General features: G+C 44.9%; 1 protein-coding gene across 1 annotated transcript; it reads right to left on the minus strand.

The window, feature by feature from the left end:
* Nucleotides 1-444,679: 444,679 nt before the first annotated feature.
* Nucleotides 444,680-445,168, minus strand: LOC138267135 (skin secretory protein xP2-like). Its single transcript, XM_069215988.1, has one exon. It carries the CDS (start codon nt 445,166-445,168, stop codon nt 444,680-444,682), a length of 489 nt encoding a protein of 162 aa, XP_069072089.1.
* Between the last annotated feature and the right edge of the window lie 708,265 nt (nt 445,169-1,153,433).

Here is a 1,153,433-nt window from a genome sequence, read left to right on the forward strand (position 1 = left end):
TACTGCTACTGATGCTTCCCCACATAGCTTCACTGGGCTCTGTGAGTGTAATTTTGGTCAGGAGGTGAACGAGTACTGAGTAGACCTGCTCTGGTTATTTCAGTTTTTTTGGAATACTCTTGGATTTGAGATTTTGCTATGGCCTGCATTATATTGACGCTCACTTGGATGATTGTTGGGGGTCAGACTGTTTGCCCCAGAAAGCTGTGTTGCCAGGAGGATGGAGCACAATCAAAGTACTGAAAGGCTGCATTTAACCAGCAGGATTCAGATGGGCTAAGACCGGACCTAGAGTGGATCAGACAGGGCCTGTGATTATTGATGAGGCTGGGTCACTCTGAGTGGCTCCTCATTTTTGAAGGTACTCTTGTGTCTTTGTTACATCTATTTGACAGCCTACTGGGGTGGTCTTGTTGCCTAATTTGCACAGCCGAGGAGGGGGGCCAAGGAGGGTTTCACCTTGTTTGCTGTTTATTTTAATTCACATCTGGTTTCTCTGTTTTACTCTCACTTGATTGTGGAGCTGCCTTAGATTTTGCAGGCATTGCTTCAACATAGTTAAATGCAAGGCCATTGGTGCACCCTCAGCAGCAGCTGCTGCACTGGCTAAAAGAATGAACGTTGACCAAATGCTGGAGAGGGTAGTGGCCGTCATCAGCAAAGAAATTGCCCTGACTGAAAGGAGATTATCTTTGGACCTATGCTCTGACCAACTTGGTCATCAGCCCCTATGCCTCGGCTCCTCTTCCTAGGAATTCCATTGGTGTACCTGATGCTTGTTTCCTGCTGTTACCGGCTGATATTACAATCAGCCCTGGGTCTCCGGTGGCCAAACTGAAAAAGTTGTGGGGTGGAGACCTCTTGTTCTGAGGAATTAAGAGGCTGTACATAGTATTTGCATGAGGGCATCTAATAATGAGGTTCCACGTCCCATGATGCAGTCGTTCACTGCTAGTAAATGCCATGGTGATGCAGTTCAGCTAATGGGACCTGAAGAGCACTGTGCTTGAGCAGGGGTCCTGCACCCTTTCCCAAGACATTTACCACCATTAACCTTCCCCCAGCTGCTTGTCCCTACGTCACAGTGCTTATAGGTGTCTGAAAGTTATGCATGATCAATCTGAGTCAGTTGGATAACATACCAACAAAGAATTGCTTTAGATAGTTAGGAATAACCTGCTGCTGCACAATCATTAGGTCATGTAGGGTGGGTTGGATTGGAACGCCCGCAAAGAACTGAAAAGGGAATAGTATCATTATTAAATTTAGGCACCTATAGTTGGCCCACAGCTTATTCTTGCATCTTTTCCGACGGGTAAATAACATAAGAAAGATCTTGATGGTCCTGTTGAGTTATTTCTACAAATCTCGGTTTGTTTCTCCCCATATTAATTCTGTGCATGTTCTAGCATCTACGGGACCTAATACATTGTAACCCTAATCTGAATTCTGCTTTTTTTGCTGTAATTTGTGTTGATGCAGATACAATGCAATTATCTGTGGATGTTCCTTTAACCAATCACTATGAAGTGCTCCCAAGTTGCTCCCAAATTGACTGATGCTCATCACTCGCTTTGAGGTCTTAGCAAAGCCTGTCAATCTTACTCTATACAAAGGGGCTCATTATGATCTTGGTGGGTTACCCTGCCGACATCCGCACTTATGGTCGATGGAAGACCGCCGGCGCGGCGAAGCCCCACCGGCCCTATAATGATTTTCCTGCTGGGCTGTTGGGCGAAAACTGTGTTTCCACCCGACAGCCCAGCGGGAAACAGGGCCTTTACATTGACGCCGGCTCCCAATGGAGCCGGTGCCAATGTGGCAGTGTGGTGGGTGCAGCAGCACCTGTCCCTCATTTCACTGCCCATAATTTGGGCAGTGAAATGCGCTACGGGGCTGTGCATGGGGGCCCCAAGTCACCCATTCCACCATCCTTTTCCTGCCGGTGTAAACCACCAGGAAAAGGCTGGCGGAATGGGACTCATAATCTGCAGGGCAGCACTGTGTGAAACGCTGCCATGTCGGATCTGAAACTCCACCACTGCCGGGCTGCCTGGCGGTGGCAGCCTAGCGGTGGCAGCATTTCCACCGCGGCGTTTCCGCCACTGTCATAATGGGGTGGGCGGACCGCCACTACAGCAGCAGTCCACCCGCCACCGTGAGCCTGGCGGTCCATGGAACGCCAAATTCATAATGAGGGCCTTAATGTTAAGTTGTTCTGGTCTTGAGAGGTGCCCCAGCGCTTTTCTGCCCTCTTCCTCACTGATCAGCTGGAACATTGCAGGAACTAGTTCTATGATCAACAATCCAGATTGGATGATGGTATTTTGACTTTATCATTTTCCAAGAGTCCTGGGATACTTGCCCTTTATTGTGTGACAGTTTTGTATGTTTTTTTTAATTGCTGCCTCTCTTTCTTCTCATAGTTGGGTGAAGGGTAGGTTTTCAATCTAGATTATAGGAGAGAAGCATAGCCAAACTGTAATAAATAAGGTGATTTTAATGCTAAGCTAAGCATTAATACTAAGAGAATGGGGTGTGTGCCCAAAATCAACTATGTTGAGGATTCAGATCATAGAGGGTCCAAGCTAGTATCCTATAAAGCAGCGTGTGACTTTGTCAATATTATCCAGCTTTTTTATAATGCTGCTCCTACCATTCCCACATATAAAGGGCGAGGCTGCCCTTCTACTGCTGATTGTATGTTTTCTACATGCAGCTTGTCAGCTATCTTCTTTGAGGGCTATAGGCATGAAACCAGTTGGGGTGACCACAATACCCTGATGTTCCCTATAAAAAAGTGGTTCCCCCTGCAAAACAGCTGACATTGCCATCTCTCTCAAATGATGGTTGAAGGCTATGTTGGTTCCTACAAGCACTTGAACCTCTTCTTGCTTTCCTTATTGCACAACATTTAGAGATTTTTTTGGCTGCCTGTCAGAAGATATTGCGGGGATGATATGATTTAAAATGTCATCAGTAATTTCAAATATGATGTAGAACATGTCATAAGGGGCACAAGTTATAGTTTGCTCTGCTCACTATGACTGGTGAATTTCTCTGGTATCTTGAGTTCAAAACGTTAATGTTATAAATTACTTGCCTGCCCAACTATAGTGTTACTTTTTTACATTGTTTTTCAGTGACATTCTAAGTTGTTTTTTTTAAACAAAACAGATCTTTTTAGCACTCCTAACTATAACATTTACTTTAAACGTTGTTTCTTTCAGTGAATTTCTGGGGATTCCTTAATGTAAAGTAATATTTTTCTACCATACGTGAAGTCAATTCCTTGTTGCACACATGGCTTGACCTCCAGACAGAAACTGTAGCAAACCCCCTCAGGAGGCCAACCCATGCTGCGCGTGGCCTTTGGCCATGCACAGCAGATGGTTGGGTACAGAACCTGGCTTGGGCCGTAGGGCCAGGCCCTGTGGCCAAACCATCAGTAGGCAGCCAACCCCCCGCAGACAGCCACACTGCAGATGGCCTTTCATTGCACAGGGAGTGGGGTTGGCTGTGGGCCATAATTTTCAGCCAGGCTCTGCAACCAACTCCCTGCAGGCAGCCATACCAGTGCTGCACACAGCCCTTGGTCCTGCACAGCAGGGGATAGGTAATGGTTTGGCCTACCACTAGGCTCTGTGGCTAAACAACCAACAGGCTACCAACCCCACTCCGTGCACAGCCTTTGGTATGCATAGTGTAGGATTGGCCTTTGGGCCCTAGCAACCCCATCCTCTGGGTCCAAACCATATATATTAAGGTGAGAGGAGGGGGCGTGTAGACCCCGTGCACGACCCTTAATTGACCCCAGGGACCCCATGCCCTAGGGCCAGTTCCAATAAACAGGTGAGTGGGGCCATGTGGCACACCTCGCCGAGCCTCTTTAAGCCCCAGAGCCAAATATAATTAAAAAGGAAGGGGATAAACATCCCCACTCCCTGAGCTGTTTTCAAAGGTACCACAAAAGCTACTATACTTTCTGTACTACTAATGAGTGATTCTATTTCTAAAATGTTTTATGTGAGTGGTTGTGTGACAATGTATCCATGTGTGAGTGCCTGTATGGGTGGATATGTATGTATATGAGTAACTGTGTAGGTGAGTGAGTGGCTGTGTGAGTGACTATATTGTGAGTGAGTGGGTGTGTCATTGTCTGAATGGGAAAGTGAGTGGCTGTGTGAGTTTCTGTATGGATGGGTGAGTGGGTGTGTGATTGTATGGGTGACTGAGTGGGTATTTGAATGGCTGTATGAGTGAATGACTGGTTGTGTAAGTGGTTGTATGGGTGAGTGAGTGACTGTACGAGTGGCTTTTTGGTTGAGGGAGTTGCTATGTATCTGGCTGTGCAGTAAGTGTCTGTGTGAATGGATGTATGGGTAAGCAAATGGATGTGTGAGTGCTTGTATTGATGTGTGAACGGGTATGGAAGGGGTTGTGTAGGTGTGTGAGTGAGTGTGTGAGTGTTTGTATGGGTGACTGAAAGACTGTGTTGAGAGGCTGCACAGGTGAGCAAATGGGTGTGTGTGCGGCTGTAAAGGTGAAAGTGAGCAAGTGGCTATATAAGTAGCTGTATGGGTGTGTGGCGGTGTGAGTAGCTGTATGAGTAAGTGACTGGTTATATGAGTAGCTTTATGGGTGAGTGAGTGGTTGTGTAAGTGCCTGTATGAGTGGCTCTATTGATGAGTGAGTGGTAGTATGAGTACTTGTATGGGTCTTTGAATGGGTATGCGTTTGGTTTTGTGGGTGGGTAAGTGGGTGTATGAGAGGTTGTATGATGTCATCGTTGATGTCATTTGAAATGTCATTAGTGATGTCATCCGTGATGTCACTGACCATGTCATGAGTGATGTAATATGGGACGTCATAAGCAGTGCATTGCGGGGGCATATGATACAGTTAGCTCAAGTAACTATTACTGCTGCATTTCACTGGTTTTGTATAAGTGAAATGTGAGCCTAACTATAATGTCCCTGTAATCTTAATTTTGTCAGTAAATTTCTAAGGTTTTTTAAATTCTATTTCCTAACTATAATGTTCTTGTGCCGTTCTTTTTTTCAGGTAATTTCCAAGGTTTTTTAATGATGTTTTTTAGGTGAATTTCTAAGGTGTTTTGAATTTTATTTCCTACCTGTACCCACTAACCTTTGACAGTGAGTGTGTGAGTGAGTGCGTAAGTGTCAAAGTAGGTCTTTGAGTAAGTATGAGAGTGTGTGAGTGGGTCTGTCAATGGGTGTGCGAGTGTCTACGTGGGTCTGTGAGTAGGTATGTGAGTCTCTGAGTGCATCTGTGAGTGAGTGCATGCGTTTCTGAGTGGGTCTGAGAGTTAGTGCACGAGTCTCTAGTGTGAGTAGGTGCATTAATGTCTTAAAACGGTCTGTTCACCCCCACATCATGTGTTATGTTGTGCTGGACTACGAAGACACCAGCATTAGAACCTGATTGACCATAAGGAAGCCTGGAACGGAATACATGTGAGTGTGACAGCACTCATGTGGCTAGTTGCCACAGAGCTGTGGCTCACCAGAAAGTGAAATGTACTTAGTCATTATTGTCTCCCTACTAAAGTGTGGGTCTATCTTTGAATCAGTTGATCACATGGGTGCAGGCCAAATAGAACTGTACTGGTTATCAACAGGCTTATCAACTGTTCTTCTTTTACTCATGGGTCCCTACTCACATTTGTAGAAGAAGGAGAGGGAACCAGAGGCAGACCTGCCATGCCAGAATTAAATTAATTGTGTTGCATCTGAAACTGCATTAATACCACCTTACCACAATTACTGTCTGTCAAAGAACTCTGTTATCAGTTCAGTTTTAACCTTCACAATTATATTAATTTTCTGGTTTTGTGCATATACATTTAGCACTGTCAATGTGATTAGGAGCTCCAATGAACATCACAGAGTAGAGTAGCGCATCTATATTATAAAGGTTTTCATTATGGAATCACTCCATCCCTAAAGACACTTTGGATGATTGCATGATATTGCAAATACATCATACCTAGAAACTGGCACATAACTCCAATCAATTACATATCTGCTATATGGAGTTCCTGCCATTGATGTTTCAGAACATGATCGTGACTTGTGGGGTTTCTTTTGGGAAGGTTCTGTTATCCATCCAAATCTTTATAATCTGTGTTTATTTTTAATCCCAGTATACCCAGATTGAACCACCATATTTCAAACATTCCACGCCGTACTTGCCCTTACCCATACTCATTAAAGAAACGCATCTATCACCTCAACAAATGCGTCAATCCTTCACAATAAATATTCTCTAGGCATAAAAAAATACATCATGAAAAGAAAATGGCAACTAGTCTAAAAATAAATAAATAGGACCAAAACACCCAAAGTATTTTTAGGTTTAACAAACTACCTCTATGACGTGGAATATACTTTTGTTGCCAAAGCAGGTATTATGAGAGCTCTGAAGTGTGTAATACAAATGAAGTGGTCAATCACAAATGTGCCACACTCCAACTAATGCTGTTAAGACCATATATCATTTGTGGAAGTGGATAAAAAATTAATCAGCTGTGTGTATTTTTCATGGACCCCTGAGTTACGAGAGAGAGAGAGAGAGAGAGAGAGAGAGAGAGAGAGAGAGAGAGAGAGAGAGAGAGAGAGAGAGAGAGAGAGAGAGAGAGAGAGAGAGAGAGAGAGGATAAATGGAAGGATTTAGCAAGGAGGTAATTCCGGACAACAATATTTTCCATCTCACAGATGAATGTATTCGAATTTTAGATGGAGTGGAAATTCATTATTACCATAGATAGACCTGGAAAGCAGAAGACCTTTCGTCATAACTTTCCTTTCTCTTGTACAGAGAGATTTGTCACAGAAAGATAACATGAGGGCTTCCTATCACTAAATGAATATTGCATGTGGGATTGGATAGTCCAATTTTCGGGTGCTGCCACTTTCACATTTGAATGAATAAACTGAATGAAAATAAATCTATTGACTCCATATTGTATTACCTATGAACAGCAAACACCGGAACCCATCCAAGTGGAAGCATTTGCTTTCTTGTCTAGCCCTGTGTCCATTTGATCTTCTTGTTTTGGAGCTTGACATTCAGCTTTAATTTGCTCATTACTCCTTTAATCTATTTCCTCTCATCCATCTATGTTATGTAGCTTTGCCTTCCTAATCTGACCTCATTTTTCTGCCTCTTCCACTCTAAGTCTATGCCCCTGTCTGCTTTTATGGTTAATCCTATGATTTGTTTATGGTCTTTGGCAATATACTTAGCAATTTCTTTGTTCACAATGATCAACAATTGCACCTCACATGGCCAATTTCAGCTTTGCAGTCCCCATTTTGATTTCTCATTCTCTGGCAAGTTCTTTGTGCTGTCTTGCCTATCTGTGCCTCTTTAGATTCATTTTTTCTCTCTTTACTTTTTCTTCGTTTAACTTCAACCTATATCTAAACATCTTGTAAATAAAAGAAAACAGCTGTTTTATCATGCAACCCCATGAAAATGGAGCAAGGTAGTTTTACATATATATATATAAATTATGTTTTTTGTTGTATTACCTATTTAATGACTGCATGTTCTGTCTCCCGTTTTACTTTGTAAAATGAATGTTAAATTTGGAAGCTCTGATAATTACTGCCTATGTCACAAATTGTCTTCTTGATTGCAAAATGGTCCCCTGAATTTGATATTTATGCTGTTCAATCAATCAATCAAATAATTTCTTAAGTGCACTACTCACCCGGTAGGGCCTCAAGGTGCTGGGGGGGTCCGGTTACTGCTTGAAAAGCCATGTTTTTATGTGCTTTCTGAAGGTTAGGAGGTCCTGGGTCTTGCGTAGGTTGGTGGGGAGGGAGTTCCAGGTCTTGGCGGCGAGTTGGGAGAAGGATCTGTCACCAGAGGTGGTGCGTTTGATGTGAGGGACTGTAGAGAGGGTGAGGTCTGCGGAGCGGAGCTGTCGAGTTGGTATGTGGAAGTTGACTCGGTCATTGAGGTAGGCCGGTCCAGTGTCGTGGAGGGCTTTGTGAGCGTGGACAAGTATTTTAAAAATGATCCTTTTGTTTAAAGGCACCCAGTGTAGGAATCTGAGGTGGGTGGATATGTGTTCGTGACGAGGGAGGTTGAGGATGAGACGTGCGGCTGCGTTCTGGATTCGCTGGAGTTTTCTTTGAAGCTTGGCTGTGGTCCCAGCATAGAGGGCGTTGCCGTAGCCCAGTCTGCTGCTTATGAGGGTGTTGGTGACTGTTCTTCTTGTTTCTAAAGGGATCCAATTGAAAGTCTTGCGTAGCATGCGAAGGGTGTTGAAGCGGGAGGATGATATGGCGGTGATTTGCTCGGTCATGGAGAGAGACGAGTCCAGTATGAGGTCAAGGTTGCGTGCGTGGGTGGTTGGTGTTGGGGGTGGTCCGAAGGTGGTGGGCCACCAAGAGTTGTTCCATGCTGCCTTGTTGGGGCCGAAGATTGTCTGAGTTTAATTTGAGGTGGCTTGCTGACATCCAGTTGGCGATGTTGAGGAGTCCGTCATGCAGGTTAATCTTGGCGGTGGCTGGGTTCCTAGTAGGGAGATGATGAGCGTAAGAAATTATGGTGATGCCGTGTGGGCGGAGGATGTTGGCAAGAGGAGCCATGTAGATGTTGAAGAGGGTGGGGCTGAGGGAGGATCCTTGGGGGACCCCAAAGATGATCTTGGTGGCTGTAGACCGGAAAGGAGGGAGGCAAACTCTCTGGGTTCTTTCAGGGAGGAAGGAGGTGAGCCAATCCAGGGCTCTGTGGCGAATTCCGGCATTGAAAAGGCATGCGTGGAGGGTTTGGTGTCATACAGTGTCAAAAGCTGCAGAGAGGTCTCGGAGGATGAGGGCGACGATCTTGCCCTTGTCCAATCTGGTCCTGATGTTGTCTGTGCATCAGTGGGAATCTTGGTTATAATTATCTCTCTTGAATGCTCTGCAGATATCCTGAATTTGTCAATAAATACTTGTGAGAAGGTGGTTCCACCCATCTAATCCATACAGGTGTTCTGCTTTTTGATCACCTGTTTTTTTAACTTTCAATGTGGGGGAGCCTGATAACCTGTGACTCACCCACAGTAAAATGTACTGCGCTTGTTTCCCACCAGTGCCCACCTTTTAAGATAAGGCCCCTGTGACGCATCAAGCATAAGATGCACTTGGCTGGTTACATGTGTACACATGTGCACACCTGTGTGCACATATGTGAGGGATGTGCGTGGGAAACTCCTGTCATGCACAGCTCTGGAACTACTCATAGATAGCCTAGCACAGAGGGGACTATGCAGGGTTGGGTAGTGACAATGAATAGGCCTTATAATGTGGGTGTACACATGTAGGGAAAGTCAGTGTGCTTCACTGACTTGATTGTACCAACACTCCATTATACTCCTATCGGAAAGACTGCCTTAGGGTGCAGCTCCAGTTCCTCGGGGTTCCAAAGACCCCAGAGTTGCACTAATGTACACTGTAACCTGTACGAAAAGAACTAATTTGTAAAGTCCAAAAGCATATTTGTACAGCTTATGGGTCAGTTCAGGATCAGAGCCCAGGCCTTTTGCGACACTGCTGGGCAGGAATAATTATTTTTCACTCCAGCTGCAGGAACAAAGGCCTCACCCATCAAAGGAAGCAAATAACAGTGCTTAACTCAGCACTCCTACAAGAAGAAAAGGCATTGCAGTATTACGCTGAGATCCGGCTATCAGATTTTCTGTTTTTTTTTGGCTTCAGAGTCCCCATTCATCAGAGTGCCATCTGAAAGTTGAGCCTCTTGTCTTCAGAGGTTTCTCTGTTTGTTACTTCTATGGGGCCAAAGACCCTATTCAGAGTTATGCTTGAACTAGTGTAGCTTCCTAGTGGCTTTCATGAATGGTCAGTATAACAGGTGCAGATTGGAATTCTGTCGTCCTGGAACATTGTTATGATTTTCATGGTTGGATTGGGAGGCAGAAGATATAAAAATCTTGTATCATAGGCCATCGCTTCTAACTCAGCTAGTTTCTCATTCTCCTTCCCCAAATTAAGTCCACACCTTCTTCTTGCACTTTTTGTCAATACAAACTAGATACGGTCAACATGCAGAGTGATTGTTTTTTCTGAAAATATGCCTTCTTCATCAGCCTGTGGTGTGTGTGGTTGCCCTGGAAATGAATCTCTACAATGGTTATTATTGCATGAGGCATATATGAGCATCATTTATAGAAATGTTAACACAAAATGACTTAATTAAAAATTAATAATGAGTGTCTATGTGTTCTAATAATGAGTTTGTTAGAAAATGGTTAACGTAAAATAATTAATGTGCACGTTTTAAATTGTGACCTCAGAGATTGTCCACCAGGATTCACGAATGTACTAATAAATGACTAGAATACATGAAATATAGAATAACGTAAAAAATTTATGTAGTAATGTGTCATATTGAGAGATATAACCTATGTTTTGCAATGATGGTAGGCCTTAACTTAGCTAACGTCTCAGCCTAGTTTTGCCAGGCCTCATGCAGAAGCCGTATTTCTTTGTGTTTAATGGAAAATGCTGCCAAGCTGAACTATCCATGACCTGCTCATTGTTTAATAAAAATTTGCTTAGCTGAAACCTCTATGTGAGCCGACGGACAGGAGATGATGGAACTAGAATTGTAACGATTAGTGTGTAAAGCACACTGAGTGTACTTTCCCAGGACTTGAACAATGAAGGCAATGACTGGAGAAGAAGATGCAACATTTTCGATACCTGACAAGCCGGATGATGAGGACACTGCAAAGTGAACCAATCGACGACATGAGAACTGTGAAATACTAGAATTCATAGATTTGGAATGGAACAACTATTGGGTAGAATCATAACTTGTGATTAATTGACCATTTGGAAATTGGGGGATAGTCTGGGTAACTTCAATATAACAATGTGACAGGGGGGAGAAGACAGCAGATTAAACGGATATAGAGCGACGTCAAATGCTAGACACAGATGTTAGATGTTACTGAGGCGATTCGAGATTCTGTCATTGGGATCCTACTCTTGTGAGCCTGATGTGATGCTGACTGACTGATGACCTGAGGACGTAGACTGACTCTGTTGCTGATCCATAGTGAGGATAGGTAGATAGGATAATGTGACTGAATATAATTTGGAGCCTTTTCTTTCTAGGTACCAACTGCGCTGTCTAATAGTTTTCTTAGTTAGATGATTTTTCCAAAATTCTTGTTCTAAATTTTCTTTGCATGAAGTCCCACATGCTGATGCTAATCTGGACTAGATGAGTTTCCTTATATGACGACTGACAGTTTTAGAGACAAATGATTGACGGACTGTTTTGCTGAACTCTGTGAATAGGGAAAACTTATTACCTTTGATATTTCTGTTGATTTTTACTAATGCATTAGTGTTGGACTTTTTTGCTTATGCAGGGTCATCCCCAATCTTTTTGCCTCCTGCCTCCTATTTTCTCTGATCTGTTGCTGTTGGCTTTTGAACTCTGAGCACTTTACCACTGCTAACTAGTGCTAAAGTGCATATGGTCTCTGTGTAAATTGTATGGGTAATTGGTTTATCCATGATTGGCATATTTGATTTACTAGTAAGTCCCCAGTAAAGTGCACTAGAGTCGCCCAGGGCCTGTAAACTAAATGCTACTAGTGGGCCTTCAGCACTGGTTGTGCCACCCACATTAGTAGCCCTGTAATCATGTCTCAGACCTGGTAAGTGTACCCACTTGCCAGGCCTAAACCTTCACTTTTCTTATATGTAAGGCACCCCTAAGGTAGGCCCTAGGTAGCCCCAAGGGCAGGGTGCAGTGTATGGTTAAGGTAGGACATATAGTAATGTGTATTATATGTCCTAACAGTGAAATACTGCTACATTTGTTTTTCACTGTTGCAAGGCCTGTCCTTCTAATAGGTTAACATGGGGGCTACCTTTAAATCTGATTAAAGTGTAGATTCCCTTTGGGAGTGGATAGACATATTTTAGTAAAGTTGATTTTAAGATTGTGTGTTTGAAAAGGCCACTTTTAGAAAGTGAGCATTTTCTTGCTTAAACAATTTCTGTGACTCTGCCTGTTTGTGGATTCTCTGTCTGGGTCAGTTTGACCGGTGGGCTGGTTGCATCTCTCACAAGACAGTGACACAAAGGTAGCTGGGGTGTAGTCTGCATTTCCTGATGAGCCATCTGTGCTAGTGGAGGGGAGGAGTGGTCACTCACACCTGAAAGGGCTGAGCCTGCCCTCGACAATGCAGTCTCCAACCCCCTGGTGTGTGTCTGGGGCCCTGGCCTGGACAAGGCAGGATTTCACAATCAAGAGAGACTTTCCTTTGTAGTAAGCCTACTTCAAAGGGTAAAATAGGTAGAGGAAGGGCACCCACAACCACAGACTTTAGAACATTTCTGGAAACCAAGAGGAACCTTTGCATGCAGAAGAGCTGAAGAGCTGAGGAAGAAGAGCTGCCCTGCCTGTGACTGTGCTTTTTGGAGCTATCCTGCAGTTGCTGCTTCTGTCTGTGCTAGAGGACAAAGACTGGACTTTGTGTTGCCTTCCTTCTTGTGAAGATCTCCACGGGCTTGATTTAGAGCTTGCCTCCTGTTGTTTGAAGTCTCAGGAACAACAAAGACTTCTCTCTGCCAGCACCTGGAGCCTCTGGAGAGACTCCTACTCTGCCAAGTCATTCCTATCCAGTTCCTGGGGCCCTGAGGAGCGAAGCTGGCAGCCCAAGAGTAAGAAATCCATGCAAAGACTGCTGTGCGGGGAAAAGATCAACGCGACTCCAATCTGCGGCTGAAAAAAAGACACGCCGCTGGCTTCGCGGCTGAAAATCGACACTCACCTGCAACGCAACCGGAGGATCGATGCCCACGGCTGGAGAAACGATGCGCAGCATCGCTGACGGAGACCGGTGAGATCGCAACCCACGCTGCGTGGTTTTTAGACCATCGTGCGGCTGAATTTCTGATGCAAACACCGCTGGGTGTGCAAAAACAACGCAAGGCCTGCCCGGACCCGAGAGGGCTCACCGGACCGACGCATCACTCTCCTGGGGAAAGGAGAAACGATGCACACTGACCCGACTGAAGAAGAAATGACGCAAGCACTCGCTCCTGAATTGAATCAACGCATTGCAAGTCCTTTTTGGCGCACACTCGCCCGTGCAGGGTTATTTTTGACGCACCCAAGGTACATTTTCAGGCTAGCAGCGTCAGCGTTGTGTTTAAAACTTCATGAAGACTCTTTTTGGTTTTTAAGTGATAACTTTACTTGTGTATTGTGGATTTTTGTCGGTCTGGTCTTGTTTTGTTTAGATAAATATTTTCTATTTTTCCAAATCTATGTTGTGTCATTTTGTAGTGTTTTCATTAGGTTACTGTGTGTGTTGGTACAAATACTTTACACCTTGCACTCTGCAGTTAAGCCTACTGCTCGTGCCAAGCTACCAAGGGGTGAGCGGGGGTTAGCTGAGGGTGATTCTCTTTTACCCTGACTAGAGTGAGGCTCCTTGCTTGCACAGGGGGTAACCTGACAGCCAACCAAAGACCCCATTTCTAACAATTAGAATATGTTTTGATGCAAGTTTTAGTTAGATTATGTTTTTGGCACCTTACAATAAACTAATACGGAATTTTTGATTTGATTTGAATTGCGTTGAATTAATCTTATGACTTAGTATTGTAACAAATAGGGAAATAAAATCACTAAAACATATAACATGTTGTGTTTATCCATGATTGGAAGGTCATGGGGTGTTGTGTTTCTTTGATCCATTGCTGATGATGACTAATGTTTATTAAGTTGTGTATTGATCATTATATTACCAACCATACCTTAGCTAGGATACTTCATGCAAATCAAAAGGTTCATAGACCTATGCGCGTCCCCTTGTAAGTTTACTTATTAAGGACAAGGCGCGCGAACAGAAGCATTGGGCCTTCGAGACGCTGTCCTTTTCAGAAACAATTATAAGATAAGTTTGGTGGGTTCTTGTGATGTAATCTTTGAATCCAGAAGAGCCTATGTGCTCAGGGAGAGGGGATATAAGTTTATCAAGATTGAGTTGCTTTGTTTTATAAGTCTACTGGTTTATCTTAGCACCCATGTTTGTATCAATGCTTCCCACCTTTGGCTTGGAAATCACTGCTCCACAAATTCAACAATCTTCTGGGAGACAATGTGGAGAGTTAAATGCAGAAAAGTCTCTTATACCCCTAGAGCTTCCATTTCATCTTTCACATGTCAGCTTTTCTAGCAAGGCCTACAATCTCAGAAAAACAAGTCCTGGCAGCTCTGAGGAAAATGGGGAAATTGGCATAGGCACAGCATGGTACTTGATTCTTCAAAAACTAAATTTAAGTATTTTTTGCTAAACACCAGATACTAAGGTGCTGTCTTATCTCAGGATTTCTGGCCCTCAAAGTGGCACCAGACATGTGTATAGAAGTCTCAGAAATAAGCACCTGATTCAAAGAATAACACAACCATACAGTCACTTCCTTCAGCACATCCTCCTCCCAGCAAAAATAGTAGCAATCACCTCAAGTAAACAACTCTCGTGTGAAGAAAATAACAAGACCATGGCCTAGACTGTGAGACACTTTAAGGATTGCCATGACAGTAGAACAATCGCTTATATTCTATTGCAACCCTCTCTAACCTCGTTGATTCACCCACAAATAAAAACATGCATTTGCAGTGCAATGGGTGTTGCATATTTCAAACAAGTTAATTGTCAACCTTTGACAACAGCACCCACGAGCAAAAGAAAAAAAAAACATGAGTGGAAATTGAGAAAAGACGACTTAAGAAATAAAATCAAGTTAGCTTAAAAAAACAAAACTTTGCAATTTTGTTTGTCCTGCTGGGTACGTTTTTGCCAGTCACAAGCCTTCAGTTTGTGGGGTACTGGAAGTCAGAACCAAACAGTACCTTGATCACGTCGAGATCAGAGGACTGGCATTAATTAAGTTGAAATCAATTATTGATTGATCCCTGCTCCACACAGAGGAACGGAAATGATAACATATATATACCTTTACCAATTACAATGCTGTAAAGAAGAGTGCTACGCAAATTAACAAATGGTAAGTGACAGGCGGGCTCCAAGCCCTTTACTGAACAGGACAATGTCTGCCTGCAACAGCCATGTGCTAGTGCATGCACTCGCAGGCTCGACCCTAAAGAAGCCCACACACACTAGAACCCAACCTCTTGGCCATAACAATATGGTAGTAACAAAAAGCTATTTTTTTCTCTCAGATGTAGGTTTCATTCAAGCAAACACAGACATTATTCTTTAGAGGGAGTTATTGAAGTAAACCATGAAACTACGAAAATCAAGCATGCATTTTACAAATGTTTCAGGTTTTTCTTGTGAAAAAACTGCAACACAAAACTCGACATTAATTTGCTGGTGTTCGTTTTATTCTGTTAAAAGTGCTTTGCGTTTTAAAAAAAATATCTTTATTATAGTCCTGATTGTTCACTTTCCCTGGGAAATGACTCAACATTTGTCTAACAGAACATTTATTTTATCATGACTTATTTTACCTTTTAAACCTATGAGTTTCTATCTGTACAATGTGAAAAGATGGACTATGGAGTATCTATTTTGTGCAATTAACATATTACAAACAAGTTGTAATTCTCTTAGGCGGGCCTTTTGGGCGATTAACCCAACTGAATTTCTTCAGATTTTTAACCAATTCTCAGGGCATTTGTTTCAAAAGGTCAGGCTCAGACTATATTATTTTGATTTTGCAAAACAAGTGTCATATCTTTATTTACGATTTTTGTTTCCAAGGGGTTTGACAGCTACATCTTCAAAACTTCTCAGCCTGTATGAATTCTTCATCAAATATTTCCTGAACATCCAGTGCAAATGCAAATGGCATATGAATGTTAATTTGCCCAACTTTGTTTTTAGACAAATGAAAGTCATTAGACGCATTGCTAGCACAGAGATGAGGCTGTCCTTTAAAAGACTGCTCATACAAATATGTCATCAAGAGTTTCAAAGCCATGTAATCGTATCTAAAGATTGATCTATCAGCAGTACAGTTTCATCTCATGCAGCTGTGTGTCAAAATGCTCAGGCGGATCAGCTGACTGACGAAGAAGGGGGCTGGGCTTAATCATCCATTGATTACGTGAGAAGCGGCTGAATGACATGAACGGGGGCTTTCCATCCTACCACAAGATTTAAATTATCAAAAAATGGAAGTCTTTATATGTTTCAATATTACCCAAACTTCTAAAATTATGCTTCTTTGCTGTTTTAATCTCAGGTTTCAGATTTCTTCACTTTCGTCACTCATTACTGGGGCCATATCGTGGTAGCACAGTCCAAGTCTCCATATGCACAGATGCGCGTGGCGCCGGCTGCGTCTGTGTGCCCATTCCACAACTGAATTGTGCATTGCGCAGTGCACTTGCTAGTCTGCTAAGTGTTGCAAGTTAGAGCATACGCTAGAAACTGAGAGCACAGAAACAGGGACTAGTGGGTCCTTTTCATATTTCAGTGCCAATGTGCAGAACATGTACTCAGAGCCGACCTTTGCTCCGATAGCACCCCTGGCAGAAACAAATTTGTCAGCCAAGCTGCTGCTAGTGATTAAAGTGAGAGGCAACAGGATGTCCGGTTTCTATTCTCAGGCCAGTAGCTACCTCACTGAAGTGACTGCCTCTGAACACACAAATGTCAGCTCCTCCACCCATCCACGGGAATTACCCATGCCACTTCCTTCACACTGATGAAAAGTAGTTTTTGTTGGGGTAATAGTGTGTGAAAAGGTGGGATGGCTGAGGCTGAGCGAGAGATAAGAAGGAATTTGTGGGAGTTAATAGGTATTAAACATGGAACCAGCAGCATGATAAAAGAAAAAAAGATGAAAAACAGATTGGGCAGAATTGCAGAGGCTTTCCCAACTAGGGAGAGCCTCAGGCATGACGGGAGAGCCAGGGCCCAAACCAGGGCGTGAGCCATCACAGGGCTTGGTGGCCTGCCAACCCCTGTAAGCACTAAAGTGCTTACGGGGGTCGCTCCCAGCTTGGCATATTGTCCCCACCTCTTTATAAGGTGCTGTGCGGTGGCAAGCGGGGGTCTTGGTTCCTACTCTTCATCGTCAGTACAGTGTCCAGGGCCTCCTTTCTCCCTCCCACATGGCAACACGGGTGTACGCTCCCCGCTGCAGTTAGTCTGAAGCACAGCCCCTGCATCATCCCAAGGGCATCCCAGGGAGCCGTACAGGCTTGAGCACTTGTTTCTCTCCTCTCTCTCACTCGACCTGAGGGTTTTTTGTAGCCACAGAGCTCTCGGGGGCAGATTGAGTGGGTGCATGAGGCTGCAGCAGGCTGTAGAGTTAAGGGGGTGAGGGGGTGCAGGGGGAGTAGTTCGGCTCGATTTGGGTATTTGTTTGCTCTTTTTTGTTTTTTTCCGGAAATGGACATGGATGAGGCAGTGACCCCTTGCATTAATCAAGGCTAAAACATACATTTAGTCAACCCATTGGTCAGATTGCCTGCCTGCTTAGTCTTCTTTATACTGCAGTGCAGGGATCTTTGAGAATTCTTGTAAGCTTTATTACTGGTGTGTGTTGCTGGGAGCTGAGTGGGACCCTGGTGCTTTGTTGGTTTTATTGCTTAGTATCCTTTTTATTGTGGTGTGGGGATTCTTGAGAGTTTGTGTAAACTTTATTACTGGTGGGTGGTGCTGGGGAGCTGAGTGGGGCCCTGGTGCTTTGTTGATCATTGTCCCACTTGAGAATTTCCCAACGAAAGACCCAGGAGAGTACCGCTTGATAGATAACCTATTGCCCCTAGGGGTCAATGAGGCTATCCTTTCCTTTCCTTTCATGTCTGTCTGAGCATTTCTGCAGCCTGATCGTGAAGCGATCGGGCTGCAAAAATGTCCACTAGACACCAGGGATTTGTGTTTTTGTTTGTTGTTCAGCAAGGGGAGCGGCCCTTTGGCAAAGGCCACTCCCCAAGGGGGGCATTTTTTTATTAAGCCTTTACTGCCCCCCGTGGGCAGATCGGTCTATTTTAATTAGGCCAATCTGCCCCCAGGGTGTACAGAAGCCACTAGACACCAGGGCTAATTATTGTTTTTATTTTTACACGTGGGGAACAACCCCTTAGGCAAGGGTCGCTCCCCTGCGGGGAACAAATAGTTTTTAGTCCATTTCTGCTCCCGTGGGGGGCATATTGGCCTATTATTATTAGGCCAATCTGCCCCCAAGGGGGGTGGGATCCACTACACACCAGGGATTTTTTATTTTTATGTCAATTTCACTAACGGGGAGCGCCCCTTAATCAAGTGTCACTCCCCTGGGGGGCAAATTTATTTTTTATGCCATTTAGATCATCCTATTTTAATTAGGCCAATCTGCCCAGAGAGGGGCAGACAACAGTAGGCACCAGGGATTTTTTATTTTTTGTATTTTCTTTACTAATGGGGAACAACCCCTTAGGAAATGGTCGCTCCCCTGGGGGGAAATTGTATTTTAGGCCATTTCTGACCCTCTTGGGGGCAGATCGGCCTATTTTTCTTTGGCCAATCTTCCTCCAAGGGGGCCAGAAACCACTAGACACCAGGGATTTTTTTAGTGCCAATTTCACTCAAGGGGAGTGACCCCTTCAGCAAGGGTCACTCCCCATTGGCGCACATTAATGTTGGCCATTTCTCCCCCCGAATTGGCAGATCGGCCTATTTTTGTAAGGCCCATGGGGCAAAAATCCCACCAGACACCAGAGAAGAATTTAATTTAAAAATAAAGAGGGTGGGGGTATGGCCATACCCCCACCTCAAATAAATGGGGAAATTGTTGTTCTGCCCACTGGTGAGCAGATGGGGCAATTGCCCCTGGTCCACTCCCCGGTGGGGGGCGGCAGAAAGCCTACTAGATGCCAGGGAATTAAAAAAAAAGAAGTAGTGGGGTGGTGTCTACCAACCAGTATTTGCATGGTTATGCTCCCACCCCAACTGAAGGAGGTAACAGTCTTTCACCTCTCCCACCACACACTAAAAGATCTTATCCCAACGGCAAGCAAGAGGACATTTGATTATTTTGGGTTTTGGTTTTACATTTGGGCCATGAGAGCTTGTATAACTCTCAAAACCATCCTACTTGGAATGGTAAGGGCTGCACTTTTTGGACTTTGGGACCCTGCCATGTAGAAAAAACTATTAGACCTAGACACATCTGAAAAATAAACATCTAAGTGAGTACATGGTGGTGTGCTTCACATGCACCCTGCACCATTTTCTTACCCAGAATACCCTGCAAACCTCCAACTTTGCTTGAAATCACACATTTTGTGATGGAACCTTCCGGAATCTGGAGGAATCCACAAAATTTCTACCACCCAGCATTGTTGCAACTGTACCAATAACAATTCTACCCCACTTGTCAGCCTGAAACTTTTTTTCAAACTGCCCTTTTGGACCCGCTTTGGTTCCCCCTAAATTTCAACATGTTTTTGGCTCTTTCCTGTCACAGGCACTTGGCCCACCTACACAAGTGAGGTATAATTTTTAACGGGAGACTGAGGGAAACGTTGGGTGGTAGGAAATGTGTGCCGGTGTGGTGATCCCACACAGAAATGTGGGAAAAATGTGATTATTGCTGAGGATTCTGGGTAAGAAAAAACTGGGAGATCCACACAGGTCACACCTCCCTGGACTCCCTCGGGTATCTAGTTTTCCGAAATGTCTGGGTTTGGTAGGTTCCCTTAGGTGGCTGCTGAGCCCAGGACCAGAAATGCAGGTGCCCCCCGAAAAGAACAGGTAGTTTTATATTTGATAATTTTGATGTTTCCACATAGTGTTTTGGGGCATTTCCTGTCTGGGGCACAATGCCTACCCACACAAGTGAGGTACCATTCTTATCAGGAGACCTGGGGGAACTCTGGGTGAAAGGAAGTTTGTGGCTCCCCTCAGATTTCAGAACTTTGCAGCACCGAAATGTGAGGAAAAAGTGTTTTTTTGTCAAATGTTGAGGTTTGCTAAGGATTATGGGTAACAGAACCTGGTGAGAGTGCCACAAATTACCACATCCTGAATTCTCCTAGGTGTCCAGTGTTCAGAAATGTCCAGGTTTTCTAGGTTTTCCTAGGTGCCGGATGAGCAAAAGGCCAAAATCCGCAGCTAGGCACTTCGTAAAAAACAAGTCCATGTTTTCTGGGAGAAAGTGATGTGTCCATGTTGTGTTTTGGGGCATTTCCTGACGTGAGTACTAGGCCTAACCACACAGTGAGGTACCATTTTTATTAGGAGGCTTAGGGAAATGCTGGGTGGAAGGAAATTTGTGGCTCCTCTCAGATTCCAGAACTTTCTATCACCGAAATGTGAGGAAAAATTGTTTTGTTTGTCAAATTATGAGGTTTGCAAAGGAGTCTGGGTAACAGAACCTGCTGAGAGCCCCACAAGTCACCCCATTTCAAATTCACCTTGGTGTCTAGTTTTTAAAAATATATAGGTTTGCTAGGTTTCCCTACGTGCCAGCTGAGCTAGAGGCCAAAATCCACAGCAAGGCACTTTGCAAAAAACAGGTCAGTTTTCTTTGGGAAAATGTGATGTGTCCACGTTGCATTTTGGGGCATTTCCTGTCACGGGCACTAGGCCTTCCCACACAAGTGAGGTATCATTATTATCAGGAGACTTGGGGGAATGGTTTGTGGAAGGAAGTTTGTGGCTCCTCTTAGATTCTAGAACTTTCCTGCACTGAAATCTGAGGGAAAAGTATTTTTTTGCCGAATGTTGAGGTTTGCAAAGAAGTGTGGGTAACAAAACCTGGTGAGAGCCTCACAAGTCTCCCCATCCTGGATTTCTCTAGGTGTCTAGTTTAAAAAATGCACAGGTCTGCTTGGTTTCCCTAGGTGCCTGCTGAGCTAGAGGCCAAAATCCACAGCTAGGCACTTTCCAAAATACAGGTCAGCTTTCATTAAAAAAAAAGTGATGTGTCCATGTTGCAATTTGGGACATTTCCCATTGCTGGCACTAGGCGTACCCACACAAGTGAGGTACAATTTTTATCGGGAGACTTGGGGGAACACAGAATAGCAAAACAAGTGTTATTGTTCCTTTTCTTTCTCTAAATTTTTTCCTCCCAAATGTAAGACAGTGTGTAAAAAAGACATCTATTTGAGAAATGCCCTGTAATTCACAAGCTAGTGTGGGGACCCCGGAATTCAGAGATATGCAAATAACCACTGCTTCTCAACACCTTATCTTGCACCTATTTCGGAAATATAAAGGTTTCCTTGATACCTATTTTTCACTCTTCATATTTCAGCAAATGAATTGCTGCATACCCAATATACAATGAAAACCCATTGCAAGGTGCAGCTCCTTTATTGGCTCTGGGTACCTAGGGTTCTTGATGAACCTACAATCCTTACATACCCCCACAACCAGAAGAGTCCAGCAGACATAACAGTATATTGCTTTAGAAAATCTGCCATAGCTGGTAAAAGGAATAGAAAAAAACAGAGAGACATGACTCATTTTTCACCTCAATTTCAATATTCTTTTATTTTAGCTGTTACTTTCTGTAGGAAAACCTTGAAGGATCTACACAGATGACCCCTTGCTGAATTCAGAATTTTATCTTCTTTTCAGAAATGTGTAGCTGTCTGGGATCCAGTATTGGTTTCACACCACACCTATTTCTGTCACTAACTGAAAAGAGGCTGAAAGCACAGAAAATAGTAGAAATGGGGTATATCCCAGTAAAATGCCAAAATTGTGTTGAAAAATGTGGTTTTCTGATTTAAGTCTGCTAGTTCCTGAAAGCTAGAAAAATTGTGATTTGAGCACCACAAACCCTTTGTTGATGCCATTTTCAGGGGAAAAAAACACAAACTTTGTTCTGCAGCCCTTTATTTCCATGTTTTGAAAAAAAAGAAACGTTAGTTGTATTTTGGCTAATTTCTTGGTCTCCTCAAGGGGAACCCACAAACTCTGGGTACCTCTAGAATCCCTAGGATGTTGGAAAAAAAGGACGCAAATTTGGTGTGGATAGCTTCTGTGGACAAAAAGTTATGAGGGCTTGAGCACGAACCACCCCAAATAGCCAAAAAAAGGCCTGGCACCTGAGGGGGGAAAAGGCCTGGCAGCGAAGGGGTTAAAAGCAGCCAGCAAGGCAGACCTGCCTTCAAAATTACACTCAGCACCTCAGCAGTGCACCTATGGGTACATTACCTATGCTGTGGTCCTTGATCCTGCCATATAATCGGGACTTATAGGAAAGTTGACACTTCTAATTATAATTAGCCTTATTTGTATAGTAATTTTAATCAGAGAACAGGCCCTGGGACTGATTAGCCTGGCACTATCAGAGTCAGGAAAACACCAGCAAAAAATAAAAAAATCGGGGCAAAGAGATAGGTGGCTTCTGCAATCAGCCACGTTTTTCCACAACAAGCAGCTTAGTGCACATCACCTGTGCAAATTTACAGTATTCTGGCAAATTCAGTTTGGCATACTTTATTGTGTATGATCCAAATCCACACAAAAAATCTATTTCTAAAATGCTTTCTTTTCATGTCTCAGTCGTGGCTTTTAAGACAGGGCAGAATTCTGCACTACGATGAGAGACATGGAATATGTCAGATTCAACCACTGTTGTACACATTAAATGGTTAAGTGGTAATTAAGATCAACATCAGTATATCGAGAATGTGCTTATTCGCAAAAGCATTTGAAGTATGTTGGACTTTTGCTTATGCAGGGTCATCCCCAGTCTTTTTGCCTCCTGCCTCCTATTTTTTTCTGACCTGTTGCCGTTGGCTTTTCAACTCTGAGCACTTTACTTTCATTTATATGTCCTGACAGTGAAATACTGCCAACTTCGTTTTTCACTGTTGCAAGGCCTGTCTCTCTCATAGGATAACATGGGGGCTACCTTTAAATATGATTAAAGTGTAGATTCCCCTAGAGAGTAGATGGACATGTGGAATTTGGGGTCCTTGAACTCACAATTTAAAAATACATCTTTTAGTAAAGTTGATTTTGAGATTGTGCGTTTGAAAATGCCACTTTTAGAAAGTGGGCATTTTCTTGCTTAAACCATTCTATGACTCTGCTGTGTTTGTGGATTCCCTGTCTGGGTCAGTTTGAAAGTTGGGTTGTTTTTCACCTCACACTAGACAGTGACACAAAGGGGGTGTAACCTGCATTTCCTGATTAGCCATCTCTGCTAGGAGGGAGGGGTGGAGTGGTCATTCTCATCTGAAAGGACTGTGCCTGCCTCTGACAATGCCGGCTCCAACCCCCTGGTGTGTGTCTGAGGCCCTGCCTGGGCAAGGCAGGATTTCACAAGTAGGTGTGAGTCCCCTTTGAAGAAAGGTGACTTCAAAGACTAAAATGGGTATAAGAAGGGCACCCAAATCTATAGACTTTAGAAACACTTCTGGAACCAAGAGGAACCTCTACCTGGAGAAGAGCTGATAGCTGAGGAAGAAGTGCTGCCCTGCCTGTGACTGTGCTTTGTGGAGCTTTCCTGCAGTGCTGCTTCTGCCAGAGTAAGAGGGCAAAGACTGGACTTTGTGTGCCTTCCATCTTGGGAAGAAATCTCCAAGGGCTTGATCTAGAGCTTGCCTCCTGTTGTTTGAAGTCTCAGGCACAGCAAAGACTTCTCTCTGCCAGCACCTGGAGTCTCTGGAGATACTCCTGCCCCGACAAGTGGTGCCCTATCCAGTCCCTGGGCCCTTGAAAGGAAAGCTGGTGGAATCCAAGGAAATCAACTTCGGACGACTTCGGACCGATGCCGCTGCTGAATCTGGTAACGCCGACTGCACCTGACGTGTGACCTTCGCTGGAACGCGACGCTCTTCGCAGGCCCGACGCCGCAGCAGCCCCACTGAAATCCGCGACTCCGTGGAAGTCGCTGCACCATGTCGTGACGGACGCCGCTCGAAGTGCACGGATTCAACGTTTCGCACAGACGCCGCGATTCCCGACTTCGCGCATCGGCTTGTTTTCACTCTTCACCAAAGGTACTGTACTTGGGGGTCTACACGACTCCGTGTCCAGCGTCGCTGGTGTCAGCTTGTTGGGAACAACTCTGTCACGACGCCGTGTTAACATCTCATCAAAGCATTTTTGTTTCTAAGCGCTATTTTTGAGTTTAATCTTTAAAAATTCATAACTTGACTTGTGTATGTCGGATCTTTGTCATTTTGGTCTTGTTTTGTTTAGATAGATATTTCCTATTGTTCTAAATCGGTGTTGTGTCATTTTGTAGTGTTTTCATGAAGTCACTGTGTGTGTTGGTACAAATACTTTACACCTAGCACTCTGAAGTTAAGCCTACTGCTCTGCAAAGCTACCAAGGGGGTAAGCAGGGGTTAGCTGAGGGTGATTCTTTTTTACCCTGACTAGAGTAAGGGTCCTTGCTTGAACAGGGGGTAACCTGACTGTCAACCAAAGACCCCATTTCTAACAAAGTACATAAACAGTTCTTTTATAGTATTAGTTTACATAGATTCACATCTTAGTGAATTGGCCTAAAACAGCTAAAATGGGAGTGAAATTCGAGTATTCAGGAAATATGTACATACAATTAGTATAAATAGAAAAGGCTATCTTTCCTTTAGACTTTTACTGACATGGAATTGAATATTTGAGGGTCGATTGACCAAAACATGCAAGAGTACATAAAAGACAATAATTTATTTGAGTTAGTTGATGCAGTCGAACCAACCCGCTATTGCTTCAAGGGACACTTTAGAGGGGCCCTGTTGTCTGTTCCTGTCTATAAAAAATATTTTGGGCCAGAATGGCTACATGTTTCACTAGTTTTGTAGTTTATGCACATAAGACAATGAGTTATTTGCTCCGTGCTGCCGGGTGACTCTCCACTTATCATGATATCACTTCATCATAAGAGTGGCAACCAGTCATGCAGTCTGGCTGGTGTTGACGTACTCAAACTTGATTCTTCTCAAGACAGGGTGGCCCTCACGTCACTCACCTCAGCAATACATCCATTTGTTAGCTAATGTTTGGGGACCCTTATTGGGCATGGTCCAATGTCAGTGAAAAGCACTGCGCATCAAATGCAAAACAAAAATGCACAAGCAAACAGCACAGGTGTTTGGCAACTCTAGCCATGGCTATTCCCTTGCTTTGATTGTAAAACTATATATAAAAAATATGCAAAATTTTGGGACCAAGTCCCCAATAAGTTTAGTGAGCATTTTAAGGAACAGGAACGAATTCTCATAGACCACTGACAGTATTCTGGAAAACATAGAATAAGTGGGTTGATTTACTATTCAGACAGCCACAGCTGCAGCATCAAAACTGGAAACTGTCCAGTCAGAGCAGAAAATAAGAGAACACCAACAAAGAGGAAGATATTCTGTTTACAGATTTGAGTGGTTTACTTGACTTGAAGATAATTAAGTCAACCATTCGTAATAAATGGCTGATGTGTGTGGTTCAAATGGCTGCCCATTAACATATTTATATTCAACCTGTTCTGCTCTGGGTTAGCTACAGTCTGCAATGATAATCTTCATATTCTGAGGAAAATCTCATTTCATTTTTTAAAAGAAATGCATTTGTTACAATCTAACACATGGAAACAATGATTTCAGTCAGCACCCTGTCTTTTAATTATTGTTATTGCATATTGTCAGATGACTGACTGTTTCCTAAACAAAGGGAATTATATTACAAAGTACATTTTCTCTTCTCTTTCATCATTAGCCTACACTTACTGACACATAATAAGTAAATCCTAGATTATCTAAAAATGAAACTTCACATCAATAAAGGCACAAGGTGCACAGCCCATGCCACAGCTCTATAAAGTAGTCCAAACATGCTATGTAGAATTTGGTGGATGCAGGATGTTCGCCAAAAATTCCACAATATACTGTTGGGCCCCCTTTGAATTGTATACATTGGAGTAAATTCCAAATATAGGTCTCGGAACATCTGCCAAAAGCTTGTGGGTGATGTCCATTATCTGCCTTCATTTGGTTTTCATGCTAACGTGGTATTGGAAGGGGAACAACGCTGCGCCATATTTACAAAGTGGTGCAGTGCATGCATTGTGCCACTTTGTAACCCCTTGTGCCACATTATGGCATGATGTATGCAAGGGTGGGCGTTCCGGCACTATGAAATTCCTTTGTGCAATTTTTATCTGCATTTTTTTTAACGCCTGCTAAGTGCAGGCATTACAATAAGGGACCCCATTGATTACAATGGGCCTCTGGGTGTTTTGCAGGATTAGCGTCATCATTTTTTATGCTAATCCTGCAAAGTGTCGGACTAGCGTAAAACATTATGATGCTAGTCACTCTAACTACCGCCATGGTATGCTGTATTTTAAGGGGCAGCACTTATCATAAATCTGCTCCCCCCTTTTATGCTGAGAAACATAACTTAAATTCTTCCTAAAATGAAGTTGTGCTTCATTAAAACATTTTTACCTTTTCAAATTACCAATATGTGTTTTGTCCTGAATCATATAGATTATTTTTAGGTTGTAGTTGCATATATACAATTTTACTAACCATATGCCATATTTTAATAAATAATGAAGAAGGTATTATAAGCACATACCTGTCCAAAGTTGGTTACACTATTGTGACCATATACCCAAGACAAATAAAACAAGTACTGCATAAGGATTTATCTCACTGTTTGTTGTGCAATACACCATATAAACACATATGTAAGGGAAACTAGTCCCTGTTATGTGGACGTGTTTGAGACAAGAGACGAGAGTGCATAGAATAGAATCAAAAGCTAATAAAACACTTCACAATAAAAACTAAGGGGCATATTTACAAGAAAGTGGTGCATCAGCTCTGACACATCACTTTCTTTGTTTCGCACTGCGCCCCTCTAACTTCACCATGGTAGCGCTGTATTTTCTATACGGTGCACCATGGTGCACATTAGCACAATAGCGTCATAATTTATGTCACTATTGTGCTGCTTTGCTGGATTAGTGCCATAAATGATGGTGCTAGGCCAGAAAAGCACAGGCAGGCCCATAGGTCATTATGGGAGCATCAGTGTAATGCCTTCCGTGAGCAGGCATTAAAAAGTGCAGTAAAATGTCACATCGAAATCTTGTAAATCTCACTGTGCCATTTTGTTGGGCCTGGGAACGGCCCCTTGCATACATTATACTTTGCACAGGTATAATGTGGCGCAAGGAGTGACAGTGTGCCGCAATGCATGCATTACAACACTTTGTAAATATGGTGCACGGTGGGGGCCTCCTTAACACCTCCTTAGCATAAAAAACAAAAATTATGCTAGGGCTGTACAAGGAGGTGCAAGGGGCTTGTAAATTTGCCCCTAAACGTATTAAAAACTATTAGGAACAGAGAATGCATTTGGGTCGGAGTAGTGATAGTCATAAAGTAATGAGAAAGGAGACTAGAAAAGTATTGACATACATGCATGAGGTGTAACATAAGTAACAAACCTCCTCGTGTGTTGATGATGTGTGGCAAAAGAGGAGCAAATAAAACAGAGGTTCAATACTGATGCAGACGCTGAAAAAGTCCTGTGAGCAAAAAGTACAAAATGGCAATGTTTTCAGGTGTGCCTACATCTAAATAGGTTACGGAGTTATCGTGGTTACCATCACAACTTATGTAACAACCCAAAAGGTAGTTGGGAAGGATTAATGGTGTAAATCAAAATTACTAAACAGGTATTTGACCCTCAAAAATGAATGTACATGTACAGTGAAAATGAGTAAGAAAGTCTGTATCTCATAATGTGATTATACTTCAGCTTTGAGAAATACACTATCTAAGCCTGAAGTATACCTGAAACGTCTAGATACTCATCTCAAGCCACCCTTTTTTCAATTATAAAGTATTTATTGATTTTTTTAACGTACACCTACAAATAATGTCCATGCTTATGGGGCTTAATGTTACCTTTCATTCAACCCAACAAAAACTTGCAGCATTAAATACAAAATAAAAACTTTATCAATTAAAAAATATATATTTTAAAGCTGTAAAAATCCAATAACTAGCTGTAACATTTGGGGGCGAGTAAATAAAATCCCAAAACGCATTTATTGGTTTAAAGTTTAGTCTTCTCATATAGGCTTCCCTTCCAATTAACAATTAACATTTGATCAGCATCTTGTGTACACAGTGTGGACATTCAGACCCTAATTTTGAATCTGACGAAGACCCGTGTTGGGATGACCGCATATGCGGCCATCTCGCCGCGGGACCTATTAAGAGTTTCCTTTTGGGCCAGTGGGTGGAAACAGTGTTTCCACCCGCTGGCCCAGTGGGAAACACACCACAACATTGATGCCAGCTCGTAATTGAGCCAGCGGCAATGTTGCGGTGCGTTGCGTGCGACAGCACCCATCGCGCTTTTCACTGCCCGTAAATCGGGCAATGACAAGCTCCACGGGGCTATCCATGGGGGCCCTTGCACTACCCATGCAAAGTGCATGGGCAGTGTCTGCCAGCCTTTGCATGGTGATGGGACCGCCATGCACAGGCTGGCGGAAAGGGGACTCATAATCTGGAGCGCTGCCCAGGCGGATTTAGACCGCTGACCCCGCCAAGCTGTCGTCTCATGACCGCCAGGGTCGTAATGAGGGCCTCAGTCATTATATGGAATACTTTATCTGTTACCTCCACCTACGTCCAAGGGAAGCCTTCCTGCTGAAGCAATTGTGAAATATGAAACAATTTATTGAGGATCACTAAGTCATGTATTGCAGTTAATCTTCCAGGCCCACTCTCAGGTTGAAAACAGAATTTTAAAACAATTATTTTATTGCTTTTTCAAGTAGATTTTTCAATATATATGTATATATATATATATATACATATATATATATATATATTTCCTCAAAAGATACAATCATATGTAACTAAACCTAAAACTACTAAAATACATCATCTATATTTAAATAATTGGAAAACACTGACCACCCTCCCTGGATCAGCAGGCAACATTTGAAATCATGCTCAAATTATAGTTAAATAGGCCCTCATTATGACATAGGCGGTCAGCTGACAGTCACGCCGGTGATGGCGGAAGTCCGTTGCCAGGCTGGTGGTGAAGACTGCCAAATTATGACCATGGTGATGATCCCTCCCATAGACAGCCAAAGTACCACCTAAACCGCTAGTACGGACTGGCCACCAGCCACAGCGGTTGACATCTTCAGCCCAGCGGAACACCATTCCCCACCCACCATATAATGACTTAGCAGACCACCAGGATTTCCGGGGCGGGACCACCGCCACTAAAAGCCTGGCAGAACTGAATCATATAAAAAGAGACACTCTCCTCCATGACACAGAGGAGTCTGCATCCGCCATGGAACCCGAACTTGAAGCCCTGCTGTTACTGTACCACACGATGACAGTCCAGGAGCAACAACGCCACCGCCGACGGTGAGTACAGCCACCTAGCACACAAGGGAGGGAGCGGAGAGTGACACACCCACACTCACAACACACACCAAACACACATACCACACACCGAGAACAATCCACTGATAAAACCAATAACGGCATAAGCCATAAGAAAAGAAAGCCAGGGCGCATACCTTTGGTCCAACCACTGTAGTCCGTTGGACTTGCGCCCACAACAAATAAGGCAACCATATACAAAGGGCCATTGGCCAGTCCAATGTTACAAACAACCCACAGGGCAATGTACAAGGCACAACTTGACTCCTGACAGCCCATGTCACTCCACTGGGCAGGGACATCATGATGGAAGGCAAGCACCTCAGGGAGGAGGGGGGGTGGGGGTGGAGGTGGTGTTTCTTGGGAGGGGGGTCCTTGGGTTTGGGTTTGGGAGGGGGCAGGTCTTCGCACTTCTGTCTCGTGCCTCTTAGTGGGAGGTATTGCTGCAGGAGGAGGGACATTAGAGGACTGTGAGCTGGAGGTACTGGGCTGTGGAAGTGGGTCCTTCCTTTTATGGAAAGGACGGGTGGGGGAGGAGGAGGGAAGAGGTCAAGGTGGGCAAGGAACATTTTCTTGGGTACAATGGGGGGGCTGGGGGAGCAGGTTTGGGACTGGAGGTAGAGGGAGTGGTTGTAGGAGGAGTAGGTGTGCTGGACTGGGTTGCAGGTGCATGTACAGTGTGTGTGTGAGAGGTGGATGGCTATTGAGTGTCTGAGTGGGAGTGTTTCTGTGTTTTGGGAGGGTGTTGGGCAGACAGGGTGGGACAGGACAAACAGGTCATGTGCATGTATGTTATGGTGGTGTCTGCAAGTGAGGTGGGTGTGCTGCATGTTGTTGTGATGGTGGTGGTGGTGACTGCGCATGTGGTGAATAGGGTGCTAGTCTGTATGTCTGCTGTTGTGGTGACTGTGGGCAAGGCTGTACAGGTGGCAGGATCTGGGACTGTAGATGCAGTGCTTGCAGGTGTGAGTGCTGATGTGACTGTGAGGGAGGAGGAGGAGGGGGAGACAGTGAAGGCAGTGGCTGTTGTTGTGTGTGCTTCTGTGTGTTGGCTGTGTGTATGCTTTTGGTGTGATCTGTGGTGCCTGTGAATGTCTGTGCGAGTCCTGTCTGTTGTCTTGTGTGTATGCTGGTCCGAGTGTGTGCTTGGAATGGGTGGGGGAAGAGGGCTTTGGGACTGGGAGCAGTTAGTTGGAGGGGAAACGGAAGAACCAGGGATCCCGGCTGCCATCAAAGAGGAGGCCAGAGCCTGAAACGATCTCTGTAGGGCAGGCAAGCCACCATGAATGCCTTCCAGGTAGGCATAGCATTGCTGCATCTGGGATGCCAGACCCTGGATGGCATTCACTATGGTTGACTGCCCTACAGAGATGGAACTCAGGAGGTTAATAGCATCCTCAGTGAGGGCACCGGGGCTGACTGGGGTAGTGCCTGAGGTAACGGTGGCGAAGGAGACACCCACCCTCCTGGGTGAGTGGGCACAGGCAACTGGGTGGGGGGCTGCTGGGAGGGTGGTGCTGGTACGGGGGTGGTGGAAGATGATGCAGCTGGGGTGCTCCTAGTGGGGTCCGCCACCACCAGGGAGCTTCCATCGGAGGAGGAATCAGAGTTCATAGTATTAGCTCCTGTCTCCCCTGTGGTGTTCCCCTCACCCTCCAACCCACTGGTCCCCTCAGCGTCAGTGGACTCTGCCTCCTGGGTCCCGTAAGCTGCAGCTCCCTCACTCACCGGTGCCCCTGCTCCTTTGCCGGATGATGCTGATGCACACAAGGACAGGATGAGAAAAGGAGAGAGGGTGGGGGAGAAAGGCAGGGAGCACAGGGTCAATATCAGCAACAACAGCACATATGGCATACACATCACAATTACTCACTGGGACTAACATTGTGCAGTATGAACCAAAATACAAAACCATTGCCTGTGAACAACATCAGAAATGTGCTCAAACACTACCATCTGCGCACCCTACTGGGACTCACTGAGCCATGTCTGCCATGGTATGCCAGCTACTTGACAATACCAAATGTACATACCACTCATTGCTAAGCCGGACTCCACAAGATTAGCTAAACAGGCATATTGGACCATCCACTGACTTGAACTTTGCACCCACACAACATGGCTGGCATCAAGAAAGAATTCCACACAGTGTGTACTCACCCCCTTGTGGCTGCTGTGCTGCCCTCAAGCGCCCATCCAACTCCAGATTGGCCTCTGCCAGTATGCGGGCCATTAGGGGGGGTCAGGGTCTGACGGCACCCCTCCCTCGTTGGGAGGACGCCCCCAGCTGGGCCTCCACGGTCCTCTTGGCCCAGTGTCACAGGTCCTCCCACCTTTTTCTGCAGTGGGTATTCCGCTAGATATGGACCCCCAGGGTCCGCACGTGTTTGGGGATGACATTCCATAATCCTTTCTTCTGATGGGCGCTGACCTGCATGGGAGACACAGACAGAAGGACACCATGAACTCAACACTACATTATGTTACAGCAATGGCTTAAATACTGCATAAATACCACATTGACCTCACACATTACTCGTACCTCTGCGTACACATTGCATGCAGCAAAAGTACACTTCCCAAATGACACACTGCCAGCGCACACATATGTCTACATACAGCCATGCCACATCCAAAGTACCCAAAAGGGGCTCACCTTTTGATCTGGAAGCCCATTCAACTGTTCCTCCAATGTCAAGGCATGTAGCATGGGCCATCATGGGTTCCAGACACAGGACACAGCAGCACACACAGTAGAGGTGTTGGAAGAGTTGAGAGGCAGGAATCAAGTGAAGTGGGATAGAGAAAATGGTGGTCAGGTCCATGCCGTGAACACTGTCACCACCGGCGGTGATCATCATTAGTGCCTGTGCTCCATAGACAACCATGTTAAGCAATGAGGAGTTGCACAGCGGTGCAGACCGCCTTCCACCATGACAGCAAACGCCGGTAGAGTGAGGTCACTTCCACCTGTCCCTGCACACAGGACAGGGTTTTGGCATTTTTTAATGCTGGTGCTCATGGCGGTCAATTTAATGTACATCATAGGTACTGATGGTAGACACCAAGGCAATTCCAGTCCGCTAGATACTTTGGTTTGCTTGTAGACTCTGGCATTCAAATTAGGTCTCATACCAGTGCACTGCTTGAAGATGAGTTGATGACACCCGCAGGCATCCTCCTGCGCCTCATCCCTGGTGTCTAGTGGGCTCTAGTAAGCTTCACTTGACCCGTGTGCCGCTTTCCGCCATCCTGTAAGTGTTTTTCTACATTTTCAGCGCCTTGCCTCCTTGCGCTTCTGCCCCCGTCGTGCCCCTTCTGATTGTGCCACTTTTCGCCGCCCTGTAAGTGCTTTTCTATTGTTTTTCAAGCGCCTTGCCTCCTGCGCATCTGCCCCCGTTGTGCCCCTCTGATTGCTGTACCCCGATTGTAATTTGTGCCATTTTGTATTTGTGCCTGTTTTTGCTGTTTTGTGCCTTGCTTTTTTCCCTGGTTTTCGCCCCTTGGGCGCTCCCCCTTGCCGATCTCACCTTGCCGCTGCCTCCCTGCGGCCCGCCCCCCTCGCGACCCCATTCGCTGCTCCCTCCCGCCTCCCGCCTCCCAGCTGCTCCTCCCTCCCCCTCCTTTCTTAATGGCTGGCGCTGCGCGTCCGCGCCGCTGGCGTGCCAGAGGCAAGCCCGTCTGCGCCCGTCCACGCCTGGACCGCGCCCAGCGACACCCCCCCTGGTCCTCACGCCCCCCGCACCCCCTGCCTCCGATACTCGGCCAGCGAACTCCTCGCCCTCAACCCTGGCCCCTCCACAGAGTGCATCCAGGCCACCCCGAAGCACACCCAAGGAACTTTTTCCTGCCGCACCTGCAACTTCTCCTGCAACAGAACAACAAAGCCAGCAACAACCAACACAAACCACCTGCACTGCATCCTCCTCAACACACGCTCCGCACGAAAACACGCCATCGAGCTCTAGGACCTGCTCGACATCACCGCCCCAGACGTGGCCTTCCTGACCGAAACCTGGTGGAACGAATCCTCGGCCCCTGACATCGCCATCGCCATCCCTGACAGATACAAGATCACCAGAAGAGATCGCACCAACGGAATCGGCGGAGGAATAGCCATCGCCCACAAATCTACCCTCATAATCCACACCCACACGGACGACACCCTCAAGACAGCCGAACACCTCCACTTCCAGATTCACACGGACCCCAACACTACCCTCAGAGGAACCCTCATATACCGCCCTCCAGGACCAAGAGCCCCCTTCAGCGACACCGTCTCCGACCTCGCAAGCACCCACGCCCTCGCCTCTCCAGACTACATCCTCCTGGGAGATCTAAACTTCCACCTGGAGAACAACAATGACGCCAACACCGCATCACTGACCACCAACCTCTCCAACCTCGGACTCCGTCAACTGGTCAACACTCCCACCCACATCGCCGGACACACCCTTGACCCACTCTTCACTTCAAGCAACCACATCTCATTCAGCCACACCTCCGAACTCCACTGGACCAACCATCACTGCGTACATTTCACCTTCAAGAAAAACACTGAACACCACCGCACCCCTCTACCCCCTCACCGCCGCTGGGGAAAAGTCACCGAAGATCAACTAGCCAGCACCCTCGCCAAAAACCCACCACCCGACCCCACCGACCCGGACTCTGCCGCCATCAACCTCCATCAATGGATCCTCAACTGCGCCAACATCCTAGCTCCACTCAAGAGACCCACCGCCAACCAAGAAAAGAAAAAAACAGCCTGGTTCACAGACGAACTGACCACCTCCAAACGCACCTGCCAGAAACTCAAGAAAAAATGGATCCTCGAGCGCACACCCGACAACCTTGCTACCCTCAAGGAAGCCAACCGTGAACACCACCAACTGATCCGACTCGCCAAGCGTTCCCACTTCACAGAACGCCTCAACAACAATGCTCACAACTGCAAAGAACTCTTCTGCATCATGAAGGAACTTTCCAACCCCAACGCCAACGTCAACGACGTCCCTCCTTCCCAGGAACTCTGCGACGATCTCTCCACCTTCTTCTACCAGAAAATCGCAGCCATCCACGACAGCTTCAACACCTCACCTCCGCCAGACCCCACCCCCAACAACTCCTCCCACGCCTACCGCATCACCACCTGGACTCAAGTAGACGACGCCGAAACCCGAAAGACCATGAACTCCATTCACTCAGGATCTCCCGCTGACTCCTGCCCACATCACGTATTCAACAAAGCCGACGCCACCATCGCCCCCAAACTCCACAAGATCATCAACCTCTCCTTCAACACCGCTACCTTCCCGGACAGCTGGAAGCACGTAGAAATCCAACCCCTTCTCAAGAAACCTAAAGCTGACCTCAACGATCTCAAAAACTTCCGACCGATCTCCCTCCTCCCTTTCCCAGCGAAAGTCATCGAGAAGATCGTCAACGAACAGCTCGCCCACTTCCTAGAAGACAACTCCATCCTAGACCCCTCTCAATCTGGTTTCAGACGAAACCACAGCACTGAGACCGCACTCCTCGCCGCCACAGATGACATCAGACAACAAATGGACAACGGCGAAACCTCAGCCCTGATCCTCTTAGACCTATCAGCCGCTTTCGATACAGTCTGCCACCGCATCCTACTAAACCGTCTCCACGAAGCCGGCATCCAAGACAAAGCCCTCAACTGGATCTCATCCTTTCTCTCCGGCAGAACCCAGAGAGTCCGACTCTCACCCTTCCGCTCCAAAGCCACCAACCTCATCTGCGGCGTCCCCCAAGGCTCCTCACTTAGCCCAACGTTGTTCAACGTCTACATGGCCCCCCTCGCACAACTGGCCCGCCAACACAACCTCAGCATCATCTCCTACGCCGACGACACCCAGCTCGTCCTCTCCTTGACCAAAGATCCTCTCACCGCCAAAACCAACCTCCACGAGGGACTGAAATCCATCGCCGAGTGGATGAGCAACAGCTGCCTGAAACTTAACTCCGACAAGACGGAAGTCCTCATCCTCGGGCGCACCCCCTCGGCCTGGAACGACTCTTGGTGGCCCACCCCCCTCGGCCCCCCACCCACCCCAGCCAGCCACGCACGAAACCTTGGCTTCATCCTCGACTCCGCTCTCACCATGTCCAAACGGGTCAACGCTGTCTCCTCTTCCTGTTTTAACACCCTCCGCATGCTCCACAGGATCTTCAAGTGGATTCCAACAGGAACCAGAAAGACAGTGACCCAAGCCCTCGTCAGTAGCAGACTCGACTACGGCAACGCACTCTACACAGGCATCCCAACAAAAGACATCAAACGACTCCAACGCATCCAGAACGCATCCGCCCGCCTGATCCTCGACATACCCCGCCGGTGTCACATCTCCCCCCACCTGAAGGACCTCCACTGGCTCCCCGTAGACAAGAGGATCACCTTTAAACTCCTCACCCACGCACACAAGGCACTACACAACACCGGACCCACCTACCTGAACACCAGACTCAACTTCTACGTTCCCTCACGTCAACTACGCTCTGACAACCTTGCCATCGCCATCGTCCCCCGAATCCAGCTCAAGACCTCTGGCGGCAGATCCTTCTCCTACCTCGCCGCCAAGACCTGGAACTCTCTCCCCACCTCACTACGCCAGACCCAGGACCTCCTCACCTTCAGGAGACTCCTCAAGACATGGCTCTTCGAACGATAGCAGCACCCCCCCCCCCAGCGCCTCGAAACCCTAACGGGTACATAGTGCGCTTTATAAATCTATTGATTGATTGATTGATGCTACTAATCACGACACACAACTCCGACTTCATGTGTGACACAATGACTAATAAACAGTATTGGTATTTTTGAGGAAGACTGTTTCCATGTAGAGGACACCAGTGCATATTACAATCATTTTTGGACTATATTGGATGTGACTGCTCTGTGTACTGTGATGTTGTGTGTCTAACCTTCCTGTAGTCACACACTTCTGATGTTTGATTTACCTAGATACCAACCACTGTGGAGGAGGAGGAGGCAAGCACCCATGTACAGACCCCTAGTCGACTTGGCTACACTGGAGGAATGCCACATTATAATGACCTATCATCTGGACATGGCCACAATCACTGAACTCTGTCAACAATTGGAGCCAGATCTGATTCCTGCTATTTGTAGCATTACAGCAATACCCCCAGCAGTACAGGTACTGTCAGTGCTCCACTTCCCAGCCAGTGGTTCTTTCCAGGTGACTGTGGGCTTGGCTGTAGGAATATCACAACCAATGCTTTTCAGATTTGCTTAAAAGAGTTTGGCTGTCTTGATGAAACACATGAGCAGCTATATCGCATTCCCCCAGAGTGAAGATTAACCCACTGTAAAGGCTGCATTCTACACCATGGGACACATACCAAATGTGATTGGGGTCATTGACGGGACCCATATTGCCTTGCCTTGGTCCCTCCCAGGACAAATGAACAGTTCTACAGGAACAGGAAGAGTTACCTCTCAATAAATGTCCAGACGGTGTGCCTTGCAGATTAATATATATCTCACACTACTGCTAAGTTTCCTGGATCTATGCATGATGCATATGTATTGAGGAATAACAGCGCCCCACAGGTGATGGCAGGACTACAGAGGGAGAGTGTGTAGCTCATAGGTGAGCTTCAGTTTTCACCCAATTTATGCCACTGTATGCCACCTGATGTTCTCCTCTGTGCCATTGTAAATGAGTAAGGTATGTCTCTCACTAATTCCAGGTGACTCCGGCTACCCAGACCTATCCTGGCTGTTGACACCAGTGAGGAATCAGAGGACAGGTGCAGAAATCCGGTACAATGAAGCACATGGTCATACCAGAAGGATAGTTGAACTGACATTTGGCCTACTGAAAGCCAGGTTCCAGTGCCTCCATGTAACTGTTGGATTCCTCCTCTACGCCCCTGGGGGTGGTCTTCCATATAGTGATGGCTTGCTGCATGCTGCACAGTTTGGCCCTCAGACGTCATGTGCCATTCCTGCCTGCAGGAGGAGGGTGAAGACAATGCACCTATGGCAGCAGAGGACAGCGAAGACAGTGAGGGTGAGGAGGATCTGAACAACAGGACTCATCTGATACAGCAGTACTTCCAATGACACTCAGGTGAGACTGAACTACTGTTCATACCTCCATTACAGTTAAGTGCTGTGTGGCTGCAGTGTTGTGCCAAGCAAAAATGTGTGCATTATGTGAGCTGACACTGTTTCATTGGTGGTCAGTCGTGCCAGTGTTATGGTGATGTCGTTCAAGCTTATTCTGCCCAATCAATGTGTCAGTAGTTTAGCTTTCTCATATACATGGCCACTGAAAACCGTGTCTTCATCCCATGCAGTACTTAGCACATGTTGCTGGCAATGTCATGTGACTTACAACATGCTTACACAATCAATCTGTGACTTCTATTTCCCTGACGGTGTTGCCCAGACTACGTGGTCCAGAGAAGGGATTGGCATGCTGACAACATGGCATAGCTTATACTGTGGCCACTTCTTTGAGGGCCTGAAATAGGTTGTTTCTCCTCAATGATGGTGTCTGGAGTCAATTGGTGTGAAAGTTACTGAGTAGGAGTGAACAGCTGAATGTAGGCTGTTATGTTACAGGGACTCATGTTGCTCTAATACCTTTACTTCTCAATTGACTGTCACTAATGCTTTCCCTTTTTTGCAGATGTTGGTGTGGTCACAACTGAGAACTAATGTGAGGACTACAGACTGCTTTCGCATACGTTGGTGAATGGATTCACACTTTACATGACATTTGCACAGGATAATGCAGGTCAAGACATTGCATATTGTTGTAAATAAAGCACAGAAACTTATGTTATGTTCAAGGGTGTTTATTGAAGTGAAAAAAAGGAAAGGATAGTGCTATAGAGTGGGGTGATGGTGGACAAAATCTTCAGTGTAGTGGCCCAGTTGGTTTGTAGTAAATGTCCAGTATCCATGGGGCCATGGGACAAGGAGCAATGGGAGTCCAAAGTGAACAAGGAGTCTCAGTGGCACACAAGGCAGACATTCATGAGGGGCTCATTTCCTGGCAGTGGTTTGGGTCTTCGCTACAGTCTCTGGTGTGTCTGGGTCTTAGGGAACATTTGTGGGGTGGTTCTTTGCTGCAGAGGGAGGGGTGCTTGTGACCTGTGAGTCTTGTGGCAGGTCCTCCTGTCCACTAGTTGCAGCAGATGTGGAATGCTGTTGAGTGCACTGGCAAGTGGAAGGGGCCTGCTAGTGTGTTGTGTATTCACGCATGTTGTTCGCCATGTCACCCAGTACCCCTGCAATGGAGGCCATGTTTACATTTAAGCCCTGCAATTGCTGCATGATCTCCTGGTAGTGTTCCCCCTGCAGCCGTTGGTTCTCGTGCAAGATGGTAAGTACCTAGCCCATCCTCTCCTGGGATTTCTGGTAGACTCCCAGGACATGTGTGAGTGCCTCCTGGGCAGTCAGTTCCCTAGGTTGGGCCTCCCCTTGTTGCACAGCTAACCTCCTACTGGCCCTGGCCCCCTGTGCCTGTAAACTGTGTGCCCACTCCCACTAACACGAGGACCTTCATCGTTTTGCCGGTGTGTTGCCGACTCGGGTCGCTACATAGGTGGGCACACTGTTGATTGGCGTGTCCTGGGGACAGAGGTTTGGGGATGTGGGTGGCTTACCAGTGTCCATCCCTCCAGTGATTCCAGTGAGGCCCTCTGGATGCAGGATAGCCAAGACTTTCTCCTCCCATACTGTCAACTGTGGGGGATAAGGTGGGGGTCCATCGCCAGTCTTCATGATTGCAATGTGGCACCTGAAGGCCACTGCATGCACCTTCCCCGTAGGTCATTCCACCTCTTGCGAATGTCCTCCCTTTTGCACGGATAGGTTCCCACAGAGTTCACCTTGTCCATAATCCTCAGCCATAGCTCCATCTTCCTGGGAATGGATATCTGCTGGACCTGTGCACCGAACAGCTGTGGCTCTACCCTGACGATTTCTTCCACCATGACCCGCAACTTCTCATCAGTGAAACAGGGGTTCTTTTTTGGGGACATGCCTATTGTGTAGTGTGTGTGTTGTGTAGAGTTTGTTAGGTGTTGAGGTATGGTGTGTGGTGTGTGATGTGTGACGAGTGTATAGGTGGCTGTCGTTTGTGTGTGCAGTTTTAGAGATATGTGGGCTAGCAGCGTGTCGCAGTCTTTCTGAGTTTGCAAAGAATTGTGGTATGTGTAGGAGTGTGTTTTATAGTGCTGTTGGTGGGTGTGTATGGTGTGTGTATATGTGTCAGGTATGGGTTTTTCAATCTGACCAATGTTGGCTTCTGTTGGTGTGGAGTGGCCAATTTGACCGCGGTCATTCGCACCGCCAATAGCTAACCACTGTTGTGTGTCCGCCTTGGTGTTTCGTGGTTCATAATTTGGAGGGCAGTGTGTTGCAGGTGTAGAAAGGGAGGGTGGTGGCTCCAACAGTTTTTTGCCTCCCTTGGATCTGGAGGAATTGTTGTTGTGGTGGCTTTCTGTCGGTTTTGTGCTTGTGTGTCATAATGTGGCAGGTAAATTGCCACCTCTGCAGCGGTCTGTTGGCAGCCGTCACAACGGCAGTCTTCGGAAAAGACCGCCAATGTCATAATGAGAGCCATAGTCTTTTTACCTGAGCCCAATCAATACTAATTTTACCCTAATCAATTAGAATGAAAAACTTGATCTTAAATTAAACACTTTAAAACCCATTCTTCAGCTTCAAGTTCTCAACATCCTCATGAGGAAGGTTATCTACACTGTACAATAACGTTGGGAGACCTTTAACCTCATAAATGGGTCTCCAGACCCCAATATTAAAAAAGCTCATTATTGACTTTTGTCTGATGATGCCATAGTTAACTATTAATTAACATGAGATTTACTATTCAGATTTTGTGTTATTATTGTACCTAGATGCACATGCATATTTCTTTACCCTATCTAGTACTGCATCTCATATCTTCCAATTAAAGCCTCGCTGCTTACTGACCCTCCTCAAAAACATTATTTTACTCCTTAATATATGTATCTCAAAATGGCATTTCTTTGAGTAGAAGTGCTCATGTTGAACACCACAAGAGCCCTCCTGGTGTTAAAATGAAAAAGATCACAGCATCTGCATAAAGACATATATACAATTTTCTCATATATCATTTAATCCCTCATTTTGACTATGGCGGTCCATTCCTCTGACAGCCAAAGCCAAACCCGCCACCAGACCACCAGTGTTGGTGGTCTGCAGACTGCCATACTACGAGTGCTGGCAGCCGTCCGCCACCTTTGTGGTGGAAAGTCGCCAGCATTCGTGATGCCATAATACGGCTTGACGGAGTCCAGCTGGTGTGGTGGTGCTGGTGATGCTAGACCGCCAGGACCCATTCCCTCCTGGACATCCTCCTCGACAGAGAAGGTAAGTGGGTGTCCGATGGGAGGGGAGGGAGGATGCCCATGTGTGTGGGTGCATGTATGTGTGTCTGCAGAGGGTGTAGGGGGTGCTAAATGCATGCATGTATGCAAGTGAATGTGAGTGTGTGTGTATGTGCACGTGTATTGGGGTGTGAGTGAGGATATCTGTGTTGATGAATGTGAGTGAGTGGAGGTGTTTGTGTGCATGTATGCATATGCTGAATGGGGTGTATGTGAATGCATGCGTGCATGAAGGGGTTGGGGGTTGTTTGTGAGTGTGTGGATGGGTGGGGGGATGAGTGCATGTGTGGGGACATGTGTGCATGTGTGTGCCAGCGTCAGGAATGGAGATTCCTGTCACCGGGTGCATGACTTCCAGGGTTTTCATGGCGGGGTGACCGCCTCGGAAAGCCTGGCGATTTGCAGCCTCGTAATCCGTATGCCAGGCTGAGGCCTACTACTGGGTTGGAGGTGCTCCCCAACAGCCGCGGCGGTGCGACCGCACCGACGGACCAGGTGGGGTTGTGGAGGTTTGGCATCTGCCAAGCCCCACAACTTGTTAAGTGGCGATACTTACCACTGGCTCCGCAGCGTTAAGACTGCCAAAGTGAGGCTGGTGTCTCATGACCGGTAGCCTCGTAATGAGGCACATCATGTGGTAAGCAATAAGAAATGTACTGGAAAAGCATCCTAAGTCTTCACCTTTATTTGAGGGCCCTTGTAGTTGGAGACATTTTTTGATGGTCCTCTCTCTGCCCCATAAGTATCCATCTCCACATATCATCATGGAAAGCCACCAGTAGGGAGAAGAGCACATTTGGAATCCTGCAATGAACAGATCTTCACCAAAGAAGTGATCTCTCTTCTGCGTCAAACACCGGTATATACTCAATAAATGACACATGAACAGGCTGGCATTGTATTTTCATTTTTTAATTAAAATATTTTGTTTAACTCTGATGCTTTTACCTTGTCTACTCAATAGAGAGTGTTTTGAATAAACCTAGCCAAACTTAAAAACATAGCAATACATCTTTGGAAAAAATTTGCTTAAGGTATTCCACTTTTCTTGCACCCCTTAGCGCCCCCTTATGCCACCATGTGTGCACCATATTTAAAATATGGCGCACCATGGCGGTAGTTAGGGGACTAGCGTCAGAAGTTTTGACACTAGTCCCGTGCTTTGCAGGATTAGTGGCAAAAATGTTGATGCTAATTCTGCAAAGCACCCAGAGGCCTATTGTAACAGATGGAAGCCTCCTTTTAATGCCTGCAATGAGCAGGCATTAAAAGTGCAGAAAAAAGGACACAAACAAATCTCTTAGATTTCATTGCACTGTTTTTTTGCCCCCCTAACAGGGGAACGCCCCCTCTACATTATGTCTGGCGCAGGCATAATGTTGCACAAAGGCTTACAAAGTGGCGCAATGCATGCATTGTGCCACTTTGTAAATATGGCACGGAGGGTTTAGCCTTCTATCGCCACATAAGTGTCAAATAAATTACGCTAATGTGGAATTGTTGTGGCGCTAGGGGTTCTTAAATGTGCCCCTAAGAGTTTTACTTTCTTATGCCAATGAAGACAGCATTTTACTTACAGCTTGTGACTTCTCTGTATTGACACTATGCTCTATGGTTATCTGATTATCCGCAGTATAGAACTCAAATATGGAAACATCCCATTCTGATTCTAGAATGGGAATGAAGGATTTGTTTATTAGCAGAAGTAACGTTGTCCGCAATATTCCACTATTGTTTTGAGCCTTACCCCTTTGGCGCTACAGAAAGGAGTGTACAACTGATCCTCTTTTGTTTATGCAAGTACACTTTGTCCTGCTGTGAGTTCTTATTATCTTTCTAAATTATCATGTTCCTGCTTAGCCGTGGTGCAAGGATTGTTGGTGTAACTGTCTCCCTAGAAAGGGTCAGTTTCAACTAGCAGTGACACTCCACTATTACTACATTTTTTCATGGTTCTTTTTTATAGGTGAATTTAATCATGCCTCATTTGTTACTTTCTTTATGCATTGTTCCGAAAGTGAGATTAGACCCTCATATATCACTAGATTGTGGGAATACACCATTTGGTCTAATGCAGTGGTCCGATGTCCCCCAGGGGTCCGCAAAGCCTTAACAGAAGGTTCGTGAATGCATGACAAATTTAATATTATTAACAGATTAATAGAGTGTACATAAATAAAGTAATAAATGTACAACTGAAAATGTTAAAAAGTACTGTAAACGTCAAGGAATTTGAAATTGGAGGCTAAAAATCACATTAGTATCCTCAGATTGATTCGTGGGAGATGTGCAAGTGCAGCAAACAAAATATAGGCCCTCATTCTGACCTTGGCGGGCGGCGGAGGCCGCCCGCCAAAGTCCCGCCGTCAGGTTACCGTTCCGCGGTCGAAAGACCGCGGCGGTAATTCTGACTTTCCCGCTGGGCTGGCGGGCGGTCGCCTTCAGACCGCCAGCCAGCCCAGCGGGAAAGAGGCTTCCACGATGAAGCCGGCTCGGAATCGAGCCGGCGGAGTGGAAGCTGTGCGACGGGTGCAGTTGCACCCGTCGCGTATTTCACTGTCTGCGCAGCAGACAGTGAAATACATGTAGGGGCCCTCTTACGGGGGCCCCTGCAATGCCCATGCCAGTGGCATGGGCACTGCAGGGGCCCCCAGGGGCCCCGCGACCCCCCCCTACCGCCATCCGGATCTCGGCGGTCCGACCGCCGGGATCTGGATGGCGGTAGGGGGGGTCGGAATCCCCGCGGCGGTGCAGCAAGCTGCGCCGCCGCGGAGGATTCAATGGGGCGGCGGTACACTGGCGGGACCCCGCCAGTGGTGCCGGTCCGACCGCGGCTTTACCGCCGCGGTCGGAATCCCCATTGGAGCACCGCCGGCCTGTCGGCGGTGCTCCCGCGGTCCTCCGCCCTGGCGGTCAAAGACCGCCAGGGTCAGAATGACCACCATAGTCTTGAAAATATATGGCTTCAATTGAATTTAGAAACCTTCAATTAATTCTTTTTTTATTATTTATATTTGTTTGCAAATTAAATAAAATGTTCTATCCTTTATGTATGTGTTTGATTAAATGCTTTTTTCTGTATTTCTTGTGTATTGTTTTATGGTTCAAATCGTCAACAATGTTTAAGCCTGGGTACATGGCCTCCGATAATAACTCAGTGGTTGTTCTCCGTATAACAATAATGACTCAGTGGGGGTCCCCGTGTTCCAGGAATGATGAAGTTGGGGTCCAGAGAAGTCAAAAGTTTGGGAACCACTGTTCTAATGTGCTCACAGCACTTGAGAATGCCATCATGTTATATGGCAGTAATGCAAATCTGAATGGGGAACCCAACTCATCTCTTTTAGCAGTATTGCCATGTTAAAGGGAAGCTGGCTGATCACACTCAACATTATGAGGTTCACATACTTTACGAGGCACAAGGACTGTGTACACTATAGTCAGTCCGCTTTATTTTGGTAAAAAATATACCATAAGAGCACAATACAAAGGCCCTCATTATGACATTGGCGGTAAAAGCCGCTTACCGCCATGCAGAAGACCGCCACCACATCGCCGCGGCGCGGAATTCCGCCACAGCTATTATGACCCACAGTTCGGAATCCGCCAAAATTCAGACACCCACACAAGTCCGCCACATCAAAGGTCAGTGGTAAACTGGCAATAACAAAACCTCCACCGTCACGCCAACAGAAATACGCCCACACTATCACGACCGCTCAAAATACACACACATTTACAAAACACAGCCACATTAGACAATTCGAAATACACACACCTGATACACATACACACACCACTCCCACACACCCATTACAATATAAAACTCACACCCACATCACCCACAAACCCTTATGACCACAAATCACGAACGAAAGCCAGAAAGAGACACCGCCATCAACAACACTAGCATCCACAGGCACACACACCATCACCCACATAACTTCCACGCACCTCACACAACACTCCACTACATATCAGCACACTTATCACCCCACACACCACCCCACACATCACCTACACCACCCCATGGCACGGGAAAGACACCCCAGGTTCTCGGAGGAGGAGCTCAAGGTCATGGTGGAGGAAATCGTCTGGGTAGGGCCACAGCTATTCAGATCACAGGTGCAGCACACCTCCATTGCAAGGAAGATGGAGCTATGGTGAAGAATAGTGGACAGGGTCAACGCAGTGGGACAACACCCAAGAAATCGGAAGGACATCAGGAAGAGGTGGAACAACCTACGGGGGAAGGTGCGTTCCGTGGTCTCCTGACACCACCTGGTGGTTCAGCGGACTGGCGGCGGACCCCCACCTCCTCCCCCACCACTAACAACATGGGAGGAGCAGGTCTTGGCGATTCTGCATCCTGAGGGCCTCGCAGGAGTAGGTGGAGAAATGGACTCTGGTAAGTCAAAGCTTTACTATTACATCCCCCACCCTACCTGCATGCCAGCACATACCCCCACCCTCACACTCACCCCCATCACTCCTACTCCTCACAAATGTCCCACTATCACAAACCACCCATGCCAGCACCAAGCCCTGCATGCAACAACAAAGCATGGACACCCATCACTAAAGCATGCCTACTGCCCATACCCATACACCCCCCTAAACCATCATCACACAAGGTCCCACACAGGAATGCTAGCACTGGGGTACACGGTCACCCACCCATTGCACACCTTGACACACATACATGCAATAATCATGCATTTATACCCCTGCAGGACCCCTACCCAACGTCACCGGACAGGAGGGTCCACACATGTCCACACCACCAACAGAAGAGGCCCACAGTGATGACAGCACCTCTGTCCAACTGGATCTAGATGACCAGCCCGGCCCATCAGGGACCTCAGGAGAGTCGGTTCCCCACACCCAGTCACAGGCCACTACAGAGCTTCCCCCCTCTGGAAACACCAGCACAGCACCCACCCAGGGGGGCCCATACCTCCGTCCCCAGGACACATCAATCAGCAGTGTATCCACCACTACAGGTAACCCAGGCTAACCCACCACCCCAACAACAACAGGGACCTGGGGGCAGTGGTAGTGGGCACGTGGTCCAGGGGACGGATGTCCAGGAACACAGGGGAAACGGGAGGGCTGCTGTGCGACAGGGTGCAGACAGGCCCAGGGAACCCACTCTCCACGAGGCCCTCTCCTCCATCATGGGAGCCTACCACCATTCCCAGGAGATGATGGAAACAGTACTGGCCAAGTTTCAGGAGACCCAGCGCCTGCAGGAGGAACAGTATATGGGCTTCAGGGAGGAACTCAGAACCATAAATTCCACCCTGGGCACCATCGTAGGGGTGCTGAAGGAAGTACTCAACACCAGGAGGGACACTGTGGCACTACAAGGGGCCCCTGACACTAGTCTGGACGATGAACTGCCCACCACCTCCACCGGCGCTAGAGGACAGGAGGCACCGCCACAGGACCACCACACCAGCACCCCACCCCCTGCAGAGGGAGAACCACCTCGCAAACGGTCCCTGAGATCCAGGACAAAGATAGAGAACGATGCCAGGACCCCTGCCAAGAAATGAGACCACCCTGATAATCATCCTACAGTCCCACTTTGTCACCCTGTCCATCATCAAACTGCCCTAGCTCCACTTCCTATGCCCATTTGGGCAATGCACCTGTGAGACTAATTGACTGGACTCTGCCATGGACATTCCTCCGCCATCACCCCTCACCATTTTACAACCCCCTCCAATACTGAGCACTTAAATTAACACCCTTAAAGCACAAATTATTCTGGAGTCTGTCTGTGATTTCGGAATACTGTATTAGCAATAACTGTGGCAAAAAGCTTTTTCATTGGTAATGGCAACATACCTATGTCACACAGCTCTAGTCCATGAGGAATCAAAGCAGATGTCACACAGTGGGACCCACATCTGTGAAATCGTAAGGGAAATTGACAACTCAGTGACCATACACTGGGTGAAAACGACAGACAGTAGAGAGGTAGTAGTGTTTAAGTACATGTAGTAGGCAGGTTTGTATTCTTACCTGTGTGTCACTGGAAATATTGCTGGATCACTGAGTCCCTGTTGTCCATGTCTTCTTCCTCTGCTTCCTCGTCTTCACTGTCCACAGGCTCCACAGCTGCAACAACACCGCCATCTGGACCATCCTCCTGCAGAAAGGGCACCTGTTGTCGCAAAGCCAAGTTGTGAAGCATACAGCAGGCCACGATGATCTGGCACACCTTCTTTGGTGATAAGAATAGGGATCCATCTGTCATATGGAGGCACCTGAACCTGGCCTTCAGGAGGCCGAAGGTCCGCTCGATCAACCTCCTAGTTCGCCCATGGGCCTCATTGTAGCGTTCCTCTGCCCTTGTCCTGGGATTCCTCACTGGAGTCAGTAGCCATGACAGGTTGGGGTAACCAGAGTCACCTGCAAATGGCGAGGGACAACTGTTAGACACACACTAACCTGGAGGGATATCCCCGGACCCAGACAACCATTCCCACAGACTAGCTTTCAGGTGCTCACCTAATAGCCACACACGGTGCCTCTGGAGTTGACCCATCACATAAGGGATGCTTCTATTCCGCAGGATGTAAGCAGGATGTAAGTGTCATGCACTGAGCCAGGGAACATGGCATTCACATGGGAGATGTACTGGTCTGCCAAACATACCATCTGTACATTCATAGAATGATAACTCTTCCGGTTTCTGTATACCTGTTCACTCCTGTGGGGGGGGGGACCAAAGCCACATGGGTCCAATCAATGGCACCTATGATGTTGCGGATATGTCCCAGGGCATAGAAATCACCTTTCACTGTAAGCAAATCCTCCACCTGAGGGAAAACGATGTAGCTCCACATGTGTTTCAGCAGGGCAGACAACACTCTGGACAACACATTGGAAAACATAGGCTGGGACATCCCTGATGCTATGGCCACTGTTGTTTGAAATGACCCACTTGCAAGGAAATGGAGCACTGACAGCACCTGCACTTGAGGGGGGATTCCTGTGGGATGGTGGATAGCTGACATCAGGTCTGGCTCCAACTGGGTACACAGTTCCTGGATTGTGGCACGGTCAAGCCTGTATGTCTTTCCTCCATTGTCACAGGTCCACCAATGGTAGGTACACCGGAGGATGCCGCCATCTCCTCACATGTCCCAGCGGACGGTGCCTATGAAGGACAACAGCGAGCACAGAGTCAAACAACTCAGAGGTACGTACCCACAGCTTACACAGAACACCATTCATACTCAAAAAATTGGCCTGTCTGTGTGTTGAGTCTAGGCCTAGGTATGTATGATTCAGTTAAAAATGAAGCCATGTAGGCCCCTGAAATGGCGGCTTCCTGACCTCTAAAGTGGGACAATGGGATGTGAGGTAACTGCACTGGCGTTGTGCACCGTCGAGGTAGGCGGTTGAAGACCGCGGCGCAATGCTGCATTGGTTAACATTGGACCCTATGGGTCCCAGGAGCCAATAACGATGTACGCCAGCGGTGATCTTCGTAGGAGAGGACCTACACTGCAAGTCATGCTGTGACCTCGGTCTGGAAGAGTCACTGGCTCGAGTGTCTGGGGAAAGGGCTCCTGCCTTCACATCGGAGAAGTTGGAGAAACTCGTGGACGGGGTACTTCCCCAGTACACGCTACTCTACGATCCTCCAGACAAACAGGTAAGTACACTGGGAGCATGATGTATGGGCTATGCCTGTGTGGAGAGGGATGGATGTAAGAAGGAAGGGGGGAGAGTGTGGCATGCATGAAACAACGGTGAGTGCATGTGCCACATGGCAAGGGTAGAGATGGGGGCCAATCACTTTGACGGTGCAGTTGTTAATAACTTTCTCTTCCCCCTGTACAAATCATGTAGGTCAGCGCACACCAGAAAACACATATTTGGCGTGCCATCGCCAAGGACATCCGGACCCTGGGGGTCTACCACAGACGGAGCACCCACTGCCGGAAATGATGGGAGGACATTCGCCGCTGGAGCAAGAAGACGGTGGAGGCTCAGCTGGGGATGGCCTCCCAACGTGGGAGGGGTGCCCGTCGCACCATGACCCCCCTAATGTTCAGGATCCTGGCAGTGACGTACCCGGAGTTGGATGGGCACTTGAGGGCATCACAGCAGCCACAAGGGGGTGAGTACACTCGCATTCTGCTGACTTTGCACGCAGTGGAGGGGTCTGGGTGGGGGAGGTGGGCTGTGGGTTTCACTAGGCCAGGGTGAGTTCTGTAGGCAAGGTCCCACCATAAGGCAGGCCATGTGGCACCCCACCCCACCTCTGTAGAGTGACAACTACACCTAGTCATGCCGCTGTGTCATCTATGTGTGCAGATGTAGTCCATAGCCTTTTAGTCCATTTCCCAGGAATTGAACAGTGGAGCCCAAGAGCGCGGTGTAGTGCAGGGGGCATATGTGTCTGTCGTGTCCGCCAACGGTAGCGGTAATGCATGCACTCAATATGTCTTTCTTCTGTCGTCCCCTCCCTTTTTGTGGTCTCCCTGTTCTTGTGTGCATTAGCATCATCAGGCGGAGGAGCAGTGGCACTGGAGCACCAGGGGGCTGCATCCCACATGGCCATGGAGGGCCACACTACGGAATCCGACTTCACCAGTGGGACGGAGGGCGAGGGGAGCTCCACGGCGGGGACAGGAGCTGAGACCAGTGACACAGACTCGTCCTCACATGGGAGCTCCCTTGTAGTGGCGGCAACATCTGTGCCACCCCCATCTACAGGTACAGCCGCCACCCCCCCATCCAGCACCGCCCTCCCAGCAGCCCCTCAGCCTTCGCCCCGTGCCCGCTCACCCAGGAGGGTGGGCATCACCTTCGCCCCATGTACCTCAGGCCCTGCCCCAGTTACCCCTGCTGCCCTCAGTGAGGAGGCCATTGACCTCCTCAGGTCCCTCACTGTTGGGCAGTCTACCATTTTGAATGCCATCCAGGGTGTAGAAAGGCAGTTGCAACAAACAAATGCATTCCTGGAGGGCATTCATTCTGGTCAGGAGGCCCTTCAGCAAGCTTTTCAGACTCTGGCCTCAGCACTGATGGCAGCCATTGTCCCTGTGTCTAGCCTCCCCCCTCCAACTTCCTCCACCGGACCCAATCCCCTGTACATCAGCCTATCCCAAGCACACCTACAGACCAGCATGCACACACGTCAACACACAAGGGAAGCTCAGGCAAACGTAAGCACTACACATCCCATAGGCACTCACGCAAGCATCAGACACATGCAGACACACCAACATCCACTGCCTCCACTGTGTCCCCCTCCTCCTCGTCTCCCTCCTCCCTCCCTGTCTCGTCTACACTCACACCTGCATGCACTACCTCTACAGCCACTACATCCCTCTCCAGCACACCCACCACCACACCCCGCTCACGTGCAGACACCACCCCCACTACCATTCACACATCCCCTGTGTCCTCTCCCAGTGTGTCTGTGATGCCCCCTCCAAAGATACACAAACACAGGCACACACCCACCCAACAGCCATCCACCTCACAACAGCCTCCAGCGCATGCACCTTCACCCAAAGTCAGCAAACGAACACCTCCTACAACCACAACCTCTTCCTCCACTCCCAAACCCCCTCCAGCTACCCGTCCCAGTGTGTCAAAAAAACTTTTCCTGTCCAACCTTGACCTCTTTCCAACACCTCCCCCACCCCGTCCGTCTCATAGGTCCTGAACTAGCACCTCAGCCACAACATCTCCGGGACCAGTGGTGCCTGTAGTCACCGGAATCTGGAGTGCACCGGCCACCAGGGCAACCAGTGTGGCACGGAGCCACAGCACAGACAGTCCCCCACCTGTGAAGCATCAGAAGTTGGCCAATGCCCGGCGGGAGAGGGGGAAGACTCCAGCCACCAAAGCCGCTCCAAGGGGTCCCGGTGGGAGTGTGAAGTCAGCTGTGACATCTTCCAAGGTGGGGAAGGGCCACAAGAAACCCGACAAGTCTGGGATGAGAAGCACGGCGGAGAAGACCGCCATCATCCCCGCTGCCCAGGAGGCCACCGGCAGCACAAGCCCAGCTGCCCAGGAGGCCACCGCCAGCACCAGCCCCGATGCCCAGGAGGCCACCGCCAGCACAAGCCCAGCTGCCCAGGAGGCCACCGCCAGCACCAGCCCAGCTGCCCAGGAGGCCACCGCCAGCACCAGCCCAGCTGCCCAGGCGGCCACCGCCAAACAAACAAGCCCAGCTGCCCACCGCCAGCACCAGCCCAGCTGCCAAGGAGGCCACCGCCAGCACCAGCCCCGCTGGGCCTTGAAGGACCGCCAGCAAAAGCCCCGCTGGGCCATGAAGGACCGTCAGCACAAGCCCCGCTGGGCCATGAAGGACCGCCAGCACAAGCCCCGCTGTACCATGAAGGACCGCCAGCAACTGCGAGCAAAAGCCCCGCTGGGCCATGAAGGACTGCCAGCACAAGCCCCGCTGGGTCATGAAGGACTGCCAGCACAAGCCCCGCTGGGCCATGAAGGACCGCCAGCACAAGCCCCGCTGGGCCATTAAGGACCGCCAGCAAAAGCCACGCTGGGCCATGAAGGTCTGCCAGCAGTTGAGTCCCTGCCATGGAGACTGCCGCCTCAAGCACTGCTGACCAGGGCACCGCGGCCTCAAGCACCGCTGAACAGGGCACCGCCGTCTCAAGCACAACGCTGAACAGGGCACCGCCGCTTCAAGCACCACTGGCCCATGAGCGCCAAGGGCACTGACGCTACTGAGTCCGTCATAGGCAGAATGAAGCACTCTGGACACCATGCCCCCTCCAGAACCAGTGGAGAGATCCATCAACTACCTCTGTCCTTAGCAGGATGAAGCACTCTGGGCACCATGCCCCCTCCAGAACCAGTGGAGACTGTTATCCACTTGAGAGAATGTGGCTTTTCACTCCCCAGGATGGAACAGTGGGCAAGCCACCCACTGTAGAGACTTGAGAGACTGTGGCTTTGCACTCCCCAGGATTGAACAGTGGGCAAGCCACCCACTGTAGAGACTTGAGAGACTGTGGCTTTGCACTCCTCAGGATGGAACAGTGGGCAACCCACCCACTGTAGGGACTTGAGAGACTGTGGCTTTGCACCCCCCAGGATTGAACAGTGGGCATGTGGCCCCCTCGTGGATTTGGTGTTGTGCACTCATTCGGCTGAGGTGCCCCCCCTTTCCCTCCCCCTGAGGTGCCTGTTTAGTTGCTCTCTGATGCCCCTACAGTGTTCTCTCCGTCATGGTCAGGGATCTTGTGTGGGCCTTGCCCATACCGTGTGGGCCCAGTTTTCCACAGACTTAATTGGAGCACTACCTAGACTACTATGCTTGGTATATATTTTGTAAATGGTGTATATATATATATATATTTTTGCCTACTTGATTTTAATATATTACAATGGTTACACTCATTTTCTATTGTCTTTGCATTCTTCCGTGGGAGGGGGTTGGGGGTGTAACTGTGATGTATTAATATGCATTAGTGTGTGTGTTGTAGTGGGTGAGGGTGGGGGTGTTGCGTGTTGTGTGTGTGTGTCCCTGTTTTTTCCCTCTCCCCTCCCATGTGTTGTAGGTGCAGTACTCACCGTGGTCTTCGCCACTGGCGTTCGTGCTCCTGGTAGAGGAGCAGGAAGACTATCGCAGGTAGAATTTGGAGTTCCGGGTCCATGGTGTCCTCGTTCCTCATGGGGTGTGCAGAGGTGAGCGTTTTCCCTTCGGAATTCCTGTTTCTGCCGTGTTTTTATCTGCGGTGAATCCACCCCGGAAAAAGTGGTGGATTGGTGGGTTGTAATAGTGTGGGTGGTACATTGTCTCCCGCCTGTCTGTTGGCGGTGACCGCCGTGCTGTTTGTTTGTACCGACAAACATACAGAAGCTTGCAGTGGCTACTATACAGTGGTGAGTAGACTAGAATATATTGTTGGTCGTACAATATGACGCACCCACTATGGGATTACATTGCCCGCTACCGATGTGCGTAGGGGAAATGTACCTTTTAAGATTCCAAGTCGAAGATGGCAAATGGATTTGAAAACTTTTGCCAGGGAGCATGCAAATAGCACAGATGGATCTGATTTGAGTATCCTTAAAGCTGGTAAGCATTTCCTGCAAATGGAGAGAGTATTATGTCCATGTAATGCTCGAACTCGTAATGGCATTTGGTTTGTAGAAAGTTGCCACTCATGGTAGAAAGAGGAGCTACTGCCAAATACGATGTTTGGACATTTATCCAGTAAGCGCTCTTCAAGATCTGGGTGGCATTTTTCGGAATGGAAAAAATGGTCTGTCTAGTAGTTCTCAAGCCCAAGGATGGAAAAGAACCACTCCACATAAGTGCACCACATAATTTTAGTAGTGAAGCGGGTGCTCACCAAATTACTCAGCCCAATTCTATAAGGGGTGAGGGAGTCTGATGACCAAATCTGGATCCAATACAAAAGTGGTCTTAGGGCGGCGATATGGCTAATGGAAAAAAGGTTTACATCCATTCAAATTAGCAAAGTTGGAGTGCTAGTGGGGACCCTTAACAACATCTTTAAGAAGGAGTTTTCCACTTTTTCTAAGTCCTCAAGATTACAATAGCCCCATAATTCAGCTCCGTACAGGGCCCCCGCTTGCTTGAGATTTGTATATTTCTATGGCGGGGGTAATGGCAAATCTGGTGGACCTGGCTGCAAATCTTACAATGCCGCCCGCCCTTTGTTTCAAGCACATCGATGATTTCTACAAGTGGGCGTGCCATTTATGGGAATCTTCTAGTTTTAACCCTAGATAGTCAAAGGTGCCCACTCTTTCCAATGTAACACCCTCCAAGCACATACGTCTCCTCATTTTGTGCCTTGTGTCCCCGTATACCATGTACTTAGTGTTGGTAGAGTTAATTTCTAAGGCATGGTCTTTGCAAAAAGCCACAAACATCGAGAGCAAGTTGGAGAGGCCGGTCACCGTTTGTGATATTAACAAAGTGTTGTCTGCAAATAACAGGCATGGGATCTTTTGCCCTCCCAGTCTAAGGGCATCATTGGAACATTTCAAAAGATAAGGGATGCATGCATTTATAAATAGAAGAAAGAGTGTGGTAGCCAGCACACATCCCTGCCTCATGCCGTGATGTGTGGAAATCTCAGATGTTAGTTCACCTTTTGGGCCCCAACTGATTCTGGCACAATTGCCAGTATAGAGGTCTCTAATTATGTTTATCATAGAACCTGGAACCCCCGCTCTGCTCATGACTTCCCATAGCTTTTGGCAAGGGACAAAATCAAAAGCAGATTTCTAATCTACGAATGCCACAAAAAGATGACCTGCATCCACATCAACAGTTTTCCATTTAATTGAGAGAAAGCGAAATGCCTGATCAATTGTGCTTACTTTGTCTCTAAACCCCGCCTGGAGATGGCTAAGCGCTTGGTTATCTTCTATCCATTTTTTTAGCCTACTTTTGTCTAAGATTGTCTAAATTGTCTAAGAGCCTGATGGGTCTATAATTCCCTGGAATTCCCCTCTCCCCCTTTTTATGTATAGGCACGATGGTTACTTCCTTCCATGACCGGGGATAAAATCTGCTTGCCAATACAGCGTTTGAGACCCTGTTCACATACGGGCCCCATTTAGTCAGGTCTGATTTATACATATCCGAGGGAATACCAGCTGGCCCTGGTGCTTTCCCTAATTTTTGGGCTGTAATGGCAAGCTCTGATTCTTTCAATTAGAAGGGTGTCAGAGTAGTTGGGAACAAATCTAAGTGTGATAATTCCCCATGGCTTGCAGATTCGCAGTCAACTGAGGAGCCATACAATTCCCTGAAATGGGTAAGCCAGACTTCAGGGGGGATGTAGCACTCTGGCTTTGATGCTTGATTTCGGTCCTTTCGGGCTACCAGGGACCAGAAGAGTTTAGAGTCTGAAAGCCTGGCGGCCTGGGCCAAGTCTCTCCATAATGCCTCTTCCCAGTCGTTTTTACAAGACTTACACACAAAAGCATTGTTACGTCTGGCTTTGGCTATTTCATCTCTATCCTTTGTTCTTAATGCTTCTATCAGGAAGCTCTTAGCCTTTCTACATCTCTTGTCAAACCAATTGTTATTAGAGTTGGATGATTGATGAGCTGTTTCCCTAACAGATTTAAAGAATAGGGCCCATATTTACACTTTTTTAGTGCCGCATTTGTGCTGTTTTTTGACGCAAAAGCAGCGCAAACTTACAAAACACAATTGTATTTTGTAAGTTTGCACCAATTTTGCGTCAAAAAATGACGCAAATGCGGTGCTAAAAAAGTATAAATATGGACCTAGGTTTTTAAGATTTGAAAAAAGATCCAAATGTGAGGTCATAACCTCAAGTGAGGTGAGTGAAGAATGATCAACAAAGAGCTGATGACTAGAAACTCAAGCACATAGTTTGCAGCATAATTTATTAGAGTTCTGAAAAGATTCCCATCTCACCACACGCTTTTTATTAGACACCTTCAGGACATTGGTGAGTTCAAGATCAGGAAAAGGCACAGCACCTAGAAGAAACTGTCTGTCATATACTACTAGAAGAGGAGCGTGGTCACTGGTGTACTGATTTCCCACTCTCACATCTTTTATGCAATGCCAAACCCTCAGATCGAAAAAGACAAAGTCCAGGATGCTGCTATAAGACCCTCTAAAGAAAGTTGGACTAGCAGGGGTATCTGCAGGAAAACGCCCATTACCAGGGCGAAGGCTATTGAGTATCATAAGGTCTATTATCTGTAGAGCCCTATTGCTAACTTTAGCAGGGTTTATCTGGGCGGAATGGGGAGGGATATTCCATATGGAGTCTTCAGTCTGCGTGGCCTCAGCAAAAGCAGGATTGGGCTCAATTGGGACATTAAATTCCCCAGCTATGACAATGTGGTACGTTGAATAGAGATCCGATACAATGGAATTCAGAAGCTCTATAGTAGGGGACAGCTGATGAGAAGGGTCCGATCTATTATAAATATCTATGCACAAGACAGGGGGGCCCAGGTTTGGCTGTATAAATATAGCCAAGGTGTCGGGGGAGTCTACATGTAGTTCTTTGACTCTACCCACTTCCGTCATTCTTACCCAAGTGGTGAGGCCCCCTGCTGCTCTGCCAGCGGGCGACGGTTTCGCTTTTTTCTAAAAGGAGCTAAACCCCTGCCTATGCGTGCTGTGAGTGGCCCAAGTTTCCTGAAACATGCAAATATTGAAGTCATCAACAAAGGCCCCCCAATCGGTATCAGCTAATTTGCTGCAAATGCCAGCCACATTCCAGGACAAAAACTTTGCTAGTGAGGAATCAGTAGAGCAAGTAGATTCATAAGAAATAACATCAGGATGGGGTATGTTAGAATGCTCGACAGAATTTATGGTTGTTAAAATGCCATTGGGAAAGGGTGGCGACCTCCATGAAGGGACATCTTCTAAGATTGGAGAGTTATTAGAAGATGGTAAGGCAGTTCCTCAAAGATTATTATTGGTATTGTGGAGGACGAATGAATGTAGTCAGTCAATGTCAGAGGTGTTCCCCGCAGAGTCAAATTCACATAAATCTTTTGTTTTAAGAACATGTCCCCGGTCCTTCATCAAAGCTGAACCAGATATTTCCACGTTGGAGACAGAGTGCCAGAGAACCCTATTCGGCTTTGTGGAGACCAAGGTAGACATAAGTTTCGGTCTCACAGTTGCAGTGGCAGGCCAAGTATCGCTAAGAAAGATGGCAGTTCCCTTCTTGTGTGATTGCGTGCTTCCATATGCAGCAAACCTTTAACTAAGTGATGGTTGGTAAGATTACGTTTTATGACATCCCGATCTCCAGATTTGCTGCTTAGACGGTCGGCTGATAGTATATCCGAATGGATAATTGAGCCACAACGTCTGACATGGCGTAGCCAATACAAGGCCTTATTGATAAGCGAGGATTTATCCTCCCGAGATCTCAGGGGTAAAGGAGGGACATTACACATGTAAATGTAGTGGCCGCTGTTGGAATGTGGGTGGTGGCTGTGCGCTGATGTTGTGTCCCATTCTAGATTGATGCGAGAATAGGGTTCCCCTGTGGAACGTGTGGTACTTTCAGGATTGGTAACAGGGGTTCCCCGATGATGCGTGAGCTTTTTGTTGCCCAGAAGGTCGTTAGAACTTGGCAAAAGTCCAAAAGATGAACAATGGTCGGTATTCAGTGGGGCTACCTCAGTTTCATGAGAGCAGGAGTAATCTCTCGTCAAAGCAATAGATCTAACGGAGTTGAGGATTTCGAGGATTTGAGTTTTCAGCTCTCCCATGTCATCTTGCAAAGAAATGCTCGCAGATTTATATGGAATTTGTCTGACATGAAACAGTGACAGGGTAGGACTTGTTTGGACATAATCCAAGTCTTGTGTCCCCAATGGCGAAAAGCGGTTAGAGCAAGGAATTTTATGGATGATCACATCTATTTGTGGAGCGTCAGATATAGTTTGAATTGCAGGAGGTATGGAGGGACTAACATTCGTGGGGGCGCCTTGGACAGTCGATGCCTGATGGCAAGCATTAATAGATTGTGTGCAGCTATTATTGTGTAGTCCGGCAGTAAGAAACGGGATAAGGGTACCCGTCCTCAGCCCTTTCCGCATATTTCTCTCTTTCTTGCTTAAGATCAATTCCACCTCTTCAATTAAAGTATCAATCTCATTAGTTACACAGTTTGAGAGGGGTTGCGTGGTTTTGGGGAGTTTAGGAATCTTCGGTTGGGCAGAACCCGTAACGGGACTGCCCCTCACCTTACGCTTCCCCATTGTAAATGAGAGTGAGCAGCACAGGCCGTAAAATGGTGCTTCGGAGTCACAAACAAAAGTAGACCAAGAGCCCTACCTTAGATCTCAGAGGGGATGCTCAGCCCAGCCTCCAACAGGCTCTGACGGGCGCGGTCGTGGCCCGCGTGCATCCCGTGCAGCGGGGGTACGTGGTGCGCTTTGTACCGCCCGCGTTGTCGGTCCGGCCCCCCGGTGGCAAGCAGCAAGCAAGGATCCTGGGACTTGAAGTCCCACCAGGAAATAAGGAAAAAATTGGCTGAGGTTCAGGTGCGCTTTGTAGCGTCCCCGTTGTTGGTCCGGCCCCCCGGCGGCAAGCAGCAAGCAAGGATCCTGGGACTCAAAGTCCCACCAGGAAATAAGGCTGTGTACACTAATTCATAGTAGATGGCAAGTCCCTCTAAGTTCCTAGTACAACTCCCCCTGAGCCGAACTCTATCCACCTATTCTGAATTCCTCCCACTCTTACTTGAAAACAATCAACAACATACAGGCAGGTGCAGCTAACAGCTATGAAGATTCCCTTTCCTCCCTCTTCTCTATCAGGAAACGCTTAATCTCCCTAGTATTGTGATCACGTAGATTTGATCAGTCAGTTGTAATAGGAAAATAAGAAACTTTCCAACAAGTCAATTGAAAGCATGAATTTCATTATGGTTGACTTACGCAAATATGTCAAGTCATTAAATATGAGGACACCAGCTATGTCCAAACAGGCTTAATATTTGAGTTTTCATTCAGATGATTTGTGTACAAGGAAGCAAGTATGATGTTTATACCTTATTTCAATCAAGGATTACAATTAAAAAAATACATTACATCGCACAGAGACAGGCATTGCATATTACACTGATTAAGATTTCGTACCTCTAATGCTGAAATGCTTAGAGTCCTTAAACATTACTGCTGTGTGATATTCATTTATTTTCTGTGCAGCACTATATTTATTATACAAGCCACGTAAAGTTGCAGGGTCACAAAGAAATAGGCATAGCACACACTTTACATGACACAAAAGAGTAATGCATCACATAAATGTTTGAAAAATGATTTAAATTGATGCAAAGCATCCCTAATACTCTGCAACAATGGCAAGCCAGGAGAGAGACAGAGGAGGGCTCAAGCTAGGAGGGTACAAGGCAGGAGTTGCAAGCCTATAAGAGGAGTACTTAAGAGAATGCCAGGAAGAGAAAGCTGAGTTTCACACAGAAGGAGATGGAAATCTTGGTAAAAAATGTAACAATATATGAGAAGGCTCACTTTATCACATCTATGCTTCCACAGGTGACAAAGTGCCTTCGGGAAAGGCATCCTTAATAACATCAACGTTGTGGCACTAACATGTAGAACTGTGGAGGACTATAGGAAAAAGTGGCATGACTACATGCACAGCATAAAGATGAAATCATAGAGTGTGAAGGCTGCATTTGAAATAGGCAATACAAACATCCAGGAGATGCTAACATAGGGGTAGATAGCCGAAATAATTGGCCATAAGATGGTTAACAGAATTGATGGCATAGACACAGCTGATCTAGAGGACACCAACATACTCCAGTGTAAGTGATGATGAAAAATAACCATGTTAGAAACTCACTCATGGCTCTAGGAATATAGCTTTTAATAATGACAGGTACAAGACACACACAGTATGTATGTTTTTACTGACAAAAATTGCATTTATATAGTTTGGATTCATCCACTTTGAGTTGCTTGGGCATAATATCTGTCATATAACAGGATACACTACTGACAATTGTCTTTTTTGATTAACTCCAATGACCATGTGACTCTGAATCACAAGTTAGCGGCACTTCCTGAGTCATATGATTCAATTTTGTATTTAAATTTGACAACAAGACATCAATGTTCTTTAAGAAATTGAGAAATACTTAGGCCCATATTTATACTTTTTTAGCGCCGCATTTGCACCGCTTTTTGATGCAAAAACGGCGCAAACTTACAAAGTACAATTGTATTTTGCAAGTTTGCGCCATTTCTGCATCAAAAAATGATGCAAATGCGGCTATAAAAAAGTATAAATATGGGCCTTACTTCTGTTTCCTTGCTAGGGCATGCCACTAATGATAAACATCCTGTGGCTCCACATGAGTCTGTTGTCTCACTGGAGCCATCCTTGCCGTCTGTGGATGAAGAAACACCCTTCCATCTCATGAAGGATTTGAAAATCACATCAGCCACTCTAGCAAGTGAAGACTGTGAAATGGTCTCCATACCTCCACCTTTTCCTAGGGTCAAAAAAGACCTTGTACACAAGCGGATGCAAATAAACAGGTTGAAAACTCTGAAAGAAACATTTATAATACAGCAGGATGTAGCGGAAGGACTAAAAAAGAGGCATTGAGTCCCACCATAAGGGTGTTGGTGGAGTCCAGAGATGTCTTAAATGAACCAGTCACACCAATAAGCCAATCAAATATATACTCTATGACTTCATTTAATCGACTACTCACAGAAAATATTGTGGACCACTTAGATGTTTTGGTCTAGAGTGAGGAGATCACAAATTTTCTCAGCGAAATTAAGATCACCTTTATTGATATCAAAAATTCATTTAATCATGCAAAGAGGGGCAAGCGAAAAAGACGAACTTGGTGGATGCAGGTACGAGTTGCCAGTATGACATGAGGAAAGTCATACAATTACATCATTGCCTGCCAAAGTTCTTCTCACAGCCTTCAATCACTTTCACAAATGTCTTGGAGGGCACATACAACACCTCCTCAACATTAGCTCTGTCAGCAAGCCAATCACCCAAACCTGTGACCATCACTGCAAATACCATGGTGTAGCAGCTGGAAATATCTGAGGAAGAGCCACAACACTCATCAGTGTGGATTCTTTGTACTAACTTCTGATACGTTCTTAGGTTGTATGAATTTCACCAATTCTTTCAACTTATTGCATGTTTGTTGAGCACTATTGATATTGTCAAGAGTTAATGTCAAGAAGGCAGCCTTCTTAACTGCTGGGAGATTACATTTGTCCTTATTATTTATTCTAAATGAGCTCCACCTCCTACTTTGTGAAATGCAGCTACAAAGACCCTTTATATATGGACAGAAAATCCTGTACAGTGACTATGATTTTATAACTTTTGTTCATGATTTCAGTACCTCTATGTCTATGTCTAAACTGTAGAAGACAAATGGGATTCCCTGACCTAAATAAAGTAGCTCAACCAGGGAAGTAAGAACTGAAAAGTAAACCAATGTTGAGGGCTACTCTTAAATACTACTAAAAGGATATTCATCAACAACAACACTAAAGTAGATATCAATACAACTGATTATGTATGTCTTCAAAAATATATATATATCGAAACAGAAAAGTTCAATCGCTATATGTTCAGTCTTAGGCTACATCAAGTATCCTAATATAAATCTCTAAGAATATTACATAATAGAATCTTGGAATTGTGTCAACAGTATATTATTTTATTTAGTTAAATTACAGATTACAAAATACCTGATATAATACAAAGAAACTACAGGACTAACTCAATCACTCCACATTCATGCTCTAATTAAATATACATAAATATAGATACAAAAAACCTAATATTACTACACCAAAAAAGTTCCTAAGAGACACAGAAACATAGTTATTACATGTCCATATACATACAAAAATGTGTAAAATCCAATGTCTAATATTACACAAATCTTGAACAATGATACAGTAGGAACCCAAAGCCTACGCGCGTTTCGGTAATCCTCTTATATCGAGGCCACCTTCATCAGGGCAGTTCCCAACCATCTAGTCCAATATCGATGTAGACCCAAAGACAGGACAATCTGATGACATTGTATACCAAATTCTGGATATATGCCACATTAATAGATGATATCTAATACAAACAAACATATAAATAACCACCTTGAGATAGGGGAGTTCAAAAATTCAAGGCCGGAAACTTATTAAATTGTATGAAAATACTAAAACTGCACAAGTCGAGTGTACACACAAACCCAGGTGGAGTTAATATAGTGAAGTGTACTAGTATATATGTATGGATGAAACACCAATAGGTGACTCAAGCTACCAGAGAATAAGCAAGGGTGGCGGACAAAAATTTAAGTAAAAATAAATTTAGAAGTAATAGATAAGCAGATGACAATAACAATAACCTGACATATGTGCCTCTCAGCAAACCCATGAACTAGAGCCTTATTAGTAGCCTATGGTGTCTTACCATTGATATTTAATCGTGCACCATAAAGTGATAGACCAATTTCATTTGCAGGTAAATTTGTGACATAGAACAATGTGTTAAGTTAGTTCAGTTATGGTAAAATACCATTCCAAATACCTGCAGAGTGGCGATGATGTATAATCCCTCAGATGGAAACCATCACTCATAGGAAGACAGGGAGTATACCTTTCCCTACCATTTAAGGTTTTACGTCAATGGATATATCATAGTATTGTCTATGGAAAAAGACCAAGATGTAAATTAGAAAAGACTAATAAGGGAAGATTTGAGAACATTTATTTGGGACTAGAGCAACCTTTTCATTTGCTTTACCTTTAGAATATTGAAAAACTCCTCTACCCAGGTCTCTTTTCAGATAGGTAATGTTAACCATGCGCCTTGTATGCTATATGGATCTTGTAAAAAAGAAGAATACATAGAACGGGATTTCTCCGTTAGCTTAAAGTATAAACACGTTCAATGTGACGATTTCATAGCATCAGAAGGACCAAAAGAAATTAAATTACAGGCCCAACTCAAACTTCTTACCTGAATAATAGATGTATGATTGCATAGTTCTCAGTGAAAAAGCCGGTTTTAAAGTCATTTAACACTAGCGAGAAGAAACGTAAGGGCTAAGGACTGCGAGAGTGGCCGCCATCTTGGAAGGGAGTTATTATAATTGTCAAAAATTGACATATAAAGCTCTTAACATACACAATCATGAAGCATATCTTCCAAGATAGGTTAAATGATAAGGCAAAACCAAAACAAAGCAAAACAAGAGGGAAAAAATACAATGCCAACAAAGGCAAAGAAGAGTTCAAACTACAAGGGAAAACAAATAGTATTGTCGACCACAGATATTCTCGACCACACAAGAACTTCTAGAGGCCCGCTTAGCGATAAGGACCGAGAATAAAGGTGTCACAATCTAATTCACTAATAAACACTGTTACTGAAAGAAAAAATATTTTTAAAACAAAACTAAGCCAGCTGTAAGTAGTTCTTTCAAGACCATAATAATCTTCCCCGACAGTTAATAAAGAGAGCCATATCAAACTTTTAATTAAATATACTAAACTAAAGTATACTCTAAGTTAAGAGAGAAGTAGTATTTAAGAGTAGCTCTCAACATTGGTTTACTTTTTATGTCTAAAATTTACCTAATATGACATACCATTTATACACAATGGTTGATGTTTTTAATGACATTCAGCCCACATTTTCAATTGAAAGTAAAAGAAGCACTTGGGCTCCCTCTTCTTTTACTGTGTTTGATTCTTAAGAGCATAGTTCAGCACCTTAAGCACTGATCACAGTGGCAGTGTTAGAGTGAGAAAAGCGAGAATTTCACAGCTCACGTGATATCCCTCTCTAATGGAACTGTGATCCGATATAGCAACAAGACAGTGATACCCACTGGACACCAGTGATGTTTGTATTGGGTGAGTGACCCCCCCAGCCATGCTATATTAGTACCCTAAAACCCAAAAGTTACACAAGTCATCCTGCTCCCCTGGTGGGCTGATAGCAAGTGTTTACCATCAATCTCCCACTAAAAGGGTAGAAACCTGACTAGAAACATGGGCTAGACCATTGTATGGGGGGTAGGCTGTCCTGGAATTGGTTGCCCCGAATTCCCAGAGCCACAGACAGTCTTCCTGACCCCACATAGGGGACGGATCTGGATAATAATCACAAATTGTGAGGAAGGACAGACGTCCCTCCAAATCAACTGAGAAAATTATATAAGGAATCGGGTGAGGCAGTAGCTTGCCTGGCCATCAATCACTAACCTTAGCCATTGGCAGGTTTTGTTCCTTCAGGGAGAGGAAGAATGAGGAGATATTGGAACTCTGCTAGTCTATATGTCAAATCTATGCCCCCCCAAAAAATCAATTTTGCTATAAATTTTCATCATAGCCTGAAATCTAGCCAAGGGAATCAAGGGTGATATTGTCTGTATTACCCATATTTCATTGAAAATGTCAAAGTATGGGTGTAACAAGCACTATTTTCATAATATTTATGCAACAGAAACCTCAGACCCTTCACGACAATGGCAGAAGTCTTACCATTCTGCATGAGCCCATATTCCTCACAAGAAAAATGACTTTACATTGTCTATGTTCTGACCAATTCCTTCCCAGTGAACTAGGTCCTTTCACAAATTTAGGGCACTGCTTTATTTGGCCAAATTGCAGTTTGGCAGAAAAGTAAAACCTTCACTGTTCACAGTAGGTTGCAGAATTTATCGTTGCATGAAAAAAGAGAAAATTGTGTTTTCAGTCATACTTTACATTGAAAGGGCATTCTGACTAAGCAAATGTGGTTAGACTTGGGCCTTGAGTGCCATTCAACACCATCTAAAATATAATAGTTCCTCCCATCCAAAGACTCAATATATTTTCAATAAAGAACATCTTGACTTTTCTAATGTGTTTCTTGGTTAATTCCCATGTGATAAGACCTGGTACATATGGGGGGTACTGCTTGACTTGAAAGAAATGTGGAAATACAATAAAATGTAACATTTGTCATTATCTGTTGAAATTCCCTACATTGCAGTGAGCACAAAACACAAGTAGCAAAATACTCTTCTATCATCTGGTTATTAACGGTAACCCAACATTCAGGCCCTCATTACAACCCAGGTGGTCGGTGTTAAAGTGGCGTTAATACCGCAAACAGGCCGACAGTAAAAAAAAATGGGATTTTGTCCCTGGCGGTAACCGCCATCAAAGACTGCCACTTTAACACACCGACCGCCAGGGTGATAACGGCCGCTGGGCTGGAGACTTTGGTCTCCAGCCCGGCGGCCGTCACAATCCCACCCTCGGGATTACGACCCGGCCTACCGCCATGGTTTTCGTGCCAAACTTACCACCATGGCGGTAGGCATTAGCAGTGCCAGGGAATCCTTTCCCTGGCACTGATAGGGGTCTCGGCCACCCTCATTCCCTCCCAAGAGTCCTCCCCCTCCCCAGAGTCCTCTCCCACCCTCCTCCTCCCTCTCCTGCCCCCGCACATATACACACCCACACGCGCACCCATATACACATGCACACACGCATACCCACCACCACCCACACATTTTGCTACCCTGTTTTGCTGGTGTGGCAGTGCTGCTGTCAGCAGCGCTGCTTTACTGCCGTCTGCCGCCATGACCATCGGCTGTGTTGCGCCAGCATTCTGGTGGTATACCGTCGGTGGTCATGATACACGTAGACGGCTGGTAGTCACGGGGCGGTATGTTGGCGGCCATCGCCGTGGAGGTAGGTGATAGTTACTGCCAATGTTGTAATGAGGGCCTCAGTGTATTTCAAAGAACCCCTATTTCTAGTCTCAGATTTTTTGAAACATATGCAAAATACATAGCTTTTCTTCCTACCCAGATTTCATTCATTAGATTTTACCATATGAATTTATTTTTGGTGTGCCATCAAACAATAGAAATCTCTTTGACAGAAATAGTCTGAGTGATGTAACACTGTGGTACTTTTGTAAAGTGGCATTCAATGCAAAAACCTACATATGAAACAATTGTCATCCTTTTCCATTTTTTACTTTAACTATTTTTGGATTTCAACAATTAGTTTCTTGGAAACCCCATAACATTTTCTATACAAATGAGTCCCTACTGAATTCAGAATGTTGTCAAATTGAAAATGTATAGCATTCTTTGTTCACCTATGGGTATCACAACTCCTTCCTCAACAAACTGTTAGTGGAGAGAAACCAAAAAATAGGAAACATTGACTGAGTATGTACAAATGGTGGTAAATATTTGTTTTTAGAACTCTTACTTTGTCAGAAAACTGATTAGAGGCAATTTTACCACAGCTAAACGTCTACTGGTCATTTTATTTTAAAAACGCTGACAACATACTTTTTTACATTTACTTAAACATTACATTAAGCCAATAGCCAAGGTTTGGCAATTTTCTGGGGTGGATCAAGGAGTACAAGTCTAGCTGCAATTACCACATGTGCATTAAGGGATGCAGACTTTCCCTGATTATTTTTTGTGGAATAGAGTCAAGATTCAAAGAAACTTTATTTGGTTTATAAAATAATAAACCATAAAAGCAACACATTATACAAAATTACATTATTAAAATACATTATACTCAAATGAAATCCGAAGGTACTAAAAAGCAAATTCATGTTATTAAAAATACAACTGTCATAGATGGCTATCTATAAATATAAAGCAAAAGCTAAAACTGAAATAATTATATTCAAATAATATTTATAATAACACTATAAAAGGTTCCACTGATCTATTTGGCCCCACAATAATCACTTTCCTTTGTATTGTGCACGAATTTTACATTACATCAACTAAACGAATTCAGATCCCACATGGGTCAATGATTTTTCTGTATGTAGCACTTTTATAAAATAAATTACTACGTGATAACGCACTTTTACATCCTTTAGCCCTAATAAATACTGAAAAGCCTCATAATAATTGTATAAACGTTCTTTTCAAAAGAGTGGTTTTAAATATTGCCTACTATGTGCAAGATAAAATCTACAAAAAAGTGCCAAGTGGATTGTTCAGATAGGGGATTAGAGTGTCTGTCTGGGTGGCATCTGCAGGTAAGGTGAATGTTCTGCATGTGGGGGTGTTGACAGTCGTGATGAGTGTGCATGCAGTGTATGGGGTGAATGTATGGGGGTCTGTTATTGTGGTGATGGTGGCCATGAGGGGACTGGTGGCTGGATCTGGGAGTGTTGATATGGTGATAGCAGGTTTGAGTGGTGTAGTGTCTGTGATGGAGGAGGTGGTGGGGGAGTCTGTGTAGGGAGTGGATGTTGTTGTGTCTGCATGTGTCTGTTGTCTGTGTGCATGCTGGTGGTGTGACTTGTGGTGCCTGTGTTTGTCTTTGCAAACTGTGTCTGTTGAGGTGGATGAATGGTGGTCTGACTGTGTGCTTTGGATTGGTGTGGGGAGAGGGGTATGTGATTGGACACAGTTAGCTGGAGGGGGACGGAAGACAAAGGGACATGGCTGCTGTCATTGAGGAGGCAAGAGCCTGAAAGGATCTCTGCAGGCCAGTCAGGGTACTGTGAATGCCTTCCAGGTAGGCATTCATCTGTTGCATCTGTGATGCCAGTCCCTGGATGGCATTCACGATGGTTGACTGTTCCACAGAGATGACCTCAGGAGGTCAATAGCCTCCTCATTGAGGGCCGCAGGGCTGACTGGGGCAGGGGAAGAGGTGCCCGTGGCGAAGGAGATGCCCACCCTCCTGGGTGAGCAGGCATGGGAAACTGGGTGGGGAGCTACAGGGAGGGTGGTGCTGGTAATCAGGGTGGCGGATAAGGATGGTGCTGGACTGGTCCCATAAGAGGCTGCCACCACCAAAGAGCATCCATCGGAGGAGGAATCTGAAGAGGATTTTGTTGATCCAGTCTCCTGCATGGCACTCCCCACGCTCTCCGTCCCACTGGTCCCCTCAAGTCTGTTGGTCTCAGCCTCCTGGGTCCCGTGGGATGCAGCTTCCCCACTCATCGGTTACCCTTTTTCTTCGTTTGATGATGCTGATGCACACAAAAACAGAGGAGGAGAGGGAGGGAGGGATTGAAAGAAGGAAAGAGTGCAATGGTTCAGTATCTACCCATCATTCACACAGAGACACAACCTCAAAATCTTCTGGTATGCCAAGGCATTGCATGCCTTTACATTGACATGCACATCTTGGTGAAATCATAGGGGAAACTGAAGCTATGCATAGAAAACGTACTGATGTGGAACATTGACACTTTTTGACTTGATGAAGGGTCATAAAATGCACAGTAGCATAGCACTTGCCACACCACCATGGTCCTTTACATAGACATGCCCTGTACTCCTTACTCAAACTATTCCTACATGGCAAGGTAGCATGCCAACAAGTCCATTTACAATGTGGCTAGTAACATCTTATCCCCCTGCAGCCATCTACACATACGGTATGAGGCAGCTGATAGAGAACTCACCAATTTCCTCTGTTATAGTAGCAGACTATTACTGATGGCAATGCCCTGACTCCTCAGGTATACTGATGCTGATGAAAGGAGCTGGTCACTGAAAAGATGTTTAATGTGTCCAGACAAACTCAAACAAGGGAGTAAGTCCCTCATAAGTCTCTATCGGCATGGTATTGGCAGACATCATTGAGACAAATCCTGCCAGGGTGGCTTGTACCCAAAGCCAATGTGCAAGTACCATTGATATACACTACATCTTACCACTAGTAGGCTACCCAAACCCATACATGCCTACCATTAACCGAGCTGTGAGTGTGTACTTCCCCCCTTGTGACTGCTGTGCTACCCTCAAGCACCCATCCACCTCAGGGTAGGTCATCGCCAAAATGTGGGCCATTGGGGGGGTCAGGGTCTGACAGGCACCCCTCCGTCTTTGGGAGGACGTCCCCAGATGGGCCTCAGCGGTCTTACGGGCCCAGCACCTCAGGTCCTCCCACCAATTTCTGCAGTGGGTGCTCCACTGGCATGGACCCCCAAGGTCCGCACTTGCTTGGGGATGGCACGCCGAATCCCCTTCTTCTGATGGGAACTGACCTGCATGGGAGACACAGACAGAAGGAGAAAGTCATGTAGAGTGGCATCACAGCAACAACAGTGGACTCCACACATCAGACACATCTCATGACCACACAAACGTGCACATACGTCACTAACGCACCAACTCCTTTGTCATCTGTATGCATCCACTCCATGTGCATCATCCCAATGCATTTCAGATCCACATACATCACTATCAGACAGGACAGGAACATTTCATTCACCTGCTGCTCTAGTGCCCCATACAACTGTCCATACAGGGGTAGGACCCCATCGACTAGCTTCTCCAGCTCCTCCTGGGTGGAGGCAGGGTCCCTATCTCCTGCAGGACCTGGCATAATGGCTTCTAGAGACAGAACACAGCAGCTCACGCAGTGGAGGGCTTGCTTGCACAAGTGTCAGGAGTCAATTGAGCTATGTAACAAAAAAGTGTCAATCACGTCCATCGAGTACATGACAGTTACCGACCGGGGTGATCATCATTGGCCCCAGTCTCCCATAGGCAACAATGTTTGACATTGAGGAGTTGCACGGCGGTTGTGACCCCTTACCGCCATGACGACTACCACTGGTGGAATTAAGTCACTTCCATCTGTCCTGGCTTTGCAAGACAGGCGGCTGCTTTTTTATATGTATGTAGTGTATTGTAGGTGAACGAAAAGTGCGTCATGGAAGATTTTAGTGACATGTGCATAGATTACCTATGTTCACACATCAAAACATGGTTCACACCTGTGATATTCATGGAAAGTGTTGCTGGATGTCCAGTTAATATGACATGACATGTGCAGTCAATAGCTAGCTCATAGATGGGGTAACCATATCTATATGTTCAAATTTCACATACACCTTATTACCTGTGGGAATATGGTTTTGTGACATGGAAGTGTCAAATGTGTGTGCCCAGCTGTCAATCTGGGGCGGGAACTGTCATCAACAATGGCGTACAGGGTCAGTCTACATGCCTAAATGGATTCAGTGTACTTCAGCTTTATGTCCACACTACTCTTGTGTGCTACATGTATAGTGTTCAGTGGCATGTGAACTGTCAACATCAGCTTGTGGCTATTCCTCTCTCCTCTTCCTAGATTCAGTGCAATGGTGAGAATGAGACACACACCTGTGTACCAGACCCTAGTTAATCTTGCTACCCTGGAAGAAAGACACATCATACACTTATCGTCTGAACTGTGAGACCATCATGGAACTGTGTACCCACTTGGAGCCAGATCTCTTGGCTGCCATACGTAATCCCTAAGCCATACCTCCAACAGTACAGGTGTTGTCTGTGCTACACTTCCTTGCCTCAGCAGATCACAGTGCATTGACAGCAGGGATGTAACAGCCCATGTTAAGTCATATGTTGAAGGATGTACTGTGTACTTTACTCAAACATCTGGACAGCTACATCAGGCTCCCCCAACATGCGGATTTGCCCACTGTTAAAGCTGACTTCTATGATACAGCACATATCTCTCATGTGATAGGGGCCATAGATGACACCCACATTGCTTTGGTTTGCCCAAGGGAGAATGAACAAATGTACAGGAACAGGAAAAACTTTTACTCCATAAATGTCCAGATGTTGTGTCTCGCGGGCCAGTATATCACCCAAGTGACGGCCAAGTTTCCTGGTTCTGTGCATGACTCCTACATTCTGAGGAACAGCAGTGTCCCACACATGAGGGCACAACTACAGCGAGAGAGGGCCTGGCTCATTAGTATGTATCCAATTGTATGTGTGCATCAATTATCTCTCCTCTCCCCACATTCTGCCCTCTGTCTCTACTGGTATTGTGATGTGTCCAATCTTTGTGCACACAGGTGATTCTGGATATCCTGACCTGCCGTGGCTGCTGACACCAGTGAGATACCCGACAACAGAACGGGAACACCGTTTCAATGAGGTCCACGGCAGGATGAGGCGTGTCATCAAGAGGACCTTTGGGCTACTGAACCCCAGATTCCGGTGTCTATACGTTCCAGGAGGTGCCCTTATCACAGACCACTAAAAGTCTACCAGTTTGTTATTGCATGCTGCATGATACACAATCTAGCCCTGACACAGTACATCCCATTACTGGATGCTGAGGATGTGCAGCTGGATCAGTGGCTGATGATGGTGACATAGATAGCGATGAAGAGGCAGATGATAAGGATGCAGCTGACACTAGAACAGAGTTGATCCAACAACACTTCCAGTGACATACAAGTATGTGTTCATTACGTTGTATGTGACCTGTACTGCTGTCTGCCTTGTGACATTGCTCCTCCTGATGTGTGCCATCAGTTTAGGTCTCAAGTGCAGCTATCCCACTGTGTGCATTTGGCAGAAAACATGTTGGCCATCAGGAAAGGTGCTACTGTTCTGATGCCAGAGCTATTCTTACTATGATATCTAGAATCACATCTGCAATGACTTGGGCATGTTATATGTTCCTTATACTTCTATGTCAACTTCAAAAGGACTGCCATTCATATTGTTGTTATCAGTATTGTTACCTATCCTCACTGTACACATTGGACGATTATGGAACATAACTTTTACTGACAGTGGGACTTGCCTTTAGTGGAGTAACCTCAGCTGTGAGGGTTGGACCATTGGGAATACATGTCTGGAAAATGTGGGTGTGCCATGGCAATATGTGTTACCATTCCACTTGCCTATTTGCACTTGGGAGCTCGAAAATGTACTGCATGTGTGTTGAGTGTGCAACTTTGACTCTTATCATGATGGTTGTCTCTGTCTTGGTCTATTTGCAGGTCTGTTGGGTGGTGCTACTCTGGTTCCTGCCTTGACTGGTGGCTCCCTTGACACAAGATTTCAGAATATGTCTGTTCTACTGTAATACTCCCTGCATATTGATCCCCCTTCTGTTCATCTTCCAGACTTTTAATGGTCAATGTGTTAACTGTAATGACATATTTTACAACAGTAAATCTTATTTATTACAATAAAGACAGGTAAGCAGTAGCTGTGCTCAATGGTGTCATTTGTGATTCACAAGTGCAATGGGTGATGAGTGGGGTCATGGTGGATGGCATCATCAGAGCAGTGAGACCAGCTGTAATTAGCCCAGGTCCAGTATCCAAGGGGCCATGGGAAAATGGAGACATGACAGTGGACAGTTAACAGGGTATCTCATTGGCACACAGGGGAGAATGTTCAGAATAGGGTCACTTCCTGGCAGTGGCTTTGGTCTTGCCATGAGGTCCTGCAGGATATCTGGATAGATTACCTCATTTGTGTGGGAGTTCTTCAACTACAGAGGGAGGGGTGATGGTGTTCTGCGGGTCCCCTGACAGGGCATCCATTCCACTAGCTCTGGCAGAAGTGGATGGCTCAGTTGGTATGTGGCTAGTGGAAGGGGCCTGCTGGTGAGTGGAAGACACATGCAGAATGGTAGTAAGTTCTTTCAGCACTCCTGCAATGGAGGCCATGGTGGCTTGTGAGCCTGCCACTGCTGCATGGCCTCCTGGTGGTATTCCCTCTCTAGTCTCTGGTTCTCCTGGAAGGTTGAGAGGATCTGGCCCATCTTGTCCTGGTATTACTGGTATGCTCCCAGGACTTTGGAAATTACCTCCTGGCCAGTCGTTTCCCTTGGGGGCCCCATCCCTTGGCCCACAGGTGCCTTCCAGCTAAGCCTGGCCCCTTGTGCCTGTGCCCATGGCACAGTGTGCCCACTCCCAGTTACACAAGGACCTTCATTGTCTTGGGTGTGAGGGGTTGTCTCTGGTCCCTATACTGTGGGGCATACTGCTTACTGTACAGTCCTTTAGAAGACAGGTTTGGGGATGAGGGGTTGGCAGTGCTCTTGTTGCCACTTGGGTGGGGGACTCAAATGTGGGCAGGGTGGGGCTGGTGGTGCTGGACTGACCAGTTGTCCCAGATGAGCCAGGTAACCCTTCATCCTGGGGAGGGCTGTCTGTCTCTGGCATCCTCTGCAGGGTGGCAGTGGCAGGGGTACCTTTGGATGGAGAGGGAGAGAGTTATTTTGTGGAGGTGTACGTGTTAGTTTCATAGTCTGATGCATACAGTGGCTTGACGTGCTTCCCAGTGATGGCAATGACAGGTTTAGCACTGCAGACATTGTTTGTGGGACATGGATTGTGACATTGGTTCCATGTTCCATTGAGGGTTATGGATAGTGGATAGCATTGCTGGTATTGCCATGTACTAGTACGCAGTCCAAACATCCAGTTGGTGTAGCTGGTTCAATGGTTTTACGTGCAGGTGTTCCACTGTGAAGTGGGAATAGCAGCTTTTCATGTGTAGGGAGTAGTGCATTGTAGGAGTTGTAGTGATTACCATTGTGAGTGCAATCCATGCACTAGGGAGGGACTGTGTGGGGATAGAGGCAGTGGGATGGTGTGGCATGCACGGGAGGGTCATTAGGTGATTGGGTGGGGGGAGTGTAAGATGGGGGAATTGGAGAGTGATAGGATTGTGGGGACGCATGCTATACAGAAGTCGTTTACCAGAGTCCAATCTTCCGGTTATTCCAGTCAGGCCCTCTGGATGCATGATATCCAAGACCTTTTGCTCCCACAATGTGAACTCTGGGGGAGGAGGTGGGTGTCCACTGCCAGTCTTGTTGATGTCAATCTGGTGTCATGAAGCCATGGAACACACCTTCCCCCCGAGGTCTTTCCACCTCTTCTTGATGTTCTCCCTCTTGCATGAATGGGTGCTCACTGAGTTGTCCCTGTCAAATATCCTCTCCCATAACTCCATTTTCCTGGCTATGGATGTTTGCTGGATGTGTGCTCCCAACAGTTGTGGCTCTACCCTGACGATTTCGTCAACCATGACCCTCAACTCTTCATCTTTGAATCATGGGTGCTATTAAGGAGACGTGGTGGTAATGATTTGGTTTTGGAGGGTGTCATGTGCATGGGAGGAGTGTGGGGCTTGATGAGGTTTTAGGGTGCTTAGTTTGGTATGCTAGTGTGTTGTGGTGTTTGTGTGCAGTTGTGTGCAGTGTCTGAAGTGTATATGTGCCTATGGTGTATCGGTGGTAGGTGATGGGTTTGTGCTGTGCTGATTTCTGAGTTGTAATATGGAGGATGGGATGTTGTTGGCGTGGCGGGGCTCATGGTGGGACCTCCTCTCCCACCATTGGTCAGCCTGGCGGTGTCAAATTTGTGCCTTTTTTCGAACGGTCTTCAGTATGTGACTCATAATACAGAGGTCGGGATACCGTCATTACTGTCAGTATTTTGGTGGCCACCACCATGACGGTCTTCTGAAAAGACTGCCAAACTCGTAATGAGAGCCTGAATGTCATAAAAGGAGTAGTTTAGATTCCAGTATGTATGAAAGGAAACAAACTCTGAATTCTCTATGCACACCGGTTTCAGGCATTGAATGAGTTAATGCTAAAAGTCCTTTTAAAAACGTATTCTCTGTTTTTTTAACTACGTTGTTATCCCTAACTCCCCAAATTCCTGCACCATATGTGGCTTCTGTAACTGATTTGACATTATATAAAGTCAGCATCTCTTTGATTGGCTTAGTACCTAACTTGGAGGCAAATCTAAAGGTACCCTTATTAATTCTTGGCATATTTGAGGTACTAATCTCTCTATGGTGTTTCCAGTCCCTCTCGGCAGAGAGCTGTATCCCTAAATAAGTGAGTTTTTTTGTACTTGAAATGTTATTCTTCTTTATAACAAAGGTTCAAGGCTTCCCCCTGTTTTTGCCACAACTTATAGCAAATGTCTTACGTAAATTAATTTTTAAGTCTCTTTTATCCTTATAGAATGTAAATGTGTTATTCAAATTCTACAGACTTCTTGGGCCATATCATCAGCGTACAGGAGAATTGGTATGGGCGGTTGCCAACTCTGGGGGCATCAGCGTCAAGCGAAAGAGTGCCAGAATGCATCCCTGATGAACCTCCCTTTTCATTTAAACAGATGTGTTAATTCCTTCTGTGGCATGAACTGTACTTTTGATGTTAGATTACTATATAGATTTGCCAGGTGTAAAATTAAATCCTAAGGGTCTCCTAGTAAATCCATACACTTTCAAAATGTATTGTGGTCAACCCCATCAAATGCACCGCTGACATCTCAAAGCACATATGAAGACTATCTTCTTTGGCTAGAGTATATTTCCCTATCAGGAGGTTCATGTTGAGGCACTGTTTGACCATCCCCAAACCCTTTCTCAAACCCTATTAGGTTTTTGTTAAAATATTGTTTTCATCAACTCATGCTGCTGATATTTCCAGGATGATCAATCCCAATAGCTCCGCTGAGGATTTAAGCAAAGAGATGGGTCGGTAACATTTATGGGTCATTCCTGGAACCTTTTTTAAAAATGTGCAAAAGTAAGGAATTTAACGAAGAGGGTGGTATAAAATCCAGCTCCTACTGCATTTAAAATCTTGGTTAATAGACAAGCCCATAGAGTAGGAAGAGACTTATAAGTATCCATCGGGAACTTTCCCCAGTGGAGTTCTACCCAGTCCCCTCAATACCTCTTCCAAGGTAAAGATCACTAGAGTTGACGGGAATACCAAGGGGGTTACAATCCCTATATCCAGTTTTATTGCTGAGAATAAGATTGAAGCAAAGTGATCCTCCCAGCTTGCCAATGTTATTAAAGATGCAAGGCTAGGCCCAGTACCCTTAGAGAATAATGGGGTATTTATTGTTTTCCAAAAAATTAAACTGTCCTTAGTCTCTTCTGCATGTACTAGTTTAGTCTAAGCCTCCTCTTGAAGCTATCTTTTCCTATCACTTAGTGCCTTCTTGTATCTAGCCTTACCAACCTGAGTAACAGAAGGATCCCTAGAATTTGAGTATTATAATTTAATGAGATTGTTAAGGGCCTTTGTACAAGGCTTATTAAACCATCCTTTGTACTCCATCCCTTTATTCTTAGACTTCCTAGTCAAATATTTGCTTATGGAATTAGAGATGGGTATATAGGCTACCACTGTCACCTCATGATTATCCCTTGAAGCCAGAACACTCAAGATCAGGTAATTTAAAATGTGGAGGGATCCACACCTGCCTATTTCAATTTAGTACTACTCTGCCCTATAATAATTGATATTTTACCTATCTTAGATTCTGTTTGCAACTTGATTCATAGTATTAGAATCACTGGGTTTGTCGAGACGGGGACACTCACCTTAAAAGCAGGATGTCTGCAGGGGCGATGGTATGCACCCGACCTCCTGGAACACCTCTCAGCACTTTTGGGACACCTGCCGGGGTTCTGGTGGACACAGAAACCCCGGCAGGTGTCCTAAAAGGAAAGTGGAAGTGGAAGAGAAAGAGACAAAACACTGCCACATTTTGCCGGTCCAGCCAGGCACTCTGGGGGTTATTCTAACTTTGGAGGAGTGTTAATCCGTCCCAAAAGTGACGGTAATGTGACGGATATACCACCAGCCGTATTACGAGTTCCATAGGATATAATGGACTCGTAATACGGCTGGTGGTAAATCCGTCACTTTTCCGTCACTTTTGGGACGGATTAACACCTCCTCCAAAGTTAGAATAACCCCCTCTGTATCTTCGGGGGGCAGGTCATTGTTGACAGGGTGATAGTAGAGTTAGTGCACTCAACTTCCTTGAAACTGAATCTCTCTTTCTGATATGGTCACGAGAGCAGTAGAAGAACACTGGGATGCTCCAGCACTTTTCTTGGATAATAATAACTGTTGGCACAATTACTAACACTGCATTATTAAAAACCCAAACTGAGTACCATAACAATAAGTACTGCAACACTAGGGCTAGCTTCACAGAGATTCATGGTTGCACACTACAATTAGAACTGTGGTTGCACTTATCATGCACAAGAAAGAAAAACAAGGGCATTAATTATATCACATATAACTGTCCTGCATGCATAGGGTTAAACTAAAAGGAACAAAAACAATACAAGAAATAAAAATGTCTACTCTGGGTTCAAACAGTTAGGGTGGCACAGTTTGGTTTGGTTTCACTGTGTGTGAAAAACCCTTCAAAAAGCAAATTCCTCAAACCTGAGTCACAGGCATGAATGACACAATTTAAATCCAAGAGTTACGCTATTAGAGAAAGAAAAGTCACTTAAGTGCTCATTTATAATTGCACTGTCACTTTTTGTAGTACTTGAGCTCAAGCAGATTTCCTGAAGCACATTTAGGCAAGTAACTACAATAATAATGTAGAATGTTCCCGAAATGCATTTGTCTCTTCCAGATAAGCACTCTACCAAAATACGAGGTCTGAAATGCACCAGATGTTCTAGGAAAGCACAGCGCTCAAAATACAAGCTCCCTGGAAAATACTAGTCACTTAGCTGCAGACTTTTCCGGAGTGCTGGAGGAATGCCTGGTGTTAGCTGGTACAGGAACGAAGAAAGGAATTGCCTCAAAAGTCCTGAATACGAGGATGACAGCAGGGGCTGGACTGCCAAGTCAGATGCTGAGATCAGGAAGCAAAACAAAGCCAAGCAGGGAGGCATGCTTCACTCTGCTCTTTATGGCCAATCAGGAAAGCAGTTGAGTTTCCACATGTGGATGAGTCACCACACCCAATTAGAAGCACATGTCTATACCACACCCAATTAGAAGCACATGTCTACACCTGCTCACATTAGCAAACAAACATTGGTAAAACAAGCATTGATAAAACTAATTGTGTAACACAGCACATTATGTTTACTTAGGAACATGAAAGTTTAACAGATATATGATTTAACCCTAATCCCAGGGGATGCTGACAGATAACTCAGGAGGCACCTTGGGGATTCCTGACAGGGTTGTGGTCACTAAAGCAATTTTCTCCCACCTGAAAATGGTCTAAAATAAGAACATGGACAATGTTGCTGCTGCATCTTTTTCCAATATAGATTGAGGTTTCAATTTCACTGTTGGAATTATAACTGCCTGCCATGTTTAGTTTGTATTAAAACATTAAATGATTTAAAGTGGACCCTCATGAGCAGTATTTAAAGTGATCAATATAATTTTCCTTGGTATCAGTAAAACCACACCTGTTTGGAAGACAAAAAGCACTTACTGACATTAAAATCACCAACCCAAATTATATAGACATCCTTAGAATAACCACCTCCACCCTTGAGGGATCAAAAACGTTATTGTAAAAATGTATTACTATAATATAAGGGTTGCCATCCAATGTTAGAACCACAAATTGATAATAGGGTGACAGTAGAAACAACTTGGTTTCTCGTAGTGAAATTCTGTTGGATACTAATACGAGAAGACCTCCTTTGGCCCAACCTATATTGGCTTGGTTGGCTGTAGAGCAATAAGATGTGAATGCATCAACTTCATATGATTTGGTGACACAAATTTCTTGAATACACTTTATCTGGGCTTCATTCATACACTTTACTCATTGTTCTAGATTTGTGTTTTTTGGCCACTCGAGCAATATCCCATCAAACTATGCATATTTTGGATAGGCCAGAACCATCAATGGTAAGAATGTCTTCACCCAAAGATCCTTGAACACCATTTATAGATTGTACATTAAGGACTGGTAGTCCCCCCTTCAAGAGTACAGAATCAAATGTGTCTGGAGATGTGAGTCAATCAAGTTTGTCCATGCCTTCTAAGGGTGCAAAGCAATTACTAGTTGAAGCAAAAGGATTCTGGACTGACATTTTCAGAACACCTCTATTTATGTTTGCTTTTTTGTAAAGAAACAAAAGGATTGGGTCTCTAAAAATATCCCAATGGAACTGCCTTTATGTTGCTCCTCAGACAGACAGAATTATACATTCCCGTTCTGATGTTTCTGGAGAGCTCCCTATCCATCCAGCTCACCATCAAGATTTCCTGGAATCATGTTTGCCTTGGGTATCCTTTGCACTATCCAATGAATAGCTTTGTTTTTGCGATCTCCCTAGGATTCGTTTGCAGAGGGCCTCAGACCAGGGCCCCTGTTAAGATCAGTACATAGGGTATTGCCTCTGGCAGAAGATCTCACACATCCTTCGAATGTTGAAAGGTGTGATATTCCCTTCTACCCTGGCCGACTCATCGTAAGAAGACCTCCTTCTGCTACTGACAGGGGCATTCGATCTTCTTGTGTAATCAGTGATAGAGCAAGGTTATATGCCGGAACCACGAGTGCTTCAAGCACCCATGGCTCAAAAACAACCTTGTTCTTATCACTAATGCCTTTACCACGAATGCGTTTACAATGATTTTTCATTGTAAACGCATTCCTGGCAAAGGCATTAGTGATCAGCATGCAAGGTTCCAGCATGCTCCTCCCCTAGCCCCCCACCCTAAAAATTACCGCAACCCCCCATCCCCACAACTACCCCAACCCCCACCCCCAAAATTACCACAACCCCAAACCCCTCCCCTAAAACGGAAACCCCCCAACCCCTAGCCCACCCCTTAAACCTAAACCCTGACCCCACTTCCCCCTAAACCCTAATCACCCCCAGCCCAATAAAAAAAAAATACCCCGAGTCCCCACCCCACCCCTAAAACCTAAACACCCCAACCCCCAACTCACCCCTTAAACCGAAACCCTGACCCGCTCCCCTCTAAACCCTAATCACCCCAGCCCCTCACCCCTCCCCAAAAACTAAAAATACCCCGACACCCCACCCCGCCCCAAAAACCTAAACACCCCAACCCACCCCTTAAACCTAAACCCTGACCCCCCTCCCCCGAATCCCCCACCCCACCGCCTCCAAAAAAACAGCCCCAGTGCCAGCCCAACTTACCTCCTCCTTCACCGCGTCAACTCCGACTCCCTTGTTCTGTACCTTAACCACGTATGTACATGGTTCAGACATGCGTGGTTAAGGTACCAAAACCAGGAAGTCGTGGAAAACTAAAGCGTTGTTTCGCTTTCGTTTTTCACGTCTTCGTGGTTTCGGAGTCGATGTTCCGGGTGTTTCCCATAGAGCACTTTTTGGGATGTACAACCTATGTCTCTCACTGGGCTAATCTCCTATGAATATCCTGATTTGGTTCATCCTCTTGTCTGTTTAGATCACCCATTACCACTCCCTTATTTTGTCTGAGGCTTAGTCATCTGGGGTGGGGGACTTATCTGCTTTTCTATCAGCTTCAAGACATTTACTAAGCTTGTTTTAAGTTGTGTCAATTAGTGGGACACCCCTTCCAAGGACTGTTTAACCACACACTTCATGTTTATTTGCTGACTTATGGACTGACCATGATATCCTAGATCTCTTCCCATTAAAATGTTCTCTCATTGCCTGGATGCTCTGAGCTTGCCCCTTTCCTTTTTGGCAAATGGGAGCTTGTAATCAATGATGAGAGTTTAGTAATGGAGGACAAGATGGCATTTGAGACACAGATATTCAATTTGGGGTGCAACTCAACTGATACCGGCAAAGTATCTACCAAATAGTTCTAGGCATTTCCACTGACACAAAGGCTTAAATTATTACCCGCTGTGTAGCCCCAATTCTTTCTTCCACATAACAAAGTATTTGTTTAGCATGGACATTGCCCTGTAAACACACTTGCTATAGAACTTGTGGTAGAGGTATTGCCTGTCCTTTATGCTGGCTTTCTGATGCGAGACATCACCTGAACTCCGGGTGGTTCCAATGGGGCAATGATAATCCCCAAATCCCAATGAGAACTGACAGGGCAGCAATGAAGGACACATTGCAACATTAGGAGTTTCCAAGGGGAAGGCAGGGTTGGGTCGAGAGAGAAAGAGAGAGACACCAGGACTTCTGCGTATTAAGATATCTGTACTGCAGCACTGCTGGACTCAAGGATATTTGGATTCTGGTTCTGGATTCAGGATACTGGCAATCAGGATTGTTCCGATACAAGGGTCTGGACTCAGATTTCCCAGTGTGATTCAAGAATTATCCAGGAATTATCATGAATTGGAATTATCATTACAAGGATTTCACTGAAAGAAAATAACTGGGTAAATCACAACAAACCATTTCAAATTCTTCAGTAGTTCAAGTGTCTCAATAGTTCAACGTCCATATGCAGATATGCAATGGCAATCAGTTTAAAGTTCTCAATTGTCCCAAAAGTCTTTAGAACACCAACATCAGATTCTGATTGAGAAAACACAGATTGAAAACCAGCTATGAGCACAGGATCCAGGAAGGTGCAGCTATTACAAGAAATGTGACTTTTATCTAATGTCTTTTCAGTCATGAGATTGATCTGAATATTATTTCTGGTTTTAGAAAAGTTTGATTGATCAGCACTGTTTAATATCTCAAAGTGTGTTGGTGTGAGAAGCCTTTTGCTGTGAAGTTATGGATGCTGTTGCAAATAGAGACTGCCACTGTGAAGGGAAGGCTGCCAAAGACTGGAGACAGATAAGCGTCGCTCCCAAGTTAAACGCAGCTAAGCAGGATTTAGTCTGAAATGATGGCTTCTCTAGCTGGCCAGAATCAGGTGCAAGGAAAACCATGGGGAGAACATAGGAACTTGTTAGTCATTATTGTAAATGCACATGTTTCTCAACTCTCTTTTTTCCATTAAGAGGAGCATTTAAAGAACCAGCAGTTGTTGATAGTTGACAGGTGGATTACCTGGGTGAGGCTCAGGTGCTTGTAGACAGTTGACATGTGCTTCTTGGATTACCTGGGTGCGGCCCAGGTATTCAGTTGTTATCTTGACAATAAGCATTGGTCTAGATCTGCTTTAAACATTGCCATTATGTTAATAACTGAGTTGGTTTCAAAGGCATAACATGATTCAAAATGGTACTGTGATGAAATGAAAATATCAACATCTCTGATATCACTCATAAGGGGGGAATAAGGCATGACTAGCCTTGTTCACAGCTGGGACCATGAGACTTTCCTTGTTGTTTTCCTCTTGCATAGTACCATCCCAGCCACTTGGCAAAAATTAAATGCAGTCAGTGCAGCCTCTTATTTGGCTCAGTGGAAGCTCGGGACGTGGTCCCACCCCAGTTATGGGCTGAAAATAAAGTGCAATCAGGGAACTCTGACAGCAATTGTTGCCAACACTGTGGAAGTGTCCAGGTGCTTAAAAGGTGCAATGCAGCCCCTGTCATTGGCCCAAAGGAAGCTAGGGGGAAGTATTCCCACCCCAGCCATGTGGCAAAAATCAAGTGCAGTCAGTGCATACAGGGCAATCTGACAGCAAATGTGTTCCCTTTGTGTGGAATATGTTTTGTGGAACAAAGTTATGAAACCTTAATCACAAAGTTCTAGAAAATTATCAAAACTGGCTCATCACAGGTGGGCAGAGGAGCAGTGGTGAAAAGTCTCAGTGCTCAAGTAGTCAACTTAATTGTTGATAAATGTAACAAGTAACAAATATTGACACAATGGGTCACTTAGTGATGAAATATGACACAATAAATGCAACATCATGCATGATGGAATCTCATTGAAAAAATCTTTCAAGGACTTTTTTTGAATGGTACCTTGGGAGGTTGATAGAGAGTATGTTATTGGTCACTTCTACTAGTTTAAGGAGTTTGGAGTGGTTTGGAGGAGTTTGGAGTCTGTTTGCCATTTATATTGTGAATTTGTCAGATAGGATGCATGGTTGGGAAGATTCTTATTGCCAGGGGTCTCCCTGAAGGTCAAGTTTGGCAGGGGTTTTCCATGTATAGGTGAAGCTAGCAGAGGCAACAGAATCACCTTTCAGATGCCAGTGGTGTGGTGAGGATTCTGCAGCAGGTGCAGCACCAGTGGGCAAATGTGGTACAAAAGGGTGACATGCTCCTCCATCTTGACACTGAGGTTGCTGGTGAGTACATTCAGCTTGAAAAATGCACATATAAATATCTAATGTAAGTGTGGCCAGACCACTGAACATTGCGAATGCGAGTTAATGAAGCTCCTGAACCCCTTTCCCTATTTGCCTGAATCCTTGCAGTACGAGGCCCCACATCGCCTACTTTCATCCATTGTAATGGTTGGGAACCCAAGCAGTACATTACGCTGAGGCACCATCTGTGGAGACACAGTTGTGTGCTTGGGAGCTGTGGCAGTGTGATAGGCCCCTAGCTCTGATCTTTCATGCCTCACAACATGGCCACTGCAGCGGATTACCTGGGATTGAGCCTGGTGCTTGGAGGGTGGGGCTCGGAACACTTGTTCATGGTTGGGCCATAGGGGAACTGGTGAAGCCCTAGAGTGGGGGCTTGGTGGCCCAGCCTGCACATCAGACCTGTTTTGGGGCTGGAGAGTCTGCAGGATCACACCTTTTCCTGAGGTTGGGATCAGAGGTCTCTGGGGGTTCTTGAATTGAGTCAGACGGCTCAACCACCCAGCAGTGAGGGGCATCCCCTACCTTGGATGATACAGGTGACACTGAGTGACTGGCTCCTCTGCTGGAGTTGAATGTGGGGTCCCCGGGTGAGAGATAGTGCGTACCACATTGTTGCTATGAGTAAGGCTCCTTGTGCCCCCATGCATACATGCTCAGTATTTATATGGACGAGGTGGGTCCATGAACTCTAGACTACTTGGATACTTCTCAACGCCTACTTTTCTAACCTTGCATGGGTAAATGAGTAGGGGGTGAAATCAAAAGAGGACCTCACTGACTGACTCCCAGTCTCAGGTATTCTGCCCTTTCTTGTCCCTTGGTTCACAGTGTAGAGCAAACATGAAGGCTACTGCAGACTCCCTTGGGGAGAATGTCCCTGCCTCACAGAGGCTCCCACTGCTAATAAGCTGGGTAAAATATTGGCTGCCATTGCAAACTCCAGGGAAGCCTTCAAGGCCAACATTGACTCTTTCACCAACAACCTAGTGATCCTTAGGTAAAACCAGCAAAAAATCTCAGAAAGAATACATGCAAATCTCCAAGCCATATCTGAATTGCAATCTTCCACCCAACATAGAGCAGAAAAAATGTAATTGATTCTAGAATGGCTACGCATCTCAACGAGTAAACTGGATGGTGCAGAGGGCTGCTCCCTCCACATTAATGTATGGATCAAAGGCATGTTTGAGGGAGCTAAAGAGAGAAACCCAGTTGCATTCCATTAACACAGGATTAAACAAGGCATTGTGCCTTTCACTCTTTTCCAGCATTTCGTGCTGGAGCATGCACATAGGGTCCTGGCTTGGTGACACCCACTTCCGAGTGCACTGTCCCAACAAATTCTTGAATGACTATTGGATTATTGTGATGCAGTCCTAACAGCTGCCTGCCTGTCTTGGCAACCCAAAAGTGATATTCTTTCCGGATTATATACTTACACAGGTAAAGAAGAAACTGTTAGAGCTCGGACATAAATAGGCATTAATGTTCCCTTCCAAATTACGCATCTCAGATGGTCAGCAGGACCATTTCTTCTCACAAACAGATGTGGCTTGGGACTGATTGGAGGCTTTTAATAAGCAGGCGCTTGGTCTCCTCTGTCTCCCTCCCCCACCGCTTCCAAACTAGATCAAAAAACTGCAATCTGAAAACAGCATGGCCTCCAACTCCTGCACAGAGCTGAAGTGAGTAGCAGAGTGCAGTTGCAGCAGTAGCTTCCTTGCAGAGACTTTTGTCCTTGCCACATTTACTTTCGTAGGAGTCCACTAACCCAGAAAAGGATCCCTCATTGTAGGAACTTGGCTCAGAAATTCCTTCATTGCTAGCATTCAATGTGCAGTCTACAGCTGATCTGGGTTGACCCTCATCAACTGTGACCAATCTACATCTTGTACTGTGCGAATTCCCCAAAGGCACCCCTTTTGGCTTCAGATATATTGGTATTTGTGACCCCTTCCCTGCCTGGGGTGGGGCTCACAAGTGAACGGGCCATTCTGCTGTGCTTTGGTCCCTATGACATGATTGGGTCTACTAGCACCATTATTGGTTCTATAGCACTGGCAAGGTTGTACATCCAGCTCTGCAATAGCCACGACACCCTATTCATTCCCTGGGACCATATGTCTAGGGAATGGTCTTTTTTTTTTTTGTCCTCCCCTCTTTTTTCCTGTGCCTTGCTGGCATGTTTGTGTTATGTGCTATGTTTGAACGGTCAGTGTTTGCTCTGTCTGGGGGAGGCTTTTAGCCAGTGCTTAATTTGTGCTTGTTGTTTCTGGTGCTGAGCACTGGCACTTATTTTTGAGGGCCGACGCTTAGTTTTCTGTCTCAAGCATTTACTGGGAAAGACGGAGGAAGAGAAAAAAGAAAAAGCGTCAGAAAGAGGAAATGCAGGAAGCTGACGGAGTGAGCTGAAGGGACAGGGAGTGGCTTTATATGGATTGAAGAGGCCCGAGGTGGCTTCAGGATTACGCTGCCTCAGTATTATGTGCTCTCACTTTTAATTACAGCAGCGGCGTGTTTAAGAGGAGAGCTTTGAGCACCGGTACCTTTTTATTTACAAATTAAGCGCTGCTTTTAGCATTCAGTTAGTCTTTTGTTTCTGTCTGAGCAATAGTAGTGATGCACACCATTTCGGGCACTCCCAGTTATATCTAGTACACATATGTTCCCTTCTAAATCCACTGGTTTGGTCCCAACACCAACCACATCTCCTCTACTTTTTAACTTGCTTGCCCACAGAACCTAATTACATGGAATGGCACGGAGATTACCTTCCCCCAAAAAAATTGTAGGATGCATGAATCACTGCTCCTTTGGCATACACACATGTTGCTCTTTTACAGGAAACCCACTTGACTACTGCAGAAGTATCCCAGCTGCAGGCTAGATGGGGTGGCCAGGCCATGGGCACGGTCTTCCCTGCCTGCACTAGAGAAGTTGTAATATGGAGTAGTGCAGGGGTCCCATTCAGACTGGACAAGGTGCATATCAACTCTGATGGCCGATTTGTATTCATTAATGGTTCCCTCAGTGGCCACCTATGGAATATAGGTGTTGTTTATGCTTCCCATACTGACCAATTAGCCTTTTGAACTCAGCTAACAGTCTTACTTGTGGACTGGTTGACTGCCCCATGGGTCATCAGTTGGCTTTTCAACTCAGTCCTGGGCATTCACCTTGATCGCTTGGGGGCATATTTATACTCCGTTTGCGCCGAATTTGCGTCGTTTTTTTCAACGCAAATTCGACGCAAAACTAACTCCATATTTATACTTTGGCGTTAGACGCGTCTAGCGCCAAAGTTCATGGAGTTAGCGCCATTTTTTTGCGTGAACACCTTCCTTGCGTTAATGATATGCAAGGTAGGCGTTCCCGTCTTAAAAAATGACTCCGATGCATATGCGTCGTATTTATACTCCAGGGCAAAAATGACGCCCAGGAGTGGGCGGGTCTAAAAAACCCGCATTAGCGCTGGATTTTAGCGCCTGGGTCAGGGCAGGCGTTAAGGGACCTGTGGGCTCAGAATGAGCCCAGAGGTGCCCTCCCCTGCCCCCAGGGACACCCCCTGCCACCCTTGCCCACCCCAGGAGGACACCCAAGGATGGAGGGACCCACCCCAGGGACATTAAGGTAAGTCCAGGTAAGTATTTTTTTTTATTTTTTTTTGTGGCATAGGGGGGCCTGATTTGTGCCCCCCTACATGCCACTATGCCCAATGACCATGCCCAGGGGACAGAAGTCCCCTGGGCATGGCCATTGGGCAATGGGGCATGACTCCTGTCTTTGCTAAGACAGGAGTCATTTCAATGGGGGATGGGCGTCGTAAAAAAATGGCGCAAATCGGGTTGTGGCGATTTTTTTGCCTAAGCCTGACTTGCACCATTTGTGGACGCCCATACGCCATTTTCCCCCTACGCCGGCGCTGCCTGGTGTACATCGTTTTTTTTAACGCACACCAGACAGCGCCGGCGGCTAACGCCGGTTAACGTCATTGAATAAATACGGCGCCCGCATGGCGCTTCAGAATGGCGTTAGCCGGCGCTAATTTTTTTGGCGCAAAACTGCGTTAGCGCAGTTTGGCGTCAAAAAGTATAAATATGGCCCTTGATGCCTCCCCTACTGCAATCCCCAGTGTCTGACAATGCTGACATGCTCTGGTAGGGATTGACTCACTGGGCCGTGGAGGATACAAAGCTCCTTAGATATCCAGCGAGTTTTCCTTTTAGTTTCCGGTCCATAAATTACATTGCCAACTGAACCGTTTTGTTTGTTTCAGGTCCCTCATAAAACAGTGACCTCCATCCACTATCACCCCAACTGTTATTGGATCATAACCCTTTTGTTATCACAGGAGCCTGGGATGCTCCTTCCTCACCGATTTACACTTGGAGACTGTCCGTTACAATGTTAGACTACCCAGTGTTCCATCAGACAATATCTGAAAGGACCTCTGACAGAATATTGGAAACAGAAATATTGTGTAGACATAATATCGTGTGAACAATATCAAGGATCAAAATATTGAGAAGGTATGTGCTGACAGTTAAGTATAGATTTACTATTCTTAACTCCATATCCATGTAACTTGAATATATATATATATATATATATATATATATATATATCAGCAAGGTACATATATACGGAGTCATATATAGTAAAACTTTGCTTACCTATAGAACCTTACTTTCATGATATTTGTGTAATCGATATTCTTGATATTTAGGTCTACAATATTTCTGTTTCTCATATTCTGTCTATGTATCAAACACATTGACACCTTTGTGCAATGGAATGCAGAAACCTCTTCTTCCCCTTAGGTGGAGTGAGATACTTTTAAGATCATCACAAGGTGACGATGCATTAAAACCACAGAAATTGTCCATAGGGTGTCCCCCTGACAGAGTATATGAGATGCAGGAAGTGCATGCTGAGTACTGTGACACCATTGAACTACTTTGGTGCCATGATTGTGCAGACTACCTAGCTAGAACTCACAATGAGGGATACAAGTCTAGTCACTTTCTGGAATGCTTGTTTTCAACTCGTTTGCCTGATTCTACCCCAGTGACCATTTCTCTCCCCTCCGGGGCTGCAGCTCAGACCGAAACATCAATTAACACCCCTTTTTACTGTTACTACATGGATTTATATGCTGCTCCACCGATACTGCCTGGTAATCCATTTGACTGTTTTTGCCCAACTTCTACTTTCTCATTTAACCCCAGAGGCCTAAATGCCCCTATAAATGCCCATTACGGCACTAGAGATTCTCTGAACCATGAAAGCCCTGCCTTGACTGAAGGTCCCAGGTATGCATGGCCTACCAGCTGAATTTTATACACAGTCCACTCAGCATTTGGCAAACAATTACTGATAACATTTGAGGGCATCTTTTCTAAGGACTCCCTTCCCCCAATTCTTAATACCACACTCATCTGTACAACAGCTGGGTACTGCCACCGACATCCTCCTGCCTAATTCTCCAGATGGGGTGTTACTAGGGCTCTTCCACGTCCCAAAGTGGAGAGGCCTGCACTTAAAATTCTGGACCATGTGTTGTTAGCAAAACATACTATTGATATACATTGGAAACTACTTACGTCTCCCTCTTTGCTGATCTGTGCTAGATGTTTGACCTGTTGGGGTTGAGAGGAATGTACATTGCTTCACACAAAAGAGTGAGAAGGCCTCAGGAAATATTTTATCGCCCAGACCTGGGATTTGATCCTGGAGAAATCCAAAGCTATCGATATAGCTGCACTTTGTTATCCATAAATCAGAAACTATGTGGAAGGTTTGGTATGTAATGCACGATCTTGTTTAGGGATTGATGAGGGAATGTGCGACTCGGTTGTTTTGCAAGGTTGTGCAGTGCGCAATACAGCGCAATTTACATTTATATCTCAAACTACGTTGCAGGGGAGAGAGCAGTGGGTGGGTTACGATCTTGTTATCTTGATATAGATTCATTAGGAGGTTAAATTTCAAGAACAAAATGTAAATTTGCATAGCAATAATGATGAATCAGTGCTTGTGTAAACACGTGTTTGGTCATGCTCTAGACCTGTCTCTCTATCCGTGCTATTGCTTTGTACATCAATAAAAACAATTTTTTTTTTTAAAGTATCCAATGTAAGTGTGACAAACGTTTTTGTATTTGTGTTACTTACATTTGCTATGTTGAATGTTTAGAATGATTTGAATTTCAATGCACAAAATTATGACATACAGGGGGTTATTCCAACTTTGGAGGAGGTGGTAATCCGTCCCAAATGTGACGGATTTACCACCAGCCGTATTACGAGTTCCATAGGATATAATGGACTCGTAATACGGCTGGTGGTATATCCGTCACTTTACCGTCACTTTTGGGACGGATTACCACTTCCTCCAAAGTTGAAATAAACCCCACAATGTCGTAAAAGTCAAGATTTAACAGCAACTAACATTTTGTTTAGTGGTATTGGGAGTAAATGCGCTAGGTTTTGAGTTTGTACTTGCGTGATGCTGCATAATGTGGTTTGAAAAATTCAGTTTGTATTATGATTTGTTTTGATGAATCTTTAAACTGTATTAAGCGACCGAGCAATGCCTCATGCATAGTGATCTTTGTGGTGTTTACTGTATCTCCCACCAGTCATGCAATCAAAGCAGGACTGGCCGGACTGGGCATGGGACGTTTCCCAGGGATGCTGAAATGGTGGAGCACTTTTCTTACTGGGGGTTTTAAAAGCACTGCAGAGTTCCTTGCATATCCAACAGTTTTAATTCTGGTGATTAATGTACCTGATGGAGAGTGCTCGGAGTTTTGTCTAGTGGCAGTTTTGGCTCATCTAAGGACAAAGGGTTAATATTTCTGCTGCAAAGAATGTGTACTACGCAGATCACAGAACAGTATTTTATGTGCAATGCTCAGTGGGATACTGCTTTTGTCACAGAGATCCTTTTGTTACTGTGCAGTTCATAAGTTAGTGCCCGCAACAGGAAATACCCCAAAACACAAGGTGGACACATCACTTTTTCCCAAAGAAAACCAACCTGTTTTTTGCAAAGTGCCTAGCTGTGAATTTTGGCCTCTAGCTCAGCCGGCACCTAGGGAAACCTAGCAAACCTATAAATTGTTGAAAACTAGACACATAGGGGAATTCAGAATGGGGTGACTAGTGGGGCTCTTACCAGGTTCTGTTACCCAGAATCCTTTGCAGACCTCCTAATTTGGCAAAAAAACACTTTTTCCTCAACTTTCGGTGAGAGAAAGTTCTGGACTCTGAGAGCAACCACAAATGTCCTTCCACCCAGCATTTCCCCAAGTCTCCTGATAAAAATGGTGCCTCACTTGTGTGGGTAGGCCTAGTGCCCACAACAGGAAACACCCCAAAACGCAACATGGACACATCACATTTTTACATTGACAACTGACGTGTTTTTTTAAAAGTGCCTAGCTATGGGTTTTGGTCTTTACCTTAGCCGGCACCTATGAAAACCTACAAAACCTGTGCATTTTGTAAAACTAGACACCTAGGGGAACCTAGGATGGGGTAACATGTGGCACTTTCACCAGGATCTGTTACCCAGAATCCTTTGCAAACATAAACATTTGGCAAAACAAAATATTTTTCCTCACATTTACGTGATAGAAAGTTCTGGAATCTAAGAAGAGCCACAAATTTCCTTCCACCCAGCTTTCCCCCAAGTCCCCCAATAAAAATGGTACCTCATTTGTGTGGGTAGGTCTAGTGCTCGCGACAGGAAATGCCCCAAAACACAACATGGACACATCACATTTTTCCAAAGAAAACGGACCTGTTTTTTGCAAAGTGCCTAGCTGTGAAATTTGGCCTCTAGCTCATCTGGCACCTTGGAAAACCTAGCAATCCTTGTCATTTCTGAAAACTAGACACCTAGGGGAACCCAGGATGGGGTAACTTGTGGCAATCTCACCAGGTTCTGTTACTCAGAATTCTTAGCAAACCTGAAAATTAGGCAAAAAAAAACATTTTTCCTCACATTTTGGTGCTGCAAAGTTCTGAAATCGGAGGGGGGCACAAACTTCCTTCTACCCTGCATTCCCTCACATCTCCTGATAAAAATGGTACTTCACTTGTGTGGGTAGGCCTAGTGCCTGCGGCAGGAAATGCCCTAAAACACTACATGGACACATCAAAATTATCAAATACAAAACTACCTGAATTTGGGGGGGGGACCTGTGTTTTTGGTCCTGGGCTCAGCAGCCATCTAGGGAAACCTACCAAACCCAGACATTTCTGAAAACTAGACAACCAAGGGAGTCCAGGGAGGTGTGACTTACGTGGATCCCCCAGTTTCTTACCCAGAATCTTCAGCAAACCTCAACTGTAGCTAATAAATCACATTTTTTACCCATTTCTGTGTGGGATCACTGAACCGGCACAAATTTCCTACCACCCAATGTTCCCTTCAACCTCCCGATAGAAATGATACCTCACATGTGTAGGTGGGCCAAGTGCCTGGGATAGGAAAGAGCGAAAAACATGTTGAAATTGAGGGAGAACCAAAGAGTGTCCAAAAGGGCGGTTAGGAAAAAAATGTTTTTATGCTGACAAGTTGAGCAGAATTTTTATCGGTATAGATGCAACAATGCTGTGTGGTAGGAATTTTTGTGGATTCCTGCAGAGTCCTGAAGGTTCCATCACAAAAATGTGGGGAAAATGTGTGATTTTAAGCAAAGTTGGAGGTTTGCAGGGCATTGTGGGCAAGAAAATGGTGCAGAGTGCATGTAAAGCACATCACCCTACACTCAACCTGAAGTTTAGTTTTCAGATGTGTCTAGGTCTCTTAGATTTTTCTGCATGGCAGCATCCTAAAGTTCAAAAAGTGCAGCCCTCACCATTCCAAGTGGGACGATTTTGAGAGCTAGACAAGCTCTCATGGCGCAAATGTAAAACCAAAACTCAAAATAATCAAATGTCCTCTAGCTTGCCATTGGGATAAGATCTTTTACAGTGCAGTGGAGATCTGAAAGATTGTTACCCCATTCATTTGGGATGGGGGCATAACTATGCCCATACTGGTTGGTAGCCATCTGCCCACTATTTTTTTTCAATTCCCTGGCATCTAGTAGTCTTTCTGCCCCCCCCCCACCCCAGGGAATGGATCAGGGGTAATTTTTCTCATTTGCCCACCGATGGGCAGAACAACTTTGTCCCCATTTATTTGGGGTGGGTGTATGGCCATACCTCCACCCTCTTTTGGTCTCTGGTGGGCTTTCTGCCCCCCTTGGGGGCAGATAGGCCTTACAAAAATATCCCGAACTGCCCCCAAGGGAGGCAGAAATGGGCAACAGAAATGTGCCTCCATGGGGAGTGAAACTTGCCCAAGCGGCTGCCCCCCAAACAAAACACACACACACACCAATCCCTAGTGCCTAAGTGGTGTCTGTCCCCCCGTGGCAGATCAGCCTAATTGAAATAGGCAAATGACCTAAAATAAATTTGACCCCCAGGGGAGCGACCCTTGTTTAAGGGGTCACTCCCCATCTGTAAAAAATAAAAATAAAAATCTCTGGTGCCTAGTGGTTTCTGCCCCCCTTGGGGGCAGATCATCCTAATTAAAATAGGCCAATCTGCCTAAAATAAAATTGCACCCCAGGTGAGTGACACTTGGTTAAGGGGTTGCTCCCCATGAGGAAATGCCCCTGCAACGAGGACACCGGCTCAGAATTGAGCCGGCGTAGTTGCAGGGGTGCGACGGGTGCAGTTGCACCCGTCGCGTATTTCAGTGTCTGCAAGGCAGACACTGAAATACTTTGCAGGGCCCTCTTACGGGGGCCCCTGCCGTGCCCATGCCATTGGCATGGGCACGGCAGGGGCCCCCAGGGGCCCCACGGCACCCCCTACCGCCATCCTGTTCATGGCGGGTTTCCCGCCATGAACAGGATGGCGGTAGGGGCTGTCAGAATCCTCATGGCGGCGGAGCGTGCTCCGCCGCCATGAAGGATTCCCCCGAGCAGCGGTAAGTCGGCGGGAGCCCGCCGACTTGCCGCTTCTGACCGCGGCTGAACCGCCGCGGTCAGAATGCTCGTGGGAGCACCGCCAGCCTGTTGGCGGTGCTCCCGTGGTCGGTGGCCCTGGCGGCCACCGGCCGCCAGGGTCAGAATGACCCCCTGTGTTTTGAAAGTCCCAGTCAAATCAAATCAAATATATCTTTTTTCGGATATTAAGCCATAAAAGATATACAGTCCCTTTAGAAAGATAATATACAATAAAATGCTTCAAAAAATTGATAATAAATATTTAAAATCCTTTGTTACAGCTAATTGGGCCATTATTCATTCTCATGACAGAGGGTTTTTAGATGCATCAATTTTTTCCTCTGTTCTATAGCATATAAGATACATTTTATCACTGCATCACATTTCTCTTTGTTATCCAGTTTACATAAATAATTAAAAGCTTCTCTTTAATATAATAGTTTATTAGTGACAAATAAAGGTTTTAAGAGATATTTCCCTAATGTCATGATAAAATCTACAAGATATAATAAAGTACATCGTAGATTGTGGAAACCGTCCCACACAGGGACACTTCGGTAAACTTTTACTCCACATCCTCATCTTTGGGAAAGATACTAGAAAGTGCAATGTCCTAAAACGCATCCGGGTTAAGTAAAATCTGTCTTGGATATTTACAACTGTCAATAAATTGTTTTGAATTGTATCATTAGCTTCAGTCATATGAAGTGCTACTGTCGATTTCCTACATTCTCTATTTACTCTATCACTCTCCCTCCATTTCATTAATTGGTTTTTCAATTCTTTTTTGCTAAATTGAAGAATAATACCCAGATTGTCTAGGTGTGAATCTAGGTTTATGCTTTTCAACAGATCTTTAAAATGCACAAACCAATAGATTTTACCTCAATGTTCTTGTGTAAGGCAGTCTTTTATTATCCTTTTAGTAAATTGACTCCCTTCTTTAGACTGAATGCCATGCCAAGCCAGTAGGACATTGGTATATATTAATTCTTCCACATAGGGGCAATCCAATTCCCTATGTACCATATAACTAGACGTGGTGTTTGGTACTGCTAGTAGTCTAGAGAGAAATTTGTTTTCTAATGCCTGTAAAGACTGTATCTCGGGCATTAGGCCCCAAAGGGCAGAACCATACGTAATGCTATTGATTGTCTTACTTTTATAAATTTGTAGCATTTCCCTAAGGGGTTTATTACCGATTTATTTTGAGAATCTAAAAACTGCCTCTTTTGCCCTGATATAATTCATCTTAGTTATTTCTAGGTGTTGTTTCCAATGGCCCATATTAGAATACTGTATACCCAGATATGTAAATCTATTTACCTCTACACATTTATGGCCCTTAATAAAATACGTTATTTCTGGCCTTTCCATGGCCACAAGTCATTACGACTGTTTTATTCAAATTCAGGCACATATCTCTACCCTCCATAAATTCTACAAAACCATTATTCAGCCGCTGCAACCCATTTGCGGTTCGTGACACCAATACCGCATCGTCTGCATATAAGAGGACCGGAACAGGACATTCCCCTATTTTGGGTGTATTGATTGCCATGTTTTTTAAGTGGGCATCTACCCCATTGATATAGAGGGAAAATAGAAGGGGAGCTAAAACACAGCCTTGACGTATACCTCTGCCAATCCTGAAGCCTGGGGTACATTTACCATTTCTTGCATATCTCACTCGCACTGTTAAATGGTTGTACAATTGTGCTAAAAAACTAATTATATCTAGGGGCATACCCAGATCTATTAAAACTTTCCACAGCTTTGCAGGGTTCACTAAATCAAAAGCACTGCTAAGATCTGCAAAGCAGAGAAACACATGACCCTTTTTTGCTATTGTGTATTTACTTATTATTAAGTTAAGATTTATACACTGTTCCAAGGTACCAATCTCAGGTCTAAATCCCAATTGGGCCTCTGTAAGTACATGATTATCGGTTGCCCAAGACTCTTATTGTTCTAGGACTACTCTCCCTAGTAGATTAACTGACGAGTCTAAAAGAGAAATAGGTCAGTAGCATTTGGGGTCACCTCTATTTCCCTTTTTGAAAATTGGAACAATTATATTTTCAGCCCATGATGTTAACATTTATCCCCTTGCCACATTCAGGAAACCTTGGATCAAAATAGGGCACCATAGATCCAGATATGTCAAGTAAGCATCTACTGGCACCCCATCAGGGCCTGGTGCCTTCCCTTTAGAACATCTTCCCATGGCAGATCTCTGTACTGATCGTTTTCAAAAAGGGTGACTTGATCTCAATTATCCCAGTATTCAAAGAATGCATAATCAAGTGATCTGGATTGAATAGTATGCCAAAATGGGAGAGCACATCTGCTGATGAAACATGTACAGTAATCTCAAGTGCATCTCTATTTTTTAGGAATGGTTGATTAATGGTTTTCCAAAATAAAGTGCTATCTCTCAATGCCACTGCTTGCTCAAGGTTATCCCATGCCCTAACTCTCATTAGTGCCTTCCTGGTCTCCAATGCATGATTATAGCAGGAGCATTTATTAATTACTTCCTCTCTGTTTCTTGGTCGGGCCTGCAAGACTCGCTTAAGTTCCTGACTTTCTAAGGAGCAATTATGATCAAACCATCCCGAGTTTACTTTCTTTTCATTCCCAGATTTTGCTTTTAGGCTCTCTGATATGGCATTACTGAGTTGATTAAAGACGCTAAACTCTCAAGTGAGCTTTGATTAAATTCTGTACATATTAAGATTTCTTGTCCATATCGGGTCACAATTTTTGTTATCAAGTCTGTTTCATTTATCCCAGTCCATTTTATGGCAATTCCATTTTCCTTTTTTAATCCTATATTTTGTGCTAATCGTTCTCCTATGTTATATGGTTTAGCTAATCTCATAGTAAGAAACAAAGGATGGTGGTTGCTATATTTAGTTGGCTTAATCTTTAAAGATTCAATCATAGCTACATTGTTCCTAGAGATTAATATGTGATCAATAGTTGAAAAATGTTCTCTTCCTATAAACTTTGGATTCTTCACTCCCTTGGCCCCCTCTTGTTCCACCAGTTGTAGGTCATGTCTAGATATCATTTCATTCAATACAATTCCATAATTATTATGTAAAAAATTAGATTGGACATTTCCCCCTTCATCAATAAATCCACATCTTTTTTCTATAGTAGTCTGGCACGTCCCGATGTTAAAATCTCCAGCCCATACTAATATATATGTTGATGTTATATCATTTAAAAATAGCTGTAAATCATCCTTGAGGGTCAATGCCACTACTTTTTTGGTATCTTCAAATTTATTATTGTAATAATTGATTAATATAATTCCTATTAATCCATTTACACGGAAGTATAGAAACTGATAATAAGGGGATTCAAGGAAGGATTTCACCCATACAAACGGTACTAATGTTTAAATCAATATTGCTAACCCTCCCTTTGCCTTCCCACTAGATGAGGCGGTAGCTTGTGTAGTAAATGCGGAATATCCTTCAAGATAGAAGGATCTGATATGCCATATCTCCTGTAGGCAGATAATATATGACAAACTTATTACAGTCTGCCATTCCTTATCAGCCAGTTTAGATCTCACCCCGGCTACATTCCACGACATGAGAATAATTGAGTTCCTTATTAAGGACCTCCCATCAGACTCAGCATTACCATTACAGCTCAGAGTGTTGGGTTTTGGCTATATAGTGGTGGATGGTATTTCGTCAGGGGCGGGTATCCCCATTCTATTAATATCCTCCTGTTGTCAATCCAGATCCTCTATATTACTCAAGGTGGTAAATCGATTGAAACACTCTAAATTATCATGCCTATGCGGTTTATTAGGTACTTTCCTTGTATACCCTGAGCATCTTGCACCTAGAATATTCAGAGTTCTATAAAAGTATCCTAGAGGGACAGCCATAATCTCCCTTCTCATACTTTTGCAAGTTTGATGTTTTTTTTCTAAATCTAATAGTAATTTACCCACAAAACGAGGATCACGAAAATTAACCACTATACAATCTCCCTCTTCTTCATCGAAGTATCCCACCCACTGGTCTTGCCTTGCTTGTAAAATTTCACAAAATAATATGTTTGGGGTATGTATATTCATCAACATCCAATGTACTACATTATTACGTAATTCTGGCCAGGTTTCAACGATATTTGATCCCAATTTGGGAACATTTTTTAGAATGATAGTATATGGAGTTTCATCTGGGGGTAGTTGTAAAACCTCTTTCACAGGGCTATCTCTCTTCACACTCTGCTATTTATGGTTTACATTTAATTGCCTCGCTTGGTTAATAATAGGTGCCTTAAGTTGAGATGGTTCCCTCTGTGCGGGATAACAGCAATCCGTGCCTCTTCTGTTAGAGTCCACGTTCCCTGTCATTGTGTTATTTCTTGTAACTATATCCAATTGATTTTCATTTGGGGTAATATCGCAGCAAAGGGCCAAGTTTTTAGCATCAGTCACTGAGTTAACGCATACTTCTCTCTTGGTTATATGTTCTTTTATCTCCTTAATTTCTGACAATACTTTGGACTCTATATTGTCAAATTTACTGTGTAATTTCTTAAACAAAGTTTCCATACTTTTTAATAGAGGGCCATTGTGACCTATTGATGCAACTAATGGGTGACCTCCATGCATTTACCTGGTTATTTTACCACCCTTGGGAGGCTGTGGTGGTAGTATCAAATTAGATTTGGTTATCTGTCTACTTCTCTTCTTCTTTGGTGGCGGAGAGGTTGGATAATCTATATTATTCAATGGTTCAATTTCTACTATTGTGTCTATGAGTGCTGATGGGCCTAAAGAAAACCTATGGACTGCCCCAAAAAGACTTTCTTTTGGGGATTCTAGTTCAATAATCAAGTCAGCAGCCTCAGTACTCATGTCTATGACAGCCTCATGTACAACATTTTTGGTTGCCCCTAAACGTGCTTCACCATTAATGATCTCTTCATTGAGTTTCCCTATTGCATCTGAAAGATAGTTAGTGATCATATTAGTGGCACAAGAGGTTTTTGTACTTATACCGTTCCCCACTTGGTTTTGCTGCCTTTTCCCCATTGTAAATATACAATGTACTTGCTATGTTAAGTAATCTTTACTAAACTACACAGGAATTATACAATTCCTCAAGCCAAAAGAAAAAAAACAACAAAGTATGCTCAGCCCAGCCTCCTCTGGGCTCTGATGGGAGCAGACGGGCCCGCTCTTGGCCCGGTTTTTGCATGGGCACGCGCCCGGGCACGTTTCATGGAGCGGGTTTGCAGGGTTATTTTCAATGCGCCTCCGGGCGCAAAATGGCATCCGGCGTCTCTAGTGCCACTAAGGAGTCTGGGGCTTGTGGTTCAGGCTCCTCCCAAGCAAGGAGAAAGTTTGTCCCGTGGAGCAGGTTTGCAGCATCCTTTTCACCACACCTCCAGGCGCAAAATGGCAGCCGGCCGCTCTAGTGCCACTAAAGAGTCTGGGGCTTGTGGTTCAGACTCTCCCCAAGCAAGGAGAAAGTTCATCCCATGGAGCAGGTTTGCAGCGTCCTTTTCACCGCGCCTCCGGGTGCAAAATGGCAGCCGGCAGCTCTAGTGCCACTAAGGAGTCTGGGGCTTTGTTCAGGCTCCCCCCAAGCAATGAGAAAGTTTGTCCCATGGAGAGGGTTTTCAGCGTCCTTTTCACCGCACCTCTGGGTGCAAAATGGCAGCCGGCAGCTCTGGTGCCGCTAAGGAGTCTGGGGCTTGTGGTTCAGGCTACCCCCAAGGAAAGAGAAAGTTTGTCCCGGGGAGCGGGTTTGCAGCGTCCTTTTCACTGCACCTCCGGGCACAAAATGAAAGCCAGCGGCTCTAGTGCCGGTAAGGAGTCTGCAGCTTGTGGTTCAGGCTCCCCCCAAGCAAATAAAAAATTCGTCCTGCGGAGTGGGTTTGCAGCATCCTTTACACCGCACCTCCGGGTGCAAAATGGAAGCAGGTGGCTCTAGTGCCGCTAAGGAGTCTGGGGCTTGTGGTTCTGGTTCACCCTAAGCAAGGAGAAAGTTTGTCATATGATGGACATCCCTGGCATTTGATCATGTTAGTGATGAAGAACACAAAAAGGAAACATGCCCCTGTGAAATGGTAGTTCATGTGAGTTATTGGTAAAAATGACAAATTAATGGTGGGGCACCAAACATGTATTTGCTAAAAATGATAATCTGGCATTTGGAGCCACCCCTCGTTTTCATAATGATAATGATACGCTCCTGTATATGGTAATTCATATTTTTTATCCAAAATGAAAATATATTTCACAACCAAGTGTCTGGATGTCCACTGTACACGTACACTGGCAAGCGAATGGTTTGGACAAGATCATATCACTTCAGAGATAATTCTAAAGCTGATATTTTAGGGATGATTCATTCTGAGTTTTAGATTTTATGATTGGTATCTTTAGCACCAGAATGAACTTTCTAAGGTGATTTCCTGATATTTATCCATGCATTTCATGTTCTATATCACTAAAGCTCTCTATGCTATTATCACTACTGCCCACTGCAGCTTAGACCTAAAATTTAAGTGTTATCTGTCTACTGTCTGATTGCATAAGCTTTATGCAACTGAGCAGTAGCATTGCTGCATGAGCATTTATGATACTTCAAGATTTATTATGTACAACCTTTGATCTTAGGATTAGTTGAATGTTTGATTTTGTGTCTCTTATAGTTCTAAAAGTACTCAGCTGTAAGCTATGAGCTATGCTGTAAGCTATGATGGAGAATTGACCTCAAAGAGGTAGGATGCAAAACATAAGTGGCAAAATTGATAGATATAATTTTTATGGCATTTTCCAAATATTTTTTAAGTGCAGGGTCTACCATTAGAATGGTCTTGCAATGCTATCAGAGCACAGGTCCCTTATCACCCTGGACTTGGGGATTACATAGCAGAATACTCTATGAAGAATGAAAGGCCAAGAGAGAGTGCAGAGTCAGATGTACCATTATTATAAGTAATCCATTTTAGTCAACTGTACTGCAAAATACACAGCTTTAACACCATTAGGTCCAAGTTTTCTTGAGGTGAGACTCAAATCTGGCACACCAAATTTTATTTTTAGTTGAGAGCTTGCTGCAAAACATACAATACATCATTTGCTGAAATTAATTATTATGCAAATCAAAATATAAAAAAAATACAACATACTACATATTCAAGATAATTTTTTATTAAGTAATCCATGTATTATCCTTTCTCTCTCAGTTAGTGTTATAAATCTTTAGTAAAATTATTACATTGTTAGAAAAAGCACTGCTCATACCTCTCCATGCTGTCTACACTTTCTCTCCCATATACAATTTTCTAAGAGTCATAATGCATTAGTCTAACTTGAGTATATGCTTTGACTCCCAATTTGCCGTACTTACTGATCTGAGTTCTAACATACCCACAAAAATAATTTTTCTGATAGGCATAGATCTACTTTTTAAATAACTTTCATCCTCAAAGTGCTAGTAAAGGAGTAGAAGAAGAAATTGTAGGTTGTTTAAAATAAACAAACATTTTTTAATTTGACCATAGTGCCATGTTATAGTGTACCATGTTCATTCAACCTGTGTAGAACATCTGAAACAGTTTGTACTAATATTTTGATTTATCCTATTAAATAGGGTGGGTGTTTTATAAAGTGGCCACTTAGCAAACATTTGCATTCAACTAAAATCATCTTCTCTAAAAGCCTTGAGGTTTACAAAATTGCTTATTCTCTATGCATCAGCTGGGTGAACTATTTTAAACAACATTTTCTACCTTTGAGTGGCTTTTACCAAAAAGACGTTTCATGCTTTGAATCAGCAAATTGTACCATCTCCCTAAAGCCATCTTTGCAACCTGACTGCTAATTCTTTTATCAGTTGGAAAAATCAAAAATCACCATTGTATTATATTTGGCCAGCTTCCCTATCCTCTTTTCTTTCAGTGGCAAAATGAGATCATCTAATGATATCAAAATCTTCACATCTCCCCACCCTCTCTATCTGAGATTAGTCGATTTCTTTTTAGAGATACAATACCTGCACATTTTGTATGTGCATTGGTCAAAGGTATTGTATAAATCTTGAAATACTGCTTTTTGCTGGTATTTTATCATTTGTTATATATTCCCTCCATGTATATGCTCTATCATAAGAAAGAGATAGTTAATTCTGCTGCATGCTTAAACTCTTTCATTGTCTTTCCTCTGCTAGTTTATGATGCAAATGCTGCTCTAAAATATGTTTTCAAATCCTGAAATGGTAGACCTCATTCTTATATGAGACAGCATAAGATTCAAAGGTGCAGTCTCTGTGATTTTTTCCCCCATGTTTGGTAAAAACTGTCCAATTATAAATATGGTGTTGCTATGAGCAGAAAGTTAAATAATGATAATATTGCCATTTTGATTCATGCGACATGACCTATTGATGAGATTGGCAGGCTAACCCGTTGTGTGAGTAGTGCTTTGGTATTTTTCAATACAGGAGCGTAATTCAATATATAGATGTCATTAATATTTCCTAAATAGTATATTCCTAGAAATTGTTTAGGGTAATCATTGTGCAATTCTCATAATGAAGTTGATGAACACTATTTTTTACATTTTGAAGTAATATATCAGTTTAGATATAATTAATTGTAAAGTTTTTTATTCTAAAAAATCTGTAGAACATTATTTATATTGCAATCTTTGTTTACTAGAAACATGTTCAGGTCATCTGAAAACAGGTCTAACTTGGAATATTGGCTACTTATATTGTTTATTAGTAGCCAGTTGTTTGTATAAAAAAATAAAAATTGCCAGGGATAAGGAGAATTCCTGCATAGTCCTTTTCTTTACTTTAAATTCTTTGTTTAAGGAGGAGTTAACCAGGATCCTAGACCTGGATTCTGCACATAAATTATATTCTGATCTGGTGAGCTGGAATGAAAAATTTAATTTTCTTAAAATATGAAATAGAGTGGCTGAGTTCACCGGGTTAAGTGTTTTTTTCTGCATCAAGCACCATTATCTGAGCAGTAATGTTGTTCTCTATGAAGTACTCTACTACCTCCTGCTAGAATAACATGTTGGTGCTTAATTGCTTATCTGCTATAAAACCATTTTAATATACATGCATTAACTAGTTCGTTATTTTATTGAGTCTACTGGTTGACAATTTTGCTATAAGTTTGTTATCTGAATTCAATCATGAAATAAAACAGCAAGAATTTGTGTCTTATGAGTTCTTTCTAGGTTTTAAACAGCTCACCACTGTTGCCATATTAAAGGAATATGGGTTTCACCTTCCAGCTAAGGTGCTGTTCACTACATTCATCAAATGTTGTTGGGGAAGACTTATACATTTTTTGTAAATTTTGTATAGTAAACTTTCAATTTGATAAGTTTCCTATTGTATCTCTAGTTTCTTTGTTTGTTAATGATTGTTTTTCTGTATCTAATTGTGGCATATTTGTCGGAAAAGTTAAATTTTACCTAACTCTCTATTTTGTTTTGCAGCATATAGTTCTTTCAGTGATTTATTTAATTTAATTTCCATCTGTATCCTTACTTTTAGTGTCTGGGTGTTGCAGTGTGGTGATTTTGTTTGTTTGTCATCTTTGCATAGCTATCCATGCCAGATGTACACCAGCATATTCCTTCTCCGTGTAAATGTTCTGCATATATTTATTATTACCTGGCTGCACTTCCTTGTAGAAATGTTATTTTATAACATATTTGGTTTTATGCCCGTTTTTTGCTGCTTCTATGTTTTTATTTTTGATTACTTTTGCTTCTGATAATGGCAACTATGCCTCTAGGTTATCAGCTAGAATTTTCTTGTTCCTTCTCTTTTGTATTTGATATGTAATAATTTGTCCTGAATAGGTGCTTTGAAAGCATCCCAGACCATATCTACTTCTGCCATTCCGACATTGTAATCAAATAAATCTTTGAAATTAATACGATGCTTCACCCAGGTCTCATCCTCCAGTAACGGTTTGTTAAAAGTTAATTGTTTTGGTCCAATCAAACTGGGTAAAATTGTTGTTGCTAAGACAATAGTTGTGTTGTCAGAGAAGGCTAATGGAACAAGTTCTATTTTATTAACTTGTAAAGTTCTGGAAAACAATAAAGAATCTAAACAAGGCACTGTCATATTATGAAGAGAAACAAGTGTATTCCTTTTACCCAAGATTATCTTTTCTCCACACATCGTATAGGTCAAGGTCTCGAAGGAACTCTTGAAATATTGAGGCTGTGAGTGGTTTAATTGGTTTACAATTGATGTTAGAAGTGTAAGAGTATGTATTTTAAGTAAAATTGTAATCCTCCAAATCATAACTGGATGATACTGTACTAATAATGAAGCTATTATGGCCTCTAAATGTGTGCATCGTCTTCTATTATTAGCTGTATAGAATCTACTGTATAATCTACTTTATAATCAGTCCAAACCAATCAGATCTCAGAATCCTTTCCAATAATATCCATTTTTATATCAATTTTTTTGTAAAGCACACCACAACCCACCATGTGCTTTCGAGACAGAGCTAAAAAGGCTATATTGTGCCCAATGTTTTAATATTACACACCCCTTAGAATGCACGATTTGGAGGTGAGTTTCTTGAAGAAGAAGAATATTGGGATTCTGGAATAACATCCAGGATTCAATTGCCTCTTTTTTGAGTTATTCAGTTCATTCACATTAAATCACATTCATTTTATATTTAATCTCCTTGGTTTTGTATGTCTTTTTACACCATCTATTGCTACCCATTCCTACTAATCAAGGAACTTCCATTCCATTTCTACACTTTGCAGTTGCAGGTGGCTAACTGGGTAGATTTGTGTCACAGAATTTCTCTTGAATGAGCTAACTGTTGAATCTCCCTTTTTATTAGTTTTTAGGCATGTTCTCCTTTTATCATTTTGTTTACCTCCACGTTTCTTTCAGTGACTCCATATTTACCTCTGCCCTAGTGTTCCCCCCTCCCTTCTCCTACAGCCCTGCCTCCTCCTTATTATACCCACCTTCCAGTCTGCCCAGCCTCTGCTAGCTGAACAATCCCAGTTCTTCTTCCTGCTCCTTTATTCTTCTTTTATTCAGCCCAAAGCCCTTCTGCACAATTTGTTCTCTTATCCTGTAGTCCTAAAAATATACCACTGTTGTCTGAAGCGTCCCTCTTTCCTGAGAAGATAAAAATGTTGCTCTGTGTGCTCTTGCAAAATCTGTCAGTGATTCTCTTAAATTTAAGTTTGAGATTAATTTGGTCACTTTGTCTAATATACCACTTTTATTTAGGTGGTTTGAGGGACTCCTACTAATCTCAGATTAGATCCACATAGTCTGTTTACCAGATCTTCAAATTTAGCCTTATTAATTGTTTCTGGGTTTGTAACAAAGTCGTATTATGGATCACTTCCACATCTTCTATAGCAGATAACCACACCACTAGCTTCTTATAACAATATCTAAACTGTTCCATTTGTTTTTCCATTTTATCCAGTTTTACCTCACTTTTGCTGACAAGTTCAGTCTTTTCAGACTGTGCTTTGCTTTTTTAATGTCTTTGACTTGCTAGGAGCTCTAGTATAATGTGGAGAGATTGAATATTAGGAGTGGCAGCTTTCTGAGACTGGTCTTTTGCTTGTCCAGTATTTGAAACTGGTGGGCTCTCCAGATTTCCTCCTGCTACTGCCATTTAATGGTCATGTTCCCTGGAATCTCTGAGAGTCAACCACTGATCCTAATTTGGTTCTGCTGGGATCTTATATAAGGTCCTCTCTGCTGCATATGCATAAAGGGTTTGCTGCTTCTGCCAAAATAAAGACTACTGTAATGAGTATATGTCTTCAGGGATATGCTTAGCAAGAGTTATGCTGCCACAATCCCCCCTCCACTGTTAAACCTGCTCTCTTCTAGTTGTTGTGAGGAAGCTTCTGTTATCTTTGTTTAAGGAGATACAAGTGAGACTTCCGGATATGTGCTACTGTTTGGGGGCTCATATGAAAGGCATGCTAGAGTTTTTAAATCACCTTTTCAGCATCTCCCTTCTTTTCCATTATGATTACTCCACTTACTCTTGGCTGAGAGCGTATTTGTTGCATGGCCACATTTTCTAAAGATTTCTGATGTGTACCCTGCAGTTCTGCTGGTTTCATATTTGGTGCATATTTCTCATGTGGCATTTTCACCCCTACAATGTTCTATCATGCTGCTTTGAGTGTGTTGCCAGGATCGTTATATGTTCTCTCACTGAGTTATCTTCCCAACATGTGAAATACGAGTTATGACAATTTGTAACCTGCCTTTTCAGCACACATCATTTCAGATAGACAACAAAATGGTGAAGTCATGTTTATTAATGCAGCAACCTTAACCCTTCAAAAGAATATTGCTACCTTTACAACAGTGTTCACAACCCTCCTTGCCACTTACCTCTACTTGTTTGTCCTTCCAGCTACCTGAGAAGGCAGGCTCGTAGGCAACAAGCCTCTAGTCTTCTACGAGGACCTCTCAATCAGGTGGTGACTTGGGAAGTCCACTGGTGGCTCTGCAATCCGTGGTGCCAGCAAGTGCTCAGACCCACACTGCAGGACAAGTAAGGGAGCTGGCTACAGGTAAAGTTGTGTAAAAGACATAGCAGTGGTCCATGTTGGGGATAGAAAAGCTTCAGATTTTGCAGCTTTCTCAATATAATCAATGTCTAATGTCTGCGGTTCCAACTACACTTGATTATTTTTGTTTCCATCTGAGAATGGTTGTAGCAAAAGCTAATCTGCTAATAATCCATATGGCTCTCCCTGACTCAGGAACACTGAGAATGCTAAATGCTGATCGCTGAGGTCTGGTTGGCCATGACTAAAGTCAGACATGCTGTCTGTTGGGAGCTTCATTCATCATCCATCTCCCAGTAGTTCTGTTGGCTCACCACAACAATTTTGAAATACTTCTTTAACAAGTAAGGCTCATTAAACTATTGCTATGAAAGCGTTTATATTGCTTGTGTACATATGTAAGAATACACTGTAATTGCACTTTCGACATGCCAGTACTACAAAAACTACTTGAGGGGCAATGCCCTTCACAGCTGTATATACATTTTATTTCAATATTGGATATTACTGGTACAGTGTGCTGTAAAATTCTTCATTTCTACAACCTTCACAACAATCCTTTGGGAATAAATGTCAATCTCGGAACGTCTCCTACCTAAATCAGTAAGATTGTCTCCAAATTTGATCCAGTTTTCATCTATGTTGTTTAACATGTTTATACCCCGGCTTGACCTTACATTGCGAATAACTCCTCAAACTTGTCTATAATTATTTTTGGTCACTGTTATTGGCCCAATAGGCTTTAAAACCATACATTGCTCTCACGTCAGGCCAAAACATCCTTGGGAAAAACAACATCATGCTTAAAATATTGTCCACCCCCCAAAACATATGCTTCTTACTAAAAGCCTGCTTTTGGTTATTGCGTCAAATTCCATGTTGCATAAAATGTGTGTGACCTAAGTAGCAGCGGTATATCATCAATTTTTTTTTTTTTACTTTTTAAGCAGAATTTCCAATTGTTTATTTGCAAAACAAACAAGTCACACTTCTGGACACAAATCACTATCTCCAACCTGAAGTGTCATGGATTTATAATAGAACAACTCATACTATTAAACTACAATTTTTAAGTGTGAAATGTGTAAGCGTAGGCGCAACAATTTAAACATCAAAATATGATTTTATGTTTACCATCTGCACAGACTTTGGCTCAAAATAAATCTTCTCAAAAGTTTTTGAGAAGCAGGATATGCTTGTGCCACCTAGCAAAGGCAAATTGTTTGTCCCGTTTAAAAACGCACAAAAAGTACACCAATACAAACTTGTGTTTCAATTAGTGATGTGCACAAGTATTTGGCAAAGCATGTAATATGGCTTGAGTTGTTGAAATGATTAATAATAAAATAATTTAAAGCACATAGCCTTACTCCACAATCTGTCATTTACCCACTAGTAAACTTGCCACCCAATTACCATTCTGAATGCCATGTCCACATTTTTGTCAATTTGTCAGCAATAAAAAGGGTATATTGTGGTAAGATTTCTTGTGCAGCATGTAATTTACTAAAATACCAATGGCATCAATGAAAAATACATTAAATGGTACAAAATAGCGGTAACAACTTTTGCAATTGGCATATAATGCCCCCTCAAATCTGTTTATATTATGCTATGTTATGCATCGTTTATATAGCATACTATCGCCCAGGAGGGTATCCTGAAGCTGAGAAGGTGAGAGTCTAGGGACATCTAGCACTTAGCATGAAAACGATGTCTTCAGCTTCTTGCGAAATTCAAGAACTGACGTAATCTGACCAGTACTGCTGACAAATACTATAAACCCAAAACTACTGGTTTTATTTGGTATTGTTCTTGTTACCTAACGGAATTCTCAACGAGAAAATTAACACTTAAAGCAAAGTTTATTAAAGACAAAAGGAGCGGGTGATATTGGGGGCAAATGGCCCATTGGCAATAGCTTCTCCTACAGAAACTTCCATCATCTGACCAAGAATGTTTATTAGAAGCAAAGTATCCCATGTAGTTGAAAATCAAGAGATTAAGGGGCAGATTTAAGAGCCCCTATCGCCTCTTTGCACCACACTAGCATCATTTTTTATGCTAATGTGGCCCAACAAGGCCAAAATCTCAGCGCCAAATTTACAAAGTGAAGTAATGCATGCATTGTGCCACTTTGTAACCCTTTTTGCTACATTATGCCTGCACAAGGCATAATATATTCAAAGAGGGCGTTGGGACAAAAAATGGCGCAAAGAAATATAAGAGATTTCTTTGCATCATTTTATTCAGCAATTTTAACGCCTGCTCAGAGCAGGTGTTAAAAGGAGGCACACCATTGTTTACAATGGGCCTCAATTGGCTTTACAGGATTAGCATAAAAAAATGTTACGCTAATCCTGCAAAGCTCCGAACTAGCATCAAGAGTTTTGACTCTAGTTCTCTAACTACCGCTGTGGTGCACCACGCATGGTGGCCTTTGGGGGGTACTAAGGCGCACAAGAAAAGTTGCGCTGCACTGGGTGTAGCGCCACTTTCCTAAAAGTGTCCCTACATGTCTTCAGATCACGACAGTAGCTACAGTTACCCCCCCCCCCATCTTTTAAAATGTTTGTACAATTATGGTAAAATTATCTTCTACCTGCCAAAGGAAATATGTTATGAAGATACTAAATTCCGCAGAAATGTGTTTTTTTTAATCAAACTGCAGTTGTACAATAGTCTCAAGAAAATGTATGTTATTACGAAAAACAAAGTCAACGAAGAATCGAATGCAAGGAGAAGTTGTTTTAAATTAAAGAGAAGGCGAAACAAGAATGATTTGTGGTTGTTAACAGCGTGACACAAGCACGCATTACCAAAAAGCACACAACTGAACAAATGGTGCAGCTAACAATCGAATAAACTGATTGTTTTAATTTGAAGACAGAAGTCGTGTCCGAGTGCCACTTTCCTCCACATAAAAGAGTGGAGGAAAGAAAGAGATGCCTAAGTCTGCTTCGTACCTGGTTTAAGAGGTACCTTGGTGTGGGTGGTGGAGACGCTACTTTTGAGTACTTGACTAGTAGAGTTGGTCCACAAACAACTCCCGTGCCATATACGATTGTTTTGTCCAGTGGCGGCTCTTAAGCGATCACCACTTCCCATGGTAACAGGTGTCTGCCGAGGACTACAAGATCAAAGGCAAAACTGAAAACACCATAAAGTGTTGTTGACAAAAAAAAATCAGTATTATCTATATGTTTCGCCCGTATCAGGGGAACACATGACAGCCATGCATTTCTTATGTTTAAAATTTTTAATCAAAACAAAAGGATGACTTGCAGGCTTGGCAATGTGCTTACTGTTTTAGCTAAATCCCGTGTGAACATTCTGGGAAAGGATTTTCACTGCTATTAAGGCGAGTGAATCATCACCGATTGTCTCCTTGTTTAGTGCACTGTGTTTAATGATCATTCAAACGGCTTGTCGGTCATGCACTACACGCGGTCATTCCTGGTCATGGACGTTTTGTCTCTTTTTGGTGTTGTGATGTCACGCTGTTCAACAATAAAAGTGATTTGACTACACAATACATGAAAACATCAGGGGATGTTCAGGGAGATCTCTCCTCACGGGGCTTTTGTATATGGCCAGCAGCTCTGGTTTTCCAAACTTTCCCCATTTTGTATTTATACGATTAGACAGTGGACTAGAACACTAACCTTGGGAAAACCAGATATTTGGTTGCTTTTTACATAACTAATTACGTTGTCCGGTTACTACAATTAAACTGTAACTAGTAGAGCAATTAAAGAAGAGACTTTGGTTCTCCTCCAAGGATTCGCTTTCGAGGTATGGTGACTTGTCTTTTCTCTAAGTAAGACATTCAAAGCCACCGATGCGTGCATGTCTTTTTTTCCCACTGATCAATCAAAATGGTGGGAAGCACTAATTACATTATGTTAAACAAAATAATTTCAAACTTCTTCGTGTACCCTTTTAATGTGCTACTTTATGTCCAGATGCTGAGAACTACTTTATTAAAAAAAACAACAACAAAAACAAACAGCTAACGTGTGCTCTGTGGCAATATGAAACGAGGTCAAAGTAAACTACGTCGACCTGCCAAAATATCACGTGCTACGTCGCTTATCCCTCCATCGTCAAGGTAGCTACCTCTATCTACTATGCCTTCTTACCTAGACTTAATCTGCGATGTAGTGGTTAGGTCAAAGAGGTGGATTCAATATTTTTCAATATTTTTGTCACGTGATACATCAGTGGAATGGGCCAATGGAATTATGAGTGGGGTGGGGGGGAGGGACGGGGGAGCGTGTGCTCAGTGTTTTAATTGGGCCGGTACTCACAGGTACTGAGTACCGTCACTTTTTCACTGCCAGAGAGAGTACCGGTACTCACAGCTGGAAGGCTCAGTGGTACTACTGTTGCTAAGGAAGAGCCTGTCTGAACGCCACTCTGATAGCCAAAGGGCTAATGTAGCCCTATGCTGAGCCACTGCTGGATTATTCAGCAGCGGCTCGTTTGTATTGTGTTACGGTGTAACGTGCTGGAAGTCTCAGTATAACGCAATGATCGCCAGTACTGGGTCCAGTCAGGCCGTGCACTGTAAATCACAGGTAGGAAGTTGTGAACGCAGTGGAATCGAAGTAGTCTGGTCAAAGTCGGAAAGAATAAAGCTGTGGGAGCTATGTATTATAAAAACAAGGTTTTCAATTCTTCAGTGAGCCTTTTGTGTGAGTAAATGTTTGCTTTTGTGTGAGAGTGGGGAAGTGATCAAGAGAAAATTATTAAAGAACATGTGAGAAGTGCTTTGTGTGTGCATGTCTGCTTGTTCTATGCAACTGGATGCTTACACGTTTGAGAGGGTCATAGTTGGAGAGAGGCTATTATTTGCCTTTATATGCTTTGTGCCATAAGTGCAGAGGGAATTTGCATATACAGGAAATTTGAGACTATTAACAAGGGTAATGCAAGGGAAAATGAATACCTGAAGATGGCAGAAGTGTCTATAGAATCACACCCCGCCCCTTGCCCCCCCCCATCAATTTTATGAGTACCTGCACTTATTTGTTCCCATTTAAAGCACTGGTTTTGCTACAGGGTTTACCAAATTATGCAGCCAGAAAAGACAAGTTATGGTGGATAATGCAGCATATTTTGTGACAGTATTACTTAATTATGTTGTAATTTTGACACATTTAACATTGCCTGGGCAGCGTTTCAACTCATTAGTGCCAGTTTATCAATAAGCAATGTCAAGGTGACCAGTGAGGTTTTGAGAAGGTACTTCCACTGTGCAGCAACACGTATCAATCCATTTTCAGTAAGGTAAAAACAAAAATATTTTTTGTTCAAATCTGCAAATTATGCAGCACATGATGGATTAAGTGGAAAATGGGGCAAAACGATAATTATGTGGAAAAACGCCACAGCTGCGGTGTCGCATAATTGCAGTGGCCCTGAAAACAGCGAGGGAGTACTTTTTTCACAATTTACAATGCCTTTTCAGGGCTTGTAATTAATACTCTTTCGCATGTGGGATTTGGACTAATCAAATCTGAGTGATATTTAGTAGAATTGGGCATGTGTATTGAAGTTGGTAACTTCCACTTTTCTCTTGTGTCTTTAGTGATTTGAAATGCATACAATTGCCTAGCCACGCGCATTTCTTATATTGTAGTGAAGTGGACCCACCACTCCCGTTAAATCTTTTATGGCTGTGCAGTTTGAATTTTGATCCAGGGAGGGCGGTAAAGCAACATAGGCATCTACTTCCTGTCTCTTCTTGTCCAGTGTCCTTGCCATCAACATATCATATATTGCAGTAACAGACTACATGACATATGCATATACATTTGTGCAGCGTCCCCAATCATAGGGCATGTTCTGTCTGGTAACATTTAAATGGCTTCTTTCAGCTGCTGTGGCTTTATAGTTTCAAAGCAAAGATAATTGACGTCATTCTTTTAGGCTCATTCTGAGCACTATGATATTATGGTTGCACATTGTGGGCCTGATTTAGTGTTTGGCGGCGGGAATGCTTGTGGTATAGGCCCGTCAGCCATATAACAAGTGCACTGTATGCTATGGAACTTGTAAAGCAGCGGATGGGATTTCTGTCACATTTGTCACGGGGTATCCCATTGGCCGAACTCTAAATCAGACCCCATCTTTGCAGCAGATTTTAAGCCGTGGCTTCTGTGCAATGTGTGCTTGCTGCTGGTTTTCTGCTGCACAATTTCCTCTACGTAATTAATGCCAGGGGCAGTATCATGATGGGCTTTTCTGGTACAGTCAGAGCCTAGTACCTGTTTTATGTGCCTGCAGGGTGCAAACCAAATGCATTTAGCCCGATATTTCTCTCAGTCAGTACTTTATTTTCAGGCAGCACAGTGAGAAGCAACCCTGGTTACTGTTTCTGAAATGTACTGTCTGAAAACAAAGCACTAACTTATTCAAATACAGAGTGTTAGAAATGGGGTTTTTGGTTGGCAGTCAGGTTGCCCTCTGTCCAAGTAAGAACCCTCACTCTAGTCAGGGTAAGTCACACACAATCCAAAATCAGCCTGTGCTCACCCTCCGGTAGCTTGGCACGAGCAGTCAGGCTTAACTTAGAAGGCAATGTGTAAAGCATTTGTGCAATAAATCATACAACACCATAGTATAACACCACAAAAATACACCACACAGTGTTTAGAAAAATATAGAATATTTATCTGGGTAATTGTAGGTCAAAACGATCAAAGTTGCAATACGAATTTGTAAAGATATCACTGAAAAGTGATATTAAGTGTCTTTAAGTCTTTAAAAAGCAATAAAGTGTCTTTCAAGCACAGAGTACCTGGTTTCTGGTGGGAAATCTCCTCAGAGGGCCACAGGAGAAGAGATGCGTGGAAAAAGGGGTGTGTGCGTCGATTTCCTCTCAGCACACACAGACTTGCGTCGTTCTTTTCCACGCGGGGAAGTCGGGCGTCGTTTTCCGGCGCGCAGACAGTCTCTTTTTGTGGATCGCGGGGATTACCAGATGTCCCGGGTCTGTGCGTGGATTCTCCTGCTTATTTTCCGGCTGCGCGTCGTTCTGCGGGGCTGCGCATCGAAGTTTCGATCTCACGGTAGGCGTCGCGTCGATTTCTCCTTGGAAGTCGGGCGGCGTTGTCCTTGCGAGGCCATGCGTCGAAATTTTGGTCTCACGGCAGGCGTCGCGTCGATTTCTCCTTGGAAGTCGGGCGGCGTTGTCCTTGCGAGGCCGTGCGTCAAAGTTTCACACTCACGGTAGGCGTCGCGTCGATTTCTCCGGGAAAGTCGGGCGGCTTTGTCCTTGCGAGGTTGTGCGTCGAAGTCTCGATCGTCCCGAGGGCGTCGCGTCGATCAGCGTCGGTGTGCGGCGTTTTTCTCGCCGCGAAACAAGCTGTGCGTCGAAATTTTTGGCGCACGGAGCGTCCAAGTGAAAGGAAGAAGTCTTTTTGGTCCTGAGACTTCAAGGAACAGGAGGCAAGCTCTAACAAGCCCTTGGAGAGCACTTTCACAGCCAGACAAGAGTTCAGCAAGGCAGCAGGGCAACAGCAAGACAGCAGTCCTTTGTAGAAAGCAGACAGGTGAGTCCTTTGAGCAGCCAGGCAGTTCTTCTTGGCAGGGTGTAGTTTCTGGTTCAGGTTTCTTCTCCAGCAAGTGTCTCATGAGGTAGGGCAGAGGCCCTGTTTTATACTAAGTTGTGCCTTTGAAGTGGGGGTGACTTCAAAGAGTCTCTAAGAAATGCACCAAGTTCCCTTTCAGCTCAATCCTGTCTGCCAGAGTCCCAGTAGGGGGTGTGGCAGTCCTTTGTGTGAGGGCAGGCCCTCCACCCTCCCAGCCCAGGAAGACCCATTCAAAATGCAGATGTATGCAAGTGAGGCTGAGTACCCTGTGTTTGGGGTGTGTCTGAGTCAATGCACAAGGAGCTGTCAACTAAACCTAGCCAGACGTGGATTGAAGGGCACAACTAGATTTTAGTGCAAAGAAATGCTCACTTTTCAAAAGTGGCATTTCTAGAATAGTAATATTAAATCCGACTTCACCAGTCAGCAGGATTTTGTATTACCATTCTGGCCATACTAAATATGACTTTCCTGCTCCTTTCAGATCAGCAGCTGCCACTTCAACAGTGTATGAGGGCAGCCCCAATGTTAGCCTATGAAAGGAGCAGGCCTCACAGTAGTGTAAAAACGAATTTAGGAGTTTCACACTACCAGGACATATAACTACACAGGTACATGTCCTGCCTTTTACCTACACCGCACCCTGCTCTAGGGGTTACCTAGGGCACACATTAGGGATGACTTATATGTAGTAGAAGGGGAGTTCTAGGCTTGGCAAGTACTTTTAAATGCCAAGTCGAAGTGGCAGTGAAACTGCACACACAGGCCTTGCAATGGCAGGCCTGAGACAGGGTTAAGGGGCTACTGAGGTGGGTGGCACCACCAGTGCTGCAGGCCCACTAGTAGCATTTAATCTACCTGCCCTAGGCACATGTAGTGCACTCTACCAGGGACTTACAAGTAAATTAAATAGTCAATCATGGATAAACCAATCAGTAGTACAATTTACCCAGAGAGCATATGCACTTTAGCACTGGTTAGCAGTGGTAAAGTGCCCAGAGGTCAAAAGCCAACAACAACAGGTCAGAAAAAATAGGAGGAAGGAGGCAAAAAGTTTGGGGATGTCCCTGTCAAAAAGCCAGGTCCAACATGACCCCCTACCAGCCTAAAGCCAGGGGAGAACAATCACTATCCTGATGTACTTCCCTGTTTGAGGCGACAGAACAAGGACCCATGCCCACAACAGCAGGGGCATGCTCCAGTTCTTCGCCTTCCTGACTCCAATTGGATCACTCTGTCCATACTCTCAGGGCCCACTAAGCCAACCCATGGGGAACCTTTCTCCTTACCTGCGGATCCCATCTGTGCAGCACCTAATCTTACTTTGCTCACAGATGTATCCCAGGAGCAGGATAGTACCACCATGACCAACACAGTGGTGTTGCCCACTCTACCCCTGGGGTGTGACACTTGTTCCCCCCCCAGGGATAACTCTGTCCACCCGGACAGCAAGCCACAGTGATTACTGACAGCTGCCAGGGATGAGAGCCAGGCCCCAGGCCTCTCAAAGCTCTCCAACCACTGTGGCTGTGGAGAGTGGGGGGCGGTAGCCCCAGGTGCTGGGCACCCTTTAACCACTCTCCCTTCCACCAGGTCAGGGATGACAGCCTGAACCTGGTCCTCCCCTCTGGGGCTTTGTACCCTCCCTCCTGGAGCGGTACCCCCAGACTCCAACATGGTCAGGGTGCTTACAGAAGTCACCCTGTACCATTCCTCCACCAGTGCAGGGCTGTTAACCTGCAACTGGCCCTCCAACCTGGGGCCTGTACCTTCAGGTTGGACTAGGGCCCGGGGTGAGGCTTCCCTCCCCCTGCCCTCCCTTCTGGGGTCCAGCACCCTCCAACTAGGAGTGGCCTCCTCAGAAGACAACATGGTAGGGGCACTGTTATCAGTAGCCCCTCCCTCCAGGTCCGGGGGGACACCCTGAACCTGGTCTTCCAGCCCAGGGTCTGTACCCTCAGACTGGATCACTGCCTGGCAAACCAGGACTTCCTGGGAGGCACACCTACCCCCCACCAGGTCAGAGTTTAACCTCTGCACCTGCCCATTCAACTCAGAGTCACCACCCTGAAGTTGAACAATTGCCTGGCACGCCAGGACTTCCTGGAGGGCACACTGACCCTCCACCAGGTCAGAGTTTAACCTCTGCACCTGACCATTCAACTCAGAGTCACCACCCTGAAGTTGAACAATTGCCTGGCACGCCAGGACTTCCTGGAGGGCACACTGACCCTCCACCAGGTCAGAGTTTAACCTCTGAACTTGGCCATTCAACTCAGAGTCATCACCCTGAAGTTGAACAATTGCCTGGCACACCAGGACTTCCTGGAGGGCACACTGACCCTCCACCAGGTCAGAGTTTAACCTCTGAACTGGGCCATTCAACTCAGAGTCACCACCCTGAAGTTGAACAATTGCCTGGCGCACCAGGACTTTCTGGGAGGCACACCTACCTCCCACCAGGTCAGAGTTTAACCTCTGAGCCTGGTTCCCCAACACAGGGTCACCACCCTGAGGTTGGGCAATTGCCTGGCATGCCAGGACTTTCTGGGGGGCACACCTACCCCCCACCAGGTCAGAGTTTAACCTCTGAACCTGGTCATCCAACCTAGAGTCAACACCCTGAGGTTGGACAATTGCCTGGCACAGCAGGGCTTCTTGGGAGGCACACCTACCTCCCACCAGGTCAGAGTTTAACCTCTGAACCTGGGTATCCAACCCAGAGTCACCACCCTGAGGTTGAACAATTGCCTGGCACGCCAGGACTTTCTGGGGGGCACACCTACCCCCCACCAGGTCAGAGTTTAACCTCTGAACCCGGTTATCCAACCCAGAGTCAGCACTCTGAGGTTGAACAATTGCCTGGCACGCCAGGACTTTCTGGGGGGCACACCTACCCCCCACCAGGTCAGAGTTTAACCTCTGAACCCGGTTATCCAACCCAGAGTCAGCACTCTGAGGTTGGACCACTGCCTGGTACACCAGGACTTTCTGGGGGGCACGCCTACCCCCCAACAGGTCAGAGCTTATCCCCTGAACCTGGTTAGCCAACCCAGAGTCACCACCCTGAGGTTGAACCATTGCCTGGCAGGCCAGGACTTCCAGGGAGGCACACCTACCTCCCACCAGGTCAGAGTTTAACCTCTGAGCCTGGTTCCCGAACCCAGGGTCACCACCCTGAGGTTGGGCAATTGCCTGGCACACCAGGACTTTCTGGGGGGCACACCTACCCCCCACCAGGTCAGAGTTTAGCCTCTGAACCTGGTCATCCAATCCAGAGTCAACACCCTGAGGTTGGACAATTGCCTGGCACAGCAGGACTTCTTGGGAGGCACATCTACCTCCCACCAGGTCAGAGTTTAACCTCTGAACCTGGGTATCCAACCCAGAGTCACCACCCTGAGGTTGAATCTTTGCCTGGCATGCCAGGACTTCCTGGGGGGCACTCTCACCCCCCACAAGGGACACACCGTCCCCAAGGGCCACACAAGAGTCTGGTTGGCGCAGGTCTCCCGACCTCTGCCCATCCGGCAGAGTCTGGGTTTCCCCCAAACCAGAAACGGTTTCACCTGGGTCATTCCTGGGGCGCTCTGCTCTCAGAGCTGTCCCCTGACTCTCAAGGTCCTCCACTGGGGTCTGCAACCCCCTCTCAACCCTATGTCTGGACTTCTGCACCCCCTCACTAGGAGGGGTACTGCCAGACACCAGAACTGTTGGGATGCTGGCTACAGTCACCCCCCCAAGTTCTTCTGACACTGCGGGGCTTCCCTCAAAAGGTGGCCCTACGGTACAGGCTAGGCTTCCCTCCTGGTGTTCCCTCATGGAACCCTCTAGGACCTGGGACCTACCTGGGACACTACAATCCTCTCCCACCACACTCGGTTGGGAACCACCTAGACCACTCCCTTCAGGAGCACCCCCAAATGCCTCTTCAGACTCTCTGGTACTCACCCAGAAGTCCGCCTCCATTGTAAGTTTCCTGGGGTCAGAGAACTCACACTCCACAATGGTGTTGGCGTAGCTCTGGAAAATAAGGACCAGACATATGCTCTCCAGCAATTACATCACTCTGCCCTTCACATGTATTAACCACAGTACCCTTCACCCAACCACCCAGTAACTCAACCTTGGAAAAGCACTCTATGTCACCCTCTTGAGACTGGTGAGACAGTATCTGCCTGTCCCTGACACTCAACCCATACTCTTCTGGGATGTCTCTACACTCTATATCCAGGACGTCCACCAGGGGGGAACCCTTTTCTCTGTCACTCTCTGCTAGAGTCAGTAAAGTGTCCCTCCCCCCAGTAGGAATATGACTCCCTGTGCCAGTTCCCCAATCCTTCTCAGGGACCCTGTGCATAACGGGAACTACCTCATACCCTTGAACTGCCTGGGGTGTGTCAACTCCCTTCTTCAAGTTGGGCACCACATCTCTGGGCTTGTGCCCTTCTTCAGCAGTACTAGATGCAAGATTTTTGCTGCCACCATCTGAACTGGACTCAGCCCTTCCGGCCTCCAGTTTCAGCTCTTTACAGCTCAGCTCTTGAGCTGCAATCTTTTCTTCTTCCAGGGCTAAGAGTCTTTTTGCCTCAACCTCTCCAAGATACTCCTCTAATTGTTGCTCCTGTCGCCTTTGACTTCGGAGCCATTCATCTATTTCTGGGTCACTGTCCAACTCTGAGTAGTCTTCCTCCTCATCTGAGTAGTCTTCCTCCTCATCTGAGGGGTACTTTGTCATTTGGTTTCTTGCTGCCTCTCTCTCTGCCCATCTTTCCTCCCCCAGACTATGTAGTGATGGAGCATCTCCGCTTTAGTAGATCTCCTTGCTACAGGAAGGCCCCATTGTCTGCAAAGCTTCCTTAGGTCAGCCTTAGTGAGGTGGTCAGTACGAACAAAGAATGAGTAGGTACACAATCCCATTTTGATAAGATCTTATCAGCAAAAACCAAAATCCAAAGTCCAAAATATCAATAGTATATCCAGGAGGACATCAGAGAACCAAGAGCCAAAAAAGATGAAAAATCAAGTTGACCTTCAACTGTGGGTAGGTAGTGAAATACTTAGCTACTGTATGTCACTGCACAAACACAAGTCCTATCCTCACCGCTGATCACCAATGTTAGAAATGGGGTTTTTGGTTGGCAGTCAGGTTGCCCTCTGTCCAAGTAAGAACCCTCACTCTAGTCAGGGTAAGTCACACACAATCCAAAATCAGCCTGTGCTCACCCTCCGGTAGCTTGGCACGAGCAGTCATGCTTAACTTAGAAGGCAATGTGTAAAGCATTTGTGCAATAAATCATACAACACCATAGTATAACACCACAAAAATACACCACACAGTGTTTAGAAAAATATAGAATATTTATCTGGGTAATTGTAGGTCAAAACGATCAAAGTTGCAATACGAATTTGTAAAGATATCACTGAAAAGTGATATTAAGTGTCTTTAAGTCTTTAAAAAGCAATAAAGTGTCTTTCAAGCACAGAGTACCTGGTTTCTGGTGGGAAATCTCCTCAGAGGGCCACAGGAGAAGAGATGCGTGGAAAAAGGGGTGTGTGCGTCGATTTCCTCTCAGCACACACAGACTTGCGTCGTTCTTTTCCACGCGGGGAAGTCGGGCGTCGTTTTCCGGCGCGCAGACAGTCTCTTTTTGTGGATCGCGGGGATTACCAGATGTCCCGGGTCTGTGCGTGGATTCTCCTGCTTATTTTCCGGCTGCGCGTCGTTCTGCGGGGCTGCGCGTCGAAGTTTCGATCTCACAGTAGGCGTCGCGTCGATTTCTCCTTGGAAGTCGGGCGGCGTTGTCCTTGCGAGGCCGTGCGTCGAAATTTTGGTCTCACGGTAGGCGTCGCGTCGATTTCTCCGGGAAAGTCGGGCGGCTTTGTCCTTGCGAGGTTGTGCGTCGAAGTCTCGATCGTCCCGAGGGCGTCGCGTCGATCAGCGTCGGTGTGCGGCGTTTTTCTCGCCGCAAAACAAGCTGTGCGTCGAAATTTTCGGCGCACGGAGCGTCCAAGTGAAAGGAAGAAGTCTTTTTGGTCCTGAGACTTCAAGGAACAGGAGGCAAGCTCTATCCAAGCCCTTGGAGAGCACTTTCACAGCCAGACAAGAGTTCAGCAAGGCAGCACGGCAACAGCAAGACAGCAGTCCTTTGTAGAAAGCAGACAGGTGAGTCCTTTGAGCAGCCAGGCAGTTCTTCTTGGCAGGGTGTAGTTTCTGGTTCAGGTTTCTTCTCCAGCAAGTGTCTCATGAGGTAGGGCAGAGGCCCTGTTTTATACTAAGTTGTGCCTTTGAAGTGGGGGTGACTTCAAAGAGTCTCTAAGAAATGCACCAAGTTCCCTTTCAGCTCAATCCTGTCTGCCAGAGTCCCAGTAGGGGGTGTGGCAGTCCTTTGTGTGAGGGCAGGCCCTCCACCCTCCCAGCCCAGGAAGACCCATTCAAAATGCAGATGTATGCAAGTGAGGCTGAGTACCCTGTGTTTGGGGTGTGTCTGAGTGAATGCACAAGGAGCTGTCAACTAAACCTAGCCAGACGTGGATTGAAGGGCACAACAAGATTTTAGTGCAAAGAAATGCTCACTTTTCAAAAGTGGCATTTCTAGAATAGTAATATTAAATCCGACTTCACCAGTCAGCAGGATTTTGTATTACCATTCTGGCCATACTAAATATGACCTTCCTGCTCCTTTCAGATCAGCAGCTGCCACTTCAACAGTGTATGAGGGCAGCCCCAATGTTAGCCTATGAAAGGAGCAGGCCTCACAGTAGTGTAAAAACGAATTTAGGAGTTTCACACTACCAGGACATATAACTACACAGGTACATGTCCTGCCTTTTACCTACACCGCACCCTGCTCTAGGGGTTACCTAGGGCACACATTAGGGATGACTTATATGTAGTAAAAGGGGAGTTCTAGGCTTGGCAAGTACTTTTAAATGCCAAGTCGAAGTAGCAGTGAAACTGCACACACAGGCCTTGCAATGGCAGGCCTGAGACAGGGTTAAGGGGCTACTGAGGTGGGTGGCACCACCAGTGCTGCAGGCCCACTAGTAGCATTTAATCTACCTGCCCTAGGCACATGTAGTGCACTCTACCAGGGACTTACAAGTAAATTAAATAGTCAATCATGGATAAACCAATCAGTAGTACAATTTACCCAGAGAGCATATGCACTTTAGGTACTGAGTACTGAGTACCGTCACTTTTTCACTGCCAGAGAGAGTACCGGTACTCACAGCTGGAAGGCTCAGTGGTACTACTGTTGCTAAGGAAGAGCCTGTCTGAACGCCACTCTGATAGCCAAAGGGCTAATGTAGCCCTATGCTGAGCCACTGCTGGATTATTCAGCAGCGGCTCGTTTGTATTGTGTTACGGTGTAACGTGCTGGAAGTCTCAGTATAACGCAATGATCGCCAGTACTGGGTCCAGTCAGGCCGTGCACTGTAAATCACAGGTAGGAAGTTGTGAACGCAGTGGAATCGAAGTAGTCTGGTCAAAGTCGGAAAGAATAAAGCTGTGGGAGCTATGTATTATAAAAACAAGGTTTTCAATTCTTCAGTGAGCCTTTTGTGTGAGTAAATGTTTGCTTTTGTGTGAGAGTGGGGAAGTGATCAAGAGAGAATTATTAAAGAACATGTGAGAAGTGCTTTGTGTGTGCATGTCTGCTTGTTCTATGCAACTGGATGCTTACACGTTTGAGAGGGTCATAGTTGGAGAGAGGCTATTATTTGCCTTTATATGCTTTGTGCCATAAGTGCAGAGGGAATTTGCATATACAGGAAATTTGAGACTATTAACAAGGGTAATGCAAGGGAAAATGAATACCTGAAGATGGCAGAAGTGTCTATAGAATCACACCCCGCCCCTTGCCCCCCCCCATCAATTTTATGAGTACCTGCACTTATTTGTTCCCATTTAAAGCACTGGTTTTGCTACAGGGTTTACCAAATTATGCAGCCAGAAAAGACAAGTTATGGTGGATAATGCAGCATATTTTGTGACAGTATTACTTAATTATGTTGTAATTTTGACACATTTAACATTGCCTGGGCAGCGTTTCAACTCATTAGTGCCAGTTTATCAATAAGCAATGTCAAGGTGACCAGTGAGGTTTTGAGAAGGTACTTCCACTGTGCAGCAACACGTATCAATCCATTTTCAGTAAGGTAAAAACAAAAATATTTTTTGTTCAAATCTGCAAATTATGCAGCACATGATGGATTAAGTGGAAAATGGGGCAAAACGATAATTATGTGGAAAAACGCCACAGCTGCGGTGTCGCATAATTGCAGTGGCCCTGAAAACAGCGAGGGAGTACTTTTTTCACAATTTACAATGCCTTTTCAGGGCTTGTAATTAATACTCTTTCGCATGTGGGATTTGGACTAATCAAATCTGAGTGATATTTAGTAGAATTGGGCATGTGTATTGAAGTTGGTAACTTCCACTTTTCTCTTGTGTCTTTAGTGATTTGAAATGCATACAATTGCCTAGCCACGCGCATTTCTTATATTGTAGTGAAGTGGACCCACCACTCCCGTTAAATCTTTTATGGCAGTGCAGTTTGAATTTTGATCCAGGGAGGGCGGTAAAGCAACATAGGCATCTACTTCCTGTCTCTTCTTGTCCAGTGTCCTTGCCATCAACATATCATATATTGCAGTAACAGACTACATGACATATGCATATACATTTGTGCAGCGTCCCCAATCATAGGGCATGTTCTGTCTGGTAACATTTAAATGGCTTCTTTCAGCTGCTGTGGCTTTATAGTTTCAAAGCAAAGATAATTGACGTCATTCTTTTAGGCTCATTCTGAGCACTATGATATTATGGTTGCACATTGTGGGCCTGATTTAGTGTTTGGCGGCGGGAATGCTTGTGGTATAGGCCCGTCAGCCATATAACAAGTGCACTGTATGCTATGGAACTTGTAAAGCAGCGGATGGGATTTCTGTCACATTTGTCACGGGGTATCCCATTGGCCGAACTCTAAATCAGACCCCATCTTTGCAGCAGATTTTAAGCCGTGGCTTCTGTGCAATGTGTGCTTGCTGCTGGTTTTCTGCTGCACAATTTCCTCTACGTAATTAATGCCAGGGGCAGTATCATGATGGGCTTTTCTGGTACAGTCAGAGCCTAGTACCTGTTTTATGTGCCTGCAGGGTGCAAACCAAATGCATTTAGCCCGATATTTCTCTCAGTCAGTACTTTATTTTCAGGCAGCACAGTGAGAAGCAACCCTGGTTACTGTTTCTGAAATGTACTGTCTGAAAACAAAGCACTAACTTATTCAAATACAGAGTAAAATGAATTCACTATACGCCCTGCAGACGCAAACAAAATATGCTCGGCTGTGCGCCAGTAAAGCCCACCATGACACGTCCATTGGTGGGATTTGCACACCCACAACAGTGTGGCAAGGGAAATGCCCTGAAGTGATACTGGTCACACAGACTTTTATCACATGTTATTCCGTATTGCCAGTGGGGATACCCGGAAGCAGGCGAAAAAGACGTCATGACGTCACGCTGGATTAGTATTGTCCCTGGGAGGATGTTGCACCTAAATTTTGCAAACACTTGTCAAGATGCCATCGGCTCTGAACATGTGTCTTTCTGTCTTCCCTTCCATGCCGAAACTCGGAGGGAAAATCACTTTGGTTTTAGATGGGACTTACGTTGCATTTTATCTGAAATTCCTTTCCTTGTGGACAGGAAAACTGTTGAATAGGCACACTTGTTCGTGGAGATGCATAACAACATAGTTCAACCTTCCCATCACTAGCAATATCTTAATTATGTAGACCACAAGAATGTAGCAAGCAAGCACCAAATAAAGTGGAAGGGACATTTATTTGACAGCTTTATGAACAAGCAAACTGGGAACAAACATTTGACAGTGGGGTCCTGGAATGCTGTAAACGTTTAATTAGATGTATGCATTAGTAATCTTCGAGTTAAGGGTTTGTGTTGGACACACGACGTTCATGGCCCAGAGGGAAGCACGCGGGCACCACTCCTGTAAAAGCCAAGCCCATCATTACCGGGAAATGTGGTCTCGGAGGTATCCATCAAAGAGCACCGTGTACTTAAATAATGTAAGATTAAATTCAAATGTCTTCATCAAAGACATATTTCAGACGTAAATACTGCACTATTTCTTCCTCTGAAAGCCTGCACCTATGTGGCAATTCCTAGAACAATTCGAATTGTGCTTTCTTCTTTGGGCCTTGATAATAGAGTGGACTCTCATCTTGAGCGTAGACAAATGTGTGTATGCTTATTCGGGCAGAGCCCCATATCAGGAGTCATTTCAGTGGGTATTTTGGAAAACTATGTATTCCTAACCAATTGCAAACATCTTAATTGTTGTTCAAAAATAATATAACAGTGCTTGTCTTTCTGTTGAATTTAGAATATTACTTATTGTTTTGGAGAGGGAGATATTCTATTAATATTCCAGCGCTTCTGCCTCAGGCAATGACAGTTGTTAAAGGCTCACTGATTCTGCATGGCAGCTGTCTGTGGCTTGGGCCTGTGACTTAGGTAAGGAGTCTTTAATGGTCAGTACAGTCCTTGGTATCAGAAATAATGACATGCTGGAACAGTAGGTCTATCTCAAGTAGTAGTGCAGGCATTATCTAACCTTACAGGTCTGCTAAGATAGCATCTCATGGCTGTCCCTTGCCTCTGGTGGGTTCTCTGTAGACGAACTAAGGATTCCTCTCTCGAAGTCCCACTCCCCAAGATCCTGACTTTTGTGGCATTGAGCAACACAGGGATCTCAGAAGGTGCTAGAGATTAGGAGAAGTGCTGGTCAGTCTAAGGCATTCTTCTGCCTTTCTTCAAATTAAACGCGAGGCACCTCTGCTCCTGTTCTTTCCACATATCTTCTTGACAAATCATGTAAGCCCTAACCTTACATCACTGAGTGAGAATGAGTCCAATTGTCACAGAGCCAGCAGAAAAAACATAAACATATTGGTTTGCTTTTTTATTGTTTATCTTTATTCTGACTATTTAGCAAGTCCTCTCAGCAATGCAAGCAGAGGAGTCAGATGCTGTGACAAGAACTTATGTGTGGAGATGGAGAGAGGCGAGGTGCAAGGGTTCCATGTGGCTAAAGAGGCCGAAAACCATGACAGGACTGAGAGGGCACTTACTTACACTTTATGTACTTCAGTGGAACAGCCAACATTTCAGTGATCGCATTATTAGTAGATTTCCTACTATTAAAATTAAACAATTAACACTGATCCAAAGTCTAGCACTATTACTGATTTCTTGGGCCTGATGAATCTTTTTATAGGTTCTGAGGGGTGAAGAAAAAAACATTTAACCATTCAACATAAAATTAAAGTGTAACTCATTTGGTCACATTTTAAATCTCAGAGACAAACTGAAAAGTTCAAAGCCAGACTTGTATAAATGAGGCTCAAACACATAATACACAAGGACCGAATTAGGAAAGCTGAATTATAATATTGAACAAAATTGAAATGCACCAACATCCAACAAACCAAGACTTCAGTGATAACAGTACAGAAAATAATGAACACTTGTTACTCCGAGTTCAAGCTTTGGTTCTCTTGCCTAATCACTGAACCTACGTCTGCCCAACTACTCTCATAAGCTACAAGGAACCCTAAAATGATCTTAATTGTAATAATGAGAATAAAGCAAAGTGTCAGCATCGCAGAAACATCAGTAGAAGTTTCAGCAAGAGAGGTGTGTGTACAATAAAGCCCTATCTGCCAAGCTATAAGAAAACAGAGGTCTGTACCTCTCTGAGTTTCTAAAGGTCCACTCTAGTCAAAAGGCAAGAAGGGTCTGAATCTCTAACTAACTAAAACTCTCTTATTTTCTCTATAAATTCAGATAGTTGACGTCCCCACCAGTAACTTTTCATGGTCCATGCACAGTTGTGAATGGTATCCTTTAATTATGCTTTTATCTCTGGGTTCAGCCATCAGGACGACCTTGGATTTGTTCTTGTCTTTAGGAATCTGGATGGGAGTTCTCCTTCACAGCTTGTCATTAACACTCCCATCCTTGGCACCTGTCTCCTCACACCCCCTTATCTATAACTAGCAAGTACATTTTCACGTCGAAGATTAAACACAAAGAGAACATTCCCAGGCCTAATCTCCACCCTAAGTTAGCATAACCCTTATTGCGCATTCAAATACATGATTATACGTGCATTTCACTTAAACAGTATAAATGAGAAATAACTATGAAAATATCAATTCATTAGAAAACCAGAATGTTCATTTATGTATAATATTGCATACATGTGATTTGCATATGATCATTCTATGTCTCTACTTATAAATGCAATTCAGTTAATTACTTTCAGTTTCTCAGTTTACATAAATATTTTTAACCACACATTATATATGTTGTTGGATGCATTTTATTTTCTCCTTCTGGAACGCATAATGGCACAGCCAAGTTATGATCTGTCAACACTAATTATAGGTTTTGCTGTTTTTTGTGAAACTACAGCAGATTACCCAAATTGCATGGGCATTCATTACATGTCTATTACACACAGGAGTGTATGTGGAAAAGCAATCCAACGTACTTTATATATCTAACTGTGCCTTTTAGATTTAAAAAGGGCATTTCATAGAACAAAGGACATGATTTCTAATATCTAATGTGTTTGGAGTCTATGATGCTTGTCAAGTGACTCACAAGACCCCCATTTTCAGATAAAGAACCTTGTATTCCACCTACTGTTACATACTATATGAAAAGAAAATTGCAACAAATGTACTCATATTCAGTAAATAACACCTGGCATACACCCACCACGTATGACAGGCTGAATATTTTTCAATTAACAAAACCACATTTAGAATTGTTTGCACATGTATTATGCACATACATGCAGTCTTATGTATTCTAGATATTTCTATGACAGTGCAAATGCTGTGTTTTTTCAAAGGTAGGGCACTATTATAGTAGGGTTTTAAGAAGAATAAGAAAAATATGTGTGGCAATAAGAAAATGAAGGAATAGCAAATGGAGGGTAATGCAAATACCTTATCAGCCTCACAATGATGCAGATCAGCGAGGAGAAAACCTTATTCTCAAAAGGGGATACCTGCAACTATCCTAGCAATACTGCAAGCAATGCAGGCTGAACGTTAAGTCTATCCAGGATTAAATTAAGTCATGTATCACATATACAGGGAATGCAGAATTATTAGGCAAATTAGTATTTTGACCACATCATCCTCTTTATGCATGTTGTCTTACTCCAAGCTGTATAGGCTCGAAAGCCTACTACCAATTAAGCATATTAGGTGATGTGCATCTCTGTAATGAGAAGGGGTGTGGTCTAATGACATCAACACCCTATATCAGGTGTGCATAATTATTAGGCAACTTCCTTTCCTTTGGCAAAATGGGTCAAAAGAAGGACTTGACAGGCTCAGAAAAGTCAAAAATAGTGAGATATCTTGCAGAGGGATGCAGCACTCTTAAAATTGCAAAGCTTCTGAAGCGTGATCATCGAACAATCAAGCGTTTCATTCAAAATAGTCAACAGGGTCGCAAGAAGCGTGTGGAAAAACCAAGGCGCAAAATAACTGCCCATGAACTGAGAAAAGTCAAGCGTGCAGCTGCCACAATGCCACTTCCCACCAGTTTGGCCATATTTCAGAGCTGCAACATCACTGGAGTGCCCAAAAGCACAAGGTGTGCAATACTCAGAGACATGGCCAAGGTAAGAAAGGCTGAAAGACGACCACCACTGAACAAGACACACAAGCTGAAACGTCAAGACTGGGCCAAGAAATATCTCAAGACTGATTTTTCTAAGGTTTTATGGACTGATGAAATGAGAGTGAGTCTTAATGGGCCAGATGGATGGGTCCGTGGCTGGATTGGTAAAGGGCAGAGAGCTCCAGTCCGACTCAGACGCCAGCAAGGTGGAGGTGGAGTACTGGTTTGGGCTGGTATCATCAAAGATGAGCTTGTGGGGCCTTTTCGGGTTGAGGATGGAGTCAAGCTCAACTCCCAGTCCTACTGCCAGTTCCTGGAAGACACCTTCTTCAAGCAGTGGTACAGGAAGAAGTCTGCATCCTTCAAGAAAAACATGATTTTCATGCAAGACAATGCTCCATCACACGCGTCCAAGTACTCCACAGCGTGGCTGGCAAGAAAGGGTATAAAAGAAGGAAATCTAATGACATGGCCTCCTTGTTCACCTGATCTGAACCCCATTGAGAACCTGTGGTCCATCCTCAAATGTGAGATTTACAAGGAGGGAAAACAGTACACCTCTCTGAACAGTGTCTGGGAGGCTGTGGTTGCTGCTGCACGCAATGTTGATGGTGAACAGATCAAAACACTGACAGAATCCATGGATGGCAGGCTTTTGAGTGTCCTTGCAAAGAAAGGTGGCTATATTGGTCACTGATTTGTTTTTGTTTTGTTTTTGAATGTCAGAAATGTATATTTGTGAATGTTGAGATGTTATATTGGTTTCACTGGTAATAATAAATAATTGAAATGGGTATATATTTTTTTTTGTTAAGTTGCCTAATAATTATGCACAGTGATAGTCACCTGCACACACAGATATCCCCCTAACATAGCTAAAACTAAAAACAAACTAAAAACTACTTCCAAAAATATTCAGCTTTGATATTAATGAGTGTTTTGGGTTCATTGAGAACATGGTTGTTGTTCAATAATAAAATTAATCCTCAAAAATACAACTTGCCTAATAATTCTGCACTCCCTGTAGGCCACCACTGAAATGATGAAGGAATCACACGAATATTAATTAATTCAGGGAAGTTCACACAAAGGGTCTATGCCCATGACTATAGGTTGTTTAAACAAATATGCCAAGGACCAATCAGGCCAATGAGTGATCGGTGTTGCTCGGCAAAAAGACACACCACGTCTTCCTTTAAAATCCCCAGACATCGATTGCCTTCCCACCCCAAATGTGTGGTTCCTGCTCAGTTATTTACCTGTCTGAGCCAGCCACCCACCTGCAGTGCTCCCCAGGCCTCTCAGCATCACGCCTGATTAGATGAATACCAACATTCACACCACCCCACACAGAAGTCCACCTTTTACCACCTGCACCGCTCAGGCTGCCCTCTACAGGACATACCTTATGAAGGTGCAAACATTTTGATTCCATTTAGTTCTCTAGGATGACCTGCCCTTGGATTTACTGCACAATCAAAGAAAAATCAGACAATGCATGCCACATCATCATAGACTTATTTTTTGATCCGATGCTGTGTAGCACAAAATGGATCACCCTTTAGTCAAAACTCATCACAAAGAAAAGCTGGAAGAGTAACAGTTAAGAAAATGCATGTTCAGGGTCACTATCAAATTCACAAGCGATTAAATTCACACACAGCTAAACGTTCAGTGCCACATCCATATGTAAGAACTCAGTAAACCACATGAAGCAAAACTGTGGAAAGTAGGATGATAACTACGAAGTATACCACTACCACAGTGACTGCATTGATTAAACCTGGGGATCAATCACACACTGTGCTCACAGTAAAAAAAACACTCATGAAGCAAAACACCATTCATTATGTCCTCAAAATGCTTTTTAGCACTGCCATATTTCATTATGAACAATGTGCTGAGGCTAAAGCAGATATTCATGTGAAGGAAATACTTTTTTGGATAGCTGGCAAAGATTTGTGGGGGGGGTTCTTCCCTTTGCATGTGCTTCTGAACATGGTTGAGGAATAAAGACTGGAGATAAATACATTGAAAGACCAATCCTTTGGCATTAATGTACTCACTGCACTGCATTTCCTGGCTATTGAGTCCTTTCAGAGAATTAGTGCCATCATATCTTGCATCTCACACACAACTGCTAATTCTTGATGCCTCTTTTCTCCAGTAATACCGTCTACAGCACAGCATCTTCAAAGAGACAAAGTGGAAGTGAACGCAAGGGTCCATCCAACATTTCACATAACAGTTGACACCTGTGTATTTCAACTAATCTGGCTTTCTGAATGTTAAAGAGTTTCATTGGGTTAGACAAGCAAGAGGATTAGGGTGTATCATTGGATGTGTGGGGCTGCTCTGTTCTAATGACCACAGGTCAACACAGCATTGTGAAGTCTGTATTGTTGCCTCTTAGAGACTACTGACAAGAGGCAGCAGGTATTGCTTCCCCTATGTCATACTTATATATTAGGCTTGTGAATAGCCACACATTTATGACCCTCATTTGTGTAATAAATAATTATGTGAATTTGTATTTCATTGTGATGGTTTTTAGTATGGGATGGTCAACTTTTGCATGTCCCATGATGGAATATGTGGAATATGTTTTAGTAAGAGTAGAGTGAATCCTGGCAATCCAGAGACATGAACTCTACCACCTCCAGTTCTATGCTCTGCCTCTCTGTTTCTCTACACCCCTTTTCCCCATTTGTGTATTGCCATCTGCCATATTCCCAACATGAGTGTGGGTTAGTCATAGAGAGGAGGTGGGAATTCATACAGCTCTCATAGGAAGAAGAGTATTGCACATATTAAGGCTACTAACTGATCCTTGTGTCCTTTAATTGGAATGGACTGACACACTTTCGAAAAAGTTTATGACAGATTACCAGAAGTATTCAATGGAATGTTATTATTAAAAAGAGGGTATCCTCTGTGGGTTTTCCTCAAGTTTCCTTTTGTTTACTGAAAGGTAAGATGGCCTCACATGGAAATCCATGCAGCAGTGCATCATAATTTTTCAGTTGTAGTAGAACAGACAATGCATTCCATGGCAGTTTTATGATATTTACAATGTTATAACAATGTTAAGAATATTTATGGTGAAGGGGGCGTGGCCACGGAGCCGAGCATGGCGCACGCTTAACTGTTTGGCTCCGGAAGGGGCCGACTTTAAATTGGTGCCTGGACGCGCTGAGGCGGGCGGTCTTGCACTCAGAGAAGAGTGAGATGACCGCTGCGGACGGGGGGGACTGCGGAGGTGCGGTCTCGCCCCTGGAGCGGGCTCCCGAGTGACTGGGGCTACCCGGGACTACAAAGAGGCCGCGGCCCTGTCGACGGGCGGGGCCGGGACGCGCTGGACTGAGAGGCTCCCCGTTTCGGAGCAGCAGTGAAGGTGAGAGGCTGGTACGGGCGGGGCCGCTTGAGTGCGGCCGTGGCCCCGGGGGCGGCCTCCAGCGGACTCGTGCGCCCCGGCGCGGACCGGAACCCGCAAAATCGCCGCCAGATTGCGGGCGCGATCCTGGATTGGGCAGCGCGCTGCGCCCAGCGCCAGATTCGGATGCGGGCCCACCCTGAAGGGGGGGGTGCAAACCGGAGCGTCTGGTGGGGGCGCCTGCCGGTGACGAATCGGCCTCCTGCTCGGGGGGCGGGGCCTGGTGCCTCCTGGCTGCGGGACTGCATGCACTGAGGAGACGCGGGGACGAGGGGCCCCCCGGCGCTGCCCGGTGGGGAGTCCGCTTTGGGTACACCCCTTGGGGAACGCACAATCGGAGCGCCGGTGGCTGCTGCCCGGGAACCCCTGGATGCCGACGACAAGACTTACTACGCCCAGGGCAACCCAGGATGAACATTGATTGTCCTTTGTGGGGTGGGGCAATGCGGAATCGCCCTGCGACAGTCGCCGTCGTCTGCCGGGGTTGGAGGCCGGGTACCCTTGTTGCCAGGTGCGGGGCCCCCTTTGGTTGACCGGACCAACGCCGAGCTGAAGGCCTACTGCACCCACCCCTTCTACGCACAACGACGCAATTCTACGAAAACACACCAGCCCCGGGTTAGTCCAAAACTGTTTTCTCATCTATGGAGTAGATGGGACGCGACCGGGGGGCTGAGCACAGCACACGCATGATCGTTTGGTTCGCGAGGGGCCACCGGCGGACCCAGGCCTGAGCGCACTGGATCAGGTGACCCTCTATCGAGGGACGGACACAGTAATCCGTGTGAACGAGCGGGGCCGCTGGGACCTGACTGCAGCGCTGGCACGGACCCTCGGTGGAGCCGGACTACGCAACGTTGGCGGAGACCCTCGACCCGACCGATTGCCGCCGCTTACCGCGCTGGGAGTGGCTGGCGGAGCGCCTGAGGCTCTCCCTGGAGCAACCGGACCCTGAGACTGCGACAACAGTGCCCTGGACTAGTGGACAAATCAACAGCAAACAGCATAAGCACGTGAACTGTGCGCCAGACTCACTGAGACGCCCCTCCCTGCCTTGCCAATGCCCCCCAAGGGCAGACATAAGAACAAAGCCATGGACCCCCTGACACCGACACCAATGGGGGACAATGAGCCGACCATGCAGAGCCAGTCACAAATCAAAGTACAAGACACCCTAGACAAGATACTGGGTGCCATTGAGGACACCACATCCACATTACTGCGCGACATCAATCAGGTGGCGACAGAGGTGGGCCTCCTGAGAGCCGATCATCACAAATTGGCCGACAGAGTAAAAGAAGCGGAAGCAACGCTAGCGGAAGTCGTCCCAAAACAAGAAGACGTATCAGTGGAGGTGTCCTCCTTGGCTGGCAGAGTGGCGAAGCTCGAGCAACGAGCTGAAGACGCAGAAGGTAGAAATAGGAGGAACAATATTCGCGTGGTGGGCCTCCTTGAGGGGGCAGAGGGGACGAATATAGTGGAGTTTCTGGAGAAATGGCTAAGCACAGTTGTCGCACCAGGATGTCTGACCCCCTTTTACTCACTGGAGTGAGCACATCGTGTGCCAGCTAGACCACTCGCTCCTGGCAGGCCACCACGGGCTGTAATTGCTAAACTCCTGCACTACAGAGACAGAGACATCCTCTTACAGAAAGCCAGGGAAACGGGCCCGTTTAAAGTAGCCAATGGCGAAGCGACACTATTCCCTGACTTCACCTTAGAGGTCCAAAACAAGCGCGCCTCCTTCTTAGCCGTTAAAAGAACCTTGCGAGAAGAGGGGATACAGTACTCACTGCTCTACCCAGCAAGACTACGAGTGATCGCGGAGGGGAAAACCACGTTCTTCCAAACTCCAGAGGAGGCATGGGAATGGCTCGAAAGATTTGGGACACGACCGGCGCGACCTGCACCGGAGAATCGCGGGGCGGGCGGGACCCGGCGGGCCCCGAAGGGGAAAAGGCCCAGAGACCGCCAGCGACTGGCGCCAACGCGGACACAGAAGGAGACTGGCAAGAGAGAGGCCCTGGAGGCGGCGGCCAGGGTGGACGGAGAGTCATCGCCCCGGGAAGTCTCTGAAGAAGAATCGGACGATACGGTGGTGTCCTCGCCTGATGGCTCTGGGGATTCGACTTACGCATCAAGAGTGACCCCGCAGACCGCTGACGAACTTGCATAGATCGTACCCGCACCGGCGATGAAAGGCGAGACAAGATAAGTAGTGAAATGGCCCCCCCGGACCTGGCCGCTCCCCCGGACCTGTCTCTCGCCTGTCAGTCCAGACTGGCGAGTATTGCAATGATGTGTTTGAATAATTTGCAGTGTTGCAGAACTTATTGGGAAGCCTACAGTTCCGGAGGTGCCCTGGGGATGGGGAGTTGGGGTTTGCTGTTACTAGTTATATCGGCTACATGTGTGAAATGGACTGAACATAATGAAGGTACAAGCTTATGGGGGGATCGGTCGGGGCCATGGGCGTGCCGACCCTACATACAACAGGCTTTGAGAATAGGATGGCGGACTACAATATCATAACTTGGAATGTTAGGGGGATGGGTACTCCTGCTAAGAGACATAGAATTCTTTCCTTTTTAAAAAGGAGAGGGGTGCAGATAGCTATGTTACAAGAGACCCATCTCGCACCCAGAGAGGGAGAGAAACTAAGGCGGAGATGGAGGGGACAGGTGTTTGCCACAGAATATTCAGCTTACGCAAGAGGAGTTCTGATTTGGATTAGGGCGGGGGTCCCCTTCGCGATTGATTCCTCCAACATAGACAGAGAGGGAAGGTTTGTCATATTGGAAGGGAAATTACAGGGGCTCCAGTTGATCCTGAGTTGTATATACGCCCCCAACCAGGACCAAACATCATCCATGACGGGCCTGTCTAGGCACCTCACTCGTCAACACATGGGGGAAGTACTAATAAGAGGAGACTTTAACGCAGTGCTCGACATTGACTTGGATAGATCTAACCCCCCACTACAGGGAGCAACATCAACCAAAACAGCAAAAAAACTAGTTAAGTGGCTAGACGCCTGGGGGCTGGTAGATGCTTGGCGGTTTCAACACCCAGCGACCAGGGATTATTAGTTTTACTCGGGCCTCCACCAGGTACACACTAGAATCGATAGGATAGTTTGCACTGCAGGACTGGCCTGAAGTATGACCCATGCGGAGTACCTTGCCCGCACAATATCAGATCACAACCCTCTATTACTGACATTGAGGGTATCACAGGACAGACCACCCATACCGGCATGGAGAATGCTCCCGACGGCGCTAGAAGACCAGGCATAATGGGAGGAATTACGATGCTACCTAATAGAACATATAGAAGCTAACCAGGGATCCACTTCCGCCAGAGGCATAGAGTGGGAGACACTCAAAGTGGGGACGCGGGGTCACTGTCTTGGACAGTCGGTGGGGATAAAACGTACGCTTGAGAGAGAATTAAACGCACTGGAGAGGGTCATTCACGAGGGAGAGCTGAGACAGGGCCCTGCAAGGCAAGTGGATAAAGAGTACAAACGTGCACGTAGAGAGCACTCCCAAGCTGAAGAGCGACTTAGATGCCACAGTATGCAAAGATACTTGGCATCCATACAATCAGAAGAGGGGAGATCCGGTAGACTCTTGGCATGGCTGGTGCGCCCGAACGGAGATAGTGACCCTATTGCAAGTGTACTAGACAGGGGGGGACACACGCAGACTCAGTCCAGAATCCATTAACGACGCATTTAGAGATTACTATACACACTTATACAGGAAGCCCACAGACTTGGGGACGGGGATTCTTGACAATTTCCTAACTCGGATACCCCTACCGGTATTGAGCCCAGAGGACAGGGTCGGCCTGGGGGGCCCAGTGACCACGGATGAGACAACTGAAGCAATTGCACAGCTGGCCCCTGGGAAGACCCCTGGTACAGATGGTCTTCCTATGGATTTTTATAAAAAGTATAAATCCTTACTAGTCCCCAGACTGATAGAAATGTATATGGAATCGGCAAAGAACGGAGAACTCCCACGCACACTGCGTGAGGCATTGGTAGTGCCACTCCCTAAAACAAATAGTAGGGAGGCATCAGTAACAGACTTTCGCCCACTATCAATGCTAAATAGCGACTTTAAGATCCTCAGTAAGATCCTGGCCAACCAGCTATTACCTCTTATGCCCACCCTGATACATCCTGACCAGAACGGTTTCATACCTGGTCGCAGCACCTCTCTGAATCTTAGGTGTATTTTCTCTATCATACATATGCCCAGTGAATCGAAGCCGCCAGCCGGGACCATGCTAGCAGTGGACTTTGAAAAGGCCTTCGACTCAATCAGATGGGACTACCTGAGGGCGACAATGTAAAAAATTGGCCTGGGTGAGGGCTGGGTGGAATGGGTGGACCTATTATACTCATCCCCACTGGCAAGGGTCAAGACGGGTAGGACAATCTCTAGTGCTTACCCAGTGCACTGAGGAGCTAGACAGGGATGCCCCCTATCTCCATTGTTGTTCGCCCTGGCGATGGAGCCCCTGGCGGCGTGGGTACGCGGGGACGGAGCGGGCAGAGGGATTCGGTGGGGACCAACGGATCACATTATCTCGCTATATGCAGATGACATCTTGATCTATCTTAGAGATGGGGCGAGTGGTCTCCTCTGGGCCCTGAACGCCCTGGAGGAGTTCGGAGAGGTGTCAGGATTAAGACTTAACCGTAATAAAACATTTGTGTTCCCCCTGACGTCTGGATATAGATGTCCCGCAACGTGCCCAACAGACCTGAAATGGGCCCCACGGACATTTAGATACCTGGGGATCCAGATCCTCCATGACATGGGAGACTTAAGAGAGGGCAACCTTGGTAGAGCGCTCCGATCCCTGAGATCATCGGTAGAATTTTGGCGCTCTCTGAAACTGTCAGTGATGGCCAGAGTGGCACTCTCCAAGATGATCATGCTCCCCCGACTTCTCTATTACTTCACCAACTTGCCACTATTAATACCCCGAGCATGGTTCCACTATTTGAACACATTACTCAGAGAACTAATATGGGACAATGGGCGCAGGCGAACTACACTTACAACTATCTGTAGACCACCCCACGCGGGAGGCCTGGGAGCCCCTGACTTTGAGGCATACTACCTGGCATCCCAATTACAGTGGATACCCGGTTGGCTTGCGGGCCGGGGCCAACTAGATTTATATACAGCCCAAGGAGTAATTGACACGGCGTGGATTGCGGCATGCATGGCAAACAGAAAGATAACCCCCCCCGGAACAATATAATGATAAAAGTGGCAATGGCATGCTGGAAAAGATGCACGAAAAGAGTGGGAGTGGGCCCTCCATATTCCCCAGCTTTGCCACTGGCGGTGCTCGCCATAGAACCTAGGGGGAGGGGGCCGGGAAACACGGGACTTGGCCCCTGGTTGTCAGCTGGAATAGAAGCAGTGGGAGGACTCTTCAAGGAGGGAGTGATGAGGGTATTTGTTGAATTAACGGAAGAGGGTGTTCCCAGGGGGCAGTTCCTGCTTTACGGGAGGCTAGTGCACACTCTTAAGGCTCACTGGGACACGGTGAATGCGGAACCTGACACACATGAGGTCCTGCACTCACTGTTGACATTAGGGGAGGAATCACATCTGATCATCAAAATATATTGGGCCCAAGTTGAGGCAGCCTTAGACCCCTTACGGTTGCTAAGAGGACGATGGGAGGGCACAGTTGGGCAGGACCTAACTGACTCAGAGTGGAAGAGAATACTGGCATACCCCCGGAAGATATCACGCAATACACGGTTAAGGTACATTCAATATAATTATTTGCACAGAACGTACCTCACGCCTCACAGGCTATTCCGTATATATGGAGGGGCCCTGGGGACTTGCCCGAGATGCGGAGGAGGAGGGGCGGATTTTGACCACATGGTTTGGACTTGCCCGGCGATCCAGACTGGCTGGAGGGAAATATTGCCCACCCTAACTGAATTGTTTGAGTTTGAGTTGAGACCCACCCCTGAGCTGTGCCTGCTGGGCCTTAGACCAGCTGCACTTTGCGGAAAAGTGAAGGGCCGCTTTCTGGACCTTTCCCTGGCCCTTTATAAGAGACTAATCTCGAGGGGCTGGAAGGCCGCAGATCACCCTCTGCTGACCGACTGGAAAAGGGATATATCAACATGGTCTAGAGCTGAACTACAGGTCCTAAAAGCAGAAGAAGCCAGTAATATCCGCCAGGTTCCTATAGCTCCGGGGTGGGAGAATTTAATGACGAGCTGGGAGAGTGTAAATAAGAGGCTGGCAAGCCCAGTAGAAGAAACCAGTGAAATCCAATCCACACCGAGGATGGAACCAAATGGTGGAAGCACATAGGCAGGCACCCAAACCACACATAGATCACATCGAGAGTAAGGGTGCGAAGACAGTTGGACCTCTGACCCCCACTCCACTGACAGAAATAGCAAGCAGTGTGAGTGACCCGCCGCCCCCATGGTGCGCCGTTGCACCCTGGGTTGACATCTTCCCCTGCTCAAAAATGGATATATTATAGTACCTTCAAGCAACAAGTAAACAATTACAAAAGCCATTCGCACAAAGCCGTAAAGTTGACCCCCTGTGGTCTGTTTTTTCTTTTTTCTCCCCTTCCTCCTTTCCCTACCTCCAATTAGTCCAATATGACTGTCACCAGAAATTGTATACCACATACCTCGTGTTCTCCCTCTCCCCCACCTTCTTCTTCCCCTCTCACCACCCTTGTCTTCCTGCACCTAACCCCTTACACCATCCTCCCAAGTTACAAGGAAGAAGGGGTTCAAGTTTGTTGTTTGATTGTTGATTATACAGAACAGTGAAATGAAGAAAGGAAATGCGCTTTAATAAGTAAATGAGCACAGTTTGTTGAATAAAGAACAATAAGACTAACGATAATAAAAAGAGCAAACAATGAACAAAAAGTAGAATATAGCATTATAAACAAAAAAAGCATGTGAAATGAACAAGTATGTAAATGTGTAACAGCAAAATGTTAATGAAAATATATAAAAAAAAAAAAGAAAGAATATTTATGGTGAATGGCAAACATACCCACACATATCCTATCTTTACCAGGACTTCCACATTGAAAAATATGTTTGACCATTTGTTCCATTATAGGTCACATAGATGTATCTTTAGCTGTCTGTCTCTCCTGCACACATGTAATCCTTCATATAGTCTATCTGCATCTCGTCTCCCTTCCAGCATTCTACCTGTGTGCCACAGTAGGGGTAGAATGCAGGCCATGCATAAGATATGTTGTGCTACATTGCACTTGAAATTTGATGTGCAAGACTATCTTGGCTTGTTGTGGACTGCACTCCGCCACCTTCTGTCACGCCATGACATTGAGCTTAGCCTTTCACTCTGTCCAAATCCTCCTCTACAAATTGTGGCAGTGCACAAGGCTCTTAGTCTGCATACTCACAGCCAACTAATGAAATCGCATTTAAACTCAGTCACCATTCTGGGAGGTGGTTTCCCTAACTAGTTTGCCCTCTGACCTCCTGTCTTGCTGACCTCGTTTTTGCTGACGTTTGGACCTTGGGCACTTTGCCACTGCTGACCAGTGCTAAAGGCATGTGTTCTTTTGCTAAAACATGATATGGCTTATCCACAATAGGCATCTTTCATTTACTTTTAAGACCCTAGTAAAGGACACTACCTGTACCCAGGTCCTGTAAATTAAATACACCTCATGGGTTTGTAGCAATGATTGTGCCATTCACTGTAGAAGCCCTTCAACCATAGCTCAGGCCTGCCATTGCAGAGCCTGTGTGTGTAGTTATAAACTGCTATGTCATCCTAGCAAGCTAACCCACTTTCCAGGCCCAAGCATTGCTTTTTAATACATGGAAGTCACTCCTAAGGTAGACCCTGGTCTTCCACACAGGTTTGGTGCAGTGTATTGAAAACTCTGGACATGTACTTTGAAGTTTTACACTTCCAGGTAATGTTTAAATTTGTTTTTCATGACTACAAGGCCTATCCCGCCCTTAGGATAACATTGGTATTGCCTTATTACATTTTATATGTGTAATTTCCAATTGGGAAGAGATGGGACACCAAATGTTGGTGTCTCTGGAATTACAATTCAAAATCACAACTTATGGTGAAGTCAGATTTGAAATTGTAATTCTGAAAATGCCACTTTTAGAAAGTTGGCATTTTCTTACCTTCAATCATCTAGTGCCTTCTACCTGTCTCTAAATACACATCTGGGTGGGTGACAGTTGGGCTCTTGTACATTCCCCCCAGACAGCCACATGCAAAGGGAACTTAGATTTGACTGAGGGACCATCTACATGTTGATAGCCCATCCTGGGCAGGATGGGAGTAAAGAGCTGACACCTACACCTGAATGGACTGTGTTATGAGCCCTCAGAAAGAGCTGCATAACCCCCTGTTGTGTGTCTGGAGCCAGAGCAGAAAGATCAGGGATTTATGCACTCCAAAGGTCTCTCTTTGAAGTCTCCCTCACTTCAAAGGCACAACTGGGGATAAGAACTGGATTTCTGATCCCACCAAGTCAGTACACTTCTGGACCTGAGGACATTCTGCCAGGAACAAGGACTGCTGTGCTGTTGAAAGGAATGTCACTCTTCTGGACTCTGTTGAACTTTGCTGGACTCCTGGTCTGTTGTTCCTGCCCTGCTGCCTGCTGCCCTCCTTGCCTGGGAGTGAGAAGGACTGGACCTGCATCTCTACATCCCCAGAACCAAATTGAATCCAAAGGCTTACCTCCTGTTTTGAAGTTTTGAGGACATCAAAGACTTCTCTCCATCCTGCAACAGTACCTGAACTTTCCTTACGGTAAGTTGTGCCCTGCCAGGTGATGCCAATACAGTCCTGGGCCCTTGGAATCAGACATAAATTACTGCAACTGTAAAATCCATGGATCGCTCTTGTTGCGCCGGTCGCAACCGATGCATCTCACCTCAGACCTGCAGGCATCGCAGCTGCTGCTGAGAACAAAAATATTGCATTGCAAGCTGTGGGGATTGATGCTGACATGTCGCCTTCATTGAAAAGTGGTTCACCAACGCAACGCTGTTCAAAGACATCTCATTGAAGGCTGCGCGGCTCAACATTGATGCATCCCTGAATGAACGAATCGGAACTAACATATCACCGCCATCTGAAGAAATCAAGGCCAACGTATTCCGACCTCTGATACTCGCATCCCATCTTCAACATTGACACCATCCTCCATCCAGGGTACATTTTCAGTGGGAGAAGGTTGATTCCTCTATCCGACCCACGCTCCATCACGGTCAGTCTGACTTTTCAGATTATGCTTTCAAGCACTACATATGCAGATTTTCTTTAAAAATGCATATCTCGACTTCTATTTATTGATTCTTTGCCATTCTTGTCTTGTTTAGTTCATAATATTAAGCTCTATTTTTCTAACCAGGTGTAGTATATTTGTGCACAGTGGTTTTATTGTTTTACTGTTTTAAAGTGTTGCACAAATACTTTACACATTGCCTCCTAAGTTAAGCCTGCCTGCTCTGTGTCAGGTTACGAGAGGTTAAGGACAGGTACATTTATGGTGTGTATCTGACTTACACTGACTAGTATTGCACTTCCTTCTTGGACAGGGTGTATACCTCTGCCAGCCAGAAACTCAATTTCCAACATTGAGTCAATGAGGACATGTGAACAAACAAAACATCAGTTCCCACTTCCCTTCCTTAGATGTCATTCTCTGGATTGCGTGGCAGTTCTGGGTCTGGTGAAATGAATAGGATCATACACCAATACACATGGGCCCATGTGGAAGCAATAGTTAACAGTTAGTAAGCTCTGTCATGAGTATAACTCATGCCTGGAGTATAATGACTTTTAATATGTGTAAGGTTTATGTTGACTACCCTGATAATCGGCTGTCCATGTCACCCTTAATCCTGCCACGTTACGTCTACATGTGACATTCTCACTTTCCACATCAAAGGAACCTTAACATCCTTGTATATGTATATTTAGTTGTGGCCCTTTGTTATCTTATCGTTGAATGTGCAATATTTGATATTTTAGCAATTTATAACATTACGCCTGCAAGGTATTTCATAACAGATAAGAGACACATGGTGTAGTATTCTGAACAGAACTGCTATAGTTTTTTTTTATTTTTTATTTTTGCATGTTTTCTCATGTATCATTTAAAACGACTTCGTATACCTTTTGCGGTTTCAATTTTAGACTCAATTTTAAGCTATCTGATTTCACATAGAGTGATCTTACACTTACATAGCACACTAATATGACAATAGGGTGTAACTAAGAAAAGGCAGGAGTCATGCCCACCACCCCAATGGCCAGCACAGAGGACAAGGGTCCCCTGGGCATGCCATTGCACCCTGTGCCATGTATGGGGGCCCATTTCAGGGCCCCCTATGGCACTTTCAAAAATAAAATGCAATCTTACCTGTACTTACCTGGGATGGGGTCCCCCATCCACCGTAGTCCCTCTAGTGTGGGTGGGGATGCCCCTGGGGCCTGGGAAGGGCACCTGTCGGCTTATTCCATGGTGTTCCACCATGGAAATAGGCCCACAGGTACTCTAATGCCTGCCTTAACCCAGGCTTTAAAAAATGGGGCAAATCAAGCTTTGCACCATTTTTTGACCCCTCCTCCCTCCCTTGCACCATTTTTGCATGGGAGTATAAATATGGCGTTAAGGCCATAGAGTCATTTTTTGCACGGGAACGCCTACCTTGCATCTCATTAAGATGACTTCCAAAAAATGACTTTAACTCCATAAATTTGGCGCTAGATGGGTCTAGCACCAAAGTATAAATATGGAGTTAGTTTTGCACCGAATTAGAGTAAAAAAAATGACGCTAATTCAGTGCAAACAGAGTATAAACATGCCCCTTAGCGTAAAAAAATGACACTAATCTGGTTAGAGTAATTTATTTTGACTCTAACCTGCCTAACGTCATTTTTTTTTTTACGCTAGCCTACCCTTTGCACCAGCTTTCACCATTTCATAAATATGGTGCCCAGATGGTGCTAAAAAATGGTGCAAGCCGGTGCAAAACGTTTTGGTGCAAAATTGCGTTAGTGCAGTTTTGCACCAAAAAGTATAAATAAGGCCCCCAATTTTATTATAGGTTTACTCTTTTGCTTCAAAAAATGACGCAAATATGGTACAAAAAAGTATAAATCAGGGCCCCAGTTTTAGAAGTGGTCAGATGACCAGTTGAACGTGCATTTCATTGGGGATTATCCCTGGAAGGGCCCGGGCACTGTAGAAACTGAAAGTGATTGACATTCTGGGAAATAAGCAAAGAGGAAGTAATGACCCCAGGTCACCTCACTGCAACCGAGGGTTCTCGCAGCGTCCTGCCCTAAATTATATGCCCTTCCGCAGGCACTTGAGCAGCTGCAAGTCGGTATTGACAGTGTTGTTGAGTTGTAAGTAGTCGTGGGCATTTTTTATAAATCATTGGTAAGAAATTTCACCCATGATTGCGGGTTTCGCATCCACCTGCCCCATATTTAAAAAAAGACAGCATGCATGTGTTCCTTATTCCTCACAGTGATAAATGAAAAAAGTTCTGTGCTTATCACATTGTGAAGTATAAGGAATACGTATACAGTCTGGCGCCGTCAGACGTTGCGCAATTTGATTATCGTAATGGTATTTACGTTCGGGTAACTACACTGCTTGGTCCCCTGCGTAACAGCAATTTCAGTCGTCAGGGGAACCTGTGTGTGGCACCTGTCTGCAAAATTCGCAGGAGGACCTATCAGACAAATGCGTCACATATTAAGTCGTGCTGAAGAAGTTGCTTGAAAGAGTACTGTCACTGACCTGGGCACGTGATTTATGTTAACAGTGCTACAACCCTGACACTGCTCTTCAGAAAAACTGTTTTGGGTTTTTTAATCTGCTGAGTAATTTTTCACTTAGCTCTGCACCCGAAAGAAGTAAAACGGGAAGATTTTGCTGTTTCACTTACTGAGCACAATTTTCGCCCATGCCTATTTATAACAATCACTTATCTTCTACTCACACACTGGGTATTACAAATATTATAGCGAAAATACTACTGTGCATCCTGTCATGAGTGACCAAATTATTGAAAATGGCATGAAATCCAGTCATGGCATGTCGTTTCCTGTTATGTGCATAGTGGCTCTACCTCCAAAATCACAGAGATGACATCAGCTGTAACGTGCATAGATACCGATACGGGTTTACTGTAATTATTGTAAAGCGGAAATACTTACTATACCCCTGGACGTCATTTAGGGGTCGCGAGGGGTCGAAGTTGTGACCCCTGGCATTGTTTGTGCGACCCCTGGCCTCTTTAGTGACCCAACATCACTAGAAAAAGGGAAATCAATTTCTTGCATGCACTCCCCCTTTTAAAATGGGGCTGAGATTGTAAAGAGTTGCTCAGAAACAGTTACAAATCATCGGGTAACAGAGCAACCCACCTGTCAAACCCAAGGTCCACAGAAACCTCTCTTCAGTGTAAACTTTTGGCACAACACTGGACACATTGGGCCATATTTATACTTTTTGACGCAAAACTGCGCTAACGCAGTTTTGCGTCAAAAAAATTAGCGCCGGCTAACGCCATTCTGAAGCGCCATGCGGGCGCCGTATTTATTCAATGACGTTAGCCGGCGTTAGCCGGCGTTAGCCGCCGGCGCTGCCTGGTGTGCGTGAAAAAAAACGACGTACACCAGGCAGCGCCGGCGTAGGGGGATATGGAGCTTGGGCGCCAAAAAATGGGGCAAGTCAGGCTGAGGCAAATTTTTCGCCTCAACCCGATTTGCGCCATTTTTTTAGACTCCCAACCCCCATAGAAATGACTCCTGTCTTAGCAAAGACAGGAGTCATGCCCCCTTGCCCAATGGCCATGCCCAGGGGACTTCTGTCCCCTGGGCATGGTCATTGGGCATAGTGGCATGTAGGGGGGCACAAATCAGGCCCCCCTATGCCACAAAAAAACAAAAAAAACACTTACCTGAACTTACCTTAATGTCCCTGGGATGGGTCCCTCCATCCTTAGGCGTCCTCCTGGGGTGGGCAATGGTGACAGGGGGGGTCCCTGAGGGCATGGGAGGGCGCCTCTGGGCTCCTTCCGAGCCCACAGGTCCCTTAACGCCTGCCCTGACCAGGCGCTAAAAAACGGCGCAAAAGCGGGCGTACGTAATTTTTTTTGACCCGCCCACTCCCGGGCGTGAATTTTGCCCGGGAGTGTAAATACGGCGCACATGCCTCGGAGTCAATTTTTTAGACGGGAACGCCTACCTTGCATATCATTAACGCAAAGTAGGTGTCCACGCAAAAAAATTACGCAAACTCCATGGACTTTGGCGCTAGACGCGTCTAACGCCAAAGTATAAATATGGAGTTAGTTTTGCGTCGGAATTGCGTAAAAAAAAACAACGCAATTCCGGCGCAAACAGAGTATAAATATGCCCCATTGTATCAACTTCACTTAAATCAACCAGGAACGAAGTAGCTTCATGGATCTCGCAATGCTGAAAGTAGGGTCTCTGTGGGGAAACACTTTTGAAGCACATTATAAAATGTTACTGTAACCTTTGCTGGCATGTGCTTTTAGTTACAGTTAAGTGTATTGTGAGTAACTGTGTGTGTGTATGTGAGAGGGAGGTGTACGTGCTTCTGTGCGAGAAAGAAGAAGTGCATACGTGTGAAAGAAAATAACAATTTTGCACTTGTATGTAATTCTTGGCAAACTTCTGGCGCTGGCATATTGTATGTCAGTGGTTCCCAACCTTTTGACTTCTGTGGACCCCCATTTTATCAATACTGGAGCCCGGGGACCCCCACTGAATCATTATTGGAACAAGGGGACCCCCAAGGAGTCATTACTGATAGCTGTGACCTAATATTATTAAATTTGTTAAGCAGCCGCGGACCCCATGAGGAGGCTTCGCGGACCCCCAGGGGTCCCCGGCCCACAGGTTGGGAACCACTGCTGTATGTAATTCTTTGTTTAGGGAGTACATCCATTACATATTTGCTGTACGCATCGACATAACGGGTCAGCCGCTGCACATTTAGAAATATTGGGGTCAGTTCCTGGAAAACGCCAATCTACATTTTTCTTTGCAAGCCAATGTTTTTTGCACCAAGTTGTTTAAAATTTGACCCCATATTTTTCAACTTTTTCTCAGGGGAGAATCGAACCAAGCCCTCCAAGATGAAGTCTAAGAGTATAACCAAAACTTGCAATATTAAAGGCAGTGCTGTTCCTAATCTGTGTAACTTGCAGCCACAGTTGTGCATTTCCATGTGGTGCTACAGCTGCCGTTGTGGGTAGTACTTGGACATTGGGGGCTGTAATTGCGCAGCATAATATGGCTTTCTGGCAAATGATGGCTGCCACCTGATATGTAGCCCTGTCATTTTCACAAACCTGGTTTTAATGTTGCTATTGTTAAAACTTTTGTGATGTTGCTACCTATGATATTTTCAGGATCAAAGGTCATGTGACAACTTCCTTTGATGCTACAAGAGGTGATGTTATGTGATGTCACGTTCTATATTGCCATTACTGGTCAAAGGGCATGTGATGTCACTCCTGCTACCCCTGGCAATTTGGTGAATCGATGCCCTTGACTAAACCCAGACTTTCGTGTCATCTAAAGGCCTCATTACGAGTGCCCCTTATAAATAAACTGTGGTAAATCTTGTGTGTGGTCAAATTTGCATCTCTCAGATAAATGTCAGCAGGCCAAACCTGCCGAAGTTCACTGTAGTAAATTTGTCTGACCATATACTGAAAATGGATTTTGGTACAGTAAGCAACAACATCTTCATTTCTTGTTCCTGCTAAGTGTCTGACTTTATCAGTGCAATATTTAATGCACAGAACCTTGGGGTACTTGCAATGAGGCACACTACTGAAAATGTTCACATGTGCAACACTATTGTACATGTTTAACGTTTTGGTGATGTTCAACTTTGGGGTGCAATTTATGCCATAAAAAGAATTAATGATGTTCAGTTCTGTGGTGTGTTCATTATTCTTGGACAGAGACATGCTTAACTGTGATGTCACAAGTCAAAGAGTGAAAAAAATGTTTGCTTATCTTTAATAATGTCAATGTTAACGACATGAAGTTATAGTATGAATTCTGTTTGGCCATGCACAGCTGGGAAACTCAATACAAACCCATCCCATTTCTATAGATTCTCTCCGATAATGCCATGCACTTCCATGCATGTCTATATGATGATGGCATTGTGAAGCTACTGATCAAAGTTTTGAAGGTAGGTAATTTTTGTATGCTGTGTCAAGATCCTGTCTTGTAACCCTCAAATATGAATTGTATGTCAAAGGCCACATCAGAAGTTGGTTGACTCATTGATGCTTCTAGTTTGCACCCTCAGCCTGTGTTGGCATCATAGACATGCAGTCTTGTTTTAACATCCTTCTCATAGATGGTTAAAAACCTGTGGACCATTGCATATGTTTACTGATATCTGACAGTGCATCTTCCACTTTTGGGATTAGCTGTGAAGTTTAGAGACTCAGGGGGTCATTCTGACCCTGGCGGTAATTACCGCCATGGCGGAGGTTGGCGGTAGCACCGCCAACAGGCTGGCGGTGCTCCGCCGGGCATTCTGACCGCGGCGGTACAGCCGCGGCCAGAAGCGGAAAGCCAGCGGTGTACCGCCGACTTTCCGCTGCCCATGGGAATCCGCCATGGCGGCGCAGCTTGCTGCGCCGCCATGGGGATTCTGACAGCCCATACCGCCATCCTGTTCCTGGTGGTTCACCCGCCATGAACAGGATGGCGGTATGGGGTGTCGTGGGGCCCCTGGGGGCCCCTGCAGTGCCCATGCCAATGGCATGGGCACTGCAGGGGCCCCCGTAACAGGGCCCCACAAAGAATTTCAGTGTCTGCTTTGCAGACACTGAAATTCGCGACGGGTGCAACTGCACCCGTCGCACCTTCCCACTCCGCCGGCTCCATTCTGAGACGGCCTCCTCGTGGGAAGGGTGTTTCCCGCTGGGCTGGCGGGCGGACTTTCGGTGGTCGCCCGCCAGCCCAGTGGGAAAGCCAGAATGACCGCCGCGGTCTTTCGGCGGGAACGGCTTGGCGGGCGGCGACCGCCGTCCGCCGCGGTCAGAATCACCCCCTCAATATTGCAACACTGCATATTCTTCTGTGCCTCATGTAGTATCACATGTCATTTCACATGTTGTTTGAGAGAACATATATATAGTTATACAGGGGTCTGAAGTCACTGTGGGGAACACACCACCAATTCATCTGGAAAGTTAGGGAGGGGTGAGATCCACACAGAATCATAACGCGAGGAGGAGGCAGAAGGGAAACCATGGGTCAACTGTGCCCACTAAAAAGGAAATCATAAGCTAAATCTAGTGCCTCATGGAGTTGGTCATGGAGGAGTAGATGGTGATGATCAAAATAACTAATTACCAGGAAGAAAGTTCTGGGTACAGCATCTTCTGAGCCAGAGGGTGATATGATATTGATTGGTGAGGTATTAACATGGCCTCTCCTTCCATTCACCACTCCTGTCTCTTTTAATACACCCCAACTGGGTTACTGCCCTAACCAACAAAACGTTTCTTTATGCACGTTTTACGATACATACAAAGTAGTCTCACAAATATCACCTTAGACCATTACACATCATGTGATTTAATCATCTTTGCTGAGATAGACATTTTTACATTATATGATGTGGCAGTTAGGCAGTGACGTGGATATATATAATATAATTTCAGTTGTAAATATGAGAAGAGATGTATCACTATGTGATAAATTAGAACAAAAGTGACAAAGAAACTGTAAATATGTGGTCAATGGGGTTCCATCCATGTCTTCAGAGTCATAGCCCCTCCACTTTCATTGAAAGACTAGACTTTGGTTCATGTCATGACTTGTAAATAATGCTGTGGCTTAGCATGTGGCAGGAGCTTCAGGAGGATGACCCATTGGTTCAAATTCTTCAGACCATACACATTACTGACTCATATAGGTGGATCTGTGTACCAGTTGGCCACCACAATGTGGAATACCTGCTCAATCTCATTATGCCATCTGATGTTCTTGCTTCTCATCATTGCCAAATCACCCTTTGCAATGCTGGTGTAGCCTGAGTCATTCAGTTTTGACCCAACTTGCTGGTGTCTATGTGAGATAAATGTATCAGTGAGGTGAGGTCCTGCCTTTTGCTGCAAATTTAACATCTTGCTGATTCCTGTGCAGCCTAAAATCCTCCTTGAGGGGATAGTCCTGTCCTGAGCCTATCCATCACAAAGTCAGGATGATGCTCCTTGGATGCCAGAGGAAGAAAGGTTGAGGTGAGCTACACTTCCAATGTTTTAGACACTTGTTGAGTGTGCCCTGACCCTTAAATGTGTATATTTGATTGGCCTACACCCAATTTGCATAGACCAACTTACTTCTAAGTCCCTAGTATATGGTACCAGAATGTCCAGTGCCTGTAAGATAGTGTCCCCTCAGGGATTCTAGCACCTGTAGTTCCATCCAGCAGGAGACAAGGCAAAACATGGCACCCATTCTGCCATTGCAGACTGGAAGGGCAATTTAAAACTGCTAACTCAACCTTGCAATGGCAGACTTCAGTGGAGAGCAGCAATCAAGATGGCCACACATATCTTACTCCAACATCTGCCAACATCCTGATGACACCATGCAGTGCCCACTTCCCCAATTGCTGAGAGGGACTTGGGCACTGAAATCGGTGGTGGCAGCAGCAGGGGACCAGGAACTGAGCCCAGAGAAATGACACAAAGCCACAGCCTGAGGGCTCACTGAGACGGGCTTTCTGTCCTCGCCTGGTCACAATCAGCCCACTTCCCAGGCAACCGCGTTGCTCCCCGATTATCTGGGCAGGGGACCCAGGGAGTGTGGAGGGTTTAGGTTAGCATGAGAGCGAGACACAGGAGAGAGGGGACAGATGGCCTCTGGTGAGCAATCAAGGACCGGCCCTCGCCTCATACTGAGACCCAGATCAGCCTGATAATGGTGAGCATGGAATGGGGGCCTTCTATCAACAGTGTATCATGCCTCCTACTGCCTAGTGACTTGGTGGTACTACTCCCCCTACTGCCTTATCCCAGGAGCCCCCTTTCCTTCTCCCACTCAAGAAGAGGAGCAGTGGTGGGGGGAGGAGACCTTCTGACTTACTGTCGGATGAGAAGGCTAGCAGTCATTGGCTGGGGAGTTTAAGACATGCCCTGCACTCACGGTGGGGCAGTCCTCCACCCTGACTCTTAGGTGCGACTTGGTCTGATGGCAGCAGACGCATGGTCAGAGCCCTGAGGACTTGGCGTATCATGTCTCCTAGCATTACTATGGCTCAAGGGTGACCACGGACTCTGCTGCAAGCAGACCACAGGACAGTCAGCGAGCAAACCACATATACTGAGAAGACCCTAGACCAGCTTAAGGGGGAGGCATTGGAGCTCAAGGCCAAGGGAAGGACAGTGAGACGATGCAAGTGAGACTGGAAGACAGTGAAGACCCTTTAATACTATTTGAATCATTGAAGTCCCTGGGAGGACTGAGGGGCCCAGTGTCAAACTATTTGTGGGGAAACTTTAGAATTTCTTTTCAGTAGAGCGGGCCCACAGGGTGCCTACTCTGCCACCAAGACCCGGGGCACCAACCATCATTGCTCGCATCTTCAGTCATAGATAAATTGACACCATTTTACAGACAACACATACAAGGAAAAAACTCTACTTTGAGAACATGGCAATACAAATTTACACAAACTTTACTCTCAGGGTCTAGCAAGTGAGAAGAAGTTTCTGTGAGGTGAAACGTACACTGTCAGACCAGGAAGGGAAAAACAAGATGCTGCTACCGGCCTGGCTTCATGTGGCCCTTGAGGGTAAAGCCTGGATCTTCGATACACCAGAGCAAACACAGGACTGGCTGGATGGCTGGAGGCTGGTAGAGATTCTTCATATGGACCAGGGACATGGCATAAAGACCTTCAGCACACTGGCATGTGACCTGCGCCTCAGAGGCAGTTTATATGGAATGAGACCCACAGACAGACAGTGGTCAGTTTGTGGCACGTGCTGACCGTGACCGAGGTGGGGAGCCAATCAGCCCAGAGAATGATCCCCTTCTGAGAGAGTAGGTAACACCTATGCGTGGGACAGCCCTCCACCACTCAGAAGATCACTGAATGCTACTGGACATGTGGGTGAGAATGCAACTCACATTATTCTGCTTCATGAAACCCACTTGAGGGGAACTGAAATAAAGATGCTTAACAGGCAGCGGTACAAGATGAGTGCACATGTTAGCTTTACCTCAGACTCTAGGGGAGTGGGGATTCTAGTTGCCTCTCCCTGTCCACCATACTTTGGTAGATACCAAAGGGAGATATGCGGCACAAAGTGGTACCTGGCATGGGTGGACTCTTAATCTGTGTGCTATATACATCCCACACAGATTGAAGCCTTGACAGTGACAGACTTGGATGAACTACTTCTGCAACAGTGAAGAACTTCTCTCTGCCCTAAAAAGCCCAGTGAGCAACAGACAAAGACGGTGGCAGGACCACAGACTTTCTGTGTATTCTTGTAATTTTTAATGCAATCGAGTGCTAATGTAAAGCACTCTAATGCCCTTGGGCCACATTTGTGCTCTATACAAGAAAGAAAAAAAAAAGTTTTTCCTACAGGCGAATAACAATGCTATTCTACCGTAGGTGATTAAGGACTGAATTGAATGTTAATCAGTCACAATGTTCAACATAATTGAAAGTAATCAAGATATTTACAAGAGCAGTTGTTCATTTGTTCTGTTGAGTAATTGCTCTGAGACGAGAGTGAATTTTGGTCAAATAGATTGTTTGTCTGTCTATTTTGTCTGTTTGTAATATTTGGCTACATATATTTCTTTGTTCAATAAATCTTCCATCTGATAACCGGTTTTGCATGTGTACTTCCAATTATTGTACAGCTATACCCCACCCCAGGCATAAGTTTTCTATGCAGATGTGGGAGGGGCAATGCAAGTCCCTTAATGTATAATAGCCCAGAAGCAGGTTTTGTGAATTAGGTAAAGTAGGCCCAGCATCGTTTACTTGCTTGTACCTGTCAGACATATATATCAGGAGGCTATGTGTACCACACACATTCTGCTATCATTTTGAAATTGATGTTTTCTTCAGGCTGATGTAAAATTTGCTAGAAAGAGTTGCACAATCTGTTTATCAAGGCCCCCTGTGCCTGATGCTGTCTGCTACACCCCGATTTTTATTTTCGTTTGTCGTGCTTTTATTGAATGTAACAAAAATAATAAAGTTTGCATGCTTCCTTATTAAAGCCTCTAATTGAATACCAATTAGATATTTATTTACTTACTTCAGGCCTCGACTGCAAAATATAAAAACACTCAGGGGGGGAGGGGAAAAGGAACAGACTGAAGTGAGAATATAGTGTTGATGGTCTCGAGTCTATTCCATGGACGTGTTATTCTAACCGCGCCTTCTCATCAGTTGATCTAGGTCTTTTGCCTCTGAAGATTTGGTAGGCACGGAATGGTTTTCCCAAAGCCGCCTCGAAAGTCCTTAAGAGTAACCTTAACATGGTCCCAAATAGGGTGCTCAGATATTATCATGGAAGTGCAGCTGACCATTCAGAGTCTCTCCATTCATGCATCGCTAGGGGAAGGGCACAATTCCAAAGTGGCAATAGTTTTGATGGTCCCAAAACCGATCCCAGCCAACTCTTTAAGTTGTTAGTGATGCAACAACATCCACAGTATCATGTAGAAATGTAATCTCTAATGATGGAGTCAAATTCAGCCTGCATGTTGCGCACAGTCGGGAATCCATCCCAGTACCCTTTCAATTTTGCCCATGTCCATAAAATGTGAATTACATGTTCTGTTGATTGCACTCATCTTCAGCACTAAGAATCTGACAATATCTTGGCCCTGTAGAGCTTATACAGGTACTTCTACCAGTCTTGAATGATTTTGATGCAGCTGAATTTTAAACGGGTCTCCTCAAGACCTGAATCATGATTACGGAGCAAATTCAACTATTTTGTATACTGTTTTTGTATCATTTGATGTCATATAAGCCAGATCAACTTCTTGGTAAGTTTAGAAAATAGCTCTTCTATGAGAGTCTCGTATAGCCCTGATATCAGTTTTTTATATCCTCCCCACCTCATTGGGAAGGTTTATGCCAGGTGGAATTTGGTAGGACAGCAATGTTGCAATTTGCCAAGCAGACAACGTTTGAGTTGATTCTATTTCCAATGTTGTGATGTATCCAGGACAAAGTATTTCTTTAGTTCCGCAAACGTTTTGAAGCAGCCCTCCGAAACTAAGTGCCAAAATTATCATTGTTTTCCATCGCCCTTATCCCATGCAAGAGGATGCAGGACATCACAAAACTTAGATTCAGATTTAAGAAGTGATGCATAGCCACCCTGCATGTCAACTGGTGTAAAGCAAAGCAGAGGAAGTCACTGCCTTGTGTTAAAATACATGGTAGGGGCATTACATGGTTTGTGTGTGGGTGCTCCCATGAACCCATCTATGTATTCTGATTCATTCCCGGATTTACCAACACTTGTAGTCCTGGGAATGCATCAGAGTTGTGCGCCTCCCCACCAAAGGCGCAACGGGCAGAAATAACTTTATTTCTCCTTGTTGGTTCCTCTTTCTAAGTGTGCTAAATTAGGAGTAAAATGCCTCTATAGATTCTTTATGCACAGGAAGGGGCCCCTTCCTGCACTGAAGCAATCCTGCTTACAACTCAAGCATCCTTGCACTATGGAGTTCCTGTGTTGGCGCTAGGCAGGACTTTTTGAGCAAGCGCAAGGAGAGGACAGAAATGCGCCATATAATGTTAAATATGGTGCATTCCTGCCCTCATCATTTCACGCATCACAGCACAGCAAGGTATCTTGGAGCATTGCATTGCATGAATCCTTGCTAAATCACCCCTGGTGTTTAAGAGAATTGATGCCTTGTCACTGCCATGTGGACGATTAAATGGTTGGCCCTGGATATGGATTGTGTCATTTTGCGAAGTGGAGGCTTGCATGAATAGAAAACCATTCTTTTTAATGAGCTTATGACAATCTGACCACATCCTGATTGTTTTAATTAGAATGTATTTTTTTCCATTTCTCAGTCATCTCAAGCCAAATATTTGTAAATCACTTGAGGGCCAGCCACATCGTCCTGCAGGGCTCTTTCTAGCACCACCCAGTCCTGGGTCTCCAGATCAATGCAGAAGTGTCAGGCCATCTGGGTTGTGCAGAATGATCTAGCTTTGGCAGACATAAGCCTCTCAGTAATATTGCTGCATACATTTTTGACATGGGCAGGCTCAGTATGCTTTCTTAAAATATGTCTTCTTAATTTGGGTGTCAATGTTACAGAGCACTCAATGAGAATATCCAAGAGCTATTATACCAGACACATATTTAAGCCATTGCATCACCACCATTTAATCATTTGGATTCTGTCTCAAATGTCCACAATCATGTCTTGAATATTGCTGCTTATCTAGATGTCCAGATACTACATTTTGGTCGTGACTCATTTAAATCACTATCCCATGAAGGACTGTGCATTCGTGTCTCTAGTCATGGACATTGCTTCGCTCTTGAGCCAGTTGAATTTGTACCCTGAGAATAGTGAGAACTCAATGATTATCTCCATCAATTTCAACAGAGATGGGGTGGTTGAAGAGAATGTCAGCAGGTCATAATTTAGGTAAAGCATCAGCTTGAGTTTGTCTGTAATCTTGAAATATTGTCAGATAGCAATTGCTCTAAGGCCAATAAAAAAGGGGAGAGAGGTACTCCTGTCTAGTGCCTTTTCGTTCTGCCATTACACTTTACCACAGTGGAGGGCTGATGATACCACCACTTTGTCATTGTTATCAATTGCAGTAAGGCCTATTCAATGCATAATGTTGAACAGGTATCCCCTCTGTAGCCTATCAAAAGCTTTCTCATCATCGAGGGAGAGGGCCACCTTCTTATCTGTCTGGAACAACTCCCACTTGGTTTGGTGTACCAGTAGCAAGACAACTAGCTTATTGATTGACTACAACGTTGGTAAACATCATCATGTTGCTTTTGATGAGTTAAATGGATTGATAGTTGTTGCAGTGCAGTTGGCCCTTGCCTGGCTTGGCAATAAAGGGAAATATACACCTTATTGTAAAAGGTTGCAAGCATTTGGACATCTGGGCCTCCCCAAAGGCCTTGCCCAAAATAGGTACAGTGAGCGGTACAATATGTTTGTAAAATTATATAGGGAAGCCATTTTCTTCTGGCATCTTCCATGTTCACATCATTTTAATGACCTCAGTGATCTTGTATATCCAGATCTTTTCTCAGTGCCTCTGCCAATTAACATCTCTATAGTCCTTCTGATGGAAAAGTTAGTAAATTGTGTCACTATGATCATAGGACTGGTGAGCAAAGTGTATTGCCGGTGGGCTAACATTGCTTCCCGCTGCTTCAATTGCAGGGCAAGATGTCTCCCCACCTTCTCCTTTGCTTGTAATGTCTGGCCTTTATATAGAATAAGGCCTTTTCAGTTTGCCCTGAATATATGTTGTTCAGCTCATATTTGGCCATAGTTAAGTCAGTCAGAGTCACTTCACTCAGCAAATTGTGATACAGTTTTTTTAGGCTAAGGCCTTTTGTTTATCAGTAGTGTGCCTGCAAGCGAGTGTTTCACATCAATTTTCCTCTGAGGTAGGATTTGCCTGCTGACCATAGTATCTGCTGTAAGGTTTTTGAGCAATTCTTTAACACTGAGGGCCTGATTTATACTTTTTTAGCACCGCATTTGTGTCATTTTTTGATGCAAAAGTGGCACAAATTTACAAAATTAAATTATATTTTGTAAGTTTGCGCCACTTTTGCATCAAAAAATGATGCAAATGCGGCGCTAAAAATGTATTAATCAGGCCCTAAGAATTCCATAAGGTAACTTGTCAGTCTCAGTTTCTCCTATGACATTTGGAGTCTTAAATGATCTATTCGCCATGCCTTATCTTTGGGAGTTATGAGCTTCTAGTCCAGATGAAGAGTTACTGAAGCCTGATCTGAGATGTATCAAGCTCTGATTTTCAATGAGACAAGTTTTGAGAGTATGCTGGAATTCACTATAAATAATCAATTCTCATCTCAGTTTTAGGCGATAATGACAAAAATGTGTGTTCCCTGTCAGTGGGATGCAAGAGACTCCAAGGTTCCATAACAGTATGATCCTCATGTAGATCGTTAAGGTATCCTCTGTCATTATTGTTCTTAATGTATGGATGATGAGACCTGTCTAAGATGGGATGCATTGTTGGTTCCAGTGACCGCCAGTATTGACATGCATACAGCCAAACTCAGTAAAAAGACTTACTCAGACTGGAAAGGACTTATAGTGCCGGATCTGCAAGAAAGTGGTACAGCGGTCCCGATGCACCACTTTTCTTGCGCCGCCCCCGCCCCACTTAACGACATTACGGTTGCACCGTCTTTACAATATGGGGCACCATGGCGCTCGTTTCCACAATAGCTCCATCATTTCTGATGCTATTGTTGTGCTTTGTTGGATTAGCGCCATCAATTATGGTGCTAGTGCAGCAAAGCACTAGGGAGGCCCATAGGCTACTATGGGCCCGTCACTTTAACACCTGCCCTGAGCAGGTGTCAAAAATGACAGGAAAAATGTAGAAGTGAAATCTTGTAAATTTCACTGTGCCATTTTTTGCTGCATCCCTGGGTGGAAACGCCCCCTTGCGTTCATGATACCTGCTGCAGGTATAATGTGGCGCAAGAGGTTACAATGTGGCACACTGCTAGCATTGCACCACTTTGTAAATATGGCAAAGGAGAATAGCCCCCTTAACGCCACACTAACTAAAAAAAAAAAATCTAAGTTGCTGAGAGGGGCTAGGGCCTTGTAAATTTGGCCCTTAGTTTTATGTCACTGAGAGAATATATGGATCCCAGAATGAAGAAGTGTCCTTGCAGCATATCTTTTATGGAGACATAGCATTCTTCTGGGCCAGTCCAGGATTTATTATGTTTGGTAGTTTCTTGTGAATCAAAATACCCACCCTAATTATTTACAGTGAACCTTTAGAGCCAGATACAGCCACTGTCAGGTCAAATTCACAGGCCTCTATCACTTTCCCTAACCATCTTCATTGCAGATTGAAGGCTTACCGCTGAGATACATGGGTCTTCTGCAGCAGGGCAACATCTGTTTACTTCAATGCCAGATAATTAAGTATCTTTTTTCTCTTAACATAATGTACAATGTCATTAACCTTCAAGAAACGGAGCAATAGATCTCTATTTGTGTGCGTGAGCTCAAGAAGACAGTTCAGGTCAAGCTGCTGTGAGACTGGGAATAGTGCCAAGGATCATCGTGTTCTATTGACAAAGATAGCTAAGTATAGTTTGAGAGTTCAAACGTTCAAACAATAAGTAAAGGAAGAGAATATGGCTGTCAAGTTCAGCAAACTTAGCACACCAAAAAACTTAAAGTGAGTGTAATAGAACAGTGTGAGATAACAGTAAACACAGAGAGAACCTGAACACTTTAGAAGGGAGGGCCTGTCTTTGGAAGTCCAGCAGCTGCTCCTGAGGGCCTTATCATGCATTACGATAAAAAAATGTTCATCAGAGTAGATATTGCCAGATATGTAAACGGCACAAAAATGGGAGCACAGGCAAGTTCATGAGGTGGGGGACCAGTCCCTGGATGATGATAATTAAGAGGACTACAGTCTTTAGGTCCCAAGAGAAGAACTTGGTTTATCTAATGTTGATGGACTGTCATTAGATTAATTCCTGACTGATTGTCTGTTCCTTGGGCCAAGAAGCAGCAATGGACAAGTGACGGGTGGACTGCCGGTTGCATAACTCTTGACTGTCTACTAACCTGTCTAAGATAGTTATTTCCATCTGTAGTGGTACAAAAGTCTCTATGTAAGTTTCTAATTGTTGCAGGCTAAATAGTTCTCGTATCCTGTCTTCAATAGTTACAATCATGGTAGGAGGGTTGAGTAAGCCATATTTTTTACTTCTTCCAGTAAGCAGTGGATGCAGGTCTAGGAACCATCTCCATATCAAGCAGCTCTCATAGGAAAACAGCTGCAAGCAATATCTCACTTTCTTTCTATTCCTTCTACATATATTGGCCATATTTTTTCACAGTTTTAAGAATGTGTTGGACCTAGTAGTGTCTGAAGAGACACGTTCATCATGTCTAGGTGTTTCTCTCCTGGCTTCCATTTTAGTGTGGTGTCTATCTGCTCTTTGGAATTCAAATAGCTGCTGAAAATCTAAGTCAAGAAGCTTTGGTAGCAAAGTAGAGAGGGATTGCTCTAGGTTTTGAACTTCCGATTGTAGTGACTTGTAAGTTAGTGATGACAGGACCCTTTTGGTTCCTGATGGACTCCATAGAATTGTGACAATTGTGGTAAGGTATAGTAAATAGCTTTCATGTTTAGAATAGTGAGTTCATGCTTGCATGCAGAGGAATAAAGACGTGTAAGGCCAAGCTCCATGTGTGGCTTGTTCAATTACGACTACCCAGACTGGGGAGGACACTATAACTGGTGACGAGACAGAGGATATTTAACCAGATGACCCAAAACTGCTTTCCAGAGAGTTTTCTTTGGTGCAACCAACTGCCTGAGCATGCTACATGTGCCTCACGTGAAGTGAAGATCGAAATTTTGTGTATGTGGATGCAAAGCACTTTTGAAGAAGACAAAGGCCCCAGAAAAATGTGTGTATCATTGGGCAGGAACCTAGTGATGAGGCCATGAAAAAGGTACCACACCGCAACGCATCATAGAGCTATAAGCTATACGGACTGATACCGCTAAAGACAGCGATCACTAGGTACAGAGAGGTACTAGAAGCAGCAATAGTTGAGTTCAAAGGAACACTAAAGGCAGCAACAATCAGATACGGAAAACACAATGAACAGTGACAGACAGGTGCAAGGGAACAGTATGAGTGGAAGCAGGTAAATGCAGAAAAACATTAGAGGTGGTGATTATCAGATATATAGAGAACATTATCATCCTTATCAGAACTGAAGTAAAGACAGCCATCTGACCTCAGCACCAGGTGCCGCAACCCAAGTGAAAGCCCACTGGTTGTCCTTACAGAGTGGTTAATTCTTCTAGCGGCACACCGCCAAAGTTGCTTGGTGGGGGTTAGTACAACTCAGAAGGTCTTTGAGAAGTTGAAGGGGTCTAATGGCGGCAAAGAACGACTCCACAAGACTTTAGCTGCGATGACCCTGATGCCAGAATGTCACCGGGTCTGAGCGATGGTGTGAATGACACAGGTCCCAGCGGAGAGCAAATGTTGTTGGTGACAACCCCGCTTTGAATGCCAGTAAGTTCCACAAATGGTTATAGTGACGCCTCCTTCTTAAAACCTCCACTTCCATTTAATACTGCCAAAAAGCAAAATATTGGTTACAGATGATCAGCCTGAATAGAAACTTTTGATAATTTTATCGATGCACTGGAAAAAACAGATAGCAAAAAGATTGTCAAATACCTCAAGAATCTTGTTGGTAAGGAGTAAAGAAGTAATAAAGAAAATACCACATGCTGATGAATTATCATAAGTCAAATCAAAGAAGGGCTAAATCTCAAGTTCAATCCAGTGCTGAATGTTGATTATGAAAGATATATTTTAAGTCAAGAAAGACAAAAAACTGGTGAAAGAATCAACAAATTTGTTGAGAAACTTGATATCCTCATCAAACATTGTTAGTTCAATGAATTCAATAATGAAGAAGCCATAAATCTCAGAGTTATTTCTCAGATTCATTCAGACGACAAATTCTGAGGGAACCACATAGGGGGTCATTACAACCTCGGCGGTCTTTTTACAAGACCGCTGAGGGACCGCTGTGCGGAAGATCGCCAGTAGTGGCGGTTTGCCACTCCGGCATATTATGACTGGTGGCTGCTCTCCGTCCTTTTTCCGATGGAGAGCCGCCAACAGCCATACTGGTGGGCGGTGGGGAAGTGGAGGTTGCTCCACCTTCACCGCCACGCCAACAGAACACCGCCTACCGAATCACATCCTGTGATTCGGCGTGGCGGTGTTCTGTTGGCGGTGTGGTGTCGGTGGAGCAGCCCCCATGGCTCCCGTCCCCTCCCAGAGGATCGACGGAACAGGTAAGTCGATTGTCCGTAGGGGCGGGGGGTGGGAGGGTGTTGTGTAGTGTGTGGGTGCATGGGGGTGTGCGTCTGTATGTAGAGGGGGTGTGTGAGTGCATGTATGCTTGCGGGGGTGTTGCGTGTTTTGGGAATGAGTGCGTGTATGTCTGTGGGTATGTTAGTATGGATGTGTGCGTGTATGTTTGTATGTGGGTGTGCGTGTCTGACTGTGTGTGTGGATGTAGGCATGTATGTCAGTGTGTGTGCGTGTGTGTGTTGGTGGTGCCTGCGTGCGTGTCGTGTGTGTGTGAGTTCTATGATGTTGGGGGTAGGGTGGGGAGGGGGGCCCTGCCACCTTTATGGGGTGGCAGGGGTGGTGGGGGGTGTAGGGGAGGGAGTCGGGTGGGGGTGGGGGAGACCCCTATCAGTGCCAGGGAAGGAATTCCCTGGCACTGATAGTGCTTACCGCCATGGATTTCATGGCGGTTCCAACCGCAGGAAATCCACGGTGGTAAGCCGGGTCCAAATACCGCCGGCGGTGTAGTGACAGCCGCCGGGCTGGAGACCCAGGTCTCCAGCCCGGCGGGCGGAACAGTGAACCAGCGGATGACCATGGCGGTAACCGCCATGGTCATAATACAAAAAAAAAGACCACCAGCCTGTTGGCGGTCTTACCGCCGGTTCTCCGCCTTCCGCCAGGGTTGTAATGACCCCCATAGTCTGGAGTGAGTACTTATGGTTGTTAGAGCTGAGGAACATGTAGATAGAAAAGCTGTTAGCAAGGAGGCTGGAGGTGCCCACAGTGAGTCAGTAATGAACAAAAAAAGTAAGCAAAAACACAGTTCTGAAAGACACACAGTAATGTCTCCAAAGAAAAAGAAACTGTGCTTCAGATGCCAATTTTTATTTCCACATGAAAATAAATGTCCTGCCATTGGACAAATATGAAAAGGCTGCAGGAAAAAGAACCATTTTGTAGCAGTTTGCAAGGAGAAGAAAAAACTAAGGCCCGTATTTATTCTTTTTGACGCTAAACTGCGCTAACGCAGTTTAGCGTCAAAAAGTTTAGCGCCGGCTAACGCCATTCTGAAGCGCCATGCGGGCGCCGTATTTATTGAATGGCGTTAGCCGGCGCTAGCAGACCGGCGCTGCCTGGTGTGCGTGGAAAAAAAACACGTACACCAGGCAGCGCCGGCTTTGGGAAAAATGGCGTTAGGGCGTCTTAAAATGGGGCAAATCAGGTTGAGGCAAAAAAATCACCTCCACCCGATTTGCGCCATTTTTAACGACGCCCAGACGCCATTTACATGACTCCTATCTTAGTAAAGACAGGAGTCATGCCCCCTTGCCCAATGGCCATTCCCAGGGGACTTATGTCCCCTGGGCATGGTCATTGGGCATTGTGGCATGTAGGGGGGCACAAATCAGGCCCCCCTATGCCCAAAAAAAAAAAAACAAAAAAAAAATTATACTTACCTGAACTTACCTGAATGTCCCTGGGATGGGTCCCTCCATCCTTGGGTGTCCTCCTGGGGTGGGCAAGGGTGGCAGGGGGGGTCCCTGGGGGCATGGGAGGGCAGCTGTGGGCTCATTTTGAGCCCACAGGTCCCTTAACGCCTGCCCTGACCCAGGCGTTAAAAAGAGGCGCAAATGCGGGGTTTTTTGCCCCGCCCACTCCCGGGCGTGATTTTTGCCCGGGAGTATAAATACGACGCATTTGCGTTGCAGTCATTTTTTTAGACGGGAACGCCTACCTTGCATCTCATTAACGCAAGGAAGGCGTTCACGCAAAAAAATGACGCTCATTCCTCATACTTTGGCGCTAGACGCGTCTAACGCCAAAGTATAAATATGGCGTTAGTTTTGCGCCGAATTTGCGTCGAAAAAAACGACGCTAATTCGGCACAAACGGAGTATAAATATGCCCCTAAGGCCCGTATTTATACTTTTTGACGCTAAACTGCGCTAACGCAGTTTAGCGTCAAAAAGTTTAGCGCCGGCTAACGCCATTCTGAAGCGCCATGCGGGCGCCGTATTTATTGAATGGCGTTAGCCGGTGCTAGCAGACCGGCGCTGCCTGGTGTGCGTGGGAAAAAAACACGTACACCAGGCAGCGCCGGCGTTGGGAAAAATGGCGTTAGGGCGTCTTAAAATGGGGCAAGTCAGGTTGAGGCAAAAAAATCGCCTCCACCCGATTTGCGCCATTTTTAACGACGCCCAGACGCCATTTACATGACTCCTGTCTTAGTAAAGACAGGAGTCATGCCCCCTTGCCCAATGGCCATGCCCAGGGGACTTATGTCCCCTGGGCATGGTCATTGGGCATTGTGGCATGTAGGGGGGCACAAATCAGGCCCCCCTATGCCCAAAAAAAAAATAATAAAAAAAAAAATTATACTTACCTGAACTTACCTGAATGTCCCTGGGATGGGTCCCTCCATCCTTGGGTGTCCTCCTGGGGTGGGCAAGGGTGGCAGGGGGGGGGTCCCTGGGGGCATGGGAGGGCAGCTGTTGGCTCATTTTGAGCCCACAGGTCCCTTAACGCCTGCCCTGACCCAGGCGTTAAAAAGAGGCGCAAATGCGGGGTTTTTTGCCCCGCCCACTCCCGAGCGTGATTTTTGCCCGGGATTATAAATACGACGCATTTGCGTCGCAGTCATTTTTTTAGACGGGAACGCCTACCTTGCATCTCATTAACGCAAGGAAGGTGTTCACGCAAAAAAATGACGCTAACTCCATGAACTTTGGCGCTAGACGCGTCTAACGCCAAAGTATAAATATGGAGTTAGTTTTGCGTCAAATTTGCGTCGAAAAAAAACGACGCAAATTCAGCGCAAACGGAGTATAAATATGCCCCTAAGTGCGTCAGGCCTAGAAAACAAAAAGGACGCCTGAATGTTCCAGAAGCGGTGTTCCACGCATCCCAATGTGGCCAAGTGGCAACATCAGCTAAGTAAAATCAACACTAAATGAAGTTATTTGTCATCAAAATTTTCATCTAAAAGTTCTTTAATTTCACTGTCAAATAAAGGTGAGGGAGATTATGTGCAATGTTGATGTTTTTTTTTTTAAAAACGTATGCATGCTGGACAGGCTGCATGTGAAGAAAAATAAGAGTAGAAGAAAAGTTGATGAGAAAAATCTAAAAATTCACTCACACATTGTCCAAAGATTACACTAACGATAAACAGCTGCTCCATACCTTTTCATTATTAACAGTGGTGTGTCGATACAAATTATGCCTGAGGAGAAATACAACAAGCTTTCTTCATTATGCCATCTCACAATATCAAAGACAAAAGCATATTCATGGGCTGCATCAATGCCATTAAAAAGCAAAAGTTCATTCATTGCCACCATTAAACACAAAAAGACAAAGGTACAAGTATCCATTCATGCACTACAAGGTACTGTGTCAAGCACCTCTTTGCTCAGTTTCAGTGCTGCTGCTGAAATGGGACTGATATCTGTGAACTACAGCATGAATGGTCATCACAAAATAGTAAGTCAATTCTCTTCATTGTTTTATGGATTGGGAAAGCTTGAGACCATGAAAGTGAAACTACATATCAATGAGGATGTTTGTCCTGTTAATCAAAGACACAAACATATTGCATTTTATTTACATGAAACTGTTGAGAAAGAGCTTGAAACATTACTAAAGTATAATACCCTTGAGCAATCTACTTGTCCAACTCTGTGGGTTTCACCCATAGTAGTACTATCCAAAAAAGAGAGTGACAAAGCTGTGATGCATCTGTGTTGATGTGCATCAAGCTAACAAGGCAAGTGAAAGAAAACAACATCCTGCTCCGCACATTGCCGACATGTTTACACGTTTAAATAGTGCCAAAGTCTTTTCTCAATTTGATCTGAACAAAGGGTATCATCAATAGGAACTTGAAGAACATTGCTGGTACATTACTGCCTTTTCTACTCACATTGGTTCATTCAGATATAAAACATTAAGTTTTGGTGTGTCATCAGCTGAAGAATGTTTTCAAGGTGTTAATCAAGGGTTAATACAGCGTGTCACAAATGCTTTCAACTACAGTGTAGACATATTAGTCCTTGGGGCCACAATAAAAGAACATGATAAAGCCCATACACATTTTTGCTGACTACTTGCTGATGCAGGTCTGACCAGTGAACGCAGTGAAGTATGATATCCAGAAAACAAAACTCTAATTGTTTGGCCATAACGTTTCCCCTGTCAGGCATGGCACTGGATTCAGCTAAAGTACAAGCCTTGTCAGCCACCAATCACTACAAGCTGTTGCAATGTTGTGTTCATTCCTTGGCATGACCATTTACTGTTCTAGATACATACAAGACCTGCCACAGTAAGTGCTGCCTTAAGTGTCTAAACAAAAAAGAATATTCTATTTTATTGGTCACAAGAATGTGAACAAAGTTTTTAGAAAATCAAACATGGAATTGATAATGTCTCTGAACTGACCTACTTTGATCAAAAGCTACATACAGAGATTGTTGTTCACACAAGCCCAGTCAGGTTGGGTGTGATCCTTGCCCACCACAATGGGCACCCAGATGCTTGAAGGCATATAGTGGCATGTGCAAGCAGATGCCTGCCACAAACTCAATGTGTCTATCCACAACCTGAAAGAGAAAGTTTAGCAGTTGTATGAACTTGTGAACATTTTCACATATTATTATATGGAAATCCTTTCACCCTTACAACTGATTATCAAGCATTGCTTTCCATCTTTGGCAATCCAAAAGCCGAAGTGCCTCCCAAGATTGAAGCTTTTGGTTTGTGACTACAGGAATGTGACTACACTATTGTACACTGTCAAGGGAAAGATCAAAACCCTGCTGACTACTTTTCATGAGTGCCAGTACAGTGTCTTGGTACCCCTTACAAAACAGCTGAAGCCTACATAAATGTCATTATAAAGTTAGACACCACTGCTGCTGTTTCTTTGGAATAAATTATTATTGCAACAAGCAAAGAGAGTAACATGTTGATAAAGAACAACAATATTGCACATCAGTCCTGTAAACAACACACTAGACATCTCACATCTGACAGCGAATATTAGAAGTATACGGATGTAAAAGATGAACTGTCCATTACTTAAAGAGGTATTGTTGAGGTTCAAGGATTGTCATACCAGAGAGTGTGAAACAACAAGTAATTGCAGTAGCCCATGAGGCACATTGTTGAATTGTTGCCACTAAACAAGCGCCCTGAGACAGAATTAGCTAATTACCCAAAAATTATGGCACTCATGACATCTTTAATAACATTGATAATATGCATGTATGCATCTATGCATGTATCTTTGTAAATATATTTAGGATATTTTCTCTATAATATTTCAGCCCTGAAGAAGTCCTTTTTTTAAGGATGAAATCCGTTGGCTGATGTGTTTTTATGTGCAAGGAAAACTAAATAAAAAGAAGATGATCATATGACGATATGGACTAACTGGACTTTATTGTTCTACTTTAAGTGGTGCACTATCAAAATATCTCTTATCATACCTCTCTTGAGATAGCACCTTGGTGGCAGGTGCTGTGATTTGTGCACACATGGATTCACAAATACTTGTTTCTTGTTTCCTTACAAGCCTTAAATCTAAGTAGGTTGATAAGGATAGGTGCATTTTCATTTTGAACCCGCTGCCAATCCTATCAATAGTTTCCTAACATTGATAATATGAATGTAATATTTGCAGTAAAATGATTGATGAAAAAACTGTGCATGGCAGGGGTGCGAGTTATAGTTACCCTAGGGCACGAGTTATAGTTACTTGAGATAGCTCTGACTGGTGAATTTCTAAGGTTTTCTATGTTTAAAATGTGAGCCTAAGTATAATGTCCCTGTAACCTTTGGTTTTCAATGAAAAAAAAAAAAATATATATATATATATATATATATATATATATATATATATATATATATATACATATATATAGCCACCCAACTCTCCCTGTGCCACTCATGGCCTTCAGCCATGCGTGGCAGGGGTTTCCTGCAGGGCCTAACCTGAGGCCAAGACCCTATAACCACCAACCCTGTGCCATGCACAGCCTTTGTCTGTGCATGGTGGTGATTGGCCACAGGGCACACATACATACATGCACACATCCACTCTCACTCATTCACAGACACATGCACACATGGCCACAACCATCTCCCCAACCCCCACATGCATGCACACATACTCCTCCTACCTCCTACCTCCCACATACACGCATTCACACACACACACTTGCACACGCATGCACAGAAACACACACAACACCCCGCCAGCCCCCTCCATTCACACACCCATTCACGCACACAACACTCAGCACACCCCCTCCCCTGTTTGACAATCACTTTACCTGGTGGTTGCGGTGGTCGTCCTGGAGGGAAGGGATCCATGCCCTTGCTCTGCCACCAGTGCCCTGCCAACACAATACTGCCACACCATTTACAATGTTGTAATATGGCAGGTGGTGTTGTGGTTACCTGGCGGTGGCGGCGGAGCAAGCTCCACTAGAGTGCCGACCGCCAGTATGGCTGCTGGTGGCTTTCCCACCAAATAGTGACAGAGAGCAGCCAGCAGCCATAATATGGCGGTCTTCAGACCACCAACACTGGCGGTCAAAAGAGACTACCGAAGTCATAATGAGGGCCTTAGTGTCTGCGGCTAATCATATTAAGCATGTCAAATTACCTGTTAGACGGTTATTTTCTTTTGGAAATATCACATATACTTACTTTCCTGCACATATAACCGGAGGACCGTGTGCTTTATGCGGGTAAGACTTATGTTGTTTCAATTTCCCTCCGTATTACATACTTGAAACACAAGGGAAACAGTTCATCTAAGCGAAGACTGTGGCTCTGAAGTCCAGTTATTACCTAAATCAGAATATGTAAGCCTAGGTCTTTTCATAGTAGGAGTTCCAGGATTAGCTGTCTATAATACTTGAGGTATAAACAAACTAGCATGTTTGATGGTTAAAAATATAAACCGCACATCTATTGCTTTATCAGAGCTATTACTAGATATACCAGGCACTAGAAAAGCTGCTTTGCAAAACAGTGCAGCTATTAACTACTTACTGTTGAAGCATGACTATGGTTGCTCATAATTTGAAGCAATGTTTTGCTTCAACCTGTCTGAGCGTGCTAAATCTATCCAGTCTCACATTGAAGCCTTGCACAAATTGGTGAAGGGAGTAAAGCAAGATGTAGATAAAGGGTAGTGGGACTGGTTATTTAGCTGGCTGCCTGATTTTGGTCAACTTTGTTCTATTTTAGGTGGAATACTTAGAGTAATTTGCATTATAATAATGCTATATTGCTGTATACAATGGATAGTTAACCTAGTTACTATGTTTAGACTAAAAAGCGTTCCTTTTAGACCAGTATGTTATGAGAGACAATGGTCAAAGGGTGGAGTGTAATGCTATGTGTATTTGACCACTGACTCCATCTTGACCATTGATTCCATTTTGTGCTTAGCTTAATGTGCTGTCAGAGTGGCAGTGCAGGGTTTTTCCACACAGAGCTTGTTTTCCTCACTGATCGTGTTTTCGCTCTTCTCACAAGAGCATGGTCATACCGTGCTAGAACATATTATGGGTGATGCAGATGCAATAAAACTATACCAGCCTGAGAATGATTTCATCAGGGAAAGGTAAAGCTCTGTCTCAGGAATGCACATTGGGGCCTGCCAGCTTTTTTGTGTGTTGTTGACACAGACCAAGTACAGCCAGTGTGTGAATTCCATAACCAAAGAGAGAGGGTTACTAGAATCTTCTTCTTGAGTTAGTATAAGGTATAAAAGATGAGGAGACTTGGTGCTGAGGTAGGAACCTACCTTCAGAGTAGACGCATTGCCCAGGAAAATCCCACTGGGGGAAGGTCGCCTGTCTCAGCGGGTGTGGGTTCCCCGGCTTGGTGCTGGCAAGGATGATGGATTTAACCCCCATGGTAATAGATTTTAATTCTTAACTATATATATAGATCTTAAATGCTGATGTATATATATATATATATAAATTCGCTGCTGATGCATTGCACATTTTTGCCTGTAATTGTTTAACAGCTGTGAGTATTTTGTCGTACGCATGTGTTTCACTGCATTTGCGTTAAATGCTTATTTTTATTTATTCATGTGCTTTTATTTGATATCTGGGAAGTGCCTTAATAAATTCATTACTCAGACTAAGAGTGATGCATTATTTGGCATTGTTTCCTCTTAGTTTAAAGCAGAGCAACACAACCAGTTGGCAGGGTAGGACAGATAACAGGTGCTAGGTTCAAGGTTGCTGGAGCGTTCTATCTCTGAGGCGATAGTCAGGAGGCCAACCAACTAGCCCTTGGCGTCACTTTGGGGTCCTGGGTTCAACAGTTTCAGGTCCAGTCCTTCTCACCCAGACAAGAAGGAAGCAAGAGGGCAGCAGGTCAGCACAGCAGGTCAGCAGTACTTTAGAGCAGCAGTCCACCGGAGTGGCAGTCCTATTGAGCAGTAGAGCAGTCTTTCTTCCTGGCAGAATCTCCACAGGCCCAGAAGCGTACTGAAGAGCTGGTATCTGGGATCCAATATTTACACCCGAGCCTTCCTTTGAACTGGGAAAAGCTTCTAGAGGTTTCCCTTTGAAGTGCTCAGGTTTCCTGCCTCTCACGCCCCAACGTCCAGTCTGACTACAGTAGGTGTGCAACACTTTGTGTGGAGTCAGGACAAAGCCCATTCAAGTGTAAGTAGAGGTGTGCCCAGATCTGTCCTCGCCTTCTGCTAGTGATGGCCCACCCAGGCACATCTAAGCTCTCTATTGTGTGTAGCTGCCTAGGAGGACTACACAAAGGCCAACTGTCAGCTCTACCCAGTTGTGTGACCCAAAGACACACTGCAGGCACTAAATGGCTAAGGGAGGAATAAGTCAACTTTCTAACAGTGGGATTTTCAACTTTGTAATTTAAATTCCAACGTCACCATGAGAGAGGGTTTTTCATTACAATTCTAAAGCCAACAAACATGAACTAGTTACCTTCTCCTATTTAAAAACTATCACTTATTCAATATAATAAGATAACTTGAATGTTATTGCAGTGATAAAAAACAAACACTACCAGGACAGGTAAAACTAAAGCATACAAGTCCTACCTTTAAATATAATCTACGCTGCCATCTGGCTTTCCAGGGCCTACCCTAGAGGTGACTTACAAGTATTAAAAATGAAGGTTTGGGCCTGGCAAAATGTTTAATTTTCCAGGTTGACATGGAAGTTTAACATCTGCACACACGGGTTGCAGTGGCAGACCTGAGACACTTTTAACGTGCTTCTTAAGTGGGTGCCACAATCTGTACTTCAAGCCCATTAGTAGCATTTAATTTGCAACCCCTATGCACAGGTACTGCCACTTTACTAAGGACTTACAACTAAATTAAATATGCCAGGTTGGTATAAACCATTTCTATTATGTTTTAAGGAGAGAGCACAATCATTTTAGCACTGGCTAGCAGTGGTAAAGTGTGCAGAGCCAGAAAGACAGAAAAAAACTAAAGTCTGCAAAACAGAAAGGTTGAAGGCAAAAAGTTAGGGGTAAAACCACACCAAGGATGCCATGTCTAAAAACTGTGGAAACATGAGGCATCAAATAAGTAGATGCTGTTCTTGTTTAGTGCAAGCACATGGCATCAGTCTGCAGGGATTCAAACTTTGTAGCATATACAAAAAATGCAAACTGGCAACTTCCTGGAAAGAACGTGTGACATCATCCTGTACTTTGGGCTCCAAGCCAAGATTGCTGCTTTCTGGTAAGGGTGAGGCTCCCCTGTTATGTTTCAGATACTGTATTTTCATCAATATTCTATGTTAAGTCTCTGGTCCCCTGACCCATCTTGTGTCCATGGTAGTCCTATTTTTGCATTTCTGAACCACTGTACTAAAGAGATCAGTGGTGCAGGGGGTGACTTACTGCTGGAACTCCAAGGCAAAGCACCAATACCCCCAGCACCTCCACATAAGGGTCCAAACAGTGTCCACACCAGATCGGCATTCCAATATCATTTCAGGTGCAATGCGGAGGGGTCTGCTCCTCTACTCCCTGCAGGCAGGCAAACCAGGGTTCAGTGTAGTGTGGTTATTCAGTCCCCTACCAAACCTACACGAATGCAGGCAAAAGCAGTCACCACCCTGGCTGACCACTCCTGGAAGAGCACAGGGATGTAAACCGCATTCTCTTGGTAAAATCATCAACATTTTTCCCCTTTTGTTGTATGACCCTTTATATGTTGACATGAAGCATTTAAGGGGAGTTGGCACCAATAATTCATTTAAGACTTTGAAGCCAATGTGACTCCACAATAAGGAGCAGGAATCATTGAATGAAGTTTATAAGGCTTTATTTGAAGTTATTTTTCAATCCAGTATATATATATGCATGTCAAGAGTATATCCAGGAGGTGCAGCAATATAGCTGGCAAGCTGAAATATCTCAATAAATTTAACTGTAGCAGAATACGGTACAGAATAGTTACAGCCACTTCAATACAGAAACTGAGAATAAGAAATAAACATTCCATGAAGAAACATTTGTTTTCTCACTTAAGGTAATTATAAGATCATCTAATCATGGCTCTAATTAGGGAATTAGAATGGTTCTAAATAGGGTCTCAGGAAATTCTGGAAGGTGCCAGCATAACAAAGACTTCAGTAGATGATTTCAGGGAAAAGGAATACGTGTTTGGCTTAAAGCTTTACACTTGCATGATTAAAGGAAAGCAGAGGTCTGTACCCTTCCAAGTCTAAGGTTGGCTGATCTAAATACTAACTGTGTGAATGCTAGTTAAAGCAACAGTAACTTCAGCAAAATTCATATCTCTTCCCACACTACCAGGAACCAATCAATTCATGACTTGTGATGTGTATTTTCAACATCAAATAGGTTTCCCATCCTACCATATCTTAGACAGTTACTGCAAACTTGAACATCTCTCACCCCTCGTACACAATGAATAGAAGACTGCATCTGCACGTTAGGTCTCACACACCTTGCCAAGAACTGTTTTTTCAAACTTCGCTATCAGTCGACTAATATACACAACAATACTTCTTTGAATGAACCCAAGAGAAAACTCCTGCAGAGAAAGAACATACTGACCAAGCAAAGTACATTTCAAAATAAGGCCTGTAATTAAGCTAACTAACTAGGCATTTAATGTGCATTTTGAATACATAATTATGCATGTGCATGTATATCATTCAAAATAAATGCAAAACATGAATTAAAGAATACTTGTTTAAATATGCAAATATAGCTTGAAGAGTGAATGTAAAACGTGAATAAGGAATACATGTAAGCATATTTTAATTGGACAGTAGTGCACACATGTAGAAATCGTTTAATCTTTGCAGTGATTACATTTCATTAATGCGTTTAAATATTTCACATACATTAATATGATTAAGGCATATGTTGAATATAATGTTGAACACAAATGTGTAATTGTGCAATGGTGATGTGCAAAGTATGGAGTCTAAATTGTGCTGCTCTACTCCCATTGTGGTGAATATCGCTAGGTCTTTGGACATCTCCTACCAAACATACAAGCTGCATAGGGGCAATTGTAATTTGAAGACTTTGGAATTGATCATTCCTCCCTAAGATGGGCGTAATCTCTGCTCTTTGACATTCATTGCTGTGGAGCAAACCTAAAAGTTGAGAATGGTAGGAAAGTAGGATCAAAAAGTAGAATAAATTAACCTTTAACCCCTTCGCTGCCAGGACTTTTCCCCCTCTGGTGCCAGACCTTTTTTTGTCAATTTGGGCAGTTCACACTTAGACCCTCATAACTTGTTGCCCACATAAGCTACCAACACCAAATTTGTGTCCTTTTTGTCCAACATCCTAGGGATTCTAGAGTTACCCAGAATTTGTGGGTTCCCCTGAAGGAGACCAAGAAATTCGCCAAAATACAGCAAAAACTTGTTTTTTGGTAAAAAAAAAAAAAAGGAAAAAAGGGCTGCAGAAGAAGGCTTGTGGTTTATTCCCTGAAAATGGCATCAACAAAGGGATTGTGGTACTAAAATAACCAACTTCCCAGCTTTCAGGAACAGGCAGACTTGAATCAGAAAACCCAATTTTTCAAAACAATTTTGGCATTTTACTGGGACATACCCCATTTTTATGATTTTTTGTGCTTTCAGCCTCCTTCCAGTTAGTGACAGGAATGGGTGTGAAAACAATCCTGGATCCCAGAAAGCTAAACATTTCTGAAAAGTAGACAACATTCTGAATTCAGCAATGGGAAATGTGTGTATATCCTACAAGGGTTTCCTACAAACAATAACAGCTGAAATAAAAAAATATTGAAATTGGGGTGAAAAAAACAGCCATTTTCTCTACGTTTTACGTTTTCTGTAACTTTTTCCTGCTATGTCTGATTTTTTAAAGCAATATACTGTTACATCTGCTGGACTCTTCTGGTGGTGGGGATATATAGGGCTTGTAGGTTCATCAAGAACCCTAGGTTCCCAGAGCCAATAAATGAGCTGCACCTTGCAGTGGGTTTTCATTCTATAGTGGGTATACAGCAATTCATTTGCTGAAATATAAAGAGTGAAAAATAGGTATCAAGAAAACCTTTGTATTTCCAAAATGGGCACGAGATAAGGTGTGGAGGAGCAGTGGTTATTTGCAAATCTCTGAATTCCGGGGTGCCCATACTAGCATGTGAATTACAGGGCATTTCTCAAATTTCTCAAATAGATGTCTTTTTTACACACTGTCTTACATTTGGGAGGAAAAAATGTAGAGAAAGACAAGGGGCAATAACACTAATTTTGCTACTCTATGTCTCCCAATAAAAATGGTACCTTATTTGTGTGGGTAGGCCTAGCGCCTGGGACAGGAAATGCCCCAAAACACAACGTGGACGCATCACATTTTCCCAAAGAAAACAGAGGTGTTTTTTGCAAAGTGCCTACCTGTGGATTTTGGCCTTTAGCTCAGCCTGCACCTGGAGAAACCTACCAAACATGTGCATTTTTGGAAAACTAGAAGCATATGGGAATCAATGATGGTGTGACTTGTGGGGCTCTCACCAGGTTCTGTTACCCAGAATCCTTTGCAAACCTAAACAATTTGGCTAAAAAAAACACTTTTTTTATCACATTTCGGTGACAGAAAGTTCTGGAATGTGAGAGGAGCCATAAATTTCCTTCCACCAAGAATTCGCCCAAGAGTCCTGATAAAAATTATACCTCACTTGTGTGGGTAGGCCTAGTGCCCGCGACAAGAAATCCCCCAAAACTCAACGTGGACACATCACATTTTCCCAAAGAAAACAGAGGTGTTTTTTTGCAAAGTGCCTACCTGTGGATTTTGGTCACTAGCTCAGCCGGCACCTAGGGAAACCTACCAAACCTGTGTATTTTGGAAAATTAGACACCTAGGGGAATCCAAGATGGTGTGACTTGTGGGGCTCTCACCAGGTTCTGTGTCCCAGAATCCTTTGCAAACCTCAAAAGTTGGCTACAAAAACACTTTGTCATCACATTTTGGTGACAGAAAGTTCTGGAATGAGAGAGGAGCCACAAATTTCCTTCCACCAAGCATTCCCCCAAGTCTCCTGATAAAAATTATACCTGACTTGAGTACATAGGCCTAGTGCCCGCGACAGGAAATGCCCCAAAGCACAACGTGGACACATCACATTTTCCCAAAGAAAACAGAGGTGTATTTTGCAAAGTGCCTACCTGTGGATTTTGGCCTCTAGCTCAGCCTGCACCTAGGGAAACCTACCAAACCTGTGCATTTTGGAAAACTAGAGACCAGGGGAATCCAAGATGGTGTGACTTGTTGGGCTCTCACCAGGTTCTGTGTCCCAGAATCCTTTGCAAACCTCAAAATGTGGCAAAAAAAACACTTTTTCCTCACATTTCGGTGACAGAAAGTTCTGGAATGTGAGAGGAGCCACAAATTTCCTTCCACCCAGCATTCCCCCAAGTCTCCCGATAGAAATCATACCTCACTTGTGTGGGTAGGGCTAGTGCCCACGACAGGAAATCCCCAAAAACACAACGTGGACACATCACATTTTCCCAAAGAAAACAGAGGTGTTTTTTGCATAGCACCTACTTGTGGATTTTGGCCTTTAGCTCAGCCTGCACCTAGAGAAACCTACCAAACCTGTGCATTTTTGGAAAACTAGACACCAGGGGAATCCAAGATGGTGTGACTTGTGGGGCTCTCACCAGGTTCTGTTACCCAGATTCCTTTGAAAACCTAAAAAAGTTGGTTAAAAAAAAACCTTTTCCTCACATTTCAGTGACAGAAAGTTCTAAGGCTAAGGGAGGAATAAGTCAACTTTCTAACAGTGGGATTTTCAACTTTGTAATTTAAATTCCAACGTCACCATGAGAGAGGGTTTTTCATTACAATTCTAAAGCCACCAAACATGAACTAGTTACCTTCTCCTATTTAAAAATATCACTTATTCAATATAATAAGACAACTTGAATGTTATTGCAGTGATAAAAAACAAACACTGCCAGGACAGGTAAAACTTAAGCATACAAGTCCTACCTTTAAATATAATCTACGCTGCCATCTGGCTTTCCAGGGCCTACCCTAGAGGTGACTTACAAGTATTAAAAATGAAGGTTTGGGCCTGGCAAAATGTTTAATTTTCCAGGTTGACATGGAAGTTTACCATCTGCACACATGGGCTGCAGTGGCAGACCTGAGACACTTTTAACGTGCTTCTTAAGTGGGTGCCACAATCTGTACTTCAAGCCCATTAGTAGCATTTAATTTGCAACCCCTATACACAGGTACTGCCACTTTACTAAGGACTTACAACTAAATTAAATATGCCAGGTGGGTATAAACCATTTCTATTATGTTTTAAGGAGAGAGCACAATCATTTTAGCACTGGCTAGCAGTGGTAAAGTGTGCAGAGCCAGAAAGACAGAAAAAAACTAAAGTCTGCAAAACAGAAGGGTTGAAGGCAAAAAGTTTGGGGTAAAACCACACCAAGGATGCCATGTCTAAAAACCGTGGAAACATGAGGCATCAAATAAGTAGATGCTGTTCTTGTTTGGTGCAAGCACATGGCATCAGTCTGCAGGGATTCAAACTTTGTAGCATATACAAAAATACAAACTGACAACTTCCTGGAAAGAACGTGTGACATCATCCTGTACTTTGGGCTCCAAGCCAAGATTGCTGCTTTCTTGTAAGGGTGAGGCTCCCCTGTTATGTTTCAGACACTGTATTTTCATCAATATTCTATGTTAAGTCTCTGGTCCCCTGACCCATCTTGTGTCCATGGTAGTCCTATTTTTGCATTTCTGGACCATTGTACGAAAGAGATCAGTGGTGCAGGGGGTGACGTACTGCTGGAACTCCAAGGCAAAGCACCAACACCCCCAGCACTTCCACGTAAGGGTCCAAACAGTGTCCACACCATATCAGCATTCCAATATCACTTCAGGTGCAGTGCGGAGGGGTCTGCTCCTCTACTCCCTGCAGGCAGGCAAACCAGGGTTCAGTGTAGTGTGGTTATTCAGTCCCCTACCAAACCTACACGAATGCAGGCAAAAGCAGTCACCACCCTGGCTGACCACTCCTGGAAGTGCACAGGGATGTAAACCGCATTCTCTTGGTAAAATCATCAACATTTTTCCCCTTTTGTTGTATGCCCCTTTATATGTTGACATGAAGCATTTAAGGGGAGTTGGCATCAATAATTCATTTCAGACTTTGAAGCCAATGTGACTCCACAATAAGGAGCAGGAATCATTGAATGAAGTTTATAAGGCTTTATTTGAAGTTATTGTTCAATCCAGTATATATATATGCATGTCAAGAGTATATCCAGGAGGTGCAGCAATACAGCTGGCAAGCTGAAATATCTCAATAAATTTAACTGTAGCAGAATACGGTACAGAATAGTTACAGCCACTTCAATACTGAAACTGAGAATAAGAAATAAACATTCCATGAAGAAACATTTGTTTTCTCACTTAAGGTAATTATAAGATCATCTAATCATGGCTCTAATTAGGGTATTAGAATGGTTCTAAATAGGGTCTCAGGAAATTCTGGAAGGTGTCAGCATAACAAAGACTTCAGTAGATGATTTCAGGGAAAAGGAATACGTGTTTGGCTTAAAGCTTTACACTTGCATGATTAAAGGAAAGCAGAGGTCTGTACCCTTCCAAGTCTAAGGTTGTCTGAATTAAATACTAAGGGCCATATTTATACTTTTCGACGCACAACTGCGCCAACGCAGTTGTGCGTCAAAAAATCTAACGCCGGCTAACGCCATTCTGAAGCGCCATGCGGGCGCCGTATTTATTCAATGACGTTAGCCGGCGTTAGCCGGCGGAGCTGCCTGGTGTGCGTCAAAAAAAATGACGTACACCAGGCAGCGCCGGCGTAGGGGAATATGGAGCTTGGGCGCCAAAAAATGGGGCAAGTCAGGCTGAGGCAAAATTTTCGCCTCAACCCGATTTGCGCCATTTTGTTTGACTCCCAACCCCCATTGAAATGACTCCTGTCTTAGCAAAGACAGGAGTCATGCCCCCTTGCCCAATGGCCATGTCCAGGGGACTTTTGTCCCCTGGGCATGGTCATTGGGCATAGTGGCATGTAGGGGGGCACAAATCAAGCCCCCCTATGCCACAAAAAAAAAAAATTACTTACCTGAACTTACCTTATGTTCCCTGGGATGGGTCCCTCCATCCTTAGGTGTCCTCCTGGGGTGGGCAAGGGTGACAGGGGGGGTCACTGGGGGCATGGGAGGGCACCTCTGGGCTCCTTCCGAGCCCACAGGTCTCTTAACGCCTGCCCTGACCAGGCGCTAAAAAACTAAGCAAAAGCGGCTGGACGTCATTTTTTTTGACCCGCCCACTCCCGGGCGTCATTTTTGCCCGGGAGTGTAAATACGGCGCACATGCCTCGGAGTCAATTTTTTAGACGGGAACGCCTACCCTGCATATCATTAACGCAAAGTAGGTGTCCACGCTAAAAAATGACGCAAACTCCATGGACTTTGGCGCTAGACGCGTCTAACGCCAGAGTATAAATATGGAGTTCGTTTTGCGTCGAATTTGCGTAAAAAAAAATGACGCAAATCCGGCGCAAACGGAGTATAAATATGGCCCTAACTGGGTGAATGCTAGTTAAAGCAACAGTAACTTCAGCAAAATTAATTTCTCTTCCCACACTACCAGAAACCAATCAATTCATGACTTGTGATGTGTATTTTCAACATCAAATAGGTTTCCCATCCTACCATATCTTAGACAGTTACTGCAAACTTGAACATCTCTCACCCCTCGTACACAATGAATAGAAGACTGCATCTGCACGTTAGGTCTCACGCCCCTTGCCAAGAACTGTTTTTTCCAACCTCGCTATCAGTCGACTAATATACACAACAATACTTCTTTCTCTAGCTAATGAAACCAAGAGAACACTCCTGCAGAGAAAGAACATACTGACCAAGCAAAGTACATTTCAAAATAAGGCCTGTAGTTAAGCTAACTAACTAGACATTTAATGTGCATTTTGAATACATAATTATGCATGTGCATGTATATCATTCAAAATAAATGCAAAACATGAATTAAAGAATACTTTTTTAAATATGCAAATATAGCTTGAAGAGTGAATATAAAACATGAATAAGGAATACATGTAAGCATATTTTAATTGGACAGTAGTGCACACATGTAGAAACCGTTTAATCTTTGCAGTGATTACATTTCATTAATGCGTTTAAATATTTCACACACATTAATATGATTAAGGCATATGTTGAATATAATGTTGAACACAAATGTGTAATTGTGCAATGGTGATGTGCAAAGTATGGAGTCTAAATTGTGCTGCTCTACTCCCATTGTGGTGAATATCGCTAGGTCTTTGGACATCTCCCACCAAACATACAAGCTGCATAGGGGCAATTGTAATTTGAAGACTTTGGAATTGATCATTCCTCCCTAAGATGGGTGTAATCTCTGCTCTTTGACATTCATTGCTGTGGAGCAAACCTAAAAGTTGAGAATGGTAGGAAAGTAGGATCAAAAAATAGAATAAATTAACCTTTAACCCCTTCGCTGCCAGGACTTATCCCCCTCTGGTGCCAGGCCTTTTTTTGTCTATTTGGGCAGTTCACACTTAGACCCTCATAACTTTTTGCCCACATAAGCTACCAACACCAAATTTGTGTCCTTTTTGTCCAACATCCTAGGGATTCTAGAGGTACCCAGAATTTGTGGGTTCCCCTGAAGGAGACCAAGAACTTCGCCAAAATACAGCAAAAACTTGTTTTTTGGTAAAAAACTAAAAAGGAAAAAAGGGCTGCAGAAGAAGGCTTGTGGTTTATTCCCTGAAAATGGCATCAACAGAGGGATTGTGATACTAAAATAACCAGCTTCCCAGCTTTCAGGAACAGGCAGACTTGAATCAGAAAACCCAATTTTTCAAAACAATTTTGGCATTTTACTGGGACATACCCCATTTTTATGATTTTTTGTGCTTTCAGCCTCCTTCCAGTTAGTGACAGGAATGGGTGTGAAAACAATCCTGGATCCCAGAAAGCTAAACATTTCTGAAAAGTAGACAACATTCTGAATTCAGCAATTGGAAATGTGTGTAGATCCTACAAGGGTTTCCTACAAACAATAACAGCTGAAATAAATTGGGGTGAAAAAAACAGCCATTTTCTCTACGTTTTACGTTTTCTGTAACTTTTTCCTGCTATGTCTGATTTTTTTAAAGCAATATACTGTTACATGTGCTGGACTCTTCTGGTGGTGGGGATATATAGGGCTTGTAGGTTCATCAAGAACCCTAGGTTCCCAGAGCCAATAAACGAGCTGCACCTTGCAGTGGGTTTTCATTCTATACTGGGTATACAGCAATTCATTTGCTGAAATATAAAGAGTGAAAAATAGGTATCAAGAAAACCTTTGTATTTCCAAAATGGGCACGAGATAAGGTGTTGAGGAGCAGTGGTTATTTGCACATCTCTGAATTCCGGGGTGCCCATACTAGCATGTGAATTACAGGCCATTTCTCAAATTTCTCAAATAGATGTCTTTTTTACACACTGTCTTAAATTTGGGAGGAAAAAATGTAGAGAAAGACAAGGGGCAATAACACTTATTTTGCTACTCTATGTCTCCCAATAAAAATGGTACCTTATTTGTGTGGGTAGGCCTAGCGCCTGGGACAGGAAATGCCCCAAAACACAATGTGGACGCATCACATTTTCCCAAAGAAAACAGAGGTGTTTTTTGCAAAGTGCCTACCTGTGGATTTTGGCCTATAGCTCAGCCTGCACCTAGAGAAACCTACCAAACATGTGCATTTTTGGAAAACTAGAAGCATAGGGGAATCAATGATGGTGTGACTTGTGGGGCTCTCACCAGGTTCTGTTACCCAGAATCCTTTGCAAACCTAAACAATTTGGCTAAAAAAAACACTTTTTTATCACATTTCGGTGACATAAAGTTCTGGAATGTGAGAGGAGCCATAAATTTCCTTCCACCAAGTATTCCCCCAAGACTCCTGATAAAAATTATACCTCACTTGTGTGGGTAGGCCTAGTGCGCGCGACAGGAAATGCCCCAAAGCACAACGTGGACACATCACATTTTCCCAAAGAAAACAGAGGTGTTTTTTTGCAAAGTGCCTACCTGTGGAATTTGGCCACTAGCTCAGCCTGCACCTAGGGAAACCTACCAAACCTGTGCATTTTGGAAAACTAGACACCTAGGGGAATCCAAGATGGTGTGACTTGTGGGGGTCCCACCAGGTTCTGTGTCCCAGAATCCTTTGCAAACCTCAAAAGTTGGCTAAAAAACACTTTTTCCTCACATTTTGGTGACAGAAAGATCTGGAATGTGAGAGGAGCCACAAATTTCCTTCCACCAAGCATTCCCCCAAGTCTCCTGATAAAAATAATACCTCACTTGTGTACATAGGCCTAGCGCCCGCGACAGGAAATGCCCCAAAGCACAACGTGGACACATCACATTTTCCCAAAGAAAACAGAGGTGTATTTTGCAAAGTGCCTACCTGTGGATTTTGGCCTCTAGCTCAGCCTGCACCTAGGGAAACCTACCAAACCTGTGCATTTTGGAAAACTAGACACCAGGGGAATCCAAGATGGTGTGACTTGTGGGGCTCTCACCAGGTTCTGTGTCCCAGAATCCTTTGCAAACCTCAAAATGTGGCAAAAAAACACTTTTTCCTCTCAATTCAGTGACAGAAAGTTCTGGAATGTGAGAGGAGCCACACATTTCCTTCCACCCAGCATTCCCCCAAGTGTCCCGATAAAAATGATACCTCACATGTGTGGGTAGGGCTAGTGCCCACGACAGGAAAGTCCCCAAAACACAATGTGGACACATCACATTTTCCCAAAGAAAACAGAGTTTTTTTTGCAAAGTGTCTACCTGTGCTACCTGTGGATTTTGGCCTTTAGCTCAGCCTGCACCTAGAGAAACCTACCACACCTGTGCATTTTTGGAAAACTAGACACCTAGGGGAATCCAAGATGGTGTGACATGTGGGGCTCTCACCAGGTTCTGTTGCCCAGAATCCTTTGCAAGCCTAAAAAATGTGGCTAAAAAAACACTTTTTCTTCACATTCAAGTGACAGAAAGTTCTGGAATGTGAGAGGAGCCACAAATTTCCTTCCACCCAGCATTCCCCCAAGTCTCCTGATAAAAATTATACCTCACTTGTGTAGGTAGGCCTAGTGCCCACAACAGGAAATGCCACTAAACACAATGTGGACACATCACATTGTCCCAAAGAAAACAGAGGTGTTTTTTGCAAAGTGCCTACCTGTGTATTTTGGCCTCTAGCTCAGCCGGCACCTATAGAAACATAGCAAACCTGTGCATTTTGGAAAACTAGACACTTAAGGAAATCCAAGATGATGTGACTTTGTGGGGCTCTCACTAGGTTCTGTGTCCCAGAATCCTTTGCAAACCTCAACATTTGGCTAAAAAAACACTTTTTCCTCACATTTCAGTGACAGAAAGTTCTGGAATGTGAGAGGACTCACAAATTTCCTTCCACCCAGCATTCCCCCAAGTCTCCTGATAAAAATGATACCTCACTTGTGTGGGTAGGCCCAGTGCCCGCAACAGGAAATCCCCTAAAACACAAAGTGGACGCATCACATTTTCCCAAAGAAAACAGAGGTGTTTTTTGCAAAGGGCCTACCTGTGGATTTTGGCCTCTAGCTCAGCCGGCACCTAGAGAAACATACCAAACCTCTGCATTTTGGAAAACTAGACAACTACGGGAATCCAAGATGGTGTGACTTGTGGGGGTCTCACCAGGTTCTGTGTCCCAGAATCCTTTGCAAACCTCAAAAGGTGGTGACAAAAACCCTTTTTCCTCACATTTTGGTGACAGAAAGTTCTGGAATGTGAGAGGAGCCACAAATTTCCTTCCACCCAGCATTCCCCCAAGTCGCTCGATAAAAATTATACCTCACTTGTGTGGGTAGGCCTAGTGTTCGCGACAGGAAATGCCCCAAAGCACAACGTGGACACATCACATTTTCCCAAAGAAAACAGAGGTGTATTTTGCAAAGTGCCTACCTGTGGATTTTGGCCTCTAGCTCAGCCTGCACCTAAGGAAACCTACCAAACCTGTGCATTTTGGAAAACTAGTCACCAGGGGAATCCAAGATGGTGTGACTTGTGGGGCTCTCACCAGGTTCTGTGTCCCAGAATCCTTTGCAAACCTCAAAAGTTGGCCAAAAAAACACTTTTTCCTCACATTTTGGTGACAGAAAGTTCTGGCATGTGAAAGGAGCCACAAATATCCTTCCACCCAGCATTACCCCAAGTCTCTCGATAAAAATGATACCTCACTTGTGTGGGTAGGCCTAGTACCCGTGACAGGAAATCCCCTAAAACACAACGTGGACGCATCACATTTTCCCAAAGAAAACAGAGGTGTTTTTTGCAAATTGCCTACCTGTGGATTTTGGCCTCTAGCTCAGCCGGCACCTAGGGAAACTTACAAAACCTGCGCATTTTGGAAAACTAGACACCTAGGGGAATCCAATATGGAGAGACTTGTGGGGCTCTCACCAGGTTCTGTTACCCAGAATCCTTTGCAAGCCTCAAAAGTTGGCTAAAAAAACACTTTTTCCTCACATTTTGGTGACAGAAAGTTCTGGAATGTGAGAAGAGCCACAAATTTCCTTCCACCAAGCATTCCCCCCTGTTAAAAATTTTACCTCATTTGTGTGCATAGGCCTAGTGCCCGCGACAGGAAATGCCCCAAAGCACAACGTGGACACATCACATTTTCCCAAAGAAAACAGAGGTGTTTTTTGCAAAGTGCCTACCTGTGGATTTTGGCCTTTAGCTCAGCGTGCGCCCAGAGAAACCTACCAAACCTGTGCATTTTTGGAAAACTAGACACCTAGGGGAATCCAAGATGGTGTGACATATGGGGCTATCACCAGGTTCTGTTTCCCAGAATCCTTTGCAAGCCTAAAAAATGTGGCTTAAAAAACACTTTTTCTTCACATTCAAGTGACAGAAAGTTCTGGAATGTGAGAGGAGCCACAAATTTCCTTCCACCCAGCATTCCCCCAAGTCTCCTGATAAAAATTATACCTCACTTGTGTAGGTAGGCCTAGGGCCCGCGACAGGAAATGCCCCTAAACACAAAGTGGACACATCACATTTTCCCTAAGAAAACTGAGGTGTTTTTTGCAAAGTGCCTACCTGTGTATTTTGGCCTCTAGCTCAGCCGGCACCTAGAGAAACATACCAAAAATGTGCATTTTGGAAAACTAGACACTTAGGGGAATCCAAGATGGTGTGACTTTGTGGGGCTCTCACCAGGTTCTGTGTCCCAGAATCCTTTGCAAACCTCAAAATGTGGCTAAAAAAACACTTTTTCCTCACATTTCAGTGACAGAAAGTTCTGGAATGTGAGAGGAGCCACACATTTCCTTCCACCCAGCATTCCCCAAAGTCTCCCGATAAAAATCATTCCTCACTTGTGTGGGTAGGGCTAGTGCCCACGACAGGAAAGCCCCCAAAACAGAACGTGGACACATCACATTTTCCCAAAGAAAACAGAGGTGTTTTTTGCAAAGTGCCTACCTGTGGATTTTGGCCTTTAGCTCAGCCTGCACCTAGAGAAACCTACCAAACATGTGCATTTTTGGAAAACTAGAAGCATAGGGGAATCAATGATGGTGTGACTTGTGGGGCTCTCACCAGGTTCTGTTACCCAGAATCCTTTGCAAACCTAAACAATTTGGCTAAAAAAAACACTTTTTTATCACATTTCGGTGACATAAAGTTCTGGAATGTGAGAGGAGCCATAAATTTCCTTCCACCAAGTATTCCCCCAAGACTCCTGATAAAAATTATACCTCACTTGTGTGGGTAGGCCTAGTGCCCGCGACAGGAAATGCCCCAAAGCACAACGTGGACACATCACATTTTCCCAAAGAAAACAGAGGTGTTTTTTTGCAAAGTGCCTACCTGTGGAATTTGGCCACTAGCTCAGCCTGCACCTAGGGAAACCTACCAAACCTGTGCATTTTGGAAAACTAGACACCTAGGGGAATCCAAGATGGTGTGACTTGTGGGGGTCCCACCAGGTTCTGTGTCCCAGAATCCTTTGCAAACCTCAAAAGTTGGCTAAAAAACACTTTTTCCTCACATTTTGGTGACAGAAAGATCTGGAATGTGAGAGGAGCCACAAATTTCCTTCCACCAAGCATTCCCCCAAGTCTCCTGATAAAAATAATACCTCACTTGTGTACATAGGCCTAGCGCCCGCGACAGGAAATGCCCCAAAGCACAACGTGGACACATCACATTTTCCCAAAGAAAACAGAGGTGTATTTTGCAAAGTGCCTACCTGTGGATTTTGGCCTCTAGCTCAGCCTGCACCTAGGGAAACCTACCAAACCTGTGCATTTTGGAAAACTAGACACCAGGGGAATCCAAGATGGTGTGACTTGTGGGGCTCTCACCAGGTTCTGTGTCCCAGAATCCTTTGCAAACCTCAAAATGTGGCAAAAAAACACTTTTTCCTCTCAATTCAGTGACAGAAAGTTCTGGAATGTGAGAGGAGCCACACATTTCCTTCCACCCAGCATTCCCCCAAGTGTCCCGATAAAAATGATACCTCACATGTGTGGGTAGGGCTAGTGCCCACGACAGGAAAGTCCCCAAAACACAATGTGGACACATCACATTTTCCCAAAGAAAACAGAGTTTTTTTTGCAAAGTGTCTACCTGTGCTACCTGTGGATTTTGGCCTTTAGCTCAGCCTGCACCTAGAGAAACCTACCACACCTGTGCATTTTTGGAAAACTAGACACCTAGGGGAATCCAAGATGGTGTGACATGTGGGGCTCTCACCAGGTTCTGTTGCCCAGAATCCTTTGCAAGCCTAAAAAATGTGGCTAAAAAAACACTTTTTCTTCACATTCAAGTGACAGAAAGTTCTGGAATGTGAGAGGAGCCACAAATTTCCTTCCACCCAGCATTCCCCCAAGTCTCCTGATAAAAATTATACCTCACTTGTGTAGGTAGGCCTAGTGCCCACAACAGGAAATGCCACTAAACACAATGTGGACACATCACATTGTCCCAAAGAAAACAGAGGTGTTTTTTGCAAAGTGCCTACCTGTGTATTTTGGCCTCTAGCTCAGCCGGCACCTATAGAAACATAGCAAACCTGTGCATTTTGGAAAACTAGACACTTAAGGAAATCCAAGATGATGTGACTTTGTGGGGCTCTCACTAGGTTCTGTGTCCCAGAATCCTTTGCAAACCTCAACATTTGGCTAAAAAAACACTTTTTCCTCACATTTCAGTGACAGAAAGTTCTGGAATGTGAGAGGACTCACAAATTTCCTTCCACCCAGCATTCCCCCAAGTCTCCTGATAAAAATGATACCTCACTTGTGTGGGTAGGCCCAGTGCCCGCGACAGGAAATCCCCTAAAACACAAAGTGGACGCATCACATTTTCCCAAAGAAAACAGAGGTGTTTTTTGCAAAGGGCCTACCTGTGGATTTTGGCCTCTAGCTCAGCCGGCACCTAGAGAAACATACCAAACCTCTGCATTTTGGAAAACTAGACAACTACGGGAATCCAAGATGGTGTGACTTGTGGGGGTCTCACCAGGTTCTGTGTCCCAGAATCCTTTGCAAACCTCAAAAGGTGGTGACAAAAACCCTTTTTCCTCACATTTTGGTGACAGAAAGTTCTGGAATGTGAGAGGAGCCACAAATTTCCTTCCACCCAGCATTCCCCCAAGTCGCTCGATAAAAATTATACCTCACTTGTGTGGGTAGGCCTAGTGTTCGCGACAGGAAATGCCCCAAAGCACAACGTGGACACATCACATTTTCCCAAAGAAAACAGAGGTGTAATTTGCAAAGTGCCTACCTGTGGATTTTGGCCTCTAGCTCAGCCTGCACCTAAGGAAACCTACCAAACCTGTGCATTTTGGAAAACTAGTCACCAGGGGAATCCAAGATGGTGTGACTTGTGGGGCTCTCACCAGGTTCTGTGTCCCAGAATCCTTTGCAAACCTCAAAAGTTGGCCAAAAAAACACTTTTTCCTCACATTTTGGTGACAGAAAGTTCTGGCATGTGAAAGGAGCCACAAATATCCTTCCACCCAGCATTACCCCAAGTCTCTCGATAAAAATGATACCTCACTTGTGTGGGTAGGCCTAGTACCCGTGACAGGAAATCCCCTAAAACACAACGTGGACGCATCACATTTTCCCAAAGAAAACAGAGGTGTTTTTTGCAAATTGCCTACCTGTGGATTTTGGCCTCTAGCTCAGCCGGCACCTAGGGAAACTTACAAAACCTGCGCATTTTGGAAAACTAGACACCTAGGGGAATCCAATATGGAGAGACTTGTGGGGCTCTCACCAGGTTCTGTTACCCAGAATCCTTTGCAAGCCTCAAAAGTTGGCTAAAAAAACACTTTTTCCTCACATTTTGGTGACAGAAAGTTCTGGAATGTGAGAAGAGCCACAAATTTCCTTCCACCAAGCATTCCCCCCTGTTAAAAATTATACCTCATTTGTGTGCATAGGCCTAGTGCCCGCGACAGGAAATGCCCCAAAGCACAACGTGGACACATCACATTTTCCCAAAGAAAACAGAGGTGTTTTTTGCAAAGTGCCTACCTGTGGATTTTGGCCTTTAGCTCAGCGTGCGCCCAGAGAAACCTACCAAACCTGTGCATTTTTGGAAAACTAGACACCTAGGGGAATCCAAGATGGTGTGACATGTGGGGCTATCACCAGGTTCTGTTGCCCAGAATCCTTTGCAAGCCTAAAAAATGTGGCTTAAAAAACACTTTTTCTTCACATTCAAGTGACAGAAAGTTCTGGAATGTGAGAGGAGCCACAAATTTCCTTCCACCCAGCATTCCCCCAAGTCTCCTGATAAAAATTATACCTCACTTGTGTAGGTAGGCCTAGGGCCCGCGACAGGAAATGCCCCTAAACACAAAGTGGACACATCACATTTTCCCTAAGAAAACTGAGATGTTTTTTGCAGAGTGCCTACCTGTGTATTTTGGCCTCTAGCTCAGCCGGCACCTAGAGAAACATACCAAAAATGTGCATTTTGGAAAACTAGACACTTAGGGGAATCCAAGATGGTGTGACTTTGTGGGGCTCTCACCAGGTTCTGTGTCCCAGAATCCTTTGCAAACCTCAAAATGTGGCTAAAAAAACACTTTTTCCTCACATTTCAGTGACAGAAAGTTCTGGAATGTGAGAGGAGCCACACATTTCCTTCCACCCAGCATTCCCCAAAGTCTCCCGATAAAAATCATTCCTCACTTGTGTGGGTAGGGCTAGTGCCCACGACAGGAAAGCCCCCAAAACAGAACGTGGACACATCACATTTTCCCAAAGAAAACAGAGGTGTTTTTTGCAAAGTGCCTACCTGTGGATTTTGGCCTTTAGCTCAGCCTGCACCTAGAGAAACCTACCAAACCTGTGCATTTTTGAAAAACTAGACACCTAGGGGAATCCAAGATGGTGTGACATGTGGAGCTCTCACCAGGTTCTGTTGCCCAGAATCCTTTGCAAGCCTAAAAAATGTGGCTAAAAAAACACTTTTCCTCACATTTCAGTGACAGAAAGTTCTGGAATGTGAGAGGAGCCACAAATTTCCTTCCACCGAGCATTCCCCCAAGTCTCCTGATAAAAATTATATCTCACTTGTGTAGGTAGGCGTAGTGCCCACGACAGGAAATGCCCAAAACACAACGTGGACACATCACATTTTCCCAAAGAAAACAGATGTGTTTTTTTGCAAAATGCCTACCTGTGTATTTTGGCCTCTAGCTCAGCCGGCACCTAGAGAAACGTACCAAACCTGTGCATTTTGGAAAACTAGACACATAGAGGAATCCAAGATGGTGTGACTTTGTGAGGCTCTCACCAGGTTCTGTGTCCCAGAATCCTTTGCAAACCTCAAAATTTGGCTAAAAAACACTTTTTCCTCACATTTCGGTGACAGTTCTGGAATGTGAGAGGACCCACAAATTTCCTTCCACCCAGCATTCCCCCAAATCTTCCGATAAAAATTATACCTCACTTGTGTGGGTAGGCCCAGTGCCCGCGACAGGAAATCCCCCAAAACACAACGTGGACGCATCACATTTTCCCAAAGAAAACAGAGGTGTAATTTGCAAAGTGCCTACCTGTGGATTTTGGCCTCTAGCTCAGCCTGCACCTAAGGAAACCTACCAAACCTGTGCATTTTGGAAAACTAGTCACCAGGGGAATCCAAGATGGTGTGACTTGTGGGGCTCTCACCAGGTTCTGTGTCCCAGAATCCTTTGCAAACCTCAAAAGTTGGCCAAAAAAACACTTTTTCCTCACATTTTGGTGACAGAAAGTTCTGTCATGTGAGAGGAGCCACAAATATCCTTCCACCCAGCATTACCCCAAGTCTCTCGATAAAAATGACACCTCACTTGTGTGGGTAGGCCTAGTACCCGTGACAGGAAATCCCCTAAAACCCAACGTGGACGCATCACATTTTCCCAAAGAAAACAGAGGTGTTTTTTGCAAATTGCCTACCTGTGGATTTTGGCCTCTAGCTCAGCCGGCACCTAGGGAAACTTACAAAACCTGCGCATTTTGGAAAACTAGACACCTAGGGGAATCCAATATGGGGAGACTTGTGGGGCTCTCACCAGGTTCTGTTACCCAGAATCCTTTGCAAGCCTCAAAAGTTGGCTAAAAAAACACTTTGGCCCATATTTATACTTTTTGACGCTAAACTGCGCTAACGCAGTTTAGCGTCAAAACATTTTGCGCCGTCTAACGCCATTCTGAAGCGCCATGCGGGCGCCGTATTTATGGAATGGCGTTAGACGGCGCAATCAGACCGGCGCTGCCTGGTGTGCGTGGAAAAAAACCACGTAGACCAGGCAGCGCCGGCGTGGGGAAAAAATGACGTTAGGGCGTCTTAAAATGGCGCAAGTCAGGTTGACGCTAAAAAATCGTCTTAACCCGATTTGCGCCATTTTTTCGACGCCCAGACGCCATTTCATGACTCCTGTCTTAGTAAAGACAGGAGTCATGCCCCCTTGCCCAATGGCCATGCCCAGGGGACTTGTGTCCCCTGGGCATGGTCATTGGGCATAGTGGCATGTAGGGGGGCACAAATAAGGCCCCCCTATGCCACAAAAAAAATACAAAAACAAAAAAAAATTATACTTACCTGAACTTACCTGTACTTCACTGGGATGGGTCCCTCCATCCTTGGGTGTCCTCCTGGGGTGGGCGGGGGTGGCAGGGGGGGTCCCTGGGGGCAGGGGAGGGCACCTGTGGGCTCATTCTGAGCCCACAGGTCCCTTAACGCCTACCCTGACCCAGGCGTTAAATTCAGGCGCAAATGCGGGTTTTTTTGACCCGCCACCTCCCGGGCGTGATTTTTGCCCGGGAGTATAAATACGACGCATTTGCGTCGCCGTCATTTTTTTAGACGGGAACGCCTTCCTTGCATCTCATTAACGCAAGGAAGGCGTTCACGCTAAAAAATGACGCTCTTTCTTCATACTTTGGCGCTAGACGCGTCTAACGCCAAAGTATAAATATGGCGTTAGTTTTGCACCGAATTTGCGTCGAAAAAAACGACGCAAATTCGGCGCAAACGGAGTATAAATACGGGCCTTTTTCCTCACATTTTGGTGACAGAAAGTTCTGGAATGTGAGAAGAGCCACAAATTTCCTTCCACCAAGCATTCCCCCCTGTCTCCTGTTAAAAATTATACCTCACTTGTGTGCATAGGCCTAGTGCCCGCGACAGGAAATGCCCCAAAGCACAACGTGGACACATCACATTTTCCCAAAGAAAACAGAGGTGTTTTTTGCAAAGTGCCTACCTGTGGATTTTGGCCTTTAGCTCAGCGTGCGCCCAGAGAAACCTACCAAACCTGTGCATTTTTGGAAAACTAGACACCTAGGGGAATCCAAGATGGTGTGACATGTGGGGCTATCACCAGGTTCTGTTGCCCAGAATCCTTTGCAAACCTCAACATTTGGCTAAAAAAACACTTTTTCCTCACATTTCAGTGACAGAAAGTTCTGGAATGTGAGAGGACTCACAAATTTCCTTCCACCCAGCATTCCCCCAAGTCTCCTGATAAAAATGATACCTCACTTGTGTGGGTAGGCCCAGTGCCCGCGACAGGAAATCCCCTAAAACACAAAGTGGACGCATCACATTTTCCCAAAGAAAACAGAGGTGTTTTTTGCAAAGGGCCTACCTGTGGATTTTGGCCTCTAGCTCAGCCGGCACCTAGAGAAACATACCAAACCTCTGCATTTTGGAAAACTAGACAACTACGGGAATCCAAGATGGTGTGACTTGTGGGGGTCTCACCAGGTTCTGTGTCCCAGAATCCTTTGCAAACCTCAAAAGGTGGTGACAAAAACCCTTTTTCCTCACATTTTGGTGACAGAAAGTTCTGGAATGTGAGAGGAGCCACAAATTTCCTTCCACCCAGCATTCCCCCAAGTCGCTCGATAAAAATGATACCTCACTTGTGTGGGTAGGCCTAGTGTTCGCGACAGGAAATGCCCCAAAGCACAACGTGGACACATCACATTTTCCCAAAGAAAACAGAGGTGTAATTTGCAAAGTGCCTACCTGTGGATTTTGGCCTCTAGCTCAGCCTGCACCTAAGGAAACCTACCAAACCTGTGCATTTTGGAAAACTAGTCACCAGGGGAATCCAAGATAGTGTGACTTGTGGGGCTCTCACCAGGTTCTGTGTCCCAGAATCCTTTGCAAGCCTCAAAAGTTGGCCAAAAAAACACTTTTTCCTCACATTTTGGTGACAGAAAGTTCTGGCATGTGAAAGGAGCCACAAATATCCTTCCACCCAGCATTACCCCAAGTCTCTCGATAAAAATGATACCTCACTTGTGTGGGTAGGCCTAGTACCCGTGACAGGAAATCCCCTAAAACACAACGTGGACGCATCACATTTTCCCAAAGAAAACAGAGGTGTTTTTTGCAAATTGCCTACCTGTGGATTTTGGCCTCTAGCTCAGCCGGCACCTAGGGAAACTTACAAAACCTGCGCATTTTGGAAAACTAGACACCTAGGGGAATCCAATATGGAGAGACTTGTGGGGCTCTCTCCAGGTTCTGTTACCCAGAATCCTTTGCAAGCCTCAAAAGTTGGCTAAAAAAACACTTTTTCCTCACATTTTGGTGACAGAAAGTTCTGGAATGTGAGAAGAGCCACAAATTTCCTTCCACCAAGCATTCCCCCCTGTCTCCTGTTAAAAATTATACCTCATTTGTGTGCATAGGCCTAGTGCCCGCGACAGGAAATGCCCCAAAGCACAACGTGGACACATCACATTTTCCCAAAGAAAACAGAGGTGTTTTTTGCAAAGTGCCTACCTGTGGATTTTGGCCTTTAGCTCAGCATGCGCCCAGAGAAACCTACCAAACCTGTGCATTTTTGGAAAACTAGACACCTAGGGGAATCCAAGATGGTGTGACATGTGGGGCTATCACCAGGTTCTGTTGCCCAGAATCCTTTGCAAGCCTAAAAAATGTGGCTTAAAAAACACTTTTTCTTCACATTCAAGTGACAGAAAGTTCTGGAATGTGAGAGGAGCCACAAATTTCCTTCCACCCAGCATTCCCCCAAGTCTCCTGATAAAAATTATACATCACTTGTGTAGGTAGGCCTAGGGCCCGCGACAGGAAATGCCCCTAAACACAAAGTGGACACATCACATTTTCCCTAAGAAAACTGAGGTGTTTTTTGCAAAGTGCCTACCTGTGTATTTTGGCCTCTAGCTCAGCCGGCACCTAGAGAAACATACCAAAAATGTGCATTTTGGAAAACTAGACACTTAGGGGAATCCAAGATGGTGTGACTTTGTGGGGCTCTCACCAGGTTCTGTGTCCCAGAATCCTTTGCAAACCTCAAAATGTGGCTAAAAAAACACTTTTTCCTCACATTTCAGTGACAGAAAGTTCTGGAATGTGAGAGGAGCCACACATTTCCTTCCACCCAGCATTCCCCAAAGTCTCCCGATAAAAATCATTCCTCACTTGTGTGGGTAGGGCTAGTGCCCACGACAGGAAAGCCCCCAAAACAGAACGTGGACACATCACATTTTCCCAAAGAAAACAGAGGTGTTTTTTGCAAAGTGCCTACCTGTGGATTTTGGCCTTTAGCTCAGCCTGCACCTAGAGAAACCTACCAAACCTGTGCATTTTTGAAAAACTAGACACCTAGGGGAATCCAAGATGGTGTGACATGTGGAGCTCTCACCAGGTTCTGTTGCCCAGAATCCTTTGCAAGCCTAAAAAATGTGGCTAAAAAAACACTTTTCCTCACATTTCAGTGACAGAAAGTTCTGGAATGTGAGAGGAGCCACAAATTTCCTTCCACCGAGCATTCCCCCAAGTCTCCTGATAAAAATTATATCTCACTTGTGTAGGTAGGCGTAGTGCCCACAACAGGAAATGCCCAAAACACAACGTGGACACATCACATTTTCCCAAAGAAAACAGATGTGTTTTTTTGCAAAATGCCTACCTGTGTATTTTGGCCTCTAGCTCAGCAGGCACCTAGAGAAACGTACCAAACCTGTGCATTTTGGAAAACTAGACACATAGAGGAATCCAAGATGGTGTGACTTTGTGAGGCTCTCACCAGGTTCTGTGTCCCAGAATCCTTTGCAAACCTCAAAATTTGGCTAAAAAACACTTTTTCCTCACATTTCGGTGACAGATAGTTCTGGAATGTGAGAGGACCCACAAATTTCCTTCCACCCAGCATTCCCCCAAGTCTTCCGATAAAAATTATACCTCACTTGTGTGGGTAGGCCCAGTGCCCGCGACAGGAAATCCCCCAAAACACAACGTGGACGCATCACATTTTCCCAAAGAAAACAGAGGTGTAATTTGCAAAGTGCCTACCTGTGGATTTTGGCCTCTAGCTCAGCCTGCACCTAAGGAAACCTACCAAACCTGTGCATTTTGGAAAACTAGTCACCAGGGGAATCCAAGATGGTGTGACTTGTGGGGCTCTCACCAGGTTCTGTGTCCCAGAATCCTTTGCAAACCTCAAAAGTTGGCCAAAAAAACACTTTTTCCTCACATTTTGGTGACAGAAAGTTCTGTCATGTGAGAGGAGCCACAAATATCCTTCCACCCAGCATTACCCCAAGTCTCTCGATAAAAATGACACCTCACTTGTGTGGGTAGGCCTAGTACCCGTGACAGGAAATCCCCTAAAACCCAACGTGGACGCATCACATTTTCCCAAAGAAAACAGAGGTGTTTTTTGCAAATTGCCTACCTGTGGATTTTGGCCTCTAGCTCAGCCGGCACCTAGGGAAACTTACAAAACCTGCGCATTTTGGAAAACTAGACACCTAGGGGAATCCAATATGGGGAGACTTGTGGGGCTCTCACCAGGTTCTGTTACCCAGAATCCTTTGCAAGCCTCAAAAGTTGGCTAAAAAAACACTTTGGCCCATATTTATACTTTTTGACGCTAAACTGCGCTAACGCAGTTTAGCGTCAAAAATTTTTGCGCCGTCTAACGCGATTCTGAAGCGCCATGCGGGCGCCGTATTTATGGAATGGCGTTAGACGGCGCAATCAGACCGGCGCTGCCTGGTGTGCGTGGAAAAAAACCACGTAGACCAGGCAGCGCCGGCGTGGGGAAAAAATTACGTTAGGGCGTCTTAAAATGGCGCAAGTCAGGTTGACGCTAAAAAATCGTCTTAACCCGATTTGCGCCATTTTTTCGACGCCCAGACGCCATTTCATGACTCCTGTCTTAGTAAAGACAGGAGTCATGCCCCCTTGCCCAATGGCCATGCCCAGGGGACTTGTGTCCCCTGGGCATGGTCATTGGGCATAGTGGCATGTAGGGGGGCACAAATAAGGCCCCCCTATGCCACAAAAAAAATACAAAAACAAAAAAAAATTATACTTACCTGAACTTACCTGTACTTCACTGGGATGGGTCCCTCCATCCTTGGGTGTCCTCCTGGGGTGGGCGGGGGTGGCAGGGGGGGTCCCTGGGGGCAGGGGAGGGCACCTGTGGGCTCATTCTGAGCCCACAGGTCCCTTAACGCCTACCCTGACCCAGGCGTTAAATTCAGGCGCAAATGCGGGTTTTTTTGACCCGCCACCTCCCGGGCGTGATTTTTGCCCGGGAGTATAAATACGACGCATTTGCGTCGCCGTCATTTTTTTAGACGGGAACGCCTTCCTTGCATCTCATTAACGCAAGGAAGGCGTTCACGCTAAAAAATGACGCTCTTTCTTCATACTTTGGCGCTAGACGCGTCTAACGCCAAAGTATAAATATGGCGTTAGTTTTGCGCCGAATTTGCGTCGAAAAAACGACGCAAATTCGGCGCAAACGGAGTATAAATACGGGCCTTTTTCCTCACATTTTGGTGACAGAAAGTTCTGGAATGTGAGAAGAGCCACAAATTTCCTTCCACCAAGCATTCCCCCCTGTCTCCTGTTAAAAATTATACCTCACTTGTGTGCATAGGCCTAGTGCCCGCGACAGGAAATGCCCCAAAGCACAACGTGGACACATCACATTTTCCCAAAGAAAACAGAGGTGTTTTTTGCAAAGTGCCTACCTGTGGATTTTGGCCTTTAGCTCAGCGTGCGCCCAGAGAAACCTACCAAACCTGTGCATTTTTGGAAAACTAGACACCTAGGGGAATCCAAGATGGTGTGACATGTGGGGCTATCACCAGGTTCTGTTGCCCAGAATCCTTTGCAAGCCTAAAAAATGTGGCGTAAAAAACACTTTTTCTTCACATTCAAGTGACAGAAAGTTCTGGAATGTGAGAGGAGCCACAAATTTCCTTCCACCCAGCATTCCCCCAAGTCTCCTGATAAAAATTATACCTCACTTGTGTAGGTAGGCCTAGTGCCCGCGACAGGAAATGCCCCTAAACACAACGTGGACACATCACATTTTCCCAAAGAAAACAGAGGTGTTTTTTTGCAAAATGCCTACCTGTGTATTTTGGCCTCTAGCTCAGCCGGCACCTAGAGAAACGTACCAAACCTGTGCATTTTGGAAAACTAGACACTTAGGGGAATCCAAGATGGTGTGACTTTGTGAGGCTCTCACCAGGTTCTGTGTCCCAGAATCCTTTGCAAACCTCAGAATTTGGCTAAAAAACACTTTTTCCTCACATTTCGGTGACAGATAGTTCTGGAATGTGAGAGGACCCACAAATTTCCTTCCACCCAGCATTCCCCCAAGTCTTCCGATAAAAATTATACCTCACTTGTGTGGGTAGGCCCAGTGCCCGCGACAGGAAATCCCCCAAAACACAACGTGGACGCATCACATTTTCCCAAAGAAGACAGAGGTGTTTTTTGCAAAGGGCCTACCTGTGGATTTTGGCCTCTACCTCAGCCGGCACCTAGAGAAACATACCAAACCTGTGCATTTTGGAAAACTAGACACCTAGGGGAATCCAAGATGGTGTGACTTGTGGGGCTCTCACCAGGTTCTGTGTCCCAGAATCCTTTGCAAACCTCAAAAGTTGGCTAAAAAACACTTTTTCCTCACATTTTGGTGGCAGAAAGTTCTGGAATGTGAGAGGAGCCACACATTTCCTTCCACCCAGCATTCCCCCATGTCTCTCGATAAAAAAGATACCTCACTTGTGTGGGTAGGCCTAGTACCTGTGACAGGAAATCCCTCAAAACACAACGAGGACGCATCACATTTTCCCAAAGAAAACAGAGGTGTTTTTTGCAAATTGCTACCTGTGGATTTTGGCCTCTGGCTCAGCCGGCACCTAGGGAAACTTACCAAACCTGTGCATTTTGGAAAACTAGACACCTAGGGGAATCCAATATGGGGTGACTAGTGGGGCTCTCACCAGGTTCTGTTACCCAGAATGCTTTACAAACCTCAAAAGTTGGCTAAAAAAACACTTTTTCCTCACATTTCAGTGACAGAAAGTTCTGGAATGTGAGAGGACGCACAAATTTCCTTCCACCCAGCATTCCCCAAAGTCTGCCGATAAAAATGATACCTCACTTGTGTGGGTAGTCCCAGTGCTCGCGACAGGAAATCCCCCAAAACACAGCGTGGACGCATCACATTTTCCCAAAGAAAAAAAAACAGAGGTGGTTTTTGCAAATTGCCTTCTTGTGGATTTTGGCCTCTAGCTCAGCCGTCACCTAGGGAAACTTTCCAAACCTGTGCATTTTGGAAAACGCGACACCAGGGGAATCCGAGATGGTTTGACTTGTGGGGCTCTCACCAGGTTCTGTGTCCCAGAATCCTTTGCAAACCTCAAAAGTTGGCAAAAAAAACACTTTTTCCTCACATTTTGGTGACAGAAAGTTCTGGAATGTGAGAGGAGCCACAAATTTCCTTCCACCCAGCATTCCCCCAAGTCTCCCGATAAAAATTGTACCTCACTTGTGTGGGTAGGGCTAGTGCCCACAACAGGAAATCCCCCAAAGCACAACGTGGACACATCACATTTTCTCAAAGAAAACAGAGGTGTTTTTTGAAAAGTGCCTACCTGTGGATTTTGGCCTTTAGCTCAGCGTGCACCTAAAGAAACCTAACAAACCTGTGCATTTTTGGAAAACTAGACACGTAGGGGAATCCAAGATGGTTTGACTTTGTGGGGCTCTCGCCAGGTTCTGTGTCCCAGAATCCTTTGCAAACCTCAAAATTTGGCTAAAAAAACACTTTTTCCTCACATTTCGGTGACAGAAAGTTCTGGAATGTGAGAGGACGCACAAATTTCCTTCCACCCAGCATTCCCCAAAGTCTGCCGATAAAAATGATACCTCACTTGTGTGGGTAGGGCTAGTGACCACGACAGGAAATCCCCCAAAACACAACGTGGACGCATCACATTTTCCCAAAGAAAACAGAGGTGTTTTTTGCAAAGTGCCTACCTGTGGATTTTGGCCTCTAGCTCAGCCTGCACCTAGAGAAACATACCAAACCTGCTTTTTAGAAAACTGGACACCTGGGGGAATCCAAGATGGTGTGACATGTGGGGCTCTCCCCAGGTTCTGTGTCCCAGAATCCTTTGCAACCCCCAAAACACAACGTGGACGCATCACATTTTCCCAAAGAAAACAAAGGTGTTTTTTGCAAATTGCCTACCTGTGGATTTTGGCCTCTAGCTCAGCCGGCACCTAGAGAAACATACCAAACCTGTGCATTTTGGAAAACTAGACGCCTAGGGGAATCCAAGATGGTGTGACTTGCGGGGCTCTCACCAGGTTCTGTGTCCCAGAATCCTTTGCAAACCTCAAAAGTTGGCTAAAAAAACATTTTTTCCTCACATTTTGGTGACAGAGAGTTCTGGAATGTGAGAGGAGCCACACATTTCCTTCCACCCAGCATTCCCCCATGTCTCTCGATAAAAATGATACCTCACTTGTGTGGGTAGGCCTAGTACCCGTGACAGGAAATCCCCCAAAACACAACGAGGACGCCTCACATTTTCCCAAAGAAAACAGAGGTGTTTTTTGCAAATTGCTACCTGTGGATTTTGGCCTCTGGCTCAGCCGGCACCTAGGGAAACTTACCAAACCTGTGCATTTTGGAAAACTAGACACCTAGGGGAATCCAATATGGGGTGACTTGTGGGGGTCTCACCAGGTTCTGTTACCCAGAATGCTTTACAAACCTCAAAAGTTGGCTAAAAAAACACTTTTTCCTCACATTTCAGTGACAGAAAGTTCTGGAATGTGAGAGGACGCACAAATTTCCTTCCACCCAGCATTCCCCAAAGTCTGCCGATAAAAATGATACCTCACTTGTGTGGGTAGTCCCAGTGCCCGCGACAGGAAATCCCCCAAAACACAGCGTGGACGCATCACATTTTCCCAAAGAAAACAGAGGTGATTTTTGCAAATTGCCTTCTTGTGGATTTTAGCCTCTAGCTCAGCCGGCACCTAGGGAAACTTTCCAAACCTGTGCATTTTGGAAAACTAGATACCAGAGGAATCCAAGATGGTGTGACTTGTGGGGCTCTCACCAGGTTCTGTGACCTAGAATCCTTTGCAAACCTCAAAAGTTGGCAAAAAAAACACTTTTTCCTCACATTTTGGTGACAGAAAGTTCTGGAATGTGAGAGGAGCCACAAATTTCCTTCCACCCAGCATTCCCCCAAGTCTCCCGATAAAAATCATACCTCACTTGTGTGGGTAGGGCTAGTGCCCACAACAGGAAATCCCCCAAAGCACAACGTGGACACATCACATTTTCTCAAAGAAAACAGAGGTGTTTTTTGAAAAGTGCCTACCTGTGGATTTTGGCCTTTAGCTCAGCGTGCACCTAAAGAAACCTAACAAACCTGTGCATTTTTGGAAAACTAGACACGTAGGGGAATCCAAGATGGTTTGATTTTGTGGGGCTCTCACCAGGTTCTGTGTCCCAGAATCCTTTGCAAACCTCAAAATTTGGCTAAAAAAACACTTTTTCCTCACATTTCGGTGACAGAAAGTTCTGGAATGTGAGAGGACGCATAAATTTCCTTCCACCCAGCATTCCCCAAAGTCTGCCGATAAAAATGATACCTCACTTGTGTGGGTAGTCCCAGTGCCCGCGACAGGAAATCCCCCAAAACACAACGTGGACGCATCACATTTTCCCAAAGAAAACAGAGGTGTTTTTTGCAAAGTGCCTACCTGTGGATTTTGGCCTCTAGCTCAGCCTGCACCTAGAGAAACATACCAAACCTGTTTTTTTGAAAACTAGACACCTGGGGGAATCCAAGATGGTGTGACATGTGGGGCTCTCCCCAGGTTCTGTGTCCCAGAATCCTTTGCAACCCCCAAAACACAACGTGGACGCATCACATTTTCCCAAAGAAAACAAAGGTGTTTTTTGCAAATTGCCTACCTGTGGATTTTGGCCTCTAGCTCAGCCGGCACCTAGGGAAACCTACGAAACATGTGCATTTTGGAAAACTAGACACCTAGGGGAATCCAATATGGGGTGACTTGTGGGGCTCTCACCAGGTTCTGTTACCCAGAATCCTTTGCAAACCTCAAAAGTTGGCTAAAAAAACCCTTTATCCTCACAATTTGGTGACAGAAAGTTCTGGAATGTGAGAGGAGCCACAAATTTCCTTCCACTCAGCATTCCCCCAAGTCTCTCGACAAAAATGATACCTCACTTGTGTGGGTAGGCCTAGTACCCATGACAGGAAATCCCCCAAAGCACAACGTGGACACATCACATTTTCCCAAAGAAAACAGAGGTGTTTTTTGCAAAGTTCCTACCTGTGGATTTTGGCCTTTAGCTCAGCCTGCACCTAGAGAAACCTACCAAACCTGTGCATTTTTGGAAAACTAGACACCTAGGGAATACAAGATGGTGTGACTTGTGGGGCTCTCACCAGGTTCTGTTACCCAGAATCCTTTGCAAACCTCAAACGTTGACTACAAAAAACACTTTTTCCTCACATTTCGGTGTCAGAAAGTTTTGGAATGTGAGAGGAGTCAGAAATGTCCTTCCACCCAGCATTCCCCCAAGTCTCCTGATAAAAATTATACCTCACTTGTGGGGATAGGCCCAGTGCCAGCGACAGGAAATTACCCAAAACACAATGTGGACGCATCACATTTTCCCAAAGAAAACAGAGGTGTTTTTAGGAAAGTGCCTACCTGTGGATTTTGGCCTCTAGCTCAGCCTGCACCTAGAGAAACCTACCAAACCTGTGTATTATTTTAAACTAGACACCTAGGGGAATCCAAGATGGTTTGACTTGTGGGGCTCTCACCAGGTTCTGTGTCCCAGAATCCTTTGCAAACCTCAAAATATGGCTAACAAAACACTTTTTCCTCACATTTTGGTGACAGAAAGTTCTGGAATGTGAGAGGAGACACAAATTCCCTTCCACCCAGCATTCCCCCAAGTCTCCCGATAAAAATTATACCTCACTTGTATGGGTAGGCCTAGTGCCCGCGCCAGGAAATCCCCCAAAACACAATGTGGACACGTCATATTTTCCCAAAGAAAACAGGTGTTTTTTGCTAAGTGCCTATGTGTGGATTTTGGCCTCTTGCTCAGCAGGCACCTAGGGAAACCTACCAAACCTGTGCAATTATGAAAACTAGACATCTAGGGGAATCCAAGATGGGATGACTTGTGGGGCTCTCACCAGGTTCTGTTGCCCAGAATCCTTTGCAAACCTCAAAATCTGGATAAAAAAACACTTTTTCCTCACATTTCGGTGACAGAAAGTTCTGGAACCTGAGAGGAGCCACAAATGTCCTTCCACCCAGCGTTCCCCCAAGTCTCCTGATAAAAATGATAAATCACATGTGTGGGTAGGCCTAGTGCCTGCGATAGGAAATGCCCTAAAACACAATGTGGACACATCACATTTTCCCAAAGAAAACAGAGGTGTGTTTTGGAAAGTGCCTACCTGTGGAGTCTCTTGCTCAGCCGGCACCTAGGGAAACCTACCAAACCTGTGTATTTATGAAAACTAGACACCTAGGGGAATCCAAGATGGTGTTACTTGTGGGGCTCTCACCAGGTTCTGTGTCCCAGAATCCTTTGCAAGCCTCAAAATTTGGCTAAAAAACACTTTTTCCTCACATTTCAGTGACAGAAAGTTCTGGAATGTGAGAGGACCCACAAATTTCCTTCCACCCAGCATTCCCCCAAGTCTGCCGATTAAAATGATACCTCACTTGTGTGGGTAGGCCCAGTGCCCGCAACAGGAAATCCCCCAAAACACAACGTGGACGCATGACATTTTCCCAAAGAAAACAGAGGTATTTTTTGCAAAGTGCCTACCTATGGAATTTGGCCTCCAGCTCAGCCTGCACCTAGGGAAACCTACCAAACCTTTGCATTTTGGAAAACTAGACACCAGGGGAATCCAAGATGGTGTGACTTGTGGGGCTCTCACCAGGTTCTGTGTCCCAGAATCCTTTGCAAACCTCAAAATGTGGCGAAAAAAACACTTTTTCCTCACATTTCGGTGACAGAAAGTTCTGGAACGTGAGAGGAGCCACACATTTCCTTCCACCCAGCATTCCCCCAAGTCTCCCGATAAAAATCATACCTCACTTGTGTGGGTAGGGCTAGTGACCACGACAGGAAATCCCCAAAAACACAACGTGGACACAACACATTTTTCCAAAGAAAACAGAGGTGTTTTTTGCAAAGTGCCTACCTGTGGATTTTGGCCTTTAGCTCAGCCTGCACCTAGAGAAACCTACCAAACCTGTGCATTTTTGGAAAACTAGACACCTAGGGGAATCCAAGATGGTGTGACTTGTGGGGCTCTCACCAGGTTCTGTTACCCAGAGTCCTTTGCAAGCCTAAATAATTTGGCTAAAAAAACACTTTTTTCTCACATTTCAGTGACAGAAAGTTCTGGAATGTGAGAGGAGCCACAAATTTCCTTTCACCCAGCATTCCCCCAAGTCTCCTGATAAAAATTATACCTCACTTGTGTAGGTAGGCCTAGTCCCCGCTACAGGAAATGCCCCAAAACACAACGTGAACACATCACATTTTCCCAAAGAAAACAAAGGTGTTTTTTGCAAAGTGCCTACCTGTGGATTTTGGCCTCCAGCTCAGCCGGCACCTAGAGAAACGTACCAAACCTGTGCATTTTGGAAAACTAGACACATAGGGAAATCCAAGATGGTGTGACTTTGTGGGGCTCTCACCAGGTTCTGTGTCCCAGAATCCTTTGCAAACCTCAAAAGTTTTGCTAAAAAAAGACTTTTCCCTCACATTTCGGTGACAGAAAGTTCTGGAATGTGAGACGACACACAAATTTCCTTCCACCCAGCATTCCCCCAAGTCTGCCGATAAAAATGATATCTCACTTGTGTGGGTAGGCCCAGTGCCCGCGACAGGAAATCCCCCAAAACACAACGTGGATACATGACATTTTCCCAAAGAAAACAGAGATGATTTTCGCAAAGTGCCTACCTGTGGATTTTGGCCTCTAGCCCAGCCTGCACCTAGGGAAACCTACCAAACCTGTGCATTTTGGAAAACTAGACACCAGGGGAATCCAAGATGGTGTGACTTGTGGGGCTCTCACCAGGTTCTGTGTCCCAGAATCCTTTGCAAACCTCAAAAGTTGGCTAAAAAAAACCTTTTTCCTCACATTTTGGTGACAGAAAGTTCTGGAATGTGAGAGGAGCCACAAATGTCCTTCCACCCAGCATTCCCCCAAGTCTCCCGATAAAAATCATACCTCACTTGTGTGGGTAGGGCTAGTGCCCACGACAGGAAATCCCCAAAAACACAACGTGGACACATCACATTTTCCCAAAGAAAACAGAGGTGTTTTTTGCAAAGTGCCTACCTGTGGATTTTGGCCTTTAGCTCAGCCTGCACCTAGAGAAACCTTCCAAACCTGTGCATTTTTGGAAAACTAGACACCTAGGGGAATCCAAGATGGTGTGACTTGTGGGGCTCTCACCAGGTTCTGTTACCCAGAGTCCTTTGCAAGCCTAAATAATTTGGCTAAAAAAACACTTTTTTCTCACATTTCAGTGACAGAAAGTTCTGGAATGTGAGAGGAGCCACAAATTTCCTTTCACCCAGCATTCCCCCAAGTCTCCTGATAAAAATTATACCTCACTTGTGTAGGTAGGCCTAGTCCCCGCTACAGGAAATGCCCCAAAACACAACGTGAACACATCACATTTTCCCAAAGAAAACAAAGGTGTTTTTTGCAAAGTGCCTACCTGTGGATTTTGGCCTCCAGCTCAGCCGGCACCTAGAGAAACGTACCAAACCTGTGCATTTTGGAAAACTAGACACATAGGGAAATCCAAGATGGTGTGACTTTGTGGGGCTCTCACCAGGTTCTGTGTCCCAGAATCCTTTGCAAACCTCAAAAGTTTTGCTAAAAAAAGACTTTTCCCTCACATTTCGGTGACAGAAAGTTCTGGAATGTGAGAGGACACACAAATTTCCTTCCACCCAGCATTCCCCCAAGTCTGCCGATAAAAATGATATCTCACTTGTGTGGGTAGGCCCAGTGCCCGCGACAGGAAATCCCCCAAAACACAACGTGGATACATGACATTTTCCCAAAGAAAACAGAGATGATTTTCGCAAAGTGCCTACCTGTGGATTTTGGCCTCTAGCCCAGCCTGCACCTAGGGAAACCTACCAAACCTGTGCATTTTGGAAAACTAGACACCAGGGGAATCCAAGATGGTGTGACTTGTGGGGCTCTCACCAGGTTCTGTGTCCCAGAATCCTTTGCAAACCTCAAAAGTTGGCTAAAAAAAACCTTTTTCCTCACATTTTGGTGACAGAAAGTTCTGGAATGTGAGAGGAGCCACAAATGTCCTTCCACCCAGCATTCCCCCAAGTCTCCCGATAAAAATCATACCTCACTTGTGTGGGTAGGGCTAGTGCCCACGACAGGAAATCCCCAAAAACACAACGTGGACACATCACATTTTCCCAAAGAAAACAGAGGTGTTTTTTGCAAAGTGCCTACCTGTGGATTTTGGCCTTTAGCTCAGCCTGCACCTAGAGAAACCTTCCAAACCTGTGCATTTTTGGAAAACTAGACACCTAGGGGAATCCAAGATGGTGTGACTTGTGGGGCTCTCACCAGGTTCTGTTACCCAGAGTCCTTTGCAAGCCTAAATAATTTGGATAAAAAAACACTTTTTTCTCACATTTCAGTGACAGAAAGTTCTGGAATGTGAGAGGAGCCACAAATGTCCTTCCACCCAGCATTCCCCCAAGTCTCCTGATAAAAAGTATGCCTCACTTGTGTAGGTAGGCCTAGTCCCCGCTACAGGAAATGCCCAAAACACAACGTGGACCCATCACATTTTCCCAAAGAAAACAGAGGTGTTTTTTACAAAGTGCCTACCTGTGTATTTTGGCCTCTAGCTCAGCCGGCAACTAGAGAAACGTACCAAACCTTTGATTTTGGAAAACTAGACACGTAGGGGAATCCAAGATGGTGTGACTTTGTGAGGCTCTCACCAGGTTCTGTGTCCCAGAATCCTTTGCGAACCTCAAAATTTGGCTAAAAAAACACTTTTTCCTCACATTTCGGTGACAGAAAGTTCTGGAATGTGTGAGGACCCACACATTTCCTTCCACACAGCATTCCCCAAAGTCTACCGATAAAAATGATACCTCACTTGTGTGGGTAGAGCTAGTGCTCACGACAGGAAAGTCCCCAAAAAACAACGAGGACGCATCACATTTTCCCAAAGAAAACAGAGATGTTTTTTTGCAAATTGCCTACCTGTGGATTTTGGCCTCTGGCTCAGCCGGCACCTAGGGAAACTTACCAAACCTGTGCATTTTGGAAAACTAGACACCTAGGGGAATCCAATATGGGGTGACTTGTGGGGCTCTCACCAGGTACTGTTACCCAGAATCCTTTACAAACCTCAAAAGTTGGCTAAAAAAACACTCTTTCCTCACATTTTAGTGACAGAAAGTTCTGGAATGTGAGAGGAGCCACACATTTCCTTCCAACCAGCATTCCCACAAGTCTCCTGATAAAAATTGTACCTCACTTGTGTAGGTAGACCTAGTGCCCACAACAGGAAATGTCCCAAAAAACAACGTGGACACATCACATTTTCCCAAAGAAAACAGAGGTGTTTTTTGCAAAGTGCCTGCCTATGTATTTTGGCCTCTAGCTCAGCCGTCACCTAGAGAAACGTACCAAACCTGTGGATTTTGGAAAACTAGACACGTAGGGAAATCCAAGATGGTGTGACTTGTGGGGCTCTCACCAGGTTCTGTGTCCCAGAATCCTTTGCAAACCTCAAAATGTGGCGAAAAAAAACACTTTTTCCTCACATTTCGGTGACAGAAAGTGCTGGAACGTGAGAGGAGCCACAAATTTCCTTCCACCCAGCATTCCCCCAAGTCTCCCGATAAAAATTATACCTCACTTGTGTGGGTAGGGCTAGTGAGCACGACAGGAAATCCCCCAAAACACAACGTGGACACATCACAATTTCCCAAAGAAAACAGAGGTTTTTTTTGCAAAGTGCCTACCTGTGGATTTTGGCCTTTAGCTCAGCCTGCACCTAGAGAAACCTACCAAACCTGTGCATTTTTGGAAAACTAGACACCTAGGGGAATCCAAGATGGTGTGACATGTGGGGCTCTCACCAGGTTCTGTTGCCCAGAATCCTTTGCAAGCCTAAAAAATGTGGCTAAAAAAACACTTTTTCCTCACATTTCAGTGACAGAAATTTCTGGAATGTGAGAGGAGCCCAAAATTTCCTTCCACCGAGCATTCCCCCAAGTCTCCTGATAAAAATTACACCTCACTTGTGTAGGTAGGCCTGGTGCCCACGACAGGAAATGCCCAAAACACAACGTGGACACATCACATTTTCCCAAAGAAAACAGAGGTGTTTTTTGCAAAGTGCCTACCTGTGGATTTTGGCCTCTAGCTCAGCCGGCACCTAGAGAAACGTACCAAACCTGTGCATTTTGGAAAACGCGACACCAGGGGAATCCGAGATGGTGTGACTTGTGGGGCTCTCACCAGGTTCTGTGTCCCAGAATCCTTTGCAAACCTCAAAAGTTGGCTAAAAAAAACACTTTTTCCTCACATTTTGGTGACAGAAAGTTCTGGAATGTGAGAGGATCCACAAATGTCCTTCCACCCAGCATTCCTCCAAGTCTCCCGATAAAAATTATACCTCACTTGTGTGGGTAGGGCTAGTGAGCACGACAGGAAATCCCCCAAAACACAACGTGGACACATCACAATTTCCCAAAGAAAACAGAGGTTTTTTTTGCAAAGTGCCTACCTGTGGATTTTGGCCTTTAGCTCAGCCTGCACCTAGAGAAACCTACCAAACCTGTGCATTTTTGGAAAACTAGACACCTAGGGGAATCCAAGATGGTGTGACATGTGGGGCTCTCACCAGGTTCTGTTGCCCAGAATCCTTTGCAAGCCTAAAAAATGTGGCTAAAAAAACACTTTTTCCTCACATTTCGGTGACAGAAAGTTCTGGAATGTGAGAGGAGCCACAAATTTCCTTCCACCCAGCATTCCCCCAAGTCTACTGATAAAAATTATACCTCACTTGTGTAGGTAAGCCTAGTGCCCACGACAGGAAATGCCCAAAACACAACGTGGACACATCACATTTTCCCAAAGAAAACAGAGGTGTTTTTTGCAAAGTGCCTACCTCTGTATTTTGGCCTCTAGCTCAGCCGGCACCTAGAGAAACGTACCAAACCTTTGCATTTTGGAAAACTAGACACGTAGGGGAATCCAAGATGGTGTGACTTTGTGGGGCTCTCACCAGATTCTGTTACCCAGAATCCTTTACAAACCTCAAAAGTTGACTACAAAAAACACTTTTTCCTCACATTTCGGTGTCAGAAAGTTTTGGAATGTGAGAGGAGTCAGAAATGTCCTTCTACCCAGCATTCCCCCAAGTCTGCCGATAAAAATGATACCTCACTTGTGTGGGTAGGGCTAGTGCCCACGTCAGGAAAGTCACCAAAACACAACGAGGACGCATCACATTTTCCCAAAGAAAACAGAGGTATTTTTTGCAAAGTGCCTACCTGTGGATTTTGGCCTCTAGCTCAGCCTGCACCTAGGGAAACCTCCCAAACATGTGCATTTTGGAAAACTAGACACCAGGGGAATCCAAGATGGTGTGACTTGTGGGGCTCTCACCAGGTTCTGTGTCCCAGAATCCTTTGCAAACCTCAAAATGTGGCGAAAAAAACACTCTTTCCTCACATTTTAGTGACAGAAAGTTCTGGAATGTGAGAGGAGCCACACATTTCCTTCCAACCAGCATTCCCACAAGTCTCCTGATAAAAATTGTACCTCACTTGTGTAGGTAGACCTAGTGCCCACAACAGGAAATGTCCCAAAAAACAACGTGGACACATCACATTTTCCCAAAGAAAACAGAGGTGTTTTTTGCAAAGTGCCTGCCTATGTATTTTGGCCTCTAGCTCAGCCGTCACCTAGAGAAACGTACCAAACCTGTGGATTTTGGAAAACTAGACACGTAGGGAAATCCAAGATGGTGTGACTTGTGGGGCTCTCACCAGGTTCTGTGTCCCAGAATCCTTTGCAAACCTCAAAATGTGGCGAAAAAAAACACTTTTTCCTCACATTTCGGTGACAGAAAGTTCTGGAACGTGAGAGGAGCCACAAATTTCCTTCCACCCAGCATTCCCCCAAGTCTCCCGATAAAAATCATACTTCACTTGTGTGGGTAGGACTAGTGCCCACGACAGGAAATCCCCCAAAACACAACGTGGACACATCACATTTTCCCAAAGAAAATTGAGGTGTTTTTTGCAAAGTGCCTACCTGTGGATTTTGGCCTTTAGCTCAGGTGCACCCAGAGAAACCTACCAAACCTGTGCATTTTTGGAAAACTAGACACCTAGGGGAATCCAAGATGTTGTGACATGTGGGGCTCTCACCAGGTTCTGTTGCCCAGAATCCTTTGCAAGCCTAAAAAATGTGGCTAAAAAAACACTTTTTCCTCACATTTCGGTGACAGAAATTTCTGGAATGTGAGAGGAGCCCAAAATTTCCTTCCACCGAGCATTCCCCCAAGTCTCCTGATAAAAATTACACCTCACTTGTGTAGGTAGGCCTGGTGCCCACGACAGGAAATGCCCAAAACACAACGTGGACACATCACATTTTCCCAAAGAAAACAGAGGTGTTTTTTGCAAAGTGCCTACCTCTGTATTTTGGCCTCTAGCTCAGCCGGCACCTAGAGAAACGTACCAAACCTTTGCATTTTGGAAAACTAGACACGTAGGGGAATCCAAGATGGTGTGACTTTGTGGGGCTCTCACCAGATTCTGTTACCCAGAATCCTTTACAAACCTCAAAAGTTGACTACAAAAAACACTTTTTCCTCACATTTCGGTGTCAGAAAGTTTTGGAATGTGAGAGGAGTCAGAAATTTCCTTCTACCCAGCATTCCCCCAAGTCTGCCGATAAAAATGATACCTCACTTGTGTGGGTAGGGCTAGTGCCCACGTCAGGAAAGTCACCAAAACACAACGAGGACGCATCACATTTTCCCAAAGAAAACAGAGGTGTTTTTTGAAAATTAACTACCTGCTTCTGTTACCCAGAATCCTTTGCAAACCTCAAAAGTTGACTACAAAAAACACTTTTTCCTCACATTTCGGTGTCAGAAAGTTTTGGAATGTGAGAGGAGTCAGAAATTTCCTTCCACCCAGCATTCCCCCAAGTCTGCCGATAAAAATGATACCTCACTTGTGTGGGTAGGGCTAGTGCCCACGACAGGAAAGTCCCCAAAACACAACGTGGATACATGACATTTTCCCAAAGAAAACAGAGGTATTTTTTGCAAAGTGCCTACCTGTGGATTTTGGCCTCTAGCTCAGCCTGCACCTAGGGAAACCTCCCAAACATGTGCATTTTGGAAAACTAGACACCAGGGGAATCCAAGATGGTGTGACTTGTGGGGCTCTCACCAGGTTCTGTGTCCCAGAATCCTTTGCAAACCTCAAAATGTGGCGAAAAAAACACTTTTTCCTCACATTTCGGTGACAGAAAGTTCTGGAATGTGAGAGGAGCCACAAATTTCCTTCCACCCAGCATTCCCACAAGTCTCCTGATAAAAAATATACCTCACTTGTGTAGGTAGGCCTCGTGCCCGCGACAGGAAATGCCCCAAAACACAACGTGGACGCATGACATTTTTCCAAAGTAAACAGAGGTGTTTTTTGCAAAGTGCCTACATGTGGATTTTGGCCTTTAGCTCAGCCTGCACCCAGAGAAACCTACCAAACCTGTGCATTTTTGGAAAACTAGACACCTAGGGGAATCCAAGATGTTGTGACATGTGGGGCTCTCACCAGGTTCAGTTGCCCAGAATCCTTTGCAAGCCTAAAAAATGTGGCTAAAAAAACAGTTTTTCCTCACATTTCAGTGACAGAAAGTTCTGGAATGTGAGAGGAGCCACACATTTCCTTCCACCGAGCATTCCCCCAAGTCTCCTGATAAAAATGACACCTCACTTGTGTAGGTAGGCCTAGTGCCCATGACAGGAAATGCCCAAAACACAACGTGAACACATCACATTTTCCTAAAGAAAACAGAGGTGTTTTTTGCAAAGGGCCTACCTGTGTATTTTGGCCTGTAGCTCAGACTGCACCTAGGGAAACCTACCAAACCTGTGCATTTTGGAAAACGCGACACCAGGGGAATCCGAGATGGTGTGACTTGTGGGGCTCTCACCAGGTTCTGTGTCCCAGAATCCTTTGCAAACCTCAAAATTTGGCAAAAAAACACTTTTTCCTCACATTTCGGTGACAGAAAGTTCTGGAATGTGTGCGGAGCCACACATTTCCTTCCACCCAGCATTCCCCCAAGTCTCGCGATTAAAATTATACCTCACTTGTGTGGGTAGGCCTAGTACCCGTGACAGGAAATCCCCCAAAACAGAACGTGGACGCATCACATTTTCCAAAAGAAAACAGAGGTGTTTTTTGCAAAGTGCCTACCTGTGGATTTTGGCCTCTAGCTCAGACTGCACCTAGGGAAACCTACCAAACCTGTGCATTTTGGAAAACGCGACACCAGGGGAATCCGAGATGGTTTGACTTGTGGGGCTCTCACCAGGTTCTGTGTCCCAGAATCCTTTGCGAACCTCAAAATTTGGCTAAACAAACACCTTTTCCTCATTTCGGTGACAGAAAGTTCTGGAATGTGAGAGGACCCACACATTTCCTTCCACCCAGCATTCCCCCAAGTCTGCCGATAAAAATGATACCTCACTTGCGTGGGTAGGGCTAGTGCTCACGACAGGAAAGTCCCCAAAACACAACGAGGACGCATCACATTTTCCCAAAGAAAACAGAGATGTTTTTTGTAAATTGCCTACCTGTGGATTTTGGCCTCTGGCTCAGCCGGCACCTAGGGAAACTTACCAAACCTATGCATTTTGGAAAACTAGACACCTAGGGGAATCCAATATGGGGTGACTTGTGGGGCTCTCACCAGGTACTGTTACCCAGAATCCTTAACAAACCTCAAAAGTTGGCTAAAAAAACACTTTTTCCTCACATTTTGGTGACAGAAAGTTCTGGAATGTGAGAGGAGCCACAAATGTCCTTCCACCCAGCATTCCCCCAAGTCTCCCGATAAAAATCATACCTCACTTTTAGGGTAGGGCTAGTGCCCACGACAGGAAATCCCCCAAAACACAACATGGACACATCACATTTTCCCAAAGAAAACAGAGGTGTTTTTTGCAAAGTGCCTACCTGTGGATTTTGGCCTTTATCTCAGCCTGCACCTAGAGAAACCAACCAAACCTGTGCATTTTTGGAAAACTAGACACCTAGGGGAATCCAAGATGGTGTGACATGTGGGGCTCTCACCACGTTCTGTTGCCCAGAATCCTTTGGAAGCCTAAAAAATGTGGCTAAAAAAACACTTTTTCCTCACATTTCAGTGACAGAAAGTTCTGGAATGTGAGAGGAGCCACAAATTTCCTTCCACCCAGCATTCCCCCAAGTCTACTGATAAAAATTATACCTCACTTGTGTAGGTAGGCCTAGTGCCCAGGACAGGAAATGCCCAAAACACAACGTGGACACGTCACATTTTCCCAAAGAAAACAGAGGTGTTTTTTGCAAAGTGCCTACCTGTGTATTTTGGCCTCTAGCTCAGCTGGCACCTAGAGAAACGAACCAAACCTTTGCATTTTGGAAAACTAGACACGTAGGGGAATCCAAGATGGTGTGACTTTGTGAGGCTCTCACCAGGTTCTGTGTCCCAGAATCCTTTGCAAACCTCAAAATTTGGCTAAAAAACACTTTTTCCTCACATTTCGGTGACAGAGAGTTCTGGAATGTGAGAGGACCCACACATTTCCTTCCACCCAGCATTCCCCCAAGTCTGCCGATAAAAATGATACCTCACTTGTGTAGGTAGGCCCAGTGCCAGCGACAGGAAATCCCCCAAAACACAACGTGGACACATGACATTTTCCCAAAGAAAACAGAGGTATTTTTTGCAAAGTGCCTACCTGTGGATTTTGGCCTCTAGCTCAGCCTGCACCTAGGGAAACCTACCAAACCTGTGCATTTTGGAAAACTAGACACCAGGGGAATCCAAGATGGTGTGACTTGTGGGGCTCTCACCAGGTTCTGTGTCCCAGAATCCTTTGCAAACCTCAAAATGTGGCGAAAAAAACACTTTTTCCTCACATTTCGGTGACAGAAAGTTCTAGAACGTGAGAGGAGCCACAAATTTCCTTCCATCCAGCATTCCTCCAAGTCTCCCGATAAAAATCATACCTCACTTGTGTGGGTAGGGCTAGTGACCACGACAGGAAATCCCCCAAAACACAGCGTGGACACATCACATTTTCCCAAAGAAAACAGAGGTGTTTTTTGCAAAGTGCCTACCTGTGGATTTTGGCCTTTAGCTCAGCCTGCACCTAGAGAAACCTACCAAACCTGTACATTTTTGGAAAACTAGACACCCAGGGGAATCCAAGATGGTGTGACTTTGTGAGGCTCTCACCAGGTTCTGTGTCCCAGAATCCTTTGCAAACCTCAAAATTTGGCTAAAAAACACTTTTTCCTCACATTTCGGTGACAGAGAGTTCTGGAATGTGAGAGGAGTCAGAAATTTCCTTCTACCCAGCATTCCCCCAAGTCTGCCGATAAAAATGATACCTCACTTGTGTGGGTAGGGCTAGTGCCCACGTCAGGAAAGTCACCAAAACACAACGAGGACGCATCACATTTTCCCAAAGAAAACAGAGGTGTTTTTTGCAAATTAACTACCTGGTTCTGTTACCCAGAATCCTTTGCAAACCTCAAAAGTTGACTACAAAAAACACTTTTTCCTCACATTTCGGTGTCAGAAAGTTTTGGAATGTGAGAGGAGTCAGAAATTTCCTTCCACCCAGCATTCCCCCAAGTCTGCCGATAAAAATGATACCTCACTTGTGTGGGTAGGGCTAGTGCCCACGACAGGAAAGTCCCCAAAACACAACGTGGATGCATGACATTTTCCCAAAGAAAACAGAGGTATTTTTTGCAAAGTGCCTACCTGTGGATTTTGGCCTCTAGCTCAGCCTGCACCTAGGGAAACCTCCCAAACCTGTGCATTTTGGAAAACTAGACACCAGGGGAATCCAAGATGGTGTGACTTGTGGGGCTCTCACTAGGTTCTGTGTCCCAGAATCCTTTGCAAACCTCAAAATGTGGCGAAAAAAACACTTTTTCCTCACATTTCGGTGACAGAAAGTTCTGGAATGTGAGAGGAGCCACAAATTTCCTTCCACCCAGCATTCCCACAAGTCTCCTGATAAAAAATATACCTCACTTGTGTAGGTAGGCCTAGTGCCCGCGACAGGAAATGCCCCAAAACACAACGTGGACGCATGACATTTTTCCAAAGTAAACAGAGGTGTTTTTTGCAAAGTGCCTACATGTGGATTTTGACCTTTAGCTCAGCCTGCACCCAGAGAAACCTACCAAACCTGTGCATTTTTGGAAAACTAGACACCTAGGGGAATCCAAGATGTTGTGACATGTGGGGCTCTCACCAGGTTCTGTTGCCCAGAATCCTTTGCAAGCCTAAAAAATGTGGCTAAAAAAACAGTTTTTCCTCACATTTCAGTGACAGAAAGTTCTGGAATGTGAGAGGAGCCACAAATTTCCTTCCACCGAGCATTCCCCCAAGTCTCCTGATAAAAATGACACCTCACTTGTGTAGGTAGGCCTAGTGCCCATGACAGGAAATGCCCAAAACACAACGTGGACACATCACATTTTCCTAAAGAAAACAGAGGTGTTTTTTGCAAAGTGCCTACCTGTGTATTTTGGCCTCTAGCTCAGACTGCACCTAGGGAAACCTACCAAACCTGTGCATTTTGGAAAACGCGACACCAGGGGAATCCGAGATGGTGTGACTTGTGGGGCTCTCACCAGGTTCTGTGTCCCAGAATCCTTTGCAAACCTCAAAATTTGGCAAAAAAACACTTTTTCCTCACATTTCGGTGACAGAAAGTTCTGGAATGTGAGCGGAGCCACACATTTCCTTCCACCCAGCATTCCCCCAAGTCTCGCGATTAAAATTATACCTCACTTGTGTGGGTAGGCCTAGTACCCGTGACAGGAAATCCCCCAAAACAGAACGTGGACGCATCACATTTTCCCAAAGAAAACAGAGGTGTTTTTTGCAAAGTGCCTACCTGTGGATTTTGGCCTCTAGCTCAGACTGCACCTAGGGTAACCTACCAAACCTGTGCATTTTGGAAAACGCGACACCAGGGGAATCCGAGATGGTGTGACTTGTGGGGCTCTCACCAGGTTCTGTGTCCCAGAATCCTTTGCAAACCTCAAAATTTGGCTAAACAAACACCTTTTCCTCACATTTCGGTGACAGAAAGTACTGGAATGTGAGAGGACCCACACATTTCCTTCCACCCAGCATTCCCCCAAGTCTGCTGATAAAAATGATACCTCACTTGCGTGGGTAGGGCTAGTGCTCACGACAGGAAAGTCCCCAAAACACAACGAGGACGCATCACATTTTCCCAAAGAAAACAGAGATGTTTTTTGCAAATTGCCTACCTGTGGATTTTAGCCTCTGGCTCAGCCGGCACCTAGGGAAACTTACCAAACCTATGCATTTTGGAAAACTAGACACCTAGGGGAATCCAATATGGGGTGACTTGTGGGGCTCTCACCAGGTACTGTTACCCAGAATCCTTTACAAACCTCAAAAGTTGGCTAAAAAAACACTTTTTCCTCACATTTTGGTGACAGAAAGTTCTGGAATGTGAGAGGAGCCACAAATGTCCTTCCACCCAGCATTCCCCCAAGTCTCCCGATAAAAATCATACCTCACTTTTAGGGTAGGGCTAGTGCCCACGACAGGAAATCCCCCAAAACACAACATGGACACATCACATTTTCCCAAAGAAAACAGAGGTGTTTTTTGCAAAGTGCCTACCTGTGGATTTTGGCCTTTATCTCAGCCTGCACCTAGAGAAACCAACCAAACCTGTGCATTTTTGGAAAACTAGACACCTAGGGGAATCCAAGATGGTGTGACATGTGGGGCTCTCACCACGTTCTGTTGCCCAGAATCCTTTGGAAGCCTAAAAAATGTGGCTAAAAAAACACTTTTTCCTCACATTTCAGTGACAGAAAGTTCTGGAATGTGAGAGGAGCCACAAATTTCCTTCCACCCAGCATTCCCCCAAGTCTACTGATAAAAATTAAACCTCACTTGTGTAGGTAGGCCTAGTGCCCACGACAGGAAATGCCCAAAACACAACGTGGACACATCACATTTTCCCAAAGAAAACAGAGGTGTTTTTTGCAAAGTGCCTACCTGTGTATTTTGGCCTCTAGCTCAGCCGGCACCTAGAGAAACGAACCAAACCTTTGCATTTTGGAAAACTAGACACGTAGGGGAATCCAAGATGGTGTGACTTTGTGAGGCTCTCACCAGGTTCTGTGTCCCAGAATCCTTTGCAAACCTCAAAATTTGGCTAAAAAACACTTTTTCCTCACATTTCGGTGACAGAGAGTTCTGGAATGTGAGAGGACCACACATTTCCTTCCACCCAGCATTCCCCCAAGTCTGCCGATAAAAATGATACCTCACTTGTGTGGGTAGGCCCAGTGCCCGCGACAGGAAATCCCCCAAAACACAACGTGGACACATGACATTTTCCCAAAGAAAACAGAGGTATTTTTTGGAAAGTGCCTACCTGTGTATTTTGGCCTCTAGCTCAGCCGGCACCTAGAGAAACGTACCAAACCTGTGCATTTTGGAAAACTAGACACGTAGGGGAATCCAAGATGGTGTGACTTTGTGGGGCTCTCACCAGGTTCTGTGTCCCAGAATCCTTTGCAAACCTCAAAATTTGGCAAAAAAAACACTTTTTCCTCCCATTTCGGTGACAGAAAGTTCTGGAATGTGAGAAGACTCACAAATTTCCTTCCACCCAGCATTCCCCCAAGTCTCCTGATAAAAATGACACCTCACTTGTGTAGGTAGGCCTAGTGCCCATGACAGGAAATGCCCAAAACACAACGTGGACACATCACATTTTCCCAAAGAAAACAGAGGTGTTTTTTGCAAAGTGCCTACCTGTGTATTTTGGCCTCTAGCTCAGCCGGCACCTAGAGAAACGAACCAAACCTTTGCATTTTGGAAAACTAGACACGTAGGGGAATCCAAGATGGTGTGACTTTGTGAGGCTCTCACCAGGTTCTGTGTCCCAGAATCCTTTGCAAACCTCAAAATTTGGCTAAAAAACACTTTTTCCTCACATTTCGGTGACAGAGAGTTCTGGAATGTGAGAGGACCACACATTTCCTTCCACCCAGCATTCCCCCAAGTCTGCCGATAAAAATGATACCTCACTTGTGTGGGTAGGCCCAGTGCCCGCGACAGGAAATCCCCCAAAACACAACGTGGACACATGACATTTTCCCAAAGAAAACAGAGGTATTTTTTGGAAAGTGCCTACCTGTGTATTTTGGCCTCTAGCTCAGCCGGCACCTAGAGAAACGTACCAAACCTGTGCATCTTGGAAAACTAGACACGTAGGGGAATCCAAGATGGTGTGACTTTGTGGGGCTCTCACCAGGTTCTGTGTCCCAGAATCCTTTGCAAACCTCAAAATTTGGCAAAAAAAACTCTTTTTCCTCCCATTTCGGTGACAGAAAGTTCTGGAATGTGAGAAGACCCACAAATTTCCTTCCACCCAGCATTCCCCCAAGTCTCCTGATAAAAATGACACCTCACTTGTGTAGGTAGGCCTAGTGCCCATGACAGGAAATGCCCAAAACACAACGTGGACACATCACATTTTCCTAAAGAAAACAGAGGTGTTTTTTGCAAAGTGCCTACCTGTGTATTTTGGCCTCTAGCTCAGACTACACCTAGGGAAACCTACCAAACCTGTGCATTTTGGAAAACGCGACACCAGGGGAATCCGAGATGGTGTGACTTGTGGGGCTCTCACCAGGTTCTGTGTCCCAGAATCCTTTGCAAACCTCACAATTTGGCAAAAAAACACTTTTTCCTCACATTTCGGTGACAGAAAGTTCTGGAATGTGAGTGGAGCCACACATTTCCTTCCACCCAGCATTCCCCCAAGTCTCCCGATAAAAATTATACCTCACTTTTGTGGGTAGGGCTAGTGACCACGACAGGAAATCCCCCAAAACACAACGTGGACACATCACAATTTCCCAAAGAAAACAGAGGTTTTTTTTGCAAAGTGCCTACCTGTGGATTTTGGCCTTTAGCTCAGCCTGCACCTAGAGAAACCTACCAAACCTGTGCATTTTTGGAAAACTAGACACCTAGGGGAATCCAAGATGGTGTGACATGTGGGGCTCTCACCAGGTTCTGTTGCCCAGAATCCTTTGCAAGCCTAAAAAATGTGGCTAAAAAAACACTTTTTCCTCACATTTCGGTGACAGAAAGTTCTGGAATGTGAGAGGAGCCACAAATTTCCTTCCACCCAGCATTCCCCCAAGTCTACTGATAAAAATGATACCTCACTTGTGTAGGTAGGCCTAGTGCCCACGACAGGAAATGCCCAAAACACAACGTGGACACATCACATTTTCCCAAAGAAAACAGAGGTGTTTTTTGCAAAGTGCCTACCTGTGTATTTTGGCCTCTAGCTCAGCCGGCACCTAGAGAAACGTACCAAACCTTTGCATTTTGGGAAACTAGACACGTAGGGGAATCCAAGATGGTTTGACTTGTGGGGCTCTCACCAGGTTCTGTTACCCAGAATCCTTTACAAACCTCAAAAGTTGACTACAAAAAACACTTTTTCCTCACATTTCGGTGTCAGAAAGTTTTGGAATGTGAGAGGAGTCAGAAATTTCCTTCCACCCAGCATTCCCCCAAGTCTGCCGATAAAAATGATACCTCACTTGTGTGGGTAGGGCTAGTGCCCACGTCAGGAAAGTCACCAAAACACAACGAGGACGCATCACATTTTCCCAAAGAAAACAGAGGTGTTTTTTGCAAATTACCTACCTGGTTCTGTTACCCAGAATCCTTTGCAAACCTCAAAAGTTGACTACAAAAAACACTTTTTCCTCACATTTCGGTGTCAGAAAGTTTTAGAATGTGAGAGGAGTCAGAAATTTCCTTCCACCCAGCATTCCCCCAAGTCTGCCGATAAAAATGATACCTCACTTGTGTGGGTAGGGCTAGTGCCCACGACAGGAAAGTCCCCAAAACACAACGTGGATACATGGCATTTTCCCAAAGAAAACAGAGGTATTTTTTGCAAAGTGCCTACCTGTGGATTTTGGCCTCTAGCTCAGCCTGCACCTAGGGAAACCTCCCAAACCTGTGCATTTTGGAAAACTAGACACCAGGGGAATCCAAGATGGTGTGACTTGTGGGGCTCTCACTAGGTTCTGTTTCCCAGAATCCTTTGCAAACCTCAAAATGTGGCGAAAAAAACACTTTTTCCTCACATTTCGGTGACAGAAAGTTCTGGAATGTGAGAGGAGCCACAAATGTCCTTCCACCCAGCATTCCCACAAGTCTCCTGATAAAAAATATACCTCACTTTTGTAGGTAGGCCTAGTGCCCGCGACAGGAAATGCCCCAAAACACAACGTGGACGCATGACATTTTTCCAAAGTAAACAGAGGTGTTTTTTGCAAAGTGCCTACATGTGGATTTTGGCCTTTAGCTCAGCCTGCACCCAGAGAAACCTACCAAACCTGTGCATTTTTGGAAAACTAGACACCTAGGGGAATCCAAGATGTTGTGACATGTGAGGCTCTCACCAGGTTCTGTTGCCCAGAATCCTTTGCAAGCCTAAAAAATGTGGCTAAAAAAACAGTTTTTCCTCACATTTCAGTGACAGAAAGTTCTGGAATGTGAGAGGAGCCACAAATTTCCTTCCAACGAGCATTCCCCCAAGACTCCTGATAAAAATGACACCTCACTTGTGTAGGTAGGCCTAGTGCCCATGACAGGAAATGCCCAAAACACAACGTGGACACATCACATTTTCCTAAAGAAAACAGAGGTGTTTTTTGCAAAGTGCCTACCTGTGTATTTTGGCCTCTAGCTCAGACTGCACCTAGGGAAACCTACCAAACCTGTGCATTTTGGAAAACGCGACACCAGGGGAATCCGAGATGGTGTGACTTGTGGGGCTCTCACCAGGTTCTGTGTCCCAGAATCCTTTCCAAACCTCAAAATTTGGCAAAAAAACACTTTTTCCTCACATTTCGGTGACAGAAAGTTCTGGAATGTGAGCGGAGCCACACATTTACTTCCACCCAGCATTACCCCAAGTCTCGCGATTAAAATTATACCTCACTTGTGTGGGTAGGCCTAGTACCCGTGACAGGAAATCCCCCAAAACAGAACGTGGACGCATCACATTTTCCCAAAGAAAACAGAGGTGTTTTTTGCAAAGTGCCTACCTGTGGATTTTGGCCTCTAGCTCAGACTGCACCTAGGGAAACCTACCAAACCTGTGCATTTTGGAAAACGCGACACCAGGGGAATCCGAGATGATGTGACTTGTGGGGCTCTCACCAGGTTCTGTGTCCCAGAATCCTTTGCAAACCTCAAAATTTGGCTAAACAAACACCTTTTCCTCACATTTCGGTGACAGAAAGTTCTGGAATGTGAGAGGACCCACACATTTCCTTCCACCCAGCATTCCCCCAAGTCTGCCGATAAAAATGATACCTCACTTGCGTGGGTAGGGCTAGTGCTCACGACAGGAAAGTCCCCAAAACACAACGAGGACGCATCACATTTTCCCAAAGAAAACAGAGATGTTTTTTGCAAATTGCCTACCTGTGGATTTTGGCCTCTGGCTCAGCCGGCACCTAGGGAAACTTACCAAACCTATGCATTTTGGAAAACTAGACACCTAGGGGAATCCAATATGGGGTGACTTGTGGGGCTCTCACCAGGTACTGTTACCCAGAATCCTTTACAAACCTCAAAAGTTGGCTAAAAAAACACTTTTTCCTCACATTTTGGTGACAGAAAGTTCTGGAATGTGAGAGGAGCCACAAATGTCCTTCCACCCAGCATTCCCCCAAGTCTCCCGATAAAAATCATACCTCACTTTTAGGGTAGGGCTAGTGCCTACGACAGGAAATCCCCCAAAACACAACATGGACACATCACATTTTCCCAAAGAAAACAGAGGTGTTTTTTGCAAAGTGCCTACTAGTGGATTTTGGCCTTTATCTCAGCCTGCACCTAGAGAAACCAACCAAACCTGTGCATTTTTGGAAAACTAGACACCTAGGGGAATCCAAGATGGTGTGACATGTGGGGCTCTCACCACGTTCTGTTGCCCAGAATCCTTTGGAAGCCTAAAAAATGTGGCTAAAAAAACACTTTTTCCTCACATTTCAGTGACAGAAAGTTCTGGAATGTGAGAGGAGCCACAAATTTCCTTCCACCCAGCATTCCCCCAAGTCTACTGATAAAAATTATACCTCACTTGTGTAGGTAGGCCTAGTGCCCACGACAGGAAATGCCCAAAACACAACGTGGACACATCACATTTTCCCAAAGAAAACAGAGGTGTTTTTTGCAAAGTGCCTACCTGTGTATTTTGGCCTCTAGCTCAGCCGGCACCTAGGGAAACCTCCCAAACCTTTGCATTTTGGGAAACTAGACACGTAGGGGATTCCAAGATGGTGTGACTTTGTGGGGCTCTCACCAGGTTCTGTTACCCAGAATCATTTACAAACCTCAAAAGTTGACTACAAAAAACACTTTTTCCTCACATTTCGGTGTCAGAAAGTTTTGGAATGTGAGAGGAGTCAGAAATTTCCTTCCACCCAGCATTCCCCCAAGTCTGCCGATAAAAATGATACCTCACTTGTGTGGGTAGGGCTAGTGCCCACGTCAGGAAAGTCACCAAAACACAACGAGGACGCATCACATTTTCCCAAAGAAAACAGAGGTGTTTTTTGCAAATTACCTACCTGGTTCTGTTACCCAGAATCCTTTGCAAACCTCAAAAGTTGACTACAAAAAACACTTTTTCCTCACATTTCGGTGTCAGAAAGTTTTGGAATGTGAGAGGAGTCAGAAATTTCCTTCCACCCAGCATTCCCCCAAGTCTGCCGATAAAAATGATACCTCACTTGTGTGGGTAGGGCTAGTGCCCACGACAGGAAAGTCCCCAAAACACAACGTGGATACATGGCATTTTCCCAAAGAAAACAGAGGTATTTTTTGCAAAGTGCCTACCTGTGGATTTTGGCCTCTAGCTCAGCCTGCACCTAGGGAAACCTCCCAAACCTGTGCATTTTGGAAAACTAGACACCAGGGGAATCCAAGATGGTGTGACTTGTGGGGCTCTCACTAGGTTCTGTGTCCCAGAATCCTTTGCAAACCTCAAAATGTGGCGAAAAAAACACTTTTTCCTCACATTTCGGTGACAGAAAGTTCTGGAATGTGAGAGAAGCCACAAATTTCCTTCCACCCAGCATTCCCACAAGTCTCCTGATAAAAAATATACCTCACTTTTGTAGGTAGGCCTAGTGCCCGCGACAGGAAATGCCCCAAAACACAACGTGGACGCATGACATTTTTCCAAAGTAAACAGAGGTGTTTTTTGCAAAGTGCCTACATGTGGATTTTGGCCTTTAGCTCAGCCTGCACCCAGAGAAACCTACCAAACCTGTGCATTTTTGGAAAACTAGACACCTAGGGGAATCCAAGATGTTGTGACATGTGAGGCTCTCACCAGGTTCTGTTGCCCAGAATCCTTTGCAAGCCTAAAAAATGTGGCTAAAAAAACAGTTTTTCCTCACATTTCAGTGACAGAAAGTTCTGGAATGTGAGAGGAGCCACAAATTTCCTTCCAACGAGCATTCCCCCAAGTCTCCTGATAAAAATGACACCTCACTTGTGTAGGTAGGCCTAGTGCCCATGACAGGAAATGCCCAAAACACAACGTGGACACATCACATTTTCCTAAAGAAAACAGAGGTGTTTTTTGCAAAGTGCCTACCTGTGTATTTTGGCCTCTAGCTCAGACTGCACCTAGGGAAACCTACCAAACCTGTGCATTTTGGAAAACGCGACACCAGGGGAATCCGAGATGGTGTGACTTGTGGGGCTCTCACCAGGTTCTGTGTCCCAGAATCCTTTCCAAACCTCAAAATTTGGCAAAAAAACACTTTTTCCTCACATTTCGGTGACAGAAAGTTCTGGAATGTGAGCGGAGCCACACATTTCCTTCCACCCAGCATTACCCCAAGTCTCGCGATTAAAATTATACCTCACTTGTGTGGGTAGGCCTAGTACCCGTGACAGGAAATCCCCCAAAACAGAACGTGGACGCATCACATTTTCCCAAAGAAAACAGAGGTGTTTTTTGCAAAGTGCCTACCTGTGGATTTTGGCCTCTAGCTCAGACTGCACCTAGGGAAACCTACCAAACCTGTGCATTTTGGAAAACGCGACACCAGGGGAATCCGAGATGATGTGACTTGTGGGGCTCTCACCAGGTTCTGTGTCCCAGAATCCTTTGCAAACCTCAAAATTTGGCTAAACAAACACCTTTTCCTCACATTTCGGTGACAGAAAGTTCTGGAATGTGAGAGGAGCCACACATTTCCTTCCAACCAGCATTCCCACAAGTCTCCTGATAAAAATTGTACCTCACTTGTGTAGGTAGACCTAGTGCCCACAACAGGAAATGTCCCAAAAAACAACGTGGACACATCACATTTTCCCAAAGAAAACAGAGGTGTTTTTTGCAAAGTGCCTGCCTATGTATTTTGGCCTCTAGCTCAGCCGTCACCTAGAGAAACGTACCAAACCTGTGGATTTTGGAAAACTAGACACGTAGGGAAATCCAAGATGGTGTGACTTGTGGGGCTCTCACCAGGTTCTGTGTCCCAGAATCCTTTGCAAACCTCAAAATGTGGCGAAAAAAAACACTTTTTCCTCACATTTCGGTGACAGAAAGTTCTGGAACGTGAGAGGAGCCACAAATTTCCTTCCACCCAGCATTCCCCCAAGTCTCCCGATAAAAATCATACTTCACTTGTGTGGGTAGGACTAGTGCCCACGACAGGAAATCCCCCAAAACACAACGTGGACACATCACATTTTCCCAAAGAAAATTGAGGTGTTTTTTGCAAAGTGCCTACCTGTGGATTTTGGCCTTTAGCTCAGGTGCACCCAGAGAAACCTACCAAACCTGTGCATTTTTGGAAAACTAGACACCTAGGGGAATCCAAGATGTTGTGACATGTGGGGCTCTCACCAGGTTCTATTGCCCAGAATCCTTTGCAAGCCTAAAAAATGTGGCTAAAAAAACACTTTTTCCTCACATTTCAGTGACAGAAATTTCTGGAATGTGAGAGGAGCCCAAAATTTCCTTCCACCGAGCATTCCCCCAAGTCTCCTGATAAAAATTACACCTCACTTGTGTAGGTAGGCCTGGTGCCCACGACAGGAAATGCCCAAAACACAACGTGGACACATCACATTTTCCTAAAGAAAACAGAGGTGTTTTTTGCAAAGTGTCTACCTGTGTATTTTGGCCTCTAGCTCAGCCGGCACCTAGAGAAACGTACCAAACCTTTGCATTTTGGAAAACTAGATACGTAGGGGAATCCAAGATGGTGTGACTTTGTGGGGCTCTCACCAGGTCCTGTGTCCCAGAATCCTTTGCAAGCCTCAAAATTTGACAAAAAAACACTTTTTCCTCACATTTCGGTGACAGAAAGTTCTGGAATGTGAGAGGAGCCACACATTTCCTTCCACCCAGCATTCCCCCAAGTCTCTTGATTAAAATGGTACCTCACTTGTGTGGGTAGGCCTAGTACCCATGACAGGAAATCCCCCAAAACACAACGTGGACGCATCACATTTTCCCAAAGAAAACAGAGGTGTTTTTTGCAAAGTGCCTACCTGTGGATTTTGGCCTCTAGCTCAGCCTGCACCTAGGGAAACCTACCAAACCTGTGCATTTTGGAAAACGCGACACCAGGGGAATCCGAGATGGTGTGACTTGTGGGGCTCTCACCAGGTTCTGTGTCCCAGAATCCTTTGCAAACCTCAAAAGTTGGCTAAAAAAAACACTTTTTCCTCACATTTTGGTGACAGAAAGTTCTGGAATGTGAGAGGATCCACAAATGTCCTTCCACCCAGCATTCCCCCAAGTCTCCCGATAAAAATTATACCTCACTTGTGTGGGTAGGGCTAGTGAGCACGACAGGAAATCCCCCAAAACACAACGTGGACACATCACAATTTCCCAAAGAAAACAGAGGTTTTTTTTGCAAAGTGCCTACCTGTGGATTTTGGCCTTTAGCTCAGCCTGCACCTAGAGAAACCTACCAAACCTGTGCATTTTTGGAAAACTAGACACCTAGGGGAATCCAAGATGGTGTGACATGTGGGGCTCTCACCAGGTTCTGTTGCCCAGAATCCTTTGCAAGCCTAAAAAATGTGGCTAAAAAAACACTTTTTCCTCACATTTCGGTGACAGAAAGTTCTGGAATGTGAGAGGAGCCACAAATTTCCTTCCACCCAGCATTCCCCCAAGTCTACTGATAAAAATTATACCTCACTTGTGTAGGTAAGCCTAGTGCCCACGACAGGAAATGCCCAAAACACAACGTGGACACATCACATTTTCCCAAAGAAAACAGAGGTGTTTTTTGCAAAGTGCCTACCTCTGTATTTTGGCCTCTAGCTCAGCCGGCACCTAGAGAAACGTACCAAACCTTTGCATTTTGGAAAACTAGACACGTAGGGGAATCCAAGATGGTGTGACTTTGTGGGGCTCTCACCAGATTCTGTTACCCAGAATCCTTTACAAACCTCAAAAGTTGACTACAAAAAACACTTTTTCCTCACATTTCGGTGTCAGAAAGTTTTGGAATGTGAGAGGAGTCAGAAATTTCCTTCTACCCAGCATTCCCCCAAGTCTGCCGATAAAAATGATACCTCACTTGTGTGGGTAGGGCTAGTGCCCACGTCAGGAAAGTCACCAAAACACAACGAGGACGCATCACATTTTCCCAAAGAAAACAGAGGTGTTTTTTGCAAATTAACTACCTGCTTCTGTTACCCAGAATCCTTTGCAAACCTCAAAAGTTGACTACAAAAAACACTTTTTCCTCACATTTCGGTGTCAGAAAGTTTTGGAATGTGAGAGGAGTCAGAAATTTCCTTCCACCCAGCATTCCCCCAAGTCTGCCGATAAAAATGATACCTCACTTGTGTGGGTAGGGCTAGTGCCCACGACAGGAAAGTCCCCAAAACACAACGTGGATACATGACATTTTCCCAAAGAAAACAGAGGTATTTTTTGCAAAGTGCCTACCTGTGGATTTTGGCCTCTAGCTCAGCCTGCACCTAGGGAAACCTCCCAAACATGTGCATTTTGGAAAACTAGACACCAGGGGAATCCAAGATGGTGTGACTTGTGGGGCTCTCACCAGGTTCTGTGTCCCAGAATCCTTTGCAAACCTCAAAATGTGGCGAAAAAAACACTTTTTCCTCACATTTCGGTGACAGAAAGTTCTGGAATGTGAGAGGAGCCACAAATTTCCTTCCACCCAGCATTCCCACAAGTCTCCTGATAAAAAATATACCTCACTTGTGTAGGTAGGCCTCGTGCCCGCGACAGGAAATGCCCCAAAACACAACGTGGACGCATGACATTTTTCCAAAGTAAACAGAGGTGTTTTTTGCAAAGTGCCTACATGTGGATTTTGGCCTTTAGCTCAGCCTGCACCCAGAGAAACCTACCAAACCTGTGCATTTTTGGAAAACTAGACACCTAGGGGAATCCAAGATGTTGTGACATGTGGGGCTCTCACCAGGTTCAGTTGCCCAGAATCCTTTGCAAGCCTAAAAAATGTGGCTAAAAAAACAGTTTTTCCTCACATTTCAGTGACAGAAAGTTCTGGAATGTGAGAGGAGCCACACATTTCCTTCCACCGAGCATTCCCCCAAGTCTCCTGATAAAAATGACACCTCACTTGTGTAGGTAGGCCTAGTGCCCATGACAGGAAATGCCCAAAACACAACGTGAACACATCACATTTTCCTAAAGAAAACAGAGGTGTTTTTTGCAAAGGGCCTACCTGTGTATTTTGGCCTGTAGCTCAGACTGCACCTAGGGAAACCTACCAAACCTGTGCATTTTGGAAAACGCGACACCAGGGGAATCCGAGATGGTGTGACTTGTGGGGCTCTCACCAGGTTCTGTGTCCCAGAATCCTTTGCAAACCTCAAAATTTGGCAAAAAAACACTTTTTCCTCACATTTCGGTGACAGAAAGTTCTGGAATGTGTGCGGAGCCACACATTTCCTTCCACCCAGCATTCCCCCAAGTCTCGCGATTAAAATTATACCTCACTTGTGTGGGTAGGCCTAGTACCCGTGACAGGAAATCCCCCAAAACAGAACGTGGACGCATCACATTTTCCAAAAGAAAACAGAGGTGTTTTTTGCAAAGTGCCTACCTGTGGATTTTGGCCTCTAGCTCAGACTGCACCTAGGGAAACCTACCAAACCTGTGCATTTTGGAAAACGCGACACCAGGGGAATCCGAGATGGTTTGACTTGTGGGGCTCTCACCAGGTTCTGTGTCCCAGAATCCTTTGCGAACCTCAAAATTTGGCTAAACAAACACCTTTTCCTCATTTCGGTGACAGAAAGTTCTGGAATGTGAGAGGACCCACACATTTCCTTCCACCCAGCATTCCCCCAAGTCTGCCGATAAAAATGATACCTCACTTGCGTGGGAAGGGCTAGTGCTCACGACAGGAAAGTCCCCAAAACACAACGAGGACGCATCACATTTTCCCAAAGAAAACAGAGATGTTTTTTGTAAATTGCCTACCTGTGGATTTTGGCCTCTGGCTCAGCCGGCACCTAGGGAAACTTACCAAACCTATGCATTTTGGAAAACTAGACACCTAGGGGAATCCAATATGGGGTGACTTGTGGGGCTCTCACCAGGTACTGTTACCCAGAATCCTTAACAAACCTCAAAAGTTGGCTAAAAAAACACTTTTTCCTCACATTTTGGTGACAGAAAGTTCTGGAATGTGAGAGGAGCCACAAATGTCCTTCCACCCAGCATTCCCCCAAGTCTCCCGATAAAAATCATACCTCACTTTTAGGGTAGGGCTAGTGCCCACGACAGGAAATCCCCCAAAACACAACATGGACACATCACATTTTCCCAAAGAAAACAGAGGTGTTTTTTGCAAAGTGCCTACCTGTGGATTTTGGCCTTTATCTCAGCCTGCACCTAGAGAAACCAACCAAACCTGTGCATTTTTGGAAAACTAGACACCTAGGGGAATCCAAGATGGTGTGACATGTGGGGCTCTCACCACGTTCTGTTGCCCAGAATCCTTTGGAAGCCTAAAAAATGTGGCTAAAAAAACACTTTTTCCTCACATTTCAGTGACAGAAAGTTCTGGAATGTGAGAGGAGCCACAAATTTCCTTCCACCCAGCATTCCCCCAAGTCTACTGATAAAAATTATACCTCACTTGTGTAGGTAGGCCTAGTGCCCAGGACAGGAAATGCCCAAAACACAACGTGGACACGTCACATTTTCCCAAAGAAAACAGAGGTGTTTTTTGCAAAGTGCCTACCTGTGTATTTTGGCCTCTAGCTCAGCTGGCACCTAGAGAAACGAACCAAACCTTTGCATTTTGGAAAACTAGACACGTAGGGGAATCCAAGATGGTGTGACTTTGTGAGGCTCTCACCAGGTTCTGTGTCCCAGAATCCTTTGCAAACCTCAAAATTTGGCTAAAAAACACTTTTTCCTCACATTTCGGTGACAGAGAGTTCTGGAATGTGAGAGGACCCACACATTTCCTTCCACCCAGCATTCCCCCAAGTCTGCCGATAAAAATGATACCTCACTTGTGTAGGTAGGCCCAGTGCCAGCGACAGGAAATCCCCCAAAACACAACGTGGACACATGACATTTTCCCAAAGAAAACAGAGGTATTTTTTGCAAAGTGCCTACCTGTGGATTTTGGCCTCTAGCTCAGCCTGCACCTAGGGAAACCTACCAAACCTGTGCATTTTGGAAAACTAGACACCAGGGGAATCCAAGATGGTGTGACTTGTGGGGCTCTCACCAGGTTCTGTGTCCCAGAATCCTTTGCAAACCTCAAAATGTGGCGAAAAAAACACTTTTTCCTCACATTTCGGTGACAGAAAGTTCTAGAACGTGAGAGGAGCCACAAATTTCCTTCCATCCAGCATTCCTCCAAGTCTCCCGATAAAAATCATACCTCACTTGTGTGGGTAGGGCTAGTGACCACGACAGGAAATCCCCCAAAACACAGCGTGGACACATCACATTTTCCCAAAGAAAACAGAGGTGTTTTTTGCAAAGTGCCTACCTGTGGATTTTGGCCTTTAGCTCAGCCTGCACCTAGAGAAACCTACCAAACCTGTACATTTTTGGAAAACTAGACACCCAGGGGAATCCAAGATGGTGTGACTTTGTGAGGCTCTCACCAGGTTCTGTGTCCCAGAATCCTTTGCAAACCTCAAAATTTGGCTAAAAAACACTTTTTCCTCACATTTCGGTGACAGAGAGTTCTGGAATGTGAGAGGAGTCAGAAATTTCCTTCTACCCAGCATTCCCCCAAGTCTGCCGATAAAAATGATACCTCACTTGTGTGGGTAGGGCTAGTGCCCACGTCAGGAAAGTCACCAAAACACAACGAGGACGCATCACATTTTCCCAAAGAAAACAGAGGTGTTTTTTGCAAATTAACTACCTGGTTCTGTTACCCAGAATCCTTTGCAAACCTCAAAAGTTGACTACAAAAAACACTTTTTCCTCACATTTCGGTGTCAGAAAGTTTTGGAATGTGAGAGGAGTCAGAAATTTCCTTCCACCCAGCATTCCCCCAAGTCTGCCGATAAAAATGATACCTCACTTGTGTGGGTAGGGCTAGTGCCCACGACAGGAAAGTCCCCAAAACACAACGTGGATGCATGACATTTTCCCAAAGAAAACAGAGGTATTTTTTGCAAAGTGCCTACCTGTGGATTTTGGCCTCTAGCTCAGCCTGCACCTAGGGAAACCTCCCAAACCTGTGCATTTTGGAAAACTAGACACCAGGGGAATCCAAGATGGTGTGACTTGTGGGGCTCTCACTAGGTTCTGTGTCCCAGAATCCTTTGCAAACCTCAAAATGTGGTGAAAAAAACACTTTTTCCTCACATTTCGGTGACAGAAAGTTCTGGAATGTGAGAGGAGCCACAAATTTCCTTCCACCCAGCATTCCCACAAGTCTCCTGATAAAAAATATACCTCACTTGTGTAGGTAGGCCTAGTGCCCGCGACAGGAAATGCCCCAAAACACAACGTGGACGCATGACATTTTTCCAAAGTAAACAGAGGTGTTTTTTGCAAAGTGCCTACATGTGGATTTTGACCTTTAGCTCAGCCTGCACCCAGAGAAACCTACCAAACCTGTGCATTTTTGGAAAACTAGACACCTAGGGGAATCCAAGATGTTGTGACATGTGGGGCTCTCACCAGGTTCTGTTGCCCAGAATCCTTTGCAAGCCTAAAAAATGTGGCTAAAAAAACAGTTTTTCCTCACATTTCAGTGACAGAAAGTTCTGGAATGTGAGAGGAGCCACAAATTTCCTTCCACCGAGCATTCCCCCAAGTCTCCTGATAAAAATGACACCTCACTTGTGTAGGTAGGCCTAGTGCCCATGACAGGAAATGCCCAAAACACAACGTGGACACATCACATTTTCCTAAAGAAAACAGAGGTGTTTTTTGCAAAGTGCCTACCTGTGTATTTTGGCCTCTAGCTCAGACTGCACCTAGGGAAACCTACCAAACCTGTGCATTTTGGAAAACGCGACACCAGGGGAATCCGAGATGGTGTGACTTGTGGGGCTCTCACCAGGTTCTGTGTCCCAGAATCCTTTGCAAACCTCAAAATTTGGCAAAAAAACACTTTTTCCTCACATTTCGGTGACAGAAAGTTCTGGAATGTGAGCGGAGCCACACATTTCCTTCCACCCAGCATTCCCCCAAGTCTCGCGATTAAAATTATACCTCACTTGTGTGGGTAGGCCTAGTACCCGTGACAGGAAATCCCCCAAAACAGAACGTGGACGCATCACATTTTCCCAAAGAAAACAGAGGTGTTTTTTGCAAAGTGCCTACCTGTGGATTTTGGCCTCTAGCTCAGACTGCACCTAGGGTAACCTACCAAACCTGTGCATTTTGGAAAACGCGACACCAGGGGAATCCGAGATGGTGTGACTTGTGGGGCTCTCACCAGGTTCTGTGTCCCAGAATCCTTTGCAAACCTCAAAATTTGGCTAAACAAACACCTTTTCCTCACATTTCGGTGACAGAAAGTACTGGAATGTGAGAGGACCCACACATTTCCTTCCACCCAGCATTCCCCCAAGTCTGCTGATAAAAATGATACCTCACTTGCGTGGGTAGGGCTAGTGCTCACGACAGGAAAGTCCCCAAAACACAACGAGGACGCATCACATTTTCCCAAAGAAAACAGAGATGTTTTTTGCAAATTGCCTACCTGTGGATTTTAGCCTCTGGCTCAGCCGGCACCTAGGGAAACTTACCAAACCTATGCATTTTGGAAAACTAGACACCTAGGGGAATCCAATATGGGGTGACTTGTGGGGCTCTCACCAGGTACTGTTACCCAGAATCCTTTACAAACCTCAAAAGTTGGCTAAAAAAACACTTTTTCCTCACATTTTGGTGACAGAAAGTTCTGGAATGTGAGAGGAGCCACAAATGTCCTTCCACCCAGCATTCCCCCAAGTCTCCCGATAAAAATCATACCTCACTTTTAGGGTAGGGCTAGTGCCCACGACAGGAAATCCCCCAAAACACAACATGGACACATCACATTTTCCCAAAGAAAACAGAGGTGTTTTTTGCAAAGTGCCTACCTGTGGATTTTGGCCTTTATCTCAGCCTGCACCTAGAGAAACCAACCAAACCTGTGCATTTTTGGAAAACTAGACACCTAGGGGAATCCAAGATGGTGTGACATGTGGGGCTCTCACCACGTTCTGTTGCCCAGAATCCTTTGGAAGCCTAAAAAATGTGGCTAAAAAAACACTTTTTCCTCACATTTCAGTGACAGAAAGTTCTGGAATGTGAGAGGAGCCACAAATTTCCTTCCACCCAGCATTCCCCCAAGTCTACTGATAAAAATTAAACCTCACTTGTGTAGGTAGGCCTAGTGCCCACGACAGGAAATGCCCAAAACACAACGTGGACACATCACATTTTCCCAAAGAAAACAGAGGTGTTTTTTGCAAAGTGCCTACCTGTGTATTTTGGCCTCTAGCTCAGCCGGCACCTAGAGAAACGAACCAAACCTTTGCATTTTGGAAAACTAGACACGTAGGGGAATCCAAGATGGTGTGACTTTGTGAGGCTCTCACCAGGTTCTGTGTCCCAGAATCCTTTGCAAACCTCAAAATTTGGCTAAAAAACACTTTTTCCTCACATTTCGGTGACAGAGAGTTCTGGAATGTGAGAGGACCACACATTTCCTTCCACCCAGCATTCCCCCAAGTCTGCCGATAAAAATGATACCTCACTTGTGTGGGTAGGCCCAGTGCCCGCGACAGGAAATCCCCCAAAACACAACGTGGACACATGACATTTTCCCAAAGAAAACAGAGGTATTTTTTGGAAAGTGCCTACCTGTGTATTTTGGCCTCTAGCTCAGCCGGCACCTAGAGAAACGTACCAAACCTGTGCATCTTGGAAAACTAGACACGTAGGGGAATCCAAGATGGTGTGACTTTGTGGGGCTCTCACCAGGTTCTGTGTCCCAGAATCCTTTGCAAACCTCAAAATTTGGCAAAAAAAACTCTTTTTCCTCCCATTTCGGTGACAGAAAGTTCTGGAATGTGAGAAGACCCACAAATTTCCTTCCACCCAGCATTCCCCCAAGTCTCCTGATAAAAATGACACCTCACTTGTGTAGGTAGGCCTAGTGCCCATGACAGGAAATGCCCAAAACACAACGTGGACACATCACATTTTCCTAAAGAAAACAGAGGTGTTTTTTGCAAAGTGCCTACCTGTGTATTTTGGCCTCTAGCTCAGACTACACCTAGGGAAACCTACCAAACCTGTGCATTTTGGAAAACGCGACACCAGGGGAATCCGAGATGGTGTGACTTGTGGGGCTCTCACCAGGTTCTGTGTCCCAGAATCCTTTGCAAACCTCACAATTTGGCAAAAAAACACTTTTTCCTCACATTTCGGTGACAGAAAGTTCTGGAATGTGAGTGGAGCCACACATTTCCTTCCACCCAGCATTCCCCCAAGTCTCCCGATAAAAATTATACCTCACTTTTGTGGGTAGGGCTAGTGACCACGACAGGAAATCCCCCAAAACACAACGTGGACACATCACAATTTCCCAAAGAAAACAGAGGTTTTTTTTGCAAAGTGCCTACCTGTGGATTTTGGCCTTTAGCTCAGCCTGCACCTAGAGAAACCTACCAAACCTGTGCATTTTTGGAAAACTAGACACCTAGGGGAATCCAAGATGGTGTGACATGTGGGGCTCTCACCAGGTTCTGTTGCCCAGAATCCTTTGCAAGCCTAAAAAATGTGGCTAAAAAAACACTTTTTCCTCACATTTCGGTGACAGAAAGTTCTGGAATGTGAGAGGAGCCACAAATTTCCTTCCACCCAGCATTCCCCCAAGTCTACTGATAAAAATGATACCTCACTTGTGTAGGTAGGCCTAGTGCCCACGACAGGAAATGCCCAAAACACAACGTGGACACATCACATTTTCCCAAAGAAAACAGAGGTGTTTTTTGCAAAGTGCCTACCTGTGTATTTTGGCCTCTAGCTCAGCCGGCACCTAGAGAAACGTACCAAACCTTTGCATTTTGGGAAACTAGACACGTAGGGGAATCCAAGATGGTTTGACTTGTGGGGCTCTCACCAGGTTCTGTTACCCAGAATCCTTTACAAACCTCAAAAGTTGACTACAAAAAACACTTTTTCCTCACATTTCGGTGTCAGAAAGTTTTGGAATGTGAGAGGAGTCAGAAATTTCCTTCCACCCAGCATTCCCCCAAGTCTGCCGATAAAAATGATACCTCACTTGTGTGGGTAGGGCTAGTGCCCACGTCAGGAAAGTCACCAAAACACAACGAGGACGCATCACATTTTCCCAAAGAAAACAGAGGTGTTTTTTGCAAATTACCTACCTGGTTCTGTTACCCAGAATCCTTTGCAAACCTCAAAAGTTGACTACAAAAAACACTTTTTCCTCACATTTCGGTGTCAGAAAGTTTTAGAATGTGAGAGGAGTCAGAAATTTCCTTCCACCCAGCATTCCCCCAAGTCTGCCGATAAAAATGATACCTCACTTGTGTGGGTAGGGCTAGTGCCCACGACAGGAAAGTCCCCAAAACACAACGTGGATACATGGCATTTTCCCAAAGAAAACAGAGGTATTTTTTGCAAAGTGCCTACCTGTGGATTTTGGCCTCTAGCTCAGCCTGCACCTAGGGAAACCTCCCAAACCTGTGCATTTTGGAAAACTAGACACCAGGGGAATCCAAGATGGTGTGACTTGTGGGGCTCTCACTAGGTTCTGTTTCCCAGAATCCTTTGCAAACCTCAAAATGTGGCGAAAAAAACACTTTTTCCTCACATTTCGGTGACAGAAAGTTCTGGAATGTGAGAGGAGCCACAAATGTCCTTCCACCCAGCATTCCCACAAGTCTCCTGATAAAAAATATACCTCACTTTTGTAGGTAGGCCTAGTGCCCGCGACAGGAAATGCCCCAAAACACAACGTGGACGCATGACATTTTTCCAAAGTAAACAGAGGTGTTTTTTGCAAAGTGCCTACATGTGGATTTTGGCCTTTAGCTCAGCCTGCACCCAGAGAAACCTACCAAACCTGTGCATTTTTGGAAAACTAGACACCTAGGGGAATCCAAGATGTTGTGACATGTGAGGCTCTCACCAGGTTCTGTTGCCCAGAATCCTTTGCAAGCCTAAAAAATGTGGCTAAAAAAACAGTTTTTCCTCACATTTCAGTGACAGAAAGTTCTGGAATGTGAGAGGAGCCACAAATTTCCTTCCAACGAGCATTCCCCCAAGACTCCTGATAAAAATGACACCTCACTTGTGTAGGTAGGCCTAGTGCCCATGACAGGAAATGCCCAAAACACAACGTGGACACATCACATTTTCCTAAAGAAAACAGAGGTGTTTTTTGCAAAGTGCCTACCTGTGTATTTTGGCCTCTAGCTCAGACTGCACCTAGGGAAACCTACCAAACCTGTGCATTTTGGAAAACGCGACACCAGGGGAATCCGAGATGGTGTGACTTGTGGGGCTCTCACCAGGTTCTGTGTCCCAGAATCCTTTCCAAACCTCAAAATTTGGCAAAAAAACACTTTTTCCTCACATTTCGGTGACAGAAAGTTCTGGAATGTGAGCGGAGCCACACATTTACTTCCACCCAGCATTACCCCAAGTCTCGCGATTAAAATTATACCTCACTTGTGTGGGTAGGCCTAGTACCCGTGACAGGAAATCCCCCAAAACAGAACGTGGACGCATCACATTTTCCCAAAGAAAACAGAGGTGTTTTTTGCAAAGTGCCTACCTGTGGATTTTGGCCTCTAGCTCAGACTGCACCTAGGGAAACCTACCAAACCTGTGCATTTTGGAAAACGCGACACCAGGGGAATCCGAGATGATGTGACTTGTGGGGCTCTCACCAGGTTCTGTGTCCCAGAATCCTTTGCAAACCTCAAAATTTGGCTAAACAAACACCTTTTCCTCACATTTCGGTGACAGAAAGTTCTGGAATGTGAGAGGACCCACACATTTCCTTCCACCCAGCATTCCCCCAAGTCTGCCGATAAAAATGATACCTCACTTGCGTGGGTAGGGCTAGTGCTCACGACAGGAAAGTCCCCAAAACACAACGAGGACGCATCACATTTTCCCAAAGAAAACAGAGATGTTTTTTGCAAATTGCCTACCTGTGGATTTTGGCCTCTGGCTCAGCCGGCACCTAGGGAAACTTACCAAACCTATGCATTTTGGAAAACTAGACACCTAGGGGAATCCAATATGGGGTGACTTGTGGGGCTCTCACCAGGTACTGTTACCCAGAATCCTTTACAAACCTCAAAAGTTGGCTAAAAAAACACTTTTTCCTCACATTTTGGTGACAGAAAGTTCTGGAATGTGAGAGGAGCCACAAATGTCCTTCCACCCAGCATTCCCCCAAGTCTCCCGATAAAAATCATACCTCACTTTTAGGGTAGGGCTAGTGCCTACGACAGGAAATCCCCCAAAACACAACATGGACACATCACATTTTCCCAAAGAAAACAGAGGTGTTTTTTGCAAAGTGCCTACTAGTGGATTTTGGCCTTTATCTCAGCCTGCACCTAGAGAAACCAACCAAACCTGTGCATTTTTGGAAAACTAGACACCTAGGGGAATCCAAGATGGTGTGACATGTGGGGCTCTCACCACGTTCTGTTGCCCAGAATCCTTTGGAAGCCTAAAAAATGTGGCTAAAAAAACACTTTTTCCTCACATTTCAGTGACAGAAAGTTCTGGAATGTGAGAGGAGCCACAAATTTCCTTCCACCCAGCATTCCCCCAAGTCTACTGATAAAAATTATACCTCACTTGTGTAGGTAGGCCTAGTGCCCACGACAGGAAATGCCCAAAACACAACGTGGACACATCACATTTTCCCAAAGAAAACAGAGGTGTTTTTTGCAAAGTGCCTACCTGTGTATTTTGGCCTCTAGCTCAGCCGGCACCTAGGGAAACCTCCCAAACCTTTGCATTTTGGGAAACTAGACACGTAGGGGATTCCAAGATGGTGTGACTTTGTGGGGCTCTCACCAGGTTCTGTTACCCAGAATCATTTACAAACCTCAAAAGTTGACTACAAAAAACACTTTTTCCTCACATTTCGGTGTCAGAAAGTTTTGGAATGTGAGAGGAGTCAGAAATTTCCTTCCACCCAGCATTCCCCCAAGTCTGCCGATAAAAATGATACCTCACTTGTGTGGGTAGGGCTAGTGCCCACGTCAGGAAAGTCACCAAAACACAACGAGGACGCATCACATTTTCCCAAAGAAAACAGAGGTGTTTTTTGCAAATTACCTACCTGGTTCTGTTACCCAGAATCCTTTGCAAACCTCAAAAGTTGACTACAAAAAACACTTTTTCCTCACATTTCGGTGTCAGAAAGTTTTGGAATGTGAGAGGAGTCAGAAATTTCCTTCCACCCAGCATTCCCCCAAGTCTGCCGATAAAAATGATACCTCACTTGTGTGGGTAGGGCTAGTGCCCACGACAGGAAAGTCCCCAAAACACAACGTGGATACATGGCATTTTCCCAAAGAAAACAGAGGTATTTTTTGCAAAGTGCCTACCTGTGGATTTTGGCCTCTAGCTCAGCCTGCACCTAGGGAAACCTCCCAAACCTGTGCATTTTGGAAAACTAGACACCAGGGGAATCCAAGATGGTGTGACTTGTGGGGCTCTCACTAGGTTCTGTGTCCCAGAATCCTTTGCAAACCTCAAAATGTGGCGAAAAAAACACTTTTTCCTCACATTTCGGTGACAGAAAGTTCTGGAATGTGAGAGAAGCCACAAATTTCCTTCCACCCAGCATTCCCACAAGTCTCCTGATAAAAAATATACCTCACTTTTGTAGGTAGGCCTAGTGCCCGCGACAGGAAATGCCCCAAAACACAACGTGGACGCATGACATTTTTCCAAAGTAAACAGAGGTGTTTTTTGCAAAGTGCCTACATGTGGATTTTGGCCTTTAGCTCAGCCTGCACCCAGAGAAACCTACCAAACCTGTGCATTTTTGGAAAACTAGACACCTAGGGGAATCCAAGATGTTGTGACATGTGAGGCTCTCACCAGGTTCTGTTGCCCAGAATCCTTTGCAAGCCTAAAAAATGTGGCTAAAAAAACAGTTTTTCCTCACATTTCAGTGACAGAAAGTTCTGGAATGTGAGAGGAGCCACAAATTTCCTTCCAACGAGCATTCCCCCAAGTCTCCTGATAAAAATGACACCTCACTTGTGTAGGTAGGCCTAGTGCCCATGACAGGAAATGCCCAAAACACAACGTGGACACATCACATTTTCCTAAAGAAAACAGAGGTGTTTTTTGCAAAGTGCCTACCTGTGTATTTTGGCCTCTAGCTCAGACTGCACCTAGGGAAACCTACCAAACCTGTGCATTTTGGAAAACGCGACACCAGGGGAATCCGAGATGGTGTGACTTGTGGGGCTCTCACCAGGTTCTGTGTCCCAGAATCCTTTCCAAACCTCAAAATTTGGCAAAAAAACACTTTTTCCTCACATTTCGGTGACAGAAAGTTCTGGAATGTGAGCGGAGCCACACATTTCCTTCCACCCAGCATTACCCCAAGTCTCGCGATTAAAATTATACCTCACTTGTGTGGGTAGGCCTAGTACCCGTGACAGGAAATCCCCCAAAACAGAACGTGGACGCATCACATTTTCCCAAAGAAAACAGAGGTGTTTTTTGCAAAGTGCCTACCTGTGGATTTTGGCCTCTAGCTCAGACTGCACCTAGGGAAACCTACCAAACCTGTGCATTTTGGAAAACGCGACACCAGGGGAATCCGAGATGATGTGACTTGTGGGGCTCTCACCAGGTTCTGTGTCCCAGAATCCTTTGCAAACCTCAAAATTTGGCTAAACAAACACCTTTTCCTCACATTTCGGTGACAGAAAGTTCTGGAATGTGAGAGGACCCACACATTTCCTTCCACCCAGCATTCCCCCAAGTCTGCCGATAAAAATGATACCTCACTTGCGTGGGTAGGGCTAGTGCTCACGACAGGAAAGTCCCCAAAACACAACGAGGACGCATCACATTTTCCCAAAGAAAACAGAGATGTTTTTTGCAAATTGCCTACCTGTGGATTTTGGCCTCTGGCTCAGCCGGCACCTAGGGAAACTTACCAAACCTATGCATTTTGGAAAACTAGACACCTAGGGGAATCCAATATGGGGTGACTTGTGGGGCTCTCACCAGGTACTGTTACCCAGAATCCTTTACAAACCTCAAAAGTTGGCTAAAAAAACACTTTTTCCTCACATTTTGGTGACAGAAAGTTCTGGAATGTGAGAGGAGCCACAAATGTCCTTCCACCCAGCATTCCCCCAAGTCTCCCGATAAAAATCATACCTCACTTTTAGGGTAGGGCTAGTGCCCACGACAGGAAATCCCCCAAAACACAACATGGACACATCACATTTTCCCAAAGAAAACAGAGGTGTTTTTTGCAAAGTGCCTACTAGTGGATTTTGGCCTTTATCTCAGCCTGCACCTAGAGAAACCAACCAAACCTGTGCATTTTTGGAAAACTAGACACCTAGGGGAATCCAAGATGGTGTGACATGTGGGGCTCTCACCACGTTCTGTTGCCCAGAATCCTTTGGAAGCCTAAAAAATGTGGCTAAAAAAACACTTTTTCCTCACATTTCAGTGACAGAAAGTTCTGGAATGTGAGAGGAGCCACAAATTTCCTTCCACCCAGCATTCCCCCAAGTCTACTGATAAAAATTATACCTCACTTGTGTAGGTAGGCCTAGTGCCCACGACAGAAAATGCCCAAAACACAATGTGGACACATCACATTTTCCCAAAGAAAACAGAGGTGTTTTTTGCAAAGTGCCTACCTGTGTATTTTGGCCTCTAGCTCAGCCGGCACCTAGAGAAACGAACCAAACCTTTGCATTTTGGAAAACTAGACACGTAGGGGAATCCAAGATGGTGTGACTTTGTGAGGCTCTCACCAGGTTCTGTGTCCCAGAATCCTTTGCAAACCTCAAAATTTGGCTAAAAAACACTTTTTTCCTCACATTTCGGTGACAGAGAGTTCTGGAATATGAGAGGACCCACACATTTCCTTCCACCCAGCATTCCCCCAAGTCTGCCGATAAAAATGATACCTCACTTGTGTGGGTAGGCCCAGTGCCCGCGACAGGAAATCCCCCAAAACACAACGTGGACACATGACATTTTCCCAAAGAAAACAGAGGTATTTTTTGCAAAGTGCCTACCTGTGGATTTTGGCCTCTAGCTCAGCCTGCACCTAGGGAAACCTACCAAACCTGTGCATTTTGGAAAACTAGACACCAGGGGAATCCAAGATGGTGTGACTTGTGGGGCTCTCACCAGGTTCTGAGTCCCAGAATCCTTTGCAAACCTCAAAATGTGGCGAAAAAAACACTTTTTGCTCACATTTCGGTGACAGAAAGTTCTTGAACGTGAGAGGAGCCACAAATTTCCTTCCATCCACCATTCCTCCAAGTCTCCCGATAAAAATCATACCTCACTTGTGTGGGTAGGGCTAGTGACCACGACAGGAAATCCCCCAAAACACAGCGTGGACACATCACATTTTCCCAAAGAAAACAGAGGTGTTTTTTGCAAAGTGCCTACCTGTGGATTTTGGCCTTTAGCTCAGCCTGCACCTAGAGAAACCTACCAAACCTGTACATTTTTGGAAAACTAGACACCTAGGGGGATCCAAGATGGTGTGACTTGTGGGGCTCTCAACAGGTTCTGTTACCCAGAGTCCTTTGCAAGCCTAAATAATTTGGCTAAAAAAACACTTTTTTCTCACATTTCAGCGACAGAAAGTTCTGGAATGTGAGAGGAGCCACAAATTTCCTTTCACCCAGCATTCCCACAAGTCTCCTGATAAAAAGTATACCTCACTTGTGTAGGTAGGCCTAGTGCCCGCGACAGGAAATGCCCCAAAACACAACGTGAACACATCACATTTTCCCAAAGAAAACAGAGGTGTTTTTTGGAAAGTGCCTACCTGTGTATTTTGGCCTCTAGCTCAGCCGGCACCTAGAGAAACGTACCAAACCTGTGCATTTTGGAAAACTAGACACGTAGGGGAATCCAAGATGGTGTGACTTTGTGGGGCTCTCACCAGGTTCTGTGTCCCAGAATCCTTTGCAAACCTCAAAATTTGGCAAAAAAAACACTTTTTCCTCCCATTTCGGTGACAGAAAGTTCTGGAATGTGAGAAGACCCACAAATTTCCTTCCACCCAGCATTCCCCCAAGTCTGCAGATACAAAATGATACCTCACTTGTGTGGGTAGGCCCAGTACCCGCGACAGGAAATCCCCCAAAACACAACGTGGACACATGACATTTTTCCAAAGTAAACAGAGGTGTTTTTTGCAAAGTGCCTACCTGTGTATTTTGGACTCTAGCTCAGCCTGCACCTAGGGAAACCTACCAAACCTGTGCATTTTGGAAAACTCGACACCAGGGGAATCCAAGATGGTGTGACTTGTGGGGCTCTCACCAGGTTCTGTGTCCCAGAATCCTTTGCAAACCTCAAAATGTGGCGAAAAAAACACTTTTTCCTCACATTTCGGAGACAGAAAGTTCTGGAATGTGAGAGGAGCCACAAATGTCCTTCCACCCAGCATTCCCCCAAGTCTCCCGATAAAAATCATACTTCACTTGTGTGGGTAGGACTGGTGCCCATGACAGGAAATCCCCCAAAACACAACGTGGACACATCACATTTTCCCAAAGAAAACAGGGGTGTTTTTTGCAAAGTGCCTACCTCTGGATATTGGCCTTTAGCTCAGCCTGCACCCAGAGAAACCTACCAAACCTGTGCATTTTTGGAATACTAGACACCTAGGGGCATCCAAGATGGTGTGACATGTGGGGATCTCACCAGGTTCTGTTGCCCAGAATCCTTTGCAAGCCTAAAAAATGTGGCTAAAAAAACAATTTTTTCCACACATTCCAGTGAGAGAAAGTTCTGGAATGTGAAAGGAGCCACAAATTTCCTTCCACCGAGCATTCCCCCAAGTCTCCTGATAAAAATTATACCTCACTTGTGTAGGTAGGCCTAGTGCCCACGACAGGAAATGCCCAAAACACAACGTAGACACATCACATTTTCCTAAAGAAAACAGAGGTGTTTTTTGCAAAGTGCCTGCCTATGTTTTTTGGCCTCTAGCTCAGCCGGCATCTAGAGAAACGTACCAAACCTGTGAATTTTGGAAAACTAGACACATAGGGAAATCCAAGATAGTGTGACTTTGTGGGGATCTCACCAGGTTCTGTGTCCCAGAATCCTTTGCAAACCTCAAAATTTGGCTCAAAAAACACTTTTTCCTCACATTTCGGTGACAGAAAGTTCTGGAATGTGAGAGGACCCACAAATTTCCTTCCACCCAGCATTCCCCCAAGTCTGCCGATAAAAATGATACCTCACTTGTGTGGGTAGGCCCAGTGCCCGCGACAGGAAATCCCCCAAAACACAACGTGGACACATGACATTTTCCCAAAGAAAACAGAGGTATTTTTTGCAAAGTGCCTACCTGTGGATTTTGGCCTCTAGCTCAGCCTGCACCTATGGAAACCTACCAAACCTGTGCATTTTGGAAAACTAGACACCAGGGTAATCCAAGATGGTGTGACTTGTGGGGCTCTCACCAGGTTCTGTGTCCCAGAATCCTTTGCAAACCTCAAAATGTGGCGAAAAAAACACTTTTTCCTCACATTTCGGTGACAGAAAGTTCTGGAACATGAGAGGAGCCACAAATTTCCTTCCATCCAGCATTCCTCCAAGTCTCCCGATAAAAATCATACCTCACTTGTGTGGGTAGGGCTAGTGACCACGATAGGAAATCCCCCAAAACACAGCGTGGACACATCACATTTTCCCAAAGAAAACAGAGGTGTTTTTTGCAAATTGCCTACCTGTGGATTTTGGCCTTTAGCTCAGCCTGCACCTAGAGAAACCTACCAAACCTGTACATTTTTGGAAAACTAGACACCTAGGGGAATGCAAGATGGTGTGACTTGTGGGGCTCTCACCAGGTTCTGTTACCCAGAGTCCTTTGCAAGCCTAAATAATTTGGCTAAAAAAACACTTTTTTCTCACATTTCAGCGACAGAAAGTTCTGGAATGTGAGAGGAGCCACAAATTTCCTTCAACCCAGCATTCCCACAAGTCTCCTGATAAAAAGTATACCTCACTTGTGTAGGTAGGCCTAGTGCCCGTGACAGGAAATGCCCCAAAACACAACGTGAACACATCACATTTTCCCAAAGAAAACAGAGGTGTTTTTTGCAAAGTGCCTACCTGTGTATTTTGGCCTCTAGCTCAGCCGGCACCTAGAGAAACGTACCAAACCTGTGCATTTTGGAAAACTAGACACGTAGGGGAATCCAAGATGGTGTGACTTTGTGGGGCTCTCACCAGGTTCTGTGTCCCAGAATCCTTTGCAAACCTCAAAATTTGGCTAAAAAAAACACTTTTTCCTACCATTTCTGTGACAGAAAGTTCTGGAATATGAGAAGACCCACAAATTTCCTTCCACCCAGCATTCCCCCAAGTCTGCAGATACAAAATGATACCTCACTTGTGTGGGTAGGCCCAGTGCCCGCGACAGGAAATCCCCCAAAACACAACGTGGACGCATCACATTTTTCCAAAGTAAACAGAGGTGTTTTTTGCAAAGTGCCTACCTGTGTATTTTGGCCTCTATCTCAGCCTGCACCTAGGGAAACCTACCAAACCTGTGCATTTTGGAAAACTCGACACCAGGGGAATCCAAGATGGTGTGACTTGTGGGGCTCTCACCAGGTTCTGTGTCCCAGAATTCTTTGCAAACCTCAAAATGAGGCGAAAAAAACACTTTTTCCTCACATTTCGGTGACAGAAAGTTCTGGAATGTGAGAGGAGCCACAAATGTCCTTCCACCCAGCATTCCCCCAAGTCTCCCGATAAAAATCATACTTCACTTGTGTGGGTAGGACTAGTGCCCACGACAGGAAATCCCCCAAAACACAACGTGGACACATCACATTTTCCCAAAGAAAACAGAGGTGTTTTTTGCAAAGTGCCTACCTGTGGATTTTGGCCTTTAGCTCAGCCTGCACCCAGAGAAACCTACCAAACCTGTGCATTTTTGGAATACTAGACACCTAGGGGAATCTAAGATGGTGTGACATGTGGGGATCTCACCAGGTTCTGTTGCCCAGAATCCTTTGGAAGCCTAAAAAATGTGGCTAAAAAAACACTTTTCCACACATTTCAGTGAGAGAAAGTTCTGGAATGTGAGAGGAGTCACAAATTTCCTTCCACGGAGCATTCCCCCAAGTCTCCTGATAAAAATTATACCTCACTTGTGTAGGTAGGCCTAGTGCCCACGACAGGAAATGCCCAAAACACAACGTAGACACATCACATTTTCCTAAAGAAAACAGAGGTGTTTTTTGCAAAGTGCCTACCTCTGTATTTTGGCCTCTAGCTCAGCCGGCACCTAAAGAAACGGACCAAATCTTTGCATTTTGGAAAACTAGACATGTAGGGGAATCCAAGATGGTGTGACTTGTGGGGCTCTAACCAGGTTCTGTGTCCCAGAATCCTTTGCAAACCTCAAAATTTGGCTAAAAAAACACTTTTTCCTCACATTTTGGTGACAGAAAGTTCTGTAATGTGAGAGGAACCACAAATTTCCTTCAACCCAGCATTCCCCCAAGTCTGCCGATAAAAATGATACCTCACTTGTGTGGGTAGGCCCAAAGCCCGCGACAGGAAATCCCCCAAAACACAACGCGGACACATCACATTTTCCCAAAGAAAACAGAGGTATTTTTTGCAAAGGGCCTACCTGTGGATTTTGGCCTCTAGCTCAGCCGGCATCTAGAGAAACATACCAAACCTGTGCATTTTGGACAACTAGACACCAGGGGAATCCAAGATGGTGTGACTTGTGGGGCTCTCACCAGGTTCTGTGTCCCAGAATCCTTTGCAAACCTAAAAATGTGGTAAAAAAACACTTTTTGCTCTCATTTTGGTGACAGAAAGATCTGTAATGTGAGAGGAGCCACAAATTTCCTTCCACCCAGCATTCCCCCAAGTCTCCCGATAAAAATAATACCTCACTTGTGTGGGTAGGGCTAGTGCCCACAACAGGAAATCCCCCAAAGCACAACGTGGACACATCACATTTTCCCAAAGAAAACAGAGGTGTTTTTTGCAAAGTGCCTATCTGTGGATTTTGGCCTTTAGCTCAGCCTTCACCTAGAGAAACCAACCAAACCTGTGCATTTTTAGAAAACTAGACACCTAGGGGAATCCAAGATGGTGTGACATGTGGGGCTCTCACCACGTTCTGTTGCCCAGAATCCTTTGCAAGCCTAAAAAATGTGGCTAAAAAAACACTTTTTCCTCACATTTCAGTGACAGAAAGTTCTGGAATGTGAGAGGAGCCACAAATTTCCTTCCACCCAGCATTCCCCCAAGTCTACTGATAAAAATTAAACCTCACTTGTGTAGGTAGGCCTAGTGCCCACGACAGGAAATGCCCAAAACACAACGTGGACACATCACATTTTCCCAAAGAAAACAGAGGTGTTTTTTGCAAAGTGCCTACCTGTGTATTTTGGCCTCTAGCTCAGCCGGCACCTAGAGAAACGAACCAAACCTTCGCATTTTGGAAAACTAGACACGTAGGGGAATCCAAGATGGTGTGACTTTGTGAGGCTCTCACCAGGTTCTGTGTCCCAGAATCCTTTGCAAACCTCAAAATTTGGCTAAAAAACACTTTTTCCTCACATTTCGGTGACAGAGAGTTCTGGAATGTGAGAGGACCCACACATTTCCTTCCACCCAGCATTCCCCCAAGTCTGCCGATAAAAATGATACCTCACTTGTGTGGGTAGGCCCAGTGCCCGCGACAGGAAATTCCCCAAAACACAACGTGGACACCTGACATTTTCCCAAAGAAAACAGAGGTATTTTTTGGAAAGTGCCTACCTGTGTATTTTGGCCTCTAGCTCAGCCGGCACCTAGAGAAACGTACCAAACCTGTGCAGTTTGGAAAACTAGACACGTAGGGGAATCCAAGATGTTGTGACTTTGTGGGGCTCTCACCAGGTTCTGTGTCCCAGAATCCTTTGCAAACCTCAAAATTTGGCAAAAAAAACACTTTTTCCTCCCATTTCGGTGACAGAAAGTTCTGGAATGTGAGAAGACCCACAAATTTCCTTCCACCCAGCATTCCCCCAAGTCTGCAGATACAAAATGATACCTCACTTGTGTGGGTAGGCCCAGTGCCCGCGACAGGAAATCCCCCAAAACACAACGTGGACGCATGACATTTTTCCAAAGTAAACAGAGGTGTTTTTTGCAAAGTGCCTACCTGTGTATTTTGGACTCTAGCTCAGCCTGCACCTAGGGAAACCTACCAAACCTGTGCATTTTGGAAAACTCGACACCAGGGGAATCCAAGATGGTGTGACTTGTGGGGCTCTCACCAGGTTCTGTGTCCCAGAATCCTTTGCAAACCTCAAAATGTGGCGAAAAAAACACTTTTTCCTCACATTTCGGAGACAGAAAGTTCTGGAATGTGAGAGGAGCCACAAATGTCCTTCCACCCAGCATTCCCCCAAGTCTCCCGATAAAAATCATACTTCACTTGTGTGGGTAGGACTGGTGCCCACGACAGGAAATCCCCCAGAACACAACGTGGACACATCACATTTTCCCAAAGAAAACAGAGGTGTTTTTTGCAAAGTGCCTACCTCTGGATTTTGGCCTTTAGCTCAGCCTGCACCCAGAGAAACCTACCAAACCTGTGCATTTTTCGAATACTAGACACCTAGGGGCATCCAAGATGGTGTGACATGTGGGGATATCACCAGGTTCTGTTACCCAGAATCCTTTGCAAGCCTAAAAAATGTGGCTAAAAAACCAATTTTTTCCACACATTTCAGTGAGAGAAAGTTCTGGAATGTGAAAGGAGCCACAAATTTCCTTCCACCGAGCATTCCCCCAAGTCTCCTGATAAAAATTATACCTCACTTGTGTAGGTAGGCCTAGTGCCCACGACAGGAAATGCCCAAAACACAACGTAGACACATCACATTTTCCTGAAGAAAACAGAGGTGTTTTTTGCAAAGGGCCTGCCTATGTTTTTTGGCCTCTAGCTCAGCCGGCATCTAGAGAAACGTACCAAACTGTGAATTTTGGAAAACTAGACACGTAGGGAAATCCAAGATGGTGTGACTTTGTGGGGATCTCACCAGGTTCTGTGTCCCAGAATCCTTTGCAAACCTCAAAATTTGGCTAAAAAAACACTTTTTCCTCATCTTTCGGTGACAGAAAGTTCTGGAATGTGAGAGGACCCACAAATTTCCTTCCACCCAGCATTCCCCCAAGTCTGCCGATAAAAATGATACCTCACTTGTGTGGGTAGGCCCAGTGCCCGCGACAGGAAATCCCCCAAAACACAACGTGGACACATGACATTTTCCCAAAGAAAACAGAGGTATTTTTTGCAAAGTGCCTACCTGTGGATTTTGGCCTCTAGCTCAGCCTGCACCTAGGGAAACCTACCAAACCTGTGCATTTTGGAAAACTAGACACCAGGGTAATCCAAGATGGTGTGACTTGTGGGGCTCTCACCAGGTTCTGTGTCCCAGAATCCTTTGCAAACCTCAAAATGTGGCGAAAAAAACACTTTTTCCTCACATTTCGGTGACAGAAAGTTCTGGAACGTGAGAGGAGCCACAAATTTCCTTCCATCCAGCATTCCTCCAAGTCTCCCGATAAAATCATACCTCACTTGTGTGGGTAGGGCTAGTGACCACAACAGGAAATCCCCCAAAACACAGCGTGGACACATCACATTTTCCCAAAGAAAACAGAGGTGTTTTTTGCAAAGTGCCTACCTGTGGATTTTGGCCTTTAGCTCAGCCTGCACATAGAGAAACCTACCAAACCTGTACATTTTTGGAAAACTAGACACCAGGGGGATCCAAGATGGTGTGACTTGTGGGGCTCTCACCAGTTTCTGTTACCCAGAGTCCTTTGCAAGCCTAAATAATTTGGCTAAAAAAACACTTTTTTCTCACATTTCAGCGACAGAAAGTTCTGGAATGTGAGAGGAGCCACAAATTTCCTTCCACCCAGCATTCCCACAAGTCTCCTGATAAAAAGTATACCTCACTTGTGTAGGTAGGCCTAGTGCCCGCGACAGGAAATGCCCCAAAACACAACGTGAACACATCACATTTTCCCAAAGAAAACAGAGGTGTTTTTTGGAAAGTGCCTACCTGTGTATTTTGGCCTCTAGCTCAGCCGGCACCTAGAGAAACGTACCAAACCTGTGCATTTTGGAAAACTAAACACGCAGGGGAATCCAAGATGGTGTGACTTTGTGGGGCTCTCACCAGGTTCTGTGTCCCAGAATCCTTTGCAAACCTCAAAATTTGGCTAAAAAAACACTTTTTCCTCACATTTCGGTGACAGAAAGTTCTGGAATGTGAGAAGACCCACAAATTTCCTTCCACCCAGCATTCCCCCAAGTCTGCAAATACAAAATGATACCTCACTTGTGTGGGTAGGCCCAGTGCCCACGACAGGAAATCCCACAAAACACAACGTGGACGCATGACATTTTTCCAAAGTAAACAGAGGTGTTTTTTGCAAAGTGCCTACCTGTGTATTTTGGACTCTAGCTCAGCCTGCACCTAGGGAAACCTACCAAACCTGTGCATTTTGGAAAACTCGACACCAGGGGAATCCAAGATGGTGTGACTTGTGGGGCTCTCACCAGGTTCTGTGTCCCAGAATCCTTTGCAAACCTCAAAATATGGTGAAAAAAACACTTTTTCCTCACATTTCGGAGACAGAAAGTTCTGGAATGTGAGAGGAGCCACAAATGTCCTTCCACCCAGCATTCCCCCAAGTCTCCCGATAAAAATCATACTTCACTTGTGTGGGTAGGACTGGTGCCCACGACAGGAAATCCCCCAAAACACAACGTGGACACATCACATTTTCCCAAAGAAAACAGAGGTGTTTTTTGCAAAGTGCCTACCTCTGGATTTTGGCCTTTAGCTCAGCCTGCACCCAGAGAAACCTACCAAACCTGTGTATTTTTGGAATACTAGACACCTAGGGGCATCCAAGATGGTGTGACATGTGGGGATCTCACCAGGTTCTGTTGCCCAGAATCCTTTGCAAGCCTAAAAAATGTGGCTAAAAAAACAATTTTTTCCACACATTTCAGTGAGAGAAAGTTCTGGAATGTGAGAGGAGCCACAAATTTCCTTCCACGGAGCATTCCCCCAAGTCTCCTGATAAAAATTATACCTCACTTGTGTAGGTAGGCCTAGTGCCCACGACAGGAAATGCCCAAAACACAACGTAGACACATCACATTTTCCTAAAGAAAACAGAGGTGTTTTTTGCAAAGTGCCTACCTCTGTATTTTGGCCTCTAGCTCAGCCGGCACCTAAAGAAACGGACCAAATCTTTGCATTTTGGAAAACTAGACATGTAGGGGAATCCAAGATGGTGTGACTTGTGGGGCTCTCACCAGGTTCTGTGTCCCAGAATCCTTTGCAAACCTCAAAATTTGGCTAAAAAAACACTTTTTCCTCACATTTTGGTGACAGAAAGTTCTGTAATGTGAGAGGAGCCACAAATTTCCTTCAACCCAGCATTCCCCCAAGTCTGCCGATAAAAATGATACCTCACTTGTGTGGGTAGGCCCAAAGCCCGCAACAGGAAATCCCCCAAAACACAACGCGGACGCATCACATTTTCCCAAAGAAAACAGAGGTATTTTTTGCAAAGGGCCTACCTGTGGATTTTGGCCTCTAGCTCAGCCAGCATCTAGAGAAACATACCAAACCTGTGCATTTTGGAAAACTAGACACCAGGGGAATCCAAGATGGTGTGACTTGTGGGGCTCTCACCAGGTTCTGTGTCCCAGAATCCTTTGCAAACCTAAAAATGTGGTAAAAAAACACTTTTTGCTCTCATTTTGGTGACAGAAAGATCTGTAATGTGAGAGGAGCCACAAATTTCCTTCCACCCAGCATTCCCCCAAGTCTCCCGATAAAAATAATACCTCACTTGTGTGGGTAGGGCTAGTGCCCACAACAGGAAATCCCCCAAAGCACAACGTGGACACATCACATTTTCCCAAAGAAAACAGAGGTGTTTTTTGCAAAGTGCCTATCTGTGGATTTTGGCCTTTAGCTCAGCCTGCACCTAGAGAAACCAACCAAACCTGTGCATTTTTAGAAAACTAGACACCTAGGGGAATCCAAGATGGTGTGACATGTGGGGCTCTCACCACGTTCTGTTGCTCAGAATCCTTTGCAAGCCTAAAAAATGTGGCTAAAAAAACACTTTTTCCTCACATTTCAGTGACAGAAAGTTCTGGAATGTGAGAGGAGCCACAAATTTCCTTCCACCCAGCATTCCCCCAAGTCTACTGATAAAAATTATACCTCACTTGTGTAGGTAGGCCTAGTGCCCACGACAGGAAATGCCCAAAACACAACGTGGACACATCACATTTTCCCAAAGAAAACAGAGGTGTTTTTTGCAAAGTGCCTACCTGTGTATTTTGGCCTCTAGCTCAGCCGGCACCTAGAGAAACGAACCAAACCTTCGCATTTTGGAAAACTAGACACGTAGGGGAATCCAAGATGGTGTGACTTTGTGAGGCTCTCACCAGGTTCTGTGTCCCAGAATCCTTTGCAAACCTCAAAATTTGGCTAAAAAACACTTTTTCCTCACATTTCGGTGACAGAGAGTTCTGGAATGTGAGAGGACCCACACATTTCCTTCCACCCAGCATTCCCCCAAGTCTGCCGATAAAAATGATACCTCACTTGTGTGGGTAGGCCCAGTGCCCGCGACAGGAAATCCCCCAAAACACAACGTGGACACCTGACATTTTCCCAAAAAGAAAACAGAGGTATTTTTTGGAAAGTGCCTACCTGTGTATTTTGGCCTCTAGCTCAGCCGGCACCTAGAGAAACGTACCAAACCTGTGCAGTTTGGAAAACTAGACACGTAGGGGAATCCAAGATGTTGTGACTTTGTGGGGCTCTCACCAGGTTCTGTGTCCCAGAATCCTTTGCAAACCTCAAAATGTGGTGAAAAAAACACTTTTTCCTCACATTTCGGAGACAGAAAGTTCTGGAATGTGAGAGGAGCCACAAATGTCCTTCCACCCAGCATTCCCCCAAGTCTCCCGATAAAAATCATACTTCACTTGTGTGGGTAGGACTGGTGCCCACGACAGGAAATCCCCCAAAACACAACGTGGACACATCACATTTTCCCAAAGAAAACAGAGGTGTTTTTTGCAAAGTGCCTACCTCTGGATTTTGGCCTTTAGCTCAGCCTGCACCCAGAGAAACCTACCAAACCTGTGCATTTTTGGAATACTAGACACCTAGGGGCATCCAAGATGGTGTGACATGTGGGGATCTCACCAGGTTCTGTTGCCCAGAATCCTTTGCAAGCCTAAAAAATGTGGCTAAAAAAACAATTTTTTCCACACATTTCAGTGAGAGAAAGTTCTGGAATGTGAGAGGAGCCACAAATTTCCTTCCACGGAGCATTCCCCCAAGTCTCCTGATAAAAATTATACCTCACTTGTGTAGGTAGGCCTAGTGCCCACGACAGGAAATGCCCAAAACACAACGTAGACACATCACATTTTCCTAAAGAAAACAGAGGTGTTTTTTGCAAAGTGCCTACCTCTGTATTTTGGCCTCTAGCTCAGCCGGCACCTAAAGAAACGGACCAAATCTTTGCATTTTGGAAAACTAGACATGTAGGGGAATCCAAGATGGTGTGACTTGTGGGGCTCTCACCAGGTTCTGTGTCCCAGAATCCTTTGCAAACCTCAAAATTTGGCTAAAAAAAACACTTTTTCCTCACATTTTGGTGACAGAAAGTTCTGTAATGTGAGAGGAGCCACAAATTTCCTTCAACCCAGCATTCCCCCAAGTCTGCCGATAAAAATGATACCTCACTTGTGTGGGTAGGCCCAAAGCCCGCGACAGGAAATCCCCCAAAACACAACGCGGACGCATCACATTTTCCCAAAGAAAACAGAGGTATTTTTTGCAAAGGGCCTACCTGTGGATTTTGGCCTCTAGCTCAGCCGGCATCTAGAGAAACATACCAAACCTGTGCATTTTGGAAAACTAGACACCAGGGGAATCCAAGATGGTGTGACTTGTGGGGCTCTCACCAGGTTCTGTGTCCCAGAATCCTTTGCAAACCTAAAAATGTGGTAAAAAAACACTTTTTGCTCTCATTTTGGTGACAGAAAGATCTGTAATGTGAGAGGAGCCACAAATTTCCTTCCACCCAGCATTCCCCCAAGTCTCCCGATAAAAATAATACCTCACTTGTGTGGGTAGGGCTAGTGCCCACAACAGGAAATCCCCCAAAGCACAACGTGGACACATCACATTTTCCCAAAGAAAACAGAGGTGTTTTTTGCAAAGTGCCTATCTGTGGATTTTGGCCTTTAGCTCAGCCTGCACCTAGAGAAACCAACCAAACCTGTGCATTTTTAGAAAACTAGACACCTAGGGGAATCCAAGATGGTGTGACATGTGGGGCTCTCACCACGTTCTGTTGCCCAGAATCCTTTGCAAGCCTAAAAAATGTGGCTAAAAAAACACTTTTTCCTCACATTTCAGTGACAGAAAGTTCTGGAATGTGAGAGGAGCCACAAATTTCCTTCCACCCAGCATTCCCCCAAGTCTACTGATAAAAATTATACCTCACTTGTGTAGGTAGGCCTAGTGCCCACGACAGGAAATGCCCAAAACACAACGTGGACACATCACATTTTCCCAAAGAAAACAGAGGTGTTTTTTGCAAAGTGCCTACCTGTGTATTTTGGCCTCTAGCTCAGCCGGCACCTAGAGAAACGAACCAAACCTTCGCATTTTGGAAAACTAGACACGTAGGGGAATCCAAGATGGTGTGACTTTGTGAGGCTCTCACCAGGTTCTGTGTCCCAGAATCCTTTGCAAACCTCAAAATTTGGCTAAAAAACACTTTTTCCTCACATTTCGGTGACAGAGAGTTCTGGAATGTGAGAGGACCCACACATTTCCTTCCACCCAGCATTCCCCCAAGTCTGCCGATAAAAATGATACCTCACTTGTGTGGGTAGGCCCAGTGCCCGCGACAGGAAATTCCCCAAAACACAACGTGGACACCTGACATTTTCCCAAAGAAAACAGAGGTATTTTTTGGAAAGTGCCTACCTGTGTATTTTGGCCTCTAGCTCAGCCGGCACCTAGAGAAACGTACCAAACCTGTGCAGTTTGGAAAACTAGACACGTAGGGGAATCCAAGATGTTGTGACTTTGTGGGGCTCTCACCAGGTTCTGTGTCCCAGAATCCTTTGCAAACCTCAAAATTTGGCAAAAAAAAACACTTTTTCCTCCCATTTCGGTGACAGAAAGTTCTGGAATGTGAGAAGACCCACAAATTTCCTTCCACCCAGCATTCCCCCAAGTCTGCAGATACAAAATGATACCTCACTTGTGTGGGTAGGCCCAGTGCCCGCGACAGGAAATCCCCCAAAACACAACGTGGACGCATGACATTTTTCCAAAGTAAACAGAGGTGTTTTTTGCAAAGTGCCTACCTGTGTATTTTGGACTCTAGCTCAGCCTGCACCTAGGGAAACCTACCAAACCTGTGCATTTTGGAAAACTCGACACCAGGGGAATCCAAGATGGTGTGACTTGTGGGGCTCTCACCAGGTTCTGTGTCCCAGAATCCTTTGCAAACCTCAAAATGTGGCGAAAAAAACACTTTTTCCTCACATTTCGGAGACAGAAAGTTCTGGAATGTGAGAGGAGCCACAAATGTCCTTCCACCCAGCATTCCCCCAAGTCTCCCGATAAAAATCATACTTCACTTGTGTGGGTAGGACTGGTGCCCACGACAGGAAATCCCCCAAAACACAACGTGGACACATCACATTTTCCCAAAGAAAACAGAGGTGTTTTTTGCAAAGTGCCTACCTCTGGATTTTGGCCTTTAGCTCAGCCTGCACCCAGAGAAACCTACCAAACCTGTGCATTTTTCGAATACTAGACACCTAGGGGCATCCAAGATGGTGTGACATGTGGGGATATCACCAGGTTCTGTTACCCAGAATCCTTTGCAAGCCTAAAAAATGTGGCTAAAAAACCAATTTTTTCCACACATTTCAGTGAGAGAAAGTTCTGGAATGTGAAAGGAGCCACAAATTTCCTTCCACCGAGCATTCCCCCAAGTCTCCTGATAAAAATTATACCTCACTTGTGTAGGTAGGCCTAGTGCCCACGACAGGAAATGCCCAAAACACAACGTAGACACATCACATTTTCCTGAAGAAAACAGAGGTGTTTTTTGCAAAGGGCCTGCCTATGTTTTTTGGCCTCTAGCTCAGCCGGCATCTAGAGAAACGTACCAAACTGTGAATTTTGGAAAACTAGACACGTAGGGAAATCCAAGATGGTGTGACTTTGTGGGGATCTCACCAGGTTCTGTGTCCCAGAATCCTTTGCAAACCTCAAAATTTGGCTAAAAAAACACTTTTTCCTCATCTTTCGGTGACAGAAAGTTCTGGAATGTGAGAGGACCCACAAATTTCCTTCCACCCAGCATTCCCCCAAGTCTGCCGATAAAAATGATACCTCACTTGTGTGGGTAGGCCCAGTGCCCGCGACAGGAAATCCCCCAAAACACAACGTGGACACATGACATTTTCCCAAAGAAAACAGAGGTATTTTTTGCAAAGTGCCTACCTGTGGATTTTGGCCTCTAGCTCAGCCTGCACCTAGGGAAACCTACCAAACCTGTGCATTTTGGAAAACTAGACACCAGGGTAATCCAAGATGGTGTGACTTGTGGGGCTCTCACCAGGTTCTGTGTCCCAGAATCCTTTGCAAACCTCAAAATGTGGCGAAAAAAACACTTTTTCCTCACATTTCGGTGACAGAAAGTTCTGGAACGTGAGAGGAGCCACAAATTTCCTTCCATCCAGCATTCCTCCAAGTCTCCCGATAAAAATCATACCTCACTTGTGTGGGTAGGGCTAGTGACCACAACAGGAAATCCCCCAAAACACAGCGTGGACACATCACATTTTCCCAAAGAAAACAGAGGTGTTTTTTGCAAAGTGCCTACCTGTGGATTTTGGCCTTTAGCTCAGCCTGCACATAGAGAAACCTACCAAACCTGTACATTTTTGGAAAACTAGACACCAGGGGGATCCAAGATGGTGTGACTTGTGGGGCTCTCACCAGTTTCTGTTACCCAGAGTCCTTTGCAAGCCTAAATAATTTGGCTAAAAAAACACTTTTTTCTCACATTTCAGCGACAGAAAGTTCTGGAATGTGAGAGGAGCCACAAATTTCCTTCCACCCAGCATTCCCACAAGTCTCCTGATAAAAAGTATACCTCACTTGTGTAGGTAGGCCTAGTGCCCGCGACAGGAAATGCCCCAAAACACAATGTGAACACATCACATTTTCCCAAAGAAAACAGAGGTGTTTTTTGGAAAGTGCCTACCTGTGTATTTTGGCCTCTAGCTCAGCCGGCACCTAGAGAAACGTACCAAACCTGTGCATTTTGGAAAACTAAACACGCAGGGGAATCCAAGATGGTGTGACTTTGTGGGGCTCTCACCAGGTTCTGTGTCCCAGAATCCTTTGCAAACCTCAAAATTTGGCTAAAAAAACACTTTTTCCTCACATTTCGGTGACAGAAAGTTCTGGAATGTGAGAAGACCCACAAATTTCCTTCCACCCAGCATTCCCCCAAGTCTGCAAATACAAAATGATACCTCACTTGTGTGGGTAGGCCCAGTGCCCACGACAGGAAATCCCACAAAACACAACGTGGACGCATGACATTTTTCCAAAGTAAACAGAGGTGTTTTTTGCAAAGTGCCTACCTGTGTATTTTGGACTCTAGCTCAGCCTGCACCTAGGGAAACCTACCAAACCTGTGCATTTTGGAAAACTCGACACCAGGGGAATCCAAGATGGTGTGACTTGTGGGGCTCTCACCAGGTTCTGTGTCCCAGAATCCTTTGCAAACCTCAAAATGTGGTGAAAAAAACACTTTTTCCTCACATTTCGGAGACAGAAAGTTCTGGAATGTGAGAGGAGCCACAAATGTCCTTCCACCCAGCATTCCCCCAAGTCTCCCGATAAAAATCATACTTCACTTGTGTGGGTAGGACTGGTGCCCACGACAGGAAATCCCCCAAAACACAACGTGGACACATCACATTTTCCCAAAGAAAACAGAGGTGTTTTTTGCAAAGTGCCTACCTCTGGATTTTGGCCTTTAGCTCAGCCTGCACCCAGAGAAACCTACCAAACCTGTGCATTTTTGGAATACTAGACACCTAGGGGCATCCAAGATGGTGTGACATGTGGGGATCTCACCAGGTTCTGTTGCCCAGAATCCTTTGCAAGCCTAAAAAATGTGGCTAAAAAAACAATTTTTTCCACACATTTCAGTGAGAGAAAGTTCTGGAATGTGAGAGGAGCCACAAATTTCCTTCCACGGAGCATTCCCCCAAGTCTCCTGATAAAAATTATACCTCACTTGTGTAGGTAGGCCTAGTGCCCACGACAGGAAATGCCCAAAACACAACGTAGACACATCACATTTTCCTAAAGAAAACAGAGGTGTTTTTTGCAAAGTGCCTACCTCTGTATTTTGGCCTCTAGCTCAGCCGGCACCTAAAGAAACGGACCAAATCTTTGCATTTTGGAAAACTAGACATGTAGGGGAATCCAAGATGGTGTGACTTGTGGGGCTCTCACCAGGTTCTGTGTCCCAGAATCCTTTGCAAACCTCAAAATTTGGCTAAAAAAACACTTTTTCCTCACATTTTGGTGACAGAAAGTTCTGTAATGTGAGAGGAGCCACAAATTTCCTTCAACCCAGCATTCCCCCAAGTCTGCCGATAAAAATGATACCTCACTTGTGTGGGTAGGCCCAAAGCCCGCGACAGGAAATCCCCCAAAACACAACGCGGACGCATCACATTTTCCCAAAGAAAACAGAGGTATTTTTTGCAAAGGGCCTACCTGTGGATTTTGGCCTCTAGCTCAGCCGGCATCTAGAGAAACATACCAAACCTGTGCATTTTGGAAAACTAGACACCAGGGGAATCCAAGATGGTGTGACTTGTGGGGCTCTCACCAGGTTCTGTGTCCCAGAATCCTTTGCAAACCTAAAAATGTGGTAAAAAAACACTTTTTGCTCTCATTTTGGTGACAGAAAGATCTGTAATGTGAGAGGAGCCACAAATTTCCTTCCACCCAGCATTCCCCCAAGTCTCCCGATAAAAATAATACCTCACTTGTGTGGGTAGGGCTAGTGCCCACAACAGGAAATCCCCCAAAGCACAACGTGGACACATCACATTTTCCCAAAGAAAACAGAGGTGTTTTTTGCAAAGTGCCTATCTGTGGATTTTGGCCTTTAGCTCAGCCTGCACCTAGAGAAACCAACCAAACCTGTGCATTTTTAGAAAACTAGACACCTAGGGGAATCCAAGATGGTGTGACATGTGGGGCTCTCACCACGTTCTGTTGCTCAGAATCCTTTGCAAGCCTAAAAAATGTGGCTAAAAAAACACTTTTTCCTCACATTTCAGTGACAGAAAGTTCTGGAATGTGAGAGGAGCCACAAATTTCCTTCCACCCAGCATTCCCCCAAGTCTACTGATAAAAATTATACCTCACTTGTGTAGGTAGGCCTAGTGCCCACGACAGGAAATGCCCAAAACACAACGTGGACACATCACATTTTCCCAAAGAAAACAGAGGTGTTTTTTGCAAAGTGCCTACCTGTGTATTTTGGCCTCTAACTCAGCCGGCACCTAGAGAAACGAACCAAACCTTCGCATTTTGGAAAACTAGACACGTAGGGGAATCCAAGATGGTGTGACTTTGTGAGGCTCTCACCAGGTTCTGTGTCCCAGAATCCTTTGCAAACCTCAAAATTTGGCTAAAAAACACTTTTTCCTCACATTTCGGTGACAGAGAGTTCTGGAATGTGAGAGGACCCACACATTTCCTTCCACCCAGCATTCCCCCAAGTCTGCCGATAAAAATGATACCTCACTTGTGTGGGTAGGCCCAGTGCCCGCGACAGGAAATCCCCCAAAACACAACGTGGACACCTGACATTTTCCCAAAGAAAACAGAGGTATTTTTTGGAAAGTGCCTACCTGTGTATTTTGGCCTCTAGCTCAGCCGGCACCTAGAGAAACGTACCAAACCTGTGCAGTTTGGAAAACTAGACACGTAGGGGAATCCAAGATGTTGTGACTTTGTGGGGCTCTCACCAGGTTCTGTGTCCCAGAATCCTTTGCAAACCTCAAAATGTGGTGAAAAAAACACTTTTTCCTCACATTTCGGAGACAGAAAGTTCTGGAATGTGAGAGGAGCCACAAATGTCCTTCCACCCAGCATTCCCCCAAGTCTCCCGATAAAAATCATACTTCACTTGTGTGGGTAGGACTGGTGCCCACGACAGGAAATCCCCCAAAACACAACGTGGACACATCACATTTTCCCAAAGAAAACAGAGGTGTTTTTTGCAAAGTGCCTACCTCTGGATTTTGGCCTTTAGCTCAGCCTGCACCCAGAGAAACCTACCAAACCTGTGCATTTTTGGAATACTAGACACCTAGGGGCATCCAAGATGGTGTGACATGTGGGGATCTCACCAGGTTCTGTTGCCCAGAATCCTTTGCAAGCCTAAAAAATGTGGCTAAAAAAAGAATTTTTTCCACACATTTCAGTGAGAGAAAGTTCTGGAATGTGAGAGGAGCCACAAATTTCCTTCCACGGAGCATTCCCCCAAGTCTCCTGATAAAAATTATACCTCACTTGTGTAGGTAGGCCTAGTGCCCACGACAGGAAATGCCCAAAACACAACGTAGACACATCACATTTTCCTAAAGAAAACAGAGGTGTTTTTTGCAAAGTGCCTACCTCTGTATTTTGGCCTCTAGCTCAGCCGGCACCTAAAGAAACGGACCAAATCTTTGCATTTTGGAAAACTAGACATGTAGGGGAATCCAAGATGGTGTGACTTGTGGGGCTCTCACCAGGTTCTGTGTCCCAGAATCCTTTGCAAACCTCAAAATTTGGCTAAAAAAACACTTTTTCCTCACATTTTGGTGACAGAAAGTTCTGTAATGTGAGAGGAGCCACAAATTTCCTTCAACCCAGCATTCCCCCAAGTCTGCCGATAAAAATGATACCTCACTTGTGTGGGTAGGCCCAAAGCCCGCGACAGGAAATCCCCCAAAACACAACGCGGACGCATCACATTTTCCCAAAGAAAACAGAGGTATTTTTTGCAAAGGGCCTACCTGTGGATTTTGGCCTCTAGCTCAGCCGGCATCTAGAGAAACATACCAAACCTGTGCATTTTGGAAAACTAGACACCAGGGGAATCCAAGATGGTGTGACTTGTGGGGCTCTCACCAGGTTCTGTGTCCCAGAATCCTTTGCAAACCTAAAAATGTGGTAAAAAAACACTTTTTGCTCTCATTTTGGTGACAGAAAGATCTGTAATGTGAGAGGAGCCACAAATTTCCTTCCACCCAGCATTCCCCCAAGTCTCCCGATAAAAATAATACCTCACTTGTGTGGGTAGGGCTAGTGCCCACAACAGGAAATCCCCCAAAGCACAACGTGGACACATCACATTTTCCCAAAGAAAACAGAGGTGTTTTTTGCAAAGTGCCTATCTGTGGATTTTGGCCTTTAGCTCAGCCTGCACCTAGAGAAACCAACCAAACCTGTGCATTTTTAGAAAACTAGACACCTAGGGGAATCCAAGATGGTGTGACATGTGGGGCTCTCGCCACGTTCTGTTGCCCAGAATCCTTTGCAAGCCTAAAAAATGTGGCTAAAAAAACACTTTTTCCTCACATTTCAGTGACAGAAAGTTCTGGAATGTGAGAGGAGCCACAAATTTCCTTCCACCCAGCATTCCCCCAAGTCTACTGATAAAAATTATACCTCACTTGTGTAGGTAGGCCTAGTGCCCACGACAGGAAATGCCCAAAACACAACGTGGACACATCACATTTTCCCAAAGAAAACAGAGGTGTTTTTTGCAAAGTGCCTACCTGTGTATTTTGGCCTCTAGCTCAGCCGGCACCTAGAGAAACGAACCAAACCTTCGCATTTTGGAAAACTAGACACGTAGGGGAATCCAAGATGGTGTGACTTTGTGAGGCTCTCACCAGGTTCTGTGTCCCAGAATCCTTTGCAAACCTCAAAATTTGGCTAAAAAACACTTTTTCCTCACATTTCGGTGACAGAGAGTTCTGGAATGTGAGAGGACCCACACATTTCCTTCCACCCAGCATTCCCCCAAGTCTGCCGATAAAAATGATACCTCACTTGTGTGGGTAGGCCCAGTGCCCGCGACAGGAAATCCCCCAAAACACAACGTGGACACCTGACATTTTCCCAAAGAAAACAGAGGTATTTTTTGGAAAGTGCCTACCTGTGTATTTTGGCCTCTAGCTCAGCCGGCACCTAGAGAAACGTACCAAACCTGTGCAGTTTGGAAAACTAGACACGTAGGGGAATCCAAGATGTTGTGACTTTGTGGGGCTCTCACCAGGTTCTGTGTCCCAGAATCCTTTGCAAACCTCAAAATTTGGCAAAAAAAACACTTTTTCCTCCCATTTCGGTGACAGAAAGTTCTGGAATGTGAGAAGACTCACAAATTTCCTTCCACCCAGCATTCCCCCAAGTCTGCGGATACAAAATGATACCTCACTTGTGTGGGTAGGCCCAGTGCCCGCGACAGGAAATCCCCCAAAACACAACGTGGACGCATGACATTTTTCCAAAGTAAACAGAGGTGTTTTTTGCAAAGTGCCTACCTGTGTATTTTGGACTCTAGCTCAGCCTGCACCTAGGGAAACCTACCAAACCTGTGCATTTTGGAAAACTCTACACCAGGGGAATCCAAGATGGTGTGACTTGTGGGGCTCTCACCAGGTTCTGTGTCCCAGAATCCTTTGCAAACCTCAAAATGTGGCGAAAAAAACACTTTTTCCTCACATTTCGGAGACAGAAAGTTCTGGAATGTGAGAGGAGCCACAAATGTCCTTCCACCCAGCATTCCCCCAAGTCTCCCGATAAAAATCATACTTCACTTGTGTGGGTAGGACTGGTGCCCACGACAGGAAATCCCCCAAAACACAACGTGGACACATCACATTTTCCCAAAGAAAACAGAGGTGTTTTTTGCAAAGTGCCTACCTCTGGATTTTGGCCTTTAGCTCAGCCTGCACCCAGAGAAACCTACCAAACCTGTGCATTTTTCGAATACTAGACACCTAGGGGCATCCAAGATGGTGTGACATGTGGGGATATCACCAGGTTCTGTTACCCAGAATCCTTTGCAAGCCTAAAAAATGTGGCTAAAAAACCAATTTTTTCCACACATTTCAGTGAGAGAAAGTTCTGGAATGTGAAAGGAGCCACAAATTTCCTTCCACCGAGCATTCCCCCAAGTCTCCTGATAAAAATTATACCTCACTTGTGTAGGTAGGCCTAGTGCCCACGACAGGAAATGCCCAAAACACAACGTAGACACATCACATTTTCCTGAAGAAAACAGAGGTGTTTTTTGCAAAGGGCCTGCCTATGTTTTTTGGCCTCTAGCTCAGCCGGCATCTAGAGAAACGTACCAAACTGTGAATTTTGGAAAACTAGACACGTAGGGAAATCCAAGATGGTGTGACTTTGTGGGGATCTCACCAGGTTCTGTGTCCCAGAATCCTTTGCAAACCTCAAAATTTGGCTAAAAAAACACTTTTTCCTCATCTTTCGGTGACAGAAAGTTCTGGAATGTGAGAGGACCCACAAATTTCCTTCCACCCAGCATTCCCCCAAGTCTGCCGATAAAAATGATACCTCACTTGTGTGGGTAGGCCCAGTGCCCGCGACAGGAAATCCCCCAAAACACAACGTGGACACATGACATTTTCCCAAAGAAAACAGAGGTATTTTTTGCAAAGTGCCTACCTGTGGATTTTGGCCTCTAGCTCAGCCTGCACCTAGGGAAACCTACCAAACCTGTGCATTTTGGAAAACTAGACACCAGGGTAATCCAAGATGGTGTGACTTGTGGGGCTCTCACCAGGTTCTGTGTCCCAGAATCCTTTGCAAACCTCAAAATGTGGCGAAAAAAACACTTTTTCCTCACATTTCGGTGACAGAAAGTTCTGGAACGTGAGAGGAGCCACAAATTTCCTTCCATCCAGCATTCCTCCAAGTCTCCCGATAAAAATCATACCTCACTTGTGTGGGTAGGGCTAGTGACCACAACAGGAAATCCCCCAAAACACAGCGTGGACACATCACATTTTCCCAAAGAAAACAGAGGTGTTTTTTGCAAAGTGCCTACCTGTGGATTTTGGCCTTTAGCTCAGCCTGCACATAGAGAAACCTACCAAACCTGTACATTTTTGGAAAACTAGACACCAGGGGGATCCAAGATGGTGTGACTTGTGGGGCTCTCACCAGTTTCTGTTACCCAGAGTCCTTTGCAAGCCTAAATAATTTGGCTAAAAAAACACTTTTTTCTCACATTTCAGCGACAGAAAGTTCTGGAATGTGAGAGGAGCCACAAATTTCCTTCCACCCAGCATTCCCACAAGTCTCCTGATAAAAAGTATACCTCACTTGTGTAGGTAGGCCTAGTGCCCGCGACAGGAAATGCCCCAAAACACAATGTGAACACATCACATTTTCCCAAAGAAAACAGAGGTGTTTTTTGGAAAGTGCCTACCTGTGTATTTTGGCCTCTAGCTCAGCCGGCACCTAGAGAAACGTACCAAACCTGTGCATTTTGGAAAACTAAACACGCAGGGGAATCCAAGATGGTGTGACTTTGTGGGGCTCTCACCAGGTTCTGTGTCCCAGAATCCTTTGCAAACCTCAAAATTTGGCTAAAAAAACACTTTTTCCTCACATTTCGGTGACAGAAAGTTCTGGAATGTGAGAAGACCCACAAATTTCCTTCCACCCAGCATTCCCCCAAGTCTGCAAATACAAAATGATACCTCACTTGTGTGGGTAGGCCCAGTGCCCACGACAGGAAATCCCACAAAACACAACGTGGACGCATGACATTTTTCCAAAGTAAACAGAGGTGTTTTTTGCAAAGTGCCTACCTGTGTATTTTGGACTCTAGCTCAGCCTGCACCTAGGGAAACCTACCAAACCTGTGCATTTTGGAAAACTCGACACCAGGGGAATCCAAGATGGTGTGACTTGTGGGGCTCTCACCAGGTTCTGTGTCCCAGAATCCTTTGCAAACCTCAAAATGTGGTGAAAAAAACACTTTTTCCTCACATTTCGGAGACAGAAAGTTCTGGAATGTGAGAGGAGCCACAAATGTCCTTCCACCCAGCATTCCCCCAAGTCTCCCGATAAAAATCATACTTCACTTGTGTGGGTAGGACTGGTGCCCACGACAGGAAATCCCCCAAAACACAACGTGGACACATCACATTTTCCCAAAGAAAACAGAGGTGTTTTTTGCAAAGTGCCTACCTCTGGATTTTGGCCTTTAGCTCAGCCTGCACCCAGAGAAACCTACCAAACCTGTGCATTTTTGGAATACTAGACACCTAGGGGCATTAAAGATGGTGTGACATGTGGGGATCTCACCAGGTTCTGTTGCCCAGAATCCTTTGCAAGCCTAAAAAATGTGGCTAAAAAAACAATTTTTTCCACACATTTCAGTGAGAGAAAGTTCTGGAATGTGAGAGGAGCCACAAATTTCCTTCCACGGAGCATTCCCCCAAGTCTCCTGATAAAAATTATACCTCACTTGTGTAGGTAGGCCTAGTGCCCACGACAGGAAATGCCCAAAACACAACGTAGACACATCACATTTTCCTAAAGAAAACAGAGGTGTTTTTTGCAAAGTGCCTACCTCTGTATTTTGGCCTCTAGCTCAGCCGGCACCTAAAGAAACGGACCAAATCTTTGCATTTTGGAAAACTAGACATGTAGGGGAATCCAAGATGGTGTGACTTGTGGGGCTCTCACCAGGTTCTGTGTCCCAGAATCCTTTGCAAACCTCAAAATTTGGCTAAAAAAACACTTTTTCCTCACATTTTGGTGACAGAAAGTTCTGTAATGTGAGAGGAGCCACAAATTTCCTTCAACCCAGCATTCCCCCAAGTCTGCCGATTAAAATGATACCTCACTTGTGTGGGTAGGCCCAAAGCCCGCGACAGGAAATCCCCCAAAACACAACGCGGACGCATCACATTTTCCCAAAGAAAACAGAGGTATTTTTTGCAAAGGGCCTACCTGTGGATTTTGGCCTCTAGCTCAGCCGGCATCTAGAGAAACATACCAAACCTGTGCATTTTGGAAAACTAGACACCAGGGGAATCCAAGATGGTGTGACTTGTGGGGCTCTCACCAGGTTCTGTGTCCCAGAATCCTTTGCAAACCTAAAAATGTGGTAAAAAAACACTTTTTGCTCTCATTTTGGTGACAGAAAGATCTGTAATGTGAGAGGAGCCACAAATTTCCTTCCACCCAGCATTCCCCCAAGTCTCCCGATAAAAATAATACCTCACTTGTGTGGGTAGGGCTAGTGCCCACAACAGGAAATCCCCCAAAGCACAACGTGGACACATCACATTTTCCCAAAGAAAACAGAGGTGTTTTTTGCAAAGTGCCTATCTGTGGATTTTGGCCTTTAGCTCAGCCTGCACCTAGAGAAACCAACCAAACCTGTGCATTTTTAGAAAACTAGACACCTAGGGGAATCCAAGATGGTGTGACATGTGGGGCTCTCGCCACGTTCTGTTGCCCAGAATCCTTTGCAAGCCTAAAAAATGTGGCTAAAAAAACACTTTTTCCTCACATTTCAGTGACAGAAAGTTCTGGAATGTGAGAGGAGCCACAAATTTCCTTCCACCCAGCATTCCCCCAAGTCTACTGATAAAAATTATACCTCACTTGTGTAGGTAGGCCTAGTGCCCACGACAGGAAATGCCCAAAACACAACGTGGACACATCACATTTTCCCAAAGAAAACAGAGGTGTTTTTTGCAAAGTGCCTACCTGTGTATTTTGGCCTCTAGCTCAGCCGGCACCTAGAGAAACGAACCAAACCTTCGCATTTTGGAAAACTAGACACGTAGGGGAATCCAAGATGGTGTGACTTTGTGAGGCTCTCACCAGGTTCTGTGTCCCAGAATCCTTTGCAAACCTCAAAATTTGGCTAAAAAACACTTTTTCCTCACATTTCGGTGACAGAGAGTTCTGGAATGTGAGAGGACCCACACATTTCCTTCCACCCAGCATTCCCCCAAGTCTGCCGATAAAAATGATACCTCACTTGTGTGGGTAGGCCCAGTGCCCGCGACAGGAAATCCCCCAAAACACAACGTGGACACCTGACATTTTCCCAAAGAAAACAGAGGTATTTTTTGGAAAGTGCCTACCTGTGTATTTTGGCCTCTAGCTCAGCCGGCACCTAGAGAAACGTACCAAACCTGTGCAGTTTGGAAAACTAGACACGTAGGGGAATCCAAGATGTTGTGACTTTGTGGGGCTCTCACCAGGTTCTGTGTCCCAGAATCCTTTGCAAACCTCAAAATTTGGCAAAAAAAACACTTTTTCCTCCCATTTCGGTGACAGAAAGTTCTGGAATGTGAGAAGACTCACAAATTTCCTTCCACCCAGCATTCCCCCAAGTCTGCGGATACAAAATGATACCTCACTTGTGTGGGTAGGCCCAGTGCCCGCGACAGGAAATCCCCCAAAACACAACGTGGACGCATGACATTTTTCCAAAGTAAACAGAGGTGTTTTTTGCAAAGTGCCTACCTGTGTATTTTGGACTCTAGCTCAGCCTGCACCTAGGGAAACCTACCAAACCTGTGCATTTTGGAAAACTCGACACCAGGGGAATCCAAGATGGTGTGACTTGTGGGGCTCTCACCAGGTTCTGTGTCCCAGAATCCTTTGCAAACCTCAAAATGTGGCGAAAAAAACACTTTTTCCTCACATTTCGGAGACAGAAAGTTCTGGAATGTGAGAGGAGCCACAAATGTCCTTCCACCCAGCATTCCCCCAAGTCTCCCGATAAAAATCATACTTCACTTGTGTGGGTAGGACTGGTGCCCACGACAGGAAATCCCCCAAAACACAACGTGGACACATCACATTTTCCCAAAGAAAACAGAGGTGTTTTTTGCAAAGTGCCTACCTCTGGATTTTGGCCTTTAGCTCAGCCTGCACCCAGAGAAACCTACCAAACCTGTGCATTTTTCGAATACTAGACACCTAGGGGCATCCAAGATGGTGTGACATGTGGGGATATCACCAGGTTCTGTTACCCAGAATCCTTTGCAAGCCTAAAAAATGTGGCTAAAAAACCAATTTTTTCCACACATTTCAGTGAGAGAAAGTTCTGGAATGTGAAAGGAGCCACAAATTTCCTTCCACCGAGCATTCCCCCAAGTCTCCTGATAAAAATTATACCTCACTTGTGTAGGTAGGCCTAGTGCCCACGACAGGAAATGCCCAAAACACAACGTAGACACATCACATTTTCCTGAAGAAAACAGAGGTGTTTTTTGCAAAGGGCCTGCCTATGTTTTTTGGCCTCTAGCTCAGCCGGCATCTAGAGAAACGTACCAAACTGTGAATTTTGGAAAACTAGACACGTAGGGAAATCCAAGATGGTGTGACTTTGTGGGGATCTCACCAGGTTCTGTGTCCCAGAATCCTTTGCAAACCTCAAAATTTGGCTAAAAAAACACTTTTTCCTCATCTTTCGGTGACAGAAAGTTCTGGAATGTGAGAGGACCCACAAATTTCCTTCCACCCAGCATTCCCCCAAGTCTGCCGATAAAAATGATACCTCACTTGTGTGGGTAGGCCCAGTGCCCGCGACAGGAAATCCCCCAAAACACAACGTGGACACATGACATTTTCCCAAAGAAAACAGAGGTATTTTTTGCAAAGTGCCTACCTGTGGATTTTGGCCTCTAGCTCAGCCTGCACCTAGGGAAACCTACCAAACCTGTGCATTTTGGAAAACTAGACACCAGGGTAATCCAAGATGGTGTGACTTGTGGGGCTCTCACCAGGTTCTGTGTCCCAGAATCCTTTGCAAACCTCAAAATGTGGCGAAAAAAACACTTTTTCCTCACATTTCGGTGACAGAAAGTTCTGGAACGTGAGAGGAGCCACAAATTTCCTTCCATCCAGCATTCCTCCAAGTCTCCCGATAAAAATCATACCTCACTTGTGTGGGTAGGGCTAGTGACCACAACAGGAAATCCCCCAAAACACAGCGTGGACACATCACATTTTCCCAAAGAAAACAGAGGTGTTTTTTGCAAAGTGCCTACCTGTGGATTTTGGCCTTTAGCTCAGCCTGCACATAGAGAAACCTACCAAACCTGTACATTTTTGGAAAACTAGACACCAGGGGGATCCAAGATGGTGTGACTTGTGGGGCTCTCACCAGTTTCTGTTACCCAGAGTCCTTTGCAAGCCTAAATAATTTGGCTAAAAAAACACTTTTTTCTCACATTTCAGCGACAGAAAGTTCTGGAATGTGAGAGGAGCCACAAATTTCCTTCCACCCAGCATTCCCACAAGTCTCCTGATAAAAAGTATACCTCACTTGTGTAGGTAGGCCTAGTGCCCGCGACAGGAAATGCCCCAAAACACAATGTGAACACATCACATTTTCCCAAAGAAAACAGAGGTGTTTTTTGGAAAGTGCCTACCTGTGTATTTTGGCCTCTAGCTCAGCCGGCACCTAGAGAAACGTACCAAACCTGTGCATTTTGGAAAACTAAACACGCAGGGGAATCCAAGATGGTGTGACTTTGTGGGGCTCTCACCAGGTTCTGTGTCCCAGAATCCTTTGCAAACCTCAAAATTTGGCTAAAAAAACACTTTTTCCTCACATTTCGGTGACAGAAAGTTCTGGAATGTGAGAAGACCCACAAATTTCCTTCCACCCAGCATTCCCCCAAGTCTGCAAATACAAAATGATACCTCACTTGTGTGGGTAGGCCCAGTGCCCACGACAGGAAATCCCACAAAACACAACGTGGACGCATGACATTTTTCCAAAGTAAACAGAGGTGTTTTTTGCAAAGTGCCTACCTGTGTATTTTGGACTCTAGCTCAGCCTGCACCTAGGGAAACCTACCAAACCTGTGCATTTTGGAAAACTCGACACCAGGGGAATCCAAGATGGTGTGACTTGTGGGGCTCTCACCAGGTTCTGTGTCCCAGAATCCTTTGCAAACCTCAAAATGTGGTGAAAAAAACACTTTTTCCTCACATTTCGGAGACAGAAAGTTCTGGAATGTGAGAGGAGCCACAAATGTCCTTCCACCCAGCATTCCCCCAAGTCTCCCGATAAAAATCATACTTCACTTGTGTGGGTAGGACTGGTGCCCACGACAGGAAATCCCCCAAAACACAACGTGGACACATCACATTTTCCCAAAGAAAACAGAGGTGTTTTTTGCAAAGTGCCTACCTCTGGATTTTGGCCTTTAGCTCAGCCTGCACCCAGAGAAACCTACCAAACCTGTGCATTTTTGGAATACTAGACACCTAGGGGCATCCAAGATGGTGTGACATGTGGGGATCTCACCAGGTTCTGTTGCCCAGAATCCTTTGCAAGCCTAAAAAATGTGGCTAAAAAAACAATTTTTTCCACACATTTCAGTGAGAGAAAGTTCTGGAATGTGAGAGGAGCCACAAATTTCCTTCCACAGAGCATTCCCCCAAGTCTCCTGATAAAAATTATACCTCACTTGTGTAGGTAGGCCTAGTGCCCACGACAGGAAATGCCCAAAACACAACGTAGACACATCACATTTTCCTAAAGAAAACAGAGGTGTTTTTTGCAAAGTGCCTACCTCTGTATTTTGGCCTCTAGCTCAGCCGGCACCTAAAGAAACGGACCAAATCTTTGCATTTTGGAAAACTAGACATGTAGGGGAATCCAAGATGGTGTGACTTGTGGGGCTCTCACCAGGTTCTGTGTCCCAGAATCCTTTGCAAACCTCAAAATTTGGCTAAAAAAACACTTTTTCCTCACATTTTGGTGACAGAAAGTTCTGTAATGTGAGAGGAGCCACAAATTTCCTTCAACCCAGCATTCCCCCAAGTCTGCCGATAAAAATGATACCTCACTTGTGTGGGTAGGCCCAAAGCCCGCGACAGGAAATCCCCCAAAACACAACGCGGACGCATCACATTTTCCCAAAGAAAACAGAGGTATTTTTTGCAAAGGGCCTACCTGTGGATTTTGGCCTCTAGCTCAGCCGGCATCTAGAGAAACATACAAAACCTGTGCATTTTGGAAAACTAGACACCAGGGGAATCCAAGATGGTGTGACTTGTGGGGCTCTCACCAGGTTCTGTGTCCCAGAATCCTTTGCAAACCTAAAAATGTGGTAAAAAAACACTTTTTGCTCTCATTTTGGTGACAGAAAGATCTGTAATGTGAGAGGAGCCACAAATTTCCTTCCACCCAGCATTCCCCCAAGTCTCCCGATAAAAATAATACCTCACTTGTGTGGGTAGGGCTAGTGCCCACAACAGGAAATCCCCCAAAGCACAACGTGGACACATCACATTTTCCCAAAGAAAACAGAGGTGTTTTTTGCAAAGTGCCTATCTGTGGATTTTGGCCTTTAGCTCAGCCTGCACCTAGAGAAACCAACCAAACCTGTGCATTTTTAGAAAACTAGACACCTAGGGGAATCCAAGATGGTGTGACATGTGGGGCTCTCACCACGTTCTGTTGCTCAGAATCCTTTGCAAGCCTAAAAAATGTGGCTAAAAAAACACTTTTTCCTCACATTTCAGTGACAGAAAGTTCTGGAATGTGAGAGGAGCCACAAATTTCCTTCCACCCAGCATTCCCCCAAGTCTACTGATAAAAATTATACCTCACTTGTGTAGGTAGGCCTAGTGCCCACGACAGGAAATGCCCAAAACACAACGTGGACACATCACATTTTCCCAAAGAAAACAGAGGTGTTTTTTGCAAAGTGCCTACCTGTGTATTTTGGCCTCTAGCTCAGCCGGCACCTAGAGAAACGAACCAAACCTTCGCATTTTGGAAAACTAGACACGTAGGGGAATCCAAGATGGTGTGACTTTGTGAGGCTCTCACCAGGTTCTGTGTCCCAGAATCCTTTGCAAACCTCAAAATTTGGCTAAAAAACACTTTTTCCTCACATTTCGGTGACAGAGAGTTCTGGAATGTGAGAGGACCCACACATTTCCTTCCACCCAGCATTCCCCCAAGTCTGCCGATAAAAATGATACCTCACTTGTGTGGGTAGGCCCAGTGCCCGCGACAGGAAATCCCCCAAAACACAACGTGGACACCTGACATTTTCCCAAAGAAAACAGAGGTATTTTTTGGAAAGTGCCTACCTGTGTATTTTGGCCTCTAGCTCAGCCGGCACCTAGAGAAACGTACCAAACCTGTGCAGTTTGGAAAACTAGACACGTAGGGGAATCCAAGATGTTGTGACTTTGTGGGGCTCTCACCAGGTTCTGTGTCCCAGAATCCTTTGCAAACCTCAAAATGTGGTGAAAAAAACACTTTTTCCTCACATTTCGGAGACAGAAAGTTCTGGAATGTGAGAGGAGCCACAAATGTCCTTCCACCCAGCATTCCCCCAAGTCTCCCGATAAAAATCATACTTCACTTGTGTGGGTAGGACTGGTGCCCACGACAGGAAATCCCCCAAAACACAACGTGGACACATCACATTTTCCCAAAGAAAACAGAGGTGTTTTTTGCAAAGTGCCTACCTCTGGATTTTGGCCTTTAGCTCAGCCTGCACCCAGAGAAACCTACCAAACCTGTGCATTTTTGGAATACTAGACACCTAGGGGCATCCAAGATGGTGTGACATGTGGGGATCTCACCAGGTTCTGTTGCCCAGAATCCTTTGCAAGCCTTAAAAATGTGGCTAAAAAAACAATTTTTTCCACACATTTCAGTGAGAGAAAGTTCTGGAATGTGAGAGGAGCCACAAATTTCCTTCCACGGAGCATTCCCCCAAGTCTCCTGATAAAAATTATACCTCACTTGTGTAGGTAGGCCTAGTGCCCACGACAGGAAATGCCCAAAACACAACGTAGACACATCACATTTTCCTAAAGAAAACAGAGGTGTTTTTTGCAAAGTGCCTACCTCTGTATTTTGGCCTCTAGCTCAGCCGGCACCTAAAGAAACGGACCAAATCTTTGCATTTTGGAAAACTAGACATGTAGGGGAATCCAAGATGGTGTGACTTGTGGGGCTCTCACCAGGTTCTGTGTCCCAGAATCCTTTGCAAACCTCAAAATTTGGCTAAAAAAACACTTTTTCCTCACATTTTGGTGACAGAAAGTTCTGTAATGTGAGAGGAGCCACAAATTTCCTTCAACCCAGCATTCCCCCAAGTCTGCCGATAAAAATGATACCTCACTTGTGTGGGTAGGCCCAAAGCCCGCGACAGGAAATCCCCCAAAACACAACGCGGACGCATCACATTTTCCCAAAGAAAACAGAGGTATTTTTTGCAAAGGGCCTACCTGTGGATTTTGGCCTCTAGCTCAGCCGGCATCTAGAGAAACATACCAAACCTGTGCATTTTGGAAAACTAGACACCAGGGGAATCCAAGATGGTGTGACTTGTGGGGCTCTCACCAGGTTCTGTGTCCCAGAATCCTTTGCAAACCTAAAAATGTGGTAAAAAAACACTTTTTGCTCTCATTTTGGTGACAGAAAGATCTGTAATGTGAGAGGAGCCACAAATTTCCTTCCACCCAGCATTCCCCCAAGTCTCCCGATAAAAATAATACCTCACTTGTGTGGGTAGGGCTAGTGCCCACAACAGGAAATCCCCCAAAGCACAACGTGGACACATCACATTTTCCCAAAGAAAACAGAGGTGTTTTTTGCAAAGTGCCTATCTGTGGATTTTGGCCTTTAGCTCAGCCTGCACCTAGAGAAACCAACCAAACCTGTGCATTTTTAGAAAACTAGACACCTAGGAGAATCCAAGATGGTGTGACATGTGGGGCTCTCGCCACGTTCTGTTGCCCAGAATCCTTTGCAAGCCTAAAAAATGTGGCTAAAAAAACACTTTTTCCTCACATTTCAGTGACAGAAAGTTCTGGAATGTGAGAGGAGCCACAAATTTCCTTCCACCCAGCATTCCCCCAAGTCTACTGATAAAAATTATACCTCACTTGTGTAGGTAGGCCTAGTGCCCACGACAGGAAATGCCCAAAACACAACGTGGACACATCACATTTTCCCAAAGAAAACAGAGGTGTTTTTTGCAAAGTGCCTACCTGTGTATTTTGGCCTCTAGCTCAGCCGGCACCTAGAGAAACGAACCAAACCTTCGCATTTTGGAAAACTAGACACGTAGGGGAATCCAAGATGGTGTGACTTTGTGAGGCTCTCACCAGGTTCTGTGTCCCAGAATCCTTTGCAAACCTCAAAATTTGGCTAAAAAACACTTTTTCCTCACATTTCGGTGACAGAGAGTTCTGGAATGTGAGAGGACCCACACATTTCCTTCCACCTAGCATTCCCCCAAGTCTGCCGATAAAAATGATACCTCACTTGTGTGGGTAGGCCCAGTGCCCGCGACAGGAAATCTCCCAAAACACAACGTGGACACCTGACATTTTCCCAAAGAAAACAGAGGTATTTTTTGGAAAGTGCCTACCTGTGTATTTTGGCCTCTAGCTCAGCCGGCACCTAGAGAAACGTACCAAACCTGTGCAGTTTGGAAAACTAGACACGTAGGGGAATCCAAGATGTTGTGACTTTGTGGGGCTCTCACCAGGTTCTGTGTCCCAGAATCCTTTGCAAACCTCAAAATTTGGCAAAAAAAACACTTTTTCCTCCCATTTCGGTGACAGAAAGTTCTGGAATGTGAGAAGACTCACAAATTTCCTTCCACCCAGCATTCCCCCAAGTCTGCAGATACAAAATGATACCTCACTTTTGTGGGTAGGCCCAGTGCCCGCGACAGGAAATCCCCCAAAACACAACGTGGACGCATGACATTTTTCCAAAGTAAACAGAGGTGTTTTTTGCAAAGTGCCTACCTGTGTATTTTGGACTCTAGCTCAGCCTGCACCTAGGGAAACCTACCAAACCTGTGCATTTTGGAAAACTCGACACCAGGGGAATCCAAGATGGTGTGACTTGTGGGGCTCTCACCAGGTTCTGTGTCCCAGAATCCTTTGCAAACCTCAAAATGTGGCGAAAAAAACACTTTTTCCTCACATTTCGGAGACAGAAAGTTCTGGAATGTGAGAGGAGCCACAAATGTCCTTCCACCCAGCATTCCCCCAAGTCTCCCGATAAAAATCATACTTCACTTGTGTGGGTAGGACTGGTGCCCACGACAGGAAATCCCCCAAAACACAACGTGGACACATCACATTTTCCCAAAGAAAACAGAGGTGTTTTTTGCAAAGTGCCTACCTCTGGATTTTGGCCTTTAGCTCAGCTTGCACCCAGAGAAACCTACCAAACCTGTGCATTTTTCGAATACTAGACACCTAGGGGCATCCAAGATGGTGTGACATGTGAGGATATCACCAGGTTCTGTTACCCAGAATCCTTTGCAAGCCTAAAAAATGTGGCTAAAAAACCAATTTTTTCCACACATTTCAGTGAGAGAAAGTTCTGGAATGTGAAAGGAGCCACAAATTTCCTTCCACCGAGCATTCCCCCAAGTCTCCTGATAAAAATTATACCTCACTTGTGTAGGTAGACCTAGTGCCCACGACAGGAAATGCCCAAAACACAACGTAGACACATCACATTTTCCTAAAGAAAACAGAGGTGTTTTTTGCAAAGTGCCTGCCTATGTTTTTTGGCCTCTAGCTCAGCCGGCATCTAGAGAAACGTACCAAACTGTGAATTTTGGAAAACTAGACACGTAGGGAAATCCAAGATGGTGTGACTTTGTGGGGATCTCACCAGGTTCTGTGTCCCAGAATCCTTTGCAAACCTCAAAATTTGGCTAAAAAAACACTTTTTCCTCATCTTTCGGTGACAGAAAGTTCTGGAATGTGAGAGGACCCACAAATTTCCTTCCACCCAGCATTCCCCCAAGTCTGCCGATAAAAATGATACCTCACTTGTGTGGGTAGGCCCAGTGCCCGCGACAGGAAATCCCCCAAAACACAACGTGGACACATGACATTTTCCCAAAGAAAACAGAGGTATTTTTTGCAAAGTGCCTACCTGTGGATTTTGGCCTCTAGCTCAGCCTGCACCTAGGGAAACCTACCAAACCTGTGCATTTTGGAAAACTAGACACCAGGGTAATCCAAGATGGTGTTACTTGTGGGGCTCTCACCAGGTTCTGTGTCCCAGAATCCTTTGCAAACCTCAAAAGGTGGCGAAAAAAACACTTTTTCCTCACATTTCGGTGACAGAAAGTTCTGGAACGTGAGAGGAGCCACAAATTTCCTTCCATCCAGCATTCCTCCAAGTCTCCCGATAAAAATCATACCTCACTTGTGTGGGTAGGGCTAGTGACCACAACAGGAAATCCTCCAAAACACAGCGTGGACACATCACATTTTCCCAAAGAAAACAGAGGTGTTTTTTGCAAAGTGCCTACCTGTGGATTTTGGCCTTTAGCTCAGCCTGCACATAGAGAAACCTACCAAACCTGTACATTTTTGGAAAACTAGACACCAGGGGGATCCAAGATGGTGTGACTTGTGGGGCTCTCACCAGTTTCTGTTACCCAGAGTCCTTTGCAAGCCTAAATAATTTGGCTAAAAAAACACTTTTTTCTCACATTTCAGCGACAGAAAGTTCTGGAATGTGAGAGGAGCCACAAATTTCCTTCCACCCAGCATTCCCACAAGTCTCCTGATAAAAAGTATACCTCACTTGTGTAGGTAGGCCTAGTGCCCACGACAGGAAATCCCACAAAACACAACGTGGACGCATGACATTTTTCCAAAGTAAACAGAGGTGTTTTTTGCAAAGTGCCTACCTGTGTATTTTGGACTCTAGCTCAGCCTGCACCTAGGGAAAGCTACCAAACCTGTGCATTTTGGAAAACTCGACACCAGGGGAATCCAAGATGGTGTGACTTGTGGGGCTCTCACCAGGTTCTGTGTCCCAGAATCCTTTGCAAACCTCAAAATGTGGTGAAAAAAACACTTTTTCCTCACATTTCGGAGACAGAAAGTTCTGGAATGTGAGAGGAGCCACAAATGTCCTTCCACCCAGCATTCCCCTAAGTCTCCCGATAAAAATCATACTTCACTTGTGTGGGTAGGACTGGTGCCCGCGACAGGAAATCCCCCAAAACACAACGCGGACGCATCACATTTTCCCAAAGAAAACAGAGGAATTTTTTGCAAAGGGCCTACCTGTGGATTTTGGCCTCTAGCTCAGCCGGCATCTAGAGAAACATACCAAACCTGTGCATTTTGGAAAACTAGACACCAGGGGAATCCAAGATGGTGTGACTTGTGGGGCTCTCACCAGGTTCTGTGTCCCAGAATCCTTTGCAAACCTAAAAATGTGGTAAAAAAACACTTTTTGCTCTCATTTTGGTGACAGAAAGATCTGTAATGTGAGAGGAGCCACAAATTTCCTTCCACCCAGCATTCCCCCAAGTCTCCCGATAAAAATAATACCTCACTTGTGTGGGTAGGGCTAGTGCCCACAACAGGAAATCCCCCAAAGCACAACGTGGACACATCACATTTTCCCAAAGAAAACAGAGGTGTTTTTTGCAAAGTGCCTATCTGTGGATTTTGGCCTTTAGCTCAGTCTGCACCTAGAGAAACCAACCAAACCTGTGCATTTTTAGAAAACTAGACACCTAGGGGAATCCAAGATGGTGTGACATGTGGGGCTCTCACCACGTTCTGTTGCCCAGAATCCTTTGCAAGCCTAAAAAATGTGGCTAAAAAAACACTTTTTCCTCACATTTCAGTGACAGAAAGTTCTGGAATGTGAGAGGAGCCACAAATTTCCTTCCACCCAGCATTCCCCCAAGTCTACTGATAAAAATTATACCTCACTTGTGTAGGTAGGCCTAGTGCCCACGACAGGAAATGCCCAAAACACAACGTGGACACATCACATTTTCCCAAAGAAAACAGAGGTGTTTTTTGCAAAGTGCCTACCTGTGTATTTTGGCCTCTAGCTCAGCCGGCACCTAGAGAAACGAACCAAACCTTCGCATTTTGGAAAACTAGACACGTAGGGGAATCCAAGATGGTGTGACTTTGTGAGGCTCTCACCAGGTTCTGTGTCCCAGAATCCTTTGCAAACCTCAAAATTTGGCTAAAAAACACTTTTTCCTCACATTTCGGTGACAGAGAGTTCTGGAATGTGAGAGGACCCACACATTTCCTTCCACCCAGCATTCCCCCAAGTCTGCCGATAAAAATGATACCTCACTTGTGTGGGTAGGCCCAGTGCCCGCGACAGGAAATCCCCCAAAACACAACGTGGACACCTGACATTTTCCCAAAGAAAACAGAGGTATTTTTTGGAAAGTGCCTACCTGTGTATTTTGGCCTCTAGCTCAGCCGGCACCTAGAGAAACGTACCAAACCTGTGCAGTTTGGAAAACTAGACACGTAGGGGAATCCAAGATGTTGTGACTTTGTGGGGCTCTCACCAGGTTCTGTGTCCCAGGATCCTTTGCAAACTTCAAAATTTGGCAAAAAAAACACTTTTTCCTCCCATTTCGGTGACAGAAAGTTCTGGAATGTGAGAAGACCCACAAATTTCCTTCCACCCAGCATTCCCCCAAGTCTGCAGATACAAAATGATACCTCACTTGTGTGGGTAGGCCCAGTGCCCGCGACAGGAAATCCCCCGAAACACAACGTGGACGCATGACATTTTTCCAAAGTAAACAGAGGTGTTTTTTGCAAAGTGGCTACCTGTGTATTTTGGACTCTAGCTCAGCCTGCACCTAGGGAAACCTACCAAACCTGTGCATTTTGGAAAACTCGACACCAGGGGAATCCAAGATGGTGTGACTTGTGGGGCTCTCACCAGATTCTGTGTCCCAGAATCCTTTGCAAACCTCAAAATGTGGCGAAAAAAACACTTTTTCCTCACATTTCGGAGACAGAAAGTTCTGGAATGTGAGAGGAGCCACAAATGTCCTTCCACCCAGCATTCCCCCAAGTCTCCCGATAAAAATCATACTTCACTTGTGTGGGTAGGACTGGTGCCCACGATGGGAAATCCCCCAAAACACAACGTGGACACATCACATTTTCCCAAAGAAAACAGAGGTGTTTTTTGCAAAGTGCCTACCTCTGGATTTTGGTCTTTAGCTCAGCCTGCACCCAGAGAAACCTACCAAACCTGTGCATTTTTGGAATACTAGACACCTAGGGGCATCAAAGATGGTGTGACATGTGGGGATATCACCAGGTTCTGTTGCCCAGAATCCTTTGCAAGCCTAAAAAATGTGGCTAAAAAAACAATTTTTTCCACACATTTCAGTGAGAGAAAGTTCTGGAATGTGAAAGGAGCCACAAATTTCCTTCCACCGAGCATTCCCCCAAGTCTCCTGATAAAAATTATACCTCACTAGTGTAGGTAGGCCTAGTGCCCACGACAGGAAATGCCCAAAACACAACGTAGACACATCACATTTTCCTAAAGAAAACAGAGGTGTTTTTTGCAAAGTGCCTGCCTATGTTTTTTGGCCTCTAGCTCAGCCGGCATCTAGAGAAACGTACCAAACCTGTGAATTTTGGAAAACTAGACACGTAGGGAAATCCAAGATGGTGTGACTTTGTGGGGATCTCACCAGGTTCTGTGTCCCAGAATCCTTTGCAAACCTCAAAATTTGGCTAAAAAAACACTTTTTCCTCATCTTTCGGTGACAGAAAGTTCTGGAATGTGAGAGGACCCACAAATTTCCTTCCACCCAGCATTCCCCCAAGTCTGCCGATAAAAATGATACCTCACTTGTGTGGGTAGGCCCAGTGCCCGCGACAGGAAATCCCCCAAAACACAACGTGGACACATGACATTTTCCCAAAGAAAACAGAGGTATTTTTTGCAAAGTGCCTACCTGTGGATTTTGGCCTCTAGCTCAGCCTGCACCTAGGGAAACCTACCAAACCTGTGCATTTTGGAAAACTAGACACTAGGGTAATCCAAGATGGTGTGACTTGTGGGGCTCTCACCAGGTTCTGTGTCCCAGAATCCCTTGTAAACCTCAAAATGTGGCGAAAAAAACACTTTTTCCTCACATTTCGGTGACAGAAAGTTCTGGAACGTGAGAGGAGCCACAAATTTCCTTCCATCCAGCATTCCTCCAAGTCTCCCGATAAAAATCATACCTCACTTGTGTGGATAGGGCTAGTGACCACAACAGGAAATCCCCCAAAACACAGCGTGGACACATCACATTTTCCCAAAGAAAACAGAGGTGTTTTTTGCAAATTGCCTACCTGTGGATTTTGGCCTTTAGCTCAGCCTGCACCTAGAGAAACCTACCAAACCTGTACATTTTTGGAAAACTAGACACCTAGGGGAATACAAGATGGTGTGACTTGTGGGGCTCTCACCAGGTTCTGTTACCCAGAGTCCTTTGCAAGCCTAAATAATTTGGCTAAAAAAACACTTTTTTCTCACATTTCAGCGACAGAAAGTTCTGGAATGTGAGAGGAGCCACAAATTTCCTTCAACCCAGCATTCCCACAAGTCTCCTGATAAAAAGTATACCTCACTTGTGTAGGTAGACCTAGTGCCCGCGACAGGAAATGCCCCAAAACACAACGTGAACACATCACATTTTCCCAAAGAAAACAGAGGTGTTTTTTGCAAAGTGCCTACCTGTGTATTTTGGCCTCTAGCTCAGCCGGCACCTAGAGAAACGTACCAAACCTGTGCATTTTGGAAAACTAGACACGAAGGGGAATCCAAGATGGTGTGACTTTGTGGGGCTCTCACCAGGTTCTGTGTCCCAGAATCCTTTGCAAACCTCAAAATTTGGCTAAAAAAACACTTTTTCCTCCCATTTCTGTGACAGAAAGTTCTGGAATGTGAGAAGACCCACAAATTTCCTTCCACCCAGCATTCCCCCAAGTCTGCAGATACAAAATGATACCTCACTTGTGTGGGTAGGCCCAGTGCCCGCGACACGAAATCCCCCAAAACACAACGTGGACACATGACATTTTTCCAAAGTAAACAGAGGTGTTTTTTGCAAAGTGCCTACCTGTGTATTTTGGACTCTAGCTCAGCCTGCACCTAGGGAAACCTACCAAACCTGTGCATTTTGGAAAACTCGACACCAGGGGAATCCAAGATGGTGTGACTTGTGGGGCTCTCACCAGGTTCTGTGTCCCAGAATCCTTTGCAAACCTCAAAATGTGGCGAAAAAAACACTTTTTCCTCACATTTCGGAGACAGAAAGTTCTGGAATGTGAGAGGAGCCACAAATGTCCTTCCACCCAGCATTCCCCCAAGTCTCCCGATAAAAATCATACTTCACTTGTGTGGGTAGGACTGGTGCCCATGACAGGAAATCCCCCAAAACACAACGTGGACACATCACATTTTCCCAAAGAAAACAGGGGTGTTTTTTGCAAAGTGCCTACCTCTGGATATTGGCCTTTAGCTCAGCCTGCACCCAGAGAAACCTACCAAACCTGTGCATTTTTGGAATACTAGACACCTAGGGGCATCCAAGATGGTGTGACATGTGGGGATCTCACCAGGTTCTGTTGCCCAGAATCCTTTGCAAGCCTAAAAAATGTGGCTAAAAAAACAATTTTTTCCACACATTCCAGTGAGAGAAAGTTCTGGAATGTGAAAGGAGCCACAAATTTCCTTCCACCGAGCATTCCCCCAAGTCTCCTGATAAAAATTATACCTCACTTGTGTAGGTAGGCCTAGTGCCCACGACAGGAAATGCCCAAAACACAACGTAGACACATCACATTTTCCTAAAGAAAACAGAGGTGTTTTTTGCAAAGTGCCTGCCTATGTTTTTTGGCCTCTAGCTCAGCCGGCATCTAGAGAAACGTACCAAACCTGTGAATTTTGGAAAACTAGACACATAGGGAAATCCAAGATAGTGTGACTTTGTGGGGATCTCACCAGGTTCTGTGTCCCAGAATCCTTTGCAAACCTCAAAATTTGGCTCAAAAAACACTTTTTCCTCACATTTCGGTGACAGAAAGTTCTGGAATGTGAGAGGACCCACAAATTTCCTTCCACCCAGCATTCCCCCAAGTCTGCCGATAAAAATGATACCTCACTTGTGTGGGTAGGCCCAGTGCCCGCGACAGGAAATCCCCCAAAACACAACGTGGACACATGACATTTTCCCAAAGAAAACAGAGGTGTTTCTTGCAAAGTGCCTACCTGTGTATTTTGGCCTCTATCTCAGCCTGCACCTAGGGAAACCTACAGAACCTGTGCATTTTGGAAAACTCGACACCAGGGGAATCCAGGATGGTGTGACTTGTGGGGCTCTCACCAGGTTCTGTGTCCCAGAATCCTTTGCAAACCTCAAAATGTGGCGAAAAAAACACATTTTCCTCACATTTCGGAGACAGAAAGTTCTGGAATGTGAGAGGAGCCACAAATGTCCTTCCACCCAGCATTCCCCCAAGTCTCCCCATAAAAATCATACTTCACTTGTGTGGGTAGGACTAGTGCCCACGACAGGAAATCCCCCAAAACACAACGTGGACACATCACATTTTCCCAAAGAAAACAGAGGTGTTTTTTGCAAAGTGCCTACCTCTGGATTTTGGCCTTTAGCTCAGCCTGCACCCAGAGAAACCTACCAAACCTGTGCATTTTTGGAATACTAGACACCTAGGGGCATCCAAGATGGTGTGACATGTGGGGATCTCACCTGGTTCTGTTGCCCAGAATCCTTTGCAAGCCTAAAAAATGTGGCTAAAAAAACAATTTTTTCCACACATTTCAGTGAGAGAAAGTTCTGGAATGTGAGAGGAGCCACAAATTTCCTTCCACGGAGCATTCCCCCAAGTCTCCTGATAAAAATTATACCTCACTTGCGTAGGTAGGCCTAGTGCCCACGACAGGAAATGCCCAAAACACAACGTAGACACATCACATTTTCCTAAAGAAAACAGAGGTGTTTTTTGCAAAGTGCCTACCTCTGTATTTTGGCCTCTAGCTCAGCCGGCACCTAAAGAAACGGACCAAATCTTTGCATTTTGGAAAACTAGACATGTAGGGGAATCCAAGATGGTGTGACTTGTGGGGCTCTCACCAGGTTCTGTGTCCCAGAATCCTTTGCAAACCTCAAAATTTGGCTAAAAAAACACTTTTTCCTCACATTTTGGTGACAGAAAGTTCTGTAATGTGAGAGGAGCCACAAATTTCCTTCAACCCAGCATTCCCCCAAGTCTGCCGATAAAAATGATACCTCACTTGTGTGGGTAGGCCCAAAGCCCGCGACAGGAAATCCCCCAAAACACAACGCGGACGCATCAAATTTTCCCAAAGAAAACAGAGGTATTTTTTGCAAAGGGCCTACCTGTGGATTTTGGCCTCTAGCTCAGCCGGCATCTAGAGAAACATACCAAACCTGTGCATTTTGGAAAACTAGACACCAGGGGAATCCAAGATGGTGTGACTTGTGGGGCTCTCACCAGGTTCTGTGTCCCAGAATCCTTTACAAACCTAAAAATGTGGTAAAAAAACACTTTTTCCTCTCATTTTGGTGACAGAAAGTTCTGTAATGTGAGAGGAGCCACAAATTTCCTTCCACCCAGCATTCCTCCAAGTCTCCCGATAAAAATCATACCTCACTTGTGTGGGTAGGGCTAGTGACCACGACAGGAAATCCCCCAAAACACAGCGTGGACACATCACATTTTCCCAAAGAAAACAGAGGTGTTTTTTGCAAATTGCCTACCTGTGGATTTTGGCCTTTAGCTCAGCCTGCACCTAGAGAAACCTACCAAACCTGTACATTTTTGGAAAACTAGACACCTAGGGGAATCCAAGATGGTGTGACATGTGGGGCTCTCACCACGTTCTGTTGCCCAGAATCCTTTGCAAGCCTAAAAAATGTGGCCAAAAAAACACTTTTTCCTCACATTTCAGTGACAGAAAGTTCTGGAATGAGAGAGGAGCCACAAATTTCCTTCCACCCAGCATTCCCCCAAGTCTACTGATAAAAATTATACCTCACTTGTGTAGGTAGGCCTAGTGCCCACGACAGGAAATGCCCAAAACACAACGTGGACACATCACATTTTCCCAAAGAAAACAGAGGTGTTTTTTGCAAAGTACCTACCTGTGGATTTTGGCCTTTAGCTCAGCCTGCACCTAGGGAAACCTACCAAACCTTTGCATTTTGGAAAACTAGACACGTAGGGGAATCCAAGATGGTGTGACTTGTGGGGCTCTCACCAGGTTCTGTGTCCCAGAATCCTTTTCAAACCTCAAAATGTGGCGAAAAAAACACTTTTTCCTCACATTTCGGAGACAGAAAGTTCTGGAATGTGAGAGGAGCCACAAATGTCCTTCCACCCAGCATTCCCCCAAGTCTCCCGATAAAAATCATACTTCACTTGTGTGGGTAGGACTAGTGCCCACGACAGGAAATCCCCCAAAACACAACGTGGACACATCACATTTTCCCAAAGAAAACAGAGGTGTTTTTTGCAAAGTGCCTACCTGTGTATTTTGGCCTCTAGCTCAGCCGGCACCTAGAGAAACGAACCAAACCTTTGCATTTTGGAAAACTAGACACGTAGGGGAATCCAAGATGGTGTGACTTTGTGAGGCTCTCACCAGGTTCTGTGTCCCAGAATCCTTTGCAAACCTCAAAATTTGGCTAAAAAAACACTTTTTCCTCACATTTCGGTGACAGAGAGTTCTGGAATGTGAGAGGACCCACACATTTCCTTCCACCGAGCATTCCCCCAAGTCTGCCGATAAAAATGATACCTCACTTGTGTGGGTAGGCCCAGTGCCCGCGACAGGAAATCCCCCAAAACACAACGTGGACACATGACATTTTCCCAAAGAAAACAGAGGTATTTTTTGCAAAGTGCCTACCTGTGGATTTTGGCCTCTAGCTCAGCCTGCACCTAGGGAAACCTACCAAACCTGTGCATTTTGGAAAACTAGACACCAGGGGAATCCAAGATGGTGTGACTTGTGGGGCTCTCACCAGGTTCTGTGTCCCAGAATCCTTTGCAAACCTCAAAATGTGGTGAAAAAAACACTTTTTCCTCACATTTCGGTGACAGAAAGTTCTGGAACGTGAGAGGAGCCACAAATTTCCTTCCATCCAGCATTCCTCCAAGTCTCCCGATAAAAATCATACCTCACTTGTGTGGGTAGGGCTAGTGACCACGACAGGAAATCCCCCAAAACACAGCGTGGACACATCACATTTTCCCAAAGAAAACAGAGGTGTTTTTTGCAAAGTGCCTACCTGTGGATTTTGGCCTTTAGCTCAGCCTGCACCTAGAGAAACCTACCAAACCTGTACATTTTTGGAAAACTAGACACCTAGGGGGATCCAAGATGGTGTGACTTGTGGGGCTCTCACCAGGTTCTGTTACCCAGAGTCCTTTGCAAGCCTAAATAATTTGGCTAAAAAACACTTTTTTCTCACATTTCAGCGACAGAAAGTTCTGGAATGTGAGAGGAGCCACAAATTTCCTTCCACCCAGCATTCCCACAAGTCTCCTGATAAAAAGTATACCTCACTTGTGTAGGTAGGCCTAGTGCCCGCGACAGGAAATGCCCCAAAACACAACGTGAACACATCACATTTTCCCAAAGAAAACAGAGGTGTTTTTTGGAAAGTGCCTACCTGTGTATTTTGGCCTCTAGCTCAGCCAGCACCTAGAGAAACGTACCAAACCTGTGCATTTTGGAAAACTAGACACGTAGGGAAATCCAAGATGGTGTGACTTTGTGGGGATCTCACCAGGTTCTGTGACCCAGAATCCTTTGCAAACCTCAAAATTTGGCTCAAAAAACACTTTTTCCTCACATTTCGGTGACAGAAAGTTCTGGAATATGAGAGGACCCACAAATTTCCTTCCACCCAGCATTCCCCCAAGTCTGCCGATAAAAATGATACCTCACTTGTGTGGGTAGGCCCAGTGCCCGCGACAGGAAATCCCCCAAAACACAACGTGGACACATGACATTTTCCCAAAGAAAACAGAGGTATTTTTTGCAAAGTGCCTACCTGTGGATTTTGGCCTCTAGCTCAGCCTGCACCTAGGGAAACCTACCAAACCTGTGCATTTTGGAAAACTAGACACCAGGGTAATCCAAGATGGTGTGACTTGTGGGGCTCTCATCAGGTTCTGTGTCCCAGAATCCTTTGCAAACCTCAAAATGTGGGGAAAAAAACACTTTTTCCTCACATTTCGGTGACAGAAAGTTCTGGAACGTGAGAGGAGCCACAAATTTCCTTCCATCCAGCATTCCTCCAAGTCTCCCGATAAAAATCATACCTCACTTGTGTGGGTAGGGCTAGTGACCACGACAGGAAATCCCCCAAAACACAGCGTGGACACATCACATTTTCCCAAAGAAAACAGAGGTGTTTTTTGCAAATTGCCTACCTGTGGATTTTGGCCTTTAGCTCAGCCTGCACCTAGAGAAACCTACCAAACCTGTACATTTTTGGAAAACTAGACACCTAGGGGAATCCAAGATGGTGTGACTTGTGGGGCTCTCACCAGGTTCTGTTACCCAGAGTCCTTTGCAAGCCTAAATAATTTGGTTAAAAAAACACTTTTTTCTCACATTTCAGCGACAGAAAGTTCTGGAATGTGAGAGGAGCCACAATTTTCCTTCCACCCAGCATTCCCACAAGTCTCCTGATAAAAAGTATTCCTCACTTGTGTAGGTAGGCCTAGTGCCCGCGACAGGAAATGCCCCAAAACACAACGTGAACACATCACATTTTCCCAAAGAAAACAGAGGTGTTTTTTGCAAAGTGCCTACCTGTGTATTTTGGCCTCTAGCTCAGCCGGCACCTAGAGAAACGTACCAAACCTGTGCATTTTGGAAAACTAGACACGTAGGGGAATCCAAGATGGTGTGACTTTGTGGGGCTCTCACCAGGTTCTGTGTCCCAGAATCCTTTGCAAACCTCAAAATTTGGCTAAAAAAACACTTTTTCCTCCCATTTCGGTGACAGAAAGTTCTGGAATGTGAGAAGACCCACTAATTTCCTTCCACCCAGCATTCCCCCAAGTCTGCAGATACAAAATGATACCTCACTTGTGTGGGTAGGCTCAGTGCCCGCGACAGGAAATCCCCCAAAACACAACGTGGACGCATCACATTTTTCCAAAGTAAACAGAGGTGTTTTTTGCAAAGTGCCTACCTGTGTATTTTGGCCTCTATCTCTACCTGCACCTAGGGAAACCTACCAAACCTGTGCATTTTGGAAAACTCGACACCAGGGGAATCCAAGATGGTGTGACTTGTGGGGCTCTCACCAGGTTCTGTGTCCCAGAATCCTTTGCAAACCTCAAAATGTGGCGAAAAAAACACTTTTTCCTCACATTTCGGAGACAGAAAGTTCTGGAATGTGAGAGGAGCCACAAATGTCCTTCCACCCAGCATTCCCCCAAGTCTCCCAATAAAAATCATACTTCACTTGTGTGGGTAGGACTAGTGCCCACGACAGGAAATCCCCCAAAACACAACGTGGACACATCACATTTTCCCAAAGAAAACAGAGGTGTTTTTTGCAAAGGGCCTACCTCTGGATTTTGGCCTTTAGCTCAGCCTGCACCCAGAGAAACCTACCAAACCTGTGCATTTTTGGAATACTAGACACCTAGGGGAATCCAAGATGGTGTGACATGTGGGGATCTCACCAGGTTCTGTTGCCCAGAATCATTTGCAAGCCTAAAAAATGTCGCTAAAAAAACACTTTTTCCACACATTTCAGTGAGAGAAAGTTCTGGAATGTGAGAGGAGCCACAAATTTCCTTCCACGGAGCATTCCCCCAAGTCTCCTGATAAAAATTATATCTCACTTGTGTAGGTAGGCCTAGTGCCCACGACAGGAAATGCCCAAAACACAACGTAGACACATCACATTTTCCTAAAGAAAACAGAGGTGTTTTTTGCAAAGTGCCTACCTCTGTATTTTGGCATCTAGCTCAGCCGGCACCTAAAGAAACAGACCAAATCTTTGCATTTTGGAAAACTAGACATGTAGGGGAATCCAAGATGGTGTGACTTGTGGGGCTCTCACCAGGTTCTGTGTCCCAGAATCCTTTGCAAACCTCAAAATTTGGCTAAAAAAACACTTTTTCCTCACATTTTGGTGACAGAAAGTTCTGTAATGTGAGAGGAGCCACAAATTTCCTTCCACCCAGCCTTCCTCCAAGTCTGCCGATAAAAATGATACCTCACTTGTGTGGGTAGGCCCAAAGCCCGCGACAGGAAATCCCCCAAAACACAACGTGGACGCATCACATTTTCCCAAAGAAAACAGAGGTATTTTTTGCAAAGGGCCTACCTGTGGATTTTGGCCTCTAGCTCAGCCGGCATCTAGAGAAACATACCAAACCTGTGCATTTTGGAAAACTAGACACCTACGGGGATCCAAGATGGTGTGACTTGTGGGGCTCTCACCAGGTTCTGTTACCCAGAGTCCTTTGCAAGCCTAAATAATTTGGCTAAAAAACACTTTTCTCTCACATTTCAGCGACAGAAAGTTCTGTAATGTGAGAGGAGCCACAAATTTCCTTCCACCCAGCATTCCCACAAGTCTCCTGATAAAAAGTATACCTCACTTGTGTAGGTAGGCCTAGTGCCCGCGACAGGAAATGCCCCAAAACACAACGTGAACACATCACATTTTCCCAAAGAAAACAGAGGTGTTTTTTGGAAAGTGCCTACCTGTGTATTTTGGCCTCTAGCTCAGCCAGCACCTAGAGAAACGTACCAAACCTGTGCATTTTGGAAAACTAGACACGTAGGGGAATCCAAGATGGTGTGACTTTGTGGGGCTCTCACCAGGTTCTGTGTCCCAGAATCCTTTGCAAACCTCAAAATTTGGCTAAAAAAACACTTTTTCCTCCCATTTCGGTGACAGAAAGTTCTGGAATGTGAGAGGAGTCAGAAATTTCCTTCCACCCAGCCTTCCCCCAAGTCTCCTGATAAAAATTATACCTCACTTGAGGGGGTAGGCCCAGTGCCCGCGACAGGAAATTACCCAAAACACAATGTGGACGCATCACATTTTCCCAAAGAAAACAGAGGTGTTTTTTGCAAAGTGCCTACATGTGGATTTTGGCCTCTAACTCAGCCTGCACCTAGAGAAACCTACCAAACCTGTGCATTTTTTTAAACTAGACACCTAGGGGAATCCAAGATGGTTTGACTTGTGGGGCTCTCACCAGGTTCTGTGTCCCAGAATCCTTTGCAAACTTCAAAATATGGCTAACAAAACACTTTTTCCTCACATTTTGGTGACAGAAAGTTCTGGAATGTGAGAGGAGCCACAAATGTCCTTCCACCCAGCATTCCCCCAAGTCTCCCGATAAAAATCATACTTCACTTGTGTGGGTAGGACTAGTGCCCACGACAGGAAATCCCCCAAAACACAACGTGGACACATCACATTTTCCCAAAGAAAACAGAGGTGTTTTTTGCAAAGTGCCTACCTCTGGATTTTGGCTTTTAGCTCAGCCTGCACCCAGAGAAACCTACCAAACCTGTGCATTTTTGGAATACTAGACACCTAGGGGCATCCAAGATGGTGTGACATGTGGGGATCTCACCAGGTTCTGTTGCCCAGAATCCTTTGCAAGCCTAAAAAATGTGGCTAAAAAAACAATTTTTTCCACACATTTCAGTGAGAGAAAGTTCTGGAATGTGAGAGGAGCCACAAATTTCCTTCCACGGAGCATTCCCCCAAGTCTCCTGATAAAAATTATACCTCACTTGCGTAGGTAGGCCTAGTGCCCACGACAGGAAATGCCCAAAACACAACGTAGACACATCACATTTTCCTAAAGAAAACAGAGGTGTTTTTTGCAAAGTGCCTACCTCTGTATTTTGGCCTCTAGCTCAGCCGGCACCTAAAGAAACGGACCAAATCTTTGCATTTTGGAAAACTAGACATGTAGGGGAATCCAAGATGGTGTGACTTGTGGGGCTCTCACCAGGTTCTGTGTCCCAGAATCCTTTGCAAACCTCAAAATTTGGCTAAAAAAACACTTTTTCCTCACATTTTGGTGACAGAAAGTTCTGTAATGTGAGAGGAGCCACAAATTTCCTTCAACCCAGCATTCCCCCAAGTCTGCCGATAAAAATGATACCTCACTTGTGTGGGTAGGCCCAAAGCCCGCGACAGGAAATTCCCCAAAACACAACGCGGACGCATCACATTTTCCCAAAGAAAACAGAGGTATTTTTTGCAAAGGGCCTACCTGTGGATTTTGGCCTCTAGCTCAGCCGGCATCTAGAGAAACATACCAAACCTGTGCATTTTGGAAAACTAGACACCAGGGGAATCCAAGATGGTGTGACTTGTGGGGCTCTCACCAGGTTCTGTGTCCCAGAATCCTTTGCAAACCTAAAAATGTGGTAAAAAAACACTTTTTCCTCTCATTTTGGTGACAGAAAGTTCTGTAATGTGAGAGGAGCCACAAATTTCCTTCCACCCAGCATTCCCCCAAGTCTTCCGATAAAAATAATACCTCACTTGTGTGGGTAGGGCTAGTGCCCACAACAGGAAATCCCCCAAACCACAACGTGGACACATCACATTTTCCCAAAGAAAACAGAGGTGTTTTTTGCAAAGTGCCTATCTGTGGATTTTGGCCTTTAGCTCAGCCTGCACCTAGAGAAACCAACCAAACCTGTGCATTTTTGGAAAACTAGACACCTAGGGGAATCCAAGATGGTGTGACATGTGGGGCTCTCACCACGTTCTGTTGCCCAGAATCCTTTGCAAGCCTAAAAAATGTGGCTAAAAAAACACTTTTTCCTCACATTTCAGTGACAGAAAGTTCTGGAATGAGAGAGGAGCCACAAATTTCCTTCCACCCAGCATTCCCCCAAGTCTACTGATAAAAATTATATCTCACTTGTGTAGGTAGGCCTAGTGCCCACGACAGGAAATGCCCAAAACACAACGTGGACACATCACATTTTCCCAAAGAAAACAGAGGTGTTTTTTGCAAAGTGCCTACCTGTGGATTTTGGCCTTTAGCTCAGCCTGCACCTAGGGAAACCTACCAAACCTTTGCATTTTGGAAAACTAGACACGTAGGGGAATCCAAGATGGTGTGACTTGTGGGGCTCTCACCAGGTTCTGTGTCCCAGAATCCTTTTCAAACCTCAAAATGTGGCGAAAAAAACACTTTTTCCTCACATTTCGGAGACAGAAAGTTCTGGAATGTGAGAGGAGCCACAAATGTCCTTCCACCCAGCATTCCCCCAAGTCTCCCGATAAAAATCATACTTCACTTGTGTGGGTAGGACTAGTGCCCACGACAGGAAATCCCCCAAAACACAACGTGGACACATCACATTTTCCCAAAGAAAACAGAGGTGTTTTTTGCAAAGTGCCTACCTGTGTATTTTGGCCTCTAGCTCAGCCGGCACCTAGAGAAACGAACCAAACCTTTGCATTTTGGAAAACTAGACATGTAGGGGAATCCAAGATGGTGTGACTTTGTGAGGCTCTCACCAGGTTCTGTGTCCCAGAATCCTTTGCAAACCTCAAAATTTGGCTAAAAAAACACTTTTTCCTCACATTTCGGTGACAGAGAGTTCTGGAATGTGAGAGGACCCACACATTTCCTTCCACCCAGCATTCCCCCAAGTCTGCCGATAAAAATGATACCTCACTTGTGTGGGTAGGCCCAGTGCCCGCGACAGGAAATCCCCCAAAACACAACGTGGACACATGACATTTTCCCAAAGAAAACAGAGGTATTTTTTCCAAAGTGCCTACCTGTGGATTTTGGCCTCTAGCTCAGCCTGCACCTAGGGAAACCTACCAAACCTGTGCATTTTGGAAAACTAGACACCAGGGGAATCCAAGATGGTGTGACTTGTGGGTCTCTCACCAGGTTCTGTGTCCCAGAATCCTTTGCAAATCTCAAAATGTGGTGAAAAAAACACTTTTTCCTCACATTTCGGTGACAGAAAGTTCTGGAACGTGAGAGGAGCCACAAATTTCCTTCCATCCAGCATTCCTCCAAGTCTCCCGATAAAAATCATACCTCACTTGTGTGGGTAGGGCTAGTGACCACGACAGGAAATCCCCCAAAACACAGCGTGGACACATCACATTTTCCCAAAGAAAACAGAGGTGTTTTTTGCAAAGTGCCTACCTGTGGATTTTGGCCTTTAGCTCAGCCTGCACCTAGAGAAACCTACCAAACCTGTACATTTTTGGAAAACTAGACACCTAGGGGGATCCAAGATGGTGTGACTTGTGGGGCTCTCACCAGGTTCTGTTACCCAGAGTCCTTTGCAAGCCTAAATAATTTGGCTAAAAAACACTTTTTTCTCACATTTCAGCGACAGAAAGTTCTGGAATGTGAGAGGAGCCACAAATTTCCTTCCACCCAGCATTCCCACAAGTCTCCTGATAAAAAGTATACCTCACTTGTGTAGGTAGGCCTAGTGCCCGCGACAGGAAATGCCCCAAAACACAACGTGAACACATCTCATTTTCCCAAAGAAAACAGAGGTGTTTTTTGGAAAGTGCCTACCTGTGTATTTTGGCCTCTAGCTCAGCCAGCACCTAGAGAAACGTACCAAACCTGTGCATTTTGGAAAACTAGACACGTAGGGGAATCCAAGATGGTGTGACTTTGTGGGGCTCTCACCAGGTTCTGTGTCCCAGAATCCTTTGCAAACCTCAAAATTTGGCTAAAAAAACACTTTTTCCTCCCACTTCGGTGACAGAAAGTTCTGGAATGTGAGAAGACCCACAAATTTCCTTCCACCCAGCATTCCCCCAAGTCTGCAGATACAAAATGATACCTCACTTGTGTGGGTAGGCCCAGTGCCCGCGACAGGAAATCCCCCAAAACACAACGTGGACGCATGACATTTTTCCAAAGTAAACAGAGGTGTTTTTTGCAAAGTGCCTACCTGTGTATTTTGGACTCTAGCTCAGCCTGCACCTAGGGAAACCTACCAAACCTGTGCATTTTGGAAAACTCGACACCAGGGGAATCCAAGATGGTGTGACTTGTGGGGCTCTAACCAGGTTCTGTGTCCCAGAATCCTTTGCAAACCTCAAAATGTGGCGAAAAAAACACTTTTTCCTCTCATTTCGAAGACAGAAAGTTCTGGAATGTGAGAGGAGCCACAAATGTCCTTCCACCCAGCATTCCCCCAAGTCTCCCGATAAAAATCATACTTCACTTGTGTGGGTAGGACTGGTGCCCACAACAGGAAATCCCCCAAAACACAACGTGGACACATCACATTTTCCCAAAGAAAACAGAGGTGTTTTTTGCAAAGTGCCTACATCTGGATTTTGGCCTCTAGCTCAGCCTGCACCCAGAGAAACCTACCAAACCTGTGCATTTTTGGAATACTAGACACCTAGGGGCATCCAAGATGGTGTGACATGTGGGGATCTCACCAGGTTCTGTTGCCCAGAATCCTTTGCAAGCCTAAAAAATGTGGCTAAAAAAACAATTTTTTCCACACATTTCAGTGAGAGAAAGTTCTGGAATGTGAGAGGAGCCACAAATTTCCTTCCACTGAGCATTCCCCCAAGTCTCCTGATAAAAATTATACCTCACTTGTGTAGGTAGGCCTAGTGCCCACAACAGGAAATGCCCAAAACACAACGTAGACACATCACATTTTCCTAAAGAAAACAGAGGTGTTTTTTGCAAAGTGCCTGCCTATGTATTTTGGCCTCTAGCTCAGCCGGCATATAGAGAAACGTACCAAACCTGTGCATTTTGGAAAACTAGACAGGTAGGGAAATCCAAGATGGTGTGACTTTGTGGGGATCTCACCAGGTTCTGTGTCCCAGAATCCTTTGCAAACCTCAAAATTTGGCTCAAAAAACACTTTTTCCTCACATTTCGGTGAAAGAAAGTTCTGGAATGTGAGAGGACCCACAAATTTCCTTCCACCCAGCATTCCCCCAAGTCTGCCGATAAAAATGATACCTCACTTGTGTGGGTAGGCCCAGTGCCCGCGACAGGAAATCCCCCAAAACACAACGTGGACACATGACATTTTCCCAAAGAAAACAGAGGTATTTTTTGCAAAGTGCCTACCTGTGGATTTTGGCCTCTAGCTCAGCCTGCACCTAGGGAAACCTACCAAACCTGTGCATTTTGGAAAACTAGACACCAGGGTAATCCAAGATGGTGTGACTTGTGGGGCTCTCACCAGGTTCTGTGTCCCAGAATCCTTTGCAAACCTCAAAATGTTGGGAAAAAAACACTTTTTCCTCACATTTCGGTGACAGAAAGTTCTGGAACGTGAGAGGAGCCACAAATTTCCTTCCATCCAGCATTCCTCCAAGTCTCCCGATAAAAATCATACCTCACTTGTGTGGGTAGGGCTAGTGACCACGACAGGAAATCCCCCAAAACACAGCGTGGACACATCACATTTTCCCAAAGAAAACAGAGGTGTTTTTTGCAAATTGCCTACCTGTGGATTTTGGCCTTTAGCTCAGCCTGCACCTAGACAAACCTACCAAACCTGTACATTTTTGGAAAACTAGACACCTAGGGGAATCCAAGATGGTGTGACTTGTGGGGCTCTCACCAGGTTCTCTTACCCAGAGTCCTTTGCAAGCCTAAATAATTTGGTTAAAAAAACACTTTTTTCTCACATTTCAGCGACAGAAAGTTCTGGAATGTGAGAGGAGCCACAATTTTCCTTCCACCCAGCATTCCCACAAGTCTCCTGATAAAAAGTATTCCTCACTTGTGTAGGTAGGCCTAGTGCCCGCGACAGGAAATGCCCCAAAACACAACGTGAGCACATCACATTTTCCCAAAGAAAACAGAGGTGTTTTTTGCAAAGTGCCTACCTGTGTATTTTGGCCTCTAGCTCAGCCGGCACCTAGAGAAACGTACCAAACCTGTGCATTTTGGAAAACTAGACACGTAGGGGAATCCAAGATGGTGTGACTTTGTGGGGCTCTCACCAGGTTCTGTGTCCCAGAATCCTTTGCAAACCTCAAAATTTGGCCTAAAAAACACTTTTTCCTCCCATTTCGGTGACAGAAAGTTCTGGAATGTGAGAAGACCCACTAATTTCCTTCCACCCAGCATTCCCCCAAGTCTGCAGATACAAAATGATACCTCACTTGTGTGGGTAGGCCCAGTGCCCGCGACAGGAAATCCCCCAAAACACAACGTGGACGCATCACATTTTTCCAAAGTAAACAGAGGTGTTTTTTGCAAAGTGCCTACCTGTGTATTTTGGCCTCTATCTCAGCCTGCACCTAGGGAAACCTACCAAACCTGTGCATTTTGGAAAACTCGACACCAGGGGAATCCAAGATGGTGTGACTTGTGGGGCTCTCACCAGGTTCTGTGTCCCAGAATCCTTTGCAAACCTCAAAATGTGGCGAAAAAAACACTTTTTCCTCACATTTCGGAGACAGAAAGTTCTGGAATGTGAGAGGAGCCACAAATGTCCTTCCACCCAGCATTCCCCCAAGTCTCCCGATAAAAATCATACTTCACTTGTATGGGTAGGACTAGTGCCCACGACAGGAAATCCCCCAAAACACAACGTGGACACATCACATTTTCCCAAAGAAAAGAGAGGTGTTTTTTGCAAAGTGCCTACCTCTGGATTTTGGCCTTTAGCTCAGCCTGCACCCAGAGAAACCTACCAAACCTGTGCATTTTTGGAATACTAGACACCTAGGGGAATCCAAGATGGTGTGACATGTGGGGATCTCACCAGGTTCTGTTGCCCAGAATCATTTGCAAGCCTAAAAAATGTCGCTAAAAAAACACTTTTTCCACACATTTCAGTGAGAGAAAGTTCTGGAATGTGAGAGGAGCCACAAATTTCCTTCCACGGAGCATTCCCCCAAGTCTCCTGATAAAAATTATACCTCACTTGTGTAGGTAGGCCTAGTGCCCACGACAGGAAATGCCCAAAACACAACGTAGACACATCACATTTTCCTAAAGAAAACAGAGGTGTTTTTTGCAAAGTGCCTACCTCTGTATTTTGGCATCTAGCTCAGCCGGCACCTAAAGAAACGGACCAAATCTTTGCATTTTGGAAAACTAGACATGTAGGGGAATCCAAGATGGTGTGACTTGTGGGGCTCTCACCAGGTTCTGTGTCCCAGAATCCTTTGCAAACCTCAAAATTTGGCTAAAAAAACACTTTTTCCTCACATTTTGGTGACAGAAAGTTCTGTAATGTGAGAGGAGCCACAAATTTCCTTCCACCCAGCATTCCCCCAAGTCTGCCGATAAAAATGATTCCTCACTTGTGTGGGTAGGCCCAAAGCCCGCGACAGGAAATCCCCCAAAACACAACGTGGACGCATCACATTTTCCCAAAGAAAACAGAGGTATTTTTTGCAAAGGGCCTACCTGTGGATTTTGGCCTCTAGCTCAGCCGGCATCTAGAGAAACATACCAAACCTGTGCATTTTGGAAAACTAGACACCAGGGGAATCCAAGATGGTGTGACTTGTGGGGCTCTCACCAGGTTCTGTGTCCCAGAATCCTTTGCAAACCTAAAAATGTGGTAAAAAAACACTTTTTCCTCTCATTTTGGTGACAGAAAGTTCTGTAATGTGAGAGGAGCCACAAATTTCCTTCCACCCAGCATTCCCCCAGGTCTCCCGATAAAAATAATACCTTACTTGTGTGGGTAGGGCTAGTGCCCACAACAGGAAATCCCCCAAAGCACAACGTGGACACATCACATTTTCCCAAAGAAAACAGAGGTGTTTTTTGCAAAGTGCCTATATGTTGATTTTGGCCTTTAGCTCAGCCTGCACCTAGAGAAACCTACCAAACCTGTGCATTTTTGGAAAACTAGACACGTAGGGGAATCCAAGATGGTGTGACTTTGTGGGGCTCTCACCAGGTTCTGTGTCCAAGAATCCTTTGCAAATCTCAAAAGTTGGCTAAAAAAACACTTTTTCCTCACATTTCGGTGACAGAAAGTTCTGGAATGCGAGAGGAGTCAGAAATTTCCTTCCACCCAGCCTTCCCCCAAGTCTCCTGATAAAAATTATACCTCACTTGTGGGGGTAGGCCCAGTGCCCGCGACAGGAAATTACCCAAAACACAATGTGGGCGCATCACATTTTCCCAAAGAAAACAGAGGTGTTTTTTGCAAAGTGCCTACATGTGGATTTTGGCCTCTAACTCAGCCTGCACCTAGAGAAACCTACCAAACCTGTGCATTTATTTAAACTAGACACCTAGGGGAATCCAAGATGGTTTGACTTGTGGGGCTCTCACCAGGTTCTGTGTCCCAGAATCCTTTGCAAACTTCAAAATATGGCTAACAAAACACTTTTTCCTCACATTTTGGTGACAGAAAGTTCTAGAATGTGAGAGGAGACACAAATTCCCTTCCACCCAGCATTCCCCCAAGTCTCCCGATACAAATTATACCTCAGTTGTATGGGTAGGCCTAGTGCCCGCGCCAGGAAATCCCCCAAAACACAACGTGGACACGTCATATTTTCCCAAAGAAAACAGGTGTTTTTTGCAAAGTGCCTATCTGTGGATTTTGGCCTCTTGCTCAGCAGGCACCTAGGGAAACCTACCAAACCTGTGCATTTCTGAAAACTAGACATCTAGGGGAATCCAAGATGGGATGACTTATGGGGCTCTCACCAGGTTCTGTTGCCCAGAATCCTTTGCAAACCTCAAAATCTGGCTAAAAAAACACTTTTTCCTCACATTTAGGTGACAGAAAGTTCTGGAACCTGAGATGAACCACAAATGTCCTTCCACCTAGCGTTCCCACCAGTCTCCTGATAAAAATGATAAATCACATGTGTGGGTAGGCCTAGTGCCTGCGATAGAAAATGCCCCAAAACACAACGTGGACACATCACATATTCCCAAAGAAAACAGAGGTGTTTTTTGGAAAGTGGCTACCTGTGGATTCTGGCCTCTTGCTCAGACCGCACCTAGGTAAACCTACCAAACCTGTGTATTTATGAAAACTAGACACCTAGGGGAATCCAAGATGGTGTGACTTGTGGGGCTTTCACCAGGTTCTGTGTCCCAGAATCCTTTGCAAACCTCAACATTTGGCTAAAAAACACTTTTTCCTCACATTTCGGTGACAGAAAGTTCTGGAATGGGAGAGGACCCACAAATTTCCTTCCACCCATCATTCCCCCAAGTCTCCCGATAAAAATGATACCTCACTTGTGTGGGTAGGCCCAGTGCCCGCGACAGGAAATCCCCCAAAACATAACGTGGACGCATCACATTTTCCTAAAGAAAACAGAGGTGTTTTTTGCAAAGTGCCTACCTGTGGATTTTGGCCTCTTGCTTAGCCGGCACCTAGGGAAACCTACCAAACCTGTGTATTTATGAAAACTAGATACCTAGGGGAATCCAGGATGGGGTGACTTGTGGGGCTCTCACCAGGTTCTGTTACCCAGAATCCTTTGCAAACCTCAAAATTTGGCTAAAAAAACACTTTTTAATTACATTTCGGTGACAGAAAGTTCTGGAATGTGAGAGGACCCACACATTTCCTTCCACCCAGCATTCCCCCAAGTCTGCCGATAAAAATGATACCTCACTTGTGTGGGTAGGCCCAGTGCCCGCGACAGAAAATCCCCCAAAACACAACGCGGACGCATCACATTTTCCCAAAGAAAATGGAGGTGTTTTTTGCAAAGGGCCTACCTGTGGATTTTGGCCTCTAGCTCAGCCGGCACCTAGAGAAACATACCAAACCTGTGCATTTTGGAAAACTAGACACCTAGGGGAATCCAAGATGGTGTGACATGTGGGGCTCTCACCAGGTTCTGTGTCCCAGAATCCTTTGCAAACCTCAAAAGTTGGCTAAAAAACACTTTTTCCTCACATTTTGGTGACAGAAAGTTCTGGAATGTGAGAGGACCCACACATTTCCTTCCACCCATCATTCCCCCATGTCTCCCGATAAAAATGATACCTCACTTGTGTGGGTAGGCCCAGTGCCCGCGACAGGAAATCCCCCAAAACACAACGTGGACGCATCACATTTTCCTAAAGAAAACAGAGGTGTTTTTTGCAAAGTGCCTACCTGTGGATTTTGGCCTCTTGCTTAGCCGGCACCCAGGGAAACCTACCAAACCTGTGTATTTATGAAAACTAGACACCTAGGGGAATCCAAGATGGGGTGACTTGTGGGGCTCTCACCAGGTTCTGTTACCAGAATCCTTTGCAAACCTCAATATTTGGCTAAAAAAACACTTTTTCCTCACATTTCGGTGACAGAAAGTTCTGGAATGTGAGAGGACCCAGACATTTCCTTCCACCCAGCATTGCCCCAAGTCTGCCGATAAAAATGATACCTCACTTGTGTGGGTAGGCCCAGTGCCCGCGACAGGAAATCCCCCAAAACACTACGCAGACGCATCACATTTTCCCAAAGAAAACAGAGGTGTTTTTTGCAAAGGGCCTACCTGTGGATTTTGGCCTCTAGCTCAGCCGGCACCTAGAGAAACATACCAAACCTGTGCATTTTGGAAAACTAGACACCTAGGGGAATCGAAGATGGTGTGACTTGTGGGGCTCTCACCAGGTTCTGTGTCCCAGAATCCTTTGCAAACCTCAAAAGTTGGCTAAAAAAAACACTTTTTCCTCACATTTTGGTGGCAGAAAGTTCTGGAATGTGAGAGGAGCCACACATTTCCTTCCACCCAGCATTCCCCCAAGTCTCTCGATTAAAATGATACCTCACTTGTGTGGGTAGGCCTAGTACCCGTGACAGGAAATCCCCCAAAACACAACGTGGACGCATCACATTTTCCCAAAGAAAACAGAGGTGTTTTTTGCAAATTGCCTACCTGTGGATTTTGGCCTTTAGCTCAGCCTGCACCTAGAGAAACCTACCAAACCTGTGCATTTTTAGAAAACTAGACACGTAGGGGAATCCAAGATGGTGTGACTTGTGGGGCTCTCACCAGGTTATGTGTCCCAGAATCCTTTGCAAACCTCAAAATGTGGTAAAAAAACACTTTTTCCTCACATTTTGGTGACAGAAAGTTCTGTAATGTGAGAGGAGCCACAAATTTCCTTCCACCCAGCATTCCCCCAAGTCTCCCGATAAAAATAATACCTCACTTGTGTGGGTAGGGCTAGTGCCCGCGACAGGAAATCCCTCAAAGCACAACGTGGACACATCACATTTTCCCAAAGAAAACAGGTGTTTTTTGAAAAGTGCCTACCTGTGGATTTTGGCCTCTAGCTCAGCCGGCACCTAGGGAAACTTACCAAACCTGTTCATTTTGGAAAACTAGACACCAGGGGAATCCAAGATGGTGTGACTTGTGGGGCTCTCACCAGGTTCTGTGTCTCAGAATCCTTTGCAAACCTCAAAATTTGGGTAAAAAAACACTTTTTCCTCACATTTCGGTGACAGAAAGTTCTGGAATGTGAGAGGACCCACAAATTTCCTTCCACCCAGCATTCCCCCAAGTCTGCCGATAAAAATGATACCTCACTTGTGTGGGTAGGCCCAGTGCCCGCGACAGGATATCCCCCTAAACACAACGAGGACGCATCACATTTTCCCAAAGAAAACAGAGGTGTTTTTGGCAAAGTGCCTACCTGTGGATTTTGGCCTCTAGCTCAGCCGGCACCTAGAGAAACATACCAAACCTGTTTTTTTTTTAAACTAGACACCTAGGGGAATCCAAGATGGTGTGACTTGTTGGGCTCTCCCCAGGTTCTGTGTCCCAGAATCATTTGCAACCCCCAAAACACAACGTGGACGCATCACATTTTCCCAAAGAAAACAAAGGTGTTTTTTGCAAATTGCCTACCTGTGGATTTTGGCCTCTAGCTCAGCCGGCACCTAGGGAAACCTACCAAACATGTGCATTTTGGAAAACTAGACACCTAGGGGAATCCAATATGGGGTGACTTGTGGGGCTCTCACCAGGTTCTGTTACCCAGAATCCTTTGCAAACCTCAAAAGTTGGCTAAAAAAACCCTTTTTCATCACATTTTGGTGACAGAAAGTTCTGGAATGTGAGAGGAGCCGCAAATTTCCTTCCACTCAGCATTCCCCCAAGTCTCTCGATAAAAATGATACCTCACTTGTGAGGGTAGGCCTAGTACCCGTGACAGGAAATCCCCCAAAACACAACGTGGACGCATCACATTTTCCCTAAGAAAACAGAGGTGTTTTTTGCAAAGTTCCTACATGTTGATTTTGGCCTTTAGCTCAGCCTGCACCTAGAGAAACCTACCAAACTTGTGCATTTTTGGAAAACTAGACACCTAGGGAATCCAAGATGGTGTGACTTGTGGGGCTCTCACCAGGTTCTGTTACCCAGAATCCTTTGCAAACCTCAAAAGTTGACTACAAAAAACACTTTTTCCTCACATTTCGGTGTCAGAAAGTTTTGGAATGTGAGAGGAGTCAGAAATTTCCTTCCTCCCAGCATTCCCCCAAGTCTCCCGATACAAATTATACCTCACTTGTATGGGTAGGCCTAGTGCCCGTGCCAGGAAATCCCCCAAAACACTACGTGGACACGTCATATTTTCCCAAAGAAAACAGGTGTTTTTTGCACAGTGCCTATTTGTGGATTTTGGCCTCTTGCTCAGCAGGCACCTAGGGAAACCTACCAAACCTGTGCATTTATGAAAACTGGACATCTAGGGGAATCCAAGATGGGATGACTTATGGGGCTTTCACCAGGTTCTGTTGCCCAGAATCCTTTGCAAACCTCAAAATCTGGCTAAAAAAACACTTTTTCCTCACATTTCGGTGACAGAAAGTTCTGGAACCTGAGAGGAGCCACAAATGTCCTTCCACCCAGCGTTCCCCCAAGTCTCCTGATAAAAATGATAAATCATATGTGTGGGTAGGCCTAGTGCCTGCAATAGGAAATGCCCCAAAACACAACGTGGACACATCACATTTTCCCAAAGAAAACAAAGGTGTTTTTTGGAAAGTGCCTACCTGTGGATTTTGGCCTCTTGCTCAGCCGGCACCTAGGGAAACCTACCAAACCTGTGTATTTATAAAAACTAGACACCCTGGGGAATCCAAGATGGTGTGACTTGTGGGGCTCTCACCAGGTTCTGTTACCCAGAATCCTTTGCAAACCTCAAACACTGGCTAAAAAAACACTTTTTCCTCACATTTCAGTGACAGAAAGTTCTGGGATCTGAGAGGAGCCACAAATTTGCTTTCACCCAGCGTTCCCCAAAGTCTTCTGATAATAATTATACCTCACATGTGTGGGTAGGCCTAGTCCCTGCGATAGGAAATGCCCCAAAACACAACATGGACACATTACATTTTTCCAAAGAAAACAGAGGTGTTTTTTGCAAAGTGCCTACCTGTGGAATTTGGCCTCTAGCTCAGCCGGCACCCAGGGAAATCTACAAAACCTGTGCATTTTTGAAAGCTAGACACCTAGGGGAATCCAAGATGGGGTGACTTGTAGACTTCAGGAACCTGATAGGAGCCATACATTTCCTTCCATCCAGCGTTCCCCCATGTCTCCCAATAAAAATGATACCTCACTTGTGTGGGTGGGCCAGATGTCTGAAACAGAAAAAGGGCAAAAACCTGTAGAGATTGAGGGGATAGCACAGTGAGTTGAACAGCTTTAGGCTGGTCTGCTTGCGCCGGCTAACGCCATTCAATAAATACGGCGCCCGCATGGCGCTTCAGAATGGCGTTAGCCGGCGCAAAACTTTTTGACGCTAAACTGCGTTAGCGCAGTTTAGCATCAAAAAGTATAAATACGGGCCCTAGAGTGTCACAAGTGTGCTGCGACGCCTGATTACAGTGAAACAGGTTTTGTGATTTTTACCACACATACTGGTTGGATTTGGTATGAGGGTGAGTGATGGTTCAGTAGATCACATTTTATTAACAAGAGATTTCCCAAAAGTGAAATGCACTGTTAATAACTGAAAGGCCAAAAAACTGAACCAATGACTCACAGCTCGTGAGCTGTAAAGCCGCGTCAAGGCACCAACCGTTTTACAGTTCATTCACACACCTTTCATACATGACATGCACAAGACCATTCACGCCGCCAGCCACGGGCCCAGCACATTACAACACTCGCATCCACAGACAGCACCACTCAAGGGCCAATCACTTACATACACCCACATGCCTGATGCAGCAATCACACTAGCTGATGGGAGCGTGTGGACTGACGTTTGGCTGGCACCACCAGCCAAGCCCCACTCCACACACACACCACCAGCCAAGCGCCACTCCACACACACCGCCAGCCAAGCGCCACTCTGCCAGCCAAGCACCACTCCACACACACCGCCAGCCAAGCGCCACCCCACGCACACTGCCAGCCAAGCGCCACCCCACACACACCGCCATCACTTTTTTGGTTTATAAACAACAAAGAAACCACTAACTAATTATAAAATAAGTACAAAACTACAAACACAAAAGCTCTAACTAAATACATGACAGTAATGCCAACCTTGAAACTGAACATATGAAAATATAAAATAGGCAGTTTAAACTCATGGTATTTCCCCCAAAACTTTTTTTTTGGTGTGGTAAGTCGTGAAACTTTCGGCCACACACAGTCCAGGCTTTGAAGGGCATTCGGGGCAGTACATCCGGCTCTCCCTCTGGATACCTCTTCAAGCACATACTCTACATTTCTTAGTGGGCAAGCCTTTTTTGGGAGTGGGAGTAATGTGATCTGAAAAGTGGCGATCTTTCAATCTAGCCACATCCTTCACCACTGCTACTCTAGGAACTCTTGCCTGTTCCACCACAATAAGGCTCTCTATCACTGACTCCTGAAATTGAACAAATTACATCATTGACTCAGGTGAACAATCCTTAAACATAATAAAAACATCAAAAGTTGCCAAATGAAATAAATGTAGGGCCAACGTTTTATACCACAAGTAAGACTTACGAAGAGCAGTGTAAGGTTCCAACCTCTGATCTACTCTATCAACACCACTCATGTGCCTATTGTTGTCCAAAATGCACGCAGGTTTGCGCACTTTGGTAACCTAACCCAAACAGTCAAAGGGGAAGTACTCTCATCATGGATGGTAGATAGCATGTACACAACCCTCCTGTCTGAAAATTACAGAGCTAGCAGCTCATTATTCCGCAAGGCACTGCATTGTCCCCTCTCAAGTTTTTTACAGACAAGCTCCCTTGGATAGCCTTTCCGGTTAGAATGGATTGTGCCACAAGCAACAGTGTCCACTCTAAACAACTCATTGAACAACTGCACTCCAGTGTAGAAATTATCCATATACAAATGGTGACCTTTGTTAAACAGTCATCTACCAAGTTCCCACACAATGTTCTCGCTAACTCCTAAAGTGGGCGGACAACCAGGGGGGTCAATACTGGAATCCCTACCAATGTAGTCACAGAAATTATACACGTATCCTGTACTACTTTCTGACAGCATATACACTTTAATTCTATACCGTGCCCTCTTACTAGGAATGAACTGCTTAAAAACTAAACGCCCCTTGATCAGGACCAAAGACTCATCCACACTTATCTCTTTGCCTGAAACATAGACCTCTGAAAAACGATCTAAAAAAATGATCAAGGACAGGCCTAATCTTAAAAAGACGGTCACAATCAGGGTGATCTTGTGGCAAGGCTAAAGCATTGTCTACAAAATGCAGCAAACAAAGAAGAAGCAAATAGCTATTATGAGTCATAGTTGCAGGAAATATAGCCGTTGCCATCAAGGGACTAGTAGACCAATAAGAAGCCAGTGACGGCTTCTTTATCAACCCCATCACAAAAGTCAAACCTAAAAACTTTTTCAGCCCTTCCAGATATGTGGGAACCCACTGAGTAGCTCTAGATTGAGGCCTAAGTCTAAGAGCGTTGTCCCTCAAATATTGCTCCGCATACAAATTAGTCTGCTCAACAATCTCTTCCAAAAATACATCGTCCATAAACAAGTGAAAGAAATTGACAGGCAAAACGTTTTCGGTATTGACTCTACACCCTGAGAGTCCAGTAAATGCAGGTAACTGTGGCTGCTCCATGTTTGGGGCCACCCAGGTGTCAGGTCTTCTAATGGGAAACCCTTCAGCCCCAGGCTGCTGCACTATTGGCACATCAATGTCCTCCTCTAAAATAGGCACTTCATCTGCACTGAGAGTGGCTTCCTCATCAGAAGAATCCTCTCGGACAGAAAACTCACTGCCAGAATCTCTCACTTCCTCTTCTGCCTCAGATGCAGAGTCAGTCTCATAATCATGGTCAGAAGACGACTCAAGCATGCCAACAACCTGCTGAGCAGTCACTCTGCGGCTAGCCATGATCCTTTCTAACAACAAATGGATTGCCCACACAAAGTGTTGCTTTATCACAAAGTGTTATGTTCTAAAAAACTATACCACTCACTTGCCTGACAAAACTACTCACCAGCAACTACTCTGCACAGACACAGCAATCACCAACGATATCCCACTAAAAAGAAAAAAGAAAAAAGCAAATTAGACATATGGCAACACAAATATCATGCTCAAATCTAAGGACAATTTCACACACAATCCTGCATTTAGTACACCACCTACAAACATGTCATTCGTGCATGCCAACAATACTCCTTTGGAGTAAATAGCTTTTGCTTGCCTAAAAGGTAAGCCCACTGGGCCCACGGGGGGAGCACTAGCTCTAGCTGGTCTCGTCCCAGACACACAGGAACCGTGTGCCTGGCCGAGACCAGCTCGCCCCAGGCGCCCTGGGGGTTAAGCTGACTATTTTACTGTTAGTGTATAGGCTCTTCCCCTGTATCAAAAACTTTGTGCTGACCTTCCTGCCTGTGTCTGGAAAACACATACCATTTGGGTCCTTTTTTCAAAGGGAAATGATGGAACAATGATCTACAGAGGGATGGGAAAAGCTCTGTATCAGAAATGCATGCAACACACCTTTGGACAAAGCTCTTTACTAACATCTTTAGATGCAGTTTTTAGTTCAGTCACAACTTGGAAGGATACCTTCAAGTCCAGAATGGAGAAGAACCTATGTACCAGTTGTCTTTAAATTGTGGGTTGTGCTGAAGAAGCTATGGAAATGGGTGAAACAAATGGATGACATGATGTTTTTGTGATGCAATAGCAGGTCAGTGAGGAACTTCCCCATCAGTGGCATTTGCCGAAATATTGTTTTAAAAGAATTCATGTTGAATCCAAAGGAGCAAGAAGTCAGATGGGAACGAGATTGAAACAAGGTGAGTGTAGCCTTGTGAACCTATGTAACAATCGTGAAACTGAAGGAAGCACAGGACAGGGCCAGATCATATTGGAGCAGAGTAAAGGGAGGGGAATCAGGCAGATGTTTTACCAGAGATAGACTCTGCATCCTGACATACCCAAACAAATAACTGTGAAGTGCTGCTGCAATATTTGAATACCATGGCATCCAAACAAATGGATGGGTACTCCAAAACTCAAAATACACAATCCACCCAAATATGTAATATTTACTATCACTGATTTTTTCACATAGACATCAGCATGCTGGTGCAATGTGTATTTTGAATTGCTTGGAGGAAAGCATACAATTTGTAAGATTAAACAGGTTAATTGTAAATTCTAAATGTGCTTTAAAAAATATGCTAAAAATAAGGAACTATTAGGTCACTCTTTCGAACTTATGCAATCTATCAACAAAAACACCATGCCTCCCAGATGATGAGAAGTGCTGGTGACAATGACATTTACAGAAATTTGCACTGTCAGAAAACTGGTTGACAGGAATAGTAGAATGGATCTAAAGTGCATAATTTGAGGTGACTTTATGGAAAAATGAAAAGGGCTCAAGATCCTCAAAGGGCCGTCACTTTGAGAGTTTTTATTCAGAAACTGAGTATCTCCATTCCCCTCAATCTTTAGTTGCAGTTTGATGGGAAAGACTCTTGATTTTAGTGGGAGACTCCTGTATTTTGTTTGTGTTTTTTTAAAGTGTAGCAGTATTTTATCAGTCAGCTCTCTATTTTAATCCATATATTTAGTACCCAGTCGTCAAATATTTAATAAAACATAATTCACATTTATTCATATTTAACAGAGGAATGCCAAATGTATCTATTGGCTCTGTCTTGTTTGACTCTTCTCCAGGCTTTGAAGCTATGACCATCATGCTGATAAAATAGCTCAGTGAGATGAACATTCTTTCTTTGAAGAAAGTGTGGGTAGACGGGTCCAGAGATAGAGTCCTGCAAAGCCCAGTCATTCCCTGGTTCTCCCAAAGGCCCTTTAGTGAGAACCGTACATTGGAAAATATTGGTAACTGATGTTTCCAGTGTTTGAAGGACAAGTTATTAGAGGCAGTTGTTCACAAAAGCAAGGCAGATGGGGAGTCTGGATAAAAACTATTTTTTTGGTAAAATCTGCAGATTATGCAGCAGATGATGGATTATGTGGCAAATGCTGCAAATCCATATTTCTGTGAAAATACTGAAGACATACAATTGCATAATTCCAGTGATACTGACTACTGCTCAAAAGAGTACTCCTACAGAATGCAATGATGGAACCAGATGTATAAAAACAGAAAATGGTAAAATGGTCACATATTACCTAATTACTTTTTTTGACCAGTCTTTTGAAAGGTGATCGCTATACTAACTAGTTGCGTTGCAGAATGTCCAGTCACATGGGGTTACAGAACTGCCTGCCTACTGAATATTAATTAGGTAGAATGCTATTTGTGACCCTCAAAGATTGGCTGAGAACAAAGGGATGGTGGCTTGTAAGGAACAGCAGACCACCATATTTGTATTTATGTCTGATGTTTGTCAAGATATTTTGATTTAATTAAATTTATTTATATAATATAATTATAGGTGCTTTCAGCAAGCCATCTTCATTCATTGGTCTTTTAGTTTGTCATTCACATTTTTCTTCTGCATGCTACAGAGCACCGCCTGGGGTAAATGGGTCAGCCTGATTCATCCATTGTCTAACTTCACTGTGAGTGATGTATTTATGCTCTTTCACAAGAGTAAGCAGCCACGAAGTAGTTCCCTTTTGTGTCGAGGAATACTAAAGGAGTCTGCGCTTTTAATACCAAAAAATATTTTTACTTTTTGCCACATTTTTTTAATAACGCTGGAGGCGTGGCAGCTCCACTTACGTTAACATTTTTCAAAAACGTGATAAAGCAAAGCCCAAAGGCTGGCAGCCGAGGTCAAACCTTCTGGCTTTGTCGTTGTTCTCCAAAAAGAGCAGCTTGTGTTCCTTTTTTTAATAATGGTGAAGGCCTGGAAGCTCCACTTACAGTAACATTTTACCAAAACATGACAAAGCAAAGCAAAGCCAAAAGGCTGGCAGCCGAAGCCAGAACTGCTGGCTTTGCCTTTTTTTCTCGCAAAAAAGTATCCTATGTTCCTTATAGGAGCTGGTGCTTTTTCAAATCTCATTTTGGAACACATGTCGTTTTCAGGGCCCGAATGTTTCAAACAGTGAAATTACCTGAACATACAAATACATGTTATTGAATTTTAAAACCACTCTCCAGTCATCTTGAACTATTATGGTTGTTTGGTTTGGCATGCATACTGAGTAATAATAATACTCTTTGTTAAGACCGTACGACCTTACTGCTAGCAGGACAATAAGGAATGCATGCATACCACAACGATTAACTTTGTCAAAGCATTAATAAGTTAAGGTTACGAATGAGCTGTAAGTTGTGCTTTTAAATGAGAGGTCATGCATATCTATCACAACAAATAATTTAATTTTGTCACAAAGCATAAGATATGATAAATATTTTGTTAACACTATTTCAACTAACCACAGTCCTGATAAAGTCCTCCACATATTTTTGTACAAAGTTTGGCATTGAAATAATCTTTATTTTGTGCAGAATCAGAGTCGAGCCAACTCTCAGCAGTCTTAAATCTCAATACTTGGCACTATTTGTAGTTACAACTTCTTGTTCTCCGAATAATCACGGAACAGAGGAACAGAAACACACATATTGCTGTCCGAAGTCTGCATGTATGTATATATATATATATATATATATATATATATATATATATATATGTTAAAGAAATATACTGCATGGCATAAAGGTTACAAAATACAGACGCGCATTGTAATTCTGAAAGGCTGGTATGGTTTAAATCCATTATATAGGGCAGTTAACCAAAGCAATCTATCGCTGTCCATGCGTGTGCAGACATCAGAGCTAAGGACATGATACCCGCACTTATCTTGCCAACTCCACTTAGTTTTTCAATGAGCCACGGGCATGAATTCTCTGATGGTGTTAAAGGGTCGTGTGCTGCCCCACTGGGGAACTGACCTCTGTGACATGCTCTGTGGGGTAGCTGGGATCCAGTATAAAACCCCATATTGAAATGGATCAATAGACCACCTAATAGGCTCTGCTTAGAACACCCAGGATTCAAACCAGCAAAAGGTTGTTCCTTGTCACTGTTTACCCTTTCTCTGTTGACTCATTGGAAACTGGTGGAAGAAAGTGAAGAAAGTGGTGTGTATGGAGAATGGCCACAAAAAGCCTGTCCACCAGTGGGAATTTTAAGGTAGGGAGAGAGTGTACCCATCACTGGTGGGCTCTGAATATTAGAAATTAACACTTTACAGACTTTTATTTCAATCCTAAAACCACTGGACACTCTTTCATCAGTGCCCCATTACGTTGGGAAGCAGCCTGGCACTGGTGCAGGTGAATGAATGAATGAATGAAGGAATATTTATAAAGCACAACTGCTGCTTCAAAAGAAGCATACTGGAGCTGATGTAGGACAGATCAGATAGGAGAATTGCAATTCAATGAACAGCACTGTTTCCAACTGTGCCTTGAACAGGTTTTCAATAGATATGGAACTGAAGGAAGGAGGAAGTGCAGTCTAAAAGCCTGAGGCAAGAACAGAGAAAGACCTGCCCCCAGATCTGACTCTGCAAAATCTGGGGATGCACAAAAGGTTGTGGTTAGGAGTGCGAAGATTCCTTACAGAAGAATAGCATTTAAGATTATCTTTGATGTAGCTGGGACCCCTTTGGTGGATTGCTCTATGGGTGATCATTTGCATTTTGAACTCTATCCTAGAGTTAATCGGTAGTCAATGTAGTTCTTTGAGCCCTTGTCTGATGGACTAATGTTTGGGACTTTCAGAATAAGCCTGGCTGCAGCATTTTGTACATGCTGTAGTCAAGGCAATGGGTTTTTGGGGACACCTCAATAGAGTGTGTTGACATAATCCAACCTTGAGGTGATAAGGGAATGACAATCAATTCATGAAAAAGGTAACTGTAAAGTGCACGGCTATTCTATAGAGTGTCCCAGTGCGAGAGGTTCGTCAACCACTGTTCCAACAGAAAATCATAGATTAAAAGGCACAATTAAACAGCCAGGTTTCAAAGCCATGCTTAAAGGAGCCTTCATTCTTAGTGCCATGCAGCTATAGAGTATAGAGTAAGGGCATTCCAGCCCATCGTGGCCAGCTCAGAGAAGGAGATACCTCCCTATTTCTCCCTTTTAGTCCTTGGCACCACGGCCAACAGTGCATCTGAAGAGCACAACAATCCGGATGGACGATAATGTGAGAGTCTCTTGGGTACATAGCTGGGACTTGAACCATAGAAGGATCTGTGGACCAACACCAATCCCTTAATTTTCACTCCCTCCGGAATTGGCATGGTGTGCAATTCCTTGAAATAAACATGTATGCAGTTGTTTTTCAGTATGTTAACTGTGGCATTCTGCACCAAATGGAGTATCTTCAGTTGGAAGAGTGGGAGACCCAAGTATAAATCACTGGCATAGTCCAGCTGAGATATTCTAAGGGCATGGACTACCATCTTCTGACAAGGAGAGGAAAGCAGAAACATAAATTTCCTCAGAAATCGGAGAAGTCTGAAGCAAGTCCCAACTACACTTCCCATCTATGATTTGAGGAATTTCATAGACTGCTACCCATGATTCATATCAATCCCCTGCCTTTGGGCCCCTTAGTTAATTACATCCAGGAGGGTGACCGCTTCTGATGCATGGACTCTTTTGCACCATTACAGGACCTTAATGAGTGTGAATAAGTTTCTTTGTCCCCCAGGAAACAGCCATTGACTTCTGATCAAGGGTTTCTTCCTCAGGACAGTTAAGGTGGTCTGTTAGACTGTCATTTAGGGCCCCCCTTGACCGGGTCTTCTAATGATCATGAGGTTTCAACTGTGGGTTTATGTATGCATTCTACTTTATCTGTGACTCTTTTGGTTTCAACAGTGCTATAACTAAGGGTAGGGTTCCTGGGGTTGGTTAGGCTAACCAGTTAGATTTCTTTTCTCTAGTTGGTTGGAATGTGACCGGGCTGCAAGACAAGATTGATAATCCCGACTGGCTGGCCTTTAATAATAAATATGATTTTATTGTTATGGAGGAGAGCTTGGCCACTTCCACTATTCCATGTAAGGGCTTTTCTTGCTGCTCATGCCATGCAGTAGCTTCTTCTCATGGAAGGGCCTGAAGGTCCTCTCAGTCTGGATTAAACTAAACCATAGGCTTGTTGTCTCCCCAGTACACACATCCAATTAAGCATTCCAAGCCCTGTTTCTCAAGGTCAGCCATAGCCCTTTGTTTGTATTTGGTTAATTTTCATAATCATGATTTTTCAAGCTCTTACATTTCTTTATTTGAGGAGCTATTTAAATTTATTATGAGCCTTTCAGTAAAACATAGTCCATTACAGCCACAACTTATAATAATACTGGGATTTTAATGCCAAGTTAGAGGATGTAGCAGTGGAGCTGGGCAAGGTGAGCTTTGATGCTGTGGGCTGGACTTGAGGTAGCTTGTTTCCTCACTTGATCTTGCAGATGTCATTACTTCCTGTACGAGGCACTCAGTAACCCTATGTATAGGGGCAGGTGTCAGTAACTGAGTACATGCTTATCACCAAATCTCTTCTGCAGTGGTGTTTTAATGGGGACGTTGTGGAAACCCAGTGAAGTGATCACAACGATCTTCTGATTAAAGGGGTCTTCCTGATGGGTAGGGACAAACCACCTTTGGTGCATGATGGAATCAGTCAACATTCCAGAGATGGTGTTAGGTCAGCTGGAGTTTGAAAGAACCAAATGCCACATTGTGGCTTCTTCTCAAAGACTATCTGGTGGTTTTATTTGGTTGCTTAGCTGAAGACACCAGGGATTCACTATCTGCTTGATTTCAACTTTCATGTTTTCATATTAGGAACCATCTGTCTCAGCCGGTTGCTCCAGTCTTCCAGCGCCCCTGCTGGTCTGATGCATCCTGCTCAGTGGCCAATCTCTGCCTGAGGAAAGCTTTGTTGAGGTCTTTCAGGGATGCGAGGAAAGTTTGGGTAGGCAGGCTGGTATACAAGCATGCCCTTAGAAATAGGTAACTATATCTGCGTAAAATGAACTGGGAAAAGTGAGAACCAGCAGCTGCCTGCAACTGCTGCAAAGTATTTTGGGACATAGTCAATAAGCTCAGAAAGTGGGTGGTCCCCCTAATCACCTACTGATAGGTAATATTGCTGGACAGGAGTGGGTAAAGCACTGCTGCTCTTTTATTTACCATATTCCCAAATATGGGGTGAGTGATGATAAGATGCTTGAATACCTGGTTCACTCCCCCCATCTCCAGATTTTCCTCCACTAAGTGGAGCATGCAATTAGGGCTATCCCAAGAGAAGGTCCCCCAATGGGATACTTATGGGCCTATTCAAATGAAATTTGGAACTGTGAGGACCTCTGCTTACCAACTTATTTAACAATTCGTGGTGTCATACGACCCCATAGTCTTGGTCTTTATCCATCATTGTCCCTATATTTAAAAGAGGTGATAGACAGTCTCCTTAATGTTAGAGGCTAATTTCCCTCTTTGACAGCTCTGTTAGTGTTTTGGGGGGTGCTATCTTTAATTGTTTGCAAACCTGAATGGCTGAGAACAACATTCTGTCTCCATGTCAGTATGGCTTCCGCCCTGGTCTAGGTACTATTGAGCAGTGCCTCAACCTGCATCTTATTGTAGAGCACACTTTCGCCAGGAGCTGCCCTCTGTACCTAGCTTTTATGGACATTTATGGTCCTGTCTTCTGCATTCAACCATGTCAGCAGGAGCAAATTGTGACTGGCTTTAATTACTTTCCGGGTTGATATACCTGTGGTTAACTTTCTATACTCCCTCCATGAGAATCTAGGAACCAGGGTACAGTAGGGCCGGTCAGGGAAGCTCTCTGATGTCTTCCCTTTAGCTAGTGGGGGTGAGACAGCGGTGTGCTTTGGCACCCCTGGTTTTTATTATTTATATTAACAACCTTAGCACTCAACTGTCCTCTGCTACCAGGGATGTTCCCACAGTTGCTAATTCTGGCTGGGTCCAAACTGGGGTGGCATGGTGAGCAAAATAACGATGGATTAAACCCAGATCTGTGACTGGGGGTGAGTGTTTGACAATGTTCAGCATTCCGTCCATCACTTGTTGTTTTTGCTTTGTCGCCCTAAGTGGGAAGGGTATGCCCAGACGTGGGTCCCGTGCTTCCCATGCCACTGGATTCAAGCTAGCCTGGCTGATGAGGGGTGAAACCCCGAAACCGGTCCCAGGATGCTTGCTTCCGGTCCAGTGAGGACCTGGCTTGGCAGTTCGGGCTGGACTGTTCCCATGAGGAACAGGGTCAAGACTGATTTGCATATGGCTGGGTCCAAACTGGGGTGGCATGGTGAGCAAAAGAACGATGGATTAAACCCAGATCTGTGACTGGGGGTGAGTGTTTGACAATGTTCAGCATTCCGTCCATCACTTGTTGTTTTTGCTTTGTCGCCCTAAGTGGGAAGGGTATGCCCAGACGTGGGTCCCATGCTTCCCATGCCACTGGATTCAAGCTAGCCTGGCTGATGAGGGGTGAAACCCCGAAACCGGTCCCAGGATGCTTGCTTCCGGTCCAGTGAGGACCTGGCTTGGCAGTTCGGGCTGGACTGTTCCCATGAGGAACAGGGTCAAGACTGATGTGCATATGGCTGGGTCCAAACTGGGGTGGCATGGTGAGCAAAAGAACGATGGATTAAACCCAGATCTGTGACTGGGGGTGAGTGTTTGACAATGTTCAGCATTCCGTCCATCACTTGTTGTTTTTGCTAATTCCCTTGTACCAGCATTATTATATGCCGACGATGCCATCTTAATGGCCAGAATTCCATGAGCTTCGCGTATTTTGGTCAAATCTTTTGTAGTATTTATGGGCAGTCTTGATATGTCAACCTACTTCGGGAAGTCACACTTACTTAGCCTGTGGTACCATAAGGAATCCACTATCGTCTCTAAAGTTATAAGAGCAGTATTTTAGCTAAGAACTTCTGCTTTCTGGGTGTTATTTTTGATGACACCAACTTCTGGCATATTCAAGGAAATGCAGCTCATTTGAAATTGGGGAGGGCAGCTGGTATCTCCCTATCTGAAAACCTACAAGCAGCAGCTCCAGCACACAGCCACATATGGAGCGGGGGTTTCACAATGTTTCTCCTATACATGTTGAGGAAAACAGGACCTGAAGGAGACTGTTGCACCTTCCCCCTCTAGCACACATTTTATTCTGCACTCTGAGCTCAGTCTTAAATAGGTTTCTGACATCATTAAATTGGCCCTTCTTATGCTTTGGGCGAATGCGTGGTCAAATGGAGAAACCAGTTTTAAAACAGAGGTTATCCTTGACTGACTCAGACAGGAAAAGGACCTTTCTATTCCCTGGTTTCCCTATGTTAGGAAGACCTTGTGTGACATTGGCATCCCAGAATTTTTCAATGCCCACAGCAACCTCACTAAACTAGATAGAAGGTTGGTTAGGTCTCTCCATGCTGATCTCACCTACTCCCACATAATTGAGGAAGCCCTTTGCGGAAAAAAAACACCAGAATTATTTTATTACCCTACATCCTGGTGCCCTTGCTCCATATCTATCTCTGGAACTCACTGACTGGGAGAGATCTCTTCCCTTCAGATTTTGGTCTGGTAGAGTTTGGCTCCACATGTGTTTGTCTGGGGGTGCTGGGTCATGGACTAGTAACTAGCCCTCTTGACCCTGTGGTGGAAGGTCTGAGCAATCCTTAAGGCACTTCACATTTTTCTGCTATTTTTATCGCAAGTTCTTTCACCTTTGCCTTAAGCAACTTGTCAAACCACTGACTTTTAAGAAGTGCAAGGTTTCTGTAGTATATCTTCAGTCACTGGATAGTCCTTTTTTGTATGCTTCAATGTCTATAATTTTCATAAAATGTCAATTTGTAGTAGGAAAACCATGGATGGGTCATAAATGGGATGGCAGCTTAGCATTTGATTATGCATTTTGTGGTTGATTACTTTGCCTTGAGTTATGAAGGAATTGATTTTATACTGTGTGTTTTGTCAAGATTTTAGCTGTCTTTTATATATTTTATTAGATCTAATAATATGTAGTTTGTGTTTTTTCTATGTGTTTTTATGATCTTTTTCTCAAAGGTCAAATAAACATAGTTTGAATTTAGATTTGAGAGACAATTTGTTGTTAAACTTCACACCAAGATCCAGACCACTGTGTCAGGAGTCTGAGGGAATGGAACATAGCTAGGCCAAAATTCAGTTCTCCACCCCAAGCAGGGTGAGGAGAACCAAAAACCAATACTTCTGTTTTATTAGTGTTGCACAGGAGATTCAGCCAGCGCATCCACTGAAACATTGCTGACAAACATGCTTCAAATCTTTTCTGGACGATGGCGATGCTACTGTCCCAGGTTAGGAAAATCAGTGCCCTCTGTGTGTGTCCTAGATAGATATTTTAAGAGCTTTCTCAAGGATTTTATCAGACCAAAACAGGTAGCTGTAGTGGGATAAATGCGAGGTTTAAAGGAGAGGACAGATTTCATCATGACCCCCAGGTTCCTGACAAATGTGGAGGAAGTGGGGCTTGCCCTAGGTCAGAAGGCCACAGGTCGGGCTTAAAGAAGGGAGGAGAACCTAAACATCAAAATTTCCATTTTAGCGGAATTGAGATGTAGACAGCTGTTCTGCATCCATTGAGCAATAGTTATAAAACAGCCCTGAAAGTCCCCAATTACAGTGTAATTGAGATGGTGGAAGGTTAGCATTGATTGATTATTGTCCAAATAAGAGAAAATAATCATCCCCCTAACTTTGTGCAAGTAAAGCTAGTGGGGCCTGATAGATTTTAAAGAGAGTTGGGCTTAGTAGTGAACTTTCAGGAACACCACAGCTAATTGCTCTAGACTGGGGAGTAAAGGTTGAGATGAAGACTGCCTGTTGTCTATCTGCTAAAAAGGAGCAGAACCATTTCAAAGCACAGCCAGTGTAGCCAGCCTGCTCCAGCCTTTGTAAGAGGATCAGGTGAGCCAAAGTACTGAAGGCAGTGGACAGATCTAGTGAGAAGACCACTGCCTTCTGCCCTGAGTCGAAGTTGCCTCTGATATATTTGGTAACTCCAAGAAAGGCTAGTTCTGTGATGAAACCGGCACGGTGGCCTGCCTGACTAGGATAAAAAATCTTGTTCAGTTCCACATCACTGGTATTGTGACGTTTCACCAGAGATTATAGCATCAAGATGTGGGAGGAGGGAAATTGGCCTGTAATTACGCAGAGTATGTTGGTCATAATTATGCAGAGTGTGCTGGTCAGCATTCACTTTCTTTGACAGGGGAATCACCATTGCCTTTTTCCAACTTTGGGGCACCTTCCCACATTCTAAAGACAAGTAAAAGAGGGCATTGATATGTGGATTAATGGCAGGGGATGCCTTGGCAAGCATGAAGGGAGGGCATTGAACTAGAGGGAAGCCAAATTTGATTTTATGGATTATTTGCTCCAAGTTTGCTAGTGAGATTGGCTCAAATGATTGAAGCTGCAACAACAACTTGAGTTTGGGGGTGAAGCTCACTCAGGGATACTGAGATGGGACTGATTGCAAAACCTGCAATGGATTTTTCCACTTTTGAGTGAAAAAATAAGGAGAGGTCTTTTGCCAGAGACTGAGATGCAGGTACACTTTGGTTGTGGGCCTCAGGCTGCAAAAAAGCTTTGACAGTTTGAAAAGCATTCTGGGGGAATTGTCAGTGGTTTGAATTGGCAAAGAGAAAAAAGCAATTTTAACTTTTTTAATATTTCTCTAGAACCGTTTGAGTGCAGTACTACAAGCCCACTTCTCAAAATTATAGTTCCTATGCCACTTTCTCTCCAGCTGTATACATTAGATTTTTTCTTCATGGAGACTAGGCATAAACCAGTTCATGGGTGGTGTGGTTCGCTTACTGGAGACGATTTTTTGGGGCAGCCAAAATATCAAAGCCTTGTGCTAGGGAGTTGTTGAAGGAGTTGATTGCATCCCCCATTCCAACTGAGGTGGCCACCTCTAACTGAGAGAACATATGTGATAAGCTGGAGTCTGGGATATTTGGTATGAAAAAAATTATACCTGGAAAGGCACTACAAAGTGATCTGTCCAGATCAGCGGGAGGGGGAGACCAATTTTAAGGGAGTTTGAGAATATCAGATCGAGAGTATGTCCACCACTATGGGTGGCTACCTTGACCAATTAGGGAAGGTTGAGGTCACACATTGCCAATCCAAAATGCTCTGCGGATGTACAGTTGGTATCATCCACATGGAGATAAAAATCTCTAAGGACTACAAAGTTGGAGTTTTGTAAATAGAAGGGAGTAAGTGAGGTGACGGTGCATCGAGGGCTGCCGCAGAGGATTTAGAAGGGTGATAGACTAAAGCTTCTAAGAGGGGGAAATTGGGAGATATCTGGAGGGAGAAGACTAGAACCTCAAGCTTCGTAGGGGTTCAGTTGAAACCTGAATGGTGTATGATGACAATCACACCACCCACACCTGTAGCTTGATCAATGTGGGTGATCGAGTAGTCTTCCACAATGGTCAGGGACATATCTGGGACTCAATGGCTGTTAAGGTAGGTTTTGTGAAGAAGAGAATAACCCATTTATTATCATTTAGCAAGAGAAGCAAAAATTTAAAAAACTAATCATGAAGCAATCCTCTTGACAAAAATAAAACACAGAGAAAGGCGAACAAGGTAATCAGAAAGAAATTAGCAGGTGGCACACGGACCTGAAAACGTGTTTCATTTGTTTGGTTAATATTTGACTCCATGGCAGGACATCTAGCCTCCATTGAACCGTCTGCGAGCAAAGGTACTGCCACACTTTCTGCAGGCAGTAGATGAGGCTGAGGGAAGGACAGAATCAACTTATAACAAAAGTAGGCAGGAGTTAGGAAAAGCCCAAACAACCACAAGGAGAATAAAGGTAGTGGGGGGAAAGGGGTAGGCATGTGTGGTTAGAAAGCATCGGATAAATAATTCACCACAGGAAACTCATTCTTTTCATGCACGCATCAGTGAAGGTTATGCATTTGAAAGGTAGCAGAACATGTACTAACTTATACCCAGCAGAAGCTCCTTCATCACAATTCAGGAGCTGATACTCGTTTATGAATGAAGGGTCATTAATTCGAGGAGAGTCTCCATGTTGCAATGACTCCTGTTTTCAGTCAATGAATCATTAAATCCTGTGTTTTATGACAATGTACGCTTTCCATGTAGGCAAGAAAGAACACATGTTTTGCCCTGCTTTTGCAAAATTAATCATTGTTTGACAAGGCAGATAAACATATATTTTAGGTTTAGATTTTAACATGCTTTTAAAAATACCCATGCTGAAGTCCAAAAAATTGAGAAAGTTAAATTATCATTTTCAAGCCATTTTATGTCAATAAAAAACGAATAATAAGGCAAATATTGGTGGTCCTAAAATTTTAGAATCTAATTAATATGACTACTGATTAAGCTCAATTGACATCCATTGTTATACACCTTACAGATTAAACATCCCTCACCCATCTGATAGGAAGAGTTGATTGTGGCTCTGCCGAACAATTTCCAATCTGTCAGTTCACTGCCAGCGCCACGATGTGCTACTGAATATATTGGAATTGCTTTGAAATTGCCAGTTTGCTTTTAAGTCTGTCTGGGTGCTGCCAAACGTGTTTGAGTGAGGACCAATATTCCAGATGATATGGCATGATGGAGTTCAAAATAGCAATGCTGTGTCTACACAGGGGTGCAGCTCAAATTTGCCATTGTGGTGCTCAGTGCTCCAGTGGTGCTGATAAATATCATATTAATGGTGCTGAACATGCCAAAGAGTAGTGGTTATCATGTGAGTAGTAGAGTGACACCAGCCACATCATGGAGGTGAGCCTCTCTGCTTGTCCTTAATAAGTTGTTGGGTATGATGCATGCAGGAGAGCAAGATAAAGACACATTTAGTTGATGTTTAATTCACTCTCTCTGGACTCTAACTCTGCTTTCATCAGTGATCCTTCCTGGTGTGAGAAAATGGCGGTGAGGGGAACAGGTCTTACATTCTGCCCTTTTGACCAACTGAAGGCTCTACATCTGGTATGACCAGTGCTTCATTTTGCAAATATATAGGACCCAAGACATTCCACTGCAACTGGGACCACCCAAAGTTCCTGCCACTGATGTTCAATGTGGCATTTTGACCTATTCCAGGTCACCCCATGCTGCAGGGATGCACGGGTAAACCAGTGTTATCATTTTGTAAAGTACATTGAGTTGCTGAACACTGTATTGGTGTGCTCTGCTGAAATATAGGCTGAGAGCACACCAAGGTGCTGTATTCTCATAAACAAGAGCTGGTGGTTTAATTTAAGTGCTGGTACAGAGGTTCAGCAAACACGAACGCAAATTAAGCACTGCGTACAAAAATCAACCTAATGGCCAAAGAGCATGACCACGCATTATGTGGGGACAGATTGAAGAGAGCAGGCAGAAATTATGTTGGACACACACCTGTTCAATACAAGGAATCCTACCTGTGTGGCCTAAGGAAATTATACTGGACAGTCTCTTTTTAGGGGCCAAAAGAAGAAGCTTAAACACTACAGTTGCAAACTACAATGACCTCCAAATACCTTCCCCTACCTCCATTGACTGTTCCTGAGGAACGTCTCTATTGGGTCCTTGATGACTCCTTTCAGAGGGATCAGTGTACAAAAATAGGCACATAGCATCTCTTGTGGGAGCAAGAGATGCTAGAGATAGCATATCTCAAGTGGGCAGTCATAGAGGCCAAGCAGCATAGACATCACTGGGGAGAGCATTTGTTTAATTTCTGACCCTGGTTGTCCCCTAGATGGTGCCACTCCCAGCAGCAGTACAGACTTTAGCACTTTGGAATTCATAAAAATCCTGTGGATTGTTTTTAGCTAAATCAATATATCAATCTGCCAGTTCCTTTATATACACTAGGAGGTTGGCAAATCTTAACTTCGTCTTGAGTACTTGGAGCATAATTAGACGGTTTGAGAAGAGTAAAGAACAAGACCCATTCAAGAAACACAACTGCATGATAGAGACTATTTCATAACAATACTCAATATGAGTTGGTTACAACTGTTTTAATACTTTTCGGGCCACTCTTATGTACCTGAGTTTGACACCCCACTAATAAGATGTTGCAAGGTTTGCAAGCCTATATTCTTCATAATTGATTTTTGTGGAATATGAGTTTAAGTTGTTTAGTGTATATTGCTTAGGTGCTCCTGTTACCCCTTTTGCTTCAGATTTACATGAAAGGGACAATAGATTACTGACCATCAAAGTAATATTTTTATGGGCCTTTACACAGGCTTGTACAATCAGATTTTTGATAGGTATTCCTCAATGATTCCCTGAATTAATTTCATATTCTGTCTTAAAATTATATTTTCCTTACCAAGGCCACTGTATTGCATTTCTTTGTTTTAAGTATTCTGGCATTGTCTTAGTTTGTCTATGGCAGAAATAATGTTTTGGGATCATTTGCCATACATAATTCTGGGTAGACCTGACAGCCTTAGGGTGGTCTTCTCCTCATCTCTTTGCCTGACTCCTTCCATTTACTGACCTCTGTATGCTGGATTTGGGACCCTGTGCACTTTACCACTGCAAACAAGTGCTAACATGCTTGTGTTCTCTCCCCTAAAACATGGTAATATTGCCTTATACCCATATGGCATACTTAATTTACCTATAAATCTCTACTAAAGTGCATTACTTGTGCCCAGGGCCTGTTAATTAAATGCTACTACTGGGCCTGCAGCACTTATCATGTAGCTCCTTAACCATGTCTCAGGTCTGCCATTGCAGAGCCTGTGTGTGCAGTTTTAAACTACCATTTTGACCTGGCTGGTTAACCTATTGTCAGGCCTAAACCTTCCCTTTTTATACCTATTAGTCACCACTAAGGTGGGCCCTACATGTCCCCTAGGACAGGGTGCAATGTATGTAAAAGGGAGGGCAAGTACTTTTAAGTTTTAGGTGCGCTGATCGTTGGAAAACTCACACATTTGTGCTTCAATACTTCAAGGCCTATCTCTCCAATAGGATGACATTGGGATTACCTTATTACATTTTATATGTGTAATTTCCAATCTGGAAGAGACATGTTTGTCAAGTTGGTGTCTCAGGACTCCCGATTTAAAATCACAACTTATGATGAGGTCGGATATTAAATTGCATTAAAAGCCACTTTGAGAAAGTTTAAATTTTCTTACTTTAGCCAATGGTGCCTACTGCCTGTCTCGAAAACATGTCTGGGGTGTGGTGACAGCTGGGCTTTTCCTTTCCTTCTAGACACCCACACACAAGGGGAGCTTAGGTGTGACTGATAAGCCATCAATATCCTGATTGGCCATCCTGGATAGTGTGGGTGTGAGGGACTGACACACTTGAAAGGGCAGTGTCCTGCAACACAAAAAGCTGTATACCCCCTTGTACTGCATCTGGGGCCAGGTCAGGAGGGAGGGCCTCTGTGTACTTCAAGGGCCCTTCTTTGAAGTCTTCCCACTTCAAAGGCACAACTGGGTATAAGTACTGGACCTCTGACACCACCAACTCAGTACACTTCTGGACCTGTTGATACGCTTCCAGGAAGAAGGACTGCTGTGCTGCTACAAGGACTGCCACTCTGCTGAGCTTCTACTCTACTGGACTCCTGCTTTGCTGAGCTGACCTGCTACCTGCTGCACTACTGCCTGGGAGTGAGAAGAACTGGACCGATATATTTCCATCCCAGAATCAAAGTTAATCCAAGAACCTACTAGCTTGCCTCGTATTTTCTAGAGTCTCAGGGACACAAAAGACTTCCAACACTCCTGGTGGAGCTCCTGGACCAATATTTAATGGGACTTACCTGGGACTATATCCAACCCATACAACATCACAGTTGGCCTAACCGTTTGGATTTAACCTGTCTAGCTTGACTAGATGGCCCTGGTTGGTTGGTGCTTTATGCTTCTGAGCACTACCGTGCATTTTAATGTTTAAAAATGCATATCTTGGCTTCTACTTTTTGGATTTTTGTCATTTTGGTCTTGTATTACTCATAACATTAAAATCTATTTTTCTAACCAGATTATGTGGCATTTTTGTGGTGTTATCAGTGTTTTAATGTTTAAAGTGTTGCACAAATGATTTACACATTGCCTCTTAAGTTAAGCCTGACTGCTCTGTGCCAAGCTTCCAGAGGGTGAGTGTAGGTTAATTTATGGTGTGTATCTGACTTACTCTGATTAGGATTGTGGCTCCTGCTTGGACAGGGTGCATACTTCTGCCAACCAGACACCCAGTTTCTGACAATCTCCATGACTATCACTTTGATATGTTGCTTTTTTGGTTAGAAATGTTTCTACTCATTGTCTCCTCATAAGCAGGTGGGTAAGGTTTACTATTCCTTGAGCTACTGTTTAGCCCAGTAATCTGGTCTCAGCATCCAGAGGGTATTCTCAAAGGGGTTAGAAAGAGGTACTCTGTATAGGGCCCGAATTTCAGTATGTCTCTTTTGCTGACACTTACATTAGAGATACTTGTGTGTGCCTCATACCTTCATTAGGATAAAGAGTGTCATTCATTTAGGTTTGGGATAATGGTACTTTGGGCAGCTGAAAATAGAAATGTTGCATTTCTGCTATAAAGTACACTGCATGGTATTCAGCATATTTTGGGCCTGTGAATTAATTGTGGTTCAGTGAATAAATCATGTTCTTTCTTCAGTACCCTTTAGGAATAAGGACTAAGATGAGGAAGGAGAATATAAGGATAATGACAATTTTACATATCTCTAATCTTCATTACCATTAGTCTGTCTGCTTCATCATGTTCCGAATGCCTCCCTCCACACAAAAATTGGGTGGCTATTGTCATCATCATGTTTGGGATGCATTCCAAAGGCATTCAGTGGTGGTTATTTACCAAGGTTTTGCACATGGCGCAAAACAGGGTAAAGCATTGCATTAATTTACCTACAATTGCAAAAACCTGCAGGCAAAGCACAAAACTGCACTGCACCACAAAAGCACGTTCACAATCTTTAGCAAATAACACTGAGTTTTCTTTTTTAATCAGCCTGGCATAGTTTGCACTATAAATTTAATTTAAAGACTAGTATATTACTAACTTGGGGTGGAGTCCATCTAATGAGGATGGAATTTTATGAAGAGTAGTAATATGAGGAGTAATACAAATTATCAGTAATAAATATTGGTATTACATTCAGTTAACAAATATAAACATGACCCCAAGACGTATCTTTGTAGAATGCTGTTTTGGCATATTAAACTGTTGTTATGTTGATCAGACCAGAGTTGTGTATTGGTACAGAACACCTTTTCATGCCAGTTTGTGTATTTGTTTGTTAGTTTGCATTAGGTATTGAAGTTTGTGCAGATTGCAATATCATTATAATGTTCCATTTTTAAATTCTGAAAAAAAACTAATGATCATGGTTCAGTTTGACTCCAAATAAATTGGCATAGAAGAAAATTTAAAAGATAACCAGTGACTACTTCAAAACTTTGTCTCTGCCACTAGCAGGAAAGGCAATGAGAAGAATTTAAAAACAGCTGTTATGCATTTTTGATATGTATGCAAAGATGCATGAGAAAGGTATTAAACTGGCCTCATATATACATTAGAATGGGATAATTCAGAATCCTGCCAAGCTACATTAGAGTAATTGGTCATATTTTTTCTGTCTGCTATTTTCGTCTGCAATCGGATTCAAGTGCCATTTTAGATATGAACATCAACAACAGAACAAAATTGTAGCATAGACAATAATATGTGTTTCTTCCAGTTGTTCATAAAGGATGAGTATGCACTGTTTCTTTGCATTTTTTAAGAAAACCCTAGGAAAAAAGACACAATGAAACATTTGTTTCTCACACTGGAGTTATATAGTACTAATACACACATGTTAACCTACATTGAGGTTATAATACATTAAATATTTACATGCACATTAAAAAATTACAGCACAATAACAATGGCATTGCATTCCATTTAATTTTTTCAGATCATAAACTCTCACATTAACGTACACAGGCAAAGTAGCACTTTCTAATTTCATCTAATGAATGGCAGTCACACAATTTAAAAAACGTAATAAAATCATTACCACTATAAACATTTAAAGAGAAAGAAACTCCATGTAATTCTTTACCAGCTCCTCACAGCTCTTCCGGGAAAAGCCCAACAGCGCTGCAACTGAATGTACCATGTGACTGGACCTGCTGTAAGGGTTTCAAAATGTTTTAAACCCTTGAAAGGCCAAATGCCTAAAAAAAATGTAGGCCTCAAATGAAGGAAAATATGTTCAGAATGGACCTATTCCTCAATGTACAGCATAAGAGGAAAAGGCCTGATTGCAGACTTTGACATTCTTAACAGAGAATTCCATAGCAAAAAAGGTTTTGAATACTTTTTTTGAACATCCACAAGGTCAACGTTTCTCACCGACATGTACAGAAGGTAGCAGGTCTAAATATTATCTACTACCAGCAGGAAGATATGGCACATATAGTTTCTTGGGGAATGGAGGAACATTTTTGTATTTTCTGGCTACTCACAGTGGCTTTGTCAGTGAATGAAGGCTGTTTAGAAGACTCCAGAGACTATTAGGAGAGCAATATCAAACATTCAGTAGAACAACATAATGCAGATTTTGGTGACTATTGGATGGATAATGGATTGAATATACTGAACACAACAAAATTTGAATTTGGCTGCTAGGACCCTTTTGCAGTATGCTAGAGAAAGGAATGCAGAGAAAGGGATCAAAACACACTTAAAGAGATTTTAGTCCTGAAAAAAGAGTGGAAGAAATCCTACTTAAATATTGATCTGTAAACCAAGTGTGAACTGAGATCACCCTAGAGGGAGAGAACTACAACAATCCTTCGTTTTTTAGATAGAAGTATGTAATTTAACTCTGAGTGCATCTCAGAGTGTGATCTAAACTCTGGCTGCCCGTTGTACAGTAGATCTGGATACAACTGTGCCTCATTGGTGAGTTGCTGTATTTAGATGTGTCTTCCAGCCGACAGTTTTAACAGAGACTCTATGTGAAGTAAAAATGCTAGGGGAAATAATTAACCCTTTGGGGACTTCAACATGTTAAGGACAGGGAAAGACTAAGTTAAGTACATGCAAAGTTTGACCATATCAAAGGATTCTGAGAGAACTGGTAAACAAGCACCTTTGTGCCCATTTTGTACAGTGTATTGAGCACACTGACCAAAATGGATTTTGGGCTTTTTGAGTAATATATAGAGAGAGGGAAATCCTTCCTGTAACCACTGAACAGGTCATTATCCTCAAATAATCCTTTAAATGAGACGTCAATGTTGCCTCCTCAATCAGTACATTATCATGAGGAAATCAATTTGTCTTTGATTGTAGCCCCTTTTACTATTTTAACTTCATGTCTTGTATCTCTCATGTGGTCTGAGAGCTGTCAAAGAGCCACCAGTCCCATGTGCTCTATACCATTGCCTTGTTCCTTTCAATATAGCTCCTACTACTGTGGCCTTTCCTGTTTCACTTTCAGTGTAATAGTCTTTTGTAGAGATAACCAAAATGTTGATCATTGACCACTTAGTACTGTGGCATTATTAGAACAGGGCAGCTTTTTATCATGTGGAGAGAAACATCATGAACGTACTGGTTCAGTACAAATCACCCAAGCAGTCCCGCATTAATCAGCTCAAGGAATGTCCTACAGTTCTCACAGTAGTGTTACAGACAAAATAACACTCCTCTTTTACATTGAATATAAAGTTTCATAAATGTGACCAACCCTTATATTACATTTAACTTGTAATGTGCTTTGACATTTTTTAATATGTATGAGAATTGCTAAATGCATTTTAACTTTTTTACTTTTAATACATGCATGTGGTGTCTTATGCAGTTTAGTTGATTAAAGTGATTTATCCATAAAGATCAGGAATTTCTCATGTCACACAATTGGCTAGATCAGTGGTTCCCAACCTGTGGTCCGGGGACCCCTGTGGGTCCGGAAGCCTCCTCAGGGGGACCCCAACTGCTTAGAAAATTAAATATTATTAACAGAGTACGTCCCCAGCTTTCAATAATGACTCAGTGGGGTGTCTCCAGATTCCAATAACGATTCAGTGGGGGTCCCTGAGTTCCATTAATGATAAAGTGGGGGTCACAGAAGTCAAACGGTTGGTAACTACTGGGCTAGATAGACCACTTTCACTCACAGGTCTTACTTAACTTGCCAAACAAAAGCTTTAAAGGAGGAACTCCTTGATGATGAGTGAAGGAGCGCTCAGTGGCTGCACATATTTGACTAAATCCGATTTTTTTACATAGTTTACTTTTTGGAAGAAATACCGGTTGCAGACTTAAAAACGTCACTACCCTATGAGCACAATATGCTAGACAATAACCAATCGAAATCATTCATGAGTTTATCTTCTAAGCTGCCTGAAAATCCTTTGACTATTTTGACAACACTTTTTTTTTTTTAAATATGCACAAAAACATTCCATTGGCATAGCGCTTAAACATTTTTAAGTAGGAGAGGAGCCGACTAAATCCTCAAGCAGGGTTTTTTACTCGTTCAATACACACTCGGTGATTGCAGGGTTTGGTATAGAAACATCTTGAGTGACTCCTTTTAGTTTGCAGAATCCCAAAATTTACCCTTTTAAACCTATCTAACCAATTAAGTCGTTGGGAATTTCAAACTATTCACGTATTTTATATGATCCCTTTCTTAATTTAGTCGAACAGCTAGGGTACGACTGGTCATGGGTAAGGAATAAGTTATGTTGTGACAATTTTTAAATCCCTTATTTCCCAGTGGTTTCTTGGGACTAAGAAACCCACTTTAAACTTGACTATGAGCTAAGGGCTTGACTGTGTGGGTTTTCATAAAGTATCAACAAGGGCTGAGACCATAAATGTAGTGTAGGTTCTCAGGTAACATATTCCCCAATGTCGCTGAACAGGCCAAAAATCTTTATGGTGAATTTGGGAACTGCCAGTAGAACAGAATTAGAGAAGTGAAGGACTCTCCCTGGCTGATGTCTTCTTACATTTCTGTAAGAACTAAGGGCATTTTCTGTGGAATGCGTCTTAAATAGTGCAAAGGAAAGACAATTCAGGCGTCATATTATAGGCAAGCATATAAATCTTGCCTATTGTTTACTTATAAGTAATGTGGATCTGTTGCTGCGCCACGACATGCACAAAACACGATATATGTAGCATGTATGCATGTTATTATTTAAACACTGCCGACGTTTCAGGTTTTTGCTTGTTGGGAGTAGCGGACAAGTTCTTCATACCGCGTGTTGCTCCAGACGTGTGGGGACCTGGTTATGAGCTCCTCTGTTGTGAGACATAAATAAAATCTCTTTACATTGCTACCAGGTCTGCTTTTACTTCGCAATATTGCCCTAGTTGGGCTGAGGCATTCTGAAAATTTTAGGTGTTATCAAAAAGCTAAGCGACAGCGAGGCAAAAGTGAGTTATATCACATAACAGTACTAGTGAAAAAGGTCACACATTATTTGGAAAGCAAAAACAATGTATTGAGCGTCCCCACACTTCTACAAGTAGACCACGCACATGGAGAAGCCCCTTATCGACATTGTGTATATAGTTTTGACTTGGCAGTGCAAATAAATATGGCCTAAAAATAGATGGTTTTGGAAGAACTGTACTAAGAAACGTACATGGACACAATTATTTCTACGGTTTATTCCCCCAGGAGAGCAAAACTGGCATGGGAAATACACGTTTTACAACCTCACGTATTGCAGCTTACAATAGGCCCAAACAGTAATCAATGTGATTTAAATTTACAGCATAATTGTAACCCCCATCATCCTGGATTTGGATACACTTTAGAAAAACAAATCAAATATACATGCAGTAAAGGCATGACATGAACCTTGCATGCAGATGTCCATTAGATTGATATGCTATCTGTTACCATTGTTGAGAAATAGCATGTTGCACTATGTCTGCATATATACTATGAGTGTGTATGTATGCGTGTATGTGTTTTAATCTAGTGTAACCGCTTTGTGTGAATCTTTAATAAAAAAATATATTTTAATTCTGCTACTGCTAAAAATATTCTGGAAAGACTGTTAATGTCTTCAACTCAAGCAAGAATAGTTTTGCAAGAAAATCACTTAGAACTCTCTCATTTCATTATGTTTAGCACATTTAAAATAATGACAAAGAAAATAAAAGTACGTTGGTGGGAAAGAGCAAGTAGTACAGCGGCATAATTTACGACTAAAGAGACAAGTGTAGGTAATTAGGTTCTGGTGCACTGCAGTACTTAATTCCCTCCAAATCCCTTTAACTAAATGCAAGTGCAAAGCCAGAATTTAGCATCAGTTTAACAGATGGCGTCGTTTTTTTAAATTTAATTGGTTCAAGGATATTTTATCTGGAAATACTGAAAATTATGATTGTATAAACGCAGACCCGAAGTGTTAATCGTTAATACAGCCAGACTTGTATAACTTTGCCGGAAACAAAGGCTGCAGATATTACTTAAAACGTCCTATCTCCAGAGAGGCATTTACTTTCGCCGCCATCTCCTTTCTTGTATCTGGCACTCTACGATCGTCCTCATATGCACTTTACAGTTAAGTATGACATTCGTAATCTTTTACAGATGTGGAGATCGTAGTGGTTACTGGAGCCTTATTTTACAGCAGCCGTCTCCAGTCAGCACAGTGCTGTGGTATAGAAGGCTTGATTTTACAATTATAAATAAATGCCATATATTGTGGCTCCATGGTCTGTTAGGCTTCAGTACATGGACCATGATGCTATGGATAACGAAAATGACATCACATGTCTTTTGAACCGAGATAACATAACAGGGTTAAGTCCTTGTACTACCCATTGCCCCTAAAGAGCCTTTCGTTTGTTGTTGAGGACCAACTATTTTTTGTAAAACTACAGAAAATAATCACGATATATGGAGCCATATTCCTTTCTGAACTTGTTGCCGTAATCAGTGTTGAGACCAGGTACAGCAATGTCAAGCTGTTCAGGTTCCACAGTGGGTACCACTATTTGAAGTACTTGCATCTGAAATATTAGCCTGTATCAGACAAACGGGGACAGACACACATGCTCTCTCTCTCTTGTCTCCATCTTTCTTTCAATGTGGTCTCTCAATCGGATCGCACGTCAGCAATCTCACCTACAGAACTGTGGTTATGGTAATACAAAGGATGCTTTAGGAAAGATAATCTCGCAAGAAATACTAAACTTTACTTGTTGCGAACAGGGCCTCCAAGACAATCATATGGCGTTAACCTGGGGGGATGAGGTCACAAAACCGCCGTAATCTCTGTTGTGGCACTGAATGGCATCATCACTCCACCCAACAGTAACAAAGTCACTCCTGTATTTTATACAGTCGCCCGCCTGATCCATAGTCCATTTGCAAGCTTAACTAGATACATCTAACCAAGTGTCTCTCCTGGTAGTTGTTCCCTTCCTCTCTCTCACAAGGTGGTGAATAACAGAATTTGAATACTACAGGCCTGTGGCTCAAGATGAGTAGAAAAGTTTTGCATGCTTCAGATGAAGATTGACGTTCATAAGAAAATCCCTGCACCATCCTGTTAAGGATGTGAGTCCCCATCAAATATTGTGTCCATGCACAGTGAGGCAATTACCCAGGGTATCCAGAGTGCATGTAACTTGGTAAGCTATGAGTTCATCTGGATGTTGCCCTTCACATGTTTCCAACCAAGCCAAAGCATTGGCAGTGGCTAAATATTTGCAGCACAGATTCCTGAATACATGATCCACTCCTCTTCTTTAGCCACTTTTCGTTTTCACCAAATTAAGAACGTCTGAATTAGGGAATGCACTTCCTCTAATTTGGCTCTTATACTATAGAACAAACGTCAAAAATCAGAAGTGATGTGCACGGAATCCCTAATTCCATAGACAATAAGTCAAGTTTCTTTCAGAAGATATCTGTGTTTAGGAGGGGCAATGCTATGGAGAAAAAGGTAACATCTCGGATGCACTAACCTAATGCATGTGCACATGCCATACCTGTTCTAAATGTCTGTGCTCCAGAGAGTAAACGTTGACAATTTGTGATATGGCATTAAATATGGACAGAAAATTATTTACAAAATTTGGTATGTGTTCTCCAAAAGATGCTACATTTTGAGGGAAAATTCTCACTGCATTACTTGATAACCCGTTTGGTAAACTGACACCAAGCAGAACATTCTCTAAAGTGTAGTGAATGTGGGTTCACTGTTCCGCAATGCGGTCTTAATATTTTACAATATTTCTTGTTCTCCAGCGTCCATAGTAGCATTAAAAGCTGTGGTCACATCAGCCATCAATAAATACTAAATACCCAGTACACTGTTAAGACGTCTCCAGCTAGTGTATCTTCTTGTGAGGCCAATCTACTGCAAGATAGCAGCAAACTGAAGCAGCCCATCTTTAGTCATCTTTAGTTTCTCAGAGGGGAGCTGGAACCTCACCAGTGCTATAGGGAGCTGAACAAGGGAAAGTATACTTGAGCTGTGGTAGACTTCATGAAGAGACTAATGCTTATTCTGTGAAAAGCATAAGGTGAGTATATTCTACTGGATTTAGACATCAATGAAGTTAGGGCTTTCCATTGCCTGACTCTTGGGCTGTACATTATTTGTTTTTATTTTCTCCAGACAACAAAGCATTTTGTGAAATTGGATACCAGTACTCACCAAGCACTGGTTATTTAGCACAACACATGGAAGGATAGGCTGGCTGACTCCCCCCCCAAGTGTTCTCAGCCATTTTAGGCTGTGGAGGCTAGGCAGCAGTATTCTTCGGCATGTGCCAGTGATGGAGGGATATAGGAGCTCGCCAGAACCATGGGTAAGTACGTGATCCAGGCGCTGTGTATGCTTTGCTGAAATTCCAGATTGTTCTACTGAGGGTGGGCCTTATAGTGTGCTGCCTGGTTTGGAATAGAACCGATCCCTCTCCAAGCACTCCGTATCAGTGTGACATGATCGCTAGAATAGCACCTAATGAAAGCTTGGTTTCATTACATGGGAGTTCATAGGCACATCCAAAGGAATAAAGACAGGAGATTTACAGCTCTTTGTGTTGCCTAGTCTTTCATCAGGTACCAGGTTGGGGAGGACACTACAAATATTGACGAGATGGGGGATAAGTAGCCCAAAGAAGAAAGTGATGTCCTGGAGAGTTTGCCTTGGTCCAAGCAAACTGCTCATGTGGGCCACGTGTGCCTTCATGGAAGTGCTAATGTCGACGGTTGGCATATGTGGAGTGAAAGTACAACCTAAGTCATTGTGAAGGGTGTGAATAGAAAGCGAGCTTCACGGAAAATTCTATGCATTGTTGGTCAAGAAGTCACAACCAAGATTATACGAAAAGGTACAGTGCCACCACGAAAAATAAAACTATACATTGTACAGGGCATTGATACTGAAGGCAGATCAAACCAGGCCTATAAAGCAGAGAAAAATCCATCATAAGTTGCCATATGTTGTTGTAAATAATAGTGCCGGCTGACAGAACAAGCACAAAAGAAACATAGTGCTATTATCCTTACCTGAGTCCTGATAAGTGGAGCATTAAGACTTCAGCACCAGGTGGGGAGACCCAAACAGATGCGCTGGGGTTGTGCTCAATGAGCTGTCCAATACCTGAAGCAGCACATCATCAAATCTGCAGGGTGGTGGCTCAGGACAACTCCAGAAGTCTCCATGAGTGATGGGGCTTCGATAGATTCAAAGAAGAAAACCAAAACTCCAAAGACTGTCCTGGATGACCTGTACGCTGAAACATCATTGAGCCTAAATGATGACGCAGATTCCCAGAAACAGTCAACAGCATTTCACAGAGCTCCACCCTTGACGTCAGCCACTCACATGGACAGTTACAATGCTGCCACCTTCCTAAAGCCGCCATCACGTTTTGATACTGCCAAATTGCAAAATATTGGTAGTGGATGGATGGCCTGGATAGAGACCTATTAAGATTTCACTAATGTCCTTAAACAGAAAGATAACTGAAAGATTATCAAGTATCTCAAAAACATTGCCGGTGATGCTGTGAAAGAAGCCATAAAGAAAATGTCAAGACTGACAAGGAAGTCACCTATCTTCAGATTAAGAGTGTGTTCAATCTCAAATTCAATCAGTCCCAAATGTTGATAAGGAGCTATACTTTTTCAGTCAAGAACATCAAAGAGTTGGTGAAACAGTCAATTAATTTGTGGAAAGACTCGACACACTCATTAGATACTGTAGGTTCAATGAATTAATGATGAAAAAGCCATGTGGCTTAGAGTTATAGATGGAAGCTTGATCAATTCATTCAGATGATGAATGCTGAGAGAACTCTTAGTCTGGAGTGAGTGTTTATGGCTGCCAGAGCTGAGGAACATGCTCAAAGACAAGCTGCCGACATGGAGGCTGGAGGTACTGTGAAAAGTAGGTTGAAACATAAGATTGAAAGACACAATATGATGTCCACATGCAAACAGAAGTTGTGTTTCAGATGTGGATTTGTGTTTCCACATGAAGGAATGTTTCCCGCCGTTGGCCATATTTGCAGCTACTGTGGTAAAGAGAATCATTTTGTGATGATTTGCAGAGGAAAGGTAAAAGAAGGTGTGTCACAGCGCAAAACAAAAAGGCCACCAGAACGTTCCAGAAGAAATGTTTGACGTGCGCCCACAAGGCCAAGATATGACATTAGTTGAGGCAAATAGATACCAAACAAAGCCAATCGTCATCTAAGTCATCGTCAAATAGTTCTTCCCCCTCAATAATAAGTGAAAGTGAAGAAAGTGATTATGCCATGTCGATGCTTACCTCAGAAAAAACATGCACATGCCAGACTGGTTGCCTGTGAATAGAAAAGGTAGTCAAAGAAAAGTCGACATCTCAAAGCAATGCAATCTTTCAAACGCTGTCCAAAGATTACATTGAAAATAAATGGATGTTCAATACCTTTCATTATTGATGAGGGTGTATCAATAAATATAATGCCTGAAGAATAGTATAATGAACTGTCTTCATTACCACAGCTTATGCCATCAAAGACCAGGATGTACACTTGAGCTGCTTCCACGCTTATGAAGAGTCAAGGTTCACTTATAACGACAGTGAAACATAAGAAAACAAAAGTAAAAGCACTGATTCATGTGCTTCAGGGCACAGTGACAAGTGCCTGCTTGCTCACTTTCAACACGGCTGCTGACATGAGATTGATTTAAGTAGATTACTACATGAATGCTCATCACAAAATAGTATGTCAATCCCCTTCATTGTTTCATGGTTTAGGAAAGTTAAAGACTATGGTAGTAAAGCTGCATATTAATAAAGATGTCTGTCGTGTTGCTCAGAGGCATAGATGATTTGCTTTTCATTTGCAAGAAACTGTTGAAAAAGAACTTGAATCATTACTTGAGCATAACATTATTTAACATTCCACTGGTCTCATGCCATGGGTTTCTCCCATAGTTGCAATGCCTAAAAAGGACAGTAAAAGAGCTGTGCGGGCATGCATTGACATGCACCAAGCAAAAAAAGCAATTGAACAAGAACACAATCCAGGACCACACATTGCTGACGTGATAATGCAATTGAATGGTGCCAAGGTCTTCTCTTGACTCGATTTGAATAAAGGTTATCATCAGTTAGAACTTGAAGAGAGCTGACGATATATTACAACCTTTTCTACACATGTTGGTTTGTCTAGATGCAAGGTACTTTTGGTGTGCCATTGGCTGCAGAACTTTTCCGAGACATCATACGACGCATCACACAACCTGTTGTGAGTGCATTTAATTATAGTGATGACATCAGTTTTTGGGGCTACACAGAAGGCGCATGATAGAGCCCTCATAAAAGCAAGCCATATCATTTCTGATGGGGGTGTGATGCCTGATCCTGCAAAATTGCTAACTTCGGCAAATGCTGAACTCACAGAAGATGTTTCTATGGTACCTTCTTTTCTTGGAGTGGCCAGTTACTGTTCACGATGCATAAAGGACTCTGGGCCTGATTACAACTTTGGAGGAGGTGTTAATTCGTCCCAAATGTGACGGATATACCACCAGCCGTATTACGAGATCCATAGGATATAATGGACTCGTAATACGGCTGGTGGTATATCCGTCACTTTACCGTCACTTTTGGGACGGATTAACACCTCCTCCAAAGTTGTAATCAGGCCCTCTGTCACTGTTAGGACTCCATTATGTAAATAGTCACAAGAATGTGAAAAATGTTTCACGAGAATCAAACACACCATTGAAAATACTACGGAAATGGCAAAGTTTAATCCAAAGCTTTATAAAGAGATTGTGGATGACACTAGCCTGGTCGGGTTATGTTCTATACTCGTACAACATAGTGGATGCCTAAATGCTTGCCCACATATTATAGCCTATACTAGTAGAGGTTTGTCTCAAATAGAACGTGTTTACTCACAGCCCAAGAAAGTTTGGCTGCAGTGTGGGCTTGTGAACATTCCTATGTTTCCATGTACCGAAAGCCTTTGATGTTGGTGACTGAACAGCAAACTTTGCTGAACATCCTTTGCAGTCAAAGAGCCAAGATGACTCCCCGAATTGAACAATGGGGACTAGAATTGCAATAGTACAATTATATAATTGTGCATCAACCAGGAAAGGATCAAAATCCTGCTGACTACTTTTCAAGAGTGCTTATCCAAAGTCATGGTACGCCATCCAAGACCGCTAAGGTCTATATCAATTTCATTGTAAAGTCCAGTACACCAGCTGCTATGTTATTAGATCAGATTAGCACTGCCATGATTCATGATGGTGACCTTCTAAAGTTAAAAGACATAGTTACACATCAGTCATGGAAAAACACATTTGACCTCTCAGAAATTATGGTGAATATCAAAAATACAAAAATGTTAAAAATGAATTATTCATAACTGAGGAAGAAGTGATGCTGCAATGATCCTGATTCCTGAGAGCATACGACAAAAGGTGATTGAAGTGGCTCACGAAGGACATTGTTGTATTGTTGTTACAAAGATACAAAGAGAGCTATCTGAGACTGAGTTTAGTTTCCATACTTAAAAAGAACTCAAGGCCTGCCACATATTCAATTGCCTGTCAACCAAACTTACTCAACATACTTTGAACATGTCAGAAGTTCCTAAACATGGCAAGGAAACAATAGCCAATGATTTTTTGTTCCACTTGATAATGGGCACCATTTAATTGTGATTATAGGTGAACATTCACATTTACCTTTGGTCGAAGGTCTTTCACCCGCAACACATGAGCAAGTAATCAAAAAACTTGATGGCATCTTTGCAACAAGGTGCATACCAGCCACTGACAATGGTTCAACCTTCAATAGTAAAGAATTTAAAATATTTCTGGAACATCTGAACATAAAGCACCAAAAGATCACACCCTAATGGCCACAGACCAATGGACTTGTCAAGCATTTTATGAGTATGATAAAGAAAGCAGTACAGTGTGCAACTCTTGAAAAGCTTATCTTAAAGACAGTATTAAATTCTACTTTACAAGCTTATAATTCAACATCCTACTCAACCACAGGTGAAAGTCCTGTGACTTTGATGTTCAGAGACCAATGGCAACCAAGTTACCTCAATGGACCACAGAAAGAGAGTTGTTCAAGGAACTTGGTTCACAAACAGAAAATGAAAGATTATCTAGACAAGAGGCGATGAGCAAAAGGCTTCTCATTCAGAAAAGGAGACTTGGTAATCACTTGACAGTTAAGCAAAAGAAAATCTTATGCTCCTTATGATGCTGAACCTTTCCAAGTAGTGTCTACCAAAGGACACATGTTGACTGTCCAGTGCCCTGGGAAGTCTATTACCAGAGACTCTTCTCATGTCAGGCCTGTATTTCATTGGTCTTCAGCTCGGAGAAGGTGGCAGAAAGACTGATTGTGAAAACTCAGTGACTTCTGCTGATTCCTTACCATCTTTAGTGATTTCCGACATTGAAGATGACAGTTTACAGGTTCCAGTAAACAGCACAGGTGGACTGATCAAAGCTTCAAGAACAATAATTGAAGATAAATATATTTGTACATGTTTCAATAAGTAGATATTTGGGTATGTCAAAGCATTTTCCCACAAAATTGTAATTTTTCATTTAACAGAGAGGGTGATGTAATGTTTGCATTATTTAGAACAAAACCTTTCTGGCACTCCAAGGACTCCATATCAGTGTGACATAATTGCTAAAATAGAATGTAATCAAAGCTTGTTTTAGTATGTGGGAGTTCGTAGGTACACACAGAGGAATAAAGAAGTGTGATTTACAGTTCTGTGTGTGGCCTAGTCATTCAGTCGGTACCAGGCTGGGGGGGCGTTACAGGCTCGTCTTAAGGAGAGTCACTGTGGGTGGTACCCACACTTAGGAAGATCGGAGTCATCGGCTTCCAGGGGGCTGTGTTTGAATGTCCACTTTCATAATTAACTGGTGCTATTGGTCTGCACAAGTCGCAAAAAGAAGTTCAACAAAGGGGGCTGAGGGAGGTGGGTAGCATCTCAAGAGGGGACTAACTGGAGAAGGAGTAGAATCATGAGCCCTCTAGTGGGAAGTCAGAACCGTATCACACACTGTTTAAACCCTTTACATAGATCAAGAAAATGTGTATTTTCTGATGCTCGTTACTGTGGTTTGTCAGATTTAGGAGGAGGGAAAAGATATCAGAAAGAGATGAAAAATGCATCTATAACCAATGGATCAGTTGAAAGCACTAGAGTCAGAGAAAGCAGGTTGTCACAATGTGCTGGTAGAAACCAAGATCGTCCTCACCTCTGTTTCACTCCGGATTGTCTGCAGAAGATAATCATGAGGTAAAAAAAGGGCAAGAGAAAACATAGAGTTAAACTTATCACCTTCCATACACTCACCTGGTAAGGACCTAGGACAAACTACCTTGTAAAATGTAATTTGAAAACAGTATTTATGAGAACCAGTGCATTGGTCAGTTAATCAAAGACTATTTTACAACCAAGAAGAGTAATTCCAAATACCCCAGTGAAGATATTCACACAAGTAAGGAGTATATCCAGGGTACAAGGAATGCTAATTGTAAGAAATTCTGGAATTAGTGGTGCGGGATGGAAGCCCCTCTTAAAAAATAAACACATTCCTTGTCAGGGTGAACCACAAAATGTCATTAAATTAACCTGTGCTTAACCCTCTGGTAGCTTGCACAAAAGCAGTCAGGCTTAACTTAGAGGCAACGTGTAAAGTATTTCTGCAGCACATAAACAGTAATACAGCAAAAACATAGCCCAAGAAAATATAGGATTTTTAAATAAATAAAATGACACCTATAGGAATTAATTCCAAACAGTAGAGCTAGACTTATGATTTCTTTAAATATTCAGTGACAAATAACAGAACTTCAACTGTGTGTATGTGTTTAGGTTTATTCACAAGTTAAGACTGAAAAGGATGGAGTGTGGATCAGAGTGGAGGTCAGATATAGGCACCAGGTTCACTCCAGTCAAGAGTTACCTTCAGACTTATAAGGCATTCTGAACATTTCCCGGGTAAGATAGAGTCCTCAGTGGAACCAGCAGGCTGGAGCCCAAAGGAGGTGGCCAACAATGAAGTACAAGTGGACAAAATCTCTGTGAAGCCATCTATGAAGACAGGAAAAGCTGTGAACAGGGAAAGCTGAATTTTCAGCCCAAGGAGGACACCATCATTGACCCTGGTGAAGATGTTTAGCTTTGGACCTAGAAGTATTTTAGCAACTCTAAACACCCCAGTGGAACGGTGCTGCAGGCTATAGCCAAAGTGCGCTCCACGAGGTCGGATACCATATTCAAAAGATACATCTGAAAGGGATTTGCTGCTGAAGAGAAGAATGATGCAGGAGCTGGGGCAAAGACAATCCCACTGGTGATGCACCTTCATCGGATCAGCTTGCAGTAGGTCCCAGTCTCCTGTAGGTTATCAGAGAAGATTTTGCTGAAAATGTTTTCTAATTTCTATTTTTTTTGGGGGGGGAAAGGCCACTGTAGCCCCACATTAAGGGTCTAGGATATGGGGGGCGACAGGCACCACTTGGGGGCTAGCAGAGCAGGCTCGATTCCCAGAATGATTTTGATTCTGTAAGACATAGCAGAGGTGACCTTCGCATTCATCACCTGGAGTAAGGGGTCTAGGCTCAGACCATTGAGATTCTGTTCAAGTGCTGTTAGAGCAAACATGAGTCTGGTGCCTTTCTTTTTCAATGTGAGAAGGTGTGATTCAAGCAACCCCTCACTTTCCAGCAAGATGTCCAGGTATTTATACTCAGTGCTGTGCAAAAGCCATTTCCCATTTAGGTGCCACCTGCTGCAGTCTGCTGTTTTCTTGCCAAAGATGACTGTCATCATTTTCTTGTGATTTATTTCAAGACTAATACTGGCTGGTGTAATTGTGCAAGCAGGAAAGTTGGGATTGAAGGCCGATTTTAGTTTGACTTAACAGCACAAGGTCATCATCATGGGGCAGATGTGTCATACGGTGGCCTTTCAGCTTGAGGGCATGACAGTTGACTTTATCTGAGGCCTCTTACATGGCGAGATCTTCCTTTAAATGCCAGTGCCATCCCCCAGTTTGACGTGCAGCCAGGTGTTTGAGTACAGCTGCACAATTGCCATATGTAGATCAGTGGTAAGGCCCAGTCCTGAGGTTTGCACCACAGTAAGCCTCTGGCTTGATGAAACAGGAGTAAAGTGCAGATCAGCTCCTGTAGACTTTGTCACGCATTAATGCCAGTGCCATCAAATTTGTTGTGGTACCACAGTTGGTTCTGAAGCCACACTAATTTCGAGGGATGACCTTCGCTCCATCTGTCCAGGATTTTGAATCATCAAGCAGAAGGCTAACAAACAGTTTAGCATTATTAGTGCTATGAGGTGATAATGGCTAGAGTCCACTTGAGAGCCCCCTTGGTGTTCGGCTGAATAATCGATCCTCTCCAAGAGTCTGGGATACATGTTGTTGTCAGGCAGAGTCCAAATAGTGTGGACATTACCTCAGCCCAGAACGAGGGGTCACATGTACAGAGGGCTGTTGGTATTCCATTAGTGCTCGGAGCCCCATCTTTCCACATTCTTGTCCATTTGAGTCTAATCCATTCATCTGTCAAGCTTGTCATGCAAGTCCATGAAGAGGAATTACCAGAGTGTGCCTCCGTCAGAGAGTAGATGCTATTCCTTCTGTTTCCCATAACATCTGGCTGCACACACCGTTGGTGATTAAAAAACTGAAGGTCCTTATGGCTGTATCCAGTTGCAAACTGTGCTGCTTAATAATGAAATCCATGCAGATTCAGTAATATTTGTATTACTTCTGGTTACAATCTGGCTAACCATGGACCAAAATTGTTTGGCGTTCTTTCTTTTGCTTGTATATAAAAGATGAGCCTGGAACTCCTCAGTCATTTCCCTTTTGGACAAGTGAATAGATTTTCTAAATTTGGCCCCTGATGCTTTTAGTTTCAGTTTTACAGTTGGCTAGAAGGGATGCTGGAGAAAGTTGTGCAAGTTGTTGTTCACTTCACTCTTCAGAGTCTTTTGTTGTTCATCAGCTTGAGTCTTCCTGATGTCTTGGTCCCGGGGCTGTACTTGATCTAATATTTCTGAAGTATGTGGCAGTACGCAGTAGCCTCTGCTGGATCAGAGAACAGGTACACCTGGCAATGTCTTTGTATTGTGGTCAATTCAGGTCGTCATCTCAGGTCCAATCTCTTCATTCCATTTCACCTGCTTAAAGATTTTCAGTGTGAGCCCCCAAGCTGGTGGGGGCAGCTTTGATTTGTGAACAGTAGCATGCCAAAACAATTTGCTGGTGTCTGTGGTCACTTTTGGAGCCATTTCCAAAGGTGAAGTTGTTGATGCCCCTGAATAAACAGTCTGAGCACAGTGTGTAATCAATGTTGGGGATGGACTTTCCTAAGACTTGCATCCAGCCCGGTAGTACATCCCCAGTCGTTCAGCCATTTAAGAGTCTAAGTCCTAGGACACTGAAGTCTGACATGGAGGTAAATATGGTATATAGGTGGTCATTATGAACATGGCAGTAATGACTGACACGCTGGCGGTGGCAATCATTACCACCAATGACATGGCGGTCCAGACCGCCATATTCTGTCACTACCACCCACCGCCAGGCCAAAATCTACCGCCGGGTCGACGGTAGGCACATTTGACCCAGCAGTGGAGGCAGGACCGGCGGTGGGAGTATGATCTCATTTCCACCAGGGAGTTCCTGGCAGGATACCCCACCAGGTAATCCCTGGCTGAAAGCATACGAGTGACAGGAATTCTCAGCCCCCCACCTTGCCACTACCCCCACTCACCCCCCAAACCCCTAGAGCCAGCCAGAGCCTGAACCCTGGAAACCGACCCCCAACCCTCCTCCCCAAATCTCCATGTAGACCCACCCCCACCCACCCTCACCATCCCCCTCCCACCCCGCTTAATACAAGTCCTCCCACACCCCAACCCCCCACATCCACATGCACACATATTCCCACACACGCATTCAAACACGCAGACACACATCCCCCTTCACAAACACACACGCACACCCCCATGAACTCACACACTCAACACACACACCCCTTTCCCTTCTGGAAAGCACTTACCTGGTCCATGGCTCTGCTCCAGGAGGGAACGGGCTCCTTGGATGCTGCTCTGCCGGCATCACCGCGCCTCCATATACCACCACGCCTATGACTGCATCATCATAGGTGTGGTGATGTCTGGACTGCCTTGACAGTGAGGGTGGAGCAGCATCCACCCCCGCAAAGGACTGCCAGCATGGCGCATGGTGGGCCTCACCGCTATGAATGGTGGTGAGGCTCCATGCATTGGAATATGGGGGGATGCCTGCCGCTGACACTGGCCGTCTTCCGTCAACTGCCAGCATGGTCTGCGGCAGGCATTACTGCCATGTTCATAATGAAGCCCATGGATTACTGCAAAGAAATTCAAAGTGTGCACAGGGAGCCTATTTCATTTAAAAAAACAATGAGGTAGACTGAATCTTCTAGTTAATTTCCTCACAGAGATACAGAGTGTTGGAAAAAAGTTGTGTTTCCCCTTGGTAAAATGTTTCTATGGGACAAAACTCAAAGATGAAGATTACACATTACTCATTGAGGTATAAAATGTAAGATGCTTGTAGAGTGGAAGGATGAAATTTGAGTTAATTCATTCTGTTCTGTACTTACCATTAATTTAACTTACTAAGTTTACCGTTGCACTTCTACCAAAAGAAAGGCAGCCTGAGTTTCAATAGGCACTAAAAAGAGAGGCCTCCCAAGGAATCCTGCCAGTAAAGGAAAGTAGATATTAGAGGGCTGTAAATTCAAGTTAAGGGTACAGAGTACATATAACTGGGATAATGAAGGGTAGATTGTATAGGAGCAGCACTGTGGGCACACAGAGATTGTTTTGTGCAAAAAAATGGGCACAAAAGTCATTTTTTTAAAACAGAGTGATAAAATGTATTCAAATACAGTACTGGTGGCACAGAAAACAGAATGGATAGAAGACGTAGCTTTAGATAAGATGGGTACCAAGGACCTTTTAATTTGTTCCTTGTATGTGAAGAAGATCCTACAGGATAAAAGGAGATCAGTGAATTTAAGTTGCCTTGAAAGCTCAGGGTAAGATATAATCTTATTAAATGAAACTCAGATTCCATTTGATCAATGTTATTTACTTAAAACAAGATGGTATTTGGTTTTACTATCCAAACAACATGAACCTAGAGGAGGGACTACAAGCCTAATAAGGAACTCTTCCAATTTAAAAGTGTTAGAATCTAGTATAGTGAGTTGGCGAGGTGGCCAATGGCATTGTTATATAAGAGAAAGTGACTTTTTATAGTGGCTAGTTTTTAAGAACCTAATGCTGACAACCCCTCAAGACTCGAGTTGGCGGAGGTAATACCAGCAAGTGTGCATTTACATTTATTTTGGGAGAACATTAGAACATAACTTTGTCATGTGCTGATAGATCAAATACTTATGCTGTTTTCCTTAAACCTGCAGCTAGAAGATGTAGGAGTTGATTAAGAATGTAGGACTAAAGGACCCTGGAGAGTATCAAGGGTAATCCCCTTACTTTAGTAGAGTCCATTCTTTCTCTAGAAATTTCCATATTATTATATCTAATACAATGTCAAAGGAAAGCAAATAATGCTCTAAAGACGCAATACTTTTCTCAGATCACTCTCAGATGTATCTTTTGATAAAAGATTTCCTTGTAGAAGATCCCTAGCCTGGTCCCTATTCCTTCAACAAATCTCTGCTATCAGAAGTCGATTTTATTAAATGCTAAAGACAAGACCGCTGATTTAAAAAAAATTAAATATTAACACAACAGACTTTTTTTTCTGTTGGGAAAGCCTATAAAGCTAGCTTTAGATGGCTCATCATGGAACATGAGGTTAGAATCAGATGTGCTCTGGAGCAATAAAGGAACAGTTTTTCACTCTTCCTGCCACATAATTTACAAGTATATCTGCTGAACTGCAGTAACGATGAAAGAAGATCCAGTATCATATAAAATATAAAACATCATTGTTTGACCTGGCAGCCCTTGCCATGGTTTTCCCTGTCTTTTTGCTTCTGACCTCCTGTTTTTGATCCTGTGCTGAATTTTGTTTTTGCTCTTTTTAGGACTCCAGGCAGTCTACCACTGCTAACCAGTGCTAGCATGCAAGTGCCCGTGTCTAAATTGTATTGGTGACTGGCTTATTCATGACTGGAATATTTGATTAACTAGTATGCCCCATAGTATAGTGCACCAGGTGTGCCCAGGGCCTGTAAATGACATGCCACTAGTGGGCCTGCAGCACTGATTTTGCCACCCAGATGAGTATCCCTGCAAACATGTCTCAGGACTTCCACTGCAGTGTCTGTGTGTGCAGTTTTAAATGACCATGTCGACCTGGTAAGTGCACCCACTTCCCAGGCCCAAACCTTCCTTTTTATTACATGTACTTCAGCCCTAAGATAGGCCCAATGTGGCCTCGTGGGCAAGGTGAAGTGTATTTAAAAGGTAGGACATTCACTGATGTGTTCTTTATATCCTGGTAGTGAAATACTGCTAATTCTGTTTTTCATTATTTCAAAACCTGCCTCTCACATAGGGTAAGATGGGGATTGCCTTGAAATATCTTTTAAGTGTTATTTACCATTGGACGCAGATAGAGATATGGAGTTTAAGGTCTCTGAACTCACAATTTAAAAATACATCTTTTGGTTGAGGTGGTTTTAGAATTGTAAGTTTTAAAATATCACTTTTTGGAAAGTGGGCATTTTCTTGATTAACCAATCTGTGCCTCTGACTGTCTGCTGAATACACGTCTGGGTCAGGATGACAGTTTGGCTGTTTGTGTATTCCCTCGAGACAGTCACACAAAGGGAGTTGAGGTGTGCCCTGCAGATCCTGATGGCCCATCCCCAGGTTGATAGGTCTTCCTGAGCTAGATTGGTGGGAGGAGCTGATATTTGGACCTCAATAGAGCTGTCCTTGTCCGCACACAAAGCAGTCTTAAAACCCCTGTAGTTGTTCTGGGGCCAGGACAGGGAAAGGCAGGGCCTTGTGCACTACAAAGACTTCTCTTTTAAGTTTGCCCACTTCAAAGACAGAAATGGGTACTGGACCTCTGACTCCACATAGTTAGAAAACTTCTGGACTGAGGACGTTCTGAATGGAAGAAGAGCTGGATGCTATAGGAGGGACTCCCACTCTACCTGTTGTTCTGTTCTGCTGGCCTGCTGCTTGCTGCTTCTGTCCTGGAAGTGAAAGGACTGGATATTGCTTTCTACATCCTGCTTTCCAAGGTTTTCCAGGGGGCTTGAACTCAGCTTGCATCCTGTTAAGAAGTATCAGAACCATCAAAGACATCATCTGCCAGTACCTGGACTCTCTTGCTGAGAATCCTGGCCTGCCAGGTTTACTAAATGAAGTTCCTTGGCCCTTGGTAGTGAGTTCCAGTGCAACCAGGAAAAAACTGGTATATCGACTTCCAGAGCGACTTCAGAACTTGTGCCACCCCCTGACCTTGCGCTTCTGCCTGCACTGGAGATGTGGTCCCCGCTGAGTGCAATGACCATGACCTACAATGCAAGCTCTGCCATCGCCATGCCTCCATAGCCCTGCCACAGTGTGAGTCCAGAGTGGCGTGCCACTGAAATCTGTGACACCCAACTCCAACTCTGCCGCAGCACCTGGGCCCCATGATGAAATCACAACACTCCAAAGTCAACACCTCACATCTTGACCTGCTAGAATCTTCGACCCTGCCTTGCCATAAGGGACCGTCACCTTAATGCCAATGTCGCATCACCACCCCTGCAACCATAAGGAACCAATGCCTCAACTCCCCTGCCTAGCAGTAAGAAACCAATGCCTCACCTCCCCAATGGCAGTAAGAAACCAACACTACACCGGCTCCAGTGATGCGCACCTCCTCAACACCGTGCAACACCTTTGCTTCCCTCATTGTTTTTCAACGTACTGTAACCAGGGTCTATGCTACTACATGGCTGGCAGTTGATGCTGGACTGTTGGAAGCGATTCTGTCAAGTCATTTTGATAGCCCTAGTTGGAACTATTGTGTTTCTAAGCATTATATCACATAGAATCTTTAAAAGTCTGTATCTTTACTTGTGTATGTTGGATTTTTGTCATTTTGGTCTTGTTTGGGTCAGATAAATATTGGCTATATTTCTAAACTGGGGAGGAGTCCTTTTGTAGTGTTTTCACTCTGTTGTTGTGTGTACAAATACTTTACACATTGCCTCTGCGGTAAGCTGGTCTACTCTTGCCAAGCTACTAAGGGGGTGAGCACGGGTTATCTGAGCTGTGTGACTCCCTTACCCTGACTAGAGTGAGGCTCCCTACTTGAACAGAGTGCAAGACACTGCCAACTAGAGACTCCATTTCGGACAATCATCAATGATAACTAGACTGACTAATAGAGAATGAGGCAAAGAAAAGCATATTCCAGCAGGAAATAGAAGTACACAAGCGTTCCAAAAAATATGGCAAAGTGTTATCATAGCAGATTAGAAGCTGGGGTAGTTAAAACTGAATTTCACATCTCTGCACTCTGCTTTGTGACGTCACTAAAGAAAAAGACATTACTGATAGGTTTATTCTTCTTACAGCTCATGTGTATATTCATCCTGGAGATTTCAATGCTGAACAGTGTAATAAATTGCTAGGTGGCATTAATATTCCAATGTGATCTTTAAAAAAACTATTAATAATTAATGCATTTATTGCAGGTCAAGAGATGTTAGTGAGTATCAGGCAAGCCAAACCCTTGAAATCTACATGCACATACAGGATTTCAAATGCAATTTGGAAATTGGTAATTATACAGATAGTAGCTCCACACCATCAATTATGTAAAGAATTATGCCACCATCTTGACAGGAAGCAAATTTACTTTTATCATTGAAACAAAGGAGGGATACAAACTTATCGAATTTGTTTTACCCTAACTCATTGCTTAATGATGAGTTTAGCAAGATTTTATTGAGAATACTTTCTAATAGTTACCAATAAGCTGTTAAGATTATTGTCCCATTAGATCGTCAGGGGTTTATACATGGGTGTAGCATAAATCAAAATATAACTGTATTTTGCACAAGTATAGACAGAGCTGAGGCAAAGAAAAGAATATTCCAGCAGGTACAGGAGCATTCCAAAAAATATGGCAACGTTTTAAGCATAGCAGATTAGAAAACTGAATTTCACATCCCTGCGTTCTGCTGTGTGACGTCACTAAAGAGAAAGACATTGCTGATGGGCGTATTCTGTTTATTCTTTCAGTGTATGTTTTCAAGTCTTTCTTTAAGAAATTGAAAGCAAGAACATACTGTTTTATTTGGATCAATTAGCATCTTTTTTTCTGGATAGATGCCTGGGTTTCAAGTGTAGATTCTGGGCAGATCTACTCTACCCCAATCTCAATAATAGGCCTTTTTTTAAAATACAATCACCCAATTATTTTAACAAAATCAAGTGGAAAAAATAGTGACAATGCTCATGCCTGGTGTGATATTCAGAAGCATTTAAGATTTCTGCTAGTTCACTGAGCAATTTCTATTTAGTCTAACCCTCTATTCCTTTTACTTAATCTTTCTATGGGATTTTCTCCACAAAAATAACTGATAGGCTTAAATGATATGCTTGTTTCACAGGATAAGATTATAAATATGCCCCTAAGTATTTCAAAGAGCTAAGAAGCAGGAAAGTAGTCATCCTACTTTCCTGTGATTTGGGCAGCTTAAAGGGACTATAGTCATGAAGGAGATTGAGAAAGAGTTATTAAAATCACCCAACCATTTTTTGCGGCCATATGTGAGTCAGAGTAATCTAATAAACTAAATTCTCAATTTTATTCCAAATTAGAGGAATCCTGAGCTATACAAAAATTTCCCTGGGAGGATGAACTTGCAAAGAGGTGGCGCTAAAAAAAATATAACATGCCTAACTTTCGTGGGAAGATGGCATGAGGTGCTGAAATTCTGAAATACTTGTTCTCAAAATAAACCTTTTGGAGGTAAAACAGTGCCTATTCAACAATCTTAAAATGGAAGAGTACAATTAGGATCCGAATATAATCATCTACCCAATTATTTTGTATTTGGGAAAATGCATAATGCACTTTATGGCATGTAAATTCCTCTACAGCAAAACTGTCTCTCAAAAGGGAACAGTTCTCAAAAAGTGTACTGTCAATGCTACACTGTAACAATTTCACTGCTTCACTTCAAAGTGCTACTTATCCCTAGGAAGGGACCCCGATATTGTGCAGTTATTTATATATGTGAATGCTAGAAGTTTCATGTATCTTAATTGCTTTCCTTACCACAGAAACACTTGACTGTAGAAACACATCCAAAACTTAAGTTTTCTTATCCTTATATATTAACTTTCTAAAAAGTTCTCCTTATATCTAAGCCTGACACTTCCGGACAGATTGGGAGAAGTTGTCTACTAAATGGATGACTTTCTGGCAAATTTTAGTTGTCTAAAGAGTTATCACAACTAAACATACCACATATTTGGAAAGCCCACTAGACACCAGGATTACATTTTTTGATTTGTATTGGTGAGGGTTGCCCTGCATGGATGTGGCCACACCCCCACTGTCCAAAGAATGGGAAACAGTCTTTCAGACCCGGGGGGGGGGCAGAAAGCCCACAAGACACCAGGGGATTATTTATTTTTATTTGTATCAGTGGAGACCATGCCACCACCCCCCAAAAAATGGAATCAATCTTTCTGGCCCCAGGGGGCAAATGGGGAAATTTCCCCAGGTGCCCCCCGGGGGGGCAGAAAGGCCACTAGCCACCAGGAATATTTTTTTTTATTTGTGTCAGTGAGGGCTGCCCAGCATGGGCAAGGCCAGGTCCCATCCCCACCAGAAAATGGAAACAGCCTTTCTATTCCCCAGAGATACAGATGAAGGCACTTACCCCCACCTACCCCCACCAGGGGAGGCAGGTAGGCCACTAGACACAAGGGATTACTTTTTTAATTTGTATCAGTGGGGGCTGCCCAGCATAGGTGTCTAGGTTTCAAAAGTGTACAGGTTTGCTAGTCCTACCTGCACAAGTGAGATACCATTTTCATCAGAAGACTTAGGAGAATGCTGGGTGGAATGATGTTTGTGGCTCTGTGCAGATTTTAGAAAGTTCCATCACAGATCTATGGGGAAAATCTGTTTTAGTCAATGTTTGAGATTTGCAAGGATTCTGGGTAAAACAACTTGGTGAGAACAACAAAAGTCATCCCATTGTGGATTTCCCCAGGTGTCTAGTTTTCAAAAATGTTCAGGTTTGCTAGATTTCCCTAGATGCCAGATGAGATAAGGCCCAAAAACCACAGCTGCCCTCTTTGCAGAAAAGGGTCAGTTTTGGGTAGAAAAGTTTGATGTATCCATGTTTCGCATTTTGGGCCATTTCCTGCCATGGGCACTTTCTTCTGCAGCAATTGTTCACATTTTTCCCCCAAACCCCCAAACTTTAGCTCTATTTTAGCTAATTTCTTGGACCCCCTTCTGGGGAGTCCACAAATCCTGGGTGCCTTTAGAATCCCTATGATGCTTGAAGAAAAAGATGCATATTTGCCATGGATAGCTTATGTGGACAAAATGTTATGGAGGCCTAAGTGCGAACTTCACCAAATAGCCCAAAAATATGCTTAGCACTCGGGACGAAAAGGCCTAGCAGTGAAAGGGTTCATTAAAATCGGAAAAGAAAGCATAATACTCAACTCAGCCACTTTCATAAAACTTAAACTTTCCTTCACTAGAGCTAGAGAAATTTTCATTATGTGATCCCATGGCAATGGTATGATCATGGAATGTGTCCCGAGCAGCCCTGGCCCTGGTGAGCATTTAGTTACTGCAGACAAAGAGCTGCACATTGCAATTTCTGCATGTACATCCACTCTTTGATGGCCTTTTGCATACTGGTAAATTCAACAACAGCTCCAACACGAGTCACTCGTGATTTCCTTCCAAAGCCCGATTAAAAAACTAGTAAGCATGCCTTTATGGAGTTGTGGGCAAGACTGTTCCTTCATAGAAGGGCCTAAAGCAGTCAGCGGAGCAAGTTTACTAATTTGTTGCACAGTATTTTGCACATGAGAATTTAAAGTGCACTACTATACGCAAATTTACATAATTTGATCAAGAATTTCTTACAAACCAGTCATCGAAGACAATAACATTCGTAAAAACCAACATAAATACATCATTTGAGTTAGCTATTAAGCTGCTCATTGCAGCATAAATTGTTCCGGACATTGGGGCAACTGCCTTAAAACATTGAGGGGCATATTTATACTCCGTTTGCGCCAAATTTGCGTTGTTTTTTTCGACGCAAATTCGGCGCAAAACTAACGCCATATTTATACTTTGGCGCTAGACGCGTCTAGCGCCAAAGTATGAGTAAAGTGCGTAATTTTTTAGCGTGAACGCCTTCCTTGCGTTAATGAGATGCAAGGTAGGCGTTCCCGTCCAAAAAAATGACTGCGACGCAAATGCGTCGTATTTATACTCCCGGGCAAAAATCACGGCCCGTATTTATACTTTTTGACGCTAAACTGCGCTAACGCAGTTTAGCGTCAAAAAATTTTGCGCCGGCTAACGTCATTCTGAAGCGCCATGCGGGTGCTGTATTTATTGAATGGCGTTAGCCGGCGCAAGCAGACCGGCGCTGCCTGGTGTGCGTGGAAAAAAAACACGTACACCAGGCAGCGCCGGCGTTGGGAAAAATGGCGCTAGGGCGTCTTAAAAATGGTGCAAGTCAGGTTGACGCAAAAAATCGCCTCCACCCGATTTGCGCCATTTTTAACGACGCCCAGACGCCATTGAAATGACTCCTGTCTTAGTAAAGACAGGAGTCATGCCCCCTTGCCCAATGGCCATGCCCAGGGGACTTATGTCCCCTGGGCATGGTCATTGGGCATTGTGGCATGTAGGGGGGCACAAATCAGGCCACCCTATGCCCAAAAAAAAATATATAAAAAAAAAAATGTATACTTACCTGAACTTACCTGAATGTCCCTGGGGTGGGTCCCTCCATCCTTGGGTGTCCTCCTGGGGTGGGCAAGGGTGGCAGGGGGGGTCCCTGGGGGCATGGGAGGGCAGCTGTGGGCTCATTTTGAGCCCACAGGTCCCTTAACGCCTGCCCTGACCCAGGCGTTAAAAAGAGGCGCAAATGCGGGGTTTCTTGACCCGACCACTCCCGTGCGTGATTTTTGCCCGGGAGTATAAATACGACGCATTTGCGTCGCAGACATTTTTTTGGACGGGAACGCCTACCTTGCATCTCATTAACGCAAGGAAGGCGTTCACGCAAAAAAATGACGCTCTTTACTCCTACTTTGGCGCTAGACGCGTCTAACGCCAAAGTATAAATATGGCGTTAGTTTTGCGCCGAATTTGCGTCGAAAAAAACGACGCTAATTCGGCGCAAACGGAGTATAAATATGCCCCCACGCCCGGGAGTTGGCGGGGCAGAAAACCCCGCATTTGCGCCACTTTTTAACGCCTGGGTCAGGGCAGGCGTTAAGGGACCTGTGGGCTCAAAATGAGCCCACAGCTGCCCTCCCATGCCCCCAGGGACCCCCCCTGCCACCCTTGCCCACCCCAGGAGGACACCCAAGGATGGAGGGACCCACCCCAGGGACATTCAGGTAAGTTCAGGTAAGTATAAATATTTTTTTTTTTTATATTTTTTTGTGGCATAGGGGGGCCTGATTTGTGCCCCCCTACATGCCTCAATGCCCAATGACCATGCCCAGGGGACATAAGTCCCCTGGGCATGGCCATTGGGCAAGGGGGCATGACTCCTGTCTTTACTAAGACAGGAGTCATGTAAATGGCGTCTGGGCGTCGTTAAAAATGGCGCAAATCGGGTGGAGGCGATTTTTTGCGTCAACCTGACTTGCACCATTTTTAAGACGCCCTAGCGCCATTTTTCCCTACGCCGGCACTGCCTGGTGTACGTGGTTTTTTTCCACGCACACCAGGCAGCGCCGGTCTGCTTGCGCCGGCTAACGCCATTCAATAAATACGGCGCCCGCATGGTGCTTCAGAATGGCGTTAGCCGGCGCAAAATTTTTTGACGCTAAACTGCGTTAGCGCAGTTTAGCGTCAAAAAGTATAAATACGGGCCTGAACGTCCCGTTTGCCCACCTTTCCTTCCCCTTTCTCATCTCAAGTCTGTGGGAACGTGAAGTTTCTGATGATGGAGTTGTGCCTGCCTCTATAAAGAGAAAACCAATTGTTGGCGGTTCTACTTCTGTGCAAGATGAACATGCATACTATGGCAATTTGGCACAGGAAAGTATTAAATAAATGCCTTTGACATCCTAGGAAAAACTTTAAGCAGATGGGATGCATGCTGCATTTCTCCTATTTTGATTTCTGGAAATATAACAACGCCTTGGGGGTACATTTTACTACTCGCATTTTGTAAAGAAGCGAACGTTCACGATGCCACGCAGGGAGGGAACGTCTGCCGTATTGGGAATATCAAATAGAGTGGCTGCCCCAGCGTAGGTGTGAGAAAGGCGTTGGTACACTACAATAACAGATTAGATGGTTATCAGCCATATTCTAAATGAACCCCAGGTCCTACAAGAAAATACAAGTGTTCATTTTAACATCTTTAATAGACAAGGAAATCTTTGCTTTCAGAAACGTTCAGCTACAAACATTCTATGGAATCCTCTTGAAATTGTGTAAATGGACAAACGGGTATGTTTTCATAATTTTTATTAATTATTTTATGCACATCTTCGATTAATACCCACCATTTTTTTGGCTATGCGAACGTATCATAAAATTAAATGGTCCTTTCACAGCAAGACATACTTTCCGATATGACAGAGGTTTTGCAATCTGGCCTATTTGCATGTCATTTATCTTCTAGACACGTTTTTATTTTAATGCAATGAATAGAAAACACAAACAATATGTTTTCTCTCCAACAGGGCTACTTTGTTTTCTGACAGCTGCCATCTTACATCTAAGGCAAAACACTGGCTCAAATCCACACCTAAAATCCATAACAGAGAAGAAGAGAAGAAATAATTTGATGAGCTCTATTTAGTTTGAACATTCCATTAGAGATTAGGGGGAGGTCTTGATTTGCAAATAAAAGTGCAGATGTGGTGAAAACCTAAAAGTTAGAATTCCAGCACCATTTCAACACTGAATTGAGGAGAATGAGCCTTTAAATAAACACAATATTACTTTGCTTGCCTATTCGATTAAAGACATATTTATTTTATTCACTTCCTAGAATATAGGTAGGTGTGGAACAACACTTTAATGTCGAGTATTATTATTGATCAGTTTACGTTTGCACATTTTTAGGTATTACTTATACACGTTACATCCAATTAAAATTTACAATGATACAGTGGTTGCACTGCAGCAATAATCATATGTGGTATGAAAGTAATAGTAGTACGATCAGGTTCACAAATCTTTATCTGTTCCATCCTTTTTCTCAACAGAGTTGACTCTACACACTAATGGAATTTGGGATGTAAATGGCTTAGTTTTATGATGCTTATGTAGGGATAAAAAAGCGTATCACTGATGTTTTGTTTTTAAGAGAGAATGGGAAAAGCACTTTCTTTAATCACTTCACCGTTCGTAGTCTATTTTAACTGGTGAAGACTAAAGAATAATGATAAAAACAGTGTTTTAAAATGCATTAATTACTTAATTTACATTGAAAGTGAGAATGAGAATGTGGATGGGAGAGCCTTGAAAGAAATATAAACAAGTTATGCGTATGTAGTGTACAATTAGACAGGCTTCAGCTCCTCTCAGTGTCCCAAATATTTGAACTCAGGAGCTACAGCTGGACATGCTGCAAATGAGATCTACCTTTAAGCGGAACTCTGACTTTCTATTATGTGTTATGTTAATATTTTTAAAGTAATATTGGGAGATCTGCACTTCACCACAGTGGGTAAATGTTGGACCTGGCTTTTTGACGGGGACATCCCCAAACTTTTTGCCTCCTTCCTCCTATTTTTTCTGACCTGTTGTTGTTGGCTTTTGACCTCTGGGCACTTTACCACTGCTAACCAGTGCTAAAGTGCATATGCTCTCTGGGTAAATTGTACTACTGATTGGTTTATCCATGATTGACTATTTAATTTACTTGTAAGTCCCTGGTAGAGTGCACTACATATGCCTAGGGCAGGTAGATTAAATGCTACTAGTGGGCCTGCAGCACTGGTTCTGCCACCCACCTCAGTAGCCCCTTAAACCTGTCTCAGTCCTGCCATTGCAAGGCCTGTGTGTGCAGTTTCACTGCCACTTCGACTTGGCATTTAAAAGTACTTGCCAAGCCTAGAACTCCCCTTTTACTACATATAAGTCATCCCTAATGTGTGCCCTAGGTAACCCCTAGAGCAGGGTGCTGTGTAGGTAAAAGGCAGGACATGTACCTGTGTAGTTATATGTCCTGGTAGTGTGAAACTCCTAAATTCGTTTTTACACTACTGTGAGGCCTGCTCCTTTCATAGGCTGACATTGGGGCTGCCCTCATACACTGTTGAAGTGGCAGCTGCTGATCTGAAAGGAGCAGGAAGGTCATATTTAGTATGGCCAGAATGGTAATACAAAATCCTGCTGACTGGTGAAGTCGGATTTAATATTACTATTCTAGAAATGCCACTTTTAGAAAGTGAGCATTTCTTTGCACTAAAAACTTGTTGTGCCCTTCAATCCACGTCTGGCTAGGTTTAGTTGACAGCTCCTTGTGCATTCACTCAGACACACCCCAAACACAGGGTACTCAGCCTCACTTGCATACATCTGCATTTTGAATGGGTCTTCCTGGGCTGGGAGGGTGGAGGGCCTGCCCTCACACAAAGGACTGCCACACCCCCTACTGGGACTCTGGCAGACAGGATTGAGCTGAAAGGGAACTTGGTGCATTTCTTAGAGACTCTTTGAAGTCACCCCCACTTCAAAGGCACAACTTAGTATAAAACAGGGCCTCTGCCCTACCTCATCAGACACTTGCTGGAGAAGAAACCTGAACCAGAAACTACATCCTGCCAAGAAGAACTGCCTGGCTGCTCAAAGGACTCACCTGTCTGCTTTTCTACAAAGGACTGCTGCCTTGCTGTTGGCCTGCTGCCTTGCTGAACTCTTGCCTGGCTGTAAAAGTGCTCTCCAAGGGCTTGGATAGAGCTTGCCTCCTGTTCCCTGAAGTCTCAGGACCAAAAAGACTTCACTCTTCCTCTTGGACGCTCCGTGCGCCAAACTTTTCGACGCACAGCTTGTTCCACGGCAAGAAAAACCCCGCACACCGACGCTGATCAACGCGACGCCTTCGGGACGACCGAAACTTTGACGCACGGCCTCGCAAGGACAACGCCGCCCGACTTCCCGGGAGAAATCGACGCGACGCCTGCCGTGAGATCAAAACTTTGACGCACGGCCTCGCAAGGACAACGCCGCCCGACTCCGCAGGAGAAATCGACGCGACGCCTGCCGTGCGATCAAAACTTTGACGCACGGCCTCGCAAGGACAACGCCGCCCGACTCCGCAGGAGAAATCGACGCGACACCTGCCGTGAGATCAAAACTTTGGCGCACGGCCTCGCAAGGACAACGCCGCCCGACTCCGCAGGAGAAATCGACGCGACGCCTGCCGTGAGATCGAAACTTCGACGCGCAGCCCCGCAGAACGACGCTCAGCCGGAAAACAAGCAGGAAAATCCACGCACAGACCCGGGACATCTGGTAATCCCCGCGACCCACAGAAAGAGACTGTCCGCGCGCCGGAAAACGACGCCCGACTTCCCCGCGTGGAAAATAACGACGCAAGTCCGTGTGTGCTGGGGAGAAATCGACGCACACACCCTTTTTCCACGCACCTCTTCCTTTGTGGCCCTCTGAGGAGATTTTCCACCAGAAACCAGGTACTTTGTGTTTGAAAGAGACTCTGTTTACTTTCTAAAGACTTAAGAAACTTTATATCACTTTTCAGTGATATCTTTACAAATTCATATTGCATCTTTGATCGTTTTGACCTGAAGATACCCAGATAAATATTATATATTTTTCTAAATACTGTGTGGTGTATTTTTGTGGTGTTATGCTATGGTGTTGTATGATTTATTGCACAAATGCTTTACACATTGCCTTCTAAGTTAAGCCTGACTACTCGTGCCAAGCTACCGGAGGGTGAGCACAGGCTGATTTTGGATTGTGTGAGACTTACCCTGACTAGAGTGAGGGTTCTTGCTTGGACAGAGGGCAACCTAACTGCCAACCAAAAACCCCATTTCTAACAGTAAATATATGTCATCTTGTTCATATTACATACATTACTTTGCTATGGCTCAGGATTGATGTGGTAGTGTTGGCAAAACAGGGCTCCCTGTAGGTCATTAGAAGATGGATAGGGAGAGTTTATTTGTATAGTGGTTCATCGTAAGCATTAAATAGCAAGCAGAAACTGTTCATAGATTACTGCAGATTATTAGAAGTGTTTGCTGATTCATCACTGGACATTGTTTAGGTGGGGTGTACTGAGGGTCACCAGAATGCATGAGTATCCTTAAAAGCTAATCAACCTCTGCGCTTGGGACAAATCAGTCAATTTTCCGTGTGATACTCACCATGACCATCGCTTCTCAACCGAGTGATTTCCGATTTCTGGGCAAAGAGTCTACTGTCAGGTGCACTCAGGCATTACTGGCCTGATGATAGACAGTATAGCTACAGTAATGATGTTCTTTCCACAATAAGCTGTGAAAAGTGAATATAAAGAATAAACCTTCTAGTGAAAAATGTGTCTGCCACAGAGCACATCTCTGTGAAAGTTTCTGGACAGCAGTTCGAGGCCCTCCTCCACCCGCAGGCACCCACCTGCGCCTCATCCCTGGTGCCTAGTGGTAGGCAGCTCCGGCTACCGAGTAAGTAACCCTTTTGTGTTTTCTATTTCTATACTTTTGTTGTTGCCTTGTACGTATTTTTTGCATTCAGTATTTTGCCGTGTTTTTCCATTTCTGTACTCTTGTAGTTGCTGTGTACGTATTTTCTAGTAATCTGTATTTTGCCACTTTATGTACTCTGCCTTCTGCCATTTGGTGTGTTTTCATAGCCTCCCACTCCTCCTGCGATCCTCTGCTTTACGCCTCTTTGCCCCCCTGCCCTCCTCCACTCTCAGTGCTCGCTCCGCTCCCTCTCTCCCCACCTGTTTTCTCCCTCTCTGGCTCCGGCCGGTCTCCGATACCCTGCCGCTGCCTCCCCTGCGGCCCGCCCCCGCACACACCCATTGGCCCTCCCTCCCTCCTCCTTGCTGCTCCACCCTCCCACCCCACCCTCTTAATGGTGGCCACTGCACGGAGCCCAGTGTGACTCCCTGACCTGGTTCTGGCCAGGAGTCCACTTGGCTCCACCAGCCTGCCCCGTGCCCCTGATCCATCCGACTGCCTCCTGGACAGCAGTTTGAGGCCCTCCTCCACCCGCAGGCACCCACCTGCGCCTCATCCCTGGTGCCTAGTGGTAGGCAGCTCCAGTTACCGAGTAAGTAACCCTTTTGTGTTTTCTATTTCTATACTTTTGTTGTTGCCTTGTACGTATCTTTTGCATTCAGTATTTTGCCGTGTTTTTCCATTTCTGTACTCTTATAGTTGCTGTGTATGTATTTTCTAGTAATCTGTATTTTGCCACTTTTTGTACTCTGCATTCTGCCGTTTGCCGTGTTTTCATAGCCCCCCACTGATCCTGCGATCCTCTGCTCTACGCCGCTTTGCCCCCATGCCCTCCTCCACTCTCAGTGCTCACTCTGCTCCCTCTCTCTCTGCCTGTTTTCTCCCTCTCCGGCTCCGGACGGTCTCCGATCCCCCTGCCGCTGCCTCCCCTGCGGCCCCACCCCGCACACACCCATTGGCCCTCCCTCCTCCTAGCTGCTCCACCCTCCCACCCCACCCTCTTAATGGCGGCCACTGCGCGGAGCCCCGTGTGACTCCCGGACCTGGTTCTGGCCAGGAGTCCACTGGCTCCACTAGCCTGCCCCCGTGCCCCTGATCTATCCGCCTGCCGCCTGGATAGCAGTTTGAGGCCCTCCTCCACCCGCAGGCACCTGCCTGCGCCTCATCCCTGGTGCCTAGTGGTAGGCAGCTCCGGTTACCGAGTAAGTAACCCTTTTGTGTTTTCTATTTCTATACTTTTGTTGTTGCTGTGTACGTATTTTTTGCATTCAGTATTTTGCTGTGTTTTTCCATTTCTGTACTCTTATAGTTGCCGTGAACGTATTTTCTAGTAATATGTATTTTGCCACTTTTTGTACTCTGCATTCTGCCGTTTGCTGTGTTTTCATAGCCCCCCACTCCTCCTGTAATCCTCTGCTCTACGCCTCTCTGCCCCCCTGCCCCCTCTACTCTCAGTGCTTGCTCTGCTCCCTCTCTCTCTTCCCACCCGTTTTCTCCCTCTCCGGCCTGTCTCTGATCCCCCTGCCGATGCCTCCCCTGTGGCCCCGCCCCCGCACACACCCATTGGCCCTCCCACCCCAATGTCTGCGCCCGTCTTCGCCCGGACCGTGCCCAGCGCCAGTCCCCCTGGCCCCCCCAGCCCAGACTCCCCCAGACAACACTATTCCACAAACACACTCTGTAAGGAAATGCCTCCTTGGCATGGTTACCCCCTCACTTTTTGCCTTTGCTGATGCCAAGTTATGATTTGAAAGTGTGCTGGGTCCCTGCTAACCAGGCCCAAGCGCCAGTGTTCTTTCCCTAAATTGCACCTTTGTCTCCACAATTGGCACCACCCTGGCACCCAGGTAAGTCCCTTGTAACTGGAACCCCTGGTGCCAAGGGCCCTGATGCCAGGGAAGGTCTCTAAGGGCTGCAGCATGTCTTATGCCACCCTGGGGACCTCTCACTCAGCACATGCACACAGCTTGCCAGCTTGTGTGTGCTGGTGGGGAGAAAATGACTAAGTCAAAATGGCACTCCCCTCAGAGTGCCATGCCAACCTCACACTGCCTATGGCATAGATAGTCACCTCTCTAGCAGGCCTTACAGCCCTAAGGCAGGGTGCACTATACCACAGGTGAGGGCATTGGTGCATGAGCACTATGCCCCTACAGTGTCTAAGCAAAACCTTAGACTTTGTAAGTGCAGGATAGCCATAAGAGCATATGGTCTGGGAGTCTGTCATACACGAACTCCACAGCACCATAATGGCTACACTGAAACTGTGAAGTTTGGTACCAAACTTCTCAGCACATTAAATGCACACTGATGCCAGTGTGCACTTTATTGTAAAAATAAACCCAGAGGGCATCCTAGAGATGCCCCCTGAAAACACACCCGACTCCAGTGTAGGCTGACTAGTTTTGCCAGCCTGCCACACACCAGACATGTTGCTGGCCACATGGGGAGAGTGCCGTTGTCACTCTGTGGCCAGGAACAAAGCCTGTACTGGGTGGAGGTGCTTCTCAACTCCCCCTGCAGGAATTGTAACACCTGGTGGTGAGCCTCAAAGGCTCACCCCCTTTATTACAGCGCTACAGGGCATCCCAGCTAGTGGAGATGCCCGCCCCTCTGGCCACTGCCCCCACTTTTGGCGGCAAGGCTGGAGGAGATAATGAGAAAAACAAAGAGGAGTCACTCCCCAGTCAGGACAGCCCCTAAGGTGTCCTGAACTGAGGTGACTCTTACTTTTAGAAATCCTCCATCTTGCAGATGGAGGATTCCCCCAATAGGATTAGGGATGTGCCCCCCACCCCACAGGGAGGAGGCACAAAGAGGGTGTAGCCACCCTCAGGGCCAGTAGCCATTGGCTACTGCCCTCCCAGACCTAAACACACCCCTAAATTTAGTATTTAGGGGCTCCCAGAACCGAGGAAGATAAATTCCTGCAGCCTAAATAAGAAGAAGGACTGCTGACCTGAAGCCCTGCAGTGAAGACGGAGACGACAACTGACTTGGCCCCAGCCCCACCGGCCTGTCTCCCTACTTTGAGGAAAACTGCAGCAGCGACACATCCAACAGGGTCCAGCGACCTCTGAAGCCCCAGAGGACTACCCTGCATCTAAAGGACCAAGAAGCTCCCGAGAACAGCAGCCCTGTTCAAGAAACTGCAACTTTTGGAAACAAAGAAGCAACTATTAAAGACCACTCGTTTCCCGCAGGAAGCATGAGACTTTCTACTCTGCACCCGATGCCCCTGGCTCGACCTGCGGAAAACTAACACTACAGGGAGGACTCCCCAGGCGACTGCGAGCCCGTGAGTAGCCAGAGTTGACCCCCCTGAGCCCCCACAGCGACGCCTGCAGAGGGAATCCAGAGGCTCCCTCTGACCGCGACTGCCTGCTTCAAGGAACCCGACGCCTGGAAACCACACTGCACCCGCAGCCCCCAGGACCTGAAGGAACCAAACTCCAGTGCAGGAGCGACCCCCAGGCGACCTTCTGCTTAGCCCAGGTGGTGGCTACCCCGAGGAGCCCCCCCTTGTGCCTGCCTGCATCGTTGAAGAGACCCCCGGGTGTCCCCATTGATTCCTATTGAAAACCCGATGCCTGTTTGCACTCTGCACCCGGCCGCCCCTGTGCCGCTGAGGGTGTACTTTCTGTGCCTGCTTGTGTCCCCCCTGGTGCCCTACAAAATCCCTCTGGTCTGCCCTCCGAAGTCACGGGTACTTACCTGCTGGCAGACTGGAAACGGGGCACCCCTATTTCCATTGAAGCCTATGTGTTTTGGGCACCACTTTGACCTCTTCACCTGACCGGCCCTGAGCTGCTGTTGTGGTAACTTTGGGGTTGCCTTGAACCCCCAACGGTGGGCTACCTTGGACCCAACTTTGAACCCTGTAAGTGTTTTACTTACCTGTGAACTTAACATTTACTTACCCCCCCAGGAACTGTTGATTTTGTCCACTTTTAAAATAGCTTATTGCCATTTTTGACAAAACTGTACATGCTATTGAGATAATTCAAAGTTCCTAAGATACCTGAGTGAAATACCTTTCATTTAAAGTATTGTTTGGAAATCTTGAACCTGTGGTTCTTAAAATAAACTAAGAAAATATATTTTTCTATATAAAAACCTATTGGCCTGGAATTGTCTTTGAGTGTGTGTTCCTCATTTATTGCCTGTGTGTGTAGAACAAATGCTTAACAGTACCCTCTGATAAGCCTACTGCTCGACCACACTACCACAAAATAGAGCATTAGAATCATCTCTTTTTGCCACTATCTTACCTCTAAGGGGAACCCTTGGACTCTGTGCACACTATTTCTTACTTTGAAATATTATATACAGAGCCAACTTCCTACATTGGTGGATCAGCGGTGGGGTACAAGACTTTGCATTTGCTGGACTACTCAGCCAATACCTGATCAGACGACTAAATTCCACAAATTGTCATTAGAAACTGATTTTTGAAATTTGAGCTATTTTGCTAAATTTTTTAAAGTCCTGCTAGGGCCTTGTGTTAGTCCCTGTTAGCATTTCTTTTAGAGTTTAAAAGTTTTGTAAAAGTTTGGATTAAGTTCTAGAAATAGTTTTAGATTCTTAAAAAGTATCCCAACTTTTAGAAGCATAATGCCTGCTGCAGAAGAGACAGTGGTGGAGCTCAACCTCACAACTTACCTGCATCTTAGGATGTCAGAGTTATGGACTCTTTGCAGAATCAAGAAACTAAAAACTGGATCAAACCCTACCAAAGTACAGCTCCAGGAGCTCTTGGCAGAGTTTGCTAGAGACAACCCCTCTGAAGATATCCTTACAGAGGATGAGGCTAGTGAAGTGGAGGACAATTTCCCCCTCCACTCCTAGTTAGGGAGAACAGGGTTCCTCCAACCCTGACTCCACAAGTGATAGTCAGAGATGTTGCTTCTCTCACAGGAGAGTCCAACAGCTCTGGAAGCATTGAGGGCAGCCTCAATGAAGATGACCTCCTGCTAGCCAGGATGGCTAAAAGATTGGCTTTGGCGAGACAGCTCCTAGCCATAGAAAGGGAAAGGCAAGAGATGGGCTTAGCTCCCATCAATGGTGGCAGCAGCTTAAATAGGGTCAGAGATACTCCTGACATGCTAAAAATACCCAAAGGGATTGTAACAAAATATGAAGATGGTGATGACATCACCAAATGGTTCACAGCTTTTGAGAGGGCTTGTGCAACCAGAAAATTAAACAAATCTCACTGGGGTGCTCTCCTTTGGGAAATGTTCACTGGAAAGTGTAGGGATAGACTCCTCACACTCTCTGGAAAAGATGCAGAATCCTGTTATCTCATGAAGGCTACCCTGATTGAGGGCTTTGGATTCTCAACTGAGGAGTACAGGATTAGGTTCAGGGAGGCTCAAAAATCCTCAAGCCAGACCTAGGTTGATTTTGTTGACTTCTCAATCAAAACACTGAATGGTTGGATTAATGGTAGTGGTGTAAATGATTATGATGGGCTGTACAATCTGTTTATGAAAGAACACCTTTTAAGTAATTGTTTCAATGATAAACTGCATCAGCATCTGGTAGACCTAGGTCCAATTTCTCCCCAAGAATTGGGAAAGAAGGCAGACCATTGGGTCAAGACTAGGGTGACCAAGACTTCCACAGAGGGTAACCAAAAGAAAGGGGTCACAAAGACTCCCCAGGGGAAGAGTGTTGAGACATCCAAGGGTAAAAGTAAAGAGTCTTCTGCAGGGCCCCAAAAACCTGCTCAGGAGGGAGGGTCCAAAGCCTCTCCACAATCCAATTTTGGGTACAAGGGTAAAAACTTTGATCCCAAAAAGGCCTGGTGTCGTAGCTGTAATCAGCAAGGACACCAAACTGGAGACAAGGCCTGTCCCAAGAAAGGTTCCACTTCTACTACTACTACTACAGTTAGCACTGGAATAGCCAGTCTCCAGGTGGGATCAACAGTGTGCCCAAAGCAAATCAGGGTTCACACTGAAGCTACATTAGTTTCTGAGGGTGGGGTGGACTTAGCCACACTGGCTGCCAGGCCCCCTGATATGCAAAAATACAGGCAGCAACTCTTAATTAATGGGACTAGTGTAGAAGCCCTGAGGGATACAGGTGCCAATGTCACAATGGTGACAGACAAACTGGTTTCCCCAGGACAATACCTGACTGGATAAACTTATCCAGTCACCAACGCTGACAATCAGACTAAAGTACATCCCATGGCTATGGTAACTTTAGAATGGGGAGGGGTCACTGGCCTAAAACAGGTGGGAGTCTCCTCTGCTATCCCAGTAGACTGTTTGCTTGGAAACGACCTGGAGTCCTCAGCATGCGCTGAGGTAGAACTCAAAACCCATGCAGCCATGCTGGGTATCCCTGAACTGGTGTGTGTCAAGACGAGGGCACAGTACAAGGCTCAGAGTGAAAAAGAGGTGTTGGAGCCTGGAATAATGGCCCAAACCTCCAAGAGAAAAGGAAAGAAGACTGGGGAACCAGCTTCAACACAGGAAAAGAAAAAGAACCTCTCTTCCCAGGAAGAAGTTCTGCCCTCAGAGGGAACTGAGCCCATAGAGTTGGAACCTTATCAGGTTGAACTCTTAGGCCCAGGGGGCCCACAAGGGAACAGCTGTGTAAGGGGCAAGAAACCCGTCCCTCTCTTGAAGGCCTTAGGCAGCAAGCTGCTGAAGAGACCAAAGGAAAAATCAATGGAACACATAGGATCTATTGGGAAGATGGACTCCTTTACACTGAGGCAAGAGATCCCAAACCTTGTGCCACTAGGAGAGTGGTAGTGCCTCAGGGGTTTAGAGAGTTCATCCTGACCTTAGCCCATGATATTCCATTTGCTGGGCATTTGCGACAAACCAAGACTTGGGAGAGGTTAGTCAACCATTTCTATTGGCCCAACATACCCCAGAAAGCAAAGCAGTTTTGTGCCTCCTGTGCCACCTGTCAAGGCAATGGTAAGACAGGTGGCCATCCAAAGAGCCCCCTCATTCCACTTCCAGTGGTGGGGGTCCCCGTTGAAAGAGTGGGTGTGGACATAGTGGGTCCACTTGAACCTCCCACAACCTCAGGGAATCAGTATATCCTAGTAGTAGTGGATCATGCTACTAGGTACCCTGAAGCAATTACCCTTAGGTCCACTACTGCCCCTGCAGTAGCCAAAGCACTCATTGGTATCTTTACCAGAGTGGGATTTCCTAAGTAGGTGGTGTCTGACAGAGGTACCATATTCATGTCAGCATACCTGAAACACATGTGGAATGAGTGTGGGGTGACTTACAAATTCACTACAACATACTATCCACAAACCAATGGTCTTGTGGAAAGATTCAACAACACATTGAAGGGCATGATCATGAGGCTACCTGAAAAGCTCAAAAGGAGATGGGATGTCCTCTTGCCATGTCTGCTTTTCGCCTACAGAGAGGTGCCTCAGAAGGGAGTAGGGTTTTCCACCTTTGAACTTCTGTTTGTCCATCCTGTAAGGGGACCACTAGCTCTTGTGAAAGAAGGCTGGGAGAGACATCTTCATGAGCCTAAGCAAGATATATTGGACTATGTACTAGGCCTACGTTCCAGGATGGCAGAGTACATGGAAAAGGCAAGTAAAAACCTTGAGGTCAGCCAACAACTCCAGAAGATGTGGTATGACCAAAAGGCTGCTATGGTTGAGTTTCAGCCAGGGCAGAAAGTCTGGGTTCTGGAGCCTGTGGCTCCCAGGGCACCTCAGGACAGATGGAGTGGCCCTTACCCAGTGCTAGAGAGAAAGAGTCAGGTCACCTACCAGGTAGACCTAAGCACTAGCAGGACCCCCAAAAGGGTGATCCATGTGAACCGCCTCAAACTCTTTAATGACAGGGCAGATGTAAACATGTTAATGGTTACAGATGAGGACCAGGAAGATGAGAGTGAACCTCTCCCTGATCTCCTCTCCACTGACAGTAAAGATGGCTCAGTAGATGGAGTGATCTATTCACACACCCTCTCTGGTCAACAGCAAGCTGACTGTAGGAAAGTCCTACAACAGTTTGCTGAGCTCTTTTCCCTAACCCCTGGTCAGACACACCTGTGTACCCATGATGTGGACACAGGAGACAGGATGCCTGTCAAAAACAACATTTTTAGACAGTCTGACCAAGTTAAGGAAAGCATCAAAGTGGAAGTCCACAAGATGTTGGAATTGGGAGTCATTGAGCACTCTGACAGCCCCTGGGCTAGCCCAGAGGTCTTAGTCCCCAAACCTCACACCAAAGATGGCAAGAGAGAGATGATGTTTTGTGTGGACTACAGAGGACTTAATTCTGTCACCAAGACAGATGCCCATCCCATTCCAAGGGCAGATGAGTTAATTGATAAATTGGGTGCTGCCAAATACTTGAGTACCTTTGAATTGACAGCAGGGTACTGGCAGATAAAAATGGCACCAGGAGCAAAAGAAAAAACTGCATTCTCTACACCTGATGGGAACTATCAGTTTACTGTGATGCCCTTTGGCTTAAAGAATGCCCCTGCCACCTTCCAAAGGTTGGTGAATCAAGTCCTTGCTGGCTTGGAGTCCTTTAGTGCAGCTTATCTTGATGATATTGCTGTCTTTAGCTCCAACTGGCAGGATCACCTGGTCCACCTGAAGAAGGTGTTGCAGGCCCTGCAAGCAGCAGGCCTCTCTATCAAGGCATCCAAATGTCAGATAGGGCAGGGTACTGTGGTTTACTTGGGACACCTTGTAGGTGGAGGCCAAGTTCAGGCACTCCAACCCAAGATCCAGACTATTCTGGACTGGGTAGCTCCAAAAACCCAGACTCAAGTCAGGGCATTCCTTGGCTTGACTGGTTACTTTAGTAGGTTTGTGAAGGGATATGGATCCACAGTGACACCCCTCACAGAACGTACCTCTAAGAAGATGCCCAAGAATGTAAAGTGGACTACAGAATGCCAACAGGCCTTTGACACCCTTAAACAAGCCATGTGAACTCCACAGCACCATAATGGCTACACTGAAAACTGTGAAGTTTGGTATCAAACTTCTCAGCACAATAAATGCACACTGATGCCAGTGTGCACTTTATTGTAAAAATACACCCAGAAGGCATCTTAGAGATGCCCCCTGAAAACATACCCGACTCCAGTGTGGGCTGACTAGTTTTTGCCAGCCTGCCACACACCAGACATGTTGCTGGCCACATGGGGAGAGTGCCGTTGTCACTCTGTGGCCAGGAACAAAGCCTGTACTGGGTGGAGGTGCTTCACATATCCCCCTGCAGGAACTGTAACACCTAGCAGTGAGCCTCAAAGGCTCACCCCCTTTTGTTACAGCGCCACAGGGCATCCCAGCTAGTGGAGATTCCCCCCCCTCCGGCCACTGCCCCCACTTTTGGCGACAAGGCTGGAGGAGATAATGAGAAAAACAAGGACAAGTCACTCCCCAGTCAGGACAGCCCCTAAGGTGTCCTGAGCTGAGGTGACTCTTACTTTTAGAAATCCTCCATCTTACAGATGGAGGATTCCCCCAATAGGATCAGGGATGTGCCTCCCTCCCCACAGGGAGGAGGCACATAGTGGGTGTAGCCACCCTCAGGGCCAGTAGCCATTGGCTACTGCCCTCCCAGACCTAAACACACCCCTAAATTGAGTATTTAGGGGCTCCCAGAACTGAGGAAGATAGATTCCTGCAACCTAAAGAAGAAGAAGGACTGCTGACCTGAAGCCCTGCAGTGAAGACGGAGACGACAACTGACTTGGCCCCAGCCCCACCGGCCTGTCTCCCTTCTTTGAAGAAAACTGCAACAGCGACGCATACAACAGGGTAAAGCGAACTCTGAAGCCTCAGAAGACTACCCTGCATCTAAAGGACCAAGAAGCTCCCAAGAACAGTGGCCCTGTTCAAGAAACTGCAACTTTTGGAAGCAAAGTAGCAACTTTTAAAGACCACACGTTTCCCGCCGGAAGCGTGAGACTTTCCACCCTGCACCCGACGCCGCTGGCTCGACCTGCGTAAAACTAACACTACAGGGAGGACTCCCCGGTGACTGGGAGCCCGTGAGTAGCCAGAGTTGACCCCCCTGAACCTCCACAGCGACGCCTGCAGAGGGAATCCAGAGGCTCCCCCTGACGCGACTGCCTGCTTCAAGGAACTCGACGCCTGGAAACTACACTGCACCCGCAGCCCCCAGGACCTGAAGGAACCAAACTCCAGTGCAGGAGCGACCCCCAGGCAACTCTCTGCCTAGCCCAGGTGGTGGCTACCCCGAGGAGCCCCCCTGTGCCTGCCTGCATCATTTAGGAGACCCCCGGGTCTCCCCATTGATTCCTATTGAAAACCCGACGCCTGTTTGCACTCTGCACCCGGCCGCCCCTGTGCCGCTGAGGGTGTACTTTCTGTGCCTGCTTGTGTCCCCCCCTGTGCCCTACAAAACCCCCCTGGTCTGCCCTCCGAAGTCGCGGGTACTTACCTGCTGGCAGACTGGAAACGGGGCACCCCTATTTCCTTTGAAGCCTATGTGTTATGGGCACCACTTTGACCTCTGCACCTGACCGGCCCTGAGCTGCTGGTGTGGTAACTTTGGGGTTGCCTTGAACCCCCAATGGTGGGCTACCTTGGACCCAACTTTGAACCCTGTAAGTGTTTTACTTACCTGTGAACTTAACATTTACTTACCCCCCCCCAGGAACTGTTGATTTTGTCCACTTTTAAAATAGCTTATTGCCATTTTTAACAACACTGTTCATGCTATTGTGATAATTCAAAGTTCCTAAGATACCTGAGTGAAATACCTTTCATTTAAAGTATTGTTTGTAAATCTTGAACCTGTGGTTCTTAAAATAAACTAAGAAAATATATTTTTCTATATAAAAACCTATTGGCCTGGAATTGTCTTTGAGTGTGTGTTCCTTATTTATTGCCTGTGTGTGTACAACAAATGCTTAACGGTACCCTCTGATAAGCCTACTTCTCGACCACACTACCACAAAATAGAGCATTAGAATTATCTAATTTTGCCACTATCTTACCTCTAAGGGGAACCCTTGGACTCTGTGCACACTATCTCTTACTTTGATATAGTATATACAGAGCTAACTTCCTACAGTATGGCTGGTGAATATATATATACTCAAAGGGGCACCTCACTTGCCCTACTCTCTGAGGTTGCTTCTCTGGGCACTTCCTGATCTTAGAGCCCTATCACAGCAGCAAAACGTGAAGCATTCGTCGGATGGTAGCCTGACCACGGTGCGGACTATATTTTCACATAACCTACAGCTCAAATCCCTGAGGTGACTGAGAGGTATGGTATTGGCCAGGGACAGGTTTTGACATACAGTGCATTGCAGGTGGTTAACAGGAGGACATGGGAGCAGGACCGGGCAGGGATCGTTGAACTATCACTCTGCTCTATAATGTGTTCCTGGGCACCCGCCTTGTTGAATGCCCAGGCCTATGGGGTAAATTGGCAGCTATACTGGGGCAGGAATTCACTGATCAGCAGTGAGAAGAGGTGACGAGGTAGGTGAGAACAGTGTCTCATAATCCGTGACTCAAGTTTACACAGTTCAGTTTTTTCCGCCAGATGTACCTCACCCCAGTGCACTGCGAGTACGGTGCCCAATTGGCCTAGATGTCCCTCACAGGCAGCACATTTCTCACACATGGTTTGGTCCTGCTTGGAAATACTGCACTACGTGGAGGGCGTGGCGAATGTTGTAGCTGATCACATACACAGAACACTTGCACAAAATCTGGCATCGTGCCGTTTGGGTTTCCTACCAAGTACTAAATTAAGGAGAATAAAAGAACAATTAAAGAAAAAAGCTATATTTGTCTATTATATTCACAACAGAACTTTCTCTGCAACTACACAAGACAGCGACTTTTTCTTGAACTTTGGGTCGATACACTAAACATTCATCCACCAATTTCCATGTCTCATGTTGCTGCCATTGTTTGACTATTCATGATGTATTAGTGAAAACTGTGTTACATTTATGTATTTCTTTTCTCTGTGAAAATCAATAAAGAGATATTGAAAAAAAAAGTACTGCCCTGTAAAAGGTACTGTTACTTACAAGCGCTTAGGGTAGTTTTGCAAGGAAACACCTAACACTTTAGGCATAAAGAGTCAAGTTGCTACATCACATGGTCATGCCCACCTTTTAAAAAAAGATGGGACAAATGCCCATACAACCATTTTCCACAGGTTAAATGTCAATATGCTTGAGCCTAACCATTTACAGAGACAGGAAAATAAAGTGTTTATATGTATTGGAGTTGTTTCTAGCACATCTAACTACAAATAGGTATTGAATAATGAGATACAGACTATTCCCATTGCACACTAGTCACTCTTGTAATCTGCAGTGGAACACTTTAAGCCCACTGAGAAAACTATCAAGGAGCTAAAAAACTGCTATCATTCATGAAATACCCACTACACAGGCAAAGATAATTATGGTGCTTCTGCCATTAGACACACCAGTGGTAGCTACGAAAGATAGCCCTCCAAACTAACCTATGCACCTTGTTGGGTGCAATGGTGGTGGTACACCAATCCCAGTGGGAGAAGAGCTGCCCTCAGATCTAGTTGGAAGTGACCACAGAGGAGGGGTTGCTTATTTCCCCGGCCATACCTCTGGGGTACATAGGCTCTTCACAAGGGGACAAGGGTTTCACCATCTCAGATTTGGGAAGAGAAGAGCATTGTGGGATTGTTTGCAGTAGAACTCACAGGACTGCTGCAAATGTGGATGGGGTAGCCCTGGGAACTTTTTCCCTATTGCTTAGAGAGAGGCTAGGAGTCTCCCCCACTCACAAGCTAGTGCCAGGCATAGATGTGGAACCCCTGGGACCTTCTTCAGAACACTACCAGACATTTGGAAACAGAAAAACAGCTAATACTGTTGTGTCTTGTGAGGGGGCCTGAATGGGTTGACCTGCTCCCACATGTACATAGGACAAATAAGTGGCCTCCAAGAGTTAGTTAGCTAACACCTGTCGAGCTACAGGGCTACCAAAAGCTGCAAGAAGCCCATTTTCATGAAAAACCCAGCTGACCACTTCAAACTCAATCTGCCCTGGAACCTGCTGGTGGCTTCCGCTGGATTGAGTTTTGCCCCCAAAGTGCTGTCCGTGAGTTACTGGCCCCCTTTGCTCGGTCAAAGTGTACTCATCCTAACATCCTGAAAACCCTGGGGCTTAGATACATTTTGGCTCTAAAGACCCCTAGAGGATGGTGACAAACCTTCAAAGTCAATCTCATAATTGTGCATTGTGGCTTAGCCAAAGATTCATTTTGCTAACTTTCACAGCTTTTCTGAAGAAGCAAATCTGTTTCAGTGGGACATCAAGGAGAAGGTATACACCCCGTGTATCCCTTTTTAACCACAGCTTGCAGCCTTGCCCAGTAGGAGGAATCCGAGGTCCAAAAAAAAGTGACTTAGTCTAAATGTAGAAATCTTCAATGGACGAAGGCATTCATAGTATGCGGCTGCTGAGAGATCTTCCTTGGACCTGAAATTTAAGTTTCTCCCACTCTGAGCTTTCCTACCAAAAGTCAACAGCTTCACCGGGATCTCGCCTGAAGGTAATCCAGCATGGTAGAGTCCTTCACAGCCACAGCCTGCTGCCATGCTCAGCTCAGGGTTTTTTGACTAAGGGCCTGACTTAGAACTCAGTGGATGGGTTACTCCATCATAATCTGAATCCCATAGGATAGACTGGGATTTAGATTTGGGTGACTGGATATCCATCAATGTTGTGATAGAGTAACCCACCTGCCGAGTTCTAAATTAGTCCCTCAGTCAGAGAGTCAAACTTCTGACTGGGGTCAACTTTTTTTCTGCATCCGACCCATGCTCCATAGCTGTTGGCCTTAAATCTTGCCTAGGTGCTGGTTAAGCGCAACCACAGTTGCCACTTAAGGCTTTTTGGAGCTATTTTCATTTAAAAGTTTAAAAATTCATATCTCTGGTTTCCTTTATTGGATTTTTGCAGTTGATTTTTGTTTTCTTTTGTGTCATACTGTTCAATAAATTATTCTCTAGTTTTAGGTTTCACTGTGCATGCCAGTGTTGCCGGTGTCACAGCACTTATGTTTTTTTTTTTCTTTCAGCAATGCTGCATATGGCTTATAAGTATTGACAAAACCAATTGATCTTGCAAAGGTGAGACCTACTGGCTCAGGTTGAGTACAGGTTTAAATTTCTGAAACCTTTACTTGAACAAACAAGAATTGTGACATTATTATTTGTGTTGGACCACCATCCATGCCAACTAATAATCCACTTTCTCACAAAAGCCATTTAGGTCTATTAAAAAAGAGTACAATTAGTGTAAATAGATTATGGCCCTCATTATGACATTGGCAGTAAATCCCACTTACCGCCATGGTGACGGCCGCCAACATACCGTCGCGGAGGCGAATATCAGTCTGCCATATTATGACACACAGACTAAACCTACAGAATACTGCCACAAACACATTTTCGCCAGTCCAAAGGTAAGTGTTAAACTGTTGGTACGAACACCCACACCGTCACGCCAACAAAACAACTCTCTCCACATTTTGACCCATGAATCACCACAGTGGACATTCAACGGCAGTAAACCATTGGCAATAGACACCGGTGCTGTCGCAATGGCCACTCAAATACAAAATAACACACATTGGCTAAAACTAAAATGACACACCTGACACTTATACACACACCACACCCACTCACCCACAGCACTATAAAACACATACCCACATTATCCACAACCCTTTACAAACACAATAAATCACCAGGAGATAGCCAGGCAAATCATAGACACAACTACACACACACCACAAACACCCATTCATCCCTCACGCACCTCACACCCCAACACATTACTCTATACCCACTGCACAACACACAACACACAACAACCATGTCCCCACAAAGGCACCTCTGTTTCACTGATGAGGAGTTGTGGGTCATGGTGGAAGAAGTAGTCAGGGTAGAGCCACAGCTGTTTGGAGCACAGGTACAGCAAATCTCCATTGCAAGGAAGATGTAGCTATAGCGGAGAATTGTGCTCTGGGTGAAAACTGTGGGACAGCATCCAAGAACAAGGGACGGCATCAGGAAGAGGTGGAATGAACTATGGGGGAAGATACATTCTATGACAGCAAGGCACCAGCTCGCCATCCACAGGACTGGCAGTGGACCCCCACCTCCTCCCACACAGCTGACAGCATAGGAGGAGCAAGTCTTGACAATACTGCATCCTGAGAGACTCACTAGAGTTGCCGGAGTAATGGACACTGGTGAGTCAATATTTACTACCTATTCCCCCACATACCTGCATGCCACCACCACCCCTCACCCTGACACCCATGACTCCACTCAATTCCCCCTCACAGTGCACCATCACAATATACTAACCTGAATGCCAAGCCCAGCATGCCATATCCAAGGCATGAACATCCCTCCCAACCCTGCATGTACACCCACCACAAATGCATGCACAGCACGGAGAACTAACAATCCCACAATACATCACCATACACAAACAAAGGTGGCAGATCTACAGCAACGATATAGGAGAAGCTAGGGATGTAGAATATGTCACAGAGATGTAGCATAATATACCACTTAGATCCCCAGTGGTGCCCCAGCCAATCCAATGGCGAGGAGGTGCCACGGCTATTCAGTCCCCCACCAGAAGATGCCCAAGTGATGACAGCAACTCTGGACTACTGGATCTGGATGAACTCCTTGGCCCATCAGGGACCACTGGTCAGTTTGATACCCCAGTCAACACCCATACCACCACAGAGTCTCCCCGTCAGTACCCAACACCACAGCAGCTCGCAACATCACCACACCTCCGTCCCCAGGACACATCAATCAACAGTGTGCACAACTGTACAGGGACCACAGTCCACACCTCACAGCCAAGACAATCTGGGACCTGGGGTCAGTGGCAATGGGCACACCGTTCAAGGGACACAGACACACAGGGCCAGTAACACTCAGAGGACAGCTGTGCGCAAGGGGAAGGACAGGCCCAGGGAACCAACTTTCCAGGAGGCACTCACTAATGTCCTGGGGGCTTACAAACAATCCCAGGACAAGATGGGTCAGATGTTATGCAACATTCAGCAGAACCAGAGGCTGCAGGAGAAACACCACCAGAGATCAGGAAAGAATTGCAGGCCCTCAACACTACCATTGTCTCCATAGCAGCGGTGCTGGTTGATATGGCCAACATCATGAGGGACTACACAGCACAGCAGCGAGCCCCTTCTACTAGCCATTCAACTGAACAGCCCTCCACATCTGCTATAGCTAGGGGAAAGGTGGCCCTGCCACAGGACCCACTGACCACCAGCACCCCTCCCACTGCAGAAGGTGAACCACCCTGCAAACATTCCCTGCAACCCAGACAGATGCCAGAGACACTAGCGAAGACCAAGACCACCGCTAGGAAATGAGACCATCGTGAATGTCCCCCTTGTGTTCCACTCAGTCACCTTGTCTACTTGGAACTGCCATTGCTCCCCTTCCTATGGCCCCTTGAACACTGGACCTGTGCTACGAACAGACTGGGCCAATACCCTGGACTTTCCTCTACCATCACCCCATTCCATTGCACTATTCCTCGTATATTTTTCACTTCAATAAACACCCTTGAACACAACTTGAGTGATAGTGCTTTATGTGACAAAAATGTGCAATCATTTTAACAGTTTCATCCTGTGCAATTGTCCAGAACTTTGTGATTCAATGCAAAAAATGTCCTGTAGCTGTCTGTAGTCATCACTTCAGTACACAGTTGTAACCACACCAACATCTACAAAATGGGAAGGCATAGGTGACAGTCAGTTGGGATGCTAAGGATGTGACTGCCATCATGCTACAGCCACACAGAAAAGATACATAATCAGAGGAATGGTCAGTTTTACTGTCTTACCTGTGTATCATTGGGAGTACTGCTATATGACTGATGTCCTGCTGTCCACATCCTGATCCTCTGCCTCCTCATCCTCACTGTCCTCAGGGTCCACTGCTGCCACAGGGGCATTTCCATCCTCCTCCTCCTGCAGGTAGGGCACATGTCGTCTGGTGGCCAGGTTATGCAACATGCAGCATACAGCAACTATCTGGCAGACCTTCTCAGGGGAGTAGCAGAGGGATTCACCTGTCAGATGGAGGCATCTGAATCTGGCCTTCAGGAGGCCGAAGGTCCTCTCAATTATTCTCCTGGTTCGTCCATGAGCATCATTATACCTATTTCCAGCCCCTATCCTGGCATTCCTTACAGGAGTCAAGAGCCACAACAGGTTTGGGTAGCCAGAGTCACCTGCAAGAAGTGAGGGACAAACATTAGCCATGCACAATGGTATGGGGGATGGCTCCTGAAGCCATACACGGACATGTATTGGGTGGGGACTCAGGCTCATCTATTAGCCACACCCTGTGCCTCTGTAGTTGTGCCATCAGATGTGGGATGCTGCTATTCCTCAAAACGAAGGCGTCATGCATTGACCCAGGATACTTGGCAGTGACATGGGAGATGTACTGGTCAGCCTGGCTCACCATTTGCACATTTAGTGAGTGGAAACTCTTCTGATTCCTGAACATCTGTTCATTGTACCGGGCGGGGGGGACAAATGATATATTTGTTCCATCAATGGCCCCAATAACATTTGGAATATGTCCCATTGCATAGAAACCATCCTTCACACTGGCCAAATCATCCACTTGGGAGAAAGCCAATTATCTGCACATGTGTTTGAGGAGGGTAGCCAGAACCCTTGCCAGCACTATTGAGAACATTGGCTGTAACATTCCTGCAGCCAAGCCCACTGTCACCTGGAAAAAGGGAGTTGTCAGGAAATGGTGCACTAATAGGACTTGCAGAAGAGGGAGGACCCCAGTGGGATGAAAGATATCAGATATCAGATCAGGCTCCGATTGAGCACACAGCTCTGTGATTGTGGCCCTGTCCAGTCTATAGGTAAGTATTATGTGCCTGTCCTCCAGTGTATCCAAATCCACAAGGGTTCTGTACACAGGGGCTTGCCTCCTCCTCCCATTCCTCCACAGTGGTAGGTACCTAAGGGACACAAGAGTGAGAAGGGAGGGACAAAATAAACAATGGAACTACCACTTCAGTGTACATTGACTAGGTATGTTACTGGACTATGTAAATGGCACTTTGTGGGTCATTCCGACACCCGCCGGCGGCGGTAACCGCATGCCCGACGGGAGCCGCCGAATGACCGCACAGCAGTCAAATGACCGCGGCGGCCATTCTGGCTTTCCCTCTGGGCTGGCGGGCGATCGCCAGAAGGCCGCCCGCCGGCCCAGCGGGAAAGCGCCTTCAACGTGGAAGCCGGCTCCGAATGGAGACGGCGGAGTTGAAGGCGTGCGACGGGTGCAGTGGCACACGTCGCGATTTTCAGTGTCTGCTTGGCAGACACTGAAAATCAATGTGGGGCCCTGTTAGGGGGCCCCACAACACCCGTTACCGCCATCCTGTTCCTGGCGGTGAAAACCGCCAGGAACAGGATGGCGGTAAGGGGGTCGGAATCCCCATGGCGGCGCTGCAAGCAGCGCCGCCGTGGAGGATTCCCTGGGGCAGCGGGAAACCGGCGGGACACCGCCGGTTTCCCGTTTCTGACCGCGGCTGTACCGCTGCGGTCAGAATGCCCATGGAAGCACCGCCAGCCTGTTGGCGGTGCTTCCGCGGTCGTTGGCCCTGGCGGTCGGTGACCGCCAGGGTCAGAATGACCCCCTTTATGTACAATTGACAGTAATGACCTGGTTTTCAATGTAAGAATGTCGACCTGCAACATACAATAGCTACCGCCTGTCTTGTAAGTAGGGACAGGGGGAAGTGATGTAACTCCGCTGGCGTTGGGCGTCATGGCAGAAGGCAGTCTTGCACCACTGTGCTGTTCCTCATTGGCTTACATGGGGCTCTATGGAGTGCGGTGTCCAATGAGGATCACCAGCGGCATTGACGGTGTACACCGCTGTGGACGTGACTGCCATTTTCTGACTAGAACCTCACTTGATTCCTGACTTCTCACAGATCAACAGCTCCTCTGCGTGAGCTGCTGTGACTTGAGTCTGGAACCTGCCATGGCCTGTGTGACAAGGGAAAGGGCCCCTGCCTTCACTTCAGAGGAGTTGGAGCTCCTGGTGGATGGGGTCCTACCCCTGTATGAACAGCTGTATGGGCCTCCAGACCAACAGGTGAGTACACTATGGGGACGATGCATACGACAAGGTTAATTGGAGATGTGTATGTGGTGGCAGTGTGTCATTTGGGTGGGGGTTAGGGCCTGTGGTAGTGTTCATGCAGGGCTCCGGGTGTGTGCCATTTGAGGGGAAATGGTATTTGTGGGCCAGATGTGTGACAGGCTGGATTGTATGGTTAATAGTGTCCTCCTGTCTGTGTTTTCTCTGCAGGTCAGTGCCCACCAGAAGAAGGGATTGTGGCGTGCTATCGCAAGGGACATGCAGACCCTGGGGGTCTATAGCAGGCGGAGCACCCACAGCAGGAAACGGTGGGAGAACCTGAGACGCTGGGCCCGGAAGACCGCAGAGGTCCAGCTGGGGATGGCCTCCCAACGAGGGAGGGGCGCTCGTCGGAACCTGACCACCCTTTTGGCCTGCATACTGGTGGTGGCCTACCCAGAGCTGGTTGGGTGCTTGAGGGCAGCATAACAGTAACAAGGGAGTGAATACAGTGTGTGTAACATCCATCTTTGCTGCCTGGCATAGGATGCTGGTGGTGGGTTTCAGTAAGTGGGTGCCCCTTTATGCCAGCTCATACATTGCTGTGTGGTCCAGCTCAGGATAAATGGGTGAATGCAAAATCTTGTTAGCCAGCTAGGTGGCATTCCATGTCAGACAGTGCTTGGTAGGACCCAGGAGGGGTGCAGATAGCTGTGGTTGACTCTCATCTTGCTGTGGTACCTAGGCAATGGAATGCAAGTGCAGTGCACAGTGCTCAATCCTGATCCCTGTGTATGATGGTAATGTGTATGCCATCTGTGGTGCTGGTGCTGTAAGTGACCCAGTGCTCCCTTTGTCTCCCCCCCATTTTCTTCTGTCATCCTGTCCATGTGTGCATTAGCATCATCTGGCGGAGGAGCAATGGCACCAGCGAATGAGGGAGCTGCAGCCCACGGGACCCAGGAGGTAGAATCCACCAATGCCGAGGGGACCAGTGGAACGGAGGGCGAGGGGAGCACTCAGACACCCAACAGCCATTCTCTTCACACAAGCACACTGTCCATGCACCCGCACCCAAGTCCAGCTGACGTACACCTCCTACAACCACTCCCTCTACCTCCACTCCCATCCCTCCTCCCACATGCTGCTCCAAAATCCCTAAGAAGTGTTTCCTTGCCCAACTTGACCTCTTCCTTCCCCCTCCACCCTACCATCCTGCCCGTAAGAGCAGGGTCCCAACGACCCAGCCCAGCACCTCAGCCAAACAGTCTGCCACTGCTCCCGCCAACAAATCAGCTGCTGGCACAAAGGGGCCCCTGAGTGTGACAGCAGCCACTCCTAGTAAGTCCACACCTCCGCCTCAGAAAGGGAGGACTAGTGTGGTGAAATCTAAGGGACAGAGGACAGGGTCAGTGGAGGCACCTCTTAGACCTGGAGGCAAGGGCACAAGTCACATGACAAAGGCCAAGAGGGCCCATCACAAGAGGAACACAAGGATCCCCATCAACCACCAAAAAAATCCAAGGATACCCTTCCACCACCAAAGAAGGCCAAGTATACCCCTTCCACCACCAAAGAAGGTCAAGGATAGCCCTCCACCACCAAAGAAGGCCAAGGATACCTCTCCACCCCCAAAGAAAGCCAAGGGGCCCTCACCACCAGCTGAGGGCAAGGAGCCCCCACAACCAGCAGTGGAACCATGGAGCCCCCACAAGTAGAAGTGGAACCCAACGAACCCCTCCACCAGCTGAGGGCAAGGAGCCCCCACAACCAGCAGTGGAACCCATGGACACCCCGCAACCAGCAGTTGAACACAAAGAATCCCCTCTACCAGCTGAGGGCATGTGGTTCACCCTCCAGAGACTGTTGTGCAAGGAGCCCCCTCCAGAACTAGTGGGCATGTTACCCACTCTAGAGACTGAGGCCTTTCACTCACCTTCAGAGACTGTTGGACAAGGAGCCCCCTCCAGAACCAGTGGGCATGTTAACCACTCCAGAGACTGTGGCCTTTCACTCCACCTCAGTGACCATTGGGCAAGGAGCCCCCTCCAGAACCATTTGGCATGTTACCCACTACAGAGACTGTGGCCTTTCACTCCCCTCCAGTGACAATTGGCAAGGAGGCCCCTCCAGAACTAGTGGGCATGTTACCCACTCCAGAGACTGTGGCCTTTTACTCCCCTCCAGTGACAATTTGGCAAGGAGCCCTCTCCAGAACCAGTGGGCATGTTACCCAATCCAGAGACTGAGGCGTTTCACTCCCCTTCAGAGACTGTTGGGCAAGGAGCGCCCTCCAGAACCAGTGGACATTTTACCCACTCCTGAGACTGTGGCCTTTCACTCCCCTCCAGTGACAATTGGGCAAGGAGCCCCCTCCAGAACTAGTGGGCATGTTACCTACTCAGAGACTGTGGCCTTTCACTCCCCTCCAGTGACAAATGGGCAAGAAGCCCCCTCCAGAACCAGTGGGCATGTTACCCACTCAAGCTGAGGTGCCCTCCACACCCATTTCCCCCTCAGGTGCCTGTACATTTCCAACGTAATGCCTTTGAACAGTGGAGTCCGGAAATTTTCAGAAGTCAAGTTGGGCCTTGGACTATGTATGCCCTGTGGCCATGTGGCCCTTTGGAACTTTGAACTTGCTATTGGCCCAATCTGGACATTGACGCTTGCATTTTCATTTCCTTTTTCTTTATGGTGTCTGTTGGCTGCAGATTACAGTGTTCGTATTTCAGAATTGTAGTCTTTGCATTATTTGCTTGTGGGTCCTGTGACAGTCGTTTTACTCTGCATCTGGTTCTCTGTATGGTGTGTCTGTGAATGGTGTGTGCTGTGCGTGTGTCACTCTCCTTTACCTCCCACCCTCCCTTGTGTGCTAGGCGGCTGTACTCACCGTTGTCGTCAGAGTTGGTGCTCCAGGACGACCATGGCATGGTAGAGCATCATGAAGTCTTGGAGTTCCGGTTCCATGGCGGCCGAGGAATCCTTTGTGTCCCTGATGGTGAGTCTTTTGTTTTCTGTGAAGTGTTTCCGCCAGGCTTTTGATGGTGTTGGTACCGCCCTGGAAATCCTGGCAGTTTGTTATGTCATAGTATGGTGGGCGGTACCTTGACTTCTGCCTGGCTGCAGGTGGCCAGGATCACCTAGATTCACTTATATATTGGTTAAGACATGAACCCCTACTCTTGATCACACTTTCCTATTACTCAAATAGTGATCTGAGATTCAAATGTTTTTCATGCTCATAATTTAATTTGGATGATGCTGTACCCTGTAGGTATGCTTATCTGTAATGTGACAAATAGGAGGCAGTTTTCCAGGATGAAAGTCAAAGGCGGCTGCCAGACTAGATCACATTACCTTTTCATTTCAGAAGTGAAGTTGATGTGCTCCATAAAATGTTGAATACTTTCTAGAATGTTCCCAATTGTACCTACTATTTTATTTTTACGAACATTTGCTGTGCGTTCCTAATACTGAAGAACAAACAGAATTTTTTCATGAATGTCTTAATCTTCCACAATTCAACAAAATCCATGTTCCATTTACACTCCTTCTTTCTCTTCCTTAGACATACCCCCCCTTATGCTGCCTTAGTGTTTTGGCTCAGAAGCCTCCACAATTCTGCTCTAGTCTGCTGTGTGCTGAAATATTAGGGGGCAAATTTAGGAAAAGGGGCGCATCATGCTATGATGCGCCACTTTTCTTGGACCCCATAACACCCCCCTAACTCCACCATGTGTGCGCTTAATTCATGATGCAGCACACATTAGGGAATTAACATCAAAAATGTTGATGCTACTTTAGCACTTTGCAGAATTAGCGCCAAAAATATTTATGCTAATCCTACAAAGTGAAAGGAGGCCCATTGACAACAATGAGTGCCTCATTTTAACACCTGCCTTAAGCAGGTGTTAAAAATGACACTAGAAATGGTGCAATGGAATCTTGCAGATTCCACTGCGCCATTATTCTGGGCCCCCTAATGCCAGAATGCCCCCCTTGCATACATTATATCTGGCGCAAGCACAATGTTGTTCCAGGGTTTACACAGTGGCACAATGCGTGCGTTGTGCTACTTTGTAAATATGGCGCACCATTTTTGCCAACCTAACGGCACATTAGCAGAGAAAAATTACTCTAATGTGGCACTAAGGGCTTATTAAATCTGGCCCTAAGAATTTTGTCCTTTCTGTACAATCTTATGTACTGATGGAACTGCACAATTAATTCTTTGTACTCATCACTCTTAGTAGGAGGATAAGGATTAACCTCCTGTGCCAAGACATGTTCTCACTCATTTCTGTGTTGTGGATAAAATTATGATTACGTTTTCACTCCTGGCAAACTGGTCTCAACTTTCAAACAATTCCATGTGGTAATATAACGCAAAATAGCCTGCTAGAATACTGCAATTTATTAACTAATGGAAGATTATGGGGGCCAGGGTTGGCGGGAGCACCGCCAACAGGCTGGCGGTGCCCCGCAGGGCATTCTGACCGCTGCGGTTTGGCCGTGGTCAGATGTGGAAAACCGGCGGTCTCCCGCCGGTTTTCCGCTGCCCAAATGAATCCTTCATGGCGGCGCAGCTCGCTGCGCCGCCATGGAGGATTCTGACACCCCATACTGCCATCCTGTTCCTGGCGGTTCGCCCGCCAGGAACAGGATGGCGGTATGGGGTGTTATGGGGCCCCTGGGGGCCCCTGCAGTGCCCATGCCAATGGCATGGGCACTGCAGGGGCCCCCGTAAGAGGGCCCCACTTTGTATTTCAGTGTCTGCTTTGCAGACACTGAAATACGCGACGGGTGCCACTGCACCCGTCGCACCTTCCCACTCCGCCGGCTCCATTCAGAGCCGGCGTCCTCGTGGGAAGGTTGTTTTCCACTGGGCTGGCGGGCGGCCTTTTGGCGGTCGCCCACCAGCCCAGTGGAAAACCCAGAATCACCGCAGCGGTCTGACGACCGCGGTGCGGTGTTCTGGCGGGGGTACTTTGGCGGGCGGCCTCCGCCGCCCGCCAAAGTAAGAATCACCCCCTATGTGACTTTTGTTTAAGTAATGTCCATACCTGACCACAAAAGGCAGTACAATACTAAATTAAGGGATAATGTATCTGTATGCAATGGAGTGATCCAAATGGCCAGCCACATTTCCACTTAAATATGACAGAAGAAATGGCAGCTTGGTTTGATCATCGGAAATGGTGCAGTTTTACACAAAATATGCAGCTGTCACAGTTAAAGAAATAGGGGGTTATTCCAAGTTTGGAGGAAGTGGTAATCTGTCCCAAAAGTGACGGTAAAGTGACGGATATACCACCAGCCGTATTACGAGTCCATTATATCCTATGGAACTCGTAATACGGCTGGTGGTAAATCCGTCACATTTGGGACGGATTACCACCTCCTCAAAGTTGGAATAACCCCCATAATGCTAATTTCTTTGGATCTCAATAAAACCTTTCTGAAGGTGCTACAAATATGAGTGGAGTTACTGCAGAACAAGAGTGCGCCAAACACTTGCTATCTTTCAAGGAAGGTAACAGTGTCCATGAACCTGAGCTCCTAGCACCTGTGGGCAAGGGTACTTGACTCGCATCTTTCATGTCTACTTTCAACAACGTAACTATCTCCCACTTCATTGAGGCTAGCTCTAAATGTAAAGTATTATTTTGTGTTTTGAACACATTGACTTTGGGTTGTAGTTACTTATGATATCTAAGATCTGAAACAGAGTTGTGTCCAAATCCATTTATCAGGTTAGTTAACAACATAGGAAAATCAATCTTTTAGGATGCACTACCGTTGTGTGCTGCATCCATCAGGGGTAATGCTGTTTTCTGTCTCCCACCAACCCTCAACAGTGATCACAAACACAGGAATAGGAGGGCCTCTGGTGGTAGTACAGTAAGGGGAATACCATAAGCGAGAAAATAAAGAAACATAATTCCACCCCTCTGCCTATTCTCTTATGGTGATAAAGGAGGTATGCAGGATGTCATGGATCTCTCCAAAACAAAGAGGCATCTTACATAGTGTCATTACGAGTACTAAACGTAACAGTAATTCTGAATGCATATACATTAGCAATACTTGTCTAACCAACTCTCTGTACTTTGATGTGAAACCACTGATTCCTAAAAAACAAAACATACAAAGAACGAGTATTTCAAAGTAGTATGCACTGTCACTGTTCCCTATAACTTGAATAATTACCTCACGCTCTAACAGTAAATGCTCCCTTCTGGAAAACGAGTAATAGTTTCTAATTCACTTCTGTGGAACTGCAAAATAACCAATATTGTTAACATCATCTTATCCTACACTCTAAGCAGTTGTATTTGATACTAGAACTTTAATATCTTATCAATTGCATCATATACACACATGCAATGTAGTCCAATATAAGAATCCTTCCAGTTTCATCACATGGTAATTCTTAGAATAATGTAACAACTCAAGTCTTAAGGATTTCAGTTAAATGGTCAATAAAATAATCAAAAGTTTGTTTTCATCAACAGTGTGAGTTTCTGATTACTTCTTTCTATTCTCAATGTCTAACAAAACAATCGTTAAGAAGCAATAAGGATTGGTAAGGAAAATCCAACATCCGTAGAGGAAGGAATGAACTTCAGTAACATTGTTTTACAATTGCCTAGCAAAGTATGCAGTGAAACCATGATTGAAGTTCTGCAAAATAAACCAAGATGGCCACCAGATCTCCATAATACGCGAAAGTTTGTAACCTTCTGGGAATCATAGTTCATTGCCAGCATGCTACCATGCAGGGAATTCTCTGCAGATGTGCAGGCTCAGTCTAAACATTGCTGGCACTCTTTGATGACTTGCTCCTTTACATCATTGAAATAAACTATGTGATTGATTTACAAATTGGTAGTCCAACCATACATGACAGGTAGACAGGTATCTTGTCTACCTTATTGCAATCATTATTATTATTATTATTATTATTATGATTATTATTATAATCAGGTGGAGGGTATATCCATCATTTGTGTTACAGAGTACCTGCCACCAAACTCTGAATAATCACCAAACAGGAACTGCCTCTTCACCCATGTATTGTTACTTTGGGTGGTCTGCGGACCCTGACTAAGCAATCAAAGAATGTCATTAATTAAAATAAATATATTCTTTCCTCCTGACGTCCTTCTTCTAGTTTTGAACCAGGACAGAGTGCATAATTTTGCCCCTCTCCACATATACATCTAAAAAATGTTTCACAAGTCCACATGACTTCATTTATACATTTGACATGTTTTGGTGATAATTTGTTCAGTGTCTTTAAAAAACACAATTAAATAGTATAAACACAATGTGATCAGCTGTGAAGAGCTAAATTACTTGCTGGGATATCCCTTTTGGTTTGCAGACTGGTGTACAGTTGTGCGAACCAATCTGTGAACATTATTTTGCTGGGGTAGTGCCCCCCCACCCCTATAGACAGATTGGGTGACTCTCAATGGTTGGAGAATCACTTTTAGTGGAAAATATGTCTACAATTTGATATGGTGCCTTTCCAGTCCAACCTTTTCTCTGCACACCAATGGTCACATTTTTATTTCCTGAGATCTGGAGATAGTTTTATAAGTATATAACTATCACCAACCTAGTCCTGACCTTGCACACTGTGCCAGCATACACTTTAACAAGGTAATTTTTTTATGAGCAGTGCTGGAGTACAGTGGGACAAATACACACTAGTACATACTATTACTGTGCATTACGTAGTAAACATATTTTTGAATCTCATGGAACTTTATCCCTACTTCAAAATGTGCATCAAACTTTCAAAAACTTCCTAAATGTTATCAAAAATAAGAACCCAAAAACTGTAGACTGAGACCACTTGCCAAGATAATTTCAGGTTTAGTTTGAGAATTTCTTTAGACCAATAGCACATTGAAGTCTGCTGATACTTTGTTCATCTGGACATGCAGTGAAGACAGCCACTTCATCAGCATATGATTTCAAAAATGTAAATCTTGGATTTATCATGGGTGCCACACCATAACTACTTAGTAAGCGGGTGATTCTAACCTTGGCGGGCGGTGGAGGCCGCCCGCCAAAGTTCCCCCAACAGAATACCGCTACGCGGTCAGAAGACCGCTGCGGTTATTCTGTGTTTCCCGCTGGGCTGGCGGGCGACCGCCAGAAGGCCGCCCGCCAGCCCAGCGGGAAACCCCTTCCCACGAGGAAGCCGGCTCCGAATGGAGCCGGCGGAGTGGGAAGGGTGCGACGGGTGCAGTAGCACCTGTCGCGATTTTCAGTGTCTGCATGGCAGACACTGAAAATCTTTTAGGGGCCCTCTTACGGGGGCCCCACGACACCCCTCACCGCCATCCTGTTCCTGGCGGCCAAAACCGCCAGGAACAGGATGGCGGTGAGGGGGTCAGATTCCCCATGGCGGCGCAGCAAGCTGCGCCGCCATGGAGGATTCCTCAGGGCAGCGGAAAACCGGCGGGAGACCGCCGGTTTTCCGTTTCTGACCGCGGCCATACCGCCGCGGTCAGAATGCCCTTGGGAGCAGCCTGTTGGCGGTGCTCCCGCGGTCCCCAACCCTGGCGGTCTCGGTCCGCCAGGGTTGGAATCAGCCCCTAAATGTCTGTTCAATGGTTCCTGATGAACTCTGAGGAGGGAAGTGACTATCCTTGTTTTTTCCTCTTTCAGGCTCATTGCTTTAACGTTCAGTGTTCACACACACTCCCCTGAAATATCAGAACCAAGAAATGCTTGGTGAAGAGAGTCTTTATTGGGGGATGCTTTTTTATTTCACCGTGATACCATGGCAAAACCTCCACAGATTTGGGACATCATGGCTGTTAGACCTGGCATCCTTGGGGTAGTATTGCCCTAGACCTTTTGCCTTTCACCTCCTGTTTTTTTATGTATCTTTTTGTTGATCTTAGGACTCTGAACACTTTACCATTGCTAACTAGTGCTGAAATGCATGTGCTTCTCCCCTAAACATGGTAAAACTGGTCTATCCACAATGGGCATATTTAATTTACCTGTAAGTCCTTTGTAAAGTGGTATACATATACCCAGGGCCTGTAATTTAAATGCTAGCAGTGGGCCTGGAGCACTGATTCTGCTACCCACTTCAGTAGCCTTTAAACATGTCTCAGTCCTGCCATTGCAGGGCCTGTGTGTGCAATTTCTCTGCCTTTTTGATTTGGCATTTAAAACCTCTCGCCAAGCCTTACACTCCCCTTTAATTACATATACATCACTCATAAAGTAGGCTCTAGGTAGCCCATAGGATGGAGTGCTATGTAAGTAAAATGCAGGACATGTACTTTTTAGTTTTACATGTCCTGATAGTGAAAAACTCCCAAAGTCATTTTTCACTTTTGTGTGACCTACTCCTCTCATAGGCCAGCAGTGGTAATTCCTTAATATGTCTTTAAGTTGTAATTCCTGATCAGAACAGAGTGGCTGATTCATGTTTCATATCATTGGAATGGTAATGATAAATCCTCTTTTCTGATGAAGTTGGATTTATTAGCACTATTCTATAAATAACACTTTTTGAAAATGGGCATTTCTCTGCTCTTACTGCTCTATTTGCCTGTCAGCCTGTCTTCAATATATGTGTAGGCTAGGTGACAGCTACACTTTGGGCATTCCCTCTAGAAAGCCACAGGAAGGGTGGGTGTGACAAAAGACTTATCTGTATTCTGGTGGGCCTTTCTGGGCTGAAAGGGTGGAGGGGAGATAACAATTACACTTCAAGTGCCTGTCCCCACAGAAAGGGCTGATTAACCCAACTGATAGTCTGTAGTCAGGGCTGGGATGAAAGGGGGGCCTGTGAACTTCAAGGATTTGCTTTGAAGTCACCTCTACTTCAAATGCACTTTTGGATATAAGTACTCGGGCTGAATAAGATCACTACTGGACTTGGGAATAACTCCACTGGAGTAAAGACTGTTGTGCTGTAAGTATTGGCACTCTGTCTGGACAGACAATCAAGGAACTGCTTCTCTGCTTTGCTGTGCTGCCCACTGATCTCTGCCCTGCTGTGAATTAGGACTGGACCCATCCTGCTGACCCAGAGTGACTGCAAGGACTTGCAGGCATGCCCCCTGTTCTCCTGCAGTCTCGGGATATCAAAGCATGCCTGCAACTTCCCTGGTGCTGCTAGACTCTGCCATCTGTGAGCCCTACCATTGCCTGAGGTGCTCCTCTCCAGGCGTGGGCCTCATAAGTGGGTTCTGCAGCTGATTCCTGCAGAAACTCACGCTTAGTCTCGAGTGAATGTAAAATTTTGCCTCATCGCCTTGGACGCTGACGCAAAGGCTGCTCAACGACATCAGATCTACAGCCTGTGTGACTGAATGACGACGTTCGGCGTGGCTCAAAAACAACGCATTACATTGACTTCAGCAGAGCTCAAAGATGCAGGACACCCTTTGCGCAGCTTGACGGTGACGCAGTGGATTCTCACAGTTGACTAAAGCTTCATCTAAGGTACTTTGTTAGTAGGATCTGTTTGGGTCCTGTAGCCGGCGTACCTTTCATCACAGTCAGCCTGAACTTTGGGTTTTCACCAGTCCCTCATGACCTCAAGTAACATTTTGAACGCTTGTGACTTCTAAGGACTATTTCACATTTCATCTTTAAAAAATGATATCACGACTTCTACTGATTAGATTTTTGTGAGTTCGGTATTGTTTTATTCAGATAAATATTCTCTATTTTCCCAAGCATCTGTGGAGTCTTTTTGTGGTGTTTTCAGTGAGTTGCTGTATTGTAAGTGTTGCACAAATACTTTGTACATTGCCTCTTAAGTTAAGCCTGACTGCTGTGTGCCAAGTAAAAAGAGGGTGAGAACAGGTTAATTTAGGGAGTGTAACTGACTTACCCTGACTAGAATTGTGGTCCCTACTTGGACAGGGTGCATAACTCTGTCAATTAGAAACCCAAATTCTATCAATGGCTCATAGGTTAAGATAACAACTGGGTATCTCTATACTGCAGTCATGGCATGACTGTCTCTGCTGGTCTACCTGGCTGACAAAGCCTCACCAGTAGGAATGCTAGAATACCTTAATAATCTTCAATGGCCACAGTACTTCTGTTCTCTTATTAAGTTTCCTGCTAATTCTTTGCCAGGGCTTGGCTTAGGAGGCTGTTGATAACATAGGGTTCACACAGTGACTCTTGGATCTGTGGTGGAAACTATAATTCTTAATTTTGTTAAGTACCTTTACTACGAGTGCCAGAATGCTTCATCCACATCCTCCTTCGGTGCCACTGGAACTAGTAAACCAGAGAATGGATTCCTGATTGCATGCCAAGACATATTCAACATTCCCTACCTGTGTCCATATTATAGATAGGGTGGTCTACACTCGTTTGGATCATGCTGCACCTTTAATTACTTGTTCTCAGCGTGCACTGGGTCATTGCCTCCAGTCACAATGAATGCACTGTCCCTAGCACAGGTATGAACACATTCTGTTTAAAGCCTCTTTTTTGCTTTACACTTTGCAAGCAGCAATGCTCCTGCATTTGAAAGGGGGCAGAGATACCCCTACAGGTGGATGCAGGGAGTGGTTTTACCTACCTGGAAGGGAATGTCTGGGGAATCAATGGAATCCCCTCCCCTTTCTAAAGGCCCCCAGGTTTTGGTGGCCAACATTCAGAATGCCTTCTAATGGCCTCTTTGCCTCTGTGTTCTTGCCTATATGTGGCATGGGTGCAAAGGTAAGGTGTTTCCTCAATTGCATGGGTACATGCCCCATGCAAATGAGTGAATGCCCCTTGGGATTTCACTTGCACTACATGTGCAGTGGTGAGCCCCTTCTGTAAATAAAAAGTGCCCCTGGAAGGCAGAAAATGGGCTTACAAGCCAATTACACCCCAAGGCACTTATCATGATGCATCCCCTCGTTAATTAAACAATATGGCACCACAACGCGCTGGCCTAGCAGAATTGTCAACTATCTGTGATTCTATTAGATCTACCATTTCTCCCTGAGGTGGGCACCTAACAAGGAAGCAAACATACACTTTCTGCCTACTTCACTGTTTAGTGATTGACTCTCACCACAAAGTGGAAGGCTTGGACTTGGTGCTTCCCAAATCACCTGAAACTCACATAGAAAATATATAATCAGAATACTGACATGCTGCTCAACAAAAAGAGTTTGGTGTGCTGACCAGGGACATAACCCTTGCTAGAGCATTTTTATTCTTTGCAGGAATCAATGCTTATTGAGGTCAATGGATCTTTGGACCCTGCGTAGGATGTGGTAGAACCATTAACACATTTTGAATACAAACCAATTAGGTCAACAATTCGACCAATGTGTCAATACAAGGAAAACGCCAATCAAATATAAGTGTAAGTGGTTTATTACAAATTTAAGCTCAAAGTCATGTAGACAACGCTTATCACAAAATAATAATGATACAGGATCATCAAGGGTTTAACAAACATCAAGCCAATTTCAAATTAGCAGAGTTAAAAAGGTAAAAAGGAAAAGCATCAGCATGTCAGAAGCTCCAAAAAGAGTCTCTGAAGGGTTAGAAAGAAAATCTCTAGATTTCAGCAAAGCATCTCAAGGGGCTAAGCAGAGAGGAAGATACCTCTCCAAGGGGTACAGCATGAGGGGTCCTTCATCTGCCAGGGTTCTGGTCAAAGAACATCTGGAAAAAACAGACTAAAGTACAACTGGACAATAACACATTAAAGTTCACATGGCAAATTGATTCACTCTGAGAGACAGTCCACATTACAGTGAAGGGGCATCATCCAATAAAAATCAAACATTCAACTCCAAGTTGATGCGTCGACCCATCTTTCCAGGTCTGTCATGGGAACATCATCTATCCATGTAACTCCACACAAGTTTGAAACAATTGTATACAATGTCAGTCCACAGTTCAGAATGTTCTATAATCAATGACATTGTTTCACTTGTCTCTATGTCTAAAACAATAGGGATCTAATATCAAAGCTAGTCTTCTTCTGAGAACAAAGTCTGAAAAGAAGGTTCATGTTATTTAAATGAATCAGCATTCTCTGCAGTCATCAGATACAGGCCTACTAGGCCTCACGTAGGCTAACACAACTAAGTTAAAGCGGTACGTTTGAGTAATTCTTTCTAATAAGCACAATTTATTATGCAAACTTATAAATGTAATGTTAATAATTCTTCATTATTATTCATGTTACAGTTACTTCAAAAGAAAAGAACAATACATTTCAGTCAGTAAGAAACAGAACTGCATTTCTCTATTTTTGTACATGTATTTAAATCGTTAATCATTAGAAATTCAAGATCATTTTAGTACGTTCTACAAGTCTAGAAACTAAATTAGATCATAATATCAGTTTAATTATTCAAACATTTAGGTTAATGTAAATACCACCTTTGTTGAACTCTACAATTCAATTGAATGCACATTTAAAATATCTTCTCAGTGTATCTTCTACATTCAAACCATTAGTAGTTTGATTAATATAATAAATAAACTGTCACATGTAGATGACTTCTGTGACATAAAAGACAGCACAAACATTCCAATTGCATCACCCTGAAGGAGGCCTCCAACTTTTCATGGGGGCCCACTCAGCCCAAGGGCAATGAATATCTGTGAGATATGTGTGACTCAAGGGGCACTTATTACATTCTGCAGCAGCCCCTCATCATTTTGCTTTACGCTGACATTGGAGGACAAGGAGGCACATTTACACAGGCTCACTAAGTATGAACTCTACCTCTTAACTCTGATTAAGAAAGGTACTTTTTCACGTTAGTTACTACATTTTCGAGACAGTATACAGGGAGTGCAGAATTATTAGGCAAATGAGTATTTTGACCACATCATCCTCTTTATGCATGTTGTCTTACTCCAAGCTGTATAGGCTCGAAAGCCTACTACCAATTAAGAATATTAGGTGATGTGCATCTCTGTGATGAGAAGGGGTGTGGTCTAATGACATCAACACCCTATATCAGGTGTGCATAATTATTAGGCAACTTCCTTTCGTTTGGCAAAATGGGTCAAAAGAAGGACTTGACAGGCTCAGAAAAGTCAAAAATAGTGAGATATCTTGCAGAGGGATGCAGCACTCTTAAAATTGCAAACGCTTCTGAAGCGTGATCATCGAACAATCAAGCGTTTCATTCAAAATAGTCAACAGGGTCGCAAGAAGCGTGTGGAAAAACCAAGGCGCAAACTAACTGCCCATGAACTGAGAAAAGTCAAGCGTGCAGCTGCCACGATGCCACTTGCCACCAGTTTGGCCATATTTCAGAGCTGCAACATCACTGGAGTGCCCAAAAGCACAAGGTGTGCAATACTCAGAGACATGGCCAAGGTAAGAAAGGCTGAAAGACGACCACCACTGAACAAGACACACAAGCTGAAACGTCAAGACTGGGCCAAGAAATATCTCAAGACTGATTTTTCTAAGGTTTTATGGACTGATGAAATGAGAGTGAGTCTTGATGGGCCTGATGGATGGGCCGGTGGCTGGATTGGTAAAGGGCAGAGAGCTCCAGTCCGACTCAGACGCCAGCAAGGTGGAGGTGGAGTACTGGTTTGGGCTGGTATCATCAAAGATGAGCTTGTGGGGCCTTTTCGGGTTGAGGATGGAGTCAAGCTCAACTCCCAGTCCTACTGCCAGTTCCTGGAAGACACCTTCTTCAAGCAGTGGTACAGGAAGAAGTCTGCATCCTTCAAGAAAAACATGATTTTCATGCAGGACAATGCTCCATCACACGCGTCCAAGTACTCCACAGCGTGGCTGGCAAGAAAGGGTATAAAAGAAGGAAATCTAATGACATGGCCTCCTTGTTCACCTGATCTGAACCCCATTGAGAACCTGTGGTCCATCATCAAATGTGAGATTTACAAGGAGGGAAAACAGTACACCTCTCTGAACAGTGTCTGGGAGGCTGTGGTTGATGCTGCACGCAATGTTGATGGTGAACAGATCAAAACACTGACAGAATCCATGGATGGCAGGCTTTTGAGTGTCCTTGCAAAGAAAGGTGGCTATATTGGTCACTGATTTGTTTTTGTTTTGTTTTTGAATGTCAGAAATGTATATTTGTGAATGTTGAGATGTTATATTGGTTTCACTGGTAATAATAAATAATTGAAATGGGTATATATTTTTTTTTGTTAAGTTGCCTAATAATTATGCACAGTAATAGTCACCTGCACACACAGATATCCCCCTAACATAGCTAAAACCAAAAACAAACTAAAAACTACTTCCAAAAATATTCAGCTTTGATATTAATGAGTTTTTTGGGTTCATTGAGAACATGGTTGTTGTTCAATAATAAAATTAATCCTCAAAAATACAACTTGCCTAATAATTCTGCACTCCCTGTATTTCTGTGTGCAAGGGATACATGTGTAGCTTTCCCTGCAGAGCTTCAACAGAAGAGATTTTCAGCATTTGTTCTTTTGAGGGATAAAATTCCTAAAAACTGCACATACCTCAATACCTCCCTGCCCACAGTTAAATGTACCTATTTTAACTTCTGGCTGTGCAGTGCGCTGCACAATCATTCAATGCATAGTGGCTTAGCTTGCACAGACAAAAAGTACACAATCAACTTTTTGTGTGTGACAAGATGATGAGGTCTCCCTTGCATAACTGGTGAGGTGCCTCCGAGAGTCCCTATGTCAGAGATGTGCGGAAGATTTAAGCTGAATGGGACCGCCTAACGAGTGGAGCCCCCGTGCACAAGTATGGACTTCAAGGAGCTGCGTTACGTACCTCAGAAGATGGAGGAAGACACACTTCTCTTTTATGAAAAGGACAGATTACAAGTAGGTCATGGCGAGTAAATATTGTATAAGCAACACTGTCTCACGTGCACATATTGGCACCTTACTGCTTTATTAAGTACAGCTGCTCCATTGAGGGTTCATTCACCCATTTCTCAATGTCACCCCAGCATGTACTAGATGCTGTGGTATGTAATTGACGAAATTTAGGCAAACCACCTCTCACGGATTTGAGGTAACTGAGACCTATAAATTCAAAAATCTCACTCGAAAGAAATGTTTTACCAGTTCAGAGACACACTAACATCGTGCTTAAATCATTAGCAGGGCAGGTAGGGTCTGTTTGTGCAGTGGTCCTAAACACCAACTATGGAAGGAAATTGGTGACGAATCAACTAGGAAGAAAGGAATACTCCTGTACTGTTGGCTCAAATCATTAACTAGCTTTCCGAAAGAAGGATTCAGGCACGTTAATAAAGATTATTTTGAATGACGTGGAGAGAGAGAGATAGTTAACCACAGCATCCAATTAGGATAAACAGCTAAATCCGCATGCACCCTTTATTAAACAGTGGCAGAACTAACCGTATCTGAGACAGACAAACTGAATGGAAAATTACAGGAACACTATCACATGACATTGTGCAAGCGCATATTTACCTTTTCAATCCCTTGTAATACACGTTGTAGAGTGCCATATTACAACGAACAAGTATTATGTTATTTTCAAACACTTGTAATACAATAGACGGTTGAAAAAGCCTATATAGAGAAGTAACAAGAGACAGCTCTCCCACACCAATGGCCCTGTTGTCGATGCTATCAGTGCCAGGTTGGCACCCCTATAAACAAACTAGTAATGGAACAAGCATCCATATGCAGGTATCAGCCTACAGGTCTGTGGAAAGCCTAATTCTCAAAAACCTCAGTATAAAACATGAAAAACCTAGATTCCACCAGTGACATTCAGAAAGCCAAAACACATTTTGTAGGACAAACATTTTTAATCAAATTGAAACACTATTTTCTTACTAAAATTGATCACACTATATACCAAATACATCAATGCTAAATATATTGAACGAAAGGTAAAATTATCGTTCAGATTACCAGTTTAGTGAAGACCTGAAGATGCATATCTTTACACACCTCGAGCCACATGTTGACCAGTGCTTGAAATGGGAAAAATAAAGTGCAGGTACTTTGTGCCAGAGTACCTGCTTGTTTCCGAGAAGTGCCGGTACTCTCCAATTAAAAGTATTACGCTTTTCTTGAGATGTGCCGGTACTCTCCCTGTCAAAATAAAAAAGTGCCGGTACTCAGTACCGGACAGTACCGGCCCATTTAAAGCACTGATGTTGACTCTTGTTTCTCTAGACACCTGTTTTGAATTACAATATCAACGTTTATATGGACAATCCAACGTCAAATTAACTGTGGTTAAAGACGTTTTTTTTTTTTTTTATATTGGCGCGTTTGACATATATTGCGTGCAATTTCGTTAATACAGTGTCATACAATATTGTTTTCGATGTGATTTAAAAATTATATCAATAAACAAGTGTTTTGCCTTGCTAAATATCACTTGTGGGATCGTATTTATTTGTGTACTGTACTGATGGTTTTGAAACCTAGGCTCTCCACAGACCTGTAGGTTTTGACCTACACTTGTATGCTTTTTAAAGTACTATATTTCTGCATTTTCACCTTGATCTAAAAGGGCCATTTTGCAGACCTTGTCACATTTTGGCACACACTCCGAAACAAGGTATAAATATTAGCACAAGATGGAGCTATGACAGGAAGCAGCGCGATGCACAACATATTGCTGTTTCCCTAAAGAAGTTCACCATGTGACCCGCTTCTATACAGGGCGGATAGAACATCCCATATATAGATTGAGCCTCTGCTTCTGGTACAGGCTCAATTGGTACATTCACATAGACTAGGCTGACCCTACATCAACCAAGGTGAAAAGTAATGCCCAGATTGAGGTTGGCAAGTTCAGCAGTAACACACTTTAAAATGTAATTAAGTGCCATATAAATATCAACACTGGAGTGGCGGCATGTTTGTTTTTCTACTTTTTGTGGCAAATGCTTGCACAAATTTTTTTTTTAAGTAACCATCACATCATCTTTCTAAGGCCAGGCCTAAAGGATTTGCCAATTACTGTTATCTTAGCATTGCTGGGAAGCTTAGGAATATGAGGCTTCAAAATGTACGTGTTGTATAGAGTCAGCACCAGCACAGTTCTAAAGGTGGAGCCAGCTGAGGCAGCAAAGCAGAGGAAGCAAGTACAACTAGACACAAAGAATTGCACAGCAGGCCATGGCAGTCACTGCATAGAGTCATCAGTGGCCAGCGCTCCTCATCTGAGATGAAAGATCACAGACATAAAGTACATTTTTGAGCCAACTTTTATTGAACCCTACAGAATGTGACTGCACAATAAAAGCCACACCCTAGACATGGCCATCTTGCTGTCTAGTAAAATTAATTAGTTCTTTAATATTCCTAGTTAGCACTGGTTTTTAAACTGCCTTAAGAAAATGTTCTTGAATGTCTATCTGCTCTTTCCCGTCTACATGCTACTTTATTTTAGTGCAGGCTGTTGATGACTGCCTGTTTGATACAGTATTGATGTGATGTATGGATGACCATATTGTCACACGATGCTGAAATGTGTGGGGTCTAGAAGAGTTGGTGCCTGTGCCGACCTCTGGCATGGTCTTTTCTCTATTTTCATTTGTTTTTGTCTATATGTACATTTGCCATTAGCCTACACAGTGTCGGTTCTAGTTACCATCTTGTTATGATTATCACACTAATGTTAGAGTATTTGTGGTGGTAATGTGGGTTTTACTTATAGAAGCTGCATGTCGCCAATCAATTAGGACATAGATTTGAATTTTTCAAAGGGTTTGGGTCAGTATTGTCTCGGCCTCACTTACTAGGTGTTTACGACTCGGGCACCTAGTCCTACACATTTACTTCAATGTCGTCATGTAATGAGATGGGAAATCAATTAAAATAATGCATATTTTTTATTGGGTGTAATCCACGGCATCTAGTGAGTGTCCAACACCCATGATACTTACACAAATGTAGGAACGGACAAAATTTAAATTACACAAGTGTAATTTCAGACGCTAGGTTACACTTGTTTTGCAACATACCAGAAATTACGCCATTAGCCACATCACGTAAATATGTAGGGTTTGAGGTCAAATTGTACTGTAATAAGGAACAATGAGACTAGCCAGACTGCTAGCAGCTGTTGTTCACTGCATGTGTTTTTGAGCTACTTGGTAATGCAAAATGTGGTTTTGTGTCAGAAATTGATGTCAGGATGCATTTTGCATTACACTCTAGCACTAAAGGATGGATTTGTATTTTGTGTAATTACAAGTAATTTTGCTGAATGTTGCCAACATTTCTAAAGATATGTAAAAGCAAACTATGCACATTTCACACACCTCTTAAAAGCATGGCTTAAGCTGCAATGTTCCCAGTCACTGTGCTTCTTCGAAATAGCTGTGACGTTGACATGATGTTATGCTTCAAACACGTTATTTCTTATGCAGAAAAGCAGTAATTTCTCAATTCAAGACGTTCAAGTCATTTTTTAAAAATAAATATAGGTATTCCCTTATCAGAAAGCAAGCCTGCACAAAACGTATGTTATGGTCATTTAGCATACATGTATAAATTGAGTGAGCGTGTCCCTTCCTGAACTCCTCTTCGTCTTTTTCTGACATAAACTCTTTATCTGCTCATTTTTGGGATGTAAAAAATAATGTGTACAAAATATAGTCCTACAAAAATATTATAGCCAAAATATTGATTACCACATTTAGAAGACGAGCATATATAGGTAAGTAAAAATTAACTATTCTGAACTTCATTTCGAAATACCTTGAAGATATACAAATGAGGAGTTAAGAACAATAACTGTAGTAGCATATATGATGATAGTCACTATTGTGCCTACAATATTTTTGTAGGGTGAGTTCTAAAATGTATTGCAACCCAGCCTCGGTGTAAGTTCTAGCATGACATATGGCCACTCACAGGAATTGCAATGCACTCCGTAGAAAGTAATGAAGGCAGGGAGTTCATATGACATATCATAGCAAAAATGTTAAAATAATACATTGCCTTTTAGATTATATATATGTACACTGTCTTAAAAAATATACCAAATGAATGATCAAACATTTTATTATTTTAAACAATTGAGAGTTCCACTCATGAGTGAAGTGTTATGAATAGTAATTTTAACACTTGTAAACTCACTTTTAGTTACCTTCTTCTCTGAATTGTTGGGATGGAGATATTCAGTCTACACTTAGGTGTAAATCTACACTAAGGAGTGGGGAATAGCAAAAAAGTGTAGACCCACACTTAGGTGCAGGAATAAACGCATACATGAACCTCAGTTATTCAAGTCTTATAAAATGTGAATTTACCTTTAAAAAACAAAAGACAAGAGGCTTTCAGCAAAACAGGGGCAGTCCATTTAACTAATCATTACAGCCAGTTGGACAGTTAGAGAACTAGAGTGTGAGGACTGTCTCAAGGTACAATGGTTCTGACCTGTATTTTATACAATTCTCTGGGTACCATAAACAATTAGAACATTCCTTTTTGGCATGAAGAATGTGAACAGTTGTCTGGGAGTTATAAATAAGGTCCTGATAACAAATGCAGGTGGGCCTTTACCTTGCGTGGACAGAGTGTTGGCCTTCGAGTACATGTCTAGATGTCCCGTCTGACGGGTGAGTGGTCACTGCATGTTGCTGTGCGTGCTGTGTTCTGATTGACTAAGTGTTCCTAGCATGATGTGGCATCTGACTTTATGGTGTGTTGGGGAATGTGCGCACCTCTATAGCCATGTGTGTTTTATTGGGGCTATTTTCCTCAGATAATTGTGGTGTCGCTGTGTCTATCTGTGGGACTGATTTAGGATTCCTATTCCAGCGTTTGTCTACCAGCTACACGTGACCCCACATGTGACCTGTCAATCTGTAACCTCAGGCCTAGGTATCACAGCCTGGCTGACCATGTATATTTGCACTGGGATTAATGGAGAGTTTATCACAGGCGAATTTAATAGTGGTGATGCGACTTCGTTCATATATGTGAATGTATTGTTGTGTGCATCAGCATTGATTATTCCAATATTAACACAGAAACTACAATTTTTTATTGGGTGACCCCGATGTACAATGGATGCCCACTATGACAAAAAGTATATAGAATATGCCAGTGGCACAATTTTACCATTGATGCTGTCCATATACAATGGGTGACCTTTATATAATAAATTAGGTCTAGTGTGTCAGGGCCAGCATTTTGTCTTGGTTGCTTTTCTCCCAATGACAATGAATTCCTTTCATATGCCAAGTACTACCTTAATGTGCTAGTACCAGCAGTTTTTCACGGGTGCCAAATATACCAAGAATTACCTCCCGTATGTTAGTGCTTGCATTTTTCTCCTGGTGCCTATATGCAAAAAATTACCTCTGGTATGCCAGTTTCAGTGTGTTACCACAGTTGCCCATATGCCAAGAATTACCTGCTTATGCCAGCATTTTCTTATCGGTGTTCCTTATGACACGTTTTACTTCAAGAATGCCAGTACCACATAGTACATCTAGTATGCCAGTGTCACGTATTAACTCTAATACAACAGTTCCAGCATTTTCTCATATGTGTTGTATTGCTAAGAACGACCTCGGTATGTCACTGCCACCATTTTGCAATGGGTATTGCTGTAAGCCAAGAATTACCTTTAGTGTAGCAGAGCCAGTGCCAAATGCACAAGCAAAACACCACATTCTCACTCATTCATACTCACTTACATTCATTCACTACCACTACCTTTTACTTGTTTGTGCTCTCTTACATTCACTCACTCACACTCATTCTCAATCACTCTTAATTTTCTCTCACTCATTCACTATCACATACTTGCACTCACTGTTACTCCAATTCACATTCTTGTACTCACTCATATATTCCTTCACTCATTCTCACACAGACTCATTAATTCACTCTCTCTTATTTGCACCTACATTCACACTTATTTTGATTCATGCTTTCTCACTCATCCATACTCACGTGAGCACACTCTTAACTCTCACTCACTGATTCTCACTTAGTCTCATTTATGCTCACTCACTCTAACTCATTTGTTCTAAGTCACAATTAAACTCACTCTTATTCGCTCTGATTCATTTGCACTCTGACATACTCACATCCCCTCACACTTATTCTCTCTCACTCATTCTAACTCACTCTCATTCACTTCTTCGTATTCTTACACACATTCTCACTTATTCATTTTCACTCACACTCACTGTTACTCCCGCTCATTCACACTCACACTCACACTTACTCTTAATCTCACACATTCTCATTCATTCTCACTCACTCATTCTCACTTACCCACTTTCACTCAATCATATTCTCACTAATTCTCACTTGTTCATTATCACTCAGTTCTACTCACTATTACTCTCACTCATTCTTGCTTTGACTAACTGTTACTCACTCTCTCCCTGTCACTCCATCGTTCACTTTCACATAGACACAGACACATTCTCACCCAACATTTCAAAGCAAGTTTTACTTAGCTCACTGCCTGCATAGGTCCTCTGTGATTTCTGCTTGGCCTATTTACCACTGGAGTAGTCACACACCCTTATTCTTAACCAACACAACCGGAACACAGCGTTGAAACCACACACCTACACCATCACAGGTACCAGGTTTCAGCACCTTCCTTTTTAACACCACCCTTTCCTAACCTTGTGGCCAATTGAGAAAGGGAGAGTCGAAAGGCTGATTAACAGTCCTTGTCACTGCTGGGTTTAAACCCATAGCGCCTGGGGCTACCTTAAGAAGTGACATCTCAGAACATCACACCTGGGAAAGTTCCTGAGTGCAGTGCTGGGACTTCTCTAAGACGAATTTCCAATCGCTTTAGTGCGCTATGTAGATCTTGCTTTTTTGCTGCATGATTTATTAAGCAAATTAGTAAATCGATAGTCATTAAAATATAACATTTTAAAAGAAAACATCAGATGTGATGAAAGAAATGTGTCATGGCTGTTTTAGGCTACCAATGAAGAGACAGATAAATGAAAAAAAGAGGCTGGGAAATTATGACTGAAGTTTAACGGTACCAAAAATACTTGACTGCGGACACATGCGAGTGGCAAACTAGTAAACCCGAAAGATTCCGATTCTGGGAGAGGAACATCCAGAAGTAAGAGTGGGGTTCAAAGGTGAGAAGAGGGGTTGGGGTTGTGATAGAGAAGGAGGCAGCGAGTGTTAGCTGCAAAGCAGCTTTTATTTCACCTTCCATTTTGAGAGGTTCATGCTGAAAACCAACACTTAAAAAATACCAAACACTTGTTTTAACTGCGTCAAGCAATATTTTATCACCATATTTGATAGTGAACACTCTTGTAACGATTACCAGCACTTACATGTATTGTATATAACACGAGTATAGATTATGCAAAATATTGCAAGAAAGGCAATCATCATTTATTTAAAGGGCCGGTTTCTACATGGCATTAAAATGATACCCAGAGCCTCGGGTTTGCCACAGTTGTTGAAATGTCACCTTTAAAATGAATATATTGATTTACTGTCTACAAACCGAGAACACGGGATTCTATTCTAACCAAGCAGTTAAATTCAACTCAACATTTTTCAGCGAAAGAGAGGACTAGGTCTTGTTGGGTGTCATTTTTTTGGAAACCTCAGATTTTTCTGTACTTAATGGTTTCACATTGACTGACAGTCTTTGTGCCAAGAAACGAAAGGGGCTGAAAGGAATAAAAGTCAGGAAATTGTGGCTGTGTGCTGAGCTCGGTGTCCTATGAAATATCCTCTTACTGCACCGGCATCGATCCAAAGGTTCTCATTAGTTCTCATCCAGACTCACTTAATTGCTTAAATCTATCTGTTCTCCCAGCCATATCATATAGTTTGCCAAATGCTGCCATTTAAAAATTGTCACAAGCGTAAGTATCCTTTATAACAAATGAGCATTGTCACTATGCTATCTTAAGGAGGAGACAAGCACTCAGTTTTCTGCCCTTTTTAATCTGCTAAACAGTGTTGCAGCCCCCGTTTTGAGGGGCAGAATCTTTCTATTAATTACATCCTCATAAGTTCTTTAATTACTCATTCACGAGCTCATTTATTACCTTATTAGCAACTCAATAAAAGACTAATCAAAAGTTCATTGTGCCCCATCATTAACTCATTAATAGTCAAATCATCAACTCATTAACTTTAGCCTTCAAAAAGTTATGAGTTGTCCTCCCGTCAGTCGATTCTTCTGACTTCCTTTTTCGTCAGTGTATCCCCTCACCAGCGCAGATGCATTTGAATCAAGTGCCTAATTAAAAAACAATAACAATAAAAACAAGTGCTGGGGCCGAAAGTGAGGAGTCCGCTGTTAACACTGCTGAACGCTGTGTTCCTGATTACCAGCGCTACCTAATCTTAATTCCAACACGTCACTTTCTTTCACCAACCTACGCTTTCTGTCTGTTTCTCTCACATTTGCGGGCTCTTCTTTATTCCTCCTTTCTCCCTTTGTCACTTTTTCCCTATTTTATTCCTTCTCCTTCTTCGTCCTTTATCCCCTTTTCTCTCTCTTCCCCTTGGACAAAGTTTAATGATGAAATACAAAGGCCTATATTTATACTTTTTTTTGTGCGGCATTTCTGTCACTTTTTGACGCAAAAGTGGCGCAAACGTACAAAATACAATGATATTTTGTAAGTCTGTGCCACTTTTGCGAAAAAAATGACGCAAATGCAGCACAAAAAAAGTATAAATGTAGGCCTCCAAAAATGAATGCTGGTGACCACTACCTACAACTACCAGTAAGAAATAATGCCCTGTTACAATCACACTAACATGAAATGTGCAATCGCTGATCATTTAGTCCTTTTAAAGAGGAAAAGAAGGTGGTTGACTAAGATTGTAACTATTACAAACACATATTTACAAGACCCTAGAGCCCCTCGAGCATCACTTTTTGTGACACTCCAGTGGTGTTGTGCCCTGCACCATGTTTACAAGGTGGTGTTAAGACACTTTTTGTAGCCTAATTCCACCTTATGAATATGGGCCTCCTTGACGTAGTTTTCTGCAAGAGAGGGGCGTGCAATGGGTGTTGCTGTGGGTGAACCCACACAGCATTCAATGCTTTTTGACATTGTCACTGATTTACAAGAAAACATAAATCTGAGGCAGCGCCAAAAACTAATGCCACCCCAGGGGTAGCATTCGCATGATGGCACAATGAGGGGAAATACTTTTATTTCTCCTCGTTTTTGCTTTCACAATGTGTGCAGCACACATAGCAAGAGCAAAAGGCCATTAATGATTGTTTATGTTTAGAAAGGTATCCATTCCTGCACATGAACAAGCATTAAATAATATTGATTTGCTACTTCTGTGTGTGCTGCATTCTGCAGCACACATAGGAGTAACAAATTGCCATTATCGATTGTTTATGTGCAGGAAGGGACACCTTCCTGCACATGAACAATCATTCCCTGCAACAAAGGTGAAGAATTCAACATTTTAGGAATGCACAAGAAGAGTGTTTCTACAATCCTGCACAAGCACAAGTTTCCAGGATATGTTTTATAAAGGCTTATCAGTACGCATGGAAAGAATTTAGAGCATGTGTGATTGCATCAAACGTATCCCCAATTGCACTTTTTAAATTTTATTTAATAGGGGAAATAATTGTTCGTAATGGAGATGTAATTTTCCCTACAGGCACACCAGTTTAGGAAATGTTTCCCGTATATATCCGCTCTGGAAAAATACTTACTCCTGTACTTGACAAGAATAAGTGGGCCACTTAGCTTTTACTGATGAAGGTAAATTCCCACCAACCTCACCCCCTTTAAGAGTTGGAGGAAGTGCATGATTTGCACTGGTGGAGCCCAGTTTACTCCACTGGCACAAGCCCTTGTTCTGGTGGCCCATCTGCTAGTTGGACAGCAGGTCTATTCAGGGCAAGGCAACTGTCACTAGATCTACCTGCCCAGCTATGTGAGGATGGAGGTCCCTGTTGGGGCAATGAACTAACCATCCCAATGTGCAGAGACAAAGATGGCTCATTTTTGCTTTTCAAATGCAAACAAAAATTCTGAGTTAAAAGGTGAGGCTGGTATTTTCCATCACTGCACCAGCTGATACACCGTAGGCTTAGATCTCCGCAGGTAAGGAAGATATCTAAATTATGTACCCAGTCTTCGTGCAAGGAAGAGGAGGCCATAGCCTTCACTTCTTGAGGGGGAGGGGAGAGCAGTGGAACACTCCCAAGGACTAATTTGGATCTCACATCTCCAAAATGGACGTCAATAGGAGATATATTTGTGAAACCTCAACAAAAAAACATTTTCCTTGCTGTGCAAAAACATTTAGGGCTTTTCCACCCTAGCAACATTTCTATGTCTATGCTCTGAATAAACATTAGCATGCATTTATTAAAACATTTTGAATTTAATGACGGCCACTCAAGTGGGCACGTTTTCCTAGGATCACATTATTTTCTATGTTAACTAAATTCTGTGCAAAATTCATAACTCGTAATACATAAAATTCATTAGTAATAAGTTCAGCATTCACACCCTCAGTGTTCACAACTGTATATGTGCCCATTAGGTCTCATTATTTCCCTTTAGTGTGGCTTCTACTTTCTGGCTGTTTATCTGCTTCTTTCCCTTTCTCTCTTTTTTCTCAAATGTTCCTGTTTTCATATATCTGAGTTTTGTTTGCATTTGCTACTTGGCTTTCCACTTTATTTTGCTTTTGTATACTATAATTTCTTGTTCTGCTTTATTCTAATCTGCCTTCAGTTTATCTGCCCACGTAGACATACATTTTTCCAACTTTCCAAATCTAGGAGGAAAGCAGACATCTACATAAACCCTATTTCAATGAGCTGGAAATATGGTTTGTGCACTGGGTAGCGGATCTATTCCCATGCAATAGCCTTGCAGGTATAGGCACATATCACGGGGAAATAAGGAGTTTTGTAATGCATGGAAAATGTCCTCAATGACCTGTTTACCTTTCAGATGGATTAAGCTACTCTGTGGTGGAAGCTGCTTACTGGTTCCTGCCGAAAGCTTCTCATCACAGTCAATTCACTTTGCTTCATCCAATCACTATCCTGCACACATCACTGCAAATCAAAGGTTCCCTTACTGTTGCCTCTCTTAACTGCTTTACTTTTTGCACCACACTGTGCAAGCTCATCACATTGAAACAGCAAACAATATAAAGAGCTGAGAGAAATTGTGTACGTGCAAAACCTATCACCTCATCTAAGGAAGAAGCAGAATTTAAAGTGCAGAGGAAATCATAATATGTAAATAAAAGAGATTAAACTGAGTCACCAGTGATAGTGAGTCACAATTTATATTGAGTCATTGGTAATCCTAATTCACTGATAATACTGAGTCACTAATGGAAGTTGCACTGAACTACTGATGATTCTGACTCACACAGTATGCAGACACATACATTTGAGTCACTGATGATACTGAGTCACTGAAGGGCATTATACTGAATCACTGAAGATCGTTGCAAATCAAGCAGTCACTGATAATACTGAGTCGCTGATTATGCTCAGTCACTGATGGTGTTACACTGAATGACAATAGTGTGTCACAAATTGTCAGAACACCATTCAAAGGGCCTGTCATAGTTGAACTCTCGCTCCTAGGCAAGACTGCTTTTTTAGGGATGACAGCATTTTGCTTGTAGGTAACTAGGCCATTCCTACAACAAGTTGGAAATGTTGGCCCAACCCCCCGGCTCACAAGCAGTACTTCACCAAAAAACCAAACAGTAAAAGGTGATTTCTGGCCGCAGTACGAATGGACTCTAGAATGCGACATCTCAGCAGAGATTACCCTTTTCTTATGTTAATAATACGTCTTAGTCACTCACAGGCAATAAAGTAGATGCAGGAGAGTTTTTAACAGGTTTAATAAAAATACTGCAATCTGCTGTAAAAGGCATGAGCTGAAATGATAAGGATAATGAACAATGCAAGAAGCAGAATTGTAAAGATGAAAGTCGTGAATACAAAGACCCCTACCATATTGCAATAGACATGAAATGTAAAATATCCCTAATCTCTAACCTAATGAGAGCTAAGTGTGATAAACCTAATCTGCCAGTACCAGGTCCATGAGATGCGCCTCACAACCCTTCTTACCTTGAAATGAGGTCTAGGTTAGACTTCGAGGTGACACAAAGGCTGAATCTGCTCCAAGGCGAGGTGCAGCATAGATGGCGTAAATAGCATCTGATAGTAATCTGTCTGATAACCTTGTCTGTGTGAGATGTATTTATACAGATCTTATAGGACCCTTGACGCAGGTATGTTCCCAAACAATAGATAAGGGAGCATGCTTGGGGCGGCAATTATGTAAACAATTCCATCCAAAAGTACATTATGTTCCTGTCACACGTAAGTGGGAAAGATACATGATGTGACTACCTTTGTATCACACTTAATGCTGAACTGATACTGAGGCCTACACAGAGAGGCACTGATAACGTAAAATCAAAACATTTCACTAACTATAAACATAGCAGCCATTTTGAAAGAAATAATTAAATAAATAGACTAAGACAGAGCCAGCTAAGTAGGTTACAAACCACTAGGTGATGGAGGCAGAGGCCTGTAAGCTAGAAGGATAAGCTAAATTCCTGATTGTCATTAAATCTAAATAGGATCCACTACAACCTCCCTGTTGCCAGAACAAGTATGACACCATAGTGATGACGCCAGAGATGGTGTATGAGTCCAAGCTAAAATGCTCTGATCTAAATACAAGCTAAATCTTAAAACATAGTTAGAAACAGCTAAAAATATACAAAAAGATAACATGTTGACCAGGACAAGCACAGCAGGCCAAAGTTGAACTTATTGAAAAGACATTGTGGTATAAACTTTGAAACTTTTAGAAAAAATCCAATTGTCAAATCAGTTAGCAGTCATCATGCTCTTAAAGAATGTCTCCAAAGGCATTGAAAGGAAGTCCATCAGGAATGACTCCACATCGTCAGATGTCAGATCAATGACAGGATTGGCATACAAATCCACTGAGTGGAAGCGCGCAGAAGCCACACGTGCGCAGGATCAGCCATGAAGGCAGCACCATCCAAAGTGCCTGAAGGAGCCAAATAGTTGGCAAGGGGCGGCTAATAGGTGGCCTCGTGAATCAGCCTCAGTCTCATGGGGTACGACAGTCAATGAATCCTCATTGGGAACACCAGCAGTTCTCTGTCCACAGGAGGCACTGGCAGAAAAGCACCAAACACCGACGGTAGACACTCGAAGAGGCACCAAGTATAAAGAAAGACAGGTAGCATGCGCCACAGCACTGGTCGGAATGACAACGATCAATCATGCTCCAATTCTTCCAGCAACAGAGCACCAAAGACCTGTACCATGCGATCAAGGCGCAGCTGGGCTGGTTTTAGTAGCTCCATCACTCCACTTAGCTGAGAAGGCACAACCACTGCATATCAGGAACAGCAGCAGCAATATCCCGCCACGCAGGAGATACTGGGCCCAACTGAGGGGGTTGGGGCCTTTAACTCCTGATGCCCGAGGATCTGACTTACTATGGGCTCTGGGCAACTGTGGCAAGTACTAACCCTTCAGCACTTGACTCTCAGTGGTGATGCTGTTCGAGCATTCCAAGGCGTCTCAGAGGATGCAGGTGCAAGGTTTATAAAGCTTATAAGAATCAAATTTCATCCAGTTCCAATAATTGAATGTCTACCAAACTACTCACTTTTATGACAAAAGTAGTATTTATATTAGCACTCAAAGTGAGAAATAGCAAAAACAAACAATACTCAGTATTTGTAAGGACAGCAGTCGAGCGTTTCACAGAGAAGATCCTGAGTCCCATTTCCCTGCTACTGAAGGTGGTTATTCTCCACTTCACTTACATGAGGCAGCATTTTTATTAGGTCAGCTAGTGATTATGATTCTTAGAAGATCAACAAGGGCCTTTTAAAAATCAGAGTGTCACACCACTTTAGCACTATTAGTCAGAGGAATTTTCCGTACGGTTCTGCTGTTTAGTTATCAGTCTTACCCGCTCTCATTGGAGTTACGATATGAAAGACCAAGGCGCATTCAGCAGTCCTTTGTGACGGTAGACTGCAGCAGATTTTGCAGTAGTTTTCTTGCTGCAGGCAAATGGAGTGGGTGTCCAAAACGCTCTTCCAGTGGTGCGGTAAGGTCCTCTGATCCTGATGGTAAGACTTGGATGGCTATTTTGTTTCAAGTATATTCTTTGGTTGATTGCTGTTGCTTTACATGGTGGCCACTGTGACATCTGGCATCAGCAACTTCAGGCAGCACATGGGCAATGGCCTGAAGAGTTCAGTAGTACAGATCTTCATGATGGCCCTCTCTGGCATATGAAGTTCCTGACTTTAGGAAGCACATGTCCAATGGCCTGATCAGTGGGCCGTACTGATCTTCACAACGTCACCATCTGGTTATGGAGTCATGGATTTTAAGTGCCACAGTTGGTGTGGCAGTACTGATCTTCACAACTCCTCTGGCATACAAAGTCGCTAACTTTAGATGGCACATGGACAATAGCCTGATAGGTGCAACAGTACTGATCTCTGAGACAGTCACTTTTGCATATGGGATGTCTGCCTTTAGGCGAAACATAGGCAACAGACTGATCAGTGCAATAATAATGATCTTCGTGGCAGCCCCCTCTGGCGTACAGGCACACAGCAATAGTTGATCAGTGCAGCAGTATTTAGCTGGACCGAAGAACTCATTTTTTGCTCTCAGGGTCTCATCAACAAAACCCCACTGAAATAGATCTCTGGTCTTTGCAGGCTGTCAGGAGCCGTACCAACAACATCAAAAGCCTGGCGGAAACACTGCACAGAAGGGAAACGACTCACCTCTGGACACTTAAGGAAGAACCACGCCTCCATGGAGCCCGAGTTGCAGGTCTTCCCCATGCTCTTCTACCTTCTGCTCCATTATGAACACCAGCGCTGTAGAAGACGACCACACTGAGTACAGCCACCTAGCACACAGGGGAGGGGGGAGGAAAAAGAGAGTGACACACACACAACAAGCAACACCCCCACCCCCAACACCACACACAACCAGATGCGGTAACATAACATATACTCCCCTGTACCCTTCAGGAATAATGCAAGGAAAACTACTATAGTGTAAAAAGGCTGTAATAAGATAAATATAGGTGACATTTGTGCATCCAAATCAAAAAGTATATACATATCTGCAATGCGAGGGACACTGCCCAGTCCTCAATGTTCGTGGGCCACAGGGCCACATCACAAAGTCCAAGGCCCAACCTCACTCCTGCAACAACATGGAGAGAACACTGCAGGGGCATCAGGTCGAAAATAGACAGGCATTTTAGGGGGGGAATGGGGGGGCACCTCAGCCAGAAGATGGAACACCACTGGTCCTGGAGGGGGCAAAATGCCCATCACTCTGTCCTGTAGAGTGCAAGGCCACAGTCTCTCAAGTGGGTGACTTGCCCACATGCCTCGGAGGGGGCTACATGCCCTGTGCTTGGTTCTGCGGAGTGCAAGGCCACAGTCTCTCAAGTGGGTGATTTGCCCACTGCCTGGTCCTGGGGAGTGCAAGGCCACAGTCTCTCAAGTGGGTGATTTGCCCACTGACTTGTCCTGGGTAGTGCAAGGCCACAGTCCCTCAAGTGGGTGATTTGCCCACTGCCGGGTCCTGGGGGTTGCAAGGCCACAGTCTCTCAAGTGGGTGATTTGCCCACTGCCTGGTCCTGGGGAGTGCAAGGCCACAGTCTCTCTAGTGGGTGACTACTTCCACTGGTTCCTGAGGGGGCATTGTGCCCAGTGTGCTTCATCCTGGGAAGAATGGGGTGAGTGGATGGCTTCTCCACTGGTTCTGGAGGGGGCATTGTGCCCAGTGTGCTTCATCCTAGGAAGGATGGGGTGAGTGGATGGCTTCTCCATTGGTTCTGGAGGGGTCATTGTGCCCAGTGTGCTTCATCCTGGGAACAATGGGGTGAGTGTATGGCTTCTCCACTGGTTCTGGAGGGGGTGTTGTGCCCTGTGATGCAGATCTTGGGGAGTGCAAGGTCACAGTCTCTCACCTGGGTGTCAGACCCACAGGATTTGCAGGGGCCAGGCCGCACAACAGCCCATGGATGCAGTACTACACACTGTCCACTGGCGGTGACAGCTGCTCAGTGGTGGCAGTGCAGGTGTCAGTGCTGGCAGTGGTGGGGGGAGGCTCCAGCCCTTCCCCTGCAGCTTTGGATGGCTGCCCACTGGGGCTGCTGCTGCTGGCAGTGATGCAGGTGTCGGTGCTGGCAGTGGTGGGGGAGGCTCCAGCCCTTCCCCTGCAGCCTTGAACAGCTGCCCACTGGGGCTGCTGCTGCTGGCAGTGGTGCTGGTGGTGGTTCTGGCAGTGGTGGGGGGAGGCTCCGGCCCTTCCCCTGCAGCCTCGTACAGCTGCCCACTGGAGCTGCTGCTGCTGGCAGTGGTGCTGGTGGCGGTGCTGGCAGTGTTGGGGGGAGGCTGCAGCCCATCCCCTGCAGCCTCAGACGGCTGCCCACTGGGGGGGCTGCGGCTGGCCTGCAGCCTCGGAGAGCTGCCCACTGGAGCTGCTGCTGCTGGCAGTGGTGCTCGTGGCGGTGCTGGCAGTGTTGGGGGGAGGCTGCAGCCCATCCCCTGCAGCCTCAGACGGCTGCCCACTGGGGCTGCTGCCGCTGGCAGTGATGCTGGTGGCAGTGTTGGTGGCTGTGCTAGCAGTGGTGGGGGGAGGCTCCAGCCCTTCCCCTGCAGCCTTGGACATCTGCCCACTGGGGCTGCAGCTTCTGGCAGTGGTGCTGGTGGCGGTGCTAGCAGTGTTGGGGGGAGGCTCCAGCCCATCCACTGAAGCCTCGGACTGCTGAACCGCCATGTTTGGTGGTTGGGCTTCAACTGAGTCCCAGCACCAGGCCTCTTGTCCTTTTTGCCTGCTGGTGCAGGCCCTTTGCCCTTCCTGCTAGCAGCTTGGGATGGCTCCTTGCTCCTTTTGGCAGCAGCTGGGAACTGCTCCTTGCCCTTCCTCTCAGCAGCCGGGGATAGCTCCTTGCCCTTCCTTTTACCAGCTGGGGGTGCCTCCTTGCCCTTCTTTGCAGCTCTGGGGGTGCCTCCTTGCCCTTCCTTGCAGCAGCTGGGGGTGCCTCCTCGCCCTTCCTTGCAGCACTTGGTTCAGGCAACCTTTCAGTGTGGCTGCCTGGTGCCTGGGATCCTCTCCCACCTGGTAAAGCTGTGGACACTACTGTTCCCCTGGACTGGGTGGCTGAGGTGCTTGCCTGGGTTCTGACCACCCTGGCCTGACGTGAGGGACAGGGGGTAGGGCTAGGGAAGAGGTCAAAGGTGGAGAGGAAAAGCTTCTTTGGGACATTGGGGCGGGAAGAGGGAGATGGTTTGGGAGTGGAGGTAGAGGGAGTGGTTGTAGGAGGTGTCTGTCTGCTGTGTTTGGGTGCAGATGCATGGGCTGGATGCTGTTGTGAGGTGGATGGCTGTTGGGTGTCTGAGTGCTTGCGTTTGTGTACTTTGGGAGGAGGGGGCACAGACACAGTGGGAGAGGACACAGGGAGCGTGTGCATGGAAGTGGGGTAGTGACTGCCAGTGAGGGGAGTATGCTAATAGGTGTGCTGGTGATGGGGGTAGTGGATGATGATGTAGTGCATGCAGGTGTGAGTGTAGACCCAACTGGGAGGAAGGTGGTGGACAAGGAGGAGGGGGCCACAGTGGAGGCAGTGTATGTTGGTATGTCTGTATCTGGATGGTGTTTGTGTGAGTGCCTGTGGATGAAGTGTGGTGCTTGTGTTTCCCATGTCCACTCTTGTGTGTTGTCCTGGGTGCCTGCTCATCTGACTGTGTGCTTGGGATAGGTTGGGGTTGAGGGGAATGGGACTTGGGTAGATGAAGTTGGAGGGGGGATGCTAGAAACAGGGACAATGGCTGCCATCAGAGAGGAGGCCAGTGCCTGGTTTGATCTCTGTTGGGCCGCCATGCCAATGTGAATGCCCTCCAGGAATGCATGTGCCTGTTGCATTTGGGCTGCCAGCCCCTGGATGGCATTCACAATGGTTGACTGCCCAACAGAGATGGATCACAGGAGGTCAATAGCCTCCTCACTCAGGGCAGCAGGGCTGACTGGGGAAGGGCCTGAGGTGCCTGGGGCGAAGGAGATACCCACCTTCCCGGGCGAGTGGGCATGGGAAACACGCTGAGGGGCTGCTGGGAGGGCAGTGCTGGTACGGGGGTTGGCGTAAGTACCTGTAGCTGGGGTGGGCACAGAGGTGTCCGTCACCACCAGGGATCTTCCATCGAAGGAGGAATCCGTGTCCCAACTGTCCCCTCCTATCTCCGCCGTGGTGCTCCCCTCACCCTCCGTCCCACTGGTGCCCTCAGAGTTGGTGGATTTGTGGGATGCAGCTCCTTCTGTCACTGGTGCTCCTTCACCAGATGATGCTAATGAACATAAGGACAGGGTGATAAAACAAAAAGGGTGGGGAAGAGACAAAGGATACACTTGGTCAATGGCGGCAACAACACCACTGTTGGCGTGCGCGACACACTCACACACAGGGAACAGCCCTACACACTAGGCAATGCACTACCAGTCACAATGCTAGTCACCAGCCCATGGATAGGGACACCTAACGACAATTGCAGCATACCTGAGACCCACAGACCCCTGCCCAGTAGTGGATGCCTACTAGCTTGTTGGAGGTATTTTATATAAAAACCCTGCCCAGCATGGGACCTACTCAGCAATGTCAGGCCTGGTCTAGAGGCACCCACAGACCTACATCCCCCACCCGGATACCACCCCACCAGGCGCAAGTTGTATATTGGGGCACTGTACTCACCCCGTGTGGCTGTTGTGATGCCCCCAAGCGCCATCCAGCTCCAGATAGGCCACCGCCAGTATGCAGGCCATCAGGGGGTCAGGGTTCGACAGGCACCCCTTCCTCGTTGGGAGGCCATCCCCAGCTATGCCTCCGCCGTCTTCTGCACCCAGTGTCTCAGGCCCTCCCACAGTTTCTGACAGTGGGTGCTCCGCCTGCCGTAGACCCCCAGGGTTCGCATATCCTTGACGATGGCATGCCATATTCCCTTTTTCTGATGGGCGCTGACCTGCAGGGGAATAGACACAGGGAAAGATACTAGTCCAACGGTCCTGCCTGTTACACTCATGGCCCACCATCCCCCTTCCCATCCCCATTAGCACAGACATGGCCCACCATACATGCAGCAAGCTGCCCAGGGCCTATCCACGAACCACACCCACAAGACTACTACACACACAGCACTCCATGCTTTCATTCCCCATGCATTGTGTACTCACCTGTTGGTCTGGAGGCCCATACAGCATTCGGTACTGGGGTAGGACCCCATCCACCAGTCACTCCAACTCCACCGAGGTGAAGGCAGGGGCCCTTTCCCCAGTGACACGAGCCATTGTCAGTTCTAGATACGGATCACAGCAGCACTTGCAGTGGAGGTCCTCTCCTGTTGAAGGTCAGGTAGCAAGTGAGTGAACAGATAGAAAATGGTAGTGATGTCCATGGCAGTGGCATACTGTCACCGCCGGCTGATATCACCATTGGCCACTGTACCCCATAGGGCCCAATGTTAACCAATGAGGAGTTGCACATCGGTTTTCGACCGCCTCCCGCAACGGCGCACAACGTCAGCGGAATTACCTCATTTCCACCTGTCCCTCCAAACAGGACAGGCGGATGCCATTTCATGGGGGGGGTGTAGGCCATGGCTCCTAACTGCGACACAGTACACATATGCACCATTTGGACCTCTCCAACAAAATACTGTTACAATCACAACATGTATTGAAGTGTAGTGGTTGGAAATGAGAGATACTGACCAGCTGCTCACCATTTTGCCCCATAGATTGCAACTGCTGTGGATGAATAGGAGATGGAGACATAACCCCTTGTACAGACCCCTGGTGGGCTTGGCAACAATGGAGGACAGGCAAATTATCCTCATCTATAAACTGCACAGGGCTACAATCACAGAGCTATGTGCCCAATTGGAGCCTGCCCTAATGTCTGCTATCCGTCACCCCACTGGGATCCCCCTTCTTGTGCAAGTGCTATCATTGCTCCATTTCCTGGCAACTGGCTCCTTCCAAGTGACAGTGGGTTTGGCAGCAAGAATGTCTCAGCCAATGTTCTCAATAGTGAAGACCAGAGTGTTGTCTGCCCTGAATAAACACATGCTACATCGTTGTACCCCAGGCGGAGGATTTGGCCACAGTGAAAGCTGATTTCTATGCAATGGGACATATTCCTAACATTATTGGGGCAATTGATGGTACACATATAGCATTTGTCTCCCCCTCCCGGCGAAATGAACAGGTGTTCAGAAATCGAAAGAGCTTTCACTTGATTAATGTGCAGATGGTTTGCCTGGCGGACCAGTACATCTCACACGCCAATGCAAAATATCTTGGGTCTGTGCATGATGTCTTTATCCTGAGGAATAGCAGCATCCGATATGTGATGGCTCAACTCCAGAGGCACAGGGTGTGGCTAATAGGTAAGCCCTGGTTCCCACCCAGTGGATGTTGGTGTATGGGCATGGTGAGGGCCCTTAGGGTTGGTGTGTGGTTAACTGTTGTCCCTCGATATTTGCAGGTGAGTCTGGTTACCCCAACCTCTCATGGTTATGGACCTCTATGAGGAATCCCAGGACAAGGGCAGAGGAACATTACAATGAGGCAAATGGGCAAACAAGAAGAATTATAGAGAGGACCTTTGGCCTCCTGAATCCCAGGTTTTGTTGCCTCCATCTAACAGGTGGATCCCTGTACCACTCACCCAAGAAGGTTGCCAGATCATCGTCGCATTCTGTATGTTGTACAACCTTTCCTTACGTCTCCAGGTGCCTTTTCTGCAGAAGGATGAGGCTGGACATGGCCGTGTGGCAGCAGTGGACCCTGTGGAGAGTGAAGATGAGGAGTCAGAGGATGAGGATGAGGACAACAGAAGTGCAATAATTCGTCGGTACTTCCAATGACACACAGGTAAGACAGTGTAACTTCACATTTAATTGACAGTTTTGTGTTTGACATTGTCACTGGCAGGCTGATTTTCCCACTTCTATGGCCACTCACTGTAGCCTTTGGCACCTCTATTTGCAGATATTTGTGCCCCACTATTGCTCCTGCTGTGTTGACTGCAACCAACTACAGGTCATTCCTATGTATACATTTCTGTGCAGTTTATTTTCAATGTTTAAACCTTGTTCAACAAATACATATTTAAATCATTTGACATACTCCATACTTGTATTTTTTCAAAGGGTGTTTAAGTGCTCAGAGGTAGAGGGGGATGTGCAATGGGCTGGGGGATGATGGAGGAAAGTCCAGGTTGGAGTCCAATCTATTGGTGTCACGTGCATTGTCCAAGGCGGCATGGGAAGGGGAGCAATGGCAGTTCAAGGTGGACAGGGTGACAGAGTGGGACACAAAGGTGACAATCAGGATAGTCTTATTTCCTGGCGGGGGTCTTGGTATAGTATCTGGCTTCTGCCTGGATCGCAGGTAATGTTTGCAGGGTGGTTCACCTTCTGCAGGGGGAGGGGTGCTGGTGGCCTGTTGGTCCTGTGGCGAGGCCTCCTGTCCACTAGCGGCAGCAGAGGTGGAGGACTGTTCATCGGTTTGCCTAGTGGCAGAGGCCCGGTGGGGTGCCTCTGCCTCCCTCATAATGTTGGCCATGTCTGCCAGCAACCCTGAAATGGAGACCAGGGTGGTGTTGATGTCCTTCAAGTCCTCCCTGATCCCCAGGTGCTGTCCCTCCTGCAGCCGCTGGTTCTCCTGCAACTTCTCCAGTATCTGGCCCATCGTCTCCTGGGAATGGTGGTATTCTCCCAGGATCGTGGTGAGTGCCTTCTGGAGGGTTGGTTCCCTGGGCCTGTCCTCCCCGTCACACACCAGTCCTCTCAGCTTCCCTGTTGTCCTGTGCCTCTGTCCCCTGAACTGTGTGCCCACTGCCATTGACCCCAGGTCCCTGATCGTCCTGTGTTTGTGGGGTGGCCTGGGGTCCCTGTAGTGGTGAGTACACTGCTGATTGATGTGTCCTGGGGACAAAGGTATGGGCCCGCTGGGTGGGTGCTGTGGTGGTGTTTCCTGATAGGGGAGGCTCTGTGGTGGTGTGAGAGTGTGCCTGGGTAACCGACTGTCTGGAGATCCCTAATGGGCCAGATTGGTCATCCAGATCCAGGCGAGCAGAGCTGCTGCCATCACTGTGGGCCTCTTCTGTAGGGGGACTGGATGTTGCTGGCACCTCTTCTCCGGTGACATTGGCTGGGGGACCCGTGGGGATGTAAATGCAGTGTTATTATTTCTGCGTGTGACATCATGTGCATGGGTGTGTTGCCCTCTATGGTTGTTGTTGCCCTGGCAGATTTGCCTTTAAGTGAGTAGCTATTTGGTGGGCTAGGTGATTCTCTCCAGTGTGCATGTAGTGGTGATAGGTGTCAATGCAGGTCTGTGAGAGGTGTCCATGCATTGGTGTTACATGCAGGGCTTGGTATTCGGATGAGTGGGTTGTGATGGTGTGGTATGTGGGAGGTGGTGAAGTGATGGGAGTGAGGGTACGGGTGGGGGTTTGTGATGGCATGTAGGTAGGGGGGGTGATAGTGATAGAGATTTGACTTACCAGACTCCAGTCCTCCTCCTACTCCTGCCAGGCCCTCAGGATGCATGATTGCCAAGACTTGCTCCTCCCATGCTGTTAGTTGTGGGGCAGGAGGTGGGGGTCCACCGCCAGTCCTCTGTATAGTTAGTTGGTGTCTCGCTCCTGTGGAACGTACCTTCCCCCGCAGGTCGTTCCACCTCTTCCTGATGTTGTCCCTTGTTCTGGGGTGCTGTCCCACGATGTAGACCCTGTCCATGATTCTCCGCCATAGCTCCATCATCCTAGCAATGGATGTTTTCTGCACCTGTGCTCCAAATAGCTGTGGCTCTACCCGGATGATTTCCTCCACCATGACTCTTAGCTCCTCCTCCGAGAATCTGGGGTGTCTTTGTGGTGCCATGCGTGTAGTGTGAGTGGTGTGGGTGAGGGTGTGCGGGGTGATGTGTTGGAGTATGTGATTTAAGGTGCGTGGATGGTGTATAGGTGATGACGTTATGTGGCTCTGGTTGTGTGTGTGCTCTTGCTGTCTCTCTCTGGTGGCAATTCTTTCTAGTCATAAAGGGTTGTGGGTAGTGTGGGTGGGTGTTTTATAGTGGTGTGGTTGTTTGTGTGTATGTGTGTCAGGTGTGTGTAGTTTGAATTGTCCAATGTGGTGTAGTTTTGTTTGAGTGTGTGTATTTTGAGCGTGGTGGTATGTACTGCCAATGGTTTACCGCCATTGAATGTCCGCTGCAGTGATTCCTTGGGTCATAATGCTGTGGGTGTAATTCTGTTGGCATAACGGTGTGGGTTTTCCTACCGTCAGTTTATCACTGACTGTTGTGTGTGTGGCTTTATAGTGACAGATTGGTATGTGTGTGTCATAATATGCTTGCCGGTTATCTGCCGCCGTGGCCTTATGTTGGCAGCAGTCGGCATGGCGGTAAGCGGGGTTTACCACCAATGTCATAATGCAGGCCTATGTCTTATTTTTTAAGAAAGTCTATCACAACCAGGTTGATGCAGTGCGCCAAACACAGGACTCTGAAATAACCACTTTCTACCATTGCTTTGATCAAGTTATTGCCATTGTCTGTGGCAACAAATCCAGTTCGAAGACCTCTGCATCACAGTAATTTAGACACCTTGCTATTAAATTCCTCTGAGATGTTTGCAGCTGTGTGTGATTTCTGCATGGTGAACATGGCTACTGTTGCAAGCCGCTGAACGCTCTTAAAAATGTCTTCAGGGCCTAGACCGGAAGATTCTTTTGCTCCACCCCCAGAAAACAGATCTGGTGTGAAGTAATGCACATGTAATCAGTTGCCTGACTACTGGTCCACATGTCTGTCGTCAGGTGGATAGTGTGGACAAAGCTTGTCCAACCGATTTGCAGCAGAAGTGGTGTTTGGAGAAGATGGTGGAGTGATACCCTTCCTTTTTCTTGCTGGAGATCCGGGAGCCATTGATTCTAAAAGAAGAGGTTCTTGCTTAGCAGGAAGCTTAACCTCCTGTTCGGCTCCAACTTTGGGAAGATCTGGCTGCAGCTGCTGTCCATGTTGTTCTGTTTCCTGAAAGATTGGGTACTAGTTCCGGGAAAGGACAAATCTAATTCAACATCACTGCTCATTGACGTCGTCATGATTGCAGTGGCTGCCTCAGTGACAGAAATGGTCTTGGGCTTGGGTCGGGTTGGTGCTGTTGATGTGGGAGTGCTGCTCCCAGGTGCCTCCCCGGAAGCCAGTATTGCAGGCACACTTCTCCCAAAAAAGGTTGCAGTTGGCATGCCACTGACTGAAAACTGCTTCTTCTCACTGGCCACTTTTCTTGGGAGCAACTTTCTTTGGAGCCATCTTAACCTGTAGGTTGGCAGTGGTACTAAGATGCTCAAGCGAAAGAGATTGGTACAAGGGGACCTAAGTAACTGTAAGGCCTTTTCTTTGCCATTACTGCGGGTGATGTGGGGTCTCTTTTCTTGTGCACCTAAAACACAATTCAGCAAGAAAAACATGTAGATAGTGAAATGTGGCATTGTTTCAGGTTGAAATAGTACAGAGAAATGCAATCTTGGTGTGGTTGGTTACTTATGTAATACATCTATTTAATCAAACATTAGAAAGGCAAACCACACCACCGCATCATAAAAAAATGCATTTCAAATCAGACAGCACAACAGGCAGATCTAGTTCTTTGTTTTTTTCTCCATCTGAGGTAGTCAGAGAGAAGTGCATGGGTAAATAGAATACTTCTTTAAATAACCTATGGAGGAATGGTGGTCCTGGGGAAATGGAATAATCAATAACAAAATTAATTATGCTGTTGAGTTGTTAAAAATAAATAAAGAAATAAAATTAAAAATAAAAATAATAATATAAAAAAGTAAACACATACTTTTTTTTTAAAGAATTAAAACAAAAATATAAACAGTATGGTAAAAAGGAAATAAAAAATGACAAAAATCTAAATCACAATAAGGGTACCCTGAACCAAAAATAAGGAGTAGGACAGGGACAAATTCCACAATAACGAAAAATAACCCACCTCCTAAAAAGGTTCCAACAAGAAGCCTGAAAAAAATTGAACAACGTTGAGCATACAATATATATACATATGTAAAGACTACGCTGTATTCCACAATATAGGAATAGCTTTAGTGTATGAAATCAATCACTGATATAGACATATAAATATATTGCTCTAAAGATAACATGGAGAGATCTCACTCATTGCCTCATTCATACCCAAATAAACCACACACATACATCACTGAGAGATAAAAAACCATAAGAAAATTGCTGAATTAGGGCTCATGTCATCGATATATGACTGAAAGCGAGGAGGCATGGAGAACAAAGAACACATGCAAGCCTATAGCAAGAGACGCTGGCTGCATGCACAAAATGGCTGCCAGCCACATGGTCCAACAACAACAAGAAGGAGCAAGGAGGCATGGCAAACAAAGAACACATGCAAGCCTATGGCAAAGGGACACTGGCTGCTTGCACAAAATGGCTGCCAGCCACATGGTCAAACAGCATCCTCCTATACCATCAAGTATTACCCCAAAATATATACACTTTTTTGCTGAAAAATTAAATGCAAACAATAGCCAACATTTTAAATGTAATCCAACGCCATCCCTGCCCTAAGTGACGTTTTAAAAACCACTGAAACATTTATTTCATGCACTGATGACTACTAGTACTAAGCCTTCTTGCTAAAAGGCCCTTTGGAAATCTAGGCCACATACTAAAATCATATTTCAAATGTTACATGTAGAAAAGGTACTGAGCTGTGCAACCATTTTCCTTTACAAAAGGTGAAAAATCTATGAAATGTAAAATAAAAACTAGGCCTATACTAAAACTCCAGGCCACCCACCACTATAAATTTTCAAAATCAAATTAAAGTACAAAGAAATGCTTGTGCATGCCCTAGCAACAAACAACATCTTTCGTTTATAGTTTTGGAATTTACTTGTGAGATTTCCCAAATTTAAAACCTTTAATCAAAAGGTATATCCAGGAACCAAAGAGAGTGATTCTTCCACCTTGAACCCTAAGTGAAAAGGGACCAGAAGATGGACAAAGCACTGGAAGTTGGAGATTCTGACGCCTTGAAAAAAAGAGGCTTCTCAATCTGAAAAACAAATTGTAGGGTCCTTTGGAGAAGAAACTCTAGTCAAAATCTCTTTTTGACTAAATTTTGTAGCTCTAGAGTAGAAAATCTACTTCAGAAGTGAGTGGCCCAGTTTTTGTCTGCTGGCACAGCTGGAAGCAGCATGAGCGAATGTGAAGTCTCTTGTGTGTTTGCTAGCGGCCCTGAAATATCTTTGTGTTCATTAGAGAGGGCTAAACCCAATCCGCAAGTGCAAACAAACTTCGCTTCATGCTGGAGTGCAGAATTTGTGAACTCTGTGCTACTCAGCTAAGCGTGAAGTACCCAAATTCCGCAAACTCCACTGGCAGAGAGGAGTTCTACACCCCGGCCTATTCCTGTGGTGGATGTTGCCTCCTTTAAAGTGTCCACTCCTCTGTCCTATTCTTTATCCAGGAAGCAGTCTGTCACATATTGAATGATAGCACCACTACTTAGGCCATATAAGTAGCTCATGGATCACATCTGGTTGTCAACCTGTCACAGTTGCCGAGATTTATCCATGTTGGGTGTCTCTACATGACAGTGAACAAGGAAGAATCAGCTATTGCACTGGATGCAAATTAGTTTTTCTGTGTTGCTCTACTGTGTCTCATGCATTGACTGCTCCACCTACCAATGAAGGCAGCCCCCCTGTGGTTCTGGTGGATGAGTGTGGTCTATGTAAAGCTGCGCTCAGGTATCAAGGCTTTGCCTGCTATTTGGATTCTTACCTGAATACCTACCTTGCTGTTGAGATTCCATTTTTCATCTTTTGGATGTTCTCATCTTGCTGTCATTCTGCCTTAGAGTCTAGGCAGTTGTTTGGAGAACCTCATTTCCTGCTTGGTCGTCATGCTCACAGTGAGCTCTGAAATAGTCTTTTCTGAAAGCTGCTTTACCGCTTCAACAGAGGACTTTGCAGACTTGAAAAAGTAGAAACATTTACAATGGTGGATCTGTAGCCACTAGTTGGTAAGAAGCATGCATAGTGTTTCTAAGGAGAAATACTCACAATAATAAATGACTGAATCTTGCTTCATTACCAGACTTTGAACTCTTGGAAATCCTTGAAAAGTTCAGAGAAAAGGCAATATTTTGAATTTTATTTATAAGGAGATTGTTTAGACTGAAAGTCATTTAGAACATTTTTTGTGGCTATACAGTAAATCCCAGACTTGGTTTTTATCTAGAAGTTTTTGAAGGAATGACATACTAATTCCCTAGCTATTTCACTATGGTTATTGGACCTCCCTATATGGTTTTAGATAATGAAGGGTCTACCAGGGACATACATATGTCTTTGTATTTTCATTTGACATCATTTAGTGATGATTCTGTTTGTAGAATTCATAACTAGCATACATTCCTTACCACAAAATCAACATCACAACAATGGAATAGAGGAAACTAATTGGTAAGCAAATAATAGGTGATGTAAATGGTTATAGCTATATCATATATCATAACACCATTATTTTCTATGTTCTGTGTATCTATTAGGAATACATGAACACAGACCATAGTGACTGGAGGAGAGACCAGAGAAAGGTGTCACCACACAGAAGGACCCGATTAGCAAAAAAAATATTGTTCACATTTGGCTTTTCCATCAATTACTCTTTCCTCTGCACACTGGCAGTGTTTGATTTTGTGTTCTGGAATCTGGCAGAGTAAGTGGTTAGGTGGCTTAGATAAGCAGCTAATTGAACCACGTCTTGCTCTCACTGGTGTAAACTTCATGCAGAGGAAAGATGATATATGCCTGACAAAAGGTTTTAAGGGTCTCAGCCCTGCTCTTTAAGATTCCAGGTCTCTGCAGTGCTTCCATTATCAGCCCACCCTCTTCCTGAGATGTGCCCAGACTCCACTAACCAGGTACTTTTCCAGTATCACAGAACCTAATTGAAGATCACAGGACAGCCCTGCTTTCTCTCCCTTCAGTTCATGTGTCCCACCCAGCTCTCAGAAATGTAGCAATCCACAAATCTATCTGGGTGGACTCCTTCACATGCTTTTCCAAGATCCTGGGTTTCCAAAATGGAACCCAGAGGCCTCCATGTATTGTGCTTACACACCCTGCACAGAGCTACATGTGAGATATAGGCCCAGGATGAGTAAGGCACACAGCAGGTGAACTTAACATGAATGGGCCAGTAGGTCCCACTCCAGCAACACACTTAAAAAAGCCTGTTCACACTGTTCTTTATTATTACAAAAACATAGTATTCTGGGATGACCACATGTTCTATTTAATTTTTTGTAAGGGCAGTATCTCAATACCACTGTGAGGATAGCGCTTTGCGCACCTCCCCAGTTCAACAGGAACCACATTCCATGAGACAGGCCCATGCCATAGCGTACATGCATAATCCATGTTATACCATCACAGAAAATTAGCACTAAGGAACCAGATATTGTTGCATCCGGGGAGTCAGGGAAGGAGTGCACGTTTGTAACCAGGTGACAGAATTTTCTATCCAAACACGAATACAAAGCAACTTATAATACAGAGACATTGATAATAGTGAGCCACTGATGGGAGCTAAAAACTGCTGATAATAAAGAGCAATGTCTCACACAAGAGCCAGTAATAATGGAAGATTTACTGATAATCTCCTATTATTATTACCAAACCACAGAAGATACTCAGATAATTATGTTAACTAGGCAATTAATTATTGGCCACTGAGGACACAGATTTACTGATAATACAAAGCCACTAATAAAATGCACTTTGGTTTTGGATTTCAGCTATTGCTTCTCAGGGCGAGGGGGTATCACACCTGAAGGAAGGATGAATGCTGAAAAGTCGACGTCTGTAGATGCTAAATTAGTGTGCTGCTCAATCACAGACAACCAGTTACCCAATATAAGTGCAGCAAACGTCCACGGCTCCCCTCTCTGATACATCCCCTTCTCCTTTCCCTTCAGCATCATCACTTCGATGCGGCATGAACCATTTACTAGTTGTGATCTTCTCTGTGTGTAGGAATTCACATCAAAAGTATGTACTGTTTAATTACTGATAAATCCCATACCTTGCAAGACCCGCACCTATCCCTTAGCTTCCTACTGCATAACCAAGAGATGCCGATGCAGTGCATGAACACATACAGTGCATGTGGGGTATTCTCTGCCACTGTGTTATTTAGGTAGCTGACGAAGGGTGATGGTCTTGTTATCATTCTAGTAGCGGGTGATTTCTGGTTATTTTTTCTGGGTTCAATTGTGGATACAATCAAGTCCTTGAGGCCATGTTATGGAATCGAATCTGACAAAGCTAGCTCATACGTTCCGAGGATGAACTGATAAACCTAGACATATATTTTTTTCTAGGAAAGTGGAAGGATTCCTTTCACACCTCGGTGTGCAGCAAAGGCAAAGTCAGCACACTTCTCTGGTCTTCCTCTCTTGTGGCTGCTGGACTGGACACAATGGTGAGTTTCAGGTTCACTTTGACCGATCTTGGACAAGTAGGAAGGCCAGGAGACCCTTGGTCATAGTCGGGTAAACTCTAAGCCCACTTCCTCTGCAGTCCACATTTCCAGAGGCCATATCATGATCCCGTTTTCTGTGATGCACAGAGTGAGTCTGTGCATTTACTTTTCATGTATTCAGAACATCTGTTAACTCGAATAATCTCCATGTTAGTGTTCGTTTTTCTGACAGCAGAGCTCAGAAACATAAAAAGGCAATCACTTCCCATGTGTTTCTGAGCTCGGCTGTCTGCAGCCCATGAATTCACTCCAAGATTTTTGAGTTAATGTATATGATTAAGAAATAAATTGAAGTGCACGGACCCCTTTTGTGCTGGCACAGAAAATAGGAGAATGATATGGGCAGCTTCTCTCTCTTGACTAAGCAGCTGAACTTCTCCTCCGTTCGCTTCTCAGCATGCAAGCTCCCACACCTTAGACCGACTGCTCTCCAGTATAATGTACAGACTTGAGGTGATATCCCTTCACCCCAAAGAGACCGGTCATTAGTGATACTAGCCTAGAATCACAGCAGTTCTCTGTGTAATCTACAGAGTACTGGGGTCCTTGTCAGTGAAGAAGGTTGGATCTAGAGCCAAGAGGGAAATGTATATCAAGACAGGAGATGAAGAATCACTTTCTAAAGTCAAGGAACAATTTTGATGCTGGTCTTTTTCACATTTAATTTTCTGGATGCAGTGCAGGCGGTTTTGGTTAAGGTTATGACTTTCCCAGTAGATAGTGATTAGTCTGGCTGAAGTAAGAGTAACGTACGACATAAGCACGATAAGTATGAAGTTCTGCAGCTGGCTGCCTCTAAACTTCCTGGATGGGCCACACTACTCAAGGGAAGGACAAAAGGACCAGGTCCTGCCCAGATACCACTCCCCTTCGAACAACTGAATCTTTTGACTTACCCTCATTTCCTCACTATCAATAAAATGGCTATATTCAGCAAGGACTAAAGAGCAACCCCTCTTCTAGAAAGGTTCGAATTAAATTACTAACACCAGTCATGCCCCAATGCCTTACACTGTCTAATGCAACAGCTTCCGGCTCAGGAATGCAGGGAACATGCTTCCACTATCTGGAGAAGCTTTATCACAACCTTATCTTGCACAATGTCAAATAATGCGCTATCCAGAATGGATCCCACTGGCTTCAGCAATCAAACACTCACAAAACATTGCATCCCATTGTCAGTCACTCTGCATACACAACATATAAGCAAGTGAGTCAGCACAGAAGTCAGCACAGAATCTGGGCATGACATTTAAAAGTAACTTTACACAAGCAGGACTGTTGGCATCTCGATCTGATTTGTAACCAGGTAAAAAATCCTGTCCAATAATACGGATTAAAAATGGCACCCTGCCACCACTGCAAGCAGTATATGTCCCAAAATACACAAATGGTAGCCTGTCTCTGCTAGAGAGCACCCTTGGCACCCCTCCTGATCTCAGTGCCAAAATAGTAGCTGAAATCAACAGATACTGGCTTCTTTCGTTCATTATCACCTCATTCTATAAACCCATATTTGTATTGTGAGAATGTTCCCTTCCACACCTCTCCTTTAAGAATGTCCAGGACATTCTTGAGGGAAAGTTATGGAAGGGAAACAGCAGGTCTCATCAGAACCGCACCGTCTGACTGATATTCTTAATCCGGGACAGCTTCTCCCTTAGGGTGGAGGAGCATCTCCCCCCACCAGCAGCAGGAGCTGCAAAACCTTTGAAAATAAAACAATAATAAACTATGTTTATTATTGTTTTATTTTTAAAGGGAGCGGGGCCATGGGGGTGACGTATAGAGAGCACTCCCCTCAATGCGCATGTATGTTTGACCAGCCGACTCGGGCCGGCCAAACACACACATGCACATAGATTGCAGTCTTGTTAATAAAACCTATTGAAAACCTTACTGCATCTCCTTCATTGCCTGTGTGTGATTGAGACTTGTTGCTCATGTGAGAAAGGGGTAACCACAACTCCCCTGAGACGTCGCACTCCTGAGGCCATGTGTAAAGGCTGCCAAAAATCAACCTTTCACTATTTGTATTTTGGTGAGGTACTGCTTGTGAGCCAGGAGGATTGGGCTGACAGTTGTGACTTGTTGTAGGATTGGCCTTGTCACCTACAAACAAAAGTGCTGTCATCCCTAAACCAGCAGTCCTGCAAGAGTCCAACTTCGACATGGCGCCACCACCAATGGTGTTTTGGCTCTAATTTTCAGATGCCCTGAGTATCTCTGTCTCACACACAACAGATACCCTAAGTACCATTATACGGAGACAGATGTGGTCTTTGGGATAATCCTCCTCAGCTGAACATGGAACACCTAACAAGTCTGTAGGTTGTTAGAGCTTGCACTCTTAAAGGACTTTCTCCCCATTTGGCGTTCCCTACCTTTACCGTTTCATAATATGGCTAATGAGAATGTCAGACATGCATTAACAATACATCTAATAGCGCATGGCTTAACAGATGAGGGCGGGGATGTCACACTCTCTGTAGAAGCTCATTGAGTTTACCAAACAGAAACATTCTATTCCTGGGGCCCCTTTCCTGAGGAAGACTCTACAACATACACATTCCACACATACAGAGTTGCAAACGTACCACAACGGTACCAAGCATACCAGTATCGTGAAATACCAATTACTTATCAAGAACATCAGAACTGGTTTAATGGCGCTCTACCACACGTAATACAACCCGTGAGATTAGGGCCCTCATTATGACATTGGCAGTGAGTGATAAAGTGGCGGAAATACCGCCAACAGGCCATGGTAATTACCACCAAACTATGACCATGGCGGTGAGAACTCCCAAAGACAGCCAATGTACCACACCATCCGCCAGAGCGTTAACACCACACACCACACACCATGCACCAAGGCGGTAACCTTCAACAGCCAGGGGGAAGACAAAGTACCACCCACCATATTATGACACAGCACGATTTCAGGGGCGGTGCCAACGCCATCAAAAGCTTGTCAAAAACCGAACACAGAAAACAAAAGGCTCACCAACAAGTACACCGATGACTCTGCCGCCGACATGGAACAGGAACTGCTAGTTTTCCCGATGCTCTTCTATGCCATACTCCACCTGGAACACCAACGACGACGTGAGTACTACCGCCTAGTACACAAGGGAGGGAGAGAGGAAAACGAGAGTGACACACACACGCACAACACACACCAGACACTCACCATGCACACAACCAGCTGCAGATGTAAACCAATCGCACATGACACACGGCACAATAAAACACGGACCAGATTTTGCAGGAGGGTAGCCTACATGCCCTCTGCTGGAGGTGAGGGCTGCACTGTCTCATCTGGAGGTGAAGGCTCTGCAGGAGGAGTGGGCTGCATGCCCTCAGCTGGAGGTGAGGGCTCCGTGACCACTGGTGGTGTCATCCTACCGCCTCTGCTGGAGGAGAGGGCTGCACTGTGTCAGCAGGTGAAGGTGCCTCCTGGGCAGCCTCTGCTGGAGGTGAGAGCTGCACTGTGTCAGCAGGTGAAGGTGCCTTCTGGGCAGCCTCTGCTGGAGGTGAGGGCTTCACTGTGTCAGAAGATGAAGGTGCAGCCTCTGCAGGAGGAGTGGGCTGCACTGCCTCAGCTGGAGGTGAGGGCTCCGTGACCACTGGTGGTGGTGTCACCCTGCCAGCCTCTGCTGGAGTCGAGGGCTACTCTCCCCTTCATGGCAGGAGGTGCGGCCTCCTTCCCCTTCATGGCAGGAATCAAGGGCTTCTCTCCTTTCATGGCAGGAGGTGCGGTCTCCTTCCCCTTCATGGTAGGAGTCGAGATCTTCTTCCCGTCATGGCAGGAGTTGAGGGCTTCTTCCCCTTCATGGCAGGAGTTGCGGCCTCCTTCCCCTTCATGGCAGGAGTCGAGGGCTTCTTCCCCTTCATGGCAGGAGGTGCAGCCTCCTTCCCCTTCATGGCAGGAGTTGAGGGCTTTTTTCCCTTCATGGCAGTGGCTGTGGGATCCTCGCCGTTCCTGGCTGGTGGAGTGGGAACCATCACTGTCTTGCCACCAAGACTAAGAGGTGCTTCAACTGTCCGCGTGGACTGTTTAGCTGAGGTGCTGGGCTGGGTCGTTGGGACCCTGTTATTAAGGGCAGGACAGGGGGAGGGAGGAGGGGGAGGGAAGAGGTCAAGTTGGGCATTGAAAAGCTTTTTAGGGACAGTGGGGCGGGAGGAGGGAGGAGGGATGGAAGTGAAGGTTGAGGGAGTGGTTGTTGGAGGAGTACATCTGCTGGACTTGGGTGCAGGGGCATGGAGAGTCCACTGATGTGAGGTGGATGGCTGTTGGGTGTCTGAGTGCTGGTGTTTGTGTGCTGGATCCCATGCCACCTACCAATTAATGTAGTAATGCCCACTGTACTCATTCCCTTGTGGCTGCTGTGATGCCCTCAAGCATCCATCCAGCTCTGGGTAGGTCACTGCCAGTATGCGGGCCAATGAGGGGGGTTAGGTTTTGATGAGCACCCTGTCCTCGTTGGGAAGCCATCCCCAGCTGGGTCTCTGTGGTCTTCTGTGCCCAGTGTCTCAGGTCCTCCCACAGTGTCCGACAGTGGGTGCTCTGCCTGCCATAGACCCCCAGGGTCCACACGTCCTTGGCGATGGCACTACCCTCACTATTTCCTCCACTATGACCTCCAACTCCTCATCTGTGAAACTGAGGTGTCTTTGTGGGCGCATGGGTGTTGTGTGATGTGTGTGAGTGTGTGGGTGTTGGGTGGATTGATTGGTTGTGTGTAGTGGAGTGCATGAGGGATGTATGGGCGTGTGTGTATTTGTTGCAGTGGTCTTGATGTCTGTCTGATGGCAAGGATTTTATTCATAAACGGTTGTGGCTAATGTGTGTGTGCGTTTTATAGTGATGTGAGTGGGTGGGTGTGGTGTATGTATGGGTGTCAGGTGTGTGTTGTTTGAATTGGCCAATGTTGTGTAGTTTAGTTTTTGGGTGTCCGTTCGCCTATGGAATGAGAGAAAATCCCCTTCTGGATAGCCCAGAAAACGAATCAGCTGCAAGCTGTGTTTCACTATAAAGGACCACACGAAAAGCACAGAATTCTCACTATGTGCTTGCCATTCAGAATGGTTCCCTCAGTGGATGACTGCACCACATGGGGTACAGTATTGGCTGCAATATACACTACCACGCTTGGTGCCCCAGCACTTGCCAATTTACCAGAAGTGTTCAAACAAATTCAGAATGAACACAGGGCTTCTCCAGCCCTAGATCTGGGGATGAAATTGAAGCGTAACTTTGACGCAGTCTCCTCAATAGTACTCAGTAACATGAAAGGGGAAGCAGTAGCGTTGGCTATATGCCAGCGGCTCTGAGAGATTCCATACTGGCAACAGGAGAAACAGCGACCGAAAATCATTTCTGATACCTATACTAGTATAGGATGGGATAGTTTGGGAGCCACGCCAAAAAATCCTGAAATACAGAGTGCTACCCCTAAGAAAGGTACCAAAAAAGCAAAGAAGTGTTCTAAAAGGTGCTAATATAAACAAAAGCAAATTAAAGAAAGACGAAGTCAGAGAACAGACTCTCCACACCTGGAGACCTCTGAAAGGAGATATAATCTCAGAAATAGAAAAAACATAAAAGATTCTGACAGATATACTGATTCACATCCCTCTTGTTCCTTTCAGGATGCACGTGATAGACGTAGCGAGAGAGTGGGCCATTCAGAGCAATGACCTAACTATGTGAAACAGAAGAAAGACTCACTGCGGTCTTCAGACAAAAAAGAAGAGTCCCCACAACAAAAGCCATAGTATAAAAAGAAAGAGTTGCCAGCACTTGCAATTAAAAATGCCGGAAAAATTGAGAACATTGCTGAAGAACAAGAATTGGGCAGTGACACTGATGAACAGTGCGGCAGAAGTCACGATATGTTGCCACAACCTGAAAGATCATCTAGATGTAACAGCAACTATCAACTTTATTGAAGTCGAGACTGCAGACGGGCGGGTTCCCCCACCTGACAGGATTTATGATTTAAATATCCAAATTGAGGGAGACATAGAGCGCACCATTAGTATAATATTCTGGGATGAACTTAGTTGCAGTATCCTATTGTCTGAAAGAGACTGGACCCCTGAGCAGGTCCATAAGCTCCCACAGGGGGAAGATGTAATATTGCCTTCTTTCTCTGATCGTGTTCCAGAAGCAGTAAAACAAGCCTACGCTGTCAACAGGGCTTTAGCGCAGGCACCTGTGCTATACGGCAACCATGTAGGTTGGGATAAGGATTCTCCTTACCATGTAGTACCAATTAGGTCTACACCCCAGCCTCAGCCCCAATATCCCATTAAGCACGAAGCCAAAGCTCCAATGAGGGAGATCCTCACTCAGCTTGAGTACCAGAGAGCAATTGAGCCCTGTGTCTCTGCAATGAATTACCCGTTGTTCCCCATTGCAAAACCCAACCATTCATATAGAATAGTCTTAGATTACATAGTCATACACGCAAATAGGCAATACAAAATTCACACAGGCACAGCACCAATTAACAACATAGTGCGTAAAAAAAGCAAAACAATCTTGAATATCTCCAATGTTTTTTTCTGCCGAAGCTTAGCACACGAAAATCAGGACCTATGTGCATTCTCATTTGGCTCACAAAAATGCTTCTGTTGTTTGCTCCAGGGCTACAAGAACAGCCCAGGGCTATTCTCAAGCCTTTTAACATCAATATTGCATGATATTGATCTAAAGGCGTTGTCCTACGTGGATGACATCTCACTGATGACGACTTCAACATTCATCTTGCCAGGGTCGATCAGATCGTTCTGGGATTCGCAGCCCTTGGTTACACATTTAATTTTAAGAAAACTAAAATAGCCTTGCTCAGTATATTGTTCATAGGATATGAGGCCTGGCCCCATACCTTTTTAGAAAAATGTGCTCAACTCCAGCCACCAAATACTATCAAGAAACTATAGTCTTTACTTGGCTTCTTTAACTTTGACAGAACATACATTCCTGATTATGCACAATACATCAAGCCACACTGTGATTTATTACAGCCAGATTTTTATAGCAGACAGTGGACAGTAGAACACACATGCAACATTAAAGGATTTGCAACAGGACATGCTAGAAGCAAAACACTTACACACTTATGACAAAAAAACAAATTTGGTCATCAGAATAATTGCTGTTGCCAATGGGTTCACTTATGTCACCTTTAATGTTTTAATGAAGGTGAGACAGTCCCCATAGCATATAAATCACATTTATATTCTAATGCAGAAGAACGCTTTGCACCCACAGAAAACAATCTAGCTGCAGTACAGATGGCTGTCATCAAGGAGAGGCCACTTGCCCAAGGGAAATACATTATTGTGGTTACCCCCATACCAGCCTTAGAGGCAGTCACCAAAGCAAGCTTTCCGAACACTAAAGCATTACATCCACATTGGATTCAATGGGCAACCTTCCTGATGGCCACCAATGTTGATTACATCTTTGATCCCAAACTTCAAACACAAGAATTTCTCCAATACGAACAGGAGTACCATGCACCTCTTGACACCTTGCTGCTTGACAGATACCATACTGTCATTTACACTGAAAGTTCAGCACAACGGGCTGTAGGTCCTAAACATCAGTACCCAGCTGCTTGCGCAGCCATGAGCGGAGTGATGAAGGATGGCATATTCCACCAGACACACAATACCTACAAGCAGACCCTGTGGGACTGTACAGCTCATCCTAGCGCTAGAGTATATGGATCCAGGACAACTCACATTGATTGTCTGTGATTTCTACTACTGTGTCCAGTCCTACAATGATTATCTTAAACAATGGTGATTGAAATGGGTTCAGAGACTCAAAGGGGAACATCATAAAACAAAGAACTCTGTGAGGAGGGTGGCTGATCTTAAGAATAAGCTACATAATGCTCATGTAGTCCATACATTGGGCCACCAATGGTAGGAGTACACGTTCTTGCCAACACTTTGGCTGATGAAGCAGTTAAATCCACAGTAGCTGGGCTTCTGTTGCTGCAGTGACTCGTTCTCAGACAAGATTGGATAATGAAATACTAGCTGCCATGAAAGATTTGGCTGAAGGCAAGCCTCTTCCAAAAGGATACCATACAAAATATTCATACCACATCAGTTCACAGAATGTTGCCTTAACAACAATTCCTGGGGTTGAGAATGAGTGATCATCAACCAAGATCAGAGAATAGATCTGATCAAAGCAGCGCATGAGGGCGTCGCCTCTGCACATGCTGGTGTTGCGGCCACAATAACACTCTTACAGAAATGCTTCTGGTGGCCGGGTATATACAAACAGACCAAGCAATATGTTCTTTGCTGTGACATTTGCCAGCAGAGAAAGGGTTCAAATATCAAACGCCTACCGCAGACATCCCATTAGTGACCTATGACCACTGCAATGTGTGTACATGGACCATTCTTGTCTCCTTCAACCTAATGGTGCATACAAATACTTCTTAGTCCCTGTAGATTCTTGTTCTAGATTCCTTTGGTTATGACCTCAGCGGTCGGCTGACGCTCAAACTGTTATAAAAGACTTGCTGATCTTTATCAGTATCTATGCAGTTGCAGCATTCCATTTGGACCAGGGCCCTGCCTTTGCCTCTAAGACATTCAGGGACACCATGAGGATGTTGAGTGTTGAACTTCATTGCTCCTTAACCTACAATTCCGAGGGTAATTCAGTTGTGGAGAGGAGGATTTAAGATCTAAAGCAGTCCTTAACAGCTCGAGTATTAGGTTCAGGCTGCAATTGGCTTTATCACCTATATGGGGTCCAGAGAGCATTGAATAATCTGCCAAGTCAATCCTTGGGAAGAAACACTCCTTATGAGGTTCTCTTTGGGATACCTAGGTATGTCCCAGATTTAGATGACCCTGGTTAGGTGGCAGCAGATACACCTTTTGACATAAATGAACTTCTCACTGTCTTACAGAAGCTTCAGATATTTTGTGATGATAATTAATCAACCAGTGCTGTCTCCTTAGGAATAAGGGATTTGCCAACAACTTCTACAGGCTGGATTCTTAAAGTTGGGAATCTGGTTCATGAGAAGATTGCTGTGAAGAAGGAATTCAGCCCATCCTACAGAGCACCAAACCAAGTCCTGGAAATACAAGGTACCAGAACTGTCATCCTACCACCGCTGTCTGGGTCCAAAGTAAACAGATTTATCTTCATTGACAGCATCAAGCTAGACCATGTGACCGATCCTTCACAGTAGACCCAGAGGTCCCTTGGGTAGTTCCAGGTCCCCTCTCACTACCCAACAGGACATACCTCTTCAAAGAAGAAAGAACAACTCTTCTGACTACACCAGCTTGTACAACAATGCTACAAATGCCTCCTCGAACATGGGGAGGGTGGAAAATGAGCTTCTGCTGATTCCTGTTATCACTCCACTGACTACAACTGTCCAAGATGTGGCTGTCTTCTACTCCAACTCAACACAAGCAATCAATATCGTCTACTATGAACCTCCACGCCAAGTGGATTCATCCACCAGTAATGTACCAGCTCTTGTTTGCAGAGACTGCTTCAAGTTATTTCATCGACCTTGGTGACTTTCCTTCTACTTCGTCCACACCTGCAACTGAAAATGTTTCAAAGACACGTAAGCTGTACAGATGGCTTAAAAATATGTGAACATTTCTGACATTGTTAGCCTTTCTATTGTGGATTCGTTTTGTGACTGTTTTTTTTCTCCTTATAAATGGTTATTATCTTCCTGAATGCTCTTCTGTTGAGCCTGTGGATGAAGTTTGAACTCAATATCTTTCATTGAATAAAGTTCGAAACGACTTGTCACTTGTGAACATTTTAGCAGTGCCAATTCCTGATGGGATTGTGTGGGATAAAGTTCCATTTGATATATATGGGCCTACTGAGGTCATTCAAATTCCATATGTTTTCAAAATTTTAATGACTGATTTAATTACACCTGGTGTTGTTTCTGATGACTGGGATGTTCAAACGGTTGATTCAATGCTTGCTGAACTGCAGGATTATACTGTATTTGAAAGTGATGATGTGTACAAGAACACAAACAATTATGGGGACACTAAATTTATCTACGCATATTCCTATGTTTTCCAACTTGCAATTGAAGGATATGAATACCGGAAGAACACTATTAATGTAAAAAGTGTATGGGGAACACAAGATTGACAAATTCAGGGTAGGGAAGCTTTATTTAGAGCATGTCTTATTCTTGTTCAAATGATCTTTTTAAATGACACATTTCAATAGACCTCATGTCTAGGGTTAGCAAAAATAAAGAAAATGAATGTGCCAGTATCCCCAAACCTGCAAAATTCAACAATTGGCAGTCCTTCCTAAATGTCACTGAGGACGAATTAGATGCAAATGTTCAGGCTGGGACGTATGATTCTTCACTTTCCAATCCCGAGAGGTGGCTATTGTGGTTAATAGACACAAATGGGTGTCAGAAGCATTTTGTTAATTTCTTATGGGGTTTCAAGATTAGCCGGCCGGATCTTCGCTTTGTCTCGGGTCAACACTCAAGTATAGTTACTACATACAGTGTGGGTAAACTGTGCCAACAATGGCTACAGACTAACACCTTAGCAGCAGTTAAATAATATCTTAATACGCTATCTGAAGACATAGGGGGTGATTTTAACCTTGGCGGACGGCGGAGGCCGTCCGCCAAGGTACTGCCGTGAAATGACCGCACCGCGGTCAAAAGACCGCGGCGGCCATTTAAACATTTCCGCTGGGCCGGCGGGCGCTCTCCGAAAGAGCGCCCGCCGGCCCAGCAGAAATGCCCCTGCAACGAGGACGCCGGCTCAGAATTGAGCCGGTGTAGTTGCAGGGGTGCGACGGGTGCAGTTGCACCCATCGCGTATTTCAGTGTCTGCAAAGCAGACACTGAAATACTTTGCGGGGCCCTCTTACGGGGGCCCCTGCAGTGCCCATGCCATTGGCATGGGCACTGCAGGGGCCCCCAGGGGCCCCGCGGCATCCCCTACCGCCATCCTGTTCATGGCGGGTTTCCCGCCATGAACAGGATGGCGGTAGGGGGTGTCTGAATCCCCATGGCGGCGGAGCGCGCTCCCCCGCCATGGAGGATTCAATGGGGCAGCGGTAAACCGGCGGGAGACCGCCGGTTTACCCTTTCTGACCGCGGCTGAACCGCCGCGGTCAGAATGCCCTCGGGAGCACCGCCAGCCTGTTGGCGGTGCTCCCGTGGTCGGTGACCCTGGCGGTCACCGGCCGCCAGGGTCAGAATGACCCCCATAGACTTGCAAGACTTCTTGTTATGTCCAAGAAAGCTGTGCTCTAAAAGATTCATCTATGCCATATACAATGAGATCTAGAAGCTTTCTCAAATGGAAGCAGCTACGCATTTAAGGCAGATTGATAAGGAAAATTTGAAAAATGCTTTAGCTGTTTGTTGATAATTGCATGAACACTCTGTCCAACAGAATATACTCCCTCAATAACATTGGGGGTTATTCTAACTTTGGAGGAGTGTTAATCCGTCCCAAAAGTGACGGTAAAGTGACGAATATACCACCAGCCGTATTACGAGTTCCATAGGATATAATGGACTCGTAATACGGCTGGTGGTAAATCCGTCACTTTTCCGTCACTTTTGGGACGGATTAACACCTCCTCCAAAGTTAGAATAACCCCCATAGTGTATTCTGCGATAGACATCAATCACAATTACATGTCCTTTTTGCACAATGGACAAAGTCAACTGCGTTCCATCATGTAGTTAGGTTGGACACTACAGATTCTCAAAAATGGCCACATTCCATGGAAATACATTAACAGTAGTGACCTGTTTGCTGCTTTTAATTTATCCAGGGAACAACAGACAATGGCTAAGAGGAAAGCGAGTTTTACCATGCTTCATATAGAAAAGTTAGAAAATTTGGCTTTCACGTTGCAGAAAGTTCATCGACAGTATGGCTCCTACATGGCATTATAAATCTCCCAATTTCCACCTTTCATTTTTCGAAATGCTTGAAAGACCTTGCCATGAGCAGATACGAGAGGCTAGGTGATAGCTATACTAAAGAAGAGTGGGAGATGCCCTTTGAATATAAATGTCTGAATGGCGAAACAAACGTCTTTCTCAGCGGAAGCAAATTTGAGACTACTGCTAATCATTCAGTGATCTGCAAACAGATGTCCCTTCATGGCCTTTGCAATGTGGTGGTCGCAAACTGTTTTCTGAAGGGTACTTCCGTCCCTTTGATTCGTCCAGCATTTCATAATCTTTTGAATGGAAGTTATGTGGTCCTGAACTAACAGAGCTATTGCAGTATGAGGCCAGGCATTTCCTACGCAATTTCAGTCTCCAAGATTGCAACTTGTTGCAGACATATTTTATTCCCCCCACACACAAGAGATGAGAGTAGCAGAAATGTGGGCTCACATTGACACTACTAATGTAAATTATGAGAAGCTGAGCAGACTACTGTTCCAGAAACAAGTTGTGTTGACATCGGCTAGAGAGATGTATGTTCTCCAGATAGCAAGGTCATCAGCTGTGATACAATCCCTATTAAATACCAACTTCTCTAAGCACTTTGGAGATCTGTGATCCAGAATATTCAATGCTTTAAGCACTACAGGGATTGTGCACTTCTTTAAGGCTGTCGGGTCTGGGTTCGTGTCCATCTTCCAGACTGTCTTCGGAGCTATTCTTTCAGCCATCCATTCACTCTTTTCAGGTGTGTTTGGTGGTGTTCCTTTGACTTTGGCATTGATCAGATGAATATTGCTGCTGCTGTTCCTGATATGCAGTGATTGTGCCTTCCCAGCTAAGCGATTTGATGGAGCTACTGCCACCAGCACAGCTGTGCTGTCATCGCATGGTGCAGTTCTTTGGTGCTCCATTGCTGGAAGAATTGGAGCATGATTTGTCACTGTAATTCTGACCAATCTTATGGTGTGTACAACCAATCTTTCATTGCACCTGGTGCCTCTTCAAATATCTACCTTTCGGTGTGCCTTGCTGTTCCACCAGTTTCTCCTGTGGACCAAGACTGCTGATGTTCCGGATGAGGGTTCATTCACAGTTGTGCCCAATGAGACTGAGACTCAATCGCGAGGCCACTTATGAGCCACCCTTGGTGAACTATCTGGCTCCTTCAGGCACCCTGGATGGTGCTACCCACATGGGTGATCCTGCACTTGAGGCTACTGCTCACTACTGCTCCGTGGATCCGTCTCCCAATCCTGTCATTGATCTGACATATGATGATGTGGATTCATTCCCGGATGCCCTTCCTTTTGATGACTTCAGAGACATTCTTCAAGATCATGACTATTGTTAGGTGAATTTGACCATTGGCTTTATTCTAAAATTCCAAAGTCATGCCAACAAGTGGCTTTTTTGGCTGAATTAACTTTGGCCTGCTGTGCTTGTCATGGTCAACATTTTGTCGTTATGTGTGTTTTAGCTATTTTTAACTGGTTTTTAATTAGATTATTAGATTTTAATAGTGTTTTTATAATATTTTAGTTGTTTTTAGTTCAGAGCATTTTAGCTTGGGCTCATGCACCTTCTCACGCATCATCACTGTGGCGTCATACTTTTTCCAGCAATGGGAAGAGTGTAGTGGTTTCTTTTGTTTTTATTGGGAATCAGGAGTTTGCTTAGCCTTTTGGCTAGCAGGCCTGTGCCCCTGTCACCTAGTGACTTTTAACCTACTTAGCCTGCTCTGTTATACCACATTTATTTAATTATTTCTTCTAAGATGGCTGCTGTGTTTATAGTTAAGAACATTTTTAGATTTCTCGTTATCAGTGCCACTCTGTGAAGGCGTCACTATCAGCGTCAAAGACAAGTAATATATGCAGGTATTCACATCATGCCTCTTTCCCACTTACTTGTGATAGGAACATATGCCTTCATTATGACATTGGCGGTAAATCCAACTTACCGACAAGCTGACAGCCGCCAACTTACCTCCACGGTGGCGAATATCTGTTCACCATATTATGACACACACACACACCAATCTGACAGAATACTGCCACATATACAAATCCGCCAGCCCAAAGGACAGCGCTAAAGTGGCGGTCCCAAAACCCATACCATTACGCCAACAAAAAAACACCCACCACATTATGACCCATGAATCACCACGGCAGACATTCAACAGCGGTAAAGCATTGGCGGTACACACCGCTGTGCTCAGAATGGACACCCACAAACAAAACAACACAACATTAGCCTATACCAAATACACACACATGACACTCATACACACACCACACCCACACCACTATAAAACACACACACACTTTACCCACAACCCTTTACGAACACCAATTGCCACCAGGAGACTGAGAAGATGACCACAGAGATAACTAGATACACACACCACTTACACCCATACATCCCTCATGCACTCCACATCACACACCCCACCACATTATCCAACACACCCTCACCAACACACATCACACAACACTCATGGCACTACAAAGGTACCCCCGGTTAACTGAGGAGGAGTGAAGGGTCATGATGGAGGAAATTGTCAGGGTAGAGCCACAGCTGTTTGGAGCACTGGTACAGCAGATTTCCATTGCAAGGAAGATGGAGCTATGGCGGAGAATCATCGACAGGGTGCACGCCATGGGACAGCACCCAAGAACAAGGGACGACATCAGGAAGAGGTGGAACGACCTAAGGGGGAAGGTATGTTCCATTGCAGCAAGACACCACTTAACGATACAGAGGACTGGGGGTGGACCCCTACCTCTTCCTCCACAGCTCACAGCATGGGAGGAGCAGGTACTGGCAATATTGCATCCTGAGGGACTCGCTGGAGTAGCCGGAAGACTGGACACTGGTAAGTCAACATTTAACACTTATCACCCCCCATACCTGCATGCCATCACACCCCTTCAACCTCATTCCCATCACTCCACTCCATCCCACATACTGCGCCCACACATCTCACTAATCCCAATGCCAAGCCCTGCATGCCATACCAATGCATGGACACCCCTCCCAGCCCTGCATGGACACCCATCACTAAAGCATGCACAGCATAGGGAAACTAACAATCCCACAATACATCACCATACACAAGCAAAAGGTGGCAGGGTAACACCAACTATAGAGGGGAAGGTACAGAAGAACAAATGTCATACACATCTAGCAGAATACATCATTTACATCCCCATAGGTACCCCAGCCAATGCCAGTGGAGAGGAGGGGCCACCACTATCCAGTCCCCCAACAGAATGATGATAGTAACTCTGGACTTTAGGATCTGGAGAACCTACCTGGCCCATCAGGGACCACTGGGAAGTTGGTCACCCAAGGCCACTCATAGACCACCACAGAGCCTCCCCCATCAGGAACCAACACCACAGCACCCACCCAGAGTACTCACACCTCTTTCCCAAGGACACGTCAATCAGCAGTGTGCCCACCTGTACAGGGACCCCAGGCCACATCTCAAAGCCACGACAATCAGGGACCTGGGGTCAGTGGCAGTGGCCACACTGTTCAGGGGACAGAGGCACAGGCCAACAGGGACACTGGGAGGACTGCTGTGAGCCAAGGGGAGGACAGGACCAGGGAACCGACTCTCCAGGAAGCACTCTCTGCGATCCTGGGAGCCTACTAACATTCCCAGGACATGATGGGCCAGATCCTTGACAACTTGCAGGAGAACAGGTGGCTGCAGGAGGGACAGTATCAGGTGATCAGGGAGGACTTGCAGGCCATCAACACCACTCTGATCTCTATAGCAGGGGTGCTGGCAGACATGGCCAACATCATGAGGGAGGCAACAGCATACCAGTGGGCCCCTACCACTAGCCATTCAATCAACCAGCCCTCCACTTCTGCTACCGCTAGTGGGCAGGAGGCCCTGCCACAGGACCCACAGGGCCACCAGCATCCCTCCTCCTGCAGAAGGTTAACTACCTCGCAAAACATTCCCTGCCAACCAGACAGAAGCCAGAGACAATTGTCAAGACCACCGCCAGGAAATGAGACTCTCCTGAATGTCCCCTTGGGGCCCACCATGTCACCTTGTCTAGCTTGAACTGCCATTGCTCCCCTTCCTATGGCCCCCTTGGACACTGCACCTGTGCTACAGACAGACTGGAACAATACCCTGCATCTTTCTCCATCATTGCCCCATTCCATTACACCTTCCCCTCAACATCTTAATACTACAATAAACACCCTTGGACAAACCTTGTCTACTAGTATTTCATGTATTGCGAATTTGTATTGATTGAAGCAGCTACAACCATTGAAAATTAACTGTACATAGTGAGAGTAATGAATGAATGACCTGTTGCTGGCTGTTGTGATCACATCAGGACATTGTTGTCATATCACCAACATCTGTAAAATGACAATCAATAGGTAACAGTAAGTAGGGCAAACAAGTGGGTGATGCCAGCATCCCAATGCCACACAGAATACAACAATAGTCATAAAAATTTGAAGTTGGACTGTCTCACCTGTGTGTCATTGGAAGTACTGACGGACCACTAATGCTCTGTTGTCCACATCCTCATCCTCTGCCTCCTCATCCTCGCTGTCCTCAGGGTCCACTGCTGCCACTGGGGCATCTCCAGTCTCCTCCTCCTTCAGAAAAGGTACATGGCGTCTGAGGGCCAGGTTATGCAACATGCAGCAAAGCCACTACTATCTGGCACACCTTCTTGGGTGAGTAGCACAGGGATCCACCTGTTAGATGGAGGCACTGGAACCAGGCCTTCAGGAGGCCGAAGGTTCTCTCAGTTATCCTTCTGGTTCACCCATGTGCCTCATTGTAACATTCTTCTGCCCTTGTCTTGGCATTCCTCATAGGGGTCAGCAGCCACAATAGGTTTGGGTAACTAGAGCCACCTGGAAATATTGAGGGATAATGTTTAGCAAATACCATCCTATTTGGCCAACAGCATAGGCATACACTAACATACGCTGGGTGGGGACCAAGGCCCACCTATAAGCCACACCCTGTGCATCTGTAGTTGGGCCATCACATTTGGGATGCTGCTATTCCTCAGGACAAGGCATCATGCACCGCCCCAGGATACTTAGCATTGACGTGGGAGATGTACTGGTCCGCCAGGCACACCATCTGCACATTCATTGAGTGGAAACTCTTACGATTTCTGTACACCTGTTCATTTTGCCAGGGGGGACACAAACGCAATATGTGTACCGTCAATCATCACAATAATATTAGGGATATGTCACATTGCATAGAATCCGGCCTTCATAGTGGCCAAATTGTGCACCTGGGGGAAAACAATGTAGCTGCACATGTGTTTTATCAGGGCAGACAACACTCTTGCCAGCACAATTGAGAACATTGGCTGTGACATTCCTGCTGCCAAGCCCACTGTCACTTGGAAAGAACCTGTTGCCAGGAAATGGAGCAATGATTGAACTTGCACAAGAGGGGGGATCCCAGTGGGATGATGGATAGCTGATATCAGGTCAGGCTCCAACGGGGCACACAGCTCTGTGATTGTGTCCCTGTCCAGCCTGTAGGTGAGGATAATGTGCCTGTCCTCCAGTGTAGTTAAGTCCACCAGGGGTCTGTACATGGGAGTATGTCTCCATCTCCTATTCATCCACAGCAGTAGGCATCTAAGGGACACAAGAGTGAGTAGGCTGTCAATTTGAACTACTAAACCACAACAGCAGTCCACATCGTGCAATCATGTTTTAGGACAGTGGAATTTAAAAGTATGTGCTTTTTATACTGTGACACAGCAATTATCACTAGGCCTGTTCACCCCCCCTGAAATGGTGACTGCCTGTCCTGTGTGGAGGGACAGGTGGAAGTGAGGTAATTCTGCTGATGTTGTGCACCATGGTGGTAGGCAGTCGTGTATTGAGGTGCAATTCCTCATTGGATAATATTGGGCCCCATGGGGTACAGTTGCCAATGGGGATGCACACCAGCAGATGTGACCACAATTTATTTCTCAATCATCACTTGTTTCCTGACCTTCCACAGGAGAAGACCTACACTGCATGAGCTGCTGTGACCTGTGTCTGGAACCTACCATGGCCCGTGTGAGCGGGGAAAGGACCCCAGCCTTTACTTCAGGGGAGTTGGAGCGACTGGATGAAGGGGTCCTACCCCAGTACGGACAGCTGTATGAGCCTCCAGACCAACAGGTGAGTACACTGTGGGCACAATGCATGTGGCATGAATGCATGGAGTTGTGTGTGAAGGCATCGTGTAAGGGTGGTGGGGGGTGGGTGGATTCCCTCTTGGCGATGTACATGTTGTGAGCTGGCCTATGTGTTTTGCAATGTTGATGGGTTTGGGCATGGTAGGCCATGTGTGAAAGGCTTTACTGTTTGTTTAATGGAGTTCTCCTGTATGTATTACCTCTGCAGGTCAGCGCCCATCAAAAGAAGGGATTATGGTGTGCCCTCGCTAAGGAAGTGCGGACCCTGAGGGTCTATGGCAGGCAGAGCATCCACTGTCTCAAACGGTGGGAGGACCTGAGACACTGGGCATGGCAAACCGCAGAGGCCCAGCTGGGGATGGCCTCCCAATGAGGAAGGGGTTACTGTCGGACCCTGACCCCCCTGATGGCCTGCATACTGGCGGTGGCCTACCCTGAGCTGGATGGGTGCTTGAGGGCATCACAGCAGACACACGGGGTGAGTACAGTGGTATCATTACAACTTACGGCTGCTGGGGTGGTATTCGGGTGGTGGTTGTTTGTTAGTGGGTGCCCCTAAGACCAGGCCAGGCATAGCAACGTAGGTCCTCTGAAGGGTAAGGGTTGCATGGCAAATACAGGTAACCTAGCTTGTTAGTATTCACTTCTAGGCAGGGCTGCGTGTGTCCCAGGTGTGCTGCAGTTGGCGGTGTGTGCTCCTCCTCATGCCTTGGTGACTAGCCATATCACTGGTAGTGCACTACATAGTGTATAGGCCTGTTCCCTGTGTGTGATGGTGCTGTGTACGCCAATGGTGGTGTTGGTGCAGTTATTGACCCAGTGTATCCTTTGTCTCTTCCCCCCCTTTCTTGTTTTGTCTTCCTCTCCTTATGTGTATAAGCCTCATCTGGTGGAGGAGCAGAGGCACCTGCGACAGAGGGAGCTGTATCCCACAGGAACCTGGAGGCAGAGTCCACCGATGCCGAGAGAACCAATGGGACAGAGGTAGATGGCAGCAGCACGGCAGAGACTGGAGGGTACAACACAGACTCTGATACCTCCTCCGATGGGAGCTACCTGGTGGTGGTGGACTCCTCTGTGACCACCCCAGCTACAGGTACAGCCACCACCCCCGTACCAGCACCGCCCTCCAAGTAGCCCCTCAGCTAGTTGCCCTCGCCCGCCCACTCAGGAGGGTGGGCATCTCCTTCACCCCAGGCACCTCAGGCCCTGCCCCAGTGAGCCCTGCTGCCCTCAGTGAGGAGGCTAGTGACCTCCTGAGATCCATCTCTGTGGGACAGTCAACTATTGTGAATGCCATCCAGGGGCTGGCATCCTAGATGCAGCAATGCAATGCATTCCTAGAGGGCATTCATGGTGGGTTGGCGGCCCAACAGAGATCGATTCAGAATCTAGCCTCCTCTCTAATGGCAGCCATTGTCCCTGTTTCTACCATCCCTCCTCCAACTTCCACATCCCAGTCCCATTCTCCTCAACCACAACCCATCCCAAGCACACAAACAGACGAGCATGCACACAAGACAACACCCAAGAGTGTCACAGGCAAACACAAGCACCACACTTCATCCCACAGGCACTCACACAAACACCATACCATTGCAGATACTACAATATCCACTGCCTCCACTGTCTCCCCCTCCTCCTCCTCCTCCACCTCCCTCCCATTTACGCCCACACTCAAACCTGCATGCACTACATCAATATCCACTACCATCATCACCACACCAAGCAAAACACACACCTCACTGGCAGACACCTCCACAACATCCATGCACGCATCCCCTGTGTCCTCTCCCACCGTGTCTGTACCCCCCTCCTAAAGGACACAAACGCAAGCACTCAGACATCCAACAGCCATCTACCTCACAACAGCATACAGCCCATGCACCTGCAACCAAATCCAGCAGACATACACCTCCAACAACTACTCCCTCATCCTCCATTCCCATTACTCCTCCCTCTTCCCTCCTCCCACCCCAACTCCCTAAAAAGCTTTTCCTTTCCTAACTTGACCTCTTCTCTACACCTCCCCCCGTCCTGCACGTATGGGTAGGGTACCAAGGTCACAGCCCAGCACCTCAGCCAAACACACTACGGGGACAGTGGTAGCACCACCTACCTGTTGTGGTAAGGTTACAAGACCTACAACACTGAAGGGGAAGGAGCCAGCACCACCAGGGATGAAAAGGAAGAGTCCTGCACCAGCTGTGAGAAAGGGTAAGGAGCCTGCACCAGCTGTGAGGAAGGGGAAGGAGCCTACTCCAGCTATGAAGAAGGGGAAGGAGCCTGCACCAGCTGCACAGAAGGAGAAGGAGCCTGCACAAGCTGTGAGGAAGGGTAAGGAGCCTGCACCACCAGGCAGAGAGGGGCAGAGCCTCTGTCAGGAAGGGTAAGGGATCCCCGACCCATGACCAAGAGTACAAGAGGCACTCTACGCCTGTGGAAGCTGTCAGGCTAACACCACCACCACCACCAGCTGTCACGGAGCCCCAACTGCCAGCCGTGGATGTGCAGCCATCAGTGAGTGCAGGGGCTGCCCAGGAACCTCCCACAACCACCACCACTATGCAGCCATCAGTGAGTGCAGGGGCTGCCTAGGAACTTCCCCAACCACCACCAGCAGGCAGCCATCACCGCCGGCGGACGCTATGTAGTCCACCCGCCAGGGGCTACGGTGCATGCTGCCCGCTCCAGAACCAGTGGGCAAGACACCCACTTGAGAGACTGTGGCCTTGCACTCCCCAGGAAAAAGCAATGGGCATGTTTCCCCCTCCAGAACCAGTGGGCAAGACATCCACTTGGGAGATTGTGGCCTTGCAGTTCCTAGGACAAAGCAATGGGCTTGTTGCCCCCTCCAGAACCAGTGGGCAAGACACCCACTTGAGAGACTGTGGCCTTGCACTCCCCAGGAAAAAGCAATGGGCATGTTTCCCCCTCCAGAACCAGTGGGCAAGACATCCACTTGGGAGACTGTGGCCTTGCACTCCCCAGGACAAAGCAATGGGCATGTTGCCCCCTCAAGAATCAGTAGGCAAGACACTCACTTGAGAGACTGTGGTCTTGCAATCCCAAGGACAAAGCAATGGGCAGGTTCCCCCCTCCAGAACCAGTGGGCTTGTTGCTGCATCCGCCTGAGGTGCCCCCCCCCCGAGGTGCCTGCCTATTTGCAAACTGATGACCCTGCAGTGTTCTATCCGGATGTGCTCAGGTTTTAAGTTGGGCCATGTGGGCCTTTTGAACTTTGGACTGGGCAGTGTCCCTTTTTTGTACATGTGTACATATCTGTTTCATTGCCAAATTGACTTATTAAATTTGATGTTGATCTGATTACAATCACTTTAGTCAATTCCTGTTGTCCTTGCATTATTCTGCCGTTTTTCGGGGACAATTTTTTTTTGTAGTGCAGCTGGTTGTGTGTATGGTGTGTGTGTGTAGGGTGTGTGCTGTGCATTTGTGTGTCACTCTCGTTTTCCTCCCACCTCCCTTGTGTGCTAGGCAGCTGTACTCACCGTCATCATCTTCGTCAGCATTGGTGTTCCAGGTGGAGCATAACCTAGAAGATCATCTGGAAAACTTGCAGTTCGGGTTCCATGGCGGTGTGGTTCTTCCCTGCGTCTCCAATGGTGAGTCCTTTCACTTCTGAGCTCTGTTTCCTCCAGGCTTTTGTTGTTGTGGTACTGCCCCGTAAAAGGTGGCAGTTTCCTGTGTCAAAATATGGTGGGCGGTACTTTGTCTCCCACCTAGCTGTTGGTGGCTACTGCTTTGGTGACAGTTGTTTCCGCCCTGGCGGTTGGTGTGGTACATTGGCTGTCTATGGGAGATATCACTGCCATAGTCATAATTTGGCGGTAATTACCACCAGCCTGTTGGCGGTATTACCGCCACTTATCACCCACCACCAGGGTCATAATGAGGGCCACAATGTACTTTTGGATGGAATTGTTTATATAATTGCTGCCCCAAGAATGCCTTCTTGTCTATTGTTTGGGAACATACCTGCTTCAGGGGTCCTACAAGATCTGTATAAATACATCTAATGAAGACAAGGTTATCAGAGGGATTCTTACCAGATACCGTCAATGCTATCTATGCTACATGTTGCCTTAATGCAGACCCAGCCTTCGTGTCCCCATGGTGTCTGATCTAGAGACCTCATTCCAAGGTAATGAGGTTTGGAGGGCTCTTCTTATGGACATGGTACTGGTACATTAGGTTTAACACACCTAGCTCTCTTTAAATTAGAGATTAGGTTCTCCATGCTAGAGTATGAGGGCCTATTTTACATTTCATGTTATTGCAAGATGGTGGGGATCTTTATATTCACAAATCTCATTTTACAATTCTTCTTCTTGCATTGTACATTATCCTATTCATTGGAGCCCATGCATTTTATAGTATACTGCAGTTAATAAAACCTATTGAAAACTTTACTACATCTCCTTCATTGCCTGTGTGTGAATGAGAATTGTTGCTTATGTGAGAAAAGGGTCATCTGTTTTTAACCACGACTCCCCTGAGATGTTGCACTCTTGAGTCCATGCGTAAAGGCTGCCTCAAATCACCTTTCACTATTTGGGTTTTTGGTGAGGTACTTCATGTGACCCGGGAGGGTTGGGCCGATAGTTGCGACTTGTTGTAGGATTGGCCTATTCACCTATAAACAAAAGTGCTGTCATTTCTAACCAGCAGTCTTGCCTCGAGCAAGAGTCCACCTACGACAACACCAGAAGAGAAGAGGACTGCGAGGTGGCCAGCAGCATCTGTGAAGGTAAGTTTGTTTAATTAATATATTTTTTTATCTTCTCCCCATTCCCCCTTCCATCCCCTTGAGATTTGTGGGAGCCGCCACTGTATACAAGGGGGATAAAAAGTCCACTGCAAGTGAGTGCAAAGCGTGATGACACCCGCCTGCAGGGGCATGTCTTGGAGGCGGGTTCCATGGGATTGAATGTATGCCACTTCTGTGGGCACGTCTTACCTTATTTGGCTTATTATTATTATTTTTAAGGGGATGCCTTCAAATTGTTTAAAATGTTCACACTCTAAGTCGGTACATGTCATAAATATCATCAAACAAACAATACAATATTTTGGAGTCAGTAACTTTCACACACCATGACCCATTTGGCATGAATAACCACACTTTTAGTACAGTTAGAACATGTATTTCCCTAGATTAACAATGCTAGTATCATGTAGATGAATCTCAAAACTACATACTGAAAGTATAAAAACAACACTGGTTGACCAAATCTTCTAAAGAATCTCAACTTGACTAAAGCATTGATAACTAATTACTATAAAGCCGAAGTTCAAATCAACAATAAGAATAACTGCGCAATGGAAATAACATACATTTAGATTCAGCAAGTGAGTAACATCAAATAGCAATTTAGTTGGATGTAGGAAACCTCACTAACTTCAGATTAGCATCAGCATGTTGGGGCTCCATGCAAAAAGAATGTAGTCAACATAAATTTGGAAAACATCTAACAATGGCTTTATCAAAAGCAGCAGTTGGTACCTAGAAACAAAAGACAAATCAACAATAAAGACATTTGCAATTTGATATACCTTTCCTTATGGATCAGCAAACTGTGATAATCATCAGGAGAACATCAGTTCGATCAGCATTGGCAACAGGACATGTAAAGGGGTAATGGTTCAGAATTGGGGACTCTAAGGGCCTTATTTATACTTTTGTAGCGCTGCATTTGCGTCATTTCTTTACGCAAATGCGGCCCAAACTTACAAAATTCAATTACATTTTGTAAGTTTGCGCCGCTTTTGCATAAAATAATTGTGCAAATGTGGCGCTTAAAAGTATAAATCAGGCCCTAAGTTTTCTGAACCATTAGAAAAAAATATCTAGAATAGGAAGAAGTTAGCATCAGAGGTCTAAGCTAATTAATGTCAAAGATCATAATCCTCTAAGTCTGAGAATCAAAGGTGAATACACCTCATCAGTAAAGAAAATCGGCAGGAGAATGCAATAATAAGCTCACACCTCTCAGTACAGCCTATTTGAGTTAAACTTGCCCCATGTTGTCACTGGTCAAAGAATCGTACAATAGCCATTAGTCCAATAAAATTGATATTTGAACTCTAAAATATAACTAAACAGTCTTTCACATGTTGATGATTGGCACCTCTTTTTCTGCACACATCGTTTGACTCGTCAAGAAACAATTTAGTGTCCGTCCATCCTTCCGTCAGTACATCCATTGTTCCTGAGAACATCGCTTTCTCCCACACTGAACTTTGCATTGTATCTGTAACAATAACGAGATTTTCTAACACACAGTTCTCTTGGGAAAAGAAAAAAAAGCATTTTTCTACTACTATGATTTGGTCAACCTTCAGTTAGAACAATGTATCTTTATTATTCATTAAACACAAGATCATGTTTTATTCTGACATTGCATTTCTAATATAAGGCAGTACATTACGAAGGCCTAGACCTCACTAACTTGAGACCTACAGTTAATTTAAGCAAATACATAGCATTAAATAGTACGTATAACACACTACTACAAATTTCACATTCATATAAGTTCTGAATAAATATTAATATGCTTTTAGTAGAACATTACGTAGTAGGTGGCGGCCATTCATGTTGGCAGATTTAAAGTCGCACATTATTTTCTGTTACTTAATTTTCTATGCAGATTCAAAATATAGAATACATTAACTATTTATTAGTAATCATTTCCATGCTCACAATACCTCCTCTGATGACTAAAGATGTAATCACACTTTCATTTCCCCCAAAAAACAATTCTCTCAAAATTTGGTCTCTTATATTTCTATTTCTCCTTTCCCTTTTTTAATTTTCCCTAAATAGTTTTTCCATTCTAATTTCTTTCCTTCTCTGATTTTCCTCCAATCTTTTCATTTTTAATCACATCATAGAATTTATGTATTCCCCATACTCCAATTAGGTAAATTACAATAATCAGAATCACTTGTATTATGTTCATTAATATCCCTTTTCCTTGGTTGCCAAGCCAATTCCCCACTGAAGCAATCCCTTTGCCAAAATTTTCCCATGCTTCTATTTTCTGTGTGCTCTATGAAGCTCTTTTCTACTGGTGACAGCAAGCAGGCGAGATTATTGCAGTGCGCAAAAGCTGTTCCAACTGTTAAGTTGGAAATCCTCTCACTATTTCTAAGTCATTGTCCTTAGCTATTTTATGCAGATATCTAATTACAGGAACAAACGAAGACACAACCTCATAATTGTAATAGAAACATTGGATATACTGGTTATAAAATCTTGTTAGTAATAGACTACAACTTCTGACATAAATACAGGACAAACTATGATATGTCACTCCTTCCTCAACTGATGCAGGAATATGTGTGCAAATATGACACTCTCTCGCATCCATTGTGTCAACATACTCACGCAAAAAGCAATAGAAAGCATTACAAGAAAGTTCTCCTTGAGTGTCATATACATGTAGATATTTCTCATCTAACCTAAACCTATCTATGTCTGAGAGCATAGTAGTTGTCTATACAGCTGAGGTATGGTTGGCCTCATTCGTGTCAATAACAATCACATCTACAATCAATACCAGGCACACTATCATGCACGCAATCGCTAAACCAATGGCAATATATTTATAGCACCTATTCTTTCTACCCTGCTGGTTATGGTTACTCATGGTCTGTAAAGGATCAGAAAGTAGAAGCATGGAAAATGTTAGCTATGCAGCAAAAATCAAAAACAAAATATTCAGTCTTCAGCAAATATTTACAGCTTTCAGTCTTTCTTCCAGGACCCTTGTCAAAAATAGGTAATTTTGTAAAACTCGGTTTAGCAGCTTGTCAAATCAGGTTATCAAAAGGTCTCTTCTGGTTAATTTCAACAGTCTCTTTTTCTTTTTTCTCTTAATTACAGGTTTACAACAGTTCAGTTCATCAGTTCCATTCACTTGCCAAAATATTGCCCTGGGATATCTCCATCAAAACAAAAAGACAAAAATTCCTTCTGCTGCTCACTGGTAGATACATATGCCCATTCAGGACCCAGGTACCTTCGATTTTCAACTCTTGTTCTTTTCAGCTTTCGATCTCCAATTAATTTTCTGCCCCTCAAATCTTCCTTTCTTGTGGTATCGACTTCTTCCTCAATTGTTGTCACTGTAATTGCTTTCTTCACTTTTGGTTGTGATACTGGCCACTTATCTCCTTTCAATGGCCCTTTTGTCCCTGCTCTTTTCAGTGCTGGACTTATTTATTTCCCTTGATCTACAATATCTTCTTTTGACGTACCCACAACCAGTTCTGGAGAAATCAAATCGGTTTGGCTTTGATCTGCCTCAGCTCCTTCCCCACTAGGGTCTGTTGTTTGTTCTGCTTGACTTTCAAGACTTTCTGCTTCTGGGAGAGCCTTCCTCTGACCAGACTCTCCTCCTACCTCAGTTGAGGTTGGTTTATTATCACTGTCCTGTATCTCCTCCACTTCGTTTCTTACAGGAGGGTATATGTTGGATGTGGTCCACCCAAGTACAGTCTCTAGTTCGCTTTCTCCTCTCTTCAATCCTGGAGTGTGTCTGGATGTTGTTGGTATTCTCAAAAACCCTTCATAATTTTCCAAAGGACACTGTACTTTGCGACTGTGGCTTGCGTGGATCCAGTTCAAAAGTCCAGCGCACTCTACAGCTGTTGTTGTGATCAACATTATCTGGTAGGGGCATTTCCACGGAGGCTCTAAGTATAACTTCCTCACGTGCTTTCTGATCACAACACAGTCTCCTGCTCTCAGGTTATGCCATTGGTCTTGAGACGTTGCAGTGTGGTGGCTTCCACCTGATGAGAGAAAAAGCAAACCACATCAGCCAGGCCTTTTCAGTAGTCCAACACCATATCATCTGTAATGCTCACAAGAGCATTTGCATGGACCGCCAGCAACCTCATTGCTCTCCCCAAGAGGACCTCGTGCTGGGATAGTTCTGTTTTCTTGTTGGGAGTACTTCTCATTGACATCAGAGCTAACGGTAGTGCGTCAGTCCATTTCAGATCTGTGGATGCACACGCATTTGCCATTCTTAACTTCAAGGTACCATTTATTTGTTCCACAAGTCCTGATACTCAATGTCTAAAGCTGAACATAGCAATATGATTACTTCGTTGTTGAAGTGACTTCCTCTATCTGATTCCAAAGAGACCAGAAACCCAAAACGTGGTATCCGTTCCCTAATCACTAACTTTGCTACTGTGAGGCTGTTGCTTCTTTGTGTAGAGTAAGCTTCAATCCAATGACTAAAGATACACACAATCACCAACACATATCTCAATCCTCCGCACACAGGCATCTCAATTAAATTCATCTGCATTCTGCTTAATGGACCTCCACCTTTTCCAATGTGGCCCATGTTGACAACTGTTTCATTTTCCCACATTCATCTGCTGTCAAACAATACACCTATGGCAAATTGCTTCAGCAACTTGTCTAAACTTCAGGTTGAACCAAAATTGTTTGAAGGTTTGAACCATTGTATTCCTTCCAACATGTGCTTGACCATGATAATATCTAGCCATTTGAGTTATCAAACTATTTGGCAAGACCACCCGTCCTTCTTCTGAGCGCCAAACATCATCCTCTCTCTGAACACACTTCATTTTAATCCATTCCCTCTTTTCACCTTTAGGTACATTGTCCTGCAATGCTTTCAATTCTTCCATGGTATCTTCAACATGAAAAGCAAACTTTGGGTGCATTTCTTTGTCATCAGGTAACAGTTCCCATTTCTCTTTTAACGATATACAGTTCAATGCTCAAAACTTCACGACTTGATCCGCATATCCATTTCCCATTGAAACAAAATCTTGAGATTTCAGGTATGCACTGCATTTCACCACCACAATCTTTTCAGGCAACTGAATAGCTTGAATTCTCTCACCATTTCTCACTGGTGAACCAGAAGAGGTCAGGAAACCTCTCTGCGACGACAATTGGCCAAAGTCATGGACTAGTCCAAATCCATAATGACTATCTGTATAAATGGTTACCTTAAGCTGTGCGGAAACATGGCACGCTCTAGTAAGAGCTACCAGCTCTGGCACTTGTGCAGAATATACTCCTAGAAGCCAGGATACTTCTAGTATACCAGAGATAGTATATACAGCATTTCATGCTATCAATACGCCCGTGTTATCTCTCAGGCAGGAGCCATCAACAAAGACAATTTGGTCATTCTCTTCCAAACAAGTATCTCTAATATCAGGTTTTGGTTTTGTGCATAATTCAGTTACATCTAGACAGTCATATTCAATGTCATCCATTTTATCAATTTTGACATTTTCGTTTGGAAGTAAATTTGCTTGGCTAAGCATTGTATACCTTTTGATTGATACATTTGGGGACCCCAGGATGACCGTTTCATATTTTGTCAACCTGGCACTTTGAAGAGTTGGGTCTTGGACCTAATGAGTAAAACTTCAATTGCGTGAGGGACCATTACTGTTAAAAGGTATCCGATCAGAATGCTCTCACTCCAAGTGAGGCTCTGTTCAACTGCTGCGACTGAAAGCAGATAGTCTGGTAAAGCCACTGTGACTGGGTCCAAAGTAGCTGAAAACTATCCTACTGGATGATTTACACCACCATGTACCTGAGTCCAGGTAGACAAAGAACATGCATCACGCTCATGACAAAACAACATGAAGGGTTTTGTGTAATCAGACATACTCAAAGCTGGGGCTTGACTCAGACTCTCTCTCAGTTCCGTAAAGGCTTTCATGCAGGCTTGGTCCAACACTAGAGGATCAGCAACCTCCTTGAGAGTCAGCTTCTGCAAGGGCTTTAAAATGACAGAAACATTTTCAATCCATTGGCTGCTGTAGCTCACCATTCCCAAGAACATCCTAACATCCCTCTCAGTGGTTGGGGGATTCATCTGCAATCCTTTCCCTGGATATTTTCTGGATTCCTTTTTCAATTAGGTGACCCAAATATTTCACTTCTTTCTGACAGTACTACAATTTTGCTTGAGACCCTTTGGTGGTCATTATGACATTGGCGGTGTACTGATCACCACTGTTAAAGTGGCGGTAATACTGCCAAGAACCTGGTGGTAATTACTGCCGAATTATGACCAAGGCGGTAATACCTGCCATTGACAGCTAATGTACCACACCAACCGCCAGGGTGTTAACAACACTGACCACGGCGGTAGCCACCTACAGCCCGGTGGAAGTCAAGGTACTGCCCACCATATTATGACATAGTAAACCACCAGGATTTCCAGGGTGATACGAACACCATCAAAAGCCTGGTGGAAACACAGGACAGAAAACGAAAGACTCACCATCAGGGACAGAGGACTCCATGGAACCAGAACTCCTAGTTTTCCGATGTTCTACCACGCCATGGCTGTCCTGGAGCATCAACGCGACGAAGATGACGACAGTGAGTACAGCCGCCTAGCACACAAGGGAGGGAGGGAGGAAATGGCGAGTGACACACACACGCACAACACACACCATACACACACACCAGATACACCGAACCTGCAGCAGAGTAAAACGACTGTCACAGGACCCATGAACAAATAATGCAAGGGCAACAATTCTGAAGTACGAACACTGTAATTTGCTGCCAGCAGCCACCATAATGAATCATGAAATCAAAATGCAGACGTCAATGTATAGATTGGGCCAATGGCCAGTCCAAAGTACCAAAGGCCACATGGCCACATGGCCACAGGGCATAGTCCAAGCCCCATCTTGACTCCTGACAACATCCTGACTCCACTGGTTAGGGTCATCATGTTGAAAATAGGCAGGCACCTCAGGGGGAAGAAGGGTTGGGGAACACCTCAGCTAGAGTTGGTTTCATGCCCACTTGTTCTGGAGGGGGCTCCTTGGCCAACAGTCTCAGAGGGGAGTGAAAGGCCACAGTCTCTGGTGTGGGTATCATGCCCTCTGGTTCTGGATGGGGCTCCTTGCACAATAGACACTGGAAGGGAGTGAAAAGCCACAGCCTCTGGAGTGGGTATCATGCCCACTGGTTCTGGAGGGGGCTCCTTGCGTAATAGTCTCTGGAGGGGAGTGAAAGGCCACAGTCTCTGGAGGGTGGGCTACATGCCCTCAGCTGGTGGAGGGGGCTCCTTGCCCTCAAGTGGCAGAGAGGGCTCCTTGGGTTCCTTTGCTGGTGGACGGGGGTTCTTGCCCTCAGCTAGTGGAGGGGGCTCCTTTGCCTTAGCTAGTGGACGGAGTTCCTCACCCTCAGATGGTGGAGAGGGCTCCTTGCCCTCAGATGGCGGAGGGGTCTCCTTGCCTTCAGCTCGTGGAGGGGGCTCATTGGGTTTCTTTGCTGTTGGAGGGGGCTCCTTGCCCTCATCTGGTGGAGAGTGTTCCTTGCCTTCAGCTAGTGGAGGGAGCTCCTTGCCCTCAGATGGTGGAGGGGGCTCCTTGTGTTCCTTGGCTGTGGGAGGGGGCTCCTTGCCCTCAGCTGGTAGAGGGGGCTCCTTGCCCTCAGGTGGTGGAGTGGGCTCCTTGGGTTCCTTTGGTGGTGGAGGGGGATCCTCAGGTTCCCTCTTGTGACAGACCCCCTCGGCCGTTGTCATGTGACATGTGTTCTTGCCTCCAGGTCTAGGAGGTGCCTCCACTGACCCCGTCCTCTGTCACTTTGGTTTCACCACACTGGTCCTCCATTTCTGAGGTGGCGGTGTGGACTTACTGGGAGTGGCTGCCATCACACTCAGGGGCCCCTGTGCTGCAGATTTCTTGGTGGGAGTAGTGGCAGACTGTTTTGCTGAGGTGCTGGGCTGGGTCGTTTGGACCCTGCACTTACAGGCAGGACGGAGGAGAGAAGAGGTCAAGATGGGCAAGGAAAAGCTTCGTAGGGATGTTGGGACGGGATGTGGGAGGAGGGATGGGAGTGGAGGTAGAGGTAGTGGTCGTAGGGGCTGTATGTTTGCTGGACTTGGGTGCAGGAGCATGGACAGTGTGCATGTGTGAGGTAGATGGCTGTTGGGTGTCTTAGTGCGAGCATTTGTGTCTCATAGGAGGGAGGTAGACAGGATGGGAGAGGACAAACAGGACGTGTGGATGGATGTTGTGGAGGTGTCTGCAAGTGAGGTGAGTGTGCTGCATGATGTCGTGATGGGGGTGGTGGCTGCTATGCAGTGCATGCAGGTGTGAGTGCGGCTATGACTGTGAGGGAGGAGGAGGGGAAGACAGTGGAGGCAGTGGCTGTTGTTGTGTGTGCAACGGTCTGTTGTTTGTGTAAGTGCTTGTGGCTTGAACGTTTGCTGCCTGTGTTTGTTTGTGCCACTCTTGTGTGATGGTTAGTGTGCATGCTTGTCCGTATGTGTGCATGTAATGGGTTGGGGTTGAGGGGACTGAGAAGTGGTGATTGGAGGGGGGACGCTAGGACGAGGGACACTGGCTGCCATAAGAGAGGAGGCCAGAGCCTAAAAAGATCTCAATTGGGCCTACAACCCACAGTGGATGCCCTCTAGGTAGGCATTGCATTGCTGCATCTGGGATGCCAGCCCCTGTCTGGCATTCACTATGGTTGACTGCCCTACAGAGATGGATCTCAGGAGGTTAATAGTCTCCTCACTGAGGGCAGCAGGGCTCACTGGGGCAGGGCCTGAGGTGCCTGGGGCAAAGGAGATGCCCACCCTCCTGGGTGAGCAGGCACGGGTAACTCTGTGGGGGGCTACTGGGAGAGCAGTGCTGGTACTGGGTGGCAGCTGTACCTGTAGTTGCGGTGACTCTAGAGGTGTCTGCCACCACCAGGGAGCTCCCATCGGAGGAGGATTCAGAGTTAGTGTTGTCACCTCCTGTCCCCACCGTGGTGCTCCCCTCGCCCTCCGTCCCATTGGTCCCCTCGACGTCGATGGACTCTGCCTCCTGGGTCCCGTAGGCAGCAGCTCCCTCACTCGCTAGTGCCCCTGCTCCTCCGCCAGATGATGCTAATGCACACATGGACAGGATGACAGAAGACAATAGGGGGGCAGAGGGAAAGGGAGCACTGGGTCAATTACAGCACCAACACCACAGATGGCATACACATTACCATCACACACAGGGGCCAAGATTGAGCACTATGTACTGTACTTATGTTCCATTGGCTAGGTACAACAGCAAGATGTGAGACAACCACTGCCATCTGCACCCCTCCTGGGACCTACTAGGCCCTGTCTGACATGGAATGCCTCCTAGTTATCTAACCCACTGACTGAAACCCACCACCATCATCCTATGCCAGGCAACAAAAATGGGTGTTACACACACTGTACTCACCCCCTTCTGGCTGCTGTGCTGCCCTCAAGCGCCCATCCAGCTCTGGGTAGGCCATCGACAGTATGCGAGTCATCAGGGGTTCAGATTCTGACGGGCAATCCTCCTTCATTTGGAGGCTATCCCCAGCTGGGCCTGCGCGGTCTTCCAGGCCCAGCGTCTCAGGTCCTCCTACCGTTTCCTACAGTGGGTGCTCCTCCTGCTATAGACCCCCAGGGTCTGCACATTCCTAGTGATGGCACGCCACAATCCTTACTTCTGACTGACCTAAAGAGGAAACAAAGACAGGAGAACACTATTAACCATACAATCCAGCACATCACACATATGGCCCACAAAAACCATTTCCCTCATCAGGCACACACATCCCCTGGAGCCCTGCATATACACTACCACCAGCCACACTTCTAACCCAAATGACACACTGCCAGCTCACACACATCTCCATGCAACCTTGTTGCATGCATCATCCTCATCATGTACTCACCTGTTGGTCTGGAGGCCCAATGGGGGGTAGGACCCCCATCCACCAGGTGCTCCAACTCTCCTGGAGTGAAGGCAGAGGTCCTTTCCCCTGTCACACAGGCCATTGCAGGTTCCAGACACAGGTCACAGCAGCACACACAGTGGAGAGGTTCTCATCTGGAAAGTCAGGAATCAAGTGAGGCTATAGTCAGAAAATGGCGGTCATGTTCATGGGGGTGTACACCGTCACCGCCTCCGGTGATCCTCATTGGACACTGTACTCCATAGACCCCATTTTAGCCAATGAGGAATAGCATGGCGGTGCAAGACCACCTTCCGCCATGACACCCAATGACGGTGGAGTTACATCACTTCCACCTGTCCCTGCATACAGGACAGGCGGTCGCCATTTTATGGTGCAGGGGAACATTCTTAAATTGAAAACTGTGTCATTGCTGTCAATTGTACATACATTGACATTTACATAGTCCAGTTACATACGTGGTCAATGTATACTGAAGTGGTGGTTCCATTGTTCAGTTTGTTACTCCCTTCTCACTCTTGTGTCCCTTAGGTATCTAACACTGCGGAGGAATAGGAGGAGGAGGCAAGCCCCCGTGCACAAACCCTTTGTTGGCTTGGCTACACTGGAGTACAGGCACATTATACTCACCTATAGACTGGACAGGGCCACAATCACAGAGCTGTGAGCACAATTGGAGCCTGATGTGATAGCTGATGTCCGTCAACCCACTGGGTTCCCCTTCTTGTTCAGGTCCTATCAGTGCTCCATTTCCTGGCAACTGGCTCTTTCCAAGTGACAGTGGGCTTGGCTGCAGGAATGCCACAGCCAATGTTCTCAATAGTGTTGGCAAGGGTTTTGGCTGCCCTGCTCAAACACATGTGCAGCTACATCACTTTCCCACAAGTGGATGATTTGGCCAATGTGAAGGCTGGTTTCTATGCACTCGGACATATTCCAAATTTGCCCCCCCCTCCAGGTCAATGAACAGGTGTTCAGGAATCAGAAGAGTTTCCACTCACTCAATGTGCAAATGGTGTGCCTGGCTGACCAGTACATCTCTTACGTCAATGACAAACCTGGGTCCGTGCATGACGCCTTCGTCTTGAGGAATAGCAGCATCCCACATATTATGACACAACTACAGAGGCACAGTGTGTGCTCAAAGGTGAGCCTGAGTCCCCACGTAATGCATGTCAGTGTATGGCTTCAGGAGTCATCCCCCATGCCATTGTGCAAGGCTAATGTTTGTCCCTCACTTCTTGCAGGTGACTCTGGCTACCCAAACCTGTCCTGGCTCTTGAACCCTGTAAGGAATCCGAGGACAGGGGCTGAGAATAGGTATCATGATGCTCATGGGCCAACCAGGAGAATAATTGAGAGGACTTTTGGTCTCCTGAAGGACAGCTCCAGGTGCCACCCTCTAACAGATGGATCCCTCTGCTACTCCCCTGAGAAGGTCTGCCAAATAGTTGTTATATGCTGCATGTTGCACAACCTGGCCATCAGACAAGATATGCCCTATCTGCAGGAGGAGGAGGATGAAAATGCTCCTGTGGCAGCAGTGGACCCTGAGGACAGTGAGGGTGAGGAGGCAGAGGATGAGGATGTGGACAACTGGACATCATTTATATGGCAGTACTTCCAATGACACTCAGGTAAGACAGTAGAACTGACCTTTCCTCTGATTATTTTTTTTCTATACGGCTGCAGCATGATAGAATGATGGCAGTTACTTGCTTAGCATCTCACTGACTGGCACCTCGGCCTTCCCATTTTGCAGATATTGGTGTGGTTCCAACTGTGTTCTGATGTGATGACTACAAACGGCTACAGGCCATTTTTTGAATGGAACCACAAAGTTCAGGACAATTGCACAAGATGAAACAGTTCAAAACATTGCACATGTTTTGTCAGATGAAGCACTATCACTCAAGTTGTGTTCAAGGGTGTTTATTGAAGTGAAACTTTAGAAGGAATAGTGCAATGAAATGGAGTGATGGTAGAGGTAAGTCCAGGATATTGGTCCACTCTGTTTGTAGCACAGGTCCAGTGTCCAAGGGGCCATAGAAAGGGTAACAATGTCAGTTCAAAGTGGACAAGATGACAGAGTGGAACACAAGGGGGACATTCAGGAGGGTCTAATTTCCTGGCAGTGGTCTTGGTCTTGGCAAGTGTCTCTGGTGTCTGTCTTGGTCACAGGAAACATTTGCGGGGTGGTTCACCTTCTGCAGGGGTAGTTCCTGTGGCAGGGCCTCCTGTCCACTGGCTGCAGCAGATGTGGAAGGCTGTTCAGATGACTGTCTAGTGGTAGGGGCTGGCTGGTGTGCTGTGTAGTCCATTATTATGTTGGCCATGTCACCCAGCACCACTGCTAAGGAGACCATGGTGATGTTGAGGGCCTGCAATTATTTTCTGTTCTCCTGATGATGCTCCTCCTGCAGCCCCTGGTTCTCCTGCATGATGTCTATTACCTGACCCATCTTGTCCTGGGATTGTTGGTAGGCCCCAGGACATGGGTGAGTGCCTCCTGGGCAGTCCCTTCCCTGGGCCTGTCCTCCCCCTGGTGCTCAGCTGTCCTCTGTGTGTCCCTGTCCTCCTGTGCCTGTGTCTCTTGAACGGTGTGCCCACTGCCACTGACCCAAGGACCCTGATTGTCTTGGCTGTGAGGTGTGGACTGGGGTCCCTGTACAGATGGGCACACTGCTGATTGGCGTGTCTTAGGGACAGAGGTGTGTGGACGTTAGGTGGCTGCTGTGGTGTTGAATACTGATGGGGGAGGATCTGTGCTGGACTGGGTGTGGGCTGAGGTATCAGACTGACGAGTGGTCCCTGATGGGCAAGGGAGTTCATTCAGATCCAGTAGTCCAGAGCTGCTGTTATCACTGAGGGCATCTTCTGGTGGGGTACTGGGTAGCCGTGGCACCTCCCCGCCGCTAGGATTGGCTGGGGCACCTGTGGGGATGTAAGTGGTGTATAATGCTAGATGTCTGTGACATATTCTACATCCCTAGTTTCCCTTATGGTGTTGCCCTGCCACCTTTGTTTGTGTATGGTGATGTATTGTAGGATTGTTAGTTCTCCAGGCTATGCATGCATTGATGGTGGGTGTACATACAGGGCTGAGAGGGATGTGCATGCAGTGAGTATGGCATGCAGAGCTTGGCATTTAGGATTGTTGTTTGTATTGGTCCACCGTGTGGGATGGAATGGAATGATAGGTGTCAGAGTGAGGGGTGATGGTGGAGGTGGCATGCATGTATGGGGGGATAGGTAGTAAATATTGACTCACCAGGGTCCAGTCCTCCGGCAACTCCAGTTAGTCCCTCAGGATGCAGTATTACCAAGACTTGCTCCTCCCATGCTATCAGCTGTGGGTTAGAAGGTGGGGGTCCACCGCCAGTCCTCTGGATGGCGAGCTGGTAGCTTGCTGCCATGTAACGTACCTTCCCCATAGGTCATTCCACCTCTTCCTGATGTCGTCCCTTGTTCGTGGATGCTGTCCCACAGCATTCACCCGGTCCACGATTCTGTGCCATAGCTCCATCTTCCTTGCAATGGAGATTTGCTGTACCTGTGCTCCAAACAGCTGTGGCTCTACCCTGACTATTTCCTCCACCATGACTTGCAACTCCTCATCAGTGAAATGGGGGTGCCTTTGTGGGGATATGGGTGTTGTGTGGTGTGTGTTGTGCAGTGGTTGTTGAGTAATGTGGTGGGATGTTGGGTGCGTGACAGATGAACAGGTGTTTGTGGTGTGTGTGTAGTTGTGTCTATGATTTGCGTGGCTATCTCTTGGTTATTTTTGGTGTTAGGAAAGGGTTGTGGGTAGAGCCAGTGCGTGTTTTATAGTGCTGTGGGTGGGTGGGTGTGGTGTATGTATCAGTGTCAGGTGTGTGTTTTTAGTATTGGCCAATGTTGTGTTGTTTTATTTTTGGGTGGCCATTCTGAGCGCGCCGGTGTATACCGCCAATGGTTTATTGCTGTTGAATGTCCGCTATGGTGATTCGTGGTTAATAATGTGAAGGGAGTTGTTTTGTTGGCATAACAGTATGGGTGTTCGTACCAACAGTTTAACACTAACCTTTGGTCTGGCAGATATGTGTTTGTGGCAGTATTCTGTCGGTTTAGTGTGTGTGTGTCATAATATGGCAAACAGATGTTCACCTCTGCCACTGTATTTTGGCGGCCATCACCACAACGGTAAGCGGGATTTACCGCCAAAGTCATAATGAGGGCTTTTATGTCCATTTTTCCCTAAATAATTGAGCAAGTCAATAGTATCGTATTTGCATTCCTCTTTTGTTTTGGATGCAATCATGACATCATCAATGTAGTGTACCAATGTCGACTGGTAAGACATTTCCAGTGACTCTAAATTCTTTTCAAACGTCTGATTGAAAATGGAGGGTCACTCTGAGAACCTCTAGGGGATTCTACACCAACAGCAGACTCAATTTAAGAATTTGAAACAGAAGAGAAATGGCTACCCTCATTAAAAGGAACAGAGAAGACTGCTTGTGATAGGTCCACTATGGTGAACCATTCAGCATTGCATGGGATTCGAAACAATGACTGCAGGATTAGGTACCACCGGGCAACACTTAACCACAATCTCATTTACTTTACTCGAATCTTGAACAATTCGAAACTTCCCACATGGTTTGCACAATCCCATTTTTGGTGAATTATATGGACTGCTCAGCATCTCTTTTAAAACACCTTTGTCTACAAATTCTGCAATTATTGGTGCCAGACCTTCAATTGTCTTTTTTGTCATGTGGTACTGAGGAATCTGGGCAAAAACTACATTTGGCTTGAGTGTAACTTTAACTGGCTCAATTCCTTTTATTAGCCCAATCTCTTTTCCTGATAAATCCCACCCTTTCATTTTGACAATTCCATGCAAATCGGAAGAAAGATCTCTCACAGTGAAGACTGGAAAGAAACTTATATGAGGGCATTCCTCATTCACTGTGTCACAATTTGTCTCTGTGAGTTAGTCATCTTCATCATCACTGTTTGTTTGAATATAAATTTCATCATTTGAGCAAGAAATTGAACATTTTGTTTTGCATAACAAATCCCTTCCCAGTAGGGACACAGGGCTCAAGTCACAGACCCAGAATTTGTGTGATCCCCTAAAATTGCCAATTTTGACTGGGACTGGTTCTGTAATTGGGTTTGTCAAATAGTGGTTTGCAACTTCTACAATCTGAACTGTTCTCCCAGAAAAAGGCAGGTTTGGAACTTCTGCATTTCTCGCTGTAGAGCGTGTAGCTCCAGTGTCAACCAAAAAAGAGACTGTGTGACCCATCACCTTTCCTTTAACATAGGGAGCTTTCTGATCTACCTCTAGTGATGCAGCCAACACTGATTCTTCGTCATCCGAACCCTCACTCACCCAGTCATCGTTTATTCCATCCACACTGTATAGGTGAAATTGGTGTACATAATTATTATTCTGGTGAAACCTTTGACTTGTGATCGACTGAGAAAGCATCACTTGTTGCTGTTCCATAGGGCTTAGGTATTTAAATTTGTTGTCTAGGCACCATTTGGACTTGAGGTTGCATCTGTTGTATCTGGGGCATCTGTAATTGTGGCAACTGCACCTGCTGCGTGGGATTCATATTATTTTGGAAATTTGGATTTTGACCTCTCATTCTCGGTCCTCTCGTGTTTGAAAACAATTGATATCGCTCATTTGCTGAACAGCGCCTCCCTGACTTACTATCGGGCACTCCCTTTCTAATGCCTGAGGCTTCCGCAAGTGTGATACAACAACATTATTTTCATTCCTTGCACTTCGCCTTGTACTACTACCATGCTCAAATCAGGACCACGATTTACACTTCCTATTCCTCTGCAACTTCTACCTCTGCCTTGATTCTGAAATGGCGCGTTTCCCTGTTGTTGCTGCTGTGGAAAACTTCCCTGTAACCCTGTTTGTGCCACTTTAATCTGCATCACCACTGCCTTCTCTTCCAACTTTCTCTGCTTCAACTCAATCTTTTCGGTACTGTACTTTGCATATGAAACACCTCATCAATCAGCCTTTCTTGCCAGCAAATCAAATGGCTCTTAATCCCCTGACTTATTTCAGGTCTCAGTCATTCAACTAATCTGAACACAAAATGAATCATGTCTTTTGGCTCAATTGTTTCTGTACCACTGTAATGCTTAAACGTCTGTAACAATCTCTCGTAGTATGCATGTATGGATTCTTTTGCCTCCTGAGCTGTCCTATCTATGCGCTGCCAGTCAATGTTTTTGGGTGAAATCCTTGCTTTCAAAAATTCAATTATAGTAATATTTTATTACTTCAGGAGATGGTGCACCTGTTGCTGGATCTCTCTCTGGTTCCTTTGTCGGCCAATCTGCACTCCTCTAGCATTACACCCATAAGTCTTCAGGGACTGCTATCTCTAACATAGTGTTTAAATCTTCCCATAGGCATTTTGCAAGCTTTACAAACCTATCCGTCTGTTGGTACCATTCTGCAGGTTTCTCCCTCAGTCTGGGGTAGTCATTTGTAAATGACAGAACGTCACTTCTGCTCCAAGGGACATGAACAGTTCCCTCCTGGATTTTCTCTCATCTGTAATATTTTTACTGGGTCCTCAGCCTGCTGAATATTTGCAGGTAGAGTTTCAAAATCCCTTTTTCTTTTATCTCTTTTCTTCACCCATCTACCTTCCCATTTTTTGAATGCTCCCCATGCTTGAATGCTTTGAAGCAATTCTTTAAGGTGAGTTTTCATTCCTGGAGTTTTCATGTGTGCAAAATCTTTTCAATCTAATTCTAACCTGTAATTTCTCTTCAAATGTTTAGTTTTCTCAATGTCTATATCATATTTATCTTATTTATCTTCTATGTCTGCCAATTTTTGACGTACCATTCCCACTCTGTTTGTAATTATTGGGCACAAGTAATGCAGCTCATGTTCTGCGTATGACTGAAGTCTGTTTACCCCCATTTTTCCTTCTATTAGTTCCTCTTCTTCCATCCCAAGTCTAGTATTGTTTAGGCAATTCCCTGTGCAAACAATGGCATGAATGGACAAATGGTAATTGGTGCTGACACTGCGTCCGGACTTAGTCTGACATTTGGGTCTCATGGGTGCATTATTCCTGTATTCTAACTCATCAGTGCAGACATCTCAGTCTGTCATCCTGTTATAGGGGTATACCTTGGAATCATCCGTGACTGCATTGAAGACATTAAATGCGGAGTTGGCTCTACCTGAACCAATGCTGGATTCAAGTAACTTGTTCAGTCAGCACTATCAGGTTCATTGTAGTACCTATAATGGGTACATCTGGGTAGATTCAGGGCATGTTCAACTGTGGCATTGGATTTTGAACTACTGAAGTAGTAGGTCTACTAGGACTGCTCTGTATCTGACTCTGTGTCGGTTCAACTTGTGTCGGTGCTGTGGTGTCTAAATTAGTGTTTGAGCCTTTCTCATGTGCTGCATATGGTGGGGGACGGTTCCTCAATAACTGTAAAATGAACTCATTGTCATCTGAGTCTTCATTGAGAGTCAGAGACTCTCTAGTTTCTGCCAATCTCTGCTCCTTGCCCTCGGACAGACCTGTATCCTTCTTTCTGCTAATTTTTCTTTCTTCGTTTTCATTGTCTTTTGTAATTGCAGTAAACAATTTAATTTCCTGTAAATTCTCTGATCTCCAAAATTTCTGATCACTATCCCATGTAGCATCCGCTAGTGTCTTTTCAGCCTTTCTCATCCTTCTCTCAAGTTTTAACTGCTGTTGCTGTCTAGCTACTAGTTCCCAAATTGCTAATGCTTCGAACTGTGCTGGCCTTGGGAGGGGTTTCAAATCATTCAATACCCTCCTCAAATTTTCCAAAATCCTCAGATAAAATGTCCCATGGGGAGGAAATGCTAGACTCCCATCTTTTTCTGTTGCTTTGCACCAATGTTTTAACCAAAGACATGGCGCAGCACACTGCTCTTCTAATACAACATATGCAGGTTACCTTATGGTGGAGTAGCTTCCCCTATTGTTGCAGGAATATACACATCTCCTCTTAGGGCCCTCAGCAAAGCTTTGAAATATTTCATCTTTTAATTTTCACGCTACTGCCAATCAAATCAGGAAGTGACTTTTAATCCCAAAGTCCTTTTTGCAGAACATCTCAACCAATGACGCTTCACGGTTGTCCACCAATCCGTGCGCGACCCTTCTTACTAACCAACCTATCCCAGTGTGTATCCAATTATGTCACACTCACATTTACAGCGGCTGACAAAGTCTTGCAGCTTGTCCTCCTCAACTCGGATTCACACCAATCTAATGCAAAATTATTGCGAGCACTTTAACAAAATTCAAAAAAACAATTTGCCTGTTTCCTACAGATAGGGTAACACAGTCGCTTCAGAAACCTTAGGGATTTTTCACTGACAGCCTTCCGCTCTAGAGCTACTCGTTCTTTCTCAGTTTCTCTGATTCACAAGCAAAATTCGACCTGCAAGTTTTACTCTCAATTGTTCACTGGGTCCGTCCTGGTGCACATAGGACTCACCAGATCTCAGTCGAAAAACTTTTCACTCACCTTAACACGCACTCTTGAGTTTGTCAACCACGCCCGATTGATCTACTAAACAGACAAATTACAACAAAAAACAAGTGTCTCATACACTTTTCAATATACTCCGGAGTCTTAGACCTCACAGGGTTCGTATACCAACAACCACATGGACAACTTTTTAGCACAAAGTGCCACACAGATGCGTAGTTCGACGACTTCCGTACTCTCACACTTCAGAGTACGCAAACTCGTTTAACAACTTCATTTGGAGTACGCAAACTCCATAAACTCTAACAAACATCACAATTCACCTGCAGTATGCTTAAGCTGTGCAAGCGCAAAACCTATTCCTTTCACACCATCACTAGAATGCTGAGAGCATCCTCAAACAAGCATAGGCAAACTCCAAGGACCTGGAAAAATCATCCTAGGCTTTTAATGACACATTTTCTCTCTACTTTGTATCATTGAATCTGAAAATATTAAGCAAATTCTTGAATCAATTTTTTCCTCTTAATCTTTTACATGGGGACCTTATGGTGATCTCTTAAGGAGACAAACCATGGACTATACTTAAGGATGTGCTCTTAAAGAGACAAACCATGGACTGTACTTAAGTATGTTCTCTTAATGAGACAAACCATCCTACTTTGATAACATTTCCTATGGGCGTGTCTGACCTTATTTGGCTTATTATTATTATTATTTTATGAGGGGGGGGGCGTTAAAAGTTCGATGGACCTTTGGACTTGTTTAAGATGTTCACACCCTAAGTGCTTACATGTCATAAATATCATCAAACAAATGAAAAAAATCTTTGGAGTCAGTAACTTTCACACATCATGACCCATTTGGCCACAAATAACCACACCTTTCGTATCAGTTAGAAAATTTATTTCCCTAGATTAACAATGCTAGTATCACATAGATTAATCTTGACCCCACATAATATAAGTATAAAAACAACACTGGTTGACCGAATCGTCTACAAGAACTCACCTTGACTAAAGCTGTGATAACTAATCCCTCTAAAGCCAAAGTACAAATTAACAATACGAGAAATTGCGCAATGGAAATAACATACATTTAGATTCATCAATTGATTAACATCAAATAGCACTTTAGTTGGATGTAGGAAACCTTACTAACTTCAGATTAGCATCAGCATGTTGGGGCTTCATGCAAAAAGAATTTAGTCAAAATAGATTTGGAAAACATCTTACTTTGGCTCTATCAAAAGCAGCAGCTGGTACCTAGAAACAAAAGACAAATCACCAATAAAGACATTAGCAATTTGATATACCTCTCCTTATGGATCAGCAAACTGTCATAATCTGTATCTGTAAAGCACACTACTCACCAGTGAAGGTCCCAGGTGCTGAGGAGGGGGAGGAGAAGAGAGGGTGAGGTGCTGTTCCTGCTCGAACAGCCAGGTCTTGAGAAGTTTCCTGAAGGTAAGGAGGTCTTTGGTCTTGCGCAGATGGGCATCAGTTCGATCAGCATCGGCAATGGGACATGTAAAGGGGTAATGGTTCAGAATCGGGGAATCTAAATTCTCCGAACCATTAGAAAAAAATGTCTGGAATAGGCAGCATTTAGCATCAGAAGTCTAAGCAAATTAAAATTAAAGGTCAGAATTCTCTAAGTCTGAGAATAAAAGGTGCATACACCTCATCAGTAAAAAAAATCGGCAGGAGAATGCAATAATAAGCTCACACCTTTCAGTGCAATACAGTTTACTTAAAGTGTCCCACGTTGTCATTGGTCAAAGAATCGTACGATAGCCATGAGTCCAATAAAATTAATATTTCAAATCTAAGATATAACTAAACAGTCTTTAACATGTTGATGACTGGCTCCTCTTCTTCTGCGCACATCATTCGACTCGTCAAGATACAATTTAGTATCTGTTCATCCTTCCGTCAGTACATCCATTGTTAGTTCCTAGGAACATCGCTTTCTCACTCACTAAACTTTACATTGTATCTATACCTATTACACGATTTTCTAACAAGCAGTTCTCATGGGAAAAGAAGAAAACATTTTGCTACTACTATGATTTGGTCAACGTTCAGTTACAACAATACATCTTTGTTATTCATTAAACATGAGATCACATATTATTCTGGCATTGCATTTCTAATGTAAGGCAGTACATTACTAAGGCCTAGACATCGCTAACTTCAGGCCTACAGTTAATTAAAGCAAATACATAGCATTTAAACATAAGTATAACACACTACAACAAATTTCACATTAATATAAGTTGTGAATAAACATTAATACGCTTTTAGTAGAACATTATATAGTAGGTGACGGCCATTCAAGTGGGCACATTTTAGAGTTGCACATTATTTTCTATGTTTATTCATTTTCTATGCAGATTCAAAATATAGAATACATGAAATATTTATTAGAAATAATTTCTGTGCTCACACTTCTTTGTAACCTGCAATCAACAGAAACCCTAGTGGCCACATTGTCTCTGCTCCTGCATTCTAATATATAATAAAGTGTGCCACCAGTTGCACTGGCCCACATCCACATGCGGGACTACCTCCTTAGAATTGCACTGGTGCTATCTGTGTAACAGAGGGGCAGTGCAATCATCTGTTGCTCCTTCTGTAATGCAAAAGTGTTCCAGGAGAGCAGAAAGCACCTGCTGTGCCCTTAAGGCACTTTAAGAATGATAAGACCCCTGGAAAGTCATACCAACCACAGTTTTCGAGGTGTACTACAAGGAATGCCAATTCGCAATGCCTAATTGTACATAAGTTTACAATTATACACTGGGGAAATGCACCTTTGTGTAAATCTGCATGTGAAATTAAGGCCCGTATTTATACTCCGTTTGCGCCGAATTAGCGTTGTTTTTTTCGACGCAAATTCGGCGCAAAACTAACGCCATATTTATACTTTGGCGTTAGACGCGTCTAGCGCCAAAGTATGGGCAAATAGCGTCATTTTTTTGCGTGAACGCCTTCCTTGCGTTAATGAGATGCAAGGAAGGCGTTCCCGTCTAAAAAAATGACGGCGACGCAAATGCGTCGTATTTATTCTCCCGGGCAAAAGTCACGCCCGGGAGGTGGCGGGTCAAAAAAACCTGCATTTGCGCCACTATTTAACGCCTGGGTCAGGGTAGGCGTTAAGGGGCCTGTGGGCTCAAAATGAGCCCACAGGTGCCCTCCCCTGCCCCCAGGGACCCCCCCTGCCACCCCTGCCCACCCCAGGAGGACACCCAAGGATGGAGGGACCCACCCCAGGGACATTCAGGTAAGTTCAGGTAAGTATAATTTTTTATATTTTTTAATTTTTTTTGGGTGGCATAGGGGGGCCTTATTTGTGCCCCCCTACATGCCACTATGCCCAATGACCATGCCCAGGGGACATAAGTCCCCTGGGCATGGCCATTGGGCAAGGGGGCATGACTCCTGTCTTTACTAAGACAGGAGTCATTTAAATGGCGTCTGGGCGTCGAAAATAATGGCGCAAATCGGGTTGAGGCGATTTTTTTGCCTCAACCTGACTTGCCCCATTTTAAGACGCCCTAACGCCATTTTCCCCCTACGCCGGCGCTGCCTGGTCTACGTGGTTTTTTTCCACGCACACCAGGCAGCGCCGGTCTGCTAGCGCCGGCTAACGCCATTCCATAAATACGGCGCCCGCATGGCGCTTCAGAATGGCGTTAGACGTCGCTAAATTTTTTGACGCTAAACTGCGTTAGCGCAGTTTAGCGTCAAAAAGTATAAATATGGGCCTAAATGTTTTCTTTATTTTTTTCACACAGGGATAAATATTTTGCCCATTGATCAACCACGTCCCCTACACTCCCTACAGTTTTATATGATGTTTTGCTGTATTAAAACTCAAAACATTCCCATGGAATAGAGTTTGTGAATATCAGTACACTTTCACGTTTCTAGGCGTTCACAAACTTTCAAGACAGTCGATCTGCTCACTCTTGCATGGGCTTTGTTATTACAAGCTTTTTTTACACTTGGGGCAAACATATTTGCAGTTGTAAAACCCTTCATGCCTGCAAGAAATCCTTATGTGGATTTCTCACAAGTATAACTGAAGACATTTTTAGCCATAAATGTATAATTAGTACTGAAAATGACTTTCTGGCTCTGGTCTACATGTGTAAACGATATAAGGGGCATGCTGTAACAAAGTGATTCCGCTGATAGGTGGCATATATGCTTTATAGCTAGATTCTGGCATTTGAAATACAAACATAACACCTTAAAAACGCAAGGTGGCTGTTAATATAATTATGTCACAATGTTGTGAATTAGGCACTCAGCCCTTTAAAGTTCGACTTTTGTTTGGATATTGTGTTTGCTGTGTTCGGTGTTTTGTGATTGTTTATAGAGACCAGAGGATGTGCAGGCAATCAAACTGGCATAAAGACAGTAGACAGTGATTGTCATCAGCTGCAGCTCATTATTTTGTCAAGCATTCCTGAGGCCTATCGATGAGAAACAATGTGCAATCACTTACTATTGATTGTAAGCCTTTTTGAATGGAGCTGCTCAGTAAACTCTGGATGAATCATCAAGTCATGTCTTGTACCCACTAATGTTCATGTGCGGTGCCACATGCCAATAAAAATAGTCTATGGGCACATATCGAATGGAAGTGCTTAACCTTTCTGGAATATTAAACGAAATTCAATAAAACAACTCATAAAATAAGTGAAAGGGAAATATATTTTTGGTAGAAGCAGTTTGCAGAATACTTATTGAGAAAGGATTCTTCAGAGTTTAATTTATGCAAAAGCAGGTCATATTTTCACAGCATTAAATGGTATATATTCACAAAAAAATCTATCCGATGTGACTTTTGTGCGGAAGACTCTTAATTTGCTCCATTGGTTAAAACTCATGTTTTTGCAGTGGACCTACTGAGACAAACTGTATTGTATAAATGGGACATTGTTGACAAGGTTCACAAAGACAAATATACACAAGCATATGTACTCAAGTGCATGTTTACTATTACACCTAGGTGTAACTCACCTTAATGCTATTCACCATTTCAGAGTGGAGTTTTACACCTAAGTTAAGACTTCTATATCTCCGCCCCTAAAATCAGGGCATGGAGCATTCGACAACAATTTTTACGAGTGTAAAGTTTCTACTAATTTTGCGTAGCAGGCAGAGCTCTCTGCCGTCACGGCAGAGGGATCTCGCTGGGAAGGTATAGGGAAATGTATTAAAGTGTATTATTCTCTCAAAAAATATTCAAAATATGTTAATGTATTGTATACAAGTACATTCATGTACAATATTTATACATAACCTAGAAGCCACAAAATAATGTTATATCATATAAACTCACCAAATAAAATATGTATCAAAAAAGTAATGACATTTACATATAGCACATCAGTTCTAAATAATTACTAAACAATAATCGCAAAAATTTCCCACACTCATTAACTTTTTTATTTTTATTGAATATGTGCTAAATATTGTAATTATGTCTGTGAACTTATTTAAATGTATCTATTTCTTTAAATAAACCGAGTAATTAGCTTTTAGCATGTAATAATGATGTATTTTTTCAACTATCAGCTACACTGCATCCCACAAACTTCCTTCGTCCCAAAAATGTGTCCGGGCCTGAAATATGCACAAAGGGTCTGTAATGAAGAGACAATCATGCGCATTCCCAACATGTAGATTCCAGTGAAGTTTTATTTAGGCAATGCACTCAACGTGTTTCGACACCACAAGTGTGCATATTTTAAACTATATATTGTATAGTATAATGTTCACCTTCACTGCAGTCCGCAGTGAATTGGACTTGGGTGGTCTGGGAACTAGGGTGTAACCAACAGGCAGTGTTGCACATTTCTTAATGGAACAATGTCAGCAAAGTCAACAACATTGCTGACACCTTGAAAGCTGAAGTGCTGAAATGTTGGAGGATTTTTGGTCCACAGAGCCTTTTGAGCTCAATACAAAGTGCTCACAGAGGTTGCTGTCAATGTTTTTTGTAGTTTGAGTCACAGCTCCAATGAGCATGATGGAGCTGTACAGCAAACAGTTTTCTTTTTAATTTTCACAAACGTGATTATCTTTTCGAAAATAAAAAAAGGCAGTACTCCCCTTGCTATGGGAGTCCTCTCCAATAGTGACGTGAGCAGTTTGTAGATCTCACTGCCCCTTACCCCCAGGGTTTTCCTGACGGTGACAGGCAGTATTAACTGACCTTTAATTCTCCCCATTTAAATTAGGTGGATGGAATTAGAGGTCAACCTCTGACGGTCCTTACTCTTTGAAGCCATCAAAGGGGTTTACTCACAGCAGAGATGGAGTAGTCAGCACCATGATTAATCCAATGGTCCGGCTGTGGACTATAGTGTTGGCAGCATGAATACTCCATTGCCATTGTGACAGAGTATCCTTACTGTCATAATGTAAATCAGGCCATAAGTCTCTTATAATACAGTGGTTAGGAGGGTTCAGAGCAGCACAAGGGAGATGTAGAGAAATAAAAGTACATTCAGTGAATATAGGTAATGCTCCACTCATACAGAAAACTCAGAAGGCAAAATATGAGGCTTCAAGTCAAGGGGGGTCGAATTAAGGACAAATGCAGTACAAAAGCTAATAAAAAGCAATAATTACACCCTGTTGAGGTCTTGTTGTAAAGATTAAACAATCTGTAAAGTTCAGGAAACTACAATGGTTGGACAAAGTGGGAGTATGTGGGGACCACTGGTGCTTCTATCACACAAAAAAGCAAGCAGAAAGAGAACAAAGCCAGTGGGTCAACCAGAGGGTCTATGCAACATCAATTTGTCAGTCGTATGTGGTAACAATAAATTGATTCTATGCTCTTACCATTGAAAGACTCAAATCATAGCACAGAACACAAACATATACGGTCTGAGGAAGGACAGAGGGACGTACAGAACATTTACTTAGATGTAGATACAAAAGAGGCCCTGATCTCTCTGAGTTTGAATAGATATGATGTTGCTAAGTTTCAAGGGAAAATAAGAAAATGTATATGGGCTTCTAAGGCCATAAGACTCTCTAGACGAAAATGAAGAAGATTAATCAAAGGGGGCTTTATCAATAGTAGCAGTACAATTATAGTGCTGGACTTCTCATTTATAAAAAATGTAGAATGCTGACATCCGATCCTGATCAGAAAACTACTGGATGCCTCTTGCAAACCCTGATGAAGGGCATATGTGGCAGGAGTTTTCTGTAGGAGCTTTAGTCCCCTAGATGCTTTCAAAAAGATACCACTAAAGGTTCTGCAAGCCTCAGTCTGGATGAGATAGAAAGTTAGATTATATTATGTATCCCTAATTTTAGCAAATTGGCCCAACTAGGAGTCCTCCCAGGTACCCTTGCTAGGCAGGCACCAATCACAGTAGGAGAGAAGCTTCTCACAGGACTGATTTGAAGGAACTGTAGAGGGGGGTTGCTCATGTTGCTGCCATACCTCTGGGTTGGACACTAGATGCTGCAAAAGTGAGAAGGTTTTTTTTAGCTTGTGATTGGACATAGAGGGGCACTTTGTAATTGTTTGAAGTAGAGCACACAAGAACTGATGCAGGAGTGGGTAAGGATACTGCTGGGAATTTTTCTTATTGGTTTGGGTGGGACCTGAAGTCACTCCCACCTACAGGCTATTACTGCCATAAATGTAGAACCCTGATCCCTCCTCAGAATACTACTGGTCCTGTGGAAGAAAAAAGAAGGTTCTCCAGAGGTGTAAAAAATAACAAATTCCCAACTTTTCCAAAGCACTGGGAAAGCTTCATCTGATGTCTCTATCCAGGTCTGTTGCAGTGTCCAGTCCTTAGTGGCAAGCTGTGTTCTCATGAAGTGGACACCCTGTACTTTTTATGTCCCTGAAGCAAGCAAACAAGAGGCCACCCACTTAACCATTGTAAAGCAGTTCAAGTTCCTGGGTGCCAAGAGGAATTACAAGCCCTTTAATCCTTGGGTATCCTTTTCTTTCAGCAGATCCTTCGTCTCCCAGGTCCAGAATGTTCTGAGGAGGTGGTGGTGGAGGTGCCAGATTTATCTTGTGTACTAGCCAGTGATTGGAAAAGTTCTACCATCCACTTATTAATAATGTTTATCAATCCCATGTTCTTATGCAGCATTTCCTCTTTGCCTTACTGAAAATTACCTAAGTCCCATGTTTCAAGATGGCAAAACCAATTACCATCAGACTTCAACTCCTAATTCACTCCCTTAATTAAGTGGGCTCTCCTCTCACCTGACATGGACAAAACCAGTTTACCGCCCTACTGTCACAGCACAGAGGCCTGGCGGTCTACAAGGGCCTGCGGAATGAATAGAAGTAGCCCACGTTGGTATCTCAAAGTCAAAAGAGGTAGCACTAAGGCTGTTATTTGTTCTGCCATCGTGTCCTCTCCACTCACAGATAGGTAATCCCTGCTAAGTTGTCAGCAGGTAACACCCATTGGTCCTTCCTGGGCTCTGAGGAAGACCTTTGTCTTCTGGAGGTGGAATGAATGACTGGTCTAGTTTTAAGTCTGATCTAGCTCCAGCAGCCTAAAATACATTTTTCGAAAATGTACTTTTCTGCTTAAGTTAGCAAAACTGCTTTCCCCATTAAACATGATATTGAAGACTAAGAGGTAGGTTGTTTGTGACAATAAGAATAAAACAATGTCCCCTCACTGTGGGAGTCATCTCAAATGTCAAGGTGGTAGTTTAAGTTTGTAACTACCCCTTTACGACCACAGTTTTCCTGGAGGTGGCAGGCAGTAAACAAAATGGCTACATGTCCACCCACGAAAGTGGGAGGATGGACGTATAACCTTTTCTCCGAAGGCCCTTATTTTATAGTTGGAGACTTTTGGTCATGACCTTGGCCAAACTATGGCCCACCTACATCTAAATTCAGCAGGCAGACCATTATATTGGTGGTAAGGATCTCAGTTTATAAGACCTATACAGTAAAAGTGTTTTGGCTTTTTTTCATGGAGAGGGCACACTATCATCATTTTGTAGCGTGCATATTTTTGTATATTAGAAGTCTACCCTGTGGTATTACAAGGCACATTTTGAGTGTGTCTTATTAATTAATAGAACACTGTGGTAAAGTCTCAACACCAGAGATTCACTACATTTTAGCCACAGACCCTTCCCACTCCAGCATTTAAACCCAAAATGTAAAAGTTTGTGGGCATTTTCCTCAATGGTGAACTCCGCACATCAGAGTTTTGACAGGACTAGCCATAGATTTATCCCCATATCTTTAACGGCTGCATTTATCAGCGTGTGAAGTAGTGTTACAGCAGTTCTACTACACATATTTGCAACTAGCTTTGGAAATCAAATCTATAATGTTTTCATTCTGCTTATCCAATACAAAATCTATCACTCTTCTTTCTTCAGCAATAATGCCCATCATTAGTGCTGTAGGGTAAATGATACCACAGAAAAGCATTACCTCTGCTATTGTTGCCTAGAGAGGTGAAGTGGGTTTAAGAGAAGTCCCTATGTCAGATCATCTCACCCATGGTAAAAAACCATGTAGACTGAAACAAGGCGTGCACAGTTTCTGCAATGCCTAACATAATTTCTTTCAGCAATGATAATACTGCAGTAAAAAAAAAAAATATTGCTAAGAGGAAAATTATGATGGGCCAGTGGGACTCATGTAAGAGGTGGTCCAGTAAATGTGAAAGCACATTCAAAATAAAAAGTCCCATCTTTGAGAATGGCAAGACACATACCATAGCAAGCAAACACTACCTTCTTCAAAATAACCACTATCAGCCAAAGAGTTGAATGTTCTGCAGGAGGCCTGTCCAAGTTCCAGACCGAGCTATTTCTTGCAAAAGACAATAACAGGTATTAAAACTTAAAGGACTATGGGCCGTATTTATACTTTTTGGCGCACAACTGCGCCAACGCAGTTGTGCGTCAAAACATTTAACGCCGGCTAACGCCATTCCAAAGCGCCATGCGGGCGCCGTATTTATGGAATGACGTTAGCCGGCGGAGCTGCCTGGTGTGCGTCAAAAAAAATGACTTACACCAGGCAGCGCCGGCGTAGGGGAAAATGGAGCTTGGGCGCCAAAAAATGGGGCAAGTCAGGCTGAGGCAAAATTTTCGCCTCAACCCGATTAGCTGCATTTTTTTTGACTCCCAACCCCCATTGAAATGACTCCTGTCTTAGCAAAGACAGGAGTCATGCCCCCTTGCCCAATGGCCATGCCCAGGGGACTTCTGTCCCCTAGGCATGGTCATTGGGCATAGTGGCATGTAGGGGGGCACAAATCAGACCCCCCTATGCCACAACAAAATATATATATATACTTACCTGAACTTACCTTAAGTTCCCTGGGATGGGTCCCTCCATCCTTGGGTGTCCCCCTGGGGTGGGCAAGGGTGGCAGGGGGTGTCCCTGGGGGCATGGGAGGGCACCTCTGGGCTCCTTCCGAGCCCACAGGTCCCTTAACGCCTGCCCTGACCAGGCGTTAAAAAATGACGCTAAAATGGCTGGACGTCATTTTTTTTTGACCCGCCCACTCCCGGGCGTCATTTTTGCCCGGGAGTGTAAATACGGCGCACATGCCTCAGAGTCATTTTTTAGATGGGAACGCCTACCTTAAATATCAATAACGCAAGGTAGGTGTCCACGCTAAAAAATGACGCAAACTCCAAGATCTTTGGCGCTAGACGGGTCTAACGCCATAGTATAAATATGGAGTTAGTTTTGCGTCGGAATTGCGTAAAAAAAAAACGACGCAATTCCGGCGCAAACAGAGTATACATATGCCCCTATGTTCCATTAGTCAAACCTCAATACCTTACCTGAGACAAGAAGCAGGAATAGGACATTTTTTTATTTTTAACAACTTGTCAACATTATTAAGCTAAGGAAGTATATTTATAGAAATTACAATGTTACTATTCATCCTCATTAAACATCTTTGCATACCCTGATATCCACTTCTTCAGATTTAGTCTCATTTTATAGGCTTTAAAATATAACATACTGAAGGCCATCATGTTATGGTCTGCATAACTGGCCTTGTCTCAGTAACAAAATCATTCATGAAGGAGTCAAAATCATTATCAAAAATAATATTTTGGACTACTTTACAAAAATGAGATGGGCAATTATATTTGTTAATCACCAGTCTTATTTATCTATGTAATACTAGTCTTTATCTAAGTAATGCTTACCGATTGAGTACCACAATTTCCAAAATTTGCATCAGAATTACTAGAAGCATTATAAGTATATAACTTGGCATAGATGTCTTCCAAAGGAATATTTGTTTTAACATGATTTAAAGTCTATACTCAGTTCATAGGTCATTATATTTCCCTACATCACAGACCTACAAAAAGCATTAAAACCATACCTTTTGTCCAACGCTACCTGACATATCTCTGGTATATTGTCAATTTGTTTATCTTCATCATTGCTTTGATCTATCTTTTGAACATGGCAATTACTTCTAGCACACTTGCCTTCATGTTTTGCAATTCCTTTATGTACATAAAATGTGTGAAATATTAACTCCTGATTTCTAGTAAAGGCTAGATAAAAGGTCTGACTCATAGTGAGTTGATTATCAATTATATAGTGCTGAGAGCCAAGAAATGTCTTTGAGATCCCACCAGAGTCATGGGATTTAAGACCTAGGTTGGTGGAAGATGTAATGATAGATTTTAGGGTTGTATGATGGAACAACGCATGCGCCAACCACACATACCTAAACAACGCAGTCGGAACAACGACTGCATTGTTTTCATGAATGCCTATACCATGCATGCCTTTACAATGATTTTTCGTTGTAAAGGCATGCCTAGTAAAGGCATGTGTGGAATGGCTTGTGTGGTATTCCCATTCCATCCCCACACCCGCCTTAAAAATACAACTACCCCAACACCCCACCTGCCCCTAAAAACTACCCTGATACCCACACCCACCCTGATCCCTAAAACCTACCCCACCTGCTCTAAAAACACCTGACTCTCATCCCAAAAATAAAACTACCCTGCCCCTAAAAACAAAATTACCCCAACCCCCCTGCCCTAAAAATAAAACTATCCTGACTCCCCACCTGCCCCAAAAATAAAAACTACCCGACCCCCCACCCACCCCTAAAAATTACCCTATACCCCCACCCACCCTGAACCCTAAAATCTACCCCAACCCCCACCCGCCCTAAAAACAACTGACCTCCACCCACAAAAGTAAAACTACCCCACCCCTAAAAACAAAATTACCCCAACCCCACTCCCCTAAAAACCTGTCCTAAATACAAAATTACCCCGACCTCCAACCCCTCCCCTAAAAACCATAATACCCCAACCTCCCACCCTCACCCCTTGAAAAAAATAACTCAACCACCCCAGCCCTAAAAACTACCCCCAACCCTCTCCCAGCCCCACTTACCTGACCGTGTCCTACCCTGACCCCCTCCCCTAAAAACAAGATTAACCCCACCCCTAAAAACCCGATACCACCACCCACCCTAAATACAAAATTACCATGACTCAAAACCCCTCACCACCGCCCCTTAAAACCTGACCCCCCACCAGCCCTAAACACAAAATGACCCTGACCCCACCCCTAAAACCTGACCCCCACCTGCCCTAAATACAAAATGACCCTAACCCCCCACCCCACCTCTAAAAATCCACCCCCACCAACCCTAAATGCAAAATTACCCTGATACCCCACCCCTAAAAACTAAATTACCCTGACTCGCACCCCCTAAAAGCCCACCTCCCACCCACTCTAAATACAAAATTACCCCTACCCCACCACCCCACCTCGAAAAACAAAATTACCCTCAGCCCCACTTGCCTGACCGCGTCCTCTCACGATGCTGACTCCCTTTTTCTCTGTCTTAACCATGCACGTGCGTTGTTCAGCACATGCGTGGTTAAGGAAGAGCAAAAGGGAGTCGTTGTTAACGCAAGCATGTTTCTGCTTGCGTTAACAATGTTGTCGTGGTTCTGGCATCGTTGTTCCGGATATTTCCCAGATTTTAGTAAATTTAAAGACCATAGTTTGCCAAGAATTATAATGGTGCTTATTAAAATACATGAATCATTTAATTCATTATAAGCAACAAGCCAATGGTTACAGAATCTTAGTAGAAAATGCATAACTAATTCTTTAGAAATATTATGTCAAAGAATATTTAGTATACTACTTATGGCTTTCATGTTCTTTTCATCAAGAAATACATTATTCAAGACACAGGACTGCTATTTATCCAGGTTTATTTTACGACTGACTTCAAAGAAATCTCTCACTTCAAATGAGTGTTCTGATATTGTGAGAGTGCATCAGCCTCTAGGATTGTAGAAATACAACAGTCAACACCTGTCTCACCTTTGTGTTTGGTGCACTTGGGACTTGCTCAGGGGTGAAATAATATGATTGTTGAATGGGTTTAACATATGCAATTCACCAATATATTACATAAGAAGCAAACATTATCAACACACACGTTCTTAAGGCAACGGGTGGGAGTGTACAAACTAGAGGTAAAAGTAGGACCACTGCCTGCTCTTAAAAAGTAATCTCCCAACCATTCTCAAAGGGGAAATAGTCCATTGGGGACCCTGTCCCATTTGCGACTGGGTTACCTCCATCTATGTGTGACCTCATTTCGGTCACCTAAATACCTACCATTCCAATTCAGTATTAGGAAAGGACAACCTCAACACACCCATTCCAAAAGGCAAAGCCCAAATTGCGATTCTGTAACAAGCTACAGAATCGTAATTTGGGCTTTGTACATACCAAAAATAATTTTTCCGGTCTCAAGCGGCCTGATTCATTTGTAAGTGAAAAAATGCTTTGTACATTTGGCCTGAAATTCTTTGTACAGAACTTGTAGAGATACAGTTGTAAGTACAGTGTGCTAATGTCTAATTAATGTTAGCAGTGATTTCTGACGCTGTTCAGGGAAAACATTTAGTATACCTGAAGTTGATAGATTATAGGCTTCAGGAATATTTAAGCACATGTGGGTGGGGTTCAATGGGATCAGGAAACCAAAAAGACCTGTAATTGAGCCATATTTGGATCAGAGTGCTTGTGCTGAGCACAGGTCATTGTAATTACCTAGAACTGGTAACTAAACTAAAGTTTAGTAAATCTGAATTGGCATGCATATTCTACTAAGAGAGGATAGAGAATGGGGGTAACTACATTAAAAGACCAGTGTTTTAATGTTTTGGCAGATGTTTCCTGCTGTTGATTCCCATGTAGCTCTGCAAACAATCTCTACTAATTTATCACAATATCTAGGAATGAGACATTCACTAAAAGGTTATCATTTTAAATAACTGTATTTGTCTGTGTACAAAATGTGCCTTTGTATGAATATGGAAGACAGAACAAGATACAATTTGTGCATCATCTACTGAACACAATATTTTTGTAGGGAAAGCCTAGACTATGTGCAGGTAATTGCACTGGCAATTTGTGTTCTTTGTGCTTCAATGAGTGAACAACATATTACTTTGGTGAATTTCTGAGGAGGCATCCAGATACCTGGGTTTAAAAGCATAATGTTCTTTTTAAATGCGCATCTGAGTTAATTAGATTACTTTAACGTCTGAATTCTGTGTCCATTTACTGAAAAAGGAGGACAGATTTCCTTGAGGAACAGTAACTGTAATGTCTACAATAAACATTTACACTAGCTTGAAAGGAGAAGTGAGCTGGTTCTCCTGGGCTAAAAATTCATTGTCATACCCAAATTTGATTTTACTAAATAACACAGCTTCAGAATTTGCATGAGAAGTGGTATTTATGTAACACTGCAAAACTGTTTTTCAAAGTCAGGTTATGTGACTATTATAATTTGGCAGACTGGTTACTCTGTCACAAATGTGACAGATATTACGTCCACCCAACAGTTTCCATAGGATATTATGAAATTGTAAGACAGCAGACGGGCTATCCGTCACATTTCTGACAGAGTAACCCCTTGTGCAAAACTCTAAATCAGGCCCTATATTTGTAAATTGTGCAGGAAGATGGAGGCCAAGAAAAAGAGAGGGTCCCAAAACATTTTTTCCTCATGCAATTTTCCATAGGAAAATTGAACAGAGATACAGCAAAACAGCTAAACAGCTAAACAGCTAAACAAAATTACACCAAATTTGGCATAAACTAGGTCTTGTTTCAGAAAGTTTACTTTTTGTGCTTTGGTGTAAATTAATTCCATAGTTTTTGAGACATTAAGGTTCATAATTGTTGTATATATTGCATCGTGAAGGATCTGCAGATCTAACAGATAAATAAATACGATTTGATTAGGTGCCTCAATAGGACAACCATGGTGGGAGAGAGGAGGGAGAGTGGAGAAGCCAGCCACGTCCCACTTTGAAAGGCTCACTTTCCGTTGGCGCCAAATCAGATGCAGGGCTCCCTCGGCGCCGCCTCCCCGGCCGGCGGTCCCACACCTCAGCCGATCCCCATGGTACCGTCCGAGCGGGAGACGCCCGTCCGGGCCCTGGGGCCGCAGCGCGGGGGGTCCGAGGACAGCCAGCGAGACCCTCCGGGCCGTGCGCGGCCCCTGGCTCGCAGGAGGCCGCAGAGCCCGGTGCTTGCCTCAAAGTCCTCATATCTGAGCCGGCCTCGATCGGCTCAGCGAGCGGTGCTTGGGGAAGCCCTGGCCCGCATCATCCCGGGTCCGCGCTGCTGAATGGGCCACCCTGAGCGCCGGAGGCGCCTCAGCCCCATCGTGTGAAATATAAACTTCATGGGACACAAACGTCTCTGCAAGTACGCTGCTTGCATAACCACCAAATAAGGGGCTACACTCAAGCTTCTTCTGACTGAAAGACCGAAAGCCTTTCTAACTTGGAGCCAGGAAAGACAATGTGTTTTAAAAACTGAACAAAGGCTTGTTGAGGGACGGAGTTGAGGCACCATTCATTTCTACTGACGCCCACCCTTTGATAACTTCTGTGCAAGCTCCTGCCTTTTCTAGGCAGTTGTGTTTGCCTAAATCCCCTTCTCCACTCGGTCCAGTGGATAATTCGGATGCTACTCTTCTTGATCCTATCCTTTGTGGTATTCCTTGTGCTAATCTGTTTTCCATTTTGGACCGCTCTGATTTGGTGGGGGATAAACAACCTTTGATTCCTCCACCTCTTATCACTCTTTGTGATCCTCCAGGAGAAGATGTGCTAACAATTGTCTCCAGTTTAAAACGAGAAGTTGGGGAGTTGAAGGGTCTACTGTTTGAGGTCCTCAAACTACTTTAAAAAATTGGCTCATCTCCCCAGTCTACTTCGATTCCAGTGCCAGCACAATCTTCCTGTTCTCTGGATCCGGTTGCTTTGCCAGTTATCTCTTCATCATTTGGGGATCTTAACAAGGGCCCGCCAATAAGCCATCTCATGGGAAACATTTGGCCATTTCGGCAGTACATTAAATTTCTCCTTTCTCTAACTCTGACCAAATAGTGGCCCATTCCGCTCATGTGCCTAATCCTAATTGTATCTATTTGTGCAATGTCCCTCCTCTCACATCTCATACCAGAGAAGATACTTCCTCTCTTATCAACAAGGTGTCATATTGGATCCGCCATACTAGGGGCTGTGCCTCTATTATCCATTCTGACATTGTTTTTGCTTCTCGTGTAGGCAGCTGTCCGGGTGGACGTGATACCATTAAAATTATTCTTGTTAATTCTGAGCTAGTTAGGGGACTTTTGCAGATTGACGCCCGCAACATGCTAAGAACTGACTTGGATATATATTTTAGTGAACGTTTGCCTGTTGCTGGCCACAAGATCTTGCCCGCTCATCCTTTTAGGTCCAAGAAAAATCCCTGTAACGTTCCAGTTTCTGCTGCTATGTCTGGTTTGCTGTCTTTTCCTGTAGATGGGGCTGCTTTGGTCTACAATCCTAAAGGTGTTGATACTCGAGACCCCATTTTTTTAGGGGCTACATCTGATGTGTATTGACTACGCCCCCTTAATTCCTGTAATTCTAGTGTTTCATACGAGCTACCTCCAACCTCTTCAACCAGCCTAGGTGGTCCCATTTTAAGTGCCTTATTTTGTATTCCTACATTAATTCCTATTCCAGTTCCGGTCGTTGATTCCGGCACGCTCACTTGCACCACTTCATCTCCTTTAGGGAATTTATTGGCCTGGAACGTGTCAGGTATTAAGAGCAAATTGGTTGATCCTGAGTGGGGGGATTATGTTGAATCCTATTCCATCTGCATGTTTCAGGAAACTTGGTCAACGGATGGCGTGTACAGGCAAGGCTACTGTTCATTTACAAAAAAGGCAATTCCATCCTCTAGGGGAAGGGCGGTTGGGGGCCTTTGTACTTGGGTCAAGCTGTCAGAGATGGGTAAGGTAAAGGAAATTGCTATTGACTCTTGTGACATCTTAGCCATAGCAATACAGCCAAAATCTGGTACCCCTGTACTATGCATTAATATCTATAACCGACCAGGCCCTATTAATCAGCAGTCTGACACTATCCATCTTCTGCATACATTTTTATCTGAATTTCACTCTCAATATTGTATCATCATTGCAGGTGATCTCAATGTTCAAATTGAACTTGGCTCAGCTTTTGTCGAGTCCACTCAGGCTGAAGATGAAGTGTGGAATGTTCCCCCGATTTTATCTCAACCTACGCCACTTATTCCCTCCCCTAGGGCATCCCAGATAATAGACCTTGCACTTACATACGGCCTTCATTTTGGAAATGGCCGTTTTCCAAATGATAACCCTGCTAGGCCCACCTTTTTTAGAGGACACTATAGTAGTTTTTTGGATTATGTTATTGTAGATTTACGAGTTTGGCATTTCATAATTAATGTAGAGGTGGGTCTTCCCCGTACTAGTGATCATGCCCCTTTGCAAATTGCATATAAGACAGCCCTAGTTTCAGTGTCTGATCTGCCCACTGTTTCGGTTGAATCCAATCATTTGCTGGAACTGTCCACTAATAGGCGTGCTGTAAAGTGGCCCTCGTTTCTGGAATCTAATTTGTTGAATAACAAGCTTGGCGCTATGGTGTCCTGTCAACAGCTTTTTGAGGATTCCATCGTATTATCTCCTTCAGAAATCATGTCTTCCCATGCAGTTTTCTTTGCGGAACTTAAGGAACTTTTTACCAAGCCTTTTAAAACTCAATTAGAATCTTCTGCATCCAAATGTAAATGGTTCGACAAAAAATGCCGGGTGGCCAAACATCTTTTATCTGAAGCCTTAAAGTCAAAAAACCGGGATGTCATTATACAGGCGAGAAGGAATTACGCGTCTGTTTGCAAGCTATCGAAACTCAAATATGAGGATCACTTATGGAAGTGTCTGGCAGAGGCTGCTAGTAATCGCGATGCCAAGCTCTTTTGGATGTTGGTTTTGCGTAGTTATTCTGCCCTGTCAGCTACTCCTGAATGTCATATTGATTCAGGAACTTGGTTCTCCTATTTTGGGGAACTGTATGGCTCCCAGTCAGATTTTGATGACACTCTCATAGATTTTGCATTGTGCCAGCCTGAAATGCCGCCCTTTACCTTAAAAGAAACAGAGTTGGCAATCTGCGCTCAAAGATCTGGTAGGGCCCCTGGCCAAGATGGCATTCCTTCGGATCTGTATAAATCAGATCTGTCTGTATGGACCCGGTACATCAATAGGGTATCAAACACTGCCATGACAACTCGATCTTATCTGGTCTCGTGGAAGATGGCAATTATTGTCCCCGTTCATAAAAAAGGAGACAAGAGTTCCCCCGAGAATTACAGACCCATTAGTTTTCTTGATAACTTGCAGAAAATCTTTTCGTACCAGTTGCTAGCTAGACTAAAACACTGGATAACGAAAAACCAGGTCTTAAGTCATCTTCAGGCGGGATTTAGGGACAAGGTCAGTACCATCGATCAGATCTTCCGATTTATTACCATCAAGTGGAAGATCGTAGACGCAGATAAAGGCCACTTATTTGTGGCCTTTGTCGACTTGAAATCTGCGTTTGACCTTGTCCCGCGTGCCAAGCTCTGGGAGGTCCTCAGTACTACTGGTGTTCCGGGTTCTATGATTAATATTATCAAGGATCTCTATTCTGACAACTGTGCTAAAGTCCGCTGGGGTGCCACTGGTGACCTGACTCCAGCTTTTCCAACTGCACGTGGTGTGAGGCAAGGGTGCGTTTTGGCGCCCACCTTGTTTCTTTTGTTTATTAATGCTTGTTTGCCATACCTTTTAGATTGCCAAAGCGATGCCCCTAACTTGGGTGGGCATAATCTCCCTTGTCTCTTATTTGCAGACGATACTTTACTACTATCACGTACTGCATGGGCCTTTCTAGATTGCTCTCCAGATTTCTGGAGTTTTGTACTGACCATGGGCTATCAATTAATTCAGCAAAAACAAAATATATGGTCCTTGGGGACATTAGGCATAAAATGAAAAGGCCTGTACATTTAGACGGTGTTCCCTTAGAAAGGGTGGGCACCTTTGACTATTTAGGCATCAAAGTGGAAGATTCACATTTCTGGCATGCTCAACGCCAAAAATCTTTATTATGCCTGAAGCAGAGGGTAGGTGGCATTGTTAGATTTGCCTCCAGATCCCCCAAATTTGCAATGTCCCCTGCCCTTGAAATATATAAATTTTAAGCTAGGGGGGGGGCGCCTTATATGGTGCCGAACTCTGGGCCACTGCAACTTGCGAATTTGGCAAGGGCAGAAAATCAGTTTCTAAAAATGTTGCTAAAGGTCCCATCGAGCACTCCATCTCTGCCTATTCGACTGGACCTAAACCTCTTTTCAATTTCACAGATTGCTGCTTTAAGGCCTCTGTTGTTTTGGATTCGGTTATGGACAACAGATGCCCTAATTCCTTTTCGCTGTGGGCTTCTTAATTTGGTGGGCCGTGATTCTATTATCAAAATCAAATGGTGCGCCTTTGTCAAACAATCTTTTTCCCAGCTCGGCTTAGGGTCCTATTGGCAGGATCCTATCTCCATTCCTAAAAATGCTGCACAGCTGTTAAAGGATGCTTTCTGGCATAATGTTCAGGTTGGCCAATTTGCTAGTTCTATTCCATTGTCTATGTCTGACAATTTCTTATCTGTCAAATGTCATTATGAATTTGAGCCTTTTATGGATGCAGCATTATCGCCATTTGCTCGTGCCCTTTTTATTAGGTTCAGGATTGGGTCTCTCCCCTTGTGCTGCTTAACGTACAAATGGTCCAGCTCAACTAACAGATCTAAATTATGCCCGATGGGCTGTAAAAGTGAAGAGACTGGTTTACATGTTTTTTTTCATTGTCATGCGTATCACAAACAAAGAGCATTTTGGCTCATCCCGCATTGCAAACGAATAGGTGTTAGATCTAGTTTCCATGCTGAGAGAATTTTAAGATGCGATCCGTCCGTCCAGATAGTTTTACCAGTGGCAACATTTCTTGAGTCAATCTGGCGGTTGAGGTTAGCAGTTTTAAGGAAAAAGACTAGGTAGTTAATCCCTAGTTTTAATTACCTATATTTATTGAATTTGGATGCATGATTGTAGATTCTGTTTTATAGGATATAGATATTGTTTTTTTATATTATTGATTATTTATTGATCCATGGAATAATCAATATTGTTTTATGTTGTGAGAATTTTAAAATGTGATTCATCTGTCTAGACAGTTTTATGAGTGGATTTTTTTTTCTTTCGGGGAGTAAATTTTTTGATTTATTTATGTATATTTATCAAATTGGATGCGTGATTTTCGATTTTACTCTATAGGATATAGATATGGGTTCATTATATTATTAATCATTTACTGATTTATGGAATCAGTCTTTTTCTGAGTGGACCTTTTTTAAATCAAGAGGTGTACATCTGGTTGTTTATTTTTTTTGATTCCTAAACTTCTTTATTACTCTTTTCTAAATTTCTATTGTGTTCTTATTCTTAGTATCCTCTTGTTCTCAAAAAAGTTTTTTTTCTCCTTGATGTGTATTGTACTTTTATGGTATGTTTTTTTACTTACCGAAATAAAGTTAAATGATGATGATGATGATGATGATGATTAGGTGCCACCACATCAACAAAGATGAGACAGCAGCCATTTTAAGACTCAAGGACTCAGTTCACAGTTCAGTTCAAAAAGGTTATACAAAATAAATAATGGGAAAGGATAGGGGTACCATGCCCCCCAAAGTCCTGTAGGAGGGTACCCACTGAAGCCAGAATGTAATTTATTTTATGAATGCTGAGGATAGGCCCTTTTAAAATCTAGCCCTCTGGGGTGGGGCAAGGCCCTTGGAGAAGTCAGTGCTTTTATTTATGGGGGAGGGAATGTGCCCCCCTGAACTTATTTCAGGCCCTGCAGACCTCATCCTCCAGGGGTGATTGTTCTTTTAGAAAAGGGGGAGACTGCAGGCCTTAGATAACCCTTGTGGCCCCATCCCCTAGGACAGTATGACTGCTGCAGTGTCCCGAAGTCCCCATCTGGACTTTAGCTGTACTGCAGGGTCTGATTGTGGTGGATTTTAGGGTTGCATTTTGTGGCCTGAAAAATGATTTAGAAAGAGTCAAGGACATGTAAAAAAATGGCAATTACGTTTACTAAATACTGGAATGTTTGAATTTATAAAATATACATTTGATGATAGTTATTGGTGACTTTTTGACAAAACGATAGGCCGTTTTTATATATGTTGATGTGCTGACCTATTGATAAATCCGATAGGACTTCTTTTTATGTTTTGGTGTTCTTACCCTTCAACAAAGTTAGTGGATCTGCCTTACTTAAGATGACACGCTTTATACTGTTACATCACATAGTCAGCCGTGTTCACCCAGGGAGGGTTGGAATCAGGGCCTCACCATAGGCCAGGCCCTGCCGCCAACCTCATGCCATGCATGGCTGGACACCATGTGCTGCAGGAGGTAGGTCACCCGTGGGGCAAGTTTCTGTGCCCAACCCCATGCTACGCATGATGATGGACATCTTACTTTATATTAAAAAATTCGAAATTTACTGAAAGAAACAAAAGTTAAAAGCAATTTATAATTACGTCAAAAAGTGTGCCCTGAAGTAGCAATAACTTGCTCCCACACCATGCACTGCTAATTACTTCTCATTTTACATCTCTCATTACATGTTCCATGACATCATTGATAACAAGACTACAACGTCTGAAATAACATCATTGATGAGATCACTGTGCATGGTGGGGGCACAAGTTATAGTTTATTTAGGACACAAGTTATGGTTACTTGAGATAGCTATAACTGTTGAATTTCAGTGTACTCGTTAATTTAAAACTGTGTTTTAAGCCATCGGTGCGGGCGTCAGGCACTGGCCGACGCCCGCACATCCTCCCTGGTGCATGTCACAACCAGTGGCCAACGCCAGGGAGGGGTTTTTAACATTTTTAATTTAATTCCCATCAGGAGACACGGAAGAGGCTAGGCATGCTGACGTAACAGTTTGTTTCCCCAACCGGAGCAGGAAGCGGAGGTAAGGACGCTTTCTGCTCTGGTGGGGGAAAAGAGGCCCGAAAGAGCCTCCCTAGCCTTCAGGAAGGCCTCGTTTGAACCCCTCTAGACACAAGAGATGCCATCTTGGGGGGGTCGGCCCCCTTGAAAATGGGCCGAGGCCCCCAGTGGCATTTTAAAAACAAAACAAAAAATGGACAGAACCCCCCCCAAAAAAAAACTGGGCAATTTTTTTAAGTTAATTTTTTATGGGGTAGCATTTTTATCAGGACAAGTTAGGGAATGCTGGGTGGTAGGAATTTTGTTGATTCCTGCATATTCCTGTTGTTTGCGTGACAGAAATGCGAGAAACATTTAGTTTTTAATTCAATGTTGGAGATTTGCAGGGTATTCTGGGTAAGGAAACTTTGGGGAATCCACACAAGCCACACCTCTGTGGACTCCCCCAGGTGTCTAGTTTTCAGAAATATATACAGGACAAGGAGTGGCTGTGTATGATGTTTGCACCTCCTATCAGTGCGTGTATTACAGTTGAAACAACATAGACATCATTATTCTGCTAGTAATACAACAGGGTGTCCAACTGGTGAGCATCCAGCCACCAGGAATGCAAATAGTACCATATGTGAAACATATGGGGCTTATAAGTTCAGAAATAGACACCAGGGCACAACAAATGTATCCAATATGTTATGATGTATATCAATGATGATTCAGATTAGAAAAATGGTATAAGGACACGTTTATTGTTCATCCAAAAGTGTTCCATAAGTCAATATCCATCATACGTCACAAGGAAAAATAGCCATGATAATGTCCATCATATATCCTGAGGAACAACAGCCAACACGTGTTTCGTCAACATGACTTTTTCAAGGCTATAACGTATATGCACAGAAAAGAAGAAAACAAAACACAAGGAATTTTTCCATCATTCCAAATGCATATATACAACTGTAAAAACAGTGCCATAGCAGACAAAGTAAAATTGAAGAATATAGAACAGGACCAGAAAAAAGAAGATGAAACCACAAAAGGACTAGGTGATAATGGGAAAGAGAGGTGTACGTCCACAAAACTCAAAATAGAAAAAGAGAGGAAGGTTTGTGTCCATAATAATAATTGTGTAAAGTACAGAGAACTCTCCATAGTCATAAACGTGAAAAAAGTAAAGAATTCTAATATGTATTATATAGAAAAAACTTTAACAATATGTGACTGGCGAAGAGATCCCAGGACCGTCCCAAACTATAAAGTGCAAAAAAAGGGGGATAGTCTATATGAAAAACCTACCAAAGCAATGTCGATACCAAAGATCAAGCATGTCGGTGAATAAAGTTCTGGTGCATCAAAACGGTTTGTTGATGCAACTTCTAATATCCATAAGCATAAGTCGGTAAAGTAAAGAGAAAGGCAGACATGACCATGATAAGCCTACAGAATAAAGAATAATAAGTAATGTTCACGAGTAGTGTGGGCAACAAATACATACAGTTTCTTTTAATATCAAAAGGTCAAGAATGTAACAACGAAGTTAAGTTGGGAATTGCGGATATTAACCAAAAATATGAATTAGGACACGGTAAGGTGTAGGATACCTAATTTATTGACCAGAAAATAAGTAGAAAGGATTTTTTCCTTTTTTATGTGACCCTAAGAGGGTTTTGAAATTTTTGGGCGTACAAAATAACCTGCTATAAGCCGTTTTCAGAAATGTTTGGGTTTGGTAGGCTTCCCTAGATGGCTGCAGAGCCCAGGACCAAAAACGGAGGTGCCCTGCATGCAAAAACAGGTAGTCTTATAATAGATAATTTTGATGTGTCCGTGTTGTGTTTTGGACCCTTCCCTGCCGCAGGCACTAGGTCTACCCACACAGGTGAGGTACCATTTTGTATCGGGAGATGTGGGGGAATGCTGGGTGGAAGGAAGTTTGTGGCTCCACTCAGATTCCAGAACGTTCCTGCACCGAAATGTGAGGAAATACTGTTTTTTACCCACATTTTGAGGATTGCAAAGGATTTTGTGTAACAGAACCCAGTGAGAGCCCCACAAGTCACCCTATCCTGGATTCCCCTAGATGTCTAGTCTTAAAAAATGAACAGGTTTGGTAGGTTTCCTAGGTGCCAGATAAGCTAGAGGCTAAAATCCACAGCTAGGCAGTTTGCAAAAAGTAGGTCAGTTTTCTTAAGAAAAATGTGATGTGTCCACGTTGTGTTTTGGGGCATTTCCTGTTGCGGGTACTAGGCCTACCCACACAAGTGAGGTACCATTTTTATCAAGAGATTTGGGGAAATGTTGGGTGGAAGGAAGTTTGTGGGTCCTCTCAGATTCAGAACTTTCCATCACCAAAATATGAGGAAAAATTGTTAAAGGATTATGGATAACAGAACCTGGGAGAACCCCAGAAGCCACCCCATCCTGGATTTCCTGAGGTGTCTAGTTTTAAAAAATGCACAGGTCTGCTAGTTTCCCTAGGTGCCGGCTGAGGCAGAGGCCAAAATCCACAGCTATGCCCTTTCCAAAAAAACACGTCAGATTTCAATGTAAAAATGTGGTGTGTCCATGTTGTGTTTTCTGTCATGGGCACTAGGCCTACCCTCACAAGTGAGGTATCATTTTTATTGGGACACTTAGGGGAACACAGAATAGAAGAATAAGTGTAATTGCCCCTTGTCTTTCTCTACATTTTTCCTTCCAAATTTAAGGCAGTGTGTAAAAAAGAAGTCTATTTGAGAAATGCCCTGCAATTCACATGCTAGTATGGGGACCCCGGAATTCAGAGATGTGCAAATAACCACTGCTTCTCAACACCTTATCGTGTCCCCATTTTGGAAATACAGAGGCTTCCTTGATACCTATTTTTCAGTCTTTATATTTCACCAAATGAATTGCTGTATGCTCGGTGTACAATGAAAACCCATTGCAATGTGCAGCTCATTTATTGGCTCTGGGTACCTAGGGTTCTTGATGAACCTACAAGCCCTATATATCCTAGCAACCAGAAGAGTCCAGCAGACATAACGGTATATTGATTTAAAAAATCTGCCTAAGCTGAAAAGAGTTACTGAAGAAAATGTGGACAGAAATAGCTGTTTTTTTTCAACTCAATTTCAATATTTCTTTTATTTCTGCTGTTACTTTCTGTAAGAAACGCTTGAAGGATCTACACAAATGATCCCTTGCTGATTTTAGAATTTTGACTACATTTCAGAAATGTTTAGCTGTCCAGGATCCACCATTGGTTTCACATCCATTTCTGTTACTAACTGGGAAGAGACTGAAAGCACAAAAACTAGTAGAAATGGGGTATGTCCCAGTAAAATGCCAAAACTGTGTTGAAAAATGTGTTTTTCTCATTCAAGTCTACCTTTTCCTGAAAGCTGGGAAGATGGTGATTTTAGCACTGCAAACCCTTTGTTTATGCCATTTGCAGAGAAAAAACAGATGCTTTCTTCTGCAGCACGTTTTTCCCATTTTTGAAAAATAACAAATTATAGCTGTATTTTGGCTAATTTCTTGGTCTCCTCCAGGGACCCACGAACTCTGGGTAAATATAGAATCCCCAGGATGTTGAAAAAGAAAGGAAGCAAATGTGGTGTGGATAATTGATGTTGACAAAAAGTTATGTGGGCGAACTACTTCAAATAGCCAAAAAAGTACTCAGCACTGGGGGTTGGGGGGGAGGGGGTGTTGGGAGGCCCAGCAGCTAAGGTGTTAACTGTATTTTTTCCTAAATATAAATTCCCTTCAACCTTTGATCTTTTAAGAGAATTTTAAAGATTTCTTAATTTAAAGTAAGATATTACAGTTCCTAGCTATAACACCCCTTTAACTTTTGTTTTTTTATATATATAAACAAGCCCCACTGGTGCCTCTGTCCTCATAGATTGGGGTGCATCTTTGAGCGTGGTAACCTGATAAAGCCCTGTCGATGCCAAATTAAATCATGCACTCTCCAGAGAAAGTGTTCCAAAGAAATTTTGAATTTGTTAGGCTAACACATCCAAAGCTTTTCAAAAACCACTGTTCTCTCGATCTCGATTTCTATATATACATATATAGCTACTACTCATGAACTGCTGGCTGCTGCCATACTTCTGAACAAAGGGCTCATCAGTTACAAAGCAGAGTTAGCAGTCTCTCAGATACTTCTTAACAACCTCCTCATTCCACATGTATACGAGGATTACCAACACTGCAGAGTGTTGCTCATATAGCATTTTAATGAAAGTGCAATTATAATACCATGAAGTGTTGTGACTTCCCAGTAGCCTTGATCACACATAGAGGTGCCATATTGATTATGTGTGTTAGGAGTGTAAAAGCAATTTACACCATCATGAACAGGGAAAAAATACTTATCAGAGCACTAGTGTATGTACTTATGGCTCATATAGACGATATCTGGCTCATGAGGTGCATGTTCAGTGTTAAAGATTGTTGAAATTAGATACATATTTTTATATTAAACAATATTACACATTATCTAAAATAACATTCTGCTATGCTCCAATCACAATAAATAAAGCCCAATATGTCCAAATAATTTTTTTATGGCATTTTAAATTAAGTTAATCATGCATCAATTGAACTTAAATCCATAATAATTAGATAATAGGGTGCCTTCATATAAATTATTCTCATTGTAAATAACAACCTTTGATTTAATGAAGATTGTCGGTTTATAATTCAATTATACCTCAATAAAGCCTAAGTGGGCATACCCTTGTGTGTCATGCTTTCTCTCTATTTTCAATTGCATAGAACATTTTCCAAATGCACATGATGTCTCTTATCCACCATAATATACAGATAATGATCTTACTCCTACCATTCCCTTAGAAAACTCTCTATAATGAAGTGACTTTTGCAAACCAAAGCGCTAAGAATATAAAACTTTTAAAAACTATTTTAAAAAACACAAAGTCCAACCGATACTTCTCAAGAACTATATGACAAAACTAAAGGTAAGTATGGAGATCTTCTTCAATATTTTGTTCTGAAGAGATCTTGGTATTTATCTCAGTTATGCATCAGCAATCCAGTTACCTCACACTCTTCTACCTATCACCCTCTCTGTTACTTCTGAGTAATTCTAGGCACAGCATCAATTAAAAAATATACCAGTCCTCTCCAATCACTCATATGGTTTCTTGAAAATGGCAGGCTACTGGGTAGACTCTGTTCTTATTTCTTATTGCTCTTACATGCTGTAAAATTCATTTATTCATAGATATCGTACTACTGCCCACGTACATGAGCTTCAAGGACCATGCAAAATTTATAATGCACACTCACTCTTAAAATGGTAGTTATTTCTTATCTTATTTTAATTTCACTGGCTTTACATCTACTGCACTTTTCAAATCACTTGCTGTTACCAAACCAGTTTTTCTTTTGTAGACATGCCTGCCTGCACTTAATTAGATCATCTCTCATAGATCTAGCTCTCTTAAATGGCAAGCCTGGTCTCCTTGGATTTACTTTCCCAATCACTGGGTCATTTTTATTAAGTGACAGTATTTTTTAATCATCCTGTGGATCACTCCTTCCTGGTTGCTAAAGGTAGTAATCAATCTAAACTGAAACATTCATTTATCCTGTTGTTATTTTTTTCTTCTACCAAATTACAATCGCTCCCTTGTATCTACCCTTGCTTACTCTTTCATTTCCTCTATTCAGGTATGTGAATGTGCTCTCTTCTGAAATCTTTCAAAGATTTTTACTATGGCTTTCTCATGTTTTAGTTGTTCACTGCAGATTTTCCTGCCCCGTAGACTATCTCCATATATATTACTTCTTAACAAATTTTGGGGGTGATGGTTGCGTGCAGTAGTGTATTACTAGCTGTTGGTTTCCTAAATAATTTAGGGCCATATGTACAAACACATTTCTCCATAGACACAAAATGGGTAAAACCCTTTGCTACATCTGGCCCTTAGTCTCTAATTTTATGCCCTTAGCTTACATAGTTAGGTCTGAAACGTTTACCTCTTTGTCACTAATTGTGCTTGTAAAATGTAAATTCAATACATTGTTATTTATTTTTTCTACAAGCAGCTTAGCACTCTCCATTGAACCTCTCCAAATTACAAACACGTGGTCTATGAATATACACCAAAGTATCACATGTTCTGTCCATTCTGTCTGATATTTATTTTTGAGCAACTGCTTCTCCCACCAGCCAGCATGCAAATTAGCATAGCTGGAAGTGAAGCAGGTGTCCATTGTTATGCCACTAACTTGATGGAACTATTCATTATTGAACAAAAAATAGTTGTTCTCCATGCATTTGTCAAATTATAGTAAGTAGCATCTTGGTATGTTTCCATAGTGGTCTGTTATTCTCATTTTGTATACTAGTATATAATGTTGTCTCATCTATGGCCATCAGTATGTACTCATCCTCTCAGTGGATGTCAAAGATTTTCATTAAAATATCTCCTGTATATATGATGGTAGATTCCTTACAAAATCTTTCAGAAAACAATTCACATACTTAGATGTGTTTTCAAAGGCAACCCCATGCTGAAAAATATTGGGTGACCTGGTGTATTTACTCTATCTTTAACGATTTGGGGAATTAGATTGAAAACAGGCTTCTTGGCTTAGAAGACCTTGATCATCCAAAACTAGAAATGTATTGTTATATTGCATTTTTGCAGTTCTTAATGTACTATCAGACGTTCTTACATAGCACATTTCATTGTTCTATTGTTTATATGCTTCAACCAAATGCTTGTTTGTTGGCCACAGAACTAAATTTCTGCCTTTGTCAGAATACCTGATTGCACAAAATGTTGTACTACGGAGATTGTCTATCAATTTATAGAAATTCCTTTTGTTGAACATTTCCAATTCTTACGTTTTGTTTCAGTGTTCACATACGAGTTCCTGTACAAGCAACTAAGGGTCAGATGTACGAATGTCCTGAATTGCGACTCTATTAATATTAATGAGGTGGGTCGCAATTTGCGACCCCCCTTGCGACTCGCAGCACTCACAGGGATGGTGGCCTGCTGGAGACAGCAGACCACCATGTCTGTGACTGCTTTTAAATAAAGCAGTTTTTTTTTTTTTTGCAATGCAGCCCGTTTTTCTTAAAGGAAAACAAGATGCATTACAAAATGAAAAAATGAAACGTTTCAGTTTCATTTTTTCAGAGCAGGCAGTGGTCCATAGGACCACTGCCTCCTCTGAAAAAATGATTTCCAGGCCATTCACAAAGGGGAAGGGGTCCCATGGGGACCCCTTCCCTTTTGCGAATGGGTTACCACCATTGTGACACTGGTGGTAACTGTGATTGCTTTGCAACCGCGTTCGCGGTCACAAAGCAATGCAGCATCGTGCTGCAACTCGCAATTAGTAAGGGAAACACCCCTTCTTAATTGCGACTTGCAGTCCTGGTTTGCGAGTCGGTAACCAGGTTTCCGACTCGCAAAACGGGAATTGGGCATCGCGATGTGGGTTTTGCACGTCGCAAGCAGCGTAATTCGCTGTTTGCGACGTGAAAAACCTTTCCTACATCTGGCCCTAGCTCATTAAACGTCCATTTAATGAAGGAACTTCAAGAATTTGATTCTGAGATTATTGAAATTCACGATTTAGTGCCTGAAGAGGATATGCTCACTAACCCACTAATCATGGATTAGATATGTATGGAGATACTCGGACAGATTTTAAGCCGAAATCGAAATGTTTAGCAATTATGCAGAAGCATGTTCTTGGTGTATTTAATGAGCTAGTTACTCAAGCCTTAAAGAATTTGCATGTGAACTCTGGAGTGCTGGTATTCCTAATATTTGTTAAATTTTTTTTGCTTTTCCATGTATTTGTGCAATTATTCCACTGGTGGCACAGATGTGCTTGCAAATTTTTATTTAACACAAAACATGCAAGTTAGATACATATGCTGGACAGATTTTTCCTCATTTTACTTTTCCAAATAACCTCAAATTAATGCTCAACCATGACCGACCCAAATCCTGCCGGTTATCACTATCCAGTTTCCAAAGACCCCCCAACATTTTTAGTGGGGTACACCTTGTTGCTTTGTAGGAATATCTCAGACTCACGCCATTCCTAAAATTATTAACTAAAATATGCCCCTGATTATATCTTTACATTTTACTTTGAAAATAGGGGTACATATTATAACCTAAATAAGGCTTGTGTTTCAGTGCCCCGTTTGTGTGAGGTTGGTTAACACTACAAACAGAGATGTTTAAGGCATGGGCAAAGTGGACTCTGGCCCAGGCACCAGCTTTTCGGGGACCCCCTGGATAGAGCCATTTCTGTTCTACACAGTCTTGTGCTGATGACCTTGCCATCATTAATAAACAGATTGTTTTAAAAACAATTTCCCTTTATTTTTAATGTGGGTTATGTAGGAGAGTCTACAGACATTTGGCAGAATAATGTGTATGTTTCATGCACCATTCATTAAAAAGTGTCTTTTAGATCACAACATGACCTCACATGTGAGAAATGGGAGGGGGTGACAGAGATTATTTGCAATAATATTAGTGAGTAGCTGCTGTGTTACAATATTGAAAACTCATGCCACTATCTCTGAATATTAGATGTAAATACATCTAGAATTTGGATGTGCCTGTGAATTGTCAGTGGCCTGGCCAAGGAGGACATGAAAGAGCTCAAATCGGATCATAAATTAAAAGCCCCAAAATACACTGGCCCTGCCCCCCCCCAAAATCCTTCAAATGTCCCTGATGGCAGAATGCTACTCATCCTATAAACGTGGGAGCGAATGTAGTACTGTAAGGCACTTTTCCTAAGGTCCCACATCACACAGTTAAGCGTAATATGTGCATTGTAGAACGATAAACTGCAATTTCTTACATTTCGCACACTGTGAAAACATGCTATAAAACATCAGGATTCGTTTTTTTCTCTTTGCAGATTTTTTGAGGTTGTATGTGAACTATGCTGCTAGTCTAAACTTCCAGAGATAATAAACTATTTTGTCTCCACTGTGACGCAAAATCGATTGCAACATAAACGTTTTGTATGATAAATATCACTATTTTTCATAAAGAATAAAACACTAAATAATATTGCGTAAAGAATTAACAATCACAGAAACACATTTTCATGCGAACAAAAGGCAGTTTTGGTTATCTTAGGTGTTGCCAGTATTGCTGAAATTTGGCATAGAAGTTCGGATTTTTCATTTATCTTTATCTTGGCAAATACTGAAATTACTTGTTAATGAGAAACATACGCCGGATTGATCTAAGTGCATGGCATGAAGTTGTTTTTTTAGGCCGGCTATAAAGGCAATAATTGAACGAGAAGCAGGATATTCTGCATATGCTCCAGACATTTAGAATGTTTTTCAAAGTTTGGCTTAGGTATGCTGCTGCTTTAAATGGTTTATTGTTTTAAAAAGTTATTTCCAGTAATTCTGTGTGAATTCATCAACGACAAAATTGCAATCATTTATTATAATAAACTACTTAACTCAACCACATTTCACTGGCCCAAGGACTTAAAAAAATTGTTTTATGGCTTTCTGATCATAATTTATTCTTGATGAAAGAAGAAATTAGAAAAACAATAAAGGCAAGACAGCATTCTGAGAAGCTATTTACAACACAATTTAAATGTTCTTCAATAGCTGAGTTTTTTTTATAGAGGTCAAATGTTTGTTCCTCCCTAGAAGTTCTTTAGTGCTTGTACAAAACAGCTGCAAAACAGAAGAGATGCTTCTGTGAAAGACAACACAACTACCACATGAGCCAAACGTACATTGTTTGCATTGCAAAGAGGCCACAAGGAACAAAATTAAAAGTAGAGTTCAGCTTCTATATTTTTCTAATTTACGTTAAAATGCATTTTTGTATCACTTTGCTTTACAATATTTTGCTCGTTAATAGGAGCATGGTTCACTCTGAGGGAATTGCATCTGAGGTACGTGCTTGCAAAATTTGCCACCTGCAGCATTGAAGTGACCAAGTAGCCAATTGACCTCTGGTCTCTGTGCCATCCCACCCCACCCACTGCCCGGCTCCTCTTCTTTTCTTGCCTGTACTCCAACTCCCTGCATGCCACACAGTCCCTACACCCCATGACTACTTATGGAGGCCACTACAAGACTATGCAGTGGGCGCACTGCTGGCATGCCAAAGGCAAGCCCATCTGCACCCATTCATGCCTGGACCTCACCCAGCACCACGACCCCTGGCATTCCTACCATCCATCGCTACACTGCCTAGGACCTTGGGTCCTAGACACTTGATGCTGTAACTTCAACTGCTTCAGGGCCTCACTGTGCTCAACCAAGGGAACCTTCTCCTGTCACCACTGCTGCTTCGCCTGCTGCACAAGACCTCCAGCCTGCGCCAGACCCTACCAGAGAGAGCCTACGCACATTCCAGCACCTCTCCAGTGCATCCTACTAAATGCTGGTTCCCTCTGCAAACACTCCATAGCAATCTGGGACACTATCACTACCCTCGCCCCGGACGTGGCCTTTATCACCAAAACTTAGCTCAGCCCCACCACAAACCCCAACATTGCCATACCCACTCCCACTGGCTACAAGATGATACACAGACACCGCACAAACAAACACGGTGGAGGCATCGCCATAATATCCAAGGAAACCATCCCGTGCACCATCACCAATGACGACCTCACATCCCTGATGGAGCACCTCAATTTCCATATTCATACAAATGAAAAGACCACAATAAGAGGTACCCTCGCCTACAGACCACCTGGACCCTGACCAGCCTTCTGTGACGGTTATATGACGGAACACCGAATTTTAAACTACTACTAACCTCAACAACGAGGTCGGAACACCGACCTCGTCTTTACTACTAATGATTTTACCACGAATGCCTTTACAACGATATTTCGTTGTAAAGGCATTCCTGATAAAATCATTAGCAATAGGCACCATTCACCCTACATCCCTCACCCCACCCCTCCAACCCCACCCCAAAACCTAAAACCCCCTGACCCCCCCACCCACTCCCCAAAACCAAAAACGCCCCACCCCCCAACCCCACCCTAAAACCCCCTGACCCCCCACCCACTCCCCAAAACCAAAAACGCCCCACCCCCCAACCCCACCCTAAAACCTAAAACCCCCGACCCCCCACCCCCTCCCCAAAACCAAAAACGCCCCACCCCCCAAACCCCACCCCAAAACCTAAAACCCCCTGACCCCCCACCCACTCCCCAAAACCAAAAACGCCCCACCCCCCCAACCCCACCCCAAAACCTAAAACCCCCTGACCCCCCCACCCACTCCCCAAAACCAAAAACGCCCCACCCCCCCAACCCCACCCTAAAACCTAAAACCCCCTGACCCCCCACCCACTCCCCAAAACCAAAAACGCCCCACCCCCCAACCCCACCCTAAAACCTAAAACCCCCGACCCCCCACCCCCTCCCCAAAACCAAAAACGCCCCACCCCCCAACCCCAAACCCATCCCAAAACCTAAAACCCCCTGGCCCCCCACCCCCTCCCCAAAATCTAAAACCCCCCACTTACCTGAGTCGTCACCTTGTCATCTGCGTCGTCCTCCTCAGCCGACTCCCTTGTTTGTACCTTAACCATGCATGTTCGTTGTTCAGGACATGCGTGGTTAAGGCACAAAATAACGAAGTCGTGGTTAAAGAAAGCATTGTTCCGCTTTCGTTCACCAGGACTTCGTTATAAAAAATTCAGCATAAAGGATGTTTCCCTTCTGTGACTCCATCCCCAACCTCATCATCCCCCTGGTCCTAGATTCCCAGTACTACATCCTGCTCGGTCATCTCAACATCCATCCTCGTAGAGAACCTCTAGAACATCATCCCCACCCAGCTAGTCACCGCAACCAAGCACAATGCCAGACACACACTCGATGCCATCTTTACCTCCAGCGACAGACTCACCACAGAGCCATCGCCCACTTTACCTTCTCAGGGAGAGACCAATGCACATCCACCATGCCCCATAAGACCACCCACCACAACTGGGGAAAAACTACCAAGATGCACCAAGCACAGTTGCTACCAACTTAAAAAGCAATGGCGAACCTCCAAAGACCCCTCTGAAAGAGCCACCTACTAGGCAGCCCTCAGCAAATACCCACAACACATCAAGGAAGCCAAGACAACAACCCTCACCAACCACATCAGTTCCGAAGCTAACCACACAAAGTAACGATTCAAGATTGTCAAGGATTTTGCCAACCCTCCTGCCACATATAACTCCATCCACCCATCCCAGGAACCCTGCAACTCTCTCTTGGACTACTTTCACTACAAGATAACCACAATCTACAAAAACTTCAACCCCAAAACCCTCCTATGTCCACAACCGCAAACAACCAGAAAGCATTGACAAAATGCCTGTCACCTGGTCCCTACTCACTGCGAAGACCACCCTGACCATCATGTAGTCCATCCACTCCAGAGCACCCGTCGACCCCTGCCCCATCACCTCTTCAACTTCAACACCAACCCTATCAGCACAGAACTCACCAACATCCTCAACACCTCCATCTCTACAGTAGCCTTCCCTGATGAATGGAAACATGCAGAGGTCAGAACCCTCCTGAAAAAGCCCTCCACCAACCCCAGTGACCCCAAAACTACCGACTGATCTCCCTACTACCTTTCCTAGCCAAGTACTTGAGAAAGCCATCACCAAACAATTCACTGAATACCTGGAACTCATCCAACTTCTCAACTCATCACAATCTGCATTCTGTGGCAACAACAGCACTGAGACTATGCTAATCGCCACCACAAAAGGCATCGGAGCTCTTCTCACCCATGGAGAATCCGTGGTCCTGATCTACCTCGACCTCTGAGCTGAGATTGATACTGTTTCCCGCCACACCCTCATCGACAGACTCCACACCATCGGCATACAGAAAAATGCCCTCAAGTGGATCACCTCGTTCCTCTCAGGACAAATTCAGAGCATCTGACTGCCTCCCTTCTCCTCCGCACCCAAGGACATCACCTGCAGCATACCCCAGGGATTCTCCCTCAGCCCCACCCTGTTCAACATTTACAATACCCCCCTCGCAGACTTTGTCAGATCCCACGGCCTCAACAAAATGTCCTATACTGATGACACTCAACTCATCCTTTCCCTCACTGAGGACTCAAGCAACGCAAAAAACAACTTTTGCAGCCCCAAGACAGATGTAACAAAATGGATGAGAGACAGTTGCCTCAAGCTTAACTGTGGCAAAACTGAAGTACTGATCTGCAGTAAGAACTCCTCCAGATAGGATCACAGCTGGGGGCCAGGAGAACTCAGACATATGTCCACATCAACAAACCATACACTGAAGAACCAGAACCTTATGGGCCTGGCGGCGCAGGGTACGCCTGAAATCTCCTTGGATTCACCTGCCTCAACTAACAGAGACACGGGACACTCTGTCAGGCGTAAAAGATCAGATTTTATTAGCTGCAGCTAGTACAGTTGTCCAAGAAGTACACAAGGTATGTTCTCAGGAGACTGCCACTTTACTTTGTGGCGCACAATCTTATATAGCGTATAAAAACCATTTATTAACTACATACACTCCCAGAACACATAGAAAGGAGCCAGTAAGAATAACGTAAAGATAGAACAGAGCCAATAGAAATGTCGGAAAACAAGACAGCACAAAGTATCAAGTGACTTAAGGTTGCCTCCCCTCCAGCTGTGTTTGTCACCCCTCCCTTGAACTAATTCATTAACCGATCCACAACGAAGTTGCATGTGGTGCGATAAGTTTGTGTGCGTTTGGAGGACAGTTGTGAAATGAGAGAATACTAGCAAAGGACAGCGAAGGCCAGACGATAAGATAAGATCGGCGGAGAATAGTGTGAGCCTACAGATAGTTGAAACAAGGATTAGAAAACCAGACAGGGATTAGTGTACTCGGTCAGACCTTAATACCAGCCTTGTAAAGATAGAGGCAGAAGGCTGTTTTGAACACCATGTTGCAGAATAAGCAGAAAAGGCAGAATGGACTTCGTTCGCTGTGCTGCCTGAGTGAAGGCAACATAAAATGGCGGCGGGCCACAAAATGGCGGGTCGATACGATCGTATTAAAAATCGAATTTCCTCAGACCCTCCTTTTGCCAGAACTCAGGCAAGATACACAAACTCATGTTAATCTGAGTCGATGTCTATGGCCATGAGGTCATCAAGCTGTTGCTGTACCATCATTTTGATATTCTCTGCTCTTTGTGACTTGGGTTTGGGAATACATGCAGTAGCACATAGGTTGCAGATGGCAGGACCGCAGTGCATACAAAGACAACAAGAGAATATAAAAGCTAAAATTACTCCAAAGAATGTCAATACCTTCCAACCCCATTTGGACAGTAATTCCCAAAACCACTCTGAAAAGGACCAATCTCCTTCGTCCTGATGAATCGACTCGGAGATTATGTGTAACTTAGAGATAGCTTGGTATACTGTCGGAGCGTCATTAGGTATGAAAATACAGCAACTTGATCCGATCAATTTGCATACTCCACCACGGTCCGCAAGAACAAAGTCTAAGGCAACACGGTTCTGCAAGGTCATAAGACGATCAGCCTGTAGTTCAGCTGTAATGTTACTTAAAGCTCCTACAGTGATGTCTATGGTGGTTTCTACGACACGAACCAATTGCCTTATATTTCTGCTGTTGGCCATTGGACCCCAGAAGGGAAGAAATCTTTTGAGGAAATCTCCTCCCTCTTGTCCTGCTGTGTCTTTCGAATCCACAATCCCTCTGCCATATCTATTTTTATGATGGTTCGCAGGAGCGGTGTATGTAGGGGGAAGAAGAAAGGCTATATAACAAGTACCAGAGAAATCAGCTGGCAACCATGTATAAGCCCTATCGTGGCAAACGAAGTATGTACCTTGAGATGGTACTAACGGCAGTGGATTCAGGGCTGAATAAACATATGTATGGGAACATAAACTTTCTCTTTGTCCGGTGTTTGGAGTTCTACCATTTATTTGCAGACAGAAATTTCCTTGTTGGGGTATGACCCGTATCGGAGGAGATTTTCCTTGCTCAATCTTATCATTGAGGCTGGAAATGTAATTAGTTATGTTCCAATTGGTATATGCTTTTCTTTCATCTATGGAAGCTTCACTTTTTTCCATGATTTTAGCCATAGCTACCATTCCCTTTATCAATAAACTATGACTGAAATTTGAACCAACACTATGTGAACTGACAGGTTGTTTAATTTTACTTTGATATGCATTATTGAAAATGACAAAATAAGCCCAAGCGGAACCTTCATAGGAGAATGGAAGAACTAAATATGGCATTCCTTTTTCTACTGTATGTGGTATGAGTCCACACACCCAACAGTCAGTTGTATTGATCACTAACTGATGTTGATGTAACAACTAGACGAAGGAATTGTTAAAGTATTCAGTTCTTCTGATGAGTTCATGCTGGGGAAGAGTGTGAAATAGGTGCGGAGAGATGGTAGAAGAAGATGTAGAGGTAGGAGAAGAGACAACTTTTTGCTGCATAGTAATAATGATCCAGTTTACAGATGCCCAAAGAATACACGACAATATAATGACGCATAGAGCAATACTACAACGACTATATATTTTTTACAATTATTCTTTACATTTTTACTTTCTCTTTTATCTAATGTAGCCTCCATCTTTCTAAGTGGATGCTCACGGCAATCTTCCTCAATCACTGTAGTCACGATTATCTACCGTCCTATGACACTGTGAGGTCCTGCAGGCCTATTGCCACTTACTCAGGTCGTAACTAAGACTCCGACCGTGACCCTGCAACCGGGATAGAGTACTACATAGGAGAGAAATTTACAAGTTCTTTGGTCTTGGTCTCAAATTATAGCGTTCCTGTCCAGAGGCAGTCTGGTTTTGAAACAATGTTCCTGGATTTGTCGTGTTCAAGCGACGATGCAATGGTATTGCTTCTTGAAGGATGTCGTCGTCCTCTTTCTCAGAAAGTGTTCCAATTAGACGCGCATCACTGAATGGTACAAATTGCGGAACTTTCTCACTTTCAGAGTCACTGATGCCTCTTCGGACCCACTGATCGAAAGGCAAGGGCAAAGGCACTTTCTTGCAGTGCACGGCATGCACCCAGTTTTTCTTTCCTTCGACTTTAACTGCTGTTCTTGTGGTCAAAAGAACCAGGCGTGGCTCTCTCCATCTGGGTTCCAAATTTCTCTGTCGTTGGAAATTTTTCGTGCAGACCCAGTCACCTGGTCGGATGGAATGACCTGGGTCTGTGGAAGCCTCTGGTAGAGCACTCTGAACCTGTTGATGAAGAACACGCAATTTAGTTGTAAGGTCATGCAAGTAGTCAATCAACATCGGGTATTGCAAGTCTGAGTATTTCTTAGGGCGAGGAACTCCCCATACATTAGCTGGGCGACCAAATATCACTTCGTAAGGGCTAAGCCCCAAACGAGAGTGTACTGCTGTTCTGGTGGACAGAAGAGCCAATGGTAAAGCATCAGGCCAATTAAGTCCTGTGCTAGCTTGCACCTTAGCAATTTTAAGCTTCAAGGTTCCATTGTAGCATTCTACTAAACCAGCCGACTGTGGGTGATTCGCCGCGTGGAACTTCTGTTTTATGCCAAGACCTGCACAAACTTTTTGCATGACTTGACCCACAAATTCGCTCCCATTGTCACTCCAGACAATGCGCGGCAAACCAAACCTAGGGAAGAATTCTTTCAAAAGTATTTTGGCAGTTGATAAAGCAGTATTGTCCTTCAGAGGGTAGGCTTCTACCCATCTAGAAAAAGCACATACTACCACCAGAACATATTTGAGGTTGTTGCATCGTTCCATGTGAATATAATCGATCTGCAACACCTCAAATGGATATGTTGGAGGAGCAAAATGACCTGCTGGAGTTGGGGTTCCCTTTCCCGGATTGTACATCAAGCAAACAATACAATGTTTTACTACATTATTTGCACACTTTGGGATCCCCTCATTTTGCCACACTGGAGCCAGAAGTTTACATATTCCTTTTGCACTTAGGTGAGCTGGACCATGTGCCATAGTAACTACAGGTAGTACATAAGCATCTGGTAACAGCCAACGTTGATGTTCTGATAATTCAACCCAACATCCCATCTCATCTAACATTCCTGTACTTTCCTTCCACTTTCTCAACTCATTCTCCGTAGCCTCTCCTTGAATTGATTTCACACTCTCTACTGTATCTTCACACATTCCCTTTTCTCTTACGCAGTTTGCGGGACCTGCAACATACATTCGACTTGTGTTGTCTCTGGCTGTCTTTTTCGCTACCTCATCTGCAAATGCATTTCCTCGACCAACATCGTCCACAATCTTTTTGTGTGCACTACACTTCACGATCGCTATCTGAGTAGGCATTGTAAGTGACTCAAGAAGTTCAGTCACTAATTGACCATGTTGTATCTTAGTACCATGGGAAGTAAAGAATCCTCTTTCCTTCCATAAGCGCCCAAAGTTAAACGCTACACCAAAAGCGTATTGGCTATCAGTGTACACGTTTACTCTTTTTACTTTGGATAACACACACGCTCTAGTTAAGGCTATCAATTCAGCTGCCTGAGCTGAATTATGTCTAATGCGTGCTGTCTCCACAATCGTATGCAAAGTAGTAATAGCGTAGGCTGAAACTGTATCTCCATTCGGGAGCTTGAAACAAGAACCATCTACCCATAGTGTTCCATCTGGATTCACTAATGGCGTGTCTTTTAGGTCAATTCTACCCTTAGTCTCTTCTTCAGTACGGAGAAAACAATCATGTTGTTCAGAGACATCTCTCTCTTCTGGAAGAGGCAACAAAGTAGCTGGATTCAGGGTATTACATCGTTTGATGTGTATGTGACTAGCCAAAAGCGTCAGCTCATATCCGGACAACCGAGCACTCGTAAGATGCTGCGTTTTTGTCCTATTTAGTAAAATATCCACTGCATGTGGCACCATAACAATGAGAGTATTATCTAGCACTACTCCAGCAGACTGTCGAATAGAAATTGCTGCTGCCGCTGTCGCCTTAAGACAACTAGGCAATGCTTTAGCTACTGGATCTAACGTAGCTGAGAAATATGCGCATTGTCGCTGTTGATCTCCAAAACGCTGCGTTAAGACTGACAATGCACAACCCTCTCTTTCGTGGACATAGAGCGTAAAGGGCTTACTGTAATCAGGAGTACCCAATACAGGAGCAGAACACAAAGCAATACGCAAATCAGTAAAACTCTTCTGACACTCGTCAGTCCACGGAAGAGGCTGAGGCGTATCTTTTAAAGTTAGCGCCAACAGCGGTTTAGCCAATAAAGAGAAACTCGGAATCCACTGTCTACAATAAGAAGTAATGCCCAAAAAGGCACGTACCTCTCTTTGTGTGGATGGCACTGATATTTGTGCAATTGCCTGAATTCGTTCGGGGGTCAATCGTCGTCCCTCCTTTGACAAGAGATGACCCAAATAAGTCACCTCGCGACAGACATATTGTAATTTAGAAGGAGAAACCTTGTGATTCAGATCAAACAAATGACGCAACAGTGCAACGGTCACGTTTTTGCAAATCTCCTCTGAATCAGCGGCAACTAATAAGTCATCCATGTACTGAATGAGAGCGGCACCGGACGGTAAGGAAAAGGCATCAAGATGACATTTTAGAGCTTGACTGTAAACAGAGGGACTTTCACAATAACCTTGAGGTGCGCGTTTAAACCGGAAGCTTCGGCCTCCGAGGGAAAAACCAAAAATATCTCTACTCTCTTCGGCGATGGGAATACTAAAGAAAGCATTCTTTAAATCAATAACTGAAAACCAAGTCGCTGTAGAAGGTATCATCGTCAACAGAGCAGTGATATCTGGGACTACAGGAAACTGCGGTACGACAATCTTGTTTACCTCCCGAAGATCAATTACAAAACGATAAACAGGAGGCTGAGAAGGATCAGTGCGTTTAAGAACCGGAAGAACAGGACTGTTACATGTATTTCCTCTCGTTTCCTCAACCACACCCTTCTGAATCAAATCATGGACAATTTCCAGAAGTGCTTTCTCACCTTCAGTAGAGATTCTGTATTGCGGAATACGTGGCATTTCAGCATTGGGCTTAAGAGTAACAACATAAGGTGGGATCTCAAGACAACCAACGTCATTCGGACCCGTAGCCCAAAGCGTTTCGGGAAGAGAAAGCAATTCAGGTGGGAATTGATCTTTTGATAAGTACATTGGACTAGTCATTTTCTGTCCTAGAGTGAGGTATACACCAGAAGGTGAACAATATATTGTAGCATGCATTCTTTTTAATAGATCTAAACCCAACAGATTTTCACCACAACCATTCGTCAGAAGAAGCGGAGCTTCTAAATCATAAGGGCCTATTGAAACAGGCAAAGGGCAAGAAACTGGATTGCGAACAGGGGCGCCAGAAAATCCTACAGATACATTCGTTAAGCCAGACAAAGGTGCGCCAGGGAGTTTAGAATGAATGATAGAGCTTCTCATGGCACCAGTATCTAAAAGAAATGGCTCTGAAACACCCATTGTAGTGACATTAACATAAGGTCCATTCTGATCCACTGGAATTGACGTAACCCCCTTACTTTGTCCACGGCTGTCCTATTCAAAATGAAGACTTTCATTCCCTCCTTCAATATACTGATCCTCACTGTAATACTGTGTAGACCTAACATTTTGCTGATCAAAGTAATTTCCGGAATTTGGAGGAACAAAAGAACGCTGCCCTTGGGTTAACACACCTCGACCTCTACCTCTATTTGCTGACTGAAGACCACCACGACCTCGTGAAGCAGATGTTGCTCCATTACGCTGCAACAATGCCGGACAATTGTTCTTAAAATGACCTTCCTCCCTACAATAAGCACATTGATTGGGACCTAGCAAAGGTCTTGGAATGAATGGTTCAGGCTTTTGATACAACCTCTGAAACTGCGGAGGCTGTTGAAACTGAGGCTGAACATAACGAGGAGGATAAGCCTGTTGCAAGAGAACTTTAGTTTTTAATTCTTTCGTCTTTTTCTCTTGTTTTTCCCTTTCTTCTTTGTCTCTATTTTCATAATATTGTGCAGTAGCCAATATCTGGGCGGAAGAAGAAACTGCCCATGAACTCTCAGAGTCTTTTAGCTTGTGTGATAGTTCAGGAAGCAAGTTATATACGAACTTATCCACAAATAATCGCTGTCCCCCTTCTGTAGCCATATCTTGACCACTGTGATCAATGAATGTCTCCTCGAATCGGGTAAAGAAATCGGAAACACTTTCATCTTTCTTTTGTTTACATGCTGCTAGCTTATCCCAATTAACTCTCAAAGCAGGCATCATTGTTTTCATTAATGTAATAATCCTACCAGGGAGTTCTGAGATCAAAGCGTCGGGCTTTGCACCACCTACTTGACCTCTATCTGCGGCAATAATAGCGTTCCAATCGCCGCCTAATTCTTGAGCGTGATCCTCTCTACGAATTTTAGCCCATATTGTCTGTGGAACTACATTTCCCATCAACATGTCAATATCTGCTAGATTCATAGTACATGCATCAACTGTTTGCGACAACTCTTTATAGTAACCAGCAGGATTTTTGCGTGAATCTGGTAATGACTGTTTAAGTGCTAAAACTTCAGACCTTTTCCAGGGGACATGTATCCATATGCGCTGAAAATGCGCAGGAATAGCTGGATTAGCACCTGCTGCTGCAACTTCTTCCTTCCATATTGGAGAAACCTCTCTCATGGGATAGTTTTTCAGTGCTGTCCTAACTGAAGGATCAGAATCAGGAAAAGTCTGTGAGAACAATAGGGATCTGAAAGAAATAAGTGTTCTGACAGCGTTTTCAACCTTAGGACCCACAATAAGTCCTTTGTCAAAGTCAGCCTGAACATCTAACAGATCCTGTGGGACCGAACCCAAATTCATATCCTCCCATTCTTTAGCGAGAGTATCGCACATAACTTTAAAAACATATCTCTGCGTAGGTGCATTCCATTGCAGAAAGGTGGACATAATATCAGACGTACTATATTGGGGACCCTTCTTGATCCATCTACAAGCAAGTGAGTCCAATTTTTCTCGCTCTTCGGAGTCTGGGAATTGACTACGAGACTGTCTTCGAGAAAAAGCTGGAGACACATTTAAAGCTTCAAAGAAAGGTGATAAGAGACCAGAGACAGTATCTGCAAATCGCTTACGCATAGATGGAGAATTTGACATAAGGATAGGGGACAAGGTATTAGGTGAATTAACTAAAGGAGCATTAGGAATTGCCAAAGGAGCAGAAGGCAAAGGAGTTAAAGGCAAAGCTGGCATAGGCAATACTTGAGGAGGCAAATGTGGAAAAGCTGGAGCAGGCGGAAGCACAACTGGCGGCTGAACAGGCTGTAACATCGGGGGTGCATTAGCACCTTGTACATAGGGCGGAGGCAATTTCAATAAGTGGGACATTAAGGAATCTTCCTCAAAATCTTTTCTCTTATCAAGGGAAGAGATAGGCAACGTCGGATAGCATTTATCTATTGCCATTCGATGCTGTCTGTCTGAAATTTCCATTGCATTATCTATTTCATCATCTTTGAATTGCTGAGCAGCCTGTATAATCGTCATTCCCTGTGTTTTCCTATCTCGTTTCGCTTGTTTAATTTCTCTCTGTTTGGCTTCCTTACGCCAAAGGCGAAAAGAGTCAAACATTGCCGGCCGGGCTTTTCTTTTAAATAACGTTGCTTCTAAATTATCTAGCACATCAGTTTCGAAACTACCATTTTCTGGCCATTTTAAAACACCATCTTTCTTTGTATATCGGGTCCATGTCTTATTAAAGGCAATAGGACCAACACCATGTTTAGAATAGAGCTCATATGTGGGAGTTCCAACCGAAGGAATCGGACAGGAGTCCTCAAGCTGGGAGTCCCTATTACAACCAAAGCAACAAAGTTTTCCAAATTTAGTCAGACCAGACATCTCACGATTTTTACTGGCTGTTCACAAACATCAAGGGGGTAAAACTTTCAGTTTACACAGCACAAATGCACTTACCCCTCGGCTTTGGCCACTGCAATGGCCAAATCTAAGGACCTAAGGACAAAACAAAGACCAAAATTTGTGGGCGCGACCCACCAAATACTTAACTAAGGATGTCTTCTTACACCAACAGAGGCCCGTCTATCGTCTCGCTTTACCATACATCATCAAAGAAAGGGCCAAGGCAGGGCGGCAGTCAGGGCAGCAGTCGTCAGTAGCCGTCAGGAAGGAGTAACCGCGCTGAAAAAGACCTTCGGACCACTTCGACATACAGGGGTCGCTTGACGTGGCTCGCGATTCCTCCAGAATTTTCTTGCGGGGTTCCTCACGACCTTCAGGCAGAACCGGTACCGCTGAAGCCGCCCCACGTTGGGCGCCAGTTGAAGAACCAGAACCTTATGGGCCTGGCGGCGCAGGGTACGCCTGAAATCTCCTTGGATTCACCTGCCTCAACTAACAGAGACACGGGACACTCTGTCAGGCGTAAAAGATCAGATTTTATTAGCTGCAGCTAGTACAGTTGTCCAAGAAGTACACAAGGTATGTTCTCAGGAGACTGCCACTTTACTTTGTGGCGCACAATCTTATATACCGTTTAAAAAACATTTATTAACTACATACACTCCCAGAACACATAGAAAGGAGCCAGTAAGAATAACGTAAAGATAGAACAGAGCCAATAGAAATGTCGGAAAACAAGACAGCACAAAGTATCAAGTGACTTAAGGTTGCCTCCCCTCCAGCTGTGTTTGTCACCCCTCCCTTGAACTAATTCATTAACCGATCCACAACGAAGTTGCATGTGGTGCGATAGATAAGTTTGTGTGCGTTTGGAGGACAGTTGTGAAATGAGAGAATACTAGCAAAGGACAGCGAAGGCCAGACGATAAGATAAGATCGGCTGAGAATAGTGTGAGCCTACAGATAGTTGAAACAAGGATTAGAAAACCAGACAGGGATTAGTGTACTCGGTCAGACCTTAATACCAGCCTTGTAAAGATAGAGGCAGAAGGCTGTTTTGAACACCATGTTGCAGAATAAGCAGAAAAGGCAGAATGGACTTCGTTCGCTGTGCTGCCTGAGTGAAGGCAACATAAAATGGCGGCGGGCCACAAAATAGCGGGTCGATACGATCGTATTAAAAATCGAATTTCCTCAACACGCAACCTCAGCATTATCATCAACAGCCAACGAAACAACAAATCAACACAGTCACCTCCTCATGCTTCCATACCATCTGCATGATTTGCACAATCTTCAGATGGATCCCCATCAACACCAGAAAGACTGTCACACAGGCCCTTGTCTCCAGCCGCCTTCACTACTGCAATTCTCTCTACACCAGACTATCCACCCAACTCAGCAAAAGACTCCAGACTTGCAGAACACTGTGGCCAGACTCATCCTGGACCTTCTCAAATGTACTCACATTAACCCCACCTCAGAGACCTCTACTGGCTCCCCATCCAAAAGAGATGTCAGTTTAAGCTCCTCATGCATGCCTACAAAGCACTACACAATCAAGGACCATCTTACATCAACAACCGTGTGAACTTCCACCTACCCGGATAACACTTGTGCTCCACCTCACTTGCCCATGCATCCACCCCAGCATCCACCACAGCTGCACCAGAGACCACTCATTCTCCTACATCATCCCCACGACCTAGAACTCCCTATCCCTCCACCTCCAAACAGCACCCTCCCTGACAGAGTTCCAGAAAAAGCTCAAGACCTGGCTTTTCAACAGAGACACAGCACCAAAGATCCCAGAAACCCCAAGGTGTGACAGCTCATGCTCTACAGATACCAACTGGTTCATTGAATGACCACGATACAGTTAAGGCTAGAAAAAGTTACAACACTGCTTATGAACAGGGGGCACTTTACAAAAATGATCTAATGGCTAAACAATGCATGCCAATTTACATTTCTGTGCATACCTCTGATTAGAACGCTGGAGTGTTGGCAACTTCAATGCAGGTTTTCCACACCTCGATGGGTAGATCCCCTATTCTTAATAATGATGTTATAGTTTGAGCAATGTTCACATTCCCTTATGAAAATTAGAAGTTGTATGAGCAGGAATTGGTACGAGTTCCAAAATAAAATGTTGCATGTTCAAATCCTGCTTTAAGCCTATTTATTTCTAAAAAATATGGTATGTTTCTTTTTTACTTATATATTTTCTGTGGTTTCAGTATTAACAAATATTCTTCTTTTAATACTTTGATTGTTGTTTGTTTCAGAACAAGATTGTGTTTTAGTTAATAATAGCAGTTACTTGATTGACTGGTGTTATTTCATTTGAAACTTATATTGACTGTTGTGGTTTTATTCTGCCTGAAACCTGCCCACTTGAGTAGGTGTTCAGTGGGTTCTTTGGGTTAGTACTTACACAGCCAGAAAATAGCAGCACAAAATCCAATCTACTGTGTGCTGGGAATATTTGTCTTGGGCTTTTATCTTAGGTAAACAACTTATGTAAACTCAATGGTTATTTAGCTGTGCTGTATTCAGCTGTATCAGGTTTTATTCAGTATATGCAATGTAGGCGTTCCCCTCAAAATCAGACACAAATGTATTGAAATGGCATTCATGGGTGTAGCTAGGAGACCACCACCACTACCACCACCACATAGGTAGCGAAGGAGGAGGTGCTGTGTTTTCTGGCCACTAGCCACCAACTGCAAGGTCCAATAACATTCCTAACACGTGTCAAATGTACTCCACATGCTGGTATTCACTCCCTTCCAAGTCACAACAGACAGATTGGCAGGAATTTTCACAGGGAGTATTTTCTGCCTAACTGCTCATTTTGGATGGCATAGTTATACTCACGGCAATATCACAAAATAAAATGATGGACGGAGTGTTGAAACTTTTCAAACACTCACCCCCAGTCACAGATCTGGGTTTAATCCATTGTTATTTTGCTTGCCACGTCACCCCAGTTCAGACCCAGCTATATGCAGATCAGTCTTGACCCTGGTCCCAATGGGAGCAGTCCAGCCCGAACTTCCAAACCAGGTCCTCCCTGGACAGGATTCAAGCATCCTTGGACCGGTTTCAGGGTATCATCCTTCATCAGCCAGGCTAGCTTAAATCCAGTGGCACAGCAAGCAAGGGACCCACGTCTTGGCATACCCTAGCCACAAGGCAATATCACAAAATAAAATGATGGACAGAGGGTTGAAACTTCTCAAACACTCACCCCAGTCACAGATCTGGGTTTAATCCATCGTTATCAATGTCCAGGCTATAGTGGACCATCAGAGAATGTTCATAAATGTGCTGGCAAAATATCTTCGAAGTATACATGATGCATTCAACTTCCCCTACAGTACCATCAATGAGCAGTTTCAGAATGGCAGATATGGGAACGCCGTAATACACATCATACTAACTAAGAAGTTGTAATGTAGAACATTACAGCCATCTCTGTGTTTGTGTATGTTTCTTGTGTCATATGCATCTAGTGGGAATTAGTTATTCCAACATGTAGACAATGATATACCACTGTGTCATTCCCTCACTAATCCTGCAATGGAAGTCCCAAAAAACAACTGTAAGTATTGCATTCTCTCACACTGTTTGAGTAGACAGGACCACATTTTCTGCAATGGTTAACAAATCAACAAACAAATCATGTGGTTCCCAAGTAAAGTCAGTATGAGTATGAAAGGCATATATTAGCTCAGTTTGAGATGTATGTATGTATGTTCAAAGGTGTATCTAGACTTAGTAATTAGTTAAAGGTTCCCTTAAATAATGGACATTTAACAAATCATGGGCACTATTCGTATAGGTAAACTTAGACTTTTGGTCTAAACTTAGTTTAGTTTACGACTTTGGGACTTCACAAAGTGCATTTATGAGTATTATCTTTACGCCAGCACTCAGGCACATATGTTTTAGCCATTTGTACATCCTAGCTCCCAACATAAATATATGTAAAAACTTACATTGTCATACTTCATCAGTGTGATAGGTGACCATTTTGGTGGCTCAACTTCTCTACATTTCCTGCATCTCAGTCCATCAGTGTAAACAAAAACGTCAATTAATATGCTGTCAAATATGTCCTACATTAGTAATTAGGATGGAATGAAACGCAACCAAGGTAAGGTATCACAGTACAATGTGCCCTATGGTGTGTAAAATCCTCCTTGTGTGTGCAACATTGCAAATATCTAGTTGTGAGAAAACAGGTCTGATTGCTGAGCCCCCCTAACTTTTTGCCCACATTTTCCACTTTTTGCTGGTGTTTTCCTAACTCTGATGGTGCCCTGGGTACTGCTAACCAGTCCCAGGGTCTGTGCTCTGTGTAAAATCAATATGCAAATTAGGCTAATTATAATTGGCTAAATCAACCTACCTATAGGTTCCTAGTATATGGTAGGGCATGTAGGTTTAGGGACCACAGCATAGGTAGTGCACTGCTTAGGTGCCCAGTGTCATTTTAAAGGCAGGCCTGCCTTGCTGGCTGCTTTTAAATTAAAGTCATATGCAAATTCGACTTTGGAATTAAAAGTAGTTCCAAAGTCTTAAACTACCTTATTTTTACATATAAGTCACCCCTAAGGTGTGCCCTATGTGCCCCTAGGGCTGGGTGCCATGTAACTATAAGCAGGGACCTTATAAAAGTAGTTTTATAAGCCCTGGTGAGGTAAAAACAGCCAAATTCGTTTTTCCCTCGTTGTAGTGAATGGCCTTCATAGGCTAGAATGGGGAGACTTTAATTTAATTTTAAAAGTCCCCTTAAGTAATGGATACCAAGAATTTGGTATCAAATTTATTGTTATAATAAATCCCACAACTTCCAGTTGTTGGATTTAATATAACTTGTTCAGGTAAAGAGTTTTTAACTTTACCTGAAAAGTTGCCAATTTTGGCCCTGCATTGTGTTTGCTGCTGTGCTCTGATTGGCCAGCCTCTGGCAGCCTGCCCAGGCTGCCTTGATGAGGTGTGAAGTGGCCTGGCTTCACACAAAGAGATGTGCCTGTGGGAGGGAATTTCCCCTCAGCAGATGGTGAGGCAGGAAGGGGGAGGGCTGCCAAACTGGTCTTCAAAGGCAGAGAACGACATTTGAAGCAACCCAGCAACACCCCCACATCCTGCAACCCCAGACAACTAGGTGCCCCCTTGATTAGATTAGTAGAGGACAGGAGAGGGGTGTGTTTATGATTTTTAGCCACACCAGTGGGTAGGCTCTGACAGATGTAACCTCCAAAAATCAGATTCAGCCATGATGGATTTTTGAAGAATGTTGCCTCCTGGGATTGATTTTCGCCACACTTCCCAGGAAGTGGTCATCACAGGAGGAAGGACCCTGCACCTGATTGGAGAATCAGGACCTCCTTGTTTTTCACCCAGGAGCAAGGATAAAACTGGCAGACCTGCACCCACACCTCAGTTCCCCACCACAGCTAACAAGGAAGAACCAAAGGAGAAGAAGGACTGCCCTGCTGGACCCCAGGCCTGCACCTGGAACCTGCACTCAGAAGGACTGCACTAGCTGCACACTTGGGCTTCACCACAAGAAGGACTTTGCCTGTCTTCACCTGGTTCAAGGATGGACTCCCTGTTGGCTACAGGTGAAAAATTGCTAACCAGAGTCCCCTGCACCAACTCCTGAAGAAATGAATCAGCTGACCACTGCCCAGTGGTCAAAAAGGAGTTTGCGCCAGGTGCATTCTGGGAGTTGTAGTACTCACTCACAAGGATCATCTCAGAGCTTCTGGACCCTTGGGGTGAGCTGTGGACCCCAAAAGAACCTTAAAAGAACATCTGGGAGAAGCCCCAGAAGTTTTGAGAACTTTTGAAAAAGAGCTCCATAGAGGGACCGACCCGACGCGCCAACTCTAGCTGGCTTGCCTCAACTGCGACCTGGCCTGATTTGCAGGTTTGTCCCGGTAAAGAAAATCTCCAAAAAAGAGATTAAGGGCCAGATGTAGCAAAGGTTTTTACCCATTCCGTGACTATGGAAAAAAGTGTTCGTACATATGGCCCTAAGTCCGAACGCAAAAAGTTGACCGGGACCTCCCAGCCAGTGTATCCGAAGAGGTCTCCAGGGACATCTGATCAAGATCCAGGTTTACCCCGGTCGAAGGATTTTCACCTCGAAAAAATGACTAAGTCCGTAGGTAAAAATCTCCACCGAGGATTCCCGCAATGCGTGTCCGGAGAAAGGCTCCAGGAGTTCGGATTGGACTGGCAGGTTCGTCTCGCTGAAGAAAATCTTCAGAAAAAAGACTAAGTGCAAAGGTAAACTTTTGACCGAGGCCTCCTGTGACCTGTAGCCGAGCTGGGCTCCATCATGGTCGGGCTTAAACTTTGACTTTGCCCCAGTCGAGGTGCAACCGATGACCTGATTGGCGCTTTTTGTTTCTAGGCGCTAAAAAAAATATATATATTTAAAAATTCATATCTCCGATTCCCCTTATCCGATTTTATTCATTTTTGTGTCATTTTAAAGATACACATATAATCTCTATTTTTTTATAAATTGTTTTTGGATTTTTAATCTGTTTCCTGTGTTTTATTTAAATACTGTTTTGTGATATTTGAATGCTTTACACTCTGTCTCCTAATTTAAGCCTTGACGCTCGTTGCCAAGCTACCAAGGGTTGAGCTGGGTTTAATTTACTTAGACCTAACTGGACCTAAGTGGAGGATAGTGGCCTATTGCTATGTGTAGGTACCTACCTGCCCTTACCAATAACCCATTTTCCAACACTAGTTGAAAACAGTGCTGTGGGACTATGGGACACAAAATCCAGAGGAAGTGGAAGAGGATGCAGCCAAGGGCGAATACTTTCATGGGTCCAAATAATGGTCAATTTTTTTGCATAATCAACAGCAACTGATAGTAATACTGACAGAACATTGTTTGTGTATGTGTGAATGTCAATGTACACACCTAGTCACTCACATCTTCTCAACTAGATGAATGTCCCAAAATGTATAACTCATGTTGTCTGAGCTGTTGATCAGCATGGAGCCATAAGTCGAAATAAGAAAAAATAATTATGCAGCAAGTCGATGTGATGCAGTGCACTGCATAAAAGGGACAGGGCAGGATTGCCACATATTTTGTTGTCTAGTTTCTTCTTTCTATAGACCCGGGAGGGATTGAAAAGGAGCAATCTGGCGCTATGGTGCAGCCTATAATACTCAGAGATTTTGCACAAACCTGCACTGGTTTTTTAAAAGGGGACTTATAAAAATGGGGGGAGTTGTTTTAAAAAGTGTTTGTTGGTTGCTGGGGATGAACGTGGGATACTTTTGTGTTTTTTACTGCTGCATGATGGCCACCATCGTCTGTTGAGGGGAGCATTTTTTATGTCTAGTTTTTGCTTTCTCAAGACCCAGTGGGGCTTGAAAATGAGCAAGCTGCTGTGACCCTGCAACGGGTGCACCAATGGCTTTCCGAAGGCACACCTAAGGCAAGCCCATCTGCACCCGTCAGAATCCGAGAAGTACTCAGCACCAGTCATGCTGCTAGTTCAGATGGTGCACAGAAAGGCAGACCCCGATAATCACTTACTCAAGTAAGGAAATATTTAGGCTTAGCCCCAAGCAAATGAATGATGGTGAGGGGACCAGGAGATTAGAGGAAGGAAAACGGGACATTATGAACCCTTATTAAGGAGAAGGGGTAGAAAGACTGAACCAGTAGTGATGTCATTAAAGTGTGGTCTTATAAATGCATATTCATCTGTAAAACAATTTGTTGAATTAAATATGATACTTGATTCAAATTAATGATATCTTCTTATTGTCTCCAGAACATGGATCTCACTAGGTTCAACAGTTGAGTTTGGCTTTATCTGTCCATCTGGCTATAAAGTAATTCACCAATCCAAGATAGGAAAGTGAGAGGGAAGGGTAGCTGTTATTTTCAAAGACAGGTGGGAGGTAATTACCGTACAAACTGATTGTGGGGCAATATTCTCCAGTCTTCTATTTTATAGCACCTTAAGGCCCATGATGAAATTTACCCAACCATTTTTGAACATGGTCATCAAACTTGCCCTGAAGCATGATAATTTCTGGGTATTGGGAGATTTTAATTTTTGGGCAGAAAGTAGACTCTGCCCCGAGTAGGATCTGCTAGTCACTGTGTCTAAAGCAATTTGTTAATGGCCCAACACATCAAGGAGGCCACACACTTGACCTTATAATGGTGCCACTAGAACTGATTACAGTTAAGGAATTGGCTCTGTTTTGTTGCTCTCCCCTAAAATCCAGTTGAAATCGGTAATGATGAAACCTAGCCAATCAGCCCCTTGGTATACAACTGTTCTGTTCTAGCCATTCAATTGAATTCCAGTGGGGCGATCAGAATTCCCCAATCTGGGTGAGGACTAACCTGACCACGTTGAAGAGTACATTGCCCTCTCGCTAGTCCTCAAGGGGAAGAGGGTTTGGGAAGAGGAAAAGAGAAAATACCAGCTTCTGCTTCGTGGACTGCAGAATCAGACTACTAGACCCTGGACTGCATGTCATGTTGGGTGTCGAGACGTCTGATTTCTCAAGATGCTGGGTTCTTGGTTTTTAGTATTCTGGGCTGCAAAAGAATTACTTAATTAACACATTGAACTTGCATAAACTATTGCGGAATTATATATTGCATGATGGCAGTTATTGTTGATACATTGTGCGTTCTTTACAAACGTTTCTATAAGGCTGGAAAAGTCTCTTCCTCTTTTTACAATACTTTCACTGAGTCTCTAAAGCAATGTCCAAACTCAAAAAAAATAAACTCGGCTAAAAGGCTTCTTTGTGTTCTGGCATATTTCTAGCCAATAATAGTTTTGATAAACTTGCTCTATTTCTGATCTCCTAATTCTCAGGGGAGCGCTTGGTACCGGAAATACGTCTTTCCTTAATGTCTATTTAGTAGTATCTTGGATTCCCACCCAAACATTAAGTCACGCTAGCTCTTATTGTAATAACTTATTTAAAAGACATAGCTCTGTTTTGTTAACTGATTTGAGTGCAATGCGCATTAAGCAATTAATCTTTCTTTATCTTCAAATGACGTTACTTGCTTGAAAACTTCAGAAGTACTCAAACTGGGTTTTTTCACCTTTCTTATTTTCTCTCTTTTACAGGAAATATGGGATCACTGGCAGAAGATGGAAGAGGATAGACAGGACTCCACAGGATCGCCGGAACTGACTGGAGGCTTTCCAGGGGAAGAAAAATACTGGAACGTGACTGGAAGCTTGTCAGGGAACGAGGAACAATATATTTATTGTCATAATTTGCTATGAAATATAATAAACATATAAAAAAATATAGGATTGATTTAATGAAGTATGTCTAAATGAATAGAATTAACAGAAACATAGTGCCATTTTGAACACTTTATGCTAGGACTCGTAAGATAATAAGTTTTTGACATACACAATAAATTCATATCGACTATGTATGTACTGTGGTTTTCTACATATCTCCTTGGAGTACAATTAAAGAGCAGCTCTATTACTTTTATTTCTACATGCTCAATACAGATCACATTGTGATAAGCGCATGTTTTGGCATTTACAGTTGCCACAAGTTTAGCAGGTGGGATACAATGTGCATAATAAACCAGCATTGGTTATAATAAATGAGGCATTTAACAAGCATTGGTTATTGCAAACTTGATATTCAAGGATGGAATGAACATACTCAAATAAGTCTGAATATTAAAAGCAACAGCAGCTTACTGTGATCAAGCTCTTGGGCATGCTAGAGTACCCACAACAATGACAAACTTAAAAAAAACAAGCATATGTGTAGAATATTGGAGAGGCAGTGGCACAGACCCTACTCAGATATGGATATGCAAGTTTTAAATGATGCCTTGGTTCTATTTAAGATCGAAATTAGGAAAAGTAAAGAATTCTTTTATGCCACTACCATTAGTGAGGCTGCAAATAAAAGTAAAAGTAAAAAAGATAGTGAGAGTTTTGGCTGACCCAGACTGCATGAAAGGTACAATGATACCATTACAGGAATTATGTGATAAGCTGTCAGGATTTTTCCATATTAAAATTGAAACTATATAAAGGAAATAAATAAAGGGAACAAACTTCCGGTCTTCCTTAGGAAGGAGGGACTTTTATGCAGTTTTAGGAGAAAGTTAAAAACCTGGCTCTTTCCAAAGCTGTAGAATAACCAAGGGTAGTTGTAATATTTCAGGATGTACTAATCTCATCATATTTACTGTGAGGTGAACGTGCACTTTATACATGAGTGTTAATAATAATAGTAATAATAATATAATTATAATAATAATAAAGATACATAGATAGATAGATAGATAGATAGATAGATAGATAGATAGATAGATAGATAGATAGATAGATAGATAGATAGATAGATAGATAGATATGGGCCATCCCTTTACTCATGCTGCTAAGCAGTGGAGCACAGCAAGTTGTCTTGCTGTGTTTCATGTGATCCTCAGTGTATGATGGATCACAAATCACCAAAAACGTCAGTTCCTGAGGCAAACTCCTAATTTACTGTGTCTGACACATGAACTAGCAGGCAGAATGGCAGCACTTAGCAGGACCAAATGTTGCAACAAATACCATCACACATCATGGATGACAGCTGTCATGGCCAAAGGACTAGTATCAGGTATAGATATCAAAATGTAATTTGTAAAAAAGTCATTCATTCATGTGTGGGGATCTAGACAACAGCACACATGCAACACCTTTACTAGGATGATTGATGTAAATACTACATCTGGCCACAGTCGACACAATACACATTTACCATGGTTTTCGCAGCAATGCAAGGAGGATCAAAGTCCTGTACCAAAACACAATAATACATAGATAGGTAGATAGATAGATAGATAGATAGATAGATAGATAGATAGATAGATAGATAGATAGATAGATAGATAGACAGATGAATAGAAGTGGCTGCCACATTACATTACATGGAGGACCTTAGATTCATTTGATTTCTAGACCTGCCTGTCTGGTCAAAACATGAGGATTAGAGAAATTACACCAGATGGAGTTTGACAGTCCAGCATAGTTGCAAGCTGAGTGGGCCACAATGGGTATGCAGGTTGCATACTAGGAAGTGTGAACTTAGTTTCACTTTCTGTTACAGTCTGCTAGTTTGAGCTGGTTTATGGTGGAGTTTGGAGAGTATCTGGTGGAGTTTTTGGCAGTTTGTGATCTAGTCGGTTTATGGTGTTTCCCTGTTTTCTCTTCTATTCTGTCTAGTAAATTGTATCAGTACTTGTCTTTATGTTGTTGGGTGTTTGTCCTTTTTTGGGGGTTTTGTGTATTAGGGGTAGGTAGTAGTTTAAGGGATGTTTTTTTCATTTTTTAGGCTGCTAAAGGGGGATATGGTCATGCCTGGGAAGGGAAGAGGGAAGAATTACAGTGAAGGAGACATTGGAGGACTCATATGGCTGATCATGCACTACCTGCCACGGATGATGGTGACTGGGGGTACAGCTAGCTAGGGCTACCCCCATAGGTTCAGAAGAACAGATGGGAGAGTTTGTGGTGGCATATGGGCCAGGTATTTGGCGAGGACTGGACAGTCAGCTAGATCAAGTTCTGTGGGGTGAATGTGATAGAGCTTGAGGTGGTTATTGTGGACCTTCTGGGTTTGGAGGTTGGAGAACCCTTAGGTATGTATTTATTTAGCTTCAGCATGTAGCAATGTTGCTATAACAGTCCAGCAAAAATGTATACGCAAAGTGTAGCCACAATGTGTGGACGCCTTGCAACACATAAGCCAGTAGAGAAAGTTACACCAAGTGGCAGAAGTATCAAAGGGTCACACTAAGCAGCATGCTTGGCATAGAATCTGCCTTGTATTGGAAGGAGCTACCGATCATGGGGCCGAGTAATGGCAAGGAGCACTTTCACCAATTGAGAGTCAATAATGACCAACAACCTGCCCTGTTGAATGTATTGGCAATGTCAATGTAATGGTATATATGATTTATTCCTGTTTTGGCCCACTCACCTGATACTGGCTAGATTCACATTACATATCACCATTCACACTGCACACAGTATAAGGTATGTGTGAATGGCAAGGCCAGTAGGTATGTACCAAGTTTCAAGTTTATCATTATAACGCATACCACAACAACTCACCTTTCTGTGCTGCGCCAGAGTGAAAGGGCTTTTACTATTGCAGGAATATTTTTGTGTGCCTAGTGCCCATGGTTACACCCTTGTGTCATGGTGCAAAAGGGGCAATGATGGTGCTGACCAGCAGTACTTAAACATCACATGCCTGAAGCATGATTCTGTCATGTGATGTGAGATATCTCTACTCTGACCTTCTACCTACAGCCAGGTCTGCCCTGCAAGGTAACTAGCTGGATTCCATGTTCGGACTAGGTACTCATATGTGTGTAAAATGATTGAAATGGACCAATATACTGGGATGTCATTGTGCATAGTTTTGATTTTGAACTGTGTGTAGGAGCACCATTTACAATTCAATTTCTAGATTAAGGTCTTGCAGGTGGACATGTGTCTTTCACCCAGGGAGAGGTGGACAGCTTCTGGAACCCGAATGCAACAAATAAATGTAATGAGTACATGGTAATAGATCTGTGACATCTGTTTATGATCCATGGTGGTGGTAAAAGTGTGATGTGTAATGGGAGGTACCCATCGCCATGCAATTAATGCTAATCAGTTTGCCACATATACTGTGTCCACTCAATCTTTTGGAGTTGAGGAGGCATGTGAATGTGAATGTTGTGTCAATATGGGCAAGACCTCTGCAGTTATGATATTGTGCAGCTGTGAGGGTTTTTGCATATTTTAGATTAGATACATTTACAACATTAACCATCTGACACTATCTGCACAATTAAACAATAATTAATTCACATACATTGGCATTTCAATGCTAGCCTCATGGCCAGTATATCTCCTATGAGGCATTTATGTGATGCATTCGTACAATGCAAGGTGTGAAGCAAAGTTGCTGCGCTGTGTAAAAGTTAAAATGCAGTAATGCACAGTGATGCCAGTAAACAATTCATTACTAAACTTTCCTATTGCTGGTGTACTTTTGCCTGGCTAGCACCAGTGCAGGCGTCCTTGCATAATGGTGCAACGGGACCTCCATTGTAGACATCATAGTCCTTGTCCAGATGAGTACTCCTCCTTGGATACACACACTCCTGGAATATGTTTTCATTTTCTTGGTGCACTGATGACTGCACAACTGGGAGAATGAGTGTATAGAAAATATAAAAATCTAAAGTTGTGTCTGGTGTTGATGCACCGGTATACAGAATGAATTATGCCACAGTTCCAAGTTGATAAAATAAGCTAAATTGGTAAAATGTTCATAAATTATTATGCTAAATTGGTGAAATGTTCAAAATGAATGTCTTACGGCAGTGAGACACCCATTTTCCATATTTCGAGTGGCTTCCTGATGCAGACGAAGGCAAGTCAACAGTGTGTGCTGCCTTGCATAACTCCAGATTCATAATGAAATGTAGAGTTACAGAAGCTGGAATACATTAATTTAATGCCTCCCATGTAGGTTTTGAGAAGACTTTGCCCCCCTCCCTAGCACATCAAAAGTGAACATATATGGGCTGTCTAAATTTTGCCACTGACACATCTGAAAGAGTGTGAATCACTGGTATGACTGATATGCATGTTATTTAATTGTGACTACATAGATATATTGCACAACTACCACACTTGTGTCAGTTTGACATGTTGTATTAGGAGATGTCATTCTGTTGAAGGAATGGAGAATACTTATGTATGTCACAATTTGGTGTAGGTGTGGACAGGCACCTCTGATTTAATCTCAAAGTCACACTAAGGGGGTGATTCTAAGTCTGGCGGGCGGCGGAGGCCGCCCGCCAGACTTCCCCCACCAAAATACCGCTCCGCGGTCGAAAGATCGCTGAGGGTATTTTGGGATTTGCCCTGGGCTGGCGGGCGACCGCCAAAAGGCCGCCCGCCAGCCCAGGGCAAATCAACCTTCCCACGATGACGCCGGCTCAGAATTGAGCCGGCGTAGTGGGAAGGTGCGACGGGTGCAGTGGCACCCGTCGCGTATACAAAGTGGGGCCCTCTTACGGGGGCCCCTGCAGTGCCCATGCCATTGGCATGGGCACTGCAGGGGCCCCCAGGGACCCCGCGGCACCCCCTACCGCCATCCTGTTCCTGGCGGGAGACCCGCCAGGAACAGGATGGCGGTAGGGGGTGTCAGAATCCCCATGGCGGCGGAGCACGCTCCGCCGCCATGGAGGATTCACAGGGGCAGCGGAAAACCGGCGGGAGACCGCCGGTTTTCCTTGTCTGACTGCGGCCGAACCGCCGCGGTCAGAATGCCCTGCAGGGCACTGCCGGTCTGTCGGCGGTGCTCCCGCCGACCCTGACCCCCTAAATGTTGAAAATGCCCTATACATTTGCAAGTTGAGCTAATATGTGTTCATATTTAAGCCCTAGATAACATGACAACAGAAATGCTTAAAACATTCGAGGGTTGACAGGCACGCTATGTCCATAATGGGAAAATATTTCATGGATTCTGCAAGATGGCATGAATTTATGAAAAGACAAAAGTGAGTGGAATGTGGAAAGAGGTGCAGGGCACAGAAGACACATGCGGCGATAGTGAGCCAGGATGTCAAGGAGCAACAGGCCAGCACACAGGCACCTCCAGGACACTCATGCGGATCAACTGGGCCAGTTACTGGGGCTGAAAGGGTCAGACTTGTCCCGCCCTCCATCTAGATGATGCAACACATAGTCAGGAGGATGGGTCGTTTGAAAATGAGATGTCCAGCACCAGGGAGATACTGTTGACATGCCAGGAGGTGCAGAAAAGGATAGCAACCCAGATATGGCTCTCTTACCCTCAGGACATTCCCTTTCTGGTTATTGTTATATTAGACTTTTAAATTTTTTAGTAGGCAGAGTGTTAGTTAGGGTTTAGTGTAGGTGTCAGTTTTGTTTAGATATGTTTTTAGATGAGTAAGTAGTTTATAGATAGTAGTTTCTTAGCATGTTCTTAGTAGGGTAAGCTTGTTAGTAGGCGGGGAGGTTGATGTGTGTGTAGGATAAGAAAAATTATATGTACATACAATACCAAAAATATATATTTGTATAGGATAATATGCGTAATGAGTAAATGTTTTAGGATGCAGTTGATGTTTGTATTGTACTGATGTATGTGTATTAAGGGGTTGGTGGTTGATGTTTTTAACTTGTCATGTGTGAATAGAGGAGACAATGGGTATAGAGTAAGATAAGTTAGTGTAGACTAGTGTTAAGGATAGTTGGTTTAGGATCAGTAAGCTTATTTTTTTTAAGTAGTACCTTTACTAGTTTAATAAATATATTTGATTGCTCTCTAGTTGGATATTATTTTTTGATAAAAGTTGGTATTATTGTATTAGTTGAGAATGGGTACATGACAGACAAATTGTACTGAGTTCTTTGTTGGTATATGTGGCTTTTTCAGAGGCCTTTGGACAACTGCGAGTCTTCCTCTGATTTGAGTTCTACATGGAACCATTCCAATACCTAAGGCACTGAAAGTGGGGTTCTGAAAGTCAAATTACACACTGCACAAAACAGATAGTGTAAAAGGGAATCAGTACGTAATTGTTTAATGGGAATTTTGCGTACAGATTGCTACTCCCTGTCTGCATTGTGACATAAACTGCTGCATAGCACTAACGCTAACACCCTTGCACCACTGTGCAAGTAGGACTGCGTTGTGTAGATTTTTTAATGTTCAGTAAATAACACGTCTGGACAATGCCCATCATAAGTTAAATAAGTTAAAATGTCTGCTTGCTATGTGTGCCACATTTGGAAAACAAATGCCTTTTTTACCACAAGTCTTCCACTTACCCCTCCCCTGGGGAGGTGTAGCATTTATTCAAGCTCACTGGTGTCCCACCAATGTAATAATTGCAAGTGCAAATGTTTTAATTTATGGATGCACTCACATTCAGCATGTAAGGCCTCTCTATGGCAGTGTATCAGTATACATTTATTTGCATCCTGCATTCACAAGAGGGTGACATGATGTCTGATACAGGACAGATTAGAAAGCTGGCCAGGGTGCACTCACAAATGTGTATTGGGATGTTCTCCTTTGAAAACTGGGAAAAGCAACATCTTCCTCCTCTGATGCATATTCGTCCTCCCCTGAATATTGAGGGATGTGAATGGGAGGGACACACACATGAGAAGCAGAAGATGTGACTCCCATGTTCCCAATGACCTTCGTGAGTGCCAGTAAGGCCGTATGATAGTCCCTGGCAAGGGCTTGCAGGTTTGCAAACAAAGCAATGGCATTGCTTTTGAAGGCACTCATTGTTACTATGAAGGAGTTTAACTTGGCCTCTAGGGACTGGACTGAAGCGTTAATACCACCCAGCTTCCTAATAGCTTCAATTGTGCCAGATGTACAATGCTCGTATTGTTGCTCCTTCAGCGTCACAACACCAGTGAAGTCAGCTAGGGACTCATCAATTCCATGAAACCAAGTGTAGGTGTCTGTGATGTCCTTTTACAATCCCTTATTAGGATTAACACACCTGTAAAAGTGTCCACTATGGTCACCATCCCCGTCGAGACCTCATCAGCCATCTGCTGTTGCACTTCTACTGCTCACCAATGGAAAATAACTTGGGGATCCTCAGAGTCCTGAGCAGTAAAGTCAACGGTTGATGGCCCATGTTCTGTATGGGTCGGTGCATCTGGAGACCCAGCAACATTGTTTACCCTTGACATTTCCAGAGGAGAATTATCAAAAGGGTCCAGGAGCTGTTGAAAGGTGTCATCGTCCATGGGGGGCATAGTGGTATCCTCAACAGGTTTTACTATCACAAATAGGCTACTCTCCAGGATCTGGTGTCAGTCCTTCTGGAAAAAAATATGTGTTTAGGTCATTTTCTGAATGATTATGACATAAGTTATTTCTGTAACATTCAGGCAATAGTTTTCTTAATTTTCAAGTACCCAAGGCTATGTGGAACATCTGTTTCTACAAGTGTATATGACTGTTTTGCTCAATAGTTGCTTTTCACATAGCAAAACGTAATTTCTTCACACAACCTCAGTATTCACTATGGGGCCTTTTTGTGTAACTGTCACAAAACCCAGCACCGCTCACCATCTTGCAGGTATGCCCTACCTGACTAAGTAAGTGGAAGAATGGGACACATTTTACATGTTTGTGATGTCTTCCTGAACTGTAGCAAAATCATCTTCTCGGCATCACTGCAGAAACTATTTCACCATATTGCAAGGGTTTGTGCATTTGCTCTAGCCATCTGTTTTCAGGGTAGCACTGACCAAGACATGTCAATTGCTATTTCAACTCACACTATCCTGCACTCTGCCATTCGCACAGCACCACACACCAGGCAGTGTTCGTGTACTGTCTTGCATACAATTTGGACACTGGGGGCATCTTTCAGATACATCCACAGAAAACTACACATCAATCCACCTTGCTGCACTGCATGTAAAGGGAAGGTACTGTGTAAGGTCTTAATCCAAATTTGACTGGGGAATCCTTTAGTTTCACAAACATTAAGTCAACTCCAGACTCCATAACACTAAGAACTAAGGAACATGTCTGAAGTGGATAGTCTCCTTCATATTTTGTAGTATGCAACACCTCATGCTCAGTCCATGCCACTAGAATCCAAGGTATTCATCTCCAGAGTCCATCACATCGCTTCACCCTGCCCCACTCTCTTGGACATGTAGAAGACTATTCTGACAATCATTATTCAGAGCTAGGCACTTGATTTGATCTCTTATATGGATGACACCCAGATCAGACACTAATACTCACGTGACACCAGCACCAACAACAGTAGTTAATATATATGCCATTGATCAACATGGCAAGACAGAAGTGTTGGCATTCTGCAGCATGTCGTCAGCATGGTTGCCCACATGACTAGGCCCAAAAACACTCATGACCCAATTACCACAGACACCTGTCCATCATCCTAGCAACCTACAACACCATGAAACATCAAACTGGCACAATAAACTCCAACTGCTATTATTTTATTTGCATTGTCAGACATTTCTACATATACCTCGGTCCTGACACCTGTCCAAACAATCACCCAAGCCTTCGTCACATGTTGACTGAAATACACCAATGACCTCTTCTACAACATCTCTGCACAGGGCTACGCATGAGGCAAAATATCCAACACTCCACTGCCAGACTACTACTCAGCCTACTTTGCGGCACACACATCACCCCAGAAATTTGCTTTGTCTGAAAACTCGAACACACTACACTACCAGGGAGCCATCTAGCTCAGACACTATCGACGCTACCACCAAGAAATCATAACCCTCCGCTGTGCGTTACTTGTACTCAACCACACCCCCAATATCCATATGATCATGGCAGTCGGTAGGGTGTTTTCATACATGGCAGACTACACCTGGGACAGCCTCATTCAGCACATCAGGACAGCTGTGTCAAATATGGATTTAAACTAGTAACTGTACATGTGGCTAATTGACTGATACTACATGCAGTGCATACACCTCCTGAGCATCTGGAGACCATCTTGGATTACACATTGACCCTCTACATAGACACAATGACTAATTTTACATTATAGTGATCTTTGGACTTGACACAAGCACAATTGCGTGCTGGTGCAAGGAGGCCTGCATTGGAACAGGCATATCTTCCAAGTTTCTCAAGGACATGCATGATGTGCTACTCCAGCCCAGGTTTTGTACTTTGTATTATATAACTTATAGTCCTGTTTTGTGAAGGTATAGACGACAGTAGAAGTTCCTGTATTGAGAGAAAATCCCCTTACTGGGGCAGCACATCATGCATGGACCTGTGAAAGTTGGCAGGGCTGGACAGCAGCACAGGGCAGTGTAACACAGCACTGCACAGTGCAGCAAAGTGTGTTGCTGCATTGGCCTGCATGTCAGTTTGGTAATATAAGGTCCCTTGTTTTGACTCACCTTGTAGTTGTTCCTGGTCCTTCACTTCAGCACTGTCCTGCTCTTCCTTGCAGCAACCAACTTTGTTGAGATGAGGGATGCCACCTGCTCCTCCAGTGAATCAAACTCCTTTTGGACATTAGGTCCTCCTCTGGTCCTCTTGGCTATCTTAAGGTTTCTGGACAGTTTTTCTTTTGTCCTGTACCTTGCACTCCAGGATGGTCCTCTTTGCTTGTGCTACGCAGTTTACTTTTGTCCACTATGGATTGCCAAATGGCCTCATCCTCCCTCGTGGCAATTTTGAGGTGACAAAAAGGAGATATTAATTTTTTGACACCTAACTTATAAATATCTAGTTCTCCTCACTGAAGTTGACTATCTTTTAGCCTTCCCCGTGGTAGCCTACAGGTCTTCTGAGTTGGAGTTGTTACCCTCCTGGCTTCCGGAGGCTCCTTCAACGGTTGTCAGTATTGTGAAGTATTGCTGGATTCAATACATCGCTTTTTCCAGTGCTCCTGTGATGCAGGGCACTCGTGCATCATGCAATACTGACTTGCAGCACGTAAAGGTGCTATAGGGCCTGCAAATCAGCTTTGCATGACATGAGTGCTTATGTTGGGGCATTTTCCACCATTTCTGACACAGTTGCATCAGTATATCTGACACATCTTTGATACTTGCCCCATGGTGCACCACAGCATAAATAAATATAACACATAAGTGGAACAAGGAAATGCTGCAAAACAACACCGTTTTTTCTAATCTAATGGTGCTGCAACACAACATTGTGTCATTTCTCATAAATATGCCTCTTAAAGTATTTGGGGGCATATTTATAGTCCGTTTGCGCCGAATTTGCGTCGTTTTTTTCGACGCAAATTAGACGCAAAACTAACTCCATATTTATACTTTGGCGTTAGACGCGTCTAGCGCCAAAGTTCCTGGAATTAGCGTCATTTTTTTGCATGAACACCTTCCTTGCGTTAATGATATGCAAGGTAGGCGTTCCCGTCTTAAAAAATTACTCCGATGCTATTGCGTCGGATTTATACTCCCGGGCAAAAATGACGCCCGGGAGTGGGCGGGTCTAAAAAACCCACATTTGCACTGGATTTTAGCGCCTGGGTCAGGGCAGGCGTTAAGGGACCTGTGCGCTCAGAATGAGCCCAGAGGTGCCCTCCCCTGCCCCCAGGGACACCCCCTGCCACCCTTGCCCACCCCAGGAGGACACCCAAGGATGGAGGGACCCACCCCAGGGACAGAAAGGTAAGTCCAGGTAAGTATTTAAAATAAAAAAAAATTGTGGCATAGGGGGGCCTGATTTGTGCCCCCCTACATGCCACTATGCCCAATGACCATGCCCAGGGGACAGGAGTCCCCTGGGCATGGCCATTGGGCAAGGGGGCATGACTCCTGTCTTTGCTAAGACAGGAGTCATTTCAATGGGGGATGGGCGTCGTAAAAAAATGGCACAAATCGGGTTAAGACGTTTTTTTGCTCAGCCTGACTTGCCCCATTTTTAGACGCCCAAACGCCATTTTTCCCTACGCCGGCGCTGCCTGGTGTACGTGGTTTTTTTTCACGCACACCAGGCAGCACCAGTCGGCTAACGCCGGCTAACGCCATTCAATAAATACGGCGCCCGCATGGCGCTTCAGAATGGCGTTAGCCGGCGCTAATTTTTTTGGCGCAAAACTGCGTTAGCGCAGTTTTGCGTCAAAAAGTATAAATATGGGCCTTGGTACTTTGAATATTGTTCTTTTAGCTGATTCTACCAAAAGCTGGGTTTTCACACATTCTAGTCAGAGATGTTAATTTGTTTTTGAAGATTGTTGGGCCTTATGAGAAATATACACCTTTTGTAATTTTTTGGTCAGCTTGTAGTCAAAAGCAAAGTTAGCAGTTGCATATTTTTAATACTCCACCTGTACTGTACATTTTGCTTTAGTTTACAATGTACAGTGTTTAATCCTTTGATAGTTGTGTTTCAGACTTAGACGAATGGGTTTTACTGATTGACGGAAGTTTGCTGATTAATTAGTTGTCCTTGTTTTGAAACTTTAATTGACCACTATGATGTTTTTCCACCTGAAAACTGCCCACTTGATGTTTCTGCCATGGTTCTTAGGGTTAATATGAAACGCCAGAAAATATTGGCACGCCAACTAATCTCCAAAGTGCTAGGAATATGTGTGTTCAGATTTGATCTTAGGTCATTCATTTATGTGAACTCTGTGGTTGTTTAATTTTTCCCGTCAATTTATCTGGTACACTGGATTTTATTCTTTTAGTTGGTCCTGTCCAAAGCTGAACTTTCACACTTTCTAGTGAGAGAGTGTAATCTGTTTCTTTAAGAGTGTGGGGAATGGTGTGAAATGGAAGCCTCTTACCAGCTTCTGGACACCTTCTAAAATGTGAGGCTAGTGGTTAGATCCTCTTTGAGGTTAGCAGGTGGATCGTAGTAATTTTCCACAGGTTCTGAAAGGTTTGCTTTAGGTTGCAATGTAGTTATAATTTTTCTTCTATTGATTACAGCTATAAAGGCTTGTGAAACAATGGATTTCAGATTCTGGTACAAGTTGAGATCTTATATGCATTGAGATAAATTTCATGGATACTACATAGTCTGCCATTTATTTCTTAATTGCTACATATTCTTCATTTGAAAATGTATGTGATTATTTTTAGCTGGATATCTGAACTTCTTGACTGACATTTTATGTAATTGCTTATTGTCCCTCGCTTTAACGGATTTTATGTATTAATTATAATGTAAGTAATGTCACTAACTGTAAAAAATATAATTACATAACTCGTCCTAAGATCATTATTTTTGTTTGCTGGTTGTAAACAAACTATGAAAATAAAGATTTCAGGCACATGTGATTGTAACAGGGATTAATTTATTTTATATAATGAGTGTTATACTTTGAATGTTTTGTAGCAAATGTATAAAAGCATGTATCGAAAATGTTAATTACAACTACTTTTTTTCTTTTTTCACTCTTCATTTTGAATTTTCTATTTGCGTTTTTATAACGTCTTTATATGGGTAATGTTCAAGCACTTTATGATTTAATCTGCACTTGTTCGAACAACACTAAGAGAAATTAATTTTATTGCCGTGAAATATGTGACTGTAAATGGCAGTTTAAATTATTAAATGAATTCTAAATTGTGAACATGAAAACTGTTGAATGAATCAACAAACATAAACAATTTTTCGTGAATATGCCCGGACACAGCGTGGGTTGTAAACGTGTTTATTTAAGGCTTCTCCCAAACGCGTTTAGGCCCAGCCGGCCCTTGATCACTAGCATATTGGCGATTAGATCTCCACACCATAAATGCATAAATCACATAAACAATGATGAAGTACAAACACAAATATCCATCAAGACAGGACAGCCAAAATTCTACTCCATACACCCGAGAGCTACTGGGCGCCATCTTGGAATGTAATGAAATACTATGACATTTCTTGTTAACTTGTCAAGCAGTAACGATTAGTCTGTAAATACTCATACAACCACATATCAGATTAATTCGCCCATTAGCGATAATTCTACAAGGGAGAAGATGCATATTGCAAATGGCTCACATGTGATTCCTATGGCTGCCGCATTTTAACAAACTGATAGCGATACATTTTCTACACACTGAAAAAAGCTCCAACAATAATGGCCGCCAAACACTTTCTTAACACGTCTGTGCTGTTTGAACTGGGCAAAATGATCCAGTACACTTAGCCATTTCTTTAATGAAATTGCTACAGAATAGTATACCTTAACCTTACTGATCCCTGTTTCTTACAGGCTATCTCAGCCAATGGTGGATACATTTCAATGGGGTGCTCATCTTTCCATAGAGATGGCTGTATTTCCGTTCCCTAGCAGACATATAACCCTTTCCACTAATTTTCACAGATCTTCAGCATTCACCTTCCTCTTGGTGATATACACATTCTCTACCAAATCAAGCATTTTAGCTAAAGACCAATCACATGTTATAACCAGTCTTGACAATTTCATAGACCGTTGTCTCAGCCCTTACATCGATGTTGGCTATCCTACATAATGAATGAAAAAAACTTTAGGGCAGATGTATCATGACGTGACACAGCGCATCAAGCCACCTTGTTGAGCTGCATTGCGTGACATGGTAAGGGCAAGAATGCATCACATTTAAAATAATACGGTGCATTTCTGCCTTTTTCCAGTGCTGGTGCACAATCTGGTGCCTAGCACAATAAAGGAACTCTTGCCCCATGGTGCAAGGGTATCTGCATTGTAGGCAGGCTTTGTTTTACAGGAAGGGGCACCTTCCTGCACAAAAACAGTTCCCTGAGGCATTTTTTTTTCTAAGTGTGCTATAGAATACAGCACACACAGAAAGAGTAAAAATTAGTAGAAATAAACATACTTCTGCTTGTTACACCTCACATAGAGAGGTGTAGCTGTTTTGGTGCAGATGCATTCCCAGGTCTACCACCTATGGTAAATCTGGGAATGCATCAAAATCCATAGGTGTTGCATGGAAACACCAACGCACCACCTATGAAACAGTGTTCTGGTGCAGAGTACCACAGCACAGTGATTTGCACTGTGCTGCATTACTCTGAAATTATCAAGTCCCTCAGAGCCATGTAAGGCGGCCTTGGGTGGCTTGAGAAATCACAGTGTATGGGTTGCATTGCATTTGCATACTGTTATGTGGTTCAAAAGCTATGCAACCCTTTGATAAATCTTTCACTTTATGTCCGGTTCTGGTGTCATTGTAACCCTGATTGCCAAGGAAGGTTTTGGACATTCCTAACATAATATAGTCCTACATTTTATTTGGTATTTCTCACTTTCACTAACATCTAAATATTCTGCCACATGTTGGGTGGAAGACTATTCTGGTGATACTGAATCTTTAATTAATAAAGGATAAACTTGTATTTCCCTAAGGGTTCAATCAGTGTATTTTATCCTTCGTTTCTGCATCCCAAGAACTTCCTTTTCAGGAAACAAATTTGACCTCAGGTTCTGAATCAATATCAGCACTCTTATGGGTTCTAAGAGGTCACTGAAGAATGTGTTCCCCTTTGTAGCCCTGTCTAAAAGGTATCACTAACCAACCCTTATTTTCACACTGCTTGTGTGTCATGGGTACAAACATGTCTCAACTCCTCACAATACTCATTATTTGCATCCTCATCCTTGTCCAATGTTCTCCTTCTGATAAAACTACTAGCTTCCTCCAAAAGTTTCTTTTTCCTTTGTATAACTGACTAAAACCAACACCACTAGTTACACTTCTACAACTTCGTCCTTGGACTAGAATTAAAATCACACACTATGTTCTCTATGGCTCTAATCACTAACACCTCAATTTTCCTCTCATATACCCCTAAAAGGCCATTTTCGAATATCACAAGACACCAGAGCAACTCCACACTTTTTTAACATCTTTCTCTGTTGATCTTTGATTAATGCACTTTACAAACTACGGTCCTCATTACGAGTTTAGTGGTCTGAAAACCCAACCACCAGACCCATGGGAAGGACACTGCAGCGGGGCTGGCAGTCTTCCCACCGGCCCCATTATGAATTTTCCACTGAGCTGACCGGCGGAAACCTTGGTCAGCCCAGTGGAAAACGTGTGGCAAATTGGACTCGGCTCCAAATGGACCTGAGTCCAATGCCCTCGCACAGGAGCCCCCCCATCACTCTTAGAATGTGCACTGACTGCACAGCAGACAGTGCGCATACTGACACTGCTGGGGAGGGGGGCCTCTGCACTGCCCATAACAATGTTCTGGACAGTGCAGGTGCCCCCCTATGGCCCCCTGCACTTGTTCTCCACCAGTCTTTTCATGGTGGTTGAACCGCCATGAAAAGGCTGTCAGAGAACATGGTTGTAATCAACACAGTGGCATTGACTTCAGCACTGCCTTGGTTGGTTACAGCCATGGTCACCAGTATCCCATTGGGATTAGAGATCCTGGCGGAGATGGTGTTCTTTTGGCAGCACTGAAGGACAATTTTGTAATATGGCAGTCGGACTGCCAGACTCGTAATCGAGCCCTAACTGTCCATTATTGGCCAGTCATTTGAAGTGGTATACTCAAAATGACCAACACATGACATGCATGGCACATACATTGCCTCCAACAAACCTTTTTGCATCTCAACATGCTTGTGGAAAGGCACTGCTAGCGGTGCACTCACTGTTCCTGGATGAACTGTCCATGCTCCATCCACCTTCCCCTAGGCTCATCTCAAGACGTGTGATCTAATAAAGCTCACTGAACCTTAAGATATACTTTGAGCAAAACATTTCTCCAGAAATATCTCAAAAAGCAATACTACTGTAACAACCTCTCGAACAAAAAACTATTTTTAGCAATCCACTACTTAATTACTTAATGAGTCATCCGAAATTATGAATTTTGAGCTCCAATGTTAGAAATTAGGTCTCTAGTTGGCAGAGGTATGCACCCTGTCCAAGTATGGACCACAATCCTAGCCAGGGTAAGTCAGATAAACTCCCAAAAACAACCTGGGCTCTGCCTCTGATAGCTTGGCACAGAGTAGTCAGGCTTCACTTAAGAGGCAATATATAAAGTATTTGTGCTACATGCTTAGAACAAAGTAATTCAAGGAACAAAACAACAAAAATCCAATTAATAGAAGTCAAGACTAAATTAAGAAACTGTGCTTAGAAGTCACTAGCGGTCAAAAGGTTACTTGAGGTCTTTTGGGACCAGAGTTCAGTCAAAATCCAGGCTGATCGCAATCGAGGGAAGGCCTGTTACAGAACCCATGCAGGGTCCACTGAAACAGTACCCTTTGAGGAGCAAAGCAGCGTAGAGAAGGGCACAATGCCTCGATTTTCCTGCTGCACTCGGGTTACTCTGTTGTTGGGGAGGTCCAGGAAAGTGAATGCGGTGTCATGAGTGGGCCATACAGAGCATTGTTGTCGGGCCGCACAGCCTGTAAATCGGTTGGTGTCTGGCAGCTGATGTGTCACCGGAGGAAATAGATTTTTCTGCTTCACTCAGGTGTTGTTTTTTGGGACTGTAACTGCAAAACCTACTTGTGATGCTCAGGACTGTAGGGGGCACGTAAGGCAGAGGTAGGACTCACAGATGGAAGAATTCAGCAGCACCAGGACAGTTGCAAGCAGTCTTTGATGTCCCTGAGACTGCAGAAGAACAGGGGCAAGCCAACAACTCCTTGGACGCACTCTGGTTCAGCAGGATGGGTCCAGTCCTTGCCCTCGGCAGGGCAGAAATCAGCAGGCAGCAGGGCAGCAATGCAGAGAAGCTGTTCCTTGAAACAGTCAATCCTCACAGAGAGCCAATCCTTACAGAACAGCAGTCTTTACTCCAGCAGAGTTATTCCCACAGTCCAGTAGTGATCTAGTTTCAGTAAACCAGAGTCCCATTACTTATACCCAAAAGTGCCTTTGATGTTGGAGAAGACTTCAAAGGATATCTGAAGTGCATAGGTTCCCCTTTCAGCCCAGCCCTGGCTCCAAACTATCAGTGAGGAGTAATCAGCCCTTTGTATGGGCTCAGGCCACTACCCTTTAAACTGTAAGTGTGAGTCCCACACAACCTTCTCCCCACAAAGACCCATCAGTATGCAGATAAATGCAGATGCAGTATCCTGTGCTGTGGGTTTCTGAAGGGAATGCACAAATGTAGCTGTCACACAGGCCAGGCCAGGCATGTTTTGGAGACAGGCTGTCAGACACACAGGACAGTTCAGGCAGAACAACGTCCACTTTCTAAAAGGGTATTTCTAAAATAGTAAAAGTATTTCTGACTTTACCAGTAAAGAGGATTTATTTCTGTAATTCCAGTGATATGAAAAATGATGAGGCTACTCCTTTCTAATCAGGATTACATCTTGAAATTAGATTAAAGAATTCCCATTGCTGGCCTCACAGCAATGAAAAATAACTTTGGGAGTGTTCAACTACAAGTGCATGTAAAATGTAAACTACACATCCTAACTTTTACTTACAGGGCACCCTGCCCTATTGGCTACCTAGGGCCCAACCTAGAGGTGACGTTTATGTACAAAAAGGGGAGTTTAAGGCTTGACTAGAGGATTTAAATGGCAAGTCGAAGTGGCAGATAACCTGCACACATGTTTTGCTTCACTAATGACCGAGATGAAACACTCATGCACTGACAAAAATCTCCGGAATGCGCTTCTTAGTCTAAAGAAGACATTTATTAAATTGCTCTGAAGGATTGTAGAGGAGATTAGCATGCTGAAAGCACACATTTAAAAATGGTCACCAGCAGTGAAATAAAAACATGTACAAATGATTCTCCACTGCAATACACACAGCAAATGTATATATATAAATGTATAGATGTCAGAATCGATCGTGGAGAGAGAGATCAATTATCCGCACAGAAAGGATGACACACCTCAGCATCCTGAGCATGTCCGAGATCTGAGTCACTCCCCGGTCCATCTCATCTCGGCCTCTTATATACTTTAAACAAACAAAAGAGGAGAATTCTAGAAACCTCCTCCTGATCCATAAGTTTATTATTCCAAAAATGCTGGATACCTCAGGTCAGTTTTGAAAAGAACACATCAGGAATTTGCCAAGATCCCAAGGTGCCCTCTCTCAAAACAAAACTGTTCCCTGTGTACTATAAACATCATTCTAGTACCTTCTTATCAGCCTATGCTCTTGGTGAGAAAGAATACGCAAACATGCAGAATAAAAACGTGAGCACATTGTATAGCATGAGCATGGAAAAATACTTGCAGATTTTAACGTGGCAGTGTCTAATGCTAAAATAAAGTCAATAGGCAAAATTAAGTTTGTGGTCACTAATGTGAGGGTGTGCTGCTAGGCTAAGTGAAATGTGGAGTCAGTGGTCAAAACACAAATATCATTACAACACACAGGCCCTTCAGTGGCATGCCTGAGTCATGTTTCGGGGGCTACTTAAGTGGGTGGCACAACCAGTGCTGCAGGCCCACTAGTAGCATTTAATTTACAGTTCCTGTGTATATGGTATTCCACATTACAAGGGACTTACAAGTACATTAAGTATGCCATTTGCGATACACCAATGCTAACATGTTTAGGGGAGAATCACATGCTCTTTAGGAGGTGGAAGGCAAAAATTCTGGGGTAAGACCATCCTAAGGATCAACTTGAACTTCCCACTTCCTAACTACAGTGCCTTTACACCAATCAATGCATACTTTAACAACATAGCACTAATAAATCAATAACTATCAGCTTACATACCGTACATACAGTAACCTGCAGAGCTTACTTATCTTTGCGAGGAGTAGCAAGAAAAGAAGAAAGATGCCTACTCAATCTGCTTTTTATTGGGTAGTAGAATGTTTAAGAGTTCAACATTCTTTCTCATGTTACTGCTTTGAATAAAAGAGATTTATGGAGTACAAGTCTCTTGGCCTTACCATGAAACTTAGAGACAACGGGTTGTAACCAATGTGATAGGATTGGTGTCAAAGAGAAAAAGAAAAAGAAAGGAGTGGGGCGTCTGGGAGCTATTATGGCTTCTCCCTCACTACCTTCTATTAGTCAACATATTTCAGTCCTTCGGGATGAACTGTTGTATTTCCAGCATTTCTACAGGACCTAAAGACTCTTCCACAATTTATCTTCCGTAAGTGATTCATGGTGAGTGTACAGATAGAAACTTTGTGACCTATTGTAATCATGGGTATCCTCTTATGGCAGTATGCTGAAGTAGAGAGCAGAAGCACAAATGCAAACATGAACATAGCTGATGCATTGGAAATTACTTGGTGTCCAGTACATTCACCATTTGAAAACAACATCACCCCACAAGTGAAAAAACAGCAGTGCAATGGTGGCACAAATGCTCACCTAACTTCTAATATGGCATTACTACAAATGACCAGAGGACGGAACATCAGAGCTTGCCCCGTGCAATACTGTGGGAACAAAGAGTTACATGTTTTCATGTTTTGGGGTGTAATTACTTCTGATGATGTCATTACAAGATGGGAAGGAGTGAATAGGGCAATATTATATGTAGATGTTTCAACCAATTTTTGAGATTAGTTAGAGGCAAATCATCATAAGTATTTCGCTTAAAATTAATGTACATAGTCATAGCTCAACAAACTTTTTTGTGCCACATCAAACATTGCTCCTATCCATACTTGAAATGGCACACTGTTCATCACATGTAATATGAACTACAGCTTGAAGATTTAGGGCCTCAATACGAGTCTGGCGGTCACCAGCCCGCCAGACTTGCATTGGTGGGCAGGACCAACACATTATGACCCACTGTCTCCATCGGGATCGGAGATCCTGACAGGCTGACAGTGGTGGAGGTCGGAACCAGCCAGCACAGCGCTGAAGTCAGCGCCACCCTGCTGATTACGACCTGGTTCTCTGCCATTCTTCTCATGGCAGTGAAAAGGCTGGTGAAGAACAGGTGCAGGGGGCCACAGGTGGGCCCTGCACTTCCCATGCTCTTGACATGGGCAGTGGAGTGGTCTCCCTGCCTAGCACCCTCACAATGCTTACTGTCTGCTGTCCATTAAAAGGGTGCTGGAGCACTCTGCAGGTGGCAGCATTGCTGCCGGCTCGATTATGAGCTGGTGAAAATGCTGCCACCACTTTCCCACTGGGCTGATGGGCAGAAACCTTGATTTCCACCCATCAGCCCAGTGGGAAAGTCATTATATGTCCAGCGGGGAGGTCGCCAGTAAGGCGGCAACCTCCCCATCAGAAGTTCAGTGGACGGGTCATCCGATCCGTTGAACTCAAAATGAGGCCCTTTGAGTCAAGTCACCATTTTCATACCGTCATAATTCTCATTGAAAGCCTACACTCCAGATAATAGCAAATAACCATCTTGTGTTACATATTTTGGTATGGCCCACCCATAAATAAGGATGCTGTAATTATGTGATCATCTGTTTTCAAGATTTTTTGTAGCCCCCTTAATAAATTTGATTAAAGCCGGGTTGGTGTTTGGACCAAACATCTTATTTAAAATATCAGAAAATGTGAATATCTGCCAAATAAATTGTGATTCAAAAATATTGTTTTATAGAATATTGTTGTTCAGAGAATGTTTTTTTGAAAATAATATTGTTTTCCAGATTATCATTGTTTTTAGTATCAATTTCAGTAATATAGTTGTAAAAATATTTAATATTTTAGTAATTTTAATATGTTTTAGTTAGTAAATTCATGTTCGGTGTTAGTATTGTTGGTAAAATAGTTATTAATTTTAAAACATATTGTTGATAATTTCAAGTAATATAGGGCCACATGTACGAACATTTGAAATAGGGAGTTCCTAATTACGGTTTTCTGTTAATTGCTATTTCAAATGTATGAAACTCTTTTGAGTTTAACTTGCAGTTCCCAGTGGGTCGCAAATAGACCTACTTCATGAATATTAATAAGGTAGGTCTTGCTTTGCGATCCATTGGAAATCATAAAAATCACAGGGATGGTGACCTGCTAGGGTCAGCAGACCACCATGTCTGTGATAGCTTTTAAATAAAGCACTTTTTTAAAATTGCAGCCCGTTTTCCTCAAAGAAAAGCAGTATGCGTTTAAAAAAAAAAGAAAAGTTTTCTTTTAATTTTTTTAAGAGTAGGCACTGCCCGCTCTTAAAAAATGCTTTTACAAACATTCACAAAGGGGAAGGTGTCCCTTGGGGACACTTTCCCATTTGTGAATGGGTTACTATGAATTTGAAACTGGTGGTAAAATGCAAATGTTTTGCGAGCACATTTTGGTAGTAAACCATTCACACATACCACTGCAATTCAGCATTAGAAAGCCATTACTTCAACACGCCCCTTATAGTGTTGCAGCAGGCTGTTGAATTTGTAGAGGTATTGGGTGCGATGTTATTTAAACTAGACATATTTTTTAATTAAGGTTATTTTTTATTGTTAATTAGCGTTTCATTGATTATTAGTTATTTACATTTTTGCAAAGGTTATATTTTGAATGTAAATTTTTTATTTGAATGTTTATTTTTGTCTTATTAATAGTAATAATAACTTATATTTTAGTAGCAAGTTGTTGGGTTTGTAGGGGAATAGAGTGCAGAGGTAATTAAGTTATTAATAATTCAAATTACTGTTAATTAGTTTCTAGTTTTTTAACAAATGTTCAATTTAGTTTCAGTAATAGTTTAACACTGATGTATCTAAGTTAGATTTTAGTAGCGTGTTTTGGGGTTTGTAGGGTGAATTGCTGGGGACATTAAATAAAGTTAAATGTATTTTACTTTAATTCATTTTTTTAAGAAATACAGAGTAGTGTTTATTAGACAAATAAGTATGTAAATTACTCAGTTTATTAAATACTGTGTAAATGTACTGTTTGATCTCTTTCATATGTATTTTATTTTGTTGCATGTTTATTACACATGTATATTTTAAATCTGTGTGTTTTAGATGAGTAGGTTGGGAAGAAAGTAAATGTATATTTTTTATATTGACGTTTTTGTATGTAATTTATTCATTTTAATTAATTATTCTTTTTCATATTTATTTTAAAACATAATTTATTTAATGTTAAGTATTTATGAAATTTTGTTTGTGCAATGGTATTTATAAGCACATTTTCTTTGTTTGTAGGTATTATTTGAAATTAGGTAAATAAGAAATGATTTCACATTTTCATTTTTTAGTAGTTATATATATATCCTATAATAAAGTGGTCATGGAATATCATGAGAAACTACAGAAATGGCTCAATTTTAATTGACTTGATCATTAAGAAAATAAATTCTTAAAAACAGAACAGCCGGAATCAGTTGTACAAACAATCTATTTTCTACCTAAAGTGCATAAAGATTTGAAAAATAGATCAGACCATCCTATCAATGAAATTGTGACTGGAAAATATACCAAGTTTTATTGACAAATTTCTATTTCAATATGTGACAGTACTACCATTGTTTTTAAGAGACTCCGCGGATTTCCTAATAAAGATCCAGGGAATTCCATGGAGGGAGATCTACCTATTAGCTACAATAGATATGACATCACTGTACACCTCAATCCAACATAGTAATGGTGAGAGAGAGTACAAGTATTTTTTAAGAGCTCTACCTGTGAGTTATATTGACCATTCAAATATGCTGATAGACATGCTAGAGAACAGCTTAACTCACAATGTCTTTATATTTAATGGTGCATATAACCTTCAAAAGCAGGTAACAGCTATGGGGACATCTTTTGCCCCAACATATGCAAACCTGTTACTGGGACACTGGGAAGCAGAGGCAGTTTAGACAGATGAGAACAAAGAAATGCTGGAGCATGTTAACATTTGTACAAGGTTGATTGATGATTTGTGCTTGATTTGGGAAAGTGAAAGCAAGAGCCTGGAAAATGTTATTCTGTCCCTGAATCAGAACACAAACAACTTTAAACTTCACTCATACAATCAGTCCAAATTAGATACATTTCTTATACATTGAAATTTATGTCAGGGATATGAAAAACTGCAGTAAAATCCATCACAAAGCAACTGCATGTAACAGCATATTGCATGGCAATAGTGAGCATCATAAAACACCTAAGTGGAGTGTACTCTTTGAGGAGATGTTGACAGAGTAGCAAAACTGCTTGGAAATTTCTGATTTTGAAGTTCAAGTACAAGAAATGTTTATGAGCTTTGAATTTAGAGGGTAGTCCACTTAGGTTATACAAAATGCCAGATCCACAGAAAATAACCTAAAGAAGATAGTGGAATTTGCATGATCATGGATTACAACATCAAATATCTAGAGGTGAAGAACGTATTCCGAAAGAAATGGAAAATCCTACCTCTGGATGAAACCTTACATTTTTACACAATATATGAAAAGAACATACAGAGAAATGTGTCCTTAGGAAATATACTAGTGCAAGGCCATCTGCCTATTGTAAGAATATCTAATAAAAACTGATTATGTTGCTGATTACGAGTTTAGTGTTTGGAAAAACCCAACCACCAAACTCCAAATGAGGAGACCGCCACGGTTCTGGTGGGCTCCACACCGGCCCCATTATGAGTTTTTCACTGGGCTGACTGGTGGAAATCAAGGTTTCTGCAGGTCAGCCCAGTGGGAAACATGTGGCGGCATTGCCGTTACACAGGGGGCTCTCCTAGCACCCTCGGAATGTGCACTGTTTTCTAAGCAGACAGTGCACATTACAGCAGTGCTGGTGAGAGGGGCCCTGCCCTGCCCATGACAATGTTGTGGGCAGTGCAGGGGCTCCCCGTGGCCCCCAGCTCTTGTTCTCTGCCAACATTTAGATGGTGGTTGAACCGCCATGATATGGCTGGCAGAGAACATGTTTGTAATCAGCACAGCAGCACTGACTTCAGTGCCACTGTGGCTGATTACAACCATGACTGCTGTGATCCTGTCAGGATCAAAGATCCTGGCAGAGACAGTGTTCTTTTGGTGGTCCGACTGCCAGTGTTGTAATGTGGTGGTCAGACCGCCACAGCCGCTGTGGTCTAACATCCACAGTGAGTCTGGTGATCTTTGAAATGCCATACTCGTAATAGGACCCTATGTCAACATGGATTCCGGAAGTGTGTAAAGTGCATGGTATGTGAACATGGGATGAATACAACAACATAAATAATTTAATGGTAAATAATAAAAAAATTAAGGAATACCTTACGTATAAAACAAGTTAAGCAATTTATGTATTGCAATGCACATGAAGAAAATCCATTGTGGGGAGCACAACAAACAAGGTAAAACTTAGGATCTTGCAATATTTGTGAGCTACCAAAAATTAAGACTTCACCTACCCAACAGCCAAGCACATCTGGGAAAAACATGATGGTAATACAAAATAACTAATTTACTATGGTATTAAGTACATAAAGTAGGACAAAGAGGTGGATATCAAAAACTGACTCTAAGGATGATGGAACCAAGATTCACTATTTTAATGGGAACTGAAGCCCCTCTTGGACAAAAGTTGGATACAGAACAGTACATTCATCTACAAAGGAGAATTGATATTGGTTGCTTTTTTACCATCATCAGTAGGACTTTGTGACCTGGAATGGCAGAAAGAGAAGAAATTATGGAACATTGATTTATTTTTAGAAATGTAGTCACTTAGCACTTTTTTGCACAAGCACTTTCTTGGATGAGTAGATAGGAGGTGAATGCAATCTATGGACAAAATAACATTTGAATATACTAAACAATATAAATATAGCGTTTGAGATTGTTGATGATAACACACAATAAGGAATAAAGAATTTGCATAAGATGCACTGCTATTGAGAGATGCACTGTCACTTTAAACTGTAAAAATGTAGGTGGAAAGATAAGATGTATGAAGTGTACCATCTAAGAAAAACAAATGGACACTTGCAGACAATGGGGATAGTTTGCATATAGAGGATAAGATGCTGATGTTAAGCATTATACTGCATTGGTAAAGAATTGAATTGTACTTTACAGATAATCAGTTCTGTGTTGATGACGGCTACTGAAATCAGGATGTCTGTGCAATTATCATAATTTATATAATTGTTTATGACAATTTATGCAATTGCACTGAGCACACATTACTTTCAACAGCGGCACTATGGCAAGAATATTGAAGAGGAGTTTCATTCATTCTAACACAGCACTTTATAGTAATTCTGTTCATACATAGCACTGGAATCACCAATGCACTTTACAAAGCAGTAGCACCTAAGGAGAAAGAGGAGTCTTTGCCCTTTAAGTATATGCACTATTGCACTGTCTAACAATTTAGAGCTCATTGTGGGAGAGAGACACTGCATGCACTTTATTTTGCACAAGCACTTTAAAACCTATAATACACTTTGCTTACTTATTTGTACAAGACCCTCAGTTCTAGCAATATGCATACTGGAGAGTGATTATTTGGAATTGTTCCTTACAGACAATAAAAGGAACACTAATGCAGATCATAGAAATCAGCACTTTTGGCATAATACATATATATCACTTTATTTGAACAAAAGGACTTTCATAGAAATTTGAAATGGGAAACTTCATATCCCCTACATATAGATAGTATTTTACAATTAAATGAATTTAGTAGAAGCACCGGTAGCATCATTACAACTTATGAAACAGAAGCACTTTTGAAGCCAGAGTAAAAATATCCCTTTTCAGATATTCTTTCTCCTGATATCTTAAAATATTGACTATATATAATTAAAAAATTGGGTCCAGGTATGACACTTTACACTTTATCTAAGTAGGAGTACATTGTAATATATAAACAGTTGAATATTTGAATATACAGGAAACTGACACAAGTTTTTCATATACTTAGTACTTTATGTCACCTTTCTAGAAAACTTTAAGATAGATATGAGAAGGGTAAAACAATTCATAAATAAGCCTTTAGAGATTAATGCCTTGTCATTTGGAACTGTTGGCCATTAATCAAGATCATGCTGAAATCGTAATGTTTGTTTAACTCAACAAGTATAATCAAGAGAAAAACACAAAAAGATAAAAATGTGCTTCATAATAACAACAAATGTTTGATTAACAAGTTTAATGCAAATATATGTTCAAAATGTAAAGGAAGAAATGGTGGCATGAACTCGTACTTGTAAATACAGCATAAATGCTCCAGTCATTTTAATGGTAATTGAGGATGGACTTGCACTGAGTGGTGTTTTAGATAGACTGTGTTTGTGCATCGACTCTATGGTCCAGTTGAAGGTGAAAACACTGACAGACGTCTGCTCCCTGTTTTGAACTGCGGGTGACAAGATAAAGAATAAAGTCGGAGAAACCCTACCATAAACCGTGGTGCTGCTTTCTTCCCTTATTGCCAGGGAAAGGAATAGGGGAGTCCTCATACAATGTAGGTAGTTATAGTAAGACCTTGTTTCCATAGGCAAAGCATTTTTTGTTTTCCCCAGTAACTTTGGTGCTGTTTGATGAATCTTCGAGAAATGTTCAAATCCAGATTGCAACTCACTTAAGCTGCTGTGTGAACAGTTTCAGGGTGATTTGTCAAGAGGGGGATGAGAAAAAGAGGGGTCCCAAACATGTTTTCCCAATGCAATTTGCCATAGGGATTTTAGACATGACCACTGCCCGAACTGCTGAACGCAATCACGCCAAATTTGGTGAAACGCTAGATCTTGGTCCAGAAAGAGTGCTTTTTGTAATTTGATGGAAATCCATTCCATAGTTTCAGAGTTATTAAAAGAAAAATAAATATAGGTATCTAGGGAGGTGGAGGGTCTGCAAATCTGACAGATCTCAAAATGAGATCTGATTGGCTGTCAACACTTAATTCAGGAAGTTTTGGCATCCATCTTGGTACTTGAGTCCCAAACTAATCACAAAAAAATAATAGGGGGTAGGGTAGGAATACTCTGACCCCCAAGGCATGTGGTGGTGTCTCATAGGGAGTCAATTCTTTCTTTTAAAAATTTCCCACAAATTTGCAAAGGATCCATGAATCTACAGTAAAATTAAAAAAAAAACAAAAAAAACAGTGCAGGCTCCCATCTCTACTTTCAATGCATTCTACTGCTTATGCAATACTGATTCCTGCACTGTACTTACTTCCTGGTATTGCTGCTGGTACTTTTCAACTGTTTCTTTTGCAGCCATGCACCACAATACTTAGGTGTTTGCTGGGGTATGCTATGGATTATGAAGTGGGTGTTCCCTACGTATTATACTTGCTGCAGGTGTACTGATTGTTGCTGAGCCAGACAGCCAGTGTCTGCTGCCTCCAGACTCGGTTGCTGCATGCTTCAGCCATAGTTGTAATCACGTCCACCCTATAACTCCCCCCTTACTGCCAGTGCACTGCATCTGGAGCCCCCAGCTGCAGTGACACCAAGGCCATCAAGCCGTGTCTTCAGATTAATATTTCCTTGAATGCTTCTGCTGATATAGTAAATGCTGTATTGCTCTGACTCAAACTAAGAGGAAACAATACCAAAGAATGCAGCACTCCTAGTTAGAGTAATAGATTTATTAAGGTACTTCCCAGACATCAAATAAAAAGCACACAAATATAAGAAAATAAGCATGTAACTCAAATGAAGTAGAACATGTGTATATACAAGAATGACAACAGCAGTTAAACAATCTCAGAAAGAAATGTGCAATGCACGAACAGTATATATATATATATATATATATATATATATATATATATACACTACATAATCAAGATTTAAAATGCATCACCATAGGGGGTATGTTTATCATCCCCGGCAGCCAGACTGGTGAACCTGGGATCAGCCAAAGCAGGAGACCCCCAAATTGGGATCAAAGAGATCCTGGACAGCACGTTTGCTCCACAGGTGAGTTCCTGTCTTGGTGCCAAGTCTCTCCATCTTTTATTCCTTAGAAAAAAACTCAAGGAGAGATTTTAGAAAACTCCTCACATGTGTTATGAAATTAAACGCTGGCTGTACTTCGTCTGCAATGAAAACGTGCAAGAGAGTTGACCAGACTCCCCATTCCTATTTCTGAGGCAGACATACAATCCTCTAATGAAAAGAATCCCAGCCTTGTGCACTTGTATCTAGCTTGCATACCCGATAATATGTTCCAGCACGGTATGAGAAGAGAAAAGCAAGTTCTGTGTCAAAAGAAAGTTTTGCTCTGCACTGTCCTGCAACCGTAGCAAGGCACAAAATAAAACCACTCACACAGCATGGAGTCGATGGTCAAACATGGAGTCAATGGTTATATACACATAGAATTACATATACCAATGCAACACCCATGCTGGCTCTCGGTGCAGGCCCCTCCAGACTTGAGTTTTCCCTCATGCCCCTGCAGTAAACATTTTCTTCCCACAACCTAGCCTCTCAGTGCATCGCTGCTGTACAAAGCTCAAGTCCCCTATTTCCAGACTCACTATCTTTTGCATGCTTAATTTCTTGCAGGAACTCAATAAGGTGCTCTTTTTTGAAGTCTTGCTGGAGGGCCTTCCATGCTAAGGTGCCTAGGGATAAAGGCACTTGTGTAACAAATTTTCCCGGGGATTCCTACAATGTGTTAAGAAAAGGTGAGGCCAAACAACGAGGCCCTCTACTTTTATGCCCTTCTTTTTATAAAAAGAAAAATAGATAAGCATATGCTCTGGAAAACACACATACCCACAAATGCATGCCCATAAAAGGACTTGAATGTGCTTCTTTTTTTCGCCCTTCCATAAGCAAATGGGTTGAAGAGGGTTGGGGCTGGGTATAGAACACATTCTCAGATGGTTAATTGTCCTATTAAACTACATATTTTATTAAATCGCAGTCAACGTTGCCCTGTTCAACTATAGATTGTTTTGTGTGTGAGATCATTCACACATGCACACACAAACACACTGCAATGTCAAAGAAAATAAACGTGGGACAATAAAATGTTATTTAGAGCATTTTTATTAATTAGCATGAATTTGTTTATACACTACCGCAGGTCAACACTGACTGACTGATTAATGAAACGGGTCGAGATTCCCATTGGGTATTGTTTTCAGGGTACAGTTCATCTAGAGCATCAGAATTTAATTCATAGAAGAAAATGCACAGGCACTCTCATGGCCTTTCATTAAACATCAATCTACTGGCACAGATTCAAACACTTACGTTCTTATTATGAATACTAGGTACTGTATTTTACCATTCTTCTTTTATCTCTGTTCACTGTTTAGCAAATTATTCTTGACAAGTTTCCTTCTTATTCACTTAGGCTTTTTAGAGAATTTACGCTCGTCGTGCTCAGCCTCAGCCTAGTTGCATGATGAGTGAGCACTCTAGGTGATCAGTTGGTGAAACATCAACTCACCAAGAAGATCAGGCATATAATTTGCTTATTTATGCAAAGACCATTCATTTGATCAGCATATGACTTTAGTGATGTGTTAAAATAGCTTACATGTCACTACTGCATTTTGTTGCCTACATACCATTTATTAAATTGAGCAATTCCTCAATTTGAGTGATCACAAAACCACTGATTATGTTTCTCTCTCTTTCTTATTGAAATATGACTTTTCACATCCCCTTACCCAAATTAACACTTCTTTTCTGACATTGTAACCTGGTCAAATGTTATTTCCAGAGCCAAGTTATGTGACAGGGTTGACAAATTATGTGTCAAGAAAAGGAAAATTATGCATTGTAATGTAGTACATTTTCTGATACTTTTACTTAATTATTTTGTCATTTGTACACTTGTTAACACTTTCTGGGCATAGGTTACACCTAATTAGTATCAGTTTAACAAGCAAACATAGCAATCAGCAAGAGAAAGTGTACCAGTCAAACTTTGCAAATGGCCTTCCACTGTGTTGGAACACATGTTGCTGTGATTTTAGTAACTTTTGAACCGTTTGAGCTAGAAACAGTTTTTATTGTTAAAATCTGCAGATTATGCAGAAGATGATGTCTTATGCGGCAAATGTGGCGGATCCATAACTATGCAAAAAACACTGCGGGCACACAATTGCATAATTCCAGTGGACCTGGTTATATCACAGCAGATATTTGATCTTTATTACTGTAGGAACAATAATATTTTTTTCAAATGATTAGTAGCTGTACATTTGTCATCCCATGTATACATACATTTGCTATAAAACCAATGGTTACAGGGACATTATAGTTAGGAGCTAGCATTGAAAAAGTAGAAATTCACTGAAACAAAACAGATGTTACACAGATGCTAGAGTTAGGAAATAGATTTATAAAAAATGTAGAAATCCAGTGGAAAAAACAAAAAAGGTTACAGGGACGTTATAATTAGGTTCATATTTTATGCACACAAAAGTATAGAAATTCAGCAGTTATAGTTATACTTATCTCAAGAAACTATAACTATAATAATTATCCCACATCAGTCGAGACATAATTGATAATATCACTGTAACATCTCCAGTAAAATTATTGATGAGAAAACTGCGTGTGTGTGTGTGTGTGTGTGTATATATATATATATATATATATATATAGATATGTGTGTGTGTGTGTATATATATATACATACATATGTGTATATATATATATATATATATATATATATATATATATACATATATATATATATAAGAATTAGACTGAGAACGAATGGCAATGCATGACCACCAGCTTGGCCTAATTTCATGATTTGCCAGGCAGAGGTGCAGTCAAGGTGATGAAGTAATATCTCCGTCAGACAAAATATAAATTGTCCCCTCAGCCTCAAAAATTGAGGTTTAAAGGGGCATATTTATACCCCTTTCAGCCAAATTTGCGTAATTGTTTTACGCAAATTCAGCGCAAAACAAACTCCATATTTATATTTTGATGTTAGACCCGTCTAACATCAAAATATTGGCATTTGCTTCATTTTTTAGATGTGTAAACCTTCTTTACATCAATGAGATGCAAGGTAGGCGTTCACATCTAAAATATGGTGCTAACCCCATAGCCCCATATTTATCCTCCCGTGCTAAAATGATGCACGAGTGGGAGGAGGGGCTAAATAATGGTGCAAAGCTTACTTTGCACCATTATTTAACACCTGGGTCAGACCAGGCGTTAAGGGACCTGTGGACCATTTGAATGATTAAACACCATTGAATAAATCCACAGGTGCCCTCCTTAAGCACCAGTAACACCCACACCAGAGGGACAGCGGAGGGTGGGGGACCCCTTCCCAGGTAAGTAGGTTAAGTATAGGTAAGTATTTTCTTTTTAATGAAAGTGCCATCGGGGACCCAACTTGTGAACCCCTGCATGACACAGGGTGCATTGGCCATGCCCAGGGGACACTGGTGCCCTGTGCGGACATTGGGGTGGTAGGCATGACTCCTGTCTTTTCTAAGACAGGAGTCATGTGGTATGGATTGTTTTGCTTCAGAAACTGATGCTAAGCTGGTTAGAGTCATCTCTTTTGACTCTAAGAAGCCTAACATCATTTTTTGTTGCAAAATCCCCTTCTCCCATACCGTCAGCCCCACCTGGCTAACATATATATATATTTTTATGCTAGCCTACTCTGTGCACTGGCTTGCGCCATTCCATAAATATGGCACCCAACTGGTGCTCAGGAATGGCACAAGCTGGTGTGAAACTTTTTGGTGCACAACTGTGTTAGTGCAGTTTTGCACCAAAAAGTATAAATCTGCCCCTCAATCTTTAAAGTGGCCAGGAAGCATGAAATAGACAAAGAGAGCATCAGTGAAGCAATTGGTTTTAGTGCAAAAAAAGCCCCAAGCAGGAGAAACTTAAATTTCACGTCCACTGGAGTCCTCTTGCTGCCTGCATACTTTTGGCACCTTTGTACAGTCAAGATTTCTGCATTTGGACTTAGAAATGTTTTCATAGCTCGGAATCCTGAAGAAGGGAAATATGCAAGCTAGAGCTGAGGAAGGCTCCTCTTGAGACTAGCAGAAATGCACCTGGGGTGGATCAGCTTGGCAGGTTGGTCTCTGCCCTCTGGAGCTCTTAAAGTTGAGCAATTTTGTATATCCCAGGCTTTCAGGGATGGTAGGAGAAACCCAATCAGAAACAGCCAAGGGTTCCAGGACCTGAAGAGTAGCACTTGGGAGTCAGGACTCATTTGAGCTGAGGCTTTCTGGGAGCAACTGGTCAGCTGGCCAGCTGCAGGAAAAGGCCTCTTGTAGCTTGTTGTGTCCTGTAGCTTGAACAGGAGGTCAGGCTTATGACCCATTGAGTACACTTTGTCCTGGGTACCAGAGGGAGCATGTCCAGTCCTTTATGGCCCCTCTCAGGTCTCAGACCACCGGTTTAGTCCCACTCTGATCTTCCTCAGGTTCACTAGTGTTCTGAAGAAGGTGCTCAGGAATGCCACTTTTATGCCTGACTCTAGCTTGTGGTTTGCAGTGAATTCTGTCCGATCCATAACCAATGAGATAAACGTTCCTAGAGGTTACTCACTTTTTCAAGAGGGCCTGTTTGCCCTACTGCAAACAATTCCACAGTCCCCCCTCACTCCTAAATTCCAAAAGTGTAAAAACCTTCTCCCCTTTTGCAGAACCTGTGTGCCTAGCCAGAAATGTGGCCAGGGTAATGAGCAGCCTGTCCTCTGTGGTCACTCCAAAGTAGTTCTGGGGGACAGCTTACTTCACACTTGAGGTTGGTATCTGTTTGAACCTGGTGTCATCTGCCATCTGCCTGTGACAAGAAAGGTGCCATAGAAGTCAATTAATTTCCCAGGCATAGCCCTTTTGGTCATCCTGCCAAAGAAATAAAAATACCTCCTTGCACACAAGCCTTTGTCTTTACGCTGGAAGCAGTTTTCACACCTCATTCAAGGCCTGTCACCAGCTAGCTGACATTTGGAAGACTCATGGAAATTGGCGTTTAGGAGTTCCAGGCAGGGAAAAAGTAGCCTTCTACAAATTATGTTTCCAAAGTATTTATCAACAATCTGCCTTCACTTTTAAGTTGGCCTGCTGATTTATATTAAAACAGTTGCTGAATCATATTTCTAGCTAGTCCATACCTAGAAATAGCAGAACTAATATTTAATATTGCTTCCCTGTGCTACAGTGAAAATGGTGCTTGGGTATTAGTTATTGTAAGGCCATGTTCACATTACATTTCTACATATCCTATGTTAAATTGCACAGTCTACTCAGGAGTGACATTAATATTTAAAGGATAGTTCAGACCTGTCAAAAGGTCAAATTTCAGTTTTTAAACGTCTCCAGTCAGGTTACAATGGTAGGCCTGATGACATTTTGCACACCACTGTAGTGGAAGGCACAGTATGTGATGCAGTCGACTTGTGGCATTTAACTTCCTATTCTGGAGTAGACTTTGTAGTGTATACCAGGGAGATTTAGGCAAGTTAAATATGTGAATTAGGAGTATGCAACTCCACCAGGTTAAATGGAGGAGCACAGGCCCTTACATACCAGTTAACAAAGTTAAAGTGCACACAGTTCTGCAACCTTCGGAAACAGATAGGGCAGACATTTAGGAGTACACGGCACAAAATACTGTAATTTTCAACAGATGCCATATATGTTACTGTTCTGAGAGAATCATTTAGCCTTAGCTGTTCACTGACAAACTCAATAGTTTCTGCTGAAACCTCTGCCTTAGTGCCAGGAAGTGCCATTCAGTTTCATTATTCAGTCCTCTCTTATCATTGTCTAAATCCATATCTGTTCTCTATCCAATAGCTGTTTCTGATATGTGTGGTACCTTATATTTTAATTTTCAAGTACCATTCATTTTATATCTTTACCAATAGTGTTGTCAATGGGGATCTTCTGATGATAGAATTGTGTTCAAATTTTCTGACCTGGAACTTTCTTGTTGTCATACTCACATATTGTAGTCCACACATACATCCTAATAAATAGACCATGTTCTCACTACTCCAGATGGTTAGAATTTATTGTTACAGTGCAATGGTGATTTCAAACCTAAATCCATCATCTTTGTTGGCTGTGTTTGTTTGCAAATATTACTGTTGCCATAAGGGAACTTGCTAACTAATTTGAAGAAGTCTCACTGCCTGTCTCTCTCATTATTCTTTACTTTCCTCCTGGCTTTGTTTATGAATAGGCTGGGCTAGCCTCAAACAAAGGTCTATTTCACTGCTGAATTCTTCAGTTTGTTCTTCATTCAATGTAAGGTCAGGACTATTTATAATAACAGAGACAGCCTTTTGAACACATTTGAAGAAAATGTCTGTTCACTGGGTAACTTGTGTCACCATGTTTGTAACTTTGACAAATAAACTAATGCAATTGGAAAATCCTGACAGCATTCAATGACAAGTTACAATACTCATTGTTTGCATTCAAGACAGGATTAAGCATTAGAGACAAAGTAGTGCATACACCTCCCTGAAAAGACCTTAAAAGACTGACAGCGACCATGAGAGGCCTCCCCCAAAAATCTGGAATTGCAGAAATTGTAGTATTTGTCTTTTGTAAATGGACATTTTTACTTCTAGGTTGCCTGCTCTGATCCCACATGGGACATGACCTTTAGGTATGTGGGTAGAAAGTTGATTTTCCAGTCTTAGATGGCCTCTTTGTGGAATTAACTAAGGTAAACATTGTTATTGGGTCAAGCACTAACACTGGGGTGGAGAAATGTCTAAATGCACTGCCTTTGAGTATTTGGTAGTATGCCCCACCACAGCAAGAATGTAATTGTTGATCAAGACATTTGACTCGGGCCACCCACACCCTTTTATAATTTCGAGGGTCATGTGGGGAGCCCAGGGCCCCCTATGGTCCTGATTGGCTCCCCAGCCACAATTTAGGTGGGAGCGGCCATTTTTTTTCTAACAATGGATGTCCCATCGCCCACCCAGGACACTCACATGTACTGTAAATGTTAGGGGCCATGGAAGAAGCCACTGTGTCAGGAGTAGGCAACTTTTGGGTTTTTGTGTGGGGTCCCTGATGCCCACCCAGGAAATACTCAATCCTGGCTTCACTGGGGCCACCGGGAGAGGCCCAATAACTCTATGGCCCCTGCTGGCTCCCCAGCCTACACCCACAGTGTTGCTGGTGGGAGCCGGCTCTGTAACTTAGAAATGATTTCACTCTTCCTAATCAGGTAGAAGCAAAGATGTACTTTCTTCCCAGGAGAGTGCAGACAGGGTATGCTCACACTCTCCTGGGCAGAATACCGGAATATCCTGGAACAGGAGACACTGGGAAACTGCTTGGATTTAGCTAAGGGAGATGGAATCCCCAGGGCTGACCCAGGCTCCTGGAGGGGGATGCATGACCCATTTCTTAAAATTTTAAAAAGGCCTCTGGGATGTGGTCCCAAGGGCATCAGGAAGGATTGGGGAAGGTGTTTGCAGCCCTCTCCCCTAATTATTCAAATCACCTCGGGAAATTGATTCTCCTGGGCCTCATAAAGACATGAGGTGGACGGGCAAATGCCCCCCTCCCATAAATCTAAAAAAATGGCCACAGGGTATGCGGTCCCTATGACATAGTTGAAGCTAACTATTTTTTAAAAAATCAGTCCGAAGTAACGGGGTACTGCAGCCTCAAAATAGCACAGGGGCTGGGGGTGCACAACCCTCTCCCCTAAACCATAACAACACTTCCCCCAGGCCCTGGCCCACACCCAGGATTTTTTTATTTTTATTTTACAGCAGCTTTGTGAATTTACCACAAATCTACAACACAAAATACATTTTGGCCCCGGGGAATACCCTCCCCCATATGTTCTTTAACCATATTTCCAGGACAGTGGAGTACCTGAGTCCTAAAAAGACTGCTGAAACATCTTTGCTGATCTTATCTCACGATCTCTCAGCTCCACGAATTCACTGCAGTGTAAAAGATCAAAATATTTTGAGCCTTAATTTCTTAAAAACTAATGAACGGACCTACACCAAATCACAAAAAAAAAAAAAACATTCCTGGACCAGGATCCAGCCATCTTCCAAATTAGCTGTTATTCTATTTGCAAAGGTGTATATATATATATATATATATATATATATATATATATATATATATATATATATATATATACAGAGAGAGAGACAGAGACAGAGAGATGAGCAGTATGGATTCAATAATAATTTTATTCACACTAACCTCAAGTACACTACCCTCTCACACCCAAAAATATCACTCTTTTTGTATACCCATTATTAATGTCAAGGTTTCTACCGCGCCTTTTTCTTTTGCAGCTATGTGTACGTATCCCTCTTTATGATACAAATATCAACAATAAGCCATGGTAAGGACTCCTGTTCCATTACACAGATTTTGAAACATTTTGAGACATTTCTCAAGCAAAGCATCGTCTTCACTGGCAATATTTTCATAAAAAACATTTCAGACCTAGTGAGTTTGTCAATGCTTATTTGATTGTTTTATTGACTTTGAAATCTCTTATCAGTTGGACCTTACTTGTGACTAGAGTCACTCTAAATAGTTAAACTAGTCTTATTGATGTTTATAAAAAGACTTGGATATTTTTTAAAGATCACTTTGCATAACAGTTTAAATAGTTGATGTTTCTTACATTGTTCCAGCCATTATCTACTTCTGAATTTGTTGTTGCTTACACTTTTTTGGCAAGTTGACCAAAAGCTGAGAAAACAAGGCAATCAACTATTGGGCTCAGTGCTCCGAAGCTGCTTCAAAATACATCTCTTTCATTATTGCATTTCCCTGATAATATACAATTATCTGCTTTTCAACTTCCTTCTTTGCTGATTAAAAATCTGTTTCTGTTGTTCTAAAATAAAAGAAAATCTCATACGCTAGCAGGAAGGCAGACGCCAAGGCTGGCAGTGTTGAATAGTGATTTGAAAACAGAGATGTGAAACTTGATATTCCTCTCTCCAGGTCCAGAGATTTGAAAAGAAGAACTTTTAGTGGGACAACTTTTTTCTCATCTGATTTTATAATTATAACATACGAATATTTAACGTAATTCACAAGGTTCTTTGAAGAAAACACTCGATTTCTTATCTGGCCAGCGTGTGCCATTTCAATATAAAATATGTCTGGAGAATCTAATGCAGGTAAATGAAAATCAGCATCTAGAAACAAAACTGTTTAATCGTTTTAAAACTTTGTCTGTTTCCAAACAGACACAGTGGAAAAGAGCCATATGTTTTGGCTAGTGTTTTAAAAAAAGCATTGTGTTTCACAAATCAAGATACACTGACAAGTTATTGCAATAATGTGACACTCTTTTGTATAATTCAGTGTTTTGGTTGAATTGAGTTTCTCAGCACGATCTTTTGCATGTAATGGGCATATCATAAAATTTAACCAGACCTTTCGCTTGATTATTCTTGGCACTCAACTACACTTCCCCTTACTTTATATTTATAGTTTCAGAGCCGCATGGGGATATGCTGTTTGAAAACAGTTAGAAATGTTTTTCTTAAATAAGAAAACGGTTGGCAAATAGCTTATCTGACGTTGGGATTTTGCTGAATCATGTAGGCTTGGCAACACTAGAGGTATATGGGATAGTGTGCAGTGCAGTGGTGTAATGTGTGCACCGTTCACAGTTTTTGAAGCGTCTTTTAGGTGATTTATAATTTTGTGTGTGTGCATGTGTGTGCATAGATATATCTATATATTGCATGAATCGAACACAGGTTAGACCTATGTGATAGTTAAGAAAACTTTATTTATTCTTTCTGTACAAACCAAACTTAAAACACAAAAACATTAGACATTCTTCAGTTATAATTATACCTTATATTTACGTGTTTCCATTTATATAACTTTATTTATACTTTAGCTACAAACAAAATTGAAAGTACACAAAAATTAAAATTTCTAAGCGTATACCATTAATTTATCATTTACGCAACACATTCATTCAAATTATTATCAACGTCACACCTCCATACACAGTTTTCAACTGGGTAGCCACAGTACATTAATTATAACTCACATCCTCTCCATGCACTGCTTATCTCTTTCTATTAAACATCAGTTCTACCACCTACAATAATACCATATACAATAGTAATTGTGACACCACAAATCATATCTTTTTGTGAGCACACAGTTATAGTTATAGTTAATAATTGACCAATCTCCATAAAACTTTTCAGCATTTGGCAATATAGAAGGAAGAATAGATCCGAAAGGTTTCAAGATTTGTCAAATGGACGCAAAGATGTTAATGGTAACAAATCACAGGAATTCTTATATCTGGTAGCCCTAATTACATATACAGTATATTCCACTGACCAAAACAAAGGTTACAGGGGCATTATACTTAGGTTGAGGTTTTACCCATACTAAACCATACAAATTCAGCAGTTATAGCTATATTTTTGTTAAGAAACTCATGGCCTAAAGTTACTTAACAGCATGAGTTATAGGGCCATATGTACGAACACATTTTCCCATCGAGACAGAATGGGCAAAACTGCTTGCTACATCTGGCCCATAGTTTCTTCAAATAAGTATAAGTGTAACTATAACTGCTGAAGTTCTATGGTTTTGTATAAGTAAATCATCAACCTAGCTAAAACTTCCCTGTACATTTTGTTTTTTTCAGTGAATTTGTATGCTTTTTTGACATAAATTAATATCTAATTACTCAACATTAATACAACTACCCCCTTGCATAGACTTTGGACCTGCGTGGCAGAGGTTGGCCGCAGGGCCTATTGTCAACCGTCCCCTGCAGGCACCCAATCCCACACCATGCACTGCAGGTTTTGTTGTGTGAGTGGGTGTTTTTTAATTGTTATTTAATCCACAGATCCTATATATCTCATATATATATATATATATATATATATATATATATATATATACATATATATAAATATATATATATCTCAGCTCCAACAGATCCAAAAAGGCGTGCTCTTCTCATGTCGGTGCCCGCATGGAAAGGACCTATTCCCATCAATAATCTTCACACCAGTTTGACAATTAAGTCAAAAATGGGATTACAGTAGATTGCTTTGATTCCACAACAGGACCCCAAACAAACTAACACCAACGTGTTTCGACCTTCCCGGTCTTGGTCACATATATATATATATATATATATATATTAGCCACTCTGTCATCATAGTTAGGGTGACCAAAGATAGTGATTATTCGAATTTTTGTTTCTTTAAATCTTTGCATTGTTTGACGAGTGTGCATGACATTTTTTCTGACCTGCTGCCCTTATTTCATTTTGGGAGGATTAAAAGTTTTACAGCATTTGGTCAAGGGGTTTGTATTTCACATAGCACAAGCCATCAGCTGGAGTTTTAAGAAATTTGGCAGTATTACATATTAGTGGGCCCAGATGATTCTGTGTGGTACTGCAGGTAAGTAGGGTAGGTACATTTTGTTATTAGGTTTTTCAGTGTTGTGGTATCTTGTACCACAATTCTACTAAACGTAGCAATGAAGTCCACAAAATAAACTAGACTATGGGGGTCATTCCAACCCCGGCGGTCGGTGTTAAAGCGGCGGCCAACCCGCAAACAGGCAGGTGGCCAAAAAAATGGAATTCCGACCCTGGTGGGAACCGCCAACACAGCCCGCCACTTTACCACTCCGACCGCCACGGCGGTACAGACAAGCAGCGCAGCGGTCACCGCCAACAGACAGGCGGCAGACAATGTACCGCCCACCCTATCACAACTCACCAATCCTCCACCTTTTCCGGGGCAGGAGCCCCGCCGATAAAAACACGGCAGAAACAGACTTCGAACGGGAAAACACTCACCTCCATACACCCCACGAGGAATCTGGACAGCATGGAACCCGAACTACACATCCTACCAGCTATTGTCTACCTGCTCCTCTACCAGGAGCACGAACGCCGGCGCAGAAGACAACGGTGAGTACTGCACCTACGACACAGGGGAGGGACAAAATTACGGGGACACACATACACCACACACCCACCCCCACCCTCACCCACTACAACACACACATCAATGCAGAGCAACAAGTCAGAGTGACACCCCCCAACCCCCCCGGAAGAATGCAAAGACAAAATAAAATTATCATTAAAAATGAAGTATAATATAGCATAATTGAAGTTAAGTGAAATATGAAAATATAAATAAAATATATTACATCATGAACAATATATACATAGGTCAAAAGTCCGGCCCATATTGGCTATCATCCATTGTTCGTGGGCCAATGGGCCTAAACACATGGGCAAAGCCCACACACGAGACCCGATTCCATTGGAGAGAACACTGCAGGGGCATCAGATAGTAAAACGACAGGCACCTCAGGGTGAAGGGATGGGGGGCACCTCAGCCAGTTCAGTCCACGACGGCAGGTCCACGAGGGGCCTCCATGCCCACTGTACCATCCTGGGGAGTGCAAAGCCTCAGTCCATCAAGTGGATTACAGACTCCACTGGTTCTGGAGGAGGCATGGTGCCCAGAGTGCTTCGTGAAGCCCTGGTCGACATAGATCCGGCCCTGCCAATGGGCCAGCGGTGCTTGAGATGAAGGGCCCAGCGGAGCGGTGCTTGGCACGAAGGGCCCAGCGGAGCGGTGCTTGAGATGAAGGGCCCAGCGGAGCGGTGCTTGACAGGAACGGCCCAGCGGAGCGGTGCTTGACAGGAAGGGCCCAGCGGAGCGGTGCTTGAGATGAAGGGCAAAGCGGAGCAGTGCTTGACAGGAAGGGCCCAGCGGAGCGGTGCTTGACAGGAAGGACCCAGCGGAGCGGTGCCTGAAAGGAATGGCCCAGCGGAGCGGTGCTTGACAGGAAGGGCCCAGCGGAGCGGTGCTTGAGATGAAGGGCCCAGCGGAGCGGTGCTTGAGATGAAGGGCCCAGCGGAGCGGTGCTTGAAAGGAAGGGCCCAGCGGAGCGGTGCTTGACAGGAAGGGCCCAGCGGAGCGGTGCTTGAGATGAAGGGCCCAGCGGAGCGGTGCTTGACAGGAAGGGCCCAACGGAGCGGTGCCTGACAGGAAGGGCCCAGCGGAGCGGTGCCTGACAGGAAGGGCCCAGCGGAGCGGTGCTTGACAGGAAGGGCCCAGCGGAGCGGTGCATGAGATGAAGGGCCCAGCGGAGCGGTGCTTGAGATGAAGGGCCCAGCGGAGCGGTGCTTGACAGGAAGGGCCCAGCGAAGCGGTGCTTGACAGGAAGGGCCCAGCGGAGCGGTGCCTGACAGGAAGGGCCCAGCGTAGCGGTGCTTGACAGGAAGGGCCCAGCGGAGCGGTGCTTGAGATGAAGGGCCCAGCGGAGCGGTGCTTGAGATGAAGGGCCCAGCGGAGCGGTGCTTGACAGGAAGGGCCCTGTTCAGCGGTGCTTGTCACGGCGGGGCCCTGTTCAGCGGTGCTTGTCACGGCGGGGCCCTGTTCAGCGGTGCTTGCCACGGCGGGGCCCTGTTCGGCGGTGCTTGTCACGGCGGGGCCCAGTTTGGAGGTGCTTGCCACGGCAGGGCCCTATTCAGTGGTGCTTGTCACGGCGGGGCCCAGTTCGGCGGTGCTTGCCACGGCGGGGCCCTGTTCGGCGGTGCTTGTCACGGCGGGGCCCTGTTCAGCGGTGCTTGCCACGGCGGGGCCCTGTTCGGCGGTGCTTGCCACGGCGGGGCCCTGTTCAGCGGTGCTTGTCACGGCGGGGCCCTGTTCAGCGGTGCTTGTCACGGCGGGGCCCAGTTCGGCGGTGCTTGCCACGGCGGGGCCTTGTTCAGCAGTGCTTGTCACGGCGGGGCCCTGTTCAGCGGTGCTTGCCACGGCGGGCCCAGTTCAGCGGTGCTTGACATGTGTTCTCAGGGAACCAGATCGGGCCAATATTTTCCGCTCAGTCGCCATCCGACCTTTCGCTTGCGGGGCCCTCCTGTGCTGGAGTCCTGGGCCCGTGGGTGTCCTCCTTCACACCCGAAATGGGGCTGGTGGGGCACTCCTGGGCAGCTCGCCTGCAGCTGGAAATGTCCGCCCTGCTGCCCTTGCCCTCCTTCGCCAATTCTCTGGGGCCCTTGCCTCCCTTTGTGGATGTGCCAGGTGACGGTGCCAGGGTATTGCCTTTGGGGGCTGACGTCTCTGGCCTCTCGCGCCGGCCCTTCCCTTTTTTAGTTTTCTTCCCAGGGGGTGGGCTGGCTGTCCCCTTGCTGCTGGCCGATGTTGCTGCCCTAGAAGCTGGTGGACTCCAGTAGCCCTGGACTATGGTCCTTGTAGGTGCAGGGCTTGTGGTGGCTGAGGTGCTGGTTGGACTCTTACAAGATGGAGGGGGTGGGTCAGGTAATGCAAAGAGGTTCAGTTTAGAGAGGAAAAACTTTTTAGGAGCAGTGGGAAGGGTAGGTGCAGTGGGTATGGGAGTGGAGGAAGAGGATGTGGTTGTAGGAGAGTCAAGTGTGCTGTCTTTGGGTGCAGGTGCTTGTGACGGAGGCTGTCGTGAGGTGGATGGCTGTTGGGTGGGTGGCTGCCTGCGTTTGTGTGGTTTGGAAGGGGGGTGACAGACACACTGGGAGAGGACACAGGGGACGTGTAAATGGCAGTGGGGGTGGTGACTGCACGGGTGCGGAGTGTTCTGGTGGGTGTGCTGGTGATGGACATACTGGCTGATGGTGGTGTGCATGCAGGTGTGAGTGGAGACGTCACAGGGAGGGAGGAGGGAGACGAGGAGGAGGGGGACACAGAGGAGGCAGTGGCTGTTGGCATGTCTGCATGTGGATGTTGCATGTGTGAATGCTTGTGTGATCTGTGGTGCTTATGTCTGGATGAGCTGCCCTTGGGTGTTGATATGTGTGCAGGCTGGTCTGTAGGTGTGGCTGGGATAGGCAGAGGAACAGGGGAGTGGGACTGGGATGGGATAATTGGAGGGGGGAGGCAGGAGACAGGGACAATGGCTGCCATCAGTGCTGAGGCCAGAGCGTTAAACGATCGCTGATGGGCAGCCTGGCCCAAATGAATGCCCTCCAGGTATGCATTGCTCCGGTGCACCTCCCTTTCTACACCCTGGATGGCATTCAAAAGGGTAGACTGCCCAACAATGAGCGTCTGGAGGAGGTCAATGATCTCTTCACTGAGGGCAGCAGGGGTAACTGGGGCAGGGCCTGAGGTGCCTGGGGCGAAGGAGATGCCCGCCTTCCTGGCCGAGCGGGCACGGGGCGAACGCTGAGGGGCTGCTTGGAGGGCGGAGCTGGTGCGCGGGGTGGCGGCTGTACTGTTGTAGCGATGTTGCAGCCACCACAAGGGAGCTCCCTTCCGAGGACGTGTCTGTGTCGCTGACGTCTCCACGGGTCCCCGTTGTGGAGCTCCCCTCGCCCTCCGTCTCACTGGTGTACTCGGAGTCGGTTGCATGGCCCTCTGGGGCCATGTGAGATGCAGCTCCCTCGTGCTCCGATGCCACTTCTCCTCCGCCTGATGATGCTAATGCACACATGAACAGGAAGACCACAAAAAAGGGGGGGGGGAAATGACATGTTGAGTGCATGCATTTGCGACACCGTTGGCGGAGAGGACAGACACAGAAGCCACCTGCACTACGCCGCGCACTCGGTGTACACTACTCAATTATTGTGACTTGGCCTACAAGACTATGGACGACAACTGTACACATAGGTGACCCAGGGCCATGGATAGCTGTACTTAGCACCCTACAGAGGTGGGGGGCGGGGCACAGGGCCATGCCTTACGGAAGGGACCAGCCTACAGAAGTCGCCCTGGCCTAGAGATACCCACAGCCCTCCTCCCCCACCCAGACACCTCCACTGTGCACTAACATAGCAGAATGTGCTGGTACTCACCCCCTTGTGTCTGCTGTGATGTCCTCACGTGCCCATCCAAATCGGGGTAGGCCACCGCCAGGATCCGGGACATCAGGGGGGTCAATTGACGGGAGCCACCCCTCCTACGTTGGGAGGCCATCCCCAGCAGAGCCTCTGCGGTCTTCCTGCTCCCGCGGCGGATGTCCTCCCACCTCTTGCGGCAGTGGGTGCCCCGTCTGTTGTGGACCCCCAGGGTCCGGATGTCCTTGGCGATGGCACGCCAAATGTCGATCTTCTGATGGGCGCTGACCTATGTGACATGGACAGGGTGGGAAAAAAAACATAATTTTCTGCATGGTCGATGTGAGTGGCCCCCCCTCCCCAACCTTGCCATATGGCACATGCTCTCATCTGTCTTGCGATGCATGCCTCATTCGCTCCCCTCCCCACCATCTTTCATCCACCCCACTCAACACAGGCATTGCCCACAAAGCATGGTCCCAGTGTACTTACCTGTTGGTCTGGAGGACCGTAGAGTAGCGCATACTGGGGGAGGACCCCATCCACAAGTTTCTCCAATTCCTCAAATGTGAAGGCAGGGGAACTTTCCCCAGTCGCAGCAGCCATTGTATCTTCCAGACCGAGGTCACAGCAGCACTTGCAGTATAGGTCCTCTCCTGTGGATGATCAGGTCTCGAGTGATTAAGCAGATAGAAGATGGTGATCACGCCCGCGGCGGTGCGTACCGCGGCGGTGCGTACCGCGACCGCCGGCGCACATCGTCATTGGCTCCTGAGACCCATAGGGTTCAATGTTAACCAATTCTGCTTTGCGCCGCGGTCTTCGACCGCCTACCGCCACAGTGTGCAGCGCCAGCGCATTGACCTCACATCCCATTGTCACACTTCACAGGTCAAGCAGCCGACATTTCAAGGGCCCACATGGCTTAATTTGTACTGCGTCACACAGGCCTAGGCCTTGCATTGCCACTCATACAAGCCATTCAATGCATAGCGATTCGTGTTCTGTGCAAGCTGTGGTTACGTACCTGTGGGTTGCTTGACTCTGTGCTCCATGTTGTCCTTCCTAGGCACCATCCGCTGGGACTTGCGAGGAGATGGAGGAATGTTCCTGTGTACAGACCGCTGGTGGACCTGTCGACAATCGAAGAAAGACATGTCATACTGACATACAGACTTGACCGAGCCACTATACAGGAACTGTGTGCCCAGCTGGAGCCAGACCTGATGTCCCCCATTCGCCAACCCACAGGGATTCCCCCTCTGGTGCAGGTTCTGTCAGTACTCCATTTTTTGGCAAGTGGATCATTCCAAACAACAGTGGCCATATCATCAGGGATGTCTCAGCCTATGTTTTCTAAGGTTTTGTCCAGAGTGTTGTCTGCCCTGATGAAATACATGCGGAGATACATTGTTTTCCCTGAGGTGGGCGAATTGGCTACAGTGAAGGGTGATTTCTATGCCCTTGGCCATATCCCCAACATCATTGGTGCCATTGATGGGACCCATGTGGCTTTGGTTCCCCCCAGTGAAAGTGAGCAGGTGTACAGGAACAGAAAAGGTTATCATTCGATGAATGTCCAGGTGGTCTGTTTGGCTGACCAGTACATCTCCAATGTAAATGCAAAGTTCCCTGGGTCAGTGCATGACGCGTACATCATGCGAAATAGCAGCATCCCTTACGTGATGGAACAGCTACAGAGACACTGTGTGTGGCTAATTGGTGACTCTGGTTACCCCAACCTGTCGTGGCTACTGACCCCAGTGAGGAATCCCAGGACAAGGGCAGAGGAACGGTACAATGAGGCCCATGGGCGTACTAGGAGGGTGATCGAGCGGACCTTCGGCCTCCTGAAGGCCAGGTTTAGGTGCCTGCATATGACAGGTGGATCCCTAATGTACTCACCAAAGAAGGTGTGCCATATCATCGTGGCCTGCTGTATGCTTCACAACCTGGCTTTGCGACGCCAGGTGCCTTTCCTGCAGGAGGATGGTCCAGATGGTGGTGTTGTAGCAGCTGTGGAGCCTGTGGAGAGTGAAGAGGAGGAAGATGACGGGGACGACACAGACAACAGGGACACAGTGATACAACAGTATTTTCAGTAGCACACAGGTACGAATCAACCCCGCCATTTTACATTTACTTAAAGTCTCCTGCCTCTCTACTGTCTGTGTTTCCCCCCAGTTCCTGTTAACTGAGTTGTGACTTTCCCTTCTGTTTTCAGAGCTGTGGGCCCCACTGCGTGACGTCTGCTTTTTTTGCCCATGGACTACAGCTGTGTGACAGTGGTATGTTGTCATCACAATGTAACTGAACATTTTGGCACCGTTCTGTCTAATACATTTGTTCAAAATACAAGCAGACTCCAGATTTTTTAAGTGCAATAAGTGATTTTATTAAAGTGCTAAATTTAGGGACATGATTGTAAAACGGTGATGGGTGATGGTGGAGTAATGTCCATGGCAGAGTCCAGTTTTCAGTCTCATAGGTGCATTGTCCATATGCCTGTGGAAGGATGGAGCAGGGGCAGTTTAAGTTTGGACAGGGTGACAATGTGGGACAGTGGGATGACATCAGGGGGTATTGTTTGCTGGCGGGGGTCTTGGCATCCTACTCTGTCTTCTTGTGAGATCTCAGGTACCGCTTGCGGGGTGGTTCTTCTTCTGCAGGAGGTGGGGTTCTGGTGGCCTGTCGTTGTGTGGGGGCCTCCTGTCCACTAGCGCCGGCGGAGGTGGTAGGCTGTTCCTGGTCCAGGCTAGTGACAGGGGCCATTTGTGGTGCCACATGGTTCCGCAATGTGGTGACTATCTGGTTAAGGGCCACGACGATGGTCCCCATTGCAGAACTAATGTTTCTCAGTTCCTCTCTGAACCCCATGTACTGTTCCTCCTGAAGTACCTGGATCTCCTGGAACCTGGCCAGTACCGTAGCCATCGTCTCCTGGGAGCGGTGATATGCTCCCATGATGGAGGAGAGGGCCTTTTGGAGAGTCGGTTCCCTGTGCCTGTCCCCCCCCTGTCGCACAGCAGCCCTCCCAGTTCCCCTGTTTCCCTGGGCCTCTGTCCCCTGGACCGTGTGCCCACTACCACTGCCCCCAGGTCCCTGTTGTTGTTGGGGTGGTGGGTCAACCTGGGTGCCCTGTAGTGGTGGACACACCGCTGATTGACGTGTCCTGGAGACAGAGGCATGGGCCCGCTGGGTGGGAGCTGTGCTGGTGTTCCCAGAGGGGGTTAGGTCTGCTGTAGCCTGTGGCTGTCTGTGGGGAACCGACTGTCCCGAGGTCCCCGATGGGCCGGGCTGGTCATCTGGGTCCAGGGAGACAGAGCTGCTCACTGGCGGCCTCTTCTGGGGGTGGGATGGACATCTCTGGACCCTCCTGGGCAGTGTGGTGGCGTTCGGGTCCTGCAGGGGTATAAGAGTATGGTTATTGCTTCTGTGTGTGCCATTTCGTGTAATGGGTGGGTGGCCGTGTACCCCAGTGCTGGCATTCCCTTGTGGGGGCTTTTGTGACGGTGGCTTGTGGGGGAGATGGGTATGTGCAGTGGGCATGCTTTGGTGATGGGTGTCCATGCTTTGGGGAGGCATGCAGGGCTAGGTTTTGGGATGGGTGGGTTGTTATGGTGAGCCATTTGCAAGGAGTTGGTGTGATGTGGGTGGGGGTATGATTTGGCATGCAGGTGGGGTGGGGGGAATGAAGTAGTGGAGATTTGACTTACCAGAGTCCATTCCTCCGCCTACTCCTGCGAGGCCCTCAGGATGCAGGATGTGCAAGACTTCCTCCTACCATGCTGTGAATTCTGGGGGAGTAGGTCCGCCGCCAGTCCGCTGTACCGCGATGTTGTGCCTTGATACCATGGAACGCACCTTCCCCCGTAGGTCGTTCCACCGCTTCCTGATGTTGTCCCGATTGCGTGGATGCTGTCCCACAGCGTTGACCCTGTCCACTATTCTGCTCCATAGCTCCATCTTCCTGGCAATGGTGGTGTGTTGCACCTGTGCCCCAAAGAGCTGGGGCTCTACACTAACTATTTCCTCCACCATGACCCTGAGTTCGGCGTCAGAGAACATGGGGTGTCTTTGGGGTGCCATGGGGTGGTGTGGATGAGGTGAGGGGTGGTGTATGTGTTGTAGAGTGTGGTGAGTGTGGTGGTGTATGGTGTTTTGTGCGTGGAAATTGTGTGGGTGATGTTGTGATTTGCCTCTGTGTGATGGTCTACTCTATGCTGTGCTGTCTCTCTCTGTCCTTCAGTCGCAATTGTGGTCGTAAGGGTTTGTGGGTGATGTGGGTGTGTGTTTTATATTTAATTGGGTGTGTGGGAGTGGTGTGTGTATGTGTCTCAGGTGTGTGTATTTTGAATTGTCCAATGTGGTAGTGTTTTTTAAAGGTGTGTGTATTTTGACCGCGGCGGTGTGTACCGCCAATGGAATACCGCGGTTGAAAGACCGCTGCGGGGATTTGTGGGTCGGAATGGCATGGGCGTATTTCTGTTGGCATGACGTTGGAGGTTTGGTCATCGCCAGTTTTGCGCTGGCCGTTGCTGTGGCGGACTTTTGTTGATGTCGGGTTTTTGGCGGTTTGCCAGTTGCGGGTCAGAATGACCGTGGCGGTTTACCGCGGCGGCGTTATGGCGGTCTTCTGACCGGCGGTAAGCGCCTTTTACCGCCGAGGTCAGAATGACCCCCTATATTTGTAAAGTTTCAGATTTACTACATGAACAATGGAAAGTCCCATGAAAGACCCATTTATGGTCACATGTTAACGGAAACCTGTCAACAAATACATCATGAACAGAATATATATTAATCTATAGATTTTTTCTCTCTCTTGCTCACAAAATAAAAGTGGCCCAGCAAGCAAAACAAAAACCATCCTTCTTATCCACCCCAATGTAACAAAATAAAAAATTGCTCTAGCAGTGAGCCACACGAACTACTATCTGGAGGACATCAAGTATTTCACCAGGCTGCTATTCAGCTGGGTTTCTGTTGGTTCAAAGCAAGCTTTAACAGCCTGGCTGCAATGGAGTAACCTTCTACTGTCAAACATTGGTTTTAGTTTGAATTTGAGATCCTTCAGGGTGGAGATGCAGAGGTATATTATGTGAAGCACAGTTTCTGGGCCCTGTCTGCACAGCTGGCACACCTTCCTTCACTCTGTGCTTTGCCATGGTGGCTGATGTAGAAAAAATGGAAGGCAACCCAGTCAATATTTCATAAACCTCCATTTGGTGTGGATGTTAAAACCGGTGTCAAGATATGGCTGGGGTTTCAGGGCGGTGTAGCTGGTTATTGTCATACCGATTTGGTTTTGCTTAGAAAAAGCTTCCATGTCAGTCAGAAGTGAGGCTTGCTTAATTATTCACTGTGGTTTTGAATTGAGGGTAGCTGGTCTGAGTTTCTCAGAGAGAGTTTAGACCAAGAGTTGCCACTGATGATGCAACATGAGTTCTAGCTCTGGAATGGGCTCTTGGGCAAATTTCCTGCCATAGATGGTAGTTTAAGGTCTGTGTGTTGGTGTTTTTTTAGTTTAAAGCAAAATATGATAAACACCTCTTGCTGAGTTTGTTTTGATAGCCCATATTCCAGCCTCAACTGAGAACATGATCTGTGAAAAGACAAGTGAAATTAGGACCTGAAGGTTTTGATAGTGATCTTGTCTGAGAAGAGGCTGTCTCTAATCCTTAATGCTTCACTAGTGTGAGCTAAATGTAGTGCCAATTTTGTCTGGACTACTTGTAAAAGTGGTGTAAGTGATGGTCCGACAATCTTTGCTCAGTGAAATGTCATGAGTAAAGAGTTGGTTTCCAAGAGCAAGCATGCTTTGTGCTGTTTAAAAGACCCTAGCCTGTTGAAAAGCAATCAAAGATTGTCATGTTCAGGGGTTGAATTAATTTTTGCTGTTTCCAGAAGCCATATCATGGAGCTAGTGACACGCTTCCCTATTACCATGTTTTTTTTTGTTTTTTTCAGGTTTATTTCCATTGTGTTCCATTCCATTCCATTGTTCATTGAGTATGTTGATGTGGTGCTCAAAAGCCTTTGGAGGCCAATCCTTGTATGGCTAACCAAAACCAGGTCATCAGCATACATCAAACTTGGCAGATCACTGGTTCCTATTTTTGGTGAATGTGCATGACCTCATCTAGTGCTGGTGGTAGTTCTGACACAAAACAAGCTGAAAAGAGAGCACACACCCCTGCCTTAGACATTAGTTTGTTTGGATCTTCCTAAATAGGTGGGTAACACTTCCCAGCTTGAGCCTAACCCACCCCACATACCCTACAAACCAAGCATCCCACACCTAAAATGTAACCTAAAAAATATAATTATTGCTCAACTTACATAAGTAATCAATTACATAATTAATTACTATTAATGCAATAATTCATTGTTAATTATTACTCAAATTCCCAACCTCAAACCCTCCAAACCCAGTAGCTGGCACATAATACATAAATAAAAAATGTAATTATCACACAATTTTAATACTTATTAATCAATTAATTCATATATAATACATTAAAAATAATTAATAATTAATATACTTAATGAACTTCCCATCCGATACACCTACAAACATAGAAACCCACTATGACACTAAAAATTAGAAGAAGAAATTAAATTAGATATTATAAATCACTTAAAATTTCAAACTATATTTACAAAAATTGTGAACAATTATAAACAATGATAACACGTAAAATCATTATATGAACTAATACACATAAAGCAAAAAACTATATTTTTACAGCTATACTATTGAAAACTATGTTCACAAGAATATTTTTGACAACGATATTACTGTCCTAAAAAAATAGGTATTCTGCATCACAATATTTTTGTATCACAATATTGTTTTCTGATATTTCTATAACTCAATATTTAAAACTCAATATTTTGTCAAAATACCTTCTGGGGGTCATTTAGTACAGTTAGAGTGGGACGCCGATGAGATGATCCACTTTCAGTGTTGTGGTTGCAGAGCAGATGTAGTGGTCTGACAAAAACTCAGATCAGTGTTGTTTGATATATATCAAGTTGTGGTGGGTTGCATTGGGCCAGTCAGCTTGTTCACTGACTTCCAAAATCTCTTGTGCTTATTAGATTTTATATAATGGAACAGCTTGGAGTACATTATAATTGGCTACTAAGAAAAAAATAATACTCTCAATTTCTATAACAATAACAATGATTGGCTTTCATTCCCTTTGTTCTTTACATGTAGCACAATCCTACTAAATGTAGCAAGGAAGCCTTAAGAGTAAACTAGACAGTATTTGTGAAGTTTCAGATTTACTACCTGAGCATCTGAAAGACCCATTTATGTTCACATGCTAATGGAAACATATAAACAAATACATAACAAATATAATACATCTTAATCTACATGCGTTTTCTTTGCTTGCTCTCTGGCTCCCAATATAAAGCTGTGCCCAACAAGCCAAACAATAATCATCTTCATTATGTACTCCTACGCAACAAAATAGAAGTGTGACCTAGCAGTGAACTACACAAACTACAACACAGAGGATGTGATAATTGGCAATTTAGAAAAAAACATCTAATTTGTATATCAATGATGCCTGGCTGTTATTCACATTGGGCTTCAGATGTAGTACAATCGTACTGAAAGTAATAAGGAAGCCCAAACAAGAAACTAGGCTACGTATGTAAAGTTTCAGAATTACTAAATGGATAACTAAAAGGTCACATGATTATGTAAACCAATAAACAAATGCATAACAAATACAATCAATAAAAAGAAAATACATTAAATCTGATTGCTACTCTGTAGTTATAGCTGGTATTCCCAAAGGTAGGAATTCCTTGGGTATTACCACACTAATACCTTGCCACCCATTTGATGAATCATCACAATTTTTCCAGACTTACTAAACTGTATGCCACTCCACTCTACTGTAGCCTAGATCACTTAACAATACTGTATGAAACCCCACTACACTCTACTTAAAAACATGGTACTCCAATGTGTGGTACTTTACTTGTCTGTGTGCTACACCATTCCACTCTACTGCACTCTCATGTCCCTATGGTCTAAGACAATCCTCTCTACTCCACACTTACCTGCTCCAGTGTCTTCCACTCGACTATACTCAACTCTACTACACTTTAACCCACTTTGTGCCACTGTACTATACTCTGCTCCATGCCACTCCAGTGTCGGACACTCTACTCCACTGTATGCAACTCAACTCTACAACACTGTACAACACTCTGTGTCACTCTGTGACACTCTATGCCCCTCTGTGCCCATCCACTCTATGCCACTGTACTACATTGCATGACTCTCAATACTCAACTTCTCTCTACGATTCACTGCCCCACTATATGACACCGCACTCCACTCTACAACATTCTCCTCCACTGTACTCTACGACACTCTACTTGATGATACTCTACTCCACTCTAAGACACTCTACTCCACTCTATGGCACCCTACTCCCCTGTACGACATGCCATTCCACTATAAACCTCGCTGCTCCAGTTCCTGATACTTGAATCCACTATATGAGGTACCATGCCACCACATTATATAACACTTTACTACACTGTACAACACGCTACTACACTCTGCTCTACTCCGTTTGATTCCAATCTACAATACTCCACTCTAGGACAATAGATTTGATAACACTCTCTCCAATAGATTTTACAAATCTCCTCTTGCAACACTAAACTCTACGCTTTGAAACACATTTCTTTAAAAAATTATTTAAAAAACATTGAAATTCAATGGAAAAACAAAGATTGAAGCTTGGTTATAGTTAGGAAAATGTGTTTTCCATATACAGACCAAGTTTAAACTACGGAACTGTAAAAAATCTAAAGTTACAGATATAATTTATCCACCATCTCTATTATAAGTAGAGGACCTTGTTACATAATTTTTTCCAGCTTGTTAACCAGACAATACTGTTTATTACAACAGGAGTCAATACCTGTAGGTCTATAAATCTCCCCCGGCCCTCCTTAGTGTGAGTGATATAAATAATTGCCATCATATTTTCATCATTTTTATACTGACTGATGACTTTTTCAAATGGATTTTGCCAATTTTCTACCTCAATGCCTGGTGAAATTTTAAGGCAGCTTTGTTGTTTATTTTTTAAACCTTAAACTAAAGTGGGATATCCCTTTGCAAAACATATTGACTGTGTATGTTTAACTGGATTAGAGATAATACATAATGGTTAATCACTGTTAGATCACTCATTTACTCTGTCTACAGTCTAAGGTCTCATTACAATTTTGGAGGTCTATGCACAGCCAAGGTGGCAGTAGCGATCCGACTGCCATCGGCTTGGCAGTTGGACCTACTGGCATCAAGTGCACTTGTCATCGTTTACACATTTGGTGTCATTCACAGCCACAAAACGCCCCCTTGGGGCAGTTCACTCACACTGCCCCGCAACACTACACAAAAACACACTTCATGCACATCTTAGGTGTGGGGTGGGATTCCTCTTGGGGTAGGGGTATGGATGCTTGCAGGGGGGCAGGTGTGTTGGGGAGGACTTGTATGTCAAAGCGATGGGTTGGGATGTGGGTCTGGCCTCTTGAGTTTGGGATGGGGTGGAGGGAACAAGGAAAAGGGCAAGGTTGAAAAGGAAACATTCCTTTGGAACACAGAGACGGTCATCAGAAGGGGTCGGGGATTTGGAGGTCAAAGGAATGGTTGTCTAGTGTGTCAGTATTGATGTCTTGGGTATGTGCGTGTGTGAGGCGTTCTCATGTTTGGGTGGTGTTTGTTGCATGTGAGAGTGTGGTCATGTTTGGGGGTTGGAAGGTGGAGGTGCTGGGTGTGGGATGTTTGTGTGTCTGTTGGGGTGTTGTCTGTAGGTATGGTGAATGGGGTAGATGTATATATGTCTGTTGGGATGGTGTCTGCATGTGGTGAATGTGGTGGATGTTTGTCTGTTGGGGTGGTGTCTGCAGGTAAGGTGAGTATGGTGGGTGTGTTAATGCCTTTTGGGGTGGTGCCTGCGGGTGTGCTTGATGTAGTGAGTGGGCCTGTAGGGTGATGGGGGTGTCTAGGATAGTGGCAGCTGCTATTGTGTGTGTGGGAGTATTTTGGGTGCTTGCATGCTGGTGTGTCTTGTGGTGTTTGTGTTTATGTGTGCTGCTTGTGTATGTTGAGGTGGGTGCATGTGGATATGCCTGTGTGCTTGAGATACGTAGGGGAATGAGGGATTTGGATTGGGAAGAGGGAGGTGGAGGGAGGCACAGAATATGGAGGATGACTGGCTGCCATCAGTAAGGAGGCAAGATCCTGAAAAGATTTCTGTAGTCCAGACATGGCACACTATGAATGCCTTTCAGGAAAGCATTGGGCTGCTGAAGTTAGTTGGATGGCATTCACAATGGCAGTTTGGCCCACGTAGATACTGCTCAGGAGATCAATAGCCTCCTCACTCAGGGCAGCAGGGGTACCGGGCTTTGGCAGAGGTGCTTGAGGCCAAGGAGACGCCCACCCTCTAGGGTGAGCAGGCATGGCCAACTGGGTGGGGAGGAACAGGGAGGGTAGCAATAGTACCGGGGTGGCAGACAAGAAGGGTACAGGAGTATTTCCCGATGGGTCTGCCACCACTAGGGAGTGCCCATTGAGGTAGAATCTGATGATGATGATGTAGATCCAGTCTTTTCCATGGCACTTCCCTAACCTCCGGGCCATTGGGTCCCTCTGTGTCAGTGGTGTCTTGACCCAAGATACTGTGGCCAGATGCTTCCCCACTTGACTGTGCCATGTCTCCTTCGGTTGCCTGGTCGTATGCTGCACATACAAAGAGAAATAGGGTCACCATGCATTCCTGATCACACTTGAACAACACCTCTGATCAGCAAATTTACCATGTTGTCAAGTTGGCCCCAGCAACACACTCCCCCTACATGTACCATTCCATATGCATGCATGTCATCTGAACTGTCAACAGTAGCCCACAGGAAAATCAAGATCTGAAACAACTCCAATTGTGTGGCTGAAGTTGTGCAATCACAGTAACCACTGAATAAAAGGGAACCACATCACCTTCAATGCTTTGCCTCATGGAGCATACCTCAGTTACCTGTTGTCAAACAATAGTAGGCCAATGCCAACTGCATTCCCACAGAACCCACACAAGGTCATTCAGACATTTGTTTGTCACATACACAATGACAACAGTACAATAGTCCGGAGAAGCTGACATGGAAATACTCATGTCACACTGGAAACACATCCACAATGCACATGTCACCAAGTGAAACTTGTCCCAATAGAGTCATGGAGGTAGTACCTATGTTGCTCTGACAGGCCACATATTTGGCATGGTAATGCATACTATATACATCATATGCAAATTATCAGGGAGATATGTCCCTAAAAAAAACACAATGAATCAGGCAGTCAAAGGGAAATCACAACTAGTGTCTAGCCCCCTTTTCAATTGCATAAACTGATTACATCAGTAGAAGCCATTAGCCCTTTGTATATTCGAGAGACACACAGAGTAGCAAGTACCTTTAGAAGGCCCTTAACATGTTGCACAATGGAAAGCTATATCACTGTCTCTATTTTGGTCCTGCAAACCCGGATGTCTGTGGATGATTGGTTGTACCCAAGCACATGTGATTTCATCAAAACTGCAAGTCACTCCATGATGCATGCGAACAGTCAGATAAAAAACCTTCCCCATTACACAAGTGCAGTGCATTTTGCTACATGATGTCACATCAATGGCCTGGGAATGCACATTGTGGCAAAAAAGCTCTAGTCATATATGTCTTGTCCCTCATTTCTACTGCAGTTGTACATGCCAAACGACATGCAATGACGGCTGAGGGTATGTGTGAGCCAAGAACCAATGGTGACACATTCCTGTCTGTGGCCCCACATGAAATATACTCCCAATGCAAATGCCGTATTCTATACACAGGTTGGTATGCACATAAATGTGAGGGAATACAGGAATCATTCAATGAGCACAGGTAGACCATGCATGAAACAGCAGCATACACATTTTGTCAAAAGAGACAGGGACACATGCCAACATGTAGGTGCAAGGAATGTTGGCCATAGTGATGGCACACAAATTGTGTCCATAAACATTCCCCACTTCCAAGGGAAAGTATTGACCAGTAAATGCACCGAAAGAACAATGTATGCATGGTCACAGGTATGATGGACATCTTCACATTACAGCAGTACTGAGCCACTAGCACCCGTCACACGCTGGAAAAAAGTAGCCTCTGGGTGGCAGATGCCAATATACTCATTTAACCAGACACATGGGTGAGGACAGTGATCCATCACTTCCTTTCATTTGGCCTGTAACACTGAGGAGTAGCGGTCTTGTTGCATAGAATTTACACCCACTACAACAACAAACAGTATTTGATTGATCAATGTGCACAGCCATATGTTGTCCCTGGAGAGCAAATTGTTTGTGGATTGTACACAGTTGTGTCATAGGTCCCTGGGTCAATAGGCCAGGCACATCAGTATGCACCACATTACATATCGGCACAAACAGTCACTCATCTACTTTGTTACACATGGTGCATACCTAATCATCAGGGGAGATGACAGAACCTAGCACGTTAATATTTCAATGTGACAGGCAGGATTATGATATGTACTCACCCTCTTGTGGCTGCTGTGCTCCTCTCAAATGCCCATCAAGGTCTGGGCATGCCACCACCAGAATGCGTGACATCATGGGGGTCATGGTCTGATGTGCACCCCGCCCACACTGGGTGGACAGCCCTAGCTGGACCTCTGCGATCTTTCGGGCCCAGCATCTCAGGTCCTCCCACCTCTTGCAACAATGGGTGCTCGGCCGGCTGATGACCCCCAGGGTCCCCACCTTCTTGGTGATGGATCTCCATATCTCTTTCTTCTGATGGGCATTGACCTGCATGGATGCAAAAGTCAAATCAAGAAATTACAATCACAAGTTTTGACACAAATGGTTGAGTCACACACCAGTCAGCTTCACCAAGTTAGAAATTTTAATTTGGTTAACAATGATCAAGGGAACTTTGACACCCGAAACACGTTGGGTGTTTGTTTTTGCCATAATAAATTGGATTTGTTAGAGGGCAACGAGTGACAGAGGTGTTTTTTCTGAAGAGGAGAAAACATTAGGAAGAGCGCATATATATATATATATATATATATGTATATATATATATATACACCTCTGAAGACTAACCCACTGCCGTAGTCAGGGCCTACAATGACTAAGAAGGCCTGCTAACATCAGGTAGCCCTTGCTCCAGCAGCATGGATTGTGATGAGAGCCACAATGAAACACTATACACATGTGTAGCTTCTGAAGGGTAACCTCCTGAGGCCTGAGTGGACCAACACATTCACACTCTTTGAGATTGAGTCACTGCATACAGTCCATACAGGCAACAGCCATAGTACAAACTTCACCCTTACACTTAAGTGACAATTAAGAGGCTGGCACAGTAGGTACAGAAAGTGTATTTCTTGTACATATGTGGAAATGTAGCCTACCAAATACAGACTCATGCTACTCCAGGGGATGGGTTTTGTGGTATGTACCTGTACCATAGAACACTCCTTTGGATGTACAAGTCTACCCTACAGAGATGGCATCCAACATACAAAGGTATGCATTGTAGAATTTCTGCTATGTGACAAAGCTACTGAGTCACATGTCATGGCCTCCCAGGAATCAACACACTGTCTGCACTGTGGGACTGTCATCAGTGCAATAAGCCTGTACAGGACAAATATGTCTTCTGTGAAGGTAGCAACAGAGCTGTGGGAGTAAGAGACCTGTCTTGACTCAAAGGTACACATTGACAATTATGCTAAATGCACATGTGGACTAGTTCATGGATTCACCTCAGTTCCGTTAACTAATCTAGTCAATGGACTGAGGCATTCAGGGCACGTTTTGCCACTAGAGTATTATATTGGCCACATGACAGGATCTGCTGTTGTACAAGGAGTGGGCACAGTGCCACAGTTGAATAGCCACAGTGACTCGCCCACAACCTGGACTATGTTCTGAACTGAGAGATACATTTGACTGGCCCAGTCCCTGCAAGCTGAACATACAGTATCTATATGACACTCACATTTCCATCACTTCCATGCATGACAGTACATATTGTGATATTCAGCAAATATGTATCTTGTCTGTGTGGCAACCTGAAGGATAGAGTGTGTCAAGATATGCCTACAGTTTGGCAAGGCCAGACGTGGCGTGAAAGATCTGTGGTACTATACACATTGCTTACAAAATCCTCAAATTACTCATACAAAATGCTTACACTGCTCATGCTGACACGCACATACATGCTGTCTAACACTTACAAACATCGTAAATAAAATTCTGTCTTTGGATGGCAGTAAATTTTCCTTACCTAGTTATGTGCATCCAACACAAGGGGGATCTAGGACCCCAAAAAACCTCACACAACACAATGTGACTGTACTTAACATATGGTACTGGCTACCAATACCTGCACCATGTATATCCCTTTGATGACACAACAGACACACAAGAAGCCTAACTGGCATACAGGGGCACATTGTAGCCTGTGAGGAGGAAAACAATGGTGTTGAACAGTATCAATTGTGTCTATGAGATTATTTCCTGCTCTTCTGGTGAGCCTTAGAGCTGTCCATACAGGGGTAAGACCTCAACAATAAGCCACTCCAGCTCCTCTGGAGAGAAGGCAGAGTTCCTATCTCCTGCTGGATGTGACATGATTGCTTCCAGAGGCAGCACACAGCAGCTCAGGTTGTGGACGTGTTGCTGGCAGCAGTGTCAGGAGTCAAATGAGTGAATGTGTACAACATGGCTGTCATGTCTACCATGTACACAGTCATCACCACCAGCGGCCACAGCCAGTGGGCTGTGACCTCCACAGGCAATAATGTTAGCCTATGGTTGTGTCCGCCATGGTTCCAACTACCTACCGCCAGAACGACTTTTACCAGCGGTCGCAGGCGGTTCCTAATGTCCAATGGAGTAGGTCAGGCATCCACTATTTTGGCAGACTGAAGTGCTGTATTCGGCTTCATATACTGCGTCTCACCTACAATAAATGTATTGTTGCATCACAAACATCCTTATTCTGTCTTGTCATGTAGGTCCTCCTATTCAACCACCACTATAGTTTGCTGCAGGGCACAGATGGCATTTAACAGCGGTGCATGTACAGTCACATTTCAAGGGGTAATTGTGTAAAACATCTTAATACATGTTGTGGACACATATGTTGAAAACCATGGGTTTCATATGTAATCTTTCTGTAGTTGTCAGCTGTGATGTTTACTGTTTGTCATATCTATCGAGTCAGAAATGCTTTGTCACATGATATTGTTGGAATGCATCATGTATGTTGTTGTGAACACACTGACTAATGTTACAAATCATGTTTTGTCACACATAGGTACCGTGGGAGAGGGAGGATGTGACAACCTCCTGTCTACCGTCCACTGCCAGACCTTCAGACCATGGAAGAACACTATGTAATTCAGTTCCCCCAGACTCGAATAAGCAAACAATAATGGACTTATGCCATCAGCTGGAGCCAGATCTGATGACAGCTATTAATTATCCAACCAACATACCATCCATTGTACAAGTCATGTCAGTATTGCACTTCCTAGCCACAGGGTCCTTCCAACATACCTTGGCCCTATCTGGTGGTATGTCCCAACCTGTGATCAGTCTGGTGTTGAAGGATTTCCTCTCAGCAATGTTGAAACACATTGACAGCTGTATCAGGTTCAGCATATGCGAAGGCTGACTTTTATGGTTTTGGCTACCTCCCACATTTGCTGGGGCCATTGATGGCATACATGTTGGTTTGGTGCTACCAAAGGCCACTGAACAAGTCTATCGCAACAGAAAGAACTTCCATTCCATCAGCGTGCAAGGTGTCTGGTGGGTCTCTACATCTCACTTCTGTGCCCATTATCCGGGTTCAGCACATAATTCCTTCATAATGCAGAACAGCACCACCCTAGCAGATGCCACAACTGCACCTGGAGAGGCCCTGGCTGGTTGATAAGTCACATCTGTCCTTATTGTGTGTGTGCAATGCCAGGTGCTTCAATCATGACATGAGTGACTCATTGTTGCACTTATGCCCCATTCCTTGACAGGAGGCTCAGCATATCCAAACCGTTCTTGGTTGTTGACACCACTGAGGAATCCAACTACCCCAGGGGAATTCTGCTTCATTGAGGCCCATGGAAGAACACAGTGGCCAGTGGAGCAGGCTTTTGGGCTCCTGAAGGCCAGATTTTGCAGTCTTGATTGGACTGGTGGAGCCCTCTTCTCATCACCCGGGAAAGTGTGTCAGATCACTGTGGCTTTCTGCATGCTCCACATCATCACCCTGCAGATGAATATCCCATGTATCCCAGAGGAGGGTGAGCCTGCAGTGGCACTGGGTGAGACTCCTGAAATGCCAAGTGAGGATGACAATGGTGAAGAGGAAGGAGGTGATTTCCGGGAGGATCTCCTCAACAGCTGCTTTTCATGAGTGTAAGTATATCATGTGATGTCATGACTCTCACTGTACGATGAACTGTAGTAGTGAGAATGTGTGGAGTTCAGTGTTTTAGAAACAGCTAGGGAGCTGATACTCTGCAATATTAAGCCAAAGGCTGCTTGATAGGATAGGTTTTGACACATCCTCACCTTGATGATGTTGCTTTGTTTGTGTCAGTTTGCTTGTTTTGTTCTTTGTACAGGTATCTTCGCCATGGCATCTTCATGTGGGCATTTCAGAGCTGTGACATTGGCAGGTATCTGTTGCTGTTCTGACATAGAAAGTAGGGATGGACCATTCCAGATAATGTAGGTTGCAGAGTTTGGATGTATGAGACCTGTTCCAAGACAGATTGCACAGTGTTTAAGTGGAGGTACAGAAGTGCCCATTGCATTTGTTTGTGTGCTGTGGTGGGCCTGATGCATCATGTGTGTCATCATGTGGTCTTAAAGTATGTAGTCCTAGTTTTTGATCAAGTCATTTATCCTTCACATTGGCTAAACACTCTTTTTGTCTGACCTGTATATAGCTGTAGATGTGTTTCATCATCAGTGGCCACAGTGCCCATGCCACATCACTGACATATATTTGTGTCATATCACCAGATGCATGGGCATTGGATTATGATGAGCCTGTGATCTGGGACTGATGTACTGGCCTGTGTCTGTGCCTTGGATTATGTGATGTTGGATTACTTTGGTGTGGTATGTGATTAGGCTCAAGCTGCTGACATCAACCACTGTAATGTTTGTCTATTCTACAGGACAATATCTGGCAAATCTCTTCCTTCTGTTGTCTGGGGGTCTGCACCTTGAAATATGTACTTTGTCTCAGTATGAGTCACATTTTCTTGTTTCTAAAAGTCCAGAAAAATGTACAGCCTATGTGCTGTACACTGGAATGACATTTTTGGTTTTGACAGACACTTGTTCTAATGTGTAGGCGTGTAATGGTTGTAATCCTGCGCTTGTCACTGTGTACCTGTAACATATTCCTGCTTACACAAATAGCTTGTGTCTTCATCGTATGGTTCACATGGTCTTACATCTCAACATAGCGAAATGTGAAAATTTAAGGAAGCAGACAATGAGCTAGTGATGGGTGAATTTATTACAATGCTAATGCAGAAAATAAATTTTGGACAGAAAGAAACAAAAGATGTAAAGTGAACGGGACAGTCATGGTGAATGAAATGATTGCAGTAGATGCCACACCATTGGGAGTCCAAAGTCCACAGCACACCTCCTATTGGAACTGGTAGGTGGTTGAGGATCAGTCAACAGAGTGAATGTGTGGCCCACAAATGAGGTCCTTTAGGAAGAGGTCACTTGCTGACAGTGGAGTGTGTCTTGCCATCTGCAAGACACCCACCACTTTCTGGATTCTTTGCTGAATGTCCTCGCTTGCAGGGGGATCTGCTGCTACAGAGGCAGGAGTGTCTGAGTTTGGATTTTCTTCTGGCAGGGCCTCCCTTCAAGTGGCTGGCACTGATGTTTATGTACCTGGTGTTTAAGATCTAAAGGAAGGGGTAGACTGTTGTTGAAAATCCCTGCTTAGGGAGATGTGAATGTCCCTCAGCTCCTGTTAGAGAGGCCATGTTGGTATTGTGGGCTCCATCTGTTCCCGCATGTCTTTGTGCATATCCCTCTGTAGCTGCTTGATTTCCTAGAGTTCAGTCAACACCTTGCCCATCATGCCTTGGGACTCCTGATAAACCCCAAGACGCGGCTGATGGAGTTCTGACCGACAGCAGCCTCAGTGGCCTCACCTCACTGGCATACAGAATCCCTTCCATGCACCCTACCCTTACTGGCCTGTGCCCTTGCCACAGGGTACGCTTTCCAACTCATTCCTGGAACCTCATTGTCGGAAGTGTTGCGCTGCAACTCAGGATCCAGGACGGTGGGGCACAAGATGGTAGACACAGGTTGGATGGCGGATTATTGCCTGTGATGTTGAGACAACTGGGCTGAGAGGTGACATTGTTGCCTCAGTGACCTGACCAAGTTGCACTGATGGACCAGAACCATCTTCCACATCTAGATGTCCAGGTGTGTCTTCCTCGCTGAAGGCTTCATTCAGGGGGTAGAGGCAGTCTTTTCTGTGGCCTCTGTGTGCCCAGTGGCAGCCCAACTGTTGATGTAAAATGTACAATGTTACTGGTTGTATTGTGACATCTACCTCCAACAGTTTAGAGTCCCAGTAAGCAGAGATTGTGTACAATTAGGTTGCAATTAATCCTATTGTGGTAAGTAACCATGGTATTGGGGGTGTTGACATGACATGTGTGAAGCATGCCAATTCATTCTGACTCCAGCTGCTGCTGGATTGTGCATATCATGAACACTTGGGAGGCTGGCCTGAAAATGACAGCTTACGACCAGTGCAGACAAAACAGAGGCTAGGCAAGAAGTGGCTTTGCCCATTAGGAGGCCTAGTTGAGTATGATGCAGGCAAACCCAGGACTTTGTTGCATATGTGACTGGAGTAATCGTGTGCCTAGTGCAGTGTGAATCTGTCTGTGCCAATACCAGTCTGGTGATGCATGTTGAGGCCACAAGAATGCTTGTAATGCACACTAGTAAGGTGTCATTCTTGTCCTCTAATATTTCATCTTGGGTTAGCAAGTGAAGATGGAGCTATTTGACAGTTACATCTGTGATTTGGGCATGGTCTGTGATTGATCAGTCCCAGGTGAGTATTTTGTCTTTGAGAGTTGACAAAAAAAGGATATTTGTACAAGTGTCCCCTTACTAGTAGGAGGAGTTAGAGTTCCATGGCCTATTGGGCTTTGCAGTCTTGTCACTCCCTCTACTTCCCAACACTTAGCAAATGCTATCCTCCCAGGTGAGTACACTTCAATTGAGAGTTACCAAACAATCGTATATGGACAAGAAAACACTGGGCTGGAGAGTGGACTAACAGTAACATGGCCTCCTGCCTTCAGCAGTCATAACACTCCTGTCACAGTGCCCTTTCCTCTGGATCTGCACGCCGCCGAGCAAATGGCCCACCTCCCGGCGTCACCAACTCAGAAAGTTATTAGAACACTGAGTATTGATGAAGCCAAGAGGGGGGAAGGGAAACTGGGTGTGGCCCTTCTTTGAATCATAAAGCAAGAACGTTAACTCACAATTATACCTATGGAAAAAGGTGTCCCTGCAATAGCAAGTTGAGACCCTTATGGATAGAGCGTGGCCCTTCTTTGAACCATAAGGCAAGAACATGAACTCACAATATACCTATGGACAAAGGCGTGTTTGCAATAGCAAGTTGAGACCCTTATGGATAGGGCGTGGCCCTTCTTTGAATCATGAGGCAAGAACATGAACTCACAATATACCTATGGACAAAGGCCTCTGCAATAGCAAGTTGAGACCCTTATGGATAGAGCGTGGCCCTTCTTTGAATCATAATGGCAAGAACATGAACTCACAATATACTTATGGCAAAGGCGTCTCTGCAATAGCAAGTTGAGACCCTTATGGATAGGGCGTGGCCCTTCTTTAAATCATGAGGCAAGAACATGAACTCACAATAAACCTATGGACAAAGGTATCTCTGCAATAGCAAGTTGAGACCCTTATGGATAGAGCGTGGCCCTTCTTTGAATCATGAGTCAAGAATATGAACTCACAATATACCTATGGACAAAGGCCTCTCTGCAATAGCAAGTTGGGACCCTTATGGATAGGGCGTGGCCCTTCCCTGAATCATAGAACAAGAACAATTGGTAAAATCATGATACCTCAGGATGGCACGAGCTTTAGGCAAAAGTGGCCGTGGCCCTTCTCTGAGTCATAAAACAAGAGCAATGATCGAGCAACAATTATACTTTTCACCTCAAAAACATCAAGCCTCTGCATTGGGGTTTCAACAAGACTTAAACATGTATTTCACATATCACACTTCCAAAAGAAAATGAACTACAGCTTGCTTTCTATTCGTGAATAAAGCGCCTTCATTTTGGTAACTGAAAACGCTTTTCACTTCAAGGCCTTAAGCGCTTTCCTCCTCGTGTTTGAAACACTTTCTCTAATCCCAGAAATGCTTTGATCTTCATGCTTTGAAGCGATTTGCTTTCCGTGTTTGAAACACTCTCTCTTAATGCCTAAAATGCTTTGTCCTTCGTGCTTTGAAGCGCTTTGCTTTCCGTCTGTGAAACGCTTTCTCTTAATGCCTGAAATGCTTTGGCCTTCGTGCTTTAAAGCGCGTTGCTTTTTGTGCTAAGGGGGCGCTTTACTCATATGGCTTGAATCGCTTTGATTGTCCTGCCAAGGGTGCTCCACGCGTGTGGAGCGACGACGCCTTGTTCGTTGTGCTAGAAGGGGTGCTTTACCTTTGGAAGTAACAACCCCCTTCAAGATTTAGCTCATTAAGACCTTACCGCTACGATTTTGACCTACTCGTATCTGAATTCACCATGGAACAAGGATGCTCTGGTTTGCTGCCACTCTGCCATTCAGGAATCTGCTTTTCCTCAGAGGAACCTCCACGAGGTCTGACTGCATCGAGGTCTTCAAAATAGTGAGCAATGTGCTTGGGCGTGGCTGGGCTTTATAGGCCTGCCACACCCCAAGATGACTGCTGAAACATGGGAATTGGAGTCCATTCATAGGATAGCACTGATAAGTGCATCTTGTTCACCAATGTCCTGACCCTGCAACTACATGAGCTTTACCACAGGGCAAGCGATGCTGATGACCACTTCTAGAACAAAAAGGGAAGAGGTGCGCATGAAGCGCCGCAAATACGTGCAGCGGAATTTCGGGCGGGATCTGGACCTCGCACAGCCTTATTCCTGACAACTCCCTGTATTACACACACTATACAAATGTGATCTCCCCAGGTAAGAAGACTTCATTTGTAGATTACCAAACAATGGTATTTTGACAAGAGAACACTGGGCTGGTGAGTGGAATAAGAGTAAAGTAGCCCCCTGGCCTCAGCAGTCATGTCATTCCCTGTACTACACACTTTACAAATATGATCTCCCCAGGTGAGTACACTTTAATTGAGAGTTACAAACAATGGTATTTAGACAAGAGAACACTAGGCAGGTGAGTGGAGTAACAGTAACAGAGCCTCCTGGCCTCAGGAATCAAGTCACTCCCTGTACTAAACACATTATACAGATGTGATCTCTCTAGCTAAGTACACTTCATTTGAAATTTACCAAGCAATGGTATTTGGACAAGAGAACAGTGGGTGGTTGAGTAAAGTAACAGTAACAGAGCCTTCTGGCCTCAGAAGACATACCACTCCCTGTACTCAAAACACTTTACAAATGTGATCTCCCCAGGTAAGTACACTTCAGTTGAGAGTTACCAAACAATGGTATTTGGACAAGAGAACACTGGGCTGGGTAGTTGAGTAACAGTAATATAGCCTCCTTGGAGCAGCAGTCATATCACTCCCTGTACTACACAAACTATACAAATGTGAGCCTCCAGGTGAGTACATTTCAATTGAGATTTACCACACAGGAGTATCCAGACTAGTGAATACTGTTCTGGTGTTTGGAGTTAGAGAAATAGTTCCTCCTGGTAGTTGCAGACAGGTCACTTTCTCTAGTACACACACTGTGCAAATGATATCCTCCAAAGTGAGTACACCTCAATTGAAAGTTACCAAACAGGTGTATTTGGGCATGTAATCACTGGGCTGGTAGTTGAATTTACAGATGCAGGGCCTTCCTGGCCTTAGCAGTCAGGTCACTACCTCTACTTCCCACACTACAAAAATGGTATCCTCCCAGCTGAGTAAATTTAAACTGAGATTTATCAAACAGGGGTATGTATACAAGTGAACACTGGTCTGGTGTATGGAGTTACCAAAACAGTTCATCCTGGGAGTTGCAGTTAGGTCACACTCTCTACTTCACACACTTGACAAATACTATCCTCCCAGGTGAGTAAAGTTCATTTCAGATTTGCCAAACAGGGGTATGTGGACAAGTGAACACTGGTCTGGTGTTTTGAGTAATAGTGCATCCTGGGAGTTGCAATCAGGTAACTGTCTATACTACACACACTATACAGATTTTGTGTATTACATAGCTATATGCAGACTGGGCTTGGGCATACATTTACCTATTGAGACATACCATGTCTTGCTATTAGTATTGGATATTGAAAGACTTATAGGCCCCATTTTGATTTATGGCATGTGATGGGCATTGGTAGCTGTGATGTTGGGTTCAACAATACAGATCGACAATGTTAAATCTGAGATAATCTGGATTTACAATATTGGTGGGGTACATGAACAAGACAGTGGCAAAAGGTGAGCTATGAGCATGTATGGCATGGTATTTCGGTGACATTTTTTTGTGTTGTGACTTACTAGACTCCACTCCGCCAGGTATTCCTGTCAAGCCCTCAGGATGCAGGATGGCCAAGACCTTCTCCTCCCAGGGAAAGAGATGTAATGGGGCACTGGGAGGGCCACTGTCAGTTAGTCTTCTTGGCTTGCAGCTGGTGCCTGGAAACCAGGGAACAGACCTTGCCCTGAGGTTGTTCCACCTTTTCCTGATGTCCCCCTTTGTGAGCAGGGTGGCGCGTACAGCATTCATTCTGTTGACTATCCTGTCCCACATTTCTATTTTTCTACTGAGAGGAGTGTGCTGGACTTGTGCTCCTACTCTTATGATCTCATCCACTACGACTCTTAACTCATTGTCTGAAAAACAGGGATTTTTTGACCGTCTGCAGGTGTATCCACTGTGGCAATGTGTGTCAGCTGTGTTGTTTTTAAATTCATCCAATGTGCAGCTCTCTACTACTTTGCTGACTGCGATCCGCCGTGGTTCAGGCCGCCATTGGCTGACTGCCATGAAGGGTCTGCCATGGCAACTACGTGCTTGTAATATGCTTAGCGGTTGACCGCTGTGCTGTCAGCGCTGGAAGTCAAACCGCCTATTTCCAGGCTGCCGTGCCGCTGGCAGTTTACAGTTTTTGCTTGGCAGTCGGTGGTCCTGCCTATATAACTCATAATAGAGCGGTCTGAAAGATTGAAAACATGGTGGTCTTTTTAGGAACACCAACATGGTGATCTGGTGTTCCAACTGCCAAACTGGTAATCAGGCCCAAAGTCTTTCAAACACTACTTAGTAATATTGTTTTCATTAGAGGACTTTAGCTCTTTTTAACGTTATTAAGTAATGTGTATATTTCTACTTTTGAACATCCCACTTAAAATGGGCCACTGTGTATCAAAATAGTTTGTCCTCGACTTAAAACAGATACTGATATTGTCTCTGTTTTATTTGTTAATATATCTTGAGTCCAATAGAGCACATGCTGTCAATGCCCACTGAGCACAGATTGTCCTATGACTGGCCAGATGTAGGCAAAAGGTATGGCCTTCAGTTGCACCTTTTGCTCAGAGTCCATCATCCCAAAACCTAAAGAACATAGGCCCATATTTATACTTTTTTTGTGCCACATTTGTGCCGCTTTTTGACGCAAAAACGGCGCAAACTTACAAAATACAATTGTATTTTGCAAGTTTGCGCCGTTTTTGCATCAAAAAATGGCACAAATGCGGCGCTTAAAAAGTATAAATATGGGCCATAGCACTTAACAATACCCTGTGGGTGAGCTGAAACACAGGGAAGTCTTCAGCAATACCCTTTCCCTATCCCTCTGACCATAAACCCCAGAAGGCATGAGCTTTAACCTTGCCATGTGAGCTCTGGGCACAGAGCCCCCCTTGGCCATCAGTTGTATCCTGGCACCACTATCTCAAAGTTTACAGAGCATAATCTCTGTAAATTCCATGTAGGCTTGGAGTGAAGAATTTATTTATTTTTGATGCTCTGCACCCATTCCACTAAAGTCTGCAGTGTGTAGCTGTTGGACATGTCTTGCCTATCATGATTGCAGCACATAAGCATCTGGCACTGTGCACCCAGCTCCTCTGCCTTCAAAGACCACTGAGCATTTTCAACCCCTTTTTTTTTCTAAAATTGTGTATTTTCCCTGATTTTTAAAATTGAAGAGCAAAAAATGAAACGAACATGGGGGTAGAGTTGGCTACCATGACCCAAATAATGTCAAGGCTGTTTTCTGTCCCCTCCAATCTTTTTTTTTTTGCTTCTAATGATTATGAACCTTGGCAGGGGAAGATAACTCAGGGAAAGGATCTGGAATTATAGGGGTAGAGCCATTTCCCTCTGCTTTATTTTTTCTTTCTCTCCCAACTGTTAGCGAAGTCCATAAGGCAAAATAATATCCCAGGGCCATCCTTTCTTTTCAATATAACCCTGAGGAAGAATAGGCTCTAGAATGTGCTTTGTGCATTTTATTTTTTGCATTGTTATCTTAAGGTGAGTGCATCCTTAGAAGAATTATTTTTCACTCATCTAGTAGTACTGACCATCATGTTCACATTTTTGTCAATGTGACTAGGTTTGATTGTTATAAAGTTTGAACAGATTGGCCAAGAGCAAAAATACATTTGACATTCCATTCAAATCGCACTAGTCAATTTGAGCACAATTGCATTTTAGTTTTTAGGTCTAAATCTTAACACAACTTAAAATATTTTCAATTAATTTATATCAACTTATCTCTATTGTGTACCTATAGTTAGTTCACAGTTTCCATAGGAAAAACGGTTTTGTATCACTAACAATTTTGGTCAGTGCTTAATTTGGAAATAAAAATGTGCTGGTGCCCAAAGCCCTCCTATTAAACACGTGGCTGCTGCAATTAAATGTGTGAACATAGAACACTGAGGCGGCGTAATTCTGAAGCCATCTGGGACATCTTTAATCCATTTACAGACACTCCTTCCCCTTCAGCTCACTCTTGCAGCTTTCTGCTTTCTCCCATTGTGAGCTTTTCAGTTTATCTCTTCCTCCGGTTTTCCCATATGTGTATTTTGCTCACAGTAAGTGTTTGAGGCAGAAAAATAAGTGCCGGCATTCAAAAATAAGTGCTGGTGCTCCGCACCTGAAACAACAAGCACAAATGAAGCACTGATTTTGGTGCTGTTTGACAACTCTGCCTGAAAATTTTGAAAAAAAAGTTAATCCACCAATGTATCCAATATTACATTTTTCTGTGTTTAATTTTTTTTCAACATAGCTTTTCTCCATCAATTAACACACACAAAAAAAATGCAGGCAGAAACAGATCAATTTAGAAGAAAAGCAGCCTAAAACGTTGTTCATGCTTGTGTTTCTCCTAATTACACAGGCAATAAAAGTCTCAAATCTGCATTTATTTACCACCTGCTTGAAGTGGTTTGGGAGCAGTTGGGAGAGGAGAGCGGGTGAGGGGAGAGCGTAGAGCTTTTCCAACCCCTCTCCCTCTTTGTGAGGAGTGGGACAGACAGGGGCATTGCAAAGCTGCTGCTCGCAGACCCTGCAGCATCACCTGATAATTCCAAGCTTGGAGATACAGTTCCAGTTGGAATGGCCCTGATCTGTATTCCCCCCTCCCCCCTTGGGATACTGCAATGGGCTTATCGTAATAAGACCAAAGGCCCCTATTTTGTGTATTTTTCAGTCATAAACATTACTTACGCACCCGCCTAGACAAGATGCCACATATCCATGACAAGAAACGCTAAATGCAACTGTGCAACCAGAATTAATGTTCTTGCAAGATCTCACTGCACTGTTTCACATTCGTAAGTGAATCTGTACTGACTGCGCCTATTTGCTAACGAGAAAGTACATAGGGCCATATTTATACTTTTTGACTCAAAACTGCGCTAACGCAGTTTTGCATCAAAAAACTTATAGCCGGCTAATGCCATTCTGAAGCGCCATGCGGGCGCCGTATTTATTCAATGACGTTAGCCGGCGTTAGCCGGCGGCGCTGCCTGGTGTGCGTGAAAAAAAATGACGTACACCAGACAGTGCCGGCGTAGGGGGATATGGAGCTTGGGCGCCCAAAAATGGGGCAAGTCAGGCTGAGGCAAATTTTTCGCCTCAACCCGATTTGCGCCATTTTTTTTTACTCCCAACCCCCATTGAAATGACTCCTGTCTTAGCAAAGACAGGAGTCATGCCCCCTTGCCCAATGGCCATGCCCAGGGGACTTCTGTCCCCTGGGCATGGTCATTGGGCATAGTGGCATGTAGGGGGGCACAAATCAGGCCCCCTTATCCCACAAAAAAAAAAAAAAAAATACTTACCTGAACTTACCTTAATGTCCCTGGGATGGGTCCCTCCAGCCTTGGGTGTCCTCCTGGGGTGGGCAAGGGTGACAGGGGGGGTCCCTGGGGGCATGGGAGGGCACCTCTGGGCTCCTTCCGAGCCCACAGAGCCCTTAACGCATGCCCTGACCAGGCGCAAAAAAACGGCGCAAAAGCGGCTGGACGTCATATTTTTTGACCCGCCCACTCCCGGGCATGAATTTTGCCCGGGAGTGTAAATACGGCGCACATGCCTCAGAGTCAATTTTTTAGACGGGAACGCCTACCTTGCATATCATTAACGCAAAGTAGGTGTCCACGCTAAAAAATGACGCAAACTCCATGGACTTTGGCGCTAGACGTGTCTAACGCCAAAGTATAAATATTGAGTTAGATTTGCGTCGGAATTGCGTCAAAAAAAACGACGCAATTCCGGTGCAAACAGAGTATATTAATATGCCCCATAATCTCTTTAGCCACCAGTTAAAATCTAACCAGTGATTCCCGTTATGATTATATGCTCATCACAATTTAGACAATTACTTACAGTTTTAAAATCGAAGTTTTTTTTTGTGTATCGGATGGAGATGTCTGCACTTTATTCACCCACGCACAGAACAAGGCATGAAGCCTGAGGTACGCGCATGATAAAGACTACTTTACAGTCTAACGACAGGGAAGTAGCTAGGAAGCGAGAGAGAGCGAGAGAGAGATGATCGCTAGGTAGATAGGAAGGAAATAACGTATGAGAAAGTAGAGAAAAGAGAATAAGAGTCAAGGAGAGTGAGAAAGAAACAGAGCATGAGAGATGAGGAAAAGAGAGGGCAACAGATGGAGTAAAAAAAGAGATCGAAGAAGAGTGAGAAATAGGATACTAGAAGGCAAAGCGGTGGCATACATCATGTATATATTTCCGAAGGCAACTGTGTTGCATCACTTTATTCTGAGAAAAACACACAATACATTTAAGAAACGACAGCATAAATATCCAGATCACCTCATCTGCTGAAGAGCTAGAAACAATGTTGCAATTGTTGTTTTGGTGAACTGCTCTCTGTTATTGTCCTGACATAAATTGGTTTGGGTTTGTTTGCACAAACTGGAAGCTTGTTGCTTTTAGTGTGAAGTGGGGAATGAAAAGGGTGCGGATCGCCTGAATGAATTCTGGTTCAGGCCTGGGCTTCGAGGAGGAGTTTACAGAAGAACTATCTGGTAACTGGGTCAGCCCCTTAGCAACAGTTTGGACAAGCCAACGAGGGGGCTGAAAGAGATGGCCGCTTTCCAGTTAGCTTCAGCCAAGCGCCTAAGGCCCTTCAAAAGACATATTTAAACTCTGTACTTTTAGGCATATTTTCCGTGTACAATGTGTGCATTGTCAGTTTACACACTATTTTATAATGTTGTACTTATCAGGAATAGGCTTGAAACATTTTAATCGTATTAATATCACATTTTAAAATGCTCATGATCAAAATATTCTGATATTCGAGTGATTATAGTAGTGTACGTGCTGTGCATAAAATTAGCACTTGAACCACATTGTACATTCCTGCACTATTTAGCAATGTAGCCTCCAATTGTCACATGTGCTGCACCCTAGCACCCCATTCTGAGGTTGGGGCCATCAGTAATCCTCCCCCTGCAGAGTTTTCCGAACTGAGGCATTTTCCAACATGATAAACATTGTACCCCATCAATTGTTCTCCGGTCAGATATAGCAGGTCAAAGCTTTGAGGGAAAAATGCTGGCAATTACCAATACATATAAAAGTAATTGCAGTAGGTACAGAATTTTCCATGTTATGCCTCATTTCCAAGTTAAAACTTAGAGTTAGGGTATTTATAAGATCCAGTAAACATCTCACCTAGCAGTGTCATTATTTACCTCCACGACACTTGTAGTACCTAGAAGGTGACTTTGTTCACATGAGGCAGATATACTAACTTTTAATGTAAGGAGTCACGGTAACCAAACTTGCTGTGCTGTGTTGCACGAATGGGAGACAGCAGATCAGAGCAATATCTACTAAGAAAATACACTATTTTCCTTACTACCTTAGACTGCAATGCATCAAGTCAAACACCCTCTCACGACAATGCATTGGTGTGTGCATAATGTTAAGCATGGATTTTATAGTGAAAGGTACACGTCTAGTACAAAAGACCATGCTTAGATTTTTTTTTTTTTCCTTTTAAAAAAAATCTGTTTATTAAAGACCATGCTTTGATATGGTTTTACACTTTTACCACTTTGTATTTGTAATGTAGAGTGAATGCACATGTGAAGTTGGATAGGTTTGGAGAAATAAAAAAAACATTTCTCCAAGTTAAATCCAGTCTCAAAGAGATGTCATTTTTTGGCACAAGGACCAGTCCACAAATATTAGAAAATAGTGTAGCAAAACTTTGGACCTGTTTCCATCACTTTTTGTAACTTAGGCGCACATTATGACATGGATGGTATAATCCGCCTACCTCTGCGGTGACGGCCGCCAAAAAGACCATCACCGCAGCTACCATCCATCTGCCTGATTATGACCACAGGCCGGACTTCTGCCACAAGAAGGGCAGAAATCCGGCCGTGGCCATACTGGTGGATGGAAGTAAGGTGGTGCTGCTGCCAGCAGCACCGCCACACCAGAAGACTGCCGCCAGCCGTATCATGACGGAAGACCAGCTGGATGAAGGTAAGTTGGGCTTCCAACAGGGGAGGAGGGAGGGGGGTGTTGTATATGTGTGTGGGGTTGTGTGCATGAATGTGTGAGTGTGTGCGGGAATATGTCTGTGTGTGTAGTGTTGTTTGCGAGGGTGTATGCATGTGTGTGAATGCGTGTAAGAATGGAAATGTGAATGCGTGTCTTCATGTCAGTGTGTATGCCAGTGTGAGTGAGTGGGTATATGTGTGGTGCGTGTCGGGGGTGTGCGTGTGAGCATGACTGGATGCATGCATGTATGAATGCGCGTAGGCCAGTGTGAGTGAGTGGGTATATGTGTGGTGCGTGTCAGGGTGTGCGTGTATGGAGGTTGGGGGATCGTAAGGGGGGGAGCATGGATGGAGGGGGTGGGGGGCATCTGAGGAGTGTTTGGGGAGGCTGGGCAAGCCTCCTACCAGTGATAGAGAAGGAATTCCCTGTCACTGGTGGGGCCTACTGCCATGGTTTTCATGGTGTTGCTAATGCCACGAAAACCATGGTGGTAGGCTGGCTCAAAATGCCACCGGCAGTACTATAGCAGCCACCGGGCTGGAGATTGATATCTCCGGCCCGGCGGCTTTTACCACCATGACGGTATGAATGGTATACCGGCTGCAGCCAACCCGCCAATGTCATACTGTGGCAGTATGTACCGCCAGCCTGTTGACAGTACTAGCGCCAGCTTAACACCTACCGCCAGGGTCATAATGACCCCCTTAGTGCTGGTGAAATGTTTTGATAAATCTGTCCCATAGAGTTTAATTAAAAATAAGTAGACTTTAGTTGTGAATGAGACATTTGTGCTAGGAATTTAAGTTTAGTGTTCTGAGACTGACAATTGAGGTGGTGAGGCTGGACAACAAACAATATTGCACTGCACACTTATGCTGCCTGGACCACAAAATGCCACTAATATCAAGGTTAAAGTTAAAAGTTAGGGATAGTCAAAATGTCTAGGGGCAGATTTAAGAAAAGTGGCACTGCATCAAATTCAGCGCCATTTTACTTGCACCCCTTAGCGCCCCCTAATGCCACCATGTGCGCACAGTATTAAAGATAGAGTGGCCCATGGCAGTAGTTAGGGAACTAGCGTCAACATTTGTGATGCTAGTTTGTTGCTTTGCAGTATTAGTGTAAAAAATGTAGCCCCAAATCCTGCAAAGCACATTGAGCCCCATTTTAAATAATGGCGTGCCTTCTTTTAACGCCTGCTCTGTGCAAGCATTTAAGATGCTGCACAAAATGTGCAAAGAAATCTCTTAGATTTCTTTGCGCCATTTTTTTCGGCCTAATGGGAGAATGTCCCACCTGCATACATTGTGCCTGGCACAGGCATAATGTGGCGCAAGGGGTTACAAAGTGGTGCAATGCATGCAATCTGGAGCAGTTTGTCCTGAGTCTTCTGAGTCTGAGGAATTGGCCAAAGGGAAGAAAAAACCAACAGCTAAGAACTGTTTGCTATTATTTGACAGTGCACACCCTTGCCATTTGACAGAGAACCTTTCCTTTGGCCATTTCCTCAGACTCAGGAAAAACTGTCCTGAGGTATTCAGCTATAAACAGCAAGCCCAGAACCTTGCATCAAAATTGGAGGCTAGAAATTACCCTCCAGAATCAACAACTGTGCCATGAAATGAGCACTCAATCATAACAGAGAGGCCCTTTTGGACACCCCTCCTCAGAAAGAGAAAGTGGAAAGGCCCATGTGTATTACAATATTCAATGTCGCATCCAACCTGGTAAATAAGATTATCAACAAGCATTGGCACATTTTAAATAGTGGCCATTTGGACCTTCCGAAACCTATGTTTTCCCATAAACATGGCAAAAGCATAAAGGACATACTGGTACACACCTGACCATGCCTACACAAGAGAGGGTTGAACATCACCAACCTCCTACCGCCACCCACAGGACATTACCCATGCGGCAATTGCAGTGTGTGCCATTTGACATGCACAACTAAAAGGGTTATTTTTAATAACAACTCAACATGGGAAATCAGGGGTTTTACCAACTGCAACATCCAAGGAGTAGTCTATATGATTACATGCCCATGCAATCTGCATTACATAGGAATGACTATTCGCAAAGCAAAAATTTGCATTGGGGAACGTCGTAGTAAGCTAAGGTGTGGCCGCACCACCACAAAAATATCCTCCCATTACATCAATAGCGCACACACAGTAGATGACTACCAATGGGTCATCCTTGAACATCACAAGTAGGCTAGGTCTGAATCCTTCCTACTTGAAAGGGAACAATGGTGGGTTTTCAAATTGTGCACCCAACAACGTGGTTTGAATGAAAACATCCCCTGGGGACAATTAATGCAACACTAACTACTGTTTCCCTCACATGAGCAAGACACCAACACATCCAACACAACATGCAGATATACTTTGCATAGATTCTTTAAATCACCATTAAAATACTTTAAAAACATTTTCCTTTCCTCTAGCCTTAACATATGGTAGCTATTTTCTCGTATTTATTTTTAGATTCATTCTCCAATTATTCTTGTGACTCACTGGTCACTACCCTTCTTTTTTCTCTTTTTTCTTTTCAGGTGTCTTTGCCCTTTTCAAACCCCTCCCCCCCATTTTTCTTTTTTCTTTTTCCTTAGCTTCTCACCTCCTTACTGGTGCCTGGTGCTTATTTTTGCCACAGGCACCATGTGGGGCACCCATAACCTGAGGCCCTTGCAGTCCTCCGTTTGGACACCGAAGACCGCCATCTTGGGAGGTTGTCGGTCTAGTTCCAGATGTGGATCCCAACTGAAATCGCGGTGTTATTCGGGCCCGGCGAGGTGAGAATTAGGCTACTAGCTGGAGTGTTGCTTTGATGAAGTAAGTGCGCACAATGCCCTTTGACCACCTGTAGTGGTAACAACGCGCTAGGTGAGTCTGACTTTTGCCTCATATATTTTCCAGTGTGTGACTACAAGCACACCCCTCTCCCGGAGGACCAAGATGCAAATAGCAGAGATACTGAAAGTAGGTCACACATGCACCACATGTGTTTTCTCAGAGGTGCCTCACCTGTTCAAGTGTGTTGTAGTGTTTCTTATGTGTAGTACGTCTTGTATTTGTTTTTCTGTATGAATTACAAGTGCCATTTGTTTGGGTGATGGTGACAAAAGCACCATACACCTGAGATATGCATTTATGCTTTTCTTCCTTTCTCTTCCATAGGTTTGCCCAGCAGAACAACAATACTGATGGGTATTATTTAATTTAGTTATATAAGTTACCTTACCAGATAGCGAGTAATAATAGTGCCTCTATTAGTTGAAGGCGCACAAGGAGTGATACATAGGAGTTCACTTTGGTCCTGATGAGGAGTCTAGGGGTATACTCTGAAACATGTACACCACCTAGGACGACAGGTACGTAATATACCCACCCTCCCAACACCCCTTTTTAATCATACCACTCCTGTGAGACATATTAAATTAGTAATATCATCCAGAGGATAGTATTTTTAACTCACCAAGACCCCACCACTCCTATCCCTTTCTAGCATTCACATTGTTGAAACCAACAGTGCTCCCACGTATTCCGTCAGTCTCAGCACGCCTCGTTCTGGAGCAGAAGGGGAGGAAACCCAATGATGAAGCATGCCACCTAGGGGTAACCGTGGTGGGTGAGGGTTTTTCAGATAAAAAACCTTTTTTCTTCCTGTGGAAGTTTATTTTCCGGGCTGGGCCTTTATGTACGTTTACCTAACCTAGCTACTGCCTTTCTGCTAATATATAAGTATCTCCTATTGAGTGGTTATCGTTGTTTAGTGTTATTTTGCATTTGACCAGCATTCAATGTATTTCTTGTTCTATATTTAACATTCCCTACAATTGACTGCGCAGTTGTTGAGCTTCTGAGAAAATATTTGTACCCGCAGCACTTATTCTTTTGGAAATTAGGAACTGGATGCACTGCTGGACAAAATGCAGAAGTTGCTATACAAGATAGAGGGCATCAGTAACCCTCTGGACTAGTGGTTCAATAGCATGTTCAGGAGGGCTGATATTTTGTGTTTTTTTAAAATAATTTCTTCTTTGGTTTTGTCTTATGTGTATTATTCTTAATTTTTTTTTTCTCTATTTATGCTATTACCCATAGTTTTTCTTCAATTTCAATTAATTTTGGTTTACTAAAAAAATAATTTTATAAAATAATGTAACCTCTCAATCTCGCTTTTTTATAGCACTCATCCACTATATTCTTTCGCATTTCATTACATATTCTATTTGCACAGAATATCACAAATTAGACATTAACTGTGCTAATGGTTGTAAATTTGGTTGAACTTCACTTCCACTAATAATAATTTCACTGCTCTGAGTTAGATTCATGGGCTACTCCTGTATTTCCCCACGTGTGGTTTGTCTGCCAACTGACGTTGGCAGCCAAACCACACGTTGGGAAAGACGTTGGTGTGCATGCTCACCTATGCTGCCGTTTGTGGTCTCGGTCATCTCCTATGTGCTGTTGGTTTTTAAGTGCTTTGGTTGATTGCTACTGGATGGGTACTTCCATAAGTAAGTTAGGACTGGGACGAGGAAGACTAAAAAGTGAGCAATGTGCTCTACTGTTCTTTGACAGGGAATCTTGGTTTGCCAGATCTTAGTATTGCAGGGAGAAAAGTAAATGCCGGTGAGTGCCTTACTGAAGCAATGGTGTGTGGTGAACTCATTTGCAAGAGTGTCGAGGACTGTCTTGTGCTTCATGAAACTTTTAAACTCATTGAACAAACCCCTCCCCAGACAATACCAAACCACAATTACTAAATTCCAAATTGTCTATTTTGAGATCACAACATAAAAGGATGATGGACGGAGTGCTGAACAATGCAAACACTCACCCTCAGTCACAGATCTGGGTTTAATCCATTGTTCTTTTGCTCACCATGCCACCCCAGTTTGGACCCAGCCATTTGCAAATCAGTCTTGACCCTGTTCCTCATGGGAACAGTCCAGCCCGAACTGCCAGGCCAGGTCCTCCCTGGACCAGAAACAAGCATCCTAGGACCGGTTTCAGGGTATCACCCTTCATCAGCCAGGGTAGCTTGAATCCAGTGGCACAGTGAGCAAGGGACCCACGTCTGGGCACCCCCTTCCCAATTAGGGCAACTTTAGCAACACAAAAGGATGATGGACAGAGTGCTGAACAATGCAAACACTCACCCCCAGTCACAGATCTCGGTTTAATCCATCATTCTTTTGCTCACCATGCCACATCACAAATAAAATCCATAGGTAGGTAACACGTATTACTCATGGCAGAGTCTGACCTATTTCCATTACCTCATTGTGCATCCAGGCACACCAAAAATATGAAACCACCAGCTCAAATTAAGCACTGCCCTCAGTAGTCAAGTGAAATTTGTTGAAAGCACAAGAAGTGTATAAGGAATACTATGACAGGAAACATGGTGTGAGAGAGGTGAAGTTTTTGCATGGAGATTGGGTGAGGGTCAAGCTTGGGTTGAAGACAAACTAGGGTTGCAACGATTTCTCAGAACCGCTCCAAGTGACAAAAGGTTTTCTCATGATCAGCATTGTTGAGTGATAGGAAAATCTGCAACATTGGGAGGAGAATGGCAAGATTTAACAAGGTCCTGACTTGGAAATGTGATGAGGGATTGCATGACAAATCTATCATGGCTGATGGGTGGCTCTGGTCTGAGGCTAAACACATAGCAAGAATTGCTGAGAGATTAAGGGACAATGTAGACTGCACCAGTGGTCCCATCTCTCACAATGGTGTAGATGATGTGGGAAGTGATTCCAGTGGTCTTGGTTCATGTGCAGTAAGTGAGAGCATGGATCAACCACTGGTAAATTCAGTGATATCCAGCCATGTGGAAAGATTAGATGCCTTACTTAAATGATTTGATGATTTTGTTATGAGGTGAGTAGTTGTTGATTGTACTTTGAAGGCTTGCCTTGTCATGCATACACAGGGGGTGTTGGCTATGTTGGTTATTAATAGAGTAAGTTTCCTTAAATTTTCTTTTAGTTACCATTTTTATTGTCTTGGTGAATACTATTTATGGTATGGTATTTAGTTTCTTAAAGGTAAGGGATGTGTGGTATCCAGGTTAGCTGATATCCAAGAAAATGTGTTCTAGAATGTGGGAGTGGAGTTATCTGCTGGAGATTGTACCGGAGGCTGATGCCAGCCTCCTCTTGCTTTCATTAAAGTAATTATCTAACACCTTGGGACTACGTTTGTTCCCAGATTCTACTGTTAAGAGCTACAAAATCTTTTCTGACTCTAAATACTATTTCCATCTCACACCACTATTGTTTTGCAACTTTTGTAACTGTGAATAGACTTTAAAAGAGTGAGGAAACTCCAGTCACGTGTCAAATGGCTAGCTCGACACCCTCTTCTTTCCTTACAGAAAATATTATGCAGTTATATTCAGGGAATGTACAGGACGAGGTGCCCAGAAATATTTGATAGCAATATTTGATTCATTATTTACACAAAAACCCCAACAAGAGAACCAATCACCAAAACCATTGAATTACCTTTGTCCTCAAAACCTTTAATGTAATGTTGGTTGCAGCTTCTGCAAACTGACCATTCCAACAACTGCCTGTGGATATCATGTCAGCAGTAGTGGTATTTTCAGGGGCTTGAGCACTTCACTATCAGTCCAAAGTGCAGTGATGCACATGTAGTTGGCAACACATCTACTTCTCTATTGATCCCTTTTTATATGTGAATTGCGTGCATAGCTAAGTTCATCAGAGCCTTTGCAAACGTGAAGCACACTGGTCTGTACATCAGAAGCATGGAATTGTTGAGAAGAATTTGCAGATGAAAAACGTCTCCAGAATTTTCTCTTTTCATAAAATAATGCAGATGAAGGTCATGCACCTAGATTTTGATCAGGTTACCAATGTAAACGTGAATCAAAGGAAGGATCTTTAGTTCTTTATTTCAAATTTCTAATGGTCTGGATAGCTCATGTTTTTATGACTGAAGCCATCTTGGGAAGAGGCAATTGTACATAGGTAATATTCTTCTGCTACTTGAGGTTGCTGATATGCTAGCATATGCCATCTGAAAATCTAACAAGCATTTGCAATGCAAGGGGTCTCACGTTTGCTTGAGTTAGAGCTGTTAGTTTTGTAAATTTCTAACTGGACTTTTCTTGCGACATAGATTGAAAATGAAAAGTAAAACAGTTGACATAAGCGAGCTGATTCAAAGCACCATGGCCGCCAGGCGTGAAGTAGAGACACAAAAGGAAAAAGAAGATAGATCACAGTCAAAAGTATTGGCAAACGTGCAATTATCAATCTAACAGAGTCAGTGGCCAAGGCGGTAAAAAAAATGCTCCAAGGAGGGGCAAGCATAAAGCATTTACCAATGATAACAAAGGATTTTTGAGAGGCAAACCCATGAACGAGTGATAGGCGTGCAGTGGGCATGGTTAAAAGCCCACAGATAGATCACAACACGCCAGAAAGCTTGCGCTTAACCTAGAAAGGGATATGATCTGGTGGTTTCTGCACCATTAACTTCTATTCACATTGCAGAAGAACAGAACAATCACACCTCTCACATCTTTGCTTGTCATGATGATTATGCCATTAAATGAAGTTCCTCGGAGTGGTCTGTTTCTATCTGGTACCTTAAGTCAACCCTGCTTTCCCACAATGCATTTGTTTGCAGCAGATTGTTCAGGACACAATACTGTCATTATTTTTCACAATGACAAAAAAATCCCAAACCATTTGTGTGTCCTTTGTGACAGTGCCAAGCACTGATGATGCCCTTAAAGGTTTTTGGGGTACTGCTGTCAAATGCAGTGAACATAGAACGTATTGCTGCCAAGGTGGTTTAACTGCTTTTTTTCTGCTGTTATTTAATTTGCAATAGTATTATAATTGTCATTGAGACTTGATTTATTTTAGTCTTCAAGAAAAGTAAAGCCTGGAACTGGTATTATTACATGAACTTCTTTAGTCTCTTCAAAAGCTGAACATTTAAATAAATGTGTAGGTCCTAGAGGAGCATGTTCATCACTTAATGGGTTGTTGGGCTTTTCTTTTAACATCCCTATGCCCTTTTTCCATGACATGTATGGAAACATTGAACAGCATCATCAGGATTACTTGAATATGGTGAAGATAGTTGGCTGCCCTTTTCATCTACACTAGTGATCATTCATAAACATACAGCATATATATAAATATATGACTGGGGTAACTAAGCATGTATTAAGAGGAAATAACACAAATAAATGGACATTTATAGATTTACTAAAAGAACTTACATACTTATGACTACACCTCATTCTGGGGTATAGGCCATTAACCAGGACTCACCATCCATCTCTGTATTGGGCTTTTCTTTCAATCTGACTCCAGGTGTACCACATCTCCTTGCAGTCTGTCTCAAGGCCTTTACACCAGGTGTCTTATGACTGTCCTCGTTTCCTTTTCCCTTGAAGATTCCAGGTCAGAGCATGGCTGGTGGTGTTTCATTCATGCTTGCAGAGGGTGTGACCTTTCCGATCCAGCATCTTTTCATGATTTCTTCATACATAGGGAGTTGGGAAGGCTGCTACCATAGGTCATTGTTGTTGATGGTGTTTGGCCAATGGATTTGGGGGATTTTTCTCAGACAGGTGATGATGAAGGTCTGGACTTTGATGGTGACAGTCACTATTGTCCTCCACGTTTCTGCTCCATACAGAAGGACTGATTTTACATTGGTGTTAAAAAGCTTGATCTTGGTCTGCTTTGCTGAATAAAGGTAGCCTTATAAGAAGTCCTGATGATTCTCATGGGTGTATCTGGCATACTGTAGTGGAAGAGGAGTTTCCAAAAGGTCTCTCGGTCCATGATTTTGAATGCCTTCTCATAGTCGATGAAGTTGACATACAGGAGGTATTCCAACCTATTGACTGCTAGATGACTACACAGAGAGTTGCAATCTGGTTTGTGCAGAATCTATCTTTGTGGAAGCCAGTTTACTGGTCTCTCAACTGAGCATTTACTTGTTCCTTCATTTTGCTCAGGATGAGTGTTGATCACATTGCCTGGGGTTGATAAAAGAGGTATCCCTCTGTAGTTTGAGCACTTACTCAGGTCACCTTCCTTGGGGATCCTAATGAGATATCCCACCTTCCAGCTGATTGCCAACTTTTTCTCTTCCCAGATCCTTCCAAACATGGGGGAGGTGATGCCTACTGATGTTTCAATGTCTGCCTTTAGTGCCTCAGCAGGAATTTTGTCAGGTCCTACTGCCTTTCCATTTATCAGTGGCTTGTCAAATTTTTCTTCCTTGGTTGGTCTGCTGCATTTGATTGGAAAGTCATTGTCAGCTGCCTGTTTATTTGGTGAAGACTGCAGCTAGGTCTGGTTCAGCAGTTATTCAAAGTGCTACACCCATCTTCATTGCTGTACTTCGTTACCCATGTTTATTTTCCCAGCTTTGCCTTTAACAAGTCTTTCGGGCTTGCTGCATCTACCGGAGAATTTCCTCATTATGACATAGAGCTCTTTTAAATTTCCAAGGCTTGCTGCTTCCTAGGCTTCTGTGGCAAGACCACTGATGAATCTTCACTTGTCTGCTCTTAAGCTTCTCTTTGCTTCCCTGTTGGTTTTGGTATACTCACACTGACCTTTCACTTTTTATACTCATGTTTGGCCGACGTTGACTGCAACTTTCTTTTCCTTTCTCACTTGGACTTTGTGGAGAGTCTCAGTGGAGATTTATTCTTTACGTTGGTGTTTTTTGGGGCCCAGTACCTCTTGGCAGGTTGATATCACTGTTTCTTTGTCCTCTGACACTGACTTTCTACTGGCTCTCTGTCGTTCTCTAGTTCTAGCAAGACATGAACCTAATTGCTTGGGGTGATTGAGAATTGACTCAATTTCTGTGCATCCTTCAGGGTGTTGTTGTTATATCACTGGTGTCAGTTTGTCAGTACCATCCATGTTTCCTCACCTTTAGCGTCAGCCTGGCCACAACAAAGTGATGGTCTGACACCACGCACGCTCCTCTCATCGCTCCCACAGCCTAAAGGAACTTCTGGAACTTCTTGACAATGCAGACTTGGTCCATCTGATTCTCTTTTGAATGGACTGGTGACACCCACATTGCCTTGTTTATTTATTTTTTTGGTGGGACTACACTGCTGCCTATCAGCAGACTGTTCAGGGCACAGAGAGTTTCATGAGTTTTTCCATTCTTGTTCATGTTGCCAATGCTATGGTTGCTCATGACTTCTTCAGACACAGAGTTGATTCCAGTCTTTGCATTGAGGTCCCCATCAGAATGGTGATGTTTCTCTCAGGACATTTCTCCAGGATAGACTGGTGACTGTTGTAAAACTGTTCTTTTTCCTCTTCTTTGCTGTGACTTGTAGGTGCATTGCACTGGATGACATTCATCTTCATCCTCTTTTACTTTGTGCAGAAGTTCTCAGTTATGAATCTGGGGCTGTTTGCGTCCCATAGAATCAGAGCTGTGTGGGTTGCTGACGATCGCATCAGTGCTACCCCCTGAGTGTGTGGCATGTTCACTTCCTCATGTCCAGAAAACATCAGCATTCCCTCCTGGAGCCAGTCTTTTCTCCTCAGACTCTGCCCATCTGATCTCACTGATGCCAAGTAGGGTAAGGTTGTAATTTTTCACTCCACTGACACTTAGGCTCTCTTGCCTGTCTCGTGCATTATCCTCAGATTTCAGGTCCTGATCGTGATGGTGTTAGGCAGAAGTAGGTGGATTAGGTTTGTGGCTCCCAGGGATCTCTAACTTTCTCCACCAGGCATCATAGATCTCCATGAAGGAGAGCTCTCTCTCCCCAAGGCCATGATGCCTTTTGGTTGACGTTTTTGTAGCTAGGAATTTTCACATGATAGTACAGCTAGCCCCACTCATAACCCTCCTCCTTTCACAGCTGGGCTTGGGACTGGCCTTGGCGGAGTTTCCTAGAAGGAAAGACCTGTTTAATGTGTCCAGACCCACCAGGAATGGCATTCCAGCAGGCATTAGTGATGGCTACAAATGACCTGCCCTCTGCTTTTTTTCTGCCTTGTAAGAACATGTAACTTACCACTGCTCTGAGCTTTCGTGAGGGACAATGTGGAGTAATGTTTTATGTATGTTAGGCCATACCCAAATAAGGCATTTATTAGAAACCTGTGTCAAAAACCTCTTTTGCTACTCGGTTGCATTTGGCACTTATTAAAATAGCATATTTGCTGTTGTCTTTCGCAAATCACTGTAAGTTGCCTCACATTGTAGTGCTGTGAGCAAGAACAGTTTTAAGATGATACAATGCTTCCTTGGTATAGGGCTGATTACTGTAAGTCTGTAACAATCTTGTTGTGCTCTTTTTTCTTGAATCTTTCGAAGGTTTGCTGTCTGTTTGCATCACTTCAGTTGCATTTCAGGCTGACAATTTTTGGACAAGTCCTGGTTTTCAGGGGCTGTTATACTGTCAGAAAAACAAGTTGCTTTGAATAAAGTTGTTTTTTTATTTTTTTCATGAAAATGAATGTATTTGTGTCTGGAAGATAATTGCTGTGTAGAAGTAGCACATCTATTTATTTATAATTAGCTGCTGAGCACGAGGCCATGAGAATGCACCAGAGGCAGGCATGCAAGGTAAGCTAAATATCGTAAGTGCCAAAACACAAGCAAATAGCAGATAAACGAGGAGCAAAAACAAGAATCTTGTAGCAGATATAGAAGCTATGCTTAGAAACACAAGAAATATACAGCCCAATCATAAGCAGGGAAACAAAACAGGAAATAAAGGCAAAGTGCATCGGAACAGAAGGTACAAACAATGTGTAAATTAGACAGGTGCAGCTCAGGAGCTGTACATGACTGCAAATTAGACACGGAAATTGGAATGAAGCAAAAAGAAATGTAAGGCTATTAGAAAACTTCAGTTAGCTGCACTTGACCATGACTAGCTACAATTTGTGCAGCAGGTGCAATGGGACCGGGACTCAGAGCCCCAAGGTCCCTTTGAAACCTTTATAATGGCTGTATTTAGTTCTCCAATAGCGGCCCAATGGGCCATTTTCCATGCCCATGGCTACCTTGCTACACTACTGCCAGGCAGACACTTGTCACCAAAGCAAGTAACATGGTGCCTGGTACACAGAGGTACGTCAAACAATAAATAAACATGGGACTTCAGGCACTTGCAGATTATCAGAATTTTCAGGCAGCTTTCAACCCACTGCAGAATTACGACTAGGGTGCACAAGACTTGTCACAGGTTTTTGTAGTTCCATTCTTTCACCAGTAACGCAAGAGAGACTCCAGTGATGAGGAAAAACAACACTGGTTTTATTGAAGGTACAGCAAAGTGCCTGCTGTTTTTTTTAAATACTCAGAGGTGAATTTTGGGATGTAGAGTCCATGAAAGCAAATGCAGGTATTTCATTTTGATCAAGAACAAATTAGAGTTGAGGTAGAAGACATATGATGGATGACTTCAGGTGATGATTTCCACACACCGATAGGTCTGTACAGATTGACTTTCAGAGTGAGAAAGAAGTGATGTTAAGAGATTTTTGATTTAGCTCGAATTAAAGTCACAAATTAAGCCCCCTTGTTTGGGGTAATGAGTTGAACTATTTTTCCTTTAGTTGTGGAAATTCGGCAATTCTCCTGGTTTGCAAGGAGACAGGTTGTTGAATACAGTCAAAGGGAAATATTTATCTTCGTATACCTCTGCTAAAGTAACCCAAAGGTGTAAATGCACTGTTTATAATGTAATAGTAAATTGTATTTATATAACATGTACTAATCATCATGGGGCATTCAAGCACTTTGTGGCGACTAGCGCAATACTCTGGAACCCATGGTTAGAGTTAAAAAGCTAGTAGATTAGTAAAAAGTTGTTTGTTGTTTCCTTGAGGATTCGTTGTGGTTTGTTAAGTTAGTGCTTGGAGAGAACTCATGTAGTTACTTTATCAGTTTCACCTAAACACGTAACTGCCCTGTAATAATTTTTAGATACTGCGATGCATGTGTATTATCAATGAAACCAGACAAACCCATAAGCACAGAGTCATCTACTTATATGGTACTTATATGACATACATACATACATATGTTAAGTATTAACATAATTATTGTTTTTCTATAGACACTAGGGGGCATATATATACTCTCTTTGCACCGGAATTGCGTCGTTTTTTTTAACGCAAATCTGACGCAAAGCTAACTCCATATTTATGCTGTGGCGTTAGACCCGTCTAGCGCCAAAGATCTTGGAGTTTGCGTCATTTTTTAGCGTGGACTCCTACCTTGCGTTAATGATATGCAAGGTAGGCGTTCCCGTCTAAAAAATGACTCCAAGGCATGTGCGCCTTATTTAAACTCCCGTGCAAAAATAACGCACGGGAGTGGGCGGGTCAAAAAAAATGACGTCCAGCCATTTTAGCGTCATTTTTTAACGCCTGGTCAGGGCAGGCGTTAAGGGACCTGTGGGCTCGGAAGGAGCCCAGAGATGCCCTCCCATGCCCCCAGGGACACCCCCTGCCACCCTTGCCCACCCCAGGAGGACGCTCAAGGATGGAGGGACCCATCCCAGGGAACTTAAGGTAAGTTCAGGTAAGTAATGTTTTTTTTTTTTTTTGTGGCATAGGGGGGCCTGATTTGTGCCCCCCTACATGCCACTATGCCCAATGACCATGCCCAGGAGACAGAAGTCCCCTGGGCATGGCCATTGGGCAAGGGGGCATGACTCCTGTCTGTGCTAAGACAGGAGTCATTTCAATGGGGGTTGGGAGTAAAAAGAAATGGCGCAAATCGGGTTGAGGCCAATAATTTGCCTCAGCCCTGACTTGCCCCACTTTTTGACGCCCAAGCTCCATTTTCCCCTACACCGGCGCTGCCTGGTGTGGGTCATTTTTTTTGACGCACACCAGTCAGCTGCGCCGGGTAACGTCATTCCATAAATAAGGCGCCCGCATGGCGCTTTGGAATGGCGTTAGCCGGCATTAACTTTTTTGACGCACAACTGCGTTTGGCTCAGTTGTGCGTCAAAAAGTATAAATATGGCCCTAGGTTTTAACTATAACTACCTAGTTACTGCCATATATTTATATATATGCCACTAGGTAGTTATAGTTAGGACCATATTTCCATAAGAAAAGTGTTTTTTGACTTGCCTATATCTTTGGCACTGTTTGACGAATCTTCATGAAATTTTCATAAACATTTTTTTTTTGTGATTCTTGTTGTGCATGGACAGTTTCAGGGTTATTTGTGAAGGGGGGCCGGGAGAAAGGGGGGGGCTAAAAAAACTTTTGTTAATTCCCATAGAATTCTTTAGACATGACTACAGGCCGAATCATTGAACGGAATTACACCAAACTTGGTATAAAGCTGGCTGAAGGTACGCAGATTACTCTTTTGCTTATTTGGAGTAAATATGTTCAGTAGTTTTTGAGGAATGTAGGGAATTTAAAATTTGTAGATTTCTGGCCGTGAAGTATTCTCGAACAAAGACGAGCTAGTGCAGGGAAATGCTCAGGTCTGATTGGCTGCCACCACTTGAAACCAGGAAGTGTTGACAGTCATCTTGGGACACAGGCTCAGCCGAAATAAAAAAGGGCAAGGGTAGAGACAACCTGACCCCTTAGCACTGGAAATTCACAAATCTGTGGCAGATTTATTTTTTTAAAACAAGCGCAGGCTCCTGCGCTTGTTTTTTTTTATTGCCCCCCGGCTAGGCTAGGTCCAAGGGGGATCAAAAATTTCGTGTTGGGGGGCCTTCTGGCTTCCACAGCACTGCGGACCACCACCTCCCCAGAGCTTTAATTTTTTATTATGCGTTGTGCCTGCACCCCTCGCTACCCTGAGGACCTCAATCTCCCCAGGGCTTTCCTTTTTAAATATGTCTGTGGCTCCCCTTCTGCCTTGGGGACCACTACCTCCCCAGGGCTTTCATTTTAAAATAGGAGGGAGGCCCACAGCCCCCCACTACCCTGCAGACTGCCACCTCCCCAGGGCTTTCCTTTTTAACTATGCATGGGCCTGGGCTCCCCAATACCCTGGGGATAACCATCTTCCCAGGGATTTACATTTAAATATGCAGGGGCCCATAGCCCCCCTGCCCTGGGAGCCACCACCTCCCCGCCAAATTAATTTTTACTTATGTGGCGAGCCTGTGACCCCACGTTGCCCTGGTGACCGCCACCTTCCATTTCATTTTAAAATATGTGGGGGTCCCCAGGTCTTTACCTAAAGAATATATGGGGGCCCTCAGCCCCACTGCTCCCCTGGGGACCACCACCTCCTCAGGGCCTTCCTTTTTATGTATACAGGGGCCCACGGCCCCCCACAGACCACCAACCCTGGGACATTAATAAAAGTATATATGGGGGCCACAGCCCCCCTGATGCATGGGGGACCGCCACCTCCCCAGGACTTTCCTTTTAAAATATGCGGAGGGACCGCTTCCCCCTGCTGCCCTGGGGACCACCACTCTCAGGGTATGTCCTAGTTGGATGGGGCCCCCCTCATGGAGCCACTGATGGCCCTGGGGACCGCCACCCCCCAGGGCCAGCTCCTGCTATGTCCTGTTATGTCCAACCCCGGAACATAGCTGTTTAAACTACTCAAACCATAAAGCTTTCAAACAAGGAGCCACTGAGGAAGCCCACTGGAGGGCATCACTAATATAAAGCAATTTTGTGAGTGTTTGAAAACAAGGAATAGAACTGCCATAGTTCACCTGTGAGAAACTTCAACAGTGACCAAAACACCTAGGGTGCCAAAATTGCAATTTTTAGAAATAAAGGAAACTCAGTCTGACTCTGGAGTTCGAATTACTTTGGAATTGTAGTGGTTTGATTCTGCCACTTTGTTCGCACCACCTTGTTAATGGAGCACCCTCTCCCCAAACATTCTTAATGCTTTATTGTTGACAACACACCCAACACATTTCAACACCAGATGGCGTCTTGTTCACAAGTGATAGTGGACACAAAGAAAAGACAATAAATACACAATCTTTGTGATCAACATAAAAGAAGGACTGCGGGTAAGTCAGAACTACAAATGCAGCTGACATCTTGCAAAGATATTCAGACTCAAAATAATGCCTGTTTGATTCTTTTTACAAGTTACAAACCCAGGTGTATGTATGATACCTTTTCCACCTGATGTTTCAGAAATCATGTTTTTACAGAGCATGTCCTTCAGGGTTCCACTGTTCCTGAAAGTAATGCTAGGTTGACTTGACATATATTTCGAGGCAATGCCATCTCTGTAAAGAATGTGCCAGTGCTTCAACAGTATTTTATTTTATTTGTTGTCCTGTCTGCTGTATGTAGTGATGAACCTGCTTTGTTCATCACCTTAGAAGGTCTTGATAATGGTACAAACAGATAATCTCTCCTCAACTTTTCCACTTTATTCACTGCCCCTCGTACAATCCCTGTACTGTATCCCCTTTTAAGAAATATGTTGATCATATCATCTTTCTAATTTGTAAACGCCATGTTGTTACTGCAAGTACGTCTAGCTCTTACAACTTCCCATAGGGGATACTGTGTATCAGATTTCTGGGGTGACTGCTAATAGCATGAAGCAAGGTATTATCAGCTGTTTCTTTCCTATGTAGTTTGGTCTCAAATCTGGAGTCTGTGATCTCCAGTTTCAGATCTAGAAACTTCAGTGTGTGTTCATAAATATTACTGGTGAAGCTAAGATTCTGATTAGTCTTGTTGAGTATACTCACTAATTCTTCAGCTGATTGTTGTGTACCTTTCCAGATAACAAATAAGACATCTGTGTATCGTGCCCAGAGCACCACGTGATCATCATGTAGATGGACGTTAGATACGACCTGTTCCTTACACCAGCCCATGCATAAACATGCGTGTCTGGGGGGGCGAAATAGGTCCCCAACATGGTGCCCTGGGTTTGATTATAATGCTGGCTGTCAAAAAATTAAAAAAATGTTGTGTAAACAGTAACTAATCATGTCCAAGATCATTTCTGGGTGGAACAAGTATGATAAAGTCCGTGCTGTAAGAAAATGGCAACAGGCTTTTATTCTTAAATCATGAGGAATAGATGTATAGAGACTGTTCGCATCAAGTCCGATGAGGAGGTGATCATCCTCCCATATGATATCATGAACGCTCTACTATCCCTAACATATGAGGGAAGAGCTTGTACAAATGGTGGAGGAAGTTATCCACATACCGTAAACTATTTTCCAATAAGCGATTTATCGAAGACATAATTGGCCTTCTCAGTGGATTTCGCAGATCTTTATGTAATATCAGGAGTAAGTATAGTATTGGAATTCTAGGGTGCTTATTTAGTAAGAATTGGTATTCCTGCCACTGTAAAAGCCCCTGAACTGTCCAGTCCGTTAACTGGCACCAGTATGTTCTATTGGCTCTGTCAATATCCAATTGTATGCATAATATCTAGCAAGTCCCATCAAACAAGTGCCTATAACCTTCAGCTAAGTATTTGGCTTTTGAAATGATCACAATATTTCCACCATTGTCTGAATTACGAATGACAGCATCCTTACTTTTATGTAATTACAACAATGTCTCATTCTGTTTGTTGTAGGATTATAGGTCTTATTAGTACACCTAAACCTAAGTTTTTTCAGTTCTTTAGTGACCTCCTTATTAAAAACATTAATACTTATGAAGGGTAAAGATGGCTGAAATATAAATATTGGGGGGAATCCTTTTGTTTTGTCCATGTTATGTTTGAGGCAGTTAGACTTCATTAAGGTGGGTACCTTCGTCATGCACAAGTTGAAGTTGTTTCTGATGTTGGGTGATTTGTCTGAGAGGTCTAAAATCTGTTGTGTATCTTTGGTGTAGGTGAGTATGTTGATGATACGTTTGTGGACAACTTCTGCCAGGGGCATCATTTAGATGTTGAAGAGATTCGAGATGAACAAATAACCCTGTGGGGCTCTATAAATGAGCTACTGGGCTTCTGAGGAGTAAGGTGGTGTTTAATATACATTGGCTCACAGCGTTGTTATTATACTGCTGAGAAGAAAATTGCTGGCTTCTTGAAGTAAAAGGTATTACTTGATCTATTTATAGATGGACTGTAAGATTGTAGATGCTGTGCTCAGAACGGCTTTATTGTGTTACAATTCCTTGTTTAGTCTTATCATTTTTCAGAATCCAACTGTAGGATATACCAGAGGAGATCAGATGTAACTGTATTTTGATGAAGAGTCCACAATTTAGCTGACTTTTTTATAGATCATAATTTTGGAAACAGACCAGAGATAGTGGAAACAAAAATAGTTAAAAAAAATAATATCTAAGGTCATTCAAGTCTGATCTCCACTCTGGGTGTTACCATCCTTCTCAACTGTGTCTCGTCCAAAAGGATCCTGAGCAAATGTGATTCCTAAAAAAAAAAATCTTTCTTTTTATCTTTGCAAGTGTGTTATGAATCATCAAGAGCTAGATAAAGTACTGAATACATTTTAAAAACTATTGCTGTGAGGACAAAGTGGGATGGGTATGCCCAGATGTGGGTCCCGTGCACCCTATGTTACTGAAGCAAGCTATACCTGGCTGATGAGTGTTAACTATGGTGAAACTGGTCCTGGGTTGTGCTGTATTCTGGTTCATGGTCTGGCAGATCACACTAGAGTATTCCCACTGGAGCAGGGTTAACACTGATTTGCATATGGCTGAGTCCAAACTGAAGTGGCATGGTGTGCAAAATAATGATGGATTGGAATTCGGTCTAAGTAATTACCAGTGGCTGAGATTAATTCAAGCATTCCATCCATTGCAATCTTGTATACTTTAGTGTGGGTACAAAGGTAGCTGAATTGCATGATTTTGTTACATTGGCTGTAAAATCAACAAAGAAATTCACTTTAAAAGCCATTGAATAAAGATGACATGACTAAACTCTGGAAGTATGTGCCACAAAGTTGATGAAAGCAAGCAGTCTTATTAATGAATCTGGTTTTGTCCTCGACCTGAGCCTTGCTGCTCTTTCTCTTCACTTCACCATCACCAATGATGGCAGAGATTTAATTCCCCTCCCAATCACACACAAGGTGCAAATAGGGTCTATGCCAGGACACTGTCTGAATTACAATGTACGCTCATGCTTTGTTTACCAAGACACCACTAAAAAACATTTTGCAAAAATTCATCAGTCAACCTATCAGTAGACTGTAAGTGTGCATATTGTCCCCCAAACACTGCAGAAAATGTCACAAAAAGCAGCAACCTCCTCATGCAAGTGCTATGAAGAGGGTTTTCGGCAGCAGACAGGAGGCTACCTGCACCAATGAATAGTTGCAAACCCACAGGTGCTGGTGTGTGCCTGGAAACAGTGGCAAAACAAAGATTCCTATGCCAGTGTCAGCCACCAAGATACCATATTTGTGTAAAAAAATATAAATGCTGCAGAACCGCCTGCTAAGATTGCCAGGATGCAAGCAGTGTGCCATTACTTTACGATAAAATTCAAACCCTTTGTTTACTTGCTAAATGAAAGTAATCCATAAGACTGTTTTATTTCGTGCAGGAATCTAATGTAGGCTTCATTGTCTGAGGTACCAAGGCCCATATTTATACTTTTTTAGCCCCGCATTTGCGTAATTTTTTGACGCAACAGCAGCGCAAACTTACAAAATACAATTGTATTTTGTAAGTTTGCGCTGCTTTTGCTCTAAAAAGAGGCGCAAATGCAGCGTTAAAAAAGTATAAATATGGGCCATAATGCTATTTTTTATGTTTGCACCGCTTTTGCGTAAAAAAATTACGCAAATGAGGCGCTAAATAGGTATAAATATGGGCCCAAATGTGCAGATAATGGGCTAAATCTGTAAGGTTATATAGTTTTTTGTATAATGCCCCCTCACTAATTACTTGACCTCTTATCCCTGTGTAAGATAAGTAGCATTATTGATTTTGACCACAAGGCATGGGTCCTAGGGAGGACGAGCAGCCTATAGATAAGCCATTCCCATGACCATGCATGGCATTTAATTTCAAATGAACATGTTTCAATTTCTATGTTGTGTCTCTGGATTTGAAAGAGTAATCACCGTTTGTTCTCTCGCTCGCCATTTCTTCCCTGCTCACTCTCAGATTATGCTCATCCTGACATCCTACCCCAAAGCAAGACGTTTCGCCTTGCCAAAGCTTGTTTGTATAACTATTCAAACCGCACTGCATATGGGTTCCTTTTACTTCCAAAATTCCTCTATTTGAAGTTATTCCGTCAAAATGTTCCACATCGTTTTCTGAGGGTGGCATTTTGAGTGAGTTATCAGAAACAAGTAAATATAAAGAGTATGAAACAGGTGAGATTTTGACCGTACTTCGTTATGACGTTGCTGTTTAAAAGGAAACTTCAGCACTACCAAAACAAACCTTTCCAAAGCCCTGGAGACAGATTTCAAGTAGCCCAGTCTTTCGTATCTATGGCTGTGAGGTTCTGTAGCCACTCACCAAGGTGACATGGCCAGTTACAGAATTTTAAGTGTTACAATTTCCTCCCACTTAAAATGTCTGTACATGTTGTTCAACACCAATGTTGACATTCTATATTTCTGTGAAAAGTTTGTTGAAAAACCAATAACACTCCTTTGGACTGGGCTTTACAAGTCTGCATTGCATTTCCCGTCTTGATTTCATTTTCCTGCATATCATTGTAATGGACCTATAAAGCGATTTTGCTAAAGGGTAAACACAGAAAATAGAAAACAGAACAAAACATAAAAAACAGCGACAAACAATGCCAGTGAAGGTGGTATTTTACGAGAAGACAAAAAGAACGCAAGTTGGGGGCATAGGGGCCAGATGTAGGAAAGGATTTGCGCCTCGCAAACGGCGAAAAACGCCATTTGCGAGGCGCAAAAGCCTCTCCGCGATGCAGAAATGCATTTTGCGAGTCGGATCCGACTCGCAAAATGCATTTCCGACTCGCAAATAGGAAGGGGTGTTCCCTTCCTATTTGCGACTCGCAACGCTATGCAATTTCATTTGCGACCGCGTAAGCGGTCGCAAATGAAATCGCAGTTACCATCCACTTGAAGTGGATGGTAACCCAGTCGCAAACGGGAAGGGGTCCCCATGGGACCCCTTCCACTTTGTGAATGGAAACAAAAATATTTTTTCAGAGCAGGCAGTGGTCCAATGGACCACTGCCTGCTCTGAAAAAAAACGAAACTAAAGGTTTCCGTATTTTTTTCCAAGTGCAGCTCGTTTTCCTTTAAGGAAAACGGGCTGCAGATGAAAAAAAAAACTGCTTTATTAAAAAGCAGTCACGGACATGGTGGTCTGCTGTCTCCAGCAGGCCACCATCCCCGTGAGTGCCCATACTCGCAATGGGGTCGCAAAATGCGACCCACCTCATTAATATTAATGAGGTGGGTCTTTGAGACCCCATTGCGAGTTGCAGAAGGTGTCTGAGACACCTTTCTGCATAGCAAATTGCGACTTGCAATTGGGACTCGCAAATTGCAAGTCGCAATTTGCTTCTTTCCTACATCTGGCCCTAAGTGACTAGAAAGTGGCAAGGAATTCCAGTGCTTGAAGAACATTAGTGGGAAAGAGCAGAAGCAAGGTTGAGCACAAAAGGGAGAAAGGGACAAACTGGAATTGAGAGCGACTAAATTTAAGAGCACTTCACAAGAGAAGAGAAAAAATTGGATGAGAGTTCAAATAGAGAAATCAGCAGAGAGACAATAAAGGGTTGAATGACGGTATGAGAGGCATTTGAAAAAGGAGTCAAACTGAAGGGTTGAAATAATTTAGAAGCGAAGGAGGGATAATGTAGAAAGTGAAAGTAGTGTGGGAGCTGGGGCATCCGAAATTAGGAGCATAGATAAAAAATGTGTCTAGTAAAAAGTAAAACATATGTACTTTTACAAAGTCTAAATTTGAAAATTGCTTCTATGAGCAATACTTTAGGTCGAGTAGCACAGAGAGGGACAAGGGATCAAAATGCACACTAGCAGTAAAGTTACAGTATATAGTGGAAGTTAAGTGGCGAAACATAAAGGGGAAAGAAATTTGAAAAGGTTCATGTAAAAATAGAATTATAGTTTTGCCGATATTGAAGTGAATGGATGGAAATGCAATCTAAGAATTGACCAAAACTATTTCTAGAACGTCTGCTTTTTCCTGTCATGTTCAACATCTACAGTATAGTCATGCGTCCCCATAAATTAGCTGTTCACATTTAAGTGCCAGTATGCTTATTAAGGTATATTGGATTGAGAGGCATCTGTAAACCTTTCTAAATATTTATACATTTCTAGGAAGATTACAATTGCATTTGTGTCAGTAAATTGGATAAGATCTAATATTTAAGCAAGGGGCTTTCAGACGTTTTTAAGAACTTAGTTGATTGGTTATTGGTTGGTGTTAATGCTGCTTAAGTATGCCATTAGACTTTTTGTGAGGAGTGACATTTTTTGACAAATTACAAAACGCCTACTTGAAAACAGAAGAAATTAGCATTTTGGAAAAGCATGAGAGTGAATATATGTATCACAGTCTATGCGAAACAGTGGCTGCATGATTGCCCACAAAATTTAAATTTTGATTTAGAATATTCAAAATGCCTCTCCTTTTATTTTTAACACCCTTTTGTAAATTTAATATCACAAGGCATACAAATATACTATTTTCACTATACTGAATGAGACCCAACCTTTATGCAAGCGCCTTGAGGACCATTTTTGACTTCCTTGTTAATTATACTTGCTCATTAGTTTGTGAGGACAGCTGCTGAACTCTGGCTTTGATATTTTGTGTGGCTATTCAATACTTCCTTCATAATTTACATGGCGTCATTGTGACAACAGTTGAGCCCAGCAGTGCTGAAAACTGTGACACTATGTACGGATACCATAGACCATCCGATACTTTACATTATAAGGCAGTGTTTTTAAACCTGCTATGGATTTTCTGCCTTGGCTCACATAACACATTCCACAATTAAGATACACTAGAAAAGAATCACAATGTAGACCATGGGGAGCCATTAAATTGATTCAATCAGATGCCACCTAGTTAGACTTATCCCATTCTGCAGTAGGAATCCTGTCATGGGGGTAGGACTGCTGAGTTTAGGACGGCACCACCATCACGTGTTAGTGACTGAGTCGGTACCACACTGGATAGAAGCTTTTGGACTGTCTGCATTTGCTAGCTAGCAGTACCCCACCCAAACCTGCAAAGTTAAGATGATTTGTTGCAGACTATAAACCTAACACTCTGACTCTTCAGGGAAGTTGTGGTCAACAGATCGAACCCCTTTTCTCTCAGCTGCGGAAAGCCTCCTATATGCGAAGGCAGACAAGGAGATGCAGGATAAGTTTCAGTGTATTTATTAGAGCAACTGCATTCTATGATAAAAAGCATGAGCTGGGATTATTAGGAGGATGAAACATAATTCAGTGATGAAGGTGCCCATTAAAGTGAAACATATAAACAGTCCCAACATTGTTACATAAACATGAGATTTAGTCATTCCTACCTACACCCTAATGTCTAACATGAGATCACAGCAGTCTTAGCCCTTCTGCCCATCCCAGTCTATGGAAGGAGCTCCAACCCCATATCTGAAGGAATGCAAGGATCGGCCTATTGTTCTGCTGGCAGTCCTCCTGGTTGGATGGAAAGACAAGCCCAAGTTTGTCGAAGCTGTTGACGAAGTGGTGCACAGCATAAGATGATGCTGGCTGGAATGCCCGTTGCCTGTTTATATGACTAAACGTGATGTGTTCTGAGAACAGGCCTGATGTGATAGTACGTCTATGATTAGGAGGCTTGCTTTGTAACTTTTGGAGTGGCAATACTAGATAAACTACAGTGTAAAAATTTGACAGCCTTGAACAGGGTACAGAGTGCAATGCGTACAAAAACAGATAAAGGTATAACACAAACAAATATGTTTTCTAAGAAAGGCAGCTGATAAAATATAAAAACAACAAGCTAAAAGTGAGCTGTGCTAAAATATAATAAAATTAATAAAAACAAATTAAATGTGTACATTTCTCTAAAGGCACAGGCTTTGGGCTTAAATGCTAAAATATGGGTGACCAAACTAGACGCTAAAAGGAACCCACAGCAATTCATCTAACTGCTTCTCTATCCACTAATGTAAATCATATGTACCAAACCACTGTTATTCTATTTAGAACATTAAAGTGCATGATAATGTAGAAATATATGGACAAGGAAACATGTACTGTCATTTTAAAAAGTGGTAAGATAATGGCCCTCATTATAACAGTGGCGGTAAGAAACGCCTACCGCCACGGCAACAGCAGCCAAAAGACCATTGCTGTGGCTACCAGCCGACCGCCATATTATGACCATAGCCGGAATTCTACCAGGAGGATGGCGGAATGCCGGCTACGGTCATTGCAGCGGATGGCGGTAAGGTGGCGCTGCTGCCAGCAGCAGCGCCACGCCAGTAGACCACCGCAGACTGTATCATGATCCATGATATGGCTTGGCAGTGTTCTGCTGGCGGTGCCCCACCCCCGTCTCCTGCCGTAGGACCCCCTGAAATGAGGTAAGTCGGGTGCTCTGACAGGGGAGTGGGTGGGGAGTGTTGTGTGTTTGTGTGGCGGGTGTATGTATGTCTGTGTGTGCGCGTTGTGTTTGGTATGTGTGTGCAAGTGTGGAAGTGTGAGTGCGTGTATTGTATGGTGTGTGAATGTGTGTGTGCTTGTATGTATGTCAGTGTGTGTGGGTGAATGGATGTATGCATGCATGGGTGAATGTGGGTTTGAATGCGTGTATGCGTGTGTATGATGGTGCGTGGATGTGCGTGGATGTCGGGGTCTGGAGTGGGAGGGTGGGGGAGGGCTCTGAGGAGGTGGAGGGGGGCAAGACCCCTATCAGTGAAAGGGAAGCGATTCCCTGTCACTGATAGTGCCTACTACCATGGTGGTGGTAAGGAAGCCACGAAAACCATGGCGGTAGGCGAAGTCAGTGATATCCACCTGGCTGGAGACTCTAGTCTCCAGCCCGGCGCCTGTTACCACCCTGGCGGACGGAGTGGTACTTTGGCGGTTTGGCTTGAGCCAAACCGCCAATGTCATATTTTTAGGAAAGGTACCACCAGCCTGTTGGCAGTACTTTTCTCCAAAATACCGCCGTCCGCCAAGGTCGTAATGAGGGCCAATGTCTCCAAATTGGTTGCACTTTGTTATCATTTGCTGTGAGGTTTCAGTGCCATTATAAGATGTCTGCTCCACACAGTATATTGACATAGTGACATATTGGCTACCTATCTCCAAGGGAATGCTTTACAACAATATCTGAAACTGAGCTAAAAATTAAATGCAGAAAACATAAACAAAAGTAACTAATATAAAGTGAATAGATGCATAGATCCTCTTATGTTCTTGCAACGTCTGTTGCAGTGGCCTGAACCATTGATGAAAACACCTTGAATCCTAATCAGCCTTTGGAACAAAGCAGCACATTCATATGAGACTTGCCTACTTATGACAATGCCCAAGTATATTTTTTTGTGCAATAAGCTAAAGTATTTCTATATACAATGAACATGATTTAATATGCAAGTAAAACTCACAGTGGTTACAAATATAATCTGTGAAAAAGAGGCCCTGGTCACAATAGATAGTGCCAAAGTTACAGGATTCGACTGAGTATTTTTACTGACAGAAATGTACATGGATTATGATTGAGTTTTCATTTAAGCAGAATGAAAGTCAATATTTGTTTAACATCCCACATTTAAAACAGTTTTGCACCTCTATTAGCACATTGGAACGTTGAGAGCTCCTTTGGAGTGGATCAGGGTTTATAATGGGTTATAATGGCTCGTATAAGCCTCCTGCTCTAACATTCCAAATTTTGTCCTCCTGTTCCTTTTTAATTCAGAATATTCTACCTTAGTGTATGGGATGTTTTTACAGGCTTATAGCCCTTCTGCCTTGGGCAATACTAGTTGTTAAAGACCCTCTTTCTCGTTATAAGGACTCGCCAGCAGCTTGGGTCTATAGTTTAGATTCAGGACCCTTAAGAACGGGTATCACCCTTGGCAGAAAGCAATATATTGGTTGCATTCTTACCTAATTTGAAGGTAAATTGTATGAATCCTAGTGATTTTCCAGCATTTCATTGGGAGGAGAAACTGTCCCATTGGTTATGTCTAACAATCCAGTACATGGTGTAAACTGTTACTCTTATTTGGTAGCTAGAACAGATTGGCAAGGCAATGCTGAATAAAAATATGTAAGGTGTTATGTGTAGCAACACAGCAAAACAAGAGTAAAGCTTGTACCTTTTTAAAATACTTTTATTAATTTTTTCCCCAGAGTATATACCTTACATATCCGTACCCCGATGTTGACAGAAGTAAAAATACAAATGACCCAATACATATCGATTCTTATTTCCTCTTCAGTGTACAACCATAGAATGCAATCGCCCATTGTGTTCAACCAAGGCTAAAAGATTGTACTGCTTTTCCCCTATCTGTTCTCAGTCAGTCCACAAGAGGATTCCAAATTTTGCTGCACATCTTCTTGTCCTTTCTGCCTTTTTACTTAAACAGACTATTGCCGGTATAATAACATGAATAATAAAGTGCCTTTCACTGATTAAATGATGGGAGTCAGGGTTTAACCATTATCTTGCAATGCAATTTCTAACAACCATATCCAAAGACATGGGCAGCAAGTTGTGTGGCTTGAGACAGTCTGACTATCTACCCCCTAGCAAGATTAACTGTTGTGTCACCTTTGTTTTTGTCCCTGTGATGATAGATAGAAACGCTCCAATCTTTGCCCAATATGTGGTCAATCCAGCACAGATGGCAAACGTGAAGATCATGTGCCTTGGATTTACCACATCTTGAATGCTCAGAATTGAGGTGTCTTCCCCATCTATGCAAACTGACCGGGGTATAATATAAATTTTAATTGTTTTAAAATGTTGAAATTTTAATCTGGCAGATAACATAACTTTATGCCCCATTGTTAACGACTCCAGAAAACAGACTGCCCACTTCACTGACAGTACCTGGAAATCACAAGCCTCCCATGCAGAAAGCTGCTGATATAAATTCCCTAGTGTAAATTCCTTTCTTGATCTCATTAAGTCTACTATACAAATTTATGCCACATTAAACCAATTTGGATTGATCATGTACAAAAAGTGCCTTATCTGAAGATATTTGAAAAAAATCCTGCTTCCCCAAATTAAACATATATTGGAGAAATTAGAACGAGCATGCGCTACCATTTAGGAATATATCCTCAATATGCATAATACCAGCTTCCTTACACTTCTTACAATATTGGTCATGAAATATTAACAGAAATAGAGGGGAGCACGATAGGGGATTGTAGAGATTATAATTAGCAATTATCTGTGATTTACTTCTGTTCAATTAATATCCCGACACTGCCCCATTGTTTGTTGCTTCTTTCTAAATATGTCTTCTAGCTCTACCTGGGTTGGTAGCTAATACTGCAACATCATCTGCATATGCCAGAACTCTAGTTGATTGACTGTCATATGAAGTTGACTCTATTTTCTCAATTAACAGCAACTTCTGTAAGAAAAGCTCAATATAAAGAGCAAACAAAAGTAGAGCTCATAGGGACCCATACCCTGTACTTTTATAAACCTGTTAGACTCCCACTCCATTCACTGCAAACCGGCTCTATAGTTTGAATAGAGGATCTGCATAAATTTGACAAACCTTGAGCCAAATCCCATTTTAGCCAGTATTCTCCATAAATAGTCGATTCATACCATATCAAAGTATTTTGGAATATATCTTAACATCACTATTCATGAAAGAGATGAGTCTACATGATTCAGTACTTATTGAAGATGTTCCCTTCTTACTAAAGACAACAATATTAGAGCTGGACCAGGATTCTGGTGCTCTCTGACCAATCTGCACTGCTCTAAATAACTCATAAATGTTTGGACGTATTAAAGGACAAAAAAGGGAATAAAACTACCAAACATGCCTCAAATACTAATTCTGTCCCTCTGCCCTTCACCCTCCTACCTGCCCTTATCACTTTCTAACATACCCATTTTAAATGAATAATTTCAGACCTTTTTTTATATCTCATGCTTCTACTGGCAATCAGCTAACTAGCCAAGCAGTGACTTAAGAAGTTCTTATGCTTTAATCTCTGAATTGAAGGCACAAACTATTTTGTCTTTAATAACCTTTTTCCCTAGCCGGGCCTAGTAAAAACCATTCTTTTGAAAAGCCTCAATCACTAAAGTAGCCAATGGCTTTCCACTGTCACATGATAAAAATCAAGTCTTGTGAAAAAGCATATTTATTAGCCTTTTTTTTTTAGCATCTGGTCACGCCTTCTCAAATACTTTTTTGTCTTACCAGAAAGTTCCCAAGAAACACCAGACAGGCTCTTGGCTTATAATCCATAGTTGAGCTAGAGTTCTTCATTACTGATTGTTTCACTGCGAGCAGAAATAAATTTGCCTTCTGCACTTCTGCCTCGTAATTCCACTCTGCAAGCTCTAGAAAAGTAGCCTTAAAAATGTACATTATGAAACCAGGAGATTCACTCCCTTCTGCTCCTTCCTTGATACTAATTAACTGTAGATTATCACAGTGGTGTTGGTTCTCTAAATCTTCAAGATTCCACTGTATGTCAAACAGCTGAGTGTCATGACCCCTAGATTGAGCCTGAATCCAAGTGACGTCTGCCTCTACTGCTGCAGTCCACTCCTCGACTACCACAAGGCAGTCCAACATATCATTATAAGCTTTAGATAACTTCCAAACAACACTTTCGAGTTTCCTTGTAGCTGCACAACTTTTCATGCTTTCCTTTTTAGTTTCTCCTCTATGAGCCACAGTGCCTTGATACATCACCTCCATTGTGGGAACATCGCAGACTTGAACCCAGGCTGTGAAAAACTCAGAGAAGCAACATTGTTGCTTGCTGCTCCTTGAAATAAAAATAGCCCCACTCCAATGCTCTGTTAGTCTCCCTTTTGCTACTTGTTGTATGTGTTGACTTCTGAGCCACATGGGGAGGCTCTGCATAATCAGCCCATATCAAATTAACATCTGAATTAACCTCTTACTCCAAGCTCTCTATATCACTTTCTGTGTTACATGATACCAAGTGCTTGATCTGACGTCAGTGAGGGAATTAAACTTTTCACTGAGGTCCAGATCCACACTTGTTTATCAAAGATGATGGGTGTTTACATCCTCACTGTGGCCTGTTACTCCCTTGCTTTGCAGCCCAGAACCCAGTCCAACCATTGCCTGCTGCAATACCCCAGAGTTAACCGATGGATCATGCTTTAAATTCTCTACACCTGGTCTGCTCCTAGATGTGCTTCCTTCCTCTGATTCCTTCTGTATATTTGCCAGTCTAATGCATGGGAGTTCTAGTTGTATTGTCACAAATTCAATCCCCTTGGGTTGACTTTTACCTGGGCTAACATTGCTCCCATTAGTCCTTGCCATTTCCTTCATACTCTTTTCTTTAAGTAAGCCCCCAGCCCTAGATCAGTCAATTCTACAATCTCCCTGAGGCACTCTAACTGGACAATATTAGGAGTAGAACAAATCCCTGCCCCTGAATCCTGAAAATGATGAACACTATTCTCATCAATATCATTACAGCAGGTCTGACTCTCCATGTTGCGGTCTTATTCCTGAGTCTGCAACTGTGTCTCTCATAGCCACCTCTTTAGTAGCATTTCTACCAGTCATAGCTGCTGTTCCCATGAATTGGCCAAAAATCAAGGCCTTAGGTCTTACAGCAGGCTCATTCGTAGGCTTCATCTCTGCCCCTTCATTATTTTGCCTCTCTTGTGCTGAACAATCTTTTGTAGCGCCTTCTTCCCGCTGCTCAACCTAGCTACTGGTAGAATGCTGCTTTGGCCATTTGCGCTGAATGTGTGAGTTGGGCAGCCTGGGCCAACTCGGCTGCTTGGGCTGTTTGGGCTGTGTGGGCACCATATTGAAATCAAATCAAATCAAAAACATTTATAAAGCGCGCTACTCACCCGTGAGGGTCTCAAGGCACTAGGGGGAGGGCGTTACTGCTGCTCGAAGAGCCAGGTCTTGAGTTGCCTCCGGAATGCGAGGTGGTCCTGGGTGGTCCTGAGGTTGGTGGGGAGGGAATTCCATGTCTTGGCCGCCAGGTAGGAGAAGGATTTCCCACCTGCCGTGGTGCGGCGGATGCGAGGGACAGCGGCGAGTGCGAGGTTGGCGGAGCGAAGTTGACGGGTGGGCGTGTGAAACACAACTCTGTGTCCGGCACCAGATTGATGAGGTATTTGTAATCAAAATCTACCTCCACATTGTGGCACTGGGGTTTGGTGCTCCACAAAAATTAACCAAATTCAACAGGTAAGCCATGCATCAGAGCTTGCAATGCCTCCACTTGTTGGGATCCAGAAGCTGAGCACACAGCCAATTACACAGTGCCTTCTTGGATTCCAAGAGTAAAGCTTATAAATAAATAACCTGAACTTCTAAACCAATAATGTTTGAAGGCAATTATTAGACCTGGCATACTTAGTGTGGTTTCCCCTAACTTTTTGCCTGTTGACCTCCTGTTTTGCTGACCTCATTTTTGCTGCCTTTATGACTCTGGGCACTCTACCATTGCTGTTCAGTGCTAAAGTGCATGTGCTCTTTCTACTAAAACATGATAATAATGGCTTTCCCACAAGTGACATTTAATTTATTTAGAAGGCCCTACTCAACTACACTGACTGTGACCAGGGCTTGTAAATCAAAAGCTACTGCAGTTCTGAAGTCTCAGGGCCATCAAAGACTTCTAACAATTCTGCTGCAGCTTTTGGACTCTGTTTTCTATGACTCCTGCACTACCAAATGGTGCCAATCCAGTTCTGGGACCTTGCAAGTGGGCTTGCTAGCTGTTCCCTACCATAAACCATGCATCACTGTCATTGTGTGGGTCAGAACGAATACATCCCCTTCAACACTGCCGCACCACCACCACATAAGACATTGCATTGCCAGCTCTGCGGCTTGACAGCAATGCATCACCTGCATCTAAGGTGGTTAGACTGCAACTCATCTCTAATTGCGTGGCTCGGAACTGACACGTTGCTTACACCACCTGAATCAATGAAGACACATCAACATCACTGCTCCTCGCATGTCTCCTTGACATCCATGCAACCCTGAACCAAGGTACTGATTTCCCCAGAACAAGGTTAGTTACTGTATTCGACCTGCGCTCCATTGAGGTCGGCCTGACTTTTCAGATTTCACAAGGCCTAGCAGGACCAGAACCCCGGTTGACGCTTTATGCTTTTAAGCACTTTATTTACAGATATTCTTTAAAAATTCATATCTCAAGTTCTTCTTATTGGATTTTTGTCACTTTGGTCTTGCTTTGTTCATGGAATTAAGCTTTATTATTCTAACCTGGTGTTTAATATCACTGTTGGTATTTTACTGTTTTACTGTTTTAAGTGTTACACAAATACTTTACACATTGCCTCCTCAGTTAAGTCTGCCTGCCTGCTTTGTGCCAAGCTACCAGAGGGTGATCACAGGTTAATATATGACGTGTAACTGACTTACCCTGACTAAAAGTGTGCTCCCTACTTGGATACAGTGCATACCTCTGCAAACTAGAGACCCAGTTTCTAACAGCAAGTGTTTACTAACCACATCATCAGAACAAATTAGGAGAATAGGATAAAAAAATAAAGCAACGAAGACAGTGATAAAAAAGACAATTTACAACAATATGGAAAAAGAGAAAATCTAAAATATGGAAAAATAAAGCCAAAATGAAAATGGGAGTTTATCCTAAATTTCGAGCAATGGGCTACTCTGCACTGAGATTGTCCGTTGTTAAAAAAGCGAAACAACCATTCGCATTAATTCTTTGTATAGGTTAGAAAGTCTGGAAACAGACATATACCTTAATATGATGCGCACCAGTCTTTTGATGGTGATTTAATAAAAAAATTAATACATTTTCAAAGTTGTCCACCACTCTTGGAAAAATGGCCATTGGCAAACCACTACCCTATATTTTTGTTCTGCCCTTCCCAGCACTTCACAAACCAGGAGGAGATTCCTTTAGAATAGCAGGACTCGTCATACCTACACAGAACTTCAAACTCTTACTGTGCGTCTTCATGACTGGATTTCCGGCACTACCACCACAATGTTAACAGTTGTCTGATGTCTGCATCTCTCCTGCCCCACCAGGACCAGGGCATTCACTGCTTCTGAGCAAAGAACAACTTCAAGTAAGCTCTTTCCAGCAGACAGTCCTGCGAATGTAATGTCATTGTGAAACACGCTATGAACTCCCACAATTCTTCCTATGCGTGGCTGGCAGTCAATAAAAGGTTGGTTCAACAGGTTATTGTTTATTCAGCACCAAAGACACAAGAAACATTCTACAGAAACCACTAATGGTACATACAACAGTGAGGGTGAAGCAATTAACCTACAATGAGCAAAGAAACAATAAAGACATCCATTAATTGTGCAATTTGTGTGGTTAGTACTGGGGAAAACAGATATCTATCTACATGTCGAAATAAACATACAGGTGTGAAAAAAAAATATTTACATCAGACCTGACTCTTTTGTGTTTTTTTAATTGTAGTACGTACGTCTTCGCTGCCTTTTAGAAATCTCTGGAGGGGAGGTTGCCAGAATGCCTGACAGTAGGGAGCTCCAGCAGAGAAGGCCTAGTACGGGGAAGAACTGGAACGTGCAGGTGGGTAGTGAGAGAGGATGTCAGCAAGGGTAGGAAGGAATTAACAATTTCACAACTCTTCAAGACACCCATGTACTCCACATTAGAGTAGAACCGCAGTAGTGGGGAGGACAGAGCACTGGGCCTACGATACTTTGGCAGACCTGAAGCCAGGTCAAGTGTAAGAATCAGATTCCCTAATGAAAAGGAACCAGAGGAAACACACATAGAGCAAACAAACATTCCTACAACTGGGGTGCGGGTGTAGGAGGTGATGTGAAAGCATCTTGAGAACCTAATTAACCATTACACATTTGTTTCAAGGATGAGTGAAAGACTACCAATCAGAATCCTCAGAATTAAGTTTGTTACGGCTGGCATATAACTGTTCTGGAGGCCAGATCAGAAAACGCCTAATTTTTAATCTTGCGCAAAAAGAAAAAGAAGTTAGTGAGATATGGCAATGTTGATACTGCCAAATCTACGTTTTACATCACTGCTAGCATTTAAGCCAGTCAATAACACTTAAGCAACAAGCATTTGCAATGCAACGGGTCTCGCGTTTGCTCATGTTAGAGCTAACAGCGTTGTAAACTCCTAACCGGACTTTTCACTCATAATGAAACCTATTGGCAAAAGTGCAATTATGTAAGTAACCGGAAAAAGTGCAATTAACTGTGTAAAGGGGCGATATTTTGCAAAGCGCTTGACTTCTGCTCAGCGAGCTCACGCTGAGAAAATAGAGAAAAAGTAGTCCACAAACCGGACGGAAAACAGCGAGCCTCGTATGTTTTCTTTACTTGGTCAATGTGCTCCAGGAGGGCTAACCACCGGAAAAAGCATGACGTATGTGTGCCTTCCACTAATGAAATAAAGCAGATTCGAACAGGCAAACCCACAAACCAATTAAAGCCACTGATGTGACGGGGACGGGGCTCCGAGCCCTTTTTAATTCCTGAAGTGTCTCGCTTAGCGAAACGCATGCGCAAGCGCATGCGACGCAGGCTCGACCCTAAAAAAGTAATCTGAGGAACAATAACTAGCATTACAGTCAGAAACAGCACTGAGATTCTGTGCTACCTTTCACTGCTTAAGCTACCGAGGGACAGAAACACAAACCCATACATCATCCTTATACTATGAAACACTGAGGGACCAATTCACAAAGGGCCTCTGCACTTGTGGCGGGGGTCCTGCACTCGTAGTGTGACCTTCGTTGTGTGACCTTTGTACTGCATTTACCCATTGCAGATGTCCTGCCACGAGTGCGGGCAACGATCATGTCAGTGGAGCCTCTATCTCGAATGTGGAGGCCCTTTGTAAACTGGCCCATGAACTTGCATCGATGTTGTTCTATCCTGCATGCTAAATATACTCCAAGTTCTAGAGAGACTGGCACTTCAGCTTTTTTGAGACACAAAGGATTGTCTCACAAAATCGACCGCTACTTCAGCCATAATTTTTTACTGTCTTTTGAAAAATGTTCTTCTAAACTTGTCGCTAAACTCCTTCCACTTCCCTGCTGTCAGGATTTAGTGAAGGTGTAGTGTTTGGTAATTACAGGGTATGCATGAAAATTACACTTTTATTAACCTATAACACTAATGTACAACAGACAAAGAGTCGCATTTGTTGTGATTAATGTTGTGTAAAAAATGTAATTAAACAAGACCTAATTTGCTTCTGTTTTCTAACCCTCTCCTCTTTCCTACTGTGCATCTTATTTAATCTCTGTGTACAGCTATTAGGTTATATTTTCTACATTTTATCACCTCTCCTGCATTATACCAGACATGCCCACAAACTGTTTCTAACTATCTTCAGTAAAATTAAACTGCACACTCATTAATATTTCTAACTCAGACACAACCATTAGAGGATGATTCCCAGGGGTCCCTGCCTCTGTCCTCTCATTGTTCTTTTGTGGTGTATGTGCGTGTTTTTACTAGGTTCTGCCGTAATGTAGAGTTTAATCGCTTTTTCTCTCCTGTGTAACTCAATCAGCCTTTAATTATACTAGCCTAATTTGTTGCATATGCAAAGGTCTGTAAGTATCAATAAAAGTGTGGGCTTAGCTTTCAAAAACAGAAAAGGTGCTCTCAAACAATAAGAAAATGATCAATTCAAAACGTTTAGCAACATGTCCGCCTGAATCTTTGTATTAAATCCATTTGTTCTACAAATCAAGGGTTCGCAGCTAATTAAACATTGTGAAATAGGGATGTTGATTCCGTTTACGTTGGTGTATGTTACAATATCACTGCTCGAATACAGACCTGCTAAAATTGTAATCCACAATATCGTCTACTATTGTGGCTGTGGTATTTTTGCAGGCCGATATTTCAACCATGGTATTGAGCAGCTCTTGCCCCTTTACTTTGAGCACTGTCTTCCTAACTTTAAACACAATCCAACTTAATGGAAACCAATGCTTTGCTTTTTCTGATGTGCCAAAGCTGTTTAATATCTGGCACAGTTGGTTATAATTGGCTGAGTTGCTGATCTAGATGTGCGGCCTATGTTGTGCGGGGTGCGGCCACAGTGCAACGTCAGCCCTACATCAATTACAGTTTGCTTTTTCTTTCTCTGTAAGCGATGCAGAGCAGAGATGGGAATGGTTAATAATGAGGTTGTTCACCAACATTCAGAAAACACTGGCCCATATTTTTAAAAAAGTGGCGCATCAGAGCTGATGCAACACTTTTTTGTGCCCCCCTCACTGCACCTAACAACACCATGGTTGCGCCGTATTTACAATACAGTACACCATGGTGGTCATTAGCACAATAGCGTCAACATTTTTTACGCTATTAGGGCACTTTGCTACACTAGCAACAAAATCGTTTATAGTAGTGTAGCAAAGTTCAAAGAGGCTCATAGGTTCCTTTGGGAGCGTCATTTTAACACCTGCTCTGAGCAGGCGTTAAAAATGATGCGAAAAATGGCACAGTGAAATCTGTTAAATTTCACTGCGCCATTTTTGCAGGCCTCCTAGCATTGCAACGCCCCCCTGACTACATTATGCCTGAAGCAGGCATAATGTGGCACTAGGGTTTACAAAGTGGCGCACTGCTGCATTATGCTACTTTGTAAATATGGCGCATGGAAAAAGCCACTTTTGCGCCATCTTAGTGTAAAAAAATTACGCTATGGCGGTGCTAAGGTGGCTCTCAGGGCTCCTAAGTATGCCCCACTCTTTGGTATTCACTTGCAGCCCGCCTCAGTGGAAACAGAAAATGTAGTTTTGTAGTGAGGGGAATCTTTATAAATTTGTATATCGCCTTTTATAATTTATGGACATGTGGGCAGTGATAGGCTGCCCATGATAGCTGAAAGTTATGTTATCAGCAAGAGGAGTCCACTTAACAATGTATTACAAGCAACCATGGACAGCAGGCAAACATGTTAGATATTTTACACTTGTACAATTGATTTATTAAAATATAATTGAATAAGTGAAGCACACGTTGGTTCTGGACTTGAACAGGTATGTCCACTTGCCTTTAATATTGCATTGATGCAGCAAAGAAACCACACAGACCCTTATTATGAGTGCCCAGTTGGGAAAACGGTTATTAGAACACCTTTCAAAATCCCATACCACGGGAATCGGATTTAAAAAGGTGTGATCATTTTCATGTATTACAAGTTGTACTTTTTAAAGTTGGGCATGACACACAAAATTCGCATGCACAGATATCTACCGGGCATCTTACCCTGGTTACATTCGACAGGATTCACCTGCCAAAATGTACCTGGGAAGATTGCAAGGCATGTGGTAAGTACCACAGAACTCAAAATTTTGATTCCTGTGAAAACAATAGTTTGCACACAGATCGGGATACTCTTAATGAGAGCCTCACTATTATTTCCCTTTGGGACTGCCCCTCTCTGGTAGCTTGGTACCATAATTCACAGTTACGAAGGAGCAATCCTTCACAGAGCAATGCCTTTTTGCCTTTCTACCAGACACAGCTCCTCCGCTAGGGCAGAGGAGCGCTGACCCCCTCCGCCAGCAGCAGCAGCAGCAGCAGCTGACAAACTTCTACAATAAAACGATAATAAACTATCATTTTATTGTAGAAGGGGCGGGGCCACAGATCGTGACGAGCACAGAGGGGGAGTGCTCAGCACTCCCCCTCATTGAGCATGTATGTTCACTTAGCTCTGTCCAACCCGACAACGCAGTACCGGTTGGAGAGAGCAGGCAGACTCTCCAAGTCTGCCCAGGCGTGCCCTTGCTGGGTGCTCCGACCAATCCGAATGCTGCTGTCCTGCTACCAGCAGCATGACAACAGCATTCAGATTGGCCACGGGGCAGGCTGGGAGCCTGTGCCTTCGGCGAAGGAAAAAGCAGCTGTGAAGTGGTGGCGGATTCAGGACCATTTTTTTTTTATTATTAATTTTTCTTCTGTCCCCGCCGACCCCCCAAGCCACCCCGCCCCTCCACGCACCACAAGACACTCCTGCTTTCTACTAATGAAGACAATGAAAGGCATTTCAGTGCCCTGACCCATTGCTGTATTTCTTAGGAAATGCCTTTTAGTCCTCTCTATATTTTGATGGAGGAAATTGTGGGTGATCCCGGAGAGTCGGAGGAAAGGGTTTCCTTGAAAAGAAGACGTAAATGTAATACATGTTGTATGTAAAGAGGAACTTCTGACAAAATGCATTATTAGCTTTATGATCTCTTCCCACTCAATTTCTCTAAACCCCACTTCCAGATGATGATGACCAGGAAACAGGCCATGAGTGCCAAGGGAGACATAACAAAAATAAGAGCCTTAATTAGACTTTGCAGAATGGGATACGCTGGCATAATGTGACTGACATCTTACCTGCATATTACCAGTACCATGGGCTATAATGTGCTTTTCATTCCCATTCACCAAACTCTAAATAAGGCCCTAAGTTTCGAAAAATCATAGTTGCCCTTGACATGAGGATGGTTATGATTTACCTATATTTGTTGATGAGACTGATAATTAGAGATGGCAGAAGACAAAATGAAGCAAACAGGTTACACCACCATTATTTGTTCCACTTATTGCCACGACACTCAACACTGTTAAAAATGTGCATCTGCAAGTGCAGCAATAACCGTATTCTCTACTAACCCTAAGAGTACCACTGTCAAACCTCTCAATGATTCCAGAAATTCTACATCACCGGTTTAGGATTTCTTTGTCAGTCTCTGGAACCAGTACCACACCTGCCAAGCTAAAGTGTGTTGTCAAACGTTGGCCAAACAATTTGAAATAAGGGTCAATGAAACCAACCAGAACACAATCATGTTTGCATAAGGAAGGTACACTATAAGAAAATTAGTTTAAGGGGAAGACATTTTTAGTTCAACTTCTAAATTCAGAATGCCTATGTTCAACAAAGGTGATAATGATGGTGAAATAATTGACACTCCTCCATATCCAGATGTCAGGACATCAAGTCCAACCACAAGGGTGCTTGCAGAGGATCATTAGTCAAATCTAGGCTGGCACACCACTCTTGAGACCCAACCATCACACTTCTACAAATGTCAATCATGTCACTGTGAAAAAAGAAAGCACTATTAAGGCTTTGTTCACAAAATAAAACAGAAGATAATCAAACCCATCCAATGACCTGTTTACACAATTGGTAATTGTCTGTGGTGGTAAGGAGGTTTATAAAATTTATATATTTCTTTTGTCAAAAATGTTCTCAGCCTGATCTTTCCTTCAGGGTTGCTGTGCTCAACTTTCCCAGTATAATAGTGACCTTGATTTTAAGTGTCGTCATGGAGCTGGGCCATGTTAGTTTTAATTTAAGTTAGACAATTTGAGTTATGAAAAGGCTACGCTGTAAAGTCGCAAGCAGCACTGCGATTAGGCTGCCGTTGAGACTCTTGATTTCTTGGCAACCACCACCTGCATGACAATGCAAATCATTCAGCAGCAGGCAATCTGACCTTTGCAATATTGAACATAGAGAAAGCACACAGTGCTATCTACAGCCTGATATTCTACACAAATACAACTTTTCTCTTCTTTGCCTCATTTTCAGTCTAATTAAGGAGTTATCTGTTTGTAGCATTTGCTATTCGTCCTTGGCTAACAGATTCATTATGCCACATACCAGTTCAATGCATCTTATGCACCCTTGTCACATTCATATTAACCTGGCATGCGCATGGACTATGAAAACGTGGCCATGTCTCCCCTTAAAGTATTGCCACTGCAGCAAGTGCACAAATAAGATTTTAAGGAATAAGGCAGTCAAATATAAAGGCCATCTTGCTGGATCACTTGCCTGTCCAGCTCTAAATTGTATAATTATTTGTCCTCCTTGCACCTTACTCTATTTTAGATTGAATAACTTTGAAATGACTGGAATGTGGAAAGAACCACTCTAAGAATTCCACCTGGAAGCTAAGTTAGGAGAGTGACAAATATTATGATATGCACATTGGCAATACTCTAACAGAGGAAAACCACTTTTGTCACCTGAACTGGTATGCCTACCTAACATGAGTCACTACAGAGGAGAAATCTGTGATCTATCATGCCACTGCAACATGGCTGAAGCAAAATCACAATTGTGGGTCCTGGAAAATTAGACATATTGTGGAAATCTATTTCCAAGCAACACTTACCAAATACCTCTGATAAACTGGACATCCCTTCCTCCATCTGGGGGTGTTTTGAAAGATTTATGGAGGGGAATAATATGTTTTCAACACAAACTTTGCAGAGATGTGATTGTAAGACGCAGAACAACTCAATAACAAAATAGACATAAGAGAGAAAATATTAAAGCTTCAAACATTTAAAAAGAAATTAGAGTAGATATTTATGAACTGCAAGGATTGTGAAAACTCAAATGTACAGCTCAAGGTTAACAAAATTAGTTTAAACATTGGCAGGGAAAGCGAGTGACACTAACATCAGCCAAAGGGGAACAGAAGACATGTTTCAGTAAACCCTGGTGGGCTGGATGCCAAGCTGAAAAGGGACAATGGAGTAACCTCCACCATCGCGGCAGGGACTGACCTGCCATATTTATGCCCTCATTACAACACTGGCTGTAAATGCCGCCTACCGCCGTGCTGACAGCCAACAACATACTGTGACCGCGGCGGTATACTGCACGGGTATTATGACCCACACAGAGAAATCCACCACTATGCAGACACACAGACAAGTCCGCCAGCCCAAAGGTCAGTGATAAACTGGCGGTACCAAAACCCACACCGTTATGCCAACAGAAATACGCCCACAGCATCAGGACCCACGAATCACCACAGTGGTCTTTCAACTGCTGTAAACCATTGGTGGTACACACCGCCGCGCTCAAAATACACACACACTTACAAAACTAACCACATTGGACAATTCAAACTACACAAACCTGACACACATACACACACTATACCTACACACCAACAGCACTATAAAACACACACCCACATTACCCACAACCCTTTCAACTAAAAAAAGATTGCTAACAGAGAGAGAGAGAGACAAGCCAGGAGCACCCACTCACTCTGAGCCACAGAACACCATCACTTATACACCATCCTCGCACCTCACAGCACACACCACAACACATCACCCCACACATCCTCACACATACCACTCACACCACATCCATGGCACCCCAGAGACACCCCAGGTATCAGAGGAGGAGCTAAGGGTCATGGTGGAGGAACATGACCCACCAGCTATTCGGATCACAGGTGCAGGGAAGATGGAGCTATGGTGGAGAGTCGTGGACAGGGTCAATGCTGTGGTACAGCACCCCAGAACAAGGCATGACATCAGGAAGTGGTGGAATGACCTACGGGGCAAAGTGCGTTCTGTGGTTGCAAGACACCAGATAGCTGTACAGAGGACTGGCGGTGGACCCCCACAAATAACAACATGGGAGGAGCAAGTCTTGGCGATCATGCATCCTGAGGGCCTCGTAGGAGTAGCAGGAGGACTGGACTCTGGTAAGTCAAATCTTTACTACTATATTCCCCACCCTGCCTGCATGCCATCACAAACTCCTACCCCTACCCTCAACCCCATCACTCCACCACCTCACATATACACCACTATCACAGCCCACCCATCCCAATACCAAGCCCTGCATGCAACACCAATGCATGGACACCCATCACAGACCTGCATGGACACCCATCACTAAAGCATGCCCATTAGAGAGAATCACGTAGCCTACAAAATCACCACGCACACATGGCAAAGCTGACAGGGAAATCACAACCATAAAGGGAAACACACCCATTCACAAGATGGCACACACAGATACAATAACACTGCATTTATATCCCCACAGGACCCCCACTCAAAGTCACCGGAGAGGAGGTGCCACCAACATCCCTTCCCACAACAGAAGAGGCCCACATTGATGACAGCAGCTCTGCATGCCTGGATCAAGATGACCAACCTGGCCCATCAGGGACCTCTGGACAGTCAGTTACCCTGCCACAGTCCCATACCACCACAGACCCTCCCCCCTCAGGAAACATCAGCACAGTACCCACCCAGCGGGCCCATACCACTGTCCCCAGGACACGTCAATCAGCAGTGTGTCCACCACTACTGGGACCCCAGGCAACCCCACAAACCCAAGAGAATCAGGGATCTGGGGTCAGTGGCAGTGGGCACATGGTTCAGGGGACAGAGGCACAAGACAACAAGGAAGCTGGGAGGACTACTGTGCGACAGGGGGAGGACAGGCCCAGGGAACCCACTCTCCACAAGACACTTGCAGGGATCCTGGGAGCATACCACCATTCCCAGGAGACCTTGGGACAGATACTGGCCAAGTTGCAGGAGACCCAGCAGCTGCAGGAGGGACAGTACCTGGGGATCAGGGATGACCTCAAACACATCCACACCATCCTGGTCACCATTGCAGGGGTGCTGGCTGACATGGCCAACACCATGAGGGAGGCAGTGGCACACCAACGGGCCCCTGACACTAGCCACACCGAAGAACAGACCTCCACTTCTTCCGGCGCTAGTGGACAGGAGGCCCGCCACTGGAACAACAGGCCACCAGCACCCCACCCCCTGCAGAAGGAAAACCACCCTGCAAACGGTCCCTGCAATCCAGGCAGAAGCCAGAGAACATTGCCAAGACCCCCGCCAGGAAATAAGACACTCCTGATTGTCACCCTTGTGTCCCACTCTGTTACCCTGTCCACCTTGAACTGCCATTGCTCCCCTTCCTATTCCCCATTGGACAATGCACCTGTGATACAAAGAGACTGGGCTCTAACTGGACATTCCTCCACCATCACCCTAGCCCATTGCACTTAAATAAACACCATTGGAACAAATACAAGTCTGGAGTCTGTCAATTGATTGAAATATGTATTAGTTCAGCAATCTGTAAACATTGCAATTCATATGGACAGTTAGATATACTTTGGTATGACCTGTAGTGGGCAGCAGTAAACACACCAGGAGTCAGAGTGGGGCATAGAGATCTGAAAATAGAGATGCCAAAGGGTACAGTAAGTGACCATAGACATAGGGAAATCATGCTGCCATGTCCAATGTCCAACATAAAACTGTAATGTAAAGTTAAGTTACAGTGTCACTGAAAGTACTGCTGTATGAGAGAACTTCTATTGTACACATCTTCATCCTCTGCCTCCTCTTCCTCACTGTCCACAGGCTCCACCGCTGCCACAAGACCATCTCCAGGCTCATCCTCCTGCAGAAAAGGCACCTGGTATGTGCAACATGCAACATGCAACGATGATCTAGCACACCTTCTTCGGTGAGTAGTACAGGGATCCACCAGTCAGATGGGGGCACCTGAACCTGGCCTTCAGGAGGCCAAAGGTTCTCTCAATTATCCTCCTTGTTCGCCCATGTGCCTCATTGTAACGTTCCTCTGCCCTTGTTCTGGCATTCCTCAATAGGGTCAGTAGCCATGAGAGGTTGGTGTAACCAGAGTCACCTGCTAATATTGAGGGATACCTGTTAGCCACACACTCACCCTTAGGGACAACCCCATACCCATACACTAACATATACTGGGTGGAGACCTTGGGCTCACCAATTAGCCACACCCAGTGTCTCTGGAGTTGAGCCATCACATATGGGATGCTGCTATTCCTCAAGATAAAGGTGTCATGCACAGAGCAAGGATACTTGGCATTCACATGGGAGATGTACTGTCTGCCAAACACACCATCTGCACATTCAGAGAGAGATAGCTTTTTCTATTCCTGAACACTTGTTCATTTCTCTGGGGGGGGACAAATGCTACATGTGTACCATCAATGGCACCAATGATGTTGGGAATATGTCCCAGGGCATAAAAGTCAGCTTTCACTGTGGCCAAATCCTCAACCTGGGGGAATACAATGTAACTGCGCATGTGTTTCAGCAGGGCAGACAACACTCTGGTCAACACGTTGGAGAACATTGGCTGAGACGTCCCTGATTCCATGGCCACTGTTGTTTGGAAGGAACCACTTGCCAGGAAATGAAGCACTGACAGGACCTGTACTAGAGGGGGGATACCTGTCGTGTGGTGGATATCTGAAATGAGGTCTGACTCCAATTGTGCACACAGTTCTTGGAATGTGGCCCAATCAAATCTGTAGGTAAGGATTATGTGCCTGTCCTCCATAGTCGCCAGGTCCACAAGGGGTCTGTACACGGGGGATGTCTTCATCTCCTATTCATCCTCAGCGGTTGAACTCTGGGGTGGAAAACGGTGAGCAAAGGGTCATGCTCACACATATGTTGCAATAAAAATGCATTTCTTCCTTTACAGAAACAGTATGTGAGTTCGAAAATGATTTGATGTGCCAATGTCTGCTGTGACGCAGTTAGGTGCCATGGCCTGTGCCCCCCTGAAATGGCAGCTGCCTGACCTCTGGGGAGAGACAAGTGGAAATGAGGTAATTCTGCTGGTGTTGTGCACCATTGCGGTTCACGACCGCCGCACAACTTCCCATTGGTTATCATTGAGCCCTATGGGTTCCAGGAGCCAATGGCGATGTACACCGGCGGTGACCGTATGCACCGCTGCAGACGTGACCGCCATTTTCTAACTGTTCAATCACTTGCTACCTGAACTTCATCAGGTAGGACCTATACTGCAAGTGCTGCTGTGACCTGTGTCTGGAAGCGACAATGGATCGAGTGTCTGGGGAAAGGGCCCCCGCCTTCACTTCGGAGGAGTTGGAGAGACTGGTGGATGGCGTCCTACCCCAGTATACTTCACTCTATGGTCCTCCAGACAAACAGGTGAGTACACTGTGAGCATGATGCATGGGCCATGAATGTATGGAGTGCTATGTGTGTATGCCTCATGTAGGGGGGCTGAGGGGTCCTGGGTAGAGTGCTGCATGTCTGGTGGTCAATGTCTGTGTGTAAGGGGATGAGAGGGATATTGTGGGAATTGAGTGTAACAGTCCGGACGGTATTACTAATCCCTTTTTTCAATGCATATTTCCCTGCAGGTCAGCGCCCATCAGAAAAAGGGTATTTGGCGTGCCATCGCCAAGGAGTTGCAGACCCTGGGGGTCTTTGACAGGTGGAGCACCCACTGCTGCAAACGGTGGGAGGACCTGCACCGCTGGGCAAGAAAGATGGCGGAGGCCCAGCTGGGGCTGGCCTCCCAATGAGGAAGGGGTGCCCATCGTATCCTGACCCCCCTGATGTTCTGCATCCTGGCGGTGGCCTATCCGGAGTTGGATGGGCGCTTTAAGGCATCACAGCAGCCACAAGGGGGTGAGTACAGATTCAGATTCATGACTTTGTGCGCGTTAAGGTTTTACCTGGGTGGGGGATGCGGGCTGTGGGTGCCCTTAGGCCAGGGTGAACTGGCAGAGTAGGTCCCTTTTTGAGCAGGCTCTGAAGCACTCCAACCCCAATAGTGTTAGTGGGCATCTACTACTGGGCAGGGTCCTCTGGGTTTCAGGTGTGCAGCTCATGGCGTTAGACATTGTACCCCATGGGCTGGTGACTAGCTGTGTAACTGGTATTGCATGGCCTAGTGCATAGGGTAGCTCACTTTGTGTTGTGTACGCCAACGGTAGTGGTTTTTCTGGCATTGACCAAGGGTATCCTCTGTCTCTCCCCCCCCTTTTTGTTTTGTCACCCTGTCCTTGTGTGCTTTAGCATCATCTGGCAGAGGAGCAGAGGCACCGGCGACGGAGGGACCTGCATCCCACATGGGCCTGGAGGGGACCAGCGGGGCGGAGGGCGAGGGGAGCACCACGACGGAGACAGGAGGGGAAACTCCAATGGAAGCTCCCTAGTGGTGGTGGACACCTCTGGGCCCACCCCAACAACAGGTACAGCCGCCACCCCCTATCAGCACCGCCCTTGCAGCAGCCCCTCAGCGTGTTTCCCGTGCCCGCCCAGGAGGGAGGGCATCTCCTTTGCCCCAGGCACCTCAGGCCCTGCCCCAGTCAGCCCTGATGCCCTGAGTGAGGAGGCTATTGACCTCCTGAGATCCCTCACTGTTGGGCAGTCAACCATTCTGAATGCCATCCAGGGTGTTGAGAGGCATTTGCATTAAACAAATGCATACCTGGAGGGCATTCACTCTGGCATGGCAGCCCAACAGAGAGCATTTCAGGATCTGGCCTCCGCAATGATGGCAGCCATTGTCCCTGTCTCCAGCCTCCCCTCTCCAACTTCCTCTACCGAGTCCCAATCCCCTCAGCCCCAACATATCCCAAGCACACTTTCAGACCAGCTTTCACCCAAATCAACACACTGAAGTGGCTCAGGCAAACACAAGCACCACACATCATCGCACAGACACTCACACAAGCACCATCCAGAAGCAGACACTCCAACATCCACTGCCTCCACTGTGTCCCCCTCTTCCTTGTCTTCCACCTCCCTCCCAGTAGCGTCTCCACTCACATCTGCATGCACTACATCCTCATCCACTACCTCCATCACTAGCACGCCTATCACTACACGCCCCTCACTGGCAGTCACCACCCTCACATCCATGCACACGTCCCCTGTGTCCTCTCCCACTGTGTCTGTGACCCCTCCTCCCAAAGTACACAAACGCAAACACACACCCACGCAACAGCCATCCACCTCACAACAGCATCCAGCTCATGCACCTGCACCTGCACCCAAACACAGCACACTGACACCTCCTACAACCACTCCCTCTTCCTCCACTCCCAAACCTTCACCCTCTTCCCACCCCAGAGTCCCTAAGAAGCTTTTCCTCGCCACCCTTGACCTATTCCCTACCCCTCTCCCACACGTCCTTCATCTCGGGCTAGGGTGGCCAGAACCCAGCCCAGCACCTCAGCCACCAAGTCCACATCTGCTGTGGTTTCTGGAGCTCTGAGAGGCTCTAAGGAGGCACCCGTCAGCCCAGCCAGTGTGCCACCAACACCTGCCAAGGACAAGAAGGTTCCGCCACCAGGAAAGGGCAAAAAGGGGAGAGCATCCAGCAAGGAGAAGGAGGCACAACCAGCCAGCAAGGCCAACGCAAAGACTCCAGCTGGCAGAAGCAAGGGCAGGAAGGGGCACAGAACACCAGGCAGGCCAGCTGCACCGCCAGTTGCACCGCGGCCAGCACCGCCACCTGCACCATCGCAAGCACCGCCGCAAGCACCGTCACAGGCAGCACCGCCACCAGCAGCAGCAGCCCCAGTGGGCAGCCGTCCGAGGCTGCAGGGGAAGAGCTGGAGCCTCACCCAACCACTGGCAGCACCGCGACCTGCACCAGCACTGCAACCACTGTACAGCCGTCCATGTCGGCGGATGGACTGTAGTCATGCATCCATGGTGTGTCATTCATCCTGCCCACAGAAAATCATATGGATCTGACACCCAGGTGAGTGACTGTGACCTTGCATACCCCATGTGCTGCATCACTGGGCACCAAGCCCCCTCCAGAACCAGTGGAAGAAGGCATCTACTCACCCTATTCTTGGCAGGATGAAGCACACTGGGCACCAAGCTCCCTTCAGAACCAGTGGAAGAAGGCATCCACCTACCCTCTCCTTGGCAGGATGAAGCACACTGGACACCAAGCCCCTTCCAGAACCAATGGAAGAAGGCATCCACTCACCCTATCCTTGGCAGGATGAAGCACACTAGGTACCAAGCCCCCTCCAGAACCAGGGGAAAACTGGCACCCACTAGAGAGACTGTGGCCTTGCACTCCCCAGGACCAAGCAGTGGGTAAACCACCCACTTGACAGACTGTGGCTTTGCACTCCCCAGGACCAAGCAGTGGGCAAACCGCCCACTTGAGAGACTGTGACCTTGCACTCCCCAGGACCACGCAGTGGGCAAACCACCCACTTGAGAGACTGGCTGTGCACTCCCCAGGACCAAGCAGTGGGCAAACCACCCACTTGAGAGACAGTGGCATTGCACTCCCCAGGACCAAGCAGTGGGCAAACCACCCACTTCAGAGACTGTGGCTTTGCATTCCCCAGGACCAAGCAGTGGACACACCACCCACTTGAGAGACTGTGGCCTTGCACTCCCCAGGACCAAGCAGTGGGCAAACCACCCACTTGAGAGACTGTGGCTTTGCACTCCCCAGGACCAAGCAGTGGGCAAACCATCCACTTGAGAGACTGTGGCCTTGCACTCCCCAGGACCAAGCAGAGGGCAAACCACCCACTTGAGAAACTGTGCCTTTGCACTCCCCAGGACATTGCTGTGGGCATGGAGTCCCCTCTAGGACCAGTGGCGTCGTACCATATTCCGGCTGAGGTGCCCACCCTTCCCCATCCCCCTGAGGTGCCTGTGTGTTTTCAACCTGATGCCCCTGCAGTGTTCTCTCAGTATTGAGGCAGGAGTCAAGTGTGGGCTTGGCCTATGTGTTTTGGCCCAGTGGTCCACAGACATTTTGAGTGGACATTGTCCCGCCTTTTGTACATATTGTATATTTTGTAAATACTGTTTTTGAATTAATAATGTATTTCTAACTATTTGTAATATAACACTCATTTGACTCAATTACTTATGTCCTTGCGTTATTCCAGAGGGTTACGGGGTGTATATGTAATGTTGTTGCTTGTGTTTGTGTGTATCGTGTTTGGGGTGAGGGTGGGGGTGTTGCGTGTGTGTGTGTCACTCTCTTTTTCTTGCCCCCTCCCCTATGTGCTAGGTGCAGTACTCACCGTGGTCGTCGCTGCCACAGCTGGTACTCCTGAAATATGAGCAGAAACACCAGCATGGGGAAGACCTGCAGCTCAGGCTCCTTGGCATCCTTGTTCTTCCTTGAGTGTCGAGAGGTGAGTGGTTTCCCTTCAAAGTACTGTTTCTGCCGTGTTTTTGATGGCATTGGTACCGCCCAGGAAAAGCTGGCAGAAGGGCGGGTTGTAATGGGGTGGGCAGTACATTGTCTTCTGCCTGGCTGTTGGCAGTTACTGCCGCAGTGTTTGTTGCTACCCCCGTGGCGGTAGGAGTGTTAAAGTGACTGTCTCTGTTGGTGGTTTCCGCCATGGTCATGATTCCATTTTTGTTACCGCCAGCCTGTTGGCGGTATTACTACCGCTTTAACACCGACTGCCAGGGTTGTAATGAGGGCCTTAGTGTTCTTCACCACATATGTAGAACATTTTGTGGAAATTACTTTCACTGATTTGGTGTATGCACTTTCCACGAATCTGTCAATTTTGGTCAGTCGGCCTTATCACGTAACATGTTTTGTCTTTTCATAGCTAAACACCCTAAGCAGATGTTCATTTCTGACCGGCCTTATAGGAATATTCCTAGCATGATGGATATTTTCCCCCAATTTCAAGGTGCATTTTTCAATGTTCCTGTTTGTGAATAGTAAAAAAGAAGTCAAAGGTACACCCAATGAGTGTAAGTCTTTCTTCCTCAAGACAATGGCTGTGGTGCTACAACGGGCCCACTGCAGAGTGGTTTCCAGTGGAAGGAATTGTCAGAAATAAGTGGTTCCCTCCCTCAATTTTTGAACGACATCCAAAAACCATGTGACTATACATAAGGCCTAAATTTCCTCCTTGTGTATTTCAGTCAGACTAAGACCTGTATTTATCCTTTTTTAGCGCGGCATTTGCGTCATTTTTTATGCAAAAGTGGCGCAAATTTACAAAATACAATTGTATTTTGTAATTTTGTGCCACTTTTGGGTCACAAAGTGATGCAAAAGCGGCGCTAAAAAAGTATACATATGGGCCTAAAAGCTTAAGAAAGGACAAGAGGCAATTGAACCTGGGAACTTCAAATGGGATGTTGCGAACAGGCAATAGTTTCATCATCAAACATACTGTATGTTATGAAAAATATATATTTCCAAAGGAATGTAGCTGCAGAGGATATTGTGTGTGCCTTTCATTCCTGCTGGTATTGTTGGCTGTGAAAAAGTTAATTTTTAAAGCAAAAGTTCCAAATGAAAAAGTGTTGCTGGTCAGGTGATGCAAATAAGGCTAAATACAGTTCTCAATTTGCAGATTTTAAGTCTGTGTGACACATCGGACATTGCAGAAGGAGTAAAGCTAAACAAGTCAGCACAGGGTGAGACCCTGTTATAAGAGCTATCACTGAAAGGTCTTTGCAAGCTTACCTATTTTCTGAGCAGGACATGACATTTCTTTAGCATTAAGACATCCTGGATTTCTCTGGTGGATGCTGATGGGTTGTAATAGATCTCTAGTTTTTCTATGCAGTAATTGTACCATTCAGTAGTGCTTAAATAGGAGTTGCACTACTACTCTAAAAATGTTTCAGATATCTTCAGGGCTAGCGTCTGTGAAATCAGGACATCTGGTCCAAGTTACTGAGAAATTACTCCCCTTTGTGCATTCAGGTGCTTAAGCATTTTCATCCTTCACAGGAATCAATGCGCTTCAAGGTCTATGAATCTTTGGACTATGCATAGGATATGGTAGACCCATTAACACAATTTCAATACAAATCAATTGAGTTGCACAGTATGACTAATGTAGCCAAACAAGGAAAACTCCAGTCAAAAATAAAGTTAAATCGGTTTATTCCAAACTTAAGTTCAAAGTCATTTGGACAACTTGCAAGACAAGGTTATAAAGATACAAAATCACCAAAGGTTGCTCAAGGTGACAAAATAAATTCAGGTGAACTAACCTTAAAATAGGTAAAAAGGAAAAGCATCAGCATTTCAGAAGTTGAATCAAGCGTCTCCTGCAGTGGTTAGGAAGAAAATATTTGAGTCTCAGAAAGGCATTTTAAAGGGGTAATGGCATAGAGGAAGATACCTCTCTGAGGTGCTCAGCATGTGGAGTTTTTCATCTGCAAGGGTTCTGGAAGATCTAATCAAAATCTAATTGGTCAACAACATATCAAAGTTCATACAGCAATCAGATTCGTTTGGGCAACAGTTTGTTTTACATTGAAGGGGCATCATCCAAAAAAAATCGACCACAGAACTCTAAGCTGCAACATTAGTGTTTCTTCCCAGGTCTGTCGTGGGAAGAGCATCCATCCATGTAGCTCCACACAAGTTTGAGACAAATGTTTAAATTGCTAGTCCACAGTCCAAGATGTTCCTCACCCAAGGCCAACTTTCTACAACTTTCTAAGTATAAAGCAATATTGATCTATTACCAAAGCTAGTCTTCTCTGGGAGTGAAATCTGAAAGAAAGTTCAGGTTTTGCAAATGACTTAGCATTTTCTGCACAATCACAATAACAGGGCTTACTAGCCCTCACTTAGTTTAATGTAAGTGAATTTATGCTACACATTAATACATCAAATAAAACACATTTCAATTTGCAAACTGTTAATTCTTCATTAATAGTTCCTCATCAACATTTAGATTTCAATTACTTCAAACAAAATAACTCAATACATTTGAGTCAGTAGAATGTTGCACTGCATTTTTCAATTTCCACACACATATTTAAATCACAACTCCCTAGAAATTCAATATAATTTCAATATATACTATTAGTCTGAAGCCTAAATTATATAATAATGCCAGTTAAATCCTTCAAACATTTAATTTAACTTCAATGCCACCAGGGTTTCTAACGTTAGTCTAAGTGAATGCACATTAAAAATTACTTTTCAGTGCATCTTTCTACATTGAAACTATTAAGATATTGGTTAACATATTGCATAAACTGTCACATATAGATGACTTCTGTGACATGAGGGGCACCACTAACTTTTCTGTTACATAGGTCCCCCCTTTGATGGTAAATCAAGCTGCCATAAAATACTCCAACTCTCAATTTTAATGAGACAGCCCAAACGTTCAGAGACTTATTCAGGTAAGGTCTTATGAGGGTCTAAAACTGCTTGATGTTACTATAGTGTATGCTTCTGCTAGCCTCCATTTCAATCTCCTCTTTCCTCTGTTTATTCTTGACTCTTCTCTACTTCAGCTTCTTGAATAACTTGTAAAAATCTACTGTAACTAGGGCACACAAAACAATGATCAATAGGGGCCTCAAAATTATTCCCAAAATCCCTCTCCCTCAGTTTCCAAACCGCCATCTGATAGCTGAAAAACCACTACCTATTTCTGCCCATGCACCTGTCACTGTTAACTCTTTCAGGTACTGTTTTAAGTTAGTCATGTTTGCAATGTGTTTTCTTATCTCTTTACTATTGTCAGGTATTTAAGTGCAACATTATTCAGCATGCAACATTTTGCAAACTCTGCCTTCCCTTGCAAGAAGAATGTCTAACGCAAGGCAATTTTGTAAAACCATTGATCTTACAGCAACCATTTCTGTGTCCATTAACAAAACAGAACGTGCAGTGTCAGTAGATAATTCCTTTACTAGTGTTGACAACTTTCTAATCTTGAGATCATTCTAGATCGCACCTACTGATGGAATTATAGCACCAAAAATATTTCCTGCAAGCTGAGGAACTAGTTCCTTTTTTGACTCTGGTAGTTGATTTCTCACTCCAGACTGGATCATTAAAATGGTCCATATGATAAATCTTTGGAAAAACTACTCCCAACTAATAGGTACCATGCCAGACTTTTGGCAACTTGCAACAGACATTTTCTCACATTTTAAATAAACACCTGGCATGGCTGGGTCTTGTCCAATCAACATAAAAGTCTAAACACTCTTCTGCAAAAATACGTCTGCATTCGCTAATTCCTACAAAATGTTTATCAGTCTTTGACCTAGGTCTATATACACATAACATTTCTACATGTTGCCAATGTATAGCCAGGATTCCTTGATTTCCAGCAATTGTGTGAGCTCCATCTCTTTCCCAATTCTGTAAAACCCTGACTTTTTCTTTTTTAGTTTTTTCATAGCTCTTCTCCTCTCCTCAACTTGTCCAATGAATTCCTAAGAAAGCAGGTCAAATTGTTCATGAGGGCATAAACTGTACCAAATGTCAATGTAGGCAGGCTCAAAGAAACCTCCCATTGTGTCAAAGTTCTTTGTTTTTGCAATGCTGCTCAAATATTTAATGATGGGGACAATTGAAACATTAGTTTATAATTTGACTAGAGGTATTGATAATACACCTGTTTATACAAAAATGTTAATAACAAACTACAGGAAATTCCATAGGTTAGGAGTAAACTATGATATGTGATTCCCTTACTTGCTGATGAAAGCAACTGTGTGCAAATGTAGCAATCTCAAGCTTGCATGGTGTTATGTTCTCATATAATAATTTATAATACACATTTGCAGATAAATCACCTCTAGAACCATCAGCGTGTACATTTTTCTCATCATTGTAAAGTGGATTCTGATCTGCAATGGGATTTGCTAACTTCGAGGCACTTGTGGATGAAACTTTCTTTGAATTCTTTGCCTGGGCAAACTCAATAAAATGAACATTAATATTTTCATCATAACTGTCACTACTACTAAACCTATACATAAATATTGAAATATTGACCTCTATTTCAATTCAACTCCATGATTTCTCTAATTTCAGACCAAAAGCTTGAATAAAAAAAAAGTAAAAAAAAAAGCAAATTGGTTTTAATATATCACTGTCTCCTTTTAGTCATTTTTATTTGTGAGTAAAGCAAAAATCAAAAATAGTCTCTCTTAAAAGTGCAAATTATTTGGAAAAGTTTCCATGATCTCCTAGAAAATTCATAGCATTTTCTCCACTAGCAAATGTTTAATAGCTTCTACTAAAAGTTCAAATGTCTCTATTAAAGGCACAGCTCATAATCACTGATGAATACTTCTAAAACATAAAGTTTTTATTCATCAAGAGGTAATGAGATTCCAAAGTTCAGCCACAGCCACAACCACAATTTTAAACTCAAGAATATTGAACTGGATTCTAATTGTTAAAACAAAATGTTGCAAACTCCTTGTCCCAGTTATTTGCACCAAAAACTGCCCCTTTAGGTGCTGAGCACTTTCGATTTGGTACTATTTTTCTTTTTGATCTTCTGTTTGCTCGGCCCTCAGCTTCACTGTCACTTTGACTTGACTCTTCAATCTCCTTAGCAATAGTCGGAGGCACTTGTACAGCTGGCACTGTCTGCTCACTTGGCCAATTGTCTCCACATACAGCTCTTTTATCTACAGCAACTGGCCCTTCATCATATCCAAGCTCGTATGGGTCAATTGATTCTGTCGCGACCCTTCTGAACCACCCACTGTTGTTAACTCGCATCATACCATGCTTGTGATTTATCAGCCACTTGTCTAGTCCCAGCAGCTTGACTAACCTGATCCCTCTTGCTCACTGTAACCAACCCTTCTAGAACAGGTGCTGGATCATCTAGGGGACTTGGAACTTTGCAAGTGTTGCTCACATGTACCTAGTTAGGGAGCCAGCACACTTAACAGCTGTAGTGGTTACCAAAGCCACCTCGGGATGGCCTCTCCTACGCAGTTACAAGCAGGTTTTCCTTAAATACTTCTTGGGCATGACCCAGTCGCCTGGACATAGATCATGACAAAGCTCCTGCTGAGGCTGGGTTGTAGCCTCTCCAACCTGATGAGACAAAGAACAAACCATGTCAGCCAGTCTTTTGTCATAATCCAGCACTAAGTCATCTGTAATGTTCACAAGCACATTAACAGGCACTGCTGGCAATTTCATGGCCCTCCCCATGATAAATTCATGACTGGACAGCCAAGTTTTCTGTTGGGTAAACTGCACATACTCATAAAGACAAGATGTAGCACGTCTGGCAATTTCAGAGTGGTGGATGCGCATATGTTTGCCAATCTGGACTTTAGAGTTCCATTAATCTGTTCCACAAGTCCTGAAGCCTCAGGTCTGCAGCTGAAAAATAATCTTTGCTCAAATTTTAATACCACACACAACATTTTTAGGACCTCACTGTTGAAATGAGTTATTTGGTCTGACTCTAAAGAAGTCAGATCCAAATCATGAAATCAATTCCCTAAGTAAAGGCTTTGCTACTGTGAGACTATCATTTCTAATAGTCGGGTAGGCTTAAAAAAATACATACAATGACTAATGATTTACATGGATTTCCCATTATCTCGTTTAGGATTCTTTGTTTACTCAGACAATTATTTGCTTAAATAGGTAATTCCAGCAATTGTCTCTGGTGACATATGACATGGAGGTGTTTTTGATACACTAGATTTGGCTTCACTGTCATTTTAGTAGGCTCAACTCCTTTGACAAGTCCTATTTCTTTTCCTGAAAAATCCCAAAACTCAGGTTTTCCTGTGTCTTTTAACTCTTTCAGCAATTCATTACATGTCTACATAGGGTACAATGTCACACTATGGTACTGTTCTACAATTTAACATGGCATATCTTCTTTGTTTTCTGGATTGCGATTCCTCAGGTGTGCAGCTAATACAATAGTTTAGCTTACACAGTAAGTTACATCCGAGCAAACTTACAGGGCTTCAGACACAGACCACAAATTGGTGCTCATCTTCAAATTGCAACTCCTACAACCTGGATCCTTTTTCCTGAAATGTACAAGTCTGGCACTTCAGCTTTTCTTACAGTAAAATGTGTAGCTCCATTGTCAATGAGGAATGCCATATCATGGCCCATAATATTTGCATTTACATAGGGATCACAATGATCTACTTCTAAGGATGCACCTAACATACAATCCTAATCATCAGAGCTATCAGCTTAAAAATGTCTGAAAATTCCAAAATACTCAGCTCCATTAAGGGTCCATTAAGTGATCCACATTTGCATTTGCAATCTGGCTTATATTCTGTTGGGGAACAACCATTTGCTGTTGAATCACTGGGGCATGTGGTATCTGCATCTGCTGTCCTGGGGGCACATTTACATTTTGAACTTGAACTAGATTACTGATTGTACTTGAGCAACTACAGCATTCTGCACTTGATTATTCACATTATTAAACAGACACTCCTGTCACCCTACATTTTCACACACATTATACAGATTACATCAAGAACACCTCCACTTTGATTTACCTGAACAGCAAGTCCTCTACCTCCAGGCTGGACAACATTTGTCACCTGCTGCAGTACTCAATGCATAACTCCAGTACTCACCATCACCTGCGGACTCTGACTAGCTTTCTCTGTAGCTTTCAATTGCATGACCATCAACTTCTCTTTCAACTTTTTCTGCTTCAATTCCAATTCATCACCGCAATACTTTCCATACTGCAAGATTTCATCAATTAATTTATTCTACCCACAAATCAGGCGCTGCTGAATCATTTAATTTATGTCTGGCTTTAATCCTTGCACAAATCTGAACACAAAACGACCCATATGTTAGCTTCCATACTCTCTGTACCCCTATGATGTTTGAAAGCTTGCAAAAATCTTTTAATATCATTCATTTTTTCAGCCATCCTTCAGTCTTTTGCCATTCCAACAATCCATTGGTGATTCTATCTATTCACATATTTATCTTTCCATTAATCCATTCATATATTCATCTAGCTATCCTTTTACTTGTCAATCTATTAATAACACCTTTTATCCACCAATTAACCCTTTAGTTCATTTATCCAGAACCCCATTTACTTTGCCATTCATTCACCTATGTGTTCATTTAGACATTCACACATCCTTTCACCTGGTCATGCATCCACCTACTTATTCATCCACATCTATACACCTTCTCCTCTATTCACACTTTCTTTCATTGTTCCTTACTTTCACCTTCCCTTCTTCTTTCCATTTTTATTAATCCATCTTTCTTTTTTCCCTTAATTAATAGTTTTGTCTGTCCTTTCCCGCGATAACTTCTAAGCCAATGGAGCTGAGGGAGGGTTCATGATGTTCATGTCCACTACCACTTCAGTAATTACTTCACCTGGTGAAAATCCATACCTCATGAAATTGAACTTGGAAATTCTGGGCATAGAAATATCAGGGACAGAGACAACGGAGCTACTTGGGATGGCCTAGTATTGTATCCTAAACTAAAAGGAGGGAGTGAAAAGTATTCAACTTTCCTAATTTCATACATAATCAACTGAGAGTGGTCCCATTATCGAATACTTGTCTGTGTCTCTTACCTTGACCGCTAGGGAAAACCCTAAGTGTTTTTAAAAAGAATCTCACCATCAAGGGGTAATAGTCGCAAGATCTGTCATAGACTCATAGTTTGAAAACAGGCACTGACCTTTGATGAAAATGTGACAATACAGTCTGTCTGCCTCTAATACCTTATGAGGCATGACAAGCAGATTAAGCTAATACTGAATTAATGATTATGACCAATGGGTTTGTAGACATGGCATGCCTGAATGAGTGGTTGTCAGGATTGGTGATACAGCACCCACAAATAGTGGAGTGTGGTATTGAATGACAGCAATAATAATAAGAGAACCTAATCACATAAACGTAAGAATCCATATTTGGTCGTGGAAAAAAGCTAATTGACCTATAGAGTCAAGGTACAAATGCTGAAACATGTTGATCTGTGGATACTAAAGATGCTAGTGCTCTCCAACAGCATCACCGCCTGTTTTTAATGTTTGTCAAGGGTACCTTCTGATAAACCAGTATTAGGGCATCATAGACAATTTTACACTTTGGTCCCTAAGAAAGAGCAAATAGCTCCCTTCAGGTTCAAGGTTGTGCGGATCCAGCTACAGAAGGTATGTGGATGAGAACTCTATGATGAAGCATGCCACTAGTAGCCCTAGTGGGTGAGAGTGCTTTCAAAAAACACTTATGTTTTTCATTGCAGGTCAGGAAAAGAGTGACAGAGAAACCTTTGTTAGTGGGTTCCTTTAGGGTTGATTAGTTGCCAGTATTGTATCCCCAGTAAAGATACCACTCTGGCAATATCAATGCATGCTTTTTGAACATCATGTTTGTCCATGGTTTGCAGTTTAACAATTTGGCAATAACAAGATAAAATCTTTACTCTATTATAAGCTTGCTGACTCATAATGAGGAGAGAGATCCAATGCTGGGATTGAAAAAGGCAAAGCTTCTCTGATCCCCATAGGTCCCAAAACATGACTGTTTGGCTACTAAACAGATTAATGGTCAATATGTTTGTAGATCATGTGCTAAATTCTACTGAAGCCCAGAAAGGACATTTAATAACTGAATACCCTCTCTCTAACCAACCCTAGGCAAGGTGTTGTGTATAGAAGAGAACAATCAAAGCATATTATATTTGTACTCTGGAAAATTAAAATGTAAGAGTTAGTTAATGTAAACCTATTGCATGTTTCATTTAAAATGTACATTTACTCAACGTTTTTAGGAAAATGAGAATGGCTACTAGGGTAGTCTTAAAATATGCATATTATTATGCATATTAATTTATGTAATGATAAAGTGGGTAGATAGAGCACAAGAGGGTGAACTTGCATTTTCCATTAACATGCTTTTAAAAGTGTTAAAAGCACCAACTGTGAGCCCAACGAGTACAACAACAATTAAAAGGTCCACTTTTTTATTTATCGACTCTATACCTCCATGAGCAGGCCATTGCTCTGACTAATATCAGGTCACAGTCACGTCTACTGCCATGCAATGGTGAAAGGCTATGACCATTTACAAATATAAATATGAGTCAAGGTAAGAATAGAGGCCTCAGTCCAATTGTAGACAAGCATTCACAAAGCCATTAGATTACACTAGCAGACCTATTGACTTCACTAATGCCTTTTGCAGATGTTGCTCAGCATTGGCAAAAATATAAAAATGGCTAATCCTGATGCTGTCCAGCATCAGTAAAAAAAAAAGAACAAGATAATGCATCCTTGTCCATGCAGAATCATTCATAAGCACACATGTAGCATTCCCCACAATGGCCAAAATGTCACTACACATGTGAGCGCATGCATCATGATGGGTGGCCATTTAGTTGTGTTTTAATTTACCATTCCAAGATGGTAGATGATGCTTCTGGTGCAATAAATTAAAAAAATGTAAAAGGCGTGCAAAGGGTTGCACAAAGAAAGGAGCAACCTAGGGGCAAATTGCAGCTTAAGGACTCACCATAAAAAACAGAGAAGAAAATGAAACAGAAAACTGAGAGTCAATAGTGGGGGAGCAAATAGGGAAGGAAATAAATGTCACTGAGTGCCATAGGCCATCGGAGGTCTGAGGAGACCAAGCTGGGACATACACAAGCGAGGACAGGAGGGTTAAAAATCGAAAAATCATTCAGCAGAGGAGACGCACAGTATGTAGGGGTCAGAGAGAGAAAAAGAAGGTGGAAGAAAGAAATTAGATTATAGCAAGACAAAAAATGCATTCTAAAGGAGTGCCAGAAGAAAAAGAACAAAAGTAGTTTACTGAATGAAAGCAGTGTGAGGACACAAGCCATCCTGTCAGAAACAGTGAAGAAAAATGCTCCAAATGCAGGGCAAATAAGAATAGGGAAGAATAGCCATTGTTTAAGAAGTGGGGAAATAGGATTGACAAAAAAGCTACCCAACCAAGGGAAAAGGACTGACCCGAAGCCCAATATATTGATATATTTTAATGTACTAACGGCAGCAGGTCTCCAGCAACAGATATTCTGTCTGTATGAGGGACCTAAAAGGTAGTTCACTTAATGTGAACGGTGGATAGATACAAGTCATCCGATCAAACGGATGGAAAATTATCAATCCACCGAGTCAGGGACAAACTCAAGAAGTGAAAGTGAAACCATTGAATAAGAAGCAAGCAAATAAGATGAAAAGAAAGCCAATCAATGGTAAGCAATGGGTTGACCCAAAGCTCACTGTAATTATAATGGGTATTGTCAACATCCACAAAATGTTTATTTTTGTCATCAAACAGCTAGAAACAGTCTATAGTTCAGACTTAATAAACAAAGATACAATGCAACGATAAACAATTTTCATAAGGTGAATTAGGATACAATAATATGTAATGAGCATTTATGCTGTGCAGGGATCACCTATTGTAACAGCTGCAAACCCTCAAATATGTATCCTTTTTCTAAACCTTAAATGTGATTTGAAACTGCCTTTTTCTGCATTTGTATAAGCATTCAAACATTGCTTAATCTTTTCAAGACAAAACCTATTTACACATTTTAAAGATTATTTAAATCATTGTGTTCATGCTGGTCAATACATTTGTGGTCGCAGAAGGTTATCAGAACAGAAGAGTGTCTTTGGCAACAATAATAAGAAATGCAGCTGTTTTTGTTTTCCAAGTGAAAGCAAGACAACTATTCCAATAAGAGCTCCACATCAATTGGGATTTATAATTTTAACTATGGCCCCGATGTAGGAAACGTGGCCCTACACCCAGTGCAGCACCACTTTTCTTTCACCCCTTAGCGCCCCCTCTAATGCCACCATGTTTGTGCCATATCTAAGACACGGCACACCATGGCGGTAGTTGGGGAACTAGTGTCAACATTTTTTACGCTAGCTCACAGCTTTGCAGGATTAACATTAAAAATCATGACGCTAATCTTGCAAAGACTATTGACTCCCATTGAAAACAATGGCATGTCTCTTTTTAATGCCTGCTCTGAGCAGGCGATAAAAGTACCAAAATAAATGATGCAAAGAAATCTTTCACATTTCTTTGCGCCATTTTTTCATCCCCAAAAAGGAAGCTCCCTTTGCATACATTATGCCTGGAGAAGGCATAATGTAGCGCAAATGGTTACAAAGTGGTGCAATGCATGCATTGTGCCACTTTATAAATTTGGTGTGGCAATTTTGGCCTCGTTGGGCCACATTAGTGTAAGAAATAACTATGCTAAAGTGGCGCACGGAGGCCCTAGGGGCACTTAAATCAGCCCCTTTGTACTTCAGGATTTTCTATTTCTGTATTTGAAATTATGTTGATATTTAATTCTATTTTTCAATAAATGCCTTGTACACATGGACTATATATCAGCTCAAAGCAGCTGCCTACTGTTGTTGTCTACCCGCTGTATTTCTCCATTGTCAATATTTAGAGAGTGAGTAAAGTTGTTTTACATTCACCCAATCAGAAGGTACCCCTCAGGCATAAAGAGATAAAGATAATATAAATTCCATGCTCAAGACCTGCAACAAACTCATCTCCCAAGCAGTGACACAGCAGTACTCCTTGAGCTGAATCAAGAATTCCTAAAAAACCTTTTCAATCATGATTTTTTTAGAAAATTAAAAATGAAATGAAGAGAGATTCGCAAGTTGGAAAATGAGTTGAGAATTTCCAAACCACTGTTTTTTTCCTCACAAAACTCAAATAACTAAGGACAAAATAGCAAACTTTCCATATCACTTGCTTAGGTTGCCCAAATGTGGCAAAAATGTTTTTCCAGTTCATCCATGCCAGTATATCTATAGCTTTCCAAACTGGCCCTACCAATACAACAAGTGATTTGAAAGATTTTCTAGAATACTTTAATAATATTATCCTCTTTGCCCATCAAGTCTGCCCGAATTTCCCACTTTTTGATCACCTGTTTTTTGGTCTTTTACTGTGGATGAGCCTCAAAACTGGTCATTTACCCATGGTAAGTTCATGGTAAATAAACTGCACATGTTTACTGCCAGTGTCCACCCTTTAAGATAAGCCTGCTGCGATGCAACAAGGATAAGGGGCACTTGGCTGGTGACACGTGTGCACATGCATATGCACACGTGTGAGGGCTTTGTGTGGGAGACTGCTGTCAAGCACAGCCTGGTAACTGCACACAGTTACCTTGGTGCAGAGGGAACTCTGCAGGATTTGATATTGACCTGTGGTAGACCTCATAATGTTACTGTCCACTCATAGGGAAAGTCAGTGTGGTTTATTGTTTTGTCTGCAGTGCCACTCCATTATATACCTATGGGGAAGGCTGCCTGCTTCTCTTCCTTCTGGCCAACAGAGACCAGTGAAGAATCGGACTGGAGTGGAATCCAGATGCCAGACTCAAATACCAGAGTTCCAAGAAGAGATCCTTATGACTTATGGGTCATCCAGGATTGTCATATTTCTCTGGCTCATCTCAGAATCAGAGCCCAAGCCTTTTGACACCATACTGTGCCAAGTTAATTACATTTCTCTCCAGCAGCAGAAACAAGGGCCTCCCCACTTAAAATGAGCAATTAACAGTACTTGACTCAGCTTGTGTGGAGGAAAGGGGTGGGGAGGAAGGATCTGCATCATTCACTCAGGTGTCACACTGTAGCAGGGATGGGCCAGCCCACGCCCACTGACCATAGAAAGGAGTCTAGACCTCTGGAGCCAGAACAGGAGGGGACTCACTTTAAAGATTTGGTGGAAAAGACCCTGGCAAGGGTCGGAGCTGAGGACCCCAGAGTAGATATGACTAGTGACTCATGGGTGTTGCCATTTTAAAATGTCCCAGCAAGCTGTGCAGGAGGAGCAAACAGGACGAACGGGGCCCAAAATATGAGCAGGAGAAGGATTTGACTTTTCATGCCCCCAGCGCAACCCCTTAGAGTATGTAGCTCTGCTGCTCAGCTGTTCCAAACCCCCTGGGATAGGCCAGGGCCCAGAAGTCATCGCAAGAAATAAAATCTAATTTCCCTTGGGAGGGGGTGTGTGTTGGGGGTCATTCCCAGTACTAAGAGGAACAGAGGAGTCCAACCCCCAGGCCTGATTTTATCAGTGGGGGAATAGGACCCCAACTCCGGCCCCCTACCACCACAAAGATGAAGGGGGCACCGTTCCACCCCAGAGAAGTCACCCAGGGGCCTGGGATCCCCAGCTCTTTGTCTTATCAAGGAAAGGAGGGAGAGGGAGTGCCACCATACTCCCCTGCATGGTGGGAAGACATGTGGAAATAAAAGGATGAGAAAAATAAGGCAGAAGCTCTCCAGAGCGCAATGGGAGAGGCGCTTATTAAGTATTCACTGCTCCGGAGAAGCACTCCATAATGCCTGCAGGGCTTTTTATTTGTGCACATTTTCTCTCATTGTGGGTTGCCCCAGGATTACAGGGCACCAACAGCAACCTACAGATGTGTGTGGGATGCTGCAGGAGCACCACAGCTTTCCCCCAAGGACCCAAGGTATGTTTTCAGGAAACACAGCCCTTAAGTTCGTATGATCTCTAAAAGAAGGACCAAACTGCGCTTTTCCATTCAGTTAAGGAACTTCCCAAGCTGGAGCATGTGCTCTCCAGCTGGGAGTGCAGCGCTTTCTAGGGCCTAAGACTATAGCTTCAGCTGTTGTGGGCTGAGGGGGTCTAATGAAAGGTGCTTGTTTTTAAAGTGCCCTCTGGGGTGAAGTCTATGGTTACATGACGGACTGCCAAAATGTGATGTCCTCACATATGAAGTTAATTTATAAATGCTTAATTGATATTATAATGTTGCCAGTGATTACTGATCAAAGTGCATATGCTTTATTAACATGAATAAGTGTTTTTACACATGGTTACTGTTAGAAATTGGGTTTCTGTCTGCGCTTCCGCTGTGTAGCTCATAGCTGGGCTGCAGTGCGCTCTGGATGAGCTAGCAGCAGAGTTTTTGGATTAACTCTTGGAGCGCGGAGTGCCAAAAACTCTGTTAGCTCCGCCAGCGGAGCAGAGCTCCCCTCACACCCCTACTTTTAAACTTTCTCATCGCTAGAACTTTTGTTTTATAGTTATAAGAAGTTTTGTTTTAAATGCCTTGTTCGGTCGATGTTGTGAAGGGCTTTGTAGGTGTGGGTGAATAGTTTGAAGTTGATTCGCTTCTCCACTGGGAGCCAATAGAGGATCCTCAGGTGTACAGAGATTTGTTCCTGGTGGGGGAGGTTGAGGATGAGTCTGGCAGTAGTTTTTTGGATGACTTGTAGTTTCCTGAAGTTCTTTGTTGTGGTGCCAGCGTAGAGTGCGTTGCCGTTGTTGAGCTTACTTGTGACTAAGGTGTGGGTGACTGTCTTGCGACAGTCAACCGGGATCCATTTGAAGATTTTGCAGAGTTTGCGGAGGGTGTGCCAGCAGGAAGAGGTTACTGTGTTTCCCTTTCGGGTCATTGATAGGGAAGAGTTAAGGATGATTACTAGGTTGCGGGCACAGTCCGTCGGAGTAGGCAGGGCACTGAGCAATGAGGGCAACCAGGAGTCGTCCCAGGCAGTAGTGGAGTTTCCGAAGATGATAAGCTCAGTCTTTTCTGAGTTGATCTTGAGGCAGCTCTCCCTCATCCAGGGAGCGATAGCATCCATTCCAGTGTGAAAGTTCCTCTGATCTTTGTCTGGGTCTTCAGTGAGGGATATGATGAGTTGTGTGTCATCGGTATATGACACGATGTTCAAGCAAGGTCATGTAGATGTTGAAGAACATTGGGCTCAGGTATAATCCCTGAGGGACCCTGCAGCTAACTTCTGTTGGTTTGATATGAATGGTGGGAGCCTGACTCTCTGTGTTCTTCCAGAGAGGTAGGAGTGAATCCATTGCAGGGCTTTTCTGCGGATTCATGCATCATGGAGTCTGGTGCAGAAGGTGCTGTGGGAGACCGTGTCGAATGCTGCTGAGAGGTCGAGGAGTATGAGTGCTCTGGTGTGGCCATGGTCGAAGAGTGTGCGGATGTCATCGGTGGCTGCAAGAAGAGCTGTCTTCATGCTGTGGTTGCTGCGGAAGCCAAACTGAGAGGTATCTAGAGAGTTGTTGTTTTCGATGAATTGTCGCAGGTATGAGTTGATAGCTTTTTCCAGTACTTTGGCCAGGTAGGGCAGTAGCGAGTTGGGCCAGAGATTCTTTAGCTCTGATGGGTCGGCTGTGATCTTTTTCAGGAGGGGGTTTGCTTCGGCGTGTTTCCAATCTTCAGGGAAGGTGGCTGTGTTGACAGATCAGTTCAACGTCTTGCAGAGTTCTGGGGCGATGGATGCACTGGCTCTGTTGTAGATGTGGTGAGGACAGGGGTCTGTGGGAGCTCCGGAGTGAATGCTGTTTATGATGCTTTCAGTCTCTTCTGCTCTTCTACCACACAAGGAACCCCACCGACACCGACTGACCACGCTCGCAACCTGGGCTTCATCCTCGACTCCTCCCTCATCTTGTCTAAACAGGTCAACGCAGTTTCCTCCTCCTGCTACAACACACTCTGCATGCTCCGTAGAATCTACAAGTGGATCCCAACAGAAACTAGAAGAATGGTGACACAGGCCCTCGTCAGCAGCAGGCTGGACTACGGCAACGCACTCTACACAGGCATCCCAGCAAAAGACCTACTACTCCTCCAATGCATCCAAAACGCCTCTGCACGCCTGATCCTCAACGTACCCCGCCACAGCCACATCTCCCACCACCTGAGAAACCTTCACTGGCTCCCCGTGGACACTTTCAAGCTTCTTACCCACGCTCACAAAGCACTCCACGACACCGGACCAGCCTACCTTAACAACAGACTCAGCTTCTACACCTCCACCTGTCAGCTCCGTCCACTAACCTCGCCCTCGCCGTCGTTCCCCGCATCCGAAGAAAGACCTCTGGCGGCAGATCTTTCTCATACCTCGCCGCCAAAACATGGAACACCCTCCCCTCCAACCTGCGACAGACCCAAGACCTACTCACCTTCAGAAGACTCCTCAAGACCTGGCTCTTCTATCAGTAACAGCACCCCCCCCCACAGCGCCTTGAAACCCTCACGGGTACGTAGAGCGCTTTATAAATCCAATGATTGATTGATTGATTGATTCTGTGGTGAGAATGGACCAGCTGTGGATGGTTTGGGTGGGTTCTGGGGGGCTGGATCAGTTGCAGGTTCCGAAGCTGAGCAGGTTTTTTGGGAGTAAGCCGACCTTAGTCTTGCAGTGGAAAAAAGTGGCCAATTTGTCGCAGAGGTCTTGTGACAGGAGGATGTTGGTGGCTTCGGAGGGAGGATTGGTGAATTTGTTGATTACCATGAAGAGTTCTCTGTGTTGTGCGGGAGGTGTTTATGCGTTCACTGAGTGCAGCATTTTTTGCGTTCTTTATGTGTCAGTGGTGGGTGGCAGTGGCGGCCCTGAAGGAGGCGAGGTCTTCTCTGGTTTTGCTGTTTCTCCATTTCTTCTTTAGGCACCTGGAGGTGCACTTGGATTCTTGGACATCGGTGGTGAAGAGGCTGCCTTTTTTTGGGATGCACTTTACTGAAGTTAATCAGAGGGGGACTAAGGAGATGGCGCATTCGGTGATCCAGTAGTTGAGGTTGCGTGCTGCGGTGTTGGCGTCATCAGTTGGATGCAGGGGTGATTTGGCAAGGTTCGTGGTGAGTTGCTCGTCGGTTATTTTGTTCCATTTCCTGTTGGGGGCCCAGGGGATGGAGAGGCAGCTGTTGGGTGTGGTGATGGCGAAGTGTAGGCAGTGATTGTTGTTCCAGTCCGGGGTAGAGATGTTCTTGATGGTAATCTGGTTGCTTGAGTGGAAATGGGGTCAAATGTGTATCTTGTGGCATGCTTGGGCATGGTGATCAGTTGTCTGAGGCCGAGGGTGGTGACATTGTCGAGTAGGGAAGTGGTGTTTGGGTCATTGAGGTCCTGGAGGTCAAAATTCAGGTTGCCGAGGAGGAGGTAGTCGGTGGATGACAGGACGTGGGGGGTGGCGATGTCTACAATGGCATCGAAGAATGCTGGGCGGATGTCCCTTTAAACTCTCTTGAGATCAGAAGCCTTCATTTGCTCCCACTCAAACAGTTGGATTTCTGCCCAAATTCCTTTACCTGAGAGGATCTTGATTTGACTCTGCCTTTTAGGGGCTTTACTTTCTGACACCTTCTTCTAGACTTCTCTCACAAATTGTCTGGTTTTCTTTTAACTTACCATTTTATGTCTATTTCCCTTCAGGGGCAACTGACACTTGCTCATTTTCCTTATGACAGCTTTAAATAGTGTCTTTGTATTTGCGATTTTGAATTTTTTTAAGTTATACTGAACAATATATTTATTCGATGATCGTGGATTTATGACCAACTGAATGGTTTGAGTTTGCAGCACTACTAATCTGTTAATAAACATTCATGGTTTGCAACTTTACCACTCTCAGCCATCATTGAGGGGCCTAATGTGCTTTACTGTTATTCTTGTATTGCTGTCCTGTGGATTTTAAACCACAGCCCGGCACTAAAGGCCCTTCCACTTGAGTGTAGCTTTTTGAGTTTGCACTAGTGATCTGCACAGTGAAATCCCATCCATGCTGCAACATCAGCAATAAGATGTCAAGGTGCGAGCTCTCCCACACACTAAATACAGCAATATTGTTAAGGTTCGACATACAAGCCAAAGTGAAAGTTTGGTATTTTCTCACCTGGATGATGGGAATTCCGCTATTCTCCTGGAATCTTAGCTGCCTCTTATTAAATGGCCTGCCCATATGTTCTCTACTCATCAATGGAATAAACAAGACTGTCTAGAGCGCTTTCTCTTTAGTAGACATGAATTGGCTGTTCTTGCAGAAATGTATCACATTCAGAAGGTGCAATGGCAAATAAAAAGGCAATATTAGTGAACCCATCAACCTATCTCATTGAGATAAGCTCTATCTCAGGAGGGTAGCGCAACACATAAAGTCACCACTTCCCAACACTAAGGCCCTCGTTACAACCCTGGCGGTCTGTGATTAAGCGGTGGTAATAACCCCAACAGGCCGGCGGTAACAATAATGGAATTATGACCACGGCGGAAACCGCTCAGACAGACAGCCACTTTAACACACCGACCGCCAAGGCAGTATCAACAAGCACCATGGCGGTAACCGCCAACAGCCAGGCGGAAGACAATGTACCGCCCACATTATTATGACAGGCCTATCTGCCACCTTTTCCGGGCCGGTATCAGAGACATCAAAAGCCCGCCGGAAACTGAACACAGAAGTCGAAGGACTTACCTCAGGGAACAACCACGATGCCATGGAGCCCGAGCTGCACATATTTCTCATGCTCGTCTACTTTTTCCTGCATTATGAGCAGCAACACCGGCGAAGACGAGCACAGTGAGTACTGCCGCCTAGCACACAAGGGAGGGGGAAGGAAAAAGAGAGTGACACACACACGCAACACCCCCACTCCCAACACCATACACACAATCAGATGCACTAACATTACATATACCCCGTACCCTCCAGGAAAAATACAAGGACAAAATGATTGGAAGAAAGTGAGTGTAATACGATAAAATCACATCAATAAGTGCATCAAAATACAAACGCATATACATATTTCCAAATGGAGGGACACTGCCCAGTCCTCAATGTCCATGGGCCACAGGGCCACATCACATAATCCAAAGCCACACCTCACTCCTTCAACAACATGGAGAGAACACTGTAGGAGTATCAGGTCGAAAATACACAGACACCTCAGGGGGACGGGGTATGAGGGGGCACCTCAGCCAGAAGACGGTACAACACCACTGGTCCTGGAGTGGGCTACATGCCCTGTGCGATGTCCTGGGGAGTGCAAGGCCACAGTCTCTTAAGTGGGTGGTTTGCCCACTGCATGGTCCTGGGGAGAGCAAGGCAACAGTCTCTCAAGTGGGTGGTTTGCCCACTGCTTGGTCCTGGGGAGTGCAAGGCCACAGTCTCTCAAGTGGGTGGTTTGCCCACATGTTCTGGAGGGGGCAACATGCCCTCTGCTTAGTCCTGGGGAGTGCAAGGTCACAGTCTCACAAGTGGTTGGTTTGTTCACTGCTTGGTCCTGGGGAGTGCAAGGCCACAGTCTCTCTAGTGGGTGGTTTGGCCACATGTTCTGGAAGGGGCAACATGCCCTGTGCTTGGTCCTGGAAAGTGCAAAGCCACAGTCTCTCAAGTGGGTGGTTTGCTCACAGCTTGGTCCTGGGGAGTACAAGGCCACAATCTCATAAGTGGGTGGTTTGCCCACTGCTTGGTCCTGGGGAGTGCAAGCCTGCAGTCTCTCTAGTGGATGGCTTTTCCACTGGTTCTGGAGGGGGCCTTGTGCCCAGTGTGCTTCATCCTGGGAAGGATGGGGTGAGTGGATGGCTTCTTCCACTGGTTCTGGAGGGGGCATAGTGCTCAGTGTGCTTCATCCTGAGAAGGATGGGGTGAGTGGATGGCTTCTCCACTGGTTCTGGAGGGGGCCTTGTGCCCAGTGTGCTTCATCCTGGGAAGGATGGGGTGAGTGGATGGCTTCTTCCACTGGTTCTGGAGGGGGCATTGTGCCCTGTGATGCAGATCTTGGGGAGTGCATGGTCACAGTCTTCCACAGGATTTGCAGGGGCCTGGGCGCACAACAGCCCATGGATGCAGGACTACACACAGTCCGCCGGCGGTGATGGCTGCTCAGTAGTGGCAGTGGCGGTGCTGGTGTCGGGGCTGGCAGTGGTGGAGGGAGGCTCCAGCCCATCCCCTGCAGCCTCGGATGGCTGCCCACTGGAGCTGCTGCTGCTGGCAGTGGTGCTGGTGGCTGTGCTGGCAGTGGTACTGGTGGCAGTGCTGGCAATGGTGGGGGAGACTCCAGCCCTTTCCCTGCAGCCTCGGAGGGCTGAACCACCATGGTTGGTGGTGGGGGCTCCGACTGAGACCCAGCAGCAGGTCTCCTGTCCTTCCTGCCTGCTGGTGCAGGCCCCCTGCCCTTCCTGTCAGCAGCCAGGAATTGCCCCTTGCCCTTCCCTCCTGCAACTGGTGGTGCCTCCTTGCCCTTCCTAGACGCTGCGGGTGGTGCCTCCTTGCCCTTCCTTGATGCACCAGGTGCAGGCACCCTGTCAGTGTTGCTGCTTGGTGCCCGGGATCCTCTCCCACCTGCAGTAGCTGTCGACACTACTGTGGCCGTGGACTGGGTGGCTGAGGTGCTCGCCTGGGTTCTGACCACCCTGGCCCAACGGGAAGGACAGGGGGGAGTGGTAGGGAAGAGGTCAAGGGTAAAGAGGAAAAGCTTCTTAAGGATATTGGGGCAGGAAGAGGGTGAAGGTTTGGGAGTGGAGAAAGAGGAAGTGGTTGTAGGAGGTGTCTGTCTGCTGTGTTCTGGTGCAGGTGCATGGGCTGGATGCTGTTGTGAGGTGGATGGCTGTTGGGTGTTTGAGTGTTTGCGTTTGTGTACTTTGGGAGGAGGGGGCACAGATACAGTGGGAGAGGACACAGGGGACATGTGCATGGATGTGGGGGTGGTGACTGCCAGTGAGGGGCATGTAGTGATAGGCGTGATGGTGGTAGTGGATGAGCGTGTAGTGCATGCAGGTGTGAGAGCAGACACAACTGAGAGGGAGGTGAACGACAAGGAGGAGGGGGACACAGTGGAAGCAGTGGATCTTGGTATGTCTGCATCTGGATGGTGTTTGTGTGAGTACCTGAGGGATGTTGTGTGGTGCTTGTGTTTGCCTGGACCATTCCTGTGTGTTGTCCTGAGTGCATGCTGGTCTGCCTGTGTGCTTGGGATTGGTTGGGTTGAGGGGAATGGGATTGGGCAGAGGAAGTTGGAGGGGGAGGCTAGAAACAGGGACAATGGCTGCAATCAGGGAGGAGGCCAGAGCCTGGATTGATCTCTGTTGGGTCGCCATGCCAGAGTGAAGGCCCTCCGGGAATGCATTTGTTTGTTGAAAATGGGCTGCCAGCCCCTGGATGGTATTCACAATGGTTTACTGCCCAACAGAGATGGATCGCAAGAGGTCAATAGCCTCCTCACTCAGGGCAGCACGGCTAACTGGGGCAGGGCCTGAGGTGCCTGGGGTGAAGGAGATCCCACCCTCCTGGGTGAGCATGTACGGGAAACACACTGAGGGGCTGCTGGGAGGGCGATGCTGGTACAGGCGATGGCAGCTGTAGCTGGGGTGGGCAGAGAGGTGTCCGCCACCACCAGGAAGCTTCCATCAAGAAGGTATCACTGTCAGAACTGTCCCCTCAAGTCTCCGCCCTTGTGCTTTCCTCGCCCTCCGTCCCATTGGTGCCCTCACCGTCAGTGGATTTGGCCTCCTGTGCCCTGTGGGATGCAGCTACCCCTGTTGCCAGTGCCTCAGCCCCTCCGCCAGATCATGCTAATGCACATAAGGACAGGGTGACAAAATAAAAAGGGGGAAGAGACAAAGGATACCCTTGGTCAATGGCTGCAACAACACCACTGTTGGTGTACACAACACACACACACAGGGAACAGCCCTACACACTAGGCAATGCACTAACAGTCACAATGCTAGTCACCAGCCCATGGACAGGGATACCTAATGCCAATTGCAGCATTCCTGAGACCCACAGACCCCTGCCCAGTAGTGGATGCCTACTAGCTTGGTTGGAGGAGGTGTACATCAGACCTTGCCCAACATGGGACCTACCCTGCAATGCCTGGCCTAGGGGCACCCACAGGACCACATCCCCCACCCGGATGCCACCCCACCACACCCAAATAGTATATTGGGGCACTGTACTCATCCCCTTGTGGCTGCTGTGAGGCCCCCAAGCACCAATTCAGCTCCGGATAGGCCAGTATGCGGGCCATCAGGGGTCAGGGTTCGACAGGCACCCCTTCCTCGTCGGGAGGCCATCCCCAGTTAGGCCTCTGCTGTCTTCAGTGCCCAGCGTCTTAGGTCCTCCCACCGTTTCTGACAGTGGGTGCTCTGCCTGCGTAGACACATCCTGGGCAATTGCACACCATATGCCCTTTTTTTGATGGGCGCTGACCTGCAGAGAAATACACAAAGGAAAAGGTATCAGTCAGACCATCCTGCCTGTTACACTCATGGCCCACCACAGCCCACACATCCCCGTATGCACACGAATTTCCCACCATACATGCAGCACAATGCCCAGGGCCCTTCCACAAAACCCCCTCTACTAATGGCCCTCACACACAGCACTCCATACATTCATGTCCCATGCATCGTGCTCACAGTGTACTGACCTGTTGGTCTGGAGGCCCATACAATATTCGGTACTAGGGTAGGACCCCATCCACCAGTCTCTCTAACTCCACAGCAGTGAAGGCAGGGGTCCTTTCCCCAGTGACACGAGCCATGGTCAGTTCCAGACATAGGTCACAGCAGCACTTGCAGTGTAGGTCCTCTCCCGTTGAAGGTCAAGTAGCAAATGAGTGAACAGATAGAAAATGGTGGTCACGTCCGCGGCAGTGCGTACTGTCATCACCAGCGTACATCACCATGGGCCACTGTAACCCATAGGGCCCAATGGTATCCAATGAGGAGTTGCACGGCGGTTCTCGACCGCCTCCCGCAACGGCGCACAACGTCTGCGGAATTACCTCATTTCCACCTGTCCCTCCATACAGGACAGATGGACACCATTTCAGGAGGGGGGTCAGGCCATGGCACCTAACTGCGTCACAGTACACATAGGCGTCATTTGGGCCTATCCAACTATATACTGTTACAGTCACAAAATGCAATGCAGTGTATTGTTTGGAAATATGGAATACTGACCAGCTGCTCACCGTTTGCCCACTAGATTGCAACCGCTGCGGATGAATAGGAGATGGAGACATCCCCCTGTGTACAGGCCCCTGGTGGACTTGGCAACAATGGAGGACAGGCACATTATCCTCACCTATAGAATGGACAGGGCCACAATCACAGAGCTGTGTGCCCAGTTGGAACCTGACCTGATATCTGCTATCCATCAGCCCACCGGGATCCCCCCTCTTATGCAAGTGCTATCAGTCTCCATTTCCTGGCAACTGGCTCCTTTCAAGTGACAGTGGGCTTGGCAGTAGGAATGTCTCAGCCAATGTTCTCGATAGTGCTGACCAGAGTGTTGCCTGCCCTGATTAAGCACATGCACAGCTACATCCTTTTCCGCCAGGTGGAGGATTTGGCCACAGTGAAAGCTGATTTCTATGCAATGGGACAAATCCCCAACATTACTTGGGCAATAGATGGTACACATATTGCATTTGCCCCCCTGAGAAATGAACAGATGTTCAGAAATTGAAAGAGCTTTCACTCCATGAATGTGCAGATAGTGTGCCTGGCAGACCAGTACATCTCCCATGTCAATGCAAAGTATCCTGGATCTGTGCATGATGCCTTTATCCTGAGGAGTAGCAGCATCCCATATGTGATGGCACAACTCCAGAGGCACAGGGTGTGGCTAATAGGTGAGCCCTGGTTCCCACCCAGTAGGTGTTGGTGTATGGGTATGGTGTGGGCCCTAAGGGTTAGTGTGTGTCTAACAGTTGCCCCTCGATATTTGCGGGTGACTCTGGTTACCACAACCTCTCATGGCTACTGACCCCTGTGACGAATCCCAGGACAAGGGCAGAGGAACGTTACAATGAAGCACATGGGCGAACAAGAAGAATAATAGAAAGGACATTCGGCCTCCTGAAGGCTAGGTTTCGTTACCTCCATCTGACTGGTGGATCCCTGTACTACTCACCCAAGAAGGTGTGCCAGATCATCGTGGCATGCTGAATGTTGCACAACCTTGCCTTTTGTCACCAGGTGACTTTTCTGCAGGAGGATGAGGCTGGAGGTGGGGGGGTGGCAGCAGTGGACCCTGTGGACAGTGAAGATGAGGAGGCAGAGGATGAGGATGAGGACAACAGAAGTGTTAGAATACGACAATACTTCCAATGACACATATGTAAGACATTGTAATTTCACTTTACATTGACAGTTTTGTGTTTGACATTGTCAGTGGCAGGCTGATTTTCCCACATCCATGGTCACTTACTGTACCCTTTGGCATCTCTATTTTCAGATATTTGTGCCCAGTATCGCTCCTGGTGTATTGACCTCAGCCAACTACAGGTCATTCCTATGTATACATTACTGCACAGTTGTATTGCAGTGTTTAAAGCTTGTTAAATGAATACATAGTTCAATCATTTGACAGACTCCATACTTGTATTTATTCAAATGGTGTTTGTTGAAGTGCTAATAAGTAGAGGGGGATGTGCAATGGGCTGGGGTGATGGCGGAGGAATGTCCAGGTAAGAGTCCAGTCTATTTGTATCACAGGTGCATTGTCCAAGGGGGCATAGAAAGTGGAGCAATGGTAGTTCAAGGTGGACAGGAAGACAGAGAGGGACACAAGGGTGACAATCAGAAGAGTCTTATTTCCTGGCGGGGGTCTTGGCAATAGTCTCTGGCTTCTGCCTGGATCGCAGGCACCATTTGTGGGGTGGTTCTCCTTCTGCAGGGGGTGGGGTGCTGGTGGCTTGTTGTTCCTGTGGTGGGGCCTCCTGTCCACTATCGGCAGTGGAGGAGGAAGGCTGTTCATCAGTTTGGCTGTTGGTGTGCCACTGCCTTCCTCATGGTGTTGCCCATGTCTGCTAGAACCCCTGCAATGGTGACCAGGGTAGTGTTTTTGTCCTTCAAGTCGTCCCTGATCCCCAGGTACTCTCCCTCCTGCAGCTGCTGGGTCTCCTGCAACTTGTCCAGTATCTGGCCCATCGTCTCCTGGGAAAGATGGTATGCTTCCAGGATGTTTGTGAGTGCCTCCTGGAGAGTCGTTTCCCTGGGCCTGTCCTCCCCATGTTGCACAGCAGTCCTCCCAGCTTCCCTGTTGTCCTGTGCCTCTGTCCCCTGAACCGTGTGCCCACTGCCACTGACCCCAGGTCCCTGATCGTCCTGTGTTTGTGGGGTGGCCTGGGGTCCCTGTAGTGGTGGACACACTACTGATTGACATGTCCTGGGGACTGAGGTATGGGCCCGCTGGGTGGGTACCGTGCTGGTGTTTCCTGAGGGGGGAGGCTCTGTCGTGGTATGGGACTGTGCATGGGTAACCGACTGTCCGGAGATCACTGTTGTGCCAGGTGGGTCATCCAGATCCAGGCCTCCTGAGCTGCTGTCATCACTGTGGGCCTCTTCTGGGGGGGACTGGATGTTACTGGCACCTCCTCTCTGGTGATGTTGGGTGGGGGACATGTAGGGATGTAAATGAAGTGTTATTGATTCTGTGTGTGTCATCCTGTGCTTGGGTGTGTTGCCCTCTATGGTTGTTATTGCCCTGTCAGCTTTGCCTTGTATGAGTAGTTATTTTGTGGGCTAGGTGATTCTCTCCATTGTGCATGCAGTGGTGATAGGTGTCCATGCAGGTCTGTGAGTGGTGTCCATGCATTGGTGTTACATGCAGGGCTTGGTATTGGGATGAGTGGGTTGTGATGGTGGGCTATGTCGGAGGTGGTGCAGTGATGGGAGTGAGGGTAGGGGTGGGGGTTTGTGATGGCATGCAGGTGGGGGTCCACTCCACCTCCTACTCCTGCCAGGCTCTCAGGATGCATGATTGCCAAGACTTGCTCCTCCCATGTTGTTAGCTGTGAGGGAGGAGGTGGGGGCCCACCGACAGACCTCTGTACGGCTATTTGGTGTCTTGCTGCTGTGGAACGCATCTTCCCCCGTAGGTCGTTCCACCTCTTCCTGATGTCATCCCTTGTTCTGGGGTGCTGTTCCACGGTATTGACCCTGTCCACGATTCTCCCCCATAGCTTCATCTTCCTAGCAATGGATGTCTGCTGCACCTGTGATCTTAATAGCTGTGGCTCTGCCCAGATGATTTCCTCCACCATGACCCTTAGCTCCTCCTCTGAGAACCTGGGGTGTTGTTGTGGTGCCATGGGTGTAGTGTGAGTGGTGTGGGTGAGGGTGTGTGGGGTGATGTGTTGGGGTGTGATCTAAGATGCGTGGATGGTGTACAGGTGATGGTGGTTGTGGTCTTGTCTGCGGTCTTGCTATCTCTCTTGTGGCAATTGTTTTTTATCGTAAAGCGTTGTGGGTAATGTGGGTGTGTGTTTTATAGTGGTGTGGGTGTGGTGTGTGTATGTGTGTGAGGTGTGTGTTATTCAAATTGTCCAATGTGGTGTTGTTTTGTTAGGTTGTGTGTATTTTGAGCGCAGCGGTATGTACTGCCAATGGTTTTGCGCCATTGAATGTCTGCCGCAGTGATTCGTGGGTCATAATGCTGTGGGCGTTGTTCTGTTGGCGTAATGGTGTGGGTTTTGCTATTGCCAGTTTCTCACTGACCTTTGGGCTGGCGGACTTATGTGTGTGGCTGTATAGTGACGGATTGCTATGTGTGGGTCATAATATGGGTGGCAATAATCCGCTGCAAGGCCGGTATGTTGGCCGCAGTCAGCATGGCGGTAAGCGGTACTTACCACCAATGTCATGATGAGAGCCTAAATGTTGAGAGATGCAAAAAGAAAGTAGAAAGCACAGAAGTCTTCCATAAGTTACACACTCAAGCTTCCTTCCTCTGTTATCAAATTCAGACAGCTAATCCTCTCCTCAGTTCAATTAAAAGCTGAAGAATCCAGTCATTAAATAGCACTTGCTTTGCTTTGCTAATTTGACACCAATAACAAAATATTCCTTCCCACTGGGCTGAAAGTTCAGAAAACTTATGTCCTTCTTTTGGACCCAATCTGTAATCAGTTCTTCTCCATTATTACTTGTCGAAGGTACACGTACTTAGGGCCTGATTTATACTTTATTAGCACCGCATTTGTGTCCTTTTTTGATGCAAAAGCGGCACAAACGTACAAAATATAATTGAGTTTTGTAAGTTTGCGCCGCTTTTGCGTAAAAAAATGACACAAATGAGGCGCTAAAAAAGTATAAATCAGGCCCTGAATGTACCCAATAAGTATCGGGTGCCTTAAATCAGATTTGTAATTCTGATACCTGTGCAAACAGAGGTTCATGCAGGGGTTGGAAAATTACGAGCAAGTCATAATCATGACCTCTGTTTCTTACTAGCTAGGATTATGTTCTATTTGCAACAATACAATTAATACATACAGATATTTCTATGTGGATACCTTCTGAGAAACTGCTGCTGCACTAACTCACCATAATGGTGTAGGAAACAGGCTACCATAAGGAGATGCAATTTTACATCTAGATAGGACAGATTTCGACCCCATCATGAAAACGTTAGAAGCAAAACTGAAGCATCACCTTGAAAGGATATGATGATTGCTCTGGTCCTACGTATCTTCATAGTAAGTGGTGCGCTCTAGAAGGAGATTGAGCATGCCTTCTCCATTATTTCTTGATGGATCCTCGGTTTGTTTTCTTTCCTGCAGGAGTGTCCTGCTTATGGGTTTCCCACAATGCATTGGTCTGAGCAAGTTATTTCCCTGATGTAAGCAAGAGAATATTTATTCTTAATTGTTTATTTAATAACTGCGTAGGCAATGCCAGCCTCACACTCTCAGTCTCGTCACCCAATTGTGAAGCTGAAGCCTATTGGCATTTTTCATGATTAAATATTTTCAGAAGTATTCTATAGGTTTTCAAACATTTCCCCAGAGTGACTGCCATGGGGAAAGTTTGAGTTGCAAATCCCTCACTGGGCTGAAACATGTTTGTCCATCATTGCTTTATTGGGTACATGATGGCACAGACTAAGGCCCAGATTTATACCTTTTGCTGCAAAACTGCACCAATGCAGTTTTGTGGCAAAAAGTATAGCACCGGCTTGCGCCATTCCACAGTGCCATCAACACAGCTCCAGCCGGGTGCCATATTAAAGGAATGGTGCAAGCCGGCTCTAGACGTGGGCTAGTGTCTTCAAAGAAGACGCTAGCCGGGTGGGGGTGGCAGTAGGGAAGGAGGGGGTTGTGCATCAAAAAATTACGCTAGCCTGGTGAGAGGCAAAAAAAATTCTCTAACCAGACTAGCGCCATTTCCTGGTGCACAACCACTAAAAACATGACTCCTGTCTTAGGAAAGACAAGAATCATGCCCACCACCCCGATGGTCAGCACAGGGGACAAGTGTCCCTTGGGCTTGGCCATTGCACCCTGTGCCTCGATGGCACTTAATTAAAAAAAAAAAATACTTACCTATACTTACCTTACTCACCAGGGATGGGGTCCCCCATCCCCTTGTGTCCCTCTGGTGTGGGTGGGGGTGTTCCTGGGGCCTGGGGTGGGCACCTGTGGGACCATTCCATGGTGTTTCCCCATGTAAATGGGTCCACAGGTCCCTTAATGCCTGGTCTGACTCAGGTGTTAAATAATGGTGCAAAGCAAGCTTTGCACCGTTATTTAGCCCCTTCTCCCACCCGTGTGTCATCTTAGCACGGGTGAATAAATAAGGGGCTATTGGGATAGCACAATTTTTTAGATGGGAATGCCTACCTTCTATCTCATTGACGCAAGGTAGGTTCACACATCCAAAAAATGGTGCAAACTTCTATATTTTGATGAGAGACATGTCTAACATCAAAATATAAATATGAAGTTAGGTTTGTGACAAATTTTTGTTAAAAAGACACAAATTCAGTGCAATTGAAGGAAAAATATGGGCATGAGTACCACCAAGTTACTTATGTACTGACCTCCTCTGTCTTATTCAAAGTTTGTTTCAGTGGTCACCCATGCTCCCGTAATTCTTCATAAGTTGTGACTCATATATGTTCTGACTTATTACTGAGACTGCATACAATAAAGTTTGGATTCTTCCTTGCTTTCAGTCGTTCATGTGTTTTTGCTTGTTTTTTTTTGCTTGCCCTTTTTCTTTTGCTGTCCAGTACCTTAGTAAATCCTGCTATGTAAGCATCAGTTTGACACCATATTAGTCAATGCTTACTGTTGCACAAATTAAATCATTACAGTTCTTTGTTTGGCTAAGCACTTTTCTTATCACGTACTTATCAGCTTTCGTTTTTTTTTGGATTAAAATTCATAAGACAATCATAAGGTCAGAAAAATGTTTAAAGCCCTAAGAACAACCATAACACATTGTAATACAGATAATACGAATGCAATTTTAAAATATATGCATAAGGTGATCAGTATTGCTAGCGCACCTGGTCCTTAGTAAGTAAACTTACAAGGGGACGCGTATAGGTCGATGAACCTTTTGAATCGCATGGAGTATCCTAATCATGCTGTGATTACTATATCAGTAATCAACACCAAAAATTCAATAATAAACCACTTAGGGAACCAAGAGAAACCATATTAATCAGAAATAACCTACACTCGTGGAAAAGGTTAATAATTTTTATCCCTATTGATTACATTTCTAATCAAACGTTATTTTTGCCTTTTATTAATCAGACGTATTAATTCATCAAGAAGACGTTAATTCCCCAAAAGTATCATAAACAACAATACAAATCATAAGTCAGTGATTTTCAACATTAATGGAGTAATTCAGCAATGCAAATTCGTCAGTCAATTGTCACTGTCAAAATCTCTCCTGTCAGCCTACCTAACCAAGATTAGCATCAGCATGTGGGTCTTCATGCAAAAACAATTTAGATAAAACATGAATTTAGAAAAAATCTATCTAAGAAAGAAAAATCTATTCAGAGGCAGCGCAGTTGGCACCTAGGAAGGAAAGACATAAATTTGTCAGTCACATTTTCATAGCTAACTATCCAGGATGGACCAGCAGCGAGTCAGTCTTCTTCCCCAGGTCATCAGTGGTCAGCTAAGTATCAGGTTCACTGAGTATAAGCCCAGTTATCAGCACTTCGGACAACGTCTCCTGACGTCATCAGCTTTCTCCTCGCAGTTCTGATTTCGTTCCCCTTGTCATTACTTTTTATTAGGGTCTCCCAGTCCGTCCCACTAATTGCTAATTGGTCAGTCTCGTCAGAAGTTATGACTTTAACCTATAGTTTTTATTTTCCGAATCTCTATTTTTGCATAGACATCGTATCCCATAAATTTGATTGGTCTCTCTTGTGATGAGAACATCATTCGGCTCTTCAGGTAACAAAATTGCTGCATACAAGTCTTTAGTCAGTGCCTCTATTGTTCAAGTCCTGGGAAAGTGCATTTAGCCTACACTACACATAATTGTATCAAATTGTCTTCATCATCTCCTGTCCGCTGGTACACTGCAGAATATTCTAGCAGAGCCATCTGAACCCTGCACAGTTCAAGGTCCTTTACTCTGGTTACCAGTCCTCGCAAGATCTGTCGAGTCTTCACCTTGTAAGCAGGCAAGTCCCAGTGAAACCAGGCCTTTAGTTCGGCTAAGTTAAGAATGCGAATTAGCACAAAACATAGGTTATACATCCAGTTATGATATATTAATACATTTTACATACATTTTCTCATTATTTAGCAGCTCTTATTACACATGGTGACCACTCCCCGTGGGCACATTTTCGATAATACACGTTGTTTTCTAACATTAATTTCTCTACGCATTTTTCTCATTAATAAACACATATTAATCGTTAGAGTTTCTTAAATTAGCATATCTGCTCCATCAGCATAAATATTAGGAGAGTTAGCATTCACAAAACATAGAAATACCACGAGATCCATAAGCTGTTATGGATAATTCATGAAAGTATTATTACGCACTAATAACGGACAAGATAAGCAAGCCAAAAAGAAAGCAGAGACTACTTTACACACTTAAAAATAATTAGCCCACATTAAGCCAACTAGCACCTTCGAGCTGGGACACTCAATTATCCGTTCCTGATCATCCACGCACACAGTAGGTACCTAGAGATGGCACGCTTAATATATACATACTTGATGCCTGAAGATCAGCATTTACCTTTTAAGTATTTTTTTGCTGAACTGTGCTGTAGTGATCCTACTGTGCAGTGAAGATCTATTGAGGCCTGAAGACTGGTAGATTGAGGATAGTTTCAACAAGTATTTAGAGCACTGGGACAAGTATGGTCCATGGTTAGTGCAGCATAACTTGAAAGTTCTCCTTTTTTTGATGGGAAGGCAATGACGTTTGCCGAGTGTTGGGTAACGTGCTCTGATCTTTTAAGGGCTGCTGCTGGTCTTGCAGCTTGGTTCTAAACTAATTGGAGTGGTAGTAGGACTTATTATGGAGTCTGATATATGTACAGCTACAATAGTCAAGCTGAGACAATACCGGTAGCAGATCGGTCTACTATGGGTAGAGCTTAATAACGGTGTCAATTTGCTGAATGCATTGAGGTAAATAATGTGCATTCATTGTCACTGCGTTCATTTGGGGGGCGATAAAGACATTTTGCCATAAAAGACTATACCCACTTTTCTTGCTCTGCTTGCTGGAGATGGAGATTCTCCTTCTGAGTCTGGTTTAGATCTTTAGCTTTAGCGCAATAAAGGCATACATTACTTACTCTCATTTACTCTTTAATAGAAACGAGGCATGAACCTATACCTGTTCTATTTAGGAATTTTCAGCATAACTCTGGAATGTAATTCCGAATTTCTGGGTGATATCTGACAAGGGACAAATATAAGCCCTGAATAGCCACTGTGATAGAGAAGAACCCTGGGGGAGGCCACAGGAAGAAGGATAGGTATCCATGGGGGCTTTCCTAGATTGATTGTGAAGTAATGGTTTCATTCAAGCCAGTGCTGTTCCCTTTATCCCCATGTAAATTTCCAGTCTGTGGATAAGACTATTCTGGCCTGTGGTGTCATATTCAGCACACAGGTCCAACAGAATTAGAAATGCTGTTTGGGTCTTGTCCAATAGTCTGAGAATGTCTTCAGTTATGTTAGTCAGGGTAGATACAGTGCTTCTGGTGGGTCTAAAGCCAGATTGTATGTCATGCATACATGGCACTCCTATGCTATGAGTTGAACTTGCCGAGTCTTATTTTCTCCAAGATATTTGCTTCAAAAGTGAGATTAGAGATCGTTTGGTAGTTTGTTGAATCCTTTGTATCAACATTTAGATTTTTAAGCAGAGGAGTCAGTCATTTTTTTCAATCTGTTACAAACTATGGTAGGTTTTAAGGAGGCATTGTTTAAAATCTGTTTGGGACATCGCTATGTGTTCATGTCATGTTTGATAAAGCTCCCTGAGCAACGTGCAACCATGACTGATAAGGCTTTGATAAACCTGGCTGTGTGTTTCAGCATCTCCTTAAATTTGGAGGAAATGAACTGGGATGTAGTAGTTTGCAATATTTGCTTAATTGTGGTCATTTCTCCTTGTTACGCCTCACCTGGGGAAGTGTAGCATTTTGAAGCATTCCCAAATCTACCACTAATGGTAAATCTGGGAATGCTCCAATATTTATGGATGGATGCATGGGAATACCCATGGTCCACGCAAGAAACACCTCCCTCGGGCAGTGTAACACAGAGCAGGGATTTGTACTGCCTTGAGTTACGTCAGATTTATCAACCCATGCAGGGTCACGCAAGGGGTTCTTACATTGCTTGATAAATCTCACTTAGGTTGTGAGTCGCCCTTGCACCACCTGCATGGTGCAAGGACAACATAAAACCTTGATAAATCCACCCTGTATATATTGGTAGAAATGTACATATAAAGACATAGTATATTAAAAACATACATCAATAATTACATAAGTGGAGACATTACATATCAAATAATGATTTACATAATTTATGATAATCCTGAAGGCGCAATTTCTTGATTTCACCTCTATTTGCTAGCAGTGTAAATGCACAATTTTTTCTTCTTATTCGTTATAGGGTCAGCTGCTTGACAAAAATGAATGTAACCTTCAACTTTGCACTGACATTGAGGACGCACATTATCACACATCACCTGTTACACTAACCATGCCATCACAGAAGTCACATGGCATTGCTGTTTTGAATTTCCTTTTTTAGCAATCGTTAGCTGCCATACTATTAGGAATACATGTTGGTGCATGATATAGTACAAAGACTTCCTTTTAATTTCCCAGAGTCCATAGGGCTTGGTTAATGGCAAAGCTGGACAGGGGCTTCAGAAATAGGGACAAAGAGTAGAGCATGAGTAAAAGGTCACCTTTGGTATGCTGAAAGCCACTGGCCATATTGAAAGGCAGTGCCTCCCAGGCTCTGTTTCTAGATGATGTGGGTAGGGCTGATGATCAACAACTGAGAGCTATATGGGCAGGGGATGCCGGGGTGACATCATGTATCTGCACACCACTAAGCAAAGTTGATGCCTATGTTCATGGGGGTCTAAGCGAGATTATGGTAGGCATGGCCAAATCAACAAGGGGAGGTGGGATTTAGGGTGTGACCCATGGCCATTTCAAATTTGTGGAGTCAGTTCTGAAGGCCATGCACTGCACCCACAACCTGCTTGGCACAGTCATAGGAAGTGCCCACATGACCTTGCTAGAAGGTAGCTAGGTGCAGGGTTGTAGTGATTGTTTCGCTTTGTATTCTCTCGTGGGGACATGGAACGGCGTGGCATCATTGCCATGATGTCACGGTGTTCTATGTTCCACAGAAGACAGTTACTTTCCTCTGTGCCCCCGTTGTTCGTGGATCTCTTCTGACTTCCCTTTGAGTGAATAAATGAAGAAAAGCACTTTTTTGTGAAGACTCATTTCCCCTCACTTCAAGGGTGTTTCCAAAGGTCAAGACATCAGGACCTAGAACCCACTGAACATAGCCAACTCCTATCTGTAAAGGCCTTTAGAAGCATGCGCCGTCCACAGCAGGATACAAGATAAAAAAGTAATTTCTGCTTGCAGACTTTAGAAAACAGCCTTGTTCTTCGAAGTCAAAAATACCTGGTGTGTCTAGTGGAACAGGTAGCCTTCCAAATCCTTTTAAAACTTATGAGAATATGTGCGCACATCCAATCCAGCAAACCTTACTTTGTATTTACACTGAAGTTACCTGGGAACAAATGTGATGAAGATCACTCAAGTAAGTTTGTATTCGCAATTCGTGTCCCCATGGGATTTCACATTTGCTGTACGGTTGCACTACCACTTCCCCCAAACAAAAGGTGATCCATTGTAATGATATGGAACAAGGATGTACTTCCAGTTTCTGTCTTTCTATTTTTTATTTTACATTTCCCACTGAATGGAAGAGTGTGTCTTGCAGACCATTTGAGCAAACTCACAAAAACTCCTCTTTGAGAATTAAAATGGCGCAATTGCATTTTGATACTGTGCCACATAACGGTGCATGCATCTTTTTCAATCTGCATGCAGCCTTGTAGGAAAACCAGAAGTGATGTGTGCTTTTAAATGTTTATGTGGATGAACTAGGGAAGCAAGCAGTTCTGTTCCCATTGAAACTGTTTGTTCGCAACTAGACAACTGCAGCTAGACAGCCGCGACTAGACATCCAAAGAGAAGCAATTGCTGCCTCTGTAGAAAATGTATACATAGGTAAACTAGTCTGTCCACTAACTCACCTCTGACACACGGCCCTCGGGCACTGGCCGATTGCCGCCTTGCCCATCTGACCCTGCTGTGAACAATATTTTTGTCAAATGAAGCAATACCGTTTCTAGATGGTTCACTGAGTTAACCTCTTGCTGCTGGATTCCTCTGTATTATGAGAGTCACAATTCTGAGGTGCTGTGACTCCAAGTCAGCAGCCCATCTTCTAAATTCTATGAACTGACGTCTATTAAAATGGCGAATAATAGCTATTTTATATATCTCAGAAAGGTGTGTGACTTAGCAATAGACAGAAAAAAAGATATTATCGCATTGACTCGAGATCCACGCAAGAAAGTATGTCACTAATACAAAACGAGATAAATCCAGATTCCCTCCATCATTTGAAAATCCTAAAGGCTATTAATGGGTCTCTTTCTGCTTCTTGATAATTATTTCTGTGCCTTATCACATTTCGAATTGAACAGGTCCCTTTGTAGACAAGATGTATTTTCATGCTTGCCTCTGCTAGTTCACCCGTCCTTTCCAAGAGAGGACAGACCTGTTTACATGTTTCGGATTCCTGCATTGCAGCAACCAAACAAGTACCTGCTCCTGGGCATGCAGAACGACCATGTCTTTATGTCTTTAGTAGTATTTTCTTCTTGATTCTCTGACACTTCATCTTTGCTCCAATCTGTGGTTATTGTGTTATTTATTTTGCTGTCATGCGACCACACCTTGCTATCACTAAGGCTTTTATTAAAGTCACCTCGATTTTTGGGCAGTTTTACATTCAATATTTGAGATTTATGTAAGGACATCTTTTTGAATGTGTGATTTAGTGGCTGAGTGCCGAGTCAGCCACATGCCCTTTAAATACCACACTTCATGCCATCATTAAAAGATACATTCGACTTGTTCTAAAACTTGAAACCAATAGAGGTAAGATGATAGTTACTTTAGAACTGTTGGCTCTGATGTAAATGTGCAGTGCCATTGAATAGAAAATGCTGATGACAAATTCGACATCGTTTAAAATCCACTGTAATACGCTAAAATCTTCATTACAAGAGCCCTGTAATCCCAGTTCAGTTAGTAATGAGGGATCTGTTGAAATGATATGTTATGTTATGTCATGTTATGTTATGTCATGTCATGTTATGTTATTATGTTAATGTATTTTATGTTATGTTATGTCATGTTAAGGACACCTGCTATAGTGCAGCGATTCACAACTGGAGGTGTATCTCGGCGCTTTGCTAAACAGAGTTGGTATAATACAGTTATATCTGAGCACATCGAATTTGAAGTGAGGCAAGATATGAGAAAGTTCTACCTCTAAATCTGGAGATGGGGATATGAGGGATTCTTAATAAAGTTTTATTAACAGTCCTGAGCATTCTCGTAGGCTGGTAGTGGCAGAGCCTGATGTTCAGGTAGGTTGGTAGCCTCTTGGTTACTGAAACATAGTTTTAAAATGGAGCATTTTTTGACTGGCAACCAGTGCAGGGCTTTCATAATGGATGCGGAGGAAAGCATGAAGGAGGGTTTCACAACAATTGAGCTGCGGTGTTCTGCTCTACTTGAAGCTTAGCTGCTGCCACTAGCAATGCATTCCCATAGTCGAAGCAACTTTTGATCAATGCTTGGCTAGGGTTTTTCTTGATGCAAAGGGAAGACACAGAAATACTTTTCTTAGAAGGCACACTGTCGAAAAATAAGTGCCACAGGTTGCACTAACCTGATCTTTCATAGATAGAGTCAAATCCAGTTTGATGCCAAGATTTTTTACCACCTTCTTTTGGGCACAGGGTTGAGCCACACCACCACCCGGTCTGGTCTGCCTGTCTAGCTTCATCAGGAGGTAGTACTCCGGTAGTTCCAGAGGGATGCAAGGAAAAGCTGCCAAGTTTAATAAGGTCTCAGTGAAGACACATATACAAGGGGAAAGAGTTGTAATAAGCTCCCATACTTCAATTGAATGTTTATACATAGACCTGATGATGCAGTAAAGGCCCTGGAGCGCCTGGGATGTGCTGAAAGATATAGCCCTAGTGTCCTGCTTAGCGGGCTCCCACAGCTTTTCTTTTTCAAAATAGGAGGAAGTAGACGGTGTTGCCAACTTCTTCCCAGTTCCTGATATGAGCAGGGTCACGAAGCAAGAGAACATACACTCCTTGCAAGATATTGGGCCCTCTAGGGTGGGTAGCTGCTAAGTACAGCAGAGGAGTGGACTGCCTAAGGGTTGAGATTAGTGTGGAATGGTTCAGTTTCAAAGGGGTATGTAGCATTGTGGTATGGCTTATCATGTTGTCAAAGTCGTTGGTCAGAGAGAGGATCTGGGGTTCTGGCATCTTGCAATGTGCAGGCGTGAATGGAAGCAGACGGTCCGGCCTTTGGCACGTCTCCACACCTCCTGTGCACGTCCATGGCCTGAGTGTTCTTACATAGGCATCGCTAGTGAGGAGCTAACAGGCAGACCGCCTGCCAGAATGGTGGTGGTTACTAGCATCCAGAAAGTGGGGAGCCCTCAGAGACTCTCCATGTAAATTACAGCTGCCATCATGGACCAGAGAGTGCTGAAGTATGCTGGAGCAGGTAAACTTAAAAGATTCCCCCTTGTAACATGCAGTGTAAAAAGGTGCAAAACATAAAAGTAATAACAAAACACAACCATATTAAAAATATCGAGCAAGGAGTAAGACTGTACTTTCCTTTATGTAGCTGGATTACAATATCTGTTCAATGTCTGTGGCTCTGGAGTATTTCGTCTAAAGAATTAAAGTTCTCTGGGTTAAATGCTGGGCAAAAACAAGCAGAAATCTAGGAAGTATTATACACTTCTTCTGTTTAGTCCCTTAAATCCCATGATCAGGAACGTTTTTTGAGGTGCCCCCTCCACCCCAAGTTACCAATGTCCCCAGTAATGATATCTCAGGGTGACGAAAATACCGGACAGAAATCCACCCATTTCATAATAGAGTCCTAAGCCTTATAGTATAGGTTTCTTTAGGGGCAATAAAACCCGCACACCAAATGAATCTTCAACCCTTTAGTCAAATCTAGAGAATTGTCGAGTGCTGTTGGGCACAAGTATGGCCTTCTTTTTGATATAGTAGGTTAAATTAAGAGGAAAACAATATAATCTTATCAACTGATATCTGCAATAGAGTACAGCCATTCTGTTATAAAGATGATAATTACCCCAGGGTAGTAAAACAGTTTACCTAGTCAGTCTAATCCATCTAGAAATTAGGTCTGCAACTGTGGCGTCTTGTGTTTATCGTTTCATCTTTTCAAAATGGTGTCAAAATGGCGTCTACTGGGATACTGAAAACAGAGAGGCCCTTTTGAAAAATGTACATCCTTCCAAACGCAGAGCAATTAACTAAAATCTTAGTCAGGATATGAAGCAATTTACTCTGGGTGTCTGCCATGCACAATTTCATAGATACATTGCAGGTGAAGCTGCTACATTTCATATATCATTTTCATTTCGTTGTGTCGTTTGCAAATGTGAGTTGCCAGAAAGCTGCTCATTATTGTTGAATATTTAAGTAATTCCTCTAGCAAAGTAGCACATAACCGGACAGTCCTTAAATTACAGATGCCAGCAGAGAGCAGTTAGTTACAATAATTTTACTATTTTGTCTGTAAATATGCTAATTTTGCATCTTAGCAAAGGAATGTTCCTTATCTAGCTGGTGGCTCAGGTTTTTTTCTCCATTCTACCTTTCTCAGGTGGGAGATTGGATCCAGTCCTCTTTGGGTACTTGCAGTGAAAGCCCATTTCATAAATCACACTACACGCGATTCTATGACAATGCACCTAGTCATATTATCCTATTAGTAGTCTTTTTACTGACAAGCTGCAGTAAATGTTTCATGACCAGATATCTGTTTGCAAGCTGAGGTTGAAAAGAGATTAATTCTTATTTGTTAGAGTTTCACTTTACACATGCAGCTAAGGCCTGCTGAAGTTGAGAAATTAAGAAACTTGAGGATATATTGTTCTGTCCCATTAAATGGAAAATGCAATCAACAAACAAGGATAACGGATCTTTTCGAGTTTTGGACAGTGCACATCCAAAATACCTTCTATACTTAAGGAAACGCTATTTGCAAATGTTTTGTTTTCGGTTCATTTATATTGTTTTTTAGTTAAGAAAAAAAGAAAGAGAAAAAGCCGAACTAAAACAGTTCAGGGAAAGGATGTGGCATTACGACCAGAGATGCCAACTTCGGAAATGGGGAACCCTTGGACAGCGTGACAGACCCATATCCAATGTCCAAACAGATAGCCATTGATAATCACTCTGGCCCAGATTTACAAGAATCTGGCACATCAGTACTGATCCGCCAAATTTCTTGCGACCCACCCCCCAACACTACCTAACGACACCATGGGTGGACCCTATTTAAAATATGGCACACCATAGCGCACGTTAGGACAATAGCGTCAACATTTTGTATGCTATTGTGGCGCTTTGCTCCACTAGCATGAATCATTTTGACACTAGTGGAGCAAAGTGAAAGGAGGCCCATTGGTTTCAATGGATGTGTCCTTTTAACATCTGCTTTGAGCAGGTGTTAAAAATTACGCCAAAAATGGTGCAATAAAATCTTGCAGATTTCATTGTGCCATTTTTGAGTAGCCTCCTAATGCCAGAATGCCCCCCACCTTGCATACACTATGCCTGGCACAGGGATAATGTGGTGCAAGGGGACTCAAAGTGGCGCAATGCATGCTTGCACCACTTTGTAAATATAGCTCTGCGATTTTTGCCTCGTTGAGATGCATTAGCATAAAAAAATGTCAAGCAAGGAGGCGCTAGAGCCTTGTAAATCTGGCGCTCTGTCTTTCAGAGTCCAATCAAAGCTCAACTATCATCTGTACAGCCCAGGAAGATCTGGGACATGTCAACGCTCTGTAGTCCTTAGTGAAGTACTGTAGAATCAAGGCCAGGTTTTCACAAACATTCGGGCTTCACTGTGTAGCACTAGGCTCATCTTTTCCATCCCCAACATCAGCCAAAGTCTGTTATACCATACATTATGGAGGGTACAAACGATTTACTCCATTTGGCAAGGATGCATTGCTTTGCTGCTAATAACAGAGCATTTATTAGGAGTCTACATAGACCCTGTTTACCACCTTTCAACGTTGTATCAACCCTTATAAAATAATATGCCAGCTGGAGTCCTGGGTATCTTAGAACCAGATATCTCATCTAACATTTTTTCCAGAATTTATTAGATGTAGCCTAACATTTAGGCCCCTTGGTAACAGTTTAGGCCCCTTGGTAATGTGAAATCACATAGATATTTCCTGTTACTCTCGTTAGTAGTTTTTCAAAGTCTATAAATGGGTGTGTAGCTGCCTCTTTAATGTCTTCCTGTAGGACATGTGTCTGGTCTCAGTATATCGAAACACTCACTTTCTCCCGAGGCAAATTCGCTGTTAATCTGTTAGATTTGAGCTCACTGTACTGAAACATAGTGCCTATTTTAATAAATCTTGATTCTCTTCATTGCCTGAAGGCCTCTTTATCTAGTCCCAGTGGAAAGTCTAGATTCTCGTAATGAGGAGCTCAAGGTACTGGGTGTATAGTGTGCTTCACTTGTTCTCCCAACCTGTTCTATATTTGTAGTGTGGTCTTAGTTATGCTGGAGTGAATTAAGTTGGTGGTACTGTATTTGGGGTTTTTCCATGGAGTTTCACAGAGGAACCCCGTAGCTATGTGATGTCCAATAAATCATCATTCACGTTCTGATTCTGCCCAAGACCCTTACAATAAAAAGCTTAAGTGGGCTGCTTGGTCACAGGTCACAAAGTTCTGGTTTCTAGCCCACCCCATGATATTGGCCAGGTAGTGTGTTTCACAGCCATTCTAGATATCCTACCTTTATTTATGGATGTCTGTGTAGAACCTTGGTAACTGTTTCAAGACATTTAGTTGAATTGCTAGGGAGGATAACCTGGAAGGAGAATTTCACTCTTGATAGTACATTGACCTTAATAGCGGCTATACATCCCTGCTATCAGAGAAAGCCACCGTACTAGCATTATAAATCTACCCTATTTCCTTTCATTAGTGGCAGAAAACTGGCATCATGAATAGCCTTCAATGTTGGCCCAAGATTTATCCCCAGTATAGAATGGCGTTGCTGTGATCTGAAAAGGGGAGCCCTCAGTTGTCAACCATTGGATATCAGACTACCCAAGCTAAGCCCATTTGCCCCAGACTTCGACATTGTAGGAAAAGGGAGTATTATGCAGTGGTGCTGGTTAGGCTTCAATATGTAATACTGTCACAATACCTCAATGATTGTCCTATGGATTCACAATAATAAATCCTTAGCTCAGACCTGGTAGTGTGGCAAAGAGGAGTCAGGCTTTACTAGAGGAACATGTGTTAAGCATGTCAGAGTACTAACATGGACGATGAGTAATTGACATGACTCAAAAGAAATCTGACACCAATTTTTAAATATAAAGCCAATTTTTCGCTTAATTTAGACACCATAACAAAGTAAATCAGATATGCATAACCAAAGTTATAGATTTTCAAAGGAAAAATAATTCATAGCAGTTCAAGCTGTCAAACTTCAACCATTTACAGTCAAAGGAGAAAATCACCAGTGACACTCGGTCACTTTAAGGGTGAGTTCATAGAAACCCACTTGCAGATAAGGATGTGTGGGTCTCAGAACAAAGCTGCAACAGTCAGACTAATTTTACCAGGCTGGTGAGGCCTGGGTGCAGAGGTGACCCAGCTGTCCTTGGAGATGAAAAACAGGAGCTACAGCTGCTGAAAAATAGTAATTGTCACACTCGGACACTTGCATGTCGAGTTTAGGGGAACCCACTGGAGGTTAAGTTTGTGTGAGCCCCTGGACCAGGATTTACCAGGCATAAAAACTTTACCTAGCTTGGGTGTCTCCCATGCAGAGGTGTGCTTGGCTATCCGTGGTGCTGATCCAGAGCTGCTGTTGCTGGTTTTACCACTGTGACGGTGCAGGCAAGGAAATGGATGCAAAAACTAAAAAACAGAGCCACTGATAATGTGGGATGCAGATGTTTCAGGGTTCCCTCGGTTTGCAGTATCGAGTAAAGATAATGATGACCAGACTGGACACCAACAAGCCTTGGCAGCTGTAAAGTGGAAGCGAAGCTATCCACCCTTCTGGAGTCCTGGGGAAAATGGAAGCTGGCTGTAACTTGGTGGAGAGCTGGACTACACTTCCCACAATACACTGGGCCATCTGCTTTTGGGCGATCCCTCAGAGGGCCCGATTGGCAGCGCTTCTTCAATGTTGGTAGGTTTTACCAGCAGTGAGCAGGACACTACTGTCACTAGTCTAATGGAGTCTGCTTTTTCCTTTGGCTCACAAAGGGGTACCCTCTTCCTTGGGGAATTGGTCTTTGGTCCAGGATGTGTCACAGCTGAGCAGTTCCAGAAAGGTTGCCACAGGTTCAAGGTATCGTACCTTTGGTTTGTGCAGGTTCCTGTTGTCATCAATGAGGGTCTTCTCTTGTCCTTTCTTCACAAGTTGTTTGCAGATCTGTGGTTCTGGTGTCAGGGGTGCCCCTTAAATCCTAGATTTAGAGGTGTTAGGGGTATGGATGCAAGTAACTAATGACCTACTAGCCCCAGTGGCTAATACCCCCCTGAGATGACTGCTTATGGTCGGTTATAGCACATTTTCTGCCCAGAATCCTTTATTCTGCCTCTTTTCAAGATTACAGGAGTCTTCCTCAGTAGCATAGACCAGGTTGCCCACCCTAGATGTGTAGCTAGCCTTCTGGATGTGTACACCTCCTGACTAACTAATTTCCCTTTAATCTGACTTCTGGGAGTGTTCACACTTCTGCCCAGGGAATCAGAATCCTGTCTTGGTGGCAGCAGCTGCAAGCAGCAGCCAGAGCATAGAAAAATTGGGGCAACTTGGTGGGCAACTTCTAAGGTTGCTCTCTGGGTCTAAGCCACATCACCCTCCACATTAAATTCATGTTAGAGATGAGAAGGCACATTGTTTGATACCAAACATGACCCACTTCGGCAGCACCATAATGGAGCTAGCAACCTCAAGTGTACCCGGGTGCCAGCTAATGTTATCCTTTGAACTGTCGGTCACTTAAAGTAATCTTTAATTCAAAAGGCTGCTTTCCACACATACGTGCACTTATATGTCCACATCTTTAAAATAATGCACCCTGCCTTCTGAGCTCAGAAGGCCTTCCTCAGGGGTGACTGACATACATTAAACATAGGCCTGAATTTAAGAAAAGTGGAGCTGCTTTCGATCATGTGTGCGTCGTATTTATTAGGGTAGGGGCAATAGGTCAACATTTTTGATGCTATTGATGTACTGTACAGGATATGCGCCAAAACTTTGGTGCATATCCTGTAGGGTACACAGGGTCCCATTGAAAATAATGGTATGATCCTTTTAGCGCCTGCTCTGTGTAGGTATTAAAATAGCTGCTAAAAATGGCACAGTGGAATCTCTCAGATTCCATTGCACCATTTTTTGGTACCCCTAACGGGGGAACGCCCCCTTGCATATATTATGCCTGCTTCAGGCATAATGTCGCGCCAGGGGTTACAAAGTGGTTCAATGATGCATTGCGCCACTTTGTAAATATGGTGCGTTGAATTTGGCCTTGTTGGGCCACATTAGCATCATGAAAAATTATGCTAATTTGGTGCAAGGAGGTGCTAGGCCCTCTTAAATCTGGGCCATAGTGCTTTGGATGTGCCACACATGGTGTGGGCACAGTAGAATTTGAGCAGTTTGCATTGCAATGACAGGCATTCTGTCAGTTGCTTACTTGGGTCACTCAGGGTGGCACAACCAATGCTTCAAGCACTGGTGACCCCTTTAACACCCATACCCAGGGTCCCACTGGAACCATATACTAGAAACTTATAAGGGGTTTAACGTACTTGCCGAGTGGGCATACCAATTCATATTTACCAATGAAGAAAGAGAGCAGTGGCACTGGGACCTGGTTAGTAGGCTCCAGTGCACCTTTAGAGTCATAACCAACAGCATCTAGAGCAACAGGCGTGGGGTGACCATCCAAAAAGGGCATTTTCTTACATACATTTTAAGCTTGAATCCAGAAACCTCACAGAAAGCTTGTAATTCCTTCTGCAACAGTCTTAGGAAAGTCCTTGGACTAGCCATGGAGATCAATATGTCATTGGCGAAGAAGGATATACATATATATATATTTTTTTATAAACACATTTTTATGGTTTTGAAAAAGAAGAGGAGAGGAAGGGAAAACAAATGGAGAAAGAAAAATCAAAACAGCTCGCACAAGTGAAAACGGTGAGCTCCTGTTCCAGAGAACATTGACAGTAAACATTCAATGTGACAGACGTCTGGTTCTGATTCCATGTCCCTGGGGAGTGGCGCATCATAAAGCAAATCAAGACTACGGGGAAAACCCAACGTCTCCAATTCCACCTGGTAGGCCTGGTCTTCCTACCCCCCAGTAAACCAATCATGAGCAACCAGAAGCTGGGTCGCCAAATAATACAAGTAGGGGTCAGCCATTCCCAGTCCCCTGTCGTACACCCCACGCCGACGGGGCAGCCACCCGATGTCTCGCCCCATTCCAAAGCAATTAATTGGTGACTTTCTCCAAAGCCCTGAACATTGAACGTGGGCTCGGGAGTGGAAAGTTTTGAAAAGACGTATAGAAGTTCCAGGAATACCATAATTTTTTTAGAGGGCTACACCGCACAGCACGTTCAGCGGCAGTGTCTGCCATCTTTGCAAGTCTGCCTTAGTGTGGGCTAGTAGTGGGTCCAGGTTCTTGGCCCATGTGAGTTCAGGAAGAAGGGTTATCCAAATACCAAGATATTTAAAACTGAGCCTATGCAGGGGTATCTCAGACTGCCAATCAAAGCAGTCTCATGAACTGCCCAGAGGCACCAACACCGATGTGGCCGGGTTCATTTTGAGCCCCGATGCTTCTTCATAACACCGTAGAAGGTGGAGGACTCAGGGGCCCCGTCACAATGGGTTCATCCATATATAACAGGATGTTATCCGTGTACAGGGCCACCCTGTCCTCAGAGGAGTTTCCCCATCTCCAGCTGCGGTATAGTGGATCTGTCCTGATCATTTGCACTAGCGGCTCAATAGCCAAAGTAAAAAGAAGGGGGGACAAAGGGCAGCCCTATTGCGAACCCCAACGAATAGTGAGGATCAAAGAGAGGCTACTGTTGACCTACATGTGTGCTGTGGGGTTGGTTTACAGAGCCCAGGCTAGGCAACAAAAACTCGGCCCAAGGCCTGCTGAAGCACTAAAAGGAGAAAACCCCAGTCCACTGTGTCAAAGGCCTTCTCAAGGTCGATAAACAGAAGGGCGAGGTCCTGGGGCAGCCGGCAGCATCCAGCCAAGGCCACGTGCAATCTACGATTGCAGTGTCGCGTGCCGCGAGTGGCCATAAAACCCCATTGGTCCGGATGAATCAGCAACAGCAGCACCCTTTTAAGATGGGTGGCAAGGATCGTAGCGTACATTTTTACTTCACTATTAATCAGAGATATCGGTCTATAGTCAGTACAATATTGCAACAGGGGCTGGGTTTTAGGAAGTACCACAATAGTGGCGACGTCCAGCCCTTCTGGGAAGGATCCCTGTCGATCCACCTCTGCATATAATGCTGATAGGCGTGGTATTAGGTCTTTCCGTAACACCTTATAATATTCTGAAGGAAAGCCATCAGGCCCCGGAGTCGTACCCATCCCCAGCAAAGAGATGGCCTCCCCTATTTCCTTTTCGCTAAGGGGTTAATCAAGCTGTTGCACCTCCATTGAGGGCAGCCTCTGTAAGGGGACATCTTCCAAGAGCCGATGGGCACGGTCAGGACCGATCGCCGCTGAAACCCGATAAAGCAGGGAGACGTGGACCACCCGGTCATTGTAGATTTCAGGAATGATCCTAGAAGCATGTTGTTGGGACATCAGCCAGTATAGCAACTTTCCTGACCGTAGATGCCCACCAGAGGTGTTTTGACACTTCCAGAGATTGGTCTTGGATTTCCTCACGGATCAGTAGGAGTTGCCAAGTTACCCATTCATTGGGCTCTGCACCTTGTTCAGCCTCTAGGTGTGCGGCCCTTGCCTCCAACTGCTCAACAAGAAGTGCCTGGGAATGCTCCTGGGCTCGGACAAGGCCTCTAGCTGTTCCCCACAGGACCATCTTGCCAGCAGCCCATTATACTCAAAGGGACGTCATCGACCCCTCGTTAAGAACGAAGTGTTCCCGAAGAGCCTGTTGCAACTGCTTAACTTAGGCCCCGTTCTGCAGGTACCATGCATTAATTGCCACATAGGACGAACTGATGATTGGGTATATCCCACTACAAATCAGAGGGGTGCATGCTCGGAGATTTCACGCGCTAAGATTTCAATATGGGCAAGGTAGCTACAATCTGTGCTTGGCAGAAGCACAAGATCAATCCTAGATTGTGTGTCATGGGCCGCCAAGGTATTCGTTAAAATTGCTGAAGTCACGGATGCCACACTCGCCACGCATCACAGAGCCCTGCAGAAGTCAACCACCCAGTGAGACCCGCTGGCATGGCCTGTCTGTGGGCGGGCCCGTCCCATCCGCTGCACGGTTTGGGACCGCATTAAAGTCCCCTCCCAGTATGGTAAGTCCCTGGGGAAGGTCTAAGAGTAACTTAGTCATGTCATTGAGAGTTCCACGCACCATAGTCAGTGGGGCGTAAACACTAACCACATTGATTGTGATGCCCTCGACCTTTCCAGTAATGGTCACACAACCCCCTTGTCGATCTCTCCACTCCTGGATTATCGTTATGGGAAATGAGCCGTGCAGCAGTATCGCCATCTCCCATGATCCACATGTGAACCCTGCGTGATATACTCTATTGAAACACTTGCGGGTTTGAAAAAGGACACTGGTCTCCCAGGAGGTGTGTCTCCTGTAACAGGAGGACATCAGGTCGGTGCCTGTGTATGAATGTAAACAGGGCGGTGCACTTCATTTTGTCTAGAAGACCATTAACATTCCACGAGATAACCTGAGTCGGACCCATTAGTGTGAACAGTTTCGTCTACCGTGACCTGGTTTCTGAACCCTGTCCTGGCACCCCAGGGGTCTCCCCTCCCATCACCGCCAGCACCCAGTGAGTGGCGGCGCTCTGTCAGTTAGCATCTTGGACCCCACCTCCTGTGCATCAGCTAATAAGAACACATAAACAATCACATCAGTAAACAATAGCAAACACATTAATGCTAGGTTTGAACTCCCATACCCCCAACTTCCTCCCCACCCCATACATCCCCCAGAAGGATCTGTCACCCTAATATACCATCTCACTCCCAAACACAGTGAGTTGGAAACAACAATTGGTTGAGCAGTAGTGGACCCCTCCATATTGTCAAATCAAAGAGTGTTAAATAACAAGCAGCCTTATTGTGATAAAGTATCCATCTGTGCAGACATCACCCATCTCGCTATTTCTTTTTTAACTTTCAGAGTCAGAGTGCCGGACTTCGGGACAGATCGGAGTCCTCCAATGTCTCCAAGTGAGCCTTTGCTGATTCCCGTCACCCCTTTGATTTGCCTTCATCCGTTGTCCTGACAGTTCCTCGGATGGGGTTTCTATGGGGGAGCCTGAGCGAGAGTCCCAGCATGCTCTACGCCTCCTCAAGCGCATCTGTTGCCTGAGGCCAGATGGGCGTCTCTGCTGGTTGTTTGTTGGCGCTCTGTCCTGGACCTGCCATTGCCTCTCACCGGATGGGCCGAGCGGTACCTCCTCTGTTAACCAAGTCCACACTGCAGCTGGCTCCTCAAAGAAGTAAGTCTTGTTACCGTGTACCACTTAGAGTTTCGCGGAGAATAGAAGGCGGTATGATATGTCCATCACTCTCATTTTCTGCTTCACCCCTTTGATTTGCCTTCATCCGTTGTACCGACAGTCACTCGGATGGGGTTTCCATGGGGGAGCCTGAACAAGAGTCCCAGCGCACTCCATGCCTCATCGTGCGCGTCTGTAGGCGGAGGCCAGATTGGCGTCTCTGCTGGTTGTTTGTCGGCGCTCTATCCTGGACCTGCTGTTGCCTCTCACCGGATGGGCCGAGCGGTACCTCCTCTGTTAACCAAGTCCACACTGCAGCTGGCTGCTCAAAGAAGTAAGTCTTGTTACCGTGTACCACTCGGAGTTTTGCGGGGAATAGAAGGCGGTATGATATGTCCATCACTCTCATTTTCTGCTTCACTTCGATAAATGAGCAACGTTGCAGTTGTACATCCTTTGTATAGTCTGGAAAAAGAAGGACCTTTGTCCTGTTACAGAATAGATACCCCTTGGCGTGCACCTCCTGCAGTACAGCATCCCTGTCCTTAAAATTGAAGAGACGGATTATCACCGGTCTGGGCAGCGAGCCTGGTGGAGGCCTGGACTGCAGAGCCCTGTGGGCCCATTCAGTTGCGAACCCGGAGTGAGACTGTCCCCCGGCATCAAGGAGCGGAACCAGTCCTCAAGGAAGGATGCCAGGGATGATGTTGCAGTGTTCTCTGGAAGGCCCACGATACGAAGGTTGTTGTGCCTGGACCTATTTTCAGCATCTTCATCTCTCTGGTATAGTTCTGACGTGTGGTTCGATAATACAGATACTTTTGTCTTCAGGGCAGTCAGGTCGTCTTCCACTGTGGATATCCTTGATTCTGCCTCTGTAATTCGGGCTGTTGCATTGCAGAGATCTTGATGTACCAGGGCCACATCCACTCTTACTTCCCCAATATTGGCCTCTACAGCCGTTTGAGATGCCTGAATAGCATGGAGGATTGCTGCCAGGTTGCTGGATGCGGCAGGTGGACCAGCACGGGATCAACCAGAGCCCGTAGTGAATTGGTCTATGCGCATCTGCGCCGAGGGTTGTCTCTTCGATTTGTTTTTGCCCATTGCCTCCCTCCAAGATCCAGCTGTTGATTAAGACACCCTGAGCGGAGTACACAGAGGGCCCCGCTAGCAATCTAAGCGAGTTCACAAAGTCACCAGTGCTGCCCTCTAGGGCCACAGGTCATATGCAAAAATCGTTCTTCATCTCAGTAAAGCAGGGCCAATGCAAGGATCATTACTAATTGCGGCAACTCGCCATCAAAAATTGGGAGTCCATACACATGCATGCGCTCCGCACACCTATGTTCCGTCCAACTGATCCCCCTCCGCTCCCCTGGCCATTCACCACTGCTCCTTAAGTCCAGCGGGCCCCAGTCCTCATCAGGACCCACAGAAACCACCACAGGGAGGGAAGGGGGGAAGACGAACATGTGCGACCTGTCACAGGTCCTCCGCCACTCGCTGCAGGTCCCCCTCCTCACCTCCGAGCCTTTTGATCCGGTCACTCCGGCCGTCAGGGAGGGGGCTCAGGACACCGTTCTCCCAGACACCAAGGTGAGCGGCGCCCTACTGCTCCGCCGCACAGGTCTCCTCTCCGTCTGCTACACAGCGCTGCTACCCGCAGCTCACCAGCTGGCCGGGCCACCGCCCCAAGGCCCACAGCCACTCGGGCCCTCAGGTGTGTCTCTGCCATCCCAGCACTCCAGTCCGGCCCACATCATCTCCTGCGGCAACCGCAACGGCTCTTCCTGCTGCCACTGCCCACTATGTTTGGCAGTCATCCGCCTCTCTCCCGGGCAGCTGAGGCAAGCAGCGCCTTTTTTCTGTGCCGCAGAGGCTGTCTCTCAATCCTCTGCAAAGCACTGTCACTTGTTGCTCACCGGCCTGCTGGGTCACAGCCCCGCAGCCCCAGCCACCTGGGCCCACGGGCACTTCCTTGCCACCGTACCCCGCAGCAGCCACACAGGCCGGTGGCTCCTCCTGCTGCCACCGCTCCGCCACACCGCTCAGGCGGTCGCCGGCCTCTTCCCCAGGCCGCCGGCAACTGGGCCAGACGCCGGACCGCCCTCCGCTGCAGGCCTCTCTCCACTCGCCGCCACTGCTAGCTGGCCGCGCCCGCCATTTTAAGTGCAGACTGCCCCAAACAATCAGCATCCCGCAACCGATTCTCAGGACCCAGAAACTCCTCCGGTGCCTCCAGGGGGGTTTGGGAGAGCCCCGGGAGCGGGTGTTGCCGCCGATGGAGGCAGATTATGTGCGCTGCTAAAGGCAGATGACGGAGGGGTCCGAAGCACTACAAGAGTGTGACCGCCATCTTGACGCCTTGGCCACGCCCTTCAATCAAGGATATTTTAAATTAATTGTTGCCCAGTTTAATCCCCTGAATATTTGGATTAGAGCAAATCTTCTGCGAGGGTGGCCCCAGATAGAGGGCAAATAGGAGTTGCTACAGAGGTCAGTCCTGTCTCATCCCCTGCCCTGTTCTCAGTGCTGGTGTGCCTTGTCCATTATTCCCAATTTCCCCCATGGGATTAGTATGTCCCACTAGGCCATTTTGATAAAGCATTCTCATGTTTTCCAGACCCTATACACATTGTTCAGACACTGAACCTCATCAAAAGCCATTTCCAAAACCAAGGGACTGTAGGAGCACAGCATCTTTGCATTTCTTAGCAATGCCAATGACCTGTAGGACTTTTTTCATGTTGTTGCCTACCCACCATGGGGATAAATCCTACTTTATCTGAATGAATCAAATCCTGTAGGTAGTGCTGCAGTCTTGTGGCTAATATGTTTGCATTTGTTTTAAAATTGACATTCAGTAGAAATATTGGCCTGTAAGAGCAACAGTTTTCTGGGTCGTTTCCCTTTTTGAGAGTAAACAACAATCTTGTTTAGGTGTGTGTTGTTTGCTATTTATATATGCATTACAAAAATATGGCCATAGTGAAGCTAGCTGAAGAACTTGAAGAACTGTTGAGCATTTTCTCAGATTTGTCAACAAAATCATGTAAAATGCACAAACCACAGACTGAGGCCCTTATTACGAGTCTTGTGGTTCTGGGACCGCCAGACTCGCGGAGGTGGTTGGACCGCCACCAAAGCAGTGGTCCGGCCTCCACATTATGACCATGGTGGGGCTGACACGGTCCGACTGCCGGCACTGCAAGGTGGCCGGTGGTTGACAGCCTGGCGGTGCCGGCGATCTCAATCTGCCACGGCAGCGCTACAAGCAGTGCTGTCCTGGGGGTAACGAATCCACTCTCCACCGGTTTCTGCATGGCGGTTCCACTGCCATGCAAAGGCTGGTAGAGACGGATGGCCAGAGGCCCCATGGGGGCCCCATGGGGACCCCTGCACTGCCCACACACTTGGCATGGACAGTGCAGGGTCCCGCATGGTCAGCCTCATTGTGCTTTTTCAGTGCCTGAATTACAGGCAGTGAAAAGCGCCACAGGTGCTGTCGTACCCAAAGCACCGCAACATTGCCGTTGGCTTGATTAGTAGCCGGCGTCAATGTTGTGGTCTCTTTCCCACTGGGCCAGCGGGTGGAAATGCTGTTTCAGCCTGCTGGCCCAGAGGGACACCCATAATGGGGCCAGCGGGCCAAAAACCAGAGTGGCGGTTTTCCATCCCTAAGAGCCCGTCAAACTCAAAATGATGCCTCAATCTGAAACCAGATTTAAAGGAAGGCTGTATACGAAGGCTGCACAAAGGGGGAATGTGTGGTTGTGTGTGATAAAGAATTTCACTCTTGCACTAGGGAAACCATTATAACATTAGTCTTTTTGAAATAAAGTATGTAAAGGATTAAAATATGTGAGTGTTTTCAAAAGCTATGACACTCATTTAAATTGAGGACACAACATAGGTAATCACGCCCTAGTTGTTGAAAATTGTAAAGTTCTTCTATTTTACTGTTATGTCCTGGTTCGTGCTAGTTATGTAAGTGCAGCCAATCATACTTTCTTCTATTAAATGTGCCTTGAGGAAAGGTTGAATTGCCAGCAGCAGTGGACTGTGTCCAATGCTTCATTTGTTAAAAAAGAAAAGAAAAAGTAAGTGCAGGGTCTCAATGTTTTACTTCAGAGCCAGAAGTCAACACTTTAGAATGTTGGGATCGTTGAACAAGGAGGCTGCCTAGTCTTGATCCTACCTTATACCCTTTTTCTTACACCACCTAGAACTTTATGTCTCTTTTTCTTTTTAACAAGTCTTTCTTTTTTGTCACGTTTTTCCTATTTTTTTCTACTTTCCTCTTTTTCCTGTTCCTTCCTTCCTTTCTCTTGCTCTGGATCAAAGTCTGGTGATGAAAAATTTGTCTTCCTCCCCAAAAATGAGTACTGGTCCCCACCACCTGAAACCAGCAGCACAAATTAAGAACTGATTGAGGGCAGTTACTTTTTTACTCTTATATATTTTAGAAAGGCTTCTGGTAAAAATAAAAGTGCAATAATTGTTGGATGAAAATTATGCTCATTTGACTATTTAAATTGGGTTTTATCAAGAAGAAATCCTTAATATGGGTTTATTGGGTGAAATGATTGGCACTATTGGGCTGTGGTTATTAAGTTAAACAGTTCAAGCCTTTAGAGTGATGGAATAAAGTTTTAACACAATTATAACAGGATTGGTTCATTAATCTAATATTACTAAACTAGCTTTGACTGAGGATACTAAGACAAGGTGCATTTATTTTTAACAAATTTGTATTTTACAAATGGAGTTGAAATGTGAATTTGTTGAGTGACATATTACATTTGTTGGTGGATATTCTGTGAACTGTTTATATTATGATTCATTGGCTTATGGTTGGTGTTTATTGTTCACATTGTGTAGGAGGTCTGGATGGCTGTTTTCTTTTAGGGGATGCTTCATGTGATATGTGATTGACATTGGATGCTGTCCTTGGTTTGGACCCTAAGAGGGGTAATAGATGTGTCTTTTAGCCTTTTCACAAAACTCTATTATTTCTATGTACTCAACCCTCTCCTGTCTTAAATACATATATACTTGTCTGTGTCATGGAGCCTCCTTGCTTCTTTCCCTCTTTTCACGGGGTAGGACCAAGTAACCTTGACACCTTTTTTTCATGCTCTGATTGAATTTGCTGAAAGGAACATTGTTGTTGCAAATCCTAAAATGTGTCACAATCTGTTGGTCTTGCAAGCAATACAGAAGGCAATGGCATTGTGTTTTACATGCTTTTGTTTGTAATCGCTCTTATAATCTGTGGACTGATTAGCTGTATGGCAACTTGTTTCTGTTGTGACGATCTTGTTGCAATGGATGGCCTGCCACTGTGTGCAGTCTACAATGTCTGAGTCTCCTATATAAAGATACTTTCTGATTTAATATGCCCACTATGTTCCTGGGTTGTAGGTTCTATGTGATAGGAAAAGGTCTAAAGAGTGACAATAGGGGCCAGGTGACCTCATCATTACTAAGGGGACCCAGGCTGACATATGGAGTGTGTGTGTCAAAGTAATGATGTGCTTGGTATTGTTTGGGAATGGCTGCAACTCTGAATGAGTGAAAACACCCATAATTGGCATCTATATGATCAAACTCCAACCACGAGTAATGCATTTCAAAGGCATATGCAGCAGGTACATGTACAACAAAGGTTACAGCCCCCCCACCTATGCCAGAGAAGCCTCTGTCTTTAAAATGTTGTGTAACGGTTGCCCTCTTATTTACTTCTGTCCAGGAGCTGCAGGGGCAATAATCCTGAGTTCCAAAATGCAGAGAACAAACAAAGAGAAATATGCTTTTCAGAGCCAAGCTTATCAAACCTACAATAAACAGGGGTTTCCTATTTAACCTGAATGAGGTGACCAATATTACAATGGGTCTCTCTCTATTTTTATAATTATTGTTCTTTTGAGTGTGTAATCGAAAACTACACAAGAATTTAGATAAACCAAGCGTCCTACTTCGGAAGCCAAATGTGACAATCCAGCAGCTCCTTTACAGTCATGATGTTTAGATTTCTAACTCCCTGGTGCAAGAGCTCAGTTAAATACGCGAATATTAATTAAAACTCCAGTTAGAATGTGATCTACACACAACCCACTGATTATTACTGTGTAGGAATAGTTTTCTGCTCACAATAAGACCCACTAGATGAGTTCAGAGACACAGTCATACCCCAAACCCTCTCTCATAAGTGAATTACACACACGAAATAGCAATAAGAAACATGCGATATGCTTTAAAAAATTTATTTATAAAACTGGAATATGGTGCATAAAATGTGAATGGTAACCACACAGAATTGGAAAATAAATGTAAAAATGTATGACATGGCCAGCAAAAACAGTATGAACATTGTTAATGTGTTCCTAGCATCCCATCAATACTTCTAAGCACTGTGCTATACTCTAGCAGAAGTATAGTGACAGGCCTATACATTTCCTAAAATGGACCGCACAGCGTGTATTCTCTCAGTGAAAGTATCTGTTTAGCTATCATCAATCAAAGCTTTTGTCCAGGAACGATAAGCACTTCAAAGCTGAATGTCACTTCTCTGCACTGCCCCTAGAGCAGTCCCTAACTGAAAATGGCTGTTGCTGCAAACGTGCATGGCCTCTACCTTCATGATTCTAGTGTGGAACCCTTCTTATTATTTGTCAGATACCTGGGTTTTTATAGCATCTGACCACCAATTTGTTTATATTTATCAAATAAGACAGCACTTAGAGACATCAAAGTCACAACAAGTTAAAACAACTGTGTTGATAAATGTGTTCTCTCAATTTACAAATAAATAATTTGCCTCTAAATCTATAGCTAAAGAAACATGTCAGCTTTCACTGTAAACGTTCATAATGTCATAGCAGCAATCCATAATAAACACAACAAGAATAGGATAGTGCTTAGAGTAAAGCGAGGAAGTAATTTGATATGTGAAAGAAAAAGCTTCAATTTCTGTTGTATGGTCAGACTGAAAGTAGGGAATGCAGGTTAAGATAATGTACAATCAAACAGTTAAACTATGCCTTAACTTGAAGATATCTGCCCATTCCACTCAGTTCTGGAAGGCTGCACTGGTCCTCTGTGATTCAGGATCAAAAATAGAGATAATTGTGTGGGCCATTACACATCTGGGGTTCAGAAAGCCACATCTCTACTAAACTTGCAGCAGCTCACTCAATGTATTTACAGTTGCATCTACTCGGTCAGGGAACTTTTGCTAAAAGTACTTCGGCCGACACAGCATTTAGGTCAAAATGTAACGCTGAGAGGACCAATATTATAATGCTAAATGACTGGCAGTCTTTTTGTTATACAGAAGCAAACCCCAACCACAGTGATTCATTCCTGCAATAAAAAATAAAAAAATAAAATGGCCCGGTAGAGTAGGTAGTTGTCTCCCAAACAATTGCAGTCATTGGTATTTTTTTCTGACTGGGACCACCCTGCAACGAACGGCAGTCCTGGGTACGAAAAATGAATATCAGAAGGCCTAACTTAAAAAGGGTGGCCCTCCCAATGTTCATAGACTGGCAGCCTGGCGGAGGGTGAACTGGTGCTCAAAGATTTCAGCAAGTGGTGCAAGATGTCAGTCATCATAAATATGTTGATACTCCATACTTAAATAGGGCAGAGTTTGCTTGATGGTGAAAGAACCCCACCACATTAATGCCTGGGGCAGAGGGGATAACATGCAATGACGTTCAGCAAGTGAGCAAACATTTTAAGACTTTCACAGATATTTGTGTGCCACATTAGCAATGGGAGGAAATTGGATCACACCATAAAGTCATCTCAGAGCCCAGCAGAAACCACTGATTAAATTAAATCACATGATTGATGCCTCACACCATCTAATGCTACCACAATTGAACTTCTCGCCCCAAATACATTTTTCCACTCCAAAGTGACAGCAGAAGTATAAGTCATCACTGCCTATAACAGTAAAATATGTAAGGAAAATACATATATACATCATTTAGATTGAAAAAATAAAGAAAGCTGTGCAGAAATTGTTTGTAAAATTAGTGTTCATATATTTAGAATAAAGTCTTGCAAAGGGTATTGTCTTTCTTTTATCATACATATGTTAGTGACCCGTTCAGTCAATTCATAAAAAATGTACATAGTCATCCGTTTTACTGACTAACAGCATATTCATGTTTCGAGTCTAAAAATGTTCAGGTCTCACGGTCTCCTCTTTGCTTGTAACACCTTTCAATTAATCGTTGAAGTCCGAGATTATCCAAAGTTAGTTCATTCTTGTAACTCTGAGCAATGAAATGAGCAATTCCAAATGCCACACAGTTCCTGCTCTATGATGGCCCCTTCATGTGGAGTAATTCCTAACTCTTGTGAGAGTTTAAGAAAATCCCCATAGAAAATGACAGCCTTGATCGTTTTTAAGATGTCACCCTTGTAAAATGTATGCATGCAGAACTTTTTCAAATAAAAAATTCTTAATATAGTCAAGTGATAGAAATGCGCATTTATACAATTGTTACATTTAACATTTTATTTTTTTATTGCTTCACATAGGGGAAATATTTTCCCTAAGTAGGAACCCATCCTGTAAATCTATGGACAAACATTTAATCCTGCTCTTGGCAATAGTACATTTGGGATCCTTTAGGGGAAAACAAAAGGCTTTCAATGGATATGCGATTACAACCAAACTTGTAGGTTTGTATGAGTTCATGTACTTTTAGAGTTACCACCTCTATAGAACGATTTTTGTTCCCTGATTTAGAGTTGCTGATGCCAGGCCGAAATGAAAGTTTGTGAAGTAGCACTAGGGCACAATTATGGAGCATAGAAACAGACATGGTGCAGAGACGCAGCACACACAGGCCCAGATATAAGAGGGTCTACCACCTCCTTACGCCACATTAGTGTAGTGTTTTATGACGCTTACATATTTGCAAAGTGGTGCAATGCATGCATTGTGCCACTTTGTAAACCCTCGTGCCACATTATGCCTGCGCCAGACATAATGAATAGAGGGGTTATTTCCCCGTTAAGGGGACCACAAAAATGGCGCAGTGGAATCTAAAAGATTCCAGTGCGCCGTTTTTAGCGGTCATTTTTAACGCCTGCACAGAGCAGGCGTTAAAAGGGGGATGCCATTGTATTCAATGGGCCCCTATGTACTCTGGAGGATTAGTGTCAACATTTTGGAGCTAATCCTTCACAGTATATCAATAGTGTCAAGAATTTTTATGCTATTGCCCCTATCCTTCGCCATGGTGAGCCGTGTATTAAATACAGTGCACACATGGTGCGATAGGGGGACACAAGAAAAGTGGTGCTGCATTGGACGCAGTGCCACTTTTCTTAAATTCGGGCCATAATTTATGTAAATTTGAGCATGCCTCTACTCCCTCCAGTGAGTTATTTTAAACTAGACCTATTGACATTGCCTGTGCTCATGTAAAAAACTGTCTGTCCCTCATACTCACTGTCCACTAAGATATTAATTGCTTTGCTTAAGACTGTTTTGTTATTCTACTGATATGGGTTACATATTAATTTTTTCTAAAGTGTTTTGCTATCTGTTCGTGTTCCCATATGTGGCAAGTTTTGTAAAACTTTCAAAGGGTCTTAGGTGTGCGCTTTTTTGATTCAAATGGATTAGCTCCAAATGGTCTTATGTGATAAATATAGAAGCTGTTGGTATGTAATTACAGGTAACTGGTGCAGTATGTTTTCATCCTTAGTGTTGTTTTCCAAATATGCTGGGGCTGTGCAGTTGTAATTTTCAGAATTACTTCCTTTGGTGTTTCAATGCCACCCAGAGGTGTAACGAAACTTGAGGGCCCCCGCAAAGTACCTGGAGGGGTCCCCTCCCCACCATGAATGAACCCAGGCAGGGGCCTGGCAGTGCACAGTGTACTTTGCTGAGAGGAGCACCCTTAAGCTCGCGTGGGGGCTGCGGGGGCCTTTGTTACGCCACAGGAGTCCCCGCTTGAGCGTTCTGGCTGAAATCTCACCTAGAGAAAATTGTTCTCAGGATCTATTGGCTTTTTGTAACAAACTGTTTCTACCGTACTTTTATTAGCAATCATTATGGTGGTGAGGAAGACGAGAATATTGATATTTATTATAAGTATTTTGTGGCGAAGCTCACACAGTGAGGGGAATTTTGAAATCCTGGTAAAACCAGGAAGATTTCATCTATGGAATTAAGCAGAGCTGTTGTTTTGTAGTTGTTGGTCCTGAAAGTACTCGTCCTTGTTAGACATATGAAGTATATTTACTATATAGCCATTCTTGTGCTCATTGCAGGCACCACAAATGTTTTCTGTCATTATAAAATTAGAAGCAAGTGATTGATTGTTCGTTTTTAAATTCGTTTCTTTGCTGCCCCCTTGTTCATCGCATTCCCTGGTAGGCAGTTCTAACTCAGCGAGCCATACTAAAGTATATTGCAGTCATCTCCTTTGTGCCACATAAGAAATGTAAACATGGTTTTCATATAAGATGCCTTTACTGAGGATGTCGCTGGTGCCCAGGTTGAAGGATTATATTCATAGCTCTTTATTATTATTCTGGATGAGCTGACATCCGATACATGAAATCACTGTATTAACACAAGAGATTCCTTGGCAGCCAGGATTTTAAAATTTTTAGGTAAAGAAAGAAGCATGCATATCCAATACTAAGCAGCTGTGGTACTGAGCACCGTAGATTTCTGAGCGAAACTTTGAGCCCCTTTTTTCAAATTAAGCACTTCTTGCTATGCAGCAGTCAATATGCACAACCCAAACATTTCCAGGATGGATCAGCAGGGAAACAAGTTAAACTCATGTAATTTGCCCATCAATGTGTCCTTCACTGAGGTCTGAAATAGTGTCCTTGAGAAATAGTCCATTTGAGCATTGGTACCCATTCTGGAGAACACTGCCTGTAGACGTCAAGTGCGTAAGATGCCCTATACACAGATGAATATGTTGTTGTGCACCAGATCTGACTTCACATCCTACATTAGAAGAAGAGAGGTCACCTGTTCTAGGTAAGAGGTCGGTGATGCTCCACTTTCCCGATGCTCTGGCAATGCATGAAGCCACAAATATGGAAACCAGGATGATGGATAGCAGCAATCAGATTCCCTCAGGCTAGTCCTCACTCTGAGCAGAAAGTGTGGCAGTAAACATCTCAGTCTCTCCTGCTTACCTCCTGTGTGGGTAGCTGACATATCTCATGGAAAGGCTAATCCCTGTGGATAGTTGGAGAAATACAACCTTTTGCAAGGCAGTGATTTTTAGTAGAAAAAAAACATACTTTTTTTCCAAAATGTGACCTCTTTGCACGAGTTCCGTGGCAGGTACACAGGCTGATAATGAGTCAGGGTCTAATTTAAATGGTCATTTTCTCCACTTATCTTCACCGTTTAATCGTGAGCAAATAGCAAATGTTTTTACCCTAGTTTTTAAAAATACGTTCTTTCACTGTGTATGTGGTGATCTTTTTTAAATTGTTAATGCAGTTGAAAGTACAGCCTCTCTTTGTGAACTTTTTTCATACAAAGTGTGATGAACTAAGCCGCTGAGAACTACTTTCTAAAATGTAAAATGCAAGCAAATATTTTTGCCTTCCATTTGTTTTTGCTAGCTGACTGCATCATTGCTTGTTAATATTGCATTATATTCCGGACAGCTGTTACAAACAACATTTTCCTAACTTCCATATTCGATATCTTCAAATCACAGTGGACTTGCATTAAAAAACAAATATTCAGATGGGAAAATGTGCTGGTGTAATGGATAATGTGTGAATTGAAAAATATTCAGTCAGGGAAATTACTTTAAGGTCACCGTTGAAGTTTCAATTATAACACATATCTTTATAAATTTCATGTAAGTGGTGCCAATATTGTATATTCTATCTCTTTTGCCGGCCAATATTTGACTAAAAGGCCTTTTTTGACCATGGATCCAACCATGGATTTAAAAATGCACATTTCTGTCAGGGACACATGTATTTTCCATGTTCTGTAAAGTTCTGAAGTTTGAATCCGAAATGAGATGTGTAGCGCCACGGTAAATAAGCCTTTAATGTTAGCACGATCATTTGGGTCAGTTTCTATTTACAATGCACTACTTAATTCATTTACCAATTCCAATATCATTGTGATTACTGGTAGTAAAAGTCACCTAGACACCCCTGTAAGGAATGTCAAGTGTTGTTGTCATAAATGGCAGTTAATATAGTTACCATCAGATTTATATTTGCTTTTTGCAGGGAAGAGCATCACAATACCATTCTAGTCATCAAGTAGACATACATATTGTGTTGACAAAAATATGGTAAATTTGCTTTTATTCTTATTGTGACCAACTGCATATCTATAAACTAGTATGCTAACAAAGATATGAAGATCTGATGTAAAAGTGTAAATATTATATCTGGTGCCATTGCTATACTAGAGAATTGCTATTGCTCCCCTCTGTTATTTCAAGAGGATATTACATGTACGTTCATCTTACAAGATAAGGCGTATTAAAGGTCTTATAATACAATAATATTATTAGCAATATGAATAATCAGGATAATTAGGTGGATATTTCCCTATAGTGTCAAATCAAATATGTGGTTTATTTAGTTATTTTTTGTGTATTCATTTAGTTAGCAGTTTTATGTAACAAAACAAGACCTAAAGGGCTAACAGAGCATTATAATTACATACATTTACAAGTTATATACAATTATATACAATGACACAGGGTACATTTTTTCAAATAGCATACATAAAAAATGGGTGGTTAAAAACGTAGACATCTAGGGAGGAGTTTGTTCAGGGTGAAGTCATTAGGAACAATATATACCAGAAAGTGATAGTTCTTTATAGAAGGAAGTGCTGTTTGAACAGAAGGATCTTTAGCTCTTTCTTGATAGTTGAAAGGCGTACTCAACAGATAGTCCCTCAGTCTCCCAGTGCCATTTGCACTGATAATGGAAGCAGTGCCTTCCAGAATTAGGGTCAATAGGAATATCAGAGGGCTGGAGAGGGCGCACAATATGCATAAACATGCTGTTGTCCTGGCCAATGTCTTACCGGAGATGGGATGTCCTTTCCTCTGTCAGTGCAATAACTGTTTTCATCTCCTACTGCTAATACAGATAGAAAGTCTATGGTAGCCTGGGTACCAATGGGTGCAATTCATCACAGTCCTATTTGATATTTCCACCTAAAAAAAAATCTGAAATCTTTTGTTTGTGTTCCTGCCCACTCTCATATGCCTAATCTCTTCGATGTGAACACTGTTATAACCACTCCAGTTTACTCTTAGGCAGCACAAAGTGCACTTTTGAAAAGTTATTTTTTCACTAGAGGTATCAAAAATATACGCTCACCATTTGAATTACATTTTGAAAATTAAATGAAAAATAACTTTTAATTTACTGTTTTTACATTTTCACAAGCCAAGAAAAAAACATGATTTAACGCATAAATAGGTCTAGTCATTGAACTCACAAGCTTTATCTATACAGCTTTTTAGAACTGTTCATTATGAGGGTATACTTTTGGTAATGACATTCATGCTCCTCTGTAATATATGAACCACTCTTAAACCACTGAGCTTACATGGCACTCTTTATTGGTGACATCACTAATATTTAAAAGTGGAACTTTCACCATGGCACTGGCACATTTCCTTGCCCTGCGAAATTGCATTATTTTTAGACACTCACCCAGCCAAGTACAATCGTGCACCTTGGAAAGATACAGTTTTTCACATGTATGTTCGGTGTAATACCCATTACTGCCCAGCAATAAGATTTAACTTCTAGTTTGCAATCTGCATTTCCCCACATATGCCATAACACAAAATAAATGCTTAGTGAGAGGCCAAATGTAAAGGTAGGAGTACACTTCACTGCATTCCTGTTTTGTAAAGGAATACAGTGGACGGTTCATCTACTGCACATTCATTTCAGCTACACCAGTTCTACTGGGACCAGTAACCAGGGGAAAGCACAATTCTGATTAGGGATCGGACTGTCTCCTGCCATCTCTGCAAGTCTTATAAACTCTATTGTTTGTAGGGGCGCATGGCACCCAGCAGAGTGGTGAGGAGATGGGGAAGGGCACGAGGTAGCCTTGGTCATGCTGACAGCCACATGAATGAGAATACTAAGGGAAAGCCCTCGCTCTGAAGCAGAGACCGGGCCACCCCCCACCAAGCAGATTGTGTTGACACTCACCGTTGAGGACGTGGTGAGAGGGTGGAACTGCAGGTGGAAGATTGAGCTTTGCCCGTTCTAAAACAAGGGAAGGAATAGAGGCACTTGAGTGCTTGAAGGTGATGCAGCAGCAGACCTCAGACCTGCCATAGTGTCTAAACCACGATCCTAGGGGGGGTGAGAGCAGGCCACACATGACTGGGACTTGGGGGACATTCAACATCCACCTGGAGTAACACTTTGCTTAGGAAGACAAGGGCATGCCAGTGTTATACCTGGAAACATGCACTGAGGCAGACATCATTGCGGAAAGCAGCCCCATGGTTCCCACTCCATTTAAGTGGGTCACTGTGTAAAGATGAGGACACACGTAATCTTGTATTTCTTAAGTTTATTTTCTCAAGCTGGTCCACACATCCTTTCTCAACCGTCTCCCATATCAGAATGCCTCAACCTCCAACCCCCAGGTTCCATCTCCCCACATTCTACATTCCACCCCTCAACCTTCCACTATACTTAAACATACAACACACTTTCCCTCCTTAAACAAAACTAACAAAATAAAAATAAACATTAAAATACATATAACAACAGAATACAGAAAATGTATTGTAAATCAAAACATAATGTAAACACCATACTTTTTTTTTAAACAAAGTCTTTGAGCTTTGCAGGCTGTCGTCTCGTCCTCACATAGGACTTTACACGTGACGCAACAGAATTATAATTCACAGGATGATAATTCACAACAGAATGATCATCCATAGTAACATTACCATTACTGTCACCGAACTCCATATTAGCCTCTCCTTCACAAGAACCATTCTCCATGACTTCCTGTTGTTCATTACTTGCCCCTTTTTTTATACAAACACCAGATTGCATCCCACTTCCAAACATCACTAATGGATCAGTTCCACAATTTCCGTCATGATACTCAAAATTACCAGCACATTTTGCCAATCTGCTCACATTCCACACTTTACCATCCTGTGTAACAACACTTTTTTTGAACACTTTTACAACCTTCAAAGCCCTGCCAAACTTCGATGCAATTTTCCTCACAAAACCTGGCTCACGCACCTTTACCCAATCACCAACCGAAAAACTAGGTTCCCTCACCTTCCACTTGTCATCATATCTCTTCTTAAATTTCTCTTGTTTCCCCCTCACCCTTTCTCTAACTTCCTCCACTGAGATATCCTCCCAGTCCTTACTCAGTTTCTTCTTAAACCACCACGGACACAATTTAGACACAGGATGTCTTCCTTTCAGTAATTTGAATGGACTCACTTCCGTGGTACTTTGCGGGGTAATGCAATAATACCACAACTTCTCCCTTAATTTCTCTTTCCACATTCCCCCAAATCCTCTTGCCCAGCAAATACTATCCTTAAGAACTCGATTGAATCTCTCTACTTGACCATTCCCTTGAGGATCATACAGAGGTGTAGTAACATGTTTGATATTACTATATTTAAAAAAACTTTGCATTTCACCAGAAGTCAGTTGGACGCCATTATCCGAAATCAACACCTCCGGATATCCTTCCCTAGCAAATACCTCCTTGAAAAACTCAATAGTAGCTGCAGATGTCGCATGAGCAACCAACTTCACCTCTGGCCATTTGGAAAAATAGTAAATTAACACCAAAGCATAACGTGTATCTGTTGGAAGAGAAAAAAATGGGCCAGAAACATCAAAACCTAACTTCTGCCACGGACAATTCGGCCAGGGAATAGGTTCAAGGGGAGCAGGTACTGTTCTCAGCATTTTCTCCGCATTTACACACACACAACACTCCCTCACAACCCGATCTGCCATTTTGTCTAAACCAGGCCACCAAAAACAAGTGCGTATCAATCTTTTCATAGAAGACATTCCAGGATGACCACGATGTGCCAGTTTCAAAATCACATCTCGCATACCCTTGGGTGGAATGCACTTCCCATCCTTAAACAACAACCCACTCTCTATATGCAATTCATCCCTAACTTTACCATATGGTTCTAACTCAGCAGCTATACAATTCCTTCCTGGCCAACCGTCCCTCACATATCTCTTAACCTCTTGGAAAACTAAATCCTCCTCATCACACTTCATCCACTCATCTTCATGTATACTACCAAACTTGGCAGACATGTATCCAGACACAGAAGATACCACATCCCTTTCCACAATACTCACACCTTTCCCTTCATCCTGTGGAAGACGCGACAAACAATCCGCTACAGCATTACTTCTACCCGGCACATACTCCATTTTAAAACAATACTCTTGCAACCTGGAAACAAGTCTGGCAATACGGGCAGTGGCATTCCAACCTCCCCCAGGAGATAAAATACCTACTAAAGGCTTATGATCTGTCTGCAGAATGAAATTGGACCCCCAAATATAGTCCCGAAAGTGCTCGACAGCCCAAATGCAAGCTAGCAATTCCTTCTCAATTACTGCATACCTTCTTTCTGCATCCGTCAATGTGCGAGAAGCAAACGTAACATTCCATTTGTCTCTCCCACATCTCTGAGATAAAACCCCACCAATCCCATACATGCTTGCATCAACAGTAACTATGCATTGTGCCCCCACACAAAAAGGTCTCAAAGTAGGCGCCTGTATTATCTCTTTCTTAATCCTCTCAAATGCATTACTCTGTTTTTCTGTCCATACATATTGGACTCCTTTTCGCGTAAGCTCTTTCAAAGGCTCCATTTTTGTAGCAAAATTCTCAATAAATTTGCTATAATACTCACACAAGCCAGTGAATGATAATAATTTTTCACGATCATCAGGAGCAGGAGCATTTACTATTGCTTCCACTAGGGATTGTTTGGTACAACACCTTCTCCCGAAATTGTATGACCTAGGTACTCAACAGATTTCAAGAAGAATTTGCACTTCTTCTCCCTTAAAGTCAAACCATTCACACTCAACACTTTACAAACATTTTCTACATGCAGTTTGTGTTCAACTTCATCTTTTGAGAAAATTAAAACATCATCCTGAAAACACTTCACATATTTGTCCATGTCTTTAAACAAATGAAACATCGCTCTCTGGAAGACTGACGCTGCTGACGCCAATCAAAACGGCATCCTCTTAAATTGGTATAACCCTTGCGGGGTGATAAACGCCGTGAGATGTCTAGAATCTTCCGTTAATTCAATTTGGTGATACGCCGATCTCAAATCCAATGTGGAAAAAATATTCGCCCCCTCCAACATACTAAAGACCTCATTTATCTTGGGTAAAGGATGGCAATTCACAATGATGTTAACATTTACAGCTCTCAGATCCACACACAGTCTCAAAGAATTGTCAGATTTTCGTGCTAAAACGATCGGAGAAACCCACTCAGAGGATTCAGTCTCTTCTATCACACCCTCATTCACCATATCTGACAAGATCTTCTTTAATTCATCTCTGACACTAATGGGAACATTCCTAAGTTTCTGAATTACAGGTTTGGCATTAGCCTTGACTTTAATTCTGTGGCTGTAGTTGATCAATTTGCCCAATTTACTAGTGAAAACTTGTGGAAACTTAGAAGTAATCCACTCTGTTGCCTCCCTGGACTCTATCACTAATACAGGTTCACTACACCGGGGATTAAAAATTACACCCAATTTTCCTTGGTCCCTCCATCCTAGGACATTAACCCCCTTAACTGCAACATACAATTTAATATTGGCACGTCTCTCTTTAAAAGTGATTCCAGTTTCAACAAAACCAGTCACATCAATAGTCCTCCCTTCAAAACTTTCAGCAATAATATCTGGTTCCTTCAAATCGGTCAAATCCCAAATTCCCTCAAAGACTTGCTTAAAATAATCTTGTGTAAAAATTGTCCAAGGTGACCCCGAGTCTGCCATTAACTCCAGCCTCCTCCCAGCGATTTGTACCTCACATCTAGGTCGTTTTATCTGTTCGCACCATATTTCATCCCCATGCTTGAGTGACAACACCATGCCCTTTTGCTCATTATCACCCTTCAGCCAATCATGACCATATTTACCACTACTAACACACGCCATCTTCCCTTTGGCTACATAGATACTTTTCTTGAAATCTTTACATACCCGAGCAAAATGTCCCAACCTTCCACATTTCATACATTCTTTTCCAACTGCCGGACATTGGGGCGACGATGCAAGATGGTTCACACTACCACAACGGAAACAGGATAGTTTCTCCATCCTATCTTGTCTCACCCATTTCTTACCCAGACCAGTATTCTTGAAACCAGGATTACCACTCGAATTACTACCCATCATTGCACCCACCATCTCAGAATCTATATTATTAACTTTATCGACATCCTGTACAGATCTCATCCACTTCTCAGATTGCTCTAGAGCTTTCGCAGTAGAGATTACATCTTGCAATTTAGGATCCCCCATAACCCACAGATGTTCTTGGATCTTCCTGCTTTTCACATGCACTATAATTTGATCCCGAATCATCTCATCAGTCATATCACCAAAATTGCAATGTATAGATAATCCTCGTAGTGCTGTTAAAAACTCATCAAATGTCTCATCAGAATGCTGTGCCCTAGTATAAAACTTGAATCTATTTAATGCCAGACTTGCAGTAGGTTTGAATCTCTTCTACAATCTCATTAGCGCTTCCTTGAAAACGCCCACTTCTCCCTCCGTATGATCTGGTAACAGTACTGGTGGTAAAGTTCTGAAAACCATCTGCCCCTCAGAGCCTAAACAATGTAATAAAATATTTTTCTTCCTATCTTGTGACATTTCGTCATCATCAATAGCTTTCATATAAGTCAAAAACTCTTCCTTCCACCTAGTCCAATGCAATGGTGGTTCTCCCTTGTTCTGTAAAAACTTTGCAGGAGGTTCAAACTGCATCTTTTCTCCCTTTTCCTTTTAATAAGTATATTTATATATAAAAAGGGGGAAGAGAAAAAAAATATGAAAAAAAAAAAATAAAAAGAAATTTATGTAAGTGACTTTAGTTGTTCATAAAGTTAATGAATATTTGTCACAAAGATGTTCCTTTTCCGCATTTTTCCTTTAAAGACCTTCTTTAGTGACAATAATAGAAGAAACCATCCGATAGTCCTCTGTTTATGTCTAGAAGACAAAGTCCCGGCTCCGCCCAGAACAATATGCAGAGAACAGCACAGACGGCAGGAACAGCAAGAAACAGGTGTACTCCAACACAGGGCTGCGCAAACAAGTAAGGTATATTGCTAATGTAATCCTCATGTAATCCTCAACACGGCAGTCTTCCACTTAAATTCAATCCGGTACGATGCGAAGATTCGCTACTGCGCGTAGAGCACAGAATGTACAGCACGCTCTAGGATCCAGAAAAGGATGCCGCGTGGCGCGTTGTTTAAATTAGGCCGCGCGACCAAACCCACAACGGCAGTTCAAACGGGCAGGCAAAGGCAGCGAAGAAGGAGGAACAAAAAGCACCAAAATAAAATAAAAACTGAAAGCCCACCTTCACTGCCGTGCCTCCATATCGCGCACCCGTTCAATTCATGTGTTTCCTTCTGTTGAAATTGCGTGAAGTACTACTCCTTCACCTCCTCCGTAGTGTGCGCCTGGAGTACATCCTGTCAAACCTTTAAAAGTCCACTACTTCTTTCATTGAATCATCCCATCCTCGTCGCCAAAATGTAAAGATGAGGACACACGTAATCTTGTATTTCTTAAGTTTATTTTCTCAGCTGGCCCACACATCCTTTCTCAACCGTCTTCCATATCAGAATGCCTCAACCTCCAACCCCCAGGTTCCATCTCCCCACATTCTACATTCCACCCCTCAACCTTCCACTATACTTAAACATACAACACACTGCCACTAATTTCATTCTCAATTGGTACTCCTATATGGATGGCTGCTGAGCAGCAGGGCATTTGCTGAAAAATACACAAACTTACCATAATCTAAAGTTGACACCCACGGAGGGGTCACTTTTACACACAACCTAGAGTGCATAACCAGCTCAGAAACCTACCTGAACCTAGGTCCTCAATAGTATAAATCCGGGCCAAAACTCCGCTAGGTGAACTTCCCTGCAGATCTCCAGTAAGTGTGTGCCCACTGGGGGAGAGACTTAGTAGCCCCGCTGTACCCTGAGCCTTGCAGGGGTGGTTGCGGCCTGGGACCACTGGTTCAACACAGGAATGTCCACACACCTGCTGCACCATATAGCAGCCCTACTGAAAAATAGGAGAGGACAGACTTAGGAAGAGGAGCAGCGGCTCCCCGCACACATTGGCATACAACCCCTGAAAATCACCAGTAGTGCGACTCCCCCAGGGTATCCGACTGCTAAGAGTAGAACTGACAGAGAGCCAGGGAGGTGCGGCTGGGAATAAACCTCTGGAGGATGGGCCACAATTCCTTATAACCCCAATCAACATGATGGGGAAAGCAACCAAGATGAAAGATACCAACATAGGAGCCAGACAGATGGAAGAGCAGCTGTCAAGAGGGCTGGCAGAAGAGGGGACCTCACCTAAGCAGGGCGCTAACAGAACTTAACATTATAGGACATTTTACAGGCCATCACCTCCCCCAAAGAGGTACTGGAAACTAAAATAGATACACTGGGAACAGACCTGAGCCTCCTCAGGAACAATCACCGCCGCCTCTGTGAAAGGGTCACCACAATGGAGTGAATAGTCAATGATATCCCCAACAAAATGTCCAGAAGGCAGACCCACATAATGGAACTCGAGGCCAAGGTCCACATCCTCGAGGCTAGGGCAGAAGATGGAGAAAACACATGATGTCGGAATAACTTAAGGGTAATAGGCATTCTGGAGAGAGCTGAGGAGGCGGACATGGTGGTATTATTAGAATGCTGGTTCCATGAGGAGGTGGCACCATTGGGACTGTCCCCTTTTTTCACGCTTGAACGGGCACACAGAGTCCCTTCTCGACCGCACTTGCCTGGGGCTCAACCAAGACCAATAGTAACCTGCTTGTTACATTACCAGGATAGGGACCATATCCTTGCCCAACCAGAACCAAAGGTCTTTTAACACTGGAGAACAGCAGGGTCATGCTTTTCCTGGATTTCACACGCGAGGTGCAACAACAAAGGTGCAACAACAATGCGTGTCCTTCTTGGAGGCCAAGAAACAGCATAGATCCAGGGAATTGAACTATGCGATGTTGCATGACTAAGGGTTCTCACCTCCGATGGAACACAATTTTTCACCCTGCCAAAAGAGGTTTGGGACTGGCTGGCAACAGTCCCGAGCCGGAGCCATAAGGGAAGGGGAGCATGACATCGACTATGTAAGAGGACCCACCGAAACTCGAGATCTGGTACCCTCTCTGATGAGGAGATCCAAAGAGGACAACAGAGAGTGGTGGAAAAAGTGACGGCATTAGGTAGAAACAAACATCAACTCCCCTAGTCGCCAAGCGCACAAGCTGCAGAGGACACACATGCGTCCCTGGAAGACAGCGCCAAGGAATCGGACTCTGCCACACATCACCCCCAGAACAGCAGATGAATTCATGGTACCGAAGTATGGTATCCTGAACCTCCATTTGGGGGACACTGACTCTGAACCATGCCCACATCAGCAGAACAAGAACCACAAAGAGAATTGTCATAAGCTTGAATTTTTAAGTGTGATGGGGTGACCTGGAGCGGGGTATACCCTGACACTAAGACCCAGATTTATACTCCGTTTGCACTGAATTAGCACATATTTTTACACTAATTCAGCACAATTCTAACACCATACTTATATTTTGATGCTAGACTAGTCTAACGCCAAAATATTGGAGTTAAAGTCATTTTGTGGATGCGTGAACCCACCTCGTGTCAATGAAATGAAGGGTGGGCGTTCCTATCCAAAAAAATGACTCTAAGGCCCTTGCACTTTATTTATCCTCCTGGGCAAAAATGGTACACGGGAGGTAGGCGGGCCTAAATATTAGCGCTAAAACTGCTTTGCGCCACTATTTAACGTCTGGGTCAGGGCAGACATTAGGTGACCTGTGGACCTATTTCTATGGTCAAACACTATGGAACAAGTCCACAGGTGCCCTCCCTAAGCCCCAGGAACACCATCACCCACACCAGAGGGACACCACATGATGGGGACCCCATCCCAGGTAAATAGAGTAAGAAGTGGTGTAAGGAAATGCCTCCTTGGCATGGTTACCCCCTAACTTTTTGCCTTTGCTGATGCTAAGTTTTGATTGAATGTGTGCTGGGACCCTGCTAACCAGGCCCCAGCACCAGTGATCTTTCCTTAAATTGTACCTTTGCTTCCACAATTGGCACAGCCCTGGCACTCAGATAAGTCCCTTGTAACTGGTACCCCTGGTACAAAGGGCCCTGATGCCAGGGAAGGTCTCTAGGGGCTGCAGCATGTCTTTTGACACCCTGGGGACCCCTCACTCAGCACATGCGCACTGCCTCACAGCTTGTGTGTGCTGGTGGGGAGAAAATGACTCCCCTCAGGGTTCCATGCCAACTTCCCACTGCCTGTGGCATAGGTACGTCACCCCTCTAGTAGGCCTTACAGCCCTAAGGCAGGGTGCACCATGCCCCTACAGTGTCTAAGTAAACCCTTAGACATTGTAAGTGCAGGGTAGCCATAAGAGCATATGGTCTGGGAGTTTGTCAAACACGAACTCCGCAGTTCCATAGTGGCTATACTGAAATCTGGGAAGTTTGGTATCAAACTTCTCAGCAAAATAAATGCACACTGATGCCAGTGTGCAATTTATTGTAACCTGCACCCAGAGAGCATTTTAGAGATGCCCCCTGAATACCAATACAACGTCTAGTGTGGGGCTGACCAGGTTCTGCCAGCCTGCCACAACCAGATGAGTTGCTGGCCACATGGGGAGAGTGCCTTTGTCACTCTGTGGCCAGGAACAAAGCCTGCACTGGGTGGAGGTGCTTCACACCTCCCCCTGCTGGAACTGTAACACCTGGCGGGGAGCCTCAGAGGCTCACCCCCTTTGTTACAATGCTCCAGGGCATCCCAGCTAGTGGAGATGCCGGTCCCTCCGGCCACTGCTCCCACTTTTGGCAGCAAGGCTGGAGGAGATAATTAGAAAAACAAGGAGGAGTCACCCACCAGTCAGGACAGCCCCTAAGGTGCCCTGAGCTGAGGTGACCCCTGCCTTTAGAAATCCTCCATCTTAGTTTTGGAGGATTCCCCCAATAGGATTAGGGATGTGCGCCCTCCCCCCAGGTAGGAGGCACAAAGAGGGTGTAGCCACCCTCCAGGTCAGTAGCCATTGGCTACTGCCCTCCCAGACCTAAACACCCCCCTAAATTTAGTGTTTAGGGGCACCCCAGAACCCAGGAAATAAGATTCCTGCAACCTGAACCAAGACGAAAGACTGCTGACCTACAAGCCTGCAGAGACAACAGACAACCACAACTGCTTTGGCCCCAGCCCTACCGGCCTGTCTCCAGAGTTGAAAACCTGCAACCAGAGACACATCCAACAGGGACCAGCAACCTCTGAAGCCTCAGAGGACTGCCTTGACCCCCAGGGCCAAGAAACTCCTGTGGGTAGCGGCTCTGCTCAAAAACAGCTACATCTTTGCAACAAAGAAGCAACTTCCAAAGAACTCACTCTTCCCGCCGGAAGCGTGAGACTTCACACTCTGCACCTGACACACCCGGCTCGAGATCCAGAGAAACAACACCACAGGGAGGACTCCCCGGTGACTGTGACCCCGTGAGTAGCCCGAGACGACCCCCCAGGACCCCCACAGCGACGCCTGCAGAGAAAATCCAGAGGCTCCCCCTGACCGCAACTGCCTGTAACAAGGGACCCGACGCCTGGAACCAGCACTGCACCCGCAGCCCCCAGGACCTGAAGGAACCGAACCTCAGTGCAGGAGTGACCCCCAGGCAACCCTCTGCCTAGCCCAGGTGGTGGCCATCCCGAGAAGCCCCCCGTGCCTGCCTGCACCGCTAGAGTGACCCCCGGGTCCCTTTATTGAATCCTATCAAAAACCAGATGCCTGTTTTGCACACTGCACCCGGCCGCGCCTGTGCCGCAGAGGGTGTGTTTTGTGTGCCTACTTGTGTCCCCCCCAGTGATCTACAAAACCCCCCTGGTCTGCACCCGAGGATGCGGGTACTTCCCTGCTGGCAGGCTGGAACCGGAGTACCCCTGTGTTTTGGGCACCTCTTTGTCCTCTGCACCTGACCGGCCCTGAGCTGCTGGTGTGGTAACTTTGGGGTTGCCTTGAACCCCCAACGGTGGGCTGCCTATGCCCAGAAACTGAGACTTTTAAGTGTTTTACCAACCTCACAATCTAACCATTGCTTACCTTCCCCAGGGACTGTTGATCTTTGCACTGTGTCCACTTTTAAAATAGCTTATTGCCATTTTAACAAAGACTGTATATGATATTGCTTTTTCAAAGTTCCTAAGTTATCTAAGTGAAGTACTTGCATCTAAAGTGTTTACTGCAAATCGTGAACCTGTGGTTCTTAAAATAAACTAAGAAAATATATTTTCCTATATAAAAACCTATTGCCCTGGAGAAAGTCTTTGAGTGTGTGTTCCTCATTTATTGCCTGTGTGTGTACAACAAATGCTTAACCCTACCCTCTGATAAGTCTACTGCTCGACCACACTACCAAAAAATAGAGCATTAGAATGATCTAATTTTGCCACTATCTTAGCTCTAAGGGGAACCCTTGGACTCTGTGCACACTATTTCTTACTTTGAAATAGTATATACAGAGCCAACCTCCTACAAGTGGCCCTGAAATGCCCCCCCCTACATGGCAATGGGTGCAATGGCCATGCCCAGGAGATCCTGGTCCCCTGTGCTGGCCATTTTGGGGGAGGTGGGCATGACTCCTGTCTTTTATAAGACAGGAGTCATGTGGTATGGATGGTTTTGCATCAAGAAATGAGGCTAGGATGGTTAGAGTCAGTTTTTTTTTTTTTTACTCTAACCAGTCTAACCTCATTTGTAGGAGCAAAACCCCTTTCTCCCCACCCAGCTAACCTCAGTTTCCATGACGCTAACCCACCCTTTGTGTCGGTTTATGCCATTCCAGAAATTTGGTGCCCAGCTAGTGTCCCGGAATGGCGCAAGCCGGTGCTATACTTTTTGATGCAAAACTGCGCAAAGGCAGTTTTGTTTCAAAAAGTATAAATGTAGGTCTAAGTTCGGAAGATAGTCTTGGAGAACACACCCACTGTTGGCTGTTGCAACCTCGATTGTATGGATGAGTGGAGTTTGACTACTTGTCCTGGGTTTGGGGAGTTGGGTTAGTTAGTGTTTAGATATTGACAGAGAATATACACACTGTACCCTAGAGTACTCTGCAGGAGGTGAGAGGTGGAAGGCACCAGCCCTCCAGACACCAGGCCACCACGGACACCTACCACAATACATCATGGCACCCCCTGTGACATACAAGCTGATGACTTGAAACATTCTGGGCATGCACTCCATGTACCAATGACACAAAGTATTTTCATACATGATTCAACAGGGAATACAGATTGCATTGCTCCAGGAGACCCACATTACCACTAAAGAAGGGATAACACTTGGGCGCAGATGGAGGGGACAACTTTACTACAATATGTATTCCTCCTACCTCAAGGAGTCTGATATGGGATAGGGCAAGGGTCCCTTTCCAGTGCACCAGTCAGATGATAGATTCACAGGGTAGGTATGTACTCATAACTGGGAAACTGGATGGGCAAGATGTCACCATAGGTAGCATATGTGACCCCAATTCTGATCAAGCCACCTTCTTTCCCATACTTTCCAGAATCTTGGCCCCACATATGGCTGAGTCTGTTTTACTGGATGGGGACTATAACTGCATGGCTGATCCAGCTAAAGATCGCTCCCATCCTCCACTCCGAGACTCCCCAGTTTGTAGAGGATCCAGATTGTTCTCTACCTAGCAAAGAGAATGAGGAGTGATTGATTCCTGGTGCTCATGACATGAAGAGGAACATGATTAGTTGTACAACTCACCAACGCATGACTTACAGGCATAGCTGGACACTATCTTGTGTTCCCCGGACATCCATTAGACTGTGACATTTACTGAAAACCAAATAAATACGGTTTCAGACTACAATGCCTTCTTGCTGGGACTATGATGGGGCAGAACCAGACCAACTAAACCGACCTGGAGATTGCACCCTGACTCTTTAGAAGATCCAATTTTCCCTGACAATCTAGGAACCACCACAGAGTCTTATTTTTCTGAGAACACCGGTACTTCCTCATCCCAGATGATAGAATGGGAGGCCTTCAAGACAGTGATTAGAGGCTGCTGTATATCTAAGGTTAAAGGGGTGAGACGAATGCTACTTCGAGACATCGAGGTAGCAGAGCGGGATTTAAGAGCTCTGGAAAAATGGAGAACAGGGCACCTGAAGTTACATACTGACTTTTTAAAGGAAAAAGAGAAGGTCGGAGAAAAAGTAGAACATCTCCGATGCTTTGATTACAAAAACTATATGACTTGAGTGCACGCTGAGCGAGATCGAGCAGGAGCACTCTTAGCACGGATAGAAAATCCAACCAAACTAGGATCTGCCATTGAAGAATTGACCACTGCCACTGGGGACAGATTATGCAGTCAGGCTGATATTAATGAGGAGTTCCGAACATATTACTCAACCTTAAATTGTCACACAGCCATTAACGGATCAAATGCTCTACAGGCATTCATAATGGATGCAGTACTACCGGTGCTGCCCCTACAGGCAGCCAAGGACTTTGGTTCAGATATAGCATTCGCCAGAGTTTTGGGCTGGATAAAGCGGAGGGCCAGGATGAAAACATTGGGCACGGGTGGCCTGTCTGTGGAGTTTTACTCCTGCTTCGCGGAGCACTTAGCCCCTAAACTATTAGCCCTTACCAAGTGGCCAAACACAAAAGTTCCCTCCAACGCTCCACTGTGGAAATTCATAATACCCCTGGTAAAGACAGGGACGGGGGCCACATACATAAGATCATGCTGCCCCTTGTTGATGTTAAACGTTGATTATAAAATGCTTAGTAGAATCCTCGCCACCTGACACATGACCACTCTAATACATACGGATCAAAACAGCTTCATCCCAGGCCATAATACGGCTATGAACATCAGACGGCTACTTTCGGTGATGGAAGCTGTTAGATATGGGGTCTTTGGTTGGCAGTCAGGTTACCCCCTGTTCAAGCAAGGACCCTCACTCTAGTCAGGGTAAGTCACACACAATCCAAATTGTCCTGTGCCCACCCTCTGGTAGCTTGGCACTGAGCAGTCACATTTAACTTAGAAGGCAATGTGTAAAGTATTTGTGCAATAAATCATACAATAACACAATATAGCACCACAAAAATACACCACACAGTGTTTAGAAAAATATATAATATTTATCTCGATATTTGTATGTCAAATACGATAAAAGATGCAATATGAAATTGTAGAGATATCACTGAAAAGTGATAGAAGTGTCCTCAGTTTTTAAAAAGCAAACAAAGTCTCTTTCAAGCACAAAGTACCTGGTTTGGAGTGGAAAATCTCCACAGAGGGCCACAGGGGAGGAGATGAGTGGAAAAATGGTGTGTGCGTCGGTTTCTCCCCATCACACACGGACTTGCGTTGTTATTTTTCACACGGGGAGACGTGCGTCATTCTACGGGAGGAAAAATGGTGTGTGTGTCGGTTTCGCGCCTTCACACACGGACTTGCGTTGTTATTTTTCACTCAGGGAAGACGTGCGTCGTTTTCTGGCACGCGGGCCGTCTCCACCTGTGGGTTGCGGGATTACCAGATGTCCCAGGGTCTGTGCGTGGAATCCTAGGCTTGCTATCCGGCTGCGCGTCGTTCCGGTGGGCTGTGTGTGGAATCCTAGGCTTGCTATCCGGCTGCGCGTCGTTCCTGTGGGCTGTGTGTGGAATTTTCTTCCTCACGGCAGGCATCGCGTTGATTTCATCTCTGGAAGTCGGACGGCGTTGTCCAGGTGGGACGTGCGTCGAAGTTCCAGTCGCACCGCAGGCGTCGCGTCGAGCGGCGTCCTTTCCAGATCGGCATGCAGTGAATTTTTCACTGCGGAGCAAGCTGTGCGTCAAATTTTTCCCCACATGAGGAGTCCAGTTGAAAAAGAGAAGTCTTTTTGGTCCTGAGACTTCAGGGAACAGGGGGCAAGCTCTATCCAAGCCCTTGGAGAGCACTTTTGCAGCAAGACAAGAGTTCAGCAAGGCAGCAAGCCAACAGCAAGGCAGCAGTCCTTTGTAGAAAGCAGTCAGGTGAGTCCTTTGAGCAGCCAGGCAGTTCTTCTTGGCAGGATGAAGGTTCTGGTTCAGGTTTCTTCTCCAGCAAGTGTCTGAGGTGGTAGGGCAGAGGCCCTGTTTTATACCCAAATGTGTCTTTGAAGTGGGGGAGACTTCAAAGAGTGGCTTAGAAGTGCACCAGGTCCCCTTTCAGTTCAATCCTGTCTGCTAGGGTCCCAGTAGGGGGTGTGGCAGTCCTTTGTGTCAGAGCAGGCCCTCCACCCTCCCAGCCCAGGAAGTCCCATTCAAAATGCAGATGTATGCAAGTGAGGCTGAGTACCCTGTGTTTGGGGTGTGTCCGAGTGAATGCACAAGGAGCTGTCAACTAAACCCAGCCAGACGTGGACTGTAAGGCACAGAAAGATTTAAGTGCAAAGAAGTGCTCACTTTCTAAAAGTGGCATTTCTAGAATAGTAATATTAAATCCAACTTCACCAGTCAGCAGGATTTTGTATTACCATTCTGGCCATACTAAATTTGACCTTCCTGCTCCTTTCAGATCAGCAGCTACCACTTCAATAATGTATGAGGGCAGCCCCAATGTTAGCCTATGAAGGGAGCAGGCCTCACAGTAGTGTAAAAACGAATTTAGGAGTTTTACACTACCAGGACATGTAAACTACACAGGTACATGTTCTGCCTTTTACCCACACAGCACCCTGCTCTAGGGGTTACCTAGGGCACACATTAGATGTGACTTATGTGTAGAAAAAGGGAAGTTTTAGGCTTGGCAAGTACTTTTAAATGCGAATTGGCAGTGAAACTGCACACCCAGGCCTTGCAATGGCAGGCCTGGGACAAGGTAAAGGGGCTACTTGAGTGGGTGGCACAACCAGTGCTGCAGGCCCACTAGTAGCATTTAATTTACAGGCCCTAGGCACACACAGTGCACATTACTAGGGACTTATAAGTAGATTAAATAGTCCAATTGGGTATGATCCAAAGTTACAATTTTTAAAGGGAGAGAGCATATGCACTTTAGCACTGGTTAGCAGTGGTAAAGTGCGCAGAGTCTAAGAGCCAGCAAAAACAGAGTCCAAAAATTGGAGGGAGGCAGGCAAAAAGTTAGGGGTGACCACCCTAAGGCATGTCAGGTCTAACAGAAGCTGAGACTTATGATAAGACTATGGCAGTGTTCTTAGCTGTTGACACTGAAAAAGCATTTGACAGACTGGAATGGCTGCAACTATAAGAAGTGCTGAGATGGTTTGAGCTGGGTGAGGGGTTTGGAGAATGGACAAACCTCCTGTATAATGATGTGTGGGCATGGGTTCGCACAGGGGGTATTAAGTCGGAAGAATACAAGGTGGAGTGTGGAACGAGACATGAGTGCCTCTCGTCACCTCTGCTCTTCGCACTCATGATGGGCCTCTTGTTTGCCATGGCCGGAGAGGAGAATCATATGGTGGCCTACAAGTAGGAGAACAAGAACACCATATAGCGATCTATGCTGATGACCTCCTCCTTTTTCTATGAGACATTCGCAGAGCCTGATCCCCTCTAGAGCGCTTTGAAGAATTCTCGGGCCTACGCATTGATTGGTAAAAATCCTGTATCTCCCTGTACCACCATCAAGAGATCTGCCACACAACTCGTGCCCCTGCGCTGGGAGGCACAATGTCTACAGTATTCAGTGACACTAATAAATAACAGACAGGAAGATATTCTAGAGGGCAATGTGGGGAAGGTTGTCCGGGGTCTTAGATCTAGTATTGAGTTTTGGAGCATGCTCCCACTATCAGTGGGGGGCACTGGGTGTTCTTAAAAATGGTTCAAAATCCTTGACACAATATTAACAGGGTTCATGTGGGAAACAGGCCGCAGGAGAGTGCCACTGACCAAGCTCCAAAGACGGACAATGGAAGGAGGCCTGGCCGTATCTGATTTTGAATCATATTTCATTGTGGGACAACTGCAGTGGCTGACCCAGTGGACAGCTATGAGGCTATCGCCCAATGGGAAAGCACCTATTAGGGCCCCTGACATGCATGGACTAGCTAGTATCCTTTGCGGGCCACGATCCCAAAGTGCAGCGGAAGTACAGGAGGTCTTGTTCGTGCAGTGATGCTGGAATCATTGCCTCCGTAGAAATAAACTTAAAATACCACACTTACCTGACATCCCAATTAAGTACCTACTGGCACAACCACATGAGGGGACTCACGAGAGATCCATGAGTGGGTACCCACCGGGAGATCAACAATGGGTGCATTATAGGAAGCGGAAACCCTTGTGCCCTTCGCAAATTTTGGGGAGGGCTATTCATTGACCCCAGGGCATTTTTTCCTACATTGAGTGGTAAAGGCTACTATCTGCCACTACTGAAAACATAGGCTAGGAGAATTACCCCTATCAGAAGTGTGTCAATACTTGGTCACCGCGAGTGGGAGGTCCAAAGCAGTCACCTGCCTTTATTGACGGTAGAGAAGCGAGCTCACTGTACGACTGATGACACTCAAGTCACAGTGGAAGGAGGACCAAGGTATGGACTGGGAGTGCATCTCAGAGCATCTTAGAGCGTGTATCCAAGGTATCCCAAAATGCCCGCCTTAAGCTGGTTACCCTTCATATATGCCAAAGAGCATACCTTACCCCACGCTTGTCCAAACCACCAAAACAAAAATTACAAGCCAGTTACAAGACTTGCTATACATCTTAGCCAAGAGAGAAATAGCACAGCTCTGAAAGAGCCCACGGGGAATGACCTACGAGAATTGGAGGCAGGAGGTACTGAAATGGGTGGGCTAGGAGAGTGTGGTTAAGCTACAATAGGCCAGAAGAGGGTATGGTTCATTAGATAGCGCTGGGCCTGGGAAGCACTGGTCATGGTGTTGACGGTGGATAATGCTGTTCCACCAGATGACGACCCTTCTTCTCCTTAAATAGCTCCTAAGGACAAGGAGAGAAGAGATCACCATACACTATGGCAGCGAAGCCAGACATATACGATAAGTGGGTGGACAGTAAACAGAATCCTGGTCAACACTGGGAACATCTTCTTACACAAAAACTAGCAAGATACAACTGCAATATTCAGGAAACATTGGGCACAGTGGTGGGGGCGGTTAGGGAGTAAACAGGTTTGCAATGAGGGTTAGAGAATGTTGCAGGACATGTTGATGGAGACAGGAGCAGTAGAATGTATGATTTGCTACGATTGTTGTTTTCATGCATATTCTGTAGAACAGCCTCAGACTAAATGATAATTGTTATGTGATGTACCATGAAAAACTTAATACAATTTGTTTAAAAACTCTAATTTTGTATTAGCTATGTGCATTAGGGTAGAGATGTTCATTTCATACTCAAATGTAGGCTTGTAAATCTCACTTAATTTATTGTTAGGTACAGTCTCTTTTAAGCCAATACCTATAAATGCTGCTCCCATTGGTGACAAAGGTGAAAGGACAGGATCCTAGTACCATCTGCAGACTCTGTTCCTTCAATCATGTGCCATTAGAAATTAGAACAACAGGTGGGTGCTTGTTGCTCTTGTATCTGAGGAGGCCCAGATGAAAATTACAAATGCAGATGTTGAACATACAGCCTCACCACCCATACCAACATGTCTCAATTGTGAATTGAAAACTGTCCGCCTGGAAAATGCAGCAACCTCTTCCTTCATACTTGCGATCATGATTACTACTTACCAGGAGTCACACTTTGTAAATTAAAAGAATTTTGAATATTTCTCTCTCTTTTTTGCCCTTACTTTATACTACTGTCTAAAATCAGGAATATACAAATGTTCTTATACAATGACCAAATTTCAAAAGAGCACACTCAGTTCTCAGAGGGTCTTCTCTAATGAGATCATTTCAGTTAAGTAATTTTGAACAAACACCACTGTCCACGTGGAAATACTTTTTGGCCTCAATATACAAATTAGCTCAAAACACAGCAAATATTTAATTTGGTCGGTCAATGACTTATAGACTTATAATTTTCGCACAAGAATGTGGAGAAAACCAAGTTGGTAAATGACTTTTAATGGCAATATGTTAATAGTTAATGACAAATAGGTAATACTCTAAATAACGAATCTACTACATTATATTGTTTACATTTTCACAGCAATATGTTTGAATTCACAAATGAATTTTTGTATATATAGGCTGTAATCCTAGATAGTTGTAATTAGAAAGCAACACCAGGCTCCATCTCATATTGTTAAATTTAACCCTGTGAGAGCAGTTTGCTTTTATCATATTTGAACTTCACCATCTCTCAAGGGCTACAAGGGTTCCCATAAAGTATGGATTGGTGATATTATATGCATAGCACTGTTGCAGAGTATGGGTTTGTGAAAATCGGATTGAAGGAAGGATGTAGCTTTTTTCTGGTACAGTTGGGGAGGATGGGGATAGCTAGACATCTGATTTTTCTGTTGCCTGATTGAATGCTGATGGGGACTTGTTTGGTATTGGTGCCTGGTTGCTAGTGAGTAAATTGACTCTCTAAGTTTCCATACTTTTTGATTCTGAAGGAGGGTGTGGTTTTTGAGGTCCTGCAGGATTTGGTTCTACAATCAAGATAGATCAGTTGGGAGTCTAATCTATGTGTTTTTGTGAAATGGCTAGTGAACACAAGCTCTGTTGCCGGGACTGGTTGGCAGCTGGGCAGTTGGGGGCAAGAGCCAGTTATTGATTTTCGTTCCTTGTCTGTAGTGTTATGCAGATGCAGTCTGGCTTCAAAGGTAGTGATGGAGGGCTGTGAGAGATGTTCATGTGCTGAGGTGCTTAAATTCATGCCAGTGCATTTGTGCTTCAAATGTCTGTGATAGGAGCTTCAAAGCCTGTAAAGCATGGAGGCAGAGAGAATGATACCATCATGGACAATGGGGCTGGACTCAATGAAGACAATAGGCATTCACAGCTGTAGTTGCCAGCTGCCAAAACCAGGGGAGCACAGAACTCATACTATGATTCATGAAGGTGTAATCTCTGACAGAAACAAGTGGTGGCTCTAAGAAAGATCTGGCCTTGGAGAACAATGTTTCTAGTGGGCATTGAATGTCACATGAACATGACAGCTCAACACTGTGGGGGAAGAGGCATGCAAGAATCTGTCTGGGTTGCAGATGCTGGTAGTTACACAAGGAAGGGTATAGTGAGCGGATACCGGAGGGGTTGGGGGAGTTCATAGTCCCAACACACCAATACCAAGGCCTCCCATGTCCACAATCCATCATCCCCATCCCTACCTGGACTGAGGAATGTGCACCAAAGGAGAGGCCACAGCAAACCCATAAACATACACAGAAAGGGCCAGATTTATTAACATTTTATGCACGCAATGCTGCAAGATAATTTGTTGCGCTGGGCTGTGTCAAATGGAGAGAGCAGGAATGCACCATATTTACCAAAATATGGCACATTCCTGTTCTTTCTCTGAGATAGTGAACTGTGTGCAGCCTAGTGCGAATGCAGGCACCCTAGTGCCATGGTCCAAGTGTGTCTACATTACAGGCAGACTTATTTTTGTTCAGGAATGTACATCTTCCTGCACAGAAACAATCCTCAGCGGCGTTGTGTACTGCAGAATGCAGCAGACATAGAAAGAAGAAATAACTAGAAGAAATAAACATATTTCTCCTTGTTATGTGTTTGTTGGGTGTGACATTTTGACATGTTCCCATTTTAGTACCCTTACTAAATATGGAAATATGCCAAAATGCAAGAGTGAATGTGCGGGAATGTCCACACTCCACCCATCGAATGCCTTCCAAAAGCAGAGCAATGCAAGGCAATGATTTACACTGCCTTGCATTACTCTGGGTTTACTAAGCCCTGCAGACCCACCCAAGGTGGCTTTGCGTGGCTTTGTAAATATCACTTAAGCCCTTGTGTTGCCTTCCGTCACCTTGCATGATGCAATGACAAAGCAAGGGCTTGGTAAATCTGGGCCAAAGTAGTAGCAATAGCTTAGAAATTTCAAGTGAAAATACAGGACATATTTTTAGGGGAGCCTAAGGGGGATTGTGCATGCAACACTGAGGACGATTGTGTATGAAGCACTGAGGGCGATTGTGTATGCAGCAGTAGAGATTCAGTGAAGGAGATGATGTGAGAGATGAGATTAAAAAGCAACAAGATCAGGCCAGGTTGAAACTGGTTACTCTAGTGTGATACCTCTTTCTTCTGCCTTTTGGAATTGAATGTGATATTGTGGTGAGCTGGTTGGAGAGAGATGAGAGGATCAGTAACTGTGATGGGATACACTTTTTTTGGGTGGGTCAAGAAGAAAATTTAATCCTGGTGTGGCTTTCATATGGGAGTCAAGCGTGAAATAATGAGAGGGTGATGAGGATTGGACCCTCCTAAAGCAGAACCCCCTTGTCCTCCAGATTCAGTGTGGTGATCAAGATTTACCTCTCGGCTTTATGTGAGCTGTGTTGGTGCTAGCATGAGGCTTGGGTCAAGAGGTCTCAGTGATGGAAGGATGGCAGAGAGGGCTAGTAGAGGATGGATGAAAGTACGACAGATGTTGGATGAAAGTATCACAGGATGAGATCGGTGGGTTTGGGTCAGTAGGGATGCTGGGCATCAAGTTTTCCTCCCTCTTGAGTCATGTCAGTAATTCAGCCGTGAGATCTCACCATCTGGTGAGATGTCTGGTTGTATGACCATGAGTGGGAGTCACATCCCTTACATATTTCACTACTGGGTCTGATGTTACAGGGAAGTGCACTTGTGAGCAGTGTTCCTACTTAACTTAGTGCTCCCAGGGCTCACTTTATGTGGTAAGGCCCTTTGGGGGTCATTCTGACCCTGGCGGTCATTGACCGCCAGTGCCAACGACCACGGAAGCACCGCCAACAGGCTGGCGGTGCTTCCTGTCCAATTCTGACTGCAGCGGTAAAGCCGCGGTCAGAAAAGGGAAACCGGCGGTTTTCCGCCGGTTTTCCCCTGGCCAAAGGAATCCTCCATGGCGGCGCTGCGATTCCGACCCCCTTCCCGCCAGCCTCTTCCTGGCGGTTTACACCACCAGGAAGAGGCTGGCAGGAACGGGTGTCGTGGGGCCCCTGGGGGCCCCTGCACTGCCCATGCCACTGGCATGGGCAGTGCAGGGGCCCCCTAACAGGGCCCCAGCAAGATTTTCAGTGTCTGCTTGGCAGACACTGAAAATCGCGACGGGTGCCACTGCACCCGTCGCACCTCAGCAAATCCGCCGGCTCCATTCGGAGCCGGCTTCATCTTTGCTGGGGCTTTCCCGCTGGGCCGGCGGGCGATCTTTTGCAGATCGCCCGCCGGCCCAGCGGGCGATCTTTTGCAGATCGCCCGCCGGCCCAGCGGGAAAGTCGGAATGCCCCCCGCGGTCATCTGACCGCGGGGTGGTGTTTGGGCGGTTTCCGCCCGGCGGGCGGCGCCCGCTGCCTGCCGGGGTCGGAATGACCCCCTTAGTCTCAAAACAATTTTCGACTGAGTGGCGACTTAAGTGTTTAAAGAGCTGGAGTAGCACCAGTTTGCTGTTTGCACTAATTTGCTGCTTTTGACAGTGGAAAATGATTTACAGGAACTTTCAAAGTATGTGCTTTTGGCAAATAATACATATATTACGACATATTTAAAGAAAGCAACAGAACATTACCCAATACCTGACACAAAGCAACAGCACAACACAATTAAAATACAGTATGGCATGATAGCCAAAACAGAAAGCAACACCGCAACTACACTACCACACGATAAAATCACATTTCAATAATGCTGCACAAAATAACACTAAATAGATCAACATCAAAGCAAAATTACTCACAGCAAATGCGAACAAATGTTTTTGTCTTATTACCACCTCCAGAATCCTATATTCATAAACCGTAGGAAAAGAGGTTTGAAGCAAGCACTACCTTAATTAAAAAAACATGAAATAGCACCAGCTGAAATAGCTTGCTTTTATATCTAACTTCTCCTAGGGTTAGCTGTGATGTGGAACGAACTGTATGTTTCTGTATGCTTTGTGTAACTGTATTTTCAATCCCAAATGAAGCCAAGTGGAAACTGTTATAACAATTTAAAAACAAAACATTAATTACATGCAAATGAGGCAATATCTTTAAAGAATAAGAACATATTATAGTTTAAGGGGCGTTAAATTCCGTCAATTAACTGTCAAAACGAGCATGTGTTACTGTATAATATTCTCTCGTATTGATTTCCGGCTCATGTTTTGTGGCAGATTTCCACTCTTAAGTGATTGTGTTATTCTCATCTTCTTCTGAACAAACCTAATTGAGAAGTATCAAGCTGTGCTCCTTATCCTACAAGCATCATTAACAGCAATCACAGACAGTAAATATTCCCCAATTGCAGCCTTGTTTTCCACTGTCTGGTAATTTGTGAAGGAGACCAAACAAAGCTTTCTTTCCTTCAGTTTTGTCTGATTCAGGAGCACCGTAGTTTCACAAAATCACCCTTCAGCAGTCTCAATCGAACGTAAAATGTCGGGTGTTGTACATCTGTTTTCGCAAGTTTTAAACGCACTCAGACAGAAATCTGCATTAATTGGCATTCTTCATGGGTCATCAAACAGTACACGCCGCTGAGTGTCAATGTTTACTTTGATGATGTCACTTAGAGTGCCAGCATAAAGCTGCTCTGAACAGGCAAGCCCCTCATACCCAGTTCGTTAACAAAACTGTGCTTCAGTATCTTAAAAAACATAGTTGACAACAGTTTATATTGATAACATCTCTTAAAAAATCACTCTTGTTTCTGTTCTGTTATATCTATCTATCTATCTATCTATCTATCTATCTATCTATCTATCTATCTATCTATCTATATATATATATATAATGTATTGGTGGTCACCACTAGGTAGTCATTGTTAGGGCTGTTGTGTCGGAAGGTCACGGCACCTTGTGACACAAAATGCTTTGTGGGGGAATGTTTCAGTAATACAGGGACACATGTAACTGGTTACTGGCCACCAGGGAAACCTCCCTTGGCCTTTTATTAACTCCAGTTTCACCATACCAGCTTGCAAATAATTACAGGGGAGATTAACATCATCTCCCTCAATCAGTGTGCGCGAACACAACATTCCTCCTTTACCCAAAACAAAAACACAAAAATAGGTTTCAAGAAAATCAAGATACTAACACAGTACCCCACAATATAGTATATGGAATAACTCCCACATATAATCAGTCTACCACAAATCCTTGTAACCTTGTTGACTGTGGTGTGCGAGGACATAAACTGTAATACTCCAGCACTTGTCTTGGAGGTAGTGAGTTGACCGGCATAGAGTCAGGCACCTCCTGATAGGAAACTTGAGGAGGCTCTGAGTTCTGCACATCTGCACTTCTTCAATCAAATGACAGAGGGTTGTCAACAGCCACCCCAGGACTCTGATCCACCCTTCCTTCATCATCATCCTCAAATGAACTGGCTGGTGGGGAGTTCTGTTCCATCGCCACCTCACCATCTGCCATGCGAAATACTTTAAAAAATGAAATGTTCCTTGTGATGGTCTCCTGTTGCCTTTTGGCAGTTTCCATGGTGACCTTTATGGCTCTCACCACCCACGGGTCCTTCTCAAAAGGCAGCATAAATTTGCTTCCTCCTCTCCTGTTTAGTACGAGAACATGGTCCCCTATATGGATGTCTTGTTTCTTCGTTTTCTGTTTTCTTGACATCTTATAATTTCTGTCCTTCCTCTTTGACAGTGCCTCCCCTACTCGATCATGGAGTTCAGATGGTTCATGCACATGAGGAATAGTATCTCATACTCTTTGATTCATACACAATGAACTAGGCATTGCTCCAGTGGTGGCATGAGGAGTGAGGCGATATTCCTGCAAGAAGGCATATACAGCACAGTCCACATTGTGACCACCAGCTACTGCACTTCATAACACCTTGTTGAGGGTTCTCATAAAGTGTTCCACTTCTCAATTAGCCTGAGGCCAGCGAGGAGTGATCTTTTTATGAATGATTCCTCAAGACTGCAGGTACTCAGCAAATTCTTGGCTTGAAAACAGAGGTCCATTGTCCGTGCGTAGCTCCTGTAGTAATCTATGGGTGGCCATGATCTTTTCAAAAGTAGGGATGATCTGAGAAGCAGTGAGGGACTCCACAATTTGAACTTCCGGATATTTCAAAAAATAATTGTCTATCACTACGAACATGTGATGACCGCCTGGCAAACTCCCAAAATCTGCACTGGCCCGAAACCACGGGACTGGATGGATAGTCTCAGTGATAACCGTTGGGGGAGTCTCGGCTGGACCAACTGCTTGATACATCACACATTGACGCACTACTCTTTCGACGTGATCATCAAGTCCAGGGAACCACACCTTACTCCTCAACCTTGACTTCGTCTTGACCAGTCCTTGGTACGAGGAGTGTGCCAGTTCCACTACCGGATTTTGCAAGGAGAGAGGAATCACCAACCTTGGGCCTCTCAGTAAACATCCTTCAGGAGACACAGCCAACTCGTGCCTGACCTTACTGCAATGAGGACAACATCATCCTGGCCTCTGCCATCCTGAGAGTCACATTTTGAAGAACACTGTGCCACTTACCAGAACCCACTGACGAAGGCACCAGCTGCAGACACTCATCACTGTCCGTGCTACTTTGATTTCATCAATGGAAATAGGCAATGGCCGAGATCTTTCTACCACCAACCTCACCTACTCCGCTACTTCATTCGCATCAGCAACCTCTCGAGGAGTAGCAGGCCGGGCATGTTGTGACAGGTAGTCTGCAGGGTTGAGAGAGCCAGGTCTGTATACCACTTGAAAACTATAAACTTGCAACTGCAGAATCCTCTTTACTATTTGTGGCGGGGTTTAGGGGAGGATCCATTAAATAAAAGTATTATGGGCTTGTGATCTATGTGTACTATGAACGGCTGATCATACAGATAAAGGTGGAAATGCCTGCAACCCCAATGCACTGCAAAGGCCTCCTTCTCAATTAGAGAATAGCGTTGTTCAGCCTCTGTCAAAGCACGGCTGGCATAGGCACCTGAGCCCACTCCCCTTCCAATTGTTTCTGTGCCAACACTGCCTCCAATCCAGTGGGACTGGCATCAACAGATAGCTCCGACTCTTTATGGGTATCAAAATACACCAGTGTGGTGTACTCTGATAACACTGCATTGGTGGCTTGGAATGAAGCATCTTGTTCAGGTCCCCACTCCCACACCGCATTGGCCTTTATTAGGTCTTTAAGAGGGGCCGTAAGGGCTGTTAAGTTTTTGATAAAATGCCCACAGTAATTTATCATGCCCAAATAGCTGTGAACACCAGATACATTGATAGTGGCTGATGCTGACTGAATGTCTTTTACTTTGGCAGGATCAGGCATGACTCCTTCCCCAGAGAAATGGTAACCAAAGAATGCCACCTCAGTCTGCAAAAATGCACAATTGTCCCTGTGAAGTGTAAGACCATTTTCTTGAAGTCTGTGGAATGTCACTCAGAGATTTTGAAGATGTGACTCTATGTTGGGAGCGTTCACTAGGATGTTATCACGGATGTCGATGACTCCAAGTAGGCCAGCAAGCACCCCATGAATAGTGTACTGAAAAACCTCTGCGGCACTGGAAATCCCAAAACTCAAATGCTTATACCTTCTGAGACCCACATGAGTGGAGAAAGTTGTTATGCCTCTAGAGTCAGGATCTAATATGAGCTGATGTTATGCAGCACGCAGATCCATTTTCAAGAACCACTGTGATCCTGCAACCTCCGTAACAATATCATCTACGGTAGGCGTCAAATGACGTTCTCGCTTAATGGCGATGTTTGGCAGGCGCATGTTGACACAGATCCTTCTCAATTATGTCGGCCTGCTTATGCTACCTGAGCTCTTCTTCCACACTTGGTCACAGATGGAATGCCACCCGGAAATGTTTTAATGCCACCGGCTCTATGGATTTATCAATGTGCAACCGTAGCATGCGGTCTTTCAGGCAACCAATCCCTTCAAAAAGCTGCCCAAACTCAGTTAACAGACTTTCCACAGTTCCGAGGTGCACACTGAAGGTAAAAGAGATAAGGTTGAGTTGCTCAGCTGTCCTGCAGCTTAGTAGCATAACAGGTCCAGTCTTTGTCACAAACACTCTGGTGCGCACTGAACTCTCCTCATGGAATAAATTGGTGGTGAAAACCCCTGCCAATGGCAGTGGTTGCGATGACCCAAATGCATATAACTGAGTCGATGTCGCCCGCAGTTGAGGTTGGATGGGAAGAGTTTTCAATAGTGACTGTGCCAGTATGTTAATGATTGCACCAGTGTCAATTAAAGCATGAATCTTTTGAACAGCAAAGAAAACAGGACATTGGGGTATGTGCTTTCGAGGATGCCCTCCAGGCTGCAGAGCATGTATCACATGGACGGTCCCTTCTTCCTTTTCATTGGCATCCAGATCGTCGTCTTCTCCGATGACTACAGGTGGCTGCACTAAGTTGACAGTTTTGGGTTTCTGCAACTTTGGACGTACGGATGACAGGCAAACCTTGGCAAAATGATTCATTTAATGCAGCTTGAACATTTCTTTGCATGGTCAGGACACGCGCCTTGATGAGGGAATGGGCCACCACACAAGAAACAAGTTTGTAAGCTCGTGGCAACCTTTTGCCGGTGTTTCTTCTTTTCCGTGACCACTGTGGTGATGGCATTTACAGGATCAACCTTAATCTGAGTCTGCAGCGCTGCTTCATATGAGCTGCATGTACTTTTGACAGTTCTTTGTATCATCCCATCGTGAGAATATTTGCCATAGACATACCAGGTACCTGTAGTATGTTCTCTCGCATACAGCCCTGTATGAACTGATCACAAATTTCATCTTCGGCATCCAGCAATGTACAGGTGTGTGCTATTTCTTTCAACCTGACGTAGAATGTATCAACCGATTCATTTGGGAGTTGTCTAGCTTGCTTTAATAACAAAACGCTCATAGTCCAGATTCGCTAGAGGTTCGAATTGAGCCATCAGAGCCTGTTTTGATGATCGGTAAGTGAAGGGTGGGCCCTCTTCTACCACAGACCTTCCAAGTTTATGAATAAGTGCACCTCCTAAGTGTAGGAGCATGGGACGACATCTCTCATTGTCCAATGCCATTGCCGCAAAATGGGTTTCCAACTTATCCACCCATTCCTTCCAACAAGCTGCTTGGGCAGAAGGAGGACCCTCCACGATAAAAGGTTCTAGCGCAGGAACTGCCAACATGGCTGCCACATTGCTAAATGTTGGGCAATGTCTTAAAGTTTGCTCACTCCTGTGTTGTGCGTGGTATTGATCTGCCAGATTATGTCTCCCTAGTTGGGAATATTCTAGAACACCCATGTCAAAGTACAGATAGCCCACCGTAGATATGCTCGTGTGGGAAGTCTCACTGCCACCTCATGATCCATGTAGTGCTTAGGATTTATTGTGATATATATGTGTCCTCTCGTATTTCTTCCTTGTTTTTTTTCTTCAATTTTTTTTCTTTTTGTTAATTCTGCAGCACAATGTTCATGGACAATGTTAGATTTCTGTGTTCCTTTTTCATTGTATTATTTGTACAAAATAACGTTCATTGAACGTTTTCCAGACATGTCTGTGCAACAGTTCGGTATCCTGACTGTCACTAGGTGCGTGCAATGGAGTAGACCTCCATATGCCTAGGGCCGCCGCTCACTACATAAGGAGTCTTCTTCCGACTCTGAGGGAATAAGGCAGCATCTTTACCCCGGCAACAGCTGAGGTTGCGTTGGGGAGCACGTGTGGCAGAGCACAATAGACACTGCCTCCGGCACCTCTCCCTGACAGGCAACCGTGGAGGGAGCGTCAGGATGCACTTGCGGCAGAGTACAGCAGATACCACCTCTGGCACCTCTCTCTGACGGAAGGCCACAGCAGGCAGTCCTCAGCAGCACACGACACCCTCGATGTGAGCACGACATGGACAGCCACCTCACGGATGCCGCGCCGATCACCCACGACCAGGACAGCAGGTATGGGCGCGAGGGACACTGGGAACGATCTCCCGCTCAGCGCCAATTTGTTGTGTCAGAAGGTCACGGCACCTCGGGACACAAAATGCTTTGTGGGGAAATGTTGCAGTAATACTCGGACACATGTAACTGGTTACTGGCCACGAGGGAAACCTCCCTTGGCCTTTTAGTAACGCCAGTTCCACGCCACCGGCATACCAACTTGCAAATCATCACAAGGGGGATTAACATCATCTCCCTCAACCAGTGTGCATCATGGGCGCGCCCATGTTGCCATAGAAAAAGGCATTTTTTTGGCTTGCCTATATCTTTGGCACCGTTTGACATTTCTTCGCGAAATATTCCCCAAAAAATGCTGGGGTGATCAGCCACACGGGGACAGAGAAAAAGTGTAGGAAGTTGGCTCTGTATGTACTATTTCAAAGTAAGAAATAGCATGCACAGAGTCTAAGGGTTCCCCTTAGAGGTAAGATAGTGGCAAAAGAGGTAATTCTAATGCTCTATTTTGTGGTAGTGTGGTCGAGCAGTAGGCTTATCAGAGGGTAGTGTTAAGCATTTGTTGTACACACACAAGCAATAAATGAGAAACACACACTCAAAGACAATTCCAGGCCAATAGGTTTTTATATAGAAAAATATATTTTCTTAGTTTATTTTAAGAACCACAGCTTCAAGATTTACAAACAATACTTTAAATGAAAGGTATTTCACTCAGGTATCTTAGGAACTTTGAATCATCACAATAGCATGTACAGTGTTGGCAAAAATGGCAATAAGCTATTTTAAAATTGGACACTGCAAAATTCAACAGTTCCTGGGGGAGGTAAGTATTTGTTAGTTTCACAGGTAAGTAAAGCACTTACAGGGTTCAAAGTTGGGTCCAAGGTAGCCCACCGTTGGGGGTTCAGGGCAACCCCAAAGTTCCCACACCAGCAGCTCAGGGCCGGTCAGGTGCAGAGGTCAAAGTGGTGCCCAAAATGCATAGGCTTCAATGGAAATAGGGGTGCCCCGGTTCCAGTCTGCCAGCAGGTAAGTACCCGCGACTTCGGATGGCACACCAGGGGGGTTTTGTAGGGCACCAGGGAGGACACAAGTCAGCACAGAAAGTACACCCTCAGCAGCATGGGGGCAGCCGGGTGCAGGGTGCAAACAGGCGTCGGGTTTGCAATAGGTTTCAATGGGAGACCCAGGGGTCTCTTCAGCGATGCAGGCAGGCAAGGGGGGGGCTCCTCGGGGTAGCCACAACCTGGGCTAGGGAGAGGGCCTCCTGGGGGGTCACTCCTGCACTGGCAGTCGGATCCTTCAGGTCCTGGGGGCTGCGGGTGTAGTGTGTTTACCAGGCGTCGGGTTCTTTGAAGCATGCAGTTGCGGTCAGGGGGAGCCTCTGGATTCCCTCTGCAGGCGTCGCTGTGGGGGCTCAGGGGGTCAACTCTGGCTACTCACGGGCTCGCAGTCGCTGGGGAGTCCTCTCTGTAGAGTTAGTTTTCCGCAGGTCAAGCCGGGGGCGTCGGGTGCAGAGTGGAAAGTCTCACGCTTCTGGCGGGAAACGTGTGTCTTTAAAAGTTGTTTCTTTGTTGCAAAGTTGCAGTTTCTTTGGAACAGGGCCGCTGTCCTCAGGAGTTCTTGGTCCTTTTAGATGCAGGGGAGTCCTCTGAGGCTTCAGAGGTCGCTGGACCCTGGGGGACGCGTCACTGTTGCAGTTTTTCTTGAAGTGGGGAGACAGGCCGGTAGGGTTGGGGCCAAAGCAGTTGGTGCCTCCGACTTCTCCGCAGTGCTTCAGGTCAGCAGTCCTATGGTTCTAGGTTCTGGGGGCCCCTAAATACTCAATTTAGGGGTGTGTTTAGGTCTGGGAGGTTAGTAGCCAATGGCTACTAGCCCTGAGGGTGGCTACACCCTCTTTGTGCCTCCTCCCTGAGGGGAGGGGGGCACATCCCTAATCCTATTGGGGGAATCCTCCATCTGCAAGATGGAAGATTTCTAAGAGTCAGAGTCACCTCAGCTCAGGGCACCTTAGGGGTTGTCCTGACTGGCCAGTGACTACTCCTTGTTTTTCTCATTATCTCCTCCGGCCTTGCCGCCAAAAGTGGGGCCGTGGCCGGAGGGAGCGAGCATCTCCACTAGCTGGGATGCCCTGTGGCACTGTAACAAAAGGGGTGAGCCTTTGAGGCTCACTGCCAGGTGTTACAGTTCCTGCAGGGGGAGGTGAGAAGCACCTCCACCCAGTACAGGCTTTGTTACTAGCCACAGAGTGACAAAGTCACTCTCCCCATGTGGCCAGCAACATGTCTGGCGTGTGGCAGGCTGGCAAAACTAGTCAGCCCCCACTGGAAGTCGGGGATGTTTTCAGGGGGCATCTCTAAGATGCCCTCTGGGTGTATTTCACAATAAAATGTACACTTGCATCAGTGTGCATTTATTGTGCTGAGAAGTTTGATACCAAACTTCCCATTTTTCTGTGTAGCCATTATGGTGCTGTGGAGTTCGTGTATGACAGACTCCCAGACCATATACTCTTATGGCTACCCTGCACTTACAATGTCTAAGGTTTTGCTTAGACACTGTAGGGGCATAGTGCTCATGCACCTATGCCCTCACCTGTGGTATAGTGCGCCCTGCCTTAGGGATGACTTACCTATGCCATAGGCAGTGTGAGGTTGGCATGGCACTCTGAGGGGAGTGCCATGACGGCTTAGTCATTTTCTCCCCACCAGCACACACAAGCTGGCAAGCAGTGTGTATGTGCTGAGTGAGGGGTCCCCAGGGTGGCAAAGACATGCTGCAGCCCTTCCCTGGCATCAGGGCCCTTGGTACCAGGGGTACCAGTTACAAGGGACTTACCTGGGTGCCAGGGTTGTGCCAATTGTGGAGACAAAGGTACAGTTTAGGGAAAGAACACTGGTGCTGGGGCCTGGTTAGCAGGCTTCAGCACACTTTCAAATCATAACTTGGCATCAGCAAAGGCAAAAAGTCAGGGGGTAACCATGCCAAGGAGGCATTTCCTTAAAGTATTGTAACTCAGAATGTGTAGCAAAGTACAGAGAGATACATTAAATATATCCTTTGTGCTTATCATTGTTCATTTAGTAAAACAGAGGGGAAGGAAGAAAAGCCATGTTTGTTTGTTTTTTTGATTTTTTTAACTGCAGCTTTAAATATGATCTCTGCCCTGTCTTTCACCTTAACTGCTGACTGTGGCAGCTGGAATTGTGATTTCAGAACTCACCTGTAATAAGTTATTACAGTTGAGCAGCTTCGTCATTTCTTTATTACAGGCAACTCTGTGCGTCACAAGTCGCATGGAATAAGGAAATTAGAGACATAGGCCCTCATTACAACATTCGCAGTAAATCCCGCTTACCACCGTGCAGAATACCGCCAACACACCGCCGCCGCCGCGGAATTCCGCCACAGCTATTACGACCCACAGCTCGGAATCTGCCAAAATCTAGACACCCACACAAGTCCGCCACACCAAAGGTCAGTGATAAACTGATGATAACAAAACCTCCACCGTCACGCCAACAGGAATACGCCCACACTATCACGACCCACGAATCCATGCGGCGGTCTTTCAACCACGGTAAACCATTGGCGGTACACACTGCTGCGCTCAAAATACACACACATTTACAAAACACTACCACATTGGACAATTCCAAATACACACACCTGATACACCTACGCACACCACTCCCACACACCCAATACAATATAAAACACCCACCCACATCACCCACAAACACTTACTACCAAAAATGTTGACGAAGGCCAGAGACACAGCACAGCAAAGACAACACCAGCATACAGAGGCACACAACACCATCACACATCCACGCACAAAACACCACACACCCCTAAACATCACCCCACACATCACAACACACACCACCTCACACATCACCCACACCACCCCATGGCACCGCAAAGACACCCCAGGTTTTCTGAGGAGGAGCTCAGGGTCATGGTGGAGGAAATCATCCAGGTAGAGCCACAGCTATTCAGATCACAGGTGAAGCACACCACCATAGCTAGGAAGATGGAGCTATGGCGCAGAACCGTAGACAGGGTCAACGCAGTGGGACAGCACCCAAGAACACTGGATGACATCAGGAAGAGGTGGAACGACCTACGGGGGAAGGTGCGTTCCGTGGTCTCAAGACACTACATAGCGGTTCAGAGGACTGGCGGCGGACCCCACCTCCTCCCCCACAACTAACAACATGGGAGGAGCAGGTCTTGGCTATACTGCATCCTGAGGGCCTCGCAGGAGTAGCAGGAGGAATGGACTCTGGTAAGTCAAATCTTAACTATTACATCCCCCACCCTACGTGCATGCTATCACATACCCCCGCCCTCGCCATCACCCCATCACTCCAAATCCTCACATATGTCCCACTATCACAAACCACACATCCCAACACCAAGCCCTGCATGCAACAACAAAGCATGGACACCTATCACCAATGCATGTCCACTACACATACCCACACAGACCCCTAAACAATTAGCACACACGGTCCTACACAGGAATGCAAGCACTGGGGTACAGGGTCACCTACCCATTTCACACCATGGCACACACAGATGCAATAATCATGCCTTTACACCCCTGCTGGACCCCTACCCAACATCACCGGACAGGAGGTTCCAGACATGCCCACTCCACCCGCAGAAGAGGCCCACAGTGATGACAGCAGCTTTGTTCAACTGGATCTAGATGACCAGCACGGCCCATCTGAGACCTCAGGGCAGTCGGTTCCCCTCACACTGGCACAAGCCACCACAGTGCCTCCCCCCTCAGGAAACACCTCAGCACAACACAGCACCCACCCAGGGGGCCCATTCCTCTGTCCCCAGGACACGACAAGTAGCATTGTGTCCACCACTACAGGGAACCCAGGCTAACCCACAAACCCAAGAACAGCAGGGACCTGGGGGCAGTGGTAGTGGGCACACGGTTCAGGGGTCAGATGCCCAGGAACACAGGGGAAGTGGGAGGGCTGCTGTGCGACAGGGGGAGGACAGGCCCAGGGAACCCACTCTCCACAAGGCCCTCTCCAACATCATGGGAGCCTACCATCATTCCCAGGAGACGATGGCAACGGTACTGGCCAAGTTTCAGGAGACCCAGCGGCTGCAGGAGGAACAGTATTTGGGGTTCAGGGAGGAACTCAAATCCATCAATACCACCCTGGGCACCATAGTAGGGGTGCTGAAGGAATTTGTGAACACCAGGAAGGACACTGTGGCACAACAAGGGGCCCCTGACACTAGCCTGGATGATGAACTGCCCACCACCTCCACTGGCGCTAGTGGACAGGAGGCACTGCCACAGGACCACAACACCAGCACCCCACCCCCTGCAGATGGAGACCCACCCTGCAAGCGGTCCCTGAAATCCAGGACAAAGACAGAGAACAATGCCAAGACTCCTGCCAAGAAATGAGACCACCCTTTCCCACTTTGTTACCCTGTCCATCCTTAAACTGCCCCAGCTCCACTTCCTATGCCCCTTTGAACAATGCACCTGGGAGATGAATAGACTGGACTCTGCCATTGACATTCCTCCACCATCACCCCTGACCATTTTACAACCCCCCCACTATTTAGCACTTAAATAAACAACCTTAAATCACAAAACAATCTGGAGTCAGTCTATGCTTTCACAAATGTGTATTTGCAATAACTGAGGAAAATAGCAATGTCCATTGTATTGTCAACATACCTATGTCACACAGCTCTAGTCCATGAGGAAACATAGCAGAGGTCACACAGTGGGACCCACATCTGTGAAATCGTGAAATCAAAGGGGAAAGTGACAAATCAGGGTCCATACACTGGGTGAAAGTGACAGACAGATGAGAGGTAGAACAAATGTATCAGATGTAGGAGGCTGTGATGTCTTCTTACCTGTGTCTCACTGGAAGTATTGATGAATCACGGTGTTTCTGTTGTCTATGTCTTCTTCTTCTGCCTCCTCTTCTTCACTGTCCACAGATCTGATCTGGCACACCTTCTTTGGTGAGTAGAATAGGGAACCACCTGTCATGTGGAGGGACCTGAACCTGGCCTTCAGGAGGCCGAAGGTCCTCTATATAACCCTCCTAGTTCGCCCATGTACCTCATTGTAGCGTTCCTCTGCCCTTGTCCTGGGATTCCTCACTGGGGTCAGTAGCCATGACAGGTTGGGGTAGCCAGAGTCACCTGCAAATGTTGAGGAACAACTGTTAGACACACACTAACACTTAGGGACAACCCCAGACAAATATTCACACTGTATAGGGTCCATGTCCTCACCTTATAGCCACACACGGTGCCTCTGGAGTTGCCCCATCACATAAGGGATGCTGCTATTCCTCAGAATGGAAGCGTCATGCACTGAGCCAGGAAACTTGGCATTCACATGGGAGATGTACTGGTCGGCCAAACACACCATCTGCACATTCAGAGAATGGTAACTCTTCTGGTTTCCGTACACCTGTTCACTCCTGCGGGGGTGGACCAAGGCCACAGGTGTCCCATCAATGGCACCTATGATGTTGGGGATACGTCCCAAAGCATAGAAGTCACCTTTCACTGTAGGTAAATCTTCCACCTGAGGGAAAACGATGTAACTGCGCATGTGTTTCAGCAGGGCAGACAACACTCTGGACAACACGTTGGAGAACATAGGCTGGAACATCCCTGATGCTATGGCCACTGTCGTTTGAAAATACCCACTTGCCAGGAAATGGAGTACTGACAGGACTTGCACTAGAGGGGGGATCCCTGTGGGATGGCGGATAGCTGACATCAGGTCTGGCTCCAACTGGGCACACAGTTCATAGATTGTGGCACAGTCAAGTCTGTAGGTGACAATTACATGTCGCTCTTCCATTGTCTACAGGTCCACCAGCGGTCTGTTCACCGCCGTCTCCTCACCTGCCCCAGCGGACGTGCTCTATGGATGAGAACAGCGAGCAGAGGGTCAGCCAACACTGAGGTACGAAAACACAATTTTATTCCACACATTTGTCAATCCGCTATGTGCCTGTCTTAGTGTGTATGCAAGGCCTAGATATGTGTGACACATTTAAAATTAATGCCATGTGGCCCCCTGAAATGCCGGCTGCCTGACCTGTAAGGTGGGACAATGGGATATGAGGTAACTGCGCTGGCGTTGTACACCGTTATGGTAGGCGGTCGAAGACCGCAGCTCAATCCTGCATTGGTTAACATTGGACCCTATGGGTCCCAGGAGCCAATGACGATGTATGCCGGCAGTGACGGTACGCACCTCCGTGGACGTGACCGCCATTTTCTGTCTGTTCACTCACTTGATACCTGATCTTCGACAGGAGAGGACCTACACTGCAAGTGTGGAAGCGACAATGGCTACAGTGTCTGGGGAAAGTGCCCCTGCCTTCACTTTGGAGGAGTTGGACAAACTAGTGTATGGGGTCCTCCCCCAGTACACGCTACTCTACGGTCCTCCAGCCAAACAGGTGAGTACACTGTGAGCATGCGGTATGTGCAATGCCTGTTTGGAGTGGTGTGGATGGGACATGGGAGATGGGGGTGAGTGAGGTGTTCATGAAACGACGGTGAGTGCATGTGCGTCAGGGCAAGAGTGGGAATGTGGGCCAATGACTGTGACGGTCCGGACAGTTATATTTTCTCATTTTCCCCTGTACGATTCCTCTAGGTCAGCACCCACCAGAAGAAGGATATTTGGCGTGCCATCGCCAAGGAAGTCCGCCACAGACAGAGCGCCCACTGCCGTAAAAGATGGGAGGACATTCGCCGCTGGAGCAAGAAGACGGCGGAGGCCCAGCTGGGGATGGACTCCCAACGTGGGAGGGGTGCCTGTCGCACCATGACCCCCCTGATGTTCCGATCCTGGCGGTGGCATATCCGGAGTTGGATGGGCGCTTGAGGGCATCACAGCAGCCACAAGGGGGTGAGTACACTCTCATTCAGCTGATTCAGCGCGCATGGGAGGTGGGCAGTGGGTTACCCTAGGCCAGGGCGAGTTTTGCAGCAAGGACTCTTTGTGAGGCAGGCTCAGTGGCACCCCATCACCACCAGTCGTAAGAGCCATCTACCCCTGGTCAGGCTCCCGTGACTTCCATGTGTGCAGCAGTCGGGCAAAGGCCTTGTACCCCATGGCCCTGTGATTAATTAGGGAACTCTAAGTGCATGGCGTAGTGCAGAGGGCTGGTGTGTCTGTAGTGTCCGCCAACGGTAGCGGTATTGCATGCACTGAATATGTCTTTCTACTTTCTTCCCCCCCCTTTTTGTGGTCTCCCTGTTCTTGTGTGCATTAGCATCATCAGGCGGAGGAGCAGTGCCATCGGAGCAGGAGGGAGCTGCATCCCACATGGCCCTGGAGGCGAGTCTACGGACTCCGAATTCATCAGTGGGACGGAGGGTGAGGGGAGCTCCACGGCGGGGACATGAGCTGAGACCAGCGACACCGACTCCTCCTCTGATGGGAGCTCCCTTGTGGTGGCGGGCCCCTCTGTGCCCACCGCATCTACAGGTACAGCCGCCAGCCCCCCACCAGCACCGCCCTCCCAGTAGCCCCTCAGCATGTGTCCCATGGCCTCTCACCCAGGAGGGTAGGCATCTCCTTCGCCCCGGGCACCTCAGCCCCTGTCCCTGTCAGCCCTGCTGCCTTCAGTGAGGAGGCCATTGACCTCCTCAGATCCCTCACTGGTGGGCAGTCTACGATTTTGAATGCCATCCAGGGTGTAGAGAGGCAGTTGCAACAGACAAATGCATACCTGGAGGACATTCATTCTGGTCAGGCAGCCCAACAGCGAGCTTTTCAGACTCTGGCCTCAGCACTGATGGCGACCATTGCCCCTGTGTCCAGCCTCCCCCCTCCAACTTCCTCCACCCAGACCCAATCCCCAGTACCTCAGCCTATCCCAAGCACAGCATCAGACCAGCATGCACACACCTTAACACACAAGGGTAGCTCTGGCAAACATAAGCACCACACATCCCACAGGCACTCACACAAGCATCATACCCATGCACACATGCCAACATCCACTTCCTCCACTGTGTCCCCCTCCTCCTCGTCTCCCTCCTCCCTACCTGTCACGTCTCCACTTACACCTGCATTCACTACATCGTCAGCCACTACGTCCTTCAGCAGCACGCCCATCACCACACACCACTCACGGGCAGTCACCACCCCCACTACCACTCACAAATCCCCTGTGTCCTCTACCTGTGTGTCTGTGAACCCTCCTCCCAAACTACACAAACGCAGTCGCACACCCACCCTCACGACAGCCTCCATCCCATGCACCTTCACCCAAAGTCAGCAAACGTACACCTCCTAGAACCACTACCTCTTCTTCAACTCCCAAACCCCCTTCATCTACCCGTCCCAGTGTGTCTAAAAAACTTTTCCTGTCAAACCTTGACCTTTTCCCTACACCTCCCCCACCCCTTCAGTCCCCTAGGGCTCACCTGTCCAGGTCCCAACCCAGCACCTCAGCCAACACATCACTGGGAACAGTGGTGCCAGCAGTAACCGGCTTCTGGAGTGTGCCACGCAGCAGGGCAGCCAGTGTGTCAAGGAGCCAGACCAAGGACATTCCCCCACCTCAAAAACTAAAGAAGTTGGTTACAGCCCGGAGGGAGAAGGCCAAAACACGTGCCACCAAGGGCTCTCCCAGGACTACAATTGTGAGTGGCAAGACAGCTGCGCCACCATCCAAGGTGGGGAAGGGCCAGAGGAAGAAATGGAAGTCGCCGCCAACCTGCACGGCGGACAAGACTGCCACCAGCACCGCCACATGCACCGCCGCCACGGGCACCGCTTCCCAGGACACCACTGCCAGCAGCACGCTCACAGAGCCACCCACCAGCACCGCTGCCCAGGACACTGCCGCCAGCAGCACGCTCACTGAGCCACCCACCAGCACCGCCGCCCAGGACACCGCCACCAGCAACATGCTCACTGAGCCACCCACCAGCACTGCTGCTCAGGACACCGCCACCAGCAGCACGCTCACTGAGCCACCCACCAGCACCACTGCCCAATGAGCGCCACAAGCACCGCCGCCACTGAGGCCACTACCAACGGCCACGCCACATCCTGTGCCAGTGGCACCACCGCAGACATGGCTGCCATCCCCAGTGGTCAGTCGTACGTGGCTGGTGGTCAGTTCCAGGGGCCTGGACAGCTTCCATGTTGGCCCACTGTCAGTGGAGAATGACATCCACTACCTCAGTCCTTGGCATGATGAAGCACTCTGGGCACAAAGCCCCCTCCAGAACCAGTGGAGAATGACATCCACTACCTCAGTCCTTGGCAGGATGAAGCACTCTGGGCACAAAGCCCCCTCTAGAACCAGTGGAGAATGACATCCACTACCTCAGTCCTTGGCAGGATGAAGCACTCTGGGCATAAAGCCCCCTCCAGAACCAGTGGAGAATGACATTCACTTCCTCAATCCTTGGCAGGATGAAGCACTCTGGGCACCAAGCCCCCTCCAGAACCAGTGGAGAATGACATCCACTACCTCAGTTCTTGTCAGGATGAAGCACTCTGGGCACAAAGCCCCCTCCAGAACCAGTAGAGAATGACATCCACTACCTCAGTCCTTGGCAGGATGAAGCACTCAGGGCACAAAGCCCCCACCAGAACCAGTGGAGACTGTTATCCACTTGAGAGACTGTGGCTTTGCACTCCCCAGGGTAAAGCAGTAGGCAACCCACCCACTGGAGAGGCTTGAGAGTCTGTGGCTTTGCACTCCCCAGGATAAAGCAGTGGGCAAACCACCCACTGTAGAGACTTGAGAGACTGTGGCTTTGCACTCCCCAGGATAAAGCAGTGGACAACCCACTCACAGGAGAGACTTGAGAGACTGCGGCTTTGCACTCCCAGGATAAAGCAGTGGGCAAACCACCCACTGTAGAGACTTGAGAGACTGTGGCTTGCACTCCCCAGGTTAAAGCAGTGGGCAAACCACCCACCGGAGAGACTTGAGAGACTGTGGCTTGGCACCCCCCAGGATAAAGCAGTGGGCAAACCACCCACTGGAGAGACTTGAGAGACTGTGGCTTTGCACTCCCCCGGATAAAGCAGTGGGCAAACCACCCACTGGAGAGACTTGAGAGACTGTAGCTTTTCACTCCCCAGGGTACCTCAATGGGCATGGAGCCCCCTCGTGGAGCTGGCGTCGTGCACTCACCGGCTGAGGTGCCCCCCCTTCCCTTCCCCCTGAGGTGCCTGTTTTATTTCGGTCTGATGCCCCAGCAGTGTTCTCTCCGTTTGGTTCGGGTATCTTGTGTGGGCCTCGCCCATACATTTTGGGCCCAGTGGTCCACAGACTATGTAGGTGCAGTACATGGAGTTGAAATCTTGGTGTAGATATTTGTTAATAGTGTATATATATATATATATATATATTTTTGACTAAGGGATTTTTACTCATTACAATCGTTCAACTCATTTCCTTTTGTCATTGCATTCTTCCAGGGGAGTGTAAATGTAATGTTTCAACATGTATTTGTGTGTATGGTGTTGTTGGGGGTGAGGGTGTGGGTGGGGGTGTTGCATGTTGCTTGTGTGTGTCACTCTCTTCCCCCCCCCCCATGTCGTAGGTGCAGTACTCACCGTGGTGGTCGCCGCCGTCGGTCGTGCTCCTGGTAGAGGAGCAGGAAGAAAATGGTAGGTAGAATTTGGAGTTCCGGCTCCATGGCGTCCTGGTTCCTCGTGGGGTGTGTAGAGGTGAGCGTTTTCCCCTCCAAGTCCTGTTTCCGCCGTGTTTTTGTTCGCGTTGAATCCGCCCCGGAAAAGGTGGCGGATTGGCCTCTCATAATGTTGTGGGCAGTACATTGTCTTCCGCCTGTCTGTTGGCAGTGACCACCATGCTGTTTGTTTGTACCGCTGTGGCGGTCGGAGTGTTAAAGTGGCTGTCTATGTTGGCGGTTTCCGCCATGGTCATAATTCCTTTTTTTGTTTTTACCGCCGGCCTGTTGGCAATCTTACCGCTGCTTTAACACCGACCGCCAGGGTTGTAATGAGGGCCATAGTTTTATAAAGGACTGTAGGATCCCATGTAACGTAGGATCATAATATAAAGTTTCCCATTCCAGTGTGTATTCATGCTCTTTCTATTTCTTGCTCTCTTTTATACTGTCTACCTCTCGATCGCTCATTTGTTCTAATTTTTTAACTCTAGACCCCCTCTCTCTTCTGCTTCCAAATCTTTCACTGATAACTGGGTGACTGATGTTCACTGTGCTAAAGTGCCTTGGTTGTATGTGTGCGAGCGTGTGTGGCTGCTGCTCCCATTGGTTGCACCCTGTTCAGCACTGCACTCCCAGGCATCACTGTGGTGTCCCAGAGGGGGCAGCAGAGCTGGGTCCCAGGTTTGCTGGAGCTCAGTGTAGCACACCACCTGCATCAATCAGCAGCGAGGCACCCCTCTTAGCAATAGATCAATGGGTAGAGGAGGCAGCACTGAGTGGTAAGTGCAGGAACCCAGGAAGATTAGTGTAACAGCTTAGGAGAGCAGAACTTGCATTAAACTCCCTGGGGAGCATCTTCCATACCCCTTGAAAATTCAGTTGCCAGGAAGGGCCAGCCTCAGCGGGGCATCCTTCTGCAGGTGGACTAACATGTGACTATTTGCACCCGTGGCATGCCCTCTACCCACATACCCGCATCTTATACCACTCACATCACCGGTGCCTGGCGCTCAGCAGCCCTCCCTGCCTCTTCTTCCTTGCCTTTTTCCCTCCTACTCTGACCTGCCTCAGCAGCAGCCATTTAGTAATGGATTGATGTGACCCTTTTTCACACCAGCTGCCCAGCTACTCTGTCCTGGTGGTATAAAGCTGCTCCCAGGCTCCTGTCCGCACTGCTTCTGGTACTTCTCTGGAAGCTCACTCTCACTTCCCACCAACCTGTGCCCTGCTGTGTCTCAGCCATGTCCTTGGAATCTGTTTGCCCTCTCCCAGCAGATGCCCTGCCCAGGAGCACCTCACCCCATTCCAGGCACTCAGGAGAGAGCACAATGGCTCAGCTGGACTTTCTCTGGGTAGTTATGTTTTCTTTTGCTTTCCTTTTGCACTACCCTAATTCTATAACTCAGATAAATCATTTACTCTCCTACCATAGCTGTTTGTCTCATCAATTTGATTCTATTGACTTCATCAGTTTATTTCCTTTTACAAAGGGTGGACACACACAAGAGGTGCCGCTTTTTGTTGTAGCAGACAGGTTAATATTGGGGGCAAACAGGAGGAAGCCATTGGCAAACCAGTTGTTCCATAGGTATGTAGTGCCCAGGTAGCCAAACCTCTGAGGTGAGCTAAGGAGCTGCACACATCAAGGGAAGTGTTCTGCTATTTTGGGAGTGGGCAAAATGATGAATTCTGGGGTGACTATATGCCACACTTCACAGAAAGTTTTCACTAGGCGGGAGTTGATCTGCTAGCACAAACTATAATTAACAGTGGCATCCCTGGCACTCAAACCTCAGATCAGATCTGTGCCGAAGAGAGGATCAAAGTCCCTTTGGTCTCTTTCATGTGCTCCCTACTGGAGTTGGTCACGCAAACTGGGCAAGGGTAGTAGTTTACAACTTTATACAAATTTTCCAACGTTTGTAAAGTTTGACCAAAAGTGTGGTCCATTACAATGATTTATTGCATTGAATGAAAAAGCAGTGATTTATTGCCCATTTAAAAATTCACATTTCTGGAACCCTCAGGTGTATTTTTGTCAGTGATCTGTCAGTTTGAAGATACGAATACAAGTTATTTCTATTAATTGTTGTTAGATTTTTATTCAATCTTGATTCTTTCTTATGCAACTTTTTTAGTATTTGTTAATGCTTTACTTGCTCCTTTGATAATAGCTGACTGCTCAAAACCACAGCTACCCAGGGATGAGCCTATGTTTTTCTAACTAATCTAACTGGACCCAGTAAAGGTAGTGAGTTTATTACACAACGAGGTCTCACAACCACATCATATGATAAACCACTTTCCTTACACACACACACCCTGAAAAAGGTGTCGCCAAAATTATGAGTGTAAGCTACTACTTCCAAAAGGAGTATTAAGTCCATTAGGACAAATGGCCAACCACTGGTACTGCAACACTCTCCCATACTAGCCAAGGTAACATCTTAAAATAAAAGCTCATAGGAAGTAATAATACATTAAGATATTTTTTCATTAGTTAAAAATATAAATGAATAAAATTAATTATTTTAAAAATCTAAAAATAAAGTGTATTTTTTATTTAAATATGAACTATGTTAACAAGATTGTTTATTTAGATACAATGTAACTATTTTTATGAAAATATAATCAAACTATTTAAAAAAATCTATGCAGCACTTTTAATAACTATTAATGCATAATAAAAAAATACTTTTTTAACTTAGGTGAGAATTTATTTTGTAATCTAAACTTCAGAAATGTATATTTAAAATGAATTTAAGATTTCGTCTAAAATTACGTAAAGAGTGCTGTGGAAATAATTTTATTTTCTTCTACATTTACAATAAATATAAAAAAATTGACATTCATCTTTAACATAAAGGTGGTCATTACAACCCTGGCGGTCAGTGTTAAAGCGGCGGTAAAACCGCCAACAGGCCAGCGGCAAAAAATTTGGAATCACGACTGTGGCAGAAACCGCCAACATAGACAGCCACTTTAACACTCCGACCGCCAAGGTGGTACAAACAAACACCGCAGCGGTAACAGCCAACAGACAGGTGGAGGACAATGTACCGCCCACAGAATTACAACAGTCCAATCTGCCACCTTTTCCGGGGCGGATTCACCGCAAACAAAAACACGGTGGAAACAGGACTTGGAAGGGAAAACGCTCACCTCTACACACCCCACGAGGAACCAGGACGCCATGGAACCGGAACTTCAGATACTACCTGCCTTTGTCTTCCTATTCCTCTACCAGGAGCACGAACGCCGGCGGCGAAGACCACAGTGAGTACTGCACCTATGACACAGGGGAAGGGGAGGGAAAAGAGACTGACACTCACACGCAACACCCCCACCGCAACCCTCACCCACTACAACACACACACTAATACATCATGATACATAACAGTTACATCCCCTAACCCCCCTGGAAGAATGCAAGTACAAAAGGAAATGAGTCGAATGATTGTAATATATTCAAAGACATGAATCAAAAACATATACATATATAAAGATATTAACACTATAAACAAATATATACACCAAGAATACAAGTCCAAGGGGATTCCACCATCATAGTCCGTGAACCACTGGGCCTAAAATGCGTGGGCGAGGCCCACACAAGATACCCGAACAAGACAGAGAGAACACTGCTGGGGCATCAGATAGAAATAAAACAAGCACCTCAGGGGGAAGGGAAGGGGGGGCACCTCAGCCGCATGAGTGCACGACGCCAGATCCACGAGGGGGCTCCATGCCCATTGATGTACCCTGGGGAATGCAAAGGCACAGTCTCTAAAGTCTCTGCAAAGGGTAGGTTGCCCACTGATTTATCCTGGGGAGTACAAAGCCACAGTCTCTCAAGTCTCTACAGTGGGTGGTTTGCCCACTGCTGCATCATGGGGAGTGCAAAGCCACAGTCTCTCAGGTCTCTACAGTGGGTGGTTTTCCCACTGCTGCATCCTGGGGAGTGCAAAACCACAGTCTCTCAAGTCTCTACAGTGGGTGGTTTGCCCACTGCTGCATCCTGGGGAGTGCAAAGCCACAGTCTCTCAAGTCTCTACAGTGGGTGGTTTGCCCACTGCTGCATCCTGGGGAGTGCAAAGCCACAGTCTCTCAAGTCTCTACAGTGGGTGGGTTGCCCACTCCTTTATCCTGGGGAGTGCAAAGTCACAGTCTCTCAAGTGGATGTCCTTCTCCACTGGTTCTGGAGGGGGTGTTTGTGCCCAGAGTGCTTCATCCTGCCAAGGACAGAGGTAGTGTATGTATCTCTCCAATGGTTCTGGAGGGGGCTTTGTGCCCAGAGTGCTTCATCCTGCCAAGGACAGAGGTAGTGGATGGGATACTCCACTGGTTCTGGAGGGGGCTTTGTTGCCAGAGTGCTTCATCCTGCCAAGGACAGAGGTAGTGGATGTATCTCTCCACTGGTTCTGGAGGGGGCATGGTGCCCAGAGTGCTTCATCCTGCCAAGGACAGAGGTAGTGGATTTGATACTCCACTGGTTCTGGAGGGAGCTTTGTGCCCAGAGTGCTTCCTCCTGCCAAGGACAGAGGTAGTGGATGTCATTCTCCACTGGTTCTGGAGGGGGCATGGTGCCCAGAGTGCTTCATCCTGCCAAGGACAGAGGTAGTGGATGTATCTCTCCACTGGTTCTGGAGGGGGCTTTGTGCCCAGAGTGCTTCATCTTGCCAAGAAGAGAGGTAGTGGATGTATCTCCCCACTGGTTCTGGAGGGGGCTTTGTGCCCAGAGTGCTTTATCCTGCCAATGAAAGAGGTAGTGGATGTATCTCTCCACTGGTTCTGGAGGGGGCTTTGTGCCCAGAGTGTTTCATCCTGCCAAGGACAGAGGTAGTGGATGTCATTCTCCACTGGTTCTGGAGGGGGCCTTGTGCCCAGAATGCTTCATCCTGCTCGTGGCGGCCTCAGTAGCGTTGGAATCTTTGGCGTTCAGTGGCCTGCGGTGCTGGTGGTGGCGGTGTCCTGTTCAGCGGTGCTGGTGGCGGCGGTGTCCTGTTCAGCGGTGCTGGTGGCGGCAGTGTCCTGTTCAGTGGTGCTGGTGGCGGCAGTTTCCTGTTCAGCGGTGCTGGTGGCGGCAGTGTCCTTGGCAGCGGTGTTGGTGGCAGCGGTGTCCTTGGCAGCGGTGCTGGTGGTGACGGTGTCCTTGGCAGCGGTGCTGGCGGCAGCGGTGTCCTTGGCAGTGGTGCTGGTGGCGGCGGTTTCCTGTTCAGTGGTGCTGGTGGCGGCGGTGTCCTTGGCAGCGGTGCTGGTGGCGGCGGTGTCCTGTTCAGTGGTGCTGGTGGCGGCGGTGTCCTTTGCAGCGGTGCTGGTGGCGTCCTTGGCAGCGGTGTCCAGTTCAGCAGTGCTGGTGGCGGCGGTGTCCTTGGCAGCCGTGCTGGTGGCGGCGGTGTCCTGTTCAGCGGTGCTGGTGGCGGCGGTGTCCTTGGCAGCGGTGCTGGTGGCAGCTGTGTCCTTGGCAGTGGTGCTGGTGGCAGCGGTGTCCTTGGCAGCGGTGCTGGTGGCGGACTTGTCCGCCATGCAGGTTTTCCCAGACTTGCCAGTTTTAGTGTGCCCCTTCCCCACCTTGGATGGTGGCGCAGCTGGATCCACACTCCCACCTGTACCCCTGGGAGCGGCTTTGTTTGAAGATTTTTTTCCTCTCTCCCGCCGGGCACTGGCCAACTTTTGGTGTTTTTGAGGTGGGGGACAGTCCGTGGTCTGGCTCCTTGGCACACTGGCTGCCCTGCTGCCTGGCGCACTCCAGAAGCCGGTCACTACGGGCACCACTGCTCCCGCTGATGTTTTGGCTGAGGCGCTGGGTTGGGACCTGGAGAGGCGGGCCCTAGGAGACTGAAGGGGTGGGGGAGGTGAGGGGAAATGTTGGACAGGAAAAGTTTTTGGGACACACTGGGACGGGTAGATGGAGGGTGTTTGGGAGTGGAGGAAGAGGTAGTGGTTGTAGGGGGTGTACGTTTGGTGACTTTGGGTGAAGGTGCATGGGCTGGAGGCTGTCGTGAGGTGGATGGCTGTTGGGTGGGTGTGTGGCTGTGTTTGTGTACCTTGGGATGTGGGCTCACAAACACACTGGGAGAGGACACTGAGGATGTGTGAATGGTAGAGGGGGTGGTGTCTGCACGTGAGCGGGGTGTGGTGGTGTGGTGGTGGGTGTGCTGGTGATGAGGTAGTGGCTGACGATGTAGTGCATGCAGGTGTGAGTGGAGATGAGACTTGGAGGGAGGAGGGAGGGAGGAGGGAGACGAGGAGGAGGGGGACACAGTGGAGGCAATGGCTGTTGGTATGTCTGCATGTGTATGATGCTTGTGTGAGTGACTCTGGGATGTGTGGTGCTTATGTTTACCTGATCTTCCCTTGTGTGTTGAGGTGTGTGCATGCTTGTCTGAGGGTGTGCTTGGGATAGGCTGAGGTACAGGGGTGTGGGTCTGGGTGGAGGAAGTTGGAGGGGGGAGGCTAGAGACAGGGAAAATGGCTGCCATCAGTGCAGAGGCCAGAGTCTGAAAAGCTTGGTGATGGGCTGCCTGACCAGAATGAATGCCCTCCAGGTATGCATTGGTTTGTTGCAACTACCTCTCTACACCCTTTGCCCATACAGCATGCTCAGAGTGTACTCACCTGTTTGTCTGGAGGACCGTAGAGTACCGTGTACTGGGGGAGGACCCCATCCACTAGTTTCTCCAACTCCTCCAAGCAGGGGCCCTTTTCCCAGACACATGAGCCATTGTCCTTCCAGACTGAGGTCACAGCAGCACTTGCAGTGTAAGTCCTCTCCTGTCTAAGATCAGGTATCAAGTGATTGAACAGAGAGAAAATGGCGGTCACGTCCGCTGCAGTGCGTACTGTCACCGCAGGCGTACATCGTCATTGACTCCTGGGACCCATAGGGTCCAATGTTAACCAATGCAGGTTTGTGCTGCAGTCTTTGACTGCCTACCGCGACCGTGTACAATGCCAGCGCAATTACCTCATGACCCCTTGTCCCACCTTTCAGGTCAGGCACCCGCCATTTCAGGGGGCCACATGGCATTATTTTTAAATGCGTTACACATATATAGGCCTTGATTATACACTAAGACAGCCATATGTCGATTTTGAAAAATTTTCATATAAAGTTGTGTTTACATACCTCAGTGTTGGTTGACTCTCTGCTCGCTATTCTCCTCCATAGAGCACATCCGTTGGGGCAGGTGACGAGATGGCGGCATCCTCCGGTGTACAGACCGCTCGTGGACCTGTCGACAATGGAGGAGCGACATGTGATCATCACCTACAGACTTGATCGTGCCACAATCCAGGAACTGTGTGCCCAGTTGGAGCCAGACCCGATGTCAGCTTTGTGCCTGTTCAAAGAGAATTCAGACCTACAGGCTCCACCACTTGACAACATGTTCATAGCTGTTATTATTGGCCCCTTCCTTCATCCTGGAAGGACCTAGCCTCTTATAGGCCAATCTCTTTGAAGCATGGGCTACTTCAAATAGACGGGGAATGGCATGGTGGATCACTGCCTCAACCTATCCCTCATCATCGGAAAATACACAAAGTCCATGAAGGGCTCCCTAAATTTAGCGTTCCTGGGCCCTCATTACAACCCTGGCAGTAAATTCCACCTACCGCCGTGCTGTTGGTCGCCAACATACCGTAACTGGGGTGGTAATCTGCCACGGGTATTATGACCCACACATAGAATACAGCCACAATACAGACACCCACCCAAGTCCACCAGACCAAAGGTCAGTCATAAAATGGCAATAGCAAAACCCACACCATTACACCAACAGGAATACGCCCACAGTATCACGACCCACGAATCAACGCAGCGGTCTTTCAACCGCGGTAAGCTATTGGCAAGACACACGGCCACGCTCAAAATACACACACATACAAAACTACACCACATTGGACAATTCAAAATACACACTCCTGACACACATACTCACACCACACCCACACCACTATAAAACACACACCCACAATACCCACAACACCTTTCAACAAAAAAAAAATATAGCTAACTGAGAGAGACAAGCCAGGAGCACCCACTCGATCAGAGGCACAGAACACCATTCACGCACATCACAGCACAGACAACAACACATCACCCCACACATCACCCCACACATTCTCACACATATTACTCACACCACATCCATGGCACCCCAAAGACACCCCAGGTTTTCTGAGGAGGAGCTAAGGGTAATGATGGAGTAAATCATCCGGGTGGAGCCACAGCTCTTCGGATCACAGGTGCAGCAGACGTCCATTGCTAGGAAGATGGAGCTATGGTGGAGAATAGTGGACAGGGTCAACTCCGTGGGACAGCACCCAAGAACCAGGGATGGCATCAGGAAGAGGTGGAACGACCTAATGGGGAATGTGCATTCCGTGGTATAAAGACACCAGATTTCTGTACAGAGGACTGGCGGTGGACCTCCACCTCCTCCCCCACAATTAACAACATGGGAGGAGCAAGTCTTGGCGATAATGCATCCTGAGGGCCTCGCAGGAGTAGCAGGAGGACTGGATTCTAGTAAGTCAAATCTTAACTACTTCATCCCCCTCCCTGCCTGCATGCCATCACTAACTCCTACCCCTGCCCTCACCCCATCACTCCATCAACTCACATATACCCCACTAGCACAACCCACCCATCCCAAAACCAAGCCCTGCATGCACCACCAATGCATGGACATCTCTCACAGACCTGCATGGACAGCCATCATCCCACCATGCCCAATAGAGAGACTCACCCAGCCCACAAAATCACCACTCACACAAGGCCATGCCGACAGGGAAATCACAATCATAGAGGGAAACACATCCATGCACAAGATGGCACATGCAGATACATTAACAATGCATTTGCATCCCAACAGGACCCCTACCCAACGTCACTGGAGAGAAGGTGCCAGCTACATACAGTACCCCCCCAGAAGAGGCCCACAATGATGACAGCAGCTCTGCATACCTGGATCAGGATGACCAACCTGGACCATCAGGGACCTCTGGACAGTCGGATCCCCTGCCACAGTCCCAACCCACCACAGAAGAGGCCCCCCTCAGGAAACACCAGCACAGCACCCACCCACCGGGCCCATGCCACTGTCCCCAGGACACGTCAATCAGCAGTGTGTCCACCACTACAGGGACCTCAGGCAACCCCACAAACCATGTTGATCAGGGACCTGGGGTCAGTTGCAGTGGGCACACAGTTCAGGGGACAGAGGCACAGGACAACTGGGAAGCTAGGAGGCCTGCTGTGTGACAGGGGGAGAACAGGCCCAGGGAACCCACTCTCCACGAGGCATTCTCCAACATCCTGGGAGCATACCACCATTCCCAGGAGACCATGGGCCAGGTACTAGCCAAGTTACAGGAGACCCAGCAGCTGCAGGAGGGACAGTACCTGGGGATCAGAGAAGACCTAACAAAAATATACACCATCCTGGACACCATTTCAGGGGTGCTGGCTGACATGGGCAAGACCATGAGGGAGGCAGTGGCACAACTAAGGGCGCCTGACACTAGCCAAACCAAGAACAGCCTTCCACCTCTGCTGGCGCTAGTGGACAGGAGACCCAGCCACAGGACCAACAGGCCACAAGCACCCTACCCCCTGCAGAAGGAGAACCACACCACAAACGGTCCCTGCGATCCAGGCAGAAGACAGAGAACATTGCCTAGACCCCCGACAGGAAATAGGACTCTCCAGATAGTTACCCTTCTGTCCCACTCTGTTACCCAGTCCACCTTGAACTACCATTGCTCCCCTTCCTATGTCCCATTGAACAATGCACCTGTTTTACCAAGAGACTGGACTCTAACTGGACATTCCTCCATCATCACCCCAGCCCCTTGCACATACCCCTATACTTATTGGCACAAAAATAAACACCCTTGAAACAAATACCATACTGGAGTCAGTGCAATGAATCTCAAATGTATTAGTACAACATTATGAAAGCATTTCAACTTATATGTACAGTGAAATATACTACAGGATGACCTTTAGTGGGCAGCAGTTCATATAGCAGGATCCAGAATGGGGCACACAGGACTGAAAATAGAGAATCCAAAGGGAACAGTCAGTGGCCATAGACATAGGGTAAGAGGCTGCCATGTACAATGTCCAACAGATTACTGAAATGTTAAGTGGAGTTACAGTCTCTTACCTGTGTGTCACTGGAAGTACTGCTGTGTTATGTTTGTTCTGTTGTCAACATCTTCTTCCTCTGCCTCCTCTTCCTCACTGTCCACAGGCTCCACTGCTGCCACAAGACCATCTCCAGGCTCATCCTCCTGCAGAAAAGGCACCTGGCGTCTCAAGGCCAGGTTGTGCAACATCATCATGCCACGATGATCTGGCACACCTTCTTGGGTGAGTGGTACAGGGATCCACCAGTCAGATGGAGGCACCTGAACCTGGCCTTCAGGAGGCCGAAGGTTCTCTCAATTATCCTCCTTGTACGCCCATGTGCCTCATTCTAATGTCCCTCTGCCCTTGTCCTGGCACTCCTCACTGAGGTCAATAGCCATGAGAGGTTGGGGTAACCAGAGTCACCTGTAAATATTGAGGAACAATTGTTAGACACACACTAACCCTTAGGGACATCCCCATACCCAGACACCTACTTATACTGTGTGGGGACCTTGGGCTCACCCGTTAGCCACACCCAGTGCCTCTGGAGTTGGCCCATCACATATGGGATGCTGCTATTCCTCAATATATAGGCATCATGCACAGAGCCAGGGTATTTGGCATTCACATGGGAGATGTACTGGTCCGCCAAACACACCATCTGCACATTCATTGAGTGACAGCTTTTTCTATTCCTGTAAACCTGTTCATTTCTCCGGGGGGGGGGGGGCAAATGCCACATTTGTACCATCAATGGCACCAATGATGTTTGCGATATGTCCCAGGGCTTTAAAGTCAGCCTTCACTGTGGCCAATTCATCCGCCTGGGGGAACACGATGTAGCTGCGCATGTGTTTCAACAGGGCAGACTACACTCTGGTCAACACGTTGGAGAACATTGGCTGAGACATCCATGATGCCATGGCCACTGTAGTTTGAAAGGAACCACTTGCCAGGAAATGGAGCACTGACAGGACCTGCACTAAAGGGGGGATTCCTATGGGCTGGTAGATAGCTGACATCAGGTCTAGCTCCAATTGGGCACACAGTTCTTGGATTGTTCACAATCAAGTCTGTATGTGTTGATAATGTGTCTAACCTCCATTGTCGACAGGTCCACCAGGGGTCTGTACAGCAGAGGATGCTGCCATCTCATAATCTGCCTCAGCGCTTGTAGTCTATGGAGGAGAATGGTGAGGAGAGGGTCATATTTCCACATAGATTGCACTTATGTTGCTGAATTTACGTCACAGAAGCAGTATGTGAACTAGAGAGTCAGTTGATGTGCCAATGTCTGCTGTGATGCATTTAGGTGCCATACCATGTGCCCCCCTGAAATGGCGGCTGCCTGACCTGTGAGGAGGGACAAGTGGAAATGAGGTAATTGCGCTGGCATTGTGCGCTGTCGTGGTAGGCGGTCGATGCCGCAGCGCAACATCGCATTGGTTATCATTGGGCCCTATTGGTTCCAGGATCCAATGGCGATGTACGCCGGCGGTGAGGGTATGCACCGCCGCAGAGGTCACTGCCATTTTCTAACTATTCACTCACTTGCTACCTGACTGTCATAAGGAGAGGACCTATACTGCAAGTGCTGCTGTGACCTGAGTCTGGAAACGACAATGGCTCATGTGTCTGGGGAAAGGGCCCCTGTCTTCACTGCGAAGGAGTTGGAGAAACTGGTGGATGGGGTCCTACCCTAGTATACATTACTCTACGGTCCGCCAGACAAACAGGTGAGTACACTGTGAGCATGATATGTGGGCAATGCATGTTTGGAGTGGATATAAGCCACATGTTGGGGGTGCTGAGGCATCCTGGCCTGAGTCCTGCATGAGAGGTGGTCAGTGTAAGTGCGTCAGGGCATGGGTGGGAACTGGTGGGCAATGGGCATGCCGGTCCATATGGGTGAGTGATTTCCTTTTCTGCTGTCTTTTCCCTCCAGGTCAGCGCCCACCAGAAAAAGGGGATTTGCCGTGCCATCGCCAAGGAGATGCAGACCCTGGGGGTCTATCACAGGTGGAGCTCCCCTGCCGCAAGAGATGGGAGGACCTGCGCCACTGGACCAAGAAAACGGCGGAGGCCCAGCTGGGTCAGGCCTCCCAACGTGGAAGGGGTGCCCGTCGCACCATGACCCCCCTGATGTTCCACATCCTGGTGGTGGCCTAGCCGGAGTTGGATGGGCGTTTGAGGGCATCACAGCAGCCACAAGGGGGTGAGTACAGATTCAGATTCACGAATTTGCACGCTTTAGGAGATAGCTGGGTGGGGGATGTGGGCTGTGGGTGCCCCTAGGCCAGGGCGATCATGGCAGGGTAGGTCCTTTGTTTGTAGGCTCTGGCACACTCCTACCCCAATGGGGTAAGTGGTAATCTACTACTGGGCAGGGTCCTGTGGTTGTCAGGTGTGCAGATGCTGGTGTTAGGCATTGTACTCCGTGGGCTGATGACTATCTTAGTGACTGGTTGGGCATGGCCTAGTGCATAGGGCAGCTCACTGTGTGTTGTGTATGCCAACGGAAGTGTTGTTGCTGGCATTGACCAAGTGTATCCTCTGTCTCTCCCCCCCTTGTTGTTTTGTCACCCTATCCTTGTGTGCATTAGCATAATCTGGCAGAGGAGCAGAGGCACCGGCGACGGAGGGAGCTGCATCCCACATGGGCCTGGAGGCCGAGTCCACAGAGGCTGAAAGCACCAGTGGGACGGAGGGCGATGGGAGCTTCACGACGGGGACAGGAGGGGACACTACTGACAGCGACTCCTCCTCCGATGGAAGCTCCCTGGCGGTGGCAGACACCTCTGTGCCCACCGCAAAAACAGGTACAGCCGCCACCCCCCTACCAGCACCGCCCTCCCAGCAGCCCCTCTGCATGTTTCCCGTTCCTGCTCACCCAGGATGGTGGGCATCTCCTTCGCCCCAGGCACCTCAGGCCCTGCCCCAGTCTGCCCTGCTGCCCTCAGTGAGGAGGCTATTGACCTCATGAGAGCCCTCTCTGTTGGGCAGTCAACCATACTGAATGCCATCCAAGGTGTAGCAGGACATTTGCAACCAAAAAAATGCATACCTGGAGGGCATTCACTCTGGCGTGGCGGCCCAACGGAAAGCATTTCAGGCTCTGGCCTCAGCACTGATGGCAGCCATTGTCCCTGTGTCCAGCCTCCCCCCTCCATCTTCCACTACCCAGACCCAATTCCCTCTACCTCAGCCTATCCCAAGCACACCTTCAGAACAGCATGCACCCAAATTACAACACAAAAGTTGCTCAGGAAAACATAAGCACCACACTTCATCTCACAGGCAGTCACACAAGCACCATGCCCATGCAAACACACCAACATCCACTGCCTCCACTGTGTCCCCCTCCTCCTCCACCTACCTCCTAGTAGCGTCTCCACTCACACCTGCATGTAATACATCTTCATCCACTGCCTCCATCACCAGCACGCCCATCACAACACACCCCTCACGAGCAGTCACCACCCCCACAAGCATGTGTACATCCCCTGTGTCCTCTCCCAGGGTGTCTGTGACCCAACCTCCCAAAGTACACAAACGCAAGCACCCACCCACCCAACAGCCATCCACCTAACAACAGCATCCAGCCCATGCACCTTCACCCACACTCAGCAGACGTACACCTCCTACAATCACTTCCTCTTCCTCCACTCCCAAACCCTCTCCATCTTCCCGTCCCAGTGTATCTAAAAAAAATGTCCTGCCAAACATTGAGCTCTTCCCTACGCCTCCCCCCCCCTCAGTCTTTACCCTCGGGCCAGGGTGTCAAGATCCCAGGCCAGCACCTAAGCCACCAAGTCGGCGGCCGCTGTGGTACCTGCAAGTCCCAGAGGATCAAAGGAGGCTCCCGTCAGGGCAGCCAGTGTGCCACCGACCCCTGCAAAGGACCAACCCATTCCGCCACATGCAAAGGTGAAGAAGGGGCCAGCATGCAGCACGGCCAAGAAGCAAAAACTCAAGCTGCCAGTGCCAAGGTCCCAGCAGCATCTGCCAAGGCGGGGAAGGGGAAGTAAACCCAAGGCCAGGCACTTCAGGCCTCGGAGGCTCCAGGTGAGTGACTGGTGCCCACCATCAGTACCGACAGCACCAAAACCTGCACCGCAGAAAGCACTGCTGCAGGAACCGCCACCTGCACCACCATCTGCCCCGCCACCTGCACCGCCGCTGCCACAACAACTGTCAGCAGCATCATCACCAGTGGGCAGCCATCCAAGGCTGCAGGAGACGGCCTGGTGTCTCTCTCCACCACTACCAGCAGCTGAACCATGGGCAGCACTGGCAGCATCCCCGCCGCAGACACCGCCGCAAGCACCGCCACCTGCACCGCCATCAGCACCGCCACATGCCCAGCCGGTGCCACTACAACTGTCAGCAGCAGCATCCCAGTGGGCAGCCGTCCAGTACTGCAGGAGACAGCCTGGACCCTCCCACCACCACTTGAAGCACCTCCACCAGCATCGGCACTACCACTAGTTTGTAGCCTTAGTCGCCACAGGATGGAGTCTGGCCCTGCCTCCATGGAGTATCATGCTACCTGTTCCCTGCAAATCTCGTGCCTCAGACACCCAGATGAGGGAATGTGTACTTCCACAACCCAAGTGCAGCATCACTGGGCACAAGGCCCCCTCCAGAACCAGTGGAGAAATGCATCCACTCACCCAATCCTTGGCAGGATGAAGCAGACTGGGCACAAGGCCCCCTCAGGAACCAGTGGAGAAATGGATCCACTATCACTATCATTGGCAGGATGAAGCAGACTGGGCACAAGGCCCCCTCTAGAACCAGTAGAGAGACTGTGGCTTTGCACTCCCCAGGACCAAGCAGTGGGCAAACCACCCACTTGAGAGACTGTGGCTTTGCACTCCCCAGGACCAAGCAGTGGGCAAACCACCCACTTGAGGGACTTGAAAGACTGTGGCTTTGCACTCCCCAGGACCAAGCAGTGGGCAAACCACCCACTTGAGAGACTGTGGCTTTGCATTCCCCAGAACCAAGCAGCGGGCAAACCACCCACTTGAGAAACTGCGGCTTTGGACTCCCCAGGACCGAGCAGTGGGCAACCCACCCACTTGAGAGACTTGAGAGACTGTGACTTTGCACTCCCCAGGACCAAGCAGTGGGCAAACCACCCACTTGAGAGACTGTGGCTTTACACTCCCCAGGACATCGATGTGGGCATGTTGCCCCCTCCAGGAGCAGTGGCGTAGCACCATCTTCCGGCTGAGGTGCCACCCCTCCCCTTCCCCCTGAGGTGCCTGTGTGTTTTCGACCTGATGCTCCTGCAGTGTTCTCTCGGTTTTGAGGCAGGAGTCAAGTGTGGGCTTCGCCCATGATTTTTCGGCCCAGTGGGCTTTGGACATTTGCAAAGGACAGTGTACGACCTTCTGTACATATTGCAAATATTTGTATGTACTGTTTTTCTAATCGTTAGCTATATCAGCATATTTCAAAATATCACTATTACCACTCTATTCCTTTTGTCCTTGCATTCTTCCAGGAGGTTACGGTGTGTAAATGTAATGTTGCTGCATGTTTTTGTGTGTATGGTGTTGTGGGTGAGGGTGGGGGTGGGGGTGTTGTGTGTGTGTGTCACTCTCGTTTTTCTTCCCCCTCCCCTGTGTGCTAGGTGCAGTGCTCACCGTGGTCGTCGCCGCCTCCTTTGATATCTGTCATGTATAAGAAGATACACCAGCATGGGGAACGCCTGCAGCTCGGGCTCCATGGCGTCCTGGTTCTTCGTTGCTTGTCAAGAGGTGAGTGCTTTCCCTTCCAAGTTCTGTTTCCGACAAGCTTTTGATGACATTGGTACCGCCCCGGAAAAGCTGGCGGATCGGCAGGTTGTGATAGGGTGGGTGGTACATTGTCTTCCGCCTGTCTGTTGGCAGTTACCGCTGCGGTGTTTGTTGCTACCGCCGTGGAGGTCGAAGTGTTTAAGTGGCTGTCTGTGTTGGCAGTTTCTGCCATGGTCATGGTCCCATTTTCTTTACCGCCAGCCTGTTGGCGGTATTACTGCCACTTTATCACCGACCGCCAGGGTTGTAATGATGGCCATGGACTTCTCATGTGCTTTAGACACTGTCAATGGCGCCAAACTCTGGAGCATGCTAGAAAACATGGGGTGGAGGAGCCGCTGGTCACTCTTCTTCGGAGGTTGCATTGGAACACCTTGGTTAAGATCCAGAAAAGCCCAGGGGGGAGAGCGTGCACCCCAAAAAGTATCAACAGAGGGCGTGCACTAGGAATATATAAATATATATATATATATACTGTATAAATATATATATATTGTCCCCTTTCTTGTTTCGTATATATAAATTGCATTGAAGCCCACCTACTGCAAGAAAAGCTGGATTTCCCAAGAGTGGGCATTCGTTATATCCTTCTACTGCTCTTTGCAGACAACGCTGTTATCTTAACTAGAACAGCAAACAGCTTGCAGAAAGCCCTAAACACCTTATGTGACTTTGGGGGTCATTCTGACCTCGGCGGTAAAAGCCGCTTACCACCGGTCAGAAGGCCGCCACAATACCGCCGCGGCCGCGGTCAGCCGCCACGACATTCTGACCCACAACTGCAAAACCTCCAAAAATCCGCCCTCCACTGCAGTCCGCCACATCAGCGGCCAGCGGTAAACTGGAGAAAACCAAACCTCCACCGCCACGCCAACAGAAATACGCCCATCCCATTATGACCCGCAAATCCACGCGGCGGTCATTCAACCGCGGTATTCCAATGGCGGTACACACTGCCGCGGTCAAAATACACACACCTTTACAAACCCCTACCACATTGGACAATTTGAAAGGCACACACCTGAAACACATACACACACCACTCCCACACATCCAATACCATATAAAACACACACCCACATCACCCACAAACCCCTACCAACAAAAACCAGAGACGAAGGAGAGAGAGACACATCAGAGAATAGATAGCCAGACACACAGAGGCACACCACAACATCACACACACCACATAGAAGCACAAAGCACCACACACCAACACACACATCATCACATACACCACCCCACACCTCATACACACCACCCCAAGGCACCACAAAGGCACCCACGCTTTTCGGACCAAGAACTTCGGGTCATGGTGGAGGAAATCATAAGAGTGGAACCCCAGCTCTTCGGCTCACAGGTTCAGCACACCACCATAGCAAGGAAGGCGGAGCTCTGGCAGCGGATCGTGGACAGAGTCAACGCGGTGGGACAGCATCCCAGAAATAGGGACGACATCTGCAAACGATGGAACGACCTACGGGGCAAGGTGCGATCGATGGTCTCGCGACACAACATCGCAGTGCAGAAGACTGGCGGGGGACCCCCACCCACTCCACCCGAATTCACAGCATGGGAGCAAGAGGTACTCAACATCCTGCATCCTGATGGCCTCGCTGGAGTACACGGAGGAATGGACTCTGGTAAGTACAAGGCCAACCACTTCACCCCCCCCAGCATGCTAACCCCCACCCTCACCCCCAACCCCCCAGCACACATCCTCCCTGAGAATGTCTCTCCAGCACAACCCCCCCAACACCAACCCCTGCATGCCATCCCCAAACTATGGACACCCATCACCTAAGCATGACCACTGCACATACCCATCCCCCCCCCCCACAAAACACCCTCACAACACCTCCCCCAAGGGAATGCCAGCACTGGGGGACAAGGGCACCCATAAAACGCAAGCTAATGCACACACAGAAACAATAACCATACCCTCTTACCCCATGCAGGACCCGAACGACAACACACCGGTCAGGAGGGACCAGAAATGTCCATCCCACCCCCGGAACAGGCCCCTAGTGATGACAGCAGCTCTGTCGACCTGGACCCTGATGACCAGCCCGGACCATCGGGGACCTCTGGGCAGTCGGTTCCCCTCACCCAGACACAGGCCACTGCAGACCCAACCCCCTCTGGGAACAACAGCACAGCTCCCACCCAGCGAGCCCATGCCTCTGTCTCTAGGACAGGTCAAGCAGCGGTGTGTCTACCACTACAGGGCCCCCAGGGTAACCCACCAACCCAACAACAACAGGGACCTGGGGGCAGTGGGAGTGGGCACACCGTCCAGGGGACAGAGGCCCAGGGAAACAGGGCAACTCGGAGGGCTGCTGTGCGACAGGGGGGGGAGGAGAGGCCCAGGGAACCCACTCTCCAAGAGGCCCTCACCACCATCATGGCAGCCTACCACCACTCACAAGAGACGATGGCGACGGTACTGGCCAGGTTCCAGGAGATCCAGGCACAGCAGGAGCAACGCTACATGGGGTTCAGCGACCAACTCACCAACATCTCAACCGCTATGGGGAGCATAGTCCAGGCCCTGAACCGTATAGAGGACACGTTTCGGGACCATGTGGTATCACACAGGGCCCCTGTCACTAGCCAGGAACAGGAACAGCCTACCACCTCCGCCGGCGCTAGTGGACAGGAGGCCCCACCACAACGACAGCCCACCAGAACCCCACCTCCTGCTGAACAACAACCACCCCGCAAAAGGAGCCTGAGATCAAAAAAACCGACAGAGTAGGATGTCAAGACCCCCGCCAGCATCACATACCACCTGAAGTCCTCCCACTGTTCAACATTGCCACCCTGTCAAAGCTTGAACTGCCCCTGCTCCATCCTGCCACAGGCATATGGACAATGCACCTGTGAGACTGAGAACTGGACTCTGCCATGGACATTACTCCACCCCCACCCATCACTGTTTCACTATCATGTACCAATATCTATGCACTAATAATAAATCACACATTGCACTGAAATCAATCAGGACTCAGCCTGTCTTATTTACAAATGTATGACACATTACATATCAGTTACGTATTTTTAACATTGTGAATTACACATACCGAGGTAACTTAGCATTAGTCCATGGGCCAACCAAGCCGAGGTCACGCAGTGGCTCATACAGCACAGAAAAGGGAAGGGAAAATCAAACATCATGTTTATAGTTCTGGGGGGAAATCGACAAAGTTGAGATGCAGGAGGCTTTCAGGAAATGTAAAATGGCATGGGTGATTATTACCTGTGTGCTACTGGAAATACTGTTCTATTACTCTGTCCCTGTTGTCTGTGTCGTCCTCTGAGTCTTCCTCCTCTTCACTCTCCGCAGGCTCCACAGCTGCTTCAACACCACCATCTGCACCATCCTCCTGCAGGAAAGGAACCTGACGTCGCAATGCCAGATTGTGAAGCATACAGCAGGCCACGATGATATGGCACACCTTCTTTGGTTAGTACATCAGGGATCCACCTGTCATATGCAGGCACCTAAACCTGGCCTTCAGGAGGCCAAAGGTCCTTTCGATGATCCTCCTAGTTCGCCCATGGGCCTCATTGTACCGTTCCTCTGCCCTGGTCCGGGGATTCCTCACTGGGGTCAGTAGCCAAGGCAGGTTGGGGTAACCAGAGTCACCTATTAGCCACACACGTTGTCTCTGTAGCTGGTCCATCACATAGGGGATGCTGCTATTTCGCATAACATATGCGTCATGCACTGACCCTGGGAACTTGGCATTTACATGGGAGATGTACTGGTCAGCCAAACAGACCACCTGGACATTCATCGAATGATAACTTTTTCTGTTTCTGTACACCTGCTCATCGTCTTTTGGGGGTACCAAAGCCACATGGGTCCCATCAATGGCACCAATGATGTTGGGGATATGTCCAAGGGCATAGAAATCACCCTTCACTGTAGGCAAGTCACCCTCCTCTGGGAAAATGATGTAGCTCCGCATGAGTTTCATCAGGGCAGACAACACTCTGCTCAAAATCTTTGAAAACATAGGCTGAGACATTCCAGATGACATGGCCACTGTTGTCTGGAATGACCCACTTGCCAAAAAATGGAGGACTGACAAAACCTGCACCAGAGGGGGAATCCCTGTGGGTTGGCGGATGGGGGACATCAGGGCTGGCTCCAGCTGGGCACACAGTTCATGGATAGTGGCACGGTCAAGTCTGTATCGAAGTATTATATGGCGTTCTTCAATTGTCGACAGGTCCACCAGCGGTCGGTACACACGAGGATTCGTCCTTCTCCTCGCAAGTCCCAGCGGACGGTGCCTAGGAAGGACAACATGGAGCACAGAGTCAGGCAAACCACAGGTACGTACAGACAGCTTGCACAGTTAAAGAATGGCAATGGGTTGAAAGGCGTGTATGTGTGGCAATGCAAGGCCTAGGCCTGTGTGTCGCAGTCAAAATTAAGCCATGTAGGCCCTTGAAATGGCGGCTGCCTGACCTGTGAAGTGGGACAATGGGATGTGAGGTCAATGCGCTGGCGGGGCACACCGTGGCGGTAGGCGGTCGAAGACCGCGGCGCAAAGCCGCATTGGTTAACATTGAACCCTATGGGTTTCAGGAGCCAATGACGATGTGCGCCGGCGGTCGAGGTACGCACCGCCGCGGTACGCACCGCCGCGGGCGTGACCGCCATTTCCTAGCTGATTGATCACTCGAGACCTGATCATCCACAGGAGAGGACCTATACTGCAAGTGCTGCTGTGACCTCGGTCTGGAAGTGACAATGGCTGCTGTGACTGGGGAAAGGGCCCCTGCCTTCACGTCTGAAGAGTTGGAGAAGCTCGTGGATGGGGTCCTCCCCCAGTATGCGCTACTCTACGGTCCTCCAGACCAACAAGTGAGTACACCGGGTGCACATCGAATGGGCTATGCCTGTGTGGATTGGGGTGGATGTAAGTTGGTGGGGTGGGGGGCGAATGAGGAGTGCAACGCACGACAGATGAGAGCATGTGCCATATGGCAAAGTTGGTGGGGGGGGGCAATCACATCTAACATGCAGGTCATTAATGATTTCCTCCTTTCCACCCTGTACATGTCAAATAGGTCAGCGCCCATCAGAAAATCGAGATTTGCCGTGCCATCGCCAAGGAAGTCCGGAACTTGGGGGTCCACAACAGACGGGGCACCCACTGCTGCAAGAGGTGGGAGGACATCCGCCGCGGAACAAGGAAGACCGCAGAAACACTGCTGGGGATGGCCTCCCAACCTAGGAGGGGTGCCAGTCGCACCATGACCCCCCTGATGTCCCGGATCCTGGCGGTGGCCTACCCTGAATTGGATGGGCGCTTTAAGACATCACAGCAGACACAAGGGGGTGAGTATCAGCACATTCTCCTATCTTTCTGCGCAGTGGAGGCGTCTGGGTGGGGGAGGAGGGCTGTGGGTGACATTAGGCCAGGGCGCTTTCTGTAGTGTAGTCCTCTCCCTTAGGCATGGCCCTGTGCCCCCGGCCCCCACCTCTGTAGGGTGACAAGTACAGCCATTGATGGTCCAGCATCACCCATGTGCGCGTTTGACGTCTCTTGGCCTGTTGTCCTAGTCAGTAGTACTGAGTAGTGTACCCCGAATGCGCGGCTTAGTGCATGAGGCTCCTGTGTCTGTCCTCTCCGCCAACGGTGTTGACATTGCATGCACTCAACCTGGTCTTCTTTTTTCTCCCCCCACCCTTTCTCTTCATCTTCTTGTGCATGTGTGCATTAGCATCATCAGGCGGAGGAGATTTGGCATCGGAGCACGAGGGAGCTGCAGGACACAAGGCCCCGGTGGGCCCAGGAACAGACACCGAGGGCACCAGTGATCCGGAGGGCGAGGGGAGCACCACAACGGGGACCAGTGGTGACACCAGCGACTCAGACACGTCCTCGGATGGGAGCTCCCTAGCGGTGGCGGCAACATCCGGGCCCCCCGCCTCTACAGGTACAGCCGCCACCCAGCGCACCAGCACCGCCCTCCCAGCAGCCCCTCAGCCTACGCTCCGTGCCCGCTCGCCCAGGAAGGCGCGCGTCTCCTTCGCCCCAGGCACCTCAGCCCCTGCCCCTGTTGCCCCTGCTGCCCTCAGTGCGGAGCTCATTGACCTGGTGAGGACGCTCATTGTTGGGCAGACGACCCTTTTGAATGCCATCCAGGGTGTGCAAAGGGAGGTGCAACAGAGCAATGCGTACCTGGAGGGCATTCATTCGGGTCAGGCTGCCCATCAACGAGCGTTCACTGCTCTGGCCTCAGCACTGACGGCAGCCATTGTCCCTGTTTCCAGCCTCCCTCTTCTTACTGCCTCCAGCCTGTCTCTGTCTCCTGTTCCTCAGCCTATCCCATCCACACCATCAGACCAGCCTGCACACACCTCAACACCCAAGAGCAGCTCATCCAGACACAAGCACCACAGATCCCACAAACACTCACCCAAACAACACACAGATGCAGACATTCCAGCAGTCACAACCACCTCTGTGTCCCACTCCTCCTCGTCTCACACCTCCCTCCCTGTGACGTCTACACTCACACATGCATGCACCCCAACATCAGCCAGTGCTTCCATCACCAGCTCACCCTCCAGTACAGTCCACACTTGTGCAGTCACCACCCCCACTGCCATTTACACGTCCCCTGTGTCCTCTCCCACTGTGTCTGTCACCCCCTCTTCCAAGACACACAAACGCAGGCAGCCACCCACCCAACAGACATCCACCTCACGGCAGCCTACAGCACCAGCACCTTCACCCAATGACAGCACACCTGACTCTCCTACAACCACATCCTCTCCCTCCACTCCCATCACCACTTCTCCTACCCTTTACCTTGGACCTAAAAAGCTTTTCCTGGCTAATCTTGACCTCTTTCCCTCCGATGAGCTCCCCCCTCCATCTGCAAAGAGTCCCAAGAGCACCGCAGCCACCACCAGCCCAGCTTCGAGTGTCACTGTTGTGCATGGGTTCTGGAGTCCACCCTTTGCCAGCAGTGACACATCGATCAGCAGCAAGGACACGTCCTGCCTCCCCCCCCCGGCAAGAGGACCCGCAAAAACAAGGGCCGCCGTGCGAGGACTGACAGGGCTGCCCCCAAGGAGCAATGTGCGGCCACTTCACCAGCCACACCATCTAGGGGAGTCAAGGGCCCGAGAGCCCCATCAAAGGAGCGGAAGGGCAGCAGGAGCGCGGAGAAGGTGGACCCCACATGTCACATCCCAGCTGGGAAGGAGGACACTAAAGAGGCCAGGAGTCCGTCCCCGAAGGGTCCAGAAATGTCACGGTCCGAGGGCGACTGAGCAGGGAGTCCAGGCCAGGTCTGGCTCCCTTGACCTGCTGGATGAGCACCGCTGAACAGGGCCCGCGGTGCAGAAGAGCACCGCTGAACAGGGCCCCGCCGTGAAGATAGGCACCGCTGAAGAGGGCCCGCCGTGCAGAAGAGCACCGCTGAAGAGGGCCCCGCCGTGAAGATAGGCACCGCTGAAGAGGGCCCGCCGTGCAGAAGAGCACCGCTGAACAGGGCCCCGCCATGAAGATAGGCACCGCTGAAGAGGGCCCGCCGTGCAGAAGAGCACCGCTGAAGAGGGCCCGCCGTGCAGAAGAGCACCGCTGAAGAGGGCCCCGCCGTGAAGATAGGCACCGCTGAAGAGGGCCCGCCGTGCAGAAGAGCACCGCTGAACAGGGCCCCGCCGTGAAGATAGGCACCGCTGAAGAGGGCCCGCCGTGCAGAAGAGCACCGCTGAAGAGGGCCCGCCGTGCAGAAGAGCACCGCTGAAGAGGGCCCCGCCGTGAAGATAGGCACCGCTGAAGAGGGCCCCGCCATCACAAGCACCGCTCCGCTGGGCCCTTCTTCTCAAGCACCGCTCCGCTGGGCCCTTCATCTCAAGCACCGCTCCGCTGGGCACCGCCGTCTCTGCACCGCTCCGCTGGGCCCTTCATCTCAAGCACCGCTCCGCTGGGCCCCGCCGTCTCTGCACCGCTCCGCTGGGCCCTTCCTGTCAAGCACCGCTCCGCTGGGCCCCGCCGTCTCTGCACCGCTCCGCTGGGCCCTTCCTGTCAAGCACCGCTCCGCTGGGCCCTTCCTGTCAAGCACCGCTCCGCTGGGCCCTTCATCTCAAGCACCGTTCCGCTGGGCACCGCCGTCTCAAGCACCGCTCCGCTGGGCCCTTCTTCTCAAGCACCGCTCCGCTGGGCACCGCCGTCTCAAGCACCGCTCCGCTGGGCACCGCCGTCTCAAGCACCGCTCCGCTGGGCCCTTCATCTCAAGCACCGCTCCGCTGGGCACCGCCGTCTCAAGCACCGCTCCGCTGGGCCCTTCATCTCAAGCACCGCTCCGCTGGGCCCCGCCGTCTCTGCACCGCTCCGCTGGGCCCTTCCTGTCAAGCACCACTCCGCTGGGCCCTTCCTGTCAAGCACCACTCCGCTGGGCCCTTCCTGTCAAGCACCGCTCCGCTGGGCACCGCCGTCTCAAGCACCGCTCCGCTGGGCCCTTCTTCTCAAGCACCGCTCCGCTGGGAACCGCCGTCTCAAGCACCGCTCCGCTGGGCACCGCCGTCTCAAGCACTGTTTATGGTTCACTGTGCCCACCATGCCTCCTCCTTGACCAGTGGAGACTGTCATCCACCTGATGGACTGTGACTTTGCACTCCCCAGGATGGTACAGTGGGCAGCCCACCCACTGTAGAGACATTGAGAGACTGTGGCTTTGCACTCCCCAGGATGGTACAGTGGGCAGCCCACCCACTGTAGAGACATTGAGAGACTGTGGCTTTGCACTCCCCAGGATGGTACAGTGGGCAGCCCACCCACTGTAGAGAAATTGAGAGACTGTGGCTTTGCACTCCCCAGGATGGTACAGTGGGCAGCCCACCCACTGTAGAGACATTGAGAGACTGTGGCTTTGCACTCCCCAGGATGGTACAGTGGGCAGCCCACCCACTGTAGAGACATTGAGAGACTGTGGCTTTGCACTCCCCAGGATGGTACAGTGGGCAGCCCACCCACTGTAGAGACATTGAGAAACTGTGGCTTTGCACTCCCCAGGATGGTACAGTGGGCATGGTGGCTCCTCGTGGATCTGGCGTCGTGGACTCATGTGGCTGTGGTGCCCCCCCCCTTCCCTTCCCCCTGAGGTGCCTGTAGTTTTTACATCTGATGCCCCTGCAGTGTTCTCTCCAAAGGACTCAGGTCTCCTGTGTGGGCTTTGCCCTTGTTTCTCAAAGGTTTGGCCCACGGACATGATGAATTCGTAGGATGTGCAGGACTTGTTACTTCAGTTATACACTGATGTGTATATCATTTGTTTTCTTGTAAATATCTTTCATGGTTGTACGATAATTTTGAGGAGCTTTTTGGTACATAAATATTTATTCCAAATTTGATTATGTCATAGCATTTTTCAGGGGTGTTTGGGTGGTGTCACTGTGACTTGTTGCTCTGCATTGGTGTGTACATAGTTGGGGGGGGGGGGGTCGCATATGTGTGTGGCCGTAACCTTTCGTCCTCCCCCTCCCGTGTGTCGTAGGTGCAGTACTCACCGTTGTCGTTTGCGCCGGACTTCGTACTCGTGGTAGATGAGAAGGTAGACGAGAGCAGGTATGATGTTTAATTCGGGTTCCATGCTGTCCTCCTTCCTCCTGGAGTGCGTAGTGGTGTGCGTTTTCCCGTTCATAGTCTGTTTCCGCCGTGTTTTTATCGGCGGTGCTCCCGCCCCGGAAAAGGTGGCGGATTGGTGAGTTGTGATAGTGTGGGTGGTACATTGTCTGCCGCCTGGCTGTTGGCGGTGACCGCCGCGCTGTTTGTTTGTACCGCCGTGGCGGTCGGAGTGTTAAAGTGGCTGTCTGTGTTGGCGGTTCCCGCCAGGGTCAGAATTCCATTTTTTTGACCGCCAGCCTGTTGGCAGGTTGGCCGCCGCTTTAACACCGACCGCCAGGGTTAGAATCACCCCCTTTATGTCTTCCCTGGGTTTAAAATAAAGCACAGTAAGTCTTTTGGTATGCTATGTGGGCCTAAAAATACTAAGGGGCTTATTTATACTCTGTTTGTGCTGAATTAGCATAATTTTCTTTTATGCTAATTCAGCGCAAACTCAACGCCATATTTATATTTTGACGTACATTTTGAAGCTAGACACGCCTGGCATCAAAACATTGGTGTTAATATAATTTTTCTAATGCGTGAAACCTCCTTGCCTAAATGAGATGCAGGGTAGGCGTTCCTGTCCAAACAATGACTCACCTTAGCGCGGTATTTATCCACCTGGGCAAAAATTAAGCACGGGGGGAGGCCGACCCAAAAAATGACGTTAACACCGATTTGCATAAAAATGTAACGCCTGGGTCAGGGCAGGCATTAAAATGAGGCAAACACACCACTACTTAAGAAGAACATACTGCGGCAACATTACAACCCACATAAGAAGATGGAGGTGATAATGATCCAGCTTGCTTGACGGCGCAGAGGATAGCAACAACTCCTGCACTCACCACCATGACAGTGTGGCCCACAAAGGCAACGAAGAAGGCAGGAGAAGGTCTTCAGAACCAGGACAACCCTCCTTGGCCTCAGGGACCTGGACATTATTAGGAACTACAGACTGAACCCGCAAGCCATACTACACCTGCTGCACCACATTGAGCCACAAATTACAGCCAGCCTGCAGACCCCACAGAACATACCACCTGTGACAAAGCTGCTCGCTGTATTGTGCATGCTGGCAAGTGGTTCTTTCTGAACAACTGCTGCACTGGTTGCTGGTGTCTCACAGCTGTCGTTCTCTCCATTCCTGCCAAAGCTGTTAGACTCTATCATCTCCCTGACACCCTGTCGCATCAGCTTCCCCAACACCAGGCAAAAGCAGCAGGAGAACAAACAGGGATTCTATCAAATCCATAGCGTCCTGCATGTGCTGGATGCAATTGACTGCACTCTTGTCCAGCTGGTACCACCTGCAGCAACAGAGCACTTATACCGGAATCGCAAGCACACACATTCCATTAATGTGCAGGGCATAGTTGACCACCGGGGACTATTCATAAGCCTTTTGGCCAAGTATCCTGGGAGTGTCCATGATGCCTACATATTCTGGCACAGCAGGATCAATTAACAATTCCAGGATGGACAATTTGTAAATGGCCTACTTGTGGGTAAGTCAACAAATCTAGCAATGCACACACCAACATACCAACCCTGTCGGACACACAAGACATACACCATTACAGTAACATATGGCCAGGTAACACACATGTGCAGGTGATAACACATATGCACCATGCTGCAGTACAGCATAATCAGTGAACAACACTAATACATACACTCACATGTATGTAACACACCCACAACTTGAGAGGCACACCACGGGAAGGACAGGTGCAGACATGTACCCTTTGCTAACAGCAGAACTACACAGACCACTACAAGTGCCCACAGGTTGCCTACTACGTACACTTCACGCACACTACACCAAACAAAGAATAGCAGAGACATCTCAATGGCATACACCATGCCCATGTCATGGAACTTCCAAATAGGCACAGAAGCCTCAAGTCATGCCGTGCAAATCACTGCCAGAACAAGTATCAAACACCACACAACTTGCGCCTATTTCAACTACATCTCATCAACACATACCTAACTTAACTGTAGTGTGCAGAGATATCTGCCTGTCGCATTGGCTCACACACATAGGAATAAAAGATCAATGCCCATCACATACCATGTGCCAGATGTGCGAGAAGTGGTACCACACCTAATGTAGTGCAAACTCACATGCAACACTCACTGACTCACAACACCATCATGTCTGTATCAGATACAATAAATGTCCCAAAAGGGAGCAGAGTCACTTTCAGACAGTGCAGATCATGGATGTCATAGTGGGTCCCAATAGGAGAAAACAGGACATCACTGACCACACATGCACTGTCCCAAGGGACACATTTGCTAAGTAGCTGAGTTCCATCTCATAGCCTACATTGTGCATGTGTTGACAGTATAAATGCACATTAATGTTTGGGAAGATAGGAGAGACCATGGTAGTTATGTTGATCATCCTGTGACAATAGGATACACACCCTTGGACATCTCATGGCTGCCATAAACATTAACTGCCACTCTGGAACACCAAGGGGCCTATGTAATAGCCCACAGTTCCATTGCCATGGCCTGCACTGTATGTACAACTTGGCAGATGACCATTTCGTAACGACTTGAAGCCACATTGTAAATTGGCCACCTCTCATGCTGTATAGTGTGGAAGGGGTGTGCAAAGTTTCTCACTGCAGCTCTGTCACCACAAGATACATAGCATGATGATGCTGACTTAGATGTAGCTGTCACCTTAAACCTGATGCAGTGCCAACAACAAACACCAACCCAGGGGTCCTGTATGCAGGTTACAATAAGGAAGTAGACTGTGCTCTAAACTGAGATGAATGTGTCACCAATGAACGCTGCATACTGCTGCACACACAGAAAGAGTCAAATGGGCATCAAAACGGCATATGTATAGGGTGGTGTCCCTTCTTGCAGAGATACATCCACCTCCATAAGGCAGATAGCCAAGTACCCTTGTGCAAGGTAGGTAGTGTAGGTGCACGGCTGCATATGAGCAACTGGCGCAGGGGACAACAAAGGGTTGCTCAGAAACATGTCACACATGGGGCATTCGTGCATAGTCTAAATGTTGCAGGACAGTGCTGCCAAGTTAGGAGACGTGTTGTGCATTGTCACTTATCAATTTAAAAGAGCCTAAGCATGGTACATCATCTGCAATGTTACATATCAATAGGGACGGGATGTCCAGGCTCTGTAGTGCTACCCTGTTGCCACCAAATCTGACCCCATTGTGTTGTGAGGATGTGTCATGTCCCCTCTAGTGATAGCCCACTGATACAATGGTGCACTACACAACGCATGGTTTGGAATCCAAATCATATGTACCAGGTCCACGAGCCAAACACAAGATAGTCATGTCTAACAACCAAGTGCTGAGGAGACATTACTCAAGGATAGGAACTCAGAGCATACCACAAACACTTATGAGTCACAACCAACTTAAAATATCAACGGCCATGCTACATGACAAACCTGTTACAAACCCTAACTACAACTTTCTCCCTTAATGTTTTGCAACTGACCAGGGTATTTTTTGTGTAAAAAACTGACTAAGTCCCATTCTGAGTGGGGACGTAGAAAAAATGTCAACTTTTTTCATCAAAAAAGTGAAAATGTGCAAATTCATAGTTTTTGTCAAAAAAGTGACAAAGTCCCATTCTGAATGGGGACTTAGAAAAAATGTCAACAATTTTCATCCAAAAAGTGTGACAGTGCAAATTCATTGCTTTCTTCCAAAAAGTGACAATGACCCATTCTGAGTGGGTGCTTAGAAAAAAATGTCAACTTTTTTCATCCAAAAAGCGAAAAAATGTAAATTCATCATTTTCATCAAAAAAGTGACAAAGTCCAATTCTGAGTGGGGACTTAGAGAATATTTATATTTTTTTCATCCAAAAAATGAAAAAGTGTAAATTCATAATTTTTGGCAAAAAAGTGACAAAGTCTCATTTTGAGTGGGGACTTAGAAATAAATTGCCTTTTTTGTCCAAAAAGTGAAAACAATCAAATTCATTGTTTTCTTCAAAATAGATACAAAGTCCCATTCTGAGTGGGGACTTAGACATTTTTTTGACTTTTTTCATCCAAAAAGTGACAAAGTACAAATTCCTCAATTTTGTCAAAAAAGTGAGAAAGTCCTATTAGGAGTGGGGTCTTAGAAAAAAAGTCAACTTTTTTTCATCAAAAAAGTGAAAAAGTGCAAATGCATTGTTTTCTTTAAAAAAGTGCCAAAGTCCCATTCTGAGTGGGGACTTGGAAGAACTTTTGACTTTTTTAAAAGTAAATTTTTTTTCTAAGTCCCATCTCATCCTGAGATGGGACTTAGAAAATAATTCAACTTTTGTTTAAGTTGACATTTTTGCCGGTTCCCATGTCAGAATGGGACATTTTGACTACTTGGATGAAAATATCAAAAAGTGCAAATTCGTAGTTTTTTTCAAAAAAGTGACAAAGTCCCATGTTGAGTGGGGACTTGAAATTTTTTAAAAACTTTTTTGATCCAAAAAGTTTGGGAGGGTGCAGGAAGCTGGCCTGGTTTGTAGTGGGTACCTTGGGTACTTACACCTTATACCAGGTCCAGTTATCACTTATTAGTGAAATGTAGTAGTGTTCTAGCAGATTAGGCTAATAGAGATAGCTATAACAGAGCAGCTTAGGCTGAACTAGGAGACATGCAAAGCTCCTGCAATACCACTTATAGCTGCACAGCACTTATACACAAGTAAAGAAAATACTCAGGGCCGTATTTATACTTTTTGGCGCCCAACTGCGCCAACGCAGTTGTGCGTCAAAAAAATTTCACGCCGGCTAACGCCATTCCAAAGCGCCATGCGGGCGCCTTATTTATGGAATGACGTTAGCCGGCGGAGCTGACTGGTGTGCGTAAAAAAAAATGACCCACACCAGGCAGCGCCGGCGTAGGGGGAAATGGAGCTTGGGCGTCAAAGAATGGGGCAAGTCGGTCTGAGGCAAAAAATCTGCCTCAACCCGATTTGCGCCATTTTTTATGACTCCCACCCTCCATTGACATGACTGCTGTCTTAGCAAAGACAGGAGTCATGCCCCATTGCCCAATGGCCATGCCCAGGGGACTTCTGTCCCCTGGGCATGGTCATTGGGCATAGTGGCATGTAGGGGGGCACAAATCAGGCCCCCCTATGCCACAAAAAAAAAAAAAGAAATACTTACCTGAACTTACCTTAAGTTCCCTGGGATGGGTCCCTCCATCCTTGGGCGTCCTCCTGGGGTGGGCAAGGGTGGCAGGGGGTGTCCCTGGGGGCATGGGAGGGCACCTCTGGGCTCCTTCTGAGCCCACAGGTCCCTTAACGCCTGCCCTGACCAGGCGTTAAGAAATGACGCAAAAGCGGTTGGACGTCATTTTTTTTGACCCGCCCACTCCCAGGCGTCATTTTTGCCCGGGAGTATAAATACGGCGCACATGCCTCGGAGTCATTTTTTAGAAGGGAACGCCTACCTTGCATATCATTAACGCAAGGAAGGTGTCCACGCTAAAAAATGACGCAAACTCCAAGATCTTTGGCGCTAGACGGGTCTAACGCCAAAGTATAAATATGGAGTTAGTTTTGCGTCGGATTTGCGGCAAAAAAAAAGACGCAATTCCGGCGCAAACAGAGTATAAATATGCCCCTCAGTGTTACCAAAAACAAAGGTAGTTTATTTAAGTGACACAAGGCCAACAATATCTTAGAGGCAATACTTCTTCTGGTGTTAGGTATTATACACAATATATACACTAGACACAAAAAAAAGGTAAGTAATTAGACAGTGCAAACAATAGGAAATGCTATAGAATGCAATGGGAGAAAATAGGTCTAGGGGCAACACAAAGCATATACTAAGAAAGTGGAATGCAAATCACGAATTCCCCCATAGACAAGTGTAGTGTGTAGAGAATCACTGGGAGAGTAAGAAAACCACCCCAGAGCCCAGGAAAGGAGGAGTAAATTACTGCAAGTTTCCTTAGGACACACTACAAGTCGTGATTAGAGTTATTTCAAGAACAAAGCAAGACTGCAAACAACAAATGGTGGATTCCTGGACCTGAAGACCTGCAAAGAGAGGAGACCAAGTCCAGAAGTAAGAAGTTCCAGGAAGGACAGGAGCCCCTGCCAACCTAGAACAGGGTACAAAAAAGAGTCCCCGGTTGAATGAAGTCTGCAGAAATGCACCAAAGGAAGATATCTGTGGGTTCATGAATGATGCACTGGATATCCCATGAAGAGATGTTAGTTTCAGGAGAGTTCTGGTGCTGGATTCGTCAAACAGGCCTTGGTTCAAGCAAAGTCAAGTTTTGTGTCAAAGGGGCACTGCCTGGACCCAGGAGGGACCTGGGGCCTCAACTCAGACTGAGGAGGCAAAGGGGGCTCTCAACACTGGAGGGAACCCACAGATGACCAGGCAGCACCCACGGAGAACCCGGGACACGGGGACAAAAAGGTGCAAATTGTGGTTGGTGCAGCACTACAAAAGAAGGTCCCACGCCGCCGGAGGTCAACTCAGCGAGTTGAGCATTGCAGGATAGAGTGCTGGGGACCTGGGCCAGGCTGTGCACGAAGGATTCTTGCAAATAGTGCACAGAGGCCCCAGGACGTGAAGATGACAAATTGCACAGGGGTACTGTCGGTAACGGAGAAGGCAAGCTCCTACCTCCCCCAAATTTGGACAGCAGGACCTTAGGACAGTCTGGGTTGAAGGGGTCTACCACCTGTGTTCCAAGGTGTACGCTTGTCACCAGGAAAGTCCAAGAGAACCGGTCGTCGACTTAGAAGGTGCCTGCAAGAGCAGAAAAGTGACTCCGTCACTCCACAGGAGATTTCTTCGGTCCTTCTGGTGCCGGATGAAGATATGGAGTCTCCAGAGCATGCACACCATGGAAACTGTTGCAGTTGCTGGCTGGAGCTGAAGTTGCAGAGGAAAAGTAGCCCTTCTGGATACTTTGTTGCTGTTACAGCTGTTCCTGGAGCAGTCTGCAGTCGATCAGAGGTCAGAGGGTGAAGCAGTAGTTGCAGAGGATTCCTGCTGGAAACTTGCAAGTAGAATCTGAAGAGAAACCCACAGGAGAGACCCTAAATAGCCCTGAGGGATGGGGATTGGCTACCTTATTGGGTATGGACCCAAAGGGAAGGGTCTCTGAAGTCACCTGCTGGCACTGGCCACTCAGAGGCCTCAAGAGTGTCCTCACACCTTGGAAAACAAGATGTCTGAAGTCTGGGACACACTGGAGGAGCTCTGGGCACCACCCCTGGGTAGTGACGGACAGGGGAGTGGTCATTCCCCTTTTTCTTTGTCCAGTTGTGCACTATTTCACGCAGGCTGCAATGGCAGTCCTGTGAAAGGGTTTGTCTGAGCTCCTTATGGGTGGCAAAAGAAATGCTGCAGCCCATAAGGATTTCCTGGAACCCCAATGCCCTGGGTACCTAGGTACCATATACTAGGGACTTATAAGGGGGGGGTCCAGTGTGCCACATTTAAAAACAGAGAGAGCAGAAGCACTGAGGTTCTGGTTAGCAGAGCACTGGGGTCCTGACCAGCACGATCCAAGTGAGACAGGCACAAACATACTGACATACAGGTAAAAATGGGGGTAATATGCCAAGAAAGACAGTACTTTCCTACAGAGGGCAGTTGTTGTGGCCTCTCCCTCATGGCAGAAGCTATGTCCCTCAGACACTCCTGGACTCCACGCATTGGGGGTGGTGTGCGTCGGTTGACTGCACTCTTTTCGGTTGCCGTATCCATGCATGTCCACATTCCCTCAAGGCTGGCTGCCATAGTTTGCATCTCCACCCACACCTCCTTGGCCAGCTCCCGCTGGACTCCTACCACTGTCCTCTAAAAGCTGGTGCCTAGGTCCTTGAAGTCCTCTGCTTTGTCAGTGCTGGCAGGTCGAACCATTGAGGTGCTGAGTGGGGCCTGTGGGATGTCTGCTACATCAGTACTCTTCCTTTGCACTGGAGCTGGTGTCTGGAGGTTTACAAGGACTTTTGGGAGGGTCTCTTGGCTTATAGTTGACAGCTGGTCATCCAGGTCATCAGGGTGTTCCAGGACAGGCAGATCCGCAGGAGAGCCATCATCCTCTGCAATGAGATGGTGTAAAATGAGTCTATCTGTGTTGTTGCAGTTAACATGTCATGTCACTGACTTGATATTTGAGGCTCCTTGTCATATTAGGGACATATTTGTGTAAAAGTGATGCAGCGCGGTGCTGTGCAAAAATTGGCAGCGCCGCGCTGCATCACTTTGGTAACACAAGACACAAGGATGCGCCATATTTAAGTGAACACGGCGCACCCCTGTGTTGTCCCCCACACTGGTGCACATTCAGCTGCCAGCACCAACGCAGGCATCCTTGCACCATCGTGCAAGGATATATGAATTGAGGGATGTGATTGTTTATGTGCGTGAAAGTGTCCCTTCCTGCACATTAACAATCATTAATGGTGCTTTGCCACTTCTGTGCGAGCTGTAGAATGCAGCACACACAGAAGACCCAAAGCGTCATTTAAAAATGATTGTTTATGAACAGGAAGGAATAGCTTCATGCACATAGACAATCATTTCTGGCATTTTGCTCTTCCTATGCATGCTGCAGAATGCAGCACACATTGGAAAAGCAAAACACGAGGAGGTATAAATGTATTTCTCCTCATTGCACCCTGCTAACGCCACTCCTGGGGCTGGCGTAAGAGTTTTGGCCCTGCCTCAAGTTCACAAAATTCTGTTTGTCTGAGACAGCATCAAAATACAATGGGTGTGCCACAGCAACACCCATTGCACCACCTTCCACGCACAGTGATAGTAAGGGAGGGGCTGTATTTACAAGGTGACATTAAGTCACAAAAAGTGGCTTAACGCCACCTTGTCAATACGGTGCAGTGCTCAGCGCCACCTGTGGCACTAGGGGCCTATGATGCAACCCTTAGTTCCAAAGGATAGTTCCTGTATATCACAGCTACAGTCTACAGCCATATGCCCCCTTGCTGTGCTGAGACTTTGAACCACCCCAGGGATAGCATTGCCAGGACACTATGCTCTTGTCGCCATTGATGGCTCCTCATGTTGTTGTTTGTGTGAAATGTCTGCTATGTACATCATTCTGTATGTGACAGTGCCTGATGGTGAATGAGTCTATTGACATAGCCATTTAACAGGAGTTGTACTTAGGTCAGGGCCTGAAGCAACTTCTCATTTCATGTGCATCAGTCCAAGGGGGCAACTGTCTGCCATTGTGTATTTGACTGCCCCCAACAGCACAGGTGATAGTGGCAACTGTTGTCAATGTGGAATGCCCCATGGGCCAATGCCTGGACATGGCAGGTTTCCAGCTGCTTACAGACTGGTTAAGGCATCTGTCCTGTGACACCAGAGCAGTGTTACTTTCAGCACTACCCTCTAGGTCTATTTTTGCATTTCCACAAGCCTTTGCATGGCAGTGTAACCCCCATGAAATGGTTGTTGGTGATGTTGTGTGGTGTCGCCCTGGGTGCCCCTGAACAGCCCATGCACTTGGCATGGGCAGTGCAGGGGGTCCCATACGCTGGCCCTTTGCCGTTTCCACTGCCTAATTTGTAGGGCTGAGTGCAGTGTGTCCTGTTACACCCAATACAGCCCAAAACTGCCACTGACTGTGTTTGATCCATCAAGAATGTTTACTAAGTGCCCCAGAGAGCTACCATGAGCAGACAGATTTCCAGCTGCCATCCCGTGTGACTCATACTGCCAAGTGCAAAGGGTACACTGCACTGGCAGTCTTACAAACACCGGGCTTGCCCGTGCACCTTCCCCCGCCCATTGATGTGGAGTTATCCACCATTAAGTTCACAGTCACACCCCATGTGTTGTATGTATGTGTGTGCTTATTTCCCCATTCCCATGTGTCTGACATGGTTGTGTCAGAGCAGTTGTGAGCTCAGCCCGTGACTGTTGTGACTTACTGTTTGCTAACTGTGGTACATATATTCTGTAGTGGCACATTTCAGTTCAGCATCAAGATGTGTGGTTCAACACTACTCCAGTTTAGTTGGTCTGGGTAATGGCGTGTTACCAATGAAACAGGTCCAGCCTGCTATTCCCCCAGCGCCTGTTCAGTTCATTGTTCCATGCACCCAGGGGACACCCTGACTACATGATGTAGGGATGGCTGCCTCATGTGACTGTGTGGTTTATGTGCAGTGTGGTGGTGCTACTGGCACATGCCTGGGTACTTCTGGGACAGTTGCAATGACTTATGTGCTGTGAGATGCAGCACACATGCATTTGGGCAATGAGGCAAGGCAGTTGCAAGGTATTACTACAAGGGACCCCACTATGAAGTAACCCCAGGAATGGTGTTGACTGACTACCTGGTCTCTGAGGTCTTGGTGGTGTTGGTGGTGTTGATGTGACTACATGCAAGGGATATTGTGATGTCACAACCAGTGGCACAGTGATTATACATGCCATCCAGCCCATGTGCTGCATAAGTACATGTAGGTAATTAGGTCTGTTCTAAATATGTCCAGGTTGTGTATGTGTCATGGTGCATAGCACTACCAAGGCGTAGGTACACGTGTTGCTACCTTGGCATGGTGCAACTTGCCTAATGTGCATTGTGTCCCTCTGTGCTCCTTTGACATGCATGTGTGAGTCCTATGTGCCTCCCCCTTCTTTCACTTGACATTTTAGCAAATTTTTCCCCCATGCAACTTACCCTGCATTTGTGGTGTTTCCTGGTAGTATGCGCTGCCCTGTCCTTGTATTCCTGTGATGTTTCAACTGCGATGACCGCTGCAACCATCTCCTCCATCTCGACCAAGTCTTCTTGTGGTGCTGGACTCCCACCTCTAGTTTGCAGTGCTGCCTTCCGGTTCCGTGCCAATTTTTCCTCTGTCCTTCGCTTGCAGTCATGCCAGCGTTTCTTGCACTCAGTTACTGTTCTCCTGACCTCTGCCACACTGTTGGTCTTCTCCACAATCTGCTGCCAGATTGCCTCTCTCCTTCTAAGTGGCAATTTAGAGGTGACAAAGAGTTGATGTTGATGCTCCGTCACCTTTCTCACCAGTATTTCATGCTCCTCTGCGCTGAAACAACACTTCCTTTTTTTCTTCTCCCTCCCCTGGGTCTTGTATGTGTCCTCCTGGCTCGTTCCTGGTTGAATGGGGTCTCCCTGGGGTCTCTCCTGGCTTCCTGGCTCCATTTTGGGTCTCCTTGCACTGTTCTCTCCGTTAGTGCCTGTTTTTGATGCTATTGCGGGCAAAAATGGTGCATTTCTGTTTTGCGACATGTTTACATGTCGTAAACCAGATTAGAGTCATTTTTCCTACGTTAACGTCATTTAGCCTTACAACAAGGGGCAATGGATAACATTCTAAAAAATGACTCTAAATAATTTTTTGCACTATCCAGGCTCATAGTATACATATGATGCCTGGGTGGCATTTATAAAATGGCGCAAGTCAGCGCTAACCTTTTTGATGCAAAACTGAGTTAGCGCAGTTTTGCAGCAAAAAGTATAAATCTTCCCCTAAGTCTAGGGGCCTGATTATGAGTTGGGCAGTTAAACCGCTGCAACTCCAATACCGCAGCCAGCTTCACCATCGCCATATTGCAATCTTCCCACTGGACTGACCGGCAGAAACGTTGTATTACGACAGTGAAGCAACATTGGCCTCGGACAATGTTGTTGCACACAGCATCTTTCGAATGTGCATTGTCTGCCATGGCAGACAATGCACATTCCGAGGGTGCTGGCAGGGAGGGAACCTGCACTGCCCACAACCTGGTGGTGGGCAGTGCACGGACAGCCCTGTAGCCCCCCGCACTGCTTTTCTGCCAGCACGTCATGAAAAGGCTGGCAGAAAGCAAAGTCATGATCAGCATGGCAGTGCCAAAACTCAGAACGCCGCGGCTGATCACGACTCACGACTTTGACCACTACCAACTGATCCCGGCAGAGGCAGCTAACATTGCGGCGATCCGACTTCCACTGCGAGTTTGACGGTCCATGGACCATCAAACTTGTCATTATGCCCTAAGACTTTTTATATCCAGGAAAATATGGTAGAGAAGATGGCAGACTTTTGTTATCTAGGTCTCATTTTTAACTCACAACAAAATTGGGATCCATTGCTGGTGTTCAGGAGCCAACAAACTAATAAAGCAGCCAAAGCAATTTTCTGATATGCAGCAAAATTGGGACATAGGGCTCCAAAGGACTGATAGTCCTCTACAAGTCTAAAGGTCTAGTGATTGCCATATATAGTGCTGAAGTATTGAGGGATGCCAACTTTACCAGGCTGCAATTCTGGAAAAATGCTTTCTGCACTGATTCCCAATGGTCCCTCAGGAAGGCTCAACCTTTCTTTGTCAATCGCTGACAGGTTTAAAATACCTGGAGTATTGTGTGGGCCTGGTTCCTCTGCTCTTGTGGTTAAATATCTGGCTAACACCTGACTTAGAATTTTCAAGACTTATTCTACGTGACTGCTTTGTCCTGGAGAAAGCCAAAACTATTCCATGACTTAGATATACACTTCATATGTTGAAGAGACTTATATAATTAATGTACATTTATAAAGAACCATCTCAAATCCTGTGATCATCCAAAGCTTTGATTAAGTCAGCCTATTATGAAGAGGGTCAATTTAAGCCCTTCTCTTTGGTAAACATGGAAATAGTGACAGGGGATGCAACCTTACCTTATTCTTATAGATAGTTTTTGACATATTTTATCTAACAAGGAAGGGATGAGTATGGTACATTTCCTGGTTGCATTCCCAGTGCAAGGACGATGGGTAGATAATCTCTCTTTTTGCTGTGCGATAACTTCTCTAGACAAAGCACTGTGCACTTTTTGCTTTTCTGTGCACTTTAAAAAGCTGCCAGAAGAAGGTTCTTAGTCCACTTTCTGCACTTGCACAATAGTAAAGTGTACCATGAAGGTTTTAGATTTTTAACCATCTTTGAAACCACAGATATTTGCTATGCTATGTTAAATTTTATCAGAGTGCTGTAGTTTGACTCTTGCTCTAGACAAGACTGATGGTTTAAGGACGACAGTACTTATGTTTGTAGGCGACTATGCCAGTCCTACAACAAGTTGCAACTGTTGTCCCAACTCTCCCCGGCTCACAAGCAGCACCTCACCAAAAACCCAAACATTAAAAGGTGTTTTGTGGCAGCCTTTATGCATGGACTCAAGAATGTGACATCTCAGGGAGTGTCGTGGTTAATCGTAGAGTACCCCTTTCTCAGATTAACAACATGTCTCAATCAAACACAGGCTATGAAGAAGATGCAGTAAGGTTTCAAAGGTTTTATTTAACAAAACTGCAATGCACAATAAGTTGCATGGGCCGCAATGATTAGGATAATGAATACTGCAAGAAACAGAATGGTAAAGACAAGAGCCATTAATACAAAGACCCCCACTATCTTGCAATGACATGAAATGACATGAGATGTGAAATATGTCCTAATACACTAATAATGTAAACCTACTCTCTAACCTAAAAGAGAGCTAGGTGTGTTAAACCTAATCAGTCAATGCAATGTTCATGAGAAGAGCCCCCCAACCCTCGTTACTTTGGAATGAAGTCTCTATCTCAGACTCCGTAGGGACATGAAGACTTGGTCAGCGTTAAGGCGACATGCAACATCAATAGCAGCGATGGCATCTGGTCAGAATCCCTCTGACTATCTGTCTAAGTAAGGTGAATTGATATAGATCTGCTCAGACCCCTGACATAGTTCTATTCCCAAACAATAGATAAAAAGACATGCTTGGGGTGGCAATTTATGTAAACAATTCCCTCAAAGGCGTGAAGAGGGAAAGAACCTAATGTGAACACCTACAGTTGTTCATCTTTATCGCTTGATATTGACGCTTTAGCGCAGTGGCACTGATAATAAGAAACTAAAACATTGGTCTAACGAGAAACAAGGAAGCCTTTTTAAAAGATATAATTAAATAAATGCACTAAAACAGAACAAACTAAGTAAGGTAAAATTCACTAGGTGAGAGGGGTATGAGTCTTCAAGCCAAAGGCCAAGCTAACTCCTGTTTCCCATTAAAACAAATTAGAATTCACTACAAGAGAAGCATCTTACATCCGCAAGCGGTATGGCTAACTTGGCTTTTAGGAGAGGTGGGTTTGAGATCGTTGTATTTTACTGCATTTTATTTGTTTTTTAATGTGTTGCACTATCTGCAGTATTAGGGGCCGTATTTATACTGTGGTTGCGCCGAATTTGCGTCGTTTTTTTCGACGCAAATTCGACGCTAAACTAACGCCAACTAACGCCATATTTATACTATGGCGTTAGACGCTTCGGGCGCCAAAGTGCCCGGAGTGAGCGTCATTTTTTAGCGTGAACCCCTTCCTTGCGTTAATGATATGCAAGGGAGGCGTTCCCGTCTAAAAAAATGACTCCCAGGCCTTTACGTGGTATTTATACTCCCGGGCAAAAATGACGCCCGGGAGTGGGCGTGGCCAAAAACGGCGCATTTGCGCCGCTTTTTAACGCCTGGGTCAGGGATGGCGTTAAGGGACAAGTGGGCTCAAAATGAGCCCACAGTGCCCTCCCCTGCCCCCAGGGACCCCCCCTGCCACCCCTGCCCACCCCAGGAGGACACCCAAGGATGGAGGGACCCATCCCAGTGAAGTACAGGTAAGTTCAGGTAAGTATAATTTGTGTTATTTTTCAATTTTTTTTTGTGGCATAGGGGGGCCTTATTTGTGCCCCCCTACATGCCACTATGCCCAATGACCATGCCCAGGGGACATAAGTCCCCTGGGCATGGCCATTGGGCAAGGGGGCATGACTCCTATCTTTACAATGATAGGAGTCATGTTGATGGGGGATGGGCGTCGAAAAAAAATGGCGCAAGTCGAGTTACGACGATTTTTTCGACGTAACCTGACTTGCCCCATTTTAAGACGCCCATACGCCATTTTCCCCCTACACCGGCGCTGTCTGGTGTACGTGGTTTTTTTCCACGCAAACCAGGCAGCGACGGTCTGCTTGCGCCGGCTAACGCCATTCCATAAATACGGCGCCCGCATGGCGCTTCAGAATGGCGTTAGACGGCGCAAAAATTTTTGACGCTAAACTGCGTTAGCGCAGTTTAGCGTCAAAAAGTATAAATATGGGCCTAAATGTATAAGAGGATATATTGTATTGTATGTTGCATCAAGTGTATTCTTTAATGGCTGTGTAAACCGAATGAAGATTTTTCTGGCGTGATTGCTATGGCTGCAAAGGTAAGATGATAGTGGCCGGGACTTCAACAACCCAATATACATACATGCTGACTCCAAGGATGCAGTCAACCACTGCAGATCATCAACACTAGGGCAAGAAGCAGATCACTAGGGTTAGCAATGTCTGGAGGGTCAGAAACCTGGGCACAGAAGACTACACCTGTTACTCATACTTGCAAAGGTTTTGTTCACAATTGGATTATGTTTATACCGATCAAAGATCTGCCTGTGGTGGTAGAGACAAAGGGCCACATGTACAAAGCTTTTTGCACATCGCAAACAGCAAATCTTGCTGTTTGAGATGTGCAAAAAGCACTTCCCCATGTACAAAGCCAGTTTTGCAATTCAGTAAACGTTTTACCGAATCGCAAAATGGGATTGCGACTCGCAATTAGGAAGGGGTGTTTTGTGACCGCGAATGCGGTTGCAAAACAATAGCAGTTAGCACCAGTGTCACACTGGTGCTAACACTTTCGCAAACGGGAAGGGGTCCCCATGGCACCCCATCCCCTTTGTGAATGTCCTATGGACCACTGCCTGCTCTGAACAAATGTAACAAAAACCTTTCATTTTGGTGTTTTAAGGAAAAAGGGCTGCATTACAAATAAGATCAAAATGCTTTATTTAAAAGCAGTCACAGACATGGTGGTCTTCTGTCTCCAGCAGGCCACCATCCCTGTGAGGGCTGCCATTCCCAAGGGGGTCGCAAATTGAGAACTACCTCATGAATAATCATGAGGTGGGCATTTGCGGCCCCCTTGCGAGTCGCAAATAGTGTCAAGGACACTATCCTACATACGGTTTTGCGATTCAAAATTGCGAGTCACAAAAAAAAAACATTGATAGATGTAGCCCAAAGTGTTTGCACAATCCTTATAGGTCATTTACTAATAGAACTCACACTAATAGAACTCACCCTAGAGAAACCAGAGGGTGGTCTTACAAGCAGTGGAGACTCACAAATGAGTGATTAAAGGAAGGTAAATTCCAAGACTATATCAGAGAATAGCTGCATATATGAAAGTGAACTCAACTCCAGGGATATTTCATACCAACCTCAGGGCAGCTATAAAAACAGTCATCAGGGATAGAATGAAACTATCCATAGCCGGCAGGAAAAGTAATATTGAATGGAAAACTGAAGCATTTGAGCAACAGATAATGAACCTTAGAATAGAATCAAATAAAATGTCAGGATGAAGAAGGTCATAGTCTGCTGAAGCCACTTGATTGACCCTGAAACAGCACATGCTAGACAATGCCAAACAAGCTTTGACAGCTCTACATCATAGAACAACATTTGAAAGCTCATTAACTGGTTTGTCAAAAAGGAAATAGAGTCCAGATTTGTACCCAAAATAAAGGGGTAAGATGGAATAATAAAGAATGATGTACAGTGGATAGCTGACATATTTGGGGGCTATTTTTCAGCATTCTATCAATCACAACAAACCCCAAAGTTTGGGAGAGGCTGCAACCAATAGTCAATGTCTTGAGTATGCCCTCACTTTCCTTAGCCAATAAGACGGAATTAGACTCTCCACTTACAACAGAGGTAATGACGACAGCCATGCAGCGCATGCCCACAAGGAAAGCCCCAGGCCTAACAGGTTTCCTATTGAATAAATTACAAAATTTGCTGCTCGACTGATACCACCTATGCTAGCGATGTTCGAGGATACTCTCTATACTAAGAAATTAAACCTTGAAAATTAGTAGTGCCACTGTGGTGGTCATTACCAAGACCAATAAATCGCTAGCGAACTGTGCCTCATGTGGGTCGAGTTCTCTGATCAACATCAAGGCAAAGATTGTGGCAAAAACTCTAGCTTATAGACTGATGAAAGTAATGAGATCTCAAGTTCATAAGGATCCAAACAGATGCATATGAGTAAGGAGGACCAGACACTGTATCCAAAGGGTCAAACAGTATTGGGATAGTTGGATGACATGATGGCGCCAACTGCCCTGATACAGATAGTCTTAGGGAAGGCCTTTTACTTTATTGAACTGCCCTTCTTCCTTAAATAAATAAACCTGTGAAAACCGCCTACTCCTTCTAACTTATGTGATAATCAGTTACAAATTCTTTGTTTATTTTAAAATAATCACAACAATAATCAATGTATGTTTATAGAATTTTGCATAAATATATTGAGCGAGCCTTTCATTAAATATATTATATAACCTTTGTATCAAATGTCTTTCTTAGTTTATCTCCAACTTATATAAATCTGTAGACATTTAAATAATACCAAAATGTAGGTCTACCCCTTCCACCCACCCACACCACTTCCCCTTACACAATCTGGCACTCCCATTCAGAAATCAGTGATTCCTAGTGTAAATAATTAAAAAGAAAACTCTAAAGGTCATCAGGGTCTAACAACTTCTAAGAGTTCCTTCACAATTATAACACATATACTCTTTGTCATACATTGCTCTTCAATGACCATAAATACAAATCATTACACAAATATATATACAATAAGCTTGTTTTCATATCTATCTTTTCAAAAACTAGAGAATCAATTACACGCTAATTTCGTGAATTTTGTGGTCCACTCTGACAAGAATTGGGTTTGTTTCCTGAGTAGGCTTTTCATTCTCTCATCCAATAAACACAATTTCTTACACTTTATGGCCTGCTAAACTGCCCATATAAGATTGTATCAGACTGGTTTTCTAAGCTATAAGCAATTGTTAATAGCTACATGTGAAATGAGGTGAGACTAGCACATACACAATACACTGAAACACAATACAATGCAAAAATTAGGGCAGCAGACTGTTATACTATTGGGCAGCCCAGATGTTTCTGATAAACAATTGGATTTTTGAGGATAATGAAGACCCTGTATTTCAGATTGAGGTGGTGGTGTTGAATGGGCTAATCATGGCTGTACAGGATCAGTATCCAGGAGAAAATGCCATCTGTGATACCCCTTAGAATGTTAGCATAAGGCATTGACATGGATTTGGTGGGGCAAGACATTAACTATAGAAACACAGCCATGGCATCGGTTTTGGCTAACAGGAATAGCTCAGCTGCAGGGATTTAAGGGCTGAGACAGACTGGTGATTTTGAAGCTGGGAGGTGTCAGGGCACAGAACCATATGTTATCTTCTGAACAATTGTCTAAGGAATCAGAGCTCCACAAGTCCCAGATTGTCCTCTGTTTCCAACAATGACACACCTTGGACACTTATAATGGTCACCTTGATCTAATCCAAGAATTTAGTCCACTGGAGCCCAAACTCACTATGGAAGAATTCAGCAGAAGGGCACTTCTCACTTGTACTGAACTCTGGCAATCAATGTCCCGAATTCCATTGTAAAACTGAGGGAAATGTGGAGTCCAACTTGGGTGAATTGGAAGAGAGGACTGGGTGAAGTTCAAGATGGCAGTTAGACAATTGGTAATGCCTGCTCCCCTAAGGCTCACTAATTTTAAGTACTTCCATAGGATCTATTACACTTTGACAGACTGTGGAAGATGGGGAAAGGCGGAGTCCCCAACTGCCTATGACATTGGTCGGTCAGGGGGTACCCTTCTGCATGTGATATGAGACTGCCCCTTATCGAAATATATTGGGCCAAGATCTTCAATACACTGGAAGAAGCAGTAGGAAGGCCATTGATCACGACCCCAAAATGGCAATATATGGGGTGTTACCTGAAACAGATAGGTATTGAATGTATGATTGCTTATGAGACATCGCTAGCCACTGAAGATCCTTAAAGCCCTCCTTTTTCCCAAATGGTTACAAGGGATAGGTTATTGTAACATCGCGAAGGGGTCATTGTAAAAGATTAGGAGTAAGCCACTGAAATACCCATGGATTTCGGGTCCTTGGTGGGACCACTTCAATATAAGTAGCCCAAGTCTAATGTAATCAATTTCAGTTTGGAAGAACAACATGAGTTGTGACCCATACATTGGATAGCCCAGGAGTTCCATTGCACTTTTCTTTGTTGGATCTTTGACAGGTTCAAGGCTGTGATCTCTACCTACTGTTATGATGTTGTGTATATGATAATTATGGAAACGTATAAAATTGAGTATAAACAGAAATTTTAAAAAATGTTTAGAGCATCTGGGGACTGCTTCCTTCTCCTGGTAAGCAAACTCTTCATAGAATCATGATATAAGCTCTTTACTTCATATGTTGAATTCCCTTTAACTGTGTCACTTTCAGTGGCACGCACCTACATAAAATATGAGATGAGATTAGGTTTTGGAAAATGATAGGACTTTTCAACCATATATATTAATTCTGCATTTGGATAGGAATGATTTCATACTATTTATTAGGTCATAATTTCTTTATTTCTTGCTTAAATGGGTGATTGAGTGCTCTGGGTGGTAGTAGGCAATACAACTGGTAAAGTCAGGAGGCAGATCAGGGAAGTCTGTGTGTAAAGTGTGTTAACGACCACAATGTGTTCTATTCTGAATATATACTATTATTATGGCGCAGCCACTCTGGATTAAGACATCAGTCACACAAATAATAGATGCTTTGGTTTAGATGCTACTTGAAGAATAAAACATTCCCTTTTGGCTTAAGTAATCAATGAGTGTTGATAATCCATAAAACTATACCCAGAGACCTGGTCCTGAATTGCTGTCATCTGATTTGTTGTTCGCAAGCAGTGTGTCTTACACCCATATCCTGGACCTTTGCTTCACAAGGCATCATGGATGTTGCAAAGCATTTCAAAATTAATCTTCACCTGTATTAGGAGCTATTTGTATGTTTTTAAATCACAGTACATATACCGAAGGGTAGTAGTGGTGTATGAGTTGCACCTCCCGTTGAACAATCATAAATGTTGATAGTTTAAACAATTAACACTAGGGTGGTGCTTGACAGGTATCATGTGCCCTACTACCAAGGCATGAACAACAATGGTCCAATAGGTCCACTGTATACTAGAGTATACAAAGGTACCCAAGCACTCAAATAGTATTACAAAAGTAATTGTAAATCCTTGAAGTAAGTGTTAGACTTGACATCCTTGGTGTGGTCTCCCCTAACTGTTTGCCTCAGCTTCCCAGGTTGTTGATGTGTGCTGGACTCTGTTTCTGCTGCTTTTGATACTCTGGGCACTTTACCACTGCTAACCAGTGCTAAGGTGCAAGTGCTCTTAGGTAAAATGTATGTGTCAATTGGCTTAGCCATAATTGGCATATCTGATTTAATAGTATGTCCCTAGTAAAGTGCACTAGAGGTGCCCAGGGCCTGTAAATCAAATGCTACTAGTGGGTCTGCAGCACTGGTTGTGCCACCCACAGAAGTAGCCCTGTAAAGATGGCTCAGACCTGCCACTGTAGTGTCTGCGTGTGCAGTTTTAAACTGCCAATTCAACTTGGCAAAGAACCTATGTGCCAGGCCTAAACCTTCCCTTTTTATACATGTAAGGCACCCCTAAGGTAGACCCTGAGTACCCCCATGGGCAAGGTGCAGTGTATATTAAAGGTGATGTGTGTTACATGTCCTAACAGTGAAATACTGCTACATTCAGTCTTCACTGTTGCAAGGCCTATCTCTCTCATAGGTTAACATGGGGGCTGCCTTTAAATAACTTTAAAGTGCAGATTACCTTTGAGAGCAGATTGAAATATGGAGTTTAGGGTCTCTGAACTCACAATTTCAAAAACATTTTTTTAGTGAAGTTGGTTTTTAGACTGTTACTTTGAAAATGCCACTTTTAGAAAGAAGGCATTTTCTTGCTTAAACCATTTAGTGACTGTGCCTGTTTATGGATTCCCTGTCTGGGTCAGTTTGACGATTGGGCTGTTTGCACCTCTCCTCTAGACAGTGACACAAAAGGAGCTGGGGTGTAGTCTGAAAATCCTGATGAGCCATCGGTGATAGGAAGGGAGGGAAGAGTGGTCACTTACACCTGAATGGCCTGTGCCTGCCCTCGCACAATGCAGTCTCCAACCCCCTAGTATGTGTCTGGGGCCTGTCCTGAGCAAGGCTGGATCTTACAAAAAACAGAGACTTTCCTATGAAGTAGGCCTCCTTCAAAGGCAGAAACGGGTATAAGTATTGGACCCAAAACCCCTGAAAATAAGATCACTTCTGGATTCAAGAGGAACCTCTGCTAAGAAGGAGAGCTAAAGAGCTGAGGAGAAGTGCTGCCCCTGCCTGTGACTGTGCTTTGTTGGGCTATCCTGCAGTTGTTGCTTTCGCCTTTGAAGGGGGTAAAAGACTGGACTTTGTTGTACATTCCTGCTTGTGAAGAATCTCCAAGGGCTTGATTTGAGATTGCCTCCTGTTTTGAAGTGTCAGGACCATCAAAGACTTCCTCTGCTAACATTTGGACTCTCTGCTGAGACTCCTGCCCTGCCAAGTGGTATCCTATCCCATCACTGGGCCCTTGTAAGGTGAAGTTAGCAGACGAGAGCTGAAAATCCATGCACAGAACACTGTGCGGGGAAATTTACAGCGCACCATCTGCAGTGCAGGTTATAAACGACGCGCCGCCACCCTCGTGGCTAAAATTGATGCTCCACCTGCATTGCGGCTGGGAGATCGACGTATCGCAGCTGGAGAAATGACACGCAACACCTGCTTGCCGTGCTGATAATGATGCAAACCCCATGCAGCGCAGTTTTCTAATACTGTGCGACAGGATTTTCCATGCATCGTCCCAGGGCGTCAAAGTCAACCCGACTGCGTGGATCTGAGGAGCTCCATCCAGAAATCAACGCATTGCTCTCTTGCAAGGGAGAAGGAATGACACATCACCAACCTAATCGGAAAAGAAAATGGTGCACCGCCTCCTTTGTGGGGAAGGCATTGATGCATCGCTGCCTTTTCCGACACACGCTCGCCCGTGTCGCTCTATTTTTGATGCTAACTAAGTATTTTGTGTAACAACAGTATTCTCACTGTTTTCTAAGGATTAAGACTCTCATTCTTTTGAAAATTCATATCTTGACTTGTGTATGTTGCATTTTTGCTGTTTTGGTCTTGTTTGATTTAGATAAATATTACCTACTTTTCTAAACTGATGTGATGTCCATTTTGTAGTGTTTTCACTTTATTACTGTATGTGTTGGTATAAATGCTTTACACATTGCTTCTTAAGTTAAGCTTGCCTGCTCATGCCAAGCTACCAAGGGTGTGAGTGGGGGTTAACTGAGTGTCATTCTCCTTTACCCTGACAAGAGTGAGGGTCCTTGCTTGGACAGGGGGTAACCTGACTTGCATCCAAAGACACCATTTCTAACAGTAAGGATTTAGAAATTATCAGCCCAATCAAGTGAGTTTTATTGAAATGTGGAAGATTCCTTGCTCCAAGTTTCACATAATGTCATAACAGCTGACATGTTTTGTTAGACAGTGCTTCTCTAGTGAGTGTGCACCCAGCAATGTTAATTAATTGCAACATTGAAGATGACATCTGTGGTGCAGTATGTGACAATCGCAGATTGGCTCATTTTATTACCAGTTTCCCATACTCTAAATGGAATTGAAGAGGAATAGCCAATATGACTTTACATTTCTATCCATCATCTAAATCATTACAGGAGGATGACATGCTCAATGAGGTTGTATGCTGTGAAAAGATCAATCTAAATCTGAGGCACTTGGTGATTCTTGTCTAAACACATGCAGAGGCCTTCCTTCACATTCTCTATTTCTGTATAAATTATTTTCAGAGTCCTGAATGCTGATTCGGAGCTGCAAATCATTTAGAGATGTTAGAAAATGTTGCCATTATGGTCAAAAACATAAATAATTAGTGAAAGGTTCCACAAAATGTAGCTGGTGAGTGAATATATCTGCAGAAACTGCAATGTGCACAGAAGATTTTACGTGAAAATTCTCCTACTAAAACACCTCTCCTACCAGAAACATTTTCAGACAGTAATAAGCACTGCAGACTGGGTGAAGTCTGATCCTATAATACTCTGGCATCTGGTTAGGAATGCTTACTGGATTGAAGAATTAATTTATAATGTCTATGATGAGTGGGGCCTGAAACTAGATACCACTGTAATAGTTAGGTATTGGTAGGATTATACACTTAAATGTGAGCATTTGATCTTATCTTCCGGGTTCCTCATATGTTTCAGTAGTATGAGTATGAAGTTGTTCATAGAGGCTTCCATGGACAGAGGGGAGTTAGGCTGAAACAACTGAATAGTTAGGCCTGTTTGTAGATTTTTTCATTACTTTAACTACTTCTGTTTCAAAATTAAAAGCGAGTTCCTGTTAGCTTTGTTGAATTTCACATGAATAATTTCTCAAAGGCTGTGTTTTAGCTTATTTTTGAGAATGATTATTTTTGTTTGGTAATTTATGTATTGCTACATTGATGGAGTTGATGTAGGAAGCCCTATTTCATCTTCAAGCTCTTGAGTGTTCTCCCTGTGCACTTCACACTAAGGGCCTCATTACGACATTGGCGGTCGGACCAGCCGACCGCCAATGCCACAAAGAGGACACCACCATCATACCAGTGACATCCCCCCATCCTATTACAATGTTCCCGCCGGGCTGATCGGCAGGAATATTGTAATAGAGCATTCCCTCCGGTCAGTCTGGTGGGAACACTACTATGATATAGGACTCAGCTCTCTAAAGGGAGCAGGGTCCCTTACCATAGCACAAAGGGGGCCGACCAACACCCTTTGAACATGAGATGTCTGCACAGCAGACAGTGTGAATTCTGATGGCCTGGTTTGTAGTTGGTACCTAAGGTACTTACACCTCATACCACGTCCAGTTATCCTTTATTAGTGAAATGTAGGCAGTGCTCTAGCAGCTTAGACTGTCTAGGGGTAGCTGTAGCAGAGCAACCAAGGTTGAACTAGGAGACATGCAAGGCTCTTGCAATACCACTATAGTCACACAGTACTTATACACAATAAAAGACAATACTCAGTGTTACCAAAAATAAAGGTACTTTGGGGGTCATTACAACATTGGCAGTAAATGCCTCTTACCGCAGTGCAGAAGACTGTCTACACACCGCCGCGGCAGTGGAATTCCGCCACAGCTATTACGACCCACAGCTCAGAATCCGCCAAAATCCAGACACCCACACAAGTCCGCCACACCAAAGGTCAGTGATAAACTGGCGATAACAAAACCTCCACCGTCACACCAACAGGAATACGCCCATACTATCACGACCCATGAATCCACGCGGTGGTCTTTCAACCGCGGTATTCCATTGGTGGTACACACCGCCGCGCTCAAAATACATACACATTTACAAAACACTACCACATTGGACAATTCCAAATACACACACTTGATACACATACACACACCACTCCCACACACTCAATACAATATAAAACACACACCCACATCACCCACAAACCCTTACGACCAGAAATTTAGACAAAGGCCAGAGATACTGCACAGCAAAGACAACCCCACCATACAGAGGCACACAACACCATCACACATACATACCCACGCACAAAACACCACACACCCCTAAACATCACCCCACACATCACAACACACACCACCTCACACATCACCCACACCACCCCATGGCACTGCAAAGACACCCCAGGTTTTCTGAGGAGGAGCTCAGGGTCATGGTGGAGGAAATCATCTTGGTAAAGCCACAGCTATTTGGATCACAGGTGAGGCACACCACCATAGCTAGGAAGATAGAGCTATGGTGCAGAATCGTGGACAGCGTCAACGCAGTGGGACAGCACCCAAGAACATGGGATGACATCAGGAAGAGGTGGAACGACCTACAGGGGAAGGTGCATTCCGTGGTCTCAAGACACCACATAGCGGTTCAGAGGACTGGCGGCGGACCCCCACCTCCTCCCCCACAACTAACAACATGGGAGGAGCAGGTCTTGGCTATACTGCATCCGGAGGGCCTCGCAGGAGTAGCTGGAGGAATGGACTCTGATAAGTCAAATCTTTCACTACTTCATCTCCCACCCTACCTGCATGCTATCACATACCCCCACCCTCACCCCATCACTCCAACTCCTCACATATGTCCCTCTATCACAACCCACCCATCCCAACACCAAGCCCTGCATGCAACAACAAAGCATGGACACACATCACCAATGCATGGCCACTGCACATACCCACACAGACCCTTAAACAATTAGCACATAAGGTCCTACACAAGAATGCAAGCACTGGGGTACGGGGTCACCCACCCATTGCACACCATGGCACACACAGATGCAATAATCATGCCTTTACACCCCTGCAGGACCCCTACCCAACGTCACCGGATAGGAGGGTCCAGGCATGTCCACTCCACCCACAGAAGAGGCCCACAGTGATGACAGCAGCTCTGTCCAACTGAATCTAGATGACCAGCCCGGCCCATCTGGGACCTTGGGACAGTCGGTTCCCCTCACACTGGCACAAGCCACAACAGAGCCTCCCACATCTGGAAACACCATCACAGCACCCACCCAGCGGGCCAATACCGCTGTCCCCAGGACAAGCAGCAGTGTGTCCACCACTACAGGGAACCCAGGCTAACCCACCAACCCAGCAACAGCAGGGACCTGGGGGCAGTGGCAGTGGGCACACGGTTCAGGGGACAGAGGCCCAGGAACACAGGGGAACTGGGAGAGCTGCTGTGTGTCAGGGGGAGGACAGGCCCAGGGAACCCACTCTCCACGAGGCCCTCTCCAACATCATGGGAGCCTACCACCATTACCAGGAGACGATGGCAACGGTACTGGCCAAGTTTCAGGAGACCCAGTGGTGCAATAGGAACAGTATTTGAGGTTCAGGGAGGAACTCAAAGCCATCAATTCCACCCTGGGCACCATTGTAGGGGTGCTGAAGGAACTCGTCAACACCAGGAGGGACACTGTGGCACAACAAGGGGCCCCTGACACTAGCCTGGACGATGAACTGCCTACCACCTCCGCCGGTGCTAGTGGACAGGAGGCACCACCACAGGACCAAGACACCAGCACCCCACCCCCTGCAGATGGAGAACCACCCTGCAAGCAGTCCCTGAGATCCAGGGCAAATACAGAAAACAGTGCCAAGACCCCTGCCAAGAAATGAGACCACCCTGATTGTCATCCTTTTGTCCCACTTTGTCACCCTGTCCATCCTTAAACTGCCCCAGCTCCACTTCCTATGCCCCTTTGGACAATGCACCTGTGAGACTAATAGACTGGAGTCTGCCATGGACATTCCTCCACCATCACCCTGACCATTTTACAACCCCCTCCACTATTTAGCACTTAAATAAACACTCTTAAATCACAAAACTATCTGGAGTCAGTCTGTGCTTTCGAAAATGTGTATTTGCAAAAATGATATATCAATTGTATTGTCAACATACCTATGTCACACAGCTCTTGTCCATGAGGAAACAAAGCTGATGTCACACAGTGGGACCCACATCTGTGAAATTGAAAGGGAAAGTGACAACTCAGGCTCCATACACTGGGTGAAAGTGACAGACAGATGAGAGGTAGAACAAGTGTATCAGATGTAGCAGGCGGTGATGTCTTCTTACCGGTGTCTCACTGGAAGTATTGATGAATCACTGTGTTTCTGTTGTCGATATCCTCTTCTTCTGCTTCCTCGTCTTCACTGTCCACAGGCTCCATAGCTGCGACAAGACCTTCATCTGGACCATCCTCCTGCAGAAATGGCGCCTGTCGTCGCAAAGCCAAGTTGTGAAGCATACAGCAAGCCATGATGATCTGGCACACCTTCTTTGGTGAGTAGAATAGGGAACCACCTGTCATATGGAGGCACCTGAACCTGGCCTTCAGGGGGCCGAAGGTCCTCTCTATAACCCTTCTAGTTCGCCCATGGGCCTCATTGTAGCGTTCCTCTGCACCAGTCCTGGGATTTCTCACAGGGGTCAGTAGCCATGACAGGTTGGGGTAGTCAGAGTCACCTGCAAATGTTGAGGGACAACTGTTAGACACACACTAACCCATAGGGACAACCCCAGACCCAGACACCTAGTCACACTGTATAGGGTCCATGTCTTCACCTAATAGCCACACACTGTGCATCTGGAGTTGCCCCATCACATAAGGGATGCTGCTATTCCTCAGAATGTAGGCGTCATGCAGTGAGCCAGGAAATTTGGCGTTCACATGGGAGATGTACTGGTCGGACAAACACACCATCTGCACATTCATAGAATAGTAACTCTTCCAGTTTCTGTACACCTGTTCACTCCTGTGGGGGCGGACCAAGGCCACATGTGTCCCATCAATGGCACCTATGATGTTGGGGATATGTCCTAGGGCATAGAAGTCACCTTTCACTGTTGGCAATTCCTCCACCTGAGGGAAAACGATGTAGCTGTGCATGTGTTTCAGCAGGGCAGACAACACTCTGGACAACACATTGGAAAACATAGGCTGGGACATCCCTGATGCTATGGCCAATGTCGTCTGAAAAGAACCACTTGCCAGGAGATGGAGTACTGACAGCACCTGCACTAGAGGGGGGATACCTGTGGGATGGCAGATAGCTGACATCAGGTCCGGCTCTAACTGGGCACACAGTTCCAGGATTGTGGCACGGTCCAGTCTGTAGGTGACAATTACATGTCGCTCTTCCATTGTCGACAGGTCCACCAGAGGTCTGTACACCGGAGGATGCCGCCATCTCCTCACCTGCCCCAGCGGACATGCTCTATGGAGGAGAACAGTGATCAGAGGTCAGCCAACACTGAGGTACGAAAACACTACTTTTTTCACAAATTTTCCAATCCGCTATGTCCCTGTCGTAATGTGTATGCAAGGCCTAGATATGTGTGATGCATTTCAAATTAATGCCATGTGGCCCCCTGAAATGGCGGCTGCCTGACCTTTAATGTGGGACAAGGGGATATGAGGTAACTGCGCTGGCGTTGTACACCGTCGCAGTAGGCGGTCAAAGACCGCGGTGCAATCCTGCATTGGTTAACATTGGACCCTATGGGTCCCAGGAGCCAATGACGAAGTATGCCAGTGGTGACGGTACGCACCGCCGTGGACGTGACCACCATTTTCTGTCTTTTCACTGACTTGATACCTGATCTTCGACAAGAGAGGACCTACACTGCAAGTGCTGCTGTGACCTCAGTCTGGAAGAGACAACGGCTCAAGTGTCTGGGGAAAGGTCCCCGGCCTTCACCATGGAGGAGTTGGAGAAACTAGTGGATGGGGTCCTCCCCCAGTATACGCTACTCTACCGTCCTCCAGACAAACAGGTAAGTACACTGTGAGCATGCTGTTTGGGCAATGCCTGTGTGGAGTGGTGTGGATGGAAGATGGGGGGGAGAACGAGGCGTGCATGAAACAACAGTGAGTACATGTGCGTCATGGCAAGGGTAGGAACGCAGGCCAATGACTGTGACGGTCCGGACGGTTATATCTTCTCTTTTTCCCCTGTACCATTCCTCTAGGTCAGTGCCCACCAGAAGAAGGATATTTGGCGTGCCATTTCCAAGGAAGTCCGGACCCTGGGGGTCCACCACCGACGGAGCATCCACTGCCGGAAAAGATGGGAGGACATTCACCGCTGGAGCAAGAAGACGGTGGAGGCCCAGCTGGGGATGGCCTCCCAACGTGGGATGAGTGCCCGTCGCACCATGACCTCCCTGATGTTCCGGATCCTGGCGGTGGCGTATCCGGAGTTGGATGGGCGCTTGAGAGCATCACAGCAGCCGCAAGGGGGTGAGTACACTCTCATTCAGCTGATTCAGCATGCATTACGAGGTGTCTGGGTGGGGGAGGTGGGCTGTAGGTTCCGCTAGGCCAGGGCAAGTTTAGTTGGCAAGGTCCCTTCGAAAGGCAGGCCATGTGGCACCCCACCCCACCAGTGTTCAGAGGCAACTACACCTAGTCAGGCTCGTGTGACTTCCATGTGTGCATCAATCAGGCATAGGCCTTGTACCCCATGTCCCTGTGATTAATTAGGGAACTCCAACTGCACGGCGTAGTGCAGAGGTCTTCTGTGTCTGTAGTGTCCGCCAACGGTAGCAGTATTGCATGCACTGAACAAATCTTTCTTCTGTCTTTCTCCCCCTTTTCTTTGTCTTCCTGTTCTTGTGTACAATAGCATCATCAGGCGGGGGAGCAGTGGCACTGGAGCAGGAGGGAGCTGCATGCCACATGGTCCTGGAGGGCGAGACAACGGAGTCTGAAGGCACCAGTGGGACGGAGGGCGAGGAGAGCTCCACGGCGGGGACAGGAGCTGAGACCAGCGACACAGACTCCTCCTCTGATGGGAACTCCCTTGCGGTGGCGGGCCTCTCTGTGCCCCGCATCTACAGGTACAGCTGTCACCTCCCCTACCAGCACCGCCCTCCCAGCAGCCCCCCAGCGTGTGCCCCGTGGCCGCTAACCCAGGAGGGTGGGCATCTCCTTCGCCCCAGGCACATCAGCCCCTGCCCCTGTCAGCCCTGCTGCCCTCAGTGAGGATGCCATTGACCTCCTCAGATCCCTCACTGTTGGGCAGTCCACCATTCTGAATGCCATCCAGGGTGTAGAGAGGCAGTTGCAAGAGACAAATGCATAACTGGAGGGCATTCATTCTGGTCAGGCAGCCCAACAGCGAGCTTTTCAGACTCTGGCCTCTGCACTGATGCCAGCCATTGTCCCTGTGTCCAGACTCCCCCCTCCAACTTCCTCCACCCAGACCCAAACCCCTGTACCTCAGCTTATCCCAAGCACACCATCAGACCATCATGCACACACCTCAACACACAAGGGAAGCTCTGGCAAACATAAGCACCACACATCACACAGGCACTCACACACGCACCATACCCATGCAGACATACCAACATCCACTGCCTCCACTGTGTCCTCCTCCTCGTCTCCCTCCTCCCTCCCTGTCATGTCTCCACTCACACCTGCATGCACTACATCTTCATCCACTATGTCCATCACCAGCACACCCATCACCACACACCGCTCACATGCACTCACCACCCCCACTACCATTCACACATCCCCTGTGTCCTCTCCCAGTGTGTCTGTGAGCCCACCTCCCAAGGTACACAAACGCAGTCACACACCCACCCAACAGCCATCCACCTCACGACAGCCTCCAGCCCATGCACCTTCACCCAAAGTCAGCAAACGTACACCTCCTACAACCACTACCTCTTACTCCACTCCCAAACCCCATCCATCTACCCATCCCAGTGTGTCTCAAAAAAACCTTTCCTGTCCAACCTTGACCTCTTCCCCTCACCTCTCCCACCCTTTCAGTCTCCTAGGGCCCGTCTTTCCAGGTCCCAACCCAGCACCTCAGCCACCACATCAGCGGGAACAGTGGTGCCAGCAGTAACCTGCTTCTGGAGTGTGCCAAGCAGCAGGGCAGCCAGTGTGCCAAGGAGCCAGACCACGGAGAGTCCCCCACCTCAGAAGCATAAGAAGTTGGCCACTGCCCAGAGGGAGAAGGGTCAAACACCTGCCACCAAGGGTCCTCCCTGGACTAAAGTTGGGAGTGGGAAGAAAGTTGCGCCAACATCCAAGGTGGGGAAGAGGCACAGAAAGAAAGGGAAGTCACCGCCAACCTGCACGGCAGACAAGACCGCTACCAGCAGTGCTGCCCAGGACACCGCCTCCACTAGCACCGCTACCAAGGACACCGCCGCCACCAGCACCACTGCCAAGGACACCGCCGCCACCAGCACTGCTGCCCAGGACACCGCCACCACCAGCACCGCTGCCAAGGACACCGCCGCCACCAGCACCACTGCCCAGGACACCGCTGCCACCAGCACCTCTGCCAAGGACACCCCCGCCACCAGCACCGCTGGCCAGCACACTGCCGCCACCAGCACCGCTGCCCAGGACACCTCCGCCACCAGCACGCTCACTGAGCCACCCACCAGCACCGCAGACCAATGAGGGCCGCAAGCACCGCCGCTACTGAGGCCGCCACGAGCAGGATGAAGTACTCTGGGCACAAAGCCCCATCCAGAACCAGTGGAGAAAGGCATCCACTACCTCAATCGTTGGCAGGATGAAGCACTCTGGGCACTAGCCCCCTCCAGAACAAGTGGAGAAAGGCATCCACTAACGCTGTCCTTGGCAGGATGAAGCACTCTGGGCACCAAGCCCCCTCCTGAACCAGTGGAGAAAGGCATCCACTATATCTGTCCTTGGCAGGATGAAGCACTCTGGGCACCAAGCCCCCTCCAGAACCAGTGGAGACTGTTATCCACTTGAGAGACTGTGGCTTGGCACTCCCCAGGTTAAAGCAGTGGGCAAACCACCCACTTGAGAGACATGAGAGACTGTGGCTTTGCACTCCCCAGGTTAAAGCAGTGGGCAAACCACCCACTTGAGAGACATGAGAGACTGTGGCTTTGCACTCCCCAGGATAAAGCAGTGGGCAAACCACCCACTGGAGAGACTTGAGAGACTGTGGCTTTGCACTCCCCAGGATAAAGCAGTGGGCAAACCACCCACTTGAGAGACCTGAGAGACTGTGTCTTTGCACTCCCCAGGATAAAGCAGTGGGCAAACCACCCACTTGAGAGACATGAGAGACTGTGGCTTTGCACTCCCCAGGTTAAAGCAGTGGGCAAACCACCCACTTGAGAGACATGAGAGACTGTGGCTTTGCACTCCCCAGGATAAAGCAGTGGGCAAACCACCCACTGGAGAGACTTGAGAGACTGTGGCTTTGCACTCCCCAGGATAAAGCAGTGGGCAAACCACCCACTTGAGAGACCTGAGAGACTGTGTCTTTGCACTCCCCAGGATAAAGCAGTGGGCAAACCACCCACTGGAGAGACTTGAGAGACTGTGGCTTTGCACTCCCCAGGATAAAGCAGTGGGCAAACCACCCACTTGAGAGACTTGAGAGACTGTCGCTTTGCACAGGATAAAGCAGTGGTCAAACCACCCACTGTAGAGACTTGAGAGACTGTGGCTTTGCACTCCCCAGGAAACATCAATGGGCATGGAGCCCCCTCGTTGATCTGGCGTGCTGCACTCATCTGGCTGAGGTGCCCCCCCCCCCCTTCCCCCTGAGTTGCCTGTTGTATTTCTATCTGATGCCCCAGCAGTGTTCTCTCCGTTTTGATCGGGTATCGTGTGTGGGCCTCGCCCATGCATTTTGGGCCCAGTGGTCCACGGACTTTAATGGTGCAATACCTGGGCTTGTATTATTGGGGTATATATTTGTTTATAGTGTCTATATATTTTTGAGTACTGGATTGTAATAGATTACAATCATTCAAATAATTTCCTTTTGTCTTTGCATTCTTCCTGCTCGGTTGGGGGGTGTAACTGTAATGTATCAACATGTATTTGTGTGTGTGTTGTAGTGTGAGGGTGGGGGTGGGGGTGTTACGTGTGTGTATCACTCTCTTTTCCCTCCCCCTTCCCCTGTGTCGTAGGTGCAGTACTCACCGTGGTCTTAGCTGTCAGCGTTCATGCTCCTGGTAGAGGAACAGGAAGACAGAGGCAGGGAGAAAATGGAGTTCCGGCTCCATGGCATCCTGGTTCCTCGTGGGGTGTGTAGAGGTGAGTGTTTTCCCTTCCAAGTCCTGTTTCCGCCGTGTTTTTGTTCTCGGTGAAACTGCCCCGGAAAAGGTGGCGGATTGGCCTGTTGTGATACTGTGGGCGGTACATTGTCTTCCACCTGTCTGTTGGCGGTTACCACTGCGGTGTTTGTTTGTACCGCCGTGGCAGTCGGAGTGTTAAAGAGACTGTCTTTGTTGTCGTGGTTTCCGCCACGGTCTTGATTCCATTTTTTTTTACGCCAGCCTCTTGGCTGTCTTACCGCCGCTTTAACACCGACCGCCAGGGTTGTAATGACCACCTTTATTTTAGTGACACAAGGCCAAACATATCTTAGCGGCAATACTCCTACTGGAGGTAAGTATTATACACAATATATACACTAGTAACCAAAATCAGGTAAGTAAACAGTCATAGAATAGTGCAAACAGTCAAAAACAAAATAGATGGCAATAGGCCTAGGGGCAACACAAACCATATACTAAAATAGTGGAATGCGAAAGTCGGATTTCCCCCTAGGAAAGTGTAGTGTGTAGAGGGGCATTGGGAGTGTAAGAAAACACCAAAGGTAAGTAAAATACCCCACCCCAGAGCCCAGGAAAAAAGGAGTAAACTATAGCAAGTTTCCTTGGAACACACTACAAGTCGTGATGAAAAATTATGCAAGAACCAAGCAAGACTGAAAGCAACAAATGGTGGATTCCTGGACCTGTAGACCTGTGGAGAAAGGAGACCAAGTCCAGAAGTCGAAGGAGAGTCCAGGAAGAACAGGAGCACCTGCCAACCTGGAAGAAGGTGCAAAAGTGGATTCTCCGATTGGAAGAAAGGTACAGAAATGCACCAAAGAAGATAGCTACGGGTTCCTACTTGGTGCAAGAGATTTCCCACATCGAGTTGTTGGATGCAGGTTGCTTGCGTTGCTGGATTCGGCCAACAAGCCTTGGTTCAGGCAAGTATGTGGTTTGCGTCAAAGACGAGCTGCCTTGACCCAGGAAGGACCTGGAGGTCTCAACTCAGACTGAGGAGACAGAGGGGGCTTTCAGCACTTCAGAGAGCCCTCAGAAGCTCAGGCAGCACCCGCGGGAGTCCCAGAACACAGGGACAAAGGAGATGCAAAATGTGGTCATCCAGTACTACCCTGGAGGATCCCATGCCGCTGGAGAACAACTCAGAGAGCTGTGTGTCACAGGATGGAGTGATGGGGACCTGGGCTACGCTGTGGATGAGGAACTTTTAGAAGAAGTGCACAGAAGCCAAACGAGTGGCAGAAGACGCAGTGCAAAGGGGTACTGTCACAGCACGAGGAGGCAAGCTCTTACCGCCATCAAATTTGGACAGCTGGACCTTTAGACAGTCTGGTTCACTTCGGTCCATCACCTGTGCTAAAGGGATCATGCTCATAAACAGGAGAGGAGTCCCAGAGTAACGGTTGTCATGGCAGAGAGTTGCCTGCTGAAGCAGGGAAGTGACTTTGTCCCTCCACTGGAGATTCCTTCGGTTCTTCTGGTGCAGGGTGAAGACAGGCAGTCCTCAAAGCGTGCACACCTTGGAAACTGTTGCAATTGCTGGCTGGAGCTGAAGTTGCAGGTCAGGGGAGTCATCCTGGATACTTTGTTGCAGTTGCGGTTCCTGGAGCAGTCTGCAGTTGATCCAACAGTCAGAAGCTGAAGCAGAGGTTGCAGAGGAGTCCTGGTGGAATCTTGCAAACCAAATCTGAGGAAACACCCTGAGGAGAGACCCTAAATAGCCCTGAAAGAGGGATTGGCTACCTACCCAGTTATGCACCTATCAGAGGTCTCCAGAGGGTCTCCACACCTTGGAATCCAAGATGGCTAATGCCAGGGACACTCTGGACGAGCTCTGGGCACCACCCCTGGGGTGGTGATGGACAGGGGAGTGGTCACTCCCCTTTCCTTTGTCCAGTTTTATACCAGAGCAGGGACTGGGGTCCCAGAACCGGTTTAGACTGGATTATGCAAGGAGGGCACCATTTGTGCCCTTCAAAGCATTTCCAGAGGCTCTAGGAGGATACCCTTCCCATGCCTGTAACACCTATTTCCAATGGGAGGGGATGTAACACCCCTCTCCTAAAGGAAATGCTTTGTTCTGCCTTCCTGGGATTGAGCTGCTCAATCCCCAAGAGGGCAGAAACCTGTCTGTGAGGTGACAGCAGCTGGGGCCGCAGTGGAAACTTCAGAGAGCTGGTTTGGCAGTACCGGGGGTCCATGGTGGAGCCCCCAGGGTGCATGGAATTGGCCCCCAATACCAGAATTGGATTGGGGGTTTAATTCTATGATTTTAGGCACCTCACATGGCCATATTCGGAGTTACCATTGTGAAGCTACATATATGTATTAACATATATGTAGTGCACACTTATAATGATGTCCCCACACTCACGAAGTCCAGGGATTTGGCCCTGGACAACGTGGGGGCACCTTTGCTCGTGCAGGAGTGCCCTCACACACAGTAACTTTGCACCTAGCCTTCAGTAAATGAAGGTTAGACATTTAGGTGACTTATACGTTACCTGGTGCAGTGAAAATGGCTGTGAAATATTGTGTGCACTATTTCACTCAGTCTACAGTGGCAGTCCTGATGAAAGGTTTGTATGAGCTCCTTATGGGTGTCAAAAGAAATGCTGCAGCCCATGAGGATCTCCTGGAACCCCAATGCCCTGGGTTCCTAGATACCATATACTAGGGACTTATAAGAGGGTTCCAGTAGGACAGTGTGAATTGGAATGTGGAGTAATAAACTATAGTGACAACTTTGGTAAGTAGAGAGAGCATAAGCACTGGAGTTGTGGTTAACAGAACTCCAGTGACACAGTCAAGCATACTGACAATACACATAGGCCACAAACTATGAGCACTGGGGTCCTGGTTAGCAGGATCTTAGTGAGACAGTAAAAACACACTAACAAATAGGTCTCAAACTATGAGCACTGGGGTCCTGGCTAGCAGGATCCCAGTGAGACAGTAAAAACACACTGACAAAACACTGACAAACAGGCCACAAATGGGGGTAACCATGCTAGAAAGAGGATACTTTCTCACAACTATTCATCAACCATTTGCTCTTGCATCATTAGCAAGTATGCTTGGGATCTAGATTTGATTTGACAGTCAATCTCAGTCTTTGGGGGTTATTCTAACTTTGGAGGAGGTGTTAATCCGTCCCAAAAGTGACGGAAAAGTGACGGATTTACCACCAGCCGTATTACGAGAAGAAGAAGGGAGATTCTGCTTAATTTTACTTATTCCAATATTCAGGTTGGATAAGGGTATATCTCAGCTAGCTTGAGGAACTTTTCTGAAAGTTAATCAATAAGCTAGCTCGGAATTCTGTGGTTGGAGGCCATCTGTGGTTTATTGAAGGCTTTGTAACATGTCATTTATTATATTCATGCCATTTTTATCTTTTAATAATAATGGTTTGGTTGTTCAGAAGTTAAAATAAAAGGCATTACACCTTCCCAAAAGTCATCCTGTTATGTGTATTTCGCATTGTTTCAGAAATTGCAGGAGCTACCTGCTACGTAGATAATACCATAGCAAAATGAGTAATCAAGGTTGGGGTTGCGTGGAAAAAAAACAATCCTCTGTTCCTAGGGTATCTCATCCTATGATATACATTACAGGATCTTACCACTGATAATGACTGGTCCTCCAATAATGCAACACAGGTGACTGATTATGACATGTACAAACATGGTGATGTAGTAAGCAGTAATTTGCCCATCTGCACCCTTCCACAGCTGGCAGAAATTATCAAGAATTTTGAAAGGCATCAGAAGACATGCCTCAATAAAATCAGCTAACTGGTAACTTGTAATAATTTGCCAGACAGCATCCCCACTTCGAAAAAGTACCTAATACCATATTCTTAAAGCAATAGCTAATTGCAGTGTAACAGGTTACATCATATATCAAAGGATCAGCTCTATTCACATTTGCTATAAATGCCATCCCCTTCCTTTTCTAGTTTGCCATTTTGATCAGTTTCGTCATCTATTGCTAACTATTGCTTGACCTGCAACTGCCCTCCCTGAAGCCCCATCCATCCGTCCAGGACAAGCATACTCACTGCTCCACAACTGTCTTTGAATGCAAAAGGATGCAGGTTTGCTCTTGTGAGCGCCAGTGACTGGTTCACCGTTGAGACTTGGGCCCGTATTTATACTTTTTTAGCGCCGCATTTGCGCCGCCTTTTGAGGCAAACACGGCGCAAACATACAAAATACAATTGGCCTGTATTTATACTCAGTTTGCGCCGAATTAGCGTCGTTTTTTTCGACGCAAATTCGGCGCAAAACTAACGCCATATTTATACTTTGGCGTTAGACGCGTCTAGCACCAAAGTATGGGCAAATAGCGTCATTTTTTTGCGTGAACGCCTTCCTTGCGTTAATGAGATGCAAGGAAGGCGTTCCCGTCTAAAAAAATGACGGCAACGCAAATGCGTCGTATTTATACTCCCGGGCAAAAATCACGCCCGGGAGGTGGCGAGTCAAAAAACCCAGCATTTGCGCCACTATTTAACGCCTGGGTCAGGGTAGGCGTTAAGGGGCCTGTGGGTTCAAAATGAGCCCACAGGTGCCCTCCCCTGCCCCCAGGGACCCCCCCTGCCACCCCTGCCCACCCCAGGAGGACACCCAAGGATGGAGGGACCCACCCCAGGGACATTCAGGTAAGTTCAGGTAAATATAATTTTTTATATTTTTTTATTTTTTTGGGGTGGCATAGGGGGGCCTTATTTGTGCCCCCCTACATGCCACTATGCCCAATGACCATGCCCAGGGGACAGAAGTCCCCTGGACATGGCCATTGGGCAAGGGGGCATGACTCCTGTCTTTACTAAGACAGGAGTCATTTAAATGGCGTCTGGGCGTCGAAAATAATGGCGCAAATTGGGTTGAGGCGATTTTTTGGCCTCAACCTGACTTGCCCCATTTTAAGACGCCCTAACGCCATTTTCCCCCTACGCCGGCGCTGCCTGGTCTACGTGTTTTTTTTCCACGCACACCAGGCAGCGCCGGTCTGCTAGCGCCGGCTAACGCCATTCCATAAATACGGCGCCCGCATGGCGCTTCAGAATGGCGTTAGACGGCGCTAATTTTTTTTACGCTAAACTGCGTTAGCACAGTTTAGCGTCAAAAAGTATAAATATGGGCCAATTGTATTTTGTAAGTTTGCGCCGATTGTGCGTCAAAAAGCGACGCAAATGCGGCGCTAAAAAAGTATAAATATGGACGTTGGTATCATTCTATGAAAAGAGAAGCGTTACTATGACTTCCTTCTCTGACTTGTCTCCCCCTCCTGTCCCACATCCATCTCATTTCCACCTTCCAGAAATGCATTTTATTGCACATATTCATTTGTTGCATTTATCTATATCATCCAGGCATAAATTCCTTACTATTTCTTTTCCCACTGTTTTTCACTTAATTAATCACATGCCTGAGTACAGCCTTTATTGGAGAAGTAGTACCATACAGGTGATAGAGGTGTATAGACCACAAATCAGTAGTCCTCATATCACACTTCAGATGGTGATTCATTTCGATACTGGGAGCACAACAACACTACAATGCCCAAAAATAAGATGTAGAGCTTACACCTTGGGGAGAAATGCATGAAAGATATTCACCAGCACACACTCCCTGGGGAAAAAGATTAAAAGCCATCATATTTACAAGAGCATCCATGTCAGAGACCTGCAATAATACACCATCCATATATATGGACTAGCCAGGTGCTACGAGTCACACACTGCCGCAATAGAGAGCTCAAAATAAGTACAAGTATCACAAAGCCTTCTTAGTCAGGGAAGCCAGGAAACCATGCACAGTTTTAAGCAACACAACCAGATTATGAGCCTTTCCGAGAAACAAACCTGTTAGTCAACGTTCTTCAGTGAAGGGAGAGGAGTGGCCAGAATGACAATATCCGGAAGCAAAGGAGGAAGAGCAGCCCACAATAGCGAACAGAATAAGGGGCACATTTACAAGCCCCTAGCGCCTTCCTACCTCACATTGGCATAATTTCTTTTAAGCTAATGTAGCATTAGGAAGCCTTTTTTGCCGCAATGTATTTACAAAGTGGTGCAATGCTTGCATTGCACCACTTTGCATCCCGTTGCTCCACAATATGCCTACATCATAGATAATGTGTGCAAGGGGGGCATTCCGGCACTAGGAGGCCTGGAAAAATGGTGTAGTGCCACTTTGCCATATTTGGCGTCATTTTTAACACCTGCACAGAGCAGGTGTAAAAATAATGCACCCATAGAAACCTATGGGCCGCCTTGCTCTTTGCTGCACTAGCTTCAAAACGTTTGACGCTAGTGCAGCAAAGTATCAAAAATGTTGGCGCTATTGGCCTAACAGCAACCATGGTGCACCATATAGTAAATAAGGCTCACCCATGGTGTTGTTAAATGGGGCAGGGACGACGCAAGAAAACTGGCACATCAGCACTGATGCGCCAGTTTCTTGTAAATCTGCCTCTAAGTGCCAGGGACGACAGAGGGTTAGTAAAGACTAGGACATTGTGATAGGTGTTACTGCACTTAACTCTTGAACTCAGCAAGTCATAATTGTGTTGGGATACGTGAAGATTGTTGAAAGTTCTCAATTTTTGTACGATATAAAGGTTGCCAAGTTTCATAATATATTCATTTTCTCCCACTCAAAGTTTTTTTCCCCTCTTTGAGATCATTTTCCATGCATTCTGATGTGCTGCTAGTTGAATCTAGCTGAGCTCTAAAATATATATAGGGCCATATTGATACTTTTTGACGCAAAACTGCGCTAACGCAGTTTTGCGCCAAAAAAATTAGCGCCGGCTAACGCCATTCTGAAGCGCCATGCGGGCGCCGTATTTATTGAATGACGTTAGCCGGCGATAGCCGACCGGCGCTGCCAGGTGTGCGTGAAAAAAAACGACTTACACCAGGCAGCGCCGGCGTAGGTAAAAATGGCGTTTGGGCGTCCCAAAATGGGGCAAGTCAGGTTGAGGCAAAAAAATCGTCTTAACCCGATTTGCGCCATTTTTTTTGGCCGCCCAGACGCCATTAACATGACTCCTGTCTTAGCAAAGACAGGAGTCATGCCCCCTTGCCCAATGGCCATGCCCAGGTGACTTGTGTCCCCTGGGCATGGTCATTGGGCATAGTGGCATGTAGGGGGCACAAATCAGGCCCCCCTATGCCACAAAAAAAATATAAAAAAATACTTACCACAACTTACCTTTTCTTCCCTGGGATGGGTCCCTCCATCCTTGGGTGTCCTCCTGGGGTGGGCAAGGGTGGCAGGGGGTGTCCCTGGGGGCAGGGGAGGGCACCTCTGGGCTCATTCTGAGCCCACAGGTCCCTTAACGCCTGCCCTGACCCAGGCGTTAAAAAGAGGCGCAAATGCGGGGTTTTATGCCCCGCCCACTCCCGGGCGTGATTTTTGCCCGGGAGTATAAATACCACGCACATGCCTGGGAGTCATTTTTTAAGACGGGAGCGCCTACCTTGCATCTCATTAACGCAAGGAAGGTGTTCACGCAAAAAAATGACGCTAACTCCATGAACTTTGGCGCTAGACGCGTCTAACGCCAAAGTATAAATATGGAGTTAGTTTTGCGTCGAATTTGCGTTAAAAAAAACGACGCAAATTCGGCGCAAACGGAGTATAAATATGCCCCATAGTGTTTATCTGCAAGTTCAGCTTTTGCATTGTTTTCTGCCCCATGACGTTACTAAGAAGACACAATATTTATGCCTAAGTGACAAAGCAAGAAACATATTTCCAACTTTCATGAATTTGTTAAGATTTCCAGTGAACTATGAGAAGGTTACAAAACTCTTAGCACAATTCTGTCTGGTATCACTGATCTGCCCATCACCCATTTCACTAGTACATATCAGCACTTAATATAACAGAAGCTTAATTAGCTTGGAGTCAACCATAACATTCCAGAATATTTCTGTTTCGAAGAGCACCGGTTTTATTCTTAAAGAATGATTGATATCTCCACACACTGAAGCCATTATATTCAGTTCCAGTTTACCAAAGGTAGCTGGAAACCAGTTTCCTTTTCACTCTACCCCTTTATCTTTATTTTATGAACTATGATTGCTCACCACCCCTTTCTAAAACTCAGGGACAGAGTACTTGAGACAGGAACCATGGGCACCCATGTCAGGCTGTTCCTTACTACTTATGATTACGATTCCCACCAAAAGGTTCAGGGGAGATGGTGGCAACTGGGCTTTGTACCTACTCAAAATGCTAGTTCTGAGCTGCAATTGAACGCTGTTTTGTAAAGTTGTGGCCCCTTGAGAGAGAAGTGAAACGATAATCAAATTAATCTAATTCCACTCCAAAAGAAACAGTTTCCTGCACATTTCAACGCCATGTCTTCTGTATAGTAAACACCGTGCCCTTCAAAGCTGGAAAAAAAACGTTAAGAAACTCTGAATTTCTTTATTTGTTTTGGCGTCAAGGTCCTCTTTCAGGGCTGGCATTTGGTTATTGTCAGTGCCAATCAAAACTTGAGCCAAAGGTTCATATTTTCCCTGTGCCAGTGTTTCCACATGTAGTTAAGAAGGCGATGTTTTCTGCTGGCCTGCTGTAGACTTAGGCTGCACCAACAGATATGAGTGGGTTGGAGTAATAACATCAGCATTCCATCACTCACAATTACTGATATCAGGAGGTATCAGTAGCTCAAGTGCAGAAAGTTCTTGCCATTTAAAGTCTCATATAGCATATTATGTTGAGTGAGCACCCTTGTTGGCACATTTTCAGTCTTGGTCGCCAGAAATAGCACATTTGTAAGAAATGTTGTGATCATTTTTATTAGTTTTTCGCAATGTCATTGCTTATAAATACTTTTACTTTAGACACAGATTTTATGATATGTGGTTGCCTTAATTAACTGCGGCACAATGGCCCTCATAATGACATTTGCGGTAAATCCCACTTACCGCCATGCCGACTGCCGCCAACATACCGCCCCTGCCGCGGATATCCGTTCATCATATGATGACCCACACATACCAATCCGTCACTATTCAGCCACACACAAAATTCCGCCAACCCAAAGGTCAGTAATAAACTGGCGTTATCAAAACCCACACCATTAAGCCAACAGAACAACGCCCACCACATTATGACCCACGATTCACCACGGCAGACATTCAATGGCGGTAAACCATTGGCAGTGCATACCGCCATGCTCAAAATACAGACACACATACAAAACAACACCACATTGGACAATTCAAACAACACACACCTGACACCCATACACACACCACACCCACACGACTATAAAACACCCACCCACATTACCCACAACCCTTTACCATTACAAATAATTGCGACAAGATAGACACCACGACCACAGACAAGGCCAGAGTCACACACCACCATCACCTATACACCACAAACGCACCTCACAACACACACCCAACACATCACCCTATACACCCTCACCCACACCACTCACAGTACACCCATGGCACCACAGCGACACCCCAGATTCTCTGAGGAGGAGCTAAGGGTCATGGTGGAGGAAATCATTTGGGTAGGTCCACAGCTATTTGGATCACAGGTGCAGCAGATATCCATTGCTAGGAAGATGGAGGTATGGCAGAGGATCGTGGACAGGGTTAATGCTGTGGAACAGCACCCAAGAACCAGGGATGACATCAGGAAGAGGTGGAACGACCTACAGGGGAAGGTACGTTCCATTACAGCAAGACACCAACTTGCTGTACAGAGGACTGGCGGTGAACCCCCACTTCCTCCCCCACAACTAACAACATGGGAGAAGCAAGTCTTGGCAATCATGCATCCTGATGGCCTGGCAGGAGTAGCAGGAGGACTGGAATCTGGTAAGTCAACTCTAAACTATTATCACCCCCCTACCTGCATGCCATCACATACCCTCACCCTCACTCCCATCATGCCACCAACTCCCACACACCCCATCATCACATCCCACTCATCCCAATGGCAAGCCCAGCATGCCATACCAATGCATGGACACCACTCACAGACCTGCATGGACACCTATCACTAAAGCATGCACACTAGGGAGAACTAAACATCCCACCACATAACAATTCACACAAGGTAAATCTGTCAGGGCAATTACAACCATAGAGGGCAACCCACCCATGCACAATATGTCACACAGAAATAATAACACTGCATTTACATCCCCACAGGTATCCCAGCCAATGTCACCGGAGAAGAGATGCCTGCAACATCCAGTCCCCCCCACAGAAGAGGCCCAAAGTGATGACAGCAACTCTGCTCGCCTGGATCTGGATGACCAACCTGGCCCATCAGGGACCTCCGGATAGTCAGCTACCCAGGCACAGTCCCACACCACCACAGAGCCAGCCCCCTCAGGAAACACCACCACAGCACCCACCCAGCAGACCCATACCTCTGTCCCCAGGACATGTCAATCAGCAGTGTGTCCACCACTACAGGGACCCCAGGGCACACCACAAACCCAAGACAATCAGGGACCTGGGGTCAGTGGCAGTGGGCACACGGTTCAGGGGACAGAGGCACAGGACAAAAGGGAAGCTGGGAGGACTGCTGTGCACCAGGGGGAGGACAGTCCCAGGGAACCGACTCTCCAGGAGGCATTCACCGTGATCCCGCATACCAACAATCCCAGGATACGCTGGACCAGATCCTGGACAAGTTGCAGGTGACCCAGCAGCTGCAGGAGGGACAGTACCAGGGGATCAGGGAGGACTTGAAATCCATTAACACCACCCTTGTTTCCACTGCAGAGGTGCTGGCAGACATGGCCAACATTATGAGGCAGGCAGTGTCACACCAGGGGGCCCCTGCCACTAACCAGACTACTGAACAGCCCTCCACCTCCACTGTCGCTAGTGGACAGGAGGCCCTGCCACAGGACCAACAGGCCACCAGCACCCCTCCTCCTGCAGAAGGAGAACCACCCTGCAAACGTTCCCTGTGATCCAGGCAGAAAGCAGAGACTTTTTCCAAGACCCCCGCCAGGAAATAAGACTCTCCTGATTGTCACCCTTGTGTCCCACTCTGTCACCCTCTCCACCTTGAACTGCCATTGATCCCCTTTCTATGCCCCCTTGGACAATGCACCTGTGGTACAAATAGACTGGACTCTATCCTGGGCTTTCCTCCATCATCACACCAGCTCATTGCACTTCCCCCTTTTCTTCAGAGCACTGCAATAAACACAATTTGAAGAAATACAAGTATGGAGTATGTCAAATGATTTAAGTATGTATTCGCTTAACAAAGTTTAAACATTGCACTTCAACTGTACAGTAATGTATACATAGGAAAGACCTGTAGTTGGCTGCAGTGAACACACCAGGAGCGATAGTGGGGCACCAAAATCTGCAAAAAGAGTTGCCAAAGGGTACAGTAAGTGGGTGTGGAAGTGGGAAATCACAGCCTGCCAGTGACAATGTCAAACAAAACACTTTCAATGAAATGTGAATTTACACTGTCTTACCTGTGAGTCATTGGAAGTATTGTCTATTCACTGAAGTTCTGTTGTCCTCATCCTCAACCTGTGCCTCCTCATCTTCACTGTCCACAGGGTCTACTGCTGCCACACGGCCATCTCCAGCCTCCTCCTCCTGCAGAAAAGGCACATGGCGTCTCAAGGCAAGGTTATGCAACATGCAGCTTGCCACGATTATCTGGCAGACCTTCTTGTGTGAGTAGCACAGGGATCCACCTGTTAGATGGAGGCACCAAAACCTTGCCTTCAGGAGCCCAAATGTACATTCAATGATCCTTCTTGTTCACCCATGTGCCTCATTGTAACGTTCCTCTGCCCTTGTCCTGGGATTCCTCACAAGGGTCAGTAGCCATGAGAGGTTGGTGTAACCAGAGTCACCTGCAAATATCGAGGGACAACTGTTAGCCACACACTAAGCCTCATGGCCCACACCATACCCATACACCAACATCCACTGTGTGGGAACCAGGGCTCACCTATTAGCCACATCCAGTGTCTCTGTAATTGGGCCATCACATTTAGGATGCTGCTATTCCTCAGGATAAAAGCATCATGCACAGAGCCAGGATACTGAGCATTGACATGGGAGATGTACTGGTCCGCCAAACACACCATCTGCACATTCATTGAGTGAAAACTTTTTCAATTTCTGAAGACCTGTTCATTTTGCCGGTGGGGGACAACAAATGCAATATGTGTCCATCAATCGTCCAAATGATGTTGGGGATATGTCCCATTTCATAGAAGTCAGCCTTCACTGTGGCCAAATCCTCCACTTGGGGGAAAACAATGTAGCTGCACATGTGTTCAATCAGGGCAGCCAACACTCTGGTCAGCACTATCGAGAACATTGGCTGTGATTTTCCTGCTGCCAAGCCCATTGTCACTTGGAAAGAACCAGTTACAAAGAAATGGAGCACAAATAGCACTTGCACAAGAGGGGGGATCCCAGTGGGGTGACGGATAGCAGATATTGGGTCTGGCTCCATTTGGGCACACAGCTCTGTGATTGTGGCACTGTCAAGTCTGTAGGTGAGGATAATGTGCCTGTCCTCCATTGTTGCCAAGTCCACCAGGGGTCTGTGCACAGGGGGATGTATCCATCTCCTATTCATCTGTAGCGTTTGCAATCTATGGGGCAAAGGAGTGAGGAGCCGGTCATAATATGTACATTGTAGCCACTACAGTTCAGTGCATGATGTGATATTTCAATGTATTAGTGGCATATGTCCTGAATGTACAATTGTGATCTGTGACGCAGTTATGATCCATGGCCTACCCCCCCGAAATGGCATCCACCTGTCCTGTATGGAGGGACAGGAGGAAGTGAGGTAATTCCGCAGGCGTTGTGCACCACTGCGGGAGGCGGCGGGAACTGCCGTGCAACTCCTCATTGGTTATTATTGGGCCCTATGAGGTACAGTGGCCAATGGTGATGTATGTTGGTGGTGATTGTATGCACCACCAGGGATGGTATGCACCACCGAGGACATCACCGCCATATTCTATCTGTTCACTCACTTTCTACCTGACCTTCAGCAGGAGAGGACCTACACTGCATGTGCTGCTGTGACCTGTGTCTGGAACCTGCCATGCCTCCTTGGACAATGCACCAGTGCTACAAATAGACTGGACTCTACCCTGGACTTTCCTCCATCATCATTGCAGCCCATTCCACTTCCCCCTTTTCTTCAGAGCACTGCAATAAACACAATTTGAAAAAATACAAGTAAGGAGTATGTCAAATGATTTAAGTATGTATTCGATTAACAAAGTTTAAACATTGCACTTCAACTGTACAGTAATGTAAACATAGGAAAGACCTGTAGTTGGCTGCAGTGAACACACCAGGAGAGATAGTGGGGCACCAACATCTGCAAAAAGAGTTGCCAAAGGGTATAGTAAGTGGGTATAGAAGTGGGAAATCACAGCCTGCCAGTGACAATGTCAAACAAAAAACTTTCAATGAAATGTGAAATTACACTATCTTACCTGTGAGTCATTGGAAGTATTGTCTAATCACTGCAGTTCTGTTGTCCTCATCCTCAACCTCTGCCTCCTCATCTTCACTGTCCACAGGGTCCGCTGTTGCCACATGGCATCTCCCGCCTCCTCCTCCTCCAGCAGAAAAGGCACATGGTGTCTCAAGGCAAGTTTATGCAACATGCAGCATGCCACAATTATCTGGTGGACCTTCTTGTGTGAGCAGCACAGTGATCCACCTGTTAGATGGAGGCACCAAAACCTGGCCTTCAGGAGCCCAAATGTATGTTCAATGATCCTTCTTGTTCACCCATGTGCCTCATTGTAGCATTCCTCTGCCCTTGTCCTGGGATTCCTCAAAGAGGTCAGCAGCCATGATAGGTTGGTGTAACCAGAGTCACCTGCAAATATCGAGGGACAACTGTTAGCCACAGACTAACCCTTATGGCCCACACCATACCAATACACCAACATCCATTGGGTGGAACCAGGCCTCACCTATTAGCCACACCCTGTGCCTCTGTAGTTGGGCCATAACATTTGGGATGCTGCTGTTCCTCAGGATAAAATCATCATGCACAGAGCCAGGATACTGAGCATTGACATGGGAGGTATACTGGGCCGCAAAACACACCATCTGCACATTCATAGAGTGAAAGCTTTTTCGATTTCTGAAGACCTGTTCATTTTGCCCGGGGGGGGGGGACAAATGCAATATGTGTTCCATCAATCGTCCCAATGATGTTGGGGATATGTCCCATTGTATAGAAGTCAGCCTTCACTGTGGCAAAATCCTCCACTTTGGGGAAAACAATGTAGCTGCACATGTGTTTAATCAGGGCAGCCAACACTCTGGTCAGCACTATTGAGAACATTGGCTGTGACATTCCTGCTGCCAAGCCCACTGTCACTTGGAAAGAAACAGTTGCCAAGAAAAGGAGCACAAATAGCACTTGCAAAACAGGGGGGATCCCAGTGGCGTGACGGATAGCAGACATCAGGTCAGGCTCCAATTGGCCACACAGCTCCATGATTGTGGCACTGTCAAGTCTGTAGGTGAGGATAATGTGCCTGCCCTCCATTGTTGCCAAGTCCACCAGGGGTCTGTGCACAGGGGGATGTCTCTATCTCCTATCCATCTGCAGTGTTTGCAATCTATGGGGCAAAAGAGTGAGGAGCCGGGCATAATATGTACATTGTAGCCACTACAGTTCAGTGCATGATGTGATATTTCAATGTTTTAGTGGTATATGTCTTGAATGTCCAATTGTGATCTGAGACGCAGTTATGATCCATTGCCTACCCCCCCCAAAAAGGCGTCCACCTGTCCTGTATGGAGTGAAAGGAGGAAGTGAGGTAATTCCGCTGACGTGGTTCGCCATTGCGGAAGGCGGTTGGGAACCTCTGTGCAACTCCTCATTGGCTATTATTGGGCCCTATGGGGTACAGTGGCCAATGATGATGTACGCCGGTGGTGACAGTATGCACCGCCGTGGACATCAGCGCCATATTCTACCTGTTCACTTACTTGCTACCTGACCTTCAACAGGAGAGGACCTACACTGCATGTGCTGCTGTGACCTGTGTCTGGAACCCACCATGGCCCATGTGACTGGGGAAAGTGCCCCTGCCTTCACCTCAGTGGAGTTGGAGAGACTAGTGGATGGGGTCCTACCCTGGTACGGACTGCTGTATGGGCCTCCAGACCAACAGGTGCGTACAATGTGAGCATGATGCATGGGGCATGAATCCATGGAGTGCTGTGTGTGCAGGCCTCGTGTAGAGGGGGTTTGGTGGATGGGCCCCGGGCAGTGTGCAGCATGTATGCTGGGCCATGTCTGTGCATAAGGGGATGAGAAGGGCTAAGGTGGGCCTGAGTGGAACAGGCACGATTGTCTAACTAATACCTTTCCCTGTGTAAATTTCCTCTGCAGGTTAGCGCCCATCAAAAGAAGGGTATATGGCATGCCATCGCCAAGGACGTGCGGACCCTGGGGGTCTACGGCAGGCGGAGCACCCACTGTCGGAAACGGTGGGAGGACCTGAGACGCTGGGCACAGAAGATGGCGGAGGCACAGCTGGGGATAGCCTGCCAACAATGAAGGGATGCCCATCGAATCCTGACTCCCCTGATGGCCCGCATACTGGCGGAGGCCTATCCGGAGCTGGAGGGGCACTTGGGGGCATCACAGGAGCAACATGTGGGTGAGTACAGTGCCCATCATTACTACTTATGCCTGGTGGGGTGGTATCTGGGTGGGGGATGTGTGCCTGTGGGTGCCCCTAGGCCAGGGCTGACATAGCAGAGTAGGTCCCATATTGGGCAGGGTTCTGATGTGAAATTTCTCCAACCTAGCTAGTAGGCATCTAGTACTGGGCAGGGGTGTGTGCTTCCCAGGTATGCTGCAGTTGGCGGCATGTGTCCCTCCCCATGCCCTGGTGACTAGCATTGTTACTGGTAGTGCATTGCATATTGTGTAGGGTTGTTCCCTGTGTGTGAGAGTGCTGTGTACGCCAAAGGTGGTGTTGGTGCAGTCATTGACCAAGTATATCCTTTGTCTCTCCCCCCCTTTCTGTTTTGTCACCCTGTGCTTATGTGCTTTAGCATCATCTGGCGGAGGAGCAGAGGCACCGGCGACAGATGGAGCTGCATCCCACAGGACCCAGGAGGCAGAATCCCCTGAGGGTGAGGGCACCAGTAGGACGGAGGGAGAGGGGAGCACCAAGGCGGAGACAGGATGGGATATTTTGGACACGGATACCTCCTCCGATGGAAGCTCCCTGGTGGTGGTGGACTCTGTGCTCACCCCAGCTACAGGTACAGCTGCCACCCCCTGTACCAGCACCGCCCTCCAAGCAGCCGCTCAGCAAGTTGCCCGTGCCCGCTCACCCAGGAGGGTGGGCATCTCCTTCACCCCAGGCTCCTCAGGCCCTGCCCTGGTGAGCCCTGTTGCCCTGTGTGAGGAGGCTATTGAGCTCCTGAGATCCATCTCTGTTGGGCAGTCAACCATTGTGAATGCCATCCAGGGGCTGGCAACCCAAATGCAACAAAACAATGCATCCTGGAGGGCATTCACACTGGCTTGGTGGCCCAACAGAGATCATTCCAGGCTCTGGCCTCCTCTCTGATGGCAGCCATTGTCCCTGTTTCCATCCTCCCCCTCCAACTTCCTCTACCCAATCCCATTCCCCTCAACCCCAACCTATCCCAAGCACACAGGCAGACGGGCATGCACACAGGACCATACCCAAGAGTGGCACAGACAGACACAGGCCCCACACTTCATCCCACAGGCACTCACAGAAACACCATCCAGAAGCTGACATACCGACATCCACTGCCTCCACTGTGGCCCCCTCCTCCTCATCCTCCATCTCCCTCCCAGTTGCGCCTACACTCTCACCTGAATGCACTACATTCTCATCCACTACCGCCATCACCAGCACACCTATCAGAACACACACCACACTGGCGATCACCACTCCAACAGCCATGCACATGTCCCCTGTGTCCTCTCCCACTGTGCCTGTGCCAACTCCTCCCAAAGTACACAATTGCAAGCACTCAGACATCCAACAGCCATCCACCTCACAACAGCATACAGCCCATGCACCTGCACCCAAACACAGGAGACAGACACCTCCTACAACCACTCCCTCTTCCTCCACTCCCAGACCTTCTCCCTCTCCCTGCCCCAATGTTCCTAAGCAGCTTTTCCTCTACACCATTGACCTCTTCCCTACCCCTACCCCCCATCCTTCATGTCTGGCCAGTGTGTGTAAAACACAGGTAAGTACCTCAGCCACCCAGTCCATGGGCCCAATAGTGTCCACAGCAACTTGTGGTAGGAAAGGATCCCGTGCACCAGGCAGCCACACGGAAAGGGTGCCTGCCCCAAGTACCGCCAGGAAGGGCAAGGTACAACCCCCCATCTGCTACCGTGAATGTCAAGGTGTCACCCCCAGCTGCTGGCAAGAAGAGAAAGGAGCCATCCCCAGATGCTGCCAAGAGGAGCAAGGAGCAATCCCCAGCTGCTGCCAAGAAGAGCAAGGGGCCATCCCCAGCTGTTGCTAAGAGGAGCTGGGAGACATACCCAGCTGCTGCCAGGAAGGGCAAGGGGCCTGCTCCCACAGGCAGAAAGGACAAGGGGCCTGGTGCTGGGACACAGTTGGAGCCCCCACCACCAACCATGGTGGTGCAGCCATCCGAGGCTGCAGGGGATGGGCAGGAGCTTCCCCCCACAACCACCACCAGCAGCAGCAGTAGCAGCACCACCACCACCAGTGAGCAGCCATCCGAGGCTGCAGGGGACATGCAGGAGCTTCCCCTCACAACCACCAGCAGCAGCAGTAGCAGCACCACCACCACTAGTGGGCAGCCGTCCGAGGCTGCAGGTGATGGGCTGGAGCTTCCCGCCACCACCAGCAGCAGCATCAGCAGCACCACCACTGAGCAGCCATCACCGCCGTCAGACAGTGTGCAGTCCTGCGTCCATGGGCTGTTGTGCAGCCTGCTCCTGCAAATCAAATGGGCATGATTCCCACCTGAGAGACTGTGACCTTGCACACCTCAAAACCTGCATCACAGTGCAAGATGCCCCATCCAGAACCAGTGGGGAAGACACCCACTCACCCCATCCTCTCCAGGATGAAGATCACAGGGCACGATGCACCCTCCAGAACCAGTGGGGAAGACACCCACTCACCCCATCCTCTCCAGGATGAAGATCACAGGGCACAATGCCCCCTCAAGAACCAGTGGGGAAAACACCCATTCACCCCATCCTCTCCAGGATGAAGATCACAGGGCATGTTGCCCCCTCCAGATCCAGTGGGCAAGTCACCCACTTGAGAGACTGTGGCCTTGCACTACCCAGGACCAAGCACAGTGCATGTTGCCCTCTCCAGAACCAGTGGCGTTGTTCCATCTGCCGGCTAAGGTGCCCCCCGTTCCCTGTCCCCCTGAGGTGCCTGCCTATTTTCGAACTAATGCCCCTGCAGTGTTCTCTCCGTGTTGTTGCAGGAGTCAAGGTGGGCCTTGGACTTTGTAATGTGGCCCTGAGGCCACGAACATTGAAGACTGGGCAGTGTCCCTTGATTTGTAAACTTGTATATACTTTTAGATTGGATGCACGTATTACTACTGTATTTATCTTATTACACTCACTTTCATCTATTAATGTTGTACTTGCATTATTCCAGATGGGTACTTGGTAAATATGTTTTCTTTCTGCATCTGCTTGTGTGTATGGTGTTGGGGGTGGGGGTGTTGCGTGTTGCGTGTGTCACTCTCTTTTTCCTCCCGCACTCCCCCATGTGCTAGGTGGCTGTACTCACTGTGGTTGTCTTTGCTGTCGTTGGTGCTCGTGGTGGAGCAAGATGTAGAAGATCATTTGGAATATATGCAATTCAGGATCCATGGAGGCATGGTTCTTCCCTAAGTCTCCACAGGTAAGTCGTTTCCCTTCTGTGCAGTGTTTCCGCCAAGCTTTTGCTGTCATTGGTACCGCCCCGGAAAAGGTGGCGGTTTCCTGTGTTTTAATACAGTGGGCAGTACTTTGTCTTCCACCTGGCTGTAGGCGGCTACTGCCATGGTGCCTGTTGATTCCTCCCTGGCGGTCGGTGTGGTAAAGTGTCTGTCTGTCTGAATTCTCACTGCCATGGTCATAATTTGGCAGTATTTACCGCCAACAGGCGGTATTACCACCCCTTTATCATCGACTGCCAGGGTTGTAATGAAGGCCAATCTCTGGCTGATTATATCCAACTTGAACAGGGTACTGTTAGATTTTTTAGTAAAACCCTACTTGCTCAGGTTTTTTGTATACATGAGCATTCATTTCTGACTGGATTTGATCTCACCTCAACTGATCCATCGGCCAAAAGTGTGGTTAAGGCTATGCACATAGAACATTTGCAAAAAAATGTTTGGAATTACATCAACCAGCGACATTGTGCCCACTTCAAGCCACAACTGGACTGCCCGGGTGTAGTCTGGAAGATTGTAGTTTGAATAAGAAGAAATATCTTTGCTTCATGGTGTTTCTAGACATCAAAAGCATGTGTTAAGGCGGCAATTATTGTCTTCTGCTAGGTCTCTGAACACAAGAAGAGTGCCTGCATACCAAATGTGAAATCAAATTTTCTTTGGCCATTTAGATCTGTTCTTACCAGTGTGAGTATTTTGCTGCTATGTATGTTTAGACAATTCCCCCTTTCAGATCAGAATAGTGCTTGATCCACTCTTTGCCAGCTGTTGTAATTGAGTTATAACTGGTTTGATGCTGTACTTTCCTTTTTTGTAAGATCATCGCTTCAGTATGCCTGTGGTTCTGCCTGATGAGGTATGGAAGCTAGTTTTTCATGTATTATGACATCTGGTGCTATTCCGTCATCTTTGGAATTTATACAATTCGTATCCTCTTTTATGGACTTTTATACCATGATTCTAAGTATATTGGAACTGGGAGTGGTATGTACCACACAATACATACAGATAGATGGGGACTCTAAAACAGACTCATACTTAGGGCCATATTTATACTTTTTGACGCAAAACTGCGCTAACGCAGTTTAGCGTCAAAAAATGTAGCGCCGTCTAACGCCATTCTGAAGCGCCATGCGGGCGCCGTATTTATTGAATGGCGTTAGCCGGCGCTACCAGACCGGCGCTGCCTGGTGTGCGTGTAAAAAAACCACGTACACCAGACAGCGCCGGCGTAGGGGGAAAATGGCGTATGGGCGTCTTAAAATGGGGCAAGTCAGGTTGAGGCAAAAAAATCGTCTTAACCCGACTTGCGCCATTTTTTAACGACGCCCATCCCCCATCAACATGACTCCTATCATTGTAAAGATAGGAGTCATGCCCCCTTGCCCAATGGCCATGCCCAGGGGACTTCTGTCCCCTGGGCATGGTCATTGGGCATAGTGGCATGTAGGGGGGCACAAATCAGGCCCCCCTATGCCACAAAAAAAAAAAAAAAAAATACTTACCTGAACTTACCTTAATGTCCATGGGATGGGTCCCTCCGTCCTTGGGTGTCCTCCTGGGGTGGGCAAGGGTGGCAGGGGGGGTCCCTGGGGGCAGGGGAGGGCACTCTGGGCTCATTTTGAGCCCACTTGTCCCTTAACGCCATGCCTGACCCAGGCGTTAAAAAGCGGCGCAAATGCGCCGTTTTTGGCCACGCCCACTCCCGGGCGTCATTTTTGCCCGGGAGTATAAATACCACGTAAAGGCCTGGGAGTCATTTTTTAAGACGGGAACGCCTCCCTTGCATATCATTAACGCAAGGAAGGGGTTCACGCTAAAAAATGACGCACACTCCGGGCACTTTGGCGCCCGAAGCGTCTAACGCCATAGTATAAATATGGCGTTAGTTGGCGTTAGTTTAGCGTCGAATTTGCGTCGAAAAAAACGACGCAAATTCGGCGCTTAATGTACCACTTTTAGTATCGACTGGAGGTTTTATGCAAATTGTCTTGCTAATAAACATAGCTAGTTTGACCTCCTAAAATTTGTCTGGTGAAAATTGCAGGAATGCACTATTTACTGCAAAGCTCAGAATTCTGATCCCTGCACAAACTTCTATTTCAACAGAATTTAGATATTTCATCCAAACTTAGAAATAGGACCCTAAAGTTTGCCTACATGCTTTTTTACTTTAAACGTGGTAACTACCTGGTTTCTTTTGTGTGGTCTTTCCATATGTTATGTTGTTGGATCTTGATATAGTTATTTTTCAATGGATGGTTACCTTAGTTAGAGCAATTATTTATTGGATCATTGCTTTACATAGAGTAAACCACTGAAAAAGGATGAAAATAGCTAATAAATACGTTCAAGTCAAATATAGCAGTTGTTCCATATTGTCATTCAAGAATACTCAGATAGTGAATGGAAGACATATTATTTCACAATTATTCTGGTAGATTTATTTTGTCTCATGTAATTTATTGAAGTCTAACTGAACATGCCTTTCTACCAATACCACCTTGTTCATTAAAGCGGTTGGTCTTCCCTTGAGTGAAATAGCGATGGAATGAAAGTCTAGCAATAAACGCGGATCACTCTCATGCTGTTTATCAATGGTCATGTCAAGTGTTTAATTTGTCGAGGTGGTTAGCATTAGTAGGCTGTGGGGACTGGAACTCATTATTCATCATAAGACTATAACCAACAGTAAGAGAGGTAAAGGCATAACAAGGAAGATAGACCGAGGAACAGCTTTATGGGAAAACAGTGACATTTTGAGAAAACAGGAATTAAAAACCATAGAGAAGTTAGCTACTAGAAAGTGAAGGCTGGTGAAAGAAAGAGAAATTATTAAATAAAAAATACAGAACCGTGGTGGTCTCCTACGAAAAGCTTTGGACCGCTGAAGTTATCATTTTTATTTTATTTTATTTCATTTTATTTTATTTTGTTTCACAAATTAGGTACTGATCGTATCGACCTTATTCTATTTAATTATACTGAGCACTGAATGAAAATCTAAACCTCCATATGATTTGAGATTGAAGACGTGAATCAAAGGGGATGTTCAAGTAAAAGGATAGTACATTCAGGACTCTGCGCACACGCACGGTCGGGTTCAAAGAGGAGGTGCTTGCAAAGGAAGCGACATAGCTATAAAAGAGACGATGGATTTAGTTAGGGCGGTGGAGAAGGGCCTCTTCCTATTACAGCATCGGGAAAGAAGATGCATTTTGCATTACTGTTACCTCCCCACGCCAAGTATTGGGCTATTAACCATTATGTCCATACAGTCACACAATTATGTGATGGTTTATCTTTATATTAAAACTAAAAAGAGAAAGGCTGTGCTTTATATGAATAGTTCCAAACCTCATAAAATATTAGTGTCTGTGGCTGCTATAAAAAATAATGGCTACCGGTCAATTTGTGCTTCACTTGTCAAAACCACTTCATCACATTAATACTTTTAAATTTCTTCCTGATGCTGCAGTCTATCTCTTTCCTCCAGAAAGAAAGTTCAAGTCACTCATTTCTTTTGACTATCGAGTCGAGGAAACAGAATAACAGCTGTGATATGTAAGACCGTGATTTTATTTATCAGATGTACATCACTCCAATATTTATCAACAGGTGTCCCAACAATATTGTAGGCTAAACAGAACAAATATGATTATTTGGAGGGCAGTCCAAGTCTCTTTTTACAAAAAACGTAGAAGCGGGTGTGTGTTGCCTGAATTGATTTTAGAGGACCACGCTGAATATTTCAACATTTGACGAATATTTCTTGATCATGTCAATCAAAGTGCACATGACTTGAGCTCTTTGAAAAATGGAATATAAGAAATACGAAGAATATGAAAATCCAAGTTCTAGTAAGAAGAATGCACTTTTGAGTTACATGGGTGTTCTAGAGCAGATAGGGGTTGCTCTGTGGGTGAAAGGGAAGGGATATGGTTGGAAAGCTGTGTGTGTCCTCCCCAGTTGCTGACCCAACCCAAAATAATGGTCATTAGGGTAAGCAGATGACACTGAGCACTGGAGCTGCATGTCACCTACATCCTTGCTATACTAAAGCAAGATTTTCCTAGTTGAGGTCGATGTGCACAAGAGGCCCACAAAAAACAGGTAGTCCACCCATCACTCTTAAATGAGCAGCTAGTGTAACAACAAAAAGAATATATCACAAAATAGGGAGAGTTGAAACAACTGAGCTATTTGAAAGTACCAAGGTTAAATAAAATGGGGATGCAGAGCTCACCAGGGCCTTGTACATCGACAGTCTAAGATTTTGTCAGGATTTATGTGTAAAGTGATACAGTTGCATTTGGATTTCAAACCTAGCTAGAGAGCGATGAATCACAGGATTTATAATACTACAGACTACATCAGGATGCGGTGAAGATCATCTAAAGTAAATCTAGCTTGTCCGTGTTTACACTGAATCTTTCCACCCATCCCCTTGCATCATCTTTACCTGCATGCCTCCTGTGGACTTAACTATACCTCGAAAAACTTGACTTCCAACAAAGGCTCTCAATTTTTGATAACCAAAAATAAGATTTGTTTTCGCCGTTTTTACCTCCATAATCTGGTGATACGTCTTGGTTGTCTCTGAGTTCAGTTATTCATACTGTCAGCAGAATTATTATGTCACAGATGTACCAGGGCTGCATCCTACTGCGCTCTTCACAGTAAAATGTGACCTACTTTACAGCCACATTATAGCTTTCCCAGCTCCTAAGGCTGTTTTTAGTTTTCACTGTAATGAGGATCAGCGAGCATGGCACACTGATGTAATTTCATTGAAGATGAAAGTGAAATGAGCCCGTCATTTCACTTTCACTGCCTAGCTGCTCAGGAGAGCTATCTCAGCCCCCGAGCACTGAGGCAGACAGGAGAGGTCTCATTAGAAGGGGGAGAATCTCCCCTTTCAAATGGCACCCAACCTAGTGGATCACTGTTTGGGAATCACCGCAGGAGGGTGATTCTCAAGTAGCGATCTACTCAATAGACACCAGGGAGGAGGAGCGGCCCATTGGGCAAGGGCTTTAGATCCTCCCCTTTTTTCTGAGCTAATTCAGTCTTTCTGCCCACTAGACACCAAGTGTAAGAAAATGCCTCCTTGGCATGGTTACCCCCTGACTTTTTGCCTTTTGCTGATACCAAGTTATGTTTGAAAGTGTGCTGGGACCCTGCTAACCAGGCCCCAGGACCAGTGTTCTTTCCCTAAACTGTACCTTTGCTTCCACAGTTTGCACAGCCCTGGCACTCACATAAGTCCCTTGTAAATGGTACCCCTGGTACCAAGGGCCCTGATGCCAGGGAAGGTCTCTAAGGGCTGCAGCATGTCTTATACCACCCTGGGGACCCTTCACTCAGCACATGCACACTGCCTCACAGCTTGTGTGTGCTGGTGGGGAGAAAATGACTAAGTCGACATGGCACTCCCCTCAGAGTGCCATGCCAACCTAACACTACCTGTGGCATAGGTAAGTCACCCCTCTAGCAGGTCTTACAGCCCTAAGGCAGGGTGCACTATACCATAGGTGAGGGCATATGTCCATGAGCACTATGCCCCTACAGTGTCTAAGCAAAACCTTAGACATTGTAAGTGCAGACATAAGAGTATATGGTCTGGGAGTTTGTCAAACATGAACTCCACAGTTCCATAATGGCTACACTGAAATCTGGGAAGTTTCATATCAAACTTCTCAGCACAATAAATGCACACTGATGCCAGTGTGGAATTTATTGTAAAATGAATCCAGAGGGCATCTTAGAGATGCCACCTGAATACCAATCCGACTTCTAGTGTGGGGCTGACTAGTTTCTGCCAGCCTGCCACAACCAGATGAGATGCTGGCCACATGGGGAGAGTGCCTTTGTCACCCTGTGGCCAGGAACAAAGCCTGTACTGGGTGGAGGTGCTTCTCACCTCCCCCTGCAGGAACTGTAACACCTGGCGGTGATCCTCAAAGGTTCACCCCCTTTGTTACAGCGCCACAGGGCATCGCAGCTAGTGGAGATGCCCGCCTCTCCGGCCACTGCCCCCACTTCTGGTGGCAAGGCTGGAGGAGATAATTAGAAAAACAAGGAGGAGTCACCGACCAGTGAGGACAGCCCCTAAGGTGCCCTGAGCTGAGGTGACCCCTGCATTTAGAAATCCTCGATCTTAAGTTGGGATGATTTCCTCAATAGGTTTAGGGATGTGCCCCCTTCCCCTCAAGGAGTAGGCACAAAGAGGGTGTAGCCACCCTCCAGTACAGTAGCCATTGGCTACTGCCATCCCAGACCTAAACACCTCCCTAAATTTAGTATTTAGGGGCACCCAAGAACCCAGGAAATCAGATTCCTTCAACCTGAAACAAGAAGAAGGACTGCTGACCTGAAAGCCCTGCCGAGACGACGGAGACAACAACTGCTTTGGCCCCAGCCCTACCGGCCTGTCTCCTGACTCAAAGAAAACTGCACAGTGCCGCATCCAACAGGGACCACCGACCTCTGAAGCCTCAGAGGACTGCCCTGAAACCCGAAGGACCATGAAACTCCTGAGAACAGCGGCACTGTTCACCCACAGCAACATCTTTGCAACAAAGAAGCAACTTTTAAAGAACTCACTCTTCCCGCCGGAAGCATGAGACTGCACCCTCTGCATCCGACGCCCCCGGCTCGAGCTCCAGAGAACCAACACTACAGGGAGGACTCCCAGGCGACTGCGACCCCGTGAGTAGCCCGAGACGACCCCCCTGGACCTCCACAGCAACATCTGCTGAGAGAATCCAGAGGCTCCCCCTGACCGCGACTGCCTGTAACAAGGGACCTGATGCCTGGACCAAGCACTGCTTGGGGATCACTGCAGGCGGGTGATTCTCAAGTAGGGATCTACTCACTAGACACAAGGGAGAAGAAGCGGCCCCTTGGGCAAGGGCTGTGCAGGATTGACCCCCAGGCAACCTTCTGTCTATCCCAGGTGGTGGCTGGCCCGAGAAGCCCCCCTGTGCCCTGCCTGCATTGCTAGAGTGCCCCCAGGTCCCTCCATTTAATCCAATACAAAACCCGACGGCTGCTTTGCACACTGCACCCGGCCGCCCCTGTGCCGCTGAGGGTGTGTTTTGTGTGCCTACTTGTGTCCCCCCCAGTGCTCTACAAAATCCCCATGGTCTGCCGCCCTGAGGACGCGGGTACTTACCTGCTGGCAGACTGGAACTGGAGCACCTCTGTTCTCCATAGGCGCCTCTGTGTTTTGGGCACCTCTTTGACCTCTGCACCTGACCATCTCTGAGCAGCTTGTGTGGTAACTTTGGGGTTGCCTCGAACCCCCAACAGTGGGCTGCCTATGCCCAGGATCTGAGACTTGTAAGTGTCTTACTTATCTCACAATCTAACCAATACTTACCTCCCCCAGGAACTGTTGATTTTTGCACTGTTTCTACTTTTAAAATAGCATATTGCCATATTAACAAAAACTGTATATGTTATTGCTCTAATTCAAAGTTCCTAACTTACCTGTGCGGAGCACTTTGCATTTTATGTATTTATTTCAAATCTTGAACTTGTGGTTCTAAAAATAAATTAAAAAAATATATTTTCTATATAAAAACTATTGGCCTGGAGTTAAGTCTTTGAGTGTGTGTTCCTCATTTATTGCTTGTGTGTGTACAACAAATGCTCAACCCTACCCTCTGATAAGCCTACTGCTCGACCACACTACCACAAAATAGTTAATTAGAATTATCTAATTTTGCCAATATCTTACCTCTAAGGGGAACCCTTGGACTCTGTGCACACTATCTCTTACTTTGAGATAGTATATACAGAACCAACTTCCTACACCAGGGATAATTTTTATTTTTGTATTTAGGGGTGGGGGCTGCCCATGCCAATGCCCCTACCCCTCCCTAGACATAAACAGGAACAGTCTTTCTGCTCCCTCCCCGGGTGGGGCAGAGAGTCCACTAGATGTCAGGGAGTTTTAAAAAAATAGAGGGGTGGGGACTGCCCACCACCAAGAGCATGGGTATGCCCCACCCCAACTGTAGGGGGCAGCAGTCTTTTTGCCCTCCCACGGACTAAAGCATCTCAGCCCAATGGCAAGCAAGAGGACATTCACATTTTTGGGATTTTGATTTTACATATGGGTCAAGAGAGCTTGGATAACGTCCAATATTGTCCCACTTGCAATGGTGAGTGGCTGCACTTTTTGGACTTGGGTACACTGCCACATGGAAACATCTGCCAGACCCAGATAATTCTGAAAATTAAGCATCTGGGGAAGTCTAGGGTGGTGTTCCTCATGGGCACCACACACCATGTTCTTACCCACAATGCCCTGCAAATCTCCAACTTTGCCGGAAATCATGCATTTTCACTATGTTTCTGTGATGGAATGTTCCAGAATCTGCAGGAATCCACATAATTCTTACTACTCAACACTGCCCTATCTGTACTGATAAGACCCTGCCCCACTTGTGTGGGTGCCCAAAGTAGAGCCAGCCTAAAAATGAATGAAAGAAAACTGCCCTTTTGGACCCGCTTTGATTCCCCCTCAATTTCTACACATTTTTGTCCTTTCCCTGTCACAGGCACTTGGCCCACCTACACAAGAGAGGTATCATTTTTATCGCGAGACCAGAGGGGAATGCTGGGTGGTAGGAAATTTGTGCCAGCATGGTGATCCCACACAGAAATGTGGGGACAATGTGATTTTTGTAGCTAAATTAGAGGTTTACAAGGGATTCTGGGTAAGAAAATGTTGGGGCAACCACGCAAGCCACACCTCATTGGACTCCCCTGGGTGTCTAGTTTTCAAACATGTCTGGTTTTGGCAGGATTCCATAGATGGCCACTGAGCCTGGGACCAAAAACTCAAGTGCCCCCCTTGCAAAAACAGGTCATTTTGTGATAGGTAATTTTGATGTGTCCACAATACATTTTGGGCCCCTTCCTGTCGTGGGAACTTGGCCCACCCCCACAATTGAGGTAGCAGTTTTATCAGAAGACCTGTGGGAAAGCTGGGTGGTAGGAAATGTGTGGCTCCCCACAGATTCCAGAACTTTCTATCAAAGAAATATGGACAAAATGTGTTTTTTAGATAAATGTTGAGGTTTGCAAAGGGTCTTGAGTATTTCTCACTCTTTATATTTTATCAGATGAATTTCTGTATACCTGGTACACAATGAAAAAACAATGCAAGGTGCCGCTCAGTTGTGGGCTTAAGGTACCTAAGGTTCTTGGTGAACCTACAAGCCTTATATATTCCCCCAATCAGAAGGATCCAGTGGATGTAACAGTATGATACTTTTGAAAACATGCCATAGTTAGAAGAAGTTACAGATTGAAACATAGGCACAAATGGCTGTTTTTTTCAACTCAAGTTCAATATTTTTTTGTTTCAATTGTTACTTTCTATAGGTAAATCTTGAAGGAGCTACGCAAATGACTCCTTGCTGAATTCAGAATTATGTCTACTTTTCAGAAATGTATTGCTTTCTGGGATCTACCAGTTCTCATTTCTACCGCTAACTGGAAGAAGGCTGAAAGCACAAAAAAAGTAGGGAAAATAGGCTTTGGCCCACTAAAATGCTAAAACTGTGTTGAAAAATGTGGTTTGTCTAATTCAAGTCTGCCTGTTCCTGAAAGCTGGAAAGATGGTGATTTTTGCATCACAAACTCTTTGTTGATGCTATTTCAAGGGAAGAAAACAGACGCTTTCTTCTGCATCACTTGTTTACCATTTTTCCCCATAAACTCAAAATTTAGCTACATTTTGCCTGTTTTATCAGTACCTTTCAGAGGAATTGACAAGCCCTGGGTGTAGGAGGCTGGACTGGCTTGTAGTGAGTACCAAGGGGTACTTGCACCTTGCACCAGGCCCAGTTATCCCTTATTAGTGTATAGGGTGTCTAGCAGCTTAGGCTGATAGATAATGGTAGCTTAGCAGAGCAGCTTAGGCTGAACTAGGAGACGTGTGAAGCTACTACAGTACCACTTAGTGTCATATGCACAATATCATAAGAAAACACAATACACAGTTATACTAAAAATAAAGGTACTTTGGCCCGTATTTATACTTTTTGACGCTAAACTGCGCTAACGCAGTTTAGCGTCAAAAAGTTTTGCGCCGGCTAACGCCATTCTGAAGCGCCATGCGAGTGCCGTATTTATTGAATGGCGTTAGCCAACGCTAACAGACCGGCGCCGCCTGGTGTGCGTGGAAAAAAACCACGTACACCAGGTGTTGGGGAAAATGGCGTTAGGGCGTCTTAAAATGGTGCAAGTCAGGTTGACGCCAAAAAATCGCCTACACCCGATTTGCGCCATTTTTAACGACGCCCAGACGCCATTTACATGACTCCTGTCTTAGTAAAGACAGGAGTCATGCCCCCTTGCCCAATGGCCATGCCCAGGGGACTTATGTCCCCTGGGCATGGTCATTGGGCATTGAGGCATGTAGGGGGGCACAAATCAGGCCCCCCTATGCCAAAAAAAAATATTAAAAAATTAAAAAATTATACGTACCTGAACTTACCTGAATGTCCCTGGGATGGGTCCCTCCATCCTTGGGTGTCCTCCTGAGGTGGGCAAGGGTGGCAGGGGGGGTCCCTGGGGGCATGGGAGGGCAGCTGTGGGCTAATTTTGAGCCCACAGGTCCCTTAACGCCTGCCCTGACCCAGGCGCTAAAATCCGCGCAAATGCGGGTTTTTTTGCCCCGCCTACTCCCGGGCGTGATTTTTGCCCGGGAGTATAAATTCGACGCATTTGCGTCGCAGTCATTTTTTTAAACGGGAACGCCTACCTTGCATCTCATTAACGCAAGGAAGGCGTTCACGCAAAAAAATGACGCTCTTTCCTCATACTTTGGCGCTAGACGCGTCTAACGCCAAAGTATAAATATGGCGTTAGTTTTGCGCCGAATTTGCGTCGAAAAAAACGACGCAAATTCGGCACAAACGGAGTATAAATGTGCCCCTTTATTTTTATGACAATATGCCAAAGTATCTTAGAGTGTACCCTCAGTGAGAGGATAGGAAATATACACAAGATATATATACACAATAGCAAAAATATGCAGTATAGTCTTAGAAAACAGTGCAAACAATGTATAGTTACAATAGGTTGCAATGGGGAAACATAGGGATAGGGGCAACACAAACCATAAACTCCAGAAGTGGAATGCGAACTACGAATGGACCCCGAACCTATGTGACCTTGTAGAGGGTCGCTGGGACTATTAGAAAATAGTGAGAGTTAGAAAAATAACCCTCCCCAAGACCCTGAAAAGTGAGTGCAAAGTGCACTAAAGTTCCCCTAAGGACAAAATAGTCGTGTTAGAGGAATAATGCAGGAAAGACACAAACCAGCAATGCAACAACTGTGGATTTCCAATCTAGGGTACCTGTGGAACAAGGGGACCAAGTCCAAAAGTCACAAGCAAGTCGGAGATGGGCAGATGCCCAGGAAATGCCAGCTGCGGGTGCAAAGAAGCTTCAACTGGACAGAAGAAGCGGAGGTTTCTGCAGGAACGAAAAGGGCTAGAGACTTTCCCTTTGGTGGACGGATCCCTCTCGCCTTGGAGAGTCGTGCAGAAGTGTTTTCGCGCCGGAAGGACGCCAATAAGCCTTGCTAGCTGCAAATCGTGCGTTTGGCGTTTTTGGACGCTGCCGGGGCCCGAAAGGGACCAGGAGGTCGCAAATTGGACCTGAAGAGAGAGGGGACGTCGAGCAAGACAAAGAGCCCTCACTGAAGCAGGTAGCACCCGGAGAAGTGCCAGAAACAGGCACTACGAGGATGCGTGAAACGGTGCTCGCCGAAGTTGCACAAAGGAGTCCCACGTCGCCGGAGACCAACTTAGAAAGTCGTGCAATGCAGGTTAGAGTGCCGTGGACCCAGGCTTGGCTGTGCACAAAGGATTTCTGCCGGAAGTGCACAGGGGCCGGAGTAGCTGCAAAGTCGCGGTTCCCAGCAATGCAGCCCAGCGAGGTGAGGCAAGGACTTACCTCCACCAAACTTGGGCTGAAGAGTCACTGGACTGTGGGGGTCACTTGGTCAGAGTCGCTGGATTCGAGGGACCTCGCTCGTCATGCTGAGAGGAGACCCAAGGGACCGGTAATGCAGCTTTTTGGTGCCTGCGGTTGCAGGGGGAAGATTCCGTCAACCCACGGGAGATTTCTTCGGAGCTTCTGGTGCAGAGAGGAGGCAGACTACCCCCACAGCATGCACAAGCAGGAAAACAGTCAAGAAGGTGGCAGGATCAGCGTTACAGAGTTGCAGTAGTCGTCTTTGCTACTATGTTGCAGGTTTGCAGGCTTCCAGCGCGGTCAGCGGTCGATTCCTTATCAGAAGGTGAAGAGAGAGATGCAGAGGAACTCGGATGAGCTCTTGCATTCGTTATCTAAAGTTTCCCCAGAGACAGAGACCCTAAATAGCCAGAAAAGAGGGTTTGGCTACCTAGGAGAGAGGATAGGCTACTAACACCTGAAGGAGCCTATCAGCAGGAGTCTCTGACGTCACCTGGTGGCACTGGCCACTCAGAGCAGTCCAGTGTGCCAGCAGCACCTCTGTTTCCAAGATGGCAGAGGTCTGGAGCACACTGGAGGAGCTCTGGACACCTCCCAGGGGAGGTGCAGGTCAGGGGAGTGGTCACTCCCCTTTCCTTTGTCCAGTTTCGCGCCAGAGCAGGGGCTAAGGGGTCCCTGAACCGGTGTAGACTGGCTTATGCAGAATTGGGCACATCTGTGCCCAAGAAAGCATTTCCAGAGGCTGGGGGAGGCTACTCCTCCCCTGCCTTCACACCATTTTCCAAAGGGAGAGGGTGTCACACCCTCTCTCAGAGGAAGTTCTTTGTTCTGCCATCCTGGGCCAGGCCTGGCTGGACCCCAGGAGGGCAGATGCCTGTCTGAGGGGTTGGCAGCAGCAGCAGCTGCAGTGAAACCCCAGGAAGGGCAGTTTGGCAGTACCGGGGTCTGTGCTACAGACCACTGGGATCATGGGATTGTGCCAACTATGCCAGGATGGCATAGAGGGGGCAATTCCATGATCATAGACATGTTACATGGCCATATTCGGAGTTACCATTGTGAAGCTACATATAGGTAGTGACCTATTGTATATGTAGTGCACGCGTGTAATGGTGTCCCCGCACTCACAAAGTTCAGGGAATTGGCTCTGAACAATGTGGGGGCACCTTGGCTAGTGCCAGGGTGCCCTCACACTAAGTAACTTTGCACCTAACCTTTACCAGGTAAAGGTTAGACATATAGGTGACTTATAAGTTACTTAAGTGCAGTGTAAAATGGCTGTGAAATAACGTGGACGTTATTTCACTCAGGCTGCAGTGGCAGGCCTGTGTAAGAATTGTCAGAGCTCCCTATGGGTGGCAAAAGAAATGCTGCAGCCCATAGGGATCTCCTGGAACCCCAATACCCTGGGTACCTCAGTACCATATACTAGGGAATTATAAGGGTGTTCCAGTAAGCCAATGTAAATTGGTAAAAATGGTCACTAGCCTGTTAGTGACAATTTGGAAAGAAATGAGAGAGCATAACCACTGAGGTTCTGATTAGCAGAGCCTCAGTGAGACAGTTAGTCACTACACAGGTAACACATTCAGGCACACTTATGAGCACTGGGGCCCTGGGTTACCAGGGTCCCAGTGACACATACAACTAAAACAACATATATACAGTGAAAAATGGGGGTAACATGCCAGGCAAGATGGTACTTTCCTACACAACCCCCCCCCAAACGAAGGACAATAAGACTAGCCATGACCTGATGAGTCTTCATTGTCTAAGTGGAAATATCTGGAGAGTCCATCTGCATTGGAGTGGCTACTCCCAGGTCTATGTTCCACTGTATAGTCCATTCCCTGTAGGGATATGGACCACCTCAACAATTTAGGATTTTCACCTTTCATTTGTTTTAGCCAAAGTAGAGGTTTGTGGTCTGTCTGAACAATGAAGTGAGTGCCAAACAGGTATGGCCTCAACTTCTTCAGAGCCCAGACCACAGCAAAGGCCTCCCTCTCAATGGCAGACCAACGCTTTTCTCTAGGGGTCAACCTTCTACTAATAAAAGCAACAGGTTGATCCTGGCCCTCAGAATTAAGTTGTGATAGGACTGCCCCTACTCCTAATTCAGATGCATCAGTTTGGACATAGAATTTTTTAGAGTAACAAGGGCTTTTCAGGACAGGTGCAGAGCACATGGCCTGCTTCAGCTCCTCAAAAGCTTTCTGACAGTTTGCTGTCCATAATACCTTTTTAGGCATTTTCTTGGATGTGAGGTCATTAAGAGGGGCTGCAATGGAGCCATAGTTCTTAATGAACCTCCTGTAATACCCAGTGAGTCCTAGGAAGGCTCTCACCTGAGTCTGAGTGGTAGGGGGAACCCAATCAATAATAGTTTGGATTTTCCCCTGAAGTGGTGCAATCTGTTCCCCACCAACAAGGTGTCCCAGATAAACCACCTTACCCTGCCCTATCTGGCACTTTGAAGCCTTGATAGTGAGGCCTGCCTTTTGCAGGGCCTCCAAAACTTTCCATAGGTGGACCAGGTGATCATCCCAGCTGGAGCTAAAGACAGCTATATCGTCCAAATATGCTGCACTGAAAGCTTCCAGCCCTTGCAGGACTGTGTTCACCAACCTCTGAAAAGTGGCAGGTGCATTTTTCAAACCAAAAGGCATTACAGTAAACTGGTAATGTCCTCCAATGGTAGAAAATGCAGTCTTAGATTTAGCATCTTCTGATAATTTGATCTGCCAATACCCTGCAGTCAAATCAAAAGTGCTAAGATACTTGGCATATGCCAGTGTATCTATAAGCTCATCTGCCCTGGGTATAGGGTGAGCATCAGTTTTGGTTACCAAGTTGAGACCTCTATAGTCTACACAAAACCGCATTTCCTTCTTTCCATCTTTAGAATTGGGTTTTGGTACCAGTACCACAGGAGAAGCCCATGGACTGTCAGAGTGCTCAACCACTCCTAGTTCCAACATTTTCTGAACTTCTTGCTTTATGCAGTCCCTGACATGGTCAGGCTGCCTATAGATCTTACTTTTGACAGGTAAACTGTCTCCAGTATCTATAGTGTGCTCACACCAAGAAGTGGTGCCTGGCACAGTAGAGAAGAGTTCTGAAAATTGTCCTAGGAGATTTATGCAATGGTCTTTCTGCTCAGCAGTAAGACAATCTGCCAAAACTACACCTTCCACAAGATCATCTTGTTCTGTGGAAGAGAAGAGATCAGGTAGAGGATCACTGTCTTCTTCCTGTCCCTCATCAGTTGCCATGAGCAGGGTGAGATCAGCCCTGTCATAGTAGGGTTTCAGGCGGTTGACATGGAGCACCCTAAGGGGACTCCTGGCAGTGCCTAAGTCAACCAAGTAGGTGACTTCACCCTTTTTTTCAACAATTGTGTGGGGTCCACTCCATTTATCTTGGAGTGCTCTTGGGGCCACAGGCTCCAAGACCCACACTTTCTGCCCTGGTTGGTACTGAACCAAAACAGCCTTCTGATCATGCCATTGCTTCTGGAGCTCTTGGCTGGCCTGAAGGTTTTTACTGGCCTTTTTCATGTACTCAGCCATCCTTGATCTGAGGCCAAGTACATAGTCCACAATATCCTGCTTAGGAGCTTTTAAAGGTTGTTCCCAACCCTCCTTTACAAGTGTGAGTGGACCCCTAACAGGGTGTCCAAAAAGAAGTTCAAAGGGGCTGAAGCCCACTCCTTTCTGGGGTACCTCCCTGTAGGCAAAAAGGAGGCATGGTAGAAGGATATCCCATCTCCTGCAGAGTTTTTCAGGGAGACCCATAATCATGCCTTTGAGAGTTTTATTAAATCTCTCCACCAGTCCATTTGTTTGTGGATGATAGGGTGTTGTGAACTTGTACGTTACACCACACTCCTTCCACATGGCCTTTAAGTATGCAGACATGAAATTGCTTCCTCTGTCTGATACTACTTCCTTTGGGAAGCCCACCCTGAAAAATATTCCCAGGAGGGCCTTTGCCACTGCAGGAGCTGTAGTGGTCCTTAAAGGAATAGCTTCAGATTATCTTGTGGCATGGTCCACTACCACCAAGATAAACCTATTGCCTGAAGCAGTAGGAGGGTCAACGGGGCCAACTATGTCAACCCCTACCCTTTCAAAGGGAACCCCAACCACAGGCAGTGGGATAAGGGGTGCCTTTGGAGTGCCACCTGTCTTGCCACTGGCTTGACAGGTTTCACAGGACTTACAAAATTCCTTTGTGTCCTCAGACATCCTAGGCCAATGAAACAATGGAACCAATCTGTCCCAAGTTTTAATTTGACCCAGGTGCCCAGCTAGGGGAATGTCATGTGCCAGTGTTAGGAGGAACTTTCTGTACTCCTGAGGAATCACTAATCTCCTGGCAGCTCCAGGTTTAGGATCCCTATGCTCAGTGTACAAGAGGTTGTCCTCCCAGTAAACTCTGTGAGAGTCACTGACATCCCCATTAGCCTGTTTGACAGCTTGCTGTCTGAGACCCTCTAATGTGGGACAGGTTTGCTGTGCCACACTCAGCTCCTCTCTGGCAGGCCCCCCTTCACCCAAAAGCTCAGCAGTGTCTGCTTCCAGCTCCTCTGGTGTAGGTTCTGCACAGGGAGGGAATTCTTCTTCCTCAGAATTAGAATCCACTGTAGAGGGAGGGATAGTAGGAAGTGGTTTGCTTCTACTAGCCCTAGCTTTAGGGAGCACTTGGTCCATTGTTCCAGGATCCAAGCTTCCCTGTCCTTTTTGCTTTTTGGCCTGAGCCCTTGTCAAAGCAAAAATATGCCCTGGGATGCCCAGCATTGCTGCATGGGCCTCCAACTCCACATCTGACCAAGCTGATGTCTCCAAATCATTCCCTAATAGACAGTCTACAGGTAAATCTGAAGCTACCACAACTTTCTTTGGACCAGTTACCCCCCCCAGTTGAGATTTACAACAGCCATGGGGTGGCTTTGTGTTATGTTGTGAGCATCGGTTACTTGGTACTGGTGTCCAAGTATGTGTTGTTCAGGGTGCACCAGTTTCTCAATCACCATTGTGACACTGGCACCTGTGTCCCTGTAGGCCTGGACCTCAACACCATTTATTAGGGTTAGTTGCTTGTACTTCTCCAGGTTATGGGGACAAGCAACCAAAGTGGCTAAATCAATAGTCCCTTCAGAGACTAAAGTAGCCTCTCTGGTCTCCCTAATCAGACCAACCCCAACTAAATTACCAAAAGTGAGCCCAGCTACTCCCTTGGATTGGCTATTAGTAGGTTTGCTCCCACCACCACTGCTATTAGTAGGGACACTAGGTGTAGCAGTAGGGGTTGTAGTGGTAGGAGCTGTGGTGCCTTTCTTTGGACAACTGGGATCTGTTGTCCAATGGCCTTTTATTTTACATAAATAGCACCATGGTTTCTTTTCCTTGTTCTGATTAAAGGAGGATTTGGGCCCACCACCCCCACCAGAGTGTTTTTGTGGGCCTGATGAAGACTCATTTTTAGATTTGTCCCCACCCTTGTCAGAAGACTTACCATCCTTCTTTTTGTTGCCATCTTTGTCACCCCCTGTATGAACTTTTCTGTTCACTCTTGTTCTGACCCATTTGTCTGCCTTCTTTCCCAATTCTTGGTGGAGAGGCTCCGATCAGAGTCCACCAAGTACTGGTGCAACAAATCAGACACACAATTATTAAGAATATGCTCTCTCAGGATTAAGTTATACAGGCTGTCATAATCAGTAACTTTACTGCCATGTAACCACCCCTCCAAGGCCTTCACTGCCTGGTCAATGAAATCAACCCAGTCTTGTGAAGACTCCTTTTTGGTCTCTCTGAACTTTATCCTGTACTGTTCAGTGGTTGAGCCATAACCATCCAGGAGTGCATTCTTAAGAACTTGGAAATTATTAGCATCATTTTCTTTTACAGTAAGGAGCCTATCCCTACCTTTTCCACTAAATGATAGCCATAGGATAGCAGCCCACTGCCTTTGAGGGACATCCTGTACAACACAGGCCCTCTCAAGTGCAGCAAACCACTTGTTAATGTCATCCCCCTCTTTATAAGGGGGAACTATCTTGTGCAGATTCCTGGAATCATACTCTTTTGCAGGATGACTATGGGGAATACTACTGCTGCCACCATGGGTATCTAAACCCAACTTCTGTCTTTCCTTCTCTAATTCAAAAGACTGTCTATCCAAATCCAGCTGTTGCTTTTTAAGCTTCAGTCTGGTTTGTTCCACCCTCAACTTATTGAGTTCCCTCTCTAACATTCTGTCATCAGGGTTGGTGGGAGGGACATTTCTAGAAACAGAGCTATGATGGGAATGAACAGAAGGAGACCTGTCCCTTACAGAAGGCACCCTAACAGCTTGGTTTACAGAAACATTACTACCAGTATGGTGAGAATAAATGCTTTTGCTATGATGTGAGACAACACTATTTATTTGGTGTGGCTCATCATCATTACCATCTATGCTAGATTGTCTAGTAATGGGCAGGCTAGGAAGTTTCTTTCCTGAATCTTTTCCTGGGGGAGTCCCTGAATCAGATTGGGAACTATTAGGTACTTTTTCAACAGATGGGGCACCTATGGCCTTATCCTGTTCTCTAAGCATGTTAAGTAACAGTTCCAAGGAAGTATTCTTCCCTACACTCAAACCTCTCTGTATACAGAGACTCCTTGCTCTTTTCCAGCTAAGGTTGTCATATGCAAGTTTGGACAGATCAACACTTTGGCCTGTGCCAAACATTTTTAGAGAGAGTTAAAGTGATAGAAAAAGAGAAAAAAGTTTTCAGAACTTTTTGGAAAGACAGAAAAAAAACTTTTTCAACTTTTAAGAACTTTTTGAAAGTTTAGAGGTACTTTTCAGCACTTAGAAAAGAGTGAAAAGAGGAAATGCAAAACTTTTTGGCTATGTGTATATACACTGACCTTGTTTTGTATATTTTTCTCTTATGAAAAGTACAATGACAAGAGTGGTAAGTAGTCTCAAGCACTTATCCCACCACTGCACAACCAATGTAGGAGGCTGGACTGGCTTGTAGTGAGTACCAAGGGGTACTTGCACCTTGCACCAGGCCCAGTTATCCCTTATTAGTGTATAGGGTGTCTAGCAGCTTAGGCTGATAGATAATGGTAGCTTAGCAGAGCAGCTTAGGCTGAACTAGGAGACGTGTGAAGCTACTACAGTACCACTTAGTGTCATATGCACAATATCATAAGAAAACACAATACACAGTTATACTAAAAATAAAGGTACTTTATTTTTATGACAATATGCCAAAGTATCTTAGAGTGTACCCTCAGTGAGAGGATAGGAAATATACACAAGATATATATACACAATAGCAAAAATATGCAGTATAGTCTTAGAAAACAGTGCAAACAATGTATAGTTACAATAGGATGCAATGGGGAAACATAGGGATAGGGTCAACACAAACCATAAACTCCAAAAGTGGAATGCGAACCACGAATGGACCCCAAACCTATGTGACCTTGTAGAGGGTCGCTGGGACTATTAGAAAATAGTGAGAGTTAGAAAAATAACCCTCCCCAAGACCCTGAAAAGTGAGTGCAAAGTGCACTAAAGTTCCCCTAAGGACAAAATAGTCGTGTTAGAGGAATAATGCAGGAAAGACACAAACCAGCAATGCAACAACTGTGGATTTCCAATCTAGGGTACCTGTGGAACAAGGGGACCAAGTCCAAAAGTCACAAGCAAGTCGGAGATGGGCAGATGCCCAGGAAATGCCAGCTGCGGGTGCAAAGAAGCTTCGACTGGACAGAAGAAGCGGAGGTTTCTGCAGGAACGAAAAGGGCTAGAGACTTTCCCTTTGGTGGACGGATCCCTCTCGCCTTGAAGAGTCGTGCAAAAGTGTTTTCCCGCAGGAAGGACACCAACAAGCCTTGCTAGCTGCAAATCGTGCGTTTGGCGTTTTTGGACGCTGCTGGGGCCCAGGAGGGACCAGGAGGTCGCAAATTGGACCTGAATAGAGAAGGGACGTCGAGCAAGACAAAGAGCCCTCACTGAAGCAGGTAGCACCCGGAGAAGTGCCAGAAACAGGCACTATGAGGATGCGTGAAACGGTGCTCGCCGAAGTTGCACAAAGGAGTCCCACGTCGCCGGAGACCAACTTAGAAAGTCGTGCAATGCAGGTTAGAGTGCCGTGGACCCAGGCTTGGCTGTGCACAAAGGATTTCTGCCGGAAGTGCACAGGGGCCGGAGTAGCTGCAAAGTCGCGGTTCCCAGCAATGCAGCCCAGCGAGGTGAGGCAAGGACTTACCTCCACCAAACTTGGGCTGAAGAGTCACTGGACTGTGGGGGTCACTTGGACAGAGTCGCTGGATTCGAGGGACCTCGCTCGTCGTGCTGAGAGGAGACCCAAGGGACCGGTAATGCAGCTTTTTGGTGCCTGCGGTTGCAGGGGGAAGATTCCGTAGACCCACGGGAGATTTCTTCGGAGCTTCTGGTGCAGAGAGGAGGCAGACTACCCCCACAGCATGCACAAGCAGGAAAACAGTCGAGAAGGCGGCAGGATCAGCGTTACAGAGTTGCAGTAGTCGTCTTTGCTACTATGTTGCAGGTTTGCAGGCTTCCAGCGCGGTCAGCGGTCGATTCCTTATCAGAAGGTGAAGAGAGAGATGCAGAGGAACTCGGATGAGCTCTTGCATTCGTTATCTAAAGTTTCCCCAGAGACAGAGACCCTAAATAGCCAGAAAAGAGGGTTTGGCTACCTAGGAGAGAGGATAGGCTACTAACACCTGAAGGAGCCTATCAGCAGGAGTCTCTGACGTCACCTGGTGGCACTGGCCACTCAGAGCAGTCCAGTGTGCCAGCAGCACCTCTGTTTCCAAGATGGCAGAGGTCTGGAGCACACTGGAGGAGCTCTGGACACCTCCCAGGGGAGGTGCAGGTCAGGGGAGTGGTCACTCCCCTTTCCTTTGTCCAGTTTCGCGCCAGAGCAGGGGCTAAGGGGTCCCTGAACCGGTGTAGACTGGCTTATGCAGAATTGGGCACATCTGTGCCCAAGAAAGCATTTCCAGAGGCTGGGGGAGGCTACTCCTCCCCTGCCTTCACACCATTTTCCAAAGGGAGAGGGTGTCACACCCTCTCTCAGAGGAAGTTCTTTGTTCTGCCATCCTGGGCCAGGCCTGGCTGGACCCCAGGAGGGCAGATGCCTGTCTGAGGGGTTGGCAGCAGCAGCAGCTGCAGTGAAACCCCAGGAAGGGCAGTTTGGCAGTACCGGGGTCTGTGCTACAGACCACTGGGATCATGGGATTGTGCCAACTATGCCAGGATGGCATAGAGGGGGCCATTCCATGATCATAGACATGTTACATGGCCATATTCGGAGTTACCATTGTGAAGCTACATATAGGTAGTGACCTATATGTAGTGCACGCGTGTAATGGTGTCCCCGCACTCACAAAGTTCAGGGAATTGGCTCTGAACAATGTGGGGGCACCTTGGCTAGTGCCAGGGTGCCCTCACACTAAGTAACTTTGCACCTAACCTTTACCAGGTAAAGGTTAGACATATAGGTGACTTATAAGTTACTTAAGTGCAGTGTAAAATGGCTGTGAAATAACGTGGACGTTATTTCACTCAGGCTGCAGTGGCAGGCCTGTGTAAGAATTGTCAGGGCTCCCTATGGGTGGCAAAAGAAATGCTGCAGCCCATAGGGATCTCCTGGAACCCCAATACCCTGGGTACCTCAGTACCATATACTAGGGAATTATAAGGGTGTTCCAGTAAGCCAATGTAAATTGGTAAAAATGGTCACTAGCCTGTTAGTGACAATTTGGAAAGAAATGAGAGAGCATAACCACTGAGGTTCTGATTAGCAGAGCCTCAGTGAGACAGTTAGTCACTACACAGGTAACACATTCAGGCACACTTATGAGCACTGGGGCCCTGGGTTACCCGGGTCCCAGTGACACATACAACTAAAACAACATATATACAGTGAAAAATGGGGGTAACATGCCAGGCAAGATGGTACTTTCCTACACTGGGTAACTGTAGAATTCCCAGGATGTTGAAAAAAAGAAGGCAAATTTGTCATTAAGACCTTTTGTGGACAAAAAGGTATGGGGGCCTAAGCGCAAATTACCCCAAATAGCCAAAAAAAAGGGCTCAGCACTAGGAGGGGGAAGGCATAGCAGCGAAGGGGTTAATGTTTTACATGTCCTAGTAGTGAAAACCCCCCTAAAGTTGTTTTTCACTAAAGCAAGGTCTATCTCTCCCATAGGATACCATTGGAGTTACCCTATTACATTTTATAAGTGCAATTTGCAAATGGGAACAAGTAATCAGTTCCCGTCTGGTGTCTTTGGGATTGTATTTAAAGATGCTAACTTATTGTGAAGTCGGATTTGAGATTACAATTTTGAAAATGACACTTTTTGAAAGTTGGCACTTTCCTGCCTTAGCCATTTGGTGCCTTCAGCCTGTTTCTGGATCACATGACTGGGTGTGCGTGACAGCTGGGCTTCGTGTATTCTTCCTAGGCAGCCATACACAAAAGGGGGAGCTTGCCTGTATCTGGATCAGCCATCTTTGACAGGATGTGACGGAGCAGCTGGACCCAGCCCTACTTGTGCTTGAATAGACTGCATCCTGTCTTCACAAAAAAGGTCTGCATGCCACCTGTAGTTAGTGTGGAGCTAGGGACAGGAAGGCAGGGTGTCTGTGCACTTCAAAGGTCTACTCTAGAATATTCCCCCCACTTCAAAGACACAACTGGGTATATATACTGGATCTTAGATCACACCCCTTCAATACACTTATGTGGATACTCTGCCAGGAAGTAGGACTGCTGTGGAGTTGAAAAAACTGCCACTCTGCTGAACTGCTGCACTGAAGGACTACTGCCTTGCTGTGCTCACCTGCTGCATGCTGTCTTTTGCCTGGGTAAGCAGGACTGGGCCTTCATCTGTTGAACACAGAACCCAGAGTGACTCCAAGGGCTAGTTGGCTGGCCTTCTGATCTGAAGCCTCAGGGACACAACAGGCTTCCAAGAACCTTGCACTGCACCTGGACTCTGCCATCTATAGGAATACTCTGCTAAGTGATGCCAGGTCAGTCATGGACACTTGGAGAACATGCGCATCTCCTCTGCTGGATGGCACACCCCCAAGTAGAAACAACATATCTTTGCTGCTCAATGGATTGAACCCATCGCAAAGACCTGCATCACCTCTGCAGCCCATCGAAACCGCCACTGCGTGATGCATTCTTGACATAAGCCCTTGCATCCCTCATCAACAGCAGCCTCGATGATGGACTCGACATTGCAGCCTGGCAACTCTTCGGAACAAATGCATCACCCCGACTGTGTGCCGCATCCTCTGTGCAGGACTTCACATCAGAAGCCTCGACAATGGGATCCTCAACAGCTATGCAGTCCCTTTCATTACATCACAGAACTGATGCATCACTTCAGCTGCACAACGCATCTTGGATGAGGATCCTTGCAGTGCTCCAGGAACTAGGATTTATGGTGCTCTGTTCTGTAGGACTAACTGGGTCCCTGTAGCTGGCCTACATTTAATTATGGTTGGCCTGATTTTGTGATTTTGGGCTGGTCTGTTGCAACCAGACTGCCACAGTTGCCGCTTTGTGCTTTTTGGAGCTATTTTTACTACAATGTTTAAACTTGAATAGCTCCGGTTCTACTGATTAGATTTTTGTCATTTTGGTCTTGTTTTATTCATTACCAATAACTCTATCCTATTATGAGTGGGGATACTTTTTGTGTGGTGTCTTCATTTTATTACTGTTTGTAGTGTTGCACAATGTTTTACACATTGCCTCTAAGTTAAGTCCGACTGCTCTGTGCCAAGCTGCAAGGGGCTTGAGCACAGGTTAATATACGGTTGACTTGTGCCTCACCCTGACAAGGATTTCAAATGCTGCTGACCAGGGCTCACACCCCAGTCAACTAACAACCTATTTCTTGCATTGGTGATTGGAGGTGAGGATTTGGACTTGTGTTTCTGCAGTGACATACAGTGATTTTATGTGTACGACCATGCGATATCTTAGACCAATTAGAGTTTTAATTCTCCTTGACTGGTCTTTTGATGTTTTCTAAATTCTCTCCCTAACTGTTGTGTCTGAAACCACACCTGTGAGAATGGAGTTTGAGCTGGCCAACATGGATGCCCATACTGTGTTCCAGCTCAAGGAGTTCTGCTTAGGAGAGAGAACTTCCGGCAAAGAGCACCAACAGAAAGATAGAGCTCTAAAAGGCACTGAGGGCCTGGGTGGAAGTCCATCAGTGATTGATTGAAACCACAAAGGGAGATGATGAGATGGAAGAGCAGGGAAAGGACTTTCCTGTGATACAGCATGTAGTTGAGGGGAATAACATGACCACTAAATTAGAACTACCTACGAGAGCAGAGAACAGTGCCTCTTCCCAAGGCCTTTCCCCTGAGTAGCTGGTGGATATGAAGGCAGAGAGAGTTCAAGCTGCAGATGGCCCAGTTGAGAATGGAAGAGAAGAAACTGCCCATGGGGGAAAGGAAACTGGTCATGGAGGGTAGAATCACTTTGGAATGGTTGATTCATGAGAGGATCGTTAAGGAACTGCTGGACATCAAGGCCACACAGGCAGAGATGGTGGCAGCCCATCGACAGTGCCCTCTGGAGACATGAATATTCACATCCCCTAGGGTCTGGTGCCTGACCTTGCTGTGGGGATGACATTGATAAATGGTTTGAAGCTTTTGAGGTAGCTTTGCTAATGCATAGCATCCCTGAGGAACATTGGAGGGTAAGCCTTTGGAAGCATTTTCCTAGTGAAGGAAAGGACCCCATAGTGGCCCTAAAGTAGGGGGACAGGATGAAGTGTCCCCATTATGAAGGAAACCCTGATCAGAAAATATGGGCTCACTCTAGAAAAGTAAAGGCAGAAATGTAGGGACAGTCAGAAACTACCCTAACAGTCTTAGGTGGATTGTGTAGACTCCTTTTGCAAGGCACTGGATAGTTGGGTGAAGGGCAGTGAAGTAAACAATTATCAGGGGGTGTACAATATGATTGCAAGAGAGCATATGTTCAGTCTTTTTATGCAGATCTGTGCCAGCACCTTATTGACAGCAAGCACCCTGACCTCAGGGAGCTTGCTAAGGAGGCGGACAACTGGCTCATCACCCTCCCAAGAAGGTACCTGGGATTTAACCCAGAAAGTATGGCTTTGGTTCCCCTATTGGAGTTACCTTATTATATTTTAGTATAATTTCTATATTTGAACAGGTTACTAGTTCATGTTTGGTGTCTTTGGAATTGCAATGAAAAATCCTAACTTATGGCAAAGCTGAATTTTAAATAAAATTTTTGAAAATGCCCCTTTTAGAAAGTTGGCATTTTCCTGCCTTAGGTGCCTGCAGCCTGTCTCTGGGTCACATCACTGGGTGTGAGTGACAATGGGCCTCTACGTATTCTTCTGTGGATGCAACTAAACTGACGTGTCTCCCCTGCTCACAACACAAATCTTGAGCAGAACTGTTGCATCTCTGCTGCTATGTGAACTGGACCTGTCACAGAGACCCACATCACAGCCTCAGCCCTTTGGGTGTGCCACTACGTGGTGCATCTTCTGCCAGGCCCTCGCATCCCTCGTCAATGTCAACCTTGATGATGACACTGGATTCTGCATCGCAGCCTTACAGCTCTTCTGAACCAATGCATCATCCTCACTGTGTGCCTCATCCTTGAATTCTGGACTTTGCATCGCAAGCCCAATTGATGGGATCTTTTTTTTTTTTTTTTTTTTTTTTTTTAAATCTGTTTATTAAACATAACATTCACATACCAGTACATTGGCTGTTTACAATTTATCGAATTATTTGCTTGCATAAATAATCTTGCACAGCCTCTTTGCATATTAACTGGTATGAAAGAGAAAGAGAAAAATCAAATTATAAACAAACATAAGATAATGCCAACAGAGCAAGAAAAAAGGAAACATACAGCTTAAATACTGTGCGGCAACTACTTGCTGAATATCAATGCAGCTAAGCATGACCAATGTCATTGATAATATTTGCAACCTCAAGCCGAGGTAGGGAGAGGCTAGAGGAAGGAATGCAGCTAATATATGTAAGTGTGTTTAGATCGAAGGACAGAGGTGGGGCAAGGATTGTGTTTTGTGGGGTTCAGCTGGATGCTGAGCCTAATTGGCATTGATCGAACTGGGTTTGACCTGCGTAGAGTCTTGTACGCAGTGGAAACAGCCTGATTTGTTAGGTTAATACTTTGAGGATTAGAATGAGAGTGTCAGCAATGTCTATAATTAAGATTGAGACAGTTCAAGTATCCTGCTGATCGTATCCACCTTGCTGTAAGATTTGTGTATGTTGCACTATTCACGGGGGTGCAGGTCGTCACGCGCTTCTATTGCCACCACAAAGGTATTCCAGACTTCAGGGCCCACTTCGATGAGACCTTTACGTTGCAATAGATTAAGTGTCTGCGCCTCGGCCTGCGAGCGACTATGTAAGTCGCGCAGCCAAACCGAATGGGACGGAACATGTGGAGCCTTCCAATGTGTTGCAATCAGACGTTTGAAGACAACAAACGCTAAGTCTATGAATCTGTGTGTCTGTTTATCTCCCTTAGTGCGGTGACGTATGCCCAGTAAGCAGGACTCTGGTATGGGGGATAATGCGACGGATGAGATGTCTGCTGTAACGTTTGTAACTCGGTGCCAGGCTGAGTTTATTGAGTGACAACTCCAAACCATGTGGTAAAAGTCAGCTGCCGGGGTAGCACATCTTGGGCACGACGGAGTTGTGTTCGGGTATATTCTTAGAATGCGGGCTGGGGATAAATAAGCATGGTGAATATAATTAAATTGGGTATAGCGTAAGCGAGGATTACGGGATATTGATTTGATTGTTGCAAGAGCTGCGGTCCAGGTTTTTAGTGGTAATGGCGTAGGAAGGACCATGTCCCAGCGTGCTTTAGCGTGCAGCACGGTAGTGCAAACTGCTGCTAATAGTATTTTGTATATTTTAGTTATGGTACCTTTTGCGCTACCTATTGTAAGGATAGTAGTGAATAATGGGGACTCAGGGGGTACATTATTGCCGAGGCCCCAGGTCTTGTTTAGCAGTCGTTTAATGGCGCTGTATGTCAAAAAGGCCCCATTGTGCATCACCCCGGCAGACACCAGTTCCGTAAAGGAGTACAGCGCGGAATGGGAGTATAGATCGCCCACCTTCAGTGTATTTATATCCCGTGTGTTATGATGTATTGAAATAATTTGGGTGCCCGGCAATTGAAACAGCGGTATCAAGGGTGAGTAAGGGGGAGAGGGGGACTTGCCATGGACATATCTGTACCAGCAAAAGCGAGCTGCTTCCATCAGTATGTGTTTCGAGGGTAAGGAGTGAGGGGTAGATAACAATGTGAGCAGCAGCCCCTTGGGGGCCATACATGACTGCAGCAGTGCGCCCTCAGCGGAAGGGGCATCATGCAGCCATCCAGCCAGCCACGACAGTTGAGCGGCCGCGTAGTATCTTTCGAGGTTAGGCATGCCCAACCCGCCCATTTCCTGCGGATGTTGTGTTATGGTCAACGCTACTCTACGTCTATCTTTGCCCCAGAGAAGGTCGGTTAATACTGAATGTAATTTATTAAAGAAGGAGCGTGGCAGGCACACTGGCAGGGCAGTAAAATAATATAGGAACCTCGGGAGGATAATCATCTTGGTTATTGCTACCCGGCCCAACGGGGATAAAGGGAGTGAGCTCCAGAATGGTATCGAGCCGCGAGTGGATCTCACCACTCTGTCAATATTGCCCTCTTTTAAATCTGTAACAGAGTGGTAAATCTGCACCCCGAGGTACTTAATGGTTGTATATGACCACGGTAGTTTATATTGCGGAAGTTTTATATGCGCATCAGTCGGAATGGAGATAAGAGGGAAAATACTGGATTTGGACCAGTTGACGTGAAGTCCAGAGGCGAGGGCGAAGGAGTCCAGCAATTTCAGCACCTCTGACATGGAGGTAGAATGATTACGCAGATAAATCAGGGCATCATCTGCATATAGAGATATGATATGATAGGTGTTAGATTCCGGGATACCCCACATATGCGCGAAGCAACGCAGTTTGATGCCAATTGATGGGATCTTTAACGACAAGCCAGGCCCTTGTAGCACAGCCATGCTGCAACTTGGAGCCGCTGCATCGCATTGGGATGCAAAACACATCTTCAATGCGGGTCCTGTCAACACTCCGCAAACCAGGATTTAATGTACTCTGTTCTGTGGGCCGAACTGAGTCCTTGTAACTGTCCCATGTTCAATCACAGTTGGCCGGTACCTGTGGCTTTGACCTGGTCCCGCACAACCAGGTAGCCACAGTTGGTGCTTTTTGTTTTTCGATCAAACCTTGTTCATTTTTTGGTTGCTCACCCTGTACAGGGTAGTAGTTTTTTATTCCTACTGGGTTGTCCTTGTAACAATATCAGCAAGCAATCATATTTACATTTCATGTTCATGTGTAGTTTTTATTCTGTTCCAAGGAAAATGTTTTACATCCTATGTTACGCTATTTTTGCTGTCGATCAGTGAAACAGAGTCTTAAACTTTTACAATGATTATCATCTGAATCTGTTTGCCATGCTATCATTCGTTTTATTCGTGCAACCATTAAGATAAGAAAAGATGTGTGCTAATCAATTCATGATTGTCAGGAATTGTTTTTGTGGTGTTTATTTTAACATACCCGAAAAGAATTCTGTGCTGTGCATTGTTTAGTTTTTTTTCTTAGAAATTTTAATTCTTCCAAATTTGGTATTTTGTAACACATTTTGTTTTAGTATGGAGACGCATGATTTTTTTTGTTTTAATACACCACGATGAAATTTGGTTTTAAATGAATTAAATTAATTTCTATTGTAACATATCCAAATGTCTTTTATGGACTCTTACACAATACCTGTTCTTTACTTCTGAAGTCTTGCTATTAGTTGTTAGACGTGACATATTTGGCGTGGTCTACCCTGTCTGTTTTTTGCCTCTGCTTCCCATGTTTTGACTGTTTGCTGGACTCTGTTTTGCTATATTTGGTACTCTGGACACTTTACCACTGCTGACCAGTGCTAAAGTGCAAGTGATCCTGTGTAAAATGTATCTGTAATTGACTTTCCGTGATTGGCAGATTTGATTTCCTAGTAAGTCCCTAGTAAAATGCACTAGAGGTACCCAGGGCTGGTAAATCAAATGCTATGAGTGGGCCTGCAGCACTGGTTGTGCCCCCCACATTAGTAGCCTTGTAAACATGGCTCAGGCCTGCCACTGCAGTGTCTGTGTGTGCAGTTTTAACCTGCCAATTTGGCTTGGAAAGTGTGTCCACTTGCTGGACCTGAACCTTCCCTTTTTACACATGTAAGGTATCCCTAAGGCAGGCCCTAGGTAGCCCCATGGGCAGGGTGCAGTGTAAGGTAAAGGTGGGACATGTACTGATGTGTTTTATATGTCCTAACAGTGAAATACTGCCAAATTCAGTTTTCACTGTTGCAAGGCCTATCTCTCTCATAGGTTAACATGGGGGCTGCCTTTAATTATTTTTAAAGTGCACTTTCCCTTTGAGAGCAGATAGGAATCTGGGGTTAGGTGTCTCTGAACTCACACTTTAAAAATAAATCTTTTGGTAAAGTAGTTTTTTAAATTGTTAGTTTCAATCAATCAGTATTTGTAAAATGCAGCTACTCACCCGTGAGGGTCTCAAGGCGCTAGGGGGAGGGGAGGGTCCTCACCCAAAGAGCTACGTCTTGAGGCTCTTCCTGAAGATGGTTAGTGACGGGCTTTGTCTGAGGTGCAGGGGCAGGTTGTTCCAGCCCTTTACTGCAGTGTAGGTGAAGAATCGTCCTACGGCGGAGGTTTTGCAGATGTGAGGGATGGTGGCTAGGACCATCAGGGCAGAGCGGAGGAATCTGGCGGGGGTGTGGAAAGAGATGCGGTGGTTCAGGTAGGCTGGTCCTGCATTGTATATGGCCTTGTATGTGTGGGTGAGAAGCTTAAAGGTGATGCACTTCTCGACTGGTAACCAGTGGAGGGCCCTCAGCTCTTGGGAGATGTGTTCTCAGCGAGGGAGGTCCAGAATGAGTTTGGCGGATGAGTTGTCATTTTTTTATATTGCTGGTTGAGGTGCCGGCATGGAGGGCGTTGCCGTAGTCGAGCTTGCTAGTGACTAAGGCATTGGTCACTATCCTGCGACACTCTGCTGAGATCCATCTGAAGATCTTCCAAAGTTTGCAGAGTTTGTGCCAGCAGGAAGAGGTGACAGAGTTTACCTGGCAGGTCATGGATAGGGAGGAGTCGAGGATGATTCCTAAGTTGCGGGTATGCTCAGTCAGTCCGGGAGGCGCTGTGGGATGTGGGCCACCAGGATTCGTCCCAAGCTGAGGTGGCGTTTCTGAAGATGATGAGCCCAGTCTTGTCGGAGTTGAGCTTGAGGCAGCTTTCTCTCATCCAGGTGGCGATGGCTTCCATTCCTGAGTGGAAATTGCTTTAGGCTGTGTCTCAGTCTTCAGTGAGGGAAATGATGAGTTGTGTGTCATCGGCATATGACATGATGCTCATACCGTGGCTTCTGACGATGGCAGCGAGAGGGGCCATGTATACGTTGAACTGTGTGGGACTCAGTGAGGATCCTTGGGGGACTCCGAAGCTGACTCCTGTGGGTCTGGAAGTGTAGGGCAGAAATCTGACCCTGTGCTTCCTCCCAGCAAGGAAAGAGTAGATCCATTCCAGGGCTCTTCCGCGGATTCCTATTTCTTGGAGTCTGGTGCGTAAAATGCTGCTGATAGGTTGAGAAGTATGAGTGTTGTGGTGTGGCCGCTGTCTAGCAGTAATCTCATTGTGGCTGACTGGAGGGCTAACTCCATGCTGTGGTTGCTGCAGAAGCTGGACTGGGAGTTTGTCCAGGGAATGATTGGTCTCAATTAAATTCTGTAGTTGTGTGTTGGTTGCTTTCTCCAGTACTTAGGCTGGGTAGGGTAGCAGTGAGATGGGCTGGAAATTCTTTAGTTCTGATGGGTCAGCCGAAGGTTTCTTCAAGAGAGGAAGAAAATGCCACTTTTAGAAAGTAGGCATTTTCTTGCTTTAACCAATCTGTGAATCTGCCTGTCTGGTCAGACTGACAGTTAGGCTGTTTGTGAATCTCCTCTAGACAGTGACACAAAGGGAGCTGAGGTGTTGCCTTCATATCCTGATGAGCCATATCAGCTAGATTGGAAGGAGGGGTGGTCGCTAACACCTGAATGGGCTGTGCCTGCCTTCACACAATGCAGTCTCCAACCCCCTGGTGTGTGTCAGGGGCCTGGCCTGGGCAAGGCAGGATCTTGTGAACAACAGAGACTTGCCTTTGAAGTCTACCTACTTCAAAGGTAGAAATGGGTATAAGTAGTGAACCCCAAACCCCAGACTTTAGATTTCTTCAAGATCACTTTTGGATTGAAGAGAAACCTCTGCCAAGGAGAAGAGCTGAAGAGAAGTGCTGCGCCTGCTTGTGACTGTGCTTTGTTGGGCTGTCAAGCAGTTGCTGCTTCTGCCTGTGAAAGAGGACAAAGACTGGACTTTGTTGTGCATTCCTGCTTGAGAAGAATCTCCAAGGGTTTGAACTGAGCTTGCCTCCTGTTTAGAAGTTTCAGGGCCATAAAAGACTCCCTCTGCCAGCACCTAGACTCTTTGTTGAGACTCCTGCCCTGCCAAGTGGTGCCCTATCCAGTCGCTGGGCGCTTGAAAGGTGAAGTTGGCAGAACAAGAACTGAAATCCACGCACAGAATGCTGTGCGGGAACATTTTCGACGCACCATCTGCAAAGCGGCTGATAAGCGACGTGATACCGGCTTCGCGGCTGAAATCAGTGCTCCACCTGCATCGCGGCTGGGAGATCAGCGCATCGCGGCTGGAGAAACGACACACAACACCTGCTTGCGGCTGCTGATAACGACGCAAACCCTAAGCAGCGTGGTTTCCTAACAATGTGCGACCTAATTTCTCATGCATCGTCCCTGGGCGTAAAAGTCATCATGAACCTGCGTGGATCCGAGGTGCCCACCTGGAAATCAACTCATCGCTCTCTTGCGAGGGAGAAAAATGACGCATTGCCTAGCTGACAAGAGAAGAAATTACGCACGGCCTCACTTGTGAGTAAGGAATTGACGCATCTCTGATTTTCCAACACGCGCTCACCCGTGCAGCTTTATTTTTTGCGCAAACCATGTACTTTGTGTAAAATCAACATTTCCATTGTTTTCTATGGATTAAGACTTTTATTCTTTTGAAAATTCATATCTTGACTTGTGTATGTTGGATTTTTGTAATTTTGGTCTTGTTTGATTTAGATAAATATTGCCTAATGTCCTAAACTGGTGTGGTGTCCATTTTGTAGTGTTTTCACTGTATTACTGTGTGTGTTGGTGCAAATACTTTACACATTGCTTCTGGGATAAGCGTTTGTGCTCGTGCTAAGCTACCAAGGGGGTGAGTGGGGGTTAACCAAGTGTGTTTCTCCTTTGCCCCGACTAGAGTGAGGTTCCTTGCTTGGACAGGGGGTAAACTGACTGCCAACCAAAGACCCCATTTCTAACATTAGTGCACTTTTTATGGTTTTCTTTGAAACTGAAGTAAAGTAGTTCTTGAACTTGAACGTAGGAGCTGAATGAATACTAAGGGGTGTTGGTGTATATAATAATCAAGACAGATACATCAGTAGTGCAGGCGAAGGCTATATAATGGCACTCCATTGCTCCTGGGCCGAGGTCACTGTATATAAAACTGCAAAAAAGGATTGTTCTTGTTCTAGCAGTAACCCCCCCTCTTCGGGTTACAAAGTTGGAGAGACCGAGACTGCTCGTATCAGCAGTGCAGGCACTGTGCTCTTCCACTCAAGGAGGTCTTGATGTTCATCTCACTGAATGGCCATAAGGGGCTGATGTAAATAAATGTCAATTTTATGTATACATCTCAAACTGTGGATAGAAATAAACTCTTAGACACCAACAATCAATGCCTAAAAGCCTCGTCAAAGCAGCTACGTGCAATAAGTTTTACTTGCCTGCACACCGGCTTCCCTTTCAAAAACTCTGTGCCAGGTCATAACTCATGGAGGAAGGGGAAGTCTGTAATACCTGCAGATCTGTTTGCATCACCTTAAATATGGGATGTCCACAGATCTGCTTCTGACACCCTGAGGCGCTAACCCAAATTCTAATTTTGTTCACGTCAGTTCTCTATTTGCAATTCACTTAGTGCGCACACATCTCAATTTCTTCACCAACAGAATTTTTATGCATTTGCACATCCAATCTTTCTTCCCGCTCTGCATTATAGGACCTCAACCTTGAAGGTTTATGTTTCGGACTTGTGTTTTATCACATTGGCGAACATGGAATAGGGAGATCAGCTACTTCAAAACTGTGACTTAAATTTAATGACAACTTGTATAGTCTTACTACTAAATGCTGGAATACAGCCACCCAGAAGTTAGATTCACGGGAAATCGAAATAATGAACGCTTCCTTTAAATGATTTCCATTTGTGTGTGGAATATATCACCGAGTGTAAGCCATCCATGTGACAAGGGAGGAAGATATGGTACCTCAGCGTTCCAAGAATGTTAATCAGTATATTACGGTTAAGAAACGGATTCCAGTGGGATATACAAAATGATACATTCTTAAAATATGCCATGCCACCTCATGCAAAGGATATGTAGCAGTTCTCAGGCTAATGTGCCAGTTCTAATGATAGCCTGAAGTATGATTGGAGTGTTTTTAATTTGTTTACTTTCATAGTTGGCTCCGAAGAAATCCCATTAGTCCAAATCAACATGAAATTAACGATACAAGAAGGTCATCGGAATGAATTTTCAGAGAATTGGTATGCTGATGACAAAGATGAAATTTTGTCATAGGCATCTTCCTACACAGGCATATATACTCACCAACAATCTCATTAACTTATTGTTGATTCAGCACCCATTATCTTGCTCTATTGTTGGCATTCAAACAATCGACACAGTAAGAATGAATGGCTGACATGGCTCTTTCAGGATACAAGCTCGTGGCCTTCAGTTCACCCACAAATTTCAGAAGCACGCACTTGATAAATATACCTCACCAAAATTAGAGTGGTGGCTCATGAACCTTTGTAAGCATGAGAAACCGTGCATCTAAATCCATTAGTTAGAAATACTGACCCTGGACAATGCACCAGACTTATGGAAGTCAATGTACTCATCAGAAATGCACTCATCTCAACCATTAAGAAAATTCTAGAGAACTTTGGGTCTGATGTGCGAATCCCTTTTCTGGTTGCGAAACCTGCAATTCGCAAAATCCCAAGTGACAGCAAAGGGGCTTTTCTTAATGTACAAAACACCATATACAAGTTAGAAATGTCTTTCCAACTTATAAAAGCAATATGCCAATATTTTTCAAATGTCAAATAGGAGGGAGCATGAAAGGGGCATTGCCCACTTATTTAGGTTTTGGAAAGAAATGTATCAATACTTTGTGACCTCAACAGCGGTGATGAGTTACAGACCATCAAGCTGAGGTGGTAACTAATTCACAAAGAGTAGGGTGCTCCCCTAAGTCAACCTCAAGGGGAACAAGTAGTGGAGCATTTCCTCCACCCACCGTGTCTTCCCAAAGGGGAAAAAAAAAATTAAAGCACCATGTGTGTCCTTGATGAACACGAAATGCTTTATAAAACGTTCTGCATTGTGGAAAGCATTTGAAGGGATAGTGATCTACTGTCTCTTGCAAACCTTTATCCGTGCATTGGCAAGCATTCACAGGGGGTCACACCTGCTGAATTAATATTGTTCGGCAGGGTCTCTTTGCGACCCTCTTTAAATATACAGTTTGCAAAGCAACATATTCATACATAGGTTGCATCGCAAATAGCATTCTTATTTGCAAACGAGTTGGTGTCCAAATTGCAAATCGCTGGTTTGCTCATTGAAATGAAACATTGGGCCCTTACTTCTTCTGAAACACTTCGAGGCCCCAACCCTGTTAACCTAAACGCTAAGTACTATCATTGTGAGTTACCTCAACCAACTCTGTGTTCACAATTATGTTTTACGGCACAAAGGGTCACATGTATGAATATTTGGAATTGCGATTGCATGAGAATCGCAATTAGGGAATCCCAATTCCAAATGTAAGAAACTGTACTGAGTTTCTTTTGCGATTCCCGTTAATCCGCAAATAGATGTGGCTCATTAATATTAATGATGTAGGTCACAATGTGGGCCCCCCGGGAAATACACAAATCACAGGGATGGTGGCCTTCTGGTGTCAGCAGACCACCATGTCTGTGATTGCTTTTAAATAAAGCAATCTTTTTTTTTTTTAAACGCAGCCCGTCTTCCTTATAGTAAAACAGGCTGTGTTCAAAAAGAAAAAAATGAAACGTTTCAGTTTCATTTTTTAAGAGTAGACAGTGGTCCATGTGATCACTGCCTGCTCTTAAAAAACGTTTTCGCATTCTTTCACTAGGGACCCCTTCCCCTTTGCGAATGGGTTAGCACCAATTTGAAATTGATGCTAACTGCGATTGTTAAAACAATCATACTTACCATTTAGATTCAGTAAAAGGAAGGGACACCCTGAACAAGCCCCTTCCTAATACCGAAGCACAAAACCCAAATTGCGATTCAGTAACAAGCTACTGAATCACAGTTTGGGCTTTGTACACCCCAAAGGGCATTTTTCTAGTTGCAAACGGGCCGATTCATAGAATCGGCCCGTTTGTGACTAGAAAAATTATTTGTACAGCTGTCCCTAAAAGCCATGAGTATAATACCTGTCGTTCTTTAATGCTGAGCTTACAATAATATGTGTTTCTGCTAAAAACGTTTTATCTCTTTTTAAGAATGCCAATGCCACCTACAGGATAGGCATATCCAAATGATATGGTATTATCTATTCAGGGCATTAAGTGGGCCAGGTCCCTCCGGGTCTCAGACCCGCAAATAATTTCAAATGGACATTGGAACGAGTCCCTTTCGGGCCCTGTGTTCATGTTCTCAACTTTTTATGCAAAAACGTTGGACAATTTCTGAACAATGAGTGTAAAAAACATTGAGATACTCCATGTTGGCTTGTTTATTTTTCACATGCTTTATGTAATCTTCCATTCCCTATGAATATTTGCTTTTTTTCAGGTGGTTGTGTTACGTTTTTTTCAGGCGGTTTTGCTACTTTTATAGGCAGCATATCACTCTCATCTAATGCATAATTTGAATCGCGCCCCATTCAGGTGTTTATATCGGGGCACAATTCATTTGTGGCCTAAGGCAGTGCGAGTTGAGTTTCTCTCAATGTGTGTCAGTGGGGCAAAAGGGTGTCAGAATACGTGGACATCCAATCCTTGGCCTCTCTGAAAAGCGCACAGAGCAATGGACGCGTATGCCAGTTGCAGTGTTATTCCATGCCAATGTGTGGTTAGGGTGGCACTCTACGCAGATTTTAGTGTATATTTTGAAGCCATGGCTCTATTATATAGACCCCGTCTCTTTTAGGTACCCTTCACTTTTTTCTTCCCACTTAAAGCCCTATATCCGTTGCAACCTCCTGTACGCCCTTCAGCGCTCCTCATCCCGCCTGCGTGACACTGAAAACGTATAAAACGTGATAAATAAACTATGTTGGCAGCCGTAATTCATTCATGAAACAAAGCCGGGCACCCTCATTTGGAAATCAAGAACAAACGTATTTCTCACTCTTCCTTTTCCCTGCGGAAAAGTGTTCAATAGAGCGCTTTAATCTTTGGGCGCAAGGCCATTCGCCTTGCTCTCGAAGATTACCTCGCATTTCTATCCAGTAGCTGCTTGGCGCACCCACCGAACTTCCGGTATGAGCTTGCAATCTTTCACGAGGCGAAAGCCGTGAAAGCTCACCAATAAACGGCTCCACTCGAGTCTCTTGGTACGCCTTAAGTGATTTTGATGTATCTCTTTGTATAGCAAGCCATTCTAGAGGACCAAACTGCATTGCAGTTTGTGTAGCTAATCTCATATTTCATACAGTCCTTCTACCGTTATGCAATCTCTGGAACTGAGAGAGGCTCTGCTGCAGGAGAGAGCTCTAATTACCTAAGCACCGAGTAAGGAGCGGCCTGGGCAGAGCGTGCCAGCACAACATCTGTTAACCCATCCCAGAATTCTCTTCGCTGTCCCAGAGCTCTGTGTAACTCCCGTTCAGGATCCTTTAACTCGGAGCAGGCACCAGCAACAAACGGCTTATGCATTAATGTATCACCTTCCTGGTGATCTGAAAAAAGAGTAACCCGAGTCTAGATGCTGGAATAATTATCGCTCCCACGGGTTGCTCGTGGCACACGTAGTTAATTATTCAATTTATGACGAGGCAGCACTCCAGTTTTCAGTCTGGAATATGAAAAACACCTTTTCACGTCCAGCTAATTCACGTCCAGCTAATTTCTCGGAAGAGTCCGAAGATTTTGCATGAAAAGATGATCGTTTCTTGATGTATAGGAGTGTTCCTTTGTCAAATATAAGTGAATGACTAATTGAATTACTGACTCAATGACTCAGTGACTGAATATGGGCTGTGGATTGTTCTATACGTGAGAATGCACTTGGCTTAGAATGGAAGTTTTAGGGCATGTTTTGCAAGAATAAAAGGTTAGCTTCGGCACAGTTAATGAGCAGCATGTTCCTCTATTGGGGGACCAAATTAATGTATGATATTGTGGTGGACCTCCACTACCTGTGAGCTCCGCCTCTTCCTGTTAGGTCTAAAGTAGAAAAAAATACATACACTCATAGTCCACAGATTTACAGTTACTCTTTGTTGCAGAATTACAGATGATTTCGCAATTACTCCTTCTCATGGAATTAAGAGTAATTTAGGGTAGAAAATCGTAACGCAAGGGCACACTTAGAGCACGCGAGCAGCCGCTCGAGCTCGCTATTTGCATTTAGAGATGTTTCTTAACAGAAAATGCATCCTTCCGTACATTTTGAAGAAAATAGCACTAAATATCGGTAGTCGGTTGGGGGAAAGTCCTACCCCAAGTGCACATTTAGCGAGCATGCGCTGTTTCTTAGCACAAAATACATACTTGCATATAATTTAGACACAAGGGTGCATTTTGCACTAAGAAAATAGCACTAAATGTCGGTAGTAATTCAGGGGAGAAATTACTATCCAAAGTGCACATTGAGTGAGTATGAGTGACCTACATTTAGAGCTATTTCTAGCACAAAAAGCGTCCTTGCATCCATTTTGGATGCGAAGGGGCATTTTTGTGCTAAGATATGATCCTAAATGCAGAAGTACTATTTTTGTGTTATTCAAGCGTAATCTCATAGACTTTTTAGGTAATTCCATGTGATTACACAACACTGAAGTACGCTGGTTGTGCCCACTCCTAGTAATAATTGCAAGGTTTCAAAACAGTTTGCATTTGTAAATGAGAGGCACAAATTAATTGGGTGCAGAGATTTGTCTGCAGCAAATATTGTTGAGGTCTCATTGTTTCTACCTTAAAGGCCCCTTCTCTAGGAGAGAAAAGGCAAGTTAGAGGCAGTCTGATTTGAACCAATCAAATGGTGCCAAGTCTGCAGCATGAGACTAAAAATAGAAACTTCTACTTAATTATAGAAGCTCCCATTTACAATGTTTTCTATGCAAATAAACCTTAACCCTGTAGATAGAGAAGAACTTCACATCCACATCATGAGTATGTTACATTTGCTCACAAAAAAACATTGCAATAGATTTATCATACAAGCCCAGAGGAACTGGCTGAGCCTGGAGACAGAAGATATAAAGTAACCATTGGAAAATCTGTAGAGTATGAATACACTGAAATCAAAGCTTTTCACTATAGGCATGGTTCTGCATCTAGAAATCGTGAGAATTGTGAAATGCTCTGAATGGGGCAAAGACTGAAATCCTCAAAATTTGTGACCTATCAGGTGAACAGCATACTGTTCAAGTGATTGAAGGGATTTGAAACCACACCCAACCCCAAGCAAAGCAGTGAAAACATCTTGGAATGTGGTTTGAAACCAAACTATCCTTTTGCTACCAACTCGCGACAGTAGCTAAAAAAAACAACTTCGACATTATGCTACTGGTGAGGATTCTCCTGGTGCTCCAATTACCACATTGCATCAAACCTATGAGGGTGTTAGTGATATTGAGATCCAACTACTCAACCATAATCTCTGCTGGAATACACATCTCCAAAATACAGAGACTTCAAAACAAAGCAAATAAACGGTCCCAATCTAAGGAAATTGAACCACATAACATCAACACTCAGTAGTCTACAGAGGCTACCTTTGAGACAAAGAATAAAGTTCAAAATACTCAGAACTGTTTTCAAAGCATGGGAGGCTTATTGCTCAAAGTACTTAGAAACACTTCCTGTATCAAACACTCAGTTGATCCCCTAGATTCACAAAGCAAGCCTAATCCCTCATGTCAGATTAGAACACAACTATCATTGAGGTAGATCAATGTGTTAGGCTCACTGTTCTGGAACGGTCTGCATCTACTACCAGGGCTTAAGTTAAAAAAAATAATAAGGGCTGAGGCCCAAAGTTTTGTTCAGAAAACCACAGCTAATGTTTAAGCAAAATAAGTGTTGGTCTGTCCCCAAAAATTAGTGCTTGTGTGCTACTTCTACAAACATCAGCTCAAATTAGGCACTAACTAAAATTTAGGAACCAACCAAACAAGTCTGTTGGCATTGAAGAAAACAACTGACAACAAGCCTCAGCAAAGAGGCCTTTCCAAATCATGTAGAAGTAAATGGGACTAAAAAGGGCAGGTCGAGCTCCTCCGAATGCTACACGAGCCCCCATCAATCTGTGGCCCCATGTCACAAGTTAATACTTTACAAACAAAAAGATAAATGCATTATATATGCCCATTTGAACTTACTCTGATTTTTCTATTGTTAACACGATGTACACTGCCATCCAAAACCTGTTATGTAGCTTCTTTAAATGGTCATACATGACTTAAGGAAAGGGGCATGCTATTTTTGGTCCCATTTAAAAACCATTAAAAATATGCTTATTCATAAAAACTCAGCCTGCTTCTGTCAGTTGTCATTCCAATTCCTTAGAAATTAGAACTGATTCGCACAGTCCCAAATATTTTGAAACCTCATCCCACACAAGTAGAACACTATGAATAATCCTTGTTGGTTTTATGTTGCTAACAAATAATACACATATTAGAAGTACTAAACATGGAAAATAATTCCCTTGTTAGTGATGTAAATGAATACAATTAGAGTGTAATTGATTGGAGACCAATGGGTCTTGTCCCATTTTTGTCCAGAGTACAAGGTCACGAGCTGAACAGACCTTTATTGATCACAGTCTCCTTTGTTCAGGCAAAACGTACTGTATTTATTTCTAGAACAAAAACCAAAAGAGGACATTTTAAGCAGATCTCTGCATGACACTGCTGCCATGTGCTTCATTCACTCAGTGTACAGATGTTTTCAATCTGTACAGTTTGTCTTTCGTAGCCATATGAGATGAAGCAGGCTTGATTTAAGCTGGGAGAAATGCCAAAAAGAAGGAACATAATTAACCCATAATGAACAGCTTTGCAAAGCGAGATACACTGTGGCACAGAGAGGATTTGTTCATTAAAGCAGCCTACATAGCTCTGTAACACATGCACCATAACTTAAATAAATATTAACACGCAATATCAACCTGTCTTTCCTTACTATTTTATTTAACTGATCTTTTCCGAAGGTTTTGTAACAAAAATTACTAAACTATTGATTTGGCGTTGGTATGTTTCTATTGTATTTTTTTTTTCCACTGGAACTTAATTTCAATTATATTTTATAAGTACTTGTAAAGCTCCGTCAATGTCATAAAAACTATCTGTCGTGACGAAAAATCGGCACCATTCAACATATTCGAAAGAGTGTTTCTGCAGACCTGTGCTATTGAGATTTTGTCTGTGTAGTTTAACATTTGATCCTAAGTCCCTGTGTCCCAACACACACATATTGACATATATGTAAGCATGTGCACACACACGCAATAATGGACACCCATATCTGCACACAAACCCAAAACAAACACATTTAGACACATGCACGTCGTACACAGTTCAGATGCATCAGTGTGGAACATACTAAAGTGGTACTAAGATAGACAGCCGATGCTGTACAAAATTCAGAATCTAAATTAGGTTGAACTTCTTGCTCTCTGCAGCTTGACCATCCCGGTGACCACTTACCTCTTCTCAGGAAATCAGTGCTGGCACCAGGAGCGGCTCCTCCATAAGGGCGGAGGAGTGTCTCCCCCCGCCAGCAGCAACCGCTGAAAATCCTTTCACAACGAAGGGATAATAAATTGTGTTTATTATCCCTTCCTTGAGAAAAGGACGGGCATTGGAGGTGATGAGCAGAGGGGAGTGCACTGTGCACTCCCCTCAGAGGTCATGTGTGTTCGGCCGGCTATCTCGGGCCGGAAAAACACACGCAAAAGGAGCATGCATGCTCCTAGTGTGCCTGTGAGCGCCCTGTCTGGGCTCTCCCAGACATACCTAAAGCTTCTTTGAGCAACATCAGGATTGACTGCAAGGCAGGCTGGGAGCCTGTGCCTGCGTGAAGCAACGACGCAGGAGAGAGGTACATTTTTTAAATTTTATTTTATTAAATGTAAATGTATTAATTGCCCCCTGCACACCTCCCTGCCCTGCGCCCAGGAATCCACACGAGCCACAACTGGCTGGCACCCATCAACGCTCAATAAACTACTGTTAGAAATTGGGTTTTTGGTTGGCAGTCAGGTTACCCTCTGTCCAAGCAAGAACCCTCACTCTAGTCGGGGTAAGTCACACACAATCCAAAATTAGCCTGTGCCCACCCTCTGGTAGCTTGGCACGAGCAGTCAGGCTTCACTTAGAAGGCAATGTGAAAAGCATTTGTGCAATTAATCATACAATACTATAATATAGCACCACAAAAATACACCACACAGTGTTTAGAAAAATATATAATATTTATCTGGGTATATGCAGGTCAAAACAATCAAAGATGCAATATGAATTTGTAAAGATATCACTAAAAAGTGATATAAAGTGTCTTAACTCTTTAAAAAGCAAACAAAGTCTCTTTCAAGCACAAAGTACCTGGTTTGGAGTGGAAAATCTCCGCAAAGGGCTGCAAAAGAAGAGATATGTGGAAAAATGGTGTGTGCGTCGATTTCTCCCCAGCACACACGGACTTGCGTTGTTATTTTTCACGCAGGGAAGTAGTGCGTAATTTTCCGGCGCGCGGACAGTCTCTTTCTGTGGGTCGCGGGGATTACCAGATGTCCCGGGGTCTGTGCGTTGGTTCTCCTGCTTGTTTTCCGGCTGCGCGATGTTCCACGGAGCTGTGCGTCGAAGTTTCGCTCTCACGGCAGGCGTCGCATCGATTTCCCCTCTGGAAGTCGGGCGGCGTTGTCCTTGCGAGGCAGTGCGTCGAAGTTCCGGTCGCCCGAAGGCGTCGCGTCGATCATCGTCGGTGTGCAGCGTTTTTCTCACCGCGGAACAAGGTGTGTGTCGAAATCTTCAGCGCACGAAGAGTCCAAATGAAAAAGAGAAGTCTTTTTGGTCCTGAGACTTCAGGGAACAGGAGGCACGCTCTATCCAAGCCCTTGGAGAGCACTTTTACAGCCAGACAAGAGTTCAGCAAGGCAGCAGGGCAACAGCAAGGCAGCAGTCCTTTGGAGAAAGCAGTCAGGTGAGTCCTTTGGGCAGCCAGGCAGTTCTTCTTGGCAGGATGCAGGTTCTGGTTCAGTTTTCTTCTCCAGCAAGTGTCTGATGAGGTAGGGCAGAGGCCCTGTTTTATACTAAATTGTGCCTTTGAAGTGGGGGTGACTTCAAAGAGTGTCTAAGAAATGCACCAGGTCCCCTTTCAGTTCAATCCTGTCTGCCAGGGTCCCAGTAGGGTGTGTGGCAGTCCTTTGTGTGAGGGCAGGCCCTCCACCCTCCCAGCCCAGGAAGCAAAATGCAGATGTATGCAAGTGAGGCTGAGTACCCTGTGTTTGGGGTGTGTCTGAGTGAACGCACAAGGAGCTGTCAAGTAAACCTAGCCAGACGTGGATTGAAGGGCACAGAAAGATTGAAGTGCAAAGAAATGCTCACTTTCTAAAAGTGGCATTTCTAGAATAGTAATATTAAATACGACTTCACCAGTCAGCAGGATTTTGTATTACCATTCTGGCCATACTAAATATGACCTTCCTGCTCCTTTCAGATCAGCAGCTGCCACTTCAACAATGTATGAGGCAGCCCCAATGTTAGCCTATGGAGGGAGCAGGCCTCACAGTAGTGTAAAAACGAATTTAGGAGATTTACACTACCAGGACATATAACTACATAGGTACATGTCCTGCCTTTTACCCACACAGCACCCTGCTCTAGGGGTTACCTAGGACACACATTAGGGGTGACTTATATGTAGAAAAAGGGGAGTTCTAGGCTTGGCAAGTACTTTTAAATGCCAAGTCGAAGTGGCAGTGAAACTGCACACACAGGCCTTGCAATGGCAGGCCTGAGACAAGGTTAAGGGGCTACTGAAGTGGGTGGCACAACCAGTGTTGCAGGCCCACTAGTAGCATTTAATCTACAGTCCCTCGGCACATATAGTGCACTCTACTAGGGACTTACAAGTGAATTAAATAGCCAATCATGGATAAACCAATCAATAGTACAATTTACACAGAGAGCATATGCACTTTAGCACTGGTTAGCAGTGGTAAAGTGCCCAGAGGTCAAAAGCCAACAACAACAGGTCAGAAAAAATAGGAGGGAGGAGGCAAAAAGTTTGGGGATGACCCTGTCAAAAAGCCAGGTCCAACAACTACCATTGCCTCTTCAATGTCCTATACCTCCCAAATGTCTTTAGGATACCACTGTACCACAAATGACCAGTTTAGCGTCCTGTCTTCCTCCAAGTTCCCTTCAGCATGGGAAATCTTATGAACCATAGCAGCACTTAGCAGTACCTAATTATCACATTCCTGACATTTAGCATGCTGATTTTCCCACCTGATTTCAGCAACATGTTTTAGAATGCACTCCCATCAGCACCCTAGGGGTCTCCACCTACCTCAGCACTCTGATGCCCCTACCCTTCATATGGGCAGAAAGTAATCTCTGCACAAGAGCTGATTCATCAAAGGACTACAGAAAGCATTGTAGCCTCTGTGTAGCAGTGCCACGGGATGAATACAGGCCTTCCCCTAACCAACCTATCCACAATGTCTAGAGCTTAGACTCTCCCTGGCTTCTCAGAAGCTGCCACCACTTGCCGTTCATGCAAGAAACGTATGTATTTGTGTCTCTATTATGCACATTCACAACATAAATAGAACACTTCTGTCAAACCAATGGTCTGACCTTCAACCCTGGCAAACCTATGGTCACATTTAGGATACAATCACTCAACATTACAAAATCTCTGTTAATGCACCCACATTTTGATCTGGTATTGTAGTGTGGTTAGTTTTACGTATTCATTGCGCTTTAGCTTCAGGCTTTAGGCCTTTGTGCATTTTGCCCTGAATATATTTTATTCATTTGCTGACAGCTTAGAGCCTCTGTGCACTCTGCTCTACATGTTTTTTATTAGGCTTCGTACTGTTATTTTTCAAATAGCCAGTTCTACGGTGTTGTTTGTTATTCATATCACACTGTTTTGCCTACTTCAGCACTGGAGTTCTCCATAACATATTTACTCTGTGCTTCAGTCAAGGATACAGTCTGGTACATTGCCGATAGACTTGGTAAGAGTTTAGACTTGGCATTCCTGCGTAGGGACATTTTGTGATCACGGTGACATGTTAGTAATAAAATCACTTCCTTGTCCCAATACACGGAAGAGGGAGATTCCGACCAGGGAACCACAACTTGACGCTGACTGCCTCGTTGCAGATGCTGAACCAAGATCACAGGTCTTTACTCAGGTATGAGGGCTGATATCTCCACGGTGATTCTAATAGGCAAGCTAGAAGCTTAACATGCTGTGCTGTAGATAGAACAAGCAGAGGGAGAGTAGAAACTGTTTGACAATATGATAGCTTTGTTTTTATGTTTTACTCTCTTGGTAACTATTACAATCCTACTGTGTTGTATCGTTCTGGTTATTGCGGCTCACGCCTTAATATCTAAAATACAGTTGTTTTATTAAAACATTATATAAAACTTATACTGTCTTTGTCATTTGTATATGAGATCATATTGGAAATAAGAGAGTTGGTTTGGATCTGAGTAACCACGACTTCCCTGAGAAGTTCCAAAGATGTCATGCGCTCGGCTGCCAAATCATTCCTTCCACATGGGAGAAATGAGGCACTGCTAGTTAGCCGGAGCAAAAACCGGATTTAGGGTGACAGAGTTCTTTACACGTGGGTCAGACTCAGTCCCCCACACCGTTATAGATCCTGCTACCTAGAAATCCAGTAGTCTCATTTAGAATAATGACAGCCCACGCGACATGGCGCCGCCAACGTTTGGTCTGGCTCTAATGATTAGGTCCGACTGACTCTCTTGGTCTCATATATATTTTGACTCCTCGGTTCCGTATACGGAGACGTCCGTGGGGCTGAGGGTTTCCGCCGCCACGGCATAGGTGCTTCCTATTGCTTAGTGGTTGGTTGTTCAAGCTTGAACTTTGAAAGGAAAGAACCCCGATATTGGTGTGCCTTCTCTGACCTGTAGCTGTTTTTTATAAAATGGCGAATCCTAATGTAGTGAACATAGAAATTAATATGCGACATCCGCTCACGGGACATCTATTGACACATGGACTGACAGTCCAGGGGGGTCCAGTCACTTTTGTGGTGGACACCCATGCAGCCTATAGAACAGAACTTTTTTATTCTTGGGTCGCATTTCCAGCAGTGGATGGGGGAACAAATACTTTTCATGAATACACAGTTGCGAATGTCCCTGGACAATACAGGGCTTACGCTTATTTAGAAATACCTCTATCTTATCAAGAACACCATAATTGGCTTGATGGCGCCCTCCCACACTCAATAGCACAAGTTAGGTTAGGTCCACTGAGTAATGATGGTCCTACCTGGCCTTTATTGGCTACATATACACCACATCCTGCGGTTGCTCAATTGGCAGTGGTTGAAGTTCGTCGTTTATATACAGAATTAACGGCTACATATAGACGATTAGTTCAGTTTGTGATGCAGACATTAAATACGAATGCAGCGCGTGCTGCTCCAGCGCACCCACAGGCTGTGGTTCCGGGTCTTAATCCGGCCACTGTACACTCGGTTATGGGTAAAGTACCGGCTAAACGAGAGGAGACTCCATTTTGGCTGGCGCAAAAAATTAACACGCTGGAAGCAGTATTTCCCCATACGGGACCTCAGGATAAACATAGAATTTTGACGATGTGTTTGCCTTATGGGATGGTTCCTCCGGTGGACCTTTGTAATACCTGGGGCACGGTGTTTGCCGCGCTCTACACTACGGCACACGGTACACCGACATTAGCTAATTTACCGGACGTACTTAAACAGATTCAGGATGAATATGGGGCTGCCCCTGCCTTGGATTTGGGCATGCAGTTGCTGGGCAATTTTGCCACAGTTTCTTCTATTATTTTGGGTAATCTCAAAGGAGAGGCAGTAGCACTAGCAGTGCGTATGCGTCTTCGGGATGTACCGCTGCTTAATCAGGAGCGGGAGCTTCCGAGAATAATAGCGGAAACATATTCTAGTATTGGTCGTGATAGCCTGGGGGCTAGACCACAAAAACCCCAGTTACAGGGTAAAAATAATAAAGAAAATGCTAAACAGCAACAACCTGAGGGTTCGAAAAAGCGCTGGGAAAAGAAACAGCAAACACCTAAGAAAGATGGTGGGCAGTCTCTGCAACCCGGAGACCCCACAGAATAAGTATAATCTCAGGAATAGGGATACTTTGAAGACGCCTGATAGATATCAATATACTGATACACGCCAATCTCGTTCCTTTCAGGACTCCTCGGAAAAGAGAAGTGAGAGAGGTGGGCGGTCAGAGCGGAGGACGGTGTACGTGAAACCGAGACAGGATTCACAACGCTCAGCGGAGGTTTCTATTAAACAAGAAGAGAAACCGCTGCAACAAAAACAGCAATTTAAAAAGAAGAAAGTGGAAGCTGTCTCAGTTAGACATGCCGCTCAAGAAGAGAGTTCTCTTGACGAACAAGACATGGGCGTTAGCACTGTTAGACAGCGCGGCAGAGGTCACGATAGTTCGCCGGAGTCTTCTAGAGCATCTGGAGGTGAAAGCAACTGATGACTTCATACAAGTCGAAACGGCGGATATGCGTGTCTCTGATCCTGGTAGAGTATATGAAGTGACTCTGCGATTGGAAGGGGACATTGACCGTGTTATAAACGCCATTTTTTGGGACCATGTGGTAAAATCATATGATGTTCTGTTGGCCGAACAAGATTGGCCACCTGACTTTGTTCGCGACTGTCCAGTTGGGGAGGAGGTTATTACACCTTCCTTCTCACCACTTGTTCCGAGAGAACTCGCGGAGTCCTATAGTAAATCATGGGCTCTAGCACAGGCTCCCGCCTTGTATAGAAATAACGTGGGGTGGGACAGACAATCACCTTATCATGTAATTCCGATAAAGGGCGAACCTCAGCCACAACCGCAATATCCTATCAAATTTTAAGCTAGGGCATCGGTTAGAAACATTCTTACACAATTGGAGTATCAGGGTGTAATTGAGCCCTGTGTCTCGCCGATGAATAATCCCTTGTTTCCGGTTGCTAAACCGGACCATTCATATAGGATAGTGGTGGATTACCGACATTTGAATAGTCATACACGCACATATGCAATACAGAATTCACATAGCGCAGCGCTTATGAATAATATAGTGCGTAAAAAATACAAAACAACATTAGATATCTCGAATGGATTTTTCTGCCAGAATATAGCGCCCGAGAGTCGGGACTATACCTGTTTCAGTGCGTTTGGGTCTCAGAATTTTTTTTGTCGTTTGCCTCAGGGGTATAAGAATAGCCCAGGACTGTTTTCGGCTCGTGTAACTGAAATGCTGCATGAGCTCGACCCTGAAGCATTATCATATGTTGATGACATATATCTGACAGATGATGGGATTCTGCAACATCTAAGGCGTGTATCGCGCATTGTTGTGGGGTTTGCTGATATTGGCTATAAGTTTAATTTTAAGAAATCAAAGATTGCCTTCCTCAGCGTCATTTTCCTGGGATATGAGTTGTCGAGTGAGGGCAAGAGCTTAGCGCCACATTTTTTGGAGAAATGTGCTTTATTGCAGCTTCCTAATACGGTTCGGAAGCTCCAGTCATTGTTGGGGTTTCTGAATTTTGGCAGAACTTACATTCCTGATTATGCAACGCGTATAAAACCCTTATACGAGTTGATTTGCCCGAATTTTTCGAGTAAATTTTGGACGATTGAACATACACACATACTGCGAGAATTACAGACTGATCTTTTAGCAGTTAACCATTTACACACACGGGACAATAAGACACATTTAGTGATCAGGGTGATACCTGGGGCTGTTGGGTTTACTTATGTCACCTTTAATGAAGGGGAGACTGTCCCGATTGCATACAAGTCTCACTTGTATTCAGCTGCAGAGCAACGTTTTGCAGAAACTGAGAAAATTCTCACTGCAGTACAGATGGCTGTTATTAAAGAAAGACCGCTGGCCCAGGGTCAACGCATAGTTGTCGTTTCCCCGGTTCCGGCCTTAGAGGCTGTTACAAAAGTGAGTGTTCCTAATTCGAAAGCTTTACACCCGCGATGGATACAATGGGCTACGTCTTTGACAGCCACTGATGTAGATTATGTATTTGACCCTAAACTGCAGACTCAAGAATTTCTTCAATACGAAATAGAATACCCTGTTCCTGCTGGTACATTGCCTATTGACTGGGTCATGTATACTGATGGCTCTGCGCAACCAGCGGTTGGGACTAAACAACAGTATTCTGCTGCATGTGCGGTGGTGAGCGGCACTATGGAGGGGGAAGTGTTCTGCCCCGACATACTTATACTAAAACCTTGGGAGATTGCACGGCACAGCTGGCTGAGCTCAAAGCTCTATTGTTAGCGTTGGAGCACGCGGATCCGGCACTTTTAACCTTGCTGGTCTGTGACTCCTACTACTGTGTGCAGTCTTTCAACAAATATTTACACTATTGGAAGATGAATGGGTTCAGAGATTCTAAAGGCAACACCATTAAACATAAAATGTTGTGGGGTAAGGTTGCGGATCTGAAGGAAACGCTTCCTAAAGTCCATGTTGTGCATACACTTGGACACCAGCGCGTTGGAATACACGTTGCTGGTAATACTTTGGCTGATGAAGCCGCAAAATCGGCAGTGGCTGTCGCCACTGTGGCCGCAGTGACTCGTTCGAGTTCCAAACCAGACACAGAAATTTCAGCTGCCATAAAGGCTACGGCTGATGGCACGCCCTTTCCAAAAGGATTTCCTTCAAAATATAGTTACTGCTTGAATGGTGCGCTAAATGCTACTGTTACAATTCCAGGCATTGGTGTACGTGAAATTCCCAATAAAATTGAGAGACCTCGATTGATTTCTGCAGCACATGAGGGGGTGGCTTCTGCACATGCTGGGGTGGCTGCCACAATTTCACTTTTACAGGCTCGTTACTGGTGGCCTGGTCTCTATAAAGAGACGAAGCAATATGTCCTTTGTTGTGACATTTGTCAACAAATTAAAGCAACGTCGGCTAGACGCCCGCAGCAGACGCCCCTTCTGATTTCGAATAAGCCATTACAGTGTGTGTACTTGGATCATTGTGGTCCGCTGACACCAGATAGTGCATACAAATATATATTGGTTGCTGTAGATTCGTGCTCCAGATTTGTATGGGTATGGCCACAACGCTCGGCTGACGCTCGAACTGTTATTAAAGATTTGCGCATCTTTGTCGATATATTTGCAGTTGCGGCTTTTCATTCGGACCAGGGCCCTGCTTTTGCCTCTAAGGCATTCAGGGACACCATGGCTTTGTTGGGGGTCCAACTCCAATTCTCGTCTCCATTTCATCCCGAGGGAAATTCTGTCGTGGAGCGTTTAAATCGTGATTTAAAGCAGTCCTTAACGGCCAGAGTTATAGGTACGGGTCATGGTTGGCTAGCCCACCTATATGGAGTACAGAGAGCACTTAATAACTTGCCTAGAAGGTCACTGGGGGGTCGTACTTCATATGAGTGCCTGTTTGGAACACAAATGTATATTCCTGATCTAGATGGTCCTGGTGTGGAGGCAGCAGATACGCCCTTTGACATAAATGATCGTGTCACTGTTTTGCAGGATTTACAACAATTCTGTGAAGATAACTCTTCCGTCAGTGCTGCCTCCTCAGGAATTAAGGATGAGCCAGTAACACCTACTGGTTGGATACCCAGGATTGGGGATCTAGTGCGTGAAAAGGTCGCAGTTAAAAAAGAATTTGGTCCTTCTTATCGAGAACCTGTCCCTGTGTTAGGGGTAAGCGGCACGAGAACTGTGATTTTACCGCCGCTGAGAGGAGCCAAAGGAAATCGCTTTGTTTCCATTGATAATGTCAAGTTACAACATGTGGCCGATTCTGCACAGCAGACCAAGAGGGACACCCAGTAGTTCCAGAATCCCTCTCACTACTGGGGAAGAAGTCCCGCTGCAGGTGATTTTCACCGACACTCTTTCCTCTCCGAGCTTGGGGAGGGTGGATGATGATCTTGCGATTGTTCCACCGACGGCGATTAATATGGAATCTTGTGATCAAATTGCTGTACGTTCTACTGACGTTTCTGAACATGTGGTTTATAGCGTGCCACGGCGAGAGCCTCCGTCTGCTTCTTCGTTCACAGTTGCACCTTTTGCTAGAACTGCTTCTGGCTGCTTCAACGACGCTGATAATGATGGGTCCGGCTCCTCGTCTTCGATGTCTTCTGTCCACGGTCCACGACGGCTGCTGGGATGGCTTAAACAAACATATTTTGTTTTTCCTTGGAGCTATTTTTGGCTGTTTTTGGCAGTGATGACTATTTTATTATGGTTGGGATTTGTGGTTACTTTTTTTCTGATAATACATGGTCATTTTCTTCCTGATCGATCTGACATTGAGCACGTGGAGACAGTGTTAAAACCACATTTTTCGTCTCATATGGTTCGAAGAGACTTGTCCACTGTGAACATTTCTGCTATACCAGTTCCGGATGGAATTGTGTGGGATAAAGTAATGTTTGATATATATGGTCCCACTGAATTGATTCAAATACCGTATGTCCTCAAATTATCAATGAATGATATTGTTATACCTGGCATTGTTTCTGATGATTGGGATGTGAAGACAGTAGATTCTATGCTAACGGATTTGCAATATTATACTGTCTATGACGATGAAGATGCTTACCAGTTTAGAGATAATCATGGTGACATGTTTTGTTACAACTATTATGGACACCACTTTATTCATAAAGCTAGTAGCCCTAAGACCATGTTTAATTATGTGCAATGGGAACATTGCTCGACTCCTCCACAAGGGAGTTCAAAAACGTATTATGACAAATTTGCATATTTTGCTGGGCATGATCCACGTAATGCTAGGTCCTACTATTTTAAAGTTACACCGTATTCTAATAAGCAAATGTTATTGACCGATACTAAATTACTGTATTCCAATTTGTTTGTATCTAAACTGTCGGTCGAGGGATATGAATACTGGTTCAAAACTGTTGACTTGAAAAGTGTTTGGGGTACGAAAAATTGGCAAATGCAAGGCAGGGACACGTTATTTAGAGCATGTATTATCCCTGTGCAGATGATTTTCCTCAATGATACAGTACAACAGACTAGCTGTTTGGGCTTAGCGACGATGAGGGAGTTAACTTTGCCTAGTATACCTGTCCCTTCTAAATTAAAAAATTGGCCGCACTATGTGAATGCTACTTTCAGTGACTTTACTCATTGGGTCCAGAATGGTACGCTTAACACTTCATCGTTACATCCAGGCGGGTGGGTATTATGGCCTGTAGACACTAATATGTGTCATCAACGTTTTGTCACCTCTTCAGGGGGGTTCAGGACTAGTAGGGCAGACCCTCGTTACGTTTCACCAGAAAATGCTGATATTATAACTACATACAGTGTGGGGAAGCTTTGTCAGCAATGGTTGAAGTCATCCACGCTGGATGCAGTTAAGTCACATCTCATGTTACTGTCTAATAATACTGATTTACAAGATTTTTTGTCAGGTCCCAGAGTACCACGGAAGAAAAGGTTCTTATACGAGGTTTATAATGAGATTTGGAAGCTTTCACAACAAGAGGCTGCAGCCCGGTTGAGGCAGATTGATCAAGAAAATCTGATGCAGACTTTGTCTGTTGTTGATAATGGCATGCATACCCTTTCTGAACGTGTTTACACGATTGACAGCATTGTTTCCTCTGCCATTGACATTATTAAATCGGACATGTCTTCTTTATATCATGGGCAGAGTCAGACGCGGTCCATCATGCAGCTGGGTTGGACTCTTCAGACCTTGAAGGCGGGTCGCGTTCCATGGCAGCACGTTCGTGCCAGAGAGATCTTTATCTCTTTTAATTTGACTCGTCAACAACAACTGATGGCTAAAAAGGAAGCGACATATGTTATGTTAAATATTGAGAAATTAGAGAAACTGCCTTTCACGGTAGCTGAAATTCCGTCAGCTGAATGGTTGATCCATGGGGTTATTAATTTGCCTAGCTCTACTTTGCAATTTACTTCGTGTTTGAAGCACATTCCGGTGGGTAGATATGAACTATTGGGAGACAGTTACATACACAAGGTGTGGGACCTTCCCTTTCAGTACAGATGTGTTAATGGTTTGAAGGAGGTTTTTCTTAGCGGCAGCGAATGCGAAGCTTCTGTCAGCCATTCAATGGTTTGTAAACAGCTGTCCTTGCACGGGGCGTGTAACGCTTCGATTGCTAACTTAGCTTGTTATCTGAAGGGAGTTCCAGTCCCGGTTATTAAAAACACTTTCCAGGTGCTTTCTAACGGCAGTTACATTGTTCTTAACAGCGAACGCTGCTGTGGCATGCGTGCCGGAATAGTTTACATCGTCGTTGTCAACAAGGCCGTTACGTGCTGCGGGAATGTGTTGTTTCCCCCCACTCAATTTAGGGAGGTAGCAGACATCTGGCCTCATATTGCTACTTCCAAGGTTGATTTCGACAAGTTGAGTCGGCTAAAAGCTTTATTGTTTCAAAAGCATGTGGCCCTTACATCTGCTAGCAAGACCTACGCACTTCAGGTGGCAAGGTCATCGGCAGAGATACAGTCCCTTTTGAATACTAACTTTCCGAATCACTTCGGTGAACTGGTGGGACGTATATTTAATGCATCCAGCACCGCTGGTATTGCACATTTTTTCAAAGTCGTTGGTGTTGGTTTTGCTCATACCTTCTCTTCCATATTCGGTTTGATACCGTCGGCTATACATTCTATTTTCGGAAGCATTTTTGGGGGTTTCCCGATTACTTTGGCTTTATTGGCTGGAGTCTTGCTGTTGTTGCTATTTTTTCGCAATGGCTGTCCCGTCACGACGAGATCCTGTACTGCTGCTCCCATCAGCGCAGCTGTGTCGTGAACGCATGATGCAGCATTTTGGAGCAACACTCCTGGGACATTTGGAGTACGACTGGTCTCTGTCATTCAGACCGGTTTTGGATTGTGTGCAACCTGTGTTTCGATGCCTTTGGTGCTCGTTTGAACATGCTCTGGCTCTCTGTCTCTCATTGCAGCGCCCTCCAATGGTCGATTCTGATCTGTTGATGTTCCCGATTAGGGCTCATTCCCAGACTTGTGCACTACGGATGCGCTTGCTTCGTGAGGCAGTTTATGAGATTCCCTTCCTGGAGGAAGATGGTATTGTCTCTTTCATAGGCCCTGCACGGGGTGCCGCCCTGAATGGTTTTGGGGCTTTGGATCACACCTGCTCCATGGTACTTTGTGGCATGGATCTTCCGATATTGACATATATCGAAGTGGAGGAACTCCTGCGTTCTATTGCTTCTGTCTGACGATTGGATTTTTACGAAATTGACACCATATTGAATTTGGTTATGCTCACATGTTACCTAAATTTATGACTTTGTTGTCTTCTCACCTTGTCGAAATACTTGTTTTAGATATTGTTTATATTTAGGGCATCCTTTTATATTATTGGAACCACTTGCTACCGACAAGGGGAGGGTGTAGTGTGGTTAGTTTTACGTATTCATTGCGCTTTAGCTTCAGGCTTTAGGCCTTTGTGCATTTTGCCCTGAATATATTTTATTCATTTGCTGACAGCTTAGAGCCTCTGTGCACTCTGCTCTACATGTTTTTTATTAGGCTTCGTACTGTTATTTTTCAAATAGCCAGTTCTACGGTGTTGTTTTTTATTCATATCACACTGTTTTGCCTACTTCAGCACTGGAGTTCTCCATAACATATTTACTCTGTGCTTCAGTCAAGAATACAGTCTGGTACATTGCCGATAGACGTGGTAAGAGTTTAGACTTGCCATTCCTGCGTAGGGACATTTTGTGATCACGGTGACATGTTAGTAATAAAATCACTTCCTTGTCCAATACACGCAAGAGGGAGATTCCGACCAGGGAACCACAACTTGACGCTGACTGCCTCGTTGCAGATGCTGAACCAAGATCACAGGTCTTTACTCAGGTATGAGGGCTGATATCTCCACGGTGATTCTAATAGGCAAGCTAGAAGCTTAACATGCTGTGCTCTAGATAGAACAAGCAGAGGGAGAGTAGAAACTGTTTGACAATATGATAGCTTTGTTTTTATGTTTTACTCTCCTGGTAACTATTACAATCCTACTGTGTTGTATCGTTCTGGTTATTGCGGCTCACGCCTTAATATCTAAAATACAGTTGTTTTATTAAAACATTATATAAAACTTATACTGTCTTTGTCATTTGTATATGAGATCATATTGGAAATAAGAGAGTTGGTTTGGATCTGAGTAACCACAACTTCCCTGAGAAGTTCCAAAGATGTCATGCGCTCGGCTGCCAAATCATTCCTTCCACATGGGAGAAATGAGGCACTGCTAGTTAGCCGGAGCAAAAACCGGATTTAGGGTGACAGAGTTCTTTACATGTGGGTCAGACTCAGTCCCCCACACCGTTATAGATCTTGCTACCTAGAAATCCAGTAGTCTCATTTAGAATAATGAGAGCCCACGCGACAGTATTAATCTTAAAGCATGCATGCCCAGGTCAAATTTAATACCACAATTAAAGTTTAGCAACTTTTATTAAGTTGACATTCTACTCCAGTCGCCTCTCAAAGGCTGTGGCACACAGACATCTTTCTGACCACTGGGGAGATGTGTGAAGAGACTTCCAGGTCCAGGATCAAAGCAAGGTGTTAAAATCTCTTGCAGGATAGCCACTCAGGGTGTTAGCCCAAAAGGTGAGCTTCAAAGGAGAAGCCACCTTTCTGAGTGAAGTTGCGCTAACATCCCTGAACAGGATGCCTTTTGTTATTGCAGACAAAGTGGAGACAGGGACAAGGAGGGTAAACTCACCCCAAACTAGTTTTACCAAGGGTGTGTAGCCCTCTGGTAACCACACCTCTAGGGTGGGATACCAAGCTCCTAATGACTGAGGAAGGCTCATGCCATCTTGAAAGGGGCCCAAATGTGGCACTCTGGGATAACCATGATGCCACACATCACACAAACTTCATCACTAGGTAGGAGGAGACCAAGTAGCTCATTGGCTAGTGACCACATGGTTCCCTCAGGGTACATTCCTGGGATAAATATGTCATCCCTGGCACTCTGACCCTCATATCACACTAGAATCAGACGACTGAAGAAGGACTGCCCTCCTACCCTTGAACCTTCACAAAGAGAGCCTGCACCATTGGAAGGAGTGTATCTGCTGTACTTTGGGCTAGGAAAGTTTGAACTGTGCCTGTGGCTCCTCGCTCAGAGAAAAGTTGAATCCCAGTACCAACCTACAGCAGTGACTCCAAGAATAAGTTGGCTGATGCTGTGGAAGCAGCTCCAGGGACACAAGAGCTGAAGAACTCCAAACCATTAAGTTGGTAGCTACCACAGAAGTTTTGCTGCTACCACTCACCAGGCACTGAGGAGGACAAATCCAGGATAGTCAAAAGTTGTACCGGACTCTTCTTGACCCAGGAGCAGGGCACTAGTCCTAAAAATAAAGAAGTGAGGGACTAGACAAGTTAGGGAGTATGCAATTGAAATCATGGCGCATGACATGACAGCATGTGACAGTGCACTTGACATCATAGGGTCTGATGTCACAGGAAGTGGCATTAGATCTTAACAACCAGACATATGTTTAGCAGTTCTATTACATTTGAGTACATTGTGAGATTTAACAAGTGAGATTTTGTGTTGGGGTTGTGGCAAAAAAGGTATGCACCCCCCAATACAGGCCTCAATTTATACATTATTTTTTTTAAACTCTGCAACAAAGAAATTAAATGCAGTGAGAAATGTGGCAGTACATCAGTTCTGCTTAATGGATTACAAAGTCTGCATTTTAAAATATCTTATGGGGCAAAGGCACCTGCTGCAGAGATATTTGTGTGCCCAGTAAATCTCAGGAAATAATAACAATGATAAAATAACTCTGGAGGTTGACACATTTGCTGGAGAGATCTGTGCTTTGCCTAGTCCCAGATTGAATCAAAGTAGCATAGACGTTTAATGTGTCTCCTATAAATTTCACAACTTGTAATTCTTCTAATATACCACAAGGAGCTATGAAAGACATGTTACTCCTACACCTTGTAACCTTCACTGTATGATGTAGCACATCCTGTACATTGATTTAAACGCATCATTTATTGTCAATGTATAATGTTTATATATGATGTAAAGCACTCGGGCACCGGGCACTGGGATGAGTAAAGCTTTAAAAGAACTAAAGCAAAATAGTGGTACTTAAATTGTTATTTGATTAAGTACAGGGACAGACCAACATATCTGATATTCTTACAGTTCATGTCTCTTATGTGCATTGAGTGAACAAAGTGAAAACCATTCCTCTCTTTAGTACCTGTGAAGAGCTAATCTGTTTGTCTTTGTTTTCTCCATTGCAGCTTGGTGTGAGGCTTCAGACAGCTTCCAGCCAGGATGATCAAACAAAATGAGGTCTAATTAGTCCTTAATTTCAGCCTTTGTCCTGGCCACGCAGGAATTTAAAATGAAAAAGCCCTCTCCTGTCCTGCACGTTGATGCTCAGAACGAAGGAAAGCATACAACATGCAGGCACCACGGAAAGTGTGTGCAGGCGCTGCTGAGAGTCCTACTACACAGGGACGAATTTAGATATTTTAGTTGGGCCCAACTTCTGGCCAGGGTGGACAGCATCCACCCTGTGAAAATAGTGGGTAGACGACGTCCACCCATTTGTACCACCGACTTGTGCCCTGCGCAGGAGTGCTATCCAGTTCTGGACTCATCATGCCCATGGCATACTAGCCACAACCTAAGGACTTCACCACAACTGCTGTGCATACTAAGCAGTAGCTCAGCATCGGCTGGCCTGCTAATGCAACGTAGATTGCTTTGAGGGACTCCAATATCTGTGACCAAGTTTGCCACACTTCACCCCAGGAGTGCCCACAAAGACACCCCTGTCGACCGCACCACAACTGGAACATCCTATGAGCATCTTTTTCCTGCATCCCTCAGCATCAGGACCGCTCTATTGATGTCTATGGCAGACATTGTGTAAAGTTTGTATCTTTCTATAAAAATACTTTGGTGGCCAGGTAACTGTCAAAGTGTCCACTCAGGCCTCGTAGACCTCTGTCCTGCTGGAATTAGTTGCCCAACTAGGGCCAGAGTAGTCAAACTTACAGTTTCAAACTTTTCAAAAGTTTCAAAAGTTTTTGTTGGCCAATGCTTGTTTGCAGTTGCATTTAAAAGGTGTAATACATTCTAAAACCTAAATCTCTGTAACCCACTGGTGGATTTTCTTCATTAAGGTGTCTAAAATTCATTAAAATATAATCTATTTTTATAACTTGGTGTTTTCTTTCTTTCATGTGCTGTGGCTTTTTTATTTCATTGTTTGGTGGTGTTGAATGGTTTACATATATCCACAGCTACCCAGGGTTGAGCTTGAGGTTAAGTAAAGGAAACTGACTCGACCCAAGATGGTATTTGTGAATGCACTACATGATAAGGCTCCTCAGCCATATCATATAGTACTCCCGAATCCTCACAGTATTATTTACTCCATGACTTGAAAGTAGTTGGCACTGTATGGTTCATCTCTGTGATATAGGAGCTTTTGAGCTCCTTTCTATGATTTGTTTGTGGCTAGAATAATGAGATTATTTGCAATAGATTGTAACGCGAGAGTGAGGAACTCAAAGGAACACCACTTCAGCTCTGGGGTAAAAGTCAACCTTCTGTCTCTCTGGGGCTTTAGAAAAGACACAACAAACATTCTAAGCAGCACAAGCATGATCATTCACTCTCATCGCCTCGTATAGGACCACCTGTGCCTCTCCCCTTGGTCACATTACAAAGTATATGGGAGAAATAAGGCAAAAATAATACTGTGGTATTGTCCCTGGAACAATTTATTGCTACGTGCTGGCTGTTGGAGAATAAATGTACATTGAATATTGTATCTACATTTGACTGCTAATTATGAGAATATGAATGATGCTCAAATTAGCCTCTGTTCTTCAGAAATAACAAATCTTGATAAAGATTGTGTAAAAAGGCGAAACTTTGTTGGTAAATTAAACCAAAGTCTGGAAAAAAAAGATCAGCCAAGGGAAATAACATTAAAGTGTTTGAAATGTGCATACCTGGACTTATACTTAAAGGTTGTGAAAATTAAATCGAAGTGTATAATCAAAAGCATAAACACATTGTATAAAATTCAGAAAGGGGTAGAATGTAGATTTTCCTATTCCCATGAAGGAAAGTCTTCATTTTATTAAAGACTCGGAGGCGAGTATTATGCGTTTCCTTTCTTACTTTAATAAATAGCAGCAGTCAAGAAACATACTACAATTCCCAGAAGGCCAGGGCACCAGAGCCCATGGGAATAAAAACGTAGTCCAACTACTGATAACCAATCATATACATACATATGCATTATGACATCACTTGACTGCGAACAGCCCTCTTTTCTTGCGAGAGAGTCAATTAGCATTAAACAATGGAAATATGGTAAATAAAATAAGAATTGCCATAAGGAAAGATAGAACATCAGAACAAAAGTTCAAAGTCCGAGATAACCACGAAAGATCCTGGAAAGGGCGATCCACAGCAAATGGAGCGGTGAATGGCGTCTTGATAGCTTGACTAGTAGAAGCCCAAGAGCAAGTCGAAGTCTTAGGATGAAGGTTGAGTAATGGCCAATGGTGCTAGAGAAGTGGAGGGGAAAAATTAACAAAGTTAAAGTAAGTGAAGGGATAATACTCGCCTCCGAGTCTTTAATAAAATTAAGACTGTCCGTCATGGGAATAGGAAAATCTACATTTTATGGCAAGACGGAGGCTCCTAATATGCGAGTTTAAAGCATATTAATTACATTTAATGAAACATTATCAACAGGTTTACAGTAAAAAACTTTAAATATATTGTCATTAGACCAATCTGCAGACTTGAGAATATCCTCTAAACGGGAGCCCGCCCAAAAGGCTTTGGAAGCCATAGCACCCCTGGAGGAATGAGCTCCAAACATAGAAGTATCTATACCAGCCAAGGACATTAGCCATTTAACCCATCGGGCTAAGGTAGCGGCCGAAACAGGGTTGTGAGGTTTCCTGAAGGAAATTAGTAATTGAGAATGAGAGGGAGTTCTCTAATCTGCAGTCTTTAGTTCATACGCTTTTAGACATTGTCCGACACGTAGTTTGGGATGATCAGGAAAATATGGGAAAAAAACTGAAGATAAATTGGTTTTGGTTCGGCGAATCACAGTATACAAGACTCCAGATGGAGTAAATTGATGGTTAGAAATATCTAGTGCTTTAACGTCTGTGAGGCGTTTAATAGAAACAAGGCACAATAACATGGTTAATTTTGCAGATAACATTTTTAAAGAAAGCATGAGATTATCAGGCAATGACAACAGAAATTTCAAAACAATATTAACATCCCATAAATGACTGTATTTAGGTAGAGGAGGATTGGACAATTTTACTCCCTTTAATAGACGGCAAATCAGAGGGTGTTCTCCAACTGGTTTCCCATTCACAAAAGAGTGGTTGGAGGAAATAGCTGATCTGTACAAATTGATAGTACAGAAAGCCTTACCTTTACTTGCTTCTGCCGCTAAAAAGTTCACTATAAAAATTACATCCGCTGAAACGGGATCAATATGTTTTCCCAGACACCAGCTGTGCCAAAAAGACCAGGCTGATTGATAAGCTTTCTTTGTACCAGGGGCCCAGGATTGAGAGATGTATCGTGAAGCTTCTGTCGAAATGCACGGGAAAAAATGGGATTGCCCAAGACCATCCATGCGGAGAATGTCAGCACATTGTCCAGAACGAGAGGATGAGGACGGTCCAAGGGGTCTAGCAGGAGAGTCGGGAACGAAGGAATCAATACTGAGAAATCTATTGACAGCTCCAACAGTGTTGGAAACCAAGCTTGTGATTGCCAGAAAGGGGCTGTGAGCACCAGGGAGGCTTGTTGGTGTCTGACATGAGCCAATACCCTGCTGATCATGAGGAAAGGGGGAAAAGCGTAATTGAGGGTAAGCGACCAGTCCTGTAAAAAGGCATCGGAAGCTATAGCTAGAGGATCTGGACACCAACTGTAAAATTAGGGAAGCTGAGAATTGAGACAGGATGCAAAAAGGTCGATTACTAAAGGACCCCAAATGTGCTGAAGGTTCTGAAAGATGGAAGCGTGGAGTTTCCAATCGCTTGAATCCGGAAGATGGCGAGAATGCCAATCTGCCACTGCATTGAGAGATCCTGGAAGAAACTCTGCATGAACCGAAATGTGGTTTAAAAGGCAGTATTCCCAAAAGCTCTTGGCTAATTCCGCCAGCGGTTTGGATTTTGTGCCTCCGAGGTGATTGATACATCGAACCGCAGAGATGTTGTCCATTCTGAGAAGGATGGCACAACAAACTGTTTTTTGCAAGGCTTTTGATTGCAAAGGAGCCGGCAAGCATCTCTAAACAATTGATATGCATTTTGGACTCCTCTGAGGACCATGTGCCTCCAGTCGAGATTCGTCCACACTGGGCCCCCCAGCCGGTTCAGCTTGCATCTGATTCTAATACTAGATCTGGGGCTGATGCGAAGATAGTTCTTCTGTTCCAAGCATCTAAATGGTCTATCCATCATTGAAGCTCTGTGTGTGCATCTACGTCTAAGGGAATAACAGCTGAATAGGAGAGGCCTCTCTGAAGATGCCAAATCGTTAATCTCTGAAGAGCTCTGTAGTGAAGGGGTCCCAGGAAAATGGCCTGAATTGATGAAGATAGGAGACCTTCAATTCGTGCTAACGTTCTGAGAGAAATCTGAGAACTGCGTAGGATTTGAAGAATCTCTGACTTTATGGTTTTGATCTTTGCAGAGGGGAGCATGAAAGTGGCTGAGATTGTATTTATCTGAAAGCCTAAGAATTCTATAGTTTGGGTATTAGGATGGATTTTTGCTTGTTTATGAAGAAACCTAGTTCCGAAAGAAGGGAGCACATTATGGATAGATGAGTCGAGAGAGAATGTGGATATTGGCTCATTAGTAAGATGTCGTCGAGGTAGATGATCCGTCTGATCTCCTGAGCCCTGAGAAAAGCCCCTACTGGTTTCATGAGCTTGGTGAAACACCATGGAGCCGATGATAGCCCGAAGGGAAGAGAGGTAAAATGAAAATACTGGTTTGGCCACTGGAATTGGAGGAACTTTCTGAAATGAGGGTGTATTGGAACAACTAGATACGCATCTTGAAGATCCAAACGGACCATCCAGTCTCGCTGGAGCAGGGTGTCTCTTAGATGGAGGATGGTTTCCATTTTGAAATTATGATACACTACGAAATGATTGAAACCTTTGAGGTTTATCACAGGACGCATCTTTTTGTTCTTCTTCTGATCCACAAATATGGAGCTGGTGAAACCTGATGGGCCTGGAAAAGTGGGAGATACGGCCTGTTTTTGCAAGAGAGACTGGACTTCGGAAGAGATAAGGAGAGCCATGTCTGAGGAAAAACGAGGAAGAGGAGGGGAGGAGGTTTGGGCTGGAGTTGAATAGAGCTCTATGGCGTAACCTTGAATAGTGTTGAGAACCCAGAGGTCTGCCGTGATTTCCTCCCATCTAGTTAGGAAAAAACGGAGACGCCCACCTATGGGAATAGAAGGAGGTAAAAGACTTACTTGGTTGAATAGATGATCTTCCATTCCTGAAACCTCTGGAGCGGTAACCTCTGCCTCTTTGAGGATAGAACTGCGGGCGATACTCTTGGTAGGAGGCGTTATGGTATCCTCTGGAACCTTGATTGTGATAGGAACGGCCGGCAAAGCGGTTCCTTCCTCTGCCAGCCCTTGCAAAAACCCATAGGGAGAACATCTTTTTCAGCGATTGCTGAGCTTTGTCCAATGACGTAAAGGTTGCTACATATTTACTTAGATCTTTGATGAAAGAATCTCCAAATAGAGCACCATCAGTGTGGACGTTGGGCTGGACGGATGCCAGGTTAACCAGTTTCGGATCGAGCTTTAGAAGTAAGCCTTTTCGTCTCTCGTGGGTGAGTGCGGAATTCGCATTACCCAGGAGCCAAAAGGCACGTTGGACCCATATTGTGAGTTCTTCAGGGTCAATAAACAAGCCGTCAATTCTGGCTGCCTCTGCAATGTCAAAAATATGGGTTAAGGGACCCAAAACGTCAAGCAATTTATCTTGGCATGAGGCCCAGTCCTTATCCACTCCCTTGCGCGGATCCTTGCCCATTTTGGTAAAAAATGTCAGGAGGGAATGATCAATGGAGGGGGTGACCGAGAGATGGTGGGACAAGGAAGGGCGGGGACATTTGAATTTTAATTTAGCTCTAGTTTGTTTGTCTAATGGACAGTAGATTTTGGCGGAAACATAATGGGCAACGTGATCAGCGGGGACCCACTCAGTAGAATTTGGATGAAGGATATTGGAAGGGTCAAACATTGGGAAACCTTCAGGATCAAGGAGGTAAATAGGGGTGGAAGGCCAGAGAGAGGTCAATTTGGATTTCTTCGGAGGAGGAGGGGAGACAGGAGCGTCGTCCGCAACATCTGTAACATTGGAGTCAGAGTCCAGATCCAATACATCATCATCCGAGTCGGGGATGGACGAAATAAACAAAGGGGTGATAATATTTTTTTATTTGGATTTACGTTTCAAACTTGATTTCCCAATGTCCAAATTTTTATACTCTTTGGAGGGAGCCTTTTGAGGAACTGCGTCATCTGCCACATGTGAGGGAGACTCACTTCTCTTTTGCGATATTTTACGTGTTTTTTAGGATTTTATGGGGGAGAGAGGCGCTGACTGCATTCCCCCGCAGCCTGGGGCGACATAGAGCGAGAAAACATGTCAGAGAATGTAAATTCCAAATCTTTTGTCATTTTTTGAATAGAAGAATTTAGAGCCTGTTAAACAGATGATTTTATAAAGGCAGAAAGCTCCTGCCTAATGTCATCCACATCTTGAACACAGGGGGAGTTATCTGGATCCATAATAACAAAAAAGGAAATGGCAAATATGGGGTTAATGAGAGCAGGCTTCAGAGGAACTGAAGGACCTGCCCTTGGGCGTCGCTGAAGGAGAGGAACCAGGAAATCCCAGCCTTCGTGAATGAGGTATATCAGCACAGCAGGACGTGCTCCCGAAGGCTCCGAGGTGAGCAGAGACGATGTTTATAAGCTGAAAATAGGCAGAATAACAGCACGCTGAGGGAAGCAGACGGGCAGTATACCGAACGAGGAGTGAAGCGTTTCGGTCCAACCGCCTTGTGAAGAAAACTTCAGGCGGTTGGAACGAAGCGCGCAAGGCGCGGCGCGCCAACCCGATGCGGCAACTTGCCGACTAGGTCAAGGAAATTAAATGCGCGAGTGCAGCGCGTGACGCAAATTTAAATAAATAACAAGTAATAACATGAAAATCCAAATAAACAGATGACATAAAGTCTAATAATAAAAATATACATAGTGACAAGTGAAAAAGGGTACTTAACTTGATTAGGAGCAGCAAGAAAAGAGGGCTGTTCGCAGTCAAGTGATGTCATAATGCATATGTATGTATATGATTGGTTATCAGTAGTTGGACTACGTTTTTATTCCCATTGGCTCTGGTGCCCTGGCCTTCTGAGAATTGTATTATGTTTCTTGACTGCTGCTATTTATTAAATTAACAAAAGAAACGCATAATAGGAGCCTCCGGTCTTGCCATAAAATTCTTTATTTGAAAAAACATTACTGTCCACTTGCACCTGAGGATCCATATTTTCCAGCACCAGACAGTCTTGCAGAGCAGCACTGATATGAGCTTCACTGACAAGAAAAAGAAAGACTTTGTAAACACCCGCACAGACTGCCAGAAGTTGACTCCTTCATAATAGACACTACAACTGTACAGCACATGCTATATTAGCTGCTTAATTTTCCTAACTGGTTTTAATACGCATAATGTTCCCCTGTGTGAGCTGGGGCGGAGCAGGGAGACGAGAGATACATTCCCTGGATTTGTGAGTTTGAACATAACTAACAATGAGGCTATGTGAAACGGTACTTTTATCCTAACATTTAAATAAGAATACAAGTCGGATACTTTTATAAAAGGTAATATCACTGTCTGGGCCCCATGAAGTTGATTCACAAAGCTAATTGCAAGCAAATATGTAAAACGTAACTTCTTTTTCAGTGCACAACTTTTTTTTATTGTTAAAAGTTGGTATCGTACTCATAAACTGATTTTACACACAGAGATGTTCGTGTGAATAAATATGCAACCACAGATGTGATAAAGTGGGCATTACCGGGAGGAAATATTAGGAGTCTGCTCTGTGAATACCCACAAACTTAGATATTATGGTGTGTTCACAAAATACCTTTGACCAATACCCATTCTATATAGTATGAGAGATATGATCCTGTCAAGCAAAGGAGCAAGCCTCTTTTCACAGCACAAAGGTCAGATTAATAACCCACAAATTTGCTGGAGGTGCAGAGGAAAGAGTTTCTCCCTGGGAACAAATCCTTTTCCTGCAGAGAAAAAAAGAACTGTATTTACACTGATGCTGCATACTAATATGTTGAGAATAGCATTACACTGAGGGGCATATTTATACTCTGTTTGCACCTAATTAGTGTCATTTTTTTAAACTCTAATTCAGTGCAAAACTAACTCCATATTTATACTTTGGTGCAAGACCCCTCTAGCACCAAATTCATGGAGTTAAAGTAATTTTTTGAAAGTGGAGACCTACCTTGCCTTAATGAGATGCAAGGTAGGCGTTCCCGTGCAACAAATGACACTATGGCCTTAACGCCATATTTAGAGGCATATTTATACTCTGCGGCATATTTATACTCTGTTTGCACCGAATTAGCATCATTTTTTTTACTCTAATTCGGTGCAAATCTAACTCCATATTTATACTTTGGTGCTAGACCCATCTAGCACCAAGGCCCTGATTTATACTTTTTTTTCACCGCATTAACGTCATTTTTTGATGCAAAAGTGGCACAAACTTACAAAATATTGGCCCTTATTTATACTTTTTGCTGCAAAACTCCACTAACTCAGTTTTGCACCAAAAAGTTCAGCACCGGCTTGCACCATTTCTGTGCACCAGCAAGGCACCATATTTATGGAATGGTGCAAGCCGGTGCAAAGGGTAGGCTAGAGTTTTAAAAAATGACTTTAGTCGGGTGGGGATGGCAGTATAGAAGAAGAGGGTTTAGCACCAAAAAATGGCTTTAAGCAGGTTAGAGTAAAAAAAAAAGACTCTAACCAGATTTGCGTCATTTTATGGTGCTATACCCAACCATGCCACATGACTCCTGCCTTAGAAAAGGTAGGAGTCATGCCCACCACCCCAATGGCCAGCACAAAGGACAGGGGTCCCCTGGGCATGGCCATTGCACCCTGTGCCATGTATGGGGGCCCATTTCAGGGCCCCCATGGCACTTTCAAAAATAAAATGCACTTACCTGTACTTACCTGGGATGGGGTCCCCCATCCTCGCAGTCCGTCTAGTGTGGGTGGGGGTTCCCCTGGGGCCTAGGGAGGGCACCTCTGGGCTTATTCCATGGTGTTCCACCATGGAAATAGGCCCACAGGTCCCCTAACGCCTGCCCTGACCCAGGTCTTAAAAAATGGGGCAAAGCAAGCTTTGCCCGATTTTTTGACCCCTCCTCCCTCCCTTGCACCATTTTTGCATGGGAGTATAAATATGGCGTTAAGGCCATAGAGACATTTTTTGCACGGGAACGCCTACCTTGCATCTCATTAAGGCAAGGTAGGTTTCCACTTCCAAAAAATGACTTTAACTCCATAAATTTGGCGCTAGACTGGTCTAGCACCAAAGTATAAATATGGAGTTAGTTTTGCACTGAATTAGAGTAAAAAATAAATGATCCTAATTCAGTGCAAACAGAGTATAAATATGCCCCTTAGCGTCAATAAATGATGCTAATCTGGTCAGAATCATTTATTTTGACTCAAAACTGCCTAACGTAATTTTTTTTTAAGCTAGCCTACCCTTTGCACCGGCTTGCACCATTCCATAAATATGGTGCCCAGCTGGTGCTAAAAAATGGTGCAAGCCGGTGCAAAACTTTTTGGTGCAAAACTGCGTTAGTGCATTTTTGCACCAAAATGTATAAATAAGGCCCTTAATCCCTATGCGCAACCCATGTTTTGTGCTTCCTGTGAACACGCTTAACATTTTCCAGGACTCACACCGAGTTCCTTTCCTCATATACGGGATATCATTAGATTTGGAGCAACAGTTAACGAAAATCTCATTCCCCACCTACAATTCCAGAAACTCATGATTCTGCCTGAATGCAATACGCTGAGAAGTTCTTAATGTAATTTTAAAATTCATTATGGTCGCACTTTCTTCTATCCATGTACATTCACTTGCAATTGTCTTTATGTACTGTTGCACAGCTATTGTACTTTTTCTTAAACTCTAGTTTTATGGTGTTTTAGCTTTGTGCTAAACTTTTATCAAGTTGTATAAATGGTCTTCCCTTCATGAGTGGTCCATTTATGATTTGTAGACCTCTTCTTGATCAGCTGTATTTTTCTTATCATACTGTTTTATCATTCTCTTCACATTTTTTAATGGTTTGTGATAGCCGAATAAATTCATAATGATGATAAATGCAATCCAGTGCATTCAAGCACAGGAGCTTTGGTCATGCTTGCGCCTACCTCAAAGGCCTGCAGACCAAGACAGTGGTGGGTTACGATCCTAAACCATCTAGGAAGATAAATGGTGGAGAGAATCACTGGGGAAGGCAGCAAAAAATGGAAATGGGCAGAAGACACTAAAGGTTAAGGAACAAATAGCGAGCCGTTAAAAAAACTTTTATTTTTTTTACCTTATTCTGGCCTGCTTTTATTTATTTTATATTAGTTTCTTCTTCTCGGACCTAGCAATAGCAATTTAACTAAGAACACATCTGTAAGTATGAACAGTTTGATTAACAAAATGAAATGAAACATGTTATGTGGTTATTAAAAGAAATCAAGACAGGGGTGTGGTATTAGAAAACCCATAGCTAGATACGGGCCTGTTTTCGAGTGGTGCAACTGCGCATTCTACATAGATCATACTACTCTAGAGTGGTGTTACATAGGATGGGGAGGGGTGACTTTATTCTCTGTTGATGGGCTGTGGTCAGGTGGGCACCTTTTTCCAAATACTTTGGGACTGCCCGGTTAGCCAGCACTATTGGGGAGGAGTGGTGCAAATAATGGCCTGCATACACAGTCTGGAGGTCCCCCAGGTGTGAAATGGTTCCTATTGAATATCAAGCGTGAGACTGCATGGCCTAGATATCAGAGGCTCTGGATGCTGGTGGGCGCAGGGAAGGCAAAACAAAATGCGTGGGGAACAGCAGCATCCCCCCTCGGATCACAGGCTGGTGAACCAACATAGATTGGTACCAGCAGGCAGAAAAGGTGGTCTATAAGAACTCGCGTTGCCTACAAAAATGGGAGGAAATATGGGGCAATTGGTGTACCTCTGAAGGCTACTGAAGGTGCAGGGGTGGCAGCGGGAGGGTATGGGAGGCCTTTGCACTGTTGTGTTCTGCACACTGGGGGATAATGTCTCTTCCTCACATTATGTCTTCACACCAAATGGCTGGCATTATTGAGATCATATTGTTAAATAATTTACTTGAAGTGTAAACTGTATGAAGGCTTTGATTATTCCATTTGTTGTATGATGAGCAAAACTTAATAAAAATAGTTTTTACAGCAAAAACTAAAGTAAAAGAGAAAAATGTTGTTTGACATTACTGGGCACTCATAAAGCAATGGAAAACTCGTTAAAAGGTCAATCAGGTAAATTAGATGTCCAAGTAGACCTTTTAAATACATTAGCAATGTTTGTTTCAGGGACTGATGTAAAGTTAGAATCCCTAAACAATGTGATCACCTGAGTCTAAGGACATTACATAGAAAACGTGAACCAAGATGATTTTGGAACAACAAAATTAGCTTTTTTCCCCGTAATAAACTAAGCAAATTATCAAAAGCACTATCCTCAATAGTTTCAGATTTAAAACAACAAATCACCATACACTCCTCTAAAAGAGCCCTTCATAAAGAACAACTAGTGATGACCCACAGATGGAGGCACTAAAGGAATCTTGCCCTAATCTACTCGGCCATATGGTGGGCACATGGAACCAGTTAAATGTTCAAATTAAGAATCAAATGAACACATCATTCCTGAAGTTACAATAAACATCCATGTATGACAACAAACAGGAATAGCCATCCTATTAAATAACGACCAGCCGGTTGAAAAGAGAGAGCCTACACTGCCTGAAAAATCATTTAAAAAATGAGAAAGAAAGAGAAGAAGAAAGACAAGAAACAAACACACTAATCCATTAAGTTCAGGGATAAATAAAATTGAAAAAAGTGCAGGTACAGCAATTAGCCAGCACTCAAACAATACCTGACAGCAGGGGCGGCTCATTCACAATGGCGAAGAGCCAGCAGCTGAAAAATAAAATTATATTTTACTATCATTTTATTTTTAAGCTGCTGGCTCAGCCAGCATGTACAGTGAGCGGTGGGTCTGGGCCATAGGAGGGGGGAGGAGGAGTGGAGTGCACTAAATGCGCATGTCAGTTTGGCCACCTGTTTATAGGCCGGCCAAACTGACATGCGCACTTAGGTTTCTCCAACCCAGCTGTGTTGCACTGCAAGGTTGGAGAAACTGCACAGATGCCAATGCACTATCTGAGCGTCAGACCAAGCTGCTCAGACCAAACCTGGCCTTGCTCTCATGCAAAGCATGAAAGCAGTGCCAGGACTGCATGAGGAGTACTGCTGGAACACCATTGCCATTGGGAGAATAGAGGAGCGAGGCAGCCGGAGGTGGCAGCAGGACCACCATAGGTAAGGTTTTATTTTTATTTTATTTTTTATTTTCCCCATCCCCTCTGCCCGCCCCTACCCTTGAGGTTTGTGGCCGCTGCCTGACAGAGTAGTGGGATATTACAGGCAGAGATAGCTCTAAACAGACCTAGTTGAAACACTCATAAAAACAAACTAGGAGATCAGTTGTATCCCCAGAGAAACAAGCTTTTATTCTGTCCTGAATACATCACCAAAGGTGCACACACATGATACAGCTTCCTGAAGTTTCCCACACCGGTACACCTGACAAATGGGAATTTAGAAAGTATCAAGTTCCTCCCCCCACAGGGCATACAAATAAACCTACTTGGCATAGGGCCAAACAGGTAGCCCACATTTTTTAAGAAAAAGAGACTTTTAGAAAGTGAGATATTAAGATTACATTATATAGGCAAGATGCATATCAAGTCCAGTTATTGATGACCCCTTCAATGAAACAAGTATGCAACAAACAGCTAACGGCCCCTGCTCAATTTTAAACAAAATCTATTGTAAGAAATTTAATCTAGATAAACTGAAGTGATCAATTGTTAATAGCATAGGGAACACAAAGAAACCAGGATAAACTTGAATGTGTCCAACAGGAAATCTGGCAAATAAAAGTTCAAAGTCCTGATCAGTGGTGATTGCCTTCAGCACTCGGATCCAGGTTAGGAATGTGACACATCAAGCATCAATAGTTGCAACCAATCAGAAGAGGAATACAAATATGCTTTTGGAATGAGACCGGGTTTAAAAACTTAATAAAGATCCAAATGTCAAAAGCTACTGGCACCACATTAACATCATCATTTTGCCAGACACGTGGATTCTGAGCCTGATCCCTCTTACTGGCTACATTGAATTTAACAGTCTGAACCGAGAAGGCTGAGTCAAAAGGCAAGTCAAGAGGAAACTTGACAATTTGCATTGCAATAGATCTAGCCATCAAGACAAATCAAAATAATTTAGATGAATTATTGGGTTGAGAGATAAAACTTGAAAACTAGTCACAGGTATACCAGGAGCTATTGGTTATAGTAAACATCTATATCAATGCCCGTCCAGCAGAAAAAGCACACGATCAGCCAGAAGTTGGAGGCTTTCTTTCTTCCTTTAGTCCAAAGGCATGTCAGAACCCCGATTTTCCTCTCTGTGATTTCAATATGAATTTAATTCAGACTCCCTACAAAGATGGGATGATACTGTCACAGGACGATTAGTGAAATATCCCTGAAAAACAGACACCATTTCTTAAAAAAAAGAGATCTACTAGGAGAAAAAACCTGAAGCATATTCAGCCAAGCGTGCCTATGTGTCTGAAACAGGAGGATCAAACAGGATTAGCTGAATCCATATCAACCATAGATTATACCTTACTCGGTCTTCAATTGTTTATATGTATTAATGTGTATAAGATTGACCAGCACTCAAAAAGAGACCACTTTCCACAGCATTTAGAGATAGACAATAAAGGAAGCTCTCCTGAAAAGGTAAAGCTCTCTAGAGAAATAAGAAACACCCACAATCTAAAACCACTGAAGTGAAACAGTCAGATAGCTAATGTCATTTTGAAACTATTAAAATACATCTGGTACCTTAGCTGAAAGTTTGGCCTGCCCACAAACATATGGAAGAAGGCAACTAAAAGAATCATAAATTATGTCACGTCTAAATCGAAGCGAGCATCTACCTTGACTGTCAAGAAACACCAGCACAGCTGGTTTACAAAAGAATTAAAATCAATAAATAAAGGAACTAAACAGGTGCCTAAGACTCTGGAAGCCTTCCCCAAAGGATGACACCCTGTGTGGCAAAATTAAAATATTAAGAAAAGAATATAAAAAGCAAATTTGGGAAGGTGCAAAGAAAGTGAAAACGTCTGGGTCAGACTGCTCCATACCAGTAAAGGCAGGAACCCGAAAACATTCTGTGGAATATTTATGACAAAGGAAATCATGCATCAAATGATCCAAACATTTTGGAACATGATTGGGTGACTTACTTCATGTCAGAGTCACCAGATCCTCGGGGTCTGTGCACGTTCCCAACACGTCCACCACTAAACAGCTCCAAGACTCTGATAGATAAATCACAGAGACTGAGAGAGTTCAAGAGGGGAAGAGGGGATTAGGAAGGGAACAGCTGGGAAGGAGACCTGTAGTAAGAAAAAGATTAGAACACACAATAAGAAAATTATATCTCCTGAAATCAATACTAGACTATGATTCTAAGCCTAGTCACTCTGAAAACATGAACAATCTAAGAGTTAAGTTTAAAATGACTAAGTTTCAAGACGGCCAGATACCTGTAGGGGAATCAAGATGAATTAAATGGAAACTTTCTTATTCAAGTACTTTCCTTTACATGAGAATCAGAAAAACATTCTGAAAAATTTTTAAACCAGTCATATAAATCCTGTTTTGAGAATGTATACTAGGACCATGCAATATTGCATCTAGAAACTCTGGCCTTCTGTGTACTCTTAAAATATTTCAACACAAATTGTGCATATTGCAGATATATATATATATATATATATATATATATATATATATAGTAAACACCATAAAAGGATTGTGCACCATGAATAACTCAATATGGATTCAGGAAACAAATCACATAACTTGTCAACTCGAATATTACATGATAAATATCTTAGAATAGTGGCATACAATAAACAACATGAATTAAACTCGAGGAGAGAATCGTGCGTCTTGCCGATTCGAGTGTCACCATGTAAAATACCAAGAAATGGTAGCACGCAATGAATATCAAAGTCAAATCATCATTAATCGAATCGCGCGTCTTGCCGATTCATAAAACACGATGTAAATGTCAAGAAATAACAGCTCACAATAAATAACAAGATCAAAGTACAATGAAACGAATTGCGCTTCTTTTGCCGATTCTTAAGCCACCATGTAAATGTCAAGGAATGGTAGCGCGCAATAAACAATAAAGTTAAATCCTCATGAAACGAGTTGCGTGTCTTGCCAATTCGTAAAACATCATGTAAATGTCAAGAAATAGTAGCGCGCAATGGACAACAATTTTTAAACACCATAAAACGAATCGCGCGTCTTGCCGATTCTTAACCCACCATGCCAATGTCAAGAAATGGTAGCACGCAATGAATAACAAAGTCAAACCTTTATGAAACAAATTGCGCGTCTTGCCTATTTGTAAACTACCATATAAATGTCAAGAAATGGTAGCGCGCAAGTAATCTGTTACTCATTTAAGAATGAAACCAAGAATATGAAAATTCTCAATAACGGAGTCGGGATAGTCCTACCACCTTCTTACCGCCTGGAACAATGACCACCAATGAAGGATGAAGGGCAGAAGACTGGAAGATCCAAATAGGCTGCCGGGACAGGAGCTCAGGAAGAACTGCTGCTCTGCTCCGGGACCTCTGAATAGTGAGCACTGGGAGTTGGGCTGGCTCTCTTTTATAGAGTCTTGGCCCAGCCCAGAACCACGCCCAGGCATGTTGCAGGGAAAGTCTCTGGAAGGCCCTGGAAAGGGACCACACCCTAACACACTCTGAAAACCTGCAGCAATACATTGCAAAGAACAGTATTTGTAAGCATATTAAAAATAAGTTTTCAGGATGTAACTCTGCAATGCAAAAGGTTAAACCACAACATATCAGCACAATGCATAAATTAAGTTGTTTTGAGAATGCTGGGTTTTTGCATTTTGTTGCCAATAGAGCGCATACTGCTCTGGTGTTGACAGTACTCCCCTCTCCCAGACGCGCTCTAGGGCCTGGTTTGTTTGGATTAGGACTTCACAGTTGTTTACCATTGCTTTTACATCTTTTGTTAGGGTAGGCCACCAAAAGTAGCGTTGGATCAGTTCAAGATTTTAGGAGTACCTAGGTGACCTGCCGTAGGTATAACATGCAACCAATGAAACACTATCTTGCGAAGTTTGGTAGTGGGTACGAACAAACGAGCGTCATGAAAGGGTAAACCTTGCTTGATTGACCTTTTGGGATCTGCTTGGGCCCATGTTTGCCATTTTTCAACAGTGAAAGAGTTGCGAATTTCTTCAAAGAAATCTTCAATTTTTATGATACATAGAACCTTGTCAGGAGCAATGATAGCTCTGGAGGCTTGAAATGCAGGAACGTGGTAGACTCTTGACGGGACAAGGCGTCAGCTTTGCGATTATCTTTATCAGGCCGGAAGGTTACTACAAAATCAAATTCGGCAAAAAAAAGCATCCAGCGTAATTGCTGAGGGGTCAAAAGTCTGGCGGAACTCATGAATTGAAGATTACGATGATCAGTATATACTGTGACAGTGTATTTGGCACCCAACAAATGATGTCTCCATTCTTTAAAGGCATCACGAATCGCCAGAAGCTCTTTTTCAGCAATGACATAGTTCTGTTCGGCTTCGTTCAACTTCCGAGACATATAAGCTACAGGATGAAGTTGACCAGTGTCTTTATTTCATTGTGATAAGACGGCTCCTATTGCTACATCTGAAGCATCAACTCCCACTATGAAAGGTTGATTCGCATCAGGATGAGTCAAGACTGGGGCAGTGGAGAAAGCTTCCTTCAAAGTCGAGAAGGCTTGATCAGCTTCTGGGGACCATACAAACTTTTCTTTCTTTCTTAGTAGCTTAGTGATTGGAGCCACTGTCTGGGAGAAATGATTTGTGAACCTCCGGTAAAAATTTGCAAACCCCAGGAAACATTGTACATCATGAACAGTCTTTGGGGTGGGCCAATCAGATACGGCTTTTACTTTCTTTTCTGCCATCACCATAACTTGAGGGGTAAGAATAACCCCTAAAAACTCAACTGTGGTAACATGAAACTCACACTTGGTTAGTTTGCAGTACAAATGGAGTTTTCGAAGGGCTGCAAGAATTTTCTTGACATGTTGGACATGTTCGTTTTCATTGTCTGAGTAGATCAAAATGTCATTGATGTAGACTATGACAAATATGTCGAGGTACTCTCTAAGAACGTCATTCAAGAAAAATTGAAATGCTGCTGGAGCATTACACAGACCAAAAGGCATGACGGCATGCAAACAGCCTAACGCGATGCTCATTCCCAAATGGGAATGCGACTCGCAAATGGGATGGGGTGTTGCCTTCCTATTTGCGACTCGCATCGCAATTCAGAATTGCTTTGTGACCGCGAATGCGGTCGCAAAGCAACTCGCAGTTACCACCAATGTCACACTGGTGGTAACTCATTCGCAAAAGGGAAGGGTCTCCATGGGATCCCTTCCCCTTTGTGAATGTCGACAAAAATATTTTTTCAGAGCAGGCAGTGATCTATGGACCACTGCCTACTGTGAAAAACCGAAACCAAATGGTTTCGGTATTTTTTTCATTTTGCAACTCGTTTTCCTTTAAGGAAAAAGGGCTGCAAAATGAAAAAAAAAACTGCTTTATTTAAAAAGCAGTCACAGACATGGAGGTCTGCTGACTTCAGCTGGCCACCATCCCTGTGAGTGCAGGGACTCGCTATGGGGTCGCAAAATGCGACCCACCTCATGAATATTGATGAGGTGGGTCTTTGCGACCCCCGTAGCGAGTCGCAGACGGTGTCTGAGACACCGTTCTGCATCCAGGATTGCGACTCGGAAATTGCGAGTCGGACAGACTCGCAATTTCCGAGTCGCAATCTCGGAGTTTCCTACATGTGGCCCTTAGAGGGGCGAACAAAACCATTCTCCAAAAGTTGATCCAAGTATTTTCGTAAATGTTGATTTTCATGTTCTGACAGGACATATACACGACAGTTGGGAAGTATCGCACCTGGGGCTAGATCAATTTGACAGTCCTAAGATCTATGAGGAGGTAGAGTCTCTGCTCCTTTCTCATCAAATACATCTTTGTAAGATGAATACTGTTTGGGCAGCTGAATTTCTTTCTCCATGGCAGTAGCTATGTAAGAGTTACAAACTTTTGGTACTTGAATCTTTTGGAGACATTGTTCGTTACATAGCGCAGATGAGAACATGATTTTTCGTTCTGCCCAATTGATCTCTGGATTGTGATGAGTTAACCATTTCAAGCCGAGCATAATCCCACATTGGGGAGCATGGATCACGCCAAGAATGATTTTCTCTTTATGTTTCTTTCTTTGATTCTTATCTTCACAAATCATCGACAAGGGGATAGTCTGAAGAGTTACTGGACCGCCAGTCAAGAATTTTCCATCGACTGCCTGGATGATTTCTGGGGTCTTCTTTTCAATACATGGGATCCCCCATGCACGAACCAATTGGACATCAACAAAGTTCCCAGTAGCCCCAGAATCGACTAGAGCTTTTTTGAAATAGATCTTTTTCTTGACCTGAACTCTTATTTTCAGTTTAAGATATCTAGATTGTGAAGGGGGCACGGTGATACCCAAGAGCAACCCTTCTCTGCATCTTGGGTGTTTTAGTTTTCCAACTCGACTGGTGCATTGGCTGCTACCTTATGAACTGGACCTTGCTTGTTCTTTGGTTTGATTGGACAATCTTTGGCAAAATGACCCTTCCGCCCACAATAAAGACATTGTCCATTTTTTCTGCGTAGGTCCTTTTCATCTTTGGTAAAAGGTCTTCTGATTGTTCCAATTTCCATTGGTTCCGGCATTCTCTCTTTTGCAGTTCTTGAGTCTCTGTTATCATGAACACGCCATGAATATTTTTCAATCTTGTTGCGCGTTCCTTTACGTTTTGCTAAAAGACGATCAAGCCTCAAGACAAGGTTTATTAATTCTTGACAGTTTGTAGGTTGTGGGTCGATTTGCGCTAAGATATCTTTTAGTTCCTCTTTGAGTCCCTTTTCAAACAAGACCGCTTGTTTTTCTTCAGGCCAGGATGTCTCGGCAACCAGCCGGTTAAAGTTGGCTAAATACGACACTAGGTCTTAATTCCCTTGGCGTAAATCTAATAACTCACGATCTGCTGACTGTGTTACAGTTGTACGATCGAAAACTCTCTCAAACTCACGAACAAAATTTCTCCAGTTGTACAACAAGGGACTATTTTTACGCACAAGAGGAATTGCCCAAGTAGCTGCATCCCCAGCCAAATATGATAACAAGAAAGCTACTCTGGACTGGGCATCGGGGAAAGTATGTGGTCTGCAGGTGAAGTGTAGTCCCACTTGAACCAGGAAAGATTGCGCTTTCAAAGGTCACCTGAGAAACGTTCTGGGGGAGCTAAAGGAATTGCGAAAGGAACATTTAGGGAAATGTTTGTCGGATTACTTCCAGAAGCCTGAGAAGAAGTACCTGGCCAGGACACACCTGTGGGACTTTGTTCCTTCTTCTCTACCCTATCTTGCAACTGACTCACTCTCTCAGCTAAGCTAGTTGTCAATTCTTTGGATGATACCACTTCTGCCTGGAGCTGGGTGATAGCCTTGACTAACTCGTCCAGCGTGGCCATGCTGAGAACATACACAAACCAGGAGGATAATAATTTGTGGGCTCACTATTCTGTCAGAGTCACCAGATCCTCGGGGTCTGCGCACGTTCCCAACACGTCCACCACTGAACAGCTCCAAGACTCTGATAGATAAATCACAGAGGCTAAGAGAGTTCAAGAGGGGAAGAGAGGATTAGGAAGGGAAACAGCTGGGAAGGAGACCTGTAGTAAGATAACGGTTAGAACACACAATATGAAAATTATATCTCCTGAAATCAATACTAGACTATGATTCTAAGCATAGTCATTCTGAAAACATGAACAATCTAAGAATTAAGTTTAAAATGACTAAGGGCCAGATGTAGCAAAGTTGGAAATTGCGACTTACAATTTGCGAGTCGGAGCGACTCGCAAATTGCAAGTCGCAATTTCCAATGCAGAATGGTGTCTCAGACACCGTCTGCGACTTGCTATGGGGTCGCAATGACCACCTCATTAATATTCATGAGGTGGGTCGCAAATTGCGGCCCCATAGCGAGTCTAGGCACTCGCAAACATGGAGGCCTGCTGTCGTTAGCAGACCTCCATGTTCGTGACTGCTTCATCAATAAAGCAGTTATTTTTTTTTAAGTGTAGCCCGTTTTCCTTAAAGGAAAACGAGCTGCACTTAAAAAAAAAATGAAACCTTTAGTTTCGGTATTTTTTCAGGGCAGGTAGTGGTCCCTTGGACCACTACCTGCCCTGAAAAAATTGTTTTGGGTCCATTCGCAAAGAGGAAGGGGTCCCATGGGGACCCCTTCCAATTTGCGAGTGGGTTACCATCCACTTGAAGTGGATGGTAACTGCGATACCATTTGCGACCGCATATGCGGTCGCAAATGGTATTGCATGCCACTCCGAATCGCAAATAGGAAGGGAACACCCCTTCCTATTTGCGATTCTGAAATGCATATTGCGAGTCGGTCCCGACTCGCAATATGCATTTCTGCATAGCAAAGAGGCATTTGCGCCTCACAAACGGCGATTTACGCCGTTTGCGACGCGCAAATCCTTTGCTACATCTGGCCCTAAGTTTCAAGAGGGCCGAATACCCGTAAGGGAATCAAGATGGATTAAATGAAAACTTTCTTATTCAAGTATGTTTCTTTACATGAGAATCAGAAAAACATTCTGACTAAATTTTAAACCAGTCATATAAATCCTTTTTTGAGAATGCATACTAGGACCATACAATATTGCATCTAAAAACTCTGATCTTCTGTGTACTCTTAAAATGTTTCAACACAAATTGCACATATTGTAGATTCATATATATATATATATATATATATATATATATATATATATATATATATATATATATATATAGTAAATACCATAAAAGGATTGTGCACCATGAATAACACAATATGGATTCAGGAAAAACAAATCACATAACTTGTCAACTCGAATATTACATGATACATATCTTAGAATAGTGGCATACAATAAACAACATGAATTAAACTCGAGGAGAGAATCGTGTGTCTTGCCGATTCGAGTGTCACCATGTAAAAAGCCAAGAAATGGAAGTACGCAATGAATATCAAAGTCAAATCATCATTAAACGAATCGCGTGTCTTGCTGATTCGTAAACCACGATGTAAATGCCAAGAAATAACAGCTCACAATCGATAACAAGATCAAAGTACAATGAAACGAATCGTGCGTCTTTTGCCGATTCTTAAGCCACCATGTAAATGTCAAGAAATGGTAGCGCGCAATGAACAACAAAGTTAAAACACCATAAAACGAATCGCGTGTTTTGCCTATTCTTAAGCCACCATGTAAATGTCAAGAAATGGTAGCGCGCAATGAATAACAAAGTTAAAACACCATAAAATGAATTGCGCGTCTTGCTGATTCTTAAGCCACCATGCAAATGTCACAAACACTCAAGCGCATATTTCACATGTGCAAAGTACTCTGTCAAATCATAAAAGAATTAGGCCCAAGAACATGAGAGTTCTCGATAACAGCGTCGGGAGGCCAGCCCAACCACTGTCTTACCGCCCAGAACAAGGATCTCCAAATGAAGAATGAAAGTCAGATGTCTGGAAGATCAAATAGGCCACTGGGGCAGGAGCTCAGGAAGTAGGTGCTGCTCTGCATCGTGACCTCTGAATAGTGAGCACTTGGAGCTGGGCTGGCTCCTTTTTATAGAGTCTTGGCCCAGCCCACAACCACACCAAGGCATGTTGCAGGGAAAGTCTCTAGAAGGCCCTGGAAAAGGACCACACCCTAACACACTCTGAAAGCCTGCAGCAATACATTGCAAATGAACAGCATTTGTAAGCACATTAAAAATAAGTCTTCAGGATTGAACTCTGCAATGCAAAAGGTAAAACAACAACATATCAGCACAATGCATAAATTACGTTGTTTTGAGAGTGCTGGGTTTTTGCATTCTAGTCGCCAATAGAGCATGCACTGCCCTGGTGTTGACACTCTCTTACACCAGTTTGGCAACTGTCATCCCAACACTTCCAGCTTGCTAGCAGTATCTCAACTAGACACAACGGATGAGGGTTATTTTTTGGCAGTCCAGCACATGACATTCTAGTGACTATCAATCGATTTATTGAAAGGGCTGAAATCTACAATAAAGTAAATGAGCTACAATAATGAGGGGAATGAGACACAAAAGAATTAGGATTGTGAATATCAGTGATGTGAAGATGAACAAACCTAACATGCTGCAATAAACGGATAAATTCTTCCTACACAATCGCCTAATCTCTATCCTATAAAGAGAGCATGGTAGTGTTAGGCCAATCTGCCAGTTCAGAGTCCATGAAAGACGCACCCACCCCTGTTACCTTGGCACACTAGGGGCCAGATGTAGCAAGCAGTTTTGCCCATTCTGTGTCTATGGGAAAATGTGTTCCTACATATGGCCCTAGGTCACTAATTAGATGTAACAAGGTAATTCAAATGTTAGCCTATCGCAGAAGTAGGCTTTGCAGTAAGGACAAATGAGCGTAAGAGTTTTTCAGTACAAGCACATGTAAAAAAAAAATACATCCCCTAATTTTTAAATACAATGCACCCTGCCCCCTGCACTGTCAGGGTCTACACTAGGGGTGACTTACATGTGTTAAAAAGGATGGTTTGGGCCTGACAAAAGGTTTATTTTGCCAGGTCAACATGGCAGTTTAAAAACAGCACTCACAGGCTGTAATGGCAGACCTAAAACATATTTAAAGTGCTACTTAAATGAGTGGCACAATTAGTGCTGCAGGCCAACAAGTAGTATTTAATTTACAGGCCCTTGTCAAATGTAGTGTCTCTTTAATAGGGACTGACAAGTAAATTAAATACGCCATACTGTGTAGAATACAATTCGACCATGTTCTACGGAGAATTCACAAGCACTTTAGCACTGCTTAACTATGTTAAAGTGCACAGAATCCTACAGTCAGCTAAAAACAAAGTTAGCAAACAGGGGGGTTGAAGGTAAAAAGTTAGGACCAAAACCGCACCAAGGATGGCAGGTTAAACATGGGGGTTCTTAGCATTCTTTTTTCCTGAGCAAGTTCTTTTGAGAACCATTTGTGGAAGATATTCTTCATTTGCATGGAATTTGTGAAAGCAAGCTCATGAAGGATGGGTTTAAGAGGTAGTTAATATTGTTCAATTTTGCAATAACGTTCTTGTCAGTTTGCTGTTTACTGGGATCTGACTTTGATTTCTAAAGTTTTGCACTTAGACCTTCAGGGGAGATGTTTCTGCAACATTGATATAAAATGCTTTTTGGTTTGTTGACATTCTGCATAAGACATTGATCTGACTAAGTGGTAGGTTCTGGAGCCAGTATCATAAATAAGTTAGGGGCATTAAAGGTGAGATCCAGTCTACGGTCATTTCTATGTGTCGGTCTCTATACTCCTTCTTGCAAATTTAAGGAGCTAATATTTTTATTAATCGGCAGTAGAGTTAGTCGGAAATCTGCCGGAAGAACTAAAATACCACAGAAAAAATAGGTGATCAAACATAGAACAACCATGAGTAACAAGTTCATCAACCAATTGAAGCAGATAGTGGAAAAGGAAGAAATGCTTTATCACACTATAAAGCCATTTTTTTCAGATTCAGATTCGCTTGTGTATTAAGAAATGTTTCTGAGCCAGAAAACTGGTTACAAGCCAAAGAAAAAGAAAAGAGCTTCCTTCAGAATAGTTTTTAGACTTTTAAATTGCATTCACTGTGTGACCTGTTGAAAAGCACCATATTGTCATACTCTTTAATGTTTTTAATAACAGTGAATAAATACATAAGAGATCAGTCATTGGAAATTATGAAGTTTATTTACATCTACCTATATGTGGATGGCGACAGCAGTCGCAAAATGTTCCAGTATGTTCCAAAATGTTCCAGGACCACATTCATATTCTTGTATGCAATTATGAGAGAATATTACTTGGGAACAGAAAACATATAGTCAACACAGATACACAAAAAATGTAAACAGTTCCATCACTGTCAGACAGAGGCAGCGGGCCTGACATGGGGTCGTCCGGAGTAGTTCCGCAAGCCCGGAGCCTGTCATGCTCCTGATATATTTATTATACAAAATGGATAAGTAAACAATAGGCGCTTCCCTCGCTTCTCTTGTTACGAAGAGAGACCCTGAGAAATGAATTCAAATGCAATGTTTTCCTCCATCTGAGTAGATAATGCACATCCACTCTGACCCCAGGAGATACGGGTACTTGGCGCAATCTGTGCTTGCTCCACGTGTTTCCAGCGCCGGCTGTATTTTTTAGGTTGAACTTTTTTTATTGAAAAACAAATAATAAATAACACATGCCAGTGAAATGACAGCAAAAAAAGTAAATTATCAGTAAAAAAATGTAATATTGCATAGGGAAGTGATCTACAGAATGCATGATCGAACTAAGCTGGATTTAGCATGTAAAATTACGATCCAGCTGCCCTGTGGCTTTCAAAGCGGAAGCACACACTCAAATAGACATTAACGCAAACATAGGAGTGTGGTTAACAATCTTTATTTTGTGGGTTTTTTTTGTCCAGGAGTAAAAGAGAGGTTTTAAGTCGTCCTTGTTGTCGGGACAAAAACAAGGTTCAAGGTTTGAGACCACTTAGCTTAAATTGGACCTTTCTTGGGAAGATGTCTTTTAGAAACCTGGGGATGAAGCAAGGTCAGGTTTTTTTCACTTCTTGGCTAGTGCATGTTTCCATTGACTACATCGAGTGTAAAACTGACACAGCAGTCAACCAAATACATTTCACTTAGAATTTTTTTAATCTTGAGGTGAACTGCAAAATGCGCATTCTACTAGTTTGTCCAAAACATAATTCTGAGCACACACATGCATTTATATTTCTCAGATCCATGTTTTCACTTCTGCAATTCAAACCTACTGACGAAGTGTTCATATGTGAGGCAGCAGGTTGCCGAGTGAGGCAAGTAATTTTCCGTTAGTTTTATTGAATGTGTTAGTTCTAGATTATATCCTGTTAAAAAAAAAAAAAATGACTCTTTAAATCCACTTGTGCACTGATAGCACGTGACACTCACTACTGACAGTTCAATATCTGACACACCAGGGTCAAGTACCGGCACCAGTGTCTCAAACTAGACTCCACGGAGCCCTGGAGCCACAAATAGACAGGCCAGAGGTCAGCAGGCTGCTATCACATGCATGCAAACAAACACTCGTAAACACCGCCTCTGTATGCTGTAAAGAAGGAATAATCCAGGTCTGTTCCAAGGGGGCGCTGGAATCCTCCGAGATCCACAGTCTTAAGAAACACCATGGAGGGAAATGTCTTTAAAGTACAAGTTGAAAACAGCAGGCCTAGTTCCCATTCAACATAGGCTTACGCAATTCGTCACCTGCAGACCACGGATCAGACCAGTTGTCTAGCAGAAGTAGGGAGTCCTGGGGCCAGAAGCAAATGAGCCAGAAAAATAGCAGCTCCTGTGCATAGGAAGATAGATTGAGATCCTGATCTTCCCACTATAAAGGTAGAGGAGACTGCATTTAACATGCAAAATGAGCAAAATGTGGGTAGTTGGCACTTGCCGTCTTTTCATATTAATGGTCACATTTTTATTCTTCTTTTCAGGGATTAAAATGTTAATCTGACACTATTGTATTGGCTCTTGGAGCCTTGGTCCTGTCATGGAGGCATTGGAATGGATATGGGTTGTTGATCTTAATTCAGACAATATCAATGGTGATGTCTGGTAGAGTGAGTATTTGCAGTTGCCAAACTAAACATGCAATGACTTTTCAATCCTTGCAAACAGTTTTATGACTTTGGCAATATGTGATTTGTCTGATTCTACTACACTGCAGCTAGGCAGAGGTTTCCATACACATGTTGCATTTATATAAATAGCTCACCTTTAGTTGTTAAGCAGCAGACCACAGGATTTCACAAGCACAACATTGGTTTTGAATTGTAGTTTGCTGTATTACGGTAAAGTCCCAGCTAGATTCCATAGAGGCGATCACTATCTGCTCGTCTTTGCAGCCTTGGAAAAAGAATATGAACCAATATTAATCTAGTTCCCACCCTACTTTAAAAAACAGAAAGAACATGGTCAAGGCAGAATAATTTTGATTTACCAAATGTACTTCTTCAAGCCTTAGTTTTATCACCTACTCTTTTCAATTTATACATCAAACCCATTTTAAAAATTAACTAACAATTGGGCTTCTTTATGCATTAGTATACTACCTATTCAAACAAAATGAAATAGCTGAAAGATGAACATGCCTTTGTGAAATTGGAAACTTACATTTCACTTACATAGAACAGACCTCTCCATGTGAAAAGGCGTTTAGGTTTGATTGTCCTGTATAGAAGCTCAGATCCTAGCTTGGCCTGTTGAACCTGTGGGAACTGACCATACTAACTCAACCCCATGGAACAACATAGAAGAACAAAAGGTCAGTGGTGCATGAGGAACTATTGAAAGGTTGCATTTTTTCTACACTTGTCCTGGGCGTATGATGCTGTCACTAGCTAATGGGCTACTAGATCCCCTCCCTCTTGGTGGCAACTTTCTGGCTATGTGTGGCATCTATCAAACACAGAGTGCACTTTTATGTCCACTGTCAAGATGTCTGAACCCTTCCTCAGATGTCAAGATCTTGGTAGCCCACCTTAGAAAACCAGTTTGGGCACTGGTCTCTCTTATCTGTTCCTATCACCAGCCTGTCTACCTGAACAAAGGGCAGCACCTCAGGAGTGGGATTGCCATTTGCCCACTAAAGCCGGCTTTGCCTTTGAACATCCTGTGTAGCTTCCTGGGAAGTGAGGTAACACCTCACCTTGTAGCAGGGTACTGTTGTTCTTAAGTCAGGGAGTCACTCGCAGTACTCCCCAGGAGGGCAGGAAGCTATCAGGTGGCCAGTAACCATGTGAAGCCACTGAACAAACTGAGTCACAAAGTGCCAACTTTCTAAAAGGTGCATTTCTTTAATAGTGACATGAAATTTAACTTTGACATCAAGTGGGGTTTAATGCCACAATTAATTTGATAGCTTACAGTACCCTTCTAAGTAGTTCCATTCAGAAATTAGCCAGGCTGAGTGGTCAGCTGGTAACCCTGTGATAACCAATAGGGCTACTACCCCTCCCACACAAAACAACAATTTGGAAGTGTTGCTGTCAGGACACACATACAAAATACATGCCCTACTTAATAATATACAGCTTCCTGCCTTAGGGATTTATAGTGCTTCCTTAGGGGAGACATATATTGTTAAAGGAAGTGGGGGCTTTGCCATTGGTTCTACAGGCAAAGTCGAACTAGCAGGGTTACCACTGCCTTTCCAGTCTGCAGTGGGGGCTGGGAGCCGTTTTCTACTTTCTCACGTGCATGGTGGCAGTATCAGTGCTGCAGCCCTGGGTGGACACTCTACCTTAAATTCCTTGGGTTCCCTGGGTACCACATGGTAGGGACTTATAAGTAAGTCAATCTATGCAAATAGGGGCAAGCCAATTTGTCATACATTTTGGAAGGTGCTAGAAAACTGACACAGAGATCTAGTTAGCAGGCCTCAGGGCACTCTCAGAGCCAAAGAATCAGCAACCTCAGTCCCAAAATGTTGGGGTAAACACGCAGAAAGAGGCATTCCCTTACATGCTCCCCCTTCAGGTGAAAGGTGATGAGTAATAAACCCTTACACTGGTGGGTCTCACCATCTAAGTGGAAGAACCTAGAAAGGCCATCTTCATTGGCATGTTCAGTCCCAGGTCTGTGTTCCGCTGTAAGGTCCCTACCTTGTAAGGAGTTGGGTCATCTTAACAGTTTGGGGTTTTTCTCTCTCAGTTGCATCACCCTTCTGAGAGGCCTGTGGTCAGTTTGAATTCTGAAGTGTGTCCCAAACAGGTAAGATCTCAGCTTCACATCAAAGACTTCTCTCTCAATGGCACTCCAATGCTGTTCTCTGGGGAGCAGTCGCCTGCTGATTAAGGCAACTTATTGATCCTGGTCATTCATCTGTGATAGTATTGCTCCAATCCTTTATTCTGAAGCATCGGATTGGACAACAAACACATTGCTAAAGTCAGGTGCCTTCAGGAGAGGTGCCGAGCACAAAAGCTCCTTAAGGGAATCAAAGGCCTTCTGATATTGGCCAGCCCATATGGCTTTTGTTTGCAGCTTTTTGGAGGTTAACTCTATGTAGGGTGCACCTATGTTACAATACCCTTCACCAACTCTTCTGTAACACAAAGTCAGACCAAGAAAGGCTCTGACTTGGGTCTGTGTTTTAGGCGCTTTCCAGGCCTGAATTGTCTAAATCTTGGGTTGGAAAGATCATAAATACCTCCACCCATTTGGTGGTCCGAATATACTACAGACCCTTGCCCAAAATGGCACTTTATTGCCTTGATAGTCAGCTCTACCTATTTGAAGGGCTTGAAGCACTTTCCAGATGATCCAACCAAGTGGAACTAAATACAGCAATATCATCCAAAGTTCTGCACTTAAGTCTTCTAAACCTGCGAGTACTCAGTTCACCAACATCTGGAAGGTGACAGTTGCATTTCCCAACCAAAAAGGCATCACTTTGAACTGAAAGTGGCCTTCAGGAGTTGACACAGTGGACCTCTCCTGGGCTCCTGGTGTGACGGCTATTTGATAATAACCTAAAGTCAGGTCAAAGGTGCTCAGATACTTTGCAGCCCCCAATTTATCAGTGAGTTCATCTGGTCTTGAAATGGGTGGCTGCATTCAAACGTCTGTATTCCACACAAAATCTCCTTTCTGGTTTTCCTCCTTTGGAACTTGGCTTAGGCACCAGGACCACTGAGCTAGCCCATGGACTACTAGAGGACTCAAACACCCCTAACTCTAGCATATTTGCAACCTAAGCTTTGATGCTAGCTTTGCCTGGTCTCACAACCTGTATATCTTGCTTCTGACAGGTAAACTGCCACTGGTGTCCACATCATGGGTACACCATGCTGTCAAACCTGGGGTCAATGAGAAGAGACCAGCAAAGTGAATGAACAAGGTGTAGTAGTCTTTTTGTTGCTCTTCAGAGTGGAAAAGAGAACATTGACATTAATAGACAGAATGTAGAGGAGATGCTCACTCTCCTCCCCTATCCCTCCACCTTTCATCATGAGCATAGAGATGTCTGCTTTATCATGATGGAGCTTGAGCTTATTCACATTTATCACCCTTAGCGGGCGTCTGGGGGTTCCCAAATCCACCAGATATATGACTTCACCCTTCTTCTCTAAGATAGGGTAAAGCCAAGTCAATTTATCTTGGAGGGTCCTGGGGTCACAGGCACAAGGACCCACACCATTTGTCGAGGTTGGTACTCAACCATTGAGGACCTCTAGTCATACCACTGCATGACAAGCTCCTGACTGGCCTCCAAGTTTCTGTTTGCTTTCTAAATGCATTCAACCATTCTAGAGCAAAGCCAAGTACAGAGTCCAAAATGTTGTGTTTGGGCTCCATGAGAGGTCTCTCCCAATCTTCTCTCACCAAGCACAAAGGAGACCTCTCACAGGGTGTCCAGAGAGTAGTTCTCATGGACTGAAACCTACCCATTTCTGAGGGATTTTCCTGTATACAAACAGCAGGCACGGTAGGAGAAAATCCCATCTAATTCTGAGATTCTCAGGTAAAGCCATGATCATGCCCTGATGGTCTTGTTGAACATTTAGAAAAAATCATGTACTTGAGGATGGTAGGGGTTAGTGAACTTATGAGTCCCTCCACACTTATCCCACATGGTTTCAGATAGGCAGACATGACATTTGTACCCCTATCTGAGATAACCTCCTTAGGGAACCCAACTCCGATGATGAAGCTAAGTAGGGCTCTAGCCACTGTAGGAGCAGTAACTATCCTAATGGAATAGCTTCAGGGTACCTGGCGGTGTGGTCTACGTCCACTAGGATGAACCTATTGCCAGAGGCATTAGTAGGGTCAAGGGGACCAACAATGTCAATTCCTATCCTCTCAAAGTGAATTCCTACCACAGGCAGTGGTATAAGGGAAGCTTTGGCTTGCCACCTTCCTTGCCACTGGTTTGACAGGTCACACAGGAGCGACAAAACTTCTTTGTCATTTTTGATATCTGAGGCCATTAGAAGTGATTGACCAGCCTTTGCCAGGTCTTGGTCTGCCTTGGATATCCAGCTAAAGGGATGTCACAGGCCAGGTTAAGGAGGAATTTTATGTACTGCTGGGGAGCCACCACTTACCTGGTTGCCCCTCATTTGGGGTCCCTTGCCTCACTGTGCAGGTGTCTTTCTTCCCACTGCACCTTATGGGTTCCAGTGACTTCACTTTCCTCCTGTTTGACATCCAGATGTCTCAATCCTTCAAGAGTGGAAGAAGTCTTTTGCCCCTGGCTCAAGCTCTCTCTGGAGATTCCACATTATCCTCGGAGCTCTGCAAGGTTAGGCAAGTCTTCCAAGGAAGCAGCCTCCAATTTAGAAACCAGACTCTCCCTCTGATGGTTAGGCTCCTTCTGCACCTCCCCCTGATGGTTAGGCTCCTTCTGGGTCTGTGGAATGTGACCTTGCCAGACTTCCCACCTTTCATCTTGGAACTAAGATCTTGAGCCATTTTCTTAGGCTTCAAAGTCCCTTGACGTGCCCCTAAGGCCTTTTGTGCTCTTGTGGAGACACACATCCACGCAGGGAAACTCAGCATTCCTATATGAGTCCTCCCCTACACCTCTGCCCTGGCAGACGTTTCAAGGGTGTTGCTCAGCAGACACTCCACAGGGATGGCAAGGGACACAGATACTTTCTAGGGCCAGACACCCTCCCCACTCAGAGTCTACTACAACTACGGGATGTGACTTTGTAATATTGTCAGAGTTCAGTATCTGGTGCACCTCACCAGGAATGATCTGGCCTGGGGAAGCCAGCTTTCCCATAACCATGGTGATGGTGGCCTCTGTATCCCTCAAGTCCTGGAGATCAGCCCCATTGATTCTTGGCCACTGCCTGTACTTCTCCATACTGGCAGGCTAATGGGCCAAGGGTTCAACTTCCTCTCCACCCAGGAAGTCTAAAGTAGCTTCAGTGTACCCCTTGCAATTCCCATGTCAAATCCCACCCCATCCCTACTCTAGCAATGGTTGAATTCTTGATTCACACAGGATCCTTCGTCTTTCGTCCTGGATATGTACAATTATGGCTCACCCCAACCTTTACAGGGTCAAAATTATTTCCCCATTACACACTTTCATTTGAGTGGGATGTAGCTGTGGGCTCCATACCTTGGGCATATTCTAGAGACTCTTTGGGATTCTCTGACTTTTTATGCTTGCCCCAATCTTCCCATGGAGTGGAGGCCTATCCTTCTTTCTTGTGTTTCACAACCTTTGGACGTCTTGGACACCCTCATGTGTACCCATTCATCAGATATCTTCCCAAGCTCTCTAGGGCCAGATAGCTTAGAATCTACAAGATGCTGGTGCAATTTCTCTGAGGTGCAATTTGTAAGTGTGTTCCAGAACTTTTACCTGTACTCCTCTGAAGTTAGACCAAATAGGTTGATGAGTGCCTTCTTCATGTGGGTGTATCACTCTGTCACCTCATCCTCCAGTGCCAGTGCCAGTAGCCTATCTCTGCCTACCTTTGGAATCAGTTTCCATAATAAGAACCCCTAATTGTGGGTATACACTCTTTTCATCCTAAGAGCTCTCTCATAGGTTGCCAGCCATTTGTCTATGTCATCCCTCTCCACATACTCACGAACAATACCCTTGGACAACTTGGGATCATGGGCACCACCTGCATTCACGTCTGTTTCCTTGTTGCTGCCACCATGTCCTTGAGATTTCAACCCAAGCTTGACCTTCTTCTCTACGTCCAATTTCTTACCTTTCACAACCAAATACTCCTCCTGGGTCTCTAAGGGGCTGAACTGGGCTTCCACATCCTTGGCTCTCCTTACAAAACTTGAAGTCTTTTAACTTCCAAATGTGGAGTCATGCCTTCATCAAATTGTGGGGGCCACACTATCTTTTCCTCTCTCTGTGTCAAAGAGATCTCTGCCATCTTCTTCATCACTACTGTCAAAGGTGATCTCATTTGCAAGGTGGACCTGGGCTCACCTTGCTTCCTCCCAGTCTCTGAGGGACTTCTGGAGGTCCTATTTCTTGGCTGTGTTCCCTGGATGATTTTTCTATTCCTGCATAGCACCCTTACATTTTTGATCCTCTCTATAGGCAGGATGGTCAAACTGATTTCTATCTTTTGCACCTTTGCAGACTTTGCAGAACTGTTTGCCACTTTGTGAAGACATGTTGTCAGCTTTTAGCTTCAGTGTCTTGGATATACAGAACTTAACAACTTTTTAAAACATTTTATTAGTGTTTCTCAGTGTCAACTTGGTGGATCTTTTTGGTGGTTGCTTACTTATTAATTGTCTGGAACAGCTAAACATATGTTCTAGATCCCACCACTAGGCCCCAATGTGAGGATTTGGATGTATTATGTGGTATGGCTGTGCAGACTTATCATGTTACATGCTCACAAAAACTCTCTTGGGTCCAGTCATGCTCATTTGTAAAAACTTAAACTCAACCATGGGGAGCTATGGCTTTGAGCAGCAAGGCTTAAACAAAGGAACCAATATAAATCTTTTAACAGTACTAAACACTGAAATAAGAAAGCCACACAACACAAAAGAAATCCAACACCACATTATAAAAATAGATTATATTTTTATGAATTTTAGAGTGTAAAATGTGCAAAATCCACTAGAGGGTTCCTGGGATACAGATTTTAAATGAAAACTTAAATCTCAGTATATTCACAAACATACACTTGTAATCGTAAAGTTTGTAAACGTTTGAAAAGTTTGTAAGAGTTGAGTTTATTCTGGCCGGCTTGGGTAACCAAATCCAACAGGGAGAAGGTCTTGGTGGCCAAAAAGGAGTAATTAAACAGTTACCCGGCCACCAAAGTATTTTCCAGTCCTGTTTCAAAGTTTACAGCAAGACTACCATAGACTTCAATGGAGTGGTGCTGAGGCTGCAGATGCAGGAGATGGAAGATGCTCAAGGATGCTCTGAGTGCTGTGCAGTCAGTGGTGGTGCCTTTGCAGTTATTCCTCGGTCCATAGCTCAGGTGGGATGACTTTGATCACAGAAGTCAGGGTTTCTCAAAGTTCTTAGTGAGACAGTAGAAGGTCAGCTGCGGCTGGGCTACCGGTCTTTGTCCACAGCTCTCCCAACAATATCCCTTAGTGTCCCTCTTAGGTGACCAGTCTGGACTCAGATGACATTCCCTGGTCTTGCTGACTCGGATGCAATGTCTGACCATCTAGGATTAGTCTCTAGGGGATGATGTTGTCAATAGTCAATGGGCTACCAAGTTCCCTCCCTCTTGGCAATGACTTTCTTGCTATGTGTAGCATCTACCAATCCCAGAGTGCACTTTTCTGCCCACTCTCAAGATGTCTGAACCATTCCTTTGTTATCAGGAGCCTGGTAGCCCACCATAGAATTCTGGCTACCTATGAGCTACATGCCTATGGGAAAACCGGATGGGGCACTGGTTTCCCTTCTCTGCTCCCATTGCCAGCCTGTCTACCTAAACAAAGGGCAGCCCCTCTAGAATCTGATCATCATAGCCCACCTAAGGCAGATTCACAATTGAAGTTCGCCTTTTGAGTTAACACCCTGAGAGGCTTCCTGAGAAGGGGAGGTAACACTTCACCCTGTAGCAGGCTGCTATTGTTCCTAAGCCTGAGAGTCGTTCACACAACTCCCCAGGAGTGCAGAAAGCTGCCTGGTGCCAAGTGTGAGGCCACTGAACAAACTGGGTCTCAGAGTGACACTTACTAAAAGTTGCATTTCGTTAAAAGTGACATTAAATTAGACTTAAGCAACAAGTTGGGTTTAATGCCATGATTAATTTGATACCTTACAGTACCCATCTAAGTAGTCCAATTCTGAAGTTAGCCGGGCTGAGTGGTCAGCCAGTAACCCTGTGTTAGCCAATGGGGCTACTAACCCTCCCATCGCAAAACAACAATTTGGAAGTGCTGCTGTCAGGACACATATATAAGATACATGTACCCCTTAATAATATACAGCTCCCTGCCTTAGAACTCAACAAGTCTTCCTTAGATGAGACATATATAATGTTAAGGGAAGTGGGGGCTTTGCCATTGGTTTGAATGTCAAAGTTAAACTAGCAGTGTTACCACTGCCCTTCCAGTCTGAAATAGCAGGCTGGGAGCCATTTTGTACTTTGTCACACACAGTGTGGCACACTCTGTGCTGCAGCCAAGGGTGGACACTCTACCTTACATGCCCGGGGAACCATATACTAAGGACTTATAAGTAAGTTAGTGTCTGCCAGTTGGGGGTAGCCAATTAGACATACACTCTGTAAGGGGCTAGAACACAGATGCAGAGGTCTGGCCAGTGCACTAAACTATGAAATCCTATTAAAAATAAGATTTTGTGGGAGAAGGAACAGCCATGTTTGGACAAGGCCCTCCCTTGATACTGGGAGAACACAATAGTAAGAAGTAACTCAGAGAGCAAGTAGAAAAAAGGACCCTTAAAGGTAGCTGACAGAAGTGTGTTGAGAAAGAAATCGGAAGGCAAAATATAAGTAGATGTGTGTACTGCCATTTGATAAAGTTTGTTTTGACCAATGACTTTGTGTTTCACCACTGCGCATATTAGTTGCTCAATGTTCACCAGTAGCACATGGTATGTTTTGTTCAGTTTAGCCGCCTATGGGCTTTGACATTGCATTAGTCTGTATTCTGCCTATTGGCTTTGACATGGCATTAGCCATTACTTTCTGTATTCAGTTGAGCCGCCTATGGGCTTTGACATTGCATTAGTCATTACATTCTGTATTCTGCCTATTGGCTTTGACATGGCATTAGCCATTACTTTCTGTATTCAGTTGAGCCGCCTATGGGCTTTGACATTGCATTAGCCATTACATTCTGTATTCTGCCTATTGGCTTTGACATGCTGTATCCAGTCTAGCCGCCTATTGGCTTTGACATTGCATTCCTATTGGCTTTGACATGATGTATTCAGTTTAGCTGCCTATTGACTTTGACATGCTATTAGATATTCTGCCTATTGACTTTGACATGATATTATATATTGCATTTTGTATTCAGCTTAACTGCCTATTGGCTTTGACATGATATTAGACATTGCATTTTGTATTCAGCTCCGCTGCCTATTGGCTTTGACATGATATCATACATTGCATTTTGTATTCAGCTCAGCTGCCTATTGGCTTTGACATGATATTATACATTGCATTTTGTATTCAGCTCAGCTGCCTATGGGCTTTGACATGATATAAGACATTGCATTTTGTATTCAGCTTAGATGCCTATTGGCTTTGACATGACACTAGACATTGCATTTGATATTTAGGTAAGCTGCCTATTGCCTTTAACGTGGAGTTAGATCTTGCAGTTGAGAATCCAAGCTGTATTTTTCCAAGCTGTGTTTTTGCACAAGAGAACCAAGATGTTTTTCTCACAGTAGACTAGACATGATAAGAGAGAGTACATGGGTGTTATTCTCTCTGCTTGAGCTTGGGAACAGGAGTAGTCTTGGAGACCTGGCCAGTCTCCAAAAGGCTTGCTCAGTTTCCTAGGTCTGAGAGGAGGGGGCACACCTTTGTAACGAATGTAACAGGCTGCAGAGAGTCAGATTCGAATCTGCCGGACCTCGTGCTGGAGCTTGGCGCCAGCTGCCAGCAATCCCGTGTGGGTAGATGAATCTCTCTTTCTCGCGGATGACAGGGGTCATCAGCTTGCAGACCTTAGAAAGATGAAGCTGTGAATAGTTCCCACACGGTGAAGTATTTGTTTTGCTTTGCATTCAATATCTTATAAATATAACCTGCTGTGTATATTGCAAACTGATATATTTTGTTTGATTAACGCGGACTTGAAAGCTACTAATTCGTCATTCATAAATATTGTGGTTGGGGAAGAATTAACAACAATAAAAGTCTTCTTTGACCTCACAAGTGCATTTCTGTTGTGTTATGTTAGTGCTTTAGAAACTAGATAAGAGCAAAGCACTACAAATGGTACCAGAAGTGGGGTCGGTCACTAAGAGGTGATTCAGAGGGTGTTGACGAGTTGGTAGATTTCTAAGTGCACGCTTTAAAAGTGTAATTGTTTCTGTTGTTTGGAGAATTACAGAAATTGTTCTGTTTGGAGAATCACAGTAGCACGGCAGACCATGTCTGAGAATACATGTGTTGATGAACTGCCTGATGGTGCTAAGAAAAACTGTGAATTGTTTTCTGTTTGGGGAATTACAGAAGAAAATGCATGTGTAGCTAAAAGGCCTGATAATGCTTTGAGAAATAATTCCTGTTGTATATATGTAGAAAACGTGTCTTTTGGAAGTAATGATGACAGAAAGGTCTGGATACCTTTATCTGCTTACAGAGAAATGCAGGAGAAATGTAGGAAGTTGGAACATGAAAATAGGAATTTACGTGAGCAAATTAGCCCGACTGAAAGTTATAAAAAGGCTGTTTTTGAAGAATCTTTCTTGTCCCATTCCAGTAATGAGGGGGTTAAGACAGCTCCGAGCTGCACTGAGTTTTCGTGTGAGCCAGGGTTTTTGGCAGACAAAATGCATTCCTTAACTGATAACAAGGACGAGAGAGCTCAGAATGTGATTTACGAGTTACCGTTGCAAAATGCACAAGTAAAACGAAAGATTTTAGAGAAAGAGACACCGAGTTTCATTAGCTTGTTTGATTTTTGGAAAAAGAATAGCCTTCATTTGAGTGAAATCCTAACACTTTTGTATATGGTCATTGTGAAAAATTATATGCAGCTGCGCGCTTGTGATTTGGCAAATGAAATAATGCAGACTTTAGGTTTCTGCGCAGTGCAAGAAGAAAAAACTGATGTACATGTAATTCAAGAACAAGGGAAGAAAATAGTGCCCCTAGCTAGAATCATACAATGGATCTGGTACTTGCAAGACAGGGCTAGAGTACCACAGATAAAAGAATTACTGGTGAAATTGTGTGCACCATTTGAATTCGTGTCCACTGAAGATAAAAAGCATGTTTGTTTTACTAATGATTCATTGACTGAAATGTTGTTTTCTGGCACCGTAGAAGGAACAGCGTTGTATAATGTGTGTCAGATTTTAAAGCAAGAGCTACGTGAGATGTGTCATTTTTATGCTGATTTTTGGTTCATTGCTAATGTTTTAGCACCTAACTGGTTCAATTACCTTGCAGATGTTAATGAGAAAAATTCAGAGAGAGAAGTGTTCACCCAGAATTCTGCCTTAGTGGGGATGGCTAAGTGGGTGCCCCAGAAATGTGAACAGCTGAGAGAAAAAGCCACTTACAGGTGGGCAGAGATGAGAGAGATGCACATTCCCCTAGATTTGATAAAAACTGTGCAGCACGCACAAAAGCAATCTGTCATGCAAGCAGTCACAGAGCAGTTGGGGAGAGGAAAGTTACCAGATCAGAAATGGCAAAGTGATCAGGTTTTAGGGAGAGTGATTTCTGCAAATTACCAAGGAAAAATCGAAATTCTGCTGATACCTAGAAAAGAATCTGATTTATTCATACAAATTGGAGACAGAATGGCCCAAATTGAAGAAAATGCAGTGAATGGAGGTTTGGTAAAGAATGAGTCTGCCCCAGCCCTTCTGACAGTGCAAGAAAAGGGAAGCTGTGGCGCAGCAGATAAAAACCTCAGTGCTGATGTGTGGGCTGATGCCCCAAGTGACCCTCCAGAACCTGCAGAGAATATAACAAAGGGCCCCAAAAATGTCCTGCTGATTATAAAACAGGGAAAGAAAGAGGAAGGGTGCAGTTTAAATGAAAAATGTTATTTGCAAGAAAAGTCATACTTGTTTCTTTTGCAGATCCTACCACGTTTCGCCACTGTCCCTGAGTGTGCTGTGTGGTCCCCCTTCCGGTGTGTGCGTGTGGGGTCGGGGAAGGGACCGAACCGCCAACCTGAACCTGGCTGAGTAAAGTGCCAGCACCATGGATCTTCCACTGGAACTAAGCCCTTCTCGTATGGAACTCTGACTTTTGTTTATCTTCCAGCAAACCTTTCAGGTGGACCGTGCCCCTTTACATGAGCAGAACTCATGCCACATCAAATTGCTAACACTGTTGAATTAGAGACTCATTCAGAGTATAAAAATTGCCCAGTCTTTTCTATGTAGATGTATCTGATGTGAAAGGTTGTGAGATCAATGTGTTAATTCACTTCTATTGCTTTACAGGGATTGCTTTGATCATTGAAATTTGATTTGCTGATAATGTTTTTTTTTTTTTGTGCTGATGTTTTTTGTTTTTGGTTTGACACAAGAGATATGTGAAACAAAAATTCATTGGTCAAAGGGCGGAATGTACTGCCATTTGATAAAGTTTGTTTTGACCAATGACTTTGTGTTTCACCACTGCGCATATTAGTTGCTCAATGTTCACCAGTAGCACATGGTATGTTTTGTTCAGTTTAGCCGCCTATGGGCTTTGACATTGCATTAGTCTGTATTCTGCCTATTGGCTTTGACATGGCATTAGCCATTACTTTCTGTATTCAGTTGAGCCGCCTATGGGCTTTGACATTGCATTAGTCATTACATTCTGTATTCTGCCTATTGGCTTTGACATGGCATTAGCCATTACTTTCTGTATTCAGTTGAGCCGCCTTTGGGCTTTGACATTGCATTAGCCATTACATTCTGTATTCTGCCTATTGGCTTTGACATGCTGTATCCAGTCTAGCCGCCTATTGGCTTTGACATTGCATTCCTATTGGCTTTGACATGATGTATTCAGTTTAGCTGCCTATTGACTTTGACATGCTATTAGATATTCTGCCTATTGACTTTGACATGATATTATATATTGCATTTTGTATTCAGCTTAACTGCCTATTGGCTTTGACATGATATTAGACATTGCATTTTGTATTCAGCTCCGCTGCCTATTGGCTTTGACATGATATCATACATTGCATTTTGTATTCAGCTCAGCTGCCTATTGGCTTTGACATGATATTATACATTGCATTTTGTATTCAGCTCAGCTGCCTATGGGCTTTGACATGATATAAGACATTGCATTTTGTATTCAGCTTAGATGCCTATTGGCTTTGACATGACACTAGACATTGCATTTGATATTTAGGTTAGCTGCCTATTGCCTTTAACGTGGAGTTAGATCTTGCAGTTGAGAATCCAAGCTGTATTTTTCCAAGCTGTGTTTTTGCACAAGAGAACCAAGATGTTTTTCTCACAGTAGACTAGACATGATAAGAGAGAGTACATGGGTGTTGTTCTCTCTGCTTGAGCTTGGGAACAGGAGTAGACTTGGAGACCTGGCCAGTCTCCAAAAGGCTTGCTCAGTTTCCCAGGTCTGAGAGGAGGGGGCACACCTTTGTAATGAATGTAACAGGCTGCAGAGAGTCAGATTCGAATCTGCCGGACCTCGTGCTGGAGCTTGGCGCCAGCTGCCAGCAATCCCGTGTGGGTAGATGAATCTCTCTTTCTCGCGGCTGACAGGGGTCATCAGCTTGCAGACCTTAGAAAGATGAAGCTGTGAATAGTTCCCACACGGTGAAGTATTTGTTTTGCTTTGCATTCAATATCTTATAAATATAACCTGCTGTGTATATTGCAAACTGATATATTTTGTTTGATTAACGCGGACTTGAAAGCTACTAATTCGTCATTCATAAATATTGTGGTTGGGGAAGAATTAACAACAATAAAAGTCTTCTTTGACCTCACAAGTGCATTTCTGTTGTGTTATGTTAGTGCTTTAGAAACTAGATAAGAGCAAAGCACTACAATGTGCACCATCTCAAATTCATTTTGTCAGTTAAGAGAAGACCTTTATGTCCCACAAAGAAAAGTGAATGAGAGGAAAAGAGGGTGGTTAAGAAAGAATGAGGTTGTTAAAATAAAGTACTTTCTGTTATAATCCACTAGGGGAACCAGCCAATGAAGACAAAAAAAGGCTACATTTGAACACAGAAATAGCATTGCAAATGGCTCTGTAACGAGGGAAAAGGCATAAGTAAGCCAACATTCAAACTCCTAGGATTCTTAGATCAAGAAGGAATAAATTGCCATGGTTGGATGAAGTAGGGAATACATGAAACCAACCAAAACTTTGGTGCTGTGTGAGGTGTCAGCAACGCTCTAAAGCACTGCAGAGTTCATTGGACACATTGACACAGCAGTGTTCCCACAAGCTGTTATGTCAATGTTTACTAGGTACCATCGTAAATGTAGAGCGGTTTTCAGTATCCCATATAAGTAGAATTTGTCCGTGAGCATATGCACTCTTGTGGAACAGGCTGGGTGACTCCTAATGGCAAATTGTCAATTTTCATATGATGAAAATAAATGCTCTGTGCTCTTTCTCTATAATAGGACCACTGACTGGTTTCAGAAGGGGCACAGAAACCTGATGCCATGCTTTCCATGCCTCTACATGCATGTGAGTCCTTGGAAAAATATTGAAGCCCTCAAAGTAGGCCTGAAATTCAGACAATCGCCTCAAGTGTGTGGTTTCCACATCCCTTATTCTGGTATGGGGCTACCACCTGGGACTATGTTATACAAGGTGTAATAGGGCCACCAGGAGTGATTGTGTCCACTTTTTTAGGCCCATAGGAAACCATGTATTAGAGAAGGGTGCACAAACACGGGATTCTTAGGTAACAAGGATCACACAGGTGTTCATTGTGCTCTGGTGTTAAATTTGCACCAGTCCCATCCCACTAGGGCATGCCCTCATTTGAATGTGGGTGTAGCCCCATGCAAACGACTGAATCACCTTTAGGCTTATGTCATAATACAGACATGGTTTCATAAACAAAAAAATCATAATTAGGCACACTGATTGTGAGCCGTATAGAGGTGGTTTGCAGTCAGTGTACCCAAGGATGCCCATTATAAGAGGGGAAAAGGGTCTCAGGGACTGCCTAGGTATAGCCCTACAGGTGGGTGCAGTTGCAAACTGCACTCACCTGCCGGGGGATTTCTGGCCCCTTTCAACGAACGCTGGATCTCCACCTTTAGTAAATGGGAACTAGAAGTTTTAAAAAGCTAGTCTCTAATGCCCTGTTCACAGTGCAGGTGGGTTGCATTGGGAACTGTTCCATTGTTATTATACGGTGCACCGCCTCATCTTATTTTATTATTTTATTTTATAGATATCTATATAGCGCAACTGACATGTCAGCTGAATGTCATGGTGCTAAAAAAGAGCTGTTTTACTGTTCGAATAGTAGGGTTAAGCAGCTTTTCTGAACTCCGGGAGCTGGAGAACAGCTTGCTTTTTACATGCAATGGAATTCCACAGTTTGGATCCTTGCATACTGATAGCTCAGTCATCCCAGCATGATAGTTTAAACTGTGTTACCACCAGCATTAATTTGGTACCAAACCCTGGTGTACTGCTGAGTTGGTTATTTTGACACTGCTGGCAAATATACAAATGGGCCCTATCTGCAAAGATTTATTTCAATAGAATTAGTTTACTCACCGGAAGCCAGTGGTGTTGCTGGTAGTAACCAGTTGTAAAATAATTTTTTGTACTGGAAGAGGCACTTACCAGGGGGTTCGGAGTCTTTTGGAGTCAAGCAATGTCCAATATGGCATGGACGTAAGCATTAGCTGCCATGATGTTCTGTGGATAGGGCAGAAAGCCATGATTCCTCTTAGGAGCATTATTTGGAAGGAGCAGGTTTTGGTGATGTAGGAGATCTAGGTTTCTAGATTGTGTTTAGTGTCCAAAAGAATACCCACATTTCTGACTTCGGTCACCGAGTAGGACAGTTAACCAGATTAGGCAGGGCATTATCATAGATTTACACTTTGTGAATAAACAGGAGAATCTCTGATTTTGAGGGGTTGATGGTGGCTTGAACTCCTGTGAAGCTGTCTTGGGGATCATCTTGTAATTCAATAATGAATTGAATAGCATCTGCTAGTGGGGCTTAGTAAAGGTTGAACTGCAGCAGATTAAAGGAATATCTCTGGGACTTTTCAATGTTAGAAGAAAGGGCAAGGGTGTCCAATTGGACTGTTTGAGATCTGCCTGTTACAAATGAAGCATTCCACTTCAAAGCCTTATCTGTAATGCCAACAAGTTGGTCAAGAACCATCTCACAATCCATGGAATCGAACACTGCAGAGAAGTCCAGGAGTAACAAAACTCCTGAACCTCCTCTGTCAACCAGTGTTGTGGTGTAATCAATAGCGGATAGGATAACCAGCTCAGTTTGATTACTTCACCATTTGTTTTGTAACTCTGCAAAAGCTGCAAGTTGGGCAGTGACTATTTTCTTAAGAATTTTTGCAAAGAATGGCAAAAGCTAAATGGGCGTAAAGTTGGCCAGGCTGTCTGCGTCTAACCCTTGTCTTTAAGAAGCAATTTCACCATAGCTTTTAAAAACCTTCTGGAATGTCCCCTCCCTGAGATGTGTTGATAATATTTGTCAGTGTAGGGACTAGTGCTTTCCCATGAGATTTAAGAACTGAGTTGGGATATATATCTAAAAGGGAGCCCAATGTTTTACTAGCCTGACCTGGCATAGTACATTATTGGGTGGGCATGAAAGCTGAGAATGTCATGGTGGTGTCTGAGCACTCCCTAGCTGGGGCAGGCAGTGGAGAAGGACAGACAGGGGATCCCTAAGGCTTTATGAGTGGTAAATCATTTCTGATAGTCTGAGATTTTTCTGCGAAAGATGCACCACAATCATCCATAAGTTGATACAAGGGCACAAAGTATTTTTTCATGGCTGGAAAATGGTGGTACAGAGATTCTATAGTTTTAATCAACGTTTTACTATTACGAGGAGTTGTGACAATTTTCTAAGAATAGATGGATCTTTTCTCTTTTCAGTTCCAGCATGTTCCTTGGTAGTCTAGGATCTCTTCTAAGCATTTTCAAACCTGGGAAGTGCCTTTTTCTCATCCCTGAGCTGTTCTGGGAAATAGCAGCAGGTGTGCTATACAGATTTCTGCAGTTTGACCTGAATCGATGGAAGCATATCTGTGCTTTCCATAGTAGCACTCTGCATATCTGCTAACAGAGATTAACACTTGGGGTGAATGTAGTCAATGGGTGGGGATGAGTGGAGATGACAGCATCAAAAATCCACAAGAAACTAAATAAGTAGGTTACCACAGTGCATGTGGGCAGGGTCTCTGCACAATACTGTACATTTTTTTTATTTATTTTTTATATTTCCCTTTTCTTTCTAGACGTATTGAGGAGAACAATGATCATACTGCTTTTGGAAAATTAAGATTCTAAAAATACATCAAACTGTATTTTCAGATATCTCTAGTGTGTGATTCAATTATTAAAACAATTAACATCTTTATACAAATTATATAAATTTGAGATAATATTGTGGAAATCACATTTGACAGCTACATCATGCACAGAGACTACTATGAATTATTGAAATTTGTTTCTTAAAGTTTGTTCACCTCATGTTGGGGATTCAGGTTTGTGGATTCCAATGGAGGTACTAATAGTCAAAATGTAGCAAGCATGTTTATGTTTGGAAAAATGGGAAGGAAGTGCTGTGCAAGAATGTGTATGAAAATGACATCAACTAAAGGTTTACTGCGCTAAGATAACCCTCTTCTACGTTTTCAGCAAAAAGCAGAGTTGAAAAAGGAATCACAGTTTTGCAATTTTGTAAGTGGCAGTAGATTTTTCACGTTTCAGTGTTTTTTACCTATTTGCAGTTTCTGGTACAGAAAAGTGTATACTCCATAAGTGGATCTAAAAAGCTATATATTTCTAAAAAGTATTAACATTCAGAATTCAGCAAGTGGTAATTCGTTTAGATCATTCATGGGTTCCCAAGGAAATCAATTATTGAAATAACAAACTAATAAATATAAGTAGGAATAAATAGAAATAGTTGACAACTTTTTATGTGTAATTTGATGCCCTGATGCTGAATTTACAAAAGTAATATACTGTAATATCTTTCAGACTTGTTTGGTCACAGAGGTGTGTAATGTTTATTTGTTGTCCAAAACATACAATACCTACAGCAAACAACTGAGCTGCATCGTATACCCATATTTTGTGTATCTGTCACACATCAACTCTTATTTTAAAATCTAATGATTAAAAATGTACATGTTGAAAAAATATCGATTTTTTAAATGGGACTAAGATGAGGAGTTTAGGAAAGGAGCTATTTGTACAACTCTGAATGTGGGCCATCCATAATATCATGATTCAGGGGTCATTTTGCAAAATGTGTTCTTCCTCACATACTGGCTTTTTTTCTGAAGCTACAAAATAGAGAAACTCAATTGATAATAACAAATGTTCTACTATTCTGTGTTCCCACACTTGACTTGATAAAAACAGTACATCACTTCTATTGCTAGGCTTCTTTTCGTCAACTGGAAAGGCCCTAATACACACAAACGATTAGGATTTTGCCTTTCAAATTGAGTCATTCTTGCATTGTGGGTAGCACCCAGAGACACACATACCAAATCCAGACATTTCTGAAAACTAGACCCCAAGAGAAGTTGATGACTATGTGATTTGCATGACTCCCATGTTTTCTTATCCATAATGACTGCAAATGTCAAATTTGGGCTAACATCATTGATATTCCTTATACTTAATTGAGGGGAAGTCCTAGAATCTGGGGTTATGTACAGTATTCCTGCTACTTCGCATTTCCACACCTCTCTTGATCCATACGGTGTCCCATATGTGTTACTGGTTCTATCACCCCCAGCAGAAATTGCTCAAAACTTGGATCATATGATGTCAAAGATTTCATTATATAGTCACGCTTTTGGTCCCTCCAATGAAATGTATTAGAACTACACACACACATCCGAGGAAGTGTTTAATTTGGGAGAAATGTGGGGAATAAAGGTGTTAAGATTTTAGCTATTGGTTGGAAGTCCCCACACTTTCTGCCATATAGATAAAACAGCCTTTTTTGACTGATACTTTGAGGTTCACAGAGCTTTCCAAGTAAGAAAATGTTCTGGAATCCAGGTAAACCACACCACCCAGTTTTCCCCTGCACCTCTTGGTTTCAGAAATGCCCAGGGTTGACATGGTTCCCTGGTTTGGCAGCTGACCCTGATCCAAAAATTGCAGCCATTCCCCATGGTAAGTGGAAGGAAATTGAGATTTTCCTGGGCATAAATATTGTCTGGTTCCAGGGGTGCGGCCTGTTGCCAGCACCCAACCCCATTCCTTTTCTGACTTTTTTCCCTTTGTAGTTTGGGGAACTTTTGACAGCCCTAGAAAGGCAGATTAGGGTGTTTACCACCTATCTGCATATTCTGGGAGGAAGGTTGCTTGAAAGCCAATGCTGGGAAAAAGTGAGAAACAGAATGTGCTCAGGGTTTTCCCATCCTGACACTGCACTGCATCTACCACCTCATGGCCCCAGACAGTCTTTCTGCCATCCGAGGGAAGCAGAATGGTGGGGTTAACCCACTCTTTGTGCCAGCTCATATGTCAAAATTACATCCAAACAAGAAGAAGAAGGAGGGCCGCACTTCATCTTTAACAAAGCCAACGACATCATCGCCCCGCACCTCCAGACCGTCATCAACTCTTCTTTTTCTTCTGCTACCTTCCCCGAATGCTGGAAGCACGCTGAAGTCAACGCCCTACTAAAGAAACCTACGGCTGACCCAAGCGACCTGAAAAACTTCCGCCCCATCTCTCTTCTACCTTTCCCAGCCAAGGTAATAGAAAAGACCGTCAACAAACAGCTGACCACCTTCCTGGAAGACAACAACCTGCTCGACCCTTCACAAACCGGATTCCGAACCAACCACAGCACGGAAACCGCCCTCATCTCAGTCACAGACGACATCAGAACCCTGATGGACAACGGTGAAACAGTCGCCCTCATTCTCCTCGACCTCTCGGCTGCCTTTGACACCGTCTGTCACCGCACCCTAATCACCCGCCTACGCTCCACCGGGATCCAAGGCCAGGCCCTGGACTGGATCGCCTCCTTCCTCGCTAACCGCTCCCAAAGAGTTTACCTCCCTCCGTTTCGCTCAGAACCCACCAAGATCATCTGCGGCGTACCTCAAGGCTCATCGCTCAGCCCGACACTCTTCAATGTCTACATGAGCCCCCTCGCCGACATCGTACGCAAGCACGACATCATCATCACCTCCTACGCCGACGACACCCAACTTGTACTCTCCCTCACCAAGGACCCCGCCAGCGCCAAGACCAACCTACAAGAGGGTATGAAGGACGTCGCAGATTGGATGAGGCTCAGCCGCCTAAAGCTGAACTCTGAAAAAACTGAAGTCCTCATCCTCGGCAACACCCCGTCCGCCTGGGACGACTCCTGGTGGCCCACGGCCCTCGGCACCGCACCGACCCCCGCAGACCACGCCCGCAACCTCGGCTTCATCTTGGACCCTCTTCTCACCATGACCAAGCAAGTCAACGCCGTGTCCTCCGCCTGCTTCCTCACTCTCCGCATGCTCCGTAAGATCTTCCGCTGGATCCCCGCCGACACCAGAAAAACCGTGACCCACGCCCTCGTCACGAGCCGCCTGGACTACGGCAACACCCTCTACGCCGGGACCACAGCCAAACTCCAAAACCGCCTGCAACGCATCCAAAACGCCTCGGCCCGCCTCATCCTCGATGTACCCCGCAACAGCCACATCTCCGCACACCTGAGACACCTGCATTGGCTCCCAGTCAGCAAAAGGATCACCTTCCGTCTTCTCACCCACGCACACAAAGCCCTCCACAACAAGGGACCGGAATACCTCAACAGACGCCTCAGCTTCTACGTCCCCACTCGCCCCCTCCGCTCCGCTGGCCTCGCACTTGCTGCCGTCCCTCGCACCCGCCGCTCCACGGCGGGTGGGAGATCTTTCTCCTTCCTGGCGGCCAAGACCTGGAACTCCCTCCCCACCAGCCTCAGGACCACCCAGGACCACTCCGCTTTCCGGAGACTCCTAAAGACTCCTAAAGACTTGGCTGTTCGAGCAGCGATAACCCCCCCTTTCCCCCCCTAGCGCCTTGAGACCCGCACGGGTGAGTAGCGCGCTTTATAAATGTTAATGATTTGATTTGATTTGATTTGATTCCAAACAAGTCCTAATGTTCTCTTGCTTGTCATAGGGAGGGAAACACTGTAGGTACATGTGGCAGAATGACTGTAGCAGCAAGAAAGGTGGGGGTAGGTCTTGATGCAAGAAGGAGCTGCCCCCCCCATTATTTTTTTAAACATTTAAAAAATGTATTTCTGGTGCCCAATTGGTTTTCTGACCCTGGGGCAGATTGTGAGTAAATCTCTCAATCTGACCCCAGCAACGCAGAACGACAATGTGACATTAGTGATGGGGGCAGGGCCTAATGCATTTTCTGACCCTGGGGCAGATTGTGAGTAAATCTCTCAATCTGACCCCAGCAACGCAGAACGACAATGTGACATTAGTGATGGGGCAGGGCCTAATGCATTTAAGATACTGCGCACCATGGCAGTAGTTAGAATAATAGCGTCAACATTTTTTATGCTATTGTGGTACTTCGCTACACTAGTGTCAAAAATGTTGACGCTAGTTTAGCAAAATACACAGAGACCTATTGATTAAAATGGATGCATCATTTTAACACCTGCTCTGAGCAGGCATTAAAAATGACAGATAAAATTGAGCAGTGAAATCTTTTAAATTTCATTGCATCATTTTTTCGGGCCTCTTAACTGGGGAACGCCACCCTTGCATAAATTATGCCTGGCACAGCATAATGTGGCGCAAGGGGTTACACAGTGGTGCAGTGCATGCATTGCGCCACTTTGTAAATATGGCGCTGATAAAAAGCCACCTTGGGGCTGCCTTGGCATAAAAGAAAAAACACTACAGTGCTAAACTGGCGCAAGGGGCTCTTAAACTGCCCCCTTGTGTCTAGAGGGCTTTCTGCCACCAAGTAGGGCATATTGGAGATAGGTTTTGCTCTGAGCCATAGCCCCCAAAAGTGAGTGCCGCCTCCTACCTGCAGCTAGACCAAAAAACAGCTGAGGGTCCCTACCCTTCAATTCTAAGATTCACTGAATTATGGGGGAGGTTTGGAGCATATTATACTAAAGTTAAGCCTTAGATTTGTTTCTATTTACTTTCTAAGAGTTATTTTCCTTTCCACACATCCATTGCTTTTTTCCACCTTCCTAACAACTCCTTACTCTCAGTACAAATACATGGCATTTCTGTATTCCACTGTAATAGTATAATTTAAGACGTACCACTTTTCTCACATCTGAAATGTGTTTATGTCTATTTTTCTGCAAGACTCTGCAAGTGATTAGGCCCACATGATCAGTGAGACATTTCTTTGCTGCTGTCGTTCCTAGCATTCACAAAACTCAGTTCAGATATGACATATTAATTTCATTGTGTTGCACTGCATCAAGACAGAATCCTTCTTATATCAGAAACCTTCAGCTCGGATTTATATATCTGGGGCAGCATCTGATATTATGTATATCACAAGGGGTACGAGACAGGGCTTTCCCTGTTCACCTTTGCTTTTTTCCTTCTACATTGATCCTCTAATTAGGAGGCTTCTTCATAGCAACTTGATACCACCTATGAATACTGTTGAGGGCACGTTGAAAATCCTGGCGTATGCGGATGATGTAGCCATTACTACACCAATGTGGCCACACAAGGAAAACTCCAGTTGGGGGTAAAGTTAAAGGGGTTTTATTACAAACTCAAGCTTAAAGTCATGTAGACCATTCACAAGATACAGAATACTTAAGGGTTGACCAAGGTGAACAAATAGATTTAGATGAACTAACATTAAAAGAACTAGACACTCAACAAATACCATACAGAACATCAGCAAAAGAACTTGATGTGCAGAAAACAAGAATTGCTCATTTCTAATACACAATTCAATAAGGCAATTCAAATAATACAGATAATTTAGGCAGGGGAAGTACTATACATTAGTCAATGAGCGATTAAAGTGCTGGGTGGAACACATGTGGAAAAAAGACAAAAATCACAAAAAGGGCAAAACGAATTAGGAACAAAGAAATTCTTGGGCATGAGGTCACTAACTAAAGTGGGAAAAAACAAATAAAAAGGGAAGGCATCAGCATTTCAGAAGGACGGTCAAGAGTCTTCTTGGGATCAGAGGAAAATCACTAAGTCTCAGCAAAGCATTTTAAAGGGGCAAGGTTAGAGAGGGCAATACTCTCAGAGTCTAAGGGGTTCAGCATCTGAATATAGGTGGAAGATCTACTGCTAATCCATCTGGTAAACAGTATATTTCATAGGGCAAGATAATTAATCAGTCCTTCACTCCACATTGACATTGAGGGTGTAACATCGAAAAGAAATCGATCATGCAACTCAATTCGCAGCATCGGCTAAGATTTGCAGGTTTGTCATGAGAACGGAGTCCATCTGCATTCTTCCGTGCAAAATTTCAACAAGTGTATAGGTTACCGGTCCACAGTCTAAGATGTTCTTTACTCAACAACAAATTCACAAACTCTCTATGTGTAAGACATTAGGGGGGTCATTCTGACCCTGGCGGCCGGTGACCGCCAGGGTCACCGACCACGGGAGCACCGCCAACAGGCTGGCGGTGCTCCCGAGGGCATTCTGACCGCGGCGGTTCAGCCGCGGCCAGAAAGGGTAAACCGGCAGTCTCCCGCCGGTTTACCACTGCCCTTGTGAATCCTCCATGGCTGCGGAGCGCGCCCCGCCGCCATGGGGATTCTGACACCCCCTACCGCCATCCTGTTCCTGGCGGGTCTCCCGCCAGGAACAGGATGGCGGTAGGGGGTGCCGCGGGGCCCCTGGGGGCCCCTGCAGTGCCCATGCCCATGGCATGGGCACTGCAGGGGCCCCCGTAAGAGGGCCCCGCAAAGTATTTCAGTGTCTGCTAAGCAGACACTGAAATACGCGACGGGTGCAACTGCACCCGTCGCACCCCTGCAACTACGCCGGCTCAATTCTGAGCCGGCGTCCTCGTTGCAGGGGCATTTCCTCTGGGCCGGCGGGCGCTCTTTTGGAGAGCGCCCGCCGGCCCAGAGGAAATGTGTGAATGGCCGCCGCGGTCTTTTGACCGCGGTGCGGTCATTCAGCGGCGGTACCTTGGCGGACGGCCTCCGCCGTCCGCCAAGGTCAAAATGACCCCCTAGATATCTATTACCAAGCTAGCATTCTCATGAGAATGAAATCTGAAAGATAGGTTCACATTAACTAGATGACTTGACAATTTCTGTACAGTCAGGGATACAGTGCCTAACAGTCCTCACTTAGGGTAATGCAAGCAAATTAAATAGCACATAAAATTATGCAAACAAAACATTTAGCACACAAGTTATAATTTCAACATTAATAAGCTTCTATTAGCATTAATGTTACAATCATTTTAAATGAAAAATAACTTTGTGAATAAATTTCTGTGAATGTGGCGCAGAACTAAATTTTTCTATTTTTGCATACAAATTTACAATACTTTCTTTATCGGAAATCTGGTATCATTGTAATGCAGACTGTTAGTTTACACTCTAAAATATAATACAAACACAGATTAATTCTCCCAACAAGAAACTGAGCAATGTATTATACTTTTTTATTACTCTCCGTGTAACCACAAGCTCAACATTCTAAACCTGCATTCACTTCATCATGTTCTAACACTTACGCCACAGATTTATGGGGTTCATCAGGAGACAAAAGGTTCTGTCATTCATACTCACAAAAAACAACATCTCCTCCTCTGTTACATAAAAAGAAATTAACAATTTTTACAAACATATTCACAATCATGGCTCTCTAGCATTCTTTCTTGGCACTCTGATTAATCGTCTCAATCAAGTCTTCAGAAACTGGTAATCAGCAACAGGAGTGTTCATGATCTGCATTGCTGATGTAGGGGCAACAGTTGTCTGGGGTTTTCCAATTGTCTGTTCTAACGCTGTCTCTGCATTGACATCAGCTTTCGATGAATGATGAGCCACATGTCTGAAATGTGAGGAATCTCATACAATGGATTTCCCAGGATGTTGAGCAGTCACCGTGTGTCCTTTGCTGGTTACAACATCATCAACTGGAGCATCAGACTTACATTTTCTCAGCTGATGGATGAGCATATGATCTCCTCTTGTGAAGATAAAGGTGGTCATTGCAACTCTGGCGGATGGTGTTAAAGCAGCGGTAAGACCAACAGGCTGGCGGTAAAAAATTAGCAATTACGACTGTGGCGGAAACCGCCAACAAAGACAGCCACTTTAACACTCAGACCACCACGGCGGTACAAACAAACAGCGCGGCGGTCACCGCCAACAGACAGGCGGGAGACAATGTACCGCCCACACTATTATGACAGGCCAATCCGCCACCTTTTCCGGGGCGGATTCACCGTGGATAAAAACATGGTGGAAACAGGAATTTCGAAGGGAAAATGCTCACCTCATCACACTCCACGAGGAACAAGGACACCATGGACCCGGAACTCCAAATTCTACCTGCGATAGTCTTCCTGCTCCTGTACCAGGAGCACGAACGCCGGCGGCGAAGACCACGGTGAGTACTGCACCTACGACACAGGGGAGGGGGGAGGGAAAAAACAGGGACACACACGCAACACCCTCACCCACTACAACACACACACTAATACATGTTGATACATTACAGTTACACCCCCAACCCCCCGGAAGAATGCAAAGACAAAAGGAAATTATTGTAACCATTGTAATCTATTAAAATACAGTACTCCAAAATATATATACACTATAAACAAATATATACACCAATAATACAATTCAAGGTATTGCATCATTTATAGTCCGTGGACCACTGGGCCCAAAATGCATGGGCGAGGCCCACATTCGATACCAGATCAAAACAGAGAGAACACTGCAGGGGCATCAGATAGAAATCCAATAGGCACCTCAGGGGGAAGGGAAGGGGGGGCACCTCAGCCGGATGAGTGCACGACGCCAGATCCACGAGGGGGCTCAATGCCCACTGTTCAATCCTGGGGAGTGCAAAGCCACAGTCTCTCAAGTTTCTACAGTGGGTGGTTTGCCCACTGTTCAATCCTGGGGAGTGCAAAGCCACAGTCTCTCAAGTCTCTACAGTGGATGCTTTGCCCACTGTTCAATCCTGGGGAGTGCAAAGCCACAGTCTCTCAAGTCTCTACAGTGGGTGGTTTGCCCACTGTTCAATCCTGGGGAGTGCAAAGCCACAGTCTCTCAAGTCTCTACGGTGGGTGGGTTGCCCACTGTACAATCCTAGGGAGTGCAAAGCCACAGTCTCTCAAGTCTCTCCAGTGGGTGGTTTGCCCCCTGTTCAATCCAGGGGAGTGCAAAGCCACAGTCTCTCAAGTGGATAACAGTCTCCACTGATTCTGGAGGGGGACTGGTGCCCAGAGTGCTTCATCCTGTGAAGGACAGAGGTAGTGGATGGATGTCTCCACTGGTTCTGGAGGGGGACTGGTGCCCAGAGTGCTTCATCCAGTGAAGGACAGAGGTAGTGGATGGATCTCTCCACTGGTTCTGGAGGGGGACAGATGCCCAGAGTGCATCACTCACCCCGTGACGGACCCAGTTGCGTCAGTGCCCCTGCCGCTCATGGGCTAGCGGTGCTTGAGTTGGAGGTACCCTGTTCAGCGGTGCTTGAGTTGGCGGTGCCCTGTTCAGCGGTGCTTGATTTGGCGGTGCCTTGTTCAGCGGTGCTTGATTTGGCGGTGCCCTATTTAGCGGTGCTTGAGTTGGCGGTGCCCTGTTCAGCGGTGCTTGATTTGGCGGTGCCCTGTTCAGCGGTGCTTGAGTTGGCGGTGCCCTGTTCAGCGGTGCTTGAGTTGGCGGTGCCCTGTTCAGCGGTGCTTGAGTTGGCGGTGCCCTGTTCAGCGGTGCTTGATTTGGCGGTGCCCTGTTCAGCTGTGCTTTTGCTGGCAGTCCTTCATGGCCCAGCGGGGCTTGTGCTGGCGATCCTTCATGGCCCAGCGGGGCTTGAGTTGGCGGTGCCCTGTTCAGCGGGGCTTGTGCTGGCGGTCTTTCATGGCCCAGCGGGGCTTGTGCTGGCGGGGCCCTCCTGGGCAGCTGGGCTGGGGCTGGCAGGGCCCTCCTGGGCAGCTGGGCTGGGGCTGGTGGGGCCCTCATGGGCAGCTGGGCTGGGGCTGGCAGGGCCCTCCTGGACAGCTGGGCTGGGGCTGGCGGGGCCCTCATGGGCAGCTGGGCTGGGGCTGGCAGGGCCCTCCTGGGCAGCTGGGGCTGGCGGGGCCCTCCTGGGCAGCTGGGATGGGGCTGGCAGTGGCCTCCTGGGCAGCTGGGATGGGGCTGGCGGTGGCCTCCTGGGCAGCGGGGATGATGGCGGTCTTCTCCGCCGTGCTGCTCTTACCAGACTTGCTGGGTTTCTTGTGGCCCTTCCCCACATTGGGAGGTGTAACAGCTGACTCCACACTCCCAATGGGACCCCTGGGAGTGGCTTTGGTGGCTGGAGTCTTCCCCCTCTCCCGCCGGGCACTGGCCAACTTCTGATGCTTCACAGGGGGGGGACTGGCTGTGCTGTGGCTCCGTGCCACACTGGCTGTCCTGGTGGCCGGTACACTCCACATACCTGTGACTACAGGCACCACTGGTCCCGGAGATGTTGTGGCTGAGGTGCTACTTCGGGACCTATGAGATGGACGGGGTGAGGGAGGTGTGGGAAAAAGGTCAAGGCTGGACAGGAAAATTCTTTTGGACACACAGGGACGGGTAGCTGGAGGGGGTCTGGGAGTGGAGGAAGAGGTGGTGGTAGTAGGAGGTGTACGTTTGGTGACTTTGGGTGCAGGTGCATGCGCTGGAGGCTGTCGTGAGGTGGATGGCTGTTGGGTGGGTGTGTGCCTGCATTTGTGTTTCTTTGGAGGGGCATCACAGACACACTGGGAGAGGACACAGGGGACGTGTGAATGGTAGTGGGGGTGGTGACTGCACGTGAGCGGGTGTGCTGGTGAGGGACGTAGTGGCTGTAGAGGTAGTGCATGCAGGTGTGTGTGTAGACGAGACTGGGAGGGAGGAGGGAGATGACGAGGAGTGGGACACAGTGGAGGCAGTGGATGTTGGTGTGTCTGCATGTGTGTGATGCTTGCGTGAGTGCCTGTGGGATGTGTGGTGCTTATGTTTGCCTGAGCTTTCCTTGTGTAGTGAGATGTGTGCAGGCTGGTCTGATGGTGTGCTTGGGATAGGCAGAGGTACAGGGGATTGGGTCTGGGTGGAGGAAGTTGGAGGAGGGAGGCTGGACACAGGGACAATGGCTGCAATCAGTGCTGAGGCCAGAGTTTGAAAAGCTCTGTTAAGGGCCGCCTGACCAGAATGAATGCCCTCCAGGAATGCATTAGTTTGTTGCAACTGCCTTTCTACACCCTGGATGGCATTCAAAATGGTAGACTTCCCAACAGTGAGTGACCTGAGGAGGTCAATGGCCTCCTCACCGAGGGCAGCAGGGGTGACTGGGGCAGGGCCTGAGGTGCTTGGGGCGAAGGTGATGCCCACCCTCCTGGGTGAGCGGGCACAGGGCGAAGGCTGAGGGGCTGCTGGGAGGTGCGGTGCTGGTAGGGGGGGCCGCATCATCAGAGCTCCCATCAGAGGACGAGTCTGTGTCGCTGGTCTCAGCTCCTGTCCCCGCTGTGGAGCTCCCCTCGCCCTCCGTCCCACTGGTGAATTCAGAGTCCGTAGTGTGGCCCTCCATGGCCATGTGGGATGCAGCTCCCTCGTGCTCCGGTGCCACTGCTCCTCCGCCTGATGATGCTAATGCACACAAGAACAGGTAGAGCACAAAAAGGGGGGGAGACAGAATAAAGACATGTTGAGTGCATGGATTACCGCTACCGTTGGCGGACAAGACAGACACAGAAGCCCCCTGCACTATGCCGCGCTCTTGGGCTCTACAGTGCAATTCCTGGGAAATGGCCTACAAGGCTATGGACGACATCTGCACACATAGATGACACAGGGGCATGAATAGCCATACTTGGCACTCTACAGAGGTGGGGAGGAGGGCCACAGGGCCATGCCTTACGGAGGGGCCTAGCCTATGGAACTCGCCCTGGCCTAGGGAAACTCACAGCCCTCCTCCCCCATCCAGACAACTCCACTGTGCGCAAAGTCAGCTGAATGAGACTGTACTCACCTCCTTGTGTCTGCTGTGATGCCCTTAAGCGCCCAGCCAACTCCGGGTAGGCCACCGCCAGGATCCTGAACATCAGGGGGGTCATGGTTCAACGGGCACCCCTCCCACATTGGGAGGACATCCCCAGCTGAGCCTCCGCTGTCTTCTTCCTCCAGCGGCGAATGTCCTCCCATCTTTTCCGGCAGTGGGTGCTCTGTCTGTGGTAGACCCCCAGGGTCCGGATGTCCTTGGCGATGGCACGCCAAATATCTTTCTTCTGGTGGCCGCTGACCTACATGAAATGTACAGGGGAAGAAGAGAAGTCATTACCAACTGCACTGTCAAAGTGAGTGGCCCACATCGCTACCCTTGCCATGTGGCACATGCATCCACTGTCTTTCATGCAAGCAGCACTCTGCCCCTTCCTTCTTACATCCAGCCCTCTCCACACAGGCATAGCCCATACAACATGCTCCCTGTTTACTTACCTGTTTGTCTGGAGGACCGTAGAGTAGCGTGTACTGGGGGAGGACCCCATCAATGAGCTTCTCCAACTCCTCCGATGTGAAGGCAGGGGCCCTTTCCCCAGACGCATGAGCCATTGTCTCTTCCAGACTGAGGTCACAGCAGCACTTGCAGTGTAGGTCCTCTCCTGTCGAAGATCAGGTATCGAGGGATTGAACAGATAGAAAATCTCTTTCCACCCGCTGGCCCAGCAGAAAACTCATAATAGGGCCAGCGGGCAGAAAACCAGAGTGGCGGTTTGCCGACCCAAAGAGTTTGGTGGGCGATCTCAGCAAAAGCTGCTGTTCTAGGCCTCTTGTCCACCAGTGAGCACGAAAGAAAAAAAAAATTAGGACTCACCTGGATCTCCCTGGAGGTCCTCACTGCGAGCTGCCTAGCGCTCTGCCTCTCTCTGCCTCCTGTTCCCGGGCCCAGCCCGGGCTGCTGGTGGAGGTAGGACTGGAATCCTGGATCCACAGCTGCTGACACCAGCAGCAGCTCCATAATTGACATCAGACCGAGACTGCACACTGCAGTCCAGTCCAGGGCCACAGAGTGCAAGCGCAAACTTTCTGTGTTTGCACAGTGTGGCCCATAATGGGACTGCAGTGCGCATGGGGTGAGCTCCACTCCACTGGTGGGGCTAGCGGAGGCTTTTGGTCAAACTCCATGGTCCAAGCAGAGCATGGAGTGCCAAAAACTCCATAAGCTCCACCAGCAGAGTGGAGCTCACCCCCCACTCCTACTCCACATACACCAAGGAGGTCACTATGAACACGGCGGTAAACACCGCCGGCCGCCGTGGTGTCTGTGAACAGAAGACCGCCGTTGGCGGTGAATAGAAACCCGACATATAATGAACCAAGATCCCTAACCCGCCAAAAATCACCAGTCACCGCCAGGACCCTGTTGGCGGAAATGCTGGACCTTCCACCCCGCCACCGCCGAGCACACCCACATCCCGCCCTCCAAATAATAATGCACAAGTCACTTTGGCGGTCAGTGGAAGTCGAACGACCATTGGCGGTGCCGACAGTCACGGGCGGCAAGTGGACCCAACAGCAAGAAGTACACACATTGGAAAAGCTAGAAACCTACACACCTTACACACATCCACAACACCATAAAACACTCACAGATACACCCCATAATCCTTTGCAATGAAACTAGGCCAACAAAGACTGAGAGCACTAGAATCAGACACCGAACGCCACTATACACAAGACTCAGACCGACCCACAGAAGAGCACCCTCACCGCGATTCCAGCCCCAACACCATTCACCACACCCACCATGTCACCCCCAAACATCCACGCTTCACAGAAAGGGAGCTAAGGACCATGGTGGACGAGATCCTGAAGGTGGAACCACAAATATTTGGGGCTCAGGTGCGGCACACACCCATCGCCAGGAAGATGGAGCTATGGCAGACCATTGTCAACAGGGTCAATGCAGTGGGACACCATCCACACACCAGGGACGACATCCACAAGAGATGGAATGATCTTCGGGGGAAGGTCAGGGCCATGGCATCCAGGCACCACATTGAAGTCCAGAAGACTGGGGGAGGACCACCACCAACACCACCCGAATACACAGACTGGGAGGAAAAGGTACTGGCCGTCCTGCACCCTGAGGGACTCACTGGAGGAATGGACTTGGATAAGTCGTCTACATTTACCCCATATACATCTCACCTGGAATGCATGCACCACTGCAGCCCTCCAACACCCACCAGGACCACTACCCCACCCAGGCCACAATCACCACATCCAGTCCCCCTGCATGCCCACAAACCCACTAACAGGACAACATCCCTCCCCCTGTGCACAGCCACCTACCCCTGCAAGGATTCACAATGGCACTACACCACCCACAATGCAACTCCACATCCTAAGCAAATGCAGTTCAAACCTCACAAAGGCACCCTGCATGGCCCCAAAATGTAACACCTGCATAAAACAGCCCAGCCCTGTGAACCCCATCCGATCATGCATTTGTAACAGACATATCCATTTCCCCCAACAGGCACCACCACCCATGCCACCCTGACGGACAGACAAGGAGTGGCAGTGCCCCCCTGGGATACAGAGGCACCTCACAGGACACTGGGGATGGATCCCTGGACACTGATGAGCAGGGTGGCCCCTCACACAGTCCTGGACTGTCACCATCCAGCAGCCCTACCCAGGATACCACTGACACCCCTACCACCCAGGCAAGAACATCAGCTCAGGGCAACCGTCCCCATACCAGTGTATCCAGGCCACAGACTGGTGGAACACAGGTACAGAGGCCACAGTCACCCCCTACCAACAGGCAGGAAGATAATGGCCCCAGTACAAGTAGGCCTGCCAGACCTGTGCAGGGGACACAGGCACAGGGGGCTAGGCCCAGTGGGAGGGCATCACGGGCCCAGGGGGTTGGCAACAGGGTGGATGCTGCAGCCCAGGATGTGATCTCTGAGGTTCTGGGGGCCTACCAGCATACCCATGACAGATTGTCCCAGATAGTATCCACCCTGGAACATAGTCAGAGGACACAGCAGTAACACCACCAAGAGGCCATGGAGCAGTGGAAACTGCACAACGCCACAATGGCCAGCATAGCAGGAGCAATGCTGCAGCTGGTACAAACCCAGTCTGAGACCCACACAGGACAGGAGGCCCCCACTACAGCACAAGAGACAGACCGGACAATGACAGCAGCAGCAGCAACATTCCATGAACTACCCTCAGAGGAAACACAAGGAACAAGCATGTCATCCCCTCTAGGTCAACAGCAGACGCCCAAATGGACCCATAGGCCAAGATATGGGACTGGAACCCATGCCAAAAACAAGGCCCCCTCAAAGAAGTGACTCTGCAACAATCTGCCCGCCAACCATCCCACACAATCAACCACCAAACTGTGCTAACAATCAATAGGAACTCATGTAAGCATTGGTGGAGCCATCAATACTTACAACAAGGCTGCCACCATGTTGGCAATGTTGGCATTGAGGACAACCACCCATGACCAACTGCCATCACTGTAATTTGCACTATTCAATCCCTGCCCCAAATAAAACACAAATCACACCTGTAACACTGTCATAATGTGTGAACAAAGTGAAGTATGGATGCAACTGGCTGATAACTACTTTATTTGTAATGGTAGCATGAAAGTACACCTGTGTGTCTAGATGTTGTCAAAAAATGAACCACTAAATTGTATTTGGTACCATGCAGACCTGGACCCAGTTGCAAATAGTAGATTCACCCCCCCCCCCCAGATGACAAACCACACTGACAGTATGTTTCACAAACACCAATGTCAGACCTTAGTCCCACATAATTACTGGAAGTAGAGTTGTATCAATTGGGTCCTAGAATTGACATCTTCCCCTTCCTCATCATCACCATCACTCTCATCCCCTCTCTGAGGAAGCTGGTCAGGATATACAGCACCATCCACCTCCAAGAGGGGGATAGAATTTCTCACTGCCACGTTGTGCATGCAGCAGGCCACCACTATTCTACACACCTTTTCAGGCCTATAGGCCAGGGAACCCCCAGAGATATGTAGACAACGAAATCTAGCCTTCAGGAGACCTACTGTGCGCTCTATCACCCTCATAGTACGTCCATGGGCCTCTCTTCATCTGTCCCAGGATTCCTCATTAGTTTCAGGAGCCAACGCAAGTTGGGATAGCCAGAATCACCTAGAAAAATGTGCAAAACACAGCAGTCATTGTCAAGCCTCTGAGTCAGACAGCCTGGCCGTCTGCTAAGTGGCAGTTACTGACAGAATCACCTACCTATGATCCACCCTCTGTCCTCTTGTAGTTGTTCCATCTTGTGTGGCACACTACTGTTCCTCAGCACAAAGGAATCATGGACTGAACCGGGGAACATGGAATTCACATGTGAGATGTACTGGTCTGCAGTACATACCAATTGGATTTTCATGGAGTGAAAGTTCTTTCTGTTCCTGTACACCTGTTCACTGACTCTTGGGGGTATTATAGGTATGTGGGTGCCATCGATGGCACCTATCACATGGGGTATGTTTGCAAACTCATAGAAGTCAGATTTGATTACAGGGAGGTCAGTACTTTGGGGAAACCTCACATAGGACTGCAAGTGTCGTACAAATGCATTTAGAAATCTTGTCAGTATCATGCTGAACATTGGCTGTGAAAATCCTGCACCCATGCCCACTGTCACTTGAAAGGAGCCTGTGGCCAGGAAATGGAGTGCAGAGAGCACCTGCACTTCAGTAGGGATGGCATGCTGATTATGATTTGCCGGAGTCAGTGCAGGGTCCAGTAATGCACAAAGTTCGAGAATAGTTGCACGGCTGAGTCTGTAATTGATTATGATGTGATGCTCCATCATGGTCCGCAAATCAACAAGTGGGCTGTACAACGATGGGGCCCTTCCTCACCACAAGGGTCAGTACCTAGGAGGCATTTGAAACATGTGTGAGGAACACACATACATAGGCACACATTGTCATTCATTGTGCACTGCTGACTTGATTGTAGGGACTCAAAAGTAAAATCCGCTTGACAGAATGTCATCAAGACCATAATGAGTGAACAGGGTTTGTTATGTGTGGTATTGTTAATGGTCACATGCATAGGTGTGTTAGGTGAACAATAGAGCCTGCATTGTGCAGATATCATTTTTATTAATGCGTAGTTAAGGCCAAAATGTCTGCCCCCTGTAATCCAGAACTGTAGTTGTGGAAGTGACCTCATACAGCTAGCGGCTGATGTAACAGCGTAAGGCGATGTTTACCACTGTTTGCACAGTCATTGGTTAACATGGATGCCAATGGGGAATCCTGGCAGATCATGATCACCGCTGGCGGTGACGGTGCACACCGCCGCGGTACGTCGCAAATTCGTCACCACAACTTCACTTGACTCCCAGATCTTGTGCGAGCAGGTACTCCACTGAGTGTACTGCTGTGTCCTGCCTCTGGTCATGGAAGTGGCTTATGTTGCAGGGGAAAGGGCCCCGGCCTTCACCCAGGAGGAATTGGAGAGGCTAGTGGACGGGGTCCTGCCCCTGTACGGCAAGCTGTACGGACAGCCAGAGTTACAGGTGAGTCGGGGGTTTGGGGGCAATGGTTGTGTGTAATGGATGGTGTGGGAAGTACATATGTGTGCACCTCTGACCCTGCATGGGCCATGGTTCATGCCATGCTGTGTGCATATGTCCTGTAAGTCTGTTAGTACTGTCCGTCCCATAGTGGACGTATTGCCAGCTGTACATAATTTCCAAGTGCCTGACCTCTGAGTTACATTTCTGTGTCTCCCTTTTAGGTCAGCGCCTACCAGAAGAGGGCACTTTGGCATGCCATCGCCAAGGAGGTGCGGACCCTGGGGGGTCTACAACCAGCGGAGCACCCACTGCAGGAAGAGGTGGGAGGACCTGAGGCGCTGGGCGTGAAAAATCTGTGAGGCACAGCTGGGGAAGTCCTCCCAACGTGGAAGGGGTGCCCGTCGGGCACTGACCCCCCTCATGCTACGCATCCTGGCATTGGCGTACCCAGACCTGGATGGGCGCTTGAAGGCTGCACAGCAGTCACAAGGGGGTGAGTACACATATCACAATCTTAACCCTTGATGGATGTCTGTGTGTGCATTAGGGTTTATGCTGCTTAGTTGCAGGGACTCTGACTGAAGTCCATGTACATGATGGCCCCCGTAGGGTATAGGGGTGTTTGGGTCAGGACTCCTACACATCGGGTCCTTAGGTAGTTCAGGGGATGGGTGCAGAGCAGGGTTCTGGTTACTACTCAGAGGCATGGCCATGGGCATAGTGGAAGGGGCTGCCTGTTGGGGGGGTCTTCTGGGTGGGTATATGTCTGGCCACTATGTTCACTCCTTTCAGCTATTTACAAGTGTCTCTCCTGTTTTGTCTCCCCATCCCTGTTCTCTTGTGTTGTTTGTGTACATCAGCATCATCTGGCGAGGGAGCTGAGGCACCGGTGAGTGGGGATGCAGTGGCCCACGGATCCTCGGAGGCAGAGTCATCTGACGCCAAGGGGCCCAGTGGGTTGGAGGGTGAGGGGAGTACCACGGGGAGGCAACTACCACTGGAGGTAGTGACTTCGATACCTCCTCCGATGGGGGCTCCCTAGTGGTGGCAGACCCTAGTGGGCACACCCCTACAGTATCATCTTCCACCACCCCCTATGCCATCACTGCCCTCCCATTTGCTCCCCACCGAGTTGCCTGTGCCCGCTCACCCAGAAGGGTGGGCATCTCCTTCTCCCCAGGAACCTCCTCCCCTGCCCCAGTCAGCCTTGCTGCCCTCACAGAGGATGCTATTGACCTCCTGACAACCATCTCTGTAGGGCAAACAACCATTGCCAATGCCATCCAGGGGCTAGCATCCGAGATGCAGCAGACCAATGCCTATCTGGATGGCATTTACTGTGCGGTGTCTGGCCTACAGAGATCTTTTCAGGCTCTGGCCTCCTCTTGGACGGCAGCCAGTTTCCCTGGTCATTCCGTCCCCCCCCACCTTCTCCACCCCTTCCAGCACCCCACTCCCTTCACCCGTCCAAAGCACACAATTTGACACGCAGTCTAGCACCTCAACACACAAAAAGCACACTTCTAAACACAAGCACCACAACTCCCACCACAAGCATTCACACAGCCAACATACACATGCACACACAGCAACATCCACTTCCCCTAGTGTGCCCACCTTTTCCGCCACCCTGTCTGTCCGAAAAAACGTTTCCTCTCCTGTGATGACCTCTTCCAACCCACTAGCCCACCCCGTCTTGTCCCTAAGCGTGTGCACCTCCTTGCCCTTTCCACTCCTTCCACTTCACAGCCCACCCCTGTCCACCCTTCACATTCCCGTGCCCCTTCCCCAGAGTGGAAGAAGCCCTGTGCAGAGCCAAGTCTATCTGGCTCCACCCGGTCGAAGCACACACCCCTACCTTCCAAGGCCAAACCCTAACCCCCTCCACCTTCCGAACGCAAGTCCAAGCCCCACCCCCATCGCAACACCCCACCCCCACCACCCCCTGCCCCTGTTCCCTGAGGTGTCTGGATGCCCCATTGTTGCCCCATTAGGTGCAGTTCCATGAACTTTTGGGAGTCAGGTTGGGGTCATTGTAGCCCAAACACGTCTGGCACTATGGACTGGCCATTGGCCTTGTTTTTAATAGTTAGCTTGTGAACTGCAATACATATTTATGTGTGGCCTGTGTTTTGGCGGCACACTCTTGAACCCTGGTCTCTCGTTTCAATGTTTGTGGGTGTGGGGCATTTGTATGTTCTATGGTCAGGTTGGATTTGCCTTGTGTCGGGTAAGTACCTCTTGTTGTGGGGTGTATGGTTTGTGCTGCTGTGAAGGGTTGTTGGAGCGTTGCAGGGTGGGTCGAGTGGGTGGGCATGTAACTGTGCCCTTTTCTCCCATGTGTCGTAGGTTGCGGTACTTACCGTCGTCATCTTCGTCAGCGGTCTCGGTCGTGGAGGTCTACTTCGTCGCATTGTGTGGGCCTCCAGTGAGTGTTTCCTTATATTGGGTTCGTTTCCGCCTGGCTTTGCGTGGGGGTCATTCCCGTCGTCGGCGCTCCTCTACTGGCGTGAGTGGTTTTCAGGATGCCTGTGTTTCAGTTGGTTCATTATTTGGTGGTCGGGGCCGCTCCTCTGTTGGCGGTTTTTACCGCCGGCGGCGCGGTTTGGACCACTGTGCTCATAATGAGGGTCCAAATGTCGATTCTGCACTCCTCTGGAGGCACACATGGCACATGTAAGCAGTTTGTTTGAACCATGGCAAACTCTGTGGGAGAGCACTGTTAATCTTTGGGTTACTTATCCCCTATATTGTCGTCAATTGTAGCATCTTCCCTAGCCTGGGTACACGCCAATAAATACACCATACATGGAGCTATGTAGTGCACATTTTTATTCTCCTGCTTGTAACAGCCAACTCATCATTCTAAACCTGCCTTCACTTCATCACTTTCTAAAACTTTCATCACAGCTCTATAGAGTTCTTTAGGAGCCAAATTGGTTCCATCATTCAAACTCACACAAAACTACAGTGATGGCTCCTCTAAAGACACTCAAAGCCACCTCAGCACCAGACATCGCCATAGCCATCCCACAGGGCTACAAGATCTCCTGCAGAGACCGCACCAACGGAGTGGGAGGAGGAATCGCCACCATCCACAAAGACTCCATCAAAATCTCAACGAACACCGATGACACCCTCACCACCGCCGAGCACATGCACTTCCAGATCCACACCGACCCCAACACCACCCTCAGAGGAACTGTAATCTACAGACCTCCCGGACCCCACCCACAGTTCAGTAACACCATAGCCAACCTCATCAGCACCCACGCCCTCGCTTCCACGGACTACATCCTCCTCGGAGACCTGAACTTCCCCCTCGAGAACAACAACGACGCCAACTCCACCGCCCTGATCGACAACCTCGCCAACCTCGGACTCAAACAGCTCGTAACGACACCTACTCACGCCACTGGACACACGCTCGACCCCATCTTCTCCCCAAGCCCCCACGTCTCCTTCAACCACACCACCGAACCACACTGGACTGACCACAGATGCGTCCACTTCACCTTCAGAAAACCCACCACACACTACCGCACCCAACAGCTACCACGCCGCTGCTGGGGCAAGGTCACTGAGGACCAATTGACTACCGCCCTCGCCCTGAGACCACCCACCGACCCAGACACCGCCGCAACCAACCTCACACAGTGGATCAACGACTGCGCCAACACCCTCGCCCCTCTCAAGACCTCTACAACCAACCACACCAACAAGAAAGCCGCCTGGTTCACCGAGGACCTCCAGATCTCCAAGCACACCTGTCGGAAGCTGGAGAAGAAATGGCTCCATGACCGAACACCAGACAACCACACAGCCCTCAAGAGCGCCGCCCGCAGACACCACCAACTCCTCAGGACCGCCAAGAAGACCACCTTCAAGGACCGCCTAGACAACAACGCACACAACACCAAAGAGCTCTTCAGCATCGTGAAAGAACTCTCCAACCCCAGCTCCAACACCAACGACATCCCGCCATCTCAAGACCTGTGCGACTCCCTGGCCACCTTCTTCCACCGCAAGATCACCGACATCCACGACAGCTTCAACTCCGACCCCCCCCGCACCCACCACCGAGTCCACCACCCCTGCGACTACCACTCGCACCAGTCGCCTGACCGACTGGTCCAGCGTCAGCGACGAAGACACCATCAAAACCATGAACTCCATCCACTCCGGATCCCCATCGGACCCCTGCCCTCACCACGTCTTCAACAAAGCCAGCGCTACCATCGCACCCCACCTCCGGAAAACAATCAACTGTTCCTTCGAGACAACAACCTTCCCAGAAAGCTGGAAGCACGCCGAGATCAACGCCCTTCTGAAGAAGCCCAAGGCAGACCCCAAGGACCTCAAGAACTTCCGGCCCATCTCCCTGCTCCCTTTACCGGCAAAAGTGACCAAGAAGATTGTCAACAAACAGCTGACCCACTACCTCAAAGTTAACAACATCCTGGACCCTTTCCAATCCGGTTTTCGCAGTAACCACAGCACCGAGACCGCCCTCATCACCGCCACTGACGACATCCGGACCCTGATGGACAAAGGAGAAACAGCCGCCCTCATCCTCCTGGACCTATCAGCAGCCTTTGACACGGTCTGCCACCGCACCCTATCAGCACGCCTCCATGATGCCGGTATCCAAGAGAAGACCCTGGCCTGGACCACATCCTTCCTCTCCGGCAGAACCCAGAGCGTCCGCCTCCCACCCTTCCGCTCCAAAACCACTGAGATCATCTGCGGCGTCCCACAGGGATCCTCCCTCAGCCTGACACTGTTCAATATCTACATGACCCCCCGCGCCCACGTCGCACGACAACACAACCTCAACATCATCTCCTACGCCGACGACACCCAGCTGATCATATCCCTCACCGAAGATCCCCACACCGCAAAAGCTAACCTCCACCGAGGAATGAAGGCCGTAGCTGACTGGATGAAGGACAGCAGACTGAAGCTGAACTCAGACAAGACGGAGGTCCTCATTCTCGGACCAACCCCATCAGCCTGGGACGACTCTTGGTGGTCCATGTCACTAGGCACAGCCCCGGAACCCACGGACCATGCACGCAACCTGGGGGTCATCCTCGACTCCACTCTCTCCATGACCAGGCAAGTCAACGCCGTCTCCGCGTCCTGCTTCAACACCCTCCGTATGCTCTGCAGGATCTTCAAATGGATCCCCCTCGACACGAGGAAAACCGTTACCCAGGCCCTCATCACCAACAGACTCGACTACGGGAACGCCCTCTACTCAGGAACTACAAACAAGCTCCTGAGATGACTCCAACGCATCCAGAACGCCTCGGCCCGACTCATCCTCGATGTCCCCCGCCGCAGCCAGATCACACTCCACCTGAGAGGCCTGCACTGGCTCCCCATCAACAAAAGGATCACCTTCAAGCTCCTGATCCACGCACACAAAGCACTGCACAACACCGGACCCACCTACCTCAACAACCAACTCAGCTTCCACACCCCCACCCGAAGCCTCCGCTCAGCCAATCTCTCCCTCGCCACAGTCCCCTGCATCCGAAAAACCACCGGCGGCGGCAGATCCTTCTCCTACCTCGCCGCCAAGACCTGGAACACTCTCCCCACCATCCTACGACAGACCCAGGACCTGCTGGCCTTCAGAAGACTCCTCAAGACCTGGCTCTTCGACCAGTAGAACCCCCCCTCCCCTGCACCTTGAGACCCTCGCGGGAATGTAGCACGCTTTACAAATGCAGTGATTGATTGATTAATTGAAAGCTTGGTAAGCAGCCATCATGTTTCAAGAAGACACTCACCAAACACCCAACCTAGAAGTTCATTTTTGAAAACCAAACCCTAGGAGTTTTCTTCCTTAGTATAGGAGTCATTTTTCTAAATAGCACTTTCAGGGTTTCCCTGGTGTTCTTAAGCAGACTAAAATACATCAAACCATCCATTTTAAATAAGGCAGATGGTCTGATGTACCTACACTGTTGGCCCCAACCGCATTGGGCTGTCAGTACAGGATTTTCAATGGTAGAGCCAGTGGGAGCACCACTGTTGGAAACATGATGGCCCTCCTGAGAGTATACTGTGCACTAAATTAAATCAGGTCCTAACTATTTAGGGGACATGAAACCTGCACATCGTCCATACTACTTTTTGTCCATCCATCTATCTGTATGTCATCTTATAAATGTTTGTATGTTATGTGACAGAATCTGTGTTGCATGTATGTCAGTGTGTGGTTTGTGGAAAAGGGTACTTGGCTTTCACTCACTTGTCCTGGCAGCTTTTGATTCATAACTCTCCCCCACAAACCAATTCCTTACACTTTCTCCATTGATTTACATCTACTACCTTCTGCTACTGTCTCTTTCCTTCTTCTGCAGTCTATCTTCTTCTCTTGCTTCCTCCTTTTTAACTAAACTCCTATAGTCAGCTACCAACTACCACTATGTTTAGAGAAAGATAGAGCCTTTCATAAGTATCTATTCTCTTTTGTTTCATCGTGTCCATTCTTCTCTGACATTTTGCACTTTGGAATGTCCTTGCAGCAGCATAAGGTGTTAAACATGCAACCAACATAACTCAAGCCATTAGTTCAACGTGGGTGAATCTTCTGTATTATGTGGTCTATGTGCATGGGACCTTTGGTGAATTGGCCTTGTAAGCATAGATGTCTGTAGATATGTTACTCTTTCTACATATCTATATATTTGAGCCATCTATGTAAATGTGCACATGGAAGTGTCTATCTTCATGTGCACATGCACCCCAAAAAGTATAACATGGCTTTGTCAATCATTGTTTAGCAGATGCCTTAATATGATGGTTGTTGGTTTTCCAAAATGATAGAATATTAAAAGAATACTTATTCTATATGTGGAGAGGGCATGGCATGATACAAAGTCCTTTCATATTCAATATAGGAAGTGGAATGTATGTACTCTGAAAGCTCACTATCACAGTGATGGTATGGATACTGAGACCACTGAGGAAGTGAGTGCAGGGGGGTGAGACTATTAGATCATATTACAGCCACACAGAATATTACCTAGGTAAGTACTTTAGGAACTCCTCAGTCATTAGACTTTAAATACTACATTACCAGCACTTTTCAGCAGGATAGTTAGACGAGCAAAGGACAACAACTGCTCCTGTCACAATGGCATCTACATTAGACATGGGCAGTAGAACCACTTCTCAGAAGAGAAGGGGAACTTTAGAGGAATTTACTCTGTACATTTCAGTGTGATGGTCATGCTAGTAAGGGGCAGCATGTCTTTCTTCTTCTGCACTGCCATAATCATACCATCTGTGCAACATTTGCAGCAGTTTGCTGCACAGCTGACATATGTGAAATGGGACAGCAACAATACTTGCAGTAAGAAGACATTTTGGGCCTGTTGCAACATCAGCTAGGTTACAAATGGTGAGTGAAAATTACACATTAACCCTTTCCTAGGCATTTTCATATATGAATATTATACTAATCAGTTACAATACAAAATTCGTATTTGTTGAAGGTTGCAAAATATATTTCCTTATTATTACTAGTGAAGTGCTGCACAATTTGGGACTTCCTATAAATGGCTGCAAATTCACGTCTAAACACCTGCAAGGGACACCAGACCTCATTCTTGCATTTGCATTCCTGACAGGGAAACCTTTTTTAGTATAGAAATACATGCGACATTGGGTGAAGCTTTCAAAACAAAATCCTTCTGTGATTGACATAGGGGGAACCCCTGCAGTAGACCAATGTCTGCTCTCCTCAAGAGGGGAAATGACATGACAGTGATGATTTGTTTTGGGAATCACACCCAGAAGTATGTTGGGTGTCAGTATCTGAAGGTTGGTTTGCGGCTGCAAGTGTGGGTGCAAAACTTTGATGCATATTATTGTGACTCCCAGATATGGGGAGGGAGTCCATTTCATGGTCCTTGCTGTTTGCAATTTGTAATGAGTCACAAAATCACTTTTAGAAGTCGAAAAGTTTTATAAAATGTTTTATTACTTAGCAAAATACTATTTGTGGTCACAAAGCAGGTGCTTTTGTGAATCATATGTTTTGAGATTGCCCTTGGTGCCTAACAGGTTAGTTTTCACAAAGATGTAAATGTGACCGCAAGTACAGCCTTACCCATATTACATTTGCAGCAATTCGAAAGTGTTGTTGTGCTCGATATAGACACAGGTGTAAAATATTGTAGAATGGCAGTGCACACAATACTTGCAGTCAACATTGCACCTTGTTTGCTAGGGCACTTACCCAGTTGCAGCTGACAATTTTAGCAGGGAAGGGGACAGGGGAAACATACAGGCAGGCATACACATGCACTCACACCCGTACATTCACACACGTGTACACACCCCCATTCACAACACTCACTCACAAATACATATACATACGTACATTTATACATACATGCACACACCAAAGATCAAAAACACATAAACCTAACATTCACTGCAGTTCTCAGGGAGGGAAGCCTCGGAGGTCCCAGGAGAGATGGGACAGCTGCCTTCCCTCATCAGTCGATGAGGGAAGGCAGCAGACCCTACCTCATCACAGTGTGGGATGTGGTCAGAGAGACGGCTGACCCCACGCCACTCTGTGACGAGGTGTCACTGTCTGACATTCAGCCCTGGGCACTTCAGGGCTTAAAACAGAAGCACTCAGGTCCAAGGCGGTCAGTGACACTCCTCCCTTGACACCCACAGGGGTGTGAAATCCTCAACCTGGCAAAGTTCAGGTCGAGCAGCCAGGAGACTACTCATCTAGAGCATGTCTAGCTCCTGGCTGTCTGACCTGAACAAAAACAGTGTCTGTCAGACTGACTTTTGTTCAGCCTGACAGACACTCTTCTTGCAGGGAAAAGGGTGGGGGGTGGCACTTCTGCTTGTACGGATGGGCCACTGCTGCACTTTCCACTCAGTAGGAACTGGAAGTACCTCCCCAGACAAATGTAGAACTGATTACAATTTGCTAATCTCTTTTGAGAGTCCATTGCAAGAATGAGCACAAGTACCACTGAACCAGGTTTTCACTAGCAGCTTGATCTAAATACCATAAATATTTGCTTATCTCACCTATTTTAGCACCTTCAACAATTAAATATTGACAAATATTACAAAGATTTCACATGCAATACATGAAATTATAACAGTTGACAAGAGATCACCCTATTTAAAACCAAATTGAATGTGTTCATGATTGATATTTCTGCCACGAAAAATCAGAGTACAGAAATTGAGGAAACCTCAAGCACCTCTTCTCTCATTTTCCGCTGACACAATTAAGATAAAGAAAAAACTTATCAAGCGAACCCTGCCAGCATCAGTTGATGTACTGGGCAACATTGTCTTAGAAAGGACCAGAAGTCTGTAGCAGTTATTAGGGTGAATGGGGACACACATTTATTCTCCATGTGAAAGTCTCAGGGCCTCATTTACAAGAATCTGACGCATCACCATAGATGGGTCAGATTTCTTGTACATCCCACAGATCCCCTATCTACACCATGAATGTGCTGTATTTACAGCACAGAGCTCCATGGCTCACGTTTTCACAGATACATCAGAAGTTCTGACTCATCTCTTGGTGCTAGACTCACACATTGCTGGAGTAGCATTGTTAAACTGATGCAACTCCAGCAATGCGAGGAGTCTCCCATAGGAAGCAGCGAAGCATCAATTTTGCGCCTGCTCTGAGCAAGTGGTAACATTTTGATGCAGTGAAGTTGCAGAATCATGCAGTGAAATGTTGTACATTTCACTTGCCATTTCTGCATGGCTTTTCCGGTGGGAACGCCTACCCTGCATACATTATACCTGGCCAGGTATAATGTGACGTAGGTTTTTAAACTGACGCATTGGGCCCAATGCGTCAGTTTGTAAATATGGACCAGTCTAGTGCACTGCTAGCGCCACCGCTGGACAAAAAAAAAAGGTGCAGCGGTGGTGTCTATGCACAGAAATAGTGAAAGAGAACTATTGCTTACTGTTTACCATTAAGAGTTATATGTATTTTCTTTTAAACAATGCAAACATTTTAAAATAGGTGCACAGCTGTGCCAACATGAGTGCACTTACTCATAGTAAAGCCCTAGATGAAAAATGAAAATCCTGCTGTTGCACTGCTTGATCAGTTCAAATATTCATATTCGGATTGGCTAGTCAGTGCAAGTGTCGGTGAAAATTGTACTCAACCGGTGCACAATGTTTACGCTGCGGCCGACAGCGCGCATATAATAAAGATACTTTGTAGACTATGCAGCTGACTCACATTGTGGAAGCAACTGTGAATGTGTAAAGTTTAAAAAAAGCAACATCAGTCTTTACAATGAAGAAAAGCTTTTACTGTATTTGCTTCTCCACTCAGGAAATGTTGTCTCGACTTCAGAAATGGGTTCGAGAAGTCGCCAATTGTTTAAACACCGCCAGTACCCATACTGCAGTAGCTGCAACAGTTCAAGACATCTTTACTATTACAGAGAACATAAATCAATCCAAGATGGCTTCCCTCACACTGGCACATTTAAGTGTAGCTTAATCTTGGCAGAGGATCAGAGTGCTCGGGCTGTAATAACATTTTGACAATGCGATTCGATCCACAAATGCTCAAAAAACTCAGTGCTTGTGGCTGGTAAAAATTAAGCAATTGGTACCAGACATTTATTTTAACAGATTGCTACTTTTTCAAGTGCTCTTAAATGTGGCGTTTTTCTTTTAGCGCGTTCAATAAAGTGGGCTGCACTGACTTATGGGAAAGTATAAAACGAGAGGCTTCACTACTGTTTGTGCAGAAAGAGCTATCCATCTAATTGCGCAAGAAATTAATTGAGACCAGGCCAGTGAAACAAAATAAATCTGGGCTATGAATATGAGTGGAAGGAAACTTAACAAATCAATAAGTAGTGGAACACATAGAAATATCCATTTATCATGGCAATATGAGCTCAGCCAGCTGGCTGAGAAAATTCAGTTGGCGAGAAGTCAAGTGCGTTTGGTACATTGTACCTCACAGTGAGATTCGTGGATTCATTTGAATTACAAACTATTTTAGAAGTGAATCTTTTATCATTTTCTGCTGAGAGATTAAAGGGAACGGTTTGGATATATATGATGAGGTATTTTTCCCAACATTTCTGGAATTGCAAATCGGCACTGGAAAATGTAATTGGATTCTCACTAATGGAGAAAGACATAGCCTTCTAGTGGTCGAGGCTGTACACATTTAATTTAATGGAGAAAGTTGGGTCGTGTTGTGTTTTTATATAGATCTAAAGCATTAGAGAATGTTTAGAGAGGTCTTCAAAGGCACTGACAGCAGCCTTGCACCACACATTCCCAAAGAAGGCCCTATCTCCACATTTTAACGTACATCAGAATTCTTTTTTAAAATTGTTATCGAACTATTATTTTTAATTCACATATGTGCATTTATGCGGAATGGAAACGTTAGCAAGGTGTTTAATGTAACAAGGTGTGACAATAAAACTAAAACTTGATAGGTTGAAAAGCAGGCAAATTGTTTTTTTTCTAGATTTAGGTGGAAAAAAGGAAGTGCGTGAAAAAATGTTTGTCCAGTGAATGAACATAAGGAACTAGGATAAGAGAAGGAAGCCATGGGGGAGACGCCAATAACAGCTAAAAAATAAGAACAGGGAAAACATGAAGGAAGATAAATTAGAGGGGAAAATGGGTGCTGTAATGTGTATACAGCGAATTTAGTGAAAATGGGCAGGTGGTTTAACAGAATCCTATGAGAGATTGTAAGCCATAGGACATTAGGCAGTGGCTTAGCACGATCAGAATTCAGACGGGATTTATTGTGTTGAAGGCTGAAAAGGTGATGCCAGCAAATAAAGTAGACAAGGTAGTTTGAAAGCGAAAGAAAATTATGACTCCATTGTTTTAATCAAATGTAGAAAATGGGATCTCCGGCGCAGAAAAAGAAAAGATAGCTGCTATACGAAACAATGCTCAGGAAGAAAAAGAAGATTTTAGTTTTAGAAGTTTGAACGAAAGAAAACACAAAAAGAGCTTCACAAAAGTCAGATGAACAGATAGACAAGACAGAATCAAAAAGTGAAGTAAATCAGAAACGATGAGAGAAAGGCTTGGGATCATCAGTGAAATGGTTGTATTGCAAATGAAAGAAAGGAGATAAGATCACAAAGAGAGGAAGTGGAATGAGAGCATAGTAGAAGGTCTATATACCACAACCAAGGTATAAGTAAGGCAAAGCAACCAGAAGAGAATTGGCTCAAAATATGGGGCAAATTGAAGGAAAGTGGTGCTGCATCATATGCAGCGCCAATCTTTCTGTGCTCCTTAGCGTCCCCCTAACGTCACCATGTGTGCATCATATTTAACATACGGCGCACCATGGCAGCAGTTAGGGAACTAGCATCAACATTTTTGCCACTAGTTTGGCGCTTTGCAGGATTAGTGTTAAAAGTTTTGATGCTAATCCTGCAAACCACCTAGAGGCCCATTGAAAACAATGGGAGCCTCATTTTAACCCTGCTCTGTGCAGGCGTTGAGAATCTTGGTAAAAATGGAGCAAAGAAATCTTTAAGATTTCTTTGAGGCATTTTTTTGGCCCCCCTAACGGAGGAATGTCCCCCTTGCACATGTTATGCCTGGAGGAGGCATAATCTCCTACAAGGGGTTACATAGTGGCACAATGCATGCATTGCACCACTTTGTAAATATGGCACATCGTTTTTGGCCATTTAACGCTACATTAGCATAAAGAAAATGACGCTAATGTGTCATTAGATGGGGCAGGGCCTCCTAATTCTGGGACTAAATGCTTTTAATAAGGGAAAGGTGAATCCACACAAACAGAAGGAAAACAATAGAGATGGATATATTTATTCACAGTGTGAATAACTGAAGGTTCATTGACGAAAATTGCAACAGAAGTGTGCCCACTGTGATGTGAATGTGTAATGATACATGGGAGCATGAGAAAGAGTAGTTTATGTGTAGTGAGGTTCCACAAACCAGATTAAAATGCAGAAAAGAGAGAGTGAAGACTTAAAGAAGTTAGCACATAATTTACATTATATCCATGTTTTTGGAGAGAAATATAGAGAGAAATACAGATAGAGAGTTTCCAAGAGAATGAAAAGTGTCATGGGTATATTGATTTAGAAAGGGTTAACCAACACAGTATTACAAGAAGAAGCAACAATACTGAAGGAAAAGAAAAGATTTAATAGAAACATTAGACTGCAAAAAGGACAAGGGGAGTAGGGCATTACTGTGATGAAGGACAGGTGTTGCTGGGAGAAGCAATTGACCTTCAAAAGGAGAAAAGGGAAGAGGGGTCTGAAGTAGATACAGATTTAAAATAGCAAAAAAAATACATGGAAAAAATTAGTTTGTTGGATCTACAGAGGAGCTACCGAAACGAAGGCACTTTTGTTTTGAGGATACGTAGGAAGACAATAAAGAGGGACATGGAAACGTTGGGGGACAAATGACAAAAGAAGTCGTTTGATTGTAGAGAAAAGGTAACATGGTTGAGAGACAGAAGAGGAGGTCACAGGGGTAATTAGCATTTGTTTGGCAGCAGACAGAAATTAAGTGTGGGATGGGGGTAAGTGGTGAGCAGATCAACAGGGCAAATTTTGTCTACAAAGTTAATTCCTTTTCTTGGATGTAGGAGTGGAAAGAAATTTAAATCGTCACACTGTAGAAATGAGCCACTGGCGGAGGGGGAGGACAAGAGAGAGAAAGATAAGTTGAGAAATTACAAAGTAATTATACCACAGAAATCAAACATAAGTGAAGGTCTGATGTCAGGGTATCCATACAAAGGAGAAGAAAGGTGCAAGAATAGTTAAGGGTTCAAGAGAGAAGATCAGTGTTGAGTCCATTATCATGTGATAAAATAGATGAGTATAGGTTGGCTGAGAAGTATAAGGAAGTCCAAGGGAGGCAAGGGAGGATGGACTAAAAGAGTGATCTCGAGGAGAATAGTAGGAAATATATGGTTACGGAGAAGATCAGGATGAAAAGACGACTGGATTGAGAGTGACACCAAAGGCACTAGAGGAGGGAGTGGATGAAGTGAAAGTCTGCAGAAATCCATAGGCTAATGGCATTCTAATATATTCCATTGAATTTATAAAATGAAGACATTCAACTGACAAAAGAAAAGTACCCCACTTCATCAAAGATCAAAAAAATCCCAGTTATTTACAACTATTGTGCATGCCTGATTTACCTATTGCACACTTAAATTAATCTACTTTACTTTCCTGTAAAAGTAATTAACAAAACATTTCGCACAGTTTGTGAGTGATCACCTCAACCTAAAATCTATAAAAAGCACCTCCTAAAACCTTGTTATGGTCATATAAAAACAACATTTTAGAACTGATCAATATTGATTATCATTATCAAGCATTTGGCATGTATGGATATTACTGAGGTCCATGAACTGCTTTTCACTGAAATCAGAATGTTTTGAAAGCCTACTGACCTCTTTCTGCACACAAAAGCACAGAAAAACACATGGGTCAATACTATGTAAATATAGCTTCCTGAGCAGATGGTAAATTTGCCACTCTCTATGAAATCCACGGTTTTTAGAGTGAGCTGCCATGTTTGGTATTTTAGTAACACTGAATAGAAAGATGCAATTGAAGGGCCTGTGTATTAGGCAATAGCATTCCCTCCTTGTTAGGGGAACTTTCCCCTTACAAATAGCAGGAGACTATCTGTCATTGAACATTTTCCACTCATAGAACAGTTCCTAAAACCCTCAGGATGTTCTCACTTAGGTGACAGAAGCATACTCTGCACCCTCTGTGAGAGTTGGACTCTCCAACAGTTAATAAAGTAAATTCCATGACTCGGAGCCATGGGTATTCACATTGGGACTCGGCTATCCCATAATAATATATAAAGTTGGTGAATACACCATTCTTCACTTGGACTTCCCATTATTTTCTCACAGACAGTGGTGGGACCTACAAGTATATCATCAGATATTGTCATTTTAAACACCATTGTCTGAGGGTGTGACTGGACCGAGGGCTGTATCATTATATTGAGGATTTCTGTGAGTATATACTTTTATGCATCATTACCAATGTACAGAATGCATTTACACACCCGACTACACTGGTAAACACTAATATAGTACTGCTTCCTAGGAAACAAATTATCTATGATATGATATGTATAAGTGTGTTTTTCTGACCCACGTAAACTAGACAACAATTTTAGCCTAACACCATGTTTTTCAAAATGAATGTCATCCTTGCCACTATTGATTCCCCTGCACCTCTCACTGCCTGTCCTTTCCACACCACATACTCAAGCAAAATATTATTTATTCATTTCCTTTGTCATTGTTCATGCTGTCTTTAATTAACTTCCCCGGCTCAGTCCTGAAACTGTAACTATTTCTTCAAGGTCTTTCCGCTAGATACCTCTACCCTATTTATTCATGTAACACACTTTTTATGTAACTAGTTTATTCAATCATCTCTAAATGACATTATCATAGAAAAAGATAGAATGATTATTCATGTAGTGGGATAGTGCTTACGTGCTAAGCAATATGAGGTTTTACAAGACTGTGCTCTGATTTGCTGAAAAAATGATATCTTTGCTTACACCACAGTGATTCTGGAGTTCAGTTAGATTCATATGTGAAAATAATGTATAAACATCCTAATTTGTGGGGTGAGCGAGAGACTTTCCTGATTTACTGGGATGCAGTCTATTTTACTTCTGATTTTGCTGCCCACTTGGGACTCAAACTAATTTTTGATTTAGAATTTCTTTGTCTTGCTCTATTATTCATTAAGAGTCTTCATGGCATTGACTTTGTATTGCATTATTTTTGAATTTTGTAATAAAAGTCTTTAACTATTCTACTTATCTAGAACTCAGTTATTGAGTGGATCCCTTTTACCTATTGATTGTATTTTCAAATATTTTGATGTGTTTGGAGGTGCCTTAACTTGAGACATATTGCCTCTTGAAATTGAGATTTGACACAGTCTACGATCCATTGAACTGATGGCATTCTGGTTGACGTAATAATTTGTGGTGTTAATATTGCATGTGTCCCTGCACCCACAATGATGGACTTTAATGGCATAGTGCAGAGTTGAGTGCTTGTTTTAAGCACCTGCAGGGTGTAAAGTGAATTCATTTAACCTGCGATTTCTCTGCATTACTACTTTATTTTTAGACATCACAGTTCAGAAACAGAAAGAGACAAACGTTGCTCATTGTTTCAGAACCCTATTATTAGCAAATAAAGGACAAGCTCAGAGAACTATTGGGTTAAATTAATTAACTTTATGCCCTGCAAGCACATAAAACAAGCACTCAGCTCTTCAATGCACCAGAAAAGCACATCATGACAGTCACTGAATGGGCAGGTACCCTGTGTATCTCTGTAGATCACTTTTATTCGAATCCAGCTCTTAGATTAACTCTGCACCAGGTATAAGCAGGTGATTATGTGTCATCCTTTCCTTCTCATTTTACGTTAATGAATCTTTCCAGTATTCCCGAGGGGCAAAGAGAAACACCTTCACTCAGAACACTTTAATGACAGTGCAACTCATTTGGTTACACATTAAAGGCCATATGTACAAACACATTTTCCCATAGACACAGAATGGGTAAAAACCTTTACTACATCTGGCCCTAAATCTCAGAGACAAACTTGAAGTTTAGAAAGGGACTACTGTAAAATTAAAGCCAAACTTACATAGATGAGCCTCAAAAACATAGTATATATGTATATGATCACCAAAGGAGAATCAAACTGTCACACAATGTTAAATTTCACTAACATTTGAAAGACAGATAATTCAATAGTGACAATGCAGAAGATAAGAAAAAGCATATGGTGCTTCAAATTCAGACTCAGATCTTCTTGCCTAACCATTGAATCTAAATTCCTAACTTTTCTAATAATCTAAAGATGAATACAGAGGTAAGCTTCAGCATCACAGGAAACTTCGGTAGAAGTCCTGTTAAGAGATGGGAATGGCATAAGGCCACTTCACCTAATAAAGAAAGAAGGATCTATCATATGTATGTATTCAAAACTTTATTTCAGCTACAAAGTCATAAAAATGTAAGCAATAACAATAAAATGCAAAATATTAATTAAAACATGAATGATATCATTAAAAGTTAAAAAATACATAAAAACAGCAACTCTTTTATGGAGCGCTGATAAAAATCCATCCAGTAGGTAAAAAGAACATTCAACCACAAACTTTATCAAGACAATAAAAACATAATACATGGGGTGCTTTTATATTCATCTTCTCACAGCACTTGGTCTTTCATCAGGGTCAGACTCCGAGTTTGTCTCACCCACCACCCTAGACAAGAACCAGGCTGCTCAACTTCAGGTTCTGTTTCACTAATGGCTTGTTCCTGACCCCTCTTAGACTAATCAAGTGCTGCATCAGGTTCTGTCTGAACCCCGACAGCTTGGCTAACCTGCTCTCCTCATCTCTCTGAAACCACCAACACTTCTGGAACAGGTGCTGTTGTATCACAAGGACATTCAACTCTGTGAATATGGCATTAATCCACTTGGGGAGAACTTTGCACTTTACAGCAGTTGAGGTGACCAAGATCACATGGTATGGCCTATTCCATCGGGGGTTTCAGACACATTTTCCTGGCATGTTTCTTCACCAATACCCAATTGCCGGGACTGAGGTCATGGCACTGCTCCTGATGCGAGGAATTTGAAGATACTTCAAACTGATGAGACACAGAATACACCAAATCAGCTAAGCCTTTGCAAAAATCAAGGACCATATAATTTCTACTGTTCACTAACAAATTAATGGAAATCGCTGGCAGTTTTGTCGCCCTTCCCATTATGATCTTGTGGAGGGACAGTCCTGTCTTTCGATCAGGTACACTCTGAAGACTCATCAATACAAGGGGAAACACATCAGGCCATTTCAAAGATGTTGAAGCTTTTTCCAATCTGGTTTTCAGCATATCATTCACCTGCTCCATGATACCTGAAGCTTCAGGTCAATAGCTACAGTGTAGCTTCTATTCAGCCTGCAGTGCTGCACATAACAACCTCAAAACCTCATTATTGAAATGAGTAACTCAATATGATTCCAAGGAAGTCGGGAAGCCAAATCTAGGAGCAAGCTCTCTTAGCAATAGTTTGGCTACTGTGAGGTTACCATTTCTTCTGGATGGGTATGCTTTGACCCAATGCAAGAAGATACACACAATCACCAGGGCATATCCCAGCTTGTTACACACAGCCATCTCAATAAAATCCAACTGCCTCCTATTGAAAGGGCCTCCTGACCTTCCTATGTGACTCAGTGTAACTTCAGTTCTCCTTCCATCATTGTCCTGTTGACACACAACACACCTGTGACACAAAGCTTCCATCATTCTGAATTTCAAATTAAACCAAGTCTGTCTAAATAGCTGCACCACAGCATTCCTACCAGCATGACCAGGACCAGAGAAATGTCTAGCCATTGGAGGTAATAAACTGTTTGGCATCACTGGTCTTGAATTCATTGAAACCCAAATATCATCATCTCTTTTGACACAACCTGCTTTGACCCAGCTTTGATATTTTTCCTATGACACTTTCTCTTGTAGCCTCTTGACTTCCTCCCATGTATCAGTAGTATTCAATAAAAGTTTGCAGTTAGTCTCATCCATTTCCTTATTTGTGCATTCCCCATTGAAGGTACACACACTATGTGTACAATATTTCATAACCTCGTCAGCGTAGTTATTGTCCAAAGTCACATGATCATCTCCAGAATGAAGCGTAGGACACTTGACCACTGTGACTTGCTCAGGAAATTGTAATGCATTGAGGAGGTTTCTCACTTGTTTGCCATTCTAGATTTGGGATCCAGAAGATGTCATGTATCTCCTCTGGGACCATAGTTGTCCGAAGCCATGAATGACACCAAAGCGGTACTGTCTATGGGTAAAGATTATCACTCTCAACTGGTCTGAAACATGGCATGCCCTAGTCAGAGCAATCAATTCAGCCTCTTGAGCAGAAAATATTCCTTGAAGGCAGGAAGCTTCAACAACTTCTGAAAAGGTACAACCAGCATAAGCTCCATCTACTGTCTCGCAAACATGAACCATCTACATAAAGCACACAATCAGATTCAGACAGTGGTTCATCTTGTATTTCTGGTCTGGGTTTGGTGCACAGTTCAGTGACATCAAGATAATCATGGTCCACTTCACATTCTATATCACTTTCAACACCTAGCACAGGCAACAAAGTAGAGGGGTTCAAAACACCACATCGTTTGACAGTTACATTCTCCGCTGCCAATATGACTTGTTCATATTTGGTCAGATGGCTGCTAGTCATGTGCTGGGTGTTTGTTTTGGTAAACAATAGTTTAACAGAGTGAGGCACGTTCACAATTAAAAGGTGTCCCATTACAATATTTTCACAACTTTCAATCCTCGTGTTGATTGAGGGCATGGCCTAAAGACAGCTGGGCTAAGCAGAAGCTACTGGATCTTGCACAGCTGAAAAACATGCCAGGGCCTCCTGGTATTTCCATGGGTTTGTGTAAGCACTGAGAGAGCACAGCCCTCCCTCTCACTGTAGAAAAGTTGAAAAGACTTGTTGCAATCAGGCATTCCCAGAACTGGGGCACAACAGAGACTTCCTCTCAGATCTAGAAAGGAAATCAAGCAGTTGTTATCCCATGGTGCCAGATCGGACACATCCTTGTGTGTCAGCCTCTGTAAAGGCTACCAGGGAAAAGTTGGGTATCCACTGTCTACAGTAGACCACCATTACCAAAAACATCCTTACTTTTTTTGTGTTGTCAGCTGACTCATTTTCAAGGATTCGGAAATTCTCTTTTGTGACATTTTCCTTGCTCCTTTCTCAATATGATGGCCAAGATATTGCACCTCTTTCTGACAGTATTGCAACTTTCCTGGGGACACTTTAGGTCCATTCACAGCCAGGTAGTTCAACAAAGTAATGGCATCCCGTTTACACCCCTCCTGGGTATTCAACGCCACCAAAAGGTCATTGATGTATTGTATTAAAATTGAAGTACAAGGCATAACCAAAGATTCTAGATTTTTCTTGAAAATCTGGTTAAAAATGAATGGACTCTCAGTATACACCTGAGGAACTCTGCATGAAAAAAACCCTATTCTCAAAACCGAAATGCGAAAAGGAATTGACCATCCCCATGCAATAGTATCAAGAAGGTCTGATACAAATCAGTACCAGTGAATCACTCAGCCTCACATGGAATCTGAAACAATATCACGTCTGGATTTGGTCCCACAGGACAATAAGGAATGACAATATTGTTCACCTAACGCAAATCTTGTACAATCCTGTACTTCCCACTTGGCTTCTACAAGCCCATGATAGGGGAATTGCAGGGACTGCTCATAATTTCCTTTAGTATTTCCTGCTGAATCACAGACTTGATTACAGGGCAAACATCTGCAATTGTCTCAGGTGTCAGATTGTATTGTGGTGTTCTTGGGAATTCTGCATTAGATGTGATTGTAATTCAGACAGGCTCAGTCCATTTAATTAGCCTGATATCTTTCCCTGAAAAATCCCACACTTAATTTCTATGTCCCTCAAATCAACGGGTAAATCACCAACAGTCAACAAGGTGAATATGGTAAAATAGGACACGTCATTTGCCAGTTTGGAGGCAACATATTCATCATGCCTTTGCATCTCTATACCTGCTGGGGTTCAATAGATTGTACAGTTGAGTTTGCAGAGTAAGTCTGTTACCAAGAGATTAACTGGGATGGAGTCACACAGTACAAATCCTATTCTCACCAAAACTGGTTCAGTTTCCTGGGTTGTAATTTGTTTGTTTGATACTCCCACAACGTTGACAAATTTTTCAGACAGGGGTAGGCTTGGAACATCTACTGTTCTCAGAGTAGAGTGGGTAGTACCAGTGTCAACCAAAAACAACAATGGGCGGCCATCCAGTCTGTGCCAGCTTGCCACTTTCAGACAAGTTTCTGACCACATGGGGTGAGAGTTTCTGTGCTCTCTGTGGCCAGAAACAAAGCCTGTACTTGGTGGAGGTGTTTCACACCTCTCCCCTGCAGGAACTGTAACACCTGGCTGTGAGCCTCAAAGGCTCAAGCCTTGGGTTACAAGGCCCCAGAGCACTTCAGCTAGTGGAGTTGCCCGCCCCCCAGATAATGCCCCACTTTTGGTGGCAAATCTGGTGGGAAAATGAGGGAAAACACAAAGGAGTGACCACCCCAGCTAGGGCCACCCCTAGGGTTTCCAGACCTGAGGTGACCCTCTCCCTGCAGAATTGTCCATCTTGGTTTGGAGGACAGGGACCAGTAGGGTTAGATTTGTGTCCCCCTCCCCAAAGGGAGTGGACCCAGGAAGGGTGTAGCCACCCTCAGGGACAGCAGTAATTGGCTATTGCCCTCTGACCCCTGTAACACCCCTAAACCCAGGATTTAAGTACCTCCCTGAACCGAGCTCACCAGATTCCAGGTGACCTGACAAGAAAGAAAACAGCTAAGCTGAACCCCCAGCAGAGAAAAAGGAAGACACAAACTGACGTGGCTTCAGCTCTACCAGCCTGTCTCCTGCTTCAAATAATGTGCAATAAGAAAGTGATGCATCCAGCGGGACCAGTGAATGCTGCCAAGCTCCAGAGAACTATCCTGCACCCCAAAGGATAAAGAACTCCTGAGGACAGCGGCCCTGTCCATGAAAAAACTGCAACCAAGGGACTCAAGAGCCTCCCTAGATCTGTGACTCCTGACCACTCTGCACCTGACGCCTGTGGCTGGTGACTAGATGGCCCAACCATCTGGAGAGAGTCCCTAGGGGATTGGAAGCAAGTGTCCACCCTGGGTTGACCTCTCCACCCCTCCATGACAACACCTGCAGAGGAAATCGCGAGGACCCTCCTGACCGCGAAAGCTCCAGGCGAAGATATCTGATGCCTAAAAGACCACTACACCCCCAGCCCCCAGGCCTTGGAGAACCGGACCTCTGTGCAGCTACTTTCAGCAGGCAGCCCTCATCCCTGTCCAGCCTGTGGTTTGTCCAAACTCACCCTCTGGATCTCACCTGCAGCCTCTGAGTGACCCCGCGGTCCCCTCATAGAAAAGCACTGGAAAGGTGCTATTGACCTGACACCTTGTTTGCACCCAGCTACCCCAGTGCCGCTGAGGGTGTATGTTTGATGCCTACGTGTGGCCCCACAAGTGCTCCTCTAAAGACCCCAGGTCTGCCCCCGGAGGTCACAGGTACTTACCTGCAGGCAGGCCTGATTCCGAGTGCCCCAAGTCTCCATAGGAGCCAATGTTAATTTTGCCTCAGCTTTGTCCTCTGCACTCAGCCAGCCCTGTGTTGCTGATGGTGAGTGCTTCAAGTTAAATTGAGCCCCAATCTGTGGAAATTCCTAACTGGAACTGTGGGTCAAGTACTTACCTGTAAATAGTATTAACTTTTCTTCCCCCAGGTCCCGTTTCTGAAAATTGCACTGTCAACTTTTAAAACAGATAATTGTCAATATTTCAAAAACTGTATAATGTATCGATTTCAAACAAAGTACTATTGATATATGTGTGAAATACGAATCTATTGGAGTACTTACCTATATCTTGAATCTTGTAGTTCTAAAAATAAATTAAGAAAATATATTTTTGCTATGTAAAAACCATTAGCCTGGAGTTAAGTCATTGAATGTGTGCTTCATCTATTGCTTGTGTGTGTACAGCAAATGCTTTGCACTATACTCTGATAAGCCTAACTGCTCGACTACACTAACACAAAGGAGAGCATCAGTATTATCTACTTTAGCCTCTGTTAAGCCTCTGGGTAACCCCTGGACTCTTCTGTACACTACATCTTATTTTTATATAGTAGATGCAGAGCCAGCTTCCTACAGTTAGCATTGGTATAAATCCTCAACTTTGAGTTTGATTAGCTGGATTAAAACAACATTCGTCGTTCCTATGCCCCATTCTGTTACAGATGTGACAAAGGGAAGTCCTTTTCAAGCTATTGACATCCATTCCAGTATTTGGATCAAGAGGTGTTCCTCGACCTTTACCCTGTTTGGGACTTGGTCCATGCTGGTATACACCTTGCATGGTGCCAACATTGTTCACTATCGGCTGAATCTGACTAGTTCTCTGAGATGCTTTTATTTGTACGACCAGGAGTTTTTATTTTAATTTCTTCTGCTTCATCTCCGTCTTGTCACAGCAGTAGTTGTCATACTGCAACATCTTGTAAGTCAACTTATTCTGCCAGCAAATTGGATGCTGCTCGATCATCTGACACACCACACAACTGTGCTGATTAACTACATGTAACAACCTCCCGTTATAAGCATGGATCAACTCCTTTGACTCTTGAGTGGGTCTTTCAATTCTAACCCAATGAACATCTTGAGAAGGCACTACTCTCTTCATAAATGTCATAACCTGTTGATACTTTTTCATCACTATTGGCAAGGACGTTTTGGTGTCTGATTTCTATTCTGTTCCCTCTCAGGACACTGGACAGTTACCTTGCACTGCATCCACAAATCATTCAGAACAACAATGTCAAACAATGTATTCAAATTAACCCACATAACCTGTGACAGTTTCACAAAGTTTAGAAAAATCATTAGTAAATGATGCAAGATTACTTCTACTCCATGACACATGTACATAACCCCCACCAGACACTTCTCTCAAGGGAAAGGTTGTAACACCCCCTCTGCTCTACATAGAGACAGTTCAGTTGAATGTTTCTTTACCTCCTTCTTTTAAGCCCATCTGGTTTCCACTTGTCTAGTTCACTCAATTTACTAATATTATGAATTAGTTCCTTAATCTGAGTATTCAATCCTGGAGTTCTCATGTCAGCAATGTCCTTTTCACTGAAACAGACTCGGTAGCTCCTTTGTCAAGTTTTAGTTTTATTTAGATTTACTTCATATTTTGAGCCAATTCTGACAATTTATTGTGAACTTGGCCCGCTCTCCTAGTGACATATCTACACATAAATGTGAGCTCATCTTCATTATAAATTGCCAATTGTGGTGGTCCGGGATTCCCAACAATCATTGCATCCAATTCTTTTGTAAGCTTTGTGTTAGAAATTGGGTTTTTGGTTGGCTACGGTATGCACCTCAGCCAGGCAGAAACCACCATTCTAGTCAGGGCTAGTCAGTTACATACCAAAGATAACCTGTCTTCACCCCCGTAGCTTGGCACAGAGTAGTCAGGTTTATCCCCAGAGGCAATGAGTAAAGTGTTTGCGCAACACACTTGCACCAATAACACAATAAATATACCACAGAAGAGACTCCACACAGTATTATATAAAAATAGACTGTATTGTATAAAAATCATAGACCAAACATGACATGAGTCATAACCTTGTTCACTAGGCAATTGTCAAACCATCACAGTTAGTGCAATAACATAAAGACTAATAGGTTACACACGTCCTGAAAAACATCCTCACTGTGCATACAAGGCAGATCCTGAAATATGCTCGACAGATACCCTAACATCAGGTCATGAGATCCAGCAGTTAAGTTAGGGAGAGAAAACACATGAATCACCAAAGCGCCACTAAACATACATCACCACTATGGTTGTCACATATTGTCAGTAATATACCTGAGTTACAAAAACACATAAATACAGTGCACCTGTACCTCTATTACATATTAGGTGGTAATGTGAGAACCAACCGTAGGCTACAGGAACACCTGCACACCTACTACAGTAAATATGGTAATAATGCAGAATCATTAAGTTTGGGACCTCCGTTGAGGATTCCTTCCCATCCTGCCAGCTGATTTGTGATTGTCCCCAAAGGTATGCACAAACTTGAGGGGGGCACAAACACTACCCATATTGGCAGGGAGACCTCACTAGGTCCCACGCATGTGGAATAATCAAAGGCTGCTGTGGTGTCTGCGCACTCTCCCACTAGAGCAGTCACAGTAATTCAAAAGAGCATCATGGCTTCGGGATGTCAGCTGTGTTGCTTTTTCCTTGGCAGCCATTGCATCATGGTATCCAGCAGTGCAGGGCTTCTTTCTATGCTGTGGTGCAGGGTGGGTGAGTGCGCCGGCCCGTCAGGTTATTCCTGCGCTCCTCAGCCAGGCAGCTCTTGCAACAACCTCCGCTCAGCCCCTTACCAAGAATCCAACGGGGTCTCGGGCTGTGGTAGACGTCTCGCTATACAAGCGAGCTTCACTGGTGCACGAATGGCCTGAAGCCCCCTGGTGGGATCGTGTGACCTGGGAGGTTTTCCTCAGACACCAGTAGAAGCTCAGGACCCCCTAAGCAACACCAGAGGTCTCGCGCTGGCTTCTCTTCCACAGTGGTGGAACGGCCAAAAATGAATCAGTAAGAAGTGCTCCACATATGCTGATGTACTACAAATGGAGCATGCTCCTCACGTGTTAAGAGACAATAAGGCACTCACCATGCGTTAGTTGGAATGGAGGAAAAATATAAGCACTCCTCATGCAGTATTTTAATGGGTTGAATTCAGTCAACCTCAGAACCCACGGCATTCCCACTGGTACAGGGACTCTGAGGGACCTGGGGTCATCAGCAAGCCCCTGGAGAATACTAGGTGCGGGCAAAGAGGGAGTTAGCAAACAACAGGCCAGCACAAAGTTACTTGTCAGAGTGACGGTCTTTGGCACACAAGCAAGTACCCCAAAATGGCAGTTCGCCTGGCAACACAGAAGTCATCTGGTGCAGTATGTAGAGCCAGCAGCGCCTGGTTACAAGTCTACAAGGTGTCTAAAATCATGGGGTCACAGTCCTTGTACTTATACTCAAATATCTTTGATCTAGAGTGGACTTCAAAAGAACCTTAGAAGTGCAGCACAACACCCTTTAAACCCAGCCCTGCCTCTGGACATCAGTAGGGGTAAACCAGCCCTTTGTGTGAGGACAGAACAAAGCCTACACAAATGTAAGTGCTCCCCACTTCCCTCTCTCCCAGCAATGGAAGACCTTTCACTATGCAGATGTAATCCTGTTATATCTCAATCCTCCCTGTGTGGTGACTGTCTGGAAAGTGTGCACAAAGCCCAGCTGTCACTCTAACCTAGCCCTGGAATGGAGTCAGGTAGCAAAGCAGAAGAGTCATAAGTACAGTGAAATGCCCACTTTCTAAAAGTGGCATTTCTACAATAGTAATGAAAAATCCACCTCCACCAATAAGCAGGATTTCTCATAACCATTCCAAACATACCAAAAATGCCAATGCTACTCCTCACTGATCAGAAATTATCACTTAAGTACCTCTATGGGAATTCCCAGTGCTACCCTATGAGAGGAATAGACCTCACAGCAGTGAAAAACCAAATAGGCTGTTTGTCACTACTAGGATATGCCACACAGTGAAGGCACATGTACTACCTTTTACCTACACAGCACCCTATCCATAGGGCCACCAAGGGCCTTCCTTAGAGGTGAACTATATGTAGTAAAAAGGAAGTTTCAGGCATGGAAAGTAACTTTAAATGCTGAGACAATGTGAAAGTAATCTGTGCATTTAGGCCTTGCAGTGGCAGGCCTGAGGCTGGTTTGAAAGGCTATTTCTGTGGGTGGCACAAGCAGCACTGCAGTCCCACTAGTAGCATTTATTTTATAGGCCCTAGGCATGTGGGATACCACTGTTCAAGGGACTTATATGTAAATTAAATGAGCCAAACAGGCGTAAGCCAATCATTTAAAGGAGAGAGCACATGTACTTTAGCACTGATCAGCAGTGGTAAAGTACCCAGAGTCCTAATGTCAACAAAAAGAGGGACAGGAAAGCAGGAGGAGGAAGACAAAAAGATTGGAATAACCTGCAAAAAGGGCCAGGTGCAACACTTTGCTATATCCAGATTACTCTCCTTCGCTGTTGATTAAATAGTTCCTTGACTAGTCTCTGTACTCGTGCTCTCTCTAGATTGAGTACCTGCATTAAAAATTGCAACCAGTCATCTATCTCCTTTGCACTAATTGATTGAGTCACCACAGGAACCTTAGGTATGGAATAATTTCCTAGAGCACATTTCCCAAATGTAAAAGAGGTCCCATTTGGGAGTTGTATGGGTAGGCACTTTCTGATAAGTACCATTGATGTACATCCTGATTTTTATGCCTTCCCAGATTTACAAGAATCTGTAAACCTGGGAATGCGTCAAAACTGTATGCCTCCCCAAGGCAGGTGCAACAAGGAGAAATATATTTATTTTTCCTCATTGTTTCCTCTTTCTGTGTGTGCTGCATTCTGCAGCACACATAGAAAGAGTTACATTCCTGCCAGGATTGTTTTTGTGCAGGAAGGTGTCCCTTTCTGCACAAACAAACCTGCCACAAATGCAGACACCCTTGCACCATGGTGCAAGGGTGCCTATGTTGGCGCTAGGCAGCAATTTGTGCACCAGAGCAGGGGAAAAGGGCAAAACTAAACAGTATCTTGTAAATACAGGGCATTTCTGCCCTTTCAAATTGGTGTAGAGCAGTGCAGCAGAAAGGCTTGCTGCTCTGCCCTACTCAATTCCTTGTAAATATGCTCCTATGAGTGTATGCATTCAGTCTACATTAAAATACACACTACTGTTTTTCTATTCACACACACACACTGGGAGTAGATGCATTCATTGCATATTAATACATACGTTACTGGTGAACTCATGATTTCCTTTCTGTATGTCCCACCCCAGTTATTTCTAGAGAGAGGTTTATATGGTGAGGTTATGCTGCTATGACAGAGTTGATTCAATTAGCTGTATGGATGCTTATGGTAATGTCTGTAATCCACCAAACCACCAGCATACTTTTCAAGTTATATTAGTTGGAATTTTCCATTCCTCCAAGATCATCTTTTTTTATGTTTATTTGGATACAGCTAAATTGTACATTATAATCTCATGATGCTTAGCTGTGTACCACTGTAGTGCTGCAGCCATGACATGCAATGGCACATAGGCTAAGATTTAGAGTCAACCTGAGAACTCTGTTTTGAAAGTATCCACTTTGTTAGACCAAAGCCAACTTCACCCTGGGTTGGCCTTGTATTCACAGCACAGAGTGTTACTCCATATGCACAGAAGGCAGTACTGCTAATGTGGTTCCAGAATCCTAATGTTGCATTGTATGTCTGTGCCCCAAGATCTTGCATTCCAAACTAAGTACTGTCAACCCTGGACTCAGTGACTATTTAAATAGTAAAGTTAGTGCATGCTGAGCATCGCTAGTGGGTCATTGCCTTACTGCTTAGTCTCACACACTGCAGTTAATGCTGGCATTAGGTGCACTGAAGGTAGCAGGGGCGAGGGTAAGACCTCCTTTGAAGTTTGAATGGAGTTTGACGTTTTTTTCTTCTATTTTAAAAAAAATTAAATCTCTTTTATTTTGATACATCAGCTACCCATAGGTGATGAAATCACAATTTCCCAAAGTATGGCACATACATACCATAACCATTCATGTCTGTTGGACTTGGCCATTTCTGCAGGGTCATCCCCAAACTTCCTTCCTTCACCTTCCGTTTTCAGAACTGGTTTGTGTTGGCTTTTAGGGCTCTGTGCACTTTATCGCTGCTAACCAGTGGTAAAGTGCTTGTGCTCACATCCTAAAACATAGTAAAAAAGCCTTACACCTGATTGGCATGCTTAATTTACTTATAAGGCCATAGTAAAGTGGTATACCAGTTACCTAGGGCTAGTAAAATAAATATTACTTTTGGCTGGGCTGTCCTTTTTGTGCAACCTACTTAAGTAGCCCCTTAAAACATGTCCCAGGCCTGCCATTGCAGCCTGTGTACAGTGTTAAACTACCAATTTGACTTGGCCAAGTAAACCTGTTGCCAGGCCTAAAACTCCCTTTCAATTACATGTGTCACCCCTAAACAGCCCAAAGGGCAGGGTACATTGCATTTAAAAAGTTGAACATGCACTTTTAAGTTCTACATGCCCTGGTAGTCACGACTGTGAGGCATACCTCTACGATAAGATAACAGTTAATTCCCTTATTACATTTAGTACGCCGTATCTTGTGTCTAGGAGCAGGTAGAAATGTCTGTCTGGTGTCATTGAAAGTCTCCTTTAATAATAAAGTCAAATTTTAAATCTCAATTCTGAAAATTCCGCTTTTAGAAAGTTTACATTTTCTTGTCCCAAACTTTTGGTGCATGGAGCCTGTTTCCTCAGTGACATGATTGGGAGCAGCTGACAGCGTTGACCTTTGACAGCTCACAATAAGGGAAATAGGTGTTGGCAGGATGGGTCATCCAAACAGTGGGGTGAAACTGTGCACAGCCCTACTTGCACTTCAATTACCCTGCCTCAGGTCACACACACAAAACCTCACCATAGTTAATTGTCACTGCAGACAAATTGGCACCAGGGCAGGGGCTCAGGAACTCCATAAAATTCTGTGGGGAGGGGGAAAACTCTAGCAGTTTCTTCTTCTTGAAAGCTGAATCAAGTATAAAAATAGAACCCTCTGACACACTCTTCATTACACGCCTGGACCTGTGGATACTACAGAAGGAGGACTGCCTAGCTGACCTGCTGCACTGGAACTGCCTGGACCTGCAACCGGATCTGCTTGAGGCCTGCTTACTGAATGAGAAGGTATACTGGACCTGATCTCTTCATCTCAGGCTGAATTAAATGCAAGGGTGAGCTGACTGACTGCCTACTTTGAGCTACAGGGACACAACAAGCTCAAGAGGCCTCCCTGCAAGGATCCAACCAGCCTGCTGCACTAGAAAAGCCAGGACCTGCCTGAGCCCTTCTGGCCTCTGCTGGAGTGAGTACCTGATCCCCAAGTGGTACCTCCTAGGTCCTGGGCCCTTTGTTGGCATCAGAGAGAGCTAATTGTGGTCTAACAGAAGGATCCACCCAATCCCAAGCAAAGCAATGAAAACCCCCACAAAGCCTGGCTGCATAGCTGCAAGCTTTATCAGAACCAACGCAGAGTGATGCAAAGTCCTGCATGGTCTTGCCACATAGCTGCCAGCCTCATCAAAAGCAATGCAAAATGACAAAAAACCCAGCAAAGCCTCGCCATACAGCTGCCAGCTTTATTGGAACTGACACTGAGTGGTGCAAAGCCCCACAAAACCTCACAGCACAGCTCATCAGAACAGACATAGAACAACATAAAGCCCCAAAAAGCCTAGCCACATAGCTTCATCTGAACCAATGCCCACCAATAGGAAGATTTGCAAAGCAACACTGTGCAGACCACGAACCAAGAACATAAGGTAAAATCAATATAACACAAAGTATCCCTGCCTGGCTTTCATTATTTGCCAAGGCTTGCCGCTCATAAGACACCCTGCCAAAACAAAGAAGAGAAAAGAATATTGTTTTCCTTTGTTAGACCCTCACCCAGTCTAGTAGTGGCATGCTTCATTATTGGTTCTCATCCTGGTCACTAAAAACCAGGAAGGAATGGACCATATTTGAGGGAGCACTTTGAATATTTGCAGCAAGGGAAGCTAAAAAGATAAAAATATCTCAAACCAACCTCAGAATATCTTATTAATGGTTGTTTAGGTATGGTTAAAAGAAGGTTCAAAGTGGAGTTTAGGATATTATGGTCCTATTACTCTAACATCTGGCCAGCATGTTACAGCCCTTTACCTATGGCTACTTGGGTCTAGATCCTTCATCAGGGCACAAAAACACAGTGACCACTTCTCTGTTCAGGGCATGACCACTGCTTTTTGAATGATGCAAAACTCCTATCAGTGTGTGACCAGAGGGACAAACCCCCACCCTCCCATGTGGCTATTGGATTCCCCAGTAGGGTAGGTTCCTGAGTGAGAATGTTGTTGCACAGACTATTGTGATAAAATACCACTTTCACTAAGCAAACTCAAGATATGAATACACTCTGAGTCTGGCACATGCAGTACGATTACAGCAACATATGAATGACTAGTGGATAATTGCATGACTGCATGTATAATTGTTTTAGTGATGTATTTAGTACAACAGTTCCAGATCACTGACCATGAACTTGGGTGAACATCACAAAGGAGCATGTTCCATTACATGTCCAAGACATACTACAGCTAACCATAGTTGAGTAATAACTCACCTTGCATGCATGAGAATGTTGCATGTTTTGAATGTTGAGAATAAGAAACCCGTGGCATTGTGTTTGTGTGCTCTGATGAAAGCCCTGTATCCAAGTGGTCAGAGGTAAAGGGCCAAAACATGTTGAGCATTTCGTAGGGGAATAGGACCCTAATATCTTTACCACCACTTAAGAACCTTCCTTTAACCATAACCAAACAACCACTAATAAAGGGATACCAAGGCTGATTTGAGGATCTAATACAAACAAATATTTCTTTCTTTCTCTGTTTCAGCAGGGTGTTGTTTGAGAGGTAAGCCTTGGCAAGTAATAAAAACCGTCCAGGGTATATTTATCTGTGTTATGTTGTTTTGACTACGGAGAGCGTACCTCTGTCATATAAATTGAAGGTTTCATTTCCCTCCCTGAAAATAGGGCCCTGTTGTTGCCTCACCTCAGATTTCTGGTACAAGACATAAGGTACAATCCTCAGCAGGGCAAATTTGGTCCTGTGCTTAGCCTGTGTTCCAGTGTGGTCAACTTGAACTTGTAATTTTGCCCTGGTCCAGCATGACCAGATACTTTTATTTTGAAATTTCCACCTTTTTGGGATACTATTACCTAAATTTATAAAATTGCATATCTGCAGTTCTACTGATTTAATGTTTGTTGTTTAGGTGTCACATAATTTATTAAAATTGACTTAATTTTTCTAGATTAGTGTGAGATTTTTCTTATGTGGTGTTTTCACTTTATTACTATTTAAGTGCAGCATAAATACTTTACATATTGCCTCTAAGTTAACCCTGATTGCTTTTGTGCCACGCTACAACAGGGATAAGCACATGTGACTTTTTGTGGTTCACCCTGATGAGGATTGTGACTTTGGGGGCAGATTTAAGAGCCCCTAGCGTCTCGTTGCACCACATTAGCACAATATGTTTTACGCTAATGTGGCCCAAAGAGACCAAGGCCCATATTTATGCTGGTTTTGCACCGCATTTGCGTAATTTTTTTACGCAAAAGCGGTGCAAACATACAAAATACAATTATATTTTGTAAGTTTGCGCTGCTTTTGTGTAAAAAAGTGATGCAAATGTGGAGCAAAAAAGTATAGCTATGGGCCCAAAATTGCTGCACAAAATTTACAAAGTGGTGCAATGTAAGCATTGCGCCCCTTTGCAACCCTTTGCATTACATTCTGGCTGCACCAGGCAAAATTTATGCAAAGGGGGTGTTCTGCTGTTAGGGGGGCTGAAAAAATGGCACAAAGAAATCTAAGAGATTTCTTTGTGTTGTTTTTTTCTGCACTATTAACACCTGCTCAGAGCAGGCGTTAAAAGGAGGCACACCATTGTTTAGCAATGGGCCTCAATTGACTTTGCAAGATTAGCATCAAAACTTTTGATGCTAATTCTGCAAAGCTCCGAACTAGCGTCAAACATTTAGGCGCTAGTTCCCTAACTACTGCCATGGATAAGACGCACTCATGGTAGTGTTACAGAAGTGCTAAGGGTTGCAAGAAGAGGGGCCCTAGGTTTCTAAGGGCTAACAACCCTCTCGATCAACAACACATTTTCTCACATCATTGTTTTGATGAATCCTCACCACAGTACGTTCCTACCATGGTATGCTCTATAACAATGACAGGGAAAGTTGGCCACAGCTACAATGAGAGCACTCTTGACAGGTTCAGGTCCTCACAAAGCCTGGGACATGCCTAGGCATACACACAGATTAAAATAACAGCAGGGCCAAATAAAATCAGAAAATCGAACATACGAGCAGCTGGAAACTCAGATGCTGTAAATCACTGAAAACCCTAATGGCCATATTTAGAGTTTGTCAGATGGGAAACTCCGTCAACTTATTACAAGTGATATAGGCTATGCTAATGTGCCCTTGTAATATGCTGAGTGGGCATTCCCCACCTTTGTGACGTACTATGCCATTTACCCAACTCTAAATAAGGCCTGCAAGCCCTCGTGTATTAACACATTTCCCCATAGACACAGAATGGGTACAACCATTTCATAGACCAGGCCCTTGGTCTCTTGGGGTATTGCTTGCACTGTAAGAGTACCACAGTTAAATAAGCTGTTTTAACCTTTCAGGACACATTTGAAACAACTCTTATAGTTCATCTTCCTAATTGTGCTTGTGTTGCTTTGGTCTCAAACATTGCAAAAGCAATGACCATGTGGGATTTCCTTTGACAGATATGTTATCTTGTACCCACAGCACCAAGTTACAATTCCACTTTTGACCTCTCTTGTTTGTCAGACCTTCTTTGTACAACCCCGATAATCTCTGTCTGTCAGTACCTTGAACAACTTTTTTCTCTCTGCGTGGAGGAAGTCACAGCATGTTCTACAAAAAAGAGTACAATCACTTCAGAGCTATCTGATGCTCTGCGCCCTGCTCGCTGTAGAGAGCATCCACTTCCTGACACATGACCCAATTCAGAGATATCATGACATCCTTCCGGGTTTAAATATATGCAATCGTTGCTGCAGGATTTTAACTTGAACTTGTTTATTTTCAACGACCCTTGAAGTCAAAAGATAGGGTCATCCAGGGTTAATAGCTAAAACCTTGAATGGACATTCCTTTGTTTAACTTAAACTATTTATCTGTCAGGAATAAATGGAAAAATACAGCTCTAAAATGAATAAGGTCATTGTGTGAAATGCTTATTTTTGCACGATGACCCCCAAAGTTTTGGACTGATGCTGTTGGTTTTTTGAATCTGATAGTGCACTGAGGCCTGTTTACCAGACATCAGAATCAGTGTTCTATCCCCTTACAAATTATATTTTGAATTGGCTACCCCCAATTGGAATATGTTAACTTACTTATACGTTCCTAGTATATGGTACCAAGGGAACCCGGGGCCTGTAAATTAAACTGTCCACCCAGGGCTGCAGCACTGACTGTGCGACCCTGAATATGACAAAGTACAAACATAACTGCCCACCTGCCACCGAAGACTGGAAGAGCAGTTTTAAATCTGCTAGTTCAACTTTGCCATTTTAATCAATGGCAAAGTCCCCACTTCTCTTACTACGGTATGTAAGTCTTCCTAAGAAAGGTCTATCAAGCCCTAAGGCAGAGAGCTGTATATAATTTAGTGGGACATGCACTTTCTTATGTCCTAACAGTACTAACCCCAGATTGTCGTTTTTACTGGGTAAAGGCTAGTAGCCTCATTGGCAAGTACAGAGTTACAAGCTGACATCTCAGCCCTTCTAACTTGTGAATGGGACTTTTAAAGTTGGTACTTCAATGTATCAAAATAATTGTGGCATTAAACCCAACATAATGCTCAATTTAGGGCCTAACACCAAGTTTGATGGGCGACGGAGGCCACCCGCCAAACTCATTCCACCTTCAGGTTGCCTGTGCGGCCTGAACACTGCCTTCCCCATTAAGCGTTCACGGCAGGGCCCACCAGCGGTGAACAGGGCCTTAACATTGACACCAGCTCCTAATGGAGCCGAGCCAATGTGGCAGTGTGGCGGGTGTAGCAGCACCCGTTGCGCATTCCACTGCCTGTAATTCAGACAGTGGAATGCGTGACAGGGTTGTGCATGGGGGCCCTGACATCCCCATTCTGCCAGCCTTTCCATGGTGGTGTAAACCGTCATGGAAGGTTTGGTGGAAAGGGGACTCGTAATCCCCAAGGCAACCCTGCTTGCAGTGCTGCCCAGGCGGATTACAACCTCCAGGACTGCCAGGCTGTCAGCTGGTGGCAACCTTGTGGTGTCAGCAGTTGGCCTGTGGCGTCTCCGCCACGGTCATGATGTGGCAGTCGGACTGCCACGATTGCTGCGGTCCGATCGCCACCATGGGTCTGGTGGTCTGAAGACTGCCCGACTCATGATGAGGGCCCCAATGTTATTTTTAAAGAAAAGCAACTTTTAGAAGTTTACCAGTCTGTGGCACACTTTCTCCACTAGTCATTCACAGCTGCTGGCAATGAGATATCCTTCTACCCTCCTGGGGAGTAGTGTGAATGAGTCCCCAGCACAGGAACAATAGAGGCCTGCCACGCGGGAGGTGTTATATCCTCTTTGCAGGAAGTCACACAGAGTGTTGGTCCTAAAGGCAAGCTTTAAAGAGGAAGCTGCCTTTGATGGGCAAATGGCACCAGCACTTGGTGATGACTGTCCCTTTGCTCAGGTAAATGGGCTGGTGATGGGAACCAAGAGGATAAATCAGTTGTCAAGCTGTTTTTTCTGTGGGCCTGCAGTCCACATGTAGCCACACCTCTAGGGTGGACTAACATGCACCACACACCAAAGCCAAAGGAAGGGGTCAGACACCATGGGAGTTAGCAGAATACTGGACTCTGGGATAGCTAAATGCCACGCATACACAGAAATTGTCATAGGTGGGAGGGAACTTGATAGCCCATTTGCTAGTGACAGTTTTATCCCCAGAGGGCACTTTCCATGGTTATATTTAGCACCCTTGTCACCCAGACCTCAGATCTCTTCTGGCATGAAGAGAGGTCCAAAGAAGGACTGTTCCTCTGACCCCTGAACCTGGCAAGAGAGGCTGTTCCAATCACTGGACTGCACCTGCTGCTATTTGGGCTACCAAAGAGAGGACAGTGCCTGATGTGTCTGACTCATGGAAACGTCACTCCAGAGACCTAAACAGACAAGATGAACTTCAAGAGTCAGACAACTGACTCCCTGTACCAGAAGTAGCTGGCCTGGCTAGTCAGTAGCAACATCCATTGAATCCCCACTGACAGCTGACATAAAGCCAAGAAGACCACTACTTGATGCCTAAAAGTTGCATCTGAGACTGCCAGATTCGTGAGAGTAATCTGAGTGTAAATTGGTCATCAACAATTGACACTAATCCTCACCAAATGAAACCGCTGGACCTGCTATCCTGTAGACCAATAGTCTAGTTGTAACTGGACTTCTGCTGAATTAAACAGGATTTCGAGGGACACTGACCCCTGTGGCCAAGTTATCCCACCTGCCTTGTGGGCCAAGGAATAACCCCAGAAACATCCTCATTGATAAAACAAGACCTACAGCATCCTACAGAATCTTTAGCATCTTGTATCCCCAGCATTAGGACCACTCAATTTGGGTCATTGGCAGTCCTTGCATAAATTGTGGAACTGGGACTTGAGACTGCTTTCTTGACCAGGTAACTGTCCAAATACTCTTTATTGCCCCAAGACCTTGTACTTGTTGGAACTGATTGCCCTGTCTGGGCCAGAGTAGTCAAACACAACTCTTTTAAAGTTTTAGAAAGTTTCCAAACAGTATGGTTACGAATGCTTCTTCTTTTAGCTTTTGAGCAAAAAACTGAGATTTACATTTTACTTAAAAAATTATGGGGCATATTTATACTCCGTTTGCGCCGAATTTGCGTCGTTTTTTTCGACGCAAATTCGACGCAAAACTAACTCCATATTTATACTTTGGCGTTAGACGCGTCTAGCGCCAAAGTTCATGGAGTTAGCGTAATTTTTTTGCGTGAACACCTTCCTTGCGTTAATGATATGCAAGGTAGGCGTTCCCGTCTTAAAAAATGACTCCGATTCATATGCGTCGTATTTATACTCCCGGGCAAAAATGACGCCCGGGAGTGGGCGGGTCTAAAAAACCCGCATTAGCGCCGGATTTTAGCGCCTGGGTCAGGGCAGGCGTTAAGGGACCTGTGGGCTCAGAATGAGCCCAGAGGTGCCCTCCCCTGCCCCCAGGGACACCCCCTGCCACCCTTGCCCACCCCAGGAGGACACCCAAGGATGGAGGGACCCACCCCAGGGACATTAAGGTAAGTCCAGGTAAGTATTTTTTTCTAATTTTTTTTGTGGCATAGGGGGGCCTGATTTGTGCCCCCCTACATGCCACTATGCCCAATGACCATGCCCAGGGGACAGAAGTCCCCGGGCATGGCCATTGGGCAAGGGGGCATGACTCCTGTCTTTGCTAAGACAGGAGTTATTTCAATGGGGGATGGGCGTCGTAAAAAAATAGCGCAAATCGGGTTGTGGCGATTTTTTTGCCTCAGCCTGACTTGCACCATTTGTGGACGCCCATACGCCATTTTCCCCCTACGCCGGCGCTGCCTGGTGTACGTGTTTTTTTTTAACGCACACCAGACAGCGCCGGCGGCTAACGCCGGCTAACGTCATTGAATAAATACGGCGCCCGCATGGCGCTTCAGAAGGGCGTTACCCGGCGCTAATTTTTTTGGCGCAAAACTGCGTTAGCGCAGTTTTGCTTCAAAAAGTATAAATATGGCCCTATATCTCTGGAACCTCTGGTGGATTTTGTTCATTTTGGTGTCTAAAATTCATAAAAAATATAATCTATTTTTATAAATTGTTATCAGATTTCTTGTTTTGTTGTTTGGTGCACCTAAATGCTTTACACTAGTTCCTTTGTTTAAGTCTTGCTGCTGGGTTGCGGTAGAGGTTTTTCAAATGATCATGACTGGACCCAAGGTGGTTTTGTGAATGAATTATATGGTGAGGTCACACAACCACACCATAGAACACTCCACAATCCCCACAGTCAAATTTTGGGGTCATGATAATGGGATTGTGCTCTGTAAGGTAAATTTGAACCCAGATGCACTATAGAAGCATGCGCTTTACAACTAGTACACCTGAGGTCTAGTGACGTAATGCAAATTTATGCCCACCCTCCTTGCAGAAAGGGATTAAGGACTCCCGGGTTTCCAATATTTCACAAATATTGAATTGAATGGGAACCCTAACCAGCACTGCAGGGGCCTCCACTGTTGCCAAGATAAACTAAAAGTGATGGACAGGTCTTGGGTACTCAAACATATTCTTTTTGGGAGTGGGCTTTTAGATGGTTGTGATATACTAAAAAATTATCAACCTTTGGAGCATTCTGAGAAGGATAGTGAAGTGTATATAGTCGAAAGGACATGTTCCGAAGGTATTTTTGCAGACAGGCTTCCATTAAGCAAAACAGTGCTCCATTTCACTGTGAAGGAGTGGTGTACAAATGTTTCAATGAAAACAGTCCACTTTGCAAGTAAATCTGCATTTTGTTCATTAACTTTGTTTACATTTAGTTAATTTGCATCCTAATCATGAGTCCCCATAGCTTAGGGCAACTCCAATGTGTGTGATACCAATATCTGGTTAATCCTCATTGCTTCAGTATTTCAGCATGTAACTCCATCTGCTCTCATCAGAAGAAATCCCCAGGTGAAAGACACCAGTGGGCAGATTTACTAAAACTCACACAGCACTGTGTTACATAGCATTGCGTGAGATTACTCGGTTCATAATGATGATGCAAGGATGAGAGAAGTGTTACAGTTTCAACATACTGCAGAGTAATGCAACCCCAATCTGTGTGACATAAACTGTCTTGTGAGCTACAAGACAGTTTTTCATGCCACAAGTTAGCTTTGCATCCTACAGTGGTCTTATGCACAAAAATTGTTTATTCATCCACACTATCATTTTGGAGGCATTGAAGGGGCGTCATTAGGTCAGAAGAGGACCAACCCAGAAGATGAGGTTGCCATGCAGACCAAGATGAAGTGCAAAGTTAAATTTGCAGAGGAGAAAAGCCACATTTTGAATAAAGAGGTCACTAAAAATGAGAAACTTTTTTGTGACTGCTAAATTATCATTAGCTAAGAGGGATACTTTATGGCAAGCAATATTGGAAAAGATAAACTGTGTGGCACTGACTAGATGGACTGTAGTGGAATGTAAGAAAAGCTGGCATGGTCACAACCACAGGACAAAAGAGAAACTGTCCAGGAACCTGAAGGCTGCAATGAAGGCCGGAGATGTACCAGAAGTCCAGGAGGAGTTGAAACTACTGGAGATGCAGGTGGTATCAATCATGTCAACAGAGTAGGTTGACGGAGTTGATGGCCAGGACAGTGCTGACCTTAAATATCAAGGAAAAGTACAGAGTAAGTTATAACATAATACATGTAATATATATTAACATATTGGTAATCTGATAAGTAAAACACCTGTTAAAAGAACCATAACGTGTGAGCACACATGGGACAACAGTGCAAGTTCAGTCAACAATCACACATAGCTACATAGGCTAGGTATTGCAGAATTTTGAGGGAACAAACTATTATCACCATCATGATTTAAGATGTGTGTATGTGTAGAGTTATAGTGTAACAAACTCAGCTATCAAAGTATCAGTAATAAATGTATTATCCTGTCTTCATGAAACAGATGATGCACACATATGTACGTCAGTTATCATCAAACCTTAGTGTGATAGGATAGATGTGTATGTGTCTTTGTAACAATTGTACATACCACCAGGTCACATGTGAATTACACAATTCTGTCTTCACACCAAAACAGGGCATTGGTACAAAACTGTCATGTAATGCAGGCAGAAAGCTAACTTGGTGTAGTGTTTAGCTTGAAAGGGAGTGCTTCATGATGTATCACATTTATTCAAATAAGCTGAATAACCATGTATCAGCTAGCTCTTGGGCACTGTGTACCACCAAGGCCGACAGCTGTCACCTATACACTAAGGTGCAAGGGTGCCTGCATCACTGGTTAGTTTGTGTTTGTGCAAGAATGCACCATACCTTCACAACTACCTAATGTATTATCCATACACAGAGGTATTTTTAGCAATATTTGAGGCATGTGTCAGCTGACCCTCACTCATGACACTAAAACTGGAGTACCTATATATGTGTTAGACCTCCATAATGGTGCAAGTATAGTTATGTTGGAAATAACAAACACACTGGTTAGTATGAATAGGATTTTAAAGGTGTGCCGTTGTCACATATGAAAATTGAGGACTCCTGGCTTCTCTACTTACCTATAAGCTAAATACCCATGCATTGTTATTTACTAATGTTTTCTATGTTGTGTAGAATGTCCTATCTGATCATATCATACAACACGTTTGGAACATCAGGGTATTTGGTGTACTGCAGGGAAGGAATGGGTGAGGTTCTATATGTTTCACAATTTAACCGTATATTGTATTGCTCACCACTGACCATGATGGTTTACTTTGTTGAGAAGAACGGCAAAGGCAGGACATTTTGAACATTCAGCAAGACTATGTGTGTGTGTAATGTGTAGGAATGTGTGTGGTCTGTAAGCTTCATAGTTTATTGTTCATTATTAAGGTGAAATTGTTGACCTTCATATCTGAGGGTTTCACAATGTAATACAAAAGTGAAGCCACAATATTCCAGAAATGTTCAATTCATGTCATGGTAGCTTCACATCTGGTGAACATGGTTAGAATATGGAGAGTGAATCAGCAGTCAATTATTTACTCTGCACGTGGCAGTTAATTTACAGGTGCATGTAGTAATGCAACAAGGTAAGAAATACAACTGTGATGTGATTTTTGTGTTGCTTCCATTGACACAGTGAGCACAGGACCCATGTCTGGGCATACCATGGGCCACTTAGGGCGTTACATCAAACACACATAAAGTGATGGAAGGATACTTGCAATAAGTCTAACCACTAGCAATCACCTGGGGTAGCGTTGCCACTCATGGTTCTGTTGCCTACCATGCCACTTCAGTTTGGACCCAGCCATATGCAAATCAGTCCTAATCCTTGTCCAATAGTAACAATCTAGTCTGAACTGCCAGGTTATCCCTGAACTGGAACACAATAAACCTAAGACTGGTGTCATCTTAATTGGGGCTCTTCAGTCGAGTATAGTTGGTTCCAGTGGCATCATGAACAAGGGACCCTCATCTGGGTTTAGGAGCTTACATCAAACACTCAAAGGGTGATGGGAGGATGCTTCTGATTGGGTAATATTTCAACCCATCATTCTTGGCCCACCATGCCATCCCAGAACCTTCAGGCCAGGTCCTTCCTGAAACAGTACACAAGCGCTTTTGTCCTTGTTGAGGCTCTTCAATTGCGTGTAACTTTCTTCCAGTGGCACAGTGAGCATTGACTCTACATTGACTCTACATCTACATGGCTAAGGCAATGCCATAGCTCACTGCGCAAAAACAATGCATGATAACAACCTGAGGTTGGGGGATGAAGTAATCATATTATTTGTACATTTAGCTATGGCCTGGCATCTATGTGATTGTGATTTTCAGGATGGGTCAGTTCTTGTATGAGATCAATTTTAACCCTTCAATATTTGCCAAAAAACTCTTACTCTGCCTGATCAAGTGTTAATCTGACCCCCTCTCTTTATGCTCCTTTGCTCTGCTGCAAAAATCTACATTCTCCTTATTATTGCATATAGTGCTTACATTTTCGGGAAAGCTAATACATTGTGACTCCCTTTTTGTACCTTAAATTTGGGCACAACCCTATATTACGTCATAGTAATTTGAGAAGGGAAAAAATAGTTTTTGGCCTATTCAGTAATTTCATCTATAGAAATCCCTATTAAGGAAAATCGCTTAAGATTTAACATTTTCGTTTTTATGAATTGATGCATTATTTTAATGGCCGTTCCCTTTTTTACATTAGTATACTTCTACATGGTATGTATGTGATTGCTAATCCGTTTCGCTACTAGTTTGCTATTGCAGAACGTACGTGCTTTGGGCTCACACTGGGTAAAGCCACCTGAGTTTAAAATAATATGTAGGTAATACTACAGAGGTCAACACTTAACTGCAGTAACATATAGTCAAGTCAGAGAGACCAGACTCAATAACAAGCTTGAATTTGTTGATAACCTTTTCGTTTCAAAATTGTAATTTCACCAATCATCCTGCTCTTTAGCGAGTTACTGTAAATCATACTAGGCGAACACTGGGATTCCCTTGTTTCTAAAATTTGGACAATATAGCAGAAGGTGTCTAAGAGTTTCATTTCAATGTTACTGCAGACAGTGGCAATCTTAGGTCATTTTAAATAACTTCTACTGGGAATATTGGTTTTAAGGACCTTTTTGGAGCCCCCAGATATTTTAGCTAATTTTATTTTCTACATTTTCTATTATTGAGTGGTACAATTGTAGTCTGCTGGCCATTGTTCTGTTTTTATTTATGTAGTCCTCTTTGCTACATACCCCCATGTTCTCATATTTTGTTTTATGATGATGAGGGGTGGGAGACCATGATGTTCATTTCTATTTAATGCATTACATTTTTGCTACCCGTTTGCTCTCACTGGGACTTAATGTTATTATTGGTTTTCCTGTTCTTTAGGCCTTTGTGATTAGAGTGCGGTCAGGTTTTCAGGAATGATTTTTGTCTAACTTAGTGACCATTCTAACAATCAGTTTACACATGGTATTATTGGTATATGTTATGATTATAGCCTTTCTTCTTCTGTATTGCCAGCTGGTGAAGAAGACTGAATCAGAAATCTGTTCACTAGCTGTCTCCAAAGTTCAGACACCCCTCCACTAGGGGCTTTACACTGAGAGGTCAAGAAGACAGGACCCAAGAAACACATTCCTGCCAGGAAATTGGACAGTGGACAGAAAAAGTCTATCACCACTGGAAAGAACACTGGAATCAATCCCCCTTCCTTTTTCTACCAACACGCTGAATTTGTTGCACCTGCTGCATCATTTATGGGTTAGAAGGCCTTTGTCATTCAGTATTGCAGTAACTGCAGCCATGACTGGGACCAGTGAGTTAGAAACTGAAATGTCCAAGCAAACATAATCTACCTAGCAAACAGAAAAGAAGTGAACTTGTTGTACTTGCTGTACAGCAGAATGTTGCACTTGCCTCAAAGCAGCATGTTGTGCCTGATTTACAATCACATCAGTTGTCTGACCATCTCCTCCTCAAATATTGGGAAGACAAAATTCCCGTCTTCACTAAAGAGCTTCAGATGAATATGACATGGAGTGGACCTCTGCACAGCACCATAGGAGAAAATACACAGTAAAGGTTAAAAAATACTCCACAGTGATGAAGATGAACCTCTCATTGTTCATGTTGAGAGAGGCATGTAGGTAGTGCAAAACACCTCTGTTGACACTGCATCATTAACATAACTATCTGCTTTCATCTTTCCAAAAACACACACCAACAACCTTCACCATAGAGACAGATCACCTTAAGCAAAAGCCGACTCCACCTAGCTCCTTCACTTGTTCTGGATTTGGCTCTAAAAATAATATCTCCTTGCTGATATGGGACTTCCTAACAGGCCAAATGGGTAACACCTTGCAGGTAGCACAATGTGCTCCAAAACAGTGCTTTCTGGAAGCCAAATACACTTTGTGTTACTGAGAGCCCCCTGGCCCATATGAAAATCAAACATCCAATCATGTGGGAACACCACCTAAAAAACACTGCTGTTGCTAAAACAGAAGACTTAGACTGATTCAAGGAAATAGTGATGATAATGGTGAAGAAGACGTTGTTGCCACGACCTAAAACACGTATAGTGCGTATTCAGCCTGAGCACCAACTTCTGTTTGACACAAGAAAGAAGAGGCTATCATAATCATTTTAAAACATCCAATTCACCTACCTCCATAGAATCATGTGAGGTCTAATTGCCATAAAACAACACCTTGGGGAAATATGTACTAAGGGCCATATGTACGAACACATTTTCCCATAGACACAGAATGGGTAAAAACCTTTGATACATCTGGCCCTAAGTTCAGTATTTGCGAATTCCAAATAGTGAATCCAAAGAAACTGCTATTTGGGAATCACAAAACAGTATGTAAATAACTGCTGATTCCGTAAATAGCGATTCCTATGGATTCACGTTCGCATTTCAGAAGTCACAAAATAGGAAATTGTAAAATTACTCTTTCCTAATAGGAGATTGCAAAATAGGAAATGGAGCTTTCTGGATGCAGAATGATGATGTCAGACCATGACGTTTACAAGTATAGGGTGTGGCTACAACACAGAGGCATAGGCTTGAAGCAAGGAGTGCTCTTGCACCACCACTCGCACTGAATAAGACCATCCCTGGAGAAAACCATGGCTACAGAAGATAGGAACAAGGACTCAGGGAGCAGTAAGAGGAAGCTCAAATTTACTTGGAAGGAGTTGGAGCTACTGACAGAGGAATGTGTGTCCCATATGGGTCAACTGTTTGGGAAGGCCCCCTTCTCCATGCCAGAGAGCCAAAATACACAGATCTTGCCTATCATTCTGGAGAAGGTTAACTACCTAGGAGTCACCCAGTGGACCATTCCTGGACCATTCCTGAGATCCAAAAAAGGTGTTATGACCTGAGGTCTTGTATGAAGGGGAAGGTGGTCAGTATGTTGGCTGCCAACCTCTTGTGACCATCTGGGATGGCTATGACATAACCATAGCCATCCCAGACAGTTACAAGATCACCCGCAGGGACCGCAACAACAGACCAGGAGGAGGGATCACCATCGTCCAGAGGAACACCATCAGAATCTCAACCAACACCGAAGACACCCTCAGCACCGCCGAACACATGCACTTCCAAGTCCACATCGACCCCAAGACTACCCTCTGGGGGAACTTCATCTACAGACTCCCCCGACCTCGACCTCAGCTCAGTGACTCCATCGCCGACATCATCAGCACTCAAGCCCTTGCTTCTACAGATTACATCCTCCTCAGGGACCTGAACTTCCACCTCGAAAACACCAATGACAGCAACTCGATCGCCCTGCTAGACAACCTCACCAACCTTGGACTCAATCAACTCGTCACATCTCCCACCCATTCCGCCGGACACACACTCGACCCCATCTTCTCCGCCAAGAGACACATCACCTTCAGCCACACCACTGAGCTCCACTGGACCGACCACCGCTGCTTCCATTTCATCTTCAATAAAGCCACCACCCACTACCACCCACAACCGATCTCCCACCGCTGCTGGAACAAGATCACCAACGACCAGCTGATCTCCGCCCTCACCTGAGCCCCACCAGCTGTCTCCACCGACGCAGACTCAGCCGCCCACAACCTCAGGCAATGGACCGACGACTGCGCCAACACTCTCGCCCGATCAAAAATCCCTCTCACAACAGCGCCAACAGAAAGGCTACCTGGTTCACCACTGACCTCCGGACCTCCATGCAAGCCTGCCGCAAACTTGAGAGGAAGTGGTGCCAGGAACAGACACCAGCCACCCACACGGCCCTCAAGAACGCCATCTGCAAGCACCACCAGCTCATCCGGGCCACCAAGAGATCCTCCTTCAGGGAACGTATCAACAACAACGCGCACTACAGCAAAGATTTCTTCAACATCGTAAAGGAACTCTCGAACAGCAGCTCCAGCACTAACGACACCCCACCTTCGCAAGACCTCTGTGACTCCCTCGCCACTTCTTTCACCGCAAGATCACAGACATCCACGACAGCTTCAACAACAAGACCCCACCAACAGCCACCAACATGTCCGACTCTTCACTCCCCAACGACACCAACCTCCTGCTCTCCTGGACACATGTCAACGACGCTGACACCATCAAAGTAATGAACACCATTCATTCCGGCTCTCCATCTGACCCCTGCCCGCGCTACATCTACAACAGAGCGAGCTCCATGATAGCCCCCCAACTCCGTATGATCATCAATAGCTCCTTCAAGACCACCACCTTCCCAGAAAGCTGGAAGCACGCCAAGATTAATGCCTTACTCAAGAAACCCCAGGTGGACCCTAAGGACCTCATAAACTACTAGTCCATCTCCCTGCGTCCGTTCCCGGCAAAGGTAATCAAGAAGATCGTCAACAGGCAACTGTCCCACCATCTGGAGGAAAACAACACTCTGGACCAATCCCAATCCGGCTTTCGCAGCAATCACAGCACCAAGATCGCCCTCATCGCGGCAACCCACGACATCCCGACTCTCCTTGACAAAGGCAAAACAGCAGTCCTCATCCTCCTGGACCTCTTGGCTGCCTTTGACACCGTCTGCCACCACACCCTGTGCACACGCCTCCACGATGCAGGGATCCTCGACAAGGCCCTGGACTGGATCACCTCCTTCCTCACCGACAGAACACAGAGAGTCTGCCTCCCTCCATTCCTATCTGAAGCCACCAAGACCATCTGGGGCGTACCACAGGGCTCCTCCCTCAGCCCGACACTCTTCAATCTCTACATGGCACAGCTCGCCAAAATCGTCCGATCTCACAACCTCAAAATCATCTCTTACGCCGACGACACCCAGCTGATCCTCTCCCTCATCAAGGACACTGCCACAGCCAAAACCAACTTCCACGAGGGTATGAAGGCTGTCGCCAACTGGATGAAGAACAGTCGACTAAAACTAAACTCAGATAAGACAGTGTTCCTCATCCTCGGCCCCACCCCTTCCACTTGGGATGCCTCCTGGTGGCTACCCTCGCTGGGAGCTGCACCAATTCCCACCAACCACGCCCGCAACCTGGGTTTCATCCTTGACTCATCGCGCTCCATGACCCAACAAGTCAAAGCCGTCTTGTCCTCCTGCTTCAACACCCTCCGCATGTTCTGAAAAATCTACAGGTGGATCCCTACCGAAACCAGAAAGACGGTTACCCAGGCCCTCATCTGCAACAGACTGGACTACGGCAACGCTCTCTCTGCGGGAGCGACAGCAGCTCTCCAGAAAAGACTGCAACGGATACAGAGCGACTCCTCACTTCTCATCCTCAACATCCCCCACCACAGCCACATCACAGCCCACCTGAGAAACCTGCACTGGCTTCCTGTCAACAAAAGGATCACATTCAAACTCCTAACCCACGCCCACAAAGCACTCCACAATGCTAGACCAGAATACCTCAATGATCGTCTCACCTTCTACACCCTGAATCGTCAGCTCCGCTCCCCCAACCTCACCCTTGCCACCGTCCCACGAACCCACAGGACAACTACTGGCAGCAGATCCTTCTCCTACCTCGTGGCCAAGACCTGAAACATTGTCCCCATCATCCTACGGCAGACCAAGGACCTACTGACCTTCAGGAGACTCCTCAAGACCTGGCTGTTCGAGCAGTAGCAGCCCCTCCTGAAAGCCCCTTGAGACCCTCACGAGTGAGTAGCGAGCTCTACAAATACATTGATTGATTGATTGATTGAAGGATGTGAAACAGGTAGATGACCCTCAAAACACCCCCCTCTGACTCCAATGAAGACACTCATAGAGGGGACCCTGGAACCTGGGAGTGTTGAAGGAGTAACTGACATTGACACTTCCAATCCAGCAGGCACCATCCAGGGTAAGTCATCTTCCATTTACTTACCTAACAAATCATAATGTTAGCAAATCCTTATATCATGCAGCACAGCATGACTCCTTTGAGATGCTTGCCCCAACCTGTCAATGCATCATGGGAGTTGTAGAATACATCATTTGCAACATGTCCCAAACATATGAAACAGAGTCATAACACTAATGTGGGAAAACTTTAACCATTCATTTACACTAACAATTTACATACATTAACATTGATCACAGTCCAGTTGTCTCCGGATCCTTTGCAGCTGAAGGGCTTACTGTCACTGATGTGGTCATTAAGGAAACAACACCACCACCCTCTCAGCCCATCACCTCAACTCCAACTGGCAGGAGAGCAACCATCTCACCACTGTCAGAGTTTGTAGACAGTGATGGGGGCCAAACAAAGAGCGGGGACCCCACAACATCAGAGGCCAGGATAGACAGACAGAGCAGAGGGCAAAGGTCAGCAGGCTGTACCAAGAACATGTCAGAGGACATGTCGAAGATTCCTCCTGTGTATAGTGGGTTGGAAACGTCCATCATTTCTGTTCAGCATCTGCAGACAAAGCAAATATGGACTGCCAGTAGGTAGCTGCAATAAATGTCTAAGTCACTAGTCCCACAGCCCAGTATTACTGCCAAGACACCCAACCCCAGAGGCCAAATGTAGTGAACCACTATACACTCAGAGGAATTAGAAGCCTTTGTTGTGTTTGGCAAAACTCATTTTCTTGTTTATTTTCTAAAAATGTTACATCCACAGCAATACAGTTGATCCTTGAGCAAAACAATGTTTTTGCTACCTGAATCAAAGGTAGTCTCTAAGTTATGCACAAAACATTACCATCATGTGTGATGTTGCATAAGTGGATGTTCTAATTTCTCTTACCTCAGAAATAGTTGTATATCATCTCTCTCCATAGTGCACGTCCCTCTGCTGCACATGTGTCCTCCTGCTGCACCTGTGCAGTAAGTCACAATCAGGTTCAATGGGGATGTCATGCAGATTCTTCTTCATCGTAATATTGTGCAGTACGGCACATGTGTCGATTATCTTTCAGCATTTATCTGGTTTGTAAAGTAGTGCCCAGCTGGTCTTGTGGAGGCAGTGAAAGCAGACTTCAGGATCCCAAAGGTCCTTTCTTTTACTGAATGGGTTGTCCTGTGTGCCATGTTGTACTGCATCTCACTTCTTGTCTTCAGAGTCAGGTACGGTGTGAGAAGTCAATGATGTAAGGCATGCTCACTGTCACCTTAAGAGCATGAGAAGGAAAACCATTAGGCCGCATTACAAATGCCGTCCTGGCCACTGTATTAATTGAATCTGTGATTCCCTTACCTAGTGTCAGTGGGTTTTCTATTCCACTATGGCAAAACACAAATGAGTCGTGGTGCTGCCTGAGAATCTGGCCGCAAAGTCTGTTACAGGAGGTATCATACACTACCTGCACATTGAGTGAGTGTGAGCTTTTCCTGTTCCTGTATATGTATTTAGTTGCTGAGGGGGGACATATGGCAATATGTGTGCCATCATCACAGACAGTGACATTGGGGAACTGTGCTACCCTGTTGAACATCAATGTGGTTTATTGCATTAATTGGGGCTTTGTGGAGAATGATTTCCAGGAACATGCAAAAGAACCTGGAAAAGGTGATGCTATTTGTGTTTACTTTTATGGTCAAATTTGTGTCCAAAATAAAGTTTGAACCTGGAAACTGGAAACCTGGAAAAGGCACTTTGTGACAGACCCCCTCCCCCCCCCCCCCCACTGCTATAACCCCCCTGGTAACTGCTAGAATCTAAGAGGTGTAGGCAATACAATATCTGTGTTTCTTCTGAGCATTGGGGCCTGTAGATGAGGTTGTAACTCAGCAATTAAATCAAGTATTGTCTGACCTTTCAGTCTGTATCCCTCAACAATCTCCTCTTCTGTCTCTTTAAACCGGGTGACCCTCATCCTAAATATCCTCTCCTGTCCGCTCGTCCTTCTCTACCTCACAGCCAAATTCCTCATCCTCCTTGCCAGAATGTACAAAGCTGCCATTGTGAAAGAGCATTTTGGGTGCTGTTTTATACTTTGTACTTGGTTACAACCTGATCCAAATCAATGGTAATTGCATTTCCTAAATGTCCATTTGGCGACTAGTAACAATTAGGAAATCTTTTGTACATGTGGTTAGTGATTCTCTAGTTCGAAATCCTTATTTGTTATTTCCTATTTAGCGATGTCCAAAATGCAGTTTCTACACAATAGAAATCACTTTTTGCACTTCTGCAAATGCCTTTCGCACATATCAAAAGGGCATTTTGCATTTCCTAATGGCCCGAAATAGCAATTCCCACTGTTAGGAAATGCAAAATGGGCCTAAATTACTTTAAAGGCTACGTTAAGCAAGAATGCACTGTACAACCAAAAGAATCAAATGCTCCATTTGCACTATGGGAAACAGGCCAAAATATTTGTGACTGATATCCTCTCCATTTTGTTATTGAAAAGAGGTGGGCATCAGATATTTGTGGATTCTCTCTGTCCAAAATGTAAGATTCCAAATCAGTCATAATTCTCAACTATCAAGATGTCACCACTGTGTCCTAAGGGGATTGGTTGCTGAGACAAAGGAGAGCTCTATGCAGTCCTTCATACCTCTATAGATATGTGGGCCAGTGGTCAAGCTACTGACTATCTGTGCATCACTGCACCATAATGTTAGTGAAGAAAAGGCTCTCAACAGCATTAAATAAACATGATTGCATGGCACCAGTTGTAAGGATGCTTTTCAAGGCATTTTTCAGCAGAAGCCATGTTCTCCATGGGGAAAGCACACACAACTGCCAACTTCTTTCACAAATCCACTGCCTATTTCAAGATTCTATGCATTGCACTGACAATAGCAGTCACATTATCAATCCCATGGCAGATGGGGAATATCTATGAGTGCTCATTTTAGCCTAATACATCAACTGGATAGTGCATGATTATCTCCAAAAAGAAACACTCCACAACATCCAGGTCACATATTGGAGGATATACACACATTTTGGCCAGCCATTTAAAGACCAGGAGAGCTTGAGGGTTGTTAAGCAAGCTAGTGCTACCTCTATAAAAGCTCACATACAGGAGGCTCTAATCAGTTTGATTACAACCTAATACTTGCAGCTACACCTGTTTGAGCAATGCAAGCATTTCAAACATCATGCACTACACCGAATAGGGGTACAACTACCAGAACCCATGTTATTGAAGGTTGACAGATTGGGGCTATAAGAATACCTGGTTGAAAAGACTGCACCAAATAAGATTCTGATGCAAGACGTTCAGCCAGGAAGACTTCCATGTGCCACGGCATCCCTGTGTTACACTTGCTGCAGACCAATTGTGTGTAAGGTGAAAGAAACATTTACGAACATCAGTGATGAAGCTGCTAGATTGGTCAACTGTTTAAGATTGGATCTGAAGCTAAATAAAAGGCTTAAATGAGAGATTGTGTCCCACAAAGAGTAATTAGGGGCCTCTCTACTCGATGTGTTGTACAACCATGAACTGTCTTCATTAATTCCCTATCCATCTCTTTAGGTCTCTTTTTTAGGAGTTGGATCATCAAGATAATTGTGAGTGTGAAGATGAAAGACCATAACCTTTATGGCAAAGAAAAAAGTGCTGTCTTCACCAACTTCTGCTGAGTATATAGTGGCTCCAGATGTATGCCTGGATAGCAGTGTCCCCCAACAGTTAATAAATCATCTTTCCACATCACATACTCTTTAAAATTCAACATCATCAGCATTAGTAGAAATATTCTCTGTACTGGGTTGTTTTTTAGGCAGTATGGGGCTTACATCAAGGATATAGCTACACGAAGCTCAGGAGAAGCAAATACCAACTATGACAAATGAGAAAATTTTACATTATTTTTATACAACCAAACCATATTCACAGTCGACGAAGATCCATTCATTTAATGCCATGGGAAAATATGACAGTGGCCAGAACTCAGCAGGCCAGCAATAAGATAACAATCATTCTCTAATCACTGTATCACCTGAGTGCCTTTTTAGTGATTGGCTCCTCAAAGTGTGGAAAGACATAAGAATGATGAAAAGCAATGAGCAATTCATCTCAAAAGAGTATACACCTGCAATAGACATAACATTGAAAGAAGAGTGGGAGGCATCTTGAGATTTAATATGCAGACGAACTTTAAAAGGTGGACTAACCATGCACTGCCTGCTGTTAAAAGAGGCTACTTCACCAGAGCATAATTCATTTGTATTATGTTCAGTGTACCAAGAAATTTAAATTAAAAAAAGGATTAGTGTCTTCAGTGTGCACGGCACAGATAATTAAAGACAGAGTCATTTTGTTCTGGTGATAATTTAACAAACACAAATAACTAATTCAAACTTGAGTTGAGCGAAGGTGCTGCCATTTCCTGAAAGATCTAGATGACATCCATTCTCCACTTATAGTTCCGATGTTCAGCTATCATCAACCACTGAGAGAATTTCAATGCTGGTGTTTGGCTTTTCAAAAGAAAAAGGAGTCATCAACGTTATTCTGGATTCTAAAAAAATTGAATAATTGATGAATGCTAAATGATAAAGGTGGCACACATGAGGGTATTAGGTAACTAGCTTTTTTTATAGTTTCGAAATAATTCTGGGTAAGCTCTGTTTGTCTGTGGGAGGGGTACCCATTTGGCCTTTAGTTAAATGCTTGCCAGAAACTAAACTATTCCTCAGTGTGTCATTTCTTGGTTTCTATAAAACGTCCTAGTTTACCTTGACTCTTAGTCTCAATTTCTTTATATTTTCTTATTCACAGGTCTGTCTGTTATCAGGAGAAAGGGAAATATGGCCCTCTAGTCTGCAACAACCAGGAGGAGGTCCCATGTTGTGCTACCTACTCTATTGGAAAGAAGAGGACCACACTTTTCAACTGGATACAGGTGGTTTATTCAGTATAATTATAACTAGTGTATTGAGTGGCAAATGTGCAGTGATTAGTGAACCCTGCATATGAGGCTTAGTGTGTGCATCACATGTCTAGAAGGAGTACTAGAAAAACATTTAAACTGTCAACCTTAAGTTCTTTTGAACTCTTGTGGGCAATTTTTTCCTATACTGGAAAATATTGTCCTTTCTTTTTATTTTTTATTCAAAAGACATTGTATTTATTAATTTATGTCACATATTTTTATAGTGCATGATTGCCAAAGGCATGTATGTGCTTTACGTTCACAGTGGTGTGACACATCTTAAATAGAAAAGAGGTGCACATAACAACAGGGCAACAAGTTGTAGCATACATAAAGAAGTCATAAAAGTGTGGTTTTATATAACAGGTTCTGGAGGAGAGATGGAGGGATATGAAGGGGAAATAGAGGGGAAGAGAGATGGAGTAGGGGGAATAGAGGTGATATAGACAATTTGCAGAGGGGATGCAGGGCAGTAGAAGGAAGGGAAAAGTATGGTTTGGAATAGGAAACAACCAGTGAGAGGGGTAGTCAGGGTGGGAAGAGGAGGGGGAGAATGGAGAGTACCTAGCTATCTAGGGTACTGGGTGAGGTATAGCTTGAGCACCAGAGTCTTTAATAGACATTGGAAAGCCAGTAGAGTTGTAACTGTTCTGATGACTGTGACTAAGAAGTTCCAGAAGAGGAGGCCACTCCAGAGGATAAATTACTTAAAGCGTGAGAGGATCTGAATAGTGGAGCTTCCAGGAGACACTTTTCTCTCCTTCCCAAGTTCCTTGAACCAACAGAGGTCTTGAGCAGGTTGGTCAGGTATGGCGGTGCTTTTGCATGGGTTGCTTTGAAGGCTATGCATCCTAACTTGAATTTATTGTAGCCTGGACAGTGAGCAAGGGAAGTTCCATGAGAATTGGGGAGATGTGATAATTTTATTTGGCTGTGGAGAGTTGTCTGGCTGCGGCATATAAGGTGGATTTAAAAGGGGTTAGGGCATATCAAGTGAACCCAGCAAGTATTGTATTGCCAACTTTTAAGTGAGAGAGGGACAAGACATGGGCTGTGTCTTCAGGTCATCAAGTTGTAAGATTATTTTTTGTTTCTTAGGCATCTGGAATTGGTGCTTTTATTGATTTTGTTGAATCTTAGTTGAAAACAAGTTTTTTTTTTAATTTGGGCAAAAACAGAATGAATGCTGTCTTTTTGGTGTTATGAGTAAGAAGGTTTTTGTTCATCTATGTTTGAACATAGAGTATAATTTTTCTTAAGGTTAGAGTGTCATGTAGAGTTGACATTTTCAGGTGGAGTTGAGTGTCCTCAGTATATTGATGAATGGAGATGGGTGAGTCTTTACAAATTTCTACCAGCGATTCAACATAAAGGTTGAAATGGGTAAGGGATAGAATGGATCCTTGTGGTACTCCACTAATGGTAAATTATAGTTAGAGACAATGTTGTCAATGTTTGTTTACACGTTAAGTGCGATTAAACAGTAGATGTCATCCAGGAAATCAAGAATTCCATGGTACTTCTGCTATACAGTTCAACCTTCCTTCTAAGATGGACAATGTCAGAAAAGTAGTTTCCCCATTCTTATGTTGCAATACTTTTCCTTCTTCTAAGTAATGTTGAACAATGTATGTCCTCCTTATTTAACATTTTAGGCACCTAATTTGTGAGACTATTTGTTGCTAAACAATGAGTGACTTGTGTTAAATTAACTGTCATCTTCCTTGTCATTGATGTTCCATGGAAGTAGCTGAATAGTGTGTCCATGGAAGTAGCTGAATGTTGTGTCCAAGAAAGTAGCTGAATGTTGTGTCTGTCTCTCTCTCTCTCTGTCTTTTTCTCTCTCTCTCGCTCAACATTTCCTTAATTCCCTCTGCTCACTCATTGACTGATTCTCTAACCCTCTTCTCCCCAATCATAAGAGATAATGTGCTTTAAGATATTTCCACCAACAACAGATCTAATACATAGGAGATCAGATGTGGTTTAAGCAATGTTAATCCTCTTTCCAGGATGTGGGCACAAAATATACAACATTTACAACATTTTCCACTTCCCCTGCAGTGGTGCTAGAAACCAGATGGTTGGCTATGTCTAGACAGTGTGTACATTTCTTTTTTATCTTATGTCCCACAGAACGTGTATTTCCTTTAAGTCCCTGAATTTCACAGAGGGTATATCTATAATAAAATAATCAACAATTTGCCTACCCCTACCTTTGTTATTTATAAATCTCTTGATTTCAGTTAAGTCCTATGTCTTGTTCCGGAGAAATGTGATGCTGTTGGCCTTTATTTGGGATTTGCTACAGAGAAAATAATAATTAAAAAACACTTACCTTTGCTACTGCCACCACCACAGCCTCGCTCCTCCTCCCTCAATGGTGCTAGTGTCCCAGCATTCCCTGGGACACCAACAGAGGCTCCCATGCCATCCTGGCACTGCTCTCATGCTATACCTAGAAGGAGCGCAGCATCAGGATTGGTCTGAGAGGCTTGGTCTGCAGCTCAGACAGTGAATAAGAATCTGTGCAGTTTCTCCAATCTGGCTGTGCAACACCGCCAGGTTATAGAAAACTAAGTGCGCATGTCAGTTTGGCTGGCCTAAGCCAGCCGTCTAAACTAGCATGCACACTTGGATGCAATGACTCCACTACTCCACCTCTCTTCTCCCCCCTCCCATGGCCCAGTCCCACCCCTCTCTGCACATGCCGGCTAAGCTAAAAAATAAAACAATAGTAAAATATAATTTAATTTTTCAGCCGCTGGCTCAGCCAATGGGGCGATGCTCCGTCGCCATTGCGAAGGAGCTGCCCATTGATGTTAATTAAGACTGAGGTGACACAAGGTGAGGTATGAAGGGAGAGGGTGGTTTATGAACTGGTCTAATTTTTCACGTTGATTGCAAGACGGTTTGAAGGCTGTATTGGGAGTGGCTTGGGAATGGAGCACACAATGTTGTAGTGGAGAATAGGACTTCTTTGTTCTTTTGTGATGGTTCAGGTTTGGGTCTTTGTTGTTAGGTAGTCCAAAAAAATCCACCTACCCATTTAACTCACAATACACCCATTCCTCCCTCAGTCCAAGAAAACAAAATCATCCTCAACATATTCCATCAAAAAACAAACATACCCATCTCCTTAAACACAAAACGCATGCAACGATATATTCTTATTCTTCCATGCATCTCACCCACTAAACACACACCTAATGTCTCCCAAACAAGGAACACAAAAAAACTAAATAAAATACCAGGATGAACTGTTAAAACAAGCATCCATCTAAAACTGAAAGTCTATTTTTTAATTTCTGCCTGACCCTGTATTAAGGTTGGAAGGCCCTGCAACATTCTTCAGAGCAAACTACTGTGGGAAGCAGGTTTGGAAGGAGACAATGGTATTTCAGCTCGGCTGACTGCAGTGGCCCTTTGTTGATCGTGACTGGCATTGTACAGAAGGTCCTGATGCGTCCTTCTCCTACTCTCTATACTCCAGTCAGTGAAAGACTTCAGCAGTGGACTCAATCATCTCTAGGCACAGTCAATAAGCTATCTCCTGCTGTTCTCTGTGTCAAGTAGTTTTAGACTGCTGGCCTTCCACTGGAATAACAGGCTGTGGTAAGGAGAGAAGAAAAATACACTGAAATTGTAGCACCCACTGGAAGAAATATAGTCACACAATATTTCAGGTTCTTTATCACTAATGAGATTTCACATCCCTGTTTTCTTGTACATAATTACTATTGAATGTTTGTGCCTTAAATTAATCATTCAGCATTTGCATAAATATTATCTATAAAACTGCCATACTTTTGTGACCCTCAGTGACAGGTGCTTTGTAATATTTAAGTAAGTAGTCAACCTCAGTTGCTTCAATATTCAGGTGTTGTTCACCTGAAACCAAAGGACCTAATGAGGTGAAACTCCATCATCTCCCGACAAAATTGGGTGACCTTGGAACACTTCACCATAACAGCAAAGTCAGCATCTGCTAGCTGGCACCTGGGGCAATGGTGAGCCTGTATCTGTTACATGACATTTAGCCTGTGTGGTGTAAGGTATGTCGTGCAGATAATTAAACTGGATGTCTTTGAATCTTGTCTTCTTCAACATCTTGTAGGTGCATTTCAATGTCTTTGCCCACTTTTTATCTTTGCAGGGCATCCTCCCATTGGGCCCAGTGGCCTAGCAGGGCATCAAAGGTCTCTAAAATCAATGTGAAGTACAGCCAGGTGATCAGCATCCTACCACCCTCAATAATGAGCAGCGTCTGCAGTGTGTTATAAGCCACTGACTCTGAATCTGCTTCCCCCTCAAGGTGTTGCAGTGTATGTGTGAGCGCCCTGTTCCTTAGGAATTGAGCCCTCGGCAGCTCATAGTCAGCTATCAAACTGTCAAGATGTCTAAAGGTGCCTCCTTCATATAAAGTCCCCAAATATGTTGATTGCTGCTTCCAGCCAGGCTTGCATACGCTGTGTTGTGAAGTAGCTGCTACACAACATGGGCATACATCCCAGTCCTTCCACCCTTTCACAGTGCCCTCCTCCAACATCGCAGACCAATCAACAGAAGTTTGGGTTTTCTGCAGGAGTCAATTTGACAACCATAATTGACCCCACTAGTGCTACCTGCCTAATTGGATCCCCAAATTCATCCAGTTTTATATAATAATGTAGTATTGAGTCCCACTAACCACCTGGCCATCCACTCTAGCTGTGGTGCCAGGTAGTAGAGCTCCAAGTGTGTCCCTCCCAGACCTCCCCACTGAGTTGGGAGCTGGAGCATGTGGAGTGTCACGTGGTGCGAACTTCCATCCTAAATATGCTTTTACATTAAGAAGTTGAGAGATCTAAACCAAGCCTCCTGTATCCATATTAGGAAGTTGCCAAAACGGTTCCTAACTCCACAGTTTATTATCCTATTCATGGTACAAAAAAATTATTCCTGGATTGGAGAGTAAGTGGGGGTTAGGGGATGATGAATTCAGGGCATAGGCTAGATTTAGCTTTGATTATGGACAGATTATGAAAATGGTAGGTGGAAAGCAGGTTGGTGTAAGGGATAGTGTAAGAAGAAACATAGGGACTTTTCATGCATAAAATGGCAGACACATAAACATATTAAGGTGATTAAAACATTTGGGGACTCAGCTCTGGTTAGGGGCCAGGAGGGATTTCTGAATTAGAAATATAACAAATAGAAGGTGTAGTTAAGCAAGGAACTTGACTTACCTCTTGCAGAAGTGGCCACATCCTCCCCAACCTGTGCTTTCTGTGGTCTTCCTCCTATGTAGCTCCTAAAAAACATTGATTTAGTAATATGTTGTAAGACCACATGCAAAAACAATTGAGGGAATGTGTAATTATTGCTTACCATAGTATCACTTTGTAAACTTCACCTTTAAAATTGGAAACAGTCATAATTTGAATCGAATTTTTAAAAAATGAAAAACTGAGAGGAAAATGACTAGGAAAGTATCATGAGATGAATAAAAAAGGAACGATCAGAGTGGAAGAAAGAAGAGAAAACTAGAAGAGGAGTTAGAAGAGATAACTCTAAGAAACAAGCATGGGCAAATAAAATCGGTCTTGCCTTTGCTACCAAGTGCTGACGTGATGGATCTTTATATGTTTTTGTAAATGAATTACAAGACAATCACTATGCAGGAGTATGCAAATATAACAGCTTTTCTATAATGGTTTGTAAGTAAAACCAAATAAAACACATTAGAGATGATTGTCGTCAACACATGCACATCTTGTAACTGATTTTCTTATCTTTTTTTTAAAGTGATTACAAGATGGCCGCTCTGCATGCATGGTAGAACATCTTATAATTATTTTTTCTAGAATAATTTGACTTTTCCCGTGTGTGTGATGCAATTCAACTAGCGCTGGTAATGCTAAACCAATGTACACTGCCAGAACCATGTATTGGGTAGCAGATGGTGGAAGAGGCCACATCCTGCACTAGAAAGACTGAGGTCTGAGACACAGTGAATGAGATCACAACAGTAGAGTGTTTACCACAGGGGACTATTCCAAGCTCTATGTTACAATGCCTTAAATGCCATGGCTTTAATGACAGCTCATCTAGCTAATAACAACTCATAAAATATGCAAAAAGCCAGTGGCCAAAGTGGGCTGATTACAAGCCCATTCTCTTTACAGAATGTATGAATGTTGCACTGTATTGCTAATTTATTTCAGCCTGCTCTTCAGGAAAGGAATTCAATAGCTATTCCATCCTCTTCCAAATGAAAGCCTTCATGAGGGTCTCACTTTTGTCTTGAATACAAAATGTTACCATAGTAGTTGTTTGTCAGAACGATGTGGTGGCACTGCAGTTGATTACCACGGACTTAAATAACAGACTGCGGCTGGTCTGGGACATAGACATTTAACTCTGCATGTCATAATGTTTTATTGAAATGCCCTCAATGGGCAGCTTGCTGCCCATGCCCATGCCAGCCTACCCTCTATGGTCATGTTTCTTCACCTTTCCCCTCTCTCTCCTGTTTGCTCTTCAATCTCCATCTGCGTGCCCCTGCACCCACCTTCCTTGCCTCTCTGATCTGTTTGCTGTCCTTGCCCTTTTCTTTGTACCCTCCTTTCCCCATGTGTGTGCCCTTGCCCCCTCTCTCCGGCCCTTCGTAGTCCAGTGCTTTTCCCCTTTCAAGTTGGCCTGCTCTGAATGGTCAGCTTGCTACCCATGCCTGCCCTTTCCGTGCCCTTGGTACTCCATGTGCATGTCCCTGCCCCTTGCCTCCTGCCCTCTGTCTTCCATTGTGCTGCCCTTGCACATGCCATCCTGCACTATATGATCAAGATGCTGCCACTGCCCCACTCCCCACCTGTCCTTCATGGTCAACTTGTATATTGCTGTTGACATCTGAAATGTAAAGCCTCTCAAGTTGTACTTTGGTCATTTACGCATAGCTGGTGAATTTCAACTTTTTTTATTTACTTTTTTATCATGAGAAGACCTACTCATTAGAACGCCACTTTAACCTTTATTTTGTTTCGGAAAAAATGTAGATAGATAGATAGATAGATAGATAGATAGATAGATAGATAGATAGATAGATAGATAGATAGATAGATAGATAGATAGATAGATAGATAGATAGAGTGAGAAGGATCTGAGGAGCGAATACTTGTCATTAACCTCCTTCTTCATAAAATAATAAAAAAGCCATGAGGGAGACTGTCCTTCCCTGTAGAGAATAATTATTGAATGTATGCATCAAAATTCTGTATGCAATAGTATTTGTCAAAGTGAACAACAAATATGTTATCATGCCTGAAGAATTTGTCAACCTGCTCTCATAAAATTGATGGAAGTCTAATGGCAATCAATAATACATTTTGGGTGTTCAATAATTTTATCAAATATATTCAGTTCTGTGTGTTACGTGGATTGGTCACTTATTTGTTATGTCTGGTTCTCATTGAGACCAACTGGCATGAGCAACCGGCTTCTCAATCCAGAACAATGACTGCTATGGCAAAGCAACAGTAGCTGCTACCCTTTATTGCTATGTCATCAAGGAATTCCAAGAAGCTTTCACTGGGTTTTCTGTGAGCCTGAGAGCAGGGAGCACATCTTATGGAAGGCAGGGATGAGAAGGGCACAGAAAATGGTGGGTTCGGGTGTCAGGAGGTCATGTATTTTTTATTATTTTTTTATTTGGGGCTGGGCGAAAGGCCCTGTTTTGTATAGCTCTCCCGTTATTCATCGGCCTTAAAATACCTTAAAATTATAGCTGAGTAAAAAGTGAATTACAGGGATATTTTTCATCTGGGGTTCTGAGTGTCACCGTGAACAACTCCAGATTCCCTCTCATTGTCTATTTGACTAAGAATCGCTAAGTGAAAAGATCCCCATATTTCACTGGTATCCATCTACAATGTTTTATATTGTCATTTTAATGACCACGCTTGAAAAAAAGGCCGATTCTTTAGAAAGTATGTTATGAAAGATCTACCTAAAAAGGTGTGCAAATTTGTAAATAGTTCTTTTGTTATGGAGTTACACGTACATTTACAATTTCTTATTTATCTTTCTAGCTAGTCTTTTTCAGGGCTGTATGATTGCTGACATATTGACACTGAATACATGTTGCACATGATAGACAAAACTGTAGAATATTCCACATCATAACAGCTTTTACTTTGAAGCTTTATTTTCCAGACCCAGTTAGGCTTCCACGGTTTAATAAAAATGCAGGCTGTTTGAATGTTAATAATTCCCACCCTTGGTTTATTAAACTGGTTGATGGAAAGTAAAACCTAGATACTTTGCGGTAACTCCGAGCATTGCTATTAGGGTGCAATAGATGTATATGCACTTGTTAAACCATTTCAGCATCCCCGGCCTTCAATCGTTTAAATGAGAGCGAGCAAAATGACAGACTACTTCGTTTCAGAAAGCAGAGGGCTCTGCCAATTCACTTTCAATACACTGTTCAGTGGAACTGAGCGAAATTCATATCATCACCCCATGTGCAATTCCTTGCAATAACACACTTTCTGCTAACCATTAAACTGATCTTGTGCTCTGATCAGTGCTTCCCTTGCAGACAGTTATCTTCTGGTGCAGACAGTTATCTTCTGGTGGACTAATAGAACTGCAATAAATGGTTTATGCATATGTGGCATCCGCATATCCCGTCATCTTCACAGAATAAAGACACTCTGGTCTCGTGGCAGGATGTTGTGCTATTTGGTTTGAAATTAAATATCTTTCAAACTAAATTGAACAAGAAGAGGCTATGAATAATTAAAAAATGGGTTATATATAGTTCCTATCTCACGGCCCTCTCCTTAAGTCCTGGTAACTGCTTTCATAACGTTCGCGACCCTAGATACAGTGATGCAGTTGCAGAAAGAAGGCGATTTCGAAAACCACGTTGTATACTTACTTTAATCATATTTTGTTTAATGCGCAGTGCCTTTTACTAGCCGAGTATAAATATTACCTAAATCCAGGGCAAGATGATCTGTCTTTGCCCCACTATCTTTCCTTAGCTTCCTCTTGCCTGTGCTAGCTTGCTGTGTGTGTCTCCTTTGTCTCTTGTGTCTCTGCTCAACATTCAAATGTCTGTCCTTGCCTTCTTCAATCTCTCGTTAACCTCTCGGTCTGCTCAGCACCTTCCATTCCTCCTCAGTCTCCTTTCTAGCTCCTCGGTATCTTAGTAGCGCCCATGCAGCTATTGTCTTTTGAAGCCACTCTTTCTCTCTGCAGTTCCTTGTTACCTTCGCAGCTGCATCTTTTCATGGTCCTTTTGCCTTTCTATATCTCCTCTATCTATTCTGTGCAAACCATATCTCTCTTGTGACCGCCCTTTGCAGCATCCATGATCTTTCCATTGTCCTTTCTGCCCTCTCCTAACAACTATCCTCTTCCCTAAACCCCCTCTTTCAAATGTAATATCCTCTATTTTCTAACGGTCCTTAGGATTCTTTGTGAACCCAGCTCTCACCTCTTTTATTTTGAATCCTGTTATCACGCCCAAGTTCACATGTTCCTGTTTTACATTTGTTGTGGAAAGACTGTTAAACAGTTCCTGGTGCATATGATCACTTAATCATGATAACATATCACATGTTATATGTGGGCTGCATCGTACCTATAGACCTATGAGTGACGTTAAAAGCACAACTTCAGGTCTGTCATTGCTGCCTTGAAAGCTGTTCTCATTAACTGCATTTAGCCCATTTCAAAGGAAACCATTTTGACATATTGAAAAGTCTACTTTACACTTTAGTTAATAGTAAGACCCCCCTGTGTAGTGTGTTCTAGCCTGAAAAGCCAGGCATGTAATGTGTATTAGTGGGAGATGCCAATATTAAGACAGTCATGTCCCTGCAGTGAAAATGTTAAAATGATTTTCACTATATAGGCTGTAGTAGTTTCCCTATTGTAAAAGTCTCCATAGGAATAAAAAGTCATCTTGTTTTCTAAGTTGGCTTGGGGAGCAGCTTTAAAGACCATCTGTGCACTGCTGTTATTTACCAAAAACAAATTCAACTATGAATATCAAGTGTGTGACAGAGTACTCCCATCTGTCAAACTCTTAAACCAGGCAGTTGGTGTTCTGGTGAGTAACAGGTCAACATAGGTTTAATCCGTGAATCCAGCAATATCTGTCAGTTAACTCTCTTCTCCAGGAAGCTTGAGGACTGCCAAGGGCTAGGCTGACTGGTATTTGTTTCTGATGCAAATCTATAAGTATGTAAGTATGTTCCAACTGGATATCTTCGAGCACTGTGTCAATGCAGAAGAGTCTGACTGTTAAAGTGAACTCTTTGAAGAGATGGCTATAGGCAATCCTCGGTTGCTACAGGATCATTTTTATTTATGAAGAGAGTTCCTATTAGGGATAGGTGAAGGAAGCTTCTCCAGTTAAGTGCATTGAGTCTTATTCATGTGGTGTTGGCACACATGGAATCTGTGCATGCGTGTCTGGCGTGGATCCGAGCGCAGGATACATAACATGAACTTACAGTATTCAAGCATGGAATATGCATGTTATGAGAGAATTGGATTGGTGGCTCTATGTTGTACATCAAGGACCTACATTTTCATTATTTCAGTATGTATTTTCTTCCTTCTGGCATGTAGCGCAGTAGCAATAGACATTGATCTTCCATTCCCTGCGAGGTGTACAAACATCCAGAGCATGGGACTTGCATAGTCCATTATGTTGATTTTTCCAGCCGCTTCTGAAGTCTTTTCAGTCCTTATTAAAGGACAGCAGGTGCATCATGGGACAGCAACGCCCACAGAATTCATTAATGATCTATGGATCTTGTGCATTCCCATGCATACAACGTGGCACAAGTGCTTCTCAGCGTTGGTTGGGGGCAATCATTTTCACCGGTGTAAAAAGTGTCATTTTATGGGGGTTTAAAAGCATTCACTCATGTAAAGGGTCCTATCTTCAAGAGTTTAAGAAAATTAAGCATGCAAATAGATGTAGTACCACAACATACACTCGAATGTATTGGCTTGCAATATTATCGACTGCACGTTATTGACTCACAAAACATTGTTAGCAGATGTGTCATCTTGCAGTCTACATTGCTACATGTCAGTATTTGTGCATTCAATATGTTTACATAAATCCATGCGAATATGAGGTAGGTAATGCAATAATACTGTTTTAGGGTTTACATCAGTAGCTGCTGATGGTGCATAAACTTGTTTTTCTAAACTGGTTTTATTATGTATATTTGAAATTGGTGAACTCCGAGGGGTTGTATTGATGAGGGTTGGAATCCTCTGGGGAGCCTGGGTGAGCTGGAGGAGGGGCCAAATTACCCACCCACCATAAATATTTCACTCGAGATCCTGTGGCATAATTGTGTGATCTATTTACAGTATCTAATTATATTTGCCAGAGTCACTTCAGCATTAACAATGAGAGAGATTCAATGAAATGCAAAGAGGCCTATATGTAGCACCTAGCAGCGTCTGCAGCTTCCAGAAACGTCTTCTCTCTTCAAATCACAAAGGAATATATTTTACTATTTCGGTGGATGGGATTTTGAAGTATAATTACTGGTAGCTAATCAAATATATTTCAAATACCCACACATATATAAACTCACAGGGATGATTAATTACTGGTGAAAGCCATTTGAAATGAGACCTAATCTAAACAATGAGATTTATGTCCTTGGTCCTCAGTGTAAATCTCACTGTTTTCCAAAGCTCTGAATCTTAAATATGCAAAACCTGAACTTTCATTTAAAGATAAAACAGAATGGTTGACATAGACTACGGGATTATCTCGCCCAAGCTCCTGCATGATGGCAGGTTTATCTCATACTAAAAGTGCACCAAGGCCCTGCAATGTTCAACATCTTATAAATAGCTTTATAGCTTTTTTTACTATTACGGAAACAATTGCAGATTAGTTTACACATAAGAACAAGCAATGCCATTTGCTTATCGTGATACAAGACTCCATGTTGATTGCTCACTATCAACATTTAGTAAGAGATTTGCAGAATGGTGTATCAAAACCATAGCACTGGAAACCACTCGAGACTAAACAGCCCCGACGAAGTGAATCATAATGGTTCGTCGACAGGCCCTATTATGTATGAGCTATAAAGAACTTCTTAAATGCGTATGAAATATAAAAGAAGGCATATACAGTAAACTGTTTGTCAAAGGGCACTGATGAGAAACATATTTTTGATTAAGAAGGTCTGTATGTAATAGAGCCCTTCAGAACGTATATGTCTTAATTTCCTTCGTTTCTTTGTGGCATGACGTATGGACTTTCTCGTCTTCATTTAATTATTTTTATTAGTCACTGTTATACTTCCTGATAATTTCCGTGATAAAGAACGAAAACGAGAACAGAGTAAACTCACTGTAATATTAATTAGCTACGTGACATCTGCATGTTTTAGATAAACCTCCCCGATTGCAGACCAGATTAATAGAGGAAATATACAGATTATGAGTGCCAAATGCACTCATTCATTAAAACAAATGCATTTTAGGCAAGGTCTGATTCGCATAAAGTATTTGACCTCATGCAAAATTTGCTGTTTTTGAACAACTGGCAGGTGCAAACATGCCTTGACTATAATCGCCTCGGTTATAGACCTGTATGCGGGTGGGCGCAGGAGCTTGAAGTGCTCTGAAAGAGATGCACTGCCCTTCCCCTACACAAATCAGAAGATAAATCCTGGTGTACAAGACTCTTCCACCGACTCAAAAGTTTGTTTGCAAAGTTCAAAAGCCGTTTGGGAGCCAGAAATGCCTGCACACACCCAAACATGGTTCTGCACCTGATTTAAAATGGAATTTTGATGGGGCATGAAAGGGGTACTCCTTCGTAATTGCAATTCATAATTACATTTAAGAATGGTTTATGACCACAGATGAGGTTGCACACAGTTGATCAGATACTGACATACCGGGTGGTACCTGATTTGCAAAGGGGAAGCTTCCCCTTTGGGATTCATGCCAGCTGTCCTCAGAGAAGCAGACAGTGGGCAAGACAGGGCCGGCTTTAGGATAGCTGGCACCCTGTGTGACAATCTTGTTTGGTGCCCCCTCATGATCTCCTCCTTGGAAAAGTACCACTCGTCTCTCCATAGTCCCTCTCACATACAGTACATTACATTTGTTTTAGAGCGCTGGTAAAGTCTGGCTTTACTAATTCACTCAGCTATCCACATAAAATACAGATCTGTTCTTTGCAGCAGGTATAACAACCCTCTGTGCTACTTTATGGTGAGCCAAAACTGCCACTGACAAAACCCCATCTTTCGCTCTGTCAGGGACATTAATCACAAGAGATATCTTGACATTTTTATTTTTGCCTGACAGCTGGATGCACAAGGAACTCTGCAGCAAGTGCTTTCAAATTGTAAGTAATTGCAAAAGAGAGCGACCCCCTCCACTGAGGTTAATGCCCCCCCCCCCCCAGGCCAGCACCCAGTGAGGTCACACCAATCGCAGCCCCTTAAAGCTGGCCCTGGGGCCAGAAGACCACTTATTGTGCCTGCCAATGCCTTACAAAACAGAAAATTTGGCTTTACAGAATTTCAAAAAGCATAACCGTGTGAATGAATGAATGAATCTTTATTGGCTGATTAATTAAAATCATTACAACATATTAAAATAATAAAAGAGGAAAAAAATATATAAAATAAACGGCAGGAAATACTGTTCAGATGCCAAAGCTGAAGCCTGCTCATAGCACCCTTTATCTAATACAGTAAGATACTATAAAGCCCAGAAGATCGTCCCACCCTGGGGTCCCCAGATGGTAAACACAAGCTATTACACAAGTAAGTGCCCATACTACAACCTTCTGCGGGCACCAACTAACTGTTGACCCAGGCCCGTTTCCAAAATTCCCCGGGACCAGCGCAAGATGATACACACTAGCCAGGGAGCTGCTGTGCATAAAGAGCCTCTCTCAGCCCGTCGTCCAGGGCCGTTGGGTGACAGAGAGGGATAGCTTGAGTGGCAGGAGCCATTTCATTAAAGCCATTTCTTTAAGGGCCCCCCTCCCTCCACAGGTACCCATGCTAGTTTGACTCCTTGCCTGGAGTAAGGCTAAACACAGCTAATGAAAACGGGCTAGTTCCATGGGGACCACTGCGGTAAAAATACGGCTTAGAGCTTCGTTACATGTTTTCATCCCATGTTTCAAGAACAGAGGTTTAAACAGGAGGCACCGTTCAGACGCCAAGCAAGGGCAACAGCATACACAATGTTTTATCGATTCAGCATGGTATTTACACAGCGTGCATTCATGCATGTGCCCTTGCACAATTTTCCACTTCCATCGATATTCCCAGGCAGGTAAAGTTAAAAGGCGCATCTGCAGGATGTCCTGGAACGCTCACTCTCCTAGAGGTGCTTTTAGACGGGGCTGGCCTTTAGTGGTTGCATACTATTCATACAAGCCATCAGCTCCACGGATATCTCTAACTATTAAAATATCTTTGGCTCTAGAAGCTTGCACGCCAAGCTCTTTCAGTTTTTTCCTCAATACTGCTTTCATGATGGCAGGGTCTGTAGAATAGGAAGGGGCCAGGTTGAACTGTTCCTCAGCCTTTGTCAGATAGATGGCCCAACTACTTGTTTTATTTTTGAAAATTACTTTCAAGCCCCCCCTGAGGCTGCATGCCTGTGCCCTGCTGAAACTTTGATAAAACTTTATCATATCCATTTTGCACATCAAATCTATGCATAATATATCTAATTCCAAATGTATCCCTACATGCCTTGTTGGTCTGGGGATCTTGAGAATCCTTTTGTAGGCTCTCATCTGGGCATTCTCCAGAGTGGCAGTCAATTTGCCCAGAAAAGCCAAATGGGCGTAAGAAATTGAGGGTAGCAGTTTTGCTCTTATCACCCTCCCTAAAGGTTCAAATGTGGGTGCATTAAGCCGTTGATGGAGTTTTGCTAATGTGTGGGAGATTTCTACTGCTTTGGAAGTCAATGCCGCTGCCTGGTGTATTGTTCTCCCCGTGTTTTATAGCCAGTACCCCAAGTAGTGATATTTATCTTCCAGCTCTATGTTTAGAGGACCGAGTTTCCATCTTCTATATGCATTTTTTGACTGACGGCTGAAGACCAAGACTTTAGTTTTTTCTGCATTTACTGTTAAAGCATTTCTTTCATTGTAGTCATGCAGTATCTCAAGAACTCTTATTAGCCCAATCCGAGGTTGGGCGAGCAAGACCATATCGTCCGCGTATTGTATTATGGGGAGCACCAATTGCCCCAGCCTCGGAGGAAACATATTTCCTCTGAGCAACTCAGAACCCAGGTCACCTGTGTATAAGTTAAAGAGAGTGGGGATGATAACATAGCCCTATTTTGGCCTTTGTTAGACAAAATCTTCCTAGTCACGCATGATTTTGTGATTTTTATTCTCACCCAGGTGTCCAAAATAGGGCCATTACTGAAGCTAGAAATTTCCTTGGAATCCCCCAGGACGCTAATTTCTTCCACAGGGTGTGCCTCACCACCCATCGAAAGCCGCACTATAGTCAATAAAACATGCAAAAAGCGATGGAGATGTTGGTTTTGGTGCTTGTTGTCCAAGATATGAGAGTGCCAGGACATTGTCTAACGTAGAGGAGCTGGGTGTAAAACCTGTTTGATAAGGTGGAATTATGCCATTTGCTGAGATCCATTCTTCTTACTTTTGTAGTAAAGCCCTTGCATATGCTTTACCATCTACGTCCAGTAAGGCTATTAGCCTATAGTTTTCAGCGCAGGTAGTGTCCCTTTTTTTATAGATAGGTTGAAGTATTGATCCCTTCCAAGCTGCCAGAACCACTGAAAAGTATTAGCAATCATTAAATAGGGAGGTCATGGGTGTGTCCCAGTAAGCTTGATCTTCTCTGAAGATACTCTCTGGTATGCCATTAGGGCCAGGAGCCCCATCCCGCCTCATTTTGCCAAAGATAGTTTGCAATTTGTTTTTTTTTTATAAAGAACTTTATTGTTTTTTGTGAAAACAATTAAATGCACAACATAATACAAAAACAACAACAACCGGGTCACCTCCCACGCCCCCGAGAAAGCTACTATAAAGTACTTTACATCAAAGGTACAATTTGCACAGACATATTCTAAAAACCCACAAATTCCTGCTAGGAGCGGGCTCCCCACGACTGCCTGTTCCCGGCCCATGTGCAAATTAAGTACACCATGTGGTCTCCCACTTCGCCCACACCTTATTGTATTTGTTTGGGCACCCCCTTGCTTCATATACAAGTTTTTCGCGCTGAGCGCACCAGTATACTCCTCGCCGCCATCTGGCAAATGACGGTGCTCCCCTTGCCTTCCAGCCGGCCACTATGTCTCTTTTGGCCACCAAACATGCCACGCCCAGGAAGGTTCGATCGGCTCTTCTAGATCCCATCCCACCATGACCCCAAACAAGAGTGGCAATGGAGCCACCTCCACCTCCTCCTGCTGAACCCCAGAAATCTCAGTTGTTACCGCTTTCCAATAGGACACGATGGTCGGGCAGGACCACACCATGTGATAAAAATCGGCATTCAGGCCCGAGCATCGAGGACAGTCAGCTCGGGGCCGGAGGCCCGCTCTATGTAACATGAGGGGCGTGAGGTAGGCTGTTAGTAGGTAGTAGCTCTGTAACACCCGAAAGCGAGTGGCCATTGTTAAGGCCCGAGGGGCCATCAGGCCCTCCCTCCAGTCCTCATCCTCCATAGGACTCAACCACTCCTCCCACCTTTGACGAAGCCCGTCCAGTGGCCGAGCAGTGTTGGTGATCAGGGAGCAGTAAATCCGTGAGACCCCACCCCCGCCCAGACTCCCCATCAGCACCTTCGCCTCCATGGGACTGAACTCAGGGATTACCTCTCCAGCCCGGGTATACACCTGTAACGCATGATGGAGCTGCAGGTACCTGTGGAACGGTGTCTTGTTAAGTGAGAAGTGTCCCTGGAGCTCCTCAAAGGATCGCATGTGCGGCCCCACCCAAAAGTCTCCAAGCATGGAGATTCCTATGCTGTCCCATCTTTGAAATCCCTCCAGAGCCGAAACCTCTGCCAACCACCCCCCATGCCATAATGGGGTCTGCTGGTTGAGACGGCCCCACCAACCTGACACCTTCTGGGCTTCGCGCCAGACCAACAAAACTGTCTTAGTCACCTCAGGGGTCGCATGGGGGATGGGACGGCCATATAGGGCCTCAAGCACCCTGGGGTAACCCATTATCCGAAGCTCCAGTTTGTATACCGGATCTGTCCAACCCCCCCCCATCCAGTCATTTATTACAAGCAGGTGCATTGTGAGACAGTAATAGTGAATGTTAGACATCCCCAGTCAGCCATCGTAGACATCTCTTTGGCAGGAGTCAAGGGCCAGCCTGGGACGGTTGCCCACACCACAAAAACTGACATGCTACTGCATCCATCTCTTTGAACCATTTCCGAGGAATTGGGTGTGGAAAGTTCTGCACTAGGTAAAGGAACCTAGGGAGGATCATCATTTTATAGAGTGCTATTCTGCCTAGTATATTGAGAGGTAGGGCCTGCCAGCATTGAGTTTGCACAGTTTTAATGGTAATGGGACCATTTTTGTAGTCTAACTCATCCAATTCATTGAGACCAGCGCTGTGAGCTTGATCCCCTGCATTTTTTGGGTCTACATAGAGATTTCCCACATGCCTTTCCAAATCGCTGGCAGGGATCATGTTAGTGCTTGTTTCAGAGTCGTAGAGCAATGTGCTGATGAAATCCCCAAATTCTCTACTTTTGTTAGACAGAAGCAATATTACCAGATGTTTCCAGCGTTTTTCCACCTCTTTAACCTTCATCATCCATAGTGCTCTTTTATAATCTTTCTGTGCCGACTTCCTTAGTGCATCTGAGGCTGGAGTTTTGAGCATCTTGTAGCACCTTTCTGCCTGCCGATATCTCTTTTTTTATGCTGTAACCATTCCTTGGGTATTAGCTGCTTAACCACCCTATTACCCCCAGTTTGATTGGGCTGCACTCTGTTGCAGAGGTGAGCTTTAAGTTTTTTGATCACCAGCCCTCATTGATCTATTATTTGATCAACCCCCTGATGAAAATGTATTGGTCCGTTTGCATTGCTTCCATGCCTCATATTTTATTTTGCAGCAACAGACCATTTAATGTGTTCTGTTAAGGGGCCTACTGCGAGTTGACAGCCACTTGCTTCATATAGGTTATGTCTTGTAGCCCCTAGATCAACTTTTATTGACACTGGGTTATAATCGCTTTCAGGTCTGTAGATCACCTTGTGGCTTAGGCACTGATTCAGGAGTGCTGGACTTAGAAAGATATAGTCCATTGTAGATATATTTCTAAAAGTAGGAATACATGTGCCTACTGCTAGGTTGCTACTATCCTTTGTTTTGAGATCATATTCATTGAGAAAAGATTCTAAGGCCAGTCTTACTGGGTCTCGACAAAGACTCCCTTCCTAGCCAAGCTGATGGATATTAAAATTCCCTGCCAAAACATACTCATGGCCTGGATAATCATAGACAAACTCCTTCGGTAGGGCCAGTATAGATTTGGCCATAATCAGTTTCTTTCCTTGGTCGGGGTTACTGTATACGTTTATCACTGTAACCGGAGTGTTTTTTTTTTACATAAGGCTAAGCCATGTATTGTTAACAATAGCATGTTACTTGTAGATTTCTCCCACATTTCTAATTTAATGGCCAGATTTAACTTGACATATGTAGCAAGGCCTCTGATACATCTACCAATTTTTTTTATTTTATAGGCAGGCCACTGAAATGTTATGAAGCCCTCTATAGCCAGAGGCATGTTTCTTGGAAACACATAGGGGCATATTTATACTCTGTTTGCGCCGATTGTGTGTCAAAAAATTTGACGCACAATCAGCGCAAACGTTGCCCCATATTTAAACTCTGACGCCCGAGCCCGCGGACGTCAAAAATCCGCCGTGTGCGTCATTTTTTGGATGCGGCAACCCGCCCTGCGTTAATGATATGCAGGGTAGGCGTTCCCGTCCAAAAAACGACGCAAACGGCCGTGCGTCGTATTTATGCTTCCTGGCAAAAATGACTCTCGGCCGGGAGGAGGAGCAAAAAAATGACGCACAGCCCGACTTGCGTCAAAATTTAACGCCTGGGTCAGGGCAGGCGTTAAAATGGGGCAAACACACCTGTATTTAATCAGAACACACAGAACAAACAGCAGAGCAGCAGAGCAGCAGAGCAGCAACAGGGAGACATGGAGGTGATTCTTATCCAGCGTGCACGTAGACGCAGAGCCCTGCAGCAACAACAGCAGCTACAACAACACCAGCAGGGACCCCAAAGGCAGCGCAGAAGGCAGGAGAGGATATTCTGCCCAAGAACAACCCTGCATGGCCTCAGGGAACACAACATCATACAGAGGTACCGGTTGAACTGGCAGGCCATTCAGCAGCTGCTGCGCAACATTGAACCGCAGTTGGCCCCCACTTTAGTGACACCCCGCACCATCCCAACAGAAACAAAGCTGCTTGCCGTACTTCACCTGCTGGCAAGTGGCTTGTTTCAAACAACTGGTGCCCTGGTTGGCGGAATATCACAACCATCATTCTCCGCATTTCTGCCAAAAGTACTGGATGCCATCATTCGCCTGACACCCCGCCACATCTGCTTCCCTAACACACTGCAGACGCAGCAGGAAACAAAACAGGGGTTCTACGCCATCAGTGGCTTCCCACACGTCCTTGGTGCAATCGACTGCACACACGTACGCCTTGTGCCACCTGCTGCAACAGAACACCTCTACCGCAACAGGAAGCACACACATTCAATCAACGTGCAGGCCATAGTCGATCACCAGGGATTGATCACCAACATCGTGGCTAAATATCCTGGGAGTGTACATGACTCATTCATCTTCCGTCACAGCACCATCAACCAACACTTCCAGGATGGACGGTATGGCAATGGACTACTTGTTGGTAAGTACAGAAACCTACTTATATACACACTGCACAGCAACCCTCTAGGACACACAACACATACACCACAACAGCAACATCTAGACAGGAACACACTGAGGTCCTTACATCACTAGCCATGTTTCTTAAGTCACCATTGAACCTGTCACACATCGGAATTTACTGTACAGCCTAATGTGAAGACATTAATGAGTGTGGTTGCCTAAATGACACCTTGCAAATGGGAGGTGTCACAATGAACTTTACATTAATACATTGCATAAGTTTCAAGATATGGGATGTACAGGGTACTTTGATATTAACGTGTTAACAACACTTCCAAATTTAAATGTGCAGGGAACTATCATCTCACCCCCAGTGAAGACACACAGACACCTGTATCACAAGTCACAATGCTAGGGAGGGAACACTGTACTGCAAATCCCAAAACATATTGATGACAAACGGTTAGCAGACAAACACTTGCTCAGCCAAGGAAACAACACAATGCAGATGGTATAGCCTACAAGTATAGGATGTCACATCAGTACACAAAAGAGTCACAGACAACACAAGACAACTACTGCCATTAAAGGTCCTTTCAATAGTGCCAGCTACATCTACATGATCCCATTCTGTGTTTTTCTTTCAGCTGATCAGGGGTATGGCATCCAGCCATGGCTAATGACACCGTTTGGGAGCCCGAGTACTGCTGCAGAGCGGGCATACAACGACGCCCATAAGAGGACACGCAGCATTGTCGAGCGCACCTTTGGGATCCTAAAGTCAAGGTTCCGCTGCCTTGACATCACTGGCGGTAGCCTACTATATTCCCCCGAGATGGTCTGTAGGATCATACTCACATGTGCAATATTGCACAACATTTGTGTAAAAAGGAATATTCCCCTCCTCGAACCAGACCCATACATGCCTGAAGATGAAGAAGAGGAGGATGCTGGCCTGCAACAGGAGGGGGAACAACCAAACACGGCTGCTGGAGTGCGTAGGCGCCAACACATTGTAAATAATTTATTTTCATAATTATCACCATCACCACTTAATGCACTATTGTAAATAAACACTGATAACAAACACCACATCATGGTCTGGCCTATTCATTTCTGCCCACCTTTAGCTTGGAATATCTGAAGAAGAATGTCGTCTCATTGAGCAATAATTATATAACAATCATGACACAAAAATATACACCACAAATGTAATGGCCACCATACAATGGGCAAATACACACACAATGTAAATGACAGACATCCTGTACAGTTCACCTTTGAAGGGCAATAGCTGAGGACCACACATATGACTCACATACATGTAGTAAACATGGATCATCGCAGCAGATGGCACACAACTAAAACACCATCACTCAACTAGGGGAAAACAGGCCTCATACATCAGGCAGTTCACATGCTAATGCTTCAGGAACAGGAATGTAGGACTAGACTCTTGCCAACAGTAATTCAAGCTACTTACTATCATTGCATGACTATCTGTCACTAGAGTTACACATAAGCAGAACATACACAGCACAAGTGCTACACCTATGACGAGCATCCAGCACATCACATCCCATCTACATGTCAGCCCTTTTCTAAAAACATTACACACACTTGCAGCTGCTTACACCCCACCTGTCTGAAGAGGTCCCTGGAATGCAGATTTGTGTACACTGAGATTCCCTCATCTACAACCACACTCTCACAAGAGTCATCCAGTGTGCCACACCCTTTACTATGCCTACCATTGTCATACTACCATCTCAATGCATGGAACTCAGCTCATATAATACACTTGCTTGGAGTTTATAAGGCCTGGTATCACCTGTAGATTGATTCTTCTGTGAAAGGTACTGTAGGCTATTTATCAGCAAATCCCATCTGACAGGACTAGTGACACACAGATGGAGGCCACACCAGTGATCCCCTCCATGCACACCACCCAAATGTATATGCCCCGTCCCTGCTGATGTCTCCTACTGCATACATGTTGGAATTTGAGCTATTACATCATTAAGCTTTGACACTAATGTTGCCGTAGAAAACTTTATCAGGGTTCATGTGTCACCTTCAAAACAACACAGGACATACACAGTGTGACATCTCAAATGTGTACTGCTCCCTCTGACCAGTCCTAGTCAGAACACGTGATCATGTAATTACTGAAAGAACTTGCTCCTGATTGACCCAGCATCCTGTCAGCCTGACTGGCACCTGTCCGTGGGTCACTCTACAGATACCTGGGGTCCACCTATGGACCACACGTGCAGTCCAAAACCTCTTGTACCTCAGACACTAATTTGTCATTAGCCTCATCAATGTATACTCAAATGCATAATAATGCATCATCTGACAGTTATTTGCATCCGATTTGTGACAGTGTCCTTGAATAGCCAAATCTTTGCCCTTCCGTTGTCTGGCCCGCATTAATGCCTAAACTACAAAGTGTGACAGTGGACCAGGACCATAGTGTATGATGGTGTAAATGGCCTCCATCAAAACCAGCAACCTCGGATAATGTCCATGAAAAGGTAACACATTTGAGGACCCTGACTGTTCAAACGCTGAGTAACATTTTTCAAATGATAAAGATGAGTCGTGTGTTGAATACCAGCCATTTACTTCTGCACAGAGGCTATGATGTTTCCTGATACATTACCATCCACAGAGGCCAACTGGAGTAGAAATGTTGCAATGACACATGCCGGATCCATACACCTGAGACATTCTCTCACTCAGCACACCAAGGTTGCCCAGTTGAAAGTCTCATTACACGTTTTCAGTGACAGGGTGGGACCATCCATGTGTAGGTGACCATGTCCTCAATGGCTTCTCTCAAATTGTGCTACAAACAATACCCAATTGAAACAAGATTAGCTGCCACTAACTCATGCGGAGACCCGGAAGTTACAGTGACAACATACACCCTGACAGTTGACACTGGATCAATATTTAACCACACACATAAACATGTACCATCCAATCAACAAATTAATTGCAAGCAGCCGATCACAGTAGTGTACCAGTTGTAACCTAGCAGGAAGAATGAAACATGCCACTAAACCAGGTAATGCATAAAGGGCACATACATCAACAACCTATTTGCCATCAGGACATGAGGAATGTTGAGATTTATCAAAAAATATCAATGCGAAATGGTATGTCAGATTTCTCCAAAGAATCAATAGGGCAAACGTCAAATGGGCAAATGGGATTACAGAATGGCAAACAGTGAATCATACACTATTTGCTTCCATGAGCCTGCTGCTGCAGGTTTAGCATTACTGAATTTGGGAAACCCTTGGATAAATTTACAAGTCTGGAAGAGCAAACCCTAGGGTGCTGGGATCCTAAGTCCACCTCTACTGCCCCCCCAGTAGACATTATATATGCACATGTGAATCACACACATGCATAAGGTGCATGTGTGGCCTACATGTCAAAAGGAAAACACATTTAAGATACATTAACTCGTATTTAGGACATGGTTACACCCTTAAAAAGTGTAGGCGACAATTGCACTGGTGGACAGTTTTATGCTAAGGTATACATCCTGGTATACCATTCATATTTTGAAATTAGCCATCAGCAATTACCCACATATGTGTACAATTATGAGTAATATCCATTCTGACCAATCATTACTTTTGCACTGTGAATACCTTCTATACATCCTATAAGGGACATTTGCCATAGCTAACCCCAAATGTGTGTCACTTAGCACCGTTTGGTCATGACAAAATTATTTTCACAATTTGACAAATGAAAGACATATTTGTCATAATGCGTCATATTTCCACGCATACAGCTTGTGCGTCATAATTTTTGACGCATAGGAGTGCAGATAATGCTGAGTCAAAAAAATATCCTAAAAATATATATAATACTATGCAGCATTACATGGCCACCATTTTTTTCCATAATGCGTCATATTTCCACGCATACAGCTTGTGCGTCATCATTTTTGACGCACAGGAGTGCAGATAATGCAGAGTCAAAATTAATTTTCATATTTAGTGTCAGAGTCACCAGATCCTCGGGGTCTGTGCACGTTCCCAACACTTCCACCACAAGACAGCTCCAATACTCTGATTAGATTTATCACAGAGTCTAAGAGAGTCCAAGTGGGGAAAAGGGGATTAGGACGGGAACAGCTGGGAAGGAGACCTGTAGGAAGCAAAAGGTTAAAACACAACATCAAAATTACATCTCATGAATTCAGTACCATGCTACAACTCTAAGCTTCGTCTTTTTTCCGAAAAACATGAACAACCCTAGAATAGTCCTAAAACTGACTAGGCTTTAGATGACCGAATACCTGAGGAGGAAACAGGAAAAGTTAAATAGGACTTTCAGATTCGAATACTTTCTTTAGCATGAGAATCAGGAAACACTCTGAGCAATTTCTAAACAACCATATGAATCTCCTTTTAAGAATACATATCAGGAACACACAGCATTACATCTAGAACTCTGGTATTGTTGTGTTCTTCTCAGAAAAAACATTGGGAAGTGAATTGCGCACATTGCAGATTTTTATATGAGTATTAAACACCATAAATGAATGTGCACCATGAAATCACACAACGTAGATTCAAGGAATAAATCACGCAACGTGTCAACTTGAAATGCTACCAAGAAAATGTCTTAGAATAGTAGCGCACAGTAATTTACATTATTTATACACGAATTGCGCGTCTTGCCGATTCAAATGCCACCATACAAATGCCAAGAAATGGTAGCGCACAATGAATAACATGAAAAAACACTCAAGGAAAGAACCGCGCGTGTTGCCGATTCGAATGCCACCATGTAAATGCCAGAAAATGGTAGCGCACAATGAACAGCATGAATTACACACGAGAAGTGAATTGCGCGTTTCGCCAATTCGAATGCCACCATGTAAATGTCAAGAAAAGGTAGCGCGCAATGAACAACAAAGTTAAATGCTCATGAAACGAGTTGCACGTCTTGCCAACTCGTAAAACATCATGTAAATGTCAAGAAATATCAGCGCGCAATGAACAACAATGTAATAACGAAGTCAAATCTTTATGGAATAAATTGTGCGTCCTCCCTATTTGCAAACCACCATACAGATGTCAAAAAATGGCAGCGCACAAGTAATCTGTTATTCATTTAAGAATTAAAGTCAAGAATATGAAAATTCTCAATTACGGTTTTGGGAAATGTCCAAACACCGTCTTACCGCCTGGAAACAGTGATCACCAATGAGAGATGAGTGCAGAAGACTGGAAAATCCAAATAGGCCTCCGGGACAGGAGCTCAGGAAGAAGCTGCTGCTCTGCACCGGGACCTCTGAACAGTGAGCACTGGAAGTTGGGCTGACTCTCTTTTATAGAGTCTTGGCCCAGCCTAGAACCACGCCCAGGCATGTTGCAGGGAAAGTCTCTAGAAGGCCCTGGAAAGGGACCACACCCTAACACACTCTGAATGTCTGCAGCAATACATTGCAAATGTACAGTATTTATAAGCACCTTAAAAATGAATCTTTTGGATGGAATTCTGCAATGCAAAAGGTTAAACAATAACATATCATCACAATGCATAAATTACATTATCTTGCGAGTGTTGGGTTTTTGCATTCTAGATGCCCGTAGAGCGCGCACTGTCCTGGTGTTGACAGTACTCCCCTCTCCCAGGCGCGCTCTAGGGCCTGGTTTATCTGGATTGAGACGATGAAAGCGTCTCACAAGTACTGGAACATGAACATCAGATGCGGAAACCCATGAATTACTTTCAGGGCCATAACCTTTCCATGAGATTAAGTACCATAGGTTACGCCGTCTCAGTTTAGAGTCCAACACTTTCTTGACTTCATATTCTTCTTCCCCCTGTACTAGAATAGGAGCTGGATGAGGGTGGACCTTTTGGACTGCCTTTTTTAAGAGGGAAGTATGGAACACTGGATGAATCCGTAATGATTTTGGCAATTGTAGTTTATAGGTCACAGGATTGAATTGCTGAAGAACAGTGTAAGGACCTATAAATTTGGGGTTGAACATGTGCTTCTTCTTGAAGTCAATATGTTTTGTGGAAAGCCACACTTTGTCACCAGGTTGATACTGCGGTCCCTCACAATGTTTCTTGTCATAATGCTTTTTGTATTTTTTTGTGGCTTTTTCTAAATGTTGTTGAATCAATTTCTGAGTTTGATGCAAATGTTGAATGATTTCTGACACAGCTGGAGTGAGAGAACTTTCTTGAGGAATTGTGATGGGCAAAGTGTCAGGATGATAGCCAAACAAACCAAAGAAGGGTGTAAAGCCAGTAGAAGTGTGGAAGGAGTTGTTGTAGGCTAACTCAGCTAACCAGAGCATTGATGTCCATGAATTAAGTGCTTTTTCAGCGTAAGCACGTAGGTATTGCTTCAAAGTCTGATTTAGTCTCTCCGTTTGACCATCTGTTTGAGGATGGTGGCTAGTAGATAGGGTAGATGTCACTTGGAGTGTTTTACACCATGTCTTCCAGAAGTTGGAGGCAAATTGCGATCCCCGATCGGAGAGGATCACTTTTGGCTGTCCATGATAACGAACCACTCTATTCAGTAAGATAGTTGCCAGTTCACTAGAGGTGGGTAATTTCTTACAGGCAATGAAATGTCCATATTTCGTGAGACTATCTACTACCACCAGAATTACTGAATGGTGTTGAACCACTGGCAGACCTGTAATAAAGTCTAAAGAGATGTGTTCCCACGGACGACTTGGGGTTGGGAGTGGGTATAACAACCCTTTCGGTTTTGAATGACTTGTTTTAGTGCGAGCACAGACTTCGCAGTTGTTTACCATTGTTTTTACATCCTTTGTTAAGGTAGGCCACCAAAAATAGGGTTGGATTAATTCAAGAGTTTTAGGAGTACCAGGGTGACCTGCTGTAGGTATAACATGCAACCAATGAAACACTATCTTGCGAAGTTTGGTAGTGGGCACGAACAAACGAGCATCGTGAAAGGGTAATCCTTGCTTGATTGATCTTTTCGGATCTGCTTGGGCCCACGCCTGCCATTTTTCAACAGTGAATGAATTGCGGATGTCTTCAAAGAAATCTTCTGTTTTTATGATACATAGGACCTTGTCAGGAGCAATGATAGCTCTGGAGGTTTGAAATGCAGACAATGTGGTAGACTCTTGGCGGGACAAGGCGTCAGCTTTGCGATTATCTTTACCAGGCCGGAAGGTTACCACAAAATCAAACTCGCCAAAAAACAGCATCCAGCGTAATTGCCGAGGAGTCAAAAGTCTGGCAGAACTCATGAATTGAAGATTGCGATGATCAGTATATACTGTGACAGTATATTTAGCTCCCAACAAATGTTGTCTCCATTCTTTAAAGGCATCAAGAATCGCCAGAAGCTCTTTTTCAGCAATGACATAGTTCTGTTCGGCTTCGTTCAACTTCCGAGACATGTAAGCTACAGGATGAAGCTGACCAGTGTCTTTGTTTCGTTGTGACAAGACTGCTCCTATCGCCACATCTGAAGCATCAGCTTCCACTATGAAAGGTCGATCCACATCTGGATGAGTCAAGACTGGGGCAGTGGAGAAAGCTTCTTTCAAAGTTGAAAAGGCTTGGTCTGCTTCTGGGGACCATACAAATTTTTCTTTCTTTCTTAATAACTTAGTAATTGGAGCCACTGTCTGAGAGAAATGATTGATGAACCTCTGGTAAAAATTTGCAAAGCCCAGGAAACATTGTACATCACGGACAGTCTTTGGGATGGGCCATTCAGATACGGCTTTTACTTTCCTTTCTGCCATCACCATACCTTGAGGGGTAAGGATAACCCCTAAAAACTCAACTGTGCTAACATGAAACTCACGCTTGGTTAGCTTGCAATATAAATGGTGTTTACGAAGGGCTGCCAAAATTTTCTTGACATGCTGAACATGTTCATTCTCATTGTCTGAGTAGATCAAAATGTCATCAATGTAAACTATGGCAAAGATATCGAGGTACTCTCTAAGAACGTCATTTAAGAAAAATTGAAATGCTGCTGGAGCATTGCACAGACCAAAAGGCATGACGGTGTATTCAAAAAGGCCATATCTTGTTTTGAATGCCATTTTCCATTCGTCACCCTCTCTCATTCTGACCAAATGGTAAGCACCTCGAAGATCAAGCTTCGTGTAGATTTTTGCTTTCTTTACTTGTTCCAGTAAGGCCGGAATTAGAGGCAAAGTATATTTGTTCTTGATGGTGATTTTATTCAAGCCCCTATAGTCGATACAAGTTCGAAGCTCTCCGTTCGCTTTTGGAACAAAAAACAAAGGAGAAGCTGTGGGAGACTTAGAGGGGCAGATGAAACCATTCTCTAAGAATTGATCTAAGTATTTTCGTAAATGTTGATTTTCATGTTCTGACAGGGCATACACACGACAGTTGGGAAGTATCCCCCCTGGGACTAGATCAATTTGACAGTCATAAGATCTATGAGGAGGTAAGTTCTCTGCTTCCTTCTCATCAAATACATCTTCATAAGAGGAATACTGTTTGGGCAACTGAACTTCTTTCTCTGCGGCGGTAGCTATGTAAGAATGGCGAACTTCCGATTCTTGAGTCCTTTGGAGACAATGTTCTTTACATAGCACTGATGAGAACACGATCTTTCGTTCTGCCCAATTAATCTCTGGATTGTGATGAGTTAACCATGGCAAGCCACGGATGATCCCATACTGGGGAGCATGGATCACGTCAAGGATGAGTTCCTCTTTATGTTTCTTTCTTTGATTATTACCTTCACAAATTATTGTCAAGGGGACAGTCTGAAGAGTTATCGGACCTCCAGTCAAGAGTTTTCCATCAACTGCCTGGATGGTTTCCGGGGTCTTCTTTTCAATACATGGGATCCCCCATGCACGAACCAATTGGGCGTCAACAAAGTTTCCGGTAGCCCCAGAGTCAACTAGAGCCTTCTTGAAATAGGTCTTTTTCTTGACCTGAACTCTTATTCCCAATTTTAGATGTTTGGATTGTGAAGGATCCACGGAGACACCCAAGAGCAACCCTTCTCTGCAACTTGGGTGCTTTAGATTTTCTGACTCGACTGATGCATTGGTTGCAACTTTCTGAACTGGGCCTTGCTTGCTCTTTGTTTTGATTGGACAATCTTTGGCGAAATGACCTTTCTGCCCACAATAGAGACATTGCCCATTTTTTCTGCGTAGGTCCTTTTCATCTTTGGTCAAAGGTCTCCTGATGGTTCCAATTTCCACCGGTTCCGAAATTTTTTCTCTCTGAGTTCTTGAGTCTTTGTTATCATGAGCATGCCAAGAATGTTTTTCAGTCTTTTTACGCGTTCCTTTTCGTTCATTTAAACGATGATCAAGCCTCAAGACAAGGTTTATTAAATCTTGACAGTTTGCAGGTTGTGGGTCTATTTGCCCTAAGATGTCTTTTAGCTCCTCTTTGAGTCCCCTGTAAAACAAGGCTGCTTGTTTTTCTTCAGGCCAGGATGTCTCAGCGACCAGCCGATTAAAGTTGGCTAAATATGACACTAAGTCCTGATTCCCTTGGCGTAAGTCTAATAATTCACGATCTGCTGACTGTGTTACAGTTCTACGATTGAAAACTCTCTCAAATTCACGAACAAAATGTTTCCAGTTGTACAACAGGGGACTATTTTTACGCACAAGAGGAATAGCCCAGGTAGCTGCATCTTCGTACAGATATGACAACAAGAAAGCTACTTTAGACTGGGCATCGGGGAAAGTATGTGGTCTGCAGGTGAAGTGAAGTTCCACTTGAATCAGAAAAGATTGCGCTTTCAAGGGATCACCTGAGAAGCGTCCTGGGGGAGCTAAAGGAATGGCTGAAGGAACATTGAGGGAGATGTTAGTCGGATTACCTCCAGAAGTCTGAGAAGAAGTACCTGGCCAAGACACACCTGTGGGACTTTGTTCTTTCTTCTCAACCTTATTCTGTAACTGACTCACCCTCTCAGCTAGACTATTTGTCAAATCCTTTGATGATACCACTTCTGACTGGAGCTGGGTGATAGCCTTGACTAGCTCGTCCAGTGTGGCCATGCTGAGAACATACACAAACCAGGAGGATAATAATTTGTGGGCTCACTATTCTGTCAGAGACACCAGATCCTCGGGGTCTGTGCACGTTCCCAACACTTCCACCACAAGACAGCTCCAATACTCTGATTAGATTTATCACAGAGTCTAAGAGAGTCCAAGTGGGGAAAAGGGGATTAGGACGGGAACAGCTGGGAAGGAGACCTGTAGGAAGCAAAAGGTTAAAACACAACATCAAAATTACATCTCATGAATTCAGTACCATGCTACAACTCTAAGCTTCGTCTTTTTTCGGAAAAACATGAACAACCCTAGAATAGTCCTAAAACTGACTAGGCTTTAGATGACCAAATACCTGAGGAGGAAACAGGAAACGTTAAATAGGACTTTCAGATTCGAATACTTTCTTTAGCATGAGAATAAGGAAACACTCTGAGCAATTTCTAAACAACCATATGAATCTCCTTTTAAGAATACATATCAGGAACACACAGCATTACATCTAGAACTCTGGTATTGTTGTGTTCTTCTCAGAAAAAACATTGGGAAGTGAATTGCGCACATTGCAGATTTTTATATGAGTATTAAACACCATAAAGGAATGTGCACCATGAAATCACACAACGTAGATTCAAGGAATAAATCACGCAACGTGTCAACTTGAAATGCTACCAAGAAAATGTCTTAGAATAGTAGCGCACAGTAATTTACATTATCTATACACGAATTGCGCGTCTTGCCGATTCAAATGCCACCATACAAATGCCAAGAAATGGTAGCGCACAATGAATAACATGAAAAAACACTCAAGGAAAGAAACGCGCGTGTTGCCGATTCGAATGCCACCATGTAAATGCCAGAAAATGGTAGCGCACAATGAACAGCATGAATTACACACGAGAAGTGAATTGCTCGTTTCGCCGATTCGAATGCCACCATGTAAATGTCAAGAAAAGGTAGCGCGCAATGAACAACAAAGTTAAATGCTCATGAAACGAGTTGCACGTCTTGCCAACTCGTAAAACATCATGTAAATGTCAAGAAATATCAGCGCGCAATGAACAACAATGTAATAACGAAGTCAAATCTTTATGGAATAAATTGCGCGTCCTCCCTATTTGCAAACCACCATACAGATGTCAAAAAATGGCAGCGCACAAGTAATCTGTCATTCATTTCAGAATTAAAGTCAAGAATATGAAAATTCTAAATTAAGGTGTTGGGAAATGTCCAAACACCGTCTTACCGCCTGGAAACAGTGATCACCAATGAGAGATGAGTGCAGAAGACTGGAAAATCCAAATAGGCCTCCGGGACAGGAGCTCAGGAAGAAGCTGCTGCTCTGCACCGGGACCTCTGAATAGTGAGCACTGGAAGTTGGGCTGACTCTCTTTTATAGAGTCTTGGCCCAGCCTAGAACCACGCCCAGGCATGTTGCAGGGAAAGTCTCTAGAAGGCCCTGGAAAGGGACCACACCCTAACACACTCTGAATGTCTGCAGCAATACATTGCAAATGTACAGTATTTATAAGCACCTTAAAAATGAATCTTTTGGATGGAATTCTGCAATGCAAAAGGTTAAACAATAACATATCATCACAATGCATAAATTACATTATCTTGCGAGTGTTGGGTTTTTGCATTCTAGATGCCCGTAGAGCGCGCACTGTCCTGGTGTTGACATTTAGATATCATAATTGGCAGCGGCTTAATTTTCAACTCTAGAACTGTAAAATAAGCCTCAAACAAATATAATGGACCAATGATGAAAAGTTTTTTGACTCTGCATTATGTGCACTCTTATGCGTCAAAACATATGACGCACAATCTGTAAGCGTGAAAAAATGACGCATAGCGGGGAAAAAAAGGCAGCCATTTTATGCAGGATGTGATGTAATAGGATATCCTGTTTACAGAATCTGTACAGTGGGTGAACTTTCACTTTCACTTTGCAGTCTCAGATTATTCTAGACTGTGTTGCTGTGTGGAAAGTGTTGTCCTGTGTATTAGTGCTTTTGTGTCCAGTGTACCTTCTCAATTGTGCTTTTGTCATCATTGTCTTGTTGTTGAATACTGTCTGAGTCTGTGTTGTATTATTTTGTCAAGTCCAGTGTTTCATTTATTGTCAGTGGGAGTCTGTTGTGGGTAGTGTAATATAGGGGTTAGGTGGGCTCTTTTTCTTAAGTTTTCTTTGTTTTTCACCACTCTACCTTTCCCCTTTTCCTTTTTCTCCAACTTTTTCACCTTTGTCAGTGCTGACATGTCTGGTAGGCCACGGCTTGCCAGGATGGGTGAGGAGGAATTGGGGGGATTTATATGGCTTGTTTGCCATTTCCTCCCACTCATGCTGGAGGCTGGGGGTAGGGTGATACAGGGGTATCACACGGAGGCCCGTAAAGTCTGGTGGGGGAAGGTGCGCCATCACTTGGTCCGTGTCTATGGTAGCCTAAGGAATGAGCATCAACTTAAGCACCGCTGGGCTGATAGGATATCCAGGGAGCAAGATCTGCTGGACCACCTGGGAATCAGGATTGGTGGCCATGTTGGTGAGTACACATCAATTACATGTGCACAATTTAAAGCTGTGTGGCGACATGTGATGATTGTTACCCAATCTGCCAGATAAGTAGCTGACTGTGTGGAATGCTAGGGAAAGCTACTGGGTAATTGATGCACAATGTGAAGGAAGACAAATGCTAGCAGTCAGATAGCTCATGTTTTCTACACATACCGGTTGCCTGTAGCAGTATGTAATGTAGTGCTGCCTTTGTGTCAGACAAGCAACACGTTAATGACTCAATTAGAACTCTACAGGTCACTATAGCCAGGGAAAAATGGACGTTGAAACATCCAAACTACATATGTAGACGCCATAGCTAGACTGACATTTGTAAACCCAACATGATGCTATAAATGAGTGCTGCCTTCACGTCAATTGAAGTTAGCAATGTTGTCCACACATATGTCACATGTGTGTCTGGTTGGTGTGTGGAGAAAATGACCACATAGGCTGTTTGAGCTTGAGAGGTTATGCAGTCCTCAAGTAACCAACTTTTGGATGTCTCTCTTGGATGCACATGATGAGATGAATGCACCTCTATATTGTTGGGGCATACTAATGGAGGTGCATCTTTGACACCACATGACTGTCCAGGCCACTGCATGTGTGTAGTAGGGTGTGTAGCAGGACACTCATCCAATGTAAATGTTGCTCAAGAATAATTCCATGCAGTATGAGCATGTGTGAAAGTGTTTCATTACGCATGTCATATTCTCACATTGTATTTGTAATTGCAATTGTTTGTCAGTGCACGGATTCTGAGTATATACTTCCTTCCATGCTTTACAGGTGGACCTGCACCGTACACTGTGGGAGAGGTGGCTCATTTTGCGGACCCCGACACCTACAGTGAGTGTTGCATGTGTGCTATTTTAAATGTTTGCTGGTGATGCATGATGGACTACTGTGTGCTCAACAGAATTCAAGGTGTGATGTGCTGCCCATTCATTAGTATTGTTCCATTAGTGGGATTTCAATTATCACTTCAGCTTGAGTAGACCTATGCTTATCCATTTCTCAGATTTTGGGTCTGTAGGCCCTTCCAGTAGGGTCCGCTATGGGGAATGGGGTGAGTCATGTGGAATACACTGGTTAATGTAAGAGTTGCTCTGGGACTTGTCTCGGACTGAGTCTGCATTTCAGACTGACATTCTCCCAGATAGCTTCTGCAAAAGGCTTGTCTGAAATATGCTGCTTCCCTAGTTAACGATGGACTGAGTACACTGTAGGTTGGATCTTCCGGGGGCATGTACTTCCACAAATTGAACTAGAAGTGTGTGGGACTAGAGTGCAATGGCCTAGGTGTACATTCTACTCATGATCATGGGTGTTCTTGCTCCTCTGTGTGTGTGGTAAAATATTCCTCACTGGTAGTATGTGATGTTGGCCTAAGTCAGTACATTTTGACATGTGTGGACCTTGGATAGGACAAAGTTTAGCTGACTCCAATTTGTTGCTAGGCCTTCACTGGTGTTGTGTGTGTGGAGGCAAAAACTTGTTGAGCTTTCTAGACACTCCTGGGTGTGCACTGAATATGGGATTGTTGGTTGTTCTTCCCACCCCACCCTCAAAGACTGCCATGTGTTTGGGAATAGGGTACCTAGGACTGTAGCAACCAGTATGTTACACATACTTGTGACCATTTGCAACTTTGTTTTGAACCTAGTGTACACACTCGGTTATGGCACATGAGTTCTATACTAGCAAAAACAATTACAAATGGCAGATATTGAGGGTTGTGATTGTTATCACATAGACTGACATATGTAGTGAAGGCAGTAGGCGGAGGAGGTGCAGCCATAATGTCAGATGCATTACCAATTATTTTGATGAGAAGTTTAGGCTGATGTCACCCATCATGTAGAGACATGAATATGCTAGGTGTGAGATGCCCTTTCGTATGCAGGTTTCCCATGTAATTCCTCTGAGACTTTCAATGATCTATGTGGTGAAATTAGCTGTTACAACTACAGTAAAAGTAATTTCCAAATGACCCATTGTGCTATTCCACCCAATGCATTTCCTATGGTAAAATAGTTGCCCTTTCTCTTCACAGCTGCAAACATGAGTGCCGCACAGAGGCATGATTTTGAAAGGCGGGCAATGAGATACCGGCACATCCTGCAGGTGCAGTCAGGGTTCCGACGGATGGCCCGATAATACCAGGCAGATCGGGCCTCCGGAGCATGGTGGGCCTCACCACAGGGTGGCCCAACGTTGCCCACTACAGCCACCACCACCACATCCACCAGTTCGCCCCAAGTGGCCCCAGCAATGGTGGGGACAGTTGTCCCTGCCTCTGCAGCACGACCTGGACCCAGCAATTTCAGAGCTGCAGGACAGTCCAGTGGGCTACAAACAACTCCCACACCGAGCACCTCTGCCAGCACACAGACAGCAGCAGCACCTCCTATTGACCCTGCAGTATTCCAGGCTTTAGACAGGAAAATGGACAAGTTCATTCGGAAGGTGGACAAGCTGAGCCAGGATGTGGCGTACATTAAGAAGCGGGTTAGGTCCATCAGACGGACTCTACGGAGGGCCAACCTCTAGGACTTATTTGATTCATTTAAATTTATCCCTCCCCTCTCTCCTCTTTCCTTTTTATCATGATAGGTGGGTTTTGGGGATTAGTGTTAGGTTAGTATAGGTTGTTAGCTTAGTTAGTGTTAGGGAGGAGGGTGGGGGTCCTTATTCTTTCTATTTTCCATTTTTGAGTGTGTGGGTGGGTGGGGGTCAATGTTGGGATTCCTGTCTGTTTAGAGAAAAAAAATATATATATATATATAGATATGATTGTTTAGGATAGTACAGTATGTGTGTAGGTTAGTATGTGTTGTCCTGCATGTGTCCTGTCTCATAATGGTGGGTGGGGGGTTGATGTTTAGATCGATTCGTTATATGTGTAGAGTAAGTTTAGATTAGGTTAGTTAGGGACAGTTGTGGGTTAGGAGTAGTCAGGTTAGATTAGTGTAGGTATGACTTTTCCCTTAGTTGCCTCTGGTGTGAATACATATGAATAAATATATAGTTAACCCTTTGCATTATGTGTTAACTGCTACTTGATCATGGCCTTGACATCAGTGTAGGTGATTGTTTTTCTATGACATTTGTGTCCTATGCTACAGAACTAAGAAAATAGAGGTTTAAAATGGCAGCTACCCCTGTGCTAACTTGGTAAGTATCCACCATTTGATAGAACCACCATTAGTAGTTTACATGGATCACCAAGGAATTGTGTTGATGAGTATGTATTCTACATCACAAAGTGTGCTTCCAGACTTGGTATTGTGGGTAATTTATTAGGTCGGACTGCAGTGTGATATTCAGGGACATCTTTGTAGATGAGGTGTTGTTAACACTCTTGTCTTGTTGTCTTCATTGCTGACATAGATCATGTGTGCAAACATTCAGCATGACTTCCCTTCATGGAAGTATACTCAGAAAGGGTGATTGATGCTGTGTTTAGTGGTGTTTGCTTAGATTATACTGCATAATTTCATGTTTTAGTATTGCATGGTGCCTACATTTATCAGCCACCATTAGTTGACTTTGATTGCTATAGATGGAGCATTATTCTGTCCAACACAGCATGATTGTGTGTGGTTTGTCCCTTCATCAGTTATTCTCCTCAGGATGGTCAGGCTATGATGCATTCCGGCCCACTGCACAGATGTATCAGACTACATGATGTCAGGACAGTTGTATTGACAAGCTACATAGTTGTCACACAGGCACTTTAGAGTTATCTTCTGCACAGTTGATGTGTCAAATAACACAGAGACATATTAGGTGGGCAAGTGCTATTTATTGATAGGTGCTGTAGTGCAAAATGTACATTGTCCATGTTTGCTGAGTCCATTCTGGTGCATTCTTACATGGTGATCCTACAGAAGGGGTGTGGATGATGCTCCTGACATGCTGGGGTGATGTTACAGACAGTGCAGAGGGACAGGATTTGCCGATTAGTAGGAGAGAGACATTCACTATCAATGCTGACAAGTCATACAGTGGTTAGCAGAACAGTCATTGAGTATAGTTGTAGTGAGACTGGCATTTGACAAAACGTAGGACCTTGGTCAAAGTAGGCCATGGTGCAGGGACTAGTGCTTCCGGGTACTCTTCCGTGTGAATGTGATCTGTTCCATGTCTTCTTCTTCTGATGTGTGTGTTGCCTGCTTTGTCCTTGTTGTTGGTTGTGAAGGGGCAACACACACCTCAGTGTTAGAAGACGTGGAGTCAGACATCCCGGTGGCTGCTCCCTGTGAAGGTCTTAAGGGCAGTACTGCAGCGAGGAGGGCCTGCTGGTTTTTGAGAATAGCAGCTACATCACGATGGTAGGCAGCCAGGTCGGCACTGAGGGAGTCATGATTGCATTCGTGCATGCAGTGGAAAGTTTGAGGTGCGAGGTGTTGTGGCAACTCCCTTACTGCAGTGGTGAATTCCTTTATAGTTTCTTGTAGTCCATGCAGTATGGATGTTAGGGCTTGCATAGCTGCTGCCTGATCTGCAGATGACATCATGCACGAGCGCACCCCCTCAAGGCTGGCTGCCATATTTTGCATCCCCACCCCCACCTCCTTGGCCAGCTCCCGCTGTACTCCAACTACAGTTCTTTCAAAGCTGGTGCCAGTGTCGTCAGAGTCCTCAGCTGTGTAAGAGCTGGCAGGTCTTGCAATTGGGGTGGTGGGTGGTTCTTCTGTGATGGCTGCTTGTTCTGTGCTCCTCCTTGTGACTGAAGGTGGGGTCTGGAGGGTTTCAAGGACCTTTTGGATGGTCTCCTGGGGAATGTTCATGGGCTCGTCATCCATGTCATCAGGGAAAACAGGGACAGGCATATCGGCAGGAGGTCCATGTTCCTCTGCAATGAAACAGGGTACAATTAGTGTGTCTGTGTTGTGACAATTTTGCCATAACATGCCAGCCTTTTGATGAATTTACTTTGTGATCTTGTTTGGTATTGGTATCTGCTGTCCTTCATATGGGCATTGTTATAGGCCTATGGCCCACCTGTGTGTCACATGTATGATATAGAGTTATCTGACTTGTCTGCCTAATCGCCTCTAGGTGTTGCTTTGTACCAAATAGGGAATAGCCATCTTTTTGTCCTACTTGACCCTCCGTGTATATCTATTCTTATGGTGAGACCTTTCACTGGCTGTGGGTGTTGTGATTGCCCTGGCAGCACACTTGCCTCTCAGGACCTGCCCCAATCCCTGATTGTTCACATTCACTTAATTGTAAATGACATGTGGCATATCCTATGCATGGCAATGTTATGATGTGATATGGATGTAGACATTGTTAATGTGTCCAGCTGATGTTGGGTAATGTGTGTTTAATTGGATTGCCCTGTTTATCGTATCAATGTCCTATATGGTCCTCTGACTGTGCAGGTGTATTACAGTGACCAGTTGCATGTGTCCCCTCTTCAATGCTGTTGTCTGAGCAGTATGACATTTGTAATGTTGCCTTGTTAGCCAGGCATGTGAAGGACCCTGACATATGCTGCATGTGTGTGTCCTTAGTGCTGTGTGGCTCCTATTGCTGTTTACTTTGGCTGATGTATGTGACAACTATGGGCATTGACATATGAGTGTACTGGGGCCTTTGTCTTGTTTCAGGAGATTGTTGCAGATGTCATCCTCACCCCCTAATTTAGGCATGTATGTTCCATGGGGAGGTTACTGCCATTGGCTACTTGTGCTGCACAGAGATCAGAGGTGGTAGTGTCAACTGTTGTTGCAGTTACATTGCAGTTGTTGTTTTGGCTACTGGATTACTGATAGGGACCTAGTTGATGTAGGAGATATTTTGGCTGACGAGTGCCAGGATGTAAGTTTGAGGTAGTGGCCTTCCCACCTGTCGAGACTTTCCCTTAGCTCCATTGTTGTCATGACAGGATGCCCCCATGGGACTGTTGTTGGTGTTGTGTAATGTCGTGCCCCAGCTTCTGTATGTGCAGGGCATGCCCCCCTGCCGTGCCCCTTTACCCATGCCACTCCATGTATATGCTGACTTACATGCAATGTGTTGTGGTATTTCCCCCCCTGCTTACAGTCAACATTATTGCATTATAATTCCCCATGCGACTTACCCTGCATGTGCGTTGTCTCGTGGTAGACTGCGCTGTCCTGTCCTTGAATCCCTGTGACGATCTCCTCAGGGATGATGGCTGCGACCATCTCCTCCATGTGGTCTAGGGCCTCCTGGTGTGCTGGACTCCCCCCTCCAGTCTGCAGTGCTGCCTTCCTGTTCCTGGCCATTTTTTCCTTTGTCCTACATTTGCAGTCATGCCAGCGTTTCTTACACTCGGTGACTGTTCTGCGTACTTCAGCCACACTGTTGATCTTGTCAACAATTTGTTGCCATATGGCCTCTCTCCTGCTGATTGGCAACTTAGAGGTGATGAACAGTTGGTGCTGGTGTTCCGTCACCTCTTTAACCAGGATTTCCTGCTCCTCTGCACTGAAGCGAAACTTTCTTTTTTTTCTATATATGTCCTGGTTCCTGTATGGATCATCCTGGCTGGTTCCTGGTCTGCTGTCATCTTCCTGGGGTCTGTAGTGGCATCTGGAATCCATTTTGGCTCTCCTCTGCTGAAAGGGCAGTGTTCGCGGGTATTTTTGACGCTATTGCGTCAAAAATAACAGCGCTTTCCAGGTTGCGGTGTCGTAAATCAACCCACAGTAATTTACGTCGCGTTAACGTAGTTTTCCTTTACGACTTGATGCCGCGATGTGCGTAAAAAAAAATGACTCCCACCTGTTGGTTGCGCCGCCGTGCGTCAAAGTATAAATTTGAAGCCCGCACGGCGCATCGAAATGGCATTAGCCGGCGGAAAACTTTTTTACGCAAATCTGCGCCGCCACAGCTTTGCGTCAAAAAGTATAAATATGGCCCATAATATCTGCCTTGGTTACAAAGGTCTTAATGCCAGCACCGGTTCTTAGTGAAGCCTGGCCAGTCACATTCCAACTGATTAATTTAATTGGATTGTATTCAGATTTTATGGGAGTGCATTCAGAACTAAATACACTTCTTCATTTTGGTAGACAGTGTTACAGGGAGCTAATCCCATCCTTGCCCCCTCACAATATCATGACACTCATTTAGTCCATCAGAGTGAGCCCTACCTATATTCTTAGGCCCATCCTGGTTGGGCTCACCAGTTTCCCTTATCAGTTGTATGATTATTTTTTCCCCTAGGAATAGTGGATTCATGACCGAGGTTCCTCTCAGGGCATTGGGATTTTCCATCGCCAGAGGTGATGCTTGGTTTCCAGCGTATAAGGCTCATGGGTGCCGTTCTCCGACTTCCTTGCTAATTCTTATACACCAATTTAACTTTGTGCCTTTAAGCGGCATGGACTTCTTTTAAAAAGGAGTGTTTTATTTTTGTGGATGTAAACACATGAATTGAGGTCAGGTATCCTCTGAATATCATTATGCCTGTTTGTAGGCAATCATGTCCGAGTTCCGAATAGCTACCTGTGTTGTGTAGCCATTCTAGTCATAGCTCCATATATGTTATTTTAGCATTCTAGGCCTGACACTGTGCACTTTAACCTAGATATATTTTATTTGGCTACATTTTCTAATTGTTACAATAGCCACTTTTATGATCTTGTTTTATTTCTCTCTATCTAACAGATTTTGCCTAGGCTAGCACTCCATTCTCAAACAAGACATTCTTGCTCACTCTGTGCTTCTTCCAAGGCTGCATTAAGATAAGTTGCCGGTGAACGTGGTATGAGTTTTGTCTCTGACATTCATAGAAAAACACACATCCTTATGTAGGGACATTTTCTCAGTACATCAGCTGTTTTATTATAAAAACACTTCCCTGTCCCTTATACGTTAGAGGGAGATTCCAGCCAGAAAACCACGACTGTATGCTGATTGCTGGGCGCTTCGCTACAGCTGCTTAAGCAGACTTCAGGCCTTTGCTCAAGTATGGGGGATGATGTCTTCCAAGGGGATCCTGAATGGCAGAATTAGAGCTTAACAAACTGTGCTCTATTATAGCCTAGGTAGGATTTAGTCTATTGACTCTAGTGACAATATGGTAACGTTATTTCTATTCTTTACTCTCCTTGTCATAATCTTAATCTTGTCATGCTGTATCGTCCTGGTTATTGCAGCCCATGCTTTGCTATCTAAGATGCAGGTGCTTCATTAAAATATTATTGAAACATATACTGCCTCTGTTTGTCATTGTGTATGTGAGACTAATGTAACTGAGAGAAACGGATGAGACCTGAGTGACCACGGTTTCCCTGAGAAATCAATTATGTCATGCCCTCTGCGGCCCAATCATCCCTTCCCTTGGGTAGAGATGAGGCACTGTTCCCGGATTGGAGAGACAGGTGTCACCTGTAGTGGGTCAGACTTAGTCTCCCACCCCACAGGCGATTCTGCTGCTCAAAATTCAGTAGTCTCATTAGAATAAAGAGAGTCTACGTGACACCTGTCTTATTAATATTCATTAGGATGGCATTTTAGTAGCCCTCTATGAAGGGGTATTTTTCGATGTGTCCAGGTAGAATTTGAATTGCAAAATGACAGGAAGGTCACAAAAAATTGATGCACAATTTTTTACCCTCTTCGTGGGGCCTGTCTCTGCATAGGCACTTGGGCCCATATTTATATTTTTTCTGCGCCATATTTGCGTCATTTTTTGAGGCTAAAGGTGTGCAAACTTACAAAATACAATTATATTTTGTACGTTTGCACCGCTTTTGTGTAAAAAATGATGCAATTAAGGCTCAAAAAAAGTAGAAATATGGGCCTCGAATCCTTTATTAGTGCAGATGGAAACACAGATAAAGTAACTGAAAAATGTGCAATAGCACTTACATTATGAACACAAACATACTAAAATAACATTGCATGTTGTAAACTTGTATTTCATGTAATTTATGTTTTTCTTACTCTTACACTTTTCACTACCTTTTTGATAGTGGGAGATGATGTTTGAGCAGAAAATGCCACAGAGAAAATATGAAAACTGAATGTAAGCCTAAGCCACGTGCTGCGTTAGCAACATTCAATCCGTCACATTAGAAACCCTATAAAATATATATCGAAAGTGTATCTCTTGTGTCTTCTGCATGAATCAATCTTAACAATAATGGCTGCCAAAACCAAAATTCAGGGTGGCGGAGTTTGACGCCGCAGTGAATGGTGGCTTGTTGCTGATGCTCCGACAGGACTGCAAGGCCCAAGACAACTCTGGACTTCCCCACACTCTTTTTTGGAATATACGTAAGAAATACTGGGCGCTGTGCTGATTCCTGGCGTGGCTGGCCATCCTGGGGTGGCTGAGCTCTCTGATCTCTTCATAATCGGACTGCCTGCTAATGGCACACACACCCATCAAGGAAGCCGCCCACTACGATCAGACGGAAAGAATGCATCTTCTGTCCTTTCAGGTTCTGAGCACCTCAAGGCATCGAACGAGTTGTATAAACAGCCGCCAGGTCTGCCACATATTTTCTTCATTGCACACTTTGGGCCATATTTATACTTTTTGACGCAAAACTGCGCTAATGCAATTTTGCGTCAAAAAAATTAGCACCGGCTAACGCCATTCTGAAGTACCATGCGGGCGCCGTATTTAATCATTTAATCAATGACGTTAGCCGGCGTTAGCCGCCGGCGCTACCTGGTGTGCGTGAAAAAAAACAACGTACACCAGGCAGCGCCGGCGTAGGGGGATATGGAGCTTGGGCGTCAAAAAATGGGGCAAGTCAGGCTGAGGCAAATTTTTCGCTTCAACCCGATTTGCGACGTTTTTTTCGACTCCCAACCCCCATAGAAATGACTCCTGTCTTAGCAAAGACAGGAGTCATGCCCCCTTGCCCAATGACCATGCCCAGGGGACATGGGCATGTAGTGCATGTAGGGGGCACAAATCAGGCCCCCCTATGCCACAAAAAAAAAAAAAAAAAACCTATCTGAACTTACCTTAATGTCCCTGGGATGGGTCCCTCCAGCCTTGGGTGTCCTCCTGGGGTGGGCAAGGGTGACAGGGGGTGTCCCTGGGGGCATGGGAGGGCACCTCTGGGCTCCTTCAGAGCCCACAGGTCCCTTAACGCCTGCCTTTTCCAGGCGCTAAAAAACGGCGCAAAAGCGGCCGTACGTCATTTTTTTTGACCCACCCACTCCCAGGCGTGAATTTTGCCCGGGAGTGTAAATACGGCGCACATGCCTCGGAGTCGATTTTTTAGACGGGAACGCCTACCTTGCATGTCATGAACGCAAAGTAGGTGTCCACGCTAAAAAATGACGCAAACTCCATGGACTTTGGCGCTAGACGCGTCTAACGCCAAAGTATAAATATGGAGTTAGTTTTGCGCCAGAATTGCATCGAAAACAACGACGCAATTCCGGCGCAAACAGAGTGTAAATATGCCCCTTTATGTATTATCCAGGCATTGCCTGAACTGCCGCATGCAATTTTTCAATGTGCCTCGACTCGGTGAATATACCTAATAGGCATAAGAAGAAGCATGATTTTCAGCATGCACAGATTTCTGGCACGCTCTTGAAAGGAATGTAATAGAAGACAGCATCTGAGGTGTTTCATGCCTGATATTTCTTCTTTTTCATTCCTCTGTGTGATATGTGAGCAGAATATAACATAATATACTCCTTTATCTTGGCATCCATTTTGAGCTGATTACTAACACGCTAATCTTACTTTCTACAATTACCATCTTGGGTTGGGTCCACTTCAAGGAGCACATTATAAACTCTTATACTTTTAAGAATCTGGCACAAAAAACAGCAACAGAAAGAAAAAAGAACAGAGAGAAATTTCCACCACTTTTCCCTTTTACTTTTCTCTTTATATTGAAGTGTAAGCACACCGGACACTTGTCATATTTGGAAGCCTTATTAACTAACTCAAATGACAAAGACTCCTCAATTTCTATGGCACATCCATAGGATATTCCTTGTTTTACTATGAATACTCTACTCAAAGAACTGAGTACAATCTCTAAGGGGTGAAGTCAACCAATTCAACTCATGCATGCAACCAATGGATTCTCATTTCCACAAACTCCCCCCACACAGCCTAGATATCCAGTACTTCCAATGAAACATTATTGATTTGGAAGATTAAGCAGAAGAGACAGAACAAGAATTATTGGGCTGCCTGAACAACTTGAGAAGGATGATATATTTTCCTCACTAATCCAATTCCTATACTAATTAAACATACTTTATCTCCACAACTAAAAATGTGCCCACTGAATATGCTCATGAAATTCTACTCGTAATCCCCAAGCAGATCACATCTTGGCTTTTTGCTTGCACCACCAACAGGCACGAAAAACCATTACAGAAACAAGGAAACATGGCCCACACCTTTACGTCAAAACCAGATTATCATTACCTTAGCCTTTTTTTGCTTCAACCAACCTCAAGAGGAAGCAGTTCCTAGCTTTATGACCCAGATTAAAGAAAATGGAAATTAAATATGGACTACTGGTACAGGCAACAGTGATCATACCATACCAAGGAAAAACCAAGGAATAGCTAGACTCACATGTCCTGGAAACTTTCTCAAATGAAGCAAATCCTAGTGTTATTACCCAGATTAAAGAAAAGGGAAATCAAATATGGGCTACTGAAACAAGCAACGATGATCCTAACGTACCAAGGAATATCTAGACTCACATGACCTGGAAACTCTCTCAAATGACTTGGATGACACCAAATTGATGATAGAATATAAGGAAAAATCTTCACTAGTTACGCATGAACTGAACATGGACTTTGCTTTAGCTCTAGATGAACGTGGCAGATGGGAAACTGTGCCTCAGTATTGGTCCCATGGTGACAAACATAAACCATGGAAGTTATTGACACAGAGAAACAAACCAAAATCGCCATTAAAAGCATAACTATGGAAAACTCATAGAATTAAAATACTTCATTACAAAGAGCTGTAATATATTACCTATGCTACTTTTCTTTCTTCTATTCATTCCTGCACTACTGTAGTTGGACCCACTATGCTGTATTCTGATAAATACTGTACTATAGACACTTTCCTCTTCTTTACTGTTTGCTGTGACATGTCTCACTAATATACTGTTGGTCATTGTTTTATTATTGCATTTCTATTTCCAATATTCAGTATTCAACTTGTGTTATACCTGTCAGCTTAGGGTTGTCTTCCCCCAAACATTTTGCCTGTTTGCCTCACATTTTTGCTGTACATTTCTGTTGGCCTTAACACTCTAAGCACTTTGCCACTGCTGACCAGTGCTAAAGTGCATGTGTTTCTCTCCTAAACATAGTAACATTGGTGTATCCACAATTGGCACATTTAATTTTCTTTTAAGTCCCTTGTAAAGTGGTATACCATATACCGAAGGAATGTAAACTAAATGTTATTTGTGGTCATCGTTGGAATGGAAATAATAAATCCTCTTCACTGATAAACTATTTTGGAAATGTCACTTTTAGAAAGTGGGCATTTCTCATCTCTTACTGCTCTGTGTGCCTTGCAGCCTGCCACCAATACTTGTCTGGGGTAGGTGATAGATAGTTACACTTTGTGCATTCCCTCTAAAAAGCCACAAACACAAAAGGTTAAGTGTGACTGAGCACTTATCTGCATTCATCTGCATTCTGATGGCTCCTCCTGGGCAGGAAGGGTAGAGGGGAGCTGATACCTACACTTCAACAGGGAAGTGCCTGTTTCCACACAAAGGGCTGACTACCCCCTACTGGCAGCCTGGACCAGGACTGGGAAGAAAGGACCTCTGTGACTTCAAAGACCCTTCTTTGAAGTTACCCCAAAGGCACATTTGGTTATAAGAAATGGGTCTCTGACCCCACCAAATAAGTACACTCCTGGACCTGGGAAGAACTCTATGTGGAGTAAGGACTAATGTGCTACAAGGATGCCATACTGCTGGATTGCTTTCAAAGAAGGACTGCTCTCAGCCTTGATGAGCTACCTTGCTGCCTGCTGATCTTTGCCCTGCTGAGGAAGAACTGGACCTTCTCATCTGACCCAGTCATACCAAGGGCTTGCTGGTTTGCCCCTGTGCTCCTGCAGTCTCAGGGACAGCAAAGACTGACTGCAACTCTACTCTTGCTGTTGGACTCTGCCATCTGTTAGTCCTACCCTTGCCTGAGGTGCCAATCCAGTCCTGGGCCTTAGAAGTGGTTTGAAGATGCTTTTCTGCAAGAATTGATGCATTGAAGCTGATGTGGTGCTCGAAACTGATGTAGTGCCATCTGACATGCTGTGATTCGACAACAATACATGACCTTACTGCGAGGTTGAATGATAACGCAGTGCCAATCTGAGGACATCGCTGCTCAGCTCGACGATAATGCATTGCATACATCTCCATGGAGTTTGATGCAGGATCCGACTGCGAGGCTCAACACCGATGTATCGAGTAAACTGCACGGATCAGAACCAATGCATCACCTCAGCATCGCTCCTTGATGACGATACTTACTCCATGCAATGTACTTCTTCAGCGGGCTCTCTGTGAGTCCTGTATCTGGTCTGCCCTACATTGCGGTCATCTTGAACTTTGGATTTACCCTGGTTTAGTGCAGCCTCAAGTAACCTTTTAGCGCTATTAACTTCTAAGTACTATTTTTTGTTTATTCTTTAGAAATTCATATCTTAACTTCTACGGATTGGATGTTTGTCAGTTTGGTGTCATTTTACTAAGATAAATATTCTCTGTTTGTCTAAACCTGTGTGGAGATTATTTGTGGTGTTTTCATTGTGTTTCTGTGTGTGTTGCACAAATACTTTACACATTGCCTCTTGAGATAAGCTTGCCTTCTCTGTGCCAAGTTACCGGAGGGTGAGCACAAATTTTCTCTAAATATGTATCTATCTGACCCTGTCTAGAAGTGAAGGCTCCTGCTTGCACATGGTGCATACTCTAACAACCAGAAACCCCATTTCCAACAACTTGCATATGGGGCATTGTTATTGAAACCCCTTAAGATGATGGTCTTGCCTCTCTTCAACCACACAGCATCTCTTATGCAACTCTCCAGCTAAAAGTTAAAAGTAGAACCTAAACACTTGTCTGAACACCTTGGGGCGTCTTTGCAAACCCTGTGGCGCAGGACAGGACAGCAAGTGAACTAGCTGTGATGCGCTGCCCTGCACCACAGGGAAAGGGCAGAAATGCACTGTATCCACAAGATATGGCACATTTCTGTCCTGTTCCCCTGCATTGGTGCATAGTGGGCTGCCTAGTGCCGACGCAGGCACCCCTGCACTATGGTGCAAGGATGCCTGTGTCACAGATAGGATTGTTTCTGTGGTGGAAGGGACACCTTCCTTCACCAAAAGAATCCATGGAAGTTTTATCCTCTTTCTACGTATGCTGCTGAATGGGCAGTTGGTGAAATCAAAGTATTTTATTATGCAGATGACATCCTCTTACTATTTCCCAACCAATGCTATCTGGTCCCTCTTTAATATCTAAACTGACCATATTTTCAAACTCCTCAGGCTATAACATTAATTGGACTAAATGTGAAGCAGTACCAGTAATTCCCACTACTAATAAAGCCTCCATTAGTGGTCTCACCTTCAGATGGCTTCACTCAAAGTTAAAATACTTAGGGATTCTCATCAATCAAGGATGAAAAGACATGATCATGGACTACCTGGACCCCATAGCTGAAAAAATTAAACAAGATTCCCAGTGAAGGTTGCTTCTGTACCTAGAAGTTTGGGGAATGGTACAGATCATGAAAATGAATACGATCGCTAAATGTAATTATATATTTGGGATGATACCACTACCTATCCCATGTTCATTCTTTAAAACATTAACTTCCACCATCTCCCAATTTATCTGGGGTGGTGATAGACCTTGTCTAGAGGCCTCTAAATTACATTTGTCCTCAGCAAAAGGGGGATTAGGTCTACCTCACCCAGAAGGCAACTGGAATGCACAACAACTTGCTCATTCTTCCTGTTACCTATTGACAGAAACATTCCCCTCTTGGTTAACTTTGAACAGTCACTACTCAAGGTTGACATGGAGCTGGTGATTTATCAAACCAAACTTACAAGATTTACGAATTCCACTAACCCTAGCGTTTACTCACATTTAGCTTGGCAGAAAGCACATACACTCCTGCGCACTCGCGTAATCACTTACATTCCCATGCTGCACTCTGGAACAATGCAGACATTGCACTGGCTGAGTTCAACTGGAGGACCCTCTGGGCTAAACATGAAATGACCCATGTTACTGATATGTTCACACATCAACATTCTGTAAAGTCATTCTCACAATGAAAACAATAATTTGGACTTCGTTCTTCACAGCTCATTAGATATACTCAGCATACATGTACCCCTTCATCATTAATGGCAAATAAACTGCATATAACCTCTCAGTCCCCAATTGCACCCCATATCCATACTTGGAAAAACTTCAGGGGAATCACCTCTGGTCTCTATGACATCTTAATTGATCACTCCTTCTCTACAGACACCTCTTTCTCTATACAGATGTTGGTGGTCTTCACGACTAAACATGAAGCCACCAGACAAAGATTGGGAGTCCTTACAGGAAAATTACACTAGCGGGCTCAGAGACTTCCATCATAAAGTGCAGTTACTTTACTCTAAGATGTCAAGTATCTGATTCTGACATAGGGCCTAATTACGATCTCAGCGGCATTGCCACCAAGACCGTCTATAAAACAGGGATGAGGCTGCCATCAAGGCAGCAGCTTCACCCCTATCATATTACAATGTTTCCACCGGGCAGCGGAAACAGTGTGGCGGCATTGGAGCCGAGGTGAATGTCATTGCACACCAACACCCTCGGAATCGGCACTGTCTGCACACTGCCCATGGTCGTAGGCAGCGCAGGGGGCACCCCTGTGGTCCTAAAAATGGCTTTCTGCAAGTTTATGCAAGCCTTTTCATGGCAGTGCAACCACCATGGAAAGGCTTGCAGAAAGTGAAGTCACAGCCATGGGCACGGCCATGGCTGACCATGACTGACTGCAGCCAATCTGTCAGAATCCATGTTCCTGGTGGTGGTTGAGGTCTCTTGGTGGCCTGCCTGCCAGGATCACAACTGGTGGTCGGACTGCTAGGAGTGCAGCAGCCCAATCACCTCCGCGAGTTTTACAGTCCGTGGACCGCCAAACCCGTAATGAGGCCTATGGTCTTTTTTTTCTATTTCAGCAGGGAATCTATATTATAGCAGATTACATAACCAGCAGAAAAAAATAAAAAAAGGTTTAGAGCCAACATAGACATCTCAAATCTACATGAATAAACCAAGAAAACAAACAGACCATGTATTGTGGGAATGTCAAAAAATTTGTAATTTCTAATATCTGGTCTCAAAATGAGAACTATTTCAACAAATACTCTCCCATTGCCCATTTGATTATCAATTTTGCATGATGCCTCGGACTTAATCCTCTATCCATACACACTTATAAATTACTTTCAACAGCCCGCAGTTTAGCCAAAGTCAACATGATATGTTTTTTAAAGACTTCCGACAATTCAGTCCTGGCATGATGATATGTATGAGGTGGCTACATGTGAGAAAATGACATATAAACTAAATGATAATTTGTTTCAGTTTGCTTATGTTTGGTGTCCTTTTCTATATTTACAACAGTGTTACATTTTGTATCCCATAACTAGACAGGACTATGACTACACAGGATGTACTGCTCACTTAAGTGTTAATTTTCATTTACATACAGGTTGTGATGTCTGATCTCATATACATGTACCTGCCATAGTTGATTGTACACCCTTTCTTTATTTTGATTATCTTCACATGTATCACTTGTACTTTCTGTATGAGGATACTTATATGCTGAATATATCTTGGTCCTTTTTTAAAAACCAATAAAAAATTGGAGGAAAAAACAATATTCAAAGCACTCAGAACTCTCAACAGAATTTAAAATATCATATGCTGAAAAAAGTTTGCTCTTGCACCCACCCCAGTCATAATGCACTCATGGCTATTGCTTATGATTCACTTAGAAAATGTGAGGGTCAACTGATGTATCAATGGTTCGGAACCTCTCCTACATTTAATTATTCTCTTTTATGGCTTTGCCTTCAGTTTCATCCAGCATGAAATCTCGGTTATCCTTTGCCAGCGAGGCCTGATCACCTCAGGGGGAGGGTCTCCTTTCTGGCCTGGAGAAATGTGGGAAAAATGCAAAAGTTAAACAACTATTATTTTTTCCCAATTATGTCTCATTTCCACCCACATTCCTTGAATTATAAATTAAGCCCCTTTGGAGCAAGACAGTTTTCGGCTAATGAAGCTAAGAGTAGAAGGAAAGACCATTGTAAATATTTACTCCATTCCGGAACCAACCTCCCCAATTGCATCTCCTGCCAAAACTTGCTCACATAAATCACTAAAGTGAAGTGCCTCAGCTTGCCCTGCAATAGGGTCAGATTCCAATATCTACTTTCCTGGCACACTGCATCAGTTCTATGGTATTACAAATTGCTTAGAGAATGTAGTGACTTATTGCAGTAGACCACCAACCTCTTACTACACTACCCTATTATCAACACCTTTACTCTCAACACAGCACTAGTCCCATAGTCTCAACATTTCAAGGTACACATATCAATTGCCAAACAAAGCACAGCATTAGGGAGGTGATGCAATTTTATATGAGGGTTTGTTGCCCAGCAATGTATTTATTTTTACAGACAAAACGTTGACTTAAATGACCTAATTCTAAACATTTGTAACCGAGGCCTTCTATTAACAAATATAACATAGCCAACTAGGTCAAATATACTATGTTAAATTATGCAATAAATCTCTAGGGTAAATCTCACGAAAGACTAGAGTTCCCATGATCATATCTTGGTAGGTCAGTCTCACGCTTTAATACTTCAGAGTTCAATGACATGATTATGACTGAATTTATTACTAATGACAACGCATATTTAATTAGCTAGAAACAAACAGGTAATGGTGTAGGTTACCTAATTAGTAATTACTGTTAGGCCATGATTGATGTTGAATAGCTCCCCACTGTCACATGATTAACCTCCTAGGGCCTTAATATGGAAAATTGTGCAGCCTTCCTCTTTGTGCCTGGCACACTGTCAGTTCAGTGTATTTGGTGCAGACAGGAACAATGTACTATATGACATCCAAAACTTGCTGTCCCTAGTACAGAAGCAAGCTCGAACCTGCACTTGTAATATCACAACCTTAAAAGGTGGACTGGTGAATTATAGCTTCCGGTCAGTCATTTAATGCAGAGGGAAGGTCAGCACTTTGAATAGAGGGCATAAATACTCTCAGATGTGGGTGCAGTATGTGACCACACCCGCCTGAGCGAGGGTGGCTGTGGGGGTACGGGTGTAATCAGGATGACAGCTTGTGAATGCAGTACTCCCTATTATTTTCCCTCTTTCATTTCACCAGGAAAAAGCTGGTGACATCTATGTTGTAGAAAATTGCATCAAATTCAGAAAAAGCCATCAGAAATTACTGTGGACTGTTTTGTGAGTCCCTCACCTCTCAACATTCGGACCTTTGTGTACAACTGTGTACAACTGCTGACACCATTTACTCACTGATACTTTTACTCACCTATACCTTAATTTAACTTTTACTCACCTATACCTTTCTTTCTTTCTGCAAAATACTCTTATAACAGTGGCCCGTGAAAGCTACATTTGTGTTTTACATTATATCTAAGATACAAGCATTCATTTCATATGTGGAACTCTTCTCTTTCCATTTAGGTGAAGAAACTAATGCATTAAAATAACCCAGGCCATCTTGCACTATTTGTTGATATTGGTCTCTCTCTTTTATATTCAACTTGACCGTTCCTCCAAAAAGCATCAACATTTGAGAAATACAAAATAGTGAAGTATGTTTGCAGAAGCGTTGCATTTCGATAGCTCATGCCCCAGGAACATTTTTTTCAGCATCCTCTCTAGGTAGTTGCTGGTGCATGAGTTTTCAAAGAGCTGCCACATAATTCTCTCAAGGAAGAGTGCAGCATAATTACGACAAAGTCTGTCAGTGTTATTAGCAATGCAGATGATATGCAGATATGCTAAGTTTGGCGATAGCTCTTGCAGTGACATGTGCAGAAAAGAACCTCTGCCCTGCATAAATACACAGGAAAGCCCGAGGAGAGACAGACAAATTCAATAAAGACTTGACCTCAATTTGCATCGCTGTCAACAATTTTCCATAAATTGCTTCATGCTGCAATAAGAGGCAATGGACTGTAGATATTTAAAGATTTTCGAATGCAATTTTTCTCAAGCACAAGATAGTTACTGCAAATTGTGAGGCTTCTATATTACACACAGATTTTATTCGAGAAAAGGGGAGCCAAAAAATTACTTTAAAGCTGATATTTCCCCAGACTTGGCCGTTTTCTTTGTTAAGCAATTAAAAAAAATTTCGCTTAGCATTACCTTTACCAAAGAAAATAAGATTTTCTTTAATACGCATTAAAAATAAAATCAGAATAAAACCGTAGAAGCCAAATAAAAAAAATATTTCTAATGTCATTTTATGGTTCCCAGGTTAAAAAAAAAATCCACATATTGTTTGAAACCGGCAGTTAGACCAGCATCCAGATTGGATAATAAATGAAATTAGATATTATAAAGCTCATTAGTGAATCCAAAGGCTTATTGACACTGTTGACGGTAAACCTCCGATGAAACATTAGCTGACAAAGTCTTTGATACGAAAACGGAGCAAATGTAAACCTTTTCTGTTCAACGACTATGTTCAAAGTAACGGATATAGTATAGTATTTCGTTCTGTTACTGGCTCGACAAACTAGAATCAGGGCTGGACAGGCCTTTTATTTCACCGGGAATTTCATTGGAAGGCTTGTGCCCTGAATATCGGCTTTTAGGGTAGGAGACCCCCAGGTTAACACCAGGGGTGGGAGGCTTCAGAGAGACAGTAGCGATCAGAGAGGGAGAAGAGAGAGAGAGAAGAAGGGACAGGACCGGTTTGAGCATTGTTTGCCACACTGCTTTGGTTTCCCACTCCGACCCTGAAATGGTGGTTTATGGCACTTAGGGAAGTGAGACTGGGAGTCATCGAGGCGTGACTTAATCCCTATTTTGAGGCTCTTAATTTATATTTCTTGACCTGGGACTTACTAAAAATGTGCAGTCTATGAGTGGATACACGCACAACGACTGCGAAATTGAAACATGACTCGAGTTGCTGTAAATATTTATCGTGTACATTTAATGCCGTTTTTCAAGCTGAAAAAAACACAAGTGTATACTGGAATTTACAGGCGGCTCTGCACATAAGAATAATTTTTGAGTAGTTGTGCAAATAGGGTTTCGAATGTGGACATTACTTTAGCCTGTCCCACTGGCATACCAGGATGCCTTAGGCCCTTGTGAAAGTTAGCAAAATTATCCTTTTGACTGTTGTTGTGGTAGTAAAATATGGCAAGTATTGGGGTTCAACGGCCGCACACAGCTCTCGGCCCCGGTTCCATTGCACCTGCTGCACCAATAGTAGCTGCGGTCCTGGCCTATCTCTTAATTCTCCACTTGTACAAAGTGGATTGTGCAGTGACACAGGGATCAGTGCTAGTGGTGGCATGCTTTCACTCTGTGCAGATATCCCAATATGCACCATAGTTCTTGCATTAAAAACATGGAAATGAGGGTGAAATCATCAACAGCAAACATTGGCAAGCATTCAGTCATGTTTGTCTTCTTCTAATGAGGAACTGATTCATTCTGTTTCTCGGGTCACACGTCCATGGCTACTGTATTGGCAGAAACGTGGGTATGAGAAGGAATGTTGCACATTTGTACACCAGAAACAGCAATCCAGAATTGCACAACTCTCCTTTATAAATTGCAGCTCTTACACATTTTGCTGGTTTGAGCATGATGGTTTTTCACATCTACAACATACGCAAATATTTTGGAATTGGTCCCTGCATTCGTAAATGAATCATGGAATGGATTCACGTTCATTTGTCCTCACAAAGATCTCCTTTGTGAATCTCATTTATGTTACTCGAGGGCTGCAAGTTTAAATTAGGATTCCACACTGTGCCAAACCAATTGAAAACCACTCTTTAAATGCGCCACTGCTTCTGGATGGATAGTACTATTGAATTGCGAGACTTTTAACATTGTGGTAGAAGAATATCATGGGCAAAATGTAGAAAACCAAACTATCAAATAGTTAGTGCATATATTTACAGCTTATGGCCAGGATGAACATATTTAGCAATATCATACTACTAAACCTGGCCTGCCAAGGTATTTGTGTTTAGAAATGAATAACTTACTTTATATTTATTGCTTCTTTTAGACGTCCTAATGCCATCGCACAAGCATCTGAAAAAGCGTCAATCTACAAATTCGGCACATTCAAAGCACATCTCCATGTAGTTAGAAACATGTTGTTTCACTTTAAAAGCCTCACAGTATAAAAGGAAACATAACTATCACCTCTATACTAGTGGTGTAGTTTATTATTTAAAGACTACTTTTATATCATTAGTTACAAATTACTTAACAATTGCCTTTGAGTACATCCACAGGATTTTTTTGTTACATGGCGCTTACACAACCATGCAAGGCAATCGTAAGAATTACAAGAGATCAGTTCAAGGTGGCTGGACCCCTATCTCCACCCCCAGTGCTCAAGGAATCCCCCTGCACCCCTCAGTCTGCAGCACAACAGTGGTAGCGGCTAAGGCCAGCTGCCAGGTACCACTACCACCCACCACCACCCTTTGTCCTCAACACACAAAGTTAAAAATGGCAGGAGAGTACCTGATTCTAACAGAAGTGTTTAGTTTAGTGGATACATGTGGCAACTGAGATCTGAATCCGGCAATCTGTTTGGTGGTATTCCTGTCTCTGCACTTATTTTTCACTATTGATTGAGAGGTGGGAGGCAGAACCTTAACATGGGGAGTTTAGCATACAAAGCATTAATGACTCCACTTTGCAGCACAATTTGAGCAGTTTCAACCTGTTTGTTTAGCAATCCTGAGTTGGTCTCCACTGCCACTGTTAGAAAGATTCAACAAGTGGCACTTCCACCTTGTGGTTATCTCTTTCTCTGCTTCAAAAAGTCCTCCCATCTTCTGGCACATGTTTTTCCTCCTTGATACCACTTGACTAATCATCAATAGCCTCTAACGCAAAAAGAAAATTCCCTAAATGTCCTGGAAAATATTCCTTGTTCTAAGAAAGAAATAAAGAAAGATTACCTGCCCAGAGTTAGAAATGTTCTACAATTTTATTACCACATCTGAGTGTCTTCTGAGATTATGGACACCCCAGATCGCATTAGTGTGTATACATTTATTTACCAAATTCATTTTTTGTATATTTCTTCTTTTTTTAGAGCCCCAGACATGTTTTCTGTTATATAAATACATGTTGTCTGCTTTTGCAATCCTTAGTATGTCTATGTCATACCAGGATGTATATCAGTAATTGCATAACATTTCCACCACATTTTTTTCATGGTGAAAAAGTTGTATCTAGTCTTTTAATGGCATCCACAAAAAGTGTCTAAGCTTTTTAACAAATTCCAGAGAACTCTCTTAAAAGTATATCTTTCACTTTGTACCACAATTATATCTAAAATAGCACAATTTGGGGAACGACAATCGACTAAATTCCAAGCTCCAGCTTTAATGATGCAATAAAGGACAGATCCGTTCCCTCATTTCCTGTTTTGAGTACCTCCATGGTGTAAAAAAGCGTTCCATAAATCAACATAATTAGTTGATTCTGGAAATATTCAAGAAATAAGAAAAGTGTTAGAAACGGGGTCTCAAGTTGGCAGTCAGTTTACACCCTGTCCAAGTGGGGCCCTCACTCTAGTCGGGGTAAGGGAGATACGCATCTCAGATAACCCCGGTTCATCCATTTGGTAACTTGGCACAAGCTGTCAGGCTTATCTCAGAGGCAATGTGTTAAATATTTGTACAAGTACACACAGTAACACAGTGAAAACACCACAGCAGCACTAAACAACAGTTTAGAAAAATATCCAATATTTATCAGAGTAAAACAAGACCTAAGTGACAAAAATCCAACACACAAAAGTAAAGATACAAATTTTCAAAGATTAAACTTCAATATAGCGCTTAGAAATACAATAGTTCTAACTTGGGCTATCGCAACATCATTGACAGAGTTGTTCCCAACAATCCTACGCCACTCGCGAGAAGGGCGGCGCCCGTCATGGAGTCACCTGCACCCCCAATAACAATACCTTTGGTAAACAAGGAAACAAGCCGGTGCACGGAGTCAGGGAGGTGAGGCGTCGCTGGATCCGGTGCAGCGTTGTTGTAAGGCATCAGATCCTGACGGTCTGGCGGGGATGGTGAAACCAGTGGATCAAGATGCATTGGGTGACCTCACGAGGTCACGGTCACACCATGTGGCACAGACACCACAGCGGAGTTGGGTGTCATGGACCTCCGTGACACCACACTTTAGACTCACAGAATCGCCGGGCATTAGCGGGCTGCAATGGGATCAAGCCTTTAGTGTCAGTCGCGGTCGTCGTAATCCAGCAGGGACCCTGGCTTCAGTTGCAGGCCGTATCACAGAGTCAGGCAGCGGTTTTGGTCCTGGAGTTCTCCAGAGTTGGTGCACTTGGTTCTTCTTGTTTTTAGGCCAGCTTTCACTCCCAAGGACCAAAAACTGGAATATGCACCACCTGGCGAGTCAGGGTCCATAGCAAGAAAACCCAGAGGCTGGTAGGTGAAGTCTTTGATGTCCTCGAGACTTCGTAACAGGAGGCAAGCTCAGTTCAAGCCCTTGATGAAACTTCACTAGCAGGACATAAAGCAAAGTCCAGTCTTTATTCTCTTTAAGTCAGAGGCAGCAACGGCAGGCCAACCTAGCAAAGCACACACAGCAAATGCTCAGTACTCCTCCTCCAGTTGTTCAGCTCTTCACCTAGGCAGAGGGTCCTCTTGATCCAGAAGAGTTCTAAAAGTCTGGGGTTTTGGGTCCACTACTTTCACTAATTTCTGCCTTTGAAGTCGGCAAACTTCAAAGGAAAGACTCTGTTGTTCACAAGATCCTGCCTTGCCCAGGCATGGCCCCAGACACAGACCAGGGGGCTGGAGACTACATTGTGGGAGGACAGGCACAGCCCTTTCAGGTGTAGATGTCATCTCCTCCCTCCCCAATCCAGTGCACAAAGACTCATCAGGATATGCAGGACACACCTCAGCTCCTTTTGTGTCACTGCCTAGAAGGAATTTACAACTAGCTCAACTGTCAGCCTGACCCAGACGTGGATTCCACAGACAGGCAAAGGTACAGAATGGTTAAACAAGAAAATGCCCACTTTCTAAGAGTGGCGTTTTGAAACAGATGGCCTAAAAACCCACTCTACCAAAAGATGTATTTTTTTTTTTGTGATTCTGAGACCGCAAACTCCATATCTCTATCTGCCCCCAATGAGAAACTGTACTTAAAAGATATATAAAGGCTCTCCACATGTTAACTTCTAAGAGAAACAAATTTGGCAGTATTTTACTATCAGGACATGTAAAACACACAAGCGAATGTCCTTCCTTTTAAATGCACTGCATCCTGCTCATGGGGCTACCTAGGGCCTACCTTAGGGATGACTTATATGTAGTAAAAGGGAAGGTTTCGGCCTGGCAAGTGGGTACACTTGTAAGGTCGAACTGGCAGTGCAAAAACTGCACACACATACACTGCAGTGACAGGTCTGAGACATGTTTGCAGGGCTACTCATGTTGACACAATCATTGCTGCAGTCTCACTAGTAGCATTTGATTTACAGGCCATAGGCACCTCTAGTACACTTTACTAGGGACTAATTATTAAATCAAATACGCCTGTCATGGATAAACCAATCACCAATACAATTTAGACAACGAGCATATGCACTTTAGCACTGGCTAGCAGTGGTAAAGTTCCCTGAGTACTAAAGCCAACAAAAACCCATCACAAAAAATAGGAGGAAGGAAGTGAAAAGTTTGGAGATGACCATGCAAAAAAGGCCAAGTCAAACAAAATGCAACATAGAAGAAAAGCAAGAATTGTGTAAGTGATATCCATGCAAAAACGTCCTCGAAATATCCCAGATATTTAACCGGAAATATCAAATAATAAAAGAAGATTAAGAATACAGTCTTTCTGGAATAACAGTTAGTGCATCCCAAGCAATTCTCTATTGAGAAGCCCCAAAAACCAACTATGACAAGAAGACATCAACTGGCCCATAGAATACATGGACAATGTCCCTTTCATCCATCCTAAGATATCTGTATCATGGGTTTATATAAACAGTATGGAAACTGAAGAAATCTTCAACTACTTAAAGTGCTGAATCACAACCATTTATAATATCCAATAGACTGCACAAAAAACACTTCACCCTGCATTTAATACCAATGTGACTATGTAACACATATAGTTATAATAATTCCCTGAAAATTGTAAAATCACAAACCCATATTAAACATTTTAAAATAGTTTTAAGTAATGCTCACTAATGCATAAAAGCATATTGAAAGAGTAAAACAGTTTTTAATTGAGAATGTAAAATAAAAAATGCATTCATATTTTGATTTTTAAGACAATAGCTGCTTTTGAAATAAAATTTTCTCAATGAAGTCTGACTGTTTTGAATAATGATTTCCAGTTGGGGATACGTTCTGCTTTCTTGCTGCTCCTATCTGCCAGGATTGGGGAGGGCTCACACCCCTTCTTGTAAATCTAATGGCATCGCTCAACGTTAAGTTCACTGAACATTTGACACAGATTTAATAATGTTGTCATGAATTATGGCACACATATTCTATGGCTAACCTGATCTTATTTTACTACTTTGTATGATATTTATTAAATCTCCCTACTCATCTATGATTGTTGCAAGGTACAGATTTGTGCATACGGTACTGCCCTGCACACATTACTCCAATTTAAGATTTGGAAATTAGAGGCTTTTTAAAATTAACTTTCAGTAATTTTCTTCTCCCCCTTACAACTATGCTTCCGTAGCATACTCTTTTTTCCTCCATCATCGTGTAAATCTCTGGTATCAATTTTGCGACTTCACACACTTTGTGCATCAGTCTGTGCCTTCCATTTGTAATTTACGAGTGAAGTAATTCAATTAATATCGACTTAGGTACACATGAGTGCACCCCACATTTCCATTGCACTTATCTGATCAGTCCTGTGACTCACACTTCGAAATGCTTACAAGTGAAATTTCAGAACAAAGTTACGAACCTATCAGTTTATGCACACGTTAAAAAGATATGCACTTCTATTTCGAGAGTGCATGCCAATCATTGACCTCTTGCATTGAGGTGCAATGTACAAAAAAGTGATTTACACCTAGTTAATAATTTACAACACTCTTAAATGGAATTCTCTGTTGCACAGCGGGCCTTTAGTATGCAACAGTCACTTACTATATGTTCATAATTACTGTCAACTGTTCCATGTTGGAGTTGAAGGGTTTGAAAGAAGAACACATTATGTAGTTATGTATGTTCTCTAAATCCTCTATATTTAATTTGGCTATTGCTCAACTGAGTTTACAATCTGTACATTCTTCTCTGTGTCAATGTTTGGGTTTAAAAGACAGGAGAGAGCTGTGGTTACCAAATTATGCACAGACTACATCTCATACTTCCCAGATTGGAAAGAATCTTCGAAAGATATATGTGTTTGTCAGAGCAAAGTTAAGTTTAAAGTGGATGCCAAAAGCATCAATCTATTGTCAAACTATTTGCTTAACAAACATCAATACAGAATAAAAGAGGCCGCTAGCTTTCCACAAGCACTAGAAACCCTTCTGTTCGATTTTGTCTAGCTAAGCCCTTCTATTGCAATAAAACCCAGTATCCATTCGAGGTACTGCAGGCCCGCTAACATCAGCCTCTGCTGACCACTTAGCTCCACACTTTTCAAGATAAGGATCTAATTTAGGGGCATATTTATACTTTGTTTGCACCGAATGTGCGTCAACATTTTTGACGCACATTCAGTGTAAACCGTACACCATATTTAGACTTTGACGTCCGAGCCCACGGACGTCAAAATGCCTCCGTGTGCGTAATGTTTTGGATGCGGGAAACTGCCTTGCGTTAATGACATGCAAGGTAGGCGTTCCCGCCCCAAAAATGACTTTAAGGCCTGTGCGCCTTATTTATACTACTGCGTCATTTTGACGGACATGAGGGGGCAGGCCTTAAACAACGGTGCACAGCCTGATGTGCGCTGTTTTTTAATGCCTGGGTGAGGGCAGGCGTTAAGTGACCTGTGGGCTCACTTCCATGGCCTCTCACCATGGAAGGAGTCCAGAGGTGCCCTTCCCTTCCCCCAGGGACACCCACTGCCTCCCTCGCCCACCCATGGAGAACACCGATGGATGGGGGGACCCATCCAAAGTAAGTACAGGTAAGTTGAGGTAAGTATTTTTTTATATTTTTTTTAAGTGGCATAGGGGGCCTAATTTGGGCCACCTACATGCCACTGTGCCCAATGACCATGCCCAGGGGCTAGAAGTCCCCTGGGCGTGGCCTTTGGGCAAGGGGGCATGAGTCCTGTCTCTGCTAAGACAGGAGTCATATCAATGGGGGTTGTGCATCAAAAAATGGCGCAAGTTCGGTTTGAGGCATGATTTTTGCCTCAAACTTGACTTGCACCATTTTTTGACACACAACACCCATTTTCCCCTATGCCGGCGCTGCCTGGTTTGAGTCTTTTACTCTGACCAGTCCGCAGCGCCGGCTAGCGTCATTCCTTAAATAAGGCGCCCGCATGGTGCGTAGGAATGGCGTTAGCCGTAGGTAAAAATGTTGACTTAAACCAGCGCCGGCGCTGGTTTGCATCAAAAAGTATAAATATGGGTCTTAGTGTATAAAAATTATACGGCCGTGCTTTGTCGACCTAATTCTGAGTTTCCCAGTCTTCATTTATAGGCTGGAGGCCGTATTTAAGGTGGCCCCTCAAACATTATTCCTAGCAACTTTTTCAAGAGCAGGACCACCGTAGGCACCAAGGTGGTTCTGGGAATAAAATTTGTGAGAGAGATCATTCATTGGAAAAACACTTTTGGCCTGATTTAAAGTTCGGTGGGTGGGACACTGTCACAAACGTGATGGGTATTCCACATGCCATATTACAAGTGCATTATATCCTATGATACTTGTAATACAGTAGACATAGGGGGTCATTCTGACCTCGGCGGTAAAATGCGCTTACCGCCGGTCAGAAGACCGCCATAACACCGCCGCGGCCGCGGGAAACCGCCACGGTCATTCTGACCCGCAACAGGCAAACCGCCAAAAACCTGCCATCCACAAAAGTCCGCCACACCAATGGCCAGCGAAAAACTGGCAATTACCAAACCTCCACCGTCACGCCAACAGAAATACGCCCATTCCATTCCGACCCACGAATCCACGCGGCGATCTTTCAACCGCGGTATTCCATTGGCGGTACACACCGCCGCGGTCAAAATACACACACAGCTCCAAAACACTGCCACATTGGACATTTTGAAATACACACACCTGATACACATACAAACACCACTCCCACACACCCAACACAATATAAAACACACACCCACATCACCCACAAACCCCTACGACCACCATTTATTGACTAAGGCCAGAGAGAGACACCACCAGCTAGTACAGAGCATTCACAGGCACATAACACCATCACTCACACAACATCCACACACAAAACACCACACACCACCACACTCACCACACTCATCACCACAAACGCCACCCCACACCTCATCCACACCACCCCATGGCACCCCAAAGGCACCCCAGGTTTTCAGACGCTGAACTCAGGGTCATGGTGGAGGAAATAGTTCGGGTAGAGCCCCAGCTCTTCGGGGCACAGGTGCAGCACACCACCATTGCCAGGAAGATGGAGCTATGGCAAAGAATAGTGGACAGGGTCAACGCTGTGGGTCAGCATCCACGAAATCGGGACGACATCAGGAAGCGGTGGAACGACCTACGGGGGAAGGTGCGTTCCATGGTATCCAGACACAACATCGCGGTGCAGAAGACTGGCGGCGGACCCCTACCTCAACCCCCAGAATTTACAACATGGGAGGAACAGGTCTTGGCAATCCTGCATCCTGAGGGCCTCGCAGGAGTAGGCGGAGGAATGGACTCTGGTAAGTCGAATCTTGACTACTTCATCCCCCCCACCGGCATGCCAAATCATACCCCCGCCCTCCCCCCCACCCTCATCACTCATCCTCCTTGCTAATGTCTCACCATCACAACCCACCCATCCCAACACCAAGCCCTGCATGCGACCACAAACCATGGACACCCCTCACCTAAGCATGCCCACTGCACATACCCATCCCCCCCCAAACCACCGTCACAACAGCCCCCACAAGGGAATGCCAGCACCGGGGTACACGGGCACCCACCCATTGCACGCTATGGCACACACAGAAGCAATAACCATACTCTTATACCCCTGCAGGACCCGAACGCCATGACACCGCCCAGGAGGGTCCAGAAATGTCCATTCCCCCCCCAGAAGAGGCCCACAGTGATGACAGCAGCTCTGTCTCCCTGGACCCAGATGATCAGCCCGGCCCATCGGGGACCTCGGGACAGTCGGTTCCCCTCAGACAGCCACAGGCCACAGCAGACCTACCCCCCTCTGGGAACACCAGCACAGCACCCACCCAGCGGGCCCATGCCTCTGTCTCAAGGACACGTCAATCAGCGGTGTGTCCACCACTACAGGGCACCCAGGTTAACCCACCACCCCAACAACAACAGGGACCTGGGGGCAGTGGTAGTGGGCACCCGGTCCAGGGGACAGAGGCCCAGGGAAACAGGGGAACTGGGAGGGCTGCTGTGCGACAGGGGGGGGGCAGGCCCAGGGAACCCACTCTCCACGAGGCCCTATCCTCCATCATGGGAGCATACCACCACTCCCAGGAGACGATTGCAACGGTCCTGGCCAGGTTCCAGGACATCCAGGTACTGTAGGAGGAACCGTTTATGGGGTTCAGGGAAGGACTCAGAAATATCAGTTCCGCAATGGGCACCATCGTTGTGGTTCTCAATCAGATTGTCAGCACATTGCGGGACCATGTGGCACCACAAAGGGCCCCTGTCACTAGCATGGACCAAGAACAGGCTACCACCTCCGCCGGCACTAGTGGACAGGAGGCCCCGACACAAGAACAACAGGCCACCAGAACCCCACCCCCTGCAGAAGGAGAACCACCACGCAAGCAGTGCCTGAGATCTAGGAAGAAGACAGAGTAGGATGCCAAGACCCCCGCCAGGAAAGGATACCCCCTGATTGTCATCCCACTGTCCCACATTGTCACCCTGTCCAACCTTAAACTGCCCCTGCTCCACCTTCCACAGGCATATGGACAATGCACCTGTGAGACTGAAAATCTGGACTCTGCCATGGACATTCCTCCACCATCACTCATCACCGAATTGCAACCATTACCCAAAATTGAGCACTTTAATAAACACACTTATTGCACAAAAATAATCTGGAGTCTTCCTGTATTTTTGAACAAATGTATTACACAGAACCGTGCCAAAATGTCCAGTTACATTGTGATGACAACATACCACTGTCACACAGCTGTAGTCCATGGGGAAACAAAGCAGAGGTCACGGAGTGGGGCCCACATCTCTGAAATCGGAAGGGAAAGTCACAACTCAGTTAACATACACTGGGGGGAAACTCAGACAGTAGAGAGGCAGGAGACATTAAGTAAATGTAAAATGCCGGTGTTGATTCTTACCTGTATGTCATTGAAAATACTGCTGTATCACTGTGTCCCTGTTGTCTGTGTCGTCGTCTTCGTCTTCCTCCTCTTCACTCTCCGCAGGCTCCACAGCTGCCACAACACCACCATCTGGACCATCCTCCTGCAGGAAAGGCACCTGGCGTCGCAAAGCCAGGTTGTGAAGCATGCAGGAGGCCACGATGATATGGCACACCTTCTTTGGTGAGTACATTAGGGATCCACCTGTCATATGGAGGCACCTAAACCTGGCCTTCAGGAGGCCGAAGGTCCGCTCGATCACCCTCCTAGTACGCCCATGGGCCTCATTGTACCGTTCCTCTGCCCTTGTCCTGGGATTCCTCACTGGGGTCAGTAGCCAGGATAGGTTGGGGTAACCAGAGTCACCAATTAGCCACACACGGTGTCTCTGAAGTAGTCCCATCACGTAAGGGATGCTGCTATTTTGCATGATGTACGCGTCATGCACTGACCCAGGGAACTTGGCATTTAAATGGGAGATGTACTGGTCAGCCAAACAGACCACCTGGACATTCATGGAATGATAACTTTTCCTGTTCCTGTACACCTGTTCACTTTCTCTGGGGGGTACCAAAGCCACATGGGTCCCATCAATGGCACCTATGATGTTGGGGATATGTCCAAGGGCATAGAAGTCACCCTTCACTGTAGGCAAATCCCCCACCTCAGGGAAAACGATGTACCTCCGCATGTGTTTGAGCAGGGCAGACAACACTCTGGACAACACCTTGGAAAACATAGGCTGAGACATCCCTGATGAAATGGCCACTGTTGTTTGAAATGACCCACTTGCCAAAAAATGGAGAACTGACAGCACCTGCACTAGAGGGGGGATCCCTGTGGGTTGGCGGATGGGTGACATCAGGTCTGGCTCCAGCTGGGCACACAGTTCCTGTATAGTGGCTCTGTCAAGCCTGTATGTCAGTATGACATGTCTTTCTTCCATTGTCGACAGGTTCACCAGCGGTCTGTACACAGGAAGATTCCTCCATCTCCTCGCAAGTCCCAGCGGACGGTGCCTAGGAAGGACAACATGGAGCACAGAGTCAATCAACCCACAGGTACGTTCCCACAGCTTGCACAGTCCACGATTCTCAATGCATTGAATGGCTTGTATGAGTGTTGATGCAAGGCCTAGGTATGTGTGATGCAGTAGAAATTAAGATATGGGGGCCCTTGAAATGGCGGCTGCCTGACCTGTGAAGTGCGACAGTGGGATGTGAGGTCAATGAGCTGGTGTGGCACACCGTGGCGGTAGGCGGTCGAAGACCGCGGCGCAAAGCCACATTGGTTAACATTGAACCCTATGGGTTTCAGGAGCCAATGAGGATGTGCGCCGGCGGTCGCGGTACGCACCACCGCGGTACACACCGCCGCGGGCGTGACCGCCATTTTCTATCTGCTTAATCTCTCGATACCTGATCATCCACAGGAGAGGACCTATACTGCAAGTGCTGCTGTGACCTAGGTCTGGAAGAGACAATGGCTGCTGCGACTGGGGAAAGGGCCCCTGCCTTCACTTCTGAAGAATTGGAGAAACTCGTGGATGGGGTCCTCCCCCAGTATGCGCTACTCTACGGTCCTCCAGACCAACAGGTAAGTACACTGGGAACATGGTTTGTAGCCAATGCCTGGATTGAGTGGGGTGAAAGAAAGATGGTGGGGAGGGGAGCGAATGAGGCATGCATCACACAAAAGATGAGAGCATGTGCCACATGGCAAGGGTGGGGATGGGGGGCCACTCACATCGAGCATGCAGAAGGTGATGTTTGTTTCATTTTCTCCCCCTGCACATGTCACATAGGTCAGCGCCCATCAGAAATTCGGCATTTGGCGTGCCATCGCCAAGGACGTCCGGACCCTGGGGGTCCACAACAGACGGGGCACCCACTGCCGGAAGAGGTGGGAGGACATCCGCCGCGGGAGCAGGAAGACCGCGGAGGCTCTGCTGGGGATGGCCTCCCAACGTAGGAGGGGTGCCAGTCGTGCTTTGACCCCCCTGATTTCCCGGATCCTGGCGGTGGCCTACCCCGATTTGGATGGGCACGTGAGGACATCACAGCAGACACAAGGGGGTGAGTACAAGCACATTCTGCTGATTTTGCGCACATTGGAGGTGTCTGGGTGGGGGAGGAGGGCTGTGGGTATCCCTAGGCCAGGGCGTTTTCTGTTGGCTAGGCCCCTCCGTCAGGCATGGCCCTGTACCCCCGCCCCCCACCTCTGTAGGTTGCCTAGTACAGCTAATCATGGCCCTGTGTCACCTATGTGGGGAGTAGTCGTCCATAGGCTTGTAGGCCATGTCCCACGGATTGAGTAGTGTACCCCAAGTGCGCGGCGTAGTGCAGGGGGCTTCTGTGTCTGTCCTCTCCGCCAACGGTAGCGGTAATCCATGCACTCAACATGTCTTTCTTTCTCCCCCTCCCCTTTTTTGTGGTCTTCCTGTTCATGTGTGCATTAGCATCATCAGGCGGAGGAGAAGTGGCATCGGAGCACGAGGGAGCTGCATCTCACATGGCCATGGAGGGCCATGCAACTGACTCCGATTTCACCAGAGAGACGGAGGGCGAGGGGAGCTCCACAGCGGGGACACGTGGTGACACCAGCGACACAGACACATCCTCGGAAGGGAGCTCCGTTGTGGTGGCGGCAACATCCGTGCCCATGGCAACAACAGGTACAGCCGCCACCCATCGCGCCAGCTCCGCCCTCCCAGCAGCCCCTCAGCCTTCGCCCCGTGCCCGCTCACCCAGGAAGGTGGGCATCTCCTTCGCCCCAGGCACCTCAGGCCCTGCCCCAGTTACCCCTGCTGCCCTCAGTGAGGAGGTCATTGATCTCCTGAGGACCATCATTGTTGGGCAGTCTACCCTTTTGAATGCCAGTCAGGGTTTAGAGAGGGAGGTGCACCGGAGTAATGCATACCTGGAGGGCATTCATTCGGGTCAGGCTGCCCATCAGCGATCGTTCAACGCTCTGGCCTCAGCACTGACGGCAGCCATTGTCCCTGTCTCCTGCCTCCCTCCTCCAACTTCCTCAACCCAGTCCCACTCCCCTGTACCTCTGCCTATCCCAGACACACCATCAGACCAGCCTGCACACACCTCAACACCCAAGAGAAGCTCATCCGGACATAAGCACCACACATCACACAAGCATTCACACATGCAACATCCACATGCAGACATGCCAACAGCCACTGCCTCCTCTGTCTCCCCCTCCTCCCTCCCTGTGACGTCTCCACTTGCATGCACAACATCTTCAGCCACTACGTCCATCACCAGCACACCCACCAGACCACTCCGCACACGTGCAGTCACCACCCCCACTACCATTTACACGTCCCCTGTGTCCTCTCCCAGTGTGTCTGTCACCCCCTCTTCCAAACCACACAAAGGCAGGCAGTCACCCACCCAACAGCCATCCACCTCACGACAGCCTCCAGCACAAGCACCTGCACCCCAAGACACCAGACTTCACTCTCCTACAACCACATCCTCTTCCTCCACTCCCATACCCACTACAACTACCCGTCCCTGTCTTTCTAAATTGATTTTCCTTTCCAACCTTGACCTCTTTCCATCAACTGACCCCCCCTCCATCTCATAAGGCTCCAATCAGCACCTCAGCCACCACAAAACCTGGACCTACTAAGAAAATAGTCCAAGGATTTTGGAGTCCACCACCTTCAAGCCCAGCTACTTCAGCTGGGAGTAAAGAGACGGCCAGCCCACCCCATGCAAAAAAAGCAAAGAAAGCCAGTGCCCGGCGCGAGAGGCCAAAGACAGCAGGCTCCACAAGCACTACCCTGGCACCGTCAGGGAGTGGGGTGCCACCTGGCACACCGGCAAAGGGAGGAAAGGGCCACAGACGAGCAGGGAAGGGTGGCAAGGGCAGCACGCCCGAGAAGTCCGGCAGCAGCCAAGCTGCCCAGGAGGGCCCCGCCAGCCCCAGCCAAGCTGCCCAGGAGGGCCCCTCAAGCCCCAGCCAAGCTGCCCAGGAGGGCCCCGCCAACCCCAGCCCAGCTGGGCAATGAAGGAGCGCCAGCCACAGCCCAGCTGGGCAATGAAGGAGCGCCAACTCAAGCAACGCTGAACATTGCAAGGACTGCCAAGGCAAGCACCGCTGAACAGGGCACCGCCATCTCAAGCACCGCTGAACAGGGCACCGCCATCTCAAGCACCGCTGAACAGGGCCCTTCAAGTCAAGAACCGCTGAACAGGGCCCTTCAAGTCAAGAACCACTGAACAGGGCCTTTCAAGGCAAGAACCGCTGAACAGGGCCCTTCAACTCAAGCACCGCTGAACAGGGCCCTTCAAGTCAAGCACCGCTGAACAGGGCCATTCAAGTCAAGAACCGCTGAACAGGCCCCTTCAAGTCAAGAACCGCTGAACAGGGCCCTTCAAGTCAAGAACCGCTGAACAGGGCCCTTCAAGTCAAGAACCGCTGAACAGGGCCCTTCAACTCAAGCACCGCTGAACAGGGCCCTTCAAGTCAAGAACCGCTCCACAGGGCACCGCCGTCTCAAGCACCGCCCCGCTGGGCACCGCCGTCTCAAGCACCGCTCCGCTGGGCCCTTCAACCCAAGCACCGCTCCACAGGGCACCGCCGTCTCAAGCACCGCTCTGCTGGGCACCGCCGTCTCAAGCACCGCCCCGCTGGGCACCGCCGTCTTAAGCACCGCCCTGCTGGGCACCGCCGTCTCAAGCACCGCTCCGCTGGGCCCTTCAACTCAAGCACCGCTCCCTTGGGCACCGCCGTCTCAAGCACCGCCCCGCTGGGCCCTTCAACTCAAGCACCGCTCCGCTGGGCACCACCGTCTCCAGCACCGCCCCGCTGGGCCCTTCAACTCAAGCACCGCTCCGCTGGGCACCGCCGTCTCAAGCACTGCCCCGCTGAGCCCTTCAACTCAAGCACCGCTCCGCTGGGCACCGCCGTCTCAAGCACCGCTGGCCCATTGGCAGAAGGGGCAGGCCCGCAACTGTGTCGGGCAGGGCTGCACGAAGTACTCTGGGCACCATGCCTCCTCCAGTACCAGTGGAGTCTGTAATCCACTTGTGAGACTGTGGCTTTGCACTCCCCAGGATTTAACAGTGGGCAATCCACCCACTGTAGAGACTTGTGAGACTGTGGCTTTGCACTCCCCAGGATTTAACAGTGGGCAATCCACCCACTGTAGAGACTTGTGAGACTGTGGCTTTGCACTCCCCAGGATGGCACAGTGGGCAACCCACCCACTGTAGAGACTTGTGAGACTGTGGCTTTGCACTCCCCAGGATGGCACAGTGGGCAACCCACCCACTGTAGAGACTTGTGAGACTGTGCCTTTGCACTCCCCAGGATTGAACAGTGGCCAGGGAGGCCCCTCGTGGATCTGGCGTCGTGGACTCATCTGGCTGAGGTGCCCCCACTTCCCTTCCCCCTGAGGTGCCTGTAGTTTTGCTATCTGATGCCCCTGCAGTGTTCTCTCCATTGGAGCCGGGTATCGTGTGTGGGCTTTGCCCATGTGTTTCGGCCCATTGGCCCACGAACAAAGGCTGATACCCAATTTGGACTGGACAATTTACATATGTATATATAGTTAGAGATGTTTGATATATTTCAATATACTTCAAATTTCAGGATCATTTATTTTTGTGTTTGCATTCTTCCAGGGGGTTTGGGGGTGTCACTCTGAGTTGTTGCTCTGCATTGATGTGTATGTAGTTGTGGGTGAGGGTGGGTGTGTCGCGTACGTGTGTCCCCGTAATTTTTTGCCTCCCCCCTCCCCTGTGTCGTAGGTGCAGTACTCACCGTTGTCTTCTGCAGCGGCGTTCGTGCTCCTGGTAGAGGAGCAGGAAGACAATAGCTGGTAGGAAGTGTAGTTCGGGTTCCATGCTGTCCAGATTCCTCGAGGAGTGTGTAGAGGTGAGCGTTTTCCGTTCGTAATGTCTGTTTCCGCCGTGTTTTTATCGGCGGGGCTACCGCCCCGGAAAAGGTGGCGGATTGGTGGGTTGTGATAGGGTGGGCGGTACATTGTCTCCCGCCTGTCTGTTGGTGGTCACCGCCGCGCTGTTTGCTTGTGAATAAGTGATTATTCACTTTTTGAATGAAGGTGGGCTATGAAGAAGACCGTATAGGTTGCCCGTTCTTTTGTTGATGACCTCAGTATCGTGTTTTTTGTCTGCAAATAAATCACGTGGGTGCAGCAGTACAGAGTGCCGGTGTTGCTTTGATATATATATATATATATATATATATATATATATATATATATATATATGTAACATACAGTTCTGAATGAACTTGTATTGTCCTCCACAGATGGTGATTCTTCCTCTGAGCCTTATCGCCTTTAGACGGTTGGATATTCTTCGAGAGATAGGATCATACAAGAAAAAACTTTAATGTAAATATGGATATGGTTGTGCAGACAAAGACTATAAAAGGCAAAAGAAAAACTTTGTACTACAGACAAGCTTCATTTGAATTACATTAACTATTGAATGAACTTTTGGTGAAGCTCTCTTGGGACTTATGTTGACGTCAGTTCATAGATGTGTATACTAAAGGACACTAATTGAGAACAGGCAGATAAGGATTTGATATAATCTTTGTGATAATTAATCCTGCTATTCCTTCCTTTAAGGGAGCGAAAGTGAATCTAGTGGGAAATAATTATTTTCAAAGCAGGGACTAAAGGAAAGTGCGGAAAGTTATATGTTGAAGAATAGAGATGTTCGCTTCTTAAACTTAAGTTTAGATATTGTGTCATTGAGGAAGGCATTAACAATATGACTTTCTCTTCTCACCTAGATTACAGAATCCATATGTGTGAGCAGGAGTGAGAAGGAGGTTAAAGGATGATCCTTATGGAAAAACCTGCTGCTTGCTCATCTTTTTTCCCATTGCCTTTTCCCCTCCGGGGCCTCTTGCGGTTATAGAGAAAACAATATATATATTATCTTGATCATTGTAAGGTCTGGAGAGATCTGGGAACACTCATTTCTGAAGACACACATCACCCACAAATTTCCCAGCCTGCTGAAGGTACGTGAGTTCAAGGACTCCACTGGCTCCCGGCCGACAAGTGCATCACCTTCAAGCTACTGGCTCAGACCTATAAGGCACTTCACAGAATCTAACTAGACTACCCAAAACACCGCCTGACCTTTTATACCCCCCCAGACAACTCCGATCCTCCCACCTCACCAGAATCAAGAAATGCACAGCCGGAGGCAGATCCTTCTCCTACATTGCAGTACGAACATGGAACACACTCCCTCTCAAACCCGGACAGGCCGCTTCACTGAAGCAATTCAGGAAGGATCTCAAGACTCTGCAAGTACTGATTGATTGATTGATTGATTGAGACTTGACAGAATTATTGTCCCCAAAAGAAGGTTAGCAATCTTGTCTGGGCGAGATGAAGTTTCAGAGCCTAACCTTACCAGATGTTCTTGCATTATTAGTAGCCTTACAAAATTAGACTAAGGACTTAAAGCAGACAGTACAACAATTTTAGAATTAAACCCAAAAGTTGACCCAAATTCTAGGAGATATGGTCAATCCTACTGCATGACCTAATATGATATCTGGAGAGGATGAGACAAGAAAACAATTATTAAAACACCCAACCTTATTTTTTTTTAGAGTGACAGCAACCTAAGCTGGTTGTCCTTTGTTTTGCATATATCTAAGAGAATCTTTATAGGCTTTTGTTCCAAGCGCCACAAAAAAATTCTTCTGCCCGTATTCCTCCTAATCAGAGAATTCCAGTTAAGGCCTGACTCCAGGGGTTTACCCAAAAAAGAAAAGTTGTCCACCTTACTTAAGCTATGACCACTGGCCAAAGATCCACATGATTGTGTATTCTTGGGGCCCACTACCATATTATGGGACTTTTAAAATTGGTTGCCAAATCTACGCTATCCATAAAATCAATAAAAAGATACGAAAGGCACTGGAGATTCCAAGTGATCCGTACTATCAGGACCGCATTGTCCACATATAACAAGGAGGGAAGCAGCTTTTCTCTCACCCTAGGGACATCACACGCTGGCTCACGTAAAACCCATTCCACGAAGTTAATATGCAAGATTAAAAATGAAGGGAGCCAGGAGGCAACCCTGGTGCATGCCTCTCTTCAATTTAAAGTGCTGTGTGCATTCACTGAATGCACCATACCTTACCAATGCCAAGAGACTGGTGTGGAGGCCCCTCAGAAGCACAAGGAGGGCTTGGATCTATTCATCCTATCAAAGGCCGAACTGAGATCCATGAAAGCCAGATACACCATGCCCCTTGGCTCTTGTATATTTAGTTATTAGTAGATGTAATTTAAAATCTGCTCCACCGTACCTCTGCCAGGCCTGAACCCATACTGGAAGTCAGATAACATATTATGGTCATTAACCCAACCATTAAGTCTCTCCAAGACCATCCACCCTAAAGTTTGCACCTCTACATCAACTAGCGAAATTGGCCTGTAACCGGTAGGGTCTGCTCTATCCTCCTTCTTATACACTGGCACTATCAATGAAGGGCACCAGCCCACTGACAGAGAGCTGCGCATAGCAGTATTTAGAGGTAATATAAGGATAGGTGCAGACAGATCGACTAAGGACTCAGACAGGTCTCTGGGAACCCCACCGGGGCCCAGTGACTTGCCTGCTGGAAAGAAAAAGATAGCATTCCTAACCTCTCCCCAGTGTATCTCTGGCATTGCGACCCCCTGGATGTTCAAAATTGGTGTCTAGAGATAAAAAATAATCAAAAAAAGGCCTGAGGTGGAACTTTGAGGGCCTGATCTGAAACCTGCTCCAAACTAAAAAGAGAGGGGTTCATCACCCTCCAGATGCTGGCGACCATCAAATTCTCCCACATCTCTTTTTTTAGGTCACTCTTTCTATCCTAAAGGGCCTTATGGTAGTATGGCATGGAATTGTTTAACTCATCTCTTTTTAATGGCTAGTAACAACTGTTTTCATGCCCTTAAGCAATTCCTAACAAACAGCCTATAAAGGAAAGGAGGTGGAATGGACCCTGTCTTCGTAAAAGTGGGTTTAATGTACCCCGACAATCAATCATAGGCTGTCGTGGTGCACTCATCCCAGGCGTCCTCATACAGACATATCTGGACCTCCAATTGGCAAACAGCAATTCAGAGTTGAAGACCTCTAGTATAATCTTGGTCAACTTAAGCCTACACCCCAGGTCTTTAAGGGTGGCGGACTCTGAGTCATCCAACTGAGAGGTGGCTGAGATGGGGTTATGATAACTGAGGATGTTCCAATCCACTTTAAAATTTAACTGAGAGGGAAATAAGTCAGCGGACACAAAGATATAATCAATAATGGACCGGGCCCTTGCATCTTCAGAGGTGGGTACACCCTCTTCGACATTAGCATCTTTTCTGTTCATTAAATTGACAAGATTAAAATTTAGGGGTAAATTGTGCAGCAGGTCACCCTGCTCAGTATGCTTAAGATGTACTTGCTCTCTAAGAACATACTCATTATCAGGTGAGTCATACGAATAACAATCCAAGCAGGGGTGCAAGTTAAAATCTCCCATTACTATCCGAGCTAAATGTGGAGACGGGCAGTCCAAGAAGTAATTGTGTAAAAGCGTACGGAGATCCCTAATCACCTCATCTGGCTCCTTTCCAAAAGCCATCATTATAGATGTTGGCAAACAATATCCTAAACTTATTTTCAAAGGGCAAAAGGACACTGATTAAGAAAGCTTAATTGATTGCAATCATCTTCATATTACACTTCAAGCCCTGTTTCACTTGAATTGTTAGACCACCTCTTGCTCTTCCCCAGTAGAGGGGATAGTCTTAGAACCGAAGGAGGCCAACCCAACAAAATGTATTATCCCCTCACTGTCCCATGTCTCTTGATGACTAATAATATCAAAACAGTTAATCATTGTGACCCATCCATCATCACAGATTTTCTGATTAACCCCAGCAATACTCCAGCTTAACACCTTCAAATTTCTATCAGGGCAGGTAGCTCCAATCTGATCTGAGATGCCTGTCTCATGTTCTAGTCAATCTTGATCATTGAGTCAATTCAGGTTTCCAAAGTGATTGCTCAGTGCTAAATTAAATGACTGCCATTGGGAGTTCAACCTGCTGGATCCCTGCATCTGGAATGTATTTAAATCCGCCCCACCACATCTGGAGTTTCTAATTCAACCCATTCTCCATGTCAATATGATCTCATCAAAGATGGACTGTTTGATGTTAGGAGTGACCCTCTCTCACAGCTGGTGCACTCCTTTTTTTTATTGCAGATTACTTTAGAATTTATTCTGTTTTAAAGGAAGAACCTTAGCCAGGACAGTGACATATGCAGTGGATGCAGGAGGGAGTTGGATGGTCACATCACATGGGGCCAGACACAAAGAGGGCTTTCCTGCAATATAATTAATCTGCCCATTATTGCCATCTGCTGGATGTGTGCTCAAATGGGTGGTGGGGTCCCTCCCCTCACCCAACCCCGCAGGTGCCTCCTGAGTTAATGGTAGGGTCCCATGAGTTGTAGTGGGAGTGGTAGTGGAATTTGTCTTTGCATGAGTTCCTCTCTCCTCTCTCATGTGCTGTTTTAGGGAGAGGAGAGAGCATACATTTTCCTGACCCCTGACAAATTGTTAGTAACAGGAGAGCGAAGTGGAGTTGGCAAAGAGATTTACTAAGAATATTTGCACAACAATCATGAATTACCCAACTGTTTCCCCCATTTTACTTACAATGTCCTCCAACCACGCAATTCATGCATTGAGGACTTCAAATGTGAATGAAATTTTAGAATCCAGTTTAGAGAAAATAAACTGAAACATACAATCTCCCATGGGAGTCACAGGTACCCACCCCCTTGATTGTCCTTACTGGAATTATTACCTGCAGAAATTTTGCCAGGTGACTTCCCTTTTTTACACTTGGACCTTGTGTCACCCCTGGCTTCACCAGTCAATTTCAATGGCACAACCAGGCCCTGCAACAGTATAAATGTATCTTTAGCCTGAATGACCTGGGCATCTGAACCGTGCATGATGCTACCTATGTCCTTTCTATTAATGTCCAAAGTGTCCCTGCAGTTATTGACCAGTAGACCCCTAGGCAAGTCTGAATCATGGCGAGTTTGCGACAGCTGCTCCCCTACACTGGAGATCGCTTCAGTAAACACACCCACCGTATTATTCAGAAAGGATAAAATCATCTTACTGGTTCTTGTCTGCAACATTTGACAACTCCACTTTTCTCTTTCCCATGTGGCACTAGTGCAAGGACAGGTGTAAGGACAGGCCAAAATGAATGCCGCAAGCTTCAGCAGCCCCTCAGAGAACAGATACAGACAAACACCCCTCTGGATCACTCTGAGTCAAAGCTAAAAGTCTACTCCCACATCTAATAAAAGGTTTAAAAGCAAGAACTAAGGGGGGGGTGGCCAAGCCCAGTCTCTTCTGGGAGATGATATAGGCAAAGGCAGGCCCGGTCTTGGTCCAGTCTTCATCCTGGCACAGCCTGGGCACATCCCATGTGCATCTGGGAGGGCTGAATCACTTTTAGCGCTTTGTCAGCAGGCGAGCTAGGCAATGTACATGTTGGCTCCTCCTGGAGCGGATCCTGATGGGTGCGTATTCCTGCACCCCCAGAAACAATTGTTTTGTTGTTTGGTGTTTCTAAATGCTTCATACTAGTTACTTTGTTTAAGCCTTGCTGCTGAAAGCCACAGCTACCAAAGGTTGAGCTAACGGTTTAACAAATGAGCCTGACTGGACCCAAGACAGTTTTCCAAATGTATTACATAGAAAGGTCACACAACCATACCATTTAATACACCACAATCCTGATAGGTAGATAGATAGATAAATAGATAGATGGATAGATAGATAGATAGATAGATAGATAGATAGATAGATAGATAGATAGATAGATAGATAGATAGATAGATAGATAGATAGATAGATAGATAATGAGCAGGGGAAGAAAACATGAACGAGAGGAAATCAACAAGAAAGTGAGACATTGGTAGACACAGACTCATAGAGGTTAAGATTATTATTGTATTTATTCAACATCGTACTTGAAATTCCCAGGTTCCAACCACGTGAAACCCTCCTTTCAGATTAGTTTAAATTACACCTCATAGAATAAACAAATACTTAAATAAATAAATAAATACATTAATTAATTAATTAATTAATTAATTAATAGATAAATAAATACTTGTATAGACATAAATGTTTATATGCAGTTACTAACTATATTTTATTCTGTCATTATGTAAGGATTGCATTGTTAAACATAACAAATGCATTTATAATTTTAATTATTAATTGTAAAGCATTTAGATTATTTTGGACTGCAACGAGTCTCAAAAATCTAAAGTAGGTGTTTAGTCATGTATATGGGGAAAGAATGCAGAGATATGGTGCTGGCGTTAACTTTTGTTGCTGGGATCTTACCAAGGCTTCTTAGGTATCAAACATTGAGTAAGCCTGGAGGTGACTCCAGCAGTGACAGATAGTGTAGTAACTTCATGAGGGATGTTTTCCTAATGATCCTTTCCAAGAGTTAGTTTTGCTTTGGCATTCTAGAGCAGTGAGAATTGTAAGATTTAGGGGGTCTTTATGAAAATGGCTGCATTAGTATTGCAACATTCAGGAATTAAAAGCAGCACTCTGGTCCCAAACTGTTGAGAAAGTTGAAAATGTACTTAAGTGGCTTCTGTCAGTGGTCATATTACCAGTGGTGGAAAATTAATGAATACCATTGTTCATGTGTAACTTTTTTTGGCACCACCTCCATAACCTCCTCATTGGGTTCCCTCACTACCACTCGGCTAAAGTGCCCCTCAAATCTTATTAGCTCCTCTCACATACATTTCATTTGTTTTAAATTGCAGATAAAGGCAGGCTTTACGAACCCACTCATCTAGCCACATAAAATACAGATCTGATTTTGCAGCAGGCATAATAACGCTCGGCTCTACTTTATGGTGATTGTAAACTGCCACAAGACAAAACTCTGATCTCTCTTCCAGCAGGAACATTAATTATAAGAGTTCTCTTATAATTATCATTATAATTTCCATTGATGCCTGAAAGTTGTACACACAAGGAACTGTGCAGAAGCTGTTTTAAAATTTAAAGTCATTGCTTAAAAAAGCCCCCCCACCAGGTTAGTGCCCCCGTTCTAAGTCAGCACCCAGTGTGGCTGCACCAGTCTTATCCCCCTAAAGCTGGCCCTGTGCATAACAATGGCACTCTGTGTTATAAAAAAACAACCTGAAAATGATGTACTAGACTAAGAAGTTTGAAACCAGAACCAATTGGAGCTGCCTGAAGTGTAAGTTAGGTGCTGTTGCCAAACATACGATAGGAGAGTGGATTATGCTTCAGGGATCCTTTGCTTGTTCCTCTAATTTACACAGTGGTCGGCTATTAGTATTTCTTACCACTAGAGATATTAGATTTGTTTTTTAGAAATTTTGGTTGAAGTAAAGTATGTGTTTCCCATGGTGCCTTTTTTATTCCTGTAGCACAAATACAAAGGAGAAATCTCAGAGGAACTTAGGGTCACCTATGCACTGACGAGCAATGGTGACCTGGCCGATTCTTGTAGGACTCAGTACCATACACAAATGGATTTTGAGTAAAATGCCAAGTGGTCAAGAGCAATTGAAGAGAAAGGGACCTAAGTGGGAGGAGGAATGATCTTGAAGGCAAGGAAATGGATCTTGAGGTCCACTGTGATGAAGGGGATATTTTTGGCCCTATGAACATTTAGTTACATAGTGTGTTTGCCAGATTAGAGGAAGGTGACTATAAAGGGACCTGAGGATTCCCTGCATTTGTGGTTGAGTCTGAAGGTACCTTAATTGAAATAAAATGCCTTATGTTCAAATCTTCTGTTTAATACTTAGATCATTGGTGTGTGAGGCACTACATGAGCCCTCTCTTGCCACCTTTGACAAGGTCATGGCTGGTGGCAGTATTGATCTGCTTTGTGGGTGCAGTATATTTACAGAATGATGCTTGATGGCTTCCTTTTAAATATTCAACATAGTGACCTCAGATAAGCTTTGTGTTGGCTGCCCAGCACTAAATGACTAAACATCTAAGGTTGAACTCCGTTCCAGCTCTTTAAAGACATAGGGGCACATTTACAAGGCCCCTGCGACACAATAACACTGCCGGAGCATCACTTTTGTGATGCTCCAGTGGTGTGGTGTGCCCACACATATTTGCAAGGTCACGTGAAGCCACCTTGCATGGCTTTTCATGGCTTTTTAAATATAGCTCCCTTTCACACATAACTCTGCCTGAAAGGGGCGTTCCATGGGTGTTGCTGTGGGTGTTCCCTCACAACTTGGAATCTGAGACATTCCCAGATTTACAATGTTTCATAATCCTGGGAATGCGTCAGATTCCTATGCCGCCCCAGGGGTGGCAGAAAGGTGGTGCAACAAGGAGAAATGTCTTCATTTCTCATTGTTTTTGCTCTTTCTATGTGTGTTACCTTCTGCAGCACACACTTTGGCACTAGGCAGGCAATTGTGCACCAGTATAGTAGAAAATACAGGGATGCGTTGTTAATATTGTTAATATTCAAGGACCTACATTTTTTATTCTGCTGTGTCAGTGAGAACACATCATAAATAGTGGATTAGTGTTCAAAAAAGGGTAAGATCCCTCCTCCAATCTAGGTGGCATGTTTTTGCTCTTTCTATGTGTGTTACCTTCTGCAGCACACATGGAAAGAGGAAAATGACAATAATGATTGTTTATGTGCAGGATGGTGTCCCGCACAGAGCATAAACAATCATCCCTGGTACAAGGGTCCCTACTTTGGCACTAGGCAGGCAATTGTGCACCAGTGTAGTAGAAAATACAGGGATGCGTTGTTTTGCTGTAAATACGATGCATCCCTGCACTTCCCTAATGGTGCAGCATGACACAGCAAGCTGGCTTGCAGTGCCATGCTGTGTAATTTTCTTGTAAATATGGGTCATAGTTCCACTAAGACTTGCATGGGCTTGGGTGCAGTGATTTTTGATTGTGGAACTGTGTATACTGACTATTTTGGATAAGGCTAGGATGTTTTATGACACCATGCTGAAGTTTCTTTTGAATTTGGCTCAATGGGTCCCACTGCTTAACTCAAAGCATCCAGAACACAGGCACAGATGCCCAAGACCCCTTTTGTACCTCTCACCAGACACTAGAGTGGTGACTCTGGTGACTGCCAGTCAGTCACACTTTCCCCATTCCAATGTGTGATCTGCTCAACTTTGAAGGATCCACATTTTCTCTTTCCTGTAACTCACTAGCCTGTGACTTAAAATAAAAGAGACTTGTATACTCTGGATCTCAAGGAACCACAGTACGTTTTGCAGGGCCTAAATGTTTATGCAATATTGTTAATATTCAAGGATCTACATTTTCTATTCTGCTGTGTCAGTGAGAACACATCAAAACTAGTGGATTAGGGTTAAAAAAAGGGTAAGATCCCTCCTCCAATCTAGGTGGCATGTTTTTGCTCTTTCTATGTGTGTTACCTTCTGCAGCACACATGGAAAGAGGAAAATGACAATAATGATTGTTTATGTGCAGGATGGTGTCCCGCACAGAGCATAAACAATCATCCCTGGTACAAGGGTCCCTACTTTGGCACTAGGCAGGCAATTGTGCACCAGTGTAGTAGAAAATACAGGGATGCGTTGTTTTGCTGTAAATACGATGCATCCCTGCACTTCCCTAATGGTGCAGCATGACACAGCAAGCTGGCTTGCGGTGCCATGCTGTGTAATTTTCTTGTAAATATGGGTCATAGTTCCACTAAGACTTGCATGGGCTTGGGTGCAGTGATTTTTGATTGTGAAACTGTGTATACTGACTATTATGGATAAGGCTAGGATGTTTTATGACACCATGCTGAAGTTTCTTTTGAATTTGGCTCAATGGGTCCCACTGCTTAACTCAAAGCATCCAGAACACAGGCACAGATGCCCAAGACCCCTTTTGTACCTCTCACCAGACACTAGAGTGGTGACTCTGGTGACTGCCAGTCAGTCACACTTTCCCCATTCAATGTGTGCTCTGCTCAACTTTGAAGGATCCACATTTTCTCTTTCCTGTAACTCACTAGCCTGTGACTTAAAACAAAAGAGACTTGTATACTCTGGATCTCAAGGAACCACAGTACGTTTTGCAGGGCCTAAATGTTTATGCAATATTGTTAATATTCAAGGATCTACATTTTCTATTCTGCTGTGTCAGTGAGAACACATCATAACTAGTGGATTAGGGTTAAAAAAAGGGTAAGATCCCTCCTCCAATCTAGGTGGCATGTTTCACTGTCAGATTCACCGCTCCATCAGGACAGTCCTGATGCTAAGTGGGTTCATCCGGAGCTTTTGGTGTTGTTTACGAACGCAAGTAATGTGGAGGCAGTGAAGTATGAACTGGTAAAATTGTTTTAGTATTGGTAAAGTGGTACTCTTTTATTCATGATACTGAGATCAAATCTTGTATAAGGCAAAAAAACTAAACAAATAGTGAGACGTTCAGTAGTAAATATGGCACCTTCCTGACCATGTTTACATGTTTTAGCCATTATCTGAGGCTTTCTTCAGGACTATTAGACCCTACCTATAGTGAAAGCTATCCTGGACACTCTGATTCTTGAAATAGCAAGGAAAAAGCCCGCTGTCTCTGTGTTTCATGGGAATCCCTCATATACTATGAAGGAGTTACATAGAAACCACAAGTTATCTGATTATTACACATGAAACGCATATATTAATGTATTCCTGCCATGTGACTATCACCCTACTTGTGTGGCACAGCAAACAAAATGTGGCAACCCATGATACAGCTAATGCCTATCTAAACCTATCATTTCTCACTGTACTGGAGGCTGATGAACACAGAAAACCAATTTCATGCAATATGTTGCAGGTGCTAGAATGGTAAAAGTCATGGTTATAAATCAAATATAGTTATACAATGAGGTAATCAAGAAACAGTGATGGTAGGCAATCCAAGTGGGTCCTCACAAGTTCATGTGATGCCAGGCACCCTCCAATAAATTCTAAATCAAGGTGGACATTCTGTCCTGTAAGCGCAGCTAATAATATGTATCATCTCCCCAATGTTGAGCAAAATCAAGTGTTGGCAAACTTATGATGGTTTCTTTGCTGTTATTGGTGAGCGACCAGTCTAAGGCTATAATATCAATGCAATATAGTGTATATCATTTTAGGCATCAGGAATGAATGTAAGAGTCAGACAGGCTCTATTCAACGTTTTAAAAATACAAGGGCTCATGGTCCTATTGGTGTAGGTCTAAGGTGAGTAAATAGATATCTAGAGAGTTGAGTGGACCTTTCTGCTCATTCTGTAAGAATTAATACCTCTGTAGAACATCCATTAAGAGTTGGACAGACCATGTTCATCGTATTTTGTACTGAAAATAATGACCCCATGCATGTGGTACAATGATGTACATACCCATGTGTAAGGCACTGACTGCCGGCATGCCTACCTACAAGTGCATCGATCTCCACTTGGTATGTGAAGCCAAGCATGCATCTACGAATTAAAATGCTTGTACTGAGCACTGTTGCATTGGCATTGAGTGCTCAATGTCATAATGACATTACATACACATAATAGATTTGACATCCTTTTTTGGTAGTTTCCCCAAACATTTTGCCTTCACCCCTCCTACTTTTTCTCAATTTATTTTTATTTGCTTTAAGACTCAGTGCACTTTACCAATGCTAACCACTGCTAAAGAGCTTGTTCTCTCCCCTTAAAACATGGTAAAATTGGCCTGCACCTGATTGGCTTATGTAATTGACTTGCAAATCTCTAGTATATAGCACTGCATGTACAAAGGGCCTGTAAATTAAATGCTATTAGTGGGCCTGCAACACACATTGTGCCGCCCACTAAAGTAGCACTTTCAAACTTCTCTCATGCCTTCCACTGCAGCTTGTAGTGCAGTTTTAAACTGCCATTTCGACCTTTCAAAATTAACCTTCCCTGGGCATAAACTTGCCATGGGAGGAGTTTGCAGATTTGCACTACGTGGAGCTCCGGGAAGTGCCCAAAGAACTCTCCCGCTCTATGCGAAGTTCCACAGGCAGCAGAGTATGTTAGGTCATGCTATTCAAGCTGATTTTTAGATCCAGGTGTTTGTTCCGCACTGAAAAATCAGCGCGAATGGCTGCCTGCACAGCGCAAGAGAGTGCTGCTTCTTTTCTGCTGTTCGAGTTGATTTTCTACTCAAGCGGCAGCTACCTTAACACGAACGGAAGGTTTCTCAATGCGAGCGGTCGCAACCATCTGCGACTGCTCGCGTTGAAAAATCTCGCTGGGAGGTGGTCTTAATTAAGATTTTCCTTGCTCGCACTCACCAATTCACCGTTCATGAGTGCAAGCAACGAAAAAACTCCACTACGCTGGGTTTTTGGGAACTCCGTGGTCTAGGTGGAGCGCGGAGTGGGAAAAGCTCTGCAAAGTCCTCGAGATGAGCGGAGTTCACTGTCCACCCAGAGCTTAAACCTTATTTTTTTAAATGTGTGAGTCACTACTAAGGTAGGCCCTAACATCCTAAGACAGGGTCTATGGTATTCAAATGTTTGACTAAAGTGGTTTTTCATTGTGATAAGACCTATCTCTCCCATTGACTAACACTTGGTTACTTTATTACATTTAATAAGTGCTAATTTTGGATTGGGAGCAGGTAGGGATATGCTGTTTAGACTAAAATATATTGTATTATAAATTCCACTTTAATGGTGAAGTCAGATTTTAAGTCACAATTTTGAAAATAGCACTTTTAAAAAGTTTCATATTCTTGTCTCAACCACTAATGCCTTCTGCCAATATTTTGGGCCACATGACTGTGGATGGCTCTGATGTTGGAATTTGTATTTTCCTCCCAGACAGTGGCACAAAGGCAGCTAGATGTGGGCAGGATAGGCCATCGTGCCAGGACAGCTGGGGGAGGAGCTGTACCCTACCCCATTTACCCTTCAAATATTTGCCTGCAGCAACACCAAGGAACCCAACACCAGCCTATTGTCACCCCAGTCAATTTGGAGCCTCACAGGGGAAAGAAAGAACATTACATTACCAGAGGTGGGGGAACAGCAGGGTGTCCCCTACCTCACCAAGTCTGACACCAGGTATAAATATTGGACCCCTAGAACCACTACATAACTTCTGGACCTTTGGAAAACTCAGAAGAATGACTGCTCTGAAGCCCTGCTACTGGAAGGACTGCCCTGCTGCACTCCTGCCTTGCTGCCCTGCTGCCAGAAGGACTTCCCTGATGCCTGAGGAAGGAAGCCTGGACCTGCTCAATGAACTCAGGCCCACCAGTGTGAATCAAAGGGCTAGCTGGCTGGCCACCTGTGTGAACTACAGAGATACAACAAGCTCCATATACCATGAACCCCGCTGCTGGCCTCTGCAGGAGTGAGTCCTAACTCCCCAAATGGTGCCCCCAAGGTCCTGGACTCTTAGAAGTCATGTTGGTACCGCTCCTTCCTAGCTCTACGAGCAAAACTGCAAGGAAAACCGAAAGAAGGCCGGGACCTGTGTGGCAGCTCGTATACCCAAGATGCATCGCCTGTTGACCTGACTTTGAAGTATCTCCCGCTATATTCTTCTCAGCAGCAGCAAATCCCCTTCAGTGGGACCTCCCAGCAGCAGTATCCATCCTTGTGTAACCATCTTGAGCTATAACCTGCAGCCTCATCCCACTGGGTGAATCTGAACTCCAGAAAATCTTCTAAGTACAAAGGTAAAAATCTTCACTAGGCTTGATGCGGTCATCTCCTCATTGATGATCTCCATCCAGCTTCTCCTGCTCGGATCGTCTTCCCCCCCTTTGTTGGCGGCTACACTGAGACCTAGTCCAGTGGCTCCCCATCACTGACGACTCAGCCTGCTTCCTTGCTTCACTGGGACTATACCTTCTCAAGAACATTTCTCAAGATTTTTTCTAAGTTTGAAGGTGAGCGGAGACCAGGCGCATCCACCCATTTTATCCGACCCGTGCTCCATTTTCAGCATTAACTTTTGACTTTGACTCAGTTTTGTGCAACCAGAAAGCCATGGTTGACACTTCGATCTTTTAGGCTTTTTTTCACTAAAACTTTAAACATTATTAACTCAGTTTCTACTGACTGGATGTAATGTGTTTGGTGTCGTTCTATTAACTAAAATGTACTTTATTTTTCTAAATTGGTGTGGGATATTTTTTGTGCTGTGTTTTCTATTTATTACTGTTTGTGTGCTGCATAAATGCACTTCACCTTGTCAGTTAAGCCTGGCTGATTTGGAGTCCAGGTACCAGAGGGTTAAACAAAGGTCAATTTTGTGACTTTTTAATGGTCACCCTGACACGGATTGTGTTTCTTATTTGAGTGAGATCTCCGCCCCTCTCAACTAGTAACCGAATTTTACATGTGGTGATGGCATGGGGACTGTGGGCTTGTTAAATCGGCCAACTAGACTAATAAGAACCTTGCATGTGTATATATTTAGATATATATTACACTAAGGTGGTCACCAATGTGTAGTTAGGTCACTGTGTAGTGAGTTTTCATAGGAAGAGTGTGTTTTGTTTTGCTAATAACTTTGTTGCCATTTCACACATCTTTGCAAAACCTTCCCAAAAAAGTTCATCCACCTAAGTTCCTTCCTGCAAGGGGTGATCTGTCAAGCATGGGTCAGGAAAACAGGGAAATCCCAAAAACATTAATCTATTTAATAAAGTATTAGATGTTGTAGATGCAATATTACTATTACTTTAAGAAATATTCTAATAAATGGGCTCACCTTGTACTTTAGTAACATTTATATGTACATATTTCAAATACAAATGTACTTACATTTAGTTTCTTTATTTACAAAGTATAATACTTCAAGGTTTTTGGACATAATATTGTTTAATACATATATGTTTTATTTTATATTGTTTTATGGTTACTTTTTGAGTATGTGTGTACATTTTACATGTGAATTGTAAGTGTTTTTTGTTTTTTATTGGTATTACTGTTTTATTTTAAATAATGTGTTTTTTTGTAGGAAAGATAAATATTACCCTTTTAGTCTCCTGCAAATTCCTCAAAATGTTTTACATTGAAGTGGGAATAGTAAATTGAACCCATTTAGTCTCCAACACCTTCCTCAAAATAGTTTAGATTGGAGTAGGAATAATAAATGTTAGCACTTTCCCCAAAATGGTCCAGTACAAATTATCATAGGGGGTCATTCCAACCCTGGCGGTCGGTGTTAAAGCGGCGGCCAACCCGCCAACAGGCAGGCGGTAAAAAAAATGGAATTCTGACCCTGGCGGAAACCGCCAACAGAGACTGCCACTTTAACACTCCGACCGCCACGGCGGGACAAACAAACAGCGCGGCGGTCACCGCCAACAGACAGGCGGGAGACAATGAACCGCCCACCCTATCACAACCCACCAATCCGCCACCTTTTCCGGGGCGGTAGCCCCGCCGATAAAAACACGGCGGAAACAGACATTACGAACGGAAAACGCTCACCTCTACACACTCCACGAGGAATCTGAACAGCATGGAACCCGAACTACACATCCTACCAGCTATTGTCTTCCTGCTCCTCTACCAGGAGCACGAATGCCGGCGTAGAAGACAACGGTGAGTACTGCACCTACGACACAGGGGAGGTAAAAAATTACGGGGACACACATACGCGACACACCCACCCTCACCCTCACCCACAACTACATACACATCAATGCAGAGCAACAACTCAGAGTGACACCCCCAAACCCCCCCGAAGAATGCAAAGACAAAATAAAATGACCATGAAATTTGAAGTATATTGTACGGCTAAGTTAAAAAATATATCAAACATCTATAACTATATATACATATGTAAATTGTCCTGTCCAAATTGGGTATCAGTCATTGTTTGTGGGCCAATGGGCCTAAACACATGGGCAAAGCCCACACAGGATACCCGACTCCAATGGAGAGAACACTGCAGGGGCATCAGATAGCAAAACTATAGGCACCTCAGGGGGAAGGGAAGGGGGGGCACCTCAGCCAGATGAGTCCACGACGCCAGATCCACGAGGGGCCTCCATGGCCACTGTTCAATCCTGGGGAGTGCAAAGCCACAGTCTCACAAGTCTCTACAGTGGGTGGATTGCCCACTGTGCCATCCTGGGGAGTGCAAAGCCACAGTCTCACGAGTCTCTACAGTGGGTGGATTGCCCACTGTGCCATCCTGGGGAGTGCAAAGCCACAGTCTCATGAGTCTCTACAGTGGGTGGATTGCCCACTGTGCCATCCTGGGGAGTGCAAAGCCACAGTCTCACGAGTCTCTACAGTGGGTGGATTGCCCACTGTGCCATCCTGGGGAGTGCAAAGCCACAGTCTCACAAGTGGATTACAGACTCCACTGGTTCTGGAGGAGGCATGGTGCCCAGAGTGCTTCGTGCAGCCCGACACAGATGCAGCCCTGCCCCTTCTGCCAATGGGCCAGCGGTGCTTGAGACGGCGGTGCCCAGCGGAGCGGTGCAGAGACGGCGGTGCCCAGCGGAGCACTGCTTGAATTGAAGGGCCCAGCGGAGCGGTGCAGAGACGGCGGTGCCCAGCGGAGCGGTGCTTGAGATGAAGGGCCCAACGGAGCGGTGCAGAGACGGCGGTGCCCAGCGGAGCGGTGCTTGAGTTGAAGGGCCCAGCGGAGCGGTGCAGAGACGGCGGTGCCCAGTTGAGCGGTGCTTGAGTTGAAGGGCCCAGCAGAGCGGTGCAGAGACGGCGGTGCCCAGCGGAGCGGTGTTTGAGTTGAAGGGCCAGCGGAGCGGTGCAGAGACGGCGGTGCCCAGCGGAGCGGTGTTCGAGATGAAAGGCCCAGCGGAGCGGTGCAGAGACGGCGGTGCCCAGCGGAGCGGTGCTTGAGCTGACGGGCCCAGCGGAGCGGTGCAGAGACGGCGGTGCCCAGCGGAGCGGTGCTTGAGTTGAAGGGCCCAGCGGAGCGGTGCAGAGACGGCGGTGCCCAGCGGAGCGGTGCTTGAGTTGAAGGGCCCAGCGGAGCGGTGCAGAGATGGTGGTGCCAAGCTGAGCGGTGCTTGAGTTGAAGGGCCCAGCGGAGAGGTGCAGAGACGGCGGTGCCCAGCGGAGCGGTGCTTGAGTTGAAGGGCCCAGCGGAGCGGTCCAGAGAATTGAAGGGCCCTGTTCAGCGGTTCTTGCGACGGCGGTGCCCTGTTCAGCGGTTCTTGAGTTGAAGGGCCCTGTTCAGCAGTGCTTGACTTGAAGGGCCCTGTTCAGCGGTTCTTGAGACGGCGGTGCCCTGTTCAGCAGTGCTTGACTTGAAGGGCCCTGTTCAACGGTTCTTGAGACGGCGGTGCCCTGTTCAGCGGTTCTTGACTTGAAGGGCCCTGTTCAGCGGTTCTTGACTTGAAGGGCCCTGTTCAGCGGTTCTTGACATGAAGGACCCTGTTCAGCGGTGCTTGACATGTGTGTCCAGGTCACCAGATCCGGCCATTACATGGATTTCACTCGCCACCTGACATGTGGCTGCAGGGCCCTTCGTGCACATCTGTCTTCTCGCTTGCGGGGCCCTCCTGTGCTGCCGTCCCGGGCCCGTGGGAGTCCTCCTGCACACCTGGAATGGGGCTGGTTGGGCCCTCCTGGGCAGCTCGCCTGCTGCCGGACTTGTCGGGCGTGCTGCCCTTGCCACCCTTCCCTGCTCGTCTGTGGCCCTTTCCTCCCTTTGGCGGTGTGCCAGGTGGCACCCTACTCCCTGACGGTGCCAGGGTAGTCCTTTTGGAGCCTGCTGTCTTTGGCCTCTCGTGCCGGGCACTGGCTTTCTTGGCTTTTTTTTCAGGGGGTGGGCTGGCCGTCTCTTTACTCCTAGCCGAAGTAGCTGGGCTTGAAGGTGGTGGACTCCAAAATCCTTGGACTATTGTCTTTGTAGGTCTAGGTTTTGTGGTGGCTGAGGTGCTGATTGGAGTCTTATGAGATGGAGGTGGTGGGTCAGTTGTTGGAAAGAGGTCAAGGTTGGAAAGGAAAATCAATTTAGAAAGACAGGATCGGGTAGTTGTAGTGGGTATGGGAGTGGAGGAAGAAGATGTGGTTGTAGGAGAGTGAAGTCTGGTGTCTTTGGGTGCAGGTGCTTGTGCTGGAGGCTGTCGTGAGGTGGATGGCTGTTGGGTGGGTGAGTGCCTCCGTTTGTGTGGTTTGCAAGAGGGGGTGACAGACACACTGGGAGAGGACACAGGGGATGTGTAAATGGTAGTGGGGGTGGTGACTGCACGTGTGCGGAGTGTTCTGGTGGGTGTGCTGGTGATGGACGTAGTGGCTGAAGATGTTGTGTATGCAAGTGTGAGTAGAGACGTCACAGGGAGGGAGGAGGGAGACGAGGAGGAGGGGGACACAGAGGAGGCAGTGGCTGTTGGCATGTCTGCATGTGGATGTTGCTTGGGTTAATGCTTGTGTGATGTGTGGTGCTTATGTCTGGATGAGCTTCCCTTGGGTGTTGAGGTGTGTGCAGGCTGGTCTGTAGGTGTGTCTGGGATAGGCAGAGGTACAAGGGAGTGGGACTGGGTTGAGGAAGTTGGAGGAGGGAGGCAGGAGACAGGGACAATGGCTGCCGTCAGTGCTGAGGCCAGAGCGTTGAACGATCGCTGATGGGCTGCCTGACCCGAATGAATGCCCTCCAGGTATGCATTACTCCGGTGCACCTCCCTTTCTACACCCTGGATGGCATTCAAAAGGGTAGACTGCCCAACAATGAGCGTCCTCAGGAGGTCCATGACCTCCTCACTGAGGGCAGCAGGGGTAACTGGGGCAGGGCCTGAGGTGCCTGGGGCAAAGGAGATGCCCACCTTCCTGGGTGAGCGGGCATGGGGCGAAGGCTGAGGGGCTGCTGGGAGGGCGGAGCTGGTGCGCTGGGTGGCGGCTGTACCTGTTGTTGCGGTGGACACGGATGTTGCCGCCACCACAAGGGAGCTCCCTTCCGAGGACGTGTCTGTGTCGCTGGTGTCACCACGTGTCCCCGCTGTGGAGCTCCCCTCGCCCTCCATCTCACTGGTGAAATCCGAGTCAGTTGCATGGCCCTCCATGGCCATGTGAGATGCAGCTCCCTCGTGCTCCGATGTCACTTCTCCTCCACCTGATGATGCTAATGCACACATGAACAGGAAGACCACCAAAAAAGGGGGGGTGGAGAAACAAAGACATGTTGAGTGCATGCATTGGCGACACCGTTGGTGGAGAGGACAGACACAGAAGCCCCCTGCACTACGCCGCGCACTTGGGGTACACTACTCAATCCGTGGGACATGGCCTACAAGCCTATGGACGACAACTCCACACATAGGTGACACAGGGCCAGGAATAGATGTACTAGGCAACCTACAGAGGTGGGGGGCGGGGGCACAGGGCCATGCCTGACGGAGGGGCCTAGCCTACAGAAATCGCCCTGGACTAGGGATACCCACAGCCCTCCTCCCCCACCCAGACACCTCCAATGTGCGCAAAATCAGCAGAATGTGCTTGTACTCACCCCCTTGTGTCTGCTGTGATGTCCTCACGCGCCCATCCAAATCGGGGTAGGCCACCGCCAGGATCCGGGACATCAGGGGGGTCAAGGCACGACTGGCACCCCTCCTATGTTGGGAGGCCATCCCCAGCAGAGCCTCCGCGGTCTTCCTGCTCCCGCGGCGGATGTCCTCCCACCTCTTCCGGCAGTGGGTGCCCCGTCTTTTGTGGACCCCCAGGGTACGGACGTCCTTGGCGATGGCACGCCAAATGTCGATTTTCTGATGGGCGCTGACCTATGTGACATGTACAGGGGGAGAAAATAAAAAATCATCACCTTCTGCATGCTCGATGTGAGTGGCCCCCCATCCCCACCCTTGCCATGTGGCACATGCTCTCATCTGTCGTTTGATGCATGCCTCATTCGCTCCCCTCCCCACCATCTTTCATTCACCCCACTCAACCCAGGCATTGGCCACAAAGCATGGTCCCAGTGTACTTACCTGTTGGTCTGGAGGACCGTAGAGTAGCGCATACTGGGGGAGGACCCCATCCACGAGTTTCTCCAATTCTTCAGAAGTGGCCCTTTCCCCAGTCGCAGCAGCCATTGTCTCTTCCAGACCGAGGTCACAGCAGCACTTGCAGTATAGGTCCTCTCCTGTGGATGATCAGGTATCGAGTGATAGAAAATGGTGGTCACGCCCGCGGCGGTGCGTACCGCGGCGGGGCGTACCGCGACCGCCGGCGCACATCGTCATTGGCTCCTGAAACCCATAGGGTTCAATGTTAACCAATGCGGCTTTGCGCCGCGGTCTTCGACCGCCTACCGCCACGGTGTGCCACGCCAGCGCATTGACCTCACATCCCACTGTCGCACTTCACAGGTCAGGCAGCCGCCATTTCAAGGGCCCCCATATCTTAATTTCTACTGCGTCACACATGCCTAGGCCTTGCATCAACACTCATACAAGCCATTCAATGCATTGAGAATCGTGTTATGTGCAAGCTGTGGGAACGTACCTGTGGGTTGATTGACTCTGTGCTCCATGTTGTCCTTCCTAGGCACCGTCCGCTGGGACTTGCAAGGAGATGGAGGAATCTTCCCGTGTACAGACCGCTGGTGGACCTTTCGACAATGGAAGAAAGACATGTCATACTGACATACAGGCTTGACAGAGCCACTATACAGGAACTGTGTGCCCAGCTGGAGCCAGACCTGATGTCACCCATCCGCCAACCCACAGGGATCCCCCCTCTAGTGCAGGTTCTGTCAGTACTCCATTTTTTGGCAAGTGGGTCATTTCAAACAACAGTGGCCATTTCATCAGGGATGTCTCAGCCTATGTTTTCCAAGGTGTTGTCCAGAGTGTTGTCTGCCCTGCTGAAATACATGCAGAGCTACATTGTTTTCCCTGAGGTGGGCGGTTTGGCTACAGTGAAGGGTGATTTCTATGCGCTTGGACATATTCCCAACATCATTGGTGCAATTGATGGGACACATGTTGCTTTGGTCCCCCCCGGCACGAGTGAACAGGTGTACAGGAACAGAAAAAGTTTTCATTCCATGAATGTCCAGGTGGTCTGTTTGGCTGACCAGTACATCTACCATGTAAATGCCAAGTTCCCTGGGTCAGTGCATGACACGTACATCATGCGAAATAGCAGCATCCCTTATGTGATGGAACTACTTCAGAGACACCGTGTGTGGCTAATTGGTGACTCTGGTTACCCCAACCTGTCATGGCTACTGACCCCAGTGAGGAATCCCAGGACAAGGGCAGAGGAACGGTACAATGAGGCCCATGGGCGTACTAGGAGGGTGATCGAGCGGACCTTCGGCCTCCTGAAGGCCAGGTTTAGGTGCCTCCATATGACAGGTGGATCCCTAATGTACTCACCAAAGAAGGTGTGCCATATCATCGTGGCCTGCTGTATGCTTCACAACCTGGCTTTGCGATGCCAGGTGCCTTTCCTGCTGGAGGATGGTCCAGATGGTGGTGTTGTGGCAGCTGTGGAGCCTGCGGAGAGTGAAGAGGGGGAAGACGAAGAGGACGACACAGACAACAGGGACACAGTAATACAGCGGTATTTTCAATGACATACAGGTAAGAATCCACACCGGTATTTTACATTTACTTAAAGTCTCCTGCCTCTCTACTGTCTGAGTTTCCCCCCAGTGTATGTTAACTGAGTTGTGCCTTCCCTTCCAATTTCAGAGATGTGGGCCCCACTCCGTGACCTCTGCTTTGTTTCCCCATGGACTACAGCTGTGTGACAGTGGTATGTTGTCATCACAATGTAACTGGACATTTTTGCACGGTTCTGTGTAATACATTTGTTCTAAAACACAGGCAGACTCCAGATTATTTTTGTGCAATAAGTGTGTTTATTAAAGTGCTCAATTTTGGGTAATGGTTGCAATTCGGTGATGGGTGATGGTGGAGGAATGTCCATGGCAGAGTCCAGATTTTCAGTCTCAAAGGTGCATTGTCCATATGCCTGTGGAAGGTGGAGCAGGGGCAGTTTAAGGTTGGACAGGGTGACAATGTGGGACAGTGGGATGACAATCAGGGGGTATCCTTTCCTGGCGGGGGTCTTGGCATCCTACTCTGTCTTCTTCCTAGATCTCAGGCCCCGCTTGCGGGGTGGTTCTCCTTCTGCAGGGGGTGGGGTTCTGGTGGCCTGTTGTTCTTGTGTCGGGGCCTCCTGTCCACTAGCGCCGGAGGAGGTGGTAGCCTGTTCTTGGTCCATGCTAGTGACAGGGGCCCTTTGTGGTGCCACATGGTCCCGCAATGTGCTGACAATCTGATTGAGAGCCACAACGATGGTGCCCATTGCGGAACTGATGTTTCTGAGTTCTTCCCTGAACCCCATAAACTGTTCCTCTTGCAGTACCTGGATCTCCTGGAACCTGGCCAGGACCGTCGCCATTGTCTCCTGGGAGTGGTGGTATGCTCCCATGATGGAGGATAGGGCCTCGTGGAGAGTGGGTTCCCTGGGCCTGTCCCCCCCCCTGTCGCACAGTAGCCCTCCCAGTTCCCCTGTTTCCCTGGGCCTCTGTCCCCTGGACCGTGTGCCCACTACCACTGCCCCCAGGTCCCTGTTGTTGTTGGGGTGGTGGGTTAACCCGGGTGCCCTGTAGTGGTGGACACACCGCTGATTGACGTGTCCTGGAGACAGAGGCATGGGCCCGCTGGGTGGGTGCTGTGCTGGTGTTCCCAGAGGGGGGTAGGTCTGCTGTGGCCTGTGGCTGTCGGAGGGGAACCGACTGTCCCGAGGTCCCCGATGGGCCGGGCTGGTCATCTGGGTCCAGGGAGACAGAGCTGCTGTCATCACTGTGGGCCTCTTCTGGGGGTGGGATGGACATTTCTGGACCCTCCTGGGCGGTGTTGTGGCGTTCGGGTCCTGCAGGGGTATAAGAGTATGGTTATTGCTTCTGTGTGTGCCATAGCGTGCAATAGGTGGGTGCCCGTGTACCCCAGTGCTGGCATTCCCTTGTGGGGGCTGTTGTGACGGTGGTTTGGGGGGGGATGGGTATGTGCAGTGGGCATGCTTAGGTGATGGGTGTCCATGGTTTGTGGTCGCATGCAGGGCTTGGTGTTGGCATGGGTGGGTTGTGATGGTGAGACATTAGCAAGGAGGATGTGTGATGGGGGTGGGGGGAGGGTGGGGGTATGATTTGGCATGCCGGTGGGTAGGGGGGGATGAAGTAGTTGAGATTCGACTTACCTGAGTCCATTCCTCAGGATGCAGGATCGCCAAGACCTGTTCCTCCCATGTTGTAAATTCTGGGGGTTGAGGTGGGGGTCCGCCACCAGTCTTCTGCACCGCGATGTTGTGTCTGGATACCATGGAACGCACCTTCCCCCGTAGGTCGTTCCACCGCTTCCTGATGTCGTCCCGATTTCGTGGATGCTGACCCACAGCGTTGACCCTGTCCACTATTCTTTGCCATAGCTACATCTTCCTGGCAATGGTGGTGTGCTGCACCTGTGTCCCGAAGAGCTGGGGCTCTACCCGAACTATTTCCACCACCATGACCCTGAGTTCAGGGAGGAGAAGGGAGTCGCGCCATGTCTTTGGTTAAAGCAGTGGTGCAAACTGACAGAGAAGGAGGGATGTTTAGCGTTTCCGGAGCACGGAACGTTTAATGCAAGAATTTTGGAGAATTTGCGATTGATGTTAAGTGTACAAAAACCACCTCCGAGACCAGCTCAGTATGAGGCATTATCAATCTGGGATTTAATGGCCATACGACAGAGACAGCAGAAATTTGAAAGGAGAATGAAGAGAGCAGAAAAGGCTTTAGCTGAGGCTAGATGGGATAACGAGACCAGGATGTGGAGAAGGGGAACAGTTGACGGACTTAAGATGTTTCCGGCAATAACTCAAGAAGACGAGACGCAGGGAAAGAAAGCCACTTGTAAGACAGACAAAGGTTCTAGTAAAACAAATGAGACTCAGAGGTCCTGGGTAGATGAAGATGACTCAGACGATGAAGTGTTTCCTAATCAGTTGTTACATGATCGCCCGCCACCATATGCCATAAATGACAATATGCAGAGCACTAGTGTGGGTCCTCAAGGCCCGGCACAAAATAAGGGAATCACAAATACAGTGCAGACAAGTGATACTGTTTTGATACAGAATGGAGTCAGTGTACCCACTGCGCCAGACACTCAGATACAGTTGCAACCACCGCCGATTCAGAGGCTCTATCCAGATGTCCCAGTATTAGAGACAACTACGAGTCTGATGGTGCCGCCTGATCCAGCATATACAAGATCAAAGTTAGTGCAGATTGAGCCAACTCCACAATTGCTGCCCCAGCCGCAGCAACAGATGGTTCCGAGTTACACTTCTGTTGTAGGACCGGAGTCAGTAGCTACAGCACCCATGATAAATCAAGCTATAGGAGTTAATGCTCCACAGGGTTTGGGGCTTGGACAGTCACCAGCTGCTACATCTTTGCCTATTACTGTTGGTCCACCAGTACCGCTGTATGTACAAGGTAAGCCTGTTGTATGTGATCAGGGAGTAATGACCCAAGAGGCGATAAGGGGAGGGTCTACCGGAAACTTGCAGGGAATAACACAGGGAGAACAGTCAGCCGAAAGGTCAAGATCCTTGTTAGACTTTAGTCCGATTGGGGTTCCTTTGGAAACTATGAGGCAAGCAGGGTTAGGTACGCTAACCCCACAGATAATGAGTACAAATACGACACAGACACCCATGGTGCAATCTGGAAATGTTTTGTTGCAGGGCTTTACAGCGCAACAACTGAATGAGTGGTTAGACAAGCTCAGCACTTCGCAAACTACTACTGTGACTACAGAGAAGTCAGAAAGAGACGAATACCTGAATTTTGTGAGACTGGGTGTTGAAGCCACAGAACTAGTAGAAGGGACAATGGGGTGAACAGATTAGAGTCATATACAGAGGCAGAATTGAGGTATCTGTGCCCCAAAATAACCAGAGAAGTGAGCAAGGTGCATCAGAGGTTGGCGAACCTGGCAGACAAATACGGCATAGACATAGAAAGTACTAAACATTTGAAGAGGAGCCACAGGTTAGACTTCGAACTTAAAGACTTCGAACACATGAGATCTACCAGTATGAAAGCACATCTTAAAGAGATACTGCAGAGTGCTCAGATTTGGGGAGCATTAGAAAAGTGGGAAGGCAGATGGGCAAAGAAGAGAGATAAAGAGAAAGGTGATGATCCGGAACCAAAGCAGGCTAAAACCGCACAGGACACGGGAACAATAAAAGTGTTACCAATAAGAGAAAGAGCTGGAGGGGTTTTAGTCCATGTACCATGGTCTAGAGGTGACATCCTGTCATTCACAAATGATTATCCCAGGTTGAGGGAGAAGTCAATAGAGTGGTATCAGCAGACGGATAGGTTTGTGAAGCTTGCAAAATGTCTCTGGGAAGACTTGAATACCCTGTTTGAGATCATAGTTCCACCTGACTTATGGCGTGAGTGCAAGAGAGGTGTGGACTGGCTGACAGAGGAACCGGCAAGGGAAGAGGCTACTGGAGCACCATCGGCAGAGCTGATGAGGTATTATCATAAAGTGATTGAGTTTCTAAAGCAGAAAGTGTCGCCAAAGGTTACTGATTGGCAGAAAATTGATCGAACATCACAGGAGGCCAAAGAGTCGATCCATGCTTACTATGAAAGGTTGTTAAAGGCATTCAAACACTATAGTGGCACTGAGGTCATAGCACCGAAAGACATGAATCACCTTGTGTTCAGATTTGTTGAAGGACTGAGACCAGAGATCAGCCAGATGATTAAGAATCGTTTGGGCCCGTATTTATACTTTATTTGCGCCGTATACTTTTTTTAGCGCCGCATTTGCGCCGCTTTTTGACGCAAAACGGCGCAAACCTACAAAATACAATGGTATTTTGCAAGTTTGCGCCGTTTTTGCGTAAAAAAACGACGCAAAAACGGCGCAAAAAAAGTATAAATACGGGCCATGATCTGTTGGCAAGCAAAGCTGATTGATGAGGTGCTGCAGTATGCAAAATACTGTAGTGATGAGATTGAGCTGAAACAGAGAAAGTTGAAAGAAAAAGTAAGGGTGATGCAGATTAAGGCTGCGCAAGCAGAGATGCAGGGAAATGGAATCCAGCAGATAGTACAGCAGCAACCGCAGGGAAATGGAATGTTTCAGGCGCACCCAACAGGAAGAGGTCGTGGAGGTTTTGTGAACAGGGGTCCGGATATTAATATTGTTGTGGTTCAGAATGATATGCAGGGGATGAAAAAGGTGTTGCCATGTCACGCGTGCAGGGGCATGAGGCACTGGAAGCGGGAATGTCCAATGGTGGTGCAGGATGGTGTTGTTCAACCAAGCAATGATGTTGGTACATTTAAAAATGTGAGGGGTCCAAAAGTAAGGGGACAAAATCAGAACTTTCAGAATAGCATGGTTCAGATGCAGGGGCTACAGCCCATGCAGCAGATACAAATGCCGCGTGTTCAACCTGCACAAGTGCAACAAGTACAACAGCAGATTCCCATGGTACCTTGACAGCAAATGCAGATACCTTTAGCTCCAATGGGACAGCAGGAGGTGATGCTTCCTCAACAGGTCACAGGTCAAACAATGAGTAAAAAAAACACAGTACAACAGTTCCCATTGCGTGGTGAGGATGGAATAAACGATGAATGGTTGGATGATTGTTCAGATAGTGAGAAGTGCAGGCTTGCAGCGTCCCTAGAAGTAGATCAGAGGGGTCCCTATGTAGAGGGAAAGGTGATAGGACATAAGGTTTCATTCCTGGTTGACACAGGAGCTACACGCTCTACAGTCAGGAGTGCAGAGGTTCCGAAATTGCCACTTTCGGGGCGTACTATAAGGGTGGTGGGAGTAGCAAGTCAGTTCCTGACAAACCCGATTACAGATCCGGTCCAAGTTGAGATTGGTAACTTCCAGGGATTACACAAATTTGTAGTCTGTGATTTGAGTCCTGTATCCCTACTGGGAAGAGACTTCCTATGCAAGACGAGGTGTTCAATTACCTGTTCCAATGAAGGGATTGAGGTGCAAACAAACAGTGATGATGAAGGGGATGATGTTCAGATCTCTGAGCTAGAGACAGAGATGGTAAATGAAGAATACCCTTTGATAACCTTATTCCCAGTGCTCACAATGAATGACTTACCAGCTGATTTGCAGGGAACAGTGACAGAAAAAGTGTGGGACCTGACAGGAAAGGAAGTGGGACTAATAAATGGAGTAGAACCAGTCAAGGTAGAGGTAAAGCCAAATGCAGTGTTTCCCCAGGTACCGCAGTATCACATGGCACAAGATGTTCTTATACAGGTGACGCAGATAATTGCAGACTTTGTGAAGCAAGGGGCTTTGAAAGAAGTATTGAGCAGCCTGTGTAATTCACCAATAATGGGTCTGAAAAAGCCCTGTGGGAAAGTTCGAATTGTTCAAGACCTGAGGAAAATAAATTAGATTGTGGTAAAATTTTGCCCCATAGTGCCAAATCCGGCAGTAATTATGTTTCACGTTCCGTGTGATGCAGAGTGGTTTACAGTTGTGGACCTGTCACAAGCATTCTTTTCGGTGCCTCTTCATGAGGACAGCCAATTTCTTTTCAGTTTCAAATTCCTGGACAAGGTATACAGTTGGTGCAGAATTCCTCAAGGGTTTTCTGAGTCACCTTCCATCTTCAATCAGATATTGAAGAAGAATCTCGAGTTGTTAGAGTTACCTTTAATTCAACTCTAGTACAGTACATTGATGATTTGTTAGTTGCATTCAGGACAAAAGATGACTGCAGGTATGACACAATTGCCTTGTTAAATCAATTGGGAAAGAATGGACATAAAGTGTCCCCAAAGAAGATGCAATACTGTCAGAGAGAGGTGAAGTACTTGGGTCACCTGATTGAAAAGGGGTCTAGAAGAATATCCAAAGAAAGAGTGACAGCCATACTGCAGATGAATCCCCCAACAACAAAGAGAAATGTCCGGATGTTTCTGGGAATGGTGGGCTACTGTCGTCAGTGGATTCCCAACTTCCCGATTATCTCTAAACCTTTAGTAAGGTTGACGGTTAAAGAGATTCAGGATGGCCCAGGTGCTATAACTATGTCCGAGAAAGAGATGAAGGCATTCATGGAATTGAGGGAAAGTATGTGCAAGGCACCAGCTTTGGGTATGCCTGATTACACAAAGCCATTTGTACTGTTTTGTCACGAACATGATGCTTGTTCTTTGTCTGTCTTGACACAGGTCCATGGAGGTGCAAACTGCCCAGTAGCATATTTTTCAGCTACTTTGGACCAAGTCGCAGCAGCCTTACCAGGTTGTTTGCGCGGAGTTGCAGCAGTTGGTCAAAGCCTCACTCAGTGTGAAGGTATAGTGGTGGGACATCCCCTAACAGTAATGGTCCCTCATTCAGTTGAAATCCTGTTGACCCGGACCAAGACGCAGCATATGACAAATGCAAGACTTACAAAATACGAGACAATTATACTGGGGTCACCAAGGGGCATATTTATACTCTGTTTGCGCCGAATTTGCGTCGTTTTTTTCGACGCAAATTCGGCGCAAAACTAACGCCATATTTATACTTTGGCGTTAGACGCGTCTAGCGCCAAAGTATGAGGAAAGAGCGTCATTTTTTTTCGTGAACGCCTTCCTTGCGTTAATGAGATGCAAGGTAGGCGTTCCCGTCTAAAAAAATGACTGCGACGCAAATGCGTCGTATTTATACTCCCGGGCAAAAATCACACCCGGGAGTGGGTGGGGCAAAAAACCCTGCATTTGCGCCGGATTTTAGCGCCTGGGTCAGGGCAGGCGTTAAGGGACCTGTGGGCTCAAAATGAGCCCACAGCTACCCTCCCATGCCCCCAGGGACCCCCCCTGCCACCCTTGCCCACCCCAGGAGGACACCCAAGGATGGAGGGACCCATCCCAGGGACATTCAGGTAAGTTCAGGTAAGTATAAATATTTTTATTTTTATTTATTTTTTTGGCATAGGGGGGCCTGATTTGTGCCCCCCTACATGCCTCAATGCCCAATGACCATGCCCAGGGGACATAAGTCCCCTGGGCATGGCCATTGGGCAAGGGGGCATGACTCCTGTCTTTACTAAGACAGGAGTCATGTAAATGGCGTCTGGGCATCGTAAAAAATGGCGCAAATCGGGTGGAGGCGATTTTTTGGCGTCAACCTGACTTGCACCATTTTTAAGACGCCCTAACGCCATTTTTCCCTACGCCGGCGCTGCCTGGTGTACGTGTTTTTTTTCCACGCACACCAGGCAGCGCCGGTCTGCTAGCGCCGGCTAACGCCATTCAATAAATACGGCGCCCGCATGGCGCTTCAGAATGGTGTTAGCCGGCGCAAAACTTTTTGACGCTAAACTGCGTTAGCGCAGTTTAGCGTCAAAAAGTATAAATACGGGCCCAAATGTTTCCCTTAAAAGATGTACTATATTGAACCCGGCAACTTTGCTTCCTATTGAAAATGTGAAAATTGATGATGCTGAGGAAGTCGAACATGATTGTCTTGAGGTAACAGATCTGTGCACCAAACCAAGACCTGACATTAAAGATACCCAATTGGAGGAAAATGATTACATTATGTTTGTTGATGGTTCATGCCTGAGAGACGCAGTAGGAGTACTAAGAGCTGGATATGCTGTGTGTACAATCACTGGTATCTTAGAAGCTTCCTGGCTCGAAAGAGTATACTCCGCTCAAGTGGCAGAATTAATTGCTCTTACTAGGGCATGCCATGCAGCTGAAAACCTGAAACTCACTATCTATACTGACAGCAGATATGGATTTGGAATTGTACATGATTTTGGCCGATTATGGTTCTCCAGTGAAAAATAGCGAGAAAATTAAGGATTTGTTGCACGTGATTCAGTTACCTCTTGAAATTGCCGTGGTGAAATGCAATGCCCATGTTAAGTCACAAGACTTTGGGGGTTATTCCAACTTTGGAGGAGGTGGTAATCCGTCCCAAATGTGACAGATTTACCACCAGCCGTATTACGAGTTCCATAGGTTATAATGGACTCGTAATACGGCTGGTGGTATATCCGTCACTTTACCGTCACTTTTGGGACGGATTACCACTTCCTCCAAAGTTGGAATAACCCCCTTTGTGTCAATGGGAAATGGATATGCAGATCAAGTCGCAAGGTTTTGTGCATTGAACTGTATATCATTTCAAGATCAGTGGGAATTGTTACCTGAAACTGAGAATGAAACATGCACAGGGTATGCATTAGGAGTAGTTGATACTCTAGATGAGTTAAAATCCTTACAGGGACGTGCCAGTAAAGAAGAGAAATGTTCCTGGCAGAGAATGCAATGCGTACAGAGGTCTGATGACTTATGGGTCTCAGAGGAGGGGGAAATGGTTTTGCCCAACAGTCTTTTGTCACAGTTTGCGAGGTTTTACCATGGTCAAGCACATCTTGGGAGAGACGCAATGATCAGGTTGTTTAAAATCGATTGGTTCAATCCGAAATTCAGACAAGCTGCAGAGGTTATCTGTCACAGGTGCATCATCTGTCAGCAGATGAATGCGGGGAAAGGGACCGTGGTGAATTTGAGCCACATAGGGACAGCTGGAGGTGCGTTTAGCAGGATGCAGATGGATTTTATTGAGATGCCTGTGTGTGGAGGCTTGAGATATGTGTTGGTGATTGTGTGTGTTTTCAGTCACTGGATTGAAGCTTACCCTACACGTAGAAATGACAGCCTCACAGTAGCAAAACTGCTGCTTAGGGAACTAGTACCATGTTTTGAATTTCTGATCTCTTTAGAATCAGATAAGGGCAGACACTTCGACAATGAGGTGATTAAGCTCTTGTGTGCCGCATTGAACAGAAGTTGCACTGTAGCTATCGCCCTGAAGCATCAGGAATAGTGGAACAAATGAATGGTACCTTGAAGTCAAGAATGGTAAAGATGTGCGCAGCTACCAATTTGAAATGGCCAGATGCATTGCCCTTAGTGCTGATGTCAATAAGAAACACACCTGACAAGAAAACAGGACTGTCTCCTCATGAAATTCTTATGGGTTGAGTTATGAGATTACCCGCAGTGCCTGCAAATGCTCTTGTGAATATCACAGATGATATGGTGTTGGACTACTGCAAGGGTCTGGCTGACGTGGTCCGCTCTTTCTCTCACCAGGTGGAGGCTACCACACTGCCACCGATAAGTGATCCAGCTCATACCTTGAGAGCCGGTGACTGGGTTGTTGTCAAGAAATACGTGAGGAAGTCGTGTTTGGAGCCACGTTGGAAGGGGCCGTATCAAGTAATACTGACAACTACCACAGCTGTGAAATGTGCAGGCCTTCCGAACTGAATACATGCCAGTCACACAAAGAAGGTGATGTGTCCAACTAATGAGGAACTTGAATTGTCCAAAACAACAGCTGCAGAGAAGGAAGTCTCAGGGCCGGAGAGAAATCAAACTAATGTCTTCTATTGCTTGCTGAATGAGTATGTTGACACAATGGATGCGAGAAATTGTTATGTGTGCACAAAGATCCCTTCGTCATTACAAGAAGGGGTTACGTATCATAGTCTGCCGCTCACTTACGGGATAAGCTGTAGATTGCTATTAACGAGTTTCTATAATCAAGAACATGTGCAATACTTCTACTCTAATCTAGATGTAGTGTTTTCTTTTGTGCCGTAATTGAATTTCTAAACAAATTAGCTAAAGAGCACAGCATAAAATTAGTTAGGGGTTTCTTTGAGCCGACACTGACATTTGGAACAGCTTATGCGCACCACAATAATCTAACCTGCTTACTAACAGCTGTAGAGAAAAGCTTCTAAGATCACACTGATGATAGACGGAAAGCACTAAAAGAAAGGCTAGAAAAGGGACTAGAAAAATGCAGGTTTGCAAATGATTATGCTTACACCGCAATAAAGACACAGGGTAAATTAGCTATAGATGCACTGCATGTAGGTAGGCTTTGTATATATAGGCCAAAATCTGAGCTTGTTACTTTGTTTGTGGGAATGAGTGAATGCAGACATGTGTTTTTGTTTCAGAGTAAGTGGACGGTCATGTTAAATGGACAGGATACAGCGATCCCTGGGATCTATTATATATGTGGACTTAATGCTTATTACCGTCTTCCTAAGGGATGGTATGGGACATGTTATTTGGGAATAGTTTTCCCAAAGATCTATCAGATTGATGACTTAAAACAACTTCCTAAAATGTCTGAATTACATCATGTTAGACAAAAGAGAGAGACAGTGGCTGCTGTCGTAGGTGACATATTTGGAGCCATAATTCCTTCAGTAGGGGTTATCTTAAACTCCATAAAGATACGAAAGTTGTCTACTATTGTGGATAACATGCTGACAAACTTCACAGGGGCTATACTCCTGATGGATACTGAACTTGCTGCGGAGAGGGCTATGACTCTTCAAAACCAGCTTGGTTTAGACATTCTTTTAGCAAAGAGTGGCGGAGTCTGTAAAATGCTTAATGAGCGCCATTGTTGTGCATTCATTCCGGATAATAGTAAGAAGATTAGAAATATGCTTACTAACCTAACAAGAGATAGTGCAGATTTGAAAGAGCTGAAGGAACCTGGAGTGTGGGAAAAGGTTGGAAAAGGAATTACCAAAGTAGGGAATTGGTTTAGTAGTATTTGGAATGGGGTACTTGCAAAAATAATAGGGGGTATATTGATTGTTCTAACTTGTCTATTTGGACTATGGTTATCATGCAAAGTTAATAAAAGAATCAAAAGAAATTTGGTAAAACATAATAAAAGAAAAGAAGAAAAGGAAAAGGAGAAAATGTTTAAAGACATTTGGGAAAAATCACACAGAGAGGAAGAAATTGAAATGCGTACCCTAAAGAAAATGAAAGGTTGTGAAGGGAAAGGTTTTGTGTAATGACAAGTGTCATCAGAGGAGGGACTGAGAGAGCGTAGCTTATATACTCAATATTAACATGAAATGTTTATGAACTAATGCATAATAATGCCGCATAGAAAAATGTACTAATGTATTTTGCTAAACGCGTGCTTGAAATGTGCCCACGGGGAGTGGCCGCCAATATAAACGGGGACTAATGAAAATGACTAATAATGATGAAATGTTATGTTAAAGTATGATTTTGCATTAATTATTAAAGGTTATATGCTAAAGTTCTGCTAATAAATCATTAGACCTTAGTTAGCATGAGTCGAGGCCTTACTGCCTGGCTTTCATGTAAAATGTGTTTTTCTAATGTGCAGTGTGCTGACTTGCTGAAGGACATGAACTCTTGTTTTTCCAAAAGTTAGAAGATGAATGTAACTGTAGTAGATCCGTTCTCATGAAATTCGACTTGCTTGAAGAAACATTTTAGCTGAATGCAACAGTGTAGATTAATCCCAGGTACAAGGTCGCCTGAACCGGTACAGACAATAGAACCACTGACTGAAGATGTGCAAAGGACCACGAGAGTATGAAATCATACCGGACATTCTACCCGCTGAAGACGTCAATCATAAGGACCAATAAACTACGTGAGAACGGTTATGGGGTGACAAATTTGATGAGCTAATTGTTAACCTATTGTTTGGAGATAATGGGGTGCAAAACCCCTATCCAATGAGAAATTAGGGGACTGTACAACGGAAAAGGGATAAAAACCCTTGACACAAGGAAATGAGTTAGTTGGTTAGGGAGATACTATTGCGAATTGCTATGACCCAGACACTTTGTCACTCTGTGTAGAGACTTTACTGTTTGGTGCTTAAAACCATCCTTGCCCTTATAATGCCCGGTTATACTTTGCCTCCTTATGAGGGAAGTACCCTTTTACCCTTCCTGCCTGAGCTGAGTTCCTGACTGATGGCGAATCAACTGATGTCCTGAGGACGAAGACAGAATCTGTATGCTGACCTAATACGGAGGGTAACTATATGACAATGAAATTGTGATTGTCTGTTTGCTTTTCCTTTCTAGGTACCAACTGCTTCTTTTGACAGAAACCTTAGTTAGAGGTTTTCCAAATTAATGTTACTAAAATGTTTTGCATGAAGCCCAACATGCCAATGCTAATTCGAGGTTAGAAGAGGGGATCATTGATTAGACGCAAATAGACAAATAACTGAATCTATGCTTTGTTGAAAGACGCACTAATGTTACTCTGCTAAGAATAATCAATGTTGACGCTGTGTTATGTTCTAATATTCGAGATCCTTGCCTTGATGAAATCTTATCAGAGTTGCCATATTGTGACTATGCTAATGTGTTTCTTGGTTCTGAGATTAATAAACTTGCTAGTAGAATTGTAATCAATAGGGAATAAATATCACAAAATCATACTAAACTGGTGTGGTTATTCATGGCTAAAAGGTCATGGTGGTGTCCTGAGTCTTATTAAATGTCTTTGACTAACGTAGATTGTTTTGTTATGATAGATATTGATGACGTTATTGACATATTGATTGACATGTTGATCAGCCATCTCGTCCTAAGCTGTCTTCAATCAGGGTCGAAAGATTAATTGGGCTAAAAAGAGTCCCAAAGGGTATAAATTAGTCATAAAGGGAAGCGTTAACACCAGTTTACAGAAGACGATCCTTTGGGAATGTGACTCTTACAAGGACCTTCACAGTCAAAAGAAAAGCATATTTGAATTGTGATTGGGTCAAGAAAGGAGTGTCATACTTCAGGAGTGCTTTTTTCAGACCTTTCACAATAGTGTTACATTTCATTTGCTGGATGCTGAATCTGGAACACAGAGAGCTGACCACATGAAGAGGCACACATCTGCAGCACATTTGGAGAAGAAGTTGAACCAGGAGAGGGTGCTATGAAGAACTGTGAGCCCGAGTCCGCATTTTCATAACAACCCAGCTGTGGCAAGGTTACATTGACCAATAGAAGGTCGAGAGGAAGTCAATGTAAGCCCTCCTGCAAAACACATGGAAATGTTAAACTCTGAATCACTATAATTACCAAAATGTCCCTTAGAAAACTTTACTCTGTATGATCGTCATTCCTGGTCCAAAATATGAAAGCAGCAATCAGTTATATCTATCATAACCTGTAAAAATGAAAATTCAGATATGTCAAACACACTGTTTAGTAATAAGGGACCTCTAAGCATCTCCCATCATGACTACACCAGACAGACAGATAACATATATTTCAAGTGTATTTAGAATGATTCCCTACCTTACATAATGTGTCAGGTCATTCAGGCACCTTTTTGACATAGAAAAGCTGTACCAGTGAAACACACCCAGCAGGACAGACTAGCAACGGACAGAATATCCTGCAGGGCTAGCACAGAAAAGGAGTAAGCACTACCAAGGGACAGAGGCATTTGAATATGGCAACAGGGCTAAAATAGATTGACTTTCTAAGTTGCATATTCTATCTCTTTATAGCTAGTAAAAGCCAAATAAATCACCATATGATTCAAGTAATACTGTCAAGTTATGTGAGTGTAAGTGACAATATGAGTGTAGATTATGACGTTCCTAACATAAAGGTCTTAAATACAAAGACTGTATTTTGTGTTTTGGCATGTGTTTGGGGTGATGTGCTGTGTTATAAGGTCGAGGGGCAACTTAATGTTTTAAAATATGAAAGAGTCACTACAACTGAAGCACTGGTCATATTTAAGAAAAGGTGAGAAATTAATAAATGAAGACTGCTGGATTTTAACTAACAGGACTTCCAATGGGTATGTGTGTAATGTTGTGTGCAGGTCATTAGACTGCTGCAGAGTACTGGGACCAACAAATGTAGTTGTTCTAATGTGTGCCTCTAACCTACAAAAGCTTTCAGGGCTTTAGTCTTTATAAAAAGTCTCATCACATGAGCAGGCAGAAACATGTCCACTGACTACCTGGGTACATCGGTAGGGTTCAAATACCCCAAATAAAACTGTTTAATCTTGTAGGAGTTTGGGAAACATTAAGAGCCTGATTTAGAGTTTGGACGGAGGGGGTTACTCCATCACAAATGTGACAGATTTCACGTCTGCCGTATTACTATCCTATTACATCCGACAAATAAATTAATACAGCGGATGGGATATCCATCATGGTTGTGACAAAGTAACCCGTTCACCAGACTCTAAATCAGGCTCTAAATTCGGTATCTACCACAAAGTATTTTTATTCTAAAATGACCCTTGTACATTCATAAAAGGAACAAATCACTCAAAGAGATCACCGAAGCAGGACAAAGACAATGAATAAGGTGAAACAGCCCCTTGATGAATCATGTCACCATGGGTGAGTGAGGATTTGCATTCTTTTTTATGTAAAACACTAAGAACAATAAGTAAAGTTAACTTTCAACAATTTAGAGAAGATGTCACCCAGGCTCAGATGTAGGGGCTGTTAGAAATGGGGTCTTTGGTTGACAACCAGGTTACCCCCTGTTCAAGAAAGGACCCTCACTCTAGTCTGGGTAAAAGAGAGTATCCCTCAGCTAACCTCTGCTTACCCCCTTGGTAGCTTGGCAGAGCAGTAGGCTTAAATTCAGAGTGCTAGGTGTAAAGTATTTGTACCAACACACACAGTAACTTAATGAAAACACTACAAAATGACACAACGCTAGTTTAGAAAAATAGGAAATATGTATCTAAACAAAACAAGACCAAAACGACAAGAATCCGACATACACAAGTCAAGTTATGATTTTTTAAAGATTAAACTCAAAAATAGCGCTTGGAAACACAAAATGCTTCAATGAGGTGTTAACACGGCGTCGTGATGGAGTCGTTCCCAACAAGCCGACATCAGCGGCGCCGGACACGGAGTCATGTAGACCCCCAAGTACAGTACCTTTGGTGAAGAGTGAAAACAAGTCGATGCGCGAAGTCGGGGATCGCGGCGTCTGTGCGAAACGTTGAATCTGCGCACTTCGAGCAACGTCGGTCACGGCATGGTGCGGCGACTTCCACGGAGTCGCGGACTTCAGTGGGGCTGCAGCGGCGTCGGGCCTGTGAAGGTCGTCGCGCTCCAGTGAAGCTCACGGAGTCGTTTGCAGGCGGCGTCACCGGATTCAGCAGCGCCGGCGGTCCGAAGTCATCCGAAGTCGATTTCCTTGGATTTCCACAAGCTTTCCTTTCAAGTGCCCAGGGACTGGATAGGGCACCACTTGTCAGAGCAGGAGTCTCTCCAGAGACTCCAGATGCTGGCAGAGAGAAGTCTTTGCTGTCCCTGAGACTTCAAACAACAGGAGGCAAGCTCTAAATCAAGCCCTTGGAGATTTCTTCACAAGATGGAAGGCACACAAAGACAAGTCTTTGCCCTCTTACTCTGGCAGAAGCAACAACTGCAGGATAGCTCCACAAAGCACAGGCAGGGCAGCACTTTTCCTCAGCTCTTCAGCTCTTCTCCAGGCAGAGGTTCCTCTTGATGTCCAGAAGTGATCTAAAGTCTGTGGTTTTGGGTGCACTTCTGATACCCAATTTCCCCTTTGAAGTAGGCCTACTACAAAGTAAAGTCTCTTTTGAATGTGAAATCCTGCCTTGCACAGGCCAGGCCCCAGACACACACCAGGGGGTCGGAGACGGCATTGTGTGAGGGCAGGTACAGCCCTTACAGGTGTAAGTTACCACTCCTCCCCTCCCTCCTAGCACAGATGGCTCATCAGTAAATGCAGACTACACCCGAGCTCCTTTTGTGTCACTGTCTAATGTGAGGTGCAACCAGCCCAACTGTCAAACTGACCCAGACAGGGAATCCACAAACAGGCAGTCACAGAAATGGTATAAGCAAGAAAATGCTCACTTTCTAAAAGTGGCATTTCCAAACGCACAATCTTAAAATCAACTTTACTAAAAGATGTATTTTAAAATTTTGAGCTCAGAGACCCCAAACTCCACATGTCCATCCGCTCCCAAAGGGAATCTACACTTTAATCAGATTTAAAGGCAGCCCCCATGTTAACCTATGAGAGGGACAGGCCTTGCAACAGTGAAAAACAGATTTAGCAATATTTCACTGTTAGGACATATAAAACACATTACTATATGTCCTACCTTAAACATACACTGCACCCTGCCCTTGGGGATACCTAGGGCATACCTTAGGGGTGCCTGACATGTAGGAAAAGGGGAGGTTTAGGCCTAGCAAGTGGGTACACTTGCCAATTTGAATTTACAGTTAAAACTGCACACACAGACACTGCAGTGGCAGGTCTGAGACATGATTACAGAGCTACTTATGTGGGTGGCACAACCAGTGCTGCAGGCCCACTAGCAGCATTTAATTTACAGGCCCTGGCACCAGTAGTGCACTTTACTAGGGACTTACTAGTAAATCAAATATGCCAATCATGGATAAACCAATTACATACAATTTACACAGAGAGCATATGCACTTTAGCACTGGTTAGCAGTGGTAAAGTGCTCAGAGTTCAAAAGCCAACAGCAGCAGGTCAGAAAAAATAGGAGGTAGGAGGCAAAAAGACTGGGGATGACCCTGCAAAAAGGGCCATTTCCAACAGGGGCTATGTGTTATTTTTTTTGTGGAAACAACACTAAGGCACAGAGGGGCTCCACTGCTGAAAGGAAAGGAGAGCTTTTTGTTCTGAATGTGGGAAAGGTGCAGGGCAAGGGAGGAGCACACTAGACAGTGTTTTTTATGGGCCCTGTAGCAATACCCATCTGACGTGCTTTGTGGAATGATTGGTGACTTCTGCAGACCTAGGCTCAGACTTATTAAGGTTTTGTCACCCTTCTGCCATACAAGGGGGCACAAGGGTGGCCGAAACCCTAAAGGAGATTTAGTAAGCCATGCAAGGCCACCTTGCATGGCAAGTCACAGACTCATAAATCTGGAGTACAAATCGCTGCCTTGCTTTAGTCTGCATTAGTCTGCCCCAGGGAGGTGTTCCATGAGTTCCATGATGGGTGTTCCCACGCATCCACCCATGGATTTTGGAACACATTCCCAGATTTACCATTAGTGGTAGACCTCGAAATGCATCAAAAGCTGATCTCTCTGTAGAGGAGGAACATGCATTCTGCAGCACACAGAGAAAAGGGAAAATGCCTCTGAGGGTTGTTTTTGTGCAGGAAGGTGTCCCTTCCTGCACAAAAACAATCCTGCCTACAATGTAGGCACCCTTATAGCATGGAGCGTTGTCTCCCAAAAGTGTGCAAGCTCTGGGAAAGGACAGGAATGCACCATACAATGTTTGATACACCACAAATGCACCATACAATGTTAAATACGCCACATTCCTGTATTTTCCCTTTCACGCAGCAAGGGGGATTGCTGTGTTGCATTGCGTGAATTGTTTAGTAAATATGGCCCAATGTCTCCGGACTACATGTAAACCTTCAAGTCAGCGGGTACGGTTTGTTTCAGAGTTTTAGGATGGCCTGGCTAAATAATATGACTTTGATTTTGAGTAGCTGGATCAATGTGAAGTGCTTAATGTATCCAGTAAATACCCGTAAAAGATAGTGCGTAATTTAAGCATGTTAAAATTCCCTCATTACAAGTTTTCTTCGTGAAAATGAGGAATGTAGTGCTAAATTTGGTGGTTTCTGCACTGAACTCAGCACGTATAGGTATTTATCTTGTTGAAACTGTCGATATTTACTTGGGGAAATTGCGCGGGTGCAACAATGGAGCAAACTTGGGAATATTGATCCTTGCGCAAACAGAAGTTTACACAGGGATTGGCATTTAATGCCCCACTCATAATCATGGCCAAAATTTTATAAGGGTGTTACGGTGTATGCTTACTTGACAGCTTGTTCCGACGTGAAGGCAGACAGCAGCACTTGCGTTTTTTTTTTTAAATATGAACAACATACAACACCGCAAACATCGTGCGTCGGTGATGGTCCAACAACCCTAGGGGCCCTCAACCTTTCAAGGAGGCCCCAGATATCCGAAAATCAATATATATCTGTGAGATGTGGGTGACTCTAGTGCCCCTCGTCATATTTGTCAAGTAGGCCCTTTATTTTGCATTGCGTCTCTGTCTCAGACACTTTTCACAGTTTCACTTTCAAAGCTGTTTTATTTTTGAGCAACGTGACCCATTTTTCCTAAAGCAAACCACCGTTTGCTTCATAATCGTTTTATTTCTATGGCGAACAAGCCCTACCGTTCTGTTTTACACGCAGCAGCAAACGAAAGGTATATTTGCAGCATGTCAATAACTGGAATTTATATGAGCAAGGTATACACAAAGGGGTTCATGCAACGCACCTGAGGCTTAAAGTTGTAAAAGGGAATTCATTTCAGAAAATAAATCTTAATCGCCATTCATGAATTCTAAACTTCACTGCTGTGCTGCTTTGTTTGCAACCACTGTTCAAAATAGAAGCTAACATTTCACTCTCCAGAAAGTCTCACAAAGTAGGAAGAGGCAATAGATTTTCCCAGCTCTGAGTGGGCTATTACAAAGAAGCTTTTGAGAGTAAACAAATGTATAATTGAGAAAATAAGGAAGGACGTGGCATTTTAAGAATGTGAATATTTAGAGAATGCCGGGGATAGAACACAAAAGTTGCTGTGAGTTTATAGGTTACATTCAATGCAACAGGAACCCACGCATTGAAAATATAGCTCCAGCTGGATGAAAGCCATTTAGTACTCGCGCCCTTTCCCACAGGCCAAAGAGTGTAATGTGAATCCTAACTAAGACATCTTTTCTGATTTTGATATTGCTGATGATACTAAGGCAACCAGTTGATTTCTTTTCAGAAGTGACATTGTTAAGAGGAAAATTAACACATTTGAGCCCAGAGAGGTAACTCATTTTTCTTCTAACTGAACAAGGCACACACCTGGTAAAAGCAAACGTGAGAGGAAACAGACCCATAATTGGGAACCACATATAGAATTTTCTGTTCCCAAGGTGTTGTTCTCTATTCCGGTCTGGTAACTCGGAATGGATGGTGAATTACAAGGGAGATTCAGATTGGAATCGGTATCTAAGGTCCTGGCGCGTAACTACCAATGGTGCAGCAGGTGCAGTAGCACCGTGGCCTTAAAGCCCTAGGAGCCCTCCTAACCCTGTTTATTCTTGTATTTAACTAGCCGTCCACCAGTAAGGGGGCCATTTGCCTTGCCTGCAACTGGGTCCATGCCACCGTGCTCAGGCCCCTGGTACCTCCACATCAAGTTACCGGCTGGTCTATATGTCTGCTTGCCCTCATCATCCTTTCATGTGCAGCATAATCATCTCTTTCTTCTTGAAGTTCGGGTGGGAGAGGTTCCTACAAATAAAGGTGCCATGGTGAAGCTATACATCATTCCATTTCTCTTCTCCTCCTGTATTCTAGAAAGGAAGAGGAATTTGAGGTAATGGTGTTTGAAATCGTGGAAGAGTCTCAACAAAACGGTCTCACTTGAATTTGACCTGTAACTTGAAACTTGTCCTCAGAGCAAACTGTAGAGAAACAAAACGAAATCTCCAAGTTTTGAATCTGTTATAAAGTAAGCACGCTGCCACATAAATAGGTCTCGTCCGTAGAAATAAAGCTGTAAATAAATAAATATAAAACACTCAGTATGACATAACATCGTTTCACTAAAACCCACAGCAGCCTCATACCTGGTGCTGGGGAGCTAATAGGACGGGTGAGGAGTGCAAACTAGGGCCCATATTTAACAAAAATGACGAACAACTGCACAAGTACGGTTGTGCGTAAAAAACATTACAGCGAGCTAACGCCTTTCCTTACCACCATCTGTGCACCATATTTATAAAATGATGCACAATGGAACTAAGGAATGGCTAGCATAAAAAAATGGCACTAACCTCTGTGACATGCAGTAGGCAAATATTTACACTAATGCTGCAAAAGTGGCAGAGCGTTTTGCGGGGCGTTTTTGACTCAAAACATGTTATATTTAGGAGCATTATCATAAAAAAAGCACAAGCAAGAAAAAAAAAATTGGAAGATAGATGGAGAATGCAGGCTAGGAGAGACTTTAGAGAGATCCCAATCAGCCTAGTACCAGCCAGGAAGGACCAGCAAAGACCCAGGAGAAGGAGAAGAGGAAGTGGAAGTCTTGCTTTAGTGAGGAGGATTACATTTTGATCAAAGAGGTGACTGAGCACCAACACCAGCTCTTCATCCCCTCTAATTTGCCAGTAGGTAGGAGAGAGGCTATATGGCAGGCAATAGTAGATAAAGTCAACAGGGGGGCAAAGGCGAAGAGAACTGTCACTGATTGCAAGAAGTGCTGGCATGATTGCAAGTGCAGAAATTGCCCAGGAACCAAAAGGCAGCACTGCAGACTGGATGTGGAAGACCTGCACCCGAGGAGCACCTGCATGAGCTGGAGGAGATGGTGACAGCGGTCATCCTTGAGGAGCTGGTCACTGGAATTGCAGGACAGGATAGCGCAGACTACCAAGAACTATCACAAATGCATGGCAAGTTGCAGGGGGGACTAGCTGGAATTTCACAAACCGCAGAAGGCGGAGGCACATAGGACACACTTAGTGCATGCAAAAGGGTTGCATCGGACACATAGGGCCAGAATCAAAAGCCTCCATCGCCACCCGAGCCTCACTCTTAATGATGCTCTGGTGAGCTATGCCCTCCGTCATATACACAATTTGGTGTTAAGCCACTTACTGTGGCTTAACACCACCTTGTAAATATGGCCCATACACATGCAATATTTTGACTGGAAGGTGCCTGCAATCAGTATGGCTGTGCAACAGCAACACCCATTGCATATTGTTGCTGCCCCAGATCCAAGACTACATGTTCACCCGAGACTGTGACTTAAGTCAGCACCACCCCAGGGGTGCTGTCAGGATGGTGCAATAAGGCAAAATGCTTTCCATGCTCCTTGTGTCATTGCGTTTTTTCAAGTGTGCTGCATCCTGCAGCACACATAGAAATGCTACCTTGCCGCAATGGATTATTTATGTGCAAGAAGGGACACCTTCCTGCATATAAACAATCTATCCCCTCAACTCAGGCACCCTTGCAGTATGGTGCAAGAATACCTGCATTGGTGCAGGGAGCTTAGATGCGCCGGCGCTGGGGAAAACACAGGAGTGTGCAGTTGTCCTGTAAATATGGTGTATCCCTGCATTTCAAAATTTGTGCTGTGCTGTGCGGTGCAGCTATTTTGCTGCTGTGCCACTTTAGAAAAAATCAGAGCCTCAGTGTGCAACATGTGGTATGCAACTCGCACAGGGTGGCCCAACAACAACTCTTACACACCTCCATGCACCATTTGGAAATGGGCACAAAAGTGAACTTGTACAACATATGGGACATGTCTGTGATCATCATCTGTGCTGTTGTACAAGTAGCTTCAATTTCACCATGTAACAAGGTTGTCTGTGTTGTGTGACTAGTCGGTGTTGTGCATAAAGAGATACCTTCATGCTTAAGATCAGGTTCAAGTGGCATCAATGTTGCACTGCGAGCACAATGTCACTAGCCCATAATGAAACAGTACCATCATACAAATAGTTGCCAATGTGGATCCAATCCGCCCATTCCCCTTGTGCCACATTGACAAACTCTCAAAATGCATGCATTGATCCACATTGTACATCCTAACACCAACATAAGCCTGTGGCAGATATGCTGTATGCAAGGAAATGTCCCTAAAGTAGAGAGGGACTAACTAATGGGGCAGACAATCCATTAAAGTTGCACTGTGCTATCCAGTTAGCACATGTGTGGGGCCTACTAAAGGCAGATGACAAAGCTACACAAGCATTGTAAGCAATGGACCTCCCTTTGTTTTGCTGCACTAGTGCCATAGTTCATGGTGCCACTGCAGTAAAGAACCAAAATAGTCACAACACTCATTACACTACTGTGAGATTGTCCACCATGGAGAATAGGAATGTAAATGATGTTCTACCATTGTGTCAGTGGCTGGGGCAAGGGGCTTGCAAGGAATATGGTGGTGGGGGATCAATGCACAAAATACATTTAAAGGTTGCCCCATGTATGATGCACAATGCAACACATAATTAACAAATGCAACCTGGGATCTGTAACATGTCACTGAGCCACCAGTAGCAAGTAAATGATGAGCCATATCAACTGTCACTACAGTCAAATATTAAAATTTCCCTATCCCATTGCAGAGGATGGTGCCTTACCTCCTGCTGACCTGCCTGTCCTGGACTTTACAGATGACATGGATGATAGGATGCCAACCATCAATGAAGAGACTCTCCAGGATGTCATAGGTTCCTTCCAGACACCACCTCCAGTTGCAGAGAGAACACACAGAATTGCAGGGTCTCCATATGAACCACCCAACTACCAACACACAGCACCAACCAGTCCTGCCACAGCCTTGGGCTCTGAGGACCCACACATCACCTTTCAGAGGGTAGCGGTAGGAGTCCAGTGGGAGCTGACACAGCAGGTGCTGGTGGAGATGGAGCCCATGGCAAGCACCCTAGAGGGAGTACAGAGGTGCCTCAGTCCAAATAAGGACAATCCAGCTGCCATCAGTGGCACTGACTCCCCGCTACTTGGACTCCAGCAATCCCTGGCTCACATAGATGCTGTCATGTGACAACAGCATGAAGGATAACAGGCTGGGGGCAATAGAAAGTACCCTGAAGTCCCCACAGTGTGACGTGGCCTCCTTCAGGGAAAACATGGCTGCCTGCCACCATGATGTAGCTATAGTGTTGAGAAATCAGCAGTTCCTCCTTGCTGCAGTGATGCTTTATGTGTTCCCACAAATGACAGCTGCCGGGGCTTTTGATTCCACATTTCTGTCCCCTGATGTGTGTGTGTTGCCCCCTCAACTTCAACAACAGCACCACACATGGCATAGGAGGCACCACATACGTCAGAGGATGAAGATGTGGAAGGAACAACATTCACACGTAAAACCACGCAGTAGCACCGGTCTGTGCCACATGGACTTTATCTCCTTAGTTCTGTGCTTAAGATCATTCCAGTGTTGTAACAACTGGCAATGTGCCCTTTTTACTCAACCACTGTTGACACATCTGCTATAGACTGTAATTATCCCAATTCCTACCTATTGTCAATTTGTACATCTCATCACTAATGCACACTTTTCGTCCCCATGTCTCATGACATGTCCCTCACCCTTGGGCTATGAATGGACAACAAATGGCTCAAGACCTCTCATGGGGTCTGTGAACTGGACACTGTATTACATTGGAAAATACACTTGTACATGTAAATAAATCTCCATCTTCACAAGTATAATTTCATATTTTACTGTGATCCATTAACTCATCTTTTTGTATGCATTGTGTGAAGCTATATCAATAATGACAGAACCTAATTACATGAGTGGCTTACTGTCAAACACAAAGCCACACACTAGGAATCTTACATGGAAAGGTTGACTGATAGTGTTGTGGACTACAACCAACTTACAGAACCTTAAAAGCATGTACTGAACAGATATCCATGCACGCTGACATGTGACATGTATGGGTCAGAACCAAGTGTTTGGAATTTTCCCTGATGAGAGCATCAGTACAACTAATATGAATGAAACAGAGGAGGCAAAATTGATCAGTGATGGGCAGCTGCCAGTGTGCCAGGATACATACCCTAAATAAAGTGAAGTAATATGTGCTACAACTTACAAGATTATTTCTGACAGACCTCAGTGATGACAGTTGATGTTCAATACTTACCAGTCAAAGATTGTATATACATACACAATGTGATTGTCAGGAACTGGGGATGACAAATGTTTTGAGTAACTGATGCCATATTGCAGGCAATCTGACAGCTCCTTTGTCATACGGGATACACATAGTCATACATGTAAATCAATACAGACAGCATACCCTAAGGCATTCCTCTAACTTGGCCAGTGCACACATGAGAACCCAGACACTCAATCAACAAGGACACCTAATTGTCTACAACCAACATGATTTATTGGTACTTAAATACAACACTTTATTAAAACCTAAACTGTATACTATCCTACACTAAGCTAACCTATACTAACATATCTAAACGTACCCCTACAGCTATCTACCGTAATCTAAACTTATCTCATACATTTAACGCCACACACTAAACATTGCCCGACCACCCTTAATCGACAAGATATGAGTAGGACAACATTTACCAAAGCTACACATATACTAATTATATATATATATATATATATATATATATATATATATATATATATATATATATATATATATATATATATATATATATATATATATATATATATATTTTAACATAGAGCCCAATACATAACCCCCACCTAACCCCCAAAACAAAAAAATATAATAAACCCTACCCCTCAACTACACTTACTCTATCCTACATCTAACCTAATCTATGTTACCTAACCTAAACCTACCCACTTAAAACCCACTAAAACTAAATATACTGGGAGGTTGTGCATTTACAGGATTACAGCTTGTTCAGCTTCTTTTTACAATATTTCATCAGTTTGAAATTGCGAACATTGTCCTGCTCCAGTTTGTCCAAATTGCCCACAATGGCTGCCATGTACCTACACATATCTGCCTCAGAGTTGCAGGATGTGGCTGCTGCATGTGGCTGTTGCAGTGCTTGTGCTGCCATTGGTGCTGTCGATGTGGAGGGGGTTGGACCAGCTGTGGCACCCCTGACCCTCGCTGTTGTGCCCGATGTGCTGTGCTATGTTGTGGCCTGTTTAGGAGGTCCCCATGTGGGAAGACAGGCCAAGCCCCAGATGGTCTTTCACGCCGATATCTCCTGGACATCTTCCAGTACCATGCCTATACCTCCATAATGTGGCGGAAGCACTCTACACTCTTATGAAAAGCACACTTCTATGCTGTGGTCATAGTGGCAGCTAAAACATGAGGAGAACATGGCATCAAATACTGCATTGGGTAGCCATAGAACAAACATGCAATATAGACAGCATCCTCAGATGTCACATGCTTCCACCAGGCATTCCACAACAATATCAACTACCAAATCAAGACTAAACATGGTGCCAGACATCTACGGTATCATATTCTTGTCACTGGGTTAACAGTTATTCCATTGATGACTATTAGGGCCCAGAGATAAGTGGACTAGTGACTCCTTGTGCCACATTTGTGTCATCATACTTATGAGGATGAAGTGGCCCAAGTCCCAAGTCCAAGTCCTATAGTCACAAAGTGGTGCAATGCTTGCATTCCACTACTGTGACACCCCTTGAGCTACATTAAGCCTTGGCCAGGCATCATGGTTGCAAGGTGGTGTACACCCGGGGGGAAGGGGGCAGGAAAAATTACACCGGGAATTCTAAGGAATTCCAATGCATCATTTATGTTTCCTTCGGTTAACACCTGCTCAGATCAGGCATTACAAGGGGGCATGAATGCTGTCTATTCAGGGATGTTAAATCTCCCATTAACTTATCATTCTTCCCCTCTCTTTCTCTCTGTTGTACCCAATGTTGTACCCAATGCACCCAACCTCTGTAACCATGCTACCCCAAGCTGAGTTTACAGGTGGGTGTCCTCTCCACCCATCACCGAGTCTCTTCCCCCTCTGGTATTGGAGATAGCACTGTTTCTCTGGTTCTCTGGTATGAAAGCACCACTGCTCAAAACATCCAGCAATTACATTTCCTACCTGTTCTCCAGGGGCATGCTGTAAACTTGACATGATTTATTTGACACATGATATAGCTTCATAGCAGGTTGTTGGTGGAAATACTTCCTCTCTTTCAGTGATGATATCTGTAAGGTTAAAAGTGTTTTGAATGTTTTTGTCCACACATCTGTGAGCAATTTCACCAGTGGAGTACTTTAATAGTGCAACTAATACTGCTTCTCCAAGGGTTAGGTTGCTAGAGTGCTAGAGGGTTCATTTAAAAAAAAAATAGTCATGTATCTTTTATTCTACCTGGAGTGCCCTTCTTTCCTGGCTTCAAAATGTAGCAAATACTGTCCTCCAGGTAAAGCTAGTTATGCTTCCTATCTTCTTTCATTGTGTCCCAATGCAAAAAAACTAGTTTGTAAAAAAACATCATACTTATGACAGAACATATTCATTTGGAACTCTATTCCATTTATTGGTGCAGATAGCAGTACAGCAATGCAAATATAATCAAAAAACCTAATTGTTATACTTTTCAGCCTTAGGGTAGTCATACTCCCCAACTTTTTTGCCTTCTTCCTGAATTTTTGTCTGATCTCGTTATTAATGGCATTAGGACTCTGTGCACTTTGTCACTGCAAAATAGTGCTAAAGGGTCTGTGCTCTCGCCGTTAAACATGGTAATATTGACTTATTAACCAATTGGCACATTTAATTTACCTGTAAGACCCTAGTAAAATGGTACTACATGTACCCAGGGTCTGTAACATTCTACTAGTGCCAGAATGGCATTGGGGGGACAATTCCATGATCTTAGACATGTTACATGGCCATGTTCGGAGTTACCATTGTGACGCTGTACATAGGTAGTGACCTATGTACAGTGCACGCGTGTAATGGTGTCCCCGCACTCACAAAGTCTGGGGAATTTGCCCTGAACGATGTGGGGGCACCTTGGCTAGTGCCAGGGTGCCCACACACTAAGTAGCTTTGCACCCAACCTTCACTAGGTGAAGGTTAGACATATAGGTGACTTATAAGTTACTTAAGTGCAGTGGTAAATGGCTGTGAAATAACGTGGACGTTATTTCACTCAGGGTGCACTGGCAGGCCTGTGTAAGAATTGTCAGAGCTCCCTATGTGTGGGAAAAGAAATGCTGCAGCCCAAAGGGATCTCCTGGAACCCCAATACCCTGGGTACCTCAGTACCATATACTAGGGAATTATATGGGTGTACCAGTATGCCAATGTGAATTGGTAAATTTAGTCACTAGCCTGTTAGTGACAAATTTGGAAAGCAGAGAGAGCATAACCACTGAGGTTCTGGTTAGCAGAACCTCAGTGAGACAGTTAGGCATTACACAGGGAACACATACAGGGCACATGCTTATGAGCACTGGGGCCCTGCCTGGCAGGGTCCCAGTGACACATAGACTAAAACAACATATATACAGTGAAATATGGGAGTAACATGCCAGGCAAGATGGTACTTTCCTACACACACCAGTCCTGCTCCACTGGAAGTGGGCTTAAGGTGCTTTAACAGCCTCTGTGTATCCAATGTAACTGATGCATCTTCTCTGCTGCGCAGTGTAAACTCGAGCAGAACTTGAAGCGCTGTTTGGCTTAGACCCCTAGTAAAGACACCCATTGCCGCTGCAGCCCACATCACCTTTGGAACTGCCACTGTGAGATGCATCCTCAGCCCAGGCCCTTGCATCTCTCGTTGACAGCAGCTTCAACCACAATGTCAAACTCCACATCGTAGCCTCTCATCTCCTTGGAACCAGCGCATCGCCCCAACTGGATGACACATCCCAGACTCAGGACTTCTCAAAGCAATCCCTCATCAATAGGATCCTTGATGTAGACAACAGCACCTCGTACCACAGCCTTGTTGCATTACACAACCAACACATCACTTTGGCTGCACAATGCATCTTTGATTTAGATCCATGCAACGCTCCCCAAACCAAGGAATTTTTACATTAGGCTGTTCAACTGGCCTAACTGGGTCCCTCCAGCCCAGCCTGCACTCCATCATGATCAACCTGGACTTTGTCCTGGTCCGGCTCAACCAGATATCCACAGTTGGCATTTTATGTCTTTAAACACTATTTTCTCTAAAAACTCAAAGGTTCAATACCTTTAGTTCTACTGATTGGATTTTTGTTGCTTTGTCCTTGTTTTATTATAGGGAACTGGAAGTCTTTGAAGATACTACCCGCTAACCTTTTGCCCTCTTTTAGAACCACTAGATGCTGGTTTTCCACTCTGACAGTACATTGAGGCCTGCTAATTAGACATCAGTGTCAGTGTTCTTTCCTTAAACACGGTATGTCTGACTGTTACAATTGGCACAGAACTTTATCACCCATGTAAGTTTCTGGTACCTAGGGCACAGGTACTAAAGAAGGTCCCTAAGGACTGCAGCATAACTTATGCCACCCTCAAGGGACCCGCACACAAATTGTACACAGCCTGCCCTTGCACACTGCGTGTCAGAGTGCAAGCCTTGAGTGAAAACATGACATGGCACACTCATTGTTTGCCATACCAAAGTCACTGCATGCATTATATGTAAGTTACCCTACAGCAAGCTTTAAGAGCCCTAAGGCAGGGCACATTATAATACATGTGAGGACATATTTGCGTTAGCAGATATGCCCCTTTGAGGTCTAATTCCATTCCTAGGCATTGGAAGTGACTGGGCAGCCATCTTAAAGCATTTTCCTGACATTGAGCAGCATAACATGGAATCAAACACCTCTTCTTACTAACTCCATATTGCTACCAGTATTGGATTTATTATGGCATGACCCCAGAGGGCACCTTGGAATTGACCCCTGAAACCTACTAGTTCTCTAGTACTGGCTTATTGCTTTCAACTATCATGCCACTGCATATGTGTTTCTGACCCCTTAGAGGTGACAGCCTCTGCTGGCTGAGGTCAGAAACAATGCCTGCTCTTGCAAGAGGTCTTATCACCTCCACCAATGGGATGGCTAGTAAATCTGCATACCAAGCCCAGGGACTTCAAAGTCCCTGCCACCTTTGCTATGCACACCCTGCTTCCCCCAGATCTGGGAGAGGCAACCTCCTGCCCTGAGGCCCATTTGGAACCAGGACAGGTGGAAAAATTAGCTATGCAGGATGCGAGTTGCACTGCCAGGCTGGACACACATCTGGGGCGACTAGCCTGACGTGAACACAAAATTAGAAAGTCCACCCTCTTGTTTGTGGTGGAATTTAGAATTCTCTGACAGGGTGTTCGAATAACACAACTCAAGGCTGAAGAGCACCTCTGCACCCGGACATCCCAGTGCCTCCTGAAGTGACCTTATGGTGAAATGTAAATAAAAATGTAAAATGTTAAATGGTGCTGCTTGGACCTTTCCCCATACTTAATACCAGAAGAACAGCCCTGTAGGTCATTGTTAATTGTCTGAATGCATTATATGTCTTTCTCCAACAGGATAACATTACCACTTCAGAAATTCCACTGTGAACTTTTGAAACGTATAAAAATTAATATCTCAGACAGTACTTACCTGATTCTGATGATCTTGATATATAAATTCATTTAGAAATGTGTTATTTTAATACATTGGTGTTGGATTGCTTTATTGACTGTGAGTCTCGCTTACTGACCATTTCTGTCTTCTCTTCCTGTGCTGGTGCAGAAATTACTGCCATGCGCCAGCACATGCACCCTTGCACCATGGTGCAAGGGTGCCTGCATTGTGGAAATGATTGTTTTTGTGCAGGAAGGGACACCTTCCTGCACAAAAACAATCAATGGAGGCATTTCCCTCCGTCTATGAGTGCTGCAGAATGCAGTACACATAGAAAGAGGAAACTACAGGGAGAAATAAAGATATTTCTTCCTGTTGTGTCACTCTCAGGCTTTTGATCCATTCCCAGGTTTACAAAACCTTGTAAATCTGGGAATGCATCAAAATCCATGGACGTTGTGTGGGAACACCCACGCAACACCTTTGGAAATGCCTCCCGGATGCAAAGTAAGGCAACACAAGGACTCGCGCTGCATTGCTTTACTCTATATCTACAAGGCCAAAAAAAGCAATGCAGAGTGGCTTTGCGTGGCCTTGTAGATATGTGTGAGCAGCCTGCACTCCTGGTGCGTCACTAAAAGTGACGCGTCGTCAGTGCAGGCTGCTTGTAAATGTGGGCCTAAATGCTTAACATAGTCCTCTAATAAGCCTAACTGTTTGCCCACACTTCCACAAAACAAAGCTTTTAGGTTTATTATTGTACGTCTGTACAGCAATAAGGGTTGACTGCACTGTCTGCACAGTGTACCCCTACATTTGGTTCACTACATAGATAGCCAGTTTCCTACATCTATTTATTAAAAATCACTCTGTTTTTCTAATACTGTTGAGGGCTCTTTTGTGAGGTGTTTTCATTGTGGTACTGTCTGAAGTATTGCACAAATACTCTAGACATTGCCTCTACATTAAGCCTGACTCTTCTGTGGCAAGCTACCAGGGGTATGAGCACAGGTTCATTTGCAGTTTGCTTATGCCTTACACTGGCAAGGATTGTGGTTGCTGCTTGACCAGGGCTCAAACACCAGTCAACCAGCAACTCAATTTTGTTTATTAATTGCATAATTACATATATTCCTTATCTCTATTTAGTGGAACCATGTTATAATACTCATAATGGGTGGAAATGCTTGGCCCAGGTCTCTCCAAAGCACACAAATCTGTAGTGAGGGTTTATTTCCAGCTTAGTACAGTATCATGTATGTTGTATCTACTTGGTGATAACAGACCTGAAAGGCAGCGGAGAGCTGTATCAGATCAAAGTCAAAGATCAAGTTGACATGTATTAGGAGAGGTAACTGGTTTGTTGACTGTTAGTGCATCATGGTGTAGTGGTCTATAAACAGATGTATAGTCAACTGTTTTCTGAATTGGAGTTGGATTGGGGTTGACTTGTTCGATGGAGATACATGGATATTGCTCCAAATCCACAGTGCAGATTGAGAAGGCCTTTTGCCTTGTTTTCTTTACATTTTTGCACTTCCCCATCTCCCATCTAATTGTGCTTTGGCTTCAGGTACAAGGAGAGCTACCAGAGGTGCAAGCTGGAAATCCAAGTAAGAGTCAGTGCCAGTAATGTTGGCTTTGTGGACGGGGCAGTGGTTATGAGATCGATGAGGGAATAACTCCATCAGAATGGGATGTTGTGGTAATATTAGGCCCTTAATGAGGCTTTCTGATCCATGTAGGATGCCTTTAATGAAGGCCAGTGTGGATTAAAATACAACATGTTTTCCCAGATACCCGAGGACAGATAACATGTTCTGTACAGACGATATTTTAAGCAAGGAAAATATGAAAGCAAGCAACACAGTTGAACATAAATTGACTTCTATTAAAGTTGTCAAGCCAGTAAATATAATTAACCAACAGAATCTAATTAGATACTTCTGAGTTCTGATACATTAACATTTTTATTTGAAACATTACAAAGCACAGGCCACCCCTAGGAAAATAGCAGCAGAGATTCATTATATTTTTTTCAGATATATAGCCTTTCACCTGCATATAATCATTATTCCCAGTTTTGCAAAACACCTGGAAAGTACACATCAAAATGTAATTAACCCCTTTGCTGCCAAGCCTTTTCCCCCTCAGGTGCCAAGCCTTTTTTTGGCTGTTTGGGGCAGTTTGCGCTTAGGCCCTCATAACCTTTTGTCCACATAAGCTACCCATGCCAAATTTGTGTCCTTCTTTTCCAACATCCTAGGAAATCTAGAGGTACCTAGACTTTGTGGGTTCCCCTGAAGGAGACCAAGAAATTAGCCAAAATACAGCAAACATTCTTTTTTTTTTTTTAAACATGGGAAAAAGGGCTGCAGAAGAAGGCTGGTGTTTCTTTCCCTGAAAATGGCATCAACAAACAGTTTGTGATGCTAAAATCACCATCTTCCCAGCTTTCAGGAACAAGCAGACCTGAATCAGAAAACCCAATTTTTCAACACAATTTTGTCATTTTACTGGGACATACCCCATTTTTACTATTTGTTGTGCTTTCAGCCTCCTTCCAGTTAGTGACAGAAACTGGTGTGAAACCACTGCTGGATCCCAGGCAGATAAACATTTCTGAAAAGTAGACAAAAGTCTTAATTCAGCAAGGGGTCATTTGTGTAGATCCTACAAGTGTTTCCTACAGAAAGTAACAGCTGAAATAAAAACAAAAACATTGAAATAGAGGTAAAAAAACAGCCATTTTTCTCCACTTTTTCTTCCGAGGTCAGATTTTTTAAAGCAATATACCGTTACGTCTGCTGGATTCTTCTGGTTGCCAGGATATACAGGGCTTGTAGGTTTATCAAGAACCCTAGGTACCCAGAACCAATAAATGAGCTACACCTTGCAATGGGTTTTCATTCTATACCGGGTATAGAGCACTTCATTTGCTAAAATATAAAGAGTGAAAAATAGGTATCAAGAAAACCTTTGTATTTCCAATATAGGCACAAGATAAGGTGTTGAGAAGCAGTGGTTATTTGCACATCTCTGAATTCCAGGGTGCCCATACTAGCATGTGAATTATTACAGGGCATTTCTCAAATAGGCGTCTTTGTTACACACTGTCTTATATTTGGAAGGAAACATTTTCGAGAAAAACAAGGGGCATTAACACTTGTTTTGCTATTCTGTGTTCCCCCAAGTCTCCTGATAAAAATGGTACCTCACTTGCATGGCTAGGCCTAAAGCTCGTGACAGGAAACGCAACATGGGCACATCACATTTTTACATTGAATACTGACATGTTTTTTTGAAAACTGCCTAGCTGTAGATTTTGGCCTCTTGCTCAGCTGGTGCCAAGGAAAACCTACCAGACCTGCACATTTTTAAAAACTAGACACCTTGGGGAATCCAAGATGGGGTGACTTGTGGGCCTCTCACCAGGTTCTGTTACCCAGAATCCTTTGCAAACCTCACAATTTGGCCAAAAAAAACACTTTTTCCTCACATTTCGGTGACAATTTTCCAAAGAAAACAGCTGTTTTTTACAAAGTGCCTAGCTGTGGATTTTGGCCACACTTCCATGAGTTGGCCTAGTGCCCCCGAAAGGAAATGCCCCAAAACACTATCTGGACACATCAAAATTATCAAATACAAAACTACCTGTTTTTTTGGGGGGGAGACCTGTGTTTTTCATCATGGGCTCAGCAGCCATCTAGGGAAACCTACCAAACCAGAAATTTCTGAAAACTAGACACCCGAGGGTGTCCAGGAAGGAGTGACTTGCATGGATTCCCCATTGTTTTCCTAAACAGAATCCTCAGCACACCTCAAATTTAGCTAAAAAAAAAAGAATCACACTTTTCCCACATTTCTGTGTGGGATCACCGCACCGGGACAAATTTCCTACCACCCAACATTCCCCATAGTCTCCCTGTAAAAATGATACCTCTCTAGTGTAGGTGGGCCAAGTGCCTGTGACAGGGAAGAGTCAAAAACATGTCAAAATTGAGGGGGAACCAAAGAGGGTCCAAAAGGGCAGTTTGAAAAAAAACATTTTTAGGCTGACAAATGCAGCAGAATTTTCCTCGGTATTGATGAGACTATGCTGGGTGGTAGGAATTTTGTGGATTCCTGCAGATTCCAGAAGGTTCCATAACAAAAATGTGGGAAAAATGTGTGATTTCCAGCAAAGTTGGAGGTTAGCAGGGCATTATGTGTAAGAAAATGGTGCGGGTGCATGTGAAGCACATCACCCTTTAATCAACCAGATGTTTAGTTTTCAGATGTATCTAGGTCTTGTGACTTTTTTTTACATGCCAGAGTCCCAAAGTCAAAAAAGTGCAGCCCTCACCATTCCAAGTGGGACAATTTTGAGAGTTACCAAGCTCTCATTATCTCAAATGTAAAACCAAAACCCCAAATAATCAAACATCCTCTTGCTTGCCATGGAATAAGATGTTTTAGTGCGCTTGGGTATAGCTGAAAGACTGTTACCCCCTTCAGTTGGGGTGGGGGCATAACCAGGCCCATACTGTTTGGTAGCCACATACCCCACTATTTTATTTTTATTTTTTATTCCCTGACATCTAGTAGACTTTCTGCCCCCCGCGGTGAGGATTGGGGGTAGTTGCCCAATCTGCCCACTTGTAGGTAGAACAACTTTGGACCCATTTATTTGGGGGGCAGATATGACCAACAGTAATATGCCCCCATGGGGAGTGATCCTTGCCCAAGGGGCTGGCCCCCAAACAAAACGAACACATACACTCACACCAATCCCTGGTGTCAAGTGGTTTCTGCCCCCCTTGGGGGCAGATTGGCCTAACAAAAATAGGCCGATCAATGGCCTAAATACAATTTGCCCCTCAGGGTAGCGACCCTTGCCTAAGGCGTCACTCCCTATACATAAAAACACAAAGTAAACAAAAAAAATAGATATCCCTGGTGTCTAGAGGTTTCTGCCCCCCATGGGGCAGATCGGCCTAATTATATAAGAATGATCTGCCTCAGGGGGGCAGAAATGGCCTTAAAATATTTTGCCCCCCCCGGGAGAGACCCTTGCCTAAATGGTCACTCCCCACATATAAAAAAACAAATGAAAAAAAATAAAAACCATCCCTGGTGTCTAGGGGTTTTCTGCCCCCCCTGGGGGCGGATCGGCCAAATTATATTAGGCCAATCTGCCCCCCAGGGGGGACAGAAATGGCCTAAAAATATTTTGGCCCCCTCTGGAGTGGACCTTGCCCAATGGTCCGCTCCCCTTATGTGTAAGTATAGAAAAAAAAAATCCCTGGTGTCTAGTTGTTTCTGCACCCCCTGGGGGCAGATCGGCTTAATTATTTTAGGCTGATCTGCCCCCAGAGGGGGCATAAATGGCTTAAAAATAACTTCCCCCCCCCCGGGAACAACACTTGCCTAAGGGGTCGCTCCCCACATGTAAAAAAAATAAATCAAGAAAAAAAATGTATCCCTGGTGTCTAGTGGCTTCTGTCCCCACGGGGGGCAGATCTGCCCCAAGGGGGGCAGAAATGGCCTAAAAATAATTTTGCCCCTGGAGAGCAACCCTTGCCTAAGGGGTCGCTCCCCACATATAAAAAAAACAAAACAAATAAACACAAAAAAAAATATATACCTGGTGTCTAGGGGTTGTCTGTCCCCCACCACCCCCACCGGGGGCAGAAAAGGCCCAAAAATAATTTGGCCCCCTGGGAAGCAGCCCTTGCCCAAGGGGTCACTCGCCTCATGACAATTACCACAAAAAAAAATCCCTGGTGTCTAGTGGGTATTTCTACTGCCCGATCGCATTGCGATCGGGCAGCAGAAATGCTGAGAGAGACATGAAAGGATAGGAAAGGCCTTTCTTATCCTTTCATGCCTTTCTCTGCCCCTCCAGTGATTGGAAGAGAAATGCAAAAGCATTTCTCTTCGCATCCACGCGAAGAGGGGCAGGCATCTGATGAGGTCAGTGCTCCGATCGTGCGCTGACCTCATCAAATGTCACAGAGGGTGGAGGGGTGGTGGTGGAAGGGGAAGCAATTTCCCTTCCATCCCTACCCTGGGTGCGCTGAGGCGAGGCTCATGGGGAGAGCGCTAGCGCTCCCTCCATGAGCCAGTACCAGGATGTAACGGTTGCGTCCTTGGCGCCTCAGTCCTGCAGCCAAGGACGTAACTGTGTCATCCTTGGCTGCCAAAGGGTTAAAACATGCTGCAAGGCTGACTCACTCACTGCCCCCTTTCTGTGGGACTAACAATGTTGGGCCATGTTTGAAAGGCACAAGGAAGGATTCACCTGGCCAGTATTTTACAAGCCTGGTTACTATTTTCATGTTTAAAAAACTAGATACTGGAACAAAGGTATATTTCTGTGTTTTCAACCTTTTTATTTCCAGAGAAGCTCCCTAAGTATAAAATGCCCAGCTCTTGGTCCCATAGCTCACTGGGCCACAGGATACAATCTACACCTCAATAAGAAGGACTAACAAGGCTGAGGATATTATGGGATTTCACGTGTTGCTGTTGAGAGGGGACATTACATGGCTGGGTTCCGCATTTCGTCCATCATCTGTTCTTTTTGTTGCCCTAGGTGGGATGGGTATGCCGAGACATGGGTCCTGTGCTTGCTATGCCGCCAGTTTCAAGCTAGCCTGACTGATGAAAGTTGATACCCTGAAACCAGTCCCAGGATGCTTGTCTCTGGTCCAGAGAGGACCTGACCTGGCAGTTCAGGGTGGACTATTCCCATGGGGACCAGGGTCAAGACTGATTTGCATATGGCTGGGTCCAATATGGAATGGCATGGCAAGCAAAAAAAACCTGATGGATTAAACCCAGATCTGTGACTGGGGGGGGTGAATGTTTGATTTGTTCTGCATTTCGTCCATTATCTGTTGTTTTTGCATTTGGGTCCAGTTGTAAGCACCCCCATCCACTAGCTGGACAAGTAAATATAGCCATAATTTGGATCCAGTGTCTCACATTCCCACAGGACAACTGTGCCATCTCACTTTCAATAACTTTAATAGCTAGACCCCTCATGGTACTTCTTTTCTGGTGGTCCAGAGTTGTGAGGCCCAAGAGTCAATGGGTCTCTCAAGAGCCTAGCAGCTCTGAATTATGACTGCAAAGCCCATGGAGGAGGGACTAGTAGTATTGCAATTGTGCCATGGGCACTGATGCTGCAAGTAAACTGGACCCACTTTCAGTGGCTAGTAAGTACGACACAGCTGTAATTTTGACAAATTGGATAACTAATATCACTGTGCCCTGGAGCCACCAAGCACATTGTTCTATTGACACCTAATTCACCAAGACTGTCTCTGTCCCATGGGGATTGCTGACATGATCTAGAAATGTGAAGCGCTAGAGAGGGTGTCGCCGCCCCTGGGTCTGGCAATGCCCAAATATGACTGCAAGGCCCATGGAGCGGGAAGCCTCTCCTGGTCCTCTCAATGCAGCAACATGACTGAGTGGCCAATGGAAGAGGGGCAAGTAGCATAGCATTGATGCCAGGCACCCTGGTGAAAAGTAAAAGTGCCCCCTACACTGCCCACTGGCTCCACAATAAAATACGGTCATTAGTTGGTTGCATTAGAAACCTACTATCCCTGGGGTCAGGTGCCATTGCACCTGCGGCACAATTGCACAATTGATGGCTATGGCCCTGACCTGGGCCCATAAATATAGCTATGGAACAGTGATGTTGAAGCCCGAGGGAGGCACACATCAACCTGGACATCACAACCATGGTCTAACACTAAATCTTGGCTGCACAGTCTAGGGGAGTGGAGCACCCTAACCTGTACCACCTCACAGAACTGGACAATGCCCAAGGTCCAGGAGTGGAAACCTCCCACTCCTAGACCTTGCAGCAATGAACCATAGTAGGAATACCCCTCTTCTGAGCATAACAGCTCTGAATCATTATTGTAAGTCCCAGTGAAGGGAGCTCTCTTCCCTGAGCCTCAGCTCTATGGTATAGTGCTATGAGGCCCAGGGGAGGGGACACTACTCCCTGTACTTCACGGCTATGGTCTAGCAGTACAAGACCCAGGAAAGGTGAGCCTCTTCCCTGAGTATCATACCTATGGTTTAGTGCTGTGTGGTCCAGAAAAGTAGGGCTGAATGCATGGTCTAGTGCTGTGAGCTCCATGGGAGGGGTCCCTACTCTCCATGGGTATCATAGCCATGGTGTAGTACTTCAAGGCCTATGGGCAGAGGAACCCATCCCCTGGGTCTTGCAGCTATGATATTCCATTGTGAGGCCCAGAATCAACTCTACAAAGCCCAGGTCAGTGGGGCCTCTTCTCCTGGTCCTCTCAGCCATGGTCCTGTCCTGCAATGCCCAGGGGAGGGACCCCCTGCCTTAGGCCTCACAGCCATGGACGGAAAATGTTAAAGACAGAGAGAGAGAGACACCTTCCCTTGGCCTCAAAACTGTGACTAAAAGTTGTTGCGCCAGAGGAGGGTACCATAGTTAAGTGTTGCAATGGTCAGTAGAGGGAGGTCTATAAAGCTGTGCCTCATTACCATGGTCCTGTGTTGCAAGGCCCAAGTAAGTCCACTCCCCTGGGCACCTCACAGCTATGAGTTAGTGCTGTAAAGACAATGAGAGGGGACCCTTTTTTCTCTCTCTCTCTGCTAGTCCTCAGACTGCTGGCTTGTAGCGGCCAATGGTGGGATACCCCCTCCCCATACCCTTCCTTATAGCTATGAATCAGTGCTGTGAGGCCCAGAAAAGAGTGCAACCTACCAGGGTTCTTATAGCAATTATCTAGCACTGTGAAACCATTGGGAGGGAGAAAGAAGAAGACAATTGTAATTTACAGTGCAATATGGTGGTGCGGTGAGCTCAGAGACCTGGGCAGCTGGCCCTGACTGTAGCTTCTTTAGAAAATTAATTGCACCAAAGTGAAGAACGCAGTTACATTTATGTTTATCATCAGGACAGTGTTTTGTAAGACCTTTAGAACAATTTGTATCTAAGTGTAAGTCAGCGATAACAAAATAAAAAAGATACGTTGAATAAATAAGAGGCAGCCAGGGCACCCATATTTTTGGTAACAGCCACACTCTATAAAACGTTAACACAAATGTTAGGATGTGTGACAGGCAGCAGGGATCGATAGGAAAGGCCATTTTACAGATTACAGCATGGCTTTAAAAAACTACGAATCTCATAAAGATTCAATGGTTTAAGCGCTGATGAACTCCCACTTGGGGAAATTGTTTTTGAAAAGCGAAATATTTGGGGGATAGCTGTCAAAACAAATGGCAGGCGTCCACCAAAATTTGGGAACCTTCAGAGGAAACCCAATGTCAGATGTTCCTCTGAAGGTACAGAGATCAGCACTGGGCTGGTGGTGATTTTTAAATTTGGTAGTCTACTGCCCATTAGGATGGCGAACATAAAGTCCTCTGCCATCCTTTCGGACAGAGTAAAGACTGCCATACTTAACGAAGGCCCTAAGTCTGACATTTGCCAAACCATACTTTGTGACAAAACAACTAGACACCATATGAGTTATGTATCTGAAGCTGTCCAGCTGTCCATACGTATGGTTACTCTACACTTAACTGCCCCCTTTGCTGGTATCGTAATTTAGCACTATATACAACCTAGTGGTCACAATTAAAAACCAAATAAAATATTTTATTGAAGTAATATTCCTTCAGCGGAAATAAATACTTAGGGCCATATTTATACTTTTTGACGCAAAACTGCGGTAACGCAGTTTTGCGTCAAAAAAATTAGCGCCGGCTAACGCCATTCTGAAGCGCCATGCGGGCGCCGTATTTATTCAATGACGTTAGCCGGCGTTAGCCGCCGGCGCTGCCTGGTGTGCGTGTAAAAAATGACGTACACCAGGCAGCGCCGGCGTAGGGGAATATGGAGCTTGGGCGCCAAAAAATGGGGCAAGTCAGGCTGAGGCAAATTTTTCGCCTCAACCCGATTTGCACCATTTTTTTCGACTCCCAACCCCCATTGTAATGACTCCTGTCTTAGCAAAGACAGGAGTCATGCCCCCTTGCCCAATGGCCATGCCCAGGGGACTTCTGTCCCCTGGGCATGGTCATTGGGCATAGTGGCATGTAGGGGGGCACAAATCAGGCCCCCCTATGCCACAAAAAAATAAATACTTACCTGAACTTACCTTAATGTCCCTGGGATGGGTCCCTCCAGCCTTGGGTGTCCTCCTGGGGTGGGCAAGGGTGGCAGGGGGTGTCCCTGGGGGCATGGGAGGGCACCTCTGGGCTCCTTCCGAGCCCACAGGTCCCTTAACGCCTGCCCTGACCAGGCGCTAAAAAACGGTGCAAAAGCGGCTGGACGTCATTTTTTTTGACCCGCCCACTCCCGGGCGTGAATTTTGCCCTGGAGTTTAAATAAGGCGCACATGCCTCGTAGTCAATTTTTTAGACGGGAACGCCTACCTTGCATATCATTAACGCAAAGTAGGTGTCCACGCTAAAAAATGACGCAAACTCCATGGACTTTGGCGCTAGACGTGTCTAACGCCAAAGTATAAATATGGAGTTAGTTTTGCGTCGGAATTGCGTCAAAAAAAAGACGCAATTCCGACGCAAACAGAGTATAAATATGCCCCTTAATTCACAAGTCATTGTTTGGAAAGAAGGAGGGCACACTAGCTTTTGATTTTTTAGGCAGTGTATACCTAATGTCAATGAATTGTCAGACACTAAAGAACTGCTTATTATTTGTTCTCAGTTGACAGTTTTAACCTTCTAATTGAGGATACATTGTGGTTAATGCCCTCCACAGCCATCTTTCTTTTCATAAGTGTTGTCTTTTCAGTACCATCTCACATTCTCCATACATATTTCTTTTCTCCAGAATGCCCTGCCTGTTATTTGGGACTTCTGACGTCTCAGTCACTCGTTCATTGCTGTCGTGATGGTGTCCATTCTCTTCCCATTTTTCCTTTCACATTTTTAAGCATTAAAGTTATTTCCCAAGGGACTGGGTCTTTGCATTATGTATCTTAAGCACAAGAGCTGTAATATGGTAATCTGTGCTTTGACTGAAAGTTCTGCTTTGATTGGATCAAGGATACATTTGCTTGAATCTTGACTGCCCTGGTAAACAGGAGAGAGAAAAATGAGAGGGTCAATTCTTCTTTCTGCAATTATCGGTCCAAGCCAAATTTAATCTTGTATTCTGAGGGAGAGCAAAGAATGCCTATTAGCATCTGACACGATGTACCATTAGGGCAATAATACTAATTTTCCTCATCTAACCTAAGACATGGAGTCAAACGGCCAACAAAACTATGTCTGCTTAATTTTCCTGATTCATGCACTAAGTCTAGGATGTACAGCGCTAGATAGTACCAGTGTCCTTAACATTCTGATTGGCTAAGCCGATTTTACCAATCTATACAGAGTGCTAATATCCATAATGTAAATGGTCAAAATAGTTACATATGATAAAGGCCGATGACGACAAGCTTGCCACCCTGATGCGCGTTTTTAATGGCTAAAGTAGCTTAATTCATATTTTACAAGTTGAGCCAACGTGTTAAGGAGAATTTGGAACAAGAAACGCCAATGTTTGCGCACCACAGAGAAGCATTACGATCTCAGATATTCATTTGTCAGTCCTCAACTCTCATAACTAACGAGTTATTGATGAATGGAAATGGATGCATTGTTTTCAATTATATTGGAGGATATTAAGTTAAGCAGAACTTATGAGAAAAGGTTTCAAATAATCGTGATAAGAAAAAGAACCCAATATTCTTAAAAATGCCCAGGAATAACTGAGATAATAATACAAGTAATCAAAAACATAACAAAAGTTTATTGCATCTAGATTTAAATTGCACGTGTAGGAGTTCCAACGTCTGATTGCAAATAAAGCAAGAAGTCAGTGTAAAACGTAGAAATGTTCAAGATGGGTTATACCTGATGCAGAATGTGGTCGAAAAAATTCCTGATCATAGTACATCATTACTGTAATATGCCCTAAAATATAAATTACCCTACACTATCCAGACCAGTAGTAATATTTTGGGAATGGGCGCATCAACTCGTACAATGCTGTATAGCTGATTCGATGTGTTAGTTGTGAAATGTTAACACATATACTTAAATTGGTAAAAATATTAAAAACGAGAAAAGCATAATCAGTTCTATGTTAGATATATATATGTATATATATATATATATATATATATCAGTGAAACATTACTAATTTATATTGCTCAATTGCTCATCTATAGTGTGGGGTCTACCTCTACCTGGTACAGTTTGGCTTCTCGAGATACATTTGTTTCTATTATGATAAAAGTAAATGTGTGAAACTGTTAATGTCCTCATTCATTTGGGGGTTTGTGGTCCGCAGCTTTAATTACAAATGTGACCTATTTTTTTAAGATAGCCTTCAAATCATTGGGCGATTCACATGCAATGCAAAAAGAAAAACAAAAGACTTGACTAGCAGTTAAAGCAAAATGACTCTCTGCAAAACGTTAAATTGCTGGCATCAGAAAGGCTTATTATTTTTTTAAGTCGCAAATAACGAGCATTTCATAGATCAGATGTGTTTTGTTCTTCTTTTTTCTAAATTATTTTTGCTTTGTCTTTTTAAAACAAAAATGCATTAAACTATGAAACCTACACAGACATATACTGTATCACAGACATTTGCACAAGTTACACTGTAACTTGCATTCAGGAGAGAAGAGAAGAGATGGGCCAAGGTTGTACAAAATAATATGTACCAAATCCATGCTATGCTGTTGTCATAGCCGAAACAATGGAAGCAGGGTACATTTCCTTTCATCGCATCTTCTCTTTTTTACACTAAAATTCCATTCACTACTAATAAGGAAATTGGCAATCGCCTGGAAAGGAAATTATGGGTTAGAGGATGCCTCCTTATGTAACTAGAAAGAGCTGGGGCCTCTTGGATGTAAAACATGGGCTTGCGTGGAAGAGGAAGAACAGACGTGTAACACCCAGGAGGTTGAAATGTTTTTGTGCTCACCCTCATACATATGGGTGCCAATCTGGCTAGGGTCTTAGCTATGATGCAGTTCAGGCTCCTTTGACTGATGATCCTCCACTTTTAGCAGCCCTCTGGCTCATGAGAGAAATTTAGGCCATGAATCCCTGCTCAAACCATCCTCCAGTCTAGCAGTAGTAGCCAGAACTTGGGCCTATCAAAGCTTTTGTACTTTCTGGTCTAATATCTACTCCACTTCTTTCCTCAATGAAGAGTTGTTTCGCATAGTAGTAAGCATTATTCCCGCTTCCACAATAGGCACATCTCTATTGTTTATATCATTAACTTCCATTCTTCTCCATTTGTGATAATTTTACACATCTGCCAGCGTCTCTGCCTTGCACATATATTTCTATATGGACTACTAGGTATTCTGAAATTACCTCCCTCTTTTATTGGGTGCGCACTCACACCGCATCCTGCTATTATTCTATTCAGGTTGGAGCTGTGATTCGATCCTTTGATTTTAGTGCCACTGTTCCCAAAATGCACTACCTCTAACATAGTCCATGCAGGCAAATCTCTGCCTTGAGCAGCATGGGAATTATGAAATGTAGCACATGACTTCAGATTAAATTATAATTGCTAGCTAATTACAGTTATATTTTGCACACCTACCTGTCATACCTCCTGATTCATCAGACTGCTAAGCATTGTTCCCCCAAGACAAGATAGAGCATCTCTTTCATCAGACATGACCACAAGTCCTTTCCACATACTATCACACCACCAAATAGCAACAAAGAAGTATGGTGTTACACTGTAACTATCACCAAGGAGACGGGCACAGGCCACTAAAGGTGAATTAAAAGTAGGATTTTGTGAATGAACATTGACATTCAGCCCAAAGCAGTATATTTGATGCCCTTTTATTAAATGAGCAAAAACAAGAGCAAAAAAGAAAAGGACAGCATCACGCGGAACGTTAGCATTGTAAAACCGAATATTTTATTTCAATTCATTTTGCCATTGTTAGTAACTGCACTATTATATTTATGCGGTATTTTCATAACAGGTATGTGCAGTTGCCAAGCTTGATGGTTCACTACCTTGTAAACTGAGCCTTGGGTCCCAGGGGTTTTGCTGGGTGACTGTGGCATTTACATTAGCCTCTTTTTTCTTTTCAGGTACCGGAAGACCCATGGCATGGCTTCAGACATTGGGCGAAGGGTGGTTATGGCACGTCTGGAGGTACATCTGTGTATTATATTGTCGTTCAGGCCTAGAAGTTCCATGGTATGGCTTCTGACATTGAGCAAAGGGAGGTTGTGGTGGGACGTTGGGAGGGTAAAACTGTGTATGACATTGTCCTTCAGGCTTAGAAGTTTCATGGCAAGGCTTCTGACACTGGGCAAAGGGAAGATGTGGCTTGTCGGGTGGCAACAGACTGATTCTCAAATGCAAAAGCGATGACCAGATGAAACCGGCATTAAAGTATTTCACTGCACACATTGATTCTAGAATTATACTCAAAGTTGTATGCACCAAACGATTGGATTTTTGGAACAAAAAATCTCTTAGCTCTACCCTAACCAACTAACAGTCTTCAATCCGCCAACTCACTGACTATTGATCTGTTTAGCAGAAATTCAACTGGCAAGGACCTTGAGGAAGAGAGCCTCGTGCTCTGCTGCTGTGTGCTTGTTGGTGGTCCAGCATTTTAAATGGTGTTTTTGAGAAGTGAGATGTGTTTTCTACCACACCAGCATTCTGCAATGTAACTTGTTTTGTTAACCGCATACAACACCTCGCTTTAATTTCCTTAGGAGAAAAACAAACACTTGCTGTGGTAGGCCTCACTGACATTCGCATCATCATCTCGTTATGTATGCATTGTTTTTCTGATTTTCCCAGCCAAAGGAAATGTATCATTGATCGAAATAAAAGATCTTTAGGTGTAAATGGTTAGAGCCTCTGGCAAACAGGCAACCTTCGTATGAGAGCACAGTTAAAATAACTGCTTTCAAAAAACCTGTGATAACTATTTTATTTAAAAAAACTCTGAGACCTAACGCGGCAGTGCCCTACTCGACTGTTTCCTCCAAACCTTAGGAAGTATGCCAAAGTGAAGGTTTCCTACTAGCTAACATCACCATCCCTCAGGACAGTTATGTAGGTGTTTGAGCGGCATATTTATGTTGGGGTTATTTATGAAGATGCACTGCAACACACAGAGATAGAGGAAAATGCTTCAGGGGATTGTTTTTGTGCTGGAAGGTGCCCTTTCCTGCATTAAAACAATCCTGCCTGCAATGCAGGCACCCTTGCACCATGGAGCAAGGGTGCCTGTGTTAACACTAGGCAGCCAAAATGGCACCAGTGCAGGGAAACAGGCAGGCTTGCATTCCTGCCCTTTTCCTGTAACACAGTGTGCACGACAGGGTAACTTGCTGTGCTGCATCACTTGGCCAAAATGTTGGCCCTGAGTGTTTTGTGACATGCCAAATGTGTAAGAAACTGCCTTTTACCACAGCTTTTCCCAATTGTGAAAAAACTGTGAACGTTCTCTGGTTCGTGGTGGTTCTTTGATTCTCTTAGGGGTCGGGAAGGCAAACAATTTTTGACTAAAAGTCAAATTCATTGCACAGGTGATTTTTTCAGCTTGTGGATTTGGTATTTTGGTGAAGTGTTTCACCTAGTGGTATGCTTGAGTAGAACAAAGGATCATTTGAGCAAGTTTATGCTTGCAGGTATGAGCACATGAGAGAAATGAGAGGGATAAAAATGAAATAGAGTAAACATGAAAAAACTGTTAGAAATGCTCCAATATTTTCAATGGTTTATCTTAGACTACATGATAGGTAGATAGATAGATAGATAGATAGATAGATAGATAGATAGATAGATAGATAGATAGATAGATAGATAGATAGATAGTTACCTTTTTTGCATGCTCACCCCTACATTTTGGACTGCTGAAAGTGAACTGCGACCTGCTAACCAGACCTCAATGCCAGTGTTCTAAACCATTAGGTATTATCTAACCCGTATGTTGAATTGGCTACCCCCAGTTGCATTAGCTGGCTTATTTATAAGTCCCTAATATATGGTATCAAGGGTACCCAGGGCATGTCAAAGTGTCCCCCAGGGCTGCAGCACTGATTGTGCCACCCTGGGTGTGACAAAGTATAAAATGGCTCCCAACCTGCCACTGCAGCCTGGAAGAGTAGTTTTAAAATAGCTAGTTTGATGTTGCCATTTAAACCAATAGCAAAGTCTCCACCTCGCATAGCAATATGTATGTCTCGACTAAGGAAGGGTTATGAAGCTCTAAGGCCCTTGGGTGCAGAAAAGAATTTAAAGAACTGCTCTATGTACTAATAGGTCAGTTGGTAAAATTATGCATCGTACATGGTCATAATCTAATTACCTCAAACAACTTAATGAGATGTCCCAAATTGTGACTCACTATAGTAGCAGGCCATTATAGGGAGGGTGTCCTCCTGGAGTCACCAGGTCACCATTTATGATCGATTTTTAATTAATAATACATTTTTTTTTAATACAGGTAACAGTGCTAGGCCTAAAAATAAAACATTATTTATTTTTCATAAATGTGTTTGAAAAATGGTATTGGTGTAGTGGTCCCCTAAACCACTGCCTACTTCCTCACAAACGTTTTTTTTAATTCACAATGAGGAAGTCGTCCCAGAGGGACATTTTGCAAATACATTACCATCCCAACTCAGGAAATGGTATTTTTTTTTACTGTTTTGCGACTAGGTTTCAGTTTCAAAACATTGGTACGTATCATATGGATTTGAAGGGATACCAAAAACATCCCTTCCAAATATTGATTCGGTATGGGGCGCAATCCCATTTTAGAAGTCGAAAAAAGCTTATTGACTCTGAAAATGGGATTAGTAAAGTCCAAAAAGCAAGTTAATGTGCGCCAGAACAGAGTTGGAGTGTTTGTGACTGTCAAAATGCTAAATAAATGGGGCCCTACTTTCTTTTGCGTACATGAGCTGTAGTACTACTAGTTAAACAGAAATAAAACTTCAGAACATTAATTTGGTAATTTTCTATTTTCTTTCTAATAGTTACACTTGCCGACTATCTGGTGACTTTGCAGTTTCCATAAGATCTATGATAAAGGTCTCACTTGTTTACAATTGATACTCTTCTGAGAAATTATACTATAATTTTTAGAAAATTGTATAAATATTTCCTTTGAACATCCCAAATAATCTTACTCACTGTGTCATTCACGTATGGCTGAAAGGCCAAGTTCACAGATCAGATCCCTTCCTTGTAACCTTGCTGAACACAAATGTCTGTGGAGCACACATTCATTTACTGAACTGCACTTATTTTTATTAGGATACTGATCCCGTCCATTAAGACTCTTGAGATTCTCGAGACATGCATTTCAGGGTACATGCTTAGTCCTGCTGCAAGGGGTTTACAGTGATATTTTCCTTTCCCAATTTACCGTCACTCGAGCCATATTTTATACTTCTAGAGGCAAACCTGAGCTCATCCACTGTTTCCTGGTCTGGCACCAGCCCCCACATTACTTATTTCGTTTGTGTTGGTCAGGTTAGATCAGGAAATGTGATGTTCAATGTAAAAAGGTATTTGTTTGGTTGTTTTGCTGTTTTTCTGCTGAGTGACATATTTCGAAAAGAAGTACCTGTGTAATCACAATTCAAGCTAGTCGGGAGAACATAATTTTTAAATGGTATCATGCATGTTTTGCTTTCCTTTCACAAAATGACACAGTTAGGAATAGTTAGGGTATCTTAAGACATAAACATTAGAAATACAGCTAGGGGCTATGAGCCTGGGATGCTGTTAATAAGTCACTCCAGGCTAAGAGACAATGCACTGAGCGAGGAATAAGCAAAACGCGAGGGTAATGATGAATAATTAATGAAGAGATGCAGAGTAATAAGAGGAACCACAAATCAGCCTATGTATAATGGGTCTCTCTTGCAATTGAATCGGACTTTTTAATATGCTGGGACTATTTGGGGGATCAGCAGATTGGAAAGAAAGGCATACACATGCATCTTTTCATCGGGTTAAACTGTGAGACTGGATTCTCAACAAAAGTTTATAGTAACAAAACAGTGTCTATCAAGCTGAATTAAACCGAAAGGCCCACATTTACAAATAATGTCACAAAGTGACAAAGTCACGCAAAGCAGTGCAAAGTGGTGAATTGGTATTTACTTTACAACACTGAAGGTAATTTGTGCTGGAAGGTGCTTTTTTAGTGCAAAATTACTTCCTACTGCTTTACATAAGAGGGATGTTACAGTGCCCCTAATTTTTTACGCAAAGTACAGTGACTAACACTCCCTTCAAGCAGGCGCCAATGAGGAAAAAAAAATTCCATTATTGAAAAAAAAGCTTTGCATGTGTGCTGAAGTTCACAGCAGACATCCAGGCCCAGATTTACTAAACTTTGCACCTAGCTTGTGCTACTTTTGTAACACAAACCTGACACAAACTGTTGTGGTGTTATTTACTTTCCAGCACCATTAGGGTTTCTGTTAGTAGATGCTCAAAGTAGAGCAAATTGGTGCTATGCTGTACTTTTCACCACTTTGCATCAAGGGGTCATTCCATAAGCGGCACATAGCCAGTCCTGTGCAATCGCACATGGTTTTTAATGCAAATCCCATTCTACTCACAATTGTCAACAGGGATTTGCACAAAAACATTGCACTGCCTCGAGGCAGGCATAATAGAGGAGAAAGGTGTTAATTTCCAAGCATGCCTCAAATTTGCAGCACACATACAAATGTGGGATAAGAATTAAATAATAGTTTTTGTACTCATAGACTCCCCTAGAACAAAATGTATGCTTGATAGAACGTACACACCCTTGTACTACAGTTCAATGGTGTGAGCAGTGGTGCATGACAGCCTAAAGTGTACTAGAGCACGGTGCTGTTTTTACACTCTCCATTTGATGCAATGCATCTCAGAGAAACTTTGGCTGCTTCATTGCATCACATGAAAGTTCGTAAATTTAGCTCCCTGGGAGGGCATGCTTCCAGTGCAAATTCTAAACTAGGTGGCATACAATCAAACCGGTGAGGTTGTGTATGGCACAGGGCAGCCTTAATCGCCGCCAACCCAGGGTAACAGAGCTGCAGAAGGCCAATCTTAATAGATACGGCTATGCATTGGGATTCTTTCTTAGCAATGTAGACCTGGAAATTTGGTTGCTGCACTGCGTTGTACTAAAAATTATTAGATCTGCTTAAAAGTGTTTTATGTTCAAGCTAATCTTTGCGTTTGCATTTTGATAGTTGTGAAAGAAAATCTCATCAAATAGCCATGGGAGTGATAAATGCAGAGAAAGTTGTGGTTTTACAACCTATTCAACGAAAAAAATAATTTGTTTGAAAATATCTTCTCAGCTGCTCATGTGTGGGTAGTTTGTCTGTTCACATTTAAATATGACAGAGGTAGGTATCTAGAATACTTTTCGTATACTTCTCCCGCAAATGCCATCAAAGATACAGTTGCAATCACATCTTGTTTGTCCAACGGTAATGTGCCTTTTGGTTTATAATATTGATGTAATAGCCCAGACAGGGGATTATGAAGCCCCTGAGTCACTGTGGGGTCCCTACCCTCCAAGGGTCCTCTCATTCAAACTATGATCTATGCCTTCCTGTGAGGTATAGGAGCCTTAGGGTCTTGCACCACATTCTGAAGGTGGGACCCTAATTTTACTTTAAGCTACTGAGTACTCGTAAATACACCCTAGGGAAAGGAAGTTGCAACAGTTGAAAGTGCTGCTGGGTCCTTGCATGATTAAAAAATGTTGGACAACTTTCCAGTAGTCCTTTTGATGCTGAATCCTAATATTCTTCATCATAATCCTAACAGCTTAAGGTTTTGCTTCACCAATATATATGATTTATTAATCTTTAAAATAAACAAAAATTAAACATAATATCCTTCATACTCAGATATGTCAGCTCTCTTTCCTGTTTGCTACACACAGAGACCAACCACAAAACGTGCTCTATTACACATCTAGCCATCCCCATGCTCAAGGTAATAAGGAGAGGGAGGGGGAAACCAGGGCTGTGAGGAGGAAGACTGGAACTCAAAGTAATGGTAATGAAGATTACTAATAACTAATTGGGGCATTTGTTGCTTGTCTCTCCTCCTCGTCTTAGTCTTGGCAGTCCAAGCAGATGAGTCACACAGACATAAATGAAGAGAAAACTAGAAGTGAAGGCCAAATAGGACAAGGATTCAGCCCAACATAGAGGTCAACACATACACACTCAGGTTTGCAGTGACATCTTAGCCATACTCAATCTGCAGTGTGGCATTAAAGTCTGTTGAGCATTTATGAGGCTTCACTGCCATTATACCTTACAAACCCCCACTATATTCTGCCCAGGAGTGAGACAAGATCCTAGTTGGGCGACCTTATAGTGATCCCAGAACAGCCTTCAACAAAAAGATGTATACAAGGGAGATTAATAAGAGGACCCAGTAAATTAATATCACAGAAAATGTTTTTCCTTCTTTTGCCAGTGATACTAAAAGAGAAAAAAATAGATGCCCTTCCAAAAAAAGAGTGTTCGGCTCAGGTAAATGAAAGGAATCTTGTGAATGTCAATACTATGCAACTTCACCACATTTGGTAAGGACTGGCTCTGGAAACAAAATACAAGAAATACCAAATCCAGAGAACAATGAAGCATTAAAGAAAACCTCCAGAAGAAACCCTTTTATAAGACAAGAGTCATGTGGTATGGATGGTCTTGCATCAGTAAATTACTCTAGGCTGCTTTGAGGTATTTTTTTGCCTTTAATCAGCCTAGTGCCATTTTTTGAGGCAAAACCCCTTTCACCTGTACCCCCACTCCCACCTGCCTAACATCATTTTTTCTGACGCTAGCCCACCCTGAGCGCCGGCTTGTGGGATTCCATAAATTTAGCACCCAGCTGGCAAGTTAGAATGACGCTAGCCGGCGCTATACTTAGTCTGTTGGGCCTTTGGTGGCTTAGGTCAGTGGCAGAGATGGAGTAATCTCTACCTTTGACATAATGAATGTCTGCCTGCCTCTAAATGAGGTGTGTGACCTTCAGCTTGGTGGAGATGGTACTCTGTCGAGATAGAGTACCCTCACCGCCAAACTCTAATTCTGCCCGTTTGTTGGCCTGCACCTCCACTATGCTAATTAGCATTAGCCTGCTATTGTCTAGGTCCTGTGAATAATTTCCAATAATGAGATGTGAATACTTCACCTAGGGCAGAACCAATGGCTTAGGCCTTTTGGCAGGTAGAGCCAGATGTGAGGTATAAGACTCATATTAGCTCAGGGATGTCAGCAGGAGAGAATCCAGAAACTTAATTGACTTGAAAGGGAGCAGGTTGAGTCCTGTCTATTCATAGTTAAGGGTAAAGGTAGACCTTGAGCCATCTGTAGCCAGCTTGGCATCAGCCCAGTGTGAGGGTACCTTGTTGTAGAACTAATTTGGTGTAGTTGAAGAGAAGGGGACCACTCATTTCCCCACACACACCTCTGGCTGGCACACTAGCAGCTTCAAAGGGCATTAAGATACTTACATTTTAGGTTTTACTCAGAATAGTGCACTTTGGGATAGTTTAGAGTAAGGAAAACATGATGTGCTGCAAAAGTCAGAAGGGCTGCTTCTGGGAACTTTTTTCTCATTGGTTTGTGGGGGGGTCAGGAGTCAACTCCACACACTGGCTAGTGAATATTACACAAATGGCACCTTAGCCACAACTCATAATTTGGGTGGCAGTGGGCTTAACATCATGAAACATATTATGGATAGACCTGCATATAGTCAAGTAACCAGTAAAGCAATAGACATGTTGGATGCAATAGCTTTCAGAATGAATATGACTTCCTTCCTATCACTTTTAAGCTTGATTCACTGGAATCCAGGATTCTCACCACCACTTATGTAGAAGGGATTTAAAGCATGAATCAAAAGAGAATGTAAAATCTCAGCAGACATATTTGCAGGTGGCATTTTCAAATATTTGAAAGTTGAAAAAAATTATTATATTTGGTTGGGCAGGAGAAGAGATTTAGATCATAAGGACTGAGACATGGGGAACTCTACCCCAGCAACAAATAAGCAGCCACTGGAGGATAAAAATAACTTTGAGAAGTTTACACTGACTATCAAAGTGGCCACAGGTTTTGTAGTGCGGATGTGTAAATCAATCGTATATACCGAGAGAACAGACATACATAGGGATATATCTCTAGTTAGGAAAATAAGTTAATCATGATCATTTAATCCATATAAATGGAAACTCTGTGGTGGAATGCAGTAACTAACAGTGAAGCAGTCTTACATAGGGAATTATCATTCAAGATTATGGCATGCTGCCATTTTAAACCAGATAGATTACATACTAGGTTCAAAGAGAGTACTAATGGAGAAAATGTGGAGTTGCTGGAGAGCCTATACTTGTCTGGTGTGCATGCTAGTAACTATTTTTTGGAAAGCAATCCTAGTGGATAGGTTCACAGAGAGTACTAATGGAGAAAATGTGGAGTTGCTTGAGAGCCTATACTTGTCTGGTGTGCATGCTTGTAACTATTTTATGGAAAGCAGTCCTAGTGGCGCTCTTTGAAAAAGTGGGCCCCAACATTCCAGGTGGTCCAGCAATCACAATTTTACATCTGAGATCCAAAGACTGGGAGATTGTGATAAAAAGGGTCAGGGAAACTGAACTTCCAGTTATTAGGAGTAAAAAAGATGTGTGTACTTTAAAATTGGAAATAAACAACAGCACAAATGACACAATACAACTTGAAAAACAATGGCAAAGGAAAGGTTTTAACACAGTTCACAGAAGGCAAAGATATTTTTCTGGGGATATGGCTGATATTGCTTGACCAACCAGCTTCCTTCAACACAGTTGACTATCCCATCCTCATACCTACCCTAGAGTCTCAAATTGGATTTGCCAGAAATATCCTTTACTGGTTCTCCTGCTACCTTTCCTTCAAATAACACCAGTTTATTTGCATAGGTACATTGAGTTCACAAAAGATCCCTATCACCTGTCTAGTCCCCTGTGTTACTATACTGTGTCCTGTCATTTGCAGGCTCTACATAGGATCCGTTTGGTGCTCTACTTACAGATAGCATCAAGATTCAACAACATGCCAATGATACACAATTCTACTTCAAAGTATTATCTGCTTCAGACATTCAAAACTTCAAACACTGCTAACACATCATCTAGACCTGGGTTTTTGCACTTACCTGAAGATCAACCCAACAAAGACCAAAATCCTGTTATTTGCAAAGAATCACAAACAAGATACAGTACAAACTAGGCTCAATGACATGACCCATGACAGCTTTGAACCCCAACTTTCACCAACTGCCAATTCACTTGGATTCAATCTTGACACAAACTTCACAAACTTCACCCTTAAGGAACAAATTGCCAAAAAAACGAAGATGGTCTGATTTCAGCTTTCTCTTCTAAACAAAGTCAAACCGCTATTGCCGGAAAGCAACTGCAGAACCCGTGTTCAAGCCAATATAAATATAAAATAGATATATTCAAATAAACATGGCCTCCTAGATTCCAAGCTTGCACCCCTTAGGTACAATCTATATGCCACAGCACATCTCATTCAGGGCTTGAAGGAATATTATCACATCACTCCAATCCTGATGGAACTCCATTGGCCTGCACAATGTTCAGAACCAGATGCATCCTTTACAAAGCCATTACGACCTGTACCTCTGCATACCTTGCATATAAGCTCACCATCTCAGAAACTTCTCAGCTTACCTGCAGCCAGGACACCATCAGGCTTCAGACTAACAAATATTTTAAAAAATCAAAAATAAGACAGCAGGCCTTTTACATGTACGCATCCAGGTTCAACATCCCCATATCCATTAGCACTGCTCCAGTTTAGGAAAGGATCGAGAACTCACCTTTTTAAAGATAACTACCTAACTATGCATTAACACCCGAGCTTCCTCTTCTATTACTCACTGACTTCGTGCTTGTCTTTGACCATATAGAACAGTGGTTCCCAAATTGTGGTCTGGGGACCCCTGGGTGTCCGTGAAGCCTCCTCAGGGGGTCCGTGACTACATAGAAAATTAAATAATATTAACAGATTAGGTCCCCTGCTTTCATTAATGACTCAGTAGGGGGTCCCTGGATTCCAATAATGATCCAGTGGGGGTCCCCGGGATCCAGTATTGATACAGTGGGGGGTCCACTGAAGTGAAAAGGTTGGGAACCACTAATATAGAATACTCCGCTGCCTTGTGGTTGATATATTAAGGTGAGGTGGTGTACATTTGAATTTTGTTTTTCATTGAACCCTTTTATTGAAAATGAACAAACAAACCTTGCTTTGGCAAGAACAGGTAAGTAGGGAACCAGCAATATTGTAAACTATCTGGAACCTTTCGAGCACATAATTTGCCATTTTAAAAACAAAAAACGATTCTTGTAAAACTAAAAAAATATATATTTACTTAAAAAGGGAGTGCTTGTCTAGCACTAAAAAATTTAAAAATGTAAAAAATGTCTGCTAAACTGGGTGGATCTAAATGTTCATGTGTGCCACCTGGACGTCTAAAGAGGGCGAGGCTAGTAAGTCCACTGGGGTGAGGGCCAAATGCCAGAAATGCCTATAAAGAAACTATTTTGAGTGTCTGCCAAGGAAGCTAACTATTAACCTTTTTAAATCCAAAATAGTTTTTCTTTTCCCGCATCACTCCCTATTCTGTTTCTTGGAGCACAGGGTGGTCCTGACTCTTTTGGCTCCCAGACTGTGCTCTTCGCGACCCTTCAAACTTCCCTGGGTGCGTTCCCGGGGAATAGGAACGCTCCAGTCCAAGACTTTTGGTGGGTTACTCCACTACTTCTCTTTTGCGCCTTGAAACACAGCTAGTGGCATGGGCAGAACGTTTAAGTCAAATGCTTCGTCACAGTGTTTGATTTTGCATACACACGTGATGCTTCATAGGTCTGGTCCAATAGAGCGTTCTCGCGTTGGCAAAATTCAGCCAATTTTTGGGCTGCATTATTAAGTAAGACTGTTGTCTCGTCCGAGGACTGGTGGGCAACATTACTTCTAATATTCATGAAAGAATGCAAACTCCATTACTTTAGGGAGGGGGAAATGAGGTGACTATCTTCAGCCACCTAGGCATGTACCGTTGGCCAAACAATTCAAATATGCATCAAAGGAAGTTCCACTTTGCAACAATTGGCTTCGTGCACATAATGTGCGGCATTGGACCGGCTTCGCGTGGAATGATGAAACACAGAAATCGGCGTGACAGTAAGAAAGTGCTGCACAGAATGTAATACTGCGTGCAAGATGTACAAAAACGGACCCTTCGGAAGCTGCAACATTTTCTATAGCCAGAAAGAAAAACATAATGTACTGAAAAAGAAACAAAAACACGAACACGGTTAAGGAAGAAAATACATTTACTAAATTGCACTGGGGATGTTCTTTCTCACACATCCCTGTCTAGGCAAACCGTGAAAAAATAACTGGCAAGTATTGATTTATGTCTTTTTTTCTGGGTGTAGCAGAGTAGCCTTTGCACATGTATGACTGCGCGCATACTGCCCTGAAAATCTGATTCTATTAAACTAGGGAGCAGAAAACAGCTTGCTTCTGCACAGCAACATTGGATAGAAAGGTTTTTTGGCTGCAATCCATGGCAGACTCGATATTATTAAGTGGGACAAATTAGACCACGCATGTGTTGTCTATTGATATGCAAATTGAGGCTTTCCACGAACATAGAGGGACTTGGAGCTTGGTGCCCGTCCATTGCTTTCCACTGTTTGGCTTCCCGTGTCACTCTAGTTAGCCTATTTCTTATGGGTGTCCCGGTTTTTCAAAGTTTCTGCCTGTCCCTCCCAAGGAGCATTGCCTCTTTACCATGTGTGTGTTTGCCTGGTGTCTGTGCTTGATGCAAAGCACTCCGTCCCCAGTTGTAATTGCTCTTGGGGCTTCTAACCATGCCCATGTCACATCAGTCACTTTCATTGGTTCGTGGGCTTGCCTTTTAAAATCCGTTTGCTTTTATTTGTGAAAGGCATGCATACGTCATGCCTTTTCCGGTGTTTGCGCTGCGTTTTACATAGCCTTTTTGTTTCTTTTAATTTGTGTGGCAAGAAAAGTCTGGTTAGGAGTTTGCAACGCTAATAGCTCTAACTCAAGCAAATGCGAGACCCTTTGCATTGCAAATGCTTGTTTTCTTTTTGTCTAAGAACTCACAGAGTGCATTTGTTTTAGCTACCTCCCTCTTTTCTCCTCCTTTGTGCTGTGGCCTGTCCCTGTGTGCATTTCCCTTCCCCTAAATGTTGTGCTCACCTGTGTGCTTCTCCATGTTGCTTCAGTATCCCCCTGCCCTCGCCTGTGTTGCTTGTGCGTCTCCAGCCCTTCTCGTGTACCCCTGCCACCCGTGTTGCTTCAGTGTCCTCTGCCCTGCCCACATTGCTTCTGTGATTCCCCATTCCAGTCCCCATGTTGCTTCTGAGCCTTCCCCCTTCCTTTGTCTTCTGTTGCCTCCACTCCAACCTGTCCGATTTAAAAACAAAATGTAAATATCCTTATGCGACACATCATTTTGTAGGCACATGCATACCTAGTGTGAGCAAATACAAGATTGACGCAGATGGTCATGTAAAAGCCAATTGGTCACAAAGACGAGCCCTGATGTCTTTCCAATGCTTAGTTTTTGTATCCTACCGTTTATCCTTGATCAATCTCTCCTCTTACACCAGGCTTCATCCCCTGTACATATAACTGTGTTGTGCAGGCCATACAAAGATACTGTTCTGCAGCTATGAAATAAATAACAAAGGAGTCTCTGTAACTCAAAGGGGATGAAAATACTCCCAATCCAGAGGTTTTAGGAAACACATATGAGAATCAGGTTTCTGCAATAATTCGTGAAGGATATTGACTGCTTTTTACTGAGAGATCTTGGATACTTTTATCAGATAAAGTCTGTTTGTAAAGCATTGCATCTCATAATCCCAATGGGGTCAATAGCTCATGTTTCACTCTCTTTCTGGATTACTGGGGCTCTCAGAAGGAGGCCCCAATTTGGCAACTCTGTATATTGGGTATGAGATGTACATAGCTCAGACACAAAGGGACACAGATGCTGCTCCATTTTTCTCCATTTTCAGCTCATGAACTAAACTTCAGTGTCGCTTGTTAGGATGCCTGACCTTAACAAGTAAACTTATAAGGGGACGCGAATAGGTCGATGAACCTTTTGACTCGCAATTAAAATGTTCTTACCATAGATCCAGTACATAATCAATAATCAATAATCAACAATCAATGCACAATTATTAACAATCATTAGTAATCAATAAAATCAATAATTAGTAGTCAGTAATTATCACGCTCCATGATCTTTCAGTCATGAATAACCACACCTTTAATAACATTTAGAATGTTTATTTCCCTGTATTTACAATGCTAAGGTCATGTAGATTATTCTCAAAATCAAATGAAACACATACAGAAACAATACTGGTTGTCCAAAGCGGCGTAAGAAATGCAATCTAATCAAAGCTTGAACTACAACACATTCTAAGTTTCAGGTGCAAATCAATAGCAAAGTCAACTGTGTCAACGTAATAACGTACATGGAATTCAGCAGAGAAATTCATCAAGCATTAGTCCCTGTTATCGTAAGTCATTAGTGAGAATCACTAACTAATGTCAGATTTGCATCAGAATGTTGGGTTTCATGCAAAACAATTTAGTAACACTAATTTGGAAAAACATCTATCTATGGCTCTATCAAAACAGCGAAATCACAGTTCGAAATATACCTATCCTCAGGGTGGGTCAGCAAAGCAGAATCAGTCTTCACCTTAGGACATCAGTCGATCAGCAAGGCATTGCGCTTCAGCATCAGAATTATAAAAGGGCAAAGTCATTAAGCATTAAAGTTAAGCATGTCTCTAGTAAGGACTCATAAGAAAATATCGACCTTTCGGTCAGCAAGCAAATGGGCAATAAATCTGTCTTCTCTCAGTGCAGCGTCATTATATTAAAACTACTAAATCTACTTTCCAAATCCCTATTGGTCAGTTAATCGTATGTTCACACTTTGTCAAATAAAACTAAAATCTCAAATCTATGAATTCTAATATTTCTCCGTTCTCATATTGTTGATTGGTTCGCTTGCGATGTCCTCATCATCTGGCTTGTCAGGTAACAATATTGTTGCAGCTTCTACTCTAGTCAGTATCTTCATTGTTCTTGTTCTGGGAAATTCAGTCTCACACACATTACACATAAAAAGTTGCATTAGCAAGAACATCATCTCCTAGCAGTCGGTTCTCACAAAAAGCTTCTGTTATGAGCACATTTAACCAATACAATAGACATTCACAGTTTAATTCACCTGGTCAGCATTTTTATTAAATGCTAAGAAACACAGCTTTTACATGAGGCCTGGCAAGTAGGCCAAGACACTTGCTAAGTTAAGGCCTACAATTAATAAAGCTAAAGCATAATTCATAACCCTGAATATGACATATTACTGCATTAGTCTAACATACATTCAATATTTCATAAGTATTAATCATTGATTAGTACATTTTGTTAACTTTGGTGGCCATTCTTCGTGATCACATTTTCAAATTTGAGTATTATCTTTCTTCGTTACTACATTTCCTACATAAACTTATTATTGAAAATACATAAACACTCATTAATAATTTTTATTAAAACACCTGCGCTAGCAAACCCTCCTCTGATGACTAAATATGTCATCACACTATTACCCAAAAATTCTTTGCACCAGTTAAAAGTTTAAAATTCAATTTCTTCATAAATTCATTTTCCCCTTGAATTTTTCCTTTTTCTTTTCTTCCCTCCTCTGATTATTCTTTGACCTTTTCATTTTGATTCTTTTGCATAATTTACACAATCACCATATCCCCAATAAACAAACCAGAACAATTAATATCCCTTGTAGTATTTTCAATAGTATTCCATTCCAAATGTTGCTGAGCCAACTTCCCACTGAAGCAAACCCTTTGCAACTTTTTCCCAAACACCTGGTTCTTTCAATTCTTTCAAATCAGCACTTGCATTAGTCAGAGTAGTAAGTCTCTTATCTCTTTACTGTTATCAGGTATATACGAACAACAATGCCTAGAATTAATCATTCTACAAACTCCACCATCCTTCGCTAAAAGAATGTCTAAAGCAAGATGATTTTGAAGAGTTATAGCTCTAGCAGCAGCTATTTCAGTATCTATCAGGAGTATGGCCCCTGAAAAATTTGTCAGCATATTATCCACAATAATAGACAACTTTCGAATCTTAATCAAATTCAGAATGACTCCCACTGAAGGAATCACCACTCCAAACATATCTCCCACCATACCAGAAGAGAACTCCCTCCTCTGTCTCTTATGATGTAATTCAGTCACTTTCAGGAACTCTTCAAATCCTCCATTTGACAAATCCTTGGGAAAACTATTCCCAAACACATGTTCCATTCCATCCTCTAGGAAGACTGTAATAAGCATTAAGACTACAGATGTAGTAAATCCCTGGAATTGCAGGGTCCTGTTCATTCAACATAAATGTCCATTTAGTCTGAAACAAAAACACATGCCTACATTCACTTGTTCCCACAAATAAAGTGTCAGTGCACGATTTAGGCCTATATACACAAAGTTTCCCTACATGTTGTGTTTCTAAAGCTGATTTCTCTTGAGTTTTAATTGCACTGTAAGCATAATCATTCTTGTAAGTCCTTTTCTCTAAGCCTTCTTCTAATTTTTCTTTTAATGCCTTTATCCTGCCATCTGTGTGATCTAAGAAGCTTTTCTCTAAAAGTGTAAGCAAGCATGTCAAATTATTTCTATGCGCATAAGCTGTGTCAAACGTCAGTGTAGGTTCAAAGAACCTTCTAACTATTACTATGTCATTATCCTTAGCTACTCTAGTCCAATACCTGATTATTATCGTTAGCTACTCTAGTCCAATACCTAATTATAGGAACAAACTAAAACACAACATTATAGTTTGAGTAAAAATATTGAATGTACTCCTGGTTATAAAATTGTGTTAGTACTAAACTACAACTTATTCCATAAGTTAAAGGCATGCTATGATAGTTGACTCCTTCCTCGACTGATGAAGGAATCTGCGTACACACAAAACAATTCTTTGCATCCATTGTCTCAACATACTCACTCAATAAGCGATAGAAAACAGAAAGAAAAGAAGAAAGTTCGCCCTGCGCAATAGTATCCTCATGCAAATATTTCTCATCTAACCTAAACGTCTCTAATGCCGTTAGTGCAGTTGTTGTCTCAAAAGCAGAAGTATGGTTGGCTTCTCCTTTATCAAGAACGGACATTCCCCCAATCAACACTACAAACAATATGCCACACATAATCACCAAATCAATGCTCATATATTTACACCGCCTCGCATCCCTACCTTGTTGACTAATGTTACTCATGATCTGTAAAGAATCAGAAAGCAGAAGGATATATAGAAAACCGTGCAGCAAAAATAAAAAATAGAAAGCTCTTCTTTTAGCAGTTCAGTTTCACTTCCAGGATCCGTTGTCAAAATTGGTTACCAGCTTTGTCAAAATGAGGTTTCAAAAGTCAAATCAGGGTATCAATGTCTCTTCCGGTTACTTTCAACAGCTTTCTTTTCTCAAAAATGTCACTCAGATTGTTTCAACATTTCAGTTCATTAGTTTCTTTCACATGCCAAAATATTGACCTGGAACGTCTCTATCAAAACAAAAAGACATAAGCTCTTGCTGCCATTGGTTTGTACTTGCATACGCCCATTTATGACCTGCGTAGCTTCGACCTGTAATTCTCTTTCTCTTCAATTTTCGATCACCATTCAGCTCTCCTTCACTTAGATCTTCTTTCCTTGTTGTGTTTACTTCTTCCTCGGTTGTTGGTTCGACAACCACCTCTTTTCTTTTCTCCATTTGTGATTCCGGCCACTTATCTCCTTTCAGTGGACTCTTTGTCAGTATTCTCTTCAGAATCGAACTTGAACCTTTTCCTTGTTCTGTGGTGTTTTCTCTCGACAGACCTGCAACCGGTTCAGGAGGAATCAGATCACTTTGACTTTGATCCACCTCAACTCATTCCCCTTCTGGATCTGGCAATTGCTCTGTTTGCCTCTCAATATCATCTGCTTCTGGGAAAGCCCTCCTCTGACTAGGCTCTCCTGCTGCTTCAATTGAGATAGGCTCTCCGTCAACCTCCTGGAGGTCTCCTCCCCCATCTCTCAGAGGAGTGAATGAACCATCTTCAACGACCTCAGATCCGGTCTCAGGTTCCCTTTGTTCTCCTTCCGGCCCTGAGACTTGTTTCTCTGTTGTTGGTACTCTCAACCACGCTTCTTCATGATCCAGTGGACATGCCACTTTCTTCGCGTGACTTGCAAGAATCCAGTTCGGAATTCCAGCACACTTCACAGCTGTGGTAGTTGTCAAAACTACCTGATATGCTCCCTTCCAATGAGGCCCCAAACATGTCTTTTTCACGTGCTTTCGGATGACAACCCAGTCCCCAGCTCTCAGGTTGTGTCCTGGGTCATGGATCAGTGGCAGTGTTCTGGCCTCCACCTGCTGAGAAAAAGAACGGATCACATCAGCCAGACCTTTGCAGTAATCCAACACCATATCATCTGTAATGTTGACAAGTGCATTTGCAAGCACCGTTGGTTACCTCATTGCTCTGCCCATGAGGATCTCATGTGTCGACAATCCTGTTTTCCTGTCAGGTGTGTTTCTCATTGACATCAACACTAAAGGCAATGTGTCAGGCCATTTCAAATTCGTAGCTGCACGCGTCTTTGCAACTCTTGACTTCAATGTTCCATTAATCTGTTCCACTAGTCCTGATGCTTCAGGGTGGTAACTACAATGCACCTTTTGCTCAATATTCAATGCTGCACACAGTAATTTAATTACTTCATTTTTTAAGTGACTTCCCCTATCTGATTCTAAAGAGATCGGAAATCCGAAACACGGTATCAGCTCCCTAAGCATTAGTTTCGCTACTGTGAGACTATCATTTTTTCGTGTAGGGTAAGCTTCAATCCAATGACTAAAGATGCATAAAATCTCCAACACATATCTCAAACCTCCACACACAGGCATCTCAATAAAATCCATTTGCATTCTGCTGAATGGACCTCCCGCTCTTCCAATGTGGCTCAAATTAACTACTGTCCCTTTTCCTGCGTTTAGTTGTTAGCAAATGACTCTTCAATGGCAAACTGCTTCAGCAACTTCTCTAAACTTTGGGTTAAACCAATCACGTTTGAACAAACAAACCATGACATGCCTTCCAATATGTGCTTGACCATGATAGTACCTCGCCATTTGAGGCAACAGGCTATTTGGCAAAACCAATTGACCCTCCTCAGAAACCCACAATTCATCTTGTCTTTTCACACATTTCATTTTGCTCCATGAACGTTATTCCTCTCTGTCAACATTATTCTGCAAAGCTTTTAATTCTTCCAAAATGTCAATTATTTTCAATGCATAGCTTGTGCAAGCTTTGTCTTCTTCAGGTAACAGTTCCCAATTGTCTTTGAACGATATACTGTTCAATGCGCAAACCCTTGCGACTTGATCCGCATATCCATTTCCCAATGACACATACTCCTGCGACTTTAGATGTGCACTGCATTTCACCACAGCAATCTTTTCAGGCAGTTGAAAAGCATGTAACAATTCTTTGATTCTCTCACCATTCCTCACTGGTGAAACAGAAGACGTCAGTAAATCTCTCTGTGACCACAACTGACCAAAATCAAGGACTATTCCAAATCCATACTGGCTATCTGTATAGATTGTAACTTTCAGCGGAGCAGAAACATGGCATGCTCTAGTAAGGTCTACCAGTTCTGCTACTTGATCAGAATACACTCCTCGAAGCCAAGAAGCTTCCAAGGTACCTGTAATTGTGCACACAACATATCCTGCTCTCAATGTCCTGTATTGTCTCTCAGACAAGAACCATCAACAAAAATACTTTGGTCATTTTCTTCCAATCGGGTATCTCTAATGTCATGTCTCGGGTTTTGTCCACAAATCAGTTACAATCATGGTCAGCATCTTCTTTCTTTTCAATTTCAGCAATTTCAATCGGAAGCAAGGTTGCCGGGTTCAGCACTGTACATATTTTTAATGATACATTTGGTGACCCTAGAATACTCGTTTCATATCTTGCACCAGCTAAAAATTGTTTTTTTTTTGTCCTTGTCAGTAGAATCTCAATAGAGTTAGGGACCATTACAGTAAGGGGATGTACAGAAGTAGTAGGCACATCAAGACCGCTTTGCACCACATTCTGTGTCAGGTTAGCCATAACCTGTACCGGACTCATTGTCCCATTAATCTATGTCAGAGCTGTCGATCAACACTGGTACTCGGAGTCCTCTCATGTACTGTGAATGGTGGTGGTCGATATTTCAATAACTATGTAATGAACTCATCATCGTCCGATTCCTCCTCTACAGTTGAAGACTTTCTAGCCTCCTTACCCTTCGGATGGTCTTTTACTAGTTTTCCTAGTAGCTTTCTTTCCTTCCTTCTTATTCTCTTGAGTAATTGCCGGAAACAATTTAGGGCCAGATGTAGGAAAGGAAAATTTTGCGACTTGCAAATTGCATGTCTGACCGACTCGCAAATTGCAACTCGCAAAATGGGATGCAGAAAGGTGTCTCAGACACCTTCTGCGACACGCTATGGGGTCGCAAAGACCCACCTCATTAATATTAATGAGGTGGGTCGCAGTTTCCGACCCCATAGCGAGTCCCTGCACTCACAGGGATGGTGGCCTGCTGTAGTCAGCAGACCTCCATGTCTGTGACTGCTTTTTCAATAAAGCAGTTTTTTTCTTTCTTTTTGCAGCCGGTTTTCCTTAAAGGAAAACGAGTTGCAAAAAGAAAAAGCTTCCGAAACCATTTGTTTTTGTTTTTTCCAGAGTAGGCAGTGGTCCATAGGACCACTGCCTGCTCTGAAAAAATATTTTTTTCGGCATTCACAAAGGGGAAGGGGTCCCATGGGGACCCCTTCCCTTTTGCGAATGAGTTACCACCAGTGTGACACTGGTGGTAACTGCGAGTTGGTTTGCGACCGCATTCGCGGTCACAAAGCAACTCAGCATGGCGATGCGGTCGCAAATAGGAAGGGAACACCCCTTCCTATTTGCGAGTCGCATCCTCAAATTGCGAGTCGGGACCGACTCGTGATTTGAGGATGAGCATCGCGTTCGGCCTTTTGCATGCCACAAACTGCGTTTTTCGCAGTTTGCGACATGCTAAAGGCTTCCTACATCTGGCCCTTAATCCCCTGCGAAGTCTCCTTTCTCCATGCTTTCTGAACACAGTCCCATCTAGCCTCTGCTAGAGTCTTTTCTGCCTTTCTCATCCTCCTCTCAAATTTCAATTGCTGTTGCTGTCTGGCTACTAGCTTCCAAATCGCTAATGCCTCAAACTGTGCTGGTCTCGGAAGGGGCTTGGATTCATATAGCACCATCCATCAATGCTCCAAAACCCTCAAATTGAATGTCCCATTTGTAGGAAACGCTAAGTTCCCATCTTTCTCTGTCAATTTGCACCCTTGCTTCAGCCAAAGACATGGCGCGACACCCTTCTCTTCCATTACAATACAAGCTGGTGTATTTTCTGGTGGTGTAGCCTTGTCTACACTCGGTGTAATATATGTATCTCCCCTTAGGGCACTTTTTAACACTTTGAAGAACTTCATCCTTTCTACTTTTTGTTTATTCAACTCAAATCAGGAAGTGACTTTTAATCCAAAGATTCCTTTCACCTACGATCCCAACCAACTGCCTCTCACGGATGGCTGCCAATCCGTGTGTGACCCTTCTCACTAACCGACCTATCCCAGAGCGGCTCCAATGACGTCACACTCACACGTACTGTGGGTGACAAAGTCTTGGGCTTGCACTCCCAAACTCTGATTCACACAAATGAAGGCAAAATTTGCGAGCACTAATCAAAAAACAAAAAACAAAAACAAATCTGCTGGTTTACTACAGGAAAAGGTAACACAATCGTTTCAGAAACCTTATGGATTTCTCACTAATAGCTCTTCCCGCACTTACAGCTACTCCATCTTTCTCAGTCTTCAAGATTCACAAGCAAAATTCGACCCACAAATTTTACTCTCAACTGATCAATGGGCCTGTCCTGGTGCACATAGGACAAACCAAATCTCAGTCAAAATTTTCTTTCACTCACTTTAACTCACATACTGACTTGTCGACCACGCCTGATCAACCTACTAAACCAGACAAATGACAACATATAACCTAGTGTCTCATACACTTTTCAATATACTCCGGAGTCTTAGACCACGCAGGGTCCGTACATCAACAACCACGTTGACAATTTGTGAGCACAAAGCACCACACACATATGAAGTTCAACGACTTCCTTACTCTCATACTGCGGAGTACGCACACTCCTACTACAACTTCATTTGGAGTACGCAAACGCCCTAAAATCCTCACAAACCTCACAATTCACTTGCGATTTGTATAAGCTGTGCAAGCACAACCTATTTCACTCAAACTAGCACTAGAATGCCGGGAACATCCTCAAACAACCATAAGCAGGATTCAGGACCTGGGAAAGTAATTTCTGGACTTAAGGGAACTTCTTTTTCTCTCCAATTATCATTATTGAAAAACAAAATCCAAATCTCAATAATAATGAACTCTCAAATAATGAACTCTCAAAGAACCAACTCATCAAGCTGCTACCATCTCTGGGAACACCTGTTACTGTGTACTGCACGTCTATGGTAAGCTCCCAAGGAGACAAACCATCTGCCTCTTACCATCTCTGTTATCACTCTGTACCGGACGTCTATGGCAAGCACTAAGGAGACTAACCATTCTCTGTTACCATCACTGTTAGCGCTCTTGACCATAATAAGTAAACTTACAAGGGGAAGCGAATAGGTTGATGAACCTTTTGACTCGCAATTAAGATGTTCTTACCATAGATCCAGTACATAATCAATAATCAATATGCAATAATCAACAATCATTAGTAAACAATCAAATCAATAATCAATGCAATCAGTAATTATCACACACCATGAACTTTCAGTTATGAATAACCACACCTTTAATAAAATTTAGAATGTTTATTTCCCTATATTAACAATGCTAAGGTCATGTAGATTAATCTCAAAATCAAATGAAACACAAAAAGAAACAATACTGGTTGTCCAAAGCAGCGGAAGGAAAGCAATCTAATCGAAGCTTGAACTACAACACATTCTAAGGTTATGGTGCAAATCAATAGCAAAGTCAACTGCGTCAACGTAATAACATACATGGAATTCAGCAACGTAAGTCATTAGTGAGAATCCTTAACTAATGTCAGATTAGCATCAGCATGTTGGGCTTCAATCAAAACAATTCAGTAACACGAATTTGGAAAAACATCTATCTATGGCTCTATCAAAACAGCGTAATCACAGTTCGAAATATACCTATCCTCAGGGTGGATCAGCAAAGCAGAATCAGTCTTCGTCCTCAGGACATCAGTCGATCAGCAAGGCATCAGGCTTCAGCATCAGAATTATAAAAGGGCAAAGTCATTAAGCATGAAAGTTAAGCACGTCTCTAGTACAGATGCATTAGAAAATATCGATCTTTCAGTTAGCAAGCAAATGGGCAATGAATCTGTCTTCTCTCAGTGCAGCATTGTTATATTAAAACTACTAAAACTACTTCCCAAATCCCTATTGGTCAGTTTATCGTATGTTCACACTTTATCCAATAAAACTAAAATCCCAAATCTATGAATTCACATATTTCTCCATTCTCATATGGTTGATTGGTACGTCTTGCGATTTGTCCTCATCATCCTGCTTGTCAGGTAACAATATTGTTGCAGCTTCTACTCTAGTCAGTATCTTCACTGTTCTTGTCCTGGGAAAGTCACAAACATTACACATAAAATGTTGCATTAGCAAGAACATCATCTCCTAGCAGTCGGTTCTCATGAAAAGCTTCTGTTATGAGCACATTTAACCAATACAATAGACATTCACAGTTTAATTCACTTGGTCAGCATTTTTATTAAATGCTAAGAAATACAGCTTGTACATGAGGCCTGGCAAGTAGGCCAAGACACTTGCTAAGTTAAGGCCTACAATTAATAAAGCTAAAGCATACTTCATAACCCTCAATATGACATATTACTGCATTAGTCTAACATATATTCAATAAGTCATAAGTATTAATCATTGATTAGTATATTTTGTTAACATTGGTGGCCATTCTTCGTGATCACGTTTTCAAATGCGTGCATTATTTTTCTACGTTATTACATTTTCTACATAAACTTATTATTCAAAACACATAAACACTCATTAATAATTTTTATGAAAACACCTGCGCTAGCACGCTCAAATATTGAATGCACTGTAGACAGTAATTTTGTCACAGAGACTGAATTAGGAATGCTTCATAAAATTCTGATACCCAGGAACACTACTGTTTGACTGTTGTTGGAATTATGACGATGTTGAATTATGCCAACAGTCCGATTTTTCCACTGATAAATTTCGACAGGTCAATCCTGCTCAATTTTACTGAGAGGAAATGGCCTGGTAAATCCTAAGACATGATGATTTTGGTGCAGCGAGGACAGTCAATCTTGTTTTATTCCTCATTCTCATAATTTGCATTATTGCATTATAGAACTAATGACTACAGGACACCACTTTTTCGTTGGAGTGATAAATAACACACATTTCCAAGCACATTGATAGGTTCAGGATGCAATTCCAAGAGTGCCTCTCCCCCACAGTTATTTCACTCAAAGCCATCTGCAAGCCCTTTCATCACTGCTTTATTTTTGAGCCCTCTATTGCAGATGATCTGTGAGGAACTGAGAACATAACTAAATAAAAGCTGTTAGAAACCTCCTCATTTTTAAAGTGATGTTTTGCTTGCATATTTTACAAGTACTGTTGTGAAACACTGTATGACAATAATTCCAATAATCCCCAAAACAAAACAGCAACTCATATTCCACTTTGAACTAAACTTTGCATAGAATCACATCTGCTTAACTCATCAACAAAAACATTGACAGACACAGGTAAAATGCCTACAAGTAAAAAAACTTTAGAACCATAATGTATCGAATTTATATGGATTACCAGTGCATGCCGGTTTTGCCTAACCCAAAGGTGTGGAGTCATCAGCTTTAATAGATACTACATGCTTGCAAACTGCACATTTTCACGTCACTTTTCTTTTCAATTCCTTCACAGTCTCCCAGGAAAATATTTCCTTGAATTGATTTTTCTTTTTTACACATAGTATGGTTTATGGGATGAATAAAGGGACCTCTTTTCAGGACTTACATCCAGTGGCAGCTCGGGGGATGGAAAGGGTGCAGCATGGTGCATGGCAGGGGGAGGTTGGGGATTACGACAATTTTTTTTAAAAGTATATATATATATGTGTGTATATATGTATATATATAAATATATATATATGTATATATATATATGTGTGTGTATATATATATATATATATATATATATGTATATATATAAATATAAATATATGTATATATATATATATATATATATGTATATACTATAACCCAGCAATGCAGTGTCTATGTTGTTGGGTTGGAGAGAGCCCAGTGCGCATGTGTGTTTGGCCAGCCCGAGACGGCGCACGTCTCGTCACAGCCTAATGGCCCTGCTCCTTTTTACTTTAAAACAATAATAAACATGGTTTATCATCATTTTATAGTAAAGGTTTGCTGCTGCTGGCGGTGGGGGCGCAGAGCTCCTCCACCATGGTGGAGGAGCCACCCCTGCTTACATCTTGAGCATTCAAGTGTAAGTTTATGTGTTTTTAATGCAATATAATTTATTTGTGGGAATCTCCACATCCTTTTGGGTGGCTGGGTGTTCACCCCTTTCAGTTGTCTTGCTCTGGTCATTTAGGTGTTTAGACAATATATTGAGTTTTAAGTATAGAGTTGCAGAAATATCAGGAAAGCAATTCATGACATTGCTAGTATTGTTTTTCATTAATATAGTTGTTGAAAATATTGTTTTTTAATTAGCTTTATGTGTTTTAGTTCATATTTTATTTTGTGTAATTATTGTTTAGATAATCGGTAATTACAGTTTTGAATATAGTTTGTAATTTTCAGTAATTTATAATATTTAATATAATTGCTAATAGTAATTTATTGTGTCATAATGGGTTGCTGGGTTTGTAGGGGTATAGATGGGAAGTTGATTAGGTAATAATTAAATACAAAATAATTACTAATGTATTTCTAATTATTTAATTGATTATTTTATTTAAATTGTGTAATTATTATATTTTTTAGTTATATGGTAGGGGCATGTTGCTGGTTTGTAAAGGTATAGAGTGGGAAGTTAAGTAATAATTAATGAATAATTACTTACTGATTTTTATTTATTATTGAATTGATCATTAATAATGTAGTTTGTATAATAATTATAGTTTTTACGTGATTTTTCAAGGGTAGGTTGCTAGATGTGTAAGGGTATAGGGTGGACAGTTAATTAAACAATCATTAATTAACCATTTTTTTTGTTATTTAAACAATTGTGAATCATGCAAATTGTGTATTAATTATTATTTTTATTTATGTATGAGGTGCAGGTTTCTAGGTTTCTAGGTGTTTATGGTGGAAAGTTAGTGAGGAAATAAATAATCATTAATTAACTATTAATTTATTAATACTTGGTTTGTAATTATGTAAAATGTGTAATATTTAAATGTATAAAGTTATATATTGGGTGCAAGCTGCTGCGTTGTTAGACACATGGTAAGAAGTTATTAAAGTCTTAATTAATAATTAACTGTTAATCCTTTAATAATTATTGTTTTAACTATAGAGTCTTAATTAATTAGTAATTCATTAATAATTATTTAATTATCAACCTTTATTATGTTAACAGTGTTATACATATTTTTTAGTTATATTGTAAGTTTGACAAGAATTGTGGAGGTATAGTGTTGAAAGGTAATTTAATACAAGTATGTTTAATTGATAATTATTAAAATGTTTAATGATCATGTAAATAGTTTAATTTTATTTCATTTTTATATAAATAAAAATATATCCATATATATATTTCATATTAAGAATTTTATATTGGTTGTAAATTAATAAGGTTATTTAGATATGTTTTGTACTTAAAAAGAAGTACTTTTCCTACTGTTGCATATACTGGAGTGGGAATAATGAATTTTACCTCTCCGAAGTCCAATTCTTTTCATACTGTTGCAGATACTGGAGTCGGAATAGCAAATTGAACCCCTCCGAAGTCCAATACTTTCCCTACTGTGCACAGACTGGAATGGGAATAGTAAATTTAACCCCTTCGAAGTCCAATGCTTTCCCTACTGTTGAACAGACTGGAGAGGGAATAGTAAATTTTACCTTACCGAAATATAGTGCTTTCCCTACCGTTGCACAGACTGGAGTGGGAATGTTAAATAGTGAATACACTGCTAATTACCCCAGCCATTACATCACTCATGATATCTTTTATGACATCATTTATTATTGTAACATTTGCAGGAGAATTGTTGATGACAAAACTGTGTATGGCGAGGGCGTGAGTTATAGTCACCTTAGGGCATGAGTTATAACTACTTGAAATAACTCTAACTATAGCAGCTGAATTTATATGGTTTTGTGGGGGTAAAATCTAAACCTAATTATAACGTCCCATAAATTCTCTTAAGAAACCAAAGGTTACAGGGACATTATAGTTAGGCTCACATTTTAAACGTACAGAACCATAGAAATTCAGCTTTTATGTTTAGAGCTAGCTTAAGCAACTATAACTTATGCCCTATGGTAATTATAACTCGCACCCCCGATGCACAGTTTTTGCCTCAAAAAGTTTACTGCAAATATTACATTGATATTATCAATGATGTTAAAAAAGATGTCATAAGTGCGTTAATTTGTGGGGTAATTAGCTGTGCATGGTGAGGACGTTAGTTACCGTTACCTTACGGCATGAGTTATAGTGACTTGAGGTAACTCTAACTACAACAACTGAATTTTGTTGGTTGCCTGTAACCTTTGGTTTTTTAAGTGAATTTCTGTGTTTTTTTAAATTATATTTCCTAACTACAACCTTTGTAACCTTTGATTCTTTCAGTGAATTTCAATGGTTTTTTAAGTTAAAGTAATTTTAATCAGTATGTTAATTCAACCACCGCCACACACAGCCTTTGACCGTACACAGCAGGGATTGACTGCAGGCCCTGCTAACAATCCCCTATAATCACCCATCCACCTATAAGTATCCTACTCCATGCAGCACACAGCCTTAGGCCATGCACAAAGGGGTTGAATCTCAGCAGCAGTTGACAAGAAAGAATCCACTTGTCACAGTCACTACATGAGGTATTGTGCTTGAAAAAAGAAAGGATCCAAACACCTTCATCAAGGATTACAGATAACTTTTCAAGGTGGAAATGCAGGGAAAACACACTTGCTTTGCCTTGGCCATGCACACGATGTTAGGGTGATCAGTACTTTACAGAAGTAGAACTTAAGCATGGGCACCTGGTTTGTTTGTATCTGTAAGGGCTTGCTGCTGAGGTTTAATTTCTGTAAAATGGGCAAAGTGCCAGAATGAATCCTGTCATACATATTTATGAAAGACGAGGCCACCGTTTTGTGCAAAATGTCTTCCCAACTGGATAACTTTCCATTGGCTAGTTAGTAAGTTCTACATTGTTGTTAAAGAAATGTCTCCAGTGATCTTGTGTGTCTCTAACTTTGCCACTCTGATTGTTCCTCAAGTCTCCACATCATATAATTTTCACAGTGGAACTGCAAATATGGGCCTCAAAGCCTCCACAGGTCCAGCTGATGCCTGCTGAAGCTAGCATTGCTCCTGCAAGCATTTAGCAGCTTTAGGTAGCAGCTCCCTACTTGCAGGAGCAATGTTTTCTTTGTTTCCCTGCACGCATATTTCTGTGCAGGAAAAAAGATGAAAACTCTGCTTTCTGCAAGCAGGAGAAAGTGAAGCTATGTTTGCATTTGCTTGGTGGGAGCTGCCCCACCAAGTCAGAGCATACAGCTATGTGCCTGGGTGGGCACCCTGAAACATAGCAGGAGCTGGCCCTGGTGGGTCATGGTCCCCAGGCCCCTCATTGGTTCCACGAGGGGGCTGCACGGTCCCGCCATTGTTCAATTTGACCTGGGGAATTGGTGGTCCCCGGGGCTGGGGGTATGCAACGGACCCCCTTCATTCCCTTATTGCAGCACCAGGAAGGTGGTGGTCCTGAGATCTGTAGGGCTGCCACAGGGCCCCCCTTAATTTAAGTATATTGCTCCAGGAAGGTGGTGGTCCCCGGGGATGTGGGGGGCTGTACTGCTGCCTGCAAAATACTCGAAGTGAGCTGCAGGGAGGTGTTGGTCCCCAGGGGTGAGGGTGGCCGTGCGGCCCCCCTGCACAAACTTCTTATTTAGCTCCAGGGAGGTGGCAGTCCCCAAGGCTCTGGGGGAGGCCATAGGAACTACCACATTTTAAAACATTATTTTGCCCCAGGGAGGTGGTGGTCCCCGGGGCATGGGGGCAGTGTAGCTCCCCCCCTGCATGTTTCATTTGGGTCACCCCAGGGAGGAGCTGAACCCAAGGGCTAATAGAAGACCTAATATTAGGGCCCCATGCACACCCCTCCTTTATTAAAGCCCCTAATGCACCTGGGGCCCGTCCCACCCGGGGACTAATTTGGAAAAAAAAGGTCTAGAAACCACCCATTTTTAAAAACGTTTTGGCGAAATCTGTGAATCCAGATCCCTGGAATTGTCTAATGTTTTAAAAAATCCTTTTTAGCCCTGGTGGGACCTCAGCACCAAAACTAAGGGGTCAGGGCATTCTTACCCTGTCCCCTTTTAATTTTTTTAAACTTTTGTTTTTCTGAGAAGCAGCCGAAGTCGAGTGCCATGATTACTCAAGATGGCTATCAACACTTCATCCTATACATATATATATATATATATATATATATATATATGGGCTGAATTGAAAACAGTGAAGTCAACAGTGAGGTACATGAAAGGAATGCGGAAGCAATTGCCGTTCAGCCATCTCTAAGGAATAAGCGCGTCGGAGTTGAACGCGCAATCCAACAAAACAAGTGTGGAGTCGTACGTAATATGTTAACCGCTCAAGGAGATATACGAGTGGTTTACACGGAGGAAACGAAAAGTGCCAGCAATTAGCGCCCAATCGTTTTAGTGGAACCGGCGGTGAAAACCTGGAGGAGCAGCATAGCGTGAGAGCTGCTTGAGGAAATAATACGAGCGGCACGCACATGGAAAAGCAGGTATTCTGGGTCCATTCACTTGGGGGTACAAAGGAGCTGTGATCACATCAGTCGGAGGACTGATGGGAATCATGTTAGGAAGGGTACCCTAGGATTGTGCAAATAGGATTGAACGCCAGTTTGCTCATATGATTTAATATTGTTAAAGAAGTAAGGCGTTATTAATAGATTCAAAGGGGTCAACAGAAAAGACACCGTAATTGAAGTGATTGTGGTGAAGGTGTCCATAAGAGAATTTTTATAATATGGCAACAGAAAAGGAAGCTATGTGGCGGGCAGTGGCAGACCAATGGTTTGATGACATCATCTCAAAAGGTAGTGAGTGTAATGAAGGAGCAGAGTCAAGTTCTGGAAAAACTAATAGAAGTAAAAAAGTACTATGTGATATGTTGTGGAAGCAATCTAAAAAGGAACAATCCAAGTGGTGGGAAGCTGTTACATTGCAGAAGTATATTGAAACGTACACATTACCAGAGGTTTGAGAATTTTTATAGTTCCCAATGTGGATAATCCCGACCGGGAAATGATCAGGGAATGGATGGAAAATAATCACCAGTGTAGTATGAATATGTTAAAAATACTAGTAAAATATGCATGGAAGAATTGTGAAAAATTAAATAAAGAAATTGATAAAACTACGAAAGAATTGAAGGAAAAAATCTCTGAAGAAGAATTTGAATCTGAAATGGGAAAATTGAAAGATAAATTGAGGAAGGCTGAGAAGATTTTGAAACTAAAGAAACAACAGAAATTCTTAAGAGATTTGAAGGATTATGAAAAAGGTCAAATTTTAACTTTTGGAAGGAAGTATGAGCAAGTCAGAAATAGATCAAGGGAAACATTAATCACAGCCCAGCTCTCTAATGAATTTAGAGTACGAAATGGTAAAGATTTAACACCGAGAGAAGAAGAAAGAACAACAAGAAAGAGTGAAGACAGTGAGAGTGATGTATCAATTCAATCGGACAGTGGGGTAGTAAAAGACAATGGGCCTGATTCTAACTTTGGAGGACGGTGTTAAACCGTCCCAAAAGTGGCGGATATACCACCTACCGTATTACGAGTCCATTATATCCTATGGAACTCGTAATACGGTAGGTGGTATATCCGCCACTTTTGGGACGGTTTAACACCGTCCTCCAAAGTTAGAATCAGACCCAATATTTTAAAGGAATTCGACCTGATTGCCCAAGGGAAATCAATGGGACAAGCAGGAAGAGGAAGAGATTTTCATAGAGGAAAAGGCAGAGGAAGAGAAGGAAAAAGAAGATCATTAACATTAAGGGAGGTTCCAAAGGGAATGCAAACAAGAGGTCAAATGACAACCAAGTAATGGAAAGAATGACAGTAATTAATCTGTCAAATAGATGTTTATCTGATTCTGAAAAATAAGTATTAGCATTAGGACTTTCCTTCTGCCCTAAGACACATTACAACTATACCCAGAGTAGAATTGATATGTTTCAATTCACTAGGAAATTAAAACTAAAAAATGGATTGAGACTAAAGTACATGATTCACATAATGAAAAGCAATGTCTACCTTCCAATCTTGATATGAGGGATATAGAAGTAGTACACACTATGTGTGGATTGGATGAAATGTGGTAGCCGATCGTGGCCCGGTTATGAATTTAGACCAAACGAATATTGATATAGGGAGAAGATGTCCAAGTAATTTCAAACCTAGGTCAACATTTTTTCCACCTGTAAATTGTGACGCAATTAATGTCTTTGAAAAAGGGATTATAAAAGATATGAAAAAATTAAGATGTGCAAAGAAATCAAAATGTGATCATTTGCAGTTGAAACAGAGAAAAGCGATTGAGTCTTTAAGAAACGACAAAAGTATTATTATTAAAAAATCTGATAAGGGTGGTAATGTGGTAGTACTGTCCAGAGAGAAATATTTTAAGGAAGGTTTACGACAGTTACATGATGAAAATCATTATTCCATTGCTAGTAGAGATGAGTTAAAGGAGGCAATGAGAAGAGTGTTTGAAAAATTGGAGGGATGGAAAGAGCAGGGACTTATAGAATGGGATGAATATCAGTTCCTTAAAGTGGAATTCCCGAAAACCGCAGCCATTTATTTTTTACCAAAAGTACATAAAAATGCGGTAGACCCTCCAGGGAGACCTATTGTGTCATCAATTGGTAGTCTTTTTGAAAACATCTCTAAATATATAGATTTTTTATTGCAAACATTTGTGGAAACATTACCCTCTTATATCAAGGATACCACAGATTTTCTAATGAGAATTGAAGGAATCACTTGGGAGGATGATTTTTTATTAATGAGTCTTGATGTCACAAGTCTGTATACATGTATACCATATGAGGAAGGGATTAAGGCTTTAAGATACTTTTTTAGAGCAAGGTTGTTGTCGTACCTTCTTCCTACTGAGATGCTGCTAGAAATGGTTTATATGTGTTTAACACACAATTTCTTCATTTTTCAGAATACACTGTATCGACAGTGCCAAGGTACTGCGATGGGAACATGCTTTGCTCCCAGCTATGCAGGTTTATACCTGGGCTGGTGGGAGGAACATGTGGTAAGGGACATTACTGGCTTTGCAGAACAGGTAGTCCTGTGGGTACGATTCATAGATTATATTTTTTGCATCTGGAAGGGTAACATGGAATCAGCCATTGAATTTGTCACAACTTTGAATGGCAATTCGTTGAATTTGAAATTCAGTAGTGAAATACATCCGTGGGAGCTTATATTTCTGGATGTGAAAGGAAGCGTGAAAAATAAGAGGTTGGAATGTGAACTGTTTAGAAAACACACAGCAGGAAATAGCTTACTTCATGCCACTAGTTATCACCCGAAAAACCTAATTCAAAGCATCCCATATGGAGAGTTATTGAGGGCAAGGAGAAATTGTAGTTTGGATAGTTCTTTTGCTAATGAAGCAAGCATCATGATTAAACAATTTAGAGAGACGGGATACTCTGAGAAATGTATCGAGCAAGCACTATTGAAAGTAAAACAAATTAAAAGAGATGATTTTTTGGTGACTAAAAAGATTACTCGAAATGAACAAAATAGGAATGAAGTGAGATTTATAACAACATATAATGAAAAGATATGGGAGATTAAGAGGATGTTTAACAAATTTTGGCCGGTTTTACAAACAGATGAGCATTTAATCAACACAAATAATGATTATCCGACTTTTACATTTAGGAGATGTAGATCGTTGAAGGACACATTAAGCCAATGTTTGATTCCAGCATTGGATAAAAAGATGATCCAAGGTTTTTTTGTGCATGTAAACATAGTAAGAATTGTAAAAAAATATTTTTCAAGGGCAGGTTGAAACCATTTAAGATTAGGAAATATTTATCGTGTCAATCAGATTACTGTGTTTATGCTCTAAAGTGCCCATGTGATAAATTTTATATTGGCAGTACGATACATATGGCCAAGAAGAGGGTATTGGAACACATGAGGGCGATAAACAATGAGGACAGATCCTACCCGGTTGCCAGACATTTTAAAGAGTGTCATGGTAACAGGGTGAGTTAATTAAAGTTCATGGTATTAGATAGGATAATGTTAAATGTAAGAGGAGAAAATGGAACATTAGAGTTGAGGAAATTAGAATCTCGCTTAATTATTGACTGTAACACCATGGAACCTGAAGAACTTAACAAGGATGAGGAATTAGCAGTACACTTACTGAATTAGAATAATAGTCAATGAATCATTGGAGTAAATGAATAGGACATTTTTTCTGAATTTTTTTCTGACATTGAAAAAGATAAACGTGTTGAAAAGGAATTGGTTTCAGTAAACTTTGTTTTGGTTATATCGTGGCACTATGTTAATTAATTATATTACTAATCTTCTCTTTCATTTTTTCTCTTTTATATTGCCTTTATAGATGAGCTACTGAAAAGGCATAAGAGTTATTGTATCTTAAAACTATAGAATAAGTAACCGCAAAAGCAGAAGAGCTAGTGTATCATAAAAGGTGCAGGTGAAGTACAATTAACGAACCTTTGGTGCATGAATAGACTTTTATATAGGTATTTATTTGGATAGTATATAAGTAACATAAAGATAAGATTATGGATTATGGTGTCATTAAAATGTAATTTGATTGTAATAGTTAATGATGTAGAACTCTATTTAAGGGATGATAGAAGAAATAATTGTAAAAGTAAACTGAAAAATAAGCTTGCAAATGTTTGTTTGATTTGGTATAATATGAAAGTTAAAGATGGCCGCCGTTGATGCAAGAAGGAAAGTAGTCAGTTTTTTATGTTTGTGTTATTAGAAAAAGAATATATGGGAATAGAAATAAAAGTAGGGATTATTCATGAGCAAGGCAGCAAGGACTGCCGAAAAGCGTTGAATTTTGCTGTTAAAGGAATAAGATCTGGACATTGCATGTGGCAGAGACTTTTTTCCTTAAGTGGAAACGTGTTTGTCTATATATATATGTATATAACATATATAACCTATATAACATATTCTATGGCATTAGAGAAATTATCTACATTTGCAATAAAATTATTGAAACCTGTGTAGGGGGCATGAGTTATAGTTACCTTGGGGGACAAATTACAGTTACTTGGTTACTTGAAATAATTATAACTGTGCTGAATTGCAATGTTTTTCTGTGCTTGAAATGCAACCCTAGCTATAACGTCCCTGTAACCTATGGTTTAAAAAATATATATCTATACATACACACATACAGATATATAAATATATATACCCATATAAATACATATACACACACACAAACTATTCACTTGAAATAAACAAAGGTTACCAGGTGGTTATAATTCGGACATAGAAATAAAAAGGAACCTTAGAAATTTACTGAAAAACCCTATATTTCAGGGCTGTTATAGCTAGGTATTTTATGAGTGAAATGAGAGCCTAACTATAACGTCTCTGTAACCTTTGTTTTTTTCAGTGAATTTATAAGGGTTGTTTAATTCTATATCCTAACTTTAACATCCATGTGACCTTTGTTTATTCAGTGAATTTCTATGGTTTTTACAATTATGTTTCCCAGCTATAATGCCCAAGTAACATTTGATTTTTTGAGTGAATTTAAATTGTATTTTGTAACTGTAATATATATGGTTTTGTAGGAGGCTGGACTGGCTTGTAGTGAGTACCAAGGGGTACTTACACCTTGCACCAGGCCCAGGTATCCCTTATTAGTGTAGAGGGGTGTCTAGCAGCTTAGGCTGATAGAAAAGGTAGCTTAGCAGAGCAGCTTAGGCTGAACTAGGAGACGGGTGAAGCTCCTACAGTACCACTAGTGTCATATGCACAATATCATAAGAAAACACAATACACAGATATACTAAAAATAAAGGTACTTTATTTTTATGACAATATGCCAAAGTATCTCAGTGAGTACCCTCAGTATGAGGATAGCAAATATACACAAGATATATGTACACAATACCAAAATATGCAGTAATAGCAAATAGAAAACAGTGCAAACAATGTATAGTCACAATAGAATGCAATGGGGGCACAGAGGGATAGGGGCAACACAAACCATATACTCTAGAAGTGGAATGCGAACCACGAATGGACCCCAAACCTATGTGACCTTGTAGAGGGTTGCTGGGACTGTAAGAAAACAGTGAGGGTTAGAAAAATAGCCCACCCCAAGACCCTGAAAAGTGGGTGCAAAGTGCACCTAAGTTCCCCAAAGAGCACAGAAGTCGTGATACGGGAATTCTGCAGGAAAGACCAACACCAGCAATGCAACAACGATGGATTTCCAGACGAGGGTACCTGTGGAACAAGGGGACCAAGTCCAAAAGTCACGATCAAGTCGGGAGTGGGCAGATGCCCAGGAAATGCCAGCTGTGGATGCAAAGAAGCTGCCACCGGATGGTAGAAGCTGAGGATTCTGCACAAACGACAAGGCCTAGAAACTTCCCCTTTGTAGGATGGATGTCCCACGTCATGAAGAGTCGTGCAGCAGTGTTTTCCCCGCAGAAAGACCGCAAATAAGCCTTGCTAGCTGCAAGGGTTGCAGTTAGGGTTTTTGGATGCTGCTGTGGCCCAGGAGGGACCAGGATGTCGCCAACTGCGTGAGGAGACAGAGGGGGCGCCCAGCAAGAGAAGGAGCCCACTCAGAAGAAAGCTGCACCCGCAGAAGTGCCGGAACAGGCTCTACAAAGTGGAGTGAATCGGTGCTCACCCGAAGTTGCACAAGAGAGTCCCACGCCGCCGGAGGACAACTCAGGAGGTCGTGCAATGCAGGTTAGAGTGCCGGGGACCCAGGCTTGTCTGTGCACAAAGGAAATCCTTGGTGAGTGCACAGGAGCCGGAGTAGCTGCAAAAGACGCAGTTCTCAGCAATGCAGTCTGGCGTGGGGAGGCAAGGACTTACCTCCACCAAACTTGGACTGAAGAGTCACTGGACTGTGGGAGTCACTTGGACAGAGTTGCTGAGTTCAAGGGACCTCGCTCGTCGTGCTGAGAGGAGACCCAGAGGACCGGTGATGCAGTTCTTTGGTGTCTGCGGTTGCAGGGGGAAGATTCCATCGACCCACTGGAGATTTCTTCGGAGCTTCTAGTGCAGAGACGAGGCAGACTACCCCCATAGCATGCACCACCAGGAAAACAGTCGAGAAGGCGGCAGGATCAGCGTTACAAGGTCGCAGTAGTCGTCTTTGCTACTTTGTTGCAGTTTTGCAGGCTTCCAGCGCGGTCAGCAGGCGATTCCTTGGCAGAAGGTGAAGAGAGAGATGCAGAGGAACTCTGATGAGCTCTTGCATTCGTTATCTAAGGAATTCCCCAAAGCAGAGACCCTAAATAGCCAGAAAAGAGGGTTTGGCTACTTAGGAGAGAGGATAGGCTAGCAACACCTGAAGGAGCCTATCAGAAGGAGTCTCTGACGTCACCTGCTGGCCATGGCCACTCAGAGCAGTCCAGTGTGCCAACAGCACCTTTGTTTCCAAGATGGCAGAGGTCTGGAGGACACTGGAGGAGCTCTGGGCACCTCCCAGGGAAGGTGCAGTGAAACCCCTGAAAAGGCAGTTTGGCAGTACCCGGGTCTGTGCTAGAGACCTGGGGAATCTTGGGATTGTCTCCCCAATACCAAGATGGCATTGGTGGGGCAATTCCATGATCTTAGACATGTTACATGGCCATATTCGGAGTTACCATTGTGAAGCTACACATAGGTAGTGACCTATATGTAGTGCACGCGTGTAATGGTGTCCCCGCACTCACAAAGTCCGGGGAATTGGCCCTGAACAATGTGGGGGCACCTTGGCTAGTGCCAGGGTGCCCACACACTAAGTAACTTAGCACCCAACCTTTACCAGGTAAAGGTTAGACATATAGGTGACTTATAAGTTACTTAAGTGCAGTGAAAAATGGCTGTGAAATAACATGGACGTTATTTCACTCAGGCTGCAGTGGCAGGCCTGTGTAAGAATTGTCAGAGCTCCCTATGGGTGGCAAAAGAAATGCTGCAGCCCATAGGGATCTCCTGGAACCCCAATACCCTGGGTACCTCAGTACCATATACTAGGGAATTATAAGGGTGTTCCAGTATGCCAATGTAAATTGGTTAAATTGGTCACTAGCCTGTTAGTGACAATTTGGACAGAAATGAGAGAGCATAACCACTGAGGTTCTGATTAGCAGAGCCTCAGTGAAACAGTTAGTCATAACACAGGTAACACATACAGGGCACACTTATGAGCACTGGGGCCCTGGCTGGCAGGGTCGCAGTGACACATACAACTAAAAAAACATACATACAGTGAAATATGGGGGTAACATGCCAGGCAAGATGGGACTTTCCTACAGGTTTCAAAATGGGTGTCTGAGTGCCTGTATAGGTTGGTAAGTGGGTGTGTGAGTGGGTGTATGTATCTGTTAGTGAGTGTGTGAGAGGTTTTGTGGGTCTGTGAATGGGTGCATAAGTCTCTGAGTAGGTTTGTGTGTGTGTGCATGAGTCAGTGAGTGGGTCTTTGAGTGGGTGCTTGAGTCTCCGAGTGGGTCGGTGAGTGGCTGTGAAAGTGTCAGAGGGGATCTGTGAGTTGGTGCATGAGTCTCTGAGTGTAGTCTATGAGTGGCGGTGAGAGTGTCTGAGTGGGTCTTGAGTGAGTGTGAGTGTCTGAGTGGGTTTGTGAGTGGGTCCTTGAGTGGTGCATCAGTGTCTGAGTAGGTCTGTGAGTCGATGCATGAGTGGATTTGGGAGTGGGTTCATGAGGGTCTGAGTGGGTCAGTGATGTGGTTTCAAACTTTAGGTTCCCCGGGCTCCTTTTAAACAGGCTCCCATTGCCAGATCACTTTCCCCAAAGCTGTATTATGTTTAGCACTTCAGACACCTTTACACCAGGTACCTAGGGCATGGGTACTAAATAGGGCCCCTCAGAGCTGGAGCACCAATTGTGCCACTCTGAGAGGCTCCACATCAGCCTCATGCGGACTGCCATTGGAAGTGCATGAATTGATGTATCCAAAAGTTGCAATCTCCACTTGGCACTCACCAAAAGGGCCATGTCCAGTAACACTGCATGCAGTATAGGTAGGTCACCCCTCTGGCAGGCCTTACAACCCTAAGGCAGGGTGTACTACAATGCATGGAAGGGCATATGTATGCATGGGAAAATATGCCCCTACTGTGTCTTTGCTAGA

The sequence above is a fragment of the Pleurodeles waltl genome, chromosome 12 (assembly GCF_031143425.1).
Source record: "Pleurodeles waltl isolate 20211129_DDA chromosome 12, aPleWal1.hap1.20221129, whole genome shotgun sequence".
Taxonomy (NCBI): Eukaryota; Metazoa; Chordata; class Amphibia; order Caudata; family Salamandridae; genus Pleurodeles; species Pleurodeles waltl.

Excerpts from the sequence above, each read along its gene's own strand:
- LOC138267135 (XM_069215988.1), bottom strand. The coding sequence starts at position 445,168 with ATGACAACGGCCGAGGGGGTCTGTCACAAGAGGGAACCTGAGGATCCC.